This window comes from Fusarium flagelliforme, assembly GCF_020744385.1.
Source record: "Fusarium flagelliforme strain FIESC 12 MPI-CAGE-AA-0113 chromosome Unknown B0J16scaffold_2, whole genome shotgun sequence".
In the NCBI taxonomy this organism is placed as follows: domain Eukaryota; kingdom Fungi; phylum Ascomycota; class Sordariomycetes; order Hypocreales; family Nectriaceae; genus Fusarium; species Fusarium flagelliforme.
In genome coordinates this window covers 5,598,748-6,607,354 of record NW_025763504.1, presented here as the reverse complement: position 1 = coordinate 6,607,354, position 1,008,607 = coordinate 5,598,748, and the positions used below count along the sequence as shown (strand labels likewise).

At 48.8% G+C, this 1,008,607-nt stretch overlaps 330 protein-coding genes and 12 non-coding genes across 342 annotated transcripts in view; 167 read left to right on the top strand and 175 right to left on the bottom strand.

Moving 5' to 3' along the window:
• B0J16DRAFT_354442 (uncharacterized protein) overlaps positions 1–504 on the top strand; it is a gene marked incomplete at both ends in the record, with an annotated part of 1,608 nt that extends 1,104 nt beyond the window's left edge. The window contains one exon of the mRNA XM_046129372.1: positions 1–504. This exon is cut by the window's left edge and continues 1,104 nt beyond it. Coding sequence (XP_045987795.1) covers positions 1–504 — 504 coding nt within the window.
• A 521-nt stretch (positions 505–1,025) lies between these two features.
• On the top strand, positions 1,026–1,097 carry B0J16DRAFT_t75. Its single transcript has one exon. It is a non-coding gene; the product is annotated as a tRNA-Ala (tRNA).
• A 958-nt stretch (positions 1,098–2,055) lies between these two features.
• B0J16DRAFT_369947 (uncharacterized protein) lies at positions 2,056–3,821 on the top strand (the record flags this gene model as incomplete). Its single annotated transcript, XM_046130319.1, has 1 exon — positions 2,056–3,821. One exon carries the CDS (start codon positions 2,056–2,058, stop codon positions 3,682–3,684), a length of 1,629 nt encoding a protein of 542 aa, XP_045987794.1. The 3' UTR covers positions 3,685–3,821.
• Positions 3,822–4,169: 348 nt separating this feature from the next.
• Positions 4,170–5,235, top strand: B0J16DRAFT_317541 (uncharacterized protein; the record flags this gene model as incomplete). The annotated part of the gene is made up of 4 exons (XM_046125374.1): positions 4,170–4,212; positions 4,263–4,479; positions 4,562–4,671; positions 4,721–5,235. 4 exons carry the CDS (start codon positions 4,170–4,172, stop codon positions 5,233–5,235), a joined length of 885 nt encoding a protein of 294 aa, XP_045987793.1.
• A 412-nt stretch (positions 5,236–5,647) lies between these two features.
• On the top strand, positions 5,648–7,409 carry B0J16DRAFT_361605 (uncharacterized protein; the record flags this gene model as incomplete). Its single annotated transcript, XM_046129757.1, has 6 exons — positions 5,648–5,746; positions 5,797–6,061; positions 6,099–6,268; positions 6,316–6,487; positions 6,541–6,850; positions 6,899–7,409. Exons 1-6 carry the CDS (start codon positions 5,684–5,686, stop codon positions 7,407–7,409), a joined length of 1,491 nt encoding a protein of 496 aa, XP_045987792.1. The 5' UTR covers positions 5,648–5,683.
• A 406-nt stretch (positions 7,410–7,815) lies between these two features.
• Positions 7,816–9,356, top strand: B0J16DRAFT_369945 (Phophatidylserine decarboxylase-domain-containing protein). Its single transcript, XM_046130318.1, has one exon. It carries the CDS (start codon positions 7,866–7,868, stop codon positions 9,228–9,230), a length of 1,365 nt encoding a protein of 454 aa, XP_045987791.1. The 5' UTR covers positions 7,816–7,865; the 3' UTR covers positions 9,231–9,356.
• Positions 9,357–9,446: 90 nt separating this feature from the next.
• On the bottom strand, positions 9,447–10,770 carry B0J16DRAFT_412445 (uncharacterized protein; the record flags this gene model as incomplete). Its single annotated transcript, XM_046133303.1, has 2 exons — positions 10,226–10,770; positions 9,447–10,167 (listed from the first exon to the last, which is right to left on the bottom strand). Exons 1-2 carry the CDS (start codon positions 10,654–10,656, stop codon positions 9,447–9,449), a joined length of 1,152 nt encoding a protein of 383 aa, XP_045987790.1. The 5' UTR covers positions 10,657–10,770.
• A 1,568-nt stretch (positions 10,771–12,338) lies between these two features.
• B0J16DRAFT_381765 (uncharacterized protein) lies at positions 12,339–13,757 on the top strand (the record flags this gene model as incomplete). The annotated part of the gene is made up of 1 exon (XM_046131186.1): positions 12,339–13,757. One exon carries the CDS (start codon positions 12,339–12,341, stop codon positions 13,755–13,757), a length of 1,419 nt encoding a protein of 472 aa, XP_045987789.1.
• Positions 13,758–13,959: 202 nt separating this feature from the next.
• Positions 13,960–14,644, bottom strand: B0J16DRAFT_86867 (crystal protein ET79). Its single transcript, XM_046134604.1, has 2 exons — positions 14,146–14,644; positions 13,960–14,086 (listed from the first exon to the last, which is right to left on the bottom strand). The coding sequence occupies exons 1-2, from the start codon at positions 14,480–14,482 to the stop codon at positions 14,073–14,075; spliced, it is 351 nt and encodes a 116-aa protein (XP_045987788.1). The 5' UTR covers positions 14,483–14,644; the 3' UTR covers positions 13,960–14,072.
• Positions 14,645–14,726: 82 nt separating this feature from the next.
• On the bottom strand, positions 14,727–15,397 carry B0J16DRAFT_412443 (uncharacterized protein; the record flags this gene model as incomplete). The annotated part of the gene is made up of 1 exon (XM_046133302.1): positions 14,727–15,397. One exon carries the CDS (start codon positions 15,395–15,397, stop codon positions 14,921–14,923), a length of 477 nt encoding a protein of 158 aa, XP_045987787.1. The 3' UTR covers positions 14,727–14,920.
• Positions 15,398–15,487: 90 nt separating this feature from the next.
• B0J16DRAFT_86859 (uncharacterized protein) lies at positions 15,488–16,236 on the top strand. Its single transcript, XM_046134603.1, has 2 exons — positions 15,488–15,672; positions 15,726–16,236. The coding sequence occupies exons 1-2, from the start codon at positions 15,670–15,672 to the stop codon at positions 16,089–16,091; spliced, it is 369 nt and encodes a 122-aa protein (XP_045987786.1). The 5' UTR covers positions 15,488–15,669; the 3' UTR covers positions 16,092–16,236.
• B0J16DRAFT_381762 (uncharacterized protein) lies at positions 16,130–21,967 on the bottom strand (the record flags this gene model as incomplete). Its single annotated transcript, XM_046131185.1, has 4 exons — positions 16,130–16,352; positions 16,770–17,698; positions 18,649–21,362; positions 21,412–21,967. The coding sequence occupies 4 exons, from the start codon at positions 21,965–21,967 to the stop codon at positions 16,130–16,132; spliced, it is 4,422 nt and encodes a 1,473-aa protein (XP_045987785.1).
• A 305-nt stretch (positions 21,968–22,272) lies between these two features.
• On the bottom strand, positions 22,273–23,116 carry B0J16DRAFT_395874 (uncharacterized protein; the record flags this gene model as incomplete). Its single annotated transcript, XM_046132213.1, has 2 exons — positions 22,273–22,817; positions 22,870–23,116. The coding sequence occupies 2 exons, from the start codon at positions 23,114–23,116 to the stop codon at positions 22,273–22,275; spliced, it is 792 nt and encodes a 263-aa protein (XP_045987784.1).
• A 641-nt stretch (positions 23,117–23,757) lies between these two features.
• On the bottom strand, positions 23,758–25,366 carry B0J16DRAFT_336200 (pyridoxal phosphate-dependent transferase). Its single transcript, XM_046127173.1, has one exon. The coding sequence runs from the start codon at positions 25,287–25,289 to the stop codon at positions 23,922–23,924; it is 1,368 nt and encodes a 455-aa protein (XP_045987783.1). The 5' UTR covers positions 25,290–25,366; the 3' UTR covers positions 23,758–23,921.
• On the bottom strand, positions 25,364–27,500 carry B0J16DRAFT_412440 (uncharacterized protein). Its single transcript, XM_046133301.1, has 3 exons — positions 27,454–27,500; positions 26,302–27,357; positions 25,364–26,258 (listed from the first exon to the last, which is right to left on the bottom strand). The coding sequence occupies exons 1-3, from the start codon at positions 27,477–27,479 to the stop codon at positions 25,523–25,525; spliced, it is 1,818 nt and encodes a 605-aa protein (XP_045987782.1). The 5' UTR covers positions 27,480–27,500; the 3' UTR covers positions 25,364–25,522.
• A 136-nt stretch (positions 27,501–27,636) lies between these two features.
• On the top strand, positions 27,637–27,740 carry B0J16DRAFT_t76. Its single transcript has one exon. It is a non-coding gene; the product is annotated as a tRNA-Ala (tRNA).
• A 981-nt stretch (positions 27,741–28,721) lies between these two features.
• Positions 28,722–31,286, bottom strand: B0J16DRAFT_412439 (uncharacterized protein). Its single transcript, XM_046133300.1, has 2 exons — positions 30,342–31,286; positions 28,722–30,294 (listed from the first exon to the last, which is right to left on the bottom strand). Exons 1-2 carry the CDS (start codon positions 31,093–31,095, stop codon positions 28,853–28,855), a joined length of 2,196 nt encoding a protein of 731 aa, XP_045987781.1. The 5' UTR covers positions 31,096–31,286; the 3' UTR covers positions 28,722–28,852.
• A 1,005-nt stretch (positions 31,287–32,291) lies between these two features.
• On the top strand, positions 32,292–32,379 carry B0J16DRAFT_t77. Its single transcript has one exon. It is a non-coding gene; the product is annotated as a tRNA-Ala (tRNA).
• A 1,828-nt stretch (positions 32,380–34,207) lies between these two features.
• On the bottom strand, positions 34,208–36,485 carry B0J16DRAFT_86792 (Na+ dependent nucleoside transporter C-terminus-domain-containing protein). The gene is made up of 2 exons (XM_046134601.1): positions 34,707–36,485; positions 34,208–34,660 (listed from the first exon to the last, which is right to left on the bottom strand). The coding sequence occupies exons 1-2, from the start codon at positions 36,327–36,329 to the stop codon at positions 34,367–34,369; spliced, it is 1,917 nt and encodes a 638-aa protein (XP_045987780.1). The 5' UTR covers positions 36,330–36,485; the 3' UTR covers positions 34,208–34,366.
• Positions 36,486–38,576: 2,091 nt separating this feature from the next.
• B0J16DRAFT_86804 (uncharacterized protein) lies at positions 38,577–48,491 on the bottom strand. The gene is made up of 2 exons (XM_046134602.1): positions 41,868–48,491; positions 38,577–41,821 (listed from the first exon to the last, which is right to left on the bottom strand). The coding sequence occupies exons 1-2, from the start codon at positions 48,368–48,370 to the stop codon at positions 38,671–38,673; spliced, it is 9,654 nt and encodes a 3,217-aa protein (XP_045987779.1). The 5' UTR covers positions 48,371–48,491; the 3' UTR covers positions 38,577–38,670.
• Positions 48,492–49,572: 1,081 nt separating this feature from the next.
• B0J16DRAFT_86764 (uncharacterized protein) lies at positions 49,573–51,488 on the top strand. Its single transcript, XM_046134599.1, has 4 exons — positions 49,573–49,998; positions 50,052–50,318; positions 50,370–51,216; positions 51,237–51,488. The coding sequence occupies exons 1-4, from the start codon at positions 49,675–49,677 to the stop codon at positions 51,239–51,241; spliced, it is 1,443 nt and encodes a 480-aa protein (XP_045987778.1). The 5' UTR covers positions 49,573–49,674; the 3' UTR covers positions 51,242–51,488.
• An 86-nt stretch (positions 51,489–51,574) lies between these two features.
• Positions 51,575–54,801, bottom strand: B0J16DRAFT_86778 (armadillo-type protein). Its single transcript, XM_046134600.1, has 3 exons — positions 54,735–54,801; positions 51,882–54,586; positions 51,575–51,831 (listed from the first exon to the last, which is right to left on the bottom strand). The coding sequence occupies exons 2-3, from the start codon at positions 54,489–54,491 to the stop codon at positions 51,805–51,807; spliced, it is 2,637 nt and encodes an 878-aa protein (XP_045987777.1). The 5' UTR covers positions 54,492–54,586; positions 54,735–54,801; the 3' UTR covers positions 51,575–51,804.
• Positions 54,802–56,549: 1,748 nt separating this feature from the next.
• Positions 56,550–59,117, top strand: B0J16DRAFT_336185 (GC-rich sequence DNA-binding factor-like protein-domain-containing protein). Its single transcript, XM_046127172.1, has one exon. The coding sequence runs from the start codon at positions 56,640–56,642 to the stop codon at positions 59,001–59,003; it is 2,364 nt and encodes a 787-aa protein (XP_045987776.1). The 5' UTR covers positions 56,550–56,639; the 3' UTR covers positions 59,004–59,117.
• Positions 59,118–59,873: 756 nt separating this feature from the next.
• B0J16DRAFT_317526 (peptidase S8/S53 domain-containing protein) lies at positions 59,874–61,915 on the top strand (the record flags this gene model as incomplete). The annotated part of the gene is made up of 7 exons (XM_046125373.1): positions 59,874–60,167; positions 60,215–60,559; positions 60,605–61,191; positions 61,298–61,305; positions 61,511–61,545; positions 61,785–61,847; positions 61,883–61,915. The coding sequence occupies 7 exons, from the start codon at positions 59,874–59,876 to the stop codon at positions 61,913–61,915; spliced, it is 1,365 nt and encodes a 454-aa protein (XP_045987775.1).
• A 672-nt stretch (positions 61,916–62,587) lies between these two features.
• On the top strand, positions 62,588–66,171 carry B0J16DRAFT_86708 (SIT4 phosphatase-associated protein-domain-containing protein). The gene is made up of 3 exons (XM_046134596.1): positions 62,588–63,464; positions 63,511–64,944; positions 64,987–66,171. Exons 1-3 carry the CDS (start codon positions 62,799–62,801, stop codon positions 65,950–65,952), a joined length of 3,066 nt encoding a protein of 1,021 aa, XP_045987774.1. The 5' UTR covers positions 62,588–62,798; the 3' UTR covers positions 65,953–66,171.
• Positions 66,041–67,036, top strand: B0J16DRAFT_86722 (uncharacterized protein). Its single transcript, XM_046134597.1, has 2 exons — positions 66,041–66,092; positions 66,355–67,036. Exon 2 carries the CDS (start codon positions 66,391–66,393, stop codon positions 66,859–66,861), a length of 471 nt encoding a protein of 156 aa, XP_045987773.1. The 5' UTR covers positions 66,041–66,092; positions 66,355–66,390; the 3' UTR covers positions 66,862–67,036.
• Positions 67,037–68,501: 1,465 nt separating this feature from the next.
• B0J16DRAFT_369931 (uncharacterized protein) lies at positions 68,502–75,860 on the top strand. Its single transcript, XM_046130317.1, has 2 exons — positions 68,502–71,041; positions 71,090–75,860. Exons 1-2 carry the CDS (start codon positions 68,609–68,611, stop codon positions 75,833–75,835), a joined length of 7,179 nt encoding a protein of 2,392 aa, XP_045987772.1. The 5' UTR covers positions 68,502–68,608; the 3' UTR covers positions 75,836–75,860.
• A 241-nt stretch (positions 75,861–76,101) lies between these two features.
• On the bottom strand, positions 76,102–79,277 carry B0J16DRAFT_86675 (OPT oligopeptide transporter protein-domain-containing protein). Its single transcript, XM_046134595.1, has 2 exons — positions 78,956–79,277; positions 76,102–78,903 (listed from the first exon to the last, which is right to left on the bottom strand). The coding sequence occupies exons 1-2, from the start codon at positions 79,067–79,069 to the stop codon at positions 76,369–76,371; spliced, it is 2,649 nt and encodes an 882-aa protein (XP_045987771.1). The 5' UTR covers positions 79,070–79,277; the 3' UTR covers positions 76,102–76,368.
• On the bottom strand, positions 79,278–79,971 carry B0J16DRAFT_86674 (uncharacterized protein). Its single transcript, XM_046134594.1, has one exon. The coding sequence runs from the start codon at positions 79,937–79,939 to the stop codon at positions 79,487–79,489; it is 453 nt and encodes a 150-aa protein (XP_045987770.1). The 5' UTR covers positions 79,940–79,971; the 3' UTR covers positions 79,278–79,486.
• Positions 79,972–81,387: 1,416 nt separating this feature from the next.
• Positions 81,388–82,687, bottom strand: B0J16DRAFT_336172 (uncharacterized protein). Its single transcript, XM_046127171.1, has 2 exons — positions 81,637–82,687; positions 81,388–81,586 (listed from the first exon to the last, which is right to left on the bottom strand). Exons 1-2 carry the CDS (start codon positions 82,536–82,538, stop codon positions 81,475–81,477), a joined length of 1,014 nt encoding a protein of 337 aa, XP_045987769.1. The 5' UTR covers positions 82,539–82,687; the 3' UTR covers positions 81,388–81,474.
• Positions 82,688–83,066: 379 nt separating this feature from the next.
• B0J16DRAFT_412427 (uncharacterized protein) lies at positions 83,067–84,944 on the top strand. The gene is made up of 4 exons (XM_046133299.1): positions 83,067–83,213; positions 83,268–83,645; positions 83,691–84,099; positions 84,146–84,944. Exons 1-4 carry the CDS (start codon positions 83,132–83,134, stop codon positions 84,801–84,803), a joined length of 1,527 nt encoding a protein of 508 aa, XP_045987768.1. The 5' UTR covers positions 83,067–83,131; the 3' UTR covers positions 84,804–84,944.
• Positions 84,945–91,494: 6,550 nt separating this feature from the next.
• B0J16DRAFT_381744 (protein-tyrosine phosphatase-like protein) lies at positions 91,495–92,724 on the bottom strand (the record flags this gene model as incomplete). Its single annotated transcript, XM_046131184.1, has 2 exons — positions 91,495–92,623; positions 92,678–92,724. 2 exons carry the CDS (start codon positions 92,722–92,724, stop codon positions 91,495–91,497), a joined length of 1,176 nt encoding a protein of 391 aa, XP_045987767.1.
• Positions 92,725–95,019: 2,295 nt separating this feature from the next.
• Positions 95,020–97,011, bottom strand: B0J16DRAFT_317519 (uncharacterized protein; the record flags this gene model as incomplete). Its single annotated transcript, XM_046125372.1, has 3 exons — positions 95,020–95,488; positions 95,583–96,557; positions 96,638–97,011. The coding sequence occupies 3 exons, from the start codon at positions 97,009–97,011 to the stop codon at positions 95,020–95,022; spliced, it is 1,818 nt and encodes a 605-aa protein (XP_045987766.1).
• A 23,108-nt stretch (positions 97,012–120,119) lies between these two features.
• B0J16DRAFT_86463 (Snf7 family) lies at positions 120,120–121,061 on the top strand. The gene has a single exon (XM_046134592.1). It carries the CDS (start codon positions 120,265–120,267, stop codon positions 120,901–120,903), a length of 639 nt encoding a protein of 212 aa, XP_045987765.1. The 5' UTR covers positions 120,120–120,264; the 3' UTR covers positions 120,904–121,061.
• B0J16DRAFT_86462 (uncharacterized protein) lies at positions 121,062–124,580 on the bottom strand. The gene is made up of 2 exons (XM_046134591.1): positions 123,940–124,580; positions 121,062–123,888 (listed from the first exon to the last, which is right to left on the bottom strand). The coding sequence occupies exons 1-2, from the start codon at positions 124,139–124,141 to the stop codon at positions 121,220–121,222; spliced, it is 2,871 nt and encodes a 956-aa protein (XP_045987764.1). The 5' UTR covers positions 124,142–124,580; the 3' UTR covers positions 121,062–121,219.
• A 197-nt stretch (positions 124,581–124,777) lies between these two features.
• On the bottom strand, positions 124,778–126,632 carry B0J16DRAFT_412419 (uncharacterized protein). Its single transcript, XM_046133298.1, has 2 exons — positions 126,454–126,632; positions 124,778–126,388 (listed from the first exon to the last, which is right to left on the bottom strand). The coding sequence occupies exons 1-2, from the start codon at positions 126,620–126,622 to the stop codon at positions 125,133–125,135; spliced, it is 1,425 nt and encodes a 474-aa protein (XP_045987763.1). The 5' UTR covers positions 126,623–126,632; the 3' UTR covers positions 124,778–125,132.
• A 2,376-nt stretch (positions 126,633–129,008) lies between these two features.
• On the top strand, positions 129,009–130,928 carry B0J16DRAFT_86436 (L-Aspartase-like protein). The gene is made up of 6 exons (XM_046134590.1): positions 129,009–129,177; positions 129,230–129,447; positions 129,493–129,686; positions 129,733–129,870; positions 129,920–130,152; positions 130,213–130,928. The coding sequence occupies exons 1-6, from the start codon at positions 129,117–129,119 to the stop codon at positions 130,770–130,772; spliced, it is 1,404 nt and encodes a 467-aa protein (XP_045987762.1). The 5' UTR covers positions 129,009–129,116; the 3' UTR covers positions 130,773–130,928.
• Positions 130,929–131,322: 394 nt separating this feature from the next.
• On the top strand, positions 131,323–132,812 carry B0J16DRAFT_86431 (uncharacterized protein). Its single transcript, XM_046134589.1, has one exon. The coding sequence runs from the start codon at positions 131,791–131,793 to the stop codon at positions 132,646–132,648; it is 858 nt and encodes a 285-aa protein (XP_045987761.1). The 5' UTR covers positions 131,323–131,790; the 3' UTR covers positions 132,649–132,812.
• A 560-nt stretch (positions 132,813–133,372) lies between these two features.
• Positions 133,373–134,875, bottom strand: B0J16DRAFT_336142 (uncharacterized protein). The gene has a single exon (XM_046127170.1). It carries the CDS (start codon positions 134,763–134,765, stop codon positions 133,842–133,844), a length of 924 nt encoding a protein of 307 aa, XP_045987760.1. The 5' UTR covers positions 134,766–134,875; the 3' UTR covers positions 133,373–133,841.
• Positions 134,876–135,058: 183 nt separating this feature from the next.
• B0J16DRAFT_369918 (uncharacterized protein) lies at positions 135,059–136,642 on the bottom strand (the record flags this gene model as incomplete). Its single annotated transcript, XM_046130316.1, has 2 exons — positions 135,059–135,557; positions 135,609–136,642. 2 exons carry the CDS (start codon positions 136,640–136,642, stop codon positions 135,059–135,061), a joined length of 1,533 nt encoding a protein of 510 aa, XP_045987759.1.
• Positions 136,643–136,669: 27 nt separating this feature from the next.
• On the top strand, positions 136,670–138,798 carry B0J16DRAFT_395843 (uncharacterized protein; the record flags this gene model as incomplete). The annotated part of the gene is made up of 3 exons (XM_046132212.1): positions 136,670–136,722; positions 136,829–137,393; positions 137,446–138,798. The coding sequence occupies 3 exons, from the start codon at positions 136,670–136,672 to the stop codon at positions 138,796–138,798; spliced, it is 1,971 nt and encodes a 656-aa protein (XP_045987758.1).
• Positions 138,799–139,073: 275 nt separating this feature from the next.
• On the bottom strand, positions 139,074–140,028 carry B0J16DRAFT_412414 (uncharacterized protein). The gene is made up of 2 exons (XM_046133297.1): positions 139,858–140,028; positions 139,074–139,808 (listed from the first exon to the last, which is right to left on the bottom strand). The coding sequence occupies exon 2, from the start codon at positions 139,804–139,806 to the stop codon at positions 139,276–139,278; it is 531 nt and encodes a 176-aa protein (XP_045987757.1). The 5' UTR covers positions 139,807–139,808; positions 139,858–140,028; the 3' UTR covers positions 139,074–139,275.
• Positions 140,029–140,483: 455 nt separating this feature from the next.
• B0J16DRAFT_369916 (uncharacterized protein) lies at positions 140,484–142,477 on the bottom strand (the record flags this gene model as incomplete). Its single annotated transcript, XM_046130315.1, has 6 exons — positions 140,484–140,506; positions 140,555–140,572; positions 140,647–141,174; positions 141,232–141,846; positions 141,877–142,404; positions 142,462–142,477. The coding sequence occupies 6 exons, from the start codon at positions 142,475–142,477 to the stop codon at positions 140,484–140,486; spliced, it is 1,728 nt and encodes a 575-aa protein (XP_045987756.1).
• A 4,270-nt stretch (positions 142,478–146,747) lies between these two features.
• On the top strand, positions 146,748–149,871 carry B0J16DRAFT_354425 (Pleckstrin homology domain-containing protein; the record flags this gene model as incomplete). Its single annotated transcript, XM_046129371.1, has 5 exons — positions 146,748–147,239; positions 147,289–147,831; positions 147,879–148,121; positions 148,170–148,356; positions 148,406–149,871. 5 exons carry the CDS (start codon positions 146,748–146,750, stop codon positions 149,869–149,871), a joined length of 2,931 nt encoding a protein of 976 aa, XP_045987755.1.
• A 609-nt stretch (positions 149,872–150,480) lies between these two features.
• On the bottom strand, positions 150,481–151,410 carry B0J16DRAFT_336134 (uncharacterized protein). The gene is made up of 2 exons (XM_046127169.1): positions 151,070–151,410; positions 150,481–150,956 (listed from the first exon to the last, which is right to left on the bottom strand). Exons 1-2 carry the CDS (start codon positions 151,179–151,181, stop codon positions 150,790–150,792), a joined length of 279 nt encoding a protein of 92 aa, XP_045987754.1. The 5' UTR covers positions 151,182–151,410; the 3' UTR covers positions 150,481–150,789.
• Positions 151,411–151,441: 31 nt separating this feature from the next.
• On the bottom strand, positions 151,442–151,532 carry B0J16DRAFT_t74. The gene has a single exon. It is a non-coding gene; the product is annotated as a tRNA-Glu (tRNA).
• A 606-nt stretch (positions 151,533–152,138) lies between these two features.
• B0J16DRAFT_381727 (LITAF-like zinc ribbon domain-containing protein) lies at positions 152,139–152,834 on the top strand (the record flags this gene model as incomplete). Its single annotated transcript, XM_046131183.1, has 4 exons — positions 152,139–152,151; positions 152,205–152,580; positions 152,628–152,721; positions 152,769–152,834. The coding sequence occupies 4 exons, from the start codon at positions 152,139–152,141 to the stop codon at positions 152,832–152,834; spliced, it is 549 nt and encodes a 182-aa protein (XP_045987753.1).
• A 149-nt stretch (positions 152,835–152,983) lies between these two features.
• On the bottom strand, positions 152,984–154,876 carry B0J16DRAFT_86357 (putative negative regulator of DNA transposition). Its single transcript, XM_046134588.1, has 3 exons — positions 154,679–154,876; positions 154,302–154,625; positions 152,984–154,253 (listed from the first exon to the last, which is right to left on the bottom strand). Exons 1-3 carry the CDS (start codon positions 154,761–154,763, stop codon positions 153,082–153,084), a joined length of 1,581 nt encoding a protein of 526 aa, XP_045987752.1. The 5' UTR covers positions 154,764–154,876; the 3' UTR covers positions 152,984–153,081.
• A 296-nt stretch (positions 154,877–155,172) lies between these two features.
• Positions 155,173–155,862, top strand: B0J16DRAFT_381725 (VPS4-associated protein 1; the record flags this gene model as incomplete). Its single annotated transcript, XM_046131182.1, has 4 exons — positions 155,173–155,289; positions 155,340–155,591; positions 155,640–155,695; positions 155,742–155,862. 4 exons carry the CDS (start codon positions 155,173–155,175, stop codon positions 155,860–155,862), a joined length of 546 nt encoding a protein of 181 aa, XP_045987751.1.
• A 2,133-nt stretch (positions 155,863–157,995) lies between these two features.
• On the bottom strand, positions 157,996–158,793 carry B0J16DRAFT_317501 (uncharacterized protein; the record flags this gene model as incomplete). Its single annotated transcript, XM_046125371.1, has 3 exons — positions 157,996–158,441; positions 158,493–158,521; positions 158,717–158,793. 3 exons carry the CDS (start codon positions 158,791–158,793, stop codon positions 157,996–157,998), a joined length of 552 nt encoding a protein of 183 aa, XP_045987750.1.
• On the bottom strand, positions 158,717–159,283 carry B0J16DRAFT_369911 (uncharacterized protein). The gene is made up of 2 exons (XM_046130314.1): positions 159,267–159,283; positions 158,717–159,211 (listed from the first exon to the last, which is right to left on the bottom strand). The coding sequence occupies exon 2, from the start codon at positions 159,198–159,200 to the stop codon at positions 158,988–158,990; it is 213 nt and encodes a 70-aa protein (XP_045987749.1). The 5' UTR covers positions 159,201–159,211; positions 159,267–159,283; the 3' UTR covers positions 158,717–158,987.
• Positions 159,284–160,530: 1,247 nt separating this feature from the next.
• Positions 160,531–160,965, top strand: B0J16DRAFT_354424 (uncharacterized protein; the record flags this gene model as incomplete). Its single annotated transcript, XM_046129370.1, has 2 exons — positions 160,531–160,774; positions 160,832–160,965. 2 exons carry the CDS (start codon positions 160,531–160,533, stop codon positions 160,963–160,965), a joined length of 378 nt encoding a protein of 125 aa, XP_045987748.1.
• A 129-nt stretch (positions 160,966–161,094) lies between these two features.
• On the bottom strand, positions 161,095–162,233 carry B0J16DRAFT_336120 (beta-lactamase-like protein). The gene has a single exon (XM_046127168.1). The coding sequence runs from the start codon at positions 162,054–162,056 to the stop codon at positions 161,148–161,150; it is 909 nt and encodes a 302-aa protein (XP_045987747.1). The 5' UTR covers positions 162,057–162,233; the 3' UTR covers positions 161,095–161,147.
• A 51-nt stretch (positions 162,234–162,284) lies between these two features.
• On the bottom strand, positions 162,285–164,592 carry B0J16DRAFT_395834 (uncharacterized protein; the record flags this gene model as incomplete). The annotated part of the gene is made up of 3 exons (XM_046132211.1): positions 162,285–163,081; positions 163,130–163,757; positions 163,831–164,592. The coding sequence occupies 3 exons, from the start codon at positions 164,590–164,592 to the stop codon at positions 162,489–162,491; spliced, it is 1,983 nt and encodes a 660-aa protein (XP_045987746.1). The 3' UTR covers positions 162,285–162,488.
• A 6,749-nt stretch (positions 164,593–171,341) lies between these two features.
• Positions 171,342–172,218, top strand: B0J16DRAFT_86106 (uncharacterized protein). The gene has a single exon (XM_046134586.1). It carries the CDS (start codon positions 171,462–171,464, stop codon positions 172,065–172,067), a length of 606 nt encoding a protein of 201 aa, XP_045987745.1. The 5' UTR covers positions 171,342–171,461; the 3' UTR covers positions 172,068–172,218.
• A 1,480-nt stretch (positions 172,219–173,698) lies between these two features.
• Positions 173,699–176,139, top strand: B0J16DRAFT_86110 (uncharacterized protein). Its single transcript, XM_046134587.1, has one exon. The coding sequence runs from the start codon at positions 174,180–174,182 to the stop codon at positions 176,010–176,012; it is 1,833 nt and encodes a 610-aa protein (XP_045987744.1). The 5' UTR covers positions 173,699–174,179; the 3' UTR covers positions 176,013–176,139.
• Positions 176,140–176,778: 639 nt separating this feature from the next.
• On the top strand, positions 176,779–177,442 carry B0J16DRAFT_336091 (uncharacterized protein). Its single transcript, XM_046127167.1, has one exon. The coding sequence runs from the start codon at positions 177,135–177,137 to the stop codon at positions 177,363–177,365; it is 231 nt and encodes a 76-aa protein (XP_045987743.1). The 5' UTR covers positions 176,779–177,134; the 3' UTR covers positions 177,366–177,442.
• A 1,372-nt stretch (positions 177,443–178,814) lies between these two features.
• On the bottom strand, positions 178,815–182,947 carry B0J16DRAFT_86095 (uncharacterized protein). The gene is made up of 5 exons (XM_046134585.1): positions 182,484–182,947; positions 182,185–182,403; positions 181,490–182,132; positions 181,361–181,433; positions 178,815–181,307 (listed from the first exon to the last, which is right to left on the bottom strand). Exons 1-5 carry the CDS (start codon positions 182,788–182,790, stop codon positions 178,869–178,871), a joined length of 3,681 nt encoding a protein of 1,226 aa, XP_045987742.1. The 5' UTR covers positions 182,791–182,947; the 3' UTR covers positions 178,815–178,868.
• Positions 182,948–182,970: 23 nt separating this feature from the next.
• B0J16DRAFT_336088 (uncharacterized protein) lies at positions 182,971–184,992 on the top strand. Its single transcript, XM_046127166.1, has one exon. It carries the CDS (start codon positions 183,027–183,029, stop codon positions 184,656–184,658), a length of 1,632 nt encoding a protein of 543 aa, XP_045987741.1. The 5' UTR covers positions 182,971–183,026; the 3' UTR covers positions 184,659–184,992.
• A 985-nt stretch (positions 184,993–185,977) lies between these two features.
• Positions 185,978–186,763, top strand: B0J16DRAFT_336087 (uncharacterized protein). The gene has a single exon (XM_046127165.1). The coding sequence runs from the start codon at positions 186,297–186,299 to the stop codon at positions 186,606–186,608; it is 312 nt and encodes a 103-aa protein (XP_045987740.1). The 5' UTR covers positions 185,978–186,296; the 3' UTR covers positions 186,609–186,763.
• A 337-nt stretch (positions 186,764–187,100) lies between these two features.
• On the top strand, positions 187,101–190,327 carry B0J16DRAFT_369904 (uncharacterized protein). The gene is made up of 2 exons (XM_046130313.1): positions 187,101–188,316; positions 188,364–190,327. The coding sequence occupies exons 1-2, from the start codon at positions 187,131–187,133 to the stop codon at positions 190,205–190,207; spliced, it is 3,030 nt and encodes a 1,009-aa protein (XP_045987739.1). The 5' UTR covers positions 187,101–187,130; the 3' UTR covers positions 190,208–190,327.
• Positions 190,328–192,156, bottom strand: B0J16DRAFT_412397 (uncharacterized protein). Its single transcript, XM_046133296.1, has 4 exons — positions 191,745–192,156; positions 191,622–191,700; positions 191,408–191,571; positions 190,328–191,360 (listed from the first exon to the last, which is right to left on the bottom strand). Exons 1-4 carry the CDS (start codon positions 191,797–191,799, stop codon positions 190,420–190,422), a joined length of 1,239 nt encoding a protein of 412 aa, XP_045987738.1. The 5' UTR covers positions 191,800–192,156; the 3' UTR covers positions 190,328–190,419.
• A 1-nt stretch (position 192,157) lies between these two features.
• B0J16DRAFT_369902 (uncharacterized protein) lies at positions 192,158–193,482 on the bottom strand (the record flags this gene model as incomplete). The annotated part of the gene is made up of 5 exons (XM_046130312.1): positions 192,158–192,458; positions 192,515–192,690; positions 192,723–192,808; positions 192,867–193,138; positions 193,283–193,482. The coding sequence occupies 5 exons, from the start codon at positions 193,480–193,482 to the stop codon at positions 192,392–192,394; spliced, it is 801 nt and encodes a 266-aa protein (XP_045987737.1). The 3' UTR covers positions 192,158–192,391.
• An 886-nt stretch (positions 193,483–194,368) lies between these two features.
• On the bottom strand, positions 194,369–195,372 carry B0J16DRAFT_336082 (uncharacterized protein). The gene has a single exon (XM_046127164.1). It carries the CDS (start codon positions 195,115–195,117, stop codon positions 194,851–194,853), a length of 267 nt encoding a protein of 88 aa, XP_045987736.1. The 5' UTR covers positions 195,118–195,372; the 3' UTR covers positions 194,369–194,850.
• Positions 195,373–199,227: 3,855 nt separating this feature from the next.
• On the top strand, positions 199,228–201,284 carry B0J16DRAFT_336078 (uncharacterized protein). The gene is made up of 4 exons (XM_046127163.1): positions 199,228–199,853; positions 200,038–200,590; positions 200,668–200,913; positions 200,963–201,284. Exons 1-4 carry the CDS (start codon positions 199,393–199,395, stop codon positions 201,074–201,076), a joined length of 1,374 nt encoding a protein of 457 aa, XP_045987735.1. The 5' UTR covers positions 199,228–199,392; the 3' UTR covers positions 201,077–201,284.
• Positions 201,285–221,672: 20,388 nt separating this feature from the next.
• B0J16DRAFT_336069 (uncharacterized protein) lies at positions 221,673–222,506 on the top strand. Its single transcript, XM_046127162.1, has one exon. It carries the CDS (start codon positions 221,732–221,734, stop codon positions 222,332–222,334), a length of 603 nt encoding a protein of 200 aa, XP_045987734.1. The 5' UTR covers positions 221,673–221,731; the 3' UTR covers positions 222,335–222,506.
• Positions 222,507–224,714: 2,208 nt separating this feature from the next.
• B0J16DRAFT_412392 (general substrate transporter) lies at positions 224,715–226,566 on the bottom strand. The gene is made up of 3 exons (XM_046133295.1): positions 226,276–226,566; positions 225,984–226,221; positions 224,715–225,937 (listed from the first exon to the last, which is right to left on the bottom strand). The coding sequence occupies exons 1-3, from the start codon at positions 226,551–226,553 to the stop codon at positions 224,774–224,776; spliced, it is 1,680 nt and encodes a 559-aa protein (XP_045987733.1). The 5' UTR covers positions 226,554–226,566; the 3' UTR covers positions 224,715–224,773.
• Positions 226,567–227,893: 1,327 nt separating this feature from the next.
• B0J16DRAFT_301494 (polynucleotide kinase 3 phosphatase-domain-containing protein) lies at positions 227,894–229,989 on the bottom strand. The gene is made up of 3 exons (XM_046124596.1): positions 229,697–229,989; positions 228,619–229,605; positions 227,894–228,558 (listed from the first exon to the last, which is right to left on the bottom strand). Exons 1-3 carry the CDS (start codon positions 229,785–229,787, stop codon positions 228,248–228,250), a joined length of 1,389 nt encoding a protein of 462 aa, XP_045987732.1. The 5' UTR covers positions 229,788–229,989; the 3' UTR covers positions 227,894–228,247.
• A 168-nt stretch (positions 229,990–230,157) lies between these two features.
• Positions 230,158–231,673, top strand: B0J16DRAFT_85937 (mediator complex, subunit Med18). The gene is made up of 2 exons (XM_046134584.1): positions 230,158–230,894; positions 230,942–231,673. Exons 1-2 carry the CDS (start codon positions 230,452–230,454, stop codon positions 231,336–231,338), a joined length of 840 nt encoding a protein of 279 aa, XP_045987731.1. The 5' UTR covers positions 230,158–230,451; the 3' UTR covers positions 231,339–231,673.
• Positions 231,543–232,573, bottom strand: B0J16DRAFT_395798 (uncharacterized protein). Its single transcript, XM_046132210.1, has 4 exons — positions 232,323–232,573; positions 232,167–232,272; positions 231,678–232,118; positions 231,543–231,628 (listed from the first exon to the last, which is right to left on the bottom strand). Exons 1-4 carry the CDS (start codon positions 232,419–232,421, stop codon positions 231,597–231,599), a joined length of 678 nt encoding a protein of 225 aa, XP_045987730.1. The 5' UTR covers positions 232,422–232,573; the 3' UTR covers positions 231,543–231,596.
• An 852-nt stretch (positions 232,574–233,425) lies between these two features.
• On the bottom strand, positions 233,426–234,055 carry B0J16DRAFT_317483 (uncharacterized protein; the record flags this gene model as incomplete). The annotated part of the gene is made up of 1 exon (XM_046125370.1): positions 233,426–234,055. The coding sequence occupies one exon, from the start codon at positions 234,053–234,055 to the stop codon at positions 233,426–233,428; it is 630 nt and encodes a 209-aa protein (XP_045987729.1).
• An 806-nt stretch (positions 234,056–234,861) lies between these two features.
• B0J16DRAFT_354419 (uncharacterized protein) lies at positions 234,862–240,598 on the bottom strand (the record flags this gene model as incomplete). Its single annotated transcript, XM_046129369.1, has 9 exons — positions 234,862–235,056; positions 235,114–235,419; positions 235,473–236,616; positions 236,668–237,288; positions 237,336–237,684; positions 237,766–238,665; positions 238,741–239,443; positions 239,508–240,345; positions 240,402–240,598. The coding sequence occupies 9 exons, from the start codon at positions 240,596–240,598 to the stop codon at positions 234,862–234,864; spliced, it is 5,253 nt and encodes a 1,750-aa protein (XP_045987728.1).
• Positions 240,599–240,980: 382 nt separating this feature from the next.
• B0J16DRAFT_369894 (uncharacterized protein) lies at positions 240,981–242,485 on the bottom strand (the record flags this gene model as incomplete). Its single annotated transcript, XM_046130311.1, has 2 exons — positions 240,981–241,727; positions 241,786–242,485. The coding sequence occupies 2 exons, from the start codon at positions 242,483–242,485 to the stop codon at positions 241,456–241,458; spliced, it is 972 nt and encodes a 323-aa protein (XP_045987727.1). The 3' UTR covers positions 240,981–241,455.
• A 3,053-nt stretch (positions 242,486–245,538) lies between these two features.
• On the top strand, positions 245,539–247,635 carry B0J16DRAFT_354418 (uncharacterized protein; the record flags this gene model as incomplete). Its single annotated transcript, XM_046129368.1, has 4 exons — positions 245,539–245,988; positions 246,039–246,235; positions 246,284–246,788; positions 246,844–247,635. 4 exons carry the CDS (start codon positions 245,539–245,541, stop codon positions 247,633–247,635), a joined length of 1,944 nt encoding a protein of 647 aa, XP_045987726.1.
• Positions 247,636–248,238: 603 nt separating this feature from the next.
• B0J16DRAFT_369893 (uncharacterized protein) lies at positions 248,239–250,748 on the top strand. The gene is made up of 5 exons (XM_046130310.1): positions 248,239–248,900; positions 248,952–249,284; positions 249,364–249,529; positions 249,589–249,869; positions 249,919–250,748. The coding sequence occupies exons 1-5, from the start codon at positions 248,430–248,432 to the stop codon at positions 250,693–250,695; spliced, it is 2,028 nt and encodes a 675-aa protein (XP_045987725.1). The 5' UTR covers positions 248,239–248,429; the 3' UTR covers positions 250,696–250,748.
• Positions 250,749–251,312: 564 nt separating this feature from the next.
• Positions 251,313–252,365, top strand: B0J16DRAFT_395783 (uncharacterized protein; the record flags this gene model as incomplete). The annotated part of the gene is made up of 2 exons (XM_046132209.1): positions 251,313–251,698; positions 251,752–252,365. Exons 1-2 carry the CDS (start codon positions 251,467–251,469, stop codon positions 252,363–252,365), a joined length of 846 nt encoding a protein of 281 aa, XP_045987724.1. The 5' UTR covers positions 251,313–251,466.
• Positions 252,366–252,422: 57 nt separating this feature from the next.
• Positions 252,423–252,494, bottom strand: B0J16DRAFT_t73. The gene has a single exon. It is a non-coding gene; the product is annotated as a tRNA-Gln (tRNA).
• A 1,091-nt stretch (positions 252,495–253,585) lies between these two features.
• B0J16DRAFT_317477 (uncharacterized protein) lies at positions 253,586–254,359 on the bottom strand (the record flags this gene model as incomplete). Its single annotated transcript, XM_046125369.1, has 4 exons — positions 253,586–253,753; positions 253,801–253,856; positions 253,907–254,240; positions 254,291–254,359. 4 exons carry the CDS (start codon positions 254,357–254,359, stop codon positions 253,586–253,588), a joined length of 627 nt encoding a protein of 208 aa, XP_045987723.1.
• A 2,717-nt stretch (positions 254,360–257,076) lies between these two features.
• Positions 257,077–261,031, bottom strand: B0J16DRAFT_369891 (SNF2 family N-terminal domain-containing protein). The gene is made up of 10 exons (XM_046130309.1): positions 260,720–261,031; positions 260,290–260,674; positions 259,625–260,238; positions 259,244–259,572; positions 259,163–259,196; positions 258,920–259,116; positions 257,980–258,871; positions 257,745–257,930; positions 257,542–257,692; positions 257,077–257,488 (listed from the first exon to the last, which is right to left on the bottom strand). The coding sequence occupies exons 1-10, from the start codon at positions 260,977–260,979 to the stop codon at positions 257,420–257,422; spliced, it is 3,117 nt and encodes a 1,038-aa protein (XP_045987722.1). The 5' UTR covers positions 260,980–261,031; the 3' UTR covers positions 257,077–257,419.
• Positions 261,032–261,428: 397 nt separating this feature from the next.
• Positions 261,429–264,832, top strand: B0J16DRAFT_336052 (uncharacterized protein). The gene is made up of 8 exons (XM_046127161.1): positions 261,429–261,860; positions 261,915–262,113; positions 262,164–262,277; positions 262,326–262,616; positions 262,670–263,296; positions 263,352–263,463; positions 263,511–263,789; positions 263,841–264,832. Exons 1-8 carry the CDS (start codon positions 261,546–261,548, stop codon positions 264,799–264,801), a joined length of 2,898 nt encoding a protein of 965 aa, XP_045987721.1. The 5' UTR covers positions 261,429–261,545; the 3' UTR covers positions 264,802–264,832.
• A 1-nt stretch (position 264,833) lies between these two features.
• On the bottom strand, positions 264,834–266,959 carry B0J16DRAFT_361582 (heterokaryon incompatibility protein-domain-containing protein). Its single transcript, XM_046129756.1, has 2 exons — positions 266,411–266,959; positions 264,834–266,361 (listed from the first exon to the last, which is right to left on the bottom strand). Exons 1-2 carry the CDS (start codon positions 266,766–266,768, stop codon positions 264,869–264,871), a joined length of 1,851 nt encoding a protein of 616 aa, XP_045987720.1. The 5' UTR covers positions 266,769–266,959; the 3' UTR covers positions 264,834–264,868.
• Positions 266,960–268,177: 1,218 nt separating this feature from the next.
• On the top strand, positions 268,178–270,010 carry B0J16DRAFT_336049 (uncharacterized protein; the record flags this gene model as incomplete). Its single annotated transcript, XM_046127160.1, has 1 exon — positions 268,178–270,010. A coding segment is annotated over exon 1 (1,471 nt), but the record flags the coding sequence as incomplete, so codon positions are not given.
• A 1,657-nt stretch (positions 270,011–271,667) lies between these two features.
• B0J16DRAFT_336048 (uncharacterized protein) lies at positions 271,668–273,551 on the top strand. The gene is made up of 5 exons (XM_046127159.1): positions 271,668–271,861; positions 271,916–272,090; positions 272,143–272,411; positions 272,459–272,930; positions 272,980–273,551. Exons 1-5 carry the CDS (start codon positions 271,822–271,824, stop codon positions 273,503–273,505), a joined length of 1,482 nt encoding a protein of 493 aa, XP_045987718.1. The 5' UTR covers positions 271,668–271,821; the 3' UTR covers positions 273,506–273,551.
• Positions 273,552–273,705: 154 nt separating this feature from the next.
• On the bottom strand, positions 273,706–274,101 carry B0J16DRAFT_381693 (GTP cyclohydrolase 1 type 2/Nif3; the record flags this gene model as incomplete). Its single annotated transcript, XM_046131181.1, has 2 exons — positions 273,706–273,760; positions 273,815–274,101. 2 exons carry the CDS (start codon positions 274,099–274,101, stop codon positions 273,706–273,708), a joined length of 342 nt encoding a protein of 113 aa, XP_045987717.1.
• A 226-nt stretch (positions 274,102–274,327) lies between these two features.
• On the bottom strand, positions 274,328–276,109 carry B0J16DRAFT_336043 (uncharacterized protein). Its single transcript, XM_046127158.1, has one exon. It carries the CDS (start codon positions 275,729–275,731, stop codon positions 274,715–274,717), a length of 1,017 nt encoding a protein of 338 aa, XP_045987716.1. The 5' UTR covers positions 275,732–276,109; the 3' UTR covers positions 274,328–274,714.
• Positions 276,110–276,240: 131 nt separating this feature from the next.
• B0J16DRAFT_336038 (carbonic anhydrase) lies at positions 276,241–277,648 on the bottom strand. Its single transcript, XM_046127157.1, has 4 exons — positions 277,082–277,648; positions 276,924–277,015; positions 276,791–276,876; positions 276,241–276,691 (listed from the first exon to the last, which is right to left on the bottom strand). Exons 1-4 carry the CDS (start codon positions 277,234–277,236, stop codon positions 276,437–276,439), a joined length of 588 nt encoding a protein of 195 aa, XP_045987715.1. The 5' UTR covers positions 277,237–277,648; the 3' UTR covers positions 276,241–276,436.
• A 734-nt stretch (positions 277,649–278,382) lies between these two features.
• B0J16DRAFT_85748 (uncharacterized protein) lies at positions 278,383–283,704 on the bottom strand. The gene is made up of 8 exons (XM_046134583.1): positions 283,002–283,704; positions 282,526–282,745; positions 282,420–282,479; positions 282,078–282,368; positions 281,779–282,022; positions 281,685–281,717; positions 280,957–281,628; positions 278,383–280,902 (listed from the first exon to the last, which is right to left on the bottom strand). The coding sequence occupies exons 1-8, from the start codon at positions 283,427–283,429 to the stop codon at positions 278,483–278,485; spliced, it is 4,368 nt and encodes a 1,455-aa protein (XP_045987714.1). The 5' UTR covers positions 283,430–283,704; the 3' UTR covers positions 278,383–278,482.
• Positions 283,705–283,858: 154 nt separating this feature from the next.
• On the top strand, positions 283,859–285,099 carry B0J16DRAFT_336030 (uncharacterized protein). Its single transcript, XM_046127156.1, has one exon. The coding sequence runs from the start codon at positions 283,968–283,970 to the stop codon at positions 284,961–284,963; it is 996 nt and encodes a 331-aa protein (XP_045987713.1). The 5' UTR covers positions 283,859–283,967; the 3' UTR covers positions 284,964–285,099.
• B0J16DRAFT_85745 (uncharacterized protein) lies at positions 285,026–285,973 on the bottom strand. Its single transcript, XM_046134582.1, has 2 exons — positions 285,402–285,973; positions 285,026–285,353 (listed from the first exon to the last, which is right to left on the bottom strand). Exons 1-2 carry the CDS (start codon positions 285,631–285,633, stop codon positions 285,046–285,048), a joined length of 540 nt encoding a protein of 179 aa, XP_045987712.1. The 5' UTR covers positions 285,634–285,973; the 3' UTR covers positions 285,026–285,045.
• Positions 285,974–287,197: 1,224 nt separating this feature from the next.
• Positions 287,198–289,157, top strand: B0J16DRAFT_85735 (cytochrome P450). The gene is made up of 2 exons (XM_046134581.1): positions 287,198–287,722; positions 287,769–289,157. Exons 1-2 carry the CDS (start codon positions 287,415–287,417, stop codon positions 289,003–289,005), a joined length of 1,545 nt encoding a protein of 514 aa, XP_045987711.1. The 5' UTR covers positions 287,198–287,414; the 3' UTR covers positions 289,006–289,157.
• Positions 289,158–289,541: 384 nt separating this feature from the next.
• On the top strand, positions 289,542–291,402 carry B0J16DRAFT_412373 (pectin lyase fold/virulence factor; the record flags this gene model as incomplete). The annotated part of the gene is made up of 7 exons (XM_046133294.1): positions 289,542–289,874; positions 289,926–290,053; positions 290,103–290,141; positions 290,193–290,532; positions 290,580–290,666; positions 290,714–290,787; positions 290,835–291,402. The coding sequence occupies 7 exons, from the start codon at positions 289,542–289,544 to the stop codon at positions 291,265–291,267; spliced, it is 1,434 nt and encodes a 477-aa protein (XP_045987710.1). The 3' UTR covers positions 291,268–291,402.
• Positions 291,403–291,572: 170 nt separating this feature from the next.
• B0J16DRAFT_336026 (uncharacterized protein) lies at positions 291,573–293,279 on the bottom strand. Its single transcript, XM_046127155.1, has 3 exons — positions 292,208–293,279; positions 291,815–292,156; positions 291,573–291,767 (listed from the first exon to the last, which is right to left on the bottom strand). The coding sequence occupies exons 1-3, from the start codon at positions 293,054–293,056 to the stop codon at positions 291,729–291,731; spliced, it is 1,230 nt and encodes a 409-aa protein (XP_045987709.1). The 5' UTR covers positions 293,057–293,279; the 3' UTR covers positions 291,573–291,728.
• A 1,183-nt stretch (positions 293,280–294,462) lies between these two features.
• B0J16DRAFT_t78 lies at positions 294,463–294,557 on the top strand. Its single transcript has one exon. It is a non-coding gene; the product is annotated as a tRNA-Ile (tRNA).
• Positions 294,558–294,811: 254 nt separating this feature from the next.
• On the bottom strand, positions 294,812–296,991 carry B0J16DRAFT_283729 (major facilitator superfamily domain-containing protein). The gene is made up of 4 exons (XM_046124002.1): positions 295,949–296,991; positions 295,547–295,896; positions 295,349–295,494; positions 294,812–295,287 (listed from the first exon to the last, which is right to left on the bottom strand). Exons 1-4 carry the CDS (start codon positions 296,735–296,737, stop codon positions 294,845–294,847), a joined length of 1,728 nt encoding a protein of 575 aa, XP_045987708.1. The 5' UTR covers positions 296,738–296,991; the 3' UTR covers positions 294,812–294,844.
• A 2,817-nt stretch (positions 296,992–299,808) lies between these two features.
• Positions 299,809–300,816, top strand: B0J16DRAFT_369877 (CAP domain-containing protein; the record flags this gene model as incomplete). The annotated part of the gene is made up of 4 exons (XM_046130308.1): positions 299,809–300,122; positions 300,183–300,236; positions 300,302–300,384; positions 300,451–300,816. The coding sequence occupies 4 exons, from the start codon at positions 299,809–299,811 to the stop codon at positions 300,585–300,587; spliced, it is 588 nt and encodes a 195-aa protein (XP_045987707.1). The 3' UTR covers positions 300,588–300,816.
• Positions 300,817–300,991: 175 nt separating this feature from the next.
• Positions 300,992–303,775, bottom strand: B0J16DRAFT_336022 (uncharacterized protein). Its single transcript, XM_046127154.1, has 5 exons — positions 303,380–303,775; positions 302,779–303,331; positions 302,639–302,734; positions 302,425–302,588; positions 300,992–302,375 (listed from the first exon to the last, which is right to left on the bottom strand). The coding sequence occupies exons 1-5, from the start codon at positions 303,403–303,405 to the stop codon at positions 301,256–301,258; spliced, it is 1,959 nt and encodes a 652-aa protein (XP_045987706.1). The 5' UTR covers positions 303,406–303,775; the 3' UTR covers positions 300,992–301,255.
• Positions 303,776–304,117: 342 nt separating this feature from the next.
• Positions 304,118–305,303, top strand: B0J16DRAFT_336021 (uncharacterized protein). Its single transcript, XM_046127153.1, has one exon. The coding sequence runs from the start codon at positions 304,326–304,328 to the stop codon at positions 305,214–305,216; it is 891 nt and encodes a 296-aa protein (XP_045987705.1). The 5' UTR covers positions 304,118–304,325; the 3' UTR covers positions 305,217–305,303.
• Positions 305,304–305,707: 404 nt separating this feature from the next.
• B0J16DRAFT_381680 (glutathione S-transferase) lies at positions 305,708–306,370 on the top strand (the record flags this gene model as incomplete). Its single annotated transcript, XM_046131180.1, has 1 exon — positions 305,708–306,370. One exon carries the CDS (start codon positions 305,708–305,710, stop codon positions 306,368–306,370), a length of 663 nt encoding a protein of 220 aa, XP_045987704.1.
• A 76-nt stretch (positions 306,371–306,446) lies between these two features.
• B0J16DRAFT_301482 (uncharacterized protein) lies at positions 306,447–311,745 on the bottom strand (the record flags this gene model as incomplete). Its single annotated transcript, XM_046124595.1, has 5 exons — positions 306,447–308,206; positions 308,256–308,328; positions 308,375–310,383; positions 310,428–311,587; positions 311,636–311,745. 5 exons carry the CDS (start codon positions 311,743–311,745, stop codon positions 306,447–306,449), a joined length of 5,112 nt encoding a protein of 1,703 aa, XP_045987703.1.
• Positions 311,746–314,328: 2,583 nt separating this feature from the next.
• On the bottom strand, positions 314,329–315,357 carry B0J16DRAFT_412364 (Alpha/Beta hydrolase protein). The gene has a single exon (XM_046133293.1). It carries the CDS (start codon positions 315,336–315,338, stop codon positions 314,352–314,354), a length of 987 nt encoding a protein of 328 aa, XP_045987702.1. The 5' UTR covers positions 315,339–315,357; the 3' UTR covers positions 314,329–314,351.
• A 194-nt stretch (positions 315,358–315,551) lies between these two features.
• Positions 315,552–319,944, bottom strand: B0J16DRAFT_301480 (uncharacterized protein). The gene is made up of 4 exons (XM_046124594.1): positions 318,258–319,944; positions 318,135–318,210; positions 317,152–317,664; positions 315,552–316,940 (listed from the first exon to the last, which is right to left on the bottom strand). Exons 1-4 carry the CDS (start codon positions 319,718–319,720, stop codon positions 315,588–315,590), a joined length of 3,405 nt encoding a protein of 1,134 aa, XP_045987701.1. The 5' UTR covers positions 319,721–319,944; the 3' UTR covers positions 315,552–315,587.
• Positions 319,945–320,210: 266 nt separating this feature from the next.
• On the bottom strand, positions 320,211–322,201 carry B0J16DRAFT_336015 (uncharacterized protein). The gene is made up of 2 exons (XM_046127152.1): positions 321,543–322,201; positions 320,211–321,495 (listed from the first exon to the last, which is right to left on the bottom strand). The coding sequence occupies exons 1-2, from the start codon at positions 321,892–321,894 to the stop codon at positions 320,408–320,410; spliced, it is 1,440 nt and encodes a 479-aa protein (XP_045987700.1). The 5' UTR covers positions 321,895–322,201; the 3' UTR covers positions 320,211–320,407.
• Positions 322,202–323,321: 1,120 nt separating this feature from the next.
• B0J16DRAFT_283723 (GHMP kinase) lies at positions 323,322–325,018 on the top strand. The gene is made up of 2 exons (XM_046124001.1): positions 323,322–323,706; positions 323,755–325,018. The coding sequence occupies exons 1-2, from the start codon at positions 323,645–323,647 to the stop codon at positions 324,839–324,841; spliced, it is 1,149 nt and encodes a 382-aa protein (XP_045987699.1). The 5' UTR covers positions 323,322–323,644; the 3' UTR covers positions 324,842–325,018.
• Positions 325,019–326,315: 1,297 nt separating this feature from the next.
• B0J16DRAFT_412358 (vitamin B6 photo-protection and homoeostasis-domain-containing protein) lies at positions 326,316–327,976 on the top strand. Its single transcript, XM_046133292.1, has 2 exons — positions 326,316–326,601; positions 326,649–327,976. Exons 1-2 carry the CDS (start codon positions 326,494–326,496, stop codon positions 327,834–327,836), a joined length of 1,296 nt encoding a protein of 431 aa, XP_045987698.1. The 5' UTR covers positions 326,316–326,493; the 3' UTR covers positions 327,837–327,976.
• A 52-nt stretch (positions 327,977–328,028) lies between these two features.
• B0J16DRAFT_369866 (cytochrome c/c1 heme-lyase) lies at positions 328,029–329,385 on the bottom strand. The gene is made up of 2 exons (XM_046130307.1): positions 328,833–329,385; positions 328,029–328,784 (listed from the first exon to the last, which is right to left on the bottom strand). Exons 1-2 carry the CDS (start codon positions 329,345–329,347, stop codon positions 328,511–328,513), a joined length of 789 nt encoding a protein of 262 aa, XP_045987697.1. The 5' UTR covers positions 329,348–329,385; the 3' UTR covers positions 328,029–328,510.
• Positions 329,386–329,715: 330 nt separating this feature from the next.
• Positions 329,716–330,951, bottom strand: B0J16DRAFT_369865 (uncharacterized protein; the record flags this gene model as incomplete). The annotated part of the gene is made up of 1 exon (XM_046130306.1): positions 329,716–330,951. The coding sequence occupies one exon, from the start codon at positions 330,949–330,951 to the stop codon at positions 329,716–329,718; it is 1,236 nt and encodes a 411-aa protein (XP_045987696.1).
• Positions 330,952–332,690: 1,739 nt separating this feature from the next.
• Positions 332,691–333,362, top strand: B0J16DRAFT_369864 (uncharacterized protein; the record flags this gene model as incomplete). Its single annotated transcript, XM_046130305.1, has 2 exons — positions 332,691–332,923; positions 332,976–333,362. 2 exons carry the CDS (start codon positions 332,691–332,693, stop codon positions 333,292–333,294), a joined length of 552 nt encoding a protein of 183 aa, XP_045987695.1. The 3' UTR covers positions 333,295–333,362.
• Positions 333,363–333,651: 289 nt separating this feature from the next.
• Positions 333,652–335,065, top strand: B0J16DRAFT_317448 (batten's disease protein Cln3; the record flags this gene model as incomplete). Its single annotated transcript, XM_046125368.1, has 2 exons — positions 333,652–333,793; positions 333,843–335,065. The coding sequence occupies 2 exons, from the start codon at positions 333,652–333,654 to the stop codon at positions 335,063–335,065; spliced, it is 1,365 nt and encodes a 454-aa protein (XP_045987694.1).
• Positions 335,066–337,483: 2,418 nt separating this feature from the next.
• Positions 337,484–339,026, top strand: B0J16DRAFT_85582 (uncharacterized protein). The gene is made up of 3 exons (XM_046134579.1): positions 337,484–337,749; positions 337,804–338,222; positions 338,271–339,026. Exons 1-3 carry the CDS (start codon positions 337,628–337,630, stop codon positions 338,951–338,953), a joined length of 1,224 nt encoding a protein of 407 aa, XP_045987693.1. The 5' UTR covers positions 337,484–337,627; the 3' UTR covers positions 338,954–339,026.
• Positions 339,027–339,765: 739 nt separating this feature from the next.
• B0J16DRAFT_85591 (major facilitator superfamily domain-containing protein) lies at positions 339,766–341,878 on the top strand. Its single transcript, XM_046134580.1, has 5 exons — positions 339,766–339,946; positions 340,012–340,414; positions 340,460–340,843; positions 340,892–341,643; positions 341,694–341,878. Exons 2-5 carry the CDS (start codon positions 340,224–340,226, stop codon positions 341,834–341,836), a joined length of 1,470 nt encoding a protein of 489 aa, XP_045987692.1. The 5' UTR covers positions 339,766–339,946; positions 340,012–340,223; the 3' UTR covers positions 341,837–341,878.
• B0J16DRAFT_336003 (inorganic pyrophosphatase) lies at positions 341,824–343,528 on the bottom strand. Its single transcript, XM_046127151.1, has 7 exons — positions 343,189–343,528; positions 342,983–343,142; positions 342,616–342,799; positions 342,509–342,569; positions 342,396–342,462; positions 342,291–342,352; positions 341,824–342,244 (listed from the first exon to the last, which is right to left on the bottom strand). The coding sequence occupies exons 1-7, from the start codon at positions 343,321–343,323 to the stop codon at positions 341,921–341,923; spliced, it is 993 nt and encodes a 330-aa protein (XP_045987691.1). The 5' UTR covers positions 343,324–343,528; the 3' UTR covers positions 341,824–341,920.
• A 219-nt stretch (positions 343,529–343,747) lies between these two features.
• B0J16DRAFT_336002 (uncharacterized protein) lies at positions 343,748–344,237 on the bottom strand. The gene has a single exon (XM_046127150.1). The coding sequence runs from the start codon at positions 344,127–344,129 to the stop codon at positions 343,896–343,898; it is 234 nt and encodes a 77-aa protein (XP_045987690.1). The 5' UTR covers positions 344,130–344,237; the 3' UTR covers positions 343,748–343,895.
• A 3,497-nt stretch (positions 344,238–347,734) lies between these two features.
• Positions 347,735–347,832, top strand: B0J16DRAFT_t79. Its single transcript has one exon. It is a non-coding gene; the product is annotated as a tRNA-Ser (tRNA).
• A 3,186-nt stretch (positions 347,833–351,018) lies between these two features.
• On the bottom strand, positions 351,019–353,334 carry B0J16DRAFT_381661 (uncharacterized protein; the record flags this gene model as incomplete). The annotated part of the gene is made up of 9 exons (XM_046131179.1): positions 351,019–351,057; positions 351,105–351,221; positions 351,884–352,006; positions 352,297–352,480; positions 352,531–352,545; positions 352,594–352,711; positions 352,757–352,799; positions 353,143–353,239; positions 353,300–353,334. 9 exons carry the CDS (start codon positions 353,332–353,334, stop codon positions 351,019–351,021), a joined length of 771 nt encoding a protein of 256 aa, XP_045987689.1.
• A 4,404-nt stretch (positions 353,335–357,738) lies between these two features.
• On the bottom strand, positions 357,739–358,803 carry B0J16DRAFT_381658 (uncharacterized protein; the record flags this gene model as incomplete). Its single annotated transcript, XM_046131178.1, has 6 exons — positions 357,739–358,034; positions 358,087–358,213; positions 358,273–358,365; positions 358,440–358,562; positions 358,615–358,676; positions 358,740–358,803. The coding sequence occupies 6 exons, from the start codon at positions 358,801–358,803 to the stop codon at positions 357,739–357,741; spliced, it is 765 nt and encodes a 254-aa protein (XP_045987688.1).
• Positions 358,804–370,879: 12,076 nt separating this feature from the next.
• Positions 370,880–371,733, top strand: B0J16DRAFT_369856 (uncharacterized protein). Its single transcript, XM_046130304.1, has 3 exons — positions 370,880–371,212; positions 371,389–371,428; positions 371,484–371,733. Exons 1-3 carry the CDS (start codon positions 370,976–370,978, stop codon positions 371,627–371,629), a joined length of 423 nt encoding a protein of 140 aa, XP_045987687.1. The 5' UTR covers positions 370,880–370,975; the 3' UTR covers positions 371,630–371,733.
• A 587-nt stretch (positions 371,734–372,320) lies between these two features.
• B0J16DRAFT_369855 (uncharacterized protein) lies at positions 372,321–373,148 on the bottom strand (the record flags this gene model as incomplete). The annotated part of the gene is made up of 3 exons (XM_046130303.1): positions 372,762–373,148; positions 372,487–372,571; positions 372,321–372,433 (listed from the first exon to the last, which is right to left on the bottom strand). Exons 1-3 carry the CDS (start codon positions 373,002–373,004, stop codon positions 372,321–372,323), a joined length of 441 nt encoding a protein of 146 aa, XP_045987686.1. The 5' UTR covers positions 373,005–373,148.
• A 1,109-nt stretch (positions 373,149–374,257) lies between these two features.
• On the bottom strand, positions 374,258–374,655 carry B0J16DRAFT_412341 (uncharacterized protein; the record flags this gene model as incomplete). Its single annotated transcript, XM_046133291.1, has 2 exons — positions 374,401–374,655; positions 374,258–374,347 (listed from the first exon to the last, which is right to left on the bottom strand). Exons 1-2 carry the CDS (start codon positions 374,647–374,649, stop codon positions 374,258–374,260), a joined length of 339 nt encoding a protein of 112 aa, XP_045987685.1. The 5' UTR covers positions 374,650–374,655.
• Positions 374,656–376,514: 1,859 nt separating this feature from the next.
• On the top strand, positions 376,515–376,857 carry B0J16DRAFT_381650 (uncharacterized protein; the record flags this gene model as incomplete). Its single annotated transcript, XM_046131177.1, has 2 exons — positions 376,515–376,724; positions 376,777–376,857. 2 exons carry the CDS (start codon positions 376,515–376,517, stop codon positions 376,855–376,857), a joined length of 291 nt encoding a protein of 96 aa, XP_045987684.1.
• Positions 376,858–377,524: 667 nt separating this feature from the next.
• Positions 377,525–379,617, bottom strand: B0J16DRAFT_335982 (glycoside hydrolase superfamily). Its single transcript, XM_046127149.1, has 3 exons — positions 379,170–379,617; positions 378,894–379,119; positions 377,525–378,843 (listed from the first exon to the last, which is right to left on the bottom strand). Exons 1-3 carry the CDS (start codon positions 379,495–379,497, stop codon positions 377,658–377,660), a joined length of 1,740 nt encoding a protein of 579 aa, XP_045987683.1. The 5' UTR covers positions 379,498–379,617; the 3' UTR covers positions 377,525–377,657.
• Positions 379,618–384,082: 4,465 nt separating this feature from the next.
• B0J16DRAFT_335978 (uncharacterized protein) lies at positions 384,083–385,332 on the bottom strand. The gene is made up of 4 exons (XM_046127148.1): positions 385,002–385,332; positions 384,903–384,943; positions 384,458–384,843; positions 384,083–384,411 (listed from the first exon to the last, which is right to left on the bottom strand). Exons 1-4 carry the CDS (start codon positions 385,166–385,168, stop codon positions 384,229–384,231), a joined length of 777 nt encoding a protein of 258 aa, XP_045987682.1. The 5' UTR covers positions 385,169–385,332; the 3' UTR covers positions 384,083–384,228.
• A 736-nt stretch (positions 385,333–386,068) lies between these two features.
• Positions 386,069–386,894, bottom strand: B0J16DRAFT_381646 (uncharacterized protein; the record flags this gene model as incomplete). Its single annotated transcript, XM_046131176.1, has 2 exons — positions 386,069–386,350; positions 386,700–386,894. The coding sequence occupies 2 exons, from the start codon at positions 386,892–386,894 to the stop codon at positions 386,069–386,071; spliced, it is 477 nt and encodes a 158-aa protein (XP_045987681.1).
• A 3,156-nt stretch (positions 386,895–390,050) lies between these two features.
• B0J16DRAFT_381645 (uncharacterized protein) lies at positions 390,051–390,694 on the bottom strand (the record flags this gene model as incomplete). The annotated part of the gene is made up of 2 exons (XM_046131175.1): positions 390,051–390,591; positions 390,648–390,694. The coding sequence occupies 2 exons, from the start codon at positions 390,692–390,694 to the stop codon at positions 390,051–390,053; spliced, it is 588 nt and encodes a 195-aa protein (XP_045987680.1).
• On the bottom strand, positions 390,449–391,722 carry B0J16DRAFT_395699 (uncharacterized protein; the record flags this gene model as incomplete). The annotated part of the gene is made up of 2 exons (XM_046132208.1): positions 390,449–391,184; positions 391,537–391,722. 2 exons carry the CDS (start codon positions 391,720–391,722, stop codon positions 390,762–390,764), a joined length of 609 nt encoding a protein of 202 aa, XP_045987679.1. The 3' UTR covers positions 390,449–390,761.
• B0J16DRAFT_85289 (uncharacterized protein) lies at positions 391,659–392,725 on the bottom strand. The gene has a single exon (XM_046134576.1). The coding sequence runs from the start codon at positions 392,399–392,401 to the stop codon at positions 391,790–391,792; it is 612 nt and encodes a 203-aa protein (XP_045987678.1). The 5' UTR covers positions 392,402–392,725; the 3' UTR covers positions 391,659–391,789.
• Positions 392,726–400,191: 7,466 nt separating this feature from the next.
• Positions 400,192–401,382, bottom strand: B0J16DRAFT_369849 (uncharacterized protein; the record flags this gene model as incomplete). The annotated part of the gene is made up of 4 exons (XM_046130302.1): positions 400,192–400,476; positions 400,539–400,604; positions 401,018–401,277; positions 401,310–401,382. The coding sequence occupies 4 exons, from the start codon at positions 401,380–401,382 to the stop codon at positions 400,192–400,194; spliced, it is 684 nt and encodes a 227-aa protein (XP_045987677.1).
• Positions 401,383–406,788: 5,406 nt separating this feature from the next.
• On the top strand, positions 406,789–407,480 carry B0J16DRAFT_335970 (uncharacterized protein). The gene is made up of 2 exons (XM_046127147.1): positions 406,789–406,909; positions 406,979–407,480. The coding sequence occupies exons 1-2, from the start codon at positions 406,822–406,824 to the stop codon at positions 407,101–407,103; spliced, it is 213 nt and encodes a 70-aa protein (XP_045987676.1). The 5' UTR covers positions 406,789–406,821; the 3' UTR covers positions 407,104–407,480.
• A 79-nt stretch (positions 407,481–407,559) lies between these two features.
• On the bottom strand, positions 407,560–409,074 carry B0J16DRAFT_335969 (uncharacterized protein). The gene has a single exon (XM_046127146.1). The coding sequence runs from the start codon at positions 408,938–408,940 to the stop codon at positions 407,642–407,644; it is 1,299 nt and encodes a 432-aa protein (XP_045987675.1). The 5' UTR covers positions 408,941–409,074; the 3' UTR covers positions 407,560–407,641.
• Positions 409,075–409,362: 288 nt separating this feature from the next.
• Positions 409,363–411,718, bottom strand: B0J16DRAFT_301464 (phosphate transporter). The gene is made up of 2 exons (XM_046124593.1): positions 411,237–411,718; positions 409,363–411,188 (listed from the first exon to the last, which is right to left on the bottom strand). Exons 1-2 carry the CDS (start codon positions 411,310–411,312, stop codon positions 409,537–409,539), a joined length of 1,728 nt encoding a protein of 575 aa, XP_045987674.1. The 5' UTR covers positions 411,313–411,718; the 3' UTR covers positions 409,363–409,536.
• Positions 411,719–412,320: 602 nt separating this feature from the next.
• On the top strand, positions 412,321–413,317 carry B0J16DRAFT_335966 (uncharacterized protein). The gene has a single exon (XM_046127145.1). It carries the CDS (start codon positions 412,809–412,811, stop codon positions 413,232–413,234), a length of 426 nt encoding a protein of 141 aa, XP_045987673.1. The 5' UTR covers positions 412,321–412,808; the 3' UTR covers positions 413,235–413,317.
• Positions 413,318–416,891, bottom strand: B0J16DRAFT_335965 (histone deacetylation protein Rxt3-domain-containing protein). Its single transcript, XM_046127144.1, has one exon. It carries the CDS (start codon positions 416,459–416,461, stop codon positions 413,459–413,461), a length of 3,003 nt encoding a protein of 1,000 aa, XP_045987672.1. The 5' UTR covers positions 416,462–416,891; the 3' UTR covers positions 413,318–413,458.
• Positions 416,892–419,483: 2,592 nt separating this feature from the next.
• Positions 419,484–420,681, top strand: B0J16DRAFT_412329 (uncharacterized protein; the record flags this gene model as incomplete). The annotated part of the gene is made up of 1 exon (XM_046133290.1): positions 419,484–420,681. Exon 1 carries the CDS (start codon positions 419,614–419,616, stop codon positions 420,679–420,681), a length of 1,068 nt encoding a protein of 355 aa, XP_045987671.1. The 5' UTR covers positions 419,484–419,613.
• A 792-nt stretch (positions 420,682–421,473) lies between these two features.
• Positions 421,474–421,738, bottom strand: B0J16DRAFT_381634 (uncharacterized protein; the record flags this gene model as incomplete). Its single annotated transcript, XM_046131174.1, has 2 exons — positions 421,474–421,634; positions 421,690–421,738. 2 exons carry the CDS (start codon positions 421,736–421,738, stop codon positions 421,474–421,476), a joined length of 210 nt encoding a protein of 69 aa, XP_045987670.1.
• A 739-nt stretch (positions 421,739–422,477) lies between these two features.
• Positions 422,478–423,461, bottom strand: B0J16DRAFT_395678 (Metallo-dependent phosphatase-like protein; the record flags this gene model as incomplete). Its single annotated transcript, XM_046132207.1, has 1 exon — positions 422,478–423,461. Exon 1 carries the CDS (start codon positions 423,405–423,407, stop codon positions 422,478–422,480), a length of 930 nt encoding a protein of 309 aa, XP_045987669.1. The 5' UTR covers positions 423,408–423,461.
• Positions 423,462–423,896: 435 nt separating this feature from the next.
• On the top strand, positions 423,897–425,154 carry B0J16DRAFT_335959 (uncharacterized protein). Its single transcript, XM_046127143.1, has one exon. It carries the CDS (start codon positions 423,917–423,919, stop codon positions 425,093–425,095), a length of 1,179 nt encoding a protein of 392 aa, XP_045987668.1. The 5' UTR covers positions 423,897–423,916; the 3' UTR covers positions 425,096–425,154.
• Positions 425,155–425,186: 32 nt separating this feature from the next.
• On the top strand, positions 425,187–426,066 carry B0J16DRAFT_335957 (uncharacterized protein). Its single transcript, XM_046127142.1, has 2 exons — positions 425,187–425,974; positions 426,031–426,066. The coding sequence occupies exon 1, from the start codon at positions 425,268–425,270 to the stop codon at positions 425,961–425,963; it is 696 nt and encodes a 231-aa protein (XP_045987667.1). The 5' UTR covers positions 425,187–425,267; the 3' UTR covers positions 425,964–425,974; positions 426,031–426,066.
• Positions 426,067–426,149: 83 nt separating this feature from the next.
• Positions 426,150–427,276, top strand: B0J16DRAFT_85180 (uncharacterized protein). Its single transcript, XM_046134575.1, has one exon. It carries the CDS (start codon positions 426,240–426,242, stop codon positions 426,996–426,998), a length of 759 nt encoding a protein of 252 aa, XP_045987666.1. The 5' UTR covers positions 426,150–426,239; the 3' UTR covers positions 426,999–427,276.
• Positions 427,277–428,245: 969 nt separating this feature from the next.
• B0J16DRAFT_369840 (Glyoxalase/Bleomycin resistance protein/Dihydroxybiphenyl dioxygenase) lies at positions 428,246–428,985 on the bottom strand. The gene is made up of 2 exons (XM_046130301.1): positions 428,534–428,985; positions 428,246–428,485 (listed from the first exon to the last, which is right to left on the bottom strand). The coding sequence occupies exons 1-2, from the start codon at positions 428,830–428,832 to the stop codon at positions 428,368–428,370; spliced, it is 417 nt and encodes a 138-aa protein (XP_045987665.1). The 5' UTR covers positions 428,833–428,985; the 3' UTR covers positions 428,246–428,367.
• A 2,269-nt stretch (positions 428,986–431,254) lies between these two features.
• Positions 431,255–433,323, top strand: B0J16DRAFT_369838 (multicopper oxidase-domain-containing protein; the record flags this gene model as incomplete). Its single annotated transcript, XM_046130300.1, has 4 exons — positions 431,255–431,269; positions 431,354–431,672; positions 431,727–432,204; positions 432,252–433,323. The coding sequence occupies 4 exons, from the start codon at positions 431,255–431,257 to the stop codon at positions 433,321–433,323; spliced, it is 1,884 nt and encodes a 627-aa protein (XP_045987664.1).
• A 93-nt stretch (positions 433,324–433,416) lies between these two features.
• B0J16DRAFT_301459 (amino acid permease/ SLC12A domain-containing protein) lies at positions 433,417–435,425 on the bottom strand. The gene is made up of 4 exons (XM_046124592.1): positions 434,962–435,425; positions 434,524–434,915; positions 434,012–434,477; positions 433,417–433,963 (listed from the first exon to the last, which is right to left on the bottom strand). The coding sequence occupies exons 1-4, from the start codon at positions 435,285–435,287 to the stop codon at positions 433,558–433,560; spliced, it is 1,590 nt and encodes a 529-aa protein (XP_045987663.1). The 5' UTR covers positions 435,288–435,425; the 3' UTR covers positions 433,417–433,557.
• Positions 435,426–436,537: 1,112 nt separating this feature from the next.
• Positions 436,538–437,238, bottom strand: B0J16DRAFT_395667 (NUDIX hydrolase domain-like protein; the record flags this gene model as incomplete). The annotated part of the gene is made up of 1 exon (XM_046132206.1): positions 436,538–437,238. Exon 1 carries the CDS (start codon positions 437,156–437,158, stop codon positions 436,538–436,540), a length of 621 nt encoding a protein of 206 aa, XP_045987662.1. The 5' UTR covers positions 437,159–437,238.
• A 1,101-nt stretch (positions 437,239–438,339) lies between these two features.
• On the top strand, positions 438,340–439,233 carry B0J16DRAFT_381626 (uncharacterized protein; the record flags this gene model as incomplete). The annotated part of the gene is made up of 2 exons (XM_046131173.1): positions 438,340–438,847; positions 438,893–439,233. 2 exons carry the CDS (start codon positions 438,340–438,342, stop codon positions 439,231–439,233), a joined length of 849 nt encoding a protein of 282 aa, XP_045987661.1.
• A 30-nt stretch (positions 439,234–439,263) lies between these two features.
• Positions 439,264–442,541, bottom strand: B0J16DRAFT_335946 (P-loop containing nucleoside triphosphate hydrolase protein). Its single transcript, XM_046127141.1, has one exon. It carries the CDS (start codon positions 442,328–442,330, stop codon positions 439,286–439,288), a length of 3,045 nt encoding a protein of 1,014 aa, XP_045987660.1. The 5' UTR covers positions 442,331–442,541; the 3' UTR covers positions 439,264–439,285.
• B0J16DRAFT_283698 (uncharacterized protein) lies at positions 442,542–444,247 on the top strand. Its single transcript, XM_046124000.1, has 3 exons — positions 442,542–442,849; positions 442,898–442,986; positions 443,036–444,247. The coding sequence occupies exons 1-3, from the start codon at positions 442,772–442,774 to the stop codon at positions 444,114–444,116; spliced, it is 1,248 nt and encodes a 415-aa protein (XP_045987659.1). The 5' UTR covers positions 442,542–442,771; the 3' UTR covers positions 444,117–444,247.
• A 148-nt stretch (positions 444,248–444,395) lies between these two features.
• B0J16DRAFT_335944 (uncharacterized protein) lies at positions 444,396–444,937 on the top strand. The gene has a single exon (XM_046127140.1). The coding sequence runs from the start codon at positions 444,636–444,638 to the stop codon at positions 444,909–444,911; it is 276 nt and encodes a 91-aa protein (XP_045987658.1). The 5' UTR covers positions 444,396–444,635; the 3' UTR covers positions 444,912–444,937.
• A 388-nt stretch (positions 444,938–445,325) lies between these two features.
• On the bottom strand, positions 445,326–448,954 carry B0J16DRAFT_85137 (uncharacterized protein). Its single transcript, XM_046134574.1, has 2 exons — positions 446,488–448,954; positions 445,326–446,435 (listed from the first exon to the last, which is right to left on the bottom strand). Exons 1-2 carry the CDS (start codon positions 448,712–448,714, stop codon positions 445,408–445,410), a joined length of 3,255 nt encoding a protein of 1,084 aa, XP_045987657.1. The 5' UTR covers positions 448,715–448,954; the 3' UTR covers positions 445,326–445,407.
• A 1,799-nt stretch (positions 448,955–450,753) lies between these two features.
• On the bottom strand, positions 450,754–452,418 carry B0J16DRAFT_85032 (endoplasmic reticulum vesicle transporter-domain-containing protein). Its single transcript, XM_046134573.1, has 3 exons — positions 451,993–452,418; positions 451,351–451,944; positions 450,754–451,302 (listed from the first exon to the last, which is right to left on the bottom strand). Exons 1-3 carry the CDS (start codon positions 452,081–452,083, stop codon positions 450,848–450,850), a joined length of 1,140 nt encoding a protein of 379 aa, XP_045987656.1. The 5' UTR covers positions 452,084–452,418; the 3' UTR covers positions 450,754–450,847.
• A 27-nt stretch (positions 452,419–452,445) lies between these two features.
• On the top strand, positions 452,446–454,477 carry B0J16DRAFT_335930 (uncharacterized protein). The gene has a single exon (XM_046127139.1). The coding sequence runs from the start codon at positions 453,073–453,075 to the stop codon at positions 453,361–453,363; it is 291 nt and encodes a 96-aa protein (XP_045987655.1). The 5' UTR covers positions 452,446–453,072; the 3' UTR covers positions 453,364–454,477.
• A 636-nt stretch (positions 454,478–455,113) lies between these two features.
• On the top strand, positions 455,114–456,669 carry B0J16DRAFT_317412 (glycoside hydrolase; the record flags this gene model as incomplete). The annotated part of the gene is made up of 4 exons (XM_046125367.1): positions 455,114–455,207; positions 455,266–455,745; positions 455,807–456,051; positions 456,103–456,669. 4 exons carry the CDS (start codon positions 455,114–455,116, stop codon positions 456,667–456,669), a joined length of 1,386 nt encoding a protein of 461 aa, XP_045987654.1.
• Positions 456,670–458,952: 2,283 nt separating this feature from the next.
• B0J16DRAFT_335927 (uncharacterized protein) lies at positions 458,953–459,714 on the top strand. The gene has a single exon (XM_046127138.1). The coding sequence runs from the start codon at positions 459,033–459,035 to the stop codon at positions 459,444–459,446; it is 414 nt and encodes a 137-aa protein (XP_045987653.1). The 5' UTR covers positions 458,953–459,032; the 3' UTR covers positions 459,447–459,714.
• Positions 459,715–459,752: 38 nt separating this feature from the next.
• On the bottom strand, positions 459,753–461,706 carry B0J16DRAFT_301447 (actin-like protein). Its single transcript, XM_046124591.1, has 4 exons — positions 461,082–461,706; positions 460,576–461,031; positions 460,210–460,524; positions 459,753–460,159 (listed from the first exon to the last, which is right to left on the bottom strand). Exons 1-4 carry the CDS (start codon positions 461,388–461,390, stop codon positions 460,097–460,099), a joined length of 1,143 nt encoding a protein of 380 aa, XP_045987652.1. The 5' UTR covers positions 461,391–461,706; the 3' UTR covers positions 459,753–460,096.
• Positions 461,707–461,862: 156 nt separating this feature from the next.
• Positions 461,863–464,593, top strand: B0J16DRAFT_369827 (uncharacterized protein). Its single transcript, XM_046130299.1, has 4 exons — positions 461,863–462,146; positions 462,314–462,509; positions 462,558–462,731; positions 462,781–464,593. The coding sequence occupies exons 1-4, from the start codon at positions 462,075–462,077 to the stop codon at positions 464,364–464,366; spliced, it is 2,028 nt and encodes a 675-aa protein (XP_045987651.1). The 5' UTR covers positions 461,863–462,074; the 3' UTR covers positions 464,367–464,593.
• A 5,809-nt stretch (positions 464,594–470,402) lies between these two features.
• B0J16DRAFT_84907 (uncharacterized protein) lies at positions 470,403–472,174 on the top strand. The gene has a single exon (XM_046134572.1). The coding sequence runs from the start codon at positions 470,874–470,876 to the stop codon at positions 471,798–471,800; it is 927 nt and encodes a 308-aa protein (XP_045987650.1). The 5' UTR covers positions 470,403–470,873; the 3' UTR covers positions 471,801–472,174.
• A 3,403-nt stretch (positions 472,175–475,577) lies between these two features.
• Positions 475,578–475,672, top strand: B0J16DRAFT_t80. The gene has a single exon. It is a non-coding gene; the product is annotated as a tRNA-Ile (tRNA).
• A 4,934-nt stretch (positions 475,673–480,606) lies between these two features.
• B0J16DRAFT_84856 (uncharacterized protein) lies at positions 480,607–482,850 on the top strand. The gene has a single exon (XM_046134571.1). It carries the CDS (start codon positions 481,067–481,069, stop codon positions 482,702–482,704), a length of 1,638 nt encoding a protein of 545 aa, XP_045987649.1. The 5' UTR covers positions 480,607–481,066; the 3' UTR covers positions 482,705–482,850.
• An 822-nt stretch (positions 482,851–483,672) lies between these two features.
• On the top strand, positions 483,673–483,767 carry B0J16DRAFT_t81. Its single transcript has one exon. It is a non-coding gene; the product is annotated as a tRNA-Ile (tRNA).
• A 324-nt stretch (positions 483,768–484,091) lies between these two features.
• On the bottom strand, positions 484,092–488,852 carry B0J16DRAFT_262195 (uncharacterized protein; the record flags this gene model as incomplete). Its single annotated transcript, XM_046123300.1, has 9 exons — positions 484,092–486,068; positions 486,116–486,259; positions 486,310–486,804; positions 486,853–487,349; positions 487,425–487,731; positions 487,778–488,240; positions 488,381–488,408; positions 488,502–488,609; positions 488,684–488,852. The coding sequence occupies 9 exons, from the start codon at positions 488,850–488,852 to the stop codon at positions 484,092–484,094; spliced, it is 4,188 nt and encodes a 1,395-aa protein (XP_045987648.1).
• A 2,236-nt stretch (positions 488,853–491,088) lies between these two features.
• Positions 491,089–493,208, bottom strand: B0J16DRAFT_335912 (uncharacterized protein). Its single transcript, XM_046127137.1, has 3 exons — positions 492,944–493,208; positions 492,256–492,679; positions 491,089–492,186 (listed from the first exon to the last, which is right to left on the bottom strand). The coding sequence occupies exons 1-3, from the start codon at positions 492,952–492,954 to the stop codon at positions 491,320–491,322; spliced, it is 1,302 nt and encodes a 433-aa protein (XP_045987647.1). The 5' UTR covers positions 492,955–493,208; the 3' UTR covers positions 491,089–491,319.
• Positions 493,209–493,496: 288 nt separating this feature from the next.
• On the top strand, positions 493,497–495,964 carry B0J16DRAFT_335910 (Mur ligase). The gene has a single exon (XM_046127136.1). The coding sequence runs from the start codon at positions 493,691–493,693 to the stop codon at positions 495,758–495,760; it is 2,070 nt and encodes a 689-aa protein (XP_045987646.1). The 5' UTR covers positions 493,497–493,690; the 3' UTR covers positions 495,761–495,964.
• Positions 495,965–496,059: 95 nt separating this feature from the next.
• On the top strand, positions 496,060–496,983 carry B0J16DRAFT_84795 (uncharacterized protein). Its single transcript, XM_046134570.1, has 2 exons — positions 496,060–496,378; positions 496,428–496,983. The coding sequence occupies exons 1-2, from the start codon at positions 496,098–496,100 to the stop codon at positions 496,936–496,938; spliced, it is 792 nt and encodes a 263-aa protein (XP_045987645.1). The 5' UTR covers positions 496,060–496,097; the 3' UTR covers positions 496,939–496,983.
• On the bottom strand, positions 496,983–498,147 carry B0J16DRAFT_84792 (uncharacterized protein). Its single transcript, XM_046134569.1, has 2 exons — positions 497,558–498,147; positions 496,983–497,506 (listed from the first exon to the last, which is right to left on the bottom strand). Exons 1-2 carry the CDS (start codon positions 498,093–498,095, stop codon positions 497,028–497,030), a joined length of 1,017 nt encoding a protein of 338 aa, XP_045987644.1. The 5' UTR covers positions 498,096–498,147; the 3' UTR covers positions 496,983–497,027.
• Positions 498,148–498,829: 682 nt separating this feature from the next.
• B0J16DRAFT_84777 (ICE2-domain-containing protein) lies at positions 498,830–500,594 on the bottom strand. Its single transcript, XM_046134568.1, has 2 exons — positions 499,874–500,594; positions 498,830–499,821 (listed from the first exon to the last, which is right to left on the bottom strand). Exons 1-2 carry the CDS (start codon positions 500,393–500,395, stop codon positions 499,045–499,047), a joined length of 1,299 nt encoding a protein of 432 aa, XP_045987643.1. The 5' UTR covers positions 500,396–500,594; the 3' UTR covers positions 498,830–499,044.
• Positions 500,595–505,217: 4,623 nt separating this feature from the next.
• On the top strand, positions 505,218–506,935 carry B0J16DRAFT_84719 (transmembrane amino acid transporter protein-domain-containing protein). The gene is made up of 2 exons (XM_046134567.1): positions 505,218–506,590; positions 506,647–506,935. Exons 1-2 carry the CDS (start codon positions 505,309–505,311, stop codon positions 506,916–506,918), a joined length of 1,554 nt encoding a protein of 517 aa, XP_045987642.1. The 5' UTR covers positions 505,218–505,308; the 3' UTR covers positions 506,919–506,935.
• Positions 506,936–508,243: 1,308 nt separating this feature from the next.
• B0J16DRAFT_283680 (fatty acid desaturase-domain-containing protein) lies at positions 508,244–509,810 on the top strand. Its single transcript, XM_046123999.1, has 3 exons — positions 508,244–508,524; positions 508,584–508,862; positions 508,919–509,810. Exons 1-3 carry the CDS (start codon positions 508,360–508,362, stop codon positions 509,594–509,596), a joined length of 1,122 nt encoding a protein of 373 aa, XP_045987641.1. The 5' UTR covers positions 508,244–508,359; the 3' UTR covers positions 509,597–509,810.
• A 610-nt stretch (positions 509,811–510,420) lies between these two features.
• On the bottom strand, positions 510,421–511,616 carry B0J16DRAFT_381608 (PapD-like protein; the record flags this gene model as incomplete). The annotated part of the gene is made up of 7 exons (XM_046131172.1): positions 510,421–510,849; positions 510,902–511,027; positions 511,088–511,203; positions 511,255–511,313; positions 511,369–511,391; positions 511,444–511,514; positions 511,577–511,616. The coding sequence occupies 7 exons, from the start codon at positions 511,614–511,616 to the stop codon at positions 510,421–510,423; spliced, it is 864 nt and encodes a 287-aa protein (XP_045987640.1).
• Positions 511,617–513,521: 1,905 nt separating this feature from the next.
• On the top strand, positions 513,522–514,519 carry B0J16DRAFT_335892 (uncharacterized protein). Its single transcript, XM_046127135.1, has one exon. The coding sequence runs from the start codon at positions 513,646–513,648 to the stop codon at positions 514,390–514,392; it is 747 nt and encodes a 248-aa protein (XP_045987639.1). The 5' UTR covers positions 513,522–513,645; the 3' UTR covers positions 514,393–514,519.
• A 2,500-nt stretch (positions 514,520–517,019) lies between these two features.
• Positions 517,020–518,508, top strand: B0J16DRAFT_369815 (ubiquitin-related domain-containing protein). The gene is made up of 4 exons (XM_046130298.1): positions 517,020–517,310; positions 517,357–517,567; positions 517,624–517,774; positions 517,825–518,508. Exons 1-4 carry the CDS (start codon positions 517,229–517,231, stop codon positions 518,329–518,331), a joined length of 951 nt encoding a protein of 316 aa, XP_045987638.1. The 5' UTR covers positions 517,020–517,228; the 3' UTR covers positions 518,332–518,508.
• A 248-nt stretch (positions 518,509–518,756) lies between these two features.
• Positions 518,757–519,457, bottom strand: B0J16DRAFT_301435 (60S acidic ribosomal protein P1; the record flags this gene model as incomplete). Its single annotated transcript, XM_046124590.1, has 4 exons — positions 519,235–519,457; positions 519,080–519,157; positions 518,863–518,998; positions 518,757–518,803 (listed from the first exon to the last, which is right to left on the bottom strand). The coding sequence occupies exons 1-4, from the start codon at positions 519,301–519,303 to the stop codon at positions 518,757–518,759; spliced, it is 330 nt and encodes a 109-aa protein (XP_045987637.1). The 5' UTR covers positions 519,304–519,457.
• Positions 519,458–519,715: 258 nt separating this feature from the next.
• Positions 519,716–522,023, top strand: B0J16DRAFT_283675 (uncharacterized protein). Its single transcript, XM_046123998.1, has 5 exons — positions 519,716–520,355; positions 520,413–520,816; positions 520,872–521,038; positions 521,086–521,488; positions 521,538–522,023. The coding sequence occupies exons 1-5, from the start codon at positions 520,139–520,141 to the stop codon at positions 521,703–521,705; spliced, it is 1,359 nt and encodes a 452-aa protein (XP_045987636.1). The 5' UTR covers positions 519,716–520,138; the 3' UTR covers positions 521,706–522,023.
• Positions 522,024–522,998, bottom strand: B0J16DRAFT_335887 (uncharacterized protein). The gene is made up of 4 exons (XM_046127134.1): positions 522,471–522,998; positions 522,367–522,422; positions 522,160–522,314; positions 522,024–522,109 (listed from the first exon to the last, which is right to left on the bottom strand). Exons 1-4 carry the CDS (start codon positions 522,641–522,643, stop codon positions 522,068–522,070), a joined length of 426 nt encoding a protein of 141 aa, XP_045987635.1. The 5' UTR covers positions 522,644–522,998; the 3' UTR covers positions 522,024–522,067.
• A 53-nt stretch (positions 522,999–523,051) lies between these two features.
• Positions 523,052–524,090, bottom strand: B0J16DRAFT_412297 (uncharacterized protein). The gene is made up of 3 exons (XM_046133289.1): positions 523,793–524,090; positions 523,465–523,744; positions 523,052–523,411 (listed from the first exon to the last, which is right to left on the bottom strand). Exons 1-3 carry the CDS (start codon positions 524,041–524,043, stop codon positions 523,139–523,141), a joined length of 804 nt encoding a protein of 267 aa, XP_045987634.1. The 5' UTR covers positions 524,044–524,090; the 3' UTR covers positions 523,052–523,138.
• A 416-nt stretch (positions 524,091–524,506) lies between these two features.
• On the top strand, positions 524,507–525,713 carry B0J16DRAFT_381601 (uncharacterized protein; the record flags this gene model as incomplete). The annotated part of the gene is made up of 2 exons (XM_046131171.1): positions 524,507–524,602; positions 524,652–525,713. The coding sequence occupies 2 exons, from the start codon at positions 524,507–524,509 to the stop codon at positions 525,711–525,713; spliced, it is 1,158 nt and encodes a 385-aa protein (XP_045987633.1).
• Positions 525,714–526,706: 993 nt separating this feature from the next.
• B0J16DRAFT_335883 (uncharacterized protein) lies at positions 526,707–527,447 on the top strand. Its single transcript, XM_046127133.1, has one exon. It carries the CDS (start codon positions 526,829–526,831, stop codon positions 527,264–527,266), a length of 438 nt encoding a protein of 145 aa, XP_045987632.1. The 5' UTR covers positions 526,707–526,828; the 3' UTR covers positions 527,267–527,447.
• On the bottom strand, positions 527,448–529,424 carry B0J16DRAFT_283673 (uncharacterized protein). Its single transcript, XM_046123997.1, has 5 exons — positions 528,758–529,424; positions 528,684–528,708; positions 528,599–528,635; positions 527,683–528,551; positions 527,448–527,626 (listed from the first exon to the last, which is right to left on the bottom strand). Exons 1-5 carry the CDS (start codon positions 529,270–529,272, stop codon positions 527,528–527,530), a joined length of 1,545 nt encoding a protein of 514 aa, XP_045987631.1. The 5' UTR covers positions 529,273–529,424; the 3' UTR covers positions 527,448–527,527.
• Positions 529,425–530,142: 718 nt separating this feature from the next.
• Positions 530,143–533,272, top strand: B0J16DRAFT_335877 (uncharacterized protein). Its single transcript, XM_046127132.1, has 4 exons — positions 530,143–530,454; positions 530,595–530,806; positions 530,869–532,436; positions 532,487–533,272. The coding sequence occupies exons 1-4, from the start codon at positions 530,410–530,412 to the stop codon at positions 532,873–532,875; spliced, it is 2,214 nt and encodes a 737-aa protein (XP_045987630.1). The 5' UTR covers positions 530,143–530,409; the 3' UTR covers positions 532,876–533,272.
• Positions 533,273–533,458: 186 nt separating this feature from the next.
• B0J16DRAFT_84496 (uncharacterized protein) lies at positions 533,459–535,192 on the bottom strand. The gene is made up of 2 exons (XM_046134565.1): positions 534,421–535,192; positions 533,459–534,370 (listed from the first exon to the last, which is right to left on the bottom strand). Exons 1-2 carry the CDS (start codon positions 534,894–534,896, stop codon positions 533,836–533,838), a joined length of 1,011 nt encoding a protein of 336 aa, XP_045987629.1. The 5' UTR covers positions 534,897–535,192; the 3' UTR covers positions 533,459–533,835.
• Positions 535,193–537,308: 2,116 nt separating this feature from the next.
• B0J16DRAFT_335871 (Glyoxalase/Bleomycin resistance protein/Dihydroxybiphenyl dioxygenase) lies at positions 537,309–538,045 on the top strand. The gene has a single exon (XM_046127131.1). It carries the CDS (start codon positions 537,372–537,374, stop codon positions 537,855–537,857), a length of 486 nt encoding a protein of 161 aa, XP_045987628.1. The 5' UTR covers positions 537,309–537,371; the 3' UTR covers positions 537,858–538,045.
• Positions 538,046–538,504: 459 nt separating this feature from the next.
• Positions 538,505–540,456, top strand: B0J16DRAFT_335870 (uncharacterized protein). The gene is made up of 3 exons (XM_046127130.1): positions 538,505–538,624; positions 538,688–538,726; positions 538,783–540,456. The coding sequence occupies exons 1-3, from the start codon at positions 538,580–538,582 to the stop codon at positions 540,331–540,333; spliced, it is 1,635 nt and encodes a 544-aa protein (XP_045987627.1). The 5' UTR covers positions 538,505–538,579; the 3' UTR covers positions 540,334–540,456.
• Positions 540,457–541,199: 743 nt separating this feature from the next.
• On the top strand, positions 541,200–543,117 carry B0J16DRAFT_84465 (major facilitator superfamily domain-containing protein). Its single transcript, XM_046134563.1, has 3 exons — positions 541,200–541,453; positions 541,511–541,536; positions 541,588–543,117. The coding sequence occupies exons 1-3, from the start codon at positions 541,299–541,301 to the stop codon at positions 543,033–543,035; spliced, it is 1,629 nt and encodes a 542-aa protein (XP_045987626.1). The 5' UTR covers positions 541,200–541,298; the 3' UTR covers positions 543,036–543,117.
• Positions 543,118–552,996: 9,879 nt separating this feature from the next.
• B0J16DRAFT_84374 (uncharacterized protein) lies at positions 552,997–555,080 on the top strand. The gene is made up of 4 exons (XM_046134561.1): positions 552,997–553,527; positions 553,667–553,958; positions 554,032–554,264; positions 554,318–555,080. The coding sequence occupies exons 1-4, from the start codon at positions 553,199–553,201 to the stop codon at positions 554,877–554,879; spliced, it is 1,416 nt and encodes a 471-aa protein (XP_045987625.1). The 5' UTR covers positions 552,997–553,198; the 3' UTR covers positions 554,880–555,080.
• Positions 555,081–555,084: 4 nt separating this feature from the next.
• On the bottom strand, positions 555,085–556,211 carry B0J16DRAFT_335862 (mitochondrial ribosomal protein subunit L20-domain-containing protein). Its single transcript, XM_046127129.1, has 2 exons — positions 556,143–556,211; positions 555,085–556,082 (listed from the first exon to the last, which is right to left on the bottom strand). Exon 2 carries the CDS (start codon positions 555,901–555,903, stop codon positions 555,289–555,291), a length of 615 nt encoding a protein of 204 aa, XP_045987624.1. The 5' UTR covers positions 555,904–556,082; positions 556,143–556,211; the 3' UTR covers positions 555,085–555,288.
• On the bottom strand, positions 556,118–557,290 carry B0J16DRAFT_84403 (uncharacterized protein). Its single transcript, XM_046134562.1, has 2 exons — positions 556,670–557,290; positions 556,118–556,421 (listed from the first exon to the last, which is right to left on the bottom strand). The coding sequence occupies exons 1-2, from the start codon at positions 557,011–557,013 to the stop codon at positions 556,301–556,303; spliced, it is 465 nt and encodes a 154-aa protein (XP_045987623.1). The 5' UTR covers positions 557,014–557,290; the 3' UTR covers positions 556,118–556,300.
• A 1,206-nt stretch (positions 557,291–558,496) lies between these two features.
• On the top strand, positions 558,497–559,927 carry B0J16DRAFT_84291 (uncharacterized protein). The gene has a single exon (XM_046134560.1). The coding sequence runs from the start codon at positions 558,670–558,672 to the stop codon at positions 559,843–559,845; it is 1,176 nt and encodes a 391-aa protein (XP_045987622.1). The 5' UTR covers positions 558,497–558,669; the 3' UTR covers positions 559,846–559,927.
• Positions 559,928–564,481: 4,554 nt separating this feature from the next.
• Positions 564,482–568,210, top strand: B0J16DRAFT_261563 (uncharacterized protein; the record flags this gene model as incomplete). Its single annotated transcript, XM_046123280.1, has 1 exon — positions 564,482–568,210. The coding sequence occupies one exon, from the start codon at positions 564,482–564,484 to the stop codon at positions 568,208–568,210; it is 3,729 nt and encodes a 1,242-aa protein (XP_045987621.1).
• Positions 568,211–568,642: 432 nt separating this feature from the next.
• On the bottom strand, positions 568,643–570,411 carry B0J16DRAFT_361551 (cyclophilin-like domain-containing protein). The gene is made up of 2 exons (XM_046129755.1): positions 569,793–570,411; positions 568,643–569,727 (listed from the first exon to the last, which is right to left on the bottom strand). Exons 1-2 carry the CDS (start codon positions 570,148–570,150, stop codon positions 568,967–568,969), a joined length of 1,119 nt encoding a protein of 372 aa, XP_045987620.1. The 5' UTR covers positions 570,151–570,411; the 3' UTR covers positions 568,643–568,966.
• Positions 570,412–571,648: 1,237 nt separating this feature from the next.
• On the bottom strand, positions 571,649–572,816 carry B0J16DRAFT_335851 (D-Tyr tRNAtyr deacylase-like domain-containing protein). The gene is made up of 5 exons (XM_046127128.1): positions 572,496–572,816; positions 572,251–572,429; positions 572,153–572,195; positions 571,892–572,085; positions 571,649–571,840 (listed from the first exon to the last, which is right to left on the bottom strand). The coding sequence occupies exons 1-5, from the start codon at positions 572,500–572,502 to the stop codon at positions 571,796–571,798; spliced, it is 468 nt and encodes a 155-aa protein (XP_045987619.1). The 5' UTR covers positions 572,503–572,816; the 3' UTR covers positions 571,649–571,795.
• A 725-nt stretch (positions 572,817–573,541) lies between these two features.
• On the top strand, positions 573,542–575,591 carry B0J16DRAFT_317376 (Not1 N-terminal domain, CCR4-Not complex component-domain-containing protein; the record flags this gene model as incomplete). Its single annotated transcript, XM_046125366.1, has 4 exons — positions 573,542–573,796; positions 573,864–574,917; positions 574,969–575,476; positions 575,531–575,591. 4 exons carry the CDS (start codon positions 573,542–573,544, stop codon positions 575,589–575,591), a joined length of 1,878 nt encoding a protein of 625 aa, XP_045987618.1.
• Positions 575,592–580,103: 4,512 nt separating this feature from the next.
• Positions 580,104–580,868, top strand: B0J16DRAFT_381585 (uncharacterized protein; the record flags this gene model as incomplete). The annotated part of the gene is made up of 2 exons (XM_046131170.1): positions 580,104–580,408; positions 580,469–580,868. The coding sequence occupies 2 exons, from the start codon at positions 580,104–580,106 to the stop codon at positions 580,866–580,868; spliced, it is 705 nt and encodes a 234-aa protein (XP_045987617.1).
• Positions 580,869–582,123: 1,255 nt separating this feature from the next.
• Positions 582,124–584,331, bottom strand: B0J16DRAFT_317373 (uncharacterized protein; the record flags this gene model as incomplete). The annotated part of the gene is made up of 1 exon (XM_046125365.1): positions 582,124–584,331. One exon carries the CDS (start codon positions 584,329–584,331, stop codon positions 582,124–582,126), a length of 2,208 nt encoding a protein of 735 aa, XP_045987616.1.
• Positions 584,332–584,887: 556 nt separating this feature from the next.
• B0J16DRAFT_335841 (uncharacterized protein) lies at positions 584,888–587,089 on the top strand. Its single transcript, XM_046127127.1, has 3 exons — positions 584,888–585,183; positions 585,240–585,833; positions 585,884–587,089. Exons 1-3 carry the CDS (start codon positions 585,127–585,129, stop codon positions 586,982–586,984), a joined length of 1,752 nt encoding a protein of 583 aa, XP_045987615.1. The 5' UTR covers positions 584,888–585,126; the 3' UTR covers positions 586,985–587,089.
• A 1,762-nt stretch (positions 587,090–588,851) lies between these two features.
• Positions 588,852–591,241, top strand: B0J16DRAFT_84120 (uncharacterized protein). The gene is made up of 3 exons (XM_046134559.1): positions 588,852–589,696; positions 589,884–590,420; positions 590,511–591,241. The coding sequence occupies exons 1-3, from the start codon at positions 589,267–589,269 to the stop codon at positions 590,933–590,935; spliced, it is 1,392 nt and encodes a 463-aa protein (XP_045987614.1). The 5' UTR covers positions 588,852–589,266; the 3' UTR covers positions 590,936–591,241.
• A 717-nt stretch (positions 591,242–591,958) lies between these two features.
• On the bottom strand, positions 591,959–593,419 carry B0J16DRAFT_84089 (IEC3 subunit of the Ino80 complex, chromatin re-modelling-domain-containing protein). The gene is made up of 2 exons (XM_046134558.1): positions 593,032–593,419; positions 591,959–592,967 (listed from the first exon to the last, which is right to left on the bottom strand). Exons 1-2 carry the CDS (start codon positions 593,211–593,213, stop codon positions 592,139–592,141), a joined length of 1,011 nt encoding a protein of 336 aa, XP_045987613.1. The 5' UTR covers positions 593,214–593,419; the 3' UTR covers positions 591,959–592,138.
• Positions 593,420–593,741: 322 nt separating this feature from the next.
• B0J16DRAFT_301408 (Sec1-like protein) lies at positions 593,742–596,578 on the bottom strand. Its single transcript, XM_046124588.1, has 5 exons — positions 596,274–596,578; positions 596,001–596,217; positions 595,565–595,950; positions 594,674–595,517; positions 593,742–594,625 (listed from the first exon to the last, which is right to left on the bottom strand). The coding sequence occupies exons 1-5, from the start codon at positions 596,311–596,313 to the stop codon at positions 593,995–593,997; spliced, it is 2,118 nt and encodes a 705-aa protein (XP_045987612.1). The 5' UTR covers positions 596,314–596,578; the 3' UTR covers positions 593,742–593,994.
• A 557-nt stretch (positions 596,579–597,135) lies between these two features.
• B0J16DRAFT_84065 (uncharacterized protein) lies at positions 597,136–597,868 on the bottom strand. The gene has a single exon (XM_046134556.1). It carries the CDS (start codon positions 597,766–597,768, stop codon positions 597,265–597,267), a length of 504 nt encoding a protein of 167 aa, XP_045987611.1. The 5' UTR covers positions 597,769–597,868; the 3' UTR covers positions 597,136–597,264.
• A 270-nt stretch (positions 597,869–598,138) lies between these two features.
• B0J16DRAFT_84061 (uncharacterized protein) lies at positions 598,139–603,171 on the top strand. The gene is made up of 3 exons (XM_046134555.1): positions 598,139–598,267; positions 598,461–600,190; positions 600,242–603,171. The coding sequence occupies exons 2-3, from the start codon at positions 598,553–598,555 to the stop codon at positions 602,990–602,992; spliced, it is 4,389 nt and encodes a 1,462-aa protein (XP_045987610.1). The 5' UTR covers positions 598,139–598,267; positions 598,461–598,552; the 3' UTR covers positions 602,993–603,171.
• Positions 603,172–603,178: 7 nt separating this feature from the next.
• Positions 603,179–604,453, bottom strand: B0J16DRAFT_335827 (Translin). The gene is made up of 4 exons (XM_046127125.1): positions 604,050–604,453; positions 603,887–603,983; positions 603,686–603,831; positions 603,179–603,633 (listed from the first exon to the last, which is right to left on the bottom strand). The coding sequence occupies exons 1-4, from the start codon at positions 604,222–604,224 to the stop codon at positions 603,302–603,304; spliced, it is 750 nt and encodes a 249-aa protein (XP_045987609.1). The 5' UTR covers positions 604,225–604,453; the 3' UTR covers positions 603,179–603,301.
• A 2,643-nt stretch (positions 604,454–607,096) lies between these two features.
• Positions 607,097–609,507, top strand: B0J16DRAFT_361547 (peptidase S8/S53 domain-containing protein; the record flags this gene model as incomplete). The annotated part of the gene is made up of 5 exons (XM_046129754.1): positions 607,097–607,858; positions 607,905–608,140; positions 608,190–608,759; positions 608,812–608,937; positions 608,992–609,507. The coding sequence occupies 5 exons, from the start codon at positions 607,097–607,099 to the stop codon at positions 609,149–609,151; spliced, it is 1,854 nt and encodes a 617-aa protein (XP_045987608.1). The 3' UTR covers positions 609,152–609,507.
• A 116-nt stretch (positions 609,508–609,623) lies between these two features.
• B0J16DRAFT_395606 (uncharacterized protein) lies at positions 609,624–610,756 on the bottom strand (the record flags this gene model as incomplete). Its single annotated transcript, XM_046132205.1, has 3 exons — positions 610,141–610,756; positions 609,749–610,090; positions 609,624–609,698 (listed from the first exon to the last, which is right to left on the bottom strand). Exons 1-3 carry the CDS (start codon positions 610,714–610,716, stop codon positions 609,624–609,626), a joined length of 993 nt encoding a protein of 330 aa, XP_045987607.1. The 5' UTR covers positions 610,717–610,756.
• A 501-nt stretch (positions 610,757–611,257) lies between these two features.
• B0J16DRAFT_t72 lies at positions 611,258–611,352 on the bottom strand. The gene has a single exon. It is a non-coding gene; the product is annotated as a tRNA-Ile (tRNA).
• Positions 611,353–614,839: 3,487 nt separating this feature from the next.
• On the bottom strand, positions 614,840–616,898 carry B0J16DRAFT_369783 (uncharacterized protein). Its single transcript, XM_046130297.1, has 2 exons — positions 616,646–616,898; positions 614,840–616,596 (listed from the first exon to the last, which is right to left on the bottom strand). The coding sequence occupies exons 1-2, from the start codon at positions 616,760–616,762 to the stop codon at positions 615,142–615,144; spliced, it is 1,572 nt and encodes a 523-aa protein (XP_045987606.1). The 5' UTR covers positions 616,763–616,898; the 3' UTR covers positions 614,840–615,141.
• A 1,415-nt stretch (positions 616,899–618,313) lies between these two features.
• Positions 618,314–619,504, top strand: B0J16DRAFT_335819 (uncharacterized protein). Its single transcript, XM_046127124.1, has one exon. It carries the CDS (start codon positions 618,417–618,419, stop codon positions 619,410–619,412), a length of 996 nt encoding a protein of 331 aa, XP_045987605.1. The 5' UTR covers positions 618,314–618,416; the 3' UTR covers positions 619,413–619,504.
• B0J16DRAFT_84020 (uncharacterized protein) lies at positions 619,474–620,528 on the bottom strand. The gene has a single exon (XM_046134554.1). It carries the CDS (start codon positions 620,369–620,371, stop codon positions 619,535–619,537), a length of 837 nt encoding a protein of 278 aa, XP_045987604.1. The 5' UTR covers positions 620,372–620,528; the 3' UTR covers positions 619,474–619,534.
• A 157-nt stretch (positions 620,529–620,685) lies between these two features.
• Positions 620,686–624,655, bottom strand: B0J16DRAFT_354377 (uncharacterized protein; the record flags this gene model as incomplete). Its single annotated transcript, XM_046129367.1, has 9 exons — positions 620,686–621,153; positions 621,199–621,570; positions 621,617–621,876; positions 621,929–622,365; positions 622,422–622,958; positions 623,675–623,850; positions 623,954–624,011; positions 624,064–624,537; positions 624,588–624,655. 9 exons carry the CDS (start codon positions 624,653–624,655, stop codon positions 620,686–620,688), a joined length of 2,850 nt encoding a protein of 949 aa, XP_045987603.1.
• A 241-nt stretch (positions 624,656–624,896) lies between these two features.
• B0J16DRAFT_335813 (general substrate transporter) lies at positions 624,897–626,875 on the top strand. The gene is made up of 6 exons (XM_046127123.1): positions 624,897–625,239; positions 625,290–625,952; positions 626,005–626,147; positions 626,201–626,376; positions 626,425–626,500; positions 626,548–626,875. Exons 1-6 carry the CDS (start codon positions 625,062–625,064, stop codon positions 626,791–626,793), a joined length of 1,482 nt encoding a protein of 493 aa, XP_045987602.1. The 5' UTR covers positions 624,897–625,061; the 3' UTR covers positions 626,794–626,875.
• Positions 626,876–627,070: 195 nt separating this feature from the next.
• B0J16DRAFT_412264 (uncharacterized protein) lies at positions 627,071–628,493 on the top strand. Its single transcript, XM_046133288.1, has 2 exons — positions 627,071–627,927; positions 627,988–628,493. Exons 1-2 carry the CDS (start codon positions 627,227–627,229, stop codon positions 628,292–628,294), a joined length of 1,008 nt encoding a protein of 335 aa, XP_045987601.1. The 5' UTR covers positions 627,071–627,226; the 3' UTR covers positions 628,295–628,493.
• Positions 628,494–628,527: 34 nt separating this feature from the next.
• Positions 628,528–630,626, bottom strand: B0J16DRAFT_369776 (uncharacterized protein; the record flags this gene model as incomplete). Its single annotated transcript, XM_046130296.1, has 2 exons — positions 628,528–630,468; positions 630,543–630,626. The coding sequence occupies 2 exons, from the start codon at positions 630,624–630,626 to the stop codon at positions 628,528–628,530; spliced, it is 2,025 nt and encodes a 674-aa protein (XP_045987600.1).
• Positions 630,627–632,697: 2,071 nt separating this feature from the next.
• Positions 632,698–633,882, top strand: B0J16DRAFT_335808 (uncharacterized protein). The gene has a single exon (XM_046127122.1). It carries the CDS (start codon positions 632,995–632,997, stop codon positions 633,625–633,627), a length of 633 nt encoding a protein of 210 aa, XP_045987599.1. The 5' UTR covers positions 632,698–632,994; the 3' UTR covers positions 633,628–633,882.
• A 993-nt stretch (positions 633,883–634,875) lies between these two features.
• B0J16DRAFT_412261 (uncharacterized protein) lies at positions 634,876–636,492 on the bottom strand (the record flags this gene model as incomplete). The annotated part of the gene is made up of 1 exon (XM_046133287.1): positions 634,876–636,492. One exon carries the CDS (start codon positions 636,490–636,492, stop codon positions 634,876–634,878), a length of 1,617 nt encoding a protein of 538 aa, XP_045987598.1.
• A 798-nt stretch (positions 636,493–637,290) lies between these two features.
• Positions 637,291–637,797, bottom strand: B0J16DRAFT_412260 (uncharacterized protein; the record flags this gene model as incomplete). Its single annotated transcript, XM_046133286.1, has 1 exon — positions 637,291–637,797. The coding sequence occupies exon 1, from the start codon at positions 637,675–637,677 to the stop codon at positions 637,291–637,293; it is 387 nt and encodes a 128-aa protein (XP_045987597.1). The 5' UTR covers positions 637,678–637,797.
• A 22-nt stretch (positions 637,798–637,819) lies between these two features.
• On the bottom strand, positions 637,820–641,310 carry B0J16DRAFT_83983 (chitin synthase 1). The gene is made up of 3 exons (XM_046134553.1): positions 640,693–641,310; positions 638,853–640,621; positions 637,820–638,804 (listed from the first exon to the last, which is right to left on the bottom strand). The coding sequence occupies exons 1-3, from the start codon at positions 640,936–640,938 to the stop codon at positions 638,084–638,086; spliced, it is 2,736 nt and encodes a 911-aa protein (XP_045987596.1). The 5' UTR covers positions 640,939–641,310; the 3' UTR covers positions 637,820–638,083.
• Positions 641,311–643,936: 2,626 nt separating this feature from the next.
• B0J16DRAFT_83964 (uncharacterized protein) lies at positions 643,937–646,001 on the top strand. The gene is made up of 2 exons (XM_046134552.1): positions 643,937–644,859; positions 644,962–646,001. Exons 1-2 carry the CDS (start codon positions 644,334–644,336, stop codon positions 645,588–645,590), a joined length of 1,155 nt encoding a protein of 384 aa, XP_045987595.1. The 5' UTR covers positions 643,937–644,333; the 3' UTR covers positions 645,591–646,001.
• A 40-nt stretch (positions 646,002–646,041) lies between these two features.
• On the bottom strand, positions 646,042–646,132 carry B0J16DRAFT_t71. The gene has a single exon. It is a non-coding gene; the product is annotated as a tRNA-Pro (tRNA).
• A 600-nt stretch (positions 646,133–646,732) lies between these two features.
• Positions 646,733–648,066, top strand: B0J16DRAFT_335797 (uncharacterized protein). The gene is made up of 4 exons (XM_046127121.1): positions 646,733–647,057; positions 647,106–647,259; positions 647,307–647,639; positions 647,691–648,066. The coding sequence occupies exons 1-4, from the start codon at positions 646,800–646,802 to the stop codon at positions 647,942–647,944; spliced, it is 999 nt and encodes a 332-aa protein (XP_045987594.1). The 5' UTR covers positions 646,733–646,799; the 3' UTR covers positions 647,945–648,066.
• Positions 648,067–649,230: 1,164 nt separating this feature from the next.
• B0J16DRAFT_395594 (uncharacterized protein) lies at positions 649,231–650,945 on the top strand (the record flags this gene model as incomplete). The annotated part of the gene is made up of 3 exons (XM_046132204.1): positions 649,231–649,275; positions 649,359–649,612; positions 649,665–650,945. 3 exons carry the CDS (start codon positions 649,231–649,233, stop codon positions 650,842–650,844), a joined length of 1,479 nt encoding a protein of 492 aa, XP_045987593.1. The 3' UTR covers positions 650,845–650,945.
• A 5-nt stretch (positions 650,946–650,950) lies between these two features.
• Positions 650,951–651,717, bottom strand: B0J16DRAFT_83863 (uncharacterized protein). The gene is made up of 2 exons (XM_046134551.1): positions 651,347–651,717; positions 650,951–651,295 (listed from the first exon to the last, which is right to left on the bottom strand). Exons 1-2 carry the CDS (start codon positions 651,503–651,505, stop codon positions 651,074–651,076), a joined length of 381 nt encoding a protein of 126 aa, XP_045987592.1. The 5' UTR covers positions 651,506–651,717; the 3' UTR covers positions 650,951–651,073.
• Positions 651,718–651,740: 23 nt separating this feature from the next.
• On the top strand, positions 651,741–653,002 carry B0J16DRAFT_335791 (P-loop containing nucleoside triphosphate hydrolase protein). The gene is made up of 3 exons (XM_046127120.1): positions 651,741–652,138; positions 652,281–652,310; positions 652,367–653,002. The coding sequence occupies exons 1-3, from the start codon at positions 651,913–651,915 to the stop codon at positions 652,969–652,971; spliced, it is 861 nt and encodes a 286-aa protein (XP_045987591.1). The 5' UTR covers positions 651,741–651,912; the 3' UTR covers positions 652,972–653,002.
• An 83-nt stretch (positions 653,003–653,085) lies between these two features.
• On the bottom strand, positions 653,086–654,534 carry B0J16DRAFT_83860 (AhpC/TSA antioxidant enzyme-domain-containing protein). Its single transcript, XM_046134550.1, has 2 exons — positions 653,947–654,534; positions 653,086–653,893 (listed from the first exon to the last, which is right to left on the bottom strand). Exons 1-2 carry the CDS (start codon positions 654,388–654,390, stop codon positions 653,201–653,203), a joined length of 1,137 nt encoding a protein of 378 aa, XP_045987590.1. The 5' UTR covers positions 654,391–654,534; the 3' UTR covers positions 653,086–653,200.
• Positions 654,535–655,625: 1,091 nt separating this feature from the next.
• Positions 655,626–657,395, top strand: B0J16DRAFT_335784 (peptidase M24, structural domain-containing protein). The gene is made up of 4 exons (XM_046127119.1): positions 655,626–655,778; positions 655,844–656,982; positions 657,030–657,116; positions 657,170–657,395. Exons 1-4 carry the CDS (start codon positions 655,736–655,738, stop codon positions 657,224–657,226), a joined length of 1,326 nt encoding a protein of 441 aa, XP_045987589.1. The 5' UTR covers positions 655,626–655,735; the 3' UTR covers positions 657,227–657,395.
• Positions 657,396–658,227: 832 nt separating this feature from the next.
• On the top strand, positions 658,228–659,583 carry B0J16DRAFT_335783 (PRELI-like family-domain-containing protein). The gene has a single exon (XM_046127118.1). The coding sequence runs from the start codon at positions 658,573–658,575 to the stop codon at positions 659,125–659,127; it is 555 nt and encodes a 184-aa protein (XP_045987588.1). The 5' UTR covers positions 658,228–658,572; the 3' UTR covers positions 659,128–659,583.
• Positions 659,584–660,260: 677 nt separating this feature from the next.
• B0J16DRAFT_283633 (amidase signature domain-containing protein) lies at positions 660,261–662,790 on the bottom strand. The gene is made up of 5 exons (XM_046123996.1): positions 661,979–662,790; positions 661,520–661,931; positions 660,811–661,467; positions 660,625–660,765; positions 660,261–660,576 (listed from the first exon to the last, which is right to left on the bottom strand). Exons 1-5 carry the CDS (start codon positions 662,297–662,299, stop codon positions 660,464–660,466), a joined length of 1,644 nt encoding a protein of 547 aa, XP_045987587.1. The 5' UTR covers positions 662,300–662,790; the 3' UTR covers positions 660,261–660,463.
• Positions 662,791–663,144: 354 nt separating this feature from the next.
• B0J16DRAFT_412250 (major facilitator superfamily domain-containing protein) lies at positions 663,145–665,075 on the top strand. Its single transcript, XM_046133285.1, has 5 exons — positions 663,145–663,159; positions 663,213–663,499; positions 663,550–663,653; positions 663,702–664,749; positions 664,801–665,075. Exons 2-5 carry the CDS (start codon positions 663,380–663,382, stop codon positions 664,957–664,959), a joined length of 1,431 nt encoding a protein of 476 aa, XP_045987586.1. The 5' UTR covers positions 663,145–663,159; positions 663,213–663,379; the 3' UTR covers positions 664,960–665,075.
• A 21-nt stretch (positions 665,076–665,096) lies between these two features.
• On the bottom strand, positions 665,097–666,541 carry B0J16DRAFT_412249 (uncharacterized protein). The gene is made up of 2 exons (XM_046133283.1): positions 666,091–666,541; positions 665,097–666,037 (listed from the first exon to the last, which is right to left on the bottom strand). The coding sequence occupies exons 1-2, from the start codon at positions 666,218–666,220 to the stop codon at positions 665,421–665,423; spliced, it is 747 nt and encodes a 248-aa protein (XP_045987585.1). The 5' UTR covers positions 666,221–666,541; the 3' UTR covers positions 665,097–665,420.
• A 2,130-nt stretch (positions 666,542–668,671) lies between these two features.
• Positions 668,672–669,331, top strand: B0J16DRAFT_317342 (trimeric LpxA-like protein; the record flags this gene model as incomplete). The annotated part of the gene is made up of 2 exons (XM_046125364.1): positions 668,672–668,714; positions 668,778–669,331. The coding sequence occupies 2 exons, from the start codon at positions 668,672–668,674 to the stop codon at positions 669,329–669,331; spliced, it is 597 nt and encodes a 198-aa protein (XP_045987584.1).
• Positions 669,332–670,077: 746 nt separating this feature from the next.
• On the top strand, positions 670,078–671,211 carry B0J16DRAFT_317341 (uncharacterized protein; the record flags this gene model as incomplete). Its single annotated transcript, XM_046125363.1, has 2 exons — positions 670,078–670,518; positions 670,564–671,211. 2 exons carry the CDS (start codon positions 670,078–670,080, stop codon positions 671,209–671,211), a joined length of 1,089 nt encoding a protein of 362 aa, XP_045987583.1.
• A 513-nt stretch (positions 671,212–671,724) lies between these two features.
• On the bottom strand, positions 671,725–673,804 carry B0J16DRAFT_301382 (MAP kinase). The gene is made up of 5 exons (XM_046124587.1): positions 673,471–673,804; positions 673,218–673,350; positions 673,090–673,156; positions 672,720–673,034; positions 671,725–672,665 (listed from the first exon to the last, which is right to left on the bottom strand). The coding sequence occupies exons 1-5, from the start codon at positions 673,581–673,583 to the stop codon at positions 672,043–672,045; spliced, it is 1,251 nt and encodes a 416-aa protein (XP_045987582.1). The 5' UTR covers positions 673,584–673,804; the 3' UTR covers positions 671,725–672,042.
• Positions 673,805–674,784: 980 nt separating this feature from the next.
• On the bottom strand, positions 674,785–676,030 carry B0J16DRAFT_335771 (phosphotyrosine protein phosphatase I superfamily). The gene is made up of 3 exons (XM_046127117.1): positions 675,430–676,030; positions 675,285–675,376; positions 674,785–675,228 (listed from the first exon to the last, which is right to left on the bottom strand). The coding sequence occupies exons 1-3, from the start codon at positions 675,566–675,568 to the stop codon at positions 674,971–674,973; spliced, it is 489 nt and encodes a 162-aa protein (XP_045987581.1). The 5' UTR covers positions 675,569–676,030; the 3' UTR covers positions 674,785–674,970.
• A 596-nt stretch (positions 676,031–676,626) lies between these two features.
• B0J16DRAFT_335770 (uncharacterized protein) lies at positions 676,627–677,256 on the top strand. Its single transcript, XM_046127116.1, has 2 exons — positions 676,627–676,745; positions 676,800–677,256. Exons 1-2 carry the CDS (start codon positions 676,673–676,675, stop codon positions 677,129–677,131), a joined length of 405 nt encoding a protein of 134 aa, XP_045987580.1. The 5' UTR covers positions 676,627–676,672; the 3' UTR covers positions 677,132–677,256.
• Positions 677,257–678,962, bottom strand: B0J16DRAFT_412244 (major facilitator superfamily domain-containing protein; the record flags this gene model as incomplete). The annotated part of the gene is made up of 3 exons (XM_046133282.1): positions 677,257–677,951; positions 678,007–678,710; positions 678,761–678,962. 3 exons carry the CDS (start codon positions 678,960–678,962, stop codon positions 677,295–677,297), a joined length of 1,563 nt encoding a protein of 520 aa, XP_045987579.1. The 3' UTR covers positions 677,257–677,294.
• Positions 678,963–679,434: 472 nt separating this feature from the next.
• Positions 679,435–680,783, bottom strand: B0J16DRAFT_83758 (PRELI-like family-domain-containing protein). The gene has a single exon (XM_046134549.1). It carries the CDS (start codon positions 680,521–680,523, stop codon positions 679,822–679,824), a length of 702 nt encoding a protein of 233 aa, XP_045987578.1. The 5' UTR covers positions 680,524–680,783; the 3' UTR covers positions 679,435–679,821.
• Positions 680,784–681,855: 1,072 nt separating this feature from the next.
• Positions 681,856–683,341, bottom strand: B0J16DRAFT_317335 (putative serine esterase-domain-containing protein; the record flags this gene model as incomplete). The annotated part of the gene is made up of 3 exons (XM_046125362.1): positions 681,856–682,812; positions 682,877–683,176; positions 683,261–683,341. 3 exons carry the CDS (start codon positions 683,339–683,341, stop codon positions 681,856–681,858), a joined length of 1,338 nt encoding a protein of 445 aa, XP_045987577.1.
• A 994-nt stretch (positions 683,342–684,335) lies between these two features.
• On the top strand, positions 684,336–686,772 carry B0J16DRAFT_335763 (uncharacterized protein). The gene has a single exon (XM_046127115.1). It carries the CDS (start codon positions 684,667–684,669, stop codon positions 686,635–686,637), a length of 1,971 nt encoding a protein of 656 aa, XP_045987576.1. The 5' UTR covers positions 684,336–684,666; the 3' UTR covers positions 686,638–686,772.
• On the bottom strand, positions 686,773–688,000 carry B0J16DRAFT_301371 (band 7 family-domain-containing protein). Its single transcript, XM_046124586.1, has 2 exons — positions 687,517–688,000; positions 686,773–687,462 (listed from the first exon to the last, which is right to left on the bottom strand). The coding sequence occupies exons 1-2, from the start codon at positions 687,844–687,846 to the stop codon at positions 686,950–686,952; spliced, it is 843 nt and encodes a 280-aa protein (XP_045987575.1). The 5' UTR covers positions 687,847–688,000; the 3' UTR covers positions 686,773–686,949.
• A 163-nt stretch (positions 688,001–688,163) lies between these two features.
• On the top strand, positions 688,164–689,166 carry B0J16DRAFT_335760 (cytochrome b-c1 complex subunit 8). The gene is made up of 4 exons (XM_046127114.1): positions 688,164–688,316; positions 688,462–688,487; positions 688,717–688,894; positions 688,948–689,166. The coding sequence occupies exons 1-4, from the start codon at positions 688,264–688,266 to the stop codon at positions 689,003–689,005; spliced, it is 315 nt and encodes a 104-aa protein (XP_045987574.1). The 5' UTR covers positions 688,164–688,263; the 3' UTR covers positions 689,006–689,166.
• Positions 689,167–689,370: 204 nt separating this feature from the next.
• B0J16DRAFT_301366 (50S ribosomal protein L30e-like protein) lies at positions 689,371–690,692 on the top strand. Its single transcript, XM_046124585.1, has 2 exons — positions 689,371–689,831; positions 689,892–690,692. The coding sequence occupies exons 1-2, from the start codon at positions 689,522–689,524 to the stop codon at positions 690,305–690,307; spliced, it is 726 nt and encodes a 241-aa protein (XP_045987573.1). The 5' UTR covers positions 689,371–689,521; the 3' UTR covers positions 690,308–690,692.
• Positions 690,693–690,830: 138 nt separating this feature from the next.
• B0J16DRAFT_395582 (uncharacterized protein) lies at positions 690,831–691,559 on the bottom strand (the record flags this gene model as incomplete). The annotated part of the gene is made up of 2 exons (XM_046132203.1): positions 690,831–691,188; positions 691,242–691,559. The coding sequence occupies 2 exons, from the start codon at positions 691,557–691,559 to the stop codon at positions 691,054–691,056; spliced, it is 453 nt and encodes a 150-aa protein (XP_045987572.1). The 3' UTR covers positions 690,831–691,053.
• A 1,561-nt stretch (positions 691,560–693,120) lies between these two features.
• On the bottom strand, positions 693,121–694,657 carry B0J16DRAFT_317329 (NLI interacting factor-like phosphatase-domain-containing protein; the record flags this gene model as incomplete). The annotated part of the gene is made up of 2 exons (XM_046125361.1): positions 693,121–693,272; positions 693,334–694,657. The coding sequence occupies 2 exons, from the start codon at positions 694,655–694,657 to the stop codon at positions 693,121–693,123; spliced, it is 1,476 nt and encodes a 491-aa protein (XP_045987571.1).
• A 3,010-nt stretch (positions 694,658–697,667) lies between these two features.
• Positions 697,668–699,721, top strand: B0J16DRAFT_83677 (uncharacterized protein). Its single transcript, XM_046134548.1, has 3 exons — positions 697,668–697,892; positions 697,962–699,134; positions 699,185–699,721. Exons 1-3 carry the CDS (start codon positions 697,795–697,797, stop codon positions 699,270–699,272), a joined length of 1,359 nt encoding a protein of 452 aa, XP_045987570.1. The 5' UTR covers positions 697,668–697,794; the 3' UTR covers positions 699,273–699,721.
• Positions 699,722–700,039: 318 nt separating this feature from the next.
• B0J16DRAFT_335748 (uncharacterized protein) lies at positions 700,040–702,135 on the top strand. Its single transcript, XM_046127113.1, has one exon. The coding sequence runs from the start codon at positions 700,316–700,318 to the stop codon at positions 702,047–702,049; it is 1,734 nt and encodes a 577-aa protein (XP_045987569.1). The 5' UTR covers positions 700,040–700,315; the 3' UTR covers positions 702,050–702,135.
• B0J16DRAFT_412233 (acyl-CoA N-acyltransferase) lies at positions 702,136–703,142 on the bottom strand. Its single transcript, XM_046133281.1, has 2 exons — positions 702,656–703,142; positions 702,136–702,605 (listed from the first exon to the last, which is right to left on the bottom strand). Exons 1-2 carry the CDS (start codon positions 702,966–702,968, stop codon positions 702,241–702,243), a joined length of 678 nt encoding a protein of 225 aa, XP_045987568.1. The 5' UTR covers positions 702,969–703,142; the 3' UTR covers positions 702,136–702,240.
• A 141-nt stretch (positions 703,143–703,283) lies between these two features.
• On the top strand, positions 703,284–705,430 carry B0J16DRAFT_361530 (uncharacterized protein; the record flags this gene model as incomplete). Its single annotated transcript, XM_046129753.1, has 3 exons — positions 703,284–703,690; positions 703,742–704,518; positions 704,838–705,430. Exons 1-3 carry the CDS (start codon positions 703,639–703,641, stop codon positions 705,428–705,430), a joined length of 1,422 nt encoding a protein of 473 aa, XP_045987567.1. The 5' UTR covers positions 703,284–703,638.
• Positions 705,431–705,525: 95 nt separating this feature from the next.
• On the bottom strand, positions 705,526–706,421 carry B0J16DRAFT_335744 (uncharacterized protein). Its single transcript, XM_046127112.1, has 3 exons — positions 706,318–706,421; positions 705,682–706,178; positions 705,526–705,629 (listed from the first exon to the last, which is right to left on the bottom strand). Exons 1-3 carry the CDS (start codon positions 706,366–706,368, stop codon positions 705,605–705,607), a joined length of 573 nt encoding a protein of 190 aa, XP_045987566.1. The 5' UTR covers positions 706,369–706,421; the 3' UTR covers positions 705,526–705,604.
• A 247-nt stretch (positions 706,422–706,668) lies between these two features.
• B0J16DRAFT_412229 (thioredoxin-like protein) lies at positions 706,669–708,201 on the bottom strand. The gene is made up of 2 exons (XM_046133280.1): positions 707,404–708,201; positions 706,669–707,354 (listed from the first exon to the last, which is right to left on the bottom strand). The coding sequence occupies exons 1-2, from the start codon at positions 707,810–707,812 to the stop codon at positions 707,029–707,031; spliced, it is 735 nt and encodes a 244-aa protein (XP_045987565.1). The 5' UTR covers positions 707,813–708,201; the 3' UTR covers positions 706,669–707,028.
• A 159-nt stretch (positions 708,202–708,360) lies between these two features.
• On the top strand, positions 708,361–709,103 carry B0J16DRAFT_83618 (uncharacterized protein). The gene is made up of 4 exons (XM_046134547.1): positions 708,361–708,415; positions 708,473–708,511; positions 708,688–708,727; positions 708,778–709,103. Exons 1-4 carry the CDS (start codon positions 708,404–708,406, stop codon positions 708,969–708,971), a joined length of 285 nt encoding a protein of 94 aa, XP_045987564.1. The 5' UTR covers positions 708,361–708,403; the 3' UTR covers positions 708,972–709,103.
• Positions 709,077–710,936, bottom strand: B0J16DRAFT_83612 (mitochondrial carrier domain-containing protein). Its single transcript, XM_046134546.1, has 2 exons — positions 710,136–710,936; positions 709,077–710,081 (listed from the first exon to the last, which is right to left on the bottom strand). The coding sequence occupies exons 1-2, from the start codon at positions 710,587–710,589 to the stop codon at positions 709,297–709,299; spliced, it is 1,239 nt and encodes a 412-aa protein (XP_045987563.1). The 5' UTR covers positions 710,590–710,936; the 3' UTR covers positions 709,077–709,296.
• A 1,454-nt stretch (positions 710,937–712,390) lies between these two features.
• Positions 712,391–713,308, top strand: B0J16DRAFT_335737 (cytochrome b-c1 complex subunit 7). Its single transcript, XM_046127111.1, has 3 exons — positions 712,391–712,613; positions 712,731–712,893; positions 713,016–713,308. The coding sequence occupies exons 1-3, from the start codon at positions 712,501–712,503 to the stop codon at positions 713,109–713,111; spliced, it is 372 nt and encodes a 123-aa protein (XP_045987562.1). The 5' UTR covers positions 712,391–712,500; the 3' UTR covers positions 713,112–713,308.
• Positions 713,309–713,698: 390 nt separating this feature from the next.
• On the bottom strand, positions 713,699–717,090 carry B0J16DRAFT_83596 (uncharacterized protein). The gene is made up of 4 exons (XM_046134545.1): positions 716,073–717,090; positions 715,087–716,024; positions 714,874–715,036; positions 713,699–714,826 (listed from the first exon to the last, which is right to left on the bottom strand). Exons 1-4 carry the CDS (start codon positions 716,778–716,780, stop codon positions 713,813–713,815), a joined length of 2,823 nt encoding a protein of 940 aa, XP_045987561.1. The 5' UTR covers positions 716,781–717,090; the 3' UTR covers positions 713,699–713,812.
• A 648-nt stretch (positions 717,091–717,738) lies between these two features.
• On the bottom strand, positions 717,739–720,164 carry B0J16DRAFT_335733 (DNA repair protein endonuclease SAE2/CtIP C-terminus-domain-containing protein). Its single transcript, XM_046127110.1, has 2 exons — positions 720,002–720,164; positions 717,739–719,949 (listed from the first exon to the last, which is right to left on the bottom strand). Exons 1-2 carry the CDS (start codon positions 720,087–720,089, stop codon positions 717,977–717,979), a joined length of 2,061 nt encoding a protein of 686 aa, XP_045987560.1. The 5' UTR covers positions 720,090–720,164; the 3' UTR covers positions 717,739–717,976.
• A 188-nt stretch (positions 720,165–720,352) lies between these two features.
• Positions 720,353–722,582, bottom strand: B0J16DRAFT_335732 (DNA glycosylase). Its single transcript, XM_046127109.1, has one exon. The coding sequence runs from the start codon at positions 722,456–722,458 to the stop codon at positions 720,587–720,589; it is 1,872 nt and encodes a 623-aa protein (XP_045987559.1). The 5' UTR covers positions 722,459–722,582; the 3' UTR covers positions 720,353–720,586.
• An 87-nt stretch (positions 722,583–722,669) lies between these two features.
• Positions 722,670–725,569, top strand: B0J16DRAFT_83553 (heterokaryon incompatibility protein-domain-containing protein). The gene is made up of 2 exons (XM_046134544.1): positions 722,670–723,506; positions 723,557–725,569. Exons 1-2 carry the CDS (start codon positions 723,044–723,046, stop codon positions 725,314–725,316), a joined length of 2,223 nt encoding a protein of 740 aa, XP_045987558.1. The 5' UTR covers positions 722,670–723,043; the 3' UTR covers positions 725,317–725,569.
• Positions 725,570–725,692: 123 nt separating this feature from the next.
• On the top strand, positions 725,693–727,068 carry B0J16DRAFT_83552 (voltage-dependent anion channel). Its single transcript, XM_046134543.1, has one exon. It carries the CDS (start codon positions 725,798–725,800, stop codon positions 727,022–727,024), a length of 1,227 nt encoding a protein of 408 aa, XP_045987557.1. The 5' UTR covers positions 725,693–725,797; the 3' UTR covers positions 727,025–727,068.
• Position 727,069: 1 nt separating this feature from the next.
• B0J16DRAFT_395576 (beta-lactamase/transpeptidase-like protein) lies at positions 727,070–729,366 on the bottom strand. Its single transcript, XM_046132202.1, has 2 exons — positions 727,567–729,366; positions 727,070–727,509 (listed from the first exon to the last, which is right to left on the bottom strand). Exons 1-2 carry the CDS (start codon positions 729,302–729,304, stop codon positions 727,160–727,162), a joined length of 2,088 nt encoding a protein of 695 aa, XP_045987556.1. The 5' UTR covers positions 729,305–729,366; the 3' UTR covers positions 727,070–727,159.
• Positions 729,367–734,872: 5,506 nt separating this feature from the next.
• On the bottom strand, positions 734,873–737,153 carry B0J16DRAFT_283581 (acyl-CoA dehydrogenase/oxidase). Its single transcript, XM_046123995.1, has 4 exons — positions 736,226–737,153; positions 735,896–736,172; positions 735,725–735,833; positions 734,873–735,672 (listed from the first exon to the last, which is right to left on the bottom strand). Exons 1-4 carry the CDS (start codon positions 737,045–737,047, stop codon positions 735,336–735,338), a joined length of 1,545 nt encoding a protein of 514 aa, XP_045987555.1. The 5' UTR covers positions 737,048–737,153; the 3' UTR covers positions 734,873–735,335.
• Positions 737,154–738,001: 848 nt separating this feature from the next.
• Positions 738,002–741,212, top strand: B0J16DRAFT_335721 (uncharacterized protein). The gene is made up of 3 exons (XM_046127108.1): positions 738,002–738,179; positions 739,247–739,947; positions 739,996–741,212. Exons 1-3 carry the CDS (start codon positions 738,121–738,123, stop codon positions 740,871–740,873), a joined length of 1,638 nt encoding a protein of 545 aa, XP_045987554.1. The 5' UTR covers positions 738,002–738,120; the 3' UTR covers positions 740,874–741,212.
• A 399-nt stretch (positions 741,213–741,611) lies between these two features.
• B0J16DRAFT_335717 (uncharacterized protein) lies at positions 741,612–749,202 on the top strand. Its single transcript, XM_046127107.1, has 3 exons — positions 741,612–742,175; positions 742,239–748,706; positions 748,755–749,202. The coding sequence occupies exons 1-3, from the start codon at positions 742,002–742,004 to the stop codon at positions 748,770–748,772; spliced, it is 6,660 nt and encodes a 2,219-aa protein (XP_045987553.1). The 5' UTR covers positions 741,612–742,001; the 3' UTR covers positions 748,773–749,202.
• Positions 749,014–750,530, bottom strand: B0J16DRAFT_83446 (nucleotide-diphospho-sugar transferase). The gene is made up of 2 exons (XM_046134542.1): positions 750,271–750,530; positions 749,014–750,219 (listed from the first exon to the last, which is right to left on the bottom strand). Exons 1-2 carry the CDS (start codon positions 750,314–750,316, stop codon positions 749,297–749,299), a joined length of 969 nt encoding a protein of 322 aa, XP_045987552.1. The 5' UTR covers positions 750,317–750,530; the 3' UTR covers positions 749,014–749,296.
• Positions 750,531–754,355: 3,825 nt separating this feature from the next.
• Positions 754,356–755,570, top strand: B0J16DRAFT_83425 (uncharacterized protein). Its single transcript, XM_046134541.1, has 2 exons — positions 754,356–754,630; positions 754,688–755,570. Exons 1-2 carry the CDS (start codon positions 754,496–754,498, stop codon positions 755,177–755,179), a joined length of 627 nt encoding a protein of 208 aa, XP_045987551.1. The 5' UTR covers positions 754,356–754,495; the 3' UTR covers positions 755,180–755,570.
• B0J16DRAFT_83416 (WD40-repeat-containing domain protein) lies at positions 755,545–757,352 on the bottom strand. Its single transcript, XM_046134540.1, has 3 exons — positions 756,826–757,352; positions 756,321–756,772; positions 755,545–756,268 (listed from the first exon to the last, which is right to left on the bottom strand). The coding sequence occupies exons 1-3, from the start codon at positions 757,093–757,095 to the stop codon at positions 755,911–755,913; spliced, it is 1,080 nt and encodes a 359-aa protein (XP_045987550.1). The 5' UTR covers positions 757,096–757,352; the 3' UTR covers positions 755,545–755,910.
• A 2,571-nt stretch (positions 757,353–759,923) lies between these two features.
• Positions 759,924–761,829, bottom strand: B0J16DRAFT_83399 (uncharacterized protein). The gene is made up of 2 exons (XM_046134538.1): positions 761,550–761,829; positions 759,924–761,502 (listed from the first exon to the last, which is right to left on the bottom strand). Exons 1-2 carry the CDS (start codon positions 761,742–761,744, stop codon positions 760,255–760,257), a joined length of 1,443 nt encoding a protein of 480 aa, XP_045987549.1. The 5' UTR covers positions 761,745–761,829; the 3' UTR covers positions 759,924–760,254.
• Positions 761,527–763,074, bottom strand: B0J16DRAFT_83410 (uncharacterized protein). Its single transcript, XM_046134539.1, has one exon. The coding sequence runs from the start codon at positions 762,954–762,956 to the stop codon at positions 761,745–761,747; it is 1,212 nt and encodes a 403-aa protein (XP_045987548.1). The 5' UTR covers positions 762,957–763,074; the 3' UTR covers positions 761,527–761,744.
• A 7,351-nt stretch (positions 763,075–770,425) lies between these two features.
• B0J16DRAFT_412212 (uncharacterized protein) lies at positions 770,426–770,969 on the top strand. Its single transcript, XM_046133279.1, has 2 exons — positions 770,426–770,601; positions 770,655–770,969. The coding sequence occupies exons 1-2, from the start codon at positions 770,494–770,496 to the stop codon at positions 770,820–770,822; spliced, it is 276 nt and encodes a 91-aa protein (XP_045987547.1). The 5' UTR covers positions 770,426–770,493; the 3' UTR covers positions 770,823–770,969.
• Positions 770,970–771,369: 400 nt separating this feature from the next.
• On the bottom strand, positions 771,370–772,356 carry B0J16DRAFT_335705 (uncharacterized protein). Its single transcript, XM_046127106.1, has one exon. It carries the CDS (start codon positions 772,122–772,124, stop codon positions 771,855–771,857), a length of 270 nt encoding a protein of 89 aa, XP_045987546.1. The 5' UTR covers positions 772,125–772,356; the 3' UTR covers positions 771,370–771,854.
• On the bottom strand, positions 772,343–773,149 carry B0J16DRAFT_83363 (uncharacterized protein). Its single transcript, XM_046134536.1, has one exon. It carries the CDS (start codon positions 773,044–773,046, stop codon positions 772,561–772,563), a length of 486 nt encoding a protein of 161 aa, XP_045987545.1. The 5' UTR covers positions 773,047–773,149; the 3' UTR covers positions 772,343–772,560.
• On the bottom strand, positions 773,138–774,267 carry B0J16DRAFT_83367 (uncharacterized protein). Its single transcript, XM_046134537.1, has 3 exons — positions 773,980–774,267; positions 773,301–773,759; positions 773,138–773,247 (listed from the first exon to the last, which is right to left on the bottom strand). Exons 1-3 carry the CDS (start codon positions 774,075–774,077, stop codon positions 773,202–773,204), a joined length of 603 nt encoding a protein of 200 aa, XP_045987544.1. The 5' UTR covers positions 774,078–774,267; the 3' UTR covers positions 773,138–773,201.
• A 566-nt stretch (positions 774,268–774,833) lies between these two features.
• B0J16DRAFT_361520 (uncharacterized protein) lies at positions 774,834–776,289 on the bottom strand. The gene is made up of 4 exons (XM_046129752.1): positions 775,966–776,289; positions 775,688–775,862; positions 775,293–775,606; positions 774,834–775,231 (listed from the first exon to the last, which is right to left on the bottom strand). Exons 1-4 carry the CDS (start codon positions 776,006–776,008, stop codon positions 775,095–775,097), a joined length of 669 nt encoding a protein of 222 aa, XP_045987543.1. The 5' UTR covers positions 776,009–776,289; the 3' UTR covers positions 774,834–775,094.
• Positions 776,290–779,232: 2,943 nt separating this feature from the next.
• On the top strand, positions 779,233–781,715 carry B0J16DRAFT_335698 (uncharacterized protein). The gene has a single exon (XM_046127105.1). It carries the CDS (start codon positions 779,584–779,586, stop codon positions 781,438–781,440), a length of 1,857 nt encoding a protein of 618 aa, XP_045987542.1. The 5' UTR covers positions 779,233–779,583; the 3' UTR covers positions 781,441–781,715.
• On the bottom strand, positions 781,716–784,316 carry B0J16DRAFT_335695 (rab-GTPase-TBC domain-containing protein). The gene is made up of 7 exons (XM_046127104.1): positions 784,140–784,316; positions 784,033–784,054; positions 783,952–783,961; positions 783,740–783,886; positions 783,232–783,677; positions 782,292–783,175; positions 781,716–782,239 (listed from the first exon to the last, which is right to left on the bottom strand). The coding sequence occupies exons 1-7, from the start codon at positions 784,179–784,181 to the stop codon at positions 781,982–781,984; spliced, it is 1,809 nt and encodes a 602-aa protein (XP_045987541.1). The 5' UTR covers positions 784,182–784,316; the 3' UTR covers positions 781,716–781,981.
• Positions 784,317–785,204: 888 nt separating this feature from the next.
• Positions 785,205–785,963, top strand: B0J16DRAFT_317298 (uncharacterized protein; the record flags this gene model as incomplete). The annotated part of the gene is made up of 3 exons (XM_046125360.1): positions 785,205–785,248; positions 785,321–785,635; positions 785,765–785,963. The coding sequence occupies 3 exons, from the start codon at positions 785,205–785,207 to the stop codon at positions 785,961–785,963; spliced, it is 558 nt and encodes a 185-aa protein (XP_045987540.1).
• A 270-nt stretch (positions 785,964–786,233) lies between these two features.
• B0J16DRAFT_335692 (uncharacterized protein) lies at positions 786,234–786,807 on the top strand. The gene has a single exon (XM_046127103.1). It carries the CDS (start codon positions 786,247–786,249, stop codon positions 786,568–786,570), a length of 324 nt encoding a protein of 107 aa, XP_045987539.1. The 5' UTR covers positions 786,234–786,246; the 3' UTR covers positions 786,571–786,807.
• On the top strand, positions 786,681–788,536 carry B0J16DRAFT_83198 (uncharacterized protein). Its single transcript, XM_046134535.1, has 3 exons — positions 786,681–786,826; positions 786,880–787,043; positions 787,095–788,536. The coding sequence occupies exons 1-3, from the start codon at positions 786,790–786,792 to the stop codon at positions 788,142–788,144; spliced, it is 1,251 nt and encodes a 416-aa protein (XP_045987538.1). The 5' UTR covers positions 786,681–786,789; the 3' UTR covers positions 788,145–788,536.
• A 554-nt stretch (positions 788,537–789,090) lies between these two features.
• On the bottom strand, positions 789,091–791,828 carry B0J16DRAFT_354349 (uncharacterized protein; the record flags this gene model as incomplete). The annotated part of the gene is made up of 6 exons (XM_046129366.1): positions 789,091–789,190; positions 789,239–791,243; positions 791,309–791,445; positions 791,499–791,604; positions 791,655–791,693; positions 791,756–791,828. The coding sequence occupies 6 exons, from the start codon at positions 791,826–791,828 to the stop codon at positions 789,091–789,093; spliced, it is 2,460 nt and encodes an 819-aa protein (XP_045987537.1).
• Positions 791,829–794,727: 2,899 nt separating this feature from the next.
• B0J16DRAFT_261605 (uncharacterized protein) lies at positions 794,728–795,290 on the bottom strand (the record flags this gene model as incomplete). The annotated part of the gene is made up of 2 exons (XM_046123281.1): positions 794,728–794,977; positions 795,034–795,290. Coding segments are annotated over 2 exons (507 nt in total), but the record flags the coding sequence as incomplete, so codon positions are not given.
• Positions 795,291–796,565: 1,275 nt separating this feature from the next.
• Positions 796,566–797,610, bottom strand: B0J16DRAFT_83142 (uncharacterized protein). The gene is made up of 2 exons (XM_046134534.1): positions 797,481–797,610; positions 796,566–797,425 (listed from the first exon to the last, which is right to left on the bottom strand). The coding sequence occupies exon 2, from the start codon at positions 797,392–797,394 to the stop codon at positions 796,663–796,665; it is 732 nt and encodes a 243-aa protein (XP_045987535.1). The 5' UTR covers positions 797,395–797,425; positions 797,481–797,610; the 3' UTR covers positions 796,566–796,662.
• A 438-nt stretch (positions 797,611–798,048) lies between these two features.
• Positions 798,049–801,999, top strand: B0J16DRAFT_83096 (SNF2 family N-terminal domain-containing protein). The gene is made up of 5 exons (XM_046134533.1): positions 798,049–798,331; positions 798,410–798,574; positions 798,632–799,312; positions 799,362–801,647; positions 801,702–801,999. Exons 1-5 carry the CDS (start codon positions 798,248–798,250, stop codon positions 801,834–801,836), a joined length of 3,351 nt encoding a protein of 1,116 aa, XP_045987534.1. The 5' UTR covers positions 798,049–798,247; the 3' UTR covers positions 801,837–801,999.
• Positions 802,000–802,406: 407 nt separating this feature from the next.
• Positions 802,407–803,611, bottom strand: B0J16DRAFT_262390 (WD40-repeat-containing domain protein; the record flags this gene model as incomplete). Its single annotated transcript, XM_046123304.1, has 3 exons — positions 802,407–802,772; positions 802,820–803,417; positions 803,562–803,611. 3 exons carry the CDS (start codon positions 803,609–803,611, stop codon positions 802,407–802,409), a joined length of 1,014 nt encoding a protein of 337 aa, XP_045987533.1.
• Positions 803,612–805,420: 1,809 nt separating this feature from the next.
• Positions 805,421–808,484, top strand: B0J16DRAFT_335666 (formate--tetrahydrofolate ligase-domain-containing protein). Its single transcript, XM_046127102.1, has 3 exons — positions 805,421–805,538; positions 805,592–808,119; positions 808,169–808,484. The coding sequence occupies exons 1-3, from the start codon at positions 805,515–805,517 to the stop codon at positions 808,275–808,277; spliced, it is 2,661 nt and encodes an 886-aa protein (XP_045987532.1). The 5' UTR covers positions 805,421–805,514; the 3' UTR covers positions 808,278–808,484.
• A 1,944-nt stretch (positions 808,485–810,428) lies between these two features.
• Positions 810,429–813,343, top strand: B0J16DRAFT_301308 (uncharacterized protein). The gene has a single exon (XM_046124584.1). It carries the CDS (start codon positions 810,623–810,625, stop codon positions 813,008–813,010), a length of 2,388 nt encoding a protein of 795 aa, XP_045987531.1. The 5' UTR covers positions 810,429–810,622; the 3' UTR covers positions 813,011–813,343.
• Positions 813,344–814,454: 1,111 nt separating this feature from the next.
• On the top strand, positions 814,455–815,685 carry B0J16DRAFT_381499 (integral membrane protein DUF92-domain-containing protein; the record flags this gene model as incomplete). Its single annotated transcript, XM_046131169.1, has 3 exons — positions 814,455–814,640; positions 814,694–814,775; positions 814,829–815,685. The coding sequence occupies 3 exons, from the start codon at positions 814,455–814,457 to the stop codon at positions 815,683–815,685; spliced, it is 1,125 nt and encodes a 374-aa protein (XP_045987530.1).
• Positions 815,686–819,616: 3,931 nt separating this feature from the next.
• B0J16DRAFT_335649 (glutamine synthetase) lies at positions 819,617–821,844 on the top strand. The gene is made up of 7 exons (XM_046127101.1): positions 819,617–819,871; positions 819,928–820,050; positions 820,316–820,650; positions 820,706–820,788; positions 820,939–821,025; positions 821,117–821,238; positions 821,320–821,844. Exons 1-7 carry the CDS (start codon positions 819,869–819,871, stop codon positions 821,629–821,631), a joined length of 1,065 nt encoding a protein of 354 aa, XP_045987529.1. The 5' UTR covers positions 819,617–819,868; the 3' UTR covers positions 821,632–821,844.
• Positions 821,845–827,403: 5,559 nt separating this feature from the next.
• Positions 827,404–829,015, bottom strand: B0J16DRAFT_395512 (uncharacterized protein; the record flags this gene model as incomplete). The annotated part of the gene is made up of 5 exons (XM_046132201.1): positions 827,404–827,719; positions 827,778–827,964; positions 828,014–828,216; positions 828,521–828,739; positions 828,875–829,015. The coding sequence occupies 5 exons, from the start codon at positions 829,013–829,015 to the stop codon at positions 827,423–827,425; spliced, it is 1,047 nt and encodes a 348-aa protein (XP_045987528.1). The 3' UTR covers positions 827,404–827,422.
• A 4,174-nt stretch (positions 829,016–833,189) lies between these two features.
• B0J16DRAFT_82985 (ribosomal RNA-processing protein 7-domain-containing protein) lies at positions 833,190–834,608 on the top strand. Its single transcript, XM_046134532.1, has 2 exons — positions 833,190–834,248; positions 834,453–834,608. Exon 1 carries the CDS (start codon positions 833,282–833,284, stop codon positions 834,221–834,223), a length of 942 nt encoding a protein of 313 aa, XP_045987527.1. The 5' UTR covers positions 833,190–833,281; the 3' UTR covers positions 834,224–834,248; positions 834,453–834,608.
• A 710-nt stretch (positions 834,609–835,318) lies between these two features.
• On the top strand, positions 835,319–837,818 carry B0J16DRAFT_301303 (Afadin and alpha-actinin-binding-domain-containing protein). The gene is made up of 2 exons (XM_046124583.1): positions 835,319–835,714; positions 835,766–837,818. The coding sequence occupies exons 1-2, from the start codon at positions 835,532–835,534 to the stop codon at positions 837,656–837,658; spliced, it is 2,076 nt and encodes a 691-aa protein (XP_045987526.1). The 5' UTR covers positions 835,319–835,531; the 3' UTR covers positions 837,659–837,818.
• Positions 837,819–838,057: 239 nt separating this feature from the next.
• B0J16DRAFT_381493 (uncharacterized protein) lies at positions 838,058–840,305 on the bottom strand (the record flags this gene model as incomplete). The annotated part of the gene is made up of 4 exons (XM_046131168.1): positions 838,058–839,714; positions 839,766–839,950; positions 840,004–840,212; positions 840,278–840,305. 4 exons carry the CDS (start codon positions 840,303–840,305, stop codon positions 838,058–838,060), a joined length of 2,079 nt encoding a protein of 692 aa, XP_045987525.1.
• Positions 840,306–843,295: 2,990 nt separating this feature from the next.
• Positions 843,296–844,642, top strand: B0J16DRAFT_381492 (interferon-related developmental regulator-domain-containing protein; the record flags this gene model as incomplete). Its single annotated transcript, XM_046131167.1, has 1 exon — positions 843,296–844,642. The coding sequence occupies one exon, from the start codon at positions 843,296–843,298 to the stop codon at positions 844,640–844,642; it is 1,347 nt and encodes a 448-aa protein (XP_045987524.1).
• Positions 844,643–845,236: 594 nt separating this feature from the next.
• Positions 845,237–845,985, top strand: B0J16DRAFT_381491 (uncharacterized protein; the record flags this gene model as incomplete). The annotated part of the gene is made up of 3 exons (XM_046131166.1): positions 845,237–845,285; positions 845,387–845,751; positions 845,803–845,985. The coding sequence occupies 3 exons, from the start codon at positions 845,237–845,239 to the stop codon at positions 845,983–845,985; spliced, it is 597 nt and encodes a 198-aa protein (XP_045987523.1).
• A 546-nt stretch (positions 845,986–846,531) lies between these two features.
• B0J16DRAFT_335636 (uncharacterized protein) lies at positions 846,532–847,662 on the top strand. Its single transcript, XM_046127100.1, has 2 exons — positions 846,532–847,144; positions 847,193–847,662. Exons 1-2 carry the CDS (start codon positions 846,659–846,661, stop codon positions 847,625–847,627), a joined length of 921 nt encoding a protein of 306 aa, XP_045987522.1. The 5' UTR covers positions 846,532–846,658; the 3' UTR covers positions 847,628–847,662.
• An 88-nt stretch (positions 847,663–847,750) lies between these two features.
• On the bottom strand, positions 847,751–849,390 carry B0J16DRAFT_82827 (uncharacterized protein). The gene has a single exon (XM_046134531.1). It carries the CDS (start codon positions 849,015–849,017, stop codon positions 847,875–847,877), a length of 1,143 nt encoding a protein of 380 aa, XP_045987521.1. The 5' UTR covers positions 849,018–849,390; the 3' UTR covers positions 847,751–847,874.
• A 538-nt stretch (positions 849,391–849,928) lies between these two features.
• On the top strand, positions 849,929–850,971 carry B0J16DRAFT_381488 (nucleophile aminohydrolase; the record flags this gene model as incomplete). Its single annotated transcript, XM_046131165.1, has 5 exons — positions 849,929–849,935; positions 850,001–850,060; positions 850,168–850,262; positions 850,315–850,527; positions 850,585–850,971. The coding sequence occupies 5 exons, from the start codon at positions 849,929–849,931 to the stop codon at positions 850,969–850,971; spliced, it is 762 nt and encodes a 253-aa protein (XP_045987520.1).
• A 2,908-nt stretch (positions 850,972–853,879) lies between these two features.
• Positions 853,880–855,293, top strand: B0J16DRAFT_82794 (uncharacterized protein). The gene is made up of 4 exons (XM_046134530.1): positions 853,880–854,099; positions 854,211–854,448; positions 854,500–854,665; positions 854,715–855,293. Exons 1-4 carry the CDS (start codon positions 854,090–854,092, stop codon positions 854,841–854,843), a joined length of 543 nt encoding a protein of 180 aa, XP_045987519.1. The 5' UTR covers positions 853,880–854,089; the 3' UTR covers positions 854,844–855,293.
• A 3-nt stretch (positions 855,294–855,296) lies between these two features.
• On the bottom strand, positions 855,297–856,381 carry B0J16DRAFT_335632 (uncharacterized protein). The gene is made up of 3 exons (XM_046127099.1): positions 855,841–856,381; positions 855,628–855,720; positions 855,297–855,574 (listed from the first exon to the last, which is right to left on the bottom strand). Exons 1-3 carry the CDS (start codon positions 856,130–856,132, stop codon positions 855,510–855,512), a joined length of 450 nt encoding a protein of 149 aa, XP_045987518.1. The 5' UTR covers positions 856,133–856,381; the 3' UTR covers positions 855,297–855,509.
• Positions 856,382–858,419: 2,038 nt separating this feature from the next.
• Positions 858,420–859,218, top strand: B0J16DRAFT_82771 (Conidiation protein 6-domain-containing protein). Its single transcript, XM_046134529.1, has 3 exons — positions 858,420–858,877; positions 858,928–858,988; positions 859,038–859,218. Exons 1-3 carry the CDS (start codon positions 858,760–858,762, stop codon positions 859,111–859,113), a joined length of 255 nt encoding a protein of 84 aa, XP_045987517.1. The 5' UTR covers positions 858,420–858,759; the 3' UTR covers positions 859,114–859,218.
• Positions 859,219–859,335: 117 nt separating this feature from the next.
• B0J16DRAFT_335627 (WD40-repeat-containing domain protein) lies at positions 859,336–860,831 on the bottom strand. The gene is made up of 4 exons (XM_046127098.1): positions 860,684–860,831; positions 860,609–860,630; positions 860,057–860,552; positions 859,336–860,009 (listed from the first exon to the last, which is right to left on the bottom strand). Exons 1-4 carry the CDS (start codon positions 860,703–860,705, stop codon positions 859,596–859,598), a joined length of 954 nt encoding a protein of 317 aa, XP_045987516.1. The 5' UTR covers positions 860,706–860,831; the 3' UTR covers positions 859,336–859,595.
• A 2,871-nt stretch (positions 860,832–863,702) lies between these two features.
• B0J16DRAFT_82705 (uncharacterized protein) lies at positions 863,703–864,746 on the top strand. Its single transcript, XM_046134528.1, has 2 exons — positions 863,703–864,207; positions 864,260–864,746. The coding sequence occupies exons 1-2, from the start codon at positions 864,116–864,118 to the stop codon at positions 864,447–864,449; spliced, it is 282 nt and encodes a 93-aa protein (XP_045987515.1). The 5' UTR covers positions 863,703–864,115; the 3' UTR covers positions 864,450–864,746.
• Positions 864,747–865,264: 518 nt separating this feature from the next.
• Positions 865,265–866,170, top strand: B0J16DRAFT_354339 (carbon-nitrogen hydrolase; the record flags this gene model as incomplete). The annotated part of the gene is made up of 1 exon (XM_046129365.1): positions 865,265–866,170. One exon carries the CDS (start codon positions 865,265–865,267, stop codon positions 866,168–866,170), a length of 906 nt encoding a protein of 301 aa, XP_045987514.1.
• Positions 866,171–866,205: 35 nt separating this feature from the next.
• On the bottom strand, positions 866,206–868,100 carry B0J16DRAFT_395495 (spermidine synthase; the record flags this gene model as incomplete). Its single annotated transcript, XM_046132200.1, has 4 exons — positions 866,206–866,761; positions 867,092–867,625; positions 867,682–867,717; positions 868,064–868,100. The coding sequence occupies 4 exons, from the start codon at positions 868,098–868,100 to the stop codon at positions 866,484–866,486; spliced, it is 885 nt and encodes a 294-aa protein (XP_045987513.1). The 3' UTR covers positions 866,206–866,483.
• Positions 868,101–869,399: 1,299 nt separating this feature from the next.
• B0J16DRAFT_82655 (uncharacterized protein) lies at positions 869,400–872,467 on the bottom strand. The gene has a single exon (XM_046134527.1). The coding sequence runs from the start codon at positions 872,282–872,284 to the stop codon at positions 869,465–869,467; it is 2,820 nt and encodes a 939-aa protein (XP_045987512.1). The 5' UTR covers positions 872,285–872,467; the 3' UTR covers positions 869,400–869,464.
• A 1,825-nt stretch (positions 872,468–874,292) lies between these two features.
• Positions 874,293–876,002, bottom strand: B0J16DRAFT_354336 (uncharacterized protein; the record flags this gene model as incomplete). The annotated part of the gene is made up of 1 exon (XM_046129364.1): positions 874,293–876,002. One exon carries the CDS (start codon positions 876,000–876,002, stop codon positions 874,293–874,295), a length of 1,710 nt encoding a protein of 569 aa, XP_045987511.1.
• A 2,018-nt stretch (positions 876,003–878,020) lies between these two features.
• Positions 878,021–879,111, bottom strand: B0J16DRAFT_335609 (ribosomal protein L10e/L16). The gene is made up of 3 exons (XM_046127097.1): positions 878,984–879,111; positions 878,436–878,820; positions 878,021–878,383 (listed from the first exon to the last, which is right to left on the bottom strand). Exons 1-3 carry the CDS (start codon positions 879,026–879,028, stop codon positions 878,148–878,150), a joined length of 666 nt encoding a protein of 221 aa, XP_045987510.1. The 5' UTR covers positions 879,029–879,111; the 3' UTR covers positions 878,021–878,147.
• Positions 879,112–879,307: 196 nt separating this feature from the next.
• Positions 879,308–879,882, top strand: B0J16DRAFT_354334 (50S ribosomal protein L30e-like protein; the record flags this gene model as incomplete). The annotated part of the gene is made up of 3 exons (XM_046129363.1): positions 879,308–879,386; positions 879,444–879,598; positions 879,784–879,882. 3 exons carry the CDS (start codon positions 879,308–879,310, stop codon positions 879,880–879,882), a joined length of 333 nt encoding a protein of 110 aa, XP_045987509.1.
• Positions 879,883–881,294: 1,412 nt separating this feature from the next.
• On the top strand, positions 881,295–884,036 carry B0J16DRAFT_82524 (uncharacterized protein). The gene is made up of 2 exons (XM_046134526.1): positions 881,295–882,288; positions 882,347–884,036. The coding sequence occupies exons 1-2, from the start codon at positions 881,691–881,693 to the stop codon at positions 883,621–883,623; spliced, it is 1,875 nt and encodes a 624-aa protein (XP_045987508.1). The 5' UTR covers positions 881,295–881,690; the 3' UTR covers positions 883,624–884,036.
• A 4,277-nt stretch (positions 884,037–888,313) lies between these two features.
• Positions 888,314–888,889, top strand: B0J16DRAFT_335592 (uncharacterized protein). Its single transcript, XM_046127096.1, has 2 exons — positions 888,314–888,782; positions 888,848–888,889. Exon 1 carries the CDS (start codon positions 888,408–888,410, stop codon positions 888,633–888,635), a length of 228 nt encoding a protein of 75 aa, XP_045987507.1. The 5' UTR covers positions 888,314–888,407; the 3' UTR covers positions 888,636–888,782; positions 888,848–888,889.
• Positions 888,890–889,395: 506 nt separating this feature from the next.
• B0J16DRAFT_82465 (vacuolar segregation subunit 7-domain-containing protein) lies at positions 889,396–892,349 on the top strand. Its single transcript, XM_046134525.1, has 2 exons — positions 889,396–890,785; positions 890,838–892,349. Exons 1-2 carry the CDS (start codon positions 889,627–889,629, stop codon positions 892,235–892,237), a joined length of 2,559 nt encoding a protein of 852 aa, XP_045987506.1. The 5' UTR covers positions 889,396–889,626; the 3' UTR covers positions 892,238–892,349.
• Positions 892,350–893,007: 658 nt separating this feature from the next.
• B0J16DRAFT_335589 (PRP1 splicing factor, N-terminal-domain-containing protein) lies at positions 893,008–896,119 on the top strand. The gene has a single exon (XM_046127095.1). It carries the CDS (start codon positions 893,139–893,141, stop codon positions 895,929–895,931), a length of 2,793 nt encoding a protein of 930 aa, XP_045987505.1. The 5' UTR covers positions 893,008–893,138; the 3' UTR covers positions 895,932–896,119.
• A 2-nt stretch (positions 896,120–896,121) lies between these two features.
• Positions 896,122–897,312, bottom strand: B0J16DRAFT_412177 (uncharacterized protein). Its single transcript, XM_046133278.1, has 3 exons — positions 896,709–897,312; positions 896,541–896,656; positions 896,122–896,485 (listed from the first exon to the last, which is right to left on the bottom strand). The coding sequence occupies exons 1-3, from the start codon at positions 896,818–896,820 to the stop codon at positions 896,318–896,320; spliced, it is 396 nt and encodes a 131-aa protein (XP_045987504.1). The 5' UTR covers positions 896,821–897,312; the 3' UTR covers positions 896,122–896,317.
• Positions 897,313–898,049: 737 nt separating this feature from the next.
• B0J16DRAFT_283514 (uncharacterized protein) lies at positions 898,050–902,772 on the top strand (the record flags this gene model as incomplete). The annotated part of the gene is made up of 4 exons (XM_046123993.1): positions 898,050–898,695; positions 898,745–898,918; positions 898,974–899,819; positions 900,413–902,772. Coding segments are annotated over exons 1-4 (3,756 nt in total), but the record flags the coding sequence as incomplete, so codon positions are not given.
• A 1,000-nt stretch (positions 902,773–903,772) lies between these two features.
• B0J16DRAFT_381470 (phosphatase 2C-domain-containing protein) lies at positions 903,773–905,867 on the bottom strand (the record flags this gene model as incomplete). Its single annotated transcript, XM_046131164.1, has 7 exons — positions 903,773–904,152; positions 904,223–904,483; positions 904,535–904,741; positions 904,813–904,897; positions 905,004–905,077; positions 905,176–905,470; positions 905,832–905,867. The coding sequence occupies 7 exons, from the start codon at positions 905,865–905,867 to the stop codon at positions 903,773–903,775; spliced, it is 1,338 nt and encodes a 445-aa protein (XP_045987502.1).
• Positions 905,868–907,699: 1,832 nt separating this feature from the next.
• Positions 907,700–910,058, bottom strand: B0J16DRAFT_335572 (uncharacterized protein). The gene has a single exon (XM_046127094.1). The coding sequence runs from the start codon at positions 909,975–909,977 to the stop codon at positions 907,992–907,994; it is 1,986 nt and encodes a 661-aa protein (XP_045987501.1). The 5' UTR covers positions 909,978–910,058; the 3' UTR covers positions 907,700–907,991.
• A 2,194-nt stretch (positions 910,059–912,252) lies between these two features.
• Positions 912,253–913,222, top strand: B0J16DRAFT_381468 (putative methyltransferase-domain-containing protein; the record flags this gene model as incomplete). The annotated part of the gene is made up of 3 exons (XM_046131163.1): positions 912,253–912,494; positions 912,622–912,789; positions 912,883–913,222. 3 exons carry the CDS (start codon positions 912,253–912,255, stop codon positions 913,220–913,222), a joined length of 750 nt encoding a protein of 249 aa, XP_045987500.1.
• A 2,165-nt stretch (positions 913,223–915,387) lies between these two features.
• Positions 915,388–917,053, top strand: B0J16DRAFT_412172 (RlpA-like double-psi beta-barrel-protein domain-containing protein-containing protein). Its single transcript, XM_046133277.1, has one exon. It carries the CDS (start codon positions 915,679–915,681, stop codon positions 916,582–916,584), a length of 906 nt encoding a protein of 301 aa, XP_045987499.1. The 5' UTR covers positions 915,388–915,678; the 3' UTR covers positions 916,585–917,053.
• Positions 917,054–917,690: 637 nt separating this feature from the next.
• On the bottom strand, positions 917,691–920,229 carry B0J16DRAFT_82269 (uncharacterized protein). Its single transcript, XM_046134524.1, has 2 exons — positions 919,742–920,229; positions 917,691–919,689 (listed from the first exon to the last, which is right to left on the bottom strand). Exons 1-2 carry the CDS (start codon positions 920,096–920,098, stop codon positions 917,707–917,709), a joined length of 2,340 nt encoding a protein of 779 aa, XP_045987498.1. The 5' UTR covers positions 920,099–920,229; the 3' UTR covers positions 917,691–917,706.
• Positions 920,230–920,911: 682 nt separating this feature from the next.
• Positions 920,912–923,068, bottom strand: B0J16DRAFT_82266 (uncharacterized protein). Its single transcript, XM_046134523.1, has 2 exons — positions 921,696–923,068; positions 920,912–921,645 (listed from the first exon to the last, which is right to left on the bottom strand). The coding sequence occupies exons 1-2, from the start codon at positions 922,653–922,655 to the stop codon at positions 921,148–921,150; spliced, it is 1,458 nt and encodes a 485-aa protein (XP_045987497.1). The 5' UTR covers positions 922,656–923,068; the 3' UTR covers positions 920,912–921,147.
• A 565-nt stretch (positions 923,069–923,633) lies between these two features.
• Positions 923,634–925,843, top strand: B0J16DRAFT_335566 (uncharacterized protein). The gene has a single exon (XM_046127093.1). It carries the CDS (start codon positions 923,942–923,944, stop codon positions 925,661–925,663), a length of 1,722 nt encoding a protein of 573 aa, XP_045987496.1. The 5' UTR covers positions 923,634–923,941; the 3' UTR covers positions 925,664–925,843.
• Positions 925,844–927,092, bottom strand: B0J16DRAFT_335564 (thioredoxin-like [2Fe-2S] ferredoxin-domain-containing protein). The gene is made up of 3 exons (XM_046127092.1): positions 926,869–927,092; positions 926,464–926,754; positions 925,844–926,329 (listed from the first exon to the last, which is right to left on the bottom strand). Exons 1-3 carry the CDS (start codon positions 926,989–926,991, stop codon positions 925,961–925,963), a joined length of 783 nt encoding a protein of 260 aa, XP_045987495.1. The 5' UTR covers positions 926,992–927,092; the 3' UTR covers positions 925,844–925,960.
• Positions 927,093–928,838: 1,746 nt separating this feature from the next.
• On the top strand, positions 928,839–931,255 carry B0J16DRAFT_335561 (uncharacterized protein). Its single transcript, XM_046127091.1, has 3 exons — positions 928,839–929,651; positions 929,707–930,726; positions 930,794–931,255. The coding sequence occupies exons 1-3, from the start codon at positions 929,049–929,051 to the stop codon at positions 930,875–930,877; spliced, it is 1,707 nt and encodes a 568-aa protein (XP_045987494.1). The 5' UTR covers positions 928,839–929,048; the 3' UTR covers positions 930,878–931,255.
• Positions 931,256–931,282: 27 nt separating this feature from the next.
• On the bottom strand, positions 931,283–932,851 carry B0J16DRAFT_412166 (FAD dependent oxidoreductase). Its single transcript, XM_046133276.1, has 2 exons — positions 932,515–932,851; positions 931,283–932,459 (listed from the first exon to the last, which is right to left on the bottom strand). Exons 1-2 carry the CDS (start codon positions 932,767–932,769, stop codon positions 931,335–931,337), a joined length of 1,380 nt encoding a protein of 459 aa, XP_045987493.1. The 5' UTR covers positions 932,770–932,851; the 3' UTR covers positions 931,283–931,334.
• Positions 932,852–933,625: 774 nt separating this feature from the next.
• On the bottom strand, positions 933,626–937,850 carry B0J16DRAFT_82207 (uncharacterized protein). The gene is made up of 2 exons (XM_046134522.1): positions 934,622–937,850; positions 933,626–934,570 (listed from the first exon to the last, which is right to left on the bottom strand). Exons 1-2 carry the CDS (start codon positions 937,520–937,522, stop codon positions 933,851–933,853), a joined length of 3,621 nt encoding a protein of 1,206 aa, XP_045987492.1. The 5' UTR covers positions 937,523–937,850; the 3' UTR covers positions 933,626–933,850.
• A 4,524-nt stretch (positions 937,851–942,374) lies between these two features.
• On the bottom strand, positions 942,375–944,295 carry B0J16DRAFT_335556 (cytidine deaminase-like protein). The gene is made up of 3 exons (XM_046127090.1): positions 944,106–944,295; positions 943,016–944,049; positions 942,375–942,899 (listed from the first exon to the last, which is right to left on the bottom strand). The coding sequence occupies exons 1-3, from the start codon at positions 944,125–944,127 to the stop codon at positions 942,855–942,857; spliced, it is 1,101 nt and encodes a 366-aa protein (XP_045987491.1). The 5' UTR covers positions 944,128–944,295; the 3' UTR covers positions 942,375–942,854.
• An 887-nt stretch (positions 944,296–945,182) lies between these two features.
• On the top strand, positions 945,183–947,889 carry B0J16DRAFT_335549 (uncharacterized protein). The gene is made up of 4 exons (XM_046127089.1): positions 945,183–945,677; positions 945,727–945,850; positions 945,896–947,188; positions 947,237–947,889. Exons 1-4 carry the CDS (start codon positions 945,478–945,480, stop codon positions 947,702–947,704), a joined length of 2,085 nt encoding a protein of 694 aa, XP_045987490.1. The 5' UTR covers positions 945,183–945,477; the 3' UTR covers positions 947,705–947,889.
• A 519-nt stretch (positions 947,890–948,408) lies between these two features.
• Positions 948,409–949,402, top strand: B0J16DRAFT_412162 (uncharacterized protein; the record flags this gene model as incomplete). Its single annotated transcript, XM_046133275.1, has 2 exons — positions 948,409–948,763; positions 948,817–949,402. 2 exons carry the CDS (start codon positions 948,409–948,411, stop codon positions 949,272–949,274), a joined length of 813 nt encoding a protein of 270 aa, XP_045987489.1. The 3' UTR covers positions 949,275–949,402.
• An 84-nt stretch (positions 949,403–949,486) lies between these two features.
• Positions 949,487–950,280, bottom strand: B0J16DRAFT_412161 (uncharacterized protein). The gene is made up of 2 exons (XM_046133274.1): positions 949,869–950,280; positions 949,487–949,811 (listed from the first exon to the last, which is right to left on the bottom strand). Exons 1-2 carry the CDS (start codon positions 950,054–950,056, stop codon positions 949,739–949,741), a joined length of 261 nt encoding a protein of 86 aa, XP_045987488.1. The 5' UTR covers positions 950,057–950,280; the 3' UTR covers positions 949,487–949,738.
• A 1,037-nt stretch (positions 950,281–951,317) lies between these two features.
• On the top strand, positions 951,318–952,120 carry B0J16DRAFT_381455 (GPI biosynthesis protein family Pig-F-domain-containing protein; the record flags this gene model as incomplete). The annotated part of the gene is made up of 2 exons (XM_046131162.1): positions 951,318–951,647; positions 951,701–952,120. The coding sequence occupies 2 exons, from the start codon at positions 951,318–951,320 to the stop codon at positions 952,118–952,120; spliced, it is 750 nt and encodes a 249-aa protein (XP_045987487.1).
• A 2,538-nt stretch (positions 952,121–954,658) lies between these two features.
• B0J16DRAFT_335543 (uncharacterized protein) lies at positions 954,659–955,643 on the top strand. Its single transcript, XM_046127088.1, has 3 exons — positions 954,659–954,780; positions 954,943–955,049; positions 955,177–955,643. The coding sequence occupies exons 1-3, from the start codon at positions 954,764–954,766 to the stop codon at positions 955,224–955,226; spliced, it is 174 nt and encodes a 57-aa protein (XP_045987486.1). The 5' UTR covers positions 954,659–954,763; the 3' UTR covers positions 955,227–955,643.
• Positions 955,644–956,348: 705 nt separating this feature from the next.
• Positions 956,349–959,513, top strand: B0J16DRAFT_335540 (P-loop containing nucleoside triphosphate hydrolase protein). Its single transcript, XM_046127087.1, has one exon. The coding sequence runs from the start codon at positions 956,363–956,365 to the stop codon at positions 959,480–959,482; it is 3,120 nt and encodes a 1,039-aa protein (XP_045987485.1). The 5' UTR covers positions 956,349–956,362; the 3' UTR covers positions 959,483–959,513.
• Positions 959,514–960,715, bottom strand: B0J16DRAFT_335539 (S-adenosyl-L-methionine-dependent methyltransferase). The gene is made up of 2 exons (XM_046127086.1): positions 959,834–960,715; positions 959,514–959,786 (listed from the first exon to the last, which is right to left on the bottom strand). The coding sequence occupies exons 1-2, from the start codon at positions 960,570–960,572 to the stop codon at positions 959,617–959,619; spliced, it is 909 nt and encodes a 302-aa protein (XP_045987484.1). The 5' UTR covers positions 960,573–960,715; the 3' UTR covers positions 959,514–959,616.
• Positions 960,716–961,067: 352 nt separating this feature from the next.
• Positions 961,068–961,956, bottom strand: B0J16DRAFT_283486 (uncharacterized protein). The gene is made up of 2 exons (XM_046123992.1): positions 961,679–961,956; positions 961,068–961,630 (listed from the first exon to the last, which is right to left on the bottom strand). Exons 1-2 carry the CDS (start codon positions 961,832–961,834, stop codon positions 961,235–961,237), a joined length of 552 nt encoding a protein of 183 aa, XP_045987483.1. The 5' UTR covers positions 961,835–961,956; the 3' UTR covers positions 961,068–961,234.
• A 116-nt stretch (positions 961,957–962,072) lies between these two features.
• B0J16DRAFT_412155 (ribosomal protein S18) lies at positions 962,073–962,953 on the top strand. The gene is made up of 2 exons (XM_046133273.1): positions 962,073–962,567; positions 962,621–962,953. Exons 1-2 carry the CDS (start codon positions 962,115–962,117, stop codon positions 962,810–962,812), a joined length of 645 nt encoding a protein of 214 aa, XP_045987482.1. The 5' UTR covers positions 962,073–962,114; the 3' UTR covers positions 962,813–962,953.
• Position 962,954: 1 nt separating this feature from the next.
• B0J16DRAFT_369670 (uncharacterized protein) lies at positions 962,955–965,573 on the bottom strand. Its single transcript, XM_046130295.1, has 3 exons — positions 965,515–965,573; positions 963,230–965,463; positions 962,955–963,177 (listed from the first exon to the last, which is right to left on the bottom strand). The coding sequence occupies exons 2-3, from the start codon at positions 965,434–965,436 to the stop codon at positions 963,009–963,011; spliced, it is 2,376 nt and encodes a 791-aa protein (XP_045987481.1). The 5' UTR covers positions 965,437–965,463; positions 965,515–965,573; the 3' UTR covers positions 962,955–963,008.
• An 853-nt stretch (positions 965,574–966,426) lies between these two features.
• Positions 966,427–970,105, top strand: B0J16DRAFT_262645 (NADP-dependent oxidoreductase domain-containing protein; the record flags this gene model as incomplete). The annotated part of the gene is made up of 6 exons (XM_046123312.1): positions 966,427–966,771; positions 966,822–967,516; positions 967,616–967,714; positions 967,784–967,852; positions 968,057–968,175; positions 968,319–970,105. 6 exons carry the CDS (start codon positions 966,427–966,429, stop codon positions 970,103–970,105), a joined length of 3,114 nt encoding a protein of 1,037 aa, XP_045987480.1.
• Positions 970,106–970,416: 311 nt separating this feature from the next.
• On the bottom strand, positions 970,417–971,992 carry B0J16DRAFT_335532 (uncharacterized protein). The gene has a single exon (XM_046127085.1). It carries the CDS (start codon positions 971,903–971,905, stop codon positions 970,562–970,564), a length of 1,344 nt encoding a protein of 447 aa, XP_045987479.1. The 5' UTR covers positions 971,906–971,992; the 3' UTR covers positions 970,417–970,561.
• A 1,071-nt stretch (positions 971,993–973,063) lies between these two features.
• On the top strand, positions 973,064–974,046 carry B0J16DRAFT_369666 (uncharacterized protein; the record flags this gene model as incomplete). Its single annotated transcript, XM_046130294.1, has 2 exons — positions 973,064–973,583; positions 973,642–974,046. The coding sequence occupies 2 exons, from the start codon at positions 973,064–973,066 to the stop codon at positions 973,974–973,976; spliced, it is 855 nt and encodes a 284-aa protein (XP_045987478.1). The 3' UTR covers positions 973,977–974,046.
• Positions 974,047–974,288: 242 nt separating this feature from the next.
• Positions 974,289–975,192, bottom strand: B0J16DRAFT_335530 (Cerato-platanin). The gene is made up of 2 exons (XM_046127084.1): positions 974,995–975,192; positions 974,289–974,938 (listed from the first exon to the last, which is right to left on the bottom strand). Exons 1-2 carry the CDS (start codon positions 975,053–975,055, stop codon positions 974,580–974,582), a joined length of 420 nt encoding a protein of 139 aa, XP_045987477.1. The 5' UTR covers positions 975,056–975,192; the 3' UTR covers positions 974,289–974,579.
• A 2,615-nt stretch (positions 975,193–977,807) lies between these two features.
• B0J16DRAFT_263621 (GHMP kinase) lies at positions 977,808–978,983 on the top strand (the record flags this gene model as incomplete). Its single annotated transcript, XM_046123332.1, has 3 exons — positions 977,808–978,225; positions 978,279–978,577; positions 978,630–978,983. The coding sequence occupies 3 exons, from the start codon at positions 977,808–977,810 to the stop codon at positions 978,981–978,983; spliced, it is 1,071 nt and encodes a 356-aa protein (XP_045987476.1).
• A 1,164-nt stretch (positions 978,984–980,147) lies between these two features.
• On the top strand, positions 980,148–981,687 carry B0J16DRAFT_335526 (uncharacterized protein). The gene is made up of 4 exons (XM_046127083.1): positions 980,148–980,657; positions 980,707–981,263; positions 981,319–981,445; positions 981,508–981,687. The coding sequence occupies exons 1-2, from the start codon at positions 980,206–980,208 to the stop codon at positions 981,236–981,238; spliced, it is 984 nt and encodes a 327-aa protein (XP_045987475.1). The 5' UTR covers positions 980,148–980,205; the 3' UTR covers positions 981,239–981,263; positions 981,319–981,445; positions 981,508–981,687.
• Positions 981,688–981,740: 53 nt separating this feature from the next.
• Positions 981,741–983,376, top strand: B0J16DRAFT_369663 (uncharacterized protein). The gene is made up of 2 exons (XM_046130293.1): positions 981,741–982,298; positions 982,351–983,376. Exons 1-2 carry the CDS (start codon positions 982,089–982,091, stop codon positions 983,176–983,178), a joined length of 1,038 nt encoding a protein of 345 aa, XP_045987474.1. The 5' UTR covers positions 981,741–982,088; the 3' UTR covers positions 983,179–983,376.
• Positions 983,377–985,068: 1,692 nt separating this feature from the next.
• On the top strand, positions 985,069–987,337 carry B0J16DRAFT_283474 (uncharacterized protein). The gene is made up of 3 exons (XM_046123991.1): positions 985,069–985,325; positions 985,382–985,598; positions 985,648–987,337. The coding sequence occupies exons 1-3, from the start codon at positions 985,229–985,231 to the stop codon at positions 987,251–987,253; spliced, it is 1,920 nt and encodes a 639-aa protein (XP_045987473.1). The 5' UTR covers positions 985,069–985,228; the 3' UTR covers positions 987,254–987,337.
• A 4-nt stretch (positions 987,338–987,341) lies between these two features.
• On the bottom strand, positions 987,342–988,147 carry B0J16DRAFT_81936 (uncharacterized protein). The gene has a single exon (XM_046134521.1). It carries the CDS (start codon positions 987,956–987,958, stop codon positions 987,473–987,475), a length of 486 nt encoding a protein of 161 aa, XP_045987472.1. The 5' UTR covers positions 987,959–988,147; the 3' UTR covers positions 987,342–987,472.
• An 857-nt stretch (positions 988,148–989,004) lies between these two features.
• Positions 989,005–991,457, top strand: B0J16DRAFT_81927 (uncharacterized protein). The gene is made up of 2 exons (XM_046134520.1): positions 989,005–990,064; positions 990,112–991,457. The coding sequence occupies exons 1-2, from the start codon at positions 989,238–989,240 to the stop codon at positions 991,052–991,054; spliced, it is 1,770 nt and encodes a 589-aa protein (XP_045987471.1). The 5' UTR covers positions 989,005–989,237; the 3' UTR covers positions 991,055–991,457.
• Positions 991,419–992,808, bottom strand: B0J16DRAFT_395470 (uncharacterized protein; the record flags this gene model as incomplete). Its single annotated transcript, XM_046132199.1, has 3 exons — positions 991,419–992,010; positions 992,058–992,664; positions 992,707–992,808. The coding sequence occupies 3 exons, from the start codon at positions 992,806–992,808 to the stop codon at positions 991,784–991,786; spliced, it is 936 nt and encodes a 311-aa protein (XP_045987470.1). The 3' UTR covers positions 991,419–991,783.
• A 2,568-nt stretch (positions 992,809–995,376) lies between these two features.
• On the bottom strand, positions 995,377–999,944 carry B0J16DRAFT_283470 (Hydantoinase B/oxoprolinase-domain-containing protein). Its single transcript, XM_046123990.1, has 3 exons — positions 998,582–999,944; positions 997,273–998,531; positions 995,377–997,221 (listed from the first exon to the last, which is right to left on the bottom strand). Exons 1-3 carry the CDS (start codon positions 999,611–999,613, stop codon positions 995,433–995,435), a joined length of 4,080 nt encoding a protein of 1,359 aa, XP_045987469.1. The 5' UTR covers positions 999,614–999,944; the 3' UTR covers positions 995,377–995,432.
• A 443-nt stretch (positions 999,945–1,000,387) lies between these two features.
• On the bottom strand, positions 1,000,388–1,000,469 carry B0J16DRAFT_t70. Its single transcript has one exon. It is a non-coding gene; the product is annotated as a tRNA-His (tRNA).
• Positions 1,000,470–1,003,240: 2,771 nt separating this feature from the next.
• Positions 1,003,241–1,004,186, top strand: B0J16DRAFT_335506 (uncharacterized protein). The gene is made up of 2 exons (XM_046127082.1): positions 1,003,241–1,003,736; positions 1,003,789–1,004,186. Exons 1-2 carry the CDS (start codon positions 1,003,593–1,003,595, stop codon positions 1,003,861–1,003,863), a joined length of 219 nt encoding a protein of 72 aa, XP_045987468.1. The 5' UTR covers positions 1,003,241–1,003,592; the 3' UTR covers positions 1,003,864–1,004,186.
• Positions 1,004,187–1,004,748: 562 nt separating this feature from the next.
• B0J16DRAFT_263841 (DNA glycosylase) lies at positions 1,004,749–1,005,999 on the bottom strand (the record flags this gene model as incomplete). The annotated part of the gene is made up of 2 exons (XM_046123336.1): positions 1,004,749–1,005,244; positions 1,005,308–1,005,999. The coding sequence occupies 2 exons, from the start codon at positions 1,005,997–1,005,999 to the stop codon at positions 1,004,749–1,004,751; spliced, it is 1,188 nt and encodes a 395-aa protein (XP_045987467.1).
• A 697-nt stretch (positions 1,006,000–1,006,696) lies between these two features.
• B0J16DRAFT_81775 (chaperonin 10-like protein) lies at positions 1,006,697–1,008,365 on the bottom strand. Its single transcript, XM_046134519.1, has 4 exons — positions 1,008,181–1,008,365; positions 1,007,935–1,008,064; positions 1,007,733–1,007,868; positions 1,006,697–1,007,676 (listed from the first exon to the last, which is right to left on the bottom strand). The coding sequence occupies exons 1-4, from the start codon at positions 1,008,196–1,008,198 to the stop codon at positions 1,006,806–1,006,808; spliced, it is 1,155 nt and encodes a 384-aa protein (XP_045987466.1). The 5' UTR covers positions 1,008,199–1,008,365; the 3' UTR covers positions 1,006,697–1,006,805.
• Between the last annotated feature and the right edge of the window lie 242 nt (positions 1,008,366–1,008,607).

Here is a 1,008,607-nt window from a genome sequence, read left to right as displayed (position 1 = left end):
GACTGGTATATGTGTCCATTGCGAACGATCTTCCCTATACACCACTGGCCACGACTTCAACACTTCGGCATCTCCAACATGCTGGTTGATCCAGATGATTTGATCGGCCTTTTGGCTAGTCTGCCACCATCTTTGAGATCTCTTGAGCTTAGCCACCTGGGGTTTAAACCTCCTCATGAATACAGCGATTTAGTCCGGGCTATGCGTGACGCGCTCGACTGGCAGACACGGTCTCCAGCAGAGAGGCCCCAGGTACGGATGGCGATCACGCCTGATGACAGTTGTTCAATTGGGTATGGAATGTATGTTGAGGTGAAGGACACTATAAATTCATATCTATATGGGAACGGAGAAACCCCGTTTCAGGATGGATCTTACTTCCATCGCGACGAAGGTGGAGTTCAGCGGGATTTGTTTAACCCACAGTTCAGGCTCCCCTACACAGATCTTTATTCACCGTGGAAACTTGAACAGATGGGTATCAATCCAAACATTATAGTTTAGTTGCAATCTGGAACAGTCGTCTTTAACAGTCTGGTTTCACTCATACCAATCATCCAAAGCAATATAGCAGTATTCAACCAACCGTACCCTTGTTGCACTTGATAGTTCTTCGTACAGTCGTTGGCGATAGCCCAACAACTATCACCGTGTTGCACCTTGTAAAGCCTAGTGCATTTCAATGACAAGCCAGTCTGTGTAGGCGATGTTTTGGAGACCATAGTATCCGCAGCACTCTGCGCCTCAAAAGTAGTCGCGGTAGGGATGTCGGAACCTTCATCATCTACTTCTGCAGGATCCGCTGGGTACTCTCCATCTGGCCAGACTTACATGCATTTTTCAAGTAGAATTGATGCCCGATCTTGTGGCTATTAACGCTCCTGGTGTCGCTACAATCTCACCAGTGATAAGATCCTCCTCAAAATACTGCTGGGGCAAGTAATGGCCCAAGTCAGCGTAGGAGCTGGACAGGATCAGATCATAGAACATTATTGTTGAAGCTTTTTCAACCTATCATAAGTCACGGGCGAATGGTTTAGTGGTATAATACTCCCTTAGCATGGGAGTGGTCCAGGGTTCGATTCCCTGTTCGTCCATCTTAGGCAGTTTAATCCTGCCATTATATCCTCTCTTTTTGCTTTATGTGCATCATTCTAACTAGAAGATTCCATATCATAGGTGGTAAGTACATTTTATAAATCGTCGAAGAAGGATATTGTAAGACCGCAGGAACACCTCCATTGATCGGCCTTACTTCGATCTTCTAGTCTTCCAAAACGGCAACCTCGATTTAATTCCCACACGCTTCAACCGTTATTAAACTATTACTATGTTACTAGATCTGATCAAAGAAGATAAAGGCGCGTCCTGCCCACAAACAAGACGACGGCCCTGAGGCTGAGGTAGCCGGCCCTCAAGGGTAAGCGAGTGCAGTACTGCTAAGAGACTCAGGAAAGGGTCAAGATATGTGATATTTCTCGCGGCAACTCTTGGATCAATGTTGGAAATTTGACAGCCTGTAGTTGCAATGGCGCTTACTGGCCAGGCGTACTCCGTCGGTCTTGTTGCATACATAAACCTCCGTCTATTCATGGAGAGGCGTTCCATGTCGCAACGACCATTAACCACAGGTTCTAAAGGCCAAATAAGCTCATGCCTGTTGTGGCATTCAATTATGTCATGTTTCAATCCCTTGCTTCTCAGCTTGATACCTTGAGCAAACTGGAATTAAGTCCTTGGGAAAACGTGAGACATTTCTCATGGTGGTTGTTCAGCTCTACAGTCTCGACTGTTTAGAACCAGCTGACACCAAGCCGAGCTGAACCTCATTGAAACAGTGGCTGGTAAGGCTTTTTGCCTGTCAGCAAACCACACGGATAGTGCTTCTGGAGGAATAAGAAATTATGTTGCTTGCTGTTTGCTATTTGCCCTGGAGAACTTGGACTATATATAACACATCAAGCTTCGGCTCATCGTAACTCCTCCATCACTACAACCTTCTCTACTGTCCCTTTCACTGTCAAATCTACTCTAATTCATTCACTGCCAGCCATCATGTGTCCTACCAATGGATCTATCAATGGCTCCAGCAATGGTACCTCCGAGAACTTTATCGGCTGCACTATCAAGACCCTTCCCGAAGAAGAATGGCAATCTGCGGCTGCGACGGCTGTCGCGCAAAACCCGGCAAACGCACCCATGGTGCAGATGCTGCGCCAAAAGGCTACTGGCGGCGCTGTCCCCGATCCTAGCCAATTGGCTGTCTTGACTTCCAAGTACTGGGGCACTGCTGGCGTTCGACTTACCGTCAGTTTCATGGATGGACCCGACTCAGCTCTTCGCGCTCGTATTCTGAGCCACATGAATGCCTGGGGCATCTATGCCAATGTTGAGTTTGTCCAGGTCTCTTCTGGTGGTCAGGTCCGTATTGCACGGAAGAGGAATGACGGACATTGGTCCTTTCTTGGAACAGACGTCCTACTCATCCCTAAGAATGAGCCTACCATGAATCTTGACTCTTTCACCATGGAAACGCGAGACTCCGAGTTCTATCGTGTTATTCGTCATGAGACAGGCCATACCTTGGGATTCCCTCACGAACACATGACCAGTGGCATCGTCAGCCGCATCGATCGTGAAAAGGCCTTTGAGTATTTTTGGAGAACTCAGCGTTGGAATAAGCAGGAGACAATCGACCAAGTGCTAACTCCACTGGACAACTCAGCCCTGATCGCTACGGCCGTACCTGACCCAACCTCCATCATGTGCTACGACCTCCCAGCCTCCATCATGAAAGACAACATCGCTGTGCCAGGCGGCAACGACATTAACGAGACCGATGGAACTTTTGCTGCGTCACTCTACCCAAAGTTTGCCAGTTGGCAGCTTATCGACAACAATGTCCAAACTGCTTCCATCGTTGTCGATGACGCTGATCTTTACCAGCTTCACAAGTCTGGTTGGATCTGGAAATACACCGGTACTCCATTGACGGGCTGGCAGACTTTGGATAACAACGCAGCTACAAAGAAGATTGTCGCTGCGAATGGAAAGCTTTACCAACTCCACAAGGGTGGCAAGATTTGGAAGTACACTGGCACTCCGATGACCGGTTGGCAAATGATTGATGACAATACTGCCACAGTCGAGATTATTGCGGGCGGTCGTGACCTCTACCAGCTGCATAGCAATGGTCGTATCTGGAAGTATACTGGGACTCCCCTCTCTGGTTGGCAAGAGCTTGATAACAATCCTGCGACAAAGAAAGTCGTAGCTGCGGGAGGAAATCTCTACCAACTCCACAAGACCGGCTCGATCTGGAAGTATACCGGTGTGCCACTCACAGGATGGCAGAAGGTGGATGAGAACGCTGCCACCGTGAGCATCGTCGCTCGAGGCAACGATCTGTATCAGCTTCATGATTCTGGAAAGGTCTGGAAGTACACGGGTACTCCTATCTCGGGATGGCAGCTGCTGGATGATAACTCTGCCACCAAGGAAATTGTAGTTGGGGCAGGTGGGCTTTATCAGATTCACAAGTCGGGGTCGATTTGGCGTTATACCGGTCCTGCGATGACGGGCTGGAAGCAACTTGATGGCAACGCGGCTTCGGTCTCCATTGCGGCTGGTACCGTGCTTTATCAGCTTCATAGCTCTGGTCTCATTTGGCGTTACATGGGATAAGGGTAGGAAGGGTCGAGCCATCGGAGCTGTGCATTAGTTCACCAAACTTCCAATCCCAGCTGCCTGATGCTCTGGTTGGAAAGAGGGTATCCGATGAAAGCTGCAACCCACCTCGTAGCCAGTATTGTAATACTCAGGCCGGAATCCTCGGAGACAGAGGGAGGGCCATAGCTCAGTTTGGCCTTATGTGTCTACATATCAAGTAATTGTCATTCTTATCACCAATCAGAACGTTTTCAGATAAAGCGATGGCGCTATTAGAGATATTCAAATGATGTTCACGGCCAATGGGCGGTGCAAATGCCTATTGCCAAGAAACGCCTCGCTGCTTGTCATTAGTTGTTCTCACACAGCTGAACTGACACGGCATCTTGGCATTGGACCAGTGAACGCCCCGAAATACTCCCTTAACATGGATAAAACGGACGCCAGTGCTCTCCTTTCGTTTCTGCAAACTTTCTGCGAGTTGCTCCAAGGTCCAAATGATGGATCGGGATCTGATAGGCTATACCACTGCAAATGGAACAAGTATGGCCCTCTATTGTTATCAGATAGCTCACACTGACTTTATATCTCAGCCACCTCCTTTACATGCCCCGATGGGTTCCCATTTCGCACCGGCTATACCTTTCCCGGTGATCTAAAGGAATATGCCCATTGTGATGGATTCACATCTTCCACTTTCAGATATAGGGGATACCGTGTCGCTACAGAATGTGTTGGAAGTTCGTTTCTATTTACGCACTGGATTGTCCAAGGTTCCAGTTCAATGGGATACTCCGGTGCCTGGGGCTGGTAGGTAAGATTTCACCTGATATGAAGACTGCTAAGATTTTGAATACAGCGATGGCCCATGTACCTCAATTGAAGTCTACAGGTTTTACAACAGTGGATCCGGGGCTGGTCGCCAATGGCTGATCAGCTGTCACGAGTTAATGGAGTTTCCGAAGGGATTTAGTACTGTCTTCTTGGAATCACCCAGAACCTGTGAGTCGGGGTTTTCCAGTATCTCAATCCTTGCAACTAATGTTATTAGGGGAACCTACGAGCGTTGAGTCTACCACACAAAGCGAGACATCGGCTACAGAAACGGAAGATAATTTAACCACCGAGTCTGAGGCCAGTAGTACCAGTACTCCGAAAACTGCCTCTCGTCCTTCCAAAGCCGCTGAAACAGAAAGCCCAACCCCCACCGAAGTCGGATCAACAAATAATAAGCCCAGTGCGGGTGTCATCGCCGGTGCTGTTGTTGGCTCACTTGTTGGCCTGGCCATTATCATCGGTTGTCTTATCCTGGCCTTTCGCATGGGAAAGAAAGGTCGAAAAGGGAAATGGCTTCCTCGTTTGACCATCGCCTGGCCGCCGCGCGAAACCAAGGAACCTGTTTCAACAATCTATCCTATCGTTACAAGTATCGATCAACCGGGGCTTATACCTACAATGGAAGATAGGGACCCTAATCTTCCGCCGACCTATATCTATGGATCAAATAGAACAGAGTTAGCGACGCAGAGTGACGTAGCCGAGCTCCCCTCTACACAATCACGATAGCTATTGTATTAGAGCAAACCTGTTAGCGTCTCGAAATACTTCTGTACCTTTGTTCGCCGAAGGCCGCTGACAATGCAGCGTCTAGTCTATGGATCCCTGGGAGGCTTTTTATTGGGCTTGGGAGAGAACCCCGCGTCTTATGAGGTGATCAACCAACAGTACAGAATGTTAATACTGTGTTAGGTGGTGAAGGTCGAGGGCCGTGCTTTGATCTTTGATGATCTGATAACTACTTCTTACAACGTTGGCCATTAAGACTTTTCGACGTGGCTGGCTACCCCACTCTTTTTTCTTTCCAACATAACTCGGCAGTTGTAGTGTAGGGAGTCGGAGAAGCAGCGATATCCATATATGTATATATTACGCACCGTCCTTTTCGTTTCATTCAAACAAATTAGACAACTAAATCTTACTCGCAACTAGCTACCTCTTTGCAAACTCTCGTGTCATGCATCTACTTCGTGTTTGGCTATTAGCGCCAGGCGTATGGACCCTGCAACCATCAACCTGTGTACGTCGTTCTATCTTTGGCAGAAGACGCTTGCTGAATAGCTCGCACAGTGCACCAAACTCGACGAAGTTGCACAGCTGAAAGGAAAAGTGTACATGTCCAACACAGCAGCCTACGAACAGCGATTGAACACTTACTATTCTGCCAATGCTGCCCTCTCGCCATGGTGCATGGTGATGCCCAACAGCACTGAAGATGTCTTCAAGACCATCAGGATAATGGCAGATAACAAATGTCTATTCGGTATTCGTAGTGGTGCTCATTCAGCATACCGAGGAGCGAACAGCGTTGAGGAAGGTGTCACTATCGATTTCGGTACGTATGACTGAAGCCATCTGCTCGTCTAACTGAGGTATACGTTACATGAACCGTACTGTTTACGATCCCAAGAACAAGATTGCCAGAATTGAACCTGGCTCCAACTGGGGCCTTGTGTATAGATCTCTTGATTCGCACGGAGTTTCGGCTGTCGGGGCTCGCGCTTCCCCCGTGGGTGTCGGTGGTTTTGTCACTGGCGGAGGGGTCAGTGTTACCCTGCTCTGAAGTGATATACATACTGACTCTTCCAGTACTCTTTCCACTCAAACACCAAGGGCTTTGCTTGCGACCAAGTTGTCAATTTCGAGGTTGTCTTAGCTGACGGTCGAATCATAAACGCCAACAAGGACGAGCACCCTGACCTATGGAAGAGTCTCAAAGGTGGTTCCGGAAATTTAGGGTTGATTACTCGTGTAGACCAACGTAAGAGGCCGACCAAACCTCCAAGCCAGGGTTCTAACGCAGTCATTATTCAGGTGTTGTGGACTCGACCGAAATCTGGGCAGGTTTTGTCGAATTTAACCTGTCTCAACGCGACGCCGTCTTTAAAGAATACATCAACTTTGTGGAAGCCGATGACAACGACCCTGCCTCCCAGCTCATCGTTACTATGCAGTGGGATGGAGAGAGGAAGCATCTGCTGTCGGTCGTTTCGAATTCTGACGCTGTAGAAACCCCTGATTCCTTCTCAGGACTCTTCAATATTTCAAGCTCCAACACAACGGCGAAAGGAAGGATTGCCGACGTTGTGCCTCAGTTTACTGGGCCTACGCCATTGGGACTTTAGTAGGTGGACTCACCATATTCTCCCTGTTCGTAACTGACCGACTATAGCGCCAATTGGATGACCGGAACGACCACGAATGATATACGTATTATGACATTCATGCACGACAAGTTCGACGAGTACGTCGGTAAGATGAGAACCGCTGCTCCAAGCTCCAAGTTCAGCGTACTCGTACAATTCCAACCGGTTACTACATCTATGGTGAAGCACAGCCAGGATAATGGGGGTAACGTGCTTGGTTTGGAAAGTGTCGTTGCGAAAGGCCCTGCTCTCATGTGGCTAATAGCTGTTACTGTTGATACTGAACAGAACCAGGCGAAAATCGATCCACTTACCCGGGAGTTCAAGGCTGATGTCAAGGCATATGCTGGCGAGATGGGGATTGGGTATCCGTGGGTATATCTCAACTATGCGAGGGCAGGTCAAGATCCATTGGCATATTATGGCTCTGAGAATATGGATGTGATCAGAAAGGTATCCATGGAGTATGATCCCGATGGCGTTTTCCAGCATCTTCGACGATCTGGGTTTAAGATCCCTGTACGAAGAACGTACTAGTTTGCCGCTATGACAAAGGCGAGAAGTATCATGAATTGACACGATTCAAAGCTCGGCTGTGGGGTGCACAGGGGATGATAGGTTGTTTGTCAAAAGCCTCTTACTATCTCATGATATTGTCTTACAGCTTTGCGAGCTCGTTACTTGCAACCCTATCTCGAGATGCTTCAATCTGCTTCCCAGCGATGGAGGGACGGGAGATACACAGTCGGGATCTACGAAATGTCTCACCTTTCCGTGTCACTAACCAATGATTCTCACCTCCCTTGCAGCCACCACCGTCATACTGTTGTAAACTTATCCCTTACTTGTGTCTGGAAGCCGAAGCATTTACCGCCTTATAATATGAGCGGTGAGTTTCCACAGTACATTAATTACGACCATACCTTACACTCCACTGGTCCTCCCTTGGTATCCAACAACCTCAACTTGTCACCCAAATAATTAGTTCTCGTCATGTCCTGTATCAGCTTCACTGAAACGCAGACTCCGGGACTATGGCTTCCTCGAAGCATCAACACCATCTTCAAATGGATTAGTCAAAAGGTCCAGCAAACTGCCGCCCAAGACCTACCGATGAACCCAAACGTCCAAGCCTTCTCCGACTTTGTCAACGCCGATGAGAAGTTAAGCAACCTGGCAGAACAGATGTTCACCGAAGTTCCTGTCGGTTACCATGATGGCACAGATCCAATTGGGAATCCTCAGATTCGCGACTTTGCAACCTTTATTACAGTCTTGAATCGCATCATCGTTACGGGCCCCGAGTTCTTCGACGTTAACGACTCGGACGCTATGGGAATGATTGGCTTTCCTATCAATGCGGTCCTTAATTGGCCGATGGGCACTAAGTCTGGACTGACCTTTTGGTACCTCCCCGAGGTCAACCGCAAATTCCAACCCATTCTTCAGGATTATGAGAGTTTTCTTGCTTCACCTGCCTCGAAAGCAGTCCTCAAAGCACCGAACGGCTGGTTAGGCCGCCGAGCTCAAGCTCTGCTCGCCAACAGCGCTATCGTCGACGGACCGGAGCGTGGCTTCACAGATATCTACGACTGTCCGAATCCGAACGATCCCCTCTACCTTGGGTTCCAGTCTTGGGACCAGTTCTTCACTCGAAAATTCAAGCCAGACATACGTCCTGTGGTAGAGCCAACCAATACATCCATACTGAACAACTCCTGCGAGTCAGCTCCGTTACAGTACAAACAGGATATCAAGGCTAGTGATGTCTTCATGCTCAAAGATCAGCCATATTCCCTTGAGAATATGTTCAACTTCGATCAATTCTACGTGGAGAAGTTCACGGGCGGATCTATCTACCAAGCCTTCCTCAGCGCTCTCAGCTACCATCGATGGAGCTCACCGGTAAATGGCAAAGTGGTAGATATCGTAAATGTTCCTGGAACATATTACAGCCAAAGTCCATCACAGGGGTTCCCAAACCCCGACCCCTGCGCAACACTAGACTCACAGCCGTATCTATCGTCTGTGGCTACACGCGGCATCATGTACATCCAGGCTGAAGGTCCTATTGGTCTTATGGCCATAGTGTATATTGGTATGGCTGAGGTTTCGAGTTGTGAATTCACGGTTGCGAAGGGTCAAACAATTTCGAAGGGAGATGAACTTGGCATGTTCCACTTTGGGGGTAGTAGTTACTGTATGGTATTCCGACCTGGCGTCAGGCTACTTTTCAATGAGCCTCCGGGTACGCCACAGGAGGACGGCACATGGAATTGGAGTACGAAGGATAATCTTGCTCTCAACAGCGCATTGGCCTCTGTGGAAAGTCCAGTTGTTGATACCAAGCAAATTTGAACATCTACTCTGGCGAGAATTACGTCAGTTGGACTCTCATCCGGGAAGAAAGTTAACTATCATGTAATAAAAGCTCCTCAAGTAATGAATAGACATCGGTTATATAGCTTCCAATTTGTAATTCCGTTATGTTATATATCCCAATTAAACGTAGCATTCATATACCACACCTCACAATGAATATAGAATGAATTCTTAAACTAGTCCAACGTCTTACTACTTTCTCGTGGATGTGTCACCGCCTAGTTCATGAATCGAAGGAGCCTCTCGTGCCTCAGGCCCTGCGACTTCGTATGCTGGAGCCGGAGAACCAACGGGCGCAGGCGATGGATATTGATTCCAGCCCGTCGGCGAAGCTGGTCCGGTCGGAGACACTGATCCGCTAGCCATTGACATATGGTGGTTTGTCTGGACAGGAGATGATGCCATGCTAGGGTCGTAAACTGGCGCTTGAAACACTTGTTGATGAGGCGGACCTGGTTGTGGCTTTTGAACCATCGGAGCAGGTTCATGGATCGCGTTTGGCTGGTAGGATATTGTCGCGTCGACAGTGGGCTTGGCCTTGCGACGCCGCAATGCGATGATGGTCCCGATGGCAATGAGACCTAGAACAGCTACACCTCCAACGACACCCCCAACAATGGCCCCCACAGGAACTGGCTTAGGCGGAGAATCAGGAACTTCAGTTGAGCTTGTTGTATCAGGATAATCAGTCGTCGTCGTCGGGTCATTATTGAACGATGATCTAGTCACCGCTGAAGGTACCGTCATCGTAGGAACATCACTGATGGTCGTAGTGGTGAAGCCTGGACTGTCGTCTCCCTTGAAGGTATGTTCAACTCTCTGAAATGCACTAACTGACGTGGAAGCACAACGATAGTCGACAACACCGTTTGGATAAAGGTAGGTACGGCAGTACGGTGCATCAGAGTCGGTACTGTGAGAAGAAGACGGATTAGCTACGAAAGAAACACTACTTGAGGTAACAAGCATACCATCGTAGATTCCAAGTGTCACTCTGACAAACATCATTGCACAGATTTGGGTCGACAGCCGTCTTGGACTCGATGCACTGTAAGTAGTGATCGGTGCTACAAGCGATGACGTTGAGACTGTCTTGTTCCCATGTGCATAGAGCTTTGTTCTCGCAAGTGATTGGAACACCAACACTTCCCGAGAGGTAGCCGCAGGTCTCATCGGGGGCGATGGTCAAGGTCAGCGTTACGGCCGAAGTTGCTGCGGCTCGGCGTGCCTTCACTCCGTGACCCTCAAGGAGCTTCACGTCTTCAAGAAGTCCATGAGGATCTGCTGTGGCCCTTGGGAAAATGTATTCATGATTTCTTCTGGCTACTTGTTGTGGTTTAGCAGCGACGTGAACAGCCAGTCCAACGAGCCCAACGGGTTTTAAAATGTTTCTGCAGTGCATGGCTGAAGCTCAATTTGTGAATCTGGACACAATGAGATGAGTTGCGGGGGGATCAGAGAATTAAGTAGAAAACTTTATAGGGCCCTGAAATGATGGTGGCAGCCTTGTTGAAAAGCTGTGCATCCGCCAAGGCCGTTTTGCAAAGGAGAGAAACAAGGTTATATAATGTGGCTTGCATGAGCTGAAATTCCCACCAAAGGGGTCAGCTCACCTTTAGCTGTTCTGTACGATATTTGGGTCCAGACTCAAGCCAGCTCCGTTGAATTACGGACGAGATCACAATAACCACCTGATGATATCTCCGCTTATGGATGGGGTAGTCAATCCTCCCTTGCATATCCCCACTCTATGATCTTAGCATCTCATAATCTTCCGCTAAGTGGCGTATTGGTCTCAGTAAAAAATCAAGTCGTTAATATTGGGTAATAGTATACATTTGAATGGCCAGATTCAAGGTAGATTCCACCTCTTCCCCAAAGGAGCTTCACCACCCCTCAGTGACTACCCTCCTAGGCACTGTCCCAAATTCTTCTCTAAACATTTGACTTGTCCATATTGCTGCATACATTTGGGAACCTAGTATAGTAACAGTTGCTCCAATATTTAATTGCCCAGAATTTAGCGAATCTTAGACGTAAGAAACAGCCAAAAGCCACATTTAGTTGACAAATAATAGCCTGCTGTCTTCCTTTGGCCAGGTGATTCATAAGTCTTACTCCTCCCTGTTCTCATACCTGGTCTTTAAAGTTACTCTTGATCTTACAAACATCGAGTTAAACATCACACAGTCATGATCCTTCCAATCTTTCTGAAGAGTGTGAATTACGGGTCGTTGCCATCTTTCTTGTACTACTTATTAAACTCAACCATATGATCTTAGATCGCCTCGTAGGTAGTGCAGTGCTGTTCCAGATGTCTTTGTCTATTTTCCTTTTTTCTTTTTTAAAGGTCAGTTTTCAAGTAATACGGTTCAAATCAACACAATGGATGTCTTTATCATTGAGGCAGTTGAAGATGATCTCTACGACTGGCATTGGAGCACGGTAGGATATGGAAACTATCGAGCGGGGACGTGATCAGGCTGCAAAAGGTCCTACAATATCAAGAATGGCGAAGGCTGCTGGGCCGTTACTCACGACAATAGCATCAATATGGATAGCTTCTAAAGTGGAATCCTGCCGTAAAGCCGGATTGTACAGGCCTGCTGCCAGATCAGAATCTCTTTATTGGCGTCGGCGCTCAAGTAAGTCTATCAACATCTAAGGCGACAAAGACGACGAGTGAAGGCATCATAACGCCGCGCATGACGATATTATACGCAGCTGCAAGAAGTTCTATATGTTGAAAGGTGGCGATGGCTGTTGGACCATCGCTCACGATGATAGCATTGGCCTAACCGATCCCAACTAGTGCAATCCTGCTGTCAAGATAGACAGACAGCGCAGGTCTGCAGCCGGAGTACAAGATCTGTATTGGTATACAGAGTGTACTTTGAAGTTCATTTTCTTGCTTAGCCTTGGCAGCGATAATGACGCGTCAGATTATTAGGTTTCAGCATAGCGACGTTTACTGCTGCCTGTGTTCCCTGTTGCCTACAGTACGTGGTAGAATACATAAATCGGGGTTTTGACACCTAAATTAACATTAGAATAAACCAGAATAGAATCCACGCTTACCAAAAAATGAAATTCTGTACCTCAAAGGCCCCTCCCAAGCTTCTCCAACTGCCCAAGGAACTTCGCGACTCTATATACTTTCATCTCGACAATGGCGATATTAAGAATCTACGCGCAACATGCTCAGCCATGAACCGAGATGTACCTCTTCGCCCGACTCGCGTCTTCCTGTCTGCCAATTCTCTAAACATCAAAGTCTTTCGAGCAGTTGCGGATCACGAAAGGCTTCGGCACAGCGTCACTGAAATCGTTTGGGATGATGCTCGCCTTAAAACCAAGCCTGACTTTGATAATTATGGACTCCCTATGCAGCAGCCTGGATGCACATCATGGTTTTGCTCCTCGCGGTTTCGCCCTTGGTGGTTCAAACGACGCTCCGTGAATATTTGGTACAGCAAGCACTATTTGAAACCTCCATTCGGAGTTGTGAGCTGGCATAGCCCGTGCATTTGCTACAAGGCCCTTATTAAAGATCAGGACGATATCACTGCGTCTGACTTCGATATACAAACCTTCAAATATGGACTGCGGCGCTTTCCCGCGTTGAATCGCGTAACAATTACTCCCTCAACTCACGGAACGAAGCTCAACCCACTGTATAAAACACCAATGATAAAGGCATTTCATCCTGGCTTCTACTGCCCAACACCAAGAGCTTGGCCTGGTCGAGCGTTCGCTTTTTATAGAGAAGCTCTTGCATGGACTGACTATAGAGAAGCTCTTGCATGGACTGACCAAGATGGACCCTTGGATCCGTATCAGATGATGTACGGTTTTTACTGTACTGCCGAGTCATACAGAAGTAAATGGCGTGGATATCGGGCAGCTACTCGCGCCTTGGCTGAGGACTACCAGCATCATGTCACAGAACTGGTTGTCGGTGGTAACGAGGTTGGATCTGGTATCAATTGCCACATATTCGATCAGCCCTGTGTCGAATACAATGACCTTGTCAACTTGCTTCAGCGACCTGGCTTCAGTCATCTAAGCTTGGATCTTTTTACTGGCTGTCTCGAGCATGAGGACTGGGTTTCATACAGATCGGGGCTGCTTCGTGCTGCCCTCAGGAAAGCAAAAGATCTCAGATATATATGCATTCGTACTACTACTGACATGAGACATCTGGAATGTCTTGACTTTGAAGACCGGGAAGAGATGGGCATCTCCTTATCGACCATGTTTCCGATGGATCACTGGCCACAACTCGAACACTTTGGACTTTCTGGGTTTATGCTCGACATGAACGATCTAGTTGAGGTTTTAGCTGCATTGCCAGCTTCACTGCGCTCCGTTGAGCTTAGCCACCTAGCTTTCACAAGAGAGGGGGACAACTACGAGAGCTTCTTAGTTAGAATGCGGGACACTCTGGATTGGAGTTCCAGACCGGAACGGCCAAAAGTACGTATCATCGCTATTGGAAACTAATTCGTTCCGAAATATCAGTTTATTGAGGTCGATAAGGTTACATATTCATTTTTGTACGAGCATGGAGAAAATCCATTTCAGGGAAACTGAACCACAATTCGCCAAGGCCGCGGTGACGGGACATGTTTAACTCTCAGTTTATTACACCATTCTAGTGAACAGATTGTTTGGCAGACGATATCGGGTCACGCTCTAATATCCTAATCAAACTTGAGTTCCTCATTCCATAAGCCCCGGGGTCTCTTTTCCTAGCTAAACCACCCAACAACTAGAAACTTCTTTCAGCTACACACAAAAAGTTGCAAATGGCATATCCTAATTAGATGATTCTGTAAGTTTCGTTAGCTTCCATGCCACAAAGAGAAATCCTCGAGATAATATCACGTACCGATAGTCCAGGTGACTGAAGCATTATCACCGCCACCTCCAGATCGGTTGACAGTGTATCCGTCGGGAGAAGTCTCATCATAGCTATTGGAGCCATTCCAGGGGTTGTCGAACTGGAAGGTAAAGATACCAGCATCGCTGCTGTAGATCAAAGAACCTTCGTCGCCGGTCATGAATCCGGCCGACTCAGCCTGAAGCGTTCCCTGGTTGTTGGGGGCGATGCTTGAAGGGGGGTCTTGACCGTCAGACCATTCTCCATGAGAAAGACTGTCCTTCTCGAGCTCGAGCTCCAGAGAGGTGTTGTTGATGATGGTGGCGAAGGTTGATCGAGCCGGCATGATGAAGAAGAAGGACCTTTCAAAAGTAGATGATTGTGTTGTAATGAGAATGTTGGATGATGAGCAAACGACAAGAGCGATTATTGGCCTCTTTATAGATATATATTTTCTCGATACCTATCGTATCAAACAAAGAACGGCAACATGCTCACAGCTGAGAATGACCGAGTCTCGACAGAAAGCAGTTGACTCGACGTTATGGTCGAGACTCATCTCGCACATCCTCGTGACCACAAGTTCGGTGATTGATTCGTAGTCTGTCAATGTACTACTTACCTCTCAGCCAGCCACAGAGTCGCGCTAAAATAAGGAAAGTGATAGTCTGACATTTGTTATACGCGTTGGTCCTTCAGCACATGGTGTTCAGGCGAGTCTCGGGCGCATGGCGTTTATTCCATGCCGCTGGCGTCAATTTCAGCGTTGTCGATTGGGAGACTACTATGAGACAAATACTTTCCATTCTGAGACAGCCAAGGCCTGGAACCTTCTCTCTCGATAGTTCCATTCCCTACAATATGGCGTGAGAAGGCTTGTTTTCATAAGCGAATAGTCCTTGGATCCGGCAAAGATACCACGGACAATGCACAGGTGGTTGAGGGCTTCCATCAACGCTGTTTGCTTGTTCGATGATGTGAGAAAGCCGATAATAGTGATGACACCACCAAGCTTGACACTCTTGAGTGACTGCGCAATACTGGCTGCCCCGTCAATCTCCAGAGTATGGTCAAAGCCCAGACCCGATATCTGGATTGTTCCACCAACACCTACTACATCGTTCCGAGCAGAACTGCTCACCGCGATGCGTATGGCCCAACCTGCGTCGGCCTCTCGCGTTGCTGCCTCATCAGCTATAGCTTCTATTCGTTCTTCACATGGCGCTAGAGTGAGTGGTTGAGTGGTTTCCAGCTGCTCCATTGGTACATCCCTAAACGTTGTGACCAATTTGGCGTTCTGCATTAGCATGTGACGTAGAAAGAGGGGAAATTCGGATAACACGTATGAGGGGAACTCAACACAATCATCATCAAGAGCAGCAGTTTCAACAAGGTCACCAAGACGAACTTTTGATCAATTCAATAGCCTGATTCAAGACCATAATAGCATAAATTCTAACTCTATTGAACTATCTGTGCCGGACCACACATAAATCCCTTGTCCGCCCAGCACCTTCAAACCCCACCAACACTATGGTTGCTCTATCTGCCACATGCTGTTTCAATTCAATAGGCTAAAAATTCCGCAGGACCATATCTCTGATGACGCCGGACCCTGTCACGTCCACAATAGAATGCGATTGAGAAAGCCGCATCTTAAAGACAATCTCCCAAATCAGTTATGTCTTCTATGCAATCGGGCTTTCTGCGTCGACCACAAGGGGAAGCAGGAGCGCGTCTGTGAGATTAACCATGAGAGCTACTACCTCAACCATCCGGGGGATCAGAAGTACTTATATCGAAGGTACGAGGATTGGAAGAAGGATAATGATCAAAAAATGGTTGATGAGACGTCAATGGGGAGATGGTGGTTGGGAGAAAAGAAAACAGTTAGGAAGGTGGAGGTGGGGGCGGGGAAGGACGAAGGCAGCAGGTTGGATAAGGGGCAGGATTGACTGATACTGAAGATGCCTTTCTTCAACGGCCAGCCCAATTAGGTGAGAAGCGAGATCGGTCTCTTGGGAGTCAACGCTCGTGCGGCTTCGCCCCAGTTGGGTGTCTCGCGATAGTTGATGACGTGAAAAGCTTCCGACTTGAGAGCATCGACTTCGTCGTTTGAAGTCGTAGTGACGACAACGGTAGCTCCGGCAGCGACTGCAAATTGAATAGATATAAAGCGTTCCAAGCTGCCAGAGGGGCACAGGTCAAGGTGCTGGCTTCAACAGCAGTTAGGGACTTCGGTGCATGAACAAGGTCATGTTCATGGAAGACGCCGTAATTGCGCAGTGTTTCGTCAAGGCTAATTCGTACTCCTTCGGGAGTGATCTCCCCCTTTTGGTGAAGTTCGTCGAAGAGTGTGCATACTCTGTCGCACGCATCGCTCTGCCATCATCGGAGCAAGAACCCAACCAGGTGTTGAATATTGGGAGGGATAAGGTTCCATATTAGAAAATAGGAATTCATTTAGAGCTTTAGGGGGTTAATATTCTCATCCCTCCCATTTGCCATTCTATTTAGATACAACTATCTTAACATGCCCCTCTATGTACTCCGGCAACACGAGACAATACTCCCTAGCGTAGCCATAACAGAATTGAACAAGGCCGGGACAGGCGTGTTGACAACCAACATACGACCTGCCCTTGTACTCTAGAGTTTCTAGCTCATAGAAGTAGGCCTCGTTGATTTCAAAGAATTGGTGCACTACGGCTTCGGTAGGTTTCTGGTTGTTTTTAAAGAATACCGCAGCAACGCATATCTTGAGGACTGCTGCGCCACCTTTTGTCTGTACAACCTTGCTCACTGGAAGGTCCGAATTTTTATCTGACGTGACAGCAGTAGACTCGTGAGTCACACTCTTCACTGGCTCAGACGCAGGTGCCCCATTGCCTTTGGCTGAAGCTCCGATGAGTTGAAGGTCGTACAGCTCCAATAGCTCAGCAAAACGTTCCATGATAATAATGACAGGTAGGCGCTGATTTCGTATCGCTTCAGTCACATCTTCCCGGTGCACCCTCATCTCTTCCAAGGCCTCCTCTCTCTCCAAAGAGCCAATAGCTTTCTCCGAGTAGAACTTTTGTTGTAGATAGGCGATGAGCGCAGCGACTGAGCGTGAGCGACCCGATTTACAGTGAATCAGGATATTCCTTCCCTCGATAGTATGCTTCTTGATGAAAGCATTAGTCTCATCGAAGCAACTGATCAGATCTGAGTTGGCATTATCCTCAAGCGGGATGATCAGTGGGTACTTGACGACGCTGCTGCTTGTGAAGAACCTTTGCAGCCCAGACGTCGTGTCGTTCTGGTCCCATGCTAGTGAGTCCTTGGGATGGATTGAAATGACCGCCTGGATATTATTCTCTTCGAGGATCGTCTCGTTGAGTGCATGGTTCATGCCGCCGATGAAGATGCCCCCAGGTCCCGTTAAATCCGGGTGAACGATACGAGTCATATCTGTTATATCGTTCCGGGTCCATTCTCGAATCTCGTGCCAAAATTCATGGTGTAGAAAGGCTAGCTTGTCGTTTGACGTAAGGTTGTCGAGCGCTTTATACGATGTCGGCTCGTAAGAGGGGTTATTAGTAAATAACTCGCTCCACTCCGTTGATGGGGCGCTACTGTGCATTGTAGTTGGCAACGAATACCAGAAGGAAAACAAGACTGAAATAGGGTATGAGATAGGGTATGCACAAAGACAATGAAGTGCGCCAAGAGTTTTGAAACTTGGTTGCAAGGGTTGCATTCTGGGTAAATCTGACTGTGACTCAGAGAACTATAATAAACAAGAGCGGGTTAACATGCTACATGCTGATTGGTTTACAAACTACATAGCCACGTGGAGTCTTCCTGGCACTTAGAGGAGGCGTTTAATGTTTCCTTCTACCCTCTGGCCTGTATATAACAGTTGTTAGACCTTAAAGACTTTTATATCAATGGTAATAACAGAATATATTCAGGAAAAAATCATTTTGACCTATACTTACTTAATGTCAGTCTATGCATTCCATCTAAACATCGACCCCCTCGTCCAAAACACTCAACACAAATATCAAAATCCCCAGCATTACAAATTCCACAATGATAATAGGTCTCATCAAATACAGTCAAACAACATATATCGCAGGACAATCTTCCATATCCCTCGTCTTTTCTTTTTTCGTGAGCCTGCTTATCTTCTGATCCCGTTATTAAAGTCAAGATCTCAGAGTGCCCTTGCTGCGTCGCCCACCACTCGACTGTCCGTCTCAGATCATCCCGAGAATTCGTGTCGACGAGTTTTGTAGCAAGTAATATTTCGACGATATCGGTATGGCCTTGTCTCGCAGCTAGAGATAAAGGTGTCGAGCCCCAGTAGTCTCGAGCGTCTATTATCGACTTGCTCTTTGGAAGTCGGGATAGTATCAAGCTGACTACATCGAGATATCCCGCTATGCACGCGTAATGCATCGGGATACGATAACAATTATCAAAACATGTCAAATAAGAATAATTCTTCCCGGAAAGAAGATCAACTGCAGAAGTGCGTCCATATTCTGCAGCGTAAGAAAGTGCAATTCGGCCCGTTGAGTCCTTGGCCATCGCATCTGCACCAGCGTTGAGGAGTAACTCGATTACTTTCCATCTCCCTTTCGCAGCTGCAATATGGAGAGGTGTGTATGGGTTTTCGATAATAGATCGAGTTACATGGAAGAGTGTTTCGACGGCTTCGAGATGATTGACTTGAATGGCGAATTTGAGTGCTGCATAGCCGTCTTCCCCTCCATCAGCATTATCTCGTAGCAAAAGCTCGACTACATCGCGCCGGCCATTGGCCGCAGCTTCGTAAAGCGGGTTTTCGAGGGCTTTTGAAACCGCAGTGATATCAGCGCCTCTACTCAGGAGGACTTTGGCAACGGCGTGGTTTCCTCGAGAGATCGCCAGGCGCAGCGGTGTATGTCCACTTCGCCCATAGCACAACCTATCAATAGCAGCTCCTCTGTCAAGAATCAACTCCGCCAACTCAATATGTCCTCTGAAAGCAGCAATACCGAGTAATGACATGCCGTTGCCTGTGGCTTCCATATCCGGTCCTTGGTCGAGAAGCACTCGAACGACGCTGATGTTGTTGTACCATGCAGCTAAGCCAACTGCTGTGTGACCTTTTACTGAATCGAGATGGCTAGCGCCTCTTTCTAAGAGGAGCTTCAACACCTCGCAGTGGCCATCCCTCGCCGCGTACAAGAGTGGCGTATATCCGTCCCTTGCCTTGGCAGAGAGATCACACCCTCTATCAAGGATCTGACGGGCTAAATTGACGTTCCCTTGCTCGACGACAATGTGAAGAGGTGTCTTGCCGGATTTATCAGCCAAAGTGACACTCGCACCTCGAGCAAGAAGAACTTCAGCAATCTCGATATTCCCCCATGCCAAAGCCAGAGAAAGAGGCGTTACCCCATCGCCTACCACAGGATTAAGTTCAGCGCCGTTATCTATTAGCAGTTCAGCCAGCGATTTGCTTTGGGAGAAGCAAAGAAAATGCAACGCTGCTGCATTCCCGTCCGAGCGTATATTGAGAACCTGCTTGCTCTTACGTATCTGATCTGCTACGACGTCTTCCAGTCCAAGACTTATTGCAATGTGAAACGGATTCACTTTCCTAGTCCCTCTGCTGGGGAGGTCGAAAAGCTTGAAGTCATGCCAGTCCCTCCACGCTTCGAAGTTCTTCGATCGACCCTCGAAGAGGTCATTTATAGCACCTCGTAGTTCTACATCGGGTGCTTGGACGCGTTTGTAGTGTATTGGCCATGACTCAGCGGCGTATGAGAGTAACCCTGTTGCTGGTCTTTCCGCTTGCCAGTTCTCCCAAGCACCTTTGAAGTTAATGTAGCGTAAACAAGCCTTTGCAAGAGCCGTGTTGCCCAGTTGTTCGTTCGAGACGCGGAGGGTTTCGTTGGATATAGGAGAGGGGATGGGGAAGAGGTTGATTGAAAGAAGATACTCTTTGACGGAAAAGTGAGTCAGATGAACTTCCTGCCATCCCACAGAGCCTTGGTCGACACCAAACTGGCTCTCATCTCCCGTATAATCATCGTGAGTTGCTCCAAACGTCTGAACCTCTTTCTTGGAAGGATGCCGCGTCTCGAGTAACGAGCCACAAAGGTTCAAAATCATGCTCTCGACATAGTCGTCATCAAACTCGTCTGGCATCTCGTCAACGAGTAACTCCTCGCAATCGTCCATAACAAGCACCGCCTCGCTAATCTCAAACACGTTCAAGGGCCTCGTGGCAAAGACAATCCACCGCAACAAACACAGAGCCCGCTCCCTGTCTGTGACTCCCATCGAATTAATTCTTTTCCACTCGCGATCATACAGACTGTCAAGTCCAGAAGGGGTGTTGTCAATTTCTCTTTCGAGTTGTTTCCTGTTTCGTCCCTTTCGCAATGATCTTTCTTGAAGCTTGATCCATTGAAACTGGCCCTCACAGCGATCTTTCATCTTGTTCGCTATCAAGAGTCTTGTCGATTTGTCTTTGTTTGATAGTCTCGTGCCGACAACTTGGGAGGAGTAGGCCATCAGGTCTGTCGCTACGTCTTCTGTTGTGATATCGTACTCGCTATAACCAGGGAAGAGGCAAAGGCCCTGCTTAATGACACGGTTTCCGCGACTTGTGATGAGAAGCCTTGTGTTTGTTTGAGAAACAACCTCCCTCAGCACATCCAGAAAACGCGGGATAGATTCCACGTCAGTATCTGTCGCACTTACGCATTCATCCAGACCATCAAGAATAAGGGTACAATCTGAAATCTCCGTCAACAGGGTCCCAAATAATGCAAGGGTTTGTGCTTGCGTGGCTTTCTGCTCATGCTGCGAGACGCGACTCGTCCTCACAATATCAAAAGCAGCTTTGCTTCGCATCATCAGTGTCATCAACCACGATCGTATAACCGAAAAGGGATTATCGCGGCCCTCAAATTTCGAGGATAGGAAGAATGACGCCACAGGACCTATAGATGTGGTTTCGACTTCTTCAACTATCCTGCCGCAGAGGATAGTTTTTCCGAACCCTGCTGGGCCTCTAATCCAGAGGACCTTGCTCGAACTCGACGGTGCCTGCCATTCTAGAAACTTTTCACGTTGCATGATCCATTCGCAGGTTCCGTCGAGGCGTTTATCCCGGGAATCATCGTAAATGTCGTTTGGTAAGGGGCTGCCGAGCCACGACCGTAAGTCACTTATCTCCTGAGCTATGGATTGTTTTAGTACGGCAACGGAACGAAGTGACGGGTGATTTACCTTTCAACTGTTCCTCAATCTTGTTCAGTAGCTCGCGCATCTCATTGGTGTAAGACTCATCGACAGGTAGCTGGTTCTTTTCATCGGATGAAACATTTGTCGGAGGAATGACACTATAGAGGTCTGCAACGAGACTTGCCAACGTTTGTACTTGATTGGTCTGCTTCAACTTTCCACGCAACGCCCAAGCAGTCTTTTCCCATCTTGAAATCTTGTCCGAGCCTTGATTGCGTATTGTAAAGTCGAGAGTCCTGTTGGTAACATTGTCAGATGTTTGCAGGAACTCGTCAATACTGCCAAGGAGACGCTGAACCACCACAAAGGTGTGCGGGTCGTCAAGGTCTGGATGATGGGCCTTGGACAGCTTCCCCTGGTTGATACCAACTCCTTCGCCCCAGCGCTCGAATAAATGAATCGTAGCACTTAGTTGGGCGTCGAGTTGCCGTGAATCACGGCTGGCTGTCTTGTATGAGTCAAGTTTTTGGAGGGCATCCAGACATGTGCTGAAGAGGCCTGCAAGGCCGACAATGCCTACAGCCAATCCTACTGGTTCCATGGCAGAAGAAAATTAAGTATGGTGTTACTAGTTCATCCTGTATAATGCCAGACCCAATAACGAGCTGCGTTGTTTGTGTTCTGTGAGCAATGAGGGTGAAGAGCTGGCAGGCGGGGTTAATGTTGATAAGACGTCGGCCCACTTGCATTATTTGGAAGCTGCATCCGTCTAACCCTGCACCTGCCCTTCTATTACAAAAAGATCCGGTACAGTAGATTCTAGACAGGTACGAGGCAGATAAATAACCACTAGAATAGAGGTGTCATAATATTGCATAAAATTGATCTTTCCTTTTGCTTTCCCCATCACGGTGCTTCATAAACTCGAGGAGGGCCTCTAGGCCCTTCTGAAAGAAAAACCACAGGCTCAGCAGGCAGCTCACTCTTCGGTCTCTCAGAGTAAGGTTGGTCTTGGTTGTAATCTCCAGGAAGCTCTACCGGTGCCGCACCTATTTTCCCTCTCGCCCGTCTCCTCCAAATCATCCATCCAATACTCCCAAGAATCAATATGCCTCCAATTGTGCCGCCAACTGCTACACCTGCGATCCCACCTCGAGATAGTCCAGGCGTCGGACTAGACTCTGATATAGAACTCGCTTCTTCGCTTGGGGAGGCATATGTCGCGGTTACAGTGGCCTCCCTGATGACAGTTATCAATACCATGGATGTGGTAATGGCTTTCGTCTCCTCGGCTTTCGGTGCGCTGACATTTACGAATTGAGATTCTGCTAGTATCCCGTCGGATTTGCTGACATTTATCGAAAACCAATAAATGCAATCCTCCTTGTTCTCGGTCGCGTTGGAGATATCGTACTGAGCCTTCCAACTACCATCATTCGATCGACCAGAGCCTAGGCGCATTAATTAGCAAGACAATCAAGAAAAGGAATAAGGCTCTCCTACTTTTCATCAGTGACTTCGTTGATCTTCCAGCGCCAATGACTTGCCAAATATAGAGGTCAACATCTTCAACGTTCGTGTCCCATATGATCGGGATGGTATCTCCGTCGGCATAGCGTTTATTCTTCGACACGTCCTGGTCGGTTCGTTCATCTGTGTCCCGCTCCGGGGGCTGTACAAACTCGGTGAAGCATAACGACCAGCTCGTGAATAGAGACAATATTAGGACGAGTTTCACACGAATATACATCGCGTGAGTAAACAACTGTCCAGTTGAATCAAACAGATTTCCGATATCGCGTCGTCTACTCTCCGGTATGGCTTGAATTACGATGCAGACGCATCTGAGAAGGGGAGTTGCCACTTCTGAGCAGGGAGTGGATGCCTATGATATATGTACTCGATCCTCCAGGTATCTAAGCCACCCTCACCATAGATAACCAAGAGATTCAGGACTACATACCCCAGTCGTTATGCAGCAGCAATCCATATGAAGTCTAGTTGCGGCCCATGCTACAAATGATCATGCTGGGGTTGCAAAGTCGTGATCTGGATTTATCCCCAGCGGATCAACCAACACTTCCCCTACAAGAGCAGGAATGGCAACGAATAGGGCTCAAACTGACTTATTTGTGGATAATTAGCATTTGTATTTCAATATTTACCTTTAAACCATCAATGATAATGTCAAATCTGATCTTAACTGCCTGTCAAAGCGCTTCCTGATTTGCTTAGTTGCATATAGAAGTGGGACGACACACAGCCAACAGCAACACAACCAACAGACCGTTGCATTCGTGGAATCAACTGACCAGGCTGCGCAATTATGAGCCCGGGTGGGTTTCCTGATATGGGAGGTGCTTGGAGAAAGCTGAAAAAGCAAAACTAGGTCTTGGTAAGTCCCGCCTTTAGCGAAGATGCCCATATTGGAAACAGAATCGGCATATCTTCCAGCTCCTTTTGGGAGATGGAATTAAGTTGAGAATGAGATTCCCTGTGATCCAATGATACGTGTTTTTGTACATGCCATGTCTGATATAATGAACAGTCTGAAATCATTTGGAACCTGAAGCGACATCATCATAAGCCCTTTTCAGCAACCCAACCAACTCATCCATCTCCCCCTCCGAAATCGTCAAAGGCGGCGAAACAATAACATGATCCCCCGAACTTCCATCCGCAGTTCCCGTACCTGGATAAACAGCCACTCCAAGCTCAAAAGCCCTCTCCTGCACCTTGACACCAAACCGAATCTTGCTATCAAACGGCTCCTTGGTTGTTTTGTCTCGCACGAACTCAATGCCCCAGAATAGTCCTCGGCCGCGGATGTTTCCTACAAACTCCAAATCTTGGAATGTTGAGATCAAGAGTTTGTGCAGACGCTGACCGAGCGTTGCGCAGCGAGATACGAGGTTATCTCTGCGGATGATCTTTTGGATTGCGAGCGCGGCGGCACAACTCACCGGGTGGGCTTGATAGGTATGCCCGTGGTTGAAACTTGCTGTTCCTTTCTTCAGCGTCGAGATAATATCCTTGTGCACGAGCGTTGCGGCGATAGGCACATAACCTCCACCTAGACCTTTGCCCGTCGTGACGATATCAGGGCGCACATCACCATCATGCTCAAAAGCGAAGAACGTGCCACATCGTCCAACTCCGCACATAACTTCGTCAAGAATGAGAAGAATGCCATACTTCTTGCACACCTTAGAAACACCAGCAAAGTATCCCTTTGGAGGCGTAATGCAACCCGCCGTCGCACCACCAACCGTCTCTGCAATGAATGCAATGATCTTTTCAGGTCCGACAGACTTAAACTCTTCTTCAAGTTCATCGACCAGTCTTTGGGAGTACTCCTCCTCTGATTCTCCATCTTTTTTGGTCCTGTACTCGTACGCGGGACTAACGTAGCTAACGTTATCCAAAAGAATGGCATTTTCGTACGGCGCTCTTCTCGCGACGTTACTACTCACGCTCATAGCGCCAATAGTATTCCCATGATAAGCCTGCCTTCTCGAAACGAACCTCGTGCGTTCAGGCTGTCCATTCTCAACATGGAACTGCCTCGCAAGTTTCATCGCCGAGTCCATAGCTTCACTACCTGAACCAACGAGGTAAGCCCTCGTTAGACCGAATGGTTCATTTTCAAGAAGATAATTCGCGAGATCTTCGGCGCTGGATGTTGTGTAGGTCATTGTGTGGACGTATGATACTTGGGATGCTTGCGCCATCATGGCGTCGCGGACTTCGGTGTTTCCGTGGCCGATGATTGCTACGGCTGCGCCGGCGCAGCCGTCGAGGATTTTACGGCCTGTTGAGAGGGTGAGATAGGAGCCGGAGGCTGATGTTACAGTTTCTGGAGGGGTGATGAGGGAGCGGTGCATGAGGTGAGGCTCTGAGGCCGACATGTTGAGATCGCCCATTGTGAAGTGATGTTCAAGATGAGAATTCGTCTTCAGAGATTTATACTTGAGATATAGTGGTATTGGTTGGGATGAAGAAGTTGAGATATTGAGAGTCGTATTGAAGTCGAGGGTGGAGTAACTTATAGAAGCCACTCGGGTTAGAACACCCGACTCGGGTTTGCAGCTTCGGGTTACATACACCGACTCGGCCAACGGAACTCTGCCCTCGTATCTTCAACTCACGTATTACTTTAACTAAGATTCTGGTCGCCGGCATTATCAATAGTAGTCGAAAGCAAATGCGGATCATCGCAAAATGACAAAAGCCTCCACCAATCCTCATCCACAAACTCACTCTCCCCTGTACCTGTACCTTCATCCGTCACTACCTCTTGTACCTCAGCCCTTTCCTCAACTTCCCCGGCAACTAACTGCTGCAGTTTCGAGACATCATCCCTAGCACCCCTCAACGATACAGGATCAAACGTCTGTCTCGGCATCCCCTGCAACGGTGCAAGATGAATACTATCCTCTAGCTCAGGATAGTCATACCTCGAACTCTTAACCCTCCTCTCCTTCATAATACTCTTGGCCGTATCAAGAACCTCAATCCACTCCTTCGCTAATCCCCACACCTGTTCAATTCTTACAAGAATGCTCATCGTTCTTTCTGCCTGCACGTCCGCTTCATGTACCTGAGATTCTGTGAATTGCATAAAATTTGGAAAGGCGCCGCCGTATATACTCCATAGTGTAGACGAAAAGGCGCAGAGGCCGGAGAAGGGTGTGCGGAGGGGACAGTTGACGTGTTCGAGGTCTGTGAGTAGAGAAGAGATTTGGGTTGCTGCGTCGTAGAGTTCGGAGACGTTTTGAGTCCAGAATTGGTCTGGGCCTCGGGCTTTTAGGAGTGGTGGTTCGATTGGACCGCGAGGTTTGACTTCATCTACTGGACTAAAAGGAATGTACTCCCGACATAAGAAAAGAAGACTATCCAGTCAGTTGCACTCATTAACATGGATAACATGCTTACCTGATGTAGTAAACCAAATTAATATATCCAAATCTCTCAGCTTGTCCACGCTGAGCATGCACCGATACTTTTGTCCCAGGATACTTCATAAGTCCATCCTGCGAATCCCTCCACTTGAACAGATCCCTCTTCATACCATGCCAATACGAAGTTTCGTTGAAAGGACATTGTTCTGGTTCTGTCATACCAGGACGTCTTCTTCCGCCCTCTGAAATCCATGTATGAATTCTAGACCAGATCCTTAGGCCTTGGATGAGAAGAACTAGATGATCATCTGGTCCATACATCTGAAGACTATCGTGGGGTTGAGAGGGTTGACCGAAGAGGAACTGCGTGTCGTTAACAGGAAGAGAAAAATGCATCTCCTCATCCGGAAACATCGCCTGTCTTCTCTTCCCACAACTTAAAAGTCTATCCATCTTGAAACACGTCCACAGAGTCCGTTTCTCAAGTTCCGATAGAGTCTCTCGTTTACCACAACTTGCAAATCCAGTACTCAACAAGCCCTGCGCCATCCTCGTCGCCATACCACAATGCATCCACGCATTAAACCCGTCTCCATCGCCCCAATTACACAGCGATAAGATGAGGAATGTTTGTATGAGTGACAAGTTTGGCCCGCTTGTTACTCTCCTCTGCGCCTCGCTTGCTATGAAGAGTATATTCCGAGTATTTGTCTCTGTAGAGCAAGTATCGTTGTAGCGATGCGATACTGTTATAATTGCCAGGAGCCGAAGTTTCTGCACGACGCCGAGTTGGTCTTGTTGATACTCCAGATCATCAGGATGAAGAAATCCGAATTCTGGAAATTGTGCTCTGAACAAATTGATGGCACTGATCACCTGTGGTCGTGGCGTCTGGTCAAAGACGGTGTTGACATCCTGCCAGCCATTCTCTATGCTGGTCACACTTAATCGCTGTCGTTTCGCAGGACGCGGTGTCGTTTGTCCAAGAATGGGACCGCTTAGAGTACATGTTTCTGTGTTACCACTCTTGACGCAGCCTGCGCATGGTGGTTGGTCATCATGTCTGCACTTGACCTTTGATTTCCTAAACAGTTAGACCAATAAACACAATGCGCAGCGAATTATTTACCTGCATCTACAAACTCATCAGTACTGGTCTTCTAGTAAAGTGGATCTGATACGATACCTCTCACAAGCAATTGTCGTCCTCATTTCGCGTTTTGAGGGGTTTCGGGTTTGGATGTTGATGAAAGCCGATTCGGGTCTAAAAGAAGTACCCGCACGCACTTACACTCCAAACTTTCAATCGGAAAGCAAAAACGCGTGCGAGGGAATATAAGTTGATGTAAGAGACAACCTTACATAATCAGGGCTTATGGTCTAGGGGTATGATTTTCCCTTCGCATCTTTAATCTGACGAGTTCAGAGGATCGAGCTTGGGAAAGGTCCGGGGTTCAATTCCCCGTGAGTCCATGATTTTTGCATGTTGAGTCTTTTTGGCGTCATGATCGATGGCAAGGTCAAGCGAGCCTTTAGCGATGCGATTAGATTGCTGCTTTACATCAAAGGTATTACGCAATCGATGCTTATCACCTCGACCTCCTTGAGACATTGAGACATTGAGACATTGAGACATTGAGACATTGAGACATTGAGACATTGAGACATTGAGACACCACTACCGAGCGCTGTCTGTTAGTACAGCACTCAAGCAATGCAAACAGAGTAACTCAACAAATGCCGACTGCTTCCCTATTAAGGAGCGATACTCGCTATAAAGACACAGCTTCCGTTGCAGGGTATGGTATGTTAGGCCCAGGGCAAGCGCATGGTGTAATCTCATACGAACTGTTGAGATGGCGCTCGTAGAAGTTTACACAATCTTCTTGAGTCAATTGACATCACATTCAATTCACCGAGATTGTTCGATGGAAAATAATCTCAGTCGCATCTTCGTGAGCGCGCGCGAAAGTCTCCTGTACGTATCAGTCAGTCAATGGAAGTCAGTGTTAGTTGGTTCTGCATCACGGTCGGCGCGCCTCCGCTTCTACACAACATGAACAGCTTCAATTCAACGGCACTCATCAAGCCAATCCGTGTTTACAACTGGGAGCAATTTTTCCACGTTCTGCGTAGATCGACTCGGTAAAGTAAACTGCAAGCAAAACCCCAGTAACTACTCGAGCACGGGTCATCCCAGATCTAAGCTCGCGATCAATGAGATCGGATCCAAGCTTAGATCAACTCGGCAAGATCTCAGGACCACCGTCGATCAACAGATAAGCGCATTGTTCCTGGTCTCGAAGGGACAAATCAAGTTCTAGCCTTACAGGGCGTGTAAGTGTTCTCTGTAGCGTCTCAGTAGCTCCTGGGTGGCTGCCATCGCAGTCCTTCTCGAATGTCGACTGTCGAGACTAATGAATCATCATCACAGTCACCAAGCTAGACCAAAGTATATGCAACTTAATCAATTAGGTATATATGTTTCATGACTCTATATCAATTAATTATAACCCCATGCTCATTATCCGTGTATTTTCCTCTCTCATTACCTCCCCAGCGTTACCCAACTCAACTCAACTCAATCACTTCGAAGGCGACTTGACCAACTTTTTCAACTCCTTGCTCACGCTCGGAATTTCACCATCCCTGTCCAAACTCATACTTTGTCTTTCCTTCTCTTCCTTTTCCTCCTTCTTACGCTCCTTTTCTTCCTTCTCGCGCTCCTCCTTCTCCTCTTCTTGCTTCTTCTTCTCCATGTGCTTGATAGCGTCTTGTGTAAGTTCCTGTCTGTCCAACAACTCCCACACATCCTTCTTGCGCGTCTTGCGATCGCCGCGACTGATGAGAAGACCGGCTGTGATGTTGCATGTGATACTCACGCAGAGAATTACGGTTGTGATGGCGAAGGGGCGGGTGTGGTAGTCGATACCCCATGTGCATGCGCCCAGGGAAATTTGTAGACAAGAGTGGCAGTCGAGGAGGATGACGATGGCGATGAGGTAGGATTGTGGAAAGGCAAAGTGGGTGAATGTTTCGTGTGGTTTGTAGAAACTGTGCGATTTGGCCATCTTCTTTTGATGGTGCTGCAGTTTCTTAAACTGTGCAAAGGTAAGAGCTGGCTGATCGGACTCAGGACCATTCGTCTTGGCGTGTTCGAGATCGATCTCTTCAGGGCTTTCGGGCTGGACTTCGGGAACTTGTTGTTCAGTGGCGAGCGTACCGTCTCGTTCGGGATTGTAGTTCTGCGCATCGAGAAGAACACGAGCTTGATGACCCGTCAAATGCGAATCTTCGATGTTTGTCGCAACACCTTTAGGAACACGCTTCTTCTGCAGTCTGTTTCGAGGCTTCTTACCCTCCTCGGCTCTCTTGATCAAGCGCGAGAGACGCCAGATGAAGAACATGTGGTACGTATCGACCGCACGGAAAGGAGCAAGACCATCACCCATGATGGCGAACAGGGCGACTAGAACACTGTCGATGATGTGAACGAGGTAGGATTGCTTATCGCCGACATAGATCCAGCCGATGAGGAAGAGAACCCAGGCCAGACCGAAGAGGGTGATAAGAGTGGCGTAAAGGGTGACGAGGAAGCCCAGCGGTCGACGAACGTACTGTCCAAAACCCTTCATGCGACGCTTAAATCGCGCGCGACGAGAGTGCAGCATGTGTCGCACATGATCATCCAGCTCAGCTTTCTCCTCGGGCGTCCATCCCTCAAGAGTCGTTCCGTGCGGAAGAGCAGCGTAGTGCGAATCGGTAAGACGAGAAGTAATAGTGCTGCTTCGCTGCATAGGTGGGGGGTCTTCGTTGATTGTTTCGGGGACGGCGGGTTCCTGGGCACGATCACCTTGGGCTGCTTCGCGACGACGTTCTTCGGCGGCGGCGCCGCGGGCCCATTCGGCTTGGGGGTCGTGGCGGGAGAGAGCGTATGTTGGTCGACGGTTGACCCATTTTCCGAGATCGGGGACGAAGAGGGAGTTTTGGACGTTTGTCAGGGTCGAGAGGGTTTGGACTTCGGGATCTGGAGGATGTTAGTTGTGATTTAGAGTCGAAGGGATGGCGACTTACCAATGACATCAAGCCAGTCCACCAGGTTTTGGTCGTATTCATCGTCTGGGTTAGGGTTGTCATCACGGTTGCGCATAGGCACAGCCATGGTATCATTATCAGCTTGTCGCCGATGATTTCCCGGCCAAAAGAAGCGACTGGCCCGTCTGAATCTCCCTTGTTTCGGCCGTATCGCATCATCAGGAAGCGAAGCCGACGGCGACATGGCACGATCATCATCGCTGATCCCCAACTCAGCCATACTAGGTCGTCCACCTTCTTCGGTCAATCTCGGCATCGCGGCCTGTGGAACTCTCCGCGAATGCCTCGCTAGCGCAGGCCCATCATGCGTCCTCGCCCTCTCGGGCTGCGACACACTCCGCGGTCTCCCATCATCGCTGAACCCATCAAAACTATAGTTGGAGTAAACAGATCCGTTGGAGCTGCGACGGATGCGAATGCTAGGTTGACGCGCCTGATCGACGGGTGGTCTGCGTCTCGCCGGTGGCGGGTTTTGCTGGTTGTATGCCGTGTTTATACTCGTGGGATCTTGATAGGAAGGAAATGCGGAAAGCGATGCTTGTGATGGATTCTGCGATGGGTAGCGAGATAGGGAGGTTTGGGAGGGCGCTTGGCTGATGGGGTTGAAGTAATCGGATGCTGTTTCGTCGATGGGTCCGGGACTGACGGGTCGGGAGGGACTTGTCGAACGGTAGTTTTCACCTGCTACGTGAACATGGCGGCCCGAAGGCTGAAATCTGTTGTTGGAAGCCATGCCCAGAAAAAATGCATGGCAGGAGGGAAACGAGACGGGAGAAGGAGAAAAAAAAAATAAAGTTGAGGTGATTGTGTTTTGGTATATTTCCCTAGCCGTTACTGGTACCCTGCCTGAAGAGCGAGCAAAAACCTGTAAGAAAGGCAGAGTTCAATGCAACTGGAATTAGTCAGTCGTCACTGTGAGACACACTTTGGGCCTAGTCCCAGGTCCGATCGCCCTTTCCTTGGATCACGTCTAACCAAGATGTTACTAGGGAGTCGGCCATCTACGTAGTGAGGTCGATCAGAACCCGCTTTACCTACGTCACTTTTCATTGCTGGACCCACCATCAGCAATCAAAACAGCAGTGTAAACAATTTGATGCCGGTATATCCGCTTATTTTTTAGTGAATGTCCGCTTATAATTTAGTGAATGAGATGCTATTTGTCTGCACGCAATTACTGACTGACTGTCAGCAATCTCTCATCTTTTACTAACCCCAGTAAAATGACGGATATAATTACGGAGCACATCCTCCTTCCAACCAAAACCCGAGAGTGTCAACCCAGCCGCATCCACTAGCCATTACAAAACGCCACAGCCATTACATCACAACCCGTTTCACCTTTCTGCGCTGGCTAATTCACCCAGCTTGGCGTATATCGTCTTGCACAATGACCTTCTTGGCAAGACCCCTGAAGTACTAAATCAAGATTTTATCTTGAATTTAAGCTTAACTTTACAACGTCAGTGCAGACTGCACAGAGATGGAGATGAAGTTGTCTCACCCTGGGTCACTGTTGTCCACAGAGCCTCACGAGGACTGTTTGTTATTGAGTGTTTGCTTTTTGGACAGCGCATGCTTTATGCGATTGTAATATTGAAAATGTTTCTGTAGATCTGGCCAGTCTTTGTTTACTTGATCAATTGTATTTGCGCTCGAATACTAATTTAGCTGAATGATGTATCACATCAATGTCTCACGTTCATAAGTGGGATTGACAGCGCGCACCAATAGGCTATTTCCTGTATCGTTCTGTTTGATCAGGTGGACTCTTGAATCAAGATAAAGCGCAACTTGATCTGCAAACTATTTCACGTACCCGCAAATCTTTAGCATTGAATCTCGATCTAAACGTTTGGGCGCGTCGAAAGAGAAGGCTACAAAACATAGGCGCTGTTGCGGCACTCGTGTGTAACGAATTAAAACATCGGGCTTATGGTCTAGGGGTATGATTTTCCCTTCGCATCTATCAAACGACGCTTGGGAAAGGTCCGGGGTTCAATTCCCCGTGAGTCCATTTCTTTTGCTTCATTTTTGCATGATCTGTACAATTGTATCTTATGCTAAGTGAATTGGTTCTATTGACGTGACATTTACCAAGGAATCATGGTGCGAAATCTGTCAGTTGTACTCGCGCCTTGAGATTAGCTTTGCGCAGCATTGGGAAAGTTTCTTTTGCTGCTTGATGTTTTGATATGTTATATCTTGCCAGGTACATACGCAGCCCAGCCATCCGGTAACCATAAACTTAAACACCATAATAAAAACCTCTAGAATATGATCTATCTAATTTTACCTTGTAGACATCTGTTTGGCTAGGCAATTGACGGTGCGCGATGTATACATCCGTGACATCAAATGATCCAAATGCTGTCAACTACCCTGAAGCCCTGCCCAACTGCCACCAAATACACTTACCAACACCCAACCCAGGTGTCTCCAAGTACGAGACCCTGAGAAAATTGTGTCTTCGCCAAGCGCCAAGTCTTCTAGCCATATCTCTTCTTACTATCCGTACAGGCACTAGAGTAGTGAAATTCTTGTGACTTTGACGCTTGAAGTTGATCTCCTATACAGTTTTATTCTCAAATCTCGTTGTACCACCGCGATATACGCACCTTCATTGTCGGACAATTAAGTATACATATAATAAGACCCAGATCAAGAATAAAAGGTCATCAGATTTATCTGTCAGACTTCTGCTTGACTGGACAATGTGATACTGCGTGATGCGTACAGTCGGGGCATTAACGAAATCTTCAAGTCGTAAGCCAGCTACCCTAGAGGCCTACTCAACTTTATCCAAGACATCTACCAGTACTCAACTACTCGAAGCGCGCATTCTCATCATCAGTGATATAAACAGTTGTATGAACGTCTTACAGAAAGTTTAACGCTCAATGGGTAGATCTGCACCATAGAAGTCGTCCACAGCAAGTGAACTCAGACTATCAGGAACACCTATAAAGGCTGCTGTGCAGTACAAGTCTTCTTGCTATGCCTCACCTTCTTGTGAAGACTCTTTTTACTACGCGCCTTCTTACTGGATCCATTCTTTTTGCTACATCTCTCGTTACTATGGGCGCCGGAGAAGAAAGGTTATCGTGACTCTGACGCATACAATTCATCTCCTCAGCGAGTTAGTTGTACGGGCCACAGAAGCAGCCAAGTCATTGAACAGTCGCGCGCCGACGATTCGGCCAAAGAGAGGTAGTCCCTCGTGTACTGTAGATGATGGGGACAACGTGATGACAAGAATATTGCCAAGACCTTGGAGAATTTACTTTGTCTTGAGCCATCATCAGTCTCGCACAGCGCGTCACTCGCAAAAACACTGGGAATTGCCCAAGATGACTGCCGCGATCAACTACACGCGATGGCTCGTCTACGCCACGATGTGAGCGACGGGCCGATATGTAAAAGACGCTAAATCAGATACCGGTCGATGCGATTGAGTCGATTCACTGCTCTCGCGTGATCCGCGATCTAGAAAAATTGACCCTAGATGCCCCGCCGTCGCCTGTCATGATACGATGTATCCAATGCCGAAAAAGATTGACGAAGAATGGCCTGTGCCTCGGACGAGTGTGGAGAGATTTAGGGTCCATTATTGTGTCCATTATTCTGCCGAGAGGTGTTTCGTTTACGCAATTGCCGAGAATAAACGATCAAGGGCTGATGTTGTAAGAAGTGGTCCGTTGATGGAAGTGTGCCGAGAGTCTTGATCACCAAGAAGAGTACACCAATTCAATTCAAACTGAGAGACTGTCACATTGAACGTAGAGACGATTAAGTTGGGAAATGTCACAAAGGACGTAGAGTAGTGTTCTTAATTATGGCCATCTCGTGGCTCAGTATAGCATTGGTATATAGTAATATAATAGTATAGCATATCATCTCAAACATGTATCATCCGACCATGAAATCCTCGATGTCTTTTTACGTATCTTCTTTTCATTTTTTCTTCTTTTCTTACAACACACATATCATCATAATCGGATCGATCATTGGCTTCGAGTAAAGTCGGACAGCTGGGTGGTGACGACAAGACCAGCGACACTGGCAGAGGTGAGGGTGGCCAAAACACCAGAGATAAGGGCAGAAACGGCAAGACGAGCAACGTCACCACCTCGAGAGGGGGCAAGCTGGCTGAGAATACCGATCTGAATACCCAGGGAACCGATGTTGCCGAAACCGCAGAGAGCGTAGGTGGCGATGAGCTGAGAACGGGGGGAGAGGCCGTAGTATTGGGAGGTGGGGTCGTCGGTGGTGAGGTCAGTGAAGGCGTTGTACTCGTTCTGGAGGTGTTAGTATCAGCATGGTATTGGAGAGGCGTGAACTTACGGTGATGATCTTCTGGGCGATAAGACGGGCGACGGGGAGGATATCTCCTGTGGAGTTGGTTCCGTTGGTGCGGGAAACTCCAAGTAGGAAAGAGATGGGGAAGAGAAGGTAGCCGAGAATCAGCTGGAGAGTAAGATCGTAGTCGCCGCGGAGGTTGATGTAGCTTCCGATCCAGGTGAGGATACCATTGATGAAAGCGACAAAGGCGATGATGCAGAGAAGAGAGGTAATGATGGTACCAGCGATCTTGATACCCAACCAAGCACCATTGGCGAAAGCGTGAAGAGCGTTCTCAGCCTTGTGCTCGTCATCGTCAGGGATGACAACGCGACCAGCTGTGAGAGTCTCCTCGGTCTCGGGGTATCGCATCTTGGAAATGGCCAGAGAGGCAGGGATGGACATGATACACGAGGACACGAGAGCCTCACGGTTCAGACCAAGACCAATGTATCCGACAAGGGTTGATCCAGAAATGGTGGCGAAACCACAGGTCATGATCTGGTGAAGCTCGGCCTTTGTCATGTGAGGAACAAAAGGTCGGACAAGCATAGCAGATTCACCCTGTCCGATGAAGGGAGTAGCAGCAGCGACAACGGCCTCAGCACCGGAAACTCCAAGACCCCAGAAGACGAAAGTGGCGAACTTGATGATGAACCACTGGATGAAACCGATGTAGTAGAGAACCTGGACAAGCGAGATGAAGAAGATGATGGCGGGGATGACGCTGAAGAAGAAGTTTGGCGTGGCGGCAACGTCAGGGTTTGTCAGGAAAGCAACACCATCTCGTGCAAATCCGAGAAGATCAGCAGCTCGTGCGGCGATGAAGCTGAAGATGTCGTATCCAACACCGGTTCGCAGGACGAAAAGACCAATGACGTACTGTGTCAGCATACCGCCGATGACAGTGCGCCAGTTGATAGCCTTGCGATCGCGACTGGTGGCCCAGAGGATAAAGATGAAGACAGCCATACCCAAAAGACTGACAGCACGGTTCTCGCGGGTGTTATCCGCAGACTCCTCCGAGACGAAAGATCCGACGAGGATAGCAGCGACAGCGACGGTAGCGCCAGCAAGAGTTCGGAACTTGGAAGGAATCATGTCGTAGATACGAACAGCACTGTTGCGCCAGACGGCCTTGATAGCGTTGGAGATATAGCGACTGGGAACATGCCAGAAGACCAATCGCAATGTAATAGCCAACCAGACAAGGAAAGGAACAACCCAATTCTTGTCATCCTTGTGCAGTACCAGGGACGCAACCCACCAGGCAGTAGAGATACAAAAGACAATCAAGTGGATCAAGGGTCTTCGATGTCTGTACACAGGCCCGATCTTTGCGCGCCAGCCAATGGGTGTGCTGCGCTCACTGTTTGTTCCAGCAGAAGCATCAACGACACCGGCTTCGTTCTTCTCATGATCGCTGTAGTCGGGGGGAGTGTGAGTGGCGCGCTTTTCGTCTAGGGAGCTGCGGTGTTGCTGGGGGGGAACGATGGAGGATTCTGGGTTGCCGGTTGTGTAAGTGACATCGTCGTGGGCGGCGCGGGGAGAGTGGTGGTTGTGTTGGTGGACATGTTGATGCGCCGGCTCGAAAGCTGGGTCTGTGGTATGTTGTTGGACAGACATTTTGGCTGTTTTCTCTTCAACCAATTGGATTTGTTTAAACCAGAACGGCTTTGGTTGGAAGAGACAGGGACCTTGGAGCTTCTAGCTTGGTAGCAGTGAAGCACAAGAGAAGAAAGAAGAGACCCTGGCGGGGGGAGGGAAGCGAAGAAAAAGAACTTTTCCAAACTGGAGCTTAACCCTAAGAGACGAGCGAGGCTGGGTCTATCAGTTCTGGGTCACAGCAGAAAGGAAAGATCCGTTGCTCTATCGCGCGGCGAAAAAAAACGAGACGATCTTTTTTTTTTCGTGGGTCGAACGAGAAAAGACGTGGGGATGGCTCTACTTTTTAACCCGAGAGGCCGAAGATACTGTAACAATTTTTTGCCTTCTAGCCAAGGAAAGCAAGGAGGGGGTGGCCATACGCTATCTCCTAGTATTACTATTAAAGTGCTACAAACCCCGGAACCAACAATGTCTGGCTTGTCTTGACGATCATTTTGAGGAGGTGGCAGGTGAGCACGCGGGCAACTAAAACAGCTTCAAGGTAAGGATTGGTTTCTGCGAGTAGGGACTGAGCTTATCAGTTGGTTTGGTTTAATTGGGTCAGATCCTTGGATTGGGGTCTGGGTTCGGAGTCGCCATGTCTCCATATTGATAGCTACTAACAATAACTACCATGAACATCAATCTATCTCAACCACAACACAAGATATATAACTCTCTGTAATTAACTGGATGTTGAGTCAAGGTATTGAACTCTTTCCTCATGTTTTATCTCATTCACAGGATCACTCTTCTACTCTCAATTCCTCTGTCCTCAGTCTCTATCTGTCCCTCAGATACTTGCCACCCCCCGGTCCATCCTTCGGCTTCACTCCATTCCTCTTCTGGCAGGTTGACGGAACGTTTGCAAAGTGCCAATGCACGCTAGACTACCCGGGACTCGGCCATCTCCACTGACGTCGTCTCCACTAACGGACCAATCGACCACCTAGGAATAGCGTCCAATATCCTCTCCAGACTCGGGTGAGAGACACACTGATCGATGCAGGTAGGCAACTCAATTGGTTCAACTTGCCTCCATCACATTGGCCAATAATTTATGTCTACAGACTTCAGCTTGATTGACAAGGAACTTGTGTAGCTCAGCTACCATCAGTTCTGTTACAGTGCATGCTAGGCTGCTCGGTCACTAATCTGGAGTATGCCCTATCAATCTCCCATATCACTCTTATCATACCAAACAATCTAGACTCATCCTTGATTAACCAAATCCAACTCCCATCTCCGAAGCATTAACTTAGTAACTCCCCAGACTATTCCTCTCCACTTAGAATTCTTCTTCATTTCAAAGCCACACCCGTTGAGGCCACGCCGCTGACCATGCCAATAACGCCCTCTTACTGAATCAAGTAGGTGACCCCAAATCTTGTTTCCCTTCTCCATCTTCTGTTATGTAACAAATTTCCCCAGGATCACTGTCTACCGTGCTGCATTCTCAAACCCCCTGTCCGCATCCGATAAGCTTCCCCGGCCTTTTTGTTCCCCCCAGGTTTATCGCTACGGGTCCTCTACACCCTCATTCTCCTTTCCCGGTAACATCTTCTACCTAGGCACGCACACTAAAGCGAGAAGCAGAAGAGGCACATGCCAGATAAGTAACAGTCGATCATATCTCCTTCTAAATAAGATATAGTTCTACTTTTCCCATCGGCCATCTCCGTCGTGATATCTCGGGCTGTCCCGATAGTTAATTAGATTGAGTTGTCAATCTGTCAAGCCAACCGTTGTACCGGGTTTGCCATGGCTGGCGGCTTACGATAATTACTTCCCGACTGTATCACGCACTTTACGCGCCTGACACCTTGACCGTCTCCAATCTCGAGAATCTTCCTGCTCCTCTTAATCTCGTCAATCTTATTTATCTCGACCCTCGTTCATTCACGAATCGGCTAGACTTCACATGCACACGCGACCGACTTCTCTCTGCTATCTCATCTCGGACCCTCGGTCGATTATTCTTACATGTAAGCCCACGACGACAAATTCAGCAATAACGCGCGAGGTCTTATCTGCAATCGCCTCTTCTTATCTCGACTTTAAGTCGCCACGCGAAAATCACCATCACACGTTTCTCCAGGGAAATATTGCCAGAAATTTAAATCGCACATGCTCATGATCTAACCCGACGCAGATGCGCTGGCAATAATATATCCAGAGAGGATATCTGCAAAGCCGTACTCGGAACACATTTGCATCACAGAAATTATAATATACTTCGTGTTCTTATTAATAACGCCAAACACCATTCGTGCTACTAATTACAACTGCATTTTATAACCTCTCATCGCCGTATACCCTTTTACTCTCCACTTCTGAATCGCCTATTGAACTCCTCCACCGCCACACCAATCATCTTGTAAAGGAATCCTCTCTCACTGCCCTCTCCAATAGGGATGAAGGGACCATTAGCACCTCCTCTCAAAGACAAACTAACACCAGTTCTCTCCTTAGCAATAGTCTGGACGTCCTTCAACGGCACATCCCATTCGCTGGTAAGACGTCGGGACCTAATAAGCAAAATGCGAGCATAAGTGATCATGACCACCATGTCTTCCTTTGGAAGCTCCAAGTGTCCGATGTACTGTTCGTCAAAGTATCTTCCGTTGTCCACCTGCTTGAGCCAGTATTGCCCGAGAGCTTCCCGGGGGTTGTACGGGCGCACGATACCATCTTGTGGGATGTATCGTGGGTAACGTGTACGGTCCAAACCGTCTTGGTCAAACACGGTCGTTGTGTTGCGAATACCCTCACTGACGTTGCTGGCCATGTCAAGTACTCCCACAGCAGGCTTGGTAGCCAGTCCAATAAAGCCCTTACCGACACCCTTGAAGAAACCGAGAGCACCCTCTGTTTCCGCGCCTTCCAAAGGCTTGCGCGCAAGACCGCCCACACCCGATGCGACACTGGTGAGGAAGCTGTTGGCACCAGCAGTAACACCGTACAGGGCGTGCTTCGGCTTGTTGCGAGCCCTTGTAATACGGCGACGATCCTGGAATTGTTTGTCAAGCGACGCTGCGGCAAGTCCCTTGCTGAGACTGCCTGTAAATTTGGAGAAACTGTCGCTGAATCCAAACACTGTCTTCTTCGCAAATGAAGCAGCACCCTTGGCAATGCCCAAGCCAAACTCCTCAGGCCTATCCGACAGGATCAACCCCTGATACGGCTCGTAGAACACATCCGTCACACCAGAAGAGATGCTATTGAACAGACCCACAGGGTTACCGAGGAAGTCAGCGGATCCAAGAATCTTGTGGATCTGGTACATGACCTCTTGGCTGTAGTGGCTTGAGAAATTCTGGATGAGCACAGCTGTGGTAACCCTGACGTTGTCCAAGATGAGCGCGTTGAACTTGAGCGGCGCTTCGTTGACGTTTCCAACTGCCATAGTCATGACGTTGAGGAAGAACATGATAGGGTTGCGAGATGATGTCTTGTCCTCCGCATTGACACGCTCCGTTCTCATAAAGCTGAGGTTAAGCTGCATGGGCTGGATGTTGAGGACCTCAAAGTAGATGTCTGTTCCAGCTGGTTGGCCCGATGGCTCTGGAATGTCAAGATCCTCGTCGCACAGTTTGCCTCCCTCATTAACCTCTGTCCAGCTAGCGCCTGGCACATTTGTGAAGTCGAGAAGAGCAAAGACAAAGTCCTCATCCAATTCAACTGACATTTCTTGCAGAAGAATCGTGGCGTACTTGACGTACAGCACACCATATGAATCATCCTTGACACGACTGACCATGGCGTGGAGCGATGGGTGAGCCTCCACCTCTTGCGCCTTCTTCGGCACGACAGTCGGGTAGAGAATCATGGGGAAGATACCACCGTAGAGCTGGTTATCGATCTGAATCCATTTGATCGCCATGGAGATTGTCTGGATCAGTGGTGAATCACTGTATCGCAGTTGGACGTCTCGGAAAGTTAAGTAGGCAAGCTCCTTCATCTGAGCATTGACCAGAGAAACACCAATACCAGCCAACTTGAGCTGGGCTCGGAAAGTCGCACCGGTGTCTTGATCCTTGACTTCGAAAGCCTCGGGGCCAGTGTTGGTTCGCGACAACGCCTTGGGCTTGTACATACTCTTGCTGGCGCGGAAGTTGCTGAGAATAAGTGTCTGCTTCGGTCCGTCGGCAGCGACATTGATGTCGACAATCTTCTGGTTTCCAGTGGACGTGGTAAACTTCATTGGAATTTGGTTACCAATCTCAGCCAACTTGACATGTCGTTCCTTGCCGTTAGCAGAAATGATGATCTCGCGGAACTTGGCGGCAGGGAAGTCCCATGCATAAGGCATGACACTTCGCGGCGGCAGACGATATCTGACTTGTCTCCAACCGCTGCGATCCTCGACTCCTTCTTCGTCAATGTTGGGATTGGCCTGCCAGAACATGAACTCGATGTCACTCTCGTTACGCACAGAGTACGGCCAAGTCTTTGTCTCCATACTGAGGTTCAAGAAGACTGTAGAGTTCTCCATAAGAACCTCTACCTTGACAAGATTCTGTCGCTGTCCGGCCTTGGCGATCTTGACATAGTGAGTACCTATATCCGCAATGTTGAAGGGAGCTGTCCACGAGTTGTTGACGCCGGGGTAGCAAAGACACAATTGCTTGACCTTTGACTTTTGCATGAAGTGCAAGGGTTGTAGGGCGCCGTCGCCCAGGGTCAGATAGCCAGAAGAGCTGGACTCTCGAACGAGAATCTCGCTGTCCATCTTGTTGTGCAGAACGAATCGAGGCGCAAGAGTCACAACCTTGGTGAGCTTGTACTTGCCCTGACCCGATTCAATAGTGACGCCGACGTGGATCTCCTTGTCCTTGGTTGCCGAGTTTAGCACGACCTCAGTAGTGCTTCCAATCGCCTCGAAACTCTGAGGCTTGCTCCATTCCGAGTCGGCAATCTTGAGAAGAGCTCGGTTTCGATGGTCGTCATTGCCATAGGAGAACATGAAGGGTAGTGCCTTGGGTCGGTCCTGGTTCGACGTGTCCATCAAAGGGAATTGACCTGCTGCCGGTTTGGCTTGCTGGAGAAAACTCTTTGCGCGGACCCTAACATCCACGCCGGTCTTGTTCAAGACGACATAAGGACTGTAGACAGTAACCTTGAATGCACCGCCACTGTTGGGGATCTTGAAGTAGTGGAGCGAGAGGTGCAATGGCAGTCCCTGGTCATCCTTGACGACAATTCTGCCCTCCTTTTTGAAGTCCTCGTTGTTTCCAGGATTGATGATGGAAAAGTCGCTCGCCTTGAACACTGTATCTTGCATATCGATACTAAGGAGTAGCAAGTGCGAGAGTTCCACGACATGGACTGGACTGACACCTCCCTTGCGCAAGAAGTTGGTCCAGTCTTTCTTGGTCGCTTTATCATATATGCGATACTTGAAGTCGTAGGGCAGCAAATTCTCGAGGGTCACGGGTGCCGAAAGCTTGATCTTCATGTATGGGTATTGTCTGGATGCGTTAGTATCAGCGTAGTCATAGGATTTGACGAACTTACTTTGTCAATGGATTGCCCTTGTCAAAACGGGAATGAACTTGGAAGTAGAAAGGATCGCCATTCTCTCCCTTGCAGACCACCTGCTTGGTAGGTCTCTTGAGAAGGTCCCTCCAGTATAGCTGATCGTTGCTCCACTGGTAGCCGAAGCCGCTATCAGGTCGAACAAGCAGACGCTTCTCGAAGACCGCACCAACTGGAGCAGGTCGAGAATCACCAGGGTTAATCTTCTCAATCTTGAGTAGATGACCATCCTGTGCGTCGTAGATACCCAGTTCAACGGGAATCTCTGTGGCATTCTCCACGTGTAGAGGGGACCTGAAGGTCACGTACTTGATGTTGTCGGTGCCTAACTCAACATCAACGCAGAGACGGTGGAGAACATCATCAGTCTTGGGGCGGAGGCCGTACAAGTACTCGCCCTCACGGTTGAGTCTGACATTCTTGACGGGGTCAAATCCACTGCCTTCCAATTGAATCGAGACGTAGTTCTGGTTCGACTCGGTGAGCAAGTTCTCACGCATCTTCTCCCAATGTTCGAAACTCCAGGGCGCTTCCTGACCATCCTCCAGGCGAAGGTTGATAGGCTCATCGCTTGTCGGACTCTTAGAGTGAACAAGAACATCAAAGCCAGTGTAGTTCCTGATGCGGTATGGTGCTTCAACACCGCGTGGCTTGTCCAACACATCCTCATCGGACGTCAAGAATTGGAATGACTTGGAAGCAAGTGCAATTGAGGCTGTAGTGACGGTCACGTCAAAGACCTTCTTGGAAGCAACATCAATTGACATCAATCCAGTGACGGGGTCCTTGGCAACACCGAAGCCCACTTGCCATGGTTCGAGAAGAGGTTCCCAGCTGGATTTGGCAAAATTGTAGACGTTCGAGTAAAGGTCGATCGCGGTCTCGGCCTTGAGGTTCGAAGACCAGTTCTCGGCGCTCGCTGTAAAGTTCTTGATGCCAATATCCAAGATCGGAAGTTCGTGAACATCGCCGATGAGCACAACACGAATACCCTCCACTGTTGCAGACAGAGTCTCAAAGTTCTGTTGGGCAACTTGCTCGGCTGTTTTGCCGCCCCTGGTGTCAGCAGCATGAGTGACAGCATGACTGGTCGCAGTCACTTTGCTTCTGCCTGCGATGGTAGACTGACCTCGGCCGCTGGCAGATCGTTGCTTCATCCCGGCGTTTCGGAGTTCGCGCGCCTTCTGCTCGGCGGGTGTTTCCTTGACTTGTTGCTTTGGCTCGTTGCCAGACAACTCGCTCGCCTTGCTGACAATTTGAAGGACGAGAAGAATATCACGCAGCGACAGTCGCAATACAAGGGGCTCGATGTCGACGTGGATGTCGGTAGTCTGAGGCTTGGAGCCATCCATACTCAATTGGACCGAAAAGTCGTCAATGATGCGTAGGCGAGAGGTCTCAAACTTGTCCATTCGGCACAAGAACATGCCAACTTCCGAAATCTGGAAGGTCAAGGCATGCTGTTTGGAGAGAAGCATTTGTCGAATTGACAGTACAACTGCCTCGGAGCTGGATGTCAACGGATTGGCAATGAGAATGACCTGCGCATCAACGAGGTTAACTCGGAACGCAATGGTCATGGATGACTCCTCCTTCTTCTCGCCCTGCTTGGACACATCCTCGCTTTGTCGGCGTGAGATTTCCGATCGTGGGCGAGAAGCGCCGCCGGTGACAGTGACTTGCATGGAATCGGTGTCGGATTCGTCGGGCGTGTTGTCGGCCATTATACTTTCATCGTCCATGGGGCTACTCTCATCAACAGCGAGGGCTTCGACCGCGAACCTCTGAAGGGAGAAGAGGTAGTCAAGTGCAAAGATGACACGAGGACTGTCGATGGTGGCCATGGCAATCAAGCTCTTCTCCTTGCCACCCGATATTGTGACACTGGCCATAAGCTGTTGCACATCCTTGTTCATCGACGACATGATACGGCGGAACTTGTTGGTGTCGCGTGGTCGGCTATCGTAGATTGTAAATGATCGAATGAGCAGCTCTGCCTCCAGCGAACTATCTGAAAGCATCCTTGTCTTGATCTTGGTGTCGTCAAGTGAGAATCGGGACAGGCTAGACTTGGCGCTATCTTCAACAGGCTCATCTTCTTGTGCGTTGATCAATTCAAGACCAATAGTGTTGACACTGAAAACGAGATCAAGCTTAGTCCACTCTTGACCAAGAGAGCCAAGTTCAGGGCCAAGGTCAACCAATGTCTTCTCGTCAGCAGATTTGTCTTCGGAGTTGAAGGTTTTAGCGCGCTGCAAGGTGCCTTCGTCGACAGCCTTGGCAGCCTCCTCCTCGTGGTCGCCACCCTCACCAGCAAATGCTGCAGGCACCGACTTCGAGATCTCCAAGAGGAACTTGACTTGGTATTGTGTAAGTCGCAGGTTGAAATCGGACATTGTTCCTTCAATCTCAGTCTCGGGTCTCTTGACGCCATTCTTGTGCTCGGCGTATGTTATATTGAAGCCAAGGTCGACATGATCAATCATCTCCAGCTCTTCTGAACGTCCTCCTGGGTAGTGGAAGTCCGAGGTGAGTTTGATGTTGCGGATACCAGCTGAAAGCTTCATAGCAATGTCGGAGTTCTCGCTGTCGTCAAGAGGGGTGAACTTGTTCTGAGCATAGATCTCACCAAGGTAGGCTGTGATGACATCTCGCTCAACTTGTCCCGGCTGCTGCACACGAGGGAAGACAACAATTGGAGTGTTGACAACAACATCGAACTTGAAGCGACTGGGGCTCTGCTGCAGCTGGTTGGCTTGGTTCATGGCAGCCTGTCGCGCAGCATTGTACAGAGCCTGCATCTTTCCGAACTTGACCAAGAAGTCAACAATCTTGCGGAATGGCTCCTCAACAAAGTTCACCTTGACGGAACCAGCACGGAGGAAGACTGAGCTGTCGTATCCTGGGTATGCCTTGGGGTTGCTGGAGTCAAAGGTCTCGTAGCGGAAGTCAGCAAGATCGTCTCCTTGGATGGTGACAAGCTTTCGAAGATGGGAATCCTCAGAGACACCAAGGTTGACGTCGTCGACAAGGGATAGATCACCAAGTCTAGCCGAGATTCTCATTGTGTTGCCTCGCAGGAAGATACCGGCGTCGGCCTTGTTGAATGACAATGTGGCAAGACGAATGCCATCATTGTTGAGGATCAACCTGATACTCTTCAGGTCAACCTTGACTCGAATAGATCCATTGCTGGAGGTTGACTGGGGTTCGTTGGCAACTGCGACAGCGGTGTCAATACTCTCGGAGTCATCATCATCACTATCTGTGATCGCCTTGTTGTTATTGTTTGACTGGTTATTGTTATTGTTATTGTTGTTGTTTGTGAATGTGATGAGGATAAAGTCGAGCAGAGTAAGTAATGTCTTTCGAGTAACAATCAGGTTAATTGTAGAGACAACGGCGTTGATGTTGGTCTCGACGCCTTCATAGACGGGCATAAACTCGGGAGAGGCGGGGTTGACCTTGACATATTTGACGTGGACAAGGCTGCGACCTTCCTTGAGATCCTCACTATCACCAGATGAGATGATAGACTTGAACTCGGCAGAGGGGTTGTCCACAAAGTCGTCAACCGTGACTGAGCCAAGCGAGACATCGGCAACCATGTCAAAGGGTCTCGTGTAGAACTCCAAGTCGAACCGCTCAGCAACAAGCTCAACCAGTAATGAGTCGGGCTTCTGTCCATCAGGATCGCTTCGGTAAAGAGAACCTTTCAAGGTATCAACCTTGAACTTGAACTCGAAAATGCGCTGTTGGACCTTGAGTTGATCCGAGTCACCTCCGTCATCTGCGTCTTCGAAGTCGTCATCATCCTCGTCCATATCATCGAGCACGACTGCAGTCTCAGACTGCATGAATGGGAAAGGCGTAGACTGTCTTCGCTCGCGCTGAGACTTTCTCCTAGATCTATTGGATGAGTTGCTCTTGAGACGAGGACGAGATGCTTCCTTATGTTGCTCAATCCTCTCCGCCGATGTATTACCAAACTTGGGAATGGCCACATCGATGACCTTCATCAGGTTCTTATACTTGGTGTCGGACACTGTAGCGTGAAGCATTGGTAGATGACCCGAAACCTTGAACTTGGTCAAGTTGGGCGCCTTTGGTAGAATGGAGGTTTCGACAACAAAGTCGACATTGATCTGTTCAACAACATGAAGATGAGCCTCGTCGCTCTTTTCAATCAACTGGGCCTTGGTCTCCTCGACAGAGGGTCCGATGAGGACTTGAGTCGATGTGAGCTTGACGATAAACTTGTCGTACATGACCGACTCAAGTTTCTTGAGATCTTCTTCGCTGTATTGCTGCTTTTGTTTATTTTGGATCTCCTTCATTGTGCCTTGGTCGACGAGCTCACTGTTGACGTGAATGTGACCTGCATCTACAATAAGACATGTCGAGTTCTCGGTGGTGATGCTAACAGGAACAATAATGAGAGGTGCTTGAAGATCCAACTCGGCATTGATGGTCTTGTGCTCCTCCAGGGCAAACTCAAGACCTGCTCGAGTCTGCTCACGAATGCTCTCGACAGTAGCGCCAGCACTCTCCATGAGAGCAGTAATAGACTCCATGTGTCTCTCGGGAGGTCGGAAGAAGTCGGCGATGCCAACGACAAAGTTGGGGTTCCAGATAACCTCAAGAGGCTTCATCTTTCCGACAACAGCGATGTCACCCTCCCGCTCGATCGGGTTCTGCTCAAATTCGAACTGGAAGAAGGGGTCTTCCTCGGGTTGCTCGAGTTCGGCCAGCGACAGTCGCTTGCGCTGCTTGTTGGTAGGCGAATCCTTGACTCGCACAATTTCGGGGTAGACAGAGTCAGGTGTGGTGCCATCATTGACACGAAGTCCGCCAAGACTGACATTCGCAAGCATCGAATCCTTACGTTGCAACGCCTTAGCCTTGAACACATCGAAGTGCAGACTGAGAAGATCCGCGGCGTTGTCATGGGGGCTCTTCTTCAATGTAAAGCTACCAGTGCTGAGAGATGCTTCGATGCACATTTTTATTGCCTCACGAGGAACATCGACTTCGTCCGCGATGGCATTCTTTTCGTCCCAATCGATGGCCTCGTACAGCTCTTGTCGTTGCTCTTCAGTCATCTGTGTGTTCTCTTCATTATGCTCAATCGTTTCTTGAGGCTTAGAACCCCACACCCACGATATCCAACCTTGCTGCTGTTGGGGTTGTTGTGGTTGATTCTTGAGAGCTTCGGCATTTTCCTTCTTGAGTTGGTTGCGAGCGAGAGATCGCCAGAATCGTAGGTCTTCGTATGTCAGCTTCCACTCGAGACTATTAATGTCGTCCGTTTCTTCAGTCGACATTTGGTGACCCTGCTTTCTCTTCTTGAACAACTCGATGTATCGTTTTCGGTCGTCGCGTCGCTCACGGAAGTAATCCCACGACCATTTGCGGTTGCGTTCATGGATCTTAGAAAGCACAGCATTACCCGCAAACTCCAACCAAGCACGAGGATCTTCCTTGGGCCGGACGCCCTTCGGTTGCAGTCTCTTGTACTCCTGGTGTCGGATAAAGTAGTGGAACAAGTCGACCATCATCAAAGCATCTCGGTATTGGTCGTCATCGAGAACAACACCGATCTCTTCAAACAATAGGTTAGCTTTGAACTTGGGTACCATGATGTCACCCGACTTGTCGAGCTCGATCTTGGCTTGGCCGTTGACAGGCTTCAAGATGAACTGATGGTTGGAATTCTCTTGCGCGTCCTTTCCAATCATGTTTCTGAACTTGGCGACCACTTCATCGTGTGGCATAACCTCCTTGGAGGAGGCTGACGCTTCTCGACCTGTTCCGAAAAGATCTGAATCGGTATTCCAGTACACAGCTAGTGCACCGAGAGTCGCCAGCTTGTGGGTGACGGTATTTGAGTCTTGGACAAAGGTGGGCTTCCACTGGCCATCGGTACTGACAGCGCTGAACTCCTCGAGCGTAACACCAAGAGAGAATGGGTGCCCTGGTGCCGAGATAGAGTCCTCGTATCGGATGTGTATGTTCTTGACCGTGACTTGGAGGTTATCGACGATCTTGGTCGTTAAACTTTGTGTAAAGCTCTGACTCTTCTTTTGCTCCTCCTGGCTGAGACCTTCTTGGTTCCTCTCCTTGAGCAACTCAGCACTATCTAGCTTCTCCATCTTGAGGCGCTGTTTCCTTCGGTCCTCCTCGTCTTGATCGTATGCGGCTTCTTCCTTTGGGCTGGCGAGCAGAAAGACATCTTGAATAAAGACCTTGACAGGAGCGCCGCGCAGGTTGGACCAGGGAATGACAAGAGTCAGCTCGCCCAAGTGACCTTCCATGACATTGATGGGAAGCTTGAGCTGATCGAGTGCCTCGCGGCGAAGCTCGAGATTGCGTAGCTTGACATCGCCCGACCAGATACCGACTTTGAGCTGGGCAGGGTCAAAGTTCTTAACGTACATGCCCAGGAAGCGGTTGAGCAGGCCAGCGACGAGGCCTTCGAGCATTCTGGCGGTATTGTGGCCGTAACCCGGGCCGGGGAATTAGTGAGTAGTTCTTGTTGATTTGGTTTATCGGGAAGTCATTTGTCGGCGGGGATTATTGTGCCATGCGAGGCTCGATCGGTGAATCGTATGCTCACGTCGAAGACGATTTCAGAGCGGGGTTACAGTCGAAGCTGTAGATACGAAAGGTAGGGTATCCCTGATGATAGGGAAGTGAGGGAAGAGGGAAAAAGTGGATGAGGGTATTATCGATTATGCCTCTTGAATAAAAGAAACGGGCGAGTTTGCGGTGATGGTGGAAAGGTGGATTCCACCAGGTCGTGTCGTCTTCTGAGTGAGTGACGCACCTCGCCGGAGCAAAGCAAAAAGTGGGAAGCTGCCTGGGGAATGGTGTGGCGTGTATGACGACGGTGTTGGAGGTACTTGCTATTTGCGGAAGCAGCCGGTTGAGGATCAGGTACCGAATTGAGTTGGAAAGTACCAGTGGCTTTCAGCTTTACGTTCCAACTGAAGCAGGAGCTTTATCCTTCAGGTACGGATACAAGATCGGGCATTAAAAAATAAAGTATTAGAATACTAATCTATTAAAATCTGCTAAAGCACAATGACTGTGTTTTCTTAAATTCAATACTGTGGAAGTCCTGCGTTGGAGTCCTCCCTGGAGTCCATGCCCAGCCGGAGCTGACAGACCTGGAGCACATCAAAGCACAGGGCAATTCTCAAGTGGAGCCCATGAACGGCAGCCATTCCCGCAGCATTGGCATCGTCAGGTACTAAAGTCTAGTAAATAATATCATGACTATTTTATTGGCACTCAAGAGCTTAACATTCTTGACGCTACTCAAATGCCGGTTTAGGAACGATATTCTCCAACGTTAATTAAAGTGTCAGTCATGTTGGTGGTGTTCAGCCAGAAACACTTTAGATCAAGAGAGAGCAGCTTCATGACGTCACGACATAGCTTCATATTGGATCGCGATGATGTAGTCTAGACGTGACAGAGTAAACACACAGCCGAACGGGGATAGTGCCAGTTACTGTTTGATGTGCGACAGAGTATCGGCACCTGTATTCCGTACTGTTTCCCTCTACTGTATCCAGGTACGAATTCTCCAGCCATTACGTAGGTCGTAGAATTATTCCCATGATCTTGATCCAGATCTTGGAAGCTGCTGAGGAAGATTCCATGGTCCATAGAACTCAATGTTATAATATTTCACTTTCTTAGCTTCCATTCCATTTCCCTCTTTAATTTCTCCTCCTCGATAATCATTGACTAAAGCATCAGCCTGTTGCATTTGCCCATCATGTTCCGTACCACCTCTCGTCCCCTCTGGCAACTCGCCGCGAGAGCTTCCCCCAGAGCTTCTCTCCCCCGCTCATCAATTGCGCCTCTCCTGCGCCAACAACGCGCCGTCTACTCCAGCAAATCCGACAAATCCGACTCTGAGAATCCTCCTCCTCCTAAGCAGCCAATTGACTATGAAGCTGAGCGCAAACGTGGAGAGGAACTTCTCCAATCCGATCCCAAGCATGTTTCTACCTCGAGCACAACGGCCAACACCTCAACTGCAGCTCAGGGTTCTACCAGCGCTGATGAGGACATGGGTAGCGAGCTTAAGCACGATATTGTAAGCTTCTACTAACCGCAAGAAACAAGAGAGAGGTCTCTAACAAGTTGTAGGGCATCGTGAAAGACACATTCACATTCACAAACGTACCCCGCGAGTCGCGCATTCTCGGTCTCGCCGGCACCCTTCCTTACCTGGGAACCTCGCTTTCCACAGTTTTCCTCGCTTGGGACTTGAACAAACCGATTCCCACAGGCAATGCCTTTTACGACGCCATCATGGTCGACCACGAGACGGCCAAGTACTACCTGAGCCTCCTCGAGCCTCTCCAGCTCGGATACGGTGCTGTGATCATCTCCTTCCTTGGTGCTATCCACTGGGTAAGTCGCATTGGCTCAAACTTCTGTGTATCGGACTAACATATACGTCAGGGTCTCGAATACGCTGAGAAGCAACCTCTCCATGAACGAACCCGCTTCCGTTACGGCATGGGTCTCGCCGCCTCAGTCGTCGCCTGGCCTACTGTCATGCTCCCCGTCGAGTACGCCCTGACAACCCAATTCATGGCCTTTGTCGCTCTCTACTTCGCCGACTCTCGCGCCGCGACCAAGGGCTGGGCACCCCGCTGGTACGGCTCCTACCGCTTCCTCCTCACAGCCATGGTCGGTTTGGCAATCTTCATCTCTTTGATCGGTCGCGCCAAGATCAAGCAGGGTGATGCTATTACCGCGAAGGGTCTGAGCGACAACTTTGCCCGAAGCGGAATCGCAGACCATGAGACCAACTGGGAGAAGCTAGAGGAGGAGGAGAAGCAGCGTCGACGCAAGAAGGAGGCTGAGGAAGAGAAGAAGAGGAAGGAGGAAGAAAAGAAGAAGAAGGAAGAGGAGAAGAAGAAGGGTAAGAAGGGTGGTAACAAGGAGAAGAAGGGTGATGATAAGGCCAAGGCTTCTGAGGAGAAGAGTGACAAGAAGGAGGAGAAGAGCGAGAACAAGGATGAGGGTAAGAAGTCCGAGTCCGAGTCAAAGGGAGACGAGAAGAAATCTGAGTCCAAGGACAAGGAGTCTGAGTCTAAGGACGATGACAAGAAGGCCGAGTCCAAGGACGAGGGCAAGGACGAGAAGCCCAAGGAGGAATCATCCGATAAGAAGGAGGGTGACTCTGAGAAGAAGGACTCCGAGCAAAAGTCCGGCAAGGAAGAGAAGAAGGACGACAAGTCCGAAGAAAAGAAGGATGATAAGTCCGAGGATAAGAAGGATGATAAGTCTGAGAAGAAGGACGATAAGTCTGAGAAGAAGGACGATAAGTCTGAGAAGAAGGACGATAAGTCTGAGAAGAAGGACGACAAGTCCGAGGAGAAGGATGACTCCAAGGACGAGTCAAAGGACGAGAAGGAAGACAAGGAGTAACTTGCAGTCACAAAGACTACGCAAGATCAGCATGAGCGCTAGCGATCACGGAGTTGTGGGATTTGTACTTTTCTTCCGTTAGTTAATGAATTGATGTCCAAACAAGACAACCAATGCTTCAGGTGACATGCAAGTGAACAGACATCAGATACTCGGACATACAAGTGAATAGAAATCATCAACTTCATGCATTAAACAACTGGTATCTCTGACCCGCCGTGGGTATTGCTCCTACAATCCCAACAGCTGTAGCCCATTTATAATTCTATCAGACCCCTTGAAGCGAAAGCAAAGGAGATGGTGATACAAGTTCCAACACCATCAAGATGCAACCGGACCGGGACCGTCTCTTTCTGTCCCAGGTATACCCATCCAGCTTTTTTCCGCGATGAACCCCAAAAATCATCATCATTAAAAGTACTGTACCAAACAATCATTGCTGAATGTGTTTCTGACAATTCTAAGGTCGAGCGAGTCCTTGTTTGGCCTGCAAGTTTGTTAGTTGCGTGTGCAAACGAAAGAAAGACATCAACATACCTTCATCTGTTCAATTCGGGCCTTCAATTGACTCGTCACCTCAGCTGCTCTCCTCCAACTCTCAGCGCCATTGCCTGTGGGTTGAGGGAGTGATGACATCGGGCGTTGGGAGGGAGCTGGTATATGGTCTTCGTCACCGTAGGGTCGGGAACTTCTAAAACCTCGAGCCGGGGATCCACGACCAGATGAGCTTGCGCTACCAGCGTATCGCATCTCGGGACTGAACTTGTTACGAGGAGGTGCCATTGCCTCTCCGTTTTCCTTCTCTTCGGACATGCTACTAGCAATGCTCATTCTATGGCGGCTGACTGATGGTGGTCCGTGATCTCTGTAGACGTCTTCGTTCGTGGGTGAAGCAAGGCGAGGGCTGTGCATGCCACTTCCCGAGCCTTCGAATCTTTCGGCGGTACTCAAAGCCTTCTTAAGTCTTTCCAGTTCGCGTCTCAAGCGGTCATTGGTCTGCTCGGTAGCCTCTGCATCACTTCGCGCGCGAACCAGTTGAGTCTCCTTGGCCTTGATGCTCAACACGTCGCGAGTGTGATCTTCGATCAAACCAGCGTTCTGGTTCTTAAGTTCCTGAATCTCCGACATGAACTTGCTACGTTCTTGTCGCATCTCGTCAACTTGACGGGTGAGTCGGTCGTTGGCAGCTCGAAGTTCCTCAATCTCGGCTCGTTCCACAGCAGTGAGACCACTGGATGGTGGTGGCGAGGCTGGTTCGACTGGAGGTGAGGGTGCGGCAGGCTTGGCGAGAGAGCGTCCAGCAAGACCACGAGAGAGTCCCATGCGAGGCTGAGGTGGAGGAGCAGGCGCTGGTTCGTCGTCGTCGTCGTCGGGCATAACAGGTGCTGCGGGGGCGCGACGAGGAGAGCCGGGAGGGGCACCAATTGTCTTCTTCCTCAATCCACCAAGACCAGGCTTCGCAAGCTTGCCAGGGGCCGCTCGGGGAGTAGGCTGAGGAGCGAGAGGGGTGTCGTCGGGCATCACAGGAGCAGCAGCAGCGGGAGCAGCCTTCTTGGCAACGGGTTTCTTTCCACCCATAACCTTCTTCGCGGGGGCGGCCTTGGGTGGAGGAGCAGCCTTGGGCTTAGGCTTCTCCTTGGCCTTGACTTCGGCGGCGTCAAAATACTCCTTAATCTTGTTCTTGCGAATGTCGTCCAGTCCCTCGAGGTTGGCCGTCATAGCACGTTCACCAATGATCTTCATGAGGGTACCAAGAATCTCGGCACCACCATCACGAAGAGACGCGCTTGACTCGGACAGAAGCTTCTTACCAGCTTCAACAATAGTAGCTTGTTCGGGCTTGCTGGGCACATCTCGTGTTGTTCGCAGGCAGCGAACAAAGAACTTCATGGTACCCTCCTTGACTTGGGGGTTCTTGTTGCTCAAGTAAGCAATGATATCCTCCATACACTCAGACAAGCTGGTAGAGGCAAAGGTAGCGTCGAGAGCGGCGCCAAGGGCATCTGCCACTGCGGCCTTCTTCTCCTTGAGGCGGTCCATGATGGGCTGCATAACGGTGGCGCGGTACTTGGCAAAGCCCTGGCGAAGACCCTTTGCGAGAAGTTCAATGCATAGAGCGGCTTGGGTAACAACAGCAACGTTGGCGTCCTTCATGCACTTGGCCAAACCACGGCAGACTTCGTTGAAATCGGTTTCCTTGATTCGAGGGACGTTGAGTGCCGAGTGGAGGGCGTCGACAGCTTCTTTTCGGTCCTTCCACTTCGAAGAGGCGAGCTGATCGCTAAAGTTGGGTGGAATCTTCTTGCTAACATCTTGAGGCTCGGCTAGATCGAAAGCATCCATTTCTTCAACTTCTCCGCCCTCTTCTCCGCCCTCCTCGCCTTCATCGCCTCCTTCGGGAGCAGCGGCCAAAGCCTCTTGTTGCGATCGGAGCAGACGTTCTTGCTTGGGGGCGCCCTCGGCCTTGATCTTCTCGAACTGTGCTTCCAAATCAGTTTGCTGGGTAGGCTTAAGCTCGCCCCAGAACATGGGCTTCATAGCCTCCCTCAACCATCTGTAAAGCTCGACTGTCAGGTTTGTGGCCTCAGCACGGATGTTCTTGTCGGCAGCACCAAAGGCTTTGGGGAGCGCTTTGAGCACAGGTTTCGGGTCGACGACCTTGCAGCCATAGTTGTGGAAGATCTGTGTGAGGGCGTTTAGAGTCGCAGCAACGTTCTTGGGGACCTTGTTGTTCAACCCAGGAAGCATTTCCTCAATGACGGGTCCAGCAACATCCAGCTCGATGTAGAGTAGCAGAGCTTCGATGGAATTTTGCTTGATGGCGGCTCGGGTGGAGGAAAGACACTTCTCGACCATGGGGGTGATGGTCTGGCCCCGCGTCCTTAAACAGCAGTCTCTTCCACCATATTTGAGAAAGGCGCACAAGGCGGTAACGGCTTCTTGCTGAGCAGCAACATTTGAGTCGAGAACAGCCTTATTCCAAAGGCCTGCGTCGTTCAGGAACGGTCGGAAACAGGGATCCGACTCGTCAGGGGACTTCTCAAATTGCTTGGTAGCTTCTTCGTATGCTGCTTTTCTGACCTTCCAGACCTTGTGTGTGAAGCGGTCGGGCAAGGGAATGGAGCTAAAATCCTCTTCCTCGGCCATGATTATAATATCGTCGGAGAATTGGTATTGGGGAGAGCTCGAGACGGGGTATCTTTCGAGTGTATGATGTCGTTTCTTGGGTTTAAAAAATTGTACTAAGCGGGTAATTAGCTTATGAATCAGGCCGGAGCGCTTTTGGGGATCCATCATAAGGCTATTTGGGCTCCAGATGCCATGGGCGCGCAGAATACTCTATAAGAGTGAATCCGGCCTTATGATGTTGGAAAGCTTCGCAGAACATACCGAGAAGAAGCGAAGAGTAGAGTGACGGGTATCAAGAGGGAAAAGGTTTGGTGGTTGTCGCGTATGTCAAAGGAGGAAACAAAGCAGATGCGTTGTTCTTTCTGTAAAAGACGGCGCAATGTCAGTGATGCCAATTACTCTGATTCAAAGACGGAAGGAAGGATGCGCAACAATGGCGACGAACTCGAAACAAGAATGCACCCGCAAAACAAGCAAGGCAAGTGACTTCTTATTTGTTCCTGGATCCTTGTTGTTTGGGCTGAAGGGTTCTTGACTTGTTTGATGGATTTTTGGAGGGGAAAGTCAACAAGCGCCTGTCACCTGATTCAACAGGGGTTTGACAGGCCTGGAAATGAACCTTGGACAGGGCCAGAATACGGGGGACGGGAGGGAAATGGGATTTCAGGGACCTACAGATTGGATATGTTAAGTATTCGTGAAATTCGTAAAGTACAGATGTATATGTCGAATTGGGAAAGGGAGGATATAGATATAAATATGAATGTATAAAATAGGTATGTGCCACAGACTCAAAGTACTTTATGGCTGCCCTGTGTGTTGTCATTCAAGTGGTCCGGTCTCAATTCTTTATTGACGCCCAATCTACCGCCATTGCCCCAGAAACAGACACAGACAGCAGCCACACACCGACCGACGTCAAATCGCATAAAGATCAACATCAATAACCATGGATGTTTCTATAAATTGAGATCTTGTTCATGAAGGTAATTTACTTGTTATTGTACCGACAATTAGTGTTTTCTGTCATTTCCCCAGATATAACTCCCTTGCAGATTGACAGGAACGGGAAACAAGCCACAGGTACTGGTTTCGGGTTCCTACATTCCTTTGAAGTGGAGCAGATCCAACAGCTACTGCATCAGCAAATCTTCAGCTTTCAGCCTCTGGGTCAAAGCTCAAGTGGCATGAACCCTTTGCAGAACATCCAAGTAAAGATGCAAGAAATATGTCCATGATTCGCCTCGCTTTCAATTGCTCAGCAACCATGGAGACATTGACGTGTCGTGCTTAAGCTGGAAGGATCCATCTGGTTGGGCCTCCACAAGCCGTTTGACTGGTCAAGGGTAACCTTGGTATGAACAAGATCCATCCATTCATGAAGACTAAAGCAAGTAATGAGGGGTAACAGCTGTCTTTAACGGCCATGCCTAACAGATAGAAAAGTCTTTATTACACAGTGATTCCGAAGCAGTATAGAAACGAAAGTGGTTGGCACCGAAATGGCAGAATCCAAAGTATGGAGGGGTAATGGTGGAGCTTAGATAGGTATTAATGGTTTGTATTGAGCCAAGCATAAATGCGCCAACAGCTAACACATCTTTCGACACCGGCCATTACAAGAAAGGTCAACCGGGGTGATGGCGGGTATGCGGCAGGTTCTTCAAATAATTTCTTGTAGTCTGAAGGTACCTGTAGGATGGCAAAGCCATCACCTATATAAGTCCATGATCATAGAGATCAGAGAGTTCGGCGGGAGGGAAGTCGACAGCCTATAGTACCTTACCGATGTGAATTAAACGTGTTGACAATAAACTTGGTGGTGTATCTAGTGAATGAAAAGGCGCGATCCTTGTCAGGCTAAGCCTATAGTACCTTTGTGAAATGAATTAAATGAACGTTTAGAATGAACTTGGTGATGTGATGAAGGGCAAGTCGTGATCCACGCCCATCTATCAGCCTCTTGTGGCGGTGCACGTGCGATAAAAAGCGATAAGAGAGCTAGCACGTGTAGATAAGCCCTGACTGTCTGTGGGTCAGTCTTGAACATCGTCATGTTTAGCTTCCGCCTATCGCGTCGAGGTCTTGCTCCAATCTTTGCCCAAGTGCGCTCGCGCACCCAAAAAATATCATCATATACGAAACACGACAAACCAAACAGCGACCATGAACGGCTCAACAGGATCATCATTTGATCCTTCGCGTTTAACGAAAAAAGCTGCAGCCGAATATTCTTCATCAGCCTCCGAATCTGAAGATGAGCACCTTGCGCCAGGCCTCGATGCCGACAACGACTTCGGTGACTTCAACCCTCGCAAGAGACGTCGCACGGGTCGTAATAACAAGGAGAAGGCAGCGCTAGGCATCTTTGGTTCCGATAGCGAGGACGACGGTCCTGCCAGGAAATGGAAGAGGACGACTTTGAGAAATAAGGGCATGAACTTTGTTTCTACTGCCGCAGACGAAAAGGAAGACGACGATGAGGACTCCGACGATAATCGACCAATGTTGGGAAGTGCGATGGATCAAGACGAAGACGAGGAGGATGAGGAGGAAGAAGGGAATACTCGTGGAATAGGACTCGGCTTCGCAGGTGCACGCGGTTTCGCGCAGAACAATACTCAAGATTCAAGTCGAAGCGCAAGCGCCGAAGCACCATCCCGACCAGCCTTCCGAACCCGATTCGATGGAAAGAACCCTCTCGGCATGGGCTTTGTTCCCTCATCAGCAAAAGACCCCGTTCTCAAGACCCCGCGCGATGATGGCTCCCCGACGCCACGTAACAAACCACAACCGAGTGCTTTCGGCGCAAAGGGCAAGACGAATCCTAAGTCTTTTGGAGCCCGAATGATGGCCAAGATGGGTTACCAAGAGGGTCAAGGTCTTGGTAAAGAAGGCCAGGGTCGAAATGTCATTATCGAAGCGAACCTCCGACCGCAGGGTATCGGTCTGGGTGCCGTGAAGGAGAAGTCTGAACAGGAACGGAAGGAGGAGAAGAGACAGGCCGAAATGCGAGGAGAGAAAGTGGTGGATTCGGACGAGGAAGAGAAGAAGAAGCGCAAGAGGGCAAAGAAGAAGTCCCTGGGAGGTGCATTCGACAGCGCTACGAGTACACCACGACGACAGAAGCCGAAATATCTTACAGCAGAGGAGCTTAAGGCTACTGCGCCCGGTCTTCACATCCCAGATGCATTTGCTCCTATTCTTGACATGACAGGCCCGGGCAGTAAGATGCTCACGTCAACGAGCGGCATTATGACACCTACGACAGGAACCGCTACACCAGAGTCCACAGAAGTCATCGAGGCGAGGAAGCTTGTCAAGAGAGCGCAGGCGGATTTGTTGGCCTTTTCCGACGAGTGGAAGAGTCTACAAGAGAGAAAGACGTGGATTGATTTGGAGCTCAAGGAGAAGGAACAAGAGATGGACGATTTGCGATCAGACTTTGAAAGGTTACAGGTCTTTTCCGAATTGGTCAGTGGTGAGCTTGTGACCGGCGATTGGGACCAGCTTATTGCGTGTCTACACAAGGCACTTGAGCTCAAGGCTACGACATCAGAGATCGCCGACATCGCTGTTGCAGCCATCCATCCATTCCTTCGAGAGGCAGACTGGGATATTCTCCAAGAACCTACACGATTCGCTTCAGGACTCAAGGAACTACTACCGCTGCTTATGCCAGCGACCTCGGATGGCAAGACGGTCGGCAAGTGGGATTCTTTATCGGTTGAAGCAGACGACATCTACCGCCGCCATCACAAGGCCACAACACCGTACGAAAGTATGATGTACAAGAACTGGTTACCCAAAGCTCTCGCCGCAGTCCGCTCGTGGGAAGTTCTGGACCCAACTCCAATGCTCACCATCATGGAATCTTGGCACGATCTTCTACCAACATTTGTCCGCGCGCAATTCATCGATAACATTGTTCGAAAATTAGAAACAGCCGTTTCAGACTGGAACCCCAAATCCAGACGCCAAAGCCACCGTCTCCCACACGTCTGGCTCTTCCCATGGCTTCAATACCTACCATCCTACCACCTCGACCCCAAGGGCACAGGCCTCGTGGCAGATGTAAGACGAAAATTCAGACAACTCATCGACGTGTGGGAGTTCAAGAAGGGCGAGTTACCAGGTCTCAAAGACTGGAAGGGTGTTTTGGGCGATCAATGGCGACCGCTCGTCATGTCCCACGTCTTGCCGTCAATGGGCAAATATCTCAGCCGAAACTTCACCGTCGAGCCCTCAGACCAAGAACCCACGTTGCCCGTCCTTACGGGTATTCTGGACTGGCGGTACATTCTTGGCCGGAGAGTCGTCGCCGAGGTTCTCATGCAGCACATGTTTCCCATGTGGCACAGAATATTGGTCGAGTGGTTGTCGCGTGATGAGGTTGATTTGGGAGAGGTTGCGGAGTGGTATTCTTGGTGGCGAGGGGGTGTTTTGAAGGAGCTTGCGGAGGTGACTTCCGTGAAGGCGGAGTTTGATAAGGGGATGAGGGTTATGGCAAAGGCTGTTGCAGGGGCGTGATGCACAGATAGAGTGTCTTGGTGACAGGAGCGTGGAAAATATAGATTTGAATAGGGGTTTAAGACCTGATCACATAATGAATCATTTGGACGATAGATCGTCCATATTTTGTCTCAACTCCTATTGTACTCTGCTTCGGTAGTTCCGCGATGATGTGTCGGAGAGCTGGTGTCTTGTCTGGTATGTCTGAGGCAGGACAGCTGGCAACCTACTCGGCAACATGGAATTGTCCTCTAAGACATAGGGGTTTTGTAAATTAGCCTAACTGCTGGTCTAAACTGGCATAAAGTGACCAAATAGTTTTGCACCTGAGCCTGATAGCGGCTAGTTCTCCCGATGCTCTGCTGGCAAGGTATCTATGTCTGTTTCCATGGTGAGAAATAGGGACTTGTGGTAAAAGGGGCTTATCTCCAATACTCTTCCAACCACTCACGATCCCGTACAGAGCATCTTTCAACCGTCCCCGAGGAGACAGAACAAACGTCCCTCCTCAACCGATATCCAGCCAAGAACCCTGTGCGAGCCCCTAAGCGTGTCTGTCTCAATTGCCACGTCCTGTTCAATATCTCCTCGTCGAAGAAAGCTAGTACGACATCTAGAAAATATTGGGGTTTCAGAATGCTAGACACGATCTTCCTAGCTGGAGATTAATGTGCAAGTTGAATACAAGACATTGAGTTGCAGAGTGGTGCACAGATTGGCGAGTAATGGGAATTGGGGAGGAGGTGGGAAAGTTACCAACGCCTCATGGAGAAGAGCTGTACAAAAGGCCAATAACAAGGGGAAGAGGCAGAAGACGTATAAGAAGGGGAGAGTTTCTCCTCCACAATCTACCTCACCAAATTCTTCTTCTTTATCGTTCTTTACAAGATGCTCTCTGTTAAGCTACTCCTCCTGGCTCTTCTCCCCTCGGCTCTTCTCCCCTCGGCTCTCTCCCAATTCACCATTGGCGAGGTCGTCGAGGATAACTACATCATCACATTGAAGCAAAAGGTGAAGGAGGAGGAAATCGAGCAGCATATCGAGTGGGTTAGTGATATCCATACCGCCAGCTTGGCGCGTCGTGGCGAGGATGGTGTTGATAAGGTTTGGAACTCTACCTTTAAGGGGTATTGTGGTGAGTTTGATAAGAGTACTATCAAGAAGATCAACCAGAGCGAGGATGTAAGTTTTACCCTGATTGGTGTTTGAATGATGCTGATGAGTTATAGGTCCTTGCTGTTGAGCCGGTTAGGCAGGTCTCGCTCGCTGCTGTTCAGCCCAATGCTGAATGGGGTCTTGCATCTATCTCGCACCGCACTACTGGTTCTACCGAGTATCTTTATGATGCATCTGCTGGCAATGGCATGTTTGCCTATCTCATCGATACTGGTATCAGATTGAGCCATAAAGACTTCCAGGGTCGTGCTTCCAACGGTTACAACGCTTATCCTGGTGTTCCATTCGTCGATGCTAACGGCCATGGAACACACTGCGCCGGTACCATCGCTGGAAAGGAATACGGCGTATCCAAGAGAGCGCAGCTCATCGCAGTCAAAGTTTTCCACACTGCCGGCGTAAGTAATAACCTCTCGAGATGGTGAACACTGCTGACCCTTTAGTCAACCACTGCTATTGTCCTTGACGGATACAACTGGGCAGTCAACAACATCACCAACACCCCCGGCCGCAATCAACAGTCCGTAATCTCCATGTCCCTCGGCGGCGGCAAATCCGACGCCTTCAACCTGGCCATCGAAATGGCCTACCGCCAAAACATCCACACAGTCGTAGCAGCAGGCAACAGCAACGTCGACGCAAAAGACACATCACCCGCCTCAGCCCCCAACGCAACAACCGTCGGCGCCATCGACAAGAACAACAACCGCGCCAGCTTCTCCAACTTTGGACCTTTGGTGGATATCTTTGCGCCTGGCGTTGCGATCAAGAGTACTTGGTACACGAGCGATACTGCGACGGAGACGTTGAGCGGTACGAGCATGGCTTGTCCGCATGTTGCGGGACTGTCGTTGTATTTGAGGGCTAAGGAGGGGTTGAGGACTGTTAAGAGTGTGCAGGATCGGATTAAGAGCCTTGCTACTAAGAATGTGGTTGGGAATGCTGGGGTTGGGAGTCCGAATTTGCTGGCTTACAATGGAGGTGTTCCTCAGAAGAGTACGATTTCGTTTGCTGATCGCGGTGATCGAGAGTAAGTGGTGTGGGTTTAGATGGATGGTAGAGAGAATTGGACACTCGTTTTGTTATATACACTCGTTTAGAATTGTTGTTTTGCCCTGTCTACACTCTTGTTGAAGAGATGATTGTGTGTATATTCTATGTTGATCAATGTCATGTCTAAACTGTAGCTATTCGGTTGAAGTTGATTACCCTACATCATCGAGTCATACAATGTTGGACCAGACACGAAGAATGCTTTCATTCTTTAGTTCCCATGAGTAAAAGTAAAACCAATGTCTCTTGACTGTCTCGTCCATAGTCTAGACTCTTATGACAACTCAGATACGTAGTAATTACCGTCACTGTGGTCACTGGTGAAGCCACAGTCAGTGATGGTGCCCACTCGTTGATGGCTTGGTGTGAGCACAGACAACGTGGCAATCCAGGGTTGGGAAGATGAAAAAGGAAAAGAGGCGGTCCGTGATGAGATTGCCGGTTCCGGGGGGATCTAGACATGAACTCGATTGGTTTTACCATGGGAGAAGTAACCCTACAAGTATGGACCTGTGTAACCTTTGGACATAAACAACATTTGATGTTCTTGTCTGCAGCTGTAAATTACAGATCCTCTTTGCCCCTTTCTCAAGCGTTTCAAGAGTCTTCTCCACTGCATCTTGGCACATGCATGTGAGTGATATGCACATGGATACTACTGAACCTAGAACACTCGCTGCAAGAGACAAGAACAACAATAAAAACAAAAACAACAAGAGTCCCGTCAATTAAATGGAAGTAACATCTTGTCTCAGACAAAAAGGAAACGGGAGTCAATGCTACCCACCATCTTAGAAGCGCTGCAGCCGCCATAAAGTGCAGTGATTAGGTTCAGCGAGGGGCGAATAGAATTGACGCCCAACTAAAACTAAACTCTGACTGTCGCGTGCGTGCCATTTTCAGTTTCAAGCTTTTGCTTTTTTCTGAGGTGCTGGCTCTGTTTTCTCGTTGGCGCTCTCTGCCGCTGCCGCTCGCTAGCCACTGTCCACTGTGACGCCCGTGCTTTGCCTTTCCATGCCATGCTTCACTTTATCCTCCGATTATTATTTCGTCAGAAACATTTCTGACATCACTTTCTGTGCATCACTGTTTGAATTTCCTTCTCTTAGGTTGGGGATTCCCTTTTTTAGATCTATATTTTGTCCTGTTTAGGACTCGGTGATTGCGACGCAACATTTGTACCCTGTTGACTATCACTTTGGGTTACGCTCCCATAATCAAGGCAGCGACTGCAAGACATTCTGGGAATGCCACAGTCTGATTGATTAACTTGACATCATCAACCGATTATACTCTGTCCCTCATATTCATTCTCATCTTGGCTGTGCTGAGGTGATTTAATTGAAAGAGGTGACTTGGGTAAAGGAAGAGGAAGCGCTGAGGAAGGTACTGACTGCACTGCGCCCGCCGACCCGCTGCGCTGACTGGACTCGACCGATTTCAAACTTGACCCTGATTGAACTGATTACATGATCCATCTCGACTCCTCCACTTCCATCAATCTCTCTTCCACCTTTTCGCTCCCCAAAAACGCTCCAGTCCTGCGATAGCGACTGCGACTGCGCCAAAGGGAAATCCTTCACCATGTTTTGGAGGTTTGGCGGTTACGCCAACATCTCCACCATCGACACAATCCTCGACAAACCCGATTTTACCCTCGAGGAACTCCTCGATGAGAGCGATCTGATCCAGGAGCTTAAGCAGCACAACTCAAAACTCATCGAATACCTCAGAAGCGACAAAGTTCTCGACAATCTACTCGATTATGTAGTCGCTCCCAAACTCGAGACCGTCGAGTCTCCCGACGAGTCCACCACCGAAGAAACCAAGGCAAAGAACCGCTTCTCCTTCTCGCGACCGCGCGCATCATCCCGCAGCACCGACCCGGGCAACGATGAGGAAGAAGAGCAGGAGAAGAAGCGCAATCGCTACGCTTTTATAGCTTGCGAAATTCTCAGCTCTGATACTTGGTCAATCTACGAGGCTCTCGCTGACAATCGACAATTGATTCGCGATTTTTGGAACTTCTTGTCCCGCCCTGCCCCGCTCGATCCCCTCCAGGCGAGCTACTTCACAAAGGTCAACGAGTCCTTGTTTGAGAAGAAGACCGAGGAGATGATGGAACTTTTGACCTCTCTTCCTGATGCTGTTCCCAATTTACTCAAGCATGTCGAGTGTCCCATGGTCATGGACCTTTTGCTCAAGATTATTGCCCTGGACCGTAACGAAGGTGGCCAGGGTGTGGTCGAGGTGCGCACCCCACTCACGCCGAATGCATCTATGCTAACAATAATAGTGGCTATACTCCAAAGACATTATCCCGAGCCTCCTTTCCTGCCTTAGTCCCGAGAACAACTGGGTTGTTCAAACCGCCGCCGGTGACTTCATCAAAGCCATCATTACCATTTCGGCCAACGCCTCCCAAAACGAGCAACAGTGTATCGGCCCGAACGAGCTTACCCGCCAACTTGTCTCCAAGCCATGCGTTGAACAGCTGGTCAGTTACATGCTTGGTGGCGGCAACCCGTTGACTGTTGGTGTCGGTATCATTATCGAGGTCATCCGAAAGAACAACTCCGACTATGATCCTGATATGGGCACTGAGTCCACCGCTGCGCCCTCAAGCCGCGATCCCATCTACCTGGGCACCCTTCTCCGAATCTTCGCCGAGAACGTCCCCAAGTTCATGAGCCTGATCATGGATGTTCCCTCCAAGAAGGACAAGATTGACTCGACCTTTGGTGTCAAGCTCGAGCCCCTTGGCTTTGATCGCTTTAAGACATGCGAACTTATGGCCGAGCTGCTGCACTGCAGTAACATGGGCTTGTTGAACGAACCGGGTTCCGAGCAACTCACAGCTCAGCGTGACGTTGAACGACAGCGTCTTCGTAACGAGGGCAAGTTGGGCCCCGTTAAGGATGAGGACCACTCCGCCGACGACCTGACCATGCGAACTCCTGCACCTGAGGAGAAGCGACGCCTCGAGGTCACCAACGCAGACGATGACGGTTTCGAAGAGGTTGAGCCAAGCAAGGAGATGAGCGAGGATACTTCTCATGAGTTCGTCAAGGCCGAGGATGACATCCCTGTTGTTTCTACAACTCCAATCTCTGGCAAGGACGAGGACGACTTTGTCGATGAGCCGCTCAGCCCCCCTCAACAGCTTGCCAAGGCAGAGGAGACACGATTTGACGAGCCAGACCTGATGGTTGCGCCTTTGTCGCCCACAAAAGCCAAGACTGAGACTGCTGAGCCAGCCAAGCCCGACACCGACAAGCCTCTACCTGAGGTGCCAAGCGACGAGAAGGCTGATGAGAAGAAGCCCGAGGCTCCCAAAGAAGATGCTCCCAAGGAGGATATCCCTAAGGAGGACACTTCTGATTCGTCAGCCGTTTTGACTCTTGCTCCTTCTGAGCCTGAGACAAAGACCGATCTAGATGCCCCCAAGGGTGATGAGGCTCAGCCTCGTGGTCTCTCCCCCCAGCCTGAGGATACACCCGCGCCTCTCTTCTCTGCTCCTCCTGCGCCCGAGTCTGGAGCCGATCGACCACCCCAGGTTCCTGAGAAGGATGAGCCCAAGGATGCCCCTCAGACCGAGGAGGCTTCAACTGAGACCAAGACAGAGGAGGCCAAGCCAGAAGAGCAGCCCCCTGCCCAGACTGAGGAACCTGTTGTCGGAGACTTCCTCAAGCTCCAATTTGTGGAGCACCGAGTTGTTCCCACCATTCTTGTAAGTCAGCCATTCTTCTACGAGACATCTCTAACTTGACAGAACTTCTTCTTCACTTATCCATGGAACAACTTCTTGCACAACGTAGTATACGATATCGTTCAGCAAGTATTCAACGGCCCAATGGACCGCAGCTACAACCCCACATTGGCTGTCTCCCTGTTCGAAACTGCCGATGTCACAAGCGCCATCATCAACGGCCAAAAGATCAGCGATGAGTCTCAGGCCAAGACCAAGACCCGCATGGGTTACATGGGTCACCTCACTCTTATCGCTGAGGAGGTTGTCAAGTTCACTGAGCGTCATCCTCCGGAGCTCCTCTCGGAGGTTGTTCTTGACCGGGTTATGAGCCAGGAATGGATCAGCTACGTTGAGGGATCACTTGCCGAGACACGCGAGCGAGACAATGCCATTTTGGGTGGCGTGCGCCCAGAGGTGGCTATGGGTAACCGAGCCATGGGCGGCGGCAGTGGATTAGGAGGTGTCGGCCTATCTGGCCTAAGCGGAGGTTCTGGAGGCGGCGGCTCCAACGCACTGGCCGAGGCTGGTCTCAACGGGGGAATAGAGCTCAACCAGGACAGCGGAAACGGCATCGGACCTTTCACCATCAGCGCCGGAACACTAATGTCTGGCTTCGGCAGCAGCAGTGACGAGGAGGACGAAGATGGAGACGGAGATGAGGAAGACGTCAATTCTGAGGTGAGTGGTGCTTCCGCTGAAGATGGGGAGGAACGAGGCATTCCCGGATACCCTGGCATAACGGAAACTCTTGAGGATGTAATTATGCGTTCCCCAGAGCCTTTCCGAGCAGAGTCGCCAGACTTTGAGGATCTACAGGATATCACAAGGGGATCTCCCATGGATTTGGATGGGGTGAGGAGGGGTGATGAAGAGAGGCAGAGTGCGGAGCAGGTTGAGGATATCTCAACCGAGGGCCAGGACATGTCAAAGCCAGGTCACAAGGATATCTCAACATCAGAGGACTCAAAACCAGAAGGTCACCCTTAGGGGGGATCGGCTTACTGGGGAAGTCTTGATCGTCCTAGGACAAGACGTGAGACGCGAAACTGGCAGACTCCGCAACTTGAAGATCTTGAGACTCTCGAGGACATTGATGTTGAGGAGATCACGAGGCTGGTGTTGGCGAGGTACTGAAGACTTTTATACCAGGCGTTGTGGGATAGATTGGGTGGATGGATAGGCAAAGGGAATTATCATGTATAGGGTCTAGATCATGGCCCAAAGTTTGGGATCTGTATAGAGTTGTGTTTGTCGCATACGAAGGAACGAATGGAATGGGGGATCATGTTTCGATGCCAGAGTTTTCCACGGACGCCTTTACCTCACATCACATCTCCTAGTGTCTGTCATTCACACATGGGCGCCTCGTACTAACGAGACATTCTTTAGTTCCGAGCTTACACGGACCCTCTGAACTCTGGTTCAATGGACCCTCCCTCGATTCCCCCACCACCTCCACCCCCACCACCGCTGAACATCCCCCCCTCTCGCGCCAGACTTCAACTAGCAGCCCGTCTAGCGATGCACCAAAAGAAAGACCAGACGCAGTCCACTTCCGACGATGATGAAGAAGAGGAGAATCCCACGGATCCATTCGCTGATACGGAAGAGGACTTTGATGATGAACCGCAAGACAGAGGTGCTTGGTGGAGAGATGTGAAACGGGACGGGAATGAATCAGACGATGAGGAGGAGTTTGGGGATTTTGAAATGCCGGAAAATGCTGATAAGGATAAAGATGAGGGTGTGGTAAGACCTCAACCGAGGAGTTTGTGGCCTTTTGGGTTGAGCAAGGCTGAGACTGATAAGGCTGATGAGACGAAAGCTATGGAAGTCAAGGAGGCTAAGAGGAGAACTAGTATTGAGGATCCTGATGATGATGAGGTTGTTGTTTAAGTTAGAGCGATTTTTGATAGATGATGGGTAATGAGGTGTACGATATGGGGTATGTACGACAATTGAGTTTGTATCTGATGTTCTTGTGCTATGGTCAAGTGGCTATATCATGTAGCTTCATGAGATGTATCTATCTACGATTAGCTATCCGTAGACTCATGAGATGTGTCTTCTATGGATATGTTAAAGAGGCATTCAATACGCTATGCGTCGACTCATGATCTGTATACCATGTCCATTGAAGACTTCCTGATGGATTCTCTTCCTGACTCGTACAGCGCCAAGACGTGAGCACTACTGTGCCGTAGTTTGGTTCAAAGCAGTGAGAAAAAGCGCCTAGGTAATCTCGCTTATAGCCTTATTTCGCTTGTAGCCGAGGGGACGTCCCGTGGTGCCGGATGTGAATGCGACCATTGCTGAAGCTTGGTAATACTCAAGTATGTTATTGTTCTACGCTTGTCTCTGGGTAGTCTTTGTAAGATCTGTCCGTATTGAACGCGGTATAGTTCCATATGTTTTACTCTAGTGACTTTGAGTTCTGGGCTCTTAGGCAAGGAGTTTGACGCAGGGGTTTATTTTAGTAGAAGCTTAACTGAAGTGTAATCTCGGATAAGTGCTGTGCCTGTCTTGTGCTGTGTTTTACTCCGGGCTCAGGTGCCAAGCTTTGACACAGCCGCGCATGGGGCATTCTGCTATACGCGTGAGTGGTATAGGTTATTGTGAGGCGTACTGATGCTGAATGTGGTATGTCAAGTTGCGATAGATGGAGTGGTGGTGTTGGGAGATGACTTATTGTATTGATGGTGTTTTAGCTAAGTACCAGTGCTAATGACTTGAATTAGTAATTGGAATGAGACCTGATTCTACTAAACTTATGACTATTTAGTAAAAAAGAAAACACTGCATTGGAAGATGTCGCTGTGTTGGCATCGCTTAGAGACAGACAGGTAAACATTGAGTAAGACGCGCTTAACTCAAATGGACGGTTAAACGCAAGGGATTCCCACCGCCACGGGGCAGCGGAAAGGGGAACACGGGTCAACCCTTGATCCTGATGTGCTGTCGTTGACATGAATCCCAGCGCGTCAAAGACTGGGGTATGGACTCGGTTCGGCTGTGGCTGTGAGAACAAGCCTCGAAAGCTATATTTATTTGTTTCAGGTTTACCTTGTCGATGGATATCGGTTAAAACTTAGAAGTGATAAGCCACAGAGATTATCTGATGAATTAATGGTATTGTTCTCTTGAGCATCATACACTATCTAGATCATGATGAAGATCACGATTCAGTAAAGCCAAGATGAAACAAAACAGGAATAAACCACCCGACACGCATGTTCTCCCCCCAGCGCGTCATTGTTGATTGATGGAGGCAGTCTTATTCGCTGTCTCCAACAGTCACCGGTACCTCGAGCCGTGGGACACCTAAGCGCTTTCTGGGGTACCTTGTACCAGAGACTGATGTTATTGGTTGTGGAGGGGTTGACGGGCTGTGTGCCAGGATTCAAGATTTAAAGATGGAGAGGATGAGAGACTGAAGGATTGATGCAGGGAGATGTCATTAATGATGGGTTGTTAAAAAGGATTCATGTTCGTTGGGAAAGGGACTTTGGTTAAGTCTGATACATTGATGAATTAATGTTCGAAGTTATCTTTACAGGGTACTACCTACCGCACAGCATGCAATAGCATCAATAGCACCATCAACCGCTATAATTCAGAGCATCAATAGCGTCAAATCGTCAAAATGCCAGACCAAGACCACCTCATCCAAGCAATCGCCTCAACCCTCTCAATCTCCCTCGAAGATATCCTTCTATTCGACTCCTTCTCCGACCTAGGCGGTGACGAATTCTCAGCCGAACAAGTATGCATCGCTTGTAAAAATAAAGGTCTTGAAGTTAGTGGGAAAGATATTCTGGATTGTCCAACACTAGCAGAACTACAAACGAGAGTCACACCAAGATTAAGTGTTTCTTCTCAAGATACCTTTTCGTCTCAAGAAAGAAATAGCTTCTCTTCTACAAGTACTAGAGGATTTAGCTTCTCTTCTGGTACTTCTGACAATGAGCTGGTAACTGGAGCTTATACGCAGGGAGAAAGCGGTAGGGCTGCAGGGGAGTCAGTGGAGTCTAATTTATCCAGCTTACAGTCATTTCCTCCCCTTGTTCTCGTCCCCATGGCAGGCCCATTCGACGGTCAAACAGTAGCTCTTATTAAGATCGGCCATTCGCCAAACACTTCAACCTCCAACATCTTATCTACCGAGGCAACCCAGACGCAGATTTCTCTCCTGCGCATGGAATGCTCAGCCCAAATCATCATACCGGTTACTGAAGACACAAGCGACAAAAGGGCCCTGCAAACATGGGTGCAGAATATGGATTCGTCTACTTACAAGGAGGTCATGAAACTTCAAATTCCTGCGAGGCGGGAAAGGGTTGTGAGAAGACGGAGTCGGCTTGATGTCAAGATGGATGAGTTGGAGGGTTTTGAACTTTCGCCTATGCAGAAGTTGCTGTTTCAGGGCTGCAATGGGGGGTCTTGGACGAAGAGTGTGGTTCTTAACGTCCACGGTGCGGAACCGCTTGATATCGACGCAGCCATCGAAGCGATTGTCTCAAGACACGACATGCTCCGCGTCCGCTTTCGCCAAAAGGACTCTCACTGGGAACAATGCATATATCCCAAATCGGCAAATTCTTATCGTCTTACGCATCATGTCGATGTATCCGGCGATGAAATTACTTCGTTAGTACACGACATGCACGAAAGCATCAGTATTGAAGGACCGACTTTTGCAGCAATGCACATCCACAACAGACTCTATCTCGCAGCACATCATTTAGCACTCGACGACGCATCTTGGAAACTTGTTATCAGTGACTTGGATGAGTTACTCCAGAAAGGAACGCTTTTGTCGGAGGCGAGTGTGAGTTTCAAGTACTGGACCAGAAAGCAGAGTCGACATATGGATCAGAGGTTGTTTGCGCCGACGTTACCTTTTGAAGTATTCTCTGCGAATTTGGAGTACTGGAATCTCACCCAAGAAGACAACACCTTTGGGAATTCGAGGAGGGTGTCGTTCGAACTCTCTGCTGAAGAAGCGATGTCTTTGGAGACTTCCGCCGCACAGGTTTTGAGAACTGATACCTCCGATGTTCTTCTCGCAGCACTGCTACTATCCTTCACTCAAATCTTTCCAGAAAGATCATTACCAACCCTCTGGAAGAAAGAGAATGGGCGAGATTTAGACGACGATTTTAACATAGCCGAAACAGCTGGATGGTTCGCTTCACTCTGTCCGATCGGAGTCGAGATTGATTCAGAGATGGATTTGATTCATGTCATTACTTTGATCAAAGATACCCGCCGAACAATTCCCAGGTCAGGAATTCCCTTTTTTACAGCTGAGTTTGCGACTTTGGAGGGTGCGAAGGAGAACTTACCGCTGGAGATTGCTTTCAAGACGGTCGAGAATCTGCAGCGACAGAATGGATTGTTACAGCCGGTTACCGCTCTGGAGTCCAACGCAAATGCCGAGATTAAGAGGATTGCTTTATTCGAAATCGAGGCTGGCGTGGATAGGATTGATGTGGTGTATCCCAGCACATGTCGCCATCAAGACAAGATTCAATCCTGGATTGCTTGTTTCGAAAGTCATGTCCACGATGCTGTCGTACAGTTAAAGAGCTGCGAAGCACAACTCACACTCTCCGACATCCCACTCATCCAAACATCCTATGCATCCCTAGCCCGTCTCTCCCCAGAGCATAAAACCAGCATCCAAACGATCCTGCCCACAACACCATCCCAGCAAGAAATTCTCATTGCACAAGCTATTCACCTAGAATCATATTACAATCACGTCGTGTACGAAATGGCAGCGCTACAATTACCGGTTGACGTAACACGGTTATGTGAAGCGTGGGAAACTATCGTGGCGAATACCCCTGCTTTGAGAAGCGTTTTCATCGATGCTGTGAGCAGAGAGGGCTTGTATGATCAAGCTATTCTCAAGAAAATATCGCCGAGTATTCTGTTTATTGAGACTGAAGATCCGGATGAGGCTGTTAGGACATTACCTGGATTGGTAGGAGACGTCAAACATCGTCTTGCTGTGTGTTATACCTCTACAAGAATGGTTGTTAGACTGGATGCCAGCCAAGCACTCTGCGACGTAAGTCCCCCTCCTCTCCCTTATACTCTTATATGCTAACGATTATAGCTACCGAGTCTTCATCTCCTGATCGCAGAACTAACGCGCGTCTTCTCCTCCCAAAACCCCACTGACACATCAACTCTTCAAAACACATATCTGCACCAAATACTCTCCATCGACACAGCCTACACTCTCGAAGTATGGAAAACAGGTCTCTCATCAGCGAAACCGTGTCTCTTCCCCAAACTATCCCCTCAATCTTCTTTTACATCATCTGACTTTTCCATCTCGCACTCTCAGCTCTCAACTTTCTGTGAAGAGAATGGTGTTGTTCCCGAGGCTGTGGTTCAGTTAGCCTGGGCTCTCGTCCTACGCGCTTTCGTAGGTAAAGAGAGTGTAGGCTTCGGATATCAATTCAACGGCCGCGACGAAAGTCTTCTTTGTGGAATTGACACTCTTGTAGGAAGTTTCGCAACATTACTCCCCTGTTTCGCAGATCTTCCTCCCTCCCAACCACTAAGAGACTGCCTCTCTCTTATCAGCGAAGCCTTCACCAACGCAAGCAAACACGATAACATCACCCTCTCAGAAGTCCAGCATGCGTTAGGTCTTAGAGAAAAGACGATTTTCAACACTTGTCTTTACTACCAGCCACCTGCAAAGCTGGATGTGGGTGATGAACTTACGCCTAGCTTGGTCACGGCTGGTCGGAGGACGGATTGTGATGTTAGTCTTACGCTCATGTTCGTTGATGAGATGCTCAGGGGAGATTTAACGGCGTTTGTGGATGAGAGGCAAGCTGGTAGTGTGATGTCTTGCTTCCAAGCAGCACTCTCACATGTTATCACAACACCCGACAAACTCATCTCCGAAACAGATCTCCTCACAGAAGAAGCCTACACAACCCTCATCCAAAACTGGAACGTATCTCAACCACAAATATCAGCCTGTCTACATGAAGTAATTCTCCAACACAGCTTCACCCGTCCAAACGCACCAGCAGTTTGTTCCTGGGACGGCGACATAACATACATCCAACTTTCAACACTAGTCCAACGCCTCAAACAATACCTCGTTAATATAGGTGTTGGACCAGGTGTTGTCGTTCCTGTCGTGCTGGAAAAGAACCATTGGGCCCCTGTTATTATACTTGCCGTTCTTCAAGCTGGTGCCGCGTTTGTACCATTGGATTGCCAGGACCCTGCGAGTGTTAAGAGTACGATTGATTATCTCACTCCGCATGTTGTGTTGGCTACGGAGACTGCTTATAGGGATTTGAGTACCCTTGCTATTAACCTTGTTATTGTTAACGATACTTTCTTCACGATGCTTACGACTTACGTTGCAAGGGTTGGGACAGATCCTACGCCTGATCATGCAGCGTGCATTTTCGTCACACCAAAGAAGTCAAGGAGTATTTTCTTTTCACATGCTTCTTTACTCTCTACTTTCATCGCCCAAAGCACACCCTTCAAACTCACCTCCGAAAGCCGCGTCTTACAACTCTCAGCCTTCAACGTCGACATCTCCCTCGTCGAAATTCTAGGAACGTTGGTTCACGGTGGTTGTGTCTGCATTCCTCATCCTCACGACAGAGCACATGATGTCGCCGGTGCAATTGCACGCATGGACGTGACGTGGTCATACATGACCAGCGTTCTCGCCCGCAAGATAAACCCCGATTCCGTTCCCAGTTTAAAGACTTTGTGTTTTCGAACGAGGAGGTTGGATGAGGATACGTATCTTCCGTGGGTTGAAGACCATGATGTTCTCGTTGCATATGGTGCACCTGATATTTGCCCGCTTGGCATTTCTGTGACAGAAGTTACCAAGCATGGCGATCTAAGTATAATTCCACCGCCTATTACTGGCAGATTCTGGATTCTCAACCCCGACAATCCTAGAAAACTCATGCCTGCTGGAGCGATAGGTGAACTCGCCATCGATGCTCCTCTTATTACACCCCATCGTTTCGCCCTCGACAAACCCCTTATAGCGCCTGACCCATCTTCACCCGGAAAACCACGATACTTAAAAACAGGCCATCGCGTGCGCTACCTCTCCGATGGAAACGTTCAATTCCTCTCCAGTGTACGAGACGAAGTCAAAGTCTGCGGTTCAAACGTCGACGTCGCACAAGTCGAACAAGTTCTTCGACGATGTCTTGGGTTTGACTGCGTCGTTGATTCCGTCACTACACAAGATTCAGGACCTTTACTCGCTGCATTCTTGGAGATGGGAAATGTATTCCAACAGGGTGAATCCCTTCACAATTTGAGCGCTGAGACGAAGGAAAAGACGTACATTGCTAAGAAAATGTTCGAAACTGCCCTCGAGAATACGAATCCTAGAGACCGTCTTCCTCAGTTCTGCATACCCTCGCTCTTCATACCCATTAGATCCTTTCCCATGTCAACATCCCTCAAAGTCAACCGGAGGAAACTGCAACGCATAATCTCTGATTTTTCTACACATAACATTCTTCACATGTCTCACGCCTCTAATCCCAGGGTTATCCTCGCCCAGAAACCTCTCCCTCTTACCGGTCCTGAAGAAGCGATGAGGGAATACTGGGCAGATGCCCTCAACATTTCCATCAGCGCAATAAAAGGCTCAAGCACATTCTTTTCCCTAGGAGGAAATAAACATCTCGCTGCAAAACTGGTTGTGGCGTGTCGAAAAGATGGTGTTTCTCTATCCCTCACAGATCTTCTGAGTGAAGCAAGTCTCACAGAACTATGCCGCTCTCACAAACCAACAAAGATCAAAACCCGTCCCGCCAAAAATCTCGACATGTCTTTCGTCAAAACAGTCATATCTCCCGCTCTACACTGTTCATCCCCCGACGTTCTCGACTTCGCAGAAGCATCACACCAACAAATCCACGCTCTCGAGTTAAGCATGTACAAAACCCGCGCAGACATCCTCAACATAGCCCTTCGCTTCAACGGACCAGTTGATGCCAACCGTCTTGAAAACACATGCAAGAATCTCTCCAAAATGCACGCTATTCTTAACATTGCTTTCGTGGCAAGGGGGCATAAGGTGTATCAAGTACACTGCGCTTCTACATCGCCTCCATTTCTGAACATTTCTTGTCCATCGAGTGCTCTGGACGATGCAACGCAGAACATCGTCCGGGAGAATCAGAACTTGACCTTCGACATGGGCGTCTGCGTTACGAAATTCACTTTTTTGAACGGTGATACACAGGGATCTTTGGTTATTCGTCTCAGCAAAGCTCAAATCGATGAAGTCTCCGCCCACCTCCTCATCCACGATCTGGCATCGCTCTACGACGGCGATGTTCACGATTCTACCTCTTCTTATTTAGACTACACCCGTGCTTCGAGGAGCTCTTATCAAGAAGGTTTAGAATACTGGAATGTACAACTCGAGAATGCAAAAATGACCAAAATTCTCTCCTCAACACGGCCAACGCCTCCTGCCTCAGTCTCCGAAATACGAACGCTCAAGCAAACTGTTTCTTTGGGTCATTTATCTGCTTATGGCATGACACCAGACATTGCCTTGAAAGCAGCTTGGTCTATTGTGCTTTCTACAATCTCAAGTACTCACGACGTTCTTTTCGGGGAAGTAATCCAACATACCTCACCAATCGGTCCCAGTGCCAACACACTCCCTGTACGGGTTCAGTTTCCCTCCAAGCACAGTACACCACTCGATCTTATGAACTGCATCCATCTCCAACGCCAGTCTCACTCTCAGCATTCCAATATCGGTATTCAAGACCTCGTTACCAAATGTACACCTTGGCGCTCCTGCACGACCTTTAGTACGGTTGTTCAACACTACACGCCCAACTCCCTCGACGGCACATCAACGATGAACGTTACTGGTGCAACTTTTACTTATCGACTAATCGAATCATGGACAAAGGACTTTCCCGATCTCTTCATCCGGTCAACATCAACTTCCACCGACAAGATTACTTTGGAGATCAAATTCTCTGAAGCACGGGTCGAACATTCTTTCGTACAAGATTGTCTAAGTCTTCTCACCGCAGCATGGGAAACAGTTACACACCCTGACACAATCCATCAACCGATGATCCAATCCTCCGAAGAAATATCCCGTTCAGAGCGCAAGATCCCATTTCCTTCAAAGGATCAGTTTGCGAGCTCTGTCGAAATGGACGCCACACAGCGAAAGGAAGTACAGGAGTCTATTCTTGGTGTTTGGAACAAGATCATTGTTCCTAGTTCTTCAATCCCTGCGGAGAAACTACCAAGTATGCCATTCTACGCACTTACGCAAACTCTTCTTCAAGCACATGCTCTCGCGGCTGAGATGAACAGTGTATTCTCCATCAATCTGAGCGTTGAAGACATTCTTTCTCATCCAAGCATGAACTCCCAATTGGACTTAATCTCAAACACCATCCCTCTCAAACCCATCCTCGAATTCCTGCCACAAAAACCCTCGACTCTACGCGCCAGTCTGCGCAGCTTTAAGAACCGAAACAGTATGCTCAGTTTGAAGAATACATGGACGCGAAGTAAACATACCGAGACAATACCAGAAGACATGCCCTCTCCCATCCCCACGATTGTTATTCCGGAGATTGGATCTTCTGATACGCCTGGGAGTATAAGTCATCATTTGGTGGAACTAGATGCTGGACCTATACCTGACCGACGAGGCAGTGGACCTGAGCAGCTTGATCGAAGAAGCAGTGGAGGTTCATCAAGAAGAACTCCCGAGGAAGTTTCTTTCAGTCCTGGGAGACGAGTTCCTACATGGGGAAGTATGTTTGAGCGAAGAGGTTCATCACCATTGAGTCGAAGATGATTACACACTTTATTTTTCTTTATTTTATGGATTATGATATCATGTCTTATTTCTTAGCTAGGTAGTAATGAAGAAAAGATACCCAATCAATTTCAATGCTGGTTCAATCTAATCGTGATTCAAGAAATGCAACATGCCACGCAAACAATAACAGTCCAGGCTTCACACAGCCGCTCTAACTTCAAACAAATCGCAATCCGTTGACTTCAACAATATTTATACAATATCTGTCCAGACATCTTCTATGTCAATGCAATCGGGGTATATATAAAAAGTCTCCATAATTTCCAGATTTCAAAATCCCAATACAAACGCACGCTCAAAACATTTTACCCAGTACTGCGCCAAATCATCATCATAAGCTCAAGTGGAAAGGCAACACGCTCAACACTAATGAAGCTCCTTGAGGTAACATTAATGTCCCCGGATGAGAACACTAATGAAACTCGCCAAGACGGGGACCGAAATAATCACTTCCCTCCAAAGGCTGAAGAGGACAAGCATCATCTTCGCATCCCACATACCCAACCGTGTTACCCCACCACTTGAATTCCGTTCCCTCTAGTTGAAGAGAGAAGAAGATGATGATTCCTGCTATGGCGATACCACAGGACCAAGCTGCTGAGAGCACAAAGTTGTACTGCGGTGACCATGTTAGTGACAATGCAAATGGATGGATGAGGAATGAGGGATGAGGGATGATTGCGGATTGGTGGAAGAATGTGGGTTGATGGAGGATTTGGGGAGTGGGGGTCACTTACTTTAGACCACAAGCCAAGGTATCGCGACTTGAGATAAATCCAAGAAAAGTACGCAATAGGCACACTCGGCCAAACATACGACATATTATACGGAGCCCAAACAATACCGCCGTACATGATCGCAACAGGATGAACCTGTCGAGTCCAAGTCCAGTGAGGAAACTTCTTGTTAATACCCCAAATAGCAAGCACAACAACCACACCGAGCGGGAAGCCGATCAGCACCTCAGTGTAAAGACCGTTCTTGCCGAAAATCTTGCTGGGGCCAACAGTACCCCAGAGAACTGATGCGGTGAAGAAGGTGTTGACGCTGGGACATGACATCTTCCAACGGGCATCTTCGGTGCATACACCGGGAATTTGAGTCATTTGGAAGTTGAGGACTCCGACGCAGACGAATGTGCTGATGAATGTGGCGATGATTTGAGCGAAGAAGGTATGGCGAGGAGGAATTTTGACGTAGTGAGCGAGTTTGAGATCGTTGGAGAACATGACTGCGTGAGCACAAGTGACGTAGCCGAAAGACTTGAAGTAGTTCATAGCCAACGCATTACCTTCAACGAAGGATCCTCCGATGAATTCGGCAAGGACGGTAAGAGTGACTTCAATACCAGTCATAGCCTTGATGATTCCCACAGGAATGACAAACACGAGACAAAGAGCCAGACCATAGAAGATGACTCCAGGTGAAGTGTGAGTATCCCAACCAGCGATACCAGAAACACCGAATGCGATAGCAAAGGCGAGACAGACCATGTACCACCACTCAGGAACTTCGCGGTAAGCCTTCATGAGACGAGTGTGGACGTCAAGATCGTGAACTTCCTCTGCTCGCTTGGACTTCTTTCTCATGCTGTTGAACAGACCCTTGAAACCGGTGACAATCTCGCGACGATGGAACAGAAGGGCGTAAGTGAGTGTCGAGGTGTAAATACCAAAGAAGAAGATGTAGATGACAACGTTGCCAGCGCCAAGGAAGGGAGGAGAATAATCCTCATACTTGGCAGCATCGAAAAGACCACGATCATCGACAGCCCGCGTAACATTGTAAAGCTCGCCCCAGCGGTCATAAACACGGTTGCTGTTGATGGGAAGATATCCAGTGTTGTAAATGTTGGAGTACCAAAGACCGAGAACAACCCACATGGAGATGAAAGCACCGACGAATCGGTTAAAAGTGCTGAAGAATGGAACCATGAGAGGATCGGCAGAGTCCCACAGAAGAACGTTCCAATCCCAGGTAGGAAAGGGATTGATGCCAAGACCGTTGTTAAAACCAGTAATGGTGTTGAGATCACGGTTGTAAGGGTCAATCCAGGACATCCAGCTAAAGTTAGAAAGAGAAGTCCAGATGTAGTTGGGGAACCAGAACCAGACAAACATGGCGCCAAACATGATGTAGAAGAACTTGATGCGGGAGACGCGCCAAATCTTGGCAAAGGGTCCTTGGACCGGGGAGTTGTTGTCTGTGTGGAAAGCAGAGTTGAGCGCAATGGTGACCAGGGATGCAGGCCAGACGCAGTACGAGGGATAAACGAGGAAGCGACGGCAGACACCGGCCATTCCGTAACCGATAAAGTTGGTGCTCAGCGCAATCAGAATCTGGTAGGCGAAGTGGGAGGCATATGGCTGGTTAAAGTACTGAGGGAGGTACTGAACCCAGATGATCAAGTTGGTGTACGGGGTGTTGTACGCAACGTTGGCCATGATGGTGATAAGCATATGCTCCTTCTTAGAGAAGGGACCTGGGTTGAGAGAATGGCGCACTCCAAAGAGCGTAATGCCATAATCGGGCAACCATTTTTCGCAACCTTTGCCAATTGGGTATGAGAGCAACTGAGCGACATTGGCCATGATTCGAATAGCAGGCTGTCGAATATCGAAAAGCTGGTTGGTAAAAGCCAGCAGCATAGAAAATATCAGACCGATAGCCCAACTTCGGATAGTCGAGCTAGGAATTGACGTGTCATCCTTGTTCTCGACAACAGCACGAACTTCGGCGTAGGGGCTGTTGTTTGTAATCAGGGCGGCCTCCAACTTCATCTCCTGCACCAGATTCTCGTGTTTCTCGGGGTTCGTAAATAATTCATCGTTCTCGAGGAAGGACTTGATCTTTTGGATGACCGTGAGGGGAAAGTTGGGATCCTTTTCGTGGATGCGATAAACGCGAGCCATTATGTGTCGCACATCTTCGAGGGTGTACTTTGAAGCAAGTTCGCGAGCTTCAAGCAAATCGTCTTCGGTGACGTGAAGGTCTTGCTCGGTGGTGTGGTAATCGCGCATATCATCCTGATCGTAGGAAAAGGACTACTGAGGTTAGTCTAATTGATCCAGAGAGTCGCAACGCAGTGCAACTCACCTCGTCATACTCGGAAGCCGAATCGCCAGCGATGGGAAGTTGACTCGGGGGCAGCGGATCAAGAGGAATCTCTTGAGCCCCGGTAGAAGAAACCCTCTTCTCGTTGTCGGCCATGGCCAGGGGCCTCTTTAGGCGATATAACGTTCTATTCCTCCAGTTTCAGTGTCCGTCAAATTCCTCGACTTGAAGTCGCTCTTTCTGTAATTGCGCGCTGGAATAATTAATGGGGCGCTAGCGATGATCAAGCGACAGATGTTGATGCAGTAATTCGGATCGTGTCAATCGGATCGAAGTCGTCGTGGTGGTTGACAAGAACAAGAGCGACAATGGCGCGAGGGAAAACAGGTAGAGACAAGAGTACGAGCGACGGAGGAAGCCGGTCGATTGAGTCTATGTCGAGTTACCACCGGGTGTGCGTGTGAGTGGTAAAAAAAAGCAGGTATTGAAGCGTGCGAGTGGTCGGGACAAGTCGAGTCGAGTCTAGACAGAAATCGGGTTGTACAGAGTCTGAGTGCACTGTACTGAGGTAAACTACGCGTGGCGCAGTCGTCGGAGAAGCGAATTGCTCTTGTCTCGAGTATGTGTCGCGATAAATACCCAGCGGAGTTGACGAGAAGCAACCTGGGGGAAGAGGAGGAAAAGAGGATCGGAGTCCGGCAAGTTGGAGTCGAGAGACGGGCAAGGAAGGAAAGGAAAGGATGAGAAGAAATGACGGGTAAGGATGGATGCGCTGCCTGCACTTTCAACTGAATCTGTACTGTACTGTAGAGACCTGGACGCTGCTCTCACAGTGAGTGGCGGGCCCTTTGGTACAACACAGGATTTTCTGTGGATCCAATTCAGAAGGATTAATTGGTCAGAGAAGACCTGGGGGGCTTTGGGGGGGAAAAGGCTCGGGCTCGGAACTAGGGAGCCGTAGTCCAAAAGCAAGCAACCCAACGGCAAAGACGGCAGATTTGGTGCCGCGGGAGAAGCAGAGGCCATACGGGATATAGTAAGAGCCCGTACACTACGCGTCAATTACCTCCAGTAGAAAGAGACACTTAGAGGTCAGGCACTGTAAACTAACATGTCAAACACTGTGAATCAAGTCTGATATCTCGTAATATAACTTAAATATCTTGACAGTCGTCAGTCCTTGTTCTATAAACTTGGCAGCAGCTGCGAATGAGGCGGCAGGAATCAGTCACTGGTACAGTGCTACAACCCCTTGGCTCGTGGGAATTAGGTGGTCCCCTTCTCCATGTCTTGGCGCCATGGAGTAGCCTACTAGGTGAGAGAAAGGGAGACCTCTGAGGAGTAGAGTGTCAAAATAGAATAGTCTAGATACACGTCAGAAACTCCATATAGTGAATGAATTATTTTAGGCATTCTATCTTCGGGGGTCACTTGTTCTTCTACCCTTATGGTGAGAACCGTAACCACCACCACAGCGGATATCCCCCATCTCCAGACTCCCCGGGGCAATCTACCAAGAATAAAACAGGTCAGGCAGCATATATTTTGCCTCACCTTAATACCCTACTCATATCTCAAATATAAATATCACGGATAACCCCCTTGACCTCTATCTGCTTCAACAGAAACTCCCCGAGATATATGCGGTACGTACCGTCCTCGGAAGTAACGGCACGGCTACCGGCCTGTTTCTCTCGGCGCTGCTCTTCACCCAAAGTACAGAATCTCCAAGGCCGATTACCCGGGCTTCTTTGCTTCTCAAACCACCACTTTTGTAACATTGACGAAACATGTGCTGTGGCTCTTATTGGCTACCCCGGACTTGTTGATCAACATGCAACCATACGGCTTGTCGGCACAACTGAGAGTAAATAATTGAGTTCTTCAATTCGTGTTGTGTTTGTAACTATTCACGCCATGTTGTTGCTGCTCGTATATAGGGTCGTATTGAAGAACAAGAGGTACGTAAGTGTATGTGAGGTACCATTGAAATGCCCTGTCAGCCTGTGTTACTACGGCCTTGTCACGGCATTCCAAGATCCATCTGCCATGAATTGCCAGCTTGGCAATTATGAGCCGAGACCTTGCTGTAGATCTAGCTGGGCGTTGGTTTGACAGATTACGGCACCGAGCCCTGGTCTTGGGTGAGATGGTATAGGGTGGCTGGCTTTGCTTGAAAGTGTGTAACGTCCAACTCCCAAGTGATGTTGAATTGAAGACTTCACAAGATTTGATGTCGTCTTAGAGTTAAGGATTCAACAGACAAGCACGTGGGAATTAGCTCTACTCAATGGCGTTGGAAATCTTTAATGCTTAACCTTAACTGTTGTGTTGAAGCGCGGTGGCTACCGTAATTCGCCATCATTGAAATGCTCAAACCGAGTGGAAAGCGTGAGATGCAATGTCACATCGAGGTCAAACAACTCAACCAGGATAATATCACCAGGCATAAACATCAAACATCAAACATTATTCTATAGTCTATAATCCATACTAATCCATTATGTAAAACAGAACCCATGCGCCAACACCTCCGTCAAAAGGCAGTCACCATTCATCATCTACAAAGCCTTCAAAATTCCATCAACATCAACAGGAAGCTCCTCATACGTCTCATCCCAAACCTTCCCAGCAAAAGCCTGTCCCTCCTTTGTATGCAAAAACTTTGTAAAACTGCACACCATTAGTCTCAATCCATTCAAGCACAAACAGGCAATACTCACTGATGAATCCTCCAATCCATAACATAGCACCCATGACTCTCTTCCCCCATAACAACACCAGCCTGAACAAGTGTATCCGCACCTTGTTCCAAACTCCTCGCAACAAACCACTTCATCACAGCACCGACATACTGAATTGCAATATTCCCCTGCTGCTGAAGACTTGTGTTCCTGACCAAGCCTGGATCAACGAGATTGACGATCACATCTTTGGGGCTAACACGCTCGTAGAGCTTGTAAATCCAGAAATGAGCGAGAGCTTTATGTTTGGCGTACGAAGGCATGGGATTCAGACCGTCTGAGAAATTCTTCTTGTCATCGTAGAACGCTAGAACCTCGTCATCGTTGGCGTGGGGAAACTCTGCTGTGAGAGACGTTCCTGAATTAACAATCGTCAAACGTCCAGCTTGACCATCCGGCGCCTTAACTTTGAGCGTAGGCAACAAAAGCGTAGCCAAAAGAATCGTAGAAAGATAATTAATCTGAAACGAAGACTCATGACCCTCAGGCCCAAGTTCAAATTTCGTAAACTGTGCCCCAGCGTTCAGAATCGCAAGATCAATACGATCCAAGGTCTTGCACTTCTCTGCGAAATCCTGCACGCTTTTGTACGAAAGCATGTTGACTTCCCAGACGAGAATCTCAGATTTGGGGTACTGAGTGCGGAGCGAAGAAGCGGCAGATTCACCCTTTGAGAGCGACCGTACTGCGATGATGAGACGCTTGAGGTTGAGGGAGAGGAGTTTCTGGGCGGTTGTGTAGCCGATGCCTGTGTTTGCGCCTGTGATTATGACGGTGCTTGAGGAGAGGATGAGATCTGATGGGAGAGCGACGGGTTTTGTGAATTGGGAGGATAGAAAGTGGTAGTCGTCTGCGACGAGGTCAAGAGATTTGGGAGCCATGACGGTTCTTGAGTGCAGTGATAGTGAAGTTCAAGTAGTAAGTGGTTGTGATATTGATGTAAGAGCTGATGATTGTATTGATGTGTGCTAGATATTCTAAACGACGTGGACATGCACTCTTTTATGACTTTGACAGTCAGCTATAGCGTTATCGGAGTTAAGCTATCCTATTAACCACGAGCCCGAATAGGAAAACAATTGAATGAGGCTATTGATCTCAACCGTCTCGCATAGTATCGTCATGGATCGTTTACAAAGGCATTTTCGGACAACCCTTCAAACCCGAACCAACCAAAACACTTAAAACAGATCAAAGAGCGCTTATCCCGAAAAAGAAACCAATCTTTAGAAAGAATAAAGCACCAAACATCGCACGGTGTACGAAAGGCGAAATTATTCTGTCGGCATGGGGGAGATCGGCATTAGTGCTTATCCCCATGATACCCTTGAGTCTAACCTGAATAGGAAAACAATCATGTCTTGGCTGACTGTCACTGATAATGAGAGATTCTGTAAAGGGTAAATAATCCATCTTTCACTCATCATCTTTTTCATTTATCGTGAAGAATACGAGAATTCGGAAGTCCGACGCTATGCTAGAACCATTCTTTGCTCAACCGGCGCTGGTTGACCCGCCGGTAAAGCCACGAGCTCGTAGGACACCTCGTCAGGGTCGTGAGTTCTACACTATACACATTAGTAATGAGAGATTACTGACAGGATGGTTAGCCAAGAAATTCGAGTTTGTATCTTCAGGTCCAGTTGGCAAACCTGCGCCTGAATCTCGCAAGTTCATCCGTAGTCATGTAATGCGTGGCAAGAATACAAAGAAGTCCCCACCCAAGACTTCAAGACCACCCTCAAGTGAGAGTATATCTCCCGATTCCAGCCAAGGTGATGTGGAAGAAGTTCATCGTCCAGTGCCGTTGGCGGTGACCAGCATCAAGGATGACTCCCTATGGACCGTCGGTCATACACATTCCAGAGACAGAGCATGGGTTCAATCACCGTCTCTTCTGATCTATCTCATGAAACCTCCTCCTGACTTAGATCTTTTCACTTTCGCTACGCCCTTGGATAAGAACTCACGGCATCTAATTTACAAATGTACTTCTTTCTCTCCCCTCTGATGTTCTCTACTAACACCCACAGTCCTAACAACTATAAAAGACACCCTCTACCCAGCAGAATGGTGCTTCGACTCAGACCGTCAAAAAACATGCTGGTTCCACTGGCTCCTCGAAGATCCCGCCTACTTGCACTGTATCTGCTTCATGGTCAGCGCGTTCCAAGATCTGGTAAAAAGACAGGATTGGAGTGTTGAGACGAGAAAGAGGCTTAGACACACGATTATGCTCTTGCAGGATAAGTTACAAACCCCGGAGAAGCAGTTGGAGGATACTACCACTGCGACGATTATTTCGTTGGCCATGATGGCGGATGCTATGGAGGATGGGCAGGCTTTTGAGGCGCATTCTAATGGGCTTAGGAGGATCGTTAGGATGAGAGGTGGATTGCAGGCCTATACGCATAACCGTCAATTGCAGATAAAGCTATGTCGGTAAGTTTCTCTCACTCCATTTTATGAGCAGTTACTAACTTGACAGTGTCGATCTTGGCTGGTCTATAAGAAACGGATGCAAACCAGAAATATACAACGGGAAACCAGCATGGGAACCCCTCCTCGAAGCATTCGGGACCGTAGCATGCTCCTTCGACATCCAACCTCCAACACTAAACTTTATGAATCTATACTACACCTGGGACTACCGTCTTCAAAACGCCTTCAAAGACCTCCGCGACTTTTCGTGCTTAGCAAATCGTCTCTCACCAACCGCTCAAAAACTCAAGCCTGAAGCTTTTCAAGAAATTATGCTGTCGATCCAATACCGACTTTTACAACTATCATTCTCTGATCCTTTACAAGAAGCGCTGCGCGTTGGATTACTAGCTTACGAGTCAACTATATTCTTACAAATACAGGGCACGAAACTAAAATCGGATTCTTTTAGGGATCAGATGAAGGAGGCTATACAAGCCGTTCCGGTTTTGGGAGAAGCTACTGCGAATGTAAAGCTGTGGCTGCTTCTTGTTGGTTCGATGATGGTTTTTGAGGGGACGGAGGAGTGGCTTGTGCAGTCGATTCGGAATTTGGCGGGGAGGCAGGGGTGGGAGGATGTTAGGGGAAGAGTGAGGGATGTTATGTGGATTGATGTTATTCATGATAGGCCTGGGAGGGAGGCTTATGAACCTGTGCAGGCTTAGGAGTATGGAAGATACAAACGCGCAAGCCTTGTGTGACCAGACAAACGAAAGGAGAGCCATGAGAGCTCTCAACTCATCTCTCAGCCCGCTGTTGCATATTAACAGGCAATGCAAATACAAACGCCGTTCAATTAATTTCCCAGATTGAAAGAAGCCCCTCTGTCAGAAGTGACCATCCAATCTACAAGTCTCACGCTGGAACGGAAACATCCAGCTTCGCGAGGCAGCTGGATAAGTCTCAAAGATGATTGGATCACATCACCTATACCAATGCAGTCCTCAGTCAAAAAGGCGGTGCGTGGAGGATACAAACACTCCGGCATTGCATTCATTCAAGCTGGGCGGCCGAAAGATACGGTCACACCAAGCCATAAGAGCTCATTTCACAGCTCAACTCATCCTTCAGCCTACTTCAAACACATAACTCACCCAATTGCAGCCCCAGACAACTGCTGCAAGAAGCCGCTTCGCCAAAAGTCATCATCCAATCTGGAAGTGCCAAGCTGGTGACGGATATGGAGCTTCAGCAAGGCGAATAAATAGGTCTCAAAGGCGATTGGAGCACCTCATTCGAACGATACACCGCTTCATTCGCCGCCTTTCTGTTCCGTTTCAGCCTTGTGCAAACGCTGTGCTGTTTCCTACCTCCAGATTCCTTGTTCTCTTGTGGATATGAGTCTTCCTAAACGCTCACCCGGTCTAGACCATACATTCAAATGCGATATGACAAAATGATGGCAAACTTCCTCTAAGGACAGGTGGATTTCCTGTTTCTTTCTGTCTCTGCCGCTCCATGTTATCTGCGGCGTCGTGAATGCTATCACAACAAAGAAAACGTGAATTCTCAACAGTATTCAGGTACCCAGCAAATAATATTCCACCAAACGTATTCCAGTAGCCATGGATTAGATGAATATAAATACCTGTCTCTGTCAGTCCCAGGTCAGATCTTCAAATCACCAACTCTCCTATTAGGTTGACTACCTACTACCTTCACCTAAAATAACAACTTCACAATTTCCACAATAACAACTACAAGACAGTATGTCTAACCGCAACAACACCACCTCTCAGGGGCTTCACAACCCCAATATCACCATTCGCTTTGCTGAGCGCGATGCGACTACCGCCAGCAACCCTACCGCCAGACACCAAGACAATACCCTCGATCGTGTCAACAAACTTTCTTCCGACATGCTAGCTTGTCAGTTGGATTACACTTCCCTGAAGGAGGACCATGACGAGCTTGTCGCTACAGTACGAACTATCGAAAACAGCTAGCGCAAGGGCTTTCTGGAATCCATTTTCAACGCTGTTTGGCAGGCTATTTGGCAGGCTATTGCTGTACTTTTTCTGGTCACTGTTGTAGTTTCCGTGGGCTTTTTGTATATGCTCATGTTTGAGTATTTGAGTACGGATGAGCATGAGTTCCATGGAGGTGTTCGGGAGCTTCGCCGCAATGTTAGGGAGTGGCTTGCGGACTCAGGCCCCGTTGAGTGAAGAACGATGGGATGGTGAAAGATACGGAGACGAAAAAGGACTGATGGAGCGCGGGACCGGGATCTGGAGTTTTTGACTTATTTCTTTTGTCTGGGATACGGATTATGAACGGAAAATATTAGACTGACGAAAATGACATTTGATTTGGAGGGCATTGATAGTCTGTTCTTGACCTTGGTTATGTGACGTGATACCATTCCTGGCTCTTTGATCATTCAACCCAACTCGCGGGCATGAGTCTTCAGTGCGAAGAGAAGTATAGTAAAAGACTGTCTACCTAGATCGAAGACTTGATCGACATCGCTCTCTAAAGGGGCCTGTATTCATCCTAAGCAGTGAGTTCAGGCTCTGCGACCTGCAAGTGGCTACTCAGGGGAAGCTCGTTGACATTAGCATCATGAAGGGGTCTGCATTCATGGCCATGAAGACGTCAAGCTGTTACCTAGATGTCTAGTCCTACATCAATTCTCTGCGCCAGCAGAATTGAAGTATCTCCCGAATATGGATCGGTCGGGAGGGCATACATCAAGCATCTTGCTTGGAGAGACAAAGACCGTTGCGACTAGATGATGGTGCCGTACCCAGAGACCAACTGTTTACTGCATGATTGTGTGCGCTCTTCAAGGCCTTCCTGAGACTGGGTCAAGTCTGGGATCGGAGCTGTGGCCAGGTCAGAACGAGCTCTTTCTTAGTGATGGACAACATACCAGACTATCAAGAACACTAAACAATCAGGCCTCGGTGGCTGAGAAGTCTTGAGGATCATCGCCTGGAGATATTTGGCTGGATCTTGGAAGTTATCTTCCAAGAGCCTGTCGCATCTAATTGCGCGGTCTCATTATCGCTATTGCCATCTGCATCGTCACTGATATGCATGGTCATCCTGTTTCCTATCAAGCAAACACTATCGTCAACGCAACTGTCCAGGACCGATGCCATATTGTGACCTGTTAGCCTCCAAAGAGCAACATGACAAGATGAAAACGGCTAGCAATTGCCGCGATGGGATTGGGAAATCATTTGGGTACTGTCGCCCCAACGTGGCCTTGTCTTGATGATGTACCGGAGGCAGTACTTCGTGCAGAGGCATCGGAGAGCCTATTGCGGACACTAAGCATGGCATTAGAATGAGTAATTACTTTGCAGACTTTTGACACATACTGCAGTAGACAGTAGCAACGAATAGTAGCTTCGCGAATACGCGAGTGATGACCACCATTCATCCTGCTCATGTTCGCTCAAGGTGGTAAACAGCATACTGCTTTAGTCTGTACGTCTATCCATGAACTACTCCCTCGCGCGACTGCACACAACATCGAATCAAGTGGCCTCAAACCGTTGTTTTGATAGGGAATAATATACTATCAGATCTTGGGAAGTGCTTCAGGCTTGTGATGCCCGAGTCCAGCAGCTTTGCACTGTTTGACAGATGAGCTCTTAAAGCTGGAACACATAACAAGACCCATTGCTCGGAATTGAACCGAACAACCCTACGTCTCTACAAGCTGTTCCCAGACTCAGATCGTTTGGACAGTTTGAGCAGTTACCGACAGAGAGGTTCTATGTAAGCTCAATGCATCGTTCGGCCGACATTGTCAGTCAACGTTACCATCAAGTCAGGCTCAAGACTACGTAACATATAACTGACGTAGACGCTTTGCAAATCTACTTCCACTTGTATTAACAAGAAATTAACGTCTCTGTATACGAGTATAGGAGGTCGGCCGAACCTAGGAACATTCCCGTAGACAACCCCATAGTACTCGCTATGCTAGTAACGTTGTAACAAAACAGTGGCAACTCCTATTCTCTGTCCTGGCAACATCCACTCAACTCACTGGAAACTATTTGTAACTCTTTAGTCAATGCCTGAATTTCTTGATTCCAAGAAAAAGCTCGGTCTTGGTATTGCCGCAACACTAGCATCGGGGACCTCAACCAAGCCACATACTCCATACAACGGGGAAAAAGTTCATGGATTACTTATCATTACTTGACCGCAAAGATGCTACCTATCTTGGCGACGGAATTATCAGAAATACTCTTAAGTCCGTTGCAACACCCACTCTTGGTACAACACACAAACGTGCTGCATATGCAAACAGATGATCCAACATCCCATCATGGGCGTCCGTGTATTTAGCTGTTATCCCACTTACTTTTCCCAATATCGTAGATTATGCCTAATTCCTGAAACACCTGCATGAAGTAGAGCGATTGGCTTCTTTCTCATGCGTTCTGCTCACAACTGTATTTAGACATGGGATTGTTGTAATCTCGCATTCTCAATCTTCTGACAGGACAGAATGTGTGCGGGGCCCTTGGGCGATTAGTGCTTACTCTTCTCCCCCATGTCCAAGAGCCGCGACAACACTTCCCACTCAGCTGTGTTGTGGAAAGACCTCTCATTGCTCAGTTCCTTGGGAGGGTATCGTGACGGCTCTTCAATGGCCGAGGCATCGAGGTGATCGTTGTGACATCCTTGTCAGATCTCCGAAGAATTACGGCATCAATTCTCCTACGGTGTTTTTTTTATTTATTTTCTAGTGTTCATGTAAGACGGTGATGACTCGCGATTCGGACCCGAAACTCGCGACTCTTGACCGTAGGAACGCGAGTCGAACATTGGGATCAAATCCTGGTGCTATAAGCCTTTTGACCCGCTGTTGAAAGAAGCGGTATTTGACATTACCTCCGTCTAGGTGATGACTGCAGTGAGAGGAGTGGCATGCATCAATGCCACTAGCCGTGCCGCTAAGTACCTGAATCCTGCTTGTGAATGCCGCTTCAATAGCGTCATGTTGTGTTTTTGAAAGTGAAGTTCGGACTCGGTAGAGTACACTCCACAACATGATTATAGGGCTGACATGAGCCAACTTGTGACTGAACAGCGTCTTGAATTGAGCGGCGTACCGACGAATTGGCTCATAGTTGTGAAAGTGGCTGTCATGATGGTAGCTGTGAGGGTACCACAAACACCAACCAGCCCATCGGGTGTTATATGCGGAGGAATGACATAACAACCACCACATATGCATCTTCAACACCTTGTTTTGTCAACAAGATGCTTAATCAACAGGAAATGTCCTGATGAAACCGAGTTTCATCGTCAAAGTAAGACGGCAATGCCGGTGATCAACATCAACGGCTTCAAGATCTCTTCCACAGAACTTCCACGCTATCGTCGAAAAAGCAAGGGTCCAACACTTGCTCGTGGGTTGGGGTTGCAACGCCGTGGATTCATCCGCGCGGGACCTTTCCCTTTGTGGTTGTTTAGCCCAGAGATGTCAAGCCTCTCGTGCAATAGTCCAGTCCAGTACTAGACTGGCATGCCGTCAGACTGACAAGTACCATTTCCTAGGGGTGTGAACCCAAGCTCACGGTTCGCTCACTCCCCCTTCGTTCTAGGTAGGACCTTGTTGGAATAAACTAACTTTGTGTTGGTAGTAGGGCTGACAAAGAAAGGGTAGATCGGACTACTATCAGGTTAAACGGAGCGCAACGGTTGAGTGTCATTGCATCTTTGTTCCTCAAATGGTAACCAATGCGTTGAAACTCCTACTACCAAACCAATAAGGACATCACGGCTCATGCAGTTGCCGATGAAGCACACTGCGGGAAGATAGTAGGTAGTCAGTCTAGTGACGGAGACTAGAACAAAACAGTCTGCACAAGCAGTGTTAGCTGTCAATCTCATGACCCGCTGTCACCTCCAAAGGGGGTATCAAGATGCGAGAGACTCCCCCTCACAAAAGGCGTCATAAACATCTGCCGAACAAGAAGCTATGACCACTTGTAAAATCTTGTCTACCATGTTTGCAAGGCTATTATGCAGAACATGCTCCACGAAAAAATACATGGTCAGAAGGCTGAAAGGTCTGGTAAGACGATGTATACCCCAAAAGGCAATCGCCGAAGCGCAACTTACTAGTAAAAAGCCGTAAGCAGAATCTGCCAAGAACAACGACTGAGATCAATTCCGCCGTTTCACAAATTGATGCATCAGATGCTATGTTATGTTGGTTGTGATACATACAGTCCTCGGGGTATCAGAAGAATTGGCCCCCGGAGGCATAAGAGACGAAATAATTTGGTCACTTTATGCTAGGTATGATCAGCACTTAAGCTACTTTATTATAGTAGCCGAATGTTTAGAAGACAATTCTTCTGTCACCCACCTGACAGTACAGGCTCACCCTCACTAAAAGTGGCCGATCTGCTTTGAGAACTCTCCGAAGCAGGGTGTTCCATGTATAGCGTGCTGACTGGCTTACTACCAACAAGCCCAATGGAAGCGGAGAACAGAACTTGAATATCGTCAAAACTGCAACTGGGCGTATGCGAGTTGCGTATAGAAAGTGATAATGTCTCGTTTCAACCCCGTCTATTGATGTTATCATCTTGCGGTTTTGCTATTGGTCCATGAACGGGTCAGCCCTACAGTGGCTGTGTCAAAACACCATAGCGGGTCATGAACACTCACGATAGAGTCGGGGAGGTAGATCCATAGGGCTTATCACAATAGTCCGAAGGCATTCGGAGGAAGGAGTACGCTCAAGGCTGTAAGGCTCTCAACTCAGGTGTCATGTTATTTGCTGCGGCGTCGGATCTGAAGTGATACGATCCTTCTAGTGCTGATGTTCGACTCGGACTTTGTCGTCTCGCATTCTTAATCCGTACCCTATGAGCTTGAAGCTCCCCGTCGGACTTGACCCACCCAGGAACGGAACCATTCGATCATCCATCATCCCGTCTCTCTCAACATGGAGCCCGACGCTCCCGGCCTTTTTCAACCTTCTTCCTTCCCACAAGCACGTCTTACACACCCCCATAAGCCCTAGACCTGCCTACCCCGCCGGCTTGCTATCCTTCTGTTCTCTCAATGGCTCGCTCGCTAATGTTTCGACGTCGAAAGTTTGCTGCTACCGAGGCAAAATGTAACAGAAAAGGCGCAAAATGCAACAGAAAGGTCTTCTCGACAGGGTAAAGCTTCCCACGGGCGGATCCGTCGTTAAGACAAGACACGGAGTCCTGTGGAGTCCCCGGACATGTCACTCGGGGCCCGCGGTGAACGGCGTTCAGTCACGGATCGGTAGTGTCTTTCATCGGCGTTTTACGCGGCGCAAAGAGGTCTTGAAACTTGGGTACTGTAACAGCAGTAAATTCCGTTCCCCTCGGACATGCTTCATCCTCACAGGTTCCCACTCCGTGGCGCTGACCCGGGCGGCATTCGGATTCCCATACTCTGACCCGTCGGCCGCTTGACCTCAGTATCAACCCTCGCTTTCTGCAGCGAGAACGCCGGCGTCACCCATCCTCCGCACGAACATCGGAATCCCTTCCAGTCATACCTACCCACGCCAGCACCGCACTTCTCATTCGGACACAGCAGTCGACCGTTAAGCTCTCCTTGCTCAAGCATCCCGCGCATCCAACTCAACGGCTCGACAAAGTAATGCTGGCACGTAGACGCCGAAGATTTCTTTTCAGAAGCTTTGTGGTCCTGGATAAACGGCGCTGTAACAAGTGTCCGTCGACATTTCTTGCATCGTAGACTAAGACCTGAGTCATCGCGAGGCTGCGTTTCTTCATCTTCGAAGCGGAGCCTCGTCGGTGCCTGACCTACTGCAAGGTTCTCATCAATCTCTCGCTTGTAAGCCCACCGTTGATAAACAGGATGCGATTCAACCTCATCGGGACATCCCATCTCCCACCAGAGACCCAGCTGCTCCATGAAGCCCTCGTTGGGTTCCGCCATGGGGCGTGTTCGACGCACAAACGTAAGGGCAGCATGGACGGCTTCTTGCGCGGTATCTTTTCTCGAACGAGTTTCTGCTGACGTCTGTGTGATGGCGGAGTGGGTCGGATCCGAGATGGCAGTAGGGGTGATGTTGGGGTCGAAACGGCTGGGATATCGACGAAGCAAGTAAGCAATAACAGCCGAAATAGACCTCGACTTTCCAGCAGCGCAATGCACAAAGACACCTCCCTTCTTCTTCCTCTTCTTGTCCGAGATATCAAGGTCCTCGACGCCCTTTTCTAACGCGACACCCCCATCCTCTTCTTTCTCCGCATCATGCTCTAGATAGTTCGCACCAAGACCCTCCTCGATAAATCTGACAGCTTTAGGAAGCTCGATCAGCAGATCAGCATCTTCCACGTCGTCAATGTCGATAAGCTGGTGACGAAAGTCCTTTCCGTAATCGATCCAGGGTTCGTCCTTGAAGTTCTTGAGACTTGATATGTCAAAGGGCACAAGAGACAGAACGTGAGTGATGCGACGATCGGTCAGCGAGTCGGAGCGGCGCAAAGCCCAAAGACTGAAGATACAAATTAGCATTGCATATGCGTAAATCGGTCGAGTGGCGTCTCACCCTCCAACGAATAGCTCATCCTGGCCGTCGATCCTGCTGAGCGCCATTTGCACGATACTTTGCTTGAGAAGCTCAAGCTCTCCCGGTTCGAATCGGTGACCAAATTCCTCCCACAGCTGTGGCTTCGAGTCGTCCTCGTGATGTTCTTGTCGTTCGACTGTCTCGGCGAAATCGTCGTCTGCCAGGATGAATGAATGTTTGTCGCAAGTCAAATTTTTCAGCCCCCAAAAAGATGTCAGATTCGTAAATCCACTTGCCGCTTCCAGAAGCTCGTATTTATAGAAACAATCAGATCAAAGGAGCGAGAAAAGAAAAGAAAATCGTCCAGAAAAAGGAATAAAAATTAAGCTTCAATCTTCGGTGTGAATCATGACCTTTCGCATTTGCCCCTCCTTCAACCGCCACAATTAAACTACCCCGCCATCATGCACCGCCACACCACAATCAGTCAATCAATCGGTCAGCCACGCCCGAACTCTTTCGCATCCTTCGAAGCAGCAATTGTCTCATCTATTTCCATCTCCTCAATCGCAAACACCGTCAAGCTTCTACACCATCCCCAGTAAAGCAACGCCTTCGCAAAATAGCCTACTCTCAAAAAGGCAATTCAAAAAGCTACCCACGTGATTCCCGTAGACTTTTATTTCCGCGACTTCGTTTATCTCACACCACTGTGTCCCAGCTGAACTTTTAGTAAACAGCCAGCTGAAAAAACTATCATAATTCTGCTTGCACGAGTTACCTAAACGGGAGTAGGAAAATAACCTGCGCTTGAATTCCGCTTTGAAAAGGAGGTTTTTAAGTTTGCCGACGCCCGAGGCAGTGGTTCATTCAGCCCGTCAAATGCTCTCGTAAATCCTACCAACTAAGCCTTACAGTGAAGTGGAGGGAGGATGCGTCCCTGCAACGGCTGCGAACGCTATGTTTCAGTGGGAAACACACAACTGGTACGTCACATCGGCCAAGATCAGAGACATGAGGTATTTGAAGTCGACAGAGTAGAGTAGAGATAATGGCGTATTTAAAGCCAATAGAGTAGAGAGACAGGCAATGGCGTGCTTAAAGTCAATAGAGGAGAGAGACGAGGTATTTGAAGTCAACTGCAATTTTATCTTCTCAGACTGCTATATATCTATATGATCCAGATCTGGTGTATTCCCTATCGTAAAAAAGCAAATGCCAATATCGCGCCGTTACCCTGTGATTCCTTTTTGTGCCGTTACCCATAAGATAAGATAGAGATGCATGCGACACCAGCGTCAAGCTGTGTCAGCTAATATGTATACGAAGTGAAGCCCTTGTCCTCCCTTCCGATGAAGCCCTGTTCTCCCAACAATCGGGGCCCATTAGCTGCTAACCCCGAAAAGCCTTTTTTTTTCTGCCATCAATATTCAGTATGTACTCCTTCCTTTATCAAATTCCGGCAGTCGTGTAGCTTCATCCTCTGACTGGGTTGTCGGCAGGGATTCCAAGCCCAGTAAGAAAGTAGCGCCTCCACAGACGCATGGCCCCAGGCCTACGTCTTGTCAAATGTGCCTTGTATATTCCTCATCAAACTCATTTTTGCCGTGTTCTTGATCCTGTCGGGCCGGAGTCAAGGTGGCTGTTGGAAAAAACGCCAAGCTGGAAGATATTGGTTTCATGTCGGATCAAACGTTAAAAAAGTGCTGCAGTATTCGTAGATGCAACGCAGCACGTCAAGGTAGCATTCTGTCTGCTGTCCGACAGCACTGCCACAGTGGTGCTTCAGCCCTGAAAGGCAACCCTGGGCGGATAACTGCATCCCTACATGCGTGAGGTCTGCACGCGGAAAGCACCAATTGATCCGAGCGATCAACGGACGCAGTTGAGCGGCACCTTGATTCGTTTTGGACTTGCCGCATCTGCATCATGCGGCAATCCGCCCACGCGATACAGAGTTTTCTCCGCGTCTGTCGTATGCCTCGCCATTGCAAAGCTCGCTGTTTGGATGGATATTCACCCACTTGCGGGCGGTTGGCGTCGCACAGTTGAGTTGAGCTGCCGCTGGCTTGTTTGTTTCCAGACCTTCCAACGGCATGCTGATTGCAGCACGCAGATCACCGTCTTGAAACCCAGGTCAGAATGCTGATCTTCCAATAGAACCTGGACCCCACTGATCCTTTCGGCGCCGGCGGTTTCCCTTTGGTACCCCGCCCTCATCCGCCTGATCCTGCACCCATCTTCGCAAGTCAACACCCACAAAACACTTAGCCGTGACTCGTCACCTTTAGCGGCCGACTGGCATGTCTTCCTTCGCTGGGTTTAACCAGAGACATTTCGTATGTTTATGTGCAGTGTCGCTTCGGGGTTGGATAGTGCGTTTACCGAGGTGTTGGGTCCTCTTCGAGCATGCAGGCATTCTCCAGCATGTTGGTCCACTTTCCACTGGTGCCCGCGTGGCTGTGCTTGAGATGCTGTCTAAAGTGATCCGCTCTGAAGAACTTTTTGGACGAGTTGCACTCTCTGAACTTGTGCACCTCTTGCAGATGCCTAATGCGTTCATCCCAGTCCTGCTCCGTGGCGTGTCGGGGCGCATTACCACCGTTCAGGGCACCAGTACCAGGGCCACGTCCAGATCGTGTAAATTCATCACCGCAGTAGCCGCAGGTGTCAGCTTCACCAGGTCGGTTAGTAGAATCGTGGAAAGCCCTATCGTATCCAGAGAGGGCCGAGCACGACCACGAATGGCGGCGCACATGTAGGGAGTTCTGGTGGCGCTCAGCCTCGTTCTTATTCTTGAAGCGGTTGCCACAGAATGAACATTCGTATTGCTTTTCAGCCTCGTGAGCACTAAACATCTGTCAGCTTCGGGTTCGTATAAGTAAACGTCTCACGCAGCCTCATCTGGGTGGGTCTGCGGAGATTGAGATAAGATCTAACTTACTTGAGTTCCTCAAGCGTCTCGAACCTCTTGGGCTTCTTGGGGCAGCACTCGCACATGAAAAAGCCTTGGACCTTGGATCCGCCTGGCTTTTGCACTTCGGTAATTTTACGTGTGCTGGCACCCGAGACAGTCCTAGAGTGAATTGAACCCCGGCCGGAAATGGAGGTTCGAGGGCTTGGGTTGAGAGAAACGGGAGCTGTGTAAGGCGAGTTGCAAGATGTGGGTGAGATGCCTCCGGGAGAGGGGCCCACAGGTGAACGTCGACCGAAAGAGTTGGCAGTTGTGATGCTAGCAGGGTGCATTGACATGGACATGGTCGAGATGTATGAGTTTGATCGCGAGGTAGGCACTGACGGCATGGTAGCACCTCGAGGCAGACTGGTGAAGCGACCTTGGGGAGATCCACGTCGGGTGATACCAAGAAGGTGGTCGTCATTGGGACTGGCAGCCCTTCTCTTTTGTCCACCAGGCACATAAGCATCGTCAATATGCAGTCTCTTTAGCGATTGTCCATCTTCCATATCCATATCCTCTGCTCCAGTAAACTCATAACTATTTGTCGAGGTGGCATCATCACTGTTGTTCCTCTTTGATCGTGTTCGTGGTGAGCGATCGATATCGGAGCTGTCATTTGGTGATCGGTCTCCATGGAAGAAAGGTGTGCTTCGGGGTGAGATAGCAGAGTGGATTGGCGTATCAGTCAACCTTGCGGGTGAAGCTAGTAGACCACCACGGGGGTGAATGGGCAATTGCGTGGGCACACTGAGGGCGGGAGGGAATCGACCTTCACCAGATGATCTTCGGAATAGGAGCTCGTTGGCTCCAGCGCTGAGAAGGGATCGTGGTGGTGATTTCTCGGAAGGTCGAGTTGAGTCAAGCTTCTTCTTGAGGACATCAACATCTTGATGGGCTGGTGACTGGAATTGGTAGTGGTTATGGTGGAGGCCAAAGCCTGTGGGAACGGACTCGCGGGACCTGTGGATCATGTTAGTTTCATTCATCCAATGTGTTAGTCAAGCCATTGGAGGCCTAAGCCGACCCAATGCTCATCGTACCTGTCAGTTGAGGAGTAACTGGCATAACCCTCGTCTCGTTCACTTGTATTGCTTCTTCGTTGATAACTTGGGCGGTCTTCGTGATATGATGAGTTCATGCTTCCGTAACCACTTGCAAAAGAACCTTGGGCATATTCCCGCTTTTCTCTCATGTTCTCAGCCAAACCGCTAGGTTGATCGTGAAGGTATTTGGGAGGAGGTAGTGGAGGAGGAACGTCGTCTCTTGTTTGCATGCCAGGTATTGACATAGCAGGACTTCTACCGTAAGGCAATTCGTGATGACTCGCGTGCGTTCTATATCGATCGCCTGTAGTAGGGACTATGATGCTCGGGAGAGCCGGACCGGGCTCTCTATAACTGGGAGGAAAGGCCATGTTGTTTTTCGCTTGGCAGTTGGACAACTCGAGCTGAAGATGGAGCAAGAGGCAAAGCAATGGCAGCTGAAGTTCGGGGGAGGTTGGAGCTAGGATGACATAGGACCGAAACCTATTCCGTCATAGAATCGACGGGGTCGTGCAGTGAGAAATCGGTTTCCCGGTTGACTTTTGCTGTTGTATATTTTTAGAGGTTGCCTCCTGATTCTTGTCCTCAATTCAAATTCGACTCGTTTGGTGCTAAGACAATACGGGGTGGATGGTGGTGCTGAAGTGTGGCGATGATGGCTTTCTCGGCAGCACCGAAGATGCTGGTGCAGCTGGCTGGGGCAGGAAGTTTGACGAATGACAGAGCGTATCGGGTGTATGTGTGATAGATGTAGTAAGGAGGCGTTGTTCTTGGTTGGTTAATTATATTGAAGATTGGGCCGAGAAAGAAAAATAAAATAAAACTGTGAGATGGGAAGAAAGAAGAAGGATTGGAATATGGGGATGTGGTATAGAAGAATGGATTGAGAACAGGAAGGTGAGGTAGGTGGGTGCAGCAAGGGCGGTTAAAGTTCAGTTGACCTTCAGTTGACTGACCCTCAGGTTAATGATGCAGTGCAGTGCGTTGACGTTTACGCTCTCTCCTCGCTGGGCTGTCCGCTGTCACACCCTTCTGTTCCTGGGCTTCGGCAAGCGCTGCTGGGACCCCTTGTAAAAGAATATCTACGCCCTACAGCACGGGGGGTGGATTCTAGAGAGGGGGGGAGGGAGTGAAGAGCGGGCCTTATGGGGCAACTCCAAGGGCTGAACTTTTGAAGACGGGAGACGACAGGACAAGACTGGACAGGCCCAGCTCCGAAGACTGAGACAAGGAAATGTGGCGGTAAAAAATGACAAGAAATGTAACTATTGGCACGCTCGAGTCTTGTTATTATTTTACTTGGTTATTATTTTGTTGACCTTGGACGAAAGGGTAGTGAGATTCTTAGGTAATTCATCGAAAAGAGTAATAAAATGTGTCGGAGGGAGGAAAGATACAAGCTGAAGAGAATGAGAATGTGTCAATCAGGACTGACTAGGGGGAGTGAATATCTGCCGATAGAGGGGTGTGCAGACTGAAAGCGATATCGAACTTGAACTGTCTGCCTGTCAGTCACCAGATGGAGTTTGCATATCAGTGTGTTCCTTGTAGCCGTGCTGTAGGTAGCATCACATCAGTGCAGTCAGTGCTCAACGTATGGACAGGATACTGTCTGTAGGTAGCATGGGCAAAGCAAAGGATCCATGTGCTACAATACAGTAAACTAACTAAGTCATTTTCTATAGTTAATCAAGATCATGATGCACCTCCACTTAACGCTCTTACATAAAACGCCGTATTACGCTCATCAGGTGGAATCTCCGGATCTCATCTCACGTCTGTCTCGCATTCTCTTTGCTTACAGTAAAGAGCGAGCAGAAAGAGCAGATCGAGGGGGTGCGGTATCAATCCGCTGTTGTATCCACCATCGTCCGGTGAGGTGAGCTGCCCTACGGACTTTGCTTTTCTCCATGGAGATGGGGGCCCTTGCCCGGCCACCTCAGCCTGGGCTGGGAAGAAAGCCTGCCCTGTATGTAGCCCTGGAGGGCTGTGGGCGTGTAGAGCAGATGAGAGGCATGGGGGTCCATCCAAGTCAACGTTAGCTCCTCGCGGGGAGGGGAGGGGTGTAGGGCTCTTTACATGAACGTTTGATGCCTCGAGGGTGTTTATTCTAGGGGTACGAGATCTTGGTTGTTGGTGCATCTGCCTTACCTCACTCACCATTTTGAAGGCACTAGACCAGACTCACAATTCTCTCTCATAGATCGGTAACGTATTACGCAGATATTGTTACTGTCCATTTCCAGGGACGCCTTCACAAAATACAACGCTGAGTACAGTACAGGCCTCTTCCCTGCTTCTGCTTGCTGCCACTGCACCTCTCACTGGTTAACTCTGTTCCCGTCCGCCTTCCCGCTGCTATTCCTATCCGAAACCCACCAACAACCAACACTTTCACAATTCCATACCTTGACATTTTCTCCAACAAAATGGCAGGCCGCGGACGTCCGCCTATGCTAAGCCTTATCAATCCTGTATGTTCCAGAGCGGCAATCGTAACTTCCGTGTCAAGACACGATCGCCAAATATACGTAACCTAGATATTATCATACGCGCGCTGTATTGTGGCTTTGTCTTTTGTTAATACTACTGTCATTCCCCAATGCCGCCTCGTCATTTTCTTGTGTTTTTCCCCTTACCCACGCGCGCCACACGGGTCATTCTTAGAGCCCGAAACCCAATTTGGTGCAAGTTTCTTGTTTGAGTTAGGTGAGCAGTCAAACGGTCGTGGCTGGCTTTGACTCTAAGAGGGAAACCTTTCCACCCAATGATTTGTGTTCCAAGGCTTGGGTCGCCAAAATAAAGTAGTTCAAGTTCTGTCTCAAGTTGGTGTAAGATTTCTGACACCTTGACTGGCATTCCAATGCCAAGATTCGTATTGGCTTGGTTAACCTAGAAGGTGAAATGAGGCTCAGCGGTGAGTGGCATTTCATTTCTCATTCCTTGGTAAGCTGCTTGGCTATTTCACAAAATGGTATTATGACTCGAATACTCTGATTCAATGATCAACGTTTTGCAATGATTGCGTCGACCCATAACTCGTGCAACCTGCCAAACACAGCAATAGTCAAAATGTCGCTGTGTCAATCCCACTGGACTGAATGTCATCCCCATGTTCTCTTTGCGGGTTTTATTTTCTTTTTGATATGTCACCGTACCAGCATCGGAAATAACAAACGATGCTTACAGCCTTTGTTCTCGGGCAATTACAGTATTTCTTACAGTGCTGAACCAAACCCCGGAGATCAGTGATTGACTAGGGGGACCCTCCTTGAAGCACATCGCCCTCAATAGGGATCGCCTGATGAATGAATGTTTGGTCAGGAATAGGCAATGCTCGCGATATGCGTCAGTCAGAGCGGGATGTGAATCATCTCTCTCTGTTTGGTAGGTTTACGAGTTTCCAGGCTTGTGGCGCTGCTGTCAAGAAGCTTCCAGCCCTAGCTAGTCCTTTCAAGCTTGGACTCCCATCCTGAAGGATTCCTTTTTCCAGTACAACCTCTAAGCGAGCCACTTTTGTCATAGTCAGTGAGATAGATCAGGGACTTTGTATTCAGTCAACAAAATGCCAGATCTTGACTCTCAATTCAAGTTTAATAATCTGAACTATTTACTAGTTAGTAAACCCCAGACCGGCGGGTTCCGCCCGAAGCGTGAACGGGTTAATTCAGTTGCCTAATGATGGAGAACCGGAGCAGCTAACTTGTATTAGTGCTGCTGGTTTCAGCATGTTGCTCCTCCAGGATTCGAGAATTCCGCTTTATCTCGGACGGTATCAATTCCTAGCGTCTGACCGTGTGGCCTGGTCCTTGCACCCGACATAGCGCGGGCAGTCTTGGTCTTGGATACGACACTTGTATGAACCGACTGTATCCTGACCTGATGAGATGAGCCCAGCGGTGATGCCTTACAGGGAGAGTGAAACCAGCCTGTCGGGCCATCATGTCATGTCACCGATATATGGAGTCATTTCGTCACCGAGGACACCTTTCGATCAACATGTCACCGAAACAAGAGATCATGACGCTCGTCCTACTGTACATTCGTGTAATTCACAACTTATAGTGAAGTACAGTTGTACTGTAGTCTGGATGATTACAACATGATTACCAACCCGGCACATGAGAAGATCTCTGTCAAGTCCAACTGGCGGTAAATTCCGTTTGACCAAAAAACAACAGACTAAGCCCTACAGGCCTCAACCTCGTGCTGCATCCTGAGTCGTGGACTCGTGCCGACGAGCACATTTTAGGTTCTGGTCCAAGTGGGGAAAAAGAAAGGACGTGGCTTGACTTTTTTACTATGCGCCACATCTTTTTTCTTCGGGCCTCGGCCAGGGTGTGTGAAAAGGTTAGTCTGAGAGAGAGGACAGTCTCCCTCAGCCCTACCAAAATAGATGCAGCCTGGTCTTGGCATTTGATTTGAATTGCCTGCCCAGTCTTAGGGCTGGCGTTTTGTTGGTGTGGTGAGATTGGCCAAGATACAGTACAGTATCTCATAACGTCACAGAGCGGCAAATCAAATCCTGATACAAGGACAGTTACCATTTATATCTTTTATCTCTCATGTTTCGAGCAGAGCAACGTTACAATTAAGAGTCTTCAAATAATTACATGCATCTGCCGAAGCGTGGAGAAGACGCTCGGTGCACGCATCTCCAAATCTAGCTATGATCAGACGTCAAAGCCCCCCCTCTTGCGTATCAGAAAGGAAATGAGATTGGAAGGTCATGTATGTATGTAATAATTCCGCCGTGGGTCATAGGGCTTTCTCGGTCTCCATGTCCCCGATGGAGGGTGAAGTTATGCCCAAAACTGCAACGCTTGGCCTACCGAAGTTACCGGTCCTTGTGCCACATTGTTTGACTTTTGGTGGCCCGGGATGGTCATTCGGCAGTTCGGTACCTGCTTCTTTTGTGCTTCCATGGCATCTTCTACCTACCACCATCCTATCCTGACACAGCATCTCTAGAGTTCAGTCCTCACCATTACTCGTCATTGTCGTCGTCATTTGCTCAGCCCAGCGACAGCATACGTGATGTGGTGTACTGCAATTCTTGTTGACCTGACCCGATAGTCTCCCACTCTCCGCAATAATGTCTCACTCCAATCGTAAAGCAAACCATTAACTGCAGACTAATCATCATTAGCTCTCCATACCCTCGGGCTCACGGGCTCTATCACCAAAAGGGCAGTCAGCTCGTCACTACCTGCACCTGGCCGTAAATCTTCGGCAGATATTTTCTCGAACGCGCGGACGTGTGAAAAGTCAACCGCCATGGCATTATCCGTCTCTCCTCTTCGCATGGTTAATAGCTCATCCCTTGACATAAATTTCCTAACCGGATAGTTTAGTTTCCACTTTGTTGGTTCAACGGTCAAGCCAGTGGAGATGGGGGATTTTTGTTCAATGCCCGTTTGGCCAAGAAAGTTTATATCATTTCCATATTTATCCCATGCTTGCGATATGTATGTATGTCGCCAGGATCAGTAAACATCTCACGATGAGTCTCAATGTGCCGTGAATGATCTACTGATGGTCAGTCCTTAGTCTCAACTAATTCACACTATCATCTCTAGCACATCAAAAGACCCCAAGGTCAAAGTCCCCGTCGTCCTCTTCAGCCCTGTACTGGCTGGTCCCCTCTTTCTTCTGGGTCCCCTCAACGAGGGCATTCCCTGTAACTCATAGCCCTGCCTGCCCCCAACAACGTTGCAATGAATGCAGTGCCGTTGGGCCGTTTCGGATAATTGTACAGCAAAATACGACGGGCCTATTCCTTGGAAGAGGGAACTTTTTTTTTCGTATGTATATCAGGCTGATCGCCTTACAGAGGCAGCCCAATCAGACTCGTGGGGAGCCCAGGGTGGGAATGAACCCCCCCTTCAACTGCCGAGCGGCAAGTCCCTGCGAGGTGTCAGCACCTTGATTGACTGGACCTGGTCACTGTCGCACCGACGTCCAAGTTTCAGGAATGAAGCCATTCCACAAATCGACAGTCAAGAGTTACCGCTGAACCAGTGCCAATCTACTGTAACTAAGAGACAAGACTATAGTAGGGGATGACGAACCAAAGGAGGCGCAGCAAACACCTTATTCCTCCTTCCCGTAAAATAGCGAGCGTCGATCTCGATAGTGAAGTGAACTACTTTAGTGTTCGGGGATCCATTGAGATGATGGACCATGTTCCGTTCCGAGAGCTTGACAGCCCAAATGCGACACTCAGTCAGACGGGGGACCCTTCATGCATGGACCGTGACTGCAACCGACTGTTATTGAGAGGCTTATTGAATGCTACGCCCAGAGTTTGCGGTATTACAATGTTGCACCTCGCCTGTCAACAATGTATGACCCACAAGCCAGTCGTCCGGAAAACATTATCCTTATACTCTCATGTCATTATTCCGTATGGATATGGAATATCAAACATGCTGACTTAACATTCAGTCTTAAATCCGTACTTCCGCCCACCCCAAACACTTCTCCCCCGGGATATTGTCTCCTTTGAGATAAGACCGTGGCAATCATTCGAACTAACGTGGGTTTGGTGGGGGGTGTTGCCGAGGTTCTTTTTTTCTTCCCCTTCTACTCAGGACCCTGTCATTCCCTTGGTTTTAGAGGCTCGATGGGCGTCTACCGAAACTCTTCGGGGCGCTCGGAGCGAAAACGAGTACAAATCAACAAATGTTGTTCAATCTCCTGTTAAAGCAATTGCAAACTGCACAGCCCTGTGGAAGCGGGAGAGGCGCGCCACAACCACGTCTTCTTCCAAGGCAGTGGCTTTCAGCCCAGCCAGGCGGGATTGGCTACGAGGGCACTCTTGGCAAATGCGGCTCGATTCTACAGTGGGCAACATTGCATTGCATATCACTCTCCTCTTCGTATATCATCCTTGGTGAATTTGGTGGCGAAATACAACGTTGAGCGGTCATGATATGCAGTTGGTTAAACCGTATCCTATTCTTGATACAGTACATACAATACGATGTTAGTTGAGGACTCCAGATGTTGATGTAGCTAATCTGATTCGTCCGGAGATATAACCGCACGAGATTACTGCATTTCCGCCCCTCCGGTCCGTAATTTCCGGCATGACATTTCGTGCGAGTTCCGTATCAATCAGGGGGCATTTCAAAGATCGCTCCTTGCCCAATATGACTCTGTTCTTTGCGATTCATATAGAAAAAGTGGAGTTGATGGCTTGGGTTAGACGCGCGGTTCACAATTGTTTCGGAGGGCCGACCAACAACGACCCCAAGTCTCCCGGCGTTAGTAACAGAAACAGGACTTTTGTAAGGGTTGCGACTGCATGCCTCGCCGATTATCTAGGTCACGCGACACGGAACTATCCTTCATAGTCGTAAACTACTGTGGCTGAGGGGGTTTGGCCAAGGTCTTGTATTTGTGATTTCTCATCATAGCCACCAGAAGAACGGGGTTTACAGTGACATCCTCACCGCAAGAGCTCTAGATGACTCTTCCATGATGCTCAGAATCACCTGGACGTCTCCCTCTCCATATCTCAGCCGTACCCTGCCCTCTGGCCACCCAGCTTGGCAAGTGGAGAGAGAAACGCATCGAGCCTCTTGGCCTTGGAGCCCCCTTATTATGGATAGCCAATCCACTTGCTTGAGGAACTTTACAGCCCTATCCAAGGATTCCACATGCCTCGGCTGACTTGGGATATCATGTCCGTCGAAGGATTCTGCCTTTGACGGCCTCCAACGCTGTATAATTGCCTGAAACTCAGCCTGCAACACGTTCGTATACCAGGATCCTGTACGAGGCTATGAGCGAGAAGTAGGCTGTCTCGATATGTCGGCAGCTGATGGCTGCAGCGGGCCGGGAAGATCTTGTGGGGTTTTTGCTTATCGCACTGACAAAAAGCAAACACAGCTATTCCCTTCCTTTCTCCCGAGCTCAAAGATCTGGATTGAGATCGAGTGTCTGCTATTCGCTGGTATCCGATCGACTTACTCGCTCCAACACTGAGGAATCAGCCCAAATGACAATGTCTTGTCTGACACGAGTTTGTCATGTCAGGCAAGGGATGTGTCTCGCTGTACGACACTATTCGCAGCATTGACCTTGGCCCTGGAACTTTCTCATTTGGGTCGTCGCCGCTCTGCCAAGATGGACACATCAAAGGATTATACGCGCTTTACTTATTTGCCTCGACTAACTCTTGGTACCGGCTCTTGGTATGACAGAACATGTCCCATTTCTCGCTTCGCCTCTTGGAATCCTTCTCCGCGTAACGAGATGATGGGAAATGCACTGTCAGTCTCGCCATTCTGCGCCGCTGTTCTTGACTCGTAGAGTATGCAACAACATACCTGATAGGGCTCCTGTGCCCCAGTTGTGCTTCTGATCCTCAGAGCCAACACCAAAGTGCCTTTTTACAGTATCATCATACATAACAAGGATTCGAATGCCTGTCGCCCGTTGAAAATTCCAGTCCCCTCGTTAAAAAAGGTAATCGTTATCCGTAGGGCTGCAATTTACGTGAGACAAAGGACAGGGCGTGTTTTTGTCAGAACAGAGACAAGTGCCGATGACAGTCCAATCCTGCTTTTTGTGAAGCTGTTAAGCGAAGTCGATCCTTTATCTGAAACGGGGTTATTTAAGGTTACGTCGGACGATGAGCCCTGACTGGAAGGATTGGTCTTCGCTTGTCAACTCTGGGGTCCATTTTGGGTGTCACGTTGAGTTAGTTGCGAGCGGTGACATTTTGAGTTGAATCCTTCGTTATTATCTTCCTGGTCTGAAGGATCAAGCGACATGAATTAGAGACTCCATTTGCAGGTGATATTGACATGGTAGGATCATGACAGCGATCGACATTTGAACAGGCCCATCGAATGAGATGAGGGGTGTAAGCAAAAAGAAGAGGGGCTACCTCGTACTCATCCTGGAATGCTTCCAGAAATATTCTGGAATCATTCCTCTTTAGGTTGTTATCACAGGGGTGTTAAGGCCTCCCTGTCCTAGCTTGGAGGCATACTGCGCTGTAACTGTGCTGTAGCATACATATTGGACTGCAACCAACAACAACGGCATCTTCCGTTTTATTGAATTTGAACCCATGTTCGTGGTCTTTCTCCAGATTAGGTAGTCTGGTTCACTAAACTCTAGTACCGTATTCATTCATCTTGGCCCTGTTAGTTCAGGTTAGGTTACTAACGTTAACACCCCAAACTCTACTGCAGGGCGCACCTCGGTGCTTATGCGGACCAGGCTTGTTTTGGCGATTAAATGCCCTACCCTTGTCATTTATCACTGACACATATTGAAGTCCCTGTCAAGTCCATAGGGCCTTGCACTGGTTAATTCGAAACAATCACATGCATTCTAACAAGTGCGGAAGTTGAGCTGGAGGCTGGTCCGTTCATTTACGGATACACTACGCCCTTGATGACTATCACTGAGGCTCGAGCACTTTGGATCTCCATTCGGTGCAATTCCGCGCGGAATAGTTAAGTAAACCTGAACTATACGATCCACTTGATTGCGTTGACCTGAATGAATGGCATCTTCCGCGTATGGTCTGGGCCTTGATCTAGTGATTCCGAGAGCTTGGAAGTGAAACTAGGAAGTCTTGGGCAGGTACATAATTACAGCGCGAGCTCAACGGATGAGAGGAACAAGGGCGAGTGCAGGATCTACTTTGCTACGCCTCTTGGTAAATGGCAAATAATCCCTACCTGCATAGCATGTTTTCACAGGCTTTTCAACAACAACTCAGCCGACAAAACAATCAGATCATGGTCTTCAGTATCAGGTCAGCAGTTTGGTGAATTTGATTGGTGTCCATCTAGGAAACCTTCTAGAACGGAGGTGTTTGCCCTTCGCAGACTTGCCTCCCGTGGAGATCAGTCAAGTCCGAAAGGGGTCGGACGGAGGCTATTATGTGTATCTTCCGACCACTGACGTCGGTCCAAGCTTAGCCCTTCCCTCCATTTTAGGTTTTTGTATGAGCTACGGTAGTTACTCCATAACTACACCCTGTTCCTGGTAGGGCGGGGAGACAAGGAGAGAGAGTCAATGCCGCTCACCTTTTCCGTCAGCGGAACGGCAGTGAAGAAAATATTGGAGCTGAGTAACTCCGTAACTCCACTTGTAAATAAGAGTCTTTTGGCGATCGAGATACAGGATGAGGAATAGCTTGATGGTGATCCTAAGATTGTGATATGCTGTGCCTCTTTGTAATTTAACATCTAGATAATGGATGATATGTATGAGGAGGTAGTCTATCTGCCGTACATCACGAGTAAATCTCCGACGGTGTTTCTTCTTGTCATTCTTCAACCCCAGCAAAAGACCTGCACCTGGGGGAACTTTTACGCACCCCACTACTGGTTGCGGCAGTAGAGGCCGCGCGGTGAGGGGATCTCAATTCTCAATTCAAATTCAGGGCCTGGGCATGGAACTGGACGTGTTTTGACTTGTGGGGGTTTCGATACATGGTTCAGGTTTCGAGCGGTAAGGCCAGCCCAGTCCCAGCTCAGGGATCATCTAATACCTTGCTTGCCCTGTCTAGTACTGTAACCTCGATTGCGATGCGATGCGAACGTCGCTTCGCGTTCGGTCTTTTGACATAATGGAACCAGCCCTGTCCTGTTCTGGACGTCATACGGCATTACATACTACCGTAGATCATATCTCCGAGCTGGTTGCTTATATCCCCCGGATGTTAAGATATCACGAAAACGGTAGAGTCGGTAGGGCTGGAGTCCGACTGTGCATACAGAAATCCACCATACTGCACTGTTAGACTGTACCTCCTTTTCATAGCCCGCATATGTTTCACCAACTTTCGGAGGTTTAGGCAAAATGGGCTCCCCAGACGGGACATCTTTTCCAGAAGAGGTGCGATTTTTCTTTGTAAACGGCCCGTTTTGTACCAGACTGTCGGGAATCTGATATGCATGAGTCGGAGGCACGAGACATGTCCGAGATGTCCTGGTTATGGAACAATATATTCCGAATGCTATGGGATGAAATAGGGGGACGTTTGTAGACGAGTTTTGTGTCATGTTACGGTGTTGAAGTCCCGGGTAGAAGGCCGTGTAAGTCGTGATGATGACGATGTATGCATGAGGAACTATTCTGTATAGTCATGCAAAGTTGCTCGGCACCAGTGCTTTGAGGTCTACGGGAATGTTCAACTGAAGAGCGTTCTCGTAGTTTCGTTTGTGCTATTCTTGCCACGGTTGACGTGGCTTGACTACATTGATGCGCAATCGTGTTCCTACGTATTGTCACTCCAAGTAGCTGCGCCCACATACCGGATCCTTGGACAGTTGAAAGCAAGGTTGACAGACAATGGCGGCCGACAACCTGCATACAGCTTGCCTCGCTTGCCCCATCACAGCCATGAGGCCGTGAAAGAAACTAGTCCTGGCTTGTTGGAACAGCGGATCCCATTACAGTCCACACTCGTAACTGTACCCCGGGTACGTCGGCAGTTCTCTGGGCTGGGGCACAGGGTAAGTAACTCATGGCGAACAACTACAACTCATCGCTCTACCCATCAGTCTCACTATTTGTACTTGCAAAATGACAGACAATGGTGAAAAGGAGTAGTCTGCGTCTCCTCGGCCCTCTACAACGGGATTGTTCTCAGTATTGGGGATGATGGCCTCTTCTGGATCAGGAGAGCTTTCCCACATTGACAGTTTCGAGACTTCCATCGCAGCGATTGTGGCTGTATAGAAAGGTTCTTGGACCCATGTAAAGAACATGTGTTTGAGAGAGACTTAATTCCCTGAAGTGACACACATGGTGTCTGATAGAAGTTGAGGGCCCACGAAGTCCTCGAGAGTTGAACTCAGATGCAATAATGACCAACATGCTTCGCGATCTCATCGCGGTAATTGCTGGCCGTGCCCGTCTCATTATAGTTCTGATACTGTTTGCCCGAGAGACAACAGGATAATCATGCACAGTAGTGACAATACCGAAAGCAAGAGTGAATGTGCCTGCGCAAGTTGATGCGACCGACTCTTGACGCTATGTATTCCCAGATACCTCCAGACGATGTTCCTCAAGTCTCCTCAGCCACAGAGGCTTGGATGTTCAGTATCTCTGATAATCTTGTATGTCGCATCTGCCGTCAAGAAAGAGCTCGCTCTGACCTAGCCACAACTGACACAATCTGGATCCCAGACTTGAGTCAGTCTCACGATCAATGGGTCAACAGCTGATCTCGGTACCATCAAGTCACTGAGAGTATCGAAGATATCATGCAAAGAAGAAAAGCTAATGTTGTTGACTTTGGTCAATAAGATTCAGGAGATGAAGCATGACTAGGTAGCTTGCGCACGAAGCGAGACGGGTAGATGGGAAACTTGAGCATTCACTTACAAGGAGCTTAGACTCAGTAATCTCGTATAAGAGAAGGAACTCATCGCTTATTTTATATCCGCATCAGAGCAGTGTGCATAACAACTTCCACAGTTTGGTACGAATCGCAAAATACAGCGTGCCAGGCTTTGTTGAAACAAACAATCATTTAGCTTCACATGAGTGACTCATGTCGCTTGGGATAATGACAGTCAAGGTTTTCAACAACCCCACGCATTAGAATCATGGATATGCTTCCACGAAACCTTCTCCCTTTGACCAGCCTTAATTCAAGGTTTTAATCGAGGTATATGAATCTCCTTCCCTCCCCGACTCCTCCCAGTCTGTTGCTTTTCCTTCCATCAACATCAAAACCACATCCATCAAAACAACCGCCAAGATGCATCTCACAGAAGGCATCAAGGCTACATGTCTCCCGAGCAAGTTCTCGGACGAACATACCATTGCTATAGCAGCCTGTATAACCCTCGTGCTCTGGATTAGATCCGCTAAGGCATTGTTTGCTAGACGATGGATCTTCCAGTACTTATCGAGGACAGTGAAGGTACAAATAAGTCAAGATGAGCAGTTGAGCAGATGGGATGAGTGGCTACAAGCTACTGGAAGTTGAACAGGAAGATGTTCGACGACCACGAAACTCTCATTACTGGCTATGGCCATCGGTCACACTCTCCCTATATTTGGGCATTCTTTGCGTCGGTAGCGCTTCTGATCACCGACGAAGACCTCCAACGATTCTCTGGAAGCCCAGCCGCTTCAAAGGCCGGCTATCTTGGCAAGTGTTGAAGCCATGCTGCCGTCGCCGACGCTGAAAAGGCTCATCTTCCAGCTTTAACACTCCTGCCATGCCTGAGGAGCGTCGTTTGCGTGTTCTGTCAGTCGCTGACGTTGTGTCCGTTATCTTGAGCTGTTTAAGGTGCGTCGCCCATATGCGCCGGTTCTGCGATCCGGCCGTATCGTCTCCCGCCGGCCGTCGTCGCGCTCAGGCTGCAGATCTTGCCCTCTGATTAGAAGGGGATAGCCATGCGATATTAGAGGACTCCTCGAATGGCTGAAATGTCGAGAGGCAACCAGGAAGGTCCTGTCGGGGACCTTGGCTCGGTGCTCTCAATAGTGCCTGAGGGTGTTTTATTCCCTACAGTTTCTCCCTCGAGTTCACATTCCTCCGTCGCCACCCCATCTTCTGCGGTCTCATTCTTCACCACTACTGACCCAACTCTGCGAAAAGGGTGTCGATCTCAAAGTTTTTATCTCCCGTACTCTCCGCGACGCGAATCATCTCTGCATATCTATGCACACGTACACTTTGAGTCCCAAGTCATGGAAGGTTTCTCCAGTTCTTCATTGTCTTTGTCTTCATTGGAGTCGACACCTGGTTCTTCTGGAGCGGCTTCGCATTCGTCGAAGGGAGATCCAACCGTCTATCACAGGCCTCATGACACACCTCGTGGTGGGGCAAAGGGTTACTCCCCCTTTACCTCTCTCCTCACCATGGTCTCTACCAGCATATCGGAGGCCAGCAACCCACACAAGTATGTGCCAGCACTCCGACAGGATGCCTACACACGATGCACTCACACCCAGGCATCATACCGCCAACCCACAGTCCCACCAAGAACCAGACAAACAACTATGTAGGACTCTGTGGCGAACCTGGATAGGAGATACTTACCGGGGATGGAGAGAAATAATACTATAAAGCCTATCGAATGCAAACAATCCTACGAGAAGACAAGAGATTAGTACTGATCGTGGGACTATGCTATCCCTTCACGGGTCATCGTTGCTGCTGTTGTTGTTTGCAGTGTCAGTCAGGCTGTGTTTTGTTCAAGTTGTTGGGGTCGCCGCCGCCAGAAGTGTTGTTGCTGTCGCTGCTGGAGTTGTTGTTGTTGTAGTTGTTGCTGTTACTGGGGCTTTTGTTGTTGTTGTTGGTGGTGTCGCTGTTTCGGCTGCCTCAATTTCCGCCTTTCGTTGTTGGAGTGCGGTTGCATTCATCTTGTGTCGTCTGGTTGCCTTCATGAATATCGTGGGAGGAATCAGACACGGAAGACTGCGGGAGTTAATATATCCCGCAGGCATGCGACGCTCCAGTCTGAACTGAAGCACGTATCGCGCGGATGATGTCGCATTGCTTTCAGTGCATTCAGCGTCACCTAATGCGGCAATTAGTAAAGGGATCCAGTACTGACAGCATTCTTCTGAACTTGGCTTCATGTTTAGATGTCATGATGATGAGACTGGGACATCTACGACTTTTAAATGTAGGACTCAATGATGCAGCTCCTCGGCGTGGTTATGCCCTCTCTAGAGTCCAGTTGTTACCCTCGACACACAGTATCCCGTTAATGTTCAAGGTATACGACAAAACGTTATACTCAGAGATCATGGCTCCCGATTACAGTCAATGTATCATCAAGTATGACTCGTCCACAGCAATTATAATCCCATGGGTTGAGTATATACTCTCCATGGCTTAGTCCCACACTTCCTTTACAGTAAAAAACACGATCAAGCAACATATGACGCCGCGAACATGCACACGGCGGTTCTATCCCGGAGAACAAAGCAAACCGATAGTCCCACAGACAAGATCGCGCTCTGCGATGCTCCTGTTGGCATTAGCGAGACGATCGCGGGCAAGCCTTATTCGTATATCGTGCTCGGCCCGGTGGATGTGACCGGGATAACTGGGAAACTCTTGCATGACGGTATCGCCAGTTCGTGAAAGGCTTGGTGCTCTCCCACCGATGCGCTTACAGTCTCAATCACCAAGTGGTTTAACATGGATAACGAGCATGGAAGACAGAGAAGCGCAAGCCACCTGCGACATACTGTAATGGCAACGACGCAGCTGGGCGTGCCAGAAATAACAGGGCGACAACAATGACCCTACTTCATAGGACTCCTCGCCTACCAGAGGCTACTCCTACCCAGACAACAGGACCCAGCTGGGTAGAGCAGCACGAGGACTCTAATCCAACTCATGAAACGCAAGGCAATATCGCGGAAGAAGATCAACGCTCAGCAGCACAGACCAGACACGCCGGCCCAGTCTCTTCTACGCCCCTTCAGAAACTCACGAACGAACACAAACCAGAAAATTCGCGCAGGTAACCGAAAGTCCTACTACACTACAATCGTTCGACAATTTCACTTGCTACCAGAGCGCCATTCGCCGACCGCCTTCGGCTCGACGCTGATGTGGTCCGGGTTGAGGCAGGTAGGATTGGAGTGCTCGATGTGGCTCGCCGGCCAACCGTCCTCGAGCATGTATTCTGTTTAGTTTTCAGAGTGGTGCACCAGGATGGACTGTCAGTATCTACCCTGGTGCTTCATCTTAGGCTGTAGTCTTCCTACTCGACCTAACTCCGGCGTAGTACTGGACGGTGCTGCGACCGGCGTCAAAACAGCACGCAGGAGTCACTGCCAGTGTACTCAGACTCACCATACACAGCATCGCCGCCATTGTCAGCCAAGATCAGAAACGTCTTCCCAGGTTCGATTTGTATATAGCGACTGCTTCTCAGCTTCGGTTGTGTATTGGATCATGTCATCGGAGTGGTGCGCTACGATGGATAGTATACCCAAACCTCAGTGTTCAGCTCGGGCTCGGGTTTGCCACAGCTGAGAGTCCTACCAGAATCCGGCATCCATATCTTCCAACCAACCAAGGGACACCAAGACCAGTCAGGCCCAGCCAAACCCAGCCAGACTGGCTCAGCAAACCGTGAGCTTTTCTCTCCACCGGTCAGAGTTCATCCACAAGGTCACCAAAACCGTCTCTTGAACGCCTGAGGACCACGAACAACAAGCATGCAGACGTCAACGACAAGACATCCGAACCAGCGAAGCTTGAGCCTTTCCTTTACATCCTACTTAAGCACTAGATCGTATTATAGCAGTGATGACACAGATGTATATTAAGCACCAGGCTAAGAAGTACCCTCTAAGAGCATGATGGCCATACCGCCAAGCAATGTCGGGAACGAACTCAGGCATCAAGCAAGAGACAAATGATATAGGTCAGACGGCGTCGATGGAGAAAGCGAACATGGCATTGCTCGACAACCTTCCCGATCTTCTGTTAGCCCATGAGAGAGGCTCGCATTGGTGTCATGGCTCGTGGATATCTGTAGACGGAAGCCGAGAAGATTGCTAAAGCCCTCTGGAAGCCATGTCAGTCCGACCAAAACACGTAGGTTATCATTCCAGGTTGGACGGTTAGTTCCCCATTATGTAGCAACAGGAGATTCCTCCCCAATTCTTAAGACAAGACATCACACTTCGCATCGCATGAAGACATCACAGTAGCACAAAGGTTGAGACTCAAAACATGCATTCATACAATGACCTAATGCCTAATGCCCTTCCCTGGGCATGCCTCATCCCGAGGACTTACTTGCCTGCGTCGTCCAGCCGAAAACAGGCACCAAAAAAACAAATGTGGTATCATTGCGACCACCAACGCCCAGCGATGCAATGCTGTCATGACTCGTAAGATATATAAAGGCGCTTCCTGCGCCACCAAAAACAGAGACTTGTCCTTATGCGCCTTCTGGCGCGGTGATTCCTTCCTTCGATCAAAACAGTAAAACCCCAGGGCGTTCGACACCGGGGCTACCAACCAAGGTGGTTTGGATGGAGGGTGCCTAGGCCCCGTTGCGTGCACGAGATCGTGTCACGCGCTGGGGCTTGGCGGGAGTGCCATTAGCAACCATTCCCAAACCCTCCGCCACCTTGGCGGCCCGTGTCGTCTTGGTTGTCGACTTGGGAGTCGACTGGGCCTTGGAGACCCCGGTGTTGCCCTGGGTGGCCTTGGCCTTGGCCTTGGGCGCGGCCCGTCCCTTCTTGGGGGTTGACCCCTGGATCTTCTCCAAGGGGTCCTTCCACCCCACGCGTCGCCCGCCGGCCGATCCTTCACTCACGTCCGAGTCTTCCTCGGCCTGACCCTTCAGTCTAGTCAGGGTCTCGGCGGGAGTCTCAGCGTCACCCATATTCTTCTTGGTGTTGGATCGCGTCTTGCGATCCCACTCCTGCTCCTCGGTGCGTGGCTTCTTGGCCATGCCACGACCGGCACCCGCTCGGTTGAGCTTGATGGGGGTGGGGAGCGAGGACTTGGGTGTGGCGGTGGTGTCGTCCTGACCCCGAAGGCGGGAGGAACGGCGAGTGGTAGGAGGGGATGCGGGGTTGGCATCGGCGGGGAGAGACGACTCTGTGTCCTGAGTCGGTGTGTCGACCATGTCGATAGCCAATTCTGCCTTGTGCCGGGCTGTTCTGGTTCGCTTGCCCTTCTTGGGGGAAGCGGCAGCCTTAGGCTCATCGACCTTCACCTTCTTGGGAGGAGATTCATCCCCCAAGCTCCCATCCTCGTGCTTGCGCTTCATCAGAGGACTACCCCTATTAGGGCTTCGGTCCCCGAGAGGCTGGCGTGCAGCAACGGGAGGAGGAATGGGAGAACCGGACTCTGTCGATGTGGTCTGCTTCGACCGTTTGATGAAGTCGTGCATCCACTGTCGATCAGCATCGACAGAGTCGGTGGTCTGCTCATCCTGAACGGGAGCATTGGTGGTTGTGGTGGAGGAGGTGATGGGGGAGGTGGTGGTGGCGGCGGCGATGGCGGTAGGCGAACTGGCTTGCTCTTCCTCAACGAGAGCATTAATGGTTGGTTCGGCGGGGGGAGAAGAAAGACGCTCATCCTGTGCGGGAGCGGTGTCATCCGTGTCGGCGGGGGTAGAAGTGGTAGGCTGATCCTGTGCGGCAGCAATGGTGACGGTGTCAACAGAAGAAGTGATGGTGGCGGGCTCGTCCTCGGCGGGAGCATCGTTGACAGCGGAAGTAGGAGTAGAGGTGGTGACAGGATTGACGGAAGCAGAAGTAAGAGACTCATCTTGGACAGGAGTGACTTCGTGCTTATCGGATGTGGATTGGACGGGTGTATCACTGTCAGACCAAGACATAGCAAGAGTTTGATCAGGATCGGAAGCCATTGGCGTAGCGAACTTGGGAGTGTTGTGGTTGGGTTCAACAGCCTTGGCAGGAGTAGTGATCTTCGAAGCAGTCATAGCGTTTGTAGTGGCTCGCTTGAGGGGAGTCATAGCGGACTGTCGTCGAGTTGTACGCTTGGTGGAAGTAGGCTGAGGGGTGGCAGCAGCTTCACCGAAGACAAGAGTGTTATCGTGGTACTCAGGCAGTTCAGGAGTCTGGAACGCGGCAGGGCTAGCATCGTTGGTGGTACCAAAGCTAGTGACGTTGGGAGTCTGGAGGAGATCTCCGATAGAGCGTTGAGTGGGAGTGGCCATGTCGGTAGGTGTGCTTGCGTTGACAGGCGACGAGAATGAGAAGACTCGAGAAGGTGTAGCGACAATTGGCGAGAAAGGATTGTGCTGGGTGGAGCGATCAGTCGAAGCAACTTGGTTGGTGTTGACGCTGTGTCGAGGTGTAGACGCCATAGCGGATGGGGAGAATGCCAGATCATTGTTCTCAAAACCTTGACTCGCGGGGAACATGTGAGCATATTGAGCCGACAACTTAAATCGGACGAAGAGTCTTCCATTTTCCTCGGTGACGACGATCTTAGCGAGGCCATCGCAGGCATCATTGGCCATGTGAGATAGGTTCTGGATGGGAGCGGGGGGAGAAGAAGGGTGAGCACCAAAGATGTCGGGATTCTCGCGCATGTCAATCTCAACTATAGATTGCTCGTTGGCGGCGGGTTGATCCTCGTCTGACATTTCGGCATCGACGTCGGCGGTAGAGTTCTTGGCAGGAGTATTCTCGACTGCGGGAGTGATGGTGATCTCCATAGGGTTGGGGACGGCGACGTCAGTGTGGACAGTAGGCTCAGCGGTAGCGATGTCAATGGTAGCATCGGTAGTAGGAGCAGCGTCGACCATGTTGACTTCATCGGTAGTGTTGATAGGTGTAGCATCGGTGACTTGTACCTCCTGAGCGGTTGCAATGGGTATAAGGTCTTCCATTTCGGCATCCTGGGCGGGGGTAGAATCACTGCTATTGGCCTCATCAATGACTTCGACGGGAGCGATCTCAGAGACAGCACTGTCATCAGTAGGAGTAGAGTCTTCCATGCGGATCTCAGTAGAGTCAGTGACAGGAGCGGGGAGGTTGTGCTCGTCGGTAGGAGCAACAGCAGCAGTGTGATCGGCCACAGTGGCATCGTCAACAGTGGTCGTGACAGGTTCAGCAACGCTGGTCTCCTTGGCAGTCTCATAGGAAGCGGTCTCGGCGGAGTCATCCTCAGCAGTCTCGAGAATAGTGGTCTCATCAGCAGAAGGGAGGTCGAAGAGAGATGCAATAGAGATGACATCCTGGAAGGTATCGTCGGACTTGAATCGAAGCTTTTGAGGGGAAGCTGATCGACGGCGAGCTTGGGTCTCGAGAAGCTTTCGGAGAACAGGTTCGGATCGACGACGGCGCGCATGGTTGACGGTTTGAGATCGGTGGGCCTCGTTGGCTTGAACAGAGGAGTTCATCCAGGAGACATTGCTCTGGAAGGGAGATGCACCGCCAAAGTCAATAGAGTCGATACCGGTAGGAGTCTCGTAAGTGCAGACAGGTGCCTTGGGGGTGTCCGGACCAAGAAGAGCGTGAAGACCAATCGGAGAGTCAGACTGAATGGGGGTAGCAGGAGCTGCACTCTGAGGCATGGGAGTAAAGGGAGTAGCAGGCTCAGCACGAATCCAGCGAGAGGGAGTAGGAGCGATAGGACGCGAAAAGTGGACAGGAGACGACTTGTTGGGAGTTGAAGGAGGCCCTCGAATACTCTCATCACCATTAATAGAAGAAGAGTCATAGTCGGACGGGACGCGGAAGGTACGGCCAGGGCTTCGAGTAGGGGAAGAAGTGATGTCTCCGGTGGGCTCAGGTGATCCCTCCTTGGGGGAACCGGGAAGGTCTTCTTCAGACGCGGTGGGCGAGTAGTTCAGCGAGTTCACAGCGAAGTCATAGACTGGGCTGGCGGTCTGAGGAACAGGAGAGTTTCGGGTCTTGTGAGGAGTAGTGAAGACGCCACGACGAGAGATCCCAGGGACAAGCCTGACAAAGCCTTCAGTCAGACGGTTTGCGCGAGGTGTCTTGGAGAAGGGGGTTGTAAGACGCGCAATGCGCTTCGCAGGAGACCGAGACTCTGCCTTGAGGACAGGCTGTCGAACAATGGTGGGACTCTCAGGCTCAGAATCGTCCATAATGTCGGAAAGCTCGGGAACACCATAGGCCGCCACGTGCTGGCGAGGGTTTCGACGGCGGCTTCGAAGGAAGGCTGAGAAGCCGACCATCGAAGCCGTAGCAACGTCTACCTCCTTCTTGCCCTTGGAGTATGCCTTCTTGATGATAGGCAAGACCTTGTAGTAAAACCCGAGCTTGTTTCCACCGGTCGGAGTGATCATTACAGGGACGTCCGGGTGACCACCAAGAACATCGGCGCGGCGCTTGAGGGGGGTGATCTGGCAGATACCCCGGCGGGCGGCGCGCCGATCCTCGTAAGAGGTACATGAAGAAGTGTTCATGTAGTTGTTGGCGACGTTGGCTAGTTTGACAGGTTAGTGGAAAGTCAGCTTGAAATAACCATGGAGGCAACTTACTGGTCGCCTGGATCAGTCCCTGAACCATGAACGCATGGCTGAGCGAGCTGCCTGAGAACGCCACTTCTCTAGAGATTGGCTGGTAGTTGGCGCCTCTTCGAACCTTGCGCGACACGTATTGATCAGACGCAACGGTCTCACGTGTGTTCGGCATGGTAAAATTGACCTCCGGGCGCATCATGAAAGGCTGAGCCTTTCGCTCGTTGTAGAGAGCGACTCTCTTCATGATCTTTCGACCCTTACCGGCCGCATTGTGGGAAAGTGTCATAACACGATCCCACGCAGCGGGCCGGGTCAGGGCCATGGTGGAGGGGGTTCCGAGGGAGAAGCTGAGGTCACTATCGCATCGTTAGTTTCGGTTCTTTGGCGTGCAACGGTTTTGCAAAGGCGTACATTTTATCAGCGTCGACACGTGTGCCGTTGGTCGTCGAGAAGAAAGGGATAAAGTCGTGGGGGACGGGCTTGCTGTGAAGGGAAAAAAGTTAGCATGCTATAGAGAAGAGAGAAGACACGGGAAGCAAAACTCACATCCCCATGGGCTTTTGCCCAAACGCCCAAGCCGCCGTCATCGTGAAGATGCAGCGCAGACGAGCAGAAAGTAAACAAGAGCGGGAGCAACGGCCGCAATGTTGAAGATTGTTGGTGATGAGTAGAAAAAAAAAGTTGTGGGAGCTGGTGGTTCTCGAGGCAGAGCGTTTGCAGTATCGCGAGAGGAAATCGGAATGTTGTGAAGTCAGAGATTAAGCGTTGCGCAAAGACGGGAAAGTTGAGAGTTTGTTTTGTTTTGCGAAACGGGAACGATGTGAATGTGGCCCCACCTGGCACTGACACTGGCACTGGCAGCCGGCTGCAGACGATGGCGGCGCGCGCTAGCGCTAAACGCGTTATGGGTAAAAACCACGTGACTACTGGTATTTATCTACACATGGGATTCATTAATCTACAATACGCGATGGTTTTAGAAAGTTTAGGTTATTACGTGAAGAGGACGTTCGCGTAAGGGAAGTTTCTTCGCGTAGTCACGCGTATTGCGATACTTGAGATATTCTGCGCCAATATGGAAGGGACGCCAAGTACACATGGGTGAATGAGGACCCATAAGTAAAATGAAGCTGATTTTATTGTAATTGTTATTGACACTGGCGTGTTTATTCATTGTGCCTCCTGTATTATCCAGCACAATTTCAATACATAATAATAGAATATGACCAAGCTTGAATGCAATTGACGTTATCTAGCCGAACGTTTGCGGATCGGAGGGTAAGACTCAAACAATGATAGAGTCTCAGACCAATCGGTTGCGCTTAATGACAGTGAACACCTTGACGTAGCATTGTTCTAGTGCCCTTCTCTTCTTGGACAACACTTTAGCAGTAATCTATTTATGTCTCATGGTGGGAGAACAATTCCTCTACTCGAAACAGCCACATGTTCATCCCGAATGTTTAAAAAAATGAGTTTCGCTATCCGTGATCAATGCCCTGAACTACGAACGGGAACGAGCGGGCAGCGGTTATGCTAGACCAGGTCAGGGTCACGTCTCTCAATCGTGGAACCCAATCTTTGTTTACTTTGGACCCAAAAAGGAAAAGCGCCGATAGCAACAACAAGCCCAGGAAGCCGTAGAGACTGCAAATTGGAAGTCAAGTCAGCTACAAAGGAATTGCTTTTCTTTTTTAACTGCAAGACCAAGATAAATCTTTCTCCAATGACATGATCAATTGCGACCTCTCAGTGAAGTCAATTATTAACACTGGGAGTCCGATATAGGTATGAGTCTATGTGTTATGTTGATTTGAACTGTACGCCTTGAAAAACTGGGCCTTCCAAACACTTGAATGGAGTCGCATCAGCCACTGAACTCTACCTGTAATGACAATGAACGCCTTCATGTTTAAATCACAGCAGCTGCCAGCTACGAAGTGAAACAAATATGTCTTCCTCTTTTAATTGTGATTCTACATAGGTCTCCATTCAAGGCTGTGGTCGATTGCAACCCAATGAAGATAAATCTCAATAAGTTTGATACACAAGTCACATTAGCCACTCAACTTTTGGTGATGATTAAACACGTTTTTGACTCGCAGCAGCTCAGCTACGAAACAAAATAAATTTGTCTTCCTCTTTTAAATGCAAGTCCAAGGTAAATCTTTTTTCCATATTGTAATCAATAGAAACCTCTTGCATTGAAATTGTGTTTCCAGAATTGGGTACATCAATCACTTTGGCCAGTGAATTTGGGTGACGACGATGAACGCGTGTTTGACTCGTGGATAGCAGCAGCCAGCTACCTACAAATTAGAACGCATATTTCTTGATTTCCATATTCCGGTATTTATCTGTGGCTTCTTCATCAGTGGCCGTTTAAACTGTCCAATAAGCTTAATTCTCGTGTACAAAAACCCAAAAGCTTGTCACTGTAGGGTAACCACTTTAATCTTGCTCGGGCAGTCAGAGTCTCAGATCCCCAGGTGGGGGAGCCACACTAGCCCCGCCACCCTTATGCCGAGCCGCGTGCCAGCGAACGTCATCCCTCAGGCTACCACATTCAACCTCAACCTTTAACAACCACGACCACCACAACCGCAACCACATCCTCCGCATCTCTCTCTCTTCCAACACACACATCTGCCCAGCGCGCACAAATTTACACACGACAAAATGAATCGCCTCTTCGGCTCCAAGCCCACGGGCCCCAAACCCACCCTCAACGGCGCCATAACAAACCTCGACACCCGCATCTCCTCCCTCGACACCAAACTCAAAGCCCTCAACGCCGAACTAGGCGCCTACCAAGAAAAGCTATCCCGCATGCGCGACGGCCCCGGCAAACAAGCCATGAAACAAAAAGCCCTCAAAGTGCTCCAGCGCCGCAAAGCCTACGAAGCCGAGAAAGATAAACTCGAGAGTCAAGTTTGGAACATGGAGCAGGCGAGCAACATGCAGGACAACCTCAAGAATGTCATGACGCAGGTTGATGCTATGAAGACTACCAACAAGGAACTCAAGAAGCAGTATGGCAAAATTGATATTGATAAGATTGAACGGCTGCAGGATGAGATGGCGGATTTGATGGATGTGGGGAATGAGATTCAGGAGAGTTTGGCCAGGAGTTATGATATTCCTGATGATGTTGAGGAGGATGAGTTGGATGCTGAGCTTGAGGCTTTGGGGATGGAGGTTGAGATGGAGCATGAGATGGGTGGCGCTGTGCCGGGTTTCTTGCAGGACGAGGTCATGCCGGAATTTGTTGACGAGCCACCTCAGACTGAGGACAAGGTGAAGCAGGTTGCTGGTTAATGGGTGCTGACTACAATGTTGTGAACTGTCACGAATTTTCTGGGTTATGGCGTTGGTTGGAAGGATTAGTAGGGTCACTCAAGCATATTATTTCACCACTTTTAAATACCACTATTATTGCTTGAAAGATGAGTCTGTCATTTAGAATACCTTCCTGCGAATATGTACCTTGTTCTTCATTATGGATTGTACTGGAACCAGAGAGGCGACCCTTCTCGAACTACTTGATACATACAATCTCAATCTCGATTATATCCATGCAACCCGCCAACTCCCTCGCTCAAAATAATGCTTTCGTTGAAACGTGTCTTGCGATTTAGTCCACCGTTGCGAAGAACCTAACAGCCTCTTCCAATGCTGGGTCTTTATTACAGAAATCCCATCCGACAATTGTTGGAGTTTGACTGCAGCAAATGATCTTGTGCGCATCAAATTGAAGCTTGAAGACTCGCGCAGATGTGTTCTCGGCCGCTGCGATATGGGGGTGTTGACCAGGGTGTTGAGCAGCCCCTGCTGGTTGGCCTGGCTGTCCAGGTGGTGCACCTTGCGCGTTGGCGGCCGGTGGTTGCGCAGCTGGAACTCCGCCTGCCACATGAGCCGGCGCAGGGATAGCACCAGGAGGAGGTACGCCGATACTAGACCTCGGATTAGTTCGATTGCTGTCGCTGGAGCCGACGGAGCTCGACTGGTGTCGCAAAGGTGCCTGTCGATTCTGAAGAGCAGCCAGAGCATCCGTAACTACCCCTCTAAGCTGTGCTCGAATCAAAGGCGAAGTCTCCTTCTCGATAGCAGATTGCAAGTATGAGTGGTGAGCCAGCGCGATCGGGTACGTCGCAAGTGCCTGCTGAAGCGCATTTGGTCCGAGCGGTACGGTTTGGTCGATGAGCGCTTGATATGAAGTCGATGTTCGTGGCGAGTCGCCATGATGATCGCGTAGCATCATGGGTCCAAGTGGTGTGCCGGTTGTAGGTGGAGAGCGTGGAACGATTGTTGATGAATGCGAGGACCTACTAGCTAATGATCCAGCCATTGCGACGTTCGATGTTGCGCTAGACAATGCCGCAGCAGCTTCGCGTTGAGCAGCAGCAGCAGCCTCTTCCTGTCGAAGATGGTGACCAGGCTTCCAAACGCCTTCCTTGTCGCGTCTCCAGATGATGATGCTCTGATCATAGGAGCCAGATACTATACGGCCGTACTTTCTGCCTCCACCACCACCAGGAGGTACCTTGGCACCGAAGGCCTGTACATCCTCAGGTCGTGAGCTGCCAGCATTTGCCCGACGGTCTCTGCGACGTCTTCGATCCATGCTATGGTCGATCTCGCCAGCTTCCAGAGCACGGAAGTACTCAGCGTCCACGGCCTTGGCCTCGAGCTCATCTTCTGCTGTGCTGTATGGTAGATCACCGAAACCAGCCTGAACAGTACGAACCAGATGGTTGTGTCCGCGCAACTGGGCAACCTTGAGGCCGGTAGGCGCATCAAAAATGCATACCTCCCAGTCACTGCTGCCACTCACAATTCTGCGGCCGTCAAACTCAACGCACGCAATTCCCTTGTCGTGTGCGGGTATCGTTTGAGTGCAGACCTGCTCTGGCCACTTCCAAACCTTGATGTGTCTATCACCAGAGACAGAGACAATAGTGCGGTCGCGAACTTGGATTGCATTCACAGCAGCACTGTGTCCATCGAGACGGCCGATCATGGTAAATGGGGGCTTGACGGCAAGTTCCTGAGACAAGTCTGGTTCGTAACCGTATCTTCGCAGGTTGGTCGGGACCGGGCCAACGATATCGCCTCCAGGATATCCGAGATCGCCCTGTTTTAAAGGACGTCGGTTGAAGATCTTGATCGTTTTATCCTTAGAAGACGTGACTAAAATTCGTTTGTCAAATCGCACGTTTAGAACTGATTCGTGGTGAGCTCTTGTCAGCCTCTGCACCAGCTCTCCCGTGGAGAACTTCCAGATGAAAACGTTAGAGTCACTACTTCCAGAGACAAGCAAATCTTCTTCCGGGTCAGCATCGAATTGTAGACAGAGAACGGAGCCCATGTGTCCTGTAAGCGGAGCTCGAACAAGTCGGCGGGTATGCACATTCCAAATGCGCATGGTCTGATCTCTGCTGCCGCTCACCAAATAGTCCTTCTCGAATTGCAATGCGTAGACACACTCCTGATGCCCCTCCTCAGGAAAGTTGGGGTGTGGAAATTGAAATGTGCTGTATTTTCCGAGCTCCCAATTCGCTTCCAACTTGCGTCGCATGGAATATAGATACCGCCAGTTGATACGGTATCGTGATCGGCCGACATCCCAGATGTAAAGTGGCGACGGAGGCATGGTGTTGGCTGCATCGGCGAGTGACATTGGGGGAACGGATGACTCGGGATCACCGCTCGGCTCCTTGCGCTTTCCTCTGCTGTCGGAAGATGAAGACATGGTTCGGTCGAGACTCGCTGTTCTAGAGCCTAGGCCATCAAGATCCATCTCGCCCATGGGTACAATAGCAGGTCTGCTCGATGAGAAGGAGGACGTGGGGCTGCCAAACATGCTTCCACCAGCCAAACCCTCGCTAGGGCCAGGTGTACGGTCGCGATCAGTCATTTCGAGGTCTTCGTCGGTATTGACAGCGCGGATCTTGTTAGGATGGGCATCTTGCGTCGATTGCAATCGGTTAAGAAGGCGAACGGAATGATCGAGGCCATTGTTGACCTTAGTTTCGCAGGCTTCGATCTCGCTCGTGATGGTTTTCCATCCCTCCATGTAGTATAAATGCTCCCATAGCTTCCTATCCAAAGCCAATTCGTACCAAGCGCGACATGTTTGCGTGACGCTGACAAGGGAGACGGGATCGAGGAAGCCTAGAATCTTGAGACAAATTTCCGCAGGGAGGTATTGGATAAAGTCGATATAGAGTCTCGGGTTCAAACGGTGAACGATCTCGGCGATGACAGATGTAGGCAGATTATCGAGCAGGGCCATGGTCAACTCTTTAAACGTGTCAGCAAGTCAAGGTTAGAGTTAAAATCGGCATCACGTACCTGTCCTGACCTGGAGGGGTAGAAGAGACGAGTTCGCGACAAGCCATGTGCTTAAGTCGGATGGAGAACGAAGAGTAGCGAGGGCGGTCGAGAGTTCTTGATTGACGGTGGGCGTTAAAGGGTCCTCGGAATAACCCTCATCGGGTTGATGTGCAGGAGAGAAGGGATCCATGGAGGGCAAGGCTTCATTCTTATTCGACATTGGGACTGCGAGGCCTTGGGCCCCTGTTGATGTAGCAGTTCCTCGTTCAAGCGAGGAGAAGATCAGGGTCGAGCGGTATGGCGATCAAGAGTGTTGCAGCGGTCAACAAAGACGAAATGCGGATGGCGTAAGTTTGGCGGATTAAAATGTTGAGCGGGTGGACAGCCGAGTGTCACAACAGGACGCGCAACACACGACACAAGACTAGGAGGACCGGATATGGCGTGCGTCGCAATACAGCAGGGAAGAGTTGAGAGATTGATTCGATAGAAGTACAAGGTCTGAAGATTTGAAACAGATTTTGTACGGGAAAGTGGTTGGATGCGATGCGATGTAGTCCAAAACAACAAAGAATGGACTCGCTGGAGAAATGAATGATTGAAGATGATGGAGGCTAAATGTCCATCCTTGGCTTGGTTTGATTTGGAATGGATGGAGATGAGATGAGATGCAGAAGGTGGAGGCGGCTCTCCGGGCCATCCCATCGCCCAGGCCATCACCCATCAAGGCAGGCCAAGTCTTGGTCCAGGTCCAGGTCCATGCCAAAACAGAGGAGGCTCCACTAAACTGAGATTGGCTGATGCTGATGGAATGGGCTGGGCTTGTCTCATTCTCCTGGTTGCATCTCAGTCAATCGACAATTCCTAACTCCCCTAGCGCTGAATAAATGGCCAAGCGCGTATGCACCTGCAGCAGCCCTACAGAATGTTGTGGATTTATTGCCTGGTATTTAACAGTGTCGTTTCTTTCTTGACGGTGTGCGATAAAATTACTCATTTGATCTTCCGTCACTTTAGCCGGAAGTTTGCTTGGTAATTTCCCGCATGTTAAACCCGATAAACTCACCAACTACATGCCTCAGCTACAGGTCCCTCAGCTGGAGGCGTCGATAGAGTTGGGTAAGGCGCTCTGAACATCGAGGTTTTTTCCCCTAAAACCCACTGGTCTGAATGAAATTGGATGTATCTAGGTACCTAGGTAGACTTGAGAACTAACAAGCCATGAAGGAAAAGTCCAAACCCACATCCTCCTCCTGCCTTTCCAACGCCCGCCTCCCCAACTCCTGCTTCTGTTCCTTAAGCTCTTTAACTTTTGCTATTTGTCCCTGATCTTCGTATATCCCTACCAAGAGAGACATGATTCTTAATGTTTGGGGGTGTTGCTCACCGAGTACTTCTCGCGCCGCTGTTAACGTCTGTTCTCCCAAATCTCGAGCCTCTTTGAGCCGTCCTTGACTTTGGTATATCTCTGCTAGGATACGCCAATTGCAGATTATCGATGGATGGTCTTTACCAACCACATCCACTGACATCTCCAATATTTGCCTCCGTAGCTCCTCAGCCTCATTCAACCGACCTTGTTTGTGATATACATCTGCGAGTCGAAACATACAGACGATATTACACACATGTCTGTTTCGTGGTACCGCCATGGCCCTCGTCAGCAATTGGAGCCCGAGTCTTTCAGCCTCGTTCAGCCGACCTTGTCTGGTGTACGTATAGACCAATACAGCCGTCGCACCTATCGTGTCATCATGCAACTCTCCAAATACCTCCTTGTTTATCTTCAGCGCTTGCGCACAGAGTTCTTCACCTTCTTTGAGATTACCATGGTCGACATATAACTCGGATAATCTTATCATGGCTCGCATTACGGATGGGTGTTCCTCTCCCAAGTTGATCTTCCCCCACTCAAACAGCCACTCTTGCAACTTTTGAGCTTGACGGCAAGATCCTTGGTCATGTAGAACCTCGCTGAGAAGTTGCAATGCATTGAGCTTGATGATGAGGGTGTCTCCAAGCTTCTCACAAACTTCCACAACCCTTCGGGCTATTTCTCCTGCATGCCTGTATCTTCCTTGTTCTTTCAGTATACGCCCCAGTTGGATTTTCAGTTGTAGTGTTTGAGAATGATAAACCCCAAATGAATTCTCTGCTACAGAGAGTGCTTCTCTTATGCCCTCTTCCTCATCTTGTCTATAACAACGAGGCGGCTGATCAAGAGGAATGACATCCGGGGCAGGTGGTTGGCGTACCAAAGGGATGGTTGAAACAGTCTGATAGGTATGGGCATGACCTTTTATATTAAAGCCACTGCTCTGCGGGTATTCCATGCCAGGCATCAAGGCAACAGGAGAAGTGATCGTGGGACTTGTTATTGATATAGTGCTTCTTGTTGAAAACGCAGGGCTGGGAGCCACTGATCCACGCTCAGAGATAGTACGACAGAGGATTGCGGATGGGGTGGCTATAAGTGCAAGGTCAGTCTTCATATTCAAACGCGTTTGCATAAGACGCGAGAAGCTGCCTTACATGCTACAGGGCTAGGTGCATACAAGGAGGCCTGTGAGACCTCATTTCTGACCATCCACCTGTCGATTTTATGCGGTTCTACATCTCGGCCCCTAACGGAGAAACTCTGTTCTCCTTTATCGATTTCAACGATCTTCCTTTGCTGTCGTTTCCTGACGATTGCGGCCATTTCTGCTGGCTTGATGTTTTTGTCTTTGCCCCATTGGCTTATACGGGTTCGATACTGTCTTAATCTTGAAAATAATCAGTCAATTTCCAGTCTAGTAATGGTATAATTATCCCATACTCTGCAGTGAAACCAAATTCTTCTTCAATCATCTCCTTAACTTTTGCAAGCGGGAGCTTCCGCGCATCATGCAGCTCAAGAATCCGCGCTTTGTATGGCTCCCAATCCTTGGCACGTAGTGTTGGAGCCTTCTTCTTCCGACGCTTTGGGGGCGGACCCATGGCAGCTGTCAATTCAGAATCATCGGCAGAAACTGTCCACGTATCCTGCGTCATAGGGAGGACAAGCTCTTGAGATATGTTGAGTGGGTGAAGCGGCTCAAGTAGATCTGTTGTTTGCTGGGCAGATATGAAATCGTGTGGGGTTGATTCATGGCCCAGATCGAACTCATGGTAAGTCGGGAATGGTTCCAACGGGTCCGGAAATGTGGCCCAGCTGTCCATGTTGAGCGACTCAACTGTGAGGTCAAGTACACAAGCTTAGATCAAGGTACTAAGAGGTGGATGGTTAAGTGGAAAACGTCAGGTATTATACTGCAAAAGTCTTCTCCTTGGCCAGCCTAGTTCGCGAAAGATGATGACTGCACCATCCAAAAAAAGCGTTACTTTCACATTTCGCAAAAGTACTATTCACAACAACCTGGAAGAAAAAAAGGGGGAAACAAAACTTCTATTTTGCAGTGCATATGCACGAACGCGAATCCCTGACCCTTGCAACCAACCAACCAACAGCTCAGCGGTGAGTTCCTGTCAGCTGCCATTGGACAGTCAAAACTACAATTTCAAAAGCTGACTGCTAAGGTCTGTTACCAGGGTGCAAAATAGTAGTTTTGTAGCGCGGTCCGAGGAGCCATGGAGGATTATTGCTTGCAAAACTACTAAACCAGATGATATTAAAAATGTCGTGGGATAGGTCCTGGTGACTGAACAACTCATCAATCTAAAAAAAAACTCCTCTTTAGTTTCCAACTATTCACTCATCATTGCACATCACCTTCAAGCAAGGCCTTTCGAATTATATGATGGCTGGAGAAAATGCGTCAGCCGAAGTTGTTGTCGCGATCATATTCGGCGTTCTTCAACTAATTGTGGCAATTATTGCCCTTTGGCAGCAGCACTATCTTCGCTGGGCGGCTTGTGCGTTTTCATATCTTTATGATATCGTGGTAAAATACTAATGTGGTAGTTAACCCTAGGCTCAGAAGACGACGGAGCACTTTTTGAAAACGCAGGAATACACGAGTTAGAGGATTTGGGGCCGAAGTCCAGATAATCTGTTTATATTCCAGCTGGGGCTTACTAGAGAAGAGAGTTGGTGAAGTATAAACGTTAGAATCAGAACGGAGGAGTTGGGAATGAGATTTGACCGTAACTTAGCACGATTTGATTTGATATCATTGAATTATTGAGACCCTTCAAGGAAGCAATGAAAACTACTCCATGTCGTTTAAAAACCACTCCAATATCGTAATCCAATTTAGGAGGATCCCACTTGTCTAATAAATCTCCCTTAACATCCACTCATGAAGTACCATCTCAGAAACAAGTACTTAATCTTAAAGCAAGGAATAACATTTTAGATGAATTGCTGTGTTTCTTTCTCAATAAAAACATATTTAGGAGGGTGGCAGTTTACAAGTTTTACAGAGAGAGATATTTAGAGACGACAACGTCATGGGGTTAAAAGGGTTCGCAGGAAAGCTGAAATCGTAGGAATCTTGGTGTTCCATGGCAAGGTTGTTCAAACATCGTCACCTCCATGAACAAAGAGATTCGCAGAGCTGTTCGATAACCCATGAAAGAAGAACATATTCACAGCGCCATTGTATTCCATTTATTAAACAAAAGCCTTCATGACCAGTCCCTTTTCAAAATGCGGCGCCTCTTGTTCCATCCAGCTGTTGGAGTCAGATATTCATTTAAGGGTGATGATATGGATGACCAAATGTCTCCAGCACCGAGATAGCCCAACCAAAGACACCCACTCATTAAAACCCCACGCTCGCCAAAGCCCTGTAGGGCTCATAAGGGTCCTTCCTAAAATCGGATAGTAATACGCTAACCCGCTACCACCCTTGGCTTGAGCCTCATGGCAGCTTCACTTCATCATTGGGCCAACAACATTGAATTAAGCTTATTTAATTTTATTTCGAACTCAATTTAATATTACACCAGAAGACTCATCACCACACTGACCAGAATTCGTCCTCCAAGGCCAAAAGAAAAGTCTGGTATTGAAGATGGGTACGGTAGCGACTCAAAGCACGTGACTCAGAGGGTCATCGCAGGCCGGTTTCGGTCCGCCAAATTTTTCGTGACTCTAAGCTTAACCAGGACCCCGCCATTGATAAAAGCACCAATTGATCGTACCAGAAGCCATTGACTCGTCTCATTCAAAAGGAAATCAATTCGATTACCATACAAGCACCATATCCATCATGGCCTCAAACAATGCTAGTGCTCCCGCCGAGGGTATGCTTTGGGGTGGTCGCTTTACAGGTATGTAAACACCCCGCCAAAGAAGCTCCCAAACTGACGTCACGAACCACAGGCGGCATCGATCCCCTGATGCACCAGTACAACGCCAGTATCGGCTACGACAAGTTCCTCTACAAGGAGGATATTCTTGGTAGTATTGCCTTTGCCCGCGCCAATGCCAAGTCGGGTATCATCTCCAATGATGAGTTCACCGAGATTGAGCGTGGTCTGAGGGAGGTCATGAAGGAGTGGGAGGCTGGTACCTTTGCTATCATGCCCAATGATGAGGATGTAAGGCAATATCTCCTGGTTTACTTGCATATCTGATTGGATTAGATTCATACCGCGAATGAGCGACGATTGTCTGAGATCATTGGTAAGGAGATTGGTGGAAAACTTCACACTGGTCGTAGCCGAAACGAGCAGGTTGTTACTGATATGCGAATGTGGCTGCGAGAGCGCATTCGTGAGATTGAGAGCCATCTAGTTGCCTTCCTTCAGGTTATTGCTGCTCGTTCTGAGGCTGAGATGTAAGTTCCACATCACTTCTGAGATGACTTTTTCTAATCTTCATAGCGACCACATCATGCCCGGATACACCCACCTACAACTTGCTATGCCCGTCAAGTTCTCCCAATGGCTCTTGTCATATGGCTTTTCCTTTGCCTCTGATTTGGAACGTTTGAGGGAGGTCTTGAAGCGAGTCAACAAGAGGTAAGCACATCCACATATGACATTGTATGTCTTGCTAATATGATAATAGTCCGCTTGGTGCTGGTGCTCTTGCCGGTAATGCCTTTGGTATTGATCGTCAGATGATGGCCAAGGAGCTTGGCTTTGAAGGCATTATGTGGAACAGCATGAACGCTGTTGCTGACCGTGACTTTGTCACTGAATTCCTGGCTTGGGGTACCATGTTCATGAACCACGTCTCCAGGATGAGCGAGGATTTGATTATCTACTCGACCGCTGAATTCGGCTATGTTCAAGTTTCAGGTCAGTTTTCCGCCGCTTACACTTTGAAATCACGAGCCAATGCTAACACGAATGCTGCAGATGCCTACTCAACTGGTTCATCATTGATGCCCCAGAAGAAAAACCCCGACGGTCTCGAACTTTTGCGAGGCAAGGCCGGCCGAGCCTTCGGTCACTTCACCACTGTTTGGAGTGCTACCAAGGGCATTCCCAGCACTTACAACAAAGACTTGCAAGAGAGCTGGGAGCCCATGCTGGACCACGTCAAGACCGTCTCCGACAGCGTCCAAATCCTCAACGGCATCCTCAGCACCCTCAAGCTCCGACCAGAGCGCATGATCGCCTCTCTCAACCCTTTCCTCCTCGCGACCGACATCGCAGACGTCCTTGTGCGACTCGGCGTGCCATTCCGTGAGACACACCACATTTCAGGACGCGTGGTGGCCAAGAGCGAGGAGCTGGGTATCCCTATGGACCAGCTGAGCACGGAACAGCTGCAGGCTATCGACAGACGATTCCCGGATAGCATCAAGGATGTTTTCAACTATGAGGCTAGTGTTGAGTCGAGGAATGCTCAGGGTGGTACCAGCCGAGCTGGTGTGCTGGAGCAGATTGAGGTCCTTAAGGGCATGTTGAATTAGAAGCGTTTGATAGATCTGCGGTTGCAGTACGGAAATTGGGAAGGTAAAAAAAAGTTGATTGTGAAAAAGAGTAGCAACATATTCCTCTTGAAAAGACTCCTGGTCGATGCGAATATTTGCCTCTGGTTCTTTCTCTTCTCATCTAACCGTCAAAGCCACCTGAAGCTCAACTCTCTTTTCAAAAGGGTTTGATTTTATGGGATATAAGCGAGCGCCTGGAGATGGTCTCGTTCTACTCAGTGCCACTTATCAGCATTGGACTTAGATTTAATGTCAAGTCAACCTTGAGATTGCATCTGCTCCGGCTGGAAGTCAGCTAGACTTGGAGGATGATGATTCATCGTACACACTAACTCTAATGAAAAATGATTTCTGATTCCACTGGGTAAAATCGAACAGACTTATGGGGTAAAAGATAGAGCAAAAGTCCATTCGTTGGCAGATGACGTTGTAGTGGTGGGCATAGTAAGCAATTGTCTGAGTAAGATACAGAGTACAAACCATCGAATCAGATAACCAGGTTTGCGAAATACTTATCAGATTCCATTGAGCCTAATCCTGACCGCAAATCTCACCTAACCCATCTCGCCTCCCCCAACCCATGAATGTCCGTATCTGTGGATCCCCATGAGCCGACGTCAAAATTGACTTCAAAAACCACTTAAACCCAACGTCGTATTCTGAATCATAAGCTCAATCTTGAATCTGCTGATAATCTTCTGAACCTCGGCATATCCATATTGTTGGGTTATTCTACTCCAGATTAACTTTTTTGGTGAGAGCGCATCTGTAACCCGATCTAGCAATTACTCCGGAATCCTTGCAAAAAAACATCCGACGGACTTTTCGAACACGTCCCAACAATCTCCTATGCATTAGTTACTTCATCGGACAGCCCGGATGATTTTTGAATACTAGTCGATCCTTTTTATTTATAAAGAGTGCTTACTGTCCTTTTCTTCGTCTTACTTGCTCAGTACGAATTTACCACATAATAATTTGTAACGAAAAAATCAAAATGTCGGCCAAAAAATTTCCTCAACTACCTGGCTTCAAGGCCCTCAACGCCAACATCCTCGTCAGCGAGGACATTGTCGAAGAAACACCCGCAGATCATCCAGCAGCTATTCTCATCTACGGCTGGGGTGACGGCCAAGCTCGTCATGTCGGCAAATACGCAGAAGGCTACCGCGCTCTCTTCCCCCACTCCAAGCAAATCATCATCCTAAGCCCTATTTCAGACGCCATGTTCACAGGTCTCGAAACACGAATGCGCGCCATGCAAGTCGTCATCGATAACCTGAACGGTCTCCTTGATGAAAAGACTGCGCCTATTCTTGTCCACAGCATGTCCAACACTGGTGCTATTAGCTATGCTACCACGCTCAAGGCTTTTGCGGATAAGGAGGGTAGAACTATGCCTCATCAGTTGCTCGTTTTGGATTCAACGCCTGGAAATCCCTTTTGGTCGTGGGAGAGACTGGGCAAGTGGTCTCATGCCATGGCTATCGGCACTGCAAAGTTCTTCCCCTGGCCTTTTGTCGTTACGAAGGGTATTTGGGGCTTTGTCTTGACGCTGGATGTTATTTTCAAGAAGTTGATCGGAAGCGAACCCTCTGGTGCTTTTGCTCTCCGAACAGTCGATGACACAACCTACGAGACTCTGGATTCTAAGCGTCTGTATTTGTACAGCAAGGAGGATGAGATTATTTCTCATTTGGATATTGAGGGATACATTGCCGAGTCGCAGCAGAGAGGTTATGAGACCAGACAGGAGCTTTTCGACGGGACGAACCATGTTGGACATATGCGTGAGCATCCTGAGAAGTACTGGAAGGCTATTCAGGAGGCTTGGGAGTGGAGTAACGATAACTAAGAAAGGGATTGGTTTTGTACGATTTGTTGTTATGACTAGCGTTTTTATACCACTGGGATAGAGTTTGGTACTGGATATTTGGATATTTCGTTGCAGATCTCAGAAAAAATAGAAAGAAGAAACTTCGATACCGTATTAGGGATTTGCAATCCGATTGGCGTTGCGATTTTAACTTGCTGTCTGCAAACTTCCGGACCGGCTGCGACATTCTTCTCGGCTTCTAGACTTCGATGTCTTGCAACTTGAGCATCGTTACCTCGCTCTCAGACAGAGGCTCGAACAAGCAGCATCTTTACGACAATACAGGCTGACAAGGCTGCGTGTTCCGCCATACCTAGGTATGATAACGTGCCTCTAATTCAGTACAGTGCAATTTTAACCCACGTCCAGCCTCCAAATGTAAAAGAGGTGAACTTTAAAGAGTAATGTGCTCGATACTGGAGGTAACCAATATTAGCAGTATTAATCCCATTTGAGCTGACAGATGAGCCGCCCGTATAAGTGAGCGCGACATCAATGGTCTGACCGACCTGTTTTCACTGCGTTTTTAACCCAGTCCAGGGGCACGATTGCTATCAGGCTTCGACCCTGGCCGCTTTACTTGCATAACTGGTCTAACTGCCAAACCGCCTTTTTTCACTGCAATTTTAACCCCCTCCCAAGGATCGGCCATATTTGCTGCTGCCAGGTTGGATGGATGTTTTCCAAAAGCACATTCTTCGTGCAAGCTTTTGAAACAAGTATTGTTTTTGCAGTTGCAATTTTCTCTACAACATTTACAGTCCGCTGTAACGCCTCTAGCTATAGCGGACCTAAGTTTTCTGCAGTGCACATGTTATTTCACCAGACTGCGGGCAACAGTGAATTGAAGTAAGGATATCGATTGGAGACGTTCGTCAAGGAACAAATACAGAGATCCACCATAATGCGCTTGTACTAAACGACAAATGCCCAAACAAAGCATGTGATAATTTTGGAAAGAATCGAGACAATTTTTCAATACCAGAAAAGGAGTGGAGGGTAGTAGTCTTGGGCTGGTATTCGGCATTATAAAGGGCTGTACTCATAACATTCTTCGTATGAAACTTTCACCTTCATCTTACGCTTGCTATAATGATGAGTACCCTTCCTTCAGATGAGTTACGAAGATATGTCTGACCTGAATAAACCACTCTCTCGTATGAAACTGTTCCCTAACTCCCTTTTTGTAAACTCCCAGACTGGCTGTGTTTCCCTTCGAGTCTAGACTCGGTCTCACAGTTGGGGCATTCAAAGCCATGCTGAGAGACATAAACTCGAACAAGGCAGCGTGTGCAGCGCCACCATGTAGTCTTCTCCGATCTCATGGCGGAAGATGCGCCACGTCTTGGAATATCTTCGCCATGATATTGACGAAGATGGTCTCGAAAATGATCCAGTCGGTGGAAGGGCTCACCCTCGCGAAAGCAGCCACGACAGTCACACGAGTAAACGCTATCTGGCTCATCAGAATGAGTTCTCTTATAGTGACGTTGGAGATCCGCGTTTCGTTTAAAAGGGCGAGAAGTGCATTCAGGATAAGGGCAGGAGAAAGTTATTTCATCCCTAGATCTCTCAGCGGTAGAACAACCCCCGGAACAAGTTTTTGGGGAAGCCGGTGAATAACAATCGGAGTAGTCCGGAGACGGTTGTGAAGCAGCTGGTTCGGCATAACCAGGGGGGTCGTACCATGTCGCCTGTGGACCATTTGTCATCGGATAACTTTGGTATTGTAGAGGACCTGGCACATTATAATCAGGGTAGTCCATTATCGATTGCGAAGTGGATGGCATAGAATAAAGAAAGTAGTTCGTAGACGGTTCTTTGTCTGCGGTACTTTCACTCTGCGGCCAGGCATGAGAAGACCATGCCCCCTCATCCTGAGCTTCGCCTTTGCCTTTTATTTGCGTCTTTGTATTCGGGGCTGTCTCAGGTTGGTTGTCTGCCTCCCAAGACGGTGGAACATCGTGGGACTGCTCGGACCGAAAAGGCTCAATGAGTGGCTCAGGCTTTTCCTTTTCCGTGTTCTTCTCTTCGCGGCGAGCAAGGCGGCGGGCCTCCTCTCCACGGCGCACTTCTTCGCGGCTTAGGCGACGCATCTGTTGCTTCGTAACGACGACCTCGAGTAAAGATTTACGAAGCTGAGTTTTGAATAGCTCTTGCAAATCTTGCAAGATAAAATCGATGAACAAGTCTTTGATAACCTCAACTGAAAGAGGGGTGTGCCCCTCTGATTGCTGGCAAGAGTTCATTGGACCCGCGATATGCAGGCTATCAAACACATGATCACACAGCCTCGTTTTATCCTCCACTCCTCAACAGCTGCTCCAGCCTGATATCTCCTCAATCCCGTTTTCTATTCCTAGCTCCTTTGCTCTGCCTAATAAACGTTTCACTGCTTCTTCCCGCTCTGGGATTGCAACCGCTGTTGTACGGATAGGCTTGAGCGATTCGAGGAATCTAACTCTTCAGGATCCCAAGCGAAGTGGCTAGGATCTCTTGCCCTTGTTTCTAAGCTTGGCAGAGCAAACAGAGCCAGCTGTTCAAGATGACAACCAACATGTTCGACATATCCTGCGAGGCCATTGTAACATTGCAGGCACAAAGGGCAGTGTCTGAGGGTATCGTGTGAGGCATCTCTTTCACCTAGAGCTGCAATTGACTTGAGCTCTTCTTCGGTTCCTGTTGGGAAGTGATGTTCTCTGATATGATGTCTGAGTTCTGCTGCGGAAGGGATATGCTCCTGACATTTAAAGGGACATGCCCATGATAGCCAATGGTATTTCAAGAGATGAGACTGCCAGCTTTCGCGACGATCGAAGTCTAAGTTTGATTCGATGCACTTATAAAAAATACATGTATATGGGCGGAGATCTCCAAGTATATGCTGTCTGTAGATAGGAGTTAGAAGTGGATACATCTTGGTCAGAGGTCAAGCTTACTCCCATGCGGCATCAGTCTTTGCAGAGATCATTCTACAGCAGAACGGGCACTCGAATATCTCATGTTCTGCCGCAGTCGGCCGCGGGGGCAATCTCCAATTTCTAGTCGGCGCAACGTATGACATCTGCGACATCCCAGCATCTGCTTGAATGTGTTGGTTATTAACGAACACATTGGTGTCAAAATTAGCCACAGTCTTGGGTCGTTTTGGAAAAGCAGAAGTCACTGTCTCCGAAACAAGCTCTGTGTGGCATATTTCAGTTTCCTTGTCGGAGATCATTGATTCTTCACTGGAGGCCAATCTTTCATGATGTCGGTATTTGAAGAATTGGCGTCGGCGAGTAATGAACTTTCCCAAAGCACATGCAATTGAATCACCGGAAATTCTGGGAAAGTTGTCCCTGACGTATGTGACATCGCGTGGCTCATAGAAGGAAACGTCTTCAGAAGGTCCAGCGCCAAATTTGCGGAAACGCTCATGAGGTGCTGGGTTAGCGATGGCTGCCGACAGACGCAGGAGACAATCGACAACTTCTCCTATGTCAGTTAAGAGTGTGGAGAGGCCCGAACTCGACAGGCTATCGGAGTCGGAGCCAGAAAAGTTGGATTCGTCATCTTCGCCAGATTCTGGAAAGGATGACTGGGAGTCATCGTCTTCAAGTATTTCATTCTTTCCATCCTCTTGTTTCTGCTCTGGTGATGGTAGACTGTGATGGGCCAGCGATGTTGCAGCCTGTAAAGATTCGCTTATGTCTGTGAGCAGGTAGATAACCTGTTTTCGTAGATGGTCGGCTTCCCTGAGTCGATAATCAAGGGAAGAAGGACCGCTTTGGTGGGCTGCCTGGTCTCCGACCCACATCTTGAATCGGATGAAGTTATTCTCTATCTGGAGCGGGAAGTCGCTTAGTGTGGCTCCTTCCAAGACGTAGTTGGATCCGGCGGTTATGGAAAGCGCGCGTTCCAAACTTCGGAAAGACTCAAGGGTTTTTGCGACATGGCTCGCAATTGACCCTGGCTGCTGGTCATGATCCATCATTCACATCTTCCACTCAACAACAAGATGACCGATGGATTCCTGGATGCGAGATCTGACCTTGGTGTCGATGGTCTCGGGTAACATATATGGCGTTGAGCTCTCGACAATTCCTGCTGATCTTACAGAAAAGAGACAATTAACGAGTGTTTCTCAGTGAGGCTCTTTAGTAACCTCAACTGAAAGAGGGGTATGCGCCTCTGCGGCTACTGTCGAGAGTTCATTGGACTCGAGATATGCAGGCTGTCAGACACATCCCTCATATCATCCTTCACCTCCCAACAAACTATGTCAGCCTGGTATTCTCCTCAATCCCCGAAATTCATTCACACAGGCCAAAGTCCCCCGCAAACGCACTATCCTCGTCATGTCTGGGTTTGAAGTCGCCGGTATAGTCTTGGGCTCACTACCCTTGGTCGTCACGGCACTCCAGGCCTACTGCAAGTTCATGAGAGATTGGAGTAAGACCCAGTCAGAACTGAAGAGCCTCGATCGCCAATTGAACACAGAACGAGCGAAATTGTACAATGTCTGCTATCTGCTTATCAACGATGTAGTACCACAGGGAGAGATCGAATCTATGTTACAGAATCCATTTGGACCGCGCTGGCGAGTCCCAAGAACCAACAACAGGGTTCGCAGGATACTCTGGGAATCCTACGGCGCCATCGAACAGACTATCACGGAGATGAAAGAGGCGCTTGACAGTATCATGCGTCGATTAAGAGTGCAAATCTCGCCAGATGGACAGGTAAGATAATGTCACCTCACGATCCAAGATGTCTCTTGCTAACATTGACGAGGTTGAGTGGGTAAACAAAGGTCGCATGACTCGAGAATTCAAAAAGTTCCTGTATCGCCTTCGCCGTGACGACTACAAGGACGATATTGCTGTCATCTCAAGGAGCATCAGCGATCTTGAATCGCTAATCAGACTGAGCGTAAGGCTCGAGCCTAGCCGAAAGAAGCAATCTCGAGGCAAGCTTTTCAAGATTTTACGAGACTTGTCGACAAGTGTATATCGAGCACTTTGCTCGAGCATCCTCTGCACTCATCCTCACGACCTGAGCCTCGAGCTTTCCCCACGATTGATCGAGATTGGGTACGAGTGTGAAGATGAGAAGGTCTTACGGGAGGCAGAGTTCAAGATGCTGATATCTTTCGAGATGGTGGAGGGACCAGCTACGAAACGATTCTGGGACGAGGTCAACATCAAGACAGCGAATTCGGCCACAACAACAGCACCACAGGATTGCCTACCACAACCCGAGGCAAAACGCATCAAACGAATTTCTTTCGATTTCAGACAAGGTTTCCCGTTCATGGGCTCATCCGACTCAACGCAGAGTGTTGGATCAGTTACAGCAACGATGAGTCGTCCCTTTACAGATATTGCTTTCATCAGAACTTGTCCTGAGGACGGCAAGCAAAAGCAGCCTCTTAACCTTTGCATGGCTCTAATAAATGCAAGGACCGCACGACCGCTTTGCTACGGCCATCTCATCGACAAAGAGTGCGCTGATCGGCGATTTGAAGTATGCCCATTGGGAACGACAGTCAACAGTGACTGCTGGTCGGTGGTCACTCTAGACGACATCCTAAAGGGCACAGAGGGACTAAGACCGCTAGTTTCACTTGCTGAGAAGATTCGGCTTGCACTCGCAATCTCGTCAAGTGTTCTTCAGCTGAGCAAGACGCCATGGCTTCCGGAGGCATTGACAAGGAAGAACGTTCACTTTTTTCGAAGAGACGATACGTTTTCGTACAAACATCCCTTTCTTCTCCGAAACTTTCAGGCAACTCCAGTACAGCCTCTAAGCACTACCCAGCAACGTTATCTCGGTAACCCCACACTTTTTGCATTGGGTATTCTTCTGCTTGAAATTATCCTTGGACAGTCTTTTGAGCAGCTTCGGTCTCCTTTTAAACAACTGGATATTATCGACCCTCATGGTATCATTCACGATTCTATTGCCGCGCACAAATTATTGGAGAGGGTTGCTTTGATTAACCCGGCCTATCAAGCTATTGTTCAGAGGTGTATCGACTGCATTGAGACTCGTGGACTGGATGACGATGCGTTTAGACAAGAGGTATATAATGATGTTGTTATGGAGCTTGAAGCCATTGTTGACTCGACGAAGATTGGTATGTAGCAAAGGAGCTCGGAGATCAAAAGATGGGCGCTAGAAATTTGACGTAACTCATCCGGCACTTGACTATCTATTGAATAGTACGTGGCTTAGCCTCACACAGAGTTGTAGAGGTAGAGTTTTGTTACTTTGAATTGTCAAGATTGACCATTCCAAGTACTTGTAGCCCGGGAATAACAAAAGATATCACGATTCCGAGGCCGAAACCAGACTCAGTGGACCCATGTTTTCCAGAAGACTTCCAGCCTCAGACAAGGCTTAGCTACGGTTCAAGTGGACACTCGTCAAGTAGACGCCAATCTGGACCCAAGAGTGACAAAGACGTACCTATTGTTCCTTGCTATTCCCGAGAGTGAGGCTCTGTATCAAGCCTGAAATCGAACAGAGCTGCACGCGCTCTGTATGAAGGATATCATTTCTGGTATATGAGCCATATATCTAACCTTACAAAACATCTTAAATTCAACGTATACAGCCCTTCTAGCTCTCAAAATATTTCAATTCCGGATCCTCAGCCTCAGCACCCTTCATCCTCTCATCAGCATAAGAAACAGCAAAGGCCTTGAACAGATCCAAATCAAACTCCGCTACCCATCCCTTCTCTTGCAGCGCCCGAATAGCATCATTGATCCACGTCACAGAACTTTGCTGTGGATCCGTATTCTTCACCGGCAAAGGAATCCCTTGGAAAAACTCTCCTAGCTCTTCACCAGAAACATCTTCCGGGATCTCCCCGATCACGATTCTGCCTAAAAGCTTCTCATGTCTCCGTGGTGTGATATCCAGCTCTGACCGAAACCACCAATCCATGGTAGGATTGTTCATCCGGAACGTCACAGGATTGATGTGCGACGCATCGGTAGCATCAAATGAGTGAACGTTCTCTGCTTCGCCAGGCGACGGTATGATCATGATGCTCCAGTGGTAAGCCTGCTTGTCGAAGACTCTTCTCGCATTTCCGACGGAAAAGTGGTCTCGATGGTGTAGAGCAACAGTGACGAGTTGGACCATGACTAACCCTTCAGTCAACGTTGCACATCTTGAAGCGGTTTCTTGACTCACCTTTTCTAACGGTACGAAAGAGTTTGGGATAGTTTCTTTGGGCGCAGACCGCCAGAATGATTTGGCCACGCGGGGTGGCTACTTCAATGGGAAGTGATTGGCCTTAATCCACCGTCATGATAGCCGAGGGTCTACGAATCAGGATGCGTTATATACGGTAGATCGCGATATTGCCTCCGCTTTTGACAACACATGTTTTTGAGGCTGCAAAACTTGATACAAATCAAGATTTTCTCAATACCATTTTTTATGTCGCTCAGGCTATAGTTCCATTCTTGAAATTTAGACTTTATCAATTTTGGGTACAATATTAGATCAAGAGCTACAGCTATTGTGTGGGTCGGTACTAGTGAGAAGAGTATCCCCGAGTGTTTCGCGATGAGTTCTTTTCCTGAATTTTTCACAAGGTCGCTCATGATGGCTCGCCAAGATCAGAAAGGTCACCGCTTTTTTTTAAGCGACGATCGGTCTCAACGCCTGTGAGATTATCTACAGGTGTTCAAAAGCTGCTATTTTGAACAGATTTATGAATACTCTTTATTGTAGACTGAACAGAACGCAGTTATTTCGTCGTGAATGTCTCTGAAAACTGATCAAGCATCATCGAGCAGGCGCCCTCTGTTACATCAGATCTGCCATGGGATTTTTACTGGGTCAAGATAAGTAGGAATAGACTGTATTACTAATGGAAACATACAGTAGATCTTAAGTACAGCTAGAGAGACTAAGAAGGTAAGGGTCTATTAGTTATAGGACTAAAGCTTAAAGCCCTTCTTTAGATATCAGTACCTATAAGTCTTAATCCATGTACTTCTTGCTGACTAGCATTAGCCCTTGAACTGTCAAGCGCAACTTGACACCCCTCTAAACCTTTTATAACCTCCTCAGTCGCCCCTATAGGCGCGGCCCTTAGCCTTTCAACTACCTGCTGATCCACTACAGCTAGTCGCAGGAAGACCAGAAGTGAAGCGCTAGCTGGTAAATCCCCATTACGACGAGAAGCGCTGAACCCTAAAACGAACATACCAAAAAGTACCAATATTAAGAAACCATATGGAATGAGGCGGAGTGGTTGGTCTAAAGAGTACGTCGCAGCAGGGTTAATTGTTGTTACTGGTATGTCCAAAAAGCTGTTGTTTTTTGACAGCAGGGAAAGTGTGATGTTTGTAAGAAGGTCTTGGAGGATAGGGCCAGAGATATTGAGGTGTGCTGTTCTTGGGTACGAGGGCGTCCAGGCTGGAGAATATGGCGTGGGGGTGTATTTCGCAAATGCGGACTGAAGTACCCTGGTGTTTATGACGCAAGCGCGTTCTGTGCCTGTGATTCAGGTCAGTATGTTTTGTAAGATGTCCATAGTTTATTTAGCATCCATACCATAGGAACTAACAGCACCACCCATGGCACTAACGAGAGCGTCAAGTAGGGCATATATGTTGTTAGCCCGGTACGCCCATCCTAACGTAACGCCAGACTTGAGAACAAAATCATCTGCAAATAAGGTCCCATTATCGCCCTGCGCAAACATCAGTGCGCCGGGAACGGATGCTCGGATCGGCTCCAGCATTTTTGTGGCGTTGGTATGGACCCTCTGAATACCATTCTGAAATGATATATCAAACGTATAATTAGCGAACCAGGCACTGCAGCTCAGGCTCTGCAGTTGCTGTGTATTGTATGTGCTGAATTCCTCGACCCATTCCATTTCGAGCTTGAGTGTACTGTTTTGGGACGCGCCCTCTTTGTTTAGAACAGCGACATAGTTAACATGCTTAGGGTCAAAATCAGCAGAGGTTAACGTTGTTTTAGAAACATTGCCATATCTGTCGAGGGCGACAGCGATAACGTCCGAGGAAACGTTATCTTGACATTTAAATGCTGGACCTGGCATTGTAACTCTAAAATAGCAGTTACGCCCGCCGCAGGGTGATGGGAAGTCGATATGACGGCCTTCAAGCAAAACGGTCTCGACGAGCCTCTTTACCTCATCTACTGCCCATCTGGTTTAACAAGGTCAGATACATGATTCGATAAATTGGATGGGGGTGGCTTGCTTGCAACCGTCATGGAACTCAATCTGACATAGCGAATTGGTGACTATCCCCCGGAACGAGGTATCGTTTTCGCCTCGGAAATTGAAATCGTACTGGCTGACGGGTAAATTGGTGGTGGATTTATACGGCCTGTATTCGACGACCAATGCAGCTGGGACCCAGATCAGCAATGCTGGCAATACAATAATCAAGCTGACAGCAAAGGTAATGGTTGGGCTTCGTTTCGTCAACCTGAGGGAGCGAAAAGAGACAGGGAGCGAAGGCAGTGACGCCACTACCTGGAACTGCTCGAATGTAAGTGAGCTCTTTTGCATCATGTCCCATCGTAGTACTCCTATTATCAGTCCTAGATAGAGGACCGTGAGGCCTCGAATGGCGAACAAGAATATGCTTGAAACAGTCGTCACCCATTGCTGGCGTGTATGGGGTCCCTCCCGCTTGTTGTCAAGATAACAGAGGTAGAGAACGTGGCCAATAATCAGGAGCGTCACGGTAACTGTGCTCGAAATTATAATCAGACAAACAATTTTCAGTAGACACTTGAATTTCTTACGTAGATTAAGGAACATGGTGATTATCTGTGACCTCCACAGAATTTCGAGTGTTGTTACCCATCTTCCTTGATTGGTTAGCGGGACTTGTTGGCTTTGGCCAGAACTGGGATTGGCTGTCATGTTAGGAAGCGTACAAAGCAGTGTATATATAAATAAAGATATGTTTAACAGAAGAACAAGAGTATCATTGAAATTTTGAAGAAAACGGTAGCATTATATCAGGGCTATTCCTCTCTTCCTATAACATTTCCTCCTACGAGCGAGAGTAATATGCCTTGTTGAAGTGGAAAAAATATCGTGGTGGCTGAGAGACGCATGACAGCGCCATACAAGCCAGAGTGACATGTGTCTTGTCTATAAATGGATGAAATAACGTGATGGCTTAAATACACATGCCTGCGGCCATGCCACTTGTTGGAGTTAGACATCACAGCTGTTAAAACTGAGCTACCCTATCCTGCGGAAAGGCACTGCAGTAATAGTGCAAGTTATGGAGGCCAGATAACAGCTCGATGCGTTATTCTGCAACCCGTTATTTTGTCACAGAGAAGAGATACGAAATTACTGCAGACGATACTTGACTCACAATGAGATTTACCAGGTCAAGGCTGTCAATGGAAACAATGTAATGCTGTTGTCTTCATACCAAAACTGTGACGATACAGGGTAGTCAACTTACTCCAATAGAACTGTATCTCACGAGGACAAGTAGCGACAATTGATTGCACCAGACCGGAGGAAAGCACTCAAATAGCATATTCTGTTTCAGTGATTGATATTTATATATCTCAATCCGGAACAAAGACCTCATTGAAGCTCAGCAACGTGGTTGAAGGCCGCGGCCAACTGCAAGCACTTCAACGTACACCAACCAGACACACCCACCTAAGCGCCACCAAACACACGAAACCGTCCAAGAAACACTCAAACCATCTTATCAATGACCAAAACCTCGGCATGTAACTCCAGTGCATGTGCATATGCACATCGACGATGGCTTCAAGCGTAAGCAGCCATCTGCAAGCTACGTTTCAAAAAATTCGCCACACACAAAAGCCACCAAGTTTAAAGGCAAAGGTGCAAACCCACAAGGCTGGAACATGAACATCACCGAATTGTGGAGGCTCCAAGTTAAGTTACGGGAGTATTTCCACTTCTGGAACGAACTCGGGATGGCACTTTGGGCGCACAGAAAGAGGTCAAAGCTGCTAATACGAACTAACAGAAAGAAAGAGAGTTTCACAGCGTTCGGGTGATGGCTGATACGGATATTTTCCGTAGACCAAGTTGCTGATCGTTTACGATATCTGGATATTCCCCGAGAGCGCTTGTGTAAATGATCGTCGTTGGGTTGCAGTTGAGGCATAAACACACCGATGCGGGCAATTATGTGTTTCAAGCTACTCTGAAAGCGCCGAGTTCAAAGCTGTTCTTGTCAGCATTTCAATATCGAGATCGTAAGTCAGCTGTCGGATGTCGTGGCTTATTTAAATAAATGACTACTTGAAGATCAAAGACCATCAGTTAATGCACAGAGAAAGTTATCGAGACCCGTGCATTGAACGGCTCGTTTCAGATTGCCATGCGCCGTAATGCATGGAGACTAGGTAGTCTTGGCTCCCCGCTCGAGAAGCATTCAATTGAATTGTGCAGACATAACAACGAGGAGTCGGGTCCCAGGTCCGCAATCCTCCATCCCATCGAAGCTTCCATGAAACCTTCTCTACCTTAGGGTGAAAAGCTAGTGAGCGCCCCCCCTGAGCTTGGAAGATTGGAGAGATTGGATGGGGACCCATGATGTCAACGCAAGGGAGGATTGCATTTTGCTTCTTTTGAAGGGTCTTGTTTGTTCTTTTGCTTCTTCGTGGCGGGTATCCTCGGGGGATTTACATAAATCGCATGATGAAAAAGAAAATATGGTGAAAGATTTGCTGAGGCGAATATTTGCTTTTGCAGAAGAGAAAGTCAAGAGAGACAAAAAAGAAAAGATCGATTGGATCTTGACTAATCGATTACTGGAGGTTACTAGCCGCTGCCAGTGCGTACATGGCGTTACTTTGAACGGTAGATTGAGCCCAAGATAAGTACAAGTTGAATTGGTGACAGTTGCAATCTTTCTATCGTTGACTGAATGGGGGTCAAAGAGGTCAAGATAACGCGCGTCAAGGATCTCCTCGGGCCGTATGATCATCTAAATAGATTGCAATGCGAACTCATCGCTCGTCCAACAGAAGCTTGATCAATTCATGCAACGTCCTGTCCTTCCAGAAGGGAGGGGAACCAGAACCACACCACCAACACGGAAACCCATTCTGACGGATTCAGGGGCTTATCCCATGTCAAGCCAAAAACCCATAGAAGCCCCTCTTTCTGCTGCCCTCTTTTGGGCGTCAAATTCTTTTTTATCAGCTACTACTTTCCCATGTGACAATTGGTACAGTACATACGGAGTACAGTAGTCAGGTTTTAGCTTGCTGGACTAGTCCACGGTGATGGTTCGGTCGAGCATTTAATGGAGTGAATTAGGATTGGAAGACCCCTGTTGAGCCCTGAATCATAAAAGCATGGATTAGAAGTGGTTACAACGTAGTAGTGAAATGCTCGGTAACACAAATCAGTACCGATCATTTTTCTTTTCGTTGCTTCTGTATTAATTATTGGGTGTTGTCCAGCCAGTCATGGGGTAAGAAGATCAGGGTCTTGGCCATTGAACAGCGGGCACGATTCATGCATCTGCGTCTGCGTCTATGATCAAGGGACCATTTTCTAGAAACCTTCTTTTGCGTAAACTTAATATCATTCGCCAATACGTGACTGATTGACATCTATGACAAGGAAATAAAGAATATCTCTCATACAAAGACCGGAAACAAAGGAATTGAATATGTACTGTATCTGACTTGGGTTTAGTTTGAAACAAAAGTCAACTGGGGAAAGAAAGAGCTGTTAATGCCCAAAGAAGATGCACGTCCCCTAAAGCGATATGGATCATGGATGGGAAAGTCATTCACTCAGGTCGTCGCACGGACTCCGTCGGCTAGAGTTGCGCCCAGCGATACAGTGTCGACTGTGTAATGTCACGCACAGTCTGTTTGAACAGGGTCTGATCCCCTATTTCCCCTCCAGATGTCACAAGCGATTGAGGCAGTGATTCTCTCATTCAGAACAAGAAAATTGAACAGCGAATATTCGAGTCAGATCTAGATCATCGAATCACATTCGGCATGTCAACTCATTCAGTACGCAAGCGTTGTCAGCACAGCGCCTAAACTATCACCTTAAGAGAGACACTGGACCCTCCACTCAACTGGCTCCAGCTCCAGCTCCAGCGTCAAGCAGACCCCCCCCCGCTAAAACAGTACAGTAGCGCTTCCGGCCGCAGCTCCCAGCTCTTTCCCACACTGAGCCCAGTCCAATCCGTCTCTTCCTCCTTTAACCATCTGCCGTTTGGTTTAACCTAAATCAACGCCCAGCCCAGCCTCGTCCTGTCTGTCCCCTTTGACTGACCTCCCCCAAACTGCGGCCAAAGAAACAAGTGCAGTGCAGTACCAACTTTAAACTTTCTGGCGATTAATTAATTTTTTTCTGTTCCTCATTACAAAACCAAAACCATTTCACATCGGAATACTTGGCCCGCCTGCCAGAATCAGAATATCCTATCTTCTTCTTCAACGCCCGGCATCGTCGATCCGCTTCTCTGAACCCCCCCTTCGATCGCTCCACCGCCTGACCCCCGAGACCACCACCTCTACACTCTCAACCAGCCATCACCAGGCCCGGACGGAAACTACTGTACAGCTGTGAGAAAGGGAAACGTCCACCACGATCGGCCATTTTCATCCCTTGTCAAACGCCTTCGACTTCTTTCTCAACAAACTCGCTTCAAAAGTTCAAAACCCCCTTACCCCGCCTGTATTGTCTTGGGTTCGGTCTTCACTGCGAAAAATCCCAACGTGCGCAAGCCCGAGTCTCACGCCTTCAATTTCACCGCCGAATGACGTCGAACCGCTCGTTGAAACGTTCCTGAGTCGACGCCAAGCGATTATCCCTAGACATTCAACCCGCAACCTTGATCCCGCCGGGCGCTTTCCCACGAAACCTCCCTCGACCAACCTCTTTCGTTTGCTCCCTGCTGCCGCCGCCGCCGCCTTTTCGTTTCTCCCCAAGACGCTCCTCTCGACGGATGGCGTAGAAGGCTATGGCCCATGCCCCGTTGCTACGAAATAATACAGCTCCGGTCTTTCAGCCAACATCCAACGGATTCGGTGGTTTTCCGCAGACCAGTATGAACCATGCGCCGCGCGCCAGCCAGCTCTCGGGCTCGACAGCCTATGCTGGATCAACAGCTTCCTTGAGCTCTCTAGCTACAGCCACTACCGCCACACCAGTAAATGGCGGCCCTGTCCTTGCCACGACCAACATCATCAACCAAAAGGCCGATGCTTCACGATCACTGTACCAGATTTGTATCTCGCTCAAGCAGCGCCTGGCTCAAGTCCCCGGCTTCGGCCCTTATCTCGACGACCTCGACCCCAACGATCCCGTCGATCCATTATGGAACATGTTCCGCTCCGGATACCCTCTGCTTCTCATTTACAATGCCCTGCGACCTAATGAGGAGCTCAAGGTTGAGGACTCTGGCGCTAACGAAGCCAAGAAGTCCAAGATCGCCATCTTCAAATTCGTCCAGGCCTGCATGAAGGACCTGGAGATTCCCTCCTCTCATAGCTTTGTGATAGCTGACTTGATGGGTAACGACACAAGTGGCTTTGTCAAGGTTGGTAGCTCTTTGTATACTTTTGGAACCAAGCTCATTATTCTTCTAGGTAACTCAGGTTGTTAATTACGTCTTGGACCGAGCAGAGGAACGTGGATATCTCCTTCAGGCTCTACCTTCTTTTGACGATGGAAGCAACGAGCCCACCGGTGGGCAAATGACATACCGAGACCACATTATTAGGGAACTTGTCGATACCGAGCGAAAATACGTCCAAGATTTGGAGAATCTGCACGACTTGAAAAAGACGCTCGAACAGCAAGGCGCAATTCCCGGCGATACTCTGCATCAGATCTTCCTCAACATCAATGCTATTCTCGATTTCCAACGCCGATTCCTGATTCGAGTTGAGACGACGAACTCCATGCCCGCTGCGAATCAACGATGGGGAGCTCCATTCATTATGTACGAGGATGCTTTCGACATTTACCATGCCTTTATCGCAAACCAGCGCAAAGCCGCGCAGGTTGCCAACCAGGTTTTCGACAAGATTCAACGTTCTTCGCATCCCGTGGCAGCCGATTTCAACACCCTCGATGGTTTCCTGCTTAAGCCTATGCAAAGACTGGTGAAATATCCTCTATTGCTCAAGGTGGGTTGATGCGCTTCAAGAACTGATCAGCAACTAACATGTAGCAGGATCTTAACAAGAAGAGCGAGGATGACGAAGTCAAAGCAGACTTGACTAGCGGCTGCGAGGCTGCTGAGCGAGTTCTATCCAAGGCTAACGAGGCAGTGAACCGTGATCTTTTGGATGAAGCTGTTGAGGAACTCACAAGCCGTGTGGAGGACTGGAAGAGCCACAAGGTGGAGCAATTCGGCAAGCTTCTCCTGCATGGTGTTTATGGAGTCATCACTGGAAAGACGGACCAAGAGAAGGATGTAAGTTGGCACTTTTAAACCCATACGATTTTTACTAACGCTTCCAAGTACGAGATCTACCTCTTCGAGTCTATTCTTCTGTGCTGCAAGGAAATCTCATCAAGCAAGAGCAAGGATAAGAAGGACAAGTTACGTTCGGCAGGCCCCAAGGTTCGAAACAAGAACGCCAAGCTTCAATTGAAGGGTCGAATTTTCATGACCAACGTGACCGATATCGTGTCCTTCACCAAGCCAGGTGAGTTATGAAGTTCAGGTGGTCCAATCAGCGAAACTGACTTGAGAAGGCAACCACAGTGTGCAGATTTGGTGGAAGGGAGATCCAGGTGTTGAGAACTTTGTCATCAAGTTCTTGAACGAGGAGACTTTGAAGAAATGGGTAGCGACTCTGGAAACCCAGAGGAAGCATAACGCGCCGCGCCAATCATCAAACTCGGACACGCTCTCGACTGACTTTGCCTGGACACGAGACCAAGTAGCCGGCCTGGAGAACCCTTACCTGCAGGAGAACGACGACGACGAGGATGACCTCGGTCCTGCAACAGCACCTGCTGGCTTTACTGGTGTTACTCATCCCATGAGTCTGGGCCCTCGAACAGCTTCCAGCAGCAACCTTCGTGCTCGAGCAGGAACTGGCGAAAGTTCAGCATCGCTTGCCGGTATGGTGAGGGCTCCTCCACCTCGGTTCCCTATACCTGCACCACCTGGATCACTCAGCCTTCAGACACAATCAAACGGCGCTCACTCGCCTGGTGCCTGGGCTGGCGACAGTTACTTCTCCCCTGTCACTGAGTCACCAGCTTCCACAAGGACGAGCACTACCAGCGGAATGTTCTCAACACCTCAATATGGGTTCCCTAAGACTTCTACTCCTAACCCACAGCAATGGGAAGATGCCAACGGCAACCGATACACTGCTCCCGCGATGCCCCGCGCTCCATCTCGTGATGGTCCTTCACCAAACCCTCAACGTAATCCCAGAGGACCTTCTCTGCCAGCGATGGCATCCAGCAGCCAGGCCGCTTTGGCAGCACAGCACAGGAACCGTTCTTACAGTACTCCCGATATTAACGGACCCGGAATGCCACGCACTCGTCAACCTAGCCATGGAAACATCCCTGCAGTGCCTGGAATTCCTCAGCACTTGCACCCTGGCCACGCTGCTAACATTTCTCGAGATCAAACAGGCTCACCTAGAAATGATCAGCCAACTCGAGCTCAGACAAACAGCCCAGGAGCTCAGCGAGAGCGAATGCACAAGCCTACAGGAAGTGTGGGTGGCAGCATGAACCATTTCCCTGCTCAACCAGTTCATCCACGATCCATCACACCAGGCGGTGGAAACCAGCAACTCCGCGTCGATGCCGCCGCTGCAAACTCACGAACGGTATCTCCAGCTCAAGGCACAGCAACAATGCCACCACCATCAGCGTCATTGAGTCCTGACATGCCTCTACCAACACAACTCAAGGTTCGAGTGAACTGCGAGTCAGGCAACTACGTCACTCTGGTTGTGGCCTTCAACATCACATACCAGTCCCTGGTCGACCGTATCGATGCCAAGCTCGCCCGCTTCACAGCTAGCAGCATCAGCAAGGGCATGCTCAAGCTTCGATACCGCGACGAAGACGGCGATTATGTCGCTATCGAAGGCGACGACGATATCCAGATCGCCTTTACAGAGTGGCGCGAGAATGTGTACTCTGGAGGCGTGGGAGAGATAGAGCTCTTCTGCGTCGGCGACACCGCCTAGACCGCGCACGCGAGATAGAGCTGCGACATTGCCTAGACCACGATCGACACCCCGGAGAGAAAGGTAGCATTGTGCTTGGGATACCCACGGATCATTACCGCATTTTTCGGCGCACGGAAAACAAAACAGAAAAAAAAAACCATCATATATTATGGCACGATAACGAATAAGGGCGTCTGGAACGGTGGCCGAAATCATACCATATAGACCGGCAAGCGAAACTCGAACACTCATCATCTCCTTTTATCTAACGAGAAATTGCCAACTCGAGCCACTCTTTTCGTTCCGAACGGGACGCACTTTTCTTGGGTTATTTTTTGACGGGCTGTTTTGCATAGAATGGTCAATGAATCATTCTTAGCACGTCTCGTCATACACATCCTGCATGGGATCATTTACACATTTCTTTTTCATGGGATCCGGCGCTTTAATAAGATATGGGGGCGTTTTCTGTCGTTCTTTCTTCTTCTGTTTCTTTTTTGTTTTCTCCGGGGTGTCGTTTATATGATGGGTGTGCGCTCATGATGGGTAGAGGAGTAGCAGCAGTTGTAGTTAGAGCGTGATTTGCAGAGGTAGTTGAATGCAAACACTTTGAATGAATGAACTTTTCTCGTGATATCATGAATGAACAAACTTGTTTGCTGTGATGTCGTGCATGATTGAAGTTTGGTTGGGTTTGGGTCTTGAGTTGTAGTCATTCGTATTGTATTGTACAGCATATTTGTACACCTTCTTCTATCCCCGTATGGGTATTGTTATACATTGATATATCTCTTCCTCTGCGTTCATCCAAAGTAGCGCTCTTTTTCTACCGATGCCCCTGTTCCATCCAGTCGTTTGGTCTTTTCCTCAGTAGTGTCATCCCATCGTGCATCCCTTCCTGCCCCTCGTTTCCGTGATTGACTGCTCGTCTCTCGTCTAGTTTTGCTTTCGGGGTCCGGTCATGTACTTCTGCATACGCGCCAAGTGGTAGTTGATGGTATTCGTAGGCGCAGGAGGAGCCGCAGGACCGTCCATGCATTTGCGGAGTTGATTTTCTACTGCTGCGCAGCCTGTTGCGTTGTAACCTGCTGAAGCCCAGCATGCTGTATACTGTTAGCCGTTGACCTTCCCGCGTATGCATTCCCTCCGTGTGTTCAATTGCAATCCCATTATCCTGCAATCGTGATCTTCTGCGTGCGGGCAGTTGGGAACGTACCGAGAACACTAGACATAATAGCAATGCATGGATTCTCGACCTGGCGTTTGGGGTTGTGCACCCGCAGAGTCTTCAGGGGAGGGAGACGAATGGGTTTATGACGGCCGGCCATTTTCGCGATTCGCTGGGGACTGAATTGATCGACGACGAGAACGATTAGGCCTGGGTGAGGGTCGTGATGCTGGCGATGGAGTGGAAAGTTTGGAGTGGGGTCACGTGCGATGTGGAGTGATAAGATAAGGCATATCGATAAGCTTTCCCTGCTTGTCTCGAGATCTAACACTGACTGATACTGAGTGAGGGAGAGGATCAATGGGAGCAAAAAGGAAACAGGGTGATTGTTTAACCAGAGGAGTAGGATGCAAAAAGAAACTCCGGTACAGGGAATCGAACCCTGGGCTCCGCGGTACTTGATCTCTCAGGTTATGAGAGCGCGAAATGTTAGCCACTACACCATACCGGACGGCTATTGGTTGAGAACAAGGTTTGGGTTTAAGCTCCATGTACTGACGGCAGTGCTCTTGATCTAGACAACGGAGTGGTATCTCACAGGATGCTTCGCTATTGTCTTGATTATTTTTCTTGGATTGAGGTGTGATTGACCTGCTGTTTTCTCTAGTCACTGCCAACTGCTTAATTCAGCCCTGCCCAACAAGCAACACTTATCCTTACTGCCCAATATTCTATCCAACAGCCAAATTCCACGTCCTTAATCGATCCTCCGCATGACGCATCCCCACTCGCCACAAGGGTATCCCCAGCACAGCCACGCCTCGCCACACTTGGCACTTACAAGACCCCAAACGCCAAGCTCGTGACGTCCTTTGCCCAGACTTTAATCATTTCCCTGAGGACGATTAACACGACGTGACCAATGGAGATCCTTTGTGACATCACAGACCACCTTGACTTGTTGTGCAATGTTATGACCTAACCTGCCAAGCGGGTGTGAAGGGAGAGAAACAGGCAATGCCCGGAAACTACGCCACTGGTGAAATGTTTATAAGACGGAGCGCAGGACGGTTCCTTTTACGGACTTGGTCATGTAATTATCCTATCAATATTCACAATGGAGAAACCTAGTATGTCCCTATCTTACGTGCATTTGAAGGTATCAGAGACTGACGAGATATAGCTGCTACACCAAACAACTACAGTCACCCTCAGCAGGGCTACTACCCCGAGCAGGGTCAGCAGCATCCTGAGCAGGTTCATTATCCTGACCGGACCCAACAGCAACAACCGCCTCAGTACGAGAACCACAACATGGGCAGCTCTCCTCTTGCTCAACCGCCTCTCACACACCAGCATGATCAACAAGATCGTAACTTCAACCCACACCAGCAACCGCCGCAGGGTCAGCAGCAGGGTGGCTTCCCACCAGCCCAATCACAAAACTACCAGAGCATGCCGATCCAGAACCTACAAAGTCAAAGTGCACCGGTAGTTTGTCCCAGCTGTGGCGTTAGAGCTATGACTGTCACAAAGGCTGAGTCTGGAGGAATGATGCAGTAAGTACCTGCGCTATGAGAAGGAAGATGTATACTGACAGATATAGTGCTGTTGCTGCGGGTGTTTGTTTCTTTACTTGTTTGGGATGTATTCCTTACTGCATCTCTTCACTCAAGGACGTCCATCATCAGTGTGGAAACGTAAGTTCATTGGGATCTTGTGATGGGAGCTTTACTGACAAGAATAGTGTAACATGCCACTTGCTGATTACCACCGAAGTGGACGAACGGAAGTACGCTGCTTCCAGAAGTAATGATGAGAAGCGTCATGAGATTGTTCTTTTTTAATTTGCGACATGATACCATATGGGTTTTGCTAGCGCCCTATCTTTACCATTAATTGGACTTTATCTTCACTGCGAATAGAATGCAGTATATGTACCAATAAATATTTGTTCCGCACTCCATATTGAACAAGTGACATTCATCTGTGTGCCTCTATACACCATAGCTCCATACATTGACAGCCGGGTCGATCATTACAAACAAGCCTCCATCGTCTTAAACAATGTCAAACTTCTCATCGTCCAAATCCATGCTCTCCGCTGGAGCGGGCGCTCGAGGGACACTTCTCAATGCTGCCCAACCTGATTTCACGACAGGTTCTTGGACGGGCTTTGGTGCTGGTGCTGGGGCGGGTTTGGCCTTTGGTTCAGCCTTGACCTTTGGTGCGGGCTTGGCTTTTGGCTCAGGCTTGACGACCTCTGGCTCGGGCTTCACATCCTCATCGTCGTCCTCTGACTCCTCAGCTTCTCCTTCAGCATCCTCTTCACCCTCTTCACCCTCTTCGCCCTCCTCTCCTTCATCATCTTCGTCATCCTCATCGTCATCGCTATCGTCCTCATCAGACTCTCCTGAGCCATCAGAATCCGCGTCACTGCCAGGATCGTAATCCTCCTCATCTTCATCTTCTTCATCCTGTAGAGCTTGCTCAACGTCCAATTGCGCCTTTGCAAGCTCCGAAATATCACCACCAGCCGCTTCACCATCTCCAGTTTCTTCACCGTTCTTCTTGGCTGCTGCGCGGTTCTCAGCCAGTTCGAGCTTGGCTTTTCGCTGCTCGGCCATACTTCGATCCTGTAGACGCTTGTTCTTGATGTATTCGTCAATGCCACCGTAGTCCTCCTGATCAATCATGGAGAATTCAACCTCCTCTGTCGCATCACCCTCGCCTGCAAACACTTCCACGGCAATGTTGAAAGTTCGCTGGAGAATGTTGGTAAAGCTTGTCGCCGCAATGCGGTTCAGAGGAATAAACATAAGTGGCTTCTTGAAACCCCAGAGAATGCCAGTCTCGAGGAAGAATAGGTATCCGTCCTTGGAGCCCCTGAATGCCTTCACATGGACGGCTTTTTCGGCCGGTCGGTGAGGCTGTCGCACCATGCTATGGAACTTGCCGGGGTTGGCCGAAGTAATATCGATACCAATGGGCTTAAGATGACGGTTCAAAGCCCAGTGGAATAGGGACTTGTAGTTGTCTGAGACCGCTGCCGCACTTCCAGCGTCAGGTCCACCTATCGTACCCTGCTTGGGCGCCGTCGCGGGTACTGTAAAGACGAGCGGCTCTTCGGTCGGGGGGTTCGTCTTGGAAGGGAGACATGTTCCTCGTGGGAAAAGGACGTAGTTGTGCTGGACCTGGTTCTTCTCGGGTACGGGGAGGTAAAAGACATGTTCTGGCGCAAAGTTAGCATAGGCCATATAATAGCATCAATAACGCGTACCAATATCTGACCACGCGTATGTTATGGCTGGAATAGGAGCTGTGGTGTTTGGCGCACGAGCGTAAATATGGCCATCTGTAAAACACAACTCAAACTTCTTCCTCTGAGGCACGGAAACGGAAATTTCCTTTATTTCCAACAGAACATCCTCGTCCGCAGCGTTGGTCTGGGTCTTGACAGGAGCTTTCGTGCCGTTGGCAGCTCCATTGGCATGTTGGACGTCGACTCTTCTCTTCTTGTGCGCGGGTTCAGCGCTTCCACTTAATAATTGATCGTAGACATGTGTCGCAATTTCGTTGAACAAGGCGATTCGAGTGGGAGAGTCTTGATTCTCGTTAGTATCGTGAATAATACATTCAGGGGCAATGTTTATTTACCTGCTGCTTTCTGAATGCCTTGTAGAATATCCGGCCGGGTACCAAATACAGAGCCCAACTTGTCTGTATCGAGAATTTTACCCATGTTTGAATCCAATCGTCTAGCTGTGATTTGACGACAACTTTTTGGTGGGAGAAGATTGGGTGTGAAAAATATGTATGGGTGAAGAATTGTTTACTGTTGGTCGTGGCAATGAGGGTGCATAGGTCATCATATTTCCTGGAACTAAGAGTTGCGATAAGATAGCGATTCATGATGGAGGGCGCTTATTAGTCAGGGCCATGGCGCTAGAACATAGAGTTTTAGTGGTTTACAGGCGCTGCTTTTGATTTACAGGGGAAGCTCGCCCTATCAGATTCTGACGTCAGGCGGCCGGCGCTTCCTTCCCCGCGAGCTGCCCGATTCACCATTCGAAGTGATACGAGCTGTCAGGTACAAAGCATCTCCTTTGGGCTTCCAGGCACAAATTCTTTGATACTGATCCATATCCATCATGTCAACTACATTCCCAAATATCTACACGCACCGCAAGGTTGCTGATTCGGCTGCCAAAGCATGCGACATTTGCTACAAGTCAAGCACATCCGTGTTAATCACACCAGACAAAAAGGTATCTGAAAGAACAAGCTGAAATGGTAAGCTCATGCACTCACATGGTAGGATTTCTTCTTTGTCTGCCCCGTTCATTTGAAAGACAAATATTTTGCGACACCAAAGATCGATGAAGAGGCTGCCAAGCAGAAGCGCGAGAAAGAGTTGGCCGAGGAAAAGGAGCGCGTCATGAAGGAGTACGAAGAGAAGCAAAAGAAGAAGAAAGAAAAGGAAGCCAAGAAGGATAAAGACGACAAAGAGAAGGATGACAAGGATAAGGAAAAGGAAAAGGACAAAGATGAGAAGAAGGATGAGGATAAGGTGAGTGAGATGAGTTGAAGAATTGGGCTTGACTGACGAATTGTACAGAAAGAAGAGAGTAGTCCTGCGCCTGAGGAAGAGCCTCGCGTGTTTGAGTTGAAGACGTAATTTACTCTCATCTCACTTCGGAAAGTTACTAACGTTGCGCAGCGCCTTTTACCAACAGAGGTTGTTGAAGAAGCGACAAGCCGAGGCTGCGAAACAGGATCGGGAACGAGCATCAAAGCCTGGTTACTTCCCATCTGTTCCATCAGGTGATCCCGGTCGATGATGGATAGAGATGCATTAGGTCGGAGAGACAGCAGGTGAGCATGAGGTCTCTCACTAACTACTCTAGATAGCCTTACAACAATATACCAAACAAAGGTCTACATTGGATTGGCCACAATGAGCTTGAGGCAGCCGCTTTACCATGCCATGGGATACCTGACATGCGAACTGATGTTCACTCATGGGGAAACAGAGCGTATGCAATGGACTGTACCGCAAAGGGACGTCTTTCTTATATCTTCCTTTCCTCATCCGACTCTATTTAAACGTATGTCTGTTTATTCTACGCCTGGGCGAATAGCCCAGTCTACGACCTCATCATATCGAAGTTGCCCAAGAGAGAATGACCAACAATGAATCCTCCCCAAAGTTTTGACTGAAGACCAGACCTTTCATTGATCTTGCCAGCGATGTCCGATTGAGGTCTATCTTCGCATATTTGTCTATCGTGCCAACAGAGGCTTTGCGGCTCACCTACTCAGCAAATCTTGACTCAAACGCCCAGGCCTTGTCCAGATTCGGTCGATGAAATACTCCTGGCCCAGTCGCAGGCTCATCCAGCCTTAGCAACCTCGGCGGCAAGTTATTGATAGGCTCTTTTGTGTTTATCGGAAGCTCAACTCGAATGAGCTCTGGCATACTTGGTTCGCTGAAAATTATGGACGGTCCGGGCATCTCTCCTGGACGCTGGACGATGCTATGACTGCCATTGACGGAGAACTGTGGCTTTATTTCCATGCCGACGATCGCGATGTCTACCTCACGTCCAGATTCGAGGGCTTTGGGAAACTTTGGGGTTCTGCATTGGCAGTTGTTATGCAGGCTTCTAAGTCGACCGGTGGCGTGATATCTGATTCTCTACAGGACTCAGCTGGCACGTACAAAGGCATTACCGCAATGAAATTCGGCTTCCGCGGCTTTCGGCTATCGCTTTCAGATGATGGAGTGGGAGGCGCATTGCGCTGGCGTAAGTCTTCTTAGAACCCAGTGGTCAGCTTCACCCCGAGCTTGGGCTCCTTTGGCGGCATGTACGTCTGCGTCTGCGTCTGGACTACATCCGAACCCCCAATCCAATATGGAGGCATGTACTTCACCACTCTGGCGGATTCTAAATGGGTTCATGGCTCGATTATGGGAGTTCGGGTTATATGAAAGAGGAGTATTTTCCGGGTATGCCGGACAGTCTGCATTTCGATCATTGGAGGAATAGCTTGGGCAATGTTGGGGGTTTATTAACAACGACATTGGGGGAAAATTGCTTTAGTGAATTACCTGGATGGAACGCGAGCTGAGGATAGCAGTACGGTCTTTTATCGAGATGGTTCTTTCTAATCATTCCCCCCATTAAACTACCAATTGGTTGTGAGTCTTGTAGATGGCGATGACCGTGCCTGGTGGAGTATCTACACAGTCATGATCTGAGGCCACCACCATACAGTAAGATCAATTGACTTTCACCGTTCACGTCGCATGCAACCACCACCCACCCAGCTCTTTGGAGCGTAAGACGGAAGGGCCGGTTGCTATCTCTTTTCGGAGTTAGTGAGCTGACTGCATGAAGTCTGACCAGCACCCCGGATCAGACAAGCTTAGTCTTGACTACGAAAGCTTAATTTGACACTGGTAGGGCTGAGGAGTAGTTTTCTGTCACAACAGACAATAGCTAGTTACATGACATACCAGTGTGCGATTTCTGACACTCTGAACGTCCCTCTGAAATTACGTAGTCTGAAGATCAACAGTCGTGACTGAAAAACCAGGAGCATGATCTTTGGAGCCCAAAAGAAGACCAAAGCCAACACTTTGCGGCTCCAAATAGAACTGCGAAAACACCTCATCCAGGGACCTACAATCGCTGGAGAAAGTATCGTGATTGAACTCGCACGTCACGGCGGGGACAGAGCACACGAGACCATGATCAATCGTCTGTTCACAGGCGACGTAGCCGTAGTCCGGCCTACCTATTCGACTCCCGTGGCAGAGCATTATCTCATAAGGGTGGTAAGGTATCGCCATCTCGTAGTCGACGCACATGTAGAGGTTGTTTATTTTTGTGACTACAAAGGACGTGGTGGGCTCAATGGTAAAGTCGAGGGTTGGTGAGGTTGCTCCCAGAAGTCTACAGTCATGCCCATTAGGGGACCTTTGTCGTCGGCGAGTATCTGGAATGATGTTTCGATGGACCGGCGGCGGTTGTGGTTGTTTCACCGAAGACAGTCGTTGTTGTTTCAGCGAGGATTGTGGTGTCTGGTCCAAGGAGAGTCGTGGCAGTTTCTCCGTTGTAGGTGGATGAAAGCTCGGTGATCATTGTCTCAGTGGTTGTCTCGTCCTCAGAGGTGAGTGTCGCGGTGTCGGTAGACGGATCGGTAGAAGCGGTAGTCGTGACAGTAATATCCGAGCTCGCGGTCGTATCCGAAGATGCAAGGAAGTCAGTCGTGGTATCAAGGTCGGTGCTTGTAGCAGAATTAGTCGAGATAGTCGTATCTGAAGATAGATCGCCAGTGGTAGCAGTCTCGGGCTCAGTAGTCGCAGCAGAACTGATCTGAGAAACAGTCGAACTAGCTTCCACGGATACAAAACCTACTCAAAGGTCAGTTACCGAGTCTCTGCGTAGCGAAGGAGTTTACTTACTATCCGTCGAGTGGCGATGTTTACAAACACTTGCAACCGCAACATCAGCCAATCATGCGCTCGTCAGAGGAGGGAAGGATCTTTTACGATACTGTAATATTGCTTCAATGGATGTATGTATTATTACAGGATTGATAGTATTAAGATGAAGCATATTGCAAATACTGATCCGCAGGGTCGGCCGCGATCGCTTCCATCTCAAGACTAGCAAACCACCGACAAACTATCGACTATTTCGGATCTTTCCTCTCATTCCGAGATCCAGATAAGCGACCGCGATCATCACAATAATCATAGCCATGTCGAAAGTTTCCCAACATCTCTCAGTCAGATGTAACCAAGAAATGGAACTCACCGAAGCTAAGAACTTCAGCTGTCAAGCCCTATGGTCAACACTAATACACCACCAGCTTGTCTCCAGCGTTAATTGCAGACGTCAAATAAATAAACTTTGACCACTTCTATAAAAAGACCAGTCTCGATCGATCTTCAGTTTCAGCCGGCGCCACAGTGAATGGTGGATGTGATGGAATTGGCTGTTGAAGTTACAGTGAACAGTGGAGATGGCTGTTGTGGAAACCTGCCATGCCGCGCCACAGTTGACGACTTCACGGGCATTAATACATTACAGATTGCGTGTCGCCAAGAAACATATATCGCAACGATAATAATGGCGTACTGCAGCGTATTTGTTGAGGCGGAGTGCATTTGACTTGTCACTATTCATGACAATCATCAACTTCACTCACCAAATGAATGTCAACCTTTACTCACCATAGGGTGTCAGAATGATTAGCCACCAGAGATGTAGAAGACAAAATAATTTAGTCATACTACCCATACCAAAGCCGGGGATTAGACTAATTTATTTTGATACCCCAAGACTTGGAGAACAATTCTTCTGTCACCTTTGATGGATGTCAACCTGCATGTCACTCCCTTACATCCCATCAACTGACAAAAAAGCCACACCGACCAAAGATGGCGTTAACCTCATCCACTTGATGAGGATCAAGTGGATCCAAGGGTCTTTCGGATGTTTCCTTTCCCTTCAGCCTTATTTAGTTGGCTTGTGACTGTGACTCAATTACATGATCATTCATCACGGCTGTAGCGGATGTCTTATTCTTATCAGTGAAAATGACTGACGCCGCCATTTGAAGACTACATAGCGTCATTGTTTTCTCATCCATTTTCACATTCACAGCCATATCTCTGTAAAAGCTTATCATCGTCTAGTCTCATGACACAGCCCGTGAATCGTCTTGGCTGAGGCTTGCGACGGTCGGCTAGTTCTGGGCCGCAGATCGTCAGTGACACGCGCCCTCTTTGCCCTGTTTATCTCCCAGAGTGACGACTACTGATTAGTTCCGATACGTACTTTAACCTCGACTGATTTGTTCGGATACTGGGTTACCGGTAGTACGTACAACTGCCGAGCATGCAAAGTCGATCACCACTGATGTCGTCGTCAGATTGCCTCTCCATGACAACAGCCAGAGAGATATGCAACATTCTCTGCTACAGTACCCATGTGACTCACCCACCCTCATTGACTTTATTAGATCATGAAAAAAAGAAGTCTTAGACCCTCAAAGTGGCGCCCTCCCGCTGACTTCCAGCCCAAGCCAGCAACCATTAAAAGTGAGAGGTTCCCCCCTTGTCGGTAATCACCGTTTGGGCATTGTCTATAATAATAAGCGTTTTCCCCGCCGCATAATTATTTGTTTACTTGAAAGGGTTCATTCGTACCTGATTATTACGCTTTGATCAATTAATAGCAGGGTTCAGCCTGTCATATTGGGCCCCCACTACCAGCGACAACTCATCAACCCAAACCGCCCTGAACAAGAAAAAGAGCCTAAGGGCAAGACTTGAAGAAAAAAGCAACGACCAAAAGAGATTGGGATATTCTGAGACAGTTGAAGGAATTGATATAAACCTCTTCTCAATCCGACTCAACACAATTCTCTATCAACTCATCGCATCAATCATCCTCGACTTAACCCACTATACTCTCAATACACTTACACTTACAATGTATCGTGAACATCACCCCGGTCATATCACCCTCCCCACCACATGGGACGGGACCAACAAAGACCATGAAAGAAGCCGACAAGCAAGCACATGCTCCGAACGAAGCTGCGAAGGCATGACCCTCGACGAAACAAGAGAATTATGGCAATGCATGCTTGAGCTACAATCTCGATATGGATGTTATAATTCTACGAGGATAGATATGGCTGTTGATGCTGGTGAATATGGTGTTGACTTGATGCGTATGTCCTCCCTTCTTCATCCTCATTCGCATTGGCATTTAACTAACAGTGAAGCAGCAAACCGCTTTATCATCGATACTCTTAACGAATCCGTTATCGATCTCCCCGATGAAGGTCGCGAATTACTTAACCGTTTCTTATGCCCTTCATCACCGACAAAGCAAAAGTGGAAATTCTGGAAGAAGGAATGATCTTTACTCATATGTTAATTCTTTTTATGGCGTTGGACAGAAAAGGCGAAGCATCGATACCCACGATATCAGAATGGCACTGATTTACTACTTATTGTAATTACTAAAACTAAATAACAAACTACAACTACATCTCTCATCTCTCATCTCTCATCTCATCATTCGTCAAGAACAGATGTAAACTAAATCCGACTCTCAAAATCCTTCTCCCCAATAAACGCAGCCTGAATCTTCATACTCTCTAAAACCCTCCTCTTAGCATCTCCCTTAACATCCATCCCCATAAACCCTCCAAACGTCCTCTCAAACTCCCACTCCTTCAACACCCCCCACATCTTCACCATATCCTCTACGCCAAGTGGTATAAAATTAGGTATACTCCAAAGGAACGAATAAGAATTCAGTCCTTCTGGTCGGGAGCGTTCAGCACCGCTTGCATCAACGCTCCAGTCCCCGACACCTGAGGCTGTGGTCATGAGTGTGTCTGCGATGAAGAGTCGGTTTTTGTAATGTAGAACCATAGAGCCGGGGAAGTGGCCGCCTAGTTTAATCGCTGTTGCACCTGTGTCGAGAATCGGTGTCGTAGTTTCTGTCAGTGGGATTTGGTGCGAGGATGAAAATGTAGTCCAGGTCATATCCTCAGATGCAAGATAAACAGGACATCCAAACGCCCTCGCCCACTGAACATGAGCACTATAAAAGTGCGGATGACTGATAACAATAGCCCTCAACCCACCCATCTCCTCAATCTTCTTCACAGTCTCATCATCCAGCAAAGTAATACAATCCCAGAGCACATTCCCAGCAGGCGTCTTGATAAGAATAGCACGCTGTCCAATACCAAGTTTAGGCACGGACGTAATAAACGTGATGTCCGGATCAGTAGCACACTGCGTAAACTCGTTACGATGCTTCTTTTTGAGGTCCCCAAGCGTGGAGAAGGATTGACCTGTGGGAGGCACGAATTGACGTGGATCGTCACAGATGAAACATGTTTTTAGGGATGTGGTTGGGAAGTGTGTGCCGCATGTGTCGCAGACGAGGTGTGAGTCTGTGGTTGTTGGATCGTATGGTTCTGGTGTGAAGGACATGATGAGAGAGGACTAGTTTGCGATGACAGATCGAGTAGTGGCTGAGTAGTGTGGTAGATAAACAGGGCAGTTGAGTCTGGATTCCTGTTTCTTTTATCGTGAGATAATAAGAGGTTGCCTCGGCTTGAGTCTATAGCTGAAAGATGGTGCTCTGTAATCATCTTGATTCAACTCCACTGGTTGGTTAATTGACGTCATCCCCGCATTTCACGATAGCTTCCGCTTTCGCACCATTCAAGACGACTGTAGCTTACCAAGCATCACGACGTGTCTATTCTTCAAAAATGATTCCACATCATCGTATCTCGTATTCATCGTGCTATTACATGCACTTTTACCCAAAACTCCATACACCTAGATCCAATGCTAACCAAACATCCATCCCAATTCCACCATAGCAATGTGCTTTTCCACCATAGTACCGAGCATTGTTCACCACGCCTCCCACATCTGACTCCCCATAGAAATCAACCGATTAAACAATTGATCCCTCATACTCACAGCCGTAAGATGATGTTCCTTTCCATCCTTAGTCTTAATAATCAACCCATCAACAATCTCACTCCCCATAGCCCATCCAACAATGATCTTGCTCTTCCAACCAAGACCGCCCATCTTCTTCAACTCATCAATCTCACCAATTGAAACCGTCCAAGCAGGCTTCAAGTCTTCAAGCTCAATCGTCCAGCTAACAGCAGGCGTTGTAGCCGTAGCAGTAATGTAAGCATGCCCCTTCTTACCCTTGTATCGGCAAGGGAAACGGATAGGACCAGTGATGGGGTTGGGTTGTTCGCCCTTTACAACGCCGAGACGGTTCTTTGCGTGGGGAGCGCCTGCTTTAGCTTTGGCTTTGTCGGCGGCTAGAGCTGTTGCTACGCCACCCTTTGCCGTACCCTTGATGAAGTTCATGATGCGGTGAGATTTCTTGTGTTTTGTCTTTTCTTCCTCCTGTTCTTGTTCCTCCTCGTGGATTACGTTAGGATCGGGCTGGACAGCCGCGGTAATTTCGGACTGCGATACTCCTTCTGGTGGTGTTAGCAGGCTCACTTCTATATCCAATCAGTAGTACACACCTAGATGTTCGAGACCTTCTCCGGCAGTCTCATGAGGTTCGGTTGCGGGAGGAATATCCGAGGTAGGAGGTGGGGGCAGAGGAGCCTTGTTCTTCTCCCCGATACGGAGAAGAGTGATAGCCAATTGCGCATTTGTCGGGACACCTCGAAGAATAGTATTTCGCAGTTCAACATATTTCTCCCAGCGAGGATACGTCCTGTTGATAAAGTTCAAAGCAGGTGTAATAATAGGATCACCAAAGAATCCAAAGCCAGCGCCGAAACCCATTCCCTTCATGGCCATGTAGGGAGACGTAAAGTAGGATCCGAGAAGTATGGGTACAAGAACGCCAATGAGAATAAACTTGGGTCGATGACGATGAAAAGGCGCAGCAGGACTAAGGGCATTTCCGAAGCGCTCCCAGGTATCGACAAAGTCGGCGATCATATGCATCGTGGGACGAGCCTTATCCCATACAGCGTTCGACACTGGCTTCTTGGCTCTGTTGTGCTTGGCATGGGGATTGTTTCCGAGGGACTTCTGGCGAGCCTCTGTAGCTTCTTCAGTAAGCTTCGTAGGGTCTGGAGCAACGCTGTCGTCGTCGGGGTCCGTCTGGGGATGCTTTCCAGCAGCTGTACTAACAACAATCTACTCTCTCATTAGTCTTTTTCTGTCAAGCGAAAGCACAGGCGATAAAATAATAACTCACACCGGAACATACCGTTGAGAGGCTCGTCACAAAGCTATGAGCCTCCTGTTCAACTGCTTCGCCCTTGTGCTTCTCCGGCGCGCCAGTAACCGAGTCATCAGACGCAAGCACACCAGCAGCAGGCGTCTTAACACCTCCAGTCTTGGAGTCAATCAGCGAAGGAGGTGCACCAGGGAAGCAAATATCGCGAGCCTCAGGGTACCAGATCAGGATCATGAGGAAAATGATGATCGTCGGACCAAGAATATCGAGCAACCAAGCCAGGGTATAAACTCCCAAGAAAGCAGAAGTACGTCTCGTCTCCCTCCACGATCGAAGCCTCACAATATGCTTCCAGAACGAAAACAGCTGCGTGAAAACAGACACATAAAGCCTCTCAATCTGCGCCCTAAGCTTCTCAGGAGAAAACTCTTCGTCGTCCGCAATATTCATATCCAGCATTCCCAGCGGCGGCTCGTCGATGCTCTTGACGTAAAACACCTGCTTATCGAAGCGACGAATCAAGGCCCAGACATCTTCATTCTTGAGACCACCGACAAGATGCGGCACGGCTTGCGGCTCCTCGTTCCATCCCAGATTCTTAACCTCGATATCGCCGTGTTCGATTTGGGCAGCGCCTTTTTCGCTCAAGTCTAGGTCTTTGCTCTCTTCGGCGAGGGCATGGCTTACAGTTGGAGCTTCTTCTTGGTGTTCTGGCACGATTTCGGGTTCGCTGTTTAAGCCTGTCGCGCCTGTCGAGAACCGACGGTTGGGGTCGTCGGATGTTGTAGCCATGGTGTATCGCTCTCGCAGTAGTTGAAGCGATAGTTGAAGAGCAAAGTAAGAGGCTAACGGTAGCTATTCATATTTGACAAGCTGGAATTGGAATGGGAATACCCCGCCGCCTACGTCAAACTGGCAGGGGAGGAGTATCATGACATCTAATCTTGAATCATGACGTCACAAAATCTCAGCTGAAGACGATCATGGCAAGCATCAACCAAACAGGACCACCAAGACCACACAGTATTACCACCAAGATATCGAAAGCGATACGATAAGACAATCGATATTCCCAAAACAAACGAAAAAGACACGCGTAAGAGTCCATATCCTTGGCATTCAGCTGTCAGTTCACGTCACCATTCCACTCATGACACCCACTAAATCTGGCACTGTACATCGCTTGTAAACCTTGTTTTCTGACATCTGAGCTGCAGTGAGTGCTACAATAGTGTTAAGCTGCCTGGGTGATGGATGTCTTGGCCTGGTTCTTGAGGCTCTTGGTAAGGATTGCGTAGATCCCGGGTGCAACCTCCAGAGTGGGGCCGATTACCGAGTATCGATATCACGATCCGGACCACATCATCCGGGGTATGTCACCTGATGACTTGTTGGTTGCGTCTGTGAGTTTCGTGATGTTACCTCAGGAAAGGCTTATCGTCAAGTTTGTTTCATCAAAGGGCTAGTTGAGGGTGGTCAGCTTGGGCGATAGGAGATACAGTCAGCTAAGGTAGGACATCGTTATAGGGGATGTTCTCGCACTTCTCTTCCATCGTAGATATGAGCCTCCACTAGCGATAGCGCTTTGCGAGCTATTCTTTACTCTTCTGTTCATGTTCTCGTCTGCAAAGAGAGACGAGTGTCTACAGAAATCACGACAGACCGCCCGAACCACGTAACAAGAACGGAATGAAGGAGCAGGCCAGGCCCTACCTACCTTCCACAACTTCTATCAACCATGAACAATCAGCATAACTAGTCAAAATGTCAAAGCCTCCCCAAGAAACGAGCGTCGCAGGGTCACAGGTCGATACAACACCAACAAGACCAAGACTGTCATGACAACTTAACAGTGCCAGCAGCGATATGACCGACGAGTCTACCGAGACAAGCCTTGACATTACCTATAGCTCTCGGATTCTTGAGCATCTAAGTTTTGACGGAGCTTCTTGAACAAGTTTCTGGTGACACCATCGATGGGAACAGCCAACCCTAGAGGGGATCATACTTGCGCGTGGGGCCTTCACTACACAACGAATCTCAACGCATACATATCCGATAGAGCTCTTGTCCCATCTTGTTCATTATTCTCTGGTGCTCTCAACTATGTCTTGCCATTAATTCTCTTCAAAGCACCACAAACGCGTTGTCCTCGTCCGACTCCGAATCTATACCCGCCAACAAAACCCAAGAACTCGCATGTTGCTGTATGCGACACAAGTAGTCTTCGATTAAGAGATCTGCGGTATACACATTGGGACATTCTATTCATCTGATACGGCTATACTTCGCAGCAAATGCACCTTACTTTGTCTTTGATCTCATGCCTTTGGTGAAAAGGTTATGAGAACCTTGTGACAATGAGCTATCAGCATCCCAAGATATCGCTAATGCTCGATAGTCAGCCCGCAGGATTCGTTAGATAATATTCTGATGTCCTTTCATCACAATTAATACCGCTAGAAAAGATCCTCCGACCTGCAATCGAGGAGTGTTGTTCAAGAAGTTGATCTTTAGTGGAAGTCTGGCTACCCTACACCGAGGGCGACGAGAGTCGAGAACAAGAACCAACTCAACATAAAACGATATCAACATCAATATTCGGCCATTAATGTTACAAGCTTCAATCTTTCACTAGTTACAGCATGGGGATTATGTGTCTCATGAGCTGGTTCCTTCGTTAGGATTGATCATTTGATCCTCTGGCATCTTCATGAAGAGCGTCTACCAAGTTTGGACATCAACCATCAAGCATGGAGGTACCAGCACAGACAAACCACCAAGACTCGATATACAGCCAGTCGAGATTGACTGGACAATGTTAGTCGCCGTCTACAAGAACTTGTTCACTCTCGATGTCGGAGCTCGTCGGCCTCAGTAATCTCCTCAACATCCTGTCCAACAAGCCAAATACAACACATCGATACATACAACCACATTGCCCGCACTTCACATGCTGCAACTCAATTGAATTGACAAGTATCTCGCCACAAAAAGGCCTCATCTTACATGGCGGTAATCCCACCATTATTCCGCAATCACACCATATTCATTCCGCGGCTGGCAACTTCCGGCAGACGCCCACGTAGGAGGATATCCCTGTGTGATATCTCATCCCGCAAACACATGCCAATTACAGTACATGCAGCGCGAGGCCATGTAATAAGAATATGCAGGAACGTTCGTACCCCGGACACCGGTGAGGCCCTATCTGAACAACCGGGCTGACAGAGCATACCATACAACGAAACTTGGCATCATGAGATAGCCTCGTGGCTGCTTCAGAGTAATTGATCGATTCCCCCGCGAATACCGGTCTGCGGTTTTGGCAGCCTTGGACTACGTTGGGCGAATGAGCGTCCGCCACAACGCGCTGGCCACTAATTGAGCCAGGGCCTCTGTTCACATGAACTTGGAAGACTCCAACATGAACAAGTTTCTACTTCAGAGAAGTAAAGCAGAAAAGCAAGATTGCAGCAGCGGTGAGATTCACTTGCAGGTGGCTCAACGCTGGAATAGCTACAATGACGCTTCCCTGACAAGCCCAACCAACATCTTGAGAAAGTACTCTGCAGTAGAGTCTCAGCCGCGGCTACAGGTACTCAATGTAGCGGCCGGTACTCTGAGGCTGACTTGCAGATCCCAATGCCATGTCATCCATGCTGGCAACGGAATACCTACCACGTGCCTTGCCGAGGTGAATTGTTTCATGAAGGAGTTCAGACGGTTGACAGCCATGTCACATTGAGGCTGCAGTAGTTGGTGCAAGGAGCAAGCGCTTGCTGTACCCGTACTTTACTCCTCACAGGAAGAAATTGCAACGCTTCAGAGTACTACTCCGATAAGATTCGGCAAAGATACAACCACTCGATTGTACGGAATATCCGGTCAGGGGAAATCTCGCTGGACGCAATAACAGCAGCGCTATGAACAATTCCTACTCTCATGCATTGCCGAGCATCCCGAAGGCCCTTCTGGACTCATTCCACAGACGTTTCGCTAAATAGACGATATGAGTATCTGCATCGCTTGTCCCAGGCATTGTCAGCCGCAGAACCGAACGGTGATGAGGCGCGCACGCGAAAGAGAGACCCTTGTCGCGATCGTCAGGAACGCGACACAGACACACTCTCCGGACCCCATGTCCGGTGTGCCGCGCTATAGCTGGTCTCACCAGTTTAGGTATAGCCAGGGCAGGTAATCGACAATTACTCGACATTGTTCGAAGAAGAAAGTTCAATATTCAAGCCACAGTTGTAAGATTTTTCACTGCTGAGACATGATCCATTTGTGACAGACATTGTCCCCCCCTTGCCTTTGCCACGCAGAGTCAGTAGCAAAAAAGAAAAGAAACCAGAGCAGATGGCTTTGAGAAGTTTTCTGACTTGCATCTGCTTTCACTCTACCCTGTACTGTACTGTACAGTACTGTCGATGCTCTGACAAGGAATCCCTTGCCCAGTTCTTACATATCGACTGATCATCTCCCCTCCACGATGCATCGCAGCACATCATGATCCGGAGACATTCGGAGCCGCTGCAGACAAAGACAAGAACGCGGCGTGGGGCCGCTCTGTCAGAAGTCTTGTTAGTTACTCAGCCAGTCTGTATCCATCAACAACTGCTGAAAACTCTGATTTCGTCAGCGAGGTGGAGATACCTGTGGATGTAGGAATTGCTGCGTGTTCCTGACACCAATCGCATTGCACTTGATGCAGACCTCTTCCCATTCACAGTATTTGCACCGAACCGGCCTTGGTACCCGTATGTATCTTGAGGTTTCAACGGCCTTGGTATTGAAGTTCAAATGCATTTATCTTCTAGCAAGGTAACCTCAACGTCTGACCGGCTGCAAACTCAGACATAAAAGCTTAACTTACATACAGAGTAAGCCTTTCGGGTAACAAATACCCTGGTATTCCGTAAACCATCGTGACGTGCATCTGACGGTTGAGTACCTTGCATAACCATTGGCACGCAGTACGGATACAGTATCGTCTTTCGACGTCGCCAACAATTGAGGCTCACTTCCAGTAATTCGGGCTCGGTAACCGTTTGCAAAAGTTTCCCGGTTGAACTTTTGATGGGTGACATCGGTTGAGAACTTGAGCGCATTAGAGTAGCGATGTAACCACACAAGAATTGAGGCCCAATTGAACTTGCCACCAGGAACAGAAATCGTCAAAAGCTAATCAGACCAGATCAGATCGTGCAATTGGGGTGACTGGTTACATTGAATATGCTGTTGAGAACCTTCTGTAGTATGGGCAAATGCAGGCTTCTCAAAGAATAAATGCAGACTCATCAAAGAAGAACTCAAGTTTCTTAAAGAAGCATCACGGAATTATGCTATTTATGAAAATAAAATTCGAGCTGGAATGCAAGCCCCCAAGCCGCAGCCGTGAAACATAAAACGGCCCGTTGTATTAATTCTCTGATTTCTCGATCGATGGCTGAACTTTGTTGCCAACCCATTACACCAGAATGTCACTAATTAGTTTAGAAGACAGAATTGGGCTTGCAGTTCGTGGAAGAGTCTGCGTCTGTGCTTTTCATCTCGATTTCATATCTACGTAAAGAGCATGCAGATATAGCGTTGAGATGCATTAGACCTACGGCACAGCAAAGTGTCTGAATTCAATTCCGCTGATGTACAATATTTAATGGACTACTGCAAGACAGCTGCAAGACGGCATAAGAATGAGCTTCAAAATTGGAAAAGTTGATGTTAATCATGACGGCATCAGTGGATTGGAAGCTCTTGGATGATGCTTCATCCCATCCACTTGGGGGCTCTAGTTAAGCTCGTTTCCTTGTTTGTAGATGATCACCATTGTTTGAGAATAGATGCCTTGCGACCGAGGCATCAAAGCACACGGGAGACACTAACCAATCACGAAATCTAGCGTCGGATGGTGATTGTGAATTAGGAAGCCCTAGAACTTTGCGGATGGAGGGTCGGACATCAGAATTGAGTTTGTGCGGGCGTAGTGAGATATTGGGGGTTCTTTGGCTGTTTTGAGAGTGAGTCTGTGAGTGCATTGGGGTTAAGTTGTTGACATGGACTCAATTGTTACTTAAGATTGAGTCTGTTATTGGCGGAGAGAGTATATCGCAGATGATCGTCCAACTCAATAAACCTTCAGCCAATTGCTACAGCCGGACCTAAATCAGAGAGAACATACATGTCCGACACCGGACAAACATCTGTCAAACTCAACCATCCTCTCTTCAATCTTCAGTGACCTCCGCCGCGTGTCTGACAGCTCTCAACGAACATGCAAAGCGCGAACTCAAATGCACGCGAGTTCAACAAGACGCAACGCCACAGTAATTTGCACATTAAAGCCTCACCTAGAAAAAAAGGTCCCCTGCAAGTGATCCAATCCGGCAGGTATTAACCTAGACTCTGGCTTGAAGATTACTGTACACTTGTAAAAGCTTCAGTCGTAAAAACCCATGTCTTTTACCCATGTTAGAACAAATTGGCGGGACGGTTGGAAGCCTTCCGCGGGCACAACGGTCAGCCACCACGAGTCGGCTAATGCAGTCTTTCTTTGGGGCTCAGGGTCGTCGACTCGACTCGTGGGTGCGGTCAACTGGCATTAGTCGTGTTTTATGTGTTTTGTCGGTAAGGACGATATTATCTGAGCGGTGTTCACAATGAGTAACAGCATTGATGTTTTGAACCCCAATTGACCCGACGATCACGATGCCTGTCGATGTGTCGAATCTTTAGGGTCCTGTAGATCGACTGCAATGGGAAATGAGCAGTCATCGTTTAAGCTTTTCCTGTTCCCGGAGCACTGGTCGCCGGCGCAACTCCTAGTCAACAACCATCTCAGTCTGCTAACGGCCCTTCCATCTTCTTCCTTCTTCCATGGGTGCCCGCTCCCCCGGCGCACCATCGGCGTCGCTTCCCTTCCGCTGGGAAGCTTGGACTGCGGCCGCTATGCCATGAAGGGTAAACCTGCCCCGTCTGCAAGAGACAAGATTCAATCAATATGACAAAGCAGGGAAATGTAATCTGAGTGGCAGGATCCCTATCTCGATGCGTGTGTCATTCCATCTTATGCTCTTTCAAGGGTCTTCTTGGGTGGAGTAGAAAAAACAATTCCAACGGGTTTGACAGAACTGCTCACGAAAAAAGTAAATACTTTCTGACTTGTGCAGCGGAAACGGATGCTTCCGTTCGCTGCTTTGACAGAGTGGATTCGACTCATGAGAGCGGTCAAAACGTGAGAGAGGCTGGAGATAGCGGACGGGGAGAACGGGAAGGTCAAGGGGGGCCCAGTTGTCGTCTCGTGGAAACAAGTCCAAGCATTTTTTTTTTGTTTTGCGAAAGGGAAGTGATCGACGACAGGAGAGCTTCGACGTAATATTGCAGACATCTCAACAAGTAATTCAGCCACAACTGCCATGAATTCAAGGGAAAGGGTTTTCTTTTTTTGGGCTGGGAACAATAGAGTTGTGCCGTCAGCGGCTTCAATTCAAACGGCTTTTCCCAATCTGGGTTATTTAATCGGTGGCGCAGAATACATTACAACTCAAGCACACCTTCGGAGCATCTTCCGAAAAGTAAAAGCACAAGCATTCACAAGCGAAAGTCTAGAGTTGGAGAAAAGGGATACCGCCTTGAACTCCAAGGCGGTATCCTGAACAATGCCTTGTAGCTCAGGTCAATCCGGGGACAAGGGTAAGAAAACGAGGCCGACCCAGACGAGCGGTAGGTGCCAGATACGATGCCATGCCATTCAAAAGTCATGTGCAAGGCTATTGTTGTATACGTACCCCCTGCTGACTCCTCTTTGCCCAAGGTCCCAAGCTTTTTGTTGTTACTTTACCCATGTCACCGGGCTTCTCGCCTGTGAGAGCCCTGACGATGGATCTGCCTGTGAGTCAAATGACTGCAGAGGAGAAATGACTGCAAACGAGAGGAGTAATAAATGCAAACGAGAGGAGAAATGGATGCAAAAAGGGATTTCGCTTGTAGTCACATTATCACGAATTACTGTAGCAGAAAAAGACTGGGATCGGCAATATGATGAGGTCAAGACGGAGAAAAAAACAAAAACAGTAACTTGGAGAAAAAAACCGCTGATCTTTGCATCCAATGGCAATGAGCTACCACTTTACTTTCCATGTGAAAGAAAAAAGAAGCTGGGGTATATTCTGACTGGAATGCAAACACCTCTAGGTCTTTTCCCATTTCGGGAGTTACACACAACGGTTTTTCCAACGTTGGATAAATGGCGGAAGCATAAATAAATTAGTTCAAGTTGCATAAAAGAACGACATCGTGATTTCATCCAAAAGTTGAATCATCATCGATGAATTCCTTCATGGAGGATCCCTGTTAAACCCTCGATTGTATCGATCCAAGGTTCTCTTTCAGGGTCTGATATCGTTCGTCTGTTTTTGTTATTGCTGTTTGAGATAAACTCTCTTCTATCTGCCGCTGTGTCTTTACTGTATGTTTCCGTTCATGAACAAAGCCATTGTTTCAAAAAACACCGGTTGCCGTCTTGTCGATCACGGTAGTTTCAATTGGATCTGAGCCACAAACAATATGTTATGCACGGGCTTGTTTCCCTTGCTTCCAACACAGCCAGCCTCTTTTAGGACCTCAGGCTCTCCGCCCAATTGGCGGATTCGACGGCCCCACTTCCCAGAAGCCCTGAAAACCCTCTGTAGAATGCGCTGTAAGCATCCGCTGGAGTATCACGACAGAACCAAGGACATCAGCCTATGATTGTTTCTCTACAGCTTCTCCTCATCACCTTATTCCCACGTCACGCCTGCATCCTTGTCGCAACAAATTAACATTCAGCCGCCAGAAGAGAGAGAACAGAACACAGCAGGGCAGCAACATGTCTCCCCCGCCTTGGAAACCTTGAACGTCAGCCAACCCTTTATCCCTGCATCCACGAACGAGGTATAACGCTGCTTTTCTATACCTCTTGTACAGCATGTTGAGAACGCAACCGTACAGAATCATTTCATCACCGCTTGGAAATCATTGTGCAGAAGGATTAAGAGGAGTAAAAGTCAAAAGCCACCTCACCGGTCATCTTTCCCCAACCTAAACCCACAATGTAGCATCACCAGACCTACATGTAGAAGTTATACTTGGTAACATCCAATGATAAGGTACAACACCACGATAATAACCTTGGCTGTAGCCGCGGTTCAGTACAGTTGAGTAGCAACAACGTCAGCTGTGCAGTCAGTTGCAGTTCCTCCTCATGTAGTCGCGCCCAATCCTCGGTTCAATAACACGTGGACGACCGAGCGCTTGTTCTCTCAAGTTACAACTTGAATACTTGCTGTGCTCTTCTGCCGCGCGATGAACCCTGCCCAGCCGCCGATTGTCAATCGTGCCATGCCAACACCATCTCGTGATATTTACTATAGACATGCCCCGCCATTTGGAGCTTCCACTTTCTCTCAAACGTCTCAATCAATTGATCTGATATCCTACCAACTTTGAAACCATCATCGTCATTGAATCTTTCGTTCATCATCACCACTTTCTGTCGCTTGTTACGAGTCACACCCGCCTCACGAGGTCATAACCAACCAGCACCGTTGAAAGGCGGGCCAAAGTCTAAAAAGCAACCAGCAACGGGGGACTTTGTTTTTCTTGAGTCGAACGTCTATTGGGTCCCTAGGTCCAAACGTCAACAAGAAAAAAAAAAAACAAGAGTCAGCCAGCTCGGCTTTTCACACTAGCTTCCTTTGCACTGAGTCTGCCGAACACAGCCCACTTGAGAGAGAAGACAGAGAGGAAAGAGGAACTCCACTACCGAAACCGTTTCCTCGTTGACTCCTACCCAACGCCAAACCCCACCAGGTCTCTTTTTTTTCTTAGACTCACAGGAAAAAAGTTGCAAGCAGAAACCAGAGCCCAGCGTCCAAGCCCAGGCTTGGAAGGACCAGGACCCGCCCCGCGCTCGCACCTGCCACCCCTGTTCCCAGAGCCCACCCACCAGCAACACAACTTTCCGCTTCCATTAGCCATTCCTTCCCAGAATCCCACCCCGGTCTCAGTCTCTTAGTCTTGGAGGGAAAGAAAGTCAACCCCCGGTCCCCGGATCCGCCGCCACTTGGCCCGACAGCAACAGCGACAGCGCAAAGAAATACGTACCGGTCAAAAACCCACTAAACCCTCCTTGGGCTGCGGTCACCACAGGCTGGGCTTCTCTTTAGACTATCATCCCGAGGCATCCCTCCAACTTCTTGTTTTCCTCTTTCTCTTCCCACCCTTCCCAACCCAAAACAAAAACAACATAATATAGCAATCCTGGAGAAAACAAAGTCGACCGCTCGCTTCTTCGACTCTCCCTATCCATCACGGCCTCGACCGTAAAGGCCGACATCATGTCGCCCAAGCTCAAGCCGCTGCTTCTGCCGCAGATGGTGGAGGATCGCCGCAAGTGGGAAGTACAACAAGTTAGCCCCGAGACAGACCTCTCATACGTCTACTACACAACAAATTCGTCCTCGTCCGATGTTGCTTCACCACTCACTCCGACTTTCTCTCCTGGCAAGGGTCACTACCGCATGTCCAGCTCGACGTCTTCTCTCGATCTGCCACCGCAATTGAACGAAAGTCCTGTGTCTCCTACGCCATCGGTCCACACAAAACCCCCAATGCGATCATTGCCTGATGTTCAAGAAGAGCCTTTGGAACCCGAAACAAACAACTACGACGACGATGCCGACCGTAATAGTCTTGCTCCTTCGGACCAGTTTAGTCTCTATGACTGCTTGTGTATGTCTTGTTCGTCTGGTCAGGCCGTCATATCTTCCCGCAAGGAGTCGTGTTTGGCCTGCCACCTTCGCAATCGTGGAGTTACTAACCAAGCCTCTTCCCGTGTAGGCGACAACCAATGTGAGCCCCGAAATAGTTCCGAGGATATCATGTTTGACGGCAACATTGTTGGCGACTACGATATCGACTACGACATGGGTTTCTTGAGTGACGGTGACATGCCCATGGACGAGCGCTCCCGCAAGAAGAGATCAGGTAGCGAGTCACCCTTTGCCGGCCTCACGTCACGCATCGGTGCCCGCTTCCCCAACATGTCAATCTGGAAGCCAAACGGCCGTCGAGGCAACCCCATGATGTCGCCCAGCACCGAACTCAGCTTGGAAAGTGTTGTACTGTCTGGAGGTCCTTCAAGTCGGTCGTCATCCATGTCTGCGCCCAGCCGACCCGGTCAGGAGCGCGCAATGGAAAACACTGGACTCCCTACTCCTGCAGTATCTTACTATGGAAGCACCGAGAGTATCAACCTACCCGCGCCTATCGACATCGAAAAGGCGCAAGCTCTTATCGAGCGATCCGACCTTGAGCGAGAGCGAGGCATGGCCACAACACCTCTACTACCTCCATTAATGACCAGCCCTCTCTGTGGACCCCCACCAGAGTCTCCTCTCCAATCACCAACCATCGCACCACCCTCTTCGACTACCGAAGTCCCGTCGCCAGTCCCTTCTGCGACACAGTTCCCTCGACCATCTCTAAGCACGAAGCCTTCAGTGTCATCCTTCCGCTTTGGTTCCAACAGTCCCGAGATTCCACTTCCCCTCCCATCGATCCTGCAGGAGTACGACGAGTGGTCTGATCGCCTTGGTCATGCCAACTTCACCATCACCCCGCAGCCTTATCAACCCGAGACTGTGAACATGGAGACCCTTCAGCAGCTGCGCAACGATTGGGACACTGCACGATGCAACTACACCAAGCACCTTGTACGCACAGGAGAGAATTATGGCGAGACCAGCAAGATCTACGCTCATACCGAGGCCAAATGGACCGACATCGAAAAGCGATGGAGGACAACCCACGATGGACTCATGGCCCAGATCGTGGAAGCCACCAGCTCTGCTCCCGGTTCAACAAGTGGTTCACGAAGCCGCAGCCGTGGCCGTGGACGAGCACGAGCCAACAGTGGCGGTTCCATGCTTGGTCGACCCCCTCCCCTGGACGATGTTTTTGCTGGTATGCAATGGAAGCGCCTCGAGGATGGACTGCCCAGCGCTATTCCCCGTCTGGTGGATGCGGATGGCAAGTTCCCCGCCCGAGGCGACGAGGACATTGTAGGACCTATGCAACGGGACGAGGTGATGCTACGGACGCACAGCGAGGAGCGCAAGAGCGCACGATTCTGGAAAAACCTCGCAGGCAAAGTTGGCCTGCGAAAGTAATTCCCTTGACCTAACGATCAACTTAATGACCTACGACATGACGACTAGACCACACTAGAAGTCATTGATGAGCCAGCTATCATGGGGTTGCTTGGCGTTTTATCTTCTTTCATGTTTTTTTTTGCAACATTTTTTACAGAGATACCCCGACTCATGTCATTCCTTTTCATTTTTGGGACATTGAACCCCATATAGCCACGACGGCATCACCACATACCTTCGGTCTTACGACACCTGCACATATTGTTTATTGTTTAGAGATGTACATAATTGGAAGTGCGGGGCGTTGAACAGAGGACCTGGATAACGAAAAAGCGAGAGAAAAGTTTAGACGGGAACTTGGGTACCAAAACAGCAAGAACAATGCGCAGAGCAGCGCTGGAGTTTCGATTTGCTTTTTCTACAATTTTCATTGTTTCCCCCGCCACGGATGGATGTGCACGACATCATCCATGCTTGCACAAACACACACAAACATTTTAACCCCCGGACATTGCAAATGCAAAGGTCATTAATGGGTTGAAGTGTTGGAAGCAAGGGAACATGTCACAACGGGGATGACTGTGTGTACAATCATCATTTGCTTTTGGCGTATTGGATTGGGTGGTGGTTGAGGGGACGATATTAATGGCTGTCGATCTTGGACAGCTTCTCCGGCCTTGCAGTGTTCAAGGTGTCGAGGAGATAGTCAGAAGAAAGCTGATTTAAAATAATAAAAAAATATCTAAAATACTTGCTGTTGCTCATGACTGTGACTGCCTGCCTACCTGATAATTTGCCTTACTACGAGGTTGGTTGACTCACTGAATGACGATAACTATAGGTTGACTGATGGATGGTAACTACGAGTAGGTTGACAGCATGCAGTGAAAGGCCCCTTGATTAGTAAAAGTCGTGATCCCAAACACGGTCTATCCAAGCGAAGCGAAGCACGATAACCTATCAATCAGTTTCGTTTCCTTTGGTGACACCCTCACACGGCACGACGCGACCCTCCACTATGAAGTTAGGCACCCCCTCTTTTGGTTGCTATGGCCCCCTCATTTTGGACACGAGAAGTGTTTGTGTTTGTGGGGGTTGGGCTTGTATTGGTGGTGTTTTTATATATACGTTTGGTGGGTGATGTCTTGTGTGTCTGGGTCTTGGGTTTGTATGTACTTGTCATGTTGGATACAGACTTGCGCCATGGCTTATGTTTCGTTTCAAACAAAAGGGGGAAAGATGAGCCGTGGTTTTGACAGCAGATCTGATGTTTCACTTGAATGCGGGTTGCCGTTTATGAGGGTTTTATTTACACTTTTCTTTGTCACTGTTTGTGATTCTTGGTTGGGTAAATGTTTGTGTGTTGGTTGATCGTGATTGATGGAACTGTGAGATGTGCGGGCTGGACGGGTAGATGCATTGATCGGAAACTGAATGCTTTATTTAGATGAGGAGGGGAGGTTGTGGAGGGGAAGTGAGGGAGAGGTACTGGGAGGTTGGAGTGACGTCTGACGTGTGGGGGTGGGACGGGGAATCCTTGTGAGTGCAGCTTTGCATTTGACATCCTGGATGTTTGAGGTGAGTGAAGTTTTACAAACAGCATTCACTTATGTTGGGTATTAAGAGGTACTTCTATTGCAGTGGGGGAAGCAGGGAGAGTAAGTGAGACTATCATGAGTATTGGACTGTATTTCGGAATCTTGCTTGATGGGATGGATTATTGTTGATATTGGGGTGGTGTGGCTTGGATTGGGGTGGCTGGTCCAGCCACCCGTCAAGTTTGGAAGCAAGGAGGATGGGACTTTACTACGGATACAGCCAGGCTTTTACCATGGTTGTCTGAAACCGACTAAGCGCCATAACTGAATGATTGAGCATTGCACTGAATATATGGCAGGCTGGGAATAATTACTGATACCGCCGTCACTATTGGAAGAAGTCCGCCGAGAAAGACGACTTTATATCGTGGCTATCTGTTCATACTGAAATGATAGCGCAGACTGAGCTCTCTGAGCTGAGAAGGGTGATTCTGTGGTCTGGATTCTGCCTCATCACATTTTGAGAAGAAGGGTACGCAGATAGAACCAACACTTCAATGGATGCCTCTAGCACCAAGACTCTCACTTCGCACGTTGGGACATTTGGGGGAAGGAATCCACTGACCGTAAAAATGACCGTCCGACGTTCCCTCCTCAACATGCTAGGTCCGTGATCTTACCCCGTGGAAACCTTTAACAAGCCCTCAACTGCACTTGTAAACTTCTTCTGCATGAGGAGCCCTCCCCTTAGTCCGCCTCAACTATGTCCCGGTTGGTGCATGATGATGGTCAGTATAGATCCATTTCAGCCAACAACCGGCGGATCCCAAGATGTTTCTCGACGATTATGATCAACGAAATAGATCCTCCCACTTTGCACATCTTGTCTTATCTCCCAACCGGGCGGCAAAGTTCCCCCATGATGCCAAATGGTCTTTAGAACCTCGATACTCATCTCAATACCTCTTGCATATCCATCCGGTGTTGGATCTCTCATCTCAACATAGCCCTTACTCCTTATTTGCGGACTGATGGCGCCAAGAAGGAGTTCAAGACCATTGTACGAACTTTCGGGCATGACATGGAGCAGGCCGTCATCGTCAACATATTCCACCATAGTCTGGCCATCATCTCGTGGTTCATATGGCGCTGGCCCTTCGCCCTCCCATGGCAGCCGTCTAGACCATTCATTGTCTGGGTCGAGGACACTCGCTTCCGACCTTGATGCTAGAGTGAATTTATCAGTAAAACAGCGCGGGAACGAATGAAAGATAGTTTGACAGTCTTACAATCGAGTATGGAAACGTGGATCATAGTATGGCCTTTTTCCAAAGCATTATTTACGCGGAGCACTAGCTATGATAAGCTCAATGTTCTTTCGGAATGTGGCCGTCTCCCTTGATCCTAACTCCCTGATTGCCCGTGGCGGCGGGTCATGCATGCGATGTACGGCAAGCCCCAAGGCCGTGATGCCATGCTGGCGGCGAGGGCTCAGAGTTTCTATATCAACATCTGCGCCCGATTCAAGGAGGATCTCGACACATGCTATGTTTCCAAGGCCACTGGCAAGATGTAGGGCGGTTCCGTTCATTGTACTTTCTACTGCGTTGACCTTTTCTGGGAATAACTGGATGATGTACCTTAGCATCGCAGCCTGTGTCGAAATGGTGCTACTGTCGGACAAAGGTGGTTTCGACATCAAGAGATGAGTTATGAGTGAATCTCCAGTTTGTGAGTTGGCGATGAATGAGGGTTTGCCGTATCTCTGCACAAAGTATTCTAGGCGATCGAATCCAAAGTCAATCTTGTATACCGTCAATGCGTGCACCAGCTTAGCAAAGGCTGTAAAGCCCGTCTCCTGATCCGGCCCCAGTAGTCGATCCATGTCAGCGTCGACAGCCATCATTTCCATGACTGTTTTGGCCCCATTCAAGGTAGGATTTCGCATCAGCGCCCACGTGAAAGGAGTTGATCTGTCGCGCGCTCGATCGTAAATACTGGCTCCCCTCCTGAGCAATTCTTCACAGTATCCGGCCCATTCTTGTGTGACAGCTGACTGAAGAGCCCCTCGACCTGCCGCGCCTTTCAGTTGAAGAAGCTCCGGGTACTCCTCCACGAGAATCAGGAAAATATCGCGCGAGTCAGAGTAGATAGCTCGCTGAAGTGCATTGTACCCGCCAAAGCTCTCTGTATTTGAAAAGATCGGCAACAGCTCTACTCCGCCCTCTTTAAGATGTGTGACGAACAATCTGAAAGCTTGGGTATCTCCGGTATAGACAGCATAGGACAGGGCCGTAGACTGTGGCTCATCATATCGAGTCCTTTGTATAGGGTCAGCTCCGTGTTTCAAAAGAAACGAGCAAGTCCGTTCTTTCGCTTTCTTGAAACTTGCTCGATGCAGATATCTTCTATCAAGCAATAGCCGCTTATCTGCGTCCATTGCTTTGAGAAGTAACTGCGTGTAATTTGCCGGCGTGATTCCTCGGAACGGCTCCTCGAGTACAAGATCCATCTCTACTGCATTAGTACCTGCCATAAGGAAGCGGGTTCGTAGCTGTAAGGTGTTTGGAGTATCTGCAATCCCCAGTGATGGGTTCACGGAAGATGAATAGAGTTGTACTGCTAATTGGAGCATCTTATCGTGGTTTAGGGAACAAAGTAAAGTAAGAAGACTGCAGTAGTCTGCAGGGCTGATCTGAAGCTGAGGCCGGGAGTGCGACCTAAGTATTGCCTCAAAAAGAATTGGTCGGTTCTTGAACATCGCCCACATTAGCGGTATACCAGCCCCCAATGACATCCTGTCGGTTCGTTCTGCCACAGTATCCATGGCTACTTCACCCAAGCTTGCTCCGCGATCAAGGTAGCGTGGGAGAAGATCAGCCGCATGGTGGTCGTCCATGATGGAAAGACAATGGGCTATACTGAGACCCTCAGTGCTGATATGGTCGACTTGAGCTCCATGGTCCAAAAGAAAGGTGGCAATCTCGGGGTTGTTGGCCCGCGTGGCATAGAATATCGGGGTCTCGTTCCGAAGATTGGTGACGTTGATATCAGCTTGGGCCTCAATCACTAGGTATCTCACGAGATCTAGTCGTCCAACTGCCGAGGCTACATGAAGGGCCCGCTCTCCAACCATCTCGCTACCAAACCGAGCCTCGACTTCAAGGTCAACAACTGCATGATCAGCATAAATGGGATTCATGATCCTCTCAAGATATGGCTTGATACGAACAATCTGTGGCTCTGCTCGGCCCCAAGCCATCTTTTGAGCCATACTCCCAGCTATAGTCGCTAGTACAGGATTGGTAGCTTGTAAGCATGAGATGTTTGAACGGAAACCGGCAAGGATGGCGTGGGTATTCCAGAGTCTCCGCGGCACATATGTTTGAACACGGCTTCTGGTGGATTCCTCCAGAGGACAGAACCAATACTGGGCATTGCCTTCGTGAGACTGAGCGGCTAGAGCAAGCCACTCTATAGCAATCGATTCAACCACAACTGTTCCCAAACCGAGAAGGTATGATAGCGCGATATTTAGTGCTATAGGGGCAAGCATCTGAAGTTCCGGCCGTGTCCATAATTGGGACCGATTACGGCCTTCTTCGGCTCGAATGTAGTCATACAGGGCCTCTTCACTGCCTGTGAAGTCCTCATCGACGTCGCGTGCAAAAATTGGACTTACTCTTGCCTTTATATCATTGCCTATTGCGAGAAGGGTTTGCAACATCCTTTCCTTGAAAGGTCGAGATCGACACATGTATGAAGGATGAATGGCCTATAATGATGTTAGAATAAGTTTCGCGCTGTCAGATACGTTTGAAGACCTGCCAGTAGTCCCGGTATGGGCCGGTTTTCCCAATAAGAAGGATCATACATCGCCGTACTAGGGGGGCCTGTGAATCTGCGTATCATCAGTCAGGGACAGCCACATATCATTTGAAAAGTACTTTTCCATACCCAGATAATCTGCCATTCCCTTGCTCCCTCAGTAAGAGCACAAGGTGCATGGTTGACAACCGCGATGATGGCTGGCACGGAAGAGAAGATGCGAACAAGAGAGCGAGCGGGAGCGGTGACGGACCGTCACCCAGAGGTGATACCGAGTTCACTGCAAGACGTAGAGGGCTTTCGGGGTGATCATCAGGATATAGTTTGTGCAACATAATCACCTTGGCTTTATCGTCCGGGGTCATGCAATAACGGATACGGGTTTCCAAGAAGCTTCCACCCTGTGGAATCCATCCCGAAGGACACCACATCGTTGCAATCACCATACCGAATGAGTATGTGTCCGCCAACTGCCAATCGATGTTTCTTTCACCGAGAACCACCTCTGGCGGCTGCCACACTGGTGTTCCTGTCGTAAACCTCGCTGATGCATACGTCAAGACCGGGGCTACACCACTAAAGTCGGAGATCTTTGCGACTATACCACGGGAAGGATGTTTGCACAGGATAATATTTCCTGGCTTGACATCTCCGTGGACGAGACCGAGGGAATGTAGAACGTGAAGACCAAGAGCGATATCGATTGTCAGGTTTGTTTTTCGCTCGATAGTTCCATATGATCTTAGTTGCTGCATTGAATCCTCGAGGGTATCTAAGCCATAGGTATTTGTTTCATTCTGAAAAGCGATAGTATGTGTACTTACTGTAGGTTGCAAGCTCCAGGCCAAGTGCGGGAACGATGCTATTACCATCCCAGCCGACAAAGAGCAGTCTGCAAATATTCTCATGTTCTCGCAACTCTGGATGACAAAATACTCGCAACTCTTGAAGCAGCCACGCATGTATCCTTTCAGTGCCCTCCTGATCGGCGCCACTTGTAGTTCTGGGCGCCTGATGATATCTCTTACAAGCAACTAAGGTTCCTGCCACCAAACCAGGTTAGTAACGTTGATGTAGCTAGTTGCTGCTTGAGTGGGTAGTAGTAAAGAAACAGGTTACCAACCGGCTGGACAGTCTGGTGATACATCCTTCTCCATTTGTAGCACTGATACGTTGCTCGAAATTCCATGACCCAAGAAAACTGACTGAGGTACTTTACCCCCTGTGACTGAGCCAAATTGGCCTACTGGCAGGTCATAGTGAGGTATCTCAAATTGAATGGCCAGGACGAAGATTGAAAAGACGTCTGGTGTAGTCCTCTCAAAGAAGAGAGATTCTTGTTCTCCTAGCGTAAGATCTGCAATGGACGTGACAAGGGCGGCATCGTCATCACTTGCATCACCACGGACGATAGAAGATAGTTCAGGCATCTCGGTCAACCTGGTACTTGGATGATTGAGAGAAACCACTGATGCTTCCGGTTTCTGAAGCGATCATTTTCGGGACGAGAGGTGTTGGGTATGGTATCAACCAAGTCGAGGCTGCCATCCGAGCGGGGTTGGGAACACTTGCATATAGATAAGCAGCCACATTTTCTCGCATTTAAATGCGACCATAACCACGGCGAAGCTGGATCATCTCAAACTGGTTCACAATACCCTAAACGATGGATCCAGCAAGTGCAACTCTTAGTGCCGTGGGCTTACTTATAGCCTTCAAAGGCGCAGTCGATAGCTATGTAATGTTGACAGACATCTTCGCCTCGGACCCCGGCCTCAACTACCAGGCTCTACTGTACAACATCGAGCAGATCATACTCCAGACTTGGGGCGAGAGAATGAAGATTGCCGATACAAAAGAGTGTCTCATAAACAACGAGCCGCCTCTCATTCAAGACGCCGTCGGGAGGATCATGGCCGAGATTGCCACTACGCTTGATGCAGCGGCTGAATGGGTCTCCAAGAAGTACTCAATCGATCCTTTCGATCCAAACCAGATACAAACGAGTACCACGACCAATGACTTCAATACCAACAGCCCATGGATCGCGAAACTGAAGGAACAGCGACACAAGTTGAAACACTTACAACGATTCAGCTGGGTCGCGAAAGATAAGAAGAACTTTGAGGAAATCAACCAGAAACTCGCAACTCTAAATCAGAAGCTCCATAGTCTTGTGGGTGTCTGCGATGAGACAAGGCTAGTGACGGCCATCAGCGACAAGTTGGATTCACGTTTGTCTCTCGCAAATCTATCGAGCGGAGGCAACCAACCATCATCCACGTTGCTTGATCTTGTCAGCCGTCTTCAATCAATCCAGGAAGAGGACGTCGAGGCAGCATCAGCTCGAGTCAAGAGTATCCCCGCAAAATGCATTCAGCATCTAGACACTGAAAACCAGAGAAAGGATATCCAACGAACACTTGCCAGCTATCAATCGACTACTTCACTACCCGAGACAGTCCTCCTCGAATGGAAATACATTGAAGTATGGAATAAGGACCAGTCTCAACTTATCAAACGAATCCGAGCCTTGGGTGCTCTTTTAAGTACCGGAAACGCCCAGAATTTCCACAGGCTCGACTGCCTAGGTATCTTTGACGATTTAGACCACGAGAAACAATTTAATGGGTCACGGCGTATTGCACTCGTCTATAAACTTCCGCGATCCCGCATGCTTCCACAGAAACCCCCAAGTCTACTGGATATTCTCAAGCTCGCAAAGAAGGATCGAACTCGCCCACCATTAGGACAAAGATTTGAGCTCGCCTACCAGCTTGCCTCTGCGATATCTCTGTTCCATGCAGCGAAGTGGATTCACAAATCCTTCAGCAGCGATTGCGTAGTATTCCCGGGTGTAGCAAATTCCATTACGGACCCTGCTATCGTTGGATTCCAGTACAGCCGTCCAGCCAAGGATGAATCTCTTGAGAAGACGTCAGGACTTGTGCGTTCGGAGCTCCAGTTATACATCCATCCTAGCGTTGATTCAGGGTGGACCAAAGCTAAAGAGATATATAGCTTAGGTATTGTCCTCCTCGAAATCGCATACTGGAGGCCAATTTTCGAAGAGAAGTATCGCAAGATGGTGGCGTTGGACGTGGTGATGGCTCTGAAAGGCGAGGTGTGTGGTAAGTTTGGCCAGGACCTTGAAGGCATGGTGGGAGAAACTCTTATGAACGCTGTGCGATGGTGTATATCCTGTCCTGAAGATTATATAGGGCCATATGCGGAGGCAGGGTTGTCGACCCTATTCTTCCAGAATGTGGTAGAGCCACTGTCGACGCTCAAGGCATGAGAAGGAAGTGGTTAGGTAGATGAGGAGTTGTGACTGTGTCGTTGGGAAAGGGATGAGCTGAACTTGACAGAGAGCATGAGGGAAGTAGCTATTTATGTATAGATTGAAGCGCAGCACACGGTGAACATGACAATGTGGATGCAACTAGATAAGCGCCTGGGTTTAGGTAGACTCCGAGGCCTTGATTATGCTGATAGCTCATATGTCTGGGTAACAAGGCAACCGATAAGGCAAAGACTATTGATCATCGCCTTGAACCATTTTGTTTGGAAGCTAGTAGAAGCTACTATCCAAGGCCTAGATATAAGTGTTGCCTTACTCGCTTCCCACCCACCAGACTCTGAGTTTCTTCCTTTCAGCCCTTTTACTGAATGTGATAGGCTATTGTAAATGTCAACTAAGATAACTCTAGAATCTTGAACTGAACATGAGACCGATCTATCGGTTGCCTGCAGATGCGCTATAGAAATGTGCTCAACGTTCTGCACATCACAATCATATCATCAAAGAGGATTTGAGACCAGCCCTCTAGTCTAGACTTGGTTCGTTCGTTCGCCTTCTATCTATTCCTGGGGAACAGTGGACTGAGATGAGAAAGGGAAAAGCCCCTGGGATAATAGGTACGCCTTGTGCGCGGACACTAGGAGCGAGACTCTTTCTGTCGATAATGGCCACAAGAGACGGCCTATCGATCGTTATTTGGCGAATTATACGTGAGATTGCCGCCGCGGGAGCAGTTCCGCCGGCCTTGACCACGGCTTCATGCATTACTAGCGCTCAGCCATCTTGGAAGCAGACCCTTATTCAGCTTAATCGAAGCAATGTCTCAGACCTTCAACGGACGCTTCCATATCAGGCCATTTATCCTGGTGAGAATGTGTTTCCCCAGGTTCTACTTAAGCTTGTGTACAGGTCTAGGCAGAATGGCGATATTGAATGATTTTCTGTGTCTCTCAATTCTGAGTGTCAAATTGCACAGCTATGGCTTCTATAGGTACTACTCAAATATCTTTTGCGTCTTGCATCTGACAATATTCAGGATTCAGCGGCGGTGTTCCGCGAGAAAACAACGCCCCCGAAGTCTACGATGAACATCTACCGGAGCATGTCCTCGGACAGACGACAAACGAGGGAACTAATGTTGTAGCTCAAAATGTTGCGAAAGTCGAGATAGCCTCCTAGGTTATTGAGAGCCCTGTAGTAGAGTCTAAGCCATCTCTTATCTGCGGTAAACAAGGTCCAGACAAAGGAAAAGATGTCATCTAATTGTGGTGGCTTGTGTAGGAACTAAACGGAAAATTTTCTACATTGTTCTAGCTGTCGTCCTTCTACTCATCGTAGCTATTATTGGCGGCACTGTGGGAGGTATACTTGGGAATCGGGCTGGTTCTGGTTCATCTACTACCGAGATCGCTATCGCAACAACATCTCTGGATCCAAGCAGCACGTATGTGATCCCATATCCCGAGGCAGATAACGCCGACTAACGTGTTATATAGCGCATCCTCTGGCGAGACGGCTATTACAACATCCTCCACATATTCAAGTACGGCAGATCCAACCACGTAAGTGATTGCCATCCATCGAAAGTCTACCTTCGCTGACATATCCTCCAGTTCAGCCATTGCAGAAGAAACCATGACTCCGAGCCCGACTACATCCACAGCTACATCAACATCCAGCGCCCCATGCAGCGAAGGAACTGTCGCCGCCGGTGAAACACAAAACTATCTCGGCCTCTGCAAATTCTCGTGCGCATACGGATACTGTCCACCAGGACCCTGTACATGCACAAGCCACGGCGATGGAAAGCCCTTGCCTCCAGAGACAGGAGTTCAAGGCTGTCCTCTTCCTGGTTCAAGTGAAGGATATCGCGGGTTGTGTTCTTTTGCTTGTAACCATGGGTATTGTCCGCCGGGAGCCTGCACTACAGAGTGCTCGGCGGGTTGAGAAACAACGGTGCCAGATCTCTGTGATGGCCCGACTGTGTACATCCCATACCTAGATTATCAGTTATTCATAAGTACCCAAGATATGTAGTAACATCTTAGGATAGATGAAGGTGTCTATTCCCATCTCTTAGGCTAGTCAACTGGAGGTGCGGGAAGAACACAACCGGGACATCAAGCAGATAACATCTCTAACAAAAAAGCGGCATCTAAAAACGCCTTGCCGAAGTCTTTTCCCTAAACAGCATCCTGCTTCAATAGCGCGCCACGAAGTCCAAGATGCAGACATATAAGTGGTTGCGCATTTGCGGCTGAGAACCCTGGTACAGGCTGAAAGAAAACGCACAGCACAACGGCATGAGCACTTAATCTTTCAGCATATCAAGTCACAGGAACCATGTTGCATTGGAGGAATTGACAGGGGAATGCACTTTAACAGAGAGGGTATAATAAATGCCAAGAGGGGTACTTGTCTATCTGCCGTCTTGGTTCCCCCCGCTTCTGCTTTTTCGTGTAAGTCAAGATGGAGCCTCAACGAGTTTTGCAACATGCGAATACTATGCCCCAAGGCTTATCGCATCAGAGATCTGTTGCCAGAAAACCTGTTGGGAAACCGTCTTTAGGGTCACCGCAGGTTGTTTCTCTTCCTCATCGGCCTGCGCCTCAGCAGCAGCACTCACAGGGCGGTTATCCTCCTCATGTCCAACAGCAACAGAATCAAATACAACAACAGCGACCTCAGTCTTACCATCCTGGACAGCAGATTCATCCCGGATATCAACAGAGTCCGAGTCAAATCCAAAATGCTCAACCTGCCATTCAGTCCACTCAGAGTGTGCAGCAACAGCAGGTGCAACCGGCTCAGCACCTTCCGCAACAGCAACAAGTGCAAAACCAGCATCATCAACCCCAAGCACAAACGAGCCAGCAACAACAACCTCATCAACAAATACCTCAACAGCTGAACCAACAACAACCACAGACACCAATCCAGCATGTCCAGGGACAGCCTCAACACCTGCCACCCCCGCAACAGCTGCAATCACTGCCACAACAGCACACCCAAGGGCAGCAACAGCAGCAAGTGCAAACCCAACATCCTCATCAACCTCAACCCCAAGCGACCCAGCAACAACAACCTCATCAAGTATATCAACAGTTAGCACAACAACAATCACAGGTTCCGATTCAAAATGTACAGTCGCAACCCCAACACCACTCACCCCTGCAGCAGCTGCAGGAATCACTGCTGCAACAGTACGCCCAAGGGCAGGAACAGCCGTACCAACAACACTCCCCGATACAACAACAGCAAATTTCGACACAGAATCAACACCCCCAGCAACAACCTTTCAGTCCGACAGGCTCAGCTCCAAACATTGCGCAGCAGCCAGCTCAGCCCACACCCCCAAACGTCCACCAAACACAAACACCGCCAGCAAGCTCAACACCTCAACTTCAGCATGCCGACCCTGGCCAAGCATACATCAACTCATCCATCGCTGATCACGGAAGACCTGCAAGCATCATCGGTAGCAGCCCTACTATCGCTACGCCTGCCACAACTGTCGCAAGCGTTGCGTCGCCAAGTGTGGTGAGCACTCCAGCATGGGATCCCAGTGCTGCTCCTCCGATTCAGCAAGCCCCGACGGTCGATATCAGACGCACATCCACCGGACAGCCTAAGCTGTGCAATCATTGTCGAAAGGGTGAGTAGACTTGGCAACGTTCAGAGTAAATTGGCTTACCATGATAGCGATCCCCCTCAACGTATCAGTATACACCTGTCTCATCTGCAGTACCGCACACATCGCGACAAGCTTCTGTGTCTGGTGCTTCACCTCCAACGCAGTCAACACTTCCCACAACCACGACAAGTCTTACTACGCGACCGAATCCGATCCCCGCGTCCAACCCTCAGTGCAAGATGCAACAACGCATATTTGGACGATCCGAAAGAATGTCTCTGGAAGACTTTGGTACACACACAATGCCACCGGGCTCAAGACGCACCTCAAACCGACGGCAGCGGCCTTATCTGGGTTCTCGGGATTGCCACCGGGCTGGGACGAGCGAAGGACGCCTGACGGTCGGACATTCTACTTCAACAAGAGAATGGGAACAAGCGCTTGGACGAAGCCAGCCAATTCTCTTCCCGACGGGTGGAAAGAGTTGAGAACGCCAGATGCCGTGCCTTTCTATGTCAACGAACAGCTTGGACTGTCAACCTGGGATCGACCAGGACAGCAGCCACGGCAAACGAAGCAGGGCAATAAAGTGGTAGTCAGGCGGAGGCCTGCGCCAGGCCAGCCGAACACTCCACAGAATGTCGGCGACAACATTCTTTCCGCTACGATCAACGCAGCCAGACTCACCGGTCAAGGTGTCGAGTCCGCCAGCAGACAAGTCGGAAAGCTAGGAAAGAAGAAGAACTGGAGGAAGCTGGGAAGGATGCTCAATCAGGTCAATGGAATAAACGGTGATAATTCTGGAAGTGATGGCGAGTACAACGATTACAATGATGACAGTGGTTTCGGTTTTGGCGATGACTCGGGCGGCTACCAAGATCAACAACAAGGGCAGTTCCAACAGGGTTTTGACTTTCAGCAGTCCTCCTCGGAGCAGACCTTCGACTTTGGGGACAACCAACAGCAAGCGGCGTTCCAGCAGCCTGCCTATGAGCAACAGACGACGTTCGAGTATTCTGTGCAGTCAGGTTATGAACAATCTGCGTTTGACCAACAGCCTGGACAGTTCAGTGTTACGACAGAGGTCTCTTACACGACCGAGTCGCAGCCGTCCTTCGAACAACAGACCTTCGAACAACCGGCCTTCGAGACGCAACAGGATCAATACGGTCAGCAAATGTACGAGCAGCAACCTGGTCTCCAGGATCAGCAACAATCCATGTTCGAGCCGATGGTGAACCAAGAGTCTATCACTGTGACTTCTCAAACGACTGATACATTTGAGCCTGTTCCACCAAACCAGCAAGATAATTGTATGCCACCGCCTATGCCACAAGAGTCTTATATACAGCCAGCACCTCAACCTGTATACCAAGCCCCCCTGCAACAGACATACCCTGCTCAGCAGTACGTCTACGAGCCGGGCCAAGTTCAGATGCAACAGCAACAGGTCACCGTCTCTTACCAAGTGCCCACGTACACTTTCGAGCCAACACCGACCACCGTGCCGCAGCAACAAACACCACAGCCTGTCCAGCCAATATGTATTCCGAATAACCAGCCTGAGATCATCACTAGTGATGCGCATCTCGTCGAAGTTCCTGGTACACCCGACACTACAACTCTTGTGCTGAATAGTGGATATGGTGGCAACGACATCCTCGCCGGTACCAGCTTTGCCGCAGGACAGAACGTTGTAGTGTCGCAACCACCGCAAGATGATGTTGTGTTCCAAGTCACCGTCGAGCAGACGCGGTCGCCCTTGGTGCAGACAACATGTGGACCAGAGCCAGTGGTGGTTCAAGAGCATAATACTCCGGGAAAGACAGATGCGTTCGTGTCTGTTGATGCTGTGGCGATTGAGAATAGCTTTTCTGCGACCGCGGCCAACAACTGTAAGGACTATATCTAATGGAGTCGAGTGGTCTTTCTTTTTGTTTAGTGACTGCATGGTGTTTGGAGCATACGAGCTTGGATCTACGAATATGAATAAGACTACTTGGAACACGATAGCGTAGCAAGATCTCTTTCTTCTTATTTTATAATCCAATATACGAGAACGCCTCCTATCTGTATACCATACAATCTATCCAACCCAGTACCAAAACATGACAAACCCCTCTACTAGGCCATCTCATAACTATCAAATTGACTATCACCCCGTTTAATCTTCCTCCTCAAATCCCTAAGTGTATTCGGCTCCTCCTCCTCCCCAATCCAAACAGGCTGGAAACTCTTCTGCCACAACCACCACACTCCGCAAGTGATCAAAGTAACAGGAATCGCAATAACGAAATACATCCAAATTTCTTTGTTAACAGTCCACTCACCAGTATCATCACTCACGTTGAAAAACGACATACTGAACAGCGCAGAAATAAACGTCGCTGGTAAGAATGTTAGTGTTACAAAGGCAATCGTCTTCATCGCTGCGCTGTCGGTTTGTGTCGCTTTGCCGATTTTGACAGCTATCCGAGAATCGTACTGCGCGACGCTGTGGAAAGCGAGTTGGACTTCGTTTAGAAGTCGTTCTTTGTTTGCGCTGGCGCGATGGCGCAGACTGGAGAGGATGTGGTCGTACCACAGTAATCGCTCTCCAACACGTCGATATCCCGCTCGCACTTTCCTTTCCATGCTCATCTCATCTTGAAAAGACTTATGCTGTGCAATAATAGAAGCCACAGTTTTCTCAGCAACCTCCAACGTCTCCGAGACGTGAATAGCATGTCTAGCTGTATCATGCATAAACCGATACCTTGGATTCGGCTTCTCACGACTCTTCTGCTTTTCGATATCGCGGACACGATCGCGGATGGCCCAGACGCTGTTGTCTTGTAATGTAGAAAACTCCTCTAAAAGATGAAGGTAGAACCAGAATGGATCGCTGAGAGTTTCGTTATGCATAGAGGTAGGAAACACCTTTCTGAGGCGATGTTTACCGGGAACTTCGAAGATGATGAGAATCGTTTTTTGGGATGAGGCGATCCAGCGGGTGAAGATGTTGAATTTATACCATTCGTGGGAGTTGTCGTGTAGTTGTTTGGCCATGAATCGCGACCATGTATCTATCACCGTTAGCAAAACATCTCGTAGGGTAGAGAAAGTCACTTACTCAATGATGCTATTTCACCATTATCATCGCGAAACGTCTCACTTCCAAAATATCCATTCGATCTTCGACTATAACCCGCCCACCAGAGCTCTGGCATGAGGAACTCATCTGTGAAGTATTTGCGACAGGATGGGCAGTCGCGGACTTTATCTGCGTCTGCGTAACTAATTTTGTTAGTACGCGTTTAGTTAACGTGAGGTGGTGAATGACTTACATGACTGTTACATGAGAATCCGGTCGTATAGTCAACTCGGCTGAACGAGGATTCGTTGGTCCGTTCCATTCATCGTTATCTACTACTGTTAGTGTTGAAGATTAATGCTTGTCGTGGACGGACCTTTATTCCATGCCAAGACGCAAAAGTCACTGCAGTTCTGATGTTTTGCGGTCATTTTGGCAGTTTGTTCAAAGTGGACTTGGGTGTAGTCGAGACTGGGCGTCTTTGAAGCTGCGCGTACTTGAGAATTGGGTACTCGACAATTAGGCGGACTCGGTAGTCTTGAAAATCGGGTGTAGCGTCGCTTCTTAATACATACACCATCAGAAACATCAGATCATATTCTAGGCAGAATATTTGGAGGCGGTGCGAAGTTGTGAAACATTGTTGGTGATGAGTTCTGTAGCTGAGCCTCAATTACGCGGGAACCAATCGGTTATCGTGAGGTTGCATGCATGCGCCCGGCTGGAGTGTAAGCGCCTAGATGTGGGTAAGGCGTATCGCGCAGGCATCAATCTGCAGCAAAAATGAGATGCTATTTAATGGACTTGCAGTAATGGCGCTTTGTGTTTTGGTGTTTGTAATTTATTATGCTGAGGTACTGCCTCGGGGTGCGTACCCTGGAGCTCGAGATACTACCACCACGCTGCTTGGAATGAAGCTTCAGTCGCTCAATTCACCGCTCATCAATACGCCTTATGCATGTTTCTCCCAACATGGTTTCCGTTCGTCCACGGCAGCAACCTCTCATCCAACCTAGCGATGAACTACCGAAGAAGAGACATGCGCTCAAGCGGAAAGCCAACAAGCCTATCGGACTCAGCTTCGTAGTCCCTGTGCAACCATCCACATTAGCAGATACCATCAACATTCACGATGCTAAAACATACCACACAATCCCAAGTAGCTCCATGTCTGTAGCAAACCAATTTTCGGAATCCTTTACAACCTTGCGCTTCTCCTTCTTGGCACCAAAGTCCGCCTGTCTTCGGACTCGTCGTAGGAATCGCAAGTTGGGAATGTCGATCGGCGGTTCGAGGTTGTCTTGCATCTGTAGCTGTGTTAGCTGGGATTGTTGTAGATGAGTATATAACTTACAATGATGTCTTCGGATGATTGCGTAGTTAGTGCTTTCTTGGTTGTCTTGACCTCGGCCTGTGCAGCGCCAACTCGGTTGCGCTTGACTTGGAGCTTCTGGAGCTGTGTTAGGTGGACGTCGCAGAGCTGGAGTAGATGACTTACGTCGGTGTCCTTCTAAGATCGCGCAGCTAGGGCTTTCTTGACTGTCGTGGTCTTCGGTATGTGTTTGGATGATCGAGAAGCTGATGTTCTCTTGACACGTTTGGCTTTGTTCGCTGAGATGACAGTTGGGGGTTTCTTGGTGATGAGCTTTGTGGTGGAGGAGATTTGGAGACCGCTGCACTGAATCACTAACGCTTTTTCGTAATCCAACATTGTACGTATACACGGAGAATATAATGAGTAGGTGATTTCGAGTTCCATGGTGGAAATGTCTGTCGATATTCACAAAAGGATGTCTTGGGAGGAATGAATGAATGAATGAATGAAGGGACAGAAACAGACTGGAAGTCCCATGTTTCCAACATGTCAACAGAGATTTGTAACGGCAGGAATTGTGAACATATTGACTGGACTACCTCAAGGATGCGCCCGCTTTTCTCGGTGATATGGCATTTGGGAAGGAGCACCAGTGTGAGAGGACAGAGTAGGAGATGTTTAATCCACCAACATTGTCCTCCATGCTTTCATCTTCAGCCATACTTGTAGCCACGAACTTCCGCTTTGAGACGATAAAGCCAGCTTTGATTGTTGACTGCCCATATTCTCCTATACTCATGAAGTTCCTGTCTCCAATCTCCGCATTTGTGATCAGCGCTGATACACATGAGCCGCAAGTCTAGACCTGCAAGACCCGAGGAGTCGGTAGTGGAACGGCTATGTACAACGCCGATCATTATGTGTCTCCCATTTATCAACACCAAGAATGCGATGGAAATAGTGTACATGCGGATATGAATAGCCTCAACTGGAATCGCAATGCTGGCGTCATGATCATGCACCACTATGGTATCAATCGCCATACACCCCGGAGCCGATCTCCGTAGCACAGTAGCAGAACGGATGTCAAGATAATAGATCTCGATAAATTCTTCATCAAAACAGTAAATAATCGTCATAAATAAAACAAGCTTTTCTTCTCGCCTCTTCTTAAAAAAGAAAAGAAATTGGAGATAATGGCATCACTTGAACATCAACGTTGATGTCAACCCCGCACGCCACTGCGACTGAAGACAAACGGAGGCAGTCCGTCGCGGGAGAGCGACACAGTAAATTGCCTCTATCAGTGGCGATCCTATCAAGATACGCATCCTTTACGATGCCATTCTGAATTCACCATGTCTGTTTACACATGAACCTGGGACTTGCCTTTCGTGCTTATTACAGTTGCGCGACCGACAGAGCATGATAGTTACGGTGGAATGACAGCTTAAGTTGACAGTTAAGACGACGTCATTATATGCATGGGATTTGTTAAAGCCTACCTAAATGCCTTGATCGACGGTTAACTGGATTATGCACAAAAGTGAATCGGGGTTGTTGCACGTGGCATGGGGTTGGAGTTGGGCGTGACCTCATGGGACATGGGTGGATCATATGCCAGAGAACATGAGTGCGACGTTAATGCATTTGACAGATATTCACATGGGAACAGGAACAAGATATTGTAGTAATGTTAAACTTATGGTATTTCTGCCATTCAGTGTGGGTGCTATGCTATATGCCCGCCATCCACTCTCTCCACATCCACAGGAGAGAACACAAGATGCTTTCACTCTAGGTATCCCGGCGAACTAGCGCCTGCAACGAATCCAACATGGGGTATCCCAAATGCAAGTAACAATAATAATGACGAAAAAACAAACGCCCCGAATCCATACGATAAAAAGAATAGGTCTAAATGCGCTTCCTGTGGAAATGCTATATGCTGATGCTGTCGGGGGAGAGCGAAAGAGGTGGTACAGGTTTGATGCGATGGGAGTGTGAGTGTTTCTATAGTCGTTTCATGTGGACGTGTCGAGTGATGATGATGGCGAGGTATAGTATGCGGGTGAGTGTACTAGCCAAGAGTACGCGAGTAGGGTATAGAGTATGCGGTGAGGTGTTGTTCTAAGGGTATCATGATATGTCGTTGACCGCTTCGCGTTTACTTCTTGTGAGACTTGGCAGAGCGCGAGTAGTTTCTTCGCACGCGCTCCCGTCCACGACGCTCCTCCTCATCGCTGCCGCTGTGGCGACGACGATCTTCCTCGTACCAGGCGCTCAGTGCCTTTCCGCCAAAGGTGAGATCTTCATCTTCGATGATGGTGGGCTGGACCCAGGTGTAGGCTGAAGGGTCGACTTCTCGGGCTGTGGGGTCGAGAGCCTGAAGATTGGGGACGTAGTAATAGTAAGTTTCGGTTGAGTGAGCCATGATGGTTGTGTGTTTGGTTTGGTCACAGGGGAGTCGATTGGCAATGGTATTTATTGGTTTGTTTGTTTGTTGTTGTGGTTCCGATTGGAATGGACACGCCAGGTAAGGTAAGGCAAGTGGGCACTTCACAAAGGGAGGTAATGTGGATATGATTGGTTTGCAATAAGAGTCCAGCTCGTGAACAGAGAAATGCAAACGCTTGTTTTTGTTTTGTTGTGGTGTAGAGAGGAAGAGAGGAAAAAAGCTGGGGAAGGGGATTTCGGGGGGAAGGCTGATGGATATAGATACCGACAGTTTAGTTAAATGGAGCCTCAGGTGAATCAAGGTGGAGTGTGCCAAGGTGTAAGGGGGAGTGGGGAGAGGGGGGGTGGCAAGAAGCACAGGCGCTCACTACTGTGCAGCAGTTGCACTGTGCCGTCACTGAAGAAAATACAGAGGGTATCTAGGGGTCATCAATCACTAATCCACAGTGGCAATAAACTATTCGGTGCCGAACAAGGCATCCCGTTTTGGGGGGTGGATTTAGCCAAGACTCAGCCCAGGCTTTCTCTCCTTTATTTGAGGCCTGGGCTGGACCACGACCAGGTCCATATCCATTCCGACAGTGTATTTTGCGGGGATGAGCGAGGGCCTGGATAACGAATGCCCTAGCCATCATTCCAAGAAACACAATAGAATAATAAAAAAGAAGCTATTCGGAACTGCCGAATTCTTTGTTCCCGAAAGCCGCCGAAATGAAAGTCTGAGGGATATTGTCTTCTCAACAACAAATTACAATCAACAAAGAATGTCTTTTTTATCGCGCGCACACACCTGAAAAGTGTGTTGGGGGGTTGAATCCGTCGTGTTGGAGTCAAGATGGATGGACGGTTTTGGTCGTGAGTGGATGGATCATCAACTAATGTGAGTCTTTTTTTCTTTTTTTTCTTTACTTTTTAATAAGGGACTTGTCAAGGGAGGATCATTAAAATTTTATATTTTTCTAGTCTAATTGTAATTAATCGTGTCTTATTCGTGTCTTGCCTATTCGTGTCTTGTCTGGCGGATAAATACGGTGTCTTGTCAAATACAGTGTCTTTTCAAATACGAGTTGACATGTAAGACAAAAAAGGGCCGCATTGTTGGGCACTCAGCCCTGGCGGTGTTTACTCAATAGGGAAACTGGTGATATGTTTTATGACACTGTCTTGACAATACAACCTAGTCGGATCATTCCCTGGCCGAAACAGAACAAAAGTGAGGCTTCGCGAGCTCGGGCCTTTCCATGAAATGATGGTACGATTACCTCGTGGGAATGTTCTGGGCTTATATCCTCTCCGTTCGTGTAGCATCGCAGGCTGATGAGAGCAGAGCATATGCGAGCACTGTGTATGCAGAGAGAGGCATTCAGAAAATGGAAATATTCAGCCAGCCTGCAGTGAGACTATTGAACAAATGAGCATGCAGATGCAGGCCTCACTGCCCTGGTTATTCCGTGGCCAAGCCAGACTTCACCACGTACTGATTGCGGGGGAGGAGGCTCCGCGACTGCTGACAGGGGGAGGGAGTGAAAATAACCTACTTAATTGAGCGAAGCTATCAATATGCGAACCATACCATCCTTCCCCGCGCGGGTGATAGATACGCACAAAAGGCCACATGGCAAAGAGCAGAAGGCTGTACAGTGTAATACCATGATATGAGGTTTTATCTGCTGACTGCACCGCTGACGATGACTGCCTGGCGAGGTAGAAGGCTGCGATATGTGCAGCTGACGGCAGCCTGAGCGGCTGAGTAGATATCGCCCTCTCTGGACCCTGATTTGCATTCAAGATGGATGGTTTGCAATAAAGATGGATGGGAAGACGATCAGGATACACATCTTCATTCTGGTGTAGACACTGATAAGGCAGAGATGGAGGCTCAGTAAATCACCTGCATCTCGACAAGATAATCTGAGACAGTGGAACTAGAAACCCCATGATATGACAAGCGCGCATGTGCCTTTACAGTTACAGTTACAATTGCCAAAAGGCGGGGGAGACAAATACAGTAATGGGGGTTGGGGGATTGATGGTTTCGGGAAAGGTTCGTCACATGCTGAAACTCGCCGGCGGATGATATGATACTGATCAATGACTAGAGCTTCGCGCCACGGTGAAAAAGCGGTGATGATTTGTATTATCGACAATGACAACGACTCGGTAGTCAATAAGAGAAATAGAAACAAAGTTTCGTCATGATTCAATATTGTTGCGTTTTCTCGGATCCCAGATTGAAGCCGAGGTTGTACAGTACAGTAAAGGTTGAAATCTGGGGTCAGCTTACAGGGGTTACAGGGCAGGACAGCTTCCGCGGGAACCCTGTACATGTTCGGAGCCGCTCAGTCCAAGTTATGTCTATTTCGGTGACTGCTCTAGGATAGATGGCGTCTGCTGGAAGGCCTTAATTCTTCGTATCCATGTTCTCAGCTCAACCAATATTTCACGCCTCGACCGTTGACTATTGAAAAGTCTATTCCGAGACATTAGACACCATGGGAGTTACCGAACGTCAAACTTTTTCTAGCTTGACTCGAATTTATTTTTTCTACCGCCACTGAGCAAAGCTTTGAGTCAGTCATGGGTCACAGTGTGTCGTGAGAGTTACCCCATGAGTCGGCTTCTTCACACCCATTTTCTTGGCGGGTCGTGGTTAATGTAGCCTTGTCGGGCTCTCGTAAGCCACCGCTTTATCGTATCTGTGCATACTCGCCCAGACTGACTCTCACCGCCGTACAGGCGACTCTTTTGTATAGTTGAGGGAGGTTATCTTGACTCATAAAGGAGATAATTTGAATACATAATACAGTAGAGATTGATACTGATGAGATAGTGAATGACTCTTATCTAAACCCCCGCATTGCCAAGCTCCGACTTTTTGTTCATCCCCGCTCCGGCTTCGGCCCGGCTTTGTGGACATCCGGACCGGACATCAAAGAAAAATCTTTGATCAAATTTTGATGGTTACGGGATCCTCAGTTAATCGCACAGTGATAGAATTCTGGGGAAAGGCCAGCAGAATTTTTAAGAAACAGAAATGGGGCTCGTTTTCGGTTCCGTTCCGTGGGAGCGGGGAGAGCTTGCAGCCGTTGTAAAAAGAAAGCGAAAGTAAGCCGAGTTCTCCGACGGAATGTTCCTGTGCCTGTCAACTACTGTAAGTTACTGGTGATCTGCGAAAATGTCAACGCAGTGGTTGCAAAGCTGCAAGGCGTCCAGTTACTTGCTGTGCGTGTCTTGTCACTGAGATTTTAATGTCTATGATTGGCTCTATCGTAGGACTTGAGCCTGGGCAAGGTCGCCCCCGAACGACGTCACGACGACTAAAACATGTTTTATTAATTTTTACAGATCCACTATTTTGTTTCTCTCACAAAGAGAAAGACGAAGAAAAATGTAACAAAGCTACGGAAGTTGAATAACCGGTTTGTGACGTTGTTCGTTTTGTGGCAGCGGCCAAACTGTCCCGTCCGGGATTAACGGTTGTCAGTTCGATGATGTCATTTGCCCTGGATTGAATCTGAATCTCACAATCGGTTCCGGGATCTTGGGCTTTCTAGGGGCGTGTAATTCTAGATCTGTCTAGCAATTAATTGATGCTACAGTATCAATTGCAATGAGGCTTGCTGCTTGGCAATCTTACACAACGACGTAATTCTGGTATAAAATCTTGTACTCGCTTACTGATTGCCACGGAAAGCGGCGATGTTGATGTCGGAGTTGAAAAGCTCCGAATCAGCTCGTCGTTGACATGCTGATCAGCATCAGCTTGGGCCCTGCAGAAAGATCAACGACGGTGAGAGTTTTAGATGTGGGTGTCGTTGATCTATGTCCAGTTTTAGTTTGCAGAAATAATTTACTGTACTTGCCAATTATGACATGACCAGGCCAGGGCTTCTACTTGTTTGGTAAGACGTCCACTATCACTACTCCGAGTGCTGTATGGACTTTCTTGCTTGACCTTTGCTCTCCTGCTTATTCCCGGTCAAATTAAGACACATCAATATGCTTTTAATTGCTCCATTACTTGATAATGACACTGGAATGTCTTGCGCTGATCAAACACGAAAACGCGTAGTCAGGTGACATGCATGCATCCTTGACCAACTCAAACCAATCAACTCATGAGAACAACGTGACGTGATCTGCCTCGCATCGCCTTGCCTCGCCTCGTCTCAGCCCAAAACTCACAGCCGCGAAGACAATGTGTTGCATGCTATGTTAACCTCAACGACGTCATCATTACAGAATCTTAGCGATGCAGCGCTTCCCCAATCTGGCCCCTGCACCACCCAGACACTCCACCGCTCCCGCAACGCCCCAGGAACCCCCTCGTCGTCCCAGGCCACCCCGCGCAGGATCATCGCGCAAGGCCTCGACGAATCACGCCTGCGTGCCGTGTCGCAAGACGAAAACCAAATGCGACGGCAAGCAGCCCTGCGCTAGGTGTCAGTATAGCAGTAATGTCTGCGAGTACGATACTCAGATCTTATCTGGTGAGAGGTTGAATCGTCTGACTCATGCGTATAATGAGCAGAAAGCCAAGTTGATGCTGAAGGAGGCGAGATTGATGCAGCTTGAGACTATGCTTGCGGCCATGCGTGTGGGGACGGACGCTGAGGCTGCTGAGATTATGTCTTGGGTTAGGATAGGGGAGTCGGTTGAGGCTATCGTTTCCTACATAGAGTCCAAGAGTAATGCTGTTGTTGTACATTCAAGGTGAGTTTGTGCGAGTGATGTACTGTGAACTTCAACATTTTCAAGTGAAAATGGTCTCATCTCACGATATTTCACTCTGAATGCTCAACTCGAAATGAGAGTCCACTCTTAAGGAACTATCCATCTCACTCTGTTTATCCAAGTTTGAAATACTCCATCGTATTTGATTTACTAACCATCCCAGACTCGTCGGAGTAAACCACCAAGCCAAGAGCAATTTCATAGAAACACTCTTCGACAGAACAGAATGGCTCGACGGCACAATCTTCGAAGGCGAAGCCACATCCATCGATCTAGGCTCCCGTACTCAAAGTTACTTCTCCTACCACTTCGGCAACCTCCCTTTCTCAAGCGGTATAAAAGCAAACCACTACCCAGCCGTAGCTCAACAAGGCCAATTACAGAATTACTACGCCAAGCACAACTGGTCCATGATGACAGCCAACGATGGTCACGGTGTTGACTCTGTGACCAAGGCTTGGGCTGATACGCTGAAAAAGGCGAGGCATTTGGTCACTGAAGGTGCGAATCCGGATGATTTGACAGGAACTTTCCCGTCTGTTGCGGCGTTGTTTGATAAGGATGAGTACGAAAATGCTTCGATGATAAGTAAATGGGCTGTGCAGTTTATTTATAGTGCGAGAAGGCAGGATTATGCTTTTACGAGCATGGCGGCTGTGTGGGTTGTTTGGGTTGTTATGAGATGGCAGATCAATCCGACTCCTGAGACTTATGCTGTGAGTTCGATTTTCCCGGAACCTATTTCGAGAGAAATCATTTGGGATATGTGGAATCTTTACTAACTACGTTATAGGATATGCCTGATTGGATTCGTCCGACGGAACTTCAAGTCTTTGTTCCTCATATTGATATGTTGGATTGTATATCATGGCCTTATTTTCGGGATTATATCATTCAACATCCTGAGATGCAACATGGTGAATTGCAGTGGCTTGCAGCGTGTACATCTGGTGTACAAGTGCACTGGGACGGGACGATTGAGGAAGCTATCTGTGTCGATGGACGAACAGGGCGGAAACGGTTCACACCAGAAGCCGAGGTAAGTTCCCAGATCCCGATACCATTGATGGAGAGACTGATGATTGTAGGCTGCGGTGAGGGACATACGGAACTGGTCACTCGCAGCATCATATCGCGCGTTCATGCCAGGTATAGACGGGAATATTCCTATTAGAACAGTTGAAGACGCGGGAACTACATGACAGGACCGCTTTGGGGGTGTTGGAGAAGCGTAACCATTATACACGAGCGATTTGATTTGGGAAAATGCATTGAAATAAGAGGCAACAAGGTTATAGCATTTGCATTTGGGAGTTTCATCTATAGACTACAGGTATACGGCTACTGGGCATATTGATACACGGGAATGGCAGTACGGAGTCTATTTTCATGATTCAAGCATATCTTTTGAGCATCAATTCTTCTATTGTGACTCTATCACTGACATGGAAGTCGGCGCAGAGCATTTACTTGGACCTCTCATAGTGGCGTGGGCACTCTTGCTAAGGACCTCGGGACTATCCCTTGTGCATCTGTCTAGAGCGATGTGTGCAGTACGTATTGCGATTTTCGCAGTAACAAAGCACGACCATTGATTGTATCGAGGGGTGCAACTCAGGGTCGCCTGTACTCTAGGGTGTCTCTTTGCCTGGGGGCGTCCGGCAGAGGACAACACACCGCGCTGCTGCTTGTCAAGCAGACCACTCACTCCCACAATCATCTCTCCCCATCCTCTCTCAGATTCTTTTCATGTCTCTCTGCTTCTGTATTCCAATGTTTGTGTCGTGCTGCAAGCAGCAAGCCGACAAGTCTGTGCAGCTCAGTCCAATGGGATCGAAGCCGTGCGATGCAGCACTCCGATTGCCGAGATACAACAAATCTTTCTATAACAATCCTATGACAGCTTCCATCTCATTTTTATAGCAAAGAAATATCGTTGTCAAGAAATCGTCGAGAAATCGGACTACTTCTGGCAATGTGTCTTGATGACATCACCCGCAATCGACACTGAAGCATACAAAGGAAGATTCTCAGAAATCTACCACAAACCTCTTCCAGATGAAGCAATACTGGGCAGATTGCTATCACAGTGACTCATGAGATGTAGCTATCCGTTGAAGCGAGGATCAGCCGTTTCGAGTATAAATACCCCCTTGTTCATTCCCAAGATCTCTTCCCCTCTTTCCTCTTCTTCTCTCATCTCCTCTTATATACAATATTTGATTTCCCCCCATCTTGTGTACTCCATTCGCATCATGTCAACAGCCATCTCTTTATATATCACTTCTTCTTACGCCAGCTGAAGTCGGTGGAGACACCGAGAGGCATGTTACCAACCCTTCTCGATGGAAGATCTACATCGCGCGATTCATTTTCTATTATACTATATACTCTACACCATCTTCAAGTACTCGCCTCCGGACACGTTCCCTTGACTTAACAGCTTGGCGGCTGGTGGTCGGACGTCTAACATCAACATCAACCACTTCTTGCCACCTCCGTCTAACCTGCTGGTACGATAACCATCTCCTGCTATATGACCTCTTTGTTCCATCACTGACAATGTCGAAAGCTCAATGAAAAGCGTCGTGAGCAAATGGCCTGCTTCCCCGGAGCTTGAAGAGATGAATTCGTTCGCGTCTCTCGTCTTTGACCAAGGGGATCGGCTTATTGTGAGTCAAGACCTGCACTGTTGCCATTCATCACTAACAGCTTCACATAGGCCACATACCAAATTGGCGAAAGGTGGCGATAGCTCACCTTCTCGCTATTATCCATTTCCCACACCAACAAGCGAGTACTAGTGGTGGCCCTGTCATTGTAAGTCAAGTCTTGTACTGTTGTCACTCTTGCTACATATCATCTTTATTGAAGGACTGACAATGTAGACAGCATTAATGAGAAACGCCGAGAAGATGGCCTGCTTTCCCGCCATCCGCGGTACGGCTTGACCCGCTTCGTTCGCGCCTCTCGTCTTTGACTGAGCGGATTACCTAGCCTATTGTAAGTCAACTCCTACACCTTTCTCACTTCATATCACTAACATCTTCACATATATATACGCACTAGTGAACAGCGAAGCGCAAAAATTGCTTGCCTTCTCACCAGTTTGTCCAACAGCCCAGCATCCTCCCTTTTCCAGACCTCACCATTCTCAAGTCTCAGAAGACCATGTTATATACCGGCGCCGTCATAGCCGAGCTCCCAGCTGCTCCGGAGAAGAGCTCAATGTTTACCACGGACCAACAGCTTCGCCTGTATTATGGAAAGCTTAACCGAACCAAGCGGGATATGACCTGTTGTAAGTTGAGCTGTGCACTTGTCACTTCTTATCACTGACATCTTCACATATACTATACAGTCGATACCAGTACACCAAGGAGCTGGAGCCTCTGTTCATCTCCCCGGCCTTGAAGGGAAGAACAGGTCCTAGAGACCACAAGCGTGGTCGCTGGGGCTCAAAGTCGACCTTCGACCCTCAGGACTCTGATGCATATATTATTATATACCAGCTCCAACGACACAACTTCAAACCAGTGTCGGTGTGAAGAAGCCGCTGTCCTGGAGAAAAGGCGAAACGAGAGGATACCGACGTGGTCGGTCGCCTTTGCCGGGCAAAGAACGAAGAGATGCGAATCTTGCAGCCACTTCGAAGCCCATCACGAAGGATGTACTGTCTTGGTGCCCAATGCTGTCATTGTTTGAAGTTCTGCGACATTATATATGACAACACACTGGGAACGATGACATCAACAGCGACAGTGACGAATCTTCCGTCTGCTTTGGTGGGCATATGGCTTACTCAACGTAGGCCAACTCCCAAGAAGGCAAGTACTTCATGTATGACTGATATGTCATGGGAGAATCTGACACATGACAGAACATACCTTTTGGTTGCATCGTCGCCAGAACGAAAACTCGACCGCAAAAGCCAGCATGATGATCAGTTTCTCGTAATAAACTTGGATCATCCCCTGGTCTTACGAACAGCCAGCACGTTCATGAAGGTCTCGGAATCTACTATCTTTCTACAGATCCAGTATAATTGTCCCCTGGGCTTTCTGGGGTAAGGCATTGGTTCGACTGACACAAAGCGAGCTGTACTCCTATACTATATACATGTTGGTCGGCCCTGCTGTCCCAAGTACGAAACCCCAGCCCTCCGTTGGCAGTTCGTCGTTCGGCGCAACGGCCACGTCAAGGAAATGACCGAGTTCAAGCTCCAGGACGTTACCTCTGAGCTCGTCTACAAACACTGGCAGAACTTGGGTGGACGAGTTAATGCCACCAACTTTCGCAAGAGGACTGTCTTTGATATTTTTCAGCACAAAGGAGACGGCAAGGATACCCAGTATTGCACACAGTAGGTTGGCTACTCAGAGCAGTACACCACCTGGGAGCCTCTGAAGAAGCTTTGGGGTATTGCCAAAGGATATGTTTGCGCGTACGACAAAGAAAACGACATCCCTCTTCCCGACGGCTACGGATTTAAAGATGAGGATGCGTCTGGCGAAGACGGCTTCGCTAACTCAAGCTTGTCGGCCAGCTTTACGGTCACGTCATTCTTCTGGGAATACCACCAGCTGGCTTACCAGGAGCTGTTGTTCCGCTGGCAAGCATTGTCTTTCCCTTTTTTTGCTGCTTATACTAACATGTTGATCTTAGGTATGAGCACGAGCAGTGTCCCAGACTCGTACCTGCTTGAACAGCGAGCTGGTTGGTGACAGCAATTGCAAGTGACGAGGTCACAGAACAACTTCGCCTGTCGCATAATGGACGGAACTCCTTCCTCTCCGACTACTGAAAGCCGGCAGTAGCTTATGAGCGTACACCAACACCTGGCAATGCTCCTACCTAACCGCAGTGAGACTACACTTTGACTGTCTTGCCGGAAGAGAACGAATTGGCGAGAGCACATAAGCACTGTAGAGACGGTGCGGACTGTGGCTGCCTGGAGGGTTTTTGCGGTATGATGCACACTCCATTCAGTTTTCCTTGTCAATACACACATCTTGGACCCTTGGTATCGCGTCCTTCAGACGCGTACGTCGCCTCTGGCCACCAGATCTTGACAGAAGAACCGCCCGACAGAACGGCTTGCGACAACGGGGTCAACGATAGAGTGACTCGTCTTTGAACAGCTAGAAGCCGCATACATCGCGGTCTCTTTGCAGAGATGATATCTGTAAGTTATGAGGTCTTGTTGACTTAGGGAATTGACAGACCAGGGCCGGTGGAAGATTTACACGGGCTCTGCTCTCTCCGTCGATCGATCGACAACAATGAGCGGACGAAGAACTTTCAATGTGGCCGTGGCCACGGCCTCAAGCCCGGACGTCCTTTTTCAAGCTACCATGCCCCAAGTGGCTCTGAGATGCTGAAAACAGCAATCGTCAAACGGTGTTTCTCTATTCGAAGCGTTTAACCCATCTTCTATATATATGTTATAAACATCACCAACAGACGGACGGCCAGGATGACTATGGCCTTCTCACGGCTTGAGAGATCGCAGCCGAAAGTGTTGTCTTGGTCCTGGAAGTTCAGATGGGCAAGACCTTTGGTTTATCGATGTCGCGTGCGACCACAAGAGATCCATATATCTCTGCTGTCTGTCGCAGCTTCACAGAACGACCAGCCGAATGAAGCTTTGAGAACATCGCAAATCCTTACTTGACGGAGTACCCTGACACTGGTTCTGACAAGAGTTCGTTGGTGCCATTCTGATTGCATATGAACACTCGCAATGTATGCCTACACATGCTACGTCAACTTTCCACTCTGCCTACGAGACGATATACTGGTATTCTCGGCGCTGACGTCTGCGATGATCTTCGCACCCTAATCGCTGGCACTGGAGTCGAGAAAACCTTTGGGTACAAAACCTGGCCATTGCCGAGGAGGACGAAACAAACCAGCCGAAGCGGCACAACCTTGTGATCAGTCCAACCTGCCAATGACACTGAGTCAGCACAGAACGCTCCTCGATGCTTACCTGCGCAAACCCGCATCTTGCAAAGCGCAGTACCCTATCATCAAAGTGTCGAGGCCATTATGAAGCGCGAGCAATGCCACAGAAGAAGGCACTGTTTTCTATTGCCTCGCTGTTCCGCGTTGTGAGCAACATGTCGCAAGACGAGTATGTGGGTCTGCTCTTGACACGAGTTCAATATCTCGATGGCTATAATCCTCGTGCTGGCGACCAGACAATCACCAGCGCCCTCATATCGAGGGCGATGCCCTGGATGATGAGGCAGGCGCGAGCCAGGATATCGTCGAGGTTCCAGACTCACAGAAACCAGGGCAACTGATGGCAGCCGGCAAGGAGGGCAAGGAGATGAGCGACGCTTAGGGTGTCAGCCATACAAAGAGCCGGACGCGCTGGGAGAACCCAACCGGGCGTATGCTATCGTTTATACACCGTTGAAACATATGACAACACCATGCTAGACTACACACTTCCCGCGATCATGAGAACGAGCGGAAGCACTTGGGACCTATGTTCCTTACTCGGCCGCTCCTCAATGCCTTCAGACAAATCGCCCAAATAGGGCGAGCCGAACAAGGGAAACCGCCAATTCGCCAACAAGCATGACCATTCCGCTGCGCGACATCTGGAGCACAATGAGCACCAAATAATTTCCAGAACTCGAACGCTACACTATTTGCCTAATGGCAGCCCGTCCATAGCTTCCTATACATTGAGTCCACCGGGCGGCGACAACCTCGGATGAAGTCCGCTCGGCAGTAGGATATACCCAGGAAACGGACAAAAGGAAGCCAGCAGACTGTTGAAGTTCGCCCGGACCTACTATATCGATATTCAAAGATTTGAGAAGCCATCAGTCTGCCATCGACATTATACTATAACGAGAGTGTGTCAGCAACAAGCGGGGAATCGTCATTGAACGGTCTTTGCATCTTCCTGATCTTGCCTCCGCAGTAGAAGAAGACTCATATGATAGCTCTGGAGCACTTTTGAAGTATACTGCAGCTGGAGCTGACAGAGGAGGAGGAGGTCACTCCCGCTTTCAATCTTATCTATATATCAAAACCGCGACTACCGGCGAGACAGACTGGAAGAAAAGGTTCTGACGTTTCTCAGGGTCAGAGGAAGGATCCAACCTTTTTATATCTTTGTTTCATGATTCAGTCTTCACGGCAGTGAGATACTACGAGTCCCACAAAAGATGGCCTTTATATATCTGTCGAATCAGTCAACGCATCCGCTGGCTCTGCTCTTGCTTAATCGTGCCATGGGCGCCGGTCGCACGAATCAGACTTCCCGTCGTGCAGGCTACCAGCCCAAGTCCACTCGGTCGCACGCTCTCTCTAATCTCTTGAGCAGCAGATCAGTACCACCATGTTGCCGGGATGCACTTGGCCTCGTGTAAAACGTTTCTATCTTTCTATAAACTATCATGAGGAGATGAAGACGATGTCTACTGCTTCGGATTATGAACAAATCTTCATCCAAGGAGAGTAGAAGACTTGTTACTTATAGAAAAGGTCTACGACGAACTCCGAATGTCGACTGTCGCCAACTAGAGACACATGGCGGGGAAGAAACAGAATTTACGGAAAGATTCGATACTTTCTCCGGAAACCAGAACCCGGCTGGCTTGGAAACTATATATACTTTTTTCCACCATGAGTCAGACACCTACAATCATGCGGTTTCCTGGCCAGTTGGATCGCGTCGTGCATCAGTGCAGCCAAAACATTCCGTGAATGGACATGACCCCTGATCTCACTCCATTGTCATCGTGGAGAAGAAAGATGTGATGTATACCGGGAAGGCCATTCTGAATCGAGCTGGGCGAGCGATACCAGGTCTGTATATACCCCTCCCGGAAAGTCATCTCCAAATTCCCAGCTGTCCTGGAGACAAGAGACGGACTCTCCCGCCGAAACCTCTTCAGCCGAAGCTCTCAAGCACGTGGCAAGAAAGCAGAAGAATGTGAAAGGATCACAGCAATCTGTCAAAAGAGGCAAAGAGGCCATGTCAGCAGAGGAACTTGAAGTATGGTCAAAAAGCAAGTGCGAACGGGACACCGCCAACCGCAAGAGGAAGTTAGAAGCAATGACGACGGATGAACATCAGGGAGTTCCCAACTTACATCAGTGTTCAGTGTCTTCGGGATCTATTTTGGATATGCCCCAAGGACACAGGTTTCTTCTGGCCGAGCACAGATTCCACCTGAGATGGTATCATCGTGAAGGGAATGATGTCCAGTACTCCTTACATGATTCTCGCGAACGAGATGGGTAGTGGGAAAACTCAATCCTTACTCGCTGCTATCAAGATGAGTCACATTCTCTGGGAACGACGACTAGCCCACGCGACCAATAAAGTGATTTAAATATATCAGCCCTCTCAGACGCTACTTAACAAAGACGGAGATCGCTAAGCCGCAGGCCTCGATATCTGGTCGGGCCAAGGACTTCGACAGAAGTGGGATGTCAATCCTTCAATACACATTGTGCCCAACCCGACCTTTGCTGACCTAGCCGCCGTGATCAACAGAATGGTGGCATAGGCACCTATCGGGCGCGACGCTCCAAGATCACTGGGAGAATGATGAGCGGAACGAGGAGCTGAGAGAAACTTGGAGACACATCGTCAACTCGCCAAAAGGCGAAGTTGGACCTAAGTTGAAGTCAGTTGTTATCGCAGTGAGCTCAATGGAGCAGATCGAGATCCCCGTCGCACAACAGTACACCTGTTGTGGCTTTATCCGTCTCCCAAGACATCTCCCAAATCATTCCCAGCTGGGCTGGGGCAAGAGACTAGACGTGTGCCCCATTCTGTAGCGAGCGCCTTTCATCTGAACGTATCGACATGGCACATTGAGATCTTCATAGCGTTCCACCAAACAGCGAGCGAGCGTAGATGCTATACCAGGCCTTCTGCATGCGGAGGCGGTACTTGAGCACTGGCGTGCGGAAGACCGACGAGAGGAAGATGAACCAGATGAGGACCAGCGATCGAAGGACCAGTTAGCCAAGGCCATCACATGCCTTTCGGAGCCGTCCTTGGACATACTGCCCCGACACCTGGTTGCAAAGCCTTAATATCTTTGCCGACAGATCTTTCCCGCTACTGTATGCCGGCTGATATGTATAGGATCTGTACCAGTGGGTTCAACAAGGACCAGGGGAGTGGCATGATTGCGCTGATCCCCGAAACACACATTTCTTGCGAGACACGTTTTCGGGACGACAGGATGATATCACAAATCCATATCAGGTGTCATGCGCGAGTTTTTGATACAGCTGAGTCGTTCAGAACTAGTGCAAAACTTGAGCGCCTCGGAACTTGACACACTCCAAGTACAAGTTGGAGAAGACAAGATGTCATATCAACACTGTCCCACACTAGGATCCGGCCCGGTCCTGGATTCTTCAAAGCTATATATACTGCACCTTACCTCGAATGTTCTATATCACCCTCGTGGTCGCCCCATGGCATGAGCCAACATCGCGGCCGTCATGTCCAACCCACGATGGGGTCGGGAGACAATCTGGAAGCTCAAGCTCGACAACGTCTTCCTCACAACGCCCTTCAACTCAACTTCTTCCGAAATGCAGCATGGGGCTCTTTCCTCTTTTATATATCTAGACTTTGTTTCACACAGCTTATATATACCGAACCAACGAGGCCAACCGATAAATGGTCCATCGCGGAACGATCCAGAGGTACAACTAAGGTTGTCTGGCTGGGACGTACACCATGCGGAGAACCCCACGATACTCCCGTGCTATTAGTTTATGAACCGGCTTCACAAGAATGTCCTCAACCCACTTTCCGCTGAAAACCCAAACATCAAGATAAACCTTTTCGTCCGCAGTCGGAAATGTGCTGGGCCTGGCCTAGGGACCTGCATCGCCGCGTTGTTGAAGAGAACCTGCCTCACCACTTAGTTGAGGAGGACCTGCATCGGTGCGCGGCACACATTCCCGTCGACCAAATGGTTCGTTACGGAACTGTATCCCTGTGATGTGACTTTAGTCCTTAATACAGCCTGTCTAAAGACAACACATTCACGTTCGGGAATCACAATTACATTGTGCCTACCGTGTGTGGCATGCCATGATACAGAAATTGAATGAGAGCCGCTTTTCTCGTACTTCGAAGCGTTCCTTCTATAAGCTGCCGACAGGGATGAATACGTCTCCGCTGGATGAATGCCATCTCTTTCTTGGTACCAATCATTCCAGCAGATCCTTCACCATTTAGTGTTCTTTCCTTGACGATCATGACGACCTGTACTTCCTAATGGACAATATCGAAATCCAAACCTTGTTATTATATATGGGAGACCTTACCGGCCCAATAGTGGAAGAATACTACACCGCTGGTCCATCCTGACGCCCTCACAGGGAGGGAGTCCCGTTCGGAAGCATCGAAGACCTGGCACACCGCCTGGATCAACACACCTTTTATGCCTCTGACATACCGGTCTATCACAGCCCTTGAGCACCTGAACATCAACTAGTCGACCACGATGGATAGGTTGACGAAGAAGGATTCTGTATCCTCGGGCGGTCCCACATGGGGCAACAGGCATCGATGCATAGTACTGGAAATGGAACACTCCCCGTATATTACCTATAACCACCATTTCGGTTGTCCGCGGACTGACGAAGCTACTCGGTACATTCTTCCCCAGCAAGCCCGGATTCATTTGTTGACGTCCATCGTCCTTCATCATTGTCAACTGCCGATGTGTAATTTATCAGCGATGGGAAGAGCGCAATGGGGTCATCCCGTGTGGTCCTGTTTTCCACGGCGATGACCTCATTGCGCTCTGAGTCTTTACCTCAAATTGACTCCTTCTCAGCAATTGAACTGTGCATAGCCATAGTAAATTTCCTCTGCAGCTCGACAACCATTTCTTCTTAACACCCTGAAAACAGGTTCCCAGTGGCCTCAAGTGTGACTTTTTACCTTTCCATATTCCGGTTTTATATATTTCAAGTCAGCAAAAGCGACATATGGGATATCTGTCGCGGAGCGATCCAGAAATTCAACTGTGGTTGCTCTGGCGTGGAGGCGCACAAGATGAAGTACCCAATCTTCACTCCTGGTGAAGGAGGTGACTAAGGTTTGAATCGGAGCATTTGCCCACAATCATGAAGAAACTCAACTGATTGATGACCAAGTCTTCACCTGGTTTCGTCTCATATGAGCGGGCGGACGTCGACGAACTCCTCTCTTACAGTGGAGACCCAAAATCAGTACTCCTCGATTGCTCCGGTGGGGGAGGAGGAGGTCTGTAACGAGGACTCTATTTTGCTCGCGATCTTTCCGGCTGATCCTCCGCCGTTATCATTCCCTTCTTAACCCAACGGCAAGAACACCAAAATGAATCTAACTTCCCGATGGACAATATCGCAATCCAATCCTTGTCATGATATATTGAAGATCCCAACGCCAATTCTTAGATTGTCTGCTAAGCAACACTATATATAGTATAACACTGTTTCAGAGAGAAACCTCAGTCTCGACTCACGCGATGAATCAACACCATCACTCATTCTTTAGCCCTACATATACATTCATGCCGCCACACCGTTGTCGCGGCAGTGGGTATTGGAGACGAGGATAAATATGCGGATCAGAACGAACCTGCACTTTCACAGAAGTGGTGTGCCTAGCAACAATGGCAATAAGCCAAGATATTGATATCCAACTTTACAGACAAAAGATTGTGGATGAGTGCTTTCATAACACACAAGTCAGGAGCTTATGGCCCAGACGGGGCAATGAATCCCATGCCCGCTCGCAGGTATCAGCCAGTATACGACGTTAGCTTGACTCAGATCAATTGGTCGCAGAGAGTTGCTTGAGAGCCAGCCAAATCCAGAGCTTCTTTGATATCAACACAGCTTTGCCCTCTGAGTATATTATATCGGATGGTCAGTAAGGCAACATTGCTCTCGACCTGAGCAACTACTATTCGCCTCCTCCAGCACACCAACATTCTATATAACTCCAGGAGATGAGCCCTTCAATCTATGAGGGTATCTTCAACGACCCCGCATATACGCCTTCATGCAGAATGATTATGCGTTTCTTTTCTCTCCGAGGGGGTCAATTGACCAATTACTGCCTATCATACTATACTATATTTCACTCGTGCGGTGTCCACCACCTCGTGAAGGTTACCTTTGAGGCTCAACCGTCACTCTGGCCCGTTTCTGACAGCGATCCGGATGGTGAGGGGTCCAAGGACAGACCTGAAGCAATTTGTGAGTGGTTGATTGTCCACACTCGATGCTTAGCAAGAAGTTGGTCGAACCTTCCAGAAAAGGAGCGGGAGATGAGCTATCAGTTTTGCTATGTTCTACGCAGGGTGAAGCTGCGGACCTCGCTGATCACATAGTCTGCCATATAACTAAGAGATCCCAACAATCGCCACAACGTCAATTCAAAGACAAACTGGGTGACTTTGTCTTTCTTTTAAACACGCACGCCATAAAGTGCAGAAAGGTGGACGAGGGACTTGACAGATGTGGCTCGTGTCTTCACGGACATTGAAGAGGAGACATTCCTTATTCTCAACCATACAACAAATCATGCTCAGCAAGGGACAGATTGGCCGAGAATTTGTTAAGAAGATACTGAAGATGACCTTCCGCGACTACCAGTTTCCTCAACCAACAACATCAGTCTTTAATCAGAAGAACCCTGATGTACATCAGAAGAACAGCAGAGAACCTTCTAAACTAAAAGAACCCTTCCAGCTACACGCTTTTATCGCCTACTTCTTATACAAGATCTATCCTATCCTTCAAACCGGTCAGTCCAAACGCATGAAGTGCATAGACAGGCCTGGGCATCAGATGTCTATGGTTCACACAAGTCAAAGATACGATGCGGAACAAGTATAATACATATTGCGCAACACCCCCTTGATCCAACACCACGATCAAATGGGTAGGGTTCAAGAGATGAACAAAGGCAAGAGATAGAAGCAGTGCTTGGGTTACCCGCATTCAACAATACCATGATCGCATTACTTCAATATCATTATTTGCCTTCATCGGCCACGTCCTTCTGACAAAGATTGTACCATATTGTCAGTGATCTATTTCCGCTTTCACTCTATCGATTATAAAGGAAGATATATATCTACAACGACGACTACGAAGCTGAAGATTCTGACGTTGATGAGGACGGGTCTGAGCGTTGGAAAAAGTATATAATACCCTCCAGCGCACAGAGGTAGAGGGCTTCCGAAAGGAGCGCACGCGTACGCTCGCTGAATACGAGGTTGAGGGGGATTCCGATGACTCCGACCTCATATGCCCTACCTAGGATCTCGCGTGGTCCTGCTCAGTGTGCATCCACCGGTATTTAACTGCCGGTACCATCTCCAGTTTGCCTCAGCAAGAATTCGTATAGAGGTAAAGGCAGTTCCACGCTTTACCCAACCTGGAACGTTTTACAAAAGGCTATCGGCCCTCATCTCTTTCGCCATCGGGTTTGTCTTTGACGCAACCCTGAGCGTATCCTGCGCGCATCAATGGAACACGACCATCATTCTTGCGCCCAGATTCAATCCTTCAATATATATAACAACCACAAACCTATCCCGTCCCTGGCCTAATATCGCAGCAGCAGTTTCTGTGTACTATGGTTTCCCTCCAATATCAGCGGAGATATTAGGCGTCGTATCTTCCCCGAGATGTAAAACACATCCGGGTAGTTTCCAAGGAAGATCTGGCGCCGCCATCGTCTTGCTCTTCACACAGTTGAGATGGTACACAAGTAGAAGCCTCCAGGCGATATCCTTGTCTTCCTGGCATCTGTTTCCGAGGTTGAGTCTGCCGTCTCTAAGCTTCGCGATGCATTGCCGGACCTTAGTGTCCACCCATTATACAGCAGTCTCTAGAAAGACAACCAGGCGAAGGCCTTCCGCAACGTTGGCGTCAAAGGTCAGCGAAAATGTATTGTGGCCACAAGGGTATTGGTAGCCGTCGGTAGAGTAAGGCTTTCACTGCTGAGCCACGGATCTTTCAAGTCTCAAAACTGGAAAGAATGCTGGCTCTGAATGTGGGCCACACAACCATCATCATGACTTCCCCCAAAAGTCTTCTGCTTTGTGGATGGCAGCTGACAGTAATACCCCCGGAAGAAATGCAGGAGCACCTATCGTTCCTGCTCCTGAACTTGGGGTAAGAGCGTGGCGAGCTGAGACATCTTGTACTCGACATGCACACAATGAGCATGCTACTGGACACGATACATCTCGGATCCAACAGCCGCGGGGGGGTAGAACTGCCGCTCATGAGGCAAGGACCAGGTGACTCCAGCACTGATATCGCATATAATAAACGGACACAGAAGCAGCTCTTTCACCATGCGGAAGACTGGGTCGATGAACTTGCAACCACAGAAAGTTGGAAAGTTTAATTAACGCCATAGTCCTGGCAAATCCAGAGATGGCACATATATTTCCCATCTTTCGGTTCTTGCTCACCCTTCCACTCTCATTTCTATTATATATTGGCGAGTGAATATCTTCGCCTTCGGTCAGACGGTACACGGACTACTTGACAAAGATGGGGCACCCGTCTGCCGTGGCGGTGCACATTGTCCTCTGCAAAATTAACCACACACGCATGTCCTTCCAGTTCAATGTGATGGCGGCGATTTAACCAAAACGTTTCGAAAGCTAACACGACCTATTGCGCGCATCGAGACGGAATCCCCGACTCATGGATCCTGGGCTGCGCCGTCGTCAGCGCCCAAGGCCGCCTCTTTTCGTGACCCTTCCACTACCGCATTTCCGACCATGCCGCTCGAAAGCGATTCTCTTGCCCAACGCCAGACCATATCTCACCACTCGATGATGTGCATGCAAATGTCGGAAAGCACTACGTAGCGCTATACAGTTCATGGCTCCTGTTGATATGTATGAGAAACTCTCTTTGGCTGTTGGAAGCTCATTTGGCGAACATATCATCTGATCCTGGTGCTGAATTCACGGCAGAGTTGTTTTTCCTGAATCCCTTTAGCAGAGAGGCGAGGGGCATTATCGGCCTGGTAAGCAGCTGTTTTAGCTATTTGAACTTTGTGCTAACAATTTAGAGGCAAGAGCCATACGACGCACTGGCGTTGTACTTGAAGCAAACTCGGTGCTACCGTTGAGATATATCTATATTATACTATATCAGCTTCCCTCCACCCAATGATGGAACATGGCGGCGACAACAATTTTGTCGCTGATCATGAGTATGAAGCCACTCTTGCCAAGTCAACAGACAAACTGGACCGCTTGTTGAATCATGGTAGGATTGGGCGTTAAGAGGAACATCCTTCTTCGTCTCAAGATTCAATAGGTGGAACACCGTCGCTTTTCAAAGAGCCTACCATACTTCTTGCTGATCCCAGGTATTCCGTCTCGCTAAAACGCCGATCGTTACATCAATCGTCCAATCTGTCAAGAATCCATCGACTGATATACTGCCCGACTTTACAAACAATCGAATGCAAAACTTGGGCGTGGAGTCTCATGAAGGCAATTCGCACTCGCATCAACCTTGAGACGGGACCCTACACGACATCGCTTACAATATCACAGTTTGTCGACATCTGTGTGGGACTTACTTCTTTACCTCCCGGTCATCCCTCGACGGAGTCTACTCGACGAACCTCACATCGATTATTTCGCTAGTACTCGCGGCGAATATATGCTGCCACGTCTTGGCTTTCAGCATATATATATAGCGCACCTCGACACGACCGACCGCAATTCCTGGCCCCAGACGGCAACGGCGATGGGACGTCGTTTGAGCAGGCACATTATGTCCCCTCACTCGCCCACTATCGAAACCGACCTTGTATACTGGACGATTATATATTGGGGAAGCGTCGGCATAAAGGAAGAAGACCTTGTTTTCCTTGTTTATATATTACACCGCTTCGCCAACTTGTCACTAAGCATCAGGACCTCTCCGGCTTCTTGCTCCCGAATGCTCGGACTGTGGGCATGACGTGTATATACTAAACACACACGAAGCCAGCTTCCTGCCTTCGAGTCGAACAAGAATTGATATTGGCTCAAACTGGCAGGTTGAAACTCTTCACAATAAAGTCGAAATGGCGCACATATTTCCAATCTTTCGGGCGTTCTCCCCCCTCTTTCGACCACTTATATTCTATAAGCATATTACATAACGGATAACCTTTTCACCTGAATCCGACGCTGCACGGGTGGGCCGACAAGGCCTACTGGGCTTTCTTCGTCGCGGGGCTGCCCATGCACTTCTGAATGGATCGCAATCCAACCAGTGGATGGTTTACATTGAACGAAAGTGTTTCAAAGGCCAGTGTGCATTGGGGAGAGATAGTTGTCCATTTAAACATAGGCCGAGCCAGGCGGAAACAGCTGCGCAGTGGAATCTGTTGGTGGCTCGTACCAATGCAAGTGAGCTACTTCTTTTCTCCTTCGAAGCTCGTCGGCTGATTCTTCATTCTAGTGCAACTCGACGACTTCCGGTTGCGTTGTTATTCGTGGACTATATCGAGCAGAGGAATGCAAGGGCCATCGTCGAGATGTAAACAGTTCTTTTACTCTTGTTTAACTTCGTATTAATATTCTACAGGAAAACGCGATGTATCTCACTACGTCGGTAGTTCTAGAGACTGTGTTCGAAATATATATCGAACAACACCCGCTTCCGCCCACCCAATTAACGAACATGGCGGTCATACCATACTTCTCACTGAATCGAAGTCTACCGTGCCACTGAAACCTTGAACAGTCGCCTAACAGGCAAGCCTTCAACAATATCAACGAATATATACTACAAAGGGTCATCAAATGAGACCTCGCAGCATCTCGGCTGGACTCTTACAACGTCTTTCCTCCTTCCTCAAACTCGGGACAGTTGTTTGTGCCAATCAGTTCATCAAGTTATAGTTTGTCGACATCCTCCCAGGGTTCACTCCTTCGCCTCTCATGGTCATGCTTCTACACACTCTGTTTGACAGTCTTCCATGATTGACGTCGGTAGCACTCGCAGCGACAGACCTCCAATCTCGCTGCCTGCATCTATATTTAAGGGCGCGAACCGTCCAGGCAAACAGGATGGAGGGAAGGGAAAGCAGATCGGCGGGGCTTGGTTCTGTGTTTTGCCCTTTGCGTTCACCTTCCATTCTCTCTCCTCTTTCTTTACTCAGTCATGATATCAAAGGAAACTCGAGTGACCGAGCGATTATGCGATGAAACTACCGATAATTGCAAGGGTACCAGGGACCATTCATGGCCTGCGTTGTACTCGAGTATACTGGATACACGGTACGGCGCATTTCTACTAGAAGACAGTCGACGAGGTTGCTATTTCCAGTAAGGTCTTGCCCCTCTTGCAACGCTGAAGAGTCTTTAGAGACAGACCCTCACAGCTGGCCCGTGGTCATGTTGCGGGCGCCTGTCCCGAGGCTTCTGACGGCGCGGTTCCATTTAACTACCTCGCCGACGGGTATCGGGCGGGAATGATGTAGCTGCATCGAGTGGCTCCAGGAGAACTGACCTTCTTCGGATCCTACGTTCCTTACACGAGCAAAGTGGCATCCTGCCAAGGTCTTCCAAACCCTTCGACGACCCGACATTGAGGTTGATCTTGAGAATGATTAGCAGAACCGAGATCGGTGGTCAAGGGTATTCCGTACTGGGCCGTCTCTACAACACCGCTTTGCGAGCCCTGATGCCTCCCGAAGTAGCGCCAGACAGGCTGACTGCGGCTCCGGTTAGTCAATGCGCTAATGGTAGGCTTGGAGGAAGACATCACCATCTACCATTTCCCGTGTGTTTATTCACTCCATCCGTTATGCATATATACAACCGAATCATCCCAAGTTGAAGACTATGGAAAACGACTACTCCTCATCGGGGCTTCCTCTATATAAAACCGTCCCCCCTGGGCCGCTTCGACCCATAAACATGGCGATATCAACTTGCGCCTGGACATGCAAAGGGTAAGTATCTATCCATCAATCTTTTAACGTACCAACACTCACATCTACAGATCAACAGTATACAAGGATGCTGGGAGAATCCGGACCGACCGAAGAAACTGCGAGAGGCTTGGGGACACATCACGGTGTCCGTCGACAGCAGAGTCAACCATCAACTCAAGTCAGCGGTGATCGGAACAGAGTCGACAGAGGAGCTCAGTCTTTGGGGTGACTTCAATTTCCAAGTCCAGGTAAACGACCAGACCCGAAGTTCAGCCCTCCAAGTCCTCTCGACATGCAAGATGTGAGTGTCTACCCAACCCCTTGACGGTCTAACACTAACATCCATTTCCCGGTCCAAACCAATGAAGCCCACGTCTAACTTAGAACTATCCCATGGGTTCTATCGCATCAGCACCTATTCCCATTTGCGGCAACTGAAAAGTGGATCGCACAGACAAAGTATAGACGGGATCCCTTATGACGCCTGTACTCGGGCTGGCTGATCGGTGCCCGGAACAGGCAAAAGGTTTTGCAGAAATGTGACCTGCAGCTGCACGAATTACGCCGACAATATTTTTCGAGGCAAGCTCAAGCTAAGTTTTACATTTTGGAGGGCCTCGGCGTGATTGATCATGCTCGATTCATGAGTTGGTCAGAACTCCTATCGCCTTCGGTACCACAAAAAGGGGGCCAGACATTCTCTCGGATCCAGCCATTCATTTTACAACATGGCAAGCGCAGTGGCTGGTCTTACCTGGTCGTCAAGATGGCTGTCTTAACGAAGGGCACGAAAAACGATACGGGGCCAGTGAGAGGTTGGAAAGATCAGGCACCCATCCCCCTACCATATCCCCCCTCAATCTCTTTTTTTAACTTTCCATGTGATACCTTCACAACAAACCTCCGACTCAGGCCACAAGGTCACGCGCAGATAAGCTATCAGAGTTCAAGATTGTCTACCAGCAACCAAGGCTATATATATCAGAATAACACAGAGGTCATTGTCGAACGGAGACAGACAGACGGCAACATCGCAAAGCGGTACGACCTTCGACACAACCAAACCTTAACCACCAACACCCCGTTCGAGCGTCCAAAATTACAAAAAAAGTCACAGCACTTACATAATCACGACTTCTGTCCACGAGACGGCCGAAATGATTCCCCACAAAACCAGCTGCCTACACAAAACACCACGGATATCCAGAATACGCTGTAAACCGTACCACATTCAAGCCTCAACGAGGCACCACCAACATAAAGACCATATGTGAGATATAAGAAGAAATATAAGAAAATATAAGAAGATAAAAAATAATAAAAAAAAGGAAAAAAGAGAATAAAGTAAAAGAGAAAAAATAAAACTATAAAAAAAAGAAGTTAAAAAAAAAAAAAGAAAAAAAAGAAAAAAAAGAAGAAAAAAAAGAAAATAAGGTTATAGTTCCCAGAAGCGAAACCTACAGACACGACGACGACCGGACATTGGGCCCAATCGAACCTACCGCCGAACCTACGATCCTCCTCCTCCTCCTACCTCCCTCTGAACTTACTACCTCTTCTGAACAATCTTTACATACTAACCTTCTTAGGCGGAATCTTTTTGCTTCACGTCGCAAATATGTAAACGAACTCCAACTATTGCGGCACAAGATAAGACTAGGGGATAATTATGATTCCTCTTGTTGCTGCCCGTCATCTTCTTTTTGTGCCCATTGGGATTATGGAAGCCTTTTTATATATATATCACTCTAGGCCCGAGTCCGAGACGGTAATCTTTGTCGCCAGCGCACAAACAATGGGTGCGGGCGTGTGCTGCACGAGGCATGCTATATTGGGGTCTATCTTGACAGGCACTGGAATATAACCATCATGGACCAAACTTTTGATCGGATCGACAGAAAGACTGTCCAAAAGCTCGGCGTTGTCTGGTTCTTCTGGAGCCGCTTGCCCTACCACAGAAGGTTACCACCAACTGTCACAGTGGTTCGTGGCAGGGTTCCGACTTGAACGCCCCAGCTGATCCGTTTCATTTAACCTATACTTATATTGGTCGACGCTTAAAAGGAGAATTGGTTGTATAAAATGTGTCTCTATATAGATACCTGACGGGTCTCGTGTGACTTAGGAGCTGCAGCATCAAGCTTCTACGACCTGTCAGTAACTGGTATCTCAGCCATGGAGTCGTCTTCTGGCGAGGTGATGCCCTTAGTCGAGCGACAGGGTATATTTCACCAAGTTCCATGTCTGTCTGGGATTTTACTGACGCATATCTTTAGTCAGACAGCATATCTCTCTTTCTCAACTCTTCACAATGGAAGGGACGATTGGGTGGTGGGATTCTGCGGCCCAGTTCCCACCAGTCTTCCTCCGTCCATTTCTGCTTGACAGCCCTTTCTTCGTTTGCCCTATAGCGCAATTCGTCTACACCTTGGCCAAGTTCTGGTAGATTGGAGTCAGTATGCCTATACACTATATACGTGCTCGCCTCTTGGACAACGGCGTCAACTTGGGTCTGTTCAAATTTGAGGAGGCTCTTAATGCTGCGCGACTGAGCCAGACAAGGTCCTTCCACAGGGGACATGGAAGATGATTCCTCGGAATATTCCGGTGGCGAAAACGTGCGACCAGGAGTGTCGGGGAGGGTAAATGGTTTGACAATTTGGGAGGGCACATCACTGCTGTACCTTCCGCCGAAACGTCCAGACTCCTTCCGACCCTTGCGACCATCATTTGAGGCTGTGCAACTCCTTCAACGATCCGCCGCTTCGCCTGCGTCAAGCAATTCGCTATTCTTATATAAAGCCCTGACAAGCCTGAGGTCTTTACCGATGTCTTCCATCTAGCTTCGTGAACGAATGATAGTTGAGCCCATGCAGGTCGAAATCACGCCAGAGGGGTATATATTTTATGAGGACAATCTGATCGCTCTATGAGTATGCCTCGACACCGTCTCTGCGAAAATGGATCTAGCGTGAGCTTTTCAAGGGACTCCACTACTTCTTCTTCTACTACTACTATAACATCCCTGAGAGTACCAACACAATCTCGACCGTCCCAGATGTCGCTTGCGTCTTCACAGACATTGAAGAGGAGACTTACTCCGTATTCTCGATACCACAACAAATTATGCTCGGCAAGGCACATGTTGACCGCAGCATCATCAAGAAGCTGCTAAAAGTGACCTTCAAGGAATCTTTAAACGACAGAAGCGTAAGACTTCCGGGTTTTCCTCCCATATTACTTTACGCAAAGGAGTACAAGAGACCTATGGGCAGAACAATAGCCGTATAATAATACCTCCGAGGGCTCGTCCAAAGCGGTGAACATATCCATGGCCCTGAATCGCTGAGGAAACAGCCGGTTACAGCAGAAATCATCAAGACAGCGGGATTCCAACGCTCTTTCACCCGAGTATATATGATGTTATATTCACGGTTCGTTGCCACATGCCACTGAACACTGGAAAATATAATCATCTCATGGTAATCTCAGTCTCACAACTGCAAGTGGTTCAATGGCTAACATTGTTGAATCATCAGCTCGTGTGGCATATATATAGATATTCATGACTTCTTGGCGGTGCGAAACCATGAACGACCATTTCGCACAAGTCGTTGAACACGCAAATCAAATCCCATGCAACTGCCAGCACCCGAGCATTATGTGGGATCAAGGAGAGGACCCAAGAAATATCCCTGGCTCCTGATCCATTTTCACGGACAACGAAGACCGAGAGACAATGCTCTCTCTCCTCCAGGACAGCAGCTTCGTCAACCCTTTCTAAGCCTCGAACAAATGTTTCCTCACCCTCGAGGACTACTGGGGGAACGACGAGCGCAAAAATGATCGATGACGATTTTGGTGACAAGGAGTCGTTGCAGAGAGGCCCATGGGCAATCAACCCAACAAACGCTGCGTCGCACAAAAGGCCGTCGTCGAACAACTCACGTCTTCCGTGGCTATGATTGAATTGCCATTCGTCGCAAAAGCCAACCAACTGACCTTCGAGTCACCAATGCGATTTCATATATATATGGTCTCTATATATCAAGAAAGGGGTGGGACGATTCCACCAGGCCACTGTCACATCTGTCTTACCCCGACAATGTATGGATCCGCTTGTCCAACGTGCGCAAAGAAGTGCCGACGGAAAGTCACGCCTCTCCCAAAACTAGACCAGAGATTACACCGTTCTGCTGAAGGCTTGGACGTCAGCGAAGGGTCGAGGGGGTCCTACCCTATACCCCAAGAGTTGTCTTTGCGAAATCATGAAGGCAAATGGAAACAAAACTTGAATAGATGCTCATCGGAGCCGCAGAAAACACGGCGATGCTCAGTGGCAGGATGCAGCTTAACACTGGTAACTCCCATCAAATGGCACCACCACCTATTCATGCTGCCCTTGAGGGAAGCCCCCTCACCGTTTTCTATATACCGCGGGGCTTTTTTACAGTTACCCGATTTTCACAAAGAATCTCTGAACAGAGCCTAGGCATCATGCTGGCAGTTTCCTCACTAACTCGCTAAGGGTATATACCAAGCAGATAATTGTAAGAATCCCAACTACATCAGACACTTAACCGTCCGAGAGAGGCTTTTCGGAAAAGGGATTTGCGATCGATGTTACCTCCGTGAAAAGCATAAAGACGAAAGGCAGCGGTACAGCTCCTATCAGAAGATAAGATAACGAAACTATATAATATGGAGAGCGCACCAGACACCAGATGCAACAAAAGCAGAAATGGGCGTTACTAGGAAGAAGAGTGGCAGGCCTACCGAGACCGAAAGAATGCCTATGCTCCAATTGCCTTCATATGGGAAGCAAACCTGTTGCATTTGTGGAGATAAAGGACACATCCGGTCAGGAAACGGAAGCTGTCATATTTGCTCGCTCGCACCCGATACTTTAACTTGCCCTGCGAATGGCGAGACGAAAGAGTGGTTTGAAGGCTGGCCACCCAACCTTGCTCATCAACTTTTGCACCAGAAGACATGTTCCAAGTACTGGCCCACCGAAACGGAGTATTTCGCAATGCTCGACGCAGTCGCTCCAACCCAGGAGGCATTGGAGGATCACACTGGATAGCACCTCGAGACCACTGCGCACTCGTTCGCCGTCACCTAACATCAACGCAAGTCACCAAAGTAACGCCCGAGGACCATTGTCTTATATGCACTGAGCAACGAACCCACTCGTGGGCCTTTCAGTGCTGCAGAGGCAACTCAAGCCAATCTACCCGACAGCTCCACATCTGACATCGCAAGCAGATGAGAAGGATTCGTGCCATTATATACTGACGACTGCTTAAGAAATTCTCGACCAAGTTGTACTGGTTTGGGTGTGCGGCGTCAAGCATTCGTTGTCTATTTCCCGCATATGCTCAAATCCGTCGGACTGCAGCTTTTATCGATCCGGTGGCATGGAAGTTATATTTTATATCTATATATTAGAGTTCTGTTGGCTCTCATCTCGCCAGCACATAGCAGCACCAAACAAATATCATCGTCCGCCGGAGTGAACACGGGGTCAAAGCAAGGGGCTGGCCATGTATCTTGGGCTTTCAGCCTTCTGGATGTTCAGAACCTTTCCTGAACACTTGAGTATTTTATTCATATATATACTCTGAAACGTACGAAACAAGACAGGAAATGAAACATCCCTCATATTGCTTGTTTCTGACAGCAACACCAGAAACCGAGCAACAGCCCCTTTGCCTAAGAACTTTGACCTGCGCTCAACGCCTGCGCTAGGTATATTGCGTCGCTTGCGGTTTTATGTGTGTCAATATACGAGTTCTTTCGGCCATTTTGGTGAGAACCGCGAGATATGGTGCCGCTTGGCCTGCACTCCGCACCCCCAATTATTTGGGAATACGAACAGGATATCTGCGTTTTTGGAAGACAGATTGATGTTAGCATAGTCCGGCTCCGAATGCTTGACGATAGCAGCCTGGCTTCCTTTGCAGTCCTACCAGAAGGCCCATGCATTTCTCAGCCTTGACAACCTAGCTACAGATAAATCACATCGTCGCTCATCAAATCCGGCTCCCAGAGGCACCTGGCGGGGGTACATCGGTGCAGGGCCTTTCTCACTTATACCAACCTTCACGCTTCCGCTCTGGGAAGTTCAAGCCACGACATTAGTCATGCCGCCGTCGACAGCATCGGCATCTATCATCAAGAGAAAGCAATATCGGTTTCAACGGCCGCAGCATCAAGCACTGATGTCCTTGTCGCTACGTTACATTCACCTAAGGGGCTACAGGCAAACCGAGCATGCTGGAATGGCATCTATAAAGACATTGTAAGAGGTCTCAACTATACTCCGGGAAATCATCATTCCTAACAATTATATCTTATAGATTACTAGGCACCAAGCACTGTAGCCTAGCACTATCCCAGGACTGAAGGATAACCTTCAACTTTTCCCTTATCAAGTCCAAGCTGTCGCAGCAGCTCTATATACTAAAGAGTCCCGATCCTACTCCAATATTGGAAAGGCTAGAAAATGCAATTGGGGAGAGTTAAAGATTATATCGTCAGAGAAATCCAATTCGAGGCATCAATGACCCAGAGAATTCCCGACTATTTCCAGTCTCAGGCCAAGGCTGGAGTCAATCGAGACTGAATCAATGGTATTTTACAAGGTCTCCACCATAAGTATGTTCTCCTCGAGCATGGGATAGCCTATCATTATACCAGCATGTTTCTAGGAACCCCATCGCACGAACATATTTAAGGCCAAGATGGATACATACGAAAACGTCAGGATATATGAGCTCAACGAGAAAAAGTCTTATTTAGAAAAGAAGTCACTTTGGAAGGAGGGAGTCTTAAATGTATCATAATGAATAAAATATTACTTATTCATGCGTTCATAGAATTCATGACTATATACCAGGACCGTTATGGCAATTTACCAATTTTTACTCTAAGCCTCCTGCTTGCGCTGACCCTCAATCTCAACACCAGTAGCATGGCTCTCCTCAACATAGCGCTGCTTCTCGTCGCGCGCCTGGTCAAGCTCCTCGACGTGCTTGTTGCCGTGAAGACCAATCTTGTACCAGGGAAGCTCAAACAGCTCGTCCATGCTCTCGAGGCTGCGACCGCTAGTCTCGGGAACGGAGAACCAGACCCAGATACCGCCGACGAAGGTGACGGCGGCGAAGCACCAGAAGGTTCCCTTGGGGGAGATACCGCCCTTGGAAACGGAGAGAAGCATGTTGGGCACAGCACGGGAGTTACCGTACTGGTTGGCGAAGTGAAGAGTCATAGCCCATGATGTGGCGAGAGCTCGGATACGGAGAGGGAAGAGTTCGGCTGTGAGGAGGTACTGCATGGAGTTCCAGCCAAGAGCCCAACCGAAACCAGAGACGTAGATCATGGCGATAGCACCGCGAGAAGCACCCTTGTCAGCGGCGGGAAGCTCGAAGTCCTCATCAACACCAAGCTGGGGAATCTTGGTGAGGAAAGCAGCGACGTAGATCATGGCAATGGTCTGCAGAGAAATACCGATGAGAAGAGCGCGCTTTCGGCCGATGACATCGACGAGGAAGAGAGCACAAATAACAGCGGCGCAGAGCTTGACGATACCGAAGACGGCGGTAACGAGAAGACCTTCCTGCTTACCAACGATACCCATGATCTTGAACAGATCGGGAGCATAGAGGGTGATGGAACCAGCGCCAGACCACTGAGAAAGGAACTGGACCATGGAAGACATGTAGAGACGGTAAAGGTTGGAGGGGACAAAGATGAGCTCCTTGACCTTTCCGAGGAATCCAACACCCTTGGTGGCCTCGAGCTCGTGGTCAAGAGCGGCTTGGATCTCGGCAACTTGGCGGACGACGTAGTCGCTCTCGGGGGACTGTTGACGAAGACGGCCGAGAACACGAGCTGCCTCGTCAGGCTTGCCTTCTTTGACGAGGTATCGGGGGGACTCGGATTGGAAGAACATGAGGATGAAGATGAGACCGGACATCATGATGTGAAGACTGGTAGGGACGAGCCATTGGTTGTGGGTGTGGTCGGACATGTTGAGATGGCAGCCGTAGTTGGTGAAGTAAGCGAGGACGATACCAATGTAAACAGCGCCCTGAGAAGTTAGACATGAATAAACTTGAGTGAAGATGGGAACGTACAGTGAACATGCAAGAGCAGAGACCACGAATGGCTGCGGGTGCAATCTCAGCGATGTAGACAGGTCCCACGACAGGAGTCTGTCCAACACCGAGACCACAGATGAATCGACCAGCGTAGATGGCACCGAGGTTTCCGTTGACACCGCCAACCATGAAGATGACAATACCAAGAGCCCAAAGGGAGCAAAGAACACGAGTAGCCCAGATACGACCGATACGATCACAGATCAAGAAAGCGCTGCGCAAGTCAGTAACCACATCCCATGTACCAAAGAGGAGGCAAAGAACTTACATCAAAGCACCACCAACAGAACCAATCTGCACCATAGCAGAAACATTGGCCTTAATATTAGCCTGTTCCACCTCAGAATAACTCTCATAGTTAATCTTCTCCTGGAAGTCCTTGCTGTTGAAAGATCCAGAGATGAGACCCTCGTCAATACCTCGGGCGGCACCGAGGAGAGCGAAAGACACAACGGCGAACCAGAGTCTCCAGTTGAAGACTCCGGCTGGCTCGCCTAGGTCCTTGAGCTTGAAGATGTTGACGGGTTTCTTGACGCCTCCTGCCATTGTTGCGGTTGTGGTATAAGGATGAGGGGATGAGTGAGAGCAAAAGAGTGGTGAGGGTTCAAGGTCTTTATACAAAGATGGATGCTACATGACTAGAGAATGGGGAAGGGTATGTGCAGTCTCTTCCCCATGGGTTCCCCCACGAGTTTCCCCGTTACACCGACTATCACTTAGTTCCCCAGACCCAAAAACAAGATACAATACGAAGATCTTGACTCTCTTCTGTCAATGGGCATCGTCTCTCCTCCAATAGCGGAGACCCCATTTCAAGGGCTCCTCCACCCTCCACGTTAAAAACGGTGGTAGCCCCGTGGAGAAGATGGGGAAAGGGCTAAAAGCTCTGACTAAAATAATCCTGGATCTCAAATTTGTTCGCCGAAGCCTCCCCTTCCCTGCATCAGGCTAGCCCTCCGTTAGGGTGTCAGAAGAACTGGCCGGCCGAAAGTAGAAGAGACGAAATGATTTGGTAACCTTATGCGAGCTTAGACTAGCATCAAGGCTACTTTATTTTAGCACCCTAAGCCTTGGAGGGCATTTCTTCTGTTACCCACCTACCCCCCTCCAGTTGTTCTCGACGTCAGTGTGCACTTGTACAGGTGCCGCGCCAAGTACACCCATAGGGCGCCCGCCCAGCCACTACAGCGCAAAAACACGTTCTGCCAAGAGCCAAGGTCGATCAAAGCCGGCTGGGCATCAGCCATTAATTGGAGAGACCATTTAATTCCCGTTATTAAACCCCAAAGCCAAGAAACTTCAACGAACCTCCAAAAACAAAAACACCACATAGCAAGATTAAAACGCAGTGATATTGGAGGGCACAGTAAGAAGCATGAAAACAACCATAAATTCTAAGCGACGCTTAAACAACGGGTCTAGATCTCATCTCCGCAATCATGCCACTTTCTCTGGTGAGACACCGTCCCCAGAAAAGTTCCCCGCGTGCTGATCTTGGGTCACCGTCCGTGTGTGTGAGAGAGCATGAACAAACAATTAAGCTTGAACTTGTAGCTTAAACTCGCCATGGGGTGTGAATCGGACCGGTTTATTCTCTCGCGACCGAGGTATTTCTCCACTAGATGTTGAAGGATCATGGCAAGTGGGAGTAACCGGGTGGATCTAAGGCGTGGATGACTTGAGATGGATGACATTTCAGAGCTTTTTCGCTGGTGCCTAGTTCGATAACGGATACGACCCTGGTCTAAGAAGTTCAATAATAATTCCGTTTACATGAACATGGTCCATTGGGAATGCTAATTTGGATATGGATACTCGTATATTGTTCAGAATACTTCGCATAGGATCAAATGAAAGCCTGTTCTCAGATGAACAAGACGCCGAAGAACAGTAAACATTCGTCTTGTATTGTTCAGAATGTTAATTAAAATATTGTACAATATGAGTTTCGGTAACAAAAGTCCCGAACTTCGCTCGGAAGCTCTTTTAACCCCCGAGGAGATATCTACCCCAGACGCCTTCTCACAGTGAGTGACTAGACAGCGTGGGAACGGACCCCGTCTTGCCTGTCCAGGCTAACTAAAAACTCGCTTCCGTACGATGCAACTATGTTTCGGTTCGCCTTCCCCAATACAGCCATGAGGAGGCGACTTGAACCTCAAATGCCCCATCAAGAAAAAAAAGATTTGGAGCAAAGAATAAATTTGCATGATGAGGAGCAATCGCATGATACGTGGGGCCTACGTCCAGTATCGTCCCCAGATTCGATACTCTTCCTTTGTACCGCGAAACTGGAACTGAACTTGTGTAATATCCTCGAATCCTTCTTTGACTTGAGGTGCTTTAAACCTGCTTGCGAAACCTGTAAATGCCATCTTGGGTAAGACAGATCTGGCTTCGGGGTTCAGCGATTCATTCAGCGCCCGCACAGCGTTGTTGTGCTCGCACACTTGGAGAGGCGTCTTGAACCACACGCAACGGATAGAAATGCCGAATTTCTTGGCAAGCTCTACCCAAACGGTCCTGGTCTCTGGATCGGCGTTGGTGTTGTCTGCAAGCATCCTTGTTTAGCGCCGTGAGGGGTGGGATGGGGTAATTTGGGGAAACGCACCTATCGCGACAGAGGTTCCCTCTTGGAGATGTTCCTTTGCCGCCTGCACGCACTTGTCGCGAGTCTTGAGCTGGTCCTGGTTGATACGCGCATACCCCAAAGGCTTGAGGGATTTCCAGTAGAACGTACTCTTACCAGCACCTGGTGGCCCACAGAATAAGATGATGTCCTTGTCGTTAGTTTTGGTAAATGTCACCGCGGAGCTCCCCGATTGAGCATCGTCGTTGAAGGGATGCTCGGCGAGGTCGAATTCACGAGCGTAGCTCCGAGCTTTCTCGCCCAGAAAGAACTCCTCGGGGGTAAGATACTTGATCCCCACGTTGTGAGCAAAGTTTCGATCCGAGCAGCTAAAGTCTTTGGCCGCGGCCTTGACTCCGTCTGGACCTTTCCCCAAACCTGCGGTGCGTCCCCCTGCATCACCGACGAAAATGCTATTCTCCAAATCGACATCGGTCTCCGAGATGTCGTAGTCGTCGCAGACCTCCTTCCACATACCAGTTCTCGGCTTTCGAAAGATATCATGCTCGGTCGCCGCGTAGACGCAGGTCGGAAGGTTGAGGCTATTGAGGACGGCGCTACACTTTTGTTTGAACTCGGTAACTCGTTTCTGCGCGTTGCCTTTGGGGCCCTTGTACTTTGCGTCAAAGTGTAATGTCAATCCTGCCTGGTTCGATAGGATCACGACCCGGTATCCATCTTGATACAGTTCCTGTAATCTGGTGGGGACGGAGTTGTGCCACCATTTCCAATCCGTACCGCTGCTCGCGTGTTTCTTGCCTGAGGATGTAGAGATAAGGGTCGAGTCGAGATCAAAAGCAGCTATCTTCCTCCTCTTTATTGTTCTGTCTTCTTTCTTCTCTGGTTCGAATCGGCCGACGAGTAGTGTCCCGGGGGTATCATCGTTATTGTAGGGGCTTCGTTCAGACCAAACAGTAGGGTCCTTGGGCTTTTGTGACGCGGGCGTGAAGAAGTTCGCTACAGCAGTCTCTATGTAACCATGTTAGCGAAGCTCAATCGTATCCACCGCGCCACAACCACGATAGATCGTAGACGGTGTTGTGCAGGATCGCGCACTCACTGGTTGTGCCGCTCTGCACCTTGCGCTTGAGGGGCGGAGGAGACACAGGCGCATCAGAGGCCTTGCGCTTTGTTTGCTCGTCTGAAGGCATCTTGTTCCTATAGTTATCGACAGGGGCTGCATCGGGTTGAGTCGTGGTTATCTGATGCGATAAGCATCTCCAGTGTTGTCACGGTAAAGTGCATGCAGGGTCGGACCTGACTAAGGAGCCAAGGCTGGCCTGGCCGCGCCAGTCCACCTAACCTAAACCATTCTTTGTTCAAGACGAGAATTGGCAAAAGGGTGGGAATTCGATGAAAATCGATGGACAGAAAATGAGATATACAATTGTAATTTTATCTACTCAGTTCGGGATTTTTCCCGGAACTTTTCCGGAACTGTTTACTTTTATCTGTAACCAAACATATCAATCACTCATCATAGCTTAATGTAAAAATTCCGGGATTATCAGCATCGCGTACCAACGCGCTAACGATCGCGAAATCACGTGCGGTATCTAGAGCGGAAGACGAGTTGTTCCGCTTTGTGGATCTATCTAAGCTCTTTGGCCCAATCATATAGCTTCTTGCCTGCTCCCATCCATCTCGTTCCGCGAGCAAGCTTTGGTGGGGTAGCTTTCACCACTCACCTTCAGTTGTCGCTACAAAGTACAAGCTTATCGTTCATTATCATTCACAGGCCTTCAACATTCCAGCATGTCATTGGACTAGCATATTCCACCAGACGCTGTCGATCATATCCCTCTCACCTCAAAAATGCACGAAATCTTCCTCACAGCCCTCATAGAGGACAAAGACTTTGGAGCAGCATGCTCCATCCTAGGCGGTCTCACTAACATGGATCCTTGGAAATCCATCCAACGAGTCCTCTACTTCCAAGGTCCTCCGCGCCCGATGGGCATCTCCAACCAGAGCTCCATAGAAAAGCCCATACGGCCTGGCACGGGCTTCTTGTGGAAAGACCTGCATCAGAACTTAACGCGGCAGTCGTTCATTCTGCAGACTCGGTATGATGTGATCCAGGATCGCGATATGGGACCTGGTGCGCAGCCGATGGATCTTGATGCGACGCAGGGGATTCTGAGGTGGACGGATTTTCCCGATCCGCCCAGGAAGCAGCCTTTGCTTACGCAGAGGAAGATGGTTGAGCTTTGGGAGCAGAAGAGGTTACCTTCGTTGATGCGCGACAATAACCACACGTGAGTGCGACCGCCGCGATTTTGCGATGCTTTCTGACAAGACGCAGGTTCAAGACGGAAACTATCGAGGAGGTGTATCACTTCTACCGAGATGAAGTTGAGTTCTGTCTAGTACGACACTACTTCCTCCAACCTATAGAGAACTACGTCCCCATGGAGACAAAGCAACAGCAATCATTCCCACTAGGCAGTCTCCCCTCATGGGACTCACTCACACCCGTGGATCAGCAAAAGCGATGGTTTCTCAACGTCAAGGCGCACGTTGTACAAGACAACAAACCCGAGGAGCTAGTCAAAGCCCAGGAGAAGCTGCTAGCGACCAGGAGAGAACTAGAGGGCGTGTTTGACTTCAGAGTGATTGATCGAAAGGTTCATGATACGAGAGTGATGCAGCAGGCTCAGGGAGTGCAACAGTTGCCGCAGAAGGTCACGATTGGGAAGTAGGAGCAACTTGTGAGCCTATTCTGCCCTGGCGTGGGGAAAAGGGACGGCTGTAGCTGCAATGATGATGCATTTAACTGCATTTAACTCGAGTAATAGATGATACCCATTAGGACAATCCCAATTGCCCTTTTACTTTTCTTTCCGACCGTACTATGTCTACCGTCGTGCGAAGAACGCGCCTCGTCTTCTATCTGCCCAAACTGGCGATACATCATGTCTACTCGCGACCACGTCTTTTTTGTCGGATTTTGGCCTGCCTCAATTGCCCTTCTTCCAAGCTTGATCTGCATCTGTAACCAGTTAGCTCAACCTCATCAGCCAATGCATCAGAATACTCACCCTCATGAATAACCGGCTCAGGAATATCCTTCCTCGCCTCTTTCTTAATCTTGTAGTCCGTTCCAAATCGTCTATCCCTCTCGCCCACATGCTTCTCAAAGTCAAACTGTCCATCCGCCGTAAAACTCGTCATCAACTTCGGCGGGCCAAGCGGCAACGTATCCCCACGATCTGTCTGCCACAAGTGGTAGACTTTCCCGTAGAGCTGCACCGCCTGCTCCATCTCGTAGTTCTCGGCGACTTGCCATGCGCTTTCAGGGACGGCACGGTTAGGCATGATGAGCATGCCGGATTTTACTTCGTAGACGTGCGAGTGCCAGAGTTGACGTTCTTCTTTGTCAAGAGTTTCGTAAAGCTTGGGCGTAATCATGTATTCAATGCCTATGAGGCGTGCGTTGGGTTCGTCGGAGTCGTAGAGGAGACACTGGCGGACGTCTTCGTCTGAGGAGTGTTAGTATATGCAACTGAATGAAGCTGGTAGGAGCATACTCAGATGCGCGCAGTAATGGTTCGCTTCCACAAAGCGCGAAGGATCATCAGCGTAAGCATGAAAAGCATTAAGATGCGCACAAATGTGCTTCACAGGTCGAAACTCCTACCACAAGTCAACTCTGCTCAAGACCATCCCACCAAGCTTGAACATACCTGCGTCACAGCAGCACCAGCAGTAAGAATCTGATTCTTCCCCGAAAGAGGCTCCCCCATGCTATCGTTAGTAACGGGAATATCCTTGTTATCAGTCATAGCGCTTGTCGTCAAGTTAAGATTTGAGATCGTCGTTGTCTAAATTGAGTGACGTGCTTCGAGAAGCTGTAGCTCTTAAATATTAAGAGACACTGTGAAAGATTACGTCATGGATTCGCACTTTCCACGTTACAGTATGGCATTTCTGTTTTTCGATGCGATGTCGGATGCCGAATGCATTGTTTTAAATGTTGCAGATATGCTCTTGTTTGAGCGTCAGTATGACGCTGCCATGACTTCCGGGTTTGACTCGGAGCCGAAGGTTCCACTTTGCCGATTGACGAGCGGCTGCGGACCGACCAGTGGGGCGCATTTCTTTAATGCGCCGGCTGGGCATAACCTGCACAACAACCCGCACCTCTATCAACAGGTAAGTATTCTAGTAGTGTATTAGCTTGAAGATATATACTTCTTCCTATATGAGGCTTTCCCGTGGCTAATCAATTTGTGGTGCGGGATGCGCACTGTCGTATTGAAGGAATACCCTGTAGTCATTCATCTGTTCACCACTGGTCCTCATCCTCCCACCACATCAGCTTGTTCGGACTACAGAACAATCGACGCGGTTTATTCCCAGAGACCCAGTTTAATCAGGCTATCCTTGTATGAGTATTCATAATGAAGCTGAGCATATGAAGACACGGTCGGATATTTGCATGGAGTCATGTAGGAAAAGGACGAAGTACCTGGTTAGCACGACAAGTTCAAGATTATTCACATTAGCACAAGAGTAGTAAAGTCAGTCAAGAGAATGCATTCAAGGATACATAGCTATTTCTACATCGCTATATCGCTAGACCCAAATGGTCCAATTGCAGATGTTCAAAAGACAAAAGAAATGCAGTCAATGCTGTTTCCGATCCAATCGTCTGTTGCAGAAAATCCCTTTCGAGATGTCAGTGGGTATTCGGTCGCAGAAAATCCCATCTTGGGATGCCAGTGTGTAGTCGTTCAGTCGCAGAAACCCCCTCTAGAGATGTCAGTTAGTCGGTCGCAATCTCTCCTTACTTCTTAGAGTTCTCGCGAGAGTGCGAGTGCTTGCCGAATCGCTGGCGTCGCTCCTCAAGCTCCTGCTGTTCCTTCTCCTTGCGGAGGTCCTCAGCAGACCAGTCAACGTGCTGATCCCAGATGTAGTCAGAGAATGCATCCTCGCGGTCACGGTCGTCCTCGATCTCGCTGATCTTGCGGTAGTTACCCACACGTTCACTCTCGAGATACTCAGCGTAGGAAGAGAAGCTGGTGTCGCCCTGCTGGGAGGACTGGGAGGGAGAAGAGCTGTTGATCTTTCGCTGCTGCGAAGCCACATCATCATATTGATGCTGGAAAGGCGCGGCGGTAGGGTCAAGGATCTTTCCGTTACGAGTAGGGGGCCGGGAAGCAGGAGTCGATCCTCTAGACAATCCAGGGAGTTCCAGACGTTCGGGGGAGCTTCGAGTCGAGGGGCCCTGTGACTTCTCGGGGGTAGAGTTGGCAGAGTTGCTGCCACGGACAAGAAGATACTGGGGCTGGCCATTATCCTGGCCCTGGCCCCGAAGGTTGAGAACCTTACCATCGGACATCTTGGCAGTGTTGTACTTCGGCTGACCGTTATCCTGGTCCTGGCCGCGGAGGTTCAAAGATCGATTGTCGGACATGATGTCGGTAGTGTTGTGTAAGATAGTTGAGTAGGGTGTAAAAAGATTGAGTATCGTAGAGATGCTGTTGAGATGTGAGTAGTGCTGCTGTAGTACTTGGTGTATGGCAGTGCCAAAGAAAGAAAGCTTGGTGAGATGAAGAAGAAAATGGTTGAAGCATGGCAGTGGTAGGGACTAAGTAATTTTGTAGAACAGCGGGAAGGAACTGACCGTCATAGTGTCCGACAAGTTCATCTTTGGTGTTCTTGGGAATGAGCGGCCCAGTGCCAGGAACAAGGCAATGTCCAGTCTTTGTTTGTCGTGTTCCAGTCGATAACTGGGATACTTTCACTTAAAAGGAGTGAACGTTCGAACCAGGCAGCCTTTGTTTCTTTGTATCGAACACACGAACTACCCATTGTTCTCCGGTGAACTGATGAACGCTCTTGTTGGGTTCTTTTGAGCGATTGAGATTTGACTGGTTAAGTCGGCCAACTCGAGAGTTGAGCAGTCGCACTGATGACTGTATGAGTGGCTGTGATTTCGATAAGAGGAAGAGAAACTGACCTGCAGCAAGCAAGTAAGGAAATGTTTTTTGCCTCAATTAAAACCTTATGTTAGGGCAGCGGTCTTGTGCAAGGATATCACGATGCTTCAAATGCGTATCTTTGTCGAAGAAAACCTTAACTGTAATCATCCCGAGCGAATAAGGCTGACTCTTTCAAAGGCGGGCCAGTTACAGAGAAATCTTGAATATATTATAATATATGATATGTGGTCAAAGAAACATGCCTTTAAGATGACTGAAATGACCACGAACATCCAGATCAACCTGTTCCGGTTCCAGGAACAACTGACCACGTCTCAGGCGTGAAGACCAACGACCCCTCCTGACGCATACTCTCTGGATCGACATACAGCTTCAAGTCTATACTAGACTTGTCGACATTGGACACCCGAGCGATCATGTAAATGGCAGGCGCAGTGCAGCGCAGTTGGCGATCGGAACGGTTCTCTTGCATCTATACAAGGTGACTCGTCAGTAGAACGTCCAGAACATGGGTACAGACAATACTCACCCTTTGGTACTGTCGCTTGCTCACGTAGAACGGAGTGCGGCTGTGTCCTATTGTTGACTTAACTTCGATGAAGTAGAATGGCTTCTTGTCTAGCCAGTTATCGGGAAGGTAGCGTTCTTCTACTAATTGCTTCGTCAGAACGCACTTTCGATCGTTGTATACGATGTCGGCGGTCTCTTGGCCTGTCCATGGCTGTATGTCAGAGTATTTCGGATGGACCTTGATGAATCGTCTCATATGACTTGGCCAATTGTCTCTGCCAAATCGTGGTAGGGATGGGGTCAACCCCAGAAGAAGCTCAAATACCTGATTTATATGTTAGCCAAGGGTTCTGGATACAGAGATCAAGATTGTCTTGCGTATAGTTCACCCAGAGCCCCAATACGCATGTCGGACAGGAGGCGCTGGGATCGTTCGACTGCCTTGTCCTCAATTTCTGGTAGCGCACCGAACAGGCCGGAGGTACCGTCGGTGTCCGTACTGGGGAGCGTTCCCCTACTCGCGATAGAAATGACATTATCAATCAGACCCAAGTAGTATTTCTCGTCTTCAATCGTAGAGGGTAGTGTGGCGCCGCCCGGGCCCTCGAACTGGAAAGCAGAGCTTGATTGCACGCCAGATGAAGACCCGAAGACAAATGCCGGGTGACTAGGTGTCCCGGATGATGTTTGCTCGGCAAAGAGCCCCCCGGATTGTCTGGCAAAGTTGTTTGATTTTGGCGTGCGATGTCCAGATGTTCCTCTGTCCTGGTCGAAGTAGTCGGTCGTTAACGATGTTGGTGTGAAGACTCGTCCAGCGACAGAAGAATTTGATGTGGCGGGACTTCTTTGCCGAATTGGTAGGTCCAGCAAGGTCGAGGCTGACCTAATTTCAGCGAATTGTTGTATAATTGAGCCCTCGCCGCTAGAAATATCGTCTTCACATATTTCTGGTTGTGTCGGAAGCTGAGAAGCTGCTTCATCCGCCTCTTCGCCAGAGCCCGGCTCGTCATGACTCTGTCCCTCTTCATTACAGACTCCGGAGTCTTCAACTTTTTCGGTATCGTCCGTTTGCGAAATGTTATTCTTTTTATCGCGGTTCGTGCCGGGCTCTGTTGGAATGGAAACATCAACAATTCCCTCCGCCTCCAAAATCTGCGCGATATTAATGAGCGGCGCATTCAAAATCGCCGTCACGATTTGCACTGCCTTCGACCCAGAGCGTTTGACCTGTAGCGTAACCGGATCCGTCATCATCCACTCTAGCAAGCGTCGTGGAAGAGTAGAGAAGTAACAAAATCCTTGGGTCTTCGGATCTCGCGGGACATATACCTTGAGGATATCGTCGTCTTCACGTATATGTAGCTCGCTTCGGTTCTGGGCATGGACTATATCGTGCCCATCTTGGGATAAATGGAGTTCGGATGAGATGCCGTCCGTTTCGTAGACCTTGGTACCGTTGAGGAGCCAATACAGATCGGAGTTATCGTCTTGTGTTCGGGGGCTGTTGAAATGTACTGCGATTCTGAACATAGGTTAGCTGGATAATTGATAAAACATGGATAGAGTGAAGTACCTGTAGAGACTCTCGGCCCTCTGGTCCAACTCTCGGTCTGGAGACTGTAGTTTGTCCATGCGCCCACCGGCCACTGTAGAGATCTCCCGAACAGAAGCAGAGAGATATCTAGACTCTAGATTGAGCCAAGAGAGAAATGGTCGTAACCGTCGAACCTCATCGAGTGTGAAGTCCAACATCCTCGCCTGTGAACCAAAGATGTCCCCCAGAGTCTTGCGGTCGGCGATCGCGAATTGCGTACGACCCGACTGCAGCTTCACCGACCCATTTGGGTACTTTACAGGGAAGATTGTTCCTCGGAAGACTGGCTCTTCGTTAAGATGATGCTCTGCTGATGATAACAAAGAGTTGAGTGCCCAGATAGTCTCCTTGACAGCAGCAATAGGAGGAGACGGAACTCTGGTACCCATCTCTTTCAGCTCGTCATATGCCATATCGAGTGTGAGTTCTTGCACGCCGAGAAAGCCGACGAAGAATTCCTCCAAGTCGGGATAGAGATCATTGAGAGCTACCCTGCCTTGAATCTGGGTGGCACTGGACCATAGACATTCGCCGACTGTGTACCAGCGGCTGATGTTGCCGTGGTTGAAGTAGATCAACTTCTCCTCCACGAATGCTTTCCTAGGTGATTGTTAGTTGGATAATATAGAACAACAGTGGACCCATACCTGAGCTTTGCAGCATCATCTATCATCAAGCTTGCTCTCTCTAGATCCAGAGACTCGTATATGTCGCTCACCCAGTCGAAGTCCTCACTTGTCACGACCTTCAACTTCCGGATCTCGTCCAGGTAATGCTCCCAGGAACAATCGCAGACACCTAAGGTCGCCCTGAAGAACTGGCGCAATGTTTCGAGGTCTTCTTCCGATCTATTGAACATTGTTCGGTAAAGATGGGCAAGAGGGTATGCTGTCTGCATGTCCTTTCGCGCGTTCCAAAGGCATCTGTCAGGCGGTACCCACGACGCGGATTGCGACTCGTATGCGGGGATGTATACAAGGTTACCATCCTTCACCGCTTCCCTATGTCTGTTAGCAATGGCGGTCCGATATCCTCAAGTGTCATCTTGCCTTGTCTCGGCCTGTGCGTCAAGGAAACTGTCGGCCTCCCGACATCGAGCGTGTATAGCCTCGTAGACATCCAAAATCCTAGCATTTCGACGAACTCCAGCTGCTGCATTGCTATAGCGGATCGTCTTGAGGATACTGAGGTAAAATCGAAGGTCGTTAGTATGGCCGACACCAAGGTGGTCAACCAAGAAGCCCCATTTGGCTGTGTAGGTACTAGATGTAACAGGCTCGCCCAAATCTAGGAAAAGGAAACCCTCATCCTCGACATAGCAGGAAAGCTTCCCTTTAAGTTCCGGCAAAGGCAAGTAGGTCGTTGCAAGGGGCTCTCCTAAAGAAAATTCGTCCCTGCCGTTACACAGGACCTCGAGTGTGCGCAGCCCTTGAAGCAGATCGGCAGATTTTACGGCCTTGGTACCTTCAATCTCCCAAGCTCGCTGCAAGGCGCCCAGAAGGCGCTCGGGTCGATACCGTTCAAGATAGCGGAATTCATCGGATAAAAGCAACCGCTTTTGTGAATCTCTCCCTATAAGTTTCACGTGACGGTATAAACGGAGTCGCGATTGTAGCCATTCTTCCCAACCATAGATTTGACCAAGTGGTGTCGCCGGTATCTCAGCTAAGTAACCATAGTTCAGGAACGCTGCTCTAAAGCGGGGAGCATTACCATTTGCTCTGAGCGTTTGAAGTGGTCCGTATTCGTCACTCGTCGGTATATAGACGCGGCTTTTTGTTGGTAGGTATGCTTGTAGGTACTGATCGTAAATGTGGAAGCCCTTCATATCCGCCTGAACTTCCTCAGCATCTATCAAACCCTCAGAAAAGTACAAGAACTTGAGGTGGGTAACGGAAGCAAGGAGAGTACTTTGGGTTCCAACTGGATTCAACGGTTTCTGCAATACCAGAGCCCGAACGTCTTTGACAAGCGCCTCTGTAACACCAAGCTTGTCAAATAAAGCGCGCCGGTCGGGATTATTCGCTGCATCTGTGTCGACCAGTCTCAGACCGAGGCCGTCAGGAATAGCAAGCTGCTCAGAATGGGAGTAGTAAAGCGGACTACTAGTCGCTGACACCCATTTTCCACTTACTAGCGGGACCAACTCCAGTTCCTTGAAGCGTTCGTTGGCTGACGGAGAAGAGGCGGATAACTCCTCCAGTTTTATAAGCGCCCGTGCTGCGAGGGAGTGCCACTGATTATCTGTACGGGGGTTCTTCATCCTAAATGGTCCGAACCTGGAAGCGAGGTCATTCTCAACGCGATCAATCACGGCATGCGTGCCGGCGCTACATAGGCCATATGGCCCCAAAGAATCGAGGTCTTCTTCGGTGTACTCCTTAGCGAGGTAGATCTCGATTTCAAGATCCAAGAAGAGAGGATCGCCATTTTCATCGCGCAGCCATGGCTGAAGTCGAGAAATATTGGTTAAGTATTTCAGCTGTCCAGAGAAGAGTGTGCGGAGAACTTTGACGTTGGCTATTCCTTTTTCGATCCGTTCGAGGAGACTTAACCAGAACTCGTCCCAAGGGTAAGTGTTTCGCTGGGGCAACCATCGCATCCATTGGTATTGGAGTGTCGGATGCTGGCAGAACTCTTGGATGGCTTTGATGAAGCAGTCCGCGATACCTTCCAGGAGCGCGCGGTTTCGGAGAGAGCTGATGACGATGCCCTGACGGCTTGCTTCGGTGACAAAATCGGTGTGGATAAGAAACTGTGAGGCACAACCTGTTAGTGACCATCTCCATGAAATATGTTTAAGAGACGCTGTTGGTTACCTTGAACCCCATAGGTCGCATGGGAAGAAACGCAAAGACATCCTGATTCTCAATAATCGGGGTACCCTCATCTGTCAGAGGAAACGCCAGCACGACTTCAGTAGAAGAGTCAGCGCGCTCCCCTTCTTCAGAATATGTCCGATTCTCGCTCCGGGGGATATTCTCCGCGACATGCTTGGTAACATGGTACTGCCGTTCCTCAACACCTTCCGAAGTCTCCTTCCGGATGGTCGCCGGGTTGCTTCCATGTAATGAATAAGTAGTGGTCGATGTTTCAACGTCGCCTGCGTCGAAGAAAGATATCTGCACCTTGCGGAGCTTCCGTAGAAAGAGAAGGATAGTATGCTGTAAGTCCTGGAATTGGAGGCGGATTGTCTCGCGTCGCCTTTCATCTTCTTCTGGGTCCTCACTCGTATGAAGCAGCAGCGTGATGCGAGTCAAAGACTCCCCAATGGGCTCTTCGGTCTTCTCCCACACAGGCGTAACCATTCCAAGACCAGAATCGCCCTTGCGATGTGTGAACGAGAAAGAGAAGTCATTTGACTGGATATGCACCTTCCAGGCAGCCATGAAGACAGACTTGAACCCGATGCCTTTCTCTCCAATATAGCCAGCGGCGCCAACCTTCGAACTCTTGCCGATAGCGCAGATTGCCTTCAAGTTCTCGGGTGTGAAGCCATTCTCATTGCACTCGATCGTGACCTTGCTGGGAAATACTTTGAAAGAGACACATGGATCCTGGCCTTGCGAGATGGCTGTGCTGTAATTATTGTCATCTGCATTCTGAAGGAGTTCGAAAACAAATCTGGCGTTGCTTGTGTAAAGGTTTTTGGCAAGTCTATTATTGATGTGAGCATGCCTGTCAACAAGCTGGGATACACCTCTGATACGTACGTCAAGACCGCCGAACCGATCATCTCATCTTTCTTGAGTAGCGCTTCCTCAATATCACGCCGGAGTTCAGGGTCAAATTCGCCAAGCCGCGCGAGCTTCTCTTCTCCAAGATACCCGCGTTCTTTCGCGATCTCCTTCACCAGATCCCGAGCCGTACACTGGCCCGGCTCTGGCGTCTGGACGTCATCGGTGTTCATTGTTGCACGCAGGCCGAATATTCGGGTAGGTGACGCTCTGGTCAGGGAGCATGCAGGCCAGTGGACCCTGGACCCTGGACCCTGAAGTTGTCGAAGCGCCGAGATCTGCAGTGGGGGAGAGACAAAGGCAAGATCGATGACACCCGACTTCAAGAAAAAAGCCGATCGGGTGAATAAAAGTTGTTTTTTGCCAGTGAGAATAATTTGCCTACTGTGGCTCGTACGAGTTCGGAAAGTTGCAGCTGGAGCGGGATGCAGGGGCTCAGCTTGAGACGTGAAGGTGCGGGAGTGATTGGCTGCTCACATCAGTGCCAAGGTGTCAGGTCTTCCACGTCAACGCTGGCTCAGTGGTCATTTGGTCTCTGCTGCAAAACACGAGGCGCAGCTGGATAAATAGTCAAATTGATGGGCTGGGAATAAATACGTGTTATTTAGTTGAGGTATACGGCTGGTGTTGACGACTGTTGTCGAAGATGGATGCAGGCAGAATGTTGTGAATGTTCAAGTACAGAGGACGAAAGGCGCATTGGTAAAGCTAGCTTACTTCCGCCTACTAACTGAGACAGAATTCACTTTGACGACAACGACCCATTCTCACTGCTGTGCTGCCCTGGAAGACAGGAGGATTTAGTTAGGTCACCTCGAAACATGCCATAAAGTTTGTTTACAGTTGGGATTCGCAATGTTTAGGACTTCTTGAGATTGACTTGCTATGTGTTGGCGGACCATCTCTCGTAGTCTACTACAAGTCTACAACCTATATCCTTCCATTTAATGCCACACGAATTTTGGTTCTCGTCTTCATTCATCCATTCTCTCCATATCAGTTAGATAATTCTCGATGTCAATTGATTCGATTAGGCCGTTCCGGCAAGGAAAGACTTCAGCGAGGCAAACTTCTCCGTGGTCTCTCGCAGCTTCTCAGCAGTCTCAGCGCTGAAGGAGAAGTTGACAGGGCGTCGGGAGACATGAGCGCCACCGGGGCTCTGGCCTTCCTCGACCTTCTGAGCCTCTTCGACGTGCTGGACCTCCTGAGTTTGTCCCTCGCTCTGTTCGGAAGCCTTGGGTCCCTGGGGGTTCCAACGGCTGGTTTCAATACCAACATCCCGTTCGAGTCCGTTCTTGACAGCTGCAAGAAGAAAGTCAGCACGGCGAGAATTGTCAAAACATGGAACGCGTATTCTTACAAGTGTCAGAACTAGTCTCGATAGTAGCTTCGTCCTCGCGTTGATAGTCCTTAGCGGGAGTAGAGTCAACGCCAGCATTCTCGGCAGTGCCAGCATCGCTAGTCCAGGGGTCGACACGGGGGCCGGAACCAGCCTCGGTGTGCATAGAGGTATCGGCAGCAGCTTCCTCAAGGGAAGAATCCTTGTCGATGGCGACTTCGACGAAAGAAGTGTCGACAGGGGCAGAATCGACAGCAAGCTTGGTGACACCCTCGACCCAAACATGCTCCTTGGCAGGCTCTTCGCCAGTTGCCTTGGCCATGATGACAGAAGCGTCGGGGTGGTAGGGGCAAGTGTGCTTCGAGTGCCAGAGCTTCTTGAGGAGCGAAGAGTGCTCCTCCCAAGCGGCGTCGGGAATAGCAGGTCGCTGCAAGAGAGCGGACTCAAGGATCTCTCGGTCTTGACGACGATCTCCAACGTTGTCCTCTCGAGTGGTGCAAGAGGCACATCGGACCTTGCTGACAGAGCTGAGATCGACTCCGTCGGTAGGGACGACGCGGGTAACAGTACCGCAAGTGCCGAAGAAGCAGATGCAGGCGCCGCGAGAAAGATCACAGACGACACGGTCGTGGGCGATCATGTGGAGCTTGCCGCAAGTGAAGGACATCTCGGGGGGGCTCAGAGGAGCGCATTGCGCGATGGTGATGGTCTCAACACACATTTTGTTGTTGAATGCAAAAGTCAACAAAGAGGGTGATTCTTGTAAGTGAGCTGCAACGACGCGAAGATGTGAGTAAAGGAAAGGATGAAGGTGAGGGAAGGAGGAGAGGAGAAGACCACTTACATACAAAAGCCTTGGGTGCAACAGATGAAAAGAAGGAATGGTTGCCCCGGAGCTCTGTCGCAGTTGTTGTTGGGTGAGGAAGGAAGGCCGAAGGTTGAGTGGGAGATGAGAGGGAAGGTAGGTAGACGAAAGTGCTGGCCCGAGGAATCAGGCAGCCGTGGGGTGAATCGAAATGGCAGGAACGAGGGGGAAGTTGAGAAGTCCGGCACTGGCTCTAAACGGGAGACTCAAGTTCCACTTGCAATAGGTACTAGTGGAAATGTCCAGTAGAAGTTAGGGGCTCGACCAGTAAACGAGCGTGAGTTAGAGAATGAAGATGCCCTGGAGAGCTTGATCGATGGAGAATTAAATAGGACATTCACTCCACTGAGAAGAGAAGGGAAAGTGCCTAGATGGCCGAGTGCACTTTGATCAAACTTGCGCCTGCCTAGGCAATCTCCCTGTATTGCTGGGCCTCGGTGTGCTTCAGAATATGACGACCGGCGAGGCATACAATTGCTGGAATTAAATCTGAATATCCTATAAAGACAAGAGATGTTTGCCATTCATGCAAATAGGTCTACCGAAGCAGGGTATAGCGTAGGCGTAGGTGTTTGGTAATATACTAGGCCGCTCGGGCATGCACCAAATGTCCTGCTTGCTTGCCTCCCTTCAGTTTCTTTTGTCTTCCACCGACATCATCAACAACAATAACGCTTCATTCCATTCACACTCGGGAGCACAACCATTACGGCATCACTTTACAGCCAGCTGGACTTTGTTTGCTCTTTTGAGATCTATGGAGGCAAGACGAAAGCGACGCCCCGACCGAGGAGTCATTTCACTCCAACGAACATGGCTAGCAGCGACCTCCAGTACCAAGGTATTAACTCACCGGGGAATAAACATCCATATCTGCCTCAGACGGCAACTCTCACTCCTTCACCGTCAAGAAAACTCGGAGTTACAAAGGTCATTGCCATGGAAAACAACAAACCGAAATTGAGACGAGGCAAGCAACATCCTTTCAGCACCGAACTTACCGTTCAAAGATAAGAAGAGGTATTTGCTCTTACCAAATGTTTGATACATCATACTGACTAGTTGTCCCCTGGGTAGGAGCACCGCAGCTGCCATTGCGAAACTTAGCCGACGATTGAACAAATCGCATCATTTACGGACGCGAAAAGCACACACTTCCGAAAGATCGACGATGTTCTAGAAGCAGACACCGTTTCCGCGAGCCGCACGTGTCAAGTATCAAGAACGAGATGAGAGACAGTCAATTCGAGCCTTCTTGAGAGGCAGGACCTGAAAGGCGTGCGGACAAATGCGACACAGTTGAAAACCGACTGGTACCCCGAATGGCAACACTCATCTTCACGCGGTTTCATGTCCAATTCACCGCTGTACACAAGGATCCACATGACCCAAGCAGTTGAAGTTCCCATGGCATCTTCGCTGGCATCTTCGCTGGCATCTTCGCTGGCATCTTCGCTGGCATCTTGGCTCAATATCCCCTCCTCCGAGCAAACTCTGTGGGTTACCCTAATCGGCATTTCGACATTCCCGCGCCATAGCCAAGCCAACTGCTTATTTTACTTCTAGAATCGACCATTCATCTGATCAGAGGCTTAGACCTTGGCGAAAGGACGAGCGCGGCCAAGAGAACAGGCAACAGAATTAAAGATTGGGTCCTTCTCCATACCAAGACCGACCGAAGCTGGGGGACGCGTTTGCGGTACTTCTTGTCGGGGTAAATTGGGTCAAGTTCCACTGTTTGGGGATTAAAGTGTCAACCTGTTTCGATGATCGGTTGATTTTATTTGGACATCATCAATCACATCGAACATCAGCGGAGAACGGATGATGCAGATTGCCATTCGTGTCTTGGTGATCAGACTGGGAAACAATGGTTGGCCATGAAGATAAGCTTGCTCCACGTGCGTAACAAGGTCCGGGGTTTGTCCAAGACACTGACCATCGAAACAGAAGCAGATACCCGATGTCATTCCCGCAAACGAAAAGACGAAAGACACATACATAGAAACTTGCAAAAAGAAAGTTGACGTCAAGCGCTATGTTCGCTCGGCAGACTGTGACGCACGCCCAGACTAGCGCCAAGCTACCCTTGTCGCGTGAGGGTCACCCATTTAAGCTTATTCCAGTCAACTTTTGGTGGCTCCATCAGCAAGGGTCTTGTTCCTTGGGAGGAATTTACTGATCGCAGTGCTGGAGAGACATCTACACAGTTGGCGGGTTTAAGGTTTCGGAAAGCCGGTGATTGTAAGTCGATCAATTGACTTTCAATACAACTCAATTCTAACGACTCCGCGACAGTTTTCGGGATTTGAGTGTTTGAGATGGCACATCGGCGGTGGTCTTCGAAGGTGAAAGCTCAAACCTCCGGCAGCGCAATCACACTTCACCGCAAAGAAGACACCAAAACGTCGCATGCACCATCGCACTACATAACGCTTCCCCTTCCAGGCTCCGTTACATCCGCCGCGTCATCAACATTGAAGGAAATCAGCAAAGAGACAATGAGCACTTCTTTCTCACATCTTCTGGGCCAACGTCATAAACCGGGTTGCTCAGACAGGGATACACCGAGACTTGAGCCGCGCCCAGCCAAAGAAAACGGAAGACAATACGGCGATCATACTTGGCGAACTCCCCACTCCTCCAGTATCAAACGGCTTGCCCAGTGTGGAGAAAAGCTTGGAATCCTTTGAGGAAATCCATATAATAAGTGATGGGTTGTCCACAGATCTCTACTCTGCCTGTTTTCTTCGTTACATTCGACATCAAGGAAAGGTCCATTAAAATCCGGGGCCCCAAGATCTTCCCCAGACTTTCAAAGCTTGTCAGTGACTGCTGACCTACTTGAGCCGGTCATCCTCTATCTGCTCTGTCTCACTTGGACTCGAGTGCACTACTCAATCGGCATCATGCCGCCTCCAAGAGCAGACGATGAAGCTCCTCACCAAGAGGACTACATCAATGAAAGTCATCGCAACTCCAGCAGCAATGGCACCTTCGTTAATGACAACCCCAACATTGGCGGCGAGCGTCGTGTCTCCAAGGCGACCCTTTTGCGCAATCCTCTGGCTGGTATGACCCGAGCTGAGGTCCTTGCCGACGTTGACGCTTTTGTCGACTCAAAGGGTCTTGATGAGCACCGTGAGGATTTCCGCAAAGGAGCTCTCGTTGCCCAGGTGAACAACACCCCGGGCGCATATGAGAAGATTGATATTCTCACCGAAGATGAGAAGGCTGTTCTCCGAAAGGAAGAAACGTCTCGATGGCACCAACCCTTTGCTTTGTACTTCCTTTGCACCCTTTGTGCTGGGTCCGCTATCGTGCAAGGTATGGATCAAACCGCTGTCAACGGTGCTCAAGTATGTTTCCATCCCAGACAGATCTCTTCAGCCTTCTAATAACGGCTTAGGAATTCTATTTCGAGGAGTTTGGTATTGAGAATGTATGGATGAAAGGTCTCACCAACGGAGCGCCATATCTCTGCTCCGCCCTTATCGGATGCTGGACCAGTCCTATCCTCAACAAGTATACCGGTCGCCGTGGAACAATTTTCATCTCGTGTCTTGTGTCCGGTGTCACTGGCTTCTGGATGGCCGCCACTACCTCGTAAGCCTACCAGCCCCAGCCAAATGTGCCCCTCTAACAGCTTCATAGTCTCTGGAACTTCCTCTTTGCCCGCTTTATGCTTGGTTTCGCCGTCGGCGCTAAGTCCAGTACCACCCCTGTCTATTCTGCTGAGTCAACACCAAAGAACATTCGTGGTGCCCTCACCATGATGTGGCAAATGTGGACTGCCTTTGGTATCGCCCTGGGTTTCATTGTCTGTGTCGCTTTCGAAAACGTTACCATCATCGGCGGCCCCACTTCCCCTTGGCGATGGATGATGGCTTCCACCTCTGTTCCGCCTCTGCTTGTCATGATTCAAGTTTACTTTTGCCCCGAAAGCCCTCGCTGGTACATGGAGCGCGGCAACTATAGCAAGGCCTTCCGATCCGTTCGAAGACTTCGATTCTCCCCCGTTCAGGCTACACGAGATATGTACTACGCCTACAAGTTGCTCGAAATTGAGCGTGGTGAAAGAGAGGGTCGAAACCTGGTAAAGGAGTTCTTCACTGTTCGCCGAAATCGACGTGCCGCTCAGAGTGCCTGGTTCTGCATGGTAAGTACATCATTTATCTTGCTCTATTTAGATTTAAGACTAACCAAATAAAAAGTTTATGCAACAATTTTGTGGTGTGAACGTCATCGCCTATTATTCAACTTCCATCTTCCGCAACGCTGGTTATGAACTGTCTGAAGCCCTTCTTGTCTCAATGGGAGGCGGTCTTATCAACTTCCTTTTCGCTATCCCAGCCATCTACACCATCGACACATTCGGCCGACGAAACCTTCTTCTCGTTACTTTCCCTCTTATGGCAGCCTGTCTCTTCTTCACTGGCGGTGTATTCAACATTGAAAACCAACAGGCTCTCATCGGCACTGTAACGACAGGTCTCTACATTTTCATGGCTGTCTACTCTCCCGGTCTTGGCCCTGTGCCCTTCACGTACAGTGCCGAAGCATTCCCCCTCCACATCCGAGATATTGGAATGGCATCTAGTACCGCCATTACTTGGGGCTTCAACTTTATCATCAGTCTGACCTGGCCCGCCCTTGAAGAAGCTTATGGGATTACTGGTGCTTTCTGCTGGTATGCCGGATGGAACGTCTTTGGCTGGATCTTTTGCTACTTCATGCTCCCCGAGACCAAGAACTTGACACTTGAGGAACTCGATAATGTCTTTGGTGTTAGCAACAAGGAGCATGCTTCTTACTACGCGAGGAAGTTGCCTTGGTACTTGAAGAAGTATATCCTTCGCACGGATGTCCCACCTTTCCCTCCTCTGTACGAGTTTGCGGCGAATGATGGTCATTATCCTCAGGAAAAGCCTGACACTAAGCACGTTGAGGGCAACAGTCTTACTCCTGATGCTGGAGATAAGGAGCTTATCAGTGAGCGCAGATGAGTTCACTGGTTGTAAGAAGGTTCTCATTTTTCAACAACACTACTTGGCATTCTGCCAAAGATAAACGTTATGTGAGGGTTATTGATGGAGGAGTGAAGAATAATAATATCATAATTGTATACTCAATAAATCTTATTATAACCTAGCATCTATTTTTGAATGCCAGTTGTGCTATTTATTATCCTTTGCAGAAGCATAAAAAGGCTGGGAGAGTCTTGAGCTGGAAATATCAGGATGGTACCTTCCCAATTGGGATACGAGTCCAGCTGGGCAGGTATCATCTGGTGCTGCTGTCAGCTCAAGGAGAGTCCGTGGTCGCAGCAGATATTTGGACCTTCAATCTCTTGCACAATACTCAGCCACGATAAGCACAGCGACCTTGCATTTGTTGTGTTGCAATGACTGGAAAAACAGCGTCATCTATCGTTGGGGGAAACATACAACCTGAACTTGATCTGTGTCTTCATCGTATGATTGGTGGCATTCACGCATCCGGATGTCAGCAATCCTTCGGGGATTCTGCTTGGGGCTTCTGCGCCGTACCCATGGATCGCTTATCGCGAGGCCTATATTCCCCGCAATTGCCGACTTGGTTCTGTCCTTAACTACTCTCGCAGATGGCTGACTGAGAAATTTATCTCGCCTTCAATATCTAGTCCCACCGAGTTCGAATTGCGGCGGTTTCCCCTCGAGGTTTGTCTCTCAAATGGGAGTAGGCAATCGAGGCGCCGAAAACGTTACTCGCGACTGTGGGCCCAAGCTATACGAATATCTCTCAACGCCAAGCGTCCGAAATGTCCGGTTCCGCGAAAACGCAGTTCGAGCCTCCCTCGGTAGTGGAACTGGAGTCGCTTTCTAGCTCACCAACTCTACGAACGACCTGGCTGTCCAACGAATTCGAGAAGTCCTCTTCTTCATGTTCTTCTTCGATCAAGATCGCCTTCATTGACGCGTGGCGCGATATAAGCGCTTTTGAACGAGTCGATTCTTCTCGCTGCCGTCGTGTTGGCTGGCAGTTTCTGGCTATCATATGGATCTCGTTTTTGTTCACGTTGCTGGGGTTTCTTCCGATTGGGACGGCAAGAAGCAACGCTACTCCTTGCCGGCCGGATGGAAATTTTCAAATGGATGCAAATGAAATGTTCGATGAGGATTTCTACTACAGTATCAACTGGTGGGCAGCTGAAAGCTTCTTTCAAGTCACCCTCAGCTGGGGCAAGCTCACCTTTACGTCTGCTAAACTCATCGATGTGGTGTGGGACCTGGTAAGGACAACTCTACGGAGCTGTCAGGGACGTGCTGACGAAAGCTTTTAGGTCGTTGGTAGGGGAGGTCAATTCATCATGTCTCTCGTGACCTGGCACGTATTCACTCAATATCTTGAGGTATCTATTGCAAGTAAGCCGGCCACGTACACCACGGTATGGCTTGTAAGGTTTCGCCAAGATACATCTGTGCTTTCTATGATCCGCCTGGTTACCCAGTTCTTTCGTCAAGGACTTGCATCGAAAGCTGCGATGTCTGTCATGGCAGCGACGTTGTCATTACTCCTCGCATTTCCTACTATTGCAGGCTCGATGACTGGATATACTACGTTCAACGATCCTTACATGACCTCTAGCAGTGGAAAGCTATTTCCTTTCCGCTATGTACGTCCGGTAGCCTACATCATACACGACGGAGAGAGGACTTCGGAATTGAATGATGAGCACGTTGTATTTTGGATAGGAGGTGAAACGAAAACAAAATGGGAGCCCTAGTCCGAGACTGACACATAACATAGGAGACCCTTCAGAAGGCAACTACTACCCTCTGTGGAGGATGTTTGACCAATGTTTCGATGATAAGAAAGCATATAAAAATGAATGCCAGCTACAATGGGACGTGTCGCAGTGTGAGTCCAGGTTGCGACCTTCTACATATACTCAGCTAACCAAAGGCCATAATTGACAGACGTTCAGCAGTATAGCTTCAACGGCTCTAGTGGTAACACAGGCGAGACCCATAATAAGACGACGACATTTCGTGGACAGACCATAGATTGGCCACCCCTTAATATCTCCGCATACGATCTTCCAAATTCGTTCTATTGGGGGTGGACGGAGAAGGAGGCCGGGTACTATTACAACGACCCATTCAGAGGTGGTCCCGAGACGCTATATCTTGTTGATAGCGACTTGTACACCTCGTCCCAACTTGAACAGAATGGTGTTTGTCAACCGACAACAGGAGAGGTAAGAGGATCCAAAAATGACCCAGATGTAGGAAGCTCACACTTGGCAGGACTCAGGACAACTGTATCAATGGGGTTTCTCATTTTTACAGTTATACACCGTAGTAATCCTTCTCCTACTGTGGTCCCTGGCTCTGATGGTCCTATGGAAACAATCGCACGAAACGCTGAAGCTCAACAGTCGCGAAACGACATCTCGCCAATGGAAAGGCCTGTTGGACCTGACCGATACCATCCGATGCCAACTGAAACAGGCCGATATAGATATCAACAATCTCTCAGACAATCAGCTCGAAAATGAGATTCAAAAGATCTTGAACGGCGGGTCTGTGTCTTCAGAGTACCTTTCTGCAAAGCCATTCAGCTTCTGGCGCTGGTTAGGAACCAAGAAGTGGTGGATTCTTCGAGTCTTCTTCATCACGGGACTACTCGTAGAAGAACACGTTCTCAGGCCTGTAGGGCCCCGCGACGACGAGGAGTGGTTGGACTACTTTCAAATACTGCTTTTCCCGCCACTTTATGCGATAATGAGCTTGATAGTCGCTTTTACGTTTGGCAACACTTTGAAGCAGAAAGTCGTCTTGTTCACAGTGGCATGTGGAGTTTGCATTCCCTTCTTCTTCTATAGTTACGTCCATCGTGATGCAGTTCTGCCTGGGGTTGCTTTAGGGTTATGTTTAGCGCTCGCGTTTGGGACTACACAAGGAAGTCGGTGGGTGTTATTTGCTGTGCCATTTACTTGTAACTGGATTGTTGTTTTCATTTCGTTCTTTGCTGGGTTCCATCTTCCGAAAGCTATAACTGGTACTAGTGCTTCCTTTGCCTGAGAAGTTTGAATATAACCGGCGTTTTAGGTACAACTTGGCGGCTTCAAGACGAGCGGTCGTCGGAATTTTACATATACTTTGTATCACGGCGACATGTCTTTGCCTTTGTACCACAATATTGGCATCACCTCACACGGCGACCGGACTCCGGAATAGTCGATAATGAAAAGCATCACACAATATCCCTCTTGAGGAATTGGATCGCGACATAGCTTTCATGTGTCTCACAGGTTGTCGTTCCATTAAGCTACGACCCACTGTTAATTGTATTGCCACAACACCATCGCGCCGATCAACCATCATCATCACGACGCCAAAAAGAAGGTTTCCCACCCGAGAGTAAAAATCACACCCCATCCGCGAAACCGGTCCCCGAATCCGTTTTACCGCCTTTAATCTGATCCCTACTAGCTTCTCTTATACAGAAGCTTAAAATCGCAAATCTCGATGGTAAAAACGTAGGAACGATACCCTGACTTTCGAACCTGTCAAGTGAGCTTTTGATTGGTTGATTAAGAGTCTTGTGCGTCATTAACCGAAAGCCATAGTCTCTCATTGGTTAAATATGCTGAGTCACTGCTTCTTATCAACCATCGGGGCAGTGCAACGTGTGAAGGCTGGTCTAGCGTGACATGGGTTCGTGAAGCTGACAGACCTCTGTTAAGACTTGTTGCAAAATGGAACGTCTTGACCTGTTATTTTTCTTCCCCCTTCATTTCAAGTTTTCTCTCATCAACTTGACGGCTCAGGTCGAGTCGAGAAGTTTGAATAATGCATTCCCTATATATCGTTGGTCTTGCATTCGCGGCACTAGGAAAATGCGAATCGATATTCATCAACCCAAAACAAAACCTGGCCGACAATAGTTTTGCCGAGAACCCAGTCTACTCACTAGATGAGAATGTGAAAATAGAATGGAAGACAGATCGAATAGGCGGATGCAATCTTTTCTTATGGCAGACCTGGCCACAACCGTCTGTAGCGCAATATCAAAAGATACTTGGTACAAATATCTCTTGTTCCTTGCAATGGTTCGTTAGCTGACTTGTACCGCAGATAACACAACGGATACGAGTTATGTGTGGAATGCGAGCTCTTGGGACGTAACAACCAAGCCATGGGTAATGAACGACACGGACATTCCTGTGTTTCACTTTGCGTTGTACGCGTCAGACCTGGATATACAGCTTGCCAACTCGGGTAACTTCAATATCTCAAAGACTACGGAGGATGAACTGGAACCATCTGCAACATCTATATCAGCGCCATCAGCAACTTCATTAGAGTCTGAATCGTCGACAAATCCACATCACTCGGAACCAACTCAAATCCCGGCAACCGAGCAACAGAACCATGAATTATCAACAGCTGCGCTAGTTGGAATTTCAGTCGGCGTCACATTCGCTGGACTCTTGATCTCTGGAATAATAGGAATTTGCCTATGGAGAAGATTTCGTCGCAGTCAAGGAGGAAGTCAAACATCAGAGTCCAGCACAGACGAGCCATCTTTTTCAAAGGCAGAGCTGGGAAACACACAAGTACTACAAATAGGAAGATCCGAAATGGATTCAGAGCGAGAGGCGCAGGAGCTGTGGGATACGCAAAAGATGGCTGAGCTGGGTGATGAGAATAAGGTGCGGGTCGTTGTTGGGCTTCATGAAGCTCCATAATCTATCGTTAGCTACCAAAAAAAGATTTATAAACATTGGGAAACGATGCAAAAAGAGAGGTCTCGGAGGGAGTCGAACCCTCGCTGGCGGAATCAGAATCCGCAGTCATAACCGTTAGACCACGAAACCAACGCTTGTAACTTGTCGATCAAACTGTTAGCCGAGGCTTTCTGCTGCTGAGCTCTGATTGGTGCTCTTCTCGGTATAGCGTGAAAATCATAAAACAGTCCGTGCCATTTGCAGGTCTTAAAAAATAGTTAGTCTAGGTAACCAAAGCTCACGCCAACGTCACTCGGCCTCTTCTGAGACCTGGCAAACTACCTGTAGGGTATTTCGAGTTTTAGAAACGCAGTTCTTATTTTATCAGTTTTAACGCAGTCTATCTATTCTCTATAAGAGTTAACAACGTACAGTTAAACATATCTCAGAAATCAGGAGTCTATTACTAAAGAAAAGCTAACCGTAGTGGGTGGTGAGATTGTCAAAGAGACTCAAGGGCAGTTAGGATTTAGTTCCATGTGAAAGTCAAACTTTCGGCCGACGGCGAGACGGTGCGTGTGCAAGCGCGCCGTACAATCCCGGCACGATCTCGGGAAGTGACACACACCTGAGCTCTGATAGCAAATTCTGATTTACTCTTAGTTAAGTCCGATGTGATATGAAACCGTTATTTCTTGCGCATATGGTGCGGAATTTTTCACTGCATTTTTAACCTCCTGTGGATGGTGTAACTGTACGTGGGAATAAGTCTGGCAATAAGTGGACAAGGTCCGACGATAAGATAAGATAAGACAAGGAGGCGTCAGGCTAGCTTCAGCCATCTACAATAATCTTGCTATTCATGGGAATTCTTACTTCACAGATAGGAGAAAAAAGAACTTTCCAAGAACAAGCTTACTGGTTCAGACATGATTATTAAGTATGGTCTTGACTATCTGGGGATCCTAAGATTTGTTATAAAGCTTCTGGGTTACATTGTTTATCAATGTCAAGCTAGCACTTAGGGATAATGTTGACTGCCGATATTCCAAATCAACAACGGCGTTGCCCAAGGTTCTGACTTGGGAAACTGATCTATGTAAACAAAAGATGAACACAATACACGGCTACACATTTAACTCTACAAACATCATTCATCGCCAACAAGGTATATTGCATCCTTAACTAGTCTCAGCAGTAAGAAGAGGGAGATCCGGCAGAGCCCGACTATTCTTCAGTATCTAGCGGTGGTTTACCCCCCCATGAGGAGGGTACTTCTGTTCAAGCTCTTCCAAAATCCAATCGCAATGCTGGTTCTCCTGCTCCGTGTAGTCGCCGCCACGCTCCTTCACACGTTGAAGCCCCCACTGAATTGACATGGCAATGTCCTTGAGTACTGGCTCTTTAATCTGTTCTATGTTAGTTATCGCCGCTTCTAAAACATATTGACACTTACCCAGATACATCGCCGGCCACCTTTGCGACAAGCCGAGCAAGCCTTAGTTCCTCGAGCTATTCTATCCTTAGTATGCTGGGCTATAGCTGAGATATGATAGACTTACTTGACTGGCGGTGACAAGGATGTGCCTTATTCATTGAGTTTTGGTCATTTGTTTTCACTTTTGCCATTCGTCTAGTACAGCCGACACAAGGAGTAAGCATGATATGGCCCTGGTTGTTATGTTGCTTTGGGTTGGGACGTGGTTGAAAAGACCCTTGATGCATGGTGGCCCCAACGCTGGTTTGCCCGTTACCGATCTCTGGTTGTGGAGCGGTAATGGCCGAAGGGGAAAGGGAAAAGTTTGAGATGTCCGTGGTATTGAGGAGCAGGCGGGGGTCAATGCAGGAAACGTCAACAAGACCCAAGTTGTTAGTCTGATACCCTTGATGAGATAGCTAAACGCTGGTTAGCCATCCATCAAGCCGGTGAATTATGTCAAACCTACGCCCGAAGAAAGCCCCAGGATAGTGAGAGGCTTCACAGTCATGTCTTTGTTACCACGAGAACGGGTCATGTTGTCGGCTGTGCTTGCTGCGATTGTGAAGATAATGCAATAGTGAGGGGTGATATAGCATATTGGATGAAAGGCAGGTTGAAATGACAATGACCAGATATTTATGTTTTATGTTTTGATTTGAAAAGAAGCTGTAATTCCATTTATCGCGAATCGAGTGCGCTTGCTCTTGCGGAGGAGAAGCGCATGAGCAAGCGCATGAGCAGCGGGTGATTGTGATTACATAGCGACTCCAGTCCGCATCTTTTGAGTCTGTTTTAATGAGTGTGGTAGCTGACGTACTCTTGGTCGGCTTAGATCAAAATTTACACTTATCTGTCTTTCCCAATTCCATGGTATCTGAAGAGGCCTTGCGGTATATTGACCTATGGACAATTGAGTCACGAGTTGACTAGCGCCGGCAGACAGACGGACAAGCTTCTCTAAGTAGGGGATTTCCGAGGCTTTAAATGATTTAAGGTGTGTTAGACAGGCTGAGCCATGCTATATTAACCGTTTAAAGGAAAGGGTAGGACTACGTGAGTATGTGTTTTGGAAGTTGAATGTAGGCAAGGGGAAAAAACGGCCAGCAGACGGGAGGCAGCCTAGGTCTCCAAGAACTAGGAAAAGCTTTGTAATATACTCGAGATGATAGGTACTGTAACGGAATTGATACTTTGCGTAAAATACATATCCATATCGCGAGCCGGGTACCGACTGATGAACAGAGACCATTACGTGCTATTTTTTTCCAAACAAAACACCACTATCATCTCAATTACATGACTTAATTCAGCTCTATGTCCTACTATCAAATGGGAATACTACAGCAAAACTACTGGGTCGGACCGTCGGGATGGTCCTCCCCGCTATAGATTGTGGTGGTAAGGACTCGGCTACGCACAACCTGATCGAGACAGAACATTGTTCCGACTTCCACAAACCGGGTTGTGATTCGACACTGCCCCGCAAACATGTTGACTACTCACAGTGAAACATCCACTCCGGGGTAACAGATGTCGTCCTGGATAGGCTCTCAGTCCAGCATTAAGCGCATCAGCTGCGGCTGCGCAATGTCATGCAGCCCTCACTTCGTCTCAAGAGCAACATGGAGGGAAATGTTCCGTTAGGACCCGGCAGGCAATGAAATTCAACGGATTTACTCGGCCAAAAGCTGGCGCAACAACTGCAAAACCGGTTGACTCACAATGGAAGAGTCGGTGAAGCGAAGGTGTGGACAATGTGCAGTTATCTCTGCGCAGCCGCCACGCAAACTGAGAGGAAAGAAGCGTTAAGGCTTTCTGGTTGGACTATCGTTAACCAATAACTACGTGAGGTGGCGCTTTTTAAAATGAGTGGCTGGCTTACCGCTTGGCGATGAGACACAACCGTCTATGTTACTGGCAACGTGTCCATCGGCGTCCTCCGGGAAGTGTATTAACCTCGAAGCTAGCTCGGGAAAAACAAGCTTCTACAAATCTTCCGAAATCTGGGAGTTAGAAGACTGTTATTCTATGTTACCACGATTCCTGAGACCTTTCTAGTGTTGTTCTCTCGCGGCTTTGCCTCCGCACTTTCGGTATATGACAGCGTGGCTGACATGAAAGGAGGAAAGTGAATGTGGCAGACCAAGGGACAGTACATTCAGCGGTACCAAAACCCAACTACGAAACAACAATAACCCCTCAATTATCAAAAAGAAGATATCTCCCTAAACCACTGCACTCTCGCAAGTTATTTTATCTAAGTACCACTTGAAAACTTCTTATGCTGCCTCGATGTCTTATCGCTACGTCACTATCATGAGTCGGTGCTATCGGTAGCCGCTCAATCCTTCAATCTCTATAAACTAAACTCTAAGAAATACATCATTATGGAACATCCTAAGAATTAGCCGATCCAGACTAGTCAACTCGTCATCCTACGTCGAGCTTACCCAAACAGCTATATCTAGCTTTACGTCATTCTCAACAAATCTCTATCTATAAAATAGCACTGCAAAGGTAACAACCGCGTAAGCACTCTCTAGCTATCATCTGCTACGTTTCTACCTCGACATTATAGTCGGCACCAACTACCAAGCCTGCTATTCTGTGACTACGTTGCTGTATATCTTAGGTTCAACCAAATTACTAAGTTAAAGAAGGCTTTTACAAAATCAGTATGTATAGTCACACAGCCCATATTCTCATCCTGTTATACTAACTACAATCTAATAGAGTTGTCACTATGTCTTACCAGTACACTGGTGAGCGCGAACAGGGTGTTGTTAAGTGGTTTAACGATGCGAAAGGATTTGGATTTATTACTCCAGACGGCGGAGGGATTGACCTGTTCGTTCATTTTCAATCAATTCAAAAACAAGGATTCAAAACCTTAGAAGTAGGGGAACGGGTGTCCTTTCTAGCTGAGGAGGGAAAAAAGGGTCCACAGGCATCTGAGGTAATGCCAGAGGAGGAGCAATCACTCTGAATTAATAAGAATGGCATTATGCTATAAATCTAAGAGATGGATCAATAACAATAATCTGATTTAATTCATAACGCATAGGCGTCACCTTTCTCTAGGACCTCCAACCTGATGTCCTGTCTACCTCGTTTATCTCAGAGCAAATAAGCCAAGATCCTGCAATCAACATTGGTACAGGAGTTACGACCGAGAGCGATGATGTGAATGGCTCAAACGTCATCTACCCTACTCAGACCTTCATGGAAAGCACTGGAACTGACAGTATGGGATTCAAACTTTAGCCTGCCGGTCTGAGATGCCGCCAAAGAGACTGGCGATTCACGTATAGATATGACAGGCTGTTCCTGAGCCCTGCGGTTTAAAGGCACTTGCTTTACAAGTCTTGTGTAAGAACTGGAGTGGTGATGATTTGAAAGAGCAGATAGGAATCCCACATCGGTACACACTTGCTTTATGGTAGACGTGTTATCTTTGGAAGAGTAATAATAGGAGCAGATTAGATAAGGTAAAATGTTTCCAGCCCTTTCAAAAGGTCATAGATTCCATGGAACTATCCAATATGCCAATGAATTAGCGGATACTTTCGACGGTTCTAAAAAATGCTCCATTCTGTTATTCAATCTCCTCCTCGAATCCAAGAGCCGCAATCTGCTTCTTGTACTCTTGCTGCTGTTTGATATCCTGGCCAAAGTCAGTAACCGTATCATACAACCGAACAAAAACAGACTACTCACTTCTTCCACAGTGTCTCTTGTAATATATCTTGTAACACGGACTTCATTCTCCTGTCCAAGACGAATCGCTCTGGAAATAGCTTGACTTTCGACGCTAGGATTCCATTGTAGCTCTGCGATAAAAATGCGGTTTGCACATGTCAAATTCAGTCTAGAATAGTATTAGTAGCTGGCTTGGAAATTGGTGATCTGGACTATCTTACCCAAACGCTCCTGTGCCAGTTGTCATGATAAGCACTGGTGTCTCGTCTCCATTTTCAAACGCATTTAGTGTCTTTTGTCGTTGTGGAAGTGGACTATTCCCGTCGAGTTGAAGATACGGAATCTTGACTTTGTCCAAATGTCTAGCAATAAGATGGAGTGTCCTAGTCCAGCAGGAAAAGATGATGCTGCTCATGTTAGCAAGTCTCAACCACTTGAAGTCTTCGAAAACCATACCTCTTAGTCGTCCAGAGATCTTTCTGAACATCCTCGACAAGTGCCCGAATCTTAGTCGAGTGACCCTCGCTGTTGAAATAATGCTCATGATCATCGTTTGTAGCCGAAGTCCTCTTTCGCTTCTTTCGAGACGCATCCTCGTCATCCTCCGAAGCAGAAGGCGCCTGATACCACCGTACACAAACAGGACAACGTCTCTGTGAAGCAGGTGACTCGGAAAAATTGGAATCCTCTATACACTGCTTACAAAGAACGTGCGAACATCCGTCCTCGAACATTTTCTTGGACCAATCATGGCCCAAGACTGGCATCGGCTGCTCACAACCAACACATGAGATTTCGCCATATTGACCCACAGATCCAATAGTAGCCTCTCGTTCATCCAAGAGGTTTCTTCGATGCCAGGAAAAGAGCTTTTGGTACGTTCCATGGTTGCAAACGATTCGCAACTGAAGCCACATTTGGAACATACCGAATTGCGAACTCTTCTCGACTTCTCCCATACGATGCTCCATATTCCGCAGAATAATGCTTTTAGTCTTGTCGTACTGATCTCTTTCTGATTTAGTGAAGTCCAAGCGACGTGTGAACTGTCTCGTTTTTGGCAAGTCCAAGACTTCTCGCGTGCGACGCAAACAAAGTGCTTCGAGAAGCATGACAAGGCGATCGCGTACCAGCGTCGGATCGTCGTAGGAGTTGTCAAAGGGGGTTTCTATCCACTTTCGAAATTCCGAAGCCTTGTCGAACGGTTCGGCACGGATAAAGCGGAAGAGCGATCCTATATCGGCAAGTTTGTTTTGGATGGGTGTTCCGGATAGACACCAGCGGGAGTTGGCGTGGAGATAATCGCAAGCTTGGAAGAACTTTGTGGAAGGGCGGCGGATGATGTGTGCTGAATCACGTTAGACTTTGAAATATCCCGTGCTAGGAAGCAACTAACCTTCGTCAAGGACCACTCGATACCAACCCAACTTGTACAGAGGCGAGGTCTTGCCCTTGCCCATTAAATATTCGGTAGTAAGTGTATGATAAGTCGTCACTACTATATCCGAATCTTCAATCATGTCGAGCTGAGAGAGGTCCTTCGGTCGCTTGTCGCCATGGTACTTGATAAGCTTGAGTCCTGTCTGAAGATGCCTGTACTGTTAGTGAGGCCCATGACACCTGGAAACACTTGACTTACTTTTTGACCTCATTCATCCACTCGTCAACCAACACTGCACATCATTAGCGATATTCGATAACCGAGAAACGCGGAACTCACAGGCAGCCGAGACGACGACAAGGGTTGACCGAGAAAACCTCGTAGTCTTCCTTCCCTTATGCTCGGCATTCTTCTGATCCGCCCACTCTTGTCCATTGTCAAGAGTTTTCATGACCAAGGCGAGGATAGAGAGTGATTTTCCCATTCCCATGTCATCGGCCAAGATTCCACCGCCCTTCTCCTCTGGTCTGGTGTCTCTCCGTCTTTTCGTGATTTTGTGACGATACTGTATTCTGCCGTCGTGGACAATCTCTTTCCAAAGTCGATATTTGTCGTTAATGTGACCGGATTCTCTTTCTAGCATGAAACCCAACGCTTCCTTTTGATGTCTTCACTAGTGTTAGTTACATATCCTTCAGCAAAAGAATTGATGGAGCTCACCTGAGAAGTTGACGTGTCACTCGATCACCACCTTCTACCAACTGCAGATCTCGGGTATTCTCGACTTTCTTGTAGACGTCTTCCACCATCTTTCGAAGTTGCTCTTCTCTCGTCTTCTTCTTGTTGGAGCCGTTGTTTGCGATAACTTCGTTTTGGATAATCTCGCTCTGACCATCTGCGACCGCGATGCTCAGAAAATGCGGGTTATCGTACTCCAAACCCTGTCTTCCATGACTGGATCTTTGGAGCCACAGCTTTCCGTTTGAAAGAGCTTCACCGACGGAAAACGACATGGAACGTGGTGCATAGATATTAATATCTACTTTGACTCGTGCGTCGGCTGACTTGTTCGCGCGATGTATAATTTCACGCAAGTCGACTTTCAACGCTAGAGGCTCGACAATGACTCGCGGCCGAGTGATCAGCGGCATCAAAGTTTGGCCAGCAGCTGATGATAGATGACCAAAATGCTTATCTTCGTCTGGGAAGCAGAGCATAACCTGCTTTTGGTACTCCACTGGTGTGAAGTACTGATATGCTGATTCTCCGGCTTTCAATCGATCGTCGAACGAGGACATGTCGTCTGGGACTAATTTGACTTCGACGTTGTGAAGCTACCAGTTATCAGCACGAATCCAAAGACGAGCTCATTGTTTTCCACTCACCATGCCATAATGAACCGTGGCCTCTTCTTCGTCGGTTACAAATAGGCCCTCCTCCTCCTCTACCATCTCTTCGACTTCCGGACTTGTCACTGGTGTTGAAGTCCTCGATTGACTTGATTCTGCGGCTTCAGGTGTCACCGAAGATCCCTGGGTACTTTCTACCGGTAACGCAAGATACTGGGATGGCTGTAGGGACGGGTTCCCTTGAAGCAGGCCCATTTGTTGCTCTGACGATACAGGAAGCATGTTGCTGAAGTTGAGGTTAGGGTCGAGGTTGAACCCTCCGTTTAGATCGAGCATGGCGAGCTGCGGGTCCACATTCATGAAATCGTCTGGGACCAAGTCGGTCGGGAAGTAGTTTTGTTGCGATACCACTGGGAAATTGCTTTCTGTGTCAATCCATATTCTAGAACAAGCCGGGGAGTCTTACGAGAGTAAATTTGACGAGCTAGGCCCAAGGAAGTCACTAGTTCGAGGAAGCTCTCCAGTATAGTCGTTCCAAAGGTTCATTTGAAAGTCTATATTGAAAGACTCGTTCGGATTGGAGTACATGTCGGTGGGCAAGGTGCCAGCGAAGGTCGATTGTTGATCGGCCAAGACCGTCTGGGGTAGAGGAGCTGGTCCATGTCGCTCTTGATCGTCGACCGGATTGAGTAGATGTTCCAATGACTTCGACATGTTGCAGCGCATATACCACTCGATTGAAGCACTTCAATTGCTTTTGTCCAAGATGAAGTTTGAGGTCAAAGTCGAAGCTGAATTCGAGTCGGGATTAAAAATTGCTTATCTTCAAGACGAAATGGGAATACTGACAGTCGGGTGACCCCAGAAGGCGCAAAGCCCACCAAAAGTAGGCTGTGGCAGTGTCACTCTCCTGCATGGCACCCCTACCTCGGTCAGTAAAAGATCGAATCACAAGTCGCACCTTCCCCTAGCTGAAACCAGCCGAGTCCACAAGGCAGGATAATACGCGCATAATAGTTCGCCCAATTGCTCGTGTTAATTGGCAATTGGACAGAGGGTTGAAAAAGGCAGGTTAGGCTGATTGAGGCTCTTTTCTGGCTGATTTCACTGCGACTTTAGTTGGGCTGCCTCTGCTGCGCCCCCCGTAATTCCTGCTCGTTTTCCAATCTGACATTCTTTTGTTTTTCGAGTCTGTTGTGCGAGTATTCGGTGACAATTAATTGTATCCATCTTTTACCACCAGGACAATATTCGCTACCTTTGTTTGGACTGCACAACCTTTCACAGTCATTATGGATCTCTTCGCGCCTGCCGTTTTACCTCATGTCACCATGGAACGGCTGAATTCCCTGGCCGCGGAATTTAGACAATCGCTCAAAGAACACCACGAAGAAACATTCCTAGATACCACCAAAGAAGACATGGGAAAGGAGATCCGTGACATCCAAACTTTACGAGATGCGACACATAATATGATCAACATGAATCGGCTAAAAATGTTTCTGGAAGGCATGGACGAACTCGAGAAAGTCCTAATATTTCTCGAATTCCCTGGCGCTAGCAGCGTTATGTCGAATGTGTGGGGCACCGTTAGATTCTTGCTCAAGGTGAGAATAGCTACCAAACTATTTCCGAATCCTCGGCTAATATTTAGATTCTAGACAACGAATACTACGGACAGAGCCTTCGATGGAGTGCTCGATGTTTACGGGCTGTTGGGTGCCCAGTTGGTGAAACTGACACGCTACAGAGAGCTCTTCAAGAGGTACCCAAAAGCAACGGGGTGCTTGGTGAATATCTATCAAGACATTCAACGCTTCCATTCTATAGCTTACAAGCTTTTTTCAATGAGTACAAAGTGTATGTGAGTCATACTGAGACGAGGCATACGTTAACTAACTCTGTTATAGTATGGCAGCGTCTCCAAAAACCAATCTGGGAAGATTCAGCTCGCATGTTCAGAAGGATATCCGAGTCTCTCAGCACCACTGCCAACATCATCAAGGCACAAGGGACCTCCCAAGGTTCGTTACTAAACCTATTCAATTGAACAACTCACTGACGCAAAATAGATTACAGTGGAATCGACCCTGCTTTAGAACAGTACGCATACAACTGGAAGGAAGAATGGCGAAATTTTGAGAACGAGGAAAGCGAGAGGATACACAAGAAAAGATATGAAGTCATCACATGGATCTCAGCCTCAGGGAAAATGGACCGCCTACAAAAGACATTCAGAGAGATGGCAATTTGTCCTAAGAGTGGGCGTTGGCTGTTGAGAAAGTATAGTGCTGTCGCGGATTGGATTGGGGAGGATGAGCCTCCAAATTCTGCCATCTGGCTACATGGCGTTGTTGGTTATGGTGAGTATTGAGAGTTGACTGACGGCCAATCAGAGACACTAACGTACCATCAGGAAAATCGGTCCTTGCATCCTTATTGGTCCAAGAGCTGCAAGATCCAGAAACAGCATTCTCCATCCCACATGGTAGCAAGACTTGCTATTTCTATTGTCAAGAAGATTATAACGAACATCGCACCCATCTCGATATCTTGAAAGGTATTCTACTCCAGATGGTGGAATCAGATGACTATATCCTCCCCCTCTGCCATCAAGAGAAGACGACTAGCGGCGGCCCAAATCTGCTTGAGGCCGCGGTAGCACAAAAGCTCATCAAGACATTCATTGAATACAATCCCAGGCAGTACATAGTCATCGACGGACTGGATGAGTGCGAAGGTACGGAGATTCATCAGACAGCACGGTTCTTCAAGGAATTGGTTTCTGTTTATGATACACAAGTTCAGCTGGGACATCTGAGAGTCATGTTTATCGGCAGAGAGACTTCCGATGCAAGGAAGTACATACCTGATGATGAGTGCTTGAGCGTTGCGCTGAGACCGGAGGATAACCACGACGATATCAGGAACTTTGTGCAGAAAAAGTTACCGCTGTTCTCTGTTACCGAACATGGGCGAGGCTTCAGTCTTTCTGAAGCTGACAAACAGGATGTCGAGAACCTTATCTGTCACCAAAGTCAAGGTAACGGACCTGGAGGACTGGAAGATATATGCATCGGAACTAACACATATATCAGATTCGTTTCTATATGCCCACCTCGCTATCCAGTTTCTTCTGGCACAAGACACCAAGGGCGATCTATTAACCGCACTAAGACATGGCATTCTGCCTGCCAAACTTGGATCTATGTAAGTTCCACCATCACTCGCCATCTTGAACCTACTAACCATCTCAGGTACGAGAAGCTCCTCGAGGCCGTCAAGGCCAGGCTTCTGGCACTGCCTGGAGGCCAGATCAAGTGGGAGAGGTCAAAATCCCTGTTTGGATGGCTCGTCTGTGCAAAGCGACCACTCAGGTGGCATGAGATGCAGGGAATCCTATCTTTTGATCAAGAATCGCTCAAGGTGGATTTTGAAAACAACATGCTGCGACAAGATGTTGAGCGCTATTTGGGATCCATTGTTCATATTCTTGATGGTGAGCATATCAGATTCATTCACTCAAGCGCGAGACGGTAAGTGCACCCCAAGTCCTTTCTACTCGGACCACAACTAATCCACGGCAGCTATATTATCGAGAACCAGTACATCCATGAGAAGCTGGTTCAGTGTCAGCTTACAACAACTTGCCTGAGATATCTGTCACTGCCCTGCTTTGGCAATGACTACATATCAACCGATCGGAGTCTTCATGCCAAAAGTGGCTGGTTCGCCTTCCAGGACTACGCCTGCTCTCAATGGCTTTACCATATCGATACAGTCATAAAAGAGTGTTATGAACTCTTCCAAAACCCTTGCAAAGTGACAACGGACTTTGCATCAGCTTTACAAGACTTTGTCAACACCCACCGATCAGAGATCACGGAATCGACACATGTCGAGTTGGAAAAGGATAATGTCCTGAGGTTCCAACACCTCGAATTTTATGAAGACCTTTTGTTGCTATGGAACCATATTTACACCCACCAGCGAGGCGACTACGCGACACGCAATACCATTGGCATTCCTCAAATTGAAACTGCTCTACAGGATAATCGCACAGAACTGGAAAGATTTCTGCCAAACCAGAAAGCAGGCGATGAAGATCTTGTTCAAGATTACTACGGTGTCAACCTGTACAAATGCCGTCGCACGAGATGTCGCTTTTTCTACATCGGCTACGAAAAGAAGGGTCCTCGTGACACCCATGAGAAACGCCACGAAAGACCCTTCCAATGTCCAATCTCTTGCAACTCGGCCCCTCTGGGCTTCGTGAGTAACAAAGACCGTGATCGTCACATCAACATCTACCACCCCAATCTTGCAGAAGGGGGCCCACATTTTGAAGTTCTAAGTCGCAGACAAATTCCTGGGAAATTTACTTGCAATATCTGCAATAAGAGCTTTACGAGGAATATTAATTTGAAGAGCCATGAGAGAAGTCATTTTGGAGATCGACCTTTTGCGTGTTCGACTTGTGGGAAGGCGTTTGCTAGGGTTAATGATTGTCGGAGACATGAGAAGATCCATGCGAGGAAAGGATATTGAGTTTATTTTGGCGCATATCATATACTTTATCTATCTCATTTAATAATATATCAGTCAATCTATCCTCTTATTTATGCTTAGGCTCTAGCTCAATATTGCGACGCTTCATTCCTTCCCAAGCCCACGAGTCAGCAAATACAGCCAGACCAACTCTCCGAAACACACCCGTGGTAATTTCAACCGCAATCAGCGCCAAGGCGTTCTCAAACCCATCGGACTCTTCAGTCGTTCCCAGAAAGAGATACTGAAGCTTCTTTCCCTTGACTTCCACCGCCATGGATTTTCGAGTTTGGTCGAAATACTCACACATGGTCTTTCGTGACGATCCAAGACTATCATCATTCACAATCCGACAAGACATCGTGACTTTTCCCGCCGTGACAATATCCATCTTTGCATCTTCCTTCTCGATTGGATCTTCGAAGCGGATGGGTCCATCGACTGAAGCCCATGACCAACTCGGCGCTCTCTTAAGATAGCGTTCTTGCACCACGGCATCCTCTTCCTTGTACCATACTAACAGTTGGACAAACCAATCTTTCCAATGACCGTAAATAGCAGTATCCTTCCATACACTTCTCAACTCCGCTATGATACCTGTGATAGCTGGAAGTCGATCACTGTTATTCGAAAGATTCCGTTCCGTGTACTGCCGGAGGATAGTCTTCCAGAGGTACAGCTTGTCAGAGTCATGTGCTCCGAAAGATGGACCACCTTCATCTTCAAACGCAGCCCAAGGCAAAGACTCCAAATGTTGCTGATAATCCAAACCCGCGTCATCGCCGGTAACACTCTGCAAATCGACCTGTTTGCATTGCCAGAGGAGTTGATAATCCGAGAAAATGAGCATTCTCGAAGAAAGCATGAACTCCTGCAAGGTCCAACCTCTAGTATCCAGCGGATGCCTGGGTTGGTAAGGTCTGTCTGATAGATAAACAGAACCCGTGCGACCGTCCTCAGTTGGAATCTCGAACCTGTTCTCCGGTAGGAACGGCTTTTGTCCCAACGGCCCAGCGTCAAGAAATCCTTGAGACGCCGCCTCAGCAGTACCAGCAGCAAGCGTAACAACAGCATTCTTATAAGTAGTAGCCATCTTCCCAAACTCCCGATGCATATCCTCCCAATCATCCTGCCAAATACAAAATCGATCAACCCAAAGAAACTCAAAGCCCAACTGTCTCGTAACAACCACAGCATCCTGAATAGTCTGTTCCAAATCTTCCATCTTAATCTCCTTCTCAAGCATATCCTGGTTGGTTTTCTTCAATTCTGTTAACCCGCCGTGTTGGGGCTTGGGACCCCAGCAGTAACTTAGTGCTATGTATGAGCCGCACCGGTCTCTGGTGTTGATGTGGAGTTTTATGGGGGTGTTGGGGGTTACGCGCAAGACACGGGTGGGAAGAACTGAGTCGCGGGAGTAGCGACATTCTTCGTGGCCTTTGCTTGGGTCATCTGGTCGGAGACAGTTGTGCAGGAGTTTCTTAGCTGCAGCCATGACTGCTGGACTTTGTACATCTCTGCGTAGTGGCCTTCGGGATATGAATGTGCTGAGAGGATCATCTAGTAGAGGTCAACATAACCCCAGCAACAAATGTTGTTAATCTCATACCTGGTTTTACGAAAGGATAAAGAGTTATACATCCTTCTTCATCCTTCAGAGTACCTCGGAGAACATGGATGAACCCTTTGACAGGACTGGGGTTTTTGAAGACAATTCGCTCATGACTTGTCCATCTGCTCCCAAATTCCATAACAGCAAGGCTAAAAATGATTTTACAAAGGTAACAACCATTCTTGATTGAAGCTGTGCATTCGTTACGAGTAAGATGCAGGAGTCCTCTGGAGTTGAGTTTTGGAAGACTTGATTGAGAGAATAAACATATACATGCCTCGCATTGTGAGCTGGCTTCCGTTCGACGTGCCTTTTTTCTTGGTGGACTGTTGGCCAAAGGACGACTGTTCTTCATAATGGTCAGCGAGTGGGTGGTCGGATGATCTGAGCGACCAATTATCTACCAGTGGTCGCTGATTCAATCTTCGCTGGCTACTCTCATGTAAGGTCAATCTTGTTCTGATGACAGACTGGCCAGGTATAGCAGAGAGCCCCAAGACGTTTTGTCTCGACAGATTCGTGGGGCATCGATCAGCCATGATTTTCTTTTGCCTTTTTATGGTTCGCCACAGAGCCTCTTTACACTGCAATTTTAACCCACCCCGCAGCTAAGCACATATCGCTTATCAACCAATTGACTTGCATGGAAGGAGGCTTATCTTTCCACCTACTACTGTATTCTTTGGAAGTATCAGCGGCTGAATGACCCATACCGCAGAGATTGCTGTTCATTTTTCTTGATAGAGTAGGATAGGCTGGCTCCAGGTTGAGGTGTCGAAAAGCGGTATGGCTTGTAGTGTCGGCTCCACGATGATGCTGATTGACTCGTTTGGCTTAAAGGCTTAGCGAGCTATTACCTGGGAGTTTGTTAAAAATGCAGTGAAAACGTACCTAAAGCTGAAAACCGGGGGGTTGAAATTCCAGCGCACAGTCAACAGACCTTCCTACAGCTGGAAATCCGATAGGTTCATTCTCGTGCTCACCTTATGCGGGCGACGTCAGCTCACAATTTGTGTTGCTAATGTTGGTCTTGCACCCAGAATCAAGTATGTTGCCAAGTTTACATACGGTGGCTGGCCGTGAGTTAAAGTTGCAGTGAAGGCCGTCGCCGTGTATATACGGATGTTTCATTGAGAGTCGAGTTAGCGCCAATTGACCTGGCTGCAGCAGTCTATTACTCACTCTGCTCTGCGAGCAGGACCAAACTTTTCTCCACACTACATTTTCTACCATCGAGGGGTTGGCGTGGGCCAAAATTGCAGTGCATGACTTACCTGCCGTGACACGTCTAAGAAATTAAGCACTACCTTCAAAGTTGTTAGAAGCGAATTTGAGAGCATGTCATATGGAAATGCAACAATTTCCTACACTTTGTCACTTTTCTACGCCTGAAAGTCGGACACAAATTACTGGTTCCTACCGGCCGCTCAGTCAAAAGTAGAACAATCCCAGAGGGAAATTGATCGCAGTGAAGGCTTCGCCCCCATCATCACTCACCACTTATGCAAATGTAACTCGCCCCGTAGGCACCAAAGCTGACATGCACATTTACACCTCCACATGAGAAGGATAACAGTAAGCCACCCGCAATGCTTACCCTGTGAAAAATAGTACGATCTCCTACGTGACGAAGTTCTTCTTTAGCGTTACGCGTTTTCTTATTGGCTTAAAATTGGGCCGGTCTAGAGTTGGCGAAAGGTCATACAGCAGACAAGAACATTTGCAATGTCATCCCTCAATAAATACGTCTACGAGCCATTAGGCGCCCAGGATGCAGTCCGGCTCATTATCCTAGATCCGGCGACAGACAGAGAGGCACCGTTGAGTTGCTCCATCATTCAACGCCGCCTCTCGACACAGCCTCTGGACTACTATGCTGTCTCTTATACCTGGGGCCACCACCAATTCTCCTCCACTCTGGAGATAAGATGCAATGACGCATCCTCGAAGTCGTTGAGAATAACGCCCAACGTCGACGCTCTGCTGCGGTGTCTGCGAGCATCCGACGAGACACGATGCTGGTGGATAGATGCCATATGTCTCGACCAGGAAAATGAACTCGAAAAGGCTGAGCAGATCCCCGCCATGGGAAGTATTTTCTCTCAAGCTCAGCAAGTCTACATCTGGCTCGGACCCGAGGATGAGGTGACGGCGAAGATGTTCAAATTCTTTCGCAAAGTCAGCAAACTACCAGACATGAATCAGGCGGAGATGGAGAAGCGTGTCCTCACTCTTCTGATATCGAAGCTCAACCGAACAGGCATGAACGCATTTGCTCGTCTAGCTGAGTTCTTCAACCGGCCCTGGTTCTCGCGACGCTGGGTCATCCAGGAGGCCTGTCTTGCCCGCGAGGCTATCTTCCATTGCGGGAGCTACTCGCTCTCTTTGTCTTTGCTCTCTTTGGCGGCAACCCGGATTCAAAAAACGACTCTGGCATCTTACCCTATCAAGATGATGTCAAATCTGTGGAGGCCTGTGGCCAAGCTTAGTATACTGGAGCTCTTGTGGAATTTTCATGAAGCTATCTGTCTTGAGCCGAAAGACCGTGTCGCTGCGCTGTTTGGGCTGGTGTCAGAGGACAATCGATTTCGTCTAGATTACAGCCTTGATTGGACTGAGTTATATAAGCAAGTCGCTGTGTCTGCTTTTAGTTCGAAGAACAACGACCTCGGCCTCCAAGTCTTGCTTCATCTGTTCGAATTCGGACAAGTGTCCCGAAAAGAGAATACGTCCTATCCATCATGGGTTCCGGACTGGGGGACCTCCCGGCGACGGGTTCTTCCTTACAGCTCCCAAGTGAGGAGCACGGACACGCATGAAAACTATCCCATTTCCCCAGGGCAATCCGACAAGGCCACTCTGACTTTCCAACAGAATGCTCTGCAGGTTCGCTGGAATGCATCGACTGGCGGGCCACGGGGACGACGAGTCATCTTTGCGAGAACCTTTGATACGCTCCCTGACGGTGCGAGCTACAAGACGAAACGAGTCGTATACATCTTGCAAGAGCTCTTCCCACCCTTGTCCAATTCAATCCATGATTTCATCACAGTGTCCTACTTACTCCAAGCTATTGTCCTGTTTCGCAAAAACACTGAAGACTGGAGGCTGAACAGCAAGGCTTTTGACAGATATATGAGAATGCTACAGGTGATGCTGTCAAAGTCACCGAACACCCCGGGTGCAGAAACACTCGACTATTTGCGAACTCTGGACTTTCTCCTCGAATATCACTGCTTACTTGAGCTGGAGCCATTCAATGAAACTGGTCGAAGCTTTGGTATTGGGCCAAAGACGGTGGTCACCGGGGATGTCATGATACCACTCTGGCGATTAGGATGGCATGCCGGTGGATCCAGACGGATGGTCACAATGCTTGTTGTGAGACCTATCAAAGACCATTCTACGTCAAGCATGTCGGAAAGGAAAGGATCAGTCCCACAAGGTAGAGTTATTGGCCCCGCGGTCTGTATCATATCTGGAGCTCAAAGTGGATATGAACATGGCCAGTTTCCTGGTGTCGGACAACATTCTAACTCCTGTTCCATGTACTTAATTTAGTCATCAAGGTAATTAGGTAAATAAATAAATATATTGACCCTGCGAGTCTCTTACTAAAAGTGGGTCAAACTTACAGGAAAGACTTCACGCCCATTCATCTCACTTAACCCCAGTCGTAAGACTTTCTTAACGTTGTCTCAGAGGGGAGTTAAAATTGCAGTGAAATATGGTTTGGGCGGGGTGTGCTGGCTGAGGCATAAAGTCCTTGTCCGATCATGGGTAGAGTCTGGGCTGAACAGCACGGAGTTTACAAGTAATTCGACGGTCTTGGTGGTGTTAAACCTGCAGTGAAAGAGGGTGTAGTAGCGTCTGGCCCAAGTCCTTTCTCCTCTCCCCAGCGCGAAGGGATGTATCTTAGGTACAGGTAAAAACGGAGCCTTGAGGGGGGTTAAAATTGCAGTGCACAGCATTATGGGGCGGCGACTGCAGCAAATGCAATTCAATTAAGAACGACATTTCATTGGAAGAGCTAAAAAGCAGTGAAGTTGTGTGAGAAAGCCAGAACTTCGTCTGAGAGTACTTTTGTAAAGGTACTCTCCCAACACACTTTGGCCATCTGGGCACAATCGTTAATAAAGGCGAAAGAAAACATTGTAAAACCATCTATTACGATGGACATGTCTTTCAGTACATAGGATAACAATTAACGTTCGATCATGTTTAGTTACAAAGTATATTAATGGGGTGAAAGGAGAAATCGCCCCTGTCATTGTACTTGTATAACCTTGTTTAGTCTTCAGAGAGGCGTCGGCAGGATGAGTGCGCAGTGGCTCAGTCCAAGCGATGCTGGTTACCGAAGGTGATAGCACTATGAGAAAGCTCACAGGGGTATTTCAACAATATATTGACTGATCATCCGTTATGCATGACTCTAATATTTTAATTATGGTAAAATGTATTCTTTCTTGTCTCTGTCTGGGAGTTTCAGACGGGGTGCTGGTTGGAAGGTGACAAAAATGGAGCCAAGATGACCAGTCGCTTTGAAAACACAGCACGTATCTTACTGCCCGTTAGGTTGTTGGCGGAAAAGCCTTGGGGGAGTTAAAGTTGGCAGTGAACCTAAGCTCTGCACCTATCCTTGATCACCTACCCCCAGTCGTACACCTTTTTAACAGTGGTCTAATGTTCAGTTGTTCGCCTTCTTTTCACTGCATTCTTAGCCCCTCCCCAACAGCGTTCGCTGCTTAGGTCCATATCAATCAATTAGCCAGGCATGTTCCTACCCACTAAACGGGATAAGCTGCGCATTTGTTAAGTCCGTGCGTTGCCCGTTACAGAATACTGTAGCTCTATGAGAAAATCCACGGAATATTTCAACGAATTGTTCACCGATTATCCGCTATAAACAACTCTAATAGTTCAGCTGGGATAAGATATGCCCTTCTTTATATCCGGTAGTTTACAGACGGGGTTCTAGTTGGAGGGAAAGAAGAATGCAGCGAAGATGACCAGTCGCTTAAAACATAGCACTATTCCTACTATGTACCCAGTTGTTGACAGAACAGTCTTGGAGGGAGTTAAAATTACAGTGAGGGCCAGTGGAAGACAGCTGCTGTGGCTGAGCTTTTTGTGCCACCTGAACTTGTTCCTATCGGAGGTGCTCTCATTTTACCGTCCCCTTTCAGCCTAGTGGATTTCCCCAAGTTCGACTAGCGCTTGCGGAGACTCAGCTCCAACATCCATGACCCCGCAACATCGGCCATCAACTTCCCTGATCCGAAAGAATGATGCTTGCAACCAACATTCTAGAAAGAAGAATTTATTCTTTTTCTCTTTTTAACCCTACAACGTCCACTCTGTCGGACATTTGATAAGATACCGCCAAGCGTCGATCTCGGCTCTATGCGATGCCGCCAAAGAAACGTGCATACGTACCAAAAACAAAGGGTCAGTTCGCTACCCCCAACCGAAAGTGAGGCGGAGTCATTGACCAAAAGACAGGTTGCCATGAGTGTTCCAAGCGACGCATTCATTGTGATAGGACTGAACCTAGTTGTAACAAGTGTACTTCTAGAGGTTTGAGTTGCAGTGGTTTGGGTATTCGACATCGATTTAATAAGGGTGTTGCTGCGAGGGGGAAATGGGCTGGTAAGACTATTGACAAGGTCTACGAAGAGTGAGTCGAAGATGCACGGACTGGTTGGAGATGTTTGCTAATGTCTATCTAGGAATGAATGGAAGGTTGTCGCCACAGATGACGCGCAATTAATATCGACATCAAACGCAACTCAACTTCCAGATACTACAGACCTTCAAGCCGAGGAGTATGACCAACTATGCGACTTCGGAACCGAGCCCGCCCCTTCGGAACTTCAAGTCCGAGACCTAATCACTCGACGGAGCGGATCATTAGACGATCATGCCGCCTTCTGTTCACTCTTTTTACAAGACATCCCAGAAACCACACCAGCGTGGAAGCGAAACTTGTTTCTCACGTGTGAGTCATGCCTCACGACGCTTACAACATCTACTAACAAGCACCAGTTTCACAATGTATATCGACAGAGATGGTGGCCATCGATGGCGTCCACAACGACTGGCGCCACCTCCTCCTCCCTCTGGCCCAACAAGACGAACTGGTCATGGACGCCGTCTTGACAGTCTCAGCATTTCACTTCCACATCAACAAACTTCAAAACACTCTAAGGCAGAGCAAACAGCAATACAATGCCTTTGGCACTAGAACTTACGATTCTTACGTGCCCGACCCATATCAGCTTCTCGGCCGCACTCTGCAAGGTCTACGGATACGACAGGAACTCAACTCCGGCGATCAAACGACACAACATTCCGTTCTAATTACTTTGCTATTACTAATGACTTCTGTTCTTGTTACTGGCGGTTCGGACTTTCCCATGCTATTGAGAATGTTGGAGTCTGCCCTTGATGCTATTGGTGGCAAGGAAGGTCTTGGAACAGGTATTCTGGCTGGCTTCATCATGCGCGAGCTTCACAAGTATGTTCTTGTCTCCCCGCCCCGATATTCTGATTACTTACACATTTAGAATCCGAGTCTACGCAGCTCCACATCTAGGCGAAGAAATGGGTCTCCCAATGCTATCCTCCCAAGCCCGAACAGACCAACTCTTCGGCTGCCTCAACCACTGCCTCCAACTCTACCCCGAACACTCCCCTCTCTTCTCCCAAGTCGCCGACCTAGTCTACCAAGCCCGCGATATTTATCTTCAACAAGTCCTCTCCGACCAAACAACCAATTTCTTCGACCTCGACCCCATCCCCGCAAATCCCAGCTCCGTCGCCCGAGTCCAGCGCTTCATCGAAACACTAGCTCAAATACCGCACACCTCCCCCGTAGCGCACATGCTTATCTGGACAACGTTTGTGGCTGCTTCAGACGCTCAATTGGATGAGCATAAGATGTTCTTTGAGGATGTGTTGAGGAGACATCATAAGAGGAGTGGGTTTGGAAATTTGTTGAAGGGGATCGAGGCTTTGAAGAGGATTTGGGGACGAAAGCCGGGGGAGAGGTGGACTACGCTTCTACCGCAGACAAAAGTGCTTGTCGCGTAATTTGACTTTATGATGGATGATAGAATGGATGATAAAATGGCGATGTTATATAGTGTGTGTTATTGATAATACCCTAATTGAAATCTTTACTCTGACTCGAAGTCCTATATGGGGAAACGGAATTATTGTCATTCTGTCCAACGAACTACACCGAAACTCTGTCAGGCAAATGTTCAGGCTACCTTGTGCAAGCAATCAAATCAAAAGTCCTCAACTCGATAAACCTGATAAGGGACCTCCTCATACGGATGGGCCCTACAAATCATTAGCTCCCATCCCACTCTCACCCAGTCGCATCGAATCACTTACTCTTTAAGCGCAGCAACCGCCTTCCTAGTAGTATCCTCCCCAACAATCAACGTCTCAACCCTAACCTCGGGCGTCTCCTCCAACTCGCCAACATTCCCAATAGCGGGATTCGCCGCATCTCCGGGTCTGAATTGTCCAGTACCGGTTGTCTGCCACGCGCATTCCGTGTAGCCGCCCGGACCCGGGTAACGTCCTGCGCCGGCTTTGAAAATGGCTGCTTTGCATGCAGCCGCGTTGGAGGGTGGAACGTAGAAGACGAGGGTGAAGCGACGGAGTGGTGATGCCATTTTTGTGATATCGGAGTGTTGCGATGGTTTGTGAGATTGAGAGTGAGAGTGGTGTTGCGAGAGCCGGGCCGGGATATATGGTTCGAGAATATTCTTACTCCACGTTGAGATCCAATCAGTTTTGACGCCCTTTTGTATGTTGCTTGTATCATGTGACGTCAATGTATCATCAATTGACGCAGCTGAAATTTATCTTGACGAGTTTATTCCGTCTAATTATTCATCGGTTTCTCATAGTTTTGTTTCAATACGGCAAAGATACTGAAAAGGGCAGAATGCTTGATAAGCAGCTGCTGGCAGAGCGCCCTAAAATTGCAGTGCAAGGTGGAAGGTGGAAGCGGGTTAAAAATTGCAGTGAAATAGAGGAAACCTCGCTTGTCATTGGACATATGATACAGTTATGCACTTCCCCAACCCCATGACATGTAGTTAGGGGAGAGCATAAAATTGCAGTGCAAGAAAGCTGGGGAGGTTTATAATTGCAGTGAAAAAAGCCAGGCAACACCAAAGTTCTCAGTGGAAATACAAATATGCTGTATTTGAAAAACCTCAAAAAGGAAACGAGATTGTAATGGAGAAAAGATATTATACGGAGAGGATGTGAATATGAGATTTAGCATGGCACCTTCATCTCATCCTTCCCTAATATAGTAGACCAAGCATCCTCCACCTCATTCGGAATATTAAAGTTATTTTTCGCGCCTTTGTCAACTCTTTCTTGTGCATGTGTGGTGTCTCCCATGATTCTATCCAAGAAGCGATCCATAGACCAAAGTTGTCCAGCATTATCATCGCCAATTCGGTTCGTTGTTTGGTCTGATCTCCTCTGCGGCCAACTCGAAACTCTCGCCTCTTGATCGTCGTAAACCTTGTCGAAAGATGATACGGTCCGACTGCTCATGGCAGGATCCTGGACTATAGTAATAGATCTCGGGGACTTTATGCCGTAGTTGTCCAAGACTTTTCGAGTTTCCAAAGCGTCGGCTCCACAGTTTGTTGAACGATCCACAACCAAGGTGTTAAAACCATCATCATCCTTAGGCGTATCGTTGATCTTCAACCTATAAAACCGCTCGGCCATAACCTTCAACACCTGGCCCTCTGGCTTCCCATCGATCTCATCAAAGATCGGCGCATACTTCTTGCTGGCTCGAATAGCATCATAGACAAAGGACGTACAAGGCCCGATTCCACCACAGAGAACCAAAACTGTATTTCTCCTACAGTTTTGCTGCTCTACTGCCCATTCAAACACCGCTTCAGGGATCGCCAAGATCGCCGAGGCGCATAGGACGATCACATCTGTTGATGTATCTGTGTTTTCTTGTTGGGGGGTTTGAAGGTATGTGTCAAGGTCTTTGGCGCTGTAGATTTGTTCGAGTGCTAAGAATTTTGAGATGATACTGGCTGAGCCAGCCAGGTTTCCAGAGTCTTCCGCTATCCTTGAAGGCATTTTGATAATCGATAAGTAATGGATATGTTCGTCTGGCTCCGGACGAAAGGGAGCATGGTTGATATATCTCGGTGAGCTTACCACACCAAGACATTCTCCCCTCACCTTTACCCATTTATTCGACCAGATAAGTTGTTGCAAGGTATTCCAACCAGTGAGATTAATACTTTTACTCATAATTTCATCATTAAAATGGTCTTGGTGAGTGAGCCCGCTTTGTTACTAACACGGATCGTACGTAACATAGATCGGACTAGTCCTATTCTGGAGGACTACTGACATTGGCGCACCAAATGGTGAGCTCAAGAAAATCATAGTGACAGTTATGTGGGTTGTAGTAGTAATCACTTCCTGAGTAATAAGAGGCCTATGAGACATTATCGAAATTTCAATCCCCCATGTTTTCATTACAGTTAAAGATTGAGGCTAAGTGAGGGTGCCACCTTGGTAACGCCCGGCGGGCCCAGGTTTCATCCTTCTAGCGGTTGATGATCATAAGGCTGATCGACGACTAATACCGGGACTCGACAGACATACTTTTCGGGAAGAACGGAGACATATAGACTTAGATACGTCAAGGAGCTATTGATTCTCTTCCTATGTGTTACATGAGCAAGGTTGCAGTAAACGGCTATTGTTGCCGGGGCCTGACATATCCGACCTGCCGGTCCTGGAAGAAGCGGCTTGACTGCAGGTCTGGACTCCCAGCTATGCAGGCCACTATTGAATCTGTTCTACTGGAACATGTCGAAATGATAAGATATATCGGCCGTTATTTGCATTTACTATCTCATATACATCAAGAAATCAAAATCGCTCGCTCATAACTCCCGTACCACAAACCAAGTATCCCTCAACGCCAACACCAGCAAAATTGACATGTTATGGGCTCGAGCACTCCGAATCAGCCCGCTCATCAACAAGTTCAATCCGTCCTGTCTTAACATCATAAACATACCCCGTAATCGGCACATCCAAAACCAAAGGACTCTTCCTCAAAAAAGCAACATCATCAATAACACTCTGTCGCAAATCAGAAAAGGGTAGAAAGGCCATATGATCTACATCTTCATGCAATTCATCCCGGATTTTAGCGCGAAAGTCTGTGTCGGAGAAGGTCTGCATGCCGCAGCCGGTCTGTGGGTGGTGTCAGCCGGCCCGGTTGGCTGGGAATATTGGTCCAATAATTGAGACCACGTTTTTTTCTAGAAGGACAGAGGGGGGAGGGTGTCTTACATGGTGCATGATAATTATCTCACGCGTGCCGAGCATCTGCTGAGAAATCAGGATTGATCGGAGTGCTTCTACTGCGCGACCACCAGCTTGAAAGCTGTCAGCTTTGGAATCAACACCAAGGAATTGATATTACCGTTTCTGATGACATGCGCATCACCAAGATCTAAACCTAACACTTTCTCGACATCCAATCTACTATCCATGCATGCTACAATAGCGACCTTGCTATTCAATATTAGATACATTCTGGCGAGGAGATCTACCCGTGTGTGTGAGATCGCGCTAACTGACCGACGGGGTGGAGAAGGTAAATGCGACTGATTGAAACTCGCAGCAAATTTCTGATTCGCAGCTTCAAACTCAGAAGCAACAGAAGGTCGACGAACAGGGGTAGTAATAGAGGTATCAAGGGCAGGCATTTTCGGTTCAAAGAATGAAAGCTTCATGTTGGAAACAGTGCTCTCAAAATAGGCTATTGAAAAGAGCCAAGACTTGATCTTGCATACAAAAAGAAGAGCCGAATCCTAAAAAGCGGGGAGACAGACGTCTTTATATCCCCAAGCCAAGAGCCAAGAAAACGCCAATTCATTCATTGACCAAACAAACAAACACAAGAATAAGCCATGTGCCTTTGTCCTTTGATCCGGGTATATCACAACGGCGGGGTCCGAACTCCCCGTGCACACCCACTTCCGAGACATCTGTCTGAGATCCTGCGCTGTTGATGTTGAGATCATGCGATGGATGAAATGTTACCGGCTGTCAGGTACACTACAGGGATGGGTCGGGACCGGGTGAGATTGCCGGTAGGTTATTGATATTGTGCATATATGAGGCCATGGCGCTCGCCGCTCGGCGATATCCTCAGTCCGGCTCGTTTTACGGCGGAAAGAAATCAAATTTGACAGTATCATATTCGCAGACAGCCATAATCACCCCCATCAATGCCAACTATGAAAGGTTACAATGAACTTCTTGGCTAGCTTGGTCAGCCAGTGACAAATACTCCAGAATCTGGGGAAGCTTGCTAGAAATACCGAACATCGCCGATGTGTAGATCCCGGCATAAAGCCGTCTTACCATCCGTATTTAAGCTCGATCCTACCTCGACTATGCATTCTGCACTGAACTCAGGTATACCAATCAGCTTTGGAAGTCAAGGTCACCCGTCGCATTCACTGAAACGTAGAATCAAGTCGTTCCACCAATGTAGTGCAAGAGGGTGCCACTAGGGAGCAGTATGACATATAGATTTGTCTCCTCACTCGCTGCGCCGCAGTCTATGGCCAACGCAGTTTAGACGACTTACCTATGGCAACTTTGACAAGATATTGGCTGTTGAAGGGACTGGCGCAGTTGTTCAAGGGTATGGCGCTCGATAGGATTCTACTGCAGTAGTATGCGCGGTAGCGAGGGGAGTATTGAATGAAGCACTGGTATTGTAAACAAGGAAACGTTGGTCTGGATCTAGATGGCTGTATGATCTGGTTTAAAATGAGCCGCTTCAAATTTGGATTGGTATCACGAAAGTCAATGTTCGTAAGCGAGCGTCAGGGTGTCAGAGAGAAAGCCACTTAAAACATAAGAGATGAAATATTATGATCACCTTATGCGGACTTCAGCCAGCAATTAGCCCACTTCATTTCTGTGGTCTAAGCCTGAGAGGAAAATTCTTCCAACACTCCAAGCTTCTTATTGTGCAGGCAAGTACTTGCTCCTGTGAAAACCTTCATCGAATCGCCCTCTTCCACTGTAGTATCCAGCAATAACTTCTATACAAGATCGCACACCACTTTGCACCTGCGGATTGCTTGTATTCTGGCGACGTACCTCCTCCATCATGTGTCGTACGAACCCCGCTTGTAGCTCCCCTTTTCGCCTTAAGTTTCTCTTCAGTCTTCGTCTCGGTGATCTAATGAACAGTTCTGCGTTGTCTTCCATTTCCCCAGGTGACTCTAGTATCTGGTCGATATCCATTTTTGTGTCGATATCCATTTTTGTCTCCTTCATCTCGCGTACGAAGCCTAACCCTTGCAGCTCCTCTTTCCGCCTCAAGTTCTTTAACAACCTTAGTCTTGGTGATCCAATGTGATCCTTGAGCTTGCAGAGATTCTTCTCTGACCCTAAAGCTAGGAACAGTTCTGCATTGTCTTCCATTTCCTCGGATGACTCTGGAATCTGGTCGATATCCACTTTCGTCGTCATCGTGATAGAAGACAGAGCGACTCGGACTGTTGGTGAGATGCTCTCGTGCCAACTTCCCATGAGGCGACGAACATATGATGGTTCAAGATCCGATGCCGCTGCCATTATGGCACCATCTAGGACATTAGTTTGGCTTTGAGGCCACCACGTATCATCCAGACATGCTATTTCAAGAAGGTTCCGAATGTTTCTGACGGAGCCTGCGCGGCATGCAGTCTCGAAAATGTAATATGTGAGGGTATAAACTCCATGCGTAGCTAGTTGGCCGAAAACTAAAGACTGAAGGTTTGTAACGGCTGGATCTCGGAGAGTTGAGTAAAGGCCCTTCCTTAAGAAGAAGCCGAATAGGCACTTGTCTGCAAAATATTCTGTTACCAGATTGGCGAGATCGGAGTCTTCGAGAGAGCGTTTTGATTCGAATTGTCCGCAGAAACGCTTGCACATTATTGAGCTGTATAGTCCACCGGATGCTTTGACAAACGAGATGGCTTCTGCCTCGGTGAAGGAGAGGACTCCTGCGAGGCTTGAGTTTGCAAGAAAATCTTTCACCGTCTGGTGAACCAATTGAACAACGTGCTGGCCGTTGACTTGCTGGGAATTTCGATGTAGTTTGGAAGCAGGGCCTAACTCTCTAGATTTCGGGTCGATGACCTCAACGAAGAAGCTGCACAGTTCGAACAACGTGTAGCAGAAGTATTCCCAGTTTCCCCCTCTCAAGTCACCATTTGTGACTCTGAAGTCCTCATCGTCGGTAGTGATGGGGTCATCATGCCGTGGCACTGTCAGCCCTTCCCAGAGTTCTTCAAGTGTGAGCGTCCTGACGATGCTGGCCCCGCTGACCCACATGAGGACATCTCGAGTTTTGTTGATACAATCTCGCGGAATTTGATCCGCAAGATATGTGTACAGCTCTATCAGATCTTTTGGGAGCGCTCTCATCAATTCTTCCAATTCTCTGGCAGTCATTCTTTTGTATCGACATCGACTTTCCAACGTAGTCAGGGCCAATGTGACCCACAGCACAACTCCATTGGCATTATCCAAGAGATAGTTGCGGATGTTGTCTAATGTCGCCTTCTCCCGGGCCTGAAGTTGAAGGAAAACATCCGTAAGCATACCCTGTGATGGCGTTGGCGAGTCCCTACACAAGGCTCGGTTTATCAATTGCATTCCACTGTCAACAATCGTTTCAATGTCGGCTTTGTTTTCTTGCTGCATGATGATGTGCCGGATATCAGTACCCAAATGTCTTGCGTTGGGTACCAAAGACTCTTTTATGTCGTTGGTAGGTCGGCTAAGAACAATAAACTTGGTTAATCTCTTTGACACTATCGCCGATAGAGATTTGACCATTGTCAGTATCGCATCCCGACTCTTGCCGCTTTGTTCGCCATCCTCTGACTCATCAAGCCCGTCGAGGATGCAAATGATCGGAATAGAGCATTGCAACAATAGTTTCAGCATGAAAGCCAGATTTTCCGCATCCCAGATAATGCCTTGCTCTTCAGAGTACGGCGGTTTGGTGCGATAAATGCTGGACACCCTGGCAAACTCTGAGGGATGCTTTTTGAGAATTTGAAAGATGACTGATCTCATCATGGATATATGAGCCATAGTGATAGGACCGTCACGTCGGCTGTAAAACCAATCGACGACTGTTGCAGGCGCTCTTGTAGTGTTGTCTCTTTTGGCTTCCAGATGTCGAGCAATGTGCGTAACCAGTGACTTGGCTAGAACTGATTTACCACTGCCAGGTTTCCCCTCTATCCAAAGGATACTGGGCAAGCCACATTTCCATATATCGAACTCTTCATGGTCAAATATCCACTTGTTGGTTCCAGACTGTGCTTGAGAAACTCTATCTCGGCGCAAATTGAGTTCCGCGAAACGGAGCGATGATAGGTATTCTGCCATTGATCAGTCCATAACGCCGCCCTCAGTGGAACTAGAAGTATACTCACCATCATACTCTGTGCTTTCACTAATTACCATCATATCCTGATGCCTTTTCGATATCACGTTGATCTTCGTCCCGCGTATCAGCACTGGCAAGAACTTGCCAAGGTCTGCCAATTGAGCGAGAAATAGTGATAGACTTTGCTCGTGAACGATATCCAATCTGTCAATGATGATGAAATACCCACGATTCAGATCGCTCGAGGTACAGACCAGCTTTTTCAGCTCTTTGAAACCAACATCCACGGGGGTTGTTGGTGATGTTAGAACCGTCCAAACTTTGACAAGATCCAGACCGTAAGAAGCAATGTTGTTCGCTACCGAAGCATTTTCTTGCCCTTGGCTGAATTCAAAGAGGATGAGCTGCCCGATTATATCCGTCAGGATGGCATTCGGATGTGCATATGTAGAGTTGGCAGTGGCTGGGCGGCACTTGTGATACAGAATACGGAGACCAGGCCAATGTTCCTTCGTAAGAAGCGTTGCGACAGGAAGCAATGGACTTGGAGTATCAATCCTGTCCATGTTGTTCCAAAGAATCCCTTTTTCTAACCTTTTCCAACTTGAGAACGCCGTGGTATGGGTAAACCAGGTAATGTCTTCAAGACTTCCTTGCTCAAAGTCACTCTCAACGAACACGCGGCACTTGATCACACGTTCTATGTGATAATGGATTTCTGAGATCAAGACACAAGTCAGTCAAAAGGTTCATGTTAAGATAAGCCAGACTTACTGGACAGCATTTCCTGAGGAGAGCTTTCATCTGCTTCATGTTCTATCGTGTCAATCGGGCAGTGGCCGAAGGGATGAGTTCATCAATTACCTACAATTATCTTCGAAGCGCTTGGAGATACTGGGTATTGCCTCATCAACAAGCGTCATGAGTCTGGTTTTGACAATGGAATATTCATCTTGGCTTCGATTTTCGTACTTAACGAGTCCCGAATGATCAAGGTTCAACGGTATGTTGTCTTCATCAGCAGCTGCTATCAATCCGGTGCTCGTGGCTGACTGTTCCGTGACCATATACACTTTAGGCCCAGTCTTGGTGAGTGTGCCATCTGGCTTGATCTGGTCTTATTCAGCAATGGCTCAACATAGTTGTTTGGAGACTAGTAAAACTCACTTCAACCGTCGCACTTTCCTTGCGTTCAAAGAAAGAGACAACTTTGTATTGGTTCTTACAGGCATGTGCAAACCGATCGGAGAGTGACTTAAGATAATTGGATGGCTCCCCTTCATTGTCAACCACAAGATCCTCTATGAGTCGTTTGTTGGGGCGGCCTCGGACGATACTGCGTAGCTGTTCGTTGCGAAGTCCAAGATTCGGAACGCCAAAGAAAATGAAGCCATAGCAGGAAGTAAACAGAAACTTATTCTGTCGTTCTTCTCCCCTTTTGCGTGCACGGTATAAGGCCTGTTGAGTAAGTACATCTGAGGTCAAAAAGAGACAGCTTTCAACTCTTACCTCTTTGATTAGGAGCCCTCCCAAGCTATGGCCAACAAACACGATCGGCCGATGATCTGCCTAATCATGATAAGCCGAGATAATCAAATTGAAGCGGCATACGTACTGCATTTTGGCGGAATGCCTTCAGAGACTCCAAGAAGCGAATGCCGAGATCTTCTATAGAGTCTCTAGAATCTCCCAGCACGGACGTGTCATAACCATAGACCAACACACGTACTCCTGGTATGTCTTCCGGAAGGTAGTCTCGTAGCCACATGTCGTTGCCAGTGGGTGACTTCCAAGAGCCTATCGGGTGGCTTCCTAGTCCTGGGACGGCTATAACACTGGGAGCAGCTTTTAGTATCGTGTAATTTTGAGTCAGAAATTGTACCTGAAGATAGGATTTCCATCGTGAATCTTTCGAGCACTATAGTCCAGGCTCACACGAGACCTTTTTTCTTTTTGCCTTGCCTTCCCTTACCTTGTCCTAATATTAGGTTTCGGCTGAGCATAAATGCGCTGTCTTGCTTTCATCCGGCTTTTTGTTATCTTCCTTCCAACAACATGAACCACAGAGACATCAAGAGAAATTGTACTTACTCAACCTGGCCACCTTCAGGTGGTTCGTACAGGGGTGTGATGCCAAGGAACTTGGTGTCAAATCGGCATCCAGTTTGCGCGAATTTTGGGTACGACAATAATTGTCTAATGAGCTGATCTGCTGGTAGCGATGTATAGAAGGTAACTGTCGCGCAAGCCTTCTTAAGATTCCTGCGCGTCAAATGGTGCTGAGTCACCCTCACAACGCGTTTCTGCGGGTCACTTTCCACGATGGTTTTGATGTCTGCCTCGAATTCCTCGCGGGAGCTGTCGACGGGAATATCCTCGACTCGAAGGGTTAAAGGCCGCACCCGCGGTATTGGTTTGCTGCTAGCTTGTGCATTCCAGATAAATATGTACAGAAGGGCAAGGATGAAAATGCCGATGCCAGGTAGAAAGAGTATAGGTTCTTTCCAGACGATATCCATTGTACCAACAGGTTCCGAGAAAAACGGGAAGGTTCAGGCGGGAGCCGTTGGACGTTCACAAGATAACAGATGGTAGTGGGGGAGTGACAGAAGAATTATCCCCAAGGGTTAGGGCGCCAAAATAAAGTAGCCTGGGTTCCAGTCTAAGCTTGCATAAGGTGAGCAAATTATTTCGTCTCTTATACTCCCAGCAGCCAATTCTTCTGACCCTAACGAGCGGAAAGGTTCACGTTGGACAACCCAGGATCAGAGATGGAAGGGGCTGAATGTTTTCGTAAGAATGTGAAAGGAAGGTTGAAAGCCACTTCCCTCATTGGTGACGGGGCTGTGGTGTGGTCATGCTGACAAGCCACCTCATTTTCAACCTTCCCCGTTGGCTAACGGCATACCTTACCGCCCTGGCTGCCTCCCGCTGCAGAACTTCAACGCTGACAATACATTTAACCAGCCTGCAAAGCAGCACACCTTTTTAGAAACATTTTCAGCAGGAACCCGGTCTTCTCAATCCTTGTCTCCTTCCCTTTTCAATTGACAAAAAATGACGACACTCACCAGAGAAGACTTAACCGAACCCCCATTTGCTGAGGCGTTTCAGCTCTTCAAATTAACCGAATCAGCGGCCTCTCAAACAGCCACACCACAACGTCTTCCCGGCTACCCACGAATATCTCTCCAAGACCAACCAAAGCTTCACAACTTCCTAGAAAAGGAATACTGCTCTAATGATCTCGATGTAGTAGCCAAAAGGCTTTGGTGGATGTCTACGCAGGACCATGCTAATATCTCGCCCCTGCACCGCCAAGCTGTCAAAGGACGAAATATTGTTGTGACTCAAGATCCGAAATTGCATCTCGTCTGGATCCAGGATCGAATCTTCATCAAACCGTTGCCAAAGTATCTTACGTCACATGCATTTTGGAAGCATTACTTGGGCGCAGATGGAGGTCCTCGACGAGAGCGTATCCGCAAGGCTGCTTTGGGCTTCCTGAGGACGTACTTCTATCTCATACAATCCGAATACGACTTCAACCTCGCACAAGATATCAGCCGTTGTTTGATCCCTGCTGGAGTTACTTGGGAAAAGTTTTGCGATTTCTCATCTGACTTTCCCGAGATAAGCGACAAAAGCGTCTCTCTACGATACGCCTATGGCGAGATTCGGTTAACGAGACTCAACCTCTATGCACCTTTAATCCTCGGAAAATCAAAGTTCCAACGTGTCGAGTACCAGTATGGGGCGTATTTCGCGCACTTTTACGGTCCGATCTTATTCATGGTCGCAATGGTGTCGACTATTCTCAGCGGATTGCAAGTTGCCATTGCAGTTCAACAAGAACATCCTGGTCGAAACAGCCTGGGCATACAAGACGCTGGTTTATGGTTCAGTGTTGTCATAATTCTTTTTCTTTGTGCCGTTATTCTGCTTTTGTTTTCGGTTCTGATCTACAAGATTGCTCGGGAGTGGAGGTTTGCTATTCGAGATCGTGTCAGGATTTTGAAAGAAGGCAAAGGTGAAGTCACTGTGGCGGAATAGTTTTGGTCTGTCTCTTTTTGAGACTTTTTTTTTTTTTTTTAGATTTTGTATAGCCGGCCGTAAGACGTTCTTTCATTGGAGATTATTGATATCTATATTGCCCATGGTCTTGCGATTGTCCGGCGCCTGGCTGCCAACCTTGTTGCGGCTGCCGTGAGGCATCGTCCTGCCAATAATCCTGAACTGCTTGATTCTTCTCCGCCATCCGAGGCCATATCGATGCTGATAACCTTGCTTCTGTTGGCGGTACACTTGCTTCACTGTTCTGAGCAGGTGGGTTGGCCTTTTCTGTCATTCTCTTGTGAACTCGGGCGGATGCTCGCTTTCGCTTCTTGGATTTTCTTCGTCGATCGCAGAGAATGATTCCCATGACGAGTAGTAGAACTCCGACTGTTGTATCGTTAGTTTTGAATTTCTGGATTTGTGAGATTGACATACCCAACGCTCCTAGAGCAATGATGATCTCAAGAGCCCCAAAGATCTTGCCACCAGGTAATCCTCCCGTATCATTTTGGTTCGCCTCCTGTGTTACTGTAACGACAGGTGCATCTTGAGTTGTAGTATAATCCGCTTTCGCAGTTGGGTTCGGAAAGATTGTTGTGAAAATAGTGGTAGATTCGACTGCGTTGATAATGCGAGAGACTTGTAGTTCGAGAGCCAAATCGTCCATTATAGCAAAGAAAGAAACCGAGACCGGGAAAGTCGAAAATAAACCGCTACCAGAGCTTCGTTGTCGTGAATTACAAGATTAAACTGTTTATCGAATGCAAAAAAGACTGTAAGAAGAAGAATAAAAAACGATTTACACTCAAAAATGAAAGTCGCTGCGTGATTCCAGATCAACGTGCAGGAGAAAGAGAAGAGAAAAAAAGTTTAGTTCAAGACAGCAGATGTCACGAAAGATATGGAGCGATTCGCAACCAACTACCCAGCTGAGTAACTATATCGAGAGGCCCAGTTGAGGCGAAACCGGGTGCTGCTTGAGGTGTGCATTGTGAGACGGCAGATCAAACACAAAGACCCCTGTCAGCAACGCTCAGCGGTACAAGTTAGCGCTACAGGGGGTAAATACAGGGGGGTAACTGTTTCGAGGATGAAGAAAAGCCAAAACACCAAGTCTTTCAGGTTGGTGATGTTACTACCAAGCCGGCTGGTTCAGCTTCCGTGCGGAGCGCGTCTAGATTTTCGAGCTGACAGGTTTATCGCAGTTTCAGATTCGGCGTCGTATTACGACGACTTAAGCCCTGTGGCCGCATATAGGGTTTGATAATTGATATAGATATTGACTAGCAATAATCGTCTTGTGATCATCTGAATGCAGCCAAGAGCCGGATGAACGGTCAAGTTATAGATGCTACGGCAATGCTACCGTGACAACATGTTTCCGATTTCAGGTGACGATGATCAATGCGTTGTTTATGTGCACTGCCCTATAGATCTGTTTTGGATGTTGGGTTGGCACTTGACAGCGCAATGCGTGGCGGTTATAGATGCAGCTTGGCTGTTGTTTACGGGTGAGGCTGTGGTGATGTGGAAGGCGGTCGCGTGTTGGTGTTTCGGGCGGGTCAACGGTTTGCCGAGCTACCGGCTGCAACGCCAAGGGTAGGCTGTCGGTTTCGGATAAATGATGTTTCCGGTCTTGAAGTCTACGATGAAGATTCGAGTAAACTGGGCTGAAGCAAGGGCATTGTAAAAGATTCTCAGGGTAAGAGATTCATGGAGTTATCATGTGATTATTCTATCATTCGCTCCAGAGTTCAATGCGTGTAGTTAAGGCTGAATGCTGGTTTTGCTATCGTGATGCGGTATACTGCCCATTATTTTTGTAAAAAAAGTGCAAACAAGCAATGCTTACACAAACAGCTAGGTTAAGCTGGATAGCCATAGACAACCTGGGAGGAGATTAAAAGACACCCAATCAATTATTAATTAATTCTTTAAAAAGAAACCGCCTCGCAAACAGATTTTTACATCTGTAATCGGCTTCAACCATGAAAACATCACAGCCCTACACTGATTAAACTCCCAACTGCAGGGTAACCCCCAAGTCAGACTCCCCGCAAGGACCACCCAGCGGTCTTCTCTCCGTCCGGGGAAGGAAGATGCCAGCCAGTCTCATTCGCTCAAAATAACTCCTCCGCGCCGTCCGCGGGCATCTTTTACTAAGGCCGAATTGCATGCGTGTCATTGGATCTCGGGTATCGCTTTTGAGGATATTCCCATCGCCGTGAAATAACTACCGTTGCCGAGATGCGGGGTGAAGTGAGCTAGCCCGGATGACGAAAGGTTAAGAAGGTGCCCGAGGAGGCCGACGTTGGAATGTTTGCCATGACTTCTACGATGCACTGCCATATCTTGAGGGTCATACGCGTCATTTGAGTAGAGACCACACGCGCATCCAAGAGAAAGACTCATCACGCGCAGCATCGTGACGCTCAACCCCGCGACGTCATGGCGATAGTAGACGTCCTCTTCACATGGTGGTCCATCCCAATCGGCCTCGCCATCCTAACAACCACATACCTTTACTCCTACTTCATAACAAACTCCCACCTCCGCGACATCCCCGCGCCTTTTCCCGCACAATTCTCAAACCTATGGCTTCTCTACATCTGCCGTCGCGGCGAACGCTATCGCGTCGTGGATGAGATTCACAAGAAGCTCGGCCCCGTGGTGCGCATTCAACCGAACCATACCTCTATCGCAGATGTTGATGCCATCGCAACGATCTACGGGCACGGTAATGGATTTTTGAAGTCGTGAGTAATTATTTTGGGCGATGAAGGGCAGGGCTGATGATGACAGGGAATTTTATGACGCGTTTGTTTCAATTCGACGGGGTCTGTTCAATACTCGTGATCGCGCAGAACATACGCGTAAGCGCAAACTCATTTCGCACGTCTTCTCCGCCAAATCCATCAGTCAATTCGAACCTTATATCCACGCCAATCTCGAACTTTTCGTCAAACAGCTCGACAAGCTCGTCATTTCCAGCCCATCCACCGATGAAAATGGCAAACGTCAAGCTCTTATTGACTGTCTTCCTTGGTTCAATTACCTCGCCTTCGATGTCATCGGCGACCTCGCATTTGGAGTTCCGTTCGGCATGTTGGCCAACGGCGCTGATGTAGCCGAAGTTCGCGACACACCCGAGAGTGCACCGATTTATGCTTCTGCGATTGAGATTCTCAATAGAAGAGGTGAAGTCAGTGCCACGCTGGGCTGTTTTCCTCAATTGAAGCCTTATGCGCAGTACCTGCCTGATCCGTTCTTTAGCAACGGGCTAAACGCTGTCAAAAATCTGGCAGGCATTGCTATTGCGCGTGTGAAAAACAGATTGGATAATCCGCCTAGTATTGAACGCATGGATCTTTTGGCGAGGTTGATGGAGGGACGAGATGAGAAGGGTGAGCCTTTGGGACGAGAGGAGTTGACGGCTGAGGCTTTGACGCAGCTTATTGCTGGAAGTGACACGACATCCAATTCTTCATGCGCTTTGCTCTACCATGTCACGCGAACTCCTGGAGTCCTCAAGAAATTGCAGGCTGAGCTTGATGAGGCGATTCCATCAGAGATTGACGTGCCGTCATACGATATGGTTCGCGACCTTTCCTACCTGAACAACGTTATCAATGAAACGCTTCGATACCATTCAACATCCGGCATTGGTCTCCCCCGTCAAATCCCATCTACATCCCCCGGCGTCACCATCAAAGGCCACTATTTCCCACCAGGCAGCGTTCTCAGCGTCCCGACGTACACTCTTCACCATTCGAAAGAGATCTGGGGCGCTGACGCAGACAACTTCCGACCCGAGCGCTGGGAAACTGTTACAGATATCCAAAAGACTGCGTTCAATCCGTTTAGTCACGGACCGAGAGCTTGTGTGGGAAGGAATGTGGCTGAGATGGAAATGAAGCTCATCGCAGCGACCTGGGCGAGGAGATATGTCCCCGAGTTGAGACAAGGAGTCATGGAGACGAGAGAGGGCTTTTTGAGGAAGCCGCTAGGATTGGATATTGCTTTGAAGATGAGGAAGTAGGTTGCTGTTCATATATCAAACCTTTCGGGATGTGTCATGGGCTATCATCAAGCCAGACATCACTGTGTATCTGAAGCTACCCTTTATAAAATCTAAAGACAACTCATACAAGCACATACGACCACAGCTCTCAGAGAATACGGGGTACCTTCCAGTTCTTGTTTTCTGCTGCAGTGCCTCAGCTTCTCAAAATATAAAGTTCTAACTACGGAAAAGGTCAGTTTTGACAGAACCTTTTTAATGTCATTAGTTATCCGACCCTCGAGATAAACAGCTAATCTGGATCGGATTGAGCGGATCGTCGGCCGAGAGAATATTCCACCAATGGGCCTTATTTAGCTTTCCCTGCATTAGTAGATCAATCACCTTTTCCGCCTTGGCATCTTGAAATCACACGAAGCAGGGGATTGGGGGCATGTTTGTGTTGCTGTCGGTAAACTCGCAATGATACACCGAGTCTCTTGTAACCGGTTATATATATTCGACAAACTCAATTCGGTCCCGATATGCATCTCCCACATCTCATACTATTCGAAATGCGTTATCTTCCAATCTTGAGTTTTCTTGGGGTGTTCGCTATCGCCACCATCGATGCTGTGTCTCTGCCGCAAGATGTGCCTCGCGATGTTTCAGATTTCCGCCAGAAACACCCATACAAGCCTCCCAAACATGAGCACCGCAAGATAATAAAGATTCGCGCGTCGAGAGATCATCAGGATGATGTTTCCGAGGATTTCGAGCGCGGTGTGCGTCAGGCTGACCGGGGTAACACCTTGTACTTGCCACATGGCCAGACATTCGTCATTGGAAAAGCGCTTGATTTGACTGGACTCAATGATATTCACATTCACCTGGAGGGCGAGATCCGGGTCAGTAATCGTTTTCGGATCGCACACTGTCTCGGAACCTAACAGAGATAGTTTACGGATAACGTTAAGTATTGGCAGGAAAACGCTTGGTATCACCCCTTTCAAAAGTCCATTATGTTTTGGAAATGGGGAGGGCATGATATCAAGATATATGGTAACGGCGTCATCGAAGGTCAAGGGTTAGTTGATATCAGGCCGACACAGGTGTCTTCTGGCTGACGGTGGTAGACAACGCTGGTGGAATGAGTTTGAAGCCGGCACAGGCTCGTGAGTTGACCGGATTTCCCTATAGGTGGCACTATACTAAGTATCTACTAGCATTCTCAATCCTGACAATAAGTATTACCGTCCGATTCTGTTCTACGCAGAGAACACGACCAACCTTGATGTTTCCGGCATTCATCTCAAAGACTCGCCCTGCTGGAACAACTTTATCGTGAGCTCCAAGAACATCTCATTCACTGATGTCGTAGCGACAGCTCTGTCAAACAATGGCAGCATCATCCCTAAGAACACTGACTTTATGAACACAATGAACACTTCGACCGTGCGAATTGAAAGGACATGGGTCAATATTGATGATGATTGTTTCTCTCCCAAGCCAAACAGCTCTGATCTTTATGTCAACACCATGTACTGTAACGGTACACATGGCCAGGTAAGTTCTGTATGCATGAGACTGCCTGATGAAGCTAACTCGGAGAGTCCATGGGATCCCTCGGGCAATATAAGGGGGAAGTCTCTAATGTTCACGATGTGCATATCGAGAACGTTTGGATGATGAATGGAGATGTATGTCATAACCCCGGGCCACTCGCTATACATTCTAACTCTTTCAGTATTCTGGTGCTCGTATCAAGGTTTGGGCCGGAAATGAAACTGGCACGGGTTTTGTTAACAACGTAACGTTCAAGTGAGTACTTCAGATTCAGTCACGTCTAGCTATTAACATCCAGCCAGGAACTTTTGGGTTGCACGTATGGATTACGGCATTTTCCTCGATTCTTGCTATTTCAACAAATCAGCCGAGGAGTGCAATGCTCATCCCTCAGGAATGCAAATCACCAACATACACTTCGAGAACTTCACAGGCTACACATCTGGTGTTTATGGCAACGCTGTAGCTCGTCTTTCATGTTCGTCAGCTGAAGATGCTGTTTGCGCCAACATTACTCTCAAGCACTTTGACGTCAAACCACCATGCGGTGGAGAGCCCGTGGTTATCTGTGATGGGATGCACGGCGATGTTGGTGTTGACTGTGTTCCATATGAAAGCGACGGGGCTCAGGCGGCACTAAAAGCAAAATGCGAAACACCGTTGGTCCCTATCGACACGGATCCTTGGGGCAGTGGATTGATTGAGAAAAAGAAGGGTGCCTTTCACCCACAGTAGATGTCATCTGAATACCGAAGAGGAAATTGTTGGCCCAGGTCCCGCTCAGTTTGACACGTACGGTCAACGTCTTACTAGCGTAATTGATATTCGATCTCGATAGCAAGAGAGCCCTGGTTTAGGCTGCGATGGTGACAGACCTTGAGAGATATAATATCAAAATCGAGCAATACTAGCACATACGACCACAGCTCGCAGAGAATACGGGATCCCGTCTGCTCTCCCATCGTCAAGCTGCGAAGCGCTGGATTAGTAGTTGGGTCGGTGACGACCAGCGAATCCCCGGTGTTGTATGTTCTTTTTTTTATCGTTCAAGTGAATTACGAAGAAATGTACCGGTATTTCGAATTGAAATAATTACTGTAAGTCTATGCGTGTATGTATGTATACCTCTAGAAAGGAACTCCCGCAACCAATATCAAGCCAAATGTGCCCCACCAAGAAAAATCTCAGGTCAACCATTACTTTCCAATCGACTGCAACTGCTTCCTATACCAAGTCTACAAACAATTAGCATCAATCTCACAAACATACAAGCGTTACTCACAAGTTCAACTCCAGTTCCAATACTCTTCGGCCCAAATCTCTTCAAAAACCAAGGCGTTTGGATTTTCTTAGCATAAAGCTTCGCATCGTCATCCGTAACTTCCTTGTTCAGAATGATAGTTGAAGGTAAGAGAGGGTTAACAATAGCAGGTCTGCCAAGACCGATGAGATCGCAAGCGCCTTCGCGAAGGGCTGCTTCCATGCCTGCGCGGGTGCGGAAGCCGCCTGTTACCATAAGGGGAACGTTGGGAACCTTGGCGCGCATTTCATGGGCGAAGGAGAGGAAGAAGGATTCTCGGGCTGCGGTGCTGGCGGCTTTCTTCTCGCCTGTTCCTGTGAACATCTGTTCAAGGACCCGTCAGTATAAATCATCAAAAGATCCATGGACACTTACGCTTGGATTCTCGTAACTTCCACCACTGACTTCTAAAAAGTCCAATCCAACCTCAGCAATAAGTGTAATCTGCTCCAGAACCTCCTCAAGCTCCTTAGGAGATTGGTGATCCGCAGAGTTGAACTTCAATCCAACGCAGAAACCAGCTGGTGTCGCAGCTCGAATAGCTTTGGCAACGTCGACGATGATCTTCGCTCTGGCAGCCGGTGATCCTCCATATTGGTCCGTTCGCTTGTTACTCTTCTCCGACATGAATTGAGAGAGCAGATAACCATGCGCAGCATGAATTTCAACTCCATCAAAACCGGCTTCAGACGCAAGTCGAGCTGTTCTGGCGAAGCTCTGAATAACGTCTTCGATCTCTTCGACGGACATTTCCTTTGGTGTACCAAAAACAACATTCGTGATGATCTTGGCAAGGAAGTCATCTCCCATGTTCAGCTGAATAGGGCTAGGAGCAAGATTCTTATCCATCCACGCCTTCTTACCAGCTCCGAGAGGTGATTGTCGACCGGGATGGTTAATCTGCATAATTGCTGGGGTACCCTTTCGCCGCATGATCCCCACAAACTTCTTATAAGCCTCCAAGACCTTTTCCTCGGGAAGATCAGAGCTAACAGCCAAATCGCGATGTCCACCAAGATACTTCTCGTCAACTTGGACATTGCCAGTCATGACCATACCCCAGCCTCCATCAGCCCATGCACCGTATGCATTTTCCAATTGCGTTGTCGTAGGAAGATGTTGACCGTCAGCAATTTCTTCAGCCAGAGCCGCCTTTGCAAGGCGGTTGGGCAGGGTGAGACCGCATGGTAGCTTAAACGGTTGAGAAAGTAATAAGTCTGTCATTTTTGATTGTTGATTTGTTGATTGATGATTTAATTTGATAGTAAGGGGAAGTTCTTAAGTATAGAAAATCTCGCCTTGAGCCGGACCCTGAACCGGGGCCCGTGTCCGTAGACTATGGCCCAAAGGAGAAATAACTCCAGTGGACTCGGCCTGTTGTTGGCCCGCGAGGGAACAGAGTTCATCCGATCGAATGTTCTGGGGCGAATTGTGCCATTTAGTAAACATTTTGCGGAAGAATTACTGTCGAAAAATGATATGGATAGGGAGGAAGTATTTCGTTTCCCGACGGAGTGTGCGGATGGATTTGCTGACGTTGACTGTACCTGCCTGTAATTGACTACGTGAGACGCCCCACTCATCCCCCTGCTGGACCGCTCAGTGTAAGTTGCAGTTGATCCATCAGAACTACCTCAAAAGTCTGAGCGAGTAAATGCGAACAGGTTGTTGTAAAGAGTCTGGAACCTAGAATGACGCTAGCCAATTAACACAGCAAACAAACTTTGCATTTTCTGTTGAGTTCTTATGTTGTGCTCATCAGATAGCCGCAGAGCGTCGACGTGATTTTTGGTATCGCTACAGACGCGACTGCGTCAGCCTGGTTGAAACGTTGAAACAGAACCTCGCAATCTCAAGATCCTGGCTCGAAGCAGACTGACGAAAGCAATTCAGGCTGGATAGCAATAAGATGAGATTAAAATGCAAACTTAAGTGAAATGAATGGCCTTTCAGACAAGATGATGGCACTTCTTGAACTTTGGATCAACACCATGTTAAAAGGGAGATGGGAATATCAAAGGAAGTTTAGATACGCCGGCAAGACGATGGGAAGGAAGCCATAATAGGCGCAAGGAAAAGGAAAAAGACAAGAGGCAACAGCAACTGATTCGCTCGGGTTATCTACCGTTAAGGTTTCCCTCAGGCTTCAAAAAAGTTACAGATCAAGCATCGCAACCCACAAGATTCTGTGTTTGCCCTGCTCTGATATAAGGTTTTTATCAAGGAATAAAAACCCTTGCTCCCTTCCTTTGGATCGGGTTTCCTTCCTTTCACCAACACCACAACCACCCAAACAGCCATCTTCCTTACCACCTACAATATGCCTCTCAACCAAACACTCGAAGCTACTATCGACAGCCCCAGTCAAAGTAGGGATACCACCTCCTCCCAAAAAGAAACAAAAACATCCCCCAACACTATCACTCTTACCAAAGAGCAGATCCAACAGAGGTTGAAAGATTTGGGAGTATGCGAGATGGGGTACAAAAAATGGCTATCGCTGTGCCGGAGGCTCTCATTTTATAAGTCACCAACATATCAAAGATCTCTGATCAATATCGGGTTCGCTGTTTGTGGCAATACATATATGAGACCGCATTGCGAGCATGGTGTTCAATAACAGCTGATCGGCTTCCATAGCTCAGTTGGTTAGAGCGTCGTACTAATACTTCAATCTGAATATTCAGTGATGCGAAGGTCTCAGGTTCAAGCCCTGGTGGGAGCATCGCTCCAGCGCCGCTATCAGCTTCTTTTTGTCTTTTTGAGACAATTTAATACTTTTCGAGTCGATAATACTTTTTTGTGGTTGTCGTTGAACAATCAGGTAGCAGGAATCCGGCCCACCTTCATGGCAGTTTTCTCACATGACCCATTCAAGAACTGACTGGGATTTGTTAATGGCTAAGGCCATTTCCCACAAGTAAACTGTATAATTCTGTTTTTTCGCGGCTTCTCACCATTGAAAGCTATTGAATAACTCCTGACATTGGATTTGGTATTCGAGATACATCATCAGCCTCGCTTCTCATTGCTTGTCGATCCTCCAATTGTCGCCTGTTCTTGACCCTCACCACGCTCTTCTCGCCTCTCTTGCTGAGCAATATCACCTTTAAGAATAATATCATTTACCAGGAAACTCGCGCCTAAACACAATGCCAGCAAAGGTACAGTAATAATGAAAATGACTCTGAAACCTTGCATCCGGGCGTTCAAAATAGCGCCTTCGTAGTCTTTCGTAGAAGGATCATTGGCAGACCATGTGCCATCGAGAACACCGACGCGCACCCATTCGGGAATGGTGTCGTTTTGTTGTAAGGCGTTCTGTAGAACGGCATAGTACACGGCTGTGGAAACAGCTATTCCGACGACACCACCCAGTGAGCGGAAGACGTTGCGGGTCCCTGTTGCTACGGCGCGGTCTTCATTTGCTGAATTGGCTTGTAACGCTACGAGGCCTGGATACATGTTAGTTGTTTTGCTCAAGAAATAGCTAGTGATTGATAATGGCCGACTTACCCGGCTGATGGACCCATCCAAGTCCTGCTCCTTCAACAGCTAGAACTACAATGTAGATTGCTATATGCGTGTTCTGGTTGAAGAGAAGTTTGAGACCAGAGCCCAGAGTCCAGACTGTGAAACCGGCTCTCAGAATCGGCATGTACCTATCAATACATCAATTATCATCTTGTACACTCGAACAAGTGCAGTACTCACCTGGCATACTTGGTCATCAAAGGCCCCGAAGCAGCACCAGCTATACCCTGCGCCAGTAAAAACGGGACAATTAAGGTGGCACTCTTCAATGGCGAGAAACCACGGACGGTTTGGTAGTACAGTGGAATAAAGTACTGAGTCGACTGCCAAGCAAAGTCGTGAAAGAAACCTGTCAGGATGAGTACTGACGGGGATCTCTGCTTGAAGAGTCGAAGCGGAATAATAGGGATTCTAGCGAAGAAAGCTTCGATGATGATGAAGACTAACAGCATGATGATGCCAATTGTGAGGAGCGAGATGGTTTTGGCGTTTTGCCATGCCCACATGCTTCCTCCCGAGTTGATGGACATCTGGTATCATCTGGTCAGAGTATTACTTTCTTGGGAGACGGGAAGTACTCACGACTGTAAGAACAATGCCGGCAATAGAAGCCATAACACCCCACCAATCAATTTTCCGAACCTTCTCCTTGAAACTCCCAGATACTGGCTTCAATGGCAGAAAGAGTACCAGCAGCACAAAACAAACAACTCCCATGTTAGCAGGTACCCAAAACGCCCATCTCCAACCATTAGTCCCCGTCTGAATCAGCCCAGCAGCGACAAACGGTCCAGCAGCGGCACCAACACCAATAGCAAGACTGATGAATCCCTGATACTTGCCCCTCGACCTCAAACTAACCAAGTCGCTCACAATGATAGCAACAGAAGAACTAATGCCTCCGCCTCCGATACCACTGATCGTCCTACAAACGTACAGCCAAACTGGCGTACGCGCAAAACCGCACAAGACTCCTCCAACGACGATACATCCCATAGAAAATAATAAAACGGGTTTTCGGCCGGTGATGTCGGAGATTCTGCCGTACAAAGGTTGGAAGGACAGTTGGCCCAGAAGGTACGATGTTCCGACCCATGTAACCGTTGGACCGGCGTCAAGAGCTGATGAGATTGTTGGAAGGGATGTTGCGACGGAGTTCATGTCTAGGTAGGAGATCAGGTAGCAGAAGCAGAGGCAGAGGTAAGCGAGCAGTAAACGGAGGAATGGTAAGCGTTGGGATTGATCTTGAAGCTCGGCTTGTTCGACATCTGACTGAGGTGAGTCATTTGGGGACTCAGTTTGAGTCTTCTTCTCATTAGAGATGTCTAACTCTTGTCGAGCCTGATTCGGCGCAGGGATGATTGTATCCATTTTGGAGAATAACCTCTACTTTCATGAGTTTCCAATTCGTGCACTTCACAAATGAACACTTGTTGAGAACTTTACAGATGCAAGTTGAGATGCATTTGCATGATCTGATGTCACACGCGCCATTCATGAACAAACATGATTCCATAAGCAAACTCTTGGCATCTTGAACTTGGATTTGTTTGTGAAGATCATGGCAAAGTATCGAATCAGCATAATGTTCGTTTATTTCCGTAATGCCAAGCGTACTGTTCCCGAAGCCCCTCACTAAGACGGATGAGCTTGAGGAAGCTGGGGGAGTTGAATTTGCAGTGAGAGTTCGTCCATTTCGAGTCACCTGACCCATTGCGCAGATCCGGGTTCTGTGTGGTCACATTTTCAGATCCACATGAAGTCTTGAGGGGGGTTAAAATTGCAGTGCAATTGGGCTTTTTCTAGCATATCGAGAGGGGTTAAAATTGCAGTGAAATCCATCAGCACTAGATTACAAGAATAGCACATTTGAACAGGGTGTCTGGACTTGGGCTGCCACCTCATACTGTAAATCTCACTGCGTCACTCGAACAACCTTACACTTCAGTTAGTATTAATCGAAGGTGGTAATGGCGGGAATAGAATAAGGCATCCATTAGTTGGGATGAGAAGAAGCCTAAATGCATATAATTGAGAAAGTATGGACGATAATCGATGAGGATACGCCCTGGTCTGGACATCGCTGTACAGAACCGGTTGATAAGAGCATGTCAGTGTTCAGAAGGGGCCGCGCTCACCATGTCTCCAGATCCAGTCATGCCTGGGGGGAGGTTAAAAATGCAGTGAAAGAAAGGGGCCGGAATTGATTCCGGCCTAGACTTGGACCAATAGGTCATAGCGGCTTCCCTCTTGATACTTCGCAACATCAAGGTCCATTCAATATCGGCAGAAGGAGATAATGTTTGGAAACGCCACAAAGTACAAATTCATCAACGCTTTCAATCTTGTATACTGTTTCAATTTGCGGTAAAGTTAAGATAAATCTTCCGTGGTAAATACTTCACTGGGCACAGGGAGTTCTAGTGCAAGAAGCAGACTGTGCTAGTCACATGTCAGATCAATATGTGAAAAGTCCGGAGGGGGTTAAAATTGCAGTGAAGAGTTATCAGCCGCCAAACTTTCGGGGATAAACTGGAAGTAAAGTAATACCAAAGCCCGAACTAAAGCACCCCGGATATTTTTCTGGAATAAAGTAAGGTGTAAGATTGGAAGCTAAAGAAGTAATCGGTTAAAATTCTAGTAAGAGTTCATCTATTTTAAGTTCCCTAATCCATCTCGTAGATCCAGGTTCAATATAGCCAGATCTAAAGGTCTACATGAAGTGCTGAGGGGGGTTAAGATTGGAGTGATGGTCCCCAAATGGCAAGCTGACTAAATTTCCGTTCGATCCCTGCGTAGGTAGGGATCATCTCACGATGCTAATGGTTAAGAAAGGCTTTTGGTTGGAGCGATATTTAAGGATGGACTAGAAATGCAGCGATACCAGAGCCGCAACCAAAGCACTCCGGATGGTGTTCTCCAGTGCAGAGTGATGTACGAGATTTGCAATGAAACCTCATCCTGAGGATTCTCTGGGACACAGGTTTAGGATAATGCTCAAACGATGGACAGAGAGTTCAGTACCGCAGGAAAGCAGGTAAGAAATCAATATCATCGTTACATCAGTATAATACATGTTAGTTCTTGACTTGCCTGAAAAGACCCACGATATTACTTGAAGATACCTCTTGAATCTCTGGGAAGGCTGCGCTCAAGCTAAAAGAGCGTCTGCGTGTCCAACAAGCCACGTAACAGACCCTGCAGTGGGTTAAGAATGCAGTGAAGCCCTATCCATAATAGGGCAATACCGCAGACCACCCTTGATTGTAGTTAAAATTGCAGTGAAAAACCAAAGACCTAATTCTTCAAGAATTACCGGAATCGAAAATTGACAGAGTCAAACCCATGCACTCAGGCTTGCTTTGTCGAAGGTACTAGTTGGCAACAGATCATAGGAAATATTAGTCTCTTTTTTTGGTTCTAGTCTGCCATAACTGCAGTCTTCCTAGCGGCTCGAAGCTAGAGGTCGAGAACATACTTACCCTCATCATCTCTGTATCAATCCAACGAAAAATATATTATGACACATGTTGCTTTGAAGAATGTAATCTGAGTCAAAGTAGAGTTGAACAATTGTTAAAGAGTGTTCTTGCAAAGACTAAGTCTCACTGACTTGGTTATTATCACTGTCTGCACGAGGCTTTCCTACGAAGCTAAACATGAATATCTTCATTTCTTACACGGCATGACTTTCGTTTTCATCTGGATACAACCCAATTACACGATTTGCCGTGTTAAACTGTCTCGACGGTCCTCAACAATGCTGGCGCCATCAACAATATTGGGGGCATAACCGGAGTCTAACGTTTGTGGCTGGGCTTATACATACTGGCATGCATGCTAACATACTCGAGGCTATTTCTGACTTTCGTTTATGTTCGTAAATTGTGCTTGGCACAAGGGTCCCAAGACTTGTCAAATCACCCCTTCCAAGTCTGAGGGTAGAGCTAAGCAATAAATACTGAGACAACTTACCTAGTGAAGCTTTAAAGGGAGCTGAATGACCGTGTTCCACGCTATCGTTGTTGATTACAGCCTCTTTTAACATTTTAACCACTCTGATACCTTGCTCATGCTTCACCGCTAAGATGGCTTATATATCAACAGCTGATTCTGAGACGACAGAGGTCTGGACTCTAGTAGTCTATCGCTAGACGTGGAGTGGCTCGGCTATGTCTTTTAGTCGAGCAGTTATACGCTTAAACTGGCTAGTTCCGATTCCAGAGTATTGGTTATGGCTTGAAGTTGGCGCCAAGTGGCGCAGCTGTAAATACGATACCAATAATCATCGACGATTTGATATTTCGATAGAATGCACAATTATGTTATTTTGAAATGTATAAGAGGACATCTGGGCACCTGATTTATCTTTGCTCTTACTACTATCAGAATCATCCTCATCTCTCACACTTTCTCCTAATCTTCTCAATTACCCGATCACAATGTTGTTCTCGACAATCTTCAATCCATCTTCCCTTCTCATGGGCCTCCAGCTCCTCTCAGGAGTCATGGCGAGTCCCATTGAGGAGTCTACAGGCTCACTGGTTGCGAGGGATCTGACTTTGGATCAATCTAAAGCCCTCGCCGCCCATAACGGAAGACGTAGACAGCTGGGTATTGCACCTCTGGTCTGGGACACTGGACTTGAAGCTGCTGCTCAGAAGCATGTACAGAGTCTGGCCGACACCAAGGCTCGGTACATCATTTCACCGGTCACTACACGAATGGATCAAGGCGAAAACTCCCGGGCTTTCACGTAAGTACTCCACCAGTTTGAGGGAATACAGCAAGAAATAATACTGACTAACACCTAAAGGTGGACCCCTGGTTACAAGCTGGATTACCCAATGGAAAGAGCAGCTTCAGGATGGTAGGTTTGACGCTATAAAGAGTCACTGAAGCATGATGTGATGGCTTGCTAATTCACAGGAATAGGATTGATGGGCAAGGCAATTATAAAAACTATGGCGGCAACAAGTATAATCTTATGCATCAGCCTGATGGAGCAGATTACTTTAGTAAGTCTTTCATCCCGGCCCCTCCCCGTATACAAATGTATTACTAATATCTGGAACTATCTACAGCTCAAGCCGTCTGGAGAGCCACTACCAAGGTTGGAATTGCTACTGCGAGATATGTGGATGACAGGGGTTATACTACTGTATACGTTATTGCCCGATACTCTGTTCGAGGTAATATCTATGGACAAGTGATCTGGTAAACAGGACTAGAAGGATTTGGTCCTTTTTGAGAAAGGTTTCGCTTTTTGCTAAATCCAAGAGCATGAGCAGCTGACCTGAGCTCAGAGGTTAGAGATAGATTAGACTAGGTATTATCATTCTAGATATAACGACATAGTGTTACTATTCAAGACGGTAATATGAAAGAGGTCGCCTGATGCCAAAAGGTCAGATCAGTATGTGTACTCAAACCCGGAGGGAGGTTAAAATTGCAGTGAACTTGCTCCTCCTTCTTTATAGCTGTTTATAGCTGGGGGAGGCGCAGGTCTTAAAAGAATTCTGTCCCCACATCCTTTGGGAGGCCTCCGTTTCCAGCGTATCATGCATCAAGGTCTATTAAGCTGGCAAGCCCAATTGGCCTCGTGTGGGGTTAAAAATGCAGTGAAGGGAAAATATGTGGTACAATTGGTAACACCTTTATCAACACAACAAATCATCGCGTAGGGCTTGTCAGACGCGATCGAGTCTGCAGTATCACTCACCCCTCATATCACCTGAGTGGACATAGTAGACGGATAGTTCGATTCTCATGACGTTGTATTTGTCCCAGCTCAACCAGTGAGCATTTCCCGTTCACACTTATATGTAGATATTCTAAATACAACAATAAGAGCGTATATATCTAAAACAAAACGGGGTATCATATTTCTCAGTTCCCAGCACCAAGAGAACTCAAAATCGGCGCAACCTCAGTACACAGCCCCCATCTCCTCCTCCCCTGCGGCAAAAGCGCATTAAATCTCGCCATCCACCCATCAGCGACACATCTACAAAGAGGAATACTACTAACTGCCGCAGTCCCATCATTCTGGCACCAAGTGTCCAGCCTCGTAATACTGATGTTCTGCAGATTCGGTGGATCAACTCCGATGTTGATATGATTCAGGCTAGGAACACAGGAACACGCTGCTTCGGAGAATAGGAGCCAGGCCCATACTACCAACAAACTGGTGGAAGTGGCGAGATAGGCTATCGGGTCGAGGGATTGGGTTTGTGGGGAGTTTGAGGCGAGGGCGGATTCGCTGGAGAGAAGAACTGCCAAGGCGTGTAGGACAGCGCGGCGAGATTCGGGGGATTTTGTCCAGACGCGTAGATTGTTCTGCAGTTTTTGAAGACGTGGGCGGACGGTGGGTTCGCGGTCTGTCAAAACCGGTGCTATTGAAGCTTTAGCCATGGCGTTGATGGTTCGTACATCAGAGCACAAGTGCAGACTCTGAAGATGATAAACCATCATACAGTCCGAAACCAAACACTTGATATTAACCATAGCCGCAGCCTTAGCTTGGGTTGGGTCGTTATCAAAGTCTCCGATATACGCCGTAAACGGAAACTCGCCCATGCCAGCACCGTGGAATGTTTGAAGACATTGATGCTGTAGTCTCTCAACATCCGCTTTCCAAGCTTCTAGCTGCCAAGTTAAAGAGCAGGTAGTATTTTGCATTGACCTTCCAGCTTCTGCGCTTCGTCTGACAACCTGAGCATGGTTCCAGATCGCAGGCAACAAACCACAAAGCGCAAGATGGATATCTTCAAAAAGCATGAGAGATTTCGCGGAGGTGTTTGGATTAGCGATCATCTCGGACATTTTAAACGTTGATCTATCGGTCGGCTCCCACGTAATTCGTTTGAAGAAAACGTCAAGGCCGAAAGCGTTCCAGAGAGAGTATGTTGCTGGCATAGTGAGGTCGATTTCCTCTCTGTAGAATGTGGGTGCTTGGAAGCGTGCTAGAGAGTAGTAGGCGTCTATTTTGAAAAGAGAGATGATGAGGCTTGTAGAATGTTAGTGAGGAAAGTTGGAGTAGGCGAGGGTAGACGTACCGCTTCCACCGATCTCGAATTACCATTAGCCAGGGGACGAAAGTTCCTGGGAAGTGGATTCGCTGTTGTTCTGCTGAGCCGTCGCTGTTGAAGAAGTCGACTTCTCGCATTGCCATGATGAGCGTGCCTCGTAATAGTGAAGCTTTGGCCGTTAATCTTTCGTTCTGCAATCAAGTTAGTGGCTGAGATATGTTCGCGGTGATGGTGTACATACGCCATGATAGAAAGCAAAGATGATGTGCAAAACGATTGCTATATACGTTTCTATCGGCCAAGGCTTATCATCTTCAAGTCTCGATAACGTGTTCGTCTGCACAAATCAGCATAGCCCTTGACCCGTGGCAAACAACTTACAATATAGTCAGAATAGACATTCAAAAACGTCTCATGCAACTCCATAACGACCGGTTCAAACTCGTCCGGGTTTCTCAACCAACAACTTATCATGGCCACAGAGACCGCAACAAGATATGAATCTTCCATACCAATCCTGTATGAAGGCGCATGAAGGAGAGGGAAGCTATCATGGAATCTTCCAAAGTACTCTTTCGTGTTTGCCTCGATCCAGGGATGTTCGACTGCTGGGATGGGTGTTGCTTCGCCGATGGGTATTTGTCCAGTACGCACGCTATTTTGGACGCGTTTGAATGCAGCTTTGATTTCATCTGCTGGAGAAATCATCGATACAACCTCTGGAGTATTCCTTCGTTCATCGACGGGACTTTTACTCCCACTCTTACTCGCGTGTTTATAAGTACAGCATATTCCCCGTTTGATACAAAGAGTACACTTTGTTCCGCCATCGCACTTTGTTTTGTTAGCATGACACGCATCACAAGCGCGTCCGCGTCGTGGGTCCGGCGCAGTGGGCATATCATGCCGTGAGAGATGCCGTCTCAGCAAATCACTAGAGAGGGTTAACTATGTAAGATGATTGGACGGAGAGAGTACTAACTTGCGCGTAAAGGAGCGCTGACACATGGGACATATGAAATTGCGTTCGCCATGGGTAGCTTGATGGCGACGTAGGTGTTCCTTTCTGATAAAGCTCTTTCCGCAGTGACATACATGACGGGAAGGAGCGGCAGGTTCGCTAATAATTGGTCAATTCGGTCAAGCTCTGCATACGGTCTCGGATATCCCACCTGTTATTTGAATCGTTTTCGCTGTGGGATACGTCCATGATGGGTGGATATGCGGTCAGAACATAAAACGAGCGCAGGTACAACCGAGTGGGATTATGTGTAATGATGGAGAAAAAAGAAAATAGAACAAAGCAAATGGCTGGCTGAGTTACGTACTGGGCATATCAATATTTTTTGAGGCTTCACTTGGTAATCTTGGGTGGGATGACCGGTGTTGAGAGTGGGATGATATTCTCGGGGTCCGCGGTGGGAAGATGAGGCTGGCAGGTGATATTCAACCAATGACAACTCACCTGAGACGCACAAAGTTTGGAAATAGATTACGGGTCCGCGGGCTTCTTATCCCACTCGGCATCCCATCCTCTTCGCTATCCCGCTTTATATCCCATCCCATTCCGTTGACGCCACCACAGCCACAAACAGACACAAAGTGGCTGGAAGATGATCATGTAATACTGTTCGATGGGATTGTAGCTGAACTAGCTGAATCATTAGTGTGGGATAAGATAAGCATATTCGCAATTGGTGATGTTTCATCCCCAGAAATGGCATGATCCGCTATGCAATTAGAAATACTTCCATGGAAGCACATCATTCAAAGGATTCTGTACCATCCCATTTGAACTATATATACATCGATATCTCACCTCCAGATAATTGAATTCATCACACTCATCACTCAACCATTTACTCAAACAATCTACAACAACAACAACAACAACCACTATCAACTTTAACAATAAAACATTAAAAACAATGTCTGCTCTTAAGAACATCGCCGTCGCTGGTGCAGCTGGAGATCTCGGCTCAGCAGTCTTCAAAGCCCTCCTCGACTCCAACAAATTCAACCTCACAGTCCTTACCCGACCCACCTCAACCAGCACTTTCCCCTCAAACGTAAAAGTCATCAAAGTCGACTACGACTCTCTCTCCGATCTCACTTCAGCCCTTCAAGGCATTGACGCTGTCGTCTCAGCAGTCGGCAGTCTCGCCATCCCGAGCCAAAATCTCCTCATCGACGCCGCCATAGCCGCCGGCGTGAAGCGCTTCCTCCCCTCTGAGTATGGCTCCAATCTTGTTATTCCCAGTGTTCGAAAACTCCCTACTTTTGCAACAAAGGTTGAGATTGAGGATAAGCTTATTGGGCTTAAGGACAAGATCAGTTATACTTTTGTGTACAACGGAATTTTCCTGGATTGGGGAATCAAGAACAATTTCTTCTTCGACTTCTCTCAGCCAGAGGTCACAATTTGGGATGAAGGCAATGTTGAGTTCAGCACCACCACACTCGCCAGTGTTGGCGACGCAGTAGTCGGTGTCCTCAACCACCCCGAAGAAACCAAGAACCGCATTGTTTACGTTCAGGACACCGTTCTTACGCAGAATAAGTTTCTTGAACTTGCTAAGCAAGCCAGTGGAAAGGAATGGAAGGTCAAGCATGTCAAGATTGATGATGTTACTGCCAAGTCTGACGAGAACGTCGCCAAGGGAATCTTTGACTGGCCTACCCTTGCACCGTATCTATTCAGGGCCATCTTTGATGAGAACAGCGTTCCTAAGTTTGAGAAGCTGGATAATGAGCTGCTTGGTATCAAGGGGGTTACTGAGGAGCAGGTCAAGGACCTTCTTAAGGCTCACATTCAGTAGGGGGATGTATGTAGATTAATCCGAGTATGATGAGAATAAGATTGTGTGTTATTGTTGAATTTAATTTTTCTTGGATTTGAACCTGATTTGAATACATTGTTTCGAAGACTTTTTAAGCTGAACTCATCTCAGCTCTGACAATTTGGACTTTGAATGAACCACCAAGCCATGAAGTGATCAATTGTCTGGAACAGCCCTATCAACTGGATTTATGTATGGTGCTTGAATTCATGTTCCATATCTTAATTCTCATGATGTCGATCGCTAGGGCAAAAGCACAGGATCGCAATCCTTCATTTCCGACATTTGTCAGCTCGAGTCAATGTCAGTCCGAAGGGCATTATTATGACGTTGAAACAACATGGATACCCCAACCCTCGCACGACAGACCATTATATATACCCGACCGACTCTCCAATGTAGACCTTCATAAATCCAACAATACTGTCAAGTTCAATTTACTGATAATAGCCATGGGTTCCATAAGCAATATGCCAAAACTCACCCTCTACCGCACCAACGGCTCCTGCTCCCTAATCCCACACGCCATCCTCCACCACTACAAAATCCCCTTCGACGCAATTCGTCTCAAACCAGGTCCTCATGGCTACGAAGCCGCAGACGGCAGTTTTACCAACGCAGAATACCGTGCTATCCACCCAAGAGGCTACGTCCCGGCTCTAGCCGTCAACGACCAAATCATCACCGAAATGCCCGCTATTCTGAGCTTTATATCCTCCCTCGTCCCTAACGAATGCCTTCTAGGTAGTACACCATTTGAGAATGCCAAGGTTATGGAGTGGCTGGTATTTCTGTCGGGCACGTTACATGGTCTTGGATATGGTGCTTTTTTGAGACCGGGACGATTCAGTGATGATGAGAGTGCACATGAGGGGATTAAGGAGAAAGGGAGTAGGGTTGTTGAAGAGGCGTTTGGGAGGATTGATCATGGGTATAAGGGACGTGAGTTTATTGTTGGGAAGGGTTTGACGGTTGTGGATTTTAATGTTTATGTATTTGCGAGGTGGGCGGGTGAGGTTGGCATTGATATGGAGGAGTATCCGTCTTATTATGACCATTTGAGGAGGATTGAGAAGTTGGATGGTGTGGGGGAGGCACTGAAGGCGGAGAATCTTGCCCTCGCCTTTCACTAAGCGACACATCGAGAAGAGAAGCATAGTTTTTTGAACGAATGTACTATTAACGAATGACAATTCTATATAAACTCATCTACCTCAAAAGACCCTTAGCATGTCGTCTCCGATGCCTATTCAAAAACCCCATCGCAGTAGAATTACTAACATACACATTCATCTTACTCAACCCACCACAATAAGAAGTCTTATCTCCCGGACAACTAATATTGCAATCCGACATACTCACATTCTTGCCAGAGCTAAACATACCCTGCCAGTTAATCACATTGCCACAATAGCAATCTCGACCATTTTCCACGCCGGCGTATTTATAGCTGCTGCATTTGTCAAGACACGTGTCGACTGTCAGGGACCTTAAGTCTGTGAGGACTAGTTCGGGGAGGAGACGGCCGAGGAAGGGTTCGCTGACGCAGGAGTAGCTTGTGAAGGCTCGAGGTGCTTTGCCGGCTTTGTAGAGTTGGAGACGTTGGGATCCGCCGCAGAATTCGGACTTGTCGCCTGCGCAGGTGGAGGAGCAGTCTTTTTGGTTGAAGGCTTGGTAGGTGCCGAAGGTTAGGGTGTTACCACATGAGCACTCGCGGCCGTTTTCAGCGCCGAAGTAAGTATACCCTGTACAAAAGGCTGCGCAAGACTCGAGGGTCATGTCGTCGGCGGCTGTGTACTTGGCTGTTAGGGCTCGGATGAGGAAGGGTTCGGCATAACAGCCCTGGAATTGCCAGGTTCCGATTGTGTCCGAGATGGATGGTGTTGTGGGTTTGGTGTAGGTTGTTGTTTTGGAGGAGCTGGTTGAGCTAGAGCTAGTGGTGCTTGATGTTGTGGCACGAGATGTTGTCGTTGATGTTGAGCTTGAGCTTGACGAGGTAGAAGAGGTGGTGGATGTGGATGTGCGAGTAGTGCCGGTTGAGCCAGGAACTGGAACTCCGGTTTGAGTGCTCAAAGCTGGAATGATAGATGATGAGGCACTTGAAGGAGCGACAACTGACGACGGGATGATTGACGAAGGAACACCTGGCGCAGACACAATCGACGAAGCAATACTTGATGAAGCAACAGCCACTGAGCTACCAGACGACGTGGTACGACTGGTCACAGCCAAAGTTGTTCCAGATACCACCGTTACCGACGAACCCGGGTTAGGAAGTCCATTGGTAGAAGCAGTGTTCGATAAGGGTGGATTCTGAATCACTGCACTCGACGTGGTGGAAGCCGTAGTAGACGTAGTAGAGCGACTGCTGACAGATGAGGCAGTAGAGAAAGTGGTCCATGACGAAGAACTACTCGAGCTGGTGGTGAATATGCTAGACGTGGTCGTTGATGTAGTTGTAGCGACCGAGCTCGAAGTTGTAGAAGTTGTGGATCGAGAGGTAGTACTTGTGCTGCTCGAGGTCGAAGTGTTCACCAAACTGCTGCTTGAAGTAGAGCTACCAGAGGTTGACGTGGAGATCGTGTTTGCACCACCTGCGACGTTACCATTCGCACTGACTGAGCTGCTCGTTGTCTGGGCAGAACTCGTCGAAGTACTAGTAGTCGGAGCATTGCTGGATGTAGAACTTGTGCTCGTGCTTGTCGATGCGCTGGTAGAGGTAGATGTTGAGGACGAGCTACTCGTAGAGCTTGAGCTAGTGCTACTGAGAGATGAGCTGGTAGTGGAAGTGCTGCTGGTGGTCGAGCCAGAACTCGAAACCGAAGCAGGGATAAACACCGAAGTGGAAGTCGATGTAGATGTTGGGCTACTGCTGCTCGTAGCAGACATCGACAGAGTAGCACTGTAGGCAGAATTGACCTGATACACATTAAGACGATTAGGCCCACCACAGTACTCGCTCGAATTGCCTATAACTATTAGTCAATCTCCCCCATATCTCGAAGTTCATATACTCACCATTACAAGTCATGCCGCAGTCAGCGATAGGAGCAGGTACAGCCCCATCTGTAAACGCATTACCACAATAACACTACACCATTAGCACCCCTTTCAAACATCTTGAACAGAAGACTTACCTCGCCACCATACTCAACACCCGCATAAACAAAACTCTCAGCCTTACAAGCATCAACACAATTCTGGACAGTAGGCGAACTGACACCCCGTCCATTAGGCAGTGCTCTTCCGGCTGTTGCTTCGGTGTAGCAGCCGATACTGGTATACCCATCAACACCAGGATTGACAAATGGTCCTTGAGGAGTGTTTGTGCTGCCACCGGATCCAGATGAATCGCTGAGACTTCCATCCCATTGGAGTGTATCGGCGAAAAGACTGATGTATGAACCACTTCCATCAACACCATTGCCACCACAATACTGCGCCAAACTTCCCGCGCAGTCAAAGTTGCAATTCGCGTCATCCACCTTCTCTTTGGGAATTTTATTACCGGCCCAGCATTCGCTGCGATACTGTGTACCGCAGAATGTCAGGCCTTCGGAACCACAAGTGTTGATGCACATCTCATTGGTGTTGGAACCATTCGCATACAAAAGATTGGAGAGCTGGCGACCGGGGTTATTCTCTTTGAAGCAGCCCACGTACTGATACTGGCCTTGACCGTTAGGGAGGAGAGGAGCAGCTTGTTCAGAGACGGCGTTGCAGAAGAATTGGATTGCGCGCTTTTCAAAACTCCATGTAGGATCGTTGGTATTGATAGTCCATTGTGCGGTGCCGTTGTATGAAGGGACGTTCCATTGCGATTTGGGGACGTTGCATGTCAGAGTGGCTGTTTGACTTTGACCTGGTGCTATAAGTGTACCCTCGGCCAAGTCGACTTGGTTAGCTGACCTAACAATACCTGGCACGCCGAATGGAGGTTTCGAGACAGTGAGACCGAGCTTGACTCCTCCTGGTGCAGCGGTGTTGCTGATACGGAAGCGTAGGGACTTGGAAGTGTTCTCTGTGACGTTGCCGAATGTGAAGGGAGTGTTGGGATCATATTTGACCCAGCTGTTTCCATCGGGTGTTTGGAATTCGAGAAGTGCAGTAGGAGGATCACCTGCTGATGCAGACAAAGAGACCGTCGCATTACCGCCTGTGGTGACAAACCTGACCCAAGCTGTAAAGTTCCCAGAGGCGGAGGTGTTTGGGACGACAGTGATGGCTGTATCGCTGCCTCCGCTAACAGAGTTGGGAATGCCGGAGAGTGTGAACTTTCCAACTGTGAGACTACCTGAGCCTGTCCATGCAGTAAACGGCCCAGATGAAGAAGAAGTTGTGTATAGAACCGACGAGACTTGAAGAGATTTGGTACCGTCGTTGCCGATCAGGATGGTTTGCTTATCAGCGACAGAACCACTAACGAGACCCGTGAAAACAACAGCCTTGGGACTAACATCCAGCAAAGCACCTGAGCTTGTACCAACACCCGTGAAGCGGATCTTAGTATTCTTGCTATACGACGCGTCCGAGGCACCAGACGTGACAATATTGACAGTACCGCCCAGCCTTCCAACACCCTTGGGTGAGAACCGCGCTGAGAATTGAAGACTATCTCCCGCAGACATTGAAAGAGGTAGCGAGGGTGTCTTGGTGATGTTGTAGTTCGTGGCATCCGCAAGGCCAATATTCGTGACAGAAAGATCAAACAGCGCCGTACAATTCACACTCTGCGGAACAGTAGCATTCTGTAAATCCGTCGTTCCAAAGTCCACAGAAGCAGTACAGTTCAGAGGCGATTTATTCGTCGAACCAAGACCATAGAAGTATCCGACGGTAGTACCGATGTACGCCATTCCATCTCCAAAGACAGGTCTGCTGAACTTTGTGATACCGACGATTGTGAAATTGCGAATGACGTTGAGATATCCATTTTGAGGAACAGCGTCGTAGATCTTGAAGTTGGTGTTCTGAACGTCGGAAACCCAGAGAAGACCTGTTCCTTCTTGGCCGTTGAGAGAGGTGGTTGTTCCATGGCTTACGCCTAGGATGTAGGCGTTGTTCGTGGGACTGTCTGCTACTTTTGTAAAGTAGGGTACGCCGTTTAGACAGGAGAATTTGAAGACGTGTGTAGGATATTGGATAACTGCGTCGTTAGCTCGACACTCATCTTGCATGTGAAGGACTTACCATTGATGTAGATATACCCTCCCTCAAGAGGATACACACCCGCACCCGCATAAACAGAATTCTCATTCTGGAAAGTCTGAATAACACGATCCTTCGAATTGGCTCCATTCCGATAACCACCAAGATCATCAAGATTAAGCCAGTACGTCTTTCCAGACTTTCCAGTCACGATACCCATGCGTTTAACATCACCACAAGAGAATTGACTAGGCAGAATCTCGAGAGGGCTTGTTCCCAAATCTTTATCCGCGCCGTCGAGTTCTTGTTTCTCAAAGGGCATGAAGAAATCTACCACCGAGAGTGTTCCGTCGCTGTTGATCGACATGTGCACTGCTGCTTGTTCCATTGCTGTAGGCGGCGTGAAGCCATTTACTGGAATGGTAGACAGCTGGGATGCGTAGCCGTTGCCTGTGGCGAAAAACATGGATCCTGCGTCGTCGGAGGCCAATCCACCTCCTGATTGCCAAATGCCTGCACCGGAGATGTTGTTGCTTACGCCTTGGCCCTCAGAAGCCCAGCGCTCGACGATTGCGCCGGTGGTTTTGTCCCAGCCCATTATCCAGCCGGTGAAGTTGTACTGAACACAATGCGAGGCGAAGCCGGCGTATACATACTGCCCTGTATGCAAAAGGCCTGGACGTTGATGATGGATGCCACCGGTGAACATTCGCTCGGGATTGTTCCTCGCGATAGTTCCTTCGAGGTCAACGGGGAAGCCAGAGCGTTCTGAAAGGTCGTTTACGTTGATAGCATGGAACTTGTACCGACCCGCCGGTCTTCCCTGTGGTTTCGGTCCATAGTTCTGATCAACGTATGTCTTGGATGTGAGATACCACGTATCAGTATCGGGATCAATAACACCAGTAGCAGTAACGCCAACGGTAGGATTGACGTCGACACAACCGTCTAGATCAGCTGTAAGGAACGGAATGCCTATGTTGCGTGAGGCTAAGATAACGCCCGTCTTGGCGTCGAGTTTATAAATATTATTCTGCGTGGTAGCGAGGTAAACGTATTGCGTTGTACCATTTGAAGGAGTGTAGACTAGCGGTTGCGAGAAGATTTGTTCAGCGGCGTTGATGTAGCGGCCTGGCAGGGCTGTTTTGAAGACGATGTCGAATTGGGGGCTTCCGACTATCGCAGGGTCCATGTTATGGTTTCTTTTGTGGTCGGTTAGTACTGACAGTGTGAGTAGAGGAGTGACTTACGTTTGGTATCCTGTTCGTGAGTTATCACCGCCCCAGGTGATGGTGTCTGTAGAAGCCAGACCAGTCACTTGGCTGGTCAAAGCTGAAAGAAGGAGTGTGAGCAACTTCATGTCGGCGAAGTGCGAAAATGAGTGTGTAAGTAAAATGAATGGCAAGAACCTCGAGATCGGATCCTAGGGAAGTGTCGCGGCTGGAAGATTGAGTCTATATACCCTCAAACCAACACGACCATCTTTCGGTCCAGACTTTCCATAGCCCATTGTAAGTTTTCCACCATTCTCTTGACCTATTCATCTTGGTCTATTCATTCTTCCATTTTGATGTCGACGCCGTTAAGCTTTCGGGTACAGCGGCCAAGATGAGTCGCCAGCATTCCAGTTACCCGGCGGTGCCTTGCAGAACGCGTGGGCCAATTCCATAGTTCTGGAAAGAACTCGGCCTGCGAAAGAGGATTTGGCGTCTGGAAGGTGATAAAGAGGCTTTGGTGATGCCATTTGCGGCGATGAATTTGGGGCTAGTGGTGATGGAATGAGACAATGGCTTTGTTCCTGGCGATCTACGCTTTGCCTGATCCGATTCATGGACCCTGGATTTGAGTTGTTTGGAATGTGGATGGTAAGCCTCGGTGATTCGTCCAACATTTAGACCTGCAGCAAGGCCATTTGCACTGCAAATTTAACCTTCCCCAGGCCTTCTTCATGAGTTACTGTAGTTCGTAGTGTCTTGGTGTTTATTCGATTTTCAGCCAAGGGTATTGGTCAAAACCCAAAATCACCCAAACCTTTGCACTGCAAATTTAACCCCCAAACAGAGTTCTACACTGCGGAACCTTTGTCCTACATCATGCAATAATCTCATTCTACCAGGCCTTTACCCTGCACGTAGATACGGGTGAGTATGAACGGTCTTGGCCAGACTAAAGCATTCTTTTATTAGAAACGCAGTAACGCGCCTCGTGGTCAACCGGAACCACCCGGCCATTCAACGGCGTTTCTATTCACTGTCAATGTGTAGACCATGGGCATTACTTATGCAGTTTGTTGGCAATTGCATGTACACTGCAAATTTAACCCCCCACTGGACCTTCTCGGTGGTTGACTGTAGTTTGTTTCCCCCCTGATGCAACCCTCCCCTTTCGCTACACTGCAAATTTAACTCCCCGCTGGACTTCTCAAGATTGTTTTGCATCAGAAAGCTGGTTCTGTATGATAGTCGTTTCGTCACAACTCTATGCTTTCTTGACCTAGTGATTCGGCTCTTAAGTTGTCATCGCCGGCCGAAATGGGACTTGAACTGGACAAACTCTCTACAGTATATATCGAGAGCATTGTTTTATTATAAGACTTCATGGAGTAGGCTAGCCAGGGAGAACATTCGACCTGGAGGGAAGCCTAACGTTGTTGAATGGTAGTGGAGTTACGAGTGGCGCATGACGGTTTCTTTTATATGTCGTTCTTGCTCTTCACTGCGATTTTAACCCCCACCAGGCCTCATTTCCAACAGAGCATTGATCCTTTATGATGGTAGTCATGTCATCCTGCTACATTTTGTTTATGTAATTCAGCTCTTAAATTCTTGTCGACGACCGAAGAAGGACTTGGACAAAGGTGATACATACCACAACATTCTTTTGTTAGAAATCAAAAACAAACTTCATCCGCCATTCGGAACTCCACTGCCATTACGGCGTTCCACTTCGCTGTCAGTCTTCAAGTCGGCTTGTGCTCCGTACTGATTGCTAGTTGACGCCATTCCATGCATCAGCCCTCGGAGATGCACTGCAATTTTAACACCCCCCACGGAACCACGCCTTGCGCTGACGTTCGGTTTCCCATCCTCTGCATGGTACCGTAGTGCAATTTACCTAGACCATGTCCTCCTACTGTAAGCCATTTTTAACTAGACATTCTCGGAGTTGAACCGGGAGATGAAGTTGGATCTGAAATGGAGATTGAAACCCTTCGCCTGTAAGCCTGTCTTGTTGAGGTCATACTCAATCTCTGATTGGCTGCGTATTCCGTATAAGCAGTACAAGAGCTGCATGGATTAGAATCCTAGCTGAACGATGGCCATGTAAGTAATAAGTCCAGAAGATTCCCTTTTTTGTCTTGTATATGGTTCAAATATCCGACTTTCTCATGACCGGCTTAAATCTTCAAGTTATCTGTTATTCCAAACCAAGCATATATCCCGGCTACATATACTCGCAGAATCCAGTTCACCATGTCCTCCAACAAAACATCCCAAGCTCTAAAAGCCGAAGTCTCAAAACTCGCACGACTCTCCAACGTCCAAGGCGGCCTCCCTCCTCTTATGAGAGGTCTTCCCGTTATTGCTCTCATGGCTGGTGAGGCCATATCGAAGGCGACGAATGGCCAGAACTTGGTTGAAGAGCGGTTACTCGGGGCCGATGAAGCTGTTGTGCTGCAAGCTCCATCCACTGCTATTGCCGCTACTATTGTTGCTGTAGAAGGGCCTGGCAGACCTGGTGTGAGCATGATGTGTCAGACCTGTGGCGTGAAGATGGACACAAGTTATAAGCTGCCTGTTTCTGGGACTTTGGGAGCGCAGGGTATTTTGACAGTTGGGACAAGGGCATGGAAAGACAGACCAGTTCTGCCGACACTGTCATCTAGAGACTCTTGAGAAGACGAGCTTCCTTTGTAGTATATTGTACAAGTATCACAAATAATCCACTCCAAGATATCCAATACCTCTAATCGCTGTCCTCCAAGCCCCCCTCATCAACCAACCTCTTCAAAGCAGCCTCAACATGCTTCCACATAGTATAATGCGTCTCTCCTTCAAATTCCATAAGCTCACTCCCCGGTACCTTCTCCTCCATATACCTTATCATCTCAATGGTCGCATTCGTGTCCTCAACACCATGCCACATCAGCACTTTCCCGAAAGTAACATCCTCGAGCTTGAAACCCCAGTCGAGAGAGGACAGTAGCCTCACTTCATGTACTGCCCCACCTGCGCCTTGGCGAAAGGTCTCGTCGAGAAATATGTTTACCAAATCTTGTATTCTTTCTGCGTGAGGCTTCTTGGATTCTTCTGTGGGAGGATGCTTGGAGTCTTCGGCGTCGAGCCACTTGCCTATCCTCTTGATAGCAGGACGTGTGAGAATGAGCCATCGGATAGAGCGATAAAGCGCATTCAAACCACCCCCAAGGAGATTCGGGTAATTCACCGCAAAGAATCTTAACAGTCGACGCGATAAATCGACATGTTGAATCCCAGCTTCCCAATGCGGTGCACTCGCAAACAGGCCCACGCTCGCAAGCTTACTCTTCGGTAAAGCATATGCACAAGCCAGGGCAAACGGACCACCACCCGAAAGTCCACAAACTGAAAATCGGTCAATACCTTTTGCTTCCGCAAGTTCCATCACATCGCTAGGCCAATCGACAATACGATAGTCAGGGTTCGGTGTGGAGAGTCCGAAACCGGGCCTGTCAAGTGCAATGAGACGAACACCGACCCGTTGAGCTATTTCATCAATGGGTTGGGCTTCAAGACGTGACGAGGGAAAGCCATGGAAGTAAAAGATGGGATGTCCATTTGATTTGCCATATTCTGCGAAGCCGAGTTGGCGACCATCTGAGAGGGTATGGGCTTGGTGGGTGAGTGTTGTCATGAAGCGTCGTGATGGGGGAGTGCGATGTCGCACAACTGTCTGGGTAGAAGGTCTCAACATTGTATGGAAGGCAATTATTAAGAAGATGAAAGCATACGAGAATTTTGTAATTATTTGCTGTTGGTTAGGGCTGTTTATATAAGACTCCAAAGGTCCATCCATGCTGACAGTCCGGGGGTGAAATGCTGAATACGGAATACGAGACCAATCAGAAGCCTCGACTGTACTCAGCTTGGACAAGGCATCTGAACATGACAGAGTCCTCTCGTCCGATAAATTATCTCTTCACGTTACCGGTACTTTACCTCATTAAGAACTCTTATTCTTGAAATAAGGCGACCAAAACACCCCTCTCTCATCCCAAACCCCCTTGACCCTCTTAACCTGTTCAAACACCTTCTCACTAAACATCTCCTTGACGTCCGTCTCAAACCTCCAATTATTCGCAAAACTCCTCGCCTCAACACCCTCATCTGCCTCTCTCAAACCCGCTATGATCTTGTCTAAAGCTCTCATGAAAGCTTTACTTCCCTCTTCCGTCTTTGCGAGTACTGGCGCGAATGCGTTGAGTGGTCTGTCGCGGGCCTCTACGGAGGAATTCTTGAAGGTTTCACTTTTGGAAGTATTGAAGGCAGATATTATGAGCGGTGTTTGGGAAGCATCGGGGTTGTCTTGTGTCGCTGTGCACCAGAGATCGAAGGAGCTCTTGAGTGCAGAGGGGGTTGTTTTGGTGAGACGACATGAAGCAATCGCCTTATGACCACCATGCGAGTTATAAACCTCATTCTTAGCATTCAAGCTAACAAAAGGTAAATATTCCGTCGCGCCCACAATAACCTTACTCGCAATACTCTTCTCGAACAGAGCTGCTGCATCTTTCTCTGCCTTGTCAGCTGGGCCAAAGTATGTATACCCAAGGACGATGATGGGAGCGCCATGGGCGTTGCGTGCGAAAACCATCGTCGCAAAGCCCTCAGGAGAAGGCTGTTGTAAATCAAGGAATGCATTGATAGTGACGTCGATTTCTGCGGCTGGGAAGATGAATGTTCGCGTCCAGATTTTGTTGTTCTCCATGTTGAGTTTTGCGATGGGGAAGGCGGAAACTGTGACTTCTGTTATGACGCCGAGTCCATGGCCTGCGCCGCGAAGGGTGTTGAATAGGTCTAGCTCCTCGCCTTGAGAATCAGAACTGACATTGGCGATAGTGCCGTCGGCCGTGATGATGCGAAATGAAACGACGTTATCGACCATCCATCCGTGAAGACCGCTGAGGACACCATTTCCACCACCAAGAATACATCCCACGAAACCGACAGCATCCGAGTTGGGAATAGGAGTGTAATACCCCTCTTCCGCCAGCGCCTTGACTACTTCGCCTGTAATAACACCGCCACCTACTCGAACTGTCTCATTGTCCTTGTCCAAGGCGATTGTCTTGAAGTTCTTCATGTCCAAGTACAAAGTTGAGGCATCCACGGTGACAAACGTCCCATGGTAACCGCCTGCTGCAAGGATAGTGAGTTTATTATCCTTTGCGATTTGAATGGTCGCTTGGATATCGGACTCTGTCTTGGGAGTGATTAAAAGGGCTGGACGACCAATTTGGGTATCGGACCAGCGAGATAGTGCTGGGGTGTCGTCGTTTGGGATGGAGAATTCGCACTCAAGCGCATCAAGTCCAGATATGGAAGACATATTCACAATTTATCACAAGATGCAAAGATAGATATCGTTAGAAAAAGGGTTCAATTGAGCAGAAGCCAGGTCCTAAATACTTACCATCAACTCCTAGCGCTTACCAATCTGACGTGAGGCTATCACCAGCCAGCCACTTGATCCTTCTCGCAGGATCAACTCTTCCACCACCTCAAACGTCAATCCTAGCCCAACTCTCGACAAGACCGCGGCAATACAAACACCAAAGCGTCTTTACCTTGAACATGTCAACCCACCCACCCTTGTCATCGCCCACAACGGTAGGAACATCGATCTGCACAACACACTCCTCACAATAAGCAGGATACGTATCCTTGGTCAGCGCCCAGCAAGTAGTGCACCAGTGTGGTCCTAGATGAACAGTCGTTTGGTTGCAGTCGGTGCAGTGCTCGACAAAGGTATCGCGCTTACGATCTGTTCGGTCCCGGTCGTTTTCTGCGGCGGTTAGCTTAAGGCACGGAAGGCACATGTTTCGAATGCTCGTGTGGGATTGCTTGCATCGAGGGCAGGTCTTTGAAGGAGGTTGGAAAGCAGGTCCCATTTGGCCGCGGAGGTAGTTTTGACGAACGAAAGGGAAGTTGTGGTTAGTCTTGGGTCTTGTGGCTGTTGATTGACACATCTTGCATGATTTGATGAGTTTTTGGTTGAAGGTGGAAGGTTTGTTTGATGGCTGGTGAGAACAACTGCGAAGTAGTCAACGTTGTTGGAACAGTTCGAATTGGTGGGTCAGAAACGTGATTCAAGCCTGTGAATACCGTTGTAGCGTATTGAGAAGTGACTGTTGAGTTAATGATGATGCCTAGATGTGCGAAGTGTCCTACTTATACAATTCATAGTCTGGCAGCGCTGTGGTCGCTGAACAAGGCATTGTTCTTGTCAAAGACCTCGAGTGAACAACACTAAGGACACAGAGGATCACATGCTCATGTTTAGTCACAAACGCTTGTCCATGGAACTGACTGTTCGTAAATTCAATCTTCAAAGGGCGTTATGTATTCGTAATATGCTTTGTCTCCAACCTTGTAAATCATCTCTCGTGTTCTCATCGCCATGCGTCGCTTCTCAAATTGCATCAAAGTCTTCCACCTCGTATCACTCTCACAGTGCCGGTCCCTCCCATTGCTCGCGGCGCATCCTCACAAGCCAAGATTGCTTATGAGGAAATGAAACCTGCTTCTCGCGCGAAAAGCCCGTCCGTTCAAGACCTTGCAAGAACCTGTCCAATATTAGCGACGAACACTTGCGTTCAAAGGGTCAATTTACCTCGCATTGTCCACCCTCGGTTCAAGACACACACTCATTGTTCTGTAATCCGACGTCAAACACCAGTGAACAAGCCCAGTCAACCAAATCGGAACACGTCCTCTTGCCCACTCTTCTCCAATGAACACATGGATACCTCGGTCCCAATCATCTGCATCGCTGCCAATGTGTTTGCCGAGAATATCCTCCTTTACCCAATAAACTTCAAAGTAACCGAACGGCACACCATCCCATAGTCCAATTACAGGGAAGCAGTTGGGTTGGTTGAGTGCGTTGGTGAGGAACTTGTCTTCGTACTCGCCCCAGAATTCGCTCACGCGAGGCTTCTTCATCCACATCTGTAGCAAAGATGTATCGTTCATGCTAGATAAATGAGACTGCTCTGGTGGGTTCGGTCCAACTGGGCCCAGGTAAGGTACCGGGTTTGGTGAGATGGACGCAACTCGGAACGAAAGGTACTGGTTAACGCTAGGCACAAATCGAGTGTAAAACACCTCTCCCATCCTGGGCGGCTTCGGTCTGATAGGATGCCGGATATTATTCGTAAAGATGTACTGGAGAGGAGGAGGGGGATAATAAGTCGGAAGATGTGAACTCGAATAGAAAGGTCCAATAGGGAAGCTCGGCGGTGTTGTCATTGAAGTCGGCGTAGGTCCACCAGGAAGATCATGATCAATGCGATTAAGCGATGAATGCGGCGAATGGCGCTGGAACGTCTTATGGAAAGGCGACGATGGTTCCATCGGTAAGGGCGAGTTCGGTCGACTCCCAATTGGCGATCCAGGAACAGAATCGTATGTCCCACCTGTCCTGTTCGGCTGAAGAGAAAACAAGAACAATCGTCCAGGAATCTGCCAAAACATCCTCTTCGAAACAAACATATGTGCCCAATCATCCCCGTTATCATCCAAACTCGTTCCAACAGCACTTCGACCAGAGGTGATAAGTCCCATGCGCTCAAGCTTCGGAATAAGATTGCGCCCTCGCAGAACTCCATCCCTCTTGATATTAATCTTCCATTCACCCCGCGGCTTTCCAGCCTGTGGTGTCTTCTCCGCTGCTTGCGCAGACATCTGGGGTTCGGGCTCGGGTTGGTGGAAGTACCAGTAAAGCGTGATCCACAACATCATGGCGATTTGGCGCGTGGGACTCGCAGCAGGTTTGAACTCGGAATTGGAAGGGTTCGCGATGGATGAGATGAAGAGGTTATCGCCCTGCAGCGTCGGTTTCCTAAACGAATGAATATGTCGCTTCTCGCCATCAAGAGCGGCGCCATTTTCGCTTTCTTCAGCGCTATCATCGTCAGAAGCGCAATCAGTCTCTGTATTCAAAACAACAGTCCATCCGAGGGGAAAGGCATTATGATGGGTATTAAGCTCATGGCTTTTAAACCCCAGACCTGCAAAGACTGGTGTAACAGTAAAGGTCTGACCGTCAGGCAGGCGAATAATTTGAGGTGCCATTATCGTACAGGCCCGTATCACTAGGTAGGTATCGCTTTCGGCAGCTACTTCTGCGGGGGGATCGGCTCTGGGTTATAAGTAGCTAGTACGAGGAGGGGAAAAGGTAAAGGGCTGAGTGATTAAATTAGCTTCTGGAATGCGCCGAAAGTCGTTCCAGAAGACTGCCTGTTTAGGTCACATGCTGACCTTTGTCGAGACGATCGTGACAAACGCAGATGTTGTGGTTGGATGCTGTGGTGGGGAGATATTTTATATCATGGCGCGAAGCTATAAGCGGCACTGTACTCCGCTTACATGACCAGCTAAGCACAGTATGGATTAGTACGGCTGTGTTATGGTCATGGATATTTATGATACGTCATGATAACTCCATCCATCATATCATATCACGTCAAGGCTCGGCTTATCGCAGCTTTATCGCGCTTTTCGCAAGACGCACTTTAAATCTGGATGAAGCTATCATGACTTCACTCGTTCGCATCATTCTGTTCTTCTCACAATTAAATGCATGAATTGTTGCCTATCGCTATGCGTCTCAAATGGTCTTAAAAACAAAACATCTACAGAGAAATATTCCATCAGCTCACCACACCACCATGACTGTCGCGCCTCCAATAAAAAGTCAAATGCTAAGCCATTCGCCATGATCTGATGTTTAGTGTACAGAGTGTCGTTCGTTACCATCATTTACTGCTTCTTCTTCTTAATCTCAGCGGCTGCGTCGGAACCTTCATCGTCGTCCTTGTTCTGGGTCACCTTGGTACCATCACGACCTTGCTTCTCCTCTTCAAGGACCTTCTTGACCTCCTCACCTCCCAAATCCTTCTTCTCGTCCCAATCAACATCATACTCGCTAGCGATGACCTTGATTTCGTGTCGCAAGTTGTTGGCCTCGTGAACGAGTTGCTCCCATTTGTTCTGGTCGAATCCACGCTCTTGGTATAGTGCGGCTTGTCGCTTGGACACGGTCACCTTCATGGCGGCCTTGTAGCTGAGATCGCGGCTGATGTACAAGAACCACAAGTAAGCGCCCATGACAGTTGTCAGACCAGCGAGGTATGTGACGGGCTCTACCAAGTCCCAACCCCATTGAGTGTGGAATGTAACGTAGTAAACAACTCCCCACCATCCAGCTAGAGCAGCGAAACCTCCCTGTGCGAGACGGTGTGCTCCCTTGTGAGCTAGGGCGTCGCATTCGTTCTTGACCTTGGACATGCCTTCGATTTCGCGTGACATGCGTCGCAGGCTCATGCGCATGTAGTAAGTACGGTCTCTGAAGCTGGGTACAGCGACTCGAAGTTCATGATCATATCCTTCGATGTTGATTGCAAACTCGCGTCCACGAGCAGCATCCCGAATAAAATCTCCTATTTCGGTACTGCCGCTCCATCGCACCCAATTGGCCTCTTTATTAGAAGGACCTTCGTGGCCGAGTCCAGAGTATGATGCGACATTGGCGCTGCCGTTCTTCGTGCTGTCCTTTTTCTTACTATCCTTTTTCGCAGTCTGCTCTTCCTGGTCGGCTTCGGCTCGGAAGACAATGTCGGGGAGCTTCTCGCGGCCCTTGTAATGAACGGGTGGGATCTCGGCTTGGATCAATCGCTCGAGGTACGAAAGTGGTTGATGTGGATGGACAAGAAGAGCCAATGGCTCGACGGTTTCACTCGTGTCGTCAACGTTCTCTTTCACCGGTCTATTGACGTGCTCTTGTTCGGGATGGAAGGGCATGGGAAGAATGAGCTTCAGCAGGCGGGTCGGCGTCGTCAAGAGACGTCCTGTGGTCATTAGCTAGAGATCGCATGGTCGCTGGGAGCATTCTTACCCTTCTGCATTTGTGACTTATCGGGAACATCTTTCTCGCCATCTGGCTCTGCTCCAGAGTCTGCTCTATGCCATGGTCGATCATTCTCTAACGTTTGAGCGCTAGAACCTGACGTGACCTTCTTCATATCTCTTTTACGAGCCTTTTCGCTCAAATCATCCCTTCTAGCAGCCTCCTCTTTACTCTCAGCAGCTTCTTGTCTGAAACATCTTGAAGTCGTAAAAGCGCGTCCAAAAGGTGTCGGCGCAGCGTTACATCGGTACACAGCTGGTATTTGGTGTTTGGCAAATGCTTGCGATATCTGCGATGCCCGTAGACCTGGCGACAAAGCGCGCCTCAAAGCGGAATTCATTCTGGGTACCGCCTTGTTTTTTGGTTCGTAACCTTGGAAGGGGAGACGGTCAATTTAAGAAATATCGGGTTGAGGTAGTAGCGGATAGGTAGAGGTGGATGTAAGCTTCGGGGCCAAGGCGGGAAGACTCATGCACAGGGGAAGGAGCGACACAACCAAGGAGAGAGGAGGAAGATGAAGCAGCAACAATAACGTGGAAATAAGGCCGGGGAAATGCACTACCTGGCCAAGACTTGTTTGCCTTGGATAGATATTCTTGGATGGCCGTCACCACTATCTCATCCAGCTATTGGCGTCCACAAGCTTGGAATTTGTGACGTCAACAGTCCAACCTAGCTTTGCCTGTCCCTGGGACCACTCATGCCCACGCTATCTGATTGGTCCACTCGTACGTCTACCCGTTTATCGCACCGCCACTGTCACACTTCAACTTCAGCCAAGATGCATGGATGCCTGTTTTGTCTGGGGTTTCTGGATGCACGATCTGATTACCCCGGAGGTTTGTTTCCTGTTTAAATGAAGCCCGCTATGCACTGCCACGTGCACTTGTCTCGTCCTACCATCAACAGTCCATTGTGTATGGGACGATCATGGTGAGTAATGAAGGCGTTGAATCAAGGTTTGGATAGACATTGAGGCTTGAGCTGAGACAAGTGTTGTCAACAGGTATTGAGTTCTTTGGGTTTGAGCAGAATTACAAGAGTCAAAATGGGCTATTAACTTGATGCTGGCGGTTCACGATGTGTTGCCCACGATGTCCCCCCGAGTAAAGTCCGTCGACGAACGGAGGAACCCCATTTTTACAACTTCATGAAAAATATGATAGTCACCAGAGAGTCATCGACATTCTGCTAGTCCAAGTTCATCATCATTGTATCTCAATGCATCACTAATGTCTTGGTGTCTCTGACTCCAACCGGAATCGGGCTTACCCTATAGACCTCGGACAGCTCCAGCGGGTCAACTTTTCTTGGCCTTCAGTTCTCGCAAGTTCAGCAATCGGTAAAAGACCTATCGCTGAGTTCTCGACTCATTTGTCGGCACTTTCTGCACATTTATGAAAGGCGAGCTCCTCAAAGAAACACGATGTTTTGTACCATATGTTCCATCCAACTGGCAATTATGTACAAGCATGCATTCGGTACCAATTGAGATAAGATCCGACGATCAACTTAATCTGATATGTACTTATCCACCTTACCTGCTTATACGACAAAGATTGAGAGAAAATATAGCGAAGTCCTTGGCATCATAATGCACCGAAATCGTATTCGGTGGTTTCTTCCCCAGGACCTCATGGTGCTAGTGAGCCGCTACGCTCAGGCAATTTCGCCTACTAAATTGACAAAAAAGTGTTGAGCATCCAAACTTCAAATACTCACAAATTTCGTCTCCATGATAGATCTACGAACGGACTATCATGCCGAAAAAGACTTACTGGATGATCCATCATGTATGGCCCAGTCGTTAAAGTGTTGCCATCCAATGTTTAAACCCCAAAAGCTCCAACCGCATTGGCCAATCCCCCAAGATGAACCGCGCTTTGGTGGTGAGGGGCTCCATTCAGGGGTCCTCTTTGGACCCCGCACTAGACCTCTTGAGGCCATAATCTCTGAGTAGCCCGCCCGCGGTTCATCTCCAACTCTTTCCGCTACAACAAGTCGGTGAAGTCTGCTTTATCTTTTTTGTTAGACCATTCTTCTGTTTCAACAGTATCTAATTTGCTTCAACTTTCATCATCACCTTCACAATGGCCGACACAAAGATCTACCGCGCCAGCACCACTGCGCCCGTTAACATCGCTGTTGTCAAGTAAACATCTCCTATTCGCATCAAAGACATCCTACTGATACATGGCAGATACTGGGGCAAGCGCGACGCGAAGCTTAACCTCCCTACCAACAGCTCCCTCTCCGTCACCCTCTCTCAAGACGATCTTCGAACCCTCACAACCGCCTCATGCTCGAGCACCTTTACCGATGGCGACAGCCTCACCCTCAACGGCGAAGCCTCCGACATCTCTGGCGCCCGAACCCAGGCTTGCTTCCGTGAGCTTCGATCCCGCCGTGCCGCTCTCGAGGAGGCCGACTCTTCGCTCCCCAAGCTTTCCAGCTTTCCCCTGAAGCTTGTCTCCGAGAACAACTTCCCCACCGCCGCTGGCCTTGCTTCTTCCGCTGCTGGTTTCGCCGCGCTTGTTCAGGCTATTGCTCTTCTCTACGAGCTTCCCGACTCGCCCTCGGACCTTTCTCTCATTGCCCGACAAGGTTCTGGATCTGCTTGCCGAAGTCTCTTCGGCGGTTACGTCGCTTGGAGAATGGGTGAGAAGGAGGACGGTAGCGATTCCAAGGCTGACCTTGTCGCTCCCGCTTCACACTGGCCTGACATGCGAGCTCTGATCCTTGTTGTCAGCGCCGCTAAGAAGGGTGTTTCTTCTACCTCTGGTATGCAGCAGACCGTTGCCACCTCTGGTCTCTTCAAGGAGAGAATAACAAACGTTGTTCCCACCAACATGGCTCTCATGGAGGAGGCCATCAAGAACAAGGACTTCCCCAAGTTCGCCGAGGTCACCATGCGCGAGTCCAACTCTTTCCACGCTACTTGCGCCGATACCTACCCTCCCATCTTCTACATGAACGACATCTCCCGCGCTGCCATCCGTGCTGTTGAGTACATCAACGAGAAGGTCGGCCGAACTGTTGCCGCCTACACTTTCGATGCTGGCCCCAACTGTGTCATTTACTACGAGGAGAAGGATGCCGACATTGTTGTCGGTGCTTTCTACCAGGCTCTTCAGGGTGTCGGTGGTTTCAAGGAGGGTGCTGCCAGCGCTCGATCCAGCATTGTCTTTGACCGATCTCTTGCTGCTACCCTGAAGGATGGTGTTAGCCGAGTTATTTCTACCGGGGTTGGAGAGGGTCCCGTCAAGACTGACGAGTTCCTTGCTTAGAAGGCTAGACTTTTTGATAACAAGTTTGATGGGATAAAAGAATTCGTATAATAGTAAATAGCAGGTTGAAGAACATATTTAGTGGGGTTGATACAGTTCCTACAAGAGATAAAGAAACTTGTGGTCCAAGGTCCATTCACTGATCCATTGTTCTATGTGGTTATGCTGGCCTGTGACAGAATGCGAATTGTTCATGGCTCAATCGCCGTGTGGGGCCGTACGAGTAACCACCCCGACCCATCTCCTCCGGCGCCGATACATACAGTCTCCACTAAAGATTGCAGTGACCAAGAAACACTCAAGAGACACGTACCGAATCAATTTACTTTAGTAGTGTTCAGAATAACGATACAATCGCCACGCTCTCCAGAGCCCTTTGTTCCCCCCTAATCTGATGCAAAGAGACAGACCGAATGGCTTGGCCAGAGAGCATTAGGTGGTGCAAGGCATCGCCATGTGACTGAATAGCTGCTTCCTCCACAAGTTCCTGGATCACATCGAATCTCCAACTGGCAGGTAGATGTCCGACGGCTTCCCAAGCTTGAAGGACAGAGGGTGTTATGTCATATTCCCATGTGCCCTTCCAAAGAATCATGGCTTGCTGTGAGCTGCGGATCACGCGATACTGGAAGAGCGCCGCCAATCTTCTTTCCGTTCCAGATCTTGGGCGATGTAAGGCGTCAGTTGCCAACGGCCTGTCGAGGAATTACACTCCCGGGCCTCATCGCAGCCGCCTGCCTCTCCAGAATAATGACACACTTGCGGTACGCCTTCTCGATGTTGAAGTCAACAGAGGGCTTTATAAACATGCTGGCATACTGTTTTCTATCCTTTCTTTTCTCACCATCAACAACATCAGATGGCCCCCGCTGCCCCCGCTATCCCCGCCGCTCCGCCCGCCTCGCCGAGGATGAGGCCTTGGATCGTGTTTTCGCGGCCGGTGACGCCGTCGCCGAGGGCAAGGTTGCCGTTGCGGCTACCCGGACCGAGGCCGACCTCGCGCTGGAGCCCTCGCCGGGGGTAAGTAACATAGGTAACTTTCTTTACTCCTTTGCACAGCACAGCTGCCAAGTGGCGGAGAGAGTTTAGACGGTTAGTTGGGAAACAAGCAAGGCGTTGCGATATGTAATCTTTTGCACTGTCTGTCGTCAGGGTGTCAGAAGAATTGGCCGTCGACAGCATAAAAGATGAAATAATTTGGTCACTTTATGCTAGCTTAGACCAGCACTTAGACCAATTTATTGTGGTGCATAAGTATTAGAGGATAAACCTGCCACTATGGCCGTGACTTCAATAAGATGAACTCCTTGTTATGGATGTTATACTGGTTTACACCTCCGATAAATGCTTTAACATCGCCGTGTGGGGCCGTACAAGTAACCACTCCGACCCATCTCCGGCGCCGATACAACTGTCTCCACTAAATATACTAAAGATCAAACATTAAGACAATTCTTTAGGAGAGTTTAGACTTCCAGTTAGGAAAGAACAAGGCATCGCGATATGTAGGTAACCTTCAGCACTGCGGGGCAGCTGCCAGTGTAACTGGTTACAGCTACCCTGACACCTTCTCTGCAACCTACATACCTAGCCAGGCAGCTTCCTCCTTCCTCCTTCATCCTTCAACATTCCAACATCAACATCAACACAAAATGAGTGGTCTCGCAGAGCGTTTCGGCCACGGCCAGCCTGTTAAAATCTCTGAATTTGATAAATCGGGGAATCCCGTACGCACATGGAGTCAGGCTCCTGGCAATCATGTTCGTATTAAATATCTGGCTTGTTGTTGCGTCGCTAACAGTTGAAGGGCGTTCTCAAGAAAGAGGCTCGCACCTCTCTGCTCCCGTCTATGCACGAAGCTTTCATGCCTGTTGGATACCCTCATTCCGTATCAAGCGATTACTTCAACTATCAATTCTTCGACTCTCTGCAAGCTTTCTTTTCCACCATCACTTCCCTTCTCGCAAACAGAGCCCTCCTACAGGGTCTGGGCGTCGGCGATGCCAACTCATCCGCCACGTTCGCCATGCTTCTCACGGTTCTGAAGGATGCCATTTCCCGTATCGCCACGATCCTTTTCGCTCATCAGTTCGGTCTGCGGATCGAACCTGACGCAAAGCGCTTCCGCTTTCTAGCGGACCTTTTCAACGACACTGCCTTCTTCATGGAGCTGTACAGCCCATACCTTGGTCCCTACGGCAAGATCCTCGCTCTTACCACCGGCGAGGCTCTGCGTGCGCTTTGTGGTGTTGCGGCGGGTGCGAGCAAGGCCGCGTTGAGTGTGCACTTTGCCAAGCACGATAACCTTGCTGAACTCAACGCCAAAGAGGCTAGTCAGGAAACAGCCGTTGGCCTTGTTGGGCTTGCTGTTGGAACGCTGATTGTCAAGTACGTGGAGGATCACCATACTGTTGTGTTCTTGATGACGACCCTCGTCTTTGCACACTTGTGGATGAACTATCTCGGCGTGAGCAGTGTGTGCATGGATAATCTCAACCGTCAGCGCGCCACTATCCTTTTCGAAGAGTTCCTCAAGACCGGCAAAGTCCTATCACCCGAGGAGGTCTCCAAGCGCGAGAACATTTTAATCTGGCGACCCGTCGTCCGCAACCAGAACGGCGAGGAAGTCGCCCGTATCGAAATGGCAGGAAGCTATGGCGAGGTTTCCCAATGCCACGACACGATCATCATTGATGGCTGGAAGAACACCCTTTTCGTAACACCAGGTCATCCCGTCCGCATTAAGATCATGCTTCATAAGGATTCTACCGCTATTCACGCCATCAGCGCTTGGTTTGAGGCTATGAAGATGGCTTGGGGTATGGTGGGCAATGAAAAGACAATCCTAGGGAAAGAAGAGCAAGAAATCACCTTGGACAAGGTTGCGCTTTGGGATCAGCTACGTGCTAAGGGTTGGAACTTGAACTCGCAGGCCTTTGAGACACAGGCAGCTGCTCGTCTCAGCTTTGAGGTGGAGCATGAGAAGGACGAGTGAAGGACGAGTAAAGGACGAGTAACTTGACATTTCTAGACTTGGGGCGAAAAGAAAAAGAAAAGAAAAGAAAAGAAAAGAAGAAGAAAAACGTGTAAAAGTCGAGGACCAGGGTATGCTTTAGCCATAATGAAGAAACCAAGATCATTTTACGAACGCCAAGGGTATCTCTAAACAGCAAGCCCAAGATAAGCCTTCTCTTCAAAGTATCATCAATTGCGACCTCCAGTAGGTCAAATCTCAATAGATTAGGTATACAAGTTACATCAGCTACTAAACTAACGACATTAAACATAAACAGCTGCCAAGCTATACGCAAGGTAAATTCTTCCTCCTTCCTCCTTCAACCAACCCAATACAACAAGCAAGCTACTCAATCAGTTAATCGACCCCGGTTCCCCTTCGCTGCACATTGCTAACTGTCACGGCTTGCCCACGATGCCAGCTACTATCGCAAGAAGAGGTCTAACCCCTATCTCTCTGTACGCCACGTCGAGATTAACTTATCATACAAGATCCTCGAACCGGCCCTTCGGAATTGCAATGACATCGACAAGCTCAAGCGACTGCGGGCGGAAGCTAACGGATATCGTTCTATGCTTTTACCAACCATATTGTACATTTTCCAAACGCCATCCCCGTGTAATACACATATCATACACATCATTATACAGTACTTATGCCAAAAATGCCCATCGCTTGGCTCGCATCTTGACACCCTCCCATGTGTTCAGCTTTGGTCGCACATCGAGATAGAAACTAGGTCCGCCAGATCCATTAGGTCGTCCAGAGTAAAAGTCGATAACGTAGTCAACTCTTGTACCACAGCGGTCGATGACCCAGTCGTGACGGTCAAAGGGTGCTGTGTAGCCGATCATGGTCTTGAAGCGGGCAGTAGGAGTCATGCGATCCATCTTGTTGGCGAAGGATTCGAGTTTGGGACCGCCACATCTACTCTCGTTAGTAAAAGTTCCTGAAGAGAAGGATCGTAGAGCTTACGTCGTTCCCTCAAGGTATGGTGCTTCCCACTCCTTGATCTCCTTCCAAGCTCTTTCATTGACAGCATTGTGAATCGGCACGACAGTCTTCATATCCGCTACCCTCGCATCATAACCCTTTCGCTTCATCGCCTCGAAGAACATCTTCTCGGAAGGATACACCCAGTTTCCCGAGGGATCCATACCAGTCTCCATCTCATGGTTCTTCGGTCTCGCAGGTTCTTTCTCATGATCGACAGGACACGCCGCGGGATTACCCGTAGTTCGAGGAATCGTAGAAACTACACGGTCGGTATCAAGACCACCGTTCGTAGGTTTATGCGCAGGTGTAGGTGTCGCCGCTGGTGAAGACCATAGGTATGAAGTAAACGTCTGAGTCCATGACTTGGGCTGCTGCTGCGCTGTGTGGTCGACGGGACATCCTGCTGCTTTTGCGGCTTCGGCCTCACGGGCTTGGGCGAGCCATGCGTCGCGTGTCTTGTGATCGACGGGACAGGCGTCGTTTTTGTCTGCCATTGTGATGCTGGTTTGGTGGATGTAAAAAAAGATTCAGGTGGAAATGGCGTAATTGGCCGTGGGGATCGTAAATGCGCCGGGATGGATTGGCGGGAAAGAATTATTGTGGATCCGGGATTTTCCCGCATCGGTGGTCGGAGGTTGACTTGGCCGACTTCACTTACATCCAACTGTTTCGCTGGTAACAACTTCAATTGACTAAATGAATGTCTAAGCTAACAATATGAGACAGAATGTTTTGTCTCTTAGGCTCTTGAATCTAAGCTACCGACAAGTAATGAAAATCCTTCTATTCTTTAGACTCTTGGCTGCTGTTACTTCTGAAGGTAGACATCAGGTTATAAGAAGCAATGTAATGACAGCCAGGCCTACAATAGCTCGGGGTTCGTCTCGAATCTGTCTCTTAAATCAGGAGCCAGCTTCCACGACATGAAACGAATGACCAGGGGAGGAAGAGGTATTCCTCCATTCTTTTCCCTTTGCTCCCTTGCAACCTCTTCTATGGCAAGGAATGATAAGGTTACGTTTTCCGGGAAGGCCATGTACAGAACCGCCTCATCTGGTAACTCATAATATATCCGATCGCGGAGACGAAACGTCTTCCGAGAAGTATCTCTCGGTGTTCTTCTGTGTCTGTGAAGATACTCTCTCAATTGCAGATTCCTCGTGCCAAGAGGATCTTCTTCCAACAGAGGGACAAGTCTACCGTCGACAATAATGCGTGGCGGAATATAAACTTGACTTGGGTCAATGAGGAGATACAGTGTTCGGAGCTCGTTGAGAACGCCCAACATACAGGCTAATGAAGGCATGTAATGGTAAAAGCCAGTTGAGCTGTAGGGAACGGCGACTTGCTTGACGTTTGTGCCCGCTCCTCGTTTGAAGTCAGAGGGTGTCCCATCGTTCCCAAAGACGTTGGGGACGGAATAGTAAAAGATCATGAGGTCGCAGGAGGTATCGACCCTCTTCATAGATTGTGTCCGTGGCAGAGGTGATCCGCCTCTGTTCATTAGAACATAATAGGGCGCCTGCAAAGCCGACCCAACCGGGGTCGCCCTCCAGGAAATAGGCACAGTGCAATTGCATTCGGTAATATCTCTATGTGATCCACCGTTCTCCAGCAACGGTGTATCTGGACTGCCCCAGACGTCCCTGACAAAGGCATATGAACGTCGACAAGTTTGCATCAACGCCTGGCGGACAGGGTAAATTGCTTCTGTACTCTCACGTCCTCTTCTCAACTTACAACCGTCGCACTCTCTCTTGATGTTCAGTACTCTCACCTTCCAGACATCGCGTTTTAATTCGACGTCGACATAATGGGCAGTTATGGCAGACATGTCCAGAGCGTACTCCCAGATCTGATCCTGGAGCTCCCGAGGTAGTTGAGAGAAGGGATGGAAACTTTGCAGTTCGTCATCTTGTTGTTGAGACGCACTGGCCTGTGATGAACCGTCTTGTTGCTGAGATTCACTGTCTTGTTGTGATGTACCGGCTTGTTGCAGAGGCGCATCGGCTCGTTCTAAGAACAGGATGCGCCTGTTTGGACATGGCGGTGATAAGATCTGGGTGGGAAGGTTTCGACGTGGTGGAGTGTTATCCATGGTAGATGATAGAGCGGTGTTAGGGTATCTATCAGAAAGATTAGCTACCGAGAACAAAAGAGATGGAAAGATCTAGTCACTTTATGTTAATTTATACCAGTACTGCGGCCACTGCATTTCAGTGTCGTAAGTCTTGGAAGACAAGTTCTGTTGCCTAGTAGGGAGGGGGAAAGGGGCAAGATAATGGTTTGGTTGAGTGACAAAAAAGAGACCTTCGGACTGTTTTATAGTTCACTAGGACAGCACGTACATTTCCTCTCTGGACATGGTCTCATGAAAGTCAATGTCTTGACATATGACTGGTTCAAGAACTATAGACTTGACTGCCTAAAGTATAAGGGACGAGATGCTTAGCTGATCCGATACCAACGAGACTGAGGCTCTATCTCATGACCAAACGGCATAATGTGATGACCTCTTAGGAACTGACATTTGTTCTTCCTGGCCCTCCCATATACTACCGCATCCGATGGAAGCATTGATGAGTCGACCAACCATGATGGAGAGCAAAATGGAATGAGAAGCGCCTGGAGCTGGCCCAGCGTTTGAAGAAGAAGACCTCATAACATTGATGGGATTCTGGCGACAAGATGCTCACTTAGGACGGGACTATTTCAGAAGTTCGGACCACGCAGACCAAAGTTTCTCGCGATGGGCTCTGGGATTCCGACCAGCTGAGTGTCCTCCATTCTCGCATGGTATGAGGGAAGGCTCAAAGTTCGGATGTCGTCGAGAAGACACGAATTTCTGGTGACAACATGATAGCAGTGTACAAACTATTGCTACTTAAGGTTACGGTCTCCGAGTCTCGGTGATCCCAACAATAAAGTTGATCACTTCCAGGCAGATTGATACTCAATAGGTCAGAACAATACTCGTCCACAGCAACTAAACTCTAACTACCGTGAACACGTATGTTACTCATAAACACTTGCTACACAACAATCAATGCAGTTCTGTAGAGAGAACAATACATGTAGCGATGACATACATTCGATTTGCACGTCTGCTTAAATCAGGCCATTAAGGACCAGAAGACTTGACTGCTAAGAACCCGACCGATGAAATGATAGACACTTTATGCCAGATTAGGTCAGCACTTAAGCTACCTTGGAATATTCTAAGCCTTGGATTAATTCTTCAGCGACTAGCAGACCCTGTCTGCTTGTATGCACGTCGTGCAACATGAAGGCTCTGCAGGGAATAGCTTCAAAACTCCACTTATACAATTTTATATCGATGGCTGACATGTCACCCTCCAACTCAACATCACAGCCCTGCCCAGCAACTGGATACAGTGGTACCTGAATTACTGATGTCAATCTACAGCCTCTTTTTGCGGAGATCGAGTCAGGTTCCTGGACTCCAACCAAGGCGTGATGGCTGGTCGCGCACAGGCTTCCAAGGCAACTATGGTGTGAGCGAAGCAGATCTCGATTTCTACCACCATTCACACTGAAATAGAATTCTATCAAGGCCCACGATCTTCTGACTTTGCGTAAAATGGGGTTCTTCGGGGGACAAAGCGAGAAGAGTTCCACATTTCAATCATCGCGATGAAATCATCGAGACCCTCGATGAAATCATAAGAATGACATCACTGTGACCTTTTATCACTACAAATAATAGAGATCCCAGAGTAAGAAAGAAGAATATTCTCATCATCAATCTCATCATACAAACAATCAATCACATCTACAACAAAAACACAAATTCTTTATACCCCCAAACACATCAAAATGTCCTCCAACTACGAGCAGATCGCTAAGCAGGCCGAGAAGGACCTCAACACCTACCAGGCCAAGACCGGTGCCGCCCGCCCCAATGATGTCGAGAACGCTGGTGTCAACCCTCACGCTGAGAAGAAGTTCGAGGGCGCTCACGTCGAGTTTGGCGATGAGTTGAGCACAAATGCTGGTTACAACAAGCGCATTCCTCCTTCCGAGGGTGGTATCACCGATGACAAGGGCCGGTAAGTTTAACCCCACATTCTCTAGTATCTACAGTAACTTACTCTTTGACAGACAAGCCCGTGGTGAGCTCTACGAGGGCACTGGCGGTCCCCTCGACAAGCTCGAGAAGGCCAACGAAGAGCGCGGCGGAGACAACGACAACGATGTTGTCAACGCCGGCTTCAAGCAGACCTCCGGCCTCAACGCACAAGACGACCTTGCTATCAAGGGCCAGGAGGCCGTGCGCAACAACGTCGGCCGCAACCCTCCCGGTCCTGGCGGCTCTCAGTTCAAGGGCGCTGACTACACCGAGGACAGCGTTCCCGATGCCCGCTCCGCTCAGGGCTACATTGCTCCTGACAGCGCTATCGAGACTGCTCGCGGCGATTAAAAAAGGGAAATGTAATGGAATGGAAAGCAACGGAATGATTTAAGCGGGTTACTGTACGATTATATTGGTAATTGAAACCGACATGATTTATGACCATTACAATATTTTGTCTTGTTCTTTTAAAGTGAATGGATGGTGATAGTTCGGAGAGTTTTGGCCCCCACTGTGGTTCCCGCTAGAGCCCGCAGGAGTTTAAGCATGATCAACGTCATGAGGCCTCGGCCTTATCTCGTGACCCGGCCGCTAATTTATGAAACTCCAACGTCTTCTTATCAGCAACATCACGACCGCGACAACAGATTCTCACGCAATGTGCTTGTAATTTCAACAGCGATAACACGTTGAAAGTCTGCCGAAATGTCTGGCTTATCACCATCGTCCTCCGGGCTACTCCCCATGCCTGGCGCGCCCTCATCTTCTTGGGCCGGATATAAGGCACGAGTTGCGGCTCTGCTGGGCCATCATGACACCAAAGTCATCGTAGCCTTCTGGCTCTTTGGTATGCCATATTGCGGCTTTTGATCGACATCTGATTGACATTTGTTTAGGCCTCATTAACAATGTCCTCTACGTGATTATCCTCTCCGCCGCCCAAGATCTCGTCGGTTCCCTACCAAAAGGAGTCGTTCTCCTCGCCGATGTCGTACCCTCGTTCCTGACCAAATTGATCGCTCCATACTTCATCCACCGCATTCCCTACCGCACGCGAATCCTCATATTCATCGCCCTGTCCGCAGCCGGCATGCTCATGGTCGCTCTCACGCCGAGTACCCAGTCCGTCGCGATCAAGCTCGTCGGTGTAATCCTCGCGAGTATAAGCGCCGGAGGCGGTGAGCTCAGCTTCTTGGGTCTTACACATTTCTACGGAGCAATGAGTCTCGCGGGCTGGGGATCTGGGACTGGTGCCGCGGGCTTGGTTGGTGCTGGACTATACGTGATGTTTACTGATTGGTGGGGATTGAGCGTGCGTAGCAGTTTGCTGATCTCCGCGTGCTTTCCTGCGATCATGTTTGTCAGTTTCTTTGTGATATTGCCTCTTGGACCTTTGAGAGAGGGTACCAAGGACTACGATGCGATTCCGGATCTCGAGGATGAAGATGTGGATCATATGGGCCAAGGGACTGCTTCGTCGGCACTCTTGGCGCCTGGTCCGTCTGTTGCATCGACTGCGTACTCTGCGCGAAACCATCAAGAGACACTCACTGTGAGAGATCGAATGAACAAGGTGAAGAAGTTGTTTGTGCCATACATGATGCCGTTGCTGTTGGTGTATGTGGCCGAATATACGATCAACCAAGGAGTCGCGCCTACGTTATTGTTTCCGCTTGAGGAATCACCGTTTGACGAGTTTCGAGCGTTCTACCCATTCTACGGATTCCTCTACCAGCTTGGTGTCTTTATCTCACGATCATCCACCCCATGGATCCGCATCCACCAACTCTACCTCCCTTCAATGCTCCAAATCGCGAATCTCATTCTTCTCACATTGCACGCGATGTACTTCTTCCTCCCCTCAGTTTACGTCGTGTTCATCATTGTTTTCTGGGAAGGTCTACTAGGAGGAGGCGTCTACGTCAATTGTTTTGCCGAAATCATGGAAAACGTTCCCGCAGAGGATAGAGAGTTCAGTCTTGGAGCAACTACCGTGAGTGATAGTGGAGGTATTTCTATTGCTGGACTCATCAGCATCGTGATGGAGACCAAGTTGTGCAATTACCAGGTCGCGCATGGACGGGATTGGTGTCGACGCATTTCTGCACAGGGTCATTAGCGGTTGGATACACAAGGCGTTTGAGCGATGGGTTTATTTGTAGATGATTTGTGGATTTGCATTTGGTGTTAATAGAAGCTCTGATACATGCGTTACGCGTTTTGACATTCGCCTCATTGACGTGTAATTGCACGCGCAAGCAAATGGAGAACATAACAATAAGCGAGTGTCCATGCAAATATCCATCTAGATAAGCGGGAAAGATTCAGGGGAATTTTGTGACAACTCTTGCGAGCTTCAGCGTCATCATTTTTTAATTAGAGAACTCAGTTTGTCGCTTTGAGCCGGGGAGCATTGGCCAATTAATCGGAAACAAACCCCGGTTAGAGAGCGTTGAGTGTTCCGGGAGGAAGGTCTTCCTTGTAAGGCGGAGGGAGGCTTAAATTACATGTGGATGTGACGGAAGAGGATGGATCCTGGATCTTTTGTCAAAAGCAGAGGTGAAGATATTTTGACAAGTGAGAGTTGACTACAGGTTATGCCACCGCCACAGTAGCTATAAAAAGATGGAAGCCACTGACAACATTCTGGAAGTGAGTGCCGGGAATCCCTTGTGGCTGGCGGAAAGACCGGAGATGAACAACCACTGTGAATGCGGCGCAGACGACGAAGCTCCCGAGAAGAGACGGTCTGATGGCCTTCTTATACGAGTTTAACTGAGCAGCTGAAGGATTATGATACGACTCTGCCAAGCGGATAACGGCCTAGTGCTGACCGGCTTGGCAGGTTTCATCCGTGTGAATCGCAATTGAGAAGATGTTGATCCAAATTGTAAACAAGCAATTTTTTTAGTCAAAGATTCCAGGTTGAATTAGTTATGTCGTGTGTTGTTAAGACACCAAGGGATTGAAACATTTATACCCGTCGGGAATGATTACTCGTTTGCTCGTGTCTCCCCACGATTGAAGCTTAACGGTGAGCCGAGTTTCTTTGTGGAGTCGTTTGTTGGTCTGGAGATTGATTACCGCTTGACAGGCAGGCCATGGCCGTGCGTGCAGAGCTATTGATTGTCTGATGTCAAGCCTTGACTATTGGAGTTGACAGTTCAGTTGAGATCCGAGATCGCTACTCTGTACATACATGCACAGTTGGATCCTTGGGATTGAATGTCAGACATGCGTATTCAAGGGACTCGATAAGTCTCGTTATTGTCTCATTCAGTCTCAGCCCTTCGGTAGGGAGCATACCATTTCTTTCAAAGGGAGTTCTTACATTCCTGTTATCTTTCAGGGGTCTCAACTCATCTTGTCGGAATTCAATTCGGTCAACTCAATTGCAGTAGGTAGCATTGCTCTGCTTATTGTTGTAGCTTACTGTACTTTTCCCATCTGGGCCTCGATTGCAAATTAAAGCAGAAAAAGGCCAAGCCAAATTTCCGCCTAGCGAGAACGTTGCAGATAAGCTATTGTGTGATTGGTCGGATGGGTGCATCGCAATCAAGGCCGAACCATGCAAGTGCCAAGTGGCTTCCCGAAAGGGAGGACCATCCAATGTCTGATCGAGATGTGACTGCAGGGGGTGAAGATATGGGATACATAGTATGAGAGTCGAGTTGGTGAGAGATGGATGAGAAGAATAAACTCTCAAGTCTGTAGGACAAAACTCTCAAGTACCACGTGAGATCATCTCGAGTAGAGTAGAGGATTAATTGAGTTATGATAGATGACGCATATACATAAAGGGGGTACTCCATCCTATCAGATCTATGTACTAAGATTGACAGGAACCCTACCTATTGGTCAAACTACCGATACTCCCTAGAATAAGGTAGGCAGGTAAACTCTTCAGGGGGTTGGGAATAAGACCTTGACAATTGCCTCCAAGAAAGAAAAGGAGAAAGACGAAACTCACCAAGACTCACTTCACTCACTGTAGTCCCCCCTGATTCACTTGGCAAAGAGCGACTTGGCATTGGCTGCTTAGTGCATATCGCCACTTTACTCCAAGCCTCATGCCAAGTTCAAGCCCCCAAAAAAGCGTTTAAGGCCGCCCAATTCAATTCTAGCGTAGTCCATGCCAGTGGGTGGCCAGCACGCACTAGCACTAACAACAGCGGGAAGCCCAGCCCATGGAAAGTCAAGTCGTCCACTCCAGTCCATGCAACCTTGCATCCGTCCAATCTTGCAGGCTGCATCTCCTCTCACGGGCCTCCTTCTTCCCGCCTCCATAACTCGCTTCCCCCCTTCCCCGACCATCTCCGTCGTCACCATCTAGCCATCTCTGCTCCTCCTCTCCCTGTCCGCTTTTTATTTAATTTAATCCATCCCACCTAAAGCAGCAAATCCCATTCTCAACGCCCACCCCCTGCCCTGCGCTTTTTCTGACCTTATCAGAACCTGGTTCCTGTTTTTTCTCCCACTTCTCCTCTTCTTCTTTTCTTCACCGTTCGTCTTTTCTTCATTACAGATACCATAGTTCTTTTTTCTATATCCCAGGCGACAAGCTTCGGGTTTGGTTTTCTTGTGTCCTTGTAGGCACCTTTCATTCCCTTCATTTGTATGAACATTTCCTCCACGTTGAGATAATACGCGCGTCGGAAAATAAAGGAATCGCTTGCCCATCATGTTTGGTCAAGTGCGAACGAACCGGTCGACGGTCCTAATGGCCGGCACCGTCATCTTTTTGGTCGCTTTTGTTAGCCTGGCCTACAACCATCTCGACACCTGGGAGCCTCCCACTGATGTGTGAGTTGTCCTCTTCGAAAACGAGCGAAATCGATTGCTAACGAGATGCGATAGCGCTACCGATACCGAGACTTCCATCATTGGCGATACCCATGATCAGCCTCACCACGACGATAAGGAGAAGACTGAGCCTGCGCAACCCGCTGCTCCTGCTGCTCCCCACGACGCCATGTCCAAGCCCGACCACGCTTCCAACGCTTCCACCGAGCTTGGCGATTACTACTTCAACTACATCATGAAGGCCAAGGTTTCTCCCACCGACAAGAAGTACGCTCCTTTCGGCGCTTTCCCCATGGAGCTTCCCGGAGCCCCCAAGTGGACCGACTTGGTTGGCGAGGACCTTTGCATTATCGATCTTGACAACCGACCTTTCAACGAGCCCGGCCAGATCTTCTCTGAGAAGTTGATGAGCTGGGACCGCGCTGACGAGACCCACGGTCTTTCTCTTGGTGTCCTGAACCACTGGCTCTACGGTTCGTACAACCCCATTTGTGTCAGTTTCTGTTGCTAACCCCTCACAGCCAAGAACCACGGTTACAAGTACTACTACGTTGACATCACCGACCCCTTTGAGGACCGCCGCAACTCGTGGAAGAAGCCCCCGATTCTGTCCAAGATCCTCAAGAAGCACAAGGCCTGCATCTTCCTTGACTCCGATGCCGTCTTCCACCACCTCGACCTGCCTTTTGAGTGGCTCATGAACTACTGGCAGCTCCACCCCGACACCAACTCTCTGGCTCTCGCTTACGACCCTCACCACAAGAACAACATGGACAAGTTCGAGAAGGTTTACCTCAACACTGGTTTCATTGTTCTCCAGAACAACGAGAAGACTTTCGAGATTCTCAAGGAGTGGGAGGACTGCCCCAACGAGGGTGGCAAGCACCCCGACTGTGTCGAGTTCCGAAAGAACCGCCCCGGAAAGCCTACCGACCAGGGTGGTTTCGGTACCTACATCCGATACGATTACCCCAAGGACATCAAGGATCTTCCTTGCACCGAGGCCAACGGTTTCCCCGAGTCCAAGTCTGGCTGCGACGGAAAGTTCATCAAGCATCTCTGGACCGGAAAGAAGGACCACATCAAGGTCGTCATCGGCCAGCAGGTCCCCGGTGACTTGTTGGAGATGTTCCACAAGCAATTCATCGACGAGAAGCCCAAGTTCTTCATCTCCGAGCGAGACGTGATGGCCTGGTCGGACTAAATAACGAAGCGATGGCATGCCCTTTAATGAGAATAGACAAAGACGGACATGAGGAACTTTCCCAAAACAAAAACAAATCTTTTTTTAATAACTTTGTACTTTAACTATACCATCCAGGAGAGGTATTTCGCTCTCCCGGCCTTCATTATGGTGTTTCTGGGAGTGTTTTATGGTCCGTTGAATCCGAGACATTTGGATTTTGTCGTTTGTGCGACGTTATGTAATGCATTCGGATTTCAGCATGACTCGGTTTATGAGTAATAGGGAATAACATGAGTTTTGATGTTAAGTTTGTTTCTATGACATGTGATGGCTTGTGATTGAGGTTTATGTGATTGTGCATGCTGTGCTGAAGAACGGTGTGAGTAGGGAACGTACGGTAGGTAGGGAATGGCATTGTCTTGGTCGAGATACGACATACAGATGGGTTTTCGACGGAGGTTTGATACTCGTGCATGCGAATGACGTCCTTCTCATGGCAGCTGGCTGTTTCCGTAGGGCTGACTATCCGCCATGCATGGTGATCATGAACGATGGGTGCGGTGTGTGAGAACGGGTTTATCTCGGGAACTGGTGCTCCGATCTTGAGCATAGGGTAAGAAACTCGAGTCTCAATTGGAGAATGATGAGAAACAATTGAGAAGATGTCGGGCAGGCTCAAAAGGTCTTAAAATGACGTTAAGCTGGTTAAGTTGAAGGTGTTGAAGATCCAAGTAAGTTACCCTGGAGTGAGTACCTGATTGTTGATGCCATTCACGATGCTCTCAGCAAATCGTTCCGATCCTATTCCTAAGCTACATAGCACGCAAATGCGGAGTCGGATCGCATGATACTGTACATCACAAATGACGGGATCAACCAGCGACTTTAGGCCCAGCACCCGAGGAACTCAATACCAGAGTTCATAGCGGATTGTGATGCCAAAGCCGAGGCTATCATAACCCCTCGCCAAGACGAGATGTCGGATCAGCTTTATAATCAGTTCAATTATCAGTAAGTACAAGGACATCTTACTAGGGATGATAGTCGCGTTTGTGATCATTAATCTTAAACCCGAGTTATTCGCAGGTTGGGGGTGCAGCTCGATCAGTAATCACCAAACCACACGGACAAAACACATAAATACTCCTGCGGGACAGCAATGCCGCTCTTCCAAAACGCCGTTGGACTTCTGCGGCTGAATGAATGTATTGATAAGCCAATGTGATAGATATAATGCATCTTGGAGCCCGGATTGAAGAGTGATGGTATAGTTGATGCATATCTTATCATGGATACTATTGAGAAACAACAAGGCGAGCTCGAAGGCGAGCCGGGGAATGATTCCATGACGGAACATGACATGGAAATCGAAAGACCAGAGACTGATGATTGGAATACGAGTCCTGAGAATCCCTTCAATTGGCCATCATGGAAGAAAGCATTGCAGGTAGTAATGCTCTCCTCATCCGCCATCCTCGCGTAAGTCCTCCCCCTCTCTGCTCATGTACTGCTCTAACAAATCAGATCAATCGGCACATCAATCATGAGTCCAGCCCGAAACGAACTAATGGCTGAATTCAACGTCAGCTCAACAGTAGCTCTCCTCCCGTTGACAATGTACGTCCTCGCCTTGGGCTTCGGACCCATCATCGGCGGTCCTTTGTCAGAAACTATCGGTCGCTACGCCATTTACGTCGCCAGCGTTCCTCTCGGCGCATTGTTTACCGTGGGTGCTGGATTTACACATAATTTTGCAGCGTTGTGCTTTCTTCGCTTCATGGCGGGATTGTGTTGGGCGCCGGTTCTTGCTGTTGCGCCGGGGACGTTGGCGGAGACGTTTACGCCGAAGAATAGAGGGCCTGTTTCGGCGGTGTTTATACTAATGCCGTTCCTGGGTCCTGGATTAGGGTGAGTCATCTAACCAGAGAGTGCCTAAGGAGGAAACTGACAATGCAGACCTGTTATAGGATCCTTCGTGGTAAATCGCAAGGGATGGCGCTGGACGCAGTGGACGTTGGTCTTCTTCTCCATCCTAGCCATGATATTCTCAGCTTTCGCACACGAGACGTTTCATCCTGTTATCAAACGAAGAATCGCAAAGAGAAAGGGACTCAAGGTCGACCCGCCGCCGCCGTTGGCTGCAAGACTTAGGATGTTTGCTCTCGTGGCGGTTGTTCGACCTATTCGAATGCTACTCTTCGAACCGATTACTGGATTTATTTGTTTATATGTCGCGGCTGAGTTTGGAACGCTGTTTAGTTTCTTCGCTGCTGTGCCGTATACGTTTGGGCGAGTCTACCAATTCTCCATCGAAGAGTCAGGACTGGTATTTCTCTCCATCGTCATCGGATGTATGCTCGGTCTCATCACGGTCATCCTCTGTGATGTGTTCCTGTATCGCAAGAAAGCGGGAAAGTATCCTCCTCATCAGATCCCTCCGGAACATCGCCTTTATCCCTCCATGATCGGCAGTATCGGTCTACCCATCGGGCTCTTCTGGTTCGGCTGGACAGCGAGGCCGGGTGTATCATGGGCGAGTCCCGCTGCTGCGATGATCGTATTTGCGTGGGGAAACCTGTGTGTGTTTGTTAGTACGATGCAGTATATCACTGATACGTATCATGGGAGTGTTGTTGCTAGTGCTGCGAGTGCGAATAGTCTTGCGAGATATGGGTTCGCGGGAGTGTTTCCGTTGTTTACTATTCAGAGTAAGTTTGCCCCTAGGCGGCTGATTGGAAGACATGCTAATAGTTGGTAGTGTTTGAGAAGTTGGGGATTGATTGGGCTAGTAGTCTGTTAGGGTTCGTTGCGTTGGCGTTGTTGCCGGTTCCTTGGGTGTTGTTTAAATATGGTCCAACAATCAGGGCGAAGAGTTCTTATGAGACGGTTCAGTTTGGTTGAAAGTTGTATTTATCTTATTTTCAATCCCCACAAGAGACGGCTTCTTGTGAACTATTGTCAAGCTATTAATAGCACATTTGCTGCTCATTGCTTTCCAAGCTCAATCAACTTAAAGTCCTCATCAAGATAATACCAAAGATCATACTTCTCCGGTCGTTCCGCTGCAGGAAGAACCTTTGACTCAGAAGGAAGCCCAAACTTCTTGGTAGCATCCTTGCTCTTGACATAACCCTTGTACTTCTTGTTGCTGGTCTGGTTGTAGTTGATCTCGTTAGAGTCAACCTTTCCGCGCACCAGATCCTGCCAGTAGCCGTGGCTGCTCTTGATGGTCTTGGCCATGAACTTGGCGTCTTGGTAGTCTCCTCCGACAATCTCGAGGACTGAGTCGCCGCGGGGGACTTTGTAGTACTGGGGTTGTTAGTAGAGGCGGGGAAGGGGATGAGATTGGACGTACGGTGAACCAGTTGTAGAAGGTCTTTGACAGACCGGGGCGGTACTTTTCGAGATCGGCAACGGCTGGGGATGTTAGACGTGTGGTGAAGAGGAAGGGATGACTTACTGTCGACGAGCGCGGCGAGAGGATCCTTGGTGTCGATGGCGATGACCTTCCAGTCAGTCTCACCACCCTATTCAAGTCAGTAACATGCTCATATCGTCAATCTTGTAACTCACATCATTGAGAGCCAGTCCACCAAGAACCTTGACAGACTTGACCTGGCCAACATGGGCAGGACTATGCTACATCAGCTTCGTCGCTCGAATTGAAGAAGAGTACTTACACCTCGCTGATGTCAAACAGATCAATGGGATCGTTATCACCGGGGTATCCAGTAAAGTCGTGGTCAAAGTTGGGGCTCTCCCACGTTTGGGGGATGGATCCGTAGTGGAAAGGGTAGGACTTGTGAGGCCAGACACTTTCCACGAAACGGGGCTTCTTCTTCTTGTCGTCGTGAAAGATGGGGTCTGCAGATGGTTAGCTCGTTGAAGAGTGAAGGTTTGAGGAGGACGGGTGGGTAAAAGAAGAATTGTCCTAAAGCTTAGGGCGTCAACATAAAGTCGCCTAAGTCCTAGACTAAGGTGACCAAATCGTTTCGTCTCTTAGGCTTTTGGCGGCCAATTCTTCTGTTACCTTGCGGAAGGACATACTCATAGGCTCATCGCGACGAGTCTCAATCTTCGCATCAGTCCATCGGGGGATCTCAACAACATAGCTCACAATGCGATTGTTGCCCTTCTCAGGGTACAAAGGAACATCGTGCCAGAAGGAAATGGGCTGGCCGTCTTTCTCGAGCCATACGCGCCAGTCCTGAACATGTTAGCAAGTGTTCAGCTGAACATAACATGCCACTTACCAGGGTGTTTCGAGCGCCAACCTCTCTTATTGTAAGAGAATCATAGTCAAAAGACTTCGCCCTAGGCGCAATAGAAGATCCGAGGACAAGACAAGGCAACAAAGCCAGCTGAATAAGCGAAGATGTAGCGACCATTGTGAAAGATCAAATGAATACCCTGCTGAACATTGAAGTTACATGGCTTTCGTCTCGTCTTTTAAGCATGTTTCAATAATGCCAAGACGATAACTGTAAATCGCTCGCGTGAGGCTCATTTCTCTCGGTGACGAATAGAGTTGGTTCGATAGACGGTGGTAGATCTGGGCGATCTGGTGGTAGATCCAACGACGGTGGGAGGCTGATGCACGTGGAGAGTTGGGGAGGAACGTGGGGTGGGGGTGCACCAGTTGTTGTAAGCGGAGAGGCACGTGGGGTTTGTCGATCTTGGGACATGTCCCTGGCTACTGCAGGTCAAGGGAAACATTTGTCGGGAATAATAAGAAAGTTGGCCGATTGTTTTTAACGTGGAAGAGACTTGTGGCGAAGTGGTTCAATTCATGGTATAACTTACATCTCGATACTCTCGGCGGGCTTGATGAGCGCTGGTACCTCCTCGGTTTTCTTAATTGGGGATCGCCGCCTACCAGCAAAAGCATCAACCGCTGAGACCATAAGAGATAAAATGTTCTAGTTACTTTATGCTAGCTTAGACTAGAGTTTAGGCCACTTTAGTCCAGAGCCCTAGGATTTAGAGAGTGATTTAGTTCTTCTGATATCCTGACGGAGGAGCGATCGTAGAGATGTCCAATCCAGGTCCATGTTGTCCACGTCGCAGCTCCTTGATTTGGGCGGCCTGGCCAGCATATTCCACAAGATAGCAGATATAGCAAGAGCAGAGATGATTGAACGTTGGTTTGTGAGAGCACCGGAAGATTTGGTAGAATTGGTACCATTAATTGCATTTCCGTCTGCTCGGCCTTCTTGCCCTTCTTGCCCTTATTCTTCGTCTTCTTGACACCGGCGGGGGCGGGAACAGCCTACATAGGTACCAATAAGTTAGCGAATGCCCATAACGGTTGAGAAATAAAACCTACATACCTGGAATGTTGCTCTCCGAGTGATGTTTTTGACCTTGACTCACCCTTACGGACTGCTTCATCTAGTATTGTTACTAATTAGCTTCTAGCCTCCTTATATGTACTACCAACAGGCACGGCGGCTGACCCCCAGCCATGACGGCGCTGTCGTTGGTTGCGGTCCGTGACGAAGGAATAGCTGGGCTTGTTGCAATAGTGACACACCAGACGACTTGGTGGCCTCTGGTTAAGTCCCCAGGAGGAGAATCAGGGTTCGGCGACTGGGGAGAGTTCTGCAAGACGATCTTTACCGCAATGCCCGTGAAAGTCACGGTACGATTAATGTGTGCCCGGAAGAGAGATTGTTCAATTGAAAGAAGAAGAAAAAAAGAGGGAAAAAAAAAAAAAGAATTACTCCTCCTTCTCCTCCTTCTTCTCCTCCTCGGTCTCTTCCTTCTTCTCCTCCTTGGCCTCCTCCTTGGCCTCCTCGCCCTTCTTGGACTTCTTCTTGTTCTTTCTCTTCCTGTTCTTCTTCTTCTCCTTGTCGGCCTCCGGCCGATAAATGACCTCGGCGGTCTGGAAATCAATTAAGTCAGCATATGTTTAACATTAACAGAGCCAGGAAATAGAACTTACCGCCACTGACAAGACAGTGCCCGGGGGGCACCAGACAGCGCCGCCGGAAACAATTCTGACATGGTTGGCTATGAAAAGTTAATCTTTGGTCTGTAGGGGAGTAGGTAGGTAATGGAGGAATTGTCCTCTAAGACTTAGGCCGCTCAAATAAAGTAGCCTAAGTGCTGGCATAAAGTGACAAAATCATTTCGTCTCTTATGCTCTCGGCGACCAATTCTTGTGACAACTTGAGGGCAGGGAGGACTTACAATTGTCAGGGCACTAGAAGGAGGTTAGCAGATGAAGATACTATCAGAAGTAGGAAATAGAACTTACCACAGACACAACGGTCCCCGGGGGGAGAAAGGGGTGTCCCCCCGCGATGGTGAAGGTGAAAGGGTTCTAAAAACATGGAGTTAGTAGGTAAAAGTAGTAAGTAGTAAGAGTAAAAAGTACATACGGGCGCCATGGTTGATCGAAAAAAAAAAAAAAAAAAAAAAGTCTTATGTTTGATGTTCGCCTATTTATATATGTTAGCAATGGCAAGTTACCATATGAAGAGAAGTAAGCAGAGAGTGAAAAGGTAGATGTGGCATGAAGGCTGTGCAAATGGGCTGGGTAGGTTGTGCCATGATCTTGATGCCACCTCAATATGAGGTCTTGATGAGACAAAGCAAGCGTTCGATATGAGAGAAGGGTGCAGAACTGTTGGAGCGACGAGTTTGAGCTCAACTGAAAGGAAGATTTGGAGCTGAAGCGGCCATGGAAGCCTGAGGATTTTCGAGAAGTGCTGAGGTATGAGGAACTCGCGCGAAAAGCAGGAAAGAGAAATCGACCGAGACGAGAACATCGAAAGCAATGAATAAGGAGGAATTAATGGACAGCAGAAGGGAAAAAGGAGACAGGCAAGGGAAGTGTGAAAACGCGAGGCTCGAGGTGTAATGAAGAAAAATGATGATCGCAGAAACATTAACCCCAACAGCCGCGCAGACCGACCAAGGGAGCCCGCAGAAAGAAAAGGGAAGCAAGAGCATGAAGCCAGAGATGCAAAGAGATAAATGCAAGAAAAGTAGCATGATCGTGATGTGTTGTGGTGATGTTGGAAGGGGAAGAGCAAAAGGAAGATCGCGAACTCACTTGTGTGAAGATGGCTGAGGAGAAAAGAAAAAGAGGAAGGAAAGAGAGCACGAGGGGATCATATCTAGACAAGATTAGCTAATCGCGATGCTCAGCAGGCTGGGCTCGGGATAGCGAGAAGTGCTGGCTGTTAGGCAGCTGGCAGGCAGTGATAGCAGGTTCTTTGCTGCCGCACCTCTAGGTCACTCTGGCACAACTATCAGGGGACAATAAAGACTGGGCTGTATGTCTTTCGAAGTAAGTGGCGTATTAGTTGGCAGTTTTCCTGGGAGTCGTTATGATGGAATGCTGTGAGAGTTGAAGTCGTTATGTGACTTCCAAGCATCTACAACAAACTGGACTCACTACTCTCATGACAATGGTGACCGGATGCTATAGTAATTGACAAGTACGTCAAAGTGATGGAAAGCCAGGAATGGTGGCGATTTAAGAGTGAGCAGATATCTAATCATGGTGCAGTTATTTGCAAGTTCCCAAAGACCGTTCTCCAAGGCAATGTAGCTCCTTTACCAACATCAAAACTTCACATTTCACCTGGTGGTGAAATACTCTGTGGTCGTCCTTCTATGTCCTCAGCCACAAGAAAGAGAACATAAAATTCTGCTATGTCTATTTAGGCGACGAGGGACTCATTCAGAGCGTTAGCATTGCTTCGCATATATTAAGACCTTATGAACCGCCATCGGAAGAGTTACCTCTGCATCTAGCCCGTCAAGAGACACCTTTAGTAAACTGATACGGGACTCACGTCGGCTCTTTGCTCTGGCATTGTTCTCCAGATAAGATAACCTCCAGAAGCCATTACCAGAGGGCCAAAGATCTCCTGTAGTCTTGTTTGGCTGCTGGTGCTCATGTCCAAAACACAAGGCTCGATTTGGACTGCAGTTGCAGATTTCATTCTAGTCACACTCTGGGAAATCGAATTCTAGCAGTTCTTTATTGTAACACTGTCCTCAAATTCGAGCTCGCAAATTGGGCCATGAGGGTTAGCCATGATTTCCCAAAGCATGTTCCTGTTGTGACATTTATGCTATAGGGTGATATACGACGATAGCATCACCCGGTGTGCTGCACAAGACAAGAAATGCGATGGTAGTGAGAGGTATAAGTCTAGCTAATCGAGACAATAGGAGTTCGTGCAGTATTTAGAAAATATTGATTTACTTTCCACTTTTATTTGTCAAGTTCTCGTGGGATTGAGGCTGTATTGTTGTCATGGAATTGCAGTTTGTGTTCAGTCGTAATTCTTGTGGGGAATATTTTGTAAGCGCTGGTCGAATCTTGATACAGTCGTTTTTTCCCTGGAGACTGGAACGGCACTGGTAAAATCGGCCTTCTTTCCCTCGCAATTCATCATTGTATTGTGATGGTCCATGGGAAGGTGCTCCTCGTGGTTATCGGGAGTGGGGGCGGGAGTGGCCGCGAGGAATGCTATTTGATTGGCTCGCTTATCTCCGGGTCGAACCTTCAGAGTGCCCCACTTCTGCCGAAATCCTGATCGGGATATCGGTCCAGAAACAGAAGACACATACAGCCATAATGTCAGATACAAACCAAAACAGATCACTCAGAACGAGACAAATAACAATTTACCGCTCAGTTCATTGCGTTTGACTCAGCAGGGAGCTGTGGCTGTTCGTCAAGTCATGTGACATGTGTGGTGCTGCAACTCCACCGTAGGACGCCCGCCATCAACCCCCCTGATATACACATCTTTCAACAATCACAACATCAACAAAGGCAACGTGACGGAGTGGTTAACGTGCTTGCCTCGAATTTTCAAATATTCAGTTAGCAAGTTCCTTCGGGAGCGCAGGTTCGAATCCTGCCGTTGTCGAGCAACCTTGTCATGGTGTGTTGCAACACCATCTCTTTTTGCGTTTGTGCGCCCCCACCACCTCTCCACTACATGGCACATCACTGGAAGCATGAGACCAGTCTATCCACTCAAGTGGATAACAGAAATGCTCCAACAACCTCTTAGGTTTAGCTCTTAGAGCCACAGACATGACCCTTGCGGATCTGACCATGCCACACACCATCTTCCCACTAGCTCCATTCCCAGCCACAAACTTCAACTTCTGAGAAGGTTGTACTTACAGAAGAGGCCCATCATAGGTACGGCAGTTGAGATAGCTGAGAGTTCGGACAACAGTAAGTTGAGTGGGATCAGCGGTGTACTGCGTCCCATAGTTCACCGATTGGACATACCAAGACGATGCTGTTGGACACAGGCGTTATGGTACAAAGAGAGAGAAAGAGAGAGAGCGTCAAGATAAAGTAGTCTAAAAGCTCGTCTAAGCGAGCATAAGGTAAAGTCAATTATTTTGTTTCTTATGATCCTGGCGGTTGATTCATCTGATCCTGACGTTGAGGACTTACGGTTGTTGCGGCATTGGTCGGCAGTGTGATTGGGCTTATGGCAGATGCGACAGAGGGGACGAAACTTCTTCTTCTCCTTCTTCTTCTTGGCTTTGTTGTCTGAGGCCGGGGCCTCAAGTGCGTCCCCGGCCCCACTGGCCGAATCCCCAGGAGAGGGAGTGTTCGGCGGCTGTAGAGCGCTCTGCAGGACGACTTCTACTGCAATGTCGTGAAAGCCGGTACGAACAATGTGCGAGCGTAGAAGACTTGGTAGATTGATACTGTTAATCTACATCTCCATCTCACTCGCGGTCTCAGTGAGCGCCGCTTCCTCCTTCTCGGACTCTATCATCTTCTTCTTGGGCTATTTGACGCGCGCGCTGCCGCCCTATAAATCATCCAGTTAGCGGATGCCAATACAATCGAGGAATAACTTATAAGCTGGAAGGTTATTACCTGAGTAATGCTTTTCACCTTGACTGCCAGTTTCACGAACTACTTCACTTTATATCTTTGCTCATGGGGACTGAGGTAACCAAAGGGATGAAGGAGGGAAGAGTGATCGGAAGAGTTGTGGAAGAGTGTTGGAAGAATGTTGGAAGAGAAACGTGCAGGACAATATTTTGTGCTGGAACTTGGCGGTGCAGAAACTTGGCGGCTGCCGGGCGGTAGAGGACGAAAGTTCGGCGAGAGCATACCTAAGAGATGAAATAATTTGGTCACCTTATGTGAGCTTAGACTAGCAATTAGGCTACTTTATTTCTGTGTCCTAAGCCTTAGATGACAATTCTTCTGATACCCACCTGTGTAGGGAGCAAGCACTTACGGTTGTTTCGGCATTGAGCAGAAGAGTAGTTCGAAGATCTGGCCGCCGCAAGCATAAGAGACAATAATTTTGGCCACTTTATGCGAGCTTAGAATAGCACTTAGGCTACTTTTCTAAGCCTTAGAGGAGATTTCTTTTGTTGCCCACCTGGCTCTCCACCAAGTGAAGCCTATCATCTCTCACGAACGACTCCAAAGGACTGCGCTCGACTGTTTGTGCTGTATGGCGACTGAGCTCGAGCAAGCGGGAAGGCCGAAGTGGAATTCGGGGGAATGTTGGTTGACTGAACACTGAGTCCGGAGGAAGACGAACACCGATTGATTCGTGCTGACACTGACATTGCGCAATTACGCGGCCTTGGAACAAAGAGCCTGTTCTGCGACTTGCAAGTTGACCTCCTCCTACCTGTCGCCAACACAGCTGTGACTCACGCGCACAAAAGGCTGTTGTACCTTGCGCAGTAGCAATCGCTCACTTTCTTCCTCCTACAACCATTTCCAACCGACAAGAGACCAGCAAGTCAGGCAACCCTCATCGCGCCGCGTCGCTGGCTAACCCGTCCCGTAGCTATGGAACTCCCATTAAATCGCTGCAGCATTACGTCAATCGAGGTGTACTCACGCGAAGATAATCGAAGCATTGAAAACACCGAAGCAATGTGTGCTTTTTATTGTAAAATAGCTGCCTAAACTCCTAGTTGCCGACCGATCTTCCCAACTCCTTCACCTAGCAGTCCCTCATATTGACTCCAAGAGGTTGATAACCACGTACTAATATGTCGGAGATTCAAAGCAATTTGCTTCCTTCCATACTCATCAGATACTCTGTACCACTTTGTGATCCATACAGGAAGTATAGCAGTAGGAGTAACTCCTAATTTGAGGTCGGTAAGGTACTCCTCAGGACCATCAAATTGGCATTCTTGCCGCAGGTCCCTCTGTCGCCCCTGTCCACAGTAGCCCCAAAGCAAGCTACTTGCCTTAGGGCCCTTTGCTTCTGAACACTTGTGCAAGCAACGGTTGAGAAGATAAATACCCCGTGGGCAAACAGGTGTAGCTTTGACCAGATGTTTGCGTCAAAACTTATCTGATGATGGAAAATATCGAAGAAACCCTTCGGCCGCTACCAAGGGACTTAGAGGTCGTAAAGACAGCCAAAGCCTTAGAGCCAAATTCCGATTTCGACGACCTCCATTTTCCGATAACATGGGGCTGTGTGTATGCGCCGTGAAAATGATGAAGCTATAAAGTCCATCCAGAGTGTCAAGCAACAAGCAAAGTTAATTCTTATTGTGGAATTAGATAACGCCGAGCTTCCGACCCATTTCCCCCTCTCAACGCCAGCAACGAAGCAATGACATGACCTCTTCCTCCTCTTCTGGGACTAGCAGTCCCTCACATTGTGTGGGATAGGTTGACCACACTGTAAGCCCAATTGGAGTCTTTGCCGTAGGTCCTCTTGGACCTTTTGTCAACAACAACATGAACCTAGCTGCTTTCCTGCGGGCATCTTGTTTCCGGTCGCTGCTTCTAGCCTTGGCCGAACAGACAAAGCCTGTATATGCCAGGGTGGTTTATGTTGTTAAAAGGAAGAGGAAAAGAACCGAATGGAAGCAAGCAAGACGGCGCATCTTATGCCCAGCCGAGACCTTAACATCAGGGCAAGGTCCGGCAGAAGATCCCATGTGAGCACTGGAGCCATAGTGCTTGAAGAGTGTAATTAAAGATGAAGATTTTATTATCAGGAGAGTGCCAACGTTAAAAGGCTCCGGGTATCTTGTGGGGAACACGGGTCACCGCCAGTCCCAACACCAAGCTGAGCTTGAGGATTGTAATGTCAAGACCGCCGCCACAATGAGAAAGAGCGTTGGCAAGCCTGTCACGAGTTAGTAGCTGGTTGAAGCTGGCGGAATGTCGACTTACAAGGTGGCTAGTAGCTGCTGGGGTGATGTACGTTCTAAAAGCCCGGCGATGACGAAAGTCTCCGGGTCCCTTCAGCACCACCACCATGACGCGGGTGATCGACGCCAGTCCCCAACCCTGTGGCGAGTTAGTAGTTGATTGAAGCGAGCGGGATGCCAACTTACCACGTGTTGGGACAGGGTTGATCTGAGACTTGAAGTAGCCGTGGACTCAACATCGCAGACTTGAGAAGTACCAAAGGAATCGGTGTCTTCTCATTCGAGCGCTCACATTCTTCGCTGCAGCCATTTGCGTTCTAAATCTTGCTAGTATATAATATAGCCGATTTCACCAGGAGATGAATGACGAAAGATTTATCAAGCCTGAGGCCTCAGAATTTCGGAAGAATTGGCCCCAAGAGCATAAGAGACGAAATAATTTGGTCACTTTATGTCAGGTGAGACTAGCGGTTAGGCTACTTTATTATGTTAGCCTAAGCCTTAGACGACATTCCTTCTGTTACTGCTGAGGGTAACCAGTTCTGGCAATCGTTTCCATGAATATGCAGGCTGGGGCAGTGACACGTCGACTTTAGTCCACGTCAGCTGATAGCAAGCTGGAACGAATCAGAATTTCTGGTCGTTCACTACCATGGTATAGATTCCTCAAAACGAGATGTTCATAGACGGCAGAGCATGAAGGAAGAGTTGCGAAACTTCTGGACAAGCAGTTCTTCAGATAACTGCATGCGTCCGAAGTGGAACTATCTTGTGAATCAGCGCGCCGTGGGAGGTTGGTACGTGGACATAAGGCGATTGGGGTTTCCCGTTGTCATCCTGGCTACCACACATCTTGCGTCGAGTAAAAATAGTCGATCGACCGATCATGTCGAAGGCTCCTTGGGCGGTATGAGGGTTGGATAGCTTCTATGTGTTAGTGACTATAGTCAAATGTAGAGTAGAGTAGAACTCACTAGCATAGCCGTCCTCAGCTATATCCTCTGCATTCTGGAGATACACCCTGTACCAGTCCATAATGCAAGCGGTCATTCCTCTAACCCTCGGAACTCTGGCATGAAACCCTCCATATCTGAATTTTCCTCCCATAACCCCCCCACCGCCCCTAGCATGAATTCAACGTGGAAGGGGACTCGGGCGATCCGACCGGAGGCAAATGAAGCGGTCGCATGAGTCTACCGCTTCGATATATATACCATCGACTTTGAGCGCCAGGGTGCCCAGCCAAAGCTCATGTTTGGACTGCATAGGATACTCGAGAGGTCACCGTGATCAATGTTATCGTAACTTGCATTGATAAGCGCTGGGGTCTTTAAGGCCGATCTTGAGCGCTGTGTCGAACATGTCTGGCGCTCAGGACTGTCGGTGTCGCCTGGATGGCTTATATGTATTAGTGGATGAGGTCAAACGCAGAGTAGAGTATAACGTACTAGCATAGCTGACCTCTGCTACATTGTCAGACTTGAAGCAGTTCGAGTTCGAATAGCGCTTACCTAGCTTGTCGTCGAGTCAACAATATATACGATGTACGCCAGGAGACTAGTCTGGATGGTGGAGAGCGTGACAGAGGAGCTGCGAAACTTCTGGACAAGCAGTCCTTTCCCTGGATAGCTTCTATATGTTAGTGGCTGTGATTGAACGTAGAGTATAACGTACTAGCATAGCTGACCTCTGCTCCTTGTCCGACTTGAAGCAGGTCCTGTTGATGTTAGTCAGCGTATAGCTAGATCACTGGTCGTAGCTAGCTTACCCGTGTGTGTTGGCGCGAGCCTGGATATGCAAAGACCGCCCAGGAGACGGCCTCGGCTTCTAGCGAGGCAAGAATTGCTCAAAATATCTTTAAGGAGTGACTCGCTCAAAAGCAGGGATAGTGCTTTGCTACTATTGGTGTTGCTGCCGCTGCTCCGCTCCATGTAGCGACTCCAGGATGATTTTCGCGCTGACGTGAAGAGCTTCATCCAAAACCGCCATAGCGAAGATCAATAGGGTAGGTGTTGTCGCTTATATCCAAGTTCTTGTGACAGGTTCAGGGTATGGCATACTGGGATGCATCGTATCGTAATCGACAAAATTGTATGACTCCCGGCCGTGAATAGCGACTTGTAATTGGCCCAAAGTTTGTGAAGCGGAGGTCCAAGACTGTTCAAGAGTTAGTGTGGTATGATAGGGCTAGGTTCTCTCGATGGCGTTGATACATACAAGCTGCCACCGGCTGTCTGGCATTCCGAAGACATCGGATATGATCTAGGAAGTGGTCAGTCATGCTGTTTGACACTGGACGGAATATGTGAGGTGGTGCCGTCACGGGAAGAGCCGAGGGAGTCACTAATGAGAGCGTATTCAGTGTTGAGCAGGGTAAAGAGTCATGGTAACCTTCGTAAAAAAGCCGAAACAGTCTCATATATACTATATAAACAGGAATGGGGCTTTGTCCTCCCACTAGAAAACCTGAAGCATGTCAGAACATCCATCTGTAAGGCGTAGCATACCGGTCGAGACTCACTAAATATACAATATCCCTCATGATGGCACTCGCGCTGCCCAAGGCATGGCAGAAAGGTCCAAGAAAGGCTGGAAACATGAAGCTCAAGATGGAAAAGACAAAGAACAGGCGCGAGCTTCCTCAAGGTATTGACGCATTCTTGATTCCCGGTGGTACCAACGGCTAGGGCTTGGTTTCGGATTCAGAAGATGGACGGGAATCGATTGCCAGGTACGAGTCGATATGGATAGAGAGCGAAGATCTGAAGGTGGAACAAGCTGTGGAAAAAAGTATCGATCGGACATAGTTCGTTCTCGTACATAGGTGGCTGCAGTCGCGGTTGCATATGCTGTCGCACCAGGTGGATATCAGAGGAAACGTCCTCTAAGGCTTAGACTACCAAAATAAATTAGTCGAGGAACTCCTCTAAGCTTACACAAGATGACTCACCTGTTTTGTCTCTTATGCTTTCAGGGACCAATTCTTGTGGAATCCCGAGGCGCGCTTGTTTATCGTGGGATGATTTGAGTCTTGGATAAAGGGATATCTTAGCTATAGAGCTCCGGGGTGTAGTGACCGAGAGACCAGGCGAAGTGGCATATTATAGGCGATATGTCCCAACTCGAGACAGCACAGGGAAGTGGATGCTCAGTTCCCGGAATGGACTTGAGGGGATAGGTGTTGCGCTCGAGACAGTCTGACGGCGGCGTCTCTGGACTTTGCATGCGACGCGAGTTCAACAAAGCAGCGTTTTGTTGTTTTGCTTGCAATACGGCATGGAAGCCATCGGTCTCAATATGGCTATTGCCGTGGTTCTTGCGGCCATCCTCTGAGAGTCTCGTCGAAGTCATGAGCGAGTTGTGTCGATTCCTCAAGGACGCACTGGTGGGAGTGCAACCCCGACGTATTCCAACTAATATCAAATTTCGGCTGGAATGAGTATTGCGCAGAGCAAAGATACCAGTGGCTGAAGTCGCTATCGATCCAGGCTCTCGGTCAGTTGCCATTTGACTGTTATAACAGGGATAGGAAGATGCAAAGACCCTTTTACATACATCCTGTTGTCCAGAGGACCTGGTCCGAGTCAGCTGTTACTCGATGGACTGTATATAGGGGACGCTACACATGCGCTTCCGCTAGGTAAATGAGGTGGGCTTCGATTTCGGCGAAGTACTTGGAGCTCCCTGCGCAAAAGAGGCTGCTCGGCCGTAGCGCAAGGAGTTATTGAGTTTGGGAAGATACCGGAGTGCTCAGGTAGATATCAGGCGGTCGCCACCTACATCGTCAATCTGATAAAGGACTGAACCCTGAATAGGGGCCTGAGAGTTCCGTCACAAACATGGATTCGTTCTCCAACCGAGGAAGGGAACTAGTAACGTTAGTAAAAGTGAAAGTTAAAATGCAGTTTCATAAACCGGAAGGACATACCTCGAGTCGCTGTCAACTGTAATTGGAGTCCAGCCCACACTTGCGATCGTGAGCAAATAAGTTTCGGACTTATTTCAGTTGTATACAGGACTTTCCAGATAAGAAGTAAGCTGAAGTACGGCAACAGCCACTACTGAGAGGGAAGGGGAACGCGAGCAGGCGGAAGTTGTGTGGTGCAAAAGAGAATGTTGCAGAACCAACGATGCGAGTGGCTCGATAATTCGAGTAACTTGAGTAAGATGCTAGTCCTTTTGTCTGAACCGGGAGATCGGCTTGTTGCTCCCAGGAGACGTCCCACCATGCCCGTCAGCGAATGCCGGCAGTACATACCACGACATAGCAGGCAATTCACTCTTCTCCCGTGTCGGGATAGCTCAGTGGGTGCGAAGGTAATGCTTAGTCCAGTCCACTTCCACCATCTCGTAGCACAAAGAGAATTGCAGCCAGTGCATGAGCTAGGGTCTCAGTCGAGGTAGTGCTCGGCCGTTTACATGTGAGCCGTATCTATGTAGTCAGAGACCCGAACATGAAGGTGGCCTTCTCTTCGCTGAACACGGAATGTTAGTACAAATGGGGAGAGGGAAGAGTGTTCACTTACGTAGGATGCACAAGGCTACAGCCCAAGAATTGAAACAACTTCACAAAGGCAGCACGCTTTGCCTCAGATGCTATCTGTTCCAACTCTCTAACCCCCCAAGAGACAACCTTAGGAAGAGAACGAAGACCCTTGCAGGCCGCGCTCTGTTCCCGGAACGGACTCGAGGGGATAGGTGTTGCGCTCGAGCGGAATTTCATGGCGGGCTGCTTCCTCCAACGGAGACTAAGCCTTTTTTTCTTATTTTTTTCTTTTTTTTTCTTCTTTTTTTTTTAAAGACGCAATGGCCCTTGTCTGTCCGATCTGTTGCCGGTTCATGAGCTGGTAGGTAGTGCAAATGGGCTTGTCTTGGTATTCGTAGCGCTGCCAGAATATGCGTAATACTTTCCTCCCACATGACGTACAATCATGCAGGCGGTCACTCGGTGTTGTTTTGCCTGGACCAAGCTCGTACTCCATGGTGATGCGTACACTCGTAGCGGGAGGAGTTGTTCGGTGAAAACCAAGGGAGGTTGCACCTGGCAGCATCAGAGCGGCGACGAGCACCGAGGTTTTCGCAGGCCGGAGAGGAACGGCGAGATGGTGTGGTCAACAAAATTTGATGACCAGGATGCCTCAACGATCAGATCTGCGAACCGACTCCCACAGTGTGGAAGAGGTCCGAGACTCATCGTCAAGACATCCCGGTCCTAGCCATAAGTTTGGCGATTGCCACTGTAAAGACAATTCCCACAGTCGGGATAATGTGCATGCTTCCATGCCTTGACATAATATATATATCTCCGGAATGATGTGCTGCTGTTTCGACTTCATCGGATATGTTACGTTCCGTCTTTGACTTGTAATGATTCTCAACATGATGTCCGGTCCTAGCAGCCACCAAGGCCGAGGCGTTCAATGTGGTGTCTGATTGGACGTATATATAAATGTCATCGTTTGTGAGACTCGTGTTGGGACATAGCTCTGCTTATAGCAAAATGGCAAGCCGACGACGAAAGTGGACCGGTGATCTCTCAAGATCTTTGAATCGAGATACAGTGGGCCTAGGTGAACGTCAGTATTCTTGTGGCTTCGATTCTGTTGAAGATAAAAGGGGGAAACAGACCTTTTGTCGAGAGCAGGAAGTTGATGTTGTGTTGGCTTGGGACCTTCGTCGGGCTGTATTGGGCAGTTCCATTATGTTGACAGTGGCGGCCCCGTTGCTGTTGAAGATATACCATGCCTATCGTTGACGCGATGTATGCGGCCCTTGGTCGCGCTCCGCTGCATTTATTTGAGGCCTGCTAGTGACACATCTGGTGATAATATGCCCGGCAATGTTTATCTAAGTCGGAAGAGGGAATGAAGTAAGATGAGAGGTAGACGGAGACTGCCTAGATAAGGTTGGGAGCGGCAGCAAGATTCCAAGGGCGGGCAGGGAATAGTTCCATCTGAAAAGGATCTCTCGCTGAGACCATTAATTGGTGTCGCCAGTCTCCTTCTTTTCGGCTCCACCATTGTCCTTACCCTTGGGAGCAGCCGCCTGAGATTACCTAGATGAGGTTGGCGAGGAAATCCAAAAAGGGAACTTCCTTAATGGCCCTCACCTGGCTGCAGAATGACAGAAACCCATTTTGTTTCAATCTCCGATCTCCATCCAAGTCCTGATACACGCTCAAATCCTAAGAATTGTTGCCGTTTGTAGGAAGGAAATAAGATGTGGGGTACACGGAGACTCCCTGGATGGCCCGGAGAGGTGGGCAGCTACCACTCAGGGTCGGGAAGCTCCCCAAACTCGGTCACTTAGAGGAAGTAAAAGTCGTAACAAGGTCTCCGTTGATGAACCATTGAGACTGCCTAAATGAGGTTGGCTGCGGCGGCAAGATTGCCGCCGCCAGTATCCTCCTTCACGGCGCCACAATCGCCCTTACCCTTGGAGGCAGCAGAAGAGCCACCAATTTCCAAGTTTCTCGATACCTGACAGCTTCATCTGGAATGAGTATTCACTGGATTCGAATCCACCAATGGCCGGCTGAAAGCTGAGACGCGATGCTCGGGGTGTCACCACCGACATCACCAGCTGACTGCCTTTTCATCTGGGCTCACCAGACATCACATCGCCTGTAGCTCTGCCGGATACAAGGTTGTCCATTCCTAGCCTTGACGCTCACTCTGAAGTGTTGATGGGTGTGTCGAGAGTGCCTGGGGTCGGCAGCGATGCTGGAGTTCTCGCGGTAGAGGCAGCGGGCACTTAGGTAGCTCGATCGTAGGCAGAACTACGTCTTGTTGGCTGATGTCTTCATACCCAAGAAATTCCCAAGGCCAGTAGCGGTGCTTGAAATTTCGTCGCCTGTCAAGAGCGATGTACCATCCGATGGGGGATGCCACCACCCCACCAATCTGGTGAAGGATAGAACCCGGGTGAACGGTCTTAGGAGTCGATAGGACGACTGGAAGCTGTTAGACTTGTGCACCTGCCGATTTCTTCGAGGATGGACTTACTTATCATCGGGAAGAGGTGGTCGTACCTAGCCGTCTCGCGGTCCAACATTGATTTTCCGCAAAATTCATTTGTATGGCGGATTTTAAAAATCGACTCACGACCACCAAACCGCCAAACCGTCTCGCACTGGTTCCCACGACATTCGTTTTAGTGTTGCTTCGAGGTTATCCAACCTTTGAACTGACGTCCTTCCCCTCCTCCGTGCCATCGTCACCCTTACCCTCAGTCTCCAAGTTGGTTGAGGGATAGCAGTCAGAAGACAAATGGCCACAGATTGCCTAAATGAGGTTGGCTGCGGCAGCAAGGTTGCCGCCACCGGCGTCCTTCTTCTCGACCTCATCGTTGCCCTTACCCTTGAAACAGCGGCCTCAGAGGCGGTAGAAGAAGAGCCTGCACCGGAAGTGCCGGCACCAGAAGGGCCAGTGGCAGAGTGACTACCAGCGGAGGCAGGACTAAGGTTGTCCAAAGGGATGACCTGGCCACAAATGATCTGGTTCCCGGTTTGAAGTAAGTGCAGCACTTGCTACATTTGCTAGGCCTGGAGGTGTTGGGAGACCAAAGTTCGAGACCAAAGCCTCATGGGGATGGCCTAAACATAAAGGTCAGCAGGGGTAGCCAGCTGAGACGCAATGTTCGGAGTGCCACCACCTACATCGTCCAGCTGGTGGAGGACAGAGACCCAAGATCCTTCGCGGGCCGACCCGTGTTGAAGACATTGTCAGGTGGGGAGTTCGGCCAGGGCCGCACATGTGTTAAACCATAACGCAGGTGTCCCAAGGAGGGGCTCATCGAGCTGATGAAGGACCTAACCCTGTGTAGGGTGGTCTTGTGAATCAATAGGACGACCCTGGTCATCGATGCGGACAGGGTTACGGCTATGTCAAGGTCAGCCACTTCAACATAAAGATGTTGTAGGAGGTGATTAGTGTGAACTTACTGATGATCGGTACAGTGATCATCCACGGCCTGTCGGATTGGGCCAGGCTCTTCGTTCTTCTTCTTGAAGGCCTTGAACGGGTTGGGGATACCAGATGCTTGTTATTCTGTTGCTAACTTTTGATGTTTGCATTCACCCGGTCGTCTGGTCTGTCGTCCGGCTGGTCAGGCAGAAAGCCACATGCAGGCCGTGAGAAATTCTAAACTTGAAGGCCTCCTCCAGTTCTCCAAGAATTCGGTTGTAATCGTCTCCCTTTACTTTGAAAGCAAGCACCGCCTTATACAAGTGCCCCCAGCAGCCTCGGTGGTATGCCTCAGGCTGGTTGAAGGACTTGGTCCCCGCTACGCGTGTTATTGCAGACGCTTCACGGGGTCACCAATCACTAACTTCCTCTTCCGGGGGGTTGTCCGAAGACGCCTGCACGCTCCATCGTCTGCTGGTACATTTCGACCAAGAAACCCAGATGGTAATGAATGCAGTGTCCAGCATAGTATTCTTGAATGCCTTGGTGATGTTGTCTGACAGCGACTGGTTCGCACCGGCACTGGCTGATCCGTCTTGTAGAAGCCGTTGTATAATGATATATATATGTGCATCAGGATTTTCAAAGTCGACAATCGATACTGAGCCGCAGAGACCACAGTTATGATTCCGTCGACCAGTCCTCCGTGCATGGGACGAATCAGTATGAACTTGCCGGTGGGAGATACATCCATCCTCGAGAGCCTTTCGACCTGTGCTCTGACCAGGTCATCGTGCTCTCAGGTCGTCTTGAGATCTATCGGCATTGAGCCAACAGCTTTTTGCGATCATGCTTCGTGAAATCTCAAGGAAAGCCAATTCTCGATTCCTCGAGCGTGGCTCTTGCGCTGCTCCTTCTTCTGTTTGTGGCCCTTGAACGGGTTGGGCAAACCCGTACTACTTGAACATGCCCAAGAACTGGTTGCAAGTGTCAACGGCAGTCTCGATCTCGTCATATGACGAAGACGGAGCACAGCACGGTTCTCCCAGTGTCTCTGTGACATAGGCGCTTCAATGCGAGTGGGGCGAGCGCGAATGACTGGGCGTCTCATCTCGGTCTCGAAGATGTGTAGAGGGTTCGAGGTCGCTGGAATGCATTGCAGTGCAGTGACTTCTTCGAATTGTCGGGCACGTTGGGGCTTGGGCGGATGGACTGGAGAAGGACTATAATAATATATAGATTGCACATTGCGGTATCGAAACTCTCGAAGACCAAGATGCCTCAACGATCAGATCTAAGAACCGATTACACACAGAGCATGGAAAGGGTCTGAGACCTGATCGTTGAGGCATCTTGGTCTTCGAGAGCGCCGACACTGCTGCGCCTCCCGAAAGTGCTGACCGGCTGATGGGGTGAAGAGCTTTGCGATGAGGTCAGTTATTTTTTGATCCTTCTATGTAACTGAGATGAGATAGATACTGACGAGAGATCCGCATTCTCCAACGAGCGCGTCATCGCTACATCGGTGAGAGGAAGCTGGTATGATCTAACATGGATGTATCCTGAAGGTAGCTTCATCTCTGATCTTCATTTTTGATCGAACGATGGGGTGTCAGCGGCCTCAGAAGCGGAAGATGGGCCACCAGCAGAGGTAGGAGTAACAGTCCTTTGCAGACGACTTAGCTGTGCGAAACGGTCCTGTAAGCAGCAGTGAGTAAGGTCATCCATAGGGATAACCTGACTATCATTGGGCTAACCCAGTTGGAATGAGGTGGTAGGATGTGGTCATGATGTGACTGGCAAGAGGTTGGAAGGTATAAAGGTTGTAGTGTTGATGCCTCTAAGAATGCAACACACGCGTGCATAAGACACAGTCGATCGAAGGATATACTGAGCTCCCTTGCAGATGAGCATGTCGAATTGGTGTCTGGCCTATTCGTATTTCAGAGAGCGAATGACCAGCTTCCAGTTAAGTGCCACAGTCATCATGACTATGGCGATGTCGCTGCGCCTCGTGGAATGCTGGCAGGTCGTTCGGCTAGACGGATCGATGGGTGCAAGTTGGAATTGAACAGGTTGTGAGGCTTGAGCCTACCATCGTAACGGGACTTCGGAGGAGCAGGTCAATGTTCAAGATTCGACGCGTCCAGGAAGACAGAAGGGGTGAAAAGCCCTGCGATGAGGTTAGTCTTGAATCTTACTATGTATAAAACATGAGATAGATACTAACATGTTCCGCATTTCATACCTTTTGCCTTGAACCGTAGCCCTTGGCTTCATCTCTCCACAGACCCAATCCGGCTCATGGCGGCGTTTACGTTCATATTGTATGTTTACAACGGCGTGTTATATGCAGAAAGCTAGGAGTCTTTCATCCTCCTGCCATAATGTCCGGAAGGACAAGCAGTACGAGTCGTCGGAGCTTAACAGCCGGTTGACTGTCGCGGCCATATTGACTCGCAGAGACCCTTCTGCAGCGACACATTCAAGAGAACTATAACGTCGGTTGAGCTCTTCGAGGTATCGGAAGAGTGATTTCAATCGAATTCTCTGAATGTCATCGATTAAACTTGAGGACAATCTTGTGTACACGCGCCAGCGTTTACCTGTCCAGTCTCGATATTGGCGAGCTACTATGGAGATGGCGCTGCGCCTATGAAAGTTTGACCAGCCGTTGTGGTACAACGCTCTGTCGCAAGGTTAGCCTTTAGTGCCTTTTCCCAGATGAAACGAGATCCATACCAACGGGGACTCGATACAGTGGGAAATCATCGTTGAGGTTTCCATCTCAAAACAATGGTTGTACTTTGTCGCATTGAGGCGGATGACAAACATATAGTGTATATATGGGACTCAGTATTTTCGACCGTCGGTTCAGTGGTGGAGGCGAGCCACACACGATACAGGCATAGCTGGGAGTCCAGCGAAGATTTCCACAAGGTCAGCAGTAGAGGCGGGTCGTCAACTTGGAGGTAAGTGATGGCCCGCTTGTTGGTGTCTGAGCGACCAGGAGTCTGAAAGTCGCGATTGGTATTGATGAAATTGCGGAGCTGAATCGACTGGTTGATGAAGTTACCTTGGAATTTCGGGTTCCCTTTTTCTTGTCACAGTTGGCCTGGGCGGCGGCTCGTTCTATCATCCAAATCGTGCTCCTCAGAGCTGTTAGTGACCGCACTAACGTCGGTGGCTAGACAGAATGACGGGTCAGTGAGTACTTCACAGTGGGATGAGGCTGGCTACTTACCGGTCATCTTGGACTTGCGGCGCTTGGCGGGAAGAAGAAGCGGCGGGACGGAAAGTGGAGTCCATTTGGCCGAAGGTGAAAACGGCCTGGGTGGGAGCTTGGGACTGAGCTGCCACGGCCTCGCGGGTGGCCCAGCGATCGTCGCCGGCCGTCCATTGACCTAAGAGATATTCTATGGGCTCGTATGCTAGCTATAAGTGACTGACAGACAATACCTGAAGTTGAGGAAGGCAGCTCGGAGACTTTCCTGCACCCAGCTTCTGCGGCTTCGACGTGTTGGATCTGACTCGCTTGGTCCGACTTGTGACAATACTGTGTATGCCGTTCAGCACTCTTGGCGTCCAGCGGTCATGAAATGGGGGCGGTAATGTCCATTGAAAGTCCGTCCAGTGAAAGACTAGAGGGCGTTGAATACTGATAGATGATGTAGCCATCGCTTCCAGTACATCTTCCAGGCTCGGATGTAGCCAGTCAAGTGCCATGGTCGTACCGACCATGGTGACTGGGAGTCGAAGCCGTGTTTTCACCGACTTGTGGTGATACATTGCCGATGTCGAGGATGGGTTCGTGTGGGAGCTCGACGAAGGGCCGAGTAGCCATGTTTCGACCAGTTGCTGATGGAAAGAGTGAAATGTGATGGGGAGATGCTACGACCCAAATGCTGGCCGGCCGTTGGGGTGAACATCCCTGAGTGAGATAAGGTCAGTCTTAAATCCTTCGATATAAGTGAAATGTGGTACATACCAACAGCGGCCCAGTACTTTTGAAAGAGGACTTGCGGCGTCGGGTTCGACGAGTGCTGAGTAGTAACCAGTACAAGGAACTATTTCCAGTATCAATGGTTTGGTTTCAGCTTCCTAGCCCAGTCAAATTTGACGGTCGTATTAACGATGACGACCGCGCCGCGCTTCTCGGAATGTTGTCCAGCAGTTGTGGTGAAGAGCCATGCGATGAGCTTAGTTAATCTTTAATCCTTCTGTGTGAGTGAGATAAGATACATACCCGTACTCCACATTTTCCACCGAGCGATTCGTTTTTACTGTTCCTGATATCCTGAGCGTAGTCTAGGTTAGAGTACAACGGGATGCCAAGTGTCCAGGCATAGTGACCACAAGTGGATGTGCTATTGCCACTTTTCTACTTGTTCTTTTCCATTTTTCGTAGCCACAGAGATGTTCAAGAACTGAAGGTATATATTTTGAATATATCTATCGCTACTGTAGCAGCTAGTCGAGTGCCACGGTCATACTGACTGTGGCGATGACGTTACGCCTCCCGGGTATGCCCTGCCATGACGTTAGCTAGTATTCAATCATTCTTTGTAGGTGAAATAGGATACAGACCAACATACTCTGCATTCTCGACTAGACGCTTCATTTTGGATCGATTGTCTGGGTCAGTCAAGTACCATAGTTACACTAACCATGACCATGATGGTATTCCGTTTACGACCATTGGTATATCCGCTTCCAGTCTGCCAAGATCCGCTTGTCGAGCCAGCGCCGAAGAGCCTTGCGATAAGGTAAGTTAGTCTTGAGCTCTTGGTACGTGAATTGAGATACATACTCATGCTCCGCATTCTCGACTGAGCCCACGTTTCATTTTCGACAGGTTGTCTCGGTCAGTCGAGTGCCACGGTCATGCTTGCAAGGCTGTTGGAAAGGTTGGCAACTCAGCCCCCTGTGATGCTCTACCTCGGGGCTCTGGGCCGGCCTCCAGCAAAGTCTACCGGTGCTTCTGCGTTTGCTGTACCATCCGACCGTAGCATCGAGTGCGGGCCATGGTGGGAAGTGACATGAGACGACGCTATGCCCGGGAATGTTGTCCAGCAGTTGGGTTGAACAGCCCTGCGATGAGTTAGTCTTGATCTCTTCGGTGTAAATGGGATGGGAAACATGCCCATGCTCCGCGTTCTCGACCGAGCGCTTCATCTTGTTGTCGGGGAAAGGAAAAAGTAAGACACCAGGTCATGATGGTAAGTGAAGCTCGTTCAGAATACCTTGCGTAAACAGCTGTCATTGAGCGAAGTTTGACACCAATAGCAGATGGTCTGCAGGTGTTCGCCAGGTCTTGAAGCTCATCCAACACGCTGGGACGCGCCTTCAAGGAAGACCAATCGTTTCATCTTGGACTGGTTATCGGGACCAGGGAATGGCTCCTCCTGGCCAACCATAGTCAACCTGAAGAGAACATGGAAGGTGATCTTCGCGGTAGATCGCCTCCCACTATGACTGAGAGCTGAGATAGAAGTCAAGCAGAATGATTGGGTGAGTTCCTTTCGACCAGAGTACCCGGGAGAGTTTTTCCATTATCATTGCCCACTCGGCCTTGCGCGTGGATGTTCTTCTCATTGGGAAGGAGGGAGGGGAACAGAGGGCAACCCCATCGTCGCCCTCGTCGTTCCTATTGGTCGCACCCTCGGTGTAGGATCTCACCTCTGTGAGGGAAGAAGTGGACGTGGTGGCGCTTTGCATCGATGATCACTACCATCCGCTGATGATCAAGGTTAGTGCCTGTACCTTGCCTTCATTCATCGGCAGAAACTTACTGTTGTTCGTCCCGGTTGTCCTCCGAATTCTTTGAGCTCTTCCCCCTGTCGAACCATAGCAAAACATGAGAGTTGAGATAGAAGTCAAACAGAATGGATGAGTGACTTCGTTTCGACCAGAGTACCTGGCAGAGGTTTCCATTCTTGTCACCTCTCTGAGGGAAGAGGCGGACGAGGTGGCGCTTTGTAGCGATTATCACTGTCATCCTCTGATGCGATCAATATGTTGGGCACCTGGTCCCAGTGGTGGCGCTGCTGGGATATCCCGAAAGACACAGGAAGCTGATCTATACCTAGCGCAGAGGTTGAATCGGCCGAGCACCCTGTTCTGGTTCGTCCGGTTCCATCCTGGAGCCAGGTTCTGGATGAACGTCGCAGCAGGGGCAGGAGCAGTCGGCCGAAAAGGAAACTTGACGCAGGTCCAGTTTTAGCAAGCAAGCGACCCTGGATATGTACCTGTGTTTGTCAGTACCTCAATAGAGTAGGAGGTGAGGAGGAGCGAACTTACTTGAGTGTAAACATCTCACCGGGTTAGTATGTAAAGATTGTTCATAAGAGGTAATCTTCCACTTAATATGGAGCCACGGGCTGGACCGATCTTGCCGTTTTGAGGGGAAGCATGAAAGTCGTCTGAATCCTGTTTTAGAGGTCTTACTCTAAACTCTTGGACAGCTCATCGAGACGAGGATCCAGGTATCAAGAACCAGGAGCCATACGAGATTCTTCGTGCTCAGCAGGGCCACGATGTCGGCACATATGCCAATTTAATTGCCGGATGTTTGTAGTGGATTCTCATTTCCTCGACGAGCGAACGGAGAACAAACGCAATCTCATTCATGCGTCTGACGGGTGAGGCTCAGCATTCCCGTCATGCTTCGATCTGGTATGCACTTGTGAATGAGATGAATCTGGAAAGTAAAGAGAACACTTAACAAGACCATAGAGCCAGAGCCTGTCCCCGGCATCCAAGTAGGGCCTTGGTGATCGCCATGCGTCTGGTCTGACGTCTGATTCGTGTCGCTGGCACCTCCTCAGCAAGGCAGGGCTAACTCGCAAGGACCTGGGGCGCCAGCGAGGACGCTCATCGATATGAGAATGCTGAAGATGAGCTGGCCACAGTGTCTTAGCCCAATTTCCACCGGCTGAAATGGGAAGTAGACGAAGATGTTTTGCTCCTTGCCGTTGAGGAAGCTTTCACCAGGTCAATGCCGATCCTCTCGCCGTGGGTTCGGGGGAATTCTCGGCTCCTATGAAGGCAACCTCATCTTGGCTTTGAATGACGGCAAGGTAACGCACGATCTTCTTCGGCACCCAAGTTTTGAGCCTTGAATGCTGAATGATGAGTGAAGATGGATGTTCATTGTGGCCGTCACCTTGCAAGCTCAAATTGCTGGAGTTAGTCATGCATGTTGCTGCGGTGGTCCAGCGCACTGATCTCCAGAGGCGGAAACTCGAGAAACGAGCATCTTGTGAAAGAGATGAATCTGAAAAGTAAAGGGGCATCTTCGCTCCCCTGGGGCATGGGGACCTTGAAACGAGACGTCGGAGCTCGATGCCGTGACCGTGAGGCCTTGGCTGGTTCGCCGGAGTAATGCCGTTGAAAGAAGAAGTATTCTGCGATGCAGATGGGAAGGGAATGTTGGTTCGCAATCCAAACCCTGTTGACTACTTTTCAGGGCTCATTGTTTGGATCAAAGAACCCAAGATTCTCTCCTTGACAACGAAAACAAAGAATTGTGATGGAGTCTGCCAAGAGCCCGTAGCCCAGTGCGGTGGCGAAGACTTCAAACAAGCAGCCTGTCACCGCGAATGTTGGATCCCGACACCAAACCATGGGTATCTTGTGAAAGAGATCTGGAGAGTAAAGAGCCCTGAATGGCTCCTCCTCCAGAGCGCTGTGAATGTGTTCGCGATGGTTCGGTTCAGCTTTCCATAGGATAGAAGAATCTGTTCCTTGGGTGGAAGAGCGGAAGTAGGACTTTACCATGGTCGATGGCGCCACTGTCTTCATCGCCAGAGGTGATGCGACAGCCCATGAGGGCATCATGTTGGGTAGGCAAATGAATAACAAGATCAAAGAACCCTAGATTCTCTTCGGCACCCAAGCTATGAGCGCTGAATGCTGAATGATGAGTCCAGCAAACAAGCAGCCTTGTCGCCATAGCTTCCGTTTGTTCTGAGAATCATCGGCGCTCTTTCTTCGAGTCTCAGTCGTACGGGTTTCTGCGAATCTTGCCGTGGTATATAATACACTAAGAAGCTGGAGCTCTTCTTGGATAGAAGCAAACTTCCTTGCTATCTCGTTGTCAGCTTTCCGGACTCCCAACTCCAGCTCATTAATTCTTACCTGGAACTACCTCACTGCCGAAGGCAGATTGATGCTGAAGGTAATCATCCTCCCAGCCCAAGAGTGTTGGATCTCGGCACTCAACCATGAGCATCTTGTGAAAGAGGTGAATCTGAAAAGTAAAGAGAATGAATAACAGGTATTGAAGCCGGCGACGTGCACCCCTTCTTCGTCTGTTGTTTCAGACAGGGAAGCTTGTACTCTCCCAACCGTTTGCGCACTTAATCGTGGGGTTCTCCGCGTGGTGTACGTCCCAGCCAAAACAACCTGAGTTGTACCTCAATGGTAAAAGGAGATCAAAGAACCCTAGATTCTCTTCGGCACCCAAGTCGTGAGCTTTGAAAGCTGAACAATCAACCTTGAGACGAAAGGCCATAACATTGTCGAGCTGGAGACGAAACTTGCGATTTGTATTTATACTGCGATTAAATCATCTCCATGGAAGGTGTAGCAACATGGCGTGAGTACGGCGGTAAGACTTGAAACCCATTCCTCGCGATGAACAGCGGGCCATAGACCATATGGTACTCCCCAGGTCTCGTGGTCACCAACTCGCCCGGCCCCTCCACGAGAGCCCGATACTTGACACAATGTACACTTGCATAGCGAGAGTTAATACCGCTGTTGTGCAGATAGATCAACGTTGCTTCTATCTGCGGCATGGTATGGCAACAAAAGGCCATGAACGTCAAGCCGTATCAGATAGACCATGCCACACGAATTCAGGGTTGACATTGCCAGCCCTTATTCTGAAGGAAGCATGAGAGGAGTGTTGACTTGGCGCAATGGCGAGGCCGAGATAATGACCTTCTTCTCTCCTAGCGGTCGTTTGGCGGAGTATCAGCACGCCATGGGAAGTTTGTATGTGGCCATAAGGCGAACTGGGCTTCCGGTCGCCCTCGGAGCTTAGATTGTTCTCCTAGGCTGAGCAGCCGGACGAGCCCGCTAACCCAGTGAGGTGGGCTCAAGTCTCTCGAAGTTGCCATGCAGGTAGTGGAGACACCATGCCGGGCTCATAACCACTTGGGCTGACGTAAAGCGCGTCTTCGAAAGTAAAGAGAACGAATAACAAGATCAAAGAACTCAAGATTCTCTTTGGCACCGGTCGGAGACCATCTTTGCTCGCGTCAACATGATGTCAAATAACATCAGAGTATCGGCAGTAGCATCATGCCACTTCCAGACGAGATGATGGAGCATGAAGACAAGTCATGTACCCAAGACTATGTATAAGTGCAAGTACTTGAGTTCGTATGAGTTTGAGTTTGAATGTGTCTCAGCGACTGATGGTGCATCATTGCATACCACATGTAGTTCAGCCTCAGGCTTGGTCCCGCCAGCGATGGTCGGGTATCTTGAATCCACGCCAAGCGATAAGTTTCGAAGCTTGAACGATGAATTCAAGATGAATGTTGGGTGAGGAGGAAGCTCATGTTGAGCTTGCTGTTCCGAAGGAAATCTGTGACAAGGGAGACTGTTGGTCAGTGGGATTCGGTGGACTAGGATGGACAACATACCTTTGTGCATTCTCTCCTCCAGGGTAGGCATAGCCTTGTTGTTACGATCTGCTGAGGGCAAGCCGTCCATTTGGCTCTCTATCCATCAGCAGGTCGATATATTGGGGTGATGGCAGACCCCCACCAGGTGGAGTTGCAAGTTGAGACGGTCTGGCTCTCGCGAGCATGGGGCCGAGCGAGTGACTCAGGCGAAGGGCCGAGGAGGCAGGACACCCAGTGAGGCGTAAGGCTCTGCGGCCCCCATCCTTCTTGTGTTGAGAGACTCATGTCGGTGACAGAAGTCATTGTAAAAGACAACGAAGAAAGGGAATAAAGGAGCAGCTGACTCGCCAGCAAAGGGCTTCTCTCCCAGCGGGGTCATCTCGTTTGTCATTCATTCCCCAGCGAGTCCTGTCTGCTCCTTCGCCTGGTTTCCAGTCTCATGCTCATCAAGGATGACATGATTGGATGCAGAGACGGAGACAAGCCCTGTAGCTGGGGTTCACTCGAGCTGCCAGTTGCTGCTCGCCGAGTAGTTGGTGTTCCATGGCGAGCTGCCATGAGCTGTTGGAGGAGGGTAGCGTTCTGCATTCGCAGGCGGCCGTTCTCGAGCTCCAGCTCCGTATGAACCATCTTGAGTTTGTGTTAGCAGATGAGCTTCGAGTGGCCTCGCAGCCAAGGTGTGCGGACTGCAGAGAAGGGTGAATATCTTACCAGCATCAGCGGTGCCGTCATCATCATCAAGAGAGGTGATGCATTTTGATCGAGAATCTGCATCTTGCACAGGATAGTGGCTTTGGTGCATGTTCGGGATGGACGACAGGAGGTGAGGTTTTCCCTCTCAGCAGGAGAAATCTGACGAGCAAAATTCGTGTTGCCAGGAGAAAGCTCACGTGGGGGGTAATAGAAGAAAATGGAAGATTTCTCTTCGAGCAGACGCGTGACTGCTTAGGTTGCGGCCGCAGTGCTCCCTTGGCACTGCTGCGAGGTCGGGCAGCCTCTAGCAAGTACCGTGGTACTGCTCGCGGGCCAGTCCCCTTTACGTAAACGACTGCACTGGGACTCCCTCCTTTCTCGGAGAGCAAGAGACTCAGCATATCTTCAGATGCTGGGCTATAGGCATTCCATATTGTATCCATTGAGCTTAGCTATCAGATGTGTATCTAGTTTTGGACAATACAAGTGTTCCATGTGATATGCCTGAACAATCATCCTGTGTACTCGGATATCACTCCACCCTTCCATCAAAATGATCTCTTCTCTTCTGAGGGGGACTGCTGTATTACTCTCTGTGTGGCGAGGCTAAGAGAATTTAATCACCTGCAATGATGCACTGCGAGCTGCCATGCCGAGAACTCGAGTATCCTTTGCCAGGGGGAATTTGGCCGAGCGGGTCTGGAGCATTGCGTCACTGAGAATTATGGCACCTCAGCCTGAAACTCCTTCTATGGGAGAGGTATAGTGTGATTTCAGATCGTCGGTGAATTCGGTATAATAAGGAGGGTCAGTTAGGCTCCTTCTTGCTGCAGCCGACATTGTGTTGGAAGGGCAAGCTGTGACAGTTAGCAATGTGCAGCGAAGGGGAACCGGGGTCGATTAACTGACTAGCTTGGTACGTCGGATGACGACTTGTTGTGTCAGGTTGTTTGAAGTTGAAGGAGGAAGAAGTTGCCTTGCGTACAGCTTGGCAGCTGCTGTGATATATGTGCCATTAGAGTTCAGTGGCTGATGCAACTTGCACACCTGACCTTACTGAGATTTGACCTACTGGAGGTCGCTATTGATGATACTTTGAAGAGAAAACTTATCCTAGCCTTGCTGTTTAGAGATACCCTTGCCATTTATAGTGTGATTTCATCAAGAGAAAATTAAGAATTAAATTCAATATCTTGTGTTCTTAGAATACTGGTGATTATCATCGTGTTCTCTGCTCTCAATATAATGGCTGTTCCCCTATTGCATGTTCAGACACTTCAACTTTCTGGAACACTTGACTCCCATACCAACACACTATCGAGCAGTGCAACTGACACGACCTCGAAGCTTTTGGAAAATCGATGCCATAATACTAGCTTGAAATGCAGCCTAGAGGTTGGCGCGAATGGACAAACAAACGCGTTGCCCCGTAACTTGGGCAATCACATCTTGAAGCACCCGCTAACCGGCATAGAAGTGCCAATTCGTGGTCTCGACCTTATTTACTTCAGCTAGATCTTTCCCTTATCAATATTCTGCTCCCCAAACAACACACTACCGATCAATAAATCATCACATCTGCTATTTCGAGACATCCTTCTTCCAACGGTTTTCATCTACTATTTACCCATTTATCAACCTTCACTACATCATCGACAATGCTTTCTCTTACCCGCGACGAGATGGCCGATTTGGCTGACAACATCTACACCATTTTCACCCTCGCCAAGCTCGAGGAGCTGTCCGTTCGCCAACTCGGACGATACCTGAAGAACCAGGACTTCCGTGACTTCTACTACCACGTCGTCGGAGTAGAGAAGGGGAGCCGCCATGATGGTCAACCCGAGTCCATCCAAGCTTGGCTTGACCAAGCTTCTATGAAACTCATCAAGAAGGTATGTCTATTCTCGTCCCGTTTCGCAACGTCGCTAATCAAGTCGTGTTCTGCAGAAGTCCGCGGGCGAGCTCAAGGCCCTTGAAGGCCTTATCATCTTCTAAGGCAGCTCAAGCCATCTACCGACAAACCGACTTGCGCTGGTCATAGTCGAAAAGCTGTATGAAGCGACTCCAGTCGCGTGTGTTGAGCGTCAGTTGGTGTTCATTTATCCTGTGTGAGTGTCTTCGCTTCTTCTTGGGTTGCGCACTGAGCTAACGAGTATGGTACAGGTATCCTGGAGGGCTTGGACCAGAGAGTTCAGGTTTCTATCACTACCAATTCCTCGATTATCGCTCTGCCTCGAAGGCATCGTAGCGTCGGTGTTCATGGTCTTTTGTTTCCCGTGATCGTGTACTCTTGTTTGCCACTTTCATGAACGGGAGTCTCTGCATGTTATCTAGACGTCCCGTAATAGCAACACCTGGACTATTCTTTACTGCCCTACATATCTCCTTAGAAACTTCCACTAAAGTGAGTAAGATAGCAGTTAAATAAAGACAAATTGCAGCCCAGTTATGTGTCGTTGTCACTAATGGCTCGAGAAACGTCACCCATGGATCGTACTTGTGACATAATTATGTAGGACTACCTTGAACAGCAAGAACTTGCGAGTCAACGGATATCCATTCAGCTCATCACGGGCTGCCAAAAGCCGACCAATGCCGCGATAACCCAACTTCTTATGGTGTGATCTGACTAGGGCGCCCGTGGTGGCATGTCATTGTAACCATCGAAAGTCTACGCGAACCCAGCATTGAGTCCTACTTCTTTTGGAGACTACGCAGAGCTTGTTGATGTTAACCGCTGGTAATGTGTTCTTCCAGCCATCAATGCGGTCTCTACAATGGAGAATAGTACCTTCGGTAAGTCTGAGTTTATCATCGATATTGGCCGTGACCGCATCTTGGGGTTTCCTCATGAGTCTGCCCGCTCTTGATCGCGGTATCTTGATAGTGTCGTGCATTTTGGCACAGTTGAGGCGTGATATTTGGCAGGCGATCTATTTTGAGGTCCTAAGTTCTGTCTCTCATCTTCATGGCTTAATTGACCATGTCAAATAGCCGCAGCTATCTACCAGGCGGTGACGTCCGAACTTCAAGATCCCATGTCGATCCCCAGCGAAACTTGCGTATCGTACTCCTTCCGCTTCCTTTTATCCCGTCTTCGCTGAGAGTGATCGCTAGAATGGTTAGCTAAGAGATAAAGAATGGTAGGATCAATGTGTGATTGTACCTTTAGTGTTTGTATCGAGTGTCGTGGCAATGATGCCCTCGTTTTCCTCTGCTGAGCTCGAGGATGCTCGGTACTTTAAGGTCGACTGGTCAGCATCTGATCAAGCGTTTCTCACTAGAATTGTAAGAACATACCGACAGTCAAGTACTTAAACAAAGGTCCAGTTGTTCTCGTATAGAACATGCCCCGACTCGGTCAACTGTCCGTTCACATCCTTGGTCAACTTAAGGAGATGTTAGTGAAAGTCTCCGGGTAGTAGGAAGTTTTATACTGACATCCGGAAGGGCGTTGTAAACGGAGGACTGGGCTCTTGCGAAGTTTTTCATGCGGTCGAAGTTGTGGGCGGTGCAGGGGGTATCAGCCCCTGGGATCAAGATGATGAAGTCATTGAAGAAGGTGAACAGGGAATAGTGTTCAAAGTCTTCCAGTTTGAATTTTCGCATCTTCCGTAGAACTTGGTGGTTGAACTTTTTCTCGGCCAGCAAAGCCTTTTCGCTGTCGTCGAACGCCTTTTTCATTTTGCCGGGCCCTGTGAAAACGAAGGATGAGTGACTTGATAGGTGCAAATGGTAGTTTTAGTTGGGCTCAAGATGGTAAAGTCGAGAGAGTATGTGTTCTTGATCCAAGTCTCCGCTGACTGAAGTGCTTGCGTAATGGTTGGTGGTATGGAGGATAGAAAAAGGCGAGAGGGGTCCGGCACGGGAGATCTGTAAAGACTGCAACGGGCAGGGTTTCTCGGCAAACGTTTGCAGCTGATAGACCCAACGGATGCTGGGCACTGCCAGATGTGTACAACAAGATTACCACAGACTTAAGAAAACGTGTAGATGTAGAATCGAGGGTCTATTTTCGATGAAAAGACGTCAAACAACTATGGTGCTTTTACCAAGACCCAATGTGGAGCGCAGGTATACATGAGGACATAGACCCTTTACAGGAACAAATCCTAAACCCTTCCTCCTCCTAACCACACTGACATCCAGTCCTTCCCTCCTTCGACTTGGCCTTTCCACGTACGGCTCCCTGAGTCACTGGGAGTTGGAAACCAAAGAAAGATGAATCTCGAGTGACTACTCAGAGCGCAATGAGGTCATCTCCGTGGAAAACATGACCAGACGGTGTGACCTCATTGCGCTCTCTCCAGCCCTTCGAAAGGGCTCGATGTGCCTAAGATGCTATTAGGAAGGGCTTGGAAATATAGAACATGAGTACACTTACCTCCTGCTCTCGCTTGCACTCCGCGCACTCGATTTTAGCAAACTTCTTGGCTTGTTGCCATTCTCTGTAAAGTTACCAGCACTTGGAACTAGTTGCTGTTGCAGCGGGCAGATGCTCTACAGAGCTACCAGGTACTGGAGACAGTCTAGATTCAAGATAAGAGTCTACTTCTAACTAAAAGGCCTTAAGTCAAGATTGTATTCTTTTTACCTGGTACAGCTAAATAAGGTAATGCATAGGGGCACAGATGGACATCTTCAAGACCGACTCCTGGGACTGATCTCCTGATCGACTGTTTTACTGCAACCGAGTCGCAGGCGCATCAAGACTGGTTACTACCTTGACAAACTTGGCTACGGTTGCACAAAGGCGTTGAGGAAAATATCGAAAGAGAAGGGCGGCGTTCGTATTGTTCGGTTTAATCTTGCTCTTGATGCTCTGAAAGGTGCTGATACATTCCCTCCCGTGTCGCATCGCTCACATAGCCGTACACCCATATCTCTCAGACCGTTTCTCACTCCCTTCTGGCTGGGTGGGAGACGTTGTATGTACTTTAGAGCGCGATCAAGTCATCTCCGTGGAAAGTATAGCCACTTGCTGTGACCATGACTCGACGTTCCTCCCAGTCGTCAGCGATCTTGATCTTTGAAGAAATGTTAGGAGGCGCTTAAAACTGTCTCGAAGGGCTGTACTAACCTCTGCTCTCAGCTGCCAAACAACGACCTTGGCCTTCGCGAAATTTCGCACGCGTCGAAATCGCTCCATGGCAGAAAATGTCGGTTTTCCGGGCAGCGAGAGGATGAAGTTCTGAAAAAACCTGAATCGCGAAAGATCCTCAAACTCCTCGAACGTGACTTGTAGGAGTTTCTTGATCACTGTCTCGCAATTGCGACCCACGAGCATGACTTGCTCTTCAAAGTCGGTAAACACGTTGGTGTATGGCATGTCTGCGGTCGGCAAGGGTAACAGTGGTTGTTTAAGAAGAATAACGAAGTCTTTGGTGTCTTCTAGAGATTCAGTGTTGATGTAGAAATCAAAATTACATGGTGGAAGCAAATTCTCTATGTTCAAACGCACTAGTTGCCGTTGCAGGTGCCAGTTGAACTGCACAGGCACTGGAAGCAGTCGAACACACTATGCGAACGGAACACCAAGAACATGTACCCATGAACAGTATCACCCAGACATAGCGAGACAGCACAAGAAACTAGAAATGTAGTCTAATATTGGGCAAGAATCTTTATTTTGTGTCTTTACTACAACAACAATGTTCCTCAACCTTAGTAGAAAGAAAATTGAAACGCCTAATAAAAGCTGGACTACTAAATTTGCGCATTGTCTGAATCACACTTCAAGACAACTTCCTCCCACGATGTTGGTCTTCTGGGTCCATTCGATTCTTAATCCGGGAAGACAATTCTTATGTCCCAATAACATAGTCCAATAGAATATCCTCTGAGTCTTCAAGACATAATTCGCAGTCCGCAATCCAGTATAGACTATCCCTCTGCTTAAAAGCGCTCTTGAGATACTTACAGAGCGATAAGGTTATCTTCGTAGAAGATATAGCCCTGAGGCGTCATCTCGATTCGCACGGGCTTAGCCATCATAGTCTCTCGGAGCTATCAGGCAGTATGTATCAGTAACAACTTCGAGTTCTTGAGGGTGTGTACTTACAGCGAATGCTTTGACAAGGGCAAACTTACGTGGGACGGAAAGGTTCTTGTGACCTCGGATAATGTAGGCTACCAAGCCTGAGAAGAACAAAAACATTGTTTCCCACTCGTACTGTTCAAGGGATATTTTGTTGATCTTGTCCATGATGCCTTGGTTGTACTTGCCAGCGTTCAACTTGGCTTGCTCTTCGTCACTGAATAGGGAAAACGTTTCTTCTTCTTCGTCAACAAACACACGTGCTATATCGGAGTCGGTGGACATCGTTGGTAGATTCCAAGGTTGGTTGATAATAGGAAAAGATGAGTTGGTAATAGGATATCTTTCGTGAAAGGTGTAGTCAAAAGTGAAAGGGGGTTCTTCTCGTCAGAGACTGATGTTGTTGGTAGAGGAATAAAAATGAAGGGGATGAGAGGAAGGCCGGCAAAGAGTTAGATCTCCTGCAGGTAGCAAACACACTAGCTGGCGACCATCGCGGTGCCAGACGGGCCCAGCCTCCTGACACTACCAAATACGTTGCTATGCAAACGAGTTCGCTATTGATGCAGTTTACGTTACGTCTAAGTCTAGGCACCCGGTGACTCCATTTTCAGTATCTTGTTTTGATAACATTGCTGTGGCAGGCATACCGACGATATCATCGTGATAATAGTACTCAATGTTAGATAGCATAAGTTTGATATTTAGACAGTAGATAAGAGCCATACGTGCCGGAGTATAATTCTTGCTTTCTCTCTATCTACCGTATCATCTTCTTCGTTGTGAGGTTGCGGCTCTCCCAAGGTCTCAGTTGTCCCCGTGCAGTCGCCTCAAATTTCATCTTCACCCGAGGGTCAGACCAAGAGGCATAAGAGACGAAAGAAGGGAGCTGAAGTTTGGAACACCCTCAGGTTATTATATTTTGCACTTGGTAGTGCCAGGAGGCTGGTCCGTCTGGCACTACGAGGGACCAGCTAGCGTGTTTGCTACCTACACGCAGGAAACCCGTCACTACTGCAGACCTTCCTCTACAACCTCTTCCTTACCTTTCCGTCTCTCAAGCTTTCCAACTTCTTAACAACCTAACCATTGCGCACCTTCGATCACACAAACCCCTTTGCCAGGCCTCACTAACCATTCTCAAGTCTAGACAGACCATGGCAATCTCACTCTTCACGACAGATGAACAGCGCCGCCTGTATTATGGGAAGTTGAACACAACAATCGCCCACAAGCTCATCCACATGAGCTTCGACGAGTTCCAACAAGAATTGCTTTGGTCCTACTTCGAGGTTTTTGTTGCTCGACTCAAACTGTCCGATGCCCCGTCGGCCATTCGTCGATTTGTTGGTGTTAAAACTTTGGCGGTTAGTACATACATCCCTGAGAACTCGAAGCTGTTACTAATCTCTTTTATAGATTTCCAAGCAGAAGCAGGGCGTTTTCGAGATCACCGAGTTTGGCCACGTTTTCTCAGGGAATAACCTGATTGCTTTCTAAGTCAAGAGTAGATATGACCAAATGGGAGGGAGGGTAGTCAAGGTATGAGTTTTTTCCTTGAGGCTGGATAGACATTTCGATGTAAGAAGAGGACTAGTAGCTAACAAACTGTACCTACTAGCAGAATATAACGATAGGTGCCGCTCCCGGACAATGGACCATACAACAGGACTTGTATCCCCAGGATAGTCTGGATTTAAGATTCAAGAAAGAATGCCTTCCGGGAATCCCTTTCTTAGTGTTATCAACATCGTCTTTTGTGTTTCGTCTTTTATGCGGTTGAGATATAGGCGGAGAAGTTGCTTCTGTCCGCTGTCGAGCTTTTTGGGTCATCGGCGCTTGCCATTCTGGTTGAGGATCTCACGGGCGGACTCCTATAGAAGAGTTAGGTACTGAGAATAAAGTGACCTTGTCCCTGAAGCATCGATTTAACGTATTGTGCATCTCAAGTAGCAGACTCATTTGTGTCCAGATAGCGATGTACTAGCCTCAGATAAGACCTTTTCTAATGACCCCTACTCCTACTCTTCGACAAGAGAACAGCTTTCCAGAGTAATGTCAAAGACCAGGTTAAAGTTCTACTGCCATCAGGAATTATACCTGGCTAAGTTCCATCTACCTGGCCTGAACACATATTCATAGTCACGGAGTTGCATGGTAGCGGAAGTTGATGTTCACATCATAAATTGGACAAATCTACCCAAACTTGCATCAAGCAAGCCACGAAATTATACAGTCAAATATATACAATAAAGTTGAACCCCGTCAATCCTCTCCTTCCTTCCCTTGCTCAATCACATCTAAGCCTTAACACACTGGTGGTAGTAAGGGTTCATCTCAACACACTTGTAAGGCTTCTCGCACTCAGTAGCGCCAGTCCAGTTCTTTCCACCACACTGGTAGTACTGCTTAACAGGACCGGCGTTTCCAGTTCCGACAGGTCCAGCAGGGGCAGTGCCGCTGGGGGCGGCGTAGGATGGTCGGGTCTGGGTGTTCCACTTGTAAGTGTAGGCTGAGCTTGTGCGGACGACGGGAGCGCGGGTGGGAGCTGCGGCGGTGGAGATGGCGGCGGCTGTGGGCTCGAAGTCACCATCCTCCTCACAGTCGTCGTCTTCCTTCTCTACAGGAGCAGAGGCATCATCCTCGCAGTCCTCGTCTTCGTCGTAGATAGGGGCGGGGGCGGAGTCGTCATCGCAGTCTTCATCATCATCGTAGACGGGGGCCTTGGTGGGGAGGGTGGATGTGCCGTTGGTGGGGATAATGTATGTAGGGAAAGGAGCCTCGGTCTCATCCTCGCAGTCATCATCGTTATCGTCAATGTTGGTGTAAACGGGGCCAAGAGCAGTGCGGGTAGCCATGGTGGTGGCAGGAGCAGAGCTGTTCTTCATGCTGGTAGGGTAAGCAGGCTCCTCAGTCTCAGGGAGTTCATCACAGTCGTCGGTCTCGGTGTAGGCAGGCTTGGTCATGGTCATCATGGTAGTAGGCTTCGCAGTAGGCACAATGGTGCTGGAGATAGGAGCGCCAGTAGCAGCGGCGGCAAGAAGGCTGGAGACACTGGTCCAGGCGGGCTTCTTCTCGTACTTGTCGCTGTAGAGAAGAGCTTCACCGGTACCCTTGAAGACGTCAGGGATCCAGCTGTACTTGTCGGTAATACCCCAGACAGTAACTCCAACACAGCCCTTGACGTCGAGACAGGCGCCGACCATGTTGGCGTACTCGTCACCTTGCTTAGCCAGAGCGGCGGCAGAGGCAGGGACGGCGGAGTGGCGGATGTCGAGCTCGGTGAAAGCAACTTCGACGTTGAGAGCAGTGAAGCGCTCGAAGACGGTGGCCATCTCAGAGCGGGAAGGAGACTGGCCGACGATGAGATGGCCTTGGAAACCGACACCGTCGATGGGAGCGCCAGCCTTTTGGAGGATCTCAACGATCTCAACGGCGCGGTCGGTCTTCTTGCCGTTCTGCTCGAGGTTGTAGTCGTTGTAGTAGCTGCAATCGTTAGAAGTGTATACACGTTATGGGGTGAGAAAGAGACGTACAGCTTGGCATCGGGGTCAGCCTTCTTGGCGGCGTTGAAGGAGATAGCGAGGAAGTCGGTTCCAAGAGTCTGATAGAAGACACTGTCGCGCCATTCACCGCTGTCGTCGATAGCCTCGTTGACAACATCCCAGGCGTAGCAGTCACCCTTGTAGTGCTCAACAACGTTGGCGATGTGCGCCTCGATAATCTCGGTGAGTTCAGACTTAGAGAACTTTCCAGCCTCAACTTTTTACTTGTTAGAATACACTCTCCCGAACAGGCGCTTGAAAACTCACCCCAGCTAGGCAGCTGGCTGTGCCAAGTCAAAGCATGGCATCGAAGAATCTGCTTGTTCTTCTTGGCAAGATCAGGAACAACGTCGGCAGTTGTGTAGGTGAACTGATCACGAGTAGGCTCGACAGTCTCCCACTTCTGTCCGTTCTCAGGGACGAGTTGACCGAACTCTTCAACGTTGTTGGCGAGCTTGGCGTAGGCGGCATCACTGAGGTAGCCGTTGTCGACGGCACTGCCGAAGTACTTGAGACCAGCGGCCTGCGCTAGGCTGTGAAGCTGGGCCGAGACTGGGCTCGAGGCCAAAAGACCGAGAAGAGCAGATTTGTGCATATTGACTGTAGTAAAAGAATGGATAAAGCAAACAAAAGAGTGTATTTTGCTTTGTCGAATGAACGAAAATGGGTAGAATGAAAAGAATGAATGAACAGCCACTGGCGTGTATTGAGCTTCTACTCGACTTCCATCATGGAGATATATAGCAGCAGATCATAACACCACCCCTGTATCTTCATCGTCAAGCCTTGCACGGGGGAATATCTTCCATACAATCAAGAAGCCTTGTTACATCTCCGCTTCGTCTCAGGTGTATGATCAAGGGGTTCGGGCAGCGTAGCCGTTTAGCGAAAGAGCTTGTCATGAGGGGGATTGGTGATTATCCGGTTGAAAAGCTGGGATGTTCGGCAATGTCAGTTGGGAGTGGAGTTTATGTCATTTAAACCCTTGTTCCATCCAGGAACAGGGCACGGGTAAAGAGGTGTGGGCGGTTAAATGCGTGGTGAACATCACATCACCAACGTGTTCTGCAGGTACGTCGGTCGATTTACTCAATCTCCTTGTTCCTGCATGAGATTAGGCTATCACTAGCAGAGAAAGAATGGCGCCAAATGAACACGATCTCTGACCGTTGGATTCGATAGTCGCGATGGTACCTGTCGATCCCACTACCTCCCCTTCATGTTTCAGATACCCGGCGCTAGTAAAGATTGGTGTGTCTTATCTCTTCGAGAGATTTTCGTCTGATGTTGTCGTTTAGCTCGTCAGAGATTGATGATTTGCTTATTGGCGAATTTCGGTTAACATCCATGGCTGTCATTTGAGAGCACGGCTGGGGAGATTCGACAATGCGACTCAAGCCAAGATTTGAAGTCTCTCCATGTTGTCAATCAAATAGGCGAATATTACTTGTCGTATTCAACGGGTCTCCATCACGGAGGGTACGGATATTTCGTACCCACTTTCAAGTATACGTCCAGGCTTACCAACGGGGCATCCAGTCCAGGTTAGGCTTGCGATCGTATCATTTAGTACTTGAACTCACGGCGGAATTATTCGATAAAGGAGACACTCGTGTGTCTTTTTGTCCGATGGCATCGGCAGTTGAATCAGGATTTTGTTGTTCTTGGTTTGGGATGTGGGCTAACAACGATGGAGATCGAACAATCCCGTGTTCTATTGCCATGACCAATGATAACAAAGCATCAACCACAAAGATCTGAGAGAAGATATAACCGAACAGAATTGTCGGCCAGGATATGTCAAATGTCATTTACCTAGAACCAGGATGTTGGAATGGGAAGGAACCGATTGCATCTGTCTCTCACTTACCCTATATTGGCTTGGCGTCGAGCGCTATATTAACATTTTTGCAATCTTCATCATGGAGCTACTATTTATTCTTTATCGACTACCTTGAAATCTTTGTCTCGGCGACTAGTCATTCTGTCAGATAGGATTCTGTGGCTTTTTAGATTTCTGGAATCTTGCTTGTCTGGATCCCGGGCTGTGGTCCAGTCTTGGTCATGAGTTGCCCACCACACAAAAGCGCGTTACCCTCAATCTTCATGAATAACAACATCCATCACAGCAACCAAGAAAATGGGAAGCTATAAATCCCCATACCCGGGACCTACTTCTTGTGTGCTTCGAAATAACAAACAACATTTAAGACGAACACAAAAAAAATTCACGATATGAAAATTTCCAGAGCCCCAGTGCGACTTTTGGCAGTCTATAAGCCTTTCTTTGACTGGGCTAAAAACACCTACTCCTTGCTCGCAACCAGAGACACCAACATCCACAGCTATTATACCCAAAACAATGAAGGGAAGATTGGAAGACCCGGTTTCAAGAAAGACAGTTGAGTTGATTTACGGTGGAAGTCCGAGAGACATTGTTCCCACCCATTGGCACCTTGTTCATGTCCCTCGACTTAAGGGCTCCTGAAAGCCTTGATGAGCTTTAGCGTCGATGCGGACAATGCGATTAGGCCTCAGCCCCGGAGGCTTGAAGACCTCTATCGAGCTCTTCTCGGGCGAGAGAGGCAACTTCACTTGTGCCTTGGCGAGCATATGCTACATGGTAGAGCAAAAAGTGGACGGAGGACATCCAGTCGACAAGTTTATCCAAGGCCCTCGTCGGCCAGAAACCGCCTAAAACACCAGTTGCAGGAGTATGGTCCAAGCATCAGATAAATTTGGGCAGCCATGGCAAACGTGAGGCGCTCAACTTCGGCCGCTACCATTGAGGAGTTGTACGAATCTGCCAGCACTACCTCATCAACCACCCATCACGCGACATCCCCGACTGAAACAAGCCTCTAACGAGCAACCCCGACGAAGACGAATTTCTCTCTGTCCCAAAGAAACCATGCGAGAAAAGAACAACCAGCAAAGCATGGGATCGGCAATATTCGGATCTTGATCCAAAACAACTCCTTGCCCTTAGGAATGAAGTTGGCAACCGTCAAGGCCTTGTACGCAGCTAATGGAGCGTATGAGCAGGTCTGGGCCGTTGCCTGCCAGTTCCGAAGCTTTCTTGGTCTATATGATAGATACAGACAGGGTTATGACCCCCTTGGCTTTATTTAGATACAGCCTGAGTATGCACTTCGCTAGCAACCCGGCAACTGGACATATCTCAGTCACCGATGCACAAGCAAGTCTGAGAATCCAGCCTGGCCTGCTGCTCGGCTTTGTGCGTAGTGACGGAATTTGTACATTTGGAGGGGGCATTGTTGGGTGCTCGTCCGAGTATCAACTGTTGGATCGCCGGTGATATTACGAACTGGATGTATGAACAGGCGAGTAGGGTTCAAGGGGGGACTATGCGCAACTTAAGAAAGTCCTACTTGGAAATCAATTTTGAAGTGGGACTCGACGCGGAACGATAGGTCGAATGCGTTCTGCTTCTTCGGCCTATGGTCCAATCATTCGTCAAATTTCACGGTGTCGCGTCGCTGTACCATCGAGCGCGCTGTCGCTGAGCGCATCCAGAGATTATTGTAGAAGTTGAACTTGCTAATAGATTACAGGGAGGACTTCAAGAGTTCAACAGTAGTCCCACAGAACGTTTTTACCAAACTTTTGCCATCGGGTAGAAGGTCTGAATTTTACGAGCAGGACTAAGAATGGAAGTCCCATGCTTTCGACCGATCATCCCATCAGGCGTCCTCTACCTCAGTAGGTAGCAGAAACCCCAGTTCCCAAGGGTTAGGGCATCATTGCCCGTGGTGCACGCATAAAAGAGAATAATGGGGAATGTTTGCGCGATAGCAGATAGAACAGACAGGACGGAGCTTTTTGGCCTTTTGGCCTTTTGGCCAGAAGCTGGGGCCTCAGATGTGTCCCCAGCCTCTCTGTTTGGATTCCTAAGGGGGTCATATACAGCGAGGAATGATGGGGGACTGCAACGGATGGGTATTCTGTCACGATGCCCGTGATATGCGATCTGCCAGTGCAGAAGGAAAGCGCACACTGAGATCCCACAAACGAGCAGGGAGTACCCGAAACTAAACTGACGACAAGAAATATCAGAAACGAAACTATGACAAGTACCCGATCGGATCCTACCGACAGTGAAACGGCACACATCTTCCCGCATTTCTAGAGTTCACCCAGAACTGCGGGCTTTCGCCATAGACAGAAGGCCCAAAAGGCCAAGTCAAAGAGCAAGAAGGCTATTTCTGCTATCACCAGGGCTGCTGAACTCCTGGAGAACCAGTTTACGTGGCCTACAGAAGCTGGAGTTTCTTATGCAACACGCTGCACAATCCCAGCAAGACGTGCTGTACACGCCGAACTTCAACCAAGCCCGATTACCTGTCAAGGAAAATGAAACAGTGAGTCTCATCTAACCTGAAACCCAGACCGACTTTGACAAGGCGCGAGTTCACGGGAGTGGCCCGCTTACCGCTACCTCCCGCACAAGAAGACCAAGAAGACAAAGGAGAAGAGCGAGAAGGAGGTCGCCGCACTTACCAAGGTCGCCCAGTCTACGGAGACTTGATCAATACAAGGCCAGGAAGGTCAAGAAGAATAGCGAGAAGAGGTTGCAGCCTTGGCGCTTGAACAATGGCGAACTTGCAGCAAACTCTTCTTAACATATTTCGGCCTACACGACCTCGCATGAGAATTCCTCGACTACCTATGAAACCGTTCACGAAGTCAACAAGAACATATGCGAACTCACGACCGAAATCCAAAGAAACGCTAATCGAACTTCGAAGTCCTTCAACTGCTTCTAGAACGCGATTGACAAGGCTACTGAGTCTATAGAAATGTGAGCTATACAGAAGTCAACAAGGAGAGCCAGGGCCTCCCCAAGAGCATGAATTTGACAAGCAAGCTTACCAGGGTGGGTGAGTGACGGAACAATTATCTTGTAAGGCTTAGGCTGCTGGAACAAAGTAGCATAAGCTAGCCTAAGAGTACCAGATTATTCTGTCTCTCATTCAACGGCCAATTCTTCTAATTCTGGAGTTTCACTACGCGACGAGCCATTTTCAGGGAATCGCGCTGTCGAGAAGAGCTGTGGACATGAGTCTGAGGCAATCGAGACCAAGCACGAGTCGCATAGAAAGCTAGGAGAATACGCGGATCAGACTCCAGTCAGTCAGTCAGAAACTCACGCTACCAACACATCACATAAGATAAAACATCATGAACCAAAGCAAGAAAATGCCATAGTATAGCAGAGTATATACCCAAAACGCCAGGAGTCTAATGCTCTATACAATGCGTTCCTCCACAGCTCAGCTCTTTAAAAATACATTCGCTTCAACTCTCATGATTCGCGACCCAGCCGCTCCTCATCATCTTCCGTTAACTCATACGCAGGTCGGAATCCTTCCCCGTTCTGGCCCTGCTTCTTTAGGTGCGGGTTTGGATGTGTGTCCTTTATGCCGCCTAAACTCGTGTAGCCTTGGTCGTAGAGGGGACAGTATGCGATTCCCAAGTGGCGAATAAACTGAAGATGTTAGCGGAGGTGTATAGGGTTGGGAGGTGTTGCTTACAGCCCAGATTTGTACATAATGCCAATCAATAACAGGATGTATCCTCATAAACGACGGCCAACCAGCGTCCGTCGGATCAAAGAACGTCAAGTTCTCGCCATGAGGATCTGTCCGTCTAGTACCCACAAACACAGCTTTGATGCTCGGTCGCTCCTCAAGGTATATCTCGAGACCTTTCTTCATCGGTAACACGTATCGCGCAACTTCAAGACCGTACTCAGCGCTGGATGTCTCGACGAACTCGTCTACTTCGGGGAAAGGATGCGCTGCGACGATGTATACGCATTGGAGCTTCTCGGGAGGTGTAATGGTGGAGGCGCCGTTGGTCTGGTCGGAGTAGTAAATGCGACCCATGCGAGCGAGGATCACGATGAGGAGGACAAGGCCTACGGGTCATAGTTAGTATCGCGCGCTCGCAAGCCTCAAGCTCTGAGCTTTGACTTACAATCCTTTCCACCATTATATGATAACGATATTTGTTCCGGCCTGCGCACGTCAGCAACCGCCCATATCCGCCATACCCGCCAATCTCACAAAAACATACGTATATCTCTTGAGCGCCTCATCAACAACCTCTATAGACTTGCGAACCTGATCCTGAACATCGCGCAGTGTTTGTGTCTCGGGTTCCTCCGCAATAAAAGCTTCGACCTTGTCTCTGAGCTCGAGACACTTGTCGCGCAAGGAGCGGGGTGGCGGGGTCGATATCATGATGGCTCTAAGTGAGGTATTCTGCGCGGTCGCTTTTCGTATGGGGACAATTTATGGAAGAATTATGAAGATGATTGGCAAGAGTATAAGGAATTGGGTTTGAGAGAGTTTCTAGTTTCTGGAAGCTTCATTCGATAGCTCCGGTTTCGCCGTACGGCGGCGATATGTATGGATGGGTAGTAAATGCAGGGTACTCTTCATGGGCCGAGGGCCAATCATCATCACGTGCATCATCATTGTTATGATAAAGGTCACGTGCTTGAATCAATGCCAATTAGAGCAGCGACAAGACAGCATGATCAACATCCAGTACAGCTTATCATTTGTTTAAAGACTTTTGTATTTTTTCTTGCTCAGTATATTTCAATAGATTATTTGAAACGAGCTGTTTGCACCATCGTCACAATTCCCTGTATATACAATAATATCCTCTCAACCAAGTTCACTACGTTCCCCGCGCCATCCGTTCCGGTGTTCAAGACAACTCCTTAAAGAATATTTGCTGAACAGTTCTCTTGAGTAAATCCGCGCAGCCTTCGTAGGCCTTTGGACAAGGAAGCTGTTCGCCCTGATGTTCCATTGTGATGTGTTCTCTCACCTCGACTCGATCTAAGAAGGTTCTGTCGCGGTCCGTCGGTTATCCTCCTGGTAACTGTGCCTGCGTTAGTATAGCTATTGAAGTGAGAGTGTAGGACTTACTGGCTCTGGGGAGTAATTGGAGAATTTGTGCCAGATGACAGAGCTCCAAGTCCTCCCTTGGTTGTATCTTCAGTATCCCGATGAAACCAAACAGGACTGAGCTCAAAGGTTTCTTCGTCATTCGCTACGGCAAGTCGGCAGTCAGGGACAGGACAGGTATACATCCCAGAGAGGCCAACCGGGCATATATCCTTCGATATCCTAAGCGACTGCGAGCGCATTGGCATCGGGGTACCGGGTATCCGGATCCATTCCCTGCTGGATGGCCTGCTGGTTGATGGCCTGTTGGTTGATAAGGGCCTGGTCCATAGCTTTTTGATTGGCGATGACAGCCTGATTCATTTGCTGCTGGTTGAGAACTTCCTTCTCTCGACCAGTGGCTGATCCAGGGCACTTCTCGGAAACATTACTCGGAAGAGAATCTCCAGTCTCACGGGATATCGTCTCTTGTTGCCGTGAATCCGGATATGACCAAGTGTGGCGCTGAAGAACTTGATTAAGGGAATGCAGTCCTCTTTCAGGGGCAGTAAATTCGACCAGTGGCCAATGGAGAACGAATTGTCATACCGAGGATGTTTGCTTCAAATGTTTCTTGGCCAGTTCTCAGAGGTAAGAGACATTCCTATGCGTATTTGAGAGTCGCTCAAGCCCTAGTGTAAGCCATATCGTTTTATATGATATAGTAGACTTATAAACACTATGGCCTTATCGGTTTCGTCGTACAAGGAGATAGGCTGGAGCAGTCATGAGTCAGAGGACATAGGTCGTTGGTTCTCCCGCGAATGCGAGTGGATACTCGTTCCGTAGTTCTGCTGCAGTGATTGTCGCCCACTCGCTTGTCCAGGTCGGGGCAGATGTATTCACACTCCATTAGTGCCAGTGCCAGTGCCAGTGCCAGTGCCAGTGCCAGTGCCAGTGCCAGCGGCAGGATAGGCTTGACTTCTTCTGGGGTCTCGCAGCGCATAGCTCCCCACTCGTTGCTGTTGTGGTTGATATATATATATAGGTGTACTAGTGAGTTTGCCATAATGAGAGGCGCCTATCTCCCGAGAAGAGTCAACGAGGAGTGAGTGGTAGGCTTGGGCAACCTTATGAAGCTCTTCCGGGCTCTGGCGCCTTCAACAACCCACCAGGCTGGGCATGGAACTTCTAAGATTTTGGAAATAGCCTGATTCCTCTGCCTTGAACAGAGCGAGACACCCACTGCAGGACACCAGAACTAGCAGTATCCAGACAGGTGATCCAAAGTAGATCAAAACTCAGGTGATGACGCCGCGCCAAGATGAAGTAGAGCTAATTGAGGTCGAAAATGGGTCTCGAGGTAGCTAAGCTATTCCATCTCATGATTCCGGCGGCTGATCCTTCTGATGCCCAAACGGCCGCTTTCCGAGGCTCAAGCGTTGAAGGATTCGGCTCAAAAGGAGGGCAGTGAACTGCCACGGCATCTTTGTACACGATAATACGATTGAGGTCGGAGCACAGGAAAGCCTTGGGTCAGGTAACCCGAGTCCGCCGGCGAAAAGATTACCTTTCATGCTCCCAGGTCGTAGGCAGCTGGTGTTGAAGCAGGCACCACGACGTGGTTCTTTACAGACTTGAAGAATTGCGGGAAAATGTAGCGATATTGTTCGGGGCTGATTGATGTAGTCGCAAACACTATCAAATTTCTGGATGTGGTATCTGTTTCTGTACCTGAGATCGAACCTTAGGTTCGAGCCTTCGGCCTCTGTACCCAGGTTGAGTTCCCGATCGTAGGCTTCTATGCAACCTCTCAAGGCATCACAGATATCCTGTCTCATTGCGTGGCCACGGTGGATATTTGTTTGCGTTTGATAGCACCCGGTCGAATTTATCCTTGCCAGGAGGTTATGGAAAAGGTTTATGGGGACATCGCGTGATTTCGTTGTATTGGAAATCTTCTCTTCTCTCTAGCTGGCCAACTGCGAGAAGAAATCTGAGTTGCACTTCGACGTTAGGTAATAGGAAAGTCATGATTGCTGCTGTTTTTGATATCGCTGTTTCCAGCGTGTCTCTTTCGCAAGAGTTCGTTGAGCTCTTGCAAATGTTCTCGTGTAGTTTGGTGGTATCGCCTCACTGGTGAGCCAGTCCTTGTTGTCAATTTCGTACCGCAACAGTCGCATTAACCCAGACCCTCTGGAAGTCGTCGCTAGGAAGTGACCTTATGCAACTCTAGGCGTTTGAGGGACGGAGCGAGCTTTTGGGCAACGCGATTACATGCTGTGATTCCACGGTGATCATCCCGAAATGGAGCTCTTCAATGTAAGGGTATTCTGGAGAATGGCGTTCTGTCAGGCACACTTCGAAATGGGTAACTCGAGACATCTTCGGACGTAACTGCGTCCTTCACAGTCCCTCGTCTTTGAGCTCGGCGTGATTCGATGTCGTCGGACATGTTGCACCGCCAATGGGGGCATGACTCGGACACGGAATTAGGATAAATCTGCTGCAACTTGTTGCTTAATTGCGGTTGCTGGTCGACCTTTGGTTGATGGCCGACGTGGTGGTGGCAGAGAGCATGTAGGGAGCATCGTGCTGTTCACCGAGGCGCATCATCGGCAAGACACCCCACCGCACTAGACGCACCGCTATCAGAGGTAAACGTGTTTTGGTCTAAAATTGGGGACACTCTGTGTAGTTTCTGGCGCTCGCTGGGGTTGGACAGTTGGGTGTTTTGAGGACGGAGCGTCTGGCATCGCGTCGCCGTGACGGAAAGAAGTGGGCAGCGAAAACCTGTTGAGGCTTAGGCTAGCATTTCAGATCCTGACAGCGCTCTTACGTTTCGTTGGAGCTGGAATTGCTCTGACTCATCGACAGTATTTTCGTGATGTTCTGCCCAACCCTTCGCCGTGAGATTGCCTGGCAGTGCAACTGGGGTTGGGACTAAATCTCAGGCGTAGGGAGGGGAGGTACTGGCTGGAATTGGGGGCTGGGACGCGGTGTCGCATCATACAAGTCCCCTGTTGGCACTGGCTCGACTTATCTGTCCTGTGGAAGCCCGACGAGGATCGGGACAACATGACAGGGACCTGCGTAGGCTCTGGAGAGAGTCTTGGGCACGTTCCATAATCATTTGTGACGGTTCGAATTCAGGACCGACGTCCGTTGCATTGCCACTCACGGTAATTGTCCCAGTCTCCCCAACCGATAGTGTTTCATCTCGTGCTTACGGTTGCAAGAGGTGGAGGACCGGATGTACTGCAACCTCCCAGGCCCTTTTTGGTCATAATGTATGTGAACTTTCCCCAATGTGAATGTTGAAGAAGTTTGTCGTTGAGCCTTGCCTATTATATAGTAGGAGGAGGCAGAAATTGCCACGGCTGTGGAACAGTAGGAGGAGTAGCAACAGTAGGGGGAGTGACTTGAATTTCTCGGCCAGGGACAAGTTGCGGGCGGAAACCCTCAATGACTGGTGGACTCATTCTCCATGAGACAGATTTGAGCATAGGATGATGCCGCTTGTCGTCGACGGGCTCCGGCTAAGTAGGAGTCGCTGAAAGGCATTGAAACAGATGGCGGCTAGCCTTGGGTACTGTCAACATCTCCGGGGGTCCATCGTGCTCGAGGTGCCGAAAAGCCGTATGATGGCTTCCGGAGTCAGACCCCTGTGAGGATCACAAAGGATCTCGATAATATGAGCAATAGGATCGCGATGATTCTCGAACTCAAGGAGCGAATGGCCTTGCGCACATGGATCTCGGTCTGGAGTCGAGGGGACTCAGACCGTCTAAATCCGTCGTTCAATAGTATTCTTCAATACCTCAGTCGCGTTGGGCTCAGCCTTCATCCCAAACTCGGTGGTTCTCCAAAGATGAGGAGCATCAGTCGCGAGAAGGTATTTCTCTCCTACTTCAAGGAAGTAACTTAGACAGCCAAACTGACCCAGTACTGGAAAAGAATATATTCGTTGACGTCTTGGACGTCATCCTCATCGTATCGGCCAGTATGGACAGCCCCGGCCTTATCGTGCCGTTTGAACAGCAGTGTGACGAGTAATTCACTCTCGTCAACCTCTTGGTCAAGGATTACGAGGCCCAGCAAAGATCGCTACTCGAGAATCACGCGCTTCTTAATGACAATTCTCCAATATTGGCTATTGGTGGTGAATTGAGTGAGGCCAAGTCTTTTGATCAACTCGTCCATGTGCAGTGCTTTTAAGGTGCCCTTATGGTGTCAGTTCATCCCTCAACAGGCTCGCATCTATGGTGTAGTTGTGACTGACGCCTGTTCTGAGAATCACAAGCTGAATGACATGCTCGCACGCTTGGGCTCTGAAGGTCTTCTGATCTTCATTGAGGCAAACGGTTTGCCGCACGCTCCGCACGTCGGGCCTCTGCTGGCGTGCTCGTCTGTAGCAATCGAAGAATCGAATTCCGTACCGGGTCCTTCGATGGTTTGCCCCGTTAAAATGCCCTTCAGAACCTGTAGCAACCAAGACGTTCTGAGGAGGAGGCAATGTGTTGATGTAAGTCTTGGTGCTGCTTCCAACAGGACCACTGAGCTTGGAAAACATCGTCAAGCCTGGGCAGGTGTATGCTGGAAGGTCTTCCTCTAAAGTTTGGATGGTGATAACTAAGCTTGAGGTGTGGAAAGAATTGTCTGTGGTGTTTCGAACTTGGAAGTCCCTTGCGGCGGGTGAGTTGTCGACAACCTCCTCCAGACGTCCGTATGTGTTGCCTGGAGCGCTCTGCCAGTAGCGACATTCACTATCGTAGTAGTAGTACCGGTTAGTTCCAGCATCATAGCCGCATCTCCCCAGAACGTCGGGCAGACGATAGAAGGAAGACCCATCACCGTGGAGATCGTCATGGCGGTAGTCTTGAGCTCGGTTGTCCGAAGGATGTTGTCATGGGCTGGGCGGCCGTTGCGATGGGTTCTAGTGGGCCGCATTTCGGAGAATTGCGCGGTATGAGTCGACAACGGATCCGATTTTGTAAGAGATAGAACAACAGTTGATAGTTGAGTGGTGGCCGGGCGCCGCCGTGTTATGGCTTCCATCATTTGAAACGTTCTGGGAATCTTCCGATGGGCTAGGGTAGGAACTCCTTGTCCTTTCATCTTGGTCGACTGTATCCAAGAACGTGTCCTGTAAGTCGTGACGTCCGTTAGTCACTTCTGCAAGGTCGGCGTTCTCCACTAGTCGTAGAGTTCTTGTGGTAATACTGATGCTGAACTTGGTAAGGTTTCCCATACCGGAAAAGGCCTGACCCACGTTCTGGATGGCTATTAAGAAGCGCTCATGTCCTGCAAATGCGAGTTTCATGGTGGAGGGGCAGGCGATTTCGCGGCCGGCAGGTAGCTACCGTGCTCAACAGTCCTTAATCAGGGTCAGCTTAGGTCTTGATCTGACGTTCTATGCCGGGTTTAACTTACCTCATCAAGTATCATCTGCGGATACAGCTAGGCGGCTCATCGCGAAGCCCGAGAGAGAAAACAACACCAAGCCCGAGCTGCAGGTTAAGACACTGAGACTGAAGAGGTTCCTGTGACCCTCCCCACCTTGGAGCCGGTGGCGCTTCCAAAGTACGAGTATAACATCTCCGTTTGGTTGGAAAGGGAAATGGCCACCATGTATGCTGGGTTATAACATGAGTACATGTGAAATACCAGAACTCGAGGTATCTGCGCAGCGTTGCTACACATCCTCGTACCTTAAGAGAAAGTAGTGCGTCCCTGATTTCCGGGTGAAACCTCGTGTATTCACTATCCCGAGAAGCGATATAGGATTCAGCAAAGGTGTTAGAAATGTCAGAAGATCGATGAGAGGGTTCATCTGGTGGGTCGCCCGATGGAATAGCTCCAGCCTCCTGATTGAGCTGTTCGACAGTCGCTGCCATGAGGAAACGAATCAGGATGAAGCTTCCACCAGGTACTTGAATAGCTCGAACACGGCTTATGGTTGTTTCAAAGTTCCAAATCAAATCCGAACTCCGGTTGTATGGAGTTCATCACCATTTCTAAAGCGAAAGCGTTGCGATTCAGCTCATCCAGTTCGGTGAGCTCGTTGGGATGAAGTGCGGCGTACTGTAGCGCGCTATCCGAGGCACTCTGGGCTTTGATATACTCGGAGATGTCCCCCTTGTCAATAAGGTGGTCAACTGTAGTTAGTGACTTCTTTCTCTGTGCGATTTCCGGTCTGGGATCGGTGATGTTGTGGATGGCCTTGAGAACGTCGATGGTCTGTCGGAGACGGGCCTTGGTTATAGGGGGCATCTTGGTATGCTGCGAAGTCAAGGACATGTCCTTTCCTCGAATTCGATCAGTCATTTCTCGGGTCGTAGATCCCGTTTTGATCATCTGGACAAGTCCTGCCTCAATTTGGGGTAGAATAAGAATGAGGGTTGACTCCGCAGAGTGTGTTTGGATGGTGACGGCACATGATGGTGCTGGTGCGAAGCGAAAAGGACGGTAAAATAGAGGGTTTCCGAGCTTGGAAGCCTTCTGAAGATCTTCAGATTGGAAAAGACTATCAAGCGGATAGGACATCCTGTTCCTCAATCCAGCTCCTGACTGCATCACAATTCGAGTGCCTTTGGGTCCTGGAAAGTCTTGAGACAGCCTGGACTTTCACGCAGAACCCCTTCGCCAGACTGCTGAAGTTCCTTAGATGCATGAAGAAATCTCAATGTCGCCAGCATCGGAGAAGATTTCAGGTCTGTTTATAAATTGAGTCATCTGTTCCGTCTTGAACCCGGCGGATTCTGAGTTCGGGGATTGTTGTCGATCGGCGTGCTCTGTGCTTCGAGGCACGAGATATTGAGGACATTTTTGAAGTCTGGAAGATCCATCGCGGCATTCATCGCCATTACAGGTGACACGCTCTTCAACTTAGAAACCCTTCTGCGACCCAGTGCATAGTATGGCCAGGTGGTTTCTTCGATGAAGGCGGACCAAACGCCCTTCGCAAAGCAAGTTCTTCGAAACGGACTAGTTTGCTGTTGTTTCGTTCCATGGCCAAACCCCCGTGTTTGAACAGCTTGTCAGTCGTGGTTGACATACCCTCCAGAGTGCTTCATGCTAGGTTGTTCCAATTCGTGAGGTTCAAGGATGTCGATTACATCGCTGTAATGTTCGTTGCCCTCGGGTGGTCTGACATGCAAAGCTTCTGAACGGCGGATCCTGCTTCCTTGCAGACTTCACATCTACCTTGGCAGACGTGAGCTTGATGCTTCACATTGGGTATCGTGGCTCAGCCTCAGGCCGAGCGCATGACACTTCCCGGGAAGTCTGGGAGAGAAAGGTGATTGAGCTCGACTGTCTGGGGGTTCATGTTTCCAAGCTCACCGTTGGTGTCGGGTCTGGTCGCCGGATTTCACCGTTACCAACTCCAGATTCTCTTGCACAAGCTCGGTTGAATCTTGGATATCGCCGGGTGCGCTGCATCATCTTCGAAAAGATCTCTTGTACGTTTGTTGTGCGTGCAGTGTTATATACTGACAGACATTTCTGATTCGTTGGACGTCTCAGGTGGCGAGCAGAAAGACGGGCTGAAAGCATCTCACTGTACGTTCCACATGATAGTAACATGAACCCCCTCCGATCGCCGCAATTCGGATGGAGCCCGACAGCTTGTTCTCTACCGATGACACCGTAGTGGTAATAAGTTCGACTGTAATGATACTGGGCGTTGGTAGAGTAACAACTAATTTCTTCGGCTGCAATCCTAGTGCTGGCTCACAGAAGTTGGATGTTCTCAAATTATTTGGCAAGGTCACGTCTTGAGGTAGCGTAAGATGCACATCCAATATAACTACCATCATGTGGTGAAATTGTTCTTGTCGGAGTTGGCTAGCAATTGTCTTTTCGCCACAGTAAGAGATATCTCTTTTCCATAATTGATGTACCTCTCTGAAGTGTTGGAGAGAGAACAGGAAATTCGCCGTACTTCGTCTCGACAATGGCCCGAGAGCCTTTTCTTGGTTCTCAACTCTCGTTGAGATCTGCTGTGGAAGCATTCCACTTAGCTTCAGCAATGATGTTCGCATTTTCGTTGTCGGAGCTGCAGACTGTTACTGTTACACAGCGTATTCTCGGTACTGTTCTGCAGCGGAATGCTCATGTTCGTAGACAAAGTTCAATTGTTCTTATCGAGATAAACTCTGCACGGCGAACGGTATTTTGCACGAGCAGTGTGGTACAGAGCCAGCCCGAAGCACCGGTAGGAGTAGATGGCGACGAGGACGATTGCCAAGGCGTAAGCGTCTTATTTGTCTAAGAATCAGTTGAACGTGAGTCAAACGTAGTCTGTTGGGATGGTGGTTCTCAAATAGAAAGCCATGATACGTACGGCATGTCCTTCGGCTGCCGTCATCATCCGGTCTTTCTGGTGTCTTGAATCTTGGATGAGTGGCAGAAGAGACCGGGAGTGCCATAGTGGTGGGTGATAATGGTCCTCCCGAAAAGAGTAGATCAGTGATTCAGTGGGGAGTAACAAAGGGCTGAATCACTGGTGTTCAGTCGCCAAGATCACCCGCTGCAAAGCTCCTGTATGTAGTCAAGGGGTACTTCGGTATAGTCCGTCCACACAGCGGACAACCAGGCAGGAAGGATGCGCTCTGGGTGACTGGGCTCGATGCATAATTCATTGTCACTGCAATGTTCGCAGCGTTGATTCCACAACACCGCCAGCCACTTTTAGCGTGTACGTGAGAAAGGCCCGGTGGTCCACACGTTATTCCGATTTTCGTCTGAGGCAAGTACTGTTGAAATGATCAAACGTGTCCATCTTGTTGGATCAATGTCTTTCGAGGAGTGTTTGGCGATCTCTTCATGATATAACCTCTCATCCGCCAATACAATGGGGGGCAGGTTCGCTGAGTCAAAGCTAGCTCCTGGTTGGGCCTCGAAGAACATGCCACACAAATTGGCATCAGCCTCGCTGTCATGAGCGATGAGGAACAACTGCCCGGATTGCAGGCTCTCCCCTTTGGGCAAATATGCCTCGATGTAATTATTGGAGTATAACTACCCTAGTGTATGGGCCGGCAAACCCTCTTTCTGCGTATCGCGGAACAAAGTCCCAAGCCGATTGATCATGGCTTCGAGAGCTGTCCGAGGGATGAACCGCATGGACCCGTGAGTATTGATCTTGGGTAAGGTATATAACCTATCGGAAGGCGTTCAATCATTGTACAGTGAGTTGATTGTATTTATAATCAGAATGGCCGAACGGTGATGGGCGTCACTCACTAGCGATTCCCACTGGGCAAGTGTGAGTCCGTTCTGAACTTGTCGGGGCGTGTAGCGAGCTTGATGGAGTTCTCTGATGAGCCCTGACGTGGTCCGCTTGAACCGCTTTGTAAGGACGTCGCAGAATTCCGATAGTAGAGTTAAGTACGCGGGTACGAACTGGGCTACGGTGCTTGCACGCCAGTCTCTGAGCGGAAGCGAAGTTTAACTGGTTCCAAATTGCCCAAAGCTCTTCTGTGCTTGAGAGCGGGGTCAGATCCCTGAGCCGACATGAATGCAATCAATAATACGGCTCGAAATCTGGGGGCAAGGAGAAGGTCCATGAGTGAGAGGACTTTGAAGTGGGATACGGAGTAGAGCATGTCTTCTCTGCCTCTGCTCTCAACAACCGTAAATACCGTCATCGTACAGGGGTTAGTACACTGCCTCTGTTCTCCTTGCCTTTCCATCCCGGATCTTGTAACAGGACATGCAACTCCCATCCTTAGTCACGGTTGCTCCAGAGGGTATATGTTCCTTGCAAACAGTGCAAAAGCGATTTGCATATTTCGGTTTGTTGTCCTTGAATGCCGTCATCGTATAAGGGTCAATACAATGCGTACCACTTGTTTCCAGATTGGCGTTGCGAGCTGGGAAAGAGCTCGAAAGCCAAGGATCCTTCATCGAGCCAAGTGTGCATGGTCTCACTGAGACCCTGAAGATTGAACAGGTATTCAAGTCCTCCCTGTATGGTGTCCAAAGGGAAGACGATGCGGTGGGGATAGATAGTAGAATCTACCGAAGGCAGATGTAGAAGTCAGAAATAAGAGTAAACCAGCAGAGCAGCAACGGCCGAGCCGTTCGGTATGAACATTGTTCGTTTGCTCAGCCTCTCCAGAAAATTGTTCAAAATCACAAAGAGGAGGTTTCGAGAATGTGACCTAATGGGCGAATGGCAGGGGCATGGTCTTCGTTTTTGAAGTCGGTGTTCTTGTCCGGAATCTCGTAAGATGTGAAGAGTCTCCTGTTCCTTGGAAAGGCCCCTCTCAAGCTCCGCATGGGGTCTCCGGGCAGAGTCGAGTGCAAGGTTTCCCGTCAAAAAAGGTACTGTTACTGATGGGTGCGTCACCTTGTTCTTGCTTTATGACGATTCTAGCCTCCCTTTGTTGTAGGGACGGCTCGTCGAGTTGTTAGGTTAAAGCTGACGAGTTGACAGTAAGCATGCGCATAAACCCACTCAGCCACACTGTCTTGGGCGCCGCTGTTGGGGTCTGTAGACGAAAGGAAAATGTAGCCAACATGTCGACTTTGGGTCTTAAGACTGGGTGTGACAGGCGTGTAACTCAAGCTTCCGCTGCGACGATAAGATTGTTCGTTAATGGGAGACGCATCATTGACAGCCGCCTGAGAGTCTACACAGTGCGCTGTGCAGACGGGGAGTAGATGTCGTTTCTTCCAGCGATCGTCACGACGCTTCACGCCGAAGACCTCGAAAGCCACGAATGGCAAAAGATGGGACCTGCATTTGCAGAAATAAAAATCTCGGTAAAGTTGACGTAGTCCTATGAATGTTAGACGGGCTTAATTGAATGAGAGTCAATAGGTCACTTACCCCATCAGCTGTCCCTGAGTCGCGGGATCCAGTGAGTCTAGGCTGCGCTGACTTGGCGTGTTCATCAACTTCATATTCCTTCTTGAAATCCCGACCATAGTCGCCATGTGGGCATATAGTATAGACTCCTTGATGCACCTCTGTGAAGTGTTGGGCTGCCAACCCCTTTCGCGAGAGAACCGATCCTTATCGAGGAGCGGTGGTAAGAATCACACATTGGGAGGAAGTGTTCGGTTCATTTGTGATTTCTGATAATGCGAAACTTCTCATAGCTGTCTCAATCTGCTGATCTTCTGCGCCTCCGGTGTTGATGGCGATTTCTTCTTCTATTCGGCTGCCGACATTCTATACCTCCTCGCTAGGAGCTTCAGTAATGAATTCATTGTAACGATCTACTCAAAATATCGATGATACAGGTCGTTGATGTCGCTCCAGATTGTTTTCTGTCGTTCGAATTAGCCTGTGTTTTTCATATGCGCACCATCGCAAGTTTCCTTACCATTGCTATCGATGTTGTCAGGAGTCCTATTTGATTCTGGCATATTTCTGTTTCCCCAGTAGCTTACTCGCCCTCTCGCACCAATCGTTTCGGTATGTGCCTTTGCCTGGAGGCATCTTGCCGCCCGGTATGTGTGATGGGGAACATGTGCCCGCTCTGCAGCCACTCCCCGGTCTGTCAAAGCTTGGGTCGACTCAACTTTGCAAAGATCTGGAATCAGATTGATTTTCGTTATATCCTTGTTCAAAGTCATTGGTTCCATGTATATTGCGCTGTTCCCTGAGAGCAGGACCCTTGGGGATGGCGAATCGCGGGGTTTGGTTGGGTTGGCCTGGAGGCAATGATATTGCCGGATTGCAGGTTGTTTGAGTAGCATTGGTCGTTTGGAATGGAACGCTTGACTGAGCTGATGGTTGGGCCTGCGAGGATGGAGTGCTGAAATCATGAAAAGTGATGTGTTCGATAGCGCGACGTCGGCCAGGAGCTCTTCTCCGTGCAGCCGGCTCCCCTTCCTGTCTCGTGGCGGCTGCCTCGGTAGGTTAGCAGATGATATGATGATTGTAGAGGTAGCTTACCGGCGGTCGTCTCCCACCTACGTCGAGTGGGGTTTGAAGAAAATTTGAGACCGTTGATCGCTAATGACTCTGCTTTGGTGGGTTTCTCCATTCGGATAGTCTGAGTGCTCTCGGGAGTGTTCCCAGGAGTGTTGTGTACTTCAAGAAGACGACCGAAAGTTGTGTCGGCAGCTGCTTTTGAATGTCAGGTGGGTTTGATTGAACGAGGACCGGCAGCTCACTTACTTCATCGTTTTTTTTTTTCTTTTTGACACATCCCATTCTTCCACATGTTGAACTCAACCCAAAGACGGCATCCAGGATGGGAGTTCTCGTCAACCAGACCCAGAAGATCATACATTCTGACGTCCTCAAGGTGGTCGATGTTTAGACGTCAGCGGCTGGGCCATCAGCGGTGATGTCGCCCAGCATTAGAAGAGGTCCAGCCGTTCTGCTCTGTGAGCTGGCCTCCCACATCTCCTCGCTATCTTCAAAGGATACAAGACATGTAAGGTCCTTGGCTTGTGTTGTGTCCTCTGTGGACAGCTGGTTTTCGATTGGTAAGCGTTGCCTTGTACAAAACCGTCCATCCTTGTGCGCGGTCCGCGGCGAGATCAGAGGCAGTAACAAAAGGCTGCTTGACCGGAACTTCCTCGTTGGCCCTCCTAGAACTTTCTGGGCCTTCTGAAACTTTGCTCTGCGCGATCTCCGAAACCTCCGCCCAATCCAGGGCCTCTACCTTGGACGTGGTATATACCATTGCTCACAGTCGCAATGCCATTCTTTTCCATCTTGATGATGGAGGGCCGAAGAACTGATCTAACGTAGAGAAAGGCTTGGTACTTGTTTCTGTACGTTAGGTTGTTCTCATGTAATTCTTTACTCCCGCTTTGGTAATTTCAGGTGTTTTCCAAATGCTGAGGTTTGAACTCTGCGACTTTGCTGGAGGGCTTGGCCCAGGCCGGAGGGCATATCCGAACTCATACAGCCAGACTCCAAGAACCTACCATGGCGGAAAGGTTCATCCAGAGAGCTTTCGTCAACGGCACTTGATCGTGGCGTGTCACAATTCTATCAAGAACAAAAGCGCCAACTGTGGGAAAGGCTATCCAGGTGTTTGTTCGCCGATCTGCTCGACGTACATCACCCGTTTGACAGCGCTAACTCGCGAAGGTCGTAGCTGGACGGTCTCGTGGATCGGTTGCTGTACCAGCGCATAGTCCCCGAATTATTCGAGGTATGCTCGCGAAACCGACTTAGATCTGGGCGGTGCGAGAGAACCAGTCGACATGGGGGATGGTTGGAATTGGAGAGAAACGAAGGTGCAGACAGAATCATCTGGTCGAACCAGCGCTTAATGTTGCAATCCGCGTATCGTGCATCGCCAACCCCCTTAGCGAGGACTGCGACGGCCGAAGGTGAATCTCACTCAAGCATGCATGCTCGTTGTGTTGACTGGTTCACCGCAGTCAGAGTGGGGTCCACGCGACACATCGGAGGTATAGACAGGCAAAGTAACGTGAAGGTGATAGTCGACGGTTCGGCGAGTGGTTGTACATATGGTGATAGATATCACCAAGCAGATCGTAGGGGAGACGCTGTTCCGACCAGCTGTGAGGGGAAGACGTTGGTGAAGGGGACTGCTGAGGAGAGAGCCAGATATGAGCCATTTCGGCACTGCCATTGCGTGTGACGATGTACGCAGCTTGGCCCCGCATTCTAGTCTTATTGGACTTGGTCTCCTTCTCTCCTCAATCTTGCCTGCATCGAATCCAGGACCGGCTCCAGTGGTGATGAAAATATCGCATAACGCCCCTGTGGAAGTCGGAGTCAGATGCTTCGAAGGTTGGCGCGACACATCGGACAATCCTGCGTGACGTTATCACTTGGAGCTTCATTGTGGACGTCGATCCAGAGTAATGGATATAATATCGGATACGGCGGTTGGGATGGGCGCACTGAATGACAGCGTGGGAATGACTGTACTGGTGGCAGCCGACTCGGTCTGTGCAGTGGTCGAATGTTCAAGCGGGGGCGAGAATACCCAGACACAGAAATATACACGCATTAACACCATAACGATTCAGGCCTGGCAAACGACATGACCCGAAGTAGAATTTGACCTTGGGTTGGGTCTGGAATGTCGCCGTCGCAGGGAAGACCACAACGCCTGGTGTGGTATAACAGTGGCAAAGTTCGGCTTTCTCTCTGCCATGTCCCATTGATGGTTTGCTTTCCGAGACTCAAGCGTTGGAAGGCTTTGGCTCGAATGGAGAGCAGCGAGCCACCTCGGCATCTTTGTCCACAATAACAGAAACAACACCACCTTGTCGGATAGCCTTCGGAATCTAGTTCATGGCTTTTCTGGCCGAGAGGAACATCCTGGCAAACTCATAGTGTTGAGATGGTGAGGTCTTGCTTGGTCGTGGGTTTTTTGGCCTCGAGGTACGCCTTGGCAAACGCCCTAGCATACCTATGGTGCTGAGCTGGGGTGATCTTGCTTGGTCGGGGGCTTTCCAGGCTTGAGGAACTGATCCCCATTTGCTGTAAGCATGACGTTACAGGAGAAGGCATCGCGCCTTCCGGCCTTGTTGTTGTTCATACCGGGGTTTGGGCTCAAGGCGTCCATGAAAGCGTTCACGATAGGCACTGTCAGACCAACCGTAGTGTACTCGTAGCCCAGTGGTTCCAAGGTGTCTGGGGCTACGTCGACTTTTCTCCGGTTTCCAGCTTCAAGGTTGAAGGTGCTCCTGTCTGCCTACTGAAGCTCCGACTGGATGATATTAGCAGTTTCACAGTGCGCAGATGACAGTAACATACCATGAATGCCGGGATTTGATAATGCCAATCAAAAGCTCCCTGCTCAGGAGCCATTGGGATGTCAGGCTGTATATAGTATATAGAAGGGATGAAAAACGAGTAGGTAGGCACAAGGATATCCAGGTGCGTAGACGAGGTAGTCCCGACCGGGGAGCAGGCTGAGGTCTGAAAATAGGTGGCAATGTGCTTGTGTTGGTAGCGGCCAGGTCGAGAATATTGGGGTCGCGTATGTCAGCTCGTCGCTGCCGGACATTGCCATTCGTCTAGCCATGTTTCCGGAGGATCTCGGTGTTGCGATGGACCACCACCAGCCGATTTCTGCAGACAGGTACTGTGACGAACACCACCACCCTTTGCTCCAACGTAGTCGCAGTGGTGTTCCAACTGTCGTATATAATAGATGAACTCCAGCTGTCAGGACATTCATTCTCGCTCATCCTAGAGCGGTGATTCCTCGACCGTAAGGTTCTCAATCTTACCCACAGAGCTTTAAAGCATGTATCATCGAGGCAATAGACTCCCTTCACCGTCGATGTGCCTGCCTTTGAGTGCAGGTCAAGATATCGAAGAAGTTCGTAATGGTGCCAATGCATCGAGCCTGACTTGTGAACAGCCCCAATCTCGAAATGATGCACCCAAAGTACTAGAGTATCTCTTGTTGTTGATGTGAAAGAGAGCGACGTGTGATGGAACACTCTTCCAATTTCAACGCGAGTCTTGTCAGATCTGCTTGTTAGAACTGTAATTACTTTATTAGGTATATTTACTTACCTTTGACACAGCTGTGGTGATTAGAGATGTTCTCTAGCTTCTCCTCTGACAGCTTTACTGACTGTACATTCATAGCATGGGTATGTGGCAAGTGTTGTCGCCTGCTGGACTTTTGATATTAGCAATTGGCATTTGCCGGAGATGCTGTGTCCTTGCTCCAGCTGTTCTTGAATTTGTTGCTGGCGCTTCTCCTGCTGCTGGAATTGTTGGTAGGAAGAGTGCTCCTGTGGTTGAATAGACCATCTGGTTACGTATCTGGTAGACTTGGGAATTGACCCCAACTGCGGGATGCTCAGAAAGGACTGTGGTTACCGGTTGAACCTTGGTGCTCTATGCAGTTTTCGACCGGTAGGCCAGCGTCGCGGTCACGGACAAGCTGAGTGATTTTGACCGATATGAGGTCGACTGCCAGTGCCTGTTGAACACACTCAAAGGGTGATCTTACCAGCCCAGAGACATGGTGCCTGTAAAAGGGAAGGCCCTCATCTTCTGAGCGTTGTTCGAGATGTCATGTCCAAGGCCCTTGCTAGAGTCCCATGGGCCGTCAATGCCTGTTCGACCTTCATGAGGGGCTCTGAGCGAAGGGAGGTGGGTGATTCAGGCGTGTAGGAGTTGAAATTGCTCCTTGGTCACCTTCAAAGTGTCCGTATTGACCTGATCCGAATATCCGTGAGCAGCGCGATGTATGCTGATGAGCTCAGCCCAACAATGGGCAAAATACAAGATGCAACACTTTGAAGTAAGTAGCAAAGATAGGTGAAGATTCGCAATGCTTTGACGCCAAGCATTTGGCCCGAAAACATAATGCTCAGTGACAATATGGCCCATTGCACGAATCTGGTGTGCTAGACCCTTCTGTTGATGCTCAAGTTACCCGAACCTAAACATGTCTGAGAGGGGCTTCAGTGCAACTGGTTCCGCTGATTGCTCTGGTAGGTCTGATACGGGCGAAGCGTATCCAGTATCCCATCTTATGACGTATGGATTGGTGTTCTGGATGTTCCGATCGCATGAATTCCGTAGGGTGAAGGTAACGTTGCCGGATGTTGTCGAGTTGCTGAGTGTTGGACAGTCGGCGATCGATCGATAAATGCCCGGCGAAAGATGTTTTGACTGTCTCGCTGGCCAAGGCGGAACGGTTGCGTATGTCGAGACAATGATGATTGAACAAGAGCGTGAAACAGATTCTGTTCATGGGACGTGATGTGTGGGAGAAGAAAAGGGCGGCAACTCTTCTGCGGAATTGATGCAGCCGCAGAAGTTGCTGTCCAACCATCTGTGTGATTGGAGATTGCTCCGGCGATTAACAAAAGCTCAGTTCCTAACCAGTACTTGTGAACGAGATTGTCTCGGGAGGTCTGAAGGTGAAAATGGGAGATGCGCGTAGCGTCCCTGTTCTGCTCAAGGCGCTTGACCATAACTCGGCGGCTACCAGGAATGCTGGATAAAGCTGCGAATGGTGGATCGCGTTGGCTACAACACCAGTTTGAGAGAGAATCTTCCGTTGCTCTTGGACCCCAGAACACGATTCTACACGGCAATGGTGTGGAGTCAAACCCGATCGTTGCGGGAAAAGCCTCGTGGTAGAAGCTGAGCAACTCGAAGATCGTTTTGTGGTCAAGCTGCTCTTGCGTGAACACCTTGACTCCTGACTTGATGGCAAAGCCAGATTGGGTAAAGTAGAAAGGCCTTTGCAGCAATGGCAGATTTGAAGAGTTGCCCTTGTACGGAAGTCCGAAATCAGGATACCTTATATATACTGAAAGATTAGTGACCGGTCTGCGAGGCAGATAAAAAGGACGTACCTATAGACCAAGCCACGATTATGGCTACCTTGCAGAGTCGATTCGACGTTGCTTTCTCGTCGACGGCTTTTTGGTCTCATCACAACAGCCCTGAGCTGTCTTCAGGTCTGACTGTCGCGTGTTCAAACCCACATTCGCTTCAAGACGGTTGATCATGATCTGGGCTAGTGTCTTGCTGAACGCGTAGTAGGGGCAATATCCTCATACTCGTTCATAGGTTTCCGCGACACAGGGCTTGGTAAGTCTTAGGACAGAAGAAGAGGAGAAGTATCTTCAGACAGGCTGTCAGAGGCGCGATGTTGGCTGTCTCGCGGAATCTCAAACTAAAATTTCCTCCGTCTGTCGTCATCCTAGGAGTGACTGACGAAGGATGTCGGTACCAAGTTGATGTTCAAGAAAATGAAGGGTGACTGGTCAGGACCAAGATCGATGACAGCGGCTATGCTGCGATAGTAGCTGAGCTCATTGGATAGTCTCAGAGACTTTTCCTGAAGTCGGGCTCTTCGCTTCCTTTCATCGCTGATACTACAGTATAAAGACTTGATACGGTCTCGGCAGTCTTTTGTGTCAGTGTGATACTCCATGTTGTCCGCGATAGCCTTTTCTGAAAGCTTCGAGAAAGCAGAGGGCATGTTGGATACATGTTGCCAGACGGAGAGTAGGTCATGATCGACCTCCGTGTGGCATGTTTTATATATATAAATCTAGAAAGGGTTATTATCGCAGCAACTATGTGATGGAAGAGTAGGCAGTACCTGGTTTAGGTGGAGGGATGTTGAGGCTTTAGAATGTAATGGTCTTTGCTCCTCTTGTCGATGGGTGGATGACGGGTTCATCACTGGTCAGAGATTCTCTTACTTGTTGAGGTCTGAACCAGGGGATGGTTTGAATTGAAACCTGGCTTGTATCCGGTAACGACATGGATTTCATGTCGAGGGATAGTCGGCAGGATGCAGCTCAAAAAGAATCATACCGATGATGCTAGCAAAAGACTCATCCTGCTGGGAAACGCGCCTAAAGAACAGGGATCAACATTGCTGACAGTGCGGCGCTGGTACGCATTGAATGAGTTCTCTGGACTAGACGGACACCGTCAGCAGTGCTGCGCTGCTCAAACTCATTGAGCTGTCCGACGAGGGGTTTCGCGACCTTGGCCCAAGATGGACACACGAAGGGAACGTCATCCGGTTGTTGGTCTTCAATCCATGAGGCCGATACCTATCAACAATTAGTATCACTTCCAGTCAAGAACGCCAATAACTTACTCGAACCCTCAGGAAGAGTTTGAAGTATCCCGTTCTGGTTGAGGATTATTGGGAGTTGTTGGAGTCGTCGAACTTGGAGGCCGTTCTGGCGGTCGCGGTGTGTGGTGAAATGCTTCACCTTGGTGGCCTTCTCCTAGCTTGACTTAGTTTCTGGGTATCCAACCGATCGGATCCGACATGCTTACCACAATCGACGGGTGAATTGCCTGGTCAACCTTGCGAAACTTGAATGCGACCGTGGGATCTTGACGCCAAGTAATGAGAAACATTTGGTGGCTGTTGAAACGAAGCAAATTTGGCTGACTTCAGACGGTAAACATCTTCGTAGACGCGGTGTATTGGTTGCTTGGAAAGGGGCTGTTTAGAGGTCAGTGTTTCAATTAGGGAGCGGTTTGGAAGAAGAACATACAGTTCAAGCTACCAAGGGAGCGTCAATATCCCGTTCAATGCCGTTTGTATGGGCCATTTCCACCGTTCCATCTCATGATTCCTGCGGCCAATCCTTCTCATGCCCCCAACGGTCGTTGTCGGCACTCATTTGTTCGATGAGTTTATAACGAAGGGGGACAAGTGTGCCAAAGCTTTTTCCCGAAAAGCGGCAAATGTTGGCATCTTGTTGGTCTGTCAGGCTCAACCGGATTTCCATTCAACGAGGCCGGTACCTTTCAACAGTCAATATCACTTTCACCAAACAACACAAGTAACTTACTGGAACCCTCGTGGATTGCATCAGCCAAGGACCGCCCGAGAGAGATACGCCTTGAATCACAAACGCGAGTCCCGTCAAGTGAAGATACGAGGTAAAAGAAGATGGGATGAATACATGAGAAGAGAAGTAAGCTTACATCTTCTTTGAACGCGGGGAGACCTATTGTGTAAGCTTCGTTTGGTTGAGGATTGTTCAACGTGTGTGGGGTTTAAGTGCTTGAATAGACTGCTGTAATGTAAAGTGCTATGTAGGAAGGAAGGTAAGGATCTGAAGGTGAGAGGAGAAGCTTTCCTCCTTTATAGCTCGGGTTATCGGAAGACACAGACACGGCCAAACAGCACACCTTGATTTCCCTTGCTTGGTCTTCGCGAGACTGTCGATATGACGAAGGACGAGAAGAAAAAGGTCAGAGGCCAAAGGTGAGGCTCCGACAAAATCCTCGGCTACATGTCAAAAATTGTGTTAGAGTCTGAAATCAAGGTGTCCGTCTGCCACTGCTCACTAACCTGAGTAAGAGTGGTTGCAAAGGGTTGAAACACTATACCCACGCCGAAGATCCAGTGAATGTTGTCGGCGTGAACAAGATGACTTGCTGAAGCTCTGACGAAGAAGAGTAGGAAGGTAGGGATATTTTGAGCTGATTCGTCCTACTTCAAGTGAAGTAATTTCAGCGTAGTAAGCTTGGAAAGAAAGGCCAAAGGAACCTGCTGGGGTGAATGTTCCACCTGCTGTCTCAAAGCAGAGATCTCATCACACTGTTCAGATAGAGATTGTCAATATCTGCTCACCGCATCTAGCGGTGATACTTAACTTACCTGTATCGAAGAGTTTAGGATCCCAGCTTGCGATATGTATGACTTCAGTCGACTGTCCAGTCCAACTCGAGCCCCGAACTGGGGGGTAGCGAACAATCCGAATCTTCATATCTTTTGTCAAGGTAACCCAGACAGGAACACGTCAAGTTGTGTTCGCCCAGATTCGCCACACCCACGTCACAACCTGGACCTGTCGGACATGTCTTCCTGAATTTCCAAGAAACCGAAACCCCAAGTACAGTTGAACTGTACCAAGACATAACGAACAGGCTGATACAACCTAAGGGAGGCGGGGACTCAAAGGAGGAAAACTTCAAAGAGAAAAGGAAAGAAAAAGGAACAAGAGGGAATGGGCGTGACGGTATAGTATAAGTAGACGGAACAGAAAGGATGAGTCAGCGTTGTTCATGGAGGAAATGGGTAGAACAAGATCGGGACCTTTGTTGTCGTTACTCGTTAGTAACAGGATATAGGATCTTACTTTTCCGGCGGAGTCAATCAACGCAGCTAATGTGAGTTTCCAGATTTCTTGTCCACTTATTTCATGACACGCTCAGGATGATGAGTCGAGATGGTCTTAGAGTCGGGACTCTGCATGTTCAGTCCCGCTTCATCCAGCACCCCTCAACAATTTTGGAATGAATTTTCACTCACCTGATTCGCTTAAAGAAGAGGATATACATTTCTCATCTCCCCTTTTCTCTTTTTCCCCGACGTTGTGTCGTCTGTGTGGCGAGTCGCGGCTCGGCCAACGCTATGTTTGCATGCATGAAGCCATATATCCACCTCTATTCCCGTCTTACACGTCAATTACTTTGCTACCAATGGCAAGCCTGCTCAATTTTCCCATCACGTATTCGTGTTTTGGATATACTGTTGCAATATGGGGGCTGGTTTTAACGCCAGTACTGGGCAATTATGTTACTTCGAAATGACACTTGTTTGTCACGATGGTATTTATGGCACTGCCGGTTACTTCAGCTCAGTTTGACGTCTGTCACTTCAGGTACGACTTACTCAAGTGATGTATCACAGAGTTGGCGGGGAGAAAGTTGACTGACCACACCGCCCTCAGCCATGAGCGCGGCTAGGCGGCTACTAGGTAGCACAACAGATGCGCCTCCTTCTACCCATCGCCAACTCCCCATTCATCTTGAAGCCAGGTTATGGAGAGTTATCCTCCAACATCCAGGGCAGTGAGGGCACTAAATGAGCATAGCCTAACTGCCGGCCCAGACTGACAAAACGTCTATATTATTGGATCTCTTACGAGCAATTCTACTGACACCCTGGCCGATAGACGGGAAGCAGCATATCGCCATCGCATCGAGGCTCACTAGATGTACCGGCGTATGACTGACTCTCACGTCTGTTGCTTGCCGGTACTAGGTCGTCATCTATGAAAGATTCTGCCCTTTGATCTAAGCTTGAGTGGAGGGACTCTTCCTGGGTTGGAGTGAAAATATGGGGGTCTTTTGGACTCCCCAGCCTGACAAGATGAGAGTCTTTCCCAGGCTTTTTGTTCTTTCTGTCAATATTGAGTCTTTTTGGTGGTCCTATACGATTGGTATCCTGGCCGGTGCTGTGAGTAGGGTCGGCATCCTTGATCAGTGTGTCTTGGTATGTCTGACCCGCCCTGGAGATCGTGAATATGAACTAGTTGCAACTAAGCAATTTCGAGCACTTAGATAACTTAACGCTTAATTATTGTAGAGATATTAACAGTACACCAAATAACTCATCGTCCATCCACGCGTATCCTTCTATTCCTCTCCATCAAATCCTCCAATTCCCTCCATTTCTCAATAACATCACTCTCATCAAGCTCCAGATCCCCATCCATAGCATGGCCCTCAACGGGCTCAAAATGTCCACAAGTATCATTCGCTTGTCCCACCACAAACCTCCTCATCTTTTCACCCTCGGCCATGTCATACCCACAGATATCCCCTTTACAGAAATAGTCCGCTTGGCCATGTCGTAGACGTACCGGATACGCCACGATGTCAAAGTGTACTAGTTGTGTAGGCTTCTTTTCCAGGAAAACCTGGATCAGATTCATCCAATCTTGTTTTCTCGTTCCGAAGCAGTTCTTCAGACATATCCTCTCTAGGGTATTGGCATGGTTCGTGAAGAAGCCGCAGAGTCCATCCATAATATGAGAATACTCAATCTCAAATGATCTCAAGTTCGGTAACTGGAGAGATGCCCAGTCGATAGGCTCCAGGGTATCCGAGCTCCCAATGATAGCGTCCTCTGTTCCCGCAATCCTGAGTTCCTGTACACTCGTAAGATGTTGAAAGAAGGCGTAGGGGAAATAATACAAAAAGCCATTATGGGCGTTCGTCATGGTTCCAAACCTCCCATTGACTTCCGCAAGGGAAATCTCAAACTTCTTGAGTGACCCAAGCAAAGATCTCCAGTGCTCCGAAGCACAAGCATAGTAGTATTCCGACCCCGTAGGAGGCAACCCATTGATCTCCAATTGTTCAAACGTCCCAATCCCATTCTTCGCAACAGCCTGCAAACTATTCTCAACAACAATCCTCCACGGCTCCTCATGATAGGAATCATTATTTCGAATGAATCCAAATAACGTAAAACAGCAAGGCGCATCTCTCCACTCATTAAGATTCCATCCGCCTAGGTCGAACTGAAACTTTTGCAAACACGGAAACAAGTTCAAAGACTGCAGTGCTTGACGAGTCTCGCTGCTAAGTTGGACGTAGGGGTTGAGAAGAGGATATCGGACTGCTTCGCCTTGTTTCAAGCGGATGTTGTCTCTGGCTGATCTTCGCCAAGGATCGCGAGGACTGTATCGGATTTTACGAACGAATTTTCCTCGTGGTCCTGATGCGAGTGCGAAGAATCGATGAGCGGAGTAGATTGTGTCGTCTAGATTTGTTGAGTGGTATGCTTTTTCTTGGAAGATGGACATGAGACGACGGGATGAGAGGCAGAGATGGCGAAGAGTGTCTTGGGAGACATGATCGCCGATTTCGAGGAGGATTTCGGTAGGGACTTGATTAAACGACATTTTTTCACTTGATATGACAATAGAATAAAGACATAGAGATCAGGGTGAAGGAAAAGAGAGAGAGAATGAAGTGTCCATGAAGGCCATAAAGGTCATGACGAAGTGGAGACGACGACTAACACCATGATGGAAGATCATACCTTGATGGCCAACCTCAATAACCAGTCTTGGAACTTCAAAATACTCGGCTAATCTTGACTCAACTTCGGTTCCAGTTGCTCAGCGTATTTTCAAAGTGTCATGGAAAGGAAGGTTACCTGCGAAGTATTGCATCGCGATTACACGATCTTGACGCAACCCTCGTTGTCAACCAGCCCGGGCATGATTTGCTGGCTACTAGATCATAGGTATGATCTAAGAAGCTTGTAATTAAACTTACACCTCTCAATCTATTACCCTAAAATACAGATACTAAACATTGAATGAAATAGCATCAATTAGACGAATGGCCGCTGAAACATAAGAGATGAAATAATTTGGTCACCTTATTCTAGCTTAGACTAGCACTTGGATTGCTGTATTTTAGCAGTATAACCTTTTGAGAAAATTTCTTCTGTTATTTTACTAAATAAACATTATCGCTATAAATAAAAGTGTTATGTCTCCCATCTAGGTGCATTGATAATCAACGCCATCAAACACCCAGACATAACAGCCGTAACAGGCAACGTGACAATCCAACCTGCATAAATCCACGCTACAAGTTTTGGATTAATACATCTCCAATCCCCATTCGCCAACCCAACACCCACTGTCGCTCCCGTGATACACTGTGTCGTTGATACAGGTAATGACAGTCTTGTCGCCATGAGTACGGTTATAGCACTAGCAAGTTCCATGCAAAACCCACGACTGGGCGATATGAGCGTAAGACGGTTACCCAGCGTACGCATGACATGGTAGCCGTATGTTAGCAACCCGACGACTATGCAGGCACCGCCTACTGCGAGGATCCAGAAGGGGATTTCGACAAAGCCGGGGATCGTGCCAGTGGACCAGACTTCGTAGGCTGTTGTAAAGGGTGCGACTGCGTTGCTGACGTCGTTTGCTCCGTGGACGAAAGATGCTGTTGCGGCTGTGAGGATCTGGAGGGATGAGTACATGTATTCTGCGCGGTTGTCGTAGTGTGCTGATCGGGCATGCATATCCTCCAAGTCCCAGTTGAGAATGTTGTTTCGTTTCTGCATCGCTACAACGTCCTTTTCTAGACCGCGGAGTAATACACGGTTGACTTTCCATGCTAGGACCTTTGGAGTGTTCCAGTGTCCGTCTGGGCGAGGAGGTACGAATTCGGAAGAGGGACGCCGTTCGAAGCGATTTGGTGGTGTTTTGGGTGGTGTTTGGGCTGGTGGTGGAAGAATCCAGTCGTCGTCTCGGTCAAGATCTGGTAACTCGCCATTCTGCGTCTGAATCGACTGAAGAAGTGTTTCGGAAGTCCGTATGTAATCGAGTTCCTCCCGCGTGAGATGTCCCTGGTAGTAGTCTCTGATCCGAGGTTTCGTGAAACCAATTGGTGTCGGCGGCGGAGGTGATCGCCAAAGCAGCATCGGTCCCTGGAAGACATGATACCACTTAAGCGTCCAATCCTCATGCATTATCCTCGTCCATAGAAACGGGAGTATAAACACAACCTGGAGAAATGTCATCCCTGTTGCAGTAACAAAGATCGCAATAACCGTATCCTTCACAGACAGATTTACCGCATGAATTCCCTTCCAGACCAAAAGCATCGCAAGAGCTCCAACAGTAAGATAGGTGTAAAACGGAATGGAGAAGAAAGCTCTCTTCACAGCACTCCGCTTCATCAGGATAAACTTCTTTGTAAAAAGAAACAAGACGTATCCCATACACCCTGCGATAAGAGGCGCGACAACCCAAGCCGCAAAGATCTGTGAAACACCATGCCATCCCCAACTAACCTTCTCAATCCCAATCGACGCTGTCGCCGCGCCGACCAAACCGCCAATAAGAGAATGTGTCGTCGATACAGGAAGGCCTCGTCGTGTCGCAAAGGTGAGGAAGAGCGAGGATGACATGATAGTACACATCATGACGAGTAACAAAACACCAGGCGAGCTGTCATAGTGGTGAGGGTCGACGATCTTTGTGCGGATGGTATCTGCGACTCGGGATCCTACTGATGCGCTGCCGCTGAATTCGCATACTGCTGCTATGAGCATGGCTTGTTTCATGGTTAGGGATCGAGAGGAGACGGATGTTCCGAACGAGTTGGCCACATCGTTGGCACCTGGAGAGTCAGTGTTTGATTGTATGGATAGTGTGTTAGAGAACATACCGATGTTCCAGGCATCGAGACAAGCGAATATGACGGTTAGAGCAAAGATGTAATCATACTGATGAAGTGTCGCCATTGCCTAGGAGATAGGTGAAGATAATAAGGATATTAAGAAGGCGCCGCGTCTCCACGACGACAGCATGTCACTCCATATCGAAGCGATGAAGATCTCAAGCGTGAATGAGATAAAGCTGGATAGCGAAGCAGGGTAGTAACAGCTATAAGACAAGACAGGCGGGGCAACCGGGCTTCTTTTAAGCTCCTTCTCCCGAGAGACCGGTTAGACTAGTCAACGGCTGAGCGAGTGTGCGTCTTTGCGAAGACGTGATTCGATAGGCGAGTTTTGACACAGGGGCGATTCTTATTTAGTCGGCTGTTGCTACAATTGAAGACCGAGAGACTGTTTGGGCCAAGATTTAGGTGATAGTGGTGATGATTTGGGGCTGTGGTGGTGAGTAGCCAATGATACCGTGAGGATGGACCACGAGGTTGTGAGCCGCGTGTTGAAGAAACGACGATGCGGGAGGAAATGGAATAGAGAGTTTCTAGACTAATCAATCGGGCGATGGTAAGCGATAATTGAAATCCAGAATTAACCTCAATGTTGATTCCCATATACGATAGCCATCTTGACTCTTCTCGGTTTTGGAATGTAGATTCTCGACGGCGTACTTGTTCTTGATCCTGGGCGCCTTCTTCAAGTCCTCTCTAGACATCCCGCGCACAAGCAAACGCCTTTCCCGAGACGCTTCCCGAAGCTACACATCATCTCAAAATCCTTCCTTGGCCGTCACACTAACAAACGCCACAACTACGACAATTCTAATCCCACTCACCTTGAAGTCTTCAGGAACTGACTGACATCCCACGTGTATTTTAAGCCGCCCGATCGGGCGACCGAAGTGGCTGCTGTGCCGCTTATATGACACGATGCGGCATGGTTGACACTCAACCTGGGGTATCTGATGTAACCCAGACCATTCTCATGATTGTAGTATCGTCAGAGTATTGGAAAGGTTGCACGCAAAGAATTCGAGAGAGGAATGGTTTAGGCACTTTATGCCAGTTTAGATTAGAATTAAGGCTATCTTACTTCATCCATCAAGGATCCTTCTATTGGTAATACTGCTCACCGAGCAGAGTCCTCTAATACTTGCTGCATCTAACCAGGGGACACCATCAAAGACGCCCAGTCAGCGAGCGATTCGACAATAAACTTCCCCCTGATTGATAAATGGTCGGCCTTCGGTGTTTACACGAAAATCTGGAAGCAGGCGCTCGTCAGGTCGAGTGCCTCCATATCAAGATCAAAGTAGTCTCTCTTCCATCTTTAAGCAGATCCGCTCATCGGCTTCTCAAAGCTCCACTTCGCATCCCGCATTCCCCACTATTCCCGTCTCAATCTAACCTCGGCCCGTCTCACTCCGATTTACATCATCAACTTTCCATTCGCCTCCATCACCACTAACTACAATCTTTACTGCGCCAACTCCAACACCACACTCACCCCCAAAGCAACAACCTCACAACGAAACTTAACCCTCCAAAAAGACAAACAACAAAACAACGAAAATGTCCCGCCTTCTAACCCGCCGTCTAACACCCCTCCTCCGCCCTTCAATTCGCTTATCATCAACATTCCAATCCCGCCCCTCACCACCAAAGCTCCCCGCCGACCAACAAGCCGAATTCGAGCGTCTTCAGCGCGCTGCGAGTGTATCTTCTGCGTTTCAACCAACTGAAGAGCCCAACGTCACCGTCACCCCTACAAACACTGCTACTACTGCGGCTACACCCGCTACATCGCAAATCAGACATACAACAACCCCCGAAAAGAAAGATGAGGATATGAACATCGGTTACTTCCGCGGCGCACCGCCCGAGTTCGAAGGCGAGGTCAATCCCAAGACTGGAGAAGTTGGAGGGCCCAAGAATGATCCTTTGAGATGGGGTGGGGATAGCGATTGGTCTTATAATGGACGAGCGACGGATTTCTAAACGGCAAACGGCATACGATAAAGTCATGGATGGACCGGTGGCAAAATGTACAAAACTGTATCATACAATTATAGACAAAGGCTTACGCCTTGATTAAAATTTGTTATTATCATAACCAGAAAGGGGTATTTCTAATGCTACAAGACCTTTGGCTCCGGCTCTTTGCCCTGCTATGCAATGACACCAACGCCTTTTATGGTATGGTGACAAAATCGTGACTGTCGTCAAGAATCCGTCTTCGCCTCTGTGGTCGGCGCCTCGACGGCATCGTTCATTTCCACGTCCTTTGGCTGTTCCTTGTTTTCTTCGTTCGCTTCGGTGTCGTGTGTGGTCGGCTCACTATTCTCCTTATCACCCTCGACGGTATCCTTCTCCCTTGTCTTCGGCTCGGTTTGTTCGGGTTCTTTCTTCCTCCATGTAGCTGATATGCCACCCGGGACCTTTCCATTCGTTTCCTTCTCCTTAGTAGCCTCGATACCATTTCCATTATCGAGACTCATCTTGACCTCGCGCATGGCCTTGCGGATGCGATCACGTCGAGCTTGACCTCGGAGTCGTGCTTGTGGTTGCGCTCCATTTTCCACCCATCGTACACTCTTGATCATGTAGCTGATACCGTCGTGAATCGCACGACGATGTCCATAATCTCCACCAAATTCTCGACTCGTAATGCCATGTCGGGTAGAAGCATAGTATTTGACCAAGCGGGGAAGAATGAGGATGTTGACATGTAGGTCTCGTTGTGCAGGTATCGGCATCGGTCCGCTCGTGGGAGGTGCAGTGATCAAACCTTCTGAGTCCAGGTCGACAGTCGAGTTCGCAGGCTTCTTACGTCGCTTATCGGTGGCGCCCTGTTCGATATCCAACGTCGAACTATCGACGTCCTCTGACCACTCTCCCTTGATCCAGCCACTATGAATGCATGCGGCAACAACATCAGAATCGTCCGTGTAAATATCGGTGCCCCAAAGATAACTTCGCGAGGTGATTTCTTCTCTTGAGGCAGATGCTAAATGGACTCGCGACACCTTGACTGTCAATATGCAGTTTTCATTATCTTTGATCATCTCCCAGGGTAGAGGCTTGGGGTTGGAAGCGAAAGGTCGATGCGTGGGATAGGTTGGCACCAATCTGCCAGCTTTCAATCCCGGTTCGTAGATAAAATCTCCAAGATGGTGTCGTGGTCGATCCGATACAGATTCAAAAACTGCTTTTGACGAAACAATGGTCTTGGTTTTCGGAGGTATTATCGGCGCGGCGTTTGTTACCGGCTGTTTCACCGGCTGGTGCTGGTGTGGATGCATTGGTCGTGGCGGATGATGATGATGAGGAACGGGAAGGCCTTTGTCATTGGGGGCACCAGCTTTGAAGTTCTTGAAGGGTACAGCACCGCTTAATGGGGCAGCGTCAGGTGGATGATGATGGTGGTGATGCGCGTGACTATGATAATCAGCAAAGTCCCGAGGAAACGGAAGGCCAACATACTGATGATGGTGGTGATGTTGATGTTGGTGAGTTTTGGGACGTTTGGCCCTGCCGGCGGGAGTAACTCGTCCGGAACTTTCATCATCGCCCTTTCCTTCATCATCCTTGAGTTTTCTCCTCCTGCCTTTGGTGCCCTTTCCTCCTGCCTCGGGACCAGAATCGGGTGTTACATTTTCCGGGTCCTCGCGTTTGGCTAGGCTTGCATTTGTGAATGGCATTGCAGCAGATGTCATGGGGCTTGTAACTCCCATGACTCCGTTTCCAATACCAGCAAACATGCGGCCAAACTCGCTCTTGATTCCTGGCTCGCCAGTTGGACCAGGCTGCTGTAATTGCGCGCCCTGTACGGCTTGGGGTAGTGGTGAAATTCTTCCTTTGCGGTTCATCTCCTGGATCGCCAACAAATTACGCTGACCATTCGGGGCTGACGCATCATCGCTATTACGGTGTCGTGGAGATTCAAGTTGGCCCGGACCAGGAGCTCCGTTATAGGCTATGGTCGGTGGTGGGGGGCCGCCTTCTTCTTGTCTTCGGTGCGGAGGTTGCTGCTGGGCATGCATCAAACTCATTCGGGCTCGGTCGGGGGAGTCATAAGGTGCGGGTCCATGGGGCATATTTTGGCCTGGCGGGCCGGGCATCGGATGCGAGGCTGGAGGATATCGCTCAGGTGGTGGACCTGGGTAAACACCATGAGGAGGATAAGGCTGCGCAGAAGGAGGATATTCGGGATGTGGTCGCTGGTGATCCATAGGGGCTCGGTAGCTGGGATCAGAGCCCATGCGACCCCATTGCCCGTCTCGCGGATCTCGTTCTCGGATATCTCTAGGATCCCTACCCTGAGATTCACGAGGGTCTCGTTCTCTAGGATCGCGATCGGGCGGTCGGCCGTACGGTAAAGGATTTCGAGGTGGTTCGCGATGGCCATATTCAGGATGTATCGAGTGTCTTCCCGAGTCACTGCCAGAATATGCGCGTTCTCTTCTTTCGCGCTCGCGCTGCTCTTCGCCTAATCGTTCGCGTTCTGCTCTATAGCGGTCGTCGTAGGGATTAGGTCGCAAGCCAACTCTTTCGGGGTTGTATTCCATGCCAGGTGGAGGTCGACCCATCTCGTCGCGTCGCCCATAGGCCTCCTCGGGGTTGGGTGGTCGCCCCATCTCCATCGGTCGAGGCATGCCTTGATACGCCTTGGGTTGGCTGCTTGGTCTTGGAGGAGGTCCAGGAGGTAGTCTTCCAGGTTCTCTTCCGTGATCTGCGGAACCTGAAGGATGTCTCGAGTACGTGGAAGGCGTGCTATAACGCGGGACTTCGGGAGTATAGTGACCAGGTGGTGAGTTTCTGGGTTCATAAGGTCGCTGATGATCGGGGGTATGTGGTCGGCGGAATGGCGGGTAGTCAGAAGCTGCGGAATGCATTCTTGGTGAAGCGTGAACTGCGGTCGCGAAGCCGGGACCTGATCCAGGCGCGGCAGAATGAGGAGGATAATGCGAAGGCGGAGGTTGCGATTCGCGTAAAGCCGGAGGAGGTCCACCCAACATTGACGATATCGACATTGAGCTGTTGCTGCTGCCCGTTCTCGCAATAGAGCTTAGGGCTGGAAGTTCACGACCCGACGGAAATGACATGGGTGGACCGACAGCTACTGGAGGTGCACGCGGTGGAGGTGGCCCATACATCATGTGCGGCTGTTGATTTTGTTGCGGCGGTTTCGCCCCCGGCTGGGGAGGCGATGTCGGCGGCGGCATTTCACGATTGAGAGTTCGAAGAGAGTGAACGACGGGTGTGTTTGAACGCGCAAGGTTCGAATCGTGGCTTATTTGGCGTGACGGTTGAGTATAAAAATTCGTGTCGGAGGATCGTCGCTGGTCAAAAGTATGAGCGGCATATGCAGGGTTTTGATCCGAGGTCAAATTCTGAGCATAAAGATGCGGATGCGACTCGGCGCGCGCGATGTCATAAGACGGTGTGCGAGAGTGGGTAATGATATGCGTGTGCTCATGCGGATGAGTATGCGGGTATGTACGGTTCGAGTGCGCAACAAATACAGGAGTAGCGCCGGCTTGAGTAGCTATCGTGATGATGCGGTTGTCGGAGGTTGATGGTGTTGTTGGAGAAACTGGAGGGAAAGGAGTAGGAGTAGCGTAAGGCGACGGCGAAAAGGGAACTGGAACTGGAACTGAAAGTGGAAGCTTGGACGGATGCCGTGGATCCATGGCGCCAATTTTTTAGCTCCAGAATTCCCTTTCGGCTTCAGGTTCCAGCGACTTGAGCTAAACCCAAAAGAACAAGATGGCATCCACCCAAGCCTTTTTCCACCCCAGGAAATCTCCAAAGAAAAAGAAATGCCAGTCAAAGAGTGGATACTTTTTGATGTGGAAGAACTGGGCTGAAGTTGAGTTGGTCAAGTCAAGTCAAGTCGAGTCAAGTCGGTCTGGCGATAACGCGTTTGGTGATAGTTTCTTGGCGAGTAGCAACACTTAAGGCGCGGGATATTCTCAACTCTGCGTTCGCGTTGCACTGTGGTTTAATGCAAAGGTTCAGAGTACAGCAAAATCTGATCTGTTCGTGATTAACGCGGCGGTGGTAAGCCAGGTTCAATAGGCCAACGCAAGGGACAGGACACACACACATCAGATACGACACGTGCCAAAAGTCAAGACAGGCAACAAACAAATGTGTTACTGACGGAACGGAATTCAAGAAATGACTATGTAAGAGAATAGATAGATACTACATTTCGGTATTTGCTGTGCGTTGTCCAAAGCATCCATGCAAGAAGCGTGATCAAAAAGAAACAATCCAATAGATCGATCCTGTTACACTGCTGTGCCCCTGGAGTTGATCCGATACATTCTATACTGTGCGGTCTGTAATGCATCATGAGAAAGAGAAAGAAAAAAAAAACACAGATTGGACAGGGGCATGACATGGGGCGGGGAGGGGATGGGAGGGGGGATACTGTAGCGGTGGGCGCTAAGTGGGCAGTGAGACATGGATGAGCGAGTGACACACTCTGCACACACACGATGAGCTAAAGACCCTGTTTTCGATGAGGCCAGGAGGATACGATAGGCTAATAAGTATGGTTATGTTATGCTTTGCCATATTGGATGAGTGGCAGAAGGGTAACGCCGTCGAGGATACAGTACGGACGGGTAGAAGGGAAAGCTTCATACCTTACAGGTACAATAGGTTGGATGATGAAACCAACAGCTGACTCGGAAGCTAGGCAAGCTTGAGCTGGGAGCTACAGTATAGATGCGACAGATCATCTCCGTTAATGTTTCTCCAGCTAGATATGCATCTCATGATTCAGGGTTTGACCATCCATCACAAGCAACACCACAGCTACACCAGCTACTGTACGCTACACCACAGGTACAGATCCCTCTCTCATGATTTTCATCATGATTACCCATGACGCCAGACTCTCCAACAAAAAGCTTTCAAGCTAAACTAGGTCCAGTTCGCCCCAAGCCTTGTCTGCCGTACCCGCGGTTTTGACGCTGACGAATAGGAGCAAAGTAGTTACCCTCCAACAGAAAAGCAGGGGTCATGTGTTGCGTTGTGTTATGTTTTTCCCATTTTCAAGCTGCATTCCCATGTTGCAGAAACTGTCTGTACAGAGTAGTGAGAAATTACCCCGGGAGAGTAATACCCTGGTCATGTTTCCAATTAAAGAACACCGAAATGAACTGACGGGACCTTTCTTTTTTTTCACCGCCTGCAATTACAGGATTTGAGGCTTGTTCAGGTAGCCACATGCAGCAAATACGCATCATAATTACAATGACCATCTGGTCGATCCCATGCAGGGCCAACAAACCATATCCGTGCTTGAAGCGACCGTTTTTGTGATGATCAGCCAAGATGCTAGCGAAGCACGGTCAATAAAACACGCACATCATGAGGGGAGCGGGGAGTTGAGAAGGTCCTCACGGGTATAATCGGTAGAGGGATATCGTGTTTCGTTTCTGCACTGTTCATGCTGAATCTGTTCTTGTGCATCGGTTCTATTCTTAGTGATGCGGTGTGTTTGTACCCTTGTTCATGTAATGTATCACGACACCAAGATGCGATCTTGCCATGTGCTTACCCTATAACGGATCAAGATTTCGACGTTGTGTAAACTACCACCACCACCTAGCATAAGGGTATCAGGAGAATTGCCTGAGATAAACCAATTTAGATTTTTACTTTATGCAACTTTTAAGTAATACTTAGGGTACTTTATTGTATTGTCCTCAGCCTTGTAGAACAGTTCTGCTGTGGCATTGGAAAATTCCACAATATGTCTTCAAGAAAAAGTACAAGGCTGCACTTCATGACAGTAAAACAGTGAGAGAATGGAAAAGAAATGACAGCTGTACTGTTCTCAAGTCCGTCAATAATAAATCTTGGCGCTACCTGCTCTACCAGTTATGTTCCTCACAAGAACAGAGAGAGAGTTTATCCATGTGCCAATATTCGGGGAGTTCATGAACTCAAAAGGGGGAAAATACCAAGATATTTAGAAAAACCTCGAAGGAACAGATGCGGATTAACTTTCATTTAAGGATAGATCTGATTTGTTCCTTGATAAAGATCGGAAAAACGTCTGTCAATAAGTTTCTCCCCGTGGCCATCGATGTTCCACTCTCGTCACTCTCAAGAACAACCACGAAGCGGCACCAACAGATGCCTAGTTCAGGAACCCTTCGTTTGTTCACTCAACTCCAGTGCCAATTCCAGTGCCAGTATCATGCACTCTTACTCTACTACTCCTCTGTTCGCTTTGTCTATTTATTCCCCCTTCCCCTTCTCTCCTACCCAAACACCACCACATCTGTCTAGGACACCTCATCTACCTACACCTAACCACCGACAGACCTAAGCATATCCGGCATCACGACTCATCATGTATTCTAAGCGTCTAGCAGACTACGTCGAGCGGCTCACGCCCAAGCCTCTCAATGCATCAGAGCGTCCCTTCAACAACGCGACCGCGACCCATCCCCCAATGCTTCGACGGGGCGTAACAAACCGAATCCTAATCTATCCCGGGTCCTTCAATCCCCCTCATCGAGGTCATCTTGGTCTTTTGAGCCACGCCTTCAGTAATGCAGGCGCAGATCTCAACATCATCGCTGCGATCATCGTCGTCACGGACGACCACTATCTCAAGTTCAAGATGGAGAGGAGAGACAATGCGATTGTGATTCCTAAGGAAAAGCGCGCCAAGCTCTGGAGAGGTTCAGGAATTCCTGTTGATTGGGCTTATGTCTTTGATGGACCTGGAAAGGAGTGGGCTCCCTTCCGTGCTAACCTCGCCAATGAGGCGCGAAAAGACGGTTTCGATGTTAGGTACATTGTCCTGAACGGTCCGGATGTCATCACCTATGGCCGTGGTTTTGATGCCGAGTGTTGGGATTGCGGGGATGCAATCACCTCGGACATCTCACGCCCTGTTGACTTTCGATGCCCGTCTACTCTTCGCCAATTAAACGGCTGTTCCCCTTGGGAGAAGCTCAAGATCAACCGCCTTCTCCTTGAGCAGGAGATTCGAGAAAAGCTCAAGCAACAGGGAACACCAGGTACCAATTCCCCTATATTCACCGAAAACGCAGAAGCTAACTTTGAGAAAGTTGTTGAAGAGGCCGTCGTAGAGGCCGTAAAGACCGTGACCAACATTTGGACTTGTCGCCAACTGATCACGAAGCCCAAGGGAATTGTCCGCTTCCTCCCAGTAGATCCCGAGAAGCAGATGCGCGATGCTCCCAGCTCTACCAAGATCCGCATGATCATTGACAGCTCTCCCCCAGAGGATCTCGTCAAAAACCTCACAGGCATTGCTCTTAATCCAGACATTCTTGTGGAGATTCTGAAGGAATTGCCCAAGCCTATCAAGCGGGTGGTCGCGGAGAAGCCCGACCGCAAGGCCTTGGCGAAGGACGATCTTGAGGCGTTCAAGAAGATCGTTTGGTAAACATCTGAGACTTTGATCTTGGTTTACTATGTTTTGGATCTTGGCAGAGTATTGCGTTGAGAAGTGCTGGAGTTTACGGAAAGACCCTGCTGCCATTGGGCTCTTTTGCTATTGGATTGTGTAGGAAGTTAAAAGACTGTAGGTGCGCTATATTGAATTGACCGAGACTGCTTAACTGAAAAAAGAAAAACCCCCCATAACATTCCCATTCTTCCAATCGTGAATGCCAATTAAAAGCGTACTAATCGCTATATCAGCGACATCTCTCGTGCCATGAAAAGCTAGGACTCCCTCAAAGCCCTAGCTTTTCACGGCACGAGGGAGATCGCTCAAGATGGCGACGAATACGATCCTTCCTAGTAAAATACATTCCACAAGCCTTACAATTACCCTCCGGGTTAGGGATGTTGTTTCTGTTCGCGTATTCCTTGTGCGATACCCAGTAGTGACGATTGAGTTCTCTCTTTTCTGCGGCGACGTCGCCACAGCACTCGCATTTAAGGCGGAGGTTATGTACGCGATTGATGTGTTTGCTGTACGGTGGTTAGAGGAGTGTGATGGATGGGTTGGAGACTTACTTGTAGTGTGCGCCTATCTTCCATGACTTCTTGCAGCATAGGACTTTTCCTTATTAGCCATGAGGTATGTCAGAACGATGGGTTACTTGCCTGTGTTGTCTCCATTATTGAGCTGGGTATCATCATCCGAACAGCTGTTGTTCATCATCAACAATCCCGCTTGTAGATCGGCCGGCTTGTTGCCAGCATCATAACTACGCGCATGACTCCTCTTCTAAGTCCGAGGGCTGGGAGAGGTGGAAGAAGCGTCGCTTTGAGACGAGGGGCCGGTAGAAACGGAGCAGTGGGCAGGATAATCATCGGAAATGGCCATTCGAGAAGGGAATTGACGATGCCGAGTTGCCTGCTCAGAGCGGTTCAATATGGACCTGATCTCTGGTGTCATGGTCAGCGTGATTCATTTCGGATTCAGCGATTGATCAATTATTACCATGATCTGGGAAGTCCCGTTCTATATCCACATCACTGAAGAGTTCCATGATGGAACGTGTTCAGCGGGTAGGTTTGCGATTTGAAGATAAGACCGGCAATAAATGCAAGAACTGCGACAGACCGCAATGAATTTTCTGACACTCAGTATGTGTGCCCCGAGAAGTGATAACTACAGTCCTTTCAAATCAATACACATTGCTAGACTCATGAGTTTATATATCTCCCGTCTTGGCATTGTCTATGTACCTTGATCTACCCATCACCAACACTTCATTCACTTTCAAGCCGGGGGCCGTCTAACATCGTCATAATAGACCCCAACCTGGACTCTCAAATGCGAAACAGAGGGTTGCATCGTTGGCAATCACCCAGAAAGCCTCACGGGCCGTCAGAATTGGCCAACTGATAGATACATGTGTGTGTGATTGGCGAAAATCGGCCGAGATGGTGTGGAGACCTTTGAATCAGATGGTATCATGCATGAAATGATGGACGGCATCCTTCTTTTGTGTTCTAACCAGTTCGCTTGTTGTGATTTGTGCACAGCCTGATTTGGGTGTTGGATCGAAGTCGTGGGGGAAACGAGGCTGGCTATTGATGAGGAATTCTAGCACAGTTATTTTTGGAACAATCATGTCTTCAATGATCTTTATTAATTTACACAGATATGCGATGAATATTTCCCGATCGCGCAACCATCTTGTCGTTTCCCGACGATATAGCTACCTCAAGACAAGGTAGACGCGGAATCAGCACAATGCTCCGAGGGTATTAATATGCCCTCCTTCAACTAATAGGAAGATCAAGCTCAACAACCCAAGGAAAATTGAACAACCGCTTCCTCTGGCCCTGAATGGCAGCATTAACAAAAAGCGTATCAATCTTCCTCACAACCTCCATATGATCCCCCCTCTCATGCCTCGTGACCACAACCCTATCCTTCTCATACTCCTTCCTCCCCCATTTTACTTTGTCAAGATTCTCCAACACCACAGACTCTTCCTCGTCAATAGCCGTAGCAGGCGAAAGCTCCCCAGGTCGGTAATCTCGCCATCTAATCAGTTCAGCGCCCCAGCTACTATGCGCGTGGCCGAAGCAGTGCATTAAAGGTTTTGCTTGGGCGACTGCTCTGAACAGGTCTGGACAGCCGATGTGTTTTTCGTAGCGGCCTTGGTCGAGGATTTGGAGGGGTGGACCGTGGGTGATCATTATGTCGACTTGTTCGTTTATGTTCCAGTCGTGGCCTTCATAGATGTTGTACTGGAAACCCCAGGGGTCCTCTGAAAGAGTATACGGACTTGCGTACACGACAAGATGGGCGCCGTTGTCAAGGTCGAAGTGATGTACGCCCTCATCCAGATATACAATTCCGTACTCTGCAGCACTCTCCATCAAACGTCTCGCCTCTCCAGGACACCCATACTCCATCTCCACCCGTTCCATATCAGGAGGCTCTATCTCAGCTCTCATTCTCTTAAATGTAGGTTTATCGAGTGTAAAGTCATGATTGCCTGCAATAACAAGTTTAAGAGGAGCATCAAGTTCTTTGAGGAGTTCAATCGCAGCTTCGAATTCGTGTAGTTTTGAGTGTTGGGTAAGATCACCGCAGTGGATGGCTACTTCAACGGGGGTTAAGGGCACGCGGTCGTCGGGGAAGGGCTTGCTGTGCGTGTCGGAGATGATGAGGAAACGGGTATTGACCTTCCAGGGCGTCATTTTGGTGCATTGATGTGGTTATTGGGGAGTGTGGAGAGGAGCAGCACATGAGAAGATATTTTGTAAAATGGTGATAATAATTGACATCCTACATCTAAGATTTGCATAGCGTTTAGCATCCTGTGAACCTTGGATCATGACTCTTGCGAACAGAGCGATTGTTCTTAAAACCTTCATTCGGAAGCAGCGAGTCGCCAAGCCAACTTCTTAAAGAGGCTTCATTACATGCGCGCCTTGATACAAAAAGACATGTCCTACTTCATCGGATTGGATACAGATGTTCGAGTAACTCTTCAGCATTATTTAAGCTCATCAAGGTGCTAAAAATACCACACATAAAGTTTAACCCCGGCAAATGGACCCTCGCTAAAACTCCCCAGAACCCCAGAATTTGTTCAACTGCCGCGAAGATCATCATTCTCCACGTGACGGCGCCGAACTATCGGGTTGGTCAATGTCCACTCTAATCTTCCATCATCAACATCATCACGACCATCGTCACATTCATTATGCGTGAAGATGGATTCTTACGGGTTGATCGTCACCGATTACATGATGATGTCATGGGGGATAGAAAGCCATGGTGCTCCAGCCTGTCATTCAAACTTACCCTTCCACTCCTCACTCTCATAACCATTTGCATATTTGCGCCAAAAGTTTACTTTCTTTTTAATCTTGGAGCTACGGATATGAAACTTACAAGCTCAATCGCTGTTTGTCCAGCATTGGCTATGGCGCGTAATATTACGTTGTACAGAAATGACCCGCTGGTTCCGACTCCACTGCCGCCATCACATGCTGCATCCGACGGGCCAGCTATCATCCACGCCTTTCAGAAACTAAGTCGGTCTACAACATGGAAGAGTGTTCAGAATATTACTTTTGAGGGAGATACTTTTGAACCTGAGGGTATTGTAAGGCTTGGCGATGATCGGTATGTCGTTAGTTCAGGACATTGGACTATACCAACAAAAAAGTATGGAAAGATCATCAACGGGACAGATCGCTCTGCTGGAGCGGGAAGAGCGCATTTGATGGTTTATAATGGAAAAGGAGAAATCATTGCTGATGCGACGATTACGAAAGAGGGTGATGATGAGTATCATAATGGAGGCATTGACTTTGATGGTCAATATATCTGGGGAACCATCGCGCAGTACCGTCCGAACAGTACGGCATACGTCTACCGAACAGACCCTACAACACTCGTCCCAGAGCGCGTTCTCAACTACAATGACCATCTTGGCGGTATAGTCCACGACACACGCGCCAATTCCATCACGGCTCTTAACTGGGGTTCACGCTGCGCGTCAACATGGAATCTTAGATCCGTCCACACAGGCTGCGACGCATCACCCTCCCCAGAAACGGTGGTTCAAAATCCAAGTCACTTTATCGACTACCAAGACTGTAAATGGCTCGGCCACAGCGGCTTTTACAGTGGAAAAAGTATAATGCTCTGTTCAGGCGTATCTACGATCAGTAATTACACTCTTGGTGGTATCGCGCTTGTGGATGTCAAGACTATGATTCCTCTTGCAGAAGTGCCTATTGAGATGGAGAGTGCGTTGGGTGTTAGGGTGACGATGAATCCGATGGATGTTAGTGTCAATGATGGGAGATTGAGGCTTTATTTATTGCCGGATCAGCATAATAGTACTTTGTATGTTTATGAGGCGCAGATATAGAATAATGGTAATTGCTGGTGCCTGGTTGATTACAACGATGGATACGAAAATGGTCAGAGCCCACACGTGTAAATATCGCTCAACTCCACAACTCTTTCACAATCTGGATAGTTAAGTATTCTCACGATTGTACTAACAAAATGTTTACATCGAACGTATAGCTTCCATTAAAATGAGCCCCCACAAACAACCATCATCTCAAAAGATTCAATTCACCTCCCTCCCACCAGAAATACGACACCAAATATGGACTCTCACCCTCCCCTCCCGTCGCATCCTCGTCCTTTGCTACGATGGTCAAAAGGACCACCGCATCTTCAGATTTCTGCACCATTATCCATCTCCAATAACCCTTCAAATCTGCCGTGACTCCCGCGCAGCAGCCCTCAGCCAAGGATTCTTCTTCACCCTCAACGACTCCGGCCAAAGTGCATATTTTATCCCCAAAACAGATATCATATACCTTGACGATAAAGCAGTTATATACCTAAAAACTGCACACTCTATTGGGGTTCCAGGCTTGGATAGGGTTCTCAACGTTGGCTTTGGCTGGACTCGCTTATTCTGCTTAGCAGGATCAGTTCCTCATAAGAAATGCTGGAGAAGAGCTGTAAAGCGTCTTTACATCCACATGCCGCTTCTTATAACGCTTAATCATATCACGCTTGACCGCTCCAAAATGAGACAGCGTGACCTTGCGATCGAGCCTTTTTCAGAGAACAATAAAATTTGGTGGATTGAAACGCACAATAATACGCTCAAGAGGGCTTTTTCGCCGTGGAGCCTGGTGAAGAGTTGGGTAGAGGACGCGCTTGTTGGGAGTAAGTGTCAGCCTGAGATTTTAGGGTGGAAGCTCGACCGGTCCTAAAGCTTTCTCTTCTACCAAAGTATGTTCAGATTGTCGTACTTTGTATGTTCATGAAGCGTATACATACTTCTCAGGCAGTTGTAATGGCTGGATCTAGTGCCTGATTGATTACAACGATGAATACGAAAATGGTCCGCTCGGGTTCTGTAGGATTCGGATGCCTGCTTACAACCAATCCTATAAATATCGCTCACCTCCACAACTCACTCTTGTACAATTTATCTAGTCTAGTTCTCACTAATACTTACAACAAACATTAATCTTTCCATTTATAAAATGAGCACTCAAAAACAGACAACTCAGTTCTCATCTCTCCCGCAAGAGATACGGGACCAAATCTGGAATCTCACTCTCCCCTCGCGCCGCATCTTCCACCTCTACAAATCTCATGATGATGAACAACACGTCGACGCTTATACTTTCCAAAACACATATCCACTTCCATCGGCTCTTCAAACCTGCCGTGACTCTCGCGAAACATTTCTCCGACAAGGCTTCTTCCTCACACCACCCCACTCCAACAAAAGCATGTACTTCATCCCAGAAACCGATATTCTCTACTTTGGCCGCGTAGATTGTCAACGCCTAAAAGAAAAAGAACTCATCGACATGCCTGGATTGAACAGAGTTCTCAACGTTGGTTTCGAATGGGCGTCTTTCTTCGAATACGACCCTGATGAGAGCATCGTTCCGGCCAAGAGATACTGGAGAACGGTTGTGGAGTGCCTTTACGTCCAGATGCCCCATCTCAAGACGTTGAATCACATATCTCCTGTGCCGTTCGGTAAGCCGCATTGTGAGTATGGGCTTACCCCGTTGTCAGGAAATACCACGGTTTCTTGGCAAGGGCTAGATGGTGAGGATGAGAACGGGGGCGCGTTCGTGGTTGGCAAGTGGAGAGATGTGAAAGGCTTTATTGAGAAGACGCTTGAGGAGAGTGAATATAGGCCTGAGATCTTGGGATGGAAGTTACATACGTCGTCAATTGGTCGAGACATTTTCTCTTCTATTTTTGAGAACCTTTTGAGGAGTTAAGTTTTACTGTTGCTTTGAAGGAGTCATTTACTCAAGCGGCAGGGAATTGGCCGCAGAGAGCTGTTATTCACTCGTCAAGATATATGATGCCTCTGTCTCATTCATGGTCTTGAACTAAACTACTCTTGCTTCAACGCCTCGCTTTTACTTGACTCTTCTATATATACCTAAGAGGCGATGACACAGGAATAACGGTAATTGTGATCGCTGGAGCTGGTGCCTGGCTGATTACGTGAGGTGATGGATACGAAAATGGTCGACCCGTATGTCAGTCATATAAAGATGGATCGCGCACCCCCAAGCATTTTCACTGATATCACAATAAGCATATTAATCTTTGCATTTATGATTCAAGGTTGACTCCTCCAGGGCATCTCAGTTGAAGTCGCCCGCATCCACTGAACTCTAACTATCGCCAACGCAGTGACTCACGCGTACAAAAGGCTGCTATGCCTTGCACAGTAACCCTCCCTTCCTTCTTCCTACACCCAAACCTCCCTCACCACAACACAAGCCTATACCATCGCTGGTTAGCATAGGATCTTTGCATTCATAAAATGATCTTTACGATATTCCCCTCTCTTCCACAAGAAATACAAGACCAAATCTGGGCTTTCACCCTCCCTTCCCCTCGCATCTTCGACGTCGACATATCATCTAATAACGAATCCCACACCTACAGATTCTCCTGGGGCCTCCGAAATGTCAATCCCCTTCCGATAGCCCTTCAAATCTGTTATGATTCCCGTGCAGCTGCCCTCCGACAAGGGTTCTTTTTCGAATATTCGCCCAACAAAAGTCTCTTTTTTATTCCACAAACCGACATGCTCTATTTCGGTCCCGAACGCGTTGACTTCCTACTAATGAAAGAGCCTACCAGCATGCCGGGCTTGGATAGAGTCCTCAACTTTGGTTTTGGGTCTTTCTATTTTCGGGGTAGTGTTCCGGTGGAGAAATACTGGAGAACGGTCGTGAAGTATCTCTATATTCACATGCCGCATCTCAAGACGCTGAATCATATCTCTCCTGTGCCGCCGAAGGGGGCACTCTGTGAGTATACGCTGACTCCGTTGCCACGAAATGTCGAAGTGAAACGGACTGGAACAGAGATAGATGCTCGGTATAATAAGCCGTGGATGGGTTGGGAGATTTCTGTTATGAAGGCGCTTGAAGGAAGTGAGCATAGACCTGAGATTTGTGGGTGGAAGGTCGGAGATGATTGTACCCGAAAGCTTCTTTTTTGATACCTCATAGACGAGCACTTTTTATAGTTGCGGTGGAATGAGTTTCTTGATCAATATATATAGAATATTGTCTTGTTCACGTCTCCAACTACTCTGGCATCAACGACTCGCCTTACTGAACTCTTCTAACCCAAATGAAGAACCTCAACATTGTTACCGACAGGATCAAGAACAAACGCAGCATAATACCCAGGCCTATACTCTCTCAACCCCGGCTTTCCATTATCAACAGCCCCAGCTTTCCTATACAAGATTAGCACCGTATCTCTTACACCTCTTACTCAAACTTACATAGCAACCTCATGCCACTCATCAACATGCTTCTGATCCCTTGCATCAAAAGCAAAATGAATAGGACAAGTTCTGTTTTCCATTTTCCCATCATACTTCTTGAGGGATGCTTCTCCACCACCTCCAAGCCAAAAGTCCGGTCCTTTGTTGGCTTCGCCGAAAGCGCAGTAGTATGCGCCGCTGGGACCTTGGGCTTCGAACTTGAATTCGTAGCCTAGGGGTGCGAGGATTGCTTTGTAGAAGTCGCGCATTTCGGTGTAGTGTTCACCGCAGGGGAGTGCGAAGTGTGAGAGGCCCATTGTGATGGTGATAGATGTAGACGATAGTGACTGGGTAGATGAATTGGTGAGAGGAAGATGAGTTGAGATGAGATGAGGTTGAATGGGATGAGTGAGGTCTTATATACTTGTGCTTACAGCTGAACTTTTAACCTGCATTCACGGTACAACTCGAGATTTCCCCTCTTCAACGTGAAGTCGCACTTGGTGGCGCTCTCCGACTCGGACTTTATTCAAGTCCGCAATCTATCCGATTGCCAATTACGAGAATCCCTGGAATGCATGGTTTGTGATCCCATTGTGCATAAATATATTGACAAATAATCTTCACAAAGACAAATTCTTATGGATAAAATAGAATGTTTTGGTAAGTTATGAACGAATACTTCATGCTCATTGAGCTGAAGGTGCTATGAGGCTGGCTGGACCCTGAGTGGGGAAATTCCCGTAGCTTGGATTGCTTACTTTCCTATTTAGGAAATGGAGATTCTGAACGGTGGTCTGACGTTACGGTAGAGGAGATGATCATAATCAATCGAAGAGAAACAGCTCTGATAGCTATTCCTGTCAGGTCGGTGGTATGTGCAAACAGCAGTGAACAATGGCCTATTGGGCAGCATCTCGGCCTCCGAGAACGATGGAACTACTCGAGAACACTGGCCGTTATGTTCACGGAAAAGGTACCAACCAATGACTTGCGTCTCATTTCAAACTGGATGTGTGGAGTGGGTAGCACACTGCTGCCCACTTCCCAGACTGATCTGTACCTGATCATCGAGATAAGATAAGATGGAAAGTGCACCGTTGGAAGAGGCATCATTGAACGGCCAAAACGAAGATAGTTCCCTTCATGCCGTTCTACTCAGAGTACCGCACTCTAGTTCAAATTGCAAAGTATTCAAACATTTTCATGGCTGAATGTATAGAAATATAGGGTTATGATGCACAGAAGAGACCCATGAGAGGCGGTCCACGGTATCTCAATGAGAGAACTAAGCTTTCAGATGGTCGACCAAGAGAAGTTGGCCGGAATCGTTTCTAGGAATCTCAAGGCTCATGATAGTGTACCCATAGTAAAGCCATAAGTGCATAGTCTTGTCAGTTGCCCAATTTCTGCAAGAGTGGGTGGTATGGTCGACACAACTCGTCCAGCGAAACAGCAGGAAGATGCAGAATTCGAGTATTTGGGAGACCCAACCACTTTAAGTAAAGTTGCTTCAACAGTTCTTTTTAGATTTTAAGACCATGGGACTAACTGCAAGTCATCAGGTCGCTGGGTGAGCCATGCTTCTGCACTCAGAGCAAAAGTTCGCCTTTGAGGCCTGATACCATGCACCTATCAGGTCTACAGAATACCCAATAGGTGTTACACTCACCGTTTCTGACTCAGTTCGACTCTTTGATGCATATACTAAGATTATAGGCCTTGAACTCAAATGCGTGCGCGTGTCAGCGTTGCGTCTCTAGTTCTCTAACCACCATCGTTCTGAATGCTTACAAACTTACATATGGCATATCGGAGTCAACTGCGCGTCTCGCTGGGCTGACCCGACTCTACTGTCAAAGACACTCCTGAACTCTTCCTATGAGATTACATGTAATCCAATGGCAGAGCCAAGGTGCGCGGGACCTAGCCCTAACTTACCTCGATGCTTGACTGCTGTTGGAACAGAACAAAGAAACAACCACGAAACTCGACCAACAGTCCCTGTCGATCCGGACTCATCTCGTTCTGAGTGTCAAGAAAGAGAAGCACAAGGCATCATCACAACACTGCCTTGCAGTCCCTCACCAGACTCGGAAAAGGATATCCCGACCCGTCATCCAAAGTCACCGACAGCCCAGAATTTGGGGTCTGTACAATTCCTATCTAGGCGATTTACCCGCATTTCATCCAATCGGCGCAGGATACGAAAAGGGTGTTTACCAAGCGCTCGGCCGAGAATCTGACAACATCGTCTAGTAAAGCTGACCGCCAAGAATAAGTCTATAAGCAGGCATGTCAGCCCTACCAATAACCAAGTATCAACATGATCCTTTACTCTCATAAACAGGTTACTTCTAAACTTGTAAAGGATATTTGTCTATATCTGGATATCGCCGTACCTCGGTTCATTAACCATAGCTGTGAATTGAGTATAGACAGACCGACAAGGCACAGTTATGCTTAAAGAACAACATCTTCTCCAATTAATCTGACCTCAGCCAAGAAATAAACATCCAATCATTCACTGCCAACTCTTTTACTCAGCCCCCAATATAAGGCCTAGTCTAGTGCTGACTATGTGAACGAAAACCAAGACTCGTCTTGCTTTGACCTCAAGCTGAGATTAGATACACCCTATCTTGGCGATGGAAAGAGAGTTGCGGTGTCTTTGAGAAACACCATTGGCTTGTTGGGGCCAAGATTAGTAGAAACAACGACATTAGCAGTAATGTGGTTATGCGGCGTGGTCATGTAAGCGGTGTTGTTGAAAAAGGTTAATACTGCGGAGAATGAATGGGGATAGTTTCCGAGTGATGTATATACAGGATGTTGTAGCCACTTGATGAGATACCTTTGCCCTCAAGAGAATATCTAACCAATCGAGGAGTCTCCCTCGTTGCAGTCAAGATGTTCTCCTCTCTCTTCTTCCTACCTCTTGTTATCCAAACTCTCATAACATCGGTTGCGGCTACAAACACCAAGAAATTCGACCTGAAGATAACATGGCAAGACTACGCCCCAGATGGCTTCTCCCGCAAGATGCTCCTTGTCAACGGCCAATCCCCAGGTCCCGTTCTCGAAATCGATCAGGATGATAAAGTTATTGTGAAGGTTCATAATGAATCTCCCGAGGAAATCACAATTCACTACCACGGTACACTTCCTCCTACCCATATTACATAGCTCATGTATCTAATGGCGAATATAGGTCTGGAAATGAAAGGCACACCCTGGTCAGACGGCGTCCCGGGCGTAACCCAACACCCCATCAAACCAGGCCACTCCTTCACATACAAATTCACTGCCACACAATACGGCAGTTTCTGGTACCACTCTCACTTCCGGGGTCAAATAGAAGACGGTCTCTACGGCGCAATAATGATCCATCCTCGACACGATGAACCCAATCCTTTCCATCTAATCTCTGAAGATACATATGCTATCGAAAAGGCTGTGAAGAACGTCAAGCCGGTCGTTATTTCGGACTTTGTGCATCTTACTTCTGCTGAGAAGTGGGATATGACCGTTGCGGCTGGCATTGAGGATTCGTGCTATGACTCTATCCTTTTTAATGGTAAGGGAAGGGTCGAGTGTTTGGATAAGGATGTTGTGGCGGAGAATTTGAATGAGATTCAGAAGGCATATCTTACCATGGTCCCTGGAGGTGCTGAGTTTACTGACAAAGCGTGAGTACCACACCTCTGGCCTATATCCCAGTACTGACTATTTCTAGCTGTCTTCCTGCTTCTGCCTTAAATACCCTCGCTGGAGGTCTGGGCAACGAATCAGCCCTCCTCCCAGGAACATTCTCCGGCTGCAAAGAAACAGACGGTCAGATCGAAAAGATCAAGATCTTAAACTATTACGGCGCCTGGGAATCATGGGTAGCCTTCGACATCATCGGCGCCGTCAATTTCGTCAACGGAGTATTCTCTATTGACGGTCATGATATATGGGTTTATGCCATGGATGGCTCATACATCGAACCGCAGAAAGTACAGGCCATTCCTGTTACGAACGGAGATCGATACTCTATTCTTATTAAGATCAGAAATACGGGAGAGTATAAGATGAGGTTTAACTCGAACAGTGCGCCGCAGCTTATCACTGGCCATGCTATTCTCTCTGTGGAGGGATACAGCGCTTATGAGGAGGTTGAACCCTATATCAACCTCGTCGGTCTTCCTGCTTCAAAAGAGGTTGTCTTCTTCAACCAACTCATCGCCCATCCTTATCCGCCAAGTCCTCCCTCCCCCGTCGCAGACGTAACCTTCAACCTCAGCATGGCCATCAAGGGTGCTTCATATCTCTGGGCCCTGAACGACACAAAACTCATGTCCAACCAGTTAGACGAACAACGCCCAACACTCTTCAGCCCACAGCCCTACATCCAAAACAACGTCACCATCTCAACACAGTTGAACCAATGGGTAGACCTCGTCTTCGTAGCAACACTCTTCCCTCAACCTCCCCACCCAATCCACAAGCACGGATCAAAAATGTACTTCCTAGGTGCAGGAAAGGGGTTGTTCAAATGGAATTCCGTGGAGGAAGCAATCAAGGAAATCCCAGATCAGTTTAATCTGGTTAATCCGCCGAAGAGAGATGCTTTTCTTTCGACGCCTGCGGAGACGGAGCCGAGTTGGGCTGTTGTGAGATATCATGCTGCTGATGCTGGGCCTTGGTTGTTGCATTGTCATATTAATAATCATATGGTTGGTGGGATGATGATGATTATTCAGGATGGTGTTGATCAGTGGCCTGAGGTGCCAGAGGAGTATGCTGAGGGTGGGAATGGGGAGTGATGTGTCTAACTGTTTATATCTTTACTTCTTATCGAGACTAGGTCTCACCATTTGACTACACTTTGTTAATACAAGACATTTCCCTATCTATTTAAGCATTAACTCCACTCATTGGCATCACGTTCATTGCTCTCATCAAAGTCACTAACAAGACTCATAGCATCGAGATATTATCATATAAACAGTAATCATTATATACCATGGTATCATCGCTAACCGACTCAATATAACCCCCTAAAACAACCACGTAACAATATTCTTAACCCTTGTCTTCCACCCCGTCTCCTCAGTAACCTTCTCCTCAACAGTATGAACATCCGTCTCAAGATCCATCTCATTCAGTTTCACAATCTTGGTCTTCTTGACAAGCTTCCAGACGACAAACATAATGAGCATGACAGGCAGCTCAATGTAGAAGCTGACGAAACTGACACCATCGAATGTAGGACTGAAACAGCTCCATCCTTGGACGAGAACCAAGAAGCTGTTGAGGAAGACGCAGATCCAGGGTCCGTAGGGATACGTCCAGTTCTTGAAGGGTAACAAGTGTGTTTTGCCTTGCACTTCGAGGGCTTGGCGGAAGCGGATTGAGGTTATACCGATGGAGATCCAGCTTAGTTGGTTGGATACACCGACGATACTATAACTGTTAGTAACCCATCTTATTCCGAAGTGTGAGGAGACTTACTTTTGCAACCAAGACCACAACTGTCCAGCTCCAATAAAACTAGACCCAAAGCAAAGTCCAGCTACAAAGCCCGTAACAAGAACAGCAACCCAAGGAACCCGATTCCTGTTCAATTTTCCAAGGACTTTAGGTGCATGACCTTCATGCGCAAGAGTGTACATCAATCTCACGCCCGCAAAAAGAGCATGATTTCCAGCAGAGAGCACACTAGTGAGAATAACAGCGTTGATGACACTGCCTGCAGCTTTGGCGCCCGTCATTTCGAAGACGATGGTGAATGGTGAAGTGCGTGTTTCCTTGGAGTCGAGATCGGGGTAGTTGTAGGGGACGTTGAGGCCAATAATCAGGATTGAGAGGATGTAGAAGAGAATGATGCGCCAGAAGACGTTTTTGACGACTTTGGGGAGGGTTTTGGTAGGGTTCTTGGTTTCACCGGCGGTGATGGCGATACTCTCAGTTCCACCGTCTAGAATTGTTAGTCGCTGTGTCTTGGTGAGGTTGAATGGACTTACAAGCAAATGAAGCCGTGACGAAAACAGAGGCAAATCCTCCGATGCCACCTACAAAAGGCGCACCAGGTATATGCCAATTCTTTCCACCGATATACTCTCCAGTCTCATTACCACCGCAATTGACGACGATGCCCATGACGATAAAAACCACAATGGTGATGATCTTGAGCAGACTGAGCCAATACTCAACTTCTCCGTATGCTCTAACAGAGATAAGATTGATTCCAATGAGAACGACCCAGAAAATGAGACTCAGGGCCCAGCCGGGAAAGTTGTCGGTCCAGTATTGAAGAATGATCTGTAAAGCAACCAGATCCGCGGCCGTGGAAACAGCATCGTTGAACCAGTAATTCCAAGTAAGAGCGAATCCGAAAGCATCATCCACAAAGCGACTGTCCCAATTAGTCAAAGATTCACCAGAAATAGCAGTTGACTTACCCTGCAAAAGTACAGAAACTTCCCGCAACGGGAATAAACGCGGCCATCTCTCCCAAAGCCAACATGGTCGTAAAAACAATACCACCCACAATAGCATACGCAATTAGAATAGCTGCTGGACCACCAGTAGCAAGAGACTTTCCCGTCCCCAGAAATAATCCTGTGCCGATTGTGCCGCCAATGGCAATCATTTGCACCTGGCGCGCTGAGAGGGTACGAGCCAACAGGTCGGACTGGGTAGGACCTCGTGGGGCATCGCTGTCTTGTCTTTGAGGAAAACCCTCGACATCATTGTCGGGAGTGTCTTTTTCTGAACGGTATACCATTATGATCTTTGTTGAAGAGATCGCAATGAATAGAGGAACAAGATCTTACATCTTGATCTTGAACTCTGTTGATATAGATCCGCTAATGAGGCACGAGATATTGCGTGCTCAGAGGCAAATCCACTTGCAAGATTTCTTACGTACCTGTTACTGAAGGTAGTATTCTCGCCCATGTCAGTGAGATCTTGTGGTGACATGACACAGACAAACTGGTTGCCCGCTAGGGAAGGTCGCTAGTCTCAACCTCGAAAGGATCCGCTAAAATTGAGGTAACGTCGCATTAGATCCTGCAGGCAGTCATTGAAGAAGATGATTAATTCAGTCTATTTAACTATATGTATTACAACTCTTGTCATTTGTTCTCAATCATCATGTCGACTGCTTCAAGTGAGAGACTTGCTGGATATAGGGATGTAAATATAGAGTGTGCAGATTTTATAGCGATAAACCCACTTAGACTGGCCACTCCGTTCTCTCGGACCCGGTTTGCCGACGGTTTCTATACAGATTTGGTTACCTCCCCGATCTATATCGTAAGGTAATCTTTGCCTCATCAGAGATTTTCTACAAGCTGAAGGACCTCGAATCAGCATGAAACCGATGTCCTCGCCTCTCAATCCAAAAGTCGAGCAGTACCTATACTCACAATCAAGAAAAGATCAATGACTATTCATCAAGTATTCTATGAAGTTGAGTTAGCTTACAAATGTTGACGGCTATCGTGACATCCAATACTACCCACTTCTGCCGGCCGAGTCTAGTGTCGCCAAGTCGGCATTTAACCAGACCTTGCCAAGCTCCTGGTTCTTCAACGACTTTGCTTATCGCTTATCGGTTTCTTCTCGAAGCTTGCGCCAAGAGTCTACACTCCATTAAGGTCTGACTTGGTAGCATCATATATGGTGGTGAGCCCCAGAGGGAGGTTAAAATTGCAGTGCAAAGAATTCTGCACTACATATGCAAGCTGGCTATTTCTTTTCTGGTGTTGAACCTCCCGCGGGGGGTTAAAATTGCAGTGAAATCGCAAAGTTGCCGAGAAAATTGCAGTGAAAAAAACACAACGAGAACTGAGGTTTTCTCACCGGAGGGCGAACCATCGGAAGGCGAACCACCACCAGAGGGCGAACCACCAGAGGGCATGGCGTTGAACCTCCCGGGGGGGGTTAAATTTGCAGTGAAGTCCGCAATGTTTCTATAAAGACGCAGCTTAGACACCCTCGAGGTTGGAAGACAACCCCAAATCTCCTCCATTATTTCATTTGCAAAGCCTGGAAAACAAGCTTCCTCATCTCCCCCGTCATCACAACCCCATCAGCCTCATCGCTCTTAACCCATCTTCCCTCCGAATGCTCCTCCGAATCAACCACAAACCCATCCCCATCCTCCTTCACTTCCACCACATAACTCAACTGCAAAGTAGTCCTCAATATAATCTTCTCTTTAACAGTCTTTTCCGTAAAATAAGTAAAAGGCGCCAACGAAGTGATGACTTTCGTAACAGTAAGACCTGTCTCCTCTTTGACTTCTCGGACGATGGCGTCGTGTATTTTTTCTGCGCCGTCGACCTTTCCGCCCGGTAGTTCGAAGACGTTGGGATAGTATGTCTCGTGTGCGGCGCGCTTGAGCATTAGGATGCTTCTTTTGTTCTTGTGCAGGATTGCTGCTCCGACGGTGATTTTGTCGACTTTTGTGAAGAGGATGTTTCGGGCGTAGTCGAGAGCGGCCGTGTTTGACATTTGGAGGAAGTTCATGGCACTGGATGAATGGCTGCTTCGGCATCTTTTCAGAACTCTACGCTTTCTGAAGCCGCTTAATGCTTGTAGGATCATGAGTGCAGAAACTGTTGTGAAGAGCGTGGTGCTGAGAATCATTTCCTGAGGTTGAAATGAGGTAAGAAGGAGCCAGTGGCTACACGTAAAGACGACGGTCTTTGTTAGATGTTAAAATTCTGACACTTATTCTTTTTATTACTTTCCATTTGACTTTCTTCAACACTTCGTGGCGGACATTGAAGGTTTCTATTGTCCATCTCCCATCAACTTACATGCGTTTGGTTGGAACTCTCAACGCAACTATCCATACAGACACTTAGAGTCAGTCACCTGAGAACCTTGGAAGGCCACATACAGTTCACCAAATCAAATAACTTCATTTATTTCATAAGGTAGCTTTGAAGAAGATGTGGTACTCTTCTATTTGTCCCATCATACTAATCTTCAATCAGGTGGCTAGGACTCATCAGCCTCAAAGCGTCCTGAAGAACCTCACCAGAAGACTATCACGGGATATAGATATTATGCTTTCAACTATCGCATAAGTGGATTAACTTGATTTATTCTCGCTAATCCTATTGCAATACTCAATTTGTATTCATAAGGCATTCTTGGTGTTTCAAAAGACTGTCATTTTCAGCTCTAAATTGCAGTTCGCCTCACATTCTTTACGCTTGAAGCCAGGCACTCACTATTTGTTCAGCCGCATTACAGTACGGCCATTTTTCTTTTACTCGATATTAGCTGATAAAACCAATACATATTCTGATCCATGCTTCTTGAAGGATATAAAGTAGCCTAAATGATACTCTAAACTCGTATAAAGTGAAGGTTATTTTGTCTCTTATTCTTGGCGGCCAATTTTTCTCATACCCTGACGACAGACTACAGCATCAAAGTCCCACCAATTTCTCCAAGGCAGCCAAGTTACCAACTTGACCATTAAAATATATATTTAAAATGAGTCGACTAACAGGTAGTTAGTGTACCTTGCGCTCATCATAAAAGCCTAGGCGTAGGACTTGTGGAGGCTCATTCTCCACACAGCCACCACCCTCCCTCCAAGGCAGCAACAACAAGAATAAAAGAACCAATATCTGTCCTGATAACCCATAGATCTCCGTTATTTCGTATATAATCCCAGTCTCTAGGCACCAGAATTCGAATCTCTGGATAGGGAATGTCTATGTGTTTTATTCTGAATCACAGTATTTATCGCTTATAAAATGTTCTCCAACATCACTTCCAAACTCGGTCTAACAAAATCCTCCCAAAACATCATGCCTCCCAAAACGTCCAAATACCCAGCTCCCCAAAAAGTAACATACACATCAAAAGATATTCCCATTCCGGATTCTTTTCTTACCTCCCCTTCAACAACACCGATAGAGGTTACTCCCATCGATTTTGCAGACTCTCCTCTTCCTCAGTACGATGGCCACACCGCTATCGTTCTAGACAACGTTCTCTCCCCTGAAGAATGTAAAGAACTCCTTTCTCTAGCTGAGCAGTCCGTGGAAGGTGATGAAGCGTGGCAGCCGGCTTTGGTAAGTGGTGGAAATGGCTTTGAGAGTCGTGCGCCGGGATATCGTGAGAGTGATCGTATAATCTGGGATCAGCAAACCATCGTCGATCGCCTTTGGGAACGATGTCTCCAAGCAGATGGTCTAAGAGACTTTTTGGCTGCTGTACCCCAAGAGCCTTGGATGAAGGGTGGGAAATGGGTGTTTAGCCGTTTGAACGATAGGATGCGATTCCTAAAGTATTCGCCTGGACAGTTCTTCAAGCGTGAGTTCACTACCCTGTATAATTTATGTTGCTAACAAGTTCTAGCACACTGCGATGGTGCTTACTACTACACCGAAGGTCGTGACAAGGAATTCCAGACGTTTTATACGGTACATCTCTACCTTAACGACTCTGTTGAGAACGATCCCGCATCAGACCTTCAAGGCGGCGCAACATCGTTCCTCGACAGAAGGGGCGAGAACAGAGTCGATGTAAACCCCAAGGCCGGCAGTGTCCTCATTTTCCAACACAAGGGCCTCTTCCATGAAGGAGCGTTAGTGAAGAAGGGAATCAAGTACACTATGAGAACAGACATTCTATATGAGTGGATCCCTGATAAAGATGCGGAAGAAGAACCAGAGACAAAGGCACCGTGGTGGGAATAAGACTTTACATGTAACTTATTGTATTAAATATGCAGGCGTTAAGTCTATATCATTAGTTTCTCTGTTTAGGCATTTTCTTCTCCTCCATCTCTTCAACATCCTTCTTTTTATGAAAATGTGGTGCCAACTCTGACAACCACCTTGGTTCAATCGGCATTACACTACGCATATACTCCTTCGTCGTCTGCACAAGCTCAAAGTAAACCACCATCTTCTCCGGGGGATCGATCGCCATCAACACACTGCTAGGATGGATCCATACTGTCGTGTTGTTCTTGACAGTTCTGTAGCTATCGCCGCTCTTCATCAGTCGTGCCGCGTTGGGGAAGAAACCTGCTGTGATGGCGCGCTTGATGGGACGCAGATTGGTGGCGCCGCAAGTGGAGGGTGCGACTTCGACACGTTCGCAGAGTTTTGCGAGTTGGTCGCGGACGTCACGGGCGCGTGTGAGAGAACGTTGCTGTAGGAAGTTCTCCTTGGCCCAAACTGGCGAGAAGTCACTGTCGACCCATTGATTCCACACGTTGAGGAGGGTGCAATGATCACCGCCGTCCTTGACCGTGAATCGGTTTCGAGCACTGTCAGCATGAATCTTCTTATCCTTGGGTCGGAAGAAGAGAGCAGAAGCTTCACCCAGCATGGATACAATAGATAGAACCTCTTCGACACATCCTTCCTTGTCTGCAGCAAGGACAGCCTTGGCAAGCATAGGATCCGTAGGGAATTCACCCATTTGTCGACCGAGCTTGGTCAACTCTCCACGATGGTTCAGCGCTTGCAGAGCAAACAATTGGTTCAGCGCACCGATAAGAGCTTCTGTGGGTGGAGGATCCATAAACTCGAAGTCGAGCAGTTCATTGATACCAAGAGACTTCAACTGAAGCACGACGCCGTTCAAGTTTGTTCTTTGGATTTCTGGCGTGGTCGACTCGTCCATCTCGTTCATATAAGCAAACTTGGTGTACAAACGGAAACACTTTCCTGGTCCGACACGACCAGCACGACCACTTCGCTGGTTGGCAGAAGCTCTCGAGCAAGGAACAACAACCAAGTTCGACATGCCTGTCGCTGGGTTGTAGACATTCTCCTTGACATAGCCTGGGTCGATAACATAAACAATACCGTCGATTGTCAAACTTGTTTCGGCAATATTGGTGGCCAATACAACCTTGCGAGCACCGTCTGGCGTGGGCTCGAAGATCTTGGACTGCAACTCGGACGGCAAATTGGCGTAAATAGGACAAATAACCAATTCTTTGACACGACTGCCAAGCTTCTTTGCTGTTTCTGCAATTTCGAGCTCAGCCGCTTCAATCTCATCTTGACCCGTCAAGAAGATCAAGATATCACCCTTGGGCTGGGTAGTATGGATCTGGAAAACCGTCGTGATAGCTGCAGCAAGGTAATTCGCTTCGGGAGCAGGTGTGTAGTAAATATCGACAGGGTATCGTCGACCGGGAATGTTGAAAATAGGCGCGTCGTCAAAGTACTGCGCAAACTTCTCAGCGTTCATGGTAGCTGAAGAAATCAATAGCTTCAAATCAGGCCGTTCTCGAGAAAGATCCTTGATCAAAGCCAACAGAATATCTGTATGGACAGTACGTTCGTGGGCCTCGTCGATCATCAGTGCTGAATATCCTGCCAGATCGGGTTCCGTCATGAATTCTCGTAGCAACATTCCATCAGTCATGTACTTCAGGATAGTCTTATCGCTAGTACAGTCCTCGAAACGAATAGTGTATCCAACTTCATTGCCGACCTTGACGCCGACTTCCTCAGCCACACGAGCTGCTACACTCATGGCTGCAACACGTCGAGGTTGGGTACATCCGACTTTCATGCCGTTTTTGGTGTAACCAGCCTCGTGGAGATATTGCGGTAGCTGAGTAGTCTTTCCACTACCAGTCTCTCCGACAATAACGAGAACCTGAAACTTTTCCAACGCGGCAAGGAACTCGTCTCGGTATTGGGCAATTGGCAGACTCTTTCTCGTTTCCTGGATCGATAGGGCCTTCTTCTCGGCTGCGTCGATCTGCGCATTAAGGAATTGTTGTTCTTTGGTCAACTTTTGATCATCGCCGGGTAACCGTGAGTCCATATTCCACTGGATATACTGATCGTCCATGACATAGTCGTAACCCTCGTTCTCCAGTTCGCCGCGCTGAATCTGCGCCTTGGCCTTGGAAGCTTGCTCTCGTTCCCATTCCTCATGCTCGGTAACGAATTTCTCCTGTCCAAGCTCGTCTTTCTCGACATATCGCTTGTAGAGTGCGTCTTCCTTTTTCTTTCGGTCAAGTTTCCCCTTCTCGGTGATGTAATCCTCCGGCATGTAGTATCCATCTCTGTGGTCGTCAATCTTAAGTCGTTCCTCGGCCAGTCGCAGGATCTCTCTATTCTTAGCAAACTCTTCCTTCTCGTCCTTTGACAATCTGACGCCACTATTAAGCTCAGCAGTTTCCTCGGCGACCTGTTTCCTAAGAAGGGCCAGACGTTCGGCTTCTCGTTTTTTGAGGTATTCCTGTCGCGATCGTTCTCGAATATCGGGTAGCGCTTGGTTTCGCGCCGCAGCGTCTTCAGCGAGCTTCCTCCTCGATGAGGACTCGCCATCTCTATCGTCGCTCTTCGATTTCTTGCTGTCCTTTTCTCTTAAGCGCTTTGCGAAAGCCTCGCGCTCTTCAATATCTTTTCTGCGCTCCGCTTCCTCTTTCGCGCCATCGGATAGGTCTGCATCCTTCGGTTCATCGTGGTTCATTTTGACTCGTTTGCGTGCTGACTCTTCAAACTCGTGCTCATCCTCTTCTTCCTCGGGTTCGTCAGATGGTGGCTCCTCGTCGCCCCAGCGATCATCGAAGTCGGCCTTGTCGTCATGTCGTCGGTATTGCTTGGGTCGGCTATGACGTGATGAAGATCCTCGACTTGGAGATTTGGAGCGGGAGCGACTGCGATCGCGGCGGGGTTTTGAGTGTCGGGAAGATGATTTGTCGTCGCGGTCTCGATGTCGGTCGCGATGTCCATGTCTGGACTTCTTCTCCTTGGTGACTTTCTGAGGGCCCACCTCATCCTCCTCCATGGGAAGGAAAGCGTACTTTTTGCTCATTCTGGTAAAGAGCGAGCTGCTGGAGCAAGAATTAATCGAGTAGGGAGAAAGAATGGGAAGGAAGGTGAATAGGCAGCCCCAAGGAAAAGAAAGCTTAGATGCGACAGGCAAGCTTAACTGGACGTCCTGCACAAATTGGAGAAAGGATAATCCGGGGAAGCCAAGCCAATCAAACCCTCCCGATAAGAACAATGACACATGCAGGGGTCCACCGATAGGCGTGCCATTGTTTCCTAAAAAGTGTAGCAGACAAGCATTGATAACACGCTGGTGTTTCGCAGGTTGAGGCGAGTTTCTTTGTAACCTCGAGGTCGAGTCAACTCCTTCCCTTCTTTTCTCTCAAGCACACTTTTTAGTTCTGTCTTTACAAGTCAATGCTTCAATTTCTTTGATTTATATAGTCATTTCTCAACTTTAACATTTTGCGACAATAGACGCACAATGTTATTCCGTGCAGCGGCCTTCTTGGTCCTTCTAGCTCTTGTCCAGCTAGCTGTATGCGCCGAGGACTACTACAAGGTAAATTCACTTCGACGCAGTTCAACCGGTCTTGACTAACACTCGCAGATCCTTGGTGTGAAAAGACAAGCTACAAACAAAGAGTTGAAACAAGCATATCGACAACTCTCAAAGAAGTTCCACCCAGACAAGAATCCGTATGCCCCTCCATCGCCCGTTTACTGACTCCATACTGACCTTTCTTAGTGGCGACAACACTGCCCACGATAAGTTTGTGGAAGTCTCCGAAGCCTACGATGTCTTGAGCGACGAGGAAATGCGAAAGGTCTACGACAGACACGGCCACGAAGGTGTTCAGCAACGCCGTCAGGGAGGTGGAGGCGGTGGTGGTCATGATCCTTTTGATCTCTTCAGCCGTTTCTTCGGTGGCCACGGTCACTTTGGACGAGGATCTAGCGAACCCCGAGGTCACAATGTCGAAGTCCGTGTCGAAATTACTCTCCGCGACTTCTACAACGGCGCTACTACCGAATTTTCTTGGAACAAGCAACATATCTGTGAAACATGCGAGGGTACCGGTAGTGCAGATGGTCAAGTCGATACTTGCGAACACTGCGGCGGTCACGGCGTTCGTCTTATGAAGCGACAGCTCGCCCCCGGTATGTTCCAGCAGTTCCAGCAACGATGCGAAGCCTGCGGTGGTCGGGGCAAGAACATCAAGCACAAGTGTAAGGTGTGCCATGGTGAACGAGTCGAAAAGAAGTCCACGCCTGTCCAACTCAATATCGCACGCGGAGCTGCTCGTGACTCCCGCATTGTCTACGAGAACGAAGCCGATGAGAGCCCTGATTGGGTTCCTGGTGATTTGCTGGTCACATTGTCTGAAAAGGAGCCTTCATATGAAAACAACCCCGACAAGGTCGACGGTGCATTCTTCCGACGCAAGGGTGATGATCTTTACTGGACCGAAGTTCTTTCTCTCCGCGAGGCCTGGATGGGCGGATGGTCTCGCAACCTCACTCATCTTGACAAGCATGTCGTTCGTCTAGGCCGACCCCGCGGCCAAGTCATCCAGCACGGCCATGTTGAAACAGTCGTTGGTGAGGGTATGCCCATCTGGCACGAAGACGGCGACAGCGTCTACCACAAGACCGAGTTTGGAAACCTGTACGTTGAATACAACGTTGTTTTGCCCGACCAGATGGACACCAACATGGAGAGTGAATTCTGGGAGCTTTGGGAGAAGTGGCGTCTTAAGAACGGTGTTGATCTGCACAAGGATAGTGGACGACCAGAGCCAGAGAAGCCCGCTCACGATGAGTTATGATTGAAAGATAGGCGGAGTTGAGTGGAATTTTCCTTGACTTATATATACAGTAGAGAAAGGATACCAATTGCATGCTTCAATTATAGATACTGTTGAGTTCGCCATATAATACAGAGCTTCGGAGTATACAACACCATCCTCGTCCCTGTGATATCAATATGCCCACTGATTTGTTGCTTCAAGACCCACATCGAAACTACCAGAACCCTCCAAGAGTAATAAACAGCAAACTGCTATCAGTATATATCTTTTTAATCGCCCTTCAACAATAGTTATGAACCGAAACTTCTACAATTATACCCACTAGTTGCGAAATGCAAAGACAGCTGAAGAAACACCAGATAAGCATAGCCTCTACTAACAAGATAACTACTATATAAACAATTAAACTAATGATCCAATGAATTTGTATTTCTTTCCTTCCTTTCCTTTCTCTTTTTCTCAATTCTCTCCTTAAATAATATCGTCACTCCTTTTCTTACCTATACCAAAGAGAAAAGACCAAAAACATCGTATATAATGTCTACTACAACAACTTTACCAGACAGATCCTTGAACACAGGGACACCCTCAAGCAATGATACCTCTTCTGCTACTACCCCTTCTACCACTACGCCCAACACATCCACTCACGATGTGGTAGAAGTCCCCCGCTCAGATCTCATCACTGTCAAAGACACAGACTACCAAACAGACAAGCACCTTATAGTCTGTGGCAAATGCCGGGGTGTGCTGAATGCTTCATCTTATAGCTGCGTATGCGAGCTTGATTCTGATGCTGCTCGCGCGGCTTGATGACTTACACTCCATCGAATTTACACCAATCGCTTATAAGCGAGGTGAGATTTACAGATAAATGATACTATCAAAGATTTATTATTAATGCTATACCCTTATTGCAGAGAACCTTGGTCGCAAAAGCAATCCAGATAATATACGGGCCTAATTTCTACGACACTGGAAACAGAGAAATCTCCATTCAAATGGATGTTGAATAAAGTGAGGGCCTTCATGATCATACTGGCCGTCAAGTTGAAGACGATCAAAAATGAAAGCAAAGCCCAATAATGAGGCCGAAATGACATATCATCTTTTAGACAACATAATATACACAAGACCACAATCATAGAACAGAAACTGTAAGAAGTTATAAACAGACATCAACCGTGTTTCTCTATATAGGCCGTAATGTATAAATAGTCATAACATCGTATCATAAGTCCAAGTAAAATCCAACCATTATGTCATGTCCAACCAAGGAAATCGTTTCAAAAGCACAATCATCACGTCATTAATCCCGATGCCTCCTTCGGCGCCTTCTTCCTTCATGAGGTCCATCAGCAATAGCTTCTCGCTCCTCCGGCTGGTGCAGTCCGCCAAGAACATTTCCAAGAATACCGAGCCATCCACCTTTGCCTTCAAGTGCTCCGGTAACACCACGAACGATTTGTTCCACAGCTTCGCCGTCTGTGCCTCCTACTTGCCATGCGCCCTTGACGTCCCAGTCGTCTTTATGTTTGGGCTTGCGTTCGAATTCACCACTTCTAGTTGTCCAACCGCGGCTGCGGGATCGTTTGTCTAATGGTTTGCCGTGTTTGTCAAATCGATCAGGCAAGACTTCGACGGGTTCATCAGAGCTGGAATCGTCATCTCGATGTCGTCGTCTCCGGCTGAAATAGGACTCATCATCTGACAAGGACTGCCAATCATCACGCGGCTTCGAACGTGGCTTATCAGATATAACAAGCCCTTGAAGCATATCATGGGCTTCTTGCTCTTGTCTCTCCTTTTCCTCTTTGGCCTTTGCTTCAGCACGATGTCGCTTCATTGTCATAGAGCTCTTGGGCGACAGAGGGCCGAAGTTCACCGATTTGGCTGGATGCTCGTCATCGGACGAATCTAGTACTATTCCAGAGTCAGTATTAACTTCATGAAATGATCCACCAAGCCTTCCAGTACGGTCGGACGCACCCTCATCTAGGCTTCTTGAGCCTGGGTTGTGGACAGGATTACTCACATTGTCAGGCGGCCTTGGGCCACCGGCCGGTGGAGGTCCTGGAGGTCCAGGTGGAGGTGGTGGCCCAGGAGGTCCTGGCGGCGGAGGTCCAGTTGACAGCCCTCGAGGGGGTCCAGGAGGTGGAGGAGGATAGCCGGTGTAGTCTTGAGGAACATATGGTTGATATTCACGATTGTTATCCGGAATGTTGGCATAAGGAGCTCCAGACGGGGGAGTAGGATCCATCGGATAAGGTGGGAAACCAGCACCACCAGATGCCATGGGTGGTGAGCGTGGGCGGCGGTCATCATAGTCATCAAAGCCTGCTCAAAAGTGGTCAGTCAACACAATTTTGGTCACGCAAGATCTACTCACGTTTCCTGGAACGACTTCGAGATCGGGTTCGGGAAGGAGATCTGGTAGCTCGACCACGACGGTCTCGCTCATCTTCTCGTTCGCGTTCCCTTTCTAGTTCAAGTCGGCGTTCCCTCGAGCGCTGCTCTCGCTTTTCCCTATCCTTCCTCTCCTTGTATTCTTTGATACCAAGAGCAGCAGCTCCTGCGGCTGCTGCGGCTCCAAGTCGGCTTCTGCTGCGTTTACGTTCACGGTCGGAGCCGTTAGACGACACAGAGCGGCTGCGGCCACGCCTGGATCGTCTACGCCTTGCCTCTGCTTCTGATTCGTAGCCTCGCGATGTTAAGGCGGCGGGCGCGAGGGGATCGTTACCGTATTCAACTGCGGGGCCTAGCTCAGGATCAGTCCCGCGCTCTGAACGAATGGGTCTGGCTTTGGACCTGCTCCGGCTCCGGCTCCTGGATGGGCCTCGTCGGTAGTACTCATCGTCGCTGCTATAGTCACTGCCATCCTCCTTCTTGTCCTTGCGCTTCTTCCAAACGTGGTGCGCTGCCTTTGCTGCTACAGCCGCTCCTGCGATCTCAGCACCGCGGCGGAGTTTGGACTTGCTGCGGGACCTCGATCGGCTTCGGCTACGGCTGCGACTGCGCGAGCTGCTTGACCTACTGCTGCTGCGACCTCGAGACTTGGACCTGTCGCGCAGATGCTTTGCAACACCTGCAGCAGCAACAGTTCCCAAAGCAGCCTTGGCAGCGGTTGACAAACTGCGGCGGCGGCTGTTACCGCGGCTGGTGCTCTTGGTTGTGGTTGTGGTTCTTCGGATGATGGAGCGCGAACGAGAGCGCGAGTAATCATCAGAGTGATAACCACGACGACCACGGCTTCTGCCCCGGATCGCCTCCTCCTTTTCAATCTTATTGGATTGGTAGTACTTGGCGGCTCCGGCAGCAGCTAGAGCTACAGCGGCGATTCCAAGACCCTGTTTGAGACGAGAAGAACGATCAGGGGACTCGTCATCGTGCCAGCGGTCGCCGTAAGCACTCTTCGCTCTGCGCAATGCTTCAGTTCCGAGAGCTCCGAGGGCAGCTCCAGCAATGACCTTGCGACCACGGTTTTCAGGCAACTCGCCATAGCTATCGCGGCGGCCGTTGAGAAGAGCTGTGATACCAGCACCAGCAAGAGCACCTTCTGCCAGATGTCGCTTGTGGTGGGAATCTTCGCTGCTCTCGCGACGGCGAACGACCTTACGTCGCATGTAATAATCTTCATCGTCGCTGTAATGACCATGATCACGACCTCCTCTACGGTCATATTTCTCAACCGCATATCGGCGATCTCCACGCGAGTCCCAGTGTTCATGACGGTAATAGTACTCCTCATCCTGGGGTCGTGGGCGATGCTCGTGTCGGTGCTCATGATGTCGATGCTCTCTTCGGACAACAACTTGCTGTGGGGCAGGCTCTTTCTCTCGGATAACAACCACACCGGGCTGCTGTTGCGTGCGAGGAGAAATAATAAGAGGTTGTGGGGCAGGCGCTTCTTGAACAATGATTTTCTGTGGTTCAGGCGCGCGCTGTCGAATAATGACGGGAGCTGGTGGAGGCGGAGGATCGTAAGGTGTGTAGTACTCTGTTTCCTTGCGGATTCGCTCAACATCGCAGCCGTGAGTGTCGTCAATGTGCTCCTCGACTCGCCTTTCGACGCGGTAATCGCCGTTGTCTCGGCGCTCAGTCTTGACCATTTGGTTCTCAACCTTGACATCATCATCGAACAGAGCATCAAAGCGAGATCGTCGTTCCCAATCACGCTCAACTTCCTTGGTCTCTGCGTAAACTGGCGCGCGATTTCCGCCTACTTGAGAAGGCGCAGGCATCGGCATAGGAGGGGGAGCTGGTTGTCCTCCATAAGTATCTCGCTCGTATTCCTTCTCGTAAATGAAGGATCGAGGAGCTGTGTCTCGGCCGCGGTCCTCGTGAAAGCTGGCTTGCGAAGGAGCGCCTCCAAATGCAGAGTGAGGGCGACCTGGGGCCTGAGAGCGTCGGTCCTGTTCTCCAAAATCGGCGGGACCGCGGCCATAGCGGGAAGCGTGGGATCGTCCATCATCGTACTCGGAAGATCCTCCGTAATTGCTAGGTGTGACTTTGTATCTTCGGATTGTAGTTTTGCGATAACGCTCATCGTCTGAGGAGCCACGGTCGTCCCGCTCCCATTCGCGATAGACGCGAGAGTCTCTGTAGACGTCACCCATCGCGGGGTGTTGCAGGGGTGATATAAGGCTGTGCTAGCTTGCTGTGATGTTAAATGAAAGAACTCAGTTCGAAAAAAGGAGTAAATCCAGAGGATCGGTAGAAAACGCCCAACGAGAAACCAACAGCGAAATCTATGGGAGGTTTGTATGTAAGAGGGAGGAATGAGAGAGTGAGTGTGGTGTGGTTTGGTTTAGAGGGGAGAGAAAGCTGGGAAAACAAGATGTGCTATGACGGAAGAGAATCGAGCAAGAAGGAACTGGCAGAACCGGGCTTGTGCTGGTGCTAATGCTGGCGTTGGGTCAGTGGTATTGGCAGGCTGGGCAAGGATGCCAGAACCAAATGCAATGGCTGGTCCCAGTCAGTGCAGTGCTTAGGCCAGTGAATCAATGCCCAGCCAGAGTGCAGTGTGCGTGGAGCCCTTAAACTTCAGTTGCAGCAGGGCAGGGGTACGAGATGGCCTAGGAGAAAGCCTGCTGTGGCTATGATGGAAGATGATGCTGCTGGTGCAGTAGAGCACGGCACGGGATTGGATAGACTGTCGAGATGGGGTGGCAGAAGGTCTCTTGTTCTGCCCGGCTGATGCTGGGCGTTTGAGTACCAGACCCAATCAAGCCGAGTTTTTGGGATGAACCATCCCGCTGCAACCTGGAACGAACATTCTGCATTGCATCTCGGGACAAGAATCGATTTCTGCTTCAGGCTACATCGTCTATTTCTTGGAATATCGAGTCCATGCTCTACATCCAGGATTGTTTAAAGCCCAATATACAGCTGATCCACAAGCCATGGATAATCATGGGTATCACTGTCAGGTTGGGCACAGAGCCTCATAATAACGCATTGACAAAACCAGTATTTAATTGCCGAACAACCACAAACTGGTCCACTCTCTTTGTCCTTCCAAACGGCACGTAACACCAAAACCGTTCATGTAAACGCCCGTCTCGAGTCAAATAAAGAAACAAACTCCAGACCGCATCTTGAGGCCTGAAAGTGTCTCAGCAAACCAAACTTGAAAGTCAAAAGACAAAGGCCAAATCACACGGGTCTGCCTAGTTCCTTTCCCCTCCCTCCATCTCGGGATCTAAAAAGAGTCCACAACCACACAACCTTGTTATGTGGCCGATCTCTTCATCAACAGGGCCATTTATTCTTTCGCTGTAACTAGAACAAACTCAAAGAAGAAAGAAGAGAACAAAAATGAGGCGACGAAGCTTTCCTCTCGTCGTGCCGAACCGTGGATCTTCGTTGACTGCTTGTCAGTATTTACAAGCATCAACCTCGATCAACCCCACTCAACTACTCAAAAGTGTCGTCATAGGCTTGCTCTTTTAATGGAAAATGGAAAACCCCACTTGAACCCTTGCGTCGATTAACAACGAACATCTGTCAATCCTGATTCTTATTTTCTCAGCGGAGTCAGAGTCACTCGCCTCATCTCATTCAGCCGTAAAAGAAACTCAAGGAATCATCAAAGACTAGAAATAATTACTCATATCAAGAGTCATTGTCCAAGGTCAATTGATTACGCAGACCTCGGGCTTGAGTCACAAGATCTTCTTTGTCCATGTGGATCATCAGATGCTGATTGCTGACGAGAAGCTCCGTCCGCAGCCTTATACCGCCGTTCTGGAAGACGCCCCTGGCTGATGGGCTTTTCTATAGTGCCATTATGTTCTCATGACTGGAATGTTCCATATTTGTGGCTTTTCCCATGCTGGTTTGGCGCCGCTTCTAAGCGACTGTACTATGAAGCCGGGCGAAGTACGTTGCCTCGACAAAGAAAGAAATGTGTTCTTTGGTCATAAACGAGGCGTTTTGCTTTAAGAGAAATCAGCCTCGGATCGAAACTGTAGTTGCACGGTCTGGTTTTGGTAGAGGCGTAGCCAAGTATAGCATGAGTCCAGGGTAGAGTACGTTCCAAGAACCAGTAACTCAACAGCATTAAAGCACATGTCAGTCAAACGTTGCACCAATATTGGTTTTCAATTGTCTTATGCTAAAAGAAGATTCCCATGTTTTAACCTAAACTCCGTAATATCACTAGTGATCAAGACCCCGAGGCATAACTCCTTCTGCTTAACTCTCTAGCAGTGCCTATGCTACACGCGCTGTATATTCCCGCCGAACCTTCACTGATCATAACCCTCCTTGGTTCCCAGGAATCCAGTTCCACCGTTGCTGCGTCTTCGGCGACCAATAACTTCGTGGATCCAGTCGCTAAGCGTGAAGCCCCAATGTCCAGCAACGAGAACACCGCTGATGATGTTGATGATCTTGACCAACAGGCTGATGATGCCGTCGCGGCTTTCGTGAACTGTCAGAAGAATGGGCTCGATATCGTACTTGACGAAAACTCCAGGAATCCATCGCTCGTCCACGGCCTTGCTCTGCTCGGTCACAGCATACTGGTTGGTGAGGATCGACTTGGAGTTGACGCTGTAGACGGTGGGAACGACAGAGAGGTAGTACTGGAACTTGTGAAAGTTGGTTTCGGCCGTGTTGACTGTGCCATCGAGAGGATTGACGAGCGAGGGGTAGAAAGGACCGTAGGAAAGCTCCGAGACAATGTGCGAAAAGTTGAACTCTGTGACTGGTTAGCATGCGATATCGACTCTTCACCAACTGAACTTACTGCTGTGGTCAAGATGCTCGCCATGGCCCATGTAACCGTGACCTCGAGCAGTGATGTGGAAATCGCCCTGCACCTTGTTCAAGTCCAAACTTCCATAGATACGGCAGCTGTCGGCGTTGCCCCTGAATCGGGGTGTTTTCGCCCACTTAGCCCTCTTCTTTCCAAGCGCAACAATATCGTGAACGTGCTCCTCGCCGAAACCCTCTTCCTCATAATCATACTTGGGCTCATTGTATCCTTGACCAGTTACAACTCGGCCTTGAGCGTCCCGCCCAAGCTTGTGAACGCCCTTGTTGTCGGCCCACTGTCCCCAAAGAGTCTTATCGAAACGCAGCTTCTTGGCCGCCATGATTCGGTCACCAGAAGCATCCTGGACGTTAACATGGAGATCATCGCAGTTCATCTTAACAACGATATCCAAGTTAATCTGCATTTCCCGCGAGACACCAGCCTCGACTTCGAAGTTGTGAGACTCAGCGCCGCGCCACCAGCGGCCAAGCTCACCCCAGATGAGGATGAGTGAGATGATGGACACGGCGACAGTCCATTTTCCACCTCCGGATGTTCGTTGGATGTATTGCGGTTTTGACTTGGCTGTCAAGAGTTAGCGCGCGCATACGCCAGCAGCAATAAGATACATACGGAATGCATCAAAAGCAGCTACCAAGTTTCCACCCTCCTTAGGACCAAACTTGTCCTCATCAAAGTCCGACTTTTCCATGCCGTTCATCATTGTTGCAAAGTATTTCTAGTCCCGCTAGCTCGAATATATACAATGAAAACCGATTCGATATCGTGGGGCCGCTGTTGAAAATCGCGAAAGTCGTCGCAAACTAAAAGTCGAGATCGACACCAAATGCGCAAAAGGACGTTTCTTATTGCCGCATGCCTTTTTCGAAAAGAAGAGAATGGAAACCGATTGGAATTGGTTTCAATGGTCTTGAAGCAAAATTCGTCGACCACAAAGTCTTGGTGAAGAACGAAAGTGGGAATTTGTAAATGTTGGTCGCTTCGTTGCGCTCAGCAGCCGCAATCAGAAAGGACAGCTTACTGTAACTAAAACCGTCCCCTGACGCTGGCGTTGTCAGGGTCCAGCTTTTGATTGGTTGAGAGGCTGAGATGGGTTAAAGTGTCGCCGACCCGAGCTTGTTCCTGAGCTATCATCGGCTCTAGCGCGGATTTGCTTCTTTAACGGCATGAACGGTTCCACTCCTCACGAATTACACGCATGCCAGCATGCCAACAGTCTCGCGTGAAGACGATAGCCGTTGGAATGGTTAAATGGTGAATGGACACAATTGATCTTCCTCGTGGGCCTTTCAATTTGTCTCGATTTCCCGATTTCGACCGAATAATGAATGAATTGCCAGCATTTGTCCGCGCAAGGAAAATTGAACTTGCTGGATGATGGATTAATCACCTTGAGTTGAGGTTGTGTATTCACCGATTCGTGATAGCAAAGCCAAAATAGCAAGTCTCATCGCTTCGATTGACTTGTAACTACCTCTATGAGCCTTCCGGACTTCACATCTCCAGCCGACTATGTGTCCCTGAAATGTCCTTAAGCGCCCTGCTCTTAGTAACAATGCCCTACCGTATACGCTTTGCATTCAATGGTTAAATAGAACACAGCATCTTGGTCATGTAATCCTTCTTGACTTCCCGCGCCTGCAAAACTTTCAACTGGAGTTCAATCAAAGACCCTTTGAGCAGGCTCGAACAATGAAAACAATGGCAACGGAAACCCCTCGAGGGCCAGCCAGGGCGTTCATGATATGTAAGCTTCTCTCTGTATCCTCATCAGCGCCACCGGATACGCCAACAGCCTCTCCTTCACCTATAGACAAAATCACATGCCAGTATATATTCGAGACAAGGTTGTGTTATGGCAATCATGTACAGATAGCTACCCAGAAGCCAATGCCATATGGATTCGTTCACACTGCCTCAATTCATCGTCAATTGACAGCCAGCTCTTTAACTTACAGGCACTATATCTGGTCTAGGCCATAGAAGACATCTTGCTGAACGGGACTATTCCTCTGGCTAGAAGTTGTCCGCCGTAGACCTGTACGGAGTCCGGCACCCCGAGTGGTCCTTGCATTACTATGCGCTGATCAAGTTATCTTATCTTGGACAGGTAGTTACTGGATTGCATTCGAACTGTTATTCGCGAACAGAAGACTGAGTGGAAATATAGTCGCAACTTCATGACCTGGCCGATAGGCGTCCTGACATCACGATCATTTGTATGTGATATCATTTATCATATCTCTCAAGAATCCATAGAATCAGTGGAGCTTTGGGCTCTTGATCCCAATCCAGTCAGCATTCCAACTCGGTCCGAATACCATTGTCAAAAGTCGATCGCTACGCTTTGCGAAGTTGAATGAATACTGGGTCCATCACACAAAATCCTGGGGGATTTTCATGAGTGAGGGCAGTTGGTTCGGTCTAATACCCCACCAATTTGATCACATCAAGATAAAGTAAATGGAGAAGATGGGGTAGTTCATGGGTCGAGCGTTGCTCATACCAGGATGTTTGTTGTTTATATCAAGTTCATCAATTTCGTTGATATTCACGATGAGGCAATCGTCAAATCTTGTTGTTTACAATACGAATCACGTGGTGTTTACTCTCGGCGCCGAGACGGGAGACCACGCGAACGCTACAGACGGGACAGGTTCTGGGCACTTGGCATACCAGACCCTGGGTCGCGAATCGGTTCAAGGTGCCGATAAGCGCCTTGGCATTTCAACATGGCAGTCGACGACATGCGATTGACTTTGAGGGTTGCGCAACACCAGACGCGGCTTTTGAGGCGATCAAAATAGTTGAGGAGAGATCATCATGACAGGATGAGAGTCGTTGACGAGGCTGGTGAACAATGCGGGCAGAAAACTGGATTGTGGGAGCGATCAACCTGGAACGAGCGGGCTTCGGCTCCTCCACTACGGCAAGAATGGACGTGCCGTCGTACGTTAGATTATGGAGGGGACCATCCATTCTTGACAACGGCGCAAAGCTTCTGTCAAATTCAACGGTTGAGTTGTGTGTATACTGTATCTTGAATTCACTTGGGGCACTCGTATATAAATGAAATACGACCCATCAAAGGATTCATGCAGGATCGAGGCAAGAATCATCAGTTCATCAATTGCGCAGTGACCCCTGAACCATGGGACTGGACTGGGCTAGTCTAGAACATCATTCGTATCGTAAACTGCAGACTTGGACTGCAATGCGCGTAATGTCCCCGCCGTCGCCCGTCGCTTCAGGCAAAAATAGCTACAAGTTCAGTTACCTGTGACGGTTACTCCGTTTTAGCCAGTCAATAGACCGTGTCACCCTCCTTCTTTTTTTCGCTCTTTGCTGATCCACTGCCACTTTGATTGGGTGTTTCTCCCTCCCTCCCTCTCTTCCTTCCTGCTCTGCTCCCTTTAATTGCGGCAGATCGTATTCTGTTCCTGGCGGTATTCCCACATCCCCCCCGTCATCCGTTTCCATTTCTTTTCCTTGGCACTTTCGACCTTCTTCAACATCATCCCTCCCACATCATCGCAAGACTCTACGTCTTTTGTCTTCTTTTTCTTACGTGATATTTTACTATCGACTCTCGCTTTGACTGTTTACTCAGTCGCTAATAATTATCGCATTTATTCGACATTTCTCTCAAGCCCTTCTTGGGCGCGTCTAACGCTCGCTTTACAACGTCGGCCTCGTCGTCGCTCGCTATTCTTTCGCTCAGATTTAATTCACGATGAAGTCATTTTATTCTGCCAGCGCCATTGCGCTTTTGGCGTCAACGGGTTTTGTCAACGCCCAGCAGTCGCCTTACAGTATCTCAAGCACAGGTGCGATCCTCCAACCGTTTCTATCAAAGGTAAACAGCCATTAACTTTATCAACGCAGACGCCATCAAGAAAACGGCCAAGCAGCTCGCCGCTGATTTGATTACATACTACCATGGAAACGACCCCGGTGGTATTCCAGGTATCTTGCCTGGTCCTCCTCCTGCCGGTGACTACTACTGGTGGGAAGGTGGTGCGATGTGGGGGACGTATATGGATTACTGGAAGTGCACTGGCGATACGAAATACAACGACCTCGTTATGCAGGGCATGCAGTTCCAAGTTGGAGACGACCAAGATTACCAACCCAGCAACGTTACTCTATCTCTCGGAAATGACGATCAAGGCTTCTGGGGCATGTCTGCCATGTTAGCTGCCGAACTGGCATTCCCCAACCCTCCTTCAGACCAGCCCGGATGGCTTGCTCTCGCTCAAGCTGTTTTCAACACCCAGGCCAACCCTGACCGACACGACGATACTTGCGGCGGTGGTCTTCGATGGCAGATTCCCCGAACAAACAACGGTTACGATTACAAGAACAGTCAGCGCCCCTCTTCTAACTACACGTTACTCAGTGGACTCTCATACTAACTCATTAAAAGGTATCGCTAACGGTTGTTTCTTTAACCTGGGTGCTCGACTTGCTCGATACACCGGTAACACGACCTACTCTGACTGGGCTGAGAAGACCTGGGACTGGATGGAGGGTGTTGGTTTCCTCGACCCCACCACATATAAGGTTTATGATGGCGGTCATGTAGGAAAGAACTGTACCGATATCAACAAGGCCCAGTTCTCTTACAACTCTGGTGTTTTCCTTCAGGGAGCCGCCTTCATGTACAACTACGTAAGTCATCCATCAAACACAAATTTACGAGAGACTGACTGACATCATCAGACTGAGGGCTCGGAGAAGTGGGAAAAGCGTCTGGACAAGCTAGTTGATGCGACTATCCAAAACTTCTTCCCCAAGGATATTGCTGTCGAAATCGCTTGCGAGAACGCTGGTACTTGCACCACCGATATGTACTCCTTCAAGGGTTACGTACATCGCTGGATGTCACAGGCGACTCACCTTGCTCCTTTCATCCGACCCAAGATTCTCCCTGTTCTCGAGAAGTCAGCTCAAGCTGCCATCGCTCAATGCACTGGTGGCGAGAATGCCCGTACCTGTGGCTTCAAGTGGGCCAGCGGCAAGTACGACGGCAAGACCGGTGCCGGCCAGACGATGAACGTGCTCGCAGCCGTATCATCTCTGCTCATGGAGAACACCCCTGCTCCCGTCACAGCCAAGAAGGGAGGTACTTCCAAGGGTAACCCCAACGCCGGTAGCGTCGGAGATGGCAAGATTGACAGGAACTTCCCACCTCTCAGCACTGCCGATAAGGCCGGTGCTGGTATTATTACCTTCCTGGTCTTGTCCATTGCCTGCGGCATGTTTGGCTGGATGAGTCTGGGCAAATAAAAAAAGGGAATCTTGCTTGATACTTTAATGATGCCGGACGATGTCGTGCGGTATGCACATTTGTGCTTCTTTGTAGCCTGGGAATTTGAAGGAATGACATTTCTGGGCGTTGGATGGAGTATACTTGACACAAACAGCCAGGAGGCTGTGCTATCTATTTCTTTTAAATTCTAAGTTTATTGTTGAATTCGCCATTGCTTGAGTGACAGTTCTCAACTTGATGGCACTCGATCAAAGGCTTTTACTCAGATTTATTTATCGGTATAGTCATCAGCACAAGAAACCTCTGGTCTTCTACCGCCTTATTCACATATCGCCATTCGTCTTACGCATAGTATTCGTCATTAGGATGACAAATAATGTGCGATGAAACAGGACCGGTATGGAACGTTGATATCAAAGTTCTAACTCCAAACACCAATGGTCAGAGTTGGTATGATTGATGATGGGGTTGTGGGACTGAGACAATGCGTTCTGTGTACTGTAGAATAATAACTGTTTCTTTTATGAGGAAATAGTGGATAATGAGTAAAGTCTTGGGACTTCAAGAATATTGTGTTTGTGGATCGAATACCAGTTCGCCAACAGAGCTGCTTGATGAGGTTCGTCTGGTGGTGTATGAAGAATGAGGCTCTGCTGCACCTCTCAACTTACTCTGAGCAGCACTATTACATCAAGCAGATCACAGCAAGTATATTTATCCGGCACAACCGCTATGAACTGATGCCAAGGAGCTCATAAACTCTCCACCAGTTGCATGTCAGTATACTCATGTGATTTGTCAATGCGTTTGTATCAACTATATGCCATGATGCACCAAAATAACTTCGGCAGCTACGGACATGGCTTGTATCGAATCTTCTTCACCGACAAGTGCAGAGCCTCTCGCGTACGAAGACCCTTGGTCCATCCATGGACTGAATATCCAGTGGAGGATCTCCCCTGGGGTAAGATCCGGGGAAGGGACAGGCACAAGCTTTAGATCCTGGTACTAGCATGGACTCGTCTCTGCACACCTTCGAAAGGCATATGAACTTGGCGTTTTGATCTCGTAAAAGATGGGAAATAGATCTCGGAAATGTAAATGCCCATCATCCATTCGAGATCTCGCTGGCTTCAAGTGTGTGTGAAGGCGGGAGTGGCCGTTGCTAGCCTCTTGCTATGAGATCTTCCTCCGTGAGGCTACCTCTCTGAGGTCAGAACTTTGTTTATGAGGCTCATGGTCCGCCCTACCTTCTCTGTATTATGCCAGCACGTGAGTCGTGATCAACAGCCCGAGAGTCCTGACCGACGTTTCAATGTTTCACTCTCATTTTGATTCCTTGCAAACTCACAACGTGTTCAACAAACAGTCACCTCATGACGACAACATCACAAGGTATCCATTGCTCAGTCATTGCCTTGTCCTGACAAAAAGCACGTCGTCGTCCTAATGCAGGCTGTACCCCTGCATTGTCCAATCCCGTCTGAGAGTTGGGTTTCCATGGGGTAATTTTTACATACTAAAAACTCTAGAGCATCCAGGAACCAAATCTGGGGGTGACCGCGTGACAAGCGCCATTTGTCTCGGCATGAGGAGTAAAGGAGCTGTAGCTACAAATTTTAAAGCATCACACGGGCAGCGCCGCGTTGCCGTTAACTGCAAGGCGTCGCCTGTAACTGCAAAGCGTCACCTATTGTAGGACTTTTGTCGGCTTGTTGTGGTTGAGTCTCGGCGTCTATTGAGAAACATGACGACGAATAGCTTGTTCTAAAATGCGGGGGATGCAAAATAGAATGAAATTAGGATGAAAAAAATTGATCGAATGGGTCTATTTTGTGGGGTGAGTACAAGAGTTGTTGTTGCTTTGCTTGGCTTTTACTTGGGGGTGGTATGGGATGGTATGGTCTGTACTAGGAAGAGGAGTTGGTATAACTACCACCTATGCCCATCACGACAGCCTCTCTTTGTCTATTCTTCTTTTTCCAAGCTTTACTCTCGAGTCTCTTTATAGGTTGAAATTAACCAATTGAATCAACTATAAGAAACAATAAACTACAACTCTACTCTACTCAGCTTACATCTCACTTACACCACCATCACAACCATCACAACCATCACAACCATCACAACCATCACAACCATCACAACCATCACAACCATCACAACCATCACAACCATCACAACCATCACAACCATCACAACCATCACAACCATCACAACCATCACAACCATCACAACCATCACAACCATCACAACCATCACAACCATCACAACCATCACAACCATCACAACCATCACAACCATCACAACCATCACAACCATCACAACCATCACAACCATCACAACCATCACAACCATCACAACCATCACAATCACCAAAATGCCAAACTACATCCTCACTGAACCTTCCCCCTCAACAAACGTCTTCGTACGTTCCGGTCGAGGCGGCTACGGCAATATCTCCCGCTCCAAACAAACCTCCTCTTCAACAACAACTCGCACAGTTGTCACCCCCAGCACAACCATCACTGCTCCCGCTCCCTCACGCCGCTTCTTCAGCGGCATCGGCGGAGCAGGCAACGTCCACCGCGCCAGCGAACAGCCATCCGTATCTCTCGACGATGAGTACGACCGCATCGCTGCGCGCGACCAAATGGCCGCTGGACACGTCGGTATCGGCGGTGCGGGAAATGTGTTTCATCGCAAGGAAAGTGATGCTGGGTCTGATGCTAGCTCTTTGAGCTCCAAGACCAAGCTGTGGGCTCGTGTGAGCAGCACTTTCAGCAGGGACTGAGATGTCAGAGGAATCTTTTGTATGAATGTTGAAACTAGCGATTGGCGTTTAATGGGTTTGGAACAAAGAAAAAGGAAAGGCGGGGACCTCAGAGCAAATGGGAATGGCGAAAAGCCTTGGATATGTACGGTTGGCATTGGTTGATGAGTGAGATTGGCGATATGAACTGCCTCTCCTCATGTCTTTGCCTGTATGATGTTTGTTTCTGGTGAAGATTATTATACCCCCGAGCGCAGCTCTATTTTATAAAAGTATTACTTCTTATGAATTCACTATTCCATCTACTTGTGATTTGAATACATGGCAGGATTCCTTGACAACTTCATTATAACTTCACAACTAGCAAAAACACAGCTTCAACGCATCAGGGTATCATTAGGCTTCCTCTATCTAGCAAAGGTTGTCTACACCAGTGTCACTATACGCCTGCACAGTACTAAAATCTTCCATTCCATGCAAAGGCTCATACATCGCTCCATCAACAGCTGCGGGACAAAGTGGGTTTGTTTGTGAGGGGTTGTGGGTATAATCGACATCACAAAGGTCATCTCGATCATAAAAGTCCAGACGAGAAACTTAGGTCAACGGATTATACATGACCTAGTCGGGTTCATCGTTTGGAGTACATCGTAGAGATGCGAATGGCAAGTTTATGTGAACTTGGTATGGATGACATCGGGGTTCTCATGCCAATCATCAACACTAACCCACATCTGCTCAAAGTTAGTATACTGACAAAGAGAATCACTGCGGCTTCACTGACCTTTCGGAAAGTACTCAATCCAGCCAAAATACTGCCTCCAATCCAGGTAGAGTACTTTCTCTCTGGGGGCGCAAAGATCTTGATGCGCATATCTTTGACAGCCAACTTTTGTAGTTCTGTCAGGAGACGGTCACCAAAGCCCTTTGTCAATGTGCTACCTCCAGAAAGCACAATATTGCTGTAGAGGGACTTTCGTAGGTCGAGATCTGTTCGGTTGATTGCATCCACGACAATCTGGTGTACACCAGGGTATTCGAGACCAATGATCTCAGGGTCAAAGAGAATCTCAGGTGCTCGGAAACGTTCCGCGCCAATCTTCAATATGTTAGTTGTGTCGCATACTGAATTGAGTTCATGGGGTCTCACCTTGAGTTTGTAACCGTCTGGGAGCACGTATTCGGCAAACTTGCTCTCGTTGGGCTTCACACCAACCCAGTCTCTCTCCTCTTTCCGGGGGTCATGAGCAACGTATGAAACGCTCTCCTTGATTAATCTCACTACCTCCTTCTCAGCACTCGTGTGGAAGACATATCCACTCTTCCGTAGCAGCGTCTGTAGGTACTCCGTTACGTCGCGGCCTGCTACATCGATTCGGCGAATACTGCTAGGCATGGCGAAACCTTCGTAGACTGGCACCGCATGGGAAACACCATCACCAGAGTCAAGGACAATACCGGTTGTTCGGCCGCTGGCGTATAGTGATAGAACAGCTTGAATAGATGTGTGCAGTGCGGGGACGTTGAACGTCTCGAAGAGAATCTGGGCGGCCGTGTCGCGATTGCTTCGTGGGTTCAGCGGGGGTTCTGTCAATAGAACCGGATGCTAAAAATATGTCAACACAGCTCATGAGCCGGTATATTCTCGTAACAAACCTCTTCACTAAGGGTCTTCAATCCCTCTCCGTAAACATACTCCCAAATCCTCTCCATGTCGTCCCAGTCGGTGACAATACCATGCTCGAGGGGATACCGAATCTTGAGCAATCCTCGCAACTCCGAAGCCGCCTTTTGTCCTATAAACACCTCACCCTCAAGGGCACCCGCGAGAACTCTCAAATGTTTTGGTCGACCAACCCAAGACGGGAAGAAGCACTTTGGTAGATCCTCGCCTGCGAAACCAGCTCGAATAGTGCCAGATCCATTGTCGAGGACTATAGGCGCATTGTGAAGGTTGTCGGCCATGTTTGTGTCGGTTTCAAATTCGTCTCCCAGATATCGTTCGTGTCGCTGCTGTCATATACCGTCCCAAGTTCTTTGTTCCTATCATATGGGTCCCAGCTTGGAGCTTCTGAAAGGCGGTACTTTAGAGCTCGAAGCTAATTACTGTCCCAACTTTTGGCGATTTAAACGGCAGGTCAGGAATCTCTCGATGCGTTTGCAGCTCGTCGAATCTATAAAGACGTCAAGGGAGTCGAGGAAATCGAAAGAGTCGAGAGGGGGAAAGGTAGTCGGTATCGTCAAAGGAAGGTCTTTGTTTGTTGTACCCCTGCTAACCAACCTAACAAAGCCGCGCCCGCCAATCCAATCTACCACCACCAACTTCAGGAGGCGCCCCGTGGCAGCTCCGTCACGTGAGGTCGAGGACCCCTTCACACCTGAGGCAAACACACTTTAAGTGATTCGCGTAACGTCGCGTCTCCTCAACCTTCGATCGCGTCAAAGACGTGAAATTACCCAGGCAACTCTAACCTCAGAAGAGCTTTCAGCGATACGACAAAGATCAAGGTGCAAAGTCCAATTTGATCTCACTGATACGATATTTTTTCCTTTGCGACTTCGTCATTGACCTGACATTTTCACATCCGGCGTCATTAATCTTTATTGCATCGCGCATGGTTCCAGAATTGCTTCATCTTAGCCGCCGAGATGGTCAAGGCCAATGCTAATGCAGCACCAGCTGCTACAGGACCTGGCGTTTACAGCGCAGTATACAGTGGAGTAAGTTTTCTCATGCATGTTCAGAACTCAATCCGATGGATTGATTGGCAGATCTCTCTTGCCATCCAGGCAAGAAGAAAGTCATGACATCGAATGGTGTCATGGGAACTTCCAGTCAACCTCTACTGCCGGGTTATTGGTACCAGTGCTGACATATATTGAATTAGATACCTGTGTACGAATTTCAATTCGGAGCTGAACTTAAGGAGCATGTCATGCGAAGGAGAGCCGACAACTGGATTAATGCGACACATATTCTGAAGGCTGCTGGTTTTGACAAACCAGCTCGAACCAGAATCCTTGAGCGAGATGTGCAAAAGGACGTCCACGAGAAGATTCAAGGTGGCTACGGAAAATATCAGGGTTTGTGATCTCTCCGGCCATGCAATTGCTTTTCTAACAGTTGTGCAGGTACTTGGATTCCTCTCGAAAGCGGACAAGCATTAGCAGAGCGGCACAGCGTTATCGACCGATTGCGACCCATCTTCGAATACACTCAAGGTGCAGAGAGTCCTCCTCCTGCTCCTAGACATGCCAGCAAGCCTAAAGGGCCAAAATCTCGTCCCCCACTACCGAAATGGAACAGTATGTCGAACTCAAACTCAAGTCAGGGGCTCAAGCTGATGAATTCTAGACCCCCCTCCTCCCCCTCCTGCTCCGGCGCCTGTAATTCAGGAAGATGGCGATACCCTGATGGGTGACGAAGATACCCCAGATAACCTCACAATTGCATCGGCATCGTACATGGCGGAAGACGAACGATTCGAAGTACCTCAAGCGCCAGGAACAGGCCGCAAGCGAAGAAGGGATGACAGCAACCTTCAAGATCTTACCGAACAACAACATGCCTTGTACGGCGACGAGCTTCTTGACTACTTCCTTCTGAGTAAGACGGACCAGCCAGCAGTCAAGCCCGATCCTCCGACAAACTTTCAACCCAACTGGCCAATCGATGCGGAAGATCATACAGCACTTCACTGGGCATCAGCAATGGGAGATTTGGATGTCGTCAAGCAGCTGAAGCGGTTCAATGCATCGTCTACTGTCAAGAACATACGAGGCGAAACACCGTTTATGCATTCTGTTAACTTCACAAATTGTTATGAGAAGCAGAGCTTTCCTATGGTGATGAAGGAGTTGTTCGAAACATTCGACGCTCGTGACAACATGGGTTGCACAGTGATCCACCATGCCGCTGTGATGAAGAATGGCAGAGTTTTTAACTCATCGTGCTCAAGGTACTATCTGGATAACATCTTGAATAAGTTACAAGAAACCCTGGAACCTAGCGCGTTCCAGCAATTACTGGATATCCAGGATAACGAGGGAAACACAGCACTGCATCTGGCGGCGCAACGGAACGCCAGGAAATGTATCCGAGCACTGCTAGGACGCAATGCTTCATCAGATATTGCGAACAATGAGGGCATAAGGGCAGAGGATTTGATCATGGATCTAAACGCTACTAAGAAGGACCGTGGACCACAAAGATCGTCGTCACCATTTGCCCCTGAGTCTCAAAGACATGCGTCATTTAAGGATGCGCTTATCGAGAAGGCAAACAGACAATCCCCAGTGGTTTTCCAGTCAGCAGCAGCAAACACAGTGCAGTCACGGATCTCACCCCTGATCATGGAAAAGTTCCAAGACCTAGCCAAGAGCTACGAGGACGAATTCCGTGAGAAGGATATAGCAGAGTCCGAGGCAAAACGGCTACTGTCAAACACCCAGCAGGAGCTTACTTCTGTCCGGCAAGGCATCACGGACGTTGAGGGTCAGCTCGAATCAGAAGAAGCTGCATCTAAGAACTCAACCGAAGCTAACCTGGCCAAACACCAAGTGTTGTCGCTCATCACACACCAGAACCGCTTACACGTTCAGCGGGCAGTGGACAGCGAACTAAGCCGTATCAATGGCGAAGGAGGTGGGCAGGAAGAGTCATATGACATGAGACTGCGCCTCGCGCGTGAGCTCAACTCGTTACTTGCGGAGCAGCGTAAGGCCGAGGCGGAATACGTCGAGGCGTTGAGTATGGTGGGCACGGGGGACAAGATTGAAAAGTACAAGAAGCTACTTAACAGGTGCCTTGACTCAAAGGAGGCTGAAAGCCTAGACACGAATCTTGACAGCCTCATTGAGATGATGGAGGAAGAGCGGGATGAGAACGGTATGGTTGGCGCTATGGAGCCCGAGCCAATGGAACTATCGGTTGGCATATAATTTAGATCATTGGCGGTCGACCGCCATTATTTCTTTCTTTTTTGTTTTGACGAAGATTTAGTTATATCCAATTCTGATGGAGGGCGTGTTAAGTTACGAGCTTTACCGATGTTGTATGCTAGGGCGGTGGTTTGGCTAGATTATGTTTCTACGTTGGAAGGGCGCTGGGTGTATGCAATAGATTAAACGCAAGCAAGGTACCTATGAAATATACTCACTCTTGGACTCAAAACTAGTGTCTTCCCCAGATTGTCGGTCAGTGAAACGGGACACCAAGGACCAGGTCAACTCTGGTCGAGGCTCAAAACATGTCACTATTACGAGCACTGCCGAGACTAGCTCAAACGCCAAGGTCTACGATGAAGAGAACAACCCATGTTGTCGGGACCGAGGCAGAGTTGAGACAGACTTTCAAGCACCATGTCAGCCAGCCGCACGCAGATGTGCCTTACTGAACTTGACAGAACTCCACCAGCCATAACGATATTGCGGCTGAAACTAATGCCTAGTTGCGGCAATTCGTCTGTGTCACTGCTCAAAGAGGCTTGGTCATGTGCAAGCCATATGTTCCTAGTCGGCCGAAAACTTGGACAGCCGGAGAAAACTTCCTCGAATCAGTGTTGAGCTTGTAGCAATAATTTGGAAATAGGTCGAAGTAGAGCCGCCCGCAGGCAATATTGAATCCAAGCTTTAAGCTTAGTGGGTGGGGAGGTTAGAAGTTCATCTGTGAGTGACATTATTGTCGATTGCAGTATCTATATTCGATGATCATGACGTCTCATGCCAGCGAAACGAGCGTTTATTGCGGAATGAGAAAAAATACAAAGTCGATACATGGTCAAAGGTCGGGTACGGAGTCCGTTGGGTCCGTTCAGGCTGTAAAGAGATCCGAGAGCATCCAGGGATTACTTCAAGTCGGGGATTTACTGGACTTGAAAGTCATTACATCTCCTCACATGTAAACGGTGGGCCATGCATTAAGACGGCCGCGCTCCGGCATTCCTAGTTCGCTTGTCAATTGTAGGATTTATGTTGTTCGCTAGCTTTCCGGTTGAATCCTCCTGTCAGAACTGTTGGCAGCAAGGAACAAGGATCTTAGATCAACTCAAATTCCTTTTCAAAGGATCTGGCTACTGTAGCTGACCGCATGAGCCTCAATCATGTGAGAATGGGTTTTCGTCTTGTAAGCCATGATTTCGCCAAGAAGCCTTCCATCTCACCATAAGGAATGCTCGGAGTAAGCATGAAGATCGGGCGTGAAACCTTGGGGAGGTTGACAAGAGAACTTTTGTTGCTCTGCCAAGGGGCGGTTAGATCCCCGTTGAGATCGGGCGTTAAGATAAACCAGCCGCCTCTGAGTAGTACCCTTGTGGAGAAGTCATCCAACATCGCAAGACCATGGCTGGCTATGGATGGCTCGGAAGTCAATGCATGCGCACTTTCTTGAATTGGAAACGAGTGCGAAAAATGACCTCGCAATGGTGGCAAGAAGCGTCGTGTACAAGGCCGAGCGAACCGTTGATGCCGAGTTTAATCATTGTAAATTTTCTTCTGTATTGCCAGTCAGCCGCGTATAAGTCATGGCCTTGTCAGCAAGTCCACGTTGACACGAGGCTGGAGGCGGTTTTACCGCCCCTCAACAAGGCAGTTCCGTGGGAAAACGGTGGATGCGAATCGCCCAAGAACAAGGAAGTATAATACTACGCTATATTATACCCCTGATGACCGTTCTGATTTGAAGAGAGTCCTAGATCAGTTCTGTAAACCCTGTTAGGAGCCTTCTCTATCCGTAGCTTGTTCTCCGTCTTTGCGAACAACTGGCTGGGTTCCGATGTAACCTTTGACAAGGATAAAGGTAAGAAATGGTGGGGACTCGCTCGTAAGGCTGAACAGGGTGCTATTTCGAGCACTGACAAACGAAATGGCTAGTCCGTGTTAGTCCTAAACGAACAGGGGCAGAATGGCGGAGTTTGCAGCATGTCAAAACTTCAGGAGGATCTACGGAATATAGAATTCGGCCAAACCAAGTTATCAACGCGCTATTTCTCGTAAAGGCATTTGCCGAGACCAGGGTTGAACGAGAAGCACACTGATCGGTTGGATCTCACTCACAATAGACGTCTTGAGATGCGGGCGTAAACTGCATATCAGTGAGATGTGGCAATACTGTAATGTCAGGAACAGGACGAATGCGACCAACGACTTCCCTAGTATCCGAGGTGTAGAAGACCTATGTGCAGATTCGAGGAAACAAGAAGGCTGCATTGTTGCATCGTACTCGTTGACCCATGTCCGATGGCCCGCGATAGGTTTTGGATTAAGAAAGAGTCGAAAGCGCGAAAAAGCACCCCCGGCTACTGCCCGGCCGATACAATGCACCAATGAAGTCGCTGATGAATGCGCATATGAAGATCGTTACTTGTTGCGTGCTCTGGCCAAGAAAGCAGGATGCCATCTAAAGCGTCCTTTGTGAGCTGAAACTCCGACTCGAGTTAGAAAGTCCACAGGCAGGTGGGTAACAGAATGATCGACTCTTGAGGCTTAGGCTGGCATAATAAAGTAACCTAAATGCCTGTCTAAGCTGGCATAAAGTGACTAGGTTATTTCGTCACTTGTGCTTGGGGGTCAACTCTTCTGATACCCTGAGGACAGGCACAAAAGGCCTTCGCTTTTGGGGGGGCCGAGTTGCTAATTATCCTGTTGCTGTGGATCCTCTGGTGACATCGCACACCTCAGCGTTGCGTTGACCCTCAGAGGCTTTTTTTTTTCCCTGATGCATTGAGTTTCCGAGACAAAGATTGCGTTGCATGAGGCGCAGCACTACACCCATCACCAGCCGAAGTGACGCCCGTCTGCCTTCTAGAAGGTAAATAGCCTTGACAGTTGGCGCACAACTTATTTTGCTACAAGGGGTTTGCAGGACCACAACCCATGACGGGCTGGTGCTTAGTATGGTTATCCGAAATCTAGCGGACATTGTCTTGACATAGTTCAGATCAATACGGACGATGAACCCGCAGTTTCTCTGATGGCAACTTCATTTCCGTCTTGGTTTTTTTAAAGCCCAGACCACATCGTGTTTGTAGTCGGTCCAGCTGGACAAGGTTACCGCCGACGCTGATCGTCGGTCTGTGATTCGCTACCGGAACGCTGGAGAAGCCAGCAGGGGAAAGGCGAGACATTGGACTTCTGGACTTGTAGGGTTTGGGCCCAGACTCGACTCGGCGGCATGTCGCAGTTACGTTGACCTGAACCACGCGTATTGGTGGCAGATTGGATCTGAAGAGCTAGGAGATGCTATGATCCAATATTAGCAGTTACTCTGATATAGCCCGTCTGAAAGATTGAGTTTAGCCAAATCAAGGAAGGGAGCCAACCACAGATTTGACAAAAGTGCATGGCGATATCATTGTTGCGTGAGTATTGCAAAGGTCGTAGTCAGATACGTAGAGATGCACAATCTGTGTTGTTATTCTATGCATCATGCAATATAATGTCATGCCGAGTAATATTTCGCTGTTCTTTCAAGATCTGAGTGGCCTCGAACTGCAAGTACGATGTGGATGTGCATGTCAAGTTTGGCGCCCCTTGCAAGCCCAATACCCAACATGGGAAGGCGCCCCCTCTCTTTCCCTTCATGTACCCAATCACGTGTCTTGGAAAGTCCAGTTTCAGCTGCGTATGTTCTTTCCAGTGTCACAATCCAGACGATCACCAACAATATCGGCTGAATGTTAATAATCATTATTCAAAAGGTCAACTTTTTTTACTCCGGAACGAGATTCTCCAGCATCAATGACATGCCATTCCATGCCGCCGCATCCCGGCCCGTGTCGCATCCTGCGGTAGGCATCAATATTCGTACGGCTTCTACTGCTTACCTGTGCATCCACCGACACGCCCGCGATACAGTCTTTCTTTCGATAGCAAGCATCATTGAGTGAACCAGGATCATATCAATAGAACGCCAAGGCGAACCCCTCCAACTGAGAAAGCCACCCGCCAAATGACGCAGATTTTCAGAGTTTCTCGAGCACTTTTCCCAGACCTAGTGAAAGTCAAGGAATCTGAGTCGCATACTGAATTACAAAAGTTCATGGCAAGGAGAGTGGCCACTGTGGCACTCCCACATACACCATACAGTTCAAATTTTCACAATGAACACAAGTTGAAATAACATTCTGCCCCGCCTTTGACGTTCTTGTGATGCATTCGCAAGGCTCTGGCTGGCTACAGTTCCAGATACGCAAGTCAGGCTTGTGTCTCCCTTGGAACAATTTTGGCTTGTAAGCGCCCGATACTGACTTACTGAGTAGGGCGCTGTGGAACAAGCCAGGAGGCTCCATAATCCCCAAGACCGTTACAACTTGACGGGTGTTATAGTGCTTGTCGTAAGGTTGCACTCGAGCGACTTATGCAGGGACATAGTCGACGCCATTACACGTTGTTTCCGGAAATGCAGCACACCGCTCTGCTCGGCAATACAGATCCGCAGGCCTATTTTAAAAACTTTATCTCAGTGTCAGCGACTTTGTCGATCACTGCGGCGGTGCAGCTTAGACAAGACCGATCTTTGTTGCCTTAGATCTTCAGAAAAACGGTTCGATACATGCAGAAGCATTCATTCTCTGCAGAGGCGTGAGGCTTGCCCAATACCCATGTCATTAACGTAGCCTTGTCTAACCCAAAGGGCTGCACGCTCGACGTCGTCCCATCGTGCTTGACCAATGATGTCTGAGATTAGCCCTTGTCTGGAACAAGCTCGAGACAAGGGTCCGTCTCTGGCCCATGGCGTCGCAGCGAGTAGGGCTCACCTCAGCTGAAATGTTCACTCTAGTCCATTTTCTGGCGTCACTTTTTCGCCAACCCGACCAGAATTAGGCTTGGTCTAATGGAAATAATCTGCAGGGCCCGGGCCCTGGAGGCTCGAGACAGATTGCAGTTCGATCGCGGGGCATCATGGTCCAGGGACGCCCGACTTGACCAAGCGACTTTTGTGCCTCTGACGCCTTCGTTGGAAATCGAGGGCTGAAAACAGGGATGCCAATCTTGTCCAGACTCCAACAAACGGCTCTTGTAGCACGCCGAGGGGGGTACGGTGCGACCTTCAAATTATTCGCTTTATCTCTATTCGATGATTCCATGGCAACTGCAACGTGGGCTTTGGTGACTCGAGCACACGATTCATCGAGTTCCCTTGTACAACTTTCTTGAGACGATCCAGTCCAGCTCAGCTTGCAGTGTCACTGCAATCTCATGCCTTTCTCTAGGATCTCACTCCCTGTTACTGAATCATGCTCTGGAACACAATCAGTTCTCAATTCAATGTCATTGCATCGAGTAATCAACAAACACCCTCTCATACTGGTTACTCTTGGCGAGAGTTCATCAGTGATGACTGCTCAAAGAGCCCAGGCTACCCTGACCGAAGCTATACCTCTTCTTCGACCTTGTCAAATCTTAGCATCACTCTAGAACCCAAGACTCCACTTGCAACAGCCACCCCTACAAGTCAAACGTCGTCAAATGTCGTACCCACGTCCCGGGGCCGAAGCCACAGCTAGTCTTGATTAGTAGTCCTTTTGGAAGAGGCTGTCTGAAGGATTCTTTCCGCTCCTTTGCAGAGGGAATCCATGCCCACTTTCTTATTATCCCTAGCCCAGACTCCTCAAAGTAGGGTGTCGCTGAAAGGGTGTCGCACTATCCTTCAGTACTTGGGCCGATTGTCATCAAGTGATGTGCTTAGTTTGGCTTGATGCTTTGATCATCTTTGGCCGCTTCCATCCCATCAGTTCATGAGCAACTGTCATATAAGACTCTGTGTCCCCGGCCAAACAACTTATTCATATAGAAGTATTGCATTCGAATTCTGTTCATTTCGTTTATCTTATACGCGTCACCAATAACAAGCCTCAACTTGCACTTTATCTGCTCTGCCACGATTCGAGTACTACATTGGCGACCCAAGATAGCTCGCTCTGCCTGCCTTTTTCGTATTATTAGAAGATCACAAGACTCTTCTGATGTAAGTCGGCTCTACCGGCTCCAGTGAATATTTCGCACGAGACTTGTGGTGGACAACCCTTCGCGATCTGCATATCGACAAGATCATCTATCAGCCAGCTATCTGATACAAGCCACCACCAAAACGTCTTAAGGCGCACAAAGCTTACTCACGAGTCGCTTGTCATCAAACGAAACTCGTTTCGTCTTACTGAGCAAGCGCCCTTAACCGCGGTGTTTGGAAGAACAGTCTTGAGTCAATCGAGTCCGAGGCCACCAAACAACCCTGTCTGTTAGCCCAGCCCGGCCTTCTTGTCGACACTGTTTGACTCCGCCCTACCAAACCAGACGAGGATTGTCAACGCAACTGGCAAGCATCCCTCCGAAAGTCACCGTCTGACCGCAGAAGTAGAGTGACCTTGAGGGTCCCCGCCAAGTCACTGACGGCGCCAAAATTAAGTTTCCGCGAACATATCAATCAATCACTAACTTAAACGGCGCACCATGCCCGTTCCTAATCAAGGTGTAACACAACTTACACCTGACACCACCTCGACGACATCTCCTACCAGCAACTACTTGAAGTCGTCGGCTCCCTCCTTCCAGACTCTTCAAGCTGGCCTCGCAATTTTTGCTGTTGTTGTAATCGCTCGATTTTGCGTTCTACGGCTGTACCTATGGTTGCGACATATGCGCGGCTTGGACCAACACACCCACCCTGCTAGATCTACTATCTCATCTTTCTCGCAGCCTCGACTATTGCAGTCGCGACCTATCTGGACAATGAATGAGAAGGACATCATGCCGTCTGCGCATCAGGAGGAAATAGATGTGGAAAGTGGCTTACAGGTCAGCACTGTGGAGAAGAAATTGGCCATCAGCCCCAACTGGCAAAGTATGGACAATGCCATGTCCAAACACATTATATCGCGACCACCTCCAGCACCACCTCTGACGCCCCCGGAGCTGAGTACTGCTGTCTTTACCTTTGAAGACCGTCCCCGACCAGGAGATGATAGTTTCATACGTCAACCAAACCCTGATTACATGTCTTCAACAGCCAACGAAGTACTTCCTCCCAGCTCAGGAGCAGCCTCAGTCACTCGCCGGCGATCATACAACAAGACTCTGCCCATTGGAGTTCCCATTCCTCAGTCTTCGCAAGGCATATCAGATGCTGCTGATCTTACATTCTCGCCCAGCTCCTACCCACCTACAAGCCCGTTGCTACCACCAGCCCCACCCAATGCAGGAACAGCGGAGATCGGCGTCCAGGGAGAGATTATTGGTGTTCTGGATTCCGAAGGGGCCGGCTGGACAAGACATACGCGTGTCTACGGCGGCGGAGTCTGCCTTGCCTGTGCGGCCTCCGGCGGGAACCACGGCGGCGGTTTCTATGGGGCAACAGTTCGACCCGAGGAAATGCGATGACGGGTGCAAGTTTCGGAACGACCATGGTGTGCTACTTACTGTCAGTTAACTCACCTGACCGGATTTGATTGGCATCTATGGTCGGGCATAGGAATCCATGTGTAACGACCGTTTACGACTTCATGTTAGAGGTGGATGTGGTGCAACAACCGCGCTTCTGGGCAAAATTTTCTCGTCTTACTTTAACGGCATGTGGGCCTTCAGGTTTTGGAGGCAGTGCATTATCTCATTGTGTTTGTTTTTCTGGGTTGGCTTTCTGTTTTTTGCAGTACATTGTGCTCCTCAAGGAGTTGTCTACTTTTGTTCGCTTAGGTCAAGGCATAACGTCTGTGTTCCCTCAATTTTTCTTGTTGATATCTAGATTTTGGCCTATGATGGTATTATGACCAACTTTCTCACTATATCTGTATCTACCCTGTTACGTTTCACAATTCAGTATAATTCTCGCTCGTCAAGTATAATACTTTGACAGCAAGTCTGAGCCCCACATTGATTCGCTCGGTGCATTCTTACATACATAGTAATATCTGTTTCTCAACGACCAACAATCACCACACGACTTCCTTCCAATCGGACTATATTGGTCACATCACTTACATGTTTCGATTACATGTAATCTTTAATCCACCTCAGGTTATCACGAGTTTCTAGTCATGAAGCTCTCATCACTCAGCTCTCGTCAGCCTTACAGAGGAGCCAGGTAAAGCCCATACCTTGCAAGTGCTTATCGTAGGACTAAGCCTCGGACATGATACAAGAAAGATGCCCAAAGTCCGACGCACTCTCCACATTCAGAAAGAATCCTGGAGATCCTCCAAAGCCTGAAATGCAAAATGAAGTTTACACAACAATGCAGAGGGGGGTCGAACCCGAGCTCGCGCGTCATCAGGCCTATGCAGGTCTAGAGACCTACAGGTCAACCAACGACTTATACATCCTTTACCGAATCTAGACGATTAGCCGTACACATGCTTACCAGCCTCCATGATCGGCGATGTGAGCCAAGTTCTCTTGGCCCTATGATACTCCGCATCCAAGGGTCAAGCACAGGGCTGGTCAACTTGCCTTTCTTGAGCAGGACAGTGGGAACGAAATTTAAAGATCTTACGTGAGAATTTGTGCGGTGAGCGGGTGATCACGGAGAGGGGAAAGAAGAGCATGTGCTCATGATGAGTAAAGTGTAGGGCTGATAGTGGATGTTGAAACGGCGTGAGTTGTCATGCGTGACTAGGTAGGAACAGGAAATAAGGATCGGACAAAACACTTGAGATCCTAGCCCGTGAGGAGATAACAAGGCAGGCCATGGTTGTTTATGCAGTTCTGGAAAAGAAGCATAACGGGCCGCATTATACTCGACCCCAAAGGGACTTTGGTTCAATATATGCATGACGTGTTTCATGCGTTCCATGCATTCCTGAAATTCAGTGTGTAAAACAATATCATGGCTTTCTGCAGTCGAAGATGGCTTCAAGAAGGTTTTTCGAAAGATGATGCCTTTTTGAGACACATCTAATTCATAGTCTGCCCGATTCAACAGATTTAATGGGACGATTACCATTGGTAGAGCTTTGTCACAACCAATACCACCTGAAGAGTTTGTATAGATATCTGCAGGATGCATGTCACTTGCAGTTTGCATGCCACATACCTGCTTTACTCTTATTTCCTTGATTACAAATAGGTCTTTATTGGTTTAGTGTCTTCTGGAAGTATGTGTGGTGTGTTGTATTGCGTTGAGGCCATTGATTTTTGGGTTTGATGTTGCATTGCTAGGGCTGGGGAGGTTGAGATGTGACTTCATCAGGAGTTATGTCAAACCACGTGGGGATGAACAGGTACAAAGGATTGATGGACAGGTACATCGGTGGAATTATCGGGTATAGTGCCTCATCCTTAGTACTCCATACGCTGTCAGGTCTGTGGCTCTTAACCGTCTACAATACGTTTAGAGCCACCCGGGAGATGGTGCTCATTACGTGGGCCATCATAGGGGTCTTGATGCGGTTTAATACCATGAACCTGCAATAAAGAACCAGTCTCTTTGGCAGAACAGGCAGTAACCGGAAAGCCCATCAATGGGTGCTTTGTATGAGCCTCACTGGGTTCATAACTCCAGATGTTGAAGTTATACCATGACTGACGGTTCTATTCGCCGAGTGGAGTGAAGCAAACAGAACTGGATACTCTCGCTGTCTCATACAGCGAATGTTTAGATCTCAGGTGCACCTTCGGATGATGACTGTACAATCTTCGTGCTTGCGAGCTTCCAGATCGTTCGGGCATCATATTCGAGGTGTCTATAACATAGAGGAGTCCCAGATCACTGATGGACGTGGTTGTTGGTGCCTCCTTGGCCTAGTGCTACCTATTTGTTGAAGGACAAGAGGACTTTTGTCACCAGGTTCTTGTTCAGCGGCTAGTTGATATTCAATCCTGCAATCACGATTGTACTACATGTTGCTTTTTAGGAGTCCCGGAGTTATCTACCATAGTCTCGCCGTGTGGCTCTAGGTTCGATGGTATGACTGAGCTCGAGGTCACGGACTTGATATCTCACCAACGATGAAATATGACCGATGCTGGTAACAATTTTTGAAGGACAGAAGCAGCATTTACACATATTGTGTATCCAATTGGTCTTTCGGGCATACTTCAGATCATCTTGTTTCGCCATGGGGTGATCTTTGCGTCCGTCGTCGTTTCCTGCAACTCGAGAGACAGGCAAGACCGGATAACACATGAAGTGAACAACTTGAATACCCCGAGGCTGCATATCAAGGGCTTCTTCTGGCAGCGTTGGTCACACCCTAACCTTACTCTCCCATGTAGGAATACCTTGTCATCATATCCTCCGCTTGTGTTGAGGGCATTCCTACTAAGTCTGGCATCTTTACGCAGGGATTTGAGTTGAGAAGGTATTCGATAGCTCGGGAAAACAGTTTCTCGTGTCTCAGGATGCTTTCTTCGAGAGTATGCTAGGCTGCTGTCTTGAAGTTGAGGCTTGTTGATGTGTCGTTCGAGATCCTGTTAGTGCCGACAAAATTGGTGAGCTATACATGCCTAGCTTCTGTTGCCGAGCGGATAGTCAACTTACAAATTTGATATTGAATCCGACCGACTTTGAAAGTTTTTTCCTAGGTCCCGATACTTACGTTCTAGACTTAGACTATCGTCTGATAGGCTTGAGGTTGGCTTCCATCAACGACTTAACTGGCTATAGCTGGACTCAAAGTGATAAAGCTAACATTTTCGGTGAAAGGGACCTTCCGAGAACGTCTCAGATTATAGTTAAGAGCTAAGCAGGTCTCGATCCATTACATCGTGTTTGACTGGAGTGACGTCTGGTGTTTCGTCACTATATGATAGTTGCGACCATGACTCGTCCCATTCCAGCAGAACCGACAGTCTGGTCAAAGATTTGTCAAACCGTCCGGCGCAAACTCTAAACAATCACGGATGCAATGCCGTTATATGGAACTTCTACTAGCGTTGTACATCATTGCCAGTGCTGTTCATGTTTGGTTTCATGTCTATCTTCCACAAGGTTTGCCGCAACTGTGACCTCGGAGAGGCAGTGTAGTCCGAATCACAAACTCACGCTTTGATCCCGCTTCAGAATATTTCTTCTCAAGTACCACGGACAAATTACGGTCAGAAACAGACGAGATGGATATCTATGGTCCCATCAAGAGTTTCAGGTTTCGCCTATTCACAGCAACCGAACTGAGCCTCCTTCTTGGAGCCCTTCCGGTGTCCGCTGAGTCATCGAATCAGTTGGCTTCCGTAGCTCAGTTGGTTAGAGCGTCGTACTAATACTTCAATCCGAGTATCCGGTGATGCGAAGGTCTCAGGTTCAAGCCCTGGCGGGAGCAATCCCAGTGCCTTCTGGTTCGTATTTTTGCTGTTCGATAAAAATAGCTTTCGAGTTGGTGATGAGTAACTTTTTGGCGGACGGTTGAGATATGAACGTGGGGTTGTGAAGAACTCTGGTGCTGGTCTGGCAACTCTCCACAAGCTATATCCTGCCACAAGATGAAAGCAGACAGAAACACCGAGTTGGATAACTTAGATTCTATTTGCACCGAAAACTCACAGGCTAGACATGTCGTTGACGACAATAGCCTGTGTGTGATGTTTCCGACCTGATCAGCCGCATGGATATAGGGTAACTTCAATGAAACCAACTCAAGCGCACAACACGGCAATAACACAAACATCCAGTTCAGTAATTAACAGCTTGGAAATATTCCTAGGTACTCTGTAGTTCAATGATCAAAGTCGCTTGTTTATTGACAAGCTTGTCGCCATCTCATTCACGACTCGGGGTTAACCGCGCTGGCGGCTGCAAGTCTAAGACAAGCGAATCACAAGACCAAATCTAGACAGTTTGGTTGCACGCAGCTCGCATAGCGCTAATAAACAGTAGCAAACAGAACTCTTTCATAAGCGCCGTGCAATTATGATGATGGTTGCGAATATGCAAGCGACCGCACAGTGGTATTGTCACCTTTTGCGGCGCGTAAGAGGCGGCTGATAAGTCATGATATTGGTTGCGTTAGACGCGGGAAAGTCTTCACCGCAAGAGGTCCGAGAGCCAAGCTTGTAGGTTTCAGGGTATGCACCACTAAGGAGTAGACACAAGATCTACAGAGACAAGTATACTGTGTCTATTGAACTTATGTGCCACAAAGAGACATTCAAGGACCAACACTCCATTCACATTCCATTGACGAGAGCTTCCTTATGCTTCCCGTGCTCGCCAAGTAAAACGAGGGGGACCTAAGACATGTCTCTGATATTAAAACACAGCTAGTGTCACGCTCCGGAGCGGGTAACTTATAATAAGCCCAAGCTTAGTGCACTCTTTGGGTCTTGCTCGTGTCTAAGATGAGACGAACATGACGGGTTATTAATTAGGGTAACAGAGAATAATTAGGTAGAGTTTATTTTTCTTTGTGCGTGGTCGCATGCATGTACCTGCGTTTAATGTACGGTTGCAGGACAGGATGACCCTCGCTTGTTCGACGTGTACCTCACTTGATTTGGTGGCTACGGTAGCTCTACTACTACCTACAGTAGTGTTTCGTTTCTTAGACTGCGATAATGACAAGGGTCCAGTCCAGGTCCAGAGATCAAAGCTCATCTCATTCCAAAAAGCTACGCCACGTCTTTCTTCAATCTAGACAAGCTGCAGTAGTGAGGAAAAAATAATGGAGAATAAATAAGCCACCGAATTAAAGAACACGTACTTCACTCGTCTGTTGAAGATGATTTCTAATTTGATCTATTCTAGGCAGTTAGATAATAAAGACCGAGGAAGGGAAGCGCGTCACTTTCTTTTCGGCACGTGTCGCGTTGCGTTAGCCAGACAAGGCAAGGGTCTTCATACTCCCAGTCTTGATAATCGGGCAGGGCAAGGAAAAACTGAATTGGGAAAAAAACGGACAAGGAGGCCCGCGACGATGAAACATTCAACGTGGGGAAAATACGAATCGAGCAGTCCCGACAAGGATTAATTTAAAGGAAAAAGAGAGTAAGAGCATGAAAGGGCCTGGGCTTGCCGATGGCCGAAACTCAAGAGACGGAAGTTCAAGTTCAAACAAGGGGAAAATATTATGCTACACGCCTGTGACGGACTCAAAAAAAGATGGGATGGAACTACAAAGCCCCTCCAATCCTAGGACCCTGTATACTCGCCAACTATTGCCAATAACCGTCTCGTGCAGCTGAAAGGAATCCATCCATTAACGGCAAAGCTAGCGGTGACTCCGATTTATATATGGATTCTGGGCAAAATATTGAGGACAATGTCAAAGAACAAGTAACAGGTTGAGTCTTCGGCCATGACGACAAGAAGCAAGCAAGACATGCTTTGCATGGACATAGCCCACAGCGGGCGATCCGTGACAGGGTTTGAATTTGACATTAACTGACAGGCCAAGTAAGCAGGGCCGTAACTATCGTCGTTCAACTGGGATCAGTTAATTGCGACTGACATTCAATCCTTGGCTCTGCGGACAATTGATAATCTTCGGTTCATTCCTCTAATCACTGCAAAATATCCATTAAAATACAAAATGCGATGCTGGTGGCTGTTGTCATCTCCGATGTCTCGCTAGAATCGCTACCATTACAGTTGTTTCGTTTATGGAGTCAAGCTTAGACCAGACCAGACCTGACCTGTAAGCCAACTCAAAAGAATCGAATCCTACAGATCAACGTGTCAAGCTCTCTTTGATCAACAACAACTCGATATAGTAACATAACACATTGAAGAGAAATAATGAACCAACAACAAAGAAAAAGAGGCACAGCACACAAAGAAACTCACTCACTCACCAAGAAAAAAGAACGCCGATCAGGCCGTTACAAAAAGCGGCAAGGATCCATGTTCCCATCACATCCGACGCTTCAATCCCCTGAATGGCCTCGTATGATTGGCGGCATCAGACGCCAAAACACCGCCTCGAGACTGTGCCCCCCTGGTTTCTACCCCTTGGAGGGCTGCCTCATGTCGGTCGCGGCGCCCGCAAGCGTCGCTGATTGGAGATGATGAGCCCATCGAAGGACCCCTTGTCACTTGCATTTGCATGTAAGCTCCAGGGGGCGTCTTTTTTCCCTTTCTGTAGTTAGCTTGGGGGTAAAAGAAATCTTGAGATCCCGAGCTGAGGGCGTAGGAAACAGATAATCGGAGACACGGTTCGACAGCCCGTAACCTGTTCAAGCTATTTCGTCTCTTGTCCTAACAGAGTCGAGCTTTCTGTCACCCACAAAATAGATCAGTGAGTTGGTGAGTTGGCCATTCGCTACCCACTGAAAGAAGGTCCTTCTCTGCTCCTCACTGGACTGTCACGCGCTATCTGGCCAGAGACTACTGCGCGACCAAGTTAGTATCTTCAGGTGATATTTCGAGACACTATTGGCCACTGGCGCATACAGAGGAGATTTCGCCTCCAACTTCCCTTTCTTCAGCGATAACCTCGTATTGTATTCAAATGAACTCCTTTTTTGTGTGTGCGCGTACTGATCTCTTTTTCTTTGCTTATCGTAACCGTACCCTAACATGTATTTCCTTGCTCGTATCTTGTAAGCGAATGTTTTAACGGGGTCAAGTTCGTCATCAATTAATTCTCTGGTGAGTCAGTGCCCGTAAAACACATGGATTGACAGCAGCCGAAGGTCCATCAAAGAAATCCATGTTCCCCAGGCATAAATGAGGTGATCAAAGTTAGCTCGATCTCGTACTGTGTTCAGGCACTGTCGGTACAGCCCAAAACCCCCCTTGCCCGTTTTAGTGAGAACCCGGCTTCTTAACAGCGCGTTGACCACACGAGTGGACGTGCCATACCAGATACCTCTGGCAGCCCTGTCGGTTTCCTCATTCCATCCGTCCAGCTGGATCCTTACTTACCGGGCGTTTCCTGGCTATATTGCTTTCTTCGTTATATGCGATGAGGGAGGGGGAATGGGAATGAGGCACCTCACCGGTATTGGACTGGATCTAAAATAAGGCTCCAAAAGGCTGGCACGCATTTTCACTGGCCAAGATAGCCCCTAATTTGCTGTGATGCACTGTCTGTTGTCTGCCCATTCAGAAGCTCTGAATCGGCGTCTTTGAAACGAACGTTAAGGCGGTGGGATGTGGGAGGTACCGGACAGGCCTGGCTACAGTAAGCGCACTCGAACAGTTACTGTACGATAGCAGGCATCGTCGACTCGCTGTACAGTACGGGACCGGTAGAGAGCAATCGCATCCATCGCCTCCGTTCCTTCCTTCCTCAAGAGGTGCGTTGCCTGCTAATGCTAGCCTTAGCCTCCACTGGGTAGTCACTGCGCTACCTGCCCTGCCCTGTCTGATTTTCCCCAGCACACCCGCCCGCCAAGCCGTTCCCACATTTCCTTTCCAGTTCCCACTCCTAGTCCTGCTTCTGCTCGCTCGTGCTCTCCATTTGACACTCACTCGCGCCTTCCACTTCATCCCTCCACTCCTACCTTCCGTCCTCTCTTCTAGACTTAAACTCCACCACTTCCTTTTTTCTTCCTCCTTCCTCCCCTTCGCCCACTATTTGCGCCCTTCCTTCTTTCATCTCTCTCTCCTCTTCCGCTTCCTCTCTTCAATCCTCTCCTCCTTCTCTTTCCTGCGTCGCCTTCGGTTGCACCGCCTCGCCTCGCATCGCATCTGCAAAAGCTATTCCTCGAGAATTCCTTCCCCGCCCGCGTCTGCGAACCAGAAAAGTCAAGTCACTTTTTTCTCCATCAATACGCATTCGCTCTCGCCCGCCCAACCCGCTTGCCCGCTTTCGCACCACAAAAAAAGCCCACGCACGACAATCGGAAATTTGTGAAGGAACAATCATCAATCAAATCTTTGAGGTTTCTGGAAGGCGCATCTACTGGTGATACCTGAAAACCAATTTTAATCCTCTGTATTATTCTTTCGTCGATTCTTGCCTTATCGCCTATTCCGCCTTCGGTCTGCGGATATCTACCATCAACAGCTTAATCAATCTCGACATTCCGTCATCATCAAACCAAGACTGCGAAACAGATTTTCCACTCACAGAATAATCGAAAAAGAATCAAATTTCAACAAAAAAAAATTCAAGAGGAGGCTACAATAGAAGGTAATACCTGGACCATTCACATCTGGCTAGGCACCGTTTGGAGGACGCTGTCTCACTAAAGTTGTCTCGGAGAGACAAGCCGGCTGGTGCTCGCGCATACAATTCGTGTTGATCACTCGAGCGTGAATCAACATCAAACCATTCACGAGGTTAAGGTTTTGTCACCTGACCACGGTCTGAAGTCTTGAAGCTTTTTGAAGCTTGCTTCTGACCTTTCTCAACGAATTTTCGTCGATCGCACTCTGCATCGCCCTTCATTCATCATTAACTGTTTGTTCCACCGACTACTCTCTAATCTTTGACAACTTGTCATCTGTCTCTCTCTCGACTTTTCCTTTGGTTCTCGACATTCGCAGCTTCTTGGATTTGCGTATTTTGGCTCTCCCGACGCAACATCTTCATCGGCATACGTTCTGTATCGACTACCAACTGGAATCCAACGTTTTGTCGATTTTATCGGTATACCCACATCGCATAATTTGTTCGGCTTGATTTCAGCAAACCATACTTTCTAATCCAACCGGCTACTTTCTTGTACGCACGAGCTAGTCGTATCACGTTCTCTGTCTCCTTCCATTATTTTTCAAATCTTAGATTTACGATTCTCGCTTTGAGCAACAGACACAGGCGGTCTCGCTCAAAATGTCTTCCAACTTCGCTCCCAACGGCCTCGCCATGCCCACTGGCGGCCTAGCTGCCCGACGTGGCAGTCAAAACCCCAAGCCTCTCGCGGTTGATGTCATCAGCCAACCTAAGGATAAGGATTCTGGTGTTCCCACCCCGCGCACCAGCCGCTCTCATCTTCTTGCTGGCCTTAGGACGGCCCCCAAGTCCGCTACTGCTGCCTCGTTCGGCCCTCAGTCTCCCACGACCGGTCCTCAGCAGCAGTACGCCCGGAACTCCATGGCTGGAAATGCCTATGGCATGGGCCAGGACAAGGCCTACAATGCCCCTAAGACGGCGTACCCCCAGTACGGTACCCAAAACAACTACAACTCGTCGGTAGGCCAGCAGTACACTGTTGATCAGATCTTGGCTCCTCCTGAACTTTCCATGGAAGAGCAAGACCCCGGCCTGTACAACCAGCTCGTGGCTACCAACCTGTATCTAGCCCAGCAGCAGCAGCATCTGCAACAACAACTCATGACCGTCCAGGCTGCCGCTCAGCGATTCCAGCAACTCAACCTCAGCAACCCTCAGCTTGCGCAACAGCAGCACGTTCTGTTCGAGCAGCAGCAGCAACTACAAAACATGCAGCAGCAGATTCAGCTCCAGGCCCTTCTCAGCCAGCAGCAGCATCAACAACAACAGGCTCAGCAGCAGCAACAGGCTCAGCGACAATCGCAGCTCTGCTACAACCCCATGACCCAGGAGTACTTCTACAGTCAGCCCCAGCAGGTTCAGGCCTCATCGCTCTACAACGAGCAGCCCTCTACCCCCGGATTCGGTGGATTCCAGCAGCAACAGAACCAGGGCACACCCTCGGTGCAGGTCTCGCCTCCTGCCGAGTCGCAGCCCTTCTCGTTCCGCAGCAACTCACCTCCCAAGCGCTATGAGTCTCCCACTGAGGTGGCTCCACTGCCTCCACCTTCGGCCAACGCTTTCCGCCGTGGACACAAGAAGGCCAATTCTCTTGCCCCCGTTAACAGCGTTATTGCTGCTGCTCTTTCATCGGATGCTCCCAAGTCTGCTGGCCCCAAGACCTCCACTTTCCCTGGTACCCCTTTGACTGGTGGATATGGACCTGGTCAAGCTCGTGCCGGAGAGCACCCCATTCGCCAACCTCGTGGCCCTCCTTCTCTGGATGAGCTTAAGGCAAAGCCTACTGCCAAGTATGAGGGAAGCAAGAACTTCTCTGCTCGCACTCGTCGTTCTGCTGTCTCCAACCTTGTCCGTGCTGGTCTAGAGCGCCGCAAGGGCACTGGTAGCTCCTGCGGCAGCATGAGCCCCGTTTCCGAGACCGCCGAGGAATCATCGACTCCTATTACCGATAACGAGTCTGACTCCGGCCGCAGCGGATCCGGAAGCCTCGCAGGCGACATGGAATGCCCCAGCTCGCGTACATCTGCCAGTGGAAGCTGGGGTGCCATTGGTTCCGACCGCCCCAGCTCCCGCCAGAAGACACGCAAGAGCGTTGACAGCATCGACAGTATTGAGAGCGAGAGTAACTCTTTTGCCGATGTGTTCAAGAACGGCGCTCTGCGAGCTGCCAAGGCACAGGATTCTGACAGCCAGCGTAAGGCACACCGACGAGTGTTCACCAAGAACTCCACCTCTTAAAGGTGACGCTTCGGCTCAAATTCTTATCTGTCACGATTAATGCGCTCGGACTTTTCATTCTGTACACATGACTGCTCGGACTGGCGGGACTGCATTTTGATGGTTGTCGTTTAGTCTTTTTCTGATTACTTTCGGAGTCTTGTTGTTATCATATGGGGGGTGGATGACCACGTTTTCCTTTTTATCTTGCGAACTTTACTATTACAGAAGTTTATAATTCGCTTCACAGTCTCTCCTTCAGACTTTTCTACTTCGTCATGACATTGGGGGGAATCGCCCGGGGATAATCTTGTCAGCCTAGATGGACGAATGGGTTTACTTGGGGGGTTGATGAGGAATCTTTATACCAATGAGGATGAGAAGCATCACCGGGGAACAAATCTGGACTGAAAACCTCTGTGAGGTAGTGAGCCAGCCCCTGATGTGGTTTTACGGCCGGCGTTCCTGCGGGAATAGTGTTTCGGCAAATTTGACATTTGCTTTCATTGCATTCGTTACGGTATTTCTTGTTGTCTTTTCTCCAATGCCGGTCATCGCCCGAGGTGTTATGGACCTTGTGGGACTGGTAAGAGATAGGCAGATTCATAGATAGTTTACAATGGCACAATCACAATTTGAAAGCCACACCAAACCTGTTTATCCACTGTGATTTCTTTGATGAATATGTATGTATCAATATCTCGAATGTTCTTCTAGTCTGCATCTGTCTTTGCCTTGATACATCATGAGTTGCGCCAATCAAGTTCTCCTGTTTGCTTTGTTCACCATCTATCTGTTTTTCGTACCAAGTCCAATTCTTCACCAACGCTACCCTCTCAAAGTATGTTTAACACCATCATCGGCGAGCCTACCAAGACCACTTCTCTTCACAAAAGACTACATCTGCACTCTTTTTCTACATCTTGCTCGTCGGCGTCAGCTCAAGTTCGCAATTTCCAAAGCTGTTCTTCAACAAACACATCTGGACGGCTTCCGTAGCTCAGTTGGTTAGAGCGTCGTACTAATACTTCAATCCGAGTATCCGGTGATGCGAAGGTCTCAGGTTCAAGCCCTGGCGGGAGCAATCCCAAATGCCCTCCAGATTCTCTTTTTGCTTCTTTTTGGTATTATTATGTTGTATTTTTGCTGTTATGTTCCGCTAAATGTTTATGCTGTGGGAAGAAGAAGACGGCGCATGCATGAGCAGGTGGTAAGAGTGTAGTTGACAAAGTGAATTGCTGCGTGAGCTTGTTCTTTCATTTATAGTCTTCGGTCTTGTCTTGTCTTGTGTTTGTTCATCGTGTAATCGCAGTCCTTCTGCGTCTTTATCCATCATGTTTGTCTATGACATAAAGCCTCACATCGCCGTCCCTCATCTCTATCATGTCGTGCATTCCACTCGTTTCCCTCATGATGGCCATTTAGGCTCTGCAGGCATCCGACTCCGTCTCTTGATTATACCCGCACGCTCCGGAACTCCTGACAACCCGGGCGATGCCAAACTGCTACTGCTATCCCTACTGCCGATTCCGTCTCGGCTGCCCGGCGCGCGGCCTACGTTCTCCTTATTGCTCAAGCTGCTGTCGCTACGAGCATGGCTGATATCACTTCGAGAGCTGTGTGCAGGGCTGTTGCCGTTGGCGCTGATCCCGGCTGCTGCTCTCGAGCTGCTTGATGTAACCAGCGATGTACGAGGCAGGCGGCTCTTGACAGGAGCAAACTCGCCGCTGATACGTCGGGGAATGCCAGTTGGCCCGTCCCTACTCCTTGGCCGATAAATCATTCCTTCTCGTTCTCGTTCAATAGCGGCAGATCGGCGTGGACTGGCTGCTACCTCGACGTAAGCGTTGTTTGCGAGACTGGCACGGTTTCTGTGTGTTGGTGTTTGCGGACCCGCCGACACAGACGTCTGTAAACTAGGAGGCGTATAACTGTTGTTGCGACGGGATCCGGCTCGTCTTCCGGATGATGAGCTTGGTACAGCGCTGGCAGCAGCTTCGCTTGGTCTCACACTTGTGTCGATATTTGAGCGGACCAGTTCCGATGCGAGGTTTCGTACAAGGACAGCCGTATCCTTCTCTGCCAAAGTTTGAATAGCAGCCATGAGAGACCGCACTTGAGAGCTGTTGAGAGATCTTGTCCCGTCACCGCTGCCTATTCCAGGATCGCAAGCATCCATAATAGTTCTGACGAGCCTGAGAAGGTTAAGTCGGACAACTGGCTTCTTGTGACCAAGCCGTTGCGCGATACCAGCAAACATTTCAGGCTTCGCTAGCGACGCGGCGACCGAAGGACTAAGGCGTAACAACTTCAGCAGCGGTTCCAACAGGTTGGAGTCAAAGGAATTGACTCTGTTGGTACTGAAGCAACTGACAATAGCCCTTGTAAAGCCACCGTCCGCAAGATGAGACTCTACGTTGGCAGTCTCCTCTTGCAACCAGACTAGAATAGCATCAAGCGCCGTGACCTGCCAATATTGATCTGTGAGTAATGATACGTAAAAGTTGAGACCCTTATTCTGCCATAAGTATCTGCGACCCTTGGAACCCGAGTGCGCCATGTCACAAAGTATGGGAAGAGCGAACTCCTTCGGTGGGCGGTCGGTTTGCATAATTCTGAGTAGTAGAGGAATAATGCCACCCACGGCTGCATCCTCTTGTCGCTCTTTGCTGAGGCGGCAAAGGTTAAATAATGTGTTGAGGACCTGGTTAGAAATTTCACGGAAGTGTGTCTGGCCCTTCTTCATGCTGTAGCTAAGAAGATCGATCAGGAACTCGATGGCATCGGCTGAGTGCAGTGACTCGATCGTCGTCGAGAGCATGGAAAGATTCTTGATGAACTTCAACATAGTGATCTGGTGGATTGGCGTCATGCGCCGGAGATCCTTCAATACACTCTTCAGTACTTGCCGATCTGCAACGACCTCCTTGACGTAGTTTTCTGCTTGACTGAAGAGATAGAAAATGTTGACGATTCGACCTTCTACAAGCTCCCCAAGCTCGTCCTCGCCCTCTTCGTCGAGCACTCGATGAAGGACGAGTGCCAATGGGTATAGAATCTTGCTTCGTGAGAAGATTCTGCAAAAATCGTTCTTAGGGGTTGGCCCCTGAAGCTCAAAGACATTCCAGATACCGTTGACCCCAATAAGAACAAGGTCTCGAGTAACATCATAGTCCTCATCAAGAAATTCGACCAGAACGTTCAGACCACCCGCAGATACAAACATCTGCAGTGTCAATGTCGATGTCTGATACATCTGGCGAACAAAAGCTGCTGCCTCAAGACGAATCTCATCCGAATATTGGCGTGCAGCAAACTTGGTGATAATAGGAATACCGCCAACGAAACACAAGTTTTCCTGAATTTCCACATCATCCAAAATAATCTGTAGGGTTAGCGAGTTGCGAGTATGTCCGATGGAGGGAAACTTACTGCGTTAACGACCTTGAGAAGTTGCAGAATCATGTATTGTCTGCTCTTGACAGTACAAGGCTCCAAAATCTCAAGGATAGGCAACAGCCCGTGAGCGCTGATGATCAGATTCTTGACTTCGTTGTTTTCCCAAAGTAAAGCAAGCTGCGACATATTAGTGTTGTTCCTTGCCACATGATCAGGCCAGCACTTACCAAATCTTCTGAGAACTCGGCCAGAGCATCGTCGCCTTCTGTCGTTTTCAAAGACCTCACCAGATCCTCCACTCTTTCTGCTAATCTGGCGTGTCGGTCTCGGGCAATGTTGGCCTCTAGGTCCATCTCATCCCATCCTGGGTCCATAGATGCAAATGGATCGTATTCATCCTCTTCGTCTCCTAACCAAGAACTGCTCGATACGCGCGACATGAGCATCAAACCACCATCTTCGGATCCCTTCTCGCTCTCCTCTTTCTCTGCTATTGATGATTCTGGGCCGAAAACATCACTAAAATCTTCGTCGTCATCTTCCGCGAACTTCTGGATTTCTATCGATGACCGTGTTCGTCGCATCGGCGCATCAGGGAGAACTGAGGGTCGTGATAATGACTTCTTCTTTATGCTACCGGAGTCAGGGTTATGTGTTGACCTTGGTAGCGATGTAAGATCAGATGGGTGAAATAGCTGTGGCGCATCGCTCTGTCGTGAGTTCTGTAATTGGGTAAGTCCTTGCTCCAGATCTTGACTTGATGAACCTACTCTTCTCACAGCTTGATTCGGATTGTGGGTAAAAACGTTGTCGCTATCCACAAAGAGATCCGAGAAGTCTTCCACGCTGTGCTCCCGAAACGCAAGATCCGGTCTTGACGGTAGCTCGAATTTATTATTGAGGTTGGATTTCGTAGGTGATCTGGTCCGGCCTCCACCTACGGCCTTGCTCGAACTCGATTTGTTTCGCGTGTGCGCTTTCACGGGATCCGGGACTCTGGTTGCCTTCCTAGGAGTTGGTCTGATGGTCTGTTCCTGGAGATCGCTGCTGTCTTGCCATTGACCTAACCCTTTTATGGTCATCAACTCTCCCTCGAAGTCATCGTCATAAGTATTACTTTCGTTCCTTCCGTCATTTATTGAGGCGAATGCTTTCAGGCGATCACTCGATAATAGACCGCCAAAGTTGTCCTGCGGCTTGAGATGGGGTAGCTGTAGTGCGCTTGGTGAAATAGCCGTTGCAAAATCGTCGTCCCAGTTGTCATCGTCTGTGGTACCATGAGAACTTAGACTTGAGACAGAACTAGTATCACGATATGACCTACCGGCTAATTCAGGCTTACTGAAAGCTCCCGCGCCAGCTCGAAGTTTTGCGTATAAACCGCCCTTGGCAGGAGTTCCACCATGGAACCTCGTTGAAGGTCCAGTCTCAGAGCCCATCGATGATCGAAGGTTGGGCTCTGAAGATTTGAGAGCCTTGTTCCACTGCTTGACTTCCTCCACGGCATCATTGAAATTGGCTGGTTTCCTTGCTACAGGGGCTTCCTGTCGGCGACATCCTGTGATCCAAGCATGGCGAAGTAGTTTTCGGGCAGTAACACGGAGGTTAGGGTCCTTCTGGAAACATTGCATCAAGAAGTCACGAGCAGCCTAAGGAATCAGTAAAGGTAAGCCCAAGAAACGGAATAGTACTCACTGCGGAAATGCCTTCAGGCAGTGGAGGGTGATCGTCGTTGACAATTGCGAATAAGGCAGGCATCGCAGCCAGATTGTGATATGGTGGCTTGCCCTGAAGAAGTTCGATAACCGTGCAACCGACACTCCAAATATCAGATGCAGAACTCGCTCCAGAAAGCTGAATGATCTCGGGAGCCATCCAATAAGGCGTGCCGACAACCTGTGCCTCCTTATCTTGACCGCCAGCAAGCGTGCTGGTTGACACTCCAAAATCCGCGAGTTTGACAGTACCATCCTTCGTGGTGAGAATATTGGCGCCTTTGATATCTCTGTGTATAACACCCTGGTCGTGAAGGTATTGCAGTCCCTGTAGGACCTGCGTCATGTAAACCCCGACCAGATTCTCAGGAAACTTGCCGTAGGCCTTGCAGATTGAGTGCAGGGAACCATTTTCACAATATCTAAGTCCATTAGTTTCAAGACTTCCAAAGGTAGTTCAGACTCGTACTCAAGAATGATGTTGAGAGCGTCAACCGATTTCACAAAACCGATATACTTGACGATATTGTCATGCTAGTATCGTTAGCTTCCGCATTCGATGTCACTGGGCTAATATTCTTACATGAAGGTTCTTGAGAAGATCAATTTCACTCTAAACATCGCCCGCACATGTTAGCTTCGAATCGCACAGTCAGGAATATGTATAGCTCGTTGGCGACCCACCTCGATCATGCGCAACTCACTCTTGGGCAGATCTGCAAGCTTGATCTGCTTTACCGCAACCGCCTCACCATTACCCCAGTTGAAAGCCTTGTACACAGATCCAAAAGCGCCTTTTCCAAGACATTCACCTAAGCGCTATAAGCAGAAAAGGTAAACATTAGCATCACTTTCGCAAAAGTCTTGCGCCGCTTCACCGTTCAACCAGGCGCCAGCCATAGGGTAGTACGAACATAGTCCTTCAGACCCGGGTCTTGCAGGGCGGAGCTCTCCCGAATCTTCTCTTTCCGTGAAGGTGTACCAGGCATAGATCGCTCGCGGGTGGCCATGACTGGACGGCCATTGGCGGCGTGGTACTGCCGCTCCTGCACCATATCTCAATAACTCCCTAGCTTCAACGATGCTCGACTTCGTTCGTGACCAGCTGAATTATGCTTCCTCGAGGATAGCAGAGGCAAGCGGCGGGGGATTGACGAAGTTTAGGCCCAGACAAAGGTGTCATTTCCCTTCGAGGTTCGAATCAAGGGAGTGGAATGACGCAGGGCGGTCTTCGTTCCTACATACGAAATCGGGTTCGACTATCGAGCTCTTGCAGTTTGAATATGACCGATGGTGTCGTCGATAACCGGGACAAGGTAGGGCGTGCAATTCGGGCTCGCTAAAGAGCTGGGTCGACTTCGTCAGCGGTGATTGAGAGGGGAGCGAGGGAGCCCGTTCGTTTCGTTTCGTGGGATCGCTAACAGGGTTAAAGGAGGGACAAAGCGAACAGCAAGCGAATTAATGGATGCGTGTTGCTGGGGAAAGGGAAGGGAAAGTGGAAGGGTTGGAAAAAAAAGAAGAAAAAGAAAAAAGTGAAGGTGAAGAGGTGCACTGCTGTACCGCACACACACTGCGCTGTGCTGTGCTGCATGCAACAACTGGGCGGAAATTTGGACCGGATCTCCAATCAATCATGCGCGCTTGGGGGACTCGAGCTTTCAAGGTGTGTTGTTTCTTGTCTCGCAACCTGACCTAACCAGTATCAGTATCAGTCCAACCCAAAACCAGTGGATGTCAACGCCTGGGGTTATGGGTACCTACCGGTACTGTACATCGTGGTTCGGCTGCTGACGGCGGGGGATTATGGATGCTCGGAGGGCCCGTGCCGCCTGCGAATACAATCCCAGCGCTTCTCAACGCCCTGGCTGCCCACGCTTACAAGGCTGCTTGCAGGGCTAATCCCCCACTAGCTCACTCTCGTGTGCAATCGTCCATTCACAGTTGAGCAGCAACAACATCACAGCAATCCATGCGTATTGGGTTATTTCACCACGAAAGTTCATGTACATACCTCGATGACGATGTCAATCTCGATTTTTGGAACTCGGGACTAAGAGAAAATTTTGCTTAGGTTGTTTTGGAATACCTAACTTGCAAGGCATATCCTTCTTTGAAACGGTTCATGCTTGCTCATATCATCCAATACAAGACAAGACGACGACGCTTTCAGACACAGACCAGCATTTCAGTGGCATTTGTCTGCTAATTCCCTTAGAAAAGTAACATAAATCTTAAGCAGTCTCAAAAGAGAATGCTCCGTGATTCTAACAATGGACACTGACTGAAACGCCTCACCGTTAGCCAAGTTCAAAGGAATGTCCTCAGTACAACTCATCTGCTACCAACTTGGCTCATGAACCAAAGTCTCAAGACATCCGGGTGGTTACTCTTTCAGCCTGCTCCTCCGACGCCTCAATTACTGCTTGTGTCAAAGATCGCTTTCTCACCTGTAAGCGGAACAACCAACAACTTATGAATCTCCCCTGCTCGAGTCTTGGGAGCCACTAATGCGTCTCATCCTGATCCCGGGTACAAAAAGAGCAAGGTCAGGCCGCCAAGCTTTCCCGATCTACTTTACCATGAATGGCTTGCTGCCTGCTAAGTTGAGTTAAGTTCATCGTCTTGTGAACAAGGGCTGCAGAGACGTTATCGTATCTCAGCCCGACGATCTATCGTGCACGGGGGTTCCGTTTTCTTGGTTCTGATGTGAGCTGAACCATAAACTGAAATTGCATCTCATTTCGGTGCAAAGCGCGCATTACGTGACGCTGGCATGACGGGGCCTCACGCCCTCCATTCACGAACGAAGTTTGAGACATTCACCAATGCGGTATGTGTTGATTTATGGCATCGGTCATAGTAAGCGAAAGGTAGTTAGTTACGTTAAGTTCACTCTACTTTTGGCATTAGGACAAAAATACCCCCGAGGAGCACAAAGTGGAACCAATCAAGATATATCTAGACTTGACCTGCATTGTACGGTTGTGCTTGAAGTTGTGTTTACTCACAGAACCTTACTTATCCCGGTCAAAGGGAATAATAGACTTCGATGGTTTCACCCGTCTCATGCTGGGCCGTTGGGCCGTATCAAAGATCAAATAATCTTGCCTGATACCTTATGTTCTCGTATTCTTTACTTATGACTCTTTAAACAGCACGTAGCCGTCCCGAAGACAAGGCTCTTCAAGCCACCTGAGAACGAAACGGCCCAGTCTACATATGATCTCAAGCTTGGCCACCTCAGATAGCCCTGGCACTCATTGATCGATCAGTCAATTCACGTGGTTACACGCTCAAGAGTTCGAAGATAATGGCGTAGTGTACCATGCCTCTCATTAGACTTTCTCGCTGCTCTATGTAGAGCCAAGCTATGAACGAACATACAATTATAATACAAGTAATCAGTTCCGATCCTGCTCCGCTTTTCCTGTATAACGCCTCGGGCTTGTCCTGTAACACAGGCGCCCATTTCTTCAAGATACCGCTGAAGACCGAAAACAAATTTGACTGCGCCAGTTCCTTCTATTCCGTCCCATCACCAGGCAGCGTTCGACTGAGGCCAGCCCCAGCCCACCACTCATCGGGAATATCCTCGCGTCGCGCCAGGCTTCGCACAATATGTTGCATGCTCATCCAATCTTCCTCTCCAGCATGTGTGGTGCTTCCAGATGTTACAGGGCTCTCTTGGTTATGTCTCGTTCGTTCCGAGGGTTGTTCGTCATCCGAATTGCCAACGGATAGATGCCCCACCCAGGCGTGGCGCGATCGTAGAATACCATCTCGATTTGTGCGATCTCGAATCGATCTGGCACGTCTCAAGTTATTGGTCGCTGGGCCATCTGGAGATCTTCGGAGTCTTGGTTCAGAACCGACTGCACCCCTGTCTCGATCAGCCCGTCTATCGACAGGGCCATCAATGCTAAAATCGGGCACCCGTACGCGAACGCGTCGCATCTCCTCTCGACGTCGTCGAATTCGATCCAATACAGATTGAGTATGATCATGCTCCTCTGTCTCAGAGCCTTCACAGCCAGACTCACAGGCCTGGTCTACTGTTGTATCCTGGGTCAGGTCAGGGGCAAGGAAAGAGTTGCCAGCCATGACGCCTGCGCTCTGAGAAGCAATGTTCGAAGCAAATGAGGACCCTGCGCTGGGAGGCTGAGGATCAGGGGTCAAGGTCGACAGAAGAGTTTCCCATGGCTCAGCACTGATGCTCCTTTCACGGTCACCAAGCCCATCGACGTACCGACTGCGCAGTCGCGGTTGCGGTACTACCGTCGGACGAAAGCCGTCAGCCGAAAGGTCACGCATCGCAACCTGCAACGAAACTGGAGGTAGCCTTGAACCCTCGTCGTCCTCAGGAGCTGGTCGGGGAGGCACTGGCCTTGTCTAGTTTAAGTGTTAACACAATTTTCAACTCGAAATTAATATCCGGGAGTATCAAATTCATAAACTCACCATTACAGATCCCGGCCAGTGAAACCTCTGGTAACTTGGAGGAGCATATGGATTTTGACCAGGTACAGATGCACTGGTGTTATCTCTAAACAAGGAGTGTAGATGCTCTTCAATTCGGCCTCTTCTAGGCTCGTCAGATGCGTTCATGTCTCTCAACACATCGCGCAACGGCCTTGTCGTAGGGTCAGTGTCAGGCGGGAACCCAGCTTCAATCCATGGTACGGACTGGCCATCTCGGTCGGTCAAAGAGCTGGATTGTTGTAGTGAACCGTCTGCGAGGCGCTCGCGGAGGGAAATGCGGCGGAGGGCTGCGGCGCGGCGTTCAATACGTGTGCGACGGATACTGGAGCGGGGTGGCGATGTCGCACTGCACTTGTCGGCAGTCTTAGAAGGGATATCTGACTCGACGGGGGCAATAAATAATCTGCAATACTAGGTTAACAAGTGCACGTTTTGGCGGAATGAGGCCTTCACTACTGCGACGATTATGCAAAGGACAAAGCGGACGATATTAAATAACGGCTAAGCGCATTCGCATTCGTAAGTTCAGCAGCGAGCCGTTGCGCTGATGTAGTGAAGCAACGGTGATAGCGACGACAACGATATCGTTTGACCGGGGCATCACTACGTCGGCGCAATGACAATGAAGGTACTGGATGGGGTCATTAAAAAACAAGGATGCGCTTACGGGAGGCCCATGGTTGGAAATTTTGAAAGCGAATGACGGGACCGACGAAAAAAGCCGAATAATAAATCAAAATGTTTAAGAAGAATATTTCGAAGATTGCAAAACCGTTTTCATGGATGGAATATGCGCGTCGATATAACGGCGATGATGTCGTTGCCTGGATACGCAATAAAGTTGATAAAGCCAGACGAAGGCGTGAAGCGTGAAAGCGGGTAATTAACCAGTGGAGAGGATGAAAGAACGGAGTGGGCAGTGGGCGAAGGGGGTTGCGTTGCGGGGGGTCAAGGGATAGAGGGAGCAATAAAACTGGAAAGCCAATTAGAAGAGCAAGAGCTATTGCGGCTCTAAAGCGGCTTCGCGTGCGCGTTGACTTCACGTGTGTCGTGTTTGATCAGCCAATCAACACGAGCATGAGATATCGCTAGGAGACCAGTTGCACCGCCACAGTCTGCGCCATATCAGACCACTTCTATCGGCGTTCGGGAGTCGGGACCGTGTGGCTGGAGCTCAATGACCAAATACCCCACTACTTTCAGCATCAATTGCCCCCGGTGAAAATTAATGGCCTTATGGAGTCAAGACTCATTCATGTCTTGACGTCGATGATAATCCGCAGCTTTCAATCATCACCCAATCTCATCACCTCGCCCTGGGATAGCTTCGATCAGCATCTCAGGAGCCTCAAACGGCATTAGTGATCCCTAGCGCCGGGCTCTGGTGAGATGCCGTCTCACTTGAACGTTCAATATGTCTTCCAGTCAAGAAATCAAGTTCGCTCTTAACCGCATCAACCGTGTCTTGAAAGGAAAGAGAACAGAAGGTTACAGAGATATTCGACTGGGTCTGGATCGCATCCAACGTGTTGTTCCCAAGATTCAAGATTGGAAGGGTATCCATGTTGCTGGAACGAATGGCAAAGGCTCAATATGCACCTTTCTAGCGGGCATGTTCAAAGGTGCTGGTCTCGGTTACGGAAGCTTCACATCACCCGCTTTTCCAGAGAAGCATAATGGAGTCACCATAAACGGCCTTTATGTGAATCCACGCATGTACGAGATGGAAATGCAGCATGTCCAGGAGAAATGGGACCGAATTGCCACTGGTTGGGCAAAACAGCATGGTGATGATCCAAAAGGCCTGTCACCATTCGAAGCCGAGACGGCAACGGCATTCCGAGTTTTCAACAAGATGCACGTTCCTTACGGTATTGTCGAGGTTGGTATGGGCGGTGCCACCGATGCGACCAATGTCATGAAGCACAAGGCCGTTACTGTTATTTCCAAGATCGGTCTTGATCACCAAGAATACCTCGGCAACACCATCGAAAATATCGCCAAAGTCAAAGCCGGAATCATGAAAAAGGGTGTCCCCTGTATCGTTGACCACACTAACCTCCCCTCTGTCATACATGTTCTCCGAGAGCACGCCCGATCAATAGGCACGGATATTATTCTCACATGGAAAGGCGAACCTTTACTCATGTCCCTCGACAATTCAAAATGGCAGCTTGAGAGTTACCAAGTACAGAACCTTTTGTGTGCAGCCATGGCCTTTCGTCAGCTGTTTCCGTTGCAGCAAATCAATTTTGACAAGCTGTTGGCAACGGGTCCCTTCCTACCTGGTCGATTAGAAACAGTTCGTGTAGATCCGCCTGCATCTGGAGTCGAAGCTCGAGATATCTTGGTCGATGGTGCTCACAACATGTTGGGCATTGAAACATTGGCCGAACATGTCAACAAGCGTTTACGGACTCCGGAGCAGCCAGTGACTTGGGTTATGGGCATGTCAGCCAGCAAGGATAAGCCTCTGCTAGCCATCATCGAAAAGCTCGTTCAGCCCCACGATAATTTTGCTATGGTCGAGTTTCCTCAAGGCCCCAACGATCCTCAACCAGCACCCGCAAACTACGGTACCGAGCACGCCAGGACCTTTCTTCAAACCCCCGAACAAGTCTACGATGGAGAGCCCGATGTTTCGAGCGCGCTGCCTTGGGCATGTGACAAGGCCAATGGCGGGCCTGTCGTTGTGACAGGAAGTCTGTATTTGATTCGACAACTATTATCGCTGAAGGGCATTCGCCGAACAAGGGAGCTAGGTACCAGAAGACCTGGACGTTCTCAATTATATCGATATACTAAGCTCGCCAGGGAGGGAAAGCTCACAAAGGCTGAGCAACGTGAGTTCAAAGAAGCAAGACGACACTTTGAACTATCGCCCAAACGAAGCCGAGTCTTCCGCGACAAACGCGAGCGAGGATATCTCCGACCCTTAAAGAGAAGAGTTCCCAAAAGAACGAGATCGCTTCAAAGCGAGGTTGCGTTCCATGCAAACCAGCGACGAAGTTATGAACAGACCATCAAGGCTCTAAAGAAAGATTTGCAAGAGCTAGATCAAAAGGAGAAGGACCCTGAACCTGAAAGTCCAGTTGCGAACCTAGTAGCTCGTATCGACGATTTGAAGATTCAGGTTGCCCAGCACAAAGAGAAACACAGCGAAACCATGACTATATTAAGAGGGTACAAAGCTATCCCGCACATGAAATACAAGACTCATACCCAAATCTTTGGGTACCCCAAGAAGCCCAAAGCACCAACCCAGTCCCCCTTCAAGGTCGATGAGGAGGCTGCCAAGTCTAAGTCTAAGAAGAAGGGAAAGCCCGTTATGACGTGGAAAGACAGAAAGGAGACTTTTACTGAGGAGGTTGCCGCGGCTGAGAAAGAGCGAGCAATGGCGACCCGAGAAGCTGCAAGGAGAGCGACAAAGGGCAGTGCAGACCCTTTAAAAGACAAGATGGCTGGTGGCAGGAGAGTTTCATGAGACTCGAACGACTTATGAGATGGTTGGAATGTTTTGGATACCTAAAACTTGGCTGTATTATACAAAGCGAACGATGAAAGGGTCAGGATTTTGGGGGAGAAAGTGTATGGGACAAGTCTGTACGATAGGAGAATTGAGGGTACTGCCCATCCTGATCTACCATGAAACTTCTTTGATGTGAGCATGAATTTAATATTAACCAACGCAATTGTCTGGCCTGCTTTGTATATCACATGATCAGACCCTCACCGTAACTCACGGCTTCTGAATCCCCTCATGGTAATCCATCATTATAGTTTATCGTTACCCAACTCAACAGTCACTCATCCGCACCACCATGACATCCACAGATTACACGCACCTGATCATCGTCTGCTGCCACGGAGTTTGGCTCGGTGGACCAACAAGTGGCCAAGACGAAAATGAATGGCTCATAGCTGATTTTCAACGTGGCGAGACTCCAACCTTCGTTGAGCATATCAAAGCTGGGGTGGCCGCCCTCTCCGAAGACCAATGTGCCAGACAAGAGCTTTCAGATAACGAAATTGGCTTTCAAACTTCCTATCAGTTTGATCCACGATCAACAAAGTTTTCAAAGTCATGGCTAGTATTCTCGGGGTGCGTATTTCGACCATCGCATGTTCTGGCGTACTGACCATGCTGTTAGAGCTGCAACACGCAAAGAAACACAGACCTCTGAGGCAGCTGGTTACATGAACATCGCAGCTGCGAATGATTACTGGGGCCTACTACCAGATGAAGAATCTCGAAAGGCTGTATTGTTAGAAGAGCGCGCTCTCGACTCATACCACAACATTCTCTTCGCTCGATCACTAATCTACTCTCGCTGTAAAACCTGGCCGACGCACATCACCATCGTCAGCCACGGCTTTAAAAAGGAGCGGCTTGTAGATGGGCATTGCTCAGCTATAGGACTCGACCTCGAGCGAGTCAACTTTATCGGTATAGATCCACCTGGGATGATAGCAGCATCAAAGGACCAGGACAAGGAAGATGCGATGAAGGGCGTTGGGTTGGCTTTGGGAGAGTGGAAAGATGATCCGCATGGCACAGGCGAGGTTCTTGCTGGCAAGAGAGCTAAGAGGAATCCTTGGGGTGTATGGCAGGGTCATTTCCCTGAGGGTTTTGACGATGGTGATTTGGCTTGTGAGAAGTAGAATGAATAGGCGTCAAGTCGTTAATTCGTAGACGATCCGGCTCTAATGGTTTCTATCCCATCAACAATCTAGACATTCATGCTGTATCTCTATAGAACGCTCTTTTCTCCTTCTCTTGCCTGGCTCCTCCCTCGTGGTCCCTTCTCAACAGCATTCACCAAGAACCGCACAGCATCCTCCACCATATTAGCACTGAACCTATGTCCAATACCCTCATAAACTCTATCATCAAGCTCCACGCCCCCATCACGATACCAACCCTTCTCGCCAACTGCCTCTTTCAGCATCGTGACGAAAGGCTTGGCATTCGCATATGGAACTAGAGCATCGTCTCCTCCTGAGCAGAGAAGCAACTTCTTGCCTCTAATGCGCTCGTCCAGAATACTTCGTAGACGAGACTGCTCGGTATCCGATAGAGGTCCAGATGGGATGGATGAAGTACCGAAGAGCAGTGTCTTGGGATCGTGAGAACAGCAGGTTCCGATGAGATCCTTGGGGAAATATTTACTTCCTATGAAGTCAGCGCCGCAGTCAAGATTCGCTTGCGCAGCACGATCACTCATAAGACCTGTCATCCCGTTAGCTTGATTATTTCTCTGCTTTTGAAGCTCAAACTTACTCTGGAAATCAGGACATCCAATAATCACCACAGCCGCATCAATCCTCTTCTCTCCAAAGAAAGCCTGCCAAGCACTATGCCCACCCAAACTCCATCCCAAACAAACATGAGCGTCAACTTCACGACCCAAATACCCAGAGACAAGATCCATCAGGCCTCTCATATCAGACACGCCACCTTTCACCATACCGAACATGTCAATAGCATGCGTCGCATTGCCTTTATCCCAGGCATGGTTCGCTTCTTCACTGACAAGTCTGGTTCCATGGTTAGGCATGTCAAAGGTCAAAGCGATGAGGCCTCGCTTGGGGTTTTCTCCAGCGTGCGACATATATGCTGAGATGGTACGTTTAGCGATATCGTGCATTCTTGCTCGTGTTCTGGTTCTAGGGTGAAGAAGCCAAAGACATGAGACTGGAACATTGGTAGGCAGTTCTTCGAGACCGTAGACGTCGACGAGCAAGCCCGCCATAGGGATCGTCTTGACGGAGATAGAGGGCGGCTCCGGTAGGCCCTTTGTTGCGTATGTTTCCGCCATTGTTATATCTTGGTTGTGCAATATGGAAATTTAGATTGTGGTTTTGTTTGAGTCTCAAGTTGCGCTTGATAGATATCACACCTGGCAGTCGTTGAAGATCGACATGTGGGTCTAGGGTAGCGGAGCTGGTTTGTCACGATATTTCTGATTGCATCATTATCATAGCTAGTAGACAGAAATTAGATACAATGATGTTGAAATTGGATTTTTTCTAGTTATTACTTTAATCAAAGCTCGACATGATATGAGATTCTGCGCTGTGTTGGCGTTGAGGCAAAAATGTGCCTTGTCAAACCCAGTGGTGGTCTTGTAGATAGAAGTTGTAGATAAAACAGTTTGAAAATCAACATGGTCAACCTCCCCGCCACTTCCATCACAACCGAAGACAGATTACAAGCATGTGAATAAATCGAGTCATCTTTATTTTTAAAGTCTGCTATGTGTCTAATGAAGACACTACCCATGCACGCCATATCACAAGATTCACATCGACAACACAATCTTAACAGTTCAAAATAGTTATTAATTCACGCAATGTCGCGATTGCCTCATTACCGTAAACTAACATTTAAAAAAGATGGATAAATAAGCCAACATCATCAACATCCATCGCCATGCTGCTAGAAAAAGCAGGAAAACAAAAGACAAAAAAGAACCAAAAAAAGAAACTGCCCAGCCCTTTCCTCAACGCCTTGTGCGGTATCCGTTTGCCCACTTGCCTTGTTCCCAGCCCAGCCCAGTCCAGTTCCTTTATGCTGCCTGCGAAAAAATGTGCGTTGTTTCGAAAATAAAAAGGGAAGAGAGGAAGAAAAGGAATAGGTTGCGTTTCCTCCTTCTAAGTGTCTTCTATAACCGGCTGTGGTTCGAGAATGCACTTGCATGTGTCTGTAGTAGTCTGCCGAGGGGTGTGTTTCGGCATCCATGTTTGGGTAATCTTGTTGCGTGACGCTTAATCGACCTTCCAGTGGTCGTGCTCGTCGGAGCCAAGGTAGAGCTCAACACCGTACAACACCATGGTCAGTCCGATGTTAGCCCATTGCCAGTTGCTGCCTTCGGGATCGCCACCTCTCAGTGTCCAACCATCAGGGCCGTCACTGGTGGTAAAATGTTGCAGGAGCAGACTCGTGTAGACAGCTATTAAGATTGAGGGTGAGAACCAGCTGAGGAATCCCAGAAGTTTGCTGGCAGTCTCTCCGTCTTCCCAGTCAGGCTCCTGCATCATAGCTCGCGCACCAGATTCCCGAATTGAAGGGATGATCCGTGTAGCGCAGTAGAATACTAACGAGCGGTATGTTAAGGAGATGATAACTGAGGGTGTGATGGTTTGGAAGGCCGCATATAGCAGGGCCAAGGATGAGTGGACGGCGTAGGGCAATGAGCCCAGCATGTGAAGGAAAGTTGAGTAAGATGCCATGATGACAGGTGGCAGAGGAGGAATGTCGGATTCGGAGTTCTCTAGGCCCTGTGTTTGGTCTGCATTGTCTGACGGTAGGTAATCAGTAAAGATTTGGTAGATGCAGAGGACGATGTAGGCAAAGAGGAGCGATGACTCGATAGGGTTGCCGCGACCACTGCCGATACCAAAAGCGCACAGGAATACGGCAGTTGTCATTGCGATGCCGATTAGGGTGGCATCGAGGTTGCCAATTTGAGGGAATTGTGCGACTCTCCAAAGGAAGTAGACGGCACTGGCCATGATGGAGCTGGAGAGGACCAGAAGGACAATCTGCGAAATTGTTAGCATGTGATAGCCTCAAAAATTCTTCAAAGAAACGTACCAGCCAAGTATCACTTCTTCCACGGTTGACGAGCCACCTGGTAAGTTGTCCTGCGGCTTGGATAACGAGCAAGGTACAGAAACCCTCCAAAAGCTGGAAAACGGGCCCCGAATACCGTAGCACATTATCCCACCCACCCAGCGTGACAGTCTCAATCAGACCATCTCTGCCAAACATCCATTCCCTCCAACTTGTGCTCTTGGAGTTGAACAAACCACCCACTGTTCGCTCCACCCAGTTTGTGTTGCCAGCGTCAACAGCAAACTGGCCCAGTGCCCAGATGAGAAGGGTAGGAATGATGATCCATTGCGACAATCGTAGGAACCCAGAGAGGAAATACCGCGAGCGTGACTTTTCGGGCGTCAAGAGCTCAAGGCTGGAGTATATGAAGTAGAAGAGGAAGAGGGCTAGACTGTAAGCCAGCCCACTGTCGCGACCGCCGACATCGAAGGCGACGGGAATCGAGAGGACGATGCTGAGCAGGAAAATGGAGCTGAAGAGCGCCTTGAATAGCCACCACATCGGAGCGAAGAGATGGCAGGCGTAGGCCGCACCGAGGAGGGTATCGGGATCGTTTTCGTTGCGTTCAGCAGTGGTGCGGTCAGGCGATAGCGGAGGATATCGTGACAGCTAAAAAGATCTCGCCCGGTGTGTGGAGTTGCTCAAGGGGAGTTTTTGCCCATCGATAAGGCTCGTTTCGATCTGGCTTGTGAAAGTGCGTGCGATATTATTTTAAGGCCGGTTCACTAGCGAGAGGGTCCAGGCGGGACGGAAGATACAGAGCTCGAGCAGGGTAAAGTTGAGGTTGACAAGACACGACAAGACAACAGACGGTCAGTTCCAAAAGTTGGCGGTTGACTGCAGGTGGTCTGAAATTCACGGTACGTAGCGTAGCTCTCAGTGGTTCTCGGCTGTTGCTGGATGTTTGAGTGTGACTTGCGCACACGGCGATGCAATGTGGCTAATCAAAGTAGCTGCCAATTTTTGCTTATCTTCCGCTATCTTCACGTGGTAGAGAACAGCGTAGCAGCTAAGGTACTGACTGTAGCGCAGTTGCAGGGCATCCATCACATCATTTCACCCAGAAGCTCAGGCCAGCCGCAGCGTCACTCGGCCGCTAAAACAAGTTGGCGGGGGAGAAGCTTTCTAGGTGACGATTGGCATGTGTCACTCGGAAAAAGACGAGCTCTTCAATTATCTCTGATCGAAACAACACCAAATAATGCTAATGCATGGTAAACCAAGTTTCAGATCATTAAAAAGACAGGTTTATGGTTTCTATTTTGGACTGATTGACCAAGTAGAGATGACGGGAATGAACTGGGTTGGTTGATGCATAGCGTCACATCGACTTGATAGGCCTGCAGCACATCTTCCAAACAAGAAAGCAGATCAGTACCTACATGCAGCAAGGAAGGGTCAGGAACGATGACAGCATCAATAGGCAACCCTCTATTAAATACGTTGCACCGATGACCAAGCCATCTCCTTCTAGTCTCGTTGAAAGTTGCATGCCTGCTCGTCAGCAAGACAACATGATGAACTCTACTGGACCCATCACGAGATTAAAAAAAAAAAAGGACCCTGAGAATCACGGATCCTAAATAAAGGAAATAAGGTTCATGATAAATCATATTCGGTATGGTTTGTTTTTTGTCACAACTCCATCCAGCACATCGTGACTTTGGCTTACGGGCATACTAAAATCCGCGATTTCCTAACCTGGAAAACACGGCCAACCATCTCCACTGTTGCCAAAGACTTGTCCCCACGTCGTGTCATATCTCGTGATTCTTACTCCTTCATCATCACAACCCCTCCTCCACCCCGCGTCAAATCCAACATTTCTTCGATATCTGTTATTCCGACCGAACTTTCTCTTGATATTTCGATATTTCGATATCTCGACATCCCGACAATTTTTATCGTTGCTTTGGCTACTTCCAAAGATGCTGCGTATTAGTGCCAGTGCTACAATACTCGTGTTTTTGCATGCAACATTTTGAATTTTTCACACTTTGCCTATGCTTTGATTCAGTCATGAACCTTTTGCCTTGCATTGCCTTCATGAAACTAACTCAGATTCATTTCGCAAACTCTGAAAACTTGCCTTGCTCCTTTCCATTCCAATAACACGCTCAATTATTAATTTTTGGCTCATTGATGCAATCGTTTGGTAGCTGGATACATCACGACACATTTTGTTTAGGCATTAAGTCAATGTCTTCTATAGATATAGCAAGCGCTATGTATATTTCACAGCAATTGCGATGAGCCTTTTCCCACGCAAGACGCGAATCTCTGTTTTGTACAGCTGCTGCATAAGAAGAGTCGCGTCGTGTTGAAAGACATCCATTTGCTAGTGCTGCCTCTCAGATAATTATATGTATTGCAAGTGCATGTAATTATCATTCCTCCATTCCGGATGCGAAGATGATTGCGTATTCTGTCAGCAAGTCATGGTTTGTTGGTGGTGCTGGCTATGTGGCTATGTTGGTGGTGATGACATGTGGTGGTGATGGCTTCAACTCGTTGAGGGGAATTAATTGAGGGCGGGGATGTATCGCGACAACATCAAAACACTCGGGAATCATCACGGCGCAGCGTTTTACGGGAAGTGAAATGCTTCACGCTGGCGCAGTGCAAGATGCTGTCGCCGACGGCCCACTGCCACCCGCCCGCCAGCCTGCGATGCCTCCTCAACCACAACCAAGAGCCTCACCGCACCACCACCACTCCTCTCACCAGGAGGGCTACGACCTGCCAATCCTATATATACTGTCAGAATTACCCTCCCTCCCATCGGGGGAGCAGGGGCGCGGGCGGAACCCGTCAGGTCAAACTGTTCTCGTCGGGTGGTTAAAGGGGATGATTCAACAACAATAACCGACGACTAACTTGACGACAACCCCGCATTCGAATCCCGACGACAAATCCCGACGACTACTGAAAATACAAAAACCGACGACGTGCAATAGGCGCAGGGGTGCAGCAGGCGCTGGGGTAACCAGTCAGGACAAACTGCACCGCCCGAAAGGAGTTAAACCCCAGCAGGAAGAGCGAGGATTTCATATCCGTCGACAAACCCGACAACACATAAAAATGCAACCATAGATCGACAGGGATGTAGGGCCGTCCGGGGCCCGAACCCTTTTGGTATATTGACCTATGGTATCCTTTTGCACTGATCTTGAATGTGTGATGGTATGCAATATGCGCTGGGCCAGTATTCCACTTAGGTGGACCTGCAAAAGTTATCTAGGAACTATAGTACTCTCTGTCTATACTATAATGAAACTGACTGAAGCTTAGATTAAGCTAAAGGAAGAGAACTGCTATAGGTTGTAATATGCTGAACTGAATTACTATAGAGAATCTTAAAAATAAAGAATTAAATAAAATCTATAAGATTAATCTGAATTAGATGTGATGTCTGGTAAAGACATGAAGTTGAAAAATGTGTTGTTCAATTGGTTGGAACTCGATCGCCCAGAGATCGCCCAGCCCTTGGCACTAGCTTGGCAATAACCTCGTCGCAAGTGGATATCAGACGACATCACGGACGCTCGCGACATTCTTCTCAAGTAATAAGCTTAAAAGGCCCACAATCACACAGACATGCCCTCTTGCAGCAGGACAAAACTCCCCGAGCTCCCCGTTGCAGACAGGGGAAGAGAATGAGAGGTGATGACACGAAAGAATTAGCACTCAATCGCATGATCGGACAATTCGAGAACATCCCGACGAGCCGCAAGCTATTTTTTTCTAGCCTGAATGTCGCCTTCCAAGGGTCAAATGATGTGACACCAGGGCTGAAAAGAACGGACCACTCTTACCTTCATTGATGGGCATAAATGTTCCGAGTTCTCGGGTCTCGTTGGCCTAGTCGGGACCGACACACCAAGCTACGGCATTCATTAAACTCAATGATCACGTATTCTTCGTAGTAAATCGCATCATTTCTGATCAACTCCCCGTGAACAAGTGGGACGAACATTTGGGAACGACACATCCAGGGTCCAAAGTCTAGGGACCAGCCGTCCAACACCAGAAGATAAGGTTGTTACAGAAAAGATGAGTGAGACCGAAGTAACATCTAACCCTGCATCCTGCAAGAGCTTGCATCACAGCGCTGATCAGTCCCTCAGTTACATACCGTTGGTTCCGAATCAGATGTCTTCGCTTTCATCATGAGTGACAGCAGCTGCATGATCACCCACCTGACGAGCGCCTCGTTCAATAGTCGATTATTGCGCAGTCTCTGTTTGAATTGCGTGCGATCCTTTGGATGAAGCTTGTGAGCTTATCTTCTGGAACCAACAACAAAGGCAACTCGCAGATCGAGCTACTGCAATTGACTTTGCCTCTTCAAAGTCCAAGTACGTAAAAACTACGTCTTCTTGTCATCAGATCTCAGAGCTCAGACCCGCGCCTAAGAAGCTATGACCCGACCCAGTCAGTAACCTGGGAATTCCTAGGGGCAATGCAGAAAACTGAGATTTCGATTCGGGATAATAGAAACAGTGGAACGAACAAAATTCTGTTCGACTAGCACTGCAACTCTCTGAGTATTCTCATTGTTCCAGCTCGACTTCGATTGCAAATCTCATGTTTCCTGAAATCCTGGGGATAGCTCAGACCTGAAGCCCCTGCCAGGCAGACGTTTTAAATCAGTGATCGACCAGACGGAGGCTCCGGTAGGTTTTGCGTTTTGAACGATGATGTGACCGAATTGGGCTTTACTGGCTGACGTACAGCTTCAGTCTGGGTCGTCGGGGTTATTGACAGGCCTAGTACGGATATTCGGCACATCGCGTGGGCCGAGTGGGGGCACCGTTCGCCGTTCCGTGTGGATATACGACGGCTATTTGTCTGCACATATCTAACATTAGTAGACATTTGGCTGCACTCCGAGGTGTGTGGAACGTTTGATCCTTCATGAGTGGTGTGTTGCGTTGCACTTTGAGAGTCAATGTCATCTTAGCGCAAGCTTTGCTAGAAAAGAGGACCAAAGAGGAGTGATAAGGAGGACGTCCGAAGGGGCAATTGAAGAGACTGACGACTAAACACTCCCAATTTCAGTCTAGCAGTAAACACCCACGCCCTGGTAGGGAACAGGCTCTTGAACCTTGCGTGTGTGGCCAACGGTAACTTGGAAAGGATCGTTGGCATCGTAACCTGTTGTAGAATGTAGGGATAATGTCTGAGAAGAGAGATTTTCCTCAGACCTTTTAAATGCAGGCTGGTTCCCATTCTTTTCTGCAACCTCCATCCAGCACTTGCCCTTTTGTGTTCTGTGCCTGGCTCTTATTCTTCTTTTGATCTCATTGCGATATCATCATCGCTAACTTGGTGGTACCTCGGTATCCCAACCTCACATACAACACCATTTAACTGTCCCAACAAGCACTTGCATTGTGTTTCGACAGATCAAGATGGCCGAAAAAGTATCAGTTGGTTCTGGAAGCGGAAGTCGAAGTCCTGACCCCGAGCGTCGCCAATCTGAAGTTCAAACACCCTCGTCGCGATGGGCATCTCTATTTGGTGGGGCAGGCGTCACCGTCGGTCCTCGTATTGCTGATCTCCCCGAATTCGTGAGACGTGATCTCTCCGACTCAGAGGACTCCAGCTCTGCTATTCTCAACAAGCAATTGGCCGCAGAGCAAGGAGAGGCAATCCAATACCGCACTTGCTCATGGCAAAAGACCGCTGGGTTGCTCTTTAGCGAGTACATTTGCCTTGCTATCATGAGTTTCCCTTGGTCGTATAGTGTCCTCGGTTTGGTGCCTGGTATTATCCTCACGATCGTTATTGCTCTCATCGTTCTTTACACCAGTCTCGTCCTCTGGGAATTTTGCCTGCGTCACCCAGAGATGCGCGATGTTTGCGATATTGGCCAAATGCTGTTTTGGGGTAAGAAGTGGGCTTGGTGGGCAACTGCCGTGTGCTTCATCCTTAACAACACCTTTATCCAGGGTCTCCATGTCTTAATCGGAGCCAAGTACCTCAACACCATGACCGAGTCGGACGATATTGGTGGTTGCCGAACCGTCATGTTTTCAGCTGTTGTTGCCATCATCAGCTGGGTTTGCTCACTGCCCAGGACTTTCGATATGATGGCCAAGCTTGGAACAGCCTCGGCCTTCTTCACCTTCATTTCCGTGTTGCTTGCTGCCATTTTTGCTGGCATTCAGGCTCATCCATTTGGATACGACCCGGCAAAGCTGGGCGAGCCTCTGGTGACCGCTATCCCAGTCAAAGGAACCACTTTCGTCAACGGAATGTCCGCCTTTCTCAACATCAGCTACACCTTCATCGGCCAGATCACCCTGCCAAGTTTCATTGCGGAAATGCGAGACCCTCGTGACTTCCCCAAGGCTCTTTGGGCGTGCACAATTGCCGAGATTATCGTTTTCAGCCTTGTCGGAGCCATTGTATACAACTATACTGGCAACCAGTATGTGACAGCACCGGCCTTTGGATCGCTGGAAGACCTGTACAAGAAGGTTGCGTTCTCGTTCATGATCCCCACCATCATCTTCCTCGGTTGTCTGTACGCTTCCGTTTCGGCTCGTTTCGTGTTCTTCCGTGCTTTCCGCAACTCGAAGCATCTGAACAGCCACACTATTGTTGGCTGGGGATCTTGGAGTGGTATTCTCCTAGTCACTTGGATTTTTGCTTTCATCATTGCCATGATCATCCCGTTCTTCAACTCTCGTAAGTGTCCCCTGAGATAAAAACTGGTACCAACAGATGCTAATATTCTCTCTTAGTTCTTTCCGTGATGTCATCTCTATTCGATAGTTGGTTTGGCTTCATCTTCTGGGGTGTTGCGTACTTCAGAATGCGTAAAGCTGATCAGGCGGTTGGCCGACATCACAACAAGATTGCCGATCTCGCCGGCAACATCTTGAACTGGATTTTGATCGCGATTGGTATCGTGTTCTTGACAGTTGGCACGTATGCCAGTGTGCAGGGCATCATCGATCAGTATGCGGCCGGCACAGTGTCTGGCGTCTTTTCTTGCCCATCAAACGGTCTTTAATGAGTACATGAAATGTATGCGAAAGGAATGATTTCAGATTGGAAAGCAGAGGAGCTGCGAAGGAAGAGATAACGAGTATATACCCCAGGTGGTCAGCCGAGCATGTGCAGTTGGCAGTGTTTGGATCAAGATATGAAGACGGGCCATGTTTTGTCGCAGGTGACGCTTGTGCGAATTGATAAGAAATTTCGAACTGTGTTCCATCGTGATGAATGATTGAAGTGAAGTTGACAACGTTGAAGAAGTGGAGGTTGAGGTTGAGGCTCCGCGTCTTAATTTAACCTTACCTTCCTCGACACTCAGACCAACCAGACCTCTTGCCAAGAATCCAGAGACTTGGCGTCAACATGGAACTTCCCATCCATCTCAGCCCTCACTTTATGGCTGACTGCTCATCGAATCAGACATTTGAAGTCTGTCAATAAATACAGGGCCGTTATTGCTTTCACCTTGAGCTACTCCGCTAGTTAACGGAGGATGTGTAGTATCCATCCTGATATGTAATCTGCCAATTTTAAGAGGCTCACTGTATCACCACCTCTTTAGGTCTCTAGGAATCTCTACAAGGTGCATCATTGAGCATCAAGGGCTTCCAGTGGACGAGAAGACCTTTTATATGTGTATATTGTATACAAAGATCACCGTAGTTCTGGATATGAACATTTCAGTATTCGTATTCGCACTTAGAGAAAAGAAACATACCTTTTCTATCCTATTTATTCGAACCCACTCAATAAGAAGATAGCCCTACCAGATTACCGGAATTGCAAATCTCGCAGAGCAAATAAGGAGAGAGACCCAGAAGGATTCCAACAAATACCGAATAATCGTATGGTGTTGATGTTAATCAATGGGATCAGACGGTCGAGAATGGCACCACTCGAACCATTTCCCCTCCCGCCCTTGTCAAATATTTTGTTTCTTGGAAGGACAGAGTGTCACTATTCCAAAGATGAGATTTCTCATTGCAGTTTTTATAAATTGAAGAACAACATGCAGACTGGAGTAAATAGAAGCTGTAGATAAACCAGAGCTCACAATAAACTACCAATATCAAAAAGACCAGACCAGACCTCACTGCCACGCCTACAATTCGCCCCTCTGAATGGTCTTTCCAAAATGCCCCGCCTTTCAACCCCTCAAAAACGGGCTTTGCTACGCTCGTCTCGAGTCCCCTGAATTTGGTTCCATCCCCCCCGCCGCCCCTAACTGACCCCCCATTGGCTCAAAGTCCCAATTAACATTTTCACCGCCTTAGGGTCCACGTAGCTATTTGGGCATTTCCCCTGGGCGATTTTCCACGCCGCATTCGAGAAGTTTAAGGGACAAATAGGGAGGCAAATGTTGAGCTTCCTTTTTTAAAATTAAAGCTCCCACACTTTCGCTTTTGTTTCTTTCGTTCTTTCATCTTCGTTTGTTTGTTGAAGGGAAAACAAGAAAAATGCCTGCGACAAACTCTTCTACTGTCACTTCGAGGGCAAAGGGCGATAGCCCTTCCCCAGCTCCTGCGCAGGACGCTGCCGACAAGACGAACGATTTCTTCTGGACGTACACCGAGGAACCTCATCGAACTCGTCGTCTCGCCATCATCAAGGCCCATCCCGAGGTTAGTACCACTACAATTGCTCTCTCTCAGTACCTGTCGCTAACATAGCCTTTCTACAGATCACCAAGCTCTGCGGTCCCGAACCTCTCACGAAATGGGTCGTCCTCGGCGTTGTATCTCTCCAGGTCTTCCTCGCATGGATGCTCCAGTCGACCTCCTTCTTCTCATGGAAGTTCTGGGCTGTCGCCTACGTCTTCGGTGCAACTGCCAACCAGAACCTGTTTCTCGCTATTCACGAGATCTCGCATAACTTGGCTTTCAAGAGCGCTCGCGCCAACCGTTTGATCGCTATCTTTGCCAACCTTCCCATCGGCATTCCCTACAGCGCTTCGTTCCGAGTATGTCATTCTCGAGAGTTTCTCGAATGTTGCAGCTTTGCTAACCTTGCTTCTAGCCTTACCATCTTACCCACCACAAGTCCCTCGGCGTTGATGGCCTCGATACCGATCTTCCTACCGCTTTCGAGGCAGTCTTCCTTGACTCCATTCTCGGAAAGGCCTTCTTCTGCACTTTCCAGATCTTCTTCTACGCCCTGCGACCCATGGCCATCTACCGCATTCCCTTGACTGGCATCCACGCCCTCAACATCCTTGTCCAGGTCACCTTCGATCTTATCCTCCTCAAGTACGCCTCCGTCAACTCTCTGCTCTACCTCCTGCTGTCTTCCTTCCTCGCCGGAAGTCTGCACCCTCTGGCGGGCCACTTCATCGCCGAGCACTACGTCTACGAGACCGTCACCCCCTCTGCTCGCGATCCCGAGAACAAGATCCCCGTGCCCGAGACCTTCTCCTACTACGGACCTCTCAACTGGTTCACCTACAACGTCGGTCTTCACAACGAGCACCACGATTTCCCCGCCATTCCCTGGACCCGTCTCCACGCTGTGCGAGACATTGCTAGCGAATTCTACGACCCCCTGCCTCGCCACGAGAGCTGGTGCTACGCCATCTGGCGCTTCATCTTTGATGAGAACGTTGGCATGTCTTGCCGTGTCAAGCGCAAGCAGGGTGGTCGTCTCGTTGGAGGCGGTGCTGTTGCCGACTGGAAGCAGTCTGAGATTGAGTCTATTTAGAGGGAGCACAAAAGCATGCGATAGAATACATATTTTAATAGTTGGTTTTCGAGGTAGCTGTTTTCTGTTGACAGAAGGGGCGATACGGCTTTTGATTTTATGATTTTGTCTCGCTACGAGTTGTGAGCATTAGAAAGACTAGATCATCGCACAGACGATAGTGTGCAGATCTTTTGCGCAAGGCGTTCTAGGCTACGAATAAAAACACATGAGATCTTTCAAATGATGATCACCATCGATTAAGTGCTTATAATTTTCCGTAGAACCCTAAAATGTTCCAGGCCAAAGCATAGACATTTTCGAATCCGAGCGGAAATTACTTAATAGTCACCCAAGACACAAGTTGCAGGAAAGGTAGATTTGTAGTGACAAAATAAATTAGAACGCCAAAGTTCTCAGTAAACGCAAACAGCAGAATAGTACGACACAAGAAAATACGAGAGCCGAGGAGGGCTCAAGTTAAGAGTGTACAGTCAAAGTCGCCCCGTGGGAAGCTCTCCTCTCCTTCGCCCATCGCTTTTCAATCCCCATAGCCATAGTCCATCTCCAAGTTGCAGCTGTCCAGGGCCGAGCTCATCGCGAAACCACCTGCTTGCTGGTGCTTTTGCTCGAGGTATGCAGTGGCTTCGGTGAGGTATCGGCTCGTTAACACTGCTTGTTCCCGCCTATCGTATGATCTGCTTCCCAGGTTTTGCCCTTGCCATACTTTGAAGATATATGCATCCGGGGATCCTATGCCTCCCAGTTGAGTTATCATAAGCGTCATCAGGCCTGTCTATTAGTTTCATCTTAAAGATCCTGGGGCCACAATCTTCTTCCTATGTCTAAAAGAAGAAGTAGGCGAGCAGGAAGCTGACCAAGCAGAGGATGGCAGCCATCTGCACTGGCACACCCTCGACAGTCTGCTGAACAGCCTGGGCAGTTTGGGCCAAAGGTCGCTTCTCGTCATCGTTGGAATCGGACTTGACGTTGCGCTGGCGGAGGCCGCTATCCTTAAGAGACACGAGCTGCTGCTCGGCCTGGGCAAGCTTAGCCTTAAGCTCCTCGTAGGTCAGCTCAGCAGTCTCCTTGATGGATGCTGTGGCCTGAGAAATGGCGCTCTTAACCTCCATATCAGACTGCATGGATCTGGGTCTCTCCTCCTCGTGGGAGCCTTGTTGAGGAGAGTGGTAGGGAGGTGGTGCGCTGGAAGGCGACTCTTCTCGGACGACGGGAGAAGAGTAGGTGCGAGAAACATCGGGTGTATCGTTGGCCTAGAATTTGGAATCAGACACAGGATCTTGAATCTGCAATAGCAGTACTTACGCCATTGGCGATGGCCGCTTTGTTGGGCGTAGACATTGGCCGGTGAGCCTCGCCATCTGGACCGGCAGCCAACCAGTTAACTCGAATCTTACGCTCAATAAGCGAGGCCTTGTCTGCGGTTTCGAGCTGGTACATTGTGTAAGTTTTATTGAAATTGGGTTTGAGATCTGATTGGGGAGTAAATACCACAGCGGTATGGCTGGCAAATTCCTTATCCGCGGTAATGGCTGTAGACTGGACGAGGAACTTGTCGCGGCATCTAGCGTCGGGGGCAGGATCCTGCTTCATCGCCTGGAGGAGAACTGTGCAATCATTAACGGCTGCTTGCCTGAGCTACATGGAAGCTCACTCACCAGAAACATCAAAGCTCTGACCGGCCTCGATGCGGCCTGCATTTGGTCGGACACAGTATCTAATAAGGTGTCAGGTATGCGCTTCGGAAGGTTTAGGGAGAGGGGCAGCCATACTGCTTGGGAGCGGTTGTCTTGACCTGTAAAGCTTATCAGCAAAGTCTATCGTATCAGATTTGCCAATCAACATACCTTGAAGGCGACAGGAGTCGAGTTGGGGTTCCTGAGCGTCAGAACCTGAGAAACCTCGGTGGTGAAGGGGCCTGGCAAAGAAGTCAATTCCAAGCTCCCAAGGGCCCGCTGAAGTCCATCGCAGATGACGTACGCTTAAAGGAAAGCTCGAAGGGCTCAATTTCGACCGACATGTTGGCTATTTATCGTCGTCTTTTGTAATTGAATCTGAGGTTGCAAAAGTCGGAATTGTTGGTGTCGCGCGATGGTCTTGGTGTTGGCGGTAACAAAGTGGAAACGTGGCAACGGCAGATATGGATGTTGTAGTGTAGATGAACAAGGGGGAAAGTTAGATTAGAGGTGGGAAAGTATTGGCGACACGAAGTTGCGCAGAAGTAATAAGATACAGTAGCAGGAACAGTCGCGTGTGGAATAAGGATGGAAGAGGAAACCGGTGACGAAATGAAAAGATTAGAGTAGAGTAAAGTAGTGGAGGTGGATTGGATGTGCAGGTTTGGGAATGGAATTGGAAATGGAAGAAGCCAGACCTGGCAGGTTTCCAGTTGACGTCCTACGACGTAATTGCTTCTTGTCGCCCTATTCCCAGTTGAGAAGAAGCAGCTTCAGGTGGTTGCTACAGCGCACGAGCCATTAGGGGACTTTCGTCTCCATTCCATGATTATAAACTCCGATGTCAGGCATTATTATACTGATACTTTATTCATCTCGTCTCTTTATTTCAAGGTCCTTTAATATCTTGACTCGAGGGCCTCGTCTTGACATTTATAAGCGTCACCCTTTTCACTCTTTAGACTCGCTATTGTCTAGACTTCCCCATAACGGCATGCAAGAGTTATCCACTCTGTTGCTAAGTGATGAATGGATTGTTTGTCCTTGTCCTCCACAAAAAAGGTTCCTGGGCTGCCTCAGAGTCAAATCGGACCAACAATATGCAGAAGCTGCGTTGGTAAGCAGCCATAGCTGAGAGCCTCAAATCAGGGAAGTGAGGGCATCATGGCTTGCAATGAGAACAGAAGCCACAGTCCCAGATCAGTGTAGTGTGCGAGTTTGGCAGCTACTTAGCGCAGCCATAGGCACATTCCCCTTTGTTTAAATGCGCCGAAATGTTTGAATAGAGTTGTAATGTGCCTTTGCATAACAATAAGAGATGAATCTCAAGTATCCACAACATTTAAAGGGTTGTTATCTCGGTAAGGAAAATTCAGGAACCGAAGCAATATCCACCAGCACCAGATCCATGGATGGTTTGCAGCAAAGACCCTTAGTCTTAAGAGCGACACCATATTGACCCCGCCCCCACGAACCGCTTCAGAATGATGAACATGAACATAGCGTGTGTCGTTTCGAATCGTGACATCTTCACTTTAAACGAGAAATTTATTATATCTGTGTCTCAAATGAAACAGTTTGAGGTAACAGCTTTACATGATCGTCATGGGTGGACTCGAATCTGCAACTTAATCTTTTGTATGACTTGGAGAGTGAAAAATCTGATAAGTTGTGAGACAGAGTATGCAGTTGAATACGGAATGCAGTCATTCTCGGAGATATGTACGAGGTGGATTCGATCTAGCTAGTAGCGATTCATGACAACAGCAAGAATAGTGACAGTTCGCGGTTGACGCGATGTCTTTTTATGCTAAATGATCCATCACGACCACATTTTCTAAGCGCTCAACGGCCTTGGCGTAGGACTAATGCACTTCTCACCATCTAAAAATATCTGTGTCGTGCTGTGCCAGAAACATTGAATTCCTTCTCCCACGCTACTGGAACAGCTGAGGAGAAAAAGGTGGATTGCAAGGCTCAAAGGGAACGCCAGATGCGGGTAAACACCCTCGTATTTGATCGACACGAGGGCGGTGCCACCAAGAACGGGTTGGTCTGGCTCCATTTCTTCCTCACTCCTACTCCTACGTTACAGTTGCTACTGCGGCTGACGGAATTTCTGTGATGGCATAACCGCTTCGGGCGCATGTGCGACCACTTTTCTGTCTCTGGTAGCGTTGTTTAGCATAGAGGAACATGAATATATATACGAGAACACATCCCTTGGATCATGTAGACAGAATCTCAGAAGAACAACACTTGATACATTCTTTGTCTGACATTTGTATCTCTCCAGATACAAATACTTCCTTCGTTTTTCGTATCACATATCATATCCCTCAAATCACCCAAAAATCTCACTCAATATTCATCATGGGTTGCAACAATTCCCGCCATGTTCTCGAGATGGAGTCTCGTGCTTGCCGTCCTGTCACTCTCTCAAGCCATTCAGCTGGTTCTGCAATGGCAGCCTCCTCCATCTTCCAAGACTACCCCGGACTCAGCCGACAACAAATCATCGATGCTTTCCAAAAGATGGCCGAGTATCTGAACGAATACGGCGTAAGCGTAGAATGTGTTGCGGTCGACGGCGCTGTCAACACACTCTACCTTCGCTCAAGAGAGTCAACTCACGATGTCGAGCTTCTCCTCAACGACCCTGCTTCAAAGGAAAGCGACATTATCAGCAACGCTGCTAGTTTCGCCAACAGCTCAGCCCAGGGCAACCTCGGCGAATCATGGCTCAACAGCTCGATGCAACTTTTCCTTCCCCGATATGTGCAGACTTCTCTCTTTGAAGAAGCCAAGAAACAGAACGAGATTGTCTTCGAGCATCAAGGAACAAATGGCGGACTCAAAGTGTACGCTGCGCCCTGGTCATACGCTCTTTGCAGCAAACTCAACCACTCTTGTGACAACCACAACCGAAGCGAAGGCATGGACGACGCAGTTGATTATCTCTACCGATATCTCTATATCACTGGACAAGACTACATCATCGCACAACAGATCGAGGATTGGTGTCAAATGTACCACCAGGATGTCTCGCGAGAAGCTTTTAGACGTTTGGAACAGACCTATGCCCGAAAGCACGGCAACTGGCCTATTGTTTGGAACTAGATAGAGGACAAGGACGGATAGAAAAGGAAAAAGGTTTTGCGGCATGTTAGACTTAGATGCATGACTTCTACGATGATACCCGGGTTGAATTTCACCCAAAATTAATGATAATATTGGTTCGGATTGATATATACTCCATTACATGCTTCCAGTGAATACTACAACGATCGTGAAACCAGATGGACCACCTTGCTCCGGCTAGGTACAATAGTTGAGCACAAGCATCAACAGAAATGCTACTGTTGATTTACTCAGAGTCGAATTTGTCGGTTGGACATGTCGTGTGATGCATTCCATAGTGTAAGTACGAGGTTCTTGCTGCAAGCCAACGGAGAAAGATAGCCTGAGCAGTTGTTCCAGCCGACCACTATAACAGCTTGCCGTTGTCCTTCAACTGGACCTTTGCAAGAGTCCATCTGATCTTTTGTTTGATGATATCCTCTCTCCCTCTGCAGTCCATGGTTCTTGGTTAACGCGAGGATTATCTGTAGATGATAGTTAACCCATCAGCCTCTGGTCAAATGTTAATTACTAGAATCGTAAGAACATACTAACACTCGAAAGTTAAATGCTAGTCCAGTTCTTGTCGTACAGGACATGTCTAGACTCGGTTAGCTGCCCGTTGACATCCTTCGTCAACTTTAGGAGATGTTAGTGAAAGTCAACAAGAGCAATGTAATATATCTAACTCCTTGGACATACTGAGTCGTAGCTTCTTGTCGCTGGCATATGGCACGAGTGTGTTTCGTTCGCTTGATTTGCCTTCAGATTTATTGCGACGCCCTGTTCTCCAAAAGCAACCGGCGAACCAAAAGACGGTTGTGTTCTTTCGAGCGTCCTGGGCCAGAAACGAAAGAATTTGGATATTTCATCCTATTGATGCCAAGTACTAATATATATATCGTTGATCCTTTAGACTCTCCGTCAGTATTGCCTCTCATGCATTTAAACATAGGTCCTCTTACCTCTTACTTGGAAGGGTTGTCCAAATCTGTAAGATCAGGTACCCCGACAGCTGTCAATCATAGTCCATGTTAGTAAAACGGGGTATGTTCGATCTTCATGTGCGGAAAGTCATCTTCCCAGACCAGGAGAACGGAGTCCTCGTGATGGGGCCGACATGTACATAACCCCAGGAAGATGACTACGCCGTCGACAGCCTCGGGACAGGCGCCCAGAACATGTTCTTCGCTCAGCGCGGTTCCGGGAACCCAACTGAGAGAAGTTCTCCCAATGCTCTCACTGGTCACTTAAGTAGCAATGGCTACTTGCTCATCAAAAAGCTTCTCAGGGGAAAAGTAAAAGAATCCTAGAAACTATAAGTTAGATAGGTTCAGGAAGACAAGAGGGTTTAGCACAACATACCTTCTCGGCGAATTTCCTTTTATCCCACATATACTATTCCCAGGCTGAGAGGTTGCTGCACTATATATAGCACCCTGGATGGTTGGCTATGCAGGTTTTGGTGTTAGATTGATGCCATGTAAGCTCAGACGAGTCATCATCTCTCTCAAGTTGATCTTAACCGGAAGGCCGATTTCAGATCTTTGTCTGAGAGCGGGTGCTCTTTGTTCCAGTGATCAACGACTTCTTCAGCTGTTGAAAACAAGTTGAGTTCGACTTTCTTATTCTTGTCGGACTTCTTGATGTCTGTGTACGTCATTGTCGTCGTCTACCCAAACTCCTTCGTTCGGAAAAGAGGGATCTTTGGCATCAGGATGATTCGATGATAGAGCCGGAGAGGAGGAGTTCTGAGTTGGGCTTCTCGGCGCATTTCGCCTTACAGGACGATGCAGTTGACTTGACCCAAGATCTTCCCGTCTGACAGGCTTCTGTTATGCATCGCTGGAGATCACCTGGACGAATATCGAACATTATATATAAAAGAAGCTAGATGCATTGAAGATGTCTAACATAGGTAAATAGCGGTCTCTCGACGCAAGACATGCCTTTTGGGAAATAAAGTCGTTATAATATAATAATATAGAGCTATACTCAGCTATACTCAGCTATGAATGCCACAAAGGATAACTCGTAGACATCCTGGGGAAAGTCGGGGTTCTTATAGTTCAGTCGAGAACTCGCATTACTCAGACATCTGCCAGGGCCAGATACAAGTCATCTAGGTGAGTGTAACAAACAAGTTATCGAGCATGACGGTTTAGGATGGTATAAATGCAACAAGAGAAATCGTCTGTGGCCAAGGGACTTTGTCACAAAGACAAAAGGCCGATATCAGTGGTAGAAGGTGCATCACAGGTTTGGCAATCGTCTTGAAATCATGAAAGAAACAGGATACATGCAGCAAAACAGCGAGCATTTACCCTGCGACTCTCCGATGTCCTGTCAAGCATATATCATGATCGATTGCCGACTCTCCAGCCAACATCTGCTAGGCCTACAGAACAGATAAAACGGAACTATTTTGACATTTGTCTCTTTTCTACCTATTTGCTACAACGCATTACATGCAAACAGATAGAAACAGACGATGTTAGAAGAGGAAGTTACGTTACAATACGGAGTCACGGTGGTTTGACCCTTGCTAGCCGTAGTAAACCCGGCCAAACAGCAGGCACGTCACTGAGGCAGCGGCTTGAATGACGTCTCTTTAGACTTTACCTAAGCTCAGGTCCCGTCTTTACACGTCTCACTCACTCACTGCCCAATTCACACTGAAAGCAATTCATCTCACTCAAAGCTTATAATTTGAGTCGCATTATTTCATTCACGAGTTTCTAGTCTGTGGAGATTTCTTTCTTCATCTACAACCGCCAACTCGATCTCACTATTTGCCCCTCAACAAACCCCACTATCACCAAACATCACCGCCAACATGGCTACCGATTTGGAGACTCTGCTTGATATGGGCTTCGACAAGGAGCGCGCTGAGATTGCCGTCAAGAAGACAGGAGGCCGTATGTTTTACCATTTTTAGCTTGATGACCAAACTAACTTGAGTAGTCCAGGGTGCCCTCCAATGGCTAGAGGATAACCAGGACAAGCCTATTGATGAGATCAAGGCTGCCGCTGCCGCCAAGGAGGAAGATGATGACGATGATACTGAGGCCAAGATCAAGGAGATCGAGACTGGAAAGGTGGCTTCTCTTGTCTGCAATGAGTGCGGCAAGAAGTTCAGAAACCATGACCTTGCTACCTATCATGCGACCAAGACGTATGTTGAACTTATGGAGCAATCATCCTAGAGCGGGTTGGCTGACTGGGTTGTAGCGAGCACACCGATTTCTCCGAGTCGACAGAGGAGATTGCTCCCCTGACTGAAGATGAGAAGAAGGCTAGGCTTGAAGAGCTCCGTGAGCGTCTTCAGGCCAAGAGAGCTGTCCAATCTGTTAAGGATAAGGAGGACCAGAAGCGCAATGAGGTAAGCGACTTAACAACTAATGCCCCGAGCTTAAATTTAACCTATTGCAGCAAATCCGACAAAAGTCCACCAAGGAGAGCCAAGAGGCTAAAGAGGAGTTGGCCAAAAAGCAGGCCGTCAAGGAGGCTGCAGCAAAGCGACAGGAGAAGCTCGAGGATCAAGAGGCCAAGCGCCGCATCAAGGCCAAGATCGAGGCCGACAAAGCCGAGCGACGACGAAAGGCGGAGGAGGCTAAGGCTGCCCGAGAGGGCCGCGCTCCTCAAGCTGAGGCTGCTGCTCCTGGCGGCGCTGCTGCAGTTGCCGCTGCATCCAAGCCCAAGAGCAATCACAACGAGGCCCGCCTTCGTCTGCAGACAGATGGTGGAAACATCACCAAGACCCTGCCCGCTGAGACAACACTGTTTGAGTTGGCGCAGCAGGTTCAGAGCGAGACCGGTAACGCTGTCTCAAGCTTTACTACTACATTCCCACGAAAGACCTTCGAGGGTGACGTCGATTTCTCCAAGACCCTGAAGGAGGCTGGCTTGGTTCCTTCTTCCGTTCTGATCGTCAAATAAATTATGACGTAGTTAACAAAGAGTGCATGGCGCGGCGTTGGTGGGAACATGGAGATGAAACGCATGGTGCTACGAAGAACAGAAAAGTCCTTTAGGTAGAGATAGAAGTTGACGAGGATCTCAAATCGGCTCGTCACAGTCACCAGGCACTTTAGACGAATAGTCACACTTTGAAGAAACCCATATTGAACTCAAACCACCCATGGCGGGACTTTTTTTTTATCAGAGCCTTTGAATTGACCAATTCTCCCTCCGCGAAACTCCGTTGAGCGCATTCATCATAGCGTCGTATGAGAGAAGCGACTCTGTCCAGGGCGCAGGGTATAGTGCCCGCATTCCATCCTTTATGATCGATTGATTGGAAACCCCGAAACCATGCAGTCGAAGTACAAAGAACAAGGAAACAGTCGTAGCGGCGTAACTTCTTAGTCGAAGAGACCGAAGCCCATGTCCTCGTCAGACTCCTCCTTCTCTGTGTGGTTGTCAGTAATCCGTTTTGTGTCTGTCGTGGTATTTCGTGGGTCAACGTACCCTCCTCCTTCTCCTCAGCGGGAGCAGCCTCGTCAGCAGCACCACCAGCGGCAGCACCACCGGCGGCGGCAGGGGCAGCACCGCCACCGGAACCGACGTTCACGAGAAGGTCCTTGACATCCTTGCCCTCGAGAGCCTATACACAATAATTCCGTCAGAAAATCGAAGTCCTGGAAACGAGCGCGCGCGAGTCGCTGGGATAATCGGTGGTTCGTACCTTGGCGAAGATGGAGGTCCAGATGGGCTCAACCTCCTCGACCTTAGCGGCCTTGATGAGGGACTGGAGCTTGTCGGCCTGCAATGTCGCGATGACGAGTTAGCGATCACACACAAATTCGTAGAAATCGCGGGGCAGTCGAGGAATTAACGTACGGTGATCTCAATGCCGTCGTCGGCAAGGATCAGGGCCGCGTAGGACGAAGCGAGCTCGGCGGTGGACATTGTGAATGGATTTTGACGTGCGGGTGGGAGATTGTAAAGTCTGCACGAAGTCGAGTCGTTTGTGGTTTGAAGTCGAATATCACCAAAATGGAGCTTACACAGAATTCGTCGAAATTCGGTTGGAGGTCTTGAAAGCCCTAAAAGTGTGCGGGAGGAAATGATTATCCGCTCCGTTGATGAGTCACGCCTTTCATTGGTTGATGTGAGACGAACCAATGAGACGAGGTTCCAAGCATGCCATGATCTCTACCCCACCTTCTGGCTGAGGCCCCCACTATTGTCGTCAGGCTTGATGCTCAATGCTCAATGCCGTAGGCGTGGGCGTGCCGCGTGCAGCGAGAGCAGCAATCCATGGATCCTTGGAGGGGGTCTGGGCTCCAGCTTCGGTCTCATGAGTGAGGTGACAACATAACTTGGTCAATGCCAATCCATCCAGTTGAAACACTGCAGTGATACTAGTAAATTTCTCCATAGGCTTATCATTGTCATTCTGTCATCAATCACTTATCTTCACTTTGACATCCCATAACTTCTCACAATCATCCCATACTCGTTCATTGCTGGTGACGAATCGAGCTACCGTGACATCCAGACTTCGACTAAGTCCATCACGACCTCCCCACCAAAGGTCGACTCAACTTCCCTGAATCTCTGGCCCCGCCGCCACTTTCATCGCCTTCGTCACTCCACGGACCCTCGGACAAGTTGCAAAGAGCAAGAACAACAAGCGAGGTCGATCCTAACTTTGATATATCCAATCCATCGCCGACTTATCCCTTTACTCCTCATTCAACATATCCACATACAGCAGTAAGCTCGAACAGCAGCTATCAACATGGATACTCCAGCAATCCCAATGCCGCGAGACCCTCGCGAGCAAGCTATTCTACAGAAGCTGTCAATGATCAGAGATCGCCTGCTGCTCCTCAAGCAAGATCGCACAAACTACATTCGAACGCAGGATGTCATGCCTCTGTTCGATGAGACAATGGACCAGGTCAAGGAGTTGACCATCGTAAGGGCGGAGACAGGCGCTAAGGAGGAGAACAGATGTATGTCTTCAACTCCGATCGCGAATAGATAACACGATACTAATAATGCTTTCGCAGTGGATAAGGTCCTGGAGAGCTGCTTCCAACTGCTTTCTCTATTCTACCTAACCATCGGACGAAACAACGAGGCGCCTGCGACATACGCTATGACATCAACTGTTAAGCGACTTCTCGACCACCTTGTTGAAGCCGAGCTCTACTCCGCCAAGGATCTCGGCAGTATTAAGTCTACACTCGAGGATCTATCTAAGAGCATTCGCGATGCTGCTAGTGACCCATCTCCCGATAAGCGACACCCACCATACATGCTCACACTGCTTGAGAACCGTGTTGAGCTATGCAACTCGACCCTAGCGAGACTCCAGAAGCGATTAGAGAAACTGCCCGACTATCTGCTGGAAGCTCACGAGAAGCTTATTTCAATCTTGCGATCCATTTCGCTAGCCAACACCAAGTCCAAGGTGAGCAAGCTTGGCGATGCGATAACAAGTTACAGAATGGACTAACATTACTTAGTTTTCGACATCCGAGGTTAAGAAGCTACGGAACCAAATCTTGGAAATTGGCGAGAAACACAACAATGGCACATTTACAGCAGAAGATGGAGCTTTGGAGGAGGGTGGTGAAGTGGTTCGAGACTTGTACAGCCGCTGCGTCCGCTGGTCGGATATGGTGCTTGAGAGGTAAGATGCGCGTAACTCTGTGGAAAAGCCCAACTGACAATGACAAGGCAAGGAGAGGTGGCTGAACAATGGCGACCGATTTACGACGCACTCATTCACATTCGCAACGACCTCGAGAAGCTTTCCCTCACACAGGCCTGGTCACTCCGAGAGACAGACCTGTACGATTTCCAGCGACAGCTCGACCGAATTGACGAGAGCCGAGGTGATAACGGTAACTGGTTGGACGACCGAGGGCGACCAGCGGACCTCTGGACTCAGCGAACTTTCCTGTACCTGATTCGACGATCATACGCCTACATTTACTCATTCATGTTGGCATCCGAGCCTGTGTCTGAGGCTCTTTTGCCTGTTTACAACCAGTTGCAGACACTGAAGCGATGCCTGATTGAGGTTAAGAAGAATGGAGGTGTTTCTTCAGTGAGAGAGCTGTACCCCTACAGCATGAAGGTATGTGCATACTACGTCGCTTTAGAGAATCTTGTCTAACCAAAAACAGCTCAACTCTTTGGATAACATGAAAGTGGATGGCAAATTTGTTGTAAACGGCGACATCCCCGAAGGACAAGGCAGCGTTACGGAGCTCTTGGCCGAGTGTTTCGACCTCAACTACGAACTGAGAGTTGCAGCTGAAATGGCAGCTGAGAGCGGCGAAACCGAGGCTTAGATTATGATACAGCAGTGGCAGGTATCTATATCTGGCGAGATGATGTTCCCTGGGGGGACTCTGGTGTACGATGGCGTTACTATTACTTGAATTGGAAATTCTTTCGGCAGGGCAGTTCTTTTCTGCGGTGTTTGGCAATTACTCGGGATTGCTTTCGTGGAGCTACTAATGTTTATGTACAGCGATTTAAGGGGCAAGATAGGGAATAGCTGGTGACGGGGGATCATTGCTACAGGATTAGTTCAAGAGGTATTTGGTAGTCAGTAAATGAGACTGGGCACTTTCTTAAGGTACCAGTGCAGCTAGCAAAATTATTATTTGGCAATTCGCTTCTAACATTGCTATTTTGCGGATTTGTGATATTAGTTGAATCTAAAGGCAGCCTTGAAAGGGTAGATCTGGACCTGTATATCATGTTAGACTCTAGTCTCCGAGTATAGTCTTGAGAACTCACCTTGTCCATATCCCAGACTCCTGAAGTCGCATAGATATCCTGGCTTAATTGCTCTCGCACCTCTTCCACAGACTCGGCAATGCAGACCAGTGTGCTTCCTGCGAAGTCCAAACTGCTGACGCTATCGTCTTTAGGAACACTGTTGAGAATGGCACCTAGATATGTTAACATTAGACTCTAGTACAAGGGTATGTGGATAGTACATACCTCCCATCTTCATGTTCCCACTCTCAACTTTTGGCTTCATATTCTCAAAATGCTGTCTACACCTCATCAGCACCTCACCCCTCTAACATTGTATCATTACTTACCCTCGAACAGAAAGTCGTTTCTCAAGAACGCCGGGCTTGTCAGGAACCACGACGAGAAACTCGTACTTGCCTGGAGGAATAGAAACTGCGCCGGAAGCCATTGTTCGAAGTGTTCGTGTAGTTAGAAAAGGGGTGACTTTGGGTCTGATGAGTGAGAAGATACGAGAAGACATTGTAAGTAAGGATTGGGTGTGTTTATGTAGTTGCTGCTGAGTGAGATGATGCCGGATTGCGGGGGAGTTAGATGTGGGGAAGTGGAGGGAGGAAGGGCGTGGTGGATTGTTGGGTACGCCCTTTGATGGATGAAGAACTGGGATGGGAGGATAATTGTGGGCTTGGAAGTTCCGAGGAGTCTTTGATAGATTTGGATATGTCGTGTTTCGTTTATGTTAACATATCGGAGCTGGTTCGCTGTTTCGCAGTATTCTGTGCCGAGGCTTCAGGGTAGGACCGCGCCGAAATCGGGTATAAGCTGCAAGTACATGGGTTTGTCATGATGAGACGGTTTGAACTGATGAATATTGAGTGAATGGTATAATTAAATTCAAATGGAGATCTATATGCTAAAGAAAACGGAAGCCGTGCAAGTCCTTCTAATTGTTCAACCCTTCTGTCTATCAACACCCGCACACTAATGACTCCCCACCTTGTTACTTTGGAATCTGAACCTAAGCAGTCTGCTGTTGAAACTCGTGACTTCCATGAGAGAGCTTCAATGAGTCCAGCTTCTTGATATCGTGCTTGATGTTTCGAGTCTTGATGCCGACGGCGATGAAAATGATGGTGACCAATAGCTCCGGGATCATACCAAGACACACTTCGGCTGCCTTCGAAGACAAGAAGCTGGATGTAGGATCTGAGATCTGGAGCTGGAGGAAAGCAATTGCGTAGGCAAGACGGAGACATAGGAGGGGAAGAGTGATGAAAACTGCGCACAAGAGCTTGTAAATGTCAGTACAAAGCTTCCGGTGAAGAGTGCTGAAGTTGGACTTACCAGCTTACCACCTCGAAAAGAGGGAACAGAACCGTGTGTAGGAGATACTCTGGTCTTACCTAGGGACCACAAGGACCAAACAGCAATCAAGAACCAGGCCAAAGCGATAAGTGCAGACGTAACTTTAAGAAGAGTCTTGTACTTGTCAACATCCTTGCCGTCTTGGAGATTGATGATTGAGACGATGATAAGAGCCATGGCTACTCCGACTAGGCCGTGGTACTTGACTTCGAGAACGATGTCGAGACGTCTGTTCAGTCGGGGGTTCGTGGCTCTTCGACTAATATTTGTTAATGACCCGGCATGGTATCAAGAGGGGAATACTTACGCTTCGTGCAAGATTCCAGAGGTAGCAAGAAGTAAAGGCGAGAGCCCGATACTGTTAAGAATAACAGGGCCAGTTGAGCTGCTTGCGCCATGGAGACCAATACCACCTGTAGTGATGCGAAGAACACAGAAGATCTGGATATAGAGCCATCCGATAAAACCAGTTTTTCCATGTTTGAAAAGACAGTATATGGCTGGTTGAGCTAGGATGATGTAAAGGGCGAGTTTGGCTGCAGCGATGGAGTCTGTCATTTTGATAAGAGAAGATGTTGTATAAGTGAATTGTTACGAATCCAATGATGCTGGTTTGATGAGAATGCGAAATGCGAAAACATGATAATTTCGGTCTCTATTATACTTCTAAAAATCTATACTGGCTGCCTCCTTTCTTCACTTCGTGGCAATGCTTCAAATGTTATTGTCTTGCGCCTCGCTAAGAGGTTGAACGAGAACGATGGCGATGGGGAAAACATGGACCACATTTGGTGTCTGAAGATCTACAGTAAGATATAAGTTAAATCCTTACAATGGATTCATCCAATGAGAAGGCGAGTGTCTGTCCCAATTGGCGACAATCTTACATGCAGATGGGTATCGGATAACGGCACCGACTAGCGCTCGTCCATTTCACATAGCCACTCTATAAGGCTCGTCGTTCTCGTTCTCGTTCAGCGATTATCCTAAGTTACATCGAATCTCAATTTGTTACAGCAGTATGAACGAATCGCAGCAGCCGCGTAAACGCGCAGCCAAGCTGTTCCACAAAAAGTCACGTACTGGCTGTCAGCAATGTCGAAGTCGTCGTGTCAAGGTACGATACCATCTTCGCTGTAGTGAATGGATAACTTACAATGCTCAAGTGCGATGAGGCAAAACCTATATGCTCACACTGCAATCGTCTCTCATTGACATGCATCTATGATCGTGCTCAATCCGATACCAACTCTGCGTCGCCGACTGAAAGTGGAGGACAGCAGAACAAGGCTGCAGAAACCATCGTTGATCCTCCAGAGTCAGAATCTAGAAGACGATTAGAACTTAGATTGTTTCATCACTACATGGCAGAAACTGGGCCATCTCTTTCCCTGGACCCTGCTACAGCGCATTTCTGGAATTCGACCATCTGTCGACTGGCTCTCGAATCAGACTCGACCCTTTATGCGATATACATGGTTTCTGCACTGCATATGCAGAAGCGCAGTACCATGACTGACACGAAATATCTGGATATATGCCAGACATATCTCAACATGTCTATCCGGGAACATCACAGAGATGTCGCTGAGATAAATCTAAAAAATGTCGAGTATATCGTTCTGACCTCTGGCCTTCTGCGTGTCCACGGCTTCACTAGACTGCAAGGCCGCTCCCTAGAGCCGTACACGCCCCCTATTGACTTTCTACGCATTACAAACACCAGCACCGCATTATTTCAGAAAGCGGGGGATCTCACGCAATACAACCCGGAGTCCGTAGCCAGCGAAATGATCGAAAGCGCCGCGGATCTCCTAGCAGATCTTAGAAATAGTGAACTTCCCTCTGATCTATCACCGCTGGTCAACTACGAAACGGGGGACAAGAAAACAGAAGAAGCATACGCGCGAGCGATAACCTACATAGGTTGCATACGAAAAGCCCTAGATGAAAAGGATGTGGTTAAGAGTATTGGACGAAGAACGATTGTATTCCCGATGGTTATGCATAAGGAGTTTGCGGATTTGGTGGAGGAGTTGAGACCGCGGGCTCTTGTTATACTGGCGTATTATTTTGGATATTTGTCTATGTTGAGTGAGTTTTGGTGGGTTGGGGATTCGGGGTTTAGAGAGATTAGAGCAATTGAGAGGATTATGCCGAAGGAGTGGTTGGGTTGGCTTGAGTGGCCGAGGAGTGTTGTACGGGATCAAGATGTTAAGATGGAGTGATATTGTGAGTGGTAGTCTAAGGTATTCTAGAGTTTTCTATATTTATGAGATATGTGTAAAACGAACTGATCGAGCAAAATATTTAGAACTGATATATAGAAACATTACTATGCCTTGGTTGCCATGCGTGATGTTAGTCACAGTGAAGAGTCTCATGCTCATCTCGTGAACCAAAACTCAGTCACATCAAGAGTAAGAGTCCGATATACGGGGCAAGTATGCCAACTCCGAATGAGGTCAGATGATGACGAAATATCTACAAGGGTAGCTCTTAAGCGAGTGATGGACCCTGACTAGGCCTGACTAAAGACAAGACCCTGTTTTGACCAACATCGTCATCGGAAAAGTTGACAACCGTAGGCTAGAGATGCCAGTGAATTGAAGCATCACGATATATCCCATTACCTAATCCATTTTCTCCTCCTGATCTGGGCTGGAAATCCTTTCTTACTTGGCTGTGAGACCGCGTGCGCCATCATGCCATGTACGTGATATGGGGAATGGTGCCATGATGGATCTGGGGTATCGTATGTACAGCATCTGGGGCGCAGCTTCACAAACAATCAAAAAGAAAAGCAATCCTATACGTCTCTGTTTCTTTTCGCTATTACAAATAGAAGAATTCTTCATATCATGGGTTCGGAATATCCGTCATAACTTGAATAATCGGCGGCTCACGGACGTCGCGGAGTTGTAAAAGCCGGATATGCTCCGCTTCAGCTCCGAGCTGACCCAGCGGTCTTTATTCTCCGTATTTGCCTCCAGACATTGATCTCAAAAATTGGCAAAAAGGCATGAAATAATAAGTAATAAAAGCAGTTGAATCGTAGGAAGAGAGTATATGAACTGCTTACAATGGCCTCATTGGATATCAGACCATTTCATCGCGCAATTGTTAGCGGGGAAAAGGTGGGAGCTTGAGCTGTAGATGCAGACGCGGGATGGACGGGGTCAGCTGGCGATTGGATTGTGTCAATGAGGGTCCTTCCTTCTATATCCGATCCGTATATGATATAATATCTCTTTCGCCCTCTCGCTCACTTCCCTCCCACTCTTCTATCTCATTCACCAAACAAAACAATCAAGAACTCTTCAATTACAAATACTGGGACTCCATGCCCTATATTCTACCTACCACCTACCTCACTTCCCCATACACATCCCAAAAACCCACCATGCCGCCTTCAGTCTACATTCTCCTCCAGCGCGACACAGAAACCAACGTCACAATCTCCTCAGTCTATCTCGATCTTCAAGACGCCAACTCCGCGCTTCTTCATCTCGCGCAAGAAGCTGGTGTCGATCCCGCAACCGTCAAGCCCTCTGCTAGCTCAGAGGAAGCTCAGCAGCCGTCAATTGTCAAGGAGCCTCTACGATGGGAAGCCGCTGATGGAACGGCTGCGTGGGTTGAGCGTCATACTGTGACAAATCGCAAGGTGCATGCGCCGGGCAGCACCGAAAAGCCTGGGTTGAAGAGGAATGATAGTCATTTGTACATCAACGACGATGACGATGTTATTGAGGTTGCGGACCATGATGGACAGTACGACTAAATGGATTTTATCGAGGCGATTAATGTGGAGGATACCAACCATCGTCTAGAGGGAACACAAACTGAGGGAATTTTGGGGGATTTATTGTGGCGGACGCGAATCATTGAAATGCATGCTAGACAGCGTGAGACAAATCGAGTTCTAAAGCAATTCAAAGCGATGCTTTTTAATCAATTCAACAACTTCTATCCATCTTGTCTAACACGCTTCTAAATCTATCATCTTGTAGTCTAATTTTATACGCCTCAACTGCCAATGCGTTTACAGCTTGGCCTTGGGAGCAGACATCATTTTCTCGGCCACGATTCTTCTCTGGATCTTACCAGTTGCAGTCTTGGGCATGACCTCAGTAAAGTAAACCTGCGCAATCATTAGCAACTCCATCCAGATTTCATTAACTGTATGGTAAAACTCACCTTCTTGGGCACCTTGAACTTGGCAGAGCGCTCCTCGACCCAGGCCTTGAGCTCCTGAGCAGTCAACTTCTCGCCGTTCTTGAGAACAACAGCAACACCGATGTCCTGTCCGTAAACCTCATCGGGGATAGCAAAGCTGACGGCCTCGCTGATTTGAGGGTGGCGGGTGAGAACGTTGTCCAGCTCGATGGGGCTGATCTTCTCGCCACCCTTGTTGATAAGCTCCTTGATGCGACCGGTGATGATAACGTAGCCGTCCTCGTCCTTCTTGCCCTGGTCACCGGTTCGGAAGAAGCCGTTCTTGTGGTAGGATTCCGCGTTGGCCTTGTCGTTGTTGACGTAGCCCTTGGTGACGTTCTCGCCGATGATGCAGATCTCACCCTCGCTGCCCTGGGGAACCTCCTCGCCCTGCTCGTTGAGGATTCTGACTTCGACACCCTGGCCAATACCGACGGTTCCAGCCTTTCTCTTGGCAGGAGGAAGAGGGTTGGAGGTCATCTGGTGAGCGGCCTCAGTCATGGCATAAGCCTCAAGAACAGGAGCGTTGTAAGTCTCCTCGAGCTGCTTGAAGACGGTGGGCGACAGAGGGCTGGAGCATGATCGGATGAAGCGAATCTCGGGCTTGGGGCTGGGAGGAGGGTTCTTGAGGAGGATCTGGTGGATCGTGGGAACGGCAGTGTACCAGTTGGCCTTGTGGTTGATGAAGTCGGTCCAGAACTCCGAGGCGGAGAACTTGTTAGGAACGACCATGGAGCCTCCGGTGAAGAGAGGGGCCAGGAGACCGCAGAGAAGACCGTGGACGTGGAACAGAGGCATGACCAGCATGGTTCGGTCCTTGGGGGTGAGGTCGTATGTGTTCTTGATGTTGTCTGCGATGGGGTTAGTCATGATGAGTGAGATGAGCTGTGAGACGTACTCATGGTTCGGGTCAAGTTGCGATGAGTGAGAGGGACCTATGAATGTGAGTATGAGATATCGCAATATGATATCAGTTTACTTACCACCTTGGGGCGCGATGTTGTGCCACTATCAATTGTTAGTTATGAGCTTGTCGCAAATCGCATGAGTGACCAACCTAGTGTGCAGAATAAGAGCAACATCATCAGGCTCAGCAGTAAGAACCTTCTCCTTCTTGCCCTTCAGAAGACCATAATCCTTAACATCAAGCGCAACCTCACCCTTGCTCTCATCCCAATAGCACTCAGCAACAGCAGCATTGAACTTCTTAGCCGCCTTCACACTAGGCGCACCAGCAGCCCAAGCGCCTCTGGGAACGAGGACGATCGCGCTCTTGACATCGTCGATGTAGAACTCAAACTCATCCTGCTTGTAGGCCGGGTTGAGAGGAGCAGCGATTCCGCGCTGCCACGAGGCGGCGAGAAATGAAACGATGAACTCGTACGAGTTTACGAGCGCGATGGAGACGGGCGCGGCTGTTGTGATACCCAGATCGGCGAGCTTGCGCTGGAAGGATGAGATGTCGGACTCGAGGTTGGCGTAGCTGACGGTGAGAGCTTTGGGCTTGGAGGGAATGATAACAGCCTCCGCAGAGGGATTGCTCTTGTTGATGGCGGTCTGAAGAGTTGACATTGTAGCTATTATAATTAGAAATTTAAGGACTGAGATCCAATAACAATGATGGTGATAAGGGAAGGTTGAGCTAGTAGAGATAAAGATCTGAAATTCAAGACAACGGTAAATCGACAACGGTCTATAACTAACTTAGTAACCTAGCGTACTGTATTCTACGCGATAAAATACCTAACCAAGGTAAGGGGAGGTATTAGTATTTAAATCTACCATGACGTGCTTGGCTCTCTCCCGTTTTCCCGGCCAAGGGTCCGGGGGTGTTTCGGCTTCCACTTAAATCGGCCTACCCGTCGAACTATGTCCACTGCCAAGGTGGATTGTGTCAGGCAGTTTACGCGTCTCTTCTTGGTATAATAAAGAGATATTCCCTGAAACGAGAGGGAGCCAATTGGTAGCTGTCAGATCGAGGTTTGAGGCATTAGGCGAGTTGAGTTACTGGGACACTGAGGTATGATGTAAATAACAAGGGTATCCTGTTTACTAAATCCAGGAACACAATTCCATGTTTTATGCAGTGGATTGTATTGAAGCCCAACTAAACCCCTGGAATACACTGTTTTGTTATCGTTTTAGACAATATTGAGTTGACATCTGTCAGTCATTTTGTACCTACATGAATGTAACCCCGAATGAAAATGCCATGTGGCTCAACCCGGAAATCGGCGAGTCTCCAAAGACCAAGGTACAACTCCATGGGGGTCAACGGAAGGCCCATAGGTACTTCTGCAGGTTCTATCCGTGCCCCCAATTCTTCCATCGGCGGGGTTTTAGGCCCGCATCCTGCATCTCAGGGGCCACTAGAGCCTAAAACTGACGGGCCACCTTCGGTTCCGCGGCGCGTGCCTTCCTCACCTAAACTTGGTCGTATAGAGTAACCGTAGACTACTTTACATCTCACCTTACAAGAGCTGCGCCTCAAACTCTCCCCCGCTATTCCATTGTATCTGTGTCTTTTAACTTTAGTATCTCAACTTTCTCAACAATTGTCAATTCTACTATTCTATTGTTCCAACGGCCAGTATTTGTTTACTTCACACTTGGCCGAGCTCTGCGATATCGAGTACATGCCTCCGTTTCTTCCGCGCCGACCGGTTACTCCCCGCTCCTGAGATCGTTCGAATATCATAATTGCCCATCATGGCTGAGGTGGACGCGATGCCCACCTTTGGCACAGAGCTCAAGGTTGGTTGCCTCTTTGACTCGTGACGGTCAAACCTTCATACTTTGTCGGTTTCTGGACTACTTTAATGCTTTGCGCCTGCATTGAAAGCTGTCGTTCAACGGCCGACTTGGATTCGCATGGCTAACAGACGTCTTACTAGGATGGCTTCAAACCTGCAAACGTATGGCTCGGCCATGGTATTGCCTGGCTTGACGAAATCCAGCAATTCTACCGAGAGCGCGCGGCTATAGAGAAGGAATATAGCGCAAAGCTTATGGCGCTTTCTAAGAAATACTTTGACAAGAAGAACAAGAGGACGGCCCAACTCAGTGTAGGAGATACTCCTGCCATGACACCTGGTTCGCTAGAGAGGTATGGACCAAACACCCCTTACTTGCCTTGTGAATCCCTTACTGATTGCCGTGCGACAACAGTGCTTCTTTGACCACATGGGCCACCCAGCTTACAACCGTCGAGACCCGCGCCGGCGAACACGATAAATACGCCAACAACCTCATTTCTCAGGTCGCCGAGCCGCTCAAGTTCTTCGGAGGTCGTTTTGAAGAACTGCGCAAGCGTCATTCTGACTATGCCACCAAACTTGAGCAGGAGCGCGATTCTCAATATGCCGCACTCGCCAAGACGAAGGGCAAATATGACAACGTTTGCCAAGAGGTGGAGGCTAAGCGCAAGAAGACAGAAGCACATTTCGATAAGGCCAAGACGCAGAATGCTTACCAACAGCAGATCCTCGAGATGAACAACGCCAAGAATACCTACATTATTGCGATCAACGTTACAAACAAGCAGAAGGAGAAATATTACCACGAATATGTGCCCGAAGTTATGGATAGTCTACAGGATCTTAGCGAGTTCAAGACGACAAAGCTGAATGGCCTCTGGACGGTTGCGACCAACCTCGAATCTGACATGCTGCAGCAGAGTAACGGCATGGTGCAGCACCAGGGTACCGAGATCCTCAGGAACTTGCCTCACCTCGACTCCATGATGTACCTCCAGCACAACATGGGCGCTTTCAACGAACCCGCCGACAAGCATTTCGAGGCCAGTCCCGTCTGGCACGACGACGGTACTATGGTGGTGGACGAGACGGCAAAGATCTTCCTGCGCAATGTCTTGAGCAAGTCCAAGTCGCAACTGGGAGAACTGAGGAGAGAGGTTGATAAGAAGCGAAGAGAAGTCGAAAGCGTCAAGCAACTAAAGCAAAGAGTTCGAGAAGGAAAGGAAAAGAAGGATGAGGTCGAGGTTGTCCGCACGCTTTTCCAGATGCAAGAGAGTCTACATGCGACCGACCGTGAGCGGTTGACAGCCGAGGTTGAAACATCAACCATCACTTCTGTCGTGGGCGACGTGACACTGGGCGCAAAGAACCACAACTTTAAGAGTCAGACATTCAAGATACCCACGAACTGTGATCTGTGTGGAGACAGGATTTGGGGTTTGAGCGCAAAGGGCTTTGATTGCCGAGATTGTGGCTACACATGCCATAGCAAGTGTGAGATGAAGGTTCCCCCTGATTGCCCTGGCGAACAGACTAAGGATGAGCGGAAGAAGCTGAAGGCCGAACGCCAGGAGGCTGCGAATAAGCTCCTCAAGCCTAGCACAACGATGACATCGCTGCACTCCAACAACTCAGATGCACCCGAACTTACACGATCTAATACCATGAACTCACTCAGCTCACATTCGGCACGCCCGTCTATATCAGGATCTGCTTCTGGGCAGCTAAGTCCTGCTGAAGAGAACCCGCCAGACGCAGGACGACCAAGTATGTCATCAACAACGACATCGACTACTGCTGCGCCCAAGCGAAGAATTATGGCACCTCCACCAGCAGCTTACATTAAGGACTCAGCCGGCGAAACAAATGGTGGTGCAAAGGAGGAGAAGAAGGGCAAGATGATGTATACGTTCGAGGCTACTGGTGAAGGCGAATTGACAGTGCAAGATGGTCGGGATGTGGTGCTACTCGAACCTGATGGTAAATCTTTACTCTGCTTATTATAAGAACGAAGCTAACTTTATTTACAGACGGCTCTGGCTGGGTGAAGGTTCGAGCAGGATATAAGGAAGGCCTCGTCCCATCATCCTACGTCGAATTCACCGCCGTCACCTCACCACCCGCCCCTGCCCCTGGCCCTTCCGCACGACCATCATCAACTTATTCCACATCCACCACATCCTCCCTAACACAAACCCCCAAGAAGAAGGGTCCCGCAGTAGCTCCCAAGCGCGGCGCAAAGAAGCTCCGCTACGTAGAAGCCCTGTACGAGTACACAGCCCAGGCAGACACAGAGCACTCCATGTCCGAAGGCGAGCGATTTGTCCTCGTGCAGGATGACCCTGGTGATGGATGGGTCGAGGTCGAGAAGGCGGGTGTCACGGGAAGTGTGCCTGCGAGTTACGTGCAGGCTGTATAGAAAACCAGCGAGAATTGTACATGTGAAGTTTGTCAGCGGAAGAGGAAGGGGTTTGCATGAAGAACAGAAGCGTTGTCTCCTTATTCTTGGACGAGTGCATATGAAGCAGCGAGCATAGCTTCTTGTTGAGTCACTCCTAAAGAGAGAAAGATACTCGGGAGAAAGGAGCGATTGTGGGATACGGTAGCATTCATGGAGTATATACATTTAGTCACAGCATGAACTCAAGTTTAATAAGTACCTGCTGAGCCGCAACGGAACAAAGCTTACGAAGCAATCGTCGTTTCTCGCCACTCAACCGAACTTTCCGAATAAGAGTCATAGCATCACGAGTACGGAACAAAAGGCAAAATACACTAGACTTTAAATGGGTGACTTGAATTCTGAAGCACTGATAGCTTTTCCATTGTGAGAAGCGAAAGGGGGCATCCGTCTAGTTAGGTATATATTACAGGAATCGTACAAAAAAAGCTCAAACGTCACCACCGAGCGCACCATTGATTTCGTTTCTCATACATGCATCTTATCCCATCCTGGTATACTAGCTATTCCACTTCCTTGAACCCATCTGCCATTCTTTCCATCTCTCTTTCGTAGCTCGTGTTGGGGTTATGCGTGTGCAGTTGTATAAAATAGGAGGGGGATATCATTTCTTCCGAAACCTTGAAATAAACGCCGTGCCAAAAACGTGAAAAGGGAGGATAAATATGTTTAAAAGAAAAAGTGGTAAAAGAAATTCCCAAGAACGAAATATGACATGAGTTCGTCTTGGACTTAGACCATGGGCCCCCTGTAGTCAAACACCGAGGGGAGTGTGTTTTGCGAACGTAGCGCTTCGCAAGGATGCTGAAACCGAGTCTACCAAGTTTGCTGGTTTTGAACAAAAGGCGATTTGTATTTCACCAGAAAATGCTCATGCCCTTCACTTGGTCCTTGCTGCTCGCCAAGCCTGGAATCATCCTAAATCATCTGGGCTGTGGGAGCTCCCAGGCCGTGGTGCCCAAGACCTTCCCTCAAAGCGTCCTGCAATTCAGCAATCTGAGCCATCATAGACAGAGAATGCGTTGACTGTTGTTGCATGTCGGCCTTGAGTTTCTCGTTCTCGTCTCTTAGGCGTTTGACCTCTTCCTTGAGCTCGTTGATCTCCTCGGTAGCTTGCGTATCGCTTGGGCGGCGCTTGCGCTTCATGCCCGCCTGCTCGCTGTCATTTTCGTCGGACAAGACCATGTCAGGAGGGGGGGTGTTTCCCGCTCCGTCAGGGTTGGTGTGAACACGGCGAAGATGCTCATTCAAATTTTCCATCCGTGAAAAGCCCTTCCCTGTGTGCCGCTTGCAGTTGGGGTGAGGACAGTTGACGGTATTCTTTGGTCCTCCATGCTTGCCGTGAACTTCGCGCTCGTGTCGGAGTAGACCACCGGAGTAAGTGAAGCCAGGAAGATTCTCGCATCCTTCAGCGGGGCATCGATAGGGTCGCTCATGCTTGTCCATGTGCTTGCTGTAAAATGGTTAGTATAGGTTTTGAAAATGATACATAGGATGACTTACTTCCATTCGCACTTGCGCGAAAACACTCGTACCTCTTCTTTGCAGTCTTCCTGTGTGCAGTGGAACTTGCCATCGGCGCCCTTGACAGCTTCTCTCTCTGGCTTGGCGATGGGCTTGACCCGAGTGGGAGGAGGCGAGTCGATGCTAGGCGAAAGGTCTTTGTCGTCGGGCAGAGGGTCGAGTGTTGGTGCTTGCAGGGAAGCCTCAATGGGCGAAGGGAACGTGTGATGTCCTAGGTCGAGTCTTGTCGCATCGTGCACAGCAGCAGCATCATCCGGCAACATCCCTCGGTCATCCCCAAGAACACCTGTGGAGTCTGGAAGCATCGCCGCTTCAGTTGTATATTGACTAAGCTGCTCGGCGACATCGTTGTCGGTGAATCGTTGGTCGGCGGTGTGATCATGGTCGTGGTCGTCACCGATGGGAGGGTAGCCCCCATCGTGTATGAAATTACGAGGCTCGAATGCGACACTCATGGTGTCTGTGAATTTGTGTTGGTCTGCGATGGTTGCGGAGGCGACGTAGAAATCGCGGTCGGGAGAGGTTTTAATGAATGGTGAAGTAATCAAAAGGCTGTCGATGGTTGCAAGTGGCAGCGATCGCTTGTCAAATCTATCTTTTTTTTAAACTTAGAGGTGTGGGCGTCCAGTATGTGGTTATACCAAAACGCCGATGAGTGAGTGATCGGTTCGGTTATGATGAATGAAGCTTCGAGTTGGCCTGAAAATTCTGGTGTAAAAAAGCGGGAGGCTACGGAACCTGGAAAGATTGGGTGGAGAAAGAACTAGATGGATGGATTAGTCAAGCGCTGGCACGTGACATCGCGTATGCAGCGTGGCTCAGCAGAGGGCAAGGGGTTCCAATGTGGCGCCGACCGTTCCGAATTGTCTTGTTAAAACAAGGTCAATGCGAGAGCGGCTTTATTAGTATTCGATTGTTCTCCAGGCAGACGAGAGCCAACGAGTGACTCGATAGGGAAGGTCCCATAATAAGCAAAGTCCTTTGGGCTTGAATTCGGAAACGTGCCAAATCGTGACTCACGCGCTGTGCGTCTTAGTGGCGGCGCATAATGGGAGTGGGGAAGTACAAGGCTGCGACGAGAAAATGTACTGTATTAACAATACTGAAGTACTCTTTTGCATGGGTGTGCCAAGATAGTGCAACAGCCATACCCGTTGCCTTTATGGATCTTCACTCGAAGATGTTGTACACGTACTTGGGTACGAGGCTGTGCGAGCCACGTCCAAGTACATCCAAGATGCATTCCGACAAGATCTCGTGATCTCATTCACGGTTCCTGGAGTTAAGCAACTTTGCTTATTGGACAAATCCGGTCATCCATTAGGATTCCATGTCCAAGGAAAGTGACGTGCACTCCTAGAGTGTGTTGCCTAACCCCGGTTCGCCAGTACTTGTTTCCTTCAGGCTGTAGCCAACAGGTCTGTTGACACCTTCAGCGATAAACTTACTTTCAAATAGCGCTTATTGGGTAGGAGATAATCAGGCTCATCGATACTATTTCCATATAAGGCGAAGCACACGATGACTGGTCGGCCTTGCCCAGACGACTCTCTCCTGCCTGACTCATCGTGTCAGGTTGGGGCTGGTGGTGAGGCCTCACAACCTTATTTTTCAGGGGACAACCCTAGGAACAAGATGGACGACTTCGCCATATTATCCTTTTTCGTATAGATGAGCGTGTCGTTTCCCAAGACCACTGAGCCTCGAATGCGACAAGACTGAGCTTGAAAAGAAGCAATTGATCCAGATCGAGGTTAGCCTGGCATGTCTGCGACTAACATCGTATCGCGGTCCTGGCGTGGATTCGTTGCGTATGTATCAGAGCATCCGCGAGAGGGTGGCACAAGCAGATGACGATGGAGGTGACGACGATGGTTCAGAGCAGGGCATTGGCGAGACCGTAAAGGCCCAGAAGTCGCTTAGATAGAAAAGTTGAATTCTGACAGCAATTCATTCGCGAAAGCAATTGAATCATTGATGGAATTTCAAGAAGCGCTCGTAGGGCGATGAGAGATGTTGATCTGACAGATTGAAGAGGTGAGAAGAAGGGGGAAATGCAGAGTTAGAAATTGGAGATTCGGAGAGCGGTTTGTTGTTTTGGGAATGAAGGAAGGACGGGACGGGAACAGGCGCGCTGCTGGTTTCTCAGGCATTTGTGCATTTTACACCAGAAATATGAGGTTGACCTTTAGGTTCCCGTTCAACGATACCACCTAGACAAGGGCCAAGCCTAATGCAGCTAATACTGATCCTAGGGATATGAGCCACAGCAATTAGGTGAGTTGTCATTGGTCCATTGAGACGATCAGAGGTGATGAAGAAACCTTGTTGTTCATCTAGTCTAGTCTTGTACAGAATGAATTCTTGGTCTCTTTGCTGGATTCATGTCTTGTTGCAATGCGACAGAGGCAGGCGATTAGTCTTGGATGAGGCCATGTGCTGTACATTTCCTTGAGCAATGCCTAACTGCATAAAATTACAACTGCAAGAAGAGCCGAAGAACATTATTACACAAATGGGCCAAATCCAAGTGCTCGTCTTGGTTCAATTCCGTCCCTATGTCTCTGGCTTCCACTGTTTGGCTTGAAGCCTGGCTCTTAAGGCGGGGAAAGGCCCCAGCCTCTTACACACTAGATTGTTGGCTACACGATGCAGCAACTAACGCCTCTAGCTGAAGTGGCTTACCGCACTATGATTGTTTTCACGATACTCTGGCATTGTACTGTTATATCGTGTGAATGAATTCACGACTGTTTATTACTGTTGGCTCAATTCCGACTTCAATGCCGCGCTATGAGACCAATATGTAGCCGTTTCAAGCCATGGCAGCAGAACGTGTATAAAAGGGCTGTAAGACGATCCCGAGTTGTTAATTACAACCACATTCAAACATCACCTTGATAGTACCGCACATATTTTAAGCAAGCATTATGTCTTTTGGCAAAATTACCACCTGCCTCTGGTTTCAAGACCAAGCAGAAGAGGCAGCGAAGTACTATACCTCAATCTTCGCCCCAAACTCCAAGATCACCACTACTCCACGTCACACTCCGCCCGGCCAAGAGGCCGCAAGAGTTATGATCGTTGAATTTGAACTTCAAGGTCGCACTTTCGTCGCCCTCAACGGCGGTCCAGCACCGTGGCAGTTCAACGAGGCTGTGTCCTTCATGATCGACTGCAAGGACCAGGCTGAGGTTGACCATTTCTGGGAGAAGCTCAGTGAGAATGGCGATGTTTCCCGTCAACAGTGTGGCTGGCTGGCGGATAAGTATGGCGTTGCCTGGCAGGTTGTGCCTACTGCGCTGAAGAGCATGATGGGCTCTGAGGATAAGGCTGCTGCAGGGAGAGCGACTGAGGCTATGATGAAGATGAAGAAACTTGATATCGCAGAGCTGGAAAAGGCTTTCAAGGGTTGATATTCATTTACAAAGCCTGGACACTCAGTCTTTGATATGGTACTATCAATTGATGATCATTTTCAAGTCTTACCAAGCGCAACTGTGAACCTTCAACTACATGTCGTTGCTTATCAGACGCTATTCAGACACTAACATTAGCGAATTACAGTGATGTCAGACAATTGATAGATAAATGCCGTGGAAACAACAAGATGAAATGGGGCTATGGATACTCTTTGGTTTTGTTTGGCCTAAAGAGGAAGGATACCACCTGGAACCCAGCTATATCCGCTATCGGTTATCCACTTTGGAGTTTTTTTTTATTACCCCGCCATCATGATGGCTCTCTTTTTTTTTTCCTCCTCGGTTGCGCCGTATCATAAGACTGATGACAGGCTCAGCACGATAACATGGTTCTACACGAGAACATTGCACTCCAATGATTTCTGACAGTTAGATAATAAGAATCAATTCCGAGTATTAGGCTAGGTTAGATAAGCATGATAATGACTCGTGCCAAGGCAGTCTTTTAAGTTTGTTGATACGCAGTGACAGCAGGCGATACCCTAACATTAGTGGGGCTCTACTCATGTGTACCTAGATGAGTCAGCCACTAAAGGTTGGGTAGAAACAGATTTTTTTTATACTCACTGCTCTCTCGGTTTGCGCTGTGCTTGCATGGTCCCTTGTTCTTCAACCCATTATATCAAGATTCACGATCACCGGTAATCTTCGACACAATGACTGAATTCGAGAATGCGGCGCCGCCGCACGCTACCTACGACGTAAGAGCGAAGCACTCTCAAGCCTTCATGTAGTATCATTAGCTGACCATTGCTGTCTCGTAGACCGTCCTTGTCCTGGACATGGGATCTCAAACCAGTCATGTTCGTACTTTTCACAGACTGTAATGTGCGTGAAGTAAGGGCTAACAAGTCTAAAGCTCATCCTGAGACGTCTGCGATCTCTGGGTGTCTACTCTGAGATGCTTCCCTGCACTCAGAAGATCGGAGAGCTGGGCTGGAAGCCTGTTGGTGTTATTCTTAGCGGAGGCCCCTCCAGTGTTTATGCTGAGGACTCCCCCGGAGTGGACCCCGCCGTGTTTGAGCTTGGTGTTCCCGTCTTGGGAGTCTGCTATGGTAACCAGCTGATTGCCTGGCGAGCAAACCCCAAGAGTGTGGCTCCTGGTGTCAACCGCGAGTACGGTGAGACTCAGATGGCCATCCACAAGGTCAACGGCCATGGTGACCGTCTCTTCGATGGTCTGGGTGACTCTTTGAACGTTGTCATGAGCCACTTCGACAAGGTTGTTCAGCTGCCTGATGGCTTCCAGATCATTGCCACCACCAAGAACAGCGAGTTCGCTGGTATCGCCCACAAGTCTCAGCCTATCTTCGGCATCCAGTTCCACCCCGAGATCTCTCACACTGAGAAGGGAACTGACATCATCAACAACTTCGCCACCAAGATCTGTGGTGCCAAGGCTGACTGGAAGATGGACGACTTCTCCACGCGCGAGATCACTCGCATTCGCCAGCTCGTTGGCGAGAACGCCCAGGTTATTGGTGCCGTCAGTGGTGGTGTTGACAGCACCGTCGCTGCTAAGCTCATGAAGGAGGCCATTGGTGACCGATTCCATGCTATCTTGGTTGACCAAGGTCTCATGCGTCTCAACGAGTGCGAGCAGGTTAAGGAGACTCTTGAGAAGCATCTGGGCATCAACCTCACCGTTGTTGACGGATCCGAGCTTTTCCTCAGCCGTCTTGCAGGTGTCACTGAGCCCGAGGCCAAGCGAAAGATCATCGGAGGAAGCTTCATTGATCTCTTCGAGATCGAGGCCCTCCGCATCGAGAAGGAGGCCGAGAACACACCCCGTGCTGGAAAGGTTGAGTGGTTCCTTCAGGGAACACTGTATGCCGATATTGTCGAAAGCTTGAGTTTCAAGGGAGCTGCCAGCTCTACCATCAAGTCTCACCACAATGCTGGAGGTCTTCCCGCCCGTATGCAAAACGGCGAGGCCCAGCTCAAGCTCCTCGAGCCCCTCCGAGAACTCTTCAAGGATGAGGTGCGAGCTTTCGGTCGTCAACTGGGTATCCACGAGGAGCTCATTGGCCGACACCCCTTCCCCGGCCCTGGTCTGGGAATTAGAATCATCGGCGAGGTCACCCCCGAGCGCGTCGAGATTGTCCGCAAGGCCGATCACATCTTCATCTCCATGATCCGAGAGGCCGGTATCTACGACGAGGTCACCCAGGCCTACGCTGCTCTTGACACAAACCGAGCTGTCGGTGTTCAGGGTGATGCCCGAGTCTACGGCTACATCTGCATTCTCCGAGCCGTTACCAGCTTGGACATGATGAGCGCCGAGCCCTACGAGTTCAAGTGGAGCCTCATCAAGGCTATCAGCAGGAGGATCGTGAACGAGGTTGACGGCATTGCCAGAGTGGTTTACGACACCACCGCCAAGCCTCCTGGTACCATTGAGTTGGAGTAAGGTTTTGCATCAAAAGGATTTAAAGAAAATAAGAGATTATAGCTCAGGCAGAGACCTGATTTGGCGTTTGGAGGGATAGGAAAGTTAGATTTGCGGAATAAAAAGGGACATTTTTCTACGGCACAATTGCTTGCTACATGACTTGACTCACTCATCACTTTAAAGGTTGTGCAACAATAACCATATTGCCATCTGCCTAGATCCCCGGATATCTGGAATACCGATGCTAGCTGAGCTTGATCCATGTCGAAGCTTTAGTCTCTATTCTTAGTGAAGGCCGAGGGAACACCGAAGCTTTCTGAACCAAATACGTAAAGGCCGAGATCTGGTTCAAGATGGCGCTTGCATTAGATTATCCCATGATCTTAATAGTCATAGGTTACCGAGTACCGGCGGCTGGTCTCGGAAGGTTGCCGAATTTTAAGGTATCCGTCTCCGGCTTCAAGGCCGGTAATACCGAGAACGGTAGTTGCCGGGCCGCATCAATGTAACCGTTTGTCGATCACTTGGTTTCTGAACAGATTCTGGAATATTGTAGCATCAGATAATCGAACAGACTGCCAATTAAAGAATATCAGTCTTTCATCTCTATGTAGTTCTTTGCAGATAGAATAGATTACTGAGGAACGGAAGCCGATCACGGCATAAAAAAGAAGCTCTCCCCTGTAGTAGCCGCATTTCACTAGGGGCTCCATTAAAGCTCCCAAGCTAGAACTTCCCCAACCTGTTCGAAGCTGAGCTATTTCCCCAAAAGTGAATCTGCAGTTGGGACGGACCAATGCTTGTTTTAGTTCTAGCGGCCACAACCAATTGAATTCCATTGATAAATTCCCCTCCACCCTCTCTTCTCTCTTTTCTCTTCCCCTCAACAACTTCTTTTTTCGTTTTTATCATTATCATTAACCCTCTCGACTGGCATTAACTCTCTTCCTGTTCTGTTCATAACCTTCAAATCTCTTACTGATATGGCAGAGTCGGCTCCTAGCTCGCTCGCCAGCGGTGGCCAGCATGATGACCATGCGTCCAAGCCACAGTTTGCCTCTACTGGGCTTGAGAATCAGGAAGAGGGAGATGCCCGAGAGGGTGATTATGATGTAGAGACAGTTGAGCGCATCTACAGGTTTGTTATCACTGCATTTCTCTCCATTGACATATAGCTTACCAATTCGATTTACAGAAAGATTGATCGCCGTATTATTCCTGGTAAGTCCCATCTCCCTCATATTCTATAGGCGCATAGCTGACCAGTCCCAGCTTTCTGGGTTCTCTACTTCCTCTGCTCAGCCATCAGGTCAAACATTGGAATCGCTCAGACCATGAACAAGGACAAGGGCCATGACCTCATGACTGTTCTCGGAATGACTCCCAAGGACGTTTCCACCGCCCTGGCTCTCTTCTACGTTGCCTATGTCCTTTTTGACTGCCCCTCCAACCTCGTCATGAGCAAGCTCAGCCCTCGTCTCTGGATGGCTCGCATTGTCTTCGCTACCAGTGTTATTGGCACTTGTTTCGCTGCTGTCAATGATCCCTGGAGCGTAAAGCTTTTGCGATTCTTGCTTGGGGTGGTTATTGCTGGCATGTGGCCTGGCATGGCTTTCTACCTCACCTTGTTCTATCCTCCTTCGCGCACCGGTCAGCGAATTGGGTACTACTTTACCGCCTCTCAAGTCTCTGCTGCTGTTGTCGGTCTTGTTTCTGCTGGCTTCCAGCTCATGGATGGTGAAAGAGGCATCGTGGGCTTCCGATGGATGTTTATGGTCTATGGTCTTGTCGGTGTCGTTCTGAGCGTCGTTTTGCTGTGGTGGCTCCCTGATCGTCCTCTTGCGCCTGGCCAGACTCGGCCCAAGACTGGTATCTGGAAGTTCCTTCCCGCTACCCCTGAGGTTCTCAAGGGACAAGATGCTGTTATTCATTACCACGATCTTCGACGTGTCTACCACTCTCGCCCCTGGAACTTCAAGGATCTTGGTCTTGTCCTCATCGACTGGCGTCTGTGGCCTCTGACCATGATGTACTTCGGTGTTGTCGGCGTCGGCATAGGCACCCAGATGTACGGATCCGTTATCATCGCATCCATCCGACCCGAAGCCAGCGGCATCGAAGTGAGTCTGCTGTTCGCGCCCATCTGGATTATGGATCTCATCGCCATTCTCATCGTTACTCCTATCTCGGACCGCTTTCACCGATCTCGTCCCTACTTCTTCTCTGCTGCCGTCTGCATCCAGATCGCCGGTCTTCTCACTACCACTCTGGCAACTGGTAACGGCTGGGCTCGATACGGAGGTCTTCTCATGGTTGGTTTCGGTCTTGGTCCCACTGTGCCAATCTGCATGGCTTGGAGTTCCGAAATCTTCCAAAAGCGCCACGGGGAAGTGGGAGTTGCAGCTGCCACTGCGCTCGTTTCCGGTCTGGGTAACTTAGGCAGTGTTATGACCACCTATGCTCTCTACACCGGCTGGCCCGAGGATGCTGCCCCTGGTCCTCGCCAGTACCGCAAGAGTAACTACACCATGATCGGAATCTTGTGCATGAGCATCATCAGCTCGTTCCTTATGAAGGCTCTTCTTGCGTACTTTGGCAACCCAGCCAGCAGCAAGCTCCAGTCCGACTCTGCTAGTGAGTTTGAGGATGGTGCAGCTCGACGTGAGGGTCAGGAGCGTGGTTTCCGATTTCTTCGCGGGAAGAAGTCGAGCCGCGCATAAGTTCTAAGAACTTCCAGACTCGATCGCCTGGCTCGCATCTTCAACAATCGCCCAGTTCGACAGGTCTTGGCTTATAGCAGCTACCGGTGGCCCAACCTGCCAGTTCAGCTGCTTGTAAAAACATGGCAATATACTAATACCATGCCTTGACGACATTTCCTTCTTACCTCATCCGACGAGGATCCATCGTTAGCCCTCGAAGCGTCGCCACATCGAAACAGTATACACGACGGCCTCGACAACGACATGCTCCGGGGGACGTCCTGACCTGGAAAAGAGCGCAGTGACAATGCTTCAGCGCTATCACCACGCTCCCAACCAGACCAGCCCGTCCTTCCAGCATCCCCCTCTCGGACTATTCTGACATTTCTATTTTTGGTACACGTTCTGTTTTGTTCCTTTTATATATGATACCCCATCAGCGTTTGTACACGCTGTCCTACGAATGATTCTCTCGGCAGCGAAAGTGCTTCTACGCCATCGCTTTGCGGATAGTGTGTTGAACCAGAACTCGCGGCGACAATGCTTGCTACGCTATCGTTGGCAAGTTCTGTGGGCGTTTTTGTGATTTTGGTTAGGGTGGAAAGGTTGTATAACTTGGTTAGGGAGATATTACCATTCATTATTGTTATGTATGGTATAATATAAGAAACATTGCTCTCTCACATTCATTCCTCCGTTGCAAGGAGAACGTGATCCGAAGAGTATCCCAAGTGATGCATAATTGCGACTTGATTTAGTGTGCCAAGCTCGTCTATGCTGAGGATGTAAGCATCACGTTAAACTATAGGTGGAAAGAATTTCTCTGGTCCCCAATATCGGGCTTGATTTCTTCTTATAGAGAAACACTTACGCGAGATGAACCTCCGAAGCTACTTATTACCCACAAGCTGTTGGATGCAAGGGCAGGAGGGTATTTTTAGACAGTGGTCACATCGAAAGGCACAATTCAAAGCAAAAGACACTCGAGAGCTCATGAAATGACTTTCTGTATTCTCTAATTGAGATGCGGTACATCTACACAACCCGCAGGTTAAAATTTCATAGGCACATAAAAACAAAGGGACGATAAAAGTTCAACTCCAAATCTCAAATTTCTCATTCCTCAACGATCTCCATTCATCTTCCCTCCCAGACTGGTCCAAGCCAAGATATGGAAGGTTGAATGATGAAGAATCGCATACCCTTGATAAAAAGAACTCCTCCCCCAAAATTCCTATGATTGTCTAAAAGTCCCCGTTTCCTGGTGATGTTCTGTTTGATCCCAAGAAATCGTTTGCAGCTGAAGTGAAGAAGGAAAAAGACGCTGGCTTCTGCTTATTTTGTTTGTTTACCAGAGACCGAGAGCACGGCGGAGGCGCTCAGGGACGGGGTAGGCAGTAGCCTTGGGCTTCTTGTTCTGGGCCTCAACAGTGGCAGTCACGTAGACTGTCTCGGGCTCCTTGGAAGTGGAGACAGCCATGGTGGTCTGGGCAGAAGGGCACATGGTGACAAGCTGGGTGACAACGTTGGCAGTAGCGGCCTCACAGTCCATGGTGACCATGGAGGTGACAGTCTCAGCGGCCTGGTCACAGTCACCACCACCAACGGTGACAGTCTGGGTAACCTCGCTGGTAAGGGTCTTGGTGATGGTCTCCTCACCAACAGTCTGGGTGTTAACACCAACGGTAACGTAGTTGGTGACCTGGTTGGTGACGGTCTTGGTGACCTCCTTGTAGATGGTGGTAACAGAGCCACCGACGACAGTGGTCTCACCAGCAGCAGCCTCAGAGGTCTCGGCGGGAGCCTCGACAACAGTGGTCTCCTCAGCAGGGACGGTGAGAGCGCCTGTTCCAGAAGGAACACCGGTAGTGAGAGTCATGGAGGTAACGCTGACCTCACCGTTGGGCTTGGTCATGGTGATGACAACAACACCGGTCTGAGTTCCAGTGACAACAGTGGTAGCCTCCTCGCTGGTCTCAACACCGAGAGCAGAGGAAACCTCAGCAGCAGCGGAGGTCTCGGCAACGGGCATGGTCTCGACGGGAACCTCAGTCTCAGCATCGGACTCAACCTTGGTCTCAGTGAAACCGGGGTAGACAGCGGTGCCAGTGCCAGTGGGGACACCGTTGGTGAGGGTAAGAGCAGTGGTGCTAACCTCACCGTTGGGCTTGGTCATGGTGACGGTGGTGACAAGACCGGAGCTCTCAGGGACCTCGGGGACCTCGGAAGTCTCAACACCAGCAGCAGTAGAGCCAACGACGACACCCTCGGAGGTCTCGGCGGGGATCTCAACAGCGGTGGTCTCCTCGGCGGGAACAGTAGCACCAGTGCCGGTAGGGACGCCGTTGGTAAGGGTCATGGAGGTGACGCTGACCTCACCGTTGGGCTTGGTCATGGTGACAGTGGTAACCAACTCAGGGGCCTCAGAGGTCTCAACACCGAGAGCGGTAGATCCAACAACCTCACCCTCAGTGGTCTCGAAAGCAGCCTCAGTGGTCTCGGCATCGGCGGTCTGGACAGTGGTAGCACCGACCTCAGTGGAAGCAGGGGTCTCAATGACGGGAGTACCATCAGAGATAACACAAGACTCGGAGACAGTAAGGGTGCGGGTAGAGATGACAACGTGGCCACCAACGTTAGGCTTGCTGTCGCTACCGGTGGTAACGGCGGCATCGGAAGGAAGGACAACGGTAGCGGTCTCAGTGGACTCCTTCATTTGACCAGTAGGAGCCTTGGCAGTAGAAGAGGCATCAGAGCGGCAGACCTCAAGCTGCTTCTGGCAGTCGGAGACCTCGTAGTTCTTTCCAGCGTTCACAGCACAAGCCTTGGCCTGCTTGGCACAAGCATCGTCAAGAGCCTCGTCGATCTTGGGGAAGGACTTCTCCTCGGTACCGGTACCGACAACGAAGTCACCCTTGGTACCACGCTTGACAGGAGGGCAGGCAGCACCGATGACAACGGTGCGGTGGAAGATGGTAACCTCACGGATGACAACGATGACGGGCTTCTTGATCTCGCTGACAACAGCGCTGCTGGTAGCAGCCTCAGAAGTAGCAGGGAGCTCCTCAACAGCAGTGGTATCGGCGGCGCCAGCAGGAGCGGTCACGGTGGTGTTGGCAAAAGGACCGGGCTGAGAGATGACGGTCTCCTGGCTGTTACCGGTGGTGAGGATGACGCTGGGGATGATGGAAGTGAGAATAGGAGCCTCAGCCTCGGAAGTGGCAGCCTCGGCCTCAGAAGTGGCAACACCAAGAGCAGAGGAACCCTCCTGGTCGGCGGCAGAGGTGCTGTCCTCAACAGCGGGGACGGTCTCATCAGCTCCAGCAGGGGCGGTCTCGGTCTTCTTGCCACCAGCGCACTTGGTGCAGGGAATGGTGACAGTCACGTCGACGAAGCGAGTAGTACCCTCGGTGATGTAAGAGGTAGGAACAACCTTGGTGATATCGGCGGTCTGCTCCTCGGTCTCGGTGGCCTCAGCGACATCAGTGGAGAGGGTCTCGGCCTCAGAGACAGTCTCGAAAGCAGCGGTCTCAGAGGAGGTACCCTGAGCGAGGGCATCACCGCCAGTGGTGACGTCCTCAGTCTCAACGGCAGCCTCGGAGGTCTCCTCGGCGGCGGCACCAGTCTCGGTCTTCTTGCCTCCAGCACACTTGGTGCAAGGAATGGTGATGGTCTCATCAACGAAGATGATGGTTCCATCAGTGATGTAAGAAGTAGGGACAACGGTCACCTCAGCGGTCTTGTCGGAAACATCGCCATCCTCAGCGTCGCTGGTGATGACAGTGCTGACAACCTCGACCTCAGAAGTGGCCTCGGCATCAGCGTTACCGGCAGTGCTAGCAGTGCACCTGGAGCAAGGAATGGTCACAGTCTCGTCGACGAAGATGGTGGTACCGTCCTCGATGTAGGAAGTAGGGACGACAGTGACCTCGGGCTCAGGAAGATCGGGAACCGGGTAGAGGTTGTTGTTGTTGGCGGCGGTAGGCTTGGCCTTGGCCTTGGTGACATACTTGGTGAGGGTAACCTTCTCCCGGGCAGCGACACCATCGACAAGGGCCTGCAGGCTGACAGCCGCGACAAAAACGTTGCGCATAAACATGGTGAAGATGTTTAATCGAAGGGGGTTAGAATGATTCTTAGTTTTGTTGATTTGGCAAAGAGTGAAAATGCTCTATCAAAGAGCAAACAGCTTCAAGCTTGTAAAGAAAGGCGACCAAAGCACCTGTAAGAAGGAAAGACTGAAGAAGAAAAAGCCCAAATCTGGGAACAAAACTAAGGAGTGTATTGAAGTTGACTGTGAAGAGGAATGGAAACAAGAGAAGCTATGGCGAGAGCATCGCTTTTAAGTAACAACATTTTCGTTTCTGCTTAGCCTCGCCGAAAGTACTGTAAGTCCCAAGCGTCAACTGTGACAAGGATATGAGCGGAGTACGGTTCAGCACGGTCATCCTTGACATCGATCGGGGGTTAATTGGAAGTGACCTCAACTTGAGACGTGATGGATCTGGCGCCTCCCCCTCATAGAAGCAAGTGCCCAGGTCTCATTGAACTGTAGACGAGACGTAGTTTCGTTGAAAGTGGGCTTTAGAACCTTGCCAGCTTGGCAAGGCGGTGCCATATTGAGGTCGAGCACCTAGGCGAATGGATTCTTGCCTTGGAGATTGGATGATAGATGATAGAATCTCATGGGTCCTTGGCAGGCACAGTCGGTCCTCTCCAGATAGTGGAGGGAATATGTCTCCATGTCACCGTCACCGTCCACTAGACATGGCATGGTTAATTTTCCGGCGGCAAATGCTACGAAAACAACTGCTTTCGGTCTGGGCAGTAACCTTCCAGATGGGACGGCAAGCCCGTTCGGTTGCCTCGGTAGCTCTAATGAACACCAGGGTCTTGTGCAGAGTATTTCGTATTTCGATATATGCAGCGATTAGTATAATTCAACGTTTTGTTTGACTTGACATTGTTTGCGAACGGTCTTTTCGATGGACGGTGAAACTATTCCCGAAGCCGTTGCTGCCGTTAACATCTAAAAATAGGGCGATTCAGCCCAGTACTTGCAGATGTTTGGTATCAGTAGGTCTTGACTGTAGCAATAGTATGTATGAGACGGCTATACCGGTTACTAGTCATGATGGGCAGTTCCCTTCCAAGGCAGGCCAGGATAGAAGGGAAGGACTAAGTTCATGTTTCTTGGGGGCTTGCGTCGATCCTCCTGGCAATTTGCCGTAAACAGATTCTCGATAGGCAACGTAGCGTTGAGTTTGGTTACTGGACGGGGCTGAGATCGAAGTTGGGCAACTGATGCGGAGGGTAAGTGAAGGTGAAGTTCGATTGGAAGACATCATATGCAGGGATGCGATGCATGGGAATATGCATAAAGTGGGTTTGCAGGGGGCGGGGGAGTTGATGTCGCACGAGAGACATGAGGCAGGCACGGCAGGCAAGGGTTTATCGTTCTTTCCTTCTACGTACTACGGGAATATCATTTCTAGTAAGGGCAGGAAGGAATAAACATTTACAGGGAGGAATTAAACTATTCAATAGCCCGCAACACTAAGGTACTGTAACATCACAGCTTGAAAGAGTTGCATTATTCTTTTGACCATAAATCAACTACTTGACCTCTACTCTCATCCTCTCCAAGTCTGGACGATGCCAAGCAAAAACCTCGGACCGCATCCTCCGTTTGTAAAATTCTCTATTCCCGGCTGAGGACAATAGCGAAAAACCACCAAAGAACGATCACAGTGAGGACAAGACCCTGGTCAAAGTTCCATTCTCTCACTCAACATGAATCAAGACGAAGTTTCATGAGTCCCCCCTTAGAATGAAGCTAGTGCAGATTCGGGCTGTACCTTGCATCCAACCTCGTTTCAGAAGTGAGTCCATAGCCTAATTGAGGTGCCTCGTTCATGCGAATTTTACACGAATGAGCTGTCTATTCGTCCAAGTCTCCATCAAACGATCAAGCATAATCTATTCCTGAGGATGCTGCAACGTGCCTCAACTTCGGAAACAAACACAGCCTCCCTTCACTTTTAAAATCAATCCATTATTACTTTCCCAAGTATCCCATCTAATCGGAGATTTTTCTTTTTTCTAATCTCTTTCGTTTTATCTTATTTTAGTACATATATATAGCGTATCCAGTATATGTAGTGTATCAAGGACATCACCGATGTATCACGATGGGATCGTGTCTCATCTTATTCTCGAAGCCGCAATTGAGGCTCATACGACGCCAGTGATACAACTCTTAGTTTGAGCATACGATGAGATGATCTTCATCTCAATTGATCCGAGACAAGGATATTAAGCCACATCAATGCATCGGCGCTACATCAGTGCGCAACTTGGTCAACACCGCTATGATACGCTACGGCCGCATCACCGCATCTTTTAGTAATTTATCATTTCGCGTAGCAGCAGATGTCATCCTGTTTGCTTCAACAGCCCAATCCTTGATTTTTTTGGTACTGAGTCAGCTTGTTTCTTCCTTCTCTCATTTCTATGAAACGAACCGGGCCTTTGATCCTCTGTAATCAACCACTCAGACAATCTTACTGGGTCAACCTGTGCTCACGGTCTTGCTAGTCCCGGTTATTTACATTTAATCTTAATCGTAGTGCCGGTCATGAACGACACAAGCGCGGTGAGTGACGAGTAGTAATATTGATGAAGCGTGTAAGCCGTCACTATCTCCGTGTTTGATATGCCGTATCTGCAGGTATCCTATCGGAACATTTGCTTGCTGTCTAGCTGGGTTACAGTTTCTTATATTTACTTTTTTCATCCCGTCACAGCTTAACGAGATGTCAGCTCATTCATTCTGTATGTTGATATCACTGGGGTCTGATTGGTTGCTTTGCTGCTCTTGACACTGTTAAGATGATGCAGTAGACTAAGTGTGAAAAGATATCTATTTTAGTAAAATTACAGTTGAGATGTACAGCCAATACTACATAGGTACTCATCGCTTCTTGTGGTGTTTCGTGATCGAGTGACCTACCCTAAGTTCAACCACGAGCACGACCCAACATCGTTTAATGTGATGATAATCCTGGAGATTGATGAACAAAACATTCAGCTCGCTTGATGACATTTATTCTCCTTGCCAATCTTGTGTAGTATCCCAGGGTAGCACGGGTCGATAAGCTGAGTGTGGGTTTGAAGATCAGTGGATCAATATCAAGCAGTGTTAGTTCCTGTATAGCAAAGATCGTCGTTCAAACTTTATGGCAACAGCCTTGGAATTCATCCTCATGTTTTGCAGAGCCGCGCTTAGCCAAGCAGCCAAGGAAGTATATCGGATAGTTGTTTACTGCTCGAGCGTCACAACAAACAGAACATGGATAATGGGTATGCACGGTAGGAGTTCACTAGTGAAGCGTTGTCCATCAAGTGCTCATAGTGCCTCATCTACAGTTGTAATGACGCAGCATTGAATTAGATGAAATGCTTATTTGGTGAAACTGCTGCGAAACTTGGCTACTCGTCAGCAAGCTCAGGTAAACCAAAGTGCTTCAGTTCTTCTGTCAACTTGCCACTCGTCATTTATCGAGGCCCCATAAGGACGAGCCTCTTGTAGGCTTGTTTATCTTGATTGTTATCAGTATATATATTGTGAGTCTATCTATGATATTCTCTAGGTTGTGTTTTTGATACGTCAAGCACCAAGTTCACTAAGGATGTCGCTTGGTTTTCCAGCAGCTGGATACAGCACAACGCCGACGTCCAGCTTGAATATACTGCGCACTACTCGTACCTCATGTGTAAGCAGATGCTTATGTCCATGTGGTCCTCATCATGTCCCGTGGCTCACGTGCTTCTCAAAACTGAGTTCGAGTCGGAAGTTCCATCACAACTTCACCTTACGATGGTGAATACGTTGTTTCAGGACAGCTACTAGTCAAACCACTGAAGCTAAATCTATACACTGAAAATGATGCATCTTCATAACATCTTCCTCCAATAGTATTGCTATCCCAAAAAAAGGCTTGTTCCAAGACTGCTGCCAAGTCACCTCAAGCTTGACCTATAGGGTATGCTCAGTCAACCAGAATCACCATTGGATGGCGACCTTTTACATTGCATTGCCTATTAGTAGTTGTACTTACGTACTTTTGTATGAGATCTAACAGGTCGGTAACAAGAAAACATGCTCTTATATAACTGACATGCATTCACAAACTACCGACTCGATTGGGGGACATGTTGTCATATGGCAAACGGGTGACTGTAGCATTGGAATAGATGGAGTTTCAGCACGTAACTAAAAAAAAAATAAAAAAATAAAAACGCCTAGAAGGAAATAAGACAACACGAAAGTTGCCAGATATTTCAAAACAATTTTATGTATCTTATACTGTTGGGTGAACATGATAAGCCGGGCACTAACTGGCCCATACTTCAGCTGGTTGATGCAATGGCAAGGATTATCGCCGCGACATGGAGTTTTTGAAAATTGATTTCAGTCCAAAGCTTGAATTCTATCTGCTTTAGCCATAAAGTTCTATATAGTAATATCCTTCCATGTTGGCCGGGACTACAGTTCTCTGAGATGTTCTACAATCTACGGAAATCCTCTGAGTACCTGTGCCAAGGGCCCCTCAAAACAGCTGATCTTTTTAACGAATATCTACGATCTTCAGGTTCCCTTCTATATATAGAACCTTCTACAACGCGTTCTAGAAGAAAACAGGTTCCGGACCTGCATGTCCTACAAGACGCCCATCAATGTTGAAAACTTCAGGGTGTTCTTCTATGAATCCAATTCCGAGCAGAAAAACTCTTAAACCGAGCTGATGGACGGGTATTACGTACTCCCAACAGAATTTTACCCCCAAGAAGTATAGAACGACGGAGCCCTTGACGCCATAAAAACCTGTCAGTGGATATAGTTGGCGTTTAGTATGGGGAGAGATTAGATTGATAAGATGAGATTGTCATGGCGTCTCCCGAGACCGGAAGAGTCTAAACAGCCGTGTCGCAATTTTGTGCTCGCACATTGTGATGATCTAAACGTCTTTGTTATTTTGTACGTAATTAAAAGTCGGTTGTGAGTTGAACGGTAAAGTCGTAACTATCGTAAACTGCAACATGCATGGATATGATGCGGACAAGGGCAATTCTTCTCGTCTCATGACGAGTGAAAACACGTGGGGCCCTTTTGTTATACCCCGCGTGACTAGACAAGCCATAATCGATTGGAATTGTTGCTGTAATAAGTTACAACAGTCCCTTGCAGCAGCATGTTATGGTTTGTGTTATTGACTCGTCACCGCCGGATCGTAAAGAAGGCCTCGTTCGGCTCGGTAAAAACTACTTAGGAGTCTCCACTGGAAGCAATACCGAAAGAGTAAGAGAGAGGACATTCAGTTCCATGATGGCCAGGTACAGGTACATATTACAGCCAGGTACAGTAAGAAACAAAATGCAGCTAGGCTTTAATCGGCCGTATGTCAAGCTTCAGGAATTGGTCCTGGACTTTACCGTACATCTACTAGTTTGACTGTGGCTGGTATCAAGTGACTGACGCAGCTTTGACTTGATTTGATCTGACTTGTTCAAAGATCAAGATCTCAGTTGCAATCATCATCATCCATTTGAATTGCAACTTGAGCTTCAGAAGTAGCTGTATCCTTATCAAGTCAATTAATGACTTTATCAATTGTTCTAATGGCTTCTCTTCATGTCATATCATAACTACCTATAAACCTCCACTATATCCTTCTACTACTATCCCCGCTTCAACTCCCGGTTTCGATAGCTAGAACCCACTTGTTTTAATGCTCACTCAGTCTCTCATCCCAGCTGCGTTACGTTACTCGTCACACTCAGAAACATTAATCCTTCCGTAAACGAGTCGAGTCGACGACACCTTCTTTTTTCTCTCTTCGTTCCTCTCTCTCTTCCTACACACCCCTTCCATTCCTATCCTACCTTCCTCCGCCGTATCTAGCCCCGATCATCCATCACATCAACACCCTGGTCCTTCTCACCATACCGGCCTTCAACATCCGGTCTACCGCCATATCGAATTGAATTGAACACCCCCCTCCCCATCCATTCCTATCGCCTGTGCTCTGCTTATCAGATCCTGGGGTTCTGGTTCACACTGTACATGCCAAGCCGCAGTTCACTAGTAAAAGACAAATAGAGAAAAGACAACAAAAGCCATGGCGCGTTTTGTGGATTTGGAAGAAGACGAGGATGCAGGAGCGGGCCCTGGCGCCTTTCCCGTCAGTGATCCTCGTCCTCATCATGAGGTCCTTCCGCCCATCCCGCCAGTTGCTGAACCTCTTCATCATGACGACTCCCAGCAGACTGAGCTTTCCCAGAAAGATCAACATCTTTTACTCCTTAGGAAGCTTGAGTTGCTGTCGTCTTCGTCTAGCAACGGCCGGAATGGACCTTGGCCTCATTCATTATACAACCCAGAGCCACTAGGCACCATGGATGCATCTACTTTTCAAGCACCTGTTACCAATGCGTTTCAGTGTTATCCGTGAGTTGAACCCTTTCTGTATCTGAATCATAATCTCAATGCTTCAATGTTGTCAAAATTGAGAGTATTGGACCTTATCATGATATCCCCGCCAGCTTCAACACATGTCATGACAACACCATTTACTAACCATCAACAGCGTCGTCGAAGCCATTGCTTCTTCTATAGATCTTAACACCCTCGACGCTCTATCACGTACCTGTCGTCTTGTTCATCATGGTTTAATTCAATACCGTACCACTCTTATCCACTCAACACTCCATTGCCAAAACGAAGAAGTCCCCGTCGATGGTTCCGAAACCTTTCGCTACCGTGCTCGCGCCAGTAACTGGTTCTACATGGAAGACGGTCGCAGTTACAATGGCAAGTCGGGCGATTGCGCTCGCGACATGGTTGGCGAGTGTCGCAAATGCAGTGATGTGATATGTCGGGTACGTACATGCGATCGGCAGGCACCCGGGAATCGTTGAACGAGCTGCATATACTAACCATATCATCTTGCAGAACTGTGCGATTAAGCCTCCTACTTCCGCTGCACTGAAGGAGAGACATCGAAGACTTTGTAAGGCTTGTGTTCATGCACCTATTGCAACTCTCGTCAGGGCTCCTGTCGACCGAGAGGTTCCTCTCTCTTCAGAGTTAGTATCACGGGAGGTCTGCAAGTGCGCCGATGACGGCGTCTGGCTGTGTCAGCCATGTGGACGAAGTATTAGAGCTGCAGACCATGACTACCAGCGGTATGTTTCAATCTCCCCAACAAAGCCTATCTTCCTTTACTGACTATTCTTAGTATCTGGCGCTGGCGTAACCAGTACGGCGAAGTCCTTGGTGGTCTTGGTACCGGCATTGGCGAGGGTGATCGTGGTGTAATCTGCGGCCGCGAAGCAGACTGCTGCGCAGCCAAAGAAGTCGAACACCAAGTAGACTGCGACGCTGAAGACGCTCGGGACGGAAACGTTGCTCCGAGCCCGGCCCCGCAGCAAGCTCCGGTTGATGCTCTCATTGATCAGCTTCGCCTTACACACGAGCGCACACCATCACCGTCTCTCGGTCCTGGCTACTTACGCCATGAGATCGAGGGCATTGGCGGCGTTGTGAAGCGCAAGCGAGTTCGTATGGTGCGTATTGGTCATGGAGTGCCAGAGTGGGATGATGAAAAATCCAGTGGCAGTCGCGTTCTCGGCCGAGAGGTTAGAGGAGCTCGACGGTCGTGGTGCGGTTGGTGTAATCGTGTTATCCCTGGTGAAAAGGACCTTTATAATGAGCCACCATCTTCATCTTCTTCGGACGCAGGAGGCAGTCGTAGGACGTCAACTTCTACTACCAGGTCGGTTGAGATGAAGATGAACTGAGGTGCTTGGTGGGGGTTGATTAACGTTATGAACATCACTTATACAGGCATGAGTACCAGCATCATGATCGGTACTGAATAGGGCTGTAATCAGGAATAAGTACATATGGTACTTGGAAAACAGTTGTACGTTGCATGTCATAAATTCATTGGCAGACACTATCCTTTAAACGTACATAATGAGACAACCACAAAAATACAAAAGAATAATGTTTTGATGGAGTTCATTGGTATTTTGGCATTATACAAAGTTTGCCCATTCTACTGGGCTGAATCCAGCATGATTCATTCGCATTTTCACTGCGTTCCCCGTCATCGTAATCCTACACAAGGTCCCGGCGACTTTTATATGTTTGTACAGGTCTGATAGATAATCGCTGTGCCAGGCCCTCGACACCTCATCAAGCACCCTACAACTCGCCACGGTACAGCATCTCCGTTCTCCTCTTGCGCTCCTCTCTTGCGTTGGTTCGGATAGCACCCCATCGAGCTTCCCTCCTCTCCTGCTTTCGCTTAACACCCTCAAGATGGTTCTGAGGTGCAGGAGCAGCCATCTTGACGAAAACAACAGAGCATCCAAACTTCTCAGCGAGCTTGTTGACGCTCCAAGTGACAGGATCGTCTTGCCTTAACCTCTTCATCTCCTTGATATCTTCGGCGGTGAGGTTGTAGTCAGGACTGCGGCGCTTGTAATTCATCTGTGGAGGAAGCTTGCTGTGGGCGAGAGGCTCCATGGGAGAGCCAGGAGTATGTCGGAGTCGTGTGAGAGCGACACGGCGCGCATCGTTGGGAGGAAGAAAGAGGAAGGGTGTGTGGAGAGGAGAAGCCTCGGAAGAAGGAGGGTTGTAGATGATTTCGTCGGAGGCGGGGAAAGCGGCCTTTCGGTCGGGGAGGAAAGACTCGTGAGGGGCGATCTTGAGAGAGCGTTTCGTTCGGGTTGTTGTCTTGTGACCACGGCAGGGAACGATAGGAAGACGAGGGCTCAGTAGCCGGGCCGCTGGTCGTGCGAGAGTTCGGAACTCCATGGTTGTGTTGTGAATTGAGGAGACCGGAGGTACACAGGGAATGAAAGTGCTGGTCGAGGTGCTGGATTCTCGTATGGACCTCGTGCACCAGGTTGAAGACGATTGGCCGCGGCAATTGGCGTATCGTGTGGTTACAGCTGGACCCTGCCAAACACCTTGGAGTCGAAGATCTGAAGTTTCTGCCACTACGGATTAGCTTACCTAAGGTTACCTTACCTAATCACTCAAAATCTTCTCACGTGGACAGATGCACAAAATCACATGACTTGATTGCCGGCGGCTACGGAAGATCTTCAGACCGGCCTGTCTTGGCTCAGGGCCAGCCAGCATATGACGTCGGTTGTCGACACTGTGAAGAAATGCCCCTCTTGGCTCTACCGGTCGACCCCTCGTGGCATTAAACCTCCCGCGCTTCCAATAACACTGAAACCTCAAGCTGACGAGTCCCTTGTTTCAATTTCCCAACCCTATCGCAAGTTAGATCTACAAATTCTTTTCTCTGGAACCGTTGGAGATGACTGTGGAGGACCGATCAGCGACCCCTTATCAGTGGCGAATTATGACAGGGAAAAAAGGGGGTTTCGGCACATGGTTCGACGTCCTGTCAAAAAGCTTGAGTGCTAAAAATGGGGCTGAAAGGGAAGCCCAATGATGCATCACAGATTGCTATTTTGGTGTTGTCGATGGTGTTTGAGACCAGAAAAGCAAACCATCGATAACAAATCAGGGCAGATGCTTTTTTCTCGTATCCCTTGTTGATTCTCACCTTGGCTTCACCATAGATACGCGCGGATCTTTACTCCTTGTTAGGCCATTCGGTAGTTTCCCGTCAGGGCATGATGAAAGTGCCCTGAAAGAGTTGTCACGAGGACCATGTGGTAGCGGGGCCATGGCCAGGTTAAGGTTGGTGACAACTACGAGACGGGATGTGATAAGAAAGGTGACCAGCACGATGGCCGCTGTCACCCAACCCGTTCCAAGGAAGGATAGTGGTGTACAATCCGAGGGAGAAAAATGGTTTGATCGACTCCGAAATAGTAACCACATGTTGTCAAGGCTTGTGTAAGTGTGTAAGGGAGAGGCCGAAATATCATGAGATTTCAGGGCCATGAAGGGGTATTTGAACCCATCGGATCAGTCCCTTGACATCGGAGATAGGCAGCCCAGGGCTGACATTCACGTTATTGGGATCAAAGTCCCTTGGATGCTAGACTTTTGGGTCCGGTGCCTGACTTGCATGGACGAGAGTCCCCTTGTCGAGTGCGTGCATATGGATGGATTGGTGCAGCCCAGTACCAGACATACGTAACATGCAATGTAGGATCACAGCATGGACGACCAACAGAATATCTGAAAGGACGAGATTTTAAAACGTGGTCACCTTGTGGTCGACCTTTCTCATGTATAGCATCTCGATGCATCTCCCTGTTTCATCATCAACAAGCAGGTTTTGGCATGTTGACATCAACAGCGAGGATGTCGTTTGTTGACTCACCTTGGCAGAGGTCCCGTGGTCATTCGCAACCTATTCCATGGATTATGATGGACTGCAATTAAATCTCTCGTCTCGTCCCTGGCAGGCAAGAGACAAGTGACAAGACAAGGCAGTGGGTTTCTTCCCTGTGCGACTCACGAAATTGCCCCATTGAATGCCCTGGATAGACGCCTTCAGTTGATCCCGTGCCTTGATCAAAGTGCGCTGATCCTCCAAAAGATTGAAGTTCTAAAGCCACCTACGCCGTCCGTCAGCCCCCCTCCATCAATTTCCATTCCATCCTTTTTTAAACTTCCATTGCCTTAGATATCGTCGGGTCCTTCCCAAAATCTGACTTGTCTTTCCCCTCTCTCTCTCATTGTTCTGGTTCGAGCTCATTTCGGCAGACAATAGACTACGTATAAACCCAAGATCTTGACAACCCTGCAACCTACCTTTAACAGGTAAAGAAGCGAGCGGCATCCGACTAAAAAGCAATAACAAAAACAATAACAATAACCTTTGGTACCTGTCGAATCGGGTCGAGTCTTGTCTCCCTTTCACTGCGCAACCATCAGGTACCAACATCTCAGCCCGCCCTTTACTTTAGGACTGCTTGCTTTCCGCAAACCATTTACCCGACATTATTGAAAAAGTTTTTATGTCAAAAGATCACGACTAGCTCAAACCGCAAATCTCATTACGGTCACGCATTCCATCGACGCTATCCGAAGACCAGACGGCGGCTCGACGGGATAATCCAACGGCATTACCGCGATTAGCAGGTCTCTAATCCCCATCCACAGCGACCTTAGCGCTGGCCGTTGCGGGTCTTTGTTTACGGAGGTCCCCAGTATTGCGCCGGGAGCTACGGACTGTTTTACAGGTCATTAGTCTCAAAAGGTTTGTGCAATCATCCAATCCAATATTCAATGTTTCTCCCATTGCAAAGGGCAGTAGCGGAGGTGGCGGCAGCAATAGCAGCAGATACTTCGACCAGAGTCTCAGTTCCGCACGGTCATTTCTGACTCTGATTCGGTTGCGTTTTTGCTTATTCTTTGCCTTTCCTTTCCTGATTCGACTTCGACCGTTCTCTACTTATATCTTCCCCTGCCCGGCTCGTTGTCCCACTTGCCGAACCTAAACTTGCATTCCACGACCTTCGTTACTGACTGTCACTCATTGAGCAGTCTTCTAAACGACTTTCTGCAAAATCAGAGCATTCGTCGTGTTCACTCATTCCTCAAACACTAGTATATTCCTATAGCTCATACGTGAGCCCATCTTTCAATATGAGCCTCGCCGAAGCTGCCCCCATCACCCGCGATGATCGATATGTCAACCCCGGATCAGACGATCAGCGGTTAGGTGACTCGACACCTCGAGCCAGCGAACTCAACAACGAGACGGATAGTCAGCGCGACGACACGAAGAAGGATGGAAAGAGCAAAATGCGTAGCTTGTTTGGACTTGGCAAGAAGAAGTCCTCGACACTTATGAAATCTGACTCCAAACCCGACACGAACGACACCAAGACTGGGTCTCAAAACAAGTCCCAGACTCCTTCCAACGCAAACTCCAACCCCACTAGCCCATCTCTATCTCGAGATACTTCCAAGCTATCCTCGAATCAGCCATCATGGTCTCCTACTGGCGATCAGAGCTTCATTCCCACCTCTCCGAGTCGCGGCTTCACTGGGTCCCCACGACTGTCATCGCCAGCTACATCACAGATCTTTGAACGTGATGTTCAAGAAAGCTCTGCTGTCGCGACCAGCTCCCCGGCCATCCCGACACACATCCAGACCGAGAACTACATTCCTCCCGTTCTCGATGATGCGTCCGAAGCCATCACAAACAACAAGCTGGACCCTGATACGGTCGAGATTGTTACTCACACCTCGCATCAACCCGCTGCGGTGACAGTCACAGGGGCCAGCAGTAACTTGCCCTCATACGAACCCTCTGCCAGCGAGTGGGCAGCAGAACTGGCATCCTTTGCCAACCGGGACGCTGTCTCGACCGACAACGCCTCCAATTACGGATCTCTGGACTCTGCGGATGTCCGTCGTCTATCCTTCATCTCGTTCGCTGATGTCGTACAATCCGAACACAACCCTGCCGGAGGCATTGCGAGCTCCCGCGACAGCATCCACCTTGCTGGTCTCACGTCTCTGCCCTCGGCAATGAACCGTTCACCTTCACCCATCCGATCACCTGTATCTAGCCAAGGACCCGAGACAAGCCCTCCTACGAGCAACCCCGGTAGCATGAAGGGTATTGAGCTGAGCCCCTCACGAAGACCCCTGGGTAGCCCTACTAGCATCAACAATCTCAAGCTCAACCCTTCAGGGGGTGATTTGAACATTGAGACAATGAGCCAGGCTCTGCGAAGAACCGGCAGCAGCGACTTGAGCCATGTCCGCAGCGGTCCTACAAGCCCAATTGAGAGCTCCCACCTTCGTTAAGCACAACATTCAGTATGATTGGAGCAAGATACCTGAGGGGGAGAAATGATGATATCCAGAAAGCAAATGCGACACTTCTTTTAACCATTTGGTGATTATACTTCACTTTTATTCACTTCGACTTCGATACCCCCTGGGCATCGTCACTTTATTTTTTGGGGGAATGGGGGATACAGGGATCTGGGACTGGGAGTTGGAAGAGAGCTCTACTGGGCGCCGACACTTTTTCCGCAATACAGACATAATGCACATATGTCATGCTTTGGTCGTTGTCATGTTCGTTTCTGACGCGAGGAAAATACAAAAAAAGCTGCCACGAGTTGGCAGACAAGTATTAAAGATATATTTCTGGCCTTGTCTATTGTTGCAGGTGATTTCTAGCACGGGAAGGCCTTCAAAGTGAATCACGGCCTCACACAATGTTGCCTCAGAGGTGTAAGGACACAAAGACGGTCAATGGATCTTATGTGTAACTATCATACTTGACTTCGATTGAGGCATTGTCTCCTTACACAAATGAACACAAGCAACCTTTCTTGATAATGGACCAGTTCTGAAACGGTGGATGAATCTGCTGTGACTATGTAGAAGACGTAAGCTTTTATCTTGTAGTGGAATTACATAGTATGTTTGCATCAACATGGTGGGTCTTTTCATCTTATAAGTGATGCTGTTGAAACGCGGCAGGCAGGATATCACGATAGAACATTCGCCTAATGCCGGCTCCAGATTCTAGAAAAGTAATGGATGTTGTTTCAAACGAGAAAACCTGATGAAGACACGACTGTGGATCTCACAGACGAGATTCTTTACTCAATGCAGATTCCTGGAACCGATGGCGTGGCACCACATAAGAACATGGATGTTCTCGGTATCATGACGACGACTTGGAAACACAAGGCAAGATTTGATTCAGCCATTATGAATCTCTATTGTTAGAAGCGGTGTGCTCGTGTTGCCTGAGCCTTGATACAAACTGAGCTGATGTTTCGAAAGACTCTCGGGTCGAGCGATGGACTGTGCTTGATTACGGAGGCCACGAATGGGGACATCGTCAGGCAACCTACAGTAGATTTGTTTTTTTTGACTGACTGCGATAGTTTTGACTGATTGGTTCCCTGTTTTTCAATTACGGCTGCAAGACATCTGCCGTGTTGGGGCAGCATTCATCTTGCAGATAATATCTGCAATTCTCGTGTAAGCGACGCAACATCGCGGCATAAAAAGCAAAAATGATTCCATCAACTAGAGGATCTGGAGTTGACACGTATGTTTCAAAAATGCTACAGTAAATAATGCGAAAGCCAAAAAACAAAAGATCGTCCGTCCTATGAAAATTGAGAAGTTGATTTTGTTTTACAGATGAGACACGTGGGAACGTCCCACGCCGGCGGGACGGGACAATGGACCCGCGTTAGAGCCAACAGCCTTAACTTTTGGATACAACTTCCACAATGAGTAATTATATGCATGATGTACATTGCTTATTCACTATAACTGCGAGGATATACGCATTATGTATACAGTAAGTATTATGCCGTAAGCTCAGGGGCGTCACTTCATTTCTGCTTATTCCCGGCCTCTTACATGAATATCAGGGGTTGGAAATATAGGAGAAGACTCATCGACGACGGTAATACGTTCGAGTGCGGAAGAGATTACGCTTTGACTTTTACAACTATTGCTTTTGGAGACAATGGCGTAAAGATACAATCAGCCTGTCGTCCTCTTTCTCTTGTTCGTAGCCTTGCCAAGACCTGTTGGTCACAAGAAGAGAGAGCCATGTGGGGGATATCGGGCCTCAAATCTTAGTCCCAGTGATATAATGCCAGGAACACGAATACTATCAACCATACACTGCCGTCTAAGAGATAATTTTAGGCCTAGCACCCAGCTTCATGACTGATGTTGCTTTTCTGGTTCCAGCTTCCCCGTTGCCCCTGGCTTTTTTCCTTTCTTTATTATCGTCGATCTCGTTCCCCCACCAGTTAGAGTCTAAGCGTCGAAAGCGAAGTGATGTGATGGACTGGGAAGCTGCTACTAGCGGCTGCTCAAATTTGAGTTGCATAGTTGCTAGATATCAGCCCGTTCGCTGCGGGCAAAGGATGAGACTTCCGGATGACATTCCGGCTGATTATTCCCATCCTAGACCCGGAGGCAGGCTGACACTTTAACGCCATGACTGAGCTTCAATGCCCTTTGTTGCCTAGAGTTTGCAGCCATTTATTAAAAAGATCTACAGTTCGAGTCAGTCACGCTCTTTTGCGAGTTGCTGAAGCCCGGAAACTAGTGAACGTTGAGATTGGATCGAATGTGTTATTGAGCATCTCGTGCCCTGTTCCCAGCTGGCGGGTCGTTGCCCAGGATAAGGGTATCCAGGTGTTGCTACTACTGTACCTTCTCCCACAGAGAGTCGCAAGATGAACCTGTACTGGAAAAGTTCATCCGCGGTCATCCTTTCTTGGGAAGAAAGCATCCGAAAGATCCCTGCTTCTTTGGTAACTGGAATGGGGCTATGGACAGGGACGCCGGGATTTGATGGAAACACTGGGCGACTTGGGATGAAACTTGAACAAGGGATGTCGTGTGGCGTTGTGTGACAGTGATGATGGCTTATATGGTTATCAATCAGATTGAAGGACGGACAAGAAGAAACCAGTCTGACGGATCGGGAATGTTGCATTTGAGGTTGAACAGAGTCTCAGTATACATAGACCACACCGTCTTCTCTTAGTAGCCCGCTAACAGCATAACGTTAAGGGATGAGATAGCTTAGACCAGATAACTACTAATCTTTCTAGTGACGGACTACTAAGCTAAAGGTAATGTTGTAGAGATCCGCTCGCTCTCCAAACTCCCCCCACTCCTCCACTGTTGCGTGCTGCGTTGCGTGCCCATAACCAGGCCAGGATCATGAACCAGGACCCAAAGCCTAGGATCTATCTAAACTTACAGGGCCTGGACTGTCTTACTTTTTCCTCAGTCATGCTTTAACTTTGACTTGTTCTCCACTGGATCCTCTTGACGATAAATTGCCCAGAAGAGGGAATGCGAAAAAGTCTGTTGTCGAGTTGAAACAGTCTGTAACTAAGAGGTCATCCCCTTTTCTCGCCACGGCCCGTCCTGTCTCGGCATCTTCCTACATTTGGAGGGGACAAGTAAATAAAATGATTGGATAGGAATGCTCGCCCGACTTCTGCTGCATGGCGTTCCAATTGTGCTGCTCTCGTGGGCCCGGGGATCGGCAGTAGAAAGAACCACTTGCAGACTGCAATGTTGTATCCCCCGCTTCTCGAAGCATGCAGATTTTCTAAATTGGCCCGACTGCTACTGTACCTTGCCGAAGACAATAAACGAACAAGAGTTACATGGCGTCGAGATTAATTGTCAAACTGTCAAAACTATCAAGTCCCGGCAGTTGTTGGAGATAGAGTGCCTTGTACTATAGCCTAATAAGACTCTTCAAGGTCAACCTGGGTTCCTGATCCCTTCAGACCCGGAGAGACAGTCACAGACCAGACCCAAAGGCCAAGGACCCCTACTAGGACAGCGTTCAAGGGTGGTTGGCAAGGGAAACAAGGGCCCTCTTCTTCGGCTACGCTTAAGCCTGCGCCTGTGCTGTGCTGTGCTTGGTCTACCTCCCAGCAGAAAAGACATGACATTCGACTTGATACTCGGAAAGTACGTGCGTGGCGACGTACCTACCTACCTTCCCTTCCTTTAAATCAAATTAAAATCAAAATCATTTCTGGTTTTGAATGTGTTTTGAATTTCTTGCAACTTTTGCTTCTCCAAATCTCTCCCCCAAATATTGGTGACAGAGACTGTACTGTACTGCACAACCTCAAGTCGACCTGACCTGACTTACTTCACCTCACCGCAATTCGATTCTTGTCTAAAACAGCTTGATCAAGTATTTTTACTCATCCTCGGTCTGAGCGCAGTCACGCTTATCGTCATTCATCTTGGTCTCGTTCCTTTGCATTTCTGTATTGGGATAATTCTTATCCGTGGTGGACTCTACTCTGTAAGTACCTTGATCTTATTCATAATTCTTGGCTTTTTTCATCCTTTTCATGCACTTTTCCCCCGAGTGGTTTGTTTGGTTTTAGTGCAGTTTTTTACTGGTACTTCTACCTATACGTCCAGTAGTACTTAGCTGTTGGTTCCCTTCCCCCTCCACCGGTTCTCCCCCAAGTCCCAACCAACACAAGCCCCGTCTAAAGTCCAGCCCAGTCCATTTCGAACCGAGCCGAGTCCTTCTATCGATTCTTTCCATGCACAGACTAACTAACAAGCCCTCCCCGCAACCAGTCAGTGACTGATTTACGACATCTCTCTCAACAATCGGATCGATCACCCGACGACAATTCACGATAGGCGCACTTTCTGACTAAAGTCGACCGTCATATTCGACTCATCTACAACACATCCCGACCTTCATTGAGACTGATCCATCGATTGATCGCTTCCCCTCACCTACAACAAAGAAAGCCCTCGAGGCACCCAACCCAGCGTTAAATATCGACCTATTAGCGAAAACCCACTACTATTGCTGTTTCTTTCACCTCAATGCGGGACGGGCGCGTGTATGTGGATGTGGACAAGCAATGGCTTAGGCTTGCGACCGCCAAACATGGACGAACAAGACAACTCTCGATCTGGCACCTCCAGTGATGCTACTTCCTGGAACCAAGCCTCAACCTCCGACCTCAACCTCCCAAGAGACCCAAAGATGGAACGCTCCAGCGCCTCCAATCTGAGGTCCGCATTTCGAAATACATTGATAAATGCCTCCAATACTGTTCGATCCGTAACCCCCGACCCTGTCGACCCTCCTACGCCTCCTACTGTTAGCGTGACGACGGAATCTCTGCATTCTCAAGACGATGTTTTATCGCAGCAGACCTCTCCCCGGTCAATACCCTCTGCCGGGCCTGCTCGCAGGCAGGGCATAGTTTTCAATGAAGTTTTCAGCGAGTCGTACGAAAGCAGTGAATCTAGCCCGCCAAGGCAACACTTGCGGCATACAAGCGGTAGCCTGCGGCCTCGAACGCGCACGATGGATACTTCTATGCTAGCCCAAAGAAGCGTACCACCACCTACATCAGAACGACACCGTGTTGGCAGTGTGAGCTCATCGGGGTCATTACACCCATCAGATGAACTAAGACCGCAGCTTAGCTCGTTAGACTCATTACATCACTCTGTGATATCCGGCCGAGAGTCATTAGGTACACCTAAAGACAAGAAAGCTAGAAGGCTTATGAAGCGGCAATCGTCTCGGCCTACCTCGCCTCTCATCTCTCCACCGCCTACTGTCGATTCACTACCATTGCCCATAGCTACCGATGATGCGAATAAGGTTCTGCTGCTCATGAGAACTCTGTGTGGTCGAATGCGCGGCGAGATCGAATATCAAGGCGAAACAGGCGGCCCCTGGCACAGTGGAGTGGCTTACATCGAAGAAGAGAAGGGATGTCTCATGTTTGATTCGGGTCAAAATGGGCCCTTTCACATCCCTCTCGTTTCCGATCTACGCGGTTGCAGGGTCCTCCCTGTCGATTATCCCGAACTGACTAAAGAATGTTTGGAGTTGGTTTGCCAGCAACCTCCAATTGAAATTTTGATATGTCCTCGGGTAATGGAAGAATTTGATTTGTGGCTGGCGGCTTTGTTATGCTGGCAACAATTGCGTCCAACGGGTATTAAGCTTTCTAATGGTAAGCCAGCTAACCAGGTTATGCCAATGAGACCGGAGCTCAAGAGACATGGCTGGTCGCAAGAGAAGAACAAGCCAACGAATATTATCAAGGTTGGCAAAGTAATGCTATGGGACAAGGGTCTAGCTGTCTCACCGCGGGCGATCGTCAAACGACCATCTACGCGAGATCTTCGCTCGCCAACTACATCGTGGAGACGGGTGTCGTGCATACTCCAAGATGGTGGAGAATTTAAGCTCATGACAGAAAACGATGTCACCGTTCTGTCTATCATCGACTTGTCACAGCTCTCGCGCTGCGCAGTTCAACAACTCGATCGCACGGTACTCGACGAAGAATACTGCATCGCCATCTTCCCTATTTATGCTTCATCATCTACTCATCTTTCTATCTTCCGACCCGTTTACTTGGCGCTCGACAGCAGAGTTCATTTCGAAGTTTGGCTATGTCTCCTCCGAGCCTTTGCAGTACCGGACATCTACCACCTTGACGACCCCGCATCTTCCCAGATTTTGGAATTAGACGATATCGAAACTGAACAAGAAGGCGAGGTCTTCCGACTTGAAAAGACCATCAGTGTTCGAGTTACTGAAGCAAAGATCAAGGCCAGGCCGAATGGGGTTGGTGGAACTGAACCGACGATACACGAGAAACCTGGACGACCGGAGCCTGATCCTTTAACCGGCAATTATCTTGCCGAGGTTATACTAGATGGCGAAGTACGAGCGCGAACGACGACCAAGACAGGAACAAAGAATCCTTTCTGGAGAGAGGACTGCGAGTTCACTGATCTTCCACCCAGTACACCTTTATTATCCGTTGTATTGAAGAGAGTGGAAGGAAATCTGGACAGTTCGAGCAACCTTCTTCAGGCCTCAGTGGGACTACCAAGGACACGCAATCTGCAAGAGTTTGTCGTCGGGGCCGTCGACCTTTCTCTTGACCAGCTCGATCGCGGCAAAGACAGCGAACAATGGCTGCAAGTCTTCGATGAGAAGCACCAGTCTGTTGGACAAATGCTGATCAAGGTGAACCACGACGAGCATGTTGTGCTTCTGTCGAAGGAGTATGAGCCTCTCAAGGACATACTACACCGATTCCCAGCAGGATTGACAAACTCAATCTCGGCTGTTCTGCCCGGGCAATTGCGTCGACTATCCGAGCTATTCCTCAATATCTTCCAGACATCGGGTAATGCTAGCGAGTGGCTCATGGGCCTAGTGGAAGATGAGATCGATGGAATTGGTAACCAGGCTTCCATGAAGAAGTATCGATTCAGCAGTCGCCTTAAGTCCAATGACTCCGTCGATGCAGCGACTGATCGTGAGCTCATTGTACGAGACATGAGCAAGTCTCTCGCTGGAGAAGCGAACTTGCTCTTCCGTGGCAATTCACTATTGACGCAGTCATTCGAATTCCACATGCGTCGCCTCGGCAAGGAGTACTTGGAGGAAATTCTGCAAGAGAAGCTTTTCGAGATCAACGAGATCAACCCGAACTGTGAAGTCGATCCCAGCAAAATTCCTCACGAATCAGATCTCGACCAACATTGGACTGTGCTCATTCACTACACGACCGAAGTGTGGAAGTGCATTGCCAGTTCAGCCAACCGACTACCCCCAGAGCTTCGACACATACTCAAGTACATCCGAGCTGTTGCCGAGGACCGTTACGGTGACTTCTTGCGTACTGTCACATATACTTCAGTATCTGGATTCTTGTTCCTTCGATTCATCTGCCCAGCCATTTTATCGCCAAAGCTGTTCAACCTCCTACGCGATCACCCCCGGCCTCATGCGCAACGAACGTTCACCCTCATTGCGAAGGCACTACAGAAGCTAGCCAACTTGTCTAATTTCGGAAAGCGGGAAGAGTGGATGGAACCCATGAACCGCTTCTTGAACCTTCAAAGACAATCCGTCCGTGACTATATCGATCAAGTTTGCAGCATTCCCGCAGATCGAAACACCACCAACTTTGTTCCTGCCGGTTACAGCACGCCTGTTACCATTCTTGGCCGTTTGAGTCCGACTTCCAAGGAGGGCTTCCCTAGCCTGCCATATCTGATTGACAGCACTCGAAACATGGCAAGCCTTGTGAAGCTATGGGTCGACGCCAAACCAGTCGACGATAAGAAAGAACAAGTGGATCAAGAGCTTCTCGCTTTTAACGATGTCTGCTTTGCCCTCCAAGAACGTGCCGACGCATGTCTCGCCAAGGTTGAAACCGAACGCGCCAGCGAAACAGCAACAAACGTCACAACAGAAGACATTACCGAATCTCTCGAACAAGCTTCCCTCATCGAATCCCTCTCCATATCTTACGGTGGCTCATCAACAGCATGGAATGACGTCTACGAACCTCCTCCACCCGGAAGTTCAGGCAGCGAAGTCAACGACGAAAACTCAGCGCAAAACCAACGCCGCCGCAGCAAAGAGCGTCGTCGTCACCATCACCATCATAAAGAAGGCTGGGAACACCGCAAGCAGCGACACGCGAGCACAGGAGGGAGCGCGAGTGCGAGTAACACGCTCAAATCTAAGAATGGACGCGTGGGACGTACGATCCTCAGCGGTATCATGCGCATAGGCGGACGCGGAGAAAGTCCTGAGGGAAGGGATTCTTCAAAGCACCATAAGTAAACCACATTTATATCCATTTATACACTCAAACACAAACACACACTTATACATACATATACCTTCTTAACGACTAGATGGGGGGAGCTAGTTCTTACGATTGAATGAACAATACAACTTCTTTCCATTACTATGTCTTGTCTCATTTTTTCAACATTTTCATTTTCATCTTTTTTCTCATCATATTAGGCTGGGGGGTTTGTGGTTCATATTTTGCATAGCATACTCCTGGTATGGTTTCAACCGTATTTCATCTGTAAAATATTAGCAATGGAGTTTGTCTTGTTTGTTGGCTGGAAGGTATCAGACCAGGATAACGCTGGGAGTTGTCTGGCGGCGAAGAAATAGCAGAAAGTTCTGGGAACATTAGAAAACAGGGTGGGATTTTGCAGCTTTTAGATCAAACAATAGACATGCTTGCCTAACCATTATCATCTTGATTACAATTAATCTTCATCAGTACTCTGTCCCGGCCTCTAGTATCAAGACAATAGCCACACATTGGTATCACATTCATTAAGGCACCGTATCATATAAAGTAGATTGCAACATATGCAATTCGATGGTATCTCATTCAGCGCCGACTCCTAACCCGCTTTTCCTCGCATGGGTCATGTTATAATAAAAGATGAATCATATCCTCCGCCCATGTCATGTCCACGTTGATTTGATTCTGTAAATACAACCGGCGTTCTATCGCTCATCATGAGTAAAAACGACGCCCTCTATTTTGCGTGATGCCTTCTGGGTAGATGTCACTTAAGTAAAGAACTTCTTGTAAGCAGCCTTCTCCTTGGCAGCGCGAGCGGCAGCCTTGGTTCGGACGGCGTTGAGCTCGCGGGTAATGGCGCTGTCGTTGGGGGCGAGCTTGTTGGCCTCAGTTAAGTCACGAAGAGCAGCCTCCTCGTCCTTGAGGTGGATGTTGGCAAAGCCACGGCGGTAGTAGGCCTTGGCGCGGTCGGCCTCCTTGATTCCACTGACATCAAGGGCAGAAGAGGCATAACGGGCAGCGTCGTCCCAGGCCTCAAGCTTGATGCTGAGTAGAGCTGAGTTGTTGTTGAGGGAGAATCGCAAAGCCTCGAGCTCGTCCTTGATGGACTGGGGCTGGTCATCAAGCTCAGGCTCCTCGTTGATGTAGCGCAGACCCTTCTGGTACTTGTCGAGTCCAAGTGAGTAGTTACCTGACTTGAAAGCGGTGTTTCCGTAATCCTTGCTAGCCTTTGCGATCTTTAGGACATTGACAGCGTCAAGGGTATCGGTGCAGTCATCGGGGAAGTCCTCGTAGGGGTCGCCAAGGGCGTCGGGCTGCTTCACATCGGCAGCAAGGGCAGCGTCGCCAGTGAGCTCACCACAGTCGGCAATGACAGCCTCCTTGGCAGGTCGGTCGCCGGACTGGGTAGTAAGGTTCTCGATCTGTCGAACAACAGACTTGCCGTTGAGGACCTCTCCGAAAACAACGTGCTTGCCGTCAAGGTGAGGGGTAGGGACGGTAGTAATGAAGAATTGAGAGCCGTTGGTGTCTGGTGGGGCAATGCACGTCAGCATCATGACATGATACGAGGGGTCTTTGCTTGGGTAGACTTACTGGGACCAGCATTGGCCATGGATAGAAGGAAAGGCTTCTCGTGCTTGATAGGGAAAGCCTCATCGTCGAACTTGTTTCCGTAGATGGACTCGCCTCCAGTGCCGTCACCAGCAGTAAAGTCACCACCCTGGATCATGAACTGCTTGATGACACGATGGAAGACGGAGCCCTTGTAGTGCAGAGGCTTTCCAGACTTGCCGATGCCCTTCTCACCAGTGCAGAGAGCACGGAAGTTCTCAGCAGTCTTGGGAACAAGGTCGGCATAGAGCTCCATGGTGATGCGACCAACGGGCTTGCCGCCGACTGTGAGGTCGAAGAAGACGCGGGGTCGCGCGGGGGATTCGCCTTCGGTGGCCATTGTGAGGGTTGGTGATGTTTTTGAGGAGTGAGAGTAAAGGGAAGAGGAACCAAGAATACAATGCAGTCGCTAAAGACAAGTTTGAGTGGTCTTTTTGTTATGAAGAAGGGAAAGAGTTATCACGACGTGGGGTTTGCTTGTCCAAGGCAGAATCGCAGAGAAGGAAACAGAAGAGGGGAGCTCCTTTGCCAATTTTGGAAAGGTTCCGTCACGATGCAAGTGATCGTTGCCGCCGCTTATAAGTGGGTAACTTCAGGCTTGGTCGAGGCCAGGGTACAGCTTGTAACCGATCACCAACAAGGAATTGAGCTGAATTGACTGAGGTATAATAACTATAATATGCAGGTTACTCTCAATATCAGGCCATTGTTTCATTATCAATGCCAGTATCAGCATAAAGTGAGGGCACAAGCAGGACACCCTTGGACTAAGGTAGGTAACCTAGGTAAGCATACCCCGTCAGCCCGTCAAGCCCCTCCCGTCCGTTAGAGAAAACCGCAGACAACGCGAGCACCTTTTCTTTTTCTCACACCGGTTATGAGCAACAAACAAGAAACTAAAGTCTCATTTATAACCACGTACTTTATCTAAGTAATAGTGATGAGAACGACACCAAACAAACCCGAGCGGGTGAGTCTGTGTGAGGCTCAACTTGACCCTGCAGCTAAGGTTGGACCCTTGAAGTCTGCTTGGCCTAGCATCCAATCCATTCATATCATTGTGTCTCAGGTGACAAACTGAAATTGTAAAGCTCTACATAGCAACTAGCACTCACTGTCTCGAACAATCCAGTAGACTAAAGGCAAGGGAAAAAGACAATATCATATTGACCAACGCATCCGATCTCATCATCTCGGAGTGGGGGAGGGGCAAGAGGATGGATGAGAGGAGGGGTTGTCAACCCATAACGTATGAGCTGCATATACAGGGATCAGGGCAAGCGACAAGTTCCTCACAAAATCAGTCTAGGGCAACAAGAACGAGACCGAAGGAGAACCTAGAATCTATAGTAAAATTGGGATTTATCATATCAAGATACCTGTTATCTAAAGCCACATTATCATTAACACTCAAGATAGCCTCGTGGTTTGAAAGGGGAATTGACAGAGAACACTTTGGAAACTCAATCAGAAGCCTAAGACTAGGTATAGCCGTCGCTTCCTTGACATTATGGTACCAAATATCAAAAACTTATCAATCTCATGAGCATCTCTTCAGATCGGACTAGCTTCGGAGAAAAACTCAATTGCGTGCACCTTCACCTTCAAACGTGATGTCGCTTTGACCTCTCTTGTATTGCTTTTCCCTCGACTATCGACAAACACGGAATTTCAACCCTTGTATCACAACACCAATGCAGCCTCTCCGGTTACTCATCCAATTAGGTATATCACGGCTGTGTTTGTCGTTGCTTACAGCGTTCAGCTATGTTCATCTGAGCTGATAGCCGTTCCTCTTTCCGAAAATGTGGTTTCTTACAGCAATCGTACCATCGGCTGACTTTCACAACATGTCTCATTAACGAACCTGTAGCAGCTAGCTCTATGAATTTCACCGGACGTCCGACCCTTTTGTCTAGCCTCTCTATTGTATCCCTGTATAGGCTGTGTTCTATATATCGTACATCCTTTATAGAAAGCCACATCTAATCCGACTTGGCAGTGGCTCCGTTCTTGAGCTCAAGGGTGACCTGTACCGTTTGTTAGCTATGCACATACCCTGGAAGAAGGAGAAAACTCACCGGCCCGTCGTTGACGAGAGCTACCTCCATCCACGCCTGGAACTGTCCATCCTTGACTCTCTCCTCCTTGTATCCCGCCTTGACCTTTTGCACAAAGTAGTGGTATAGCCGACGCGCTTCCTCCGGGTTGGCTGCGCCGTGAAAGTCAGGCTTGGCTCCCTTCTTGGTGCTAGCCAGTAGAGTGAACTGCGACACTGTACTCGTCTCAGCCATTGCCCTGAATGTGGCGGAAGGGATGGAGTTTTCAAACTCAGTACTCACCACAGAGAACCTCGCCTTCAATATCGCCCACGCTCTTCTTCCACTAGAATAACATAATGTCAGCCTGTCCCGAAATAAGGTATCAAGGTTCATTTTACCTTGCCGCCCTCTTCGTCATCCCATAACTTCATTCTCAGAACTTTTGCGGCCATGAGATCGGCCTCCTTCTCTGTATCTCCAGGGGCCACGGCCGCGAATGCGAGGACGCCCTTGCCGATGGAAGAGATCATCTCCTTGTCGACGGTGACGGACGCCGACAGGACACGCTGCAGTATGACTGTGAGGTTGGTCAGCTTCAGCTCCAGCCCTCTTGTTTCATCGTAGGCTATTGAAATGCACGCACCCTTCATTTTTGTGATGTGTAAGATTTTGTTTTGTGAATGTATTTGGGAATGCGAGTTGAAATATCTGATGGGCTTGAGTCAAGCTCTTTGTATGTAGATATTGCTCCGTAGCCGGATCGGCATTGGTTCCGACTTTACCGTGTAACTTATCACTCACTCACTCACTTTCATCGCCCAAGAGTATCAATCTCATTCATCATGAAAATTTACTATTCAAGCAAAATTAAAGTTACAAAAGTATGTACAAAAAAGGCGTTCACATAACGAGGAACCATAAATCCTCCCAATGGCATGTATTGAAAAAGGACCCTTTGAAAGCCTCCCTCACAGAGCCAAGGGAGTCTATGTCATGTGAGAAGCGTTTATTCGTAGATGCTGGCACTTAGGCATTAGCTCCCCAGCAAGGTACAGTCGGCTTTAGCGAAAAACCACGTCATTGAATCTACCCCGTAAAGAATATACAGAATAGCACGCCATCATTTGGTCTGCTAAAGAGTATTGCACAATATAACTTCTTTTTGTCGCAAATTGATTGATTTGTAAAATATTAATCTAATTTTCCCCCTGTAATCACTATTCAAGCCCCCCAAAATTCCACCCGCGAACTGTCTCAGCAACTAACCGCGCCTTGCCCCAGGTGACCCGCGCTCAACTGGCCAATCAAAACTGTGCGGCTGCTTGGCCTGATCACTGGCAACATTGGAATCCACACTGGACCTCCCACCTTTGAACCTTAGTAACAAGCCTCATCAAATGCTGGCCAGCCTGTCTGTGTTTGCCTTTAGCAACCGCATTTCATCCACCAACCGCTCGTGGAATTGGACCTCCCAACAACGGATACCCATATCATCACGTACCTATCTTTAACGACGACACCAATCGATATACGCGACGTCTGGTTTATTTATTCACACTAACCTTCCTTGCGACCCCGATTGGCGAGGCAGGTGGCACAACAACACGACGCCCATAAAGGAGTCGACCGAGAAGAGCTCCCACGAACGGCCAGAACTTGCGCCCCTGAGGCTGCATATTTCTCTTCATAATGGCAGCAAGGAAATTGGCCCAAGAGGTCGACAAGTGCTTCAAGAAGGTCTCCGAAGGCGTGGCCGAGTTTGAAGCCATTTACGAAAAGATCGAACAATCGAGTAACCCCGCTCAAAAGGACAAGCTAGAAGATAACCTCAAGCGCGAGATCAAGAAGCTCCAGCGACTGAGGGATCAGATTAAAACATGGGCGGCTAGCAACGATATCAAGGATAAGGCTCCGCTGCTCGAGCACCGGAAGCTGATCGAGACGGTTGGTTCCCACTGACAAACAAGCAAGATTGCATTAGTTCTTTATTGACCCTGTGTTGTGGGAATAGCAAATGGAAAAGTTCAAGGCAGTGGAAAAGGCCATGAAGACGAAAGCATATTCGAAAGAGGGCCTATCGGCTGCTGCCAAACTCGATCCCAAAGAGCAAGCAAAGGTCGAGGCGAGCGAATTCCTCAGCGGTATGGTCGACGAGCTGGAACAGCAAATCGAGACCCTCGAAGCTGAGGGCGAATCGATACAAGCGACCATGAAGAAGGGCAAGAACAACACCGCGAAAGCCGAACGAATCGCCGAAGTCGAACGGGTTATCGAACGACATAAGTGGCACCAGGGCAAGTTGGAGCTTATCAGGAGATCTCTCGAGAATGGCGGAGTCGAGCCTGAACAAGTCACTGAGTTGGAAGATAACATCCGATACTATGTGTCAGATGGCATGAACGAAGACTATATGGAGGATGAGGAAATGTACGAGGAACTGGATCTTGAGGACGAGGAAGGCACCTACGGCATGGGTGCCGACAACGAGAAGAACTCTTCTCTAGATGATCAATCCGTGCAAGAGGACCTGACAACCGACACTGACTTGCCAAAGACGCTGGTGAGGAAGGCGCAAAAGGAAGTTGATCCAGTACGGAGAACATCGTCCCAGACAAAGTCCCCCTTACCCGCGCTCGCAACACTGCATGCTCCGTTACCGACTATTAGCAATGGCAATTCTGGTACACCCGCTATGAAGCCTGCATCGGTACCCTCAAGGCCTGCTGGGGAGGGTCTCAAGTACGCTTCTGCAGCCGCGGCCGCAGCGGCAAGCGACAAGAACAACGTGGGTATTGCACCGTTGCCTCCGCCGCCTGGCGCCGCATCATCAAGCATATCTCCATTGCCTCAATCCCGAAGCAGCGCGACCAACTCCCCTGCTACATCCTCTGCCCAGCCCGCTTCTCAACAGCCAGAATCCAAGCAACCTACGCCAGCTCCTGCTCCTGCTGAGCCCGAACCTGTGCCTACGCCGGCACCCGTGCCCGTACCTACAAAGCAGTCGAAGCGATCGAAGGCTGCTGGAAAGCAAGCTCTGGTGCCAGAAACCTCGACAACGTCGAAGCGTACGTATAATCAGCAACGATATATGATGCCCATGACTGACTTTCCCATAGCCGCAAGAACAAATGGCACATCCAATGGTGTCAAGCCTTCCGAGGAAGAGGAAGAATCCATTTACCACTTGCCAGCATCGTTGCAAGATTTGGTCGATACGTATGAGACTTCTAGGAAGCGTCCATACCATCCTTCAGCACCATCAGCCTTGCGCATGATGAGTGCTAGTCAGGCCAGCTGCCCCGATGTTGTGGATGCCGATGTGCCACGGTCATATCGTCCCGAAGTGCCGGTGCCCCCAACAGGGTCCAACTTCCCCCGCGAGCCACTTGCCCTCTTTGACGACCAAAGATGGTATTCACGCGTCGACCCCGATACCTTGTTTTACGTTTTCTACTACAGACAAGGGTCCGCCCAGCAATATATGGCTGCCAAGGCTCTCAAGGACCAAAGTTGGCGGTTCCATAAGCAATACCAAACATGGTTCCAAAGACACGAGGAGCCCAAGACCATTACTGAGGATTTTGAGCAAGGGACATATCGCTTTTTCGATTATGAAAGCACATGGTACGTAGCGGCCCCCGGTCGCATGAGGTGTAGTGTGCTGACTTGAATGTGCAGGATGAATCGACGAAAAGCCGATTTTAAGTTCGTCTACAAGCATCTTGAAGACGATGTTTGATTGTAAATTCCCACAACATTTGACGATTACGTCTACTGGATCAGTGTGAGAGAAATGGAACGGAGCTATGGGTTCGGGCAGTCTGTACTTTGGTTTTGTGACCTCCCGGAGAGGGCCACATTGGGTGTATAGGGAGATGAAGTCGATGTTAGCGGCAGCATCATCTTCTTTCCTTGTCCTCACTCTTGTTGTTCTTTTGGGACAGGTAAATATGCTACAAGGGGCGTTAGTTACCTCATCGTTTGAGATATGAATACGAACCTTTCTAGTGCTGGGCTGGCTGCAGCCCTGGATGAGAAGTTTTCCCGACGTATGAAAGCAAGTGTGAGTGCTCCGTTTGCCTTGTGAAGTCGCTGGTGGACGTTCACGACGACTGGGTGGTGGAAAGCCTAGCTGTTGAGGAGTCTGACACCATTATCTTGTCCTGCAGCCTCATATTCGGCTGGCGTTCGAGGAAGAGGCTTTGCTTGGTGGCGCACAGCCATGTAACTGTCTGCATTTTTGGCAATCTATCCGAAATGTCTCAGTGTGTCAGCCAATACAGTAACGTCTGGATTGCAGCCCAAGTAAGGCGTTCCGGATGATAGATTCTGAAGAAAAGAACTTAGCAACTGGAGCTACTGCGTTGCTGCCCAAAGGTCGGATGAATTCCGAATGCCGAAGTCATCTAAGATGGTATAAGTATAAGAACAGAATGAAACTTGATGGTAAGAAGCTGATAGCTTGTCGGAGCTTATCAACATCATCAAGCCGCTGGTTTCCTTCCTGTGTCAGCTATCAAAACAACGCCTTGCGTGGTTTGACATGCTACCACCTGAAGCAAGGCAATGCTACACCTGTAGCACATTTCACTTTATCGCAAACGACGTGGCTCTCGGAGATGGCAACGCAGATGAGTAAACGAAGCACAAACAGATCCTTGCTGTCCCAGGGTCACAGATGCAATTACATATGCTGTCTTGAACCTTCTGTTTGCCCATTGAGCCTGAGCTGACATGTGTATGACTTGATCAAGAGAGAAAATGTCACAGCATAGATAATTTCCGTTCGCTCTTTAGGCGACAAGGCCGTCACCAAAGGGTGTGTTGTCGTTGAATTCAAGGCTGGCGAAAAGGGTGCCTCGGTAACATCATCGCCATCGACGCTGTTGCCTTTTCCCTGTGCTTTTTGCAATGTGCCTATCAGGCAGGCCCTGGCAAGGCAATCTGTTCGTTAGCGCTCGTCAGCGCTACATTTGTCGGTGAGGTTGGCTCCTCTACGAAGAACAAGGTTGCGGCACAGCTCTGGGCGAGTTGTCATCCATCATCAAGTTGAAGGGCCCATTCGAGAAGAGAGTTATCGCCCCCAACTGAATCGGCGTTCGCCGTGAAAAGTGACCGGGATATGAAACAAAACCAATGCAAGATACATCAGGAAGGCTTCTGGAAGGCTTCTATGCCTGTCATCTGGCCTAAAGTTTCGCCCACGCAGATCCCTCGATACGAGAAAGAGATACTCTTAAGCGGGCGTTAATTCCGCACAGCGAATGGCATGGATCAGGTTGTCACGGATGGGGATGTGTCCGATGACCTGGTCGAAGGTGATGATTTCATTGCCAGCGAGCCCTTTTCAACGCTCTTAGTGCACTTCTTGTTCGAGACTTCAGTCAGCCTCACTAATGCTCCCCAAGCTCGCTTGAAGACGTCAACCGTTGTCGAGTGAGTTCACCGACAGTCACCTTTTCGGAAAATTTCCAAACGTTGGCCTGTCATTGCCGGAGAAAGATCCGGTAGGTTGTACGGGCGAGACAAGGCGCCTATGCTTCTGTATCAGGCGTAAGGACACTTATCTTTTTCTGACCAGCCCGGACGCCTTGGGAGGCTGCCTCGTCAAAACTTTGATACATGTCAAACTGACTGTGATGCGTGAGTCTGGTAGATGCAGGGAGAGTTACACAAGTCAAACGACAAGTGACCGTGTTGTGGGGAGCTGTGAAGGTGTGGCAGATGGTAGAATGACGATGCCGGGTTTATTTTGTCTGTGCTTTTGCTGTGCCGGATGCATCGAGGTTGTTTGACTCCCATTTGCCATTACCTGATAGAACTGACTGACCCAGACTAGTTGGATAACCAAGACCAGATCCAACAGGCAGCAGAATAAATTGTTTATTGAGTTGATTGATCAACATCTATGGCAAAGGAACAGCCACGTTATTGGTGAATCTCCTGAATTTCTCCATAGTGTTGCGGCTCGTGCTTGTGCTTGTGCTCATGCTTGTGAGCAGAGATCGGCACAACAAGTTGGTGGTTGTAGTTTGGTACCGTACTAATGCGAGGCATCGACTTTAGGCCACCGCATAGTGTTTGTAGGGTGCAGATGATGTGATGTGATATGATGGGATGAGATAGGAAAGGATTAGGGAAGAGACATTGATGCAGGTGCAATAGACTAATCAGCATCTGTCTTCTTTCCAATTAATTTTGACAACTCTATTGGTAACGGAAGGCACCCAGTAGCTGCAATCAATTGGGCAATAGTGGGTTCGGCAGCTAACACAGTCGGCCAGGACACCCCTTGGAAGTTAGAAGGTACGCAGGGGGTAGCTGCAGGAGGAGCAGGAGGGGTAACGACTGCGATGGATTATGGAGGAAGTGGCAGCCCAGCAAGCTCCAGGGCAGGTACAGTACCGGCTGACCTGAGGTGCACTGCATCTTTGCAGTGTACCACAGATTTACAGAAGGTACAGTACTTTTCTGTCCTGCCTCGTTGTTCTGCCACCACCAAATCATCCTCGTTCATCCCTCCATCGTCATTTTCAACCTGTCTGCTCTGACCGATCAAACAAGATGGACTAAGACCAATCCCGGCCCATGTCGATCTAATTCCTCCCGCTACCGAGAGTCAAAAGCGATGATTACCGTCCCCAGTGGACACACCCATGCTGTTTCCTTCTGCACCGAAGCTTCTTTGAAGGGCGATGAACAAGACTAATGTCGGTCACAAGCACGTAGATATGGATAAGCCAAGCCAACTTTACCTTTGGTATTGACCGAAATCTGCTGAGCTGGCCTAGCACAGCCCCTATCCTACAGGACTGTCAATATTCGCTTATCGCTTGCTGTCTCTACAGTCAAATCACTGCCGCATCCATTCCCGCCAACCCGTGCCAGAACCATTTGTTAATTGATATTCAGCCCCAGCGCATTGCCACGCCCAGTGGCCGCCCAACCGGTAACATCATGGCTTGCCGACCCCAAAATGTGTCTGCCAATTACTGCACAAATGAAACGGTCATTCTTCACCTGCAGCAGAAGCAGCCAAGACGAGTGCCCTGAACGGGTTTCTTCCCACCCTTGCGATTTCTTGCCTGAAGCTTAGTCCCAGGCCGGCATGAGCACACTTCCCGTAACTACAGACCAGTGCTTCAAATGCACAATTCCATTGGGCTTGCCAGCGGTATACACTTTTATTGCGCCGTTCCGGTTGACCCGGGGCTCCATTAGGCGACCAGAAGCTTGTGCCTTTCTCACGCCAGAGCTTAGCTTAGTGCCCTTGTTCCTGGAGTTTTCTGTCTGGCCTTTCAAAGAGCTACGTTAGCTCCTTTGTTACTGTTGCATCGCCCGTCATCTTGTCTTCTTCAGGACACCGGCCAAGAATGCGTCGCTTCTTGATAGGGCGCCTACAGCCTTGACGTGGTCTCTGCATACTTGTTGCTGTCTCCATTAAACTTGACTTTGCCCTAGTCCCCCAACCAATTGACAAGTGTCGATTGACTTACACGCATCACGAGCCAGCTTGCGCCAGATGCTGCTTCGCCTTAGACCCTTGTCCTGCCCATTCCCCCTTGTCTTCCTCCAGCCTTTGGTCCTGGAACTGGTTATCTCTTAGCTGTCTGTCATCTAGCTCATCATGCCCTACCTTATCGTGGGTTGGTCCGGGTTGTATGGATTGGGTTCCCCGGCAGCTACCCCGGTCATATTCTCAACCCCAGGACTTGCACTAGAACCCTGACGACACTTTCTAAAGTCTTGCTACTAGATCTGGCCGCAGTTGTTTGTACATGGAGTCCCTACAGTTTCAAGTCCATACTGCCCTTTACCTTTTCTGTATTACACGAATGACTCCCACCTCGCCTCACTGACCAATGTGCGATTTGAGCCTCACCTTGACTTATACGTCCTGCCCTGTACTAGTGTACTTCGTGAAGCACCCCTTCTCCCATATCTCTCCCAAGCATATAACCACGACTCTCATCCTCTTTTTACTTCATTCATCAATTCATTATCATCCCATCCACTCTCATGCCACAGACTTCTTCACTTCCCTTCCAAGACCGCCATCAAGATATCACTTTGGTTGCGGACTATACCTACATATTCTTTGCATCACTTACAACTTCTCACAAGCCGACTTATAAACTATCGACTCGTCCTATCAAGCACCCGTGCTTTCTATATCATCGCTGATTAACTCGTCCGAGAAAGACTTCTTCATTCTTCAGAAGAAGTTGCCTATATCAGTAACGGATTCACTATGAGCTCTTACCAGGGATACGGTCACGGCTGGTATGGCGCTTCCTCGCCTCAGGACCCGGTATCATCACCTTCAGAATACTATGGCGGTTATTACCAGTCCCAGCCTTTGGTCAGAGATTTGAGTTCCGGGGCCAGCTCGCAGGCTTCAACTATTCCAGAGTCACCGATGCAGCGCAACTCCTATGCTTTGTACGGTTCATCACCAACGAACTACTCTGGCTACCAACAGGCGTCAGATTATCAGCAGTATTATTCCTCCGGACAATCCAGGGCTGAGGAGTCTAGTGTCCCCAGGAGTGAACCGTACGTACAACCCATTGCCTGATAGTTATCTCTTCAACGCTAACTCTTGTATCCAATTAGTGGTAACGACTGGCCAGTGTCCTGTCTTCATCCTGGCTGTACCTCTCGCCCTTTCAAGCGGACTGCGGATCTTCAACGTCACTACAAGAACACTCATGCTCCTGAATCGAGCAAGGATGTCTACCTATGTGACTACCCTCGATGCACTCGATACCATGAGCCCTTCCACCGTCGAGATCACTTTCGAGATCATCTTCGCGAATACCATCGTGAAGATATTCAGAAGCGCGGAGCAACTGTCGACGAGGCATGGCTCCAGGATCGCTATGCGCCCTCTAGCTGGTGGCGTTGCCCACGCTGCCTTGTTCGAGTCTACGTCTCCAAGAACGGCTTTGAATGCCCTGGATGTAAGACATCTTGCGAGTCTAAGCGAAAGGAGAAGCGTCGCAGCCGATCCTGAAGTGTGTGAGCATGGACACAGCCTTGCACACGGCAACAACCAACCACAAGACACCACAAAGCCTGGCACTTAATGGCTTGAAACTACAGCGTTACCCTTCTGAGAACACATATCGACTAAGCCCATTCAGATCAAGGCTTTTTGCACTATGTCAGCTATCTACCTGCAGATTGTCCTTGCTTCTGATAGCTCACCGATACGAAATATCATCTGGAATCAACCCAGCTTCGACAGCGGTAGCCTTAGCTGGAGCATACTGTTACATCGAGGATAACGAAACGACTTCAATTCGTTCATGGCCTCGCATGCATGCACCCTATACACATCAAGAAACAGCACTTGTGCAGACTGGTCATTGTGCCAGGCATTCTCAATCTTGGCCTTTCCTCCATCATTCCTGTCGCTCACTCACAACCATCAAACGTCTTAGAGATCCGCAAAAAAACGCCCATGCATTGCCGATCTTATCCCCACTGGGACGTCACATCACGCTGAGGCTGACTTGAGAGAATTGTTCTAGAAGCGGGGCACTTTGCGGGGATTTTCAGCGTGGCTGTGTTATGCACGATGGATGCTTCTGTCATGCTTCCATTCCTTCTTTCGAGTTTCCTTTCTTGGATAGATCTACTATGACCTTACCGGAGTTCACGATTCAAGCTGAAGGCAACGAGATAAGACTTGTTGTTTATTGGCGGGTCGATCACGCAGTGACGTTTATGACGAGATATGAGGCCAACCAGGTATATAGAATGTTTTATTGTATAGACGGTGGGAGTTTTGCTCTTCTTTCTGTATGTCTAGGTAGTCTTAGAATTTATGGCGCATTTAGAGAATTCCATACACCTTGTTTTTGTTCCACATACATCAGAACCCATGATAACCACAACGAATTGCCTCACTTGAAGATGGCGATGCAACTTTAGCCCCTTTGTTATCTCTTTACTCCCCTTTATGTGTGACATAATAGTAAATTCCCCTGGCCTGAACTTGTGCAACGAGACAAGAGATAAGTGAATAATAGCAGATCATCCTTACTTAGACCCTAGTCGCCCTGCAAGGTTACGTTCCCCGCTGTGCCCACGGACGCAGTGTACGATTTACACGGCGCCGGATGTTCTCCCCAGGCCACCTTGCGCGATGATTATGGCGCACTGCATTTCCAGCTCGTGACCACATACGTAGCCGGTGGGTTTTTGAGCCCGTGTTGACCTCTGAGTCACTTCTCGGCCAAGAGTCTTGCTTTGTCTCCAACGTGTTAGTCTTCCTCAATTGGATCGTCTTCGTAGTTGGGCATGGCGCGGAAATCAGGCCGTCCCTTGTCCCTGCGCTTCCTCAATCGTCTGCCCGATTTTGGTGGAGCATACAAGGAGCCGGATGGTGTATTAGAGGATACTTCACCAGCTAGTCTTCCAGTGAAGAGTTGCGGCTGGTGGAATTTGAAATCGGCCTGCGGCGGCTGGGGTGAGGACGGCTGCGCCGTGGTCGAGTCAATAGTGTCTGTGATATCGGTTCTTGCGGCAGCCTCCGAAGATGGATCTTCTTCCAACTCTGGGTCTTGGTCTGCGCCCAACAGTTCTTCTATCTGATCGCTCGTCATATCAAGCGTGATGTTATTAGCTAATAGGTCTCGTGATTCTGAAGGGGGTTCTGCGACATCGCTTTGCGGTGCTGCCGAGCTCGAAGGAAGTAATGGGTCCTCAATGGCACACAGAGTCTTTGTCTTTCCTAGACCCAGATCACGTTTCGTTTGTTCAGTAGCCTCCCCACAGGCTTTACGCTTGGTCTCGGCAGGATCGTCGTCGAAAACGAACCTTTTCCAGATTTCGTCCTCGTCTTCAGCGTCTGTCATTGTCTCTGGGTCAACTTGCTTTTCAATTGACGCTCCATGTCTTTCTTCGTTTTCCGTCAAGAGATCTAACAGATCCTGGGCCTTGTGAGTCATTCGTGGATTCGCCCGTACTGGAAGAACTGGATCACTTTGGGGCTTTATAAAAGACTCGCTTATACCATGGTTCGGGCTTCCCGATAAACTGCAAGTCTCTACTTCAGTCGACACACTGGGTAAGTGGCCTACTGCCTGCATTCGCGGCAGCTCAGGACCAGGATGTGGTATCTCGTCCTGAACACTGTCTGATGCAAGTATGCAGGGGCTAGATTCTGATGATTGTAATTGTGGCTCGCCGAAAATGCTTGAAGATCTCTGTTGTAAAGCTTCGTTCCGCAGTGAACTCGACATCTTTGTGTGGTCTTCTGACGAGTTCCAAAAGTGGCTGATACCAGGAGTGACAGGCCTTGAGGGGTGGTCTGCTTCCTTCATTTGATCTGGCTCTTTTAGTGCCGTTTCTGCACTGGGATTAAGCCACAAGTTCCATCTTATATCTTCAGATGCGATACGTGCGTTAGGGCGTCTTGGAACGCCTAGGACTGCGGCAGTGCTCATGTTTTCCTCAGTTCCAGGAGATCCAATGTCGAGCATGGGGGATCGTGTCTTCCGGGTCGGCTGTGGTTGGTGTATGATTGGCGTGTGAGCATTGACGATGAATCTCGGCTCTTTGAGTCCTTCCCGCCAATCTCCTTGCTGGCCAGTGTATCCATATGCAGTATTGTGTCCAGTGTCTGAAGAGCTGGATGGTTGGTTTCGTGAATCATCATGACTTTTAGGACCTCGAGGCCCTGTGGTGATTTTCATGGCCGCTTGCACATTTGGCGTATGTTGGTAAGGCGATATTGGTTCCAGCCTTGGAGTACTACCTGGCGTTGTACCCAAGTGAGCAGCAAGATCTTGTCTCGTGGCGAGGCTCCGTACTGAATTGCTATCCCGGCTCCAGCGAAGATTTTGGCTACCGATATTGATCCTCATTTCGTCGTGCGTCGGTCTGCCTAGTGCTCCCTTATTGTGACTATGGTTTGGGCTCGGCCTGTGTGGTGACAGGATAGACTTATGATTCTGTCGGAAATTTCTCGTTACTCTTGATCTTGGAGAATGATCTTTCTGTGCAGCGAAGCCCACCATCAAAGGCTTTTGGGTACTGACTCCGGTCCAGTCTCCTTTTTCAAGCAATTTTCGTCTTTTCCTTGCAATGTCCGTTTCATGATCGTTTTTGTTCGTACAACGAGCTGGAGAATGATCAATCTGGCCATCTGGCTTTGAAAGTTCAAGGCTGACTCCTTGTATAGAGTTCTGGCGAGGCGTTCTATTAGCATCGTGTTGCCTGTGTATGAGTTTCCTTTTAGAGGTTTTCGGTTTCTTTGCAGGAGTAGAAGAAATCGACTGACGATCTTGATGTCGTTCCGTCTGCGGGATGTAATCAGGGATAAAGGACTCAACAACCAATCCTTTGCTAGATGCAGGGGCATTCTTTCGAGCTCTAGCTTTGGCGAAATATTGCTTTTGCCGGGCGGCGTCCTTGTCCCAGCCTTTTCGGCGGGAGTGACGGGCTAGTGCACCTTCAGTCCAATTCATGTCAAGACGAAAGGGATAGGCATCTGAGGTAAGAATAAAACTTGTTTGTAGAGAGTTGATACGAGTAAAAACCGAGAAATCTGTTGCATATTTCATAACTGGGATGAGTACGTGGTCGTATTATTGTGAGAAGGCAGTTACTGCCGGTTTGGCGACTGCCTGCTCAACACAACTTTCCATCCCCTGTCTCGAGGAAGGACCAACGCAGCATTGTCACAAGACTCCTTCCCATTCACTTAGATTCCGCAAACATTCAATTCGGGCTATGGGCATATTCTGTGCCCTTGTACTGCGAAAGAGGAGCAATTGTGATTAAGTTTAATATCGACGCAATGAAACAATAGTACTCATGTAAGTAGTGCTTGAAAAAAGGATGCACAAAGTTTTGTGATACTACATTTCAACGGAAACCAAGAATCTGCACACACTCTCTCTTCACTAAGTAGTCTGTGCTAGTCAGTCGCTCACGCTTACAAGATGACTAGCCTTTAGGGTTAAGAGATCTAAGTATTAGATATTGTTTCTCGTTATATCGATATTTTAAACATCCATAGCTCACTTACACAGCCTTAGTGACACGGTGTTAATTACGGGTCATGGTCGCTATAAACACGGTACTCGCACAGGCCAACTAAGCTTCAAGGGTGATGACGGCGGGGAGCTCGAGTCCCTGAACCTACGTGGAGCTGCATCTAACATCTAGCGCCAAGACGACACATTTCACCAATAACCACAACTACCGTCCTGCGCAAACCGATTTTTTTATGTACCTGCGCCCATTGAACAATCATCATCATGGCTGACGCAGAGGAGAAGGCCCGCAAGGAGAAGATTGCTGCGGCCAAGAAGCGAGTCCGTTTGCCCCTCCCTTCTTATCCTGTCAATTGACTAACTCGATGCGATTCCAGGTCGAACAAATGAAGAAGAAGAAGAAGGGTGCTCCAGCCAAACAAACGAAGGCAGAATCACCTGAGACCCCTGCGCCCGAACCTGTTGAGGAGAAGGTCGAAGACGCCCCTGCAGTCGAAGAGAAACCCGCCGAAGAACCAGTTAAGGAGAAGACGGAGGATAAGCCAGCAAAGACGCCTGCCACAGACGCGAAGAAGCCTCTTAAAATCGAGACCAAAGACGAAGACGATAGTGATAGCGACAGCGACAGTGAGAGTGAGAGCGATAGCGACGATGAGAACTCGGCTGCAGCTACCCCATCCCTGGCACAGCAGTCAAAGCTGAGGTCAACGTCTTTCCGCGCCGGCTCTATTCCTTCAGGAGGGGCAGCATCTCCCTTTAGCCCTAACAGCGAAACTGCACCGGATATCTACAGAAAGCACATGGCTCGGATTGAAGAGCTAGAGAAGGAAAACAAGCGTTTGTCTAAGGAGGCTGCCGATTCAGAGAAGAGGTGGCAGAAAGCCGAGAATGAGTTGGCCGATATCCGCGAGGCCGAGGGTGAGGAACCTGTCAGGACCGGCCGTCACGATGATGGCCTTTGGGACAGTTTGGTAAGTGGCAGGTCTGTGGTTTGCTTTTGAGCCCACTAACCGTTCAACAGAAGAGCCAGTTAGCCTCCCTCGAACGTCAGAATTCTCAGCTCCAACAACAGGTGTCGCGTGGGCCAGGTCATGGCCATCGCCAATCCGTTTCAATGGCTACACCACCAGCGGATTTCAAAGCTGAGTTGGAGGCCAAGACAGCAACCATCGAGTCCATGGAGATTGAGATTTCGAAACTCAGAGCACAGGCTGAGCGTCACGCCAGCGGATCAACATCGGAGAAGGAGCAGGTCACTGCTCTTGAAGACAAACTCGCCCGTGCTGAAGCTGCAGCAGGCAAGGCTCAGCGCGAGCTCCAGGACCTCAAGCGCAACCTCGAGAGAACAGCAGAGAAGGCAGTACGCGAGGGTAGCGAAAGAACGAGTGCCGAAACGAAGGTGAAGACGCTCGAGCATGAACTCGAAGAAGTCAAGAACGCGCGCGACGAGCTTGAGAAGAAGGTGGAAGCACTGGATAAGAAAGCCACGACTTTGACCACCTTACACAAGGAGCAGGATTCTCGTTTGCAGTCAGTTAAGAAGGAAAAGGAAAAGGCGGAACGTGAGGTCACCGAGTTGCAAGCAAAGGTCGAGAAGCTCGAAAGTGAAAACACGAAGCTCAAGAGTCGCAAGTCTTTGGAAGGTGGCGGCGGATTGGACGATGAAGGTGTTGACGAGCTTGAGGATGAGGAACGACAAAAGCTCGAGAGGAAGATCCGCGCTCTTGAAAGTGAAGTTCACGAACTTCGAAGTGGAGCATGGATTGAAAAGCGTCGTGAATTGGAGGCGACCAGCCCAGGCTTCCAGGACGTAGATCTCTCTACTGGGAATCCTTTGTCTCCAACTGGGCGACGGAAGTCTGGTCCTGGGGGTATTGGTGACTTCTTCACAAGCGGTCTCAATGCCCTTGCTGGAGGTGGCGACGACGAATTTCTCGAAGATGATGATATGGACTTTGATGAAGATGCGTTCCGCAAGGCGCAAGAGGAAGAGTCCAAGAAACGAATCGAGCGTATTAAAGAGATCAAGCGATCACTTAAGCATTGGGAAGGCTGGAGGCTGGATATTGTGGACATTAGGAGAGGAGGTAATGAAGGTGCTGGTGAAATCTTTGATGTCTAAGATGAGCGCAGTCGTTTGCAGACCATGTTGAGTGAAACATGGTATGATGATGGAATGTATCATAGAATAGAAAGATGTTCCGAAATGATATACGAATTGGATTGATGGTCTCTTTCAATACCTAAGCTACACAACATTTGGCGTTATCTGGTCTACCCCAGCAGTACCCTGCATCCTACCCTGTAACCATTTTTTCAACATAACAAAGACACGATGCTATCACCAATACTGAAGCCTTTACCGATGTGCTGTTGGGGATGGCATTGGTATATGGATCTGCTAGATATTTTGTGAAGTTTATGTAGTCGTCAAGCAGTTGTCAGTGACCATATAACCGAAGCACAAGTTACATCATAGTACTTGTCAGAAGATCAATAGCAGCATGCTGTTAGGAGGAAAAGGAATCAAACAACAAAGAGATGCCATGTTGTATTTAACAGAATCGCTGCCATTACGATCCTTATCAGTCCAGAAGTGTAACATGGCTCGGCATTACATTCCTTTTGTTCTTGTTCGGACTTTGACCGTGAAGCAATATGCTCTCCCCGATGACGGCGCGGAGAGTGGATACTCCGACCGGAGATCCGAGACCGAGAACGGAGATGCGTGCCGCGCCGAGATGCAGAGCTCCGTGAACTATTAATCCCGGTCAAGTTTCAATTGAGTTTAGTAGCAGCGCTGAATAATCAAGATATATGAAAGTGCTGGATTAGTTATCAAACAGTGATGTCCTAGAACCGATCTGTCTCAAACATATTTATAGCTCAAGCCGACATGTCACTATTGAACGTATAAAAGTACTACAATGTCGTGTGAGGCATTCTTCCTCGGCAATAACAACACCGAGATGAGGCAAAAACGAGAGCAGCTGTCATGCACGAGATGCGTGCCTAATTGAAAGCCAAGAGAGACATGGCTTCTGCTTCCCCCACTGAAGCGGGGAACCAAGTACGGAACCCATCAACACTAGCGCTAAGCAACCGTCGAGGCTGGGACTGGGACTGGCTAGCGGCTTTTTCTCTCTGCTTGCAGCTCTTGATGAAGTGCCCCAGCTCGGTCAGGTACCGAGCCTCATCCCCAAAAGAACCTGGCAAGAAGAGCATGGAGAATACTCGAGACACGCCCTAACTGTTGGGGGAGACATGATGGGGTTTGTGAGCATCTCAAGACTCTAGAAAAGTATCGTGAGATTCAAGAACAGAGCGTAGGCTGAGCTTCATGTATAGTACGGAAACGTCATATGTAGACACTTTAGATAGAGGGACGATAAACCCCTGTCATAGCATGCGATTGTCTAAAAAGATCATGTCAGCCATGTTTATTATCCCGCAGTATCCGTCTTCGGAAGGCCGTTGTCGGAAGAATTAACATGAATATCCTTTGAGTTCTTTTCCTCTATTTTGGCTGAATTCCCATCTTTGCATCACCATCATCTCTTGCCAGCAGCTTCAACTCATCAGCAGAATTTATTGTGCAGAAGACGACGTTTCGTTCGAGTACGGTATTGTAAGTGCAGCTTTCCATGTCAGGTCATGTCATGCCATTTGTTAGCTCCATGAGAGGTCAGAGGTCAGCCACAAAGACCTGTCATGATACCTATATTGTATATTGCATCGTCATGGACCAACGAGAAGTCATCGTTGCTGTCCTTTCTGGACTTTGCATTTCATGAGAGTTTCGCTTTTCGCACCCCTCAAGAAAGAGAGGAAGGAGGCAAATATTTTATCCAAGAGACTCAAACATAGATCGTCTCATACCTTTATTCCCCCTCCTTCTGGTGCAGCTTATTACTCGCGCAACTGTTAAACTAACACCTGACGATTCCCCCAGCTTCAAACGTATCGACTAGCGGCGCCTCATTCAATCAAATTCACCCCGTCTCATTGGGGGGAAGGTCACATTAACTTACCCCATATTCTTCGCATCGCATCGCATCGTCGGTTTTCCTCTCGGTCGCCGCCACAGTAACCGGCTACTTCCTCGGCTGTCATAGTAAAAAGACCCCAGGCACCTTCCTGGTCCGACCCTCCGATCTCCACCTCCGAACCCCAAACCAACCGCCCGTCCGTGTTGTTGCAGGCAGTTGCACCCCGCCCCGCGCTTGCTTGTACAGGAGCAACCTCATTCTCAGGAAGGACCTTCCTTAGCCCAAGCTTGAATCAAGTCAATCTCCCGGCGTCGATTCCCGAGTCCGGTTCCCGTTCTCGTGCCGTAACAACCCTTCTTATATCTTCTTTTATAAACCTCCACCCTCTTCTTTTTCTTCTCTTTTCTTGCCCATCATGCCCGTCGCTGCTCTCGCCTCTTCAGTTCCGCGATCTCTTTTCTCGTCTTCGCTGCGCCGTGCCGCTTATACCTCTACTACCGTTCGCCCTGTTCGCGCTTCATTCGGTGCTATCCAAACCATCTCTCCCTTCGCCTACCGCACAATGGCTTCCTCTACCCAGAAGATCAAGGTCAAGAACCCCGTCGTCGAGCTCGACGGTGATGAGATGACCCGCATCATCTGGCAGGTCATCAAGGACAAGTTCATCCACCCCTACCTCGACATCGACCTGAAGTACTATGATCTCGGTCTTGAGTACCGTGATGAGACCAACGACCAGGTCACCATTGATGCTGCCGAGGCCATCAAGAAGTACTCTGTCGGTGTCAAGTGTGCCACCATCACTCCCGATGAGGCTCGTGTTGAGGAGTTCAAGCTGAAGAAGAGTAAGTCAATACCCGTCATGCATGGCCTTAGTTCGCGCTGCGTCTTGCTACTTCCCCCCACCAATCGCAACCCCGCATATATGAGAACATGCAGGAGAAGCGACATGAGGGGCAGCAAGCAGAAGCATGGCGAATTAGACATACAGTAAGCTTATTTGAATCGAACATTGCTAACTTGCATGTCCAGTGTGGCTTTCCCCCAATGGCACCATCCGAAATGCTCTTGGAGGTACCGTCTTCCGTGAGCCCATTGTCATCCCCCGCATTCCCCGTCTGGTTCCTGGCTGGAAGAAGCCCATCATCATTGGCCGTCACGCCTTTGGTGACCAGTACCGCGCCAAGGATGCTGTCCTTCCCGGTCCTGGTAAGCTCTCCATGGTCTACACCCCCGAGGGTGGCCAGCCTGAGGAGATCGAGGTCTTCCAGTTCAAGGAGGGTGGTGGTGTTGCCCAGACTCAGTACAACACCGACGAGTCCATCACTGGATTCGCCCACGCTTCTTTCAAGCTCGCCATTGACAAGGAGCTCCCTCTCTACATGAGCACCAAGAACACCATCCTCAAGAAGTACGATGGTCGCTTCAAGGACATCTTCCAGGAAATCTACGAGTCCACCTACAAGAAGGAGTTCGAGGCCAAGAAGATCTGGTACGAGCACCGTCTCATCGACGACATGGTCGCCCAGATGATCAAGAGCTCTGGTGGTTACATCATGGCTCTCAAGAGTGAGTTTGCTCCGATGGAATGACTGAACACTCGTTCAGCTTCCTATATATCCTTCAATGCATGAAACGAGAATGCTAACAGATTTCTAGACTACGATGGTGATGTCCAGTCCGACATTGTCGCCCAGGGCTTCGGCTCTCTCGGTCTCATGACCTCCGTCCTCATCACCCCCGATGGCAAGACCTTCGAGTCTGAGGCTGCCCACGGCACTGTCACTCGCCACTACCGTGAGCACCAGAAGGGTAACGAGACCTCCACCAACCCCATTGCCTCCATCTTCGCCTGGACCCGTGGTCTCATCCAGCGTGGAAAGCTCGACGACACTCCCGATGTCGTTGCCTTCGCTGAGGGCCTTGAGAAGGCTTGCATTGACACTGTCGACATTGACGGTATCATGACCAAGGATCTTGCCCTTGCCACTGGCAAGTCTGAGCGCAAGGACTATGCCACCACCAACGAGTACCTTGACGCTGTCGAGCGCCGCCTCAAGAAGACTCTTAAGGAGAAGCTGTAAACGTCTCGACAACAGTTTCAGTCTTTCCCTCGATCACTACCTCCGCTTCAACTCTTATGGTCTCTTATGCAACTGCAAGAGCACCCACTCTTTCATGAACTCTTCAAGTGTCGGCGTCGAATTTGTTGTCACCATCTGAATAGCATCTCACTCCAGTCTTGAAAACCTCAAGAGCGTCACTTCTTGGGGTCTCTTGGCCCGTCACCTCCTCAACAGAAAGGACGGTAGCGTCGTCAAGAGCAATCATGCACCGGAACCCGCTGCAAGGTCACATGCAGCGGGCTAACGATTTATGAAGAGCGTTCCTCCATAGTTGGTTGGACAGGATGTTGGGCTTCTGAATATGTGAAAGCAAAGATATCAAAGAGGAGGTCAGCATGATATATCCCATATGGTACAGGAATAGATGCCATATAGATAAAAGCTTCTTGCATGTTCTTAGCACATAGACATAATGGGATACCCAGCCCTGCTTTATAGTTTTCCTCACCTTGCTCTTCCCCGGTCCCTGACTTGTGACTCCGTGATCGCCATAGTACAATCTTCTTTAGTTCCTCTTAGTCGCGGAGAAATGGAGTCATAACATCAGTTCAAACAAAGCTTAAAGCAAATCTATTGGATCGTGATATCCCTGTACCGACTTCTCTCACATGAATGGTACATTAACGCACATTGACTCTTGCAAGATGCCACTTCGAACGCCTCTTTTTTCATACTGCTTGCTGTTAAACCTCGGTAGTTGTCCGTAGCTAGCGTAACCGACACCCAATCTCCAAAATAATTCCTAATTGAGAAAAGAAATACCAGTAGCAAAAAACTCCCTATTCTCCCGTCCCCATCCATCCCCTCCCTTCCAAAAGAAACCTAATTTTATCCCCGTCTGTCTGTTCCCGCGCTGGAGAATGCCTCGGCTTAAGCCTGCATGTGCACATATAAGGAGATGGATCGTACCAAAGAACTGATAATTAAAGATTGAGAATGACACCCATAAGCCCGAGTTGTCCCGATCGAGATGGCCCTCGGTTGGCCGGAAGGATCACCACGGTTGTGGGTGCATGCGGTTGTGAAACCAGGATTGTTGCTGCATACATACGGACTTCGTCCGTGAGGCTCCATTCTTGATCTCGATAGTAATACATGTTATGTGCGCCTGAACCTTGTATAGAGTAGAGCGGCTTCTTGTCTCTCAGAGACTACCTGAATCTAGTCGGTTCGGTCGATAGAAATCTCCTTATCCTTCTTCGACTTGCGCGCACTGGGTGTCCCTTCTGCTTCGCTCTTACGCTTCTTCTTCGTAGGCCTGGTCGATGAGCCTCGGGGCTTGTATCCCGTGTCGTCCTCGTTATTTCTCTTGCGCTTGCCCCGGCTGACAGGCGTTGAGGCAAAGTCTTGCTCCTCATCCATGCTGGCATCGACGTCGCGGTCTGCTGCAGCTGCACGAACGGCAGCGCTGACACGCTTGCCCCTTGTGCTTGCTCTTCCACCACGCTCGCCTCGTGACCCGCGCGTCTTACGTCCACCAGTGTGGCCACCCTCATTGTCGTCGGCGTCGCCATGCGCTTCGCCATCTTGGAGGAATATTTTGGGTGCGTGTTTACGGAGCCAATTTGTTACACTCGTCGGGTTCTTAAGATGCGGGTGTGAGGGTTGGTGGTTGCCAGGATGGGCACGAGGGGCGAGGCTGGGGAGATGAGGTGCGTCGGTATCGAGAGCCATGTCGATTTCGTAGATGTAGTTGTCGATGTCATCGGCGGATAGGAAGTCGGCAGGGAATGCCTCGCCGTCTGGAGCCTTCAATTCGTTGACGATTTGTGGTAGTGTCTCCTTTGCACTGCTGTATGTTGAATGTGGAACACCAGTGACAAGGTCTTCGAGACGTTTTCTTGGTGTGTCTTTACGTAGTTCATGTTCTTCGTCCAGGGGCAGGACGGGCGCTTTGGAGTCGGATGGTGGCTCAAGGGATACCTCAACTTGCTTCTCGGGTGGGATCTGCGGAGAATTGTTGATCTCGAGTAATAGATCTAATAGACGACTGTTGGGTTCACGGTTAGTCAATTCCTCTACCGTTGCGTAGCTGAACCTAGGGGATAGCGTACTCATTCTCTACAGCCAAGCGCTTGACCAGTGCCGCGGCCTTATCCTCTTGCTTGTGAAGCTCCTCTCCATCGTGCATCTTCTGATCAAAGACGATGCGCATCTTTCTGTACTTCTTCTTCCATGACTTGTAGCCGGCGCGATGGCGAGTAGCGCCCTCGGTCTTAACGGGGGACTCGTCCATGGCGAGGGAGGGAGAGGGTGCGATCGACGCGCGATCGGGGCGAAGATATCGTCAATGAAACGCGCTGGATTGCGAAAATATTGGATTCGGGGGGTTGGTTATGCGCGTTGTGTTGTTGATAAAACTTGATGTGATGATGCTCGTGATGTTGACACAATGGAAACAATGAGAGGTAGCAGGATTTGCCAATAAGATTTGCTGGTTTGGGGCCTTGCGCAACCAAGTTCAGACTGGGACAGGACGGGTGGTGTTGTTCTTGGATTAGACCGGTACGTACCTTACAGTAGCTCAGGCACACCCCAGAGTTCTGGCATGGAGCTGGAGCTGTCCTGACTGCCCCCAGACCAGTGACGCGATTCGGTGCAAGTACCTTCTGTGTTAACCAACTCAGGTAGGATCTGTGATTGAGAGACAGGTTGTAGGTATCATAATGTTTAATTGTTAAATCATGTTGTATTAGTAGTGTACTACGCTATAGTCAATGACTGATATTCGCAGGATTTGACATAGCGATCCAGAACTCGGTGAGTCTAGGGTAAACCCATGTCATTTTTCACTTCCATGACAACCATATACTTAGCCGTTGGTGATACCATGGAATTTAAAAAGTTGTGGTTTTTATCTTGAAGAGGTAGGCAAGAGCTGCTACTAGATCTCACCGTCGACTGGAAAAAGTGTGTGAATATTTCAAATTCTTGACATAATAGTCAAATCTCGTGCGCAAGTACTGGGCCAGAACCTCCGGGTCTCATTAGTCTATTCTCCGTGTTTAAGACAGGCATTATGATGCCACCTCCTTTCCTAATGTATCCAGCTCCTCCTTAATGAACTCTGCAGCATTAACCATCTCAGTACTGCCGTAGACAACTCTTTTCTTGGCTCTATCTCCTCCAGTGCGGCTCACCCACTCCTGCAGGTTGCCATATTCATCCATACTTCCACCGCCAACTGTGAACACGACGGCTTCACTGAAGCCTTGCCGTCTTTGTCCGAAGCTAGCAGTTTGACCAGGTACCTGAGACCCAGGCATGCCGCCCGGGTTGCTGGCACCTGCACCCGATCGCACAGCGCTGGGAGGAGGCATAGTACCTCGCGCATTGGCTGATCGAGGATCATAGTAGAGGTAGTGCTCTGTTTTTGCGATGGCAGAAGAAGAGGCAGAAGCGGGATCCATGATGGATTCGACAATCTTAGTAACAGTGAAGTCACGATCAGCAGGAAGGAAGTTCTTCACACCACTGATCAGACTCTCAAAGTTTGATGACAAACCGGTGGGAACTCCGGATTCCTTGAGGCGGTCGGTGAGGCGAGATGACATCGAAGAGAAGCGTCCGAAGAGATCCGATGATTGAGCTGGCTGTGCAGTGTTGTTGATGGTAGTCAGTTGTGTCATCTTGGTAGTTGCGCGAACCCTATCCTGGTCAGCAAAGTCGCCTCAAATGATTGCATGATAAACTTACTGTCGAACATAGGGCAGACATGATACATCTGCGCCAGCTTCTGAGAGAGCCTTCTCGAAGCCTTCGAATTCTTGTCGGTTGACTTCCTGTTCGGTACTCAAGAACCATATGATGAACAGGCGCAGCTTATCGACAGGTTCATTGCCCTTGTCGTTGTCATTGAGAATCTCCATGATCTGAGCCTTAGTTTGCTTCGCGGCATTCTCCTCTAGCTGGAAGTAGTTATCGAGCTGACGGTCTTTGATGCCTGTTAACAGAGCCGCCAAGATGTTCATATGCATATCCAAGATGCCCTTGCGCTCTCTCATTTCGGGGAGCAGCGTTATTGCCGCCTTTAGATGTTGAGCGCTTGCGCTGGTGTCGGCTTGGAGGTCCTCCAGACTGGTGACACCGGTCTTCTTTGTGATCGCAGCTGTGTCCTCTTTGTACTTGGTCAACTCGGCATCGATATCCTCCGCTACTTGAGGGAATGGACTGGCAGCATTCTTGGTCCAGAAGAAGTCGTTTGAAGTCAAATCGTAGCCCTTCTTGGTGGGTCCCTTTGCTGGATTTCCTTCTTCCGCAGGGGTTTCAATGGTGATGCGATTCAACTTCATATTGAGAACATCGTGAACCAAACTTTGGTATGTCCAAGAGTGGGAGAGCATAGGTATCAAGTCAATGTTTCGGTCGAGAAGAATGAGGACAGGCCGGGAAGAGTGGGTGCTTGATGATGCATTTGGCCGGGGTCCTGAAAAGAGGTTGTCCTTGGAGTTGAGGATGTGGTCTCGAAGCTTGCGATCAAGTCGAGCAGCGACCATCTCGGCAGCGGCACCCTTTGGACATCGAATGATAGGAATAACACCTGTGAAGTATGAGCATATGAGTTTCCAAGTCAAATCGGCGACATACCCATGGTAGCGATCACACTGAAGAGACCGCTAACGATCTTGTCCACCACTCGATCGAGCTCCTCATCGCTCGTGGCCGCACTGTTCAGAGCCCAATATGTATGCTCCTTTTGCATCCCCAAGCTGAACAAGTCTGGCTCGGCCACAATAAAGTTCAAATACTGATCAAACAGCTGGGCGATATGCTCAGATGTGCCGGCCGTTGCTGTTTGTGTAGCAAACTCCTCGAGGAGCGGACGGGGGAGGGAAGAGAGGAAGTTGATGTAAGCGGGAGTGTAGAGTTCTTTCTGTAAGTCGGAAGTAATAGCCTGTAGGTTTTGCGCATTCGGTTCGAGGAGGTAGATGACAGGAACATCGGGAATGGGATGTCTTGCGCCGCCAATATGCCTGCACAATTGTATCAGCATTTGGCTTTTTCTTCGTGCTTGTCAACTTACAAATGCATTGTTACACCCATTGCGCGCAAGTCACTGACACGCATGACACTGCTGATGACATCTCGACCAAGGTCGTCAAAGACCAAGACTTTCCAGATAGGGTTGCCATCGGCGTCGAGGATGGGCGCAACAGGTGCAAGCAGGCCATTAGCATGCGCCTCGTCCGCTTCGGAGGATTCGACGGTCTCGTTCAGGTTGAGGATTTTCTTAAGCGAGGCTACCAAAGCATTAACAGAAGAACAAACAGCGCTTTGAATACCCAGTATAACGAACCTATTTGGCGATCGCGCAGAGAGTTACCCTTGGTCGCCATATTGGCGAATGACGTCGGAGCGCCTGAGAGCTCAAGACGATGATAGTGGGATGTGCCGTTCAGGAGTTGATTGTATGAGGGACACGGTTTGGCTGTAGTTCGGTTATATAGGTGCGTCGCAAGCCGAAATAACTGATTATGGGCTACTAAGAGAGCCTCAGGTAGAAATTGGACAACTAATTTTCCTTGTGAGAATTAGTATCGCTTGATGCCAACTTGAGGCCACGATCCAATACCACCCACCGCTGGACTGTTGGGAAGCTCCCTACGGCGCGCAAGCTGGGAGAGCACGGACCGATCAAGCGCCGATACGATTGGATATGGAAAGTGCCACGGTGCTGGGCCCGCCGAGTTCCAAGGGGCCAGCCGCTGATGAGGGCAGCTCGAATTGTGGACCTTCCTTCCTCATGCCTGATACTACGGACTTATGATTGCATTTGGTGCCTGAAAAATGGGGCCAGACTCATACACGTCCAGCTCCATTCTCAGTTGCGAACTGCCAGGGACTTCTTTTCATTCTCTTTGATCCGACGACACTTCATCAACCTCCATCATATATCGCGACAGCACGTTGTGTCGGCGCTCAACTGCGGCGCACTTAAATACCAGGGGCCCTTAATATCCCGATTTCGATTCTTTTGTATTCATCTTTCCCATCTGCGCCCACGTCGCCGCCTCGTACTGGCGAACTGACAGGTCGCCCTTGCACTGTCTTCTGCCTTCCGAACAGGTCACGCATACGTCCGATAATGTTGTAAACACCACGCGACTCGCGCAATATACAGATGGGATAGGATATTTCTGCTTCTATTGGTAGGAAAACGGACAGAGCTCCCGTGTCGAAGGAATTATTTCTGAATCAAAGGGTATGCCCAAACTTGATCCCGTTCCCTTTCCCTATCTGCACCAATCAACCGTTTTACCTCTGTCGCGTCATTCTGCATGGCTCGGTCATCCCGCCCCATCAGAATCAAGCAGCAGTATTGTATCTGTGATTTCTCTATAACAATGGAAACAACCACTCGGACTCTCTGCAGCATTTAAATTGCGAGGCGATGAGTTGGTGACCGTCGTGGAGACTTGCTTGGAGATAAAAAGCTCCTCCGTGTCGCCTTCTAGGAGCAGAAAGCTGCAGTGGCTGGGTAACCAAGACGCCCATGTGGCGAACTCTAGGTATATACAACCTGGCCAACCTAGAAGCGACGCGAACGCGCACCTAAAAAGCCGCGACGCAAGTGTTTTTGATGATAAAAAAGAGCATTCAGGCAAGGTCAGAAAGGGGCGTTCTAACTGATGATCATCGTCGCGACGTTGCAGCTTGGTTAGGTACAGGGGCTGCTGGGTGATAACGATAACTACCTCCAGCTCCCTCAGCACCAAAGCGAGCGACATCTCAGGGACTACGCACGCTAAAATACGGGTGCACACGCATCTCAAAAACAGTGGCTCCACCATCAAAGATCTCTCCAAAATGTCGCAACGGACAAGGCGATTGCATTTTTACAGACAAAGTTCCTGTATATGGCCAGAGTTTAATTTTGGCTCTGGGAGTTAATCACTTCCAATTGTCCTGGGATTCTTTGTCACGCGTGGCAGTCTTTGTCCGACCTTTGATCAACCAGCAAGACACCTTTTTTGACCATTGCCAGTTGCTGGATGCTCTTTATCAGCAATCTTCACATTTATAATCTATCATTTCTTTCTTCTCGCGCTCTACTTATCAAAATAACAAATCCCTTTACAGTCCTTACTGATGATTTATTTCGTTTCCTTTAGATACAGATACAGATTCACTTCACCTTGTCTTGTTCTCCTAAGACCCGGATCCCTGCCAGATCTTCCGTTTGTCGACTAGCGTGTCATTGTGGTGGGCCGCCTGCAGCTGCGATAGCCGACAGCTTTCCCCTAACAGAAAGACACCTGCATAAGGTTACTTTCCAGCTTAATTCTCCATGTTAGTACCTTTTTTCTTTACAAGCTTGATACACCAATAATTGCTGCAATCACGGGCTACATCAACGCCTCGCTGCAGCTTGTCACCTCACACCTCTTCTTTCCTTTCATCGTTGTTTCATCAACTTCATCCTTCTGCATTGCTTGGAGGAATACATTTTAAAATAGTAAAGATCGCTAACACAATGTTTTAGCTCGTAAAGCTGTTGAAACTAATTGATCGTGCTGGTCGTATTGCTGCTGTGCTGTAGTAGCTATCGTTACTCAAACATAGCATCAACACAAGATGCAGTCTTGGTCAAACAATGGCCAAAACGGCGCTGATGAGGCACCGCATCAATGGCATAACAACTATGGGTTCTCTGCACAAAATGGCCAATTTGATCCCAATCAAGGCTGGTCGCAGCCTGTGAATGATCAAGCTGCCTATTCCCAAATTAACCCACAGGATACTTCCGCCTCAAACTTTTTCGACAATGACCAAGGTCACTCCTTCCTTTCTGGAACTTTACATGGCTCTCAACAAGATCAGGCAGGCTACCACCCCGGCCATGACTCTCTGTCAATGAACCAGCAGTTTTCACAACAGACACCAGATGTAATGGATACAGATTTCAGTAGCATACATCCTGATATCTATGGTCAGCACGGGAAGATGAACCTCGATAATGCTATGGCTGGTATGGGCCAGCTTTCGGGTCATCCTCATTCCTCTAATTTCCCGTACTCTATGGCAGCACCTAGCGAGTCATCCTTTGAATCTCCCATCCAGCAATTTTCTCAGCCTCATGTGATGCCTCAGCCAACAAGTCGGCAACAGAGTCATACGCCAGTACAACAATTCGAGGCCATGCCCCCAGCCTTCGCCCAGGGCCACCAGGGCCATAGCTTTGGTCGACCGCCCCAACAGTCTCCTGTTCAGAACCAGCAGCAATACAATCAGCCTGCTTTTTCGCCGCCAGTTAATGGCCAGACTGCCCAGCCTCGACCAAATGACCAACTTAACTTTCAGCAGCCACGTCAAGCTCGTCAACAGCCTCCGCAACAGCACCAACAGCAGCATGCTTCTCAGCAACAACCGCAGCCTATCCAACCTCATTCTCAGCCACATTTCGCCCCCAAACAGCCTATAGCATACCCTCAAACTTCACAGCCTTTGTCTGCTCAAAACTTTCAGCAACAGATGCATCAGCAACAGCCACACTTCATCGCTAATGCCTCGTCACCACCCGTTGCCAACAACCCATATCTGGCTCCTCAGCCTGTTAACGGTCAAGAAACGGGTATCGCCCCACAGGTTACGAATGAGCCTGCTATTAAGAAAAGGAAGCGTGCTGTAAAGAGTGCTCCTGATACTCCGACGCCCGAGCCTGCTGCGACATATATCGACTCACCTGTAGGTTCTCCTGCTGTGAAGAAGGTGGACGACATCGATAGTCTGCAGGCTCCTACTCCTACTCCTGAGGAAGCTCAGTTGATCGCCCAGTTCAACAAGCGCACCAAGGCTGCTCAAGCCAAACACCCCGCAATCAAGGGTCTTCCCCATCTGATCTACGAAGGGACAGCCAAGCTTCCAGCCCCTAAGAGTTATGATAAGCTTGCTCCTCTAGTAGCCCAGCCAAATCGTAATGGAAGACATATGGTCCCTGAATTTGGTTATAGCCTCCCATGTGAGGTCCAGGGTCGATTCACAAGTCAGTATCGTCCTTCACCTGACAAGGGAGGACTGGATGAGAGGCGTTTGGAGGCCAAGGGACTATTGGATGACTTCGATCGTTCCATGAAGAGCCTTGGAAAACGTCGGCCAAAGTACACAGAGTACCCACATGCTTTCAAAGAGCAACTCAAATCCGATGAAGCTTCCAAGAACAAGGCAGAGAAAAAGGCAAAAAAAGAGTTGGAGGGGGAACGTGGCAGTAAGCCAGTAAGAGATTTCCTTCAAAGCCAAGTGACCTGTGTATCTAACGTTGCCCAGATTCGTTCTGCTACTCGCCCAACAGACCCTGCTGAAGCAGCAGCCTGGGAAGCCATTGGGATAGTCCACATCGAGCAATCTAGTGCAAAAACAACCAACATAATTGCAAGCCGTGTCCAACAGGCAGGCGAATATTTCATTAAGCTTCGAGGTGAAATGAACCGTTCCAAGCAAGAACTCGACCAAGCTGTTAAGGACAAGGTATCTGAGGACGCGCTTGCCAGAGCGCGACACGATTACGAACAAAAAAAGCAGATACTTTTACGTGCTTTGGACGCCACTATCGAGCATGCCGATGATGCTGTCTTGGATAACCTTGGAGGCCACCAAAAGCTAGTTTTAAGCTTGGTGAATGCCCTGATCATGTGTATCAAAGCAGGTGATTTTACAGGAAAGCTTCCCAAGATTGTTCTTGAAATGTTTACCCACTTTCCTATGACGAAGAAGATTGCCGAGACAACAAACTTCGAGACAGTTCGAAAGCGATTTGCCGACAAGGGCGACGCCGAGGTCAAAGAGCTCGTGTCAGAAATTACTGCCAAGGTCAAGAAACTCAAGGCCAGCGAGCCTGAGGCAAGCACTGGGTATACTGGTACTTCTGCCTCAAGCAGAGCCAAGGCCAAACCTGTCATGGAAACATCAGTCAAGCGTGCTCGTGACGATGAAGCCGACACACGCACGGTGAAGAAGATTGCCGTAGAATCTGGCGGCGGTTCACTTATGAGGAAACTTGCCACACCCAAGATTCAACTCCAATCAGCATCCAAAACCAGTGCCGCAAAAGCCGCCGCTTCTTCTATTCTGCCAGGGAAACCAAGACCCGTGGCCAAGTCAGTCCCGAAACCCGAAGTTAAGCCAGATGTCAAGACTACAAGTGACGAGAAGGCCAAGACCGAGTCGAAGACCCCACGAACAGAAACAAAACCATCTACCTCTCGCAATGGCACAACTACTGCCCCGACCCCAAGCGCAGCCTCAAGTGCTTTGTCTGGCATTGCATCACTCCTTGATTCGATCAACGCTCCCAAGGCCGAGTTACCTGTCCAGCCTAAGGAAACCAATGACCCTGAACCCTCTAATGAAACGCCCAAAGAGAAGGCTAAGCGTCTCCGTAAGGAAGCTCGCCGTAAGCTTCGAGTCACCTGGAAGCCGGAAAGCGAACTCGTCCAGATCAAAGTCTTCCACAAGGAGGATGCTGAGGATGAAGGCAGAGAGCAGAACATGATTCGAGACGCTGCCGATGACCGATCCGAAGGAATGGTTCTGAAGCAGCGCGCAGACGTGGATGAGGAGGAAGATGATGACGATGTTCCCTACCAACCTTGGATGGGACCAGTTGAGACAGATCTTTCAAGACTACCGACCGAAGTCCGAAACAAGAACTTTGTGAACAGAGGTGGAAATGTTACTTTCACTACAGAAGAAAAGGAACGAATCGCCGAAAGGGAGAAGAAGGAGCTTATGGCTATATACGCCGACCCAGCTGACATTCCACCAACGCCCAAGTCGCCGCCGCCCGAGGCGGCAGGAGCCACCCAGCAAAAGACGCAGTACTTACCAGATGGCGCCAAGTTTCAGGAAATCCAAGCCAGGTGGCGTGACGAGCAGCAGATGGGAACTGACCGTGCACTCTACTCGGCGTTGCAGCGCATCGATGCCAAAAATAACCCAGCAAACCGTCTCGATTCGATCCTGGGTAACCTTCGAGGTGCTCCTGCGGCGCCACAATCTTCACCCCATCAGCGCACTTCTCACGCTGTCAATATGGCTAACGACACTCTGCCCATTGTCGCGGGTCCTGCTATAATAGAGCAGATAATCACCATTCTCAAGTCCGACAAGGCCAAGAATTGGCGAGACCCTAACCAGACCGCAAGCGATGTTTGGCGATCTTTCCATTACTCTGACCTACCCACTCGTCTTTGTGGAGGCGCCATCGAAGGAGTGGCCAAGTCTCTGGCCGGCCTGCCATTTCCCGCTAATTCACCTCCTGAATGGATTTTGCATGATCATGAGAAGGTTCGTGAATGGCAAATCGGCTACAACAAGGAATTGGCAGCTCGACAAAAGAAGGAGGATGAAGACCGTGCACGGGCAGAAGCAGAGGCAAACGCCTTGTTATCGGCGGTGTCCGGTGCCTCGTCTGGTCAAGCTCCTGCAAACCCTCAGGACTGGAGTGCCTATTACGCTCAGCAACAGGCATACGCCCCTTACATGGCTTTGCTGCAGCAGATGAATGGTGGACAACAGTCGGCTCAGCCTCAGACAGGCGCTGCACCCTCACAGCAGCAGCAGCCACAAATCCCCGAGAACCAACTCCAATCGATTTTGGCAGCCATTAATCAGCCATCGCAGGCTCCGGCGCAACAAGCTTCAGCCTCGAATGCGGCTCCTTATTTCAACCCTAACGACCCATCGTACCAGCAATATATGATGCTGAGCCAGATGGCACAAGGTCAACAGGCTCCACCACCGCCCCCGCCTACCGCAGAGCGAGAGTGGGAGCGCGAGAGAGATCACGGTCGAGATCGTGACCAAGATAGAGGCTGGGATCGTGATCGCACGCATGACCGTGACCAGGATCACCACGGAAGCAGAGGCGACCGTGATGGCAAAGACGGACGGAAAAAGAGAGGTACTCTACCAGTTCATAAGCCCGCCAACAAGGCGCTTATCGGCACTAAGCCTTGTACCTTCTGGCAGCAGGGCAAGTGTGCTAGAGGCGACAAGTGTACATTCCGACATGACTAAGAACGACCTTTGGGGAAGATTAGTCTATTTAACTGAACTTGACTTGGAGTTTAGTGGTGGGACGGATCATGGTGTATATATAATGTAAACAAAATTCGCATCGTCAGGATCAATCTGAGAGTCAAGCAAGACATCCAGATCATTTCTTAAACCAGGAGAATGCCTTTAGCGGCATGCATGATTAATTAAAGACTTTATAACCACAACAAATCTCATAATTGTTCTCGAGTGACCTAGATACAAGCTATAGTGTCGTTGATGATTGGTACTGCCATCCTTTTTCTAAGCTTTCCTTTCGTAACGTTAACTTTACTCTGCAGCAGCCATCTCTGTGTCACCCTCGCCTGCCTTCTTGATGAGCCCACGAAGGCTCAAATCGTAGACAACATCCTCAACCCTCTTGACGTCATATTTGACGGCATCGGCTCGCTTGCGGAGGATGTCGTTCTTGAGGTTGAGAAGCTGGAACCCGGCAAAAAGATCCTTGATGAACCCGCTAATAACGAGAGGAAGCTCAAAATCTCCGTGGGTAACAGCGTTGGGAGCCAGACGGGCCAGCTCATTGGTGAGGTCCGTCAGAGACAGCAGGTACTCCTCGATGGTGAAGTGGAAGGCGTCACGGTCCTTGAGGTTTGTAGGGACTGAGAGTGGTCAACTTGGGTGTTCAGATGGCCATGGATAAGGATAACGTACCCTGGAAAACCTCGCCGACTTGCTCGAGGGTGAGGAGACGGCCGAGAGAAGCAGGCTGCGACTCAGAGCCTAGGCCGCCGAGCCAAGCAGCGTAGACAGCGGTGCCGATAGCATTCTGTGCAGCTCTCGCCCACTTTTGGTTGTATCTATCACGTAGTCAGATTTTTGATGCTGGTTTTGAATGAAGCGGTGATCACGCACTTGTAGTATGGGTGCTGGCTGGCAACCTCGCTCAGCTCCTTCACGATGGCGACCTCTTCCTTAATGGCATCCTCGACTTGGGAGACCAACGCAGGGTCTGCATTTTCATGGATTAGCCTTGCGCATCAAAACCTGGGGAAGGAGGAAAAAAAAAAAAACTGACAGCGGGCGCGAGGCGTAGAGTGGACGCGAGAAAGAAGACCTTGAGCGGTGGCGATGGCGCGCTCGAGACGCTGGATAATCTGGGTGAGGTTGTCGCGGACACTGGTCTCTTCATCGAGCTTCTCTTGGAGGTGGGAGAAGATGGAAGGGTCGAGGAGGGGAGTTTCGGAGGACATGATTGCGGTTGTTGGTGAGTGGATGAATGAGGCTCTGCGGATGAGGCTCTCGAGATGGAGATTTAGTGGTTGAAGTTACGCTAGGGTCGTCTTTACGATTATGACGGGTATGATCTTTGCCTAGCACGAGGTCGAGAGACGAATATTGGGAGATGTTCACGGGAGATTTACGATTGACAATTACGGCAGGTGCGAGGCTGCATTTGTTTGCTGGCAGCATCTACATCACACATTTGGCACAATACACGACACGAATTCATAGTTGGAGGGAATTCTTCCTCACCACCCAGGCAAGCCCGAGTAAGCAATGAAAAACGAGGAGCTCAAAAGTGCTTCGCGTCACCTGGAGGCAGTGTAATACCAGGGACACTGTGGGCGGAAGCATGCGCAAGCGCAGAGGAGACCGCCCTCTGACCAAAAATAGGAATAATCAATGTTGATGTCCTTAGACATCTTTCAGAGATTAAACTGAAAAGAACAGATACTACACTTGATCTAAGCCAAAAGGCAAAGAGAGCTAAGGAGAAAAGAGAAAAGGAAAGCGTAGCTTAGCAGAGGAAGACGAAATTTTATAGTCCATTCTGAAGGCGGTGTGGAGCTACTGATTGTGCCCGCGGCAGAATCCTGGCCAATGGAAACTCGGCAAATGGAGAGGCTGCGAGTGCTGCCTGCTGTGGGAATTGGTGGGGCAGCGGGCAAGAGCTGCGGAGCCTGAAGCTTGGAGCCGCGTGCAGGGAAGCTTCACCTGCAGGCCTGAGGTTGTTATTGCATGCAGCCAGCAACCGAAGCTCAGAGCTCAGCCAGCATTTCGTGAGAGCAAGAGATGCAGACAAACCGTCGATTACAGGCAAGCAAGCAAACAACATGATTGTCTCAGGATAAGGTCTTTGGCCTGGAAATCTTCAAGAATGACTAGCACGGATGTTCCTTATAGCAGAATACGAGTATGTGATACAGTTACACAACAAGCCACAACTCCAACCAAATATGATCTACTTTTTCCAAACGAAAAGCGTCTTCATCAACAGTGAAATTCCGGAGTCTTTGATCCGCGTTAAGAGAGATACACGATGTCTACCTATTGCTGCTTTCGTGCATCTCAAACTTGCTCATGTAGCGCTGCCTTTGGGTCCGTGGAAGTCGAAACTGTCTTCTCATATACTCAACTATCCTCTCAATCTATCACATACGACCATACCTACCAGAGAACTCGGGATCCCGTCCGCTCTCCCATAGATAAGCTGGTAAGGGGCGGATTAGTAGTTGGGTCGGTGACGACCAGCGAATCCCTGCTGTTGTATGTTTTTTACCTTTTGCCCTTTCGTTTTGACCTGTGTCGGCTCTTAGGTCACACGCAACGGGGTTAAAGCCAAGTAGGTAGTGTCGAGTGGCACAGATCAGGTTACTGACTTCGTATCTTTTGCAGAAGTCCTAGTATCCTGATGTCTTGAGGGTTGCAGCTTGCTTGCCCCAAGCTTTTGAGCTACGCTTCCATCGAACATCGAGAAACATGCCAGCCAGTAGGAAATGGATATTTCTTGCAGATCTGCAGTCAGCTTGCAGTTTGCAAAGATCTAAATGTGCTCCGAGTTCCTGAGCACAAAATTTATCATCAGTGTTGGTCGGTCAGGTGGAATGTCGTCCGACATAACAAGCCATGAAATGCATTGTATCGTATCAAGAAAGTACTCCAACCGAGCCAGCTGTTGCTTTCGTCTCCTATGGTCACCATTAACAAAACCTTGATATTGGAAGTTCGCTTGTCAAGCTTCTTGGCGGAGGAAACTGCAGACTCCCGATGCGGCCCGCAAGGGATATCGGCTTTGAAACACTGTTGGCTCTAAACATGATCAACAGCCGCACATTCCAATATTTGGAGGGCCTCATTGGTCTTCACCTTCAGCTTATGCTTAAGCTTTGGCGCAAGCATGCATCCAAACCCTGCAAGGTGCAGGTGCACAACGTCCTCAGCCTGTCGCCAAGAGACTGTTGAGTATTTAGGAACCAACAGAAGAATCATTGACCAGCTGGTGAGCCTTTGAAGCCTGGGGAAAGCCAGTTGAAGTAAGTTGCATATCAAGCCTTGCAAGTAATCAGACGAGCAGACCGACCAACCAGTGGACGCAAGGAGAAACGCAACTATCATTGCATTTTGCTTCTGCGAGCGCCTCCTGTAAGGAATGAAAGGTATGTCCTTGGACTAGGCTTCTATCACATATCCAAAACTGGAGCAACAGCGCTACAGTATTCCGAAACTCAGCTCATTAATTTTGCGGCAAGAGATGTAACTTCAGTCTTTGTCCGATTACATGCTTGTTCCCTGCCGCGCCAATAAATATCTTGCGTGGGCTTGTTTAGTCTAACAGCTTCTGCCGCCCTTCTAGAAAGACTGACTCACCGGGGCCATGGGTGAAGACTTCTTGGTTGACGCCACATGGCCGCTGCTTCCCTATCTGGTAAATGATGTGTGACATTAAAGGACTCCAGGGAAGACCTAGACAGCCCTTCCGCCCAGCAGGGCAGGAGCGACGTCCAAAAGCCGTCCTATCGGGACTGTTAGTGTGGTGGTGTTGGTTGTTGAGGTAGGTACGTGCCATGAACAATATGAAGGTGGCTTAATATTGTTCTCCAGCGCCCACCTACCACAAAGGGAAGAAGGAAAAAAGCCACAACACCAACGCGACTGCAGTTAGGACAGGGGTGTAGAATTGGAGTTCTCGTTGGTATCAGACAGGATAGTGTATCTGAAATCCGATATAAAGAGAGTCAAGGCCCAGCGATTCTTCAACACATCGACAAGCTCTCAAGCTCATCTTGACGAGCAAACCTGAAATTCCCATTACTGTTTCTTTTACACCCCAACTTCTACGCCATGCTGGCGATCAACCTCCTCAACACAGGAGGGTTCCTCCTCAGCGCGGTCTCTGTTCTGGCTGTCCCAGTTGTGGTCGAGTCACTGCATGAGACACCCGCCGGCTGGGAGGAGTCAGACTCTCCTTCTCCTGACCAGTTCATTGACCTCTCTATTGGCCTCGAGCCCGAGGATCACAAATCACTCGAGCGTGCCCTTTACGAAACCTCGGACCCCGACCATCCCAAGTATGGCAAGCACCTTTCTCGTGAAGCTGCCAAAGCTCTTCTCAGCCCTTCTCACGAGGCCCGGGATTCTGTCAAGCGCTGGCTGTCCGATGCTGGAGTTCCTGACCATCATGTTCGTGACGAGGGCGAGTGGCTTCACATTCGAACGACTGTCGGCAACGCGGAAGGCATGCTCAGCACTCGCTTCTCCGTTTTTGCTCGCGACGACGAAAGTATTGTCAGAACTAGGGAATACTCTGTTCCCCTCGAAATCCGACGCCATATTACATCCATTCAACCCACCACCTTCTTTTCAAGCTTTCATAAAACTCGGGGTGATGAAGGCAGTCCGTTTAATCTGGTGAAGCGGTCTTCAAAGGGTAAAGACAAGCCCAAACCAACCAACGACGGGAATCATGGGGGACCAGGACCCGTTGACCTGCAGAAGTGCAAGACAGAGGTGACACCTGCTTGCATTAAGGAACTTTACAAGATTCCGAAGAAGTACCCAAAAGCAGCGAAAGGCGCTTTGTACTCGATTGCCAATTTCAAGAATGTAGGTTCTTTGCTACACGAGGAGATTCACAGCTAACAGACCTCAGATGACTGCGCAAAAAGACGAGCTTCAAGAGTTCTTCCGACGATTCGCCCCAGACCTTGAAGGCGTCACATTCTCCGATGCCTCAGCTGCCGGTGGGCAAAACCCCCAAAATGCACCTGGCTTTCGAGAGGAGGAAGGGAACCAGTGTACTCAGTACGCAGTTTCTCTAGCTCATCAAGTCCCGGTACAGCACATCGCAGTGGGAGGTTCCAATCTTGACTTCATTCCCGACCTCGAGTAAGGCTCAACATCTTTGCATTGATGAGCACTGCTAACTGGATTGCAGCATGCAAAAGTTACCTCGCCGGTCTGTCGAGAACTGGCTTGGGCTTACAGAGTATCTCCTGAGCTTGCCTGCAAAAAAGCTCCCGCAAGTCGTCTCCATCTCTTGGGGATCATACGAGCAGCACATGCCCAAACAATACGCCCGCCAGATTTGCAACAAGTTTGGACAGATCGGTGCGCGTGGTGTCTCGGTTGTGATACCGGCCGGCAACCAGGGAGTTGGTATCTCTTGCCAGTCGAATGATGGCAAAAACACGACGAAATTCCTCCCAACATTTCCAAGTGCTTGTCCATATGTCACGACCGTTGGTGGCACAATGGGAAACAACCCTGAAAGAGTCTATGTCGACCCCAGCGAGGAGTGGATAAGTTGGGGCGGTGGTGGCTTTTCAGAACTCTTTGAACGACCCTCGTACCAGGACAAGGCTGTCAAGGACTACTTGAAGAAGTACGGAAACAAGTTCAAGAAATACTACAACCAGAAAGGAAGAGCCTATCCCGACGTTTCAGCTCTTGCATTCGGTCACCAAACCATGATGTATGGCGAACAGGTCGAAGGCGGAGGAACAAGGTGAGTGCACTTGGTTTGATACGGTTTGACCAGTGATCTGACGTTTCTACAGTATCGCAGCACCTACGTTCGGTGCCATTGTTGCCCTACTCAACAGCGAGAGGATGAAGAAGGCCAAACCCGCGATGGGATTCCTCAACCCGTGGCTCTACAAAACCGGCTACAAAGGGTTCACCGAGTAAGTTTTCGAAGAGAAAGTGATTAGATCCTTGGTATCTAACAATACTGCTAGTATCGTGGATGGAAAGACAAAAGGTTGTCCCGGTATGAGTATGGAAGGATTTCCTTCACCTGTGATTCCCAACGCTGGGTTTGAGGCTGTTAAGGGCTGGGATCCTGTTACTGGTCTCGGAACACCACGATACGATAAGTTGCAGAAACTCGCTGTTTAGGGACGGCTAGTTACGAACAAAGGTGGCGGTTGGTTCAAGGGATACAAGGCGGGGAGCGATTGCGACGATATGCTTTGAGTTCATCGAAGTGCGCTGAGGTGATTGTCACCCGTTAGCCATGTAAAGCTCTCATGTCGGAGTCTGACGTCTAGCTAGGTTGGGATTTCATTTCGTGGTATGGAATCATCCTCGCCGTATCATTTGGAAGAAGTTTAAGAGGAGGAGAGGTGCAATTGGGTCCCAAGCAAGTATATGATAGGGAACCAACCCCGATTCAAAATATTGGCAAGCCGTTGATCATCAATTCGTGAGAGCATTGTCTGGGCGATTATTATAATGAATAAATGCAAACTCTGTAACTATTATACTCATGAACATGTTAAACCCTCTCTATGTGAGGGATGACCGCGGCACCACCGAGCTGACCGAACATTCAGCCCCCTCATGGTCACGCCTAGACTATTTCTTGTCATCAACTGAGAACCTGAGACCAGTCCTGTTTCTTAAAGTAGCTCTCGACAGTATCAAGGTTCGGTGCTGACTGCAACTGTGTTCCGATATTAGTAGAGAGCCATCAAAAGACGAGTCGTAACTTACATCTCGAGGGTGAACCACAGTAGGATCATCTCGACCCTCATAGCCAAACTCGTCAAAGTACCCAAAACAATCGGCCATTTCGCCAATTAACTCGTCAGAAGTATCAGGTGGAAATGTTCCGTCAAACTTGCCAGTCGTAGCTTCTATACCGGTAGCTTTGGTAAACGCAGCTGCAATTTCATTGTGTGAAAGCCATCCTCTGTAGGCGATGAGGTTGCGGCCTACGCGCTCTTGGGTAATGAGAGCCTTCACGAAAGGGCCAGAGTCTTCCTCGGCGGCGATGAAGGGGAATTTGGTGTCAGGGTTTAAGGCTGTGATGAACTGTACGATACCGTCAGCGTTCTGGGACATGTTAGTCAGGTTGCTTAGGCTTGAAGAGGGGTCGGACGTACTTTGACAGGTTGATTCAAAGGTAGTTGGAGGAAGTTATTCAAGAACAGTCCAGCTTGGAAGATACTCGTCTTGGCCCAGAGATCAGGGTGCGCTTTTGGGATATACTCTGCCGCACGAGCTTTGCCATCGAAGTGATATACTCGAGTATACTTGCCCTTAGACCACTTCTCAGCATGCGACAACGACGAAAGTATAAACCTTTCCAGCGTGGGAACCTTGGAAGCAGCATCAATCACATTCTTCAGCTGCTGCTCCTCATGTTCCGCAGCCCACTCATTAAGAGACTGTCCAAGTTTCGCCCTGGGCCTATTAACTTCGTTGAACAAACCCCAGAAGTCGCTAATGGCGAATATAGCATGAGCGCCTTCAAAGGCAGAAGTGAGAGTTGAGGGATCGTCTAGGTCGGCTTGGACTACTTCTGCGCCTTTGGAGGAGAGGGCTTTGGCTTTGGAGCTGGCTGAGTTGCGGGTTAAGGCGCGGACTTTCCAGTTTGACTCGGAAAGGAAGGATTCGACGACGGAACCGCCTTGATTGCCTGTTGCGCCGAGGATGACTATGAGTTTGGACGAGGACATGTTGATCGTGTAAGTAAGGTAGTTAGTTGAGTATATTGAGTTCTTATAGCAGATGCATGAAATGATGAGTGAGTGAAGCTCTAATGTAAGTTGAACTGCTTGTCTTATATATCTATCTATCTCATCCCAAGTAATAACGTGTTATTGTCCCAAATGATGATAACTTCATTTGTAAATTGTTGGTCGCTTTATCAGCAGCACTTGCTAACTCCGCCGTTATCGTATGTATGGACAAACTCCGCGATCGGCGTTCTTACATGAAGCCGCATCCGTTTGTTAACGTTATCATCCGACCCAGGTTTCTTTGTCAGCCTTTTGGCGTTTTGAAGAGAAGAGAGAGAGTGTCTTTCCCAGAAAGAGTAGAATAGAAAAGGTTAAAATGAACAATCACGCCTGCTGTGCTTATACAAGCAATTGATCGCACGGTATGTACGTACAACTGAGTCAAAAAGTACCTAGGAGAGAAAAGAGATAAATAATTCTTTATAGGCCAAAAGGACAAAAAGAGAAAAAATAACAGCTGATAACGGCGCTGGAGCGATGCTCCCACCAGGGCTTGAACCTGAGACCTTCGCATCACTGAATATTCAGATTGAAGTATTAGTACGACGCTCTAACCAACTGAGCTATGGAAGCCGATCAACTGTTGTTGGAGACCGTTGAGGTATTTACAAATATGTACCCCACCATCTGCCAAAATAATCATTTCGATAATGCGATCCCTCCACATGATACAAATAAGGGACCAAACTCAGTTGCTTTACAGTTTGGAATACAAAGGAATTTTATCTCTGAGCGCTGCGATCCGGCCTAAATACTTTTAGAGGCAATCTGGAAAATCAGGAAAGAGGAGCGGCGAGTATACGATTGACGGAGAAGAGTCAATTGTCATTTCAGAGAACAAGAAGTAATCAAGATGCGATACTCCAGGAGCTTTACCAGTTCTCTGAATAAGTAAAGTGACGATGTAAGTAACGATGTAAGTGACAAAACCCATAAGCAATCGAGTTGATTCAATTGTAAAGCGTAAAAGCCGCCATCTACCATTAAACTACCCACCATCACTTCAGGACTCCCTTCTCCTCCAACTTCTTTACAACGTTTAACCCCTTAGTGTTTGTCTCAACGAGAATTAGACTGCCGGTGAAGGAAGCTTGGTACCCCCACCCCCCTCCTCCATGAAGCTCCATGAGAGTGTCATTAAAACGATTCATGTCCTTTACTCGGCTTTTCAGGATCGTATAGTGATACACCTTCTTTGTCGAATCGATTGAGACTTCCAGTGCCATGATTTATGCTTCTAACTGTCGATTGTTTTGTGAAGAAGAATGAGTGTGTATGTAGTTGCTGTTGGTGATGCCTCTTGTCTACAGAAAACTCTTCTGCTTATATGCTGGCCATTGTTTGCTCAAGCACAACTTAATCACCATGTAAAGCATACATCAGTCCACTGATTAAGGGTGTCTATACGAACTGTGATTATGCGCCTGTCTAGTCTGTTACCTTCGCTACCCAGAGAATCAGTTCAGCAACTGTTAGAAGTAAAAAGACCTTATATCCTGGCTCTGTCATGCTAGACAAGGCAACGTATCGGCATGGGCACAGGTACCTTTGCTAGGTCTCTTCCTCTTGCTGGATCTGTCTTTGAGTCTCAATGCCCAGCTAAGGTATTCTCGCAAACTACAGGTTCAAGCCAGCAAGCTAGACTTCAACCGCCTCTCTACAGATATTTGGTCACATATTTCTTGCCTCTCTTATAAAAATAGCTAACAGCTTTATTTAACGAGATAGCTTATCGGTAGTTATCAATCATAGCCGATCCTTGAAAGCGACTGAGCTCAAGAGTCTCATTTTAGAGAGGAAGGGTCATTCTCCAGCCTCGTCATGATAAACATAGACAATCTCAACCGGTATCGGTAGAAAGTAAAAAAAAAAAAAACATCTTGTCACACCCCTGCTGTCCAATTCCGAAGCTAGAGTTTCATCCTTTCTCATCAAATAGACAACAGTCTTATTTTCTCGGGTTTCAATTTGATACCCTGATGCTCCATAAAGATGCTTCAGAGTTAGCTCGAGGTCGTTCGTGCTGCTTATAGTATTTGTCATAATTATATGCTCCCAATACGGCTTGGTTCTGTCGAACACTGCTAACGAAGTCATGGTGTTCACAATTGTTGTTCAGTTTGTTAAAATGTGAATGAGATTATATGTATGTGGTTATGATTTCCAGCCAGGTTTGTTTGGTGGGCGCTTATATCGTGGTATTTATAGTTAAAAGGCTTCTCGAATCACTTGTCCGGAAGACAACTGACTATATGTAGGCCATCACACTAGGAACATGTGACGATGTGCAGACTGTGATCATCCATCCTCGCATGGTAGTCATTCACGAAGTAAAGGGGCAAAGCGTTGGATCGTTCTATACAAGGCAACGTCTCGGCCTAGGCACAGGTGTTTTTGGTAGATCTCAAGCTAGACTTCAACCGCCTCTCTGCAGATATTGGGTTAAATGTTTCTTGCCTATTTTATAACGTAGCTTTATTTAACGAATCAACTTATAGATACTCATGGACCTGTGACCGATCAGCTTTACGGCTACTGAGCCTAAGAGTCTCATCTTAGAGAGGCATAGCTGTAAGGTCCATCCTCAACCCGAGCGACAGGAACAATCTCAATCTCTACCGTTAGATGGCTAAATTTGCCTTTTAGCACACCTCTGCTGTCCAACTCCCGGGCCAGACTTTTGTCTTCTTTATTTAAATAGACAATAATATACTCTTCATTTGTCTTAGCAGTATACCCCCATTCACCATAAAGATGCTTTAGAACTAGGTCAACATCGTTTATGCTGCTTACAAAATGTATCGGAACCTTATGCTCCCAATGCGGCTGCGTTCGGTCGAAATTTGTTTCCTTCAGGATGTTCATGATTGTTGATCAGTTTAGTAGAATGAGAATGAGAATGAGAATGAGTATATATGTATGCGGCTACGCTTCCCAGTCAGGTCTTTTCAGGCGGGCGCTTGTCTTGTGGTATTTATAGTAAAATGCCCCCTTTAACCACGGACTCAAGAGAGAAGTTATTGTGCGTAAGCCATCAATTTAGGTATCTTTGAAGCTCTGCATGCAGGCCGTGATCACACATCCTCCCAGTGATTCAATTTAATCACTGCTCGGGCGATATTATATCTCTAATGACGGTAGCTATACAATAAGGAAGAGATACAGAGTAGAGTAGATGCTGTTATGTTCCCCACAACTACATCAACTTGCCTCCATCACAGTTCCTATCAGAGCCAAGACAGCCCATCCTTAAGCCTTTCCATTGCATCCCTGGAACTGCTTCTTCTTCGCACACTCATTGACTACAGAGTGTCAATACACGCAGCATCACTAGAGGGATCAACAGGAACATACCGCAGTTTGACGGACAGCTACCGCAGTCGCAGATAAAATCGCATAGCTCGAGACAAGTGCTCACGCAATACTTCCACCCTTCAAGATCTTTGCACTTCCGGGAGTAGAGTTTGCTTAGATGCCGATTATCTTTCCATGGAGTTTCTGAATGTTCGGGATCCAAGGCAGCGCGGAAGTTTGCGATTGAAGCGCTGATGTCGTGGGAAGTCGCTTTGGCGTTGTCGCTTGCCGCGGCGAGGGTAGAGGAGAGGCCCACGAAGGGGAGGAATGTGATAAGTTTCAGTGTTGGAAGAAGAGTAGTTTAGGAGCTAGATATGCTTGATGTGATGTGGATGCATCTGATGATGCTGGATGCCTTGCCTTTTATATCTGTCTATCGGAGGCTTAATGACATATAACTACGTTACCATTTAGGCATTAATGAACAAGTTGCACCGAGTCTTACGCTACTTCATTTGCCGTTTCTCCGACCTCTGAAATTGGGTGAGATTCTGTGGTTCAACAGACAATTGCAATCATGTGAAGTACTAAACGAGAAACCTGCACGTGGTAGACATCGCATAAGAGTTACATGATATGACAACCCCTGGCCATGTTCGACAGTAGCACCCTGGCTCTGTACGACACCGGTCATACTACCAACAATTAACGACAGGCCTTGTGCAAGCCGGAATCATACCGAATTGTGCCGAGATGCACCATGAGGCTCAATATGCAGCAAGGGTCATGTGTACATGTTGGTCAAGGGTTCTAAGTTGAAGCATACCTCTTGCAAAAACGACTGCACAGTGAACCGTAAGACAAATGGGCTAAAGTTGAACTGTTAAAAAGAAAAGCCTTAGAGTAAAGGGCTGTAGTAAATTGAATGATGCTCCCCAAAACATAACCCCCAAAATAATGTTAAAAAATAAAAAAAGCTGTGCAGAGTTATAAAAAAGAACTCGTGCTGTACCCAACACCCATACGCCTCTTCCAAACCTCATAATAATCTATTCTACCAGCATTTCATTACCGCTCAAGAATATGCGCAGAATCTTTACATAACGTTGAGAAAGGAATATACATCTCGTCTTTGTAATCCGTGATAACACCACCGAGCGCATCCTCAGGAGCTCCCTCCGAGGGAAACACCGTCTTGTACACCCACTTGCGCCCGTCGATGAGCTTCTCGCTGATGAGCTCGTCTTGCTTCGTGGCTTGGAAGGCCGCTTGTAGGAGGTGGGTGAGGTACGGGTGGAACCAGTACTTCTTGAAATCCGCGATCAGCGTGCGCTTGCTGCACGTGGCGTGGTAGAAGCCGAAGATGTTGCGGGTTGCCACGTTGGTGTAGAGCTCCAGGCTGCCGATCCAGTCGCGCGCGGACATGGTGGTTGCGTCGCTGGGGAGGGACTTGAAGATCTTGACGAAGGAGCGGTATACGTTGGAGGGCATCTGGATGGGGTAGGGCTTGAAGTTGGTGCCTTGGTCGAAGAGATTGTTGGACACGGTTGCCGTGTGGTCGGTTTTATTGTATCTGAGCTTGTTCATCCACTTGTGAGCGAAGCATCCGGTTTGCACAAAGTCCGACTCGTAGTCGATGGCGGCGTGGTACTCGGCTACATCCTTCGTCGTGGTGCTGTTCTCGCCAATGTCTTCAATATCCATAGCTTCATTCTCAATTTGCTCTGTGCGGGACAGTTCTTGGCGCGCGTACAGACGAGCGAGGTAGATCTGGTCGGATGTCTTGTACTTGAAGTTAGGGTCGAAAGACTCTTCTAGGCTGGTAATACCGGCATCGATAAACTTGCGCAAATCGCCGACTGGCCCGATTACACTCCCAGAGTTGAAGAACTTGGCATCGCGGTATTCAAGATTGCCGTTGCCGGTCTTGGGTCCGTATATATTGCGGGAAAGATGTGAACTGGGAATCTTGGTGCACTGGGCTTCATTGAGCGCAGGCCAGCACATTTTATCCGCGCCCCAGAACAGCGTCTGCCTAAGCCCACGCTTGTGCAATTCCTGGACAGAGAGACCGAAACGGTCCGCCAAGCGCTGGTCCGCGTCAGCAGCAACCTTGAAGTAGCGCTCGATGACAACCTCGGCAGGAAGCTGGGCCATGACATCGTAGCCGTCGCCGAAGAAAACAAGGTCGTCATCGTCTCCGCCGTGGGGAAGTTCGTCGAGGTATTTCTTGATCGAGTAGAGTTTCGCGGTGTGAGCGGCCGAAGCGTTGTACTTGCCCTCGCCCTTCCAACCAACCATGATGGGGGCGGGATAACGGTTTGCGAGGGCGGATGCGACGATGGCGCAGAACATGTCATTTGGGTTTGAGGCGGGGAGCAGGAAGTGAAGCTGCGATGTCTTGATCTCGGGTTTCTTCACTTTGGGCTTCTGCTTATGCTTCTTGGGCGTATGCGTTGATGATGCTGCCCCGGTCGATTCTGTTTCGGAGGGTGACAACCCATATGGTTGTGTAGAATTCCACTTTCCATAGTCAGTTAGGCACAAACCATCTTGATAGTTAAAAACTTACTGCATCAGAGTATAAATAAAAAGTCTCGAAGAGAATAAAAAAGACAAGCACGCCCAAAGCGAGAATGGCCGGTCGGCGATAAGGCGAAGCCTTTTCTGACATCAGCGTGATAGCCATCTTGAACCAAAAAAATATATATAAGACGATAAAACAAAAGAGGGACAGATCAAGAAAAGGCCTTAATCATGATGTTAATAACCGGACCCTTGGACAGGTTATATAAAATGATTGGAAAGGGGGGCCCTGTATTTATTCCTTTCAAGGGATGGGAATAGGAATCGATAGTGCTACGTAGTAAGGGGGACATGGCGTACAGTACCCCACCTTACGGCAAGCCATGCAATTTCAGATCTTACTAAGATTTTGACGGCTTTTCTTTTTCCAACGGTGGTTCTTTTTTGGACCCCGAAACTGCCAAGTTTCAACGGCTAGTTTTTTCAGGGGTTCTGTACGGGCTCAGTAAAGTTAGTGCACGTGATGGTTTACCACTTGTACCTGACGCCAACAAAGTTTATTTGGAACGAGTAAATTTAATTATGCGCTGTTGAAGATAATGATGAACACCTAAGTTTAATCTTGAAACTTTCAGCCCTGTTCTGCTGACGTATGTATAATACCATGTAACTAATCTATTCCCTGGTCCTGGTTGGGTTACACGGCGATCGCTTGAGATTTGACTGCTCCTTCCAGTTTCATCCACCAATTTTTCGGCCGAATTCCCTTCCTAGTCGGGCGCTCGGATACCATTTTGTCCGGGGAATAATCCACTGTAACGCCTTTTGAGGATAACTTGTTTCGAAATTGTCTCCGTTAGATGTGTCAGACACTTATGCCGGACGGTAGAGAAACCGTTGGTTGTTATTGTTTGATGGACGGGAGATCCTGTAGCCTTGTTGCGATGGGGGCTGGAACTCTAGGATGAAGGGTTTGGGTGATTGATCAGATGGTGATGAAGAGTATGGTGGAGGAGGAATAGGGTCATTGTTTGATGCAGTTTGTGGTTGATAAGATTGCGCATTTTTCTCATTAGGGTAATGTTGGTGAAGTGAGCTTGAGAGAGAAGACCCTGAAAGGAAACTTCTAATGTGCTGTGTGATAAGAGGCATGATGGTAAGGTATAGATTGATCGTTGAGTTTGTAGTAAGAATGTTAATGCAACTTAATGAATTGAACAAGCATAATTCTTGGTCATTATCATCATCTTATATACTAAACAATTCCTCATATTAATTGTTGTCGCGTCGTCGCAACAAATTGATCGCCGTGATCCGCGGCGCAGTCCGATGTTAGTGGTGGCTTAGCTCGCCCAATGCACCAATTCGAGTTCATTAGCCTACACTCACAGGCCGCGTCGCCAATAAGCCGTAACGAAATGCGAGCCAAGGCTTATTCTCAATTGCATGCGAATCCGATGGCTGTGTCAACGTCAACGTTACAAAGACCTATTTCAAGAATAACTTTATCGTCATGACGGCCGAGTCGGCTCCGAAATAGTCAGCCTGGGGTCTTCATCCTACTACCGTCTAATTGGTTAGACGTTAATTATTCGACGCAAGCCTCTTTGCGTTCTAGAACTTGAGTCTATTGACGTTGGTGCGACGTGACGAGTAATTAACAGCCTAAACCCGGCGCACCGGGCTTCTTTTTTGACACCGGTCCGTAAACTACTGCCAATATTTAATATTAGTATCTGCGCCAAAAGCAAGCTGATTCTTTCTCAAACTTCAATATTGATCCACTTGATATCTTCAGCTCCTGCTTAGCCGAGATAATGGTTTCATTTAGAGACATTCAAGCTTCTAACGCTCTTATCAGCGATGCTACTGCCCCGCGTGTCGCTGTCTTTGTTGGTGGGACGTCGGGGATTGGGAAGTTTACCCTTAGAGCTTTGGTTGAGAAAGGGACTAGTGTCAGAGTTTATCTTGTTGGTAGGAAGAGTGCACAGGAAAGCAGTGAGATTTTCATTCAGGAGATGAACACTATCAATCCCAAAGCGGAAATCATCTGGGTTGAGGGCGAAGTCGCACTCCTATCCGAAACGAAGAGAGTTTGCGAGGTCATCAAAAGCAAAGAGAAGACTGTTGATCTCATCTTTCTCACTCTGGGCTATGCCCCTTTTACAGCTCGAAAAGACACCGCCGAGGGTTTCGACGCCTCCCAGACTCTGCGATACTACACCCGAATGCTCTTCATCCTACACCTCCTTCCCCTTCTCAACCAGGCAGAAAACTCCAGAGTCGTCAGCGTCTTGTCCGGTGGTATGGAACGCTCAAAGATCGACCTCGAAGACATCGATTTGAACAAACCCGGTAATTTCAACCTCATCAAAACGCACACACAAGCCAGCGGCATGAACACTCTATTCCTGGAACATCTCGCCAACCAGAACCCCAACGTGACCTTTCTTCACTCTTGTCCTGGATGGGTCAACACGGGTAATGTCAGAAGAGGTTTGGACTCTGGTTCATTTCTGTCTTGGACTATTTGGCTTCTTCTCGAGCCGCTCATTGCTCTTTTCTCGTACAGTGATGAAGAGTCCGGGGAAAGGCACTTGTTTGAAAGTACCAGTGCTGCTTTTGGTGGGAATGGTACGCCGTGGGAAGGAAAGGTGGGAGTGAATTCTCACGGGGAGCAGAAGAATGGCTTGTTTCTTGTCACGAGCAAATGTGATTGTACGCTGAATGAGAAGACGGTAGGGATTTTACGAGAAACGGCCCAGGGACGAGTTGTTGATCATACTAACGAAGTTTTGGGATCTTATCTGTGATGTGATGGTTGTTTGAACATGTTCCTAATTGTTAAGCGACTTGAGTGATGGAAGGGTAATTTGGCATTTTCGATATAGTTTTCTAATAAAATGGCCTTAGTTCATTCCTTTGATACAGTCGACTACTTCCTAGCCAGAAGGACCCAAGCATCGAATTTAACCCCTCCATAAGTTTCAACTTCTTTCTTGATAACCTCATCAACAGCACTAGGCCACTTCTTCTCATCCTCCTCGGTAAACCCAGCTCGAGCAGGCGCCATCAAAGGTCCCAGCATAAACAGCTTCAACCCGTTATCCAGTTCAGACCCACTGACAATAATGGTCTTTTCCAAAAGCCGGAATTTGGAAAAATCAAACCCCGCTTCAGATGTAGTCTTTTCCAAAACACCCTCTTGGAGAAATTCGGGGTGGGGTATCTTAAGAGGAGGCAAGTCTGGTCGTACGATGGCTTGGGCGGCGTGGATGAGCTGACCAGCGCCGAAACGCTTCCAGCATGATATGACGGCAAGACCATCGGGCTTGAGTGTACGGTGTATTTCCTTGAGACCCTGAACGGGCTCAGCAAGAGTGTAAACACTGAAGTTGAGAATACTGTGAGTGAAATATTCATCAGAAATTCCCTCTAGGTTGAGTGAATCGAGGATCTTTGATTCAATCTGGGACCATGAGGTAAAAGAATCCTTAGCTCCCTGAACCATAGGAGGCACATTGTCCGTCACCAGGACTTCAGGCAGGTCATCGGCCGAGAGCTTTTCAATAATGACCGAGGCAGCTATGCCGGGGCCAGCCGCGTTGTCATGAACCACGGCATCTTTGTTGATAGCTTTGATGGCTTGGATCTCGTCAAACGATTCCTCGAAGACACGGCGGGTGCTTCGTCCAGTTTGCTGAACGTAGTTTGCCGCAAAGGTTGAGAAGTAGGAGGAGAAAGGCAAGTTTTTGCTTTGAGATGAAGCCATGGTGAATAAATGTGAGAAAGTTGTGTTGTTGACTTTTTAAGAACTGTCAGCTTACACTCTCTTTATATGGCAAACTCCTTCACGGCTTATTGACGTATGCATGTAATTACTCCGTCGGTGTTGTCCCAGAAAGCCGATATAAGCACTAGGCTTCTTTAGCCCCGAGGTAAGACCCTCTTTCTAGCAGGAGCTCCATTCTGTCTGATCAAGCTGTGTTACAGTCTATCGCAGTTTGAGCCCATGGAATGCCGGAAATTCCGAATGACGAGGCGGGAGGACCAAGACCGAAGGAAATTTCTTGCCAAGTTTGAAAATTAGAATATGATATCAGTTCCCCCCATCAAGCCAGCATAGAATAGATTGCCACCCATATAATCAGGCCCCTCGATCCCTTGTATCGAATCCTGCTCCGGGCTGATGATGAAATTGTCGTTAAAGAGTGACGCTCCATCATTAGATATGAACTCCCCTAGAGAGTGTAGGTCTTTCCACGAGAAACTGTTGAAAGGATCAGAGCTTGGTGTTGGTTCGCTCTGATCTACTCGAGCTTGAGATGCTGCTTGGTTTGTTGAGACCAAGGAGTCAGAGAGTCCTCCGGTCATTAAAACCTGCGATCTGGACTTTCCCAACATCTTCAACCATAGGAGCTTGAGGGAGCGGGCGTAGCGTTGTCCCAGACCTTGTTGATTGTCTGAAGTCTTCTGTAGACGGGATATAGTTTCATATATGGCCCGTCGAACACCGCGTGCTTCTGATGGTTTTATAGCTCCAGCGAAGATAGCCTAAAAGCAGTCAGTTGTCAGTATGTGTCTAAAAAGGAAGAAGACCCCGTGGTATAATACCTTGAATAAGAATACAGCAGCATAGATGACATAGAGATAAAATTTGATAGGCATGTATTTGAAAACAGTAGTGGGATCAATGAAGCTGTTGATCGTGCATAGAATTGAGTTCGCTGCGTCGATTGATTCATAGATGAATCTCGCATCTGGTGCAGAAGCGAGGTCTGAGAATAGAGATCCAGCTGCCCGCTTCTTTGGATGGCGGACAATACGATTTAAGTTGGCTTGAAATGCGAATGCATTGATATAGAGGCGAAGAAAGTCGTAAGATAACATCACGGACGCCTTAACGCGAGGGACAAAGCTAAGACCACCCCATGATAGCTTCCACCTGCGAAGAACAGAAGAAAAGTCATCCTAGATGGTTAGTGTCGAACTCGAATTCCATGGAAGCAAGTCTTACTATATATCTTACGTATTCGCCTCCTGTGTATAATTGCTCTCTATGACTGGTTGATGAGTACAAGATGTCATGCGCATTGCTAAATAGTTGAGTAATCTCCAAGTGCGCTTGGAAAAGTAAAGCCAAATTGTCGGTCCCTAGTGTTTGCGTCTGAAGATACGGGAAGTCGGCAGCTCGTAGGTTGACGGATGGACCCGGACCACGAGACCAGAAACCCTTTCCGAGTCGGATCGATACTTGACGGTCACTCATATAGCAAGCTGTTGTCAAGTCAGCATCTACATCAATGAAGATCATACTTGATGATCTTACCTGCCCAGGCTATTCTCTTTCTGCTCAGATCCTTTGTCACACCTTCATCTCGTTGCGTTAATCCAGTTTGTTCTAGGTTTTGGAGATATGCAAGACGTATGGCAACGCCTACAAGCATCCACGAGCCTTGGTCTTCTTTCCCACATCCTATCATGATATCTTCTTCCAATGGCTGTGGAGCCCACTCGGCAAGTATCAATAGTGCTTCGACGGCACCGACAGTTGTGGAACCGGTATATATCAACTTTGAGATCTGGCTCTCCATATATCGGGCGCATGCGTTGTGGGCTCTGGCCCAAGAGGGATCATCCTTTGTAGCCACTGTCAAAATTGCCGTGATAAGGTGTGGCTCTTTTTCTAGCGACTCGAGGAGGCGAGTGTAGTCGAAAACAGTGCTGTAGGCGATTGGGAAGAAGATGTGGAAGTTGTCATGATAACTATAATTCCTTTCGTCAGCGGAATAGTCAATGCAGGAGTCGTGTCAAGTACTCACTGCTCAATGAGAAATGATGCTTCTGGAAGTGTCAGCGCCCCTGACTCTATGGGCGGATAGCTACAGGCGGCATGAGATGCGCCGGTGACACTTGATGGATGCTCGGCTCGTCCACCTTCCTCTTGCGCCCGGCCATGATCGTGTCCCTCTGGTTCCATATCGGCAACATGAGCCAACAAATCGAGTGCATCAGAAGGATTGAGGAGATCCGAGGACGTAAAATGACCTTGGAGCTGCCCAGAATCTTCCTCTCCCTCTTCCTCTTCCTCTTCTGAATTCGATCCAAGGTGTGAAGATAACCATTCACTATGCTCCTCGGTATCTTGAGGTCTTTGAATATTAGGATGTAACGGTGGGTTCATTTGGCTGAGTCTTCTACTCGGTGTTTGTCGGTCTGATTCGGTTGACCGTTGACTATGGCTAGAACGTTGACCTTTGACGCGACGACCGCCTCGGCGAGATGTTGCAAGAATGCATTCTTGGTGTTTTTCGATGCAACGACGACATGGAGGATCTCCAGGTACGCCACTCGAGTCACTATCCAAGCTTTAGCCCAGGATCAAGCTGCAATACCGGAGGTAACGTACAGATCACATCGCGTCTTTCGAGACCTGCAGCTCACACAAGCTCTCGAAACCCTCTTGTCGGTGTCTGGTGGAGCCATTGTCGTTGCAATAAATCAAACGCCGAGTTTGGGGGAGCACGCGGCATTTGAATTAACAAGAAGTGGCGCTGGTCCGTTGTGGCTTCCATTTTCATGCCAAGGTTGGTATAGGCAGGGGATTGAGTTTGGGCTATTTCGACTACCGAAGTCAGAAGATGGAAGGTGCAGAAGTCATGACGGAATCTTCCGCTCAGTTCGGAAGTCGGCATTTGCTTCAGACATTTGCCGCTCCATCGTCACGGTTAATAATCTGCGCGATTCGTGATTGGAGAATTTGGATGAGATGCAACAAACATGTGCTTCCTTGAACTAGAGATATTTGAGGAAAACGTACCGATTCATCCTAATCTAGGTCTACTGATTGTTTCTATTTTAAGATACCCCCAGCTTGTCCCAAGACTCTACTGCAGCTCTCTTCAATAATGGAGCTACATCTGGTAGATGGGATGCAGGGAGATAGGGTGACAGTCTACCTGTTTATTTCAAACCACCACTGAGCAATATGTCCTGTCCAGTCAAATATCCATTCTTCGCCAGCCTATCAAGTACATTAGTAACCCCGACTTAACCCAAACAGCATCAAACTTACATTATTATCACGTTACAAACCTCATCAGGTGATCCCAGTCGATGAACAGGGATAGAAGCAGCAATGGCGAGTCCGGTGTCTTCTTCTTTGAGCTTTTCCAAATCACAACCTTTGCTCCATGTCCTAAAATCAACATTAGCTACCGTGACATATCTAGATGATAGCGAAGGCTCACTCTGACTTTGGAGGAGGGATCATTCCTGTAGAACCAATCATTGCAGGAGAGACCCAGACAAATAGTCAGTATTGAAATATCAAAGCCATACTCGAATTACTCACCGTGTTGACCGTGATGCCTTCAGGTGCCAGCAAAGTAGCTAGATTTTGACCCATCGAACTTTGAAATTTGTTAGCACAAAGAGCATGTATATCTTGTGTATCTGACTCACCTCAGAGCTCCTTTTGAAGCAGCGTAATGACATCCATTAAGCCCGCTGCCACGAGCAGCAATACTTCCTACCAAAACCACGCGTCCCCAACCTTGTTTTCTCATCCCTTCAACACAAGCCTTGGTTACCACAAACTGGCTCCGGCTGTTGATCTCCATCATCTCATCCCAATCATCTTCTTCGATATCCGATACATCCCGAATTCGTCGTCCCAGGCCCGCATTTGCCACTAAAACCGATACTGCGTGGTGTTTGGCAGACACAGCATCTTGAGCAAGTAGGGTTGGTACGAGGGACCTTGTTGATTCTCTTTGGGAGAGATCTGCTTGTACTGTTACAAACAACTGCAAGCGATACGTTTCGCTGAGCTCTTGGGCGAGCTTGTCTGCTTTGTCTTTGCTTGAAGAATAGTGAAGGGCGACATCGCACCCTTCAGAAGCGAGGGCTTTGGCTACGGCGGAACCTATTCCGCCACTATCAAAGTTAGCTCAATAACACATGCTGTCACGATAGGGTTGACACACCTTGAACCTGTCACCAAAGCCAATCGGCCTTTGATGTTATTATCAACTGACTGCAATCGAAGCATCATCTTGATTTGTCTAGATGATCTGATTTGGTTTCATTCAAGACTTCTTTGATCAATGATCATCACCATTGACGTCTTATAAAGAAACCGCTAACCTTGAAGATTTAGCTCGGCCGGCTATCCGACTACAACACAAATCAGCCATCGGCAACTCAAATGCCGCTCAAACACCGACGGCAATTGATTTGGGTCTGGACCGTCTGAATCATCTGGGGAACTTTCTAATTTCCCCGCAGCACGATCTCGAAAACATGGGGACCCCAGAAACACTAAATGAACTCGAGATGTCTTTATTAGGCCATCATGCCTCGGGTCTTGGACTCGATCCTCAACATTCAACTTCTCCAAGATCCAGAATTGGTCTCATAATCACGATCCTCTTTTTTGTTATCGAACCTCGACTTTCAACATGGAGTTGCAAGGTCGAAGCCTCATCTTGACTGTCAGTGTCTTGACGTCGTTGGGCTTTATGCTCATCGGTTATGACAATGGCCTCATGGGAGGTTTGGTCAACACTTCAGCTTTCAAGGATACTTTCGACAGTCCTGATGCTGATATAATCGGTGTTATCGTTGCAATCTTTGAGAGTAAGTCGCCTCTATAGCAACAGCAAAAGATTTATACTTACAAAGACTAGTTGGATGTTTCTTTGGTGCTATCTTCGCAGCTATCTGGGGAGAGAAGCTCGGCCGTCGACGCTCAATTCTTATCGGCTGCATCGTCTTGATCATCGGTGCGGTTCTCCAAGCAGCCTCTTTCTCTCGAGCCATGATGATCGTTGGCCGAATAGTTTCGGGCCTTGGACTTGGTACCGTCAACTCAACCGTCCCTGTCATGCAAGCCGAATTCAGTCCTAAATCTAGCCGAGGAATTTACGTCTGCGCCCAGCTCTCAACACTCAACTTTGGCATATTTCTCGTCTACTGGATAGATTATGCTCTATCTTCCCATACCGGAAGCTACGCCTGGCGCGTCCCTGTTATTCTCCAATGCGTTCCTATCATTGTCATCATATGCCTCCTGACCATCATCCCCGAGACACCACGTTGGCTGGCAGCGCATGACAGACCTGAGGAATGTCTCAAGGTCCTCGCTCAAATTCAGGGTACTTCTATTGAAGATCCTGATGTGCGGGCCCTTCACAGTGTCATCACTCAAACGGTTGCGTACGAGACATCGATCGGCTCAGGTTCCTGGAAGGACCTCCTCAAAGAAGACAGCATCAAGTCCCGCAAACGACTGATTTTGGCTTGCTTGCTGCAAAGCATGCAACAACTAGGTGGCATTAATGCCATCATATGTTAGTGTTTTGTTCTATCTCCTCTCTCATAATCGAGCGCTGACCCTGTTAGACTACTCCAGTACCTTATTCGAAAAGAGTGTTGGCTTCTCTGCTCATATGTCAGCCCTCATGTCAGGTTTCCTGCAAACATGGTTCTTCGTGGCGTCGTTTATTCCATGGGTCCTAATCGATCGCATTGGGCGTAGGCCTTTGGTAAGTTCAAGTATCACAGTCTTGTCGAGAAATTCAAGTTGACAGTTTTCTAGCTTCTATCCATGATCAGCGTTATGGCTGCTACAATGGCTGTTCAGGCTGGCTTGATTTACCAGGTAGAGAACAACACAGCATCATCACATGCAGCGGGAATTGCAGCTGCGGCGATGCTCTTCATCTTTCAAGGAGCCTTTACTATTGGCTTTCAAGCGACTGTTTGGGTCTATCCGTAAGTCAATACAAATTCATGAAATTCGAATGCACTAACAAATCCCAGCTCCGAGATTCTACCTCTCCGTCTACGACAGCGCGGCTCGTCTATCTCTACAGCTGCCAACTGGATCTTCAACTACGTAAGTTTCCCTACACAAACCCGCCACTCTTTACTGATTGTTCCTAGATGATTGTACAAATCACTCCCATTTCTATCAACAACATCGGCTGGCGAACATACATCATCTTCGCTGTACTGAACACTCTCTGGGTTCCTCTCATCTTCCTATTCTTCCCCGAGACTAAGGGCTTGGAGTTGGAAGATGTTGACCAACTATTTGGTGGTGAAGATATCATTAGGAACTTGGATGAGAAGAACCATGGCACCGTGACCATGCTGGAGTCTGTGGATCGGGATGGTACTGGCGTCTAGTTGAGTCGTTGCTGGGGAGATGACCAGGATATTTAACCTTATATCGTATGTCTAGTATCTAGCGAGAGTACTTGTATCTCGGAGAGCATCATCTTTTGGGAAAAGAATACTGTTTCGATTTCAGCATTTGACATTTCACCATGACTTACCAGAGAGGCCTGAGTGGTCGTCTTCCAAGCCACGAGAGATAACGTTCGTCATATCTTCATCTATCGGCAATTGAGTTTGTAGCGGGGCCATTCGTAGATCATCCCAGCCACTTACGAGCAGTTGAGGGGTAGCAGAAGCTGGGGCCATTAACGTTAGTCTGAACTGTAACACCAGAGCCCGAAGTTCCACGGGCATCTCTTGACCGCAGACTTTTTCAGAGCCCGACCATCATCACGGCATTTGCTCAGAACGATAAATAAAGGTCACCAATCGGCTATTCAACATGCGTGCCAGTCTTTACGCAATGGGTTTCCAAGTCTTCAACAAGGCCGCGGAGAACATCTTCGGTGCTTCTCCAAAGCTGAATGTCATACTTGAAAACAAGGATTATCCTTTCGCCCACGAAGCTGGTGTTTTCATTCCTGAGCAGAACTCCCTGTTCATCACGAGTAACCAATTCAAAGATCCGGATACGGGAAAGAAGAAGATCCAGATCAGCAAAGTCAATTTGTCACCCAATGGAACTGTACTCGACTCTGAAGAGATCGATGCTCCCGGTGTGCCCATGGCCAACGGCGGTGTGAACTACAAAGACGGCATACTCTTTTGTTCACAGGGTACTATGAATGAATCTGGCGGAATTGTCTATATGCAAACGACGGCACCATACAAATCCGTAAAACTCATCAGTTCATACCGCGGAAGGGATTTCAATTCTGTCAACGACGTGGTTGTCCACTCCGACGGGTCGATTTGGTTCACGGATCCCATTTATGGATCTGAACAGGGTATCCGTCCTAAGCCAAGACTGCCAAACCAGGTCTATCGGTACGATCCCAGTGATGAATCGATCCGGGTGGTAGCAGATGGCTTTGGAAGACCAAATGGAATCAGCTTCAGTCCTGATGAGAAGATTGTTTATATCACGGATACGGACTGGGTTCATGGCGATGGAACAACCGACGATACCCGCCCATCAACCATGTAAGTCTACGGTATTTTCAAAGACCCAATTCAATGGTTTACTAACACTGAGACCACCAGATACGCTTTTGATGTAGCAACGTACTCAGGCCAACCATTCCTCATCAACCGACGGGTCTTCGCCATGGCCGACACTGGGATTCCTGATGGAATTAAGTGCGATACAAACGGCAATGTCTACAGCGGTTGTGGCGATGGAGTCAACGTCTGGTCACCAGGTGGCATACTGCTAGGCAAGATTCTCATCGAGGGAGGTGTTGCAAACTTTTGTTTCGGAAAAGACGGTGAGGTTTTCATGCTTAATGAGAACAAGCTTTGGCGAACTCAGCTTGGCGACGGTGTGAAGGGAGCTTTGCTTGATATTTGAGGAACAGTAACAGAGCAAATAACTTTCTATACAGGTGTTATCTTGTGGTGTTGATCGTATCTTACATTCCCTCTTACTGACCAAACATTACGGCGAAGAAATTCCCCCACAGCTGCTGGCTCATAATGTTTGAAATTATGTTATATTCAGGGACCAATCTATTTCTAACTATATATATACTACCAAAACTCAATCAAACTGTCATGGGAACAAAAACGAACTGGTGAAGTCAATTAGAGCTGGAGCTCGTCAGGAAAGGACATCATTGCGCTCAAGTCTGGCCAGTTGAAGTCATTCATCTCCATCATCGTTCCCGATTGAGTCTCGTTCGGATTCAGGCCACTGAACTGAAAGTCGCTGTCCAAATTGACATCTGAGGGCATACTGGGAGTCTCCGAGAGGTAAAACTGCGAGTATTCTGGCTTGAAGCTACCCAAGGGATCCTCGGGCTCAGTCAAGTTGAGAGAGTATCCAAGCGTATTGCTATCAGCAGGGAGTTCTTCTGCAAATGTTTGTAAATCAAGCATTGACTGTTGAGCAGGCTCCAAGGCGTCAGTTTCGCCGTGGCATAGTTGGAATGGTTGAGGCATTGAATCCAGCGCCGTGGTCGGTTCTTCCGAACCAGAACCCTCGATCAGGCCACCTGCTGGGGGTTCAACTTCTGGAGATTCATCTCGCGATGCATCTTGAGTCAGTTCAGTACATTCTTCATCTCTCCGATCGCAATCCTGAATCAACATAGGGAAAATACCGTCGTAGATCACATGTCTGGCTTCTTTCCGGTATTTCCCTCTCAGTTCCGACTGGGACAATAGTTCTTCGATCCTTTTTTGGTTTGTTGACTGAGATACCCAATTTTCCACTGTCCAGAAACTCTTGTCATTCGCCTTGTCAAGATATGGGTTGTCGCAGCGCTCGTTAGGGAAGAGCACGCTGTAGATCCTATGCCATTGCTGCTCGTGAGATAAACGACTGGTTTCTCGCTGACGAATTTCATTTCTCATCTCGTGCGTAATGAATCCAGGGAGAACGTTAGATCTGGTCTCTGTTGGAAAGCAACCATGGTCCAGGTCGTCCTGACCCTTAGGGTAGCCCATCCAACATTTGCGGCAATGCGCGACCCAATGAATCCTCTCAATATGTCCTTTCAGTTCAGTGATTGTCTTTGGACCAACTCCGCATTTGAATATGTCTGGATTCCACTTTACAAATGGACAAGCCCAACGCTGTGTATCCTCAACCACCTCAGTACCAGAACGTTTCCTTTTCTTGTCTTCATAATTCTCATCCTCACTTCCCTCGTCGCCTCCGAGTGCTTTGCGTTTGCCGCCGTTGGGTCTTGCATTTCCTTGTCTGCCGATCCCTTGGCTTCCATTTGCACGATTGTCCGACGCAACTTGGATGTTCTGTTGCGATGTTCCAGTGGCTCGTCCTTTCGAGCTTCGTGGCGCATGTGATCTGAAAAAGTCATCGACTAGCTGTTCTATTGCCCAGTCTGTGAATCTCTTCATCAATAGATCTTTGTCGAAAGCCTCTGTGGCGACATCACTGTCCAGAATGCTCGAGAGACTGGACGCTACCTCCAGATCCTCGAGATATCCTGTCAGGCTCGAGTGCTCGAGAAAACCTCCCACCCCAGCCATACTGGGAGGGACAAAGTCATCATCCAGAACATCATGGGCCGTAAATTCCGTCGTAAGGTCGTGCGCTTGTAGCAGAGTGCGTTCAGACCCTGGGTTTGCTCTTGAGTAGTGATCCCCTGGTGTTTTGGTATGTTCCAGTAGCTCATCCCCGAAACACAGGCCGCAATCCTGCCACGAAAACTCGAATGACCATGGGAAAAGAGCTACTCGCTGTTTTTTCAGTTCGGAAAGTTTTTCAAGAACCGATTGGGTAGCAGGCGCGAGGCTTTCGGTTGTTGTAGAGAATGATGGCCCCGACTGAGATGCCGTTGGCACGGTCACAGACTCCGTAGCCAAAACCCGGGGCATTCTCAGCGGCATCAAAGGCAATATAATATCTTCTGAACGCTCTTGTTCAGAAGTCTGCGAGCTCATGGCCATTTCTGGGTATGGGATATGGTCTTCCTGCCCATAACCAAGCCCCAATAGTAATGGGCCATTAGCTAAGTCCTCCTCACGTGTAGCATGGCTTGATGAACCTAGATCAAGAATCTGATCGTGGGAAAGTTATGGTTAGCAATACAAACTTCTCAACAGTAATGTTTTATCGGATGTGATCAGCTCACCCTAAGTGAAGGTTTGGTGGGTCCTGCACCGTTGTTCGAATCACCGGCACCATGTTGCGTCGAAGCATCAATTGGATCGGGCATGATATAGTATCAAGGACGACCAAAAGATCCGATAGTGTCGCAGTAGTCGAGTATAAAGGATCGAGGGGGAAAATGGATTCTGCTGTGTAATCGGCCATCTTTATGGAAAAATATTTCAGAGACGTAACCATTTTTCGCCCATGATTGAGGTTCAGTTTCTGTTTCTTCTGAACCCTGCAAATGGTGTTGGTGGCTGAAGGTGAGATCCAATAAGCGCTCACAAAATAACTTATCCCTGGTCAAAAAAAAGGAAAAGCCGTTCTTCATTTGTCGGAGATGAGATTGGGCTGCCCAGGATATAAGTTGACCGCTATAAGTATTATGCGGTGTCACCTTCAAAATTGCTTCGGAATGCCTACGTGGTTTCCAAAACACCACGATGTGCTCCCACCTATTGTTCAAGGCCTGATGGTGAGAATCCACTTTGGTTATTACTTGCACCAAAAGCATGCAAGAATTACAATCTTATCATAGACTATCATTGTGTGCTTATTGAAACCCATCAGTCTGAAGCTAGATGGTAAGACGAAGCCCCCGCGAACGGTTTTGTATCATAACTAATTTGATATTGGTGATCTACTTGGAGCATTTAGTATATAGCATCTTCAGAGATTCTCCGGCGATGAATCTAATGTTTCATTTGTCTGTATTCTAAGCATATGCCGGCCCGTTCTTTATAGCTCTGCTACTACCACTGTTGATAATACATGGCTACATGCCTTGAAAGAGAAACACTCAGTTACAAGCCCGGCTTGTTGAATACTTTCAATGTAAATAATCATAAGCAGACACATGGTATCCTTCAGTGTCTACTCCCGATGGTAACCAGGAAACCACATGCCGATGTGGGAAAGCTGTTCCTTGCCATGTGGGAGACGTTTCCCGAAGAGGGTCAGAGAATGTTCTTGGAGGTTGCCAAATCTGGTAGATATAATATATTGGCAACAATCTATCAATCCTGTGAATGCCTCATGTGCTGAGACGAAACCAACTCTCTTGGCAGCTTCACTCAGCCGTTTACCCTTAAATCACCAGACCGCATCATATTGTCCACGATCAGGAACCTATATGGGTGGCACACGTTAGTGAGCTCTTGACGAGCCTACTATACTACGAAATACCAGTTTATGTCATATCTATGTTTCAGAAATCATGTCTTTAATTCTTCTACTCGGAGTATGTGCTTAAGTAACAGTGAACCATCTCGATATGTTCGTTTTAGTTCTGGAGTCTCAGTTCATAAATTAGAATAGATCGACATGTCGGCAGATTCTCGTCAAGAAAAGGTTTATTTCACATCGACGTCACGATACGATGAGAAGGATTCGCACAGCATTCCTATATAGTATAGCTTGTAGCGCTTGAGTCATTATACCTATGTCACTGCCAAGTGTAAGCAAAAGTGCCTTACAGCTGAGTGACAGTACAGAAGAAAATCAATTGGTGGCAATGGAATGCCAAGTCCGATATGCCTTGGTATCTGGATACGAAAAACCCTGGCTCCTCCCTTGCGCCTTGTGAGATGAAGTCATTAGATAAAGCTGATCCTCGGACAATCCATTAAGAAACGGCCTTATCTTATCTTACCTACGGCAATAAAGCATCAAGTGACATTCAGAGAAAACCAGACTCTGCCCCCTTCCCTAAACGGAAATGGCCGGTAGGTCACCGCCCGGTTAAGGTGCAGGTCCCCGCTGTAAATCATTGGCTACAAGTCAAGGCGGGTACGAGATTTGAGCCCTACCAGGCGCCTAAGAGTCACTGTAATTCCGCTACTGCACGATAAAGGTTGCAACAAGGTTAATTATAGAGTTGACAACTCGTTCTAGACGATGACTCTTGAGTTGTCATGTAACGTTTCTGAAGAAATGCTCCGAGTTAGTATCGGTCAAGGTAGTGCAGTATATGGAGATGAAGGCTTCGCAGTGGATACCCTTTATTAGACTGATCCATGGCTGCGCTTGGCAGGTGCGATCAACCTTCCGACTCCCACTCAGCCTTGCAGACAGTCTAGGGTCCCCAGGATCTTTTTAGGCGTCTAACAGTAGAAGGGATCTTCATTGGCTACCTCGTCAGGCTTTCCTCCGCTGTGCCTCACTGACTTTCCGTTCTAGTGGGTTGAGACCCTTCGGGCCCGAGGCGCGAGGCACGAGGGAAATGAAGACCATGGCATGATGTCTTTTGACTGGCCATTGTGTTAGTTCTGTATCGTTCGTCACATCGGGGCCTTTGAATATAAGTAGGTCTTGTGTTCCCGCTTAAGTTCTCATCATTCGACATCTACATCAAGCATCATTACACATTATCTCTTGCATCAATCATCGCAAGTCACTCACAAAACTTCTACTATATATACCAACCCGCAAACATGAAGACCGAGTACCTCACCGTCCTCGCTGCTGCTGCCGCTACAGGAGTCTCTGCTGGCAACGTCCAGCGGGTCGACGTTGTCCACATCTTCGAGACTCTTCACGTCGGCAACCACGTCCCCAGCTTCTCCCATAACAAGCGCGACCTCAACGCCATCTTCGCCCGCGACTCCAAGGACGAAAAGTGTCTAAGCACAGCTACTTCCATTCTGCGAAACTTCCCTACCCCCACAGGCGATCTCTCCAACTGGGTCGTTGCCTTGGACACCAAGACCGACGAATGCACTCTCACGGCTCCTTCTTCTCTCTCTTCAGACTTGATGAAGTATTACACCGCATTGGCCGACTGGGAGATGGACAACCAGAAGAACCTGGTCGACTTTATCAAGGAGTGCGCTACTCAAGACCAGCTTGATGACATCAACAAGGAGCTCGGCGGCGGATCATGCTCTGATGCTGCTCTTCTCTTCACTGGTGCTAGCGCTACTGAGACTGTTATGGTGAAGACTGCTCTGCCCAACTGGACACCTGCTCCTGCACCCACCGAGGTCAATGCCGCCGCTGCTCCCGGTATCAGTCAGCTTGCTGCTCTTGCTGCTGCCGGTGTCGCTGGTTTCATGATCGCTGCTTAATTGGGACGACTGTCCGGATACAAAATAGAGCTAGGATGTAACGAATAACGGTGAAGCGTTGGTCTTTTTTGTATGATATCCAGTGCCCGATGCACTTTTTGAACGATTTCTTCATCATGTATGACATAGATATATATTCAGAACTCAATGTTTACACAACTTGAACTCACCTACCATTCGCTACAATTCTCACGTCAGTGTCTGCGGCCTAGTCTTCGATCTTCTCTGAGAGGAGTGCGATATGGTTGTTTATCAGATCCAAGGCGTGATACTGTAAGAGCAATGTTACAAGGAGAAGCTACCTCTACGTTGTATTAATGATGAGGACATCAGTTCCCTAAGTCTTGAACCAATTGCGTATACCCATCCCTCTTTCAAATACACTGTCTTAACCCCCGCATGCTCCTTAGTTAATCAAGAGCTTCCTTGTCGGCAGAGCGCACAGCGAAACACAGGCGCATTGTCTTATGGGTGGGAGTCGGAGAATTTGTCCTTTGATCTGGATCCGGTACACCGGCGATTTATTAGTCTTTGCCATTCCATCGCCCCGAAGGAATATCTTACCATTGGCGATATTGAGGTTGCTCCAGTTGCCTTCGATGTGAACCTCCTTGAGTTTTTAAAACAGTCTGAGCCACAGATGAGTCCGTCAAAAGCCCCGGGGAAAAAAACAAGAATATAAAATGGTGCCATTATTGCTCGTAGAAAGGACATCAAATCAGCATGTACCAATGCAATCACTGACACACGAGCTAATTGCGCCAATGGTGCTCAGTTAATAACAGACTATGGTTACTTTTATAAGCCTTCCTCTTACAACTCTAATGATGACTGACTTCTGACAACGCTCACTTGGCCTATCAACAAGCTTAAAGCGCACAGAGCAAGCATTTGTGAAGCACAACTGTTGTCTGACCAGGCGGCCAAGGGAGCCCAGACGATGGCACAGAGAACAAAGAAGATACATCAAAGACTGAGTTAGTACAGAACCAGCTTGCAGTTGCAAGTCAAGTAATCCATCACCTGGACAGTAACGTGGAGTCCTTGCACCATCGAGTGATAGCAATGGAAGAGAGGCTAAAAGAGAATTACCAGTACGATCGTAGCATAGTCGATGATCTGTAGAAAGAACGAGAGCCTAAGAGACGAGATTTGGGTCACACTATGCCATCTTAGACTAGTATTTAGGTAACTTTTATCTTCATCCTAAGGCTTAGAGGATGTTTAGGGTACACAGTGAAACACTCCTCACATTCTCCACATCCAATCGGGCTCCCATTCACCAGTTTCCAGGTTGATCTTCCAGTCCGCTGGCCTCTCGGCCGCATAAGGACCAGTTTTGATATCAAATCGGTCAGGCCTAGCCGGGAAATTCTTCCAGTAACCCCCGTCATCCCTATGTGTGCAAACATGTACACCGGTCTTGTGCCCTGCAACGATGGCTCTTTGGAAAGCATGTTTTCTCCGTTCTGCAGTGCCGAGGCCGTCGTTGGATATACTGCCATAAAGAAGTTCTCTATACGGGCGTTCGACGTAGACAACTTTGAGGTGTTTGTAAACACCCGATTCAATGAGTTCCGCCAGAAACATATCGAGGTTTCTTAGGCCCCGCTGATCTCGAAACCCGAGGCCTTTCCACTCTCCCCAGATATATACTGCTTCGATGTTGGGTGGAAACGCAAACGGGATATCTGACTCTCTAAAAGTCCTGTCGTCCGCGGCGTAATCAAAGCGGAAATAGATATCAGAGGCCGCCATGGTGATTTGTTTGATGGACTCATGATTGTAAATCTCTGATGGCCTGCATGGTTGGTCATGTATTGCTTCGGGGTGATAAAGAACGAGCCGCTTCAACTTCTCGTTCGTATTGGCCAGGCTGTCAACGAGGCTGCCGACATCGTGCAAACCGCCTCTACGAGAGTCAATTGCCCTGAGGACAACTGTATCCAGCTTCGTTGAAGCGCGAGAGAGCCAATCATAGAAGTCGTCCCAGCCCCCTTCGACGCCATCGAGGAAGAGATTTTCGACGTTCGAGGTACCATCGGGGAGCAAGTCCTTATCCCATATGTGTTCTTCCCACATGTTTTCTTCGCAGGAAAGCCCATTGAAGTAAATGTTCTCGAGGTTAGGTATGTGGAAAAGCTTTGTGAATTCTTCAAATCCATCGTAGTACTCTTCCTCTTCTTCGTGCGACACATGGCTCAGCATTGAGATTCCAACGGATATGCTTCGTAATGACTCGAAGCCCGGGGGCCATTGCCATCCGTATTCTACGCTCCAACTAATAGCCATCGCCATCCATGCGAGGATGTTGTAGGAATCGCCCCTTCGCTTGACGAATCTGATACTGTGAAGTCGAGGGCACAGGGAGATGATGAGTAATTTGAGCCATGCCTCACTGCCCCGTTCAAGACTCATTCGAAGCTCCTCGATCCCTTCTTCGGTGAGGTCCCACAAGCCAAGCCCCTTCTGAATATATTCTTCAACCTCTCGTGCATCCCATGCTGACCTCGAGGGCTCTTCTTCGGCGAGTCGGTAGTTACCAGACAGCGCTGGATTCCATGACCGCCAATCTTGCCATTTTAGGCGGCTACCCCAGAACTCGAGTTCGCGAACGTGGTATCTGTTGATCTCAGCTGCAGGAGTGTCTTTCAGTAGATCGACAACTGTTTCTGGGGACAGGTCCGAGGTGACTCTGTATTTTTCGTAGGCATCTTGGTGCTGCTCAAGAAGAGATCGGCATCGGTGATGAAGGTCGGAGCAAGTCAGACCAAGAGCGAGGATGTCGGGAGGATCACTGTATCCGACGATCTGGAAGATCAGTTCAGTGGACAGACTGAGCAGCGGGCACGATTCGTGATCCATGATGAAGGTGTGACCACCAAAGGCATAGCCTAAGGGACGAAATAATTTGGTCGCTTATTGCTGGTTTAGGTCAGTTTAGATCAGCATTTAGGATACTTTATTTCGGTGCCCTAAGCCTTACCTAAGGTACTTGAAGATGATGTGAAGGCTCCCAAATGTTGTGATGGAGAAGGAGCGGCTGTAGGTCAGTCAATACGTTAGGTAGGTAGGTGCCTTGGCTCCAGGTAGTAAGGTAGGCAGGAAGTTACACAAACAAAGACGCACTTTGTTTACACCTGCCTGGCAGTTGCAGTTGCAACTGGCAGACAGTGCTTGCGCAGCTGCTTTAGACTGCCTACTAAGGCAGTTAATCACTACCGAAGAGCACAAGAGACGAAATGATTTAAGCCATATTAGACTATTATTCACTTAAGCTGCCTACGTAGGGTGAAGTGAGAATTGAGGGCGCCCTGCCGCAAAGCAAGTATAGCACAATTTCATCGTGAAGGCCACTGATATAGCCTCACAGCCATTCCTCGATCTGGAAATAAGAAACACCCGTTGCGGCTTGGTCTTAGATCTGATAAACTCGGATACTTTTTAGTCCCTGTTTCAGCATGCTCATAAGGCTGACCTTGGAACACAAAACAACTTCCACTGCTCGTATCTGCTTGATCTAGACATGTATTAGTACTGCATCATATCCAATTCAGTTGATAAACTCACTTTCCCTCCTTCTCCAACACTCCCCTCGACGATACCCCGGCCGCGCGTTCGACGCGTCGCCTTCAAATTCACCAAACCCTCTCCTCACGATCATCACTCATACCCCATCCCCCTCTTCCACCACCCTCCCAATCCCCTCTCCTCCATAACCTTAGCAAACTCCTTCACCTCAGTCATCTCCTCAAACCCCATCCTCCTCACCCCCTTATCCTCTACCTCACTCCCCTCCGGCGCAGGCGCAGGCTTCGCAACACATCGATAGTCTTTGTAGCGCAGCGACTGTACTGTGGAAACCCACTCGGTCAGCTCCGACAGGTCCCGCGCTTCGGCAAACATTAGACCGGGCGGACTGCCGCTTTTCACCAGAAGCCAGTCTACATTGAGGTTTTCTGCTGCGCGGCGGACGCGCCAGAGCTTTTTGCGGGATGTTATGTGGTGAGTCCTTATTAGGCAGTTGAAGAGTGATGGGCTGCGTGGCATGGTGATCTTGTTCTGAATGAGAGCTTGTAACAAGATTGAACGTCGTCATGATATGGCGATCGGACTTTTGTGGATCCGACGAGTAAACGATACAAGACTCACAACAACAGTCACGACAAGTCAATGGATGAGCAAACAAAGTGTATCAAATCGTAAAATTGATCCTAGTATGTGTACATCTAAGATATAAAAGACTAAACAACCCAAACGCCATCCTGGTATGTATCGCAACCTCCGTAGCTGTGTCAAAACATCCAGGATATGACATCAACATAAAAAGTAATACATACACGTTAATCCAAGCCGCCCATTCAACGTGCGCGGACATCTCTTTCATGAAAAGGGTATAAAGTGTGAAGAGCTAAACGAACTTTCCCGTTTCCCTGCGGTGACTGTGCCTCCCAACCTAGACACCTCGGAACATGCGCACAACCAAGAACCACATGGCACCGATGAACTTGAACGCACTGAGACCCGCAACACTCCAAAAGATAATGGACATGTAGATGTTGGAACGGTCCAGCTTCGCTGCCTCCTGGTCGTCTTTGGAGGAGGAGATTCGATCCAGGCCGGCCGAACTAAGGACGATCGCTGCAAGACCGAAGTTGGTGACCATCCACATAAGTACGACACCAGTTCGCACACCTCTGTAGTAGTCCATCTGTTTCTCCTGGAGTATGCTGGGGGTGGGGGCAACCTTGACTTCAACATGCTTCTGGGCAAAGACTGCGATTTCTCGCTGGTATTGCGCGTTCAAATCTCCTTCGTCGGGCAAATCTGTCTTTCCAGTACCGTCCTTGGTGTTGACGGAAGGAAGCTTCTCAACCTTGTCGTCACCCTTCGTACCCCAAGAAACATCGTGTGTGTTACAGAAGGCGTACACGTTCAGGACGTTGGTGAAGGTAGGTGTGAGAAGCATGTACTGAGCGAACGAGGTAACCATATGCCAAGGATCCAGCATGATCAACGAAGCGATCAGCCAGATACCATATGTCGACATGACCGAAATAATCAGCATATAAAAGACCTTATTCTTGAATAGATCGTTAATGTTAAAGCCATTTGAGTCGTTAACGTCTCTGATGATAGACTTGACCGAGATGAAGATTGCAGCAAACATTAGATAGCTGAAGACTGTTAGTAATAGGTCGCATAACTGGGTCGAATCAACTTACATCATAATAGCAGCCCAGAACCAACACATAGCGGTGTAAAGTCTACCAGAACCTGCTGGTCGATTGCCCAGTGATAGCACGAAACAAGTAATCAAGAATACACCGTAGAGCCAGGTGAAGACCACACCTAAAATCTCTCCGGTCCGTCCAAGTAACAGATCGTCACCCAAACTCGTCGTAAGAATCTTGAAAATCAGGAAGAAATTGCCAATAGCAAACCAAGCGAAGATCATGTTGATAGTGTTAAAGATGAATTCGATGAAGAAAGCAAACTTTCGCAGGAAACTGTGATCGGACCGGAGGAAATCGAGGAAGTGGACAATAGCGTAGATAGCAGCGAAGAAAGAACCGTTTAACCAACGACGTCGCTGGAGAACCAGCTCTGTCACTGTATCGGGAACATCAGTCTCACCAGTAGCGGACTTGACGTACTGAAGAATCCAATGACAGTTGCGCTTGGTGACAAGCTCGAAGCAAAGAATACGATCTTCAGCGAGGTACATGTTGGACTCGAAAAGACCGGCATCACTTCCACCATGGAGGGTTTCTCCCAGAAAGTACTTCTCGAGAGGTCCCTTTCCGTTCTTGTCGTTTTGGAGAGCAACGTAGCGATAAGCTGAGAAAGCACCGGGCAACACGGAAATGAAACCGAATGCAGATTCCAGAGGCTTGTCGAGAATGTTGCTCATCTTGTACTCGAAGTTCTGAGCAGCGACCAACGGGTTCAGAAGGTATTTTCCACCAGTACCCAACATAGCCTTGATTTCACCACAAGCACCACCGCACATGGGCTCAAGATCAAAGGCCTTCCAGAGATGGTAAATTGAGCTTCCACCAGGGCGCGTACCAGCATCGAGAAGGACACAAATGTTGGGGTCCAAAACTCTACCGAAGGCTGTAAAGAACCATCTGTGCGAGTTGATCTTCTTGGCGTTCTTCTCCTTCAAACAGAAGAGCATCTGGACGGGCTGGCGTCTGTGGACAAGCTGAACAACATCGTTCTTAATCTGAAGATGAGTCTGCGTGGTGTACTCGTAAATATGGGCTGTGACGTCCTTTCCGTTGACCTGCTGCTTCGCAATACCTTCTTGGTATACACCCATACCAGCCAACAATGCCTTGGTTCGAGGGTTGATCTTGGATCGACCATCGCTGACGACACAGACAACGATCTTCTTCCAGGCATCCTTACCCCATGTCTTACTGTTCGGTCGGTTACACATGTACTCAATGTTCTTAAAGACACCGGTCATGGTTCGGGCAAACAGAATGTCATCCTCGTTGTACATTGTCACGACAATGAAGAGCTCAGTGTGTCGGGGCTTGGTGAAGAGCCTCTGTCGCAGTGTAAAGTCATGGTCGTAGAAATCATTAGGGTCGCAAGTAGCAGCGGAATATCGCATGTGTGTGAATTCATCACGCTCTCCGTGAGGGTTCTGCTGCAGAAGAACCGGAGGAACGGGACAATCCAGAACAAGGTTACCGCGGTACAGCAGAACCTGCTTAACGGTTTTCCAACGCTTTATGCCACCGCCTTGTTGGGGCTGATCTTGGTACTCGCTGGGGGCTTCAGACTGTTGATGAGACAGCATAGGTCGGTTGTCTGGCACATCGTAAGGTTGATCGTAGTCCTGCTCGTACCCTTGATCGTAGGGCTGTCCCGGGCGAGGCTCGTAGGGTTGGTTGTAGTAGGCATCGTGGTGCGCTTCTGGGTTCACGGCGTAATCTTGTGTAGGAGGTCCATAACCGGACAGGTTGTCCACTGATTGCTGGAATGTAAAGTTAGTATGGAATAAACTCAACGAATAAAACGTTCACCAGAAGTGCGTTGGAAACTTACTGCGGCATTGAGATTTAAGTGGTCGCTGGGAGTGGCTAATCTTCCATGAGGATCGGGCGTTGGCATAGCGAGATGCTGCTGAGAAGCAAGATGCTGTGAAGAAGCGCCATACTGTCCATATCGGCCATCGTCGAAGGGGTTATCGTCGAGCTGGTAGCCTGGCTGGAGCGGTTGACTTGGCGAGGGTGTCCGATGCGGATGAGCCATAGGCTGCGCGCCGTAACGAGGATCTATACGAGGATCCATCTCGTTGTTGTTGTAGTAATCGTCGTCTGAAAGCAATTGAAGTTAGATAAGGTGTTCTGAGTATGTTTATTGTATATTTGGCATGCGCAGGTCTTGATGCGGGCGCAGACAAATAAGATGTTGCCGGGTGTGCCACGGCGTGCGCGTCCTGCGTCGTAGCAACGGGAAACTCTATCGCAAGTAACAGCGAAAGAGAAAACGGCGGGTTTAATGTTGTTGTGGCATTGAATTTCGCGAAACGACGAGGAATTCAAGTACCAGTAGTAACGTCGAGTCGCAATTACGACCAGGGGTGTTGTTTAAGAGGGAGGGGAGGGGTATGTTTCGTCTGTCTCATATTGAGGGAGAAAGGGGGCAGATGCTGATCCAAGGGTTACGAGTGAAAGGAACTTACTCAGGCGATTATACGACATGATTGCGATTGACTCTGCGCACTCAGGGCGCTATTCGCATATGTTGTTTGAAGTATGTGGTTTAGGTATTTTCTGAGCTGGAGCTGGAGTTGCTCGATGATGATGGATGCGCTGGCCGTTGCCCCGGGTTTCGCTTCAGGTGGTCCACCTCCAAGCTAAAGCAAGTAATGGCGACCGACTGTTTGTTTGTTTAGAAGCGTCGTGTGTCATGCAAGTAGCCTATTAACAGGCAACGAACGATACTGTGAAACGAATGCACAGGTATTTCAAGAGAAAGAAAAAAGGGAAAGAAAACAAAAAATAGTGTAGGACAAAGACAAAAGCTGACGAAAATATTGGACGAATGTATGTCAGACTGCAGCCGCAGGGATCGGACGCTTCAGTCCAGGTCGCGAAGTATTCAAGTCCGATCAGTGAGCGTTAGTGGCTAACAAGCTGCGTCGACTGTCTGTGGCTCGGCGAACAGACAGTTGAGAAAAAACGTTCCAAATGCCTTGGCAGACTCCGTTTATTCCGCTAAATCCAAGGAATTGGAAGGGCCCTTCAATGCGAATGGCCTTTGTGTTTCAGGCGCTTCCAGTGTGGGATAGTAATGGGCGATCCTTTGGTGACCCAGTGACCGATAAAGAACTGGGTCCCTGATAAATTAATTCGTCGACGTCTGAGGGTAAGTGACGTCGAGTTTGGGGCTCGGCTTGAACCGCCAACAGGGATATGGAGAGATGGGCAAGGATCAGGTCTCCTAGATTGTTGATGGGAGATAGCGAAGTTCGAGAGAGAGCGAGAGAGAAATGAACAACATATCATGGGAAGGAGCAGTCAATTCTAATACTATTTCTCGGTATGTAGTCAGCTCTGATAGCTGTATTGTCTTGTCTCATCATCCTCAGCCCGGTGACTTCTGTCAGCCCAGCCGCAGCCTAGGACCCCTCAGGTCAATCCTTCCAGAGCCTAGCCTCAAGCCGCGCCTCCGCCAGATATCCAGCCAAAAACATCCAGCCCAGCCCTAGATAACGCCTTTTCAAGCCTTCGCGTCGAATGTGAGTCTCTGAGGCTTTGAGCTGAACTGTAAGGCTCTTTAGTGAATGTCTTTTACCCTAGAGTTCTTGTTATTAGACTCGACCCTACACCGACTAGTGAAGCCTCCTCAGGATAAGGACTTCGGTTGTATAAGCGACGAAATAGTCTAGATCACTTTGTAAGGATTGTTTGTGGGAATTCCATTCCCTTATTTCTTACACCCTCACCTCACTCAGTCTTATCCTGCAGAACAGAAGGAATAGTAAGCTGCAGCCCTAGCATACCCATCTCCATCTCATCGCATCCCGTCCCTCCTCCACTCACACAACCAGTACCTGATCAGCAGAAATCCAAAAATATCTTTTCCTGTCTGTCGACGAATGAATCGCCACAGTCGAAATCCGAAGGGAATATGTATTCGTGGTTGGTTAGAAATGCCGCAGTTCTGAGACTGCGCCACGACCTGTCAATTAGAAACCCCTGCGCCAAGGTTTTGGTTTGCGACTGTCCTTGCGTAGTCTTGCTCCAAGCGTTTTGCCATGCCTTACGTGGATGCTCATCGTCAAACCTGGCACAACAAACTCTTTGCTTCATTCCAGACCCGTTGAACTGTAAAAGGCTTCACTGTTATTGTTGCTCAAGTACTTGCAGTAGCTGAACGTCTTGACCCCGCATCAAGTGGATACATCCAAAGTCAAAGAGCTTAATCCAACCAGATTCACTGTTTTTGTCTTTTATTCCGACCGCCACAGGACCCCTTCAATAACGGCAAATGCAAGGTCATATAAGAAGTCATGATGCTGTTAAACCCCCCATCAACGTTGATATCATATCGCAGATCGTTCATTGGTTGATGCTCGATCTTGTCAGATTTATAAACCAACTACGTTCATTGAGATTAGGAGTGAGCAACCAGGTACAAGTTTCAAGAATGAGAACGAGTAGAAAGTGTTTCCGTTCACACTCACCACTGGTCTAATTGATTGTCTACACAAAGTCTGCCTGCAGGTAAAGTTGTAGATCGCTCCTTATTTTGACTACACCCTGCATCGAAGCGCTTCACTCTGAGACCTCCCACATCAAATTCTCTTAAGAAACACACGAATGTCCTTGAACAGACAGTCCGAGTTAGTGACCAGTAGAATTATAGCAAATATCTCAAGATGGCCGGGGTTTCAGGTCACGGGAGATCTTAGATGGTTCAAGAGGCCAATGCTGAGCCACCACGGTCCGTCCCTTGACTGCGGCTGAACTCCCTCCATACCTCATCCTGGCATCGTTTTGGTCTCTCTTCTGCACCAGCTTTGTGACCCTTGCAGGGCAGAACCCAATGGTATCCCGGCAGTTATACTATTAGCCTCTCTATCAAGATCCCCTCGATAACTGACTTCCATGATAGAGATGGACAAGATGAAACGACGAAATCTGAAGGATCAAATAGCAGAAGGGCTAATGTTCGAACTCGCAGTCCCTTAGCTTCATATAAGGTCAAATGCCGTGCTTCAGTAACCCAAATATTGTCTCCTAGTAGCAAACGTCTTGCCGACATGGCGGTTTCACATCCCATCGTGACTCTTTCCAGCCGCCACTACCTTTCAGCTCATGCAGCACACCACCCAATGAACTTATTATCTTTTTAAGTTGGCCAATTGAAAGAAACTTGCCCCTGGTATTAACGCCAAACTGTATGCTTTGACGGAAAATGGCTTCAATGCCGATCCTCGACTGACCTTAAACTGGCTAGGTCAATACTTGAAGCCAAGAAGAAAGCAAGACGGGGTTCAGATACGGTGCGGTAGTTTAGGCTTTCTGGTACATGAATCTCTCGGGCTCATATAGTGCTGGTGCCCGTGTTGTAGCTGTGTGGTTTACTTTCGTCTTGTTAATTCAGGAACCACTTCAAACCGACACTATCGTACGTGAACATCTAGTCTCCTTAATGGAGATACAGCTCCAGCAGCCATGGTTACCCTTCTTTCAGTTGTTCTGACCTTGATCCCCCTTATTCTGGCTGCCGACTTCGGAAGTGTCAGCATCGAGTCCGACCTCGACAAAGTCGGTCACCGATGTATCAGCAAATGCCTCTACTACACCTATACCTACGATCAGGACGTGGGCCAAGCCATGGGCTGTGGCGCTCCCTATGAGAACAATTGTTACTGCGCTACAGCGGCAGCCTCGGCGTCCAAGGCCGCTGAACTCATGTCCAAATGTGTCACGTCGTCGTGCTCTGCAGGTGATCGCACCAGAGACTTGATCTCTATGCAATCATACTATGCTTCTTATTGTATGGCTGCGGGATTCACGCAGCCTGGTGCCACTGAATGGTATAACCCGGCCGAAGCTACGGAAGAGGCCACTGCCGAGAGCAGTGACACCGATAACGATGCGCAGCCTAGTCGAACTGCCAACTCCGACATTGATGCGACTTCGACTCGTATGACTGTCATTACGCAGACGGCAGAAGACGGTGCTGTCAGGACGCAGGGTAAGTTCCTGCTGCTCATGGTGACGGTGCCTTTGCTGCTGCTTCAGGTACTGCTTCTGTGCTTATCCTGCTGAGAATCCCTTGTTAACTTCTTTTTTCTAGTAATCGTCGAAGCGACCTCGACCTACTTCGTGAACTCGGACGGATCTCCAGCATCGCCCAAGAATGATGACGATGGCTCGTCTGCTATCAAGATTGGTGTGGGAGTAGCAGTACCCGTCGTCGCATTGATAGCTGGAGCCATATTCGCATTCTGGTGGAGAAGACAAAGAAGACGACGTAAAGCTCAGCTTTCTCATCCTACCCAACCACTCAGCGAAGTCACCACGGGCGGCGGTCCTACCGTTGTCACCTCCTCTGCCTCTACACCTGGAAGAAAAGACACTCTCCAAAGAAAGCCCGTCGGCGCATCAACGATCTCCTCCGTTTCTTCACTGCCCAAGGCCAATGAGTTGTCTGACACCGGCGTTCAGCGTGAGCTTGGTGGTCGCGAGATCCGCCCCTTTCCTGGCTTGACACCCAGTCCTCCTATCCAGGTAGCAGGACAGCATGAGATGACTGGCGAGGGCTTGAGACCGACTCTGGAGATGGATGGCCGTGATGCCAGGGTGGAAATGTCGGGAGAGGCAAGGCCGCCTGAGCTGCCTGGGAATACGAACGGGGCGAATGCTTATACGCCGCATGAGAGTGTTCAGAGGTGGGAACTACCGGATAATTCTCGATATAGGTAGTTGCCCTGGATTTTCTATGGTTGAAGCGTTGGTAAGTTCTATCTCCTTTGGAGTTTTGATGCGTAGAGGTGCTGCGTTTCTTACCTGGCTTGGTTGGAGTTGGTAGAGGGGAGGGCTGGATAAGGGTTTTCGTATAAGGGGTATAATGACTTCCAATAATGAGATTTGGTATCTTTCTGAGCCACCAATATACATACTGCCGGCGCTGATTTCTAAGGAATGCACTTCCTTTCATCTGTGTGTGGTCTCAGCCAGGCTTAATTGACGTGGTAGATAGTGATGTTGTCCCCGTTAGTGGTTGGTGGTGATCCTAGTTAGCCATGATCAATCAGTCACTTGCAGGCAACACAACAAGCATGCATAGATAACACTTGCCGGAAACGTAAAGCGAGCAAATAGCAAAAAGGGAACAATAATCCATGAGATCAGGCAGCCAAAAGTGCAAAAGAAAGGGTCTGGCCGGGGATTGAACCCGGGACCTCTCGCAAGCTATGCTATAGGGTTTTCCCTAAGCGAGAATCATACCACTAGACCACCAGACCGGTGATTACAGAACATTGGTTGTTCTGTTGGTGAACGACGAGCTTGCAATTGATAGCTAAGACCCTGTTATTTTTGTGCCACTCATGTTGAGTAAACATTAATTCCATGCAACCCTTCCGAACAACCGTCCCTTGACATAGTCTAATCAGACGACAACCGATCTATAGTCCTAGAATAATATCATTAATCATGCCATTATCCTCTCCCTCTCAATATTCCACCAAGTCCGCTCCTCCGCAATAATCCCCATCTTCAGCTCTCCAGAGCGGAATTAGTAATCTCCACACCTTGGCGAACGCCGCCAAAAGTGGGCGTACTGCAAGCCACAGCCTTGAGACGGATGATGAGAAACTCCATTGCTATTCTTACGGTTTGTGGTTGGTTCTCTCGTCATTTTAGCTGCTAAAAGTGGACGATCGGGATAATTCATAGCTTGAAATGCCGATTCTTACGGTGGCCGCGTGCCCCGAGATCATTTATTCGCAACTTCGTACGTAACTGAGCTGAAGCCATAGCGTGCAAGCTGGTGTATCTGGATCGTGATGTTTGAATATATAAGGATGTGTCTTGTCCGTAGAAATCGAGAATATCCATCAGCAACCAATTCTAAGCCAACCTTACACAATCATACCTTCAAGCTTATAGTCTTTCCCACTCATCTTCATCATGACTTCTTCTAAACTCATCACTGTCTATGGGGCAACTGGTTCTCAGGGCGGAAGCGTCGTCCAGTCTCTCCTCCAGAACAAATCCCAGTCCTTCAAGATCCGTGGCATTACTCGCAACCCTGACTCCGAAAAAGCCAAGGGTTTGGCCAGTCAGGGTGTTGAAGTCGTCAAGGCTGATGGTCTTGTCAAAGAAGAGGTAGTTGAAGCGTTCAGGGGGAGTTGGGGCGTCTTCGTCAACACGAATTCGGATGATCCTGTAAGTTATAGGAATTAGCAAGGAATTTTCTACTAACATCGCATATAGTCTGTTAACCAGGCAGATGGACCTACCGAGCTTGATGTTGGCAAAGCCATTATAGATGCTGCAGCTGAGGCGGGAGTTCCTCACTTCGTGTATAGTGGCATGGCTTCTGCTTCTGAAATCACTGGAGGCGCGATCCCTAACCGCGCTTTCGACAGTAAGTTGTCCTCCTGCACTCGAATCGCCATTGCTAACTCTGGTTAGTGAAAAATGCTATTGGGCAGTATGCAAAGAGCAAAGGTGCCTTTGAAACTGTCAACATTGTCAGCCCTGGCTGGTACCTTGAAAACCACCTGGTGGAAGAGTTCGCACCTCTGCTCGGAGGATTTCCTTTCTCGGCTGATGAGGAAGGATACATGACTCTGCATGTTCCTCGCTGGGGTGGTAACGGCAAGATCCCTTTCATCTCCATTGGTGATGACTATGGTGATCTTGTGCATGGAATTTTCCTTGATCCTGAGAAGCACAACGGTCGTCTCATCCAGGGCATCAGCGCCAGCGAAACTCCTGAGAAGCTTGTTTCTGAATTTGAAAAAGGTATGCGGTTTGCCGTTCCGATTTCTGCTTGCGCCAACTAATCCTTCGCAGTAACTGGGAAGAAGGCGCGCTTCCTGCCTATCGAAGACTGGAAGACCATGGAGACGTATGGCGACCCAGGCATTGAGACGGTCAAGTACATGTTTGGTTTCTGTCAGTACTCCGGTGGCTTGTACTATGGTGTTGCGAATGACTTGGAGATTGCTGGTGATCTGAAAGCAAGGGCTGCTGTAGCGAAAGGGTTGGCTGGCGATGGCAAGCTGATGACTCTTGGCGGCTTCTGGCAGAAGTACTTTACTTCTTGAGCGATGTTGGGAGTTCTTTGTGCCCGCGACTTTTCCTTATGAGTTGGCTTGTTTGATTTCGTTTCTATCTGCAGCAGTCCGTAGTCAGTCCTGGTTTGGTGAGTGTGACAGTTGGTAGTTGGTATAAGAATTTGATTTTTTCATCTAATCCGGGTAACTGCATGTCTTTCAAGATGCAATCTTGAACTTCTGATGGGACAATCTCTCTTCCAAATGATTCTAGAACAGGTCTGCAGACAAATTGTGACGTGTGATGTGTCGTTTGGTTCTAAAGCGGATGGCTGCATGTTGATGAAACAGGCCGGGGGTAACAAAGACACTATCCGCAAATGTCAGAGGCAACGAAAATAGATAGTCTAGGATTAATTCCCACATCCATGGATGGTGATGGCTTTTAATAGTCGAGCCTTTTTTTTTTCTGACAGCAGTGTTGGCTTCCAGGATTGCTCTAGAATATCACACTTCTTTTGTGTACCTAGGGGATCCAGGGGCAGATAAAGAAAGTCACAAACTAATCAAGCCACCCTGCAAGTGAATACTCTTCTATTATCACGAACTGTGGCTTTATCCGCAAGTGTCAATGCAGCCATAAGCCCAACCTTCCATTTTGTCCTAGAGCTTCCATCGGAGATTTGAAATTCCTCAGCCCATTACCCAACTTCCCGCCTTGAATTGCACTTTGTTATTGTGCCTTCCATATGTAGGTGCCTTAGCAACCAATGCCTCCTGCCGTAAATCAGGCAAGTACGCGGTGATTCACTGTTGGCGCGTTGCTGTGTGCCTATAAATCCCCCCCACCACAACCAAATCATCTTCTCTTCTCCCCCACAACACAACACTCACACAACACTCCTCTTCAACAACCCGAGAAGATCGAGCTGTGTGTTTTCATCTTCACCATAAGCAAACACTGTGTCGTCTTCTCTTCTTTCCTTTCTTCAGGATTGTTTCCTGCGCATTTCTTTCCACGCGGCTCGGCTAAGCACCGCTGCCCTGGCCGCTTCGTGATTACACAAACGCAGAGGTAGCGGCGAACCTTCTTCTGCCAGCCTTCTTTCTTTCTTCCTCACTTCTTCTTTTATATTCTCTCACTTTTCACATCTTCCTCCCGTCCTGAACTGTCGCTATTGGGTCACGTTCATTAAGACACTGGTGGTTGCTCTTTCGTCTTCACTTCACCGTCTTGCCTCACCATCACCGACCTCGTTTTTACCGAAGGCACAACACCATTCCATCTCGTCACATTACCGACTCAATCTCTGCGGTGTACCAGGGCGACTGCCGCAATGGGTGACCATGTTGATGAAGATATGGTTCGGGCGGCCCTGATGGTAAGATGCCCTCTCATTTTCTTGTCTCAACTCTACTTTGTCCTCATTTTTCTGCGAGATCAAGTTGCTGACCCCCTTGCTAGGCGGACCTCGGTCGTCTACGACAGGAAGAACTCCCTCTAAGCGACGAGGCCAAACGTGGCCCTTCGTTCACTCCTAACAACCGAAATGACACGGATCAGTATACCAGGCATCGGAAGTACCAACTGTCTACCAAATGGGGTTCTAAGATCGAGGACGATGAAACGCGTCAGATGCAAGGTCTCGAGATCCAGGATGCTCGGCCGTGGGCCAGAGGCCGTGTAGCAGAGGCTCTGTCGAAAAAGACAATCAACAGGTAAGTCACCGTCTGCTCAAATAAAATGCCAACCCTCTAACACTTTTCATAGTGGACCGCCTCCTCGCGTTGGCCCCCGCGAGCCCAAAAAAGGCGGAAACTCAGTTGTGTTTAGGCCACCACAACAGGCATGGAAGGATTGTGTTGACAGTTTGCCCAAGAACAGTCGGGAAGAATCACCCGCGGTGATCGCACGAATCAAAGCAGAAGGCTCCGGCGGTGATGCAACAAATTGCACCCCGACTATCCCTCTTATTTTCACTCTTCACGCAAACGAACTCTATTCTGACGCGTTGGAACTCGTCGTTGGCAGTGGACACTGTCAGGTTGTGCCCTCTAAGCACGAGGCACTTAGCTTTCTTTGCCGGGTTGAATTGCTGATCAACGACAAGAAGGGAGGTATCCTGGCCCTTCACAGTCAGCAGAAGGGGTCCCAAGTACACAATGTCCTCGACATCGACAAGCCTGCTATGGATGGTAAGTACTGTGTCTTTAAGGCCAAGTCTAAGGAATGGCCTTACAACCTTCGTTTTGACACTCTCGAGCACGGCAAGACGTTCAGAAGCTGTTTGTCTAAGCTGAAAAAGGCTGCGCTCTACCACCAGGAGCCAGTCAAGGCAGAGCCAGTGACAGCTAACCCAGTAGCAAGCAAGTCACCTATTGCTGCTGAAGAAGATGTCTCTGTTGTTTCTAAAACCATCTTTGACGCTGCCTCTCTCGACACTGCAGCAGATACAAGTGTTCTCATACCAATGGACGGGAAATGGCAGACTCCCCGCAACACACGAGTGTCGCAGCTCGAACCGGCTGTCACTCGGATGGTCCCGCTCGTGCGAGACATCCTCGAGCGTTTTATGGCGGAAGACACCATCCGCACTGGTACGATTGCAGGGATCGAGGATGCAATCTTTGAAAAATGGATTGACGAGGGATTTCTGAAAGAGTGTGATGAGAAGGAGAGGGAGGGTTCCCTCGCTATCATTCGAGCCCTTGTGGACATGCGATTGATCTTTAGTGGGGAGAAGAGAGGGGACCAGCTTGTCAAGTCCAGCCTCAACCAAGAAGGATATCGTGCTGAAGAGAAGGGCACAACTCATGAGCAGGCGAACGGCTCTGCTAAGCAGTCTGAACGCAAGGCCACAAAAGGCCTGAGTGCCTCGTGCTTCGCCAAGGCGCCCTTCGCATGCGCAAATGCCTTTACCGGTCCTCGGTCTCATCCTCCTTACAAGTAGGGCTCAGGACCTTTCGCTGATCTATAATGGTGACTTCGATACAGGCGTGCGGTAGGTTTGTTGGAAGGATTTTAGCATATGATGCCATACAAGGTTTCGACATCAGATTGAGATGAAAATTGGAGGATGTCTTGACGAACAGCAAAGGAAGGCGCTCGAGCGAAAATGTACAAAATTAAATTAAATAGCGTGATTGAGCAAGTTGTACACACCCTTTCCATACGTGATTTCAAGCAGATGTATTCCTTTGATGACTTTTGTCCTGGTAGACTTTCAGTACTTGCATTGAGTCCTTGTCTAACCCCGTGCTGGTACTCAGAGCATCGTTTGCCAATTGTTCGGCCTCCTTGTAACGACGGAAGAAGTAATGCTCTTCAACGGCATGTATGACCTCCTGGATATCCATCTTGGAAGATCCAGCGTCAAGCGGCAACTTGATTTTCTCATAGATCTATCAGTTCCGTCAGTCTTTACCCCTGGACAGGATATACGGAAGTCTTACATTGCCATTCTCGACCTTTACCTTGTAGTCCTTCTGGATTTCTCGCCATGCCTCCTCCGATTGACCCGTACGGCGGGACTTGTTCGTTTCAACCTCGTCTGCTTCGTCAGAAGAGACGTCTGCGACGGCGAAACTGGCAAAGGGGTCTTCTTCATCCATTTTTGGTGCTTGGGAGTGAAGATGGATGGTGAGTTAGACTGAGTTTTTGGGAGTTGGTGATAGGACCCACTTGGGTTTTGGTGGGAGTTGGATGACAAAGGCAAGTTATCACACAGCAAATGCTGTAGTAAATTGATGTTTTCGTACTTAGATTGAGATCAGAGTGAAGAGTATTTTGAAGTGATCTGCCCGTTGAATCTTCCAGTTATCCGAATCCTAGAATACAGACGTTGCCATAGTATATTCGTAGTACTGAGAAGATTGCCACGGATGCATATTCTAATTCACTTGGGAATTCATGATATTAACTCACGCCCACTACCTTGGGACTCAACTGTAGTCCTCAATCTACATATCTGCTTATAGGAAACATTGTATTCAATGCGTCAACCCCAAGGGTGTTGGTGATGTTGGATTGGGTGGGGAGCTCTGATGTAACAACGTGGGGCAATGACTTGCCGCGGGGCATATCCAGGAACGACATTCGAGCTTACAATCACAGCTTTCATTTCTTCAACATATCATTTCGTCCTCACGATACAATTCTGTTCATCAATATGGAAAACCAAGTCGAACGACTCGTTGAAAAGGCGTGGCAGAAGTATGAGGAGACACCAAAGGATAAGCGCCTGTGTAAGTAATGACCCAGCATGCTCATGACATTCGGATAAGATAGCAGCTCTCATGATGGCTGCGAGAACATTCTTATGGATCGTACTTGAGATATGCACCTATACTTACCGAAATTTTTAAAGCATATGGCTAACATCTTTAGTGATCGGCGTTGCTGGTATCCCAGGTTCAGGTAAGTCGGCCACTTTCATAGCCTCAAGCAATAAACATGAGACTGACACTCAACAGGCAAAACGACCTTCTCACAAATCGTCACCGAGCGCATCAACGCCCGCGCAAAATCTAACGATCCCTCCTCTCCTCCACCAGCAACCTTTGTCCCAATGGACGGCTTCCATCTCACCCGTGCTGCCCTCTCAGCCATGCCAGACCCCGATACCGCGCACTTCCGCCGCGGCGCGGCCTTCACCTTCGACGCAGCCAAGTTCCTCACTCTAGTCCAAGGCCTATCCAAGTCACCCATTCCATCAGAACCTATTCTTGCACCCTCTTTCGATCACGCGCTGAAGGATCCCCGAGACGACGATATCGTTGTCAAGCCGGAGCATCGTGTCGTTGTGCTTGAAGGAAATTATCTTGCGCTGGATCAAGACGTTTGGCGCGATGCGGCTAAGTTGCTGGATGAGGTGTGGTTCGTTGAGGTGGACTTTGAAGTTGCGAGGAAGCGGTTGAGGGAAAGGCATGTTAGAGCGGGTATTGTCAAGGATCTGGAGGAGGGTGATCGGAGAGCAATGGAGAATGATCTTGTCAATGGTAAAGAGATTATCGATTTCAGGCTGAAGGTTGACGAAGTCATCAACAGTCGCGAAGATGGAAGCTGGGTTCACGAGTAATGAGGAGGCACATATTCAAGCTAATAAACGTTGATGCATTCTATCAAACAATATATGGGATATCACATCTGATGCGCCTCTAGCCCATCTTCTTAACGTCTTGATCCAAAAATCACAAGCTATGCCATGTATGTAACAAACAAATCCCTACTCCAGCGCTGTGCCAAAACCAGCAATGCTCAAAATCGTTCCCAAACCCAATAGCGCACTTCGAAGAATCTTAGTCGCATCACGCCTCATCAGATGTTCTAGATCTTTCGGCGCTCAGCTTCCTGATCTCCTGTGCCATGCTACGTCCCTTGCCCTTGCGAGCCGATGTAACTGAATTACGGTTCGCCTCCCGTCCAGTGGGTACTGCTGCGGTCTGATCAAGTCCCAGTACTTCGATAAGCTCGGGAATCTCGGCATGATCGCGTGTTGTCTTCATGCGATGACACCACGTTACTCTCTTCTCTTCATGCCCATGTCCGTTATTGCCTGGTCCTCGTTCCTCTGCTTCTTCGAATGCGCCGACGGGCTGTGGCTTCTCGTTTCGCGGTGTCGTGACAGGTGTGAGGATATCTTGTGGCTCGAAAAGGAATTCACCGCCCACTTGACGCTGGTCGCCCATCTTGAGGGCGTTTCCTTGGGGAATCTGCTTAACGCCCTGGACTATACTGCCCACGATACTATGGGCCATGCTCCGGCGCATATAGGCAGGCTTGGTACCCATTTGTAGCGTCTTGGACATGCCGAGTTTATTGAAGATGGATCTTGTCGGGTCGGTGTACACTGGGAAGCGGCATCCTGTCTCATTGACGTACATATCGATGAGAGAGGGGTCACCACACCCAATGACAACGATGAAGGTGCTGACTGGCAATCGCAGTAGAGCTTCGGGAGTTACGGCTTCGGACAGGGATCGGAGGAATTCTTGGCAGTTCTAGAAACAAGGTCAGTAACTTGGATTACCATGCGACAAGGGTCATGACATACACCGCAGAAGAAGTGCCTGACGAAGATGACAAGCACACGTCGTGCGACGTTGCTACCAGTGTAAAGAGTCTTGAATGGATGTGATTTTCCATGACGGTCAAGAACAAGGTAGTTCTCGATCTTCCTGAGGGTCTCCGGCGAGGGAATCTCGTTGTTCGTCGCAAGCTCACCCTCGAAATCCTCAGGCTTCGACTTGTCGATCTTGATGGGCGATGGAGGGGATTTGCTCCTCGTAGAAGTAGATTTCCTTTGAGGCACTGAGCAGGTATCACAAGCAGGAGCCTCCACCGCCTTTTCGTTCATATCTTGAGCAGGTCGTTGGGGAAGAGTTGAGGATCGTTCGACGGCGGGATCTTTAGGTGGGATGCCTCCTCCCACTGGCTTGCGCTCAATGGGAGATTTGACAGGCTTAGAGGGCAAAGCCTCTGTATGATTGTCGGTCATTTTGGTGTAGAGATGGTGTATTCGAACAAAATAGGGGTCTCCAAAGTTGTGTGCGCTAAGTCGAGTAGATAGTCGTAGGTTCAAGTTTAATCGATGTTGAGCTGACTCGAGTCTGGAGGGGTCTCGAACGTCTCAGCGGGCCGTGATAGTGTGGCGCCGCTAAGAGAACCGTCTCCAGCTTATAAGGCACCGGCCGTAGTGGAGAACAAAATCGTTGTTGTCGTCGTCGTAAGCTTGAGGACGAATGAGAGTGGCTTTGTTTGTTATACGAGGTTGCTGTCTGAAGTTATCACCAGATAGAAAAGGAGGCAAAAGCGGAAGGCGTGGCAGCTTGTTTTAGGTCCCCGAGAAAGTGAGCGGCAAAAATGACTCCAGGTATGACTTGGTGGCTAAGGATGAACCCCTTGTTTGGCTTGACGATGCCCTGAATTTCAGAAGTTTGGACTAGCTTGTTTTTGGCTGGCTGTGAGGTCATGGACAGCGCCAGCCTGGTTTGACAGGGGATGTCTTGGGCTGTGAGATACCCTATAGGAAGTCGTGAAACAGTCGGCGCATTTTCTATATAATTCCACAATGAATGCTGTTTATTTGTCTGTCAAATTTCAAGAAAAAGAATAACTCTCAAAACTTTTTTGTACGACATTTAACTGCAGGGTCGTGGCGCGAGGAGAAGATCAGCGTTCACTATCTGACTGCCCAGACGGGAGTGTCAACGTTACCAAGACACTAGAGCTGTCTTGTTAACTGCAGTAGATACCTCAGATATTTCTCTTCATTATGGTACATGTTATTTCTTGAAGAATTAACTATAAATGATCAGGAATTGATCGGAATATTTTTGCCTGGTCGGTACTAGTTTGTTCATCAATAAAGCCATCATGCATGCGAGCCAAACCCACGACATGCGCTGTGCACATCACATCAATCTAATCAATGACCGTAAAGAATAAGACAAAATGGGAAAGAAGTTGCAGTTCGCTCAATTGATTAGTATGCAGACAATTTTCTATCTTTAGGTCTTGGAATATTACTTCCTGACAGCCAATGCATTTTATCGATGGCCGTCATGTTCTGACCACGGACTTTAACCGCTCGCGTATCAATCAATCAGTCCAGTGCGAATGAAGGCCAATCCACTTTCGTCATGTCAAAATCTGTCAGCGGGGCACTCATACGACAGAATACAGACTACCAAAATGAGCCCAATTAGTGTTTGAGTACTTCTGTCTGCCCAGACCTAATTCCTGGTGGGGTGTGACATCTTCCCACTGATTCAACCCTCCCACCAAATTCTTCTTCCTTTTTGCTTTGCTGTGCAGTTTTGTCTCTCGCGCAGTTAGCCAAGATGGCAGCTCAAGTCCCCACCGAAGCTCTCAAGGAGCTCAACGGTACGTTCGTACCTTTGGCTTAGCCACGCAGTATGAGTCCTGGACTGATGTTAATTGCCCCGCAGTGGCCGATGGCTCTCAGAAGCCCGGCGCAAACACACAATCCAACGCCGACGCTGCCGGCGACGACCACGGCGGCGATGATTCCGAAGACGAAGCCGATGGTGCCGCTCCCGCCGAAGGAGGCGCCAAGAAAAAGAAGAAGAGAAAGCCCAAGAAGAAGAAGAAGAACCCTACCAGCCAGAGCGACCCTCCCCGAGTCCAGATGAGCCAGTTGTTCCCTAACAAGTCTTACCCTCACGGAGAGGAGGTCGAGTACAAGGATGAGAACAACTACCGTACTACCGATGAGGAGAAGCGCCACCTCGATAACCTGAACGCCGATTTCCTTGCCGATTACCGCGAGGCTGCTGAGATTCATCGCCAGGTGCGCCAGTGGACTCAGAAGAACGTCAAGCCCGGACAGACCTTGACCTCGATCGCTGAGGGAATTGAGGATGGCGTTCGTGCTCTTACCGGACACCCTGGACTGGAGGAGGGTGACAGCATCAAGGCTGGTATGGGTTTCCCTTGTGGTCTTTCTCTCAACCACTGCGCCGCGCATTACACTCCCAACGCCGGCAACAAGATGGTTCTGCAGAAGGAGGATGTCATGAAGGTCGATTTCGGTGTCCACGTCAACGGCCGCATTGTCGACTCTGCCTTCACCATGTCATTCGACAACAAGTACGACAACCTTCTCCAGGCCGTCAAGGAGGCCACCAACGCCGGTATTCGCGAGGCTGGTATTGATGCCCGCGTTGGCGAGATTGGAGGTGTCATCCAGGAGACCATGGAGAGTTTCGAGGTTGAGATCGACGGAACTACTTACCCCGTCAAGAGTATCCGCAACCTCACGGGTCACAACATTCTGCCCTACAGCATTCACGGTACCAAGGCCGTTCCTATCGTCAAGAGCAACGACCAGACTAAGATGGAGGAGGGTGACGTCTTTGCCATTGAGACCTTTGGCAGTACCGGTAACGGATACGTCCGGGATGATATGGAGACGTCCCACTACGCGAAGCGAGGTGACTCCTCGCACGTTGACCTGCGCTTGAGCTCGGCCAAGTCGCTCCTCAACGTTATTAACAAGAACTTCGGCACCCTGCCTTTCTGCCGCCGTTACCTGGACCGCATTGGCCAGGACAAGTACCTGCTTGGAGTATGTATGCGACTCGAATTTTGAGATAACAAACTAATGCTTTACAGCTCAACAACTTGGTCAACGCTGGTATCGTCGAGGCGTACCCGCCCTTGTGTGACAAGAAGGGCTCGTACACTGCTCAGTTCGAGCATGTAAGTGAACCCTTGATACCGATATGCGTGTAATAATGACTAACATATTTTAGACCATCCTGATTCGACCCACCGTGAAGGAGGTCATCAGCCGTGGAGACGACTACTAAACGATATAAAAGAAAGATATGGAAATACATAGTAGGCTGTGAGAAGGAATCTGAAATACGACTCTCCTCTTTGTATGCAGACTATTTATATGATAAGTTGAAAATATGATTTACGTTAAGCATATCTTGGGGTTACAGGAAACTCGACTGCCAGTGAAGCCAGTACAAGAGACAAAATAACCCAGTCGTTTTAAGCGATATTAAACCGGCTCTTGGGCGATTTATTTTCGTCAGTCCAATGATCAGGATGACTCTTCTGATATCTGGACTAGTCTACTACTTAGACACAGCGACTGAATTGTTTCTTGTGTTGTTCATGCCCAGAATTATGCAAATGAAGCATCAAGACATTTGATAGGTTCAAGATGACCGTTGTGTGTGTGCCAGACCTTGCAAGTTATGCGTTGTTACATAGATTGCGTAGGTATGACTCCCAATGCAAACAACATCCCATTCTGAGATTTGGACGGCTGCAAGATTTCCGATCGATGGATGGTTAATTATGATGAAACATAAGAGACATCATTGACTGTCACTATTTTCGTTTAGAAATGGATCGAATCTTGTACATTCCACAAGTATCGATGCACAAGGACCCTGAAATTGATATGATTTCAGCCCGTGCTAATCCCTTCCCGATCTCGCACGTTCAAGTGACAATTGGCCAATGCTCGACACTTGATCACCAACGCTTAGCTTCATAGTTCTATAGTTCTCCGGTTTTTTCCCCATCATTGACGCACTCGCCACTCTGTGGCACAGTCGCTGGGAAGTCGCTGCACGAGACCAGAACCAGCAGTCCGACCTCCTCCTGCAGACCGGGCCAATGAGAGACGCTTGATATCCCGAGGCTTTATCGCGATCGATGGGCTTTACTAAACAGAGTTAGGTCTGCACCATATCGGGATTAGCACCAGTTTGCGGATGTGCTCGGGCCCAGAGCCGAAGGCCGGCGATAGCGAGTGAGAGTGCTTTTTTCCTTTTCCTTTTCACATGGAATAATTTTGCAAGTGGCTGTCCCCAATTAAAAAGGCCGCATCTCCATCTCCGTTCATCGCCATCGCTCATCTTGCTCATCTTTACCCTCACTTCCGTCACGCTCCATCGCCACTGGAGATCTTGCTTTATCTTCGTTTTTGCGAGTGATATAATAAGGAGGAACCATCTCACTCTTTCATCTTTCAAATTCTGACTTATCAACCAAATAAGTCATCTCCCTCATTTTTCCATAAAAAGCATATCTGCTTCTACGCGAGAAAAAAAAAGTCTTTGACTCCACACACGCGAGCAACTTCAATCCTACAACACTTTTACCTACAACACACGACACCGACCAGACCGTCAAAATGAAGGTCTTCAGCAACTCTGTCACCTACAACTACTCCTGGGACGAGGTGTCCACAGCCAACTGGACAAAGTACGGCCCCTGGAACAACAAGTCTGAGCATGTCATCGCCGTCGATACCCTCTCCCGCGAAGTCGACCCCTCAACAGGCATTCTCCGCACCGAGCGTCTGATCACATGCAAGCAAACAGTCCCCGACTGGATCAAGACCATTATCGGAGGCACTGGAGACGAGAGCTTCATGTACGAGGCCAGCTACGTCGACCCCGTCAACAAGACAGTCACCATGGTTAGCCAGAACTTGACATGGAGCAACCTCGTCAACGTTCAAGAAGAGGTTGTCTACAAGCCCCTCGGCGACCACCAGACCCAGTTCATCCAGAACGCCAACATCACTGCTCTCTGCGGTGGCTGGCAGCGAATCAAGAACAGCATCGAGGACACAATGGTTTCCCGCTTCCGCGAGAACGCTGTCAAGGGCCGTGAGGGCTTTGAGCGTGTCTTGATGATGAGCCGAAAGGCATTCGCCGAGGAGAAGGCTCGCCAAGTGCTATAAGCGTTCTTACTCACTTTTGACTCCGCACTTCTTATCTCCGATATGCGAATCCCCTTATCTTGCCTTGCCAAGGATGGGTGATTCACACACGACCACACCAAAAAATCTCCACTACTCACCGCTACACCACCTCAAACCACACTAACGACGAAACGGCATAAACGGGCGCGCGACTAAAAAAGAAGAGGAGAAAGCTTGCAGCATTTTAAAAGGCGTTTAGACGGATATTGGCTTCTCAAAAGTTTTATACACAAAAAGAACAGGGTCTTTTGTTTTTCATACAGGACATCATTCATGTCACTTTGTTTGGAGTTTTCGGTTCGGACTATACCCCCGGTCTATTAGACAGTCGAGAGCAACTGGACCACGAGGAAAAGCCTTGGGTTCATCGCCTAGAACGGGCTTCTTGATAGAGTCACTGATTAGAATAATTAATCATGAAACCTATTAAATCAGTCATTTATTCATTATGCCATCATCGTGATCAAACATGTATCATTCAGCTGATATTTTCCCACCACTAAGTCTCAGCCACGAGATCTAGAAACATGCACAAGTCTTCCAAAGCATAGCCGCCGGCTGAACCGATCTCACCCACCATCTTGCTTCACCCGCGGCCTTGACCCGGCATTCGCAATCTCCAAAGCCGTGTTCCCTTTCTCCCGTTCCCATCCGGCTGCACCCCTTTCTTCTTTTCCCCCTTCCCCGCATTGAAGAGGGTGGGTAACTAGGAAAGTTTAAAAAAGAGATGAGCATGGGATTTCGGGAATGCGATCTTTGTGTCTATGTTTAGATTGGGGAAGGGGTGAAAGTCTCTTTGGTGCTAATTTGTATGGGTTGGGTGAGATGGAATGTGGCTGAGGACGGGTGAGAACGGGTATGCTAGCCCTTTCATTATGCAGTAAAAAGGGAGCTGCTGAGATTAGAAGTGATGATAATAAATAATTGGTTAATTAACTAGGTTGATGCTGGCTGTTTGCATTGATTGTTTGTATTCTAAACTGAGGTCACATATCCCTGCTTTAGATAGCGGGCGTAGAGGTCATGATACTACGACATGCACTTCTTTGATAGAAAACACCATGCATTCTCCTTTCATATAGAGCATGACAACTCACAAATTGCGGCGCTTTGTCAGATTCCTTCATTGAATACTCTAATCGTGTAAGATTGTTGTATAACACTTCGTACAGTCTAACCCTCGTCTTACATGCACCCAGCATAGACTATTAAGTCCTTTGGCATTTGGCAAACGCGCCTGGACATTTCTCGCCAGTGGCAACAACATGAACGCATTGATATCGTATCAAATGCCTGTGTTTCCCTGAGTCTTCCTTTATTTCATGGTTTCGTGCACCAGGTTGGCCATGGCCAGAACCTTTTCCTCTTCTAGCCTGCGTGCAACGATTTGAAGACTGACTGGTAGACCATGCACCAGCTCGGCATCATCTGCATAGTGTTAGCTGCTGTATCAATAGTTAAAGGCGAAGTACTTACAATCCTCGCTGACAGTCTTGCACAGTGGACTTAGAGGTGAATATGAAGGGTCGAGCAAGTCACCGTCCTTGTCAACGGTGACTCCCGTGGGGAATGACACAGCAGAGTAGTCAACAACATTGAAGACGCCAGTATAAGCGACTGCACTCGTTAGTATAAAGCTTCTTAACAATGTGATAGACGTACCATGTTTGAGACTACCGTTCTTTCCGGTGCTGTAAGGTGTCGTTGGGCATATAATAGCATCGATCCCCGCCTTGTTCCAGCGATCCAAATACTTGTTCTGGAAAGCCGTTCGCTCGAGATGAAGCCTCCACATCTCAGAAGTGCTGAGATCCCTCGCAGTACTGTAAGCTGCCATCTCAGGCCTCCACGGCTCATCCGTACGCTCAAGTTCCTTGCGAATCGTCTGTCCTCCGTCGGCCAAGAACATACGCTGAAGAAGCTCGCCACCTTCCCTCTGATCAACAGGATCCCATTCTACAATCGTATGTCCAGCTGCTTCCAGTCTCTCCTTTGCTATTCGCAGGGCTCGAATGACGGGCGGCGTGGGCAGGACCATGCCGTCGTGCCACATGAATGCGATTTTCAACTTGGAGGGGAGCTGGGCTGGTCGCCAGGGAATAGGGAGACATTTAGGGTCGGCGAGCCAAGGCTGGGAGTCGATGACGGCTTTGCTATAGAGTTGGATGTCTTGAAGGGTTCGACCGAGAGGACCGTTGACGGATTGGACTGCTTCTTGGCCGGGCATGCCTGAGCGGCAGTTGCGGACGGGGAAACGGCCTGATGAGGGACGGAGGGTAAAGAGGCCGGTGCAAGCAGCGGGAATACGCAGTGATCCTCCTATAAACAATGTAAGCGAACAGTCCAGCGTAGAGGATAACTTCAAACGTACCGATATCTGTTCCAACACCCAGAGGACTTCCCTTAAACGCAATGAGCGCCGACTCTCCACCAGAACTTCCACCACTGGTAGTATTCCTATTCTTAGGATTCACAGTCCTTCCAAAAGTGTTGTTGACAGACTCTGCGATCATCATAGCCGTGGGAACATTCGTCTTGACGTAAAAGACAGCACCGGCATTTTGAAGCAGTGTTGCCAGCGCAGAGTCGGCACTAGCAGGGTCTCCGACATGGGATGTGAAACCGACAGTAGCATCTAGACCTTCAAGGTTGAAGTTGTCCTTGAGAGAAATTGGAAGACCGTGGAGAGGACCGATGGGTGTTCCTGTTTTGGAGAGGTGCTCGTCGCAATGACGTGCTGTTTGGATTGCGCGATCAAAGCATGTCTCTGCTAGACAGTTCGTCTACAAAGATTAGTAAAAGGAATAATTTCGAGTAGTTGGGTGCTTACAAGTTGGTGAGCAGCAGCAGCTCTCTTGCAGAATGCCCTGGTGACGTCTTCGGACTTGAGTGCCCCAGAAACGAGTTTGTTGAGGAGTTCAGCAGCTGTCAGAGAAGTAATAGCCAGTTCATCATTTGTAAACCATCCTGACGCCTCTGGCCATGTTGTAACATCTGCTTGATCTGCAGGAGGAAGAAGATCTTGCGGAATGCGCCATTCTTGTGGGATAGACGAGTTGAGAGCCTCGATCTTTTTGGCGCTGATGTCCTTCCACGCTGGAGTGGTGTCAAGCTTAGTTGCCTCTGTAGTGATGGTAGTTGTGAGAGTCATGGCTGCAGTATCTTGTCAGGAATGTCTTGGGTAGAAAGCCAAGCGGAATCAACAGCGGCTTAAATCAAGACTGGGTGATAAACTAATGTCGTACTGCAACTTTGTAATGTAATAGATGTCTTTCCTATTTGGGCTACTATCGACACGGATATAACGGACTGGAGACTAGTGGTTGATAACTTGGAGATGTTGATGTTGTTCCGAGGAGCGGAATGAGGTCTACGCTGTTATCAATGCATTATGGACTGATGAACAGTAATAGCTCGTATCGAATACCTTGTTTTGGCAATATTAAACAGCTCTTGAGATACGGAACAAGGATTCATGGTTCTCGCTCAATACTTTTGTCTCCGAAGATGCTTCGATATCGGAGGTACAATATCAGGTATCATCCACCCCTCATCTTAGTGTGGTTGTGCTTAGGCCTCGGTCAATGACGCCGGAGGCTGGAGCAGATTCACAGCAACTATGACACAATTAAAAACTCAGACCGAATATCACCCATTAACTCTCACTATACAGTAGAGTCGCCTTGAACACAAAGAACCGAGACATTGTTGACAGGGTCAGGTTTACCTATCAGCTATTTCCCATCTTTACCAGGGTAATGACAAGGATAACTTACCAAGATCCTTATCTGCATGTCTTGAAGTTCATTTCCTAATGGAGTAATGAATCAATTGCGCCCTAGAGAAATCGTTCCTGTGACTCTGTTAGTGATCTCCATAATATCGCATGGTGGGTTTTAGCCTATCGCTTCCCCGCAAAACCCTGGCTTATCGGCAGATAACCAAAAACTTCTACCGCTGCAGTTACAGTATCAGACGATAAACTATACAGTAAATAACTATTTCCGTAAGGTGAGTTGTGCCAGCTGAAACTTGACATAGAGGCTGTTTGGCTGATTGACTAGACTGGTATAGTAGAATATGGTGGCTATCTAGCTCAACCAAACTGAGATAAACCTGGACTGCAAAGATCTTCAGCGCTCATGCAGGACATGTATAAGTAGCCCAGCGTAGCGCCTCTCACTCTGTTTCACTCATCATCCATCTCGCCACCAAATCTCAGGTCGTCAATATGGTGTCGAAACTGAAGGAGTATCTTCATGTGGACTACAAGCCAGGCGAGAGACGTCTGGTCCAGAAGATCGACTTTTTTATCTTGACCTTTTGTTGTTTGAGTTATCTTGTCAACTATGTATGTTTCCCTGGAAATTCAAGATTGAGGACGGGTGTTAATCGTTATAGTTGGATCGGAATAACATTAATAATGCCTATGTTTCTGGTATGAAGGAGGATCTTGGGTTTGAGGGTGATCAATTGAACCAGATCTTTACCTGCTTTACTGTTGGGTACGTTACCATTCATCCTTAATGAACGCTATCAATTAACAGACATAGTTATGTCATTGGACAGGTCCCCTCAAACCTCTCTCTACAATACATCAAACCTCGCATCTGGTTCCCTCTCATGATGGTTCTCTGGGGCGGCCTCACAATGGTCACCGCCTCAGTCCAAAGCCCGCAGTCCATCATGGCAATCCGTTTCTTCCAGGGTATCTGCGAAGCATCAACCTTTGTCGGCACCCACTACATTCTTGGATCGTGGTACACTGAGCGTGAACTGGGCAAGAGAAGCGGTATCTTTACAGCCTCTGGTCTAGCTGGAACTATGATTGGAGGCTTCATCCAGACTGGTATTCACTCGAGTATGGATGGCAAGAGTGGATTGAGCGGTTGGCGATGGCTGTTCATTATTGATGGCCTTATTACTATCCCCATCGCTATTTATGGGTTCTTTTTGTTTCCTGACACGCCGCAGACGACTACCGCTTTCTACCTCTCGGAAGATGAGCGAGCTCTGGCTATCTCCCGTGTTCCTCCGGCTGAAGAACGCCCTAAACTCACGTTTGGCTATGGAAAGATGGTTCTTACGTCTTGGTTCTGGTGGGGATTTGTTATCCTCTGGATCATCGCTGGCGAGACAGAGTCCTTCAGCACAAACGCGCTCTTCGCTCTGTTCCTCCAGAATCATCCTACCAACACATACACTGTCGCCCAGAAGAACAACTATCCTAGTGGTGTTCCAGCAGTAGGCATTGTGTCTACTTTGTTCTGGGCAACTTTGACGGATTTCCTGTCTGGCAAGCGATATCTCGTCGGTTATTTCATCGGTATCACTGGTATCGCGACATCTATCATGGTCCTCGTCGCTTCTAGAGATCCAACGAACCCTCATTCGACGACTGTTGTTTTCGCATCGTACTACTGGGCTGGATCTGTGTATGCGTGCCAGGCCACCTTCTTTGCCTGGTGCAACGACGTTATGCGATATGAATCAGCCATGTTCCGCGGTATCGTCCTTGCTGGAATGAACACAGGCAGTAATGTTATCAATGCCTGGTGGAGTATTGTCTTTTATGGTGCTTCTATGGCGCCCTGGTTTATTGTAAGTTTCTTACCATCGTGTCGTAATGAAAGGATACTAACCTGTGATTAGCGAGGAATGTGGGCAATGATTGCTTGTAGTATTGCCATGATTATCTGGTGCGCTGCTTTGACTTGGAGAACTCAGAAGTATATGCAGACTGCGACTGTTAATTCTGAAAGGCATAGCGTAGAACATGAGAAGCATGAGATGGGGAAGGAAGAGGCATGAGTTCCATGTCTACCGTATCGTTCAGTCGGTAGAGATGGATCATAGGAACTATGTGTGAAGAGTATTTTGGAGAAAACTTAGTATTTGGGAGTCACTATACCATAATATCAACAAGGTCACTATACTTAGGATTGAATGTCTGAATTCATTTCAATTCATCGTAGCTATCTACATCCTCCTATCGACCACCACTATGTGTAATCCAAATCAATCACTCAACCAAAAGTAAACGCCAAAAATAATTCCCAAAGGGCGGATCCTATTCACACCCATAAAAACTGTGGTATCTCTTCCAAAGACCCAGATTGTACCAATAACGATCGTCGTGAAACGTATGTGTCCCTTGTAATGATTGTGACCTTTTGTATAAACTCCGATATAAACCACCGTTCTATCGAGAAGAAATGAAAAATATGTAATTAAGAATAGAAAGAAATCGTGAAAATACTAGGTTCTGGGGCTTAACCATAGAACCAGTAGAGAGTTGTGTAGGAGGTGCTGTCAACGCCCTTGGCCTTGCAGCCGTGGGAAGCACCACCAGAAGTCTGAACACGGTAGACGTAGGAGACTCCGATGCTACCACCGGCATCACCGAGGTAGAGCCAGTCAACGGCACCAGTTCCTTCAGGGCCAGCAGAGGCAGAAGCAGGGGCCTTGATACCGTCGAGCTTCTTGCAGAGGAGGAGCTGGTTGACAGTGTCGAGATCAAAGGTGGGAACTCCAGCAGCGTTGAAGTAGTGGTGGCCGAGGTAAGGAAGCGGCTTGCGCATACCGTCAACCTTGATGGAGGACTTCTCGGGGAAGGGCTCGGTGAGGGAAGCTCCGACACCGTTCTCATTAAGGTTCAGAGGGATCTCGCCAGTGTTGAGGACATTGGATGTAAAAGACTCCCACTTGTCCTTAGGGAGAGATCCAATGCCTTGGCCGGGGTAGAAGGAAGTGACATCGTAGAGGACAGCCAGAGCGCCTTGGGCTGCGGGTGTGGCAGCGGCGTCAGCGCAGGTGTAGTTCTGAATACCGAAGCCAAGGGCAATGTGCTTGAGAGTGACGCCTTGAGGAGGAGATGGAAGTTCAGTGGCTGTATCATGTTAGTAACTAGTTTATGTATAAGTGAAGAGACTATAGACTTACCACCACCGTTAAGAGGAAGAGTGGGCATGGGCTTTCCAGGTTTGCAGCTAGAACCAGGACCATAGTTCTTGACAGGCGAAGCCAAAGCCAAAGCAGCAGAGGCAAGGACGAAAAGGGAGTTGACGAGCATCTTGATTTTGCTTAGTGGATGATATCTGAGACGCCGGACTGAATTCTGTTCAAAGAAGATGGTGTCGATCTTGAAACTCGAAGCAACTAATAAGAACAGAGAGAGTTGTGATGGAATAAGTGAAAATGGGCGGAAGAGCGCGCTCTTGTTATACAGGTCGCGGCACAAGGGCGGCAATGCTAATAATAAACGCAAGGAGCAAGGGGGGGCCTTTTGTTGTAAGTGGACGATGGTTTCCACCTGGGCGCTTATTTTTTGTGGTGGGTGTGGGTGTGATGGTGTTGTGCAGAATAGAAGCGGGGATTTAAGATGAGGACTATGAATAGAAAAGAAAGTTGAATGTCTTGTTGCTTTTCTAGAGGGAGGATAGAGAGTAGGTTTATATAAAACATCAAACTCAACTGCGCCTTGTCGCTAGTAATCAACATCTAACAAACACTCTCCCGTCTGTTTCTGTTTCTTCCCTCTCCTTGTCAGTTGCTCGATGTGCAGGCAAGGACTAGGCCTCGAAACGTGGATGGGGACCATCATCCTTGTAAGCGGCGGGACCTCCATCATCAACAAGCAGAATGCAACCTTTATCGCTTGGAAGAGACAAGGACGCCTCGTGCGGTGGACGGGCGGCCGCGTTGAGAGGCGACCCTAGCGCGAGGGAAGTTGCAGGGATAAGACTAGGTAGACTTGGCCAAGTTGAGTATTCGGCTTGACATTGCCGTACTTTCAGTGATTGAAACTCTCTGTATCTGTAGAGATGGTGTTGAGTTTAAGGCTAAATGGTTAATTGTTTAGTCTCACCGTTTTGTTTTATCAGAGTCCCATGTTCTTAAGAGGATCATGTAATGAAACACCATCTGTTCTCATCTGAACTTTGACTATCTTATGACAGTACAGTAATTAATTGATATCTCACTGTATTAAGTCTCAATCCTTGGCATAATCGGCCCCAGCAACTCCCGCATCTGCGCCCCTCAATACCAAGACCCAGATCCCAGATATTAAGCCGCCCATATTAATAGATCCAACAAAACACGGCCACGATTATTTTTCTCACTTTTTGGATATTAATAATAGTAAAATGGAGATTTGATTTGCTTACTTGAGAGCCAAGCATGGAAACAAACATATCCGATGCAATGCTCCAAAACAAATTAGATGAATAATCTCTTACATATACTGTGTTCACCTGAAGAAGAGGTGCATAAGGGATTTGACGCAAAAGCAATAAGAGACAAAAATCTGAAAATTCAATTTATCTAAAACATTGGAGACTATCCTAGTCAGGTACTTTAGCTACGGTACTGTAAAATCAGGTCAGGTTTCCAGTTTCAGCTACCCTCTAACCTACGCTACTGCAATGAAACAACCGAATCACTTGTTTTTCATTTCCACTACATTTCTCCCTGTTCATTGCATTTTATTTAATATTGTAACACGAGGTTTGACGATGTCAAATACTGACATGTGGAAATGAGAGAGACAAAGAGAAAAAAGAGAGAAAATTACCCGCTCTTTAACGCTTCTGTATCTCTGGTTGGTTCTCTCTTGCGCAACTTGCAACCTCTACAAACTCACCCCGCAACCGTTGCAATGGGGCTTGCGGCACAGAAAATGACCTTCTCTTTTTAATTCTTCGAGACTTGAACTCTTACAGTTTAGTTTCAGTATCAGTTCCCTTTCTTAGCTTACGGTTATTCAGGGTATCATTGGCTAGTCCGTTATTGAATTGACTTGCAGTGTAGGACAAGACTCAATATTTCTTTCAGCCGAGGAGTTGCTTGAATTGAATTGGTAACACATGGAATGGAAGTTTGCTTGCCTAAGATAGTCTAGTTGTTTGTTTTTGTAACTGGGTCAGGTCAAAGATGGAGCTTGGCAGTTTGTTGGTTGGGATATGCAGCTTCTTTTCTTTCTGGGACACATACCGCTTGTTGGACATAGTTGTTGGTCATGGCCGCGCTTGAGGGTCAGTTGATGTTGGCCATGACTTCTTCCCACAAGGCTTAGCGAGGCTTTCTTTATTCTATGCTCCTTCTGTCTTGTTGGTTGTGACATTTGTGTCTGAGTTGGTGATTTAAACGCTCTTGAGGCAGATTCCAACTAACAACCAACTGCTTGTCAAGATAGGCAGAATCAACAAGTTTCCAATTAATGCTTTCTCATAGATGATATCATACATTATGCATTTTATTGATATCTGATTAGTATGCAATGCAGTGCCTTTATTGCATTTGAGGCCATACATAATTTCCCTTTCATAGTACATAGGTCAGGTACAGTATGGCCTGTGTGGTTATCCACTTAATGCGGCCCCACATGCCATGATATAGGCCTAGCGACCGCCAAAACACGACCGACACTCCGACTCTCTTCCATCTTCCCTCCTCCGTCTCCGTCCCCGTTCGTCTCCATTTCCCCGGCCGTAGTCTCCCGGCATCGCCAATTTCGCCCATCATGTCTCGCCGACCTCCCAAAGGCGACTACATCGAGACCGCAAGTATTCCCTCCACCATCTCTTTGTCTCGATGCTGACCATCGCTACAGGACACCGGCAACAAAGTCTCCCGTAAAGCCGTCCTTGTCGGAACCCAAAACATTATGCTCGGCGGTAAAACTGTCATCCAACCCGAAGTCATGATCAGAGGCGACCTCACCCGCACAGTCTCCTCGTCCTCCTCTGGCACGGCGCCTGCCAGCAATACAGCTGTGGCCATAGGTCGATACTGCTTCCTCGCTCGGGGCGTACTGCTGCGTCCACCTGGCCGCATGTACAAGGGCGCTTTCACATACATGCCTCTGCGTCTGGGCGACCACGTCTTTGTTGGCCAAGGAACCGTCGTGCAGGCGGCATCGTTAGGAAACCATGTGCAGATCGGAAAGGGGTGCACTATTGGCGAGTTTGCGATTGTCAAAGACTATGTTCAGGTTCTGGATGGGACAGTTGTGCCGCCGAGTATGGTTATTCCCAGCTTTTCTATCGTTGCGGGTCAGCCGGCGAGGGTGATCGGAGAGATTCCTGAGGGTGGACATGAGGAGTTTGAGTTGAGAGATATGTATAAGACTGTTGGGAACAATCCTCAACCTCCTGCGGCACCACCTGCGGCACGAGCATGATGGGCAGTCATCCAGTACCATGAGCGGTTGGATGTATTGGTTGAGACATATGCCTCGTGCGGTTCAAGGTGGTTATGGAGTTGGATGACCCTTTGCAATATGAGCTGGCTAAGCTGCATTTGAAGGAAGTCTACAACCAGACCGCGATTCAACGACAGTTCAGAGAAGAGTCCTGATGATGGCTTCGAGGGGCAGCCGAAGAGAACAAAAGCGTTCTCGCTATTGTTGCCTCCAAGACCTGGTGGAGGCCTCCAGCACTTCAAGAAACTCACCCGATGCTCCCCAAGAACGGTCACTATCATCTACACACTACCAGCATGCAATGGCAAACGCACGATACCCTCAAGAATGGAAAATAGTCACCTGCTTTGGATTTAGTCAAATGTTAATGATACCCTTTTGTGCGTTCTTTATTGTTCTGCTCGTTACCTGGTCAATATCACCCCGCTTCTCAATGCTATTCAACGTCATTGTTGCTTATGATATCAAACACCGTTATCGGCTACTCAAAGAGTCAAAGGGAGACTTCCAGAATCGCGTTTGATGTGAAAGGACCTGGTGATTAAATGGGTTTGATTCACTTGAAATACACCAACTCAGCATCTCTCTGCTCATCTATATAAAGGACCAAATTTCACCAAGTTCACATTCGAACCTTCAACCTGACATCTCCCATCTTTCAAGTATTCCATCTTGCTTTTCCTCACCTGATACTCAAGGCATACATCTATGATAGCCTATCAATCATGGCTCCCCCTCCTCCACTTCCTAAACGACTCATCACCATCACTCCCCCCTGGTGCGAAGGAGCTGAAGCAGCCAACGTTCTCGAACCAGCTCCTGAGCCTTTCCCTCTGACCGTACCTCACTCAACCCGTCGTCACACTCGTCTCTACGACGAACTTCGCAACTACGATGAGCTCGACAACCGCGCTCTGAAGAACCGTGTCGATGCCCTTTGCGCCGAGATCATCTACTGGCAGGAACATGACACCGAAACTCTTCACGGTCTCTCCAAAACCATCGTGATCAAATACGGCGAGACCGCTCTTCGCGTCATCCGTCGAGTTTGGGACCTTCACCTTTGCTACAGCCACTCTCCCGAAATTCCTGGCGATGATCCTGGTCCTTTTGATCAGAGTGCTTGGCTCGCTACTATACATGATGTCGTTATTTATCGCGCCCATGTCAAGCTCCTTCGAGACCAACTTGATGATGCCCTCGCTGCCTAGTATGCCGAGGACTTCAAGATTCTCAACCATGACCCGGCCAAGAAGGGGATTTACATCACCGACGTCCTCGTCCATGAGCACCGCGATCGAGTCGAGCGCGCGGCCAAGGAGAAGGAGGTCTTTACCGGCATGTTTGAGGAGCTCACCCAGGAGGACATCATCGAGCTTCCTGGCCACAAGGCCACCGCTCTCGGAGTGGCACCCCTTTTAGGCCTACGCCTGTGCGGTGAAACCGTCGAAGACTTTTACCGAACGATCGACGAAAAGGAGGACATCCTCGAGAATGAAGACGAGGGTGACATGCGTTACTACCAAGCGTTCCAGCTGTGGCACATCGCTGCTCGCGCCGCCATGGGCTGGGAACCTCGTCGTGTCGGCACTGTTCAGGGCGTTTTGGACATGTACTGTTACGACATTCTCCGCCGTCGCAGATTCGAGAAGCGCAAGCGCAACTCTGAGCTACGACAACAGCTTGAGGCTATCCTGGGCGATACCCGTGGCGATCAGGTCGGATTCGGAAGTGAGGCTGATGATGAACGAGACAGCGAACGCGATGAGACGAGTGAGTCTACCTCTGACGACTCTGATGAGGATAAAGAGGACAGCTCCGATGATGATCGTCCTGTTTTCGGTCACTACGTCGACTAAATGATTCAACTCAACTTACGACATTTTCGTCTCGACATGTGCTCCGCCGATGAATGGTATACTTTTTGGAAGGAAAACCACACTGAAGCCTAACGAAAGATTTACGACAGCAATGAACACAGCCACCGAAGACCGAGATGGGGTTGTCAAGCAGGAATGAATAAACATCGGAGTCTGATGAGGGAGTTCCGGCAGATTACAAAGGGGAACTAAAGGTCAAGTGACGGTTGTCAGGTCTGGAATATGTGACCGACTATATCTGCTTGTAATACCATAATGAAACTGGTTTTAGAATCTGTTCGGCATGAATGATGTTTCCAGCGTGACTGTTTTGGATGTAACTCTTGAAAGCCTGTAACAACCAAGATTCCCAGTAGTGTTTGCTTCGGGGGAAATATCACCACGCAGAACCCCCTTATATCCGCTCTCATCACTTCTATAGCATCGTAGTAGATAGGTTAATACGTATGAGGACGGAAGCCTTCAGGAGTCACATAGCAAGCGTAGGTAAAAGGCATCATATAACAGGTAAAGAAATATAATATTGATCTCGTTTCTCATTCGGAAAAAAAGATGAAAATGAAGATGAGGGCAACGCTTCTCTACCCTCACAACGCATTTAGGGCATGCTCCCTCAGCCAGCTGAAGCCAAAACTTGATCCTTCCATCCTTCTCTTTCCAGGCATTAAATCCTTGAAACTCTCCAAGACTGGTCCGTGTTCCTTATACTCAGAATTGATCTTTCATTTTGAACTAGAAGGCATGCTGTCCTTGATCCTCCTCTAGGATATATCCAATTTTTCCATCTCTTATACTTTGAATAGTAGCTGTTTATCTTCGGGAAGCATCCAGGCCTCCCTGAAGATCTTGCTCAAGTCCGGCGTTACCGTGACCGGCATACTCCTGTGGTCGAGGGTCTTCAGCAGTCCATTGACCGTTCTGTTGGGGCAGAGGGACGGGAACACCTTGACCCTGAAGACCTCCACCACTTTGGCCGGGAACGGTGCGGACATTCTGTCGGAATTGATGAACTTCATCCAAAATCATACCGCGCATCTGACCAACGTCCTCAACAACCTCGAAGTCGAAGTTGAATGTGGTGGGGCAGTCGGGCTCGTCGGAGGCGTCGTGCCAGATGTGAAGGTAGGGGTGCTCGAGAGCCTGCTCTACACTGATACGGGATGAAGGGTCGAAGGCGAGCATCTTGTCGAGAAGGTCGAGAGCATCGGGGTTGGCCTGAGGGAACAGGCTGGGGAAAGGCTTCTTGGGCATGAAAGGCAGGTTTCGGACGTATTCCTGGGCACGGGGTGAGCCGATACGGGAGAGGGTCTCCTCGTTGGGAGTTCCGAGAATGTGAAGAATCTGGTTCAGCTGGTCGACGTAATCACGACCCTTGAAGAAAGGTCGGCCGCCCAACAGCTCAGCCAGAATACAACCAACGGACCAAACATCAACTATATCAAGTCAGTAAATTATCTCATGGCCATAGCGATTTCGTTCACACATACTGGCTTTGGTGTAGCTCTGGAAGCTCAACATAATCTCAGGTGCACGGTACCATCGAGTAGCGACATACTCGGTCATGTATCCAGCATTCTCTTCGGGGTCGACTGAGAAACCTCGGGCAAGACCGAAATCGCAAATCTTGAGCTCGCAGTCGGCGTTGACAAGCAGGTTACCAGGCTTGAGATCTCGGTGGAGGACATTGGCGGAGTGAATGTACTTGAGACCGCAAAGGATCTGGTAGATAAAGGACTGGAAGTGGGCGTCGGTAAGAGGCTGACCGGAACGAATGATAGCAGCCAAATCACATTCCATCAGCTCTGCGCTACGTCAGCTTATTGTTCAAACTCTTCTTCTTTGGGCATCGTCACTGACCCTCGTACAAGTAGGTCTCGTTGAAGTTATCGGGTCGAGGAATGTCCATGTCGTACAAACATGTGATCTAGTCGTGAACATATCAGCATACGCGTCCCCTTCTTCATTGCGCCGAGGCACAAACTCACGTTGCGGTGGCCGCGGAAGTGCTGGAGAAGCTTGATCTCGCGCAGGGCGCGCTTGGCCAGGATCTTCTTGCTAAAAACATTGGTGACCTTCTTGATGGCGACACCCTCGTTGGTTTGGTTGTTAACGGCGGCACTGAGAGGCGGGGCTATCGTCAGCAGCTGCAGCGGGGTAGAAAGACGAGATAAAAGAGTTTCGAGTCGCAGCACAAAGAAAGACCGAGTGCCACGAGGGATAAGATATGCGCAAACTCACCAGACGATACCGTAAGCTCCCTGACCAAGCTCCTTGGTGACAGTGTAGCGCTCGTCGACGATAAAGTCTTGGTTAAAGACCTTAAAGACCTTCCGTCCTTGTAGATCGCCCATGGTGTATTGATATATATGGATGCGGGGCAATAAAAGCTTCGAATGCGACAAGGTTTGCGAGGGGAGAAAGGCGGCTTTTGCTGTACAATATGCAGAGGGTTATAGGTAAGGTTAAAGGTATAAAGATCGAAAAGAAGCAATGCAGTGACGGGAGAAGAACAAAGGCCAGGAGCGTTGCGATATATGTATGGAGTTAGGTACCTGACAACTGCTGGTTGGCTGCTTTCCAAGTTGGGTTGGGTCGAGCGAGGGGGGAAGCTTCTCCTGCTTCGCAAACTGCCACTGGATTGGATGGATCTGTCCTGGGGTTCTCTTCAGCAGGGGCTTTCAGGGCTGTTAGAACGATCCACAGTGGCCCGAAGCCGCTAACCAGCAGAAATGGACCCCGCAGCAACACAAGTCACCGCCTTGTGATGTGGCTGATTTGCTAGGCTTGAGCCCCCAAGACGGTCACTAACCAATCAGCGTCCCAATGTCGATAGCCGCGCGACAACTACCCTGGTTTCAAAGTTACAATATGCATGCAACGGCTCGGCTTCATCTTGCGTAAAAAGGGGAAATTCCTCGTGTTGAACGCTCAGAGGACAAAGTCAAATTTGATGATTTCAAACTTGCGCCGCTTTTACGAGAGTTTGTTTGTGGTAGACCAGTCGGTACGGCAAGTACCTTGCCGTCTAGTAATCGTGGACATTGAATTATCTTAGCTTAGACATGTCCAGCCGCAAGCCACTTCATCGGGGCGGAGTGTCAAAAAGATGGTCAGCAATCTTACAGCATCCGGCATCTGAGAGATCCGCCTCACGTAAAGCCTCATCCATTCCGTCAATTCGCCAGTTGTACAGATTATCACCTCGTGTTTGTGTCTTCTGGCTTCGGTATCGCCGATGCACAACTACGCAACGTGTCAGAGTCAATTGCAACAGACAGAATAAATGACGATGTCCATCTTCTCAGCCCAGGATCGAGGCCAGCCACTAGGCCGCTGCATCAGCATAGGGCTGAAGCTTGCCAAGTGGGACTGCACATGGACACATCAGAGGTTGCATCTCTGGTGAATTGACTTTGGCCGCTCTTTTGCAGGCCTAAGCTGAGACCTTGACCGAGTATCCAGACCTACGGTATCTCGGCGAACCGACGAGCCGGGACCTGAGACATGATAAGGGATCGACAGCGAATGTCTAAATTAATCCAACCGTGCGACTGGGAATATACAGCCAATAATCATCAGCTTTGATCAAAGTTCAATAAGATTCTAATCTACCTGGTCCATCTCTAGTAAGCCCCCTGTTTAACCTAAATTTCCCCAGTCCTTGACCTCTGCACGTTGTGCAGGTATCGGGTATTATATCTCGTCCACATCATCATTTCTCTATGCGCCCATCCTCGTTTACTCTTCTCCCAGAATCTCCTTTATAAAGTTGTTGGAGAACCGTGTGCACTGTTCGTAAGCCTTCTTGAAGCCGTCGTCTCCACCATAGTAAGGATCATTGACTATCTCGGGTCGCTTCGTACCGCTGTATTCTCCGAACAGCATCACCTTGGCTGTAGAGTCCGGGTTGTTCTTCTGTAGTCGTAGAAGGTCCGAGAGGTTTGATCTATCCATGGCGAAGATGTAGTCGAAGGTGGTGAAGTCGCTTGGGTGGAACTAGAATATTGTGTCAGTAAAGCATAGCAATGCGCTGCTGTCCGGGTGAAACGCACGCGCCGGGCGAGGTGGTCGTAGTCATTAATACCGTTGGCCTCGAGAGTGTCCATGGTTCGATCATCCGGAGGTTCGCCGCTGTGGTAAGCAGCTATGATGAATGGTCAGCCGATTTTCATATGGGAATTCTAGTGATATTCGTACCCGTGCCACAAGAGTCGATACGGGCAATCTTGTCTTTGAGATTCGGCTGCTTAGCGAGGTGCTGGAAGATACCCTCAGCCATAGGTGAGCGACAAATGTTGCCGAGGCAGACGAAGAGAACGGATATTTGGTCAGGCATTTTGACTTGTCCTGCAGTAACGACGATGTGATGAAACGAAACGAAACAGAAGTTAATTTTTCTAACGGATCGCAAGTTAAATAAAATAGGAGGGAGAAGCTAATTAAGAGCAAATAAGAAAGAACCGAGATACTGATGGACGGTCGCAATGACGTGCCCGGGCCGATGCGCATAATCTAATCTGCCCCGCCATCTCAGATTCCAAGCTTTGGAGTGGATGGAAGGAGGGGCACGGAGCCACGGCGCTGAGAAACAAAGGCCAGAGCGTTGTGCAACAGCGCTATAGGTCGGTGATATGGACAGGCCTGGTATAGCTGAACCAAACTACAGCGCATAGCGTGTATGACTATTTCCCCAGGCTGTTTCGTTTAACAGGCTATATCCTTGTTATTGCCAGAGACCATGATCATGATCTTAGAACATTCCAGTAGAAGTCCGAGGAGTGACATAACTCTAGAAGCACTTGGCAGCTGCAAGCCTTTATACTGATCTACAAATAGTTATTTATAAGTTTAGGTAGGCAGGGGATGTTCGCCTATTTAATTGAATTTAAGAGACGATATACGTCTAGCCGTTAGTAGAATGATGAAATTGTTATCGTTGTACTAATTATTGGAGCTTCGGAGCCTCCATATACAGGGAGTCTGAGAGGTGAAAGAACGGTCATCCTCTTCCAAAGTTTGAAGAAAGAAGAAATAAATAGCCCAAGATCTGGGCTAAGATTGCATAAAGGGATTAAACTATTTCCTTTCATATGCTCTCAATGGTCATGTTTTGAGTAATGCGGATACTTACTCATGTGTACGGTTAATCAACACGTGCTCTCGTGCTCAGCTGGCGTCCTGGACCCCTGCCAAGATGGCTGTCCAGACGCGTTCTCATTGCTCCAACCGTGTAACTATCATGTCTTAACTCAAGCCATCGGCCTAAAGACTCTCCATGGCTTACTGCCAGTCCAACAGCGTGAACAATCGTGAATTAACGTGAAAGACGATGAGAGCGGTCTATAAAAGGGGCATGACTGTCTCTTCAACCTCAGGATGAACCATCTTCCCTTGCCAAGCATATCTTTACCTACATCTCGATCGTCAATCGCAATTCAAAATGTCTGAGTGGAAACCCCCGGCCTTTGGCACTCCCATCTGGATGGGTATTCCGGCCAATGATGTAACTCGGGGTTGGTCCTCCCAGGATATACCATGCTTGAATCATCACTGACATGGATCTACAGCCTCAGAATTCTACAAAACCGTCTTCAATTTCTCTTTTTCAGAGGAAACCGAGAAGCATCCCAAAGACCAACTCATGAAGTTTGACTTCAACCCAAGCCTTGGTCTGACAGGCGGCATTCAGAAAGCCCCTGATCACACTGGCCATTTTGCTCCTGGAAAGGGGGGTATCTGTATTTACTGGTTTGTCGAGGATGTTGAAGCTATTGGCTCTGTCATCGAAAATGCCGGTGGAAAGATGTTAAGCGAAAAGGAAAAGGAAGGCGAATTTGGTTTATACCGATTCTTTGAGGACACTGAGGGATCCGTTGGTGCCGTTTATCAGATGGCTTAATCAAGTCACGGTGAGGCAGCTTAGTGCATGTTCTCTATTATAGATAAGTTCGCGTAACAATGATCTGTAATTCATACTATACTTAGGTCCTAATGTGTTATGCCAACTCATTTGACACCATCCCTACCCACTTCTTGGCCAACTCGCATCAGCATCCGATGCACTATGTACTGTATCGGAACCTCTTGTCTTGACTATCCGTGAGCTCCGAGTCTTCATACTCACCGATTAGAATACGATCTCTCATATCCTGCCCTGCAGCGCTGGACTCCTCAAGTCCTTTGGAAGCCTCGCGGTCACGGATCTTATTTTCTCTCCTGACCATCACGAGGTATATGAGAAGCACCGACATCAGCATGACCCAGTTCACAACCGTAAAGATAGACCCGGCGAGATACTGATGGTCGTCCTCCGGATCGTCCTCCGCTCCCCATACCTGCGGCCCCACGATGCTCCCGACACTGTATGCAACAAAGAATCCAGCACCTACAATACTCTTTTTGGTATTTCCCTGTACGTTGCTGGCCAAGAGTCCCGCGCATGAGCAGAGTGGTGCAGTATAACAACTTGCCAGCCAGGTTGATGCTACAATGCCCCAAGAATCAACGTCTTCGGCACATGAAAGAATAGAGAGCGTCATGGAGCCGGCCAGAGGTATGACGCTTAGACCGATAGCTGTATATATCCGGGTGTTGGGAAAGAAATGGGGTATAAGAGCTGAAATCCAGGAGGTGGCGAAATTGAGTAGGCCGGTTGGAAGACCAGCAAGCATCGTGTCGGACTCGGAAAACCCAGCTCCACGGATAACTATCGAGGAATACTGTGCATACACTGTTAGCTCGGTTCAGTCGGATTGGTTAGAGGTACAGGCTGACCACCTTCGTAATAGGATTGGTAGACGCAATGCAGAATGCCATCAGGACATATAGCCAAGACAAGGGCGTCGACAAAGCTTCACGTAGCTGCCTAATATCGAACCCTTTTCGAGCGCCTGAGGCTCGATCGATAGCTAGTCTTTTCGTAGCAACATGTCTCTCTCGCTGATTCAAGAACCAGGCGGTGGTAGTTTTCTCAGGTATCATGACCGTGAACAGGATACCAAACATGACAGTCAGTCCCCCAAAGATAAGAAACATGACCCTCCAGCTAGAGATCGCCATATCCGCATCACTAAGTGCATACATGAGGATACCTCCAACGATCTGGCTGATCCCGTTCATCGAGATCCATGCAGCGACGCGCATCGGATGCTCGTGCTGACGGTACCAATTGGACGTGAGGATAATGAAGGCAGGAGATACTGCAGCTTGGGCAAACCCTAGTCCGTAACGCAAGGCAGCGAGTACTGGGAGGTTCTCTGCGAATGCGATGCAAATCTCCACTATACCCCCAGCGACAAGTGTAGTACCGATGAAGATAATGATCCGGGAGTAACTCAGCCAGCAGGCGGTTGGAAACTGAGAAATCAATTGCCCGATATAGAACGAGGAGACGGCCCAGGAGAAATCCCGTTCTGTGAGCTCCAGATCGGTTATAAGGCCAAATACGGCTGCGTAGCTGATGGAGTTTTTATCGACATCTGTTCAGTGTTTGTCAGTAAGGCCAAAAAAGACATGATACAAGGCGTACATTGAAATAAGTAGACAATTGCCATTATGGGTAGGATGAAAATATCCAATTTCTTCACCAGCTTCTCCTCCTCTTCGGCATCGAACTCCTCGGAAATAGTAGAAAGCACATCTGGTTGTCTTTCGGGTTTCTGGTGGCGCATGGGGTTTTGGCTTGTAGGTTCATGATCCTCATGGTCCGTTGTCTCATCGATAGAAGACATAATGGTAGACGTTGCATGCAGTATTAGTCGCGGTCGATGCCCTCAATCAGAATACGTGTTAGGCGCAGGAATTGTAACGGTAACACCCCGAGGAATAGTATCCAAGTAAAGCATACTCGAGGTAATAAATAAACACAACCTCACCGAAAGATCTATTGAGGTGGAGAGGTTGAGTTGATAAGTTGAAGTCATGATGGGCACGATGGACCAGACTAAAGTGCCAAAATTCCATGTTCCTTTGGGCAAGGAAGGAACGCATGCGTTCGGTGATATCAATACGAAGCATGATCAAAGTCGGAAAGAGCATCTCAGCGACGGGCAACAGACGAGGTGAAGTAATTGCAACAGGGCAATTGGATAGACAGTTCCATCACATTCGTAATCCTGATGCATACCGTTATAGCGACACTTCCAATGGGAACTTACGGGAGTGATAGACATCCATTCACGTAGGTATCACAAACACATCTGAATGATCTTTGTCAAAAAGGTGATTGGAACCTTTGATCCTTTGTTTCTTTAGCCTTTTCATACTTCAATACAAGAGAGGGGATGCCACATAAGTAGAGGCGCCATATCGCTGAACGTAATTGCGTCCCCTCATCAGCTGGCCATATCCAGCACCAATCGCTTGCCTCATAGCCTTCAGGTTTTCGTCATTCTTCCTCAAATACCCCCTACCCAAAAAAAAGACACATTGCGCCATGCTCAGGTTAAAAGCAGTTATAGTACATTGAGCACACAGAGCTCATCCGACAGAGCGGGTCGAGAATCATTTCCAGATATTCCCTCCTGAGATCGTGTTTGCTCCAAGGCCGTTGTCGTTCGTTGTTACAGTTCATCGTATCGGAAGAGATGCTCAAGCAAGTTGCTGACGCTGACGTTCTCTCCTTATCGTCTCGAGGACGCCCATCACACCGTTGTTGCGAAGGCGCTCGAGAACCATTTTCATACCGTCACGGCTCTTGCCCATCTGGTCTTGAGTCTTGGTAGAGGCGATGCTCTCGATGCTGCGCTGGATACCTTTCGTACCCCAGCTACCGATGATACCATTCTTGAACCAGCCATCCTCTTGGGCCTGTCCCAGCTTGCCTCGAATCTTATCTCCAATCCTCGATCTGAATTGAACCATAGTCGTCACAGCAGTCTCATTGGGGTTCTGGGCAGTTCCCTCGCTGGGGACATTAAACTCCTGTTTCTCGATAACAGATAGCACACCCGTGAAGTTAAGGTTTCGGCTCTCGGTCTTCATCCATCCCTCCTTGATGTCAACAACACTTGTCTCCAAGATGTACGAGGCCTTATCGCCAGAGCCGCCGCCAGTGACACTGGCAGGAAGTAGCTTGTAGACAGCACCGGGCATTCGACTCTTTTTCAGGTGGATGCGAGTGGTGTGAAGTCGGCTGGTTTTTGGGTCGACATAGTTCTCAATGGTGTCGGTGCTGAGGACATGGGCGGCGAAGGGATTAAGCTGAGGAGACGAGTATCGGAGGAAGTAGGCGAGAGTAACGGTAGGGAATGGGTGGGAGTAGGTATGGTTTGTCGTGTGAGTGAGAACCATTGTCGCGAATTGAGCAGACACTGCTCGTTAAGAAAAAAAGAAAGGTATAGAAAAGCGAAGAAGAGGAGGGTCCAATTGGGTGATTGGCAATTGATATGACCTTTTAGTCGTACAAAATAAGCTTCAGAACAAATTCGTAAAGCTTTCAATCCCAGTTCCGATCCCAATGAGCCGCAAGCTCAAGTATTCCTCGATCAAGTTGATCGTAGGAGGTTGGTGGTTGCGAAAAATAAGCCGGGGCGCCTCGGCTTAAGCACCAGCGATTTCTTATCTCCGTGCGGCGGAGCCGGGAACAGATCGATAAGAAAGCAGTCAAGTGTAAGACGGAAACGGTAGAATAGCGTAGCGTAGCTCGCAGCTTGGTCGGGCCGCGAGAGATTCACACGAGAGGGGAAAGTACAGTCGGACGAAAATTTGTCATAAGAGATGTAGAAGATGAAGTGATCAAGTTTGGACTGGGCCCTCGCGACCTCGACAAGCAGAACAGAGCAAGAGGCTCACACTATCAATCACTGTCAAGTCAGTCTCCGCAGTAGAAAAGAAAAAAGAGGAGAGGGAGACTCGCAAGGAAAGAAGTGGAGGCAAAAGAAGGAGCAATCGGCTGATTGAGGTGCAACTGCTGTGAGTTTAGCCAATGATGAGCTTCATGAACACCAAAGTTTGGCCGACTTGCAACTTTCCGATTGGGCAAGAGGTGAGGGGTCATGCAGTCTGGGGAGAGAATGTGGCGATTAACACGTGATTCTGTATCATAGCGTCATCAAATTATTGCAACACCAAAAGCTTGGTGAGATGACGACAGATCCAACTTCACGATACCACTCTACTGTATGAGTGTGTCATTGTACTTTTTTCAGTATAGCAATCGATTAAACAAAGTTCATCTAATGTTTATGCTCCGGATTAGGGCAGTATATATAGGCGATGAGTGACGCGGCTTGTTATTCTGGCTGGGACGTCATAACCAGCGATGAATAACTGTCATTGTCGGCAGTTACAATTTCTCAGACTTCACACGGCTTAATTGAGATCACATGCCTCGTTAAGCTTCCAGAATAAAATTGAGAGGTAGAACCACTAGGACCGCCCAACAGACATTTTAAGCAAGGCGCCGAACTCAGTAAGTGCTCGCGTGAGAACCGAAGGCTTCATGGTATCGATCACCTAGTCAAATCAATGATAATGCTGTAATTCATGCTATAAAAAAGCTTAAAATAAATACTGTGCTGTAGATTCCATATCTATCCGTTAAAATCATCCTGTATAGCCATACCGTAACTCCTCGCATATATACCCTATTCATTATAATTTAAATCATAACCCATATACCGTCTAAATCAAGAATTCACTTTCGGCCCAATGACCCAGAACCACCCAGCCGTCGGCGAAAGACTCCTTATCCATGCGCACCACAATCGCTGCATGGCTATGTCGGTGCTTCTGGATATGGACAGGAAACTTGCGCCAGCCAGCTGCATCCATGTTCTGTATCATCTCGAACTGCTCAGGAGTTAACGCAAGAGTAGGCTGTCCTGGTGTTGACATTCTGCGCTCTCTCTTGAGTAGGTTGCGATCTTCGGTGTCGTAAGCCAGATCCTCGTCTGAGTCCGATGCCAGATATTGTTGGTCCTGAGCGCTGTTGAGAACCTCGTACGCTTGCTCTACCTCCTCCTGGATCGCCTTGATCCGAAGGGGCATGCGATAGTCTTCGATCTTCAAACCAGCCAATCCTGATTCGTGCAGCTTGATGCGCTTAGCACTGCGGAATGTCTGGACGACGGAGTTGGCAAGGAAAACAACAACGCCGATTGGGATTATAACACCAATTGTCAGCATCCAAGGGATGTTCTTGATCCATTTCTTAACGGATTCAAAATCTGCCGATAGCGAATCTTGAGCTTTGACCTTGGGAGATGGTGACACAGGGTGGTCAGGATCGAGAATAACACCGTCGTAGCCCTTGAGGTAGTTGAGTTTGACATTTTCGAGATCCGAGTAGGGGTCGGTTTTGGTGATGGCGGATGTGTAATGCACAACGCTTCTATCGTTGGCAATATTCGCATACAAAGTGCGGCGGTTGAATTTCTTTAGACCGGACATGAAAATGGAATCGGGATCGGCAAGCACTGCGAGAAGAGGTCGGTTGGTGTCGCGAAAGCTATCAATCGTAAAGAGCTGTCGTCCGGACTTGGAGAGCGTTCTGGCGCCGAGCGTGTTGTAGATGTTGCTGAGCCAGCCCTTTAGTGGTGTCCTGACACCAAGATGAGGGGATGCGAATGTAGTAAAGTTCTGACGGAGGATCATTAGCATTTATCCTTTTGTCTTTGCCGTGCCGCTGTTATAGGCGACTTACCATGCATTCAAGATCATCGAGAACCCCCTTCGCATAAAGCAGACCAACTGCATATCGTGATACTAGACCTCCAAGAGAGTATCCTGCAATGCTCAATTTTGTAATCTTTCCTCCCTTTCTTTCGATCGTTTTCAACTCCTGCTCAATCTCTGCACAAACGCGCTCGCCACCAGTCTCGATGCCATCGTAAGTGTTGCTCCCGCTGTTCTGTTTCGCAAGCAGGATGTATAATTCGTCTTCAGAGTATTTGTCGCGAAGGGCTTTCGCAACATTGCGCAAATGAGAAGGGTTTCCCCAAAGCTAGAACAGAAAAAAAAAAAGGTGGTCAGCCATGACGTGCCAAAGTCGATCGTCAGGGGATGACAGGACGGGAGGATTACTTACGCCGTGTACTAATACACAGAGATGTGTCGCATTTACGCTACCTCCAGTAACGTCTTCGATAGCAACGGGTTTATTAGACATTTTGAGGACGTTAAAGTATCAAATACGGAGAAAATGAGTGAGAAAGTTAAGGTAACAAAGTTGCCACCTTGAATCTTTATAAAGAAATAAATTAAGTTGAGGTTTCTCAGGAGATGCGCCCCCAACGGAGTTTCGGATTGCGTAAATATCGGGCTTGTTGCAAGTCCGCCCATGCAAATGAGACGGAGGCACGGAGTTAACTGGTGTTAGTCCCCACCAATATCGATGACAAGCATCGACGTCGACCAAACACGCGACAATAGAAGTTCTTTTGGGGACGCTTACTAGCGACAAACGATTATTTTCAACACTTTAAGTCCGTGGGGCTGTGTTTGTCTTGGTCGTTGGGAATAATACGCACTTCAGGGAGGCTGTTCTTGTGGCTTTTATACTTGCGGAGTTATCACAACTTTGGCGTCAAGAGATTATCTCGGATAGATACGAATTCCGACTCCTGTCAGAAACTGACTTTTCGGTTCAAAGAAAGGGGCCAAGATCTCATTTCTGTTTATTGATCGATGATCTAAAATGGCGCTTATTCGCATCCATCGAAAACTGGCTCTAGACTGGCACTGACTTGTGTGAGCTGAATTCCTATCATGACGCCTACAAAGCTAACAAATCCGAGTGCGAGCTGCAATTCCAGATTACCGCGGATAAGTCCATGGAAGAGAATGCGACTGCTTTTGTGATAGACAGAAACCAGAGCAACCTATCCTTATCTGTTCTAGGTTCTTCTCTAACTTCTATTGCACATTTATAGAATTATCTGCTTATCATGAGAACTTTGAGAAGGAATCCAAGTTTCTAGGCTGACAGTGAATCGTCATGGCGAGGTGCTGAGCCTCATCTCCACTGTAAAGAAGCCTGGAACTGATAATTCCCAGCAGAGGTTACAGAGGTACTTCAATTTAGAGTGGGGCCTTTCAAGGGAGCAGCCGCTCTAGTGGCTTGTGTAGCTGCAGCTTCTCAATTCAACACCATTTCATGCATCAAGGGCTCCAAAGTAATACGTTCTCCAGCTTCAAAGAAGAAGCAAGCTTTCAATTTCCTTTGTTTTCTTTTTCTATATACACAAAGACATTCTGGCGCATTGACCGCAGCACGGGCTCATTTTTGGCATCTCATTTCAGTGGATCAACTCCTATCATCTTCGCCTTGATCAAGGACAACCACCCTGAACTTGACATCACTTATTCAACTTCAACACAGTCACCCATTCACAGTCGAAAGCTCTTTTCACCGTAGCCGACTCATATGGTAACGGCCATACAAACAGCATCATCTGCTTTAGCTCGTCAGTCTCAACGTTGGGTTTCGTCATCATGAGTTTGTCTCTGAAGCACATCCCCTGTCCCAAGGGCAACGACTGTACAGCGTTTCATTGCATATTTGGCCATCCTAATGAGAACCCATCTGCACCGGAAGTGCCATCACCAAAGGCTTCATCAGATAGCATAGACAACAAGGGCAAGGTGGCAGAGAGTCAAGATGTACCACGCAAGCGCGTCAGGGCAGACCCCTTTCATCCAACGGATTCTCCTGCAACACCCCAAGATGTTGGACAGAGTACATTAACAGCTTTTAAAGCTGGCTCAACGGATGGAATTCCCAAACCAGTCGCAAAAAAGTTGGAAAGTGCTCGGCCAGTATCTCCTCCACCACTAAAACGAAAGACGGACTCTCAAGACAATAGTCCCAAACCTCCTACAAAAGTCGCCAGAACGAATCAGCCTAGCAATGAATCACGGCCACTTCCTACACGGAAACCTGCTCCAGTAAAGCCTAAGAAGACCGAATCACTGAATCCCAGACTACTCAAAAGCATGCCTGCCAGCCACGACATACGTCTTAAACTTGTCAAAATGCTTCACCAAGAATTGACTCGACTAAATAAAGAGCTGAAGAAGAACGCCAAGAAAGACGACACCAACCTCCTCCTATCAGATCAAGAACTCATCGTCCGTACACTAGACGAGGAAGAGTATGTTGCTGTTCACAAAGCTGCGGTCTACTCAAACGTCATGAAGAACAAGGTCATGCAGTATAAAAGGATGAAAGTCGACCAGTGGAAGACTGAGCGTCAAGAAGAACGGAAGAAGTTGGAATTCGAAGCTAGTGGAAAGGATCCTTCTGAACAACCGAAAGAAATCAAGACTGGCTTGTTGCCTACTCAAGAAGTTGAGCTTGCCAAGCGACTTCTCACTCCTATTCATGAGCTGGCCAATCATGGCTATGTCTCAGCGGTGCCTTCGGATGAGGACATAGAAAAGGCCAGACAGGGCGTCGAGGCCTCTGCGGGATGGGAGAAATGCGATCGATGTCAACAACGGTTCCAAGTCTTTCCCGGAAGACGTGAAGAAGACGGTGCGCTCACTTCTGGTGGGTCATGCACCTTTCACTGGGGTAAGACTTTCATCGCTCCCAAGGCCCCGGGCGACAGAGCCAGGCAACCGAAGCGGTTCCAGTGCTGTGGACAGGAACTCGGGGACTCGGTCGGTTGCTTCACGCGCGATCATCACGTATTCAAGACTTCAGATCCTAAGAGAATGGCCTCTATACTTAACTTCGCAGAAACTCCTGAGAATCCTTTGGCACCTGTAGACAGGGCTGTAGCTTTTGACTGTGAGATGGGCTACACAGTTTATGGCATGGAACTCATTCGCCTAACCGCAACCCATTGGCCGAGAGGCGAGGAATTACTGGACGTTCTGGTCCGGCCCCTGGGAGAGATTCTGGATCTCAATTCACGCTACTCTGGTGTATGGCCAGAAGACCTCGCCCAAGCTGAGCCATGGTCCGCAAACGACTCGACAGTGCCGACTAAGAGCGGCAGCGACGATGTGAGTGAGGATGGCGAGCTGAAGTCTAAGAAGAAGCAGCTCAAGATCGTATCATCCCCCGAAGTTGCTCGGGATCTCCTTTTCTCTCTAATCTCACCCAACACGCCTTTGATCGGCCACGGTTTGGAGAATGATCTCAACTCGGTTCGTATTGTGCATCCCACATTGATAGATACCGTTCTGCTCTACCCTCACCAACATGGTCTGCCGTATCGGTACAGTCTCAAGATGCTCATGGATGTTCATCTCAACCGTAAGATTCAACAGGAAACCGGCCCCAAGATGCTAGGACACGATTCTGCTGAAGATGCAAGAGCAGCGGGAGATCTTGTGCGTCTCAAGGTCAAGAACGAATGGATGGACTTGCAAAGAAGTGGTTGGAAGTTGGTTGATGGCAATTTTGTACCTCCGGGGAAGGCTGCTGGATTGACAGAGGCGTTCATCGAAGCGTAGCGAAGCCAAAGGGCAATAATGATATCCACGGTAATTTGGGGGGCGGTCATGAAGAGACCGCTGTAACAAACAATTTTGGAGATGGTCGAGCAGTCTAATACAGAGAAGGTCACCGGTCATAACATGTAGAGCCGCATTGGAACGGAAGAGCCACAGGCGATTATACATTGCGAGATTGGGTTGCTATTCCCGTCCGGTCTCGTTCTAGAAATACATAGTTGGCGCTCATGAATAAATAACTTCATCACCAACGATAAGCGGGGAGTTCCCATTCATTTCCTCAACACCCTTTACATCATACAATCCATTACTTTAAGCTCTGCCCACTGACAACAGATACTGACCACCCTGCTTTCCGCTTCCACCAGGTAGGTAGGCAACGTTGGGGTTTGATGAGAGAGTGGCGGCAATCTCACGACTGGCCTCGATCTTTCGGATCTGGATAAGACCGTCACCAGACTTCTGGATGGCCTTGCTGATGGCATCGGCGGACTCGGACTCTCCCTCAGCACGGATAACGTTGGCTTGACGCTCCTGCTCAGCACGCTCGACGATGAATCGTGCTCGCTCGGCGTCTTGCTGGGCAATCTGCTTCTGCTCGACAGCCTTTGTGAATTCACGACCGAAGGTCATGTGGGTGATGGAGACATCCTCGAGGGCGATGTTGAACTCGGCAGCACGGAGAGTGAGGTCGTTGCGGATGCGCTCGGAGACGGCCTCTCGCTGGGTGATAAGCTCGGCAGCGTCGAACTGGGCGACAATGGCCTTTAGGACTTCGTTACCAATGGAGGGGAGGACTCGCTCATCGTAGTCGGCACCGAGGTTCTATATGAGTCAGTCACATCATTCGAATCATAAATTGTATAATCATAATATTACCTGGTAGATCTTGGGAAGAGCCTTGACATTAGGTCGGTGCAGCACTCTCAGTGTCAAGCTGACCATCTGCAAATCCTTGCTACCAGTGGTAGTTGCGATATTCCTGGGCTTGGTGCGCACATCAAAGATGATGCTTCTCTGGAGCCAGGGAATCAGGAAATGGGTTCCTTCATTGATGACATCCTCCTTAACACCAGACAATCTGTCGAAGATAACAGCCCGAGTTCCTCCCTTGACGTCGTATAGAGCCTGGCTGCCTAGGAAGACAGCAGCTGAGGCGGGGACCGCCAGGCGGTACATGAAGTTGAGGGCTCGTGCAGCGCCAGCCATTTTGAAAATATTGCGATTAAATCTTTCTTTGCGGTGTTGAAAGATTGTCGTTCAAAAATGGTGGTCGAAGAACCCAGCGAGCGATGGCGGGGATGGAGGCGTAGCTGTGAAGCTTTTCGGAGTCAACGGACGGCGATGATGATTTGAAGCTCGCTCTCTGCTCTTACTCTTAGTCCACCTTTGGCCTGAATTCCTAGCAGTGTTCGTTGGTTGGACGTTCTGAGTGGGCTGTCTCTGACCCGCTAAACCGTATCGGGAAAGCTCGGCTGATGGGGGAAGGAAAGCCTGCAGTCTGCGCTTTCCAATCCAACCCGACCCGAGAAATCCTCAAGTGGCCCTTTTCTGCCTTTGCCTCAAACCGACGACTCCAAAAAACCACCCACACGAGACTCGACTTCCCGTGCCAAAACCGCCAATATGAGACCGACTCAGATGCTCCGAAGCGGCGCTGCCGACCCCAAGAACGGACAGTACGTGCATTGCGATCCAGCGAGGGCAATTGATGGTGCTGTTGCGTGCGGCTTTTCCTCTGGTTAATGGCCGGCCCAGCAGCACCCGGGCTATCTCGAAATATCACAATCGATATAGAATGAATTGCTGACGGATTTTTAACAGCTACCTGGGTAACTGGGGCCACTTCGGTAAGTGATTGCTCTCACGATGTGCGAACGAATTAGAATTGGATCGATGGACGCGACGGACCAACGGATTGATGACGACGAATGGGATGATTACAATTGAGTCGACACAACTTTGGAAGTTGAAGCATGCACGCAATCGGACTTCGACATGGACTTCGACATTCACTGACGGAATAATGATTGGGCATATCGACATCAAGGAAGAAGCAGGAGGCTAACTTTATATCAGGTGGTGAGAAGCAGCGAGGTATCATCACCTACGGTCTGTCCGCCAACCGACAGAACCCTTGGGCTGGGTCCGTCAACGCTGCCATCTTCAACACTTTCCGCCGCACCAAGAACCAGATCTTCTTCTGGCTCCCTCCCATGGTTGCCGGTTACTGGATGATGAGCTGGGCCGTCGAGCGGTATGTCTCTATGCAACGATCACCTCAAGATTCGATACTAATTCCTTTTGTAGAAGCGAGTACCTCAACTCCAAGGCTGGTCGTGCCGAGTTCGGTGACGAAGAGGAGTAAATCAGTTAGATTCTGGCAGCAAAACCACGGCGGATGTTTTGGAGTAGGTCCTCTGGACTCATTGTACATCATCAATACCTAGATCAGGAGGTGCAATAGACAGTTGTCACAATATTTCTTTATAACATTTACATATACGTCCCAATTGAATGTAATCAAGCCGCCTTGATGAAGTGAATCATATCTCTTCATGATCTTAGAATATCTGTATCCACTGGTAATAGTCATTGCTGGGCATTTGATTGGACGGACTATCCGATCGGTCACGTGAGGCTGGAAAGCGGTACGGAACCGGCGGCATGTAATGCCGAGTCCCAGCGCGACAGCTCTTCCGAAAAAAAAAAGTTTAGAAATTTTCGAGGCCAGTGGAGTGTAAAGAAAACACGGAAACTTTGCGATCAAACACCGTCCCGCATAATCATCAATTAGCACACAAAACTTTGCGTGCTACACAAGCGGACCTATACAATACAAAAGTAATAACTTCGACGAAGCTTTCTCGACACAACCGCAGCAATGGCCGCCGAGAAGCCCGATAAGAAGGAGAAGAAGGACAAGAAGAGAAGCGACGAGTCCGGCGTTGCCAAGTCCAAGAAGGAGAAGAAGGATAAGAAGGACAAGAAGGAGAAGCTTGCCGCCGCCCTCGAGGAGAAGATCGGCCAAGATGCTCCTGTCGCTGCCGCCGTCGCTGCTGCTGTTGAGGACGACTCTGATGCCGAGGAGGACAAGGCCTCTGAGCTGCCTCTCGAGCGCACCGTCGTTCCCTTCGCCATCCCCGTCGCTGACGACAAGGGCATGAAGAAGGTCTACAAGACCATCCGTAAGGGTATGCGACTACCGTAAGACATCGCTCACTAGGAACAGATTGCTAACATTCGCATCACAGCTGCCAAGAACAACACCCTCAAGCGCGGTGTCAAGGAGGTCGTCAAGACCCTCCGAAAGTCTCCCCCTTCCGCTCCCAACAACACCTCTTTCCCCGGTGTTGTCATCATCGCCGGCGACATCTCCCCTATGGACGTCATCTCTCACCTCCCCGTTCTCTGCGAGGACCACAACGTTCCCTTCATCTTCGTCACATCGCGCGCTGAGCTCGGCGCTGCCGCCAAGACCAAGCGACCTACATCCGTCGTCATGATCATGGAGAAGGCTGAGGGCAAGAAGGCCAAGGGCAAGTCCGATGAGAAGGACGGTGAGGACGATGGTGAGGCCTTCGGCGAGAGCTACGCGTCGCTCGTCAAGTACGTGCAGAAGGAGTACGGCAAGCAGGCTTTCTGGGTTAAGGGCGGTACCAAGTACTAGGGGAAAGACTGCTGGAAACCGGAGGGTGCTGTATTAGCAACATTTGCCCCTAGCATGAAGGGCAAGAAGAGGAGGTTGTGTTAGAACAAGTCTGGGTGTATTTATACCAGAAGATCTAGCCGAGAACAACGGCAAGATGAGGGCTTTGGCGGCGTTCAGGTTTAGCTATTGCATTAAAAATGGGATATGATTACAACAAGTCCTTGAAATGTCCAGCAGACCTTGAGCTTGAAATTCGGTGATGACGACTGCGCGATGCTCTCCCGGATTGATAGGTAGTCAAGCTACGGCACGCGACCAGACAGGAACCTTCGCCCGACCGTTGACTTGCAATAATATTTAGCTTACTCGATTATTCAGATATCAGAAATCTTTACTTCCCCGTACGATTCGTCCATTACTCTGTTCAAGCTTTGCTACTCTTTACCGCGGTCTTCGGCTATCATCTGGCATGTCTGAGCGATCCACAAGAGCTTAGGTCCGATCAACACACCAGCGATCTCGGAACTTCCCGCTTACAATCGTCACTTTCAAGGCTACAACAATTCATCAATCACATCATATTGTGGACTTGCAGTTTGTTCATTTGTGTGGTATTACTTTGCCTTATTGGCTTTCTTATAGGTACATGTCCGTGCCTATTACTATCTCACACGGGCCCGAAGCCTTCGTATAACAAATTCATGAAAACCCATCCCGAATCATGGGGAGATTAAAAACATTCGTCATGAGAGAGAAGAAATCCCTTACTCAAAAGGGTTGGTTCGGGTTCCCCACCAAGTGAGGACGACGGAGAGACCGAGGGTCTCAATGAGCTTGGTAGCCAGGCTGACGCCGACGGTGTCGAGAGGTCGCTTCTCAACGAAGATCTGAGAGATGTACTGGTGAATGTTAGAAGATGCTTTATGGTATTGAGTGATAGAGGAAAACATACACCGGGAGCGGAGGTAGCGAAGAAGATCAGCGTTCCGAGGTAAGCAGCGCCCTTGTAGCTCAGAGTGCCAGTGGCGTTGATGAGAGCACCGACACCGTAGGCCTGGAGGGCAGAGCCGGTAAGAGAAGAACCCCAAGCGAGGGCAGCACCAGAAGCCTCCTTGGAGCGGATGAACTCCTCCTTGGTGTTCGCGGCCTTAGCGCGCTGGTAGGTCTGGCCGAAGATGGGGGCGAGGACGGCGAGCTCAATACCGTGGTTGAAGGCGGTACCCAGAGCGATAGCTGAGGGCTTGACGGGGGGAAGGTAGTGCAGAGACATTTTGATTGTTTTGGTTGTAAGGTGAAAGGTTGTTTGGTGATGAGTTGATTTGGAGGAGAGATGAATTAGTAGCTTCGATTGGAGAGAGAGAAAGTCAACTCGCAACTGGCATTGGATCCTTCCCAGTATTTGTACTTTGCAGTCTGTCACGGATCTCGATCTAAGCACCCATTTTTCCCTTTCGCATCATAGTTAGGTGGCTTGCCTAGGCCTGAGCCTGGGCCTGTCTCTCCCTCTACCTGCTGTATTTTCCCCTTCCACTTCCAGTTGCAGTGTCGTCACCAGATGTGATGATGTCACCATTCGGTTGGTGAGACGAGACACACGTTCACAGCTACTGCACCCGACAGCTTTTCCAGCTCCAGCCTCCCTCCACCCAATAGAAATATTCCTCATTGCGGGGATAGAACAGCTTTACCCTCCACTGCCAACTTTGTGATTGTACGGTACCTGATCTGACGTTGACGACCTGATGATTTACTGGATAGACAAGCTTATACTTACAAGGAGCTTTAGGAGCTTGATCTCCTGCTCTGGCGGGGCAAAAGATGGGGTAGCTTGTCCCAGCAAACAAGGATGTCTTTTTGAATTCAATTCAGTGACAAGTAAAAGCCAAGCAAGCAACTCTTAGCGGGGAAAAAGCTGCTGCAACTGCACTGCACATCAAACACCATACCAAGTCTAGAAATTAATTTCTCAAACTGCGTGACGGCGGTTGCGCGGGTGATGATGGTGTCACAGCGTCATCTGCATCTATTCCATTCCCTCGGCTCTCCTTCTTTTTGTTTCTCTTTCTTTGTTTCTGAACCCTGGTAACAATTGAATTGAACCAAGGTCAATTCCTAAACTATTTTCCTAGCTCACTCTTCTTACGTAGAGCTGATGATTGCAAGATCCGCGGAACCGAAGCCGGCCAAAAGCTTGTTTTACTTCCCGGTTAACTCAACCAACAATCCCATACACCTCTAAAATGCCAAAGCCGGTCCTTGCCCTTCCGCGAACAGCCGGGCTCAAGCTCGGTCCTGGGCTAGCCCAGTTGGACGGCATCTGCATCTGCACTTCTTTGTCTCAGACTTCTACCACATGCTATTGACACCAGACCCTGTCCCTGGAGGAGATCCTAAAGATGTAATTCGAGCATCCGAAATTTGGGATGCCACGACGGATTCGACGTGTGATTGTGGATGGACCCTGATTGATTGTTTCGAATACTTGTGCATGTGTAAGAAAGTCAATACTGAAGCTTGCATCACCAGACACACATGAGAGCTTCACAGCAGAGCCGTGACCGAGCTAAATAACAGTACTTCCAATGATACATTACTGGATAATAAAAAATTTCAAAGTCTACAACATAGACTACCATTCGAGTGAAGATTCAAGATGGGTTGTTGAATGGGGCAAGGAACGTGTTATCATGACCCTTACCCTGGACAAGTTGTCCTGCTAGTATTCCAATATCATCATAACTATATCTCAACTATACCAAGCAACCAGTCTCAGAATGATGCCATAAGAAGTGGAAACCGTTCATTATTGACTCCATATTAAATATCATAAGCTATGCCATATGCTGCCCGTCTTCACCACCCCGCAGGGCCAGCAGCGCCCTAACATCATGTACATACTGCAGTCCTTCCAACAATGGCACCAGATGCATCAAGTCCGTATCCGTCGGGTCATTGATCCATCCCTGAATAGGAATTGCATTGTCTGAAACCGTCTTGTCAATGCCTGTTCACTCGCAAACAAAGTCGACTGATGTAGCTCTTACCTTGATGAAACAGATAACTCAACGGACTGTTGTCCAAAATCATCACCTTGCTCAGGTCGGATTCGACCGAGGCCAGATCCTTGATGAATGCGCCTTGTCGGAATGTGCAGTGTTGTCGATAGTATCGCGCTGAGAAAAACTTCCTTTCCGTTTCCAGCCAGTCAATCACTGGGTCCGCATATTCTTGCACCGAAGCTGTGAACACAACCAGATTGTACCACTTGCAAACTCGTCTCAAGAACTCGTCGCAGTATGGTCGCTTGTTAACCCAGTATAAGATCGGATGCTGCGGCCCAATCGATGTCTGTCCTCCAACCCCCACGTATGTCGTGTTTAGGCGCACCTCAACCATGTGTCCGGTGCTCATCCTGCCACCCTTGGACATGCTGTGTATCAGAGTTTCGTCTAGATCCAGAATCAAAGTCTTCTGCGGGTGCGAGGGCGGTTCGAGGTTGATATAAGATGGTTGTCTGCGCGGGATCAGAGGTCGAGGCGGTGCCGGGGTCTTCGGGTACTTGGTAAGTGCTGCGATGGGAGACGTAGGAGATTTGAGATGTGCCGAAAGGTCGCCGCTGCCTAGATCGCTAGCCTTTGTTCGCGCGACTGCCGATTGAGTTTTCCTATGCTTCCGTTGCCTCAAATCTTCGTCGCTATTAAGCTTGATCCTGATTGACCTTCGAGCAGGACCTGTTTCCTCTGCCGGCTGTAGTGATTTGGACCGAGCGTGCCGACCAAGACTGCCAGAGTGCGGTCCTTCCGATTCTGATTCCGATGAGAGACCCGATGACGTCGAAGAAGATGATATGTGCCGAGATTTTGGCGATAGCCTCCTATATCCTGTAGTTCTACCGTATTCCTTTTCAGAGTTATGACTGGATTCCTCCATGGCCTTATGCCCACCTCCCAGTCCGAACAATTTACCGAGCTGCGTGAAAGGTGCGAAGTTGCCATACTCGTCGTAGAAACAAGCGATGAGATACACACCCGGCGAAGCCAGAGTCGCAAGAACCCATCGAAGAGAGCCAATGATGCTGGAAGCAATTCGTCGAGGAATAGAGTGCCACCATGAGCTCCTCGTCTGAGTCTCGCCTGTGTCACCAAGCAACGGGGTTTCCTCGCTAGGCTTCTCGGTCTCGAATCGCGATTCGTCAAAAGTATCCTGGGGGAAGGATTCGGTCTCGTTCTCGATGGAAGGTCTAAGGTCGCCGTGCTGATGATCGTCTTCGGAAGCCAATCCAACAATGGATCCTATACTGTTGGATCGTGATTGACTCGGGCTCGGGGGCGGCGACACACGGGCCGTCAGGATGTTAAGGGAGTTCATCGCCACGAGCTATAGCATTCCATGAGGTAACGTGCTGTTGTATGGGCAAACAGTCAAGAAACAAGAAGTCTTGCAGAGTCGAAGAGCTTTAGACAAATTTGCAGACTTAGGTAACGCCTTTAGGAAGAGTGTGCCAATACTTTAGGGTCGGTCGGAATTGAAGGACGGAAAGACGGTAGGTAATCCGAGGAACCGATCGTCGCTACCGGTGGTCGGGTCGAATGCGCGGAAGAAAGAGAGGTCGTAGTGATTGATATTCGACGACAAAGAAGTGATCCGACAGAGAACGCTGAAACGAAGGGATTCAATGTCAAGAATTCATCAGGTGCGGCCAAGCGAAAAAGGCGAAGGTCCAGGGGCGCAGTACAATCGCGATCGTGGAAATGCCAGGGAAATGTACAAATTGGCTTGCGATCCGAGGGAGGAAGGGGAAAAGGGAAGTCTTTGAATACAATCTTAACTCAATCCAAAAGTACAGATGTCTTAAGTGGTCAGAATGGTCTAGTCTCTCTGTGTCGCACCACTAAGACAAAGCAGGCTGTATGGACAAGAATCAATGATATGTAGGTACAGTACTGTACAGTAAACCAAGGCAAGTAGACAAAAGTGTCCTGTCTTTTTCGTGGCGTTGAGAGGGGAGCTGGGGGGGAACTTTGTTGGCCTGGGTCGACTAGTAACAGGCCGGGGTTCTTCTAACTAAAAAGCCCCCGTCAGAAATAAGCAGCGCAGCCCTGTTAGAAGCGCTAGCCAGTAAACAAGTACCGTCTTTGGCGGAAATAAGTCGTCGATACGAAGTGATGGCTATCGACGGTCGTTAATGATGGAGAGGGTCGATATGAGGAAGAGAAGCTTCCGAATCGGGCATGCGCGAAATACAAGAACGAGCGTGTGAGAGATCGAAAGCTGACAACTATCAAAAGAAGAAGCACATTAGAGGGGAGTGAGTTCAGTTGGTGGGTGGCTCGATTGACGGATGATGGTTGAGGGATCGTTCACGTGTTGGGGAGTTTAGTTAGACTAGATGCCGAGATGCTGGGGATTTTGGCAGGCGCTGAAGCATAGTGGGTCGCCTTATTTTCTGGCTGCTACAGCGCTCGTAGGCCCCTGTCGTGAAATCCGACTCTAGCGCTACAGGGGGGTTGGGATGCCGCGGCTCACTGAATTCTTACATATGCTCTAATCATTGACAGGAATTTATCATAAATGACCCATCGAGTGGAAGGCCTTAACAAAACCTGCTTGTCTCATGATGGCAGGATTAAAACCATCCGGTTGCCAAGTCTGTTTCGGAACATTATCTGATATCCCTCGTAAGGAAGCCCTTCTAGATTTCTTCCAGACCTTCTCTCATGTATCTATGGCAGTCTTCAGGGGATCGATAGATCTTCCAGACGACCCAGACAATAAACAGTGTCGCTGTCAGAGTTGATTGGGCCATCGACTAGGAGAAGGCTGCATTGACCTCCTTCTTATCATGACCCCGGATTGCTATAGACCGCAATTGAGGCATTCTTTGTGCAACTCTAAATTTTTGACCAGCCAAGGGCATATCCTCATGATCTTGACGCGGTGTAGTTATTGCCGTAAAGATGGAATTCTCTATGATTCGTGTGTAGTTTACTGAGTATACACCGAATAATATAGGAACATGCTTGGTGTTGGCTTTCAAGCACCGACGGCCTTACCGAAATGACATAGAAAGTCGAACTCGGTTAAGAAATTATTTACTCCATAGCAGTTGCGGTAAGTGAGTCACTTGAGCTTAATGTCCGAGCATATTTGTTCAGTATAATCTTCAACAAACATTGTCTTGTCTTCGCTCTTGTAGCATCATGAGGAGAGACAGGCAATGGGAGGACGGCGTCTGTCAAGAGATAGTCATTATCACCGCAAATGTTGGATATTTTCCTGCGAATAACGAGAATGATTTCTGAGGAGACAAATAGTCCATCTCAAATCTATCTTAAGATGTTGAAGCTGTAATGGCCCTTATAAACCTTTCTATCTGTACCATGTATGGTAGCATAGCTCCGTATGTGCAGGGTTATGAGCAAGGATAATTCAAACTGGACCGCTTGTGGATCTCGGGTTTCCTTGTTCGTTTTCGTATTTGACACATGTGAATCGGCCGAGTCGTTCGATCTTACAGTATGTTCTGCTTGGTTGCTGACTTGCATGTGAACTGTATCATGAGATCGCCAATCTAGGGCTTTTGAGATGTTTTGCGAATGGAGCATATAGGTAGGCGAGAATATATGCAGTATCATGGATTATCACGCCAGGACATTAATTTCTCATCAATGTTACTCAGAGGTGCTGCAAATAGATCTTTGAGGAGAAAACAAGTCTCAAAGTACCTGAATAGGCTCTTCGAGTCGCATGCGTGTACTGTATCAAGTGTGTATGGCTGGTTCTTGGCCTACCCAACTTCAGTCATTTTCGGAATAATCGAATCTTGAAAGACTAGAAGATTACTCCTTTAAGTATTGCCAGCACATCAATTAGCATACCTATACCTATCTAGACAATGACAACTCATCGGCCATGGCGGTGAGTTCATCTCCTGAGTCTACTACAATTCATAAGAAACGCATAACCCAGCATATTTCAAGCACATGAGTGAGCGAGATATTCTGAGTAATTGCTCTAACTCGACTCGTCCTGGTTCTTGATAAAGCTCACTATCTTCCAGCCCCTGTCCCCTTGTCGTCATGGCTTTCCCTGGGTTCGGGTCAGAGACCCACCGAGGGACGAGGCTGAACAGCCCCCACCTTCCAAGAGCCGACCGTCAGCCTTGCGCAAAAAAAGGTTCCGGTGGGAGGAATTGGTTGACTCACATTCACAAACCAACCCGATCCAAACGAAGCAGTACAATCGTTTAACTGTTTCACAACACCCGCGTCTAGCCTCAGCAAAGCAAGCTTACGGCATCGTCTTATTCATTTCTTACAAAGAATATTCCAACTTATTCAAAGCAAAACGACTTCTGCTACCCGCGAATATTTGTGCCGAGACTCGAATCACCCCTCCATTTGCACCCCGCGACCGCAGTCACCCTACACGGGATATACCCCAGCCTGCGCTAGCTACGGCTACGGCCACATCCACGACCGCGACCCCTTCACAAATACCCAGATATGGCTCCTGTCTCTACGGGCTACGCGCCCGATCTTGAGAAATACCTCCGGTCTCTCAAGGGTCAAGCATTGGAAGCCTCTGTTGAGAGCCTCGTCTCGTGAGCCACACCAACCAAAAGACCCCTTTGCCAAAGAGTGCTCGTTACTAAACGTTTTCATGTCCTCAGCCTCCTAAAGCGACGCCAGATCAAGGGCTCCGAGCCTTGCGCCGTTGCTACCGCACATATCCTACTTCAGGTCGTCGCCCGATCAAAATGGTTCAATGTTGATACCTTGATTGATAATGTCTCTCGTATCGGTCGTCGACTGGTGGAGGCCCAGCCCAAGGAGCTCGTGATTGCCAATATCGTGCGCCGAGTTCTAGGTCTTATTCGTGACGAAGCCGCTGAGGATAGAAATGAGGGTGCTAGTGAAACCCCCAGTGAGGCCCAGGTGACACCGACCGATGCCGTGCCAAACCCAGATGCCCTTTCCCACCAGTGGCCGCCTTCGACATATGGCAAGCAAGACTCTGCCGGCGACTATATCACCAACAGCGCCAAACCTCCTCCTGCTCGACCTGGCCCATTGTCCTCCTACAGCTCTGTCAACGTTCCCAAGACTCTTTTCCACCTCCTTTCAGTATCTTCCCCCAACGATTTCGCGACCAGCAGCCAAGGGTCTCCTGTCGGACTCTCAGGGTCATCCACTCCCGCATGGAAGGCTCCTTCCGCTCAGGTTCACGCTTTAAGATCTGAAGTCATTGATGGTATTGAGGAGATCAAGGACGAGATTAGCCAAGTGGATGACCAGATTGCGTCCCTGGCCGAGGTCCAGATTCACCCTGGCGATTACGTGCTTGTCCACCAACCTTCACCCACAGTCGAACGATTTATCCTGCGCGCGGCCATGAAGCGTAGATTTACAGTTCTCATCGCTACCGAACCCCCCAAGAAGCAGACTACCGAAGTTCAGCACGCTGGCTTCCGAAAGAAGCTCGCATCTGCTGGTATCACAGTGATCAGCATTATGAACGGAGGGTTGATGGCCTACATGTCTCGTGTGGACAAGGTCATCCTCGGCGCCAGGTCTATTGTGGCTAACGGTGGTGTTGTCACCGATGCCGGCGCTGCAGCAGTCGCACGGGCTGCCAAGGAACAAGGAAATGCAGTCATTGTTCTCGGCGGCGTGTACAAGCTCAGCCCAGAGAACCCCTTCAACGAGGAGTCGTTGATCGAGTGGGGAGACTCTGCCAGCTTTGTTAACTTTGCGGATGGACACATGGTGAACAGTGTCGAAGTGCGAACTGCCATCACAGAGCTCGTGCCCCCAGAGTTGATCGACACATACATCACCAACTTGTAAGTTACCATCTAAGCATTATCAGAGGCGATTTACTAACATCAAATAGGGGAACACACTCAAGAGATCATCTCTCAAGTCTCATTGCAGACCACTATAAGCAGGAAGATGTCGACTTTCACCTGTGGAGCGGATGATTGTGGGATATCATTCCAGACTAAGAAACAAAAAGAAATCTGCAAAAAAGTTGATTGCCCTTCATATTTTCCCTGGCGTTGGAGAGATGGAGTTCTACTATCCATCATGATTTATACACGTGTGAAACGACATGGAGTGAAAGGTCCCATAGAATTGCTTGATATCTTTATATCATCAGCGTCCAAGCCCATTGGCTTGTTTCAAAGAGCCTCGTCACAGCGCATATTGTGATTACAACGTAGAGACACGCGGTGTCATAAACATGACGACGAGGCTTTAAGCATAATTTAGAGTGATTTTCTAGGGATCTTGTCAGTAACAGATTCCATTTGCAGTACAGACGTTAGGTCTCATACTTCTCTTCCCGTTATTGACAGGAACCCAATAAATCATGTAAATTATTTATTCAGTATTCATGTCCCGAGACAGACTCAATTGATGATATTATACCTGATCATGTAGACGAAAAGCATATCACAGTCTTTATCTTATTTGCTTTGAGATTATGTCTGAGTCGGTAAAACGGCATCTCTCAGGTAAGGCATTCTAGGCTACCTCCCTCTGCCGCGTAAGCACAACCTCGACTATTGGACGTTGGGTTTCTGGGGAGTCATAGGGCTGCGAAAGCGAGTTGCGTAACCCCAGCCATAGCTGAGGTGCAAATAATGATCAGACAACTGCATTAGCTTGTAAGAAATGACAGGACTAGCTGAGTATTGTTAGCTGTTCTCGGTAGAATTATGTCCCGTTTATTTTGTCTTCTGTTCGTTGTCTTCCCCATAAGGATGCTGCATAGAGAGTTAGCCCAATTGGTTATGATAGACGGATTAGTTCATATGAGCTGTTGGTTGGATGTTAGATAAATGGCAGGCATCCTTCCTTTTACTTTGCATCTACAATTCAAATTCACTCAAGCGGCCTTCGCTCTCTTACAAGCTTGTTCACTCCCTCATCATTCATAGTTATATGAAGCCCCTCCATCCAAGATAACTCAACTGATCAACACACGCCACCCTCTACACATCTTGACAGGCCCATCACCATGAGCTCTGACAACCAAATGCCGACAATGCGAGGAGGTACGCCTCCGCCGCCATACTCAGAGTCAGATATTTACTCTGCAACTCCTCGATCTCCACGTTCTGCCCCCTCCGCTACCGGCTCCGGGTCTGGCTCCGGTCACGGCCCCACAGCTCCGAGGGACCATGTCGCAACCCCAATGTCACCTACTTCAACCACTGGATCAGTCATTTTCACCCCTACAACATCACCTATGGCATCAGAAGCGGGTGTCACAACGCCAGTTGGTCATCAGAACGCTCGCCTACTCAGTGCAACACGCTACTTGGAGTCCCGACCTGCTCCAGCGTCAACGTCTATATGGGTGCCATCGTCATATACCATTTCTTTAACACCAAATTCCGTCCCCGATGATATCCCTTATCCTGAACATTGGGCTGCCTACGATATCACACCTCAGGACTGGGCGACTTTCATCAACTTCCTTCTGCCAGACCATGATTCAGTGGCGAATGAAGCAATTCTCGGCGGAAAGACAAAGAGCGAAGATGGCTCTGATGTCAAATCTACCATTGCAGATGGCAGCGTCAAATCGGAAGGACAAGTAAATGATCCTGATGAATGGCCCCGAAAACGTGCAGAAGCCGAGGCTCTGGTAATCCAGTGGAACACTGCCTTCTTCTCGCCCAGGAAGGTCACTGTAACACTTCAGCCTGAGCTGCCGAGACAAATGCCTGGAGGATGGGAGGCCGCATTCGAAGACCCCCCAGAAGAGATACCACAAGATGGACCGTCCTCACAGCGAGAGGTGCCTCAGCACAGATCTGGAGGTGGCTGGGGAGGTTTCCAGATGGATGAACGTGGCATTCGTTTTGGAGACAGTTTTGTTGCCGATAGCAGCGGACTTCGGATGGGAGGTCTCGTCATGGATAGCCACGGTATTCGTATGGATGGTCAAGACGATGTACCTTATTTTGGTTCAAGCCGTCGGCCCATGCCTTTTGCACCTGGACATCATCCGCGTGCTAGAGGTAGAGGTCACGCAGCAGGTAATTTTGGTCCTACTCGAGGACGAGCAACCCATCATTGCCATAGCGGTCCACACCGTCGCTCCTCCTCGACATTTTCATCATCATCATCTGATTCTTCGATTTCTTCCGCAAGCTCCGAGTCCATTGGCTCACTTCCAGATCAAGACGACATCAGAGAAGAGCAACTGCCCTTCTACATCGCCCGTCTTGAGCAATGGACTGCCAATCCTCACGAGACACGCAGCAAAGCGGATATCAAGCAGCTCAAGGCTGAATTGAAAGCAGAGAGGAGTAATACAATCCCCCTTGACCCGAGTCTTGACAAAAAGGCACTCAAGAAGCAGACTAAGATGCTCGTACAAGAATGGAAAAGTTTGAAGCGTCAACAGAAGAAGGAACGAAAGCAGAGAAAGAAGGCGGAGAAGAAGGAGAAGAAACAGAGAAAGAAAGAAATGAAGGCGGCTCGCAGAGATCATCGGAGAGATCATAGGAATGAGCGGAGAGAGCAGAGAGGTCGAGGGCATTCGAATCATCATCCATTCGTTCCTGAAATGCCTGCATTTCAAAATCAGGGGATTCCCCTACGACCATTTGAGGTGCGTGTTCCCCCTGTCAACGTGCCTCCTATCAATGTTCCTCCTGTCATTGTTCCTGAGGTCAGAGTAAATGTTCCTGGAGTCAGAGTACCACCGCCGGCTTGTGGCGGTTATTGGCCGCGCAGATAGTTAAGCAGATATTCCCATAGTATGAGTAGGGATCTAGCCATACAATGGCAGTGTACTTGTAATAGATTCAAAAATTCATGAACCATTTGCATCTGATCATAATGTGTTTCACCCGGAATGCACACCCTTTTATCTATACGTCTATTCGAACAAATTCTCTCCTGCTTTTCATTCATCCCCCTTTTACTTCTTTAGTGCTTCGACTCATCCTTTTCCACTAGTGATGAAACTCCCTTTGCTCTCCCCACGGCGACTTTGATCTTCTTGCCTTCCTTATCCTTGCCAGCTTCAGGGTCGCGGCCAACCTCACCCACAGCATCACCCTCATCGGCAGCTTCCTCTCCCTCCTCTGCAAGAGACTCGTCGACTTGCTTCTTGATATCACCAAGGTCTAGACGCATGCAGAAAGCATCCTCTCCGTCGGCGTAGTATTTGGACTCGGTCTTCTCGTTGGTGAAACCGAGTGTGTTCTCGTACAGATGGCGGGCAGCGGCGTTGGAAACACGGACGTGCAGGGAGACGTACTTGGCTTGGAATGTCTCGACCATAGCAAGTTCTGCGCATGTTAGTTACTTAACATTGAGCGAGGAGAAGGTGGTTACGTACGGCTCTGGCGCATCAGCTTCTCAGCAATACCGAGTCTTCGGTGTGTGCGCATAACGCTCAGACTGGTGATGTGGCCATGGGGAATACCGTCTGAAGGCTCCTCCTCCATCTTTGCAAGGACATATCCGACGATCTTGGGGTACTCATAAGGGTCCTTCTTGGTCCTTGAGACATCGACGGCAACGTAGCTCAGCTGGGGCCACGAGAGAGCATGGTAAAGGTAGTACTTGAGGAAGTAGTTTTCGGGCAAGTTCTCGAGGTTTGCGTGCTGAATGAGGGGCAAGTCTGCGTTTGTGAGGATGCGGATATCCATGGTTGCGGTAGGGATGAGGGGTCCTGTCTGGGGTGGTGGTGAATGAGGCTCAAGAGTTGATTGAGGTACAGTGACAGTAAAGATAGAGATAGCTTCAGCCCACTTTGAAGCGGAATCGGCCCCTCAATTCGCGGCGGGTCTTAAAATCTGCGGGCGGTCAATTCCTCAGTGAAGTCACCTTCCGTCTGTCACCCGGAGGTCGGCAATAAAACCCCCCCGCGCCGAAAGAAACAAACTGAACCCCACTAACTCTGATCCTTGTTACAGGCGATGGCAGAGCACCTGGAACGCTAAGCCAGGCACCAATTATGAGCCCCTCCACTGTAGCACCCGATAAATATCCTCTCCTGGAAGCGCACCTGTCAAAGCAAGCAATGACAGCCACGGGACTTGCATAGAGGAGTTGGTGCTTTGTCTCTATTGGCGCGACAATTGCAGTGGACTCTAAATTGTATCAGTTGTTGGACTAATACACAAAAAGAGGACCACGATCAGAAGAAGGGTCCAGATCTAAGACCTAGATGAATATAAATAGAGAAGAGGCTCTCGTGTTTTTAGGTTCTTTATAGACAAGGTGTTCTTCTTACATTTCAGTTTCTGTGTATTCGTTCTTTTGTCGTGATACCCAGCTCGTCTTGTCCTACTCAACTACAACCAACTTACAACTATCATGGCTCTTCCTCTTACTGGCAAGCTTGCCATTGTCACTGGTGCCTCTCGAGGTATGTTCCCTACCTTCTCCAAGTCCAATTGAATTATACTGACCTCAAAAGGTATTGGTCTGGCCATTACCAAGGCCCTCGCTGCCCGCGGCGCAAACCTCATCCTCGCCTACACATCCGCCAACTCTGCCGCCTCAACAGCCGACATCGCTTCTGAGTTGGCTTCCAAACACTCTATCAAGGCTGTCCCCATCCAGGCCGATCTCGGTACCGTCGAGGGTCCTGCCTCTCTTATTGCCCAAGCTGCCGATGCTTTCAACCCTCTACGCATCGATATCCTTGTCAACAATGCTGGTGTCGCTCTCAACGACAAGGTTCCCGACATCAAGCCCGATCACTTTACAACCAGCTACAATGTCAATGTTCTGGGTCCTCTGCTTCTCGTCCAGGCCGCAATCCCCTACCTTCCCACAGACCGTTCTGGCCGTATCATCAACCTCAGCAGTGTCAGCGCCAGCTTGGGTTTCGTAGGCCAGAGTGTCTACGGTGGTACAAAGGCTGCTCTTGAGGCCATGACACGAACTTGGGCTCGTGAACTCAGCGAAAGAGCTACTGTTAACGCCATCAACCCTGGCCCAGTCCGCTCAGAGATGTACTCGCGCAACTCAGATGAGTTCAAGCGTCTCATCAAGCCATTCATTCAGAATGCGCCTCTCATGGCTGCTCGTCCCGGTGTTGACGACCCTGAGATTGTTGAGGAGGCCAAGACTGCTGGTGGTCGTGCTGGTGAAGCTGATGAGATTGCTGGTATTGTTGCCATGCTTGCCAGCCCTGAAAGTGCTTGGGCTACAGGTCAGGTCATCTGTGCCAACGGAGGAATGATTTTCGGTATGCAATAGAAGAGTTTCTTAATTAAGAAATAAAATATAAATTTGTACATAGATATTAGAAGTATTTTCCAGACAAATGGTACCTGAATATGCATGTGTTCTTGTTAGTTGATAGTGTTGAAAAGATGTAAGTGTAAGTACTAAAGTTAAAAAGATCTACTATAAATTCGTCTCAACATTAGATTTGCAAAAACAGATCTTTCTCAAGAATGTCTTCAGATCCATCTCATTCTTGTATAAAGCATTGTATTCCATAATAATATCACTTTGAGATACGCTGCTGCAGTAAAGGTCGTTCCACGGTTTACAACCTATAGGTCGATACCTATGCCCCGCCTTATTGGTAGGCGGTGACGCAAATTCTGCCAAACTCACTCAATTCAAGTCAACTCACTTACAAATCCGTAGTGAGTCAGGACTCTCACTCGACCAAAAGAAACAAAACTTCACCATGGAAACGAGACAAGCAGACTCTTCTGATCCTTTCGAGGACGTCCTCAACCTCGAAGAGCGCTTCTACTCAGAAGGCTACCAACTGGGCATCAAAGACGGCATCCAGGCGGGGAAAACCGAGGGTCGATCTTTTGGCATGCAGAAGGGCTTTGAGAAGTTCCTTGAAAGTGGCCGTCTTGCCAGCAAAGCTATCGTTTGGGCAAACCGAATGCCACCCAAAGACACAACTTCTTCTTCGGAGCCTTGCACGTTGCCATCATTACCGAAAAACGCAAGACTTGAGAAGAACATCAACATTCTGTACGCCCTTGTGGAGCCGGAGACACTTTCAACGGAGAACACGGATGAGGCGGTTCAGGACTTCGATGATCGAGTCAAGAGGGCACAAGGAAAGGCCAAAATTGTTGAGAGAATGACGGGTGGCGGAAAAGACACAGCGGGACCGTCAAGCCCGTAAAGCACCATAAATGAAATCGGAGTTCCGGCAGGCGTATGAGAGTTGGGGCAAAACAAATTCGGTACTCAGGGACTTGTATATGAAAAAAGAGAAAGTCATCTGCATTGTCAATGGAAATTCTATACCCTCACTACCTCATGATTTGTATCCACAACGTCTTCCTTCGCTTCTAATTTATTTGAATGATCTGCAAGGGTATCTTTGAACAGTTAGCATTTGTCCACACATATTTCATCCACAGAATGACATACCCTTCACCATAAGGTGACTCCTCGAGCTCGTACTTGTGCACATCCCACTTTCCGGTGTTCAAAGTCTGGCCACTGGGCAGAGGGGGCATGCCGTTGACAAACAGATCCTTGGTCGCGTCGCTGGTCTTCTCAAGAGCCTTTGCCAAACCAGTCTCGGACTCCTGCTTGACAGCAACGAGCTGCTTCTCGCCAGCCTCTCCAATAAGATCGACCTTGGGGGCCTCAGCACTGCCGACGGTAAGGAGCTGGGCGAACTGGGCCTGATCGACAACACTGAGCTGAGGGTAGTTGCGGCGGTTGTCGCGCTTCCAGTAAGGGTTGTCGGCGATGTCGCCAGCGGGCAGCGTAACGGGGTCGTCGTACTGGAGAGGGTCGTTGGAGCCGGGGGGAGGGTTACGGAAGTGAGGGTTCAGAGGAACACCGTTGGATCGCTCGGGGTCGATGGCCAAGAAGCGGCGGAGAGTCTCCCAGATACCTGTCGACTGGAGGGTTTGCTTCTGTACGAGTGGATGCTCTGTTAGCAGCTGCATATGTCATGTACGGGCTTCATGATGTGCGAGTGAATTCGGAGGTAGGGGCGGTTGTCGAGAGGCGATCGGGAGGCATTGAGTTCGCAAAGTTATTCGTAGTTCGTACCTTGGCGATGCTGACCACATTGCTGGCAGCTTTGGCCACTTGAGACGACATGATGGCGGCTGGTAGGCTGATGAAGGCTGTCGATGAGGTTCGGGTGATGGAATCGTTTCCAACTTGAAATGCCGTCGTGATCATTGGTTGACCGATCAATTTATCCGAGGCTCCACCGAGCCGACCTGCTTACCCTGCAGTGCTTATGTCAATATCGGTGGAATATGTCCCAGTACAGATTTACGCAATTGAATAATTTAATTCCTTTCACGTTTTCATCCTTTATCTCCGTGGGCCTGGTTATGAGGTTGAGTTCCCGGTCCTTCCATGACGTGTACTCGTTGCAATCGGTACCATGGCTGGATCACAATGCGAAACCACGTAGACACCAGTGATCAGAAAGTATACAGGATGTGCAGAGTGAAGACTTCTTCTTCATAATGAAGTTGACATATCAGCTCTAGAAAAATGAGTTGTGCGAAATGATTAGAGAAGCTTGACCCTTAGCTTAGGCAGTGGAGGACCGCCCAGCTCATTCAACTTTTGAGGCACGAGAGGGAAATTTGCTGTCTGAACAATATGCTCGCTCTTATCATTATTCGGTCTATGAACCTTGATACCTGCAATACCCTAGATAACTCGTACCCATAACCCAAATCCTTATTGTTCCCAAACAATGCAAAACCTGCGCGCTTGCCAATATGTATCGGTATCAAGACCTTAAAGTTTGGATTTGCTAGACAACTCGTCGACAAGGACCTGAACACGGTCAAGAGTTCCCTGTGGGCTTCCCGCCTCAGCAACGAGAACCTTACCCTCCTTGCTAATAACAAAGACACCTCGGGTTGTTCCCTTGGGAGCCTTCTTGAGACCAATGGCGCCAATGAGAGTCTGCTTGGAGTCACACAGCAGCGGGTAAGGGAGCTTCTGCTTCTCCTTGAAAGTTGTGTTGGCCTTGGGAGAGTCGGCGCTGAGACCGTAAATAGCCAGACCGTCCTTGGTGAGGGGCTCATATGCGTCGCGGAAGAAGCAGACTTGCTTTGTGCCTGTGGAAGAGTCAGATTGATATTCAGATGAAAGGCAGGGGAAACTTACAGCCGGGAGTGGAGGCCTTGGGGTAAGTGAAGAGGACGACACCGGACTTGCTCTCATCGACGAGCTTCTTCAGAGTGGTCTTCTCACTATCGTTGGTCTCAATCTCGCCGCCAAAACCATCAAGGTCCACAACATCGCCAACCTCAAGCTTGCCGCCGGTCTTCTTGGCCTCCTTCGCCTTGGGTTCCTCAGCCTTGGGCTCCTCCTCTTCCTTCTTCTCTTCTTTGGCTTCCTCCTTGGCCTCTTCCTTAAGCTCCTCAGCCTTCTCGGGCTTATCCTCCTTCTCCGCGACCTTAGCAGCGGCCTCCTTCACCTTGGCGGCCTTTCCAGTCTTTGCAGTAGCCTTTCTCTTGACAGGAGGAGGAGGAGGGGCAGCAGGCGCCTTGCGCTTACGAAGTTCGACAGGCATGATGATATGTGAAGGGGAAAGAGCGCGAGACTATGCGACTTGCGATAATGCGATGCGATAAAGAACAATGCTGTATCCTGCAAAACACGGAGACGAATTTGCGACGAAAACTACCGTGAGAACGCGTCAAGGAAAAAAGCGGACGGAAAGAGATGAAAACAAAAGATGAAGAAGGTTGGGCGCTTGGGGGGAGCGAAGTGCAAAAGAGGACGGGAAATGGAGAAAGGCTACCTGACCTGGCCTGGCCCTGTCCGTCGCAGTCGCATTTGATCCCCCCAAGTCAAACGGCATGTCTCATATGGGGGGACCAATAGAGGCTGTTCCAGGCCTTGCAAGCTTCCGGGAGCTTGGACCATCTTTGTTCGGCAGCGGAACAAGCACGGGCCAGGCCTTCTTTCGCTTAAACTGATTGGGGAACAGGGGAATCGCGCGAGAGCGGAGCTTGAAGCCGGTAGAGGTGATGCATCAATTGAAGTTATGCATCTAATGCGCTCCAATAGAATACCTGCCGAAATCGTCCGTTTACTTTCTGTAAGATGAGATGATACCACTGATTTACGATACTTAACCTGTGATGCAAACGCTTACAAGATGAACCCTCGAGTGAGTCTCAACTTGCCCCATTATTCTATAAGTCTTGGCTAACTATGTATTTAATAGAAATTTATGGCCCCAGGGGCTGCCTTCACTATGGCTTGTGTACTGTTCGTGTGAGTAAAGAAAATGGCGTGACCTTCTAAAATCCAATCGTTGAGACATCTTCATATTCTCTTTGTTTGAGTATCTCAAAAAATCGTGATTGAGATGTACACTAAATCCATATGGGTTTCGTATAGAACGTCTATCGATTTAGACAAGAAACTAATACTCTACAGATACACCCGCTCATCCATCCACTCCGCCAGAGAACAAGCAGTGCGTACCTCTTTTGTCTTTGATCTACACCCTACTGACCTGTTTGATAGCGTTCATCAAGACTACCAGCAAATGGCGAACGCTCGTCAAGAGGTGGTTCATCGTAAACACAGACGGGAAATTACTTGAAGCATTCACCGGCGCACGGAGCGAAATGGTCTCCCCTGATCACCATCACATGATGGTTTTAAATGGGCATATCGTATTTTTTATGATTTGTTGTCTAATTTCTCAAGGAACATGAAAAACAAACTCCTCTTAATGCCAGTGCTGCACCGTATTCGCCATGCCCCGAACTCATCAGGCCCTCGATGCAATTCAATGTCTCTGTTGTCCAAAAAATATAAAGGGACCTGCAGCCATGTGCGCCTGCTGTGTACATTCCTCTGTGTATGAAAAGCGCCAACAATAGAAACCAAGATTCGTCTAGCCTATAGTTGACGAAGGGTATCTTAGCCTTGCTCCGTCTCCTTCCCGTCCATGAATCCATGTGTACAGTCATTCTCCAATCCCTTGCAACTCCTGTGATTTCTCACTTTTCGCCACAACTTAGAACAGTTATCGGAAGATTATGATTCTGTTGTCGAATCCAGCAAAAGATGCCGTGCTTCGGCTCTGGTGTGGTACAGTTGCTTCATAACATATTCGTATGTCAACATGGTGACTGTTGCTGCCGGGACAGCTCGCATCATGTTAGTTCCCAGTCCAGCATAGAATGCACGCCATCCTTCCTCAGCCAGTATGACCCGGAATGTATGGACAACACCTTGGTATCTGGGCTTCTCGGCAGGGGCTCGAGTACCACCGGAACCTCCACTCGTCACGCCCATACCCTGAGCGAACTCCTCGCCAGCAAGTGGACGCCGTTGGGTCTGTAGACGGGTACGGATAACTTCGTGAGGGTACGTCGCGGTACTGGCGAGAATCTTGGATAGGATCGAAGCTCCTAGAATTCCGAAAACGTGGGACTTGTTATCTTCCTCGTTGGATTCGCCCATTCCTTGACCAGTAAACCTAGTTTTGAGATATTCATATGTCGGGAATTGTACAGCGACATGCGTCAAACCAAGAAGAGCTGGTGTTAGGCCGGAGTAGAATGAAATGAGACCTTCCGAAGTATACATCTTGCGAGCCGCATCGAGTGTGGATTTATAGTGCCAATCGTGCAGTGTCGGTCGCGCTGTTGGCGTGCCGGATGCTTTCGGATAGTATGTGGAGTGGTGGTCTTGGGTGTTATGTCGGATATTGCTCTGTGACATGAGCCGTGTCTTGATAACCCAGATTGGGTTGGTGACTATGGTACTGCTGGCGCCTGCTATGATTGATGACCAAAAATTGACCAAGTGACTGTTTTCTGTTGAATGAGATTAGTATGCCATCCTTTTTGTGGTTCTGTTTGCCAACATACCGTAGTGCTGTGATATATATCCTTTGCTCTTATTGTAAACAGTAAACCACACTGCCCATGTTGGTAGATAGCCCATTACAATAGGTCCCAGTCCACGATAAAGGCCCCGAATTCCTTCTTCTCTCAAGATCACCTTGCCTGAACCAATGAGGCCATTATATAGCTTCGGATGGCCAACATGTCGTCCCTTGTTGAGAGCAGCATAACCACCTTGCGCCTGAAGCTTGGTCTTAATGACGTCGAGCGGGCATGTCACAACGCCTGAGGTGAACCCACCCACTGCACCAGCAATGGCGTTGAACTGAGAATCAGAGGCGTTGAGCGCCCATCGGTGCATCGGGGTTACCGTCGTGGAATACATGGGAGCGTCGGAGGATGCGTAACCGTAGGAAGATGCAGCATAGTCTGAAGACGGCGGATGGGCAGCTTCGGGAGGCACCTGGTCAGTTGACATCCCAGTCGTCGGTTATCGGATCGCCTGGTACTATTTGCTTGTGCCTGTTCGTTGCTATGCGATATCAAAATCGATAATGAAAGTCGATAATGTCGCTATCTGTTGTTGTCGCTCAATCGTATATAGTATCGTCGTGGTGCTCGTGCTCAAATTTCGACTCGGCTCTTCTTCCAAAGGTCCGTCGCAGACGTCAAGTTGATGTATTTCGGGAACCGGAACGGAGAAAAGAGCAGCGGGCAAATCGTCTTGCACGCCGTTGACTGCCCTCAGCCCGAGATATCGTAGCCGTCGTGGTTCCTCAATTTCCGATCCGTCCCGCCCCCAAAAACAGAACGGCTCCCGTCTGTCAAAAAAATAGGTCTGACGTCTTTCTGCCGCTGTTGGAGCCTCGCAGCCGGTACAAAGGTACTGCGGGGGAACGAACGCTCGCTCCCACGCGCCGTGACCGACCGCTTCCCACTTCAGCGAATGGCGCCGGCCATTGACTTTGGGTGTCGAAAAAAGCGAAAGCCTGGGGACCGGAAAAACCGATGGTAGTTGAAAGCAGACGCTGAGGATGAAGGCCGAAAAACGGAGGGAAATGAGGTTGAGAAGACCAGGAATGAAGTGTAATATGTGAAGTTATAAGAAAGAGGAAGTAGGGAAGAGGAATCAAGTTTCCCGTTGGATGGCTAGACGGAGCGGAGGATGGAAATCAGCGGGAGGAAAGAAGGACGGGGCGGGTAAGGGGAGCCAGAAAAAAACGGACGCTATTGACTGGACTTGACAGTAAACCTCTCATAAGGCCAATGAGAATGATTGTTGAATATTCAAAATTGTGTAATAATATGAGAAAGAGTGAACATAATTATCAATGTACTTTAAAAATGTGTTATAACCTATTGAATTGAGTGACCTTTCTCCAACGCAATACCTCTATTGCGCAATCTTTCTTACACCCAGGGAAAGTGAGCTGCAACCCGCTATGAGATGCACTACATATCAGCACCTCCAGGGTTCTCTGACCAAATCATTTTTGACATGGAGCCCATTACAAGTCTTGGCTGACTGTTATCATCTCACAATGTTTCCCCAGAACAAACAAAGGGATTTCCCTGGTTATCTTACAGAATTCCTCTATCTATGTTTGCCCCGTCGCAAGCCGGTCTTATTAGCGGAGACAATCTCAAAATAACGCAGCATGAATTAAACAGACACTAGAACAAAGCAGACATATTTCTGCCCGCGCAACGGAAATAAAGAACCAGCAAGGAAAATTGACTGCATGTGGTCAGAGCACAGCTGCGAGTAGCCTGTAGGGCCCGGTATCTCTCTCGTGTACAAGCTCCGATACCGATCTTGAACCCTTGTTCAACGTGGGATGGAATGACGACACGTTCCGAGGCTTGCATAAAGTGCAGTATAAATTTTGTCCGAGGCAGATGAAGCTGTGTGACAGGGAGATGAACTTTGCATATGATGAGAGAGAACGTCAACTGTTATTGAAACTACAGATGCTTCTCTACGCTGCTTATATCCTCTTACACATGTTCATCTCAGTCTTGGCCGTTCTATCCCGAACCGGTTTCCCACGGGACATAAAAATGACCCCCACCTCATCGTTCATCATGCTCCACTGTCGCACTAGATGCCATGTGTATACTGCGCCACAGATACTATCACCAGCCACATCTCATCTATGAGCGCCTCAGGCTAGAAATCCACCTTAGTCATCGGTTTTGGTCCCTTCTGCCCGATGAACCCCAGCCAGCGAACGACAAAGCAATGGTCATCAAGACCACGTGACGTCCCGAGCTCTCCCAGAAGTTTTGCAATTGCTCGCTCAGCCCATCCGCAATTCGCGCCATTTCCGATCGACGACGAAGACGACACTCCAGCCCCCGGACGTCAATTGCTTCTTCTTGATTCAAAATGAAGTACTCGCTCGCCCCCTTCATCCTCCGCCGGCCGTGGCTCGCCCGCTTTTTCAAGCCCGCTGCCACCTGGTACGTCAACACTGCCGGGTACCGCCAGATGGGTCTCAAGTATGCGAATTCCCCCTCCCTATTACGCCGCCAATTGGACTACGAATCGATGGAAACGGCGATATGATATTCTGGGATGGGTTTGGCTGACCTCGGGTCTTCAATTGGTTAAAACAGATACGATGATCTCCTCGAGGAGGAGAACGAGACTGCCCAGGCCGCCCTCAAGCGCCTTTCCAACACCGAGTCCTACGAGCGAATCTACCGTATCCGACGTGCTGTCCAGTGCAGTTACCAGCACAAGCTCCTCCCCAAGGACCAGTGGACTACCTCCGCCTCGGTATGAATGACCCTGCGATCGATTACTCTCTCTGCCGGTTCCTCCTCGGCAATTGGAGAGAGTTCACGATCCCGATATATCACGGTTGAATAGCGTCGACTAACTCGCCACCCCCTCTACAGGACAAGCCCTACCTCCAGCCCCTCATGGAGGAGGTCGCCGCCGAGAAGGCTGAGAAGAACGAGCTCGACTCCATCGCCGTCGTCCGCAAGCACTAAATGGTTTTTGGCCCTCGGGTTGGGAGGACAGTAGGAAGAAGTTGAACAGCAGTAGCAGGACGGTGGTTGAAAGAGGGAATTGCCCGCCTCCTAGAAAAATGGTGGCCACACCTCAACGGACTAGACAATTCCCGTGTATCCTATGTAGACGTCTGACTTGACTCATTTTGCACATATCACGACTATCCGGCTGGATTTGAACGCATGTGAACCTTTTTATATGACAAAAGCTATCTCATGTATGCATGCACAATTTTGTGATGTACATTATACTACTGCAAAGAACTTCGTGAGAAGTCCGTCTTCAGGCAGTTCTTTTGCCGTCATCGAAGGAACTCGAGCCGAAGAAGAAACTTGCAATGCATCTCCAGATAGAGATCTCTCAAACTTCTTCTTACATGAGTTCCACACTGGCTGATCAGCCTCTCTGGGCATCATTTCCCCAGCGCCTCCTCTTTCCAGTGTCCGATCCATGGAAGGAATCCAAACCTCGACGCCATACGCCGCAGATACCGGATCCTGATTTTCCCTAATTCGTCACCTCCCAGCAAGCGACTCCGTCTTAAAATAGTGCTTTTCCCATCCAAATATGACCGTTAAGCTCGTGTTCAATCGTGTCGCCTTCTCCATAACCCATGATCGGTATGGGGGCCATCCGTGAGTGTGATACATAGTTTTGATGTAGGTTGCTTGAGAACTCCTTACACTCGTTGGTAGAAGAGCAGGTAGGCAACCTTGTTATCCTTGATGTTGTCCTTGATCTGTTTGGCAGGCTTGGTAGCGCCATTCGTACCGTTGGCAACGCTGCTCCATTTCTTCGCTCCTCCGGCAGGGCTTGTCACCTTGCTCCACCCGTCATCATCTCCAGCGTCCTCATCTTGAACGGCGCCGAATCGGTTGCCTGATGTAGGTCCGTCCTTGCGAGTGTCCTTCACATCCTCCTCTTCGCCACCCTCAGCAACATCCTCGCTTCGAACTCGGCGAATGACTGTATCGTCGATACGAATCCATTCGCGTCCCTCCTGCCGTCGCACATCGACAGTGTAGTGCCCCCCACTGGCGTTCTTTCCGTGGTGGTATACTACGCTGATCAGCCTGTACTTGGGCATTCCATCGTCGCCCAGCGTCTGGCGTTTCTGCCGAGACAGGGCCTCGCGGGGAATCTCCAACTCCAGAGGGTAACCAATCTTCTTCCAAATTTTAACAGTTCCATTGCCCTCTGCATCAAACTGGAAGCGCTTGAGGTGCAGGATGAGGACAGGGGGAAGTGACTCGATGAAAACTTGCTTGGTAGCCGTAACATCTTTGCCACGAGGAGAGTTGAAGTCTCCTTGAAGGCGCTCAGGGCGAGTAAGACCCCGGAGCGCATCTACAACGTTGCGCACATCTGACGATCCAATGTCCAGCTGAAGGGGCTGGTAAGGCTCGGTAGTAATGGAATCCTTCAAGCCAGGGACACGGAACTCAGATCGCAACAAACCACCAAAGATTCTGGAAATAGGGCTAGATGAGTTAGAGCCCGAAAGTCGGGAGACAGCAGCCTTCTGCTTTCTGCCAACTTCCAACCAGTCGTCGGCACCACCTGCACCTGAGCCAGTGCTGGGTCGTCGGTCCGCTTCGTCGGGAGTAAAGTTTTTGAGAACTGTAGTGCACTCGTCATCAAGTGACTGCAAAAGGAAACCAAGGAATTCCTCGGCATCTTGCTGATGACCCCGCTATAATCCATTAATAAAGTCATTGGTTAGAGCGAGAAACAACATACCCTCATGCTGGCAAATCGTGGAAGTTGTCTTATGGCTTCGTAGACGAATTCGGGAGTAAAAGGCTCGCCATATCGCTCAAGCTCCTCATTCTTCAAAATGATGCGTAAAGGATCAACACCAGCAGCTGACTTGATGGTCTTGAACTCATGCATAAACATAATCCTGTCATGAATTAGCATCTCGTATTAAAATTTTGAAAACATGTTACTCACATTGCATCGATAAGAGGAGTATCGCTCTTGAAGCTGTGAACAGCGCGCTTGCTGATCTGGCTCAGGAAATCATAGAATGGCAAACAAAACATCAAAACTTGCAAAACAGAGTTCATATAACACATGTTTCCAGTGTTGATCAGACCTCGAGGTTCGAGGAACGAAACTTGATCAGCGAGACCAACATGGAACGAGTGAATAGCCTCCGCAACAGAATTTGCGTTGACCTTTGAGAAGCTGGGGGCAGCGCCGTTCGTAGCTCCAGCGACGGCCTCAGCACTGTGTCCATTGACCGCGGGTTCAACGGGAGCGGCACCATTAGCTCCCTCAGTCTTTCCGGCAGCCGCAGAAGCGGGCTTCGAGAATAGCTTCGCCCAGCTTGAAGGAGGAGCCTTGACAGCGGGAGCAGGTTCGGCAGCGACTGACTCGGTCTCCGCAGGCTTCTCAGAAGCTTCAGCTGCGACCTTTTCCTCAGGGGCACTTTCGGTAGCTACGTTGCCGTTTGTCGGCTTTTCAGCACGTGCAGGCTTAGCATCCTTGGGGCTCGCCTTGGGAAGCGAAGGAAGAGCAGGAGCGGGAACTGCGGAGGATCGGGTGGCAGGTCGGTTCGTCGCAGTCGAGGTAGCGCTGGTAGCAGTGTTGGTGCGTGATCGTTGCTGGACAGGCGCGGCGGGGGTCTCAGAAGATTGACGAGGAATTGCCGCAGCCTCAGATGGAGCTGTTGATGTCGCGGGTGTAAGGGCTGACACTGAGGGCTCTGTAGAGCTAGCTTCGGGAACACTGGTCTGCTCTGTCGTAGTCTGCTCTGTCGTAGTGGCAGCAGTATTGTTAGTGGGCAGGGAGACATCCGCACTATCAGCATTAAGACGCCTCTTCCATCGTCCAGACTTTGTAGTTCTGACAGGGAAATCTTCATCAGGATGGGAGAACCAGGGCAGCTGAGTATTGTTAGTTGAATGCAACACATCGAAAGTTCCAAAACTTACAGGTGCAATGAATGGTGCCTTTGGAGCGGCAACGGGAGCGGGCGAAGGCTCTCGTGGAGGCTCAGCGGGGGCAGGAGGAGCGGGGGGTGCTGGCTCAGTCTCTTGCGGGACAGGGGGAGTTGGGGTAGGAATTATCTGTGACGAGTGGGTTGAAGTGGGAGTCTGAGGTGGAATCGAGGTCGAAGAGACAACAGTAGGAGGCTGATAGGGATTCGGCAGAGCAGGAGATTGTTGCTGAGCTGGGCGAGATGGGTAGCTAGGAGGGACGCTCACACCAGACATGGGGACATATTGGTGCATAGCGGGCGGCGATCGAGCGAAGTGCGGCTGGTAAGGCATGTTATAACCGCCAGGTGAGGGCATTCCGGTGTTATGGTATTGTGCATTTTGGTACTGGCCATTCTGGAACTGTCCACCTTGGTATTGTCCCTGGTACTGCGCATTGGGGTACTGTGCGTTCTGGTAATGACCTCCCTGGTATTGCGGCGGGTATCCATAATACTGCTGCTGGCCGTAGGGCATGTAGTTGGCATACATGGGATTCATGTGCTGGTGATGATGATGTTGCTGCTGCTGCTGGTACTGGGGAACAAAGGGAGGAGGCTGTCTCCGACGAGAGCCTCCGGGACCGCCGACCATATCGGCGCCGTGAGCACCTCCAGCTCCTCCCTGTATATTCTGCCCAGCCGGCAGATGGCGGTTACTCATCGTGCCGGCTTGGGGGTTGAGTGAGGACGGGAGTCGCCCAGCTGGTGCGACACCCTTGCAGACAGCGTGGTAGTCTGCTCTTGCGAACGGTGCAAGATTCGAAGTCGTCGGGCTTCAGTTTGCCGAAGGTTTCGGGGAGCGAGGGGCGAGAAAGGTTGCGACGCGACACCAGAAGCGAGGCGGCCTGATTTGACCGCAAAAAGTAGGTAAGAATAGGTGCGTTTGTCGAGATTGGGGGGAGAACAAAGATGTCCGGGGGGTTGTTAATAGCACAAGCACAAAGACGAAACTTGAAAATGCAACAAATAAAATCCGTACCAAAAGAGAACGTCGAAGCCGAAGAATAGACGCACTGAGGAGGAGGGAAGGAGAAAGCGGATTTGACCGAGTTGCGTCAGGCAAAACGGACGACGCTTTGAAGTTGCGTTGCGATAAGTTGAGGTGTAGCGTAGCGTAGAGCACGAGCACAAGCCCAGGGCGGTGCGGTATTGGAGAAATAAAATTGTCTAACCTGAGGCCGGGCGTCGTCAATCGCTGAGCGAGCTGAGCTGATGGATGGATGACCTATGAGCGCACTGGTACTGAGGCGGAAGTCGAGCCGCAAGAGCAAGAGCAGGTCGTCAGGGTAGCAGAAAAATTGACTGCTGAGAGTATGGGAGATAGAATAACCTGGTCAGCTTACTCGAGCATAATCGGGATATTAACCTAATTATTTCTGGCACCCTGAGCGTTGAAAGACAATTCTTCTGCTACCCACGACTAGGCACGCACCGCACGAGCCAACCAAGAACTGTCAAAGCCGAACCAAGATTCGACTGAGGCAAATGTTGCTGTCTGAGGCAGAAAATTGATTCCACACTGAGGTCTATGCTCCACTCATACCAGGCCAAGCCCCGGCATCGCTCATCTTGATCCCTGCCTTGGATCGATTGTAAGTCGCATCCATGTAAGAAACCGAATTACTAGATCGATTTAGGAGCAATGAGAATTCATATCCTAGTAACAGGGATATAGTCGACTTATATCAAGTTTATCGACGAATACTGGAAACAAGATACTCCAGTGGTACTTCATACTATGAGACTCATTATAGATACAAAATTGATAGAGGAACACACTCAAACGCTTAGTTACTAAACCTAGGTAAACACTATCCAGAATCGCTAATCCTATCTAAAACATTATAAACTCCAAAGTTACTCATCACGGAACAACCATCTACCACCAGGCCGCATGGCCTCCCGATGTCTATCTCGAACTGTTTGCTTCTCTCTCTGAGCAGCTTCTGATCTCTCCTCCTCCAGCTCTTGAGTGTTTGGAAAATCTGCATTCCAAAATCCTGGAGGACTTCGCATTCTTGAGTAGTGGTATCGGTGCTTGCCGTACTTATTGGCAAGCTCCTGCATCTTGGCTTCAATCCACAACTCGTCGCGTTCCTTCTTATCCATGGTGCCTAATCGGTATGCAAAATCTCCCATGTGCTCCTCTAACAACTTCTGCTCCTCTTGTCGTTGGATAGCTGTGAGGGGAGGGTCGGGACGTTGAGATAGGGCGAGGGCTCGCCAATGCTTTCCACAGCAGTGCATATCGGTACATCCTTGCATGCGAGACCTCTCGTCTCGACCACGAATGACATCCGAAAAGGCAAAGTCATGTCCCTCATTGGCCTCGGGGTTGACCTTGAAGTCATCCGGATGAAGTTGTGAGACCGGTTTGTGGCGCAGTCCTGACTGTGCACCTTTCTTAAAGGCCAGCGGAGATCGTGCGTTTTGCGTCTTGGACGTAGAAGCTATAGTAGGCGTTCGACTGGGCGTAAGCATCTGCTGAACGGGAGGCTTGTCTCTAACTCGACCCGCTCCTTCAAAAGGAAGTACCCGGCGCCCTGGAATTGCAAGGTCTTCTGCTGTGGTGCTTGGCCTCGATGCTGTCCTGGGAGTTGGTCGACCACTGGGTGTACCATCCTGCGCAGCTGGGCTGTTCAGCAATGCATCTAACCTCCCCTTAGGGGCTGCATCTAGGCCTTTGTCCTGCCTGTAGGCTTCGCCATCCTCAGCCAAAGTTGAGATGCCACGGTCCAGCCCCTTTTTGAGGGGTGTTATAGGCTTGTCTTTACTGGGCTGGATTATCCTTCGATTCACGCTCAGAGGTGTGAGTGCTGATGTACGCTCGATTGGACGAGCAGTTTGTGGGGGATCCGGTCTAACGAAGAGAGTTCGGGGGGTTGTCGTTGCCGTCGCAAATGCTTCGCTTTTGACTCTATCTTGCCATTGCGACTCTTCTAGTTCTCGGCGCTTTCTGGGCGTTAGTAGTCTTTGGGCTACATCTCCCAAATCCAGACTCTCATGTGGGAGAAGGGTCGGAGGCCCCAATGGGTCCATAGGACTTGACGAGCGCTCGTCCGCCTCTACTTTAATTTTTTGTAAAGGCATTCCACTCGGCTCCTCATTGTCTCGTTTTCTTTTCCTCACCTCCCTTTCGGATACAAAGATTGGATCGGACGACGGCTCCTCCTTAATTTTAACATAACCCTGGATTGGCAGCTCTGGCAGTTCGTTATCCTCATGCCTCGACTCTACTTCACTCTCTGTAGAGTCTGAGCTAGGGTTAGCAGCTGTGGTGTCTGGAAGCGGCTGATTGTGGTCATGAAGAGAGGCGGCGGCCAAAGGTGGGAGTTCCAGGTCGGCTTGATCCAGACCAGCTTCGGATGTGAAGCTGGTATTGGGACTAGGAGCGACTTCCTCTACGGTCTTTCCAACAGGAAGTGTAGTTGCTCGGGTGCTTCGACGGTCTGTGATGTTGATACCGTGCTCCTCTTCGGCTGTCTTAATCTTCTTCTCTAGGAGCGTAGCGTGATTGGCCCATCGGTCTCTTTCCTCTTTCCTCTTTCGCAAGGCATCCTTTGCCTGCTTGAAGTTTGTTGACAGTGCCTTAAACTTGTGGCTCACTTTGGCGCATTCGAGTTTCCAATCTGGCTCCTTTGCGTTTTCCGAAGGGTTGCTGGCAGGCGATTTCCGAGTCTGCTCAGCGCTCCCGGCCGAGTTAACAGAAGCCTGCTGCTGCAACTGTTCTCTTAATCTGGCATTCTCCTCTGCTAATTCAGCAGCGCGAGACGCGTGGTCATCCCGCTGCTGTAGAGCCTCATCAAGCTCGCGTTTTGTCAATTCAAGATCTGAAGCGTGTTAGTCATAATATTCCATTCACGTTCTGTCAGTGTGACGTACCTGAAGCGATCTGCTGGTCAATTAGATCGCAAGCGCTGGTAATGGTATCAAAAAGAGCCGGACGGCCTGAAGTAAACCAACTTGTCATCTTTTTCTATACAAACTGTTTGACATATCTAATAGGCCTTTTTGACTTGGACAAGGTGTAACAAGTTGAGGTGTGGTGATGCAGATCGACGCGTCTCCACATTTTGTCCAGCGCGGCGATTTCTACTTTAAGGACGTGAGTTCCTCAGCGCGGCGCCACGTGATCGCCATGAGAAGTCATGATGGGATAAAACAGTCATCATGATAGCACGAAATATTGAGTTTGAGCTCAATCGGAACTATCAGAAGATTAGATTTAGTACCATGCATACCAATAACTTATATTTATTTGACATCCATTGAGATATTAGTAAACGGAGCGAGTGGTGCTGGTGAGTCTGAACAGCCGCACTGGCAAGCTCCAGTAGCTGACCTTTGTATTAACAGCTAGCTAACCAGTACTCCAAATATCGTACTAATATACATATTTGTACACTCCAGCTACTATAGTAAATCTAAATAATACACGCGCTATGATATTACAACTGATATTGTATCTTATTCCTCCTGATCCTTCGCAAGCGCCCAGCACTTACGCATACCTGTTCCCATTGACTCTTCGTCAACAGCTTCACTAGTCGCCCATCTCAAGCGATCTTTAGTAAGTGACTTGGTATCATCCAAATCACCATCTTCAAGGGTAAAGAGTTGAACGTGCATGGTGAGCTTCAAGTGAGAAAAAAGCCATGGCACACTACCCAGTTCAGTTACATGCTTGGGCTTCACTGCTTGGCTTCCGTGCTCGCCAGCGAGCTTGGAGACATATGCCAGTGCTTTTGTACGTCTCTTTGCGGGCGTGTTGCCCTCCTTGGTGTCTTGGAGGATGTAGCTGGGAAACTCCCAAAGACCAGCCAAGAGTCCCTTCTCAGGGCGCTTCTGAATCAAGTATTGCCCGTCGCTTCGGCGAATCACACACACCAAAGTTTCTTCTTCCCTAACGGCCTTTTTGATAACTTTGAGTGGGAATTTGCGAGCATGGTCAACAATAGTTTCCAGCTCACGGGGACTGGGGGTTGCTTTGGCTTTGGCCGGAGTTGGTTTGTCTTCAGTCGGCCCCTTGAAGGCAAACGCTGAGAGTGTCATCTGCTTCCCTTGGCCTCCTTTAGCGGTCGTCTTCTTCGAAGTCTTCGTATCTTCAGTTTTGACTTCTGGTTCTTCCAAGCCTTCTTCTTCGAAGCTTTCGCAGAGGTCGCACATATCTTCGATATCTCCAATTTTTGTGTCTTTACTTGAGACCAGTGTTTTGCCTTCAGCATAGACCCGGCATGTCGATGTGATAGGGCACTCGGAGCAGTTTGGCTTGGGCACACAGATAGTGCTTCCAAGTTCCATGAGTGCCTGTCCCCATCTACCTGGCCGATCGCTCGTCTCAACTTCTTCGTCCTCCTGTTTATCGGTTCCATCTCGTGCAATAGCTCTCACAAGGGCGTCAGCAGCAGCCCACAACGTATCTATCACGGCTTTGTTTGTCTTGACATTGCCGAAAAGTCCAAGCTGTCGACTCAATACTCGCAAAACGTTTCCATCGACCATAGGCGCTGCTCTTCCAAAGACGATGGATGAAATGGCACCTGCAGTGTACCTTCCGACACCAGGAACCTTGGCCTCAAGATCCTGAGTGTTTGAAGGCAGTAAGCCATTCATGGTCGAGTCGTTCACCACAAGCTTTGCTGCCTCGTGGATCCTGGTCGCTCTGCTGTAATAGCCCAATCCGCGCCAAGCACTAAGAACATCGTCAGAACTTGCAGCCGCAAGATCATGGATTGTAGGCCATTTGGCCATCCATCTGTTCCAATAGTCGATGACTGTTGCTACTCGCGTTTGCTGCAGCATGATCTCGCTGATCCAAACTTCATATGCCCGTCGTTCTAACAGTTCCCGAAGTTCATCACCCTCGTGATCCTTTGGGTTTATCCAAGCTTTACGCCATGGCATTGAACGCTTGGTGCTAATACCGTCGAACCAATTGAGGAGCGCCTTGCGGGAAGAGGGTTCCTTCAGCAATAATGGTCGATGATATGTGAGATGATGTCGCCTAGATGGAGGGGCGCATGGTGTTTCATTCGTTTCTCCTTTGAAAGAGAACAGAGTCTCATGAATTTTGGAAGTTTCAGCCTTGCTCCTTGAAGGTTGCGTTTTCCTCTTTTTTGGTGCTGGTTGCTTAGTATCGTTTTCAGGAGTCGCGTCTTCTTCCGGCTCAGACGCGTCGAAATCTTCATCCTGAGGAGGAGAAGGACGTTTGGCTGTGCGCTTCCTTACTGCAAGAACTGGCTCATCATCAGGTTCCAGTTGAGAAGAAATCTTTCGTGAAGCATTTGCTGCGCTTGAACGCGTTGCTCGTGTTGATGTTTTAATGAGAAACTTGTCCATGATGTCCGATGGTGGTGGGAGAAAACTGCGAGATTTGCCCTTGATCTCAGCACATATTATTGAAGAAGAATAAATTATCCAAACGAAGTGATTAAGTAGTCTTGTAGGAAGAAAATAGGGGAAGATCACAATAAGAAAGTTTGGTGTTGAGGAAAGTGCCGGCACTTCAGCCAGGAACGCTGGGGCTATTATCCACTAAATTTAGTGCTCTCAACGCCTAGGAAATTGGCTGCGGTTTAGACGACAGCCATCCATCATCAAAGACAATGACGTTTTAATTTGAAACCATCAACATCGAGGCGAAAATCACACACCTCCATACCTACATTCTACATTTTGATGTCTTGCACCTCGAACTTATCACAGATCAACCATGACTTCACGACTTGGTGATGGCTGCATTTGTACACCCTTGAAATGTCACCCCCAGGCTCTCAACCTGCCGCAGATGCAGCCCCCCGTCCAGGGTTTAAGGAGGCACCTATTGGTCGATCAAACGATGTTGGTTGTTTGTTTCCAGTGACTTCTGCCTCATCCGAATGAGCTCTTTCAGTCCATAGACTGAATCTGGGTTGACCTACTGTCATGTCGCTATCGAAATTCTGCGCAAAATGTGCTGGCATCTTTGAGGGGGATTATATCTCTCCTGATGTCCTGCAGCACGACCTCATCGATACCAAGAATATAGAGCATCGGCCCTGGGACTTCTTTGAAGGTAAACAGGAATGGAAAGTCAGGCTAGACAGCGTTCCATGTCAAGAAATTCCGGTGCTGTATCTTCACCATAACATTCAAGATTTGGCAGACTCGGCCGACAGTTGCGTCTTTTGCGCCATGATTTGGGAAAGGTTGTCGATCGAGGAATTTCTGACTTACTCTCTGAGCCTTGCTGGGATAGAGAAGAAGGATATTGTTGGCATTCCGGTCATTCAACCGAAGGAGTCCACCTATACTGGCATGTTCACTTTTGGATTACTCTATGTTGTCTGGTCAGGGCACAATTGGAAAGTCAGAGCTTTGCACACATTTAATGGATTCAAAGCAATCAGTAAGTCTGTCCCACTGTCTTGTGTGTTGATATTAACCTAACAACCTCAGACGTTGCGAATCAAGAGAACAGGGCTATATGGAACCCCGTGTTTGACCGACAGCAGTCATTTTCGCGGATACGCCACTGGCTTGAATCGTTGGTCAGGGCTTCAGCTTTTGGCTCGCACCTACCTACAAGACTCCTTCACTGCCAGCCATCATCGGTTCCCGGAAGCACACCTACTGTTAAGCTTGTGAACACTATCGACTTGAGTCCGTCTACTCGTTATGTCGCTCTCACGCATCGCTGGGGCACTGTCCAGCCTCTTATGTTGTTGAAGGCTTTGGAAGATGCATTTTGTAGCAACATCCCATTCGTCTCTATCCCAGCCACGTTTCAGGATGCTATCAGACTAACAAATGACATTGGCATCGAGTACATATGGATAGACTCACTCTGCATTATCCAGGATTCCAAAGACGACTGGCAAGCCGAGGCTGCACGCATGGCATCTGTATATTCTCAGGCATATGTCACTATCTCTGCTACGGCTGCTCAGGACTCGGCGGCAGGGCTCAAAGAGCAAACTTCCATGCTTGGGTATCCCTGTGAGATCACCCCGTCGTGGACAGGCTTCGAGAACGAAATACCATATGGTCCTGTGCGAATCATAATCAGATCGGCTTTTTGTGACGAAATCCTCGCAAAACCCCTTTTCCGTCGGGGATGGACATTCCAGGAGTGGATCTTATCGCCTGCAACAATTCATGTGGCCCGAGATCAGCTTTGGTGGACATCAGCCTCGAATATGAAGTCTCAAGGCTACGCAGCAAATGAGACCTGCGAAGGATACAATTTTGATGTCGACCGAAACCACATTCACACAATGGCGCCCGGGTCTCTATATGCCATTGCGAATGAGTCTACGGAGGCTCCGCCTGTATGGCATAACCTGCTGCAAGAATACATGTCAAGAGATCTGACTTTCGAATCTGATCGTCTCGTAGCCTTTGCTGGCATTGCGACTTTGTATCAAAGATTTGCACAGATCCCCCCTGGCTCCTATTTGGCAGGAATATGGCGCCAAGTCCTGCTTCAGGATTTGTTATGGACCATTGCTAATGGGAGAAAGGTTTCACCACCACAACTTTACCGTAGCCCTTCGTGGTCCTGGGCTTCGGTTGAGCCAGCGCAGAACTGGACGGGGAAGTTTTCAATTGGCAGTAAACCTGTGAATGATGACCTAGTACCATGTGAGGAACCATGGTCTGCCGTTGCCACTGTTCTAGAAGCATCAATTGAGACAGTAGGATCTGAATTTGGGCCTGTACTTGGAGGCCATCTGGTGCTCCATGGGCCGCTGATCAAAACACGCCTTGGTATGGTGATGATAGACCTTTCTGGCCGCCTCACGGTAGAACAAGCTGCTGAGTTTGTACCAGGCGGTCGGCTACGCTACGTACGTAATTACGTGTCAATCCCAGATCAAGCGGGTGTTGCTAAAGCACGCGTACAAAATAACATGAAAGTCACGATGGCTCAGCTAGACACTGCTCCCAGAGAGGTCGACGAGGAGATAGACATCTACCTGGCCGTTATCTATTGTCATATTGACCTTAGCGGAGATCCTATTGCACATTCACTGGCTCTCGTTAGAAGCTCAGATAAGGGAGAGTATCGCAGGATCGGGTATGTTGAGACGTCTCAGGATATCCTGGATTGTTGGAAAGAGAGTAGGGATTTTGGTGTTTTTGAAGCTCTTACAGACGAGGACGAGTATCTCAGTCTCGGAGATCGACCTGGTTATTACAACTACCGGATCGTCTAGGTAGTTTCAAAACCATCTGAGTTCTCATTGTCAATGCGTATAGTGGAACTCAACAAGTGGTGGGTATCGCACGTCATGACTTTGTTTTTATGAGGCAAGCTATGGACTCTTGGTGGGACCATCTAGATGAACGATCAAAGTCGCGGCAGTTGAAGGTTTTTTCCAACTTGTGATACTGTACATTCTTTATCTTTGAGTCGGTTACAATGTAATACGGAGAATTCTTACTAAAGCCTTTGTAAGTGGCTTATTAACAGTTGAGTTTTACAAGCTGCATCCGTATAACCAAGACATGGGTTTCGGTTGGCTCGTGATGATGACCCATAACCCAACCCACGCTACCTAATCAATGAACCGATCTCAACCAACAGTGGATCGATCATGTAAAACCACTTACACAAGCACGACCTTAACCGGTTTTCTATAATTTCAACACGGTCAAATATTTTCCATGATTCTTTAACACGTACATCGTCTCGAAATGTCCTTCTCTGCGGGAGACGGTCGTCTTGACCTTAAACAACACGTCCAGGATATGGAAACCGACAACTGGAAAGAAGGCCATACTCGCGTCGCGGGCCAGAAGCGCTTCAGATCCTCACAAAAAGTCCCTATTACAGAGCGTGTTAAACATTTGACATGGGCTTGGTTTACTTTTGTTATGAGCACAGGCGGTATCGCGCTTTTGCTACATTCTACACCGCACAAGTTTACAGGACTTGAGGTTATCGGCAAGATCTACTATATCCTTACTATAGTAATATTCTTCGCTATTGTTTCGGGCCTTGTTTTGCGGTTTGCTACAACGCCGGAAGCGCTGAAGAAGAGTTTGATGCATCCGACCGAGAGTCTCTTCTTCCCTTGCTCGCTACTGAGCGTTGCGACTATTATCTCGAATGCTGCCGCATATGGTGTCCCCGAGACAGGACACTGGCTGGCTACTGCGCTGAGGGTGTGTTTTTGGATCTACGCTGGTGTCACGATTCTGTCAGCTATCGTCCAATACTTCGTCCTCTTTACCGGAGCTCATCTACCCATCCATTCCATGACACCAGCTTGGATTCTGCCGGTATTTCCGGCCATGCTTACAGGAACGCTCGCTTCTTCTCTTATGTCTTCACAAAGTCCGGAGCATAGGATGTCGATGCTGGTAGCTGGTGTGACTTTTCAAGGCCTCGGATGGACTGTTGCGTTCCTGCTATACCCGCTGTATCTTGGCAGGTTGATGCAGGATGGCCTTCCAGCACCAGCAATGCGACCTGGTATGTTCATCGCCGTAGGCCCAGCTGGATACACCTCCGTGGCCATCATCGGCATGTCGAAAGCAATTCCAGAAGGCTACGGCTATTTCGCAACACACCCACTGGCACAAGATGTCCTTCGAATAGTGGCGCTCTGGCTCAGCATATGGATATGGTGTGTTGGATTCTGGTTCTTCGGGTTTGGTGTCCTTGCGGTGCTATCATCCGTTTATAGACGCAAGTTGCAGTTCAGTATGACTTGGTGGGCTTTTGTCTTCCCTAATATTGGCTTCACTCTTGCTACGGGAAACATCGGACAGGAGCTTGAGAGCGAGGGGATACAATGGGTAGCAAGTGTTTTGACAGTGCTTTTGGTGATCATGTGGTTTGTGGTGCTATATGCGATGGTATCTGCAGTTGTTCGCAAGAAGCTACTCTGGCCAGGACGAGATGGAGATGAGTCTTGAGCTTCACTTTGGGATATAGTAATAACTCTGGTGAAAACAATCTCTATATCTCTATCCAAACGAGATGCGTGTTCTTGTTCTGTTCAAACAATCTCTATACCCCTCGTCTCTATCCAATAACAATACAGGACAAGTCTACTTCCCATCGCGAAACATCTTATCCATTTGCTCCTTCGTACAATCAGGAAGATGCCCCAAATCTTCAGGGGTAATCCCAGCAAGCCCAGGATAGTCCTTTTTGAGGATTTTGTCGCCGGGATTACACTCAAGCATGTGTGGGCCATATCTCTTCTCCGAAAGAGTATAATCCATGAACTTGTGCATCTTGTCGACCAGGCCTAGAACTGCATCCTTGGAGGCAAACTCCCTTGTGTTAAAGACTACAGCCCAGTCAAAGTCTTCACCGTAACTCTCGACGAAGGCATAACCGCCTTCTACTCCGCCTCTGCGGTATCCAGATCTTCGATGACCCATTCTTGCGACGGCTGTGAAGATAATGGTTAGCTTTGAATCACGGTAGTAAAGGGGCGAGGGGTACGTACAATGTTTACCAGCGAACTTGACGAGAGCGCTGGCGCTTGCACGGAGGGAAAATGCAGCGGCGCATTCTTCTTTGATGGCGCCGTCTCCTCCATATGCTCCAGGAACGTGTTGTTTATCTGCAGGAAAACGAGCATCAACGCCAACCTGCAGACCATCTGGGTGAATCTTATCCTTAAGGTGCGCATTGGCATCGGTCACGAATACATCCACGTCGAGGCCATCGAGGATATGCTTCTTCAGAAACTCGACGTAGGGCATCTCTGTGAGGTTTGCTACTACATGGCCAAGGAGCATGGAGCCGTAGTGGGAGTGGACCATGCGCTCGCCTGGGTTGTAATCAAGCTTCTTCTTAAGCTTGTACTTGATCAGATCGTCAAGAGTGGCAGGCTTTTTGCCTTTTGATGGTGACTGCATTGCAGCTTCACGGAATTGGAAGGCGGCTTCTCCAGACGCTTTTCGGTCGTAGCCTGCTGTGTGGTCGAGAAGATGCTGGATAGTAATATCCTCTGCTCGCCTGTCGAAGGGTTTGTGGTAACCCAGCAACTCATAGACGGGTGTATCGTAGTCGAAGAGCAGGTTCTTAACGCACCATTTGACCGCTGAATATAAGAACATCTTGCTCACGCCTCCGAGCAAGAATTTATCGTCGCGCGATACTGTGCCATAAGTCGTTTCGGCCCATGTATAACTTCGCTCAGCCATGACATGGCCCCTTGCCCCGATAGCCACTTGGGCTTGTCGAATGCCATTCTCCTTCATGAAATTCTTCATAATGTGGTCCAGCCCCTCTTTAGCTTGTTTGTTGTTCCTGAACGAAGCAACCTCTCCTTTTGCCTTCCATTTGCGAGGCAAGTATCTCATGCGTTCAACGAAAATGGCATTATACTGTGTCTTGCCCAGACCTGCCCTGCCCTGAATATCCATCGGCAAAAACCACTGGGCGCTTTGCGCTTTGATCATGTTGTACAACTCGGTGTTATTAAGGCGAATTGCGGCTGACCAACCTCCTGTACTCATATCAGTTACCAGAGGTGTGATGACGCCGTCGTCGGACATGAAGAGCTTTGAAGGTCGAAGGAACTGTCGTGATGCGTGTGGGTAGTTGAATGTGGATGACCAGCTCTGACCTGGCATCAGGCCTTCTTCGGTATGTTCCAGTGCCCAACGCTCGTGGCCTTCGTTCTCGTGGAGGACGACGCAGTATCTCCTGTCATCGGCTTCTCCATACATGCGGAAGCTGACAACTCTTGACAGACCGTTGCTGTCCTTGTTGGCCATATACGCGTCAATATCCTTGATGTCGCAATCGTGTCCCCATTTGATCACATTGGGGTCCTCGACCATGATACCGTGGAACTCAGCACTGTCTGCAGGACCATTTGCACTGACTGCTGTCATTCGTAATCCTTGCAACTCCCATTCCTTCACCCACTTGTTGAATCTCTTTAGATTCAAACCCCATGCCATCTGCCAGCCATGACCGACTATCCCATCATTGATCCAAGTCATAGCGTATCGGGTCTCGCCTGGGTTTCCGTAAGCGCTTAGCGACATTGGTCTAAAGTTGTTCGCTTTTAGATCTTTTACACGCCGTTCGTGTTCATTCTCATTGATTCCGAAGTACCACCCTACAGTTGGGCGCTCGTCTGTGGGTCTCTCGTAGATTTGTTCGTCATTTTGGGCATGAAGGAGTGATGGCAGGAATGCCAAAAGGCTTCCAAGCACTTTGAGCCTCATCTTGTTGAATGATTCGTGTGTGTTCGTGTTTGTGTCTGCAAGTGCGTGAGCTTGAATGTGCGTGTATGGGTTTGGACTGGAACTTGACTAGAGCAGTCTTTGTATTTATGTGTCTATTCATGGTCACCAGAGCGCGGGCATTACACATTGTCCCAAAGTTTATATCCGATAGGGGTCTTTCTTATTGCCTCAACCTGTGATATGCTTTGTTAAATGGCGAGGGTCCGGAGTGAGCAGACTTTCCCCCGCCCCCACGGTAGAACCTAAAGATCAATATGCCCGCAAAGTTACTGTGGAAATGATGCGAGCTTGAAGCAGTGACAGTATAATTCCTTGTGCATTCTCAAATGGATCAATCAAAAGCTGGTTCTGTGGGCGGATATTTCATCATATCTGACCACTCTCAAGCATTGCCAGTCAGCACGTGGTAATATCTAGATAGTTCTAACAACGAACATTGGCCAATGTACTCTCTGGTACGCCATGAAATACAATATCACCGAAATCCGCTTTCAAAACGCGCTTGGATTGTCAAAGTCTGGATGTCCTCCACTTGGATAACAGGTCAAATTTGTACATCGCATCTTTCGAGCTTCTCTCTTTGATTTCCCTTTGACACTGGCACTCGACTTCGCCAATTCTTCATGGAAGGTAACTTCTTCCATCTTCGATAATAATCAAGGTAGTGCCGGCTACTCATCCATGTTAGTAAGCATTAACGACTGGCCGGTGATGCTGTCGTCAAGAAAACTAAGCCAAGGTGTTGCACAACACTGCATTCCTAAGCGTGACTTCCAACTGAGTACAATTCTCCGATCCTTTGGTTGTACCGCATATTATCTGTGGGACGAGTGACGAAGTCGGAGAATGTCCAGAGAACAAATGTATCCCAGGTAACTCGTAGCATGGTATTTTCAAGCGCAAATGGAAACATCTGGACGAAGAGGTTATACTCGTGAGTAATATTCAGGCGAACCTTAAGTACAAAATTAATACATATCACTGTGGAAGCAGATATACTTCTCTCTACGTATCAGTCAAATTCAAGCCGGATCATATCATAAATGCCTTGGAATAGTAATTGGTACTGTCGAGTTCAACTTCTCATGAGCTTGACTGATGTGGTGTTGTTAAGTTACCCTGTGTTTTGCCGATCTTGATCAGCAAGCTGTACCTAGCTTGAGCTAAGTCATATAAGGCTAGCTGGCCCGCTCTGCCCCATCTGTGCGGTCGCGCCGTCTCTTTGACGATCTCGCCTGTTTCTGCAGTGCATGGTTAGGGCAACTGCATTTTATCACGTTACAGTCATCCAGGGTCAGTTGACGATTTGAGGTTTTCATCTTTGATGGGAGGCAGATAGTATTGAAGATGAGACTGGTGCATATTCTCAGATCAACTTGCTCAAGAGGATGAGGCTGTCTTTGCGAGAGCACCCTGTATGCTTCAGGCAGCTGATATCTTGTTCCAAGGTAGCTAGTCAACACAGTGCCGTGGGCTTGTATAACTTCATAGAAGAGGTTGGATGTACACCAAGAGACCTTCAGGTAACACAAAGGGTCGTGGCCTAATCAGTCGTATCTCAGCTCCGATTACAGCACGTTGCATCATCTTTGTACCACCCGAGCAGGGCTTCAGCCTTCAGCCTTGAGTGACCGAAGAATCAGGAGTAACAGCTGTGTAACCGCCAACACAGATGGTATCTGACCATAAACGCCTTGTCAGACTGAAGCTGTACTACATCGACTAACTCGAGGACGTCGAAACTCTCGACAACCGAGCCAATCCATTTCTTACACAATGTCAATCTAATTTATATGAATCATTTTGTTCGGGTAGAGACATATCGATTGACGTTGAGACTAGAAACTGCTGAGAGAAATGGTCGTGTGATTGATCACACAGTGCCAGATCTGACTTTGTAGGCTCGCTCTCTTAGTGGAGGTGAGCGCTGCAAGGGACGGATGAGACCAACTGCAGCGGGAGGGCCAACGATTTGTGCCCTGTAAGCGAAAGGTTAGCCTCCACTGTGGATTGAGAAATGCACTGGGCCTAGGCTTAGGCACATCACCACTAGAGGCGGGCAGTCTGCAGCTTGACCCGCACCTGCAAAAACCTGAACCTGAACCAGAACCTGACGGGAAGCTGGAGCTCCAAACCCAACTCGTCAAAGCGTCTCAAAACTCAACTCAAACTGAACTGGGCCTTGATCTCTCTCCTTCACAACATCACAACCCACGACCTTTCCTCAAATCCTCACTGATTTGAAGAATTCTCCCCCGCAACCGCAAACAAATCTACCCTTACAGTAAGTCCTCAACTTCACTATGTCGTTTTTCCAACACTTGCCCCTCACCTGCAATATTCGCCTACTGCTCTCTTGCACGGGCTCGCCTTTTCAACTTCTGCCCGCTTGAAAAAAAATCCTGGGAGAAAATTCCCATACCTGCCCGCCATTGGAAATCTCTGCACCCCGCCCCCGCCTACCACTTTCAGCTTTCAGGGCCCAAGATTTCTAGAGTGGGTTCAAAAGCTCCTGTCATTGTTAGCAAACGGTGGTTGTGGTTCTCAAAGTGGAGTTATTCACGATACCAAACCCCAATTGCAAAGCCCAATAGCCAGTGAATCACATACAATAGTTCTTCGTCGCATATCTGCTGCCTTGAGCTTGAAAACTGGTGCTCTATCATCGGCATAGCAAAGCCTTCAGTTCTCCAGCTTCTCTCCCCCTCTTCTCCGTCATCACTCATCAGCCCCTCGTCAATCTCTTGCCTTTATCGGTTTCTGGGGCGAGTAACTGCGCTAGCTTCTTTCTGCACTTTCACAACTTCAATTCAATCTTTTCTTCTTAACTAACTTGAGAACTCAGAACTTCCACACTTCTCAACCTCTCAAAATGGATTCCTTCCAGCAGCAACAACAGCAGCAGCCCCGTGGCGCTTGCTACTCTTGTAAGTCTCAATTTCTTTCGCCTCAGCTCCTTTGTTACACAAACCGGCTTCGCAAATCGTTGCACTGGGCTCGCTCTAGAAGTGCTCCAAAATAGTGCGCGGCAGGTTTAGACTGGTCTTGGTGCCGCGGCTTGCCTCTTGGCGCATTTTGTATGACCCAACTCGTCTCTATACGCCCAGTGCAGCGTTGATTAGACATGAGGCTCAATCCTCAAGTTTGACCGACAAGCCCACATCACATTCTCTTCTATATCATCCTGACCTCAAGTATGAACTTCTGCTAACACATTTCTTAGGCGGTTCTACCGGTCACCAGGCTCGCGACTGCCCCACCAAGGGTCCTGCTAAGTGGTAAGTTCTATGCTTCGAGTTCTCTGACGACCTATGCTAACTGATTTTCCAGCTACAACTGTGGTGGTAAGCTCACTCATATTTGATGATCACTAGAATTCTGCAGACTGACATGTCCTTTCCTTAGGCGAGGGCCACATGAGTATGTTTCCCATTCTGACGTTGCGTAACAAGTGCTAACTCGCTTCAGGCCGTGACTGCACTGAGCCCATGAAGGACAACAAGTCCTGCTACAAGTGCGGCCAGCCCGGCCACATCTCCCGCGACTGCCCCATGAGCGGCGGTAGCGGCCAGGCCACCGAGTGCTACAAGGCAAGTCCTACTTTTCGTCTGTATAGGGCTTCCACTAACATGTTTTTAGTGTGGTGAGATCGGCCACATTGCCCGTAACTGCAACAAGTCCTCCTACGGTAACAACTTCGGCGGTGCTGGCGGTTTCGGTGGCGGTGCCGGCAAGACCTGCTACTCTTGCGGTGGCTTCGGCCACATGTCTCGTAAGTGATAACTTTATCATGATCAGTTTGATTTTAACTGACCAAATACGCAGGCGAGTGTGTCAACGGCATGAAGTGCTACAACTGCGGCGAGTCTGGCCACTACTCTCGTGACTGCCCCAAGGAGTCCGCTGGTGGCGAGAAGATCTGCTACAAGTGCCAGCAGCCTGGACACGTCCAGTCTCAGTGCCCCGGCAACTAAAATGGCGACTCGGTTTCTCGGTTTTAACGGCTGAGACGAGAGGGACGTGGCGACCTGTTGATACCCACGGACGATTTTTTCCTACTTCTCTTACGGCATTTTTCACAAAAGTTCATTTCATCGCACGACTTTAATGATCATCACGGCAGAATGGCAGCTCATAAAACAAAACGTGCGCGATTCTCGGCGATAGCTGGCGGCGCCCAGCCTGGATTGGAACATATCAGCATTGGATTTCGTCACCGAACGGACGAACGACTACGACCATACATACGACTCAACATTGAGAGTGACGGATGGTGACGGGTGGAGAGTGACGAGATCAAAAAAAGGTTATCTGGTGGCTTGTTGGTGGAGAGCCCAAGCTAAAGAGAGCTGGGTGTGCTCCTTTGTAGTCAAGTCGAGATGAAAAGTGTTGATCCCGACGTTGTGGAAACTTCAACCTGGTGTGACTGTGTGTGTGTTTCGATATTGCCCATCACTGTTCTGCGTCACATGCAGTCAGATGGGCAGGTGTGTAGATCAAAGACGAAGAGCGAGTCTTGGAAAATGGACGAGTCGACCCGAGCTTTTACTGCTGGAGATGGCTTCACCCGGCACAAGCTTATAGCGCCTGGTCACCTTCGGGTGTCGATGAATAGTATACAGCTTGCTGGTACAAGACTAATGGCCGCTCTTTCAAACTCGATACAGGGACAAACTCAGTACGTCGAGGTTCTCAGGGTTATCGAACGAGGCCATGCTGCCTTCATCAACTAGGCTGGCAAGCAAGCATCTGGGACATCAGACGAGCTCCCTCACTGCAGAAAATTTCGGAGACAGGTTTCTTGCATCGTCACTAAGACCAGGATACTCTCGGCCGATATTTGAGGAGGTAGACCAAGGTTACACAGACAACTTTGCGCCGCGGCGGATTCATTTTGATTTTCAACACCCGAATGAAGTAGTGTTCCTATTATGCGAAAGACTACTCGAATTAAGGGATGGGTGCCTGGCAGTAGAAAGAGAAGGGTCATCCAAATTTGTCGTATAATGTCTTATATATAGGAGCTATACTCCAGGTCTGGCATCGGGTATAGCAACCACATTAATGTATACCTGGAATTCTCAGCTAAGCTACTTGTTATTCACCCATCCCTCCATGATTTAAACAAAGTTCGAGATATGTTATCATGTTTGACTTTTACCGGATGAAATATCAAATGCCAAAAGGAAGTCGGGTGAGGGCATGGAAGCCTGTAAAGTTTATCTCGACAAGCTTCAGAGCATTTTGATTTATAACATCTGTTCTCACCGCTAATCAGAGCTTGAAAGCTCTCATCAATGTATAGTAACAATTGGTCACTTGCTATTTAAGTCTTAAATGCACTGTACCTGGATATGTTTTCTTGTTTAACTCCCTGTTTCTTGTGTTTAGGAACTATGATTTCGAGCGGAAGCCTACCATGAGGTCTCATCAGCTTTCAACGAGTGGCATATCATAGCCAGTCTATCAATCGACAGTTTCGATCTGTCATAAGGCATTCGTGTTGCAAGAAAGCAGACAGACAGTGAGACACTTTGGTGGTATCAGCCATAGAATAGCTCATGATGAGGACATTGAAAGAAACATTAGGTAACAGTAAGGTACAGTTGTACATTTGCATGCTGATTATTATTATAAGACCAAGCACAATAGCTAGGTACTAGAATCTTAAAGTTCCGTGTCCAGTGGTGGCCATGGCTTCAAGTGCCTGTTGTGACTTGACCGGCTATGATATTTCCAACGAACTGGGGGCTGTAAACAGAACAGATAGGTATTGGGCTTGGGGATATTCATACAAGACTTATGATGAGCACAGTAATGTTTTAGGGTTATCACATCGTTGTGCGCGTTGGCACAATAATCCAAGGATTTCGTCAACCAGAGGCTTGGCTATCATGATTTATGTTGGTGTATGCTTCCTTTAATAAACAAGGAAAATCGCTTGAATTGTCGGATATTTCCCAATAATACATAGTATACTATAGCTTGCTCTATTAATCACAACAGAATCTTACAGCTTGGCGTTGGGGAAGTTCCTCATAGCCTGTCTCACACCAAGGTCTCCCAGAACCTCCTCGGCACCACCGAGAATGGCATCGAACTTGTATGTTCGGTGGAACATCTCGATGAACTTGCCCATACCGGTTTGGGTAATTCCACGACCACCCCAGATCTGAACAGACTCGTCAGCGATCTCGTGGGCGGCGCGGGTTGCGCTCATCTTGAGTAGACCGGTGGGACCGGCGAGGTGCTGGGCTTGTTGGCTGTAGGGCATGTGGCACATTTGGTAGGTGATGGTTTCGAGCCAGGACTGGTTGGCTTCGACGAGAGCGATCATCTTGGCAAGCCTAGAAGATGTTAGGTGGTTGATCTTGTAATGGAAGTTTGGGTGAAGCTTACTTTTGACGGATGACGGGCTGGTCAATCAGTGACTTGCCAAAGACTTGACGCTGGTTGCTCCACTTGAGACATTCCTCGACGATGCTTCTTGACAGACGAAGACTTCCACCTATGAACCGGTAAGTACTTGCTTGATTGTAATTGTAGTGGATGCATGGGGGCTAGACTTACAAACCATGGTCCATCGCTCGTGGTTAAAGTTGCTAAGAATGACCTGGATGCCCTTGTTCTCCTTGCCCAGCATGTGCTCGGCGGGAACCTTGACATTGTCGAAAGTCACGTAAGCGGTACCAGCGGTGGTAGAGTAAGACGTCTTGATCTGCTTGGTCTCAACGCCCTCGCCGCGCTCGATAAGGAAGACACTAAGGCCCTTGTCGGTTCGAACACCGGTGACGAAGTAGTCCGACCAGACACCGTTGGTGATCCACTTCTTGGTTCCGTTGATGATCTAACGTGTGTAAGCTCCATGTATATATTCGCTGAGGGTCGCGGTTGACTTACGTAGTGCTTGCCATCGGGGGTCTTCTCAGCAGTGGTGCGCAGACCAGCGACATCTGAACCAGCAAAGGCCTCGGTAATGGCAAGGCAGATCTTCTTCTTACCGCTGAAGACCTCGCCAGCGATCTTATTCTTCCAGGCCTCGTCGCGGGCGAAGTTAAGGACAGCTGTCAAGCCGATGGTCATACCGGCCATGTTTCCATCCGCGAAACCACGGGCCATGGCGCGTGCGAGCTCCTGCGCGACGATCAAATCGTGGAAGTAGTCGAACTCCTCACCCTTGACCGCACCTCCCATAAGGTCAACCCCGTGAAGGTGCTTTCCAGGTCCGAGACGCATGTGTAGGATTCCAAGCTCGCTCATGCGATCAATCATCTTCTGGCTGATGTAGCGACCCGTGGCCTCGCACTCTTGCGCCTCCTCGTACAGCTCGCTGTCGACGAACTCTCTGAGCTTGCGCTGCAGTCTCCTGTGGCTGTCCTTGTAGTAGGGCGAACGGAAAGGCTCAGCGAGCCATAGGGGCTCGGCGTAAGGGACCTGGCTGAGATCGCCAGGCTGTGGGGTGATGACTTGGGGCTTCTCACCCTCGACGGTGCCAATAGCAAGGTCCTTGTACTTTGTGAGGACCTCGTGACGGTGGAGGTTGTAGAAGGCGGTTGTGGCATCTTGACCGGCAACTTGACGGAGGACAGTCTCACCACCGGGGTGAGCATCGACGAAGTCTGTGAGATCGTAGACTGTGCTATCGATGATGCACCAGAGGGACTCGTCGGAGGTATGCGAGCGGACCTCCTCGCGGGAGAAGGTATCTGTAGGAGTGCTCATTGTGGTGATTTTGGGTATATGATAGGGAAGATTGAGGGTATACAGAGAGTAAGAAAAGAATAAAAGAACAAAAACAAGAAAACAAGTTAAAAGAGCTGGCTTCTGTTGACACCCTTGACGATGATTACCCCGGATGAGACTGGCGTTGAACCTCGGCACCGACTAAGTGGGCCTGTCGTGATGAAATACAAAGTCCCCTATTGGTTCCAGCGGGCTCACTTCCATTTTGCGGGGGCGGGGCCGAACCATTTGCACATGATGGATCAAAGTAGCCGCAACTAATCTTGTTCTTGTCCAGCCGCTTCATCATGATCCTCGGTATAGATATAGCCATGAGGCTCTGTTGCTTTTCGAGTAACTGCCAAGACAACTGAGGATGCGACAGACAGTAACGTGTGAGGCTACTGGTTGTAACCTGAAATTTGAGTTTATGAGTTATCAGCTACTGCCTCATACTTGATAGATCATGACAGACTTGGGGGAGGTTAAAATTGCAGTGAAGTATAAGTACTTGCTCCCAAGTGTAGTAACCTTGCCTTAGATCAAAGCGCGACTTGGGGAGGGTTAAAAATGCAGTAAAAATGCACGACTCCTTACTGTTAGTCCGCGACCCTGGCCAGATACGTATGTCTCTTCATCAATGGAGGTTTAGAAAACAACTGCTTGCAAATTCTGGCCATTTCTCTGCTCTTTGGCAAGATCTCCTCTTGTATAGCGCTCTTCTTCATGGTCCTAGAAGAAGCTTTCCCTAACGATTCGATTAATTTGAACTTGTTTAGGGTAGCTCGCTTTAGAGTGAACGGATCGCTTGATGAGCATTCTTGGGCTGCAAAATTGATGGATATTTTGCAATATTTTCGACTCGTATAGCAGGCATCAGGATGGGTTGTGAGTAAGAGAATAAGCTGGAAATAACAGTGATTCTGTATTCTTTGTCGTCATGCCTGGTTAGAGGTATTCTATTTAGTCATGGACCCACGCCGCTAGGTGCCGATAAAGATACTGGCGATTGCCTCAAATATATTTTCTCCTTCGCAAAGCATTCACCACTTGCAGGCCTTTGTGGAAGAGTTATGCGAAATTCATTTTCCCGCTCACTTTTATCGTATTTCCAACCTCGGTTTTCCGTACGGTACGTATCACTTTTCTTAAATCTGTGTAACTCTTCACTCTCTTATCGCCTCGCCGCCGTCTTACATACATGCACAGCCTGGGTTGTACTTGACTCAGAAGCCCTGAGATATCCGTCCATGACTTATTAATGTTTGACATGGTATGAAAGTCTGGAGGCCCCACGACTTGGTTCTCGATCTACATCGGCCCTTTGAGGGGCTGCTTGGCTGTTTGATTGCTGCCTTGTCCCCATGCTCCCATGAGTGTCGGTTCAAAGCCTCTATTGGCCAAGTTATCTGCCGGTTCACCTTTTATGTTTTGATTTACGACTCATCCCTCTTCTCTGGGATATTTGGACCTGCAGGAATGAGACAGCGATGCCATGTCCGCCTCACTATGCTAATGCGCCTGTGGCCGAGCCTCTTTATCTGCGATGCTACTCCAATAGTAAGCCTCCAAGGTTGAGTTAAGGCTCAGGCTAAAGCATGAAGGCGTTCATGGCGGCTTTTCCCCCTGCACCTGCATTTCCCAACGCCCTCTGCCGGTTGGCTCTAGTCTTTTGTTGATCCTGATATTTCTCGTTTGGTTGTTTTTATCGTTATCTTGAGGCTATAAACCGCTCAAGTTGTCGCAACATGCGTCCTCCATCATTGGCTGGTCATTGTCTCGACTCGAGCAAACATGGGAGCTAACACTCCCGAGACACCACACGCTCAACTCCGGCCATCCACCAAGTGGTGGACATCTCCCTCGTGATCGTCGTCGTCACGATATCTAACCCATTTCGAGTTGTCATTTATTCTCCGGGAACTTTCTTAGCCAAAAGTAATTGCTTGCCTGCCATGGCCTTGACACCTGGTGACTTACCTGTCAGATCCTGAGGCTTATATTGGCCTTGCTACAGTGTAGTTGATCAACTTTCCGTCCCCCACCTATCAGTGTTGTCTCAACGTATCTGAATCACGTCCTACCACTGGAAGTCCAGTCTTTTCTACTGCTTTTACAAATTCACAATTGCACACACATATCTTTTGACCACACACGTTGATCTATTCAAATGGATGCTTACTCAATATGCTGCACTAGCCCTGCTGCTAGACACACTTCCAAGATATACCAAGACCTTTGGTCAACTCGTCCCCATACTCGCATCGACTTTGATCGAGATAGCCGAGCAAAGAATATTGCCACGATGAGTAGCTTGGGAAGGCGCGATCATACCTCGAAACCACATATTGCTGTGGTTGGTGCTGGACTTGCTGGACTTCGATGTGCGGACATACTCCTTCAGAATGGCTTCCAAGTTACGATCATCGAAGCCCGTAATCGGGTTGGTGGACGCCTGCACCAAGAGCTTCTCCCAAATGGGCACCTAGCCGACGTAGGACCAAATTGGATACACGGAACCGACGACAACCCCATGTTGGACTTGGCCAAGCAAACAAATACCGCTGTCAGTGACTGGGACTCGACTTCGTGTGTATTCGGCGAGAATGGAGAGCTCTTTTCGCTCGAGGATGGAGAGAAATACTCCACTCTCATGTGGGATATCGTCCAGGATGCCTTTAAACATTCTAACAACTCTTCACATGAAATTAACTCTAAAGAGAGTCTTCACGACTTTTTCGTGCAGAAGGTAGCCGAGAAAGTACCAAGTACCGAGGATGACTGTGAAAGGAAACGAAATATTGTGATGCAGATATCAGAGATGTGGGGTGCTTTCGTTGGAAGTCCCATTCACAGGCAAAGTTTGAAGTTCTTCTGGCTGGAGGAGTGCATCGAAGGCGGTATGCAGGACTATACATCCGGGAAGAGGACTGGCTGACGTTTGACAGAGAACTTGTTCTGCGCTGGAACTTACAAGAAGGTATTGGATGAAGTTGCGAAACCCGCTCTCGAGGGCGCTGAGATCAAGTTCGAAACCAAGGTCGACAGGATATCGTATCGAATGAATCCCGAGGACAAGGCCAAGGTCAGAATACAGAATGGTCAAACACTCGAGTTTGACGAGGTTGTTGTGACTGCACCTCTTGGATGGCTAAAACGAAACCTCGATGCATTCGAACCTGCGCTGCCTGCTCGACTGACCAAGGCAATTGGGGCTATCGGTTACGGATGTCTTGAGAAGGTCTATATCAACTTCCCTAAGGCCTTTTGGCTGGAAAAAGAAGGCGACAACCGAAAAGCAGAAGGATTCGTACAATGGCTGTCTCCAAATTACGTTCCTGATCTGAACCCAAAGAGATGGAATCAAGAGGTCGTGGAACTTGCAAGTCTCGGCCCGGAAGTGTCACATCCAACGCTTCTGTTCTACACCTATGGCGAGCAATCGCAGTACATTACTGGGGAACTATCCAAGATGTCGGATCCTAAGAAGAAGGACGAATTCCTTCTCAACTTCTTCAAACCATATTACTCACTAATGCCACACTACTCAGAGAGCGATCCCGACTGCAAACCTTCTGGGTTCATGGCCACAGACTGGCTTCACGATGAGCTCTCTGGGTTTGGAAGCTACAGCAACTTCCAAGTTGGTTTAGAAGAAGGCGATACAGATATCCGGACGATGCGGGAGGGTCTACCGGACTATGGATTGTGGCTGGCAGGCGAACATACGGCGCCGTTTGTCGGTCTAGGTACGGCAACCGGGGCATACTGGAGCGGTGAGGCGGTTGGGAAGCGTATAGCGGAGGCTTATGGGCGGGCCAAGTAAGAGATAGATATACGGATAGACGCAGGAGCATTACTCGGTTAGAAGCATGTTATCTTTCACCTTAGTCAAGGTTAATGGCATGCCAGCCATCGATTACCACGGTCGCGTGATAGTTTGTCGACAGGTATTGTCTCAGGTTATCTGAAAGAGATCGACGATGCAATTGTTCGGAGTCATTCATGCTTTGACTCACAGGGTCAAAGGAGAAAATATAGAGTCACTGAGGAACGCAAAAGAGTTAATACGGCTATGTACTGTAGTATCAATGACGCAACTAGCACATGGTCGTGCAGTCTGATGGTGTTGCCAGAGCTGAGTTAACCAGAGGTATCGATTGAGTTGAGCAGCTTCCCCGGGTAGTCTACAGAAGCTCAGGGGGGCACGACTCGTATCACCCACTAGAAATACAACTTCCAGGTCAACTGACGCGCTCAGAGACTCAGATGTTTCCGTCCGCCGCTCGAAACTATCCTTGAAACCAACATACTAGAGTCACGAGCCTTACGCTCCTAGTGACTCTAGCGCCTGGGGTGCGATAACAAGGGTCCAACGGGGACACTTTCCAGGCGCTCTAAGCCTATAACTTACCTGAATTCGGCATTAATCGCCCCCCACTTGCCCGCGCGTTGCCGCCTCAGCCATCATCCATGCCCCATGCCGTGCTCTGTGACTCTGTGACGCTGCCTGTGACGGTGACCCGACTCTTTGGGAAGGATGCCTCGAACATCCATTTCGCCAACTTAACTTGGCAATCTTTTTTCTTTCATACAAAACAACCTTAACCTTGACTGACGCCTTACGCCTGCGCATTCATTCACACATCGACCTCAACTTTAAAACGTCTTTCCTCATTGACCAACTTCAACTTCCCCCACGTCTTAGCTCATGTCCTTCTGTTTCTTCTAAACATGCCCTTCGGCCCCGCAGTTGGCCGGGGTTCTCAAGCTACCACCGATAGACAGACGCAGACGCGGACCTCTGCCTAGACAACGACGACACTTATCGACGACTCGTATATTAATCGACGGTTCTTTTACACCTTTTGCCCTTATCATACCCTTTGTCGGGTTGCGCGGGCAGTCATCGCCACCCCCGTAATTCGATTCGATCGCTCCCGACGACGACATCATGGCGACCCTCTTTCAGTCCTTCCGGAGCTCCTCCATGCCCAAGAGGCTGCTTCGATATGCCTTGTCCCGACTAGATCTCCTCGACACCGAGGCTCTCGAGATGGACAACCTGGATTTGGCCATAGGGAGGAACACCGTATTCGAGTTTCGTGATGTCGGGATAAAACTGAAGGTAGGTTCCGATAGCAATGTATCGTAAGCTCGGGAGACCATGATGGCTGATGGCTTATCGTAGAAACTCAACAAGCTGCTCCAGCTCCCCGATACCTTCAGGTTGAAAAAGGCCAAAGTGTTATTATTACGGGTCACAATACCTATAGACTTCTATACAAGTCCTATAATAGTCGAAGTCGACGGCGTCGATATCGCCTTACAAGTCATAGGCCCAGAGTCTAAGCCAGGTCATGCGTCAGGGACCAGAACACCGGAGGAAGGTGTCGCTGTACCGAATACCGTCGATCTCGCACAATCATTCCTCGAAACCCAACCACGATCAGAGCGTAGGAAACTTGAAAATGCGTTGGCAGCCGAAACCCAGGATCTAGGCGCATCAGTCTCTATGAGTGACGATGGAAGCGAGGACGACTTGGCATATGGGACGGGCCAAGCGCTCTCTCTACCAGCATTCTTGGCCGACTTTCTCCAGGGTATCGTTGATCGCATGCAGGTTAGGATAAAATCCGTCAACTTTCAACTCGACGTTGAGGTACCCGTTGAACCAAACTCTGCGACTACCGAGGTGGTATCATTCCAGGTTGCACTCGAGGGCGTCGAAGTCGAAGGCGTTACAACTCGGTCTTACGACGATTCTGGATCCCCAGCCATCGTACCAAAGGAGGGAAAGCGACATGTCTCTTTATCTAACGTAAGGGCGTATCTTATTTCCGAAGCAAACGTCTTCTCTGCTTTGGCGAAATCTCCTTCAATAGCATCACCATCTCTTGCTTCTTCCCCGGCAATGACACGAAATCCGCCATCACGCCAGGCAACTGAGCTCTCACTTGGAAGTCTTCATGATGAATCAGTGGCATCATCACAAGCGAGCATTCGATCTCACGAGCGAGGAGCTGCATCAACTCATAGTCTTCCCCAAGAGGACCCCATCATTTCTTCACAACATAGTATCGATCAACGACTTGCGAGTTCACGGCGCAGTCTTCAGCACGAGGACCCTCTAGCCAACTCACGACAAAGCCTCCCGGACGATTATTTCATGGACCAGGAGTCCCTGGAGCAGGGCGATCCTTTGGGCGATAGCGAAGATGCCCTTGGGATTCCGTACGAGTTTTCAGACCCTCAGGACGACGACGCAGAAGATAGCCCAGCAACCCCTCGGGCTTCGATGTACCACGACTTTCATAACGGAACTAACGACGAAACATTATTCCATTCGACCCTACTCCCTGGAGAACATGGTTCTCACTCTACCGCACTAGAAAACGAGCGAATGCTATGGGCAAGCGAAGAACGAGAGGCCCAATCAGCCCCCAATCTTGAAACTCCGACAACGCAAATCAACTTGGAAGCTTCTAGCTCAAGCATACCGAATGAGCAGCTTCGTCGGACCTCATCCGATGACAGTTTTGGAGCTGCATCGACTGAAGAGCTGGCACAGTCTCATATGTATACACATGAAGAGGCAGAGAGTATGTACATGAGTGCCTTCTCCCAAACTAACGCTCAATCCGCGGCCACATTATCACCGGTAGCTTCTCCTGAGAATGTTCCGTCGCCAAAGGTACAAGAAGAGCAAGTTACAGGAGTGGAACAGCCGATTGAGCCAGAAAGGCCAGAATCGCCAGGCCTGGACGCCAGTGTGCAAGAATTAGCCAAGTCTGAAATCACGCAGCCAGAGCCTCCAAGCACCGAGCCTCCAAGCGCAGAACTTCCGAGTACAGGACTCCCAAGCACAGAAGCACCAATCACCGAGGCTCCAGTTGCCGAAACTCCAAGCCCGGAAGTCCCCAGCCCTGTGAAGGAAGATTCCCCGCCCCCCACGAAGGAGTATCAAAGGCCAGAGGGCTTTATACCCGGTGCATGGGACGATGATTACGATGATCCCCCAGAAGAACAACCGGCATCAACTACCCTGAGACGCTCAATATATCGGAACTCCAATCTAGCTGATTCGGGAGATGCTTCTGATAGTGAATCTTCTGAGCCTGCTTTCTCCAGGGCATGTCTCACTGATATGGACCAAGAGAATCCAAGTGCAACTGGCAAACAGCAAGACGACGTTGCTACCCCAAAGGGTCCCACTCGCCTGGTCAAAGAGATTCTGAGTCTCAAGACCATATCGATATACATCCCCTCGCAACACAAGCATATACAAGTTCAAACCGCAGCGCCAGAGTCCGTTGCCCAGTTGTCGCAGTCTTTGGGCCAATCAGCCTACCCTCAAGCGCCAGGTGCCTTTTCTATGCATGGAGCCGCCCCTGCACAGCAGCAAAATAGTTCTCGAGGTGCTTCAAAAACAGACGACACTCTCGAAGTAGACCTATCTCCGATAAACCTTCGCTTCGATGCCTCACTAGGATTCTTACTCGCCATGGTTGTGGGAAAGCTACTCGATGCTGTCAAGAATCAAAAGCCATCGCCGGCAGAGAAGAACAAGCAGAACAAGCAGGAGACAGCTTCAAAGGAGGAGTCAGCCAACATCAAGGTAAATTTCGAAGAGATTAAGCTCGACTTCGTGAATCGTCTAGGCGGAATCTCAGATACTCCTGAACGATATATGGATCCTTCAGCATTCATCTTTGACCAAGAGGTTCTGCTCAATGCCACCTTGCAAAACTTAGCTATCTCTATCTCTCCGACAGAGGTTGCGGCGGCTCCGGTTACTAAGGGTAAGTTGACGATGCAGCCCGCTGTTCTGACCAAGATAGACTTGCAAAAGTTTCGATTTGGATATGCGAATGGGGATATTATCTCTTTCGACAGTGGCAAACCTATGAGCACATCTGTCAGGGATGTCTTTCTTTCTGATGGCTCCGACATTGGCATTAAGATTCTCCAATCAGGAGGCAATACCAGGACTGAGGTACAGACATTACCGCTCGTCTTCCAGCTTGATCTACGGCGACTCGATGAGACCTTCAGTTGGTTCGGTGGTCTAAGCAGCTTCCTTAATATGAGTGCCTCGATCGCCTCAAGTCCCGCTCCAACACCCAAACCGGCTGCTGTTGCGCAAAAGCCCAGAGGGGTACGATTCGATACACCAATCGACCCAGACGATAAATCCGCGGCCTCAGAGAACAAGATCAACGTGCGGATTGGAGGCTCATGGGTAGAGCTTATCGGAAAGGACTGTAGCATGGCCGTCGAAACAAGTGCCATCAAGCTTATAAGCCGGGACGAGGCCATTGGCATTGGATGCAGCATGATGCGAGTGTCTGGGCCGCATCTGAAGAACTCGACGGCCGAACCCCCTATTAACACAGAAGTCACTGGTGTTCGAGTGGAGTTCTTGACAACCCCCAAAGACGCAGATCTTGAGAAGCTTCTGGAGCTCATCATGCCCTCGAAACATCAGTTTGACGGAGAGAACGACGAGATCATGGTTGACACACTGCTACGCCAGCGAAGAAAGGGTTCAGTTCTGAGGCTTAACGTTGATGCGGTCAACGTCCGTGTGCAAAACATGTCACAGCTTTCTGTTTTACCGAATCTTGGTGAAGAGGTTGCAAAGCTTTCCACAGTTGCCAAGTACCTACCGGAAGATGATCGCCCTGGTTTGTTGACGTTGGGTAAAATCGGCAAGGTTGCTTTGAGCTTGGACTTTGGTGGCAAGTTAGGCCATCTACTTACGGATATACAAAACCTCCACGTCGGTCAGATCACGATGCCCTCACTTGTTGCCATAGCTCTCTACGATATCTCGGTGCGCAGGAATAAGTCGGAAGAACTGGTTAGCACATCACCATTTGGCGCCAAGGATATTTCACTCCGTAGTCCGGTCCTCATGGCACGGATGATTGGTGATGAGATCGAGCCAGTTGTCAAACTGAAGATGCAGGATCTATGTATCGAATACCGCGTACCTACCATCATGGATCTCCTCGAGCTTGGGGAAGATGCGACTCCACAGGATTTTGAAGCCAGCCTTGCTGCCTCAGTCGCAAATCTGGGCGACCAAGCACACCATGCCTTGACTGGTTCTCCTGGTTCTCCCAGCGAGAAAGCCAAGAGTGGTAAGCCTATGACTCTGGATATCGGGTTTCGCGACTGCCTCTTAGGACTCAACCCTCTGGGTCAGCCCTCGAAGATGGTCATTGTTCTCACGGACGCCCATCTTGTCGCTCTGCTGCCCCAGGATGTCGAGACCAACGCTGTCTTTACCATTAACAAGTCATCCATTCTACTTGTCAACGATGTTGCTGAAGTTGCTATGAACGAACCGCCCGCTACGCAACGACCTAGAGCGTCATCTTCTACATCTCGCCAAGTAGCGGACATGTGTGCAAGAGGGTATGTTGATATCTGCTACATCTCGTCCGCCAAGGTCACCATCGATGTTAAAGAACTCGACGATGGAGAAAAGCAGCTCAATGTCGAGCTCAAAGACGACCTCCTGGTCTTGGAAACATGCGCGGATTCAACCCAAACTCTTATTGCACTGGCCAACGCTTTGAAGCCTCCAACTCCACCAAGCAAGGAGAACAAGTATTTGACGGATGTGGTTCCCATGCAGGATTTGCTTGCTTCGATTTCTGCCGAGGCTTTCGGCAGGCCCGGGGGGGAATACGACTTTGACCAAGACTTTGCTGGTGCACAAGAGATGGCTGGCAGTGGTTCGGAGGCAGGCTATAACACGGATAGCCCATTGCAGGTTCAGTCGCAGTACTACGATGAACCTGTCGCGGAAGAACTCTTTGATGCCACAAGTAGCTCCATAATCTCTCATGGATCGCATCGTTCTGGTGGCCCTCAGATGCAAGATACCAATGAGGGTGTACTATTAACAGGTTTCGGACCAGTAAGCCAACAAAGCGTTGATTCTGACGATCTTGTCATCCATGACGATTACTATGGCCAGAGCGCCTCAAAAGACAGCAAAGCCAGGGTTTGGAACTCGAAGAAGAACAGCTACGATCAAGCACCAAGTGATCTGGTCAAGCGTAGCACTCTAAAGGTCAAGGTGCGAGATGTGCACGTCATTTGGAACCTTTTCGATGGTTATGACTGGGTTCACACCAGAGATGTCATAACAAAGGCAGTTCAGGATGTTGAAGCCAAGGCGTACGAACGTCAAGCACGGGCGGGCCAAGTCCATGTCTACGAAGAGGAGCTTGAAGATGAAGAGGCCATCGGCGATTTCCTCTTCAACTCGATTTACATCGGTATTCCAGCCAACCGCGATCCTCAAGAGCTGTCTCGCGCCATCAACGAGGGGTTCAATGACAACGCAACGGAAACCGAATCTGTTGCTACCACGGCCTTCACTGCAGCGACAAACAGAACGGCACGCTCTCGACCCCGATCAAAGCGACTCAAGCTCAAGCGCAGCAAGCACCACAAGATCACATTCGAGTTACAAGGCGTCGATGCGGATCTCTTCGTTTTCCCGCCCAATTCAGGCGAAACGCTCAACAGCATCGACGTTCGCATCAAAAACCTTGATATCTTCGACCATGTTCCGACCTCAACGTGGAAAAAGTTTGCGACGTACGACCAAGACATGGGCGAGCGAGAGATGGGCACAAGCATGGTTCACCTTGAAATGCTGAATGTCAAACCACAACCATCACTCGAGGCGTCTGAGATCGTCCTGCGGGCAACAATTTTACCCCTGAGACTTCACGTTGACCAGGATGCTCTCGACTTTATTACACGATTCTTCGAATTCAAGGATGACCAAGTCCCGGTTCACACGTCCAAGAGCGATGTGCCGTTCCTTCAAAGGGCTGAAGTTAATAACATAGCGGTCAAGCTTGATTTCAAACCGAAGCGTGTCGACTATGCTGGACTTCGGTCTGGACATACCACCGAGTTCATGAACTTCATCGTCCTCGATGAGGCGAGAATGGTTCTTCGCCATGTGATCATCTATGGTATCTCTGGGTTTGAAAAGCTTGGCAAGACCCTCAACGATATTTGGATGCCTGATGTGAAGGCAAATCAACTTCCCGGTATCCTAGCAGGTCTTGCACCTGTAAGGTCACTCGTTAATGTCGGCAGTGGCTTCAAGGATCTTGTCGAGGTGCCTATTCGTGAGTACAAGAAAGACGGCCGTGTCATTCGCAGCATATCAAAGGGTGCCACAGCTTTTGCTCGTACTACAGGTACTGAGCTAGTTAAGCTGGGTGCCAAACTTGCTGTCGGTACGCAGTACGCACTGCAGGGTGCGGAAGGCATGCTATCCGACCCTCAACAAGTGTACGAAGGATGGGATGAGGACGACATAGACCCCGAGGAGCAGAGACAAATCTCCCTCTACGCAGATCAACCTACAGGCGTGATCTCGGGTATCAGAGGTGGATACCGATCTCTCGCTAGAGATGTGAATCTCGTCCGTGATGCTATCATTGCTGTTCCTGGAGAGGTAATGGAGAGCTCTTCGGCTTCTGGGGCCGCGAAGGCTGTTCTGAAACGCGCCCCAACCATCATCTTCCGACCAGCTGTTGGTGTTACACGAGCGATCGGTCAAACACTGATGGGCGCGACCAACTCGATCGATCCAAACAATAGACGCCGGATTGAGGAGGTAAGTCGATCCTATAATATTTGATGAATTCTGCTAACAACTTCTTAGAAATACAAACGGTACTGAACTTCTACATAGTTTAGTCAAAGACCTAATGGGTGACATGATCAACGGCATTTCATGGCGTATTGATGTTAAGACTCAGCCGCTTTGGAGCATCATCGGTGTTTCTGGACTCCCGTCTTCGCTTTATCTTTATGTCAATTCTTTCATAATGAATCATTTAGCACTGCCCAGAATAGGGGCATAGTTTATTGTTTGAGGTAGAATCATGATTTTCTATCTCACCTATGATAGACTCGTAAAAACGGAACATGCATGCAGAATGCACAATATAGACCTTGGAGAGGCACACATGCGTTGGATAACTTTCTTGCCGGGCTTGGAGTGGGATATTCTTTTGGTGTTCTTGTGTTAGATGCTGGGATTTGGGCTACATGGTGGTCGTTTTCTTTTTAATATAGATACCTGTCACAGAATGGAAGACCTTTTGCGCAAGTTGACTCTATACATGCTCTAATTTAGTGATATCTACTGTTCGATTGCTCGGACTAGCCTCCCATATTCGTGTCTATTCGCCAGAATCATCCTTAGAAGCCATCATCAGGAACACCCTTCTCCCTCTCCGACTCTTTTCTTGCGCTGTTCACGTCAACCCACCACTTGTGACTCTCATCCTTACCCGTCCACTTGCCCTTGTCGTTAATCTCATCCCAAGGCTTAGGGCTCAGAATATAGTGGATGTTTTTGACGCTCTCGTCTCTCCAAATAGCATCGTGCACACCCTCCCATCGCATTGTCTTGAGCGCATTGTAAATGTATGGTAATGGTACCCAGCGCTCGCGATATAGGTCTGAGAGAAGCGATTGATCCGCAAAGTCCATGTTAACTGCGTCGGCCTCCATATGCGCGACGATCTGCGCATATAGCCCTTGAGAAGGGTTGACGACTTGGAGACCGCCATTCATGAAACCCAATGGTCCCACCGATGGATCCGCAGATTCAGTTTGCGCGATATCCGGGTTTGAGTGCTGTGAAGTGAATGCACAGTTCTCGCGAACCCAGTCTTTGGGATAGTGAGGTTTCTTGAGGGGGTTGCAGACACAGGCATGACCTGCTGCAAAGACACGCTTACTGACAGTCTTATCACCCGTCTCGGCAATCGAAGGAGAGTCCAGCTCAAGGTCCATAAGCTCGTCCATATTGCGCAAAACGAGCATATCCGAGTCAAGTTGGACCACTCTTTCGTATTCGGTCAGAGAGAATGGAGTGAGTTTGCTCCAGCAGTCGTAAAAGCGTGGGTCATTTGAGTAGTCCTTGCCTTTGGTCGGGAGCAAGTAGGGGATATGCTGAGTTGGGATACCGCGAGCTTTCAAGGCGGCATGGCCCTCAGGAGGGAAAGAATCTGTGTAAAGAGCAATAAGAGGGTACTTAGACTTCGCGGTGCGAAGTGAGTAGTCGAGTGTGAGAAGGCCAGGCAAATAGCTCAGATTGGTAATCAAAGTCGTCCAGACTAGAGTTGCTTGTTAGAGATGCAGCGAAATCGAGATGATAGGTATTCTACCTTTGGGCGATTCAACGGCTCGTTTTCTAGGTTCAGAAGCTGCCATTTTTGTGAATTGATAGACTCGCAATGATGTAGTTGAGGTGATATCGTGAGATGAGTTTTGGTGGAGAGGGGTAATAAATCGAAAGTTGAAAAGCAAGGGCCAATTGTCAAGTCACACAACAACATACACGTGAGATATTGATAATATGATAGTAAGCGATATATCTATGGCTTTTGCTACTGCTTAGAAGATATATTTGCAGCACTCATGGCTATAAAAGCTCACATCATGAGTCTTCGATATCCAAAATAGGATGTGGTTCCTGAAGATTGCGGGGCATTTTCAGGGTCTTAAATGACGCTATCGACGATCTTGCCTGTAGTCTCGATTGGAGAAGAATATGTATACTCACAGATCCTGCAGGTATTGTTCAAGAAGTGGAATTCCCCGTATACACGTAGAGAGGTGAAGGAGGTGAAGAAATGCCCTTCATGTTTCGATTGGAGCAACTGAACATCGGAGCAGGAGTTGTTTCTTTAGCATGGCAGCACTCGCATATGCAAGTTCAACTGCCATATGCAGGCCAAGCAAAGCCAGGAATTTGGATAGCCAATGCGCGCCACCAGATCTTGACGGAGCCCTCGGTTTCATCTCCATCATCATAGGTACTATGTCACATGGGCTTCAAAGATGACTCTTCTGCCATCTATCATCCGATTCGGACAATTCGCCCGTCAGGTTATCGGTCTGGAGTTCAATTACCATGGCCTTCGGTGGGAAGCCGAGGCTTTGGCTCCAGTATTTGTATGCCGAGAACAGGAATTGCCATATGACCGGCAAGTCATAGATGCGGCCCAAACAGAAACCTGCCAGCAGTCGAAATTGCAGGCTGTCATGATCATGGCTAATGCAGCTGTGAATGAAGCCGTGGTGAACAGGGCAAGCCACCATGACGGAGTAATAGCACTGTGCTTGATACGGTTCGCCCACAATCACGGTGTACATGGGACTATTTCGGTGAGACTGTATGACTTGAGATGTACAGATATCGTATCGCTGCGGCCTCCAGCAACCGCTGTATCATTCAATCTCTGGATTTCAGTTTCAAGATAAAGCATGTGTATCAGGATCAACATTCTGATGCAGATTGATTGGCGGTGCATATCAAAGACATCGTCATATCTATTTATGTTGAGCGTCATACTCCTGCGTATCAACTATAGGATGAATTCGTAATCGTGTATGTTGGAACGGGAGGATATCCGATGGCCTCTGGTTTCGGTCAAGCTCATGGCGGTGTCGCCCATGTTGAACTAAAGATCCTAGCTCTTACGGTGAGGCCAAGGTGAAGGAGCCACTGAAGGAGCTTCCAAGGCAGGCCCCGTTCAACAGTTTTTGTTGACCGGCACCGCCGTGATTCCAACAATAGCAATCGCCTCTTCTAAAGTTAGGCCAGAGTTAATTTTGTCTTGCCTCTCTTGAACTTTGGCTGGCCTAAGAGAGTAGGAAAGCTTGAATCTTAAGCTTAGAGCGAAGAAATAAAGTAGCCCAAGAGAGGGCCTAGAATCGCATAAAGTGGCTGAGTTATTTCGTCCCTTGAATTCAACTGGTAGAAACAAAGTTCTATGAATGTGACTGGCCAGGGGGGATAAAACATCAAGCTCGAGATCTGTAATGTCAGTGTACTCTGCCATTAGCGAGTTCGCTACGGATACAGACACATGTTTCCCCCTGAAGCTCGCTTGAACTTGATTCAATGTTCCTTCTGGAATCTGGACTGTTAGCCCTGAAAGTTGGGTGCAAGGGCAGCTCAACAATTTTTACATACGCGCGAATCTTAATTCGCACAGCCTAGGATATGCACAGGTCAGCCCAGGACCCGCGACCCAGATTGCGTTTGTTCTTGTTTTCCAAGTCTCGATTCAATCTGGCAATCTGGTGACTTCCAGATCTTTCATCTTTTGTGACCCTTGAACATCGCACCTCTGACGTCGGACGTTTTCCGTCTCTCGCTCCTGTGCCGAGGCATTCTGGAGGCAACATCCGCGAGAAAGGAATCGAGCAGTTGCCGGCACAAAGTCCAATCACGATGTAAACCCCCATAGACAATGCGAGCATACGGAGTCTGCGTCAACTCCCCGGCCTAAAGGGGACCCCCAAACAACCGAGTTGGCGGGTTTCTAGAAGTGGACCGGGAGACGTTCGATTCCCTGGTCGTTGCCAGCCCTGCTAACTGGAGTGTCAAGGGCCCCTCCCGTCTTCGGGGCTTGCTCACTGCCGTGGCTGTCATGCCGCTTTAAAGCTACAAGATCGACATGAACTTTCGCTAGAGAAAACGCCAATTTGAACGAGGACATTGACTAATCTTGCTGAATGCTGGTGGTAAGGTACTGGTCGCAGAATTGGCGAAATCAGTCCCCGGACTATGTGGCATAATGACTGACGCGTAAGGGCGGTAACAAAAGTGATCTGGATCTGGATCTGTGTATCCAGTACGGAGTACAGCTGGTCTCTGACCGCCCTGTGAATACTGAGTCAACAATTGGACAAGACTGGCGATCTTCGAGTGAACGACAGGCACGCTCCACGTGTGCCAGATCAGTAAAGTCCCCTGCCGAGACTCGTCAGCAGCAAGCTGTCTGCCATTTCCGCTGGCGCCTTGGTGGCAAGCCTGTGTAAGACATGGATGTAGAGGGTGGTAAAGCAGCACTGTATTGAGAAGCCAACCCCCTGTCTCATCCAAGCTGCATAGCTGCAGTAGCTTTGAGCTCAACGAGTTCCACTCCCAGATGTGGTATCTGAACGTGATGGAAATCTGGAAGATGGTACCATATCAATTCACCCGGCCAAATGATGCATCATTCTTGACGCCACTATTTTTCTGATATGATACTGTTATCTGTGAGGTTGTGTGAAACAACCTGAGCAAGTCAAGCACATAGTTGTTTCGGCATTGGCACTTCCCATCTCCTCATCGTCCACTCTAGTCTGATGTTATCTTTCGGACATTGACGGCTCAAGCAAGCAGTCTCTGGTTCGAGATCAATAGTTAGAAGAGCGAACTCGAACAACGAGTTTAGTGACTTGGAGAAGCCCCATAATTGTCTCCTTTTCCAGTTCGGGGGTGGATCCGACTTCTCAGCAAGAAGAAAGCTGGAGAAGCGAGCGAGAAGAGGAATTTGGTGAGTGAGAAGGTGTCAGAGCAACAGCGTGAGAGCTGTACGACACTGTAAAGTACAGTACGGGGCTTCTGACAGGGCTGTTGATTGGTTCTCAACATACCGACTCTGTTCCATGGGTGTTTAATGGTGTTGCTTTTGCATTAAAGTAGCTTGACGAGGTACCTTGTATACGTCGGACGGCATTCGGTATCTCGTCGCCGAGTCGGGAACTGTCATGCTCTGTGTTTCTTGCCCTTGCTGAAAGAGCTACCGTTGTTTGTTTGATCATTTGTAACAGAGAGCAATAGAAACACTATAATATGGCATGATGAGGTTTCGTGTTGGAGTGAATGTTTCGATGATTAGATAATCGGATTGCGGAAGTCTGTTGACTGACACCGCCCTTCTGTTTCTTGTTGCTCAATTGGAAACAACTGGAGGCAGCTTCCTTGAGAGGGTGTAGGGAGTGTAGGTATTCGTACCTGTACCTGTACCTCTCCACACCAACGAGATCAACGATGCTGTAGCTAAATTAAGGTGAGCTAACAGGCCCAGGGCGGGAAGCTCTAAGCTGTGCCTGTACTGTACCTTGGTGGAGGTGGAGGCTGTGGGTGACTCTTTCCTCAACCCCCTCTGTCCCCCAAGGTAGCCGTAGCGGTAGCTCATTCCAATCTCATCCCCATCCCCCCAGACAGATCACACGGGCTCCCGGACGACTATCCGTACTTGCCTCACCTCATCGAGAAGTAGGTACCCCCCAGAACAGCTGTCGAAGCTTGCGCCTTCCCCTCCTCTAGCTTATCTGTCTGACCCTGGGTCTCACCTACTGTACAATACAATACATAAACCCTCCTTCCCTCCCTCATTGACCTTGCATTTCCATTTCCACTTACACTTACACCTGCATCGTACTGTCTGTAGCGTCCTATCGGACCCTCTCACCTACATCGCCTGATACTTGTAAACTCGTCACCGCTACACTCCAAACGACTACACAAAGTGTATAAGTAGCCAGACACCGCCAACTTACTTCCACCACATCGAACTTCATCAATCATCACACCCAATCTCTATCAAAATGCCCAGAATCACCGCTTCCGTTTCCAAGGTCACTCGCACTCTTACTGAGTCGCATCGCCATGCCGGTATCGCTCTCATGCCCAAGTATGCTGAGCTCCTTGGATCTTCTTCAGAACAGTCTCAGCACTCTGAGGTTAGTTTCTCATGCTTTTCCATGTCAATTCGACTCGTATACTAACAATTGATCCAGGCTCGTGGTCTTAAGACTACCCACCGTCCTACTCCTCAGCCATCTCTCTCTGGTCGCACACGACCTCTGATGCAGTCCTTCAGCTCCTCGGCAGCTTCTCGTGCTCCCGTCAACCATGTCGACACCACAGTGTTGCCCAAGATCCACGCTACTCCCAACTACAACGAGCCTCTTCCTCGTATGCCTCTTCTTCCCGACAACTACGGCCGCTACCACAGCTCTATGTCCGATGCCACCGACTTGTCCAGTGGTAACCGACCTGTCATCTTCGCTATCAACCCTGATATCGTCGTTCCCGGTGCTCCCATGGCCAACATGGATTCCACCAACATGGATAGCATAGATGTGAAGTTTGTTCACAACCAGCCATCTATCTCCACTGAGGCTGCCGCCGAAGAGAGAGACCCTGAGCGAAGCACATTCTTCAGCGACATCTTCCGCAGTATGAAGGACGATGTCTTTAGCGCTGCCCCCCAATTCAAAAGAAACTAAAGGGGTTTAAGATAAAATGGGGAGAAAGAGTCTTGGAGATCTATTAAGCGTTGTAATCTGTTTTCGCGGAACAAGGTGCGATCGCATCAACTAATAGCCATATTAGAAGTGGCTGCGCGTGGCTAGAAGCCGTTCATTTGTTTTATTTACTACGATACACCACGATCATATGAAGCCCAAAGTGGCAGACTGGAATCAATACGAATCTTTATTGACATTCAAATATGTCTTGTGAATTACCTTCGAACTGTCTGTTTCCAAATATGTCAAATCAGCAAGAGCATACCAACTCTGGCGTGAGGTAGAATTACAACCTTGCACAAGTTTTGATCAGTCTACTCGGCTTTGACAAGAGCATATTGCACAGGTCGTTGATGTCTTGAACTACATTTTGCTATATACTCCACATGTCCGAACTTAAACTTCCATTTCGCTATTTGTAAATAAACTACCTAGAGATGAGCCAAGAACGTGAACTACAAGATGGAATGACGTGCCGGGGTTGTGTAGATGTTTTGTTGTATCTATGGTATCATCTCTCGTAAAACACCACTACCTGCATTTGCTCCTTGGTAGACTCGTCTTCCATTCTTTTGACCTCCCCCTACACATTTCCCGAGCCTTTATCAATTGCCACAAGTACAGAGTCGCAGAAAACACAGCCAAATATTAATCACCAACCAAATCCTTTCCTAGCTTGAAGCTGCCCACTGTTAAGACCATCAATTGCTCTATCGCTTCTTCATGGATGGTCTGGGCTTGCATTCGTCGTTGTTGACAGGGTGGAGCATAACCTTGATAGGATAGCTTTGAGTGTTGTGCTGGTAGCCCTTGGCCCAATCGTAACCGACAGCATAAGCGAAGATGGAACCGTTCTTGTTAAAGGTAGTGGCGGTGATGCTGCCGCCGACGTTGGGGTAGCCCTTAAGACGGTGCTTGGCGTCCTTGTCCCAGAAGTGGAATGTTCCATCGGAACCGGCTGTGCTAAATGTGCCGTGAACGGGGTGGAATGAGATATCGTTGACGGCGTAGACGTTGGTAACGCTGTTGGCAGGAGGGTCTCGGTGGCACTTGAAGGAGAAGTTGGAGCTGCGAACTGTTAGCTTGATCCTTTGTAGCATGGTTTTTGAAGTTTGCTTACTTTGAATCTTTGTCCTCGACATACTGAATGGCACAGCGTCCCTCGATACTACCGATGGCGAATCCGGCAGAGTCGGTAAAGCAACTAACAACTCGAGTCTGCCATTTGAGAGGGCTCTGTAGAGTCTTGTAGAATTTGGTAGGGTTCTTGAGGTCGATGACGTTGATGTAACGATCAGCTGTACCGACAACACACAAGTTGTCGCGAACATCCATCGTATAGACTCGTTCTTGGCATGTCACTGTGGCCGCCGGTCCTTGCTGTCGAAGATCCCAGTATTTCACCGTCTTGTCCCATGATCCCGAGACGACCATGGGGCCGTTGCCGCTGTCGAAGAATCGCGCTGTTCGCACGGGCTGGTCGTGTGTGCCTACAACAATGTCCTGCTGGGAGGCAAGATCGCAGACCTTGATGTTCTTGTCGGCGCCTGCAGAAACAATCTTGGTTCCATCCTAGAGCTTGGGTTAGCCGCTACCCCCTTGTCGCATCTTCCTTGCTTCCATACCTTGGAAAAGTCACAGTTCAACACAGGCTGGCTGTGCTCGTAGACGTGTCGGCCCTGGCTCTGGCCGTTGGCAGCGATTTCGTAGATGCGGACCTTGTTATCCCAACTAGCGATGGCAAGAAAGTCGGGACCGTTAGGCGCAGGAGAGAAAGAGAGATCGGAGATGGTGTCGGTGGGAGGATCGGAAAGCGCAACATCATTCTTGAGATCGCCGACAGTGTTGCTCGTCGCCGCCGCTGAGCTTGACGCGCCGCCAAAGAGTCCCGACATGATTATAGATGTGAGTGAAAGAAAGATGGAAAGGTCGAAAATTAGTCGGTGGCTCTTTTTTCGTGTTTTCGTTGTCGAGCGACAATGAGAGACTCAGAAACAGAGATTTGTTGAGAGCTATCAATGGCTCGAATTGATTGAATAGAAGCGAACAAAACGTAAATTAGATGGACCGTCGTCTGCACCGTTAAAGTTGGTTGCGCCGCGAGCTTTGTACTGAAGACGAATAAACAGGCACGAAGGCAGCAACCCAGCCTTCTCAACGCGAGGTTCGTATTGGTTGAACCGCGCCTGAGAAAAAAAGGCAGCTACAGCCACACCTTGAAGCTTTGATCACTAGCGCCACACCTGAGCCCCATCCCGTACATAAAAATTCAAACCGAGCTCATTTTTATTTTTCTTTTCTCTTTCTTTCCTCATCCGCGCCCCTCGCTCAATAAATCGCTATTCGAAGCTTACAAACAGAGACACCGCGATTTATCGCAGCGTCTCGATTACTTTCTGGCTTTGGGGAAAGTCCCCGGACGTCTTCGTTTCGACGGAGCTTGCGGAAACGCGCCGCCATAGAAGCACAGCGGCTGACCTCGTCGCCCAGGCCCTCGCCCTGCGCCGGCCCTACCTTCCGCTACATCTTCTTGTTCAACGGCTTTGTCTCCCGGTCTTTGCTGCCCTCGGTCCTTTTGGATGAAGATATGAGTCCGCTGTCGAGGTGTGGTGAGTTCCAGACGGACGGGTTGTCTGGCAGGTGGATGGTGGGTAGACGCTTGGTGTTCGTGTGTGTGGCATCGGGTCGCTGAGGATTTTTTGTCGAGATTGATAGGCATGCGATTGCCCAGCGAAAGCTGGATTTACTCAATGGGGCTCATTCTTGATGCGAGGGGCCGGTATCCCGTTGACCTTTGGGTGACGGTCTTTCCCTTTTTTTACACTCTAAACTTCGCTGGAAGTTCTCTTGGGACAAGACCTGAACCCAGGACGAGATGGGTTGGAGTTTTTATGATGATGACCAATATTAGAGTCAAGCACTGAGTCAGGAAAACCTGGCATTGTGGACCACCAAACTATGTCAACTGAAAAACTTCAACCTTCTTGTTTTTGGTATAGATAGCTAGTCAGACTGCTTATGATTTATGCTTGTGATGTCGATGACCGTATCAAGGAGCTGCCAGTAGCAATGGAAACAACTGGCGTAAATCCTGGCCTACTTGCTTCGTGCCTGGTGTTTTGGCAGCGAGTTCCATGTTCTTGGACATGCTTTTCGTATCCTTGGCGGCTACATCTCTGGGCATTATGAGGCTGAAGAGATGGTCCGAGCTCATACCATAAGATCTCTCTTGTTCCATCTGGCCATTTGAAACCACAGCAAGAAAGAACCTGAAAGGCGATCTCTGCTCAATGAGCATCGTAATGCGCTATCGACATTGTATTGCAAGTCATGTTCACGTTTATTGTTACAGCAATGTTCGCGATCTCACAACCCAAGGCACCTAAAATGCGAGGTATGGTCTAAGCTTTAGGGTAAGAAATTTATAGTATCCTAACTTTAGTCTAAACTGGCATAAGGTGATCAATCTATCTTATCTCTAATTATGCTCTTTCCTTGACGATAACTATTTCTATGATCATCAACCTCATTTATTGCGAGACATGGAGCCTCTAGTAGAAGACAGAACCTGGTTGATGAAGGGTAGATGTCTTAGTAAAAAGGAACAGGGGCCTTAGTAGCAGAAAACAGAGCCCGGACGGGCGAGAGAAACCTTGTCTTGACGCCGGGTTGCTCGAGTTGGTGTTGGCAGGTCATCAGAAAGGTCAGAGTCATATATAAACTCGTCAGACAGCGGGAATCGGTCACCAGCGCTGCTGTTGCGCTGAGAGCGGTTCGCTGGAGTTGGCGTTGGCTGAAAGAATTAATTTCAAATTGGTATAGAATACAATTGGGAACTCATACCTCTGATGCCTCCTCATCCGGGATGGCATTCTGCCCTAGACCGTCGGTGGGCTGGAGCAGGTGGCGTCTGCGTCGCTTGAAGCTGTCAGTAACTACGTACCAACCACTCAGGAATTATTTCTTACTTGGGCTGCAGACAAACGACGACGAGGTCGTTGGGTCAGTCGACGGCGAGGTCGACCGCCCCTACCCCGAGGGGCACCGCTGGGTCCTCCACCATTCTAGATAAAATCATCAGTATACCTTACCGAACCAAACGAGAATCAATTCATACCTCAGGAGGCACGGCCTGCGGCCCGAAGATGGGCGCTGGTTCCTGCGTGCTCTGCAGCGACAGGAGACTTGGCGAAGGTTGGGCTTCTGGTGTGAAGCCCCGAACCTTGGCCTTTCGGGGGGTCCAACTGTGTTGGAGGTTTGCCCCCAGCGCGGAATACCACCCTGCACCAGTTAGGAATGATGTTGTATTGAGATTGCAAACATTTCTTACGAATCATGTCATTCTCGACTGAGCGCTTGAGACGCCCTGAGCGTCGTTCTTCCGGAGTGATCTCGTGTACTCGTACGTAGTGGTTTCGGAGCGCTGATTCTGACGAGAACTGGTGTGACTAGATTGAAATATTAGAAAATGGTTATCAAACAATTCCCAGTCCATTTATCATACTTCACTGCAGATCTCGTCTTCGCTATATCGAAACCGGCAATACAGTTCGCCAGAGTACAACTGGCGATGTCAATTTGAGATTACAGACAATACCAAAGCCATGCGTTGAATTTGCAAACGAAGACGAGCTAGGGGTTCATTATATATACATCATTATATATATATGTGTGTGTGTGTGTGTTTATCTTTTTCATTTTCCTCATTTCCCGAAGGTATTTCTTGTACTCCATGCTTGAGGGTACGCCGGAAGCAAGCATAAGACATAGGATAACCTTATGCCAGCTTAGACTAGCACTTAGGCTACTTTATTTTGGTAACCTAAGACTTAGAGTATAACTGGACCGCCAGTCAGAGGATTGTTGACGTAAATCAAGGTGCGCTTCCCCGCAAGGTGCAACTCAATGCACTTGGCAACAATACTTTGGGGAATCAAAGCAAAGCCATCTGACCCGGCCGATGGCTGATTCAGGGAAAGTTTCTTTCATAGAGTCCCGGGTAAGGAAGAAAGCCCACTGAAGGTCCTTGATTGGGGCTTCTACAGCGACCCTGTTCATCTCCACAGTACCTGCAGCTCCCTCAGGTCGTTGGTGATGCCGCAAAGCCTCACGTCGCTTTTCTTTCTGGGAGTCAGTGACTCACTCTGATCGTTCACGCTTGGAAGAAGCAAGGGTTTCTTCTTCTTGTTGTGAACTTGTTGAGTCGACTCCTTGATGGCGTGACTCATGATCTTGCGGAGAGTCACATCCTTCAGGGGCTTTGTCGTGCGGACGATAGGTGATGTCATCTTCAAGTTGTGGACGTTCGTGGACGCCAGACACATTCGTCGCAAGGCGTTTCCGTTCAGCTGAACCTTGGGCTTGTTGATTTTGGCACCGTGTGAAGACTTGAACGTCTCTGTTCTTGGCCCCATTATCGTCAGATTCGAATGCAGGCGACGGATAGCTCGATGCAACGTGTTTCGTGGGATGGCTGGCAAGTCGAATTCCACCTCGTTGCAGTGTAAGGGTGGGATGCCCTTACCAGACCAGCTTGTCGTACCATCAGGAAGTGTCATGACGCTCAACACTGAGCGCCGAACACAGAGAATACGGGGGATTGTCCTGATCGCAGTTTGTGCGAATGCTGGGGAATGTTGGGAGGCGCTGGAAAAGCTGAAGAACAGCTTTGGGTTCATCAAAAACAAGGGCTCATGGGTCTTCTTGATATGGTCACTGTACTCTCGCCAACGCTTGATCTGGCGGATGGTCTTAAGTGGCGCGTCCGTGCTTTCATCCTCGGTGTCGTGGTAAATTCGACCAGACTCGATCTCTTCGGTGTCCTTCCCCTGGGTAAGCCTCTTCCAAGTGCCCATGTCGTACCAAGTGTCAGCCTTCTCTGAAGTGGATGAGTCCCAGTCAAAGGGCAAGTCCTTGTCCCAGATCAGCTCGATGTAACCATATAAGTCCCGCACATGGTTGGACAGGATGGTCGCTGACGCTAACATGATAGCATCATAGTCGAGCTGCTGGAGGAGCCTGTTCATGGTAGATTGAACGTTCTCCACAGCGTGAGCTTCATCGAGGATCAAACGGTAAAGCTGGACGCCCTTCAGAGCCAGCTTACTCAAGGGCACAGCCTCTTCTTCAGCGAGGTCCTCTTGCAATTCGAGGTCCTCAGGTGCCAAGTCTTTCTGGCCGTCGTCGATAGGTGTCTCGGGGTTAACTCCGAAAACCCTACCAGCACCAACTGCCTCTCCTTCGTCAGTGGAGAATCGGCGGGTGAAGGTGTGGTATGGACACAGGAAGATTGTCTTCGCGGTCTATTCAACGGTTAGCGTATATTCAAGGAAACTTGGAGTAAACGAACCATAGGATCCGTGTGATCCTCTGCAAGTCGGTCGAAGACAGCCTGTGTGTCCTTGAGGTTACCAAGCGTTGAGGACTTCCTGGCGGGGTTGGTGCAGCTATCAGGCGTTTGATAGCAAACATAAATGTGGAAGTATCCTCCCCACCATTCCGCAATTTCCTGGTAGGTTTGATCCAAGACGCTGGAAGGCCACATCTAGACGGTGGGCTTGAAAACCCTCTCATCCTCTTCGACGGACCAGGGAGCAATGTTCCATTTGTCGATGCTCATCTGGGTTGAGATCCTAAGAGATGCAAGCATTGTGTTGGTTTTGCCAATGCCACATTCGCTAGTTAGGAGAGCGGCGTGCATCACGCTTTCCAGCTTCAGATGGAGATCACAAGCATCTGCAATGAGTTGGTTCGGTTTGAGCTTCTTTCCAGGCGCGTGTTCGGGATTAAGCTCCAGGTTACGCCAATCTGACATACCAAGCTTCTCACAAACCTCCTCAAGTTTGTGTGGTGGTAGGAACTCGCCCAGCATGTTTTGAATGCCAATGAACTCTTTCTTTTCGCTGGACTCTTCAGCATCCGTCTCCTCTGAAGCTGTCAGAGCTCCGACCTCACTCTGGAGGCGGTGCTGTCCGGCTGCTACCCGGTCTTCGCCACTCATATCCCCATCACCCATGTACAAAGTCTCCAACTCTTCACGGGGCAGCGACCTGTCGTAGGCGACGTGAGCCCTCTTCAGGAGGATCTCACGGAAGAGTTCCAGCTCCTTGGGAGACGGGTAAGCTAGAGGCGGCAACTTTGACCTCATGCGCTGCTCCTTGGCGTATTCGAACGGGTCAGTGCTCGGGTTGGCCTGTCGCAGAGCAGCCGAAATGCCGGTGGTGGTATACTCAGCCAACACACCCAGGTGGTCGTTGACTTCACCAGTGTTGGGGTCATAGCTATAAGCCCCAGCGATTTCATCACCAAAGGTATCGGCGATGTCCAGTTTCGAGGCGAGCTTCTCACCACCAGCAGCCATCTCGTCATCCCAGTTGCCGCCGAGGATACCCTTCTCGGCCTCTAGAGCGCGTAAGACGGCAAGGTCAGACTCCTCGTCGCGATCGCGCTCATTCTCTTCGACAGCGTCTCGGACAAAACCTGGCCAATTTTCAACACCCTTTGTGGTATCTTTCTGGGTAATGTTGGCATGTTTTAATCGTCGTGCAAGATGGCGCTGTAGGCAGACATTGGCCCTGAACCAGTCCTCATGAGAAAAACCCCAAATGAATTCTTCAGGCTTCTCGGGGGTTTCGATAAACGATCGAAATCTGTTGGGGAAGTGACGAAGTATGGCGAAGAGCGTGGCAACAGTGCTTTGTAGAGTGTCGATATCTGCAAGAAGGGGGCAGTCCTCTTCTTCATCGGCAGCAGTCATGGCTCGGGCGGTATCTTTCCAGACGGTTGTCGCCCCTGTGCGCAGTATTCGCTGCCGGAGATTCTCATGATCACGCGGCAGACTGGCGACCAAAGTCCAAAGATCTTCCGCGTTATTCTGTCGCTGTGCTCTGGTATTGCATAAAAAGTAATATACTCAGCCAATACCCCCAAGTGGCCGTTGACTGTCAGTTTATGATAGTTTAGATGATCATTTAGGCTAGTTTATTTTAGCATCCTAAGCCTTAGAGGACCCGTAGGCTCGCATGTTCGATAGTATTGAGTGTCGAGCACCACTCTCAACAACACGGTGGAGCAGTGATGTCTGCTTTTGTGCTGCAAAAGGGTTTGATGATACCTTTCCTGGACCAAGGTCGTGCTCCATCGTAAGGTGAGGTGGCTTCTGTGCAATATCTCCGGCGCCGACCCAAGCTTTCGGCGAGTAATGAGCGATGAGGATCAAGATTGATGCATCATCCATCCTTGCAGCCTCGTCAATAATGACGAGATCAGGTTCGAATGCGTCTCGAACAAGCAGAGGAGTAGCACCAACAGGAGTAGTGGCCACAACGCCATTGTGGTAGGAGCTTCACATCCGCTTTGAGGCCTGTGTATTCCTCTTTGCTGAGAACCTCGCCCGCCTTGATGCGGTTCAGGGTATCTCTAAGCCGCGAGTGGCTTAAGGATACGATTCAAACCAGTTCGTACCCGGCTCTGTGGCCCAAAGATGGGTGTGTGCGCCCCCACTTGGAGCCCAAGTAAACTTGGGCTTGGCCCAGAGTCAGGGGTTCTACCCCGAATGTTTGCCTTTCGGGGGTCCAGTCATGCTGGAGATTGGCACCAAGTGCCGAGTACCAGCCTGTATAGCCAGTTAGTAAATAATTCTGCTTGTATTCTTAAATACTTCATACGGATCATGTCGTTTTCAGTCGCCCGGTTCAGGCGACCGGGGCGACGCTCCTCGAGGACAAGGTCGTGGGCATTCTTGTAATGGTTTCGTAGGGCGGACTCAGACGAGAACTTGAGAGTCTGAGAAACAGTTAGAGTCTGGAATTGGAGCAATTGAGAATTATTTTAGAATCATTTACCTCGGAGCATAACTAGTCGTCCGCATAGCGGTAACGACAGTAAACCTCGCCAGGGTTGATGAAGGGGCGTCCGTCAACGTTGGTGCGGATCTCGGGCAGAAGACGTTCATCTGGACGAACGCCTCCGTTCAGATATGCGACATAGGCTGCGTGTTCCTTGTAATTAACCGTTGCTGCAGGCGCGGGTACGTATAATATATATATATATATATATATATTTGTGTGTGTGTGTGTGTGTGTGTCATAGCTGGATATAATGGTTGCTGTTGCAAAAAGCATAACAGCATCATAGTCCAGCTGCTGAAGGACCCTGTTCATAGCTGATATGGCGTTCTTCACAGTGTATACTTTGAGAATCTAGCTTCCTCGACTTCCAAGTTGGCCCCTCGGGCAGGTCAAATCGCAGGCTCAATCCTTCGCAGTGTATACATATATCTTGTTGAGGCGTGGCAAAGAAAACCAGAAGGTCTTGGGCGGATCCCAGTTGATGCTGTGACTATATCTTTGATGAAGATAGACTTCTGGCAGAGGCGGGTTTGATCCACACCGATGCCATGAGCCCAACGCGAGATGTCGATCGTGTTATAGTCACGCTCAGGGAGGCGGAAACTGATACGCACATGGAGAGAACCATCATCAATATCCTTTATGAGACGCGCTTCAGTAGGACTTGGAGCACTGATAGCCTTATCGTTGATGGAGACAAAGGCAGAGAACTCAGTAGAGAACTCGCCGCGGTTTTCACGAACACTCAAGCTCTGCAGCCTTTCTCGACGCTTCTCCGGATCATGGATAATCTGACTACCAGGTTAGTTTTCGACTAAATCTGGAGAACAAGATACATACTGTCTCTTGAACGGCGTCTTGTTCACCGCCGTTTTCTTCAAAGATGACAAAGGATTGAATCATCACCTCACACTGGGCAACAAAGAAAACGTCTTCTAAGGCTTAGGGCGCCAGATAAAGTTCCCTAAATAGTAGCCTAAGCTAGCATAAAGTGACTAAAATATTTCATCTCTTATGCTCTCGGAGGCCAGCTCTGGTCTGCATCATGCGACTAGATGAGTAGTTAGATAATACTATTGGCAGATAAGAGCGGTCACGGGAACTGAGTTACCATTTTGAATCGCAACGCGGAACGTCAAGCGTGACTGACTTCAAGGGCATATTGTATTGTTTGATGGGATTGACCTTCGAAGAGAAGCGTATCGCTGCTCGGGCGTGGGTAAACTCGATTTGAGCGAGGCATTCACGCTTCGGGTGCTGGGGGTTCACATTTTTCTGGTACCAAGCGATGATCTGGTCCAGTGCCTCAATCTCGTTCCACCCATGGTGAAATGGCATGATATCATTGTAGAAGAGGTCGTTGACAGGAGTCGTGAGTGGCTTTCTGGATGCTCTTCCATATAGCGACTGGCGAACTGATGGAAGGACTTGTCGCGGTTGGCACGCTTTGCACTCCTGGCGGTTGTGTCATCTTGGATGATCTTGGTGCAGAGTTTGTTGAGAACCTCAGAGGCGATAAACTCCTCTGTCAAGTTGGCCTTCTCAACAGTTTCTTCCCGTCTGGCTTCGATGGCGTGGGATTTGACTCCACCCTCAAGAGGGTAGAGGCGCATGATGTCAGATGAGCCCGTGTCCGAGACCCCTAATCTCGGAACGTACCAGTCAACGCTGACGAAACGTTTCAACCCCAACGTTGTTGTTTAAGATGTATAATACCTTAACCCTTTTTGCTGGAGCCTCCACCCTACCCTGCTCATCTTTGACAACGTTCTTGAGGCCAGGAAAATGGTCAAAGATGTTATAGGTGGTTGTAGCCTTCAAGTCAAAAGCCAAGGTGTAGCGGTAGGTAGGCAGCTTGACTTTCCTGGGTGGGTTGAGGGTTGGCTATAGGAGGGTACTTTGCAACGTTGACGGTAAACGACTGAGCCTTGAGGGTCTTGTTTGAACAGTCCCTTTTGAGATTGATCGCCACGAAGTTGTCCTTCTCACGAGCAATTTACTGAGTCAAGGTGTCATCAGAGCGGTGTATGGGAGTTTGACGATCTTGCCTCTGGGATGGTGATTATCATGGACCGGCAGGTGGGTGTCAGAAGAATCATCCTCTAAGGCTTAGGCTACAGAAATAAAGTAGCCTAACTGCTAGCCTAAGCTTGCATAAGGTGATCAAATTATTTCGTCTCTTATGTTCTCGGCGGCCACTTCTTCTGAAACCCTGACGGACGGAAACCATGTGGAATTTCTTGATTGACGGAATCGATACAGTGGCGTCTGAACGGATACTCAGTCTTGGTATCGTTCATTGGAGTGGGAGTAGGTACTGAATCAAGTTGTCGAAACAGTTGCGTTTCTTGTTTGTACAGAGTCCTGATCCGCTTCTTGTACTGTTCGTTGCCGCTGTGGTCAGATTCAGCGAGACGAAATTTCGAACTCAGAATCTTCTAACGGGCGACGAAGTAGCTGAAAGCAGTTGTCATTGAAGTGCTCAAGGGTATCTGCCTCCAACAGAGATCTTCGGAGAGTTCGATACATCTCGTGAAACGCCGCTTCGTGATCCTCAATGGTGGCAGTGACGGTGGCGTTTTCAATCTTGATATCACAAGGGTCGCCGCTTTGCGGAAAGACATCTTCCCGGCCTTTCACTTTCAAAATTAGAAGATCCTTGGTGGGCTGGAGAAGCTTGATGATAATCGCCTTGCATGTGACTGCACCATCGATTCCCGGATTGACTGTTCCCACATACTGCGGGTCAACGTGGTGTGCGGGAGGAAAGTTGGAGCCAAAAACAAGCGCAAGCCTCCGGCGCACAGCCATACATGGAGAACAATGTCAGGGTTTCCATTAAGTAGGATTTTCCATTAAGTAGAATTTTCCAGATCCTGCCACGCCTGAAATAAAGTGAAGTCGTTCGTGGGACTTCTCCATGTCATAGAGACATTGTTTCATTGGTGTGGTTAGGTTTTGGAAGATTTTCTGAATGGAAGATGGCCCCTGCTCATCTTTGACAACGTTCTTGAGGCCAGGAAACTGGTCAAAGAGGTTGTAGGTTGTTGCATCCTCCAAGCTGAAAGCCAAGATATAACGGTAAGCAGCTTGACTTTCCTAAAAAGGTCGAGGGTTAGCCATAGGAGGGAACTTGGCAGCGTTGATGGCAAACGACTCAGCCTTGAGGGTCTTGTTTGAACTTACCGTTGACCTGATGGGGTGTGTGGTATGATGGTTGAAGTCAAAAACAACGCGATAGTGGTGAGGTAACAAGTGCGGGGAAATGCTTGAATAACTTTTGTGGGCGTGAGATCAGGGCGTGTGCTGAACTGTGGGTCCACATTCTGCAGCCACTTCAGAATAGGTACTAAGGCAGGTAGTGTATCGTACTCAATGAACAGACGGTTTTTCGATACAGCCTTATCTTAGATATGAGAGAGTGGTGCGATGATAAGAACTAGGTGATATTGCGATACAACCTCGTCTTAGGCATGAGAGAATGGTGTGATAGAGAAGAGAAGTGACAAGGAGATCTAACGCCAACGTATCCGTCAGGCTCCACTTGTAGAACGTCCGGAACATATCCGTACATAACTACCTAGGACTTAGAAGTCTACCGGGCTATCAAATCGCTTAGGCATGTTTAGGCGCTAAAGCTTAGAGTAGACTATCCTAAAGATTAGGATAGTCTACTCTAAGTCTCGTCTTTTCTTTGACCCACCTGCTCGAGTCTGATATTGTAGAATATGCAGCAGTAGCAGAGGGGAGGCTTTTGAGGGAAAGAACAACAGCAAGCATCGTTGTTTAAGAAAAATAACGTAGAATTTCCTACATAACGCTTGCTGGATCATTTTGGTGTAGCCAGGCGGTAGTGCTCTGATTGTTCACATCGTGGAATTGCGTGAATGGCTCCGGTTGTTCTTCAAGTGGTGACTCAAACAGCCAGTGATTCTAACGTAGGTGCAGTGGGGGATGCTTGAGCCGATATAGATTCCAACCGCTTCGCCAGTGCTGTCGGTGACAAGGTTGATGTAGACACCCCAGAAGCTCCTGTCGGTGTGCAGCAAATCCAGGAGGTCGGACGGGCGTAGGTGTTCACGACCAAGGGCAGACATTACTTCCAGGGGTATAGCCATAGAATAAGACTCTCTCATCTTTAAAATCTTGAGCCACTGTAGAAGATTCCGAAAACCGACTGAAAGTGCCCGTGCTTTGAGTTCCTTGACTCCGAGTTCTGTAGGGTCGATTGTGTCTCCGGACTCCTTGGTATGCTGCACCATGATTTGCGATGCAGATTTTAATCGTTCAGTATTGATCTTGACAATAGGAAGTGATACGCCGGGGCTGAGAAATGGGGTAATATCCTTGGGGGGTCTTGCACAATTGCCCGTAGTCGTGTCATCCAGGATTTGGTCTGATCATCTGGGACTTCTGGCTTTTCTGGCTCGTCACCGTCTTTGATATTCTTGGTCAGATCGACGAGTTCGTAGGGGCCGACTTTGCCCAAGTCTTCCTCATAAAATTCGACGTGAGTTTCGGGGGTAGGGCAATGTCTTCGTCGTTATCATGATCGGGGGTAGAAGGAACGATTTGATGAGGATTGAGGGAAAGAGCGTCGCCGTTGATGTTGGCAAGGCTTGCCATCCGCCTTCGCTTGATTTGCGGAACAAGAGGGGCGTCAGAATCTGTTTCTAAAAGAACATCCTCGTGAAGCTTAGGGAAGGATTGGTGGAAACACCTTCAGAGTCCGAACCATCCTCGATGATCCGCCTGAGTCCCGTCTAAATGAGAATCATAAAAGTCAGCTCAGAGTCTTAGGATACGGGAAGGAAATGATAGCCTAAGGCCTCGACTAAATGACATAAATTTACTTACTGGTTTCGTCTCTTATACATCTCTGCTGCCGAGTGTTTCCGTCCCCTCGGGATGTAAGAGTTCCGGGCATGGTTGGTCGAGACGGTGAAGAAGCTGAGGCTGATGTGTAGGAAGAAAAGGAAAAGGGGACATTGGAATCCATTCCATTTTTGCCGGTCCCGGATGTCTTAGATATGGGTAGGAGCGAAGAGAAGAAGGAAGAGATAGGAGGAAAGAGCGTTCTTATAGATGAAGCAGGACGGTCACGATTGCCAATTGCCATGAATATCAAGGTAACTAGGAAGAAAACAGGCAACAGTGAATCCTGCAAAGAAGATTACCTTGAGGCAACAGAGCTTGGCTAATAGGCGGTTTGCATTTCCAAGCAGGTCTTGTTTGGCAATCCGTCGCAGTGCCATCCATCCATACCCAAGCAGGTAAGTAAAAGAAAAATTATACTCTACTTAGGTTACTAAAATAAAGTAGTCTATTTAGCCTTACTCTAAACTTGTATAAGATAAATAAATTGTTTCGTTTCTTATGCTCTTGGCGGTGAATTCTTCTGATATCCTGACGCCAAGGAAGATACAGAGTTATCTCAGTTAAGAGAAGCGTCGTGCTGCAGAGTACAGGGAATACCTTTGGGAGAAATCGCATCTATACAATGAACAGTTGGATTGTCTTCGTTTGCGAACTCGACGCATAGCTCTGGCATCAATGTCTACAACCCCAAGATAACATCGACAATTGCCCGGACTCAGAACTGCTTGAGGATGTAAACATTAAGAAAATCAAAGACTATACCGTAGCAGGTTTTATTGAACATGTCATTAACCAATAGCTAAATTATTGATTCAGGATCTCATTGTCACGTCCTACGAGCAGTGCCAACAGCTGGCATATCTGTAAGGTAGGCAGCAGTTTTTCAGCCCACAAAACATTCCGTAGTCATTTCAACATTACATGAACTAGCTGCTTTCCTTTTCCTTTTCTTCTTCGTTTTCTTGCTATGTCTTGATCACATTTCAACCCGTTTGCATGAGCTGCATCTCAACAAACTCACAATAACGTCTCAACGCTTCCGCAAACATGGCGAACGGCCAGACGAGATCCTTTTGCCGCCACTTGCTACGAACTTTGCTGGGAGTGTAATTCTTTACCCTGAAGAACGGTCACACTGCGGCTTACTGCCCAACTCGGATCTGCGGCAACTGTTCAGAACGCGGCCACACATCTGGTGAATGTCCTCTTGACGAGTTCCTGTGTTCCACCTGCGGTAGAAGCGGTCACGACTTTTTCAATTGCCCTCCGATCAGTGTAGATGCATGGTGCAACATCTGCAAACAGTTTGGGCACGGCACACCCATTTCAAGTGCCCGACACGCCAACGCAAGGAGGAGGGTCGAAACAAAAAACCCGACATGGACATTACCTGCAGAAACTGCAATGGGGCAGCCCAGACAAACCACGCCCCTGCTCAGAATACAGAGAGATCAACCATTGGAAGAAAGATTGTCCCAACCGACGTTGCAAGTGGTGCGACAAGAGAGGTCATTTGGCAAACGAGTGCCCGTTGCCGCCTTTCAATCAATTCCCAATCAGCTCAAGATGTCGTTCGTCCCTTTCTCAGCGGAATCTCAGGGCTCGCCTGAGCCAAAGAGCGAGCCAAAGAGCGAGCCTCCCATCTCCTCCAAGAAGCGTAAGAATGCGCAGTCTGTAAGTATTAAATAATTCCAGATTGGTTGCAAAGTGCTAATTCCCAGCGATAGGGCAAGCCTAAGTGCTATGTTTGCCAGGCTGTTGGCCACTTGGCCAAAGATTGTCCTGTCGAGGAGGACAAGCGCAACAGATTCATGCAGCAAGGAGCGGAGATGGCAGAGAGACTTATGAACCCTCACCTCAGGTGGGCAACAGAAGAATTGTCTTCTAAGGCTTAGGTTACAAAAATAAAGTATCCTAACTGCTAGTCTAAGCTGGCATAAAGTAATCAAATTAGTTCATCTCTTATGCTCTTAGCGACCAATTCTTCTGGCAACTTAACGACCCTGTACGTAAACGCCGTGATACTATTCTACTTATACAAGTGGTGTTGCCCCTCGTATGATCAGTCCGGAAGCTATAATCTACTTGCACTCGAGCTATCCTGGTCAGGTGAGTCTTCACATGAAAACCCCGTCTTGCGGGCCACATCGGGAAACAAGCATTTATCAATTTCAGTATAGCTTAGTTGAGCTTCTTGTAGAGGCAAGAAGAATGAGGAGACACTTGGTGTTGTAAATTTCAAAATAACAGTTAGACGCTCAGGAAAGCTCCTTCCCTCCTCAGCAACGAAAGGGAAGGAGCTTGCCTACACAACTACAAGAACAGATTCTCCCACTGTAGAACCTTCCTCTTTACCTTGATAAACAATTTCAAATTACTTTTCAACTAATTGATTTTCAATTGAAATAGATGCTAAAAAGTTTCAAGTCAGTTGGACTGTGGGCCAGGCAAGTGATATTTGGGAATTAGTTATAAATTGTTTCCCTTTTAATCGTTAATTAATACAGCAGGATAGTTCTTGCTATCCCAGATTTCATTACAAAGTGTTTCAAAACTGTCATCACCATTCTCGCCGCCATTCTCCTCGCCATACTCTCCCCCATTCTCTCCCTCATTCTCAGTTGCCTTGGGGGGGGGGAGGGTCCCCAGGAACTGCTCGATTGTCTGGACCTTGTTCTCGAGCATGAATGTCTTTCTCTTCAAATCAGCAATTTGCTGATTCTTCTTGGTCTCTGCCTTTTCGGCCTTCTTAGCATTATTCTCGAGTGCCAGAATGGCGTGCTCGGCCTGATCAAGGGCACGTTCGAGGTGGATAAGGCGCTGGAACTAATTGTCCGCTCTTTGAGAGTTGGCATATGTGGCTTATACTGTATTTTCTTCCAGACATTGGTTGGCGCCGAACCGGACACCACGCGCAAGTTCGCACCCTATCTACGGATTCGCCAAGCATTTGAGCGCCTCGGAGTTGGGGAGAAGCACGAGCTTGGTGTCGGTTTGACGTTGAGTCGGGCGATATGATTGTAAATGTGCGGCAGTTCCAGAGCGCCTGCCTTGGTAATCTCGTTGACCTCGTATCCAATAAAATTGCCACGGTTCGAGATCACCACAAGAATAGCTCTAGACCGGCTGAGATGAAGGGTGTCGCGAAACTCCGCTCCAATGAAAGCTGGGGTGAATGTGGTGACCGACCATGTCATAAATGCCAAAGTCGACCTCGTCGCCTTGAGCGTTGTCAACAGTCTTTAGCTTGATGCGACTAATATCCTGATCGCTGAGCTTCAATGTCTTGCCCAGTGTCAACTTCGTGTTAGAATAATGACCGCCGAAAGTAAGCAAAAGAGACGAAATAACCTCATGCCAGCTTAGACTAGCACTTAGGTTACTTTATTTTGGTAACCTAAGACTTAGAGTATAACTCTTCTGTTACCTGCGAGTATGTAAGTCAAAGGAAACTATGATCGCAATCTGGATCGAGGTGGCCAACCTCAGAACACCCATCGGATGCAGCGGTCCTCCGAGCACTCGTTTGCCAAATGATCTCTCTCGTCGCACCACTTGCAACGGCGGTTGGGACATTCCTTCATCCAATGTCCAACCTCGCCGCATTCTGTGCAAGGGCGGGGTTTTGTGCAATTAGAAGCGCGATGGCCTGTTTGCAAAGTTGGGGATGAACAGGGAATCGTCAGTCGTGCCCCGAACATCATCACCAGTGCCATGTTGAGCAGCATCCATTGCATTGAACTCTTCAAGAAGACTGGAGCGACTGCGGTTTCGAATGACCTGCTGTCTGACGTTCGCAAAGTTGGGAATGATTAAGGAATCGTCACGCTTGTTGCCTTGACCGCTTCCTTGGTTTTCCTTCCCCTTTCTGCAAAGACGTGTCAGATGAGGAGCGCCGCAGTTCTCACACCTGGCTCGCGAGTTGTTGCAATCTTCAGAAGTGTGACCAATCTGAGAACACTGGACACATCGATCTTCCGGGCACTGGTTTGCCAAATGACCTCTCTTGTCGCACCACTTGCAACGGCGTTTGGGACAATCTTTCCTCCAGTGGCCAGTCTCGCCATCGGCAGTAAACCTCTCTCCGCAAGAAGTCCGCTCACATGTGGCCTCTGTCATATCGGGCTCTTCCCCCTGACACTCTGAGGAAAGGATAGCGTGCTCTGCTGTATTAAGAGAGAGTAGGGATTGGGAACTAATTCCGTTGCCAGTAGCGTCTCAATATTTGCAGGCAGGTAGCTCAGTAGAGAACTTATGGCTGTCTTGAGGGACACTCAACATCTGGAGCAATCCTCGATGCTTGTTTGGATCATGGACATCCTGTGGCCACTGGGTTAGTTTGCGGCCAAACATAAGGAGAATGAGATACATACTGGTTATGGGACGACTTCCTCTTCACCGCCGTTTTATTCATCACCGGTTTGTTCCAAGCCGACAGAGGATGGAGGATAGGTTGATCCAAACTCGTCAAACTCGTCAAACTCGTCAAACTCGTCAAAGTCATCAAACCGGTAAAGTGTCGATCACCGGTTTCTCCAAAGCTATCAGCGTGTCGACGACGGGATTGAAGTTCGTCCCAAAGCTCGTCAAATAGGTCCCGTTGAGGACGGGTTTCTTCGGAGCTGACAAAGCGTGGAAGGACGGAATCATCGGTTTGTTCAAAACCAACAAAGTGTTGATCCTGCGGCGTTCCGAGGCAGCACGAGCTCGCTCTCTTGCCAGGCTGACCAGCCATCATCACCTTCATAAACCGCGCCCGTTTTCCCTCCTCCACAGGGAAGTCCTTAGCTACATGGCCTGGCGACCGGCACGAGTAGCGCTTCTTGGGGCCGCTACCTCCCTGAAAAGAATCAGCACTCTGTGACTGATGTGAAACTATTTTGTAAGGAGGAGGTAGGTAACAGAAGAAATAGCCCCTGAGGCTTAGACTACCAAAACAAAGTAGCCTAAAGGCCAGTCTAAGCTTGCATAAAGTGACCAAATTATTTCGTCTCTTATGCTCTCGGCGGCCAATTCTTCTGACAGTCTGAAGAAGAGATAGGTAGTACTTACCCCTCGCTCTTTTGCTTTGCGCTTCTCACCTGTCTGGACCTTTCAGTCGGGGTCCTCCTTAGTCTTGCCTTCTCTGGCTTGGTATACGGCTTGAACATTTTGACGGGTCAAGTTGAATGGTGATTTGAAAATTGATGTAGAATTGGCATGAGTAGTATCGGTACTTGCGACTGTAAACAATGCCGCTAAAGGTGGAGGAAAATCAATCTCAGTGCGGGCGGACTTGGAAGGAACTAACATTCTGTGATTGATTTTTTGATTGTTCAGAGATATGTAACGTAACAACAACCTAGAAGTGAATGTTGCTTGTCTGTTAGGCAGCAGCCGTGTTTTCGGTGACTGGTCACGTGGATACAGCATCTAACAGCAGAACCAAACTCGGAAGAATGAATGAGAAAGTCGTAAGTGGTGATATATGAACAGACATTGACTTTGCTGCTAATATTGGTCTTGGGCGGTGCTGTTGGTTCATGAATGTAACTTGGCCTTGGGTCATAAGGTGAAACAGTTTGTGTTGCTTCGATTCTTCAAGGTATCCTCCAATATCATATCATTATTATTGACGAAAAGGGACAGTAGAGAGGAATCAGCTTTGTGTCTCTCGTCCAGGCAGAGATCCAATGTACAACCGTATGGCATGCTGTGCTAGTTTTGGTACATGAGCACGTAGGCCGACAGGTGGACAAACAGTAATTCGACAAATCAACAAACATGCAGCTGAATGTTAGATTCTTATTGATGAAAGTAAATGAAATCGCATGGTGGTTTGTTTCTTATGTAACGGTGCTCGATGTTTGGAGTTGTCTTCACGCGCGACCTCAACCCGAGTAGTCAAGCAGATGCACAACAAAAATCACAAAGATTAAAAGAAATTGTTTCTTGCTGTTCCATTCTTTTAAAAAGAAACTAAATCTACAAAGCTGAATATAGGAGATGGAACTGCTCTAGTCCTGGGTGACCGCCATCCCAACCCCTTTCCTATACGCTTCCGCCGCATATGCTTCAACCGCAACCACAACCACAATCAGTAACCTTGCTCAATGTCATTCTTACTTTCTGTGCCATTCTCTCGTGATTCCAATCAGTCGCATCTTTCCATTTATGAAGATACGAGCCTACTTCCTGTACCACTGGCGGGTGATCCTGGTCTGCCTCATCTTTCGCTGCAACTGGAAGATACCATACATGAGAGCCTCACTCGTAGGAGGGCATCCGGGCACGTATACGTCCACAGGTACCACTCTATCACAGCCTGGAGAGGATTAGCATGTCTGAAGTTGTCTTGAGGTTATATAAAGGTTGTGGTGACTTACCTCGCACAACTGAGTAGCTGTAGTGATAGTATCCACCACCATTAGCGCAAGAACCCATGGAAATAACCCAGCGGGGCTCAGGCATTTGATCGTAAACCTGTCGAAGAGCAGGAGCCATCTTGTTGGTAAGAGTTCCGGCAACAATCATGACATCGGACTGTCGGGGCGAGGCACGGAAAATGATACCGAGACGATCCTGATCGTATCGTGGTGTAGAAAGATGCATCATTTCGACGGCACAGCAAGCCAGACCGAAAGTCATAGGCCAGAGAGAGGACTGGCGAGCCCAGTTGGTAACAGCATCGAGTGTGGTCCTGTGGGAGTATACGAGTTAGCCTCGTTATATATGGAGATCCGGACACCCAAAGTTCGGATTTTTCGACATAAAAACGTACAGCGCGTATTGGAGAGCACCCTTAGGAGCAATTTCGCTGGGCAGGGGAACCTCTCGGCGAACATTGCCTACACCGGTGGTTGATTGAGTCTGGACAGCGCTCGCATCGCGGCGAGAGTTGGTGGTGAAAGCGGCAGCGGCGGTTCGGAAGGGTATAACGGCAGCCGTAGGCTTGGCTAGAGTATCGAGTAACGTTAGCAAGGTATTTTCACATTGCGATGGCCATATTCGATATTCGAGTTATAAAACCCGCCGGCCGGGAGAGTCGAGAACACCCACCTCGGAGGGCCATTGAGGCTCCGAATCGCGTGGAAGACAACATCTTGTGCGACAGAGTGAATCGGCAGACGAGATTACCTCGATTGCACGAAATCGGGGGGTTGTAGAGGGGAGATTGGCGCGGACGTGGTCGACGGCGTTGGCGGAGCGAAGCTTTCCTGGTTGACGTTTTGGATGGTTCGCCTCTTTGCTTGCCGAATCGGAATAAGACGACTCTGATTGGCTGATCGAGCCTAGATGGGCAGCCCGCAGATTAGCCGCCACGTGGGGATGCTTATCTGGTGATAACTTCAACGACTTCTACTGAGTATTGGAAGGAACGTCTAAAAATAATTCAGAGAAGAGAGTCTTGAATCAGGAAGGATTGAAACTAAGATATCCAGATGAATTTTTGGAAACTTATCGCGAAATGTTTCGCCTCGTACTAAGACGTCACGGGGTTTGAAAGGTTCTATCATCAAAATCCATGACGTTCATATTGCACCCAGAAGGCGAGTCTGCCATCAGACTGCAATTTTTCTATTGGGACGGATTCACCTAGACTCAGGTCATCCGAATCTAGTGGCAAATACTTCCCGTCTCTCTAGATCAGAGTTCTCGATGGTGGATGCAGCGCTATAGACTGTCCCGGAGTTTTTAGGAAGGCTGCTCTCGAAATCTCGGGCGCAAAAATAAACAGCACGACAGCAGTCTAAATGACATACATGAATGGACTACTAATTTCGTCTCTTTGCTCCCAGCAGTTGAGTTTTGGTGTAACAGGGTCCTAACTCATCATTGCTGGGGTTCACATCAAGCTTTGGAGATAGTTACGATGAAATCGCCTATCTGTAATCAGGGGGTCGCTAAATATTGATTCAGGGCAAGCGGCAGTAGATGGAAATTGATCATTGCACTAATATTCGAGATGCATTAGCAATAAAAGACAGACTGGGTCTGAGTTGTATATCAGAGATGTTGCTGAAAAGTCTCGGTCTTCGTGTTCTACAAACACAGCAGAAGCGGATACAGAAACGTACATATCCTTTCCTCGGATAGCCAAGATGTTTTTAATATTGTCTTTGTTTGGTTTCTCGAAAGAACATTCAAGCTCAATCGATCTCTTGCCGAAGGCATATACATGTAGTCAGAGATTAACAGAAACCGGTGCAAACTGGGGCTGAAGCAAGGAGCAAAATGGGGAATGAACGAGTGCAATACATGCAATGACATCGAGTAGTTGATATGAAACATTCGAGCTGGGCTGTTCTATAGACACTGTACTGTATGCGAGTCGATACAAGCCTGTCATCAAGCTGAGATACTTCAACAGGACATCAAATGTCAGTTCAGGTTATGAAACACCCTGGTGAACTTCTGAGCGGAAACCCTTACGCTTCAAACTATGGTTATTTCCATTAGAATGCAGTCTAACCTAACCGCGATGTGTGAACTAACGTGCTGTTGTAGATCTTCCCCAGAGTTTCTGACCCCTTTTCTGTAAGGGGCGTTTAATTCACTAGCTTGATTCGAGGCCGTTAAAGCAGGAACTCGTACGACGGACTGTATAAATGAGAACTTGGATTACTGACAGGGCATCAGGTTATCAGAAAAACTGACGATCGAGAGCACAGGAGACGAAATAATCTGGTTACTTTATGCCACTTCAACGCCAGCACTAAGATCACCCTATTTTGGCGCCTGAAGCCTTGGAAGTCAGTTTTTCTGTAGCCCAGTAAAAGGGTACACAGTAGCAGGGGTAGTTCACTTCGGAGCCGGGGATAACTAGCCGCAGCTTCAATCATATGTCGGTTATGCAGAAGATATTTTGGCAGGGTCACGGTCAGTTGAGATACAGCCAATGAAGTGATGATACTTAAATAAAGCTTGTGGATTTGCTGATCGTGCTCTGCTGGGTTTTAGATTGCAAAATGCTTGTAGCCTCGGTTGCTGCTCGCATTGGCCATTGCTCAAGCATTTTATGGACTGGGATCTCTCAAGCGACTTTGTATTGATCGCGGTTGACCGTAATGACCGTGGGTGGTTTACATCAATAATTTGACTTCACCCCTGGATGAGGATATCAAGTCGCGTTTTCGGGGTTAAAGCCGGTTCCTGCAGGGATCAGGTATGTTTCAGTCAGAAGAGAGACAGTTGTACTGGTTACATTGGTACATGAAAAAGGCCGTTGGCTGAGATTTTATCATGTCACTTTCTGCATATAAATGGATAAAAGTCAGCCATGGGGCGTCAACGTAAGGCTAGGCGCAGCTAGTTTCTGATGTGCATGCATAACCATAAACTCACACAGAATCGAGTTCAAGATAATGACATTCAAAAACCAGGCTCTAATTTAACTGACAGCTCTTACTGTAAGGGTTGGAGCTATGGGAAACAAGGGACATAATATGAATGACAGCTCGTCCCTAGTGACATAAATAGCATTCCAACGCTGTCCAGGTCAGTGCTCCTTCAGTCCATGGATCACTAACAAGACGCCAAGCCACCCCGCTAAGGGCTGGACGCGGGCAGGACAGTAGTTGCCGTTCTGAGACTCGGATTTTCCCCCTTTCTGGCTGACGACCTGTTCTCTGACCACCTACGGTAAAGTGGGCGGCTTTGGAGGATGCATGGTACTGTATCTGTACAACCTGAGAGTTATTGAACAGAGCTACAGGAAGCACATGTCAGTACCTAAGTACCTAAAGAAGGATCAAATATTATCACAAGATACAAAGATAGAGGTTTCTGCCGTGGCTCAACACAATGGCACCATCAACAGATCCTAGCAATGCGTCTCCAAGAACTGAAGATAATGTAACCAACCAACCAACTTACGTACCAACCAACACAGAAGGATTTGGAGCTAGTCGTTAGCTTCTAGACTCAAGTCTTTCCGCGAATAGCCTGGGTATTCCTACTGCTCCATTGCTTCCTTCAACGTCCTGCTTACTACAGGTGTCAATGGTATATGCCCCAGTCAGGGTTTTAACTTAACAACATGTCAGATTAAGTTCTTTGTTGCGAGGTTATACTTCAAGAGACAAGGCAACTTCCATTCAGAGCTGTCAGCCCTTGTAAGTTTATCTGCAGGTGGCCCGCAAAATCAATCTCCAAGTGTGACTTCTCCACGCTCCAACGCCTCCCCTCCACTAAGGGCCGGCCAGGCCAGGTCTTGGTTCGCGACTTCCCGGCGATTCCACTTTCCACTTCGACAGGCTACAGGGCAGGGCAGGTACAGTAGGTACTTCCATGTGCAGGAACTCCTTCTTGTTCCACCTGACCTCTTTCAACACCAAATCCTCAACTCACCACTTTTGTCCCTGCTTGGGTAATCATACTATTTTCCCTACTTTTTCTTCTTCTTCCTCTTTCTGATTTTCTTCTGTCTTGTTCTACCTATTCTGATTTTCCTCTCTACGATATCCACCCTGACCCGCCGAATCCCTACCGAGACCAACCTCGAACGTATCCTTTATCCGGCACAAATCAAGTAATATCTCGCTCAATAATGACCTTGAATCTCGCTCCTTGAGCTTGCGATCGCCCACCGATGCTTCGTTTGCCCGTTCCCTTGAGGCGCGCATAAATTCTCCGACTCCTCCGCCGCCGTCATTTTCTTACATCATAACCGCGACCATGATGTGGCCTCGGTTCAAACAATGGCTATCGAACTGGCCCTCTCGATTAGTCTTCCGCTACCTCAGTACACTATTTCTCATATGTTTCGCGATCACCAATTACATACTATGGACGAGCAGTCAAGGCTGGGATGTTACCGAACCGAAAGGCCCTGTCACTCTGGGTCCAAAGCACCCAATTCAGAAGCTCATGGCCGACGCCCGCGCTCGTCATGAGAGCGTCCTTTCAAAACGAAGCTACGATTTATATGACGCCGCTGAGCGGTATCGCTCTCGTCGAGGGCGTCACCCCCCACCGGGTTTCGATAAGTGGGTAGAAGCTGCTCTTGATTCCAAGAGCATTATTGTGGAGGACTATTTCGATCGCATATACAAGGATCTGGCTCCTTACTGGGCGCTTGACTCTCACACACTTGCTCGGCGTGCATCGGCTTGGCACTGGGTCGTCAAAGTTCGCAACGGCGAGGCTACTGGCGTTGGTGACACAACAAATCGTGTGCCATGGCTGGAGTTATGGACCGATCTTGTCAAGGAGTTCGCCAAGGATTTGCCCGACGTTGACATGCCCATCAACTATATGGACGAGCCCCGACTTCTGGTCCCTTTCGAAGACCTATCAAAACTCGTCGAACGAGAGCGTGACAACCGCCGGATAGCGCCTTTGAGAGAAGTATTTAACAAGTTCAAAAGTCTTTCCAAACTCGACGACGAAAAACCTCAGCCGTACGACCCTTACTGGTACAATAGCTCAGCTAACTACTGGGAGCTTGCGCGTGTGACGTGTGACCCTAACGCTCCGTCGCGCAATGTCCAACAAGTCTCAGACTTTAAAGCTCCTGTCGAGTACCCATCAAACTGGAACCCCGAATATGCGTACAGAGGATATATCAAGAATTGGACGGCCTCTCAAGATCCTTGCCTACAGCCACATCTACGCCAGATGCATGGAAGCTTTGTCGCCCCTCTCAGCTTGTCTACCTCAACCGAATTGATTCCTTTGTTCGGTGGATCCAAACTTCCAATGAATAACGAAATTTTGATTCCTGGTGCCATGTACCTCACCAAGGATGAGTTCTACTCCGGAGGGGAGAAGATGGGTCCAGCATGGCATGCCAAGAAAACAGGCATTGTTTGGAGGGGTGATGCCTCCGGCGGCGAGCCAAGACCTGATGTTTGGCACCGCTTTCACCGTCATCGTCTCATGCAGATGCTTAACGGTTCATATGTCGACAGTGTTGAACATCAGGGAGTCAAGCCGAAAACTTTCCAATTACCAGACGCCAATCACTATAATAGCACTCGCCTGGCTACCAACACTATTGGGCAATGGCTGAAGAAGATCTCCGACTGTGGTTTTAAGCGGCTATTATGCGAAAAGGTTGGTTGCGAACAGTTCGCTCCCTACTTCCGTGAACTCGATCATATGCCCATGAAAGAGCAATATCGTTTCAAGTTCCTCCCGGATACCGATGGCAACTCCTTTAGCGCCCGCTTCCGAGGTTTCTTGCGCTCTTCGAGTATGCCTCTCAAGGCAACGATCTATGCAGAATGGCATGATGATCGCCTTACCCCATGGGTTCACTTCGTGCCCTTCGACAATACTTTTCAGGATCTATATCCCATTCTGGAATTCTTCACCGATGAAGAAGCCGGTGGAGATACCGCAGCCCGATTCATTGCAGAGAGGGGTAGAGACTGGGCTAGTCAGGTCTTGCGGCGTGAAGATATGCGCCTCTATACCTGGCGCCTGTTACTCGAATGGGCTCGGGTGTGCGATGAAGATCGCGAGAAGCTAGGCTTTATAAGAGATCTCGTGGAACCTAGGAAGGATTCTATACGGCGGTACTCATACTGAGGTCAACGCACCTGTTTATTGCGGTTCTGGTCCTATGTGACTAGGATAGTCTCTAGCGCTCATGTATATAACTAATATTGACGGCCTGGCGTTCCGGAATTGGGTTATTTGTCTATAGAGGGTGGATGTTTGCGATGTAATGTGGATGGCATATAATGCGCCCAGACATTAGTCATTTCGAGCCATTTATGTTTTGGGAGATAAAAGTCACATAAGGATACCTTAAATCAACAACGTTAAACAAACAAGAGACGGAATAGTTCTCAATTGCAAATGTTAGGCTAACCCATCCCAACTAATACATCATGATCCAAAATCTCAACATCATTATGCATTTCGAGACCATAGTACAAGGAAGCATCAAAGAACCGCTGAGACGGCGTGGTCATGGTTTTCATCCACATTACAGTATATATAATCTCGTTCTTAACATTGTACCAAATGCACTCAGTCGCGCCGCACCCGTCATGAACCAACGCCGAAAGTATTTCGATATGCATATTCAAGCTTGCATGCTAGTATAAAGATTTCATCTTTGGTTTCATAGTTGTAAATTCGTGACGGGTTCACGAGCAGGTTGGCCCTTGAGATGCGCCGCAGAGCCTTTGAAGAGGCTCTGCCAGATGAATGCCTCACTCAGAAGCAGCTCAATGTCCTTTTCGGTCCATCCCTTGGTGGGAAGGCTTTGAAGAAACATCATGATCTCTTGGAAATCCATGTCGAGGAGCTTATCGGACCACTTCACAAGGAAGGCCGCACACACGTACAAATGGAACTCGGAGAAGCCTTGTTCTTCAGCCTGGTACCTTTGTTAGTTTCTAGGAGTGTTTGTTGATTGGGGGTTGACAAACCAAATAAGTGTCCCACATTCGGATTGTGTTTTTGACACTGAATTCTCTCATCAAGAGACAGTTCATCCAACGAAAACTAAACTGGATGAACTCAATACCTTCCTGCTCGAGATGCTTAGACAGATTGCCATCTATACGTGCTGTCAAATCGCGTAGCGCACTAACTTGGCGTTGGATGCCTGGTTGCGCAACGATATAGTGGTCCTGAATGCCATCGAGCAGTTTTGTTAGACACCAAAACGAGTCGGCTTCTACTGCGTCTAACACGGACTTGGGCAGTTGTCCCGGGTCCATTCCGGACTCAATATCGTGATCTCCGATATAAATGCCAAGGAATACTTGCCAAAACGGCGTTACGAGATCGTTGATGCCTTGAACGTAACCGCTGGCTGGATGACGCACAGCCCACACATAAAGAATCCGCTCGAGTGATCGTTGCGTAGCTTCGTAGCTGTATAGTTCGATATGCGGGTTAGTTCGAGGCACATCGATGCTGATCTGGTGCCAAATGGCCTCGTCTAGACCTCGAGTTCGTCCTGTAGGGGCTGTGTTGGCCGACGTGGTTGCAGTTCCTCCCCCTCTCTCGAATGCCTGACGAACACCGTCCAAATATTCTTTACGCTTTCTCTCCAAAGTGGCAACTCTGCGCTCGCTATTTGCGGGAAGATAACTGAGTAACAGCTGCCAGGTGATGGCGCGGACTTCCTGCGGCACTCCAGACCAAGCAAGTTGTCTCAAGTCGGGTATCGAGATGGTAGAAGCTTGCAAGAGTTTCTTAAACTTGTTTATACGTGTGATTCGGGAATTAATGGCATCGGCTTCTTTAGGAGTGGCGTTGGAAGGTACGGTAGGGTAGTTGATGAGGTGCAGAGCATTGGCGGGGTCTTATTATCCTTTGTTAGTGTTTGTACGAGAAGCATATGGAATTGCGCCGGCAAACCTTTTAGAATCTCCTTATATTGTGGTCGAAGGATCTTGCCCTCGCTTTTCTTGGGCATGGGGTAAGTAGGTGCAGGTCGTTCGATAGCGATGTCGGCGCTGTTCGAATATCGTCTCGCCAGGAAGGAATCGGAGGGTCCCTCAGCTGATGGTGACAACGTACTGGACTCTGCCCTATTTTGTGTAGCAATGCGCCGCGTCCTTCTCTTCATATTTGACAGACTGGGCAAGCCAAAGTCATCCCCATCATCGTCTTCATAGCCCATCATATCATCTTCGTCCGCCTTCCAGTCATCGTTCGTGTTAGAAAGAAAGTTGATGTAGCTCTTATAAGGAGGGGAACCGTTCTTCCCAGGTGTCGTCTTCGAAGGGGGAGAAGCTTCTTGGATTCGAATCTTGGCCGATGAGGAGGAGGGTGGTGTTCTAGGTCGAGAGGAGTTGGAGTTCCTGGTATATCAACGTCAGCGACAAAGGCCCTTTCCCTTAGGTACAAGGGCAATTCCGCGTACAAGGAGTCGAACTTGAGCATATCCGCATGGGAATATGCAGCGCCAACAACAAGGCCAGATCCATGGCCTGGAGGCGACGCGATATTCCTCTTGGATGAGGAACTAAGACTGTCTCGGGGTGGCGGTCTCCAGAAAGGCGATGCGGACCTGGTTGGAGAAGCTTCAGCGCGCGAACTAAGAGTATACGGAAGACCGAGACAAATAATACATACTCTGATCGGTCTGTTCAACATCGATTGGGCTTGTATCAGCAAATACTCGTCATTGTAGAGTTCGCCTATGTATGAACATACCAACTTGGACCATCTCCTGCGGCGGTGGGGCTGTTAGCAAAGGCGGGCAGCCATTACGTCGAGTCTCGTGAGCATTGAGAGCTTCGACGCTGATAGTCAGAACTTACAGATTGCGCGGGCTTCTTGCCGCTTCCAGAAGATGACCACATGGTTCGCTGAGGAGAGGTGAGGCCGTTTAGAAGAGGCCTGAGACGCCTTTTACATGCTGCGATGCAACGCGACACTATGATGTTGGGAAGGGCAGGTAGGAAAGTCAGTAGGTTGGTTGGATTGGCATAGTCGATGGATCGATGAACAATAAGGAACGGCTTAATTAGGCTGCCCTGGCTCAACCACGAGATCACCCCGCAAACAGCGCTACCACAGCTTGGACAGCGGCGGGTGTATAGTGGGGGTGCCCGCTAATTTACCATGACCCTGTCTGCCCGGCTACGGCCTGTCGAGCCTGCCAGCTAGCCAACTCAGCCCGTGGCCTCAATTCAGGATGGATCCACGCTTATTCGTTGAGAGTAGAGAAGAACACTATCACAGCACTACATGCATGACGGCGGTTAGGGTCATTCTATATCTGCATGTTCATATGGCTAGCCAGCATGTAACAAAGAATGAGACATTCCTTATTGCTGCAAAAGCATGTAAATAATCAGTCTGTGTCCACTTTCATGGGCCTTATATTGTAGGAACTATAGGGGATAGCAATTTCAGGAGTTATGATGAATCGCCAAAGCCCGTAGCAACTCTAAAGTATCTGAATGGAGAAACGGGTGCCAAAGAATATTATTCCGTTGCAAAACCTTGAATATTTTCTTTCAAAGGAGGTCCAAGTGTTGGTTTCATGATGGCATAGAGGTGGTTTGTTTTGCTTGCACTTGCGCTAACACCTGATTGGATGTGGCTCTGCTTAGTCATCCAAGTGAGTTAGGCTTTAGCTCCGCTGGTAGAACCTACCTTCATGGTTCAGACAATCGCCTCCTCTTCTCCTTCTCTTTGAGCTCTCAATAATCATTGATCAATCAATTTCTTTCCGATCAAACACATAACTTTTTCCTTTTCTTTCTTAACCCCCCACATAAATCCACCGCTAGTCCTATAGCACGACGCGCGCAACTTCCGCGCATCTTCCTCATATCCTCCTTTCCTTAACGACTACGCGCCAAAGCTCAACCGCTACCATGACCGAGCCAGAGAACTTCGAGGATGATCTCTTCGCTGACCTGTACGTCTCGACTCCATGAAACGCTCGACAACGCGCCTTTTTCACCGTTTGAGGTACTGACTCTTTTGATAGTTACGACGACAACGATGCCCCCAAGCCGGCTCCTGCGCCTGCTCCTGCTGCAGCAGCGCCAGCAGCTCCCCCTGCCCCAGAAGTGCAGCCTCCTACTAACACTCACAACGACGATGACCACAACGCTACATACCAACATCAGGATGTCGGAGGTGATGAACACATGACTCAAGATCAGGATGATGATGACGATGATGTTGATTTCAATCTCGGTGGGGGAGGCTATGGCGGTCACACAGGCCAGTCTGGCATGCATGATGATGCTCAGACACCTCCTTACGGAACAGTTCACAAGGCAAGCGCCAAAGAAGATGGGTAAGTTTCTACCGTTCCTGCACTTCGTGATTTCTATCCCTTAAATTCGCCCTTGAACAAAAAAAACCACGGTATGGTGTGATTCAGTGGCATTTGAATCGTGATGGCAATGTGGCTGCCATGTAATAGTGGTTCACGACTGAGCTTTGCATGCATCTCGGACGTTGGCTTGGCTAGAAAGGGTCGCGGTCAAATTGAGCGAAGGTTTTGCTATCGGAGACATTATACTGCAAAGATTCAGAACGGAGGATTTGCCATAATCTCAGTCAAGAGTACATGGGGATCGAGAGCTATGACCAGTGAAGACGCTCTGGGCTACTGTCTATGAGGAAGAGGAGGCTGTCGATATCAGTATGAGATTCGCCTTTGGATACTCCCGAGAAGAATCAGCCGGCACTAGACCAGACGAAAGACACTACTTCAGTCTTCCATAGCCCTCAGTCGCAGAAATCTTTGAGCCGACGGGAGTGGTAAACACTCCCAGATGCTATAGCGAGATTCGCAGCGAATAGCGCTCGAGGCCAGTACCTAGCATGAGACAGAGGACAGTCAAGACGATAGCACAAGACGAAAAATTATTCGACCAAGCTGATCTGGCATCTCTCGTTGCAATGTCTGCGCCGTTTCTTCGACCATCGTGGCGACTCATGATCAACTTTTTGTCAACCATCGCCCTTGTTAAGCTGAAGCTGGCCCTTATTGCATCCGCGCGCAGGGATCCTGCAGCAGTTTGCCGCCAACAACCACAACAAACCGGACAATTGGTTGTTTCAAAGCAAGCGACTCTCTTTCTACTGGGCTTTAACATTCTGCATGCACCCGTATTGCCCTGCAAACTTCCACAGATTGTTTGTTGCGGTGCAAAGTATTCGCCGAATTGCAATGATCAAATCAAGGTCATTTGGATTCCTCGCTGTATAGAGCACTGGAGTTAGACAAGTCAGCTTTGTTAAGGTCCGAGAGGCAATCCAACCCGGCAAAGCCTTTGACTATTCGCCAATTTCCGAGCCTTCTAAGCAAGCCACTTCGCCTTCAACTTGGATTCAACCCATACGCCAGATCCAGCACATTTGTTCTACACACATTTTGATACCTCATGATGCATAAAATGATATTTGCAGACGGCTCAAATACTGACATGTTGCTTTAGTAAAATGTTCATTGGTGGTCTGAACTGGGAAACTACCGACCGTAAGTCACGCAAACATAGCCATGCGCGATCTTGTACTAATATCGGCTACCAGAATCTCTAAGAGATTACTTCTCACAATTTGGCGAAGTTGTTGAATGCACTGTCATGAGAGACAGCAGCACAGGACGGTCACGAGGATTCGGCTTTCTTACTTTCAAAGATGCCAAGACAGTCAACATAGTCATGGTCAAGGAGCACTTCCTCGACGGCAAGATTGTAAGTAAAACCTTTGTCTGTCTTTTCTTCTGCCAAGCTAATATCACATAGATCGATCCCAAGCGAGCTATTCCTCGAGACGAACAAGAAAAGACAAGCAAGATCTTCGTTGGTGGCGTTAGCCAGGAAACCACCGACCAGGAATTCAAGGAGTACTTTGCTCAGTTCGGCCGCGTCGTGGATGCGACTCTCATGATGGATAAAGACACTGGCCGTCCAAGAGGGTTCGGCTTTGTCACATTCGAAAACGAAGCAGGTGTTGATGCCTGCATTAACGTGCCACTAGAGATCCACGGAAAGCCAATCGAAGTCAAGAAAGCCCAACCCAGGGGTAACCTCAGGGAAGAAGAGGAAGCCTCGCGACGTAGCAAGTTCAGAAAGGACGGCGACCAATCGAGCCAAGGCTCCATGGGCCAGCAAATGGGCAACAATGGTATGACACCCCAGGTCATGGCCCAGTACTTCCAACGAATGCAGCAATACTTCACCATGATGCAGTCTCAAATGGCCATGAGTAGAGGAATGTCCATGAACCCTGCCATGTGGCAGAACATGATGCAGATGCAACAAATGCAGCAGCAGATGATGGGAGGCAGAGGAGGCGGTGGCGCCAATGCTCAAAACATGATGCAGAACATGAACCCGCAGATGGCCCAGCAGATGCAACAACAAATGCAGCAGATGATGCAGCAGCAGGGTCAACAAGGCGGTCAAGATGCTGGATCTGACGTTGCTAGTCCCACTGCTTCTGCTAGCGGCGGTGCTGGTCGTGGGTACGATAACTACAGCCAATATCAGCAGCAGCAGCCTCAAGGAGGCCGTCGGGGAGGACGTGGAGGAGGTTATGGCAACCATGGAGGACATGGAGGCTACAATATGGGAGGTGGCGGAGGAGCTCCTACTTCATGGGAAGGCATGTACGATGATGTCCCTCAACCTGGTGGCTTCAATCGCGCTGGTAGTGCCGGCGGAAGCTCTGATCCTCAACATGCGCCACCAGCCAACGCGCCCACCGGCCCCAAGAACGCTGGTAAGCCAGGGGCCAACTACCGCGGTGGTGGACGAGGAGGGAACCGCGGGTTCCATCCTTACTCTCGATAGAGACCGTGACAGAGTCGGCCCATGAGATTGAGGTTTTCGGAGGCTGGCAGCTTCTAGACACTGCCAGGATTTCCCCGGCGTTATCGGGAAAGGGGCCCTGAGCCATGCATACTATGGTGGGATGGTTCTTATGCATACTATACTGTTTTTACTTTTGCTCATTTTTCCTATGGGCGGCTTCCGTTGTTATCAAACCAAGTGTAGTCAAGTGTGGCTGGCATGAGGGTGAATGGGGGGATGTTGTCGGTCCAGCTAGAGCTTTACATTAATCAGGAATCGAGTCACTTCAGGTACTCTTGTTGCTCAACGACAACCTCTGCTATGCCCACATAGAAACCCAACGTCAATAGATGACTACGCCGTGCATACATACACGTACTAGGGGCCATATAGAACGAACTCTTGTCAGGTGATACAGAAGTTTAGGTAGTGAAAGTGCTATATATGTGATAAATAGTTGAAATGAAGCGCTGTAACCCCGTCCTTCTTAACTTCCAGCTCAAACATGCTGGCTTCGCTACCGCGGCCGGCAACACACGTAATACATGGCTAAGTACAGTTTCTTTTTCTCTCCCGTCCAGCAGTGTCGCAACCAAGGATTCCTCTGTCTCGTGGATTCAAAACATTCGTCAAGACTTCTCCACGCAGCGAAACTGAGTGAGGCGCATCTGTTTGGACAGCCACACTAGACGTTCCGTCCGCTCTCCATAGGCGAAGCCAACAGGGAGGACCAGATGTAGCATCGCGTTTTGGAGATATATTAATCCTACCAGCGCCATACGGCTCAGGTTCGTCCACTCTTAGGACCAAAGCAAATACCCAAAGGTTGTTGTATATTTGAGGAAGGAATGGGGCAGACAAGAATGGTCACTCCACAATAGTACAGTTGAATGCAGTTTAAACCTTTCCAGTTCAGTGTCCCTGCTGAAGGTAATGTCGTTATTGTCTACTCTTGGCCGAAACCCATGGTCTCTTCGACGGCGATCGTGAGCTTCTGCTGAAGCATTTCTAGACTCTTATAAGGTGGCAAATCGAGTCGGTTGAAACTGCCAATTGTTAGTTCTGCGTTTCAGCAAAAGGAGACGCCGACTTACCAAGTGTGTGCCTTTGGCAGATTAGTAATTTCTCCCGCCTTTTCAATAGTAAATCTTCGTGGACCATCACTGCCCTGAAGATCTTTAAATCCGTTGACGGGAATTCGAGATGTTCCAGTAGTGAACTGCAACAGTCGCGATTTCTGTTCTCCGTCCCAAGATCGCACTGTCGCCCAGAAGTTCTGCACGACCTCGTCAGATTCGGTATATCCTCGATAATCGGTGTGCTTCTTCCAGTCGTCGACATCAATCTCCGCAATACCTCCGATAAGGAGCTCAAGCTCACGCTCATCGAAGACGTTGATAAGATCCTGAGGAATAAGCTCTTGGAAGCCCTCCTTGAAAGCTTGGAACTGCTCGGCGATACGTTTCTCAATTCGCCACTTGACCATTAAATCAACATATTCCTTCTTGTTCTCGTTGGTGACTTCGATGTCGCGGCCGCCAGGGATGAGGTCCTCGGTTGTCAAAACTCCAAATCGTTCGTCTTCAGTTGAGAAAGTCTGTTCCAAAATACCTCCGGAAATATCGTTATCCAACATCCACTGCAGGGATCGGTGGAAGTCTGCGTCGACACCCTCCATATCTGCCAAGGCTACCGCCTTGCCGAGCATCATCTTGTATAGAGCGCCGATGAAGAATGCGTCCAAAAAGCGTCTATGGAAAATAGCCAAGCCGACAACTCGGCCAATGAACTTGAAATAGTTAAGATGCTCCGGGTTGATGCCGGAGTGGGGGTTGATCTGAAGGGTGTAATTATCATGGGCGGAGTATTCGAATAGACAGTAGAAGGGGTTGAACATTTCATGAGAAAGAAGGAAGAAAAATTCTCGAGAGAGACCACCATAATCCAGACCGTCTTCGCCATCGAATTTGATCATAAGTCGTTTCTTCAAGTCTGTTGCCGATTGACGTGTAATTTCGGCGAACGAGTCCTCGAAAATGTGAGAACGTCGTACCTTGATGTGGCACTGGCCACTGAGGATTCGCATAGCTGGCTGTGAGCGGAAATAAATGAGCTTTCGCCTGAAGTCTCGCTTATACTGGGGAACATTCTGGTCCAGAGACGAGGGTAGTCGAGGATCGTCCCATGTCGTAGTCTTGGTGTTGTGGTCAACAAAGTAGACGCGAGCAGTGTTAGTGAGGCGCATTTCCCAACCACTGGGCAGAGGACCAAGTTGTGACACGGGCTGCTGTTGAATTTGGCCGTTGGCGTTGTTCTGTCCACCGTACATACGGATGTATTGTTGGCGGCGTGGATCGACCCAGGTGGTCGTTCTTGTGTTGTGATCAACAAAGTAGGGTCGGCCTTCAGGGGTCCATCGCTGCTCCCAGCCTGGAGGAAGTTCTCCTGTGCCAGGGCTTGTCGCTCCAGTGTGCATCACCGCACCACCGTTAGTTGCTGGTGATGCCGCTGGTTGCGGCTGTTGGGCATGCAACGTGGGCGAGTTGGAACCGGTTCGCTCCTCGGGCAAAGTACGGTTCTGATGTCTCTGTCGCTCAACCTGGGTAGCTGCCTCTCTGTCATTTCGCTGCTCCTGAGCGCCAGTTGCAGTAGGTCGGTTCCAGCTCGTCGTGCGGGTGTTGTGATCGACATAGTAGGTGCGGCCTAGGTTGTCTTCACGGCGCTCCCAGCCGGCAGGTAGGCGTCCCTGAGCATCTTCGAAAGGACTGAGTTGATTGGTTTGTCGAGTCTGGCCCGATGCATTTGGTCCTGGAGCGCCGGCGCCGCCATTAGAGTTAATGCTGGAGGGTCGATTTGCCAAGTTGACCTGTGAGCCGCCTGCGCCGTTCGGTCCTGACGTCGAAGATCCTGGTCGGTTTTCTGGCGGGGGGGCGGAAAGGTTTGAAGCGTTCGAAGGCCCGGTGCCTAAAGATGGTCGTGCTGTCGATGCCTGGCCGCCGCGAGCGGGTGCACTAAGGTTGCAAGAGAGGTTAATAATAAGCTTGCCATGAACGACGAGATTATCGGTTGATTTCTTCAGGTCGCGTGTGAGCATCTGGTCTAGATGCGCATTTGGCGTCAGCAGGGTTCTTCACATTCCTTGTTTGTAAATCAAGTGAACTGACCATCAGCATCGGGACTGAGCTCGGGTATGACATCTCCAACGCGAATATTAATGACTCCTAGGAATCCCTGGTCCTTCTTTTTGAACTTCTTTTGGTCGAAAACCTGAACTGCGAGGATGCCATCTTCGTTGGTGCGACTGATGAATGTGAGTTGAATGATCTCTTTAATCAAGGTGGCGGGGTACGTTACAAGTCAAAGCTCTCGTTCCAGTACGGGTTTAGAGTCCTTTTGCTGACAGTCGTTGTTTTGGTTTGTTCGCCATTGATGGTCGCGACAGCAAAAGGGTCGGGGAAGCCTGAAGAAATTAGTGTTCAAGTCCTGGGTCGTCGTAAGAGCTATACGTACGAAAAACGTCCCTCTTATAGAGTCCATCGGCTGCGATAACTTGGATGATGTCAATATTGGAAATTCGAACGGAGGGGTAGAGAAGAACGGCGGTAACTCACTGGTAACCCGAAGGTTAGGCCTGCTACAACGAGGGTCAGCACGAGTATCATACAGAAGACGAAGACATCGCATAGTAAATCTTGAAGCGAAAGCCAGAAGTGATGCTTTGTGAAGGCTGCTGGGAGAGAACTTACTTGGAATCAGTGCGACTGGTCATGGTGTCACCTCTTGCACTGCGCAGCGAGGGACTAAGTCACAACGACGACAACGATGAATATGGGTATTCCTGACGTGAAGGTGAAGATCAGGGTCACGCAGCGAAGCCTTGTCGAGAAAGGGAAAGGCGCTTGATGTAGGTCGTCGGGTGGTTCAAATCGAAGGGTTCAACTGAAGAAAGTTGACGACGCTTGGAGTTGGGGCAATGGGGGAGGTTGAGGCTGTGCACGGGGCGGCGGGCGCGGGCCTAAAAGAAAGACTGGACACGGACGCTCCCCGCTTCTAGGTAAGGTAAAGTAAAGTACAGTACTTGTAGTGCAGCACCTTTGAGTTAGATCTCTGTGTACAGTCGAGGTACAACCAGAGAGAGCAGAGGGTGCACGACAACGGCTGGAACGGGAAGATCAGTGACTATTGGGTAGCTTGCAGCGAGATAACAGTCTGAGCAAAGGCGATAAGTTGGTGAATCATCTAGAAAAAAGAAAAGAGAAGATACCTATTGTATGTACTGTATTGAATGGATGTGATGGTATGCCAAATGCCACAGTGGGCGCACAATCGGTTGCTTGATTGGATTGTATTGCCACGATCTGAGTGGGCTCAGGCACGATCCTATGTACCTTATGGTTGGTTTGGTGTTGATGATGCTGGGAGGATAATCGATCAACCCGACCTGACGGCCTGAAGAGGAGCTTTTTGGGGCCTTGGACCTGGCAGTCTCTCTAACTGGGGGCTTGCTTGGGTGCAGTTTCAAGGACTGGGATAGTTCTTAGCGGGTGCACGAGGTGGGGAAGAACCGAAGTTGTTCTTTTGAAAGAACCAACTTTCTATGAGTAACGCAGCTGAGGTATTTCTATGAGGATTTTCTTAGGTTTTGAAAGTACAATTCTTGTACAGCCACTGAATAACTGCAAGCACGTACACTCTAGCTTCAACATTTTGGCACCTTCCTGGATACCCTATTGCCTCGCCAAGCAATACACCTGCCCAGACCAAGACTTGATCAAATCGATATGGACGTCTTGTGTCCTATTTCCGGGTTTGAGTGGGCTACAATAACAAACTAGCCTACCCGAGATTAAGTTAGTGGTTGGTAAACAGAGGTTCTTTTGCCTTCGTTCCTTGGTAAAGTCTGAACGTCCGTCCTTTTGGATGAAACATCTAATCAGAAGATGAATCTTCCAGAACCGACATGAGTACATTGCATTCATTTGACATGTCTTGTTAATTTCGTGTCATCTCCTTATCTCTTCAGCTTCTTGAGGCTGAGTTATGACTCCCTCGTCATGAATCCCCCTAGCCAAGTATCTGGTCGCCACTTAGATCAGTAGTTGATGAGGAATCTTCACATAATGATTACTTATTGAATTCACCATCGATAACTGCCTCGGCAATGAAGCTTTTAGGATCATGTCACGGTAACGTTATGGAATCATAAGTACCTCTGAAATATTCATCGCTGGTATCTACCTAGGTACCTTTTCCAAGGCTAATTGCGGCGTACATACGGATCACCGGCACAGCAACTGGCGGGCGCCTAGTCAAATCGAGCATCATCTGGCGCTTAAACAGGCCTGCGATGCCTTTACTGCTGCTCTCTGCTCTGTTTTAACAACGAACGACCTCAATGCCTAATAACCACGCTCTCTTGGATCACTCTGAAACCAATCACATACAATGCTTGTGGTACATATACTCGTATTACCCCTTTAGGATTTTTCGTCTCACATTGTCTGTAAGAAAAGCAGACAGCATCTGAACTCACATAGGTGGCTTGCTTGTTTGCATCCTGGAGCCGCTGAGCCACCAAAGAGACGTCGATTATACCAGGTTGATTGCGCCGACGGCTTATGGCATGAAGCTAGGGTGGTTAGCAGCTGCCATTGTGTTCCATAATTAAACATGGCACAACCATTACAGTATAGTATTCCTGCATTGCCGACCGACTTGCACGTAGTTGCTGATGGGTACAACAGAATTCACGACGAATGTGTTACTATGGACCATCCCACCAACACAGAGTTTCGACACAACTAACAATAGAAACAACAGTTGGCTGTTTTGTCTTGCATCACAGTCGAGTAAACCTTTGACTATTTTTTATAGAACCAGCTGAGAAATGAATCAACAACTGTAATAAGCGGAGTGCTGTCAAACTACAGGGTAAGATCGCTGCAACCCTGGTATCCATTGGTAGATGTCAAATATTCTTCCATGCTTCCTGATACCGGGAGTGTCTCACTGCATCCAGACCTTGACTGGCTACTAGAGTTGAATGCCTAAGCCCTGGCACAGAGTGATGTGGGGGTGCCGTATTGGCGGCCTCTCGAGCAGTTCATACCTCTAAGTGAACGCGTGGCAATATGTCATGACATGTTCTAGGTAATTAACATCATGCTTGTAGGTATTCAGCCAGTCAAGCCATCTGGTGTCGCAATTTCTCATCTCCTTGCTAGAACAGGAACAATGCGGCTGAAGGCGCAGATGATATTGTGAACTAGTTTCATAGTATGATTTTGCTAAGACGAGATATAAGTTAAGACCGAAAACTCCTGTTCCCTTCCTCCCAGCTTGTTGTTGACTGGCTATGGTTTTCCACCTCTGACATGATTGATGGATGGTATATCATCCTGTCCCTGCTGAACGCACCCTTCTCCTTACAACAATAACCCTAAATAGGAAAAAATTAGTGACCAATAAACCCGTGATGGTAAGGGCTGTGGTCAAGCCCGTGAGAGTCCTCGACTTCGATCTCGAAAGGTCTAGGTTGACCAGATCGTGGACCATGTCCCATAGATGATGCGCCGCCCTGCTCCTAGTAGGGGGCAAAGCCTCGTCCACGACCACGGTAGCCACCGCGATAACCACCTCCTCGAGGGAAGCTGCCTCGGCCACCGAAGCCGCCTCGGCCACCGCGGAACCCACCGCGACCACGACCGCGGCTCATGCCAGGTACGTTGGTGCGCTTGGGAGTGACCTTGATGTTACGACCCTTGAACACGCTCTCGTTGAGAACGAGAGCCTGCGCAACAAGGCTGGGCTCAGTGAACTCGACGTAGGCGTAACTAAGAACCCATGTATTAGCAGTATTCTCAAGGGTGAAGCAGTACTCGAAACATACCCCTTTGGTTGTCCTGTAAACTTGTCAAGAAGAATGGTGACTCGGTTGATAGAGCCGCAGCTTTGGAAATGACCTTGGATATCCTCAGGAGAGGCGGAGTAGTCGACATTGCCGACAAAGATGCTGCGCGCATCGATAGACTCTTTGTCATCCGCAAGGTCCGCAGACTGCTGCTCTAGAGTCGCCTGCATTTCGCGAAGCTTCTTGGCCTCCTCTTCCATCTCTGCCACACGGCGCTTCATAGCAGTGATTTCTTCCTAAGGGCGCGGCGTCAGTTTCCATATTCATTCCACCTCTTTGCGCGCCTAACACACCTCCTCGTTCGCTGACATTTCGGTTCCGGGCTCCTGTTGCTCATCGTGCTCATCGTGCTCGCGGTCATGGTCAATCTCGATCTCGTGCTGGCCCAAAGGCTTCTCTTCTTGTTTTCCAGAATCCGACATGTTGATTAAGCAGTGGATGATCTAATACGTTGTTTCGCGTGGGGTGCTGCTATGCGAATCCGAGTTAGTGGACGTTGATGATAACTTGAAAAAAGTAGAAAATAAAATCACGTCAAGGAATCTCATGCGCCCTTGACATCATTTGATGATGATGCAACAGAGCGCATATTGATAAAGTCTGATTGTGAAGCACATACCTTAGATGGAAATTCCTCGACGTTGTCCGGATGAATGGAAAAGAAGATAGAAAAGAGTAAAAAACTGTCACACGTGAAAGCGCGAAAGAAGTCCAAGTGATCGCGAAGAAACAAATAATGCACGATCAACGAAGCGAAAGCCAGGGTGCAGCTACTGTAACTTCAGAGCTAGTAGTGCCTTGCACCAACCAGGCTGCATGAACAATGTCATAGGTCCCCTGCAAGTCGGACCTCGACAGAGATTCTAGAAGAGCATGTGGAGAGAAGCCCGAAGATGAGCCGGCGCGCTGCGATCAAATGATATAGAGACGAATCACTCAAAAACAAAGTAAATAAATGAAAAATGGATGGCTATCTGATTGCTGGATTTTGAATTTAGTATGGAGATGTTGAGAAAATACTACTCGCCTCGAACAAGAACTTTGTTTATGTATATGTGATGCTCAAACACTGAGTGACATAAGACGGCATGTATGTTACAGATGGATTGGTAGTAATGCTGAATGGCATAGCCTAAGCTTAAAGACAATAGATATTATTTGTAGAAGATTAAATAGCGAGAATGCAAAGCATCTATTACTGCTCATTCACGGTTGATATCCATCATTTCAAACCCAATTCAGTGTTTCAAAGGGAGGAATATGTCGGAACAGAAGCATTTCCACTTCAGAAATTGGTAGCTCAAGGAGTTTATACTCGAATAGCCAAGAAGGATTCATCATTGTCATGTTATCGTGTTAATGTAAAAAGAAGGGGGATGATCGCTAGGTCAAAATATGGATGCAAGAACCTTTAGCCACGCTGACACCCCCCAAATGCAATCGTTACGTCCTCCAAACGCCGCCCATGCTCTTCGCTAGTCAATGCGTCCGTCTGTAAACATGCCTCGTCCCATTCCGTTTCCGTTCCCTCTAGTACCCAGTGCTCCGAGACAAATATGTTATGTGTTGTAAAGTCAAAAACAAAGGAGAAAGCGTAGATACCCAACACTAAGCATGTCGACCACGCTTACCTCCACCGCCGAATGTGTCCTTTCCGTTGAGGCTGCCGAGATCAAAGATTTCGTCAAAGTTCAGCTTGCGTTTACTCCCAGCTCTTTGCACCGAATGTCCCGGTCCCCTGGGGCAAGCCCGGCTTGAACCATTGGCAAGTCTGCTTTTTGACGGTCGTGTAAGAGAAGGAAAGTCATCATGGGGCCTCGAATCGGACAAGTCGAGAGTAGCGATGTTCGGGTAAGGATGTGACGACTGGAAGTTGAAGGTATCTTGAGAGGGGACGACAATCGGCGTTGGCTCTTCGATGACGGGAGAAATACTCGGAGGTGCAGAGTCGGTTCGCAGTTGGTTTACTTGCTGAGAAGGGACATTCGGGCGGTTCAGTTCGGGGGACGAAGCTGTCTCTGTCTTCTCCGCCTCGTCCTCACTCTCGGTGTTCAGAGAGCTGCTCTCGCGGCCGTCAAGTCGTTCCGTAGCCCACTTGCGGATCTTCCATCCTTCTCCATCGCTAAGGCCCAGTCCTTCCTTGTCCAAGAACTGCAAAAGATCATCGAGACAATCTTGATATCCGTCGGCTCGTGCCTTAGACTGCCCAGCAGCGGAGATCTTGTAAAGCTTCGTCACCGAGAGAGCGGCTGCTTTGAAGACGTCGAGAAGCTGCTCAGGGTTTTCTTGCTGAGCAGGTTGCTTTCCCGTACCGCCAGAGACGCCCCTCATAGGCTCCATCGTTATTAAGCGACGAAGAGTAGCGGAGATGCTGGAAATGAAGAGTCAGCGACGGCTTATGGACACCAAGGGGATAATCGCCTCACCTGGTATGTAGGGTAAAGTCGTAGTTTTGTCGTCTGGTGATACTCCTGTAGAGGAGAAAAGTTGTCAAACAGTCGGAGATACAAAGCAGTCGAAGAAGGTGGGTTGTGTTGCTCCTGATGAGCTGCTCCCAAGTCTGAACTGTTGGCAGGGAACAAAGGTTGGGGTCACTGAAGCCTTCGCCCAGTCATCCACTTCATCACCGCACAGAGCCTGAGAACGGCACTAACCGAGGGGTCTACAGGTGAAGTGGAGAATGATCCACGTGACTTGTCTTTAACTTGGACTTCGTTGTCAGCTTGAATTGTTGTTTTGAGCGTTCAAAAGTGTCAAAAGAGAGATGATGAATGAAACACGAATGGGTTTGAGCTCTGCTGTTGCATAGCTACTTCATGAACTATTAAAAAGAAACTTAATCAATGATTCAGTGACGTCGTTTCTATATGCCGGAATATCCTTTCTTCCTCACGGCATTGTGGAACCGAGAAATAATGACAAGGGACCTGCGCAGCGACGCTAGCCTCGAACTGGCCCCCTTCGAGGTGACCGTTTGATTCTACCTGCAAACATCTTGACAAACGCATCTACACTTTTCAAGCCTTCTCACGGCGTGATTACTCGACAAGATTTTCCACCAACAACGCCCTGGGAACCGAAAAACCAGCCGCTCGAAACATTTACATTGGGTGTTACTTCGCATCGTAACCTCTTGAAACGCGTCTTCTTGACGCCAGTCGCGTAAAGAGGTTCATCCTAAACTCGACTCACGATGGCGCCTCGCTCTCGAGCCAAGGCTGTTGATACTGACGCGTCTATGTCCGACGCGCAGGAACACCGCCAGGGGGAGGAAATGGTAAGCTAACTCTTTATCCAATACAGTTCACCTGTGACTTGTAATCCATAAACCATGTGCTAAATGAAATACTTTTAGGAAGTTGACGAGACCCCCGATTACACTGATACCGAGAACCCCAGTACCGAAGCTAGTAGTGTCGCCGGAGAGCCTACCGGAGATGGACGAAGGCGTCGTACAGAAGTCAACCAACTCCGTCGCAGCATTTTTGGAAAGAAGCACGACCGGCTAGGAGAATCCAAGGTTAGTCGCATTTCATGACAAGGATGTTAGGAGGAGATGCTAACAGTGTTTCTGCAGGAAGATGACACAATTCGACGATTCAGATATCTCCTCGGCCTCACTGATCTATTCCGTCATTTCATTGAGACGAATCCCGATCCCCAAATCCGCGACATCATGACCGAGATTGATCGACGTAATGCCGAAGCAGCCCGCGGCAAGAAGGGAGCCGGGAGACAAGGAGGTGCTACGAGCGAACGACGTCGACGTACAGAGGCCGAGGAAGATGCCGAGCTTCTGAAGGATGAGAAGCATGGTGGTTCTGCTGAGACAGTGTTTCGCGATTCCCCTCCGTTTGTCCATGGTCAAATGCGAGACTACCAAATTGCCGGACTCAATTGGCTTATCTCGCTACATGAGAATGGTATCTCTGGTATTCTTGCAGATGAAATGGGTCTCGGAAAGACTCTACAGACAATATCTTTCCTCGGCTACCTACGCCATATTCTGGACATCAACGGGCCACACCTGGTCATTGTGCCTAAATCTACGCTGGACAATTGGAAACGAGAGTTTGCTAAATGGACACCCGAGGTCGACGTTTTGGTGCTCCAAGGTGCCAAGGATGAACGACAGGCCCTCATCAACGACAGGCTCGTCGACGAAAAGTTCGACGTTTGCATTACCAGTTACGAGATGGTGCTCCGAGAGAAGTCGCATCTGAAGAAGTTTGCTTGGGAATACATTATTATTGATGAGGTATGTTTCTCACATTGACTGAGCGCTATATTTACTGACAAGGATTCAGGCGCATCGTATCAAGAACGAAGAATCATCACTTTCGCAGGTCATTCGATTGTTCTCTTCACGAAACCGACTGCTTATCACTGGCACACCTCTCCAAAATAATTTGCACGAACTCTGGGCTCTTCTGAACTTCTTGCTTCCTGATGTCTTTGGTGACTCTGAGGCATTTGACCAGTGGTTCTCTGGACAAGACCGTGACCAAGATACTGTCGTTCAGCAACTCCACAAGGTCCTCCGTCCCTTTCTGTTGCGTCGCGTGAAGAGCGATGTGGAGAAGAGCTTGCTACCCAAGAAAGAAGTCAACGTTTATCTGGGCATGTCAGAGATGCAGGTCAAATGGTATCAAAAGATTCTGGAAAAGGACATTGACGCTGTCAACGGTGCGGGCGGTAAGCGTGAGTCCAAGACTCGACTGCTCAACATTGTTATGCAACTCCGAAAGTGTTGTAACCATCCTTACCTGTTTGAGGGTGCTGAGCCAGGCCCCCCTTACACAACCGACGAGCATCTTGTGTACAATGCTGGTAAAATGGCTGTTCTTGACAAACTGCTTAAGAGGATGCAAAAGCAAGGCAGCCGCGTTCTTATCTTCTCCCAGATGAGTCGACTGCTCGACATTCTCGAAGATTACTGTGTTTTCCGCGAGTACAAGTACTGCCGAATCGATGGTGGAACTGCTCATGAGGACCGAATCGCTGCCATCGACGAGTACAACAAGCCTGGCTCGGAGAAGTTTGTCTTCCTCCTTACAACACGTGCTGGTGGCCTTGGTATTAACCTGACGACTGCCGACATTGTCGTTCTCTACGACAGTGACTGGAACCCCCAGGCCGATTTACAGGCTATGGATCGCGCCCATCGTATCGGCCAGACCAAACAGGTTGTCGTGTACAGGTTCGTCACAGAGAACGCCATTGAGGAAAAGGTTTTGGAAAGAGCTGCACAAAAGCTGCGTCTGGATCAACTGGTCATTCAGCAAGGTCGTGCACAGCAAGCCGCCAAGGCCGCAGCGAACAAAGACGAGCTTCTCTCCATGATTCAACATGGTGCCGAAAAGGTCTTCCAATCCAAGGGACCCACGGGTACAATGGCCTCAATGGACGGCGAGGTCGATGACGACGATATCGATGCAATCCTGGCCAGAGGTGAAAACCGAACGAAGGAACTTAATGCCAAGTATGAGAAGCTAGGAATTGATGATCTCCAGAAGTTTACCTCGGAGTCTGCCTACGAATGGAATGGCGAGAACTTTGCCAACACAAAGAAAGAAATCAACATGACTTGGATTAACCCGGCCAAACGAGAGCGAAAAGAACAGTCGTACTCGATGGACAAATACTTCCGCCAGACCATGTATCCCAACCCTAAGGCGGATGCCAAGCCCAAGGCACCCCGAGCACCCAAGCAGGTTCCTGTACACGATTACCAGTTCTACCCACCACGCCTGCGTGATCTTCAAGACAGGGAAACCGCTTACTATCGTAAGGAGATCGGCTACAAGGTCCCTCTAGCCGATGGTGAAGAAGACACTCTTGAAGAGCGAGAAGCTGAAAGAGCCCTTGATCAACAGGAAATTGATAATGCAACACCTTTGACCGAGGAGGAGAAAGAAGAGAAAGAGAAGCTGTCGCTTCAGGGCTTTGGAGAATGGAACAAGCGAGACTTCCAACAGTTTGTCAACGGATCAGGCAAGTATGGACGAAACGATTATGAGGGCATTTCCGTGGAGATCGACAGCAAGTCGCCCGCTGAAATCAAGGCGTATGCCAAGGTTTTCTGGCAACGATATACCGAAATTGCGGACTATCCCAAATACATCAAAACCATTGAAGATGGCGAGGAGCGCACACGCCGTGTTGAACATCACCAAAAGCTTCTCAGAAAGAAGATGCAGCAGTACCGAGTTCCTCTGCAGCAACTCAAGATCAACTACTCTGTTTCCACTACCAACAAGAAAGTGTACACCGAGGAGGAGGACCGATTTTTACTGGTACTACTTGATCGTTACGGTATTGATTCGGAGGGTCTTTACGAGAAGATGCGAGACGATATCCGAGAATCCCCTCTTTTCCGATTCGACTGGTTTTTCCTCAGCCGAACTCCTATTGAGCTGTCTCGTCGTTGCACCACTTTGATCACTACTATTGTCAAAGAGTTTGAAGACGTCCCTGCTCGTGGTTCAAACGGAGTCAACGGAAAATCAAAGCGTGAGCCTGACGATGAGAACGACGAGGACAGCATCCTTGGAATGGCACCAGCGAAGAAGAAGGCGAAGAATGGGGTCAAGGTGAGTCATTGAATGTTGATTCTAATCTATTGTCTCTTGCTAACAAACTCGCAGAACAAGGCGCTTGATAATGTCAAATCCGTCAAATCCAGCAAGAACAGCTCGGCGACCCCATCCAGAGCATCCAGTGTTGCGTCTGCCACCTCCGCCGGTGGTTCTACCAAGGGTAAGAAGGGTAGAAAGAAGTAAGCAAAAAAACAAAGAGGGCTCTGGTATGCGGATCGGTATAGGGATAGACTTTTGGCGTTTGGTTGCTTTGAGGGATTATAGGAGAAGTCATCGTGCAATACTTTATTAATCTGGCTTGGTAATTTGTTACAAAGGCCAGAACACGCATCACACGATGCCTCGGCGGTTTGGAGGATATAGGCGCGAGGACGGCTGATGATACATTGTAAAAAGAGTTGTTTGAGAGCAGAAGAACCAGATATAGGTTTGCACTGCCCTATGTTCGACTTGACGTGTCGTGAACTAGCGAGCCCTGATTGTCGTAATTGCATGATGAGGATGATGTGTTAGATCCCAAGTCGTAGAAACGTGATCAATCGTGCAATTTTCGACCTTTTCCTAAACCCTGGAGAGATGGTAAGAATTACAAGCCCGTTTGTCTTCCTCTTATCTCCCCTTACACATCCCAAGTCTTTTCTTTCCCATCGCCTCCAGCTTCCGTTTATTTTTTGCCCCATTTGAACAAAAAAAGATTTATTTATTTGTCCCCCTTAACGCCGTACTATGCAAGCACACAGGAAAAGAACGTATCTACTGCATTCGGTTGATTCGTTCCCTCTCGACCTCGTAGTTGAAGTCGAAGTAGCCCTTGTCGAAGTGGTGAACTCGCACGTATCCGTCCTCTCCGCCGCTGGCATAGCTCTTGCCTGTAGGGTCGGCGGCAACAGTGTTGAGGGGACCGAAGTGACCTCGGACACGGCCGATCTCGTCCTCGAAAACCTTGTGGTAGAAACGGGCCTCGAACTTACCCTGACGGGCAGAGGTTCGGGTAACATCCATAGCGGCTTGACCACCACCAAGGATGACGAAGTCCTTCTTGGGGGTGATAGTGGCACTGTTGAGAGGTGTGTCGGCTACGTAAGTCTTGAGGACCTCGAGGTCGCGAGCAGAGATGAGCTTGATATAGTTAGCATTAGATGTCAACTTCGAAGGACCAAACATACCTTGGAAGTCTTGTCCTTGCAGGCAGTAATGAAGTAGAGGCGGTCGGGAGACCACTGGAGATCGACGATAGGCTGCTGAAGCTCGTGAACGGGGACGTTGTCGAGCAGGTCACCGGTCTTGGCGTCGTATCGGCTTACGCTGCCATCCTCGTGGCCAGCGATGATGAACTTGCTCAGGGCGCTCCAGCCAGCAACGGTGGCCTTGCTCTCGTCGCAAACAATGGTAAGGCTCCTCTCGTCGGTCTGTTCGGCGTTGAGGTCGGGGTTGATGTCGATAACGACGATGTTGGAAAGGTAACCCATTCGCTTCTCGGTAACTCCCAGCAGCTTAGTGCCATCCTCGTTGAACTCGACTCGCTTGACGGCGGTAGGGAACTCCCAGGTCTTGATAAGGCGACCGGTCTTGACCTCCCAGAGTCGGATAGTGTTGTCGGCAGAACCGGAGGCGATCATGGTTGAGGTGGGGTTGACATCGACAGTCCAGATGGCACCGACATGGCCGTGGTAGGTTCCAAGACGCTCGCCGTTGTGGGAGAACCAGGCGCAGATTTGCTGATCCTTTGCGACGGAGAAGATGAGATCGCCATCTTTGTTGTACCTAGGTAGAGGTTAGTATGGTTGTAGGCGAAGTTGAAGGTTCCCAAGTCGACGAGCAGAACACTCGCAGGCCAATATCCCCCTCTTTGTAACTTGATCTCCCTCCATACAGACTGGACAGGACAAAGACAAAAGCTTCACGTACTTAATTTGGGTGAGCGCACGCTCGTGCCCGGCAAGAAGAATGGGCCTCATGATTTCGGTTTCGGGGGTCAGGCACTAGGAGGGGTTGACGAAAGCAGGTTCGGAGCGGCTGATTATATGGCGAGGGCTTTCGCGATGAAATTTTGGCGGTTGTGTGCGTTTTGGACCTTTTGGTGGGGCAAGAAATCAGTCCCCCGCCTCCCAGCTAAGATAGTGGCACAGGGCTGATGCCTGATGTAGAGCATGTGGCGTGTTAAAACTGAACTTGGCCATGTTCGAAGATTGGACTGCCTGGGAGGAGCTACTAAGTTTAGAGTGTTCGAAATAAACACTCAGTGGAACGGCCCAGAAAGAGTTGAATTGATCGAGTAATTTCGTCGCTTATGCAGTCAGCGACTGCCTGTTGTTCTAGCCTATCACAGATCTATAGAGCATTTGGAGTCATACGAAGGAGTTAAAGAGTCATAAGAAAATGAGTAACTCAGTTGGTGGGAGCGCCCAGAGATGATTCATTGCATGATCTTTTGTTGACTGAATATGACCTCACCTCATAACGTCGGTCCTGAGGCATCAAGAACTCAAGTAGGACTCAGTAAATTTCTAGAAGTCAAACCCTGCAACTCTCAGTGTAAGACAAAAGCAAGGCTGAAGGTATATCTCTGACTGCAACCAAACTTGCCAATCTTATTGGCTTTGCGATTACGAGTCACAGCTGAACTTACACTGGTCCTTGCATTCCTTTCGAGACTGTGTCAGCCCTGCCTCGAGGCATAGGAAGTCAGTCACACGACCGACTGCTACAGACATTGGATCGCAATTATTCTGGTATGGAGTAGTTGTAAGCCTAGCTGTGCTTGATCGAACGATATTCGCGAGAAAGAGTATTTCGGCTTCAGAGGAATTGGCTGTTCCTCGTGCGATACTGTGTCATGTTATTGTTGCCTTTTGCTGTCTAACAACCTTTCATTGAGTCTGACAAGTTTCCATTACCTTTCTCTTTCTGTTCCTATTCCATCTAGAAGGATTCCTTACGGAAAGGGCTTGCATTGCATCGACTTGCATGCACACATTATCGCCATTAACCCGACGGACATCTGGAGATTGTTCGGCATCTAATACAGATTTGCAAGTTGAAGTGTAATTATATTCGAGATCATCATGTACGGCGAGCTCTTCCGTTGCGCCGTGTTGAAGAGAACGAGTATTTTCCGAGAGGTCCCGAGACAGCGACGGTCTTTGCGGGTTCTATCATCAGCGTTATCGATACCATCAAGCCTCAATTGCTGCAATTGCAAGCATCAACGGCCGTCCAGCCGATCATATACGCACCAAGCCGAACCCGCAGTAGGCGGGTCCCAGCAAAGTCAGATTCTCACCCACCCGCAACCGTCTTCACGCACAAAGTCGCACAGGCAAAGCCTCTTTCACACGTGTTCGGACGTTCCTGCCGTGTCCACCGGGGTTCCTCCAAGCGCCGCTATTCGGACTGCTGCCCCTCCTCTCAACTCGACAGCTCCTGCCCAAGCCCAAGTCCAAGCTCAAGCTATATACAGCGACTGCTTCCCAGTCAATAACCGACGAAACAACTCGGCTTCAGTCTTTGCTTCAATCTCTGTTGTCGAGTCTTTGTCTTTTTCGAACCATTTTCCACACCAGAAAAGACTCTTTTCCTCGACCACAATGGTTGCTACAAAGCTCGACGGCAATGCCATTGCCAAGTCGATCAGGGAGAAGCTCTGTGCTGAGGTGACCGAGAAGCAGAAGCTCAACCCCAGGTTCAAGCCCTGCCTCAAGATCATCCAAGGTATGACCTATTGCCCGTGATACTCTACTTGTTCAACGCTGACTCAATTGTCTTACAGTGGGTGATCGATCAGACTCCTGTTCGTAATCCTGCCCCGCCATCATGAGATCATCTCACCACTAACCCCGCGATATAGCTACCTATGTTCGCATGAAGCTGAAGGCTGCTGCAGAGGTGAGTCAGACAAATTTACACCTCAAGACTCATTCACTGACTGACCATTCCAGGCTAGTATTGATAGTCAACTGCTTCAATACCCTGAGACTATCTCAGAGGCAGAGCTCCTTGACCATATTCGCCAGTACAACAATGACCCCGCTGTTCATGGCATTTTGGTTCAACTTCCTCTCCCCAAGCACATCTCTGAGTACACCATCACGTCATTTGTGGCAGATGAGAAGGATGTCGACGGATTTGGCACCAAGAACATTGGAGAGCTCGCTAAGAGGGGCGGCAAACCTCTTTTCATTCCTTGCACACCCAAGGGTTGCATGATCCTCCTTAAGGAGTCTGGTATTGACCTTAAGGGAAAGAACGCCGTTGTCCTTGGAAGAAGTGATATTGTCGGTAGCCCTGTGAGCTATCTCTTGCGCAACGCCGACGCCACTGTTACCGTTGTTCACTCCAAGACGCAAAACATTGAGCAACATGTTCGAAATGCAGATGTTATCGTCGCCGCTATTGGTCAGCCTTTCTTTGTCCAGGGCAGCTGGATCAAACCTGGTGCTGTTGTCATCGACGTGGGAACCAACTTCATCCCCGATTCTACCAAGAAGTCTGGCCAGCGACTCGTTGGCGATGTAGACTATTCTGCTGCCGTCGAGGTTGCTTCCGCCATCACTCCAGTTCCTGGCGGTGTCGGACCCATGACTGTTGCCATGTTGATGCAGAACGTTGTCGATGCCACAACCTGGTACTTCGAGTCTCAGAAGCTTCGAAAGACCATCCCTCTACCCCTGAAGCTGGAGGACCCTGTTCCTTCAGATATCGCTGTTTCGCGAGCACAAACACCCAAGGACATCACCCGCATTGCCGCAGAGATTGGCATTGCACCTCACGAGCTGGAGCCCTACGGCGCATACAAGGCCAAGGTTGACCTTGGCCTCATGCAACGACTGGAGCACCGAAGAAACGGCCGTTATGTTGTTGTCACCGGTATCACTCCCACTCCTCTTGGTGAGGGCAAGTCCACAACTACCATGGGCTTGGCTCAGGCGCTCGGAGCTCATGTTGGACGCTTGACATTCGCCAATGTACGACAGCCCAGCCAGGGCCCTACCTTTGGTATCAAGGGAGGTGCTGCCGGAGGAGGCTACAGTCAGGTAATCCCTATGGATGAATTCAACATGCATTTGACTGGCGACATCCACGCCATTACTGCCGCCAACAACTTGCTAGCGGCTGCTATTGAGACTCGTATCTTCCACGAGAACACCCAGAAGGACGGCCCCCTGTACAAGCGACTTGTCCCTGCTAAGAACGGCGAGAGAAAGTTTGCCCCTGTTATGCTCCGCCGACTGAAGAAGCTCGGAATCGAGAAGACCAACCCCGACGAGCTGACTGAAGACGAGATTCACCGATTTGCTCGACTGGACATCGATCCTGAGACTATCACCTGGAGACGAGTTCTCGACGTCAATGACCGTCACTTGCGAGGCATCACAGTGGGCACTGCCCCTACTGAGAAGGGTCAGACCCGGGAGACTGGCTTCGACATCACTGTCGCTAGCGAGTGTATGGCTATCCTCGCGCTCAGCAACGACTTGGCTGAGATGCGTGAGCGCCTGGGATCAATGGTCGTAGCCACATCACGAAATGGCGACACTGTCACAGCCGACGATATCGGTGCTGGTGGTGCCCTCACTGCCCTCATGAAGGACGCTATCAAGCCCAACCTCATGCAGACCCTTGAGGGCACTCCCGTCTTCGTCCATGCTGGTCCCTTCGCTAATATTAGCATTGGACAGAGCTCTATCCTCGCTGACAAGCTTGCCCTGAAGCTTGCCGGTACTGAGGCCGACGAGGACCATAGCGAGAAGGCCGGTTTCGTAGTTACTGAGGCTGGTTTTGACTTTACTATGGGAGGCGAACGATTCTTCAACATCAAGTGCCGCACCTCTGGACTTACTCCCGATGTTGTTGTCATCGTTGCTACAGTTCGAGCTCTCAAGGTTCACGGTGGTGCTCCTCCCATTGCCCCTGGTGCTGCCCTCAGCCCCGTTTACAAGGAGGAGAATGTCGACATTCTGCGCGCTGGTTGCGTGAACCTCAAGAAGCAGATTGCCAACGCCAAATCATTTGGTATTCCCGTCGTTGTGGCAATCAACAAGTTTGTGACTGACACCGATGCTGAGATCGCTGTCATTCGTGAAGAGGCAGTCTCAGCTGGTGCTGAGGATGCTATCCTGTCTAACCACTGGGCTGAGGGTGGTAAGGGTGCCGTCGACCTGGCTCACGGTGTTATTGCGGCTGCCGATAAGCCCAAGGATCTTCAGTTCACCTACGACCTCAAGGGAACTGTCCACGAGCGCCTTGAGGCTATTGGAAAGAAAATGTACGGCGCCGAGAAGGTCGAGCTCAGTGAGCTTGCCCAGAAGAAGGTCGATACATACACCCGTCAAGGATACGGCCACTTGCCTATCTGCGTGGCCAAGACGCAATACTCCCTTTCTCACGATCCCGACCTGAAGGGTGCTCCCACTGGCTTCACGATCCCCATTCGCGACGTCAGAATGGCCGCCGGAGCAGGATACCTGTAAGCTGACTCACTGCTGTTCAAAGTAACGTAACTAACGTATTCCCAGGTATGCACTCGCTGCTGATATCCAAACTATCCCCGGTTTGCCAACGGCCCCTGGATACCTCAACGTTGATGTCAACGTGGAGACAGGCGAGATCGAAGGTCTGTTTTAATGATACCAAAACTCTCATGTATAATGGATTAGGGGCTGGAAGCAAGGCATACGGGACTGTACTCCCTCAACTCAACGTGGGAGTCACGGACGGGAAGGCGAAACATTGGACGTGACATTTCAACACATGGTGCGGGACTGGTTTAGCGAAATCATCTATCATCTGCCACTTGGCAATATTTAGAATCAATTTTGGATTTGGACAAAATAAGGGTTTCGCCGTTGACTCAAATGTGACATGTGAATCGGAATGTTTTGGCATCGGGTATGCTCAGCCAAATGTTGTTGAACAGTCTGCGGTAATACAGAAGTCTCAATGCCATAGCTGCTACCGCAAGGATTCTAGATTCTGCCTTGGCTGGAGAGATGCAGTCGCACTATGCATACTACGTGACAAGCGTCAGCGGAATTTGCCGTTGTGTGCGTTACGATACAGTACAGCCACCGAGCCACAGAGTCGTATGGATGCTTAGCTGAGCACATGTAGGTCCTGTGCTATGAGCCTAGAATCTCTGGGTAGATGGTTGGCCAGGAAGTTTACCACCACAACAGCAAGCCTCGTACTAGCAGAATTTGATAGGATCGGTATTTCCCGTTGCTATTTGTTGCGTACTGTGCTGTAGGGTCTAGAACAGATGGAGCGAGGGCGCTCGGTATGACGGCGTTCCGTGTGGAGTTTGAGATGTAGATCAACTCTATTTGAGCTGTCAACAAAACGCTCTTAGTAGGTTTGGTTTGTGGGTGATACTATGTAAGCTTGAGTTGCAAATGGTGCTTGTCGATTACTGTCCAGTTGAGTTTATATTCAGTCTGAATAGAGTAAAAACAAAAGGTTCGGGATTCAATTTTTCCAGCGAAAACTGAAGCTACTTCTGTTACAAGATCCTACCTATCACTCAGCTGAATGTTCGCTGCATGGGAGCAACAGATCCGAAGCTTGTAATTGGCCATAACGAGATAGCCACGAGAAAGCCATGTAAGACTCAGCCCAGCTAAACTAGCAATGCGAGAACCAATGGCTCGGCGCCACACCAAAAAGCGGCACCGTTTGACCCCTTACCGCCCATTGAGGTCATTGTATTCTAATTCAATATGAGTTTATTTCCAGCTGGAGAGGCTTGGAGTGTAATGGAAGTTGAGGGAGTGGGTGACTATTTTGTGGGAAGAGCTAGAATACTGAGGAAGATGTCTTCGGTCTGTATGTCTTGAGATTTAATCACACGAAATTACTCACTTATAAATTCTGACAAGCATTTCTTCATAATATTACGAAAAAGTTTCCGCATCCTTGCAACGCACCCAACAGGCAAGACACTCACTGCCGTAGGATTCAACCACACCAACGGTTCTCTCCTGCATGGACGGCCTGGCAACAGAAACAGGTTAGAAGCTGAGGCCCTTGACGCCATTTTCTATACAGTGTTTGTGATAAACTGCGTACAGCTTCGGAGCGTTCTGGATCAAGTTTCTTTACAAGACATCTGACTACCTATTTCAGGTGTGCCGTATTGGGCACGCACTGCGAGGAGTCTAATTAAGTACAATGATTCAGATATTACCTGAATTTGCTTTGGTAGTTTGTGGGTTGGTTGGTTTGTTTTGAAGTCAAAGTCTGGACTCTGTCAGCTACCTCACGATGTCAATAAAGGAAGCTCATGGACATTGACTATAAGCTGCTGCTGAGTAGATAAGCGACATATAAATGAATAATTTTCGTATATAGACGTAGACTAAGCGGTGACATAACGGGTATGCCGATAACTGCCTTGCCAAACGCCTGGTCCAAAGCGTGGGTAATTCCTACGTTAGGTACTACTTAGTGCTTTGATACTATACTCTAAGAATAAGCATCTGACACTTGCTTCTACACTGCCTTCTGCCAAGGTGTCATGCCAACCTCATTGTCATCCCATCCAATACATTGTCTTCCTTTCTTTAGAGCTATCCCTCCATGTTACCAGCACGACGGCACACACGACAGGACACTGCCACGCTTTGAGGCTTTCAGCCCTAAATGATGCAGGCTTTTGACATGGAAGCTACCTAAACAAGCTTTCGGTTACTTCTAAGATTACCTACCAATAAGACCAGGTACCAGGTAGTATTGTCCTGAGCCCTACAGTGTGGGCTTGCCTAGCTCTTGTTGAGGCTGCTCTATTTCGAAACTAATCCAAGGCAGCCGACGCCATTTCAACCTCATACAAAGATCACCTTCTTGGCATTTCCTCGGGAGTTCTTGTTTTCTTCTGTCACGTACTACTCTGAGAGCTGTCAGGTTCCCCTTGTCCCCCAGGCACAGCAATCCATGTTTACCAATCCCTGAACAAATACCCCTTCAGCAACAGCATGACTTCAAAACACCCCTTGAGACGATCTTGTGCGTTTTGTCGAGCGAGGAAGATCAAGTGCTCCAACGACACCATCTGCGAAGCTTGTCGTAAGCAAGGTGTCGATTGTATCTACGACTTTGAATCCTCGAGAGGTAAAGGACGCAACCATAGCTTCGATGGCACCAAACCCAGCAGTTTATTACAGGTGCGGAGTGATCATGATCTACCTGACAGCAAGAGAAGAAGATCATGTTCAGCCAACTCTTCCTCTTCCATGTCTCCTCGAAGAGCCCATGAAGATCTTGTGCCACTAGGAGATGGCGTCGAGAGTCTCGCTGCCTCCCTTGAGCAGGTGTTTCAGGACAAGTTTTCGCATTTGATCTTTGGAGAACCCAATCATATTCAATCACAATCAAGCAGTAATAATATTCGGTGCATTGGACTCCTTCGCCTGATAGCTGACGACCTGGTCGGCTCCGCTGGCCAAAGATACAGCGCCTTGGGAGCATGCCAATCCGATGATTTAAACAACCACTCGATCCGTTCTGGGCTATCCAATGATTCAACATTCACTATGTTCGACAACGCTACATCATATTGCACCAGTCCTATTTCCACCTTTAGCCATCGACAGAGGAACCAACTGATCGATGTCTGGTTCTCTGCACACCCTCTGACCTTTCTCATTTCGAAGACGCTACTCCTCCGGGAATTGCGCGAAGATACCTGCGACGAGATCCTCGTAGCTGTCATGCTTGCAGATGCCAGCTTTGTCGTTGGTGATGGATCCATGGTAACTCGAGGGCATGAGCTCCTGCAGTGGGCCCGAGCCCAGCTACAGATGCGTCCTTCATACCACCTTTCCGAGGACAAGGATGCTGTACACTCTGGGGTACCAACGAGGGTATACAAAGGTGTAACAACTGCACAGACCCTGGTGTTGCTAGCATGGAGTGCTCTGTCTTCAAACGAATTCCGTCGAGCCATCTGCTATATCGAAGTTGCCAGCAAGTTGGTAACACAAATCAAGGACAGCATGTCGAACGATGTCTCTCCGCCCAGCTCGAGTCGTATTAATGGAGTCGACGTGCTAGATGTTGAGAAAGAGGTTGTAACCAATCTATGGTGGACAACTTTTTCACTCCATATCTGGATGTCTGTCCAAGCTGGAGGCTCGCCTGATATGGCTCCATCGACCTTCAACCTAGATTGCCTCCCAGAGACAGAGACCTCGTCGATTTCTATCCAACTTGATCTAGTCTCCGAAAACTTCAATACGCTGCAGAAGCAGAAAAGCAACATTCGAGAAATGCGACCCCTCGCGTATATAGTCAACACGGTTGCATATATTCTGTCGCAGCCAGACCAAGCCGCGCCAGAGCATGGTGTTCGCATCTGCAAAGAAGCGATACATGCAGTTGAGAGCTCGAATGCAAAAGTTGCCAATATGTGTGGCCAGTCAGACAATGAAACGCAGCGCCTAATCATAGCGTTCCACCAGACAATAATAGTCCAACTCCTCTTCCCAAAACACCAGCCATTATACGACCAAGTTGTCGTTCCTACAGAGACTTTGCACAGATATTGCTCCTTGTTGGAGCAGATTGTTCAGTGCCTATCGCCCCCTTCTGGGCAGTCCAGTCATCATACGGCCTCGGCTTCTCCAATTCAACAACCTCTATCCAGCGCTTTCTGCAATCTCTTAGATACTTGTTCCCGGGCTTTCAGTCTCGTTCGTGGCAACTTGGGGCTCGACCTCAATCATGGTTACTTCCGCCAGGAATGGGGCAATCAGCTGTGTTCTTTAGCAGGCTCACTGTATACGATCAGTAAGACCAGACATTTCTGCCAGAGTGCGACATTACTGAAAGTAAGAAAACAACTAAAGGCTTCAGTGCGAGCTTTTGGTGACCATGACTCCTCAAATACATCGGGATTGTTGGGTTTGGGACTGAACAATATGCGATCCATGTCCCATTCCCCTCAAGGCAACGTCAAAGTTTCAAGTAACTTCCTTGTGGCAGATGAGTCGTCAACTGATATACCTTTTCAATTTTCTGCAAACGGTTCGAGAATATCTTCATCCATACCATCCTCGTCGGGATCGTCGACCAGTGTTTCCTCATTCACTCCCTTCGGAGAAACAAATAAATGGCATATCAACGAAAACTACTCCCAAGGTGCGATTGAAACCAGCAATTTGAGTCCTCCTACAGTAGCTCAGCAGCAATTACATAATGGAACTCCCATGCAGGCTGTATGGTACTCACAAGCACCCCCAATGTTGAATTTCCAAGCTGCTGGCCCGGCCTCTATTCAGAACAACCAATGGGTTTGGTCGAATGGCAGTGCCGAAGACACTACTTATATACCTTTTCAAGCTCTTGATATGGAAGAGACATGAGTTTTGTGTTAGTTCGATGGTTTGTAAAATGGTTCAAGGCTGAGGTCTGGAGTTATGACATTTTGGGGAGAAGAACCAGAATGAAGCATTTGAATATCAGGGTTTGGTCGCGATTTACGAATCCGATACTAGCCGCTGGCGGCGTCAGTTACTTTATTGCCCGTGGTGATTTGGCGTCTTGCATCTGTGTACCTTATCAATGTTTAGGAGGGAATCTATTCTCGAGATAGGGGCAATATGATAGCATATCTAGGAGGCGGCAGGACTTTATTTCCTGAATCTTAGATACACTATATTAATTTTCAAGATATGTAGTTTGGGCTCCAGTCAAGTAATTAACATTTAGTATCTGGTTGCTATCAGTTGCCCAGCCTTATTGTACCCCGATGTTTGTGTTCAACGTTATCTACAGTTTACCTGTCGATCTTTCGTGTATGAAAGCCATACACAACGATTATATCCATAGGCTGTCCCTTCTTTAAGCTTCAAGGCTAGATAATAGCCAGCCCTGAGTTAAGTTCATAAACCTATAGTCCTAACATCGGCACCTGGTAATTATTCACCACAACCACCAGCATTCAAGAACTTACACATCGAGAGCTATCAACGTTCTTGACTTTTTTGTTGGTTGACATGTCTACCTCTACAAAAGCTATCGGTTTTTAGTTCCTGATTGTTGATACACAATGAAAGTTTGATAGATGAATCTCCAAATGTGATTGGAAGAACGAGTGCAATGGAAGTCGGAGTATCTGCAGAGTTATATGAACAAAGAATAAACACCGACGAAGCGGTAGCTAAAGATGAAAATTCTAAACAAGATGCACACGAACTGTATCAAGGCCACTTCAGTATTGTTACATTGCTGTCCTGTCTTCGTACGCTTCTAGTATAGGGTAGGTGAGCCTCGAGGAACGGGAGATATCTTGATCATATCACCATTTCCTGTTGTGCAATTGAGTTTCTTAATAAGAACTTCCAGGGGGGAAGATCTTTGACTTAGGAACCTTCTAGACACCTTTTACAATATCCATATAGCTTACTCGAGGTGTGAGGAGAATCTAGGGTGTGCCTTTTGAAGGACTATACAAAGCTCCGGTTGATTCGAGACACTTTAGTTCACTCCACCATAGCGCTAATCAAGCACTTATTCCCAGATCATTTCACGACTCAATTGATCGTCTTGTCTCACTGCTTCTTTCATATTCGTGCTCGCTGGCTCCTTCTCAAGTCTCTCATGCCCACGTGGCTGTGTGGCTGTCTCTATGTCGCTGACGTCAGCTGACAAGGGAAGCTCCTACCTCATCGGCTACTAACCGCAACCGCTAACGTGAGCTTGTGAAAGTAGCAGGAGCAAATTGATTTAACTACAAGGGAGAGCGACAACCCCAGCTTGCTTTGCGCCCTGAACCTCTCAATACTATAAGCGCTTGAGGAATCCGTCATGAGATTGCTATACGCCCTCCCAGCGACTTGCGCGCTCATTTACCGCGCCAAGAGCAGAAACTCTTTAACGCCCGCTGGCATCTTCGCTGCGACTCTGACAGCAATCGCCCACGCATATCACCCATGGAATCTACCATTTGCGCTCCTCTGTGTCTTCTTCCTCGCCGGGACGCGTGTGACACATGTAAGTTGCGCCCGCTACACTGTACCAAGCCGCAATTCTGACAAAAACTCCAGATCAAAGAAAACATCAAATCCAATTATACACTCCGTTCAAAGGGCACCTCCGGAGGGGAAGGGCCTAGAACACATGTTCAAGGTAAGCACTTGGGACTGTTTGACTGCTTCGCAAATAGCTGACACTCTTTGCAGTCCTCGCCAACAGTTTGATGGCCTCTGTTCTCTCCCTCCTTCACGCACACCAGCTACGCAAACGAGAAGCCGCCTTCGCCGATCCCAATACCCCGGATCCTACGGGATCACTATGCTTCTCCTGGGGCGGTGACCTCTTGGTCGTGGGAATTATCGCCAACTATGCGGCCGTTGCGGCCGATACCTTCAGCTCCGAGCTCGGCATTCTCTCTTCAGGCCAACCTCGCTTGATTACATCGCCAACACTACGAAAGGTGCCCCGCGGAACAAACGGTGGTGTTACTTTACTGGGCTTGGGTGCAGGCTTGCTTGGGTCCATGATCATTGTCACTGCATCCATCATGTTCCTGCCCTCCTGTAATGAGGAATCTGCTCAGTCGCCCGCAGGTGGTGCACCCTGGACGACCCTAGAGCGCCGCAAATTCATGGGTTTCATGGTACTATGGGGTGCTCTTGGCAGTGTCTTGGACAGTTTCTTGGGTGGCCTGTTTCAACGTTCCGTTCGGGATGTACGTTCTGGTAAGATCGTTGAAGGAGAGGGCGGCAACCGAGTGCTAGTAGCCGAGTCTGCTCAGGATGCTGCATCGCATTTGAAAAAGGCAGACGTCAAAGAGAAGTCAGGCGGCTCCGCTATTGCAGACGATGACGATGCTCACGTTGGCGTTTACGATGCTAAGGACAAGCACCGCAAGTCAAGTTTCGGTGATCAACGACCTTCTAGAACCATTGAAAATGGGTGGGATCTTCTGGATAACAATGATGTCAATTTCCTCATGGCGGCTATGATGAGCGTTGGCGGCATGGCGGTAGCAAGCTGGTACTGGGACGTGCCCATTCAGAGCGTCATGGGTGTGTAGCGACACAAGATAGCGACGTCATTTTGAGGGTCAATAACAAAAATTTGAACTTGGCCCTTTTTTTCGCCAAGACCAATGAGAAAAAGTGATGTAAAATGCAAGTCGCCGCCCACTCTGGTAGGTCTTGAAATCATCACGAGATTTAAACCACCGTTACCCGTTGCCACTGAATGGTGTTGAACTGCGTCAAGACGCACAAATTCTGAACAACGTCAGCTTGGCACGGTCAACCCCCGGTGGAGGTCCGTCACACCCCGTCAATCACCCCGCCGGGTCTCGGCGTGAATCGCAACATATCGGCATGTCAGATACGGAGTTTGATCCCGAGGTCCCAGGTGCCTGAATTGAATTCTTCATCGATGTGGCACTCCAATGCGGAACCGGCAGATTTTGATTTCAAAACCCGGGACGATATCTCAACAACTAGGACCAACCCCATTCGTGCGTGGAATTATCTAGACGTGATTCCATCACCCAATTCCCCAGACTGATTGATGGCCGGGAAAATGGGAGGGTGGGAGCGAAAAAAGCCCAGCGATTTGCTTTCTTTTTCTGGCGATCCAATAACCTTGAGGCCTTTAGTGATCGAGATTAATTGCTCTTTGCTATCCAGAGATAGGAAGATATCGACAGAAACCTGGGGTAAACCCAGAATCGGACGAGTTGATGTTGCTCATTTAAATGCGTAATAGTTTCAGCCTTGAGTCTGATTGGTTCGTTGATTTCCAACGAGTCAAATGCGGATTGCGGGGGCGGCAGATCTCCATCTCAAGTAGGGTGGGACATTGAAGCAGGAGAATTACCCATTTGAGTAGTTATTCAAGTCAAAATCACCAAGTGCGACTATTTGCGCAGTGAAACGTTAAGCAAGTTCGCTCAAGCTGTAGATTAAGGCTCCTTCTTGAGTTGACGATATCGTAATGATAGAGGATGGCAAGCGCATCTGTGGCGCAGTTGCCAAAACCAGTATCGTGATCCTATTCGTCGCTCTTGCCTGATGGACAAAAAAATACAACTTTGGGAAAGAGGAACGATCTGCGCAACGTGGTTCCCTCACCGGGGAAACTCATCAGCCCATCTCGACAAGCAAAAATAAATTCTAGCATTTCCGTCCCTTTCAAACTCATACGAAAGCGCCCCGTTTGGGTGTTATTCCAGGTCTTGGCTTGCCTTATCATTACCATACATTTACTTGAGAGCATGTCAATTAAGCAGCCGGAATATGTACAGTAGCCCCCTGCATGCCAGGGATTCTATCTTCTTTTCTGGTCTCGTGCGATTCTGCCCCGCAAGAAAAGTCTCGAGAAGAACATCGCAATGATAGTCAAAGTTCGTGAAAAAGAGTCAGACAAAGGAATCATTGACTATAGCTGCTTATTACAAGCTCGAAAAACATTCGATGATACAAATTTGAATCGATTTATTCTGACATCTCTATGTCCCAGGTTATCCCTTTGCACACAGCCTATTCTCAGGAACCGACTATTGTAATCACTCGGATTCAGCTCGGGAATAATTGAACCCTGGACTGGGCACCCGGCAGAATGGAGTCGTTCTTCTAATTCTAGATCGCTTTTTCAAGGGGAAACGGGAGAAGAGGTGTAGAAATCGAGTGACATGGCCGGTCCGACACTAATTCAAGACTCAATAGTTACAATTCAACCGTTCAACTCTTCGCATATCCCCGAAGCCGGAGTCCACAGCCGCACACAGTCATGTCAGGGCTGAGCAGTCTGGAGAAAGGAAGTGCCTGAAAATCTGGAGCGTCCCGAAAACTACAGTACACTGCAATCTACGGTCTGGGGAAATGGAAGAAAGTCAAATTGCTGAGCGATTTACAGTTCGTCTTCACTGAAAAGGCAGCCAACCAGGGGCTTGGACGTCTGAAACGGCTTTGAAGCCGTCCTGCTATAAGCCCAACATGAGATAACAGGCATTATGCAGAACATGCTTGGAGCCAATCAATGCTCAATGATAAGAGTCTGCATCCAATTCCGAGTCGGTGTCTCTCTCCAAGCACGCCTAGCCGAGCTCATCGCCAACGCCACCCCAAAAAAAGAATACCGTACCCAAGAAAGCCAAAGCCACACACACCCGGGGCAGCGGTGGTACCAAAAAAGAAGCGGCGGTAGAAGGAACAGGACTTCCGCCTATGGCGTCGCGGCGCATGGTTGGATAGGTCGAATAAAGAAACAGGGCCTTCTTACCCAAACTGGCATGGTTGGACTGGGGCTCGAGGAAACGATTTGGTAACAGATCAGGGACAAACCGGAACCACCGAGGCTGTTGGGCTTCCTGGAGAGTCACAAGCACCAGGTTTCAAGCGGCTCTCGAAATAGCTGGGCCTGCTGGAGTCACTGGGGCATATTGTTGCGGCATCCATGGCTCGCATCTCAGAGAGGCTCAGGGCGCACGTTGGTAGCTGTTTCTGACATGCCCTGTGTGCGCCTTTCGCTTCCTGTCTTGTCAAGCACGTACGAATTTGTACCAGGGATTAATGACAGGGACCAGAGCCAGACGTTGTCACTGGTTCCTGGGGAATACAAGGATTTAGGCTTCTTGATATCCACCGCATATTCCCTTTTTGTTGATGAACTTGATGCAGAGGGTGCAGGTGGTATGAAGATTGAATTGAATCGAGGAAGGTATGTAAACAAAGTCATTGAATTCTGCTAATATTGGCATTGGTGATATTGGAAAGTCATGATCTAATCAGCAATCCTTATTCATAATAAGCACTAAAGGATATGCTTTATCGCTCAGGAGTCCTGCATGGTAGGTTTTTTTTTACCTTCTGTCACCCACAGAGATACACATGTCCCACCCAACCCCAGGATCTTTGCCCACGAAGGCGCGGGCACCATTAGATAGCCTCGACGGTTGAGAGTGGGAGAAGTTTGGGGGTTCAATTTCCGGGGGATGTCAGGGACGGAGGTGCGTCGGTAAGTTCACCTTATCTATGGTTTACAACGAAATAACTTACTGAATAGCGATATCAACTATCACAACAGAGAGAAGCATTTTGAATTCTGGCTGAACAACAAACTACCCTCGCACGTGTCGGAAACTCAATTTGCACCCACACAACTCTAGCTAATCCTTTTGCGGTTTCTAGACGCACAAGCACACACGCAATTAACTCAACTTTTTAACGCGTTGATGGGCCACAGTCGCGGCGATAAGACGTTGGGTCAATTAGTTGCGGCTCACTCTGGGTCATCTCTCCCCTAATCGGAGTCGGGGCTCCGTAAGCGGAGTAAAACCACTTGATATCCGCCTACTATTGTCAGATAACTGATTGTTAAACAGCGTTGAGCCGGCACTGAGCCGAATCGTCGTCAAACCAGGCCGTAAGAATCACCGAGCCAACCTCTCCGGGCCGGTGATGGTTAGATAGGATGTTGATAAAAAAAGCACCGCCATATACCGCTGGTGATCCCCGCCGAGCGGCTGTGTTAAATCGAACGGAGGGACGTATGGCACACCCTACGCACACCCCCCTTCCCTCTGGTGAGCTGCTCCGCCGAAGCCGCCCCCCGTTATGTCATATGGATGTACAGTGCACCTGCTATACCCAGCACAAGACGGCGGTGCCCCGAGGCTATCGTCGATACCGCTCAATGAAGGCATTAATTGTCTGTTGAATACATTATGCGGAGATACACGCGGTGAATAAGCGATTTACAAGTTGGCGCTGCGTTGATGAACCGTGTTGCTTTGAGCGATCTTGCAACGATACATTGTAGTCAGAATTCACTTCGAGTTACCTGCGGCTGTTTTGTGACGAATACGTGCTGAAGAAAAGACGATCTGTGGTAGAAATCAAGTATCCATCCCCCTGTGCGTCCTGTACTGTAGAGAAAGAGAACGCCACCCCCCTCAGGCCCTGCCGAGCACCAATTATATTTCTGACGGAGGACGCAACCCCACACCTCTGGAAGCCGGTAACAGCCACGCCCCTGCATCCGGCCGCAGGGAATCCTTATCTTTAGGCGGATGAGAGAGAGAGTCAACCTTCTTTGACGGCTCGAATCCGTAAACATAAAACCCGCCTCGCCCCGGCTTTCAACAAATTCATTTTCGGTCATCCTTCACATTTCCGTTTCATCTCTTGATACAATTGTATCCAGTACTATCTCTCTTGATTCCTTTTCTCTCTAATCACCAAAAAACCACATTCACAATGGTTCGTTGTCCAACACGGCTCCATCTCATCGTCGTGTCCACTAACACAACCCGCAGGCCGCTCCTATCACCTCAAGGACGGAGACTCTCCAGAAGTATCTCGCGCTTGATCAGAAGGGCATGATCATGGCCGAGTACGTCTGGGTTGACGCTGACGGTGGCACCCGATCCAAGTCTCGAGTAAGTGCCAACTCTTCACTATTGCGATTTCACAACGTTGGCGATGGGGACCATCGCGCCTTCCCTTCCAGTCAAGATCGCATTCCCTCCACGTGGGGAAATGCATGGCGCCCCGACCCGTCGGGTCGGTTGGGGCCGTTCTTGTTTACACTGGAAAGGAAGGAGCCATGGGATATGCGCCCATGATATATCAGAACACCGACGATATATCACATCGCAATGCAACAAAGATCAAGTTCAGATCAGTTTACTAACTGGTTCATAGACTCTTCCTGAGAAGGAATACCAGCCCGCAGACCTTCCTGTCTGGAACTTCGACGGTTCATCAACCAACCAGGCCCCCGGTGAAAACTCCGACGTCTACCTTCGACCTTGCGCCGTCTACCCCGACCCTTTCCGTGGCTCACCCAACATCATTGTGCTAGCAGAGTGCATTATGTCAGACGGAACTCCCAACAAGTACAACTTCCGTCACGACTGCGTGAAGGTCATGGACACATACGCCGACGAGGAGCCTTGGTTCGGTCTCGAGCAGGAGTACACTCTCCTCGGCGCTGACGACAGACCCTATGGCTGGCCCGCCGGTGGTTTCCCCGCTCCGTAAGTTACAACAACACCCGCTTGAAGAGGGCTTTGATATCTAACAAGTTCGCAGTCAGGGTGAATACTACTGTGGTGTAGGTACTGGCAAGGTTGTCCAGCGTGATATCGTTGAGGCCCACTACAAGGCCTGCTTGTGTAAGTGTAATTCCTGCTACGGGGGTTTGGGGAGCTGTCATTGGACGTTGTGCAAGGCTCAGTCTTGCCGCAACGTTCCAACGGCTGGTTTGCCGCCAGACTTTCTATGCCTTTTCGTGCTCTCCTAGTACTGGACTAATATGATGATAGACGCTGGCATCAAGATCTCCGGAACCAACGCAGAGGTTATGCCCGCTCAGTGGGAGTACCAGGTCGGTCCTTGCACTGGCATTGAGAGTAAGTCTATATCTCCATCATGCCTGGCATGATACTATTTCCGGGGAATTCCCGAGCTCCACAATTCAGCCGCTAACCGCCAAAACTATAGTGGGTGACCAGCTTTGGATTTCTCGATTCTTCCTCCACCGTGTCGCCGAGGAATTCGGCGCAAAGGTTTCTCTGCACCCCAAGCCTATTGCGGGAGACTGGAATGGAGCTGGACTGCACTCCGTAAGTCTTTCTGATCATTTTGAGCCAAAAACCAGTCGGTTTAGCCAAGAATTGAGCGAGTTTTGCTAACTTTTGTCCTAGAACTTCTCCACCAAGGCTATGCGTGAGGAGGGTGGCATGAAGGTCATTGAGGAGGCTCTCAAGAAGCTCGAGCCTCACCACGTTGAGTGTATCGCCGAGTACGGCGAGGACAACGACCTCCGTCTTACTGGACGTCACGAGACCGGTTCCATCGACTCATTTTCTTGGGGTGTTGCCAACCGTGGCACAAGTATTCGCGTTCCCCGCGAGACTGCTGCCAAGGGCTACGGTTACTTCGAGGACCGTCGTCCTGCTTCCAACGCTGACCCCTACCGGGTCACCAAGGTTCTCCTCCAGTTTTCTATGGCTTAGAGCGTGCTTTAGAAGTTTTTTGATCCAGACGACTTCGTCTCATGGTTTACGGCGTGACGGTATGGGAAACTATTTGATTACATAGATAGCATGACAATGGATCATGAAGGGATCCAGTAATGACAAGAATCAGTAAAATAATTCATGACTTGCAAGTGTTTTCCAAGAGACATCTCCGGTGATCATGATTGACAACGCTTCTGCATCCTGTATTCACACAAGGGTCTGAGTTACAACCTATCTACCACTTCATCTTGCTTGACTAGAAATCTGGGAAGAAATGACCTACAGGAACCGTTGTTTCATCAAGAAGTGATGGCATGTCGTCAAATCAAGCACGCCCTACCTGCCTCCTGACAAAAAAACTCAATCGCCTACCCCGCAAATCGGGTCGGAAATTTTAAGGTTATTATGCCACGCGAGAGCCGCAGCGTGCGACCCACTATCCGTCCTGGCCCCTAAACTTTAGGAAGGAAGTACTGACAACATGGACGAGGAAAGGCCTGAACGTTCTTTTTTTTTCTTGACTGAATTTTCAGACTTGTCCATGTTGAGCCAGAGAGGACGGATAAGCAATAGCGTCTTAAACGAGCGTATAACGAAGTCTCAATAGGTGCGTGACGGAGTCTTAGTTGTGAGAGACAGACAAATCGGGTGCGCAATGAAGTCTTGGTTAGAGAAAACAAAGATAAGCGGGGCGCATAAAGGACAAGAGATGGGCCTGTGATGGATAAACAGGGAGAAGAAGTGAAGTTGTAAGGAGAAGAAGAGAAGATTCCAAGTTAGAGGAGAGGGAAGTCCATACGTATGAAAAAGTTTCCACTACGCACGTGTCACTTCCTCGTTTACGCGCTACTTCCTTATATAGGTACCTAGGTATAGCTTTCTCATATAGGTAGGTATAACTTTATTAGATGTGCAGATATGCTCCTTCTCTATGAGTGCTATCTCTGTTACAGACACCACTTTCCCAAGAAGAGCTCCTTCCTTAGCTATACATTCAGTCACACTGGAGTAAAGTCTATAACACCAAAGGATTTTAATCTTTCCTCCTCTACCAAACATCGCAACATGCAAAGCGACTACGGTTTCTCTACACACTCTTTTCAATCCAATTTCTGCGCCAACATGCCATCTAACAACGAGAGTAGCAAGGGGGGTGTCGGCTGGACGCGAAAGCTTTATGCTGGCAAGAACTTACTGTCCAGGTAAGAGGGAATAGCCTATTGCAGGTGAAGATGGTCCCTCTGTGAAGAAGCAGAAGGTAATTATATTTCCGTAACTATACATGTACTGAGTATATACTAGCAAGTATAGGTACATGTTAACAATAACCCTTTAGATATACCTTCCTTATTGTATACATGATGTTTTTATACTATCAACCTACTAGGATCCCTTTTATCCCAAGCAACTTCAAGCCCTTATATTTAATGACAGAGTACTAACATAACAAAACTGGTAGGGAACAGAACCTGGTTCTGGCTTCCTCTGCAAGTAGGCTACCCTAAGTAGCTTACTCTTCCTTGCCAAGACGGTCCGTATGAGGTCGGCGATGTTTTGGGTCCATCCCAGTGCTGCCCTGCTAGCAAGAGATGTGATATTTTAGCCATTTCCGCCAGTCTACATCGATTCTAAGGCCATTGATTCTCATCGATGCCGGTTCAAGTCTTAGATCCTCTTGTTACAGTGACTATGATATCGAAGCTGCCTGTGTTATTTAGCATTTTGTCAACGGCAACTTGCAACTATTGACAGAAAGCGACCATGTTCGATCCCAATGCCTAAGACTTGTAGCTGACGAGCAGGCTTCAAAGACAGTGAAAACAAAGATCAATAGACAGTATTGGTCAAATACCCAGGCTCTATATCTTGTCTATACAGACTCACCACTACCACCACCACCACCACCACCACAGCGAGTCGTTCCCACCTGCAACAAAGGAGGTTCATACTTTCAAGAACCCTCGTTGTGCCACCGCGTATGTTCCTATCTGCACGTTACTTCTCCCTTCTTGTTCCTGCTAACGAGACCTGTAGTGCTGCCACGCGCGCCGATTTTCTTCCACTAATGTTCTTACGTTCCCGACTCGCTCTCGATGGCATGCTATCAGCGTTTCGCAAGACGATCGGCGGGACCGTATCGCAGCAAAGAATGGAGCTATCAACACCTGTCTTGCCAAGTTGAAGGAAACAGACAAATGTCGACACTCTGACGAGAAGTTCAGCTGTTCCTTTGAGGAGGAAGGTTCTTTAGGGGGTGGGTTTATGCTCCGCTGCCGTACCCGCCATCCACAGGCGCCGTCGATGTGGCCCTCTGCCCTCCGACCCCTTCCCCGTTCTATCTCTCGCCTCTCTTCGCTCATTATTACTCCTCCTCTTCCACAACGCACTCGTACATAAGTCTTAAGCAAACCTTTACATAAAAATTAACTTAACGATTTATATAGTCTCTTGCACTAACTAATACTGCTCCGGTACATTTACATATACCTTATTATTATTTTTTGTGATCGCTACCTATACCTTCTGTTTTTGAGCCCCTGGTGGCTCTTGGCTCTCCCATTATGTTAACTTCAACCTGTCGCTATTGGATCGCCCGCTCACCCATACACTGGCGCTTTACATCTCGCCTTCACATCACCATCTTCCTCACATTTTTACCGACCTCGTTCTTGCTTGAAGCCTCTTACCGGTCCTACCTCATCGTCGTCATCTGTTCAGCCCCGTGCCTTTGGGGAAGTCGCTTCCTTTCCACCGACACCATTAAGTAGCCTTAACGGCATCGAGAGTGTCATTGCTGAAAACAGTGCACCTATTATGCCCGAGTTTAATGCAGCCACAAAGAAACTATACTCTGAGCATCTAAAGAACATGATCCCAGAAGGTTACAACAATCGACGTATAAAGACCTAAGAAAGGGGCCTTAAAGAGACCTGGAAAATGTTTAGCTTAAGAAACATCACCGCCGTGGGCAACCGCTGCCTTGTAAAGGGCATAAACTTCGGTCCACCGGATTACCAGCTTACAGCTGTTGGCAGGATGATGTTCAGAGAATGTGGGCAAACATTCCCATACCTGATGCATCTGCCAAGATACCTACTTTGTACGAAGGACAACCTTGGCGGCATGATGTATAACTTCGTTCTCTACACGGTAAAGGGCGACCTCGGATTGAGACCGCATCGTCAGAAGGTCGCTGAGGAGATTAAAGTTGGGACAACCTTCACCACTGGACTATCTGACCAACGCCACCTTTCATGACCGTTATCATCGTTGCCATCGACTTAAACTGGTAGGATGCTGGTTTATTAACCTTTGATCCCGGGGCAAGCAGGGACGAGAGCCATCGATGGCGAAGGCGACAATGGCGCCTGGAGAACGAAGCCTGGTTCTGAATGCATCAAGCGGGAGAACGAAGGCCATGGTCAAATTGGACGGTGGCAAGTTTTAGTGCATCGCGCCCACTGCCATTATCTTTGCCATGCCCTTGTTTTGTGCCTCCCTTTCGACTCAAGGTCACTCTACTCGCAGTTACGTTGCCGCATATCAGGGTCACATATCGAGCGCCACTCGCCGAACGTTTTTGATTTGCCGCAGGAGTACATTATCCTATACAATGATCTGTATCTCTCCTTGGAGGCCTCGGATCCTTCCTCAGCTTCCATCCAAGTGCTCCATTCACAAGTAACAAATGGTGTCACGCATTAGCCCTACTTCACGACTGTTACAAGACTAGTAGTTGTATCTCTGCAGTGGCAGCAATACCAACTTTCATGAGTTAATGTCGAGAGACCTACCCTTCGCCTTCTCTGTTGTATCATCTTTGATCCTCATTTCACTCAGACCACCCTTCCATGCTTTCCCCGTTAATTTCAACCTACATTGGCCGCTATTCTGTCAATTAGACCACCAGGACCGTCTCTTTGTTGACTTTTGCACTAGACGACAAAATGTGTGTTGAGAAGATCACATTCACGCAGTGCGCTCCCCTGGACGCTCCCCCCTTCTCTTGTGATAAGCTTTACTCCCGCGGAAACTTTCGAGTAAATAAATGACTGGAACCAAGAAGAAGTGCCACTTGAGTTTAAGGATCTAGCAAGAAAGATTTCAATCGCCTCTCCAGATGATGATACTCTTTACTTGGTTTCCTGGTCTCTCGGTTTTAATCGCCTCTCTAGACGACGACGCCCTCCTCCGGCTCTCGATCGGCTACTCGAGTTCAAGGATCTGGCAAGAAAGGTTTCAATCGCCTCTCCAAACGATGAGTCTCCCGGTCCCACGCATCAGTACCCATAAACTTGCTAGTTTAGAGGATAAGATCGCTGATATTTATGTAAAATCTTAGGTAATATTCCCATTTAAAGATTCTAACTATGGACTTAAGTTCAATATCACCAACTTTGAAGTGATCTGGTGTAGCCGAAGAGCCTGAAGTGACTTGGGGTGTCGAACTGTGTGCTTCTCACTGGGAAGAGCAAGGTTCAATGTGTCTCTTGCGCCACTCGAGAGGACAATGTTCGGGATTATCGTTAAGACTGAGAGGTCCTCAAGTCCACCATCTTGCACCGACCTGCTGTAACTCAAATGATAACGACCAGCTCTGGAAACACGATGAATGCGATGGCGACATTGAATCATTGGAGAGAAATGGTGGACGGCTGAAGATATTATGGACTTTGCCTCAGGCAACCATCCATAGTTGAGCATGAGGAACCGCTGTCTCTAACAGTGACTTTCTCGTTTGCCTGGCCCCAATTGTTTGTCAAACAGGTACAGACCAACCGGACCAATAGACGAGAACAACATACCAAAACTCGCATGTTGAGACTTCCGAGCAAATGTCGCCAACATCGTGTTGGCCAAGTACTGGGCCATGGCTGTGTCATACCACGATATCTATCTTTGCTTCGCCTCCGGACCATGAAGCCGATTGTAAGCTTGACCTTTGGGTATTCTCCTGCCTGCTTCTCACTTTCTCGATGTCCATCGAATCACCTCAAGACCATGACTTATCGCGATCCAATTCTTCCCCCAATCCCAGTATCATCTCTGTCGTCGCATTCCTTCCGTGGGTGCACTAGAGTACGAGAACTAGCGTTTTCGATACAACATCTCTTACATTTCCTTGTTCTTCCATGCTATCGTTGTCTTACTAACATGTTGAAGTGCAGGGTCAGAACCTACATTAGTACAGTTACCGCCACAACCTGACAGGATCAACTTCCCGTGGTTCGCTATGAAACCTCGGTTCTTAATCAGCCTCTGCATCTGTTGCATGGGATGCAGAAGAAGTCGATTATCGCGTCAAACTAGGCAAAGAAGGGACCTCTCCCAACAAAGCGCTTGGTAAGCCTCTTCGTAAATATAAGACGCTTACTGCTAACTATAATTTAACAGATAGCCCTAATATAGCAGACAAGACCAAGACTGCCTAGAAGCTAGATTCAGACAATACCACTTTAGCTGCCACAGCCAGCACTATACTCTATCCTTCTGCCCTTACGTTTATTGCGTGTAGTCCTCTTACTAAGAGCCCTGATAGGGAGGTAGACCCAATAAAGACAGTTAAAGCTCTCAAAGCACTTTGCCTGCTGCTTATAAGGGAACAAGTTAAACCCTTGCTCTTGTCTCTTGCTAGCCTCTCTGCTTTTACTTTTATCCATTCTGGGCTAAAGAATAGCTAGTAAGAAAGCACTGTTGATCACATTTAAAAGACAGAGTGTGTAAGGACAGAGTGTTATATCAAAAAAAAAAAAAAAAAAAAAAAAAGCCTTAGTCTGCTCTGGTTCTAATCCGTCTTATCCTTGTTATTGGTAGTGTACTCATCAATAGTATTGCCAGTGGGAGACAAGCCTTCCTCAAGCGTCTTGACTCTCTTGAACAAGAATTCAACAACATGGGATAGTTCGTCAATCCGTTTGTTGGCCTTCTCGTCCCGTTGCTGGAGCTGCTGGAGCTGCTGCTTTAACCCCTTGATCTTGTTATCTGCCGTCTGGGCTGACCTTTGGGCGTTTTTGGCCATGGCATCGGAGACAGACTGGGCCCCCTTGATGTCCGCAACATCAGTCTTCAGATTGTTGAGAGGCTAAGAAAGTTTATCGTTAGAGGGAAGGAATAATAAATTGCGGATAAGTTAGACTTACAACTGTCATGAGAGATTCCACCTGAATTCGCGTTTTGTGTCGGTATTGACCGTAACGCCAGTGATCTTCAAAATCATGGTGGATAATCGCTTCTACCATCATACAACTCAAGCTCTCACAATAGCCGTAGATGATGGCAGGCCCTTTGGGCCCCTTCGGCCCGGTTAGCCTGCTCGTCGGCCTTCCACTTCGGACAGTTTGATTTCACGTGGCCTTCTTTCTGGCAAATATTGCACCATTTGGTGCTCTTTTTCTTTGGTGGCTCGTTAGTCTCGGTTGTGGTGAGGGCTGGCCGCTTCCCTTGGGGTTGCGTCTTGGAGGCAAGGAATGCCTCAAAGGCATTATCAATTTGAGAGTTGTTTCCCATTGTAGTATCGTTTTGGGTTATAGTAGCTGTATAGAGAACAGACGGAGGTAGGCCTAGTATGTGATAGTATCTCTGTAGGAAGAGACAGAAATAGACCAGGTGTTGTAGCAGGAGCTGGTCGCTTCTCCTATTGTTGCTTTTTTGATGCAAGAAATGGAAGGCATTGTCAATTTGAGAATTATTGCTCATCGGGGTATCGTCTTGAGCCCTAGGCCTGGTAGGGGTCGTAAGAAGGAGGAAGTCCAGTTACCAGTGGCAGGCAGTGAAGGGGGTTTACTATTGGATGTAGAGAAATTATTCCCTGAGGCTTAAGGCATAGAAAATAAAATAGCCTAAGTTTCTGCCTAGGTCTCTGCCTATGTTTGTCTAAACTTACATAAACTAAGCAGATTATTTCATCTATTATGCTCTTGGACGTCATGGGCTGGGGGAGGTCGGGCATTGTAGCAAGCACTTGCTCTTCCGCCATCGTGATATGGATGCAATCTTGAGTGAACTGAACCGCAACTAGGTATGGATACTTCAGGGATAAAGGCAACCGAAAGAAGACGGTAAGGTCTGAGGCCAGGAGTATAACAGCTCCATAAGGAGGTGCCTGAAGGAAGAAGTCAGGAATCGGGCCAGGAGCATAACGGCTTGTGCGGAATGCTTTAGAGACAGGAGAGGCTGTAGGAAGAAAGATGGTTCCGCTCCTTCCACCTAGATCGTCTGCTGATCATAAACTGCGCACAGGTAGACTTAGCATAGCATTCCTTCCAACAGCAGTTGGGTTCTTCTTCTTCTTTTTAGCCAGTAGGACAGCTGGCTCCGCTTCTCCTGTGACTTCGGCTGTAATGCCTCTCTCAAGGAACACAGCAATGGCGTTATCCATATAGTTGGTATTACTTATAGTAGTGTCTTCTGGTGCTATGGTAGCAAGAGGTACAGAGCTTAATCGGACGTACAACGCGGTCTTGACAAGTAGGTAAAGGGACCTTTGCGGATGTGTAACGGGTGAGAAATAGAGAGAATAGGATCTTGTGAGAGGAGAGATGGAGTTGAGCTGGGTGTACAATAGTGTCTTGTAAGAAGAGAGATAGAGTTAAGCTGGAGGTAGGCTGGGTGTATAATAGTATCTCTATAAGGAGAGAAACATAGTTGAGCTAAGTATGTGACGGAGTCTTTGTTACAGGAAACAAAGATAGGTCTTCTGCCAATATCATCTCTCGCACACGCCCAGAAAAGTCTTGTCCATCATCAATTGCACACAAGTTTCTCTACCTACTTCAAGATGCCGCCTGGCACAGGACAACGGGCACCCCTCTCGGATGTAGATTCCAACATCCAAACCGCTTCTCGAAACGGTCAGCGCAAACGCAAGCTGCGAAATGTCGTTTTCGATGATTCTGACCTTGAGAGCATTCCTGATCTTCCCGATCCCCCACAGCACATTCATTCATACATCGATGATGACGTTCAGCTTGTTCCCCAGCTCAAACGTCAGCGAGCTGCCCAGCAAGCTGCTGATCAGGCAGATGATGGCATGGCTATATACGAACTCGTCGATTTAGTGGAGGATACCAAAGACGGCGACTGTGTCGATATTGAAGATGATCCTTGGCAAGCCTTTTGCGAAGCACCAGCAATGGTTGGACGAAGGGAATGATGACATCTATGTGGAGTGTCAAACCCCTCGACCAGACCAAAGCTATCTGCTAGGATGGGCTGGATGGCTGGATGAGTCCAGATCTGCATCGTGCACCAAGAAACGTTTACCTACAGAAGAGGAAGACGACGACTGGGTACAAGAGAATGGCGACAGGTGTGCCTTGTGCCTTGTTGCGAGAGAATTCACCCCGCAGATACTCGGACGGGCCCATAATCGAAGATGCCGATCATGCTTTCAGCACCGGTAAAAATCCAAAGCCGATAAAACGCCGGAGGAGGTTGCATATGGAAGCATATTTCTTCATAGAGAGTGGGTATCTCTGGGCAATGAAGACAAATATGGCAACTGTGGTAAACCTCGAACAAAGGTTGGGTTTTACGGGTGGAGAGATAATGCCAGATGTCAGGCTTGCCACCAGAGAGAGGTATACAATGGGCAGAGAGCGCTGCTTAAAGAACTCAAAAGGGGAGCTTGACATCAAAATGGGAGTTCTTTTGGCGGACATTTTCGCAGTGGTTTCGAGTATGGAGAGCAATCTTGTGAAAAGAGAGAAGGAGGCAAATGAACAAGGGAGTTAACTGGGCGTATATTGCTATCGACTTTCAGCTGGGGCCACTGTGGACTATTTATCGCAAGTACTTGGGAGAGAAGAAGGCGCATGAACGAGGAGACTAGACCTGGGTGTGTAGTACTACCAACTTTCAGACGGAGCAACTGTAGCTTATCTATCGTATTCACTTGACAGATTCATTATAGCTAATGCAAGCTGAGGGAATCAAAAGATTGTCGGTATAATTGTGATGATTCTTGTGAACGTCGTGGGCTCTGCTTCGGTTTCTTAACATTCTTGACTCCTTGGTATCAACATCGACACTCCACTTTATTGATATCAACACTTGACTTTATCGATATCGACATCTAGTTTGTTGTTACTACCATCATAGATATACTACCTGTTGATCAACGTCGATCATTGTCAAGCATCAATAGTGATATCGACATGTCCGACCATGTATTAGTGGTGCCCCTGAGAAGCGCAAATTGCTTGTCAAGTTCGACTCTTGTTGAGAGATAATGGTTTCCATTCAGTTCCCTTCTCGGCCTTGATAACATATCGATGAGAGTTGACTTTTGTTTCCAGGGACCCATCTTTTTGTACTTGCTCATCGGGATATTCTTGTGTCTTTACAATCCATGCTGCCCTTCTCGCTATTCTTCTTTATTGAAGCTTCAACGTCTCACCAGGTGCCATCTTGTCCTCCTCGATACATGAAGTGACCTTTTTCTGATACCCCAATGATGGTCTATCTGCTCCCATATCCTTTTATCGCGGGTTTCAATGATCCCCAAAGACCTTGACTTCCACATATCCAACTCCGGATTTCCTGACCACTGAGTACAAACATCAAATTCTCCCCGCTCTGTATCGCTTCTAATCCCGTACCTAACCCCAGTTGTCCTGTTCATCTTCCTTTCCGTATCACCATCCTGCTCTAACCGCGGTGCCCGCAAGCTCAACACCTGAGAATAAAGCCTGTCAGACGTCCACCAATGCCTGTTCCACAAGCGCACCCAAAGGCAAGACCGCTTTCGGGACCGAGATCATCAAGAGTACCATCTCTATACAGCAGCTGCAGGCAGCTACCGCCATCCTTGCGGACAGAACGAGAGGACCAAATTGGGTATTCACTCTAAGACATTGAGGTATCCGTTCATCACCCAGGGTATTCAGCAACAATGATCCCACAATCCGAGACAGATCCCCGCTGGGAGACAGTTCACCACTCGTTCCTCTGACACCGAAGCATCAACCGACCGCGACGCTGCTAGACAAGCCAGACAGACATTGCGTTCCATTTGAAGATGTTTCCCCCAGAGTCATGTGCAGAAGAAGCCGGAGCTAGGTTCTGGTCATCATGATACTGTTGTCATGTCAGTATTTGAGTGACGTGCGTGGGTACTGTATCAGGAGTCGTGGGAAAGGGGCGACAGTGAATCGGTAGAAGGGATCGTATCAGAAATGCAAGGTAGGTAATCCGCTTTCCATGGTAGTTGGTATGAACATACATCTAACGATGATGGTTAGTATTGAAATGCCAGCAAGACAATGGAACTTACCTTGGGTTTCCATCTTCATCCATGTTTGACGGTCCACAGTTGCCTGAAAGACAGATGCACTCGTATGCCTGGGGGGCAAACGTTCTCTCGTATGTCTTGCGACAAACGTCCTCTCATCTGTCAGTGACAAATGTACTCGTATGCTTGTGAGGCAAACGTCCTCGTATGTCTGGCGGCAAACGTTCCATATGTCTGAACGACAAATGTCCTCATCTGCCTGAGTGACAAGTGTTTTTGTATGCCTGGGAGGCAAGCGGTCTCGTATGTCTAGTGACAAACGGCCTCATCTGTCTGGGTGACAAATGTAATCGTATGCCTGGGAGGCAAACGCCCTCATCTATCTGGGTGACAAATGTACTCGTATGTCTGGCGACAAACGTTTCCCCATCTATCAGTGACAAATGGTCTCGCATGTCTAGCGACAAGCGTTTCATATGTCTGAGCGACAAATGTTTTCGTATGTCGTGGTGACAACGTACCCTCAGTTTGCACTGGTGGGATGAAGAAGGGAGACTTGCTTGCGTAGACTTGGTTCTGTAAAAGTGGGTGGGTACCTAGGTATTCAGTTAGAGAAGAAACGCTCAGGATGGAAAGAGTGCTTGGGAGGAAACGAGTGCTCGACAGGGAAAGAGCGTGCCAGGCACCAGCGGGGCACCAGCTCAACAGCTAGGCTACTGAGTTGTGCCAGCAAGATGAGGCAAGCACTACCTGGGTAGGCACTGATTGAATTTTATTTCAACTCATGGAACCGATATGATCTACCTTAGTACCTAGTATGTGATGCTCAACTGCTGAAAGTTGCCCGTAAATGTGTAAGTTCCCACGTAACTAAACATGACATGATCAAGCTGAAGCCCATCGGCGTGAAGAACAAGCATAACTAAAGGAAGAACGCCATTGTGACCATCATGAAAGGCACTAATGCCTTTAATCCCGACAAAATCCTTCTCATCGTTACCATCTCCAGGCGTCGAGTCAGGTTCAGCTGCTCTTGCCGTACTTCATGCCGCTATACAAGGCAAGTCTTCATCTCCCAGGGCCTTCTGGATGCGCAAACTTGACTTTGAGCCCGCAGATATCTCGAAGGGCCATTTTTCGAGATGTGCATTGTTTGAGATCAAGACGGCGAGGTCTAATATAGATTTAGCTACAAAACTCGGGCCTGAGACTGGACTCATCCGATAAACAGAGCCATAGAGTGCAATGGAGTTCATTAGCTTGGAACCTGGTGTAAGTGGTCAGTGTGAATATATCACCGATAGCACGGTGCTTATCCATGTGGAGCCAAACTTTTTTCTTGGTGCTTGAAGCAAGACTTTAATCTTCCCATTCTGCGATCACTTTTCCTTAATACTCCAAAACGCAATCAAAATGGCGCCCCTGGAAGAGACCGGAGATCAATTCTCCATACTTCCAGTTAAAATCCCGGCCACATCATCATATCCAGAGACAGCCGTTCATGAAATCCGCATACGAAAAAATGCCCCAAAGATCCCAACAGCCAACGATTCGCGAAGTCTATTCCTCAAGAACATTCCCGCAGACAGCACAGAACCTCACTTTCGCTCCATTTTCACTCAGCTCGTCGGTGCCGGCCGATTTGAGGCCATCGCTTTCGAGGACGAATCGCGAACGCTACTCCCTATTGATCCCGCGCAAGCCACAAAAGTCGCAGGTTTTGCAAAGAAGAGGAAGCGCGGAGATGTCGAGGCTGAAGAGAAGGAACGAGAGGAAGAAGCTGCGCAATTACCACAAATCTGGTCGCGACGCGTGCAGCGCAGCAGCAGCACAGCAGTAGTGCTTCTAGCAGATGAAAAGAGTGTGCAATTAGTACTTAAGGCTATCGCAAAACTACAAAAGAGCAAGAAGTATCCCACGTGGGGTGCCGACCTCTCCGACGAAGTTCCCGATCTTGGTTCTGAATGGATCGCATCACATCTACAACTATCGCGCGTTGACAAGGCAGCGACACAAAAGGCTGTACACGCCTTCTTTACCGCATTCAACCGCAAGGAGAAGGAAGCAGTCGAGCTGGCCAAGAGACTCCGCAACGAGCCTGATGAGGATGGCTTCGTTACAGTGACTCGCGGTGGACGAGCAGCTCCCGCCAGCAAGAACGAGGCCGAGGAAGCCAAGCGCAGGATGATCGAGAGAGATACCAAGAAGAAGTCAGAGTTGAAGGACTTTTACAGATTCCAGATGAGAGAGCGACGCAAGGCGGAACAGATGGCATTGATGAAGAGGTTCCAAGAGGACAAGAAGAAGGTAGATGCAATGCGGGAGAAGAGAGGCAAATTCCGACCAGAAACCTGAGGTGTTTCGATCTGAGGCTATTAATGTAAGTCGCAACCAAGTGTTTTACTTTGTCTTTCATGATGACGTCGCGGGGCCATCGAAGCATGATGGGGTAGCGAGGTCTTTGGCCTCCCATCTGGGTGCCGAAAACAACCGCGTAACAATCTTCTCAATTTTGTCTGAAGCGCAAACCTTTGCCTACTATTGTTGAGCTTTGTTAGTGAATCACGGCTAACGCCAAATCTAGTTATTCGTGTTACATATGGGACTTCAATGTCCACACATCCACAGGGGGTGGATTCAAACCACCTCCGTGTTAATATGGAAGTCATATATCTACGAGTCAACATGGCTGGTTACTCAAAACGCTCGTGACTCGATGCAGGGTTTTTACCCGCCGCTTGGATCAACAATGAGCACGCTCAAGACTAGCCTTGGTGCCAGATCCTAAGGGTCCACGAGACGAGACGAGCCTACACGTTGGGCAAAGCATTTCGGGCCTTTGATTTGTACCCAAAGGTTTTATTTTGTAACACCCTCGGGCCACGATGATATCAAGGCTGGCAATGCGGGGTGTACCCTGTCAACGAAGGGAGGGGATAGATGAAAATATAGATGCAGGCTTCCAACCTCGATCAGGGTCCACAATGTTTGAGATTTGTTCCGAGTGACTATTTAGGATGTCTGCAGTATGCTTATCTGACCGTTGCCATGTCATGTGTAAATAATAAGCAAAGAACTTGATTGAGTAAATCACCATGCATTGCGACCGTTTCTACGACCGTTTCTACGACCTTGTTTTCTTTCATCCATTATCAATATAAACATGTTCAGTTTCGACTTGACCCATCACGACCCTTCGAGAAGGCGTTCTAGTCTCGTGAGTGGAACTCTCGGCCCAGGCGATGACCCTGAAAATCCAAGATAATAGTCTCTTACAAGAAGAAGAAAAACTTGTGCGTCTGCATGGCCACCTGTCGAGCGTTGTCTTGTCTACTTGTCAGAAGGATGACCCTGGCTGGTCGCGTTCGCTCAGGCCCGCCTCACTTTTCCGGGCTTCCAATTGGTTCGGGCATTGTTTACTTTTTCCCCCACATAGCAACCAGCTCTCCCCACCACAACAATTAAAGCAGAGCTTGTATACTACTTTACCTTACCTTACTTAGACAGGCATTACAGTACCAAGCCCAGGTTAATTACCGATGCGCAGAAATTGGTGACAAAAAGTCATCAACCAACGCTCAACTTCAACTCTAAAGGGGCAATCGAAGGAGGTTATGTGTATCATTCTTCAGTTCCCCTGAAGTCACCTCTTCTCACTACACAATGATCGATACCGACAACCTTCGTACAGCTTCGCTGTATATCAACAACCAGCTCCTTTCCAGAGGGTTGCTTCGCGATGGCCAGAGCATTGATTTCGCCGGTGCGGCGTTCGATGGCCATGATGCTGCAGCTACAATGGGACGCATTGTCAGCGTCCTGAACGATTTAATACTTCGAAGAGATGTATGTCTCCCCTATCAGTATTGGCATTGGTATCATATTAACAGAACGCAGCGTGATGCAGAACATCGTGAATCTCTATCGACAACCATGCGCACCCTACGCGCCGATAACCTCAAGCACACCAACGACATTGCACGACTTACAGAGAAACATAACGAGGCCAAGAGGAAGCTCGACATCGCAGAAGCTTCAGAAGCCGCACTCAAAACCCAGATGAAATCCGCCGACGCCGCCATTCGCGGCTTGAAGGAAGAAGTCGCCCGCACAAAGGGACTGGTCGCCCAAGCACGCGCTGCATGTGCAACAGACGTTCGTAGACGAGATCGTCAAATTGATACCCTAAAGAAGCAGCTCAACGAAGCTGGACGCGCGCGAGGAGCACGAAGCAACCCCGGCGTAACCTCGATTACCATCACAGGCGATATCGGCGATGATAAGACTTCCTCAACGCGAGGCGCCCGCACATCGACAGATGATTACAACTTGCGCAATGAGACGAATGCTTTCCTGGCGGACCTGGCCCAGAATCTTAGTGAAGAGAACGAGGCCATTCTCGTCGTGATGCGAAAGACAATGAAGCAACTGCGGGACATGAGCGGTTGGAATAATGACAACCAGGATACCCTTGTCACTCAACAACAAGGATGGCAAGACATGGCTACAGAGCTGGACTCTGTACTGGAACACATGCGCACCATCCTGACGAACCCCTCGTTTGTACCAATCGAAGAGGTCATGGTCCGAGAGGAAGAGATCAGCCGCCTCAAGGATGGATGGGTCAAGATGGAGAGCCGCTGGACTGAAGCAGTTCATCTGATCGACGGCTGGCGAAAGCGCATGGCTGCTAACGGACGGCCAATCTGCGATGAAGAACTCCAGATGGGACTGCGTCTCAGTCCTGTGAGAGTAAGGGATGTGGAGGAAACAAGACACGCATCTGGTCTAAGGCTCTCGGCAGTCGCCGAAGAGGAAGAGGAGGAAGATGAAGAAATGCAAAACTCGCCATGCCCGTCACGCTGCTCTCCAAGCGTACAGCTTGTTCCAGAGTCAGAACCGGAGGATGATGGTCATTGCCATGAAAGTGATGCTGAATCTGATTACGACGTACCAATCGACGATTACGATGTTGATGAGCCTAATGTGCAAATCCTCCAACAATCCACCGCAGCTCCCCTTTATCACCGGGAGCAAGAATCTTCACCACTCCCCGAACCTCCCCAACTCAGTCCTTTAAAGGATTCCGCCTCTGCAGGAAACAGACGCTCTCACCGACCCAAGCAACCGGGCAAGAGAGACTTTACCACGATAGCTGAAGAGGATAGTTGGGATCACGCCGGACAGATAGACCCGACCCTTATAAAGTTCAACCCTGAAGCTCGAGATCGAGTCTCGTCCAGCTCTTCCCTCGACGAAGTGCTTCTCAAGTCATCCAATGTTGCCCCTTCTGAGGCAAAGCCTACTACTCCCAGTCGACAAAGCTCTCAACGCAGCGATCAAAACGAGGCAAACCCAGGCTCACCTAACCGTTCCCCTCGTCGAACTGCGTCTCGTCTTCCACTCCCGAGAAATGCCGATCCCGTTCCTCAGCAGAGCCCCCTTACTATGGCCACCATCGCGGCCAAATTAGCCGCTTCAGAGCGTGATGCCGATGCTGCTCGTGTCCGAGCCAAACTTCGAGCTGCCCGTAGCGCCCGCGGAGTTAAGAAGCCCAACATTACTCCGTCTGAGCCCCAGGCTGTCGAATCTCCTGCCAAGGAATCAGAACTCAAGAGAAGTGGTCTCGAGAACGTGGACCCTGTGAAGAGGGATCCAGCTCCGGCTGATGGTCAGTTGAAGCCCGAGAAGCGGCGCCGTGGTCATAAAACGAGCAAGAGTGCATCGCGGCGAAGGAGCACACTGAGCCCCTGGGAACTTGAAAGCTTGATGAATGGAAACGTACAGTAATAAATTGTCTAATATTTCGGAAGCCTGGAAAGCTTACGAGCGAAGATTGGTCTGGCGTTTGGTGCAGAGGGAATTTTGAGACCAAGGTCCTTTACTTTCAATTATTGGATGGACTTATGATTATCATTCAACGACTTCATGTGGGAAAGGTCTACTGGTAACTTTCAGAAAGAAAATAGTAGTGATTCATACATAAAGACATCAGAGATACCATTAATAACATCTTGTCACCCCTATCGTGATAAGCAAATCTCGTGGCCTTTCCCTGTCAGGTTCAACTGAGGCTCAAGTACCGTGATAACAAGCCACTAGCAACCCTACCAAACCATGTTCCCTCCCTAAACTCCAAAAAAATAAAAAAGCTGTGCTGTCTCTGATGGTCCTACCATGGTGATCTAGCTAAAGGGTAGGCGCTGTGGCAATAAGTGCTGACATGACAGCAACGCCACCAAGAGCAGCGTATCCAACCACTTCAGCCATTTTTCGAAGACGCTTGGCTGGTGGAGGAGGGACTGCCGATTCTTTCTCCCGAAGAATTATGTCTGAAGCTCGTTTGTGCGGGTGACTTGGGGCTGGTGGAGGGGTCATGCCACCATTAGACTCCCAGCGCTGCTCTTGATGGGTGAGCTTAGATATGTCGTCAGCCTTTCTCTTGGCTTTGCGAGGCTCCTGGACGCCATTTGCTTCAGGAGGTGCTTGCGCTGCATCCGCTGAAATACTGCTTCCTTCCTTGTTGCTCTTCTCGGCCGAAGTCGCTTGATCGATTGTATCACCGATAGGCTCAGCAATCCCTGAAGCTTTCTTGCTCATTTCGAAGCTGAACGCTGACGTCTCATCCAAGACAGGCTCTGTACCAGCTCCAGATGACTGGAACGGACCTTGGTCAGGACTGCTGACGAATAGAGAGCTAGAAGTTGCCAAGTCGGAAGGGCGAGGAGTGTTGAGGAACAGAGTGCCAGAAGTTGCCAAGTCAGGAGCCAGTTGGTCAACCGGAACCTGGACCTTTTCGTGTGCCGTTTCCTGGACCTTTTCCTGGACCTTTTCATGGGCATTTTCCTGGACCTTTCGAGAGACTACGTCGGCAACCTTTCGTGAGAGTAGGTCGGCAACATTACTTGGGTCGGGTATGTTGGATTGGATGTCGCGGGAGTACTCAGGTCGAGTTGGTGTAAGAGTGACCTTCGCATTAATCTTGTTAATTTCCCTGGCGGCAAAGAATGCTTCCTTTCCAGTTTTGAGCCCCATTGCCTGGGCTGCGTTCTTCGTTGTTTGTCCAGTGAACAGCTGGGGGTTGGTCCAGTCGGTGATCGCAGGCAGCTGGACAGGTTCTCGAATTGGAGGGAGTTCCATGGGCGGCAGATCGACATTCCAAAGGTTGTTGTTCGCGGACCAGGTTTTGGTTGGGTCAACTTTGTTGATGGACCCAGAACAATTGCTCGTCTGTGAACTGACATGTGTATCCATCTTCGGCTGTTCGCTAATGTCGGAGTCTGCATTTTGGGCCTCACTGGTTGAGGTGTTACCGACCGAATTTGGTTCGGCAGAAGTTTCCTCTGTACCATCATTCAACATAGTTGAATCAGCCAGATCGGTTTCGCCTGGAAAAGGGTCAGAATGGGCCATGAAGTTGAAATCTGCAAAGATACCTTCTTCTTCTTCCTCGAACTCATCATGCTCTTCAAACCACTCGTTTTCCATTGCTTCATCCTGGTTGTCGGAGTCATGAACAGACGAATCGTCCTGAATCTCATATTCGTCTTCCATTTCGTCCTCTATGCAAGAATCATGCTCCGGATCATCAACCACAAAAAGGGAAGGCTCCGCTGATGCGGATACAGGAAGTATATCGTCCCTCACATCAGACAAAGGGGCCTGGTCTTCGCATGTCAGGTCAATCGGGGACCGACTAGAAGATGGGCCGAGAAAAGGAGCAGGCCGGACATTCTTCGAGTATAGCATTTTGCAGCTGTTTGAGACTTGATCGTCGTCTGAGCTCATTGCTTCTTCAACGTCGCTCTCGTCGGGTACACGGAAACAATTTCCGCGACTTGCGGGACTGGGAGATATGTTAGCAGAGAAATAAACAAATGAATTAAGGGTAGCATACTCGATGGATCCGTACTTGAGGATAGTTTCAAGTGTGGTTGGTGGATAGCTTTCCATGCCTCTCATGATAGGAATCCCGAACATAAGTTTGTCTCCAGAAGAAATTTCGGCTGTTGCCTCCTTTTCGAGGAGGACACCGTTCTTATATGTACCGTGCAGAGATTTCGTGTCCTCGATATAAACTTTCTAGCAAGCGGTCAGATTGGACAAATGTTTGCGCCGTCTTGACGAAAGCTTACCTGGTTTTTGGCGTCGAATCTAAAGGCTGCATGCTCTCGGGACATGACTGGTGAGTCAAACCATGCATTGCACTTTGTAGCTTCAAGGGATGATTTCTTTTTGCTCGTACGACCGATCTTCATCGTTGGATTTTGTCTAGTGAGGAAAATACGACGTTCCTTGAAGGCGAAGTCGGGAGGAGGATTCACGCTCTTGAGCGTGATCAGGACTGTGAACATTATTAATATCAGGGTCTGGAATAGCTTTGCTGAATGCGTTTGAGTTTATATCTACCTTCATCTTGATACTCTGGCAGCGCCATAGTGACCAACAAGATTCCGAATAGCCTCTCCTGAGTAGAGTTCGGTGTATGTATTGCTTGCGTGGTGCAGAGCGTCTCACATATACCCGAGCAGGGTGTACATGCAAGAGATGTTGAACAGTGGGGTATAGTGATCAGATATGCTTGTCGTGTGTCGCAAGGTCCACGAGGTGGAAGAAAAGAAATCAGAATCTCGGTGCTTCTAAGAAGAGGGTGAAGGAAGCAAGAAAGAAAGAAAGATAGAAAGGAGATAGAAGAAGTAAGTGGTGTAAGGCAAGCAGCATGGAGGTGATCCTAAGGTGTTAGCTGGAAGACCCGGGGAAGGTGAAGGGCTAAGTGGGGCAACAGTGTAAGGTCACTGCCGTATCAGGCAGACAGGTGACAGCCAGCAGGCACCTAGATAAGCCGCTTATCGGAGCTAAGGGAAATGGTACTGTAGCGGGGCAAGGAGCAACCCCGCCTGATAAAGTGATCTTGATGAGGTTGTTCAGATTTGAAGTGACGATGATTTTCTTTTTAAATTCACGAGTATGAGTTGACTTGCTTATAATGTTAGATTGAAAATCGATTCCAGGGACGAAGATTGATCTGCTGCTGAAGTCGCAGCTGCATCATAGACACATCTCTTACCTCAGTTTCAGGGTCTACCTACCACTAAGACAGGGAGAAGTCACCATTTGATGGAATTGGACGGAGTCGGGTGGGTCGCACTGTGGGATGCGCTATTGAGACAGTCATTCTATCAGCTATCTACGACTACCAGATAGTTACGGTCCAGTGCCGTACAACCTCATCGAATGAGCATCTATAATTAACCTCTCGCAAAATACCCTTAGACCCAGCCTTCTAATAATAAATACTATTCGCACGCAGAACCGGACCGAAAGAATAATCCCATCAAAGAGTCATAGATGAGGGAGGTCACTGGGCTGGAGACAAGAATGGATTGTTATCATGGAAACCTGTCCTACAGCACATGGCTTGGGACGGCAGGCGGAATGGTTCGCAATCACTGTATTGGCCGGTATCAAATTCAAGATAGTGGGTAGGAGCATGCCAAAAATGACCACATGACTGCTGCGTACTTACCCATCCAGTGCGGACAACGGGAAGGCCATTAGTCGGGCTGAAACAACCCCGCGGCTAGATACAGACCGTACAGTATCATAATTCCAATTATTGCGTGATAAGGCGAGAAGAAAGGACTATAAAGAAGTGACCGCACTGTACGTCGTCAGCTTAGTCCCTCATTTCAACCTCGTTTACAAGGGCATAGAGAATAGTCCTTGACGTGGCGTGGTGAGGGCTTGAGTGTCTGCACTTTTGGATGAGTTCAAGATGCACTGTGAAGAAAGGACCTCTGTAGTCAAGGAGACATGCATAAGGCAAATGCTGAAATATCACGGTTTCCGAAATGGAAATTGTGTTAATGAGTCAGCTAGGTAATATCATGCAGTGTCACAGCCAATCCTTACTTTGACCAACAAAGCATCCATCTTTCGAAGCTGTAGCCCCCTTACTTGATGAAGTTGCGTGCGTTGTGATTCTCTCGCCTTGGGCATCTCTACTTGTGTAACGTATCTCCTCTAAACAAAGGCAACCAACCCTGTCAGAAACTCATTTACATAATTGAGAGATTTCGGTGTGTCCGAAGCTGTTCTCATGGAACCTTTTACTCACTACCCAGTCAACATAGAGGCATCGCCTACATTTCTGGTTAACCGCCCAACCGGGCAATGAATAATGGCACGGGCATTATATAAGACAACCGGTTGGGCTTCTACAGCTAAACCTATCCATGCTCAGACGCCTCGGATAATGATCTTCCGTAAATGTCTTCCCCATCTCTTGTTCATCATATCAGCTGTCCGACTGCTTTAGGTAACCTTATGAGACCTCGGCACTGGAAAGCTACCTTGATTACCTACCTGGGTAAGTGACTGTTGACCACCACTTATTCCCACCCCTTTAGTCTCCCATCAATCATATTAATTTCAGGCAGACAAGAAGCAGACGGGACAGTCGACACATATTCAGACTTAAACTCAACGCGCTGGTTCGAGACATGGATCCGTCTTAAGGGACCAGACGCGTTAAGTGATTGATCGATGACGATGACCGAGACAAGGGTCATTTTCAGGTGGAGAGAAGCGGGTGAGTGGAACAAAAGCGGGACGAAACGCTAGCATTCCTTGTCCCTTTTTTCTGGGGATGCCCACTAGATGCTGTCATATGTCAAGGTTAAGGAACCACATGTGATATGATTTCAGAAATCTCATGAGACTGCAGTAGGTAGATGACAAAACTAAAACTAGGAGAATCCAGAATTATCTATCATGACTACATTTCAGCAGGTCCAGGCACATGAGTCACTAACCCCTTAGCCGTTGTGCTTCCACCTGCGTCAGGTACCTCCCGAGAAGTAAGCTTCACGCCTAGAGGTCTCAGGTCGCCACTAAAAGCCCTGGAATTTCTCAGCGGCGCCTGATCCACTGTTCCACAGGGCCCGGGCAGCTCATGCAGTTCCAATTACGCCACGCCACAACCCGGTTCTCACTGGATTTAAACAAATCTTCATCGCCGTCCACATCCTTCCTTTCCTTTCTTTCGCTTTTTTGCTTCAACTATTACAAGGTGCTACCGTTCCGCTAACACCTATCTCCGAATTTTGTTCAACCCGCCTCTCGGAATTCCTCATGGACTTTATGCCTCGATACGCCTATAAAACAACAGAAACCGCCGTATACTACGCTCATACCAGTCGACCCAGATCCAAAACCATACCCAAGTGACAGAATTTTCAACGCGGCGAGGATCACTTGCTGAATAGATTTTGATATTTCTTGATCGTCACCAAACTTGTCTATACCTCGACTTTGCAAGTTTTCCTCGTCGACTTACACAAACACCAAGCGCATTCGCATATAGTCTAACCGACGCCTCCATTATCGCTTTCTTCACTCAGTCAGCCGACGTCAACTCCCGCCATAATGGATCACGCTCGGGTCAAAGCCCTCAAGGGAAACGGGAAAACTGTGTCTAAAAAAGCCATCAAGTCGGGTCGCGCTTCCGCCAATTTGACGCCTCGTGGCTCTCCTTTTGCTTCGCTTCTTACGTCACCTGCGCATTCCACAGCCCCCAGTCGGGCCGCCTCTGACGAGAGCGAAGATGACTTCGAGTACGACGATACCATGAGCATTGCCTCCGGAAGCTCTCTAGTCGATACCAATGAGGATGGCACCAACACTTTTGACGCCAAGAAGTTTATGGAGGAACTTCAGGATCGCAAGCACAACAACAGCGATGCCCGAACTCAACTACTGGAACTCTACATCAAGGTTCTGCGACACAGGTTCGCGCCAGCAACTCATGAGTGGCTTGACGAGTCCGCCAACGAACTTGCCGAACTATTCATTCGTGGCGCCAACCGTGGTATGGAAGCCAGAGAGCGACTGCTGTATCTCCAGGCTTATCTTTTGACACTCAGCTGCTCTGAGGAGGCCAACGTATACGAGCACGCCGAAGCAACCCTGAAGCAGATCATAGCCGATGATGATGATGAAGAGTGCAAGGCATTTGGCATCTATGCGCTGTGCTTCACCGTACTCTATGGCGGCGGTGGCGAGACAGAGGGTCTCGAGTTGCTTGACTACCTGTATGCCATTGTCGAGTCTGATGGAGACAACATCGACTCCTATGATAATGGTTTCATTGTTGCAGCCGCCCTACGTGGCTGGGCCTTCGTCGCTAGCCATGTGGACGATTTCTCGTACGCCGCCACAATGGCTTTGGACGGACTCTACGAACAGCTTGACAGCGTCGATGTTGGGGTTCAGGCCAATGCCGCTTCCTGTATCGCACTGATCTTTGAGGCATCGCGAAACCACGAGGAGGAAACAGGAGAGTCTTGGGACCTTCCCGTCAATCCCGAGAAGCTCACAGGTCGCATGTCTGAGCTTGCCAAGCAGAGCTCCAAGTCTAGATCCAAGAAAGACCGCAGGGACCTGCGAGATAGTCTTATTAGCGCCATCACTTCTCTTGAAAAGGGTGTCGGACCAGGATATTCATCCGCGGGATACGCACCGCAGAAGGGTGAGCGTATTACCTCCAAGCCCAATGAGGACGGTGTGGTCGAATTTGGATACCGTCACAAGCTTCGCCTCGGCAACTACGTGGCTACCATCGATTCATGGTCACTCTCTTCCAGAATCGACATGATGAGACTTCTTTTTGGAGGTCACCTACAAAAACATATCTTCGAAAACCCTGTTGTGGCCGAGTGTCTCAGCGATGCCGACTTCAGCGATCAAGCTCCCGGTGTTAAGAAGACCAAATAAAGCTGAAGTACATAGTGCATTATTTATGTTTATCGGTGTTTTGTTGGGGCGTTTTGTTACAGAGACTCAAATACCTGGTTGCTTTTGGTGCATTGGAGGGCTTGGTCATGAAGCATATCTATATCGCTTCAGCTTATCCGACGTTCTGTCGACAGATACAGAGTTAGAAGTATGGATGCTTGTCCCATGCGAGATCTTCTGTCTTTTGTTCTGCTCAACTGAAGAAGAATTCTCAGTGGCTGTTAATAAATTGTGTTTATAACTTGCAAGTTCGTGCTTTTGTCATCAACGAGAAATGAGTTGACCTCGTGGTACGATAAACACAGTATCTGTAAGATGACAACGATTGGTCGCTTTTATGATTCCCTGTATCCTGGAAACTAAGCCACAATTGGTCCCCGCCAAATCCATTAATGAAACTTGGCATCAACCACTCACATGCTGTAGCACTATCCTAGACCTGGACCAGGCTGTTTTCAAGGCAGGCCACCACAGGCAGACAGGCATCGACATTTCTTCCTTTATCTATACCACACCATTCTGTGATCTATCTATTGCTCAATAACCTCTAAGTACTATACCAGCGAATAAACCATGACGCGAGTCTCAGTCTACACATCAGCCCTGGCGGCTTTTGTAGCTGGTACGTTCACCATTCAATTCTCTGCAGCCACAGCGCATCTTCAATGACGTAGCGATGCTTCAAATCCATCGCAATCATCACCACGAACTGACACAAAATAGCGACGGTTATGATCGTGATCCCGATATGGCTACCAAACTGGGTGACTTACTCTGTTACTTCGGCCACCGGCGAAACTATCGAGAGGCACATCGGTCTACATAAGAGCTGTTCCACGTTGGATGACCCACACTGTCGAGACTTTCCTCCTAGGGATCTATGTGAAGGAGGAGAACGATACTTCTGTTCCATGTGGAGAACTGTCGGTTTTCTGGCTTCGTTCACGACTCTGTTGTGTTTGGGTGGCCTGGTGACTTTTGTTGTCATTATGAGTGGAGGCAAATACAAGCGTGAGACAGGATGGCCATTTGCCGCCGCCATGTTGACGCTGGTTTCTGTGATCGAGTTTGTGGTCATCTCTATTGTGGTGAGTACTAATGTCGCAAAGCCATATGATACACTAATTAATCGATGAAAGGCATACCTTTACGATCATGACGACCAGTTTACTATTCCTGGATGGCATCTGGATACTTCTTTCTACCTCAGCACTGTTGGAGCCGTCATCTGTCTGTTATCTGCTATTGGTATTGCGTTCTCCGCATACCTGCTTCCTCCAGAGGAAGGATATGATTTCCTCTCGGACCCGCTTGATGCTTAGGCGATGCCTGTTCGTGACTAATGATTTGGCTTTATATGCATGCGTTCACTCATTTATCAACCCCCATTGAGCAGGTGTTTGTGTTTTGAGATGGGAGTCTCGGCGGTTTGTCTGATGGTGCATTACAACCGGTGCTGATTTAGACTAATACAAAGGGGCTCTGCAGTAGCTACCTTTATATAGATGCAGGAAATCGCTTAGAATATTATATACAATCTCTCGAGTCATTCTTGTACATGCAAGCCGTCTGGATGATATACTATTTATTCTGTTACCCAACTCAGTGCGTTCATCATCCAACTGATTCGCATATGGGTTGTTGAAAGTCAAACGCCAACATCCAGAAATCAGCTGTGATCATAAGCTCTGGTCATTTTTATAAACGCCACAGTGTGGGTACAGAGAAATGCTATAGTTTAACAATATTTAATCTTGGCACATAGAGACCCAGCTGGTTATTGTTGGCAAGAGTGGCTGTTACCGTATGAGGCATCTGGTGATGATATAGGCGGGGTATATCCACCCCACCTTGTATAACTCCTATCACCTTTAACTCATCACCACTCAACCTCGGCTTGCAAATCAACATCATTCATCGAATATTTAAACGAAGCTTTCCCCTTTTGAACCGGAGCTCGTAATAATCAACTTGTATATCGATTCGGTACCCACAATGACCACTGACACACCAGGTCTCTCATCAGAGCAACTCGAAGCCTTCAACCGAGATGGCTACCTCATTCTTCCTGGCGCACTCTCTGGCTCAACAGTAAAGTCTCTTCTGGATGAAACTCATAATCTCCTAGAGAACTTCTCTCTGGATGACCATCCTCTTACGCGCTTCTCAACCGGTGAGAGGCGTGATCATGTTGGCGATGACTACTTCCTTTCATCAGGCGATAAAGTGCGATTCTTTTTCGAGGAAGACGCATTTGATGATGAAGGAAATCTTATCAAGCCGAAAGCTCGTGCTGTAAACAAGATTGGTCATTATCTTCACGCTCTGTCGCCTCCGTTTGCACGTCTGTTGGACCATGATGCTAGCAAGGTCAGCCCACCTGCTGTAGCTCGCAGTCTTGGCTTCAAGGACCCACGATGTTTGCAGAGCATGGTTATCTGCAAACAACCAGAAATCGGCGGTGCAGTGCCGCCTCATCAGGTAAGTCGCTATTTTCTGATATGCAGTAACATATACTCACAGCACCAGGACTCTACTTTCCTGTATACCAATCCCCCTTCTGCTGTTGGCTTCTGGTACGCTCTTGAAGATGCTACTCTTGAGAACGGATGCCTGAGTTTCTTGCCTGGTTCACACCGCTGGGCGCCAGTAGGGAATAGACTTGTTCGTAAGGCAGGTAATGCTGGTACAGAGATGGTTGACAACGATGGACCCAAATTCCCTGCGGCAGATGGCTACGGAAAGGGTGAGCCCAAAGGCAAGCATGAGTATGTTCCCGGTGAGGTCAAAGCTGGTGACTTGGTCCTTATTCACGGTAACTTGTTGCATAAGAGCGAGAAGAACACAAGTCAGAAGGGAAGAATAATCTATACGTTCCATATCATTGAAGGACAGGATAAGGATTATGATGAGAAGAACTGGCTTCAGCCGCCTGAGGAGGGGTTCACTAAACTGTACGCCTAGACTGAAAACAATATGTTCCAAGTGCTTCGAACGCATATACCATTGCATTAATTGCTCGTTAGAGCATCTATCTATTCCCCATTTTGTGTTTCAAACAGCTGAGCTGACAGGCATGTTTATGATGTTGAGGATATCTCGTGGCAGCAATGTTCAAACAGGGTTGTTACAATATGTCCAATCTCACCACTCAACGCCTATTTACTGCCCTCAATTTCTATATACTGAATGTCCGGGTATCATTAAATCCTTAGTCAGAATCCGAGGAGTCGTCGTCGTCTGAACCGTCATCAGAGCTCGAGTCACCTGAAGAAGACGAGGAATCGCTCGAGTCCTCCTCACCGGGTTTTCGGTAAGCCTTCTTAGTTGTGGGTTTCTCATCCTCTGACTCGTCTTCAGACGAGCTTCCGCTGCTGCTGGTATCGTCATCAGAGTCGGAGTCGGAGTCGGAGCTGCTAGAGTCGCTGTCGTCCACGTTCACACGGAGCTTACGACGACGCTTGCCGGGAACGCCGTCAGCGGGCTTCACACTCTTCTCGGCCTCCTTGGTAGGTGTGGCGGTCTTGTCGTTGGTGGTAACTGTCTGCGATGATGTGGTGCTGGCCTCAGTTTCGTCACTGTCAGACAGCTCATCAATGACAAGTTCAGCTCTCATGCGCTTGACAAGTCGTCGGACAATGACTTCGTCCTCATCCGAATCCGAGAGGTAGTCGACCTCAGTAAAACCCTTCCTCTTGGATCCTACAGGCTGACTTTGCAAGAACTTAGTGAGCACCTCTTCATATCGTTGCTGGGTGGCCTCCAGATCCTTGGTTCCTTCGGGGAATGCCTTTGCGCCATCGGACTTGTCCTGATCCCTGACCTCACAAGCAGTCTCTCGCAGGCGCATTCTCACGGAACCCTTCAAGTCTGAAATGTAGTCGTAAAAGGTTTCAACGTCAGAAGCAGGGATTCCATCGGCATCGAAAATGTGTTTGATGAGGTTTGTTTGGTGGTTCTTGTTGAACTTCCAGCTGTCGCGAGCAGTCTTCCAGAGCCTCAAGTATTCGAGAGCAGGCTTGAGGTCTGTGGGAACTTGAGGCTTAGGCTTCTTTGCGGGTCCTTTGCTCTTGGCCTTGCTCTGTTTGGCGGGCTTTGCTGGTGTCCTGGAGAAGTTGCCGTTGTTGTTGGATGTCGCATCAGCAAAGGATACTGACTTCTTGTTTCTCAATTGTCCTGTGGTCTCATCCTGACGTGGTCGCTTGGCAGAATTGGAAGTCTGCGGGGCGTCGTATTTCCTCTTTATGGGTGTGCTTGAGGCACTGGTTGGGTGCCCAAAGCTGGGTTCAGGCGCATCAGATGGTTGTTTGAGCTTCAAGCCCAACTTCTTCCAGGCGGGAACTTGGCCGGACATTGTGAGATGGTGTTTCTGAAGAGATATCGATGACGGAAGTAATATGAGAAAGGAATGAGAAGAATGTGCACTGTCAGTTCCAAAATTGAAACCTTCGACACTCTTGTGTTTTCTTCAACTCTCTCAAATCTTTATGGCGGTTGCTAGGGTCCTTGAATTTTCTTCTAGCTGCTGGGTGAGCGGTGGACTCTCTGTTGACTTCAGAAGAGCCAATGGCAGCAGCGCAAAGTTCAAAGAGGGACTGTGAGTTGTCAATGGCTGCAGGTTCCTCTTCTTAGCGTAGTGCCAGTGCAAGGTCGATATGCAATCGTGTTGTTGCGGGCCGGATCTTTATGGATTGGATTGGATGTCGGCAGCAACTTTTTTTCTGAATGGACCTTGAGAATTATCGAGAGTGGAGCTTATCATGACGATTAAGTTTATCGTAGATAACGATAAGAGTGGAGAGCTCTAAGGGACATAATTATATCAAGCTCCGAGCGATACATTTGCCGATGTGTATCAATACCCAGTAACTCCTCCTTCGGGGATTGACTTAGATAGCATGAAACTGAACGATTTTGCCATTTTATTGAGCTTCTAAGTTATTCTGCGCCCTTCACTCACATTAAATTGGCTGATATCGCATTTATGACTGTGTCTATCCTTTTTGTCACCTAGCATCCTGCCTGAGGATTACCTAATACCAGCGAGGCACCAACTCAGCCTTCCCATTGAGCTTCCGTTGCCTCATGCTCTAGGCAAGCTCCTGCTAACGCGTCGACTATCTCAACCCGTTATAGCTCTCCTCAACCTCCACAACGTCAACCATTGCCTCGATATCTCCTCATTTGGAACTTGACGAGTTCTTCTTGAGCTTTGCCTTCTAATTTTATCCGACTTCAAATACCAAAAGCCATAAATTCTCCACAATGTCGGGTACGTAGCCAATGCTGATATACAACCCATCCGATGTATCACCAAGCTAACATATAACTCAACAGCCGGCGCATACGATCGACACATTACCATCTTTGCTGACAATGGTCGGCTTTACCAAGTTGGTATGTAAAGTCCCCGAACCTCTAGAGCCCGCATACCCCACGATACTCCCTTGACCGATGACGTTGACGGACACATGGAATCGAGACTGACATGGCATTGTAAACAGAGTACGCCTTCAAGGCGATCACAGCAGCCAACATCATGTCTGTCGGTGTGAGAGGCAAGGACTGCGCTGTTGTTTTGTCGCAGAAGAAGGTTCCTGTATGTACAAGTGTTAAAGAGGCATCATGAGGAGTGCTGATCAAGACCACAGGACAAGCTCATGGACCCTGCTTCCGTCACACACATTTTCCAGCTCTCTCCCTCCGTCGGCTGTGTCATCACAGGATCCATCGCCGATGCCCGAGCTTTCGCCCAAAGAGCCCAAGGCGAGGCTGCCGAGTTTCGATACAAGTACGGTTACGAGATGCCAGCTGATGCTTTGGCCAAGCGTCTTGCCAACATCAGCCAAGTCTACACTCAACGAGTAAGCACCATATACCGATAAATATTGCGGCCAATCATGAACTAACTTGATCCCCAGGCTTATATGCGACCTTACGGCGTTGCGACCACACTGATTGCCCTCGACTCGGAATACGGCCCCCAACTGTTCAAGTGCGACCCTGCTGGATACTACATCGGTTACAAGGGAACTGCGGCAGGCCCTAAGCAACAGGAGGCGCTGAACCACCTTGAGAAGAAGCTCCGTAACAAGGAGCATGCGGAGGGCTCTTGGGAGGAGGTTGTTGAGCTGGCCATTACGACATTGAGCACAGTTCTGAGCATGGATTTCAAGAAGGGAGAGATTGAGATTGGTATCGTGGGCGGCCCCCGACCTGATGGCGAGGAGGGAACCTACTCAGGCTTCCGAACATTGACCGAGGACGAGATTGACGACCGATTACAAGCTATTGCAGAGAAGGACTGAGCGAGTGGAGAGAATGATATGGAACATGCATGAAACATTGCCATTTTGCGACAGTGGAAAGGTCGGTGCTCTTTGTCACGAGAGATTAGAAGTTTGATTCGCGGGCTGCAGCAGGGACGGTATGCTGTCCCAAGAACATGGATCATAAGGCCAATGCAGGGGGATGGATTATCAAGATTAGGGACTTGGATGCTGTCGTGGCCGCGGGTCCATGTCTAATGTGTCACTAGCCGTCCTAATTATGTGCAATAGAAATGATGAGCCTCTTCTATCTGGCCAACTGACACCTGCGCGTCTGATGATCCAATTGAGGAGGAGTATGCCTCGCGCCAAGCGACTAAGCAAGACAAGAGCCCACGATGGAGCTAAGACAGAACATGCCAGGTGGTGGTGGGTCACTCAGTGATGTGGCTGCTAGGCTATGAATGTTGAGAAGACTAATATTTTCTCAATATTTGTCCATTGTGGGACTGGTTAAGAATAGGATCAAGGAAGAACAAGCCTTGCAGCCAAGACCTGCTTGCTTCTGCTTTGTTACAGTATGTGCGATTCGGTTTACTGTAGTCTAGTTCTAAATTTGGCCAAAGGTTCATTAGACCGGCTATTCAAAAAGTTACTCTCAATTGGCACTTGAAGGTTCTTGGTCATGTTGTCATACATTCTTGATACTATCGTATCGATGAAAAAAGAGGCTTGCAAGTCTTCGTCTGAAGGCATCCTTCTAGTCGATCGGATCTATGCAGGGGTGCCCCTGGCACGACTGGGAACGACCTTGGAGTTTGATGGCTGGCTACCTATTGCAAGCGCCGACTTGAGCCTCCAAGACGATCATTGAGAATAAACGCAAGGGCCAATCCAACAACAGGATGAATATCAATGGAGTCACCTTAGGGAACGGGAGCGGGACGCGAATGGGTTCGTGTTGAAGACAACGGGGGGGCGAACGTTGAGAAGGCGAACGGTAACCAGTTCGCAGAAACTAACGTTAGTGACAATTAGAACAGCATAAGAAGCCGGTGTTGGGTGTTGGCGGGGAGTGAAGTTCAGCGGCGCTCAAACGGCGCCATGCAGAGAATAGAGAGCATGACGCCACACAGAACTAGGTAGGTAGGGTTTTCTTTTTTGGTGGTTTAACTGTCGATTTTCCTGGTTCACGGTCTAAAACAAACACATCTAATTTCTGCAATGGCTGCAACACAACATGCCTTGTTGAGATGAAATAAACCTGGACAAGCTGGACATTGAATCCAAAGTAAGCATGAGAGTAAGAATAATAAGACCGGGGACATCCAAATGCATATCCTGGTCTCAGATCTCACTTGTTTCCACCCACCTAATCTGGCATTTTCAGTTGATGACCAGGTTACAGCAGATCAATTCTACTCCATTTACTTGGTTAAAGGCATGCAGCATGAATCATTGTTTCCTTAATTGTCGATATCGGCCTCACCGTGATTGACTCAGCCTTGAAATGGGTTTCTGTACTGGAGAGGAGACTACCTGAGTAATTCTAATTCATTCATGATGATTTTCCATGGGTCATGTTGCATTTCAGACGGCCTCATGCTTGTAAACTTGACCGTTTCTAGCCATCAGCTCGCCCCGGACAGTTGCCAAAGCACTATCCGCGCGTCTATTGGTCTCGCTGGACCGATAGAGCTACAGGGCGTTTCCTATTCTGGAGAAACTAGTGGGTGGCTTATGGATAGCTGAGCCGACCCATTTCTGGTCTGGTCTGGTAAACTCCACCACATCCACCTGCGCTATTCGAACTTCTCTCTATCAATTGACAGAGTCGTTTCACTGACCGTCTCTTTGTTTTACCCGTCATACCATGTATCGGATCCAGTCTTGTTTGCGGTTCCCTCTTTTTTTTGACATTCCCCTAAACCCCCTGCAGCAAAAGTGTCTACCTACTTACTGTACAGCCTGGGAGTTCCCTCCTCTTAGCGTATAACCCAAGTCACTTTTTTTACTTTGCTCGCTCGGACAAAGATGCTTTTTAGGATACTTTAGTCCGCTGACCAATAACTGACAAGTTGTCACTCGCTATCAACTTGACCCACGCAGTTCACTTTGGTATAGTCAAAGACAGAAGAACATGGCAGAAGCCTCTTGGACGCCTCTCAACTAGAACATCTCGGATGCTCATCCCTATCAGGGGGATACAACCGGGTGTGGCTGGAAAACGACCGCACCCTCTGACCCTCAACACCATCATGTACTGTACCCTACAATGACGTGCCACATACATGGGGCTCTTGATTCCTCGGGTCCTGGTCCTGCATGGTGCATCGCTGTCTGCATGTACATACATGTATGCGCCCAGGGGTATTGTAGGGGTAGGGCTGAGGGCAAGGCTTCGACCTTGAGTTCGATTCGACGACACTAACCTTTGCCACCAGCTGGCCTAGGGTCGTTCATCTTTTTGAGCTTGGAAAGGGTCGTTCCGAGTGGAGGCTCATCATGGAACTCTCACTGGTGGCCCATGACTTCTGTCTCAAAAGGCTGGCTCTAGTTGCCGAGCCTCTCATGTGTGCCATAGCGGCCTTGGACTGGGAAGAGAGAGGGGTGGTGCTTGACATTCGGGTGGTATCCCCCCTTGGATCTAGTAGCCGTTCGCTCCCGTTGGTGGAGCACGACATTACATTGGCAAGCTTGAGCTACCGTGCGGTGTCAGTTAGGAAGCTAGGCTAAGGAAGATGGAGACTTTTCTGGACCAAGAGCTTCTTGCAACTCTTCCTGTTGTCTCTTGATGGACATCTGGGAGGCCTTCGACGACCATCACGATATACAAAAAGGATGCCCAGTTCTGGCGGATGGTTGATTGTTTGTCCAGTCAACCAAGCATTGAAAGACCGGCTTCTCTCAACTGTTCTACTAAGTGATCGACATGACAACGTCTCTATAATATCTCCTTGCCTATTTCTCCTATCAAACTTTACCACCGCCGTCTACATTCCGACTCGGATCTCAAATTTACTTCCCTTAAAATCTTTACGACTCTATCTATCAGCTTTTCTACGACCTTTGGTTCTGTCATAATTTGTGTTCCAGCTAGTCTGATCACCCTTTGACTTTACAAAACTATCCTGATAATTAAAGGACGCGGGAAATTATGGACGGATGTAAGTTAAATCTGGCCCCCTTGACACATACCAAGAGGTCAATTGGCATCTCTGCACCACAAGCTTCACGCTGGCCAGACTTGAGAAACTGACACGCGAGTTACTTTATAGTAAACGAATACCGCACAATGCGAGTTGCTGAAGTTCTCTCTGATTTCCGAACACTGCAGTACTACATAGCTGCTGCGCCTGTCGACCCTGATGACACAGCGGAGTACTACACTGAAGGCTGGGCCGCTCTTCGACAATGTGCACTAGATGGACAACACATTCTGGAATGTGGTGCAGACACCAGTGTGCCTACTCCCCCTGGGGGCGAGCAAGAGCAAATGAAGGCTGAGCTTAAGCAGTATGTTTTCCTGAGCAGTGATAGGGTAATTCGAATTCTAACAGTTGGCAGGGTACTCCTGGACGCATACTCAAGACGGCACGAAGGGCAAAAGATCTATCTCCGACAGGCAGCGGCGCAACGATGGGTTGAGTATAGAAAACAGGTGCTGCAGGGCGGCGTACCAAACTCTAGAAATCAGTCTCAACTCCAGGCTTGCGACCGTCAGCTACGAGCGGTAAGAAAATACTCTATGGCTCACCGGTTACCCCTTACTAACTTCTTAGGAGCTCTCAGCAGTCGCCGACGAAGTAATTTACAACGAGCTCAAGGCCTCGGATGAGCAAATGGGTCGCTGGACGGCCGAAGATCCCAGTCTACGAAGTGTGCAACGCTGGCTCCGAGCACGCAGGTGAACTGGGATCAAGGGAGACGACACAAAGCGACTACGATCTACGATACCCCAAGAGCAACTATTGTGACGAACGAGAGACGAAGATCAAGACCAAAAGCAACGCCCACGTCTACGCTAATCATGAGATTCTTTCCCTTACGACTTCTACCATTCTTGACCAACCTTTTTGACGACCGATTTATTAAGGGGGAGAGTTGCGGTTTGGGGTATGACTTTTTGCGCAAAGGATAAACCTGTTTGTTATTTCTTTCATGACCTTACGAGTCATGGTTTGTTTACATGCCTGTTATAAACGGTACAGGATTGATGTTGCATCTAGCATAAGCATCAGTTTAGATAGAGGAAGAGTATCCTCCTGGTTTGATAGGACCTAGGTATGGAGATGTACGGGGCTGGGCTCCTTTGAACTGCCTGGAGCAGATGAATAAATATTGACTATTATTCCAACACAATTTCTCTGGTCATGTCCATTACAATTGCTCAAATGTGTTCAACTGGTATTACTACCAACAAATGTGTAGTTCTAAGGAGTACCTATCGAAGTGGAGTCTCTCTTGCATAACCTCAACAAGGTTGGTAACCAATCCGAACAATGCGATCTCATGTATGTAGAGCAAGTATGTTTAACTAGATTAGGTTACTTATGATTTATATGGGTGTTACTCTATTAACGCTTGCTCTGGACACACAAGCCAATGCCAACCAACATGAGACCCATCCCAGCAGCAGTATCTTGAAGAGGTATTAGTGTTTGATATTAAAGAACCAACACGAGAAATGCTTACCTTTGCTGATAACTTTACCATCGACGTACCAATCACCGAGAACGGTAAAGAGAAACGCCAGTGTGTTTACAATAGGAACAGTCAAGCTAAGTTCTAAAGGTTGTCGTCATTAGCGATTAAGGCCTCGGCGTGGCGAAGTGTCAACGGTAGTCTATCCGCGATCGACACCCCCTGACAGAACTTGACATGAAAGATCAAAAGCCATAAACTTACCAGCCTGTCCAATGAGCAGGAAGAACCATACACTTCCCGTTAGGTTAAGAACCAATGGAATTGCATAGCGAGGGTTCTTCAACAGATCAACGACCGCAAAGAATGCTCCATAAACCTTGGACTTGAGCCAGCTAGACTGAACAGATGGGCTCTCGAGTACCGGATGGGCAGGTGGATTATGCGACTGCGCGGCTCGACGGATGAAAGGGGTAGTGAAGCCCCATGCAAGCCCGACGAGAATGAAGCTGAGAATGTAATTGAAGACTGGTGGCTTCTCGTCTGTGGATTCCATGATGACGGTGATGGTGATGATGCAATCAAGCTTTCCCCCTGCGTTCTAGACTCTGGACCACAAAGGGAGTGAATGTAAAGCAGTGAACACGAGGCTCGTGCGTTTTTGTTTCAACAAGAAGGGCTCACGGATCAGCCCTGTGAGGCCTATGAAAAGTCAGAAATGATGATAGTGTGGAGGTTTAGATTGAAACCAAGGGCAGATTCTGGCAGAGGAAAGTGCTTTCTAAAAATATTACTGGAGGCGAAGGCGTAGACGTGGCTGGCGGGTCGTCGACTCAGCCTCGCCCTAGGGGATTTCTATCCACTAAGGACACTATTCTTACAGGGGGCTTTTGCTGGCTTGTAGGGGAACCAAGTGGCTTTGACCACCCAAATTGAGCTAAGCGTGGCGCCATGTCGCTTCGCTTCGCTTAGTGTACCTCCCCGCATGGTCAGTGCGTTTAGCCGCACTCCCGCGCTGACAAGCGACCATCCGGTTATCATTCAACTTCTCTTCTCACCCATCCATCATTAATTCATTGTCACCGCTACGGAGAAAAAGCCCACATGTCGACCCGGTCACTCGGTGCTTCTTGGCGAGGATCCCTGTCCAGCTGGGTATGGAGACTTTAAGTTCTGATGCAACGTCATTTACGGGCCAGCCACAGATGGTCATCGAGGCCTCTTCCCTCCCTTGATCATCATGAACCCTGAAAGGAGGGACCCAGTTCAAGATATGGGGTTTCTCTATAGACGCATGGCCAAGAGCCGCAAAGACCATCTTTGTACTATGATTCGTCTCCTTTGACGCGGACACGCCGATACGCTACTGGTGATGCATACAGCAAGATGGATCTACATAGAATGTCTTGCTAACCACGAGACTGGGCCCGCTACTGCAGTGCAGACAGTAGAACATGGCCAGTTAGTGTTGTTGATTGTGGTTTCGTCTAAGTTTCGGATCAATGGACGAAGCTGGTACGCATTTTGATTGGTCTGCAGGTTTCAGAATCATCCACGAGCTCAACGACACAGAATGCAGTGCTGTTTGATCGTCGATTCGAGTCCTCGGCTTCAACCCATCTTCTACACATTCCTCGGCAGAAGCAATCGAAATTTTCCTTCGTGATGATCCCCTTTGATATCCCTTTTGTCGGATTTGTCCGAAAGATATCCTCAGCTTTCTTGTCGATCACGCAAGCTGACCGACTGTCAAACTTACCCTTGACCAACCACGAGGCCAAAACAAAAAGTTGACGGGTCGATCAAATCCATGATTGTCACCGAATTTGTAAAATCACCGACTGATATAATCAGATTCTATCGAATTCTAACACCTTCCTCTCCTAGCTTATACTTGTCCTTTAGGTGTCGCAATACCTGGCCGCCGCGAGTACAGAGACGAAGTCATCAAGTTGTACCACGACACTTTAGGATAGGCTCTTGGGTCATCCTGTACATTCCAAAGCTTAGGGATTCACTTTCACAGTATCCTCTTAAGTCCTAAGGGTATGCGGGATGCCGTTGATAACGAGTATACTACCTGTGTAAACCAGAGCATTCCATTATCTAGGAGCAGGACTTGGCTAGTCCAATTTCATCAATTCCTAAATCTTGATTCCTTTGACAGATAAATACTCTTCAATCTGTTGAGTCCCGTTCTTCCACGGGATCACGCGATGTCATCCCAATCATTGACTCTTTCAACATGTCTTGATGCCATGATCCGCGTCAATGATTCATCAGACAGGCACAGACCATTTTCTGCAATATATTTGCTTTTTGGTTTCCGAGTTATTACAGCGGCCAGCCGTGAACTCCTGGCTGTCTGCGGATGTTTGGAAACAAATGTTTGACAAAAGTAGAGTTGATGCGTCATGACTCTCTAGTTCAGAGAGGATCACATCCAGGTATGCGGATTGGGACATTAGTACGCTATCAGACTCCTGAAATGGATATCGATAAAGCCAAAGGCTAAACAAGATTGCATTATTAGTTGAACTCGTCGCCTTATGGCCTTCGTCGAAATCATTGTCTACTTTGTATTGCATCCTCGTGAAGATCTGCAAGGGGAGATCTATGTAGGGCTGGTGGTTAGTCCCAACCAAATCGGACTTCTTTCATTGATCTAACCAGTGTGGTTTTTGCAAATTACCCCGGGATCTTTGTTCCTGGTGGCCAGCGATCTTGCAATCGTGGAAACTTATGTCGCTCATCACGCTTCAACACCAGGATCAAAGCAGTTGCCCGTGATATCCCCTGTACAATGGACGGCCTACACGTCACCACTTGAGAAGCAATATTCGCCCAACCGATTGCTTGAAGCAATTTGTATCGCTAGATATGTCGATTAATCATGCAAGCCGGCCCAGGGGAAGCAGCTTGCCGGCAATCATGTAGTGAGTGAAAGGAGCCCGGCCGATCGAGAAGATTGTCAATTGCGTCAATCCAGTGATATGATGTTCCCGTTGGCTCTATGAGAAATCGGCGATTAATGAACAAATATGTGTTGAGAAATGTCTATAAGAAGGTCCTGATATTCCTCCTCAGCTCGACCTTCTCTTCTCATCAACACATTCACAACTCTCAAGCAACAGCTACCACAACAAACTTCTACATATTTACCAACTGTACAACACCTTCAAAATGACTGATGCTCAAGTCGCCGGCGGTCACAAGGCTGCTATCAACAACCCCAACGTTCCTGAGGAGACCAAGGAGCACTCTCGCGGGGTCCTCGAGAAGGATTTCAACGGTGGTGATGGTAAGTTTTGCCTCTAAAATCTCATCAAAACCTTTGCTAATAGTATCCAGTCGCCAAGGCCGATGACAACCAGGAGAAGAACCCCAACAATGTTGCTGGTGGCCTCAAGGCGTACGTTACTCTTCACCTTCTGTTCGACTGGATGCTGACAATGACACAGCACCCTGAACAACCCCAACGTTTCTGACGAGGCCAAGAAGAACGCTCAGGAGCGTCTCGACAAGGAGGACTTTTAAGGAGTTTTGATGGTTACTTTGTCTAGCAAGTTGTTAACACCCACGCGTATCTACGAAAGGCCAGGAGTTCGTTGGATCTTGGACCAAACATGAAATGAAACTATTATTCTGCTTTTATGGTCTCCTCAATTGTGAAAATGCCCAGATTGTCCGTTGCAGGATTGTAGTGGTGGCCAACAAGTACCGGTTCGATGGTTAGTGATGAGACACCTTACCGGTAGCTGTTAGGGAAACGAGAATTCCTTGAGAATATTCAGGCCAGTATGATCAGGTCTTTTGACGATATTTGTTCTATACCAAGGGATTTAGTTGGTACATTCATGTATTCACTTCGCGGTATGGCACATATGCCTGTCTATGAAGTTTACAAATCTCAAAACAGTGATATCCGATCCATCTTACAAACATCGACCCAACGCCATTCTCCTGTCAAACATGAGCTTGAATATAGTCCTGTATCATGCTCCATATAACCAACCACATTATCGCGTTTCCGAGTAATCGTTCAGCGCAACACAAACGGCTCCTCTGTGGTGTCCGTTGTACTGTCTAATGATCTGCTGACTATGCAGCTCCCATAATCGCGCGTAATGGTCAGAGCAGGCAGTTACAAGGTATGCGGAGTCAGCGCTGAAAGCGCAGTCCCATACCCAGCGTTGGTGGCCGGTAAGAGTGGCCTCCAGGGGATAGGGCTTGGGCTCTTGGTCTGGAGTTGGTTCGATGTTCTTGACTTCCCAAATCTTGGCCGTATGGTCTGCGCTACACGTCGCAAGCTTCTTGACGTCTGGAGATAGAAGAATACGAGTGATATATTCCTTATGGGCGTTGAAGTGGGTGACAGGCACCAGCTGTGTGCGGTCGAAGCTCTGGATGAGGTTCCACACGAATACGTTGCCCTGTTAAACGATTAGAGATGAAGATCAGGTGGCGTCACGTTACTTACCGCATTGTTCGCGGCGCACAACAGAGATCCATCGCTGGCTACGGTGACGCTAGAGACTGAGACGTCCTCCTCTGGGATGAGTTCATGGGAACAGTTGTTCTCGGCCAGATCCCATACTCTGACACTTCCCGACCTGTCGCAACTGATAATCTCACCCTGATTCGGGTGGATTACGACATCGTTCGCCGGGCAGCCATGGTTATAGCTTCTTTGGATCGATCCAGTCCTTGTCTCCCAGATCTTGACAGTGCCGTCTTCGGAGCTAGTAACCATCCATTTTCCCTCACAATGAAAAGCGACGCCTGTAATGTTGCCGGTATGTCCCTCGAAAGTCAACAGTGGGTTTGGATTCGTGGATTTGATATCGTAGAGCTTGACGGTGTGGTGACCAGCGGCGGCGAGGTATCGTTTGTCGGGGGAGATGCAGAGGCGGTTCACTTGGGAATCAGGATGTTGAATTGTACGCGAACAGATACCCGATAGAGCCTCCCAGAATCTTAACGCAAAGGGTCAGTCAATGTGAGCTGGTCAAAAAGGCGCGTCGCATCGAACCTGATGGTATGATCGTATCCAGCTGCGACATGGGTTAGCTTAGATGGAGGATGGGAGGGTAGATGTCGCAATTACCTGTACAGAGAATGACAGACATTTTGAAGACGGTAAATCAGTCGCTTAGAGCTCAGCTCATGGCAGAAGAAGTCCACAAGGGACCTTTTAATAAATGAGACTGGCTAGGAAATAAAACCAAAACACAGCTGAATCTGTAAATCCTAACTATTCCTAACTCCCAAGACTCTCCACCGCGCAGCGCAGCACGAGGACGCGGAGTGGTATGCAGGAAACGGGTTATGCATGTACCCGATGCTCTCCCAACGACCATCTGGGGAAGGAGTTCCTGCCCTATCCACCTGCCATGACATGATCAATCAGTAACCATCATCTTCTCTCCATCAAAAATAATATTTCTCCTTCATTCTGATTATCGTGTTAATCAAGACAACAAAATTACTCAAATACACATACATACCACTTACATCTCTCACTCATACCATGTGTTACCCTACGCACTCACTCACCTCGGTGAAAGTGCAAGTGCAAGTGCAGATATCGTGAACAGAAGCTACCTACGAATCGACCTCTGGCAGTCATGCGACACGAAAATAGGGAATGATTAACAGGGTTCTGCCAAGAACAGCATGAGCTTTGCTTGCCAGCAAGAATCGTCATTATGTCATATGGGCGTACGTTGTGTAACCAGTCACACAGGCTCATCGAAGTTTCGTCCATGCCATCACCCGCCTCTGCAGTTCAGTAACGCCGCGCCGAGCAGCTCGTTCATCCCGAGCATCCATGCTCCAGTGGTTGCCTTACGCTATTGCCAACAGTACGCTCCTGCAAAAACAAGTGGACTTGCCAATACTCAGCTCGATCATACACACCATATCGAGACTCTTCTGGCTTTGTTGACGGAGAATGGTAATGATCATACTTCAATCTAGCTGCAAGTGCGGTCATCTTGAAGAGCAGACCAGCATTCGGTGCCAATTTGTTGTTTGACTCTCCTTGGTGAGTTCAGAAAGAGAGTTGGCAGGCTGGAGATATTACGCCATATTCGTTTTGAAGAAGATCTTGACCCAAGTTTGCCAATTTCAAACCACCCTCGGATCATATCATCATATCATCAGATCACTCAACTACGATATTACAGACGCAGGTCCAGATGCCGTGCAACACCGTTGCAAATGAATACCACTTCTTGACCCTGGCATTTCGGAAGTTTTGAGACATTCGAACAAGTCATATTTGAGTAATCAGAATATGCTTCTCTTTCTCCTTTGTCATTTCCCCATCACTGTCAACAAAGGTTGGCAACAGAGGTTCCTCCCTCAGTTTGCTATCACAGGCAGGCATGCAATCTATCCTGACTCACCGGGCCAGGTGCCTCAGCATAACCGACACCAACGATGTATGCCACAAGCTGATCAAATCACCGATATTGCATCTCCGCCGCCCACTTCGAGGTCCAAAATCCAGATTGATCACCACAGAGATAACACAGATCATATCGTGTCGTCTCTGATTGGTAACAGACGGGCCTTATCCTTTGTCAAGGTCATCTGACAGTCCTCTGATGAGCATAGACGTCATTGAGTTGCACCTTATAAGCTGAAGGTCGAATGTGCATGGCCTCGAACGTTGAGATAAAGGGCATATGTCACACTGGCAAAAGAATCTGCAAGACAATTCGCGCGACATGTCCAGGATCTACATCTTGACCATCGCTATCTTCGATAGCTTTGCCTATCTGGCGGATGGTGTACCCATTATCGCGTTCTGATATTGCTAGTATTCACAAGTGTGGTGGTCAGACTTTGAGTAGTTTCTCCTTGCCGCCGAAATCTTAAGCCGAGCAAAGGCCAGACCCGGCATTGATCGATATTGAGATTGGTCAAAGTTCTTCAGTCCATGACAAACTGTTGGTGGGCAAACGATGGTGTGCTTGGCGTTGCAGCTTTGAATAGTGAGGGTAACACAAAAAAAAAAAAAAAAGCAGAGCCGGAGAGGTGTACGGTTCCGCGTATCAAGAAGAACCAACAAAATTATGGTCCGTAGCCCGTTATTTTCGGAGTTGGCTTGACCGACGGGGAAGAGTTGGTTTTTGACCGGTCAGATTATCGATGGGTGTACAAGAGTGGCATGTTCAAACCGATGTCGTGGCCTCATGTATCTGGTCTTATTTCGGGACGGCCTTTGGGACTGTCGGATGCAGCAAATAGCCAAGGGCGCGGGTTAGCAAAAGGAAAGTCGGTCAACTTTCAAACGACGCCGGCTGAACAGGCCCGATGCTCATCGGGAGGTTGCACCGGATAAGAGACGGGGCAGACACCGCATAATAGCCAAGGCCGCGTTCCTCCCATGGCTTCCTACACCTTGAAACTACACATCAACGACGAAACCCGCTGCTAATGATGTCTATCACATCAAGCCTTCAAACAGGAACACTTCCACACATGATGGTAAACCTTTCGCCTCTGAACGCCTCATCATCATTGCAGGCAAGGCTTCAGCTGACATTTCACGACACCTAGCACATCTATCCCTCGAAAACAATATGTCACACCCACCCCATCTACGTTTTCCAGAATATCCTCCAGAACGGGCGGGGAGCCAGCAGTCTCATATCATGGCTGCTGCACTTAATTAGGCATGCAAGCAATATCACTTCTATTTGAGAGTTGGCATCCTGTCGCTACCCGCGAAAGCTGCGTTAATTGAGCCGAAGTGACTTTTTCTAAGGCTCTGGTTTGTCGCGAGAGCTTGGGGTTATGAGGCACAACCTTGCGATCATGCAGCAAGCCGTGAGGCTTGGTCAGCATGGGCTCCAATTTGCTGAGTGCGTTCGTAACCGGTCAAGACCTCGAGGGATTTAATCCCCATATAAATCACCGACGACGCGGTTCAGGAGGCGTTTTTGGTGCAGACCGAAGGGGAAGCTGCATGTAGCATCAAAGCCACAAACTGCTGGGATTCGGTCAACCATGTGCTGCAGCTCATGGCCGGCAGATTTGGTGTGGGGATATGCACCCAGGATTGAGGCCCAAATTCACGACGGCAGATGTGAGAATTACCATCTCAGCTCAGTTGAGCGCCTCTATAATCGGGCACGAACTCGTTTCGATATGATTGTTTAGGGATTCGAGCCCGATTAAGGCAACCAAGCATACTTGACTGATCGTCACCACGAGACCCGGTTGCAGCCGGCATCATGACAGCGGCTACCGACTCTGACAGGCATGATAAAACGACGCCTCTGTATCGAATCGCGGCTTCATATCGTTTGCAGAGGCGGTGTGTTGGTTGGCGTTGCAAAGATAGATCGTGGTATGATGCAGTTAAGCTGTTTGGTTTGCTTGCTTCGGTTGTCGCCCATATATAGCTGGCTATATATATATCATCGACCTTTCCTGGAGTCGTAATAAAAAACTTGAAACAAGGGTATTCAGAACCACTACCAAGCTTCAATATCACGAACCCGAATCATTCCTGATCTCAAACACAATGTCTTCATCTCTTTCATCCTATGTCTTTGACGATCAAAACATGACTTGGATTACCTGTGACCTATGCTCCGGCTCTTTCCAGCGCGGAGGGTCAGTCATCATATTCTCTTTATACTGTTCAGCCTGGCTAACTGAAAACCAGTGAATCATGCCAGGCCTGCTATGGAACAAAACTTCGCAGAGTCTCATACAGCTATCTCGCTAATGGAACCTCTCTCCCTCAGGCTCAAGGGGGTGCTGCTCCTCCACCACCTCCTCCTTCAAAGGATGGCAAGCCTGACCATTCTCACGGAAGCTCTGGTGGCTTCAGTGTTTATGGCCGTCGCTCCTAAGGGGCTTCACTCATGGCAAGGCCAAACCCGGCCCTGCCTTTAAATGTATCTCAGTACATGTAAGGGACAGTCGGATACGACTACAAGTGTGCACACTCAATCATTAGTTCGAGATACCTTGGGATTTGATTTATAGCGACAGTGGTTCAAAGGGGTTAGAATTGTGATTATGGCGGTCGTTTGTGAAAGGAGTCTCTCATTTTGAGTCTTGATATGTTTTTCTGGGAGGATGAAGTTGTCGCTATGGGAGCAATAACCAGCGGCTAGCTCTCTCTTTACAAGTTGAATTTTATAGGAACAGTTGATGTTCCAATGCACCGATAATCATCAGTAAAGTATTTGGTGGCTATTATCTTACGTGAACGTTTGGCACATTCATTGTATCCATTCTGCCAAAGAAAGCTCTATCAAATAGTTGGCGATCTCTTCAGACATTCTCACTTTAACCCAAACTTGAGCCGGTAATCCGTGGATGAGGACTCTTATTCAGCCATACTGCAAGAAAAGGGTTCTATCTCTCATCCCTATATGATATCGAAACTATGAACGAATAGCAGAGCTTGGGATTGCCCCGCGTCATGTCTTAATGTACTATGAACCCCACCCCCACTTGCATCATCAAATCCGAATCCCGATGCCGGCCTCCACCAAGTCCCTCCCATCTTCATGACATTCGCCATCTCCATCTTCTCACTACCTTTATTAATAAAATGAGAACTGCATTCCGTCGACTTGCATTAACAGCTCGATCTTTCACATCATCGCCCACTCCTCTCTCACTGCTTCAGCGTACAGCGCCTTCCATCATTCGCAAGATGTCGTCCACTACAGCTCCCGTTCTCAAACAGCGTGTCAAGCTCTCTCTTATCCAGCTCGCTTCTGGATCAGACAAGAAGGCCAATCTCGATAGCGCAGCATCTCACGTTGCTCGTGCAGCTTCATCAGGCGCAAAGATTGTTGTTCTGCCAGAATGCTTCAATTCGCCATACGGAACAGACCACTTCCCTCAGTACGCAGAGACTCTGCTGCCCAGTCCACCATCCCAAAATGATGCGCCCTCTTATCACGCCCTCTCTGCGATGGCTGCCGATAACAAGGTCTACCTAGTCGGTGGCTCTATCCCCGAATACAGTCCGGATACCAAGAAATACTACAACACAACTCTGATTTTCGGACCTGATGGTGCTTTGCTGGACACACATCGCAAGGTGCATCTTTTCGATATTGACATTCCCGGCAAGATGACATTCCGCGAGTCAGACATCCTCAGTCCCGGTAACAAGGTGACGCTCGTCGACCTACCTGAGTACGGAAAGATTGCCGTCGCCATCTGCTACGACGTACGCTTCCCTGAGCTAGCCACTATCGCAGCTCGAAAGGGTGCCTTTGCACTCATCTACCCTGGTGCTTTCAACACTACAACTGGACCCCTGCATTGGCAGCTGCTGGGACGAGCTCGTGCTGCAGACAACCAGCTCTACGTAGCTCTGTGCAGTCCCGCCCGCGCCGAAACAGGTTACCCTGCTTATGGCCACAGTCTTGTCGCGGACCCAATGGCTCAAGTGCAGGTTGAGGCAGATGAAAAGGAGACGACCGTTGACTGGGAACTTGACCCTGATAAGATCACAGAAGCGAGGAAGAACATTCCGCTTAACACCCAGCGAAGATTTGACGTATACCCAGATGTGAGCGAGGGTAAGATTCAGTTTGAGGAGCCTTAAGACTAAATCAAGCGTCCTAAGCCAATGTTCATTCCCCCCCCAAAAAAAAGCATGTATAAGCAAGTTTAAATCACCAAGTATGAGCAGGAGATATCTCATAATATAGAGACCAAAAATCCTCTATTTCACGACTCGCAGTAACGCCCGAGTCTTTTTTGTTTCCTTTTCGGAGCGCATATATACCTTTGCGTCCGGGTGTATCTATGCGGCCACCATGGCCTTTTTTATCCCCATTGATCCCTTGCCTGCGTAAACTCATAAACGTAGCCAACTATACCAAACTGCATCTCTCCTTGGTCGTGTGTAAAGAACCTTACTCAAGAGCCTTCTGGGCGAACTTGGGAAGGACGAAAGCGGCCTTGTGGATCTCAGAAGAGTAGTATCGGCACTTCTCATCCTCCTCCTCCTTGGACCAGGATCGGAGGGGGTTCTTGACGTCGGCCTTGGGGTCCTTGGAGCAGACCATGAAGCCGATCTGACCAGAGGGGTAGGTGGGGATGGTGGTGTAGGCGTACTCGGCGACGGGGAAGATGGCACCGCAGTCCTTCTTGAGACGAGCGATGAGGGGGAGGTGAAGCCAGGGGCTCTCGGCTGTGAGTCAACGAGTCAGTGTGGTCCATAGAGAAACTACGGCGCAGTAGAATAAGAAAATGGCGGTTCAGGAACAGCAGAACACAACGCAGCCGGACGGAGCGCGGCAGACGTGGACCGTTGAACGAAACACATGCTATCGCGGGACTACCGGAAGCAGAGCTGGGAAAGCAGCACTAGCTTCTGGCAGTCCCTAGGATGGAAGCGGTACGTGGTGTACCCATCGAGGGAGAGCCCTTCTACGCTGATCAACTTTGACCTTGCAGGGGTCCCTGATTCTGCCGTTCCTAGGGACGCCAGTGACTTTCCTCAAGAAAATAGGGAACATACAACCTTGAGTAGTAATGACACCGCCCTCACGGAGAGCGTCGTGGAGGAGCTGGAAGTAGCTCTTCTGGAAGAGAGCCTCGGCGGGACCATCGGGGTCGGAGGAGTCAGTGATGATGACGTCGAACTCGTTCTTGTAATCGTCGAGGAACTTGAAACCATCGCCAACGTGGGTCTTGGACTTGGGGTGCTCGAAGCCGACGGCCATGCCCTTGAGGTGCTCCTTGGAGAGACGGATAACAGCCTCGTCAATGTCGCAGAGGGTGGCCTCCTCAACACAGTCGTGCTTGACGATCTCACGGAGGACACCACCGTCACCACCACCAATGACAAGGACCTTCTTGGGGTTGGGGTGGGAGTTGAGGGCCAGGTGGGCAATCATCTCCTGGTAGGAGAACTCATCGCGCTCGGTGGCCTGGATGACGTTGTCGAGGACAAGGACGTTGCCGAAGTCGGTGGACTTGAAGATGAGGACGTCCTGGTACTTGCTCTTCTCGTGGGCGAGGACCTTCTCAACGCGGAGGGTCATGGCATGGCCTGCATGGTTGGATAAGAATTGAGTTGGTAGATTTGGACGCATTGAGTTTGCTTACCGGGCCACATGTCCGAGATCTCTCGGAACCAGCCATCTAGAGGAAAAGTTAGTCAATTGCTGAATATGGATGATTGTGAGGTTTTTTGAGGGGAATTTTGGTAGGACGCTTGGGCTGCTCTCAAGGTGGGCGGGTTGCGATGGAGGAGAAGACAGAAAGTCAAGAGCTCTCTATTGTTCATGATGATCGCAGCAAGCTGAGAGTATCAATTGCAATATGACGAGCTTGACTTTCGTGGCACAGGCCTCGTATTCTCGTAGCAACTGGCGAGAGCAAAAAGCAAGCCATGCGTATGATCATCATGAGAGAGGGGCAGCGCAACGCGGGGCAGCAGAATGGAAAAGAATGAAGGAAGGGAACAAAAACATAAACATAAACATACCGACGATGGTAGGGTGGGTGATCTCCTCGGAAGACATTTTGAAGGTAGTAGAAGATAGTGAAGAAGTAGAAGCAAGTGACGATGATGTGGTGAAGTTTCGTAAAGGTGAAGAAAAATGCGGGAGGAGTCTTGACTTTTTATTAACAAGCTCCTGCACGTCGCGCAGCCTCTGATCGTGGTACCTGTACCTGTACCTGTACCCGTTGCTGTACCCGCGCCTGCAACTGAAATTCAAGCTGCTAATACTGCATCTTCCAATTACAATTGGTGGGGACGGCATCCAAGCGGGTAAAAAATTTGACACCGCCCGCCCAAGCCCAGCAACGAAAACTGATGATGGCGGTACCATCGATTTCATCTTGGGCATCGATCTTTTGGGGCCCCAGACGATTATTAGGCGGTGATCAAGTCATGTACCTGGTCTAGGTACCCTAGATCAACCAAACTTCGTGACCAAGTGCGTTATCAAACCAGGCTTTGACGTAGTAAAGATACAATACCATGACCTGATATACCCAAAAGTATCATGTACCGTTTAACCCAGTTCTTTAATTCATGCTTTGGCAAAGCTAATTTTATCAAAATCTGCCTAATTGCTGCCGTTTCTGGCTTAAACCTCCGCTAACACGTCAGTGACACAAGAGCTCAATGCTCAACACAACGTGGGGTGTTTGGAGAACTGCTTCTCTAACATTGAGAGGTTGGTCCCATTCTCTCTGGATATTTCCACTTCTGGTAATCTGATCTCAGCCCCAGTCTTTGGTGTTTTTAGTTTGGCTTCAAAACGGACCCGTGAAGTATTAAACGAATGGCCCAATCAACGGTCTCATACGAACATAGAGACTGGTTATGGGATTGTCTGAGTTCTGATCTGTCAATGGTACGGCACACTCATATAGCAAATTCAGAGAACAGTTGAAGGTTGAGTGGGTTCTGTCAAGTCGAAGCAACGTGGTTTTAATGCATCAGACATGAATAAATATGGGTTTCAGATAAAAGCGACAGCTTGCCTGCTTGGTATATGCCTGGACAAGCTTAAACAAAGGGGAGTAAGTGAGCTTAATATCGAGATACAAAAGATCCATCATAGGTTTACAAACTTTTCCCGCAGTATCAAGGTAGTCCCCCCTCCAATGGGATGGTATTCACTCTATAACATCCAACCCATACACCGTACGCCTTGGAATCATCACCCAACTCCCATCGCACCAAAAGAAACCTTGATTGCAGGAACGCCTTGTAAACCAGAACCTTTCCGTATAAACGCCTAACGTACAAATGCAAAGAAATAGCATGATGAGACAGCCAACTATAGATGGATATAAAAAAGTGTGTACATATAGAAAGTGTTGTTGCCTCGCTTCATACGACATGGATCATGTGGAACGTATTTTGAGCACTTCATGACCTGTTATTGTTGTTGTTGTCATCATCTTCGTGAATATGGAATTCGCCTGTGTTGTTGTTGTTGGGCCAAACATTTTGTGTGCTGGGATATTCCGAAGGCTGACTACTGACGTTGCTGTCAGGGTCGACGTTTTCATCATCTGAAGCACCGCGTTGGTCCTCGATCCCAGGCCATGGCTCATCTTCAGGGAGTTGCCAGCCCTGAGATCTTCGGCCAGCAGGAGCCTGGTTATGTGTAATAATCTCCATCTCATTTGCGCTCTCATTGTCTTCGAAATCTTCAGAGCCACTCTCATAAATATCAATATTGAAGTCTGAATCATCTTCAAAATCATCTTGAGCGGCGGCAGGCGCCACACTTCCTGATCGCATAGGCCGTTCTTGGAGAGGTGCGTTACTGAACGGCGTAGCATATGCAAAAGGTGTGGTGCTGCGCGCTTGTTGACGTTCGCTAAGACCGAAAGGCATAGGACTCGGCGATGCAGTCCATCTCGGTGTGAATCGATGGCTAGGGGATCTCGTGCGACGACGCTTTGCAATTGCTGCCTGAGAGTTGACTTGCAAGGCAGGAGATTGGTGGCGGCTTAACCCATAAGATGAAACTCGGCGTCGGCTTAGTGCAGGCGAAGCTTGGATAGGGGGGGCAGCCATGGGCATTGAGGAAGTTCTGATGTGAGGTGGATGAGAACCTCGTCGACTGCCAAGCCGTGGCGACTGACCGCGCGCCAGGGACGGGCTAGAAGATTTAATCCTTTGTAAGGCCGGGTAGAAGGTCTGCGATGGCGAGACTGAAGCTGGAGCCTTCTCATTGCGCATGTTCATGGAGGTATCAGCGCTAGGTGGCTCATCGAGTTGTTCAACCCATGACCAACACTCTTCGAAAGCCTTGGCATCGTCCAATGAGTCGGACGGGTCGGGAATGACTGGGCTCATCTCCCTCAGCATCTGCCAAGTCCAGCCCATCTCGTATGCTTGAAAATCTTGGAGATAAGCGTCAGGGTGAGTGATGAACAATCTAGGCTCAGAAGCTCTCATCATGACTTGGCTAAGGAACTGGACATCCCATACTGCAGGTGTCATCATCTCAGCAGGACTAAGGAAACGTAATCGCGAGTCCTTATGGATCTTACGCAGAGGGACCCAGCAAGATTGAAGGCCGAGGAATGTGGACGAGCGCGGATCTGTGGTCTGGGCACGGGAGAAGATGTTCATCTCGCGAAAGAGGTGACCAAAAGCCCCGTTCATGGCCATGGTGACACTACGAGCATCTGAGCCCTTGATTGATATCGTCTTGATCAAGCCACGGCTGCGCAGCCGTCGGTCAATCATGCCCTTATCAGGGCAAGCTTTGGGCAACAACCATTTGGTCTCATGATCTGAAGTTATCCAGTCAGGGTAGAGAGACATTTCAGATCGCAGAGTTGATGTGCTGTGTGTCATGGGCAATTGCGTCCAGTCGTCGTTGGAGATTTGTGGCTCGTTCTTGAACTGCTGAACCTCCTGCCAAACCTTCTTCAGGGGAAAGGGCAGGAAGACTACTTCGATCTCAAACGGGTGGTTGGGAGAGGGCATTAGCGACTGTAGCTGAACCACTTGTTCTTGAAGAGATTGGACCTGGCTCCAAAGCTCTTGGGAGTGTGTTGGGCGACTTGTAACACTGGTTGAGACCGACAGCATGCTAGCATCATCGCGGCGAGACGCATTGCTGTTGTTATCGTTAATTACACTCTTGTTGTCATTGACCATCTTCTCGACCTCCTCAACCCGGCTCTCTAAATCAGTCATCCGGATATCGACATGGTCATGCTTTTCCTGACAATCTTCATGTCCATTGACAGTAAAGGAAACTGTCTCTAGTCGGTCTAACCGTTGGTCGTGACCACTAACTGTATCAGAAAGGTTCTTGAAAGCGCGGCGCGAAACGGCGGCGCTGAAAGCTGAAGCTCGAGATTCAGATTGAGTTGGTGTACCGGCCCGGGGGGTATCAGCTGGCTTGTGGTCTTGGGATGTCCATGTGAAAGATCCACCTTGTGGTGCCTGGTCCTTGGGTACAACAGTTGGCTGGGAGTCCTGGGTCCTGGGCTGTGTTGGAGATGATGGCTTGTTTTCTGGGACACTGTTAAGAGTATGGAGACCCTTTCCAGCAAAGGGCCGCGTGTACTTGGCCTGGATGGATGAAGTTGTAGACGCTGTTTGAGAGGCCATCAGGCATTGCGATGGGATTGGCGGTATGGTAGAAGGGCATGGTTGTGACTGTATTAACCCGCCCCAACTGAGGGTATCCGGTATTGAGGCAGAAGCTCCGGGATGTGAATTGGCCATGATCCTGGGCTGTGGTCCGATGTCCATGGGTATCCTTTGGTCTGGGAATCTTGGGTCCGGAGTCCTTTGAATGAAAGATAAGGCTCCTGGGTTATAACTCGAAAAGTCCATTCCGGGGATCACTGGGGGTGTCTTGATGGCCATATCCATAACGGGGCTCAGAGGTTCCCGTCCAGTCCTGGGCCGTTCATTTTCTTGGCCTGGTATACTCACTTCAGGCTGCTGGAAATCACGGGGTCCCTCCTCGTGGTAGCAGGCGTGGTGATTGCACATACACCATTGAGATTGATCCGGCGTGGGATTGCCTGTCGCGCAACGACTCCAAAACCTCCTGCATCCACACCGAGCTCCATTGGCACCGGGATTTAAGTCAACATAACCGCACGATCCTCCTGGCAGGCTGGGGGTCGATGCCCTGACCGCGACAGCATCTGTGTATATATCGAAGGCATTTGGGGTGAAGTGGGACGGGTCGAATGGGGTCGCTGCCATTGGAAGTTGCGCGCGCTCATGTCGCGAAATGAGGGTTGCAAGTGTATGAAGCAGGCTCGGCGCCTTCGATCGCGATGGGAGTTGAAACTGAGGAAAGTACTGGATAGAAGTGTATGTATAATATCGCAAATGGTTGAAAGCAACGGAGGCCGCGATAGATGGTCACGGGTGCTCCTCAACCAGGCCCAGAGGGTCGCGGGCAGAGAGGCCGCCTAGTTCAGTTCATCGCACTATGAGATCAATTAGAATCACGGTCCTGGCTTCCAAGGTCGAAATAAATCCTGGCGCAATCCATAGAGGCCGGGCGATGAATATGGGAATGAGGTCCGAGGCAAATGGAGGAGACTAACCACGGCGCGAAAGAATTCAAGAAATCAGAGGGTCGTGGATTGACGGAACAGCACTATATATACGTTGGAAGCTCGGGCAGGAGACGAAGAAATCGCAGGCGAACAGAATAGAGTGGATGAGAATGCGTGAAACGAAGGGGTGCTTCAATTCCTGCCTGCCTATGAAAGAAGCAACGAGACGAGCAAGGCGAACAAGGCGACGACTTTTCGAGTGGCTCACGAGATGGATGGGACTGGGATGAGAACGGGGATGGAGTTGGAAGTAGTGGAAGTGGTAGTGGAATGGATGCACTTTCCCCCCACAGCAGAACCACGCCTCGACGGTGTCGACACGCGCACCTTGTTGATGCACTACGGCTAATTAAGGCAAGTCACTGGAGCTGCTTTTAGGAAGACTATCAAAGAGAAAGACAGTGATTTTGAATTAGAAAATGACATGGTATTCCACATTAAATTCTCATTGCAGTCAATTAGAAGGCGAGCCATTTAAACACTCAAGCCATACCGATTTTAACGGATTTTTTCAACGGTTACCGGGAGAGATACTGAAGCCTTAAATCAACCTCCAAACTAGCCTTCATCATGTTGAATGCAGGGAGACACGAAACTCGTTAAAGCAGCACCACAATGTCTTAGAGCGCGCACCTCTTCAAGTCACTTTCAGAGCTGCCCCTCTGATTTACCCCGCCTGGTAACACTAAATCACGCCAACTCAAGTGCCCAAGCCAGTGCACACTCACCAAAAGGTACAAAAACGCAGGGAAGCGCTTCGAGATAAGGATTTTTGAGCCAATAGGAACTTCGGTTCGCGTCCCCGCTTGCCTGTGTGCTGTACGGTAAATGACGGGAGCGAACGGCGCCTCCCTGGAGTCTTGCCCCATTTCGTTCGTCTAAGTTGAGTCAAACCAAGCTCAACAATTGAGCACTGGACAGATGCTTGCTCGACGATAGAATAATGAGAGTTGTCAGTTGTTGAAGAGTCATAATCACGGGAAACACCAAGAAAATAGCTATCAACATCACTCTGGTTGTCCCAAGTGAACGAAACGTTGCTCAAGACCTATATCGCTTGCGAAATAGCATGATGACAAAGGTACATTGCTGTCCATAGTTCACGAGATATGAGTAAACCGTGCTATAACTGTAAAGACGTTTCTATGAAGCAATCATCACACGAGGCTGATTCTTCCATTGGTTGCCAGTCTCTCTTTCTGTTGCATTTTGAGTCCGATTGACGTGATTGTCTCTTTGGGGAAAGTGATGATCTCGACTCGTTCAGTGAGGCAACAGCTGGGTCTTTCGCCTCGAGCAATGGCTGGTCTATGAAAAAGGACAAGAATTTGTTCGATGAATTGAGATGGTCAACTAATACACAATGAGGCGAGTGTTTTATAAGCAGAAGTACGGTTGTATTGTCTTAAAGTGGAATTGGCTTGCCAGCCTGCCCTGCAAGCTGTGAAATCATGAATTAATGAAACTCTATCGTGGCCCGTAAACTCCGTATCTCGTCTTTAGATGGTTTCCAGTAGTGGTTATATCCAACGTTTAAATATTCACATGATAAATATCCCAAAGTAGGATATTACACAAAACACCCCTTTATGCTGTCATTACAATGTCGTTCGTGGCTTGACGTCGTAAGTTCCCAATCATCATCATCATACTTCGCCCCAACTACCCATCGGGCCGTTGGACGCAATCACTGAACCCGTACCCAGCGACCCACCGATGTCCCAGTAATGCCGTGATGAGACGCTGCTCCGTCGAGCTGATCGTCTTGTGCTCTGACTCGCGCAACTACTCGGGTGTCGGATCGCCACCGGACTGCTGGGCGTTGTAGCTTTGAACGTTCGACGCTCAGCTGCAGGCCGCATGCGTGAGACCAGCGGGTGATGTTGTCGTACGCGGGCCAGCTTGGCGGCTGTGTCTTGACTACTTGTTGTTGCTAGATGGGCTGGGGTGGAGGGAGGCGGGTTGCTGTTTCGTGGCATGAACCGAGAGCGTAGATAACGGAACACGAGTTTCATATCCAGGTCTTTCTCCCACTCCTCCTGGGTGAAAGCATTGCTCATCGGTGTGTCTTGCCGTGAGGCCCGTTCTGTCTCGGTTGGTTGTTCGGCTGATCTGCCAAGGATATCGATAGGATTTGAAGAAGGCTGCATTGTTGGTTTGAATTGAGGGAATGATGATTGTTCAGGTTCGGTAGGTCGGATGTTGTCTGTAGCGGAATGAGAGGAATTGGTCTCTGGGATAATTGGTAGTCCGGCATAGGGCAACGGCATCTGCTGCACCCGAGTATATGTTGAGAATGCGCCTGGATGATGCGAGATATGGCTCACGATTGAACCGAGCTCTCTTGACATCGTCTCAAGCATATTTAATTGCCATTCCTCTTTGTTGGTGAATTGTTGTGACTCCCATGCCAAGTGCTGAGAGGCGCGGGGTGTAGAAGATAGATCCTCATTACTCTCAGGCACAATTTCTCCCAGCATAACTGAGATTGAGTGTTCGTCCATTCCAACGAAATCTCGTAGGAATTTCTTGGTAACCTTAGTGAACATGCCTTCTGAATCGGTAGGCGTCGTGATGGCGTCCTCATCGTGCCACGTCATGTTATCTGACTCCCCATCATATGCGAGAGCCGAGGGCACAGAAGGCACATTCGAAGATGGGCGCTTAGGAATAGATACTTGAGAAAAGCGCCTCCTCCTTGTCTCGCGTTGGATCTCACCGAGCAGTACTCGACTGTGCTCCAGACGCCATTCCTCGATTCTTTGACGCTTTTCTGTCTCGTGTACTTGGTCATGCTCCACATCGAGTTGCCTCAAATCAACGCTTTCCTTTCGTTGAAACTGCCGTCTGGGGTTGAAGCGCTCGAACTGGTAGATATGGTCTTGGGCCTCGGTGCCCAACGTCGGTTGATCAAGATGGAAGGATCCCAGCCCATCGTGGCTAGGAAACACGGGACCAGATGCTTGATTATCGCCCTCCTGCTGTTGATAATGCACCGCGGGTATCGAACGAAAGCCAGGTAAATGTCCATCTAGACTATCCAGCTCAGCATCTTCCTCATCGTCGAGAACCGATGCTGAAGCAGATTGGCGTGACGCATCCTCCGATTTCGCAGTCGGGTTCAGACTTCCCAAATCACCAACTCTTGACCTTCCAGGAGTTTGTAATGAATGGTCTGTTTCGGTGAGATATGACGTTGTCGTCACCTCAGTCGGCGCAAAGAGTACCCATGCCTGCGACTCATCTGGCTGGCGCTCTTGGGTAATAGGCGCTTCTCTTCGAGGAACATCCTGTTCGTCGGCTGGAGGCCGTACAACGCGTTGAACCGACTGTCGAGTCGGTTGATGAAAAGCCATGATCGTCGCACTCGTATAGTCGTCGCAAAGTCGTGAGATTGGTTCCGATAAGGAAATGGCGGACAAGATAAGATGCGTTGATGATGGAAGTGGACCCTCCTAGATATGGATGCCCGCCTATGTCGGGCTTGCTTGCAGAGGCGATATGCGAGTAAGTATGGAGAGATAGTGGGACAAAAGTGGTAAACAAAGCTTGGTAGCTCGTGGTCAAAAACCTCGAGCAAATCCAAGGAAGAATGAAGATATAATGGATGAAGAAGAAGAAAGAGCCAAGAACAAGGATGTTGGGAGAAGAGGGATTCCAAGTTAGGTAGTCTCACTAAATAAGATAGCCCAGGGAGAAAAAGAGGCGGGAAGGATGGATGACAAGATGGAGCCAACCAAACGCTTCAAGCTAGGCCTGTATCCGTACCTTAAGAGGATGCTACTCTCATAGGCGTCATCTAGACGCTCTACGCTGTAGGTCGGGGGGTTGATCGGCGGGTGGGGGGGAAGACGCTCGCGTGTTCAGTTGTTATCCATCCATCCGCTACAACCAGTACCTTTGACAGAGCTCAGCTGGTTTGTGTATGGTTTTGTTTCTAGTGTTTGTTTCTGTTTCATTCGGGATGTGCCATATCATATATACGTAGTAAATACTTCAACAAAGCGGCCGGGTAGACGGATACAAAGGACCGTTGCGCATAGTTCATGCTTGATCTCAACTCTCAAGGGTCTGTCCTAACTAACATTCAAAGACTATGCGTTCCACTCAACAGAGTCCGCCCGCATGAGTCGCCAGACGCGGATGAATAAGACCGCATTAACTAAACCGTGCAACCCTGATTCCATTCTGTCAAGGGCAGTACGGTGCTTCTGACGTGGACGGACACAACAATCTTCTCCTTGCAAATGCAACCTACGATGTCGGAGCCTTATGGCATTTCGGGCCTGCTTATCACCAACTTCATGCTGCGCCAACTTGCGCTGACCGATATTTGATGTGCCTATCAAATATCGCTCGGCTAAGATATCGTTACATCTTTGAAGAAAAAGGGTCTGCGGTCGGGCCAAGATCCATCAGATGCAGGCTGATAAGTTGCTGTACCTTGCTGGTTCCCGCGACCTGACACAACCGCAGGTGGTCCACTGGCCCTCCATCCCGTTGATTCAGTGTCCACAGCCCAGCCACTTTCTCATCTCATTCCCGCTGCATCTGACTGTGCTGGCAGATGCTACAGTGCAGCTTCTATAAGCGGCAACGCCACAAGTCAAAGATGCATGTCTAGGCTAATACCAATATGATGTGATATCACTACGCTTCTTGTATCATTTGACAAATAAGAAGCAAATTTCACCGACGAGGAGGAAACTACTGGTCGTACTCCATAGTCTTCGGCGCGATTCATGTTCACTGAGATTGCGGGACAGTTCTGTCTTGTCCAACGGCGACCCCTGATGACTGTGTGCCAGACGTTGGGAATTAGAAGGATGTGCGCTACCTGTGACCTGTATGGCGTCACAAATCACCCAAGTGAAGTCATGTGGCCCAGATAGAGACGGAGTAGCTTTGTTTCCAAAATGCCCCAACAAGACAATGTCTTGCCTCCGCTCTATCAATAAATACTTATCAGATCGTTTTCTTATAGAAATATGCATCTACAGTATGTGCCATAAATTGGAATCACAGACCAGCACGGTGGAAAGGTAGTATTCCTCCTGCATTAAAACATGTAAAGTGAGCAGGAGCACACCACAATACCGGCACTAAACACAGGTGGATGGACGGACGACATGCTCCGCCAATCAGCACATTGACACGGCGGAAATGCCAGGCCTGAACTGATGGATCGAGCAAGAGTCTGGTAGTTATCGAAAACCGTGCAGACCACAGCACCGCAGATGAGTGGCAGCTAAGGTGGTACATAGATCTAACAAGCCGGATCTTTCGGGCACCATTTCCTGCTGATGTAAGACGTTTTCTGGGCCAAACATGCAATGATATCATGATTTTCATAAACATCGTGATGCAACAGGATGACAGTTCTGAATGTAAGATTTCAATTTGCCTAATCGACGCCCTTAAACTATCAAGTTGTAGAGGTCCTTATTTGACAAGCCATTTTGACGCCAGAAAACCCATATTCCATCCTATCCATCATTCCTTTAAGCCTCAGACTTGAAAGCGTCGGGGAAGCGGCGGATGTTGCGCTCAAGAGAACCGTGGTTGGAGAGGAACTGGACGTAAGCACCGTCGACCTTGACGCGGCCGGCAGCCTTCTTGTCGAGGTACTCCTCGCGGCGGAGGGGAGTGAAACCCCAGTTCTTGGAGACAATGATCTTTTGTCGGCCAGGGAACTTGTACTGGGATCGGCGGAGAGCCTCGAGGGCGATGGCACGGTCTGATAGCGGATTAGTAACATGATTCAACACTGTCAAACGGGTTTCACATACTAGCATCACGAGTGCGGACGCTCATGAGAATCTGGCCAATGTTGACACGGGCGACAGTGCCGTTGGGCTTACCCCAGGCACCACGCATGCCGGTCTGCAGTCTATCGGCACCGGCACAAGACAACATCTTGTTGATACGGACGACGTGGAAAGGGTGAGCACGGACTCGGAGGTGGAAACCCTCCTTACCGGTGTTCTTGACGAGGTACTTGTTGGCGCAAATACGGGCGGCCTCAAGAGCCTCGGAGCTCAGCTGCTCATACTCGTTGGAAACGAGGTGGATGCAGAGAGGGAAGTCATCGACGTTGGCGCGCTTTCGGCCAAGATCGAAGATTCGGATCTTGGGGTCGGGGACACCACGGTTGAACCGAGACTTAGGATACGGCTAAAGGTAAAGTCAGTATGAAGTTATCGTCAAAGTGAATTTGTCATCGTCAGAGGAACACCCGGCAAAAGAGCAGAGTGGTGAATTTCGTCATGGAAATATTTCCAAAGAACGCCGAAATCCTCCAAAGTTCCTCATAAATGTCGAGAGCAATATAACGGACCTTGTTCTTGCAGTATCGGTAGCAACGAGCGGGACGGCGCGCCATTTTGTCGGATTGTTGATGGATATGACCGGAGTTGGTTGTGGGAGGAGAGATTGAGGTGGGCGCGGAGGAGATCCCAAGTGCCTACAGTAGCCTGCGGCCCTCCTGGTGGATTTCAAAGCAGCAATTGTTCGCCACGTTAGGGCTCTTAGGTAAGCCACGACAGAGTGGGTCCACACATTCGCACTTTCCTCAAAACTCCGAAATGAACTTTTGAAGATATTCAACTCCAGCACTCCATCACCAAACGACAAGTCGCCCACCAGTCGCCCAACAGTCAAAATGGCCCCCCAGAAGAAGAGCAAGAAGGATGCCAACAGCATCAACTCCAAGTTGGCGCTTGTTATGAAGTCCGGAAAGGGTACGCCTGCAAATTTCTGAATACGATTAACGAACTTATCGCTAACTGAAATTTCAGTCACTCTTGGATACAAGTCTACCCTCAAGAGCCTCCGATCCGGCAAGGCCAAGCTCATCATCATTGCTGGCAACACTCCTCCTCTCCGCAAGTCTGAGCTCGAGTACTACAGCATGCTGTCCAAGGCCCCCATCCACCACTTCTCTGGCAACAACGTAAGTCACGATTTTTCTTTAAATACTGTCATCTTGCAATTTTCTGCAAGATGACACTTCTCGGAAATGTTTGTGTGCATAACAACATTTCTTTGGCTTCAAGGGCTCTCTAGTTCTTGCGGCCTACCCAGAGAAGAAGTCATCTCGACTTTGGAGGGTTCATAGGCTTACTCGTAATTCTACAGATCGAGCTCGGTACCGCCTGCGGTAAGCTCTTCCGATGCTCCACCATGGCCATTCTCGACGCTGGTGACTCCGACATCCTCAGCGACCAGCAGGCTTAAGTGTCTCGCTGATAGAGAATGCATTTCAAGGCGTTTCGGGGTAAAATGGGTCTAGGGCAATTTGAGGATATACCAATTGGAGTGACGAAAAAGCGACGACTCTTAGTGAGAATATGCAATGCCAATCAATGCATGGCAGTTCTCCCCATGACCTATGTGTCTTGGGCTTAATTGGATCTGGTCTTTGAACCGGTCCAAGTCAATGAAAGAAATAAAGCTCATGAACATTGTCCCCCGCCAAAGATCTTCCTGTCTATAGTGATATGAATTTGTAAAGTTTTGGTGTCTCCACGTTACGCCTATGAATTTGACATCTGTATAATTACTTCGTCTTTCTGACTGGCCGGGACGTTTGGTCACAACATCGAATTCCTGCCAGCTTGTCCGGCTAGGGCGCTTGTCTGATTAATGCATCTGACTGATTTGTTTGTCGGAGCGGTTACCAATACGCTAGGAATGTCGAGTCATCCGACAGCAACCGCTATTGTCAGTAACGCAAGCTTTCTTCGTTGTTGAATGACTTGACAACGAGAGTAAGACAGCAAAGCTGGGAAGGATTGTGCGGGATTGCACCAAGCTTTGTTTTGTTTCAACATTGACCACCCGGGAGTAGATTAGCGGGATCTTCCCCCATAACGTTATACATTTGAATCAGTCAACGGCGATCGTATGTTAATGGACTCGAGCGTCGCCATACCTTTAGTGTCAAACACAAAGAGTAGCTTCCTATTGCATGCCAACCTCATCTGCAGCGAAAACGATATAGGCACTTGCCAGCGTTGATCAACACCACCAGATACCCATTAAAATCGCTTCCAAGCATGACAAAGTTTCCATCGCAATTTCCAGTAACCTCATGGGACACCATGAACACAGGTCATGCACAGTATGCATTGATCAATCACCGATCCTATCTTCTGCGGGAGAAAAGTCCATATGTAGACAGCCCGGCAGAGGGTCCAAGCAAAGGAAATGCGACAACGAACTTCTGGGGAAGGATCCATGACATTCATTAGAATGGGATCCGTATCCCCTGAGAGAACCATCCCGTTTTGACAACAGCCACATGTTGGTTACCTGTTCGACACTACCACGTCAGCAGTGTTACGGAATTAGATTGACTGTTACAGTATGAGTAGATGGTTAGCATCGACTGTATAGTAACGGTCGTGGATTCAGTGGTCGAGTGTTAACAAAAGTTTGGGTTTGAGTCCCTGCATAACTTCCAAATCTAATCCTTTGTCCTCATCTACCGGCTGCAACCCAAACTTTACCATCATCCTCTTTTTTTTCTTCAACTCCTGCATTTCACTGCAAACTCGAATTTCTTTTCAACATATGGGCTTCACCGTCAATACAGTACAATACAGTACAATACAGTATTTCCTGGGCCAGCGTGGTTTGTTTCAACATCATCTAGGCTGGGCTGCCCCAGAAATATCGACCTTCTGGACGCCGACGCCACACGCTAAAGACAGGCCCCTACCCCGTACCTAGCAACGTCCCTTCTGAGGCGCAGACGGACTGTTGTTACTGTACCTCATTTGGTCGAGACAGGGACACTCCTATTTCAGCTCCGACCCTTCTTGTTGGGTTCATTATCTACATCCCAAATCACCAGGCGAACTTGCAGCACAGCAGGCCGCAAGCAGAAGACGTTACGACTACTTTTAACTGCTTCATATCTATACCCGACGGCGGACGTCCTGGTGCTGCTCTCATATTGTTGAGACACCGCCAACTCGTACACTCCGTCGCTAAAACCATACGACCCAACACAACCCAACCAAGTCAAATTCATATTCAGCATGTCTGCCGCTACTAAGAAGCCCCCGGCTGGTGGTGTTGGCCGAGTATCTCATGCCGATTCTTCTTCCTCACCGAGTCCTTCTTCCTCACGTCCTACTTCCCGATCAACTACTCCTACCAGCAACGGCCATGCCCGAACTCGATCGCTACGAACCACCGCACCTGTATCTGCTCGTGCTGCCATCGCCCGTCGAGATACTCTTAGCGCCTCTGACTCAGATGCCAGAGCCGAAGCTGCTGCTGCCGTTGAGGACCTCCAGAAGCGTTTAGAAAATGAAGAGAAGGCTTCCCTTCAATACAAGCGCCAGGCGGAGGTTCTCCAGTCCAAGCTAGACGAGGCGGTCAAGGAGTCGGCCAAATTGGAGGAGAAAGCACACGAATATGAAGAGCAGATTGAGACTTTGAGTAACGAGAAGAGAGAAGTAACTCGCCAGATGCGTGAGATGGAGTCTATTTATGAGTCAGAGCGCAGCTCTATTCTTAAGGAGAAAGAGGAGATGGCGAACCGAGAGGAGGAGATGCAAGCCATGATCCAGCGACTCAAGGACAGTCTGGCTCAACGAAACGTTATCGAGGAGCCCCGTCCTACAAGACAACGTGAGTGCACACATTCCCTTCCCTTTACCCATCCGTTCCCCCGCTCACTATTATTTAGATTCTGGTAACTCGTCGCCGTCCCTCGAGAACGGCAGCTTCGCGCCCCCCTCCTCCATACAGCGCAGCGACTCCCGAAATAGCTCAAAACTTATCCTTCAGAAAGACAAGCTTATTGAATCGCTGCGACTTGAACTTGCCGAGGCTCAGATTAAGTTGGTGGAGTCGGAGAACCAGGGCGGCGGTCGGCTACATGAGGTCGAGCGACTCCTCATGGAAGCACGCATGGCTAACGCTCGACTTATGGAGGACAACGAGAGCTATCAACTTCTTCTACAGGAGCGAACGCTCAAGGGAGACTTTGGACAGAACGACTTCAGTTATATGGGCACCAACTCTAACCAGGACGCCTTGGCTGCCCTGGAGGGCAAGGCGGCTGGTTCCAGCCTTGCTGATGAGTTGTCCGAGGCCACTGAGGGAGAGTCTGTCACTGATGTTGACCGTCGCCTCGAAGCTGAGCTCAGGTCCATGAAGGAGCAGAACAAGGCGCTCACGCTATATATTAACAAAATTATTGAGCGCCTTCTTCAGCACCAGGACTTTGAGTCGATCCTCGACACGTCCAGCGATTTGAAAAGTCTCCCAGATACCAATAAGGAACTTCCGCCTGCCCCCGCCAACAAACAGCAGCAGGAGCAACCATCTGGGACCATACTCCAGCGAGCCAAATCTATGGCCGTCGGTCCTACTAAACCGAGGCCTCGGCCAATCTCAGTCATCCAGCCCTCCACTTCCTCTGACCACACTGACCCAGACAAGGCGCCTAGCATTCCCATCGGGTTATCCAGATCAACAAGCACAAGGCGGAGTCCACGGCCACAGTCAGACCAATACACTGGGGCTGCCAGCCTGGTCAGCCAGATGTATCGGGGGCCAGACGGCCCCGTCTCTCCACCACTTGGGACTCCACGGCATTCCCAAACCTTCTTCTCGCCCCCCAACAACTCGGGTAACCCTAACGCGGCCGCCCGGGTGCCTTCCGGAGCATCGGTGGCCACCAGCGGCAACTTTCCTGGGATGCGGAGCGAGACGTCAAGCTTGAGCGGAGAGTCTGGTGAATTGTCCATGTCGACACCGCCGTCACAGTCGCCGCCCCGAAACCATTCTGATAGGCACACAACGTCGTTCGCGGGAGGCAAGCCACGGCCACTTCGACTGGTCCAGGAGAACCAGGACGCCGTCAAGGAGAACAAGAGGTCCAGCTGGTACTCACCATTCACCTGGGGAGCCAAGAAGGAAGATCAGCAGGTACCTTCAGGTAACCCTATCCCCGAGTAGAGCGGGAAAGGGTTGTAGGGAGGACCTAGCCTTGAGGAGGATATGCCATACGATGGTGCATTGTTAATGGAGCGCGATGGTTGGATATATACGTTCATGGAGCATCCATAGGGACTGATGACTGGTCATGTACGGTTCACGTCATTAGATATAGCGGCGTTTGGTTCATGGATTATCGTTGGCTTTATCGATGCCGTCTCGCAAGCAATGGGTGGTTTTTTTGGGGACTGTCCTGGTTATCCTTAGGATAGGTTACGGACAGTGCCAGGCTATTATGGGTGCACATGACTGTTGACGACGAATTGTGAATGGAGGCATGATGTTTTCTAGATATAGACTTATGAAAAGCACTCGTCTAGCGAGTTTGCAATCATGACATACTTTGATGATTCTGACTTTGCAGTTTGTGTGTTTAACGTGAAGTTTTTCCATATAGTAAGATGCTGAGATACATATCTCTACCCTGCTTCGATCAGAACGTAGAATAGACTGTGGCCTGATTGTCTATACTGGCTCTTGACACAACGTTACTATAATGGAGTCACAGTTCCATAAGACCGTTTCTCCCATCTGATCAACCATTGCTGGCCTCATATGCAATGTGAGTCTACGGATCAAGAACAGCCAGTCTAGAGTCAATTGACCGGTTTACGAACAGCTGCCATGCTCTAAATCAAGTGAGATGACGTTTCTTATCAGACCCTACATGCAGCATGTGCAAAATCAATAGTTCTCTTGGAAACGACTCTGCGATGTCACTTAACCAAGCAATCAGTCTCCTAGCCTGTTTCTGTATGTATAAGCTACTCGAAATCACTCAGATGCCATGATGTGTAAAAACATTATTCGTAAGCGCGCGCATATCAAGAACATGACAACACAACACACATATCTCACAAGGGCAACAAGAATAATAAGACTGGCCAAGGAGTCTGTGGCACGAGGAACATCCCGTCGACAGCTCAGACGGCGCGGCGCGGGATGATCATCTGCGCAGGAACCCGAGGCGGCGATAGGCCGGGCGATGTCATGACATGTCAATGTCAGCCTTGGAAGGGCAAGAGAGTGATACTGCGCTGTATGTAGCGAGATCAAGGACCCCAGGAAATGGCGCGTAGGTTTTGAGAGAAGATCAGATAGGCTGGTTAAAGGTGAGTTGTACATGTACATGTGGTATGTACTGTAATTTGGGGGGCACGATCAGGATTTGTGACAGTGATTATTGCCATGATGTACTGGTATTGGTGGTGATTGAGTTTGTTATTTTGGCTGATAACAGGGGTTCAGAATCTGGCAGCTGACTTGGACTCTGACTCTACAGTGTTATGAGGATCATAAGGATTCTGAGGTGGCTGAGCTTTCAGGAGTGGTGATTGAGTGAGTGCAGTACAGTACAGCTCGATTAAGGCTGAATCGAGATTCTGGTGTTTTTACTGTTGCATCTCGAAACTTGTCTTGCTCACCTGCATGAACTTGAATCTTTCATGTTACACGAAACCAGCAAATGGGGGACTTTACGTAGAACAAGTCTCGAGGTCAGTCTCTCCCCCTTCGGGCTTGGCCGTATCGAATCGATCTTGTGCCTCTGTAATTGAGCCTGATCTCACAGAGACATTTTGAAATTGTGGCTTGAGTCTTACTTGGATCTTTCTTCCTCGCGCTGTCTGCGCCTTTTAGGCATGTGGCACACTCGAAACTTGTGGTGGAGACAGACAGATACTCGTGTCAAACTGTGAGAGGCTGAAGACATGATAAGAGTGGCTTTGATCTAGACGAAGCTGAGCGCTTTGTCGGACGGTGCCGTTCCTGTTGTATCAAGCATGGAGCCTGTCCATGTACCCCAGAGTTCCATGGGCTTTCCACTCTCCAGGCATCTGTTGCTGTTGTGGACGGAAGCCGAATCTAGGACCCGACATATTTCGAGTTACAGGCCTCGGAAGGGCGAACGGACGTTGAGTACCCCTCAATCCTCAAGAACTTATGAATGCATATGACGAGAGGAAGCATACACCACGTAAATGGGGTTCAGATGATACCATTCAGTCCATGTCCCTGCCTGTCTGGTCCGAGGCCGAGGCAAGCGAGGCTCATCATTGTCAAGATCCAGGGTAGCTAGAGCATCAATGCTTGGCTCTGAAGACAAATCTGGGGCAGGATTGACAATGCAGAGACAAGACTTTGGTGCATACGTATTCAAGATCCTAGCAAATCATGCGACTCTGTAAGTTTGTGTCTATTCGCGTGTTTCTGTTCTGTTCTGTTCTGTGCCAAACTCGGCTACAGAATAAACAAGTCTTGTAGAACAGCCGAGGCGGCATTATCACGAAGTCCCAGTCCCAGTAACCAGGAATAGAATAAACACACTTTGGCATTGTACAACCATGAACCTTGTGACAGCGATATGTGCAGTATGTACCGACGTTGACAATGACCGGCATCAGGGCCTGCCTGCATATGTATTCGTCTCCCTGGAGGTCGGCATCACTAACAAAATACGATACCTTAGGCAGAGCATAACGGTCTTTAGTTCCGTAGCTCCGTCCAGTCACTGTAAAGCAGATCAACATCAAATCAAGTCAACGAGCATCCATCAGCCAGGATCTTTTTTATTCGCAACTCCAACGTCTCACATGTGCCCGGACAGTCCTTTCCGGTCCCCGGCCACCGAGATAGGCAAAGGCATTGTCACCAGAATGTGCGGTCAGAAGAGGAGTCACGGGATTTTTTCTTTGTTTTGATAGCGACGCGAATACCGAGAGGATGCCTTTGATTCTGGTACGCAAGAGTCGGTGAGATATCGTAGTGTCAGTGTACCTATACTAGTGCCGTACGGTGCCTGGGACTTGAAGCAAACAAAGAGTCCGGGCCTGAGCTGTTGACGATGGAGCGGTTTCCGGGACTTTGATGTTGTTTCCGGCTGGTCTGACTGCTTGTCAAACGGGGCCTTGACTGCTAGTGAAATGCCCTGGTCAGAATGGTCTGTCAGGGGAGCGGGAGGGCCGGCTATTGGGGGCTTGTCCTGCTCCTACTCCTACTGTACTTTTACCATCGGCCACAAGGTCCATGACGTGCAGCTTGTAGATTGTGACTGTCAGATTCGTAATTCTGAGGGGGATTGAATGTCAAAAGAGGACAGAGATGCAGGTATTCACGCCCACATGATGAGTGACGAGTTATCGACTGCTGAGTCGTAAACCATCACCAACCACAACAACATCGGATGAGCCACTAGGAGCCGTTATCAACGTGGCTACTACTTATGTGTATGTACCTTTCGCAGTGGGCTTTAGCTTTAGCTTCAGTGAATCAGACAAGCCCTCACTAGAGTGGTACAAGAACTGCATCCTCTGTAATTATGTACTGTACTGTATCAGCAGTTTGGTGGAGGAACAGGGCTATACCTAGGACGATTGAGGTTCTAGGTTTGAAAATTTCCATCTGACCGTCTTTGCAAGGCCCATCAGGGCTCTTGTAAGTCTCCAGAGGGCACTGTCACTCGATTCCATTTAGCAGCGGGGACTGGTTCATGAGTTTGTTTCCCTGAATCCCTCTCCACCCACTGTCAATATCCTCTGTGCGGGCTGGGTTGTGTTGCCATGATGATAGCGACCTTGTCTTAGAAGATCCGAGACTGAAGACTTGGCATTGTCGCGAGATAGAGATGAAGGCCAGAAACACCGATGAACGGAGATTGAAAAGAGGGGCATTAAAAAGAGAATGGCTTCTTTTTTCATTTATTTTCTCTCTCTCTCTCTCTTTGCAATAAACCTGATGAGTTCTGGTGATAATGGGGGGAGTGTAGCTATATCGAGTTAGCTATTCGTCTAGCTCAACAAAGAAGCGAAATGGAAGTCGAACCCAGGTGCTTGCTTCGTCCGAGTCTCTGAGAGTCCAGCCCAGAAGACGAGCGTTAGGTTTTGCTTCAATTTGGTGTGGGAGCAATCAGGTACCGGCTACAGGGGTATCTTCCGCCAGACGCCAAACCAGGGCTCTCCGCTCCGCTTACGATTGGATCCAAGATGTTGTGCCCGGTGCCAGGAACCGGTTGCAGGGGGAGTTGCGAGTACGAATTTGACAGAGGGATACAGAGATAGAAATACATTCAGCGAGTAACTTACTGTTGAGTGAGTCTCGAGATAGGTTAACTGTAGTATACAATCTACTGACAAAAGGATCTATTCACCGGTAGCTCAACACAGACCATAGACCTGGTCCTTTAATTATGACTTGCCGTCATTCATTTTCTTTCGATCGATAGCCAGGTATCTCTTAGTATCATCTCACTCGATGCCCAGACCTGGCTTGGGCTTGTTCGGCTTACCAGGTCAACTATCCGAAACTTACAGATGGTACAGTATCAATCTCGCTCGCCTTACTTGCATTGCATACTTGTAGTCACATGGACAGCTTGTCTCGGCGTTGCTGTATGTGTCTTTCAGTGTGTACTCAGGCCAGTACATCGAGGACAGTGGGAGAGCTCAACAAATGCAGATCTAGACGAGTAAATAAGGCATGGCAATAATCTCAAGCTACATTACAGCTCTATTTCCATTTCCTAAGCATAATGTTTAGCTAGGAGATCTACGCACGTTTGTTTGAAGAGAGTTATGGAAGTCGGCGCACTGCGTCACTCACAGTTGACCGGCAACCCAGCACACACCCACTTTGACAGCCATCAGTGAGGAGAAGCGGGAGAGTAGAGACGGAATAGCATACAGGAACAGCATGTCAAGGATCTGTTTGTAAATCATTACGACATCATTGTAGATAGTGTCAATTCTAGCATGCCCTATGTTTACTTCTTCTCAGCCTCTTTTCTTTTGCTTGTCAATACCCAAACTAAGCCCTTAACCCTCACCAAATCAATATTGATACCCACGCTATCCTCAACTCATCCTATTCAACTCAACAAGAGAGAAAGTCTCAGTTCACACGACAGGGCTTTTCCTAGTAGCCTTCATAGGTACCAAGTCAAAGTCGACCCGACAGATTGTGTCATGCTTGGACGCTAAGTTAAACTGGCCAATCCGCTTCAGCTACCCCAGCCCAAAACTTCCCCTACGTGATTCCTTTTCCAGGTTCCTTTTCCAGGCCCGGTCCCATCACAACCCATGTCATTCTGATTTTTTGGGGGTGTATCTTTTCTCTTCCGGACGTTACTGTCAGTCGATAAGTGAGTGAGTGATTGAGTGAAAAAAGGGAAGAAAAAAAAAAAGATACTTACATGTAAGTACCAGCCAATCCCTTCATCCTCTTTCATTCCCCCAGTCACTCACAATCGGCCTTTTTACATACAGGACCATCATCACCCACGGGAGCCCTGCGGATATAGGTACGGCCGGGTACAACATCAGCGTCACCTTGGCTGCTTTTTCCCACTAACTTTCCTCCGCCAACTGCACTCACACCAAAGTTACAGTACATGTACGACTGCGACGACGCTACATCCACCTCCATCTACTAGGTGGGCTCGCCTACCTCTACTGTACACCCACCGTCACTCCCGCCAACCACTACCATCATTACTACTACCACTGTAACTCACTTACTCTCACTATCCTGCCTCACTCACTCTTGACCTCAACACCACTTTTTACGACAACAACCGATTTCACTGCATCTCGTCATCGCACCGTCTTTCCCTCTCTCAGCCCAAACCCGCCCACCGTGCCGTTCGATTATTTCGCTTCCCATTACTCGATAATCGCACTCCGCCGACTCGACACCCTTTGTCTACCCAGCCGTATCCCGCTCTTTTGCCATACCCTCGACAGATCCATAGGTTCCAGTAGTCAACCGGAATAGGTTGGGTTAGCTTCGCAGGCTTTCCCTACTGTCTCGAGGCCTTCGATCTCGGCCACACGCCCATTCTGTTTCAATGACGAGCCAACCACAATGATTCATTTTGAAATCTGCTTTGCAATTCATTGTCCCTGCTAAGGCCCGTCCCGGTGGTATGCTCGCTCGGCATTCACTCCACCACTACCACAGGCCATCGTCATCATGGACAAGTCATCTGCCGTCTCGGACGGCCCCTCCGTCGTCGGTCGTGCTGCCCATAACATGACTGACAGGCGGCGTTCCAACACACCCGACCCTTCTGCAACATCCTCAAGCGCAACTACGGGCAGCCAAAACTCGAAACAGTCTTCAGCCAACAATTCCATAGGCCCCTCGCCCTTGGCTTCGAGAGATTCCTCCCCCACGCGGCGTCCTCGAAGGACCGCTTCTGCAAACCGGTTGCCTGGTACTCGATCTCGAAAAAACAGCCAAACCGACAACAGTCCTTCGCGCCAGCAGAAACGACCCAACTTATCAGCTGCCACACCTTTACGCTCTCTATCTTCGACCACCACACCGACCCTTCTGGCTTCTCAAGATCAGGAACAACAGCAAATCCAAGCTCCGACACCTCAAAAACCAAACTTCAACGTAGACCTCAAAGATAGCCCGCGATGGCCAGTATCGCCCCGTTTGCGATCGCCACCTCCCCAGCTTAGTACTAGACCAACAGTTCCTGCTCGTCGGAGCGACCAGGAGCTCCCTGCTATTAATTTACAGCGGCCTACGCCCTCGCCGCAGCCGCAGCCCATGCCTTCACCGCAGCCCATGGAGCAGCAGACAGCGTCGGAGAGCGAGATGGAGGAAGCACAGTTTCCCTCTGGTATGCGCACACCAGGAAGAGGACCATTGGAGACTGTCCAAGAAGTCAGCCTGCCAAACTCACCCAATCCTCCCAGCAATACGGCTTTAATGGAGAAGGTGAAGGAAAAACTCACAAATTCGGAGAATTATTCTGATACTGCACTTCCTGATGGACGGACATTACGAGCCAGCTTGGTCGGGCAAGAAAGTGGGAGCGATACAAGCAACAACAAGGCCGAAGTACGAAGACCGACCTCTGTCCCTCCACCCATGATTACTCGACAATCTAGTGCCTTGTCGAACAAGCAAATGAAGTCGAAGCAGGACGGCTCCATACAAACTATGACAGTAGAGACTGAAACCGTCCCAAGCGTGCCGCAGGTTGCGCTCACCACCGCACAGAAAAACGAAACATCTAATGGAACCCTCAAGACCAAGCAGAGCACCGAGACAATCAAGCCCAAAAAGGATAAGAAAAAGGTGACGCGCAAACAGCCTGCTGTTAATTCAGGAAATGGTAAGCTAAATGAATCGCAACTTAACGGATATGCCTGCTAACTCTGCTGCAGCATCCTCTAAAGCTGATGTATTCGAGGCAACTATCGCCAGCGCTGTCGATGAAGCAAACACTTCAGATTCCGAGGAAACCTTTGTTTATGATTCCAATCCTCCTGACAACAACGACCGAGCTGGACGACGGTTTCATTCGCGAACTCCTAGCGCCACATCTATGGCTAGCCAGGCTGATCGACAGAACCTGCGTTCCATCTATGGTATTATGGAGGGCGCTGGTCCTGCACATGGACCCAAAAAGACGATGAAGTTCGTCAACACCTTCACCAGCAATGGAAGCGAGAGCTTGGCAGTCGAGCCCGAAGATGGGAAGGGTTCAAACCGGAGTGGTGGCAGTGGCTCAACACGGGGCACTTCGAGACACCACCATCATATTGGTCGCTGGGGCCGACAGCCTGGCAACGGCCATGCCTCACTCTTCGACAACGAGTCACCTTTCCCGAATGCTGCTAGGTCGAAGCTGGCTAGCAACAACTCCCGCAATTCTTCAGGACCACCAAGCCCCCGTCAGGCCCACTCCAACCGTAACTTCGGCCATAAACGTTCTGCGATGCAGATGTCGTCTAGTTACGATATGGATGACACGACAGGCGCGGACGATGAGCGCACACCTCTCCTCGGCTCGGTCCGCTCGGGTCGTTCAGGCCGAAATCGTCGTGGACCACACAGCCTACGACAGACCGAATCACAAACATTTGCAAGACGGTCGTCATACTTGAACCGGTTCGCAGCATGCTTGGTTCTTACCATGATGTTCATGCTTGTGATTACCGGCGCGATTGGTTTCATGTTTGCTACTTCTCAACCGATGACCGGTATCGAAATCACTGCTATCCACAACGTTGTGACCAGTGACCAAGTTTTGATGTTCGATCTAACTGTCAAAGCACATAATCCTAATATTGTTGTCGTTACGATAGACCACGCGAACCTGGAGGTGTTTGCGAAGTCGGAGTATACTGGAACTGATTCGGATTGGTGGGCTCGGCCATTCCCTCATGGCCCAGACGATCTTCGCATAACTGATGACCCAGAGAACGACCCTCCGTTGGAAGATCCCGACCCAGATGATGATCTTCGACCCAATGTTCTTCTTGGTCGCATTACGGAATTCGATAGTCCTCTGACGTTTGAGGGCTCCCTATTTCATCAGGGAACCTCTTCCTCGACTGGAGAGATGCAACTACAATATCCCTTGAACAACACAGTAGGGGGTTCGAGACGATGGGAGCGAATTTACCAGAACGAGTTTGATCTGATCGTTAAGGGCGTGGTCAAGTATACTCTTCCGATGAGTGCCCGTATTCGCAGCGCCACCGTCTCTGGAAGGAAGGCAGTCAGCCCGAACTCTACAAACGATCCGTCGAACAGTACCAAGGTCGAACCTCCGACCTAGACGAGGAACTGCCTCAAGACAGGCAGAAGTTCTTCTAGCCTTTCTTTTGTCAACTCGCCGATTGTCTTGTGTATTTTGAGCGTGCATAGCATGACACATTAGGGAGCAGCGGGCGTTGGATGTAAATCTCCATCCACATTATGGTTGAACATCATAAGGAAATGGAGCTGCAAGATTTTGTTTCATTGATTGGTTTACTGGTTTATAGACAGGTTTAACACCCATGCTTCCTGTCAGGTGTTTCTTGGGTTGTTTTTCACTCCAACACCAATTCTCAAGCGCACGCCTTGTGCTATGTGGTACAGATCTGTCTGCTGAGAGGGTTTGGAGCAAGGTTAGGGATGGAGTTATTGATTTGATTTTGTTTCACAAAACCCATAGAAGGAAAAGCGGCAACTATACGTTGTAATTGTAACGGCTTATGACAACCCTCAAGAAGAAAAAGAGCGAGTTAGATGATATCGACTCGGAAGAGGAAGATGTAGTTGGGAGCATATCAGATACTCCAGTAGTTAGGGCGGCTAGAATAAGGTACATTTCTGTTGAACAATAGCTTCAACACAAGCCTACTATTGTCATAAAGCGATTCAACCTGTGAGATATATCAAATATGCGATTATTGAGAACATACTTTTGCTCATGCCCCTTCGCGATGCCATATTGTTCTTTGTCAGCGGTTTAGACTTCCCAGACGGAAAGTGGCGGGTGTGGAGCCTTTAGCTCTGACCCGCATTTATGTTTTGTTCGCTAGCTCTAAAGTTCCATGATTGCCTGGAGTCTTCTCATTATAGCTTCATGCACCATTAATCTTTCTTTTACACGTATACCCCGGGTTTTACACGACCAACTCGCCCATTCTTTTCGATAGAAAGAAGAGAGCGCATACGGGCTCGTCGTCAACATGTCCGGGCGACGCGACTTCCTCAACCAGGCAGCGCCTGAGAATTACGTCGCTGGTCTCGGTCGCGGCGCGACAGGTTTTACGACAAGATCCGATCTTGGTCCCGCTAGAGACGGCCCCAGTGAGGATCAGATTAAGGAAGCGCTCGCAAAGCGCGCTGCTCAGCTTGGTCTTGCGCCAGACAAGAAGGGCAAGGAAAAGGAGGAAGAGGAAGGAGGAGGAGGTGACGAAGAACGATACCAAGATCCCGATAATGAAGTTGGACTGTTTGCCGGCGGCGTTTACGACAAAGATGACGAGGAGGCCGATAAAATTTGGGAATGGGTAGACGAGAGAATGGATCGAAGAAAAAGGCAGCGAGAAGCGCGAGAGCAAGCCGAGAAGGACGAATACGAACGAAACAACCCCAAGATTCAGCAGCAGTTTTCCGACCTGAAGCGAGCACTGGCTACTGTTACGGATGACGAGTGGGCGAACCTGCCAGAAGTCGGAGATTTGACAGGAAAGAACCGGCGCAGCAAGCAGGCCCTGCGAGATAAATTTTACGCTGTCCCTGACAGCGTTCTTGCGGCAGCTCGTGACTCGAGCCAGATGGGAACAACTGTCGTGGATGATGAAATGGGATCATCAAATGCTGGCGGCGAAGCAGCAGACGGAACCATGACCAACTTTGCCAAGATCGGAGCGGCCCGCGACAAGGTGCTCAAATCCAGGCTGGAGCAGGCCGGTAGTGATTCGACTGCTCCAGGCACGTCGACCAGTATCGACCCCCAAGGCTATCTCACGAGTCTCGGCAAGAAGGATACGGCTTCTATGGATGGCAACGTCGGAGATGTCAAGCGTGTGCGCGAACTCTTGCAGTCAGTTGTCAAAACAAATCCTTCAAACGCTCTGGGTTGGATTGCAGCAGCACGACTGGAGGAATTGGCAGGCAAGACTGTTACAGCACGAAAAACTATCGACAAGGGTTGCGCGCAATGCCCAAAAAGCGAAGATGCATGGCTAGAGAATATTCGCCTCAACCATGGCTCTCCAAATGCCAAGATTATTGCGCGAAGAGCCATTGAGGCCAACAACAACTCGGTCCGACTATGGGTGGAGGCTATGAACTTGGAGACGCTTCCCAGCAACAAGAAGCGAGTTATTCGACAAGCGCTCGACCATATCCCGGAGTCAGAAGCTCTATGGAAGGAAGCCGTGAATCTGGAGGAAAGCTCTGATGATGCGAAGCTTCTTTTGGCCAAGGCGACAGAGCTCATTCCTCTTTCTATTGATCTTTGGCTGGCATTGGCACGCCTGGAAACACCCGAGAACGCCCAAAAGGTTCTCAACAGGGCGCGAAAGGCCTGTCCTACTTCTCACGAGATCTGGATTGCAGCCGCACGTCTACAGGAGCAGCTTGGACAAGGAACCAAGGTCAATGTCATCAAACGTGGTGTCCAAGTCTTGGCCAAAGAATCTGCCATGCCTAAACGCGAGGAATGGATTACCGAGGCGGAACGATGCGAGGAGGAAGGCGCCGTCATCACTTGCCAGAACATCATTCGAGAGACTCTGGGCTGGGGATTGGACGAGGATGACGATCGCAAGGACATCTGGATGGAGGATGCAAGGGCTAGTATCAACCGAGGTAAATATGAGACAGCCAGGGCGATTTACGCATACGCACTGCGTATATTCGTCAACAGCAGGACGATGTGGCAGGCGGCAGCAGACCTGGAGAGGAACCACGGCAACCGAGAATCCCTTTGGCAAGTGTTGGAGAAGGCCGTCGAGTCATGCCCCAAGAGCGAGGAGCTGTGGATGATGCTGGCTAAGGAGAAATGGAGGGCCGGAGAATTGGACGGCGCTCGTCTCGTTCTCAAGCGAGCTTTCAACCAAAATCCCAACAACGAAGACATCTGGCTTTCTGCTGTCAAGCTTGAGTCGGAGAATGGCAATGAAGAGCAGGCGCGTAAGCTTCTGGAGATTGCCCGTGAAAAGGCTCCTACAGATCGTGTCTGGATGAAGAGTGTCGTATTTGAACGAGTGTTGGGCAACGTCGAGGCAGCACTCGACCTTATTCTCCAGGCGCTTCAACTGTTTCCAGCGTCGCCGAAGCTCTGGATGCTTAAGGGTCAGATCTATGAAGATCTAGGCAAGATTGGCCCTGCAAGAGAAGCTTATGGTACCGGTGTCAAGGCTGTACCAAAGTCTGTACCCTTGTGGCTTCTGTATGCCAGGCTGGAGGAGCAGGCAGGCCTTACCGTCAAGGCTCGATCGGTACTTGATCGTGCTCGACTAGCAGTACCAAAGAATGCGGAGTTGTGGTGCGAGTCAGTGCGACTTGAACGCCGAGCAGGCAACATGACCCAGGCCAAGTCGATGATGGCCAGAGCGCACCAAGAAGTTCCCAAGAGCGGTCTTCTCTGGGCAGAACAAATCTGGTATCTGGAAGCACGAACTCAGCGCAAGGCCCGCGTTCTTGAAGCCATGAAGACTGTGGACAGTAACCCTGTCCTATTCGTCGTCGCGGCGCGTATCTTCTGGAGTGATCGCAAGTTACCACAGGCGCAGAAGTGGTTCGAGAAAGCTATTTTGCGAGACAGCGACTATGGAGACGCATGGGCTTGGTACTATCGCTTCCTGTGCCAGCATGGCACAGATGAGAAGCGAGCTGATGTTATAACCAAGTGTGTTCTTAACGAGCCTCGACATGGCGAGGTGTGGCAAGCAATCGCCAAGAAGCCTGCCAATGCCAGAAAGAGCTGCGAAGAGGTTTTGAAGTTGGTCGCCGAAGAGTTGGAGCAGTAGGCTTGCCAAGATCGACGACCAGCAAATGGTGGTCTAGAATGTTACTTGTTAAACGGTTCGGAGTTTAGGGGCTTGGTTATATGAAACTAATGAGCTTTAGACAATAGTATTATAAAATGGCGGTTGAGGATTAGCTAGAAATCACCATTATTCTACACCATTCAAGGATATCACACAGGTGGAGTTTGTTGTTGACCGTGATTCATTTTTATACTATTGAATTACATTGTATGCAGAGAGACCCAGAGCTACCGCACGGCCAGTCTCATGCTGCTGGGCCATGCATTACCATTCGCCCGCTCAAACCCAAAACGGCAACTTCGGCCCCGACTTTGATTAAATAAATAATACAGTTTGCTTTAGTGTTGTGTGTGTCGACAAATCGTTTATTTGCCGCCGAACCAGCCTGAGAGGCCACCCTTGGCCTTGGCGGCTTCGGCCTCGACACGGTTGTCGAACTTGTCAACGACTCTCATGGCCTCAGCCTTTGCGTCCTTGGCAACCGACTGGACGTTGCTCTTGATGACACCAGCTGTGCGATCGGCCTCAGCAGTCTGTGGTATGAGTTAGCGACCAAGTTATAATATGTTGATAGGCAGGAAGACATACGACTTGGTCAATCTTTTGGCCAGCGGCGGCACCAGCTCCCTTCAGCTCGCCCTCGGCGTTGGCGGTGCGGCCAGGGAGGTGGCCCTTGATATCGGCAGCAGCGCTGTGGGCATCGCCTATAAAGCTGTTAATGAAGTGATCGTTGACATTGGGAGTGTTTGCGCATACTCTCAAACTTCTTCTCGGCAGCTCGGGGGTTGCCTCCAGCGGCGTAGAGGTAGTATCCGATACCAGTAGCGGCGGCACCACCGATGATGAGAGGAGTGCGAGACTTGGCCATTTTGATTGTTAGTTATTAGAAGGTTGTTTTTGTGGTGGGTGAGGTTGAAAGTGTAGAGAAAGTAGAGTATGCAGTGACAAGATGCAGTGACTGTTGGAGAGATGATGGTTGGGGGTATTTATTACAACAAGCTCTTGCTACCTCGGAGCTACCTCATAGGAGCTTTCCTTCCCCAAGCCCAGGATTGGCCTTGTTTTTTTCTGGTTGTCATCCCGTCACGCCCCTCTTCTTTGGCCAAAATTCCATGTGCTCATGCGAACAGGAAAGGTTGGTTGCAAATACATGACGTAACGAGGCGGGGAGACCAGCTGCTTGGATCATGATGGTACTGAAAGCGGATGGATACGTTCTGGAACCTACAGTAACTTAATGGGTAGGTACTGCAACATAATGGTGAGACGGAGGGAGGATGAACTCCAATTGGTGAATGGTTGTTATGTTACAGGAGTATCATGACCTGATCGTATTGTAGCTACCAGCGGCATCTAATTACCATCATCATATTGATGATCAATTCACTATACCTACAGAGAGTACTTACTTGACTCTATACGAACTCAATCCCTTGAATCCTCAATGGCGTAATATGATTCAACTGTCATAAAAAGAACTGGATCTAGACTCATCGCTGATCAAGTGTCTTAGCACTAATGTACCTTACCTTAAGAAACCTCGAAGTGTCAGAAGAAATGACCTCTAGAAGCATGGTGAGCAAAATAATTGAGTTATTTTATGACAGCATAGGACCACTTTTAGATTACTTTATTTTGACAACCTAAGTCTTAGAGGACAATTCTTCTGTCACCTACCTGAGAAATGAGCCGCGCTGCAGCTCACGATTTGCTCCAGGGAACGGCCCCACTACAACGACCCAAGTACCCGCCGAAAAGCGGCATTACATCATCGAACTCAGACTCCCTTGTCATCTCTACGGATACTTTATTTCATGAAGATCATGAAACTTCTTCGATTGAGTGCGAGCTAGAAGAGCTATTCACTAGTGACCGTTGATAGCTGTACTCGGTCTGATCACTTATAGCTACCTACAACACAATTAAATTGTCATGGTACTGCTAAGTGTCGATAGTATAGGCATCTGTAATTATGAGTGTCAAGATTAACACGGAACAAGCCTGCTTCAGCTGAACGCCCCGCCACAATAGGTATCGTCCAAAATCAGGCTGGAGCCCCTAAGAGTAGCGCCTACCCCAAGTTCACGACGCAATCCATAATGTCTCTCCTAAACTGACCTGACGTGCTTTTTTGACCCTTCATTTTTTCCCCTTCCATCTATCATTGTATCAGCGTTCCATGATATAGGTGACATTGATCACGTAGGGTCGTTCGTTGTCTATTAGCGAGCTTCCTGCTCACCCCCCCTTGTTTCAAACATCATACGTATCGTGTTTTCGCGCCATCATTGGTTACCTACATAAATCGAACGCCTCTCCGTTACGGGGCGATCAGCCCTTGGTCGTCAAAGACCACACACAGCTACCATGCTAAGGGTCAAAAGCTTGCGTCGTCCCGCGGGACTTAAGCCTACCGATTACGACCATGAAATTGACCTGGTTGATCACGATGCCGCTGCGACTCCAACAGGGTCAGTTACACCCGAGCCGAATGATATGACGAGATACTCAACAACTTCAAGATTGCTGGGTGTCCAAGAAGAAGAGGAAGAGGGCCAAGATCAAAATCGTAATGGACAAAGCGGAGGTCAGCAAGTCCAGTCAAACAACAAGCCCAATGATACTCCAGCCAATGGACACGACTCGCATACTGAGGACGGCAACGACACCCGCCCATCATCGAATCGCGTTGAGAATGGACAGGATTTACCACCACAAGCGAGGCCATCTATTGAAGTACAAGGTCAGTGGAAACTGAACCACATATCACGAACTCCGCTGATATCGAATAGAGCCTACACCTGATGCTTTCCACGGAGACCATCCTCAGGTGATGCCGAAGAAACCTCGCGTCAAGCGGGAGACAGCTATTGATATTCTATATGAGAATGAACGAGGGGGTTTTCTTTGCGGTGTTCCTCTGTTCTCTTCACAAGCTTTGGGTGGTCTTGATCCGCCTGCTTGGAGTAAGTCGTCGAAGCCACGCCTCGTCGGGTGAGCACTGACTGACCTTGTTAATAGCCAATGGTTACCACAAAGCATCACCAAGCAACATACACAACGCACAAGTACCAGACCCCACTTGGGAATGGGCTTGGCCTGAATGGCGCATCAACAAGCAGGAGGGTGTCGACGAACATGGTTGGGAATATTCATTTTATTTTTCCAAAAAGTTTTCGTGGCATAGTGGCAAGTGGTGGAACTCATTCGTTCGGAGACGTGCCTGGACCCGTAAGAGGATAAGGAAGAGAGACGAGGATATATCGGCCGATCCGCACATGCTCAACACCGACTACTTTACGGTTCAGCCTGCATCACACAAATCGCGACTATCGCACGCGAGCATGGCTAGTAGCCGACTAAGTAGGTCGAGCATGAGCCAAATGTCCGCAGGCGATGCAGATGAGAAACCCCTCGAGATTGACAATGTGCAAGACCTGTTGCAGGCTCTTCGACAAGCACGCATAGACCGGGAAAAGCTTGATGCTGTCGACAGCTATATGGAACACGCAGAGGACCTCCAGAATTTGCAGCACGAGATGCATGAGATTATGTCTCTCTTCGTCTTTCAACAATCACGCCGAATATTACTTAGCAGACTGATGGAGATCCACGACGAAACTACGGCGCAAGTAAAGCAAACCAACACCACTGAGCTTCGAGAACGAAACCAAGCCTTGAAAGACGCAATACATCATGCCGACGAAGAGGTTAGGAAGTTAGCTTACTGGAGCGATGTCAAGCAAATGGCTGAGAACGGCGAGGCAGAACAGGCTGTGAAAGGTGACAAGGGATGGGATGCAAGCTGGGAGGGCGTGGATCAGAGTGGCGGCGCCCACCCGTTACGAGAAAAGGCTATTGTCAACGGTAAAAAGCCCTCGACGGACTCATGAGGGCAGAACTTTGGTGAACGTGGCCGGTGTTATAGGGGGTGATATAAAATCATGGGCGCAGTAACATAGGCGTCTGTCTGATGGGAACAAGAGTTGAGGCGTTCTTGCATGGGCTGCTACGACAATTTATCGGTGGCCACAAGCGTGTTCTTTTCTTTTTAATACTGTACGTTGCTAATAAATATACATATATAAGATTCTTGAGACGATCAGGTAGCAAGGATATACTGCTGGAGTCTTTAAGGGTCCACGTGACCCTAGTCCGACATCGCGGGTCCTTTATCGCGATAACACCCGCCCGCGCCAATCTTTTTTCCGCCATGCCACCTTGGGGAGCAAAACGCCCAACTTCCAGGACCCAGCACCAAGCGACATATTGCGGGTCTTTTAATATCACAGCGATTTCGACGATGCGTGACTTATGATCAATGTCCCTGGGGATCAAATCAGTATGGAGGGCTCGGTCGCGATGCTCGGCCTTCACAGGCCCTTTCCTGATTTCCAGGGCCTCATTGCCCTCCAGGACTCCGAATTTCTATACAGCCTTTCGGTTTGAATCGACGACAGCGCAAGCAAAAGACACGAATTCGACCAAGTCCTCAGAAACAGCCCTCGTCTCGCTTTCCGATAGATCTCGCATGGAAGTGAGCGTGAGAGAGCCCGAGCAAGTTATCGCAAATCTCGACAATCTCCCCGCTTCTCGAAATCGAGCCTTTAAAGATGCATTCAGAATCGATGCGCCAAAGGTGGCAGAAGATAAAGAGGCCATGAAAGTCTTCAAGGCCCTCATCGCAAAGCCGCTTCAGTATCCGAACGAATTGGCGACGAAAGCGAGTATGGAGGAGCATCTACGAGACAAACGACGTCAGGCCGGTCTTAGCATTGTTTGGAATCACTTCAACAAGAAGATTCGTGACTGGACAGAGTGTTTTAGTCTAATGAAGCGCATGACCCCCCAATGGAGCGAGAGGGCCAGCATGTCGGCCGTACGAATCGTCCTGCCAAAATCGTGGGATATCGAGGTCAACAACCAGAATCTTGAATACGTCGACTCTGCGACAGGTGTTCTCCGAAAGTTACGAGCGGCAGTGGATAGGAATCCTTCTGCAATTGTGCTGCGTGGACAGAGCAAGATCCTGGTCAAAGTCGCCGATGAGATTGTTCGACATTGCAAAGAAGCTGAAATCTACGAGTTGGGAGAAGTCGCTTCATCGGATTACAGGACGAGGCAGCTGTGGCCAACTATCGAGAATGCGCCCAATGGAGGTGCCTCCTTGCCGGAAGATCACTCAAACGAGATCTGGGTGCATAAAGAGTATCAACCGCATTTTATCACGGTGCCATATGAGAAGATCCCACGGCCTGCAGTCTGGACCCAGGACAGTTTTGAACAATATGTTGCGACGCTATGCTACGGCAAAATTCCCGCGCATCTGGCAATTCCCTTTTATGGCGAGCGGCGTATGAACGGAAGATTCATAGATACAGATGGTATCAGGGTCAAGCTCGTTGTCGATGCTTTCCAAGACCGTACAGCCAGGCCATTCATTACAGCCCCTGTACTCAAGATGGCCATATCGATGATGGCTTTCCGAGGTGGTCATCGCGCCTCAGCCAGTCACCTCGTGCAACTGGGTGAGGAATGGGGTACGCCAATGGATACTGATATGTACAATATCATGCTTGAAGGTTACGTCCACAAGCATGACAATGGCTTCTTCTACGGCTTTCTTCGAAGAATGCAGGCACGATATCACCACCCTAACATCCGGACATGGTTACTCTTCCTTCAACTTATTAAGGGAGAAGACGAACGGAGACAGGTCATCGTGGCCATGTTCCAGTTGGGAATGTTCAATCATGCTGCAACGCGTCGTGGTATTGCCGATGTCATGGCTCCTATGGATGCATACGCTGCCCTTAAGGCCGGAACTCCTTTAAAAACATTCTTGGCTGAACAGAATGAACGTTATAGCAAGGGCTGGCTGGCTACCGACGGTCTCAACGGCATAATCACTGAGTTTCTCCGCTTTCACCGCCCAGAAGATCCCCGAATTGAAGATTGCAAGACGTTAGTGGATATGCATACCAACTCGGGTCATCGGCTTGAGATGAAGACAATCAACATCTTTATCAGACATGCTGCTCTGGCTCGAGATTGGGACACTGCTTTCTGGGCGCTGAGTCTGTGCAAGAACACAAACTGTGAGCCAGATCAAGAAACATATGCTAGCCTCATGTCGCTCGCGATTCAGACGCGCTCGCCACATGCCCTCGGAACCATCTACTTCTACGGAGTCCTCAATCGCAAGCTCAAGAAGAGTTCACGACAGATGCTCAGTAGGATACTTCTTCGTACACATCGCGACCACTTCTGGAGAAAGGTTCAGCACCAGCCGTGTATTTTTCCAAGGCAGGCTATCCCTGAGCTTCATTACAGAAAGATTCGAAGTTTCAGAAACGTCATGTCTCGTGTTGAGCGTGTAGTTTTGGATAAATGGGTGGGCTACGTACCAGCCAAATCCCTTGAGCGCTCCCTCGATCTCGCCTATCGCTCCAATGATGAGCCTATGCACCGCCAGATCCGTACTGGTCAACCTATCCAAGTCCAAGACCTCATTATCAAGCTTCGCAGGGCAGACGGTCAACCGGGTAACATCAATGTGCGTCTCAAAGGTCGTTTTGATCCAGCACGCATGATCGAGAACTGGAAGGGGATTGAGGCCGAGTCGGACGAACAAGAAAGTCACGATACAGATGAGCCTGACAGTTGGCCTGATTTGGACACACCCGAAGCCTTGCCAGCAGAATACGAAACCACCCCCGAGGGCGTAGGCAATGTCCGAGATGCCTTCCCAGGGGTTGAAGACCCAGATCCTTCCCCCAAGACGCAACCGAAAGATCTCGCTTCGAAACTTGCAGAAGACCACGGAATCGATAAGGCATAAAACCTTGGCAATCACTTCCATTGTAGAGTTTAGGACATTAAACTCTTGCATATTATACATCACTCACATCAACCGAAACTGTATATCACTTCTTCTTCAGGATACATATATCACTCCTGAGCTTGTAACACACCACATTGGCATTATAGCAGAGCATCGTGTACAATAGCAAAAGGCATTATAGAACAGGGGGTAACGACGCATGAGCACTTCATGAAACAAGAGCAAATATTTCCAAGAATTTAGAGGGAAGCTGGATTACAATGAAGACATCAACATTACTCTACTTTGTCCATGCGGCATATATACTCACTTTCTACACGTGAGAACCTAGACAGAGGATACGAAAGATCTTGAAAAAGACGTAATAGGGGTATCAAATCAGAATACCTGCCCCAGCTCACATTGAGAAAGAGGCGAGAAAACCAGATCAGCCAGGTAAAGAACAAATGAGCCGTCAGTTAGTCTCCTGTATATGCTATACTACCTCTTGAACACCTTCTAAGACGATCCAACCGTAGTTGATATAGTTTTCCAGCCTCGTAGGCAAAGAAAGCTGGCATTTGCATGAGAGCATCGAAATGGGAGAGATGATCTCATAAAGTAGGCGAGCAATGTGAAGAAAAATGGGAATCCCGTGCGTAAAACATCAAAAAAGGTTTCTGTCGCTCTTCTTTCTTTCTTATACCCACGTCCGCTCTGACATGACATCCTCCCCAACTTTCACTATTCTTGTTATGCGCCTAGTCAAATCGACGACGAACGCACGTTCCAGTTCCGGATTTGACACCAATACACCGACAAGTTAAGATGCAAGACCTAACATGAGAATATCAACACCCTTGCCTTGCGCACTTGACACCTTCCTTTCGTCCTTGAATCTCCCGAGCCAAGGATCAAAAAACTGATCGGAGGGCTAGGGGTGAGATAGACGCCCGGGTTGGATTCGGATCCGTAGCCCTTATACCTAAAAGACCGTCTATTCCTTCTTCGCCTCCTTCTTCACCTCCTCCTCTGCGTCCTTGTCGGTAGGCTTCGTGACAGTTGCATCGGCGGGTTTCGTATCGGCGGAAGCGTTCTCGGCGGCGGCGGCGCCGGGGGCGGGTACAGGAGCGGTGTCCTTTTCGGCGGACTTCGGGTTCTTCGAGACCTGGCTGGCGAGGTCTTTGTCTTCGTCGGCGTTGTCAAACATTTCTGTATCATCTGAATCCGTAAGAACCTCAGTGCCATCGCCGAGGAAAATGATCCGGCCTCGGTACCCACCAACTCCAAAGCTTCGTCCCTTGTTTTCAGGATCCATCTCATAACCACTGTCGCTATCCTCGAAATTGTGGTGGACACCAGGTCCTCGGAACTCGGCTATCAAGTATTCGTGTCAGTCTTTGGCTGGATATTCAATTTTGGAGCTTGTGGATAGGACTGTTCGTACCGTACTCAGGGGGAGCACAAGGGCCGTCGCCGTTAGCGACTCGGCGGGCAATCTCCTCGTACCACTCATCCTTGGACTTTCCGTTGAGGAAGCCAATGATGCACATGGTCATGTTGTCGCAGCCAACGCCACCGGTCTCAGAGTTGGAGGCCAGGCAGTTGTCCATCATGTTCTCGCAAATCTTGTCGAGTTCCTGCTTGGCAGCAATGCCTCGTCGAACGAACTCAACCACGGCTTGGGAGGATTGGCAGTCCCAGATACCTATGCTAGTGAGTTATGTTATTTTTTACCATTCGAGCTGACTATTCTTACCGTCGCAGGCAAGGACAAGGAACTCGTCCTCATCTGTGAGATCATGTTGCTCTACGTCGGGGTAGGCAGTGACAATCTGGTTTTCGGGAGACAACTCAGCGCTCTTCTTAAATTCAAAGTCACCAATAGCACGTGAAAGAGCAAGGTTGCCGTTCACTCGGCCAAAGTCGACGAAACCACCGGCGGCTGTGATTCGGTTCTTCTCGTCTGGTGGGAGATGTCAGCATTGTCGTTCGGCTTGCGCCGGAGCACCGGCTTTCGTGAGTGATATCACTGACTCTCGAGTTGAGGCTTGTGGTCCTGGGACAGAGGCTTGGCGCGGCCCTTGATTCCAAGCACACCTCTTGAGTCACCAGCGTTGGCCTATAACAATATGTCAGCGTTGGGTCGAAATATCGCATGCCCTTCCCTCGGTGAGATTGGAGCAGCGGGACCAACGTGGGGAAAACGAGGTGGCGGGCAAACTGACGACATAGAGCTTGTTGCCAGCAATCAAGCTGACACAGGCTGTGCAACCAGAGACTTCTTCCTCGTACTTGGGGTCTGACGTCAGTGAAGCATAACTCGTTAGCGTTTATCCCCAGCGATACAGCATCAAATTGTTTATAATCGAACATCGAGTAGGGAAGCCTGTCGCATACCGTTGAGAATGGCGCGATCTGTCGCAAGGAAACCATCCTTCAGACCCTGGGCGTAGTCGCCTGACTTGAAAGTGTCCTGCTTGAAGATGATGTTGTGAATGTTTTGTCCAGTAAACAAAGCCACCTTGTCACCACCGTGGCCGTCGAAGACACCGAAGAATGACAGCTTGCTGTCGTGACTCTTGGCTGAGTCGAGGTCGAGGACTGTAGTGTGGGCATCCTCCATGCTGATACGCCAGCCCTGCATGGCCGAAACTCCGTAGATGAGACGCTCATCCTCACCCTTCTCCGAAGTCTGTAAGACAAAAACAAACGTTAGCGGACCAGATCTGACGACATAACAGTAGGCGGGAATATCGGAGGCCAGGATGAACGCAGTGGCGCAGCAAAACGGTGATCAGAGGACAAAAATAAAATCTGGTGCATCTGGCAATTCTTTCATACACCCGACGAGACTGGTGATAGAGGCGCGCGCGGCTGGTAAGTTTGGTCTGATATTGCGTGGGATCCCGAGTCGGGGCCAGTGCTGTGAGGGGCTCATGACTGAGCAAACAATGCCCCTCTCGCGCCAGTATCCGAGTACCAATGCTCATAGCCAAATGCAGAGTGAAAAGCCAAAGGGAAGAGCGCAGAAAAAATTGAGGCACAAAACGCACCTTCTCGACAACGGGCTCTGACAGTGTCTGACCCATGGCTGTAAATTGTTGTGGCCGGTTCGATCGAGAGAAAGCCTAGTGTTGCTGGGACGAGACAAGACAAGAGCGAACGAGCGGAAGAGAGAGAGAAAGTAGAGAGGAGAAGAGAGATCGACCGACGAGGGGTTGGTGGGGGGAGAGAGGGTCGATAGCTGGTGCGGAGGGGAGAGATGACGAGATAAGATCTCGACAAGAGGATATTTATTTTAACAAATTTAGGTATTGAGTTAGAGAGAAGATAGTAACAAACAAACAGAGTAAAGTAAAGTTTAAGGTAGAGAGAATATGAGTATGAGTCGAGGTATGATCTCGGCACCAGGGGGCAGCGTGGTCGAATGTGGATTCACGCTGTCTGGTCTGTCTCTCTGTTGATGGAGAGCGAAAGAGGGAGATTTCGGCGTGCGAGATATGGAGTCCAGATGTGTGAGTGTGATGAATGACGATGAGCTGCTGGAGGTTTGCTAGGCACTCTGTAGCTGCTTACGGCGGGGTGCTAGTGCTATAGCTAGCTGTACGACTGCTAGGCTCCAGCGGTGTTTATCCCCAAACTCACGAGCTGTCTAGGCCGTTAACGACTTAACAATGGAAGCCCCGAGCACTGAAGCTGTAAGAAGCGGGGCACATCTGACCCAATCATGAATTACAGGCACTGACCTCGATTTTCTGACAGGACTCAATAACTAATCACCAACCTTTCGCAGTGCAAATTAATAGTTTTTTATTAGCATGTGCCAATCACTGGGTTTTGGAAATTCTCTCTGGGTTATCTACGAGCTCGGCTACTTTAGTCCTAGCAGCGTTCTAATTCAAGGCAGGGGCAAACACAGGCACCGTTCCTCGTACGTACATCATCAATCTGATCTGAGCTGCCTGCTGTTTTCTGACCCCTGTACGGATGGATAGCCGTACCTAGGAATGGGACCGCCACTGACAACTACGTGTTGTTTCAGTGCCTGATGAGGACAGGACACTGGACAGAGTCCGGTCGAGTAGCTCCTTTGGATTGAGGTGATACGGTTGAGCATATACCAAATGACCTCACGTCAGTGGCTATGACGGCAGAATCCATCACCCCAGTGACACTCCAAAAAGGTGAAGTAAGATTCTAGGTAAATTGAACTGTATCTATCCGACACCCATATTCAGTTTTACTCACAGGCAACATCATAAAAAAAGTCTGCAGCGGAAGTCTAAGTTAATCCCTCTGGCTCCTGTTTTTTTCGTCGTCACGCGTGAAAAATTTACCTTGCTATTCTCGCCACCTCTAGCCGCGCGCGGTTGGGTTGGTTCTGTCTCATTACCGTGCCACACATACTGCCTGTATGTAGGTAGGAACCTAGGGTATCTACCATGAGTGGCTGTGTTGCATTGTGTCTGTTCAGAACCTGATTTGCCCAATACTACACAAAAGCCTCAGATCAGGTCGCGTGCCCTTGTGATTACGGTCCGGTCCGGCTCCAAAATAATCCAATCCCCATCCGTGCGTGCTAGAGTATCTACGGTAGCTCAACAGTAGGGCTGGCTGCGGTTATGGCTATTTACCACTATTGACCTGGACAACAATGATGCTGCAGTACTTTTCTGGTCCTCCTGAGTATGTATATAGGTAGGTAAGTGGTCTACGTAGTATCTTAGTAGATAAGCTCCCATAGTTTAAGGACACATTTAGAGTATATTAGACGATCTGGCGAAATACCGAAACTGTGGTTGACTGTGCATGTACACACCTGCTGGACTATGATTACCCTATAGTAGTGAGTAACTAGCAATGACTCAACATTTAAAACTATCTGCAAGTTCAGTGTCGAATACCTCAGTTTGTGTCAAGTCAAACATATTACTCGCCTCTACACTTGTAAGAAATCGTATATAGAAGCTCGCAGAAACATCGACAAAACTTTTTTCAAAGGACGTCCAAGGCAGCGAGAATGTATTTATTTCCGGCGTTCTGTATGCCGACTATCATGGAACAACATCAATCCTCCTCTGTAACAAACAATGTTTATAAAAAAAAGAGAAAAAACCCCGTGGAACTTCCTATCTACCGAAATGAAATAAGGTAATGACCTCTGGGTATCTGATGCTTTAATTTGCTCCCTACCAACGAACCAATCCATATGCTCAAAGAAAGGCATAACTTCCACCTTCCGACTTCCTCCAAGAATCTTCTCGCTTCCAATTCGTCGATGAGCTTCCAGCTGGCCTAACGTCCCGACTGCCCGGTACACTGAGTGGATCGACGCTCAGGCGTGACAACTTGCTCATGGAATGGCCCAAGCCTTGCCGTAACGATGACAATGAACCCCTGACGCTATTTTGAGCATCACCCCATTGGCTTGGGGATATCAGTTCTGAGCTCGCCCGTTCTCCAGGCTGTGCTCCGTTACGAGTTGAGCTCATTGCTGTGCTTGGTCGCAGTGGATGAAACGGCGATTCGTCCACAAGCTGATGATATGACATGTTTGTCGCGTCGCCTTGTGCATCATACACTCGCCAGTTTTCTCTTGAGCCAAAAGAGGGGTCTGTGAAAAGGCCTCGAGGAGCATTCAAGTCATACCACGCCCTACTGCCTTGTCGGCCGTCTTCACCAAGAAGCTGTTGGCTCGACATACGCACTACTTCTGGTCTTCTTAACATCGGCATGCTTTGGGTGCCCTCTATTGATGGGCCCTCACCATCGGTGGCTGCAGTGTTGGATCCTGCACCCGGTGCATGTGCTGGGAATGCACCAGTGAGAAGCCTCGGGCTCGATTGATGAGACGATGCGAAGGCTAGAGAGCTGCCGTTGCCACTTGTGTAGTAGTCTGAACCCTGTTGAAAAACTGCTCTTTGCGAATGGATGCTTGGCAAGCCATTAAGAGACGGGACTGTTGGGTCGACACCGCCCCTGAACGATCTTCCTCTTGCGTCGGACAAGAGCACTGGCGGCGGTATCAGTTGGTGAGTCGACTCTGATAAAGTTGTATCTGACCGCTGGCTCCTGAAAGACGAACGGCTTTGTCGTCTTATTGCTGCTGCAGTTTCTTCAACCGTAACCCATGATCGTCTGCCATCATCACTATTCGATATGCTGTTGGACCGGGAAAAACTGGTATTGGAGTCTTCTGCCACGAACATCGAAGGAATCTGAGGTGTTAACATGAAGCCCAGTGTTGGAGATGTCATAACCAGAGTCTCTGAGTCTACCTCGGAATGCGGAGTTCTCAACTGCCGGCGTGGTTGCTGTCCTGCAACTCCTATGTTTGAAACCTTGTTGGCCTCCTGCATCGCAGCTGTACCCCCATTTACGCGAAGACTCTCAAGGACGGGTCCCGAGATCTTATTGCGGAATTTGGAAGAAAGATACGTTTGTTGTTTTCGACGTCGACGCAGCAGGCAGCAGACGAGCAACATCAAAAGAAACACTACAACCAAAAGAGGCAGAAGGATTGCAAGGAGGAGGGTGCCAGTCGTCAAACCCCCATCGTTGTCTGCCAGTTCAATATCAGGATCAGAAGAAGTCTCAGTCGGAGCAACGGAAGTAGACGTGCTCGCGGATGTTGGTGAGGTGCGGGATTCAGTTGTTGGTGATGATGTAGGCTCAAAGCGCAGTACGTTCACTCTTAGGACTTCCGTCTCTTTGTCGTCTGAGTTTGTCGACGAAGCAGTTACAGAAATGTTGAAATTCTGTGACGCAGACACTGGAGCTTTACCAGTGATGTTGAACCCGTCCAGTTTAAGCCAGGTTTGCTTTGGTGCAACTGACATACCAATATCAATATCGTCAGGATCCCAGAAATAAGGCTGCAGATCAATATTGACATCTTGCCCAGCCTCAATGTCGATACTGTCAAAAGTCGAGCGAAACAGGGCAGTGGAGACATTGACGGTGGCATATATGTTGAGTGTGTCCTGGTAAGAATCGCGTAATGTAATGGTAAAATTGGTGGAATGATCGCCCTTCCCTGGTGTGCCCTCGATCTCCCATGTCTTCTCATCCAGAGATAACCACTCAGGCAGACCATCTGTTGAGATATTGATCTTCTCTATGTCGACTGGCTTGTTGTCTAGCTTTATGCTGTCCGCCAGTCCACGATACACAAGCTTCTTTCCTCGCGTGGTATTCATGGCGATGGTCGGGCTGTCTGAGCTGAGTTTGTGCCTACCCACAACGACAGAGAATGCAATTGATACCGACGAGAATCCCACAATATCTGAAGCAACAAGTTCGAAGTCAAAAGTCTGAGGATGTTGTATGAGTGACTCGAAAGGAGGGGTTCTACCGCTAAACGTCAAGGAACCGGCATCAAACCTCATCCAAGCTGGAAGGGGACTGCCATCTCCCGAAGTTGCGTAGTAGTTGATCATGTTAGGCTCGTGTTCAAATGTATTGGAATCGAAAGTGAAGCTGATTTCGGTGGAAGGGTAGGATGTCAGTGAGGATGGAGGCGAGTAGTCACCAAAATCCTCAATCTGTTCCAGCAAGGGTATTTTGATAGATGGACTCTTGTTTCTCGAGATAACTAGAGTCGAACCAAGTGTCGTCGAGCCAGAATCGTCCTGGGCAATAATTTCAATTGTCTGGCCCACCACGTCGCCGCCTGGGATGCTGTCGTTGGTTGGTATGCCATAGAGTCGGCGACTCTCGCTGTCGATAGAGAGCCATTCTGGTGCATCACCGAGAGAGTACGACATATTGGAGTCTGACCGAAAGGTGTATCGAGAAAAGACGTAAGAGAAAGGCTCGTCCACTCGAGCTACTGGTGGCAGCTGAGAATTTATCGGGTAGTTAATTGTTGGCTGAGAAGTTGTGAAACCAACAATGATAATCAGAAGGATAGCAATCGCGAAGGATATCATCGTGACATGACAATACACTATTCAGTACCTGGATCGTGAATACAGAAGACATAAAACGCCATTCAAGTGAACAGGAACCTGTCGGATATGGGAGAAACGATGAGGTAAAGAGGAGGAGGAGGAGGAGGAAACAGGAAGGCCGGGAGACTGATGAGTCGCAAGAAGGCATATTGGCAGTGACATTTTGATGGCTGGCAGAATAAGAACCTGTATTCAAGAGCAATGCACCCTTCATTCCTGTATAGCCTTTTTCACTGGACCAGTTTGGGTCACGGGAGGAAAGCGATAGTGTTAGTCAAACAAGGGAACTATTATTGGGACCGTTTACCCATTGCAAGAAGAGGCAGAATGTCTCAGCTCGAAGCAACCCATTAAGTAGAAACATCTTTGGCGAACGTCATAAAGATAGCAGCAATGTTCCTGTCTCGGGCTGGTAAAGACTGAAGTCGCATTCCTTTGCAAGGTCCGCGAATAGATAGTTGTGGGTGAGACATTGAAGCCACTCGGCTCCATTACAAGATACTCGATAGGGTAATCTCGAGGGATGCTATATTGATTGACCCATCAAGATCTGAGAGCTCAGTAGGGAGAACCAATAATTGGCAATGCTAGTGTTGTTGTGGTAAGCACATATATTGTCTATAAAGCCGTCGAAATTCCCTTGGTAAGGAACCCAACAAGGGCGACAATGTCTGAACAACTCGCAAAGTGGTTTGTCTGTGAGACTGAGATAGTCAAGAACTACTTGAGTCTCTTCTGCCCGTCCTAGACGCACTCACTTGAGCGAGAGGTATCTATTGGGCCTGTAGTAATTTCTCTTTGCACGAGCGAGTGATGTGACTATCGTGGAGGAGCCCCGAGATATGGTGCAACTGCCCAGCATTGCCAGCAATATGCCTGTGTTGCCATCCTAAGTCCCGCAGGCTTTGACGAGCCAATCGCTCAAATGTTTCAGTGACTCTTCTAAGTGGAGGATGCGGCGCACTTTGATCGACGGCGGGAAAAAAAATTAAAAAGGGTCAGGTCCATTGGAGTCTGGATCGCACACGCATGCAAGTAAAAAAACACACGAATAATCGGCCGAAGGTGAAGAGGAGTAAAAGAGGAGTGGTTAAACAGAAAGCGATACAATAGGTGGAAGAGAGTGAAGAAAAAGAGGATGATAAGAAAATCAATGGAAGCCTATATCAATCTAGGTTAGCGGACAGAGAGGCAAGGCAGGTGCTACTGTACCTTCCAAACGGTAGATACCTAGAGGGCAGGAGCGAAGTCATCCATACAACGTCGTTCTTTCCATTTTTCATTTTCACTTAGGTTCACTCTACCTCACTGAACGAACCTTCCGTTACTTTGCGATTTGCACCTCATCAACTCACTTTCAGGACTGCGCTTTTCACGCTCCACCGCATCCATCCCTCAAACACCATCCCTTAGCTTACTTGGACGTGCTAGTCGTGATAGCACCAAATATTGTCCAACCATCGATTTTCTCATTGCCCTTTACCAAAGCACACAAACAGAAGACGAGAGACGACTTTTCACCATGAGCAGCCCACCTTCTTCTCCCTTGATGGACCCGGTGACCATCAGCGAGGATATTGCCCCGTTGCCATCTTTCAAGGCTAGTGGCGTTGCGGAGGTCGATTTTGATGGCGTTCTTTCCAAACCTCTCAAGGTGCATGAAGATGTTCGGTCTGGTTGTGGTGGTCAGACGTGGCCTGCTGGAATGCTTCTCGGCAAGCATATGCTGCGTTACCACAAAGAACGACTTGTTGATGCTAGGATGTAAGTTTTGCCTTCTTGATATGTTGCATGCACGTGACTTGAATCAGGCAGAGCATGTGTCTTGCTCTAAATACATAGTGCAGATATAGTTGAGGAAGGAGCAAGATTGCTGACCCATCGACGATAGATTAGAACTTGGAGCTGGAGGCGGTCTTATCGGACTTGCTGTTGCCCTTGAATGCTCGCTTCGAAATCCGTTGCTGGTGACAGACCAGCTGGAGATGTATGAGTTGATGCAGCATAACATCGAGCTAAACAACTTACAAGACAAGGCAAAGGCCATGGTGCTCAACTGGTGCGTGTTATTCAACATGTTTTCATGCATGGCTTTATCTGATGTAACCGGATGATGGCGAATCGACTTGCTGACGATGCAATGACTGAGTAGGGGAGAAGACCTGCCAGCAACTGTGTTGGAGCAAAAACCAGACGTAATTCTGGCTGGTGAATGCGTTTACTTTGAACCAGCATTTCCGCTCCTGATGTCGACACTCAAAGCTTTATTGGAGCTCAACCCCAATGCTGTCGTATACTTCTGCTTCAAGAAGAGAAGACGAGCTGATATGAACTTTGTCAAAATGGCTAAGAAGGCATTCAAGGTGGAAGAGATCTTCGATGAAGACCGGCCTATTTTCCAGCGCCAGGGCTTATTCCTTTTCTCGTTCACCAGCCGCCCAAATCAAACCAAAGCCACCAAAGGCCAGAGTGAACCTCAGTCTGCCAAATGATAAGAGCATGTCAAAGATTATGTTGTTCTGACAGCACGATGCTTTGTTGGCATGCACTTGAAAGTTGCCCACATAATGTTGAGTTTCCAGTGTGCAACCCCGATTGGATTCCTTGACACAACACGACTAGACAATGCTACTGAAGGGTACAGTACCAACAACATACGATGCAACATGAGGCTTCTTCAACGTCTCGCGCCAATTCGCCATTTAGAGGCACATTTTGCACCCAGTCACTAGAGTAATTGAGTCGGAGAGTGACATGTGGACGAGCTGCATGGGCTCCCCACAACTGCTGACTACATACATATTCAACCGAAGTCGAGATATTGGAGTGGTGAAAGGATTGAAAGATGCAGATTGCCCACTGGGGGTCCTTTGCCGCCTGTTTGTTCTTTGCGGGACCTGCGCCTTGACCTAGCCTATCGTCTTTGTTGGAAAAACACACTGTAGTCGGCTTGACCGACGGGTTCTTTTGTTAAGAAAACCCTTGACAAGCGGCGATGAAAGCGAACAGAGCGCGCTGGTGGGGGAAGAAAGTTATGAACGCTCAGAATTCAAGCACACCGCAACACTTTGGACCGCCTCGCATCATCAGTGAAAGCGTGTGTTAAAAGAAAGAACGAAAGAAATTGATGCACGAGTCGCGAAATGTTCACGTCACGCATGCATTGGCGCCAACATTATGCCGAAGGACCCAACGGGAGAAGGCAGGAAAGAAGACTTTTTCCCTCACACCATTGTTCTTTGGTGTTTCTTCTCACTGCTCCAGTGCTCTTCCTCTGCAAGTCATGGGCCGTTGGGTTGTTTATTAGTGGATGAAGTGGCACTCAAGCTTACCGTTGTCCTGAACCTGGGAAGAAATGGGTCCTGTTTCAACTTGGCGTATGGCTTCCTCCACACCTCCATGATGCATGTTGACTCGTTGAGTTTTCCCAAGCCACCCAAGCCTCCGCGTTTCGGCCAGGCACGGGGCGCCAACAGACGGGACAACTCAGATATCGATTTCTCCCCCCCTTCCCGTTTATCACCATCACTGTAAGATGCTGGCACCTCTTGTTCTCACGCTCCGCAAAACTCCCGCCTCGATCAGGCACTCTGGGGTTGTCATTGGCTGCCTCATATTACCTGACAGATCTTAATAACTACTCGGAAGCTGACGAACATGGCGGCCCCTTGCAGGTTGACCAATCGCGACAGCCTTAGAGGAAGCATGCCTTGAGTCGGACCACTGCGTGCGCAGAGGCTGTGAGGAATCTAAAAATCAAGTTACTTCGGCCTATTGGCAGCATGACTCTAGAAGTCTACCAGCGCCATGTTTACTGCATCATATGGAGCTGACGCGGCGCGGTTTTAGATGCCCGTTATGAGTCGTTGTACCCCAATACACTTTCAGATGCTGTGGCCGATTCCATGGAAATGGGCTTTGACCGAAAGGGCTGGTAGGTTGAATGAGCTCTGTACCATATACGATATATGCCCCTTGATGATACCACAGCATCCCTGGTGAGCGACAAAGCTCAATTTTTACTCCCCCTGCCCTCTCCGCAGGCCTCCCTCTGTTTGACCGTGTAGCGCATGGCTTTTTCTTACGTAGCTGTTAGGGCAGTCCGCTTACATGGTTCAGGGAGGTGTTTTATGGCTGGCTCCCGGCAGATCCTAATGGAAGAGTCGAGTGATGGCAGCTTGCCACGTCCGTGCTGGTGGCCCGTTTCGTATCCGCCCACCTCTTCGGAACAAGGCCAGTAGGCCAGGCACGAAAAATCGAAAAGCAGGGGCGCCGTGAGGATGACTGGCCTGTCATTGGGAAGGTGGGATACTTGGAAAAAGAAGAGAATGAGTGTGTGTGGGTTTCTTGGGAGGGAAAAAAAAAAAACCACGCGTGGCCAGGCCCCCCAAAAGCGGAACTTCCTCAGCTGCTACTACTGTACCTTACCGGGGATGAATCCGGTACGACGCCGCCTGCAGTGGTGTTGCTGACACTTCAGGTACCCTTGACTCACTCTTCGTTGGTTGCTTGCGGATGCATGCATCGCTGGTAGTGGCTGGCACACCTTAGTCTGGGTACCTGGCTAGAGTGCAAGGTACAGGCCGCTAGTCTAAAGCCAAGTCTTCTAAGAACTAGCATGAGAATCCGGTGTTGTCTTTTTACGGCGAGGCGTAGTAGGTATTAAAAGAAGGCTCGTTTCCTCCCCTTGTTTTGTTTCTTCACAGACGATCTCTTCGAGTTCAAACACCACTCATTCCCTCCTGAGCACTGAGCCGGACTCTCTCTCACTCTCACGCACACACTCCTTCATTCAGTTCTTCTTTTTGAAGCAGATTCATTCCCGTGGAAAGAATCTCACATCCTTCCTTACCCAACCGCGTTGAGATACCCCTTCGTCTATACAACAGACGTACCACAGCTACAGCCACTCCTTGGTTGACAAAACAGAACTCGAAACAAAAACAAAATGAAGTCTTTCACTCTTGCTTCTGCCTTCCTCGCCGCTGCGGCCGTTGCCCAGCCCCACGGCAACCCTCACGGAATCCACCACCGCCGTCACCACCAGAACGACAAGCGTGATGTCGTCACCGAAGTTGAGTGGGTGACTGAGGTCGAGTACGTTACCAAGATGGTCGATGCCACCACCACCGTCTGGGTCCGTCCCGAGGCCGCCACCGCTGCCCCCGAGGTTGAGGAGACCCCCGAGGCTGAGCCTGTCCCCGTTGCTCCCAAGAAGGAGAAGAAGCCTGCTCCTCCTCCCGCTCCTACCACTACTATGGTTACCAGCGTCTACACTCCTCCTCCCCCTCCCCCTGAGCCCACTACTGAGGCTGAGGTTGCTCCCGAGCCCACCTCTGAGGTCGTTGCTCCCGTTGTCACTACTCAGGCTCCCGAGCCCAAGCCCGAGCCCAAGCCTGCTCCTAAGCCCGTTGTCAAGGCCCCCAAGAAGGAGCCCGAGCCCGAGCCCGAGACTGAGGCTGAGCCTGAGACCGAGGAGCCTGCCGCTCCTGTCCAGCAAGAGAAGGCTGCCAAGCCCGCCTCTGGTGGCAGCTCCGGTGGCTCTGCCAAGCAGGGAGAGTTCACTTACTACGACATCGGTCAGGGTGCTTGCGGTGACGATGACTCCGGCAAGGACGACTCCATTAACATTGTCGCTCTCTCTCACCTCCTGATGGGCCCCTCTTCCAACAACAACCCCATGTGCGGTAAGACCATCACCATCAAGGCCAACGGCAAGACCGCCCAGGCTACCGTCAAGGACAAGTGCATGGGCTGTGCCGTCAACGACATCGATGTCAGCCGCAAGGTCTACAACGAGATCTGGGGCAGCCTCGACTCTGGCCGCTCCGAGGTCGAGTGGTGGTTCAACTAAGCGCCATGACAAGCATGCCATGATTTCTTGGATCATGAAAATACTACGAAGGATACCCTTTTCTTACGACTTGTTCTTTTCATGAAGCGGGAATCTCTGGACCCCTAGAAGGCGCTGGGGCGTAAACAAAAAAGGCACTTGGGTATCTAAGGAACCCGGACCTGGAGATTCTGGATTGGAGTGTTTTTGGTTTCTTGGCGGATCAGCCACGGTTGACATTCGTTGACTTCTATGTACATAAATTTGATATGCCGTTCGGATAGACAAACAATTAACAAACACAAGGCCCTTGAACAGGGACTTGCCATTTTGGGTACATTTTCACGTTTTAAATTGCCTCTCCATCTTTCGTCAAATCGCATTGTCCGAGCTTACTCTCTAATCTTAGAGCAGATGAATCAAGCAAGTGTTTAATTTGGGAATCCTGGTGTTGGTTGCAATGACATCGTCAGACCCTGACCTGGGGGCCCATGCACCGACTACTTTAAGTCTTTAATGAGCCTTGGTGGAAAAAGGTGAAACTTGGTCAATTAATTGACTGACCAACGAAGCCGGGGAATTCAATCTTTCTAATGAATATCCCTCGGACAATAAAATGACGGGTTGGCGCACTAGAACAAGACCCTTCTAAAGAGGTCTTTGACACGGGATGATTAATTAGAGTCCAGAATAAGAAACATGGATAAGTCTCCAGGGCGTCAAAGAGGCTGGGTTCTGAAGCAGTAGAACAAAGCCACTCCCTTTCAGCTAGGACTATCACAAGCGCTAGTAAGTAAAGGAATAAGACAATCAATAAGCAGTGTAGGACAGGTGATTCTGATCCTTGTCTAAAAAGGATGTTAGAAAGTACATACGGTTAGTCGATAACTCGACGCCTCACAGCGGCATCTTGAATACGAACTATGGATACGGAGACAAATATAGGCCTTGGCAGACTCACTAACTCCTGGTGTGAACTGCGCTTGTGGTATTGCATGTACATCTATTGTACTGCATTGGATATTCACGTATTTCCTCATCTCCCTTTTATAGGGACGAACCAAGCACAAGCAGCGCAGACCCCTTCGGCAACTCCTAGTCGTAAGTCATGAAATTAGCGGCATGTAGTGTATTCTCAAGCCACTACAGTAGGTTCAACAGCTCCTCCACATAGCGGCGTGTGTCAACACCGATGCCTTGAGCGAGCTTGCCTGCGCCATCGGCGTTCTCAGTGCGGAAGCCGACGTGATCACTTGCACGGCGGATGAGGAAGATTTCCTTGGCAACATCCGGGTGGCGAGAGTCAGGGCCAGAATACTTCCTCTCCTCTTCTTTGAGAGCAGCGTCGTGTTCCGTGTCCGCATCAGCTCCGCCTTCTTGAATGGTTGAGAGGTTGTTACTTGCAGCGTCCTCCTGACGGTCAAGCAGACGTGTCCAGACGATCCACCACCCACGGCTTGACTTTTCAGTGCGCTCAAGGGCAGTTGAACGGGATCGAGTACTGATATAGAGATTTACAAGGTGGAGATGAGTATTGAGGGCATCAGCTCGAGTCCAAGGATCCGAATCATCATAGGCGTCTGGGATATTAGGTAAAGATGAGTGAACTGTCAAGGAGACAGGATCCCAGACAAGGTCATAGATAGTGTTACTCGAGTTGCTACTGCTCGAACCATTGTCGAGGCCAGGTCGCTCAGGACGATATCTCGTTGAGAGGAGAAGAGGTTTGCGAAGAGGAGCTAGTTGATGATGCAGGGAGCGGTATAATGATTCCATGGCGAGGGAGTCGGTTCGTAGGTTGAACAAAAAGGTGAACATAAACGGCCTGTTGACATAGACAACAACACGCAACTTCTTGGCCTTGTTGAGATCGTGTGAATCATATCCAGGTATCATGTTTCCAACCACTTGTGATTGCGTAAGAGCACTGGCCGGATGCTCAAAGTCACACACCGTTATGGCCTCTGGCCTATCCAGGGCCTCGCTCTCAAGCTCAATGTTGACGGTTCGCAAGACAGTACGGGAGTTGCTTTCCCCATCAGCAGCATCGTCAGAGCTTGCACTGTCGGATCCGCTGTAATCCTGATCTATTTCGCCCTTGAGGCCGATAAGGTAATGGCCAGCAGCTTCGTATGAAGGTGTCCGACCCGCCATGTTTGGTCGAGTTACTTTTAGAGTGTCTTGGACAGGCTTAGAATCCTGCTTAGTGTCTTGTGGTTGATTCGGAGAAGAATCACCACTGGCAGTAACACCTCCAGGCAAAGACCAATAAGTACCATATCCCAATTTAAGATAGCTGACCATCTTATCCAGCTTGCCGTCTTCAGGCGCTTGTTCTTGTGATTGGTCTTTGCCAGATTCGCCAGCGGTCGCCTGTGCTGCTGGTTCTTTGGCGGGTTCGTCAGTCGATGTTTGCGTTTGATCTTGAGCAGCTTGTTGTGCCGCACGATCAGCTGCTCTCTTTCTCTTTGCGCGTCGAACGGATGTTGGGCTCTCGATGATTCCGTAAGCGTGATCTCCCCAGGTATACAAATCCTCCATCCAATGTGTCACATCTCTCAGTGATTTTCTAGACAAAGCACCTGTTCCCAAGAAAATGGCACCGTCGTCAGGACCGGGTTCTCTCCCTGTGCCAAGCCATTGTTCAGGGTCACCGTAAGAATCATTCGGAGGTGGTGACTCAAGATTGTAATCCCCAAATTTAGACACAACCAGGTCAACAAGTCCTTCTATTCTCCCGACTAGTCCCTCTAGTACGGCTCGTTCGCCACTACCACGGTCTTCCTCTCCTACACCAACCCCCAATTCGCCGGAGGAAGCAATAGGAATGCCACCAAAGATATCGCGAGCCGGGTTCCCATGCATCATGACGTTCCATGTTGAAAGATATAGGTCCCAGTAGCGGCTCAGTATTGTGATGAACTTGGTTCGCCTGTTGCGGACAAAGAGGGCGCTCAACGAAGAGTCATGATGCATGAGGAAGATACTATGGGCCCGTAGGAGATCGCGCAGCAAGAGACTCGCGGGTTTCATCTCACGACTAGAGTATTCATATCGTTCTTCGGCGACCTCAGTCTTCTTCGTAGCGAGCCGGGGAGGGAGTGGTAGCTTGGTCAAGTCGATGCTCTAGTAGTACTGGTAAGTAAAATGCCTGATACAAGAAGCTTGTATATCTTACTGCAAGAATCCACCATCCAGGTTCAAGCTCATGAAGTATAACTCTTGACTTTTCAGTGTCGATGGTGTCTACTGTCGAACCGCTCGCAAAACCGCGACTGAAGCTGGCCATGCCCTGGGCAAGACCAATCTGTCGCAAACGCTCATTGCGCTCCTCAGGAGAAATGTTTTGGGCAGGTTGACCACGAGTGCGCCGGCGCTTATTCTGCGCAGATTGAGTGGTAACGGAGGCATAGTAAACAATCTGGTCCTCGATGGTCTCGTCGGTGTTGCCAAGGGTGGGGTTGAAGATGGTAAGAAAACCGAGTTGAGCGGGCACAATGGAACCCGGTGCTGAAGGCGCAGACATTTTGGGCATGGAACGTCTCGTGTACTGTCGTTCCGTTGCTTTGGTCTGCGATGTCCTCGAGGTGTGAGTCGTTCTCTATGTTGGAATTTTGAGTTGCGCTGGGCGCTGATGTGACTAGTTCGTCACTCCCAATTAATCCTGACGTCGATCGGCGATCGCAACGGTTTGCCTCCAACGAAGCTCCCAAGATCGTCACTGCGCCTCAAAATAACGGGCGCGGATAAGGATACATGAAAGTGTGAAATTAAAACGAAGAAATAAGAATCAAGGAATGAGGGGAGGAAGAAGAAGAGGAGAAGAGAGGAGAGAGACAGAGGTTGACCTTTATTGCGTGCGTCTAGGTCCAGTCCAGTACAGTACAGCACAGCAGAGGCCCAGGTCCAGGTCCAGGTCCAGGTCCAGACTAGTAAGATACTGTAGGAAAACACAGACCAGACATAGGTGTAGTCCAGGTACACTATCGTAAGGTGGACAGCCTGAAAGGGCCTCGATCATGCGGGCTGCTACTTGTTGTTTGCGGGTTGGGTTATCGGAGGCAATACCCCGACCCCGACAACGATTGGGCAACTTCTACGTGTAGAAGTGGAAGTGGAACTGAAACTGAGGGAAGGTGAGATGCGATCGAGATTCGACATTGCCATTCGGCTGATCCGAGAAACTGGGAAAGAGCAAGATAAACAGTTCAATTGCTCAGTTTAGTACAGTACTTACCCCAGGTAACCTGGCAACTCACAATTCAAGGCGAACATTAATTGCCCATTACAAGGATGGCCGATACTTGCAGTCGATCTCGATCCAATTGCACTCTACTGAGCAACATTGCCCCGCCATTTCTCGCACCTCGGATCAACATGCAGAATTCCCTCTTTCCCTTGTATGTCTTGTTCCAGACTTGACCTATTTTCTCAACAATGCCATGATTCTAGAACAATACCCATGAATTAAACTGCCTCTTAGCACCATGCTATCCCCGGATATCTTTGCGAAAAACCGGCCGGCCGGCCAATTAGACAACTCCAAAATACTGTTACAGTAACTGTACATCCTCATCTGCCAACCTAGGCAATAGTCTCATCGTTCATCGATTCCTCTTTTCCGCCTCGCCAGATAAGAGATTGTCTTTTCTTGGCCCTGGCATACACCTCGCTCATGCGCTCCCGCTGGTCCTTGAACTTCTGCAACGGTGACCTTGTTCGCTCCTCGGCTTTCATACTCTCTGTCCTAGGAAAGCCCCACCTCTTTCGTTCTCGCCTTTGACTACGATCAAAACTGGAAAACTCAGCCCACATGAAATAGAGAATAAACGTGATAACTGTCAGTGGAATCGTGATGGCCCAGTATAATCGGAACTGCGGTGTGGTAAGAATCCCGATGCCTTGGCCCTCGGTATTGTCCCAGTCGAATAGGTCAGTTGAGAAAAGTGCAGAGACGAAACTGCCTGGTAAGAAAACCATAGTAACAAATGCCAATGTCTTCATAGAAGCAGCATCGCGAAGAGTGGATATTGAAATGATGTAATTGGATAGGCTGTAGTCTTCCGATATTAAGTTGTTGAGCTGATGGTGTGCTGTTAGCAATCTTCTCCCAACTGGCGAGTCCAACGTACCACATCAATCTGTATTTGAATCCTCTTCAACGTATATTCTCTATCCATAGCCTGCATGGTGAGCCGGCTCTGTAGAACCCCAATGTGGTTTTTCATGAGTTCGTCTGCCTTATAGGCCGTACTTTCACCCAGACTCACATGTTCATGGGCGAATTCGATCAGCTTCTGCAGCGTCTTATCTTTTCTCTCCGTGCTCGCCAGGCGGACTGCGAATCCACTCATTTGTGCACTCAGTGAGCCCAGCTCACCAGCTGCGATATGTTTTCGCTGTGTCTTGAAATCAGAATATCCTGTTCGAGCCTCTATTTGCTGGATTCCCGGCTTCATGTTGTTCTGTGTTACCTCGATTTCTCCTTGAAACATAAATGCAAAGAGAAGCGCAGGGAACATGGCATTGCTTGCCGTGTTGAGCTGCCATTTGCTTTTGCTCTTGAGAAGCGCCTTCAGGCCCTCTTGCTCGTCGTCGCTGGCGAGAATTATGCCATAAGTCACACCAGGCCGCGAAGCCGCGAATCTGGGACGAGTATGTGACCATATAGATGCAAGCTTGGGCGCATAACAGAAAGCATACGCCTGTTGGCTGGTATCGTTGTTGACCACTTCAGGAAAGGCAGCCACGCCAGCAACACAGCTCGAGAAGTAGTCGTATGCAAGGCGAAGACCGAACTTTTCCAGTATTTGGTTCTTGGCATCTTCTGGTAGCCCGACCCGGTTCTCGTCAAGAATAAATCTGGGCCAGATGAAGCGAAGAACTAGCGATTCTGGGCCTCTTGTTCCTTCTCTCTTTTCTGTAGCCAGCCATGATGCAACGCCGGGTATACTAACATATCCCTCATTGTAGTCGACGATTTCGGCGTCATCATTGCACCAAAGCTCACTGTACTTGAAGGAACTAACATCAGGAGAGTGCTTGAGACGCCGCGGGTTGAACTCGGCGATCTTTTGGTATATTTCGTCCATGAGCGCAGAACTTTGGCGTCGTAAGTGAGAGACTCGAAGACCGGTGTGTAAAATAAATGCTACGAGTTAATGAAGAGTGGCGATATTGGGATATGATGAGACCTCGTTAAAGCTGATAACGTCAAAACATGTAGACCTGATCAAGAGCGTAGATGCAGGCTAAGACTGAAAACTGCTTCGGAAGTGCGATAGCGAACCATGTTGACGCACCTTCAGCTGCTCTTTCCTCTTTTCTAACCGCCCAAGTGCAGTTGCCGTGTGTGACATGGGCGGTTCGAGGATCCTTGCACAGAGTGAAATAGGTACCTAGGAACATCACATCATCTAACGACTCGAGAAATCGAGTCAATTGAATGAGAACCATCTTCTTGAGTTATTCTGGATAAGTATCTATCGTTTTCTCAATGGTAGACAAAATAAATACACGAATACTCGTGTAAGCTGCAAGCTTACTACACTAACTATCAGGTAGGTGGTAGCGCCGTGAGCTGAAAGCTGAAGCGTTACCTAACTTGTACACAATGGAACCATGGTGGATGTCAGCTTCTTCGTTTGCACTGCCACTGTGCTGGGTTAGGGGTCACTGAGAGCACTCCATGACGCTGCCATAAATAACAATTTATCAATTGTGCAGGTATACCCAGGTATCTAAACAAGTGCTTTGCTGTATCCCACAGCAAACCCTGAGATTCCAAATACTTCTTATGCTTGATGTATTCATCGAATAGTGGCACAGACCTTGAAGCTTAGCTCTCCAGCTTTAGATAGAATTCATCCGCCGCTAGAACCGCCTGAGCTATGCGTTAGAATTTACCCCGCAGGTCCCCTCTCTAACGCTTCTTTAAACGTGCCAGCGCATGCCCAGCCTCCACTGCAAGATGCAAACGGAGCTTAGAATCACATGCATTAATTGATAAAGTACACCAGACGAATTGCCATGAGGGGACTTCTATAAATTAACTGTCAAGATCATGCCAAGCTGAGCCGTGCAGACACTTCATCGTGTCTTCGGTGATCCTCCAAATCTATAATTAACGAAAAAGGACCCTTGTAAATAGTCGTAAACCTGCCTACGTCATCCCTGGGCGTCATTGTCGTTCACAACCTAGCATCATCTCACTTCGTACTGTCAGCTTCTTCCCCGCCGCTGACCGGGATCGCTTCTTTCGTTCTCTCCTCCTACATCATCACAATCATTCCGACCTATCGTATTGCAAAAAGCTCTTTGACTTCAACATCACTTTTGTCTATATCCTACTCAGGCCCGTTGGCCCAAAACCACCATCATGGAATCATTCTCTCTTCTGAAGCGTCGTACCACCGACCTTCTACACAATGTTCAGCAGAACCTCCCTGCGATGCCTTCCGTCCCTTCCGTTCCCTCTACGACTTCCCCGAAAAAGGACTCTATCAAAGGAACATGGGAGCGCATTGATGCTCCCGACGTCCCTCGCTCTTCCCACTCTCTTAACATCGTTCACGGTACCGCTTACATCTTTGGCGGCGAGGCCGAACCCCGAAAGCCCGTCGACAACGATATGCACGTCGTGACCCTCCCCTGGTCCAGCGCAGGTGCCGATTATTTCAAAATCAAGCCAGTTCCAGCCAAACCAGACGAGCAGCCGAAGAAGGTAGAGACGCAGCTGCCCTCCCAGACAAAGGGGAAAGAGCCAGCTGAGCCAGTCGCAAAGTCCGAAGAGGACGTCGAGGACGTTGAAAAGAAGCTGGATGAGGTCTCCCTCGAAGAGGACTCCGATTCTTCAGATGAAGATGAAGATGAAGACGAAGAAGATGAGGAGACGGAGAGCAAATCGAAGGGTAAGGAACCCGCTGGTCCCGAGCGACCGGAATTGGGCAACGTCCCAGCTCCACGAGTCGGCCACGCTACCGCCGTCATTGGTTCCCGTATCTTCTTATTTGGTGGTCGAGGAGGTCCTGATATGAAACCAATTGACGAGGCCGGCCGTGTTTGGATCTTTGATACCCGCTCCAATACATGGACATTCCTTGACCCTGCACCTGCTATCCCAGGTGGAAACATTGTACCTCAACCTGGCCCACGAAGCTACCACACAGCGACCGCTACCGACCGACCTCGGGATTTCGCGCCCACACGGCCTAAGGAAGCTGCGACTTGGGGTCAATGGGCCTTAGGTGATACCTCAAAGACCGGTATTCCCCAGGCTCCCATTGTTGGCAACGTAGCTGAAGATGCCAGAGACGAAGAGTCAGACGGTTACGGCACCTTCTTCATCCATGCAGGATGCCTTGCCAATGGTGAGCGGACCAATGACATTTGGGCTTTCAACGTTCGCGAGCGTACTTGGTTTGAGCTTCCTGCTGCTCCTGGACCTGCTCGGAGTGGCAGTGCCATCTGTGTAAGCAAGACTCGTCTATTCCGCTTTGGCGGTTTCGATGGCCAGAATGAACTTGGAGGACAGCTCGACTTCCTCCACCTCGAGGTTGAGACTTTTGATGATCAGGGTACCAAGGGTGAGGTCGCGGTTCGTGCCCGTGGTGGTTGGCAGACCATCCACGAAAGCGACCCCAACACCGATTCCACCGAGATTCACGCTGAGCCAGACCAGGTCTGGCCTGAGCCCCGAAGCGTAGCATCTCTGGAAACTGTTACCTCGGGTGCTGGGTACGAATATCTCGTTCTGACCATGGGCGAGCGTGACCCAAGCTCAGAGGGTCATGAGAGTGCAGGCAAGTTCCTGGGTGATGTTTGGGTGTACCAGGTGCCTCCACTGGGTATGACTGCTGCCAGCGTCACTGCTGCTATGTGGCAAGCTGTCGGTCGTAAGACAGGCGAGGGCAAGTGGACCAAGCTTGATCTCGCGCCCTACGACGACGATAACAGTGATGAGATGCCCGAGCCAAGAGGCTGGCTTGCCAGCGCACCCATGGGCGAGCTTGAGGAGAGCGGCGTCCTGATCTGGGGTGGTCTTGGCGAGGACAACCAGAGACTCGGAGATGGTTGGATTTTGCGAGTAGGCGACGCCTAAGTAAAAATTGGGACAAGTCTTTGGCTTGGATATAGTATTTCTTTTTGGCGTAACATATTTTTTGGCGATCATCACAAATGAACGGACGAATGGAATAAGAAAACCCCTATGCAGAACCAATACCTCGCGTGGTATAAGGATATTGCTGTTAACGAGAACTACACATTCTATACCAGATATAGCATTTCATGTGGTGTATGTACAATTGTGACCGCGTCCCACCCAGCACTTTTTGCCTCATTGATTCCAAAGCATTTCTTGCCTTTAAACTAAAAAAGAGAGATAATAACGTTATAATTACAGATCCGACCTTGTGGTCTCAGTTCCCCAGGGCTCGGAAGTAAGGCTTGTAAGACCAGCGCTGTTCTCACAGTCTTTTCGGCCGCTAAGAGGGCCAGGCTTGGGAACATTGACGGTAGAAGGATCGGCAGCAGTAGCCTTGGATCGGAGGGACTTGAGAAGGTCCTTGACGGAGGCGGGGGTAAGATCCTCGTAGTAGTCGTCGTTAATCTGGATCATGGGGGCGTTGACACAGGCACCGAGGCATTCGACCTCAAGGATGGTGAAGAGACCGTCGGCGGTGGTCTGACCCTGCTCAATGCCGAGCTCCTCCTTAATGGCCTTGACAATAACATCAGAGCCACAGCCTCCAAGTTGGCAAGGGGTCTAGTGATTTCGTTATTAGCTCAAACTGTAATTTCATTCTGACAATCTTCAATGACGTCTTTTCAAGATTGCCACAGTTCAATGTCAAGCAACTGCCGCCAAAAAGATATGTCCAAGGCCGAAAGACAACATACCGTAGTGCAAATCTGGACGAAGTACTTGCCCACAGGAGTTCGGTTGTACATGGTGTAGAAAGAAGCCACCTCGTACACTCGCATGGGAGGCATCTCAAGAAGACGAGCGACCTCGTTCATGACGCTAATGCTGGTGAATCCGTGCTGGCGCTGGCCGAGGTCGAGCAGAGGCATGACGGCAGCCTTCTTGTACTGGGGAGGGTATCGCTTGAGGATTTCGGCAATGACGGTCTGGTTCTTCTCGTTGAACTTGAAGGGGATGTCGGGGTTGTTGTCCTCGGTGTTTCGATGCTGTCACACGCCATAAGGTCAGACCGGTTCCCATCATCTGGAATGAAGCAATTGCGCGCCGGCTGAGCCGTATCTTCTGCAGGCGCAATTGACAGCATCAATTGAGCTACTTACCACCATGAGAGTGTCGCTTCGTCGGCTGGCTGTGAGGGAGAAGGCGGCGCGAGACTGAGGGCGGGCAGCCCGGCACGCCGGCCGGATGGCGGATCGGATGAGAGGAGTGAACTTGCTCGCCATTTTGTAATTGATTTATGTGGTTTTGAGAGCGAGCGAGGTGGGCTTCGTCGCGGGGGTGGGAGGGCTTGTGAGGCGATCGTGAGGTCGTCGGTTCCGGATCTTGTCAAAATGTCGCCGTCGTAGCGAGTATTACAATTCGACTTGGAGCTGCTTGCAAAATGAAGATCGATGATTGGCTCATTTAGCCCTCGGTTTAACCGATCTGTGGTGGGCCGTGAGAGGTAGATCTGAATGTGGAGAGGAAGCTTCCCATATTCGTCTCTCGTGAGGCATAGGTAAGTATTCTCACATCAAACGTCTTCCTTACCTAACCTGTGCTATTCAATTAAATCTCATATTTACAACGAAAGGTATTTCGTCAGAACAATGATCCAAGGTCATACATCCTCCAGTCTTTTTCCATGGGCCTTCTCAAGAAACCTGGAAAATCGACAAAGCGCTTCAGGTTGAGTCGAGCTATCTGAACCTAGCTACCCAGAATGAGCTGTGTTTGCCCCTCCTGAACGTATGTCAGGATTCTTTACTTTAATGTGACATCGTGCTCGTCAAGCTCTATCGATACCGACGGACTTGAGTAACAGAAGCTCTGCAGTCATCCCTATTGAACGAACATACATTTTGCCAACACATAGCATGCCGTCGTTTGCGGCAGCAAAAAAGCGCGCTACGGAACGAAGCTCGCGAAATCAGTGTCACTGCATATTCCACTGTCCTTGTGCGCGATCTCTTACGCTTTTTGGTACACTTGGTTCGCAGCCCTGTTGTGGCTCGCCATGGTTTCGATAGCCTAGCCTAGATAGCCTAGGTCCAACCTGCTGCAAAACGATGGCGGTTGGGGGATCGATATGCAGGTCAGAGATATTGGCAAACATCGTAGCATGAAACCAATTGGACGCACCCGTTTCAATAGCACAAACGGGATCCAACGCGCCGATCTCCTTGATACCTGCTCGTCAAGCAACCTACACAAGAGTTAGCTATTACTGAAATCGTCTTTGCACATGATCTTCCCGGTAGGACAACCGAGACAATGCATCGTGCTCGACAATACGGATACTGCGCAAGTGTTGCTTGACACTCGCTTCCCCACGTGCCAGAGCTAGACGACAGCGTACATGGTCAGTATAAGCTTAAAGGGTCCTGGTTTTAACGGCCCATCAACAAGATACAAGCCCGAGTCAAGGTAACGCTGTGGCCACGCATGGAAACAGAACTTCCCGCTTCATATCTGGGGAAGCACAATTGCAAAGTTCGGCTAGAAGCTTGTCTCTCGTTCTGAGACATGGACAATGGATTGGGTGCCCAAGTTTCACAGCCGTCCATGTTGTGGTTCTCATACTCATAACACGGGACTGACTATCAATGAGTTAGGGTCCTGCGCCTGATAACTCACGGAATCGGATACCTGTAACCAGCGAGGAATCTGGCGACCGAGCAAGTTGCAATGTTGTTGCTGTTGTTGGTTACTTAACAAAGGCGAAGCTAAAGAGAAGTAGGAAGCCGGTGTTGTGTTTGCTGAGGTCCAGTAAGTCGGGACCTAAATTTAGTCAAGCGCGATGGTTTTAAGAGGGTGAGAATTGGAGTACAGGCCGCTGGTTCATGTATATAATATCGAGCCCGTCATATTGATAATTCAGCCATGGGTGTAATTGTTGGACCCTCGTCACTAAATTGAATTGGTGTGATCCTTCGTCTCTCGTAAGTCGACAGTCCCTGGTTTGTCTCAAACATCAGATATCGAATATCGAAAAACCCTTGTGGATGACACGGAGCTAATCGAAGTTAGCATCTCAGCCCATCTTATTTAGTTCTATCGGTTGGTGTTAGCTAGCCCCTTGGGGGAAGAGCCCAGATCTTAAATGAACTGCGGAAGGAGGCTTTCTTTCAGCTTGGCTTGACTCAACAGGCAATCACGACTCCTCCTTTGAGCCGGTCTCGACTTCCATTTTCCTGACAACAAAGGAAAGAGCTTGGTTCCTTCCCTCGAGTTCCCTCTATCATCAAGATCTTTTTCCACTTCTTGGTTTGGCCTCTTACAAACATCAGTTAATTACATCATGCCGATTGAATCGCGCTTCTCAGTCTCAGTCCCCAACTGCTCTATACAACAATGGATCTTTGGTTCATCTTCTGGTCCTCTGCCAGATAAGAAAGCCTTTGTCGATGCTGACCATCCTAAAGATCGCTACTTCACCTACGATCAAGCTCGGTTGCTTGCAAAGCGCATCGCTGTTGGTTTAATTGATAATGGCCTGAAACCAGGGGATCGTGTTCTTCTCTTTACCCCTAACAGCATCTTCTTCCCAACTATTGTGATGGGCATTTGGATGGCTGGAGGTATCTTCACTGGCGCGAATCCTGGGTATGTCTCTCGTGAACTGGCTCATCAACTCAGGGATAGTGAAGCGTCTTTCATGATTTCTGCACACGGTGTCTTGAAAGTAGCACTGGATGCGTCCTCGCAAGTTGGTATGAAGCCTTCTCAAGTCTTTGTGCTCGATTCGACATGGCCAGATTCCACTATTGAGATACAGCCCTCTGAAGGGACCAGACATTGGACAGAACTTATTGCAACCAAGTCACAGGGTGAGAGCTTTATATGGATCGAGCCAGAAGATTCCAAGAGTTCAATCTGCAGTATCAACTATAGTTCAGGTACTGTATGTTATGTCTTAGCATCACACTTCTAGCAAGACAACCACTAACGGATCATAGACTGGAATACCCAAGGGTGTGCAAATATCACACTACAATCATGTCGCCAATAGCCGTGGAGTTACACTTTTCCATCAACTTCATCCGGACTTCGAGGCTCGACGAAACCATGCCGCTGCTTTATGTTTCCTTCCCATGTACCATGCCTTTAGTCAAGGCTACTTTATCACAAGTTTTCCTTACGAGCGAGTTCCAGTTTACATCATGCCTTCTTTCGAGTTTCCCAAAATCCTCACTCACATCGAGACCTTTCGAATCACAAAACTTCTAGCCGTTCCTCCTATCCTCGTTCTCATTTCAAAACACCCACTTGCACGCAATGCGGACCTCAGCAGCATCGACATGATTGCATCTGGCGCTGCTCCATTGGCGAGGGATACACAACGCGAGATAGCGGGCATGATACCCTTAGGTGAAGCTGTTGTCCGGCAAGGTTGGGGTATGACCGAGGCAACTTGTACCGCGCTGTCGTGGGACCCTAATAAGGCCCCGAGTTCTGCGGCTGGCGAATTAACGCCAGACTCTCAAGCTAGACTGGTCGACATCGAAACTGGAGACGAAATTGAAACTGCAAACACTCCTGGGGAGCTATGGATCACGGGTCCTACGGTGACGCGTGGCTACTGGCGTAATCCTACCGCAACCCAAGATGCTTTTGTCATAGACACAGATGGTACCCAATGGCTTCGCACAGGAGACGTCGCTTATGTGGAAGAGTACGCAAAGGGGGCGCTTTTTCACATTGTGGATCGTGTCAAAGAATTGATCAAGGTTAAAGGACTGCAGGTTGCTCCAGCTGAGCTCGAATCTCTTCTTCTTGAAAGAGAAGATGTTGCCGATGCCGCCGTTGTAGGGGTCATTATCAATGGAGAGGAGCTTCCACGCGCCTATGTCGTCAAAACACCAAACGGAAAGAACACATCGGAAGAGGACGTTGCAGACTGGCTAGCGAGTCGTGTTGCCAAATACAAGCAACTTAAGGGCGGCGTGGTATTTGTTGACGCTATCCCTAAAGTTCCGGTAAGTTGTTTGTCCCCTTCTCGTACTGGATATTTCAAGACCGAAATTAATATGGTGCCTTTGATAGTCAGGCAAGATCCTGAGAAAGGTGCTTCGTGAGCGAGCAAAACGCGAAGTTAGCAATGGCCTGGAGATGCGTGCCAAGCTGTAGGACAGCGGCGGCGACGGGCGCGCATGCTAATCTATATCGACCAAAACCGCTAGTTCATTTTGTCTGAGAGGTTCATGATGTAAGACGAGTCGATGAAGAGTAAGAGGCCTTTTTTTGTCAGCTCGCTCAATGCCAGTTGCTGCGAAAAAGTTGGACTGGAGTTCTCATACATCAACAGACTGGGCAAAGTATGGGAGTATCAGAGTTTCTGAGTCTCATTCTTTGAGGTACAAAGACAGATAACATCATAAAATAGTACAAAATGGCACAATATTGACCACTTTAATCTCTTTTACTCTCAGCAGTCAAGCTTTCTGGTGACCTAAGGGCCGAATCTCCATCGCCATTGGGGTCTAGTCGAGCTAGGAAGGATAAATTCCATCCATACACTTTTAATATTGCTTCATACAGCTCATTATTGTATTTGCAACTACTTCTCTGCAATAAGATGCCTATCCTAGATTCCTTCGCCGATCATCATCATAACCTCATCTAGTAGCGTTGAAGGAATGGTCATGTTAGTGGCCCTATCGGCTCTGCTTTCATCGATGCAATACTGAGCTGGCAGAGTTACACCATTACCGATCCCCAATATCTCCTGGGCAACGGCGATTCCACACCTCGCCGCTACAGGCATTCCATGACCCGTATATCCAACGCTTATGTAGACGCCGCTATCTTCACCGCCTAAAGCGCTGGGTAGTTTGCCAACCCACGGGTACCCATCTCTCGAATAGCCCATAATACCAGTCCATTCGTATGTGGCTCCAAGAGAAGCATCCTCTTCTTCTCCAGATTCCTTCAGCTTTAGAGATCCGCGAAGCGATTCACGCAAGCGTTGAGCAATGACTGGGTCGATCGCATCATCACGGGAGAGGCCGACTTGGCCATCGCTTGAGCCTAGCCTCTCACCGCCAGTGATAAGTTCACCCGAAGGTCTCTGGATTAGATAGTTGTCTCCTCCGACTGGCGTCCACCAAACGTGGCTATGTTCAAGTGGTGAGCTTCCACTTGATGGGGTGAGGGCAGCAACTTGTCCACGAACAGGGACGACCAGGCCAGATAACTTGGGAAGGAGGTGTGAAGTGTAGGCGTTGGTCGCTAGGACAACCTTTTTTGCTGCTATCTGACCACGAGGTGTGTGCAAAGCCCAAGAGTCCCCAATACGTTGAAGGCGATCCACAGGCGTCTTGGTCTGAAGATTGAAAACACTAGGATCACTCTCCTCGAGAAGACGTTCAAGGACCCAGGTGACAAGCTTGTACGGCCACAGCTTAGCGGCGTTCGGTTGATAGATAGCTGCATATGCCCCAGGGACACGTAGCTTCTCCAGCTCTTCCTTGTCTGTCACGATCTTGATCTTGTCGACTAGGTCAGGGTGGGCGTTCCTCATCCGCTCTAGATGCCGAGTCACAACATCCAGGATTTCCTCTGATATGCGGTGCACACCCCCGACGGTCTCCCAATCGCAGGGGATGTTATGCTCAGAGACGAAGTCTCTAAGGAAGTTGAAGGTATCCAACTCAAATCGAGCCACCGGTGCTTTTGCGGCGTAGATAAAAGGTTGACAATGACCACCATTCTAATATATTAAATTAGGAATCATGTAGTTATCCATGGTTATGGGAGTAACTTACTCTTCCTGTAGCTCCCCAGCATGCCTCTCTTGCTTCAAGAAGCACGACGTTCTTACAGCCTCCTTTTACGAGCTCTCTCGCCGCAAACGTACCAGTAATACCGCTTCCTACGACCACAACTTCAGCTGTCGAAGGGAGCCCTGCGGTACTGCGATAACCTAGGAGTTTCTCTGCGGGTTCTTTGTGCCAGTATGAGTTTGTGCTCTCGACAGTAGGCAATTCAGCCTGTCCTTCAAGTAGCTTAGGAATCATCATCTTTGCTATTAGGCGGGTAGATATAGGGAGAAAGTCAATGTGAAAATGAAGCTAGGTCGAGATCCGTCACTTCAGGTTGATGATATACAAGACTGGTATAAGTCAATCCATAGAGGTACGTAGCCCCGCCTTAACCGGTAACGTAATACTCGGATGTCGATTGTCAGATTACGTAGACCTCCAATTTTACCTATCAGATAACTAGGGTAGTATATACATAGAGAAATACGAATAGATAGACTGATATGACATCGTAATGTTATAGGCTTACTAGACGCAAATGCATAACGACCAACATCACATATAATAGGAGCATTTGATAGTTTGTTGTGAATTGATCATATCATATTCATGCATTTCGTCGTTAGAATCATCAACAACTATCAGATCAGCCTCCTCCATCCAGAAGCGCTTTGAATCCATGCAGCCATACCTCGGCAGTGGGCTTTTGAAGTATCCTCCCTCCATGCTTGCTCACAGAGCCATTACTATAATTTACAATATTCCATCCCTTATGGAGCAAATCTTGTTCTTCCAACAACTCGGTACAATGCATTCCTTGAGACAATTGTCTCGACTGGCTCTTCCACATGCTTTGCTCTGTGCTGTTTCCCCTTCTCTGCTGAAACATGCAGAGATATGCTGAAACTTTTGATTATTACTCCCGCCCAAATATGCGCTGTAATCATAGCATGTCTAATTCCTTCCGGGGTATTTTGTACACGCAGTCTCGCTGAAGAGACGCAAAATATTCATGCCACTATAGTGAGAGGGGCACGCGCTGTGCTCTCGCTCTCGGTGGCGGACAAATGAAAAGTTGGTAGATAAAAAGAGTGTGGGTTCGGGGTGGTGTCGTGTTACGCCTAGAAGCGCCGGGCTCCCGATTCGAATGTTGTATAGCCGACTGGACAAAACGCCAGTAAACAACTCCCGCTAACGACATCCATTCCTCGTGGTATTCGTATCGTGTCGTAGTAGCAATGATGCAGATAACATCAAAGCCCATTATGTTTTAACAAAAAGTTCCTTATTTGCAGAACTCCAGTGATATCCAGAGTCAAATGCAGTGGGTATATCCTCCTTAAACATCCGTCATCTCTGTGTCACTGTCACCATCGCCCTCTGCAATGGAGATGTTGGAGACGGGGAACATCTCAGCTGGTCCCCAGTTTCCTTCATACACAGTTGCTGGTGCGGCGCGCTGGTGGCCAATCCACTGCATGCCTTCCAGTGCAAGGACTTGGTGCACAGAAGGTCGTTCGCTGGGCTCCTGCGCTGTCATCCAACGCACAATCGAGTCGAGAGAGCTGCTGTGCATGGCATTGACCATAAAGTCGGGAGGCTGTTGTAGTTCCGATCGCTTGTAGGAGCCAAACAAGTTGCTTGGATCATGGGTCTTGCCGCTAGTGAACTCGTCACTGTGCATTCCCTCGGTGGGGTTACCAGTTGCATCTCGCTGAACCTCAATTGAGGGGTTCCAGGTGAGACTGGGCACCTCGGAGAGATCGCCGGAGCGCAGAGCAATCCAGGTGGGTCCGTTATCGGGTAGGACAACATTGGCCGCGGTCTCTAGGATGATGAGACCCAGAGAGAAGACATCGGCAGGTTGGCACGATTTGCCTTTGAGCATCTCGGGGGCCATGTACTCACGGTCACCCTCAACATCAACACCCTCAGCAGAAGAGCATGATTGAGCAAGACCGAAGTCGGCAATCTTGAGAACGCCTTCAAATGTGACGAGGATATTGGCCGGCTTCAGATCCAGATGCATGAAACCAGCATCGTGGATGTCCTTAAGACCCTAGAATTGAGTTAGTTGTGTTCAGATGGATACATAGAAGAAATAGCTTACCAAGCAAAGGTCCTGAAGGATCTTGAAGATGCGGAAGTCGTCCAATCGGCCTCCCCGTCCAACATTGCCCAAGAACTTGTCAAGGGTGCCTTCCTCACAGTACTCAGTTTGGATGTACAAATGATAGTTGTGCTCCCAGTTATCGAAGTACTGCACCACATGTTCAGAGTGGCTCAGCGCCTTGAGGATCTCAGCTTCTCGAAGCTTAGTGTCCCGATCCCTGGGTCCTTGGAAAGGCTGCTTGCTCTTCTTCACAGCATAAACCTTTCCCTTTGCAGGGCTCTTTGATCGGTCGCTGGGAGTTGCAATGAAATCGTCGAACGTCATTTGTTGTTGGTTAGTCTGAGTAACTCGGTAGACAACCGAGAATTCGCCCTTTCCAACCTGCTCAACCTTGTCAAATCGGGAGGACAGGCTTACGTCGAGGTCAACATTGCTGGTGCGGGCATTCACAGGGGTCACCAGAAGGCTAGTTGAGGACCTCAGATCTCCTCGTCCTGCTGTTGGGGTAACAGGTGGCGGCATGTTATCAGAAAACGAGTCACCAGCCTGCGAAATTGATAGTCGGCTGGTATCGAGTGGGAGCAAGCTCTCGCGAGGTGTCTGCGGTGTTCGTCGTCCATCAAGAGGGCTCGCTGATTGAGAAAGTTTCGATTTAGTATATGTTTGAGAAGGGGAGCTGATAGAATGACGCAAAGAAACTGTGCTTAGTGGAGAAGGAGAGTGAAGCCCCCGTCGAGCCCTGGAACGGCTTAACGAAGACAGAGGAAGGTGTGAAGATGGTGAATACAAACACCCAGCTCGGAGTGGTCGACTTGACTTGTCGATTGATCCAGCTGAAGCGTTCGGTGCTGCAGAGTCCGACTTACAAGTTGCTTCTCGAGGGATAGGGTTACCGAAAAGGGGCGTAGGGGCGTGGAGAATTCGGTTCGCGGTTGGGCTGTGGTTGTCGTGAGGACTTTCGAATGAGTGCTCGCTGACCTTACTAAGGCTGGGAGTGAGAGTGTTCTTGGTCGGAGTGGGAGGAGCGTCTCCTTCCATTGGCGCCGAAAAGTCGATTGTGTTATCATCGAAGAGCTTGTTCTCATCGCCATCGAGACTCAGAACGCTACCGCGGCGTGCACTCCTAGAAGCACTGCCACGCTGGAAGATAGACATGCCCTTACCAGGCCTGCTGCCAAAGGGGTTAGAGCTTTGACCGCCGCCATTGCTGAACGGTGTCGAGGGGATGCCGCCAAAAGAATTTCGGTTGTTACCCCTCTTCTTCATGGCACTTCCGGCTGGTGGAGGGAAAGTAGCGAAAGGATTGGAGTGCTTCTTGCACGGTGTGTCAGGAGGCGCCATCTTCTTGTCTGCATCCTCTTCGGGGTTTCTGTTGACCTTGGAAATGAGACCGGTAGAGTTGAAAGCGCCCACCCAGAGTTGGTTCTGGCTAGGCGTAGCCATAGCTCTAGCCATATCATTTGGGCGGGTGGGCCTTGTTGCATTCAGAGGCAAAGAGCGTGAAAAGATATGAGGTCTAGGTCGGTCTGGCATCCTGGCCACAGGAGCATAAATTGGTGTCTCCTCATGGAGGCTGTTTCCTGAAGACGATGTTGTCAGGGTCTTAGATAGAGGATGAGGCTGATGTGTCTTGTCGCCCCCGAAAATAGGTGGCTTTGAGGTTGGCGTAGTTGATACTGGGGTGGGCTGGTAGCCCAGTTCACCACCAGTGAAAGTAGGTGGCTGCGAGGTGGGTGTAGTAGATAGTGGGTTAGGTTCATAGTCAATGTCGGTGATGAAAGTAGGTGGTTTTGAGGCTGGTGTCGTAGAAGCAAAGGGACTCTCTTGGGGAGCAGAAGGAGGGACAAACTGGTCCTGTGACAGACGTGGTCGGCTTCGAACAGGAGAATAATCAGCGCTCATCTGAGCCAGCTGTCGCTCGCCAGATCGTCTGCCCCAAGAACCCCGCTCCCCATATCTTTGTTGCAAAGTCGACTTTCGCAAAGACGACGACCTCTTAGGTACGTTGCTGTTTGTAGGAGTCGGTAAGGGGAGTGGGTCCCGGAACGGTGATCCAGAAGTGCCCGCAATCTCATACTCGGTGGATGAATCCTCGTGAATGAAGAAGCTCTGCGACGATGACGTGTTGGCACCAAAGATGTTTTGGTCCTCAGTCTGGCCCAGCGCCGAAATACCATGCAAGCTGCGTCTCTTAGCCACTGGGCTTCCCTGGCTCGGTTGGTCCAAGTTCATCGTCGCATCACTGCGCTTCAACGATCCGTTGTTTGGACCCATCGCAAAGTCGTTGTGCCCGTCAAGGGACTTGATAAATGAGGTTGGCGAAGATCCGGAGGCGTCGAGGTGGACACTGCTTCGCTTCTCGGGACTCACAGTCAGAGGACTTGTGGCTCCCAGCGCGTTGTTTTCCTGTCCTGAAGCGTCGATAACGGAAGGCGCAGGCATTGCGGGCAGAGAGTTACCACTGTCGGGCGCGGTGTTGAGTGCCCTCTTCAAAGGGCTTCTTGGAGAAGTACGGGTTCTTGTCAACGGTCTGGAAGGCGAAGTCTTTGAAGCTTTGGCGGATCTTAAGGAAAGTCGGACGCTGGGGCGGAAAGGCGTGAATGCGGGGTGGAGAACACCGTTGTGAGGAGGTGCTGAGCGCGTATGAGACGGCAAAGGATGTTGATTTTGAGGCGTCGCGCCGAATCGACGGCAAGGCGATTGACAGGGCGACTGAGGTGAGGTTTGGTGGGGGCTCTCGGGGCTCAGCGATTGCGGGCTTGAGCGCGTCAAGAACTTGGATGGTGATCGCGAAATAGATCGTCGCAACGTACGAACTGCCGAGGTAACGTCGATGTGGTGAGCGTGTGTTGGCGAAGGTAGGGCGAGTGTGCCACCACTGCTGTTCGAGAAGGACATTGTGAGGTTTCCGAAATGATGCGCGCTCGTGCTTGTCGCGAGCTTGTAAGTGGAGTAAGGCCGATGCGATGTAAACAGCAGTTTAAATCAGGCCTTGGATAATATTTCGGTGCCGCTGAAAGATAAAATAACCGGTGGACGATGCGATAGTGAGAAAGAAAAGTCGAGACCGTTTGGTGGTTGAAAGTGGGATGCGACGAAACGATGCTGCGTTAAACGAGGAAATCGAATATGTGAGAGAAACAGCTCGACGCGATACCCTACAAATCGCAAAACGCTAAGCCAGTCTCACTCGGACGTCAGAGGTCATATCATGACTCGACAAATATATGTATAAAATCAGAGACTGAAGAAAATAGGCAGACGTGTTGTGTTGAGCGCAGGCTGCAGTCGAGATCGGTCCAGGTCCAGATGATGATGAGTCGATAAGGCAGCAAGATAATCACGGGCCGGGATGTGAATTTTGCGTCGCGAAGTAAGTAAACAAAACTTTGATAGCCGGCGAGAAAAAAGTGAGGTTGTATAGAGAAGAGAGAGGTTGGTAGAAAGTTGGAACCGCTAGGTAGTTGTAGGAGTATAGTAGTCTACCTTTAGATGTGGTGCAGCGGTGTCGTGTTTCGTGCAAGTTGGATAGATTTGGGTTGGGGGTGGGCGGGTTCAAGAGACGTAGAGAGACAAGAGGGTTGGGTTTAGTGGGTGGCAGTTGGGACCATGGCGCTCGCGGGCTTGAACATGGGTGTAGGCATGGGCATGGGCAGGGGGGCTAATGGGTGGACTATGGATCCTGACACAGACTACTCTGTAAAGAAGATGTAGAAGACTGCACTAAAAAGCAAATCGTCTCTCGCTTGTCTTGTCTTTCCTGCCTTTTTGTCTTTGTTTTGTGGGCTGTTTAAACAATCTCAGGCGCGTATAGTGAAGAAGGGACCTCAAAATGGCTGCGTATGCTGAAACCAAACCCTCAGGTTCTCACGACACAAGTCAAGTTGGGTAATTTTGCAACGAACGGGGTCTTGTGACTCAGATAACCAAGTCAAGAGGACAATGAGTGGTCGTGGACAAGTCAGGCTGGTATGCACTTGTCTGAGTGGTTTGGGCTTGTCTAGGAAAGTTGGTACAGAATCGAGGGTGTGGGCAGTGGATAGTCTAGTGGGACAGCGATAAAGCCAGCGGATAGAGAGGAGGGGGAGGGACCTGTAAAGGGCGATTGATGGCTGGAAGAGGGAGAGAGGGTCCTTCACTGGGGTATGACTGTGACCTGGGATAGGGATGGCGCGTGTTAAAGAAAAGGTTGGCGCAGGCTGGCAGTTGGCGGATCTTGGGTGCACACCCCGTAAGAATGCAGTAGCGCAGTGCTGTTAGTGGTAAAGTAGTGGGGAGTTTCTGGCTGTCTAATCGCCGAATAAACTTCCTCCAGGGCTTCTTCTTTCAAGTCAATTAACAACCCTTTGGTTCAACCAATAAATTGATCAAAAGGGAACAAAGTAAACAACTATCATTGTCTACGCAATAAAGGGTCAACAAGCGTACGTAAGTGGCAAATTCTTCACCCTCGTAACGATATCCTCCAGACAATCTCAATCTCCAAAATAAATAGAAATAGAAAAAAAAAAACCCTTCCTTCGTCATCTTCAAATGCGGGAAAACAACAAACTGGGGCAGAAGCGCGCTACCAGTGACGCATTTGTTTACACGACTTCCCAAATAGGAAATGTCGCGTCACAGAAAGACGCGTTTTATCCAAACAAGGGGTATGAGAATAACAGAAGACAGACACTAACACTAACACGCCCCCTGTCAAGTGAAGGCTTCTTTACAAGGATAGTGCCGGGAGCTGGTCCCCGTCCATGTCCATCTCAAGCCTCTGCTACTCTACAGTACCGTCTGTAAGAGCTCATGGAGCTGATCACTCTGTCTCATCGATGATGGCACGTTCATCGAGACAATCACATTCCGTTCGTCATATAGATATTTCATACCCTCAACTCAACTCAACTCAACTGCCTCCTCGTCGTCATAGTCCTACTATAGTAGTTGGGACAACGAGCTTGCTTCCGATACATAACGACGATCAGCGATCGTCAGGGAACAGCACGTTGTTTGCCCATGGATGACGGGATATTCCCGTGCATGAGCTTGGGTTTACGCTAGGACTCTCTTTGTAAGTGAGTTCCATGATGTCCATCCTTGGAAGGTAGAATCAGTGTCCTGAATCCCATCTCAAACTAAGAAGTATTTCATCTCAGTCTGTAACAGAGGATTGACCATCGACCATGGACAATGCTGTCGGGAGAGGCTGACTACTTCTTACAAGTCTGGTTCTTTCAGGCGTGACAGAACCACCGCAACGCCAGTGAAGATGAAAGAGAAAATCTTCTCTAAAGACTGACATGTAAGTCGGGACGCCCACAGCCCTGGTTCTTCGCTTCTATCAGATACTCCACTGGGCGCATCGCAGCGCCAGTGCTCGCTCAGGGGTACTCCCGTCCATGAGGCGGCTGGTGGCCTTCAGACCTATCGTCGAGCCATTGCAAGCCACTCTTCGTGACCTTTTGACAGACCCAGGGGACTTCTTTTACTCAGGGGGTTCGTTTGCCGGGCTGGCGGTTGGGTTTCCACATTGCTTGGGGGGCTGGCGCCCGTTGAAGATCGCGTACCTGTATCCGTACAGCATGGCATGGAATTTGGACGAGATGGGACAAGATCGTGATGAGATGGCATGAGCCATGAGGTCTTTTTTACAGCTTCTGCTGGTCTGTCATGCGGTCACAGATAGAAAGATGTATCTAACTATACAAGGTATCGACTTAGACGCTGGAGCCGCCCCGAGTCCAGTCCAGATGGGATGGCAGCTTGCAGGAAGCAAAAGCAAGCAAGATAGGTACGGTACGATGTGATGGGGTTAGCTACCTTAGTTAGGCAGGCTTGGGGTTTGGCGTTGGGGACTGGCCCGTGTCTGATGTCCACCCGTTCGCTGGTTCCCGTCTTCTTCAGACCACTCAGCGTCATGATCGTCACCCGTCAGTTGTTGATGAACATGCTTCATCCCGGGTCCCGTTGCTCGCCTCGTACTGCCTTGCCCCGAGTATTGTATTGTAGATGTGTTGTACAGCACAGCGTGTACAACATAGACAACGTCAACCTGGCCAAGTAAGGCATCTACCAAGATGTAAGAAGCCTTGTTCTGGGCCGGCAAATTCTCCATACCAGTTGAGTGCGGTTTGATTGTCTGGTACACTTTCAGACAGCCGCTGAATGGCCTCGGAACAGGCTAGTCATCAGGCACACATACTGTACGGTACACACCCTGAACCTCCAGGAGCATCAGGTCCCGTCCCATCCCATCTCATGGATCCCCAGGCCCCAGGTCAAGTGTATCAGCCTCCCGATGCGCCGGGCCTCCCATGACGCGCAGCAAATCTCCTCGATCAAAACAAACAAAAACGGTGGACGAACGGCCACGGGCCCCCCTATTATCCCTCTTGTGCACTCCCAGAGTATCCACTCTAAGCTTACGGTGGTGATTTGTGTTAATTTGGGCTTTAAATTGTGCTCTTTATGCCAGCCCTCTCGTGTCATTTCGCTTCTTGTGAGAGACTAGAGAGTCCGGGGTGACCCCCTGCCATATGCGAGAAGTCTTCCGCGCTAACATGTACAAGTCCAAACAATTCACTTCTGTGCGTTTTCGTGACTTTGTTGTTCTGCGTGTGGACGAGAAGAGTGAAAAAAGCCCTGCTCTAAACTGGGACCATTTGGCTTGTATCGTTGTCTGTTAGCCCCTGACATGGAAGTCTAGGCGTGTTATCAACTGGTAGCCGTAGTGGTAGTCTATTGTAGGATACGGGCATTTAGCAATATTGACTCTTGAATCAACTACCAATCATGGCTCTTATTCGGCACATGACGGCTGCTACTGCTACTCTAGGCACTGCTCCGTGCTTCTCGATCAAACGTCTAAATCGACTTACAAGTCTTACACGGATCAATCGTCACTTACACTGGGCAGCATAAGATCTACTAGAGCTACGACTTATCCCTCATTTACACAACTGACTGACATGACAGACCATCGCACGTACATACAACTCAACTAACTATGCTGTACATGCCCCGCGCTCGCATATTATGTACTAGACAGGGTTATTTACAGGCTGTGCACAACATTCAAGCGTCTCCTGCTGTAAGCTAAGCAGCTAAGCAAGCCAGATTTGTTGACCGCTTGACTTGGTTGCATATTTTTATGGGACGTCGACTGCAGCTAGGAGGCTATTGAAGCACACCGCACACAACTTAAGTCTATGGCTCTATAAAAACAAGCGAACCCCTATGCAATTCATATTGCAAAGGGTCGTGTAAGTGGCCTTGGGCTGCACCTCAGCAATCGCTCTTCAGAATAGCCTCAGCCCCTATCTGCGTATTCATAAATTACTTCCTGCAAGACTAAACCGTTGTCCTGTTGTTGCGATGTTGTTGCCATTGTTGATATGTTGATAAAAGCGTGGTGAAACGAACCAAGAATTAGTTACCGCCTGCACAATTTCATTCAGCTCTCAATACTTGGAAACTGATAGTAGATGAGACGCTAAAAGGTGCGGGCATTGAGTGTACATATATTTATGTGCTCTACCGTCGCCCGTGCATAAGAGACGGTCGAGAGTTGAGCCAACCTGGAACCCAAGCGCACCGTTTTCCGAAACCGAAAACAGATACGGAGTGTAAAAAAACACCATGACGCAAAGTGGCTTGACCTGGTCTGCGACCAAGTGGACTCTCGGTTACCCTACATGCACAATTCTGCGGTTCGCTGGCAATTGGGGTCTTGGGATGGGGATTTGGTCAGAAACCTGCTGGCCTCAATAACTGGCCACGCTGGCAATGCAAACGCATCCCAATGGACTCTTTGGTTGGTCACTACCGTGGACAATCGACGTAGCATTGCTTCAAGTGGGCTCGTCAAAGAACTGGCATTGTATGGACGAAGTCCAAAGTATTTGATTGGACAATTGATCATCACGTTCGCAAGGGAGAAGGCGAGGGGTAGCTTCAACACCAGCTGCAGTGTAGTCTTCAGGAGAAGTGAAGTCTCGTCTCATATGCACCTCCTCGCGAGGAAGGGAGGATCGAGATGAGTGATATTTTGCATGCCATTGCAGTTGACGATCTTCAGCAAGCCGTTATTGGCATCGTATCCTGTCGAAGCATCTCAATCATCACGCTGGGACCTCAGCAAGCCACAATCCGGACAATAATAACCAGCTTATCTCCCCCCGGGTTCTCCACAAAGGCATGGCAGGGAAGAAAAAAAAAGTGAGACGGCCGAGATACCCACGATCTAGTAGAGCTCCATCTTCTCGAGATGGATCAGGCCATTTGGCGGCTAGATCTAAGTCAGTGACCAAATTCTCCAAGTGCTACTGAACGATAATATCTCGTAGTTTCTCATCCTGATCTGGGCTGGGCTTGGAAAGGGGGCTAGGGGGGTTGTGAACTTACTGGTATGAACTGTCTCAGCTTCACACCTGCCTCCCTGAACACCCGGGCTGTGTCGTTGTCCATGCTGTATGTGTGGGCGTAGACAACCTCACTGATGCCCACCTGACAAATCTTGATACTGCACGTAAGGCAGGGACACGTGTCGCAGTAAAGAATAGAGCCCTCGCGTATTCTTTCTCGGCCGGCTTCCAAAAGGGCGTTTTCTTCGGCATGGATACATAGACAAGTTGACAAGCCTACTCCTGAACTGTTGCCGTCATTGCATCTAGGGCAGCCTCCGTCGGCACAATTCTGTAGCCCTCTCGGGGTTCCGTTATAGCCAGTGCTGATGACTCTGCGCTCTTTGCCTACGAGCACACATCCAACCCTGCGCTTCATGCAGTTCGAGCGTTGAGCAGCCAGCGATGCCAACTCCATGAAATAGGTATCCCAGCAGGGGCGTAGACGATCAGGATTCGGGATATCCAACTTCCCGAGAGTCGCATAAAGGTGCGCTAGGGACGACGAGGTGTTGAGAAGTCTCACCACAGCGCGCGAGATCAGGGGAGACAAGCCCTTCTGAGAATCGTACAAGTGCATGTCACTCTCCGCGACAAAGTCTTCCAGACTCATGTCAGGCTCTCCCGCTTGCCTTTGTCTCGCCCGTTCTTGAAACCGGCGCCAGCGGACCGTCAATGGTGCGTCAACGGAGAGGAGCAAGAAGAAAGGCCGGCGTAGGAAGACATCCAAAACGGCCTCTGTGGGGATGTCAGTGGTGACAAAGCGACTGCGCCATTGCTTGGTGACAAAGTCTAGGAGTTCCTCAGGCGTGGAAAAGACATGCGGCGGACCAGCCCGGAGGGTCAGCGTGGTTTCAGAGGATGACTTGTGGCCATTATCGGGGGACTCTGTGCCTTGATCATCTGGCGAAGCTGACTCCGAGTTAAGCGAGGAATTGGAAGGCGCTGTCTGCGATGGTGGCTGCAGATAGAGATGTTTGAAGCCATGGTGGTCGACCAGATATTGGGCCACCGTCTTTTTGCCGGAGCAGATACCTGAGTTGATACTGTAAGCTTATGAGCTCTCCTTGAGAGATTTTGAGATGTTTTACTTCCGCAGACACCAATGAGCATCTTGTGAGTTGATACGATGAGTTTATTTGGGGTTTGTTGTTTGGTGACTGAGAATAAACAAATGAGGTTTTCCGCCTTTATTAATTTCTATGTTCATTTAACGCGTAGACTATGGATCTCTAAGCGCGTAGAATAGCCCCAATGCAGGTAGTGTGGGGTAATCTACACTGTTTGCAGCTACGTACTGCCTCTTTTCTTCTAGGAGGGGCCGAATATAAGAATATACATGTATGCTTCCACCTTGCAAGCGGCCGACAAGAGACTCGACTGTTTTTTTATCAGCTCATTTTATGATTTTGTGATTGCCCATCTACGATCTCGATCTACCGTGATGGGTTTAATATAGATACTATATCTGCGTTCCAGCTGTCCCGAGAAAGGGATGCTGCCGAATTTGTGTCAGACACATCAAATCTCTGATTGATGAGATGGAGAGATTGTCACATTCTTGTAGTAGATTGTGGAAATAAATCTGATACGGGGGTAACGTCTAAAGAACCCCCAATCTTAAAGAGAGGTACCGAGTGTTTGGATGCGAAGAACGTGAATCACCTGTAGCTCAGGGTGATGGTAAACGATCCGTCAAGGGTCTTTGTTTATTATCGTCGGCTTCAAGAATGGGTTTTTGACTTTCGATTTCCTGTTGCTGGTCAATCTGGGTCATGAGGTTGATCTCTTTGTTCCATACTGCTGGTACAAACACTGGCATTGACGGTACGTACTGCAGCTGGTTGATGGCAAGATAGGTAGCACCAAGTAGAACTACGTTAATTTATGAGTACACTATAAGTTCAACTAAGTAAAGTTTCTCATCACCGTTATTCAATATCTCCAGTTGATTAACTTTCATCGTGCATTCAATTCTCACGACCAGAACCAATATATCGTGATCAAGGCCCCTACCCTAGACTTCAATACCGAGAGCGTGGGGCAGACCGATAAGGCTCAACAGGGCAACTGATAAGTTAGGCTGTTCTAGCCTGAAGTACCCCGCCGTGGGGCTGCCCTTAAGTGCCTGGGCAGGAACGGCACCTGCCTGTTTCTCTGATCGGTAACCACTACATCATCTGTCGTCTTGTGATGAGTGACCTTCTCATCAAGTGATAGCCTCAGTGTGTCAGCCGTGCAACGACAGTTACTTTGACTCTTTAAGAGCTTATTAATGACTACAGCTGATTAACTTCGGTAATAGCCTTTGAATCTGCATCCGTCGCAGTATTAAACCTTGTCAACGCCTGCGCCCCCCGCCTCAGCCCTACTTCACTCACTATCTAACTACGTCGCATCCATCGTCAGCTTCTTAGGAAACCTCTACAACTTACAACCCGTACACCCGGCCCCCTCGTCAATATGGCGAAACCTCTGCAGTTCGCTCCGTTCATCTCGGAGATCGAGTTGCCTTTCTATTCTGCCCTTTTTGCTTCAAAGCTTGACCACGATAAGCTCGACGACTCAGCGCGAAGTGTTCTTGGTCTATACGAACCACGATCCGAAGAGCCTGAGTCCAGCTGTCGCATGCAAATTCTAGGAAATGCTCTCACAAGTAGCACGTAGGTATCTTCTTTGTTTTTCTGCGCATTTCGGGTCTGACCACGACAGAACTAATGAGCCCAGTTCACCCTTAGCGGCCATGCGAGCCGAGGGCATCATTAGAAACGTGAACACTCTCGAGGATTTCAAAAACACAGACAAGTCTGCCATGCTGAAGACTGCTGGTCGACAGGTATTTCTTTCGCTACCAAGTATTGGATGACACTAACAGCCCAAGGTATGGGATGCGATCAAAGATGGTAGTATCTACTCTGTTCCATCCCTGCTGTCTTCCTTTATTATACTTTCATATGCCGACCTCAAGAAGTACAAGTTCACGTACTGGTTTGCTTTTCCAGCTCTACATTCAGACCCAGTATGGAAACGGTCAGGCCCAGTCGAACGCTTGACCGCTCCGGAAACCAGAGCTCTTGTAGACAGAGTCGGAACTTGGAGATATAGCGTTGACGCCCGTGAGCGTGGTTTCTTTCTGGCGAAGAAGGTTCCCGGACGACCGGAGACAGATGACCCCGATAGCCCCCAGGAACTCCCATTCCACTGGGTAATCGGCTCATTGCGCGAATTTGAAACTGGTTTCTTCGACCAAGTGCCCGAGGAGGACCGATACGTCGCATTTACTGACCCTTCGACATACCCAGAGGCGCCTGGCTGGCCTTTACGCAACTTTTTGATCCTTATACGGCACCGCTTCCGCCTGACCAAGACTAAGGTTATTTGTTACCGCGACACTTGGGCAAAGAGACACGAGCCCAAGAGTGTTATTCTACCCATCGAGATGGACCCTGTCGAGAACTTGCAGATTACCGAAATGCCCAAAGTTACTGGCTGGGCTCGGTCAAGCAACGGTAAGCTTCAGGCTCAACAAGTGAACCTGGGAGAGTATATGGATCCTACGCGACTCGCCGATAGCTCAGTTGATCTGAATTTGAAGCTCATGAAGTGGAGGATCGCCCCTAACCTGGATCTGGACACCATAAAAAACACAAAGTGCCTACTCCTGGGTGCTGGCACACTGGGAAGTTACGTATCGAGAAACCTGATGGGCTGGGGTGTTCGGAAAATTACTTTTGTGGATTATGGTCGAGTATCGTTCTCCAATCCTGTGCGCCAACCGTTGTTCACGTTCAACGATTGTCTTGAAGGAGGCAAGCCTAAAGCGCTCCGAGCGGCTGAGGCCCTGAAGGAGATTTACCCTGGTGTCGACAGTGAGGGACATTCGCTGTCAGTTCCCATGCTTGGCCATCCATTCACAGACGAAACGAAAACAAAAGACGACTACCAGAAGCTAGAGAAGCTCATCAACGAGCACGACGCCGTCTTCCTACTCATGGACTCGAGAGAGTCACGCTGGCTTCCAACTGTCATGGGAAAGGCTGCAGGCAAGATTGTTATGAATGCTGCGCTGGGATTCGATTCGTACGTTGTTATGCGACATGGTTCCGAAAGTACTCCTGAAGGGAAGACCCCACTGGGCTGCTACTTCTGCAATGATGTTGTTGCTCCAGCAGATGTGAGTTTAATTCATCCATCGTCACGTTCACAACTAATCTTTGTTTAGTCACAAAAGGACCAGACTCTTGACCAACAGTGTACTGTCACAAGGCCTGGAGTTGCTCCAATTGCCTCTGCACTTCTTGTGGAACTTTTGACAAGTTTGTTGCAGCATCCCCTCGGTAAGGATGCGCCAGCGCCGCAGCCAGCTTCAGGAGTGATCCCAGAGAGGGACCCTCCCGACCATGCTCTGGGATTGGTTCCTCATCAGATCAGAGGCTATGCTTCTACTTTCCAGCAGATTGTCATTCGTGGCCAGTCTTACGACTGCTGCAGCGCATGCAGCCCCAAAATTCTGAACGCCTATCGCAATGATGGTTGGGGATTCGTGAAGAGGGCGTTGCAAGAGAAGGAATATGTGGCCGAGCTGTCAGGTTTGGCTGAAGTCCAGCGAAGAGCAGAGGAGATGGCCGCTCAGGTTGACTGGGAGGAAGATGATGACCTTGTTGAAGACGGTGACGGAGAACTTATTTAGAAGATTGTAAATGAGCGTATAACGATGTTTAGATGTGCATAGAGATGGATTGTCATCGCGGTTTTGTCGAAAGGGATGGAAATGGCGTTACAGATTTCATTTCGTCGCATTTTATCACGATGGAGTTAACGGCGAGGGTAGTTATTATAGATTCTTATAGGCCCCAAAGAACATTCAAAGTACCATATCGATTACCGTGCTTTCAGTTTATGATCAGTTTATATGTGGATATGTTCTCTATTATACGGGCTGTTGTGGCTGAGACGGATTTGAGGGAGTTACTGATGCTTCCGCCGCCCTCATACTGGAAACAAGTCTCACAACACACTTCCGGAACTCAATTACTATACGACAGTTATGAATTAGACTTTCTGTACCCAATTATACTTCTGTCATGCTAAATCCACAATGAATGGTCGGTCATGGCTCCTCCTTGGCGTATGTCCGCAAACAGACATGAGGATTATCTAGTATCTGTGGGTCAACACCGCGCCGGAACTTGCAAATTGACGATACTGAAGGCGTCTTGAAACACTACCCGGTTTTGGTTGTTTGTTTTGTCACGTTATTTTCTTTATTTCCGTGGCCATCTCTATAAAATTAGTGTGTTGATGGACTGTCTTGTCCTGAGTTGATCCAGATTTCAAATTAGATATTCAGGCAGGCATCTTAACTATCACAAAGTTCCTCCTAAACCAGCTATAATGGTCAACAAACTTCTTCTCGCTGCAATTGTGGCATCTATGATCCCAACAGTGGATGCCTTCGACCCTGCAAAAGATCGATGGTTATGCCAACGAGACAATGCTATTTGTGTCACTTCGTTTGTATGGTGCTCAACCATCAACGAGGATACATCAAAAGGATGCTCATATCCCGAGAACACCTGGCCACCCTCTATCAGTAACCATGGCAAGAACCCAGCAATGGTTCTGTGGGACAAAGAGTATACGATAAGTTGGAAGGGAACAGATTACGAGTATCCTACGCTACTTGAGTGGCACTTTGTGAGAGATACAGAGAGACCGAGCACCTCGAGCAATTTGACATGGAGCAAGAGTAAGAACTGGAAGTTTGAGTGAGAGATGAGTATAATACTGACGGGAAAATAGCATTCAAGAACAAGGAGCAGTCTTATACTTTCAAGTTCAGCGATCTCGCCAACGATTTTCCCAACAAAGATCACGACGATATCGATGCTGATCAAGTCAAAGCCGCGGCCAGCAACCTGATGAACGTCTGGGCCGTCTCACAACCCGATAGACCCTACGAAGGCAAGGTTCGAGTTCATGGTAACCCCTGGATGGACAAGTCCCAGCATTTCATAGTCATGGACGACGATGTAGTGCCATATCTCGACACACAGCGTGAGATGGCGAGAAGACGAGAAGAGAGCAAATGGGAAATGGGCGTTTTTATCGGCGTTGGTATTGGCGTACCGGTTCTTCTCGCCCTTGCTTTTACTATTGGCAGATTGACGGGCAGAAAGAGGGTGAAGAAGTTATCGGGCTATAAATCTGTTGAATCGTATCATTCGGGGTATAACTCGGCGTATCTGGGTGGTCAATGAAGATTGCCGAGAGGGTGTTCCATACGTACGATGTTGTCGATTAAGTTGTCAGGGATACTTGATCGGTAACCCCAGATTCTATATGCATGAAGTAATAGATGATGTATCTGATACAATATCACCGCGTGTTAAGCGGGGTATTTTGATATCAACCAAGAACTTATATACAAGAAGTGAAGACATCACATAGAGAGAGTTAATGAACTTTCAAGTTGTTGAACATATGGAATTATGTTATGTCTAAGAAATTTATCATATGTAGTCGTAGTTTGGGTGCTTAAGCACCATCGAATTGCCAATGCACCTCAACGCCTTCCAATGCTATGTACAAGTATGTGCATTATCCCAATCGGTTCCAGTATCCAAATAGCCATGTATAAATGTTGTTATCGAGAAGTGGCACCGTCGAGTCTTGCTCGTTCGAAGATGATCAAAAGATCAGAAAGTAGTTGTTGGTTGGTCCTTTACAGTCTACCATCGAAGGCATACTGGGCAGCGAGAGGCCAGCCAAGGATGACAGCGAAGCCAGGGAAGAAGCTGATAAGACAGTTAGTTGATGTTGATAGATAAGAGTGTATGTAGTTGTCAACTTACAAGAGAGCTTGGCTTCCAACTCGCTTGAACATCTTGGCGTAGTCAGGAGAAGCAGACTTTTGAGAGATGGGAAGTCTCTCAAAGGGGTGAGACTCCATAGCTCGGCCAGCGTTTCGCATAGCAGTGAGGAGAGAGAACTGGCGACGCTGAACAGCGCGGGCAGCAGATCGGACAACGATGGGAGACATGTTGATTGATTGAGTTGTTTTTGGTTAAAGAGGGAGTTGAGTTGAGTTGTATAAGTCAAAAGACTTGAGAGAATTGAGTGGTGATTTAGTGGTGAGTGGAGAGGTTGTTATTGCTCTGTTGTTTGATACTGTTGATAGTGATGAGGAGAGAAGACTACTTTGGGAACGGTAGATGGCATCTTCTTATACCAAGCAAAGATGCAGATCAATTTTTCTAGATGACTACTAACTTGGCAATTTGATTCCTTCAAACGGCGAGCTCCCAGCTTCAGCGCAGGCCGGACACATCCATAGTGGTCAGATTTCATCTGGTATGAATAGTATCATGCCACTGTTAGGTTCCCGATCCTGGGGAATTAAGGGTGTAAGTTTAAAGAACCAATCAGAGTGTCCCTTTTACCATGAGTCAGCAGCACAGGCCTAAGTGCATGGCACGATTTGGGCGGTTGTGGTGCGATTCTGATCGAGTCGGCGGGGACCGGCGAGACTGGCGATTGGTCAATTGAATCATCCTGCCTTCTACCCTGTTTATTCCGTCAACACCTCAATTTATCGACTGATGTTGATGACTGCCCTAAATGAAATTCTGGATCCCAAACAAAGTAATGACTTTCGCTTCGCCGCTCCCCGGAAAGGTCACAAGAGTCAAAAGATTGCTGCGCTCGAGTCTAGGCCGTGAGAAAACAACAGGGTTCGACATGATATGATAGCTGCTCTGGCCACTCACGGCGCTCTCCTGCATACCCCAAGACTCGAACGCCCTGTCACTTCTTATCACGTTCTAGCCGTGCATGGCTGAGCTGTTCCAGATTGACAGCCCAGATTTGTGGTTGCATGAGATCCCGTTCGTGATATTGATGATTTGACTGCCGTGGTCGTCGCCGGTGCCGAAGAACCAAAGCATGATAGTGTTGCCATTCTTCGCCGGTGACCGAATGAGTGGTTCCCTTCGGAGAATTTCATGTCTAAAAGTGGTAACACAGTCGGTTCTTGGGCCCGGTCCGAGAGACAGCCGGAGGACAACGGCACGGAGCAGAGTGGAGCTCGGAGCCGAAAGATGGAACGGTCATGTGATTAAAAACGTGACATCAGTGACAGGCATGGACCCCAGGTCCAGTTGTCAAGTCCAGCTAAGCTAAAGCACCCTGTTGGTGATACTCAATTGACGATCGCGACAAGACGAGACAAGCACGCACGAACGAGCAATTGCTCAAGCCACTCCTTTACGATCTACTGAATGCCTCTTGTCGACCCTGTCACCATGTCCACGACTCTCATCAAGAGCGGGTCCGCTCAGCAGCTCGCGTCCAAGGCCGCTGTGCCCGCGATTCCTCGGGTCAACTCTCCTCTAGCTCTGCCTGCATCAATTGCACATGCGGTACTGCTTGGTGGCCTATTCTACTGGCGATTCGATGCCCTGGTGGCTGACCCCGTCTCGACCCTTCAGACTGGTCTTCCTGTGGTGGCTGCTATTCAGGCCGTCTACTTGATGCTGAGTCTTCCCCCAGCGGGATCTTCGTTGTCATCTAAGAAGCTGCGCCCCGGTGAGAAGAAGAAGTCTGCTGATGGACGGGAAGCAAAGGCTATTCCTGTAAGTGCTTAAATCTTCCCATATGTGACCGAAAGCTAACATGTTTTGTGCAGACTGCGGTTATTTCCTTGCTTCTCGCCCTCATCCTGACGCCCGCCCTCCATATCCTACTTGTCCTTTTCGGCGCGCCGTTCCTTACTCACGTCCCTCACACGCTCTTGTGCTGCGCGCACATCGCCGTCCTCGCCTTATACCCCGTCTTCTACGTGCGCGGTTCCGACCCCGTTCCCCTGCAGGCTGTAGTTGGGGTGTCGGCACCCTTTGACCAGACCTTTGGCGGCTTCGTCGGAACCGTTGTTGGAGCGTGGCTTGGAGCCGTCCCTATCCCTCTCGACTGGGACCGCGAGTGGCAGAAGTGGCCCGTTACAATTGTTGCTGGTGCTTACCTTGGATATATCGTTGGCTCTCAGCTTCTGGGCAACGTCCTCTTTGGAAAACGCTGGGCTGTTACCCCTGAGATCAAGGAGGAATAAGCCATTAGTTCATGAGAGCTGCCATGGCTATGTTACCCAATCTTTGCGTAATGGCTAGACTGGGTGTCACAACTACCTTTGTGGTTGTAGATATCCTGGAGTATATCATGGGCTAAAAGCTATTCACAGAATAGAATTGCCTGTCATCACAGGTAAAGAATATAATATTGAATCACATAAGCACCTGCAGGTTCCTCTTGATTATTACGTCCGGGACCATTTCCACCTGCGAGCTAGTTCAGTCTCGTGTCCCTAAACCGACCCGCCGAGTCACTCATTGGATCGGAGTTATGGCCTGTCACATCGAATTATGGGATCGATGGGCCAGTCTTATTCGTGCTTGCCCAGCACACAGCTACTGATTACCTCTGCAGATGTAGAGGATACCAGATACCCTGCAGATCCACGATCTGGGATCTACCCGGATCATCTCACATTACGTATGACAAGCCAAGTCGTTGTCGTGTGCCGAGGAGAGTTGTCCCTGCTGTGCCTGGAACTAAACCCGGAGGTCAACCCCGATGGCTTGTTATAGTTCTTTATCGCATTCGTATCTCGGCTGCCCAGGTACTATGAATAGAATCTAAGAATGATAGGCTTGTAGTGTTCAGTCAGGGACTTGGCAGTGTGCTGTTTATAAAATTGTGCCTCCAATGATCACGACTGTTGACGGCTGCTGTCATATGCGATTGAGCCTGTTGGTAACGAAACCTCTCTCTTTGGATAAACAGCCCTGAAAACAAGTTATCGAACTGACAGCGTGAACGGTTTCTATGCCAGTCGATGTATCATCTTGCATCAAATGAAGCTCTCAAGACTCAAGATAAACAATAGCGCTTGGCAACTCATATTAGGTTTCGCCATCATTCGTCAAACTAGGTTTAGAACTCTTATTTCAGCGTACTACTGGTCGGAAAGTCATTGGTAACCTCCTTAAAAAAGAGTACATTTGTTTGTGGTGTTAAACACCATTGCTGCAATGGAGGATATTGGAGGCAGGTTGACCACAGCAGTTCAAGGAGAATATTAGCTTAACTCTTGCCTATTGGATCGAGAACTAGAACGACCACTCTATTGGACGAACCGTATCAACCCGCAACCCTGCATGTTCGGTAGAGATGGGCCCAAACTTTAGTTACAGTACAGTCAGACCCCAGATTCTCCAATTCTTGACGCTGATATCATCTTGTTCTTTGCTGATATCATAATGTCAGGTTAAACTTTGAAAAGGGCTTATTTCCATTGTGACGTTATCACGAACAACCTGCCTGTTCTAGTGTCGAGCTCTAATGAAATGCTGAGAGCTCTAGAGGCAAATTTAGACTTGTCAAAATGGGGCTGCCGAGATGTTCTCTCTTGGCCCTCCACTGTGAATGCCGGTGAGGCCGTGAAGCAAGGACTTGGGACTTGAGTAGATGCTTGGCACTGACGCGTAGCCTCAAATCTTCTGAAACATGTAAACGCTGAGCAGCATTAACCAAGCAGAATGCCAAGAGCCAAGGTTGACTCTAGTGAGAGATTGGACAAGCCACACTAGGTAAAAATCAGGTAGATTTTCAGCTTTTAGTGGGCACAGACAGCTAAAAGAAGCATGACCAAAGAGAATTCTAGCAGCAATTGTGTTTCCTTTTTAGGCAGGGAAGATTGAATTGACCTTGCCGCTAGGTCTTGGGAGTCGGTAGACTCGGCATCTTGTGGTGGCTACCCAGTAACGCACTCAATCATTACGACAGTAGTGTGTCAGGTAATCTTGCTTGTCAGGCACACTGCATATCTCAATAATCTGCAACGCTCTGTCACATCGGTTACGATATCCAAGAGGCTGAGAAAGAATTAACTGATATCGTAAACAGTGGCTGATTGCGTATTCTTTACAATATCGAGATTTGAAGTCAAATGCGCATTGAGACGAAAAAACTTCCGATAACTCAGCCACAAAGATCAACGAATATCGATTGTCGAATCCATTCGTCAATCTGCTGCTCGCCACAGATGCAGCAATCCTAATCCTTCATTGTGGTTTGTGCTCGCTCGTTCGTTATCTGTCGGGTGAGATGAGATGAGATGCTTTGCCCCAGCCACAATGACACATGCGCCTCATGACGTAGCCCAAGCATCCCCTGTCATATCTGCGACTAACACGACTCGGCTGCGCTCAAGCTTGTTGTTTGTATGTACGTACTCACAATTTTTATGGTCAGGCGGGAAAACTGACCAAGCAGGGCAGAATTGGCTTGGCCGACGACTGATTCTGATTGACTGCCAGTTTTTACTTAGACATCGTTCCTGTGGCTTGCCCCATCCCTGTAAGTCAATGACGCAGTGCCCAGAGGAAGGTGCGGTTGAGGTTGCGCGGACTTTTGGGTTTTGTCATTTGCTGCTTGGTCAGGGAAAGTTGGAAGGACCTGGGGTGATTAGGTAGGTACCTTCCTTAGGTTTGCGTGTGATGCGATGTGATGTTATGCTATGCTTGGCTCGTGGATGACAGCGTTTGTATAAAAGACTTCGTTTCCCTCCAACCTACCACATCCTTTTCTACCCATATCAATTCACAGTTTAACAAAGTTCTACCAACAACTCTTCAACTCCTACCAACCTACCACACACATTTCCGAGTAATACCTCGTCTTCAAAACCGACAACATGCCTTTCACTGCTAGGTAAGGCAACTCCTTCCAGTATTCTCGACTTGAGCGACGACGTCATCCCGAGCGATCCGCAGTTAAGGCTGTCGCAAGATATCTCAGGATGGACTTCTCGAGCTGTTGAGAATACGGGCACAAGATTGAAGGCATCGAGACATGGACTAACATTGGCTTCAGCGACATCTGCAAGATTCTCCTTGCCATCATCCTCCCTCCCGTGGGTGTCTTCCTCGAGCGTGGCTGTGGTGCCGACTTCTTCATCAACATCCTCCTCACCATTCTGGGTAAGTCATTTATTACACCGACCTCTCTCAGCTCTCTGCATCCGGACCCTCCGCGGTGCAGGCGGCTTACGCTACCACTTAATTTTACATCCATGCGTTGCTCGGCATTTGACTAACACATTCTCAGGTTACATTCCCGGTATCATCCACGCTCTGTACATCATCCTGAAGTACTAAGCCAGGCCGCACTTGACAGCTAAGGGCTACGGCGCTTGCAAGACAGCTTAATGACTGCTGCCCCGCTCGCCAACCATTTACGACAACTGGCCAGCCATTCGCTGTTCTTGACCATGCGACACTCTGTCTAACAGCCAAGACAATGGTGACTGCCGAGTCAACCGGGCATCCGCTGTCTGCCGCGCCCTGTGTCTAGTTGCGCAACCTTTCCTTCGCTTTGATACCTCACGCCGGTGATCCGCACTTTTGCGCTGGACGCCGATTTTACGACAGGCATGGACGCGATTTGAGTTCCTTATTTCTCTTTGTTTATTTACGGATGGAGGCGTATGCTGGATTGGCTCTCAAAGCATAATGCATTGGGCTTTTTAGTAATTAATTCGATACCCGTCAATCCAACGTTTTCTTATCACGTAACTATTAATTGTTTGTCCTGATGATTGATTGCATTGTGTATGATCCGAGTGTCATTTGGCCAAGTCTTCTTGGCAGACCCGCCCTGCAAGCGTCGGTAGATGAGCAGCATGGGTATGCTATTGTTGTCTACGGTTAACGTTAACCGTTGATCATCATGTTTACCAAGGTCTTGTCAAGTTTAATCACTACACTAATTTGAGAGCCTCAACACCGAAGTGTGTACATTCGGTAGTCTCAGTCTTTAATTGACGTTTAGCAAGGCAGGCCCAATATGTTCCCCATTGAATTTGACCATTGAAGTTTCTCTGAAGGATTCAGAATTTTCGATTGGCGAAAGGATCATTTGAATTCGGAAGCGAGGCTACGAGGGCATTTGCAGCAGATCTTTGTGGCGGTGCAGTTTGTTGTCTGAGCTCAAAAGAAGGTGAAAGTGGAGCCAGGTTGTCTTTAACACTTTCATGCGTATTAACTGTAACTAAATCTCCTCTAAGAACCTATTGAGGAAATAAAGATAGCTAGAACCTGAGCTTAAACGCTTAAACCCATACCAAAACTAGGCTGCTTGATTTTTTTTAGCCGTTGATTTGCCCAGCCAGTTGACCTGCCAAAGAGAGCTTGTGTTAATCAAGTCACGTGCTTTCGCTCCTTGTATGACGACCGAGACGCGTTGCCTCGCGTTTAGCGAACCCATGTCTTTGAAATCACGTTCACTTTACACCATGCCTCCAGCAGAGCCGGAAGTAATAGAAATACTTGACGATGACGGCACAGCTTCGGAGGCTGAAGATAATAGTCCCTTTGCTTCAAAATCGGCCCAGAAAAGAAAACATGAAGCTGAGATAGAAGAGAAGGTCGAGTGGACAGGCGACGAGGATGATCTGCCTACGAAGCCAAAAAAGCGACGCGGCAAGCGCAAGTCGACACGAAAGAAGGGTGGAAATGATGTTGACGCCAAGAATGAAGCCCCTAAGGAGGACTTTGAGTTGGCAGATTTGCCCCAATATCTCATCGAGCGCAGGCGACGGTTTGATAACAAGAAGAAACTTCACCATGACGCTGCTTTGATGGTTCCTCCAGATTATTCTGGAATTCAATTCGAAGAAACGAAGAGATTGAGAGAATTAGAAGAGCGACCAAAGTTTCCTGAGAGCAGCGGTATCAAGCCTTCACGACCATACAAAGATATTGAGCTGCCACAATCCGCAGGCCTTATTCCGGCATCCATTGCGCAATATCTCCGAGACTACCAAGTTGCTGGTGTATCATTTCTTCACAGAAAGTTTGTTTACCAGGAAGGTGGTATACTGGGCGACGACATGGGCCTCGGAAAGACAGTACAAGTGGCTGCTTTTTTGACCGTTGCATTTGGTAAAACTGGTGATGAACGTGACGCCAAACGATTACGACAAATCCGCCAGTTCCCTGAGCGGTGGTACCCGAGAATACTGATAATATGCCCTGGATCATTGATTATGAACTGGAAGAATGAGTTGGATCGTTGGGGTTGGTGGCATACTGACTTATTCCATGGATCACACAAAGAGGATGCTTTGAGTAGTGCCCGTGCAGGTCTAGTCGAGATTATGATCACCACTTACGACACGTACAAAAACAGCCGGAGTTCTGTCAACTTGGTTCAATGGGATGCGGTTATCGCCGATGAGTGCCACAGGTTGAAAGACAGGTATTCGGAAACCACCAAGGCTCTAAACGAGATCAACGCGCTTTGTCGTATTGGCTTGACTGGCACCGCAATTCAGAACCGATACGAAGAATTATGGACACTCCTGGACTGGACCAACCCCGGTCACTTTGGAGCAATTGCTGAATGGACGCAAAGGGTAACGAAGCCATTGACTGTCGGCCAGTCTCATGATGCAACGGTAGCTCAGCTCAGCCTGGCAAGGACAACAGCCGACAAGCTGGTCCACAATCTGCTACCACAATACTTTCTTCGACGAATGAAGTCTATCATAGCCAAGCAACTGCCCAAGAAGACTGACCGAGTTGTCTTTTGCCCTTTGACGGACCTTCAGAGGGATGCTTACGAGAACTTTCTTGACAGCGCGGATATCGAGCTTCTTCGACATCTTTCGGACCCTTGCTGTGGTGGCAGTAAGAGAGGATGGTGTTGTGATAAATTCCTTTCTAACGGAAAACCATGGCAGAGCATCGTGTTCCCTAGCATGATGGTCCTGCAGAAGCTTGCAAACCATCTAACTCTTCTTGTACCACAGACTACTGATCTGGAGCCAAAACACGAGTCGGACCTCACCACACTTCGAACTTGTTTGCCTGATACCTGGAAATACATCTACGATAACCGGGACCGGATTAAGAATCTGGTGAACCCCGAATTTTGTGGAAAATGGAAAGTGTTGAAGAAACTGCTCAAGTTCTGGCATGCAAACGGTGACAAGGTGTTGGTCTTCTCCCACAGTGTGCGGCTTCTACGTATTCTGCAGCATCTCTTCACCAACACGAGCTATACTGTCAGTTACCTGGATGGCTCCTTGAGTTACGAAGCGCGTCAGGAGGTTGTTGATACGTTCAACTCGGACCCGACACAATTCGTGTTTCTCATATCCACTAAAGCCGGAGGAGTTGGTCTCAATATCACATCTGCAAATAAGGTTGTTATTGTTGACCCTCACTGGAATCCTTCTTATGATCTTCAAGCACAAGATCGAGCATACCGTATTGGCCAGACTCGCGATGTCGAAGTCTTTCGTCTCATTTCACTCGGAACTGTCGAGGAGATCGTCTATGCGCGTCAGATCTATAAGCAACAGCAAGCGAACATTGGTTACACTGCATCATCCGAACGCCGTTATTTCAAAGGTGTTCAGCAGGATACATCTCGGAAGGGTGAGATCTTTGGACTCGCCAATATCTTTACATACCATAACGACAGCGGTTTGTTACAGGACATTGTCAATAAAACCAATATTGCCGAAGCTAAAGCGGGCGTTAATCTTGTCGATGTCAACATGGAGCAGGCGGCCAAGGACGGAGAGGATTTGGGTGTGATCAAGAATGAAGAATCAGACGTCGAGGACGGTGGTATGGGTCAACTTGCCACGATCCTGACGTCCGAGAACCAGCAGCGAATACTGGACTCTAAAAAGGCCAAAAAGCCCCACAGCGATGCGATACAAGCCATCCTCACTTCTGCCGGTGTCGAGTATACACACGACAACAGTGAGGTAATTGGATCGTCCAAGATCGAAGAACAACTCTCGCGACGGGCAGCCATGAATTCGTACTCTTCAGGCGAGGGAAACAGTGCTCTCTTTGCCGATACTGGTAACGAGCGCGGCAAAGGCTTACATGGCATATATAACCCTCCTGAAGAGGTTATGTTGCGACATTTCTGCGAGATGGCCAAAGAGTTTGGCTTTGCGAATGCGACCGAATTTGCACTTGTGGTGGAAAGCTGGACGCAGGAGGCAAGGCGAAACTGCCTAGATCTGTTCTACAAGAAACGAGAAGCCAAGCTCATCCGAGAAGGGATCATTAAAGAGGAAGACGTGAAAGACGTTGCCAAAGAGGAGGCTCATGGCCCAGATACAGAGGAAGAGGTCAAAGACGATGTCAAAGATGAGAGAGCGGACATCAAGCCTATCCTTAAAGATGAAGATATCAAGAAGGATGATGACAAGGAAAACGTTTTGAAGATGGAGAGCGTGAAGACAGAGAACATAAAGACGGACAAGTTGAAGACAGAAATTGTCAACACAAAATTTGAGGATGAGAAGAAAGTCAAGACGGATGTTGCAGGGTCTAGTGTGCGAACCTCGATCTTCCTGTCAGACGATGACGATGACGATGAGTTGTAAGGCGTTATTGCTTTCCAATTGATACCCTTTATGTTCATAATGCATAACTCGTATTTTCAATTCCAGCCGCTACGGTGCTTTTATACTATACTTATCAACCATGTCACACTTGTTGCCCGGATCCTCGCACATCTTTATTTTGTTAATGTTCCCAGGATATGGGGAAGAAGATTGAATCTTGCCTCTCCGACAGGTTGCGCTAGATCGATCTTCTCCCATGGACCAGCTTCTCTCAAGGATTTACCTGTTGATCGGCAGATTCGGCACGAACCCATAACCTGTGACCATACAAGTCCAGTGACCCCTATTCTTATAAGTAACTGCTCTTGCGGGAGTAGATTATTGACTCACATTGGTAGATGCGCAGGAAGTAGCCGTCGCTTGGATCCATACGCACATGCTCATACGCATACCATCGACCACCCTTCTTGAGACTCTGGTACAAAAGCTTGATATTCTTCTCAGGCTCAGGAATACTGCAGAGGCACAAAATAGTGACAATGCAGTCGACGCTTTCAGGTTCAATTCGGCCGTCCCAGGCTTTGGGGTCGTTGATAGATTCGATGCCCACTGGGACAACCTCATAAACACCATCAAGCCCAATCTCCTTCACCCGTCGTCGCAAAGTTGCTGCAGATTTGGGGTTTGGTTCAATGCCGTATACACGAGTTAGACCACTCTCTCCTTTTCTTCGCCTGAGTTCCCCATCGGCATCTTCATCAGTGTTCACTCCGACGTTGACTTTAGCAAACACATCCGCCCACATCCCGGTCCCCGCACCAATCTCAAGAACAACTCCATTGATAGGCCTCTCGACGACCTCATCTCCCATGCGGCCATTCTTCACACGCCCTTCAAGTAGTGGAATGACTTTGTTCTCTGCGCTGGCTTTCACCTGGGGACCTATAAATGCCCAAAAGTTGCCCCACCACGCCTCTTTGGATTTTGATGGTGAGAGCAGAGTACAGAAATCTCTATTCCTGATAACTTCGAGGATCGTACTGGGGAGGAAGCGCATGGCTATGCCCATGAACAGGAAGGGGTCAATGAGTTGCCATGCGAGCTCATTGAGAGTTGAAAGAACAGCCATGATGAGCACTGGTCTAAAAGAAAAGACTTGTAGATACGTGCCGGTGGCGTGACAGTCAAAAGAAGAGGGGATTGCTTTATATAGGAAGATGGAAGACTTAGACGCCCACACGGAAGTCGGCTCTGTTTGTAAGTTTTCCGCGAGCCGGATACGGAGCCGAGCGGGGCCGAAGGCGCTTTTAATGGCATTCACCATTATCAGGCATGGCTATTTATACCACCCTCTTATGTAGCTACTGTAGGTGGGAGAATGAATTAGTAATAAGATATGCTGTGGCCGTTGAGCTATTAAAGCTCTTCCTTTAACCTTCGCTGGCTTGATGGTACAAGAAAGCCTTCCCTCTGCCTTCATGACTTCGTTCTCCGTGCCTTCTGAGCGAGATATGATAGCTAAAAAGGAAGACATGTGAGTCAAAACGCACGCAATGGGCTTGAGAAATCAAGTACAGAAAGAGATTGCTCGCAGCCTGCTATACCGCGACTGTAGATATAAAAACTGGCAGCATAAATTTGACAAAACTTTGTTAGATATAGAACTATCGCCCTCAACTGCTGAGCTTTACCGTAATAGTAGCCCTTCGAAGATCACAATACAAAGACGCCCAAACTCCAATCGTCCAATGCATTTTTCTCCCCATGCTCTTTTCAGCAACCGATCCCCAATCATAGCAGCTCGAAATCATCAAGCTGGTCACGGTACTTCATGATGTTCCTCTTGATCTTGCTGCCCACGGTCCATGTCACAAAGTCCTCCATGCCTCTCGTAACCAAGTACGCAGGATCCGTAACAGTCTCAGTTCCCACGCGCACGTGTCCCTGCTCAATCATCTTGGTCGCAGCCTGGACATTCTCAGCCATGCGCAGTCTGGTCATAAGCACGGGCAATCGGCGGCGCGCAAATGCGCTGACGGTTACACCGTTCTCGACGGCGGAAAGCTTGGAGGCGGAGTTGAGGATTCCCATGTCGTGGAGCTTGTTGAGAAGAAGCTCCTCGTGCTTGCGGCGGGTTGCGTTCTCGGGAGGAAGGAGAGATAGACGGTGGGCGAGTTGGCGCAGAGACTACGATTGTTAGTAGGGGTTGATGCGCTTGAAATAAGGGACACGTACACCACAGAGACGGTTGTACTTGTGATAATCCTCAGGCTTTTGGATCATGTATCGTCGCACGACAGCCTTGTCGCGATGGCCACCATCGGATTTGTATGTGATGAAGTCTGTCTTTCGCAGAAGCTTCTGCTCGTGATGTTTGAGTTTTCTGACCATGGTATCGGTTTCTCGTCGTCGCCAGCTATTAAGGGATTATTATGAGACGTCTGGTCGTCTTTTTGTGCTTGCGTTGTCGCAGTCGTTGGTAGAGTAAATAGTTGCTGTCCCGCTATCAAAAGTTAAAGGTTCAATTTGCAGACGATAAAATCTGAGTGGAGACGCGGAATTCACCCCGCTGTATTCCGCCCCGTCGAAAAACCTCCAACGATTGAATATCACCAAAATTAGCCTCGCAACCCGCCATATTAATCGTCGGATTCAATTGCGACCGCCCAAAATGCCTCCCAGACTACCAGCTCCTTCGACAGCTTCGGCTATTGCACGATCCGTCATTCGACCCTTTTCCACTACAGCCCCGGCCGCTGCTCCCCGCGAGCACAATGCCTCAGCAGGAGGTCACAACCATCGCCTTGCGAACCTCAACAACAGCAGCCATAACCGTGCTGGACCATACAAGCCATCCCGTGGGGATGCTGCCGCTAGACTTATAGAGCGATTCAAGTCACGATCCGCTTCATACACACAGGAGAAGACAGCACAGATGGAATTCCTCAAGAACCAGAAGATGTCGAACGATTTCCTCAAGCAAATGCCTCGACGATGGGAGGCTGGTGATGTCTACTCGCCTCACGATTTGAGTCCCGTTGAGATGCAGAAGTGGAGGAAGAGATCGGTGCGAAACAACGATGTTGTTGATGCGCTGGGCATCAGCCCTCTTGATATGTACAAGGTGCGTTTATATACAGCAAGACATCCTATAAACAGACATTAACTGGTTCTTAGAACTTCTCTCTTATTGAGCACTTCACATCCTCATCTGGAATGATCAACCACTCCAACCTCACCCGTCTTCGACCCGTCAACCAGCGCAAGGTGGCCAAGATGGTTCGTCGAGTTCAGGGCATGGGTATCTACCCCAGCGTGCACGCCCATCCCGAGATGCTTCGCGACCAATTCTTCCAACGCCAAAAGTAAAACAGTCGTATATAAAAAAAGAAAAAGGGAAACGACTTGTTCCTGCGCTGGCGTTCTGTTAAATGGGATGATGTCATGATCATTATTTTTGTGGTCTTATGTATAACAACAACCTCAAACCTCTATGTAACATATTGATACACTTGTCTACATCCAACACATCTCTTTCTTTTTATGTGACATATTTTGATACACTTCAAGCTCTCATTATCCTATTGAGCTTGTATTGGCACAGCGAATCCCTGTTAAGTCGCTTGCCCTTGGACTCGAGAGAGGCCCACGCCTCAGAATACCGCCCCTGAGCCCATGCCTTGAAATCTGCTTGTGGCTGTTGTCCTGGAAGAGCGTTGAAAGCAATGCCCAGCCTGTTTTATGTTAGCTGTGTTATCATCTCGGTAAAGGTGGTTGTTAACTCACGACATTGCATCTGGTTCACCCCCTGTCACCACGCTCATCCTTATCAACATATCCTGGACCTTTTCTAGCTCTCCACTACCAGCGACAGCCCCGACATAGGCGTTGTAGACCGAAGCAGGGACATCTATTTCCATGCTTTCAATTCGCTTCCAGATGAGGTGGGCCTGGATTGAACCTCTTGGTGTGCGCTCAAGGGCCCAGAATACTGCTTCCAGACTTGCATAAGAGGGTCCTTCTGCAGATGCTGTGATGGATTGCCAAAAGTCCATTGCCTGACTAGTCTTGCCGCAAGATGCATAGGCTAGCATGAGGGAAGTGTAAAGCTTAGTGTTGGGTACCACAGTGGTATCCATTTTAAGCATGTTATGGACGATCTCCAGAGACTCGTCATCGGGACATCTTGAGAACCTCTCGAAGAAAGTGATATATGTCTCCCGCTTAGGATGATAGTCGTTATTTCGATGTTGTCGCATGTGTCCGAAAACGTGCGCAGCCATATCTGGACGATTTCGATCGAAGAAGGCCTCCATGAGCAGCACACGGTGTTCAAAGCTAAGGTCTTGGAAGAACTGTCGCAAAATTTGATATCCGTTCCAAGCTCTTGAAGTGCTCGTTTTGAGATCCGCGCAGAAGTTGGTAAAAGCTTCCTGAATAGTTTCTCGCTCTGCAGCACTAAACTGGAAAGCGTGAACTGATAATATGTCCATCACTTCATAATGCTGCTCATTCTCCAAGAATCGAATACAGAGAGCAGCAACCGTGCCAGGCTCGAGAAGTATTTGATTCTCCTCGCACGTTTCGATGATATCACCAATAAGTTTGAAGTTTGGCGTCGACTGAGAAGTGAGAGTCATCACGAACTCGTTCACCAGTTGACTGAAGTCCCACCATAGATCGGGCTTGACGTGCCAGGGCTCATAGTGTGTTACTTTCTTGTATGCCGCTTGGACTCCAGGTATATAACCCGCTTGAAGTCGCATCTCCATAAGAATAAGATGAGATTCACCATCGAGTGGGATACCCTTGTCAGTACCGAGTGAAAGAATCTCTTCGACTAACAACATGTCTTTCAACTCAAGTCCAGCTCGAAGAAGATTGTTGATGGTGGCCGTGTTGGGCTTGAAAGACTCATGTGAGCTTTCCATCCTGGTCATCATCTGTTCCACCTCGGGCAAGCCTTTTCCAATGATAAGAATCGCCTGCAGTAAGCTATCCCAGTAGTGCTTGTCCGGCTTTTCAGAAAGCCTTTCACCTATTTCAAGGAAATATGGAATCGCCCAGTCTTGGAGGTTATTGCGGGCAGCGAAGTGAGCGACCAGGGGTATAATGTGATTGTGGCGGGTTCCAGATTCAAGGGGTTTGTCGAACCAATACTGCGTCTCCTGAATCTGGTCTCTCTGAGCAAAGAAAGAAACCAACACACGCTGGATATGTGTTTCGAATGGATAGCCATTCTTTGTTGCCCACTCAACGAATGCAACAAGATCCTCTCCATGACCTTCCTGAGCCAATCCCTGACACATCCATAATATGGGGTTTTTCGTTTTCTTTTCGCAGTGCTTCATGGCCTCGTCACGTTTATCGTAAATCATTTGAAGAGCCTCTTTCGATCCACCATAAAGACACAGCACGTTGATATAAGTGCACCAGAGTCCGCCGCGAGTCGTCCAGGGCTTTTCGTGCATCACGGGATTATGGATGGCGTCCCAGAGGCCGTTCGCTAGCATGAGGTGTTCTGAAGTTCGTTCGCGAGGTCGGAGTGTGCTAAGAACATTGAGAGCCTTGGTAAGATCGGTGACTTCAATCTTTGTTTGAATGGGAAATTTTCGTTCTTTCACAAGATATTCGAGTAGTCGTCTGCATTGCATTGCCTGAGTTCCGTTCAATGACCTTCGACTAGACGACTTTCCTTCAAAGAAAGACCTCCATGCTTGAACAAGCTCTTCTGTCGGCGGCGGGCGTAAGTTGTCGAGCATGCGACTCCTCCATACCATAATCTTCTGCCATCCTGGTTCGAATTCGGGCTGGCGAATCTCTCTGGGTGCTTTGGCGAAGAGAGCTTCGAGGAAGTATCGCCGCGAGTAGCCATTGTTTATCGTTCTAGGTAATCGTGTTCGACGAAGAGGAGTGGAATAGACGGCGCAAGACGGGGATCGGCCTTGCTGGATGAGGACCCGTCGAGCATGGCGGGCCAATTGCGCCCTCATGATGTATTAGTCTATGTAAAGAAGGAACTGATAGAATTAGCCATTGATGAGTTTTTGTTCATTTTTAATTGTCCTTACAAAAGCATGTTTGAAACGTCGCATTCACAAGTGGAAGTGGGAGGTTCGACACGGCAATTCGGGATCTTGGAAATCTCCAATCGCGAAGCTGTGATTTTGGAGGTTTAACATTGCGGGATGATTGTCGCCGATGATTATCCGATTGTGCTTAATCCGCTATCGGGCAGTATCAACTCTTGCTTTAACCCACTTCAATGGGTCATCTATTGTATTAGGTATATAAGTAAGAATAACTCTAGCTCCTAGAGGTATGCTGTAACAGAAGAAATTACAGGCATATCTATTCTAGCTTGTGTTGTCATCAAGGCTTTGTAATCTGTTCTACCACTGATATGTGTAAGTAAGAACAGGCTTAATATCTACGTGTTGAGTCGACGGAACAGTAAAGTAGCAATGGAGCAAATGATATCAATTGAGTACCTAATCTATTGGTTCGGAATACCTTGATGGTTTTGTTGTCTTTTCATTAACTCAGATGTTTCAATCTCATCCGGCCTTCCGTAAATAGATATCAATAACTAAGCCGTATGTTAACAAAAAGACCTACGTCATGAAGCTACAGTAACAGAAGCTCGCTTGAGCTTCCGATCCCTCACTTGCTCTCACCAATGACCTCGGGGCATTAATCCACCAATCTTCCCCCTCTAGCCAGTAAACAAACTTCTCGGGTGCCTCAGCCGCATCGTTTGCCGTGACGCTCATTTGACTTCAACCGAAACATACCCCGCCCGAAGCCGCTCCATGTTGTTGGTGGGGGTGAGTCGAGGATGTGAGGATAGATTGGGGAGCTGGAGTTTAGAAGTCACATCTCCGATACCCCGTCTTCTCTTGAGTGACTATAAAGATCTCTTTGTCCTCCTTTGAGCATCATATCTCAATAGATACTCATCAATAATACTTTTCACCATCACAATGCCTCTCATTCCCCAAAGCGTTAAGCCTCGTGTTATCCTGGGTCTCATGACCTTTGGACCTCCTGGCAGTGAGAAGCTCGACGCTCGTATCTTTGATTCCGAGACTTTCAACAAGGCGCTCGATGTCTTCCAAGGCAAGGGTTACCATGAGATTGACACTGCCCGTATCTATGTCGGCGGAAACCAGGAGGGATGGACTGGTAAAGAGACCAACTGGAAACAGAGAGGACTCACTGTTGATACCAAGGTCATGTATCCCAAGGAGCCTGGTCAAAACACTTACGACAAGGTCATTCAGTCGGTCGAGACCAGTCTGAAGGAGCTCGGAACTGACTGCATTGATGTAAGTTGAGACCGAACAAAGAAACTGTAAGCGACTAATGCAATCGTTAGCTACTGTACCTCCACCGTCCTGACCGTGGTGTTCCTTTTGCCGAGACCCTTGAGGCCATCAACAAGCTTCACAAGGAAGGAAAGTTCGTCAACTTTGGTATCAGCAACTTCACTGCGTACGAGGTCGCTGAGGTCGTCATGACCTGCAAGTACAACAACTGGGTCCGACCTACGGTCTACCAGGGCATGTACAACTGCCTCACCCGTTCTATTGAGGCAGAGCTCTTTGTGGCCTGCAGGAGATACGGTCTCGATATCGTCGTTTACAACCCCATTGCTGGTGGTCTCCTGTCCGGCAAGATCAAGTCGATGGACATCAAGCCCGAGACCGGTCGATTCTCGGATCAGTCAGGCATTGGAAACGCTTACAGACAGCGTTACTTCCGAGAGAGCACATTCAAGGCACTGAATGTTATCGAGCAGGCCGTGGAGAAGAATGGTCTGACCATGCTTGAGACGGCGCTGCGATGGATGCTTCACCACTCCAAGCTCAAGATCAAGGATGGAAATGATGGAATCATTCTCGGAATGTCCAACGTAAAGCAGCTGGAGGAAAACCTAGAACTTCTTGAGAAGGGCCCTCTGCCCGACGATGTGGTTGAGGCACTTGACCAGGCCTGGTTATACTCCAAGGCAGACACAGCCAACTACTGGCACGGGGAGTTGGAGTACACTTATGATGTCCACGAGGCTCTGTTTGGAAAATCGGCCAAGTAAATTGGGAGTAGATAGTGATATTTAACGTTCTGACTGAAGCTCACGTGCTTTTATCCCCCACTACTTTATTCAGTAAGCATTGGGTTCCTTGTATCTGGTGGTGATACTGCATACGAACATGTCTTGGGATTGGGGGCGCGTGGGGAGAATATAAGATGGCACATGACTTTTAAGGCGTCATTTTGTTGGTGTGACGCCCTTGGCATTAGGCATGATATCTGAGCGATAGAGTAGCACGCAATCAGATCTTGCAGAGATCCAACAAGATCCATGGATATTTTGGTGAAAACCTGTTATTGTTGTACATGTGCAGGGTATTTACTGTACTGTACTTTTGTAGTGACCTTTCAGTTGGGGATAAGCCTCAGCCCTGTAGTATTCCTCTCTTATTATTTGTAAACCAGACATCAACACTGAACTATATCTACCTATGTTTATCGTTTGTTACTCAACGGTCGAGTCATTTAATTGGAATCTCTAAGCGCGATAACCTAGCGACATGAATTTCTTGAGCCAAGATCCCCATCTGCAGCCCAACTGAACGATGACGGCACCCCTAGTTCGCCCAGTCTCCTCCCCGTGCCATTCAATTCCCCGCGCTGTTGGTCCCCTGTGAATTTGGCCCCTGTAAAATGGGGTCTTGGGACCCGCTTGTCTCCGCCCTGGACAATCCATGGCTGCTTTTCAACACCACCTTTACATACCACAGATCCAATACAACGCCTCGATTCGATAATCCTATCTCCAGAAACACCCGGTGCAGCCCCAGATCCAGCTAAGCCGTTTCACTCCTTACCGTCGTTGTACCCTATCGTTCTTTTATATATCTGCCCTGTCCCTCCCTTTTACCGGAAATGTCTCGCCGCAATAATAGAGATCAAGAGGCCGGTCTTTTGCAAGGTCGCGATCGAGTATCCCTAGATTCGGATTCGGATTCAGATTCTTCCACTTCTTCCAGTGACGATACCACATGCGAACCAGCATCATCCTCCACTGCCAAACCAAGAACTGTTGGCGCCCGTGGCACCGCCGACCATCCGAGCGACGCTTCCGATCTTGACACGAAACGCCACGATCGCAATAAGAATACAAAGTCAAAGTCAAAGTCAAAGTCAAAGTCTGACAGCGAGTGGTTGGAGTTGGACGATATGAATCCCAATGACCTTCGTCGCCCAAACTACCATCGTCATGGCGATGGTAAGTCTGGCGAACCCCTTCTTTTTAAGGAAGATGACCCTGAGCGCGGTCGCGCTGGCTATTCGCCTACCAGCGAAACCGGACGACGACCTAGCCAGGGGTCAAGGGGATCCAGCGAGGACGATCTTCCCTATCATCCAAATGAGATGATGGGACGACCAAGTCTGAGCCGACGGTCCACGATGCGCAGTCGTAGCCCTCAAGCCGCTGCCGAAGCTGCCGCGGACTCGACCAAGCAGCGTTACACGTACGCAGGATTCTTCCTTATCGTCAGCTTAATCGCTTTCTGTGTTCAGACAGAATTGAGCGCACATATTCAGCATAACCTTGGTTGGGATAAAGCTTATTGTATGATGTTTTTCACTCACGGTTCCTGGATTGTTTTATGGCCAGTCCAACTCGCTATTCTGCGCTTCCAGAAGCGTGAAGTGCCATGGCCCGTCTTCTGGAAAAGACACAAGCATCAATTGCGCACCACTGCCATTATGATCGAGAAGCAGACCCTCGATGTATTCCACATATCGATCCAACACCGCGCCCGGCCTGTTCGTTATTTTGTTCGTTTCACCGCCATTATCACTTGCGCCTTGACTGTTGCAGGGTTGAGTTGGTACATTGCTGTTAGTCTGACCACGCCCTCGGATCTAACGGCGATCTACAACTGCTCCGCTTTCTTTGCATACGTTTTCTCTGTTCCGATCCTCCACGAGCCGCTGCGTCTCGATAAATCAGTTGCTGTTCTTATTGCTATTGGTGGTGTCCTTGTTGTTGCATACGGTGATACCAAGGAGGGAACCGAGAGTGTCGAAGCCGGAAACCGATTCTTTGGTAACCTAGTTATCGGTATTGGTTCCGTTCTGTATGGCCTTTATGAGGTTCTGTACAAGCGATATGCTTGCCCGCCTGAGGGCTGCTCTCCCGGTCGAGGCATGATCTTTGCCAACACGTTCGGTTCTTTGATCGGTCTTTTCACTCTTACAGTCCTCTGGATTCCTCTTCCTCTCCTCGATTGGCTGAACATTGAAAAGTTTGAAATCCCCGAAGCTTCGACCTGCTGGCTCATTCTCCTTGCCGTGCTTTCCAACGCCACTTTCAGCGGATCATTCCTCGTTCTTATTTCCCTGACATCGCCTGTTCTGTCATCGGTAGCTGCGCTACTCACCATCTTCCTTGTCGCAATTGTCGATTGGTTTATTACTGGAGAACCCCTGAGCTTTGCAGCCATTGTTGGAGGCGCAATGATCATCGTTGCCTTCTTGGGTCTGACGTGGAGTACATATCGTGAGATGAAGGAGCATGCAGCGAGGGAGCCTATTGCGGATTTCACGGATAGCGACAAGGATGGCGACATTGACAGTGACGACGACTAACTCTTTTCTTATTTATATGGCGTTTTGGGCTTGGAGGAACGGTTATGGCAGGGGTAGTGGCAGCTTGGTTCGTGTTATTCACCACATACTGCCAGTTGGCTCAGATAGACTACATGATGCATGTAGAGGCGTTTGTTTTGGGTTTGGCTTTTGTACAACCAGTTTATTATGGCTGAGGCTTACCAAGGGCTTGTAACTTGGACTGATATACATGCGGACGTCGAGTGGTAGACCTCGCATCCAATATAGATCATATAGATACAAATGATCACACCATCATTATGCAGTCGCTCACTACACGACATGCAAATCCTATAGACATGAATACGTTCAAGTTGCTCTCATACTTTCCTGAACTTAAGGTGGTATAATGTTTGGTGGAACCAGTCTGATTTGGCTAAGAGAAGCATAATGCGCCCAAGAGCGATCGTTGGTAAAACTATGGTTGACAATGACCTATACTTGCGCTCCATCTTCCACAGTTTGTTCGTCACTATTGCTCTGGGAGATATCCTTCACGAAAACGCCCCCACGCTCTTCCTTCCACCCGTTTGCGCCGTTAATATGCGCATCATACGAGTTCATCCCCCAAACACCCTCTGCTGGTGTGTCGCCCGTTTCAAACATTTTCAGTTTTTGCCAGCCTTGCTGCGGGACGGGTTCTAACAACTGACGCACCAATAGAGCGTACGAGGTATCGCACTCAAGCCACAGATCTGAGAGATTCACTCTTGCAAGGCTACTACTCTCCCAGAAGTCGCGATTCTTGGGCATGAGCTGCACGTATAGGTGTTCGACAGGTGGGCAGTTAGGGATAAGAAAGTCAGAGATATGGTGTGAAAGAGGAAACGTGGCAATGTATGAAAAAGACTTAAGGTTTTCGCAAATGACATTGAAGGAAGGATCTGAGGCGTCAAATATGGCAGGGAGGAGAGTTGCCGCTGAGTAGTGAAAGAATTCATATGTCGAGTAGACAGGCGCGAAAGAGCCTTCGTTGATGAGAAGCGAAGCCCAGTCTCTGATATGGAATAGATCGCAAGGGATGCGGTTCCGTAGGCCAGAAAGCTGCGACGGTAATAGATCCGATCCTTTCTTTTGCTCGACAATGTGAGATGGTCGTGATAATGATATAACATAATAAGAGCTGTTGAAAGCCCAGTAACTCGACAAATCGACGGTTCTACTCAGAAGCGAAGCGAGAACGTCTGCCGAGCTGACCAACGTGATGCGCAAGGGGTCTATAACATCGAATATAGTATGCCAAAGCCAGTTGTTATCCCAATGAGTCCGCGCTCTATCTTCGTTGGGTCGTGTGTCGACATGTTCGTTGTCGTGCTGATTCTCCAAAACAGACCACATCAGATTCCAAGACTCGGGCCTCTCAGGCTGATTCACCGCAGGAGGTAAGACTCCCCAACATTGATCATCGGCATATCGATTTTGTCCCGATCCTCGAGGAATATCAATCAAGATAGTAAAGCTCTCGGCAGTGGATGCCAGGTTATTGCGCCGTAAGAAACTCAGAACCTCGATTTCGGAAGCGATGTCTTGCGCGACTGGTTTATAGAAACGCCAAAAAGACCAGACAACATGTCGAAACAAAGAGGTTATCACAGATGTTCTCCAAAGCCGACATACTAGTGAAGCATTCTTGAGAGGCGTATCGGGTCCAGACGATACAGGTCTTGAAAGCTTGGCAGGGTCTTGATAAATGCGTCGTTGTAAATCAGGTTCAGAATCGAGGAAGCTGAGGATGTGAGCGATGATCTCATTCGGAAGATTCTGCATCGTCAGCGCCATAATAAAACTGCAAACATCACTTTCACTAGAGTTGGGAAATTATCAAGTTTTGCTACAGGGAGATACCTCGGAGGAAGTTGATCAATGCGAATGTAAACTACGATCTTATGACGAACTAGGATTACCCCACGTCGGGAAGGCACGTCACCGACTCGGACTCGCTTCCTATCCCGGCCACAGGTTGGAAGGTGGACAGTCTTGATTGGATGCTTTTTTTGTTTGTATGCATAATTGTATTTGTTGTTTGTTGTGTATAAAGATCCATTGGTGGTGTTTCGAGTGTAAACACTCTTACGGGAGGCTACAGGATAATGAGTCAGCTTATTCCTTCTGCCATAAGCCGTGTTAATGAGCACATGTCAAACGAATTCAGCTGTGCTGGCTGAAGACATCGAGCGTAAGTAAACTTGTATTGTGAAGTAGGTAGTTGTGGGTGATCTTAGTAGATTCATGGTAACGGAGTGATCGTGTTAGTTCAGTATGCAAGCAACCGCTGCCTCCTATCAATCATTTGGCGGTCAACACAATCTCATAGTTCATTCCATTGAATATCAATCGTCCTATACAAAGAATAGCGTCAATAATTCTATTCATAGGCCAGCACAATGGTGTTTGACTATAGGAGAGTGAAGAGTATCGTCTTTGCGCAAGTTCCTTGTCGAGGGGAATATGTATTAACATGATCAATACCGATGTCAATATCGTAGTTGGTCGGCATTATCGGTTTATTCTTGGACAGGTTTGTTATCTTCATTTAGGTTCCTTATTCCAAAATGCAAACTACACAATGCCAGGATCAAGGGCATGTTTATTCACTGAGAATAAACCCGACGTTTATAACAATACTCCGCTATAGAGGCCAATACAGTCACTTCTCTGTTGAGATATACTATTAGTTTCGTCCGGTGTTTGCATTGGACACCGGGTAGCAGCTGCCGGCAGGTGCGTTGCAGTTGCGGTTCCAGTCGCGCCTGCTGCCTCGAGCACAAAGTGAATACTCCTAAACAAGGAGCACCCCCAAGGTTCAAGAGACCGCACTGTTTGCTTCTTCGCTCTCAGTGCCGACATATGCTTCTCTGTATATCATCAACGTTTCCGCAATTGCTTGTCAGAAAGCACATCTCGATACCTGACTACACAACACGATCAAGTCTCAACATGACCACCATTTGGGAGGACAAGCTGGATCGCCTCGGCAATCTCATGGAGGTAGCATCACCGCAGTTTACAAAATCTCGTGCATCAGTGCTTGAGCCTGCTTATGATGCCTACCTAAATGCCAGAAATTTGCGAAACAGAGCACCACCCCCCTCGCTCCTACACATCCTACCATCCGTCGACATCTCGATAAAGCTTTCGCGCTGCAAAAAGACGACCAAAACGATAGACCTGGAGATCACCAGGAATTCAGATGCCTTGGACGATAACTTCATGGGATATTGCAAAGATCAAAAGTGTGTGGTGTTCAAGGGCGAGGGCGGGTTGGTCGACAAGTTCATCGATGTCATCGAGTCTGCCGCTGGAAAGACTCAAATCGACAACACAACCTTTGTTTTGAAAGCACCAAGCAAGATCCGAATACCATTCGGAGGTCTGGAATATGGACTCAAGTACGAAGAATTCGTCAATCGTGTCGAAGTGCTCCAGTGCGCCGTGTGGATTAGAAACTCACCAAGCGGTACGAGATATCTCCCACCTTTACTGGCTATTCGTTTGTGTACTGACTGTCTCTGAAGAACAAGTGGAAGGGGGTGGACGCTTTGTCAATGTCGCCAACGCTTCACGAACTCCTCCACCAAGCACACCTGAGTACACACCTATGTCTCCCGATGCTCAGCTCGCACACCGCACCGACTCTGAATATCAAAGCCCGCCGGCACAGGACATGGACACTAACAGTCCTCTATCTTCATGCGGATCGTCTTTGTCCCCACCCACGCCTATGGATCAAGACGACACAGAGTCAAATAGCGATACCAGTTCATTATCACCTCCTCCCTCGGTCATCCACACTCCACCATGGCTCAGAAGTGACGACGAAGACGACAGCGACTACAATGACGACGCATAACCAGTGTTCTTCGCTTACATCAGGGTCCACCAGAAGAGGTGAACATTCTATAAAAAGTCTTCGTCGAGAGTGGAAACTTGACATTTTACCCTCAAAAGTATGGTGATGTGGTAGGATGAATAAGCGATGGTTACGAACGGAGATCCTCCCGGTAGACAGCAGAGGGCAAAGTCGGTTTGATAGGTGTTAATATCAGGCATAACATACGTAGCTCTTAGGCCAGAGTATTATTTTAGGCTCGATATACTCCTCTCGATATTACGAAAGCCTGTTATCTCTTTATCAATAGGCCCGACACAAGATCTTCACAACGTTCGAGCATAGTCTTCGGTCTAGGTAAATGTAGGCAAGAGATGCTAATTGATTAAGTCAAATGCAAAATTTCACTTTCAGATTCTTTTGAAGGCAACTGAGTATAAGCAATTAAGCTCTATGTTCATTCATGTATGTATGTGTATGTATCTAGGTAGATTATGTGTGTGATAAATCGTAGTCTAAACGCCAGCCAATGCCAAGTATTAAACCCATAGTTCTAAGGAGGGAAAGAATTCTAAAAATGTCCGCTATCCAATGCATCTCATAAAAGTCGTAGAGTTGCGCCGTTTACTTCTTGAGGCCACAGGCAGAGGGGTCGGCGTGGTAGACCTGGGCGTTGACGCGGCCGAGCTGGGTAGCCTGGCCACCGGTGAGGGCGTTCATGGCATCGAGGCCAATGTTGAAGCCAGAGGCGGCGTGGTCGATAGCAAGGACGTTGATCTTGCGGCCCTTGTACTCGAGGCGGTAGCAGCCACCGCAGTTGGGGGAGTTCCAGCCAGCAATGATGTTGACACCACCGACGTACTTGGTAGGGATGTTGCCCTGGGTCTTCCAGCCGTACTTGGTGATGAGACCGTTGGAGCCGTCAGAGCAGGAGACAGCAGTCATGGGACGAGCCTTGTTGTCGTAGCCAGTGTCGTAAGAGACTGGAGAGTATGTTAGTCGAGTGAAGATATTGGAGTGTATTGAAGATGGAACTTACCAGTGGTGGCCGAGACGGCGGAGGTAAGAGCGAGAGCAGAGAGGATACCAGTGAACTTCATGTTGACGGCTGTGGTGGTTTGTGTTTAAGTTAAAGAGGTGAAAGTAGTGGTGGTGAGAGTTGTTTGGCTGGAAGCTCGAAGAGGATGAGAGTGGTTGATTGTTGATGAGAGTGATGATGAGAAGAAGTGATATTTGGAGGAGACTGAGGACTCTTCTTATACTTGAGGTTCTATCATAGAATCTCTAGACTTTGCATAGGAAAACGAGCCATGACATGCCATGCTACCTTGCATCTAACTTACAGGGCAGGGAACTAGTGAGTTGAGCTAGTTACCCTGCCTTGTCCATCATCACGACACGAGCCTCGGACGATCACTTAGAGTCTACCTGGACAACTCCACATCCGAATCGAGGAATCGTCCGGGAGGCTGGAGGCAGTGACAGACCCAACATAGCGTCATAGTTGCTATTACAGCTTGTCTTAGTAGAGTAAAGGGTTTGTGTTTACTGTCAGCTCAGCTTAGTGCCCGTATTCTGGGTTAGTGCGTGTCTTGAAAAGCTATTTTGAGTAGCGGGTAGAAAAGTTAATGCTGTGGCGTCCGTGGTACTGCACTGATAGAGACTGTGGTCCAGACTTATTTCCCGTTCTACAGGGGGCTTGTCTGCCGGTCATGGCCCCCATTTTTGGGCATTGTGGGGTAACGTTAGGTCGCTTTTGGAGGAGAAACACCTCGTATTTCTTGTGAGCTTCCAAGCTAGTGTCGTCCCGTGGACAATTCAAAGTAACGTGCCTTTTGCTGGCTGAGCTCTGCCACTCACTAAACATTCATATTAAGGGTTCAATGCCTTTAGGTACTAAGTCATCGGAGTAGCCGTTAAGGGTCCAATTAGCTACACATTGACTTTTAATCTGTCATGAATATTCTATTACATAGTACCATCAATGCAAAGAACATCAATGTAATAGACTCCATGGTTCGATCAAGAAGCCGAAGTTGATCTCATGATCTCACCGCTCAACATCTATACTTCCTATTTCCGTATAGTCACGTTTCTCGATTGCGATCTCTCAAGGGTCTCGCCTGTTAAGCTTAGCCGGGGCGAGACCTGTCTTTTCTCGTATTCCTCCTTGCGTTGTCGATGCAGCAATGAATCGTCAAAGATTTGATCCCAAAAAGGAAATCATTGACATGGAACTAGCAGTGGTCTGAGCTCTATTGACGTTGTATTGCATCAAGCACAAGAACCGCAAGGTCTAGCTGAGTCCACTGTCTAACGGCAACCTCGGATAATACAAAAGTTGATAGTCTGTTGTGGTTAATGTCTTGGTTATCTTTACGATCAACAAAACTCCGCGAATAGGAGTTTTTGCAACATGGGGAATGTCCCCGTGGAGAAGAGTAAACACGAGATTTCAGAACGTCATGGTCTCGGTGATCTTCTTGGATGAACGAAAAGACCTCAAGCTGGAGCAAGGATCCAAGTGCCGTGTATTCCGGCAATTATGGAGAGACGATACGAGATGCGATTGCCAAGGGACATCGGGTGAAAAGGTGAGTCCGACGTAGAAACCCGTGATGCACTATGAGCATTGACATCATGGTGGTGAGAGGACGGGGACGGGAATTGAATTGTTGGGGCTTTCTAGCTGCTATTTTTGGGAGAAATGGAGCTTCTGGAAGGCTCTGGTTAGTGGGTTGTCTGCTGTCTAGCTGTCGGCATAGCCGGCTGGGGTTGCACGGGCACTTCAGGCTGGAAAATGGAGAACTACCAGGTGCGTTGTACTACAGATGTCTGTTGGTGAGAATGATAGAAGACAGCCAAGCATAGCTACTGTAAAGACAAGGTTCAATATCAGGATACTCCATGAACATATCCAGTTGATTGTACATGACATGACCCGCAGGCTTTGCATCCGCGGCTCGTATCTGTAGACCAATGTTCAAGTCAAGGTCTTGTGAACCGCTCAAATCATATATATCTATGAATTGGCGATCAATCATAAAGAATATGCAAATGTGAAGAGTTGTGTATATTTTCTACCATCTAATAAGATCATGACAATATTGAGTCTTACAACAATATCTTCCCACTTACAAGTCACAAAGCTGAGCCCTGTAAATGTAACCAAGGATAGAAAAGTGGTACAATTCGTATCCGCGAGCTATAATAGTATCTGATATGCATAGTATTCCAGATAAGATAATAACATCAGTCTTTCACACTCTTACAAGGGCCATTCCTTGCTTACTCCCATGCATGATACTGAATTTAGCACTCAGAGGATTGACTAGAGAGAGGCTCATCTCACTTAGAAAAGACTCCCATCTCTTATCGGCCAAGATAAAATCTCTACCCCGCCGCAATTGTTCTGGACTTGAGAGTATTTTACCCCGCCAACTGCGCTGCGCTCTGCCCATATCGTGTCGTATCGTCGATAGTAAAATTTCCACAAAATGTCTTACAAAAACGAATGTTTTTTTCTTACTCTTCCCTCTACAGCGGGGAGCTCCGTCATCGGCGGTGTCCTCAGTATCAGTCACTCGAAATATTGAACAAATTCCACTATCGGCAGTATCCACGCGCCATTGAATCGTCCAATTCTTCCTGATGTGACTTTTTTTCGTATGTAAATTAATTCTTGAGAGTTTCTTTTGTGAAAAGCAATCAGTTTTTGGGTTGAAACTAGCCCCATCTTGCGTGTCGCGCCATTGGACCCTCTCTTTGCTTGCTTGTCTCAAAACTTTGCTCTCCTTCAAGTTCCGAACTTCGGCATATAAACAAGACGCATAAGCAGAAGCAGTAGCAGCCATGGAATCGTTTATTATCAAGACCCCCTGCTCCAGCGCAAATATTGGCCCCGGCTTCGATGTTGTCGGTCTTGCCTTGTCCGTCTACCTCGAGCTTCACGTCACCATCGACCGGTCAAAGACAAAGTCCGAGCACCCGCTCAACTGCAAAATCACATACGAGGGCGAGGGAGAGGATGAGATAAGCCTTGACCCCCAGGTCAACCTTCTGACCCGTGTTGCTCTCTACGTCTTGCGTTGCAATGACCAGAGGGCCTTCCCTGTTGAGACGCATATTCACATCAAGAACCCCATTCCTCTAGGTCGTGGTCTGGGTAGCTCTGGTGCTGCTGTCGTTGCTGGTGTTGCTCTTGGCAAGGAAGTTGGAGGTTTGAAGCACCTCGATAATGACCGACTATTCGACTACTGTCTCATGATTGGTAAAGACTGTTCCCACGATGTGGTGTTGACCCCAGACTAACCTCAATTCTAGAGAGACATCCTGACAATGTCGGAGCTGCCCTCTACGGAGGCTTCGTCGGAACCTACCTCAAGCCCTTGACCCCCGAAGACGTTGCCCGTACAGAAATTCCTCTCAGTGAGGTTCTTCCTGCGCCAGCTGGAGGAGAGGATACCGGAAAGAAGCCCCCGGCCCCTCCTCATGGAATTGGTCACCATATCAAGTTCCCCTGGGCCAAGGAGATCAAGGCTGTTGCTATCATCCCTGACTTCCAGGTTGCTACACATGCTGCGCGAGGTGTTCTACCTGCAAACTACACTCGCCCCGATGTGGTACGTTGAATGCTTGAGTTAGCAATAAAGATGAATCTAACGAGTGACCCAGGTCTTCAACTTGCAACGAATTGCTCTTCTGCCCGTCGCCCTCGGCCAGTCCCCTCCCGACCCTGAGCTCATCCACCTCGCCATGCAAGACAAGATCCACCAACCCTACCGCCAGACCCTTATCCCCGGTCTCACCGAGATCGTCGAGACCATGTCTCCCAAGACCGACGAAGGCTTCCTCGGCGTGTGCCTTTCCGGTGCCGGTCCTACAATCCTTGCCCTGGCTACGCATAACTTCGAGGCTATTGCCGACAAGATTATTGCTAAGCTCCGAGAACATAACGAAAAGAAGGATCTACCTTGCCAGTGGAAGGTGCTTGAGCCTGCTGAGGGCACCCATGTTGTTCGATCATAATGGTATGAATAATGAGAGAGGGGGGTAGAACCGCAAATGGTCACAACTACTTGTAGATCGTAGATGGAATTTTCAACGGTCTTGCTCTTTCAGCAGAAGACGTTGGCGACTCTACCTCTGATCTTTTCGGAGATTTAGCGGAAGGTATCAGCTTAGAGCGATAGAATAACCAAGCAGAGGTCGAACCACAACTCCAGTATAGGTATTGTTAGACAGGTTCAATAAGGTAAGGAGGCTATAGTACCAGTAAATGTGTATTTCGTTACTGGTACTATGGCCTTGTGGCCCCATTGGACCTGTGTGCTGATACATACACTGGAATTGTTGTTCGACCTCTGCTTGGTTGTTCTATCGCTCTTAAAAATCTCGAGATGAAGAGGGAGAGGACATAGACGGTTGGGTCTGGAAACAGAACATTTGGGACGAAGAAACGAAAATAGCGCAATAAAATAAATCCATCACTTTACTAATTAAATACTCATTGACGAGATTTAAAGAAGGTTAATCAATTCACACGCAATTCCAATATCGGAGTTTGATGTGTGCTTCCTTATTAGCGATCATCGTGATGCCTGCCAATGCGCCTGGGTATCCCAGAATCTGAGTTTCTATCCAAGAGGAAAACATGCTCGAATATAAGCAGCGACTATTTCGCAAAGTCTAGTGCTCGTAAAATATCATGTTGGGTAATGCAAATCATGGTGCTTCTGTAGGGTAGATGCGTTGACATGTGCATACACGAGCAAGACTTTGATCATTTTGTTATTGATGAGGTTGTACCAAGTGGTGGTTTATTTAAGGAATTGGCTTAAATATGATTTATTAGACTAATTCTATATTCGTTGTCCGATATAAAAATCTGTATCATGTTGGTTGTGTTTGTCTGTAGTGTTAATAGAGCATCTCTATGGTGCTTGCGGCTGACATTTACACAACCAACCAGGACTTCAGGTAACTTCATTTACCGGCAATTGAATGAATGAAATACCGTCACCTTTTGCCATGAGGGGAAAGGTTCCACCGATTTCGGATTACTCAGGTCTCGTTGATGAGCCGAACCGTCGGCTTTCTCCAATTGCGACATGCAGTATCGCTATGAACTACCCCGAAGACCGAGGGTTGGGTTTGGAGAGTGCTTATAATACATGATGTCCTCACCAAACCCCTCACGCGTTTGCAATTCCTCTTTTTTCTCATTTCGATTGTATAATTCACAGCAAACATGTCTTCTCCTCCGCCAAAGGGTATCTACGTGCCCGTCCCCACGTTCTTCGCCTCCAAGAAGACTGCCAACTACAACGCCATCACCCCGCCTGTCGATGTCGAGACTCAGGTCGCTCAAGCTGTTTACCTGGCTAAGAATGGTATCAAGGGTGTAGTTATTCTCGGTACTACAGGCGAGGCTGTCCATATTCACCCCAGAGATCGCCATGCTATTCTCAGTGGTGTCAAGGCTGGTCTGGAGAAGGAGGGCTTCAAGGACTATCCTATCATTGCGGGCACTGCGACGAATAGCGTTGAGGAGACTGTTGAGCAACTCAAGGATGCTCACAAGTCTGGCGCTCAATGGGGGTTGACTCTTGTGCCTGGATATAATGCTTCGGCTGTTACGCAGGAGGGTCTTGTTCAGTGGTTCACTGCTGTTGCTGACCAGAGTCCTATTCCTGTTATGATGTAAGTTGTCACGTCCTCATATCAGAAGCGCTTACTGACTAACCTGCAGCTACCACTACCCCGGAGTGTCAAATAACGTCAAGGTCGCGGTATCTACCTACGTTACTCTCGCTAAGCACCCCAACATCGTCGGCTGCAAGCTCTCCCACGGCGACGTCTCAGTCGCTGCCCAAATCGCCTCCAACCCATCCATCGACCACGAGCACTTCCACGCCTACACAGGTCTCGGCCAGCAACTTCTGCCAGTAGTTTCCGTGGGCTTCGCGGGTGCCATCGATGGCTCAGCTGGTTTCTTCCCCAAGTCTCTGGTGCGACTTTACGAGTTGTCGGCAAAGACGCAGCCTACAGATGCTGAGATCCAGGAGCGAAGGGTTCTGCAGTTCAAGGTGAGCTCAATGGAGGAGATCGTGGTCAAGTTTGGTACTGTCGGTATCAAGGAGGCTACCAGTAGGCTCAGGGGCTTCGGAGATGCTGATGGTACAAGATTGCCGCTGGTTGGAGGTATTCCTGGTGGTGATGCTGAGTGGGCTAAGTGGAAGGAAGTTATCGAGGCGGTGGATGAGGTTGAGAAGTCGCTATGAGAATATGAGAAGTACTAAAATATAACTATGCATTGTCAGTATTCTATCGAGTAGTGATATAGATGTGAAATAGATTATACCTTCGAAGAAATCGAAGTTGGGCGTACCAAACCTCACCCAAGACAACGTGTACTACAGGCGTAACAGCAAGACATGTCTTTAACAACAACCGGGCGAATGTCACGCCCTTAGCATGGATAATTCGTTCTAGGTCATTTGATATGTAAGTAAGTGTTATCAGACTGGTCAGCATGTATCTTCTTGCTTACCTATTGCTCCCGATGCAATTAACGTTTTACTGTGAATGGTGCAGAAATCAGATAGCTCTGCTGACGTGTGACAGACGGAGAGTCAGTCAGCTTGCAGTATCTGTCCGTATCTTAAAAGGCTTGGTACTATAGCTGCATTTATCCTGATATGGTAGAACCAATACTATAAGTAGTTATCCGATGCCAATGCACGAAATTGAGATCGAGAATAATAGACTTTCTCTTATATCTATCTACTTACTTATCGCTATGAAGGAACCTTAAAGATACCTAGTGTCTTCTAGCAGTACAGTACATCCCCCTAACGCCAACGCTCGGCCGAGTCCCCACCAAAACTTGCCTCGGTTCCGTCTACCATTAACCTCACACAAGTTTAGTGAGCCCAAAAGACTCTTGAGATTTTCCCAAAATCATCGGCATCTTCGGCGACTATCTTTCACTCAGAGAAGTTGTCGGATTTTGTGTTGAGGGAATTTGCGCGTCTGGCGGTATAAATACGGTGAAAGACCATCCTTTCCCCTTTACCCCTGTCACTCTCCCCAACGATTGTCGCATCGCAAAACACCAGCAAATCAACCATCATGGCTGGCGCAGCAAAGAAGATGTTTGGCCTCTCGCAGGTTGTTACTGTGGTTATGCCTCTTGTTCTAGGCTCAGCTGGTTATGCTGCTTACAAAATCAACTGGGTTCCTCTACTCAGAGATTTCCTTACAGGACCTGGCCGGACATCGCGGATCTTGTTGCTCTTCTTCATCGTGTTTAACTGGAAGAGCATGCCCCTTGCTTGGACTGTAAGTCTCAACACATTCTCTGATATCGAAAGAGTCTTCTAACATTCTATAGTACCGCGTCTTCCACACCATCATCTTCCACAGCTTCTGGCGCAAATCACCAATTCTCGGTCCCGAAGCTCTCTTCAAGCCCATGATCTCAACCTCGCACGCGCCTCTTCTCGAAATAGACTACAATCTTCACAAATCCAATTCGACATACTTTGCCGACCTCGATGTTTCACGATCGCACCTCGTTACGTATCTCTGCCGCGCTTCTTACATGACTCTCGCCAACAACACCAAGACCAAGCTTGTACTGGATCCAAAGACCGATAAACCCATCAAGGGTACCGTGAGCATCATCCTGGGCTCTGTCGCTTGTAGTTTCAAGCGCGAGATTCCTGCGTACAAGAACTTCGAGATGTGGAGTCGTATTCTCTGCTGGGACCGCAAGTGGTTGTACATCGTCACTCATTACATCCCCAAGGGCGCTGCTAAGCCTACTTCTTGGCTCGACCCTACGTTCAAGGATGCTTCTACGCGAGGTCCTGGGGACCGAACTACTGGATGGGAGAAGAGGATCTATGCGACGGCCATCAGCAAGTATGTCTTTAAGATCGGACGCTTCACTGTGAACCCGGCTATCATGTTGGGCGGCGCCTCTGGTCTCCTCCCTGAGCGCCCTGGAGGTTGGACTTCTGGACCCGATCAGCTTGGAGACATGTCTGTTGACCTTTCGGATGTTGATTTGGATGTCCCTGGAGAGTGGGATTGGCGACGTGTTGAGGCGCAACGACGAAAGGGAGTTGAATACGCAAAGCACTTTCAGGAACTCGATACGCTGCATGAATTGTTCGACGGAGGTAACGAAGGCGCTCTGGGCAAGTTTGCCCCTTAGAGAGCTCTTGAATAGATCTGGATGATAAGACGAAAATATGTAGAAGCTGGTAGATGGGCTAGAGTGATGACTGGTCTTGGATACTGTAATTTCGACGACGAGGGAGGATACCTTTTGGGTCGATATCATGAATATTTAGAATGACTTTACGCTGCTAAGAGTTTAGACAGATTAATGAAGAAGAATACATGATAATAGGTCCTACGCATATCTATCATAGTGCTTGCTAACACACAACTGAATGAGCAATGCTACTCACAAAACTTGGTTTAACGATTACTCCTTGGTATCAGTCTTCCTCAGGATGGTTTTATACTGTCTTTATCAAGTCAGTCTATACACATACTTACTCAATGATACCTATACCACGTTTGTCATAAAAGTAAGAATGCCCTGCTTTATTATGACAAACGAGAAGCATAACTCACGATATCTGTATGCAGATAAGCCATTGTCGTACAAGGTCTCCAGTAGCGTGAGGGATAGCATTTGTGAATTATCGTAGTGCCTGCCAGCTGGCAGCCATTGTCAGAAAGTCCTGACACTCGTTCCCCCTTATTCATCTGCCACTGCCACCTGTCAAGCAGTTAAAAATTTAAATTCTATGCGATTCTTTGGCAAGATCAGAGACTATAAATCTCAAGAACTCAGCAAAAATCGCTTTGCTTTTTCCATCCTCAATTCTCAACACCATCTGCTACTCAACACCATCTACAAGAGGACCATCAAACCCATACACCAGTGGTAGAACTCGCCTCAAGAGTCTCTTTGTGAAAAGATGCTTCCCACCGACGCCTTGAAAACACGTATGTAACCCCCTGATCATACAGGCCATCTCAAGCAATATCTGACATATGGACATAGGACTCGAACAAATCATGGATGAATCACTTACCCAGTATCCCGATATCGAGCTGAGTGACGCCGACAAGGTAAAGCTGCTGTCGGAATGGGTAAGTTGTGTCTTTTTTCCCACTTCTCTTTGGAAATAACCCTAACACTCGGTTGCAGGATGATGAAGTGTCGAAGACCTGTGCTTTTGTACAAGAGATCGTCGATGCCCTGGCTCTTGACAAGATCAACATCGACCGACTCACTCTAGAATACGAAGTCATTCGTGTCTACTATGGGGAACACTGCATTCATCAAGAGGCAAGTCTCTTGATCGAAATGCTCCAGAAGACGCTGGAGTTACGGGATGTGGTAACTGCTTTTAAGGCCAAGAGGGACGAGGTCAACAGAATTCTGGGAGAACTTGAGGAGGCTTTCAAGTTCAGAATTTCTCATGGCCTTCATGGGTCTTCGCTCTCCACCTAGGATTCTTTTTGAGGGGCTTTGAGAGTTGGAACAGATAGCATCTTCTGGTCTCTTGCTAGAGGGATACGACTCACATGTAAACAGCCGAGCACTACCTCGACTGAGATCCTAGCTCTTGCACTGGCTGCAAATCTCTTGGTGCTGCGAGATGATGGAACTGGACTAGACTAAGCTAAGGAGGAGAGCTTCATGCCAGACAAAGATAGTCTAGAGAACAAGACAAGACACAAACTCTACTCAAACTGCCTCGCTCTTCACTACCCATGACCGTGACACAACCACAAGTGACATCCCTCGTAGATCGACAAGAGATTCCACCAAACATCAACAGTGAAATGCCATGCCATGCCAATTTGTGGAGTCAAAGAAGACAAACCTCGGGACCAGCCAAGATCCTTGTTAACTCAAACGCGGAAAAAACATGATTGTTGAAGAGAAATGTCACCATGTTGCATGCAAACATTCCGTCCATGGTGCATATTTCCGCTGTTGTCCGGAAATTCTTCCGCCTGAACTACCTAAAATGGGCGCGACAAGGGTCGAGATGGAGGGTTGACCCACTGCCGATGAGGACGAGGATGTAGTTGATGGCTTGTGATTGATGCAGCTTCAAGCCCAGTCTAAGCACTTCAGGCATGTACTCTTCAGCCTTCGTTACGACTGATAATACACCAGTTATACCCAAGTCACCCATCATGTCCAGCTATTCTCCTCTCCTCGATCATATTCAGCTATGGAGGCTTCAGGCGCAGACAAGGGCTTCTTCCAGAAACCACCGGTTCTGAACAACCAGTTCTACGACGATGTGACATTCCAAAGGTGCTTTAAACGTAAGTACACTGTATCACTGCCGATCTTATCAGACATCATGTGCTAACTTTACTAGTATTCCTTCCGAAACACATTATTCGACAAGTTGAAGCTGAAGTGGCTGCCCTTGGAGACGACGTTTTATTCGACGAGATCTTTACTTGGATCACAGATGCCGAACGAAATAAGCCATACATCAAAGGCTCGGGCCGCGATGTATTTGGTCAGTGGAAGGGTGATCTAGTTACTGGCGAAGGATGGCGCGGCCTTCAGAGCTTTGGTCTATCCAGAGGGTAAGACATTGAATCTTCATACTAGGTCACGGTTACTAACCCATCTCAGGTTTGTTGCAGCAGGATACGATACTGAATACGGCCCATTCGCTAGAGCATATCAGTTCCTGCGAATACAGCTCTGGACACCATCGGGTGCCAATGTCGGTTGTCCTTCCGCTATGCAAGATGGCGCTGCCCGACTTCTACAGGCACACCTCAACGACCCAGCGCTCTCTAAGAAGTTAACCGACGTACAACGACAAGTTTTTGAGAACGCCTTCAAGCATCTGGTTTCGAGAGATCCTACCTATGCCTGGACTAGCGGGCAGTGGATGACTGAGAGAACAGGGGGTAGTGATGTATCGTTGACCGAGACCACAGCAAAACATCTTCCTACTTCTGAGCGCGGACTTGCCTCGAAGGCCGAGAACATCCCATTGGGTCCCTGGAGTATCAGCGGCTTCAAATGGTTCTCCTCAGCAACCGACTCGAATATGACTGTCCTTCTCGCCCGTACATCCAAAGGCGGCCTCTCAACCTTCCTCGCACCAATGTACAAACACGATCCTCAAGCTACAACCGCCACTGGCGTACCCAAGGCAGACGGCGGCAAGAGACTAAACGGCGTACGGATTCAACGACTAAAGAACAAATCCGGCACTCAGTCGCTCCCTACTGCCGAGTTGGTCCTCGAGGACATGCGAGCTTGGCTTATAGGCCAGGAAGGCTGCGGTATCCAAGAGATTGCGAATATCTTGACATTGACTCGAGTTCACTCTGCAGTTGCGGCTGTGGGCTATCTCGGAAGAGGAATTGCTATCGCGAGGGCATATGCTCAGGTGCGAGAGGTTGGCGCAGGAAGGGGCGCTCGAATGAAACTTACAGAGAGCTCGCTACACATGAGGACTCTCTCCAAGATATCATGCGAGTACAGAGGACTGATGCTTCTCACTGTATTTACATCTCATATTTTAGGAATCTCTGAGCACGGTGCTCCTCCGAATTCGACCCTGTCACCAGCCCTCGAGGCATTGACCCCCTCGACAAAGCACTCCAGGCCCCTGGTACGAGTGCTGACCCAGCTCACGAAGGCATACGTCTGCAAAGCATCCGTCCAACTACTCTTCTCATGCATGGAGTGCCTCGGAGGCGTCGGATATCTCGCCAACGAAGAACAAGAATATCTCAATATCGCTCGCCTTCACCGCGATTGTGCCGTGCTACCGATATGGGAGGGCACTACCGATGTGCTAAGTACCGACTTCCTACGAGCACTTAAGCATTCCAAGGATGGACAAGAAGCTCTCGACGCTCTCGAATCCTTTGTGATAAGGGGTACTGGGTTTCAGGAGAAGGTGCCTCGACCTCAAGGCTGGAATCCGTTGGAATCTTGGAAAGCATTGAGGCAGCGGATCGAAGGAGAGTCTCTGGCGGATTTGATGGGTGATGCTAGGGAAGTCCTCTGGGCTGTTGCTGATATAACGGTATCAATACTGCTTTTCGTTGATGCCGGTAGTGACGGTGATCAAGTCTCGCTAGACATCTTCCTACGCTTCCTGGAAGCAAGACATGATGTGGCGAAGCGAGTGAAAGTATCGTCCAAGGAACAGCTTAGGAGGGATACTGAGGTTGTGTATGGAAGCACTACGAGCGGCATGTCACCCAGGCTTTGATTTCTCATTGTTTCCTCTGGTATTGGGCAGTTCCATTGGCTTCAAGGCATGCACACAAGTAGTTTCTACAGCAAATTCAAGTACGAGTATTTCCTTGATGGTTGACTTGAATTTCCATCCCGACAATGGGTTGCATTAAAGTAAGAAGTGATAAAAATACAATAGAGACAAACATAAAAGTCAAGGTATTTCCGAGCCAATTGGTCCATTATTCTCAACTCAAAGCTTGCATTTGCCCTTTAGATTCTTTGCCTTAAGCGTAGCCTTCTTGCACGATGAAGCACCAGAATGCTTATCTCCGAACAGTACTGTTCCCTTTGAGCTTGTTGAAGTCTTGGAGCATGAGTTAAAAGAGCTTGCGCCATCGCGATGAAGAAGAGTGTTGCTACCGCTCTTCTTCAACGTCCAAGACTCAAAGCCGGGCGTGGGATCGACGCATTTGACCTCGCCGCTAGGGTTCAAGAAACAGGCATTGAAATCGTGATCTCGCAGAACCTTTTGAGAGTTGGATAGATCAATGCAGTAGAAGCCGTTGGTAGTTCCAGCATTGAGAAGCAAGTTGCCATTGCTGTTTTGTTGGACTGTAGCACCGCTGGCTACGTCGTGTAATGTGAAGCAGCAGTGGCCATCGAAGACAGTATCCCGAGGGAGAACTGCAGCGGTGGCTAAAGTGCAGAAGAGTATGATCAGAGAGAATGACTTCATCTTGAAGTATTGAATAGTAGTACGATGTGTACTGTGGGTATCTTGGATGATTAAATAGAGTAGAGGATTGATTGAGGCCAGCTCAAGTGTTCAAAGATGATCGTAGAGAATCTGATTACAGCTATTATCACGAAGGATATCCCCTACCTTTTATAATGGCTCAAGCCATCACTTCACCGGCTCATCGAGGTGAGACTCCTCACGATCAGCACAAATAAGCCCGTTCAAAGGCATCCAACCGAAGGGCACAAATGCATGTTGGGCCCAAAGGATCGAGTCACGATAGTGATAGTAAGCGGGGAGTAGCATTGATGAATGAGTGAAATAAAAGTCGGTCTCTCCCAAAAAGCTGTGATGTCTCGTGCAGTGTGATTCAAATGATGGACGTGACGATTGCCATTGGGAGTCGTGAGGTTTCGCGCTATAGGACGAGGATAACTAGGGCCCTCCGCTTGAGCGAATGGCCTGTCAGGAACAGCCGCGAACTAGTTAGCAGAGTGACACCCACTGATGCAGTTGGTTGTGATTGTCGTTCATGCTATGGACTCTTAAATGCAAGGCACAGTCACATGTGGGTGACAGACCAGGGTATGCCTTTTTCTACTGTACACCGCAGAATTGAAAGCCAAATTGAAAGCCAAAAAGGTGAGGATGGCTTCATTGAGTGCATCCAGCTAAAAGCCAAAAGCTGCATGGGGAGATGATCAAGGTAAGAGATTGGCTGTGATTCAAGATGCATGATCCTAGTGACAGCGTACGACGAACCAATGAGAAGCTGAGAGTGGATTCTTCACTCCAACGCTTGACTGGTCACGTGAATCAGTGCATCCGTCGGTTATCGGCGGACGCCTCAGGCTCAATCCACCGTTTCTAACGCCCGCCTCAAAGAGGAACCGTTTTCTGCATAACGTCACGATCTAGACTCTCTTCACTCGACCTTTACACTCGTTATCCCTGGATACGATGAATTCCTATTAATTTGGTTTATTCTTGGTGGTATAAATATACCCTAGAATCTTCTCACTTCTTTTGCTTTAACGTTGGTCTTCATCTTTGTTTGTTTTTTTGTCTTATCATAAGCAGCCTCATCTGACTCAAGCATTCCTCTTCTCTAGCTCCTCTACGTTTTCCCCGACCTGCCTATTCAGACTACGGCCTGTCCACCGTTTCTTACCACTCCCTCTCATAAGACGACTTCCACCTTTTCAAAAAGAATAAAACCCAACACTACAACATCAAATCTGACTCTGCCTCAGTAACCTCTCTCGGCACAGAAAACATGGCTGAGGAACATACCATGTCCAACGATGAGTGGGAGGAGGTCTCTCAAGACATCCCCTCACTCTCCGACCCTCACCTTCAGCAGTATCTCACAGGCCGCGCAAACCTGATAAGCCAAGAGAAAAAGTCTCGTTCGGATGCTTCTTTCAGGGCATCTCTGTCACCTATTGCGCAGCGCGCCTGTGACATTGTTGACCGCATTCGTGATCAAGAAAATGACAAGGTCTGGACCCCTCAAGTTGAGGAGGAGCTCGCCCAAGCTCGGAATGAGCGCATCTTCCCGGGAATGATGTTCATGCTCGCAAAGGACCGCATGGAGAAGACCAACCTGTGGAAGATTGTTCGTCGTATGCCAAAGGGTGCTCTGCTTCATGCCCACATGGATGCCATGGTCAACTTTGACTTTCTCTTCGACCAGCTTCTCAGTTTGCCAGGCATGCACATTAGCAGCGATCAGCCCCTGAACACTGATGAGTCCAGGGAGGAAGCAACTCCTAGCTTCCGATACAGGAAGCAGACTGATTCTGACACATCCATCTGGGATGAGAACTATAAGCCCGGCACTTTCGCCCTATTGACAAAGTCAGCTGATGAGTTCCCCAATGGTGGGAGAGTCGGTTTCCTCAAGTGGCTCAAGGGCAGATGCACTCTCTCCGTCACGGACAGCCACGAGCAACACCACGGCATTGATGCCATCTGGGAAAAGTTTGTCAAGTGTTTCATGGTTTGTGCTACCATCATTCACTACGAACCCATGTACCGAGCGTTCCTTCGCAAACTCATGAAGACCCTCAAGGACGATGGTGTGAACTGGGCCGAGCTTCGGTAAGTTATAAACTACGCAATGTCGAACATCTCTCTAACAACCACAGCATCACTTGGCCACTTAACTACTGCCGGGATCAGCAAGAAGAGCCCGAGAAGGACTACATTTACATGTTTGAAGTTCTGCAAGAGGAGATTAACAACTTCAAGAAGTCACCCGAAGGAAAGGGCTTCTGGGGTCTCACCACAATCTGGACTTCTCTACGCAGCTGGCCTACTCGCATGATTGTCGAGAACATGGACTGCTGTATCGCCACCAAGATAGAATTCCCTGAACTCATCGCTGGCTACGATCTTGTCGGGCCCGAAGATCTGGGTCGGCCCCTATCTGATGTTCTCCCCGAGCTATTCTGGTTCCGCAAGCAGTGTGCTATGGAAGGTGTCAATCTACCTTTCTTCTTCCACGCCGGAGAGACACTTGGCGACGGTACCGACACCGACTCCAACGTTTTTGATGCGATCCTGTTGGGAACTCGACGTATCGGTCATGGATTCAGTCTTTTCAAGCACCCTCTCCTCATCGATATGGTCAAGGAGAAGCGCATTCTCATCGAGTCATGCCCCATCTCCAACGAAGTCCTCCGCCTCACTGGCTCCGTAACAGCCCATCCTCTACCAGCTCTACTGGCCCGTGGTGTCGCTTGCAGTCTGTGTAACGATGATCCCGCTATGCTCGGACAAGACACAGCCGGCATGTCGCACGACTTTTTCCAGGCCGTCCAAGGATGGAAGAACCTTGGTCTGGCAGGCCTCGGCAGTCTTGCCGAGAACAGTGTCCGATGGGCTGCTTTTGAGAACCAGAACCAGACCGAGTGGATGGAGGGCATCAAGCAGGCTAGTCTGGGCGGCACCCTCAAGGCCAAGAGGATGCAAGAGTGGCAGATCGAGTGGGAGAAATTCTGTCTCTGGATTGTCGAGGAGTTTGGAGACGAATTCGGCGATGAGGCAAAGGAAGGTGCCGACGAAAAGGCAAAGACCACCGATGCCTAGAGGTATGCATTTACGACGAGACGATAGATCGAGACTTAAGAAAGGAAAACGGGGTGCATAACGGCGTTGCATACTGAGATTTGAGACATGTTCAACACGGACGGGTTAAAAAGATTCAACCACTGTCTTCGATGTGAGATCATCGCCTTCGAGGGCCAAAGAACGTCCTCGCGGGCAGCACAGAGCGTCTTTTCTCACGTCTTGAAATTTTCAGAAGAGCGGTTGTCTCATGAAAGGGCACTGGATCAAGAGATCACTTTGTACCTAGTTCTTCTCCAAGGATAAAGACTTGGCTACCAAGGAAGAGATAATTAGAAAAGACTTTATACACTACTTTGCCTTCTCCGCAAATCGACGATCGTTGATTTCTTACACGGCAAGCAAAAAGTATTCTCGGCGCTGACAGCCAAGCATTTCCGCCAGCCTCAATATTCTACGTTACTGCGCAACATGTTTAAGACGCTTGAGAAAGAAGAGCGAAGGTTTTATTTAGGAATACATAATAGTGAAGAGTAAATATTGCAAAATGAGCCGTATCTGTTGCCTCGTTCCTACCAGCACCAACACGTGTGAACCCAGCACAGCCGCAGAAATACAAATGAAAGTACACAGCCCATCTAAGCCATAAGCAAAGTTAGTTGACAAGAGTGTAGCACATGATCCGATATAGCAACATGGAAAGAAAGTCTATCCGAGTCCCATCCTATTCTCACTCAAGGATTCTTACTCTCAAAATTGAACGCTCAGCCACTGGCGAAAGCTTTGGGGCTGAACATTGACACGAGTGCTTGAATTGACGAGATCATTCAGAGAAGCCTGGCTAAAGTCATATCGCCCTTCAACAGTAGCTTTGAGCTGCTGATAGAACACAACCTTGGAATAATCGCCCTGTTGGTAGTAGGCAGTTGCAAGTCTAGCAGGGTCTGCGGCCTGCCACTGGGAAAGCTGGAAAGGGGCTGGGTTGTTAGCGTGGACGTTTCTTGAGAGGGTTGTTGTAAATTACCATTCAAAGCTCTTGAACATTGACCAACAACATCACGAACCGACAGTCGGTCACCTCGCATAGTCAACTCACGAGGCCAGTTTGCAGGACCCAAATCAATAGCTGCGACCACAAACTGAGCCAGATCATAAACAGATGTCATACATACTCGGACAGTATGTCCTCGGGCGTTTTTCTCCACGTACTCGGCCGTGTAGGAGTTCATATCGACCAAATAAGATCCTGGCATGGCTAGGTTGGAACCGTAACCAATGGATACACCTCCGAGTCCTTCGGAGAGGAATCTCTCCATGAAGATCCCGCAGGAGAAGACAGTCCACTTCATCTGAGAGGATCTTGCCCAGCGTCTCAAAAGTTGTCTTGCTTGGTGAGAGTAAGGGTTCAGCTCATCATTTTCAGGACGTTTGTCGATCGACCCTTCGAATTCGGATGGGACAAAGAATTGTACACCGTTTCGAGCAGCGGCATTGATTAAGTTGAGTTGCTCGTTGCCCGAGAAGGTGCATATGACGAGATTGATTCCATGAAGCGCGAATGGGAGGGTATCTTCGTCGTCATAATCAACAACTAGGACTTGAATATCAAGCGCTTCGTACTCAGGGTGTTGCTATCTTGTTAGAAATATCTTGTATCCGAGGATAATACTTACAGAACGCGATAGAATGACAACTTGGTAGGCGTTAGCTGCTTGAGAAAGTTGACTGGCCAGATGGTAACCAAGACCAGTACCTCCAGCAATAGCGATACGCATCATTCCGTTGACGTTGAGTGGAAGTTGAATCGAATCTAACAAATCTGTGCTTTTAAGATAAGGAACACCTGTATACAGGATGTCTGAGAGGCAATGAATAGTAACTGATGACTGAGGTTAAAATGGAGGAACTTGATGGCTCCTAAATAGCTTCTTCTCTAAGTATTGGAACGTAGTATCCACGGACCATGAGCAGAGCCTCAAAGCTTGAGCAAAAAACCTATGGCTGGTATGTTGAGAACAGTCAAGACTGGCCAAGTTCAACTTGGCTCATCGGTGAGGCCTCAGTCATAGGCAGACTCTAGACAAGCAGGAAACTCCGGTATGAGTCTTAGGCTAAGAGCCGCAACTGGCTGTCGACAACTTGCCGTGAAGTTGGCGATTAACGAATACCGGCACGTAGTCTCACATCTGATACCTTCGGCCCGTTAGGATTGTTGTTCCGGACCTCATGTGCATCACAAAGGTAGAGTGTATCTTAGTTTCTGCTTCAGGTAATAGGTCCGCATTAGTCTTCAAAGGCCATGTGAGGCCAAGGGTCCGTGAAAAAAGGATGCCTAGCAGGGTCAAGAGATAAGAGGTGTGATCAAATACTTGGTATAACATGAACTCCAGAGTCTCAGATTGGCTAGCTGAAGTTGTAGCAACAGGATATCTGGGCCCCTTGAGAGCCTGTTTGGTCGAAGCTCACGACGTACAAAGGCAGTGCAAGTTGAATCACAGTTTGAACATGATCACATGCAACTAGCTTGAGATGTCTTGAGGTAACCTCTGAGAGGAACTTATCCGTATGGTAGTTGTAGCAGGGCTGTGTTTCTCCTCACTGTGGATATGAACGACTAGTTCTCGAGGAAACTCGATGCAGAATCATGGAATTCTCAACAACGCCAAAGTGATATGTCGTTGAACCACCAACCAGTTGAGATTATCCTCAATGGTCACTCTCTTCCTCGATTGTTACGCCACAGTTGTAATGCATGAGTATGCGTCAGGCATCTGTCATGGTATCAACACAATAAACCAATCCTTGAGCTAGCTCATGAAAGATGGAGTGTTCGAGCATGAGACATTTAACATGACCCTACTAAGCCTGCACGAACACACAAAATGCATCGTGAACTCAAAGAAGATGCAGAATTGCAGGGGCATATTGAGGTTTCTGGGTGCGCATATGCGAATAGGAAGCCAGAGAGCTCACCCTTGAACTGCATTGCATCGGAGAAGCCGTCATTGGCTTTTCAAGATGCATAATTCCAGGCTCCCCTGGTGCTAACAAGGCAGAAGAGACTGCAGCCTGAATTTGAAGAGACACCGTAACGAGGCTCTGATCCACGGGGGGCAACAGTAGAATGTAGATCATAAACTCCAAGGGTTCAGATTGGAGGTTGGGGGCCAAAAACCCTGGCCCATCAGTGGTTCAGCTAATGCAGCAACCCCATGCTTGAGCTCCGTAGGGCTGACTGGGGTTTATCTGAGTGGCGAGCAATTGGGCTTATCGATTGGTTGTCGTAGATGTTGATACGGGAGGGAGACGATTCTTTGATCCAACGTCTTTTCGATATCGGTGTGGCGCCGGTGACCTGCATGGCACAGCACTGCCATTTTCGAGAACGTCTGCACATGACTTCCATTGCAGTAAAAGAACAGCGGCGATCAGGGGTAGGTTGATCGGAATTGGCCGCGAATGACCCAGATTGCCGGGGCCGTTAAAGGTGGTGATCAGCAATTGGAGTTGATGTTGGTGTTGAAGATCAAGTTTTAGGGAGCCAAGTAACGTTGAATCAGAGTTTTCAAGCACCTCCCTATAGAGGGAGCCAACTCCTTCCTTTTGCACCCTCAAGGACAGCTCCCGGTGCTCCTTCCATGGATTCTTGGGCTTCCCTTCCCAACATGGGCATTGTCTCTCATGGAATTGTTCTAGAGGGCAGGCACGTCTGGGCGCTTACCTCTGCATGGATTCGAAACCCTCCTTCCTCCCTACATTACTTCGATCATAGAGCATGGATGAATTCCTTCACGGGAGTGACTTCCCCATGGGTAATTAAACTAAAGAGCTTGTCTTTGATAAACTCGAACTTAAGCATGGAAACTATTAGAAAGTGAGTGGATCAGATCGGGCAGCCAAGGATGTTAGTTCACTTTCAGGCTCGAATATTACAATGTTTCATACTGTTTTTGGCAAGTATCAGTGTGTGGTGACACTCTTTTCTCAAGCAATGGTACTCTACCTAGTGCAGTATCCACCCAGATTTCTTTACTGATACCGAGGTTTCAGGGTGACACATCCATCTTTTTCATATTCACGATGATGTCTTAGTGATGTCTGAATTATGTGTTACTCTCTTACTACTAGAGTATGTAGGGCTGGCGGAAATGAAACATATTCTAGGCTTCCACATCCCAGAGAACGATCTCACTGCCGGGTCCTTGAAAGAGTCATTCAACAAGGTTATCAACGGGTTTCAAAGAGCTTTTTTACATGCTAGTTACTCTTTCACCTCGACATGTCAAGAGCAGCAAAGTAACCAATCATATCACAGTGATATCAACAGTAAATGAACAATGAAAGAGTAAGCGAGCTTATAACCACTTCAAGCTCGTCATTTCAATCATATCCTAACTGTCTAAGCCTGAAGCGCAGTTTCATCCCTCGCACTACCACTTCCCTTCCTCCAAGCTTCAGTATGATCAACCTTCCTCTTAGCCACACTTTCAGAACCCTCAGCTCCCCAGGCACCTCCTCCAGGCGTGCAAATAATAATACGATCTCCAGCCTTCATCGAAGCCGTGTTCTTAGCACCCATGTTAATCCGTCTCTCCTCATACTCCACCTCGCCCGCATCCTCCTTAGTATGAAACTGCTTCAGGGATGTCTCCCAGTTTGCCTTTTCAACGTTTCTAACCCAGAGGTTTAGACCGCATTCTCCGTCGCCGCCTCCGTTTAGGCCGTAAGGGCGGTAGACGCGGCGCTCGCTGAGGATGGAGACTTGGAGGGGAATACGGAACTCGATGTCGCGGATGACACCGTCACCACCGCGATGTTGGCCTCGACCTCCTGAACCGGAGCGGATGGAGAATTCGCGAAGAAGCACGGGGTATCGTCTTTCGAAGATCTCTGAATCTGTGATGCGAGTGTTGGTCATGTGGCAGTGAACACCGCTTGTACCCTCCCAGTCGGATCCTGCACCACTTCCTCCAGCAATCGTCTCGTAATAACCAAAACCCTTGACTGCTTCGGCTCCATCTTGGTTGCCGCCAAATCCGAATGTCAGATTGTTACAGCAGCCCTGACTAGCAGCGCAGGCTTGGAATGCCTTGAAAATGACATCTGTGATACGCTGGCTAGTAAGGACGTTTCCTCCAACGACAGCTGCGCCAGGCGAAGGTGATAAAATAGACTTTGGGGGAATCTTGACATGAATAGGCTTCAGACATCCCTGATTCAGAGGAATGTCCTCCGAGATAAGACATCTTAGGCAGTAAATAATAGCACTGAATGTGATGGCTTGTGGTGCGTTGATGTTACCGTAGACCTCAGGGCCAGTACCAGAGAAATCGAATTCGGCTTCTCCCTTTTCCGCGTCGATTCGAATCTTCAGTCGAATAGGGGAACCATCGTCCATAAAGTCGACTGAGGAGAGATCCTTGCCTTCAAATCGCTTATGCACGTCCTTGAGTAGTTGACGTACACATTGTTCGGCGTTGTTCTGGATGTGAACCATGTAAAACTGCACTGTCTCTTCGCCATACTCGGCGATCAGAGTCTCGATCAACGAGATACCCTTCTGATTAGCTGACACCTGGGCTCTCAAGTCGTTGATGTTATCAGCCAAACAACGAGTTCCACTGCAACCAGGATACTTGGCAGGCTCTTCATAGAACAACTCGACCACTCGCTTCTCGTTGAACTTGCCGCCACTAACAAGCTTCTCACTCCTAATAGAAGCACCTTCTTGGTATAGCTCCCGTGAGTGAGGAGGCATGCTGCCTGCACTGATACCACCAATATCAGCATGATGAGCTCGCGAAGCAGCATAGAAGAGAATGTTCTCTCCCTTCTCGTCAAAAGCTGGCATCAACAGAGTCACATCAGGAAGATGAGTTCCTCCGTATGAAGGATGATTAGAGATGATAACATCGCCCTTCTCTAGCTTCCCTTTCCAGATCTCTGCCTGACGTCGAACACATGTCGACATTGAGCCGAGATGCACAGGAAGATGGGGAGCATTGGCTACGAGGCCACCGGTTGCGTCGAAGATAGCACAAGAGAAGTCTAGTCTCTCTTTGACATTTGTGCTAACACTGGTCTTTTGTAGGGCACGACCCATCTGCTCGGCGATGGCCATGAAACGGTGGCCGAAAATGCTCAGCATGATAGGGTCTACCTCCCGATCCGCAGACGCCTTAGCAGACCTCAGTTCTCGTTAGTCTCGGTTACACTCAGCAGGTTGATGGACAGCTTACTCAGATCTTTTGCCCTCCTTCTCCAGATTGATGACCACATGAGTCTTGAGGATGATTGCCGTTGCCTTTGGTGTTACTACAATCGTCTGTGTACCATCCGCAAGCATAGCTGGTCCAGGGATAGATTCCCCAACTTCAAGATCTTCAAGCTTGAAGATGGGAGTTTCCTTTCTACCGCCCTCGAAGTAGACTTGCTGACTGTTGAGCTTCTTCTTATCAGAAACTTCCTGCTGCTTGAGATCTTTAAGCTGCTTGTCCACTGTATCGTCCTGATGACGGAAACTCTTGCCAATACCGCGGACACGGACATCATCGATAATGATATCCCGCTCATCAAGCGTGAAGCCAAACTCATATCTGTGCTGCTTGACAAAAGCTTGTCCAAAGTCCCATTCCTTACCATCAAAGTGTTCTTTGGCCTCTTCAGGTGTTGGTCTAACAATCATGAGAGCGGACTCTGTACCGCGGTATCTCATGTTGAGATATTCTTCAAAGACGATCTCATCTTCTTGGAATCCTTGATCTTGCAAAGATTTTCGAGATTGATCCTTGAGCTTCTCCATCTTCTTCTTCAGTTCGTTAACTGTACTGTCGTCATCCTTCCATACCAATGAGTCAGGCTCCTGTCGCTCATCTACAACGTCTGCAAGAGCCATACCATAGGCCGATAGTACTGAAGAATATCGATGGACCAGAATTTGCTGAATACCGAGGGACTCTGCAATGGCAACAGCATGCTGACCACCCGCACCTCCGAAAGTAGCAAGTCGATGCTTGGAAGAATCATGACCCTTGGCTTCGGTGATAGATCGAATAGGCCGAGTCATTGTTTCATTGGCAACAGTCAAGAATCCATACGCCACTTCATCAGCCGTAAGGTTCTTGTCACTCTCCTTGTTGACCTGGTCGGCCAGTTCTTGGAGGACCTTTCGGCTAGCTTCAATATCCAATCCCTCATCTTCATTCTCTCCAAAGATATTGGGGAAGAACTCTGGAAGTAGGCGACCAAGAACCAAGTTGGCGTCAGTGACTGTGGCTGGTCCCCCCTTGCGGTAACACGCAGGACCTGGATGAGCGCCCGCAGACTCGGGTCCAACGACGAAGAGACCATTTCTGAAGAAGAGACGAGATCCACCACCTGCTGCAACAGTATTGATATCCAGTTGGGGAGATTGAATAGTCACACCAGCAGTTGTCGTTTCAAAGACATGCTCATATCGTCCTTCACCGTATCTCGAAACATCGGTACTAGTACCACCCTATGATAGTCAGATTCTGTCCCATTGCTCCATGATTGCGACAAACTTACCATATCGAAACCAATAACGGGGGTCTTTGTTTCTTCATCATATGAAGTTATGGCATATCCCACCACACCTCCAGCAGGTCCAGATAAGATTGCCTTCAAGCCAGTGAACTTTTCCACGTCAACCAGACCACCATCACTCTGCATAAACTCGCATCTTGCTCCCTTGGCGCCCTTTTCTTCCTTCACGCTGCGAGTTCCAAGGCCGCCTTCGAATCCAGCCTGGAAACCGTCGATGTATTTGCGAATGGCCGGTGTGAGATATGCATCGGCGCATACAGATGTAGCTCGAGACACCAACTTGATCATAGGCATAAGCTCATGACTGAGTGAGATGTGCTGAAAGCCAATGTCCTTGGCTACACGACCAATCAGAGCCTCGTGGTCGGGGTAAGTATAGCCGTGCATAAGACACACGGCGATACTGCGAATGCCTTGATCGTAAACATCCTTGAGTTTCGATCGAATATCCTCTTCGTCGGCTCTTTTGAGGATCCTCACTGTTTCACCCGACAAGCCCCGGACTAAAGTCTTGCCTTCTGCTTCTTTAGTGCCAACTTGAGCTTCCGCCTCAGTTTGAGTCCTCTCGGGATCTTCGGCATAATCCTCGAGAGTAACTCGCTCATCAATCTCAACCACCTTCTCATACAACACATCAGGCTTTCGAATGGCAAGATCGAAGATCTTTGGTCTCGACTGATTTCCAATAGTCAAGCAGTCCTTAAAACCCTTGGTCACAACCATAGCGATCTTCTCGCCTTTTCGTTCAAGCAAAGCATTTGTGGCAACCGTTGTTCCCATTCGGATAGAGTCGATCTTGGTAGTATCCAAAGCTTCACCTCGAGGGATATCCCAGCCGAGGAAGTGGCTCATGATCCGACGAATACCTTCAAGCGGGGCATCCTTGTAGTTGGCCGGATCTTCAGACAGAAGCTTGATGATGATTTCCTTTCCATTGTGCTCTCCTACACAATCTGTGAAAGTACCTCCTCTGTCAATGGCGATCCTAATGCCACGTTGAGATGTTTCTGACATGGCGGATATCTTTCGGGATGTTGATAAGATGATGAGGGGTTACAATGACCGAGGTGAAGCGATCACCAATTTGAGGTGTCTCAAGAAGAGTGATATCGTGGTATTATTCAAACAGTATAATGCATTGAAGTGAAGTATTCTCAAAGTCTAAAGACTCTAGTATAAAACAATCACGTAAATGTTATGCAAGTTGAGGTTGCTACAGGGTGAGACAGCGGTTATTAATGTCGTCACAGCCAACCCCACGTTCCGTGATTGGTAATTGATGGCTTCCTTCACCCGAAAAGGCAAATTGAGGGACATTCACTTCATGATATTAACCTGAACAAATAATGAGCAAGACCATATCTTGAAGATTGATTTACATAGGAATAGTCTGAGTATTCACTCTTATATAGATAGTAATTAACAAACACACAAGCATCTCTTACACAACATGTCATCCGTCGTGACGAGACATCGTTGAAGGACAAGTAAAATGAAACACACGGACGATACTTCTCAGTATTCAATTACATTGTATGAAAGTGATTTTATCGAGATGATGAGCAAGAGGTAATTGCAAGCCTGGCATGTGACACTACATCATAGCAGCATGTACGTAGTAAGACAAGCCTAGGAGCATTCTACCCGCAACCAATCATTAACAGAAAGAGATAATCAAAATAATCATCTCTCTATCGTAACTTGCCCGACAGAAGCTGGCAAAAATAGCAAAAGATTAATTTAATTGCCAAAAAAAGATAATCCGCCTGAAAATCAAACTTGACGTTTTGCCGTCAGCAAGACTCGAACTTGCGTTTTCAGTGCTTTAAAGAGCCACAAACTGATGTACTGACCCCTATACGATGACGGCCTTTTTCTTGTTGAAGATCCCTGTCGCTATTTCGCTCTATAGCCTTAGGCCTGGCCCCTCCACCAGCATACCAGACATCCTTTCACCAGTTTTTCACCCCCCAACGAGCTGGAAATACAGATCGTTTATGGACAATCTTTAGCACACATCAAGATTCCAACGAGAGGAAAACTATAACCGGATAACGGGAACTTAAACAAGTCCAAGGATGCACTAAAACCCCAGTCATCGGGAGTGGCGGATACCTAGCGGAGACTTTTCATACCAAGATGCAAGATTCCCAAGCTGTCGGGAAACTCCAGAATGTGGGCGACACAGTACAGTATCGTAAGAGTCTCTGGCAAAAGAGGTTTCGTGGCTTGTTTGCTTACATAGCTGTCTCTCCTGATCAATATGCGGGTGCGATTCCAACCGGAGATCCGGGCCCGGCGTCCCCGGAAGATGCACGGGGGCTGCTTTACCTTTCCCGGAGACATGGGATACGGAGGACGCCGGACGGCTCGAACATGCCACGGAATGGGAAGGATATCTGAGACTGACTGAGACTGAACACAGTATGCTGCCGATCGTTTTATCTGCCGGTGAATCGGCAAACTCTTTCATGCAAGGCGTCGGTCGAGCATTCTACAGCAATAAACTGACTCTCAATTCCCATGCCGTCGTAATCAATCCAACTAAAACCGTTAGCTGCCGGTGACTGCACCTTATTTTTGTAGTAATGTAGCTTCAGTACGTAGTTAAGTCAGTATTGACGTATATATCCATCGTTTTGGCGTCATTCCTTTCAACTGTTCATCTGAAATAGTTGGTGCCCCCACATGTAAGGATCAGCATGAAGAACTGAAATCTTATTGATTAATGAGGCTTACTTCTCTTGTCTCCTCAATATCGCGAAATGAGAGAATTGCTAGGATAGTCATGCGTTGTTGCTGTTGGTTCTCTTCAACTAAGTATAGCCTATCGAACAACTCCCACCGCCTATTCTTCTAACCGCCTGAACCGAATGTCGATACATGCACTCAGTGCATCTGACTGCTATATCCATCCAGCCGATTCATGGTGCAAGATGCGCCTAGGCTAGACCTGACTCGTCCGCCCCCGGCTCCGAAGAGCGCTTTGGCTGCCAATGATGCTGTGGCTAGTGGCTAACTTGACCTTGAGTCTCGCTGTGCATTACCGACCATCCAGCCCGTCCTTGATGGATGCTCGTGCTTGTTGAGCGGTCGATCCCCATGCATTAGAGCCATGTTTTCTGATCCCTTTGCCTATAAACGATTGGCGATGAGACACCTGCTGAATGCAGGGTAGCAGACATTGGCAAGGTACGACCCTTAACCTGGTCTCGGTCCATCGCTAAGAAAAACAAATGTTGCACAACATGGAACCCCAGGAATTTCTCGGGTTTCGTCGACACTTGAACAGTGAAGCTCAATGTTGGGCGTTACGTAGGCCGTGGTGGCCTAGACCCCGTGGATACGAAGGCCTGGTTCAAGCAAGGGATCAGTCACGTTGTACTGTAGTTTACTCAGCTCTACCGTACCGTAGCCACTAACTTAGCTGGAAACGTGGATGAAGGTCCCCATCTAGGCCGAGCGCCAGTCGCGGCGATAAGCGTTTGGACAAGACTCGATGAGGGTCAAAGGATGCTTTTAGAGAGAAGAGCACGGTGATGATGAAGCCATTGAACGCTTATTTAGCATGTCTCAGCTGTGTAACAAACCCAGCCCGAGCAACAGTCAATAACAAGAAAAGTTGAATAATGCACTGAATGACAAGGATGCACAGGCTGAAAGAGATTGATTGACAGCAAGACCAGATGAGTCTCAGCCAGTATCCATGTACTGTGATAGTTACAGTGACAATCTAGGTGCAATAGGTGCCCCATCTGCCGTCATCGTCGGCCTCAATTGTAACCGTACCCGTAGGTCTTTCTCCTGCCTCTGCCTCGGGATGGAAAAATGCAAGTTTATTCGCCCGCCTGATCGACGTCACACCCCTGGACCCTTCTTGCAAGCCTGTGACTGCACTGTAAATACAGTGCACTTACAGGGCCCCGCCCGTTCCATGACCAAGACCTCCACCGCTTTCGGAGCCTCGCGCAGTGAACCTGAACCCTCGACCCTTTTCTTCGCCTCTCCTCTTGTTGATTCCGGCCTTGGACCACATCAAGACCATTCCATCCAACAACACCTCTGCGGGTAAAAGTGGCCCGTTGAACCGCCAGGCTCCAGCCACGGATGGGAAAGCCAAGTCTAAGCCAAAAAGACGGGACAGAGAGACAGGAGACATATGGGAGGGGGTGTACGTTATGATTCCACGAGTTTCTGCCATGTTGTTGTTGTTGTCTTTGTCATTCATCATTGATCATCTCTGTCCTATTGCAAGCCAGATTGGAAATACGAATTGTCTTGGAACATGTCTTTGATGAGATGCCATCTAGAGCTAGTATGGGTCGTCAATTACAGGACATACAAGATATCGTACCTTATGCATATGCAGTGCATGTGTAAACGGGTGGCTGCTCCAGCTCAACGTTGTTGTAAGCTTGCTTAGGTTTCGTGCCTGTATCCGAACAGAGCAGAGCATCCAATTCCCACAATAACATACACTGTGTGACAAGGCAATGTAAACTATTTCGTTACAAGCACACGCCCTCCCACCCCTGCCCCGGACATGGACCATGGTCATGGCTGTGAATGTGGTGAGAGACAGACAGAGGAGCGACAACGTAGAGCTGGAGGCGAACCGACCGGCTTCTGGGCTCCACCGAGGCATGATTCATTCATCAGCCACCTTGCCTCGCCTCTTGTTATAAAGACCTGGCCTGGTCCCTTTCTCAACAAATGTTACTGTTTCTTTGCTTTGAACAATCAACAATCCATTTCTCGGTCGAGGTCGTTGCGTGAATCTTTGGTTCCATCTTCTGCTTTCCTCGGGTTTCGATAGACGCCTTCACTTATCTCCAAGTCACTATTAGACCAAACCCATCTATCTCAACTCAACCAACTTCTTACCGCTCTCTCGCCGCTCACCGTCATCTTACATACTCACCGTCTTCTACGAGTATAAACCTCCTCGGCTTTCATCAAATCTTTTACTTTCTACAACCAAACTACCAACATCATGCCTCCTAAGCGAATCCGTTGCACCGCCGCCACTTGCCGCGAGCCTGCTCAGCGCATCGTCGGTGATTGCACCTTTTGCCAAGGCCATTTCTGCGGCAAGCACCGTCTACTAGAAGACCACAAGTGCACTGGTCTCGAGGATGTAAGTTTCAATGTTGATCCATGCTGTGGACCTCGACTAACAAAACACCCAGTGTAAGAAGCAGTCTCACGAGCGCAACGCTGCACAACTCGAGGCCGAGCGAACCCAGGTTATCCGGGGCGTGTAAACCGACCAACGAGATTCAGATTCACTATCTATCTACATACCTACCTACCTTATTCTCCTACCAGATGGGTTTCGGACTGGAGGTTGGCGTCACTCCCACAGTCCACGATGCGCAACTCTTGACGGCCACGACGTAACGATGGGATTGGATTTCGAGACGGCATCTGCATGAGATGAGATGCAGGGCGTTAATCCGCCATTGTATATTTCTATTTCACAGTTGAGGGTGCGATGGCGTACTGGATATGTTTTGGGGACATGGTTCTCCCTTATTTCTAGCGGGGTCTGCATTAAATCAATTCTTTCTTCACTTATCCATTGCATGAAATGTGTTCATCATTGATTGAGTCGTGCGAATGCTTGGAATATGACGATCATCGAACGAATCCGTTCAAACCGACATGCGCAGAAGCGGTGACATTGCTTGACTCAGAATGGACTGACGATCGGTAGTCTTGGCTTTGATTACGTGTTGCTCGAGCCTGGACTTGTTGGATGCGACTTTGCGAAAAGCGAAGGGGTCCCTGCTTTATTTCGCCGGCTTATCTCCGATATCGTATCGGGATGCAGCGTTGATCTCGTGAGCATCCGTCTGGGTCGTTTACTCGATAGCGCCATCGGGGCTAGACCACGAGAGTCCTTTGTAAAGAGACTAATCATTAAATAACGGACAATAGGGTATCAATGGGTATCAATGCACCCCAAAGATGCTCTTTCAGATGTCACTTCTCAGCGCTAACCTTCACAAGGCCTCATACACGTGGTCAAATCGTCTCCTGCCAGCAACTTCTGTAGCCAACTCGATCCTGGGGATTTATTATGGGGGTGGTTGGTTCCGGGGGCGGGGCCGAGGATGGGGGTCAATCGTGTCAGTGAGAGGTCCTCATCATGCAATATCACCCTCCTCTTTCACAATGTCTTGTGAAACCTCCGTCTTGACTACTGCACCATTTTGAGCCTCCAGTTCTAGGCCCTCGGCTTTGAGCTTTCGACCTGCCGACACTTTTGCTCGATCCGCAGCCTTGCATAGTCCTTCTAGGCCAAGATCGCATTCGCCGCATTTGCGCCCAACAGGTAAACATACTGACTGCCCCAGTCCTACAAGGAGATGGTTGATTTCGTGCCATCGGTCCTGTGGTAGCCATGACTGAAGAGTCGTACGAGTCTCCTCTGGGTTCTTGGTTTTGTGCCAACCCCAGAGGTTCGTGATACGGTGTACATGTACATCAACGCCAATCCCCAGATGCTTTCCCCATGCCACCGATAAACACAGGTAACCCATCTTGGGACCGACGCCTGGTAGTGATACGAGGCCCTCGATCGTGTCAGGGATATCGCCGTCCCATTGATCGCGGAGAATCTCGGCCGTTTGCTTGATATACCTGCATGAAAGTCAGCCAAACCTTGGTCCTTCAAAGATATATGCCGATGGCGGTAGCACAAACTTTGTCTTATTGTTGTGAAAGCCAACAGCCCAGATGAATTCGTTCAGAATCTTGGGATCGATCGCCAGAACGTTATTTAGGTTTAGACCTGGAGGCGCACCCGGCTCAAACGGTGGCAGCTCAGTTTGCAGTTTTCTCATGACAACGGCGTTTACCGTGTCTTTTGTCTGACTCGACAGCATGAGCGCCACCAATGTATGAAACCTTTGATCTTTTGGCGATGCGTTTTTGTCTGCCAAGCGTTCGCATCCCATTGTGTCAACGGCCGCACCGTACGCTCGTCCGCCTGGCGCCCTCATCTTTCTGACAGTATCATACATTTCCTCCCAATCCGACGGTGGTTCTATCTTTATGGTGCCGGTCGTCGCATCGGTAGCTTTGCGGGCGGGTTTGCGAACGCGGCGCGCCTTTGCTGGGGGTGATGGGATGGCATCGAGGGCTTCGTCAACAGGTTCGGACTTGACGGCTTGTGGAGATGTTGAGATTTCCGTCTTAACCGCCGTAACTCGTTTTCGTTTTCGAACAGGACCTCCGATATCTTCGATGTCGCCGACTGCGGGTTTGGTCTCTTCTGTCGAGGTGAAAGCGAATTTCGCCAAGGCAGATCTTGTAACTCGTCTCGGTGGTGAGCTAGATTCTTTTACGCGATCGAATAACTTCGAGGCGTCTTTTGATATTCTTGACGAGCGCATTCTGCCGGTTTCTCGGTATTCCGGTTGTTGAACTGAGATATTGTAGATTATCTTCCAGTCGCGACTCGTCATGGAACCCCTTAGGCAAATGACATCGAGTGGATTGCCAAACGGCCCCACTCTAGTAGACGATGGACATACGCAGTGGAGATACCCCGGATTTCAAATAGTCTGCTTAAGCTATTATGCAAGACTAAAGACATGCTAAATAAGTCAATTGATCGGTCAACTGTTGGATCTTTCGAGTTATGAATGAATTTGCAGTTAAATGAATAAATTCTGAGAAAGACAGAATGATTGCAATCCTCTTAGAAACTGTTCTGTGATGTCCTTATTGACTATTGATTAGCTCCCAGGTAGGTGTCGGGTATCTTGAGAATCATGTATCATGACCATCAAGGTGCTGTGTAAATCTCGACGCAGCCAAAGGCACATATGTTATCTATTGACATATGGTTAGTTCTGGTCACTAGTTATTGAATAGATGGAGAATTGTACTGATAGTCTAAATCATATCCTTGTCGTTTCCTATTTCACTTTCGCTGGCTTTATATATGGGCGACTTACACACGAACTAAACATCTATAACTCCATATAGCACCTCATGAACATCAGCGGGTCATGGGTACGGATACCATACAACACTGTATCAATTACATAGGGCCATATTGCGTTGAATTATCTATCAAGGTTCTCAGGTCTGTCACATATTAATAGCAGCTCGCCGAAGCAATTTGAAGAAACTGTTTTTTTGTCATTCAACATAAAATTTTGATTATCATTCAATTATACTACATTTTGGGTCATTAAATCTTGGGCTCGAGCTTCTGCATATCGACGACAGCACGGATGCAGTCACCCTGCTTCATTGTCTCAAAGGCGTTGTTGATCTCGCCGAGAGTCTTGCGGTGGGTGATGAACTCGTCGACCTTGAGGTCGCCCTTCTTGTAGTCGGCAACGAGATCGTTCAGCTGAGAACGGCCCTTGACACCACCGAAAGCACATCCTCGCCACACTCGGCCAGTAACAAGCTGGAATGGTCGGGTGGAGATCTCCTGGCCAGCGGCAGCAACACCGATGACGATGGACTCACCCCAACCCTTGTGGCAGGCCTCGAGGGCAGCACGCATGACACCAACGTTGCCAGTGCAGTCGAAGGTGTAGTCGCAACCACCGTCGGTCATCTCAATAAGCTTGTCCTGGATGGACTGGTCACCGAGTTCGGTGGGGTTCACGAAGTGAGTAGCACCGAACTTGTCACCCCACTCCTTCTTGGATGGGTTGACATCGACAACAATGATCTTGCCGGCCTTGCGAGCGGCAGCACCCTGGACGACTGAGAGACCGACACAGCCAGCACCGAAGATAGCAACGTTGTCGCCCTCCTGGACGTTGGCGGTGATGGTAGCAGCACCGTAACCGGTGGTGATACCGCAGCCGAGAAGGCAGGTTCGGTCCATAGGAGCATCGTGCTCAATGGCAACGACGGAGATATCGGCGACGACGGTGTACTGGGAGAAGGTGGAGGTTCCCATGAAGTGAAGGAGATCCTTGCCCTTGCACTTGAATCGAGAGGTGCCGTCGGGCATCAGACCCTTACCCTGGGTGGCTCGGATCTTGCCGCAAAGGTTGGTCTTTCCGGACTTGCAGAACTTGCACTCCTTGCACTCAGGGGTGCTGTTGGGAAACTGGTTAGATGATGCGAGAATGGTCAAGGTAAGAATAAGACGTACTAAAGAGCGACGACGTGGTCGCCAGGCTTGACGTTGGTGACGCCCTCGCCAATGGACTCGACGATACCAGCACCCTCGTGACCGAGGACAATGGGGAAAGCACCCTCGGGATCCTTGCCGGAAAGTGTGTAGGCATCTGGTAAGCATTAGTTGTCTGTCCACGGAGCTCTGACAGCTTGGTGACGCGGGTGAAAGAGCATACCTGTGTGGCAAACACCAGTGTAGTAGATCTGAATTCGGACCTCGTTGGCCCTGGGGGGAGCAACCTCGATATCCTCAATGGAGAGAGGCTTGCCGGCCTCCCAGGCAACGGCGGCCTTACAGGTAATGGGCTGGCAATGGCATCAGTATTTTGTTCTCAGGAGTTCCGCATCATCATGCACAGCGGGGCTGTTGTGATGATGAGGGGTAGGTAGAGAAGGAGAGAGAGCTTGCGAATGCAACATACCTTGCCAACGGTAGACATTATGATGGTGTTGTGAGGTGGGATGGAGATTGTATGTCGAAGAAGGAAAGAAGAATGGTATAACAGACAGGAAGACAAACAATTTAAAGGGGATGATGGGGCTTTAGAAGGTTGAATGGAAGCTTGACCCGTTTCTAGGAAACTGTTTATGTAGGCATAGAAAGAGTAGGAAACCCGCCCGCGTTCAGATCCCGATCACCGAGCTACTCCGGTGCGTGGTTGCGTACCCCGCAATTGGAGCTCAAATCCACACCCGGACTGAGATAGGTAACCTGAGGCGGCTTCGGACATGAGATTATCGCTGATTGGGCCTATGACGCTCCGTTTGCCTCTGTTTACGTGAGAAATATGGTGCGGGGAGGCTTGCTGGGCGTGCCAAGGTTCTGCGCCATTGGTGTCGAGGCCGAGA

What these genes read in the sequence shown, in the direction of transcription:
- B0J16DRAFT_84061 (XM_046134555.1), top strand. Translation starts at nt 598,553, where the DNA reads ATGCAGTCTTGGTCAAACAATGGCCAAAACGGCGCTGATGAGGCACCG. An exon ending in GGGAACGTGGCAGTAAGCCA is followed by an intron (nt 600,191 to 600,241) that starts GTAAGAGATTTC and finishes AACGTTGCCCAG; the next exon opens with ATTCGTTCTGCTACTCGCCC.
- B0J16DRAFT_82827 (XM_046134531.1), bottom strand. Translation starts at nt 849,017, where the DNA reads ATGTCCGGCCAAGTTCCCGCCTGGAAGAAGTTGGGCTTGAAGCTCAAA.
- B0J16DRAFT_335892 (XM_046127135.1), top strand. Translation starts at nt 513,646, where the DNA reads ATGGGTTGCAACAATTCCCGCCATGTTCTCGAGATGGAGTCTCGTGCT.
- B0J16DRAFT_83096 (XM_046134533.1), top strand. Translation starts at nt 798,248, where the DNA reads ATGGCGCCTCGCTCTCGAGCCAAGGCTGTTGATACTGACGCGTCTATG. An exon ending in ACCGGCTAGGAGAATCCAAG is followed by an intron (nt 798,575 to 798,631) that starts GTTAGTCGCATT and finishes GTGTTTCTGCAG; the next exon opens with GAAGATGACACAATTCGACG. An exon ending in AGGCGAAGAATGGGGTCAAG is followed by an intron (nt 801,648 to 801,701) that starts GTGAGTCATTGA and finishes ACAAACTCGCAG; the next exon opens with AACAAGGCGCTTGATAATGT.
- B0J16DRAFT_335566 (XM_046127093.1), top strand. Translation starts at nt 923,942, where the DNA reads ATGGAATCATTCTCTCTTCTGAAGCGTCGTACCACCGACCTTCTACAC.
- B0J16DRAFT_335978 (XM_046127148.1), bottom strand. Translation starts at nt 385,168, where the DNA reads ATGATATCGACCCCGCCACCCCGCTCCTTGCGCGACAAGTGTCTCGAG. An exon ending in GAGGCGCTCAAGAGATATAC is followed by an intron (nt 384,944 to 385,001) that starts GTATGTTTTTGT and finishes TGACGTGCGCAG; the next exon opens with GCCGGAACAAATATCGTTAT. An exon ending in ATTATGTACAAATCTGGGCT is followed by an intron (nt 384,412 to 384,457) that starts GTAAGCAACACC and finishes TAACATCTTCAG; the next exon opens with TTTATTCGCCACTTGGGAAT.
- B0J16DRAFT_335649 (XM_046127101.1), top strand. An exon ending in GCACCCGATCCAAGTCTCGA is followed by an intron (nt 820,051 to 820,315) that starts GTAAGTGCCAAC and finishes ACTGGTTCATAG; the next exon opens with ACTCTTCCTGAGAAGGAATA. An exon ending in TCCTTGCACTGGCATTGAGA is followed by an intron (nt 821,026 to 821,116) that starts GTAAGTCTATAT and finishes CCAAAACTATAG; the next exon opens with TGGGTGACCAGCTTTGGATT.
- B0J16DRAFT_395798 (XM_046132210.1), bottom strand. Translation starts at nt 232,421, where the DNA reads ATGACTGATAACAAGGATATTCCCGTTACTAACGATAGCATGGGGGAG. An exon ending in CCATTACTGCGCGCATCTGA is followed by an intron (nt 232,119 to 232,166) that starts GTATGCTCCTAC and finishes AACACTCCTCAG; the next exon opens with ACGAAGACGTCCGCCAGTGT. An exon ending in TGAGCCGGTTATTCATGAGG is followed by an intron (nt 231,629 to 231,677) that starts GTGAGTATTCTG and finishes AACTGGTTACAG; the next exon opens with ATGCAGATCAAGCTTGGAAG.
- B0J16DRAFT_283675 (XM_046123998.1), top strand. Translation starts at nt 520,139, where the DNA reads ATGGATACTCCAGCAATCCCAATGCCGCGAGACCCTCGCGAGCAAGCT. An exon ending in TAGCCAACACCAAGTCCAAG is followed by an intron (nt 520,817 to 520,871) that starts GTGAGCAAGCTT and finishes AACATTACTTAG; the next exon opens with TTTTCGACATCCGAGGTTAA. An exon ending in TGTACCCCTACAGCATGAAG is followed by an intron (nt 521,489 to 521,537) that starts GTATGTGCATAC and finishes AACCAAAAACAG; the next exon opens with CTCAACTCTTTGGATAACAT.
- B0J16DRAFT_335744 (XM_046127112.1), bottom strand. Translation starts at nt 706,368, where the DNA reads ATGTCGTCTCAAGTGGCCAAAGCTGCCAGCAATGTGGTCAGCATCGCC. An exon ending in ATGTGGTCAGCATCGCCAAG is followed by an intron (nt 706,179 to 706,317) that starts GTACGAACTACG and finishes CCACTCGTACAG; the next exon opens with AAGCAAACCCTCCAGTCGAC. An exon ending in GAGTCACCTTATGGTGAAGG is followed by an intron (nt 705,630 to 705,681) that starts GTATGTCATTCT and finishes AACTGTTCAAAG; the next exon opens with ATACCCTTGCAGATCATTCA.
- B0J16DRAFT_336052 (XM_046127161.1), top strand. Translation starts at nt 261,546, where the DNA reads ATGGATCTCTTCGCGCCTGCCGTTTTACCTCATGTCACCATGGAACGG. An exon ending in CCTGCCAAACTTGGATCTAT is followed by an intron (nt 263,464 to 263,510) that starts GTAAGTTCCACC and finishes TAACCATCTCAG; the next exon opens with GTACGAGAAGCTCCTCGAGG. An exon ending in ATTCACTCAAGCGCGAGACG is followed by an intron (nt 263,790 to 263,840) that starts GTAAGTGCACCC and finishes AATCCACGGCAG; the next exon opens with CTATATTATCGAGAACCAGT.
- B0J16DRAFT_335540 (XM_046127087.1), top strand. Translation starts at nt 956,363, where the DNA reads ATGCCTCCAGCAGAGCCGGAAGTAATAGAAATACTTGACGATGACGGC.
- B0J16DRAFT_335851 (XM_046127128.1), bottom strand. An exon ending in TGAAGGCGAGGTTCTCTGTG is followed by an intron (nt 572,086 to 572,152) that starts GTGAGTACTGAG and finishes AGACGAGTACAG; the next exon opens with TGTCGCAGTTCACTCTACTG. An exon ending in CTCTCGTCAACGACGGGCCG is followed by an intron (nt 571,841 to 571,891) that starts GTGAGTTTTCTC and finishes CAAACGGTACAG; the next exon opens with GTCACCCTTGAGCTCAAGAA.
- B0J16DRAFT_412264 (XM_046133288.1), top strand. Translation starts at nt 627,227, where the DNA reads ATGCGTGCCAGTCTTTACGCAATGGGTTTCCAAGTCTTCAACAAGGCC. An exon ending in GATACCCGCCCATCAACCAT is followed by an intron (nt 627,928 to 627,987) that starts GTAAGTCTACGG and finishes TGAGACCACCAG; the next exon opens with ATACGCTTTTGATGTAGCAA.
- B0J16DRAFT_83416 (XM_046134540.1), bottom strand. Translation starts at nt 757,095, where the DNA reads ATGTCGGGACTCTTTGGCGGCGCGTCAAGCTCAGCGGCGGCGACGAGC. An exon ending in TGAACTGTGACTTTTCCAAG is followed by an intron (nt 756,773 to 756,825) that starts GTATGGAAGCAA and finishes CCCAAGCTCTAG; the next exon opens with GATGGAACCAAGATTGTTTC. An exon ending in GTCGAGGACAAAGATTCAAA is followed by an intron (nt 756,269 to 756,320) that starts GTAAGCAAACTT and finishes AACAGTTCGCAG; the next exon opens with CTCCAACTTCTCCTTCAAGT.
- B0J16DRAFT_336048 (XM_046127159.1), top strand. Translation starts at nt 271,822, where the DNA reads ATGCCGCCAAAGAAACGTGCATACGTACCAAAAACAAAGG. An exon ending in ATACGTACCAAAAACAAAGG is followed by an intron (nt 271,862 to 271,915) that starts GTCAGTTCGCTA and finishes ACCAAAAGACAG; the next exon opens with GTTGCCATGAGTGTTCCAAG. An exon ending in ATCATGCGCGAGCTTCACAA is followed by an intron (nt 272,931 to 272,979) that starts GTATGTTCTTGT and finishes TTACACATTTAG; the next exon opens with AATCCGAGTCTACGCAGCTC.
- B0J16DRAFT_83964 (XM_046134552.1), top strand. Translation starts at nt 644,334, where the DNA reads ATGGTTACCCTTCTTTCAGTTGTTCTGACCTTGATCCCCCTTATTCTG. An exon ending in CGGTGCTGTCAGGACGCAGG is followed by an intron (nt 644,860 to 644,961) that starts GTAAGTTCCTGC and finishes TCTTTTTTCTAG; the next exon opens with TAATCGTCGAAGCGACCTCG.
- B0J16DRAFT_335946 (XM_046127141.1), bottom strand. Translation starts at nt 442,330, where the DNA reads ATGAGCAAAAAGTACGCTTTCCTTCCCATGGAGGAGGATGAGGTGGGC.
- B0J16DRAFT_335791 (XM_046127120.1), top strand. Translation starts at nt 651,913, where the DNA reads ATGTTGGATTGGGTGGGGAGCTCTGATGTAACAACGTGGGGCAATGAC. An exon ending in ACCAAAGGATAAGCGCCTGT is followed by an intron (nt 652,139 to 652,280) that starts GTAAGTAATGAC and finishes TAACATCTTTAG; the next exon opens with TGATCGGCGTTGCTGGTATC. An exon ending in TGCTGGTATCCCAGGTTCAG is followed by an intron (nt 652,311 to 652,366) that starts GTAAGTCGGCCA and finishes GACACTCAACAG; the next exon opens with GCAAAACGACCTTCTCACAA.
- B0J16DRAFT_86792 (XM_046134601.1), bottom strand. Translation starts at nt 36,329, where the DNA reads ATGTCTGTCCAACAACATACCACAGACCCAGCTTTCGAGCCGGCGCAT. An exon ending in TCGCCCAGAAGATCATCACC is followed by an intron (nt 34,661 to 34,706) that starts GTAAGTTCACGC and finishes TAACACCTCCAG; the next exon opens with AACGAGTACAACGCCTTCAC.
- B0J16DRAFT_336015 (XM_046127152.1), bottom strand. Translation starts at nt 321,894, where the DNA reads ATGAATTCCGCTTTGAGGCGCGCTTTGTCGCCAGGTCTACGGGCATCG. An exon ending in TAAGTCACAAATGCAGAAGG is followed by an intron (nt 321,496 to 321,542) that starts GTAAGAATGCTC and finishes TAATGACCACAG; the next exon opens with GACGTCTCTTGACGACGCCG.
- B0J16DRAFT_83198 (XM_046134535.1), top strand. Translation starts at nt 786,790, where the DNA reads ATGTTCATTGGTGGTCTGAACTGGGAAACTACCGACC. An exon ending in GAACTGGGAAACTACCGACC is followed by an intron (nt 786,827 to 786,879) that starts GTAAGTCACGCA and finishes ATCGGCTACCAG; the next exon opens with AATCTCTAAGAGATTACTTC. An exon ending in ACTTCCTCGACGGCAAGATT is followed by an intron (nt 787,044 to 787,094) that starts GTAAGTAAAACC and finishes AATATCACATAG; the next exon opens with ATCGATCCCAAGCGAGCTAT.
- B0J16DRAFT_301371 (XM_046124586.1), bottom strand. Translation starts at nt 687,846, where the DNA reads ATGGCTGGCGCTGCACGAGCCCTCAACTTCATGTACCGCCTGGCGGTC. An exon ending in CTCTTCCCAAGATCTACCAG is followed by an intron (nt 687,463 to 687,516) that starts GTAATATTATGA and finishes TGACTCATATAG; the next exon opens with AACCTCGGTGCCGACTACGA.
- B0J16DRAFT_335877 (XM_046127132.1), top strand. Translation starts at nt 530,410, where the DNA reads ATGGCTGAGGTGGACGCGATGCCCACCTTTGGCACAGAGCTCAAG. An exon ending in ACACCTGGTTCGCTAGAGAG is followed by an intron (nt 530,807 to 530,868) that starts GTATGGACCAAA and finishes GTGCGACAACAG; the next exon opens with TGCTTCTTTGACCACATGGG. An exon ending in GGTGCTACTCGAACCTGATG is followed by an intron (nt 532,437 to 532,486) that starts GTAAATCTTTAC and finishes CTTTATTTACAG; the next exon opens with ACGGCTCTGGCTGGGTGAAG.
- B0J16DRAFT_301303 (XM_046124583.1), top strand. Translation starts at nt 835,532, where the DNA reads ATGATCGATACCGACAACCTTCGTACAGCTTCGCTGTATATCAACAAC. An exon ending in ATTTAATACTTCGAAGAGAT is followed by an intron (nt 835,715 to 835,765) that starts GTATGTCTCCCC and finishes AACAGAACGCAG; the next exon opens with CGTGATGCAGAACATCGTGA.
- B0J16DRAFT_82705 (XM_046134528.1), top strand. Translation starts at nt 864,116, where the DNA reads ATGTCTTCATCTCTTTCATCCTATGTCTTTGACGATCAAAACATGACT. An exon ending in GGCTCTTTCCAGCGCGGAGG is followed by an intron (nt 864,208 to 864,259) that starts GTCAGTCATCAT and finishes ACTGAAAACCAG; the next exon opens with TGAATCATGCCAGGCCTGCT.
- B0J16DRAFT_412392 (XM_046133295.1), bottom strand. Translation starts at nt 226,553, where the DNA reads ATGGCAGGAGGCGTCAAGAAACCCGTCAACATCTTCAAGCTCAAGGAC. An exon ending in TCTGTTGGTGGTGCTTTGAT is followed by an intron (nt 226,222 to 226,275) that starts GTAAGTTCTTTG and finishes TGACTTGCGCAG; the next exon opens with CGCTTTCTTGATCTGTGATC. An exon ending in TCTGCTCTTGCATGTTCACT is followed by an intron (nt 225,938 to 225,983) that starts GTACGTTCCCAT and finishes CTAACTTCTCAG; the next exon opens with GGCGCTGTTTACATTGGTAT.
- B0J16DRAFT_335705 (XM_046127106.1), bottom strand. Translation starts at nt 772,124, where the DNA reads ATGACATGGTCGGTCACCACATTCACCCCAGCTTTCATTGGAGCGGAG.
- B0J16DRAFT_283486 (XM_046123992.1), bottom strand. Translation starts at nt 961,834, where the DNA reads ATGGTCAGAAAACTCAAACATCACGAGCAGAAGCTTCTGCGAAAGACA. An exon ending in AGTACAACCGTCTCTGTGGT is followed by an intron (nt 961,631 to 961,678) that starts GTACGTGTCCCT and finishes TAACAATCGTAG; the next exon opens with TCTCTGCGCCAACTCGCCCA.
- B0J16DRAFT_85748 (XM_046134583.1), bottom strand. Translation starts at nt 283,429, where the DNA reads ATGGATATCGTCTGGAAAGAACCTATACTCTTTCTACCTGGCATCGGC. An exon ending in CCTGAAGGTGGCCAGGTTGA is followed by an intron (nt 282,746 to 283,001) that starts GTAAGTACAATT and finishes AGCTGCTCCCAG; the next exon opens with TGTTATAGCCGTCCCAGGAC. An exon ending in TGAAAGCACAGAGTATGATG is followed by an intron (nt 280,903 to 280,956) that starts GTGAGTATACTT and finishes GATCAATGGCAG; the next exon opens with AATACCTATCATCGCTCCGT.
- B0J16DRAFT_82794 (XM_046134530.1), top strand. An exon ending in ATGAAGGCTGAGCTTAAGCA is followed by an intron (nt 854,449 to 854,499) that starts GTATGTTTTCCT and finishes AACAGTTGGCAG; the next exon opens with GGTACTCCTGGACGCATACT. An exon ending in GCGACCGTCAGCTACGAGCG is followed by an intron (nt 854,666 to 854,714) that starts GTAAGAAAATAC and finishes CTAACTTCTTAG; the next exon opens with GAGCTCTCAGCAGTCGCCGA.
- B0J16DRAFT_85137 (XM_046134574.1), bottom strand. Translation starts at nt 448,714, where the DNA reads ATGGGTGACGTCTACAGAGACTCTCGCGTCTATCGCGAATGGGAGCGG. An exon ending in TCGAAGTCGTTCCAGGAAAC is followed by an intron (nt 446,436 to 446,487) that starts GTGAGTAGATCT and finishes ACTTTTGAGCAG; the next exon opens with GCTTTGATGACTATGATGAC.
- B0J16DRAFT_336172 (XM_046127171.1), bottom strand. Translation starts at nt 82,538, where the DNA reads ATGGCTCCCAAATCTCTTGACCTCGTCGCAGACGACTACCACTTTCTA. An exon ending in ATGGATTGGAGGATTCATCA is followed by an intron (nt 81,587 to 81,636) that starts GTGAGTATTGCC and finishes AATGGTGTGCAG; the next exon opens with TTTTACAAAGTTTTTGCATA.
- B0J16DRAFT_86778 (XM_046134600.1), bottom strand. Translation starts at nt 54,491, where the DNA reads ATGGCCGAGGAAGAGGATTTTAGCTCCATTCCCTTGCCCGACCGCTTC. An exon ending in CCCGAATTGAACAGATGAAG is followed by an intron (nt 51,832 to 51,881) that starts GTATGTTGATGT and finishes ACAAACTTGCAG; the next exon opens with GCCAAACAAGGACTCGCTCG.
- B0J16DRAFT_335982 (XM_046127149.1), bottom strand. Translation starts at nt 379,497, where the DNA reads ATGCACAAATCTGCTCTTCTCGGTCTTTTGGCCTCGAGCCCAGTCTCG. An exon ending in CAGCCAGCTGCCTAGCTGGG is followed by an intron (nt 379,120 to 379,169) that starts GTGAGTTTTCAA and finishes ACAAGTAAAAAG; the next exon opens with TTGAGGCTGGAAAGTTCTCT. An exon ending in GCTGACCCCGATGCCAAGCT is followed by an intron (nt 378,844 to 378,893) that starts GTACGTCTCTTT and finishes TAACGATTGCAG; the next exon opens with CTACTACAACGACTACAACC.
- B0J16DRAFT_84374 (XM_046134561.1), top strand. Translation starts at nt 553,199, where the DNA reads ATGGCGCGTTTTGTGGATTTGGAAGAAGACGAGGATGCAGGAGCGGGC. An exon ending in GCAGTGATGTGATATGTCGG is followed by an intron (nt 553,959 to 554,031) that starts GTACGTACATGC and finishes ATCATCTTGCAG; the next exon opens with AACTGTGCGATTAAGCCTCC. An exon ending in GCAGACCATGACTACCAGCG is followed by an intron (nt 554,265 to 554,317) that starts GTATGTTTCAAT and finishes GACTATTCTTAG; the next exon opens with TATCTGGCGCTGGCGTAACC.
- B0J16DRAFT_283673 (XM_046123997.1), bottom strand. Translation starts at nt 529,272, where the DNA reads ATGTCAACTCTTCAGACCGCCATCAACAAGAGCAATCCCTCTGCGGAG. An exon ending in GCTCTTATTCTGCACACTAG is followed by an intron (nt 528,709 to 528,757) that starts GTTGGTCACTCA and finishes AACAATTGATAG; the next exon opens with TGGCACAACATCGCGCCCCA. An exon ending in AGTTCAAGGTGCCCAAGAAG is followed by an intron (nt 527,627 to 527,682) that starts GTGAGTTTTACC and finishes ATGATTGCGCAG; the next exon opens with GTTTACTTTACTGAGGTCAT.
- B0J16DRAFT_301494 (XM_046124596.1), bottom strand. Translation starts at nt 229,787, where the DNA reads ATGCCTTCAGACGAGCAAACAAAGCGCAAGGCCTCTGATGCGCCTGTG. An exon ending in GGTGCAGAGCGGCACAACCA is followed by an intron (nt 229,606 to 229,696) that starts GTGAGTGCGCGA and finishes ATGGTTACATAG; the next exon opens with AGACTGCTGTAGCGAACTTC. An exon ending in GGGAACCTCTGTCGCGATAG is followed by an intron (nt 228,559 to 228,618) that starts GTGCGTTTCCCC and finishes GGATGCTTGCAG; the next exon opens with ACAACACCAACGCCGATCCA.
- B0J16DRAFT_336026 (XM_046127155.1), bottom strand. Translation starts at nt 293,056, where the DNA reads ATGACAGACTTATTACTTTCTCAACCGTTTAAGCTACCATGCGGTCTC. An exon ending in GAAGTTACGAGAATCCAAGC is followed by an intron (nt 292,157 to 292,207) that starts GTAAGTGTCCAT and finishes GTCCTTGAACAG; the next exon opens with ATGTTCACAGGAACAGGCGA. An exon ending in TTGGAACTGGAGTTGAACTT is followed by an intron (nt 291,768 to 291,814) that starts GTGAGTAACGCT and finishes AATTGTTTGTAG; the next exon opens with ACTTGGTATAGGAAGCAGTT.
- B0J16DRAFT_86431 (XM_046134589.1), top strand. Translation starts at nt 131,791, where the DNA reads ATGTCGGCCAAAAAATTTCCTCAACTACCTGGCTTCAAGGCCCTCAAC.
- B0J16DRAFT_335927 (XM_046127138.1), top strand. Translation starts at nt 459,033, where the DNA reads ATGCCAAACTACATCCTCACTGAACCTTCCCCCTCAACAAACGTCTTC.
- B0J16DRAFT_84089 (XM_046134558.1), bottom strand. Translation starts at nt 593,213, where the DNA reads ATGGACGAGTCCCCCGTTAAGACCGAGGGCGCTACTCGCCATCGCGCC. An exon ending in CGCTTGGCTGTAGAGAATGA is followed by an intron (nt 592,968 to 593,031) that starts GTACGCTATCCC and finishes TGAACCCAACAG; the next exon opens with TCGTCTATTAGATCTATTAC.
- B0J16DRAFT_84719 (XM_046134567.1), top strand. Translation starts at nt 505,309, where the DNA reads ATGGCCGAAAAAGTATCAGTTGGTTCTGGAAGCGGAAGTCGAAGTCCT. An exon ending in CATCCCGTTCTTCAACTCTC is followed by an intron (nt 506,591 to 506,646) that starts GTAAGTGTCCCC and finishes ATTCTCTCTTAG; the next exon opens with TTCTTTCCGTGATGTCATCT.
- B0J16DRAFT_335539 (XM_046127086.1), bottom strand. Translation starts at nt 960,572, where the DNA reads ATGGCTGTTCTTTCAACTCTCAATGAGCTCGCATGGCAACTCATTGAC. An exon ending in CTTCCTGCGCATCTACCAAT is followed by an intron (nt 959,787 to 959,833) that starts GTGAGTCAATAA and finishes TTATAAGAATAG; the next exon opens with GGGTCACTGGACTTGTATGG.
- B0J16DRAFT_85591 (XM_046134580.1), top strand. Translation starts at nt 340,224, where the DNA reads ATGGATACTATTGAGAAACAACAAGGCGAGCTCGAAGGCGAGCCGGGG. An exon ending in TCCTCATCCGCCATCCTCGC is followed by an intron (nt 340,415 to 340,459) that starts GTAAGTCCTCCC and finishes CTAACAAATCAG; the next exon opens with ATCAATCGGCACATCAATCA. An exon ending in TTCCTGGGTCCTGGATTAGG is followed by an intron (nt 340,844 to 340,891) that starts GTGAGTCATCTA and finishes CTGACAATGCAG; the next exon opens with ACCTGTTATAGGATCCTTCG.
- B0J16DRAFT_84065 (XM_046134556.1), bottom strand. Translation starts at nt 597,768, where the DNA reads ATGGTGGAGCCACTGTTTTTGAGATGCGTGTGCACCCGTATTTTAGCG.
- B0J16DRAFT_283633 (XM_046123996.1), bottom strand. Translation starts at nt 662,299, where the DNA reads ATGACTCTCACAACTACCATCACTACAGAGGCAACTAAGCTTGACACC. An exon ending in CTGCTGCTGCTCACCAACTT is followed by an intron (nt 661,932 to 661,978) that starts GTAAGCACCCAA and finishes TAATCTTTGTAG; the next exon opens with ACGAACTGTCTAGCAGAGAC. An exon ending in GAACGGTAGTCTCAAACATG is followed by an intron (nt 660,766 to 660,810) that starts GTACGTCTATCA and finishes TAACGAGTGCAG; the next exon opens with TCGCTTATACTGGCGTCTTC.
- B0J16DRAFT_335841 (XM_046127127.1), top strand. Translation starts at nt 585,127, where the DNA reads ATGGCTGACGCAGAGGAGAAGGCCCGCAAGGAGAAGATTGCTGCGGCC. An exon ending in TTGCTGCGGCCAAGAAGCGA is followed by an intron (nt 585,184 to 585,239) that starts GTCCGTTTGCCC and finishes ATGCGATTCCAG; the next exon opens with GTCGAACAAATGAAGAAGAA. An exon ending in ATGGCCTTTGGGACAGTTTG is followed by an intron (nt 585,834 to 585,883) that starts GTAAGTGGCAGG and finishes ACCGTTCAACAG; the next exon opens with AAGAGCCAGTTAGCCTCCCT.
- B0J16DRAFT_361551 (XM_046129755.1), bottom strand. Translation starts at nt 570,150, where the DNA reads ATGGCCACCGAAGGCGAATCCCCCGCGCGACCCCGCGTCTTCTTCGAC. An exon ending in CATGGCCAATGCTGGTCCCA is followed by an intron (nt 569,728 to 569,792) that starts GTAAGTCTACCC and finishes TTGCCCCACCAG; the next exon opens with ACACCAACGGCTCTCAATTC.
- B0J16DRAFT_81927 (XM_046134520.1), top strand. Translation starts at nt 989,238, where the DNA reads ATGGCTGAGGAACATACCATGTCCAACGATGAGTGGGAGGAGGTCTCT. An exon ending in GTGAACTGGGCCGAGCTTCG is followed by an intron (nt 990,065 to 990,111) that starts GTAAGTTATAAA and finishes TAACAACCACAG; the next exon opens with CATCACTTGGCCACTTAACT.
- B0J16DRAFT_85745 (XM_046134582.1), bottom strand. Translation starts at nt 285,633, where the DNA reads ATGGACGATTTGGCTCTCGAACTACAAGTCTCTCGCATTATCAACGCA. An exon ending in CATTGCTCTAGGAGCGTTGG is followed by an intron (nt 285,354 to 285,401) that starts GTATGTCAATCT and finishes ACGATACAACAG; the next exon opens with TCGGAGTTCTACTACTCGTC.
- B0J16DRAFT_335733 (XM_046127110.1), bottom strand. Translation starts at nt 720,089, where the DNA reads ATGACAAGTTGGTTTACTTCAGGCCGTCCGGCTCTTTTTGATACCATT. An exon ending in TGACCAGCAGATCGCTTCAG is followed by an intron (nt 719,950 to 720,001) that starts GTACGTCACACT and finishes AACACGCTTCAG; the next exon opens with ATCTTGAATTGACAAAACGC.
- B0J16DRAFT_412419 (XM_046133298.1), bottom strand. Translation starts at nt 126,622, where the DNA reads ATGGCCGCAATCGTCAGGAAACGACAGCAAAGGAAGATCGTTGAAATC. An exon ending in TGCACCTAGCCCTGTAGCAT is followed by an intron (nt 126,389 to 126,453) that starts GTAAGGCAGCTT and finishes TTGCACTTATAG; the next exon opens with CCACCCCATCCGCAATCCTC.
- B0J16DRAFT_335632 (XM_046127099.1), bottom strand. Translation starts at nt 856,132, where the DNA reads ATGGAATCCACAGACGAGAAGCCACCAGTCTTCAATTACATTCTCAGC. An exon ending in CCTGCTCATTGGACAGGCTG is followed by an intron (nt 855,721 to 855,840) that starts GTAAGTTTATGG and finishes GACAACCTTTAG; the next exon opens with AACTTAGCTTGACTGTTCCT. An exon ending in TGGTAAAGTTATCAGCAAAG is followed by an intron (nt 855,575 to 855,627) that starts GTAAGCATTTCT and finishes TACCTCTTCAAG; the next exon opens with ATACTGCTGCTGGGATGGGT.
- B0J16DRAFT_82524 (XM_046134526.1), top strand. Translation starts at nt 881,691, where the DNA reads ATGTCTGCCGCTACTAAGAAGCCCCCGGCTGGTGGTGTTGGCCGAGTA. An exon ending in GCCCCGTCCTACAAGACAAC is followed by an intron (nt 882,289 to 882,346) that starts GTGAGTGCACAC and finishes ACTATTATTTAG; the next exon opens with ATTCTGGTAACTCGTCGCCG.
- B0J16DRAFT_335930 (XM_046127139.1), top strand. Translation starts at nt 453,073, where the DNA reads ATGAAAACAATGGCAACGGAAACCCCTCGAGGGCCAGCCAGGGCGTTC.
- B0J16DRAFT_85735 (XM_046134581.1), top strand. Translation starts at nt 287,415, where the DNA reads ATGGCGATAGTAGACGTCCTCTTCACATGGTGGTCCATCCCAATCGGC. An exon ending in GGTAATGGATTTTTGAAGTC is followed by an intron (nt 287,723 to 287,768) that starts GTGAGTAATTAT and finishes TGATGATGACAG; the next exon opens with GGAATTTTATGACGCGTTTG.
- B0J16DRAFT_336043 (XM_046127158.1), bottom strand. Translation starts at nt 275,731, where the DNA reads ATGAGTAAAAGTATTAATCTCACTGGTTGGAATACCTTGCAACAACTT.
- B0J16DRAFT_335970 (XM_046127147.1), top strand. Translation starts at nt 406,822, where the DNA reads ATGTTACTTCGAAATGACACTTGTTTGTCACGATGGTATTTATGGCAC. An exon ending in TTTGACGTCTGTCACTTCAG is followed by an intron (nt 406,910 to 406,978) that starts GTACGACTTACT and finishes CACCGCCCTCAG; the next exon opens with CCATGAGCGCGGCTAGGCGG.
- B0J16DRAFT_369866 (XM_046130307.1), bottom strand. Translation starts at nt 329,347, where the DNA reads ATGGCAGACAAAAACGACGCCTGTCCCGTCGATCACAAGACACGCGAC. An exon ending in CCATACCTTGAGGGAACGAC is followed by an intron (nt 328,785 to 328,832) that starts GTAAGCTCTACG and finishes TAACGAGAGTAG; the next exon opens with ATGTGGCGGTCCCAAACTCG.
- B0J16DRAFT_412177 (XM_046133278.1), bottom strand. Translation starts at nt 896,820, where the DNA reads ATGGCCAAGTCTCGCACTCCTCTCATCATCGGTGGTGCCGCCGCTACT. An exon ending in TGCCGAGAAGAAGTTTGAGA is followed by an intron (nt 896,657 to 896,708) that starts GTATGCGCAAAC and finishes ACAGCTTTATAG; the next exon opens with GCGATGCCCACAGCGCTGCT. An exon ending in GCCAAAAGATTGACCAAGTC is followed by an intron (nt 896,486 to 896,540) that starts GTATGTCTTCCT and finishes CTCATACCACAG; the next exon opens with ACTGCTGAGGCCGATCGCAC.
- B0J16DRAFT_86675 (XM_046134595.1), bottom strand. Translation starts at nt 79,069, where the DNA reads ATGGCCGACAACGAGAAGAGGGTTTCTTCTACCGGGGCTCAAGAGATT. An exon ending in CGGCTTCCGAGTATGACGAG is followed by an intron (nt 78,904 to 78,955) that starts GTGAGTTGCACT and finishes TAACCTCAGTAG; the next exon opens with TCCTTTTCCTACGATCAGGA.
- B0J16DRAFT_301382 (XM_046124587.1), bottom strand. Translation starts at nt 673,583, where the DNA reads ATGGGCGATCTACAAGGACGGAAGGTCTTTAAGGTCTTTAACCAAGAC. An exon ending in ACTTCCGCGGCCACCGCAAC is followed by an intron (nt 673,157 to 673,217) that starts GTGAGTTTGTGC and finishes GTTCACGACTAG; the next exon opens with ATCACATGTTTGTACGACAT. An exon ending in CCAGAGCTACACCAAAGCCA is followed by an intron (nt 672,666 to 672,719) that starts GTATGTGTGAAC and finishes GACTTGATATAG; the next exon opens with TTGATGTTTGGTCCGTTGGT.
- B0J16DRAFT_83367 (XM_046134537.1), bottom strand. Translation starts at nt 774,077, where the DNA reads ATGTTCAAGCCGTATACCAAGCCAGAGAAGGCAAGACTAAGGAGGACC. An exon ending in GCAAAGCAAAAGAGCGAGGG is followed by an intron (nt 773,760 to 773,979) that starts GTAAGTACTACC and finishes TCAGGGAGGTAG; the next exon opens with CGGCCCCAAGAAGCGCTACT. An exon ending in AGGAAGTCGTCCCATAACCA is followed by an intron (nt 773,248 to 773,300) that starts GTATGTATCTCA and finishes CAGTGGCCACAG; the next exon opens with GATGTCCATGATCCAAACAA.
- B0J16DRAFT_86708 (XM_046134596.1), top strand. Translation starts at nt 62,799, where the DNA reads ATGTTTTGGAGGTTTGGCGGTTACGCCAACATCTCCACCATCGACACA. An exon ending in GTGGCCAGGGTGTGGTCGAG is followed by an intron (nt 63,465 to 63,510) that starts GTGCGCACCCCA and finishes TAACAATAATAG; the next exon opens with TGGCTATACTCCAAAGACAT. An exon ending in GAGTTGTTCCCACCATTCTT is followed by an intron (nt 64,945 to 64,986) that starts GTAAGTCAGCCA and finishes CTAACTTGACAG; the next exon opens with AACTTCTTCTTCACTTATCC.
- B0J16DRAFT_335530 (XM_046127084.1), bottom strand. Translation starts at nt 975,055, where the DNA reads ATGAAGTTCACTGGTATCCTCTCTGCTCTCGCTCTTACCTCCGCCGTC. An exon ending in CGCCGTCTCGGCCACCACTG is followed by an intron (nt 974,939 to 974,994) that starts GTAAGTTCCATC and finishes CATACTCTCCAG; the next exon opens with TCTCTTACGACACTGGCTAC.
- B0J16DRAFT_86106 (XM_046134586.1), top strand. Translation starts at nt 171,462, where the DNA reads ATGCCTTGTAGCTCAGGTCAATCCGGGGACAAGGGTAAGAAAACGAGG.
- B0J16DRAFT_336091 (XM_046127167.1), top strand. Translation starts at nt 177,135, where the DNA reads ATGTCTTGTGTGTCTGGGTCTTGGGTTTGTATGTACTTGTCATGTTGG.
- B0J16DRAFT_412364 (XM_046133293.1), bottom strand. Translation starts at nt 315,338, where the DNA reads ATGTTGAGACCTTCTACCCAGACAGTTGTGCGACATCGCACTCCCCCA.
- B0J16DRAFT_336142 (XM_046127170.1), bottom strand. Translation starts at nt 134,765, where the DNA reads ATGCGTCGCCTAAGCCGCGAAGAAGTGCGCCGTGGAGAGGAGGCCCGC.
- B0J16DRAFT_83552 (XM_046134543.1), top strand. Translation starts at nt 725,798, where the DNA reads ATGTCCTTCTCTGCGGGAGACGGTCGTCTTGACCTTAAACAACACGTC.
- B0J16DRAFT_335770 (XM_046127116.1), top strand. Translation starts at nt 676,673, where the DNA reads ATGTCTGAGTGGAAACCCCCGGCCTTTGGCACTCCCATCTGGATGGGT. An exon ending in GGCCAATGATGTAACTCGGG is followed by an intron (nt 676,746 to 676,799) that starts GTTGGTCCTCCC and finishes ATGGATCTACAG; the next exon opens with CCTCAGAATTCTACAAAACC.
- B0J16DRAFT_335912 (XM_046127137.1), bottom strand. An exon ending in ACTGGCCGGGATCTGTAATG is followed by an intron (nt 492,187 to 492,255) that starts GTGAGTTTATGA and finishes CACTTAAACTAG; the next exon opens with ACAAGGCCAGTGCCTCCCCG.
- B0J16DRAFT_412440 (XM_046133301.1), bottom strand. Translation starts at nt 27,479, where the DNA reads ATGAGGACGACAATTGCTTGTGAGAG. An exon ending in ACGACAATTGCTTGTGAGAG is followed by an intron (nt 27,358 to 27,453) that starts GTATCGTATCAG and finishes ATTGGTCTAACT; the next exon opens with GTTTAGGAAATCAAAGGTCA. An exon ending in AATTTGGTTTACTACATCAG is followed by an intron (nt 26,259 to 26,301) that starts GTAAGCATGTTA and finishes CTGACTGGATAG; the next exon opens with TCTTCTTTTCTTATGTCGGG.
- B0J16DRAFT_335763 (XM_046127115.1), top strand. Translation starts at nt 684,667, where the DNA reads ATGAGTTTGTCTCTGAAGCACATCCCCTGTCCCAAGGGCAACGACTGT.
- B0J16DRAFT_83983 (XM_046134553.1), bottom strand. Translation starts at nt 640,938, where the DNA reads ATGGATCCTCGTATAGATCCTCGTTACGGCGCGCAGCCTATGGCTCAT. An exon ending in ACTTAAATCTCAATGCCGCA is followed by an intron (nt 640,622 to 640,692) that starts GTAAGTTTCCAA and finishes TTTACATTCCAG; the next exon opens with CAATCAGTGGACAACCTGTC. An exon ending in TTCTGGGCTGCTATTATGAT is followed by an intron (nt 638,805 to 638,852) that starts GTAAGTTGATTC and finishes AACAGTCTTCAG; the next exon opens with CTATCTAATGTTTGCTGCAA.
- B0J16DRAFT_335969 (XM_046127146.1), bottom strand. Translation starts at nt 408,940, where the DNA reads ATGTCGTTTAATCAAGTCCCTACCGAAATCCTCCTCGAAATCGGCGAT.
- B0J16DRAFT_336082 (XM_046127164.1), bottom strand. Translation starts at nt 195,117, where the DNA reads ATGGCTCACTCAACCGAAACTTACTATTACTACGTCCCCAATCTTCAG.
- B0J16DRAFT_283470 (XM_046123990.1), bottom strand. Translation starts at nt 999,613, where the DNA reads ATGTCAGAAACATCTCAACGTGGCATTAGGATCGCCATTGACAGAGGA. An exon ending in CCGTTATTGGTTTCGATATG is followed by an intron (nt 998,532 to 998,581) that starts GTAAGTTTGTCG and finishes TGACTATCATAG; the next exon opens with GGTGGTACTAGTACCGATGT. An exon ending in AAGGAGGGCAAAAGATCTGA is followed by an intron (nt 997,222 to 997,272) that starts GTAAGCTGTCCA and finishes ACGAGAACTGAG; the next exon opens with GTCTGCTAAGGCGTCTGCGG.
- B0J16DRAFT_336002 (XM_046127150.1), bottom strand. Translation starts at nt 344,129, where the DNA reads ATGCAATTAATGGTACCAATTCTACCAAATCTTCCGGTGCTCTCACAA.
- B0J16DRAFT_335760 (XM_046127114.1), top strand. Translation starts at nt 688,264, where the DNA reads ATGAGACCGACTCAGATGCTCCGAAGCGGCGCTGCCGACCCCAAGAAC. An exon ending in GCCGACCCCAAGAACGGACA is followed by an intron (nt 688,317 to 688,461) that starts GTACGTGCATTG and finishes GATTTTTAACAG; the next exon opens with CTACCTGGGTAACTGGGGCC. An exon ending in ATGAGCTGGGCCGTCGAGCG is followed by an intron (nt 688,895 to 688,947) that starts GTATGTCTCTAT and finishes TTCCTTTTGTAG; the next exon opens with AAGCGAGTACCTCAACTCCA.
- B0J16DRAFT_283581 (XM_046123995.1), bottom strand. Translation starts at nt 737,047, where the DNA reads ATGAGCACTCCTACAGATACCTTCTCCCGCGAGGAGGTCCGCTCGCAT. An exon ending in CGAGCGATGGACCATGGTTT is followed by an intron (nt 735,834 to 735,895) that starts GTAAGTCTAGCC and finishes ACCGGTTCATAG; the next exon opens with GTGGAAGTCTTCGTCTGTCA. An exon ending in CAGCCCGTCATCCGTCAAAA is followed by an intron (nt 735,673 to 735,724) that starts GTAAGCTTCACC and finishes AACATCTTCTAG; the next exon opens with GCTTGCCAAGATGATCGCTC.
- B0J16DRAFT_84020 (XM_046134554.1), bottom strand. Translation starts at nt 620,371, where the DNA reads ATGGCTTCATCTCAAAGCAAAAACTTGCCTTTCTCCTCCTACTTCTCA.
- B0J16DRAFT_83758 (XM_046134549.1), bottom strand. Translation starts at nt 680,523, where the DNA reads ATGGTTCTCACTCACACGACAAACCATACCTACTCCCACCCATTCCCT.
- B0J16DRAFT_84907 (XM_046134572.1), top strand. Translation starts at nt 470,874, where the DNA reads ATGCCCGTTCCTAATCAAGGTGTAACACAACTTACACCTGACACCACC.
- B0J16DRAFT_335737 (XM_046127111.1), top strand. Translation starts at nt 712,501, where the DNA reads ATGAAGTACTCGCTCGCCCCCTTCATCCTCCGCCGGCCGTGGCTCGCC. An exon ending in TACCGCCAGATGGGTCTCAA is followed by an intron (nt 712,614 to 712,730) that starts GTATGCGAATTC and finishes TGGTTAAAACAG; the next exon opens with ATACGATGATCTCCTCGAGG. An exon ending in AGTGGACTACCTCCGCCTCG is followed by an intron (nt 712,894 to 713,015) that starts GTATGAATGACC and finishes CCCCCTCTACAG; the next exon opens with GACAAGCCCTACCTCCAGCC.
- B0J16DRAFT_83410 (XM_046134539.1), bottom strand. Translation starts at nt 762,956, where the DNA reads ATGACTGCTGCCGATGAAGAAGAGGACTGCCCCCTTCTTGCAGATATC.
- B0J16DRAFT_335549 (XM_046127089.1), top strand. Translation starts at nt 945,478, where the DNA reads ATGGCGAAACCTCTGCAGTTCGCTCCGTTCATCTCGGAGATCGAGTTG. An exon ending in TGAAGACTGCTGGTCGACAG is followed by an intron (nt 945,851 to 945,895) that starts GTATTTCTTTCG and finishes TAACAGCCCAAG; the next exon opens with GTATGGGATGCGATCAAAGA. An exon ending in ATGTTGTTGCTCCAGCAGAT is followed by an intron (nt 947,189 to 947,236) that starts GTGAGTTTAATT and finishes ATCTTTGTTTAG; the next exon opens with TCACAAAAGGACCAGACTCT.
- B0J16DRAFT_335666 (XM_046127102.1), top strand. Translation starts at nt 805,515, where the DNA reads ATGAAGCTGAAGGCTGCTGCAGAG. An exon ending in AGCTGAAGGCTGCTGCAGAG is followed by an intron (nt 805,539 to 805,591) that starts GTGAGTCAGACA and finishes TGACCATTCCAG; the next exon opens with GCTAGTATTGATAGTCAACT. An exon ending in GCCGCCGGAGCAGGATACCT is followed by an intron (nt 808,120 to 808,168) that starts GTAAGCTGACTC and finishes ACGTATTCCCAG; the next exon opens with GTATGCACTCGCTGCTGATA.
- B0J16DRAFT_336003 (XM_046127151.1), bottom strand. Translation starts at nt 343,323, where the DNA reads ATGGTCGCTACATCTTCGCTTATTCAGCTGGCTTTGTTGCCTTGTCTT. An exon ending in GTGGACTGGCTCTCAATGAT is followed by an intron (nt 342,463 to 342,508) that starts GTGAGTTACAAG and finishes TGACTTGAATAG; the next exon opens with GGTGGTGAGACTGACTGGAA. An exon ending in TCTCGCCGCGCTCGTCGACA is followed by an intron (nt 342,353 to 342,395) that starts GTAAGTCATCCC and finishes TAACATCCCCAG; the next exon opens with CCGTTGCCGATCTCGAAAAG.
- B0J16DRAFT_83399 (XM_046134538.1), bottom strand. Translation starts at nt 761,744, where the DNA reads ATGTGGCCTTCCAGCGTCTTGGATCAAACCTACCAGGAAATTGCGGAA. An exon ending in AGGATCACACGGATCCTATG is followed by an intron (nt 761,503 to 761,549) that starts GTTCGTTTACTC and finishes ACCGTTGAATAG; the next exon opens with ACCGCGAAGACAATCTTCCT.
- B0J16DRAFT_336087 (XM_046127165.1), top strand. Translation starts at nt 186,297, where the DNA reads ATGACTCCGAGCCCGACTACATCCACAGCTACATCAACATCCAGCGCC.
- B0J16DRAFT_283698 (XM_046124000.1), top strand. Translation starts at nt 442,772, where the DNA reads ATGTTATTCCGTGCAGCGGCCTTCTTGGTCCTTCTAGCTCTTGTCCAG. An exon ending in GCGCCGAGGACTACTACAAG is followed by an intron (nt 442,850 to 442,897) that starts GTAAATTCACTT and finishes TAACACTCGCAG; the next exon opens with ATCCTTGGTGTGAAAAGACA. An exon ending in TTCCACCCAGACAAGAATCC is followed by an intron (nt 442,987 to 443,035) that starts GTATGCCCCTCC and finishes GACCTTTCTTAG; the next exon opens with TGGCGACAACACTGCCCACG.
- B0J16DRAFT_335692 (XM_046127103.1), top strand. Translation starts at nt 786,247, where the DNA reads ATGTCTGCGCCGTTTCTTCGACCATCGTGGCGACTCATGATCAACTTT.
- B0J16DRAFT_335609 (XM_046127097.1), bottom strand. Translation starts at nt 879,028, where the DNA reads ATGGCGCGCCGTCCCGCTCGTTGCTACCGATACTGCAAGAACAAG. An exon ending in ACCGATACTGCAAGAACAAG is followed by an intron (nt 878,821 to 878,983) that starts GTCCGTTATATT and finishes CTTTACCTTTAG; the next exon opens with CCGTATCCTAAGTCTCGGTT. An exon ending in CGTCCGCACTCGTGATGCTA is followed by an intron (nt 878,384 to 878,435) that starts GTATGTGAAACC and finishes ATCCGCTATCAG; the next exon opens with ACCGTGCCATCGCCCTCGAG.
- B0J16DRAFT_335732 (XM_046127109.1), bottom strand. Translation starts at nt 722,458, where the DNA reads ATGGACAAGTTTCTCATTAAAACATCAACACGAGCAACGCGTTCAAGC.
- B0J16DRAFT_412155 (XM_046133273.1), top strand. Translation starts at nt 962,115, where the DNA reads ATGCCTCCCAGACTACCAGCTCCTTCGACAGCTTCGGCTATTGCACGA. An exon ending in GCCCTCTTGATATGTACAAG is followed by an intron (nt 962,568 to 962,620) that starts GTGCGTTTATAT and finishes ACTGGTTCTTAG; the next exon opens with AACTTCTCTCTTATTGAGCA.
- B0J16DRAFT_82465 (XM_046134525.1), top strand. Translation starts at nt 889,627, where the DNA reads ATGGACAAGTCATCTGCCGTCTCGGACGGCCCCTCCGTCGTCGGTCGT. An exon ending in TGCTGTTAATTCAGGAAATG is followed by an intron (nt 890,786 to 890,837) that starts GTAAGCTAAATG and finishes ACTCTGCTGCAG; the next exon opens with CATCCTCTAAAGCTGATGTA.
- B0J16DRAFT_86357 (XM_046134588.1), bottom strand. Translation starts at nt 154,763, where the DNA reads ATGGGTAAAATTCTCGATACAGACAAGTTGGGCTCTGTATTTGGTACC. An exon ending in AGGCATTCAGAAAGCAGCAG is followed by an intron (nt 154,626 to 154,678) that starts GTAAATAAACAT and finishes ACGAGAATCAAG; the next exon opens with ACTCTCCCACTCGAATCGCC. An exon ending in ATACGCGTGGTCAGATATTG is followed by an intron (nt 154,254 to 154,301) that starts GTACGCGTTATT and finishes ACTTTGCGCCAG; the next exon opens with AACATGTCTTTTACCTCCCC.
- B0J16DRAFT_86436 (XM_046134590.1), top strand. Translation starts at nt 129,117, where the DNA reads ATGGCCTCAAACAATGCTAGTGCTCCCGCCGAGGGTATGCTTTGGGGT. An exon ending in TTGAAGCGAGTCAACAAGAG is followed by an intron (nt 129,871 to 129,919) that starts GTAAGCACATCC and finishes ATATGATAATAG; the next exon opens with TCCGCTTGGTGCTGGTGCTC. An exon ending in CGGCTATGTTCAAGTTTCAG is followed by an intron (nt 130,153 to 130,212) that starts GTCAGTTTTCCG and finishes CGAATGCTGCAG; the next exon opens with ATGCCTACTCAACTGGTTCA.
- B0J16DRAFT_369911 (XM_046130314.1), bottom strand. Translation starts at nt 159,200, where the DNA reads ATGCACTCCGCCTCAACAAATACGCTGCAGTACGCCATTATTATCGTT.
- B0J16DRAFT_335695 (XM_046127104.1), bottom strand. Translation starts at nt 784,181, where the DNA reads ATGTGGTCATCTTCTGGAAGCGGCAAGAAGCCCGCGCAATCT. An exon ending in ATGCTCAAGTTCGACTCCTT is followed by an intron (nt 783,678 to 783,739) that starts GTACGCGGAATT and finishes TTGATATACCAG; the next exon opens with GAACTCCAACTCCTCTCGAC. An exon ending in ATATAAGGAGATTCTAAAAG is followed by an intron (nt 783,176 to 783,231) that starts GTTTGCCGGCGC and finishes AAGGATAATAAG; the next exon opens with ACCCCGCCAATGCTCTGCAC.
- B0J16DRAFT_86764 (XM_046134599.1), top strand. Translation starts at nt 49,675, where the DNA reads ATGTTCCGTACCACCTCTCGTCCCCTCTGGCAACTCGCCGCGAGAGCT. An exon ending in GCGAGCTTAAGCACGATATT is followed by an intron (nt 49,999 to 50,051) that starts GTAAGCTTCTAC and finishes AACAAGTTGTAG; the next exon opens with GGCATCGTGAAAGACACATT. An exon ending in TCCTTGGTGCTATCCACTGG is followed by an intron (nt 50,319 to 50,369) that starts GTAAGTCGCATT and finishes CATATACGTCAG; the next exon opens with GGTCTCGAATACGCTGAGAA.
- B0J16DRAFT_335965 (XM_046127144.1), bottom strand. Translation starts at nt 416,461, where the DNA reads ATGCCGCCGCCGACATCGCCTCCCCAGCCGGGGGCGAAACCGCCGCAA.
- B0J16DRAFT_361582 (XM_046129756.1), bottom strand. Translation starts at nt 266,768, where the DNA reads ATGAAGAACAGTCGTCCTTTGGCCAACAGTCCACCAAGAAAAAAGGCA. An exon ending in TTATCCTTTCGTAAAACCAG is followed by an intron (nt 266,362 to 266,410) that starts GTATGAGATTAA and finishes GACCTCTACTAG; the next exon opens with ATGATCCTCTCAGCACATTC.
- B0J16DRAFT_335564 (XM_046127092.1), bottom strand. Translation starts at nt 926,991, where the DNA reads ATGGCGAGCAAGTTCACTCCTCTCATCCGATCCGCCATCCGGCCGGCG. An exon ending in GAAGCGACACTCTCATGGTG is followed by an intron (nt 926,755 to 926,868) that starts GTAAGTAGCTCA and finishes GGCGTGTGACAG; the next exon opens with CATCGAAACACCGAGGACAA. An exon ending in TCGTCCAGATTTGCACTACG is followed by an intron (nt 926,330 to 926,463) that starts GTATGTTGTCTT and finishes CGAAATCACTAG; the next exon opens with ACCCCTTGCCAACTTGGAGG.
- B0J16DRAFT_84403 (XM_046134562.1), bottom strand. Translation starts at nt 557,013, where the DNA reads ATGGCCCTGAAATCTCATGATATTTCGGCCTCTCCCTTACACACTTAC. An exon ending in GTATCTATGGTGAAGCCAAG is followed by an intron (nt 556,422 to 556,669) that starts GTGAGAATCAAC and finishes GGTCCTCCACAG; the next exon opens with TCATCTCCAACGGTTCCAGA.
- B0J16DRAFT_336078 (XM_046127163.1), top strand. Translation starts at nt 199,393, where the DNA reads ATGCAGCGCTTCCCCAATCTGGCCCCTGCACCACCCAGACACTCCACC. An exon ending in GCTGTTGTTGTACATTCAAG is followed by an intron (nt 199,854 to 200,037) that starts GTGAGTTTGTGC and finishes TAACCATCCCAG; the next exon opens with ACTCGTCGGAGTAAACCACC. An exon ending in GGTTCACACCAGAAGCCGAG is followed by an intron (nt 200,914 to 200,962) that starts GTAAGTTCCCAG and finishes TGATGATTGTAG; the next exon opens with GCTGCGGTGAGGGACATACG.
- B0J16DRAFT_85937 (XM_046134584.1), top strand. Translation starts at nt 230,452, where the DNA reads ATGCACGAAATCTTCCTCACAGCCCTCATAGAGGACAAAGACTTTGGA. An exon ending in ATGCGCGACAATAACCACAC is followed by an intron (nt 230,895 to 230,941) that starts GTGAGTGCGACC and finishes GACAAGACGCAG; the next exon opens with GTTCAAGACGGAAACTATCG.
- B0J16DRAFT_336120 (XM_046127168.1), bottom strand. Translation starts at nt 162,056, where the DNA reads ATGTCCTTCACACCAGAACCATACGATCCAACAACCACAGACTCACAC.
- B0J16DRAFT_83863 (XM_046134551.1), bottom strand. Translation starts at nt 651,505, where the DNA reads ATGGATGAAGAAGACCCCTTTGCCAGTTTCGCCGTCGCAGACGTCTCT. An exon ending in TAAAGGTCGAGAATGGCAAT is followed by an intron (nt 651,296 to 651,346) that starts GTAAGACTTCCG and finishes CGGAACTGATAG; the next exon opens with ATCTATGAGAAAATCAAGTT.
- B0J16DRAFT_336022 (XM_046127154.1), bottom strand. Translation starts at nt 303,405, where the DNA reads ATGTGTCAGCGCTCCTTTACGCGCAA. An exon ending in ATGTCTATTCTGACTATATT is followed by an intron (nt 302,735 to 302,778) that starts GTAAGTTGTTTG and finishes TGATTTGTGCAG; the next exon opens with ACGAACACGTTATCGAGACT. An exon ending in TCTTTGCTTTCTATCATGGC is followed by an intron (nt 302,589 to 302,638) that starts GTATGTACACCA and finishes ACTTGATTGCAG; the next exon opens with AACGAAAGATTAACGGCCAA.
- B0J16DRAFT_283680 (XM_046123999.1), top strand. Translation starts at nt 508,360, where the DNA reads ATGCCTGCGACAAACTCTTCTACTGTCACTTCGAGGGCAAAGGGCGAT. An exon ending in TCATCAAGGCCCATCCCGAG is followed by an intron (nt 508,525 to 508,583) that starts GTTAGTACCACT and finishes GCCTTTCTACAG; the next exon opens with ATCACCAAGCTCTGCGGTCC. An exon ending in CCTACAGCGCTTCGTTCCGA is followed by an intron (nt 508,863 to 508,918) that starts GTATGTCATTCT and finishes CCTTGCTTCTAG; the next exon opens with CCTTACCATCTTACCCACCA.
- B0J16DRAFT_335561 (XM_046127091.1), top strand. Translation starts at nt 929,049, where the DNA reads ATGCCGATTGAATCGCGCTTCTCAGTCTCAGTCCCCAACTGCTCTATA. An exon ending in TCAACTATAGTTCAGGTACT is followed by an intron (nt 929,652 to 929,706) that starts GTATGTTATGTC and finishes AACGGATCATAG; the next exon opens with ACTGGAATACCCAAGGGTGT. An exon ending in ACGCTATCCCTAAAGTTCCG is followed by an intron (nt 930,727 to 930,793) that starts GTAAGTTGTTTG and finishes TGCCTTTGATAG; the next exon opens with TCAGGCAAGATCCTGAGAAA.
- B0J16DRAFT_335543 (XM_046127088.1), top strand. An exon ending in CATCCTCCTCACCATTCTGG is followed by an intron (nt 955,050 to 955,176) that starts GTAAGTCATTTA and finishes ACACATTCTCAG; the next exon opens with GTTACATTCCCGGTATCATC.
- B0J16DRAFT_369904 (XM_046130313.1), top strand. Translation starts at nt 187,131, where the DNA reads ATGGAGCCTCAACGAGTTTTGCAACATGCGAATACTATGCCCCAAGGC. An exon ending in GTGCAATCATTGTCGAAAGG is followed by an intron (nt 188,317 to 188,363) that starts GTGAGTAGACTT and finishes TTACCATGATAG; the next exon opens with CGATCCCCCTCAACGTATCA.
- B0J16DRAFT_301447 (XM_046124591.1), bottom strand. Translation starts at nt 461,390, where the DNA reads ATGGCCGACAACCTTCACAATGCGCCTATAGTCCTCGACAATGGATCT. An exon ending in CAGACGGTTACAAACTCAAG is followed by an intron (nt 460,525 to 460,575) that starts GTGAGACCCCAT and finishes AACATATTGAAG; the next exon opens with ATTGGCGCGGAACGTTTCCG. An exon ending in GATTGAGTACTTTCCGAAAG is followed by an intron (nt 460,160 to 460,209) that starts GTCAGTGAAGCC and finishes AACTTTGAGCAG; the next exon opens with ATGTGGGTTAGTGTTGATGA.
- B0J16DRAFT_84496 (XM_046134565.1), bottom strand. Translation starts at nt 534,896, where the DNA reads ATGAGTGTCGCATTCGAGCCTCGTAATTTCATACACGATGGGGGCTAC. An exon ending in TCGCGCAAGTGCGAATGGAA is followed by an intron (nt 534,371 to 534,420) that starts GTAAGTCATCCT and finishes ACCATTTTACAG; the next exon opens with CAAGCACATGGACAAGCATG.
- B0J16DRAFT_412250 (XM_046133285.1), top strand. Translation starts at nt 663,380, where the DNA reads ATGGTGTCGAAACTGAAGGAGTATCTTCATGTGGACTACAAGCCAGGC. An exon ending in TTTACCTGCTTTACTGTTGG is followed by an intron (nt 663,654 to 663,701) that starts GTACGTTACCAT and finishes TAACAGACATAG; the next exon opens with TTATGTCATTGGACAGGTCC. An exon ending in CTATGGCGCCCTGGTTTATT is followed by an intron (nt 664,750 to 664,800) that starts GTAAGTTTCTTA and finishes ACCTGTGATTAG; the next exon opens with CGAGGAATGTGGGCAATGAT.
- B0J16DRAFT_335783 (XM_046127118.1), top strand. Translation starts at nt 658,573, where the DNA reads ATGAAGGTCTTCAGCAACTCTGTCACCTACAACTACTCCTGGGACGAG.
- B0J16DRAFT_336200 (XM_046127173.1), bottom strand. Translation starts at nt 25,289, where the DNA reads ATGGGCGATCTCAACATGTCGGCCTCAGAGCCTCACCTCATGCACCGC.
- B0J16DRAFT_301480 (XM_046124594.1), bottom strand. Translation starts at nt 319,720, where the DNA reads ATGGCACCTCAAATTATTCGCCTGCCTGACGGTCAGACCTTTACTGTT. An exon ending in CTCATAAGCAATCTTGGCTT is followed by an intron (nt 317,665 to 318,134) that starts GTGAGGATGCGC and finishes TGTTCTCACCAG; the next exon opens with CCATCAAACAAACCTTCCAC. An exon ending in AGAGTTGGGCTAGGATTGAC is followed by an intron (nt 316,941 to 317,151) that starts GTTTGAGGTGGT and finishes GATGCGCTTGAG; the next exon opens with TGCGAATTCTCCATCCCAAA.
- B0J16DRAFT_86462 (XM_046134591.1), bottom strand. Translation starts at nt 124,141, where the DNA reads ATGTCGAATAAGAATGAAGCCTTGCCCTCCATGGATCCCTTCTCTCCT. An exon ending in ACCCCTCCAGGTCAGGACAG is followed by an intron (nt 123,889 to 123,939) that starts GTACGTGATGCC and finishes ACACGTTTAAAG; the next exon opens with AGTTGACCATGGCCCTGCTC.
- B0J16DRAFT_335910 (XM_046127136.1), top strand. Translation starts at nt 493,691, where the DNA reads ATGTCTTCCAGTCAAGAAATCAAGTTCGCTCTTAACCGCATCAACCGT.
- B0J16DRAFT_83363 (XM_046134536.1), bottom strand. Translation starts at nt 773,046, where the DNA reads ATGACAGAGGCCACATGTGAGCGGACTTCTTGCGGAGAGAGGTTTACT.
- B0J16DRAFT_301308 (XM_046124584.1), top strand. Translation starts at nt 810,623, where the DNA reads ATGACTTCAAAACACCCCTTGAGACGATCTTGTGCGTTTTGTCGAGCG.
- B0J16DRAFT_83860 (XM_046134550.1), bottom strand. Translation starts at nt 654,390, where the DNA reads ATGACCGACAATCATACAGAGGCTTTGCCCTCTAAGCCTGTCAAATCT. An exon ending in TCAGGCACTTCTTCTGCGGT is followed by an intron (nt 653,894 to 653,946) that starts GTATGTCATGAC and finishes CCTTGTTTCTAG; the next exon opens with AACTGCCAAGAATTCCTCCG.
- B0J16DRAFT_335966 (XM_046127145.1), top strand. Translation starts at nt 412,809, where the DNA reads ATGTCCCGCCTTCTAACCCGCCGTCTAACACCCCTCCTCCGCCCTTCA.
- B0J16DRAFT_86110 (XM_046134587.1), top strand. Translation starts at nt 174,180, where the DNA reads ATGTCGCCCAAGCTCAAGCCGCTGCTTCTGCCGCAGATGGTGGAGGAT.
- B0J16DRAFT_336088 (XM_046127166.1), top strand. Translation starts at nt 183,027, where the DNA reads ATGGATCCAGCAAGTGCAACTCTTAGTGCCGTGGGCTTACTTATAGCC.
- B0J16DRAFT_82266 (XM_046134523.1), bottom strand. Translation starts at nt 922,655, where the DNA reads ATGGACGAAATATACCAAAAGATCGCCGAGTTCAACCCGCGGCGTCTC. An exon ending in TTCAAATACAGATTGATGTG is followed by an intron (nt 921,646 to 921,695) that starts GTACGTTGGACT and finishes GCACACCATCAG; the next exon opens with CTCAACAACTTAATATCGGA.
- B0J16DRAFT_335784 (XM_046127119.1), top strand. Translation starts at nt 655,736, where the DNA reads ATGGCAGCTCAAGTCCCCACCGAAGCTCTCAAGGAGCTCAACG. An exon ending in AGCTCTCAAGGAGCTCAACG is followed by an intron (nt 655,779 to 655,843) that starts GTACGTTCGTAC and finishes ATTGCCCCGCAG; the next exon opens with TGGCCGATGGCTCTCAGAAG. An exon ending in ACACTGCTCAGTTCGAGCAT is followed by an intron (nt 657,117 to 657,169) that starts GTAAGTGAACCC and finishes AACATATTTTAG; the next exon opens with ACCATCCTGATTCGACCCAC.
- B0J16DRAFT_85582 (XM_046134579.1), top strand. Translation starts at nt 337,628, where the DNA reads ATGTTTGGTCAAGTGCGAACGAACCGGTCGACGGTCCTAATGGCCGGC. An exon ending in TGGGAGCCTCCCACTGATGT is followed by an intron (nt 337,750 to 337,803) that starts GTGAGTTGTCCT and finishes GAGATGCGATAG; the next exon opens with CGCTACCGATACCGAGACTT. An exon ending in CCTGAACCACTGGCTCTACG is followed by an intron (nt 338,223 to 338,270) that starts GTTCGTACAACC and finishes AACCCCTCACAG; the next exon opens with CCAAGAACCACGGTTACAAG.
- B0J16DRAFT_369827 (XM_046130299.1), top strand. Translation starts at nt 462,075, where the DNA reads ATGGTCAAGGCCAATGCTAATGCAGCACCAGCTGCTACAGGACCTGGC. An exon ending in ACAGCGCAGTATACAGTGGA is followed by an intron (nt 462,147 to 462,313) that starts GTAAGTTTTCTC and finishes ATATTGAATTAG; the next exon opens with ATACCTGTGTACGAATTTCA. An exon ending in CCCACTACCGAAATGGAACA is followed by an intron (nt 462,732 to 462,780) that starts GTATGTCGAACT and finishes GATGAATTCTAG; the next exon opens with ACCCCCCTCCTCCCCCTCCT.
- B0J16DRAFT_412229 (XM_046133280.1), bottom strand. Translation starts at nt 707,812, where the DNA reads ATGCCTGTCGAACTTCGTAAGCGCAAGGCGCCTGCTGCCCCTCCTCCT. An exon ending in CAAGGCCTCCACTCCCGGCT is followed by an intron (nt 707,355 to 707,403) that starts GTAAGTTTCCCC and finishes ACTCTTCCACAG; the next exon opens with GCACAAAGCAAGTCTGCTTC.
- B0J16DRAFT_361520 (XM_046129752.1), bottom strand. Translation starts at nt 776,008, where the DNA reads ATGTTGTCTTCCACGCGATTCGGAGCCTCAATGGCCCTCCGAG. An exon ending in AGCCTCAATGGCCCTCCGAG is followed by an intron (nt 775,863 to 775,965) that starts GTGGGTGTTCTC and finishes TCGATACTCTAG; the next exon opens with CCAAGCCTACGGCTGCCGTT. An exon ending in CAGCTACTCAGTTGTGCGAG is followed by an intron (nt 775,232 to 775,292) that starts GTAAGTCACCAC and finishes AATCCTCTCCAG; the next exon opens with GCTGTGATAGAGTGGTACCT.
- B0J16DRAFT_412249 (XM_046133283.1), bottom strand. Translation starts at nt 666,220, where the DNA reads ATGCTCGTCAACTCCCTTTTCGTCCTTGCCTCTGCTGCTTTGGCTTTG. An exon ending in TCTTCCTCTTAACGGTGGTG is followed by an intron (nt 666,038 to 666,090) that starts GTAAGTCTATAG and finishes AACATGATACAG; the next exon opens with CCACTGAACTTCCATCTCCT.
- B0J16DRAFT_84291 (XM_046134560.1), top strand. Translation starts at nt 558,670, where the DNA reads ATGAGCCTCGCCGAAGCTGCCCCCATCACCCGCGATGATCGATATGTC.
- B0J16DRAFT_412414 (XM_046133297.1), bottom strand. Translation starts at nt 139,806, where the DNA reads ATGGTCCAACTCGTCACTGTTGCTCTACACCATCGAGACCACTTTTCC.
- B0J16DRAFT_369783 (XM_046130297.1), bottom strand. Translation starts at nt 616,762, where the DNA reads ATGGCTATCACGCTGATGTCAGAAAAGGCTTCGCCTTATCGCCGACCG. An exon ending in TTTATTTATACTCTGATGCA is followed by an intron (nt 616,597 to 616,645) that starts GTAAGTTTTTAA and finishes GACTATGGAAAG; the next exon opens with TGGAATTCTACACAACCATA.
- B0J16DRAFT_83142 (XM_046134534.1), bottom strand. Translation starts at nt 797,394, where the DNA reads ATGGAGCCTATGAGGGGCGTCTCTGGCGGTACGGGAAAGCAACCTGCT.
- B0J16DRAFT_336030 (XM_046127156.1), top strand. Translation starts at nt 283,968, where the DNA reads ATGACGACACTCACCAGAGAAGACTTAACCGAACCCCCATTTGCTGAG.
- B0J16DRAFT_335592 (XM_046127096.1), top strand. Translation starts at nt 888,408, where the DNA reads ATGCCCTATGTTTACTTCTTCTCAGCCTCTTTTCTTTTGCTTGTCAAT.
- B0J16DRAFT_369931 (XM_046130317.1), top strand. Translation starts at nt 68,609, where the DNA reads ATGCCAGACCAAGACCACCTCATCCAAGCAATCGCCTCAACCCTCTCA. An exon ending in CCAGCCAAGCACTCTGCGAC is followed by an intron (nt 71,042 to 71,089) that starts GTAAGTCCCCCT and finishes TAACGATTATAG; the next exon opens with CTACCGAGTCTTCATCTCCT.
- B0J16DRAFT_412166 (XM_046133276.1), bottom strand. Translation starts at nt 932,769, where the DNA reads ATGATGATTCCTAAGCTACTTGAAGGACAGGCTGAATTGCCTACTGTC. An exon ending in GCTGGGGAGCTACAGGAAGA is followed by an intron (nt 932,460 to 932,514) that starts GTAAGTTACTCC and finishes TTAATATATTAG; the next exon opens with AATGGTGGTCATTGTCAACC.
- B0J16DRAFT_335813 (XM_046127123.1), top strand. Translation starts at nt 625,062, where the DNA reads ATGGAGTTGCAAGGTCGAAGCCTCATCTTGACTGTCAGTGTCTTGACG. An exon ending in TATCGTTGCAATCTTTGAGA is followed by an intron (nt 625,240 to 625,289) that starts GTAAGTCGCCTC and finishes TACAAAGACTAG; the next exon opens with TTGGATGTTTCTTTGGTGCT. An exon ending in CCAACTGGATCTTCAACTAC is followed by an intron (nt 626,501 to 626,547) that starts GTAAGTTTCCCT and finishes GATTGTTCCTAG; the next exon opens with ATGATTGTACAAATCACTCC.
- B0J16DRAFT_84792 (XM_046134569.1), bottom strand. Translation starts at nt 498,095, where the DNA reads ATGGCGGAAACATACGCAACAAAGGGCCTACCGGAGCCGCCCTCTATC. An exon ending in TGGATGTCCTGATTTCCAGA is followed by an intron (nt 497,507 to 497,557) that starts GTAAGTTTGAGC and finishes ACGGGATGACAG; the next exon opens with GTCTTATGAGTGATCGTGCT.
- B0J16DRAFT_84856 (XM_046134571.1), top strand. Translation starts at nt 481,067, where the DNA reads ATGTCTTCCAACTTCGCTCCCAACGGCCTCGCCATGCCCACTGGCGGC.
- B0J16DRAFT_81775 (XM_046134519.1), bottom strand. An exon ending in CACTGGTGTTTGCCACACAG is followed by an intron (nt 1,007,869 to 1,007,934) that starts GTATGCTCTTTC and finishes AATGCTTACCAG; the next exon opens with ATGCCTACACACTTTCCGGC. An exon ending in GACCACGTCGTCGCTCTTTA is followed by an intron (nt 1,007,677 to 1,007,732) that starts GTACGTCTTATT and finishes GTTTCCCAACAG; the next exon opens with CACCCCTGAGTGCAAGGAGT.
- B0J16DRAFT_412358 (XM_046133292.1), top strand. Translation starts at nt 326,494, where the DNA reads ATGAGTGGTCTCGCAGAGCGTTTCGGCCACGGCCAGCCTGTTAAAATC. An exon ending in GTCAGGCTCCTGGCAATCAT is followed by an intron (nt 326,602 to 326,648) that starts GTTCGTATTAAA and finishes TAACAGTTGAAG; the next exon opens with GGCGTTCTCAAGAAAGAGGC.
- B0J16DRAFT_395576 (XM_046132202.1), bottom strand. Translation starts at nt 729,304, where the DNA reads ATGAGGCTCAAAGTGCTTGGAAGCCTTTTGGCATTCCTGCCATCACTC. An exon ending in CAAGTTCGCTGGTAAACATT is followed by an intron (nt 727,510 to 727,566) that starts GTACGTACCCCT and finishes TTATCTTCACAG; the next exon opens with CCGTCGCAAGAATGGGTCAT.
- B0J16DRAFT_83446 (XM_046134542.1), bottom strand. Translation starts at nt 750,316, where the DNA reads ATGGCAGCTTCTGAACCTAGAAAACGAGCCGTTGAATCGCCCAAAG. An exon ending in AGCCGTTGAATCGCCCAAAG is followed by an intron (nt 750,220 to 750,270) that starts GTAGAATACCTA and finishes AAGCAACTCTAG; the next exon opens with TCTGGACGACTTTGATTACC.
- B0J16DRAFT_81936 (XM_046134521.1), bottom strand. Translation starts at nt 987,958, where the DNA reads ATGAAGTCATTCTCTCTGATCATACTCTTCTGCACTTTAGCCACCGCT.
- B0J16DRAFT_335808 (XM_046127122.1), top strand. Translation starts at nt 632,995, where the DNA reads ATGAAGACCGAGTACCTCACCGTCCTCGCTGCTGCTGCCGCTACAGGA.
- B0J16DRAFT_336038 (XM_046127157.1), bottom strand. Translation starts at nt 277,236, where the DNA reads ATGAAGCTTTCATTCTTTGAACCGAAAATGCCTGCCCTTGATACCTCT. An exon ending in TTACCTTCTCCACCCCGTCG is followed by an intron (nt 277,016 to 277,081) that starts GTCAGTTAGCGC and finishes AATATTGAATAG; the next exon opens with CAAGGTCGCTATTGTAGCAT. An exon ending in AGATAATTATCATGCACCAT is followed by an intron (nt 276,692 to 276,790) that starts GTAAGACACCCT and finishes CACCACCCACAG; the next exon opens with ACCGGCTGCGGCATGCAGAC.
- B0J16DRAFT_336134 (XM_046127169.1), bottom strand. Translation starts at nt 151,181, where the DNA reads ATGGCCGGCCGTCATAAACCCATTCGTCTCCCTCCCCTGAAGACTCTG. An exon ending in TATTATGTCTAGTGTTCTCG is followed by an intron (nt 150,957 to 151,069) that starts GTACGTTCCCAA and finishes AACAGTATACAG; the next exon opens with CATGCTGGGCTTCAGCAGGT.
- B0J16DRAFT_335827 (XM_046127125.1), bottom strand. Translation starts at nt 604,224, where the DNA reads ATGTCCTCCGAAACTCCCCTCCTCGACCCTTCCATCTTCTCCCACCTC. An exon ending in CTCTACGCCTCGCGCCCGCT is followed by an intron (nt 603,984 to 604,049) that starts GTCAGTTTTTTT and finishes ATGAAAATGCAG; the next exon opens with ACCCTGCGTTGGTCTCCCAA. An exon ending in AGCCAGCACCCATACTACAA is followed by an intron (nt 603,832 to 603,886) that starts GTGCGTGATCAC and finishes ACTACGTGATAG; the next exon opens with ATACAACCAAAAGTGGGCGA.
- B0J16DRAFT_82207 (XM_046134522.1), bottom strand. Translation starts at nt 937,522, where the DNA reads ATGTCCTTCTCGAACAGCAGTGGTGGCACACTCGCCCTACCTTCGCCA. An exon ending in TCCTTCAGGACCTTTGCTTG is followed by an intron (nt 934,571 to 934,621) that starts GTAAGCTATTTC and finishes ACTCAATTCTAG; the next exon opens with GGTCTTAAGGACATCCACGA.
- B0J16DRAFT_335771 (XM_046127117.1), bottom strand. Translation starts at nt 675,568, where the DNA reads ATGCCTGACCAAATATCCGTTCTCTTCGTCTGCCTCGGCAACATTTGT. An exon ending in TATCGACTCTTGTGGCACGG is followed by an intron (nt 675,377 to 675,429) that starts GTACGAATATCA and finishes CATTCATCATAG; the next exon opens with CTGCTTACCACAGCGGCGAA. An exon ending in ACGACCACCTCGCCCGGCGC is followed by an intron (nt 675,229 to 675,284) that starts GTGCGTTTCACC and finishes ACAATATTCTAG; the next exon opens with TTCCACCCAAGCGACTTCAC.
- B0J16DRAFT_412172 (XM_046133277.1), top strand. Translation starts at nt 915,679, where the DNA reads ATGAAGTCTTTCACTCTTGCTTCTGCCTTCCTCGCCGCTGCGGCCGTT.
- B0J16DRAFT_412439 (XM_046133300.1), bottom strand. Translation starts at nt 31,095, where the DNA reads ATGGCTTCCAACAACAGATTTCAGCCTTCGGGCCGCCATGTTCACGTA. An exon ending in GGACTGGCTTGATGTCATTG is followed by an intron (nt 30,295 to 30,341) that starts GTAAGTCGCCAT and finishes AACATCCTCCAG; the next exon opens with ATCCCGAAGTCCAAACCCTC.
- B0J16DRAFT_335589 (XM_046127095.1), top strand. Translation starts at nt 893,139, where the DNA reads ATGTCCGGGCGACGCGACTTCCTCAACCAGGCAGCGCCTGAGAATTAC.
- B0J16DRAFT_335871 (XM_046127131.1), top strand. Translation starts at nt 537,372, where the DNA reads ATGTCTTTTGGCAAAATTACCACCTGCCTCTGGTTTCAAGACCAAGCA.
- B0J16DRAFT_412427 (XM_046133299.1), top strand. Translation starts at nt 83,132, where the DNA reads ATGCTAGAACCATTCTTTGCTCAACCGGCGCTGGTTGACCCGCCGGTA. An exon ending in TAGGACACCTCGTCAGGGTC is followed by an intron (nt 83,214 to 83,267) that starts GTGAGTTCTACA and finishes CAGGATGGTTAG; the next exon opens with CCAAGAAATTCGAGTTTGTA. An exon ending in ACGGCATCTAATTTACAAAT is followed by an intron (nt 83,646 to 83,690) that starts GTACTTCTTTCT and finishes TAACACCCACAG; the next exon opens with TCCTAACAACTATAAAAGAC.
- B0J16DRAFT_82771 (XM_046134529.1), top strand. Translation starts at nt 858,760, where the DNA reads ATGACTGATGCTCAAGTCGCCGGCGGTCACAAGGCTGCTATCAACAAC. An exon ending in GGATTTCAACGGTGGTGATG is followed by an intron (nt 858,878 to 858,927) that starts GTAAGTTTTGCC and finishes AATAGTATCCAG; the next exon opens with TCGCCAAGGCCGATGACAAC. An exon ending in GTTGCTGGTGGCCTCAAGGC is followed by an intron (nt 858,989 to 859,037) that starts GTACGTTACTCT and finishes ACAATGACACAG; the next exon opens with CACCCTGAACAACCCCAACG.
- B0J16DRAFT_335636 (XM_046127100.1), top strand. Translation starts at nt 846,659, where the DNA reads ATGACCACTGACACACCAGGTCTCTCATCAGAGCAACTCGAAGCCTTC. An exon ending in GTGCAGTGCCGCCTCATCAG is followed by an intron (nt 847,145 to 847,192) that starts GTAAGTCGCTAT and finishes TCACAGCACCAG; the next exon opens with GACTCTACTTTCCTGTATAC.
- B0J16DRAFT_86095 (XM_046134585.1), bottom strand. Translation starts at nt 182,790, where the DNA reads ATGCCTGAACTATCTTCTATCGTCCGTGGTGATGCAAGTGATGACGAT. An exon ending in GGGAATGGCAGATTATCTGG is followed by an intron (nt 181,434 to 181,489) that starts GTATGGAAAAGT and finishes GATGATACGCAG; the next exon opens with ATTCACAGGCCCCCCTAGTA. An exon ending in GGCCCATACCGGGACTACTG is followed by an intron (nt 181,308 to 181,360) that starts GCAGGTCTTCAA and finishes ACATCATTATAG; the next exon opens with GCCATTCATCCTTCATACAT.
- B0J16DRAFT_335870 (XM_046127130.1), top strand. Translation starts at nt 538,580, where the DNA reads ATGACTGAATTCGAGAATGCGGCGCCGCCGCACGCTACCTACGAC. An exon ending in CGCCGCACGCTACCTACGAC is followed by an intron (nt 538,625 to 538,687) that starts GTAAGAGCGAAG and finishes GCTGTCTCGTAG; the next exon opens with ACCGTCCTTGTCCTGGACAT. An exon ending in TGGGATCTCAAACCAGTCAT is followed by an intron (nt 538,727 to 538,782) that starts GTTCGTACTTTT and finishes ACAAGTCTAAAG; the next exon opens with CTCATCCTGAGACGTCTGCG.
- B0J16DRAFT_84465 (XM_046134563.1), top strand. Translation starts at nt 541,299, where the DNA reads ATGGCAGAGTCGGCTCCTAGCTCGCTCGCCAGCGGTGGCCAGCATGAT. An exon ending in ACAGTTGAGCGCATCTACAG is followed by an intron (nt 541,454 to 541,510) that starts GTTTGTTATCAC and finishes TTCGATTTACAG; the next exon opens with AAAGATTGATCGCCGTATTA. An exon ending in TGATCGCCGTATTATTCCTG is followed by an intron (nt 541,537 to 541,587) that starts GTAAGTCCCATC and finishes GACCAGTCCCAG; the next exon opens with CTTTCTGGGTTCTCTACTTC.
- B0J16DRAFT_336185 (XM_046127172.1), top strand. Translation starts at nt 56,640, where the DNA reads ATGAACGGCTCAACAGGATCATCATTTGATCCTTCGCGTTTAACGAAA.
- B0J16DRAFT_335556 (XM_046127090.1), bottom strand. Translation starts at nt 944,127, where the DNA reads ATGCTCATTGGTGTCTGCGGAA. An exon ending in GCTCATTGGTGTCTGCGGAA is followed by an intron (nt 944,050 to 944,105) that starts GTAAAACATCTC and finishes GTATCAACTCAG; the next exon opens with GTATCTGCTCCGGCAAAAAG. An exon ending in AGCTGAGACAGTTCATACCA is followed by an intron (nt 942,900 to 943,015) that starts GTAAGTTCACAA and finishes ACTTAGATCTAG; the next exon opens with CCGCCAAATGGCCTGATCCA.
- B0J16DRAFT_369840 (XM_046130301.1), bottom strand. Translation starts at nt 428,832, where the DNA reads ATGGGCCTCTCACACTTCGCACTCCCCTGCGGTGAACACTACACCGAA. An exon ending in GAGTGGCATGAGGTTGCTAT is followed by an intron (nt 428,486 to 428,533) that starts GTAAGTTTGAGT and finishes AATCTTGTATAG; the next exon opens with GAAAGCTGGGGCTGTTGATA.
- B0J16DRAFT_86674 (XM_046134594.1), bottom strand. Translation starts at nt 79,939, where the DNA reads ATGGCCTCTGCTTCTCCCGCGGCACCAAATCTGCCGTCTTTGCCGTTG.
- B0J16DRAFT_369891 (XM_046130309.1), bottom strand. Translation starts at nt 260,979, where the DNA reads ATGCGCTGCAACATGTCGAAGTCATTGGAACATCTACTCAATCCGGTC. An exon ending in AGCTCGTCAAATTTACTCTC is followed by an intron (nt 260,675 to 260,719) that starts GTAAGACTCCCC and finishes TGACACAGAAAG; the next exon opens with CAATTTCCCAGTGGTATCGC. An exon ending in GATCTCTGGACGACTAAGAG is followed by an intron (nt 257,931 to 257,979) that starts GTATGGTTTTCG and finishes TAACATGAGCAG; the next exon opens with CATCATCTTTTCCTGCTGGA.
- B0J16DRAFT_335572 (XM_046127094.1), bottom strand. Translation starts at nt 909,977, where the DNA reads ATGAATACCACGCGAGGAAAGAAGCTTGTGTATCGTGGACTGGCGGAC.
- B0J16DRAFT_84795 (XM_046134570.1), top strand. Translation starts at nt 496,098, where the DNA reads ATGACATCCACAGATTACACGCACCTGATCATCGTCTGCTGCCACGGA. An exon ending in TCATGGCTAGTATTCTCGGG is followed by an intron (nt 496,379 to 496,427) that starts GTGCGTATTTCG and finishes CCATGCTGTTAG; the next exon opens with AGCTGCAACACGCAAAGAAA.
- B0J16DRAFT_301464 (XM_046124593.1), bottom strand. Translation starts at nt 411,312, where the DNA reads ATGGCGACACTTCATCAGTATGATTACATCTTTGCTCTAACCGTCATA. An exon ending in TCTCGATGCCTGGAACATCG is followed by an intron (nt 411,189 to 411,236) that starts GTATGTTCTCTA and finishes CTGACTCTCCAG; the next exon opens with GTGCCAACGATGTGGCCAAC.
- B0J16DRAFT_82269 (XM_046134524.1), bottom strand. Translation starts at nt 920,098, where the DNA reads ATGCCCAAAATGTCTGCGCCTTCAGCACCGGGTTCCATTGTGCCCGCT. An exon ending in CTGGATGGTGGATTCTTGCA is followed by an intron (nt 919,690 to 919,741) that starts GTAAGATATACA and finishes CAGTACTACTAG; the next exon opens with AGCATCGACTTGACCAAGCT.
- B0J16DRAFT_335532 (XM_046127085.1), bottom strand. Translation starts at nt 971,905, where the DNA reads ATGGCGCTGACGATGCAGAATCTTCCGAATGAGATCATCGCTCACATC.
- B0J16DRAFT_283723 (XM_046124001.1), top strand. Translation starts at nt 323,645, where the DNA reads ATGGCCGACACAAAGATCTACCGCGCCAGCACCACTGCGCCCGTTAAC. An exon ending in GTTAACATCGCTGTTGTCAA is followed by an intron (nt 323,707 to 323,754) that starts GTAAACATCTCC and finishes GATACATGGCAG; the next exon opens with ATACTGGGGCAAGCGCGACG.
- B0J16DRAFT_335506 (XM_046127082.1), top strand. Translation starts at nt 1,003,593, where the DNA reads ATGCCTCCTAAGCGAATCCGTTGCACCGCCGCCACTTGCCGCGAGCCT. An exon ending in AGTGCACTGGTCTCGAGGAT is followed by an intron (nt 1,003,737 to 1,003,788) that starts GTAAGTTTCAAT and finishes CAAAACACCCAG; the next exon opens with TGTAAGAAGCAGTCTCACGA.
- B0J16DRAFT_283729 (XM_046124002.1), bottom strand. Translation starts at nt 296,737, where the DNA reads ATGGATACAATCATCCCTGCGCCGAATCAGGCTCGACAAGAGTTAGAC. An exon ending in TTGATGACCAAGTATGCCAG is followed by an intron (nt 295,495 to 295,546) that starts GTGAGTACTGCA and finishes ATGTATTGATAG; the next exon opens with GTACATGCCGATTCTGAGAG. An exon ending in TGGATGGGTCCATCAGCCGG is followed by an intron (nt 295,288 to 295,348) that starts GTAAGTCGGCCA and finishes ACATGTATCCAG; the next exon opens with GCCTCGTAGCGTTACAAGCC.
- B0J16DRAFT_335748 (XM_046127113.1), top strand. Translation starts at nt 700,316, where the DNA reads ATGAGCTCTGACAACCAAATGCCGACAATGCGAGGAGGTACGCCTCCG.
- B0J16DRAFT_301408 (XM_046124588.1), bottom strand. Translation starts at nt 596,313, where the DNA reads ATGGCGACCAAGGGTAACTCTCTGCGCGATCGCCAAATAG. An exon ending in TCTGCGCGATCGCCAAATAG is followed by an intron (nt 596,218 to 596,273) that starts GTTCGTTATACT and finishes ATGCTTTGGTAG; the next exon opens with CCTCGCTTAAGAAAATCCTC. An exon ending in ATGGGTGTAACAATGCATTT is followed by an intron (nt 595,951 to 596,000) that starts GTAAGTTGACAA and finishes ACAATTGTGCAG; the next exon opens with GCATATTGGCGGCGCAAGAC.
- B0J16DRAFT_335883 (XM_046127133.1), top strand. Translation starts at nt 526,829, where the DNA reads ATGCCCTATATTCTACCTACCACCTACCTCACTTCCCCATACACATCC.
- B0J16DRAFT_369663 (XM_046130293.1), top strand. Translation starts at nt 982,089, where the DNA reads ATGGCTGGCGCAGCAAAGAAGATGTTTGGCCTCTCGCAGGTTGTTACT. An exon ending in GCATGCCCCTTGCTTGGACT is followed by an intron (nt 982,299 to 982,350) that starts GTAAGTCTCAAC and finishes AACATTCTATAG; the next exon opens with TACCGCGTCTTCCACACCAT.
- B0J16DRAFT_83612 (XM_046134546.1), bottom strand. Translation starts at nt 710,589, where the DNA reads ATGTCAACTGACCAGGTGCCTCCCGAAGCTGCCCATCCGCCGTCTTCA. An exon ending in ATATATATCACAGCACTACG is followed by an intron (nt 710,082 to 710,135) that starts GTATGTTGGCAA and finishes CTCATTCAACAG; the next exon opens with AAAACAGTCACTTGGTCAAT.
- B0J16DRAFT_85180 (XM_046134575.1), top strand. Translation starts at nt 426,240, where the DNA reads ATGAGCACTCAAAAACAGACAACTCAGTTCTCATCTCTCCCGCAAGAG.
- B0J16DRAFT_369856 (XM_046130304.1), top strand. Translation starts at nt 370,976, where the DNA reads ATGCTTTCTCTTACCCGCGACGAGATGGCCGATTTGGCTGACAACATC. An exon ending in CTATGAAACTCATCAAGAAG is followed by an intron (nt 371,213 to 371,388) that starts GTATGTCTATTC and finishes AAGCGACTCCAG; the next exon opens with TCGCGTGTGTTGAGCGTCAG. An exon ending in TTGGTGTTCATTTATCCTGT is followed by an intron (nt 371,429 to 371,483) that starts GTGAGTGTCTTC and finishes AGTATGGTACAG; the next exon opens with GTATCCTGGAGGGCTTGGAC.
- B0J16DRAFT_412297 (XM_046133289.1), bottom strand. Translation starts at nt 524,043, where the DNA reads ATGACAGACTCCATCGCTGCAGCCAAACTCGCCCTTTACATCATCCTA. An exon ending in TCTGGAATCTTGCACGAAGC is followed by an intron (nt 523,745 to 523,792) that starts GTAAGTATTCCC and finishes AACAAATATTAG; the next exon opens with TCGAAGAGCCACGAACCCCC. An exon ending in CTTTTCGAGGTGGTAAGCTG is followed by an intron (nt 523,412 to 523,464) that starts GTAAGTCCAACT and finishes GACATTTACAAG; the next exon opens with CTCTTGTGCGCAGTTTTCAT.
- B0J16DRAFT_335862 (XM_046127129.1), bottom strand. Translation starts at nt 555,903, where the DNA reads ATGGAGTTCCGAACTCTCGCACGACCAGCGGCCCGGCTACTGAGCCCT.
- B0J16DRAFT_335717 (XM_046127107.1), top strand. Translation starts at nt 742,002, where the DNA reads ATGGCGACCCTCTTTCAGTCCTTCCGGAGCTCCTCCATGCCCAAGAGG. An exon ending in ATGTCGGGATAAAACTGAAG is followed by an intron (nt 742,176 to 742,238) that starts GTAGGTTCCGAT and finishes GGCTTATCGTAG; the next exon opens with AAACTCAACAAGCTGCTCCA.
- B0J16DRAFT_335526 (XM_046127083.1), top strand. Translation starts at nt 980,206, where the DNA reads ATGTCTTCTCCTCCGCCAAAGGGTATCTACGTGCCCGTCCCCACGTTC. An exon ending in AGTCCTATTCCTGTTATGAT is followed by an intron (nt 980,658 to 980,706) that starts GTAAGTTGTCAC and finishes ACTAACCTGCAG; the next exon opens with CTACCACTACCCCGGAGTGT.
- B0J16DRAFT_412212 (XM_046133279.1), top strand. Translation starts at nt 770,494, where the DNA reads ATGTCGTTCGTCCCTTTCTCAGCGGAATCTCAGGGCTCGCCTGAGCCA. An exon ending in AGCGTAAGAATGCGCAGTCT is followed by an intron (nt 770,602 to 770,654) that starts GTAAGTATTAAA and finishes TCCCAGCGATAG; the next exon opens with GGCAAGCCTAAGTGCTATGT.
- B0J16DRAFT_369945 (XM_046130318.1), top strand. Translation starts at nt 7,866, where the DNA reads ATGTCCTGTATCAGCTTCACTGAAACGCAGACTCCGGGACTATGGCTT.
- B0J16DRAFT_335887 (XM_046127134.1), bottom strand. Translation starts at nt 522,643, where the DNA reads ATGTCTTCTCGTATCTTCTCACTCATCAGACCCAAAGTCACCCCTTTT. An exon ending in AAACGACTTTCTGTTCGAGG is followed by an intron (nt 522,423 to 522,470) that starts GTAAGTAATGAT and finishes GATGAGGTGTAG; the next exon opens with ACAGCATTTTGAGAATATGA. An exon ending in TGGGAACATGAAGATGGGAG is followed by an intron (nt 522,315 to 522,366) that starts GTATGTACTATC and finishes TAACATATCTAG; the next exon opens with GTGCCATTCTCAACAGTGTT.
- B0J16DRAFT_336021 (XM_046127153.1), top strand. Translation starts at nt 304,326, where the DNA reads ATGTCTGCTCTTAAGAACATCGCCGTCGCTGGTGCAGCTGGAGATCTC.
- B0J16DRAFT_335698 (XM_046127105.1), top strand. Translation starts at nt 779,584, where the DNA reads ATGATGTGGCCTCGGTTCAAACAATGGCTATCGAACTGGCCCTCTCGA.
- B0J16DRAFT_82655 (XM_046134527.1), bottom strand. Translation starts at nt 872,284, where the DNA reads ATGGCAGCGACCCCATTCGACCCGTCCCACTTCACCCCAAATGCCTTC.
- B0J16DRAFT_86804 (XM_046134602.1), bottom strand. Translation starts at nt 48,370, where the DNA reads ATGCTCGAAGGCCTCGTCGCTGGCCTGCTCAACCGCTTCCTGGGCATG. An exon ending in AAGGGCAATCCATTGACAAA is followed by an intron (nt 41,822 to 41,867) that starts GTAAGTTCGTCA and finishes TAACGCATCCAG; the next exon opens with ACAATACCCATACATGAAGA.
- B0J16DRAFT_335721 (XM_046127108.1), top strand. Translation starts at nt 738,121, where the DNA reads ATGCGAAATTCATTTTCCCGCTCACTTTTATCGTATTTCCAACCTCGG. An exon ending in CAACCTCGGTTTTCCGTACG is followed by an intron (nt 738,180 to 739,246) that starts GTACGTATCACT and finishes ATGCTGCACTAG; the next exon opens with CCCTGCTGCTAGACACACTT. An exon ending in GGAGGAGTGCATCGAAGGCG is followed by an intron (nt 739,948 to 739,995) that starts GTATGCAGGACT and finishes GACGTTTGACAG; the next exon opens with AGAACTTGTTCTGCGCTGGA.
- B0J16DRAFT_336069 (XM_046127162.1), top strand. Translation starts at nt 221,732, where the DNA reads ATGGGCAATCAACCCAACAAACGCTGCGTCGCACAAAAGGCCGTCGTC.
- B0J16DRAFT_335797 (XM_046127121.1), top strand. Translation starts at nt 646,800, where the DNA reads ATGACTTCTTCTAAACTCATCACTGTCTATGGGGCAACTGGTTCTCAG. An exon ending in ACACGAATTCGGATGATCCT is followed by an intron (nt 647,058 to 647,105) that starts GTAAGTTATAGG and finishes CATCGCATATAG; the next exon opens with TCTGTTAACCAGGCAGATGG. An exon ending in TGTTTCTGAATTTGAAAAAG is followed by an intron (nt 647,640 to 647,690) that starts GTATGCGGTTTG and finishes AATCCTTCGCAG; the next exon opens with TAACTGGGAAGAAGGCGCGC.
- B0J16DRAFT_85032 (XM_046134573.1), bottom strand. Translation starts at nt 452,083, where the DNA reads ATGATGAACGGCATGGAAAAGTCGGACTTTGATGAGGACAAGTTTGGT. An exon ending in AGCTGCTTTTGATGCATTCC is followed by an intron (nt 451,945 to 451,992) that starts GTATGTATCTTA and finishes AACTCTTGACAG; the next exon opens with CCAAGTCAAAACCGCAATAC. An exon ending in CGAGCATCTTGACCACAGCA is followed by an intron (nt 451,303 to 451,350) that starts GTAAGTTCAGTT and finishes AACCAGTCACAG; the next exon opens with AGTTCAACTTTTCGCACATT.
- B0J16DRAFT_83553 (XM_046134544.1), top strand. Translation starts at nt 723,044, where the DNA reads ATGTCGCTATCGAAATTCTGCGCAAAATGTGCTGGCATCTTTGAGGGG. An exon ending in TAATGGATTCAAAGCAATCA is followed by an intron (nt 723,507 to 723,556) that starts GTAAGTCTGTCC and finishes TAACAACCTCAG; the next exon opens with ACGTTGCGAATCAAGAGAAC.
- B0J16DRAFT_86867 (XM_046134604.1), bottom strand. Translation starts at nt 14,482, where the DNA reads ATGCCGGCTCGATCAACCTTCGCCACCATCATCAACAACACCTCTCTG.
- B0J16DRAFT_83596 (XM_046134545.1), bottom strand. Translation starts at nt 716,780, where the DNA reads ATGAGTAACCGCCATCTGCCGGCTGGGCAGAATATACAGGGAGGAGCT. An exon ending in AGGCACCATTCATTGCACCT is followed by an intron (nt 716,025 to 716,072) that starts GTAAGTTTTGGA and finishes AACAATACTCAG; the next exon opens with CTGCCCTGGTTCTCCCATCC. An exon ending in CACGATTTGCCAGCATGAGG is followed by an intron (nt 714,827 to 714,873) that starts GTATGTTGTTTC and finishes AATGGATTATAG; the next exon opens with CGGGGTCATCAGCAAGATGC.
- B0J16DRAFT_83425 (XM_046134541.1), top strand. Translation starts at nt 754,496, where the DNA reads ATGCCCAGAATCACCGCTTCCGTTTCCAAGGTCACTCGCACTCTTACT. An exon ending in AACAGTCTCAGCACTCTGAG is followed by an intron (nt 754,631 to 754,687) that starts GTTAGTTTCTCA and finishes CAATTGATCCAG; the next exon opens with GCTCGTGGTCTTAAGACTAC.
- B0J16DRAFT_369893 (XM_046130310.1), top strand. Translation starts at nt 248,430, where the DNA reads ATGTCCGGTTCCGCGAAAACGCAGTTCGAGCCTCCCTCGGTAGTGGAA. An exon ending in TCGATGTGGTGTGGGACCTG is followed by an intron (nt 248,901 to 248,951) that starts GTAAGGACAACT and finishes GAAAGCTTTTAG; the next exon opens with GTCGTTGGTAGGGGAGGTCA. An exon ending in GTCAACCGACAACAGGAGAG is followed by an intron (nt 249,870 to 249,918) that starts GTAAGAGGATCC and finishes CACACTTGGCAG; the next exon opens with GACTCAGGACAACTGTATCA.
- B0J16DRAFT_85289 (XM_046134576.1), bottom strand. Translation starts at nt 392,401, where the DNA reads ATGCAGTCAGGAGCTGGATTGAGGAACAGGATGTCCTATCCGCTTGAT.
- B0J16DRAFT_335959 (XM_046127143.1), top strand. Translation starts at nt 423,917, where the DNA reads ATGCGTGAAGATGGATTCTTACGGGTTGATCGTCACCGATTACATGAT.
- B0J16DRAFT_82985 (XM_046134532.1), top strand. Translation starts at nt 833,282, where the DNA reads ATGGCGCCCCTGGAAGAGACCGGAGATCAATTCTCCATACTTCCAGTT.
- B0J16DRAFT_412233 (XM_046133281.1), bottom strand. Translation starts at nt 702,968, where the DNA reads ATGGATATCCGCATCCTCACAAACGCAGACTTGCCCCTCATTCAGCAC. An exon ending in GAAGCTGATGCGCCAGAGCC is followed by an intron (nt 702,606 to 702,655) that starts GTACGTAACCAC and finishes TAACATGCGCAG; the next exon opens with AACTTGCTATGGTCGAGACA.
- B0J16DRAFT_412397 (XM_046133296.1), bottom strand. Translation starts at nt 191,799, where the DNA reads ATGACCGCAAAACATCAGAACTGCAGTGACTTTTGCGTCTTGGCATGG. An exon ending in CGTCTTGGCATGGAATAAAG is followed by an intron (nt 191,701 to 191,744) that starts GTCCGTCCACGA and finishes TAACAGTAGTAG; the next exon opens with ATAACGATGAATGGAACGGA. An exon ending in TGGTGAAATAGCATCATTGA is followed by an intron (nt 191,361 to 191,407) that starts GTAAGTGACTTT and finishes TAACGGTGATAG; the next exon opens with ATACATGGTCGCGATTCATG.
- B0J16DRAFT_83677 (XM_046134548.1), top strand. Translation starts at nt 697,795, where the DNA reads ATGGCTCCTGTCTCTACGGGCTACGCGCCCGATCTTGAGAAATACCTC. An exon ending in TCTGTTGAGAGCCTCGTCTC is followed by an intron (nt 697,893 to 697,961) that starts GTGAGCCACACC and finishes TCATGTCCTCAG; the next exon opens with CCTCCTAAAGCGACGCCAGA. An exon ending in GACACATACATCACCAACTT is followed by an intron (nt 699,135 to 699,184) that starts GTAAGTTACCAT and finishes AACATCAAATAG; the next exon opens with GGGAACACACTCAAGAGATC.
- B0J16DRAFT_301459 (XM_046124592.1), bottom strand. Translation starts at nt 435,287, where the DNA reads ATGGTATACCGTTCAGAAAAAGACACTCCCGACAATGATGTCGAGGGT. An exon ending in CGTCACGGCTTCATTTGCTT is followed by an intron (nt 434,478 to 434,523) that starts GTAAGTCCATTC and finishes TAACAATTCTAG; the next exon opens with ACGGTGGAACTGAGAGTATC. An exon ending in TTGTGGTCTTGGTTGCAAAA is followed by an intron (nt 433,964 to 434,011) that starts GTAAGTCTCCTC and finishes TAACAGTTATAG; the next exon opens with TATCGTCGGTGTATCCAACC.
- B0J16DRAFT_412161 (XM_046133274.1), bottom strand. Translation starts at nt 950,056, where the DNA reads ATGTCTCCCATCGTTGTCCGATCTGCTGCCCGCGCTGTTCAGCGTCGC. An exon ending in GTTGGAAGCCAAGCTCTCTT is followed by an intron (nt 949,812 to 949,868) that starts GTAAGTTGACAA and finishes CTGTCTTATCAG; the next exon opens with CTTCTTCCCTGGCTTCGCTG.
- B0J16DRAFT_283474 (XM_046123991.1), top strand. Translation starts at nt 985,229, where the DNA reads ATGGAGGCTTCAGGCGCAGACAAGGGCTTCTTCCAGAAACCACCGGTT. An exon ending in ATTCCAAAGGTGCTTTAAAC is followed by an intron (nt 985,326 to 985,381) that starts GTAAGTACACTG and finishes TAACTTTACTAG; the next exon opens with TATTCCTTCCGAAACACATT. An exon ending in AGCTTTGGTCTATCCAGAGG is followed by an intron (nt 985,599 to 985,647) that starts GTAAGACATTGA and finishes AACCCATCTCAG; the next exon opens with GTTTGTTGCAGCAGGATACG.
- B0J16DRAFT_335944 (XM_046127140.1), top strand. Translation starts at nt 444,636, where the DNA reads ATGTCTACTACAACAACTTTACCAGACAGATCCTTGAACACAGGGACA.
- B0J16DRAFT_369815 (XM_046130298.1), top strand. Translation starts at nt 517,229, where the DNA reads ATGGCTACCGATTTGGAGACTCTGCTTGATATGGGCTTCGACAAGGAG. An exon ending in CGTCAAGAAGACAGGAGGCC is followed by an intron (nt 517,311 to 517,356) that starts GTATGTTTTACC and finishes TAACTTGAGTAG; the next exon opens with TCCAGGGTGCCCTCCAATGG. An exon ending in AGGACCAGAAGCGCAATGAG is followed by an intron (nt 517,775 to 517,824) that starts GTAAGCGACTTA and finishes AACCTATTGCAG; the next exon opens with CAAATCCGACAAAAGTCCAC.
- B0J16DRAFT_335819 (XM_046127124.1), top strand. Translation starts at nt 618,417, where the DNA reads ATGGTTTCATTTAGAGACATTCAAGCTTCTAACGCTCTTATCAGCGAT.
- B0J16DRAFT_83618 (XM_046134547.1), top strand. An exon ending in CTGCCTTCACTATGGCTTGT is followed by an intron (nt 708,512 to 708,687) that starts GTACTGTTCGTG and finishes AATACTCTACAG; the next exon opens with ATACACCCGCTCATCCATCC. An exon ending in ACTCCGCCAGAGAACAAGCA is followed by an intron (nt 708,728 to 708,777) that starts GTGCGTACCTCT and finishes CCTGTTTGATAG; the next exon opens with CGTTCATCAAGACTACCAGC.
- B0J16DRAFT_335957 (XM_046127142.1), top strand. Translation starts at nt 425,268, where the DNA reads ATGAGCCCCCACAAACAACCATCATCTCAAAAGATTCAATTCACCTCC.
- B0J16DRAFT_86463 (XM_046134592.1), top strand. Translation starts at nt 120,265, where the DNA reads ATGAATCGCCTCTTCGGCTCCAAGCCCACGGGCCCCAAACCCACCCTC.
- B0J16DRAFT_335627 (XM_046127098.1), bottom strand. Translation starts at nt 860,705, where the DNA reads ATGTCTGTCATTCTCTGTACAG. An exon ending in GGATACGATCATACCATCAG is followed by an intron (nt 860,553 to 860,608) that starts GTTCGATGCGAC and finishes CTTTGCGTTAAG; the next exon opens with ATTCTGGGAGGCTCTATCGG. An exon ending in TGTGCGCCGCGAACAATGCG is followed by an intron (nt 860,010 to 860,056) that starts GTAAGTAACGTG and finishes ATCGTTTAACAG; the next exon opens with GGCAACGTATTCGTGTGGAA.
- B0J16DRAFT_86722 (XM_046134597.1), top strand. Translation starts at nt 66,391, where the DNA reads ATGGACCCTCCCTCGATTCCCCCACCACCTCCACCCCCACCACCGCTG.
- B0J16DRAFT_301366 (XM_046124585.1), top strand. Translation starts at nt 689,522, where the DNA reads ATGGCCGCCGAGAAGCCCGATAAGAAGGAGAAGAAGGACAAGAAGAGA. An exon ending in CTACAAGACCATCCGTAAGG is followed by an intron (nt 689,832 to 689,891) that starts GTATGCGACTAC and finishes TTCGCATCACAG; the next exon opens with CTGCCAAGAACAACACCCTC.
- B0J16DRAFT_369670 (XM_046130295.1), bottom strand. Translation starts at nt 965,436, where the DNA reads ATGAGGGCGCAATTGGCCCGCCATGCTCGACGGGTCCTCATCCAGCAA. An exon ending in GGTGAACCAGATGCAATGTC is followed by an intron (nt 963,178 to 963,229) that starts GTGAGTTAACAA and finishes AACATAAAACAG; the next exon opens with GCTGGGCATTGCTTTCAACG.
- B0J16DRAFT_84777 (XM_046134568.1), bottom strand. Translation starts at nt 500,395, where the DNA reads ATGTGGTGGCTATTCAAGGCGCTCTTCAGCTCCATTTTCCTGCTCAGC. An exon ending in GAAGAAGTGATACTTGGCTG is followed by an intron (nt 499,822 to 499,873) that starts GTACGTTTCTTT and finishes ACAATTTCGCAG; the next exon opens with ATTGTCCTTCTGGTCCTCTC.
- B0J16DRAFT_84120 (XM_046134559.1), top strand. Translation starts at nt 589,267, where the DNA reads ATGCCCGTCGCTGCTCTCGCCTCTTCAGTTCCGCGATCTCTTTTCTCG. An exon ending in GGAGTTCAAGCTGAAGAAGA is followed by an intron (nt 589,697 to 589,883) that starts GTAAGTCAATAC and finishes TTGCATGTCCAG; the next exon opens with TGTGGCTTTCCCCCAATGGC. An exon ending in TTACATCATGGCTCTCAAGA is followed by an intron (nt 590,421 to 590,510) that starts GTGAGTTTGCTC and finishes ACAGATTTCTAG; the next exon opens with ACTACGATGGTGATGTCCAG.